At 32.6% G+C, this 1,153,433-nt stretch overlaps 55 protein-coding genes, 1 long non-coding RNA gene, 2 other non-coding genes and 1 pseudogene across 97 annotated transcripts; 26 read left to right on the forward strand and 33 right to left on the reverse strand.

The window, feature by feature from the left end:
* The first annotated feature begins 1,034 nt into the window (after nucleotides 1–1,034).
* PlexB (plexin B) lies at nucleotides 1,035–7,911 on the forward strand. Its single transcript, XM_085188819.1, has one exon. The coding sequence runs from the start codon at nucleotides 1,161–1,163 to the stop codon at nucleotides 6,843–6,845; it is 5,685 nt and encodes a 1,894-aa protein (XP_085044945.1). The 5' UTR covers nucleotides 1,035–1,160; the 3' UTR covers nucleotides 6,846–7,911.
* A 9-nt stretch (nucleotides 7,912–7,920) lies between these two features.
* On the reverse strand, nucleotides 7,921–16,945 carry Hydr2 (abhydrolase domain-containing protein 2). The gene is made up of 7 exons (XM_085188831.1): nucleotides 16,646–16,945; nucleotides 16,077–16,249; nucleotides 15,636–15,803; nucleotides 13,588–13,771; nucleotides 11,738–11,932; nucleotides 10,815–10,969; nucleotides 7,921–10,179 (listed from the first exon to the last, which is right to left on the reverse strand). The coding sequence occupies exons 1-7, from the start codon at nucleotides 16,798–16,800 to the stop codon at nucleotides 9,911–9,913; spliced, it is 1,299 nt and encodes a 432-aa protein (XP_085044957.1). The 5' UTR covers nucleotides 16,801–16,945; the 3' UTR covers nucleotides 7,921–9,910.
* A 1,126-nt stretch (nucleotides 16,946–18,071) lies between these two features.
* Nucleotides 18,072–25,941, reverse strand: Asx (transcriptional regulator additional sex combs). Its single transcript, XM_085188843.1, has 7 exons — nucleotides 23,649–25,941; nucleotides 23,475–23,546; nucleotides 23,206–23,279; nucleotides 22,541–22,974; nucleotides 22,024–22,237; nucleotides 21,315–21,425; nucleotides 18,072–20,768 (listed from the first exon to the last, which is right to left on the reverse strand). Exons 1-7 carry the CDS (start codon nucleotides 25,666–25,668, stop codon nucleotides 20,622–20,624), a joined length of 3,072 nt encoding a protein of 1,023 aa, XP_085044969.1. The 5' UTR covers nucleotides 25,669–25,941; the 3' UTR covers nucleotides 18,072–20,621.
* Nucleotides 25,942–26,218: 277 nt separating this feature from the next.
* On the forward strand, nucleotides 26,219–32,114 carry LOC146541586 (uncharacterized). Of its 2 annotated transcripts, XM_085189410.1 has the most exons (7): nucleotides 26,220–26,513; nucleotides 26,596–27,708; nucleotides 27,786–27,847; nucleotides 29,278–29,337; nucleotides 29,420–29,653; nucleotides 29,837–31,278; nucleotides 31,522–32,114. In XM_085189410.1, exons 1-6 carry the CDS (start codon nucleotides 26,500–26,502, stop codon nucleotides 31,264–31,266), a joined length of 2,913 nt encoding a protein of 970 aa, XP_085045536.1. In that variant the 5' UTR covers nucleotides 26,220–26,499; the 3' UTR covers nucleotides 31,267–31,278; nucleotides 31,522–32,114. The 2 variants fall into 2 exon arrangements, with proteins under 2 accessions (XP_085045544.1, XP_085045536.1); XM_085189418.1 differs by having other exon boundaries at nucleotides 26,219–26,513; nucleotides 29,837–32,114.
* On the reverse strand, nucleotides 32,104–34,515 carry Dus3 (Dihydrouridine synthase 3). The gene has a single exon (XM_085189470.1). The coding sequence runs from the start codon at nucleotides 34,128–34,130 to the stop codon at nucleotides 32,340–32,342; it is 1,791 nt and encodes a 596-aa protein (XP_085045596.1). The 5' UTR covers nucleotides 34,131–34,515; the 3' UTR covers nucleotides 32,104–32,339.
* LOC146541588 (tubulin polyglutamylase complex subunit 2) lies at nucleotides 32,187–38,335 on the forward strand. The gene is made up of 5 exons (XM_085189480.1): nucleotides 32,187–32,326; nucleotides 34,509–34,673; nucleotides 35,152–35,333; nucleotides 35,514–35,687; nucleotides 35,783–38,335. The coding sequence occupies exons 1-5, from the start codon at nucleotides 32,251–32,253 to the stop codon at nucleotides 35,939–35,941; spliced, it is 756 nt and encodes a 251-aa protein (XP_085045606.1). The 5' UTR covers nucleotides 32,187–32,250; the 3' UTR covers nucleotides 35,942–38,335.
* vari (MAGUK p55 subfamily member vari) lies at nucleotides 35,993–48,221 on the reverse strand. 4 transcript variants are annotated; one of them, XM_085189430.1, is made up of 12 exons: nucleotides 48,044–48,219; nucleotides 45,161–45,261; nucleotides 44,126–44,275; nucleotides 43,748–43,948; nucleotides 43,118–43,351; nucleotides 42,927–43,025; nucleotides 42,466–42,624; nucleotides 42,102–42,312; nucleotides 41,576–41,746; nucleotides 40,595–40,740; nucleotides 39,795–39,869; nucleotides 35,993–39,354 (listed from the first exon to the last, which is right to left on the reverse strand). In XM_085189430.1, the coding sequence occupies exons 1-12, from the start codon at nucleotides 48,123–48,125 to the stop codon at nucleotides 39,178–39,180; spliced, it is 1,806 nt and encodes a 601-aa protein (XP_085045556.1). In that variant the 5' UTR covers nucleotides 48,126–48,219; the 3' UTR covers nucleotides 35,993–39,177. The 4 variants fall into 4 exon arrangements, with proteins under 4 accessions (XP_085045556.1, XP_085045566.1, XP_085045585.1 ...); XM_085189440.1 differs by lacking the exon at nucleotides 39,795–39,869 and having other exon boundaries at nucleotides 48,044–48,221; XM_085189459.1 differs by lacking the exons at nucleotides 45,161–45,261; nucleotides 48,044–48,219 and adding an exon at nucleotides 44,554–44,701.
* Nucleotides 48,222–51,786: 3,565 nt separating this feature from the next.
* On the forward strand, nucleotides 51,787–55,022 carry Uro (Urate oxidase). The gene is made up of 5 exons (XM_085191942.1): nucleotides 51,787–51,961; nucleotides 52,047–52,552; nucleotides 52,668–52,791; nucleotides 52,946–53,132; nucleotides 54,339–55,022. Exons 1-5 carry the CDS (start codon nucleotides 51,939–51,941, stop codon nucleotides 54,510–54,512), a joined length of 1,014 nt encoding a protein of 337 aa, XP_085048068.1. The 5' UTR covers nucleotides 51,787–51,938; the 3' UTR covers nucleotides 54,513–55,022.
* Nucleotides 55,023–55,079: 57 nt separating this feature from the next.
* Nucleotides 55,080–66,572, reverse strand: LOC146541591 (uncharacterized). 2 transcript variants are annotated; one of them, XM_085191954.1, is made up of 5 exons: nucleotides 66,361–66,572; nucleotides 61,360–61,510; nucleotides 60,833–61,024; nucleotides 59,988–60,188; nucleotides 55,125–55,380 (listed from the first exon to the last, which is right to left on the reverse strand). In XM_085191954.1, exons 1-5 carry the CDS (start codon nucleotides 66,516–66,518, stop codon nucleotides 55,324–55,326), a joined length of 759 nt encoding a protein of 252 aa, XP_085048080.1. In that variant the 5' UTR covers nucleotides 66,519–66,572; the 3' UTR covers nucleotides 55,125–55,323. The 2 variants fall into 2 exon arrangements, 1 of the variants encoding a protein (XP_085048080.1); XR_014878366.1 differs by lacking the exons at nucleotides 59,988–60,188; nucleotides 60,833–61,024; nucleotides 61,360–61,510; nucleotides 66,361–66,572 and adding an exon at nucleotides 58,841–59,478 and having other exon boundaries at nucleotides 55,080–55,380.
* Nucleotides 66,573–70,345: 3,773 nt separating this feature from the next.
* On the reverse strand, nucleotides 70,346–75,604 carry LOC146541592 (sodium- and chloride-dependent glycine transporter 1-like). The gene is made up of 12 exons (XM_085188867.1): nucleotides 75,335–75,604; nucleotides 75,112–75,243; nucleotides 74,486–74,640; nucleotides 74,346–74,410; nucleotides 73,537–73,669; nucleotides 73,304–73,438; nucleotides 72,956–73,059; nucleotides 72,645–72,882; nucleotides 72,348–72,476; nucleotides 71,230–71,430; nucleotides 70,675–70,803; nucleotides 70,346–70,496 (listed from the first exon to the last, which is right to left on the reverse strand). Exons 1-12 carry the CDS (start codon nucleotides 75,459–75,461, stop codon nucleotides 70,362–70,364), a joined length of 1,683 nt encoding a protein of 560 aa, XP_085044993.1. The 5' UTR covers nucleotides 75,462–75,604; the 3' UTR covers nucleotides 70,346–70,361.
* Nucleotides 75,605–75,878: 274 nt separating this feature from the next.
* LOC146541593 (uncharacterized) lies at nucleotides 75,879–80,380 on the reverse strand (the record flags this gene model as incomplete). Its single annotated transcript, XM_085195428.1, has 8 exons — nucleotides 75,879–76,094; nucleotides 76,311–76,508; nucleotides 76,868–77,085; nucleotides 77,351–77,528; nucleotides 77,988–78,179; nucleotides 79,231–79,379; nucleotides 79,588–79,801; nucleotides 79,886–80,380. Coding segments are annotated over 8 exons (1,779 nt in total), but the record flags the coding sequence as incomplete, so codon positions are not given.
* A 462-nt stretch (nucleotides 80,381–80,842) lies between these two features.
* LOC146541594 (sodium-coupled monocarboxylate transporter 1-like) lies at nucleotides 80,843–95,865 on the forward strand. Of its 2 annotated transcripts, none has more exons than XM_085188883.1 (13): nucleotides 80,843–81,372; nucleotides 82,454–82,662; nucleotides 84,773–84,932; nucleotides 86,241–86,306; nucleotides 87,998–88,049; nucleotides 89,116–89,183; nucleotides 89,335–89,489; nucleotides 89,810–89,950; nucleotides 90,312–90,536; nucleotides 91,177–91,358; nucleotides 92,380–92,621; nucleotides 92,831–93,109; nucleotides 93,604–95,865. In XM_085188883.1, the coding sequence occupies exons 2-13, from the start codon at nucleotides 82,463–82,465 to the stop codon at nucleotides 93,628–93,630; spliced, it is 1,797 nt and encodes a 598-aa protein (XP_085045009.1). In that variant the 5' UTR covers nucleotides 80,843–81,372; nucleotides 82,454–82,462; the 3' UTR covers nucleotides 93,631–95,865. The 2 variants fall into 2 exon arrangements, with proteins under 2 accessions (XP_085045009.1, XP_085045017.1); XM_085188891.1 differs by having other exon boundaries at nucleotides 90,312–90,530.
* Nucleotides 95,866–109,649: 13,784 nt separating this feature from the next.
* LOC146541595 (LIM domain transcription factor LMO4) lies at nucleotides 109,650–230,944 on the forward strand. 2 transcript variants are annotated; one of them, XM_085189502.1, is made up of 5 exons: nucleotides 109,650–109,810; nucleotides 180,741–181,105; nucleotides 200,594–200,752; nucleotides 201,033–201,207; nucleotides 228,489–230,944. In XM_085189502.1, exons 2-4 carry the CDS (start codon nucleotides 180,813–180,815, stop codon nucleotides 201,160–201,162), a joined length of 582 nt encoding a protein of 193 aa, XP_085045628.1. In that variant the 5' UTR covers nucleotides 109,650–109,810; nucleotides 180,741–180,812; the 3' UTR covers nucleotides 201,163–201,207; nucleotides 228,489–230,944. The 2 variants fall into 2 exon arrangements, with proteins under 2 accessions (XP_085045628.1, XP_085045618.1); XM_085189492.1 differs by lacking the exon at nucleotides 109,650–109,810 and adding an exon at nucleotides 160,020–160,350.
* Nucleotides 230,945–236,285: 5,341 nt separating this feature from the next.
* LOC146541596 (cuticle protein 19-like) lies at nucleotides 236,286–238,117 on the forward strand. Its single transcript, XM_085188967.1, has 4 exons — nucleotides 236,286–236,388; nucleotides 236,701–236,922; nucleotides 237,059–237,133; nucleotides 237,547–238,117. Exons 2-4 carry the CDS (start codon nucleotides 236,905–236,907, stop codon nucleotides 237,979–237,981), a joined length of 528 nt encoding a protein of 175 aa, XP_085045093.1. The 5' UTR covers nucleotides 236,286–236,388; nucleotides 236,701–236,904; the 3' UTR covers nucleotides 237,982–238,117.
* A 206-nt stretch (nucleotides 238,118–238,323) lies between these two features.
* On the reverse strand, nucleotides 238,324–246,274 carry LOC146541597 (endoplasmic reticulum transmembrane helix translocase). The gene is made up of 10 exons (XM_085188962.1): nucleotides 245,812–246,274; nucleotides 245,650–245,739; nucleotides 245,367–245,573; nucleotides 243,345–245,294; nucleotides 242,287–242,542; nucleotides 241,778–241,974; nucleotides 241,345–241,487; nucleotides 240,404–240,536; nucleotides 239,879–240,022; nucleotides 238,324–239,456 (listed from the first exon to the last, which is right to left on the reverse strand). The coding sequence occupies exons 1-10, from the start codon at nucleotides 246,079–246,081 to the stop codon at nucleotides 239,358–239,360; spliced, it is 3,489 nt and encodes a 1,162-aa protein (XP_085045088.1). The 5' UTR covers nucleotides 246,082–246,274; the 3' UTR covers nucleotides 238,324–239,357.
* A 792-nt stretch (nucleotides 246,275–247,066) lies between these two features.
* On the forward strand, nucleotides 247,067–248,834 carry Prim2 (DNA primase subunit 2). Its single transcript, XM_085188969.1, has 2 exons — nucleotides 247,067–248,446; nucleotides 248,526–248,834. The coding sequence occupies exons 1-2, from the start codon at nucleotides 247,204–247,206 to the stop codon at nucleotides 248,786–248,788; spliced, it is 1,506 nt and encodes a 501-aa protein (XP_085045095.1). The 5' UTR covers nucleotides 247,067–247,203; the 3' UTR covers nucleotides 248,789–248,834.
* Nucleotides 248,465–255,515, reverse strand: Glg1 (Golgi apparatus protein 1). Its single transcript, XM_085188968.1, has 7 exons — nucleotides 254,578–255,515; nucleotides 251,939–253,635; nucleotides 251,497–251,644; nucleotides 250,098–250,324; nucleotides 249,690–249,873; nucleotides 249,124–249,230; nucleotides 248,465–249,006 (listed from the first exon to the last, which is right to left on the reverse strand). The coding sequence occupies exons 1-7, from the start codon at nucleotides 255,341–255,343 to the stop codon at nucleotides 248,842–248,844; spliced, it is 3,294 nt and encodes a 1,097-aa protein (XP_085045094.1). The 5' UTR covers nucleotides 255,344–255,515; the 3' UTR covers nucleotides 248,465–248,841.
* Nucleotides 255,516–256,285: 770 nt separating this feature from the next.
* On the forward strand, nucleotides 256,286–265,547 carry Tmem18 (transmembrane protein 18). The gene is made up of 4 exons (XM_085189635.1): nucleotides 256,286–256,486; nucleotides 256,846–256,963; nucleotides 259,323–259,471; nucleotides 261,120–265,547. The coding sequence occupies exons 1-4, from the start codon at nucleotides 256,430–256,432 to the stop codon at nucleotides 261,234–261,236; spliced, it is 441 nt and encodes a 146-aa protein (XP_085045761.1). The 5' UTR covers nucleotides 256,286–256,429; the 3' UTR covers nucleotides 261,237–265,547.
* A 668-nt stretch (nucleotides 265,548–266,215) lies between these two features.
* Nucleotides 266,216–274,695, reverse strand: Tdh (L-threonine dehydrogenase). The gene is made up of 4 exons (XM_085189604.1): nucleotides 274,499–274,695; nucleotides 267,473–267,997; nucleotides 266,672–266,938; nucleotides 266,216–266,359 (listed from the first exon to the last, which is right to left on the reverse strand). Exons 1-4 carry the CDS (start codon nucleotides 274,590–274,592, stop codon nucleotides 266,223–266,225), a joined length of 1,023 nt encoding a protein of 340 aa, XP_085045730.1. The 5' UTR covers nucleotides 274,593–274,695; the 3' UTR covers nucleotides 266,216–266,222.
* On the forward strand, nucleotides 269,123–285,146 carry atk (artichoke). 3 transcript variants are annotated; one of them, XM_085189532.1, is made up of 4 exons: nucleotides 269,123–269,437; nucleotides 280,631–280,828; nucleotides 280,922–283,545; nucleotides 283,621–285,146. In XM_085189532.1, exons 2-4 carry the CDS (start codon nucleotides 280,686–280,688, stop codon nucleotides 285,126–285,128), a joined length of 4,275 nt encoding a protein of 1,424 aa, XP_085045658.1. In that variant the 5' UTR covers nucleotides 269,123–269,437; nucleotides 280,631–280,685; the 3' UTR covers nucleotides 285,129–285,146. The 3 variants fall into 3 exon arrangements, with proteins under 3 accessions (XP_085045658.1, XP_085045666.1, XP_085045650.1); XM_085189540.1 differs by lacking the exon at nucleotides 269,123–269,437 and adding an exon at nucleotides 276,186–276,229; XM_085189524.1 differs by lacking the exon at nucleotides 269,123–269,437 and adding an exon at nucleotides 276,917–277,054.
* LOC146541603 (inosine triphosphate pyrophosphatase) lies at nucleotides 285,136–285,915 on the reverse strand. The gene has a single exon (XM_085189624.1). It carries the CDS (start codon nucleotides 285,792–285,794, stop codon nucleotides 285,219–285,221), a length of 576 nt encoding a protein of 191 aa, XP_085045750.1. The 5' UTR covers nucleotides 285,795–285,915; the 3' UTR covers nucleotides 285,136–285,218.
* Nucleotides 285,916–286,252: 337 nt separating this feature from the next.
* On the forward strand, nucleotides 286,253–287,937 carry Rpn8 (regulatory particle non-ATPase 8). The gene is made up of 2 exons (XM_085189613.1): nucleotides 286,253–286,601; nucleotides 287,062–287,937. The coding sequence occupies exons 1-2, from the start codon at nucleotides 286,427–286,429 to the stop codon at nucleotides 287,865–287,867; spliced, it is 981 nt and encodes a 326-aa protein (XP_085045739.1). The 5' UTR covers nucleotides 286,253–286,426; the 3' UTR covers nucleotides 287,868–287,937.
* A 187-nt stretch (nucleotides 287,938–288,124) lies between these two features.
* On the forward strand, nucleotides 288,125–297,566 carry LOC146541605 (myosin-VIIa-like). Its single transcript, XM_085189512.1, has 11 exons — nucleotides 288,125–288,281; nucleotides 288,358–288,615; nucleotides 289,289–289,473; nucleotides 289,696–290,903; nucleotides 291,019–291,263; nucleotides 291,679–292,503; nucleotides 292,818–293,156; nucleotides 293,505–293,719; nucleotides 294,133–296,459; nucleotides 296,716–297,209; nucleotides 297,330–297,566. Exons 1-11 carry the CDS (start codon nucleotides 288,258–288,260, stop codon nucleotides 297,525–297,527), a joined length of 6,318 nt encoding a protein of 2,105 aa, XP_085045638.1. The 5' UTR covers nucleotides 288,125–288,257; the 3' UTR covers nucleotides 297,528–297,566.
* A 554-nt stretch (nucleotides 297,567–298,120) lies between these two features.
* On the forward strand, nucleotides 298,121–302,750 carry LOC146541606 (inactive peptidyl-prolyl cis-trans isomerase shutdown-like). 7 transcript variants are annotated; one of them, XM_085189557.1, is made up of 5 exons: nucleotides 298,121–298,202; nucleotides 299,573–300,103; nucleotides 300,188–300,491; nucleotides 300,608–300,807; nucleotides 300,879–302,750. In XM_085189557.1, the coding sequence occupies exons 2-5, from the start codon at nucleotides 300,045–300,047 to the stop codon at nucleotides 301,618–301,620; spliced, it is 1,305 nt and encodes a 434-aa protein (XP_085045683.1). In that variant the 5' UTR covers nucleotides 298,121–298,202; nucleotides 299,573–300,044; the 3' UTR covers nucleotides 301,621–302,750. The 7 variants fall into 7 exon arrangements, with proteins under 7 accessions (XP_085045683.1, XP_085045709.1, XP_085045674.1 ...); XM_085189583.1 differs by having other exon boundaries at nucleotides 300,882–302,750; XM_085189548.1 differs by having other exon boundaries at nucleotides 298,135–299,146.
* Nucleotides 302,182–304,404, reverse strand: Phb1 (prohibitin 1). Its single transcript, XM_085189619.1, has 5 exons — nucleotides 304,248–304,404; nucleotides 303,869–303,958; nucleotides 303,612–303,773; nucleotides 303,144–303,325; nucleotides 302,182–302,720 (listed from the first exon to the last, which is right to left on the reverse strand). The coding sequence occupies exons 2-5, from the start codon at nucleotides 303,954–303,956 to the stop codon at nucleotides 302,328–302,330; spliced, it is 825 nt and encodes a 274-aa protein (XP_085045745.1). The 5' UTR covers nucleotides 303,957–303,958; nucleotides 304,248–304,404; the 3' UTR covers nucleotides 302,182–302,327.
* A 3,203-nt stretch (nucleotides 304,405–307,607) lies between these two features.
* Nucleotides 307,608–309,727, forward strand: LOC146541608 (uncharacterized). The gene is made up of 4 exons (XM_085195292.1): nucleotides 307,608–307,992; nucleotides 308,264–308,425; nucleotides 308,710–308,839; nucleotides 309,522–309,727. The coding sequence occupies exons 1-4, from the start codon at nucleotides 307,906–307,908 to the stop codon at nucleotides 309,647–309,649; spliced, it is 507 nt and encodes a 168-aa protein (XP_085051418.1). The 5' UTR covers nucleotides 307,608–307,905; the 3' UTR covers nucleotides 309,650–309,727.
* A 5,155-nt stretch (nucleotides 309,728–314,882) lies between these two features.
* LOC146541609 (uncharacterized) lies at nucleotides 314,883–555,349 on the reverse strand. 6 transcript variants are annotated; one of them, XR_014878226.1, is made up of 5 exons: nucleotides 555,080–555,349; nucleotides 455,857–455,956; nucleotides 452,208–452,244; nucleotides 350,137–350,223; nucleotides 314,883–315,045 (listed from the first exon to the last, which is right to left on the reverse strand). It is a non-coding gene; the product is annotated as an uncharacterized LOC146541609 (long non-coding RNA). The 6 variants fall into 6 exon arrangements; XR_014878224.1 differs by lacking the exon at nucleotides 455,857–455,956 and adding an exon at nucleotides 317,364–317,421 and having other exon boundaries at nucleotides 555,080–555,348; XR_014878225.1 differs by lacking the exon at nucleotides 455,857–455,956 and having other exon boundaries at nucleotides 350,142–350,223; nucleotides 555,080–555,347.
* Nucleotides 377,676–383,033, reverse strand: LOC146541610 (uncharacterized). The gene has a single exon (XM_085189047.1). The coding sequence runs from the start codon at nucleotides 382,882–382,884 to the stop codon at nucleotides 381,466–381,468; it is 1,419 nt and encodes a 472-aa protein (XP_085045173.1). The 5' UTR covers nucleotides 382,885–383,033; the 3' UTR covers nucleotides 377,676–381,465.
* SoxN (SRY-box transcription factor soxNeuro) lies at nucleotides 385,632–387,589 on the reverse strand. The gene has a single exon (XM_085192450.1). The coding sequence runs from the start codon at nucleotides 387,416–387,418 to the stop codon at nucleotides 386,300–386,302; it is 1,119 nt and encodes a 372-aa protein (XP_085048576.1). The 5' UTR covers nucleotides 387,419–387,589; the 3' UTR covers nucleotides 385,632–386,299.
* Nucleotides 516,464–521,425, forward strand: LOC146541612 (uncharacterized). The gene is made up of 3 exons (XM_085189098.1): nucleotides 516,464–516,598; nucleotides 516,802–517,019; nucleotides 517,379–521,425. Exons 2-3 carry the CDS (start codon nucleotides 516,804–516,806, stop codon nucleotides 517,661–517,663), a joined length of 501 nt encoding a protein of 166 aa, XP_085045224.1. The 5' UTR covers nucleotides 516,464–516,598; nucleotides 516,802–516,803; the 3' UTR covers nucleotides 517,664–521,425.
* A 3,597-nt stretch (nucleotides 555,350–558,946) lies between the features above and the next one.
* LOC146541613 (uncharacterized) lies at nucleotides 558,947–569,679 on the forward strand. Of its 2 annotated transcripts, none has more exons than XM_085189667.1 (18): nucleotides 558,947–559,118; nucleotides 559,293–559,602; nucleotides 559,881–559,957; nucleotides 560,463–560,585; nucleotides 561,624–561,844; nucleotides 563,153–563,293; nucleotides 563,571–564,247; nucleotides 564,406–564,647; nucleotides 565,005–565,174; nucleotides 565,522–565,671; nucleotides 565,907–565,981; nucleotides 566,062–566,250; nucleotides 566,810–566,903; nucleotides 567,160–567,330; nucleotides 567,826–568,052; nucleotides 568,184–568,603; nucleotides 568,865–568,984; nucleotides 569,283–569,679. In XM_085189667.1, the coding sequence occupies exons 2-18, from the start codon at nucleotides 559,302–559,304 to the stop codon at nucleotides 569,434–569,436; spliced, it is 3,552 nt and encodes a 1,183-aa protein (XP_085045793.1). In that variant the 5' UTR covers nucleotides 558,947–559,118; nucleotides 559,293–559,301; the 3' UTR covers nucleotides 569,437–569,679. The 2 variants fall into 2 exon arrangements, with proteins under 2 accessions (XP_085045793.1, XP_085045798.1); XM_085189672.1 differs by having other exon boundaries at nucleotides 564,412–564,647.
* Nucleotides 569,680–570,672: 993 nt separating this feature from the next.
* On the reverse strand, nucleotides 570,673–572,604 carry LOC146541614 (mannose-P-dolichol utilization defect 1 protein homolog). Its single transcript, XM_085189697.1, has 4 exons — nucleotides 572,361–572,604; nucleotides 572,083–572,281; nucleotides 571,692–571,896; nucleotides 570,673–571,010 (listed from the first exon to the last, which is right to left on the reverse strand). Exons 1-4 carry the CDS (start codon nucleotides 572,446–572,448, stop codon nucleotides 570,759–570,761), a joined length of 744 nt encoding a protein of 247 aa, XP_085045823.1. The 5' UTR covers nucleotides 572,449–572,604; the 3' UTR covers nucleotides 570,673–570,758.
* Nucleotides 572,605–574,064: 1,460 nt separating this feature from the next.
* LOC146541615 (arginine and glutamate-rich protein 1-like) lies at nucleotides 574,065–579,110 on the reverse strand. The gene is made up of 5 exons (XM_085189683.1): nucleotides 578,780–579,110; nucleotides 578,540–578,699; nucleotides 578,245–578,445; nucleotides 577,297–577,380; nucleotides 574,065–576,340 (listed from the first exon to the last, which is right to left on the reverse strand). The coding sequence occupies exons 1-5, from the start codon at nucleotides 578,932–578,934 to the stop codon at nucleotides 576,179–576,181; spliced, it is 762 nt and encodes a 253-aa protein (XP_085045809.1). The 5' UTR covers nucleotides 578,935–579,110; the 3' UTR covers nucleotides 574,065–576,178.
* Nucleotides 579,111–579,519: 409 nt separating this feature from the next.
* On the reverse strand, nucleotides 579,520–581,945 carry LOC146541616 (tubulin glycylase 3A-like; the record flags this gene model as incomplete). The annotated part of the gene is made up of 3 exons (XM_085195548.1): nucleotides 579,520–580,091; nucleotides 580,185–580,700; nucleotides 580,778–581,945. Coding segments are annotated over 3 exons (2,256 nt in total), but the record flags the coding sequence as incomplete, so codon positions are not given.
* A 689-nt stretch (nucleotides 581,946–582,634) lies between these two features.
* On the reverse strand, nucleotides 582,635–587,623 carry LOC146541617 (tubulin glycylase 3A-like). 3 transcript variants are annotated; one of them, XM_085189728.1, is made up of 11 exons: nucleotides 587,479–587,623; nucleotides 587,048–587,198; nucleotides 586,391–586,587; nucleotides 585,722–585,897; nucleotides 585,200–585,640; nucleotides 584,765–584,976; nucleotides 584,592–584,682; nucleotides 584,345–584,515; nucleotides 583,818–584,071; nucleotides 583,395–583,726; nucleotides 583,144–583,311 (listed from the first exon to the last, which is right to left on the reverse strand). In XM_085189728.1, the coding sequence occupies exons 2-11, from the start codon at nucleotides 587,169–587,171 to the stop codon at nucleotides 583,282–583,284; spliced, it is 2,028 nt and encodes a 675-aa protein (XP_085045854.1). In that variant the 5' UTR covers nucleotides 587,172–587,198; nucleotides 587,479–587,623; the 3' UTR covers nucleotides 583,144–583,281. The 3 variants fall into 3 exon arrangements, with proteins under 3 accessions (XP_085045844.1, XP_085045835.1, XP_085045854.1); XM_085189709.1 differs by having other exon boundaries at nucleotides 582,636–583,726; XM_085189718.1 differs by lacking the exon at nucleotides 587,479–587,623 and having other exon boundaries at nucleotides 582,635–583,726; nucleotides 587,048–587,290.
* Nucleotides 587,624–588,367: 744 nt separating this feature from the next.
* On the forward strand, nucleotides 588,368–651,701 carry GckIII (Germinal centre kinase III). 3 transcript variants are annotated; one of them, XM_085189752.1, is made up of 12 exons: nucleotides 588,368–588,848; nucleotides 604,607–604,831; nucleotides 635,918–636,134; nucleotides 639,546–639,838; nucleotides 640,025–640,170; nucleotides 642,732–642,880; nucleotides 644,386–644,504; nucleotides 644,904–645,032; nucleotides 645,221–645,316; nucleotides 645,595–645,705; nucleotides 647,276–647,340; nucleotides 647,735–651,701. In XM_085189752.1, exons 1-12 carry the CDS (start codon nucleotides 588,834–588,836, stop codon nucleotides 647,742–647,744), a joined length of 1,575 nt encoding a protein of 524 aa, XP_085045878.1. In that variant the 5' UTR covers nucleotides 588,368–588,833; the 3' UTR covers nucleotides 647,745–651,701. The 3 variants fall into 3 exon arrangements, with proteins under 3 accessions (XP_085045878.1, XP_085045866.1, XP_085045874.1); XM_085189740.1 differs by lacking the exon at nucleotides 588,368–588,848 and adding an exon at nucleotides 598,852–599,770; XM_085189748.1 differs by lacking the exon at nucleotides 588,368–588,848 and adding an exon at nucleotides 598,853–599,770 and having other exon boundaries at nucleotides 647,276–647,344.
* A 407-nt stretch (nucleotides 651,702–652,108) lies between these two features.
* On the reverse strand, nucleotides 652,109–681,499 carry LOC146541619 (integrin beta-6-like). Its single transcript, XM_085189754.1, has 7 exons — nucleotides 681,187–681,499; nucleotides 669,400–669,585; nucleotides 667,971–668,275; nucleotides 666,392–666,470; nucleotides 665,667–666,036; nucleotides 664,466–664,678; nucleotides 652,109–654,320 (listed from the first exon to the last, which is right to left on the reverse strand). Exons 1-6 carry the CDS (start codon nucleotides 681,331–681,333, stop codon nucleotides 664,470–664,472), a joined length of 1,296 nt encoding a protein of 431 aa, XP_085045880.1. The 5' UTR covers nucleotides 681,334–681,499; the 3' UTR covers nucleotides 652,109–654,320; nucleotides 664,466–664,469.
* A 1,898-nt stretch (nucleotides 681,500–683,397) lies between these two features.
* LOC146541620 (integrin beta pat-3-like) lies at nucleotides 683,398–687,659 on the reverse strand. The gene is made up of 8 exons (XM_085194849.1): nucleotides 687,474–687,659; nucleotides 686,896–687,290; nucleotides 686,301–686,799; nucleotides 685,666–686,003; nucleotides 685,260–685,376; nucleotides 684,767–684,914; nucleotides 683,946–684,330; nucleotides 683,398–683,639 (listed from the first exon to the last, which is right to left on the reverse strand). Exons 1-8 carry the CDS (start codon nucleotides 687,585–687,587, stop codon nucleotides 683,428–683,430), a joined length of 2,208 nt encoding a protein of 735 aa, XP_085050975.1. The 5' UTR covers nucleotides 687,588–687,659; the 3' UTR covers nucleotides 683,398–683,427.
* A 1,752-nt stretch (nucleotides 687,660–689,411) lies between these two features.
* LOC146541621 (integrin beta-1-like) lies at nucleotides 689,412–695,387 on the forward strand. Its single transcript, XM_085190935.1, has 8 exons — nucleotides 689,412–689,600; nucleotides 689,679–690,082; nucleotides 690,307–690,805; nucleotides 691,884–692,218; nucleotides 693,051–693,161; nucleotides 693,632–693,836; nucleotides 694,296–694,680; nucleotides 695,086–695,387. The coding sequence occupies exons 1-8, from the start codon at nucleotides 689,466–689,468 to the stop codon at nucleotides 695,286–695,288; spliced, it is 2,277 nt and encodes a 758-aa protein (XP_085047061.1). The 5' UTR covers nucleotides 689,412–689,465; the 3' UTR covers nucleotides 695,289–695,387.
* Nucleotides 695,388–695,725: 338 nt separating this feature from the next.
* On the reverse strand, nucleotides 695,726–707,220 carry LOC146541622 (uncharacterized). The gene is made up of 20 exons (XM_085195561.1): nucleotides 706,873–707,220; nucleotides 706,675–706,716; nucleotides 706,551–706,583; nucleotides 706,440–706,463; nucleotides 706,115–706,231; nucleotides 705,803–705,826; nucleotides 705,583–705,667; nucleotides 705,191–705,276; nucleotides 704,976–705,095; nucleotides 703,996–704,853; nucleotides 703,730–703,919; nucleotides 702,224–703,662; nucleotides 702,021–702,146; nucleotides 701,746–701,947; nucleotides 698,666–701,310; nucleotides 698,044–698,310; nucleotides 697,539–697,686; nucleotides 697,058–697,193; nucleotides 696,605–696,710; nucleotides 695,726–696,102 (listed from the first exon to the last, which is right to left on the reverse strand). Exons 1-20 carry the CDS (start codon nucleotides 707,218–707,220, stop codon nucleotides 695,992–695,994), a joined length of 7,107 nt encoding a protein of 2,368 aa, XP_085051687.1. The 3' UTR covers nucleotides 695,726–695,991.
* A 430-nt stretch (nucleotides 707,221–707,650) lies between these two features.
* Nucleotides 707,651–709,736, forward strand: LOC146541623 (uncharacterized). Its single transcript, XM_085195572.1, has 4 exons — nucleotides 707,651–707,872; nucleotides 708,139–708,261; nucleotides 708,353–709,069; nucleotides 709,584–709,736. The coding sequence occupies exons 1-4, from the start codon at nucleotides 707,651–707,653 to the stop codon at nucleotides 709,734–709,736; spliced, it is 1,215 nt and encodes a 404-aa protein (XP_085051698.1).
* A 480-nt stretch (nucleotides 709,737–710,216) lies between these two features.
* LOC146541624 (lipase 3-like) lies at nucleotides 710,217–715,172 on the reverse strand. 5 transcript variants are annotated; one of them, XM_085189819.1, is made up of 5 exons: nucleotides 715,047–715,172; nucleotides 713,957–714,155; nucleotides 712,463–712,824; nucleotides 711,332–711,490; nucleotides 710,217–711,201 (listed from the first exon to the last, which is right to left on the reverse strand). In XM_085189819.1, the coding sequence occupies exons 2-5, from the start codon at nucleotides 714,078–714,080 to the stop codon at nucleotides 710,821–710,823; spliced, it is 1,026 nt and encodes a 341-aa protein (XP_085045945.1). In that variant the 5' UTR covers nucleotides 714,081–714,155; nucleotides 715,047–715,172; the 3' UTR covers nucleotides 710,217–710,820. The 5 variants fall into 5 exon arrangements, with proteins under 5 accessions (XP_085045945.1, XP_085045955.1, XP_085045935.1 ...); XM_085189829.1 differs by having other exon boundaries at nucleotides 715,054–715,152; XM_085189809.1 differs by lacking the exon at nucleotides 715,047–715,172 and adding an exon at nucleotides 714,840–715,027.
* Nucleotides 715,173–715,588: 416 nt separating this feature from the next.
* On the forward strand, nucleotides 715,589–721,896 carry LOC146541625 (uncharacterized). Its single transcript, XM_085189786.1, has 6 exons — nucleotides 715,589–715,880; nucleotides 715,968–716,159; nucleotides 716,244–716,390; nucleotides 716,595–716,967; nucleotides 717,264–717,378; nucleotides 717,733–721,896. The coding sequence occupies exons 1-6, from the start codon at nucleotides 715,698–715,700 to the stop codon at nucleotides 717,953–717,955; spliced, it is 1,233 nt and encodes a 410-aa protein (XP_085045912.1). The 5' UTR covers nucleotides 715,589–715,697; the 3' UTR covers nucleotides 717,956–721,896.
* On the reverse strand, nucleotides 721,370–730,292 carry ninaC (STKc_myosinIII_N_like and MYSc_Myo21 domain-containing protein ninaC). 2 transcript variants are annotated; one of them, XM_085189773.1, is made up of 18 exons: nucleotides 730,162–730,292; nucleotides 729,702–730,020; nucleotides 729,507–729,611; nucleotides 727,419–727,798; nucleotides 727,256–727,346; nucleotides 726,906–727,187; nucleotides 726,432–726,820; nucleotides 725,606–726,157; nucleotides 725,236–725,528; nucleotides 724,847–725,148; nucleotides 724,483–724,772; nucleotides 724,251–724,400; nucleotides 724,066–724,169; nucleotides 723,928–723,996; nucleotides 723,449–723,636; nucleotides 723,100–723,299; nucleotides 722,412–722,743; nucleotides 721,370–722,277 (listed from the first exon to the last, which is right to left on the reverse strand). In XM_085189773.1, exons 2-18 carry the CDS (start codon nucleotides 729,990–729,992, stop codon nucleotides 722,249–722,251), a joined length of 4,047 nt encoding a protein of 1,348 aa, XP_085045899.1. In that variant the 5' UTR covers nucleotides 729,993–730,020; nucleotides 730,162–730,292; the 3' UTR covers nucleotides 721,370–722,248. The 2 variants fall into 2 exon arrangements, with proteins under 2 accessions (XP_085045899.1, XP_085045891.1); XM_085189765.1 differs by having other exon boundaries at nucleotides 721,370–722,743.
* A 2,304-nt stretch (nucleotides 730,293–732,596) lies between these two features.
* Nucleotides 732,597–760,775, reverse strand: Wnt10 (Wnt oncogene analog 10). Its single transcript, XM_085189849.1, has 6 exons — nucleotides 760,118–760,775; nucleotides 754,633–754,880; nucleotides 744,877–745,163; nucleotides 735,092–735,223; nucleotides 734,620–734,741; nucleotides 732,597–734,437 (listed from the first exon to the last, which is right to left on the reverse strand). Exons 1-6 carry the CDS (start codon nucleotides 760,216–760,218, stop codon nucleotides 734,203–734,205), a joined length of 1,125 nt encoding a protein of 374 aa, XP_085045975.1. The 5' UTR covers nucleotides 760,219–760,775; the 3' UTR covers nucleotides 732,597–734,202.
* A 15,140-nt stretch (nucleotides 760,776–775,915) lies between these two features.
* On the forward strand, nucleotides 775,916–820,780 carry Wnt6 (Wnt oncogene analog 6). 2 transcript variants are annotated; one of them, XM_085189874.1, is made up of 6 exons: nucleotides 775,916–776,052; nucleotides 805,339–805,559; nucleotides 819,382–819,488; nucleotides 819,671–819,874; nucleotides 820,048–820,188; nucleotides 820,418–820,780. In XM_085189874.1, the coding sequence occupies exons 2-6, from the start codon at nucleotides 805,373–805,375 to the stop codon at nucleotides 820,736–820,738; spliced, it is 960 nt and encodes a 319-aa protein (XP_085046000.1). In that variant the 5' UTR covers nucleotides 775,916–776,052; nucleotides 805,339–805,372; the 3' UTR covers nucleotides 820,739–820,780. The 2 variants fall into 2 exon arrangements, with proteins under 2 accessions (XP_085046000.1, XP_085045990.1); XM_085189864.1 differs by lacking the exon at nucleotides 775,916–776,052 and adding an exon at nucleotides 786,546–786,854.
* Nucleotides 776,949–777,019, forward strand: TRNAG-CCC (transfer RNA glycine (anticodon CCC)). The gene has a single exon. It is a non-coding gene; the product is annotated as a tRNA-Gly (tRNA).
* A 120-nt stretch (nucleotides 820,781–820,900) lies between the features above and the next one.
* LOC146541630 (uncharacterized) lies at nucleotides 820,901–822,007 on the reverse strand. Its single transcript, XM_085195805.1, has 3 exons — nucleotides 821,873–822,007; nucleotides 821,578–821,720; nucleotides 820,901–821,466 (listed from the first exon to the last, which is right to left on the reverse strand). Exon 3 carries the CDS (start codon nucleotides 821,398–821,400, stop codon nucleotides 820,948–820,950), a length of 453 nt encoding a protein of 150 aa, XP_085051931.1. The 5' UTR covers nucleotides 821,401–821,466; nucleotides 821,578–821,720; nucleotides 821,873–822,007; the 3' UTR covers nucleotides 820,901–820,947.
* LOC146541631 (seminal metalloprotease 1-like) lies at nucleotides 821,557–823,043 on the reverse strand. Its single transcript, XM_085195618.1, has 4 exons — nucleotides 822,858–823,043; nucleotides 822,351–822,538; nucleotides 821,873–822,011; nucleotides 821,557–821,720 (listed from the first exon to the last, which is right to left on the reverse strand). The coding sequence occupies exons 1-4, from the start codon at nucleotides 822,919–822,921 to the stop codon at nucleotides 821,557–821,559; spliced, it is 555 nt and encodes a 184-aa protein (XP_085051744.1). The 5' UTR covers nucleotides 822,922–823,043.
* Nucleotides 823,044–826,675: 3,632 nt separating this feature from the next.
* Nucleotides 826,676–844,521, reverse strand: wg (Wnt family member 1 wingless). Its single transcript, XM_085189885.1, has 4 exons — nucleotides 844,372–844,521; nucleotides 837,856–838,118; nucleotides 830,253–830,551; nucleotides 826,676–829,383 (listed from the first exon to the last, which is right to left on the reverse strand). Exons 1-4 carry the CDS (start codon nucleotides 844,458–844,460, stop codon nucleotides 828,856–828,858), a joined length of 1,179 nt encoding a protein of 392 aa, XP_085046011.1. The 5' UTR covers nucleotides 844,461–844,521; the 3' UTR covers nucleotides 826,676–828,855.
* A 23,231-nt stretch (nucleotides 844,522–867,752) lies between these two features.
* Wnt4 (Wnt oncogene analog 4) lies at nucleotides 867,753–869,710 on the reverse strand. Its single transcript, XM_085191331.1, has 2 exons — nucleotides 869,498–869,710; nucleotides 867,753–868,855 (listed from the first exon to the last, which is right to left on the reverse strand). Exons 1-2 carry the CDS (start codon nucleotides 869,569–869,571, stop codon nucleotides 867,907–867,909), a joined length of 1,023 nt encoding a protein of 340 aa, XP_085047457.1. The 5' UTR covers nucleotides 869,572–869,710; the 3' UTR covers nucleotides 867,753–867,906.
* A 31,560-nt stretch (nucleotides 869,711–901,270) lies between these two features.
* Ndae1 (Na[+]-driven anion exchanger 1) lies at nucleotides 901,271–919,353 on the forward strand. Of its 8 annotated transcripts, none has more exons than XR_014878246.1 (14): nucleotides 901,271–901,377; nucleotides 909,930–910,040; nucleotides 910,555–910,611; nucleotides 910,973–911,455; nucleotides 911,556–911,675; nucleotides 911,908–911,982; nucleotides 912,451–913,526; nucleotides 913,597–913,749; nucleotides 913,908–914,057; nucleotides 914,177–914,842; nucleotides 914,917–915,159; nucleotides 915,374–915,594; nucleotides 915,769–915,865; nucleotides 916,834–919,353. XR_014878246.1 is itself a non-coding variant. In XM_085189898.1 (14 exons), the coding sequence occupies exons 1-14, from the start codon at nucleotides 901,287–901,289 to the stop codon at nucleotides 916,909–916,911; spliced, it is 3,606 nt and encodes a 1,201-aa protein (XP_085046024.1). In that variant the 5' UTR covers nucleotides 901,271–901,286; the 3' UTR covers nucleotides 916,912–919,353. The 8 variants fall into 8 exon arrangements, 7 of the variants coding, with proteins under 7 accessions (XP_085046024.1, XP_085046041.1, XP_085046048.1 ...); XM_085189898.1 differs by having other exon boundaries at nucleotides 915,389–915,594; XM_085189915.1 differs by lacking the exon at nucleotides 911,908–911,982 and having other exon boundaries at nucleotides 915,389–915,594.
* Nucleotides 919,354–919,760: 407 nt separating this feature from the next.
* On the reverse strand, nucleotides 919,761–926,700 carry mEFG1 (mitochondrial translation elongation factor G 1). The gene is made up of 11 exons (XM_085189965.1): nucleotides 926,511–926,700; nucleotides 926,182–926,328; nucleotides 925,460–925,779; nucleotides 924,585–924,823; nucleotides 924,039–924,418; nucleotides 923,359–923,597; nucleotides 922,669–922,830; nucleotides 922,364–922,482; nucleotides 921,415–921,627; nucleotides 920,839–921,040; nucleotides 919,761–919,975 (listed from the first exon to the last, which is right to left on the reverse strand). The coding sequence occupies exons 1-11, from the start codon at nucleotides 926,583–926,585 to the stop codon at nucleotides 919,834–919,836; spliced, it is 2,238 nt and encodes a 745-aa protein (XP_085046091.1). The 5' UTR covers nucleotides 926,586–926,700; the 3' UTR covers nucleotides 919,761–919,833.
* A 421-nt stretch (nucleotides 926,701–927,121) lies between these two features.
* Nucleotides 927,122–982,028, forward strand: Lrch (Leucine-rich-repeats and calponin homology domain protein). The gene is made up of 11 exons (XM_085189991.1): nucleotides 927,122–927,344; nucleotides 953,398–953,542; nucleotides 968,975–969,207; nucleotides 969,853–969,989; nucleotides 971,770–972,025; nucleotides 972,166–972,301; nucleotides 973,647–973,718; nucleotides 974,251–974,890; nucleotides 975,418–975,555; nucleotides 975,883–975,960; nucleotides 977,186–982,028. Exons 1-11 carry the CDS (start codon nucleotides 927,155–927,157, stop codon nucleotides 977,912–977,914), a joined length of 2,754 nt encoding a protein of 917 aa, XP_085046117.1. The 5' UTR covers nucleotides 927,122–927,154; the 3' UTR covers nucleotides 977,915–982,028.
* LOC146541637 (cAMP-dependent protein kinase catalytic subunit alpha pseudogene) lies at nucleotides 940,421–941,510 on the reverse strand (annotated as a pseudogene).
* Nucleotides 953,570–954,718, reverse strand: LOC146541638 (uncharacterized). The gene is made up of 2 exons (XM_085189978.1): nucleotides 954,424–954,718; nucleotides 953,570–954,142 (listed from the first exon to the last, which is right to left on the reverse strand). Exons 1-2 carry the CDS (start codon nucleotides 954,635–954,637, stop codon nucleotides 953,613–953,615), a joined length of 744 nt encoding a protein of 247 aa, XP_085046104.1. The 5' UTR covers nucleotides 954,638–954,718; the 3' UTR covers nucleotides 953,570–953,612.
* A 16,696-nt stretch (nucleotides 982,029–998,724) lies between the features above and the next one.
* On the reverse strand, nucleotides 998,725–998,798 carry TRNAT-AGU (transfer RNA threonine (anticodon AGU)). The gene has a single exon. It is a non-coding gene; the product is annotated as a tRNA-Thr (tRNA).
* A 14,023-nt stretch (nucleotides 998,799–1,012,821) lies between these two features.
* LOC146541640 (homeobox protein aristaless-like) lies at nucleotides 1,012,822–1,037,184 on the forward strand. Its single transcript, XM_085191765.1, has 5 exons — nucleotides 1,012,822–1,013,000; nucleotides 1,020,967–1,021,184; nucleotides 1,021,354–1,021,399; nucleotides 1,035,906–1,036,096; nucleotides 1,036,375–1,037,184. Exons 2-5 carry the CDS (start codon nucleotides 1,020,982–1,020,984, stop codon nucleotides 1,036,712–1,036,714), a joined length of 780 nt encoding a protein of 259 aa, XP_085047891.1. The 5' UTR covers nucleotides 1,012,822–1,013,000; nucleotides 1,020,967–1,020,981; the 3' UTR covers nucleotides 1,036,715–1,037,184.
* An 18,839-nt stretch (nucleotides 1,037,185–1,056,023) lies between these two features.
* On the forward strand, nucleotides 1,056,024–1,119,196 carry LOC146541641 (homeobox protein aristaless-like). Of its 2 annotated transcripts, none has more exons than XM_085190155.1 (5): nucleotides 1,056,024–1,056,500; nucleotides 1,112,650–1,112,920; nucleotides 1,113,707–1,113,752; nucleotides 1,117,321–1,117,511; nucleotides 1,117,925–1,119,196. In XM_085190155.1, exons 1-5 carry the CDS (start codon nucleotides 1,056,299–1,056,301, stop codon nucleotides 1,118,247–1,118,249), a joined length of 1,035 nt encoding a protein of 344 aa, XP_085046281.1. In that variant the 5' UTR covers nucleotides 1,056,024–1,056,298; the 3' UTR covers nucleotides 1,118,250–1,119,196. The 2 variants fall into 2 exon arrangements, with proteins under 2 accessions (XP_085046281.1, XP_085046289.1); XM_085190163.1 differs by lacking the exon at nucleotides 1,056,024–1,056,500 and adding an exon at nucleotides 1,108,051–1,108,209.
* The last annotated feature ends 34,237 nt before the right edge of the window (nucleotides 1,119,197–1,153,433 follow it).

The raw sequence follows: 1,153,433 nt of genomic DNA on the forward strand, positions 1-1,153,433 counted from the left end.
ATTGACAATATATATATATATATATGTAAAGAATTGAAATTAAAGTAATTTAATGCATTGATGAGACAATGAAACGTAAGACGTACAATTTCGAAAAAACACAAAAATCCTTGTCATTAAATCCCTCGTAACTGCTGTGTAAATCCTTCTAAGTTTTATGGGTTGCCAAAAATGCACAATAAGACTGTACTGACTGTACCTCCAATAGTTAGTCAAAGACCTTTTGTTACTGTCTGCGGCTATATCGCCCTCTTAGCTATTTATGTTAAATTACATATAGTCAACAGCTTTTTCTTAACATTACACAATTTTTTAAACGTATTTTTTTCCATTATAAAATATTTAACTGCTATTTTGATATAGAATTTTAATTTTTATATTTACTTGATTACCAATAATGACATCAATAATTACCTAGGATATACTTATATTTTAATCTTTAATCCTTATGCAGGGTCATTGAACAAAAATTATATGCACAGCACAGTTTTAGGCACCACGCGAAGTACTGTTATTTATTTTTGGTCCTCCGCTTGGTTTTCGGGTTATAGTTTGATTTTCAGTCAACGCTTTATTTCAGGCATTTTATGATTAAGAATTAATAATAATAAGAATTAATAATTTTTAATTATAACTTACTATAGAAATTATTTATTAAGGAACTTGAAATTTATACGTTTTGGAGAACTACCAATGAGCTGATTACTACGATACGGCACCGTACGATATGATCTTTACGACAACGTTCTTTCGTACAACCTTTACGTATAATTATGTGTTCTGTGATTGTACGGTCTACATACATTATCAGCATATTTTTCAATAAAGCATAATATATTTTTTGATATATATATATAGTTGACCTGCTAGTCAGTTAATTATCTGAAAATTAACCAAAAAAATAATTATTTTAATTTTAAAATATTTTGTCTATGGAGAGGTGAACATTTTTTTACAATGAATTTGATAGACTAAAAACCAAGCATTAAACGCAAAACATAATTTAAAAACTAAGCCTTGTTTATTCCATGTCATCCGCATCGATGTATCATGTATGGTTTTTATTATTTTCGTAAAATGGGTTGAATATCGTAATAAAATAAATAGTGATTGTGAAAACAAGAAGCATATTATTGACGGAGACAAATTAAAATGTGATCATGGCTGCTTTTATGTCAGTATTAGTAATAACATTTTGGCTGCGATGCACAATAGTGTATGGATATGAGTTTATGTCACAATATCCTAAAAATGAAAATGAAACATTCCATTTTACCCATCTTGTTATCGACAAAATTAGTGGACAAGTATACGCTGGCTCATTAAATACTCTTCATCAGCTTAGTCCCGATTTGAAACCTCTACATGTCGTACGGACCGGACCTAAGCTTGATAATCCAATGTGTCATGCCAGTGGTTGTCCGTCGGACGATATACAAACTGTGTGGACAGATAACGTGAATAAAGTTTTAGTGATCGAACAAGAATCTCGAATTGTGATAGCATGTGGATCAGTGGCTCAGGGTTCGTGTATTAAATATAAATTAGGTGATTTGTCGGCCGAACCTGAATTTATTCCCGAGAGTGTAGCTGCAAATGATGCCGACGCTTCAACTTACGCCTTCATCGGTCCTGAACGGTATAACTCTTGGGATCGTTCTAATGTCCTTTATGTTGGTACAACTTTTACAAATAATGGGGAATATCGGCATGATGTTCCCGCAATATCCAGTCGTGATCTTATGACATTACAACTGGCCCAATTTACATTTTCAAAGCAAAGCTTAATTCAAATTGATGTTAAATATAGAGACAATTTTCTTGTGCAATATGTATATGGATTTAATGCTAGTGATTATGCATATTTTCTAATAATACAAAAACATTCTCATCTAGCTGGAAATGAGGAACTTGGATATGTTTCTCGTTTAGCTCGTACATGTGTTAATGATGACAATTATAATAGTTACACAGAAGTTACACTGGAATGCAATGTTCGTGAAGAATCAAACACTGGAAAAAGTGAGATCGTCAATTATAATTTAATACAAGATGCAAAAATTTCTAAAGCTGGTGTTAATTTAGCAACACAGCTTGGTATTGAGACTGGTGATTATATTCTTGTAGCTTCCTTTAGTCCTTCTAAAGGAATAACTAATGAACCTACAACTAAGTCAGCTATTTGTGTATTTTCTTTACAAGAAATAGAAATTAAATTTAATGAGAATGTTCACATGTGTTTCAACGGTAGTACTAAGGCACGTAACATGGGCTATATATCAGGAATGATTTCAGATGGTAAATGTCCTAGTGTAGGTTCCACTGGAAATATACTTAATTTTTGTGAAGTAGGACTTAAAATCAGTGGACTTTATCCTATAAAGGCAAACTCTGTTATATATTGGAATGATACTTTAATCACGTCAGTAGCTATGTCTGTAACAGGTTTACATACTGTAGCTTTCTTAGGTACCAGTGACGGGTCATTTAAAAAAGTTTTGATTGATGCAGAAAAATCTTTAGAATATTCTACAGAAGTTCTCCTCCCTGGACAGAAAATACTTCCAGATACAACTCTATCCCCATATGGAAAATCTTTATATATTTTAGCAAAAAATAGTATTGTTCAAGTTCCTACTGAAAATTGTGCAGAACATGGCAACTGTTCCTCATGTTTAGAGTCTAACGATCCACACTGTGGCTGGTGCTCATTGGAGAAGAGATGTACAGTACAAAATATGTGCCAAAAAGGTACTCAAAGTGCACCAAGATGGTTATCTCAATATACTGGTCAACAATGTATAGATTTTGAGCAAATTTTGCCAGATCGTATTTCCATGTCTGAAATCACAACTGTTCAACTGATAATTAGAACTTTACCAGAACTACCATTTGGTGCAAAATATAAATGTGTTTTTGGTAACACACCTCCTATTGATGCTGCAGTTACATCAAGTGGTCTTGCATGCCCCACACCTGATATTAAACATAGACCAAAAATACCCCAAAATCAAGATCATATCTTTGTTCCTTTATCGGTCCACTCTTCTGAAACAAATAAAGATTTTGTTTCACGTAACTTTGCTTTTTATGACTGTTCAAAACATATCACTTGTCATTCTTGTATAATGAGTGAATGGGCTTGCAATTGGTGTATTTATGATAATAAATGTACTCATGATGTGTCAGTATGTCAAAGAACTATCATTAGTGGTGAGAAAAATCCAACTAAATTACTAAATCATGGAATTGGACACTGTCCTAGGATAAGACAATACAAAGAACCTATTTTATTACCAAACAATGTACCAAAAGAACTGGAGCTTGAAGTTGAAAATTTGCCACACTTACAACCTGACCATACTGGATTTCAATGTATTGTCAGTATTGAATTAGCAAATATGATTCTGCCAGCAAGAGTAGAATCTAATCATTTTATAGTATGTGATAAAACTATGTATTCCTATGAAGAGAATGTAGGGGAATATAACATAAGTGTTAAAGTTTTTTGGAACCACAAGCATTATATTGATACTATATCTATCACTTTATATAAATGTGAAATTCTTGGATCTCATAGAAACCATGCTGATTGCTCTCTCTGTATTACTCGCAATGCTGTTTATCAATGTACATGGTGTGGTAATTCTTGCTCTTACAGTGAATCTTGTCTAGAAAATCCTGTTACAGAGTGCCCTAAACCAAGAATTGATATGATAAAGCCTTTAAGTGGACCTATAGAAGGGGGTACATTTGTGACAATTGAAGGAAGTAATTTAGGTCTGAGAGTGGAAGAAGTGACTGGCAAAGTTCGGATAGGTGATGTGCTTTGTGACATTGTAGACTTTGAAGTATCTGTAAGTATAACATGTAAAACAGGTCCATCTAATGGTTCAGTTGTTGCTCCTGTGATTGTAGAAAATGATGCAGGATACACAGAGTCTTCTGTATTATTCAGTTATAAGAATATAAAGTTACAAGGTGTATACCCAGCTCTAGGACCTGTATCAGGAGGTACCCAATTAGCTATAGGAGGACAACATTTAAACATAGGATCTACCATTTCCGCATATTTAGATGAACTTGTATGTTCTGTAAACAAAACACAAACATCTAATAGCAGACTTATATGCATTACTCCCAAAGCTAATGCACCTAAGATTATACATACTTTGACGGTGTCCATTGATAATGCAAATCGTACACTTTATGGTGACTTGTTTAATTACACAGCAGATCCCACTATTATGGAAATCAAACCATTAAAAAGTTTTGTTTCTGGTGGAAGAATGATAACAGTTCATGGTACTTATTTACATACAATACAAAAACCACTTATGAAACTTTATTATGCCAATGAAGAAGTACCTGTAAATGCAACAGCTTGTACTGTTCTCAATTCTAATCAAATGGAATGTCCTAGCCCTGCTATTAATAAGAAATATTATGATATAATTCAGGCAACAAAATCTCAAACAAGTACACCACAAATAGCAATGAAAGTAGGTTTTGTAATGGATAATGTAGAATCAATGCATGATTTAGAAAAATATTTTAATCCACCAAGAACTCATATGTTGTTTGTTGAGGACCCACATGTGTATCAATTTCCAAATCGAATTAAGTCTTATAAGGGAGACCCTTTAGTTATAGAGGGAGAGAATCTTATAAGAGCGAGTGATGAGTCAGATGTAGTGGTAACAATTGGTGCCCAACCATGCAATGTTACTAGCTTGACTATGCAACAGTTGCTGTGTACACCACCTGAAATTCAGCCTCCTAACACAGATGAAAATGGTTTTCAGATAATGGATATTAGTTTGCCATTAGTTGTTGTTAAAATCGGCAAAAATTTAAGATTTCCTATTGGGTATTTGCATTATGAACTTCTTAGAAATTATAATTTTCCTCCTGAAGCCATAGCTGGTATAGCTGCGGGAACGTTTTTCTTAGTTCTTATATTTATGATTGTTTTAGTGATGTACAGAAGACGTAGTACTAAAGCAGAAAGAGAATATAAAAGGATACAGATACAAATGGATACTTTAGAAAGTAACGTTAGATTGGAGTGTAAATTAGCTTTTGCAGAACTTCAAACGGACATGTCCGATCTGGCAGCAGATCTGGAACACTCTGGAATCCCTACATTAGATCATGTAAATTACGTTATGAAAGTATTTTTCCCAGGTGTATCTGATCATCCTATCCTTAATGTTCAACGTCAATTTATTAATACTCCACGGACTAACTACGATGCTGCTATGATTCAGTTTGAACAGCTTTTAAATAACAAATGTTTTCTTCTGTCGTTTATAGATACATTGGAAGCTCAGAAAACATTTAACATCAGAGACAAAGTGAACGTAGCGTCTTTATTGATGGTAATTCTTATGGGCAAAATGGAGTATGCCACTGATATACTCAAATCACTATTGTTACGTCTTATTGATAAATCTGTGTGCACAAAACATCCTCAGCTTATGTTAAGAAGGACTGAAAGTGTAGTGGAAAAAATGCTTACAAATTGGATGGCATTATGCATGTACTACTACCTAAAAGATTATGCAGGATCATCGCTTTTTTTATTATTTAAAGCTATTAAACATCAAATAGAAAAAGGTGTTGTGGATTCTATAACCCATGAAGCTAGGTACTCGTTATCTGAAGAAAAACTGCTTAAAGAGCAAATAGATTATCAAATTGTTACATTACACATAGTACAAGATGATTTTGATGATAAAGTCCAATGTAAAGTTTTAGACTGTGATAGTATATCACAAGTAAAAGCTAAAATATTAGATGCTTTATTTAAAAATACACCTTTTAGTATGCGACCTTCCGTCCACGAAGTTGATTTAGAATGGCGACATGGAAGGGGTGGCCATGTTACTCTCCAGGATGAAGATCTTACAACGAAAACGTTAAATGGTTGGCGAAAATTAAATACACTTGCACATTATGGGGTTAAGGAATCCGCTGTGATGTCTTTAATATCACGACAAAACGACAGCTTTAACACACCCTATAAAATACCCTGCAAAAATTGTACCGGTATTTATTGTTCCAATTCCCATATAAGAGTATACAAAAGTGATATCAGTGAACAAAATGTCCATTATTATCATTTAGTTAAGCCTATTGAGTACCAGCACATTATAAATAAATCTTCTGAACATAGTCACAAAGCCATTCCAGAAATATTTCTTACCCGATTACTCTCCACCAAAGGAACAGTACACAAGTTTGTTGATGACTTCTTTAGTACAATTTTAACTGTAAATGAAGTTTTGCCTCCAGCTGTAAAATGGTTATTCGATCTTTTTGACGATGCTGCAAGAGCACATGGCATTATGAACCCTGAGGTTGTACATGCTTGGAAATCCAACAGCTTACCATTAAGATTTTGGGTCAATCTTATTAAAAATCCAGATTTTATATTTGATATCAATAAAACAGCAACAGTAGATTCCTCATTATCTGTGATTGCTCAAACATTTATGGATGCTTGTTCCTTAAACGAACATCGACTTTGTAAAGATTCACCATCCAACAAATTACTTTTTGCAAAAGATTTACCGACTTACAGAGAAATGGTTATACAATTTTATCAAGCCGTATCTCATTTACCTCAAGTATCCGACCAAGAGCTAAGTACCTCTATGCAACAGCTTTCAGTTGAACAACTGAATGAGTTTGACACATTATCTGCTTTGAAAGAATTGTACATTTATGTGAGTAAATATAGAGAACAAATTATTTTAGGGCTAGAAAGCAAAATGCACTTAGCTCATAAACTAGATAATGTAGCGTGCACATTGGAGGGAGACTCTGCAGCCGTATGCTGACTATATGATAATCTAAAATACGATTTAATTGCATTTACATAATTTATTTATACAATACAAAATTTGTACAAAGAGCTTTAATTTATTCTGATTAAAATACTCAGAAAACCGATCTTGTAAAAAGACTGTAAGATATGACCGTTTTGAAACTAGCTTTATTTTTTTTTTATTGATATAGTAATTATGTAAGATATTTTTATTTATTAGCACATTTACAACTAAAATGATCTATTTAAAGGTTTTGCCATTTTTATATGTTGTGTCTGTAATAATATAAAAATTACTTTCTCCCAGTGGCCATATTTTGTTATAAAATATACCAACTTATATGACATTTAAATGTATAATTTAATAGGTTAAAATATTTGAAGTATTATGGCTCTCTAAAGATATATGTTAAGTCTTATTATTTTTAAATATACTAAGTACTGGCACTGATATTAAATCAATTGTAAATTTATTCATGTATGCTGCTAAAATACTTAATATTGATGTGTACTAAGATGTATTTGTAAAGAGAAATAGTCTAAGAAAAATGTTGTGATATTTGTATTTGGAATATTTATAACATTTGCCTATGTAACAAATTCAAGTTGTAAGCTAGTAAATCTGCAGTTTTTCTAAATTAATCTCAATTATTATTGATTGAAAATAATATAAGACTCAAATATTTTTACGAAAGAAAAAAATTCTATCAATTGCTGCCTATAATTCATAGTAATAAGTATAAATTGTAATAAAAATGTCCAAGGAGTTGTTTTACATGTAAATTCTAAATATAATAGTACTAGTAATGATCTCTTTTTGTTGCTCAAAGTTTTATAAAATAAAAAAAATAAATGTATGTATAAATAAGTGAATATCACATTCAATTGTAATATCTCTGAGGGATGTCATTATAATATTCCATTTACAAAGTAATTTAAGATTAGTTTTATCTTGTTAGTGTTTAAGGCAGCGTAAATTCACCCGTCTCTTAAAAGTTTTATATAATTGACTTAGAAATATACTTATTTATCAAATTTTTTGTAATGATTAATTTAATTATGAATGGGAAAAATCAAAACAACCTGTGTATTATTTCTATCACATTTATTAAGTGTAAACCTACACAATTACAAAAAATATTAATATTTTTTTAATTACTTTCAGTAATTTGTCATTCATATCATTTGATTTTGAAGAATTGCACAGTTATCGATAATATATAATTATCAATTTAACACCGAAATATATGCCTAACATGTTTTTTAAAATCTAATTAATAAAGTTCTAAGATCAAATAACTTAAACTGAAAAAAATAACTTAATTTAGAGATTCTAAATTTCAAATTTTATTATTGACTTTCAAAACTTACTTTTTAAAGGAGAATTGAAATTTATAAGAAACTAATAACATAATTTATTATATAATACATGTGCGGTTGAATTTGGCAATGCATATTATTTTTTTAATTCATTAGTGCTTTTAAAAAAACCCATATTTTTCATTGACATTATATTCTTTTAACATTTATTGTTCAAATATATAAATATATTTTAAATTGTGCTTAATACCATGTTTGTACTACGATTGCAAGATACAAGTAATATATGGCTTGCATTTTTTATTTAGGCCTTAACTATGTAAACATAGTTAAATTATAACAATTTCTCACAATTATTGTTACACATCTTCAATATAATACACAAGGCAAAAGCATAAAATACGGCTTTATAATAAATATAAAGAAAATGTTATTGTATTTTCTTGTATTCATATAAAATTTTTTTTTTGCATATTGCAATGCATTTAAGTAGGCCGCCTTTAGCAACACAACATCTCACAGCTCAAAACATAAAATTTCATCTCATCTTACATCTAATAATCATCACGCGTAAACTTAAATATATATCCATCTGAACACATATCATATATTTTCCAAAAAGCAATTACCAATAAATACATAAATTAACGTAATACTATTTTTAACTTGCAATATAAGTGCATAAAAGTTTCAACACGAATTAAAACTGGAACGTAATTATCACTTCTGTTGGGTAAACTCAATTTGAACATTTATATCGATCACAAGCATTGTAAAACAAACACATCGATTTTAACAAAATTAATTTAATAAAACTCGGTTTTTTATCATATTAACTATAAGTTATGTATATTAAAGCCTTTCACATATTTACGTACAGATGTGGCCAGCCACGTCTATAATATATAGGTTGTTTATTTTGTAAATATTATCTTTATTATTAAAACTTGTCCATGTTGTAAAGTGAGACTCAATATCGATATTATATTTAAACATCTACAAGCGACATATCGGTGATAAGTAAAGTTGGTTGATAATATTATAATTATAAATAAATCAAAGCCTACATTAGTGGGACTAACGTAGTGGGACACAAACCGGCGCCTCTTGGTTACCGTCCAAGCGCTTTGAAAATAAATCTACGTCGAAATTCTTACACGTTATTATAACTTATGTTGTTAACATCTCTATAGAAGAGAAAATTAATTCAAGAAATATTCATTACAATTTCTAACATTTTTAAAATGTTATTCCATTTTTAACTAAAAACAAAAACTTACGTAATTTTTTTATTATAAAAAATTTTAAACGAGTTCGCGCTTCTGTATAATCAAAATTATATACACATTGAACTAAAGATATACATAAAAATTATTGCAATAAAATTTTAAATATTTGACAAGACAAAGCTTTTTAATGAAATATTTCAAAATAGGAACAAGAAATTGTGTCATCGTGTCATCCATCTTTACCGTGTTGTAATATCAACAAAATAATAATATACGACTCTTCTAATCAAAGAATTTAATATATTTAAAAAAGTTGCTCTGCACCATTCATTGAACATTTATACTGAAATTTATTTTTTCCTAGCACTACGATTTTCAACAAATACATAACAATAAATAAATGCTTACGTGCTGTCTGCTCATTACGTAACCGGATAACAAATTATTTTTGTTATAACCCACGAGCATGGAATGAATTAACGAATTTATATACTAAGTTCCAATTCAAACTCAGTTATGTTATCTTAGATTATACTTTTACAGTAGGCTTGTCCAGAGGATCTCTATATATAATAGTTGATGATTTAAGGAGATCTGGTTCGTCGTCGGAGAGGGTGTCGGCGTCAACGAGCGCCGGTTTCGGGTCGCCTTTATGGTGTGCCATGAGGAGGCCCCCCACGACTGCGGCAAGCGCTCTGTCCAGCCACGTCACCGGGTTCGCGTACACCAGCCCCCCTTCATAGAACCCGAGGTGTCCTCCGTGTGATAGTTCTAGGAACATGGCTTTATCGTGACAACCTGCAAAATATAAATAATATTTTATATTACCATGATCCACCACATTCATATTACTATTGTGAATTATTAAGTATTTTATAATTTTCGAGATTATTTAAAACTAGTCTAGTACTATTTAATTTATTATGTACAAGTCATTGAACTCTTTCCGTAAATTGTAGGTGTTGCATGGCTGCTGTAGACTGGTTTGATTATATCGGAAATTATTTAAAACACGCAAAAACTAGTGTAGTTTCAGATATATTTTTAAATAAATTACGCTAGAATTATTATGAATTTAAGTAAATTCTATTCAGTTAATACTGAAACGTAGTATAATATAACGTTTATTATAATTATAAAGACTTTCAGCCATGAACAAAGTGTCAAGGTAAGGAATTGAATTTTTTACTAGACACATGTTTTTTCACAATCAAAATTAAATATTCACAATGTATTTGCAAATTAACACATCGGTGGTACGTGTATATCCCGTTTTAGATAGTATTTATATCTAACGAATCCGAACGAACCGAACCCGGTACAACATATAAAAATAATACATAAACTGTATCAGTCGCCGCCAAATATTAGAAATGATAATTAAAATTGGAAAAAAAAACTAAAACTAGGGAAAATTACATAGCATAACTTACTGACAAACTCTCTGATGTTAAGCAATAATGGTTCGGGTACAATGGGATCGTCCCGCGCATTTATAAATATCATTGGGGTTTTAATATTTTTCAAATAGAAGGCGGAGGAGCTCCACTTGTATAGCTCTGTCACTGAATTAAAACCATGCACCTTACTGAAAACAATAAATTTAAATTTAATTAAATATATATAGAATTAACCGCATATCAGAACTGCAATGAAAAATACTTTTATAAAAAATAACTAAAATTTGGGTGCAAAATGCAAATGCTCGAGAAATTGCTTAATACGAGCATATAGAATTTTATGAAATTAACAAATCGATAAATATAATTAATTTAATCTGGTTTTCCCAAGGATACAACTACATACTAATAACACAAAAAGTGGATGAGATTGCTCAACCCACCGCACCGTTTCGACGGTCGCCTTTTAAGTGCACAAATATATCTAGATATTATGCACACAAAAAATTTGTAATTCTTTAGACATACCTACGTATTTTGTGGACATTAACATATCAATATATATTTATAGCCGAAGTAGCGTACATTTGCAGGAAGTATATTATGTATATTAATAATAATTATGGAAGTATATTAGTGTAGAAGAAAAAAATGTCTTTGTAAATTGCAAATTTATAAAATAACATTTTGAAAGAATAAATAGAAGTCATAATTTTAACAAATATATATATATATAGAAAATAAATAAGCAAATGGCGTAGTGGGACAGCGTCTGCAAACGCCTGGTAGACCAATTGCAGCAAGTTCTGCCACACATGAAGCGACTCGAATTAGGACCTCTTTGTTGTATGCAAGATGAAAGTGTAAACTTAAACAGAAACTTACTGTAAAATAGATAATTTTGATAATAAATATTTTACAATAGGTTTTATTAGTGTGATTTACGTTTAACCTACCGAGAATACGCCTCGTCCAAGTCCGGCAAAGTTCCAGCAGACACAATCATTTTCTCGTCCAGCGAGTATTTACTCTTCATTTCGGAGCTGAGAAGCATGCGCTTATGTCTCGTGATGATGTTACGGTAGTTGTCAGTCATTATGTAAAGATAGAAACGTCGGAAATTTTGCCATTGCAGCAGGTAGACCATGTTACTAAAATTCAATACCATTTTTAGTAAAGTTATTGTAATCAAAATATATGCAGTAGTAGTTGGTTTCTTCAAATATGATTAACAGTGCATTAAATAAATGTTATAATAACATAGATTTATCCAGTTGGATAAGAAGTTACACATATTAAACATGCAATTTTTTATTTTAATTTATATTAGCAGTTATTTTAAAAAATACAGAAATTGAGCCATCTAATTAATTAGAAACATTGAAATACCTACATATTAAACGTTATCACGATTTCAGATTGGAACAGAGGTTCATTCATTACACAACTATTGACAGTCTATACTTATTTGCTAACGAATAACAGGCACATTGTTGCCGCTAATTTAAAAACAAAATAATCATTGCTTAGAGTTAAGTAAAAGATGACTTTTCATACAGAAAAGTCTATATTTATTTATTATCTTTATGTTGAACGACTTTACAATATTTGTTACCAATGGCGGGAAGTTAAATATAATTAAGCAGCAGCAATTGAACGATTTTTTTTCATAGAAAAATAAATATATATATTTTTGTTGTAACAATATAGTTACTAACGTCTGACCTACCAATCGATAAATATACAGGTAGGATTAATAAGAATAAATAATAGCTACGAATGAAGTACCGACCATATTAAGAACCTATTGAAAAGATATGTTTATTTTTGAAATATGCCGATGATATCACAAATTCGCAAATCGTTGTAATAAGATAGTGTTATATTGTATTATGATTCATCGATAAGACATTAAATTACCGTAGATCCGTTAACAGTACCTCTGTCTGGTCAGATGTAGGTACCTACAATATCTTCGTCTTATTCTAGTTCTAGAAAATTCGACATAATATGATCCAAACAAACATCACTAATATTTATCAACCTCTTCTAAATTATTCAAATGTATTTTATGCAATTTAAACTATTATCATTTATCATGTATTAACAATTCAAAAATAATATAACTTCAAATTCAAGAAATTTCTAATATAAATAATGTGGAGCAATGAAATCGAAAAAGTACTTAACTACCTTTTATTAGTGTAGTTTTCTATCGATTAGTTTGTACTGTGGGAATATTTGTGACATACAAAGGCACGTGCGGGTAGCGACTGCCTTGAAAATTGCAATGACGCAGTTCACTGACTCATGTGTTTTAAAATTTAAACAATCTTTTTATCATATAGTTTTGTTGTATTCAAACGTTATACGCACACTCATCTCTTATCAAATTTTTTACACAGTAAGGAGACGCGAAAAGTAATCGCTTACATAATTATTATCACAACGATAAGATATTTGCAATTTGACTTGCTTATTATATCGTTATTCTACTGCAGTATATATTTCTCAATAATTTTATACTTTACATTACTATATCTGCGTGTAGGCATAATCCAATTTTACTTTTGGAGAATACATATAAAAAAAACAAAGCAATCTATGATTTATTTATTTTTTGTCTGTCTATTTGTACGTAGTACCTACAGGGCCGATTTATCTGGCCGATGGGTCTGGCTAGGATCTTGGCTATATTTCAGGCTATATTATATACCACACTTGATGTAGAACCATAGTACTCAGATATATATTTTTAAATTAATAGTAAAACATTGGCGTTTGGTGCCCTATTACTCATACTTACTCGATAGCATTGTACCCCTGGCATATTGAGATTCCGCCTATAATATTGTTAGGTCTTTTCCTGTCTTCGCCTAAATATTTCGTGATTAGGTTACCGCCGAGGCTAAAACCGACTAAAATCAGTTTTGTATTAGGGTATCGTTCGAGCAAATTCTCTATCATAAAATTGAAGTCATCGGTGTGACCTGTAAAAAAACGTTAAGATAAAGAAATGTATGCGAATTAACGTAGTTTGCAATCGAGAGCGTTGGCCTTGGGGCTTGGAGATAACTTTCAACATGTCAAACCTGCGTGACAGGCTTGGCGGGCCCCTAATTCGTGAATATAATCACAAAATATTAAATTATGACCAGTAAGAGAATATAATTGGAAAAATATTTACTGTGAAATATGTAGTAGGTGAAGAAAGTAATTATCACTAACTCCTACAGGTGCCTGTATATTAATTTCATAATGCCTAATCTAATTACGTTGATAATAAATTTATAACTATAATAATAATCTGGATTTTTGTCGAATTTAAGTACTTCTGATATGAGCAACACAATATGCTGTTTACAATGTTACTATTTCACATTTAATAATATAATGTTATTTACTTATAAAACTTCAACCGAAACAAGGCTTCGGCTTTGGCCCCAGCTTTAGCTGAAACCTAAACCAAACCTTTAAACAGGTTCAGGATGACTAAAGACAAACCGTCGATAAAGGGGTGATGATTTGTAACTATTTTTACCCCATATTGCACAGTCCGAAATTTTTCCGTTATGAAAAAAAAACATCCTCAATTTGTCCTCTTTTATTTGATAACCAAAAAGACCCAGATACAACAATGCCCATTTTCAAACGCCTATGAATCTACCTAAAGTATAACAAATATTACAAAGACTCTAAAACTCTCTACATTATAAAAAAATAATATTATTTGACGCAAGCTAAGTCTTTAATTTATGTTTTAGTAGTTGTGACTCATATTAACAGTCACAATATTTAGTTATTTGTATTGAGTTATTTGTATTGAGTTATTTGTATTGATGACATCATAAGCTCATTTTAAGACATTGATGTATTAATCCTTACATCATTCAAATTAGAAATATCTTCATTATTTATATCCTGATTTATTGAAACAATACATTTGAATGTAAAGATCCCCGCTAAGGTTTATTTTTCTATTAAAATAACTGGTTGTTTTTTTTGTATTAAAAAGAATTGTTGTAGTATTTTTCCCCATCCACAATCGCTATCGAATATATAATATATCGAATAATATTTAATACTGATAATAATGACATAATATTGGAAAACTATAGTTACAGTTGATTTAAAAATTTAAGTCAAGAAGGTTAATCCATTCTTTGACCCAAATTCACAGAAAATAAATTAACTATGTTTGGATTGTCGTCGACCTTGACATTGCTTTCGCGAGGACTGCGTGAAACTGCATCATAAAAAGAAAATCAAAGCCACAATTTTTACTATTTCATAAATTGAAGTACTTTTTGCTATTAGCATATTTAATGTCAGCTATATACACAGTTTTAGTCACTTCGTCTTTAGAAGCACCCTATTATTGCGTGACGTAAGTTTATATAGTTCCAAGTAATTTACAAAGGTCTAGTGGTCAAGTGTCTAGTTATTGGCCAGTAAATTATTGCATTCGAAACATCTATCTTTTGCATTTTCATATAGTTATTTACTTTATAAAAATGAGGTCGCTTAATTTGGTTTGTACAATTATAGATCACAACATACAAATTTTAAGCTTGGCCTTTTTTTTTAGTATTGACATTAAAATTTGAAATATAAATATAATGTTCATTTTCAAAATACTATTAAAATAAAAGTAATCAATATTGCAAAGATTCAATGCAAAGATTTTATTCTTTTTATTTAATTCTATAACAAATAACATAAATTCCTGCTGTATCAAACAGTAAGATGGGGTAAGCAGAGATAACCTAATGTCAAGACACTCTGTTCTTTTCTTTGTAAGTGGAGAAATTAAATTAAATTTTCATTGGGTAAAAATAATTTGTTTCTACATACCATAGGAAAATATTCGGGAGCCAGTCACCGGGACACTGTTTAATGCACCAATGTGGTTCAATACTGCACATCTGTAGCCGTGACGTTGAGAGTAGTGCACATATGTGCGTATATAGACACTCTCTGAAGTGTTCCCAATTCCAGGGCAGATAGCCACAGTCACATCATCTGTGTAATAAAATAACCCTCAAAAATAAATATCAACAGGAAATGCTTATTTTTATTTGTAATTACTATTATTATTAGAAAAAAAAACAATTAAGTTAAACCGTAAATTTATATACTATGCACTGTACATCTTATATGAAATTTGAGCAAGAATTAATACTATCTTACTATATTTACTAATTAGTAGTAGTCAAAATTATTTGTCTTAATATCAATTGATTAGAATTATCAATATATATATATAAAACAAAAGTTTCCCATGAATTGTTTTACCTTCATGTTCAGCTCCTAAAGGTTCATAAAGGTCATATGTTAGGGTAGATTTGTCTGGCAACGTCAAGGAAATTCGACCTCCAATAGGCCATGGACATCGAACTCTGCCTATAAGGCTATGAAGGATGGTCTGTACATGTCCACTAAAACCCCATAGACGTGTAGGAATGTAACTAAAAATAAGAAGGAATATAAATGTTTGAATACTTGAAGGTATACAATTTCACTAAAGAATAAATGAGACTTTTTTTAATGTGTTAGTAAAGATAATAGAACTCTATTTGATTTCTTAAATTAGAAATATTGTATTATTAATACCTTTTTTCAATATAGTAGTTAATATTAAATTTGTAAAATGGGTTACACCATAAATTTTCAAATCTAAAATAAGAATATTAAGTAACACTTGGACGAGTTTTGAAAAATTCTACGAGAGTACTTGCCATATCCCTTCTCCAGACCATAAGATAGCATGATAATTGACATGACATCATCACATAAGAGGCTTTTAATGAAGTACCTATAAGTCTAGTACTCTAAAAAATATAGAAGACATATTTTTTACTTACGGTTCATTCAGAAATGGTGCAATAAATAAAATATTTTCAATGAAATTTCTATCTCTACCATATATAACAGGCTTATGAGGTTGGCTGTTAACGTTAAGTATTCGGAAAAGAACACATAGAATCACAGCAATGACAGCAAGAAGAACCGTGGACATTTTTAGTTTATCATTCAATACTAACCGCAGTTAACATTTAAAAGGTAATCTACATAATAGCGGTAATTTTTTGTACAAAAATTATTTAATTTATACGGCCAATTGCCATAGGCACAGTATCACAAACAAACACACGGGGACAACTGAAAAATTAAGTTAACTGTCATTCTTATGTCAGAATCAATCTTCAAAAGTTCAAAATTCTAGATCTTTATGACAATTGACAGTAGCTTGCAGTGTTTACTGTCGTTATGTGTTAGTACCAAATAGTATTAATAGTTATTAGTTTTAAGTTATATCCCATAAACGCATAAAATCTAGATTGTACTTTATTCATTTTATACTAAATAAATTTATTTATTTCTTATAGTCTTAGCGGTTTTGTTGGTGTTGCCATATTGCAAAATAATCATTATATAATAATATAGATGTGTTCAAACGTTTAAATTACATTCATAATTAATAGTGGGATTAGGATTAATATTAAGCTTATAAATATATATTTTCTTATTAAGAAGTTTCCTAAGTGTGGAACACACTCAAATAAAAGTTTAAAAATGTTTTAAATATATTCTCATTGTTTATATTATACTTTGTATATATTGCTTTTATTTTTATTGTTTCTTATTTTTATTATTTAGGTCAGAATAGATAGAGAAGAGAATTGTAAAAATAGGATTGAAATAACCGTAAAAGGTGCCTGTTTCAAATTCGGCTACTTTAAAAATTTCATACATAGAATATTATACAGACTGGAAGCATTGTAATAGCTTTTATAGAGTAGTTAAAATTATGGTTTCATTTAAAGTGATGCTGACAAAAACACTGTGTATATACAGGGTGGAATTGTCAGCGCCACTTTAAATGAAACCACAGTTTTAACTACTCTATAAAAGCCTAATATAATTCGGAAAAAAAATAATTCTGAAAAATGAAAAAGTTTTTTTTTCAAACAAAATAAATAATAAAATTATCATTTTAAAATAAAACGCCATTTGTAAAGTATAACATAGGCACGCACACACTTACCTGTCAAAGCGGCAACGTCGCATACGTATGTGTGTGTGTGACACGAAATACAGGTATGGATAAAAATCGTGAAATGAAAAAAAAATCCTACGTCCAAACCATTGAGGTACCTTGATTATTTTTTTTAATTCTGGGTTTGAAATATGTTACCCTATATGCAGTTTCAGAAAAAGAAGCGCTGCCTCTTCCACCCTGTATAATAATATAATATTCTGGACATCAAGGAGGTGAAAAAAAAAACATTTTTGTGGAAATAAGAACATAATTTTATTAGAGAAAATGTTCATATACTTAAAATAACTAATTACCAATAAATAACAATAATGTGAATTACAGAATATTTTAATCACACTGTAAGCTTAGTTCAGTCACCAAATGAAGACAATATTGATGAGTTAATATGGTTTATACAATAATCAAAAACACCTTTTTTTGTCAGATTTTTCATATTTTATGGCTATCAACCAAAATAAGGAAAGGTATGATTTTATTCAAATACAAAAATAGATATTTAAGTATCCTTCAGTTGTGCTATGTCTTTAACAATATTTTCTTGCTTTCATCAGCTAATCAGTAAAAAAAAATCACATTTCCTGATGCCTTTTGTATTTGATTGCAAGTAATTTGCAGTTGCAAACAATATTTTTATATTTGGTTGTATTTTTTTCATATTCTTAAACTATTCATTAACAGTACTTAACAATGTGATCTATGTATACATACACTATTACATATTATCTATAATAATTATTTGTGATTGAGAATGAGCAACATTTTTCCCTAGGCATAATATATATTTTGATAATCATCAAAATGCTATAAATACAACTCTCTATCATAATCATAAGTTATATCTTTGAAATTTATTTGTGGACAATAGGAAAAAAATAGATAAAAAAATTAACATGCAATGAACAGAGTGTGTTAACACTAGGTAACCTCTGCCTACACAGCTATATGGGGGATACAGCATGAGGCTAATTTTTTTTTTAGTACATCAATCAACAATCAATATTCAACTGATTTTAATAATGTGTTTCAATTTAATGTAGACTTTTGCCTTTTTACTTATTTTCTAATCATTATATTAGTATGGCAATAGCAAACTATTAGAATACAATATTTTTGAGTGTCCTTTGGAATTTTTTTTTCTATTATCTATTATCTTTAAAATTTTCATGATTACAAAAACTATATGAAAATATAACTAAAGAGAAGTATTAAATGTTGTATACATTGCATTCATATTGATTGAAGTCTACAATTAAAAAACATAAAAATAGTATCCATTTCCATCTGATTTATGAAATACAAAAAATGTAAAGTATTATGAGATTTTTTTAATTTGTCAAATCATTTATTTGTAAAAAAGTTCCTTATAAAAATATTTAAAGGTACCCTATACACATATATTATGTATAGCATAACACAAGGTATGCCACAAGAATAAACCAATGTAACATTACTGTTACAGTGAACATTGTAGTTAAACAGTAATATTAAAAAGGCTTAATAGACATCATACATAATTTGTTTATATTTGCATTTCCAAAATGGGGAGAATTATTAAGATAATCAAAATGAAAATGCACAAATGTGACCTTGAATTACCCAAAAAGAATATTCAATTTAAAATACAGGGTATTAAAAATGCTATTACTCCCTGCTATGCCTATGTAAGCAAAAGCCTGAAAGTCTTTTATATAGGTGTTTATAGCTTGAATTGTCATGAGTTTATTAAAAATTATGAAACTGTTATGAATATTAAGATATTAAGAATATTAGGATATTACAGATAAATAGTTGTTTAGGCTACATTTGTGCTTTAATAAATATTTTGATGCAGAAACATGTATTTGTTACATAAATAATTATTAAATTACCATATCTGATGATTTCATCAGCCTTTTCATGTCAATAAATATCTGTACATAACCTTAACTAGTATATTAGCAAGACTGCCAAACTTATTCTAATCCCTATACAAGATGGGTACTGTTACTAGTACATCAAAAGAAATGCTTAGCAAAAAAGCACAGTATAGCTTATTATGTAAAGAAACATTGTGATGGTGTCCTTTAAAATATAATTGTAATGATGGCAGAAGAGATATGCATATTTGCAGTCCTTACTTTCAAAACTTATAAAAATAGAAAAACTAAGCCTGACAAGCCAATATTAGAAATTTTATTGCAGGTTTGATAATGTAACTATATTAGCATGTAATATTTAAAAATATATAACAATAAAACATTTGAGATGAGAGAATTTATAAGTTTCCTATTAATATAGATTCAGCCTTAAAAGATTAACTTTAAATTTGCACAAATACACACCAGCCTATTATATCAAATATAATAGTTAAATACAGAATAAAATTGTGCTTCCTTTCATATATAGGCTCAATAACATTAACCATTCAATAAATTGTGATATAAGTCGCATTAACAAGTTACTGTATTGCTAAACTGGAGGTACACAATTTCTAATGTTACAAGTGTATTCTGTATAAATATATATTCTATAATTAGACTTACACATTTAATACTTTGACAGTTTCATTTCAATCCCTATTCAAGTTATATACAAAATTACTATTAAGAGTTCTGCTGCCTTAGAGACATCACAAAAGAAAGTCAAATGGAAAATAAAAAAAAACGGGAAACACATCCAACAGATAGCACCACCATTCCTACAGCCACTTTCCACTATTTCACTGTTCACTAGACCACAAGTACTGGTTATTTAGAAAGTATAACGCGATGTATATGGCAAGATAGGTAGTGTGAGGGTCAGCGTATGAGGCATGTGAGGCAGAGCTCAGCAGAGCCGATGCAGTCGTCGTGGCAGAAGGCGCCGCACTTCTTGCACAAGATCATGGCGCGCAGGTTGCACACACAGGCGTCGTCTGCGCCTACGCTCCGGCATCGCGTTACGTTCTGTTTATATATGTATTGTGTTTATGTTTATGTAGTTTTTTTTTAATTCCGCTCTGTAGACCCCATTGTGTCGTGTCTGTGAGGGAACTCAACATCGTGATTTGCCACATTACCAGAGCGAGGAAATGAAAATATAAAATATTTCATACCCACGAGTGGGAATCGAAACTACAATTGTCGCGTTTACAGTTGTACGCTTGTTCCTTATGCCACAACGGCCTCCAATTTTTGTATTGCATATTTTAATAAACTCTTATTTTTTCCAAGTGTTCATCGTTGTTGATTGAACACATATTCTTGAGCTTGCGTTATTGTATATTTTAAACCAAATAAAAAAATAAAAAGTGAGAATATCACAGTGAAAAAGAAGAAGAACAGAAAGATTGTCAAAAAAGAATTATGAAGTAAGAATGAGTGGTAGGAGTAGTAGCAAAGATACTGGAGGAAGGAGGAGGAAGGTCAATTAAAATTTGATAACTGCATGGGAACCCCCATGTAAGACAGTGGATGAGGAAAAAAAATTAAACTTTAAAAATATATACTTACTACATTTGTGTTTGGATTTGATGGCGGTGCACTGGAAGCTCTAGGTGCTACATTAGGTGTCCTCTGTACTAGTATATATTGTCCCATATTATTAGATCTATTCTCATTCATCTGAAATTACAGTATATAGTAAGGTGTTATTGTTTAATTAAATTAATATTTCCAAAGACAAATTAAGCGATAGTTATGATAAAAGAGTATTATATTACATATAAGGCTGTGATATAGTTGTACAGTTTGTTTAGTTTTATAGCAGTAGTCTCTGAAACTATTGTTTTGCAAAAAAATCTTTTAGTGCCGATACAGTTGTTGTGGCAAAAGGCGCTGCTCTTCTTACACAGGATAATGGCGAGCTGGTTGCACACACATGCATATACTCATAATAATAGTTCATTTATTAAGAATAACTATAGATAGATTTTATTAAATAACATTCATTTTTTCGATGTAACCAAGAGTACCTGTGGTCAGTTATCTAGGGCACTTAGAATATGTCTTCTATTATACCTAACTCTCAGTTATTTTCATTTGACCATAACTGAGAGTAGGGAAGCACTAAGAGAGAGTTTCTTAAAATCCCTATGAGAATGAGATAAATGAAGAGCATACAAACATTGTGACAAATTACTTACTGCTTAGGAAAGAAAAAGATTTATTGAGGAAACGGTTTCCTCAATAAGTACAACATACAATATACATATAGTAATACCTCTGTGTGTGGCAGAACAGCTGGTATTTGTCTAACAAGAACAGGCGGCGGCGGTCGCGGCGGCCTCGCTGGCCGCGTGAGCAGCGCCGGCGGCGGCCGCAGCTGTCCGCGCAACGCGTCCCGGTTGGGACTGTTCTGGATCACCGCCTGACAAATCTGGTAGCTGCGCTCTAGGTTCACGGCACCGGGAGGTACTTTGTTGGAACTTCTGCTTCTGTAAATGATATTGTCAAATTTAAATAATATGTCGTGCGTGCGTGCATAGTGTCTGACTGTAAACGCGTTGGTCATGGGATTCAATTCCCATTTGGGGAAAAGAAATATCTTCCTTTCTGGTGATAAGACAAAAAATAATGTTCAGTTATGTTGCTCAACACACAAGGTACATCTGCCCGTTCCTATATATGCTATACAGAGTGACGCTATAAAAATGTTAAGATTCTTGTTACTAAATTTAACCTATGGGAACTTTTATTAATTACATAAATTAAAATTCAATTCAATGAAAATGACATACCTGCTAGATTCTTTCCCGGATTTTGACTTTTTGCTAGGTACTCTAACACTTTGTGTGACAGTAGTAGTAGAATTTATTGAGGGGTTTGCAACTGTTGTGCTGGAGACGAGACTCGTCACTGGGTCTATCTCCTGCTTTACCATGACATCTTTCATTGATTGACAACTTTCTGATGAATTTGAGGACTCCATATTAAAATTAGTATCTCTATCTGTCTTGTACATGCAGTTTTCATCATTCACATTAACATCATCCATGCTTGTTTTAGAATCTTCACTCACATATTTTGTACCATCTGCTGTATTTAAATTTGAAAAGTTTTGTGTTGTTATGATGTTCTCATTGTGTACCCAATCACTGTCGTTTTTCCATGATATAGCAGAATTTTTAGGTTTTGCTGGATCTTGCAAGTGATCGTCTGGATATGACACAACCTATGACCAATAACAAGTTAATGTAATAATACATTAAATCAAATATAATGAAATGAAGCTATAGTTGTACAGAGTCTGACTGTAAGTGCGGTAACTGTGGGTCCCATTCCTAATTAATATCTCTAAAATAGGTTCCAAAAGTGGGAAATAAAGTATCTTAACACTAGGTTCCTTGCCTGTGTTGGATACAATGTAAAGTTAAAAATATCAAATGTTGATGTGTATACTTACAGATGTATTTGTAACTTCCATCATTGGAATTGAAGTATTTTGAGGCATTGGCATTGTTACTACAGCTGTTACGTCTGAAATTTATATACAAAAACATCAATCAGGTTTTTGTGACTAGGTTTTGGATTTGTAAGTAAAGAGAGAATGGATTACTGCTTTACAGGTTTATCATGTCATAGAACATTTTTATAGCACTACTTTTAAATGCATTTTTGGTTTTACAAAATTGTTTTGATGTTCCAAAATCCACACTATTTATAGTTACTTACTTGTTTCACTTATATATGAAGTAAGTTCCATTATACTTGTTGGAGGAGATGAATACTTGACATCTTCATTTTCTACATATGAAACAAAAGGTATTTAAATATGTTTTTTATATATTTCATAATTTTATTTTAGCATTTAAAATTATACCCTACTTAAAATGATTTTGCACTTACGAGATGTTAACATAGGTAGTCCACTTGTCTCTAATATAAAAGATTCAGCATCCTTAAAATGTTCATCATAGTAATTAGGAACAATACTGTCATTCTCTTTAATTTTATGCTCACTTTTTTCTTCAATATTTATGTCATTTTTTATGTTTGTGGGATCAGTGGTTTGTTTGGAATAATTTAATTCTTCTAGGCATTCCATTTTATCATATGATTGTTCTTTAGTTTCTTGTGCTGGTGATTTATCACACTGCGCATCAGTAACACAATATGGCTCTGTGGATGTTTCCCGTAACATAGGAGCAAATTCATCTTGATTTTCATTAATTGGAGATTCTTTTCCATCCTCTTTAGTATCTGTAATGGTAATTTTTGGAGATGCAATATTTTCAAATTCATTTACAACACTGTCCGGAGCTTCAGCAACAAGTGAGACATTATTCAAATGATTTTCTATCTTTAGGCTGGACATTGAAGAGATGCTATGTTCGTCATATTCATAAACAGATGCAGTTGCTTTGCTATCTTCGCTATTTGTATCACCATGATCTTGACCTGTATATAAAGTAAGTTCTGTTGGACATATTGATTCATTATTATAAGCTGATTCTCCATCAGAAACATTATTGATTTCATTATTACTTTTCATATTAATAAAATTTGTATTGTCCACTGCATAGTCATCTTCATATTTTATCCTTTTTGAAAATTGGTACTCTTCAACTTCATTGCTCAGTCTCTTTATTGATTCAGGTATATTACTTTCAGAATCAGTTGTTTTGTCTTCATCACAATCCTTGGATGCACTAGATTCCTCAATTTTAACAACACTCATATCTAAATCCTGCTTTGTATCGCTTCCAGATTCAGCATCTGGTAATAAAAGAGGGTCAACTGGAGTTGTAGATATTGATTCCTCTATTCTAGTCACTGATGATGAGTCAGAGAAATTAAAGTCCATCTGGCACTCAACATAACCTTGGTTTTTAATGTGTTTGATTGGTAGCAGTCCAGGAACAGGGGCAGATGATTTGCTACTGCCCGATATGGACTCATCCTCAACTTCTTCTGCCTCCTTTGCTGAGGAGCGGGTGACAGCTCCAACTGAACGTAATCTTTTGCTCGAGCTTGAAGATTTACTTTTTTTAATTTTAGGCACTGTACTGCTACTTGTTATTGATGCAGTGGGCCGTAATTTTATTGTTGTTTTTAATGATGGCCTCTCAGAATTTAAATTCATAGATGATTTCTCTCTTTGTGATTTTTCACCCCAAAATGGCTCAAAATGTTTTAATTTCCATGGATCTATTTTACTTTTCTCTTTCTCTGCTTCAGTTTTCATTTTTTGTTGGTTTTCTGGTGTGAATTCACCACCTGAAAGTGATTCTTGCCATTCCAAACAAGCACGAGCAAAAAATTCATTATTAAGACTAGATGAAATTAAACGACCTGAAGTACTGGGTCTATCAACACTGGGAAGCAATTGTCCCAATTTGTACTGATATAGAGGTGGCAGTAAAGAAAAAGTATGTTTATTTAAAAGTGCTCTTATATTTGTATTAACTAATATTGAATCAGGAGTTTCTAAATCTATACAACCTTCTCTGGTTTGCTGTAATTGTGCTGCAGTTGACAGCTTTTTACCACTACGCTTTCTGGGTTTTATACAAAATCCTGGTATACTAGCCAACACTTCACGCATTGTCGATGGCCTATTATTAGATGTAGAATTTGTGTCTGAACAAGATGTAGCTGCTGTCCATTCGCGATTTTCTGGTGGTGGAGGAGGTGGCAATGGCTTTACTATTATTCGAGGCAGCGATCTTGAGTGATTTGAACTCTTTTTCCTACGCTTAGACTGTTTTCTTGAAGAGTGTTTACTTGATTTTTCATCATCTTGTGGTATGCGAATTACCGTGTACTGATCATTGTTATTACATGATAAGTATTTTCCTTCAGACGAGTTGTCGGAATATTCCATATCGTTATTAAGCGAATCCATTGGCGATACGTCCAACTCCATTGTCCTGAACAACGTGTTTAGTTTCTATTAGTTTCGTATTTTATTACGAAGAAGTGATGCCGCAGACAATCACTTCTTCCACCCATAATGTATTACTTCGCATATTACTAATTTGTATTTCAACTTGTCTGGCATATTGAAAATTTATAATATTTATTTATTCATCACTTATTTCAAATAATTCAAGGTTAAATAACATAGTTTTCATTCCTTTTCACAACAGAAGAGCGAAAATCAAAATGTCACAACAACGCAGAAAATGGATTCCGCTAAGATATGTTCCATTTCAAGTAAATTAAAAATATTACTTATTTTATTTATGGTAAAGTTTAAGAACATCAATATTTTTTATATATATTTAAATAATTAAGAAAAATTATAAAATTTGGTTAACAAATTTTGAGTTTATTAAAAAGACAACTAATATCCAATATTATCCAAAACAAAATATTTATTTAGCGGAGTAATATAAATAAAAATATTAAATAACTGTAGCAGCAATTTTAATATTTATATAGTCTTTATATTTTATAAGCCATTATATATTTACAATTACTAAGTCGTAAGAATAATCTCAAGTAAACGTTTGTAAATTGGCCGATCAACGATTGTCTAGCTAGACATTCCTGGCAGGCTTGTCCTTGGTTTGCAGATTCACCGCTAGAGTAACAAAGCCGCCATTTTAGCTTTTTCATGTGGTTAATTTTCTAGTGGCGTTTCTTTTTATAATATAATTAATATTGAAGAATATTTATGTATTCTTGCAAAAGCTTGCTTAAAATAAGTCATAATACTAAGATTTGAGTATCTGTAAAGTGATTCTTGGTTAATATGGGACGTGGAAGGTATAAAAGTCACATTGTTTAATTTGTATTATTCTCGAATATTATAATATAAGTTGGTAATAAAATTTGTATTGTTAAATAGAGATCGCAGCCGTGACAGACGACGAAGTCGTAGTAGGAGTAGGAGCAGGAGCCGTAGTCGTAGCCCTCGTTATGGACTTGGATCAGGTGGCGGCGGCGGCGGCTATGGTGGAGGACGCAGGAGTAATCCTGGAGCAAATCTGCGTAAACCAAAGTGGGATTTAAATAGACTGAAACCTTTCAAAAAAGATTTTTATATTCCTCATTCTGATGTAGAAAATAGATTAGAATCAGAAGTTGAGAGTTGGAGAAGTGAAAATGAAATAACCTTAAAAGGTCGAAATATACCAAAGCCAACACTAACTTTTGATGAAGCAGGCTTTCCAGATTACGTTATGGATGAAATAGATAAGATGGGATTTTCAAAACCTACTCCTATTCAAGCACAAGGTTGGCCAATTGCTCTGAGTGGTCATGATATGGTAGGTATTGCGTCAACAGGTTCCGGAAAAACACTTTCATATATCTTACCAGCTATTGTGCATATAAATCATCAACCAAAGTCAAGCAGAGGTGATGGACCTATAGCTTTAGTGTTGGCTCCCACCAGGGAACTTGCTCAGCAAATTCAAGAAGTCTGTGACAAATTTGCCAATACATCCAAAATTCACAATACTTGCTTATTTGGTGGAGCTCCAAAAGGACCTCAAGCTAGAGATTTAGATGCAGGAGTTGAGATTGTTATTGCAACTCCAGGACGATTGTTAGATTTCTTGGAAAGTGGAAGAACTAATCTTAAAAGATGCACATATTTAGTATTAGATGAAGCAGATAGAATGTTAGACATGGGTTTTGAACCTCAAATCAGAAAAATCATAGAACAGATCAGACCAGACAGACAAACACTGATGTGGTCTGCTACATGGCCCCGAGAAGTGCAGAGCTTAGCATCAGAATTTTTAAAAGATTATTTGCAAATTAATGTTGGATCTTTGCAATTAGCTGCTAATCACAATATCTTACAAATTATTGATGTTTGTATGGAATATGAGAAAGAAACAAAATTAAGTACATTACTTAAAGAAATAATGGCTGAGAAAGAAAATAAAACAATCATATTCATAGAAACAAAACGCAGAGTTGATGATATAACAAGAAAAATGAAGAGAGATGGGTAACAATTTTATAATTTTTGAAAATATGCTATGGGTCCTTTAACATTGTTTTTCATATATTTTTTATTATTTACAGTTGGCCTGCTGTGTGCATTCATGGTGATAAGTCACAACACGAACGTGACTGGGTACTGCAAGGTAAGTAGAAGCCATTGATGCAAAATTTAAAATATGCTTTGTTATATATTTTTGTTTATTTCATATACAATCGAAACAGATTTATACCAAAATATTAAAGTACATCCTTTCCTTCAAATAGAATAGATATATAATGCTAAAAAAAGTGGCAACAGATATTGTGGCGATTGCAAAGATGTCGAGAAGCGGTGTCGGACTGAGGTGGCACGGTGGCGAGTAGCGTGTTGCTCACAGCTCTGAAAGCATGTCTGCATGTGCAGGCGAGGCGGGCGGCGGCCGGCGGCGAGGCGCGGGCGGCTCGGGGCCGACGTCGCCACGCCCTAAGGCCTAAGGGCTAGCTAAGGCCTAAGCTCAGCTCGGTTGCCACGCGGCATGTCTGCGCCGCTTCTCGCTGCGGGGGCGCGGCGGCGGCGCGCCGGGGCCCGGTCGGTGCTCCCGTGCGCCTCTCGCGCTCTCGGATGTACTGTATTAGTCCATTCGTTAATTGAACACCCTTGCCACAGTTACTGTTTCATGGGGTTGAAGTAGTAAGTTCGTACATATCAACTTGGGGTTTTCAATTTTGGCTAGCCGGCTGGTCCAAATTATAATATTCTCACTTAATTTAAAGTGTATATTCTTTTATATTTTTCATATATTTATTATACATATAATAAAGTGTTGTAAATATTCTTATTATAAATATTTAAACAACATGTTTTATGATTTTGAAATGTACAGGTAAATATAAGAGATACTGCATGGACAGTACACATTTGCATTGTCAATGTAGTATCATATTACAAATCCGTTTAAAATAACTAAAAAGAAAACTTATAAATAATAATATTACTCTATCCAAAGCGCATTGAGTTTCGCCATTCAACACGCAATTTCTCGAAAATTCGGCGGAAAATGGGGAACAGAGTGTCTAACCACTAGATTCCCTTTGCCTACCCTACCCTACTACATACTGGATACAGCGTGACTTGAGCGTGAGCGTAAAAAATAGTAGTGTATAATTAAATGTATTTTTTATATATTGGTTACAATTCAAAAAAAAAATTTACAATAAGGTTAAGTATTTTGTGTGATAACATATACTTTTAACATTACAAAAAAAAGGTTGTTCAAAGTATCTGACTGTAAACACGCTGGTTGTTGGTTCAATTGCCACTTGGGAGGGAAGGAATGAATTATATTTTATTTCCTTTCTTTGGTAACAAGACAAAGTGTTTTGTTTCACCACTCTACATCGAAATGAGGAAAGTGGGGTATGTGTGAAGATCTTAACACTAGATTTCCTTTGTCTATCCTGTTATATGTGGGATATTGCCTTATTTTTTATAAATATTTTGAAAGCCCATTATAAAAAATACTTATTGTTTTCCTCATTCTATGTTCACATAATTATCATGAAATCTCTAATGTTACAAAATATATATTTTTAGATTTTCGAAGTGGAAAGGCTCCGATTCTTGTAGCCACAGATGTTGCTGCAAGAGGATTAGGTAAGCTATGTAAAAGCTTATAACATCATTACACTTATTAGTAAGACAGAAAGTATCCATAATCATTTAAATTTAATTTCAGATGTTGACGATGTAAAGTTTGTAATAAACTTTGACTACCCTAGCAATTCAGAAGATTACGTTCATCGAATTGGTAGGACTGGAAGAACAAACAAAACCGGAACTGCATACACTTTCTTCACTCCATCAAATGGAGCCAAAGCTGCCGATCTTGTGTCAGTTTTGAAAGAGGCCAAACAAGTTGTTAATCCAAAGTTACAAGAGTTAGCAGAGCGCGGTGGAGGGGGTGGTCGAAGTAAGTAATTCATATTTTACAAAGTTACAAACACTGCACATTGAAATAATTATCACATACTAAAAGAAAAATAATCATAAAATGCCGAAGTTTCTTAAAATAAATGTTTTTAAGGTATGAACGAAATAAAAAAAAGTTGTTACAATAATAGAGTATAGATAGTAAATATGAGTTTTATTGCAGGACACCGCGGTCGCGGTGGCAGATACCGCAGAGGGCGCCGTTCGCGCTCGCGCTCTAGGACGCGCGAGCGTCGCCGGCGCTCGCGAACACGCACGCGCTCTCGTGACCGCCGGCGACGCCGCCACAGCTCGTCGCGCTCCTCCCGCAGCCGGTCGTCGCGCTCCTCCAGGAGTCACTCGCGCTCGCGCTCCCGCTCGCGTAGCCGCTCTCGCTCAGGCAAGTGCAGCCCCTCGAAGGACACTACCCTCGCCGCGTCCCAGCCGGCGCCCGCGGCGCTGCTGCCCACGCCCAGGCCACTGCTGCCCACGCCCATCGGTCCGCAACTACCCCCGACTCACTTTGACAAATCCAATGGAAAAATATCCTCAACACCTCCCGTCAGACACGACAATTTGCAGCCACACGACAATAATTATTTACAGAACAGCACTAACAGTAATATAAATAATCAAATAAACAATGATACCAATTTACAGCAGCAACAGCACCAGCCAGCAAATTCTATTCCACCTTTGATGGCTATTAACCCTCAAATGAATATGTGCATTCCTCCACCTATGAATGGTCAAAACTTCATGATGCCTGGCTACTTTCCTAGTGGAATGATGATGTCTAACTTCACTACAACCCCCATGCTTAACTCAGGCTGGGGTCTCCCACCCCCACCTCCTCCTCCTCCTGTTGATTCTAGCGGTGGGCTACAAAACAATTATAATTATGGTCAAAGTGGCTCGGAGCAAAGTCGCCAGGAGTCAGATTCCAGAAAGCGAGGAGGTCGCCCTGGCGGTCTTGGCTCGAGCTCTGTTAGCGGCAGTGGTTACGGTCCTCATGGCGGCTTCGAGTCCAGCGGAGGAGGACTTGGGTCAGGGGCCGAGAGCTCCAACTACGGGGGCCTGGGCTCCGGCGGGGGCCTCGGCTCCGAAGACGGCCCGAGCAGTTCGAGGCCCCGCGGAGGCCGGGATCGGCGCCGCCGAGGAAGAGGACGCGACCACGACGACTATAGCTCGGGTAGCCCGGGCGGTGGTCTCGGGTCTTATGGCTCGGGCGGCCTGGAAGGCGGCCTGGGCCAGTCTACCGGCGGTTTGGCCTCTGGCGGTTTGGCCTCTGGCGGCCTAGCCTCTGGCGGTCTAGACGTACCCCATGGGAGCCTCGTGCCGCGCATGCTCCCACCGAGCGTCAGCGAATTTGGCGGCCAAAGCGCTAACTTTACAGCCTTCGGTTCATACGGGCAAAAAAATAAACGACCTCAAGAAGCAAATGAAGGTGGAAATCACGATAACAGTATGAATGGTGTTGAATACTATGGACACCATAATATGGGGCCGGGCCGACCTTTCGCCGGCATTGACCAAGTAATGTCTAATGGTGCGCTGGCCAATGGTTCCATGGGGTACAGACATGACCGCCAGGCCAATCGCCAACGACGGTGAAATAACACTGAGGTTTGTTACATTCGAACCAATGAAAAATCATCTACCCTAACACTATCTGTTTAGAGATGCCATCCATAATATTTGTTTAATTGTTTAAGATAAACCAAATAAACCTGTTTTGATTTTTCATTATAAATGTATATGCTTATGGTTGGTGTGTCATAAACACTGTTATACATTACTGTATCTTTACCTTAACTGTCGTTAATATTATAGTATGTGTAGCCAATGTAATTTTTCTTGTTTTTGCAGAAAATGGCTACAATGGCGACTCCCGACGACGTAGGAGGCGATAAACTCAGAAATCTCTAATTTAACAGAACAATTCAAATTAAGGAATCTTTCATTCCACATGTCTAACAGCACTGATTTGATTTTTTCACACTGTACGAAATAATTTATAAGTACACAATATAATATAATTCATAGACAGTTTTATAGTAACTGTTTTCTTTAGTATTAAATAAAATACAGTTTTGTATTTAAGTTTAACAATATAAGATTACATGAAGAAATAAAAAAATGAAAATATTTTTTGTGAGCTTTTGGTTATTCATTCATAGTTTTACCATATATTCATTATTTAATGAAAAAACTTAAACCCTAATGTGACTATTTTGCAATAAATGTGATTAGAGCAAATTATAATTATTTAGTACATACAGGTTAACTTGACAAAATTGGGAGACAATTATTTTCATTTCTTTAAAAGTACCTGGAGGAAAAAAATGTTGCAATTATTAATTTGTCAAACACTTGTTTTGCTACTATTTGACATTTGTACTGTACCTTTCAATAAGTAGTTGTGTATTCTATTCATAAAAATAAAGTATATCTAGATAAAAGTGTTTTATTATTAACAAGCAACACTTAAAACAATATCTAAAGAGCAAATAACAAATTAATGGCAATGACTGTTTCCATGACAATTGTTGTTCCATCTATGTAATATTACAACACAAATAATATTTAAGTTCCAAAATGAGTTTTTGTGTGGATCTAGTTTCTGAAGATTCCTTCTATGAAAACATTACACTGGGTGTCACAAAAGTACTAGGTAAATGTTAATATCATTGATATGAATTTGCTTTGTGTTTAGGCAAAAAATTAAATCCATCTGGAACTGGACCTAACAACATTTCACTTATTTTAATCCAGTCAGAACAATTACCAGATGCCATAAGAGTCTCCAAATCATTTCTTCCAAAATACTTTGGTGGTCTTTCATTAATTTTTTGTGGAGGTCTTTCCAGTAGGCCAACTGGTATATAACGATATAAAAATGAAAGCCATTCTAGCAAAAACCGTCTTGTGTTTTCTACTCCTTGTGTGTCTGATCCCCAATGTTCTAAACCATAATTAGTAAATTTTTTTATTATATCAAATCGTTCATTGCTACTAATGTCCCATAATTTTTGCTCTTTTATTTCAGTGAATATCCATGGTTTTATTAATGCCCCTCTACCAATCATAACACCTTGCACTGTTGGTGCTAGTTGTTTTTTGCAAACATAATCTTCATAGGATAAAATGTCCCCATTTCCAAAGACAGGACATGTATCAGCTGCTTTGGCACACAACTCTATATATTCCCAGTCAGCTAGTTTTGTATACCTAGCTTCTCTAGACCTTCCATGTAAAGTTATTAGTGATGCACCCCAATTCACAACTTTAGGAACTATATTGTGGGCTATTTTTTTATCTTGATAGACACCAGTCCTCATTTTTACTGTAAAAGGTATGTTTAATATTGTTGAGGCACTTCTTATTGACGCCTCTAAAGCCGGCATCCTATGCATCATGCCACTACCTCCACCTTTTTTATAAACTAAATCTATAGGACAGCCTAAGTTTAAGTCAATAAAATCTAGCATTGCATTTTCCTTTAAAAGCTGTGCAACTTTTGTTATAGCATAAGCATTGTTTCCACATATTTGTGCTCCAAATAAGTCTTCGGTTTCATGCCTCTTTACTAAAGCCCATTCTTGTTTCGTACCTTTTAATAGTGATTCACATAATGCCATTTCACCACAAGTTACATCTGCACCATACTCTTTGCAAATTCTCCTGAATGGTAAATTTCCAACAGTTGTAAGAGGACTGAGATATAATTTATCTTTCCAATCAATACTCTTTCTTTCTTTGGGTAAAAGTTTTATTATATCTTCATCAGTGATGGCACCACTAATATGTTCTTTTTTAACATCTTCTTTTTCAGAATTTTCTTTTTGCTTATCTTTATTTCTTGAATCTAAACATTTAACTAATCTTTCAGCAAGTGAAAAATCATATGTTCTTTTTTGTAGTTGTATTTGCAGAGAGTTTTGTAAAGTATTCTTGGTATCTTCTTTCCAAGCTGCAACTTTTAAATTATCAATAATGTTGCAACCATCTTCAGTGATATGACTTGAACCAAATCGACAAGAGATACCTCTTGGACATTGACCTCGAATGTTAAATATATGGCATTCTTTACCTATATCATCTGATTTACATTTTAAGTATTCTATTGGATCATGAATATATTTACAGTTTGCGTATTGACATTGTTGTTTATCATCCTTCGAGATTATATTTATAATACTAGGGCAAGGTTTATTTTGTTTATCATCTTGAAAAGTCTTTGGTCTTGCTTTATTTTGGCCTCGCCTTTTTTCTTTCTTCTTCTTATTAGATACATCGCTGTTTTCATCAATTTTAGATACTTTGCAGTCATTGTTAGAAGACTCACTTATTTTACGCTTATTTGTCAGTGCATTTTGTTTTTCATAAGTAACCACTTTATCTTGTTTTTGTACTATGAACTCTTTTTTTATTTCACACACTCCAGAATCAAGATTTGCCATTATATTGGTGCTCATATGTAATTCAGAATTGGTAAAGATAAATTTGAAATTTTATTTATTGTATAAATATTAATTTAAAGGTTAGATTTGCAAATAATATAAATATTATTTCTTCTAGATTGGAAAATTTAGTTACTAAGAAGATTCGTCTTATAAATCTCTTATCTTATAGTAGATATCTTCGTATGTTTAATTTTAGTTATAAGGATCCCATGCTTGTTTCGTTTACTCCCGATTGTAAATGTCAAAAAAACGATTTGGCATAAGTTTCTAATGTCAAAGTTTAAGTTTCATTTAACGCTTTATTTCAAACGAATATACACAAAAAACTAACAAAAATATTCTATGGATTCAAATAATTCATAAAATATATATATATATTTATAATTATAGAATCCGATCCAAGAATATCTAATGTGGAAGTTGAGCGTCGTCCTCCGTGTGATCGTGTGGCACTCTCTAATTGGGAACAGAGGCATTCAGCAACATTACCGGAAGATTTGCGTAATTTTTATGCATCCACAGATGGTTTTCAACTAACATGGCATTACAAATATTCAGGAAAGGATTTTTTTTACCTTCTCGCTTTATACCGCATATAGTAGACACTAGACAGACTAATATAAAACATTGTGTGTGGAGTGGCCAACTGTGCATTTATAAAATAGTACATGTCCTAAGTGGGGATTTCACGACCATCGCGTTTATAGTCAGATGCTGTCCCACTGCGTTACGAATTTATATATAGTTAAGATTTTATAGAGTAGTTGCCGTTGCCGGTTTATAATTTATAAGCTATAAATGGTTTGATATCCACACAAATCGTCGGAGTTCCCCAATCGGACCGGTACTCTGTCTAAGTCTTGCCATAAAATCGCAATAGTTTTGGACTGGACCCTGAATTTACTCGTGCTCAAAGCCCTTGAGACGTTCTACGAGTACTCTATCGGTACACAATTTACAGGGAATTTGCTATTATCACAATTTTTTTTTAAATTGTAACAAGTATACATCTATCGTAATTTACGATTTTTTACAGCTGATGAAATATTACCGGTTGGGTCTATAAGAGTAAATTCTCTAAATGATTTAATTTTAAGTCCAGCACTGAAGGATTTATTAGATTTTTCCTTGACACGTCAGAATCCAGGGCCTCGTCCCGTACTTAATACTAAAAGTAAAGTGTTTGAGCTGGACAATTGTCGAAATATAGGAAAAGTAAGTTATTTACGAACTAAATGTTTTATTAGAATATGAAAGGATTAAATTTTAATCTTGTGTACATAATGAAATTTTTTGAAATTCCATAATAAAAATGTCAGTTTAATAAAATGTGTCAGTTTCATAATAACAATGTAGGTAGGTATATAATATTTAGTTTCTATTTTCCATTTTAAGGTATGTTTAATATACACTGGCGGTTCATGGTCAATATGGCTTGCGACAAGGGAAGGAGCTTGGGGGTGGATGGCGGACTCTTTTACGCATTACTTAAGAATGGCATTGGTGCACCTTGGCCTACCAGGCTGGCAAGCCGCATTTGCAAATCTTCCTCTTATACCATGGGCAGAAGTAATTATAATATATCTACACATACATATTTATAAAGATATAATAATCAAAAATATTTTAATGTTTAATTAATATTTTTTTCTTTTAATTTTAAGCAATTATTCCTTTTGCTTGCACCGCATCTTTTGGACAAAGCTGAAACTGATAATAATGTGGTGTCAGTGACGAGCGAGGCTGGCCTCAACCACATTGATCCCAATATATTTAAGACTTCAGTGCGCCATCATAAAAATACGACAAGGCCAATAAACTAACAAACAATATTTCAATGTTAACATTTTAAAGGATTAAAAAAAACTTACAAGTCGGCTAATAAATTGCAGTGTTTTATTGTTTTTCTTGCAAATAAAAGGAGCTAACTAAACAAGGGGCATATATTAGCGAAAGTAAAAAAAAAAGCAAAACTTACATAATGTATATTGAATATTTTCCAATAGAAAATTTTATAGCTAATTAACAAACCAAAATGGACGGAATGTAAGAATCTTAATAAAATATACAAGCTAATTCTAAATTATGGTTAATATCTTTTACTACGATAATAAAATTCATGTTACAAACCCTAATCTGTTTGTTTAATTCCATGAAATGTGTTTATTTGTTTTACTTGAAAGATGTTTCAAATAAAAAAAATTCAAATAAAACATAGCTTATAAATGAAATTATGGAACAAAATTAGGCATATCGATATATGATTTGTAAATTTTATATTTGCATACTATAATGTACGCTATAAATCCAGTTAAAATAGTTTCTTTACCTGCTTATCTTTTTTGTTATGTGATTTTTTTGAAGTGATGCATTTTCACAATAGTACGAAAAGACTACGACACCACATGATACACTCAATGTATACATTGAGAGTTTTTGTATGAACACGAGTGTCTAAAAAAAAAATGTACTGTGACATGATAATATGTGTGTGAACTTGTTGTGTCCAAGTGTCTATTGTATATGAATAAATTTTCAAACAGGTTTGATATTTTCAATACACGGCACTGCGCACAATAAACGCATTACATTAACGGTTGAACAGTTGGACACAATTTGTACGTACACTTACAATAGACACCACTCGGACACAGAAAATCCATACAAGTTATCGACAGTCAGATATTAATGCATGTAACATTAATGTCTGACATTTATGTCGGAATTTGTCATAGTCGTACTATTTTACAATAATCTTATATGTGACAAATTATTTCGTACAATCAATCAAACATTCTTTATTAAAATATATTTGAGTCTTATAATATTCTATTATATGACTATATATATTTTTTAAATATTTAATTTTGCAAATGAAAAATTCGTAATTTAAAACTCGACTTTATTTTTATGCTTAAAATAATTAATTTAATAAACAAAAGTTTGGTGGGATATTTAATTTTGAACATTATGTAATTAATTTTTAATGCATTAAAATAGTAAGAAGTGAGCTGAAGTAAGAAATGTTTAGATAAATCTGGTACAATAAGGTTGTAAGAATAAGCACTGTATAACACTTGTAAGGTGAACAAACAATATAAATAACTGGAATGATTTTCGAATTAATCTAGAGAAATATTTAGAAATATACCACAATTTGTATGTTGCAGAAGCCATCCAAGCGCTCTAGCCAATTAAATTTTAGTTATCCAGATTCAAATTTTGATACTTTTCTAAATATGTTTCTTTTCTTAAGGTGTGATTACCCTAAAAACATCAATGATTAATATAATGTAAAGGATTTCATCTCATCTTGCAGTACCTAAAGAAAACTTTATAAGAAATACAAAAATAAATCTACTTACAACCATGTGATGTCTATAATGAAAGTAAAATTTGGGCCATAAAACATGTCTTAAAATAATTGTTATTCTATTAAATTCTATATCGTAGTCACTACAAAAGTGTGAATTTTCAATCAAAATACATTTTTTTATAATATATAAGTTTTCATAAAAGATTGCTTACAAAAACAAAATATTAATTGATTGGATTTTAAATGTTGTGAATATATGAAGCTAAAAATAAAACTCTAGTAACGTTGTAAATATAAATAATATAAAAGTAACGCAATATAAATATATATTTTTAAAATCTATGCAAAATATTTTGTTAAAAAAACCATGTTGTAGCCAGTATGTAATATCTGTTAACTGGAAATCATAAATAAATTTATCATTTAATATTTTTTAAAAAGAAATAAAAATATATATCTTTTAATTATAATATTTCAAAATGATAACTTAAATAATATTAAGGCTATAACAGAGTTTCTTTTATGTATATTATTGTATTGTGATTTGCCGAGTTAATGCGATTTTTAAGATGTTTTTTATTAAAGGAATAAAATAAGCATTGAGATTTGAATTACATTACTAAGATCTTAAAAAAGGATTTTAGTCTTGCAATAAAGACTTCCTAGGACTTGAGGATAGAAAAGTTCAATCAATATTCTTAATCTAAGGATTACTCATAAAACTTAAATGCAGATATTCCATTATGGTACACGATAACTAATGTTAGTAAATAATGCTATTAAAAGTTGTATCAGGCACTAGTCTCGTAATATTATAAAAAAATATTTATTATAACATTTGTTTTAGCAGTATTTTTTAAAGTATGTATGATGTGAATATACTATTTATCTATAATTGTGACTGTGTATAGTTTCTTTTAACATTTGTGGTTTGTTTAGGATATAAAAGAAGTGCATATAAAATTATATTATTCCTTACAATCAATATAATAATATGAAAATTCGTTGAAGTTTAATGCATTTATAGCTTTATTCCTTGGCTTGAAGTATATGAAGAAGCTTATGATGTCTTCTTAATTATTCTGGCACAAGCTAATATTAATAATATTATATAATTTACCTAGTTTGAGATAAGGCGATATTTGTTATGAGATTTTAGCCCATATAGCTTTTATTAAGTAATTGTAATAAGTGCTTGTGTTTATATAATCAGAAAAATAATTAAACTTTGTAACCTGTGTGAAGTATCTAACTATGGTAATTAATATCAGTAAACTTTTTGAGAATATGATTTTTACGGCATCTATAATTTTCTACTTGTATATTGTAGTGATAAAATAATATTATATACCACATAGGTTCCACAGATAGCCATGTATCCCTTTTCTATTATTTTAAATGTGATGTTAAGTGCAGTTATGATGTGTTTACTCTATGACGTTGTTTCTTAATAAATGGTAGTATCTTACCACTTTTGAAATATCAAAGTGTAGGTGTTAAGAGATTCAGTATAGTAATACTCTGACTTACACGAATTCGTACAATGTTTTAGAAGCAATTTATTTTAAATATTAAATCACTAAATGGGACCGATTACTTTTTAGAACCTCTTTTCATAAATTTTTATACTATTTTGTTAAACATTATATATAATTATGTTTTACCTTCATTGTATATAAAAAAATGACGTTCGTCGTGTAAGTTCGAGGTATTACTTTAGTATTAGTAATTTATTAAAACTACTTAATAAATCCAAGTAACTGGAACCCATTGGTGGTCAGTCGAAAGGGCGTGTAGGGCGTCCATGAGTCTTTCATATGTGGTGTCCACGTTATTGTTTGTGATCGTGAGGTCAATGTACTTTTCGTATTGACGTTGAATGCGCGCGCTCTCTTCTAGCGTCTGCTTCATATCTTCCTCCTGTTAAGAAATTTTGTTTTAGTAACAAGTGCTAATTTATAATTGGTATGTGAAGCAAAAGCTTTGTACCCCCTTTTTACGAAATTGTGCGAATGTAAGAGTATGAAATTTGGCACAATTATTGCTGATAAAGAGAAGAAGTGAAGCAAGGTTTTACCATTTTCCATCTATTCCATTCTATTACCATCATGCTGACCCTTTGGTCAGCCCCTTTAGGCTATCTCAAAACTTCCTTTTAAATTAATAGTTTCAGACTGTGGTAGTTCAGTAGCACAACATGTGACTATGAACGCCACGACGTTCCCACTTTGGGGGATGAATTATTTTCATTTCCTCGCTTACACACAAAGTTCTGTCAATCAACAGGTGATGTTTCGAAAGTAGAGAATACTAGATTCCTTCTCCCCCACTATTAGCGGGATACATAGCTGGATAGTTACCTCGTATAATGACGCCAGTGACTCGAGAGTCCGCGCGCGCCGCGAGCTGTAGCGTATGGAGCTCTGGCGGTCGAACTAACATGCAACATTATCAACTTAAAACATGCTTACAAACACAAAATGATATTTAATTATAAATATAGTTTAATCTAAAAAGAAGTATTCAAAAAAATAATACTATAAATTTCAGATTTTTTTTACTTTACAATTACATGTAAATATTTTATTTCTACATAAACTAAAAGAAATGTACCCTAAACAATCAAAATCGAAAACATGCATTTATCATTCTAATCTACTTACTGAGTTAGCATACACAGAATTTAACACATTACTTGCTATATCTAATTTCATTATCAAGACAATTTCTTTTCATTGCAATAAACAACGAATTCAAGGGGTTAGCATTTATGGCGTCAAAGGAATTTAATGATTTATTGACCCTTAAAATGTTAACAACTAACGACCTGTTAACAAGGTCAGTCAGTAATTTAAGAGATCCCTTACATACTATGATGTCACATATTTTGCAACTTTATACTCAGAAATTATAAAATTAAAACAACAGTTCCAAAATTACTTTGGTTGACATAAATTGTGTTTTAACTATTACATTTTATTTAAAGTATCCTTTGCCATTCCTTGTCTATGTCACCCTACTCTCCCCATTGGTATATGACATAATATAGGCATGGTCCCAAAGAACCAAATCTAGATTTTTGTACGATCTTTCCTTAATTTAAATGTATTTTCAATTTCATGCTGATTCAAATAAATAAAATATATAGCTATAAAGTCACCGTAAGGTTCCTATTAGAGGCGTGTGTAAGGTTCTTCAACTGTTCAATGCCGGGTGCCCCTATCATCACGACATAGGGTAAGAAATCACTGCTATTGTGAAGTAGTTTTAGAGATTGGGGCGCACAATCGAGGATACACATTTTTCCTGTAAATTATAAGAATAAATTTAAATATGTATACTTTTTTTTTTAATAAATATACTTTTTTGTAGCTAGTAAGGAGAAGGAACCTAGTGTAAGACACTTTATTCTCCACTTATCGCCCAATTTTCTTTACGCTGTGTTTAGTGTTGTTACCAGAGCGAGTAATAAAATGTTTCGTTCTTCTGAGTGGGAATCGAATCCACAGTCGTCGCATTTACAGTTAGGATGTGCCGTTGCGCCCTGACGGCTTCACATTTCGGCATAAGTATAATAGTAAAATATATATGAAAAAAAAATCTTAATTAACATCGATTAATGGCTAATTTACTGAGAAAGAAAAGAAAATAAAACTACAGTTCACATTTATTGGAATTTGCTTTAGGAATTTAAAAAGAACAATGTTTGGTTTGCCTTAAAACAGGCATGCAGAGTGGCAAACTAGAAAGTTTTATTAAGGAGCGTATAAGAGTAACAATTGCAGGATTTTAATAGAAAAAAAAACAACTTGTCTGAAGAGAAGTCTTTGCTATAGAATATGACGAAAAGACGAGGCCAGTTGTGGCGTAGGGGCACGTGTGATTGTAGGCGTTACCGTTGCCGGTTGTGCGTTCGATTTATTGTCATTGGAGGAAAGAAAATGTTATTTAAAAATATTATTTTTACCTCATCGCTCTGGTGTCGAGGCAAAGCGCTGAGTTGAGTACCGCAACTCAACGCTGCTCCAGAATTCAGCGAAAAATGGAGTGTCTTAACACTAGGCCCTATCTGCCTACCCGGCTACATGCGGAATACAGCATAAAGTTGAAAAAAAAAATACTTAAAGAAAAGTAAAATTACCTTCTTTAATAACGGCTCTAATAGAATCCAAGTGAGTTCCATACAAATGACCATTATGCTCTCCGTATTCGAGAAAGCGTCCTGCGTGCGCGTCGCGTTCCATTTCCTCTCGAGATACGAACCAGTATGATGAACCACTCTCCTCCAACGGCCGGGGTGGACGTGATGTATCTATTATAGTATTTTTAAATTAGTGAGGATCTGACTAATTTGGTGTTTTAAAATTCATATTTTGTGTGTACAAAATATGAGTTTAAAAATGATTTATACAATTACTACTCATATTTATACAGGTCATGATACCTATAAAAGTATGGAATCCACAAAATAACAAAACTTTAAATCTTATCAATCAATAAATCTTCATGCAAAAGAAAATATTTGGTAAATAAAACTCCCGATATTATTTAGTTAAACCTATACTTGACGGCCTGACAGATATTTGATATAAATTTCAGCTCGATACCCCAATGCAATCTCGATACTCTCTACATACCACTTCAAAGTAAAAAAAAACTACACTCACGTGGAACAACAGCACCAAACCGATCAGGGTGTTCCTGTATCATTCTATTCTTCAGCGTCCGTCGTCCCACACCGCGAGTGCCGACCAGCGCCAGCACGCGGCGCAGGAAGGGGGGGGTTCGCGCCACCTCCTCGTACAAAGCTAGCTCAGCACCCTCTAGCTGAACGCTTGAACGTGACTCATATACAAACTTTTTTTTCTTTTTTGATATCTGTATTAGAGAGGTTATAGTCATTAAACACTCAGCAATTTTTTAGGAACAACAGTTAAAACATTGTTTTGAACTATATTCAAATATAAACACAACATATTTATTTACATAATATCATTTTTAAACATCAATTAAATTTAAAAATCTGCTTACTCTTGCACCACATATACTAATTTTATGCACAAAATCTGCTTCAGGAGGTACATAAGCTTTACGCCTCTCCTCTAGTTCAGGTGATGGAATAAGGCCTACTACTTCTGGTTTTTCAACATGGCTGGCTTGCCACCAATTAGGATCTTTTCTGTCCGAGACCTAAAAGAAATAGTAATTTCTTAATCAAATATATAGGATCGTTCTATTTTCATTTTTAGCCCAAATTTGAAATATATAATGTACTCTGCATTGGAAAACAATACTGTATTTAAACTGTCAAAGCAGAGAAATGAAAATATTTTTTTTACCCCAAATAAGGATTGAATCCACAACCATAACATTTTTATAGTATTTAGATTGTTTCCTACTGTAGAATAATAGTATATTAAAATTGCATTTAAAACAAATCACAACTAAATTCACTATTGTAAATTATTATATTAAAAATGAAATTCACTTACTTGTAAAATATCACCTCTCTTAAATTCTAATCCTATTTCTTTACATGGAAGTAATGTGTCTTCAGAAGGATTATAATCAAACAGAGCTCTCATATAACACTGAAAAAGTATCCAACTAATATGTGAATAAAATATACATATAAGTAGTAGATAAGTGTAATAAATATAGTTCACACTAAATAGTAACTTACACTAAGTCTATTATTAGTTAATTGAGCATTCTTTTCTTTTAAATTTGGTCCAACTTTTAAGGTGACTCTATCATTAGGTTTAGAGACAGCTTCTTTAAGCTGTTCTTCTGTATCAACTTGAACCCCATCAACTTCTAATAGAACATCTCCCACAGTAAGCAGTGCTTGTTTGGCTGCAGCACTACCTGCGAGGATCCTAGCTACTATTAGCTGACCATGTTCGTCTGTTGTAACCTGCCATATAAATATATAGTATAAAACAATGTAAATAATAATTTTCTTTTTGATTTTGTTATGAAATAAAGTATTTTGTTAGTTTAAAAAAATAATTTAGCATTTATTATATTTGGCTTTTTATATTAATAATTTCTTCTGTCTACATTCTTCATTTCCACAGCCAGATAATGGACATCATTACTCACATGTTATGTTTTAAGCCTTTCATAAACCTTATCAATGCTAACATTAGTCCTAATACAGACCTATTCTATATTAATTTTTTTTTATTTAAAAACTGCTTATATTTGATAGCTCACTAAACTCTCACCATAACATAATAACATATAACTTGACATAATAACACAACAACAACAAAATACTGAAACAAAGTGATATAAAATATAGACTTACTGTTAATCCTAATGGTTGACCTGGGACTTTTCTAAGTCCTACAACTTTAACAGTCTCTACGGGCATGTCTCCGTTTTGGTCTGGGCTGAGATCGGAAGACTCTGTAGTATGTATCAGTTCTTCTTTGTTTGTTTTCTCATCTATTCCTGAACCTCTATCCAACCAAATTTTGCCAATTTGGTCATGAGCATCAATTAAAGCCTGTAGTAGTAGCCAAAGTGACATTAGTGAAACAATATATAATTGTTTTTATTAACATTTGTATGTATGATTATATAAATTAAATTTCATCAAGATGTATATAAATTCTAAGAAGTAAACAACAACTAAATATACAATACATTCTTTGGCAAACATGTTTCCAATTGGAATTCATACCTTAAAATGCACTCGGGACAATAATATAGCTAATTCTGCCTGTTCTATAGTCCGTATGTTGTTGCCTCGATACTCGCTCAACGATCTTATTATGTTTACATTATCCAAGGATACTGGTTTTACGATTAAATCCTCCTCAGAATCTATTGACTGCAATACAGATAAATATGGTTAATCGCTTAAAAGTATGCTCAATTTATTTTTTTATATTAGTCACAATAAATATTTAATCTTAAGAACAAAAAAACTCGATGCTTAGGCGTGGCACTTATTATTTCAAAATATTGAATGAAAGTTGACAGAATATAAAGAACACAGCATTTAGTTTTCGTACACTAGTCAGATGTATTTGAATTGTAAAACATGGTTATACTTATTATGCAAAATAATCATAAAAAATATTTTTTAAAAATGTTTAACACACCCACCCACTAAATTTCTTATTGAGTGTTCGTTCGTACTTCATTTCCTAATACCTGTTTTGTCAAAGAATACGATAACAATATTTTAATCTTTCTTGCAATCGTTTTAGGGTTTAAAATTGATTCTTATATCTGTTAATATTAACAGAATTTATGACACAAATGATCTCTCAGTCTAGTGCTGTCAAGTGATTGGCGTTGGATCACAGATAAAAAAACTATTAAAGATGTACTCTAATAATATTAGAGTAGTCAAATTAATATTAGAGTATTTTTTTAAAATATCGTAGCTATTGCGTTTATTTTATTGTTACAAATTTATTTTTTAATTAATTATTGTATTATTAATAGATATTGCTATACAGATTCAGATATGATAGTGAAGTAACTTTTGTCAGTCGACTTTATATGAACAAAATGCGTACAAAGAATATTTTAAAGGACAGGTTCTTTAAAATATTGTATAATTTTATGTTGAAACATTACAAAAACATTTAAATGGAATTTTGTAATGTCATGATTTAGAATTTTATATGTGCTATTTAAAAGAAAGTTGTAAGTCATGAATAAATTTAATGTATGACTTAACATCTACTAATTAACTTAAACTTACTCCATATTTTCTGCTAAAATCAGGACTTTCCACAATACTTTTGAAGAATATCACTTCATGATTTGATAAATCTTCTTCAGGTTGCGATTCTTCTTGTTTTTCTAAAATATTTAGATCAATTAATTATTGCAAATTGCAATCGAACATTCAGATCTTGTCGTGTCTGGCTAAAATGGTGAGGCTTTTGAATATGTAGTAAAGGTGTAATAAACGAGTGAATCAAACGACTAGCGGTAATAAATTTAAGTAAAACATTGATTTATATCATCAGGCTCATTAGCCAATGTTTTTTTATGGGTGAATGGATTATTTAGTAAGGAAGCGCTGATTTATTAAAATAATTATGGGTTTGTCATATTAAAATTGTATCCTACCGTATAAGTATATATAATTAATGTTTATTAGTATTTTAACGTGGTTTCATAAAGGACTAAATCAGTAATAATATTAAGCAAATATTATAAAAATATTTTAGCAATTATAATTATACATACTTAATTGCTAATATTTTTAAAAAGGTTTAGCTTTATGCTTTATTTCTAGCTGAGGAGTTAAAGAAAACGGAGCGCCCCACTACCCGGAACGGAACGGAGTGGAGCACTACGTTCTCTGCATACTTCTTTTACCATGCCAACTACTTTCAATTTATCTTCGTATCGTCTAGGATTCTTTCAGAACCTGCCATTCTATATATTTTTTCATTGCGGTTTGAGTTTGGTCACCTAAACTTATTCCGCATACATATACTATGAAGGGATCGCATTTTTACATCTTCTGTATTGCATTTATATGCATTTACATATATTCATGTATCTCTGTACTATCTACGGTCCACCACAGCATTTTGTACGGCTTTGTAGCTGTCATGACGATACTATTTCATCAAGTTTATCTGATATCCTTCCTTTTAGACTGGATCTTGCATTCCAGCCTGTTTAATTTCTTTTAAAGATCAAAACCTTTATCTTATTTCTATTACAAGACCTTAATACACACCATTATTTTTAAGTACTTCTTTTAGAGTGGTGATCACTGCCTGCAACTCTTATACTGATGCTATGAGTACTGCATCATTAAGCTTTTGACCCACTCCTTGGAGACTAGGATTTATTTATTATTATGTAGGTATTCATAAAATTTTCTAACTCTAAAGTGTTTTTGTGACTATGTCACTTATATTACTGGACTAGTGGGCCCGTGCGGGGCTACGCCCGCTCGAAATAGAAATATTAATAAAGAAATTGAAAACTAAAGATTCATTTATATTACTGGATTATCGTAAGAAAATCGTAAAATTAGTTTAATATTTTTTAAAATACACCTTAAAAAAACAAGAATAAAGTAAACATTTAATTAATTTAGATAATTAAAAGATGAGTCTATAAGAAATAAATATTCTATAGGACAGGGCTGTATTTATGAAATGAGAAACCATTTATAGAACTCGTGCAGGACGACCCATCTATCAATTACAATTATATTAAAATAAATTACAAGTTATAGGACAGCGATAATATTATTATATGATTTACGATATAAGATACAAGTTGTCGTGTATTTCCCGTAGGTATATACTACATACATATATTTTGTTAGATTGCGGCATTTAATATCGGGATTCGTATAACGGAATAATTATGATAATACATTAAATATTAATATTCTAGTTTATTAACAATTAAAATATTCAAATACATTTCAGGCGGACAGATTTATAATATAAGAAAGGCTTTTAATATTTGTAAAAAGGCCGTCATGGTGTTTATCCCCAAGGATCTGAATATATTTAAATTATTTTATTGTCCTATTTTGGTAGACGAAGCACAAATGTTGAATTCCGCCATTCAAGATGCAATATCTGGAAAAATAGTCGGAGAGGAAGAAATGAAAAATAAAAAGCGAAAGTTCTGACTGAAACCACTTATTGTAGTAAACTGTGGATATTAAAATCGACAAAATACAATCAGATCTATTAATTTATTTATGAGTTCCTTTTTCTAATTTTACCAAGAGTATAAAAATATAACAAAATCAAAAAACAAGAAAACGTGTAGAAAATTTCACAAAATGAATATAGAATAAACGTTTTACTGCTAAATATCATGAATTATTTCTGACTCGACAAGTAAAACATATTTTACAGAATATACACAACAATAAAATGAAATGTTTACTCTTTTAATATTATTATCTCTATTAGATCTCACGGCATCGTAAAAATAGCGAAATTGTGTAAACAATCATTTCACATATTGAGCTTTTAGTATATAAAATATTTGTTGCTTAGGCTGTAACCGATTACGGTATTTCAAATGAAGTTATAGTTATAATATAAATGTAGTTAAACCATACAAATATTATACATATTACTGTTTAAAGCCTTTTGCTATAGCAGATTTTTTTACGTCATCGTATAATTCTTTTTAAATATTCATATAAAAATTATATGTAATTATTAAATATAACATATGTATATTTATTAATAAACTTTATCTTTTTTGTGTCCAAGAAAATAATATATGATGTAAATATTTTAAATAACAACCTGGTTTTTATGACACTATTGTACTAAGTTCAAATGTCTCACTATATATAAATATAACATATTAGGTATTTAGATTGTGCTTATTATCTGTAATTACTTTTTAGAAAAGTAATTATTTGTTATTCATTACAATAATATAATTTCGCGAACCGGTTGCAAATTTATTTTACTACAAGTTATATTTAATGGCTTGCAAATGCACCTTAGTTATACCTAATATATAGTATGAAGGTAATAATTGTCCACTTCAGTACCTTATTTACGAATATATTGACTAACGATTATTCATCGGCTTTGAGGTTAAGTTTGTTCACACGCCGATTTGCATAATAACTTACCTTCATCGGGTGGCTTATTGCTGACGAAGTCTCTAAATCCTCTCCAGTTGACTGTGTAACGACCACTCCGTCGCACCATCATTTGTAGCACAGGGATAGAGCCGGAGATTCACGGAGAGAGCCGTGGCATCACTCGTAGAGGTGCAGACGTGAGCGTAGAGACGTCACTGGGCGCCGTCAGCTGGCGAGCGTGACGCGCCGCGACGCCGCCCGCCCTCGCGCCTGCGCACGACGCACGACCGCCCGCCCGCCTTAGCGTGATAGTGTCGCGCCGTTAGCTCTACATATTATCGATATTTTCATCTTGCTGACTTATCGCAAGTTGTATAACATAATGTTCACTGGAAGTCGGCCCGGTTTCGCAATTATAAAAGATCGATAAAATCAAAAAGAAAATCAGAAAAAATATATTTGTATATAGCTGAACCTGCCAGCTACTTTACTTTGAAATTTTGAAGAAGTGGTTCTTATGAAAACCGTTTCCACTTTTAAATAGAAGAATTGTGTTAGTATAATTTAGTTCTAAAACAAATATTTTATAGACAATGTTCTTAAAAGCTTTTATTTTATTTATAAATTGCAAATATACATTTTTATTTTGAAATTTTAGAAACTAAATGAAAAACCTAAGTAAATTCTCCGTGAAATAATATTTGTGCACTGAAATTCTTATAAATATGTTTGTTATTTATTTAGACAGGTTTTACGAGCAATAGTAAAAATAATATAAACATGGTCACGTTTAATACATTTGTAATGAATGACGAAATAATAAATATCATTCCCAAATTCAACTTTTTCAATCACTAGGTCCGACCGTCTCATCTCACACGCCCGGCCGCGTTGTTGTTTTGCAACTATGTGCTTTCCTTGATATGCTTTAGCGAAGCGAACGAATGTGTGAATGACGAAATCTCGATTAGTAATATATATTATGATAAAAATGAACATAATATATTGTTTATACTTTATTAATGTTTACACTGTAAGATACGTTTATTTTATAGATATCGTTTTTTTTACAATATTTATAAAAATATACCTACTGATTAAGTATTTAAGTATAACTCGGAATAATTTATAACTCGGTCAAGCTTGACGTTGTGGCATGATTTAATTATCACAATTTACAACGTGTGTATTACGAAAAAGTAAGATTAATTAAAAGTTTGGAATGTGAAACATACCTAGGTCATTTTATAGGTCACTATATTCTATACCTTACATTATTCTAAACATCTAGGAAATAAATAATAAAATAGTTTAAAATATCCGCAGCGCTATGTAGACGGCTATAAAAAGTCCGCAGTAAGACTTTCTGCTTGTCATAAAATATGTTCGTAGTATTTTGATATTATGAGATCGGCAAATATGAAACATAAAATATTATGATACTTATATAGCTATTTTCGTTAAAGTGATCGGTACATACCTTCCCGAAATGTATTATGACATCAAATACGTCTATTAATGTTAACATACATAATCTAATGTCAATTATAATGCCTAGTGTTTGGGGTTTATCTTTTAAAGAGTCAATCACTTTAGCCTCCACCAGGGAAAATCTCCAGATTTGCGCGTACTGTCTATATAAGGTCGATTTAGACCCCAAGCCGCAGTGGATGTGTTAAATAATAAGATTGCGAAATTTCCTTTTATAATCCAAATAAGAACGCTCATAAATCCGAACTAAATAAAGAATTAATTATAAGAAAACGAAAAACCTAGTCTTTAACCAATTACTTATGCCTTTCCAAGGACTCCTGTAAAATTTTTTTTTGCTGTTTTGTGCAGTCGGGATTTCGTTGTATATTTTTCTTTATTAAGTTCTCGTGATACCAACAGTCTTTTAAAAATTTTATTATTTATTAACTTATTAAGCACTTCTTAAATTTCAATTTCAGAAATCTGTAATAAAAAGTAAAACGAGACGAAAAAAAGATATATGGATGGACAGCTCATTGAATATTAAAAAAACATATTATAAAAAAATGGTATTTTTACCATAAGGGCTTATGGTAAAAATACCTTAATTAAAAAATTTAAAAAAATATATATAAATAATAACATGTTCTTCAAAAAGTCACATGACTATGTAGGTGATTGTTATTGTAGTTCCATAGAGCGGAGTTCGGACGTAGTAACGTAGTGATATCATTGTTGCTAGCTTCACTTACACGAGCCTCAGTTCCTTGACTCGAGATTAATTTAATATAATTGGTGGATATTTTAAATCCATAATTTTATATTAATGTTAAAAATATATATGTAAATAAAAACATTAAAGGCAAATTTTTTCAAACTATCTGTCACAACTACCTCATAATCGTCTTTTGTACTATGTACGTACTCGTATTGTATGTATTAAAATAAAATATTTTTCGTTAATTAAAACAGAAATGTTTGTATTTAATAGTAAAATAAAGTATTTATATACTTATATTATAAATATGCTGGATATTTATATACTAATACCTACTAGAAAACATAAATATGTATATTTGGGATAAATAACAATATGGGTGTCCGCTTGACTGACGACCTATTATATATCTCTTAAGATAGCACAGGCCAATGTCTAAAGACTTATTTATCTTATAATCTGTTAATTAGTATTTTGTATTTTTGTAAACAGATTTACTAAAGCTTAAAGTTGAAAATTAGGTATATAATTATATTTGATAAGTACTAATTACTTTAGTAGCTTTCTAAATATAATAGTTTATGTTGTTTTCCTTTTTAACATGTCACAAAACATGTTTTTTTATTGTGGGTAATAACATAAACATTGGCAAAACACTTTTGAAAACCCTAATATTAATCAAATTTATCAAAATGAAAGTAATATATCATTTATAATTTTTAGTTTTAGAACATAGAATGGAGAATCTCTACCATCATTATTTTCGGAGATCCTACAAAATCGGGCAAATGCTTAGGGGACCAACGATAGATTTATAATATACAAGTGTATGTTGAATTAATTGCGCATATTCTGTTTCAAAAATACTTTAAAGTATCAATTAAATTAAATCCGTGGTTCTGGTCTGGTTTAAAACGCAGTCTTAAATTTTGTTCTTCACTATCTAAAATTTGACGCAATGTCTAAAATTTAGGTGCGATGCTGAGAACGGAATATTAAGTGTTTCGACACTAGGTTGTCTCTACTTATACAGATGTAGCAACGTAGGTATAGATGGGATAAAGCCTGGCAAAAATATGACTACAATAAACAGAGACAGAGTATTTAACTAGTATCTGTATATTTAAATGTGATTTAGAATCTATTTAGGATGTAGTAAGAATGACTCACTATCCTGACTTGTACTATTGATTGAACCTAAAACAAGTTGCAACAGCAATAAAATTTATTATTACTTATCATTCTAATACAGAAAGTCGAAGGTGATAGTACGTTAAAAATATATAATATAGCAAAACCACACGCCTCTGAAATTAAAAAAATATATTAATTTACTATTAACCATTTAAAGAATTTACTATACGCCTAATGCTACAATTAAACCATTGTGTTTTTTTTACAATTTGTTTTTGTTAAAGTGTTGACAAAAAAATTAATGTAACAATAATATCATAAATAATTTCCGTACCAATAATTATTATTAATTAACAAAGAATTCTGAAAAACCGACATGTTGTTTATTTACAATTTCCAATATTATATAGATGTGTATTAAATAAACAAAATTAATGTGAAGTCCGATAAGGTCCAGTTTGCGCATTAGGCGCGTGCTCGTCAGTGATAATGAGGGTCACAGGGTACTGTTATAAATGAGCTTCTGAGCTGTACTTATCACAGTCTTCATAAGTAAATGTACCGACGGCGTTTCTTACACACGCTTAAAATAAACTAAAAAAAAATATATATAGTAAAATGCCGTGGACTAGCTCTAACAGGTAAAATTCTTGTTTCTTTGACCGTTGAAATTTGTTAGTAAAAAGTTAAAATATATCATATAGTGTATTTATCTACAATTTTTAGAATATACGCAAAACCCTCGAACACGAGTTTAGGTGAAGGTCTACCAGTTGCGATGACTGGTGCTAAGGCGGCGACAACGGCGGCGGAGGACACAGGTGGCCGCTTCGAATTAAGTGATCATGGATACGGAAAGAGTTCTGTTAAACTACTACATGTTCATCGAGATGGTGAATACCATTTGATTCGTGAGTTCGAAGTATCAACAGAACTAAAACTTGCCTCCGAATCAGCTTATGTGATCGGAGACAACAAGGAAGTTGTGGCGACAGACTCCCAAAAGAACACAGTATATTTGCTAGCAAAGAAACATGGAATCAAAACTCCTGAAGAGTTTGGTGCGGTTGTAGTGAATCACTTTCTATACACCTACAGACAAGTTTACGAAGCGAAGTGTCACATTATTGAATATCCATGGGAAAGACTCCATGCTGGGATTCCTCACAATCACGCATTTGTGTTTTCACCAACAGCGACAAGATGGTGTGAAGTATCACAAGCACGACACGGTACGTGTTTTGAGTATTTATACATAAATTAATAATATTCCTAATTAAATAACTAATTAATAATATTTTTTTGTAGTACATCAGGTATAAGTTATAACGTAAAATATTTTTACAGAAGCCGTTGTAGTAAAATCTGGCTTAAGCGGCCTCCGCGTTCTGAAGACCACTCAGTCCTCTTTTGTTGATTTTGTACAAGATGAATACACGACGCTTTCCGACGCTCCCGAAAGAATATTTAGGTACGTAATTTAAAAGTATTAATCATATTATTTGAATCTGTTGTTTAAAAGTAGAATATAAATACCTACTTACTACAAAAAGTACTAATAAAATAATTTATAGCGAAAAATTAAATATATATTGACAAAAAAAATATTACTTATCATTAAACAGTACAATCGTGGAAGCGGAATGGACATACGACAATATGAAAACAGCAGATTTCGACAATGCTTGGTTGACGGTAAAGGATGCCATTTTAGAGAAATTCGCCGGCCCGCCCGACACCGGCGTGTACTCACCTTCAGTACAACATACGCTATATCAAGCTGAAAAAACAGTCTTAGAAAAAGTTTCGGAGGTAAGATTTATAATTTGTTTATATGTATGTGAAATAAGCAATTAATTAGTCTATGTTTGCGAGTCATTTGTTAATTGTAAGTACTCATGCTTTTATAGAGATTTTATAAAGAAAGTAAAACAGTTTATATACAGAAATTTCATATAATATAAATTATGTAGAGGCCAGTTTTTTCGTAGAGGCACAGGTAAACTCGACAGGTTATGGGTTCGATTCCAACTCTAGGTGATAAATTATTTAAAATATTAATTTCCACGCTCTAGTAACCAGGTTCCGCCACTCAACACGCAAAAGTTTTCGTTAAATTCAACATAAAAATAAGCTTAGTGATAACAATTAAAATTAATTAAATTAAAATGTACTTGGATACAATATTATCCGATTTACATGTTTATGCATATAATCACACGCAGAGGTTATCTCAGTAATTGTTGTTGAGTATTGTGTGATGTTTGAAAGGACGAATAAATCAATGTTAAGTTATTTATTAGTGTAATGAGCGCGAGTGCTGATACAAATTTTTAGCGTAGGCGCGTATTAATAGTATGAACTGAATTGTGAATATAACTATGTATAAAATTCTCAGAAGTTTATAATATTTACGACTTCGTTGAATCGGAAACGGATATATGTTTTGAAAAGTAATGATATAAACCAATAGTATTTAATTAAATTTTAAATTTACCAATGATGTATTTAAAAATTTGGGAAAGTTAATATTTAGTTGTTGTTAGCGATGTACTAAGCTTAATTGAAGCATAATTAATTAATTGTATAAACAAAGTATTTTTTTGCGTATTCTAAATTTAGCAATGATTATATTATTGTGATGAGATAGCGTCACACACACACAGCGTCACATCACGTGAGACGCAGCTACATCTCCGCGCCGGTCAAAGTTTATCTTCAACTTATTCTCAGCTCACGTCATATAAATTTTGTATATCATCCGGTCGTGATAATAAAACCCAAAAAAATATAAACTATTGAACTATTCAATGCAACAACCGCTCTAAATATAAAAAAAATAATATAAAACGTTGGTAATTCTTATAAGTCTAGTATATAGAAGTAGTATGAAAATTAGAAAACTTTAAAAAGATTTAACATTTAAGAAATGAACTCATTAGTTAATTTCATATTAAACAAATTAATTATGATAATATGAATATTTATAATAAAAATTTTGACCTTCTTTTATTACAGATAACCTGGATCCGAATGTCGATGCCGAACAAGCATTACCTCAACATCGACGTATCCAAGTTCCCTGCGAATGTGACGAAAGGGGATCCTCGTCATTACATCTACCAGCCCATTGACAAGCCCGCGGGTCTTATTTACGCACAACTTCGCAGACGACCTAAAAGCCACTTGTGACCTTTGACTGCATCATAAATATTGATTTAACTCACTATATATTTAAGATATAGACGTTATATAAATACCTTTTGAAGAATGTTTTTTTGGTTTATCGACTACGTAATTTCGTTTCGTATTATGAAAGAATTTGTTATAAATTAATTTACTGAATCATTGGCACATACTTTTGTTAAATAAGATGTACATAGTTATTCTATCTTACGTAAGCTTTCAATGAAAATATTTTTGTGTAGGTATTTTTGTTATCGATAAAATAAATATATAATAGTAAAGATCATCTGTTGAGACTTGTAATAATAAACTTTACATTTGTCTCATTTTTTATACACATAGAAGATTACATTTAAAGATTTCAATTGTATATTTTGTTTTGTAAAAGCACTCTGAAATATTAAAAATATCTAGTCAAGGTTAATATCCCAAATGTGCTCTCTTACAAAGTAGAATAAGTGCTTTAATAAAATTATATGATCTAAGTGTATTCCTTTAGTACAATTATTTTATTACTTTATTATATAATAAATAACTAAAGTATTAAACTTGTACTTTCATTTCAACCTTAAATACATACGGGGATTTTTATTTAGGTAATTATAATCGGTGAAAATTGGCGTATTTTAAAAAATAATATTTATTTAGAAAAATATTCATTGTTACTTAGAAATATTATAAAAGAAGGCTATATTTTACATAACACTTACAATTTAAAAAAAAAGTAACAAACAAATGCCAATAATCAATGTTATTAAATGTTGGTCAAAAATTAATATTTTTTTTATTTATTATTATTTTTTTCTGTTAGGCTTGTTTATAGACGTTTCGTTCCAATAATTTTGTCAGCCAACGCGTACAGTTCCTCCACAGTCTGCAAGAAGAAATAGAAACAACATTTTTAATATAGACAGTATAATAAATAGAATACAATTCATGTAATTTTTTTTAATTTCGTCATTTGTTCAGCTTCACGCTATATCTCGCATGCAGCTGGGGAGGCAGATGGAGCCTAGTGATAAGTCACTCTGCTCTGCACCTTCTGTTGAATTTTGGAGACATTGTGTGTTGAGTGGCAGAATTTTACGCTGTGCTTGCCTCTACGCTAGAGTAAATAAATGAAAATATTAAATATTGCATTTTCCCGAGTGGGAATCGAACCCACAATATTTTGCATTTACAGTCACACGTTTGTGCCCCTGTGCCATGTTCATATTATATCTGTAGTATATAATCCATAACAATTAACTGATATTGACCAGTTACTAATTATTCTTATATGAATTCCAAATAAAGCAATTAACTGCAAAAGGTAATGTCAAAAATTGTTAAGGTCATAACGATTTTATTTTTAATTACTTATTAATTTAAATATTATAAGGAAGTCCATTAAGGAACACTTGCTAAATATCATTATCTAGGTTAACTAATTAAATAACTAGTTCAGTTGCCAGTAATCGCTTATAACTAACGACTTGTTATTATGTCTGTAGTTAAATGCTTTATTTTTTTACTATTTACTTTATTTCGGCTTTTAAATATTTTAAACACAAAATATTATTTTGGTTGAAAAAAAAGATTATTTTTAGAGTTAAATTTAAATGTTTAAACCTTATAAAATTAATAAACATAAAATATCTGCGAACAGTTTCTGTACATTCCATGTGAGGAACGTACAAGAAACACACAAAAGAAAATTAAACAATTATAATTATGCATAATTTTATAAATATATTAAAAAACGACATAAAAGTACTAAATATGTCTGACAAGGCATTTTTTTCTCAAAATTGCGAGGAGGTATCAAGCAGAAATTAATATCAAATATCAACGACTGAGACGTAGTGAGCGTGCGTTTAAGAACTCTTTTAGCTACATTATGTATGAAAAATAATGAAAAAAAAATGGAATTATATGTGAGAACTTCAAACACTGAGAAAATATGTGTAACAGTACAAATAAAGAAAAAACACCGAAAAATTTAAATTTAAACTAGGCATTGTCAGAGGTAAAAACCGTTATATACTTATATTTGTAGTTCATTTCATAAAAAAATGAGTATGTACTTATTAAACAACCATAATCCAAATAAACTAAAGCTTGTCAACTTTTATCAGTTTTACCTTCTGTTGTCTTAGAATCTTGAAGTTGGTACGGAACCCGCGGTGGGCGGGTGCGACTCGCACTTTCAAAAAAAGAAACTGACTTCACATTTTTTCTTCACTAATAAAAAAAACCAAATACCTATATAATCTCTGGTACCCTAGACGTGTCACTGTATTATTATTGTATACATGTATTTACACATTCATGAGGCGTGATGGTGATTGCGAATACATTGCAGGGGTGATGATAAGCCGCGGTGTGACCTTTGAACCTAGGTAGACTTTTTGAATGATTCTGGTATATTATTTTATATGTTCCTATATTGACATTATATCTCCCTGAAACTCCCAAGTTATTACTGTTAACATGTATTTCAAATGCCAAAATTCACACGAGTAATTATATTTAATTTAATTTACGAAATATAATTGCAATTATTTAAGGTTAATGTTGCTATGGTACCTTAATTTTTTTTAAGATGCTAAAAATTAAAAAAAAATATTAAATACAATATGATTTATTTGGTCTTCAACACGTTTGTCATTTATAAATAATTCATAGTTTATCTCCTATATATACCGGCCATTGTCTTTGGAACTTTGATAATGTCATTTATGCACCTACATATCCATACCTATATTATAAATTCGAAAGTAACTCTGTCTGTCTGTCTGTCTGTCTGTCTTTTACGCAATCAGGGCCGAACCGCTAATTTAATTGTGATAAAATACACATATACAGATACTTGAGGGCCTCGGGATGAACATAGGATACTTTTTTTTCTCATATTTGTAATATTTTCGATATATATCAATATATTAAAACATTTATAATTGACATGCTATTAATTTCGCCATGTTTATAACAATCGCCGTTGCTAAGCAACGATTTGCAAAGTTTGTTGTTAGAAAACGTCACCCAAAATGAGCTTGCTTAACGCATCTCTCTATTGACAACTGAATATAATTTCATAAATATATTTAATAAATATTCGTATAGTTCAAGCGGGCGTAGCCGCGTTCGGGTCCACTAGTATTATATATAATAAAGTAAAAGTAATAAATAACTATACAGTTGTATTATTATGATAATAGGCGAAAATACATTGTAAGTACATATTTATAATATAAGAAAGCAAACAAATTAGTGTTAAATGTTGATTTACGTTTATCGTAGTTGTGACAATAAATAAAGATGTTTTCTGCTTTAATTATAGTACTTACTTTTTATGCTTTACTAATTAGACAATGACAGTCGGCACAATCGTTTAAAGTCATTAAAAAAAGAGTATATATAAATAAACTGACATAAAGAGAAAAAATATTTAAAAGGTCCTTTTAGAACTATATTCCTTGTTTATTTTCCCCAAGATTCAATTTTACGCCAGTATCCTAACTACACAACCAACTCATTGTCCATCCGTCAATGGTAATCTATATTGAATTCTAATAAATAATACTAATATAACAGATAGTTGTTAAGAGCAGGTCATTCGTCTCGTTTATATAGATTAAATGAGATAATGCTACGAGAGTGAACCGGTTCATATTAATTATTACACTAAAGCAGATGGTAAATAACTCGTCCGGGTGCTCTGTTGACGGACATTGTTACCAACAATGGGCGGAATCTATTAAAAATACATTTTCCTTAAATGTGCATCAACAAATACATATGTTTGCCTCTTTTATTTTAAATGTCACTAAGATTAGATTAATATACTTCTATGTTAAACAAATATCCATCTGATGAAAAATTCGTGAGGCTGTCGTGGCGCAGCGGCACAAGGGTGTGACTGTAACGCGACGGTTGCGGGTTCGATTCCCACTCGAGGAAGTGAAATATTTATTTACGTTTATATTTCCGTTTCTTCGCTCTGGTGTCGAGGCAAAGCGCGGCGTTGAGTTCTGCCAATCAACACGCAATGCCTCCAGAATTCGGCAGAAAGTGGGGAGCGGAGTTTGTACATAGACAATTTTCTTTTAAAAATGTATTCTAATTGCATAACAAAGGATAGAGGAAATAAAAATAAAATGCATTGATTTTAACTTGTTCTGTTGAATACTGAAACTAGACAAATATTTAGTTGACGTCATTATGGATAATATATTTTTTACTTCGAATAATGTAAATATACGAAAAAAAAAACGATTAAGGTCACTTAAGATATAGAGCTTTGCAGTACATTTTGCGGTATATAATTTTAAAATTATAAATAAAGACAGTACCACGTTTTCCCTTCAGAGATCGTAAGCTGGTGCACCCACAAGATGGCACAAATGAGAAACATGACTTAAGCGTGAAATCTGATACTAAACTATAGACACAGAGAAACAGACACGAGTGACACCATTAGATGATCGTAGAATTGTTTACAAGTTAAGAATCACCGTCCAAGGGTCACAAGTAGCCGATACTATAACCAGCTCATACCAGATTGCCACGAGCCCATGATGCATGTTTTCATCTGCATACAATCGAAGACTTTTATCAATATAATATATTGCCATACCCATTTATACCTACTTACAGTACTTTGATAGCTCCTGAGGTCGATTTAGTCATCCGTTTTAATGAGCAGCTATCACATAATTAGATGCTTTCTAATTATTTTTTTTAAATCATTATTTTTAAGTGATACGATCTATTAGTCCAATATTTCATTAAAACCTATTACACCTAAGCCATTTTTTTAAATATTTTTAAAAGCTTTAAATTTAAGCCACACTGTATACAGTTGAAATATAAACTTATTTAAGAACTATTAACTGGAATGTGCAAAGCAGGTGAACGACAAGAAAAAAAAAATGGTAGAACACGCTAAGTAGGATGTCGCTCTTGCATAAAATGCAATTTCCTCCAGTCCCCATAACTTGCTAAACAGTGTTATGAAATCCGTTTAAGCGTAATACGCTTGTTGTCCCGCTTAACACGCCATTTTAGCTTTAAACGCAAAAGCTAACTGGCCTCAAGGACAATCAAGTTACCCATGAATATTTTGATTCTGAATAATATTTTATTCATCACATTCATGATACTAAAACAAAAGCTAGTCTATTGTATAGGTTTCATTGAGGATGATCATAATTAACTATCAAAAAGGTCAAGCTACGATGACGTAATTGAACTCGTCAACTCATATTTTGTATAACTCTAAGATATTTTTAACCAAGAATACGCCTGAATTTAAGAGTTGAGTGAGACTGAGCACGTAGAGTGGCAGAACTAAAACTCGCGCTTTGTCTTACCGGTGAGATAATTCAATATTTTAATTATTTATTATATAAGTCACATCACATGTGTTTTTCCACTCGTACTGCCAATGTTTCTGTGAAATCTTTTTTGAAGAGTTTTACTATGCTACGAACAACTTACTGTAAGATTCTTAAGCGTTTTCACATCATTTGTTTCATATTTCAAAAGAGCAAATTGTTCGTCTGTAAAGCGGACGCCTTTTTCAATATCTGCATTTTTTAATTCTTCTATTTCTTCAGTACACTTTTGAAGAAGTTGTTCTGGTGTTAGCTGTTCTGTTTCTTCTTGTGATGCTTCAGCTTCTGCTTCTTCATCTAGAGTCTAAGTGATAATAGGTACATTAAGATGGGTACATATATTGAGACGTTTTTAAAGAAAACGTATAAAATTATAACGTAATGAGGAGTGTAGAGTAACTCTTTATAGATGCTGAAGATATTATAGATATTGATTTTTTATTTTTAAATAACACTACTTTTTGCCAAATGATATTTTTTATTCTCTCTGGTATAGCAAAATTTATTCTTTAGAGAGATGGTAATAACATAGATAAGTTAAGATACAAGCGTATAATAATTGCGACGTAGCTTATAGGTACGTAGATAGACCGCTTCCAAGATGTGCGGGGAGAAATCCCACGATATGCGTTTTTTTTTTTTTTACTTTTTCCAAAAAAGGTATTTTTTTCCTAACCTTTAAAAATATTGTAAGAATATAGTGCTTACTAGAGTGCTTAAGAGTAAATTTTACAAGTTATAAACGTAGAGTTAAATGATAACAGGAATAACAGTCCAATATTGCTTATCAATTATGGACTTTCTACATTATTCTTGTGCGTTCTTCAAAACTAATTAAATTTACTGGGTAGGCCATGTTACATAATTTTACCGGGCTAGGTCTATCATATTTAATACGAGGCGGTAAATGTGATATTATACTTAATAATATTCAATCAATTATTTTACCTGATCGAAATTCTGAGAGGCTTTAAGTTTTCTGTAATAAGCATCTGCACGTTTTTTGGTTGCTCTCGCGACTTCTTTGTTCACCATCCTCCAGAATACGAACACGGGATGATTAAACAATTCAGGTGGACATTCTTTCAATGGTGTTTTTCCCACTAAAATGAGACGTTTCAGTCTCTCCATTTCGTCAAGCTAGCAAACAAAATATTTATTAATAAATTTATGTTTATATTTAGACGTATTCTTATAAAAAAATATAGCTAGACAGACACTTAATTATTATATTATACATATATAAATGGACGAGAAAACATAATTATTTTTTTATAAACTAGTATATAACAAGAGATAAAACGAGAAGAAAATTTCTAGACCTTATCGATCAATATCTATTGCTAGCTCGTGTAACTTAGTAATGGAATTATTATTTATTACAATGTTGAATGAAAGAGCTGATAATTATTATAATATAATTAATATGATATACTTCATTTTATACATGTTTATGGTATTAAGATAGTACTTACGACTCTTGAAGAGATCCTTTTGTTGAGGTTCTCTTCATTCACGGCACGGATTCTCTCTTCTAGTTCCGTCATGAACGTCTTGTCGGTGAGCCGCACAAGATTTGAACCCATATGCTTTTCAAGTCGAGCTCGGACATGGGGGTGCGTAAAGCTAAAACAAGAAAAATATTTTATAATAAAATGTTAATTTAATTCTATAATATTCAGATCATTATTATGAACATGAATTTTATAATACTTAAGAAATGAATAGTTTTAAAATTAATTTTAATTATATTTTTTCTTATTATTAAAGATATTTTTTCTCATTTATCTAGCTTACCATGGCCGCTGTAACTTTCGGCAATTCGTTTTGGACACCAAGATGTCGTACGAAAAACAAAACCACCTTCGGAATGTTGAAACCACCAATGAAAAGTATTAGTAGTTTTGACGCTGAGCGCCCGTGTCATAATAGTTGAGACCTTTATCACGGTACGCGGCAGGGCTGGCACGGTATGGCACGGCTGCCAACGATACCACATGTATTATATATTTCCATGTAACGTGGTGTTCATACTTGACGGCTTTTCTTTGCAGGACTATATTTTTTTATTTTTAGACAATTTAAATTAAAGAAAATTGTAATCGTTAATTGCTAAATTAGATTATATTAGCGATCCAAATGCACTTCCAAATGCACTTTTTATTATTCTAATGTAGCAAAATTATACAAAATATTTATATAAATTGATATTTTAACTATATTACTGTAACGTTTCATTTAAATATGTTTAGTATTTTTTGTAACACCAGATTACTGTCTTCTCAAGTATGGAGACAAGTGAAAATAAACAATTTCCTAATTGCCTATTCCATCAATTTGTTCACTTCAAAATTGTTTGTAAAACCTTAAAACTTTACAAATGTACTACAAGGTGCTATTATATAATTTATTTTATTTTCAAGAATCATAGTTTATAAGTATATCATTTACAAAACAGTTTTTGTCAAGTCAGTCTCCTTCTTTAGGCTTCGTGACTAAAAGTTTTTTGAATATCATACATGAAGTAGAAATTATTTGGTGCATAATTTGGAGAGTCATCGCTTCCATTTGTACGGATTCGATATTATTTCCATACGAATGTGCGAGTGAAACATAGCTAACTAAGAATATACGGTGGTACTGGGTAAGAATCTTACAACGGGGAATGCGTTTTTATTTCAAATGTCTTCGCTTTAAAATTCCTAAATCTCGTTCGTTTTAGCCTAATGCAAAGTTTTAATCTTTTAAGATGAATTCCTACTCTAATATATTTAGTATGGTTATCTATGTTGTTTAGTATTTAATAATTTGGACTTTATTTAATTTTGCTCGCATAAATTTTCGTATTTAATAGTAAAATATTTAGTTATTTCATATTTATCTAGATTGGCTGTGGTAAGTACGCACAATAAACACGGTTTTCCCGGCGTTAATTTCCGATCCCGCGGGAATTCCGAGATTAAAATAACCCACGTGTTGCTCCATTACTACGTCTATCTGTCAGTGAAAGTCCCACAAAAACCAGTTCATCTTTTCTGGAGATTAGCCCGGACAAACAGAAAGACAAATAGACAGTCAAACTAAAATGATAAATTTGTTGTATTTAAGAATTATGTAAATAGCTATATTAAAATCACAGACAGTCTCATGAATTTTATTTATATGTATAGTATAGGTAGGTGTATAAATCGTTATAAATATTTTATTTTATATAAAATATAGCATTTTCATAACTAAATATCTACTTAAATTATTATCTACCTATCTATGTAACGTTAATTTTTATTTTTAATTACAACATTTCTCACGAATTTTGCAGCACATCTGTTTACGTTATGTAGGCTATCAAAATTAAATATTGGTGGAATTTGGTACTTATCTTCCAATAATATTATTGTTTTCATAATAATTGTGATTTTTGTATTGATTGCGTAATTTTGCACGCTTTTCATAATATTTACATTGGACTCTAAGTATGTCATTAGGTTTTAACGGCCTCTAGCTTCGCCATAGAATAGCGACATAAAACTAGACGAAACGTTATCCCGCTATTAGGCTACTATTGTTCACGCTTAAAAGGGTTCATTAGTAACTATGTGTACGGAGCCTTTATCACCAGAGGGCGGATAGGTAAATTAGGGCATGGCACCATTCATGGTATAAGTTTCTTTCGAAATATATAAACACTGTAAAGAACATAATATCTTGTTTATATTGACATAATTTCAAGTATTATTATTATTTTTTTGGCACATCCTCGTGCACCTGAGCCACGACATTCTCATATAACGACATGTAATATACAAAATATTAATTTTACATTTTTTTGTAATTAACAGAAACTACTCGCATTTTTACAAAAAAAATGTTATAAAATTATATAATTAATTTTCAAAATGTAATGTTGGAGCACAGGCTTAAGAATTCAATATGGGAATAAATATTAATAAAAAAAATATATAAAAAAGTATGTATCAAAATGAGATTGCTGTTTAATATAATACATTAACTATATTATAGTCTATGCTTAATAATTTCAAACACGTAGCGACATTGTTAGGCTTTGTACTTTTAAGTTACATTTCTAAAAAAATTACATTTTTATATTCCTTGGTAGAGCAAATATTTACTTATTTCTTGTTATGCCATTTATTTATTTTGGTCGTTAGTAACAGCAACAGTAAATCTGAATTACTTATATTAAATATAAATATTTCTACAGATAACATAAGCTATTTTTGGGCTATATTATGAAATGTCATAAATATTTTCATTGCATAAAAGTTATCAACTCATTGCGTTATAATTTATTATATTATGTAAAAACAATATACACATAAAAATCTGTTATCATTATAGAGATAGTAAATTGAACTTTATATATTTTTTTAAAAGCACCTTATAGGTATAATCCAAATATAAATGTTGACTTTGCCGTTATGTTTATTCTATCATTAAATAACCTCTGCCTAAAATCATTTGAAGTGAAAGATTTTGAATCGAATTCAAATCGAAAAATGGTTGAATAACAAATTGAGAACAATTGTAAAGTATGTCATGTCAATACCAAAATATAACCACGTTACAAATACAAATGTTATTTTATTTAACTGACATTTTTTAAAATTAAATTTAAAAAATGCATTAAATCTTTGTAAAATAAACACCATTAAATTAATTGTATAGTATTAATGAAGCTATTTATATTAACCTCCATCGAATATGTTTACATTTTCGAGCAACATACATAAGAGTGGTGTGGTTCTTGTTTACGCATAGCATAGCCTAAATTATACGTGACGATACGTTCACGTTCACGTCACTCGGTTGACGTGTCTCTTTCACAATCGTGTCATATAAATACGAGCTGATTTCGTGGGTCTCGAAGAATGCTTATTCATATCCGCGACGAAGCTTCCTTTGAATCATGAGTAATAAATAGCGCCCGCTTTATGGGTCGTTACGTTGATGTAGAAGTGTTTCAGTGAATTACTGCTGGAAAAGACTGGTGGAGGGAATTGAGGCTATCCACGGTTTATGATATTGTAAACGATTACATACACATTTGTATCTTATGACATAATTACGGAAAATAATGCAACGATAATATTAAATTTCTTAAGTATACTTATACCAGCAGGTATTTCCAATTTTTTATAGCTTTATACTTTATACTTAAAGGGGCTTTAGTTAAAAACTACAATGTACATAAATTGTTAGAAATTAAAATGAAACGTCTAATGTGCTTGCCTAATTTTCGAACGTCTACACCAAATTAGATAACTCCTTAAAGTTAAAAAGATGGTGGAAGTTTGTAAGAAACTCCTTGTTCCTTAAATGAGAGAGAGTTTTTATAACATATTTAGGCAGAGTGAACACCCCTGAACATACACACTTACAGATATAGATGCTTCGGGTCGCGCGACACTTTTCTCAAAAATTAATAAAGTTCGATGATAGCGAGCAATAGGTAACACTTGTTTGATTTATATATATGAACTAGCGGCCCGCTCGCGGTTTCACCCGCGTGACCTATGTTATGATTAATTTCTTTCTCCATGGCTACGTCCTAGTGACGTCTATGCAAAATTTGAGACTCCTAGCATTTGTAGTAACGAAGTTTCATACAAACTTTCAACCCCTAAAACAACCCCTTAGAAATCGAATATTGCAAATTCCCGTCTTAGCGAGCACCTACGTCCTATAAGTAACTCCTATGCAAAATTTGAGATTCTTAGCTCTGGTAGTTTTTGAGATTTCGTGATGAGTGAGTGACCTTTCGATTTTATATATATAGATAAATTAAATCGGCATGTACATCCCTTATAAAATAGATATAGTTCATTTTATGTTATATATTGTTGAATAGAAACATTTATAATATCAGTAGGCCGTTAAACTGTCGGTAGTAAAACTGAAAAGCTGTGATATTTTTGAAAGCCATAAAACACCCGTCTCGGACTTTAAAGTGCTTCTTAAACACTACGGTCTATTTACTGTATACGCGTCACTTTTGGAATGTTTACACATACCTAGTTATTTATATTCTATTGTGGCGGTGAAGCATTCATTATAAATACCAAACCATTGTTATCAATGAAATGAGATTTTTTGCTAAAGTAAATATTATCTTCTAAGTATTTAAACTAACGAATATCTATTTAAATTAATTTTGAGTATTTTACGATACTCTAAGAAAATGTTTACACCTGAACTATGTACATGTTGCTTTGATTTCGGTTGTATACAAACAACAGACTACGACTGTTTCCTTTACGAAATGTAAGATATCAGAATCTAATATTAATACAAATTGTTTACACGTTAGAGTTATATTTGTGAAGCTTATCGATAGTTAAAATGTATCTAACATAAGATTAACTTATGTAAATGTTTAACATTTTCCTAAAATCTATAAAATTATCGAAAAAATTCTATTGATTATATACATATTTGATTTTTAAAATAAAAGGCACCTGAGTGATGACTTGGCCCTGGGAGATTCTGTATTAGAAGATTCGTAAGGAGATGCTTCTTCATAGTCTCCGGTAGATGTTCGCCTACCGCGTCCTGCTAGAAGTTCGATGGTGGTCCAGAATGTACTCTCTGAGGCGTTCGACGAGGTCCGCTGCATGGTCGCTATTGCCTATATCACTGCATGTTGCTACACTCAAGTTCTAAAGTGCAATGACTGTTGCCGCCATTGCCGCCGTTGTGCCCTACCACCCTACCACCCTAGGCCCCTTGGCGCCCCACGTGTCACACGCGAACATTAATCTCACGCCCCAAACCCATCGTGGATAATTTTCCATACAATCAATTAGGTTTGTTTACATTATATTTAATTAAATGTCAAGAAAAGTAGGAAGTAGTGCACAAACTTCGATATCTTATGTTATGTTATTAATTACTATTGAAAATTAAAGCTCAATAACGATCCTTATATATATCTCCTTATATTACCACATTCACCATATGTTAATAAAATATTTAAAAAAATTATTGAAAATTCGTTCGATGCGTCACACTTGTGTAAAAAGCTCGACCGAGAAGTGACCCAGATGGCGCGAATGTCGCCAGCCCCGACCGGGTCAGTTGAAACTGAGGCCTTTGCATTATACAAATAATAGAAACTTTTCATTTATTATTCACTGACAAATATTTATGGCACTCATTTGGGAAAAACATTACCAACTCAGGAACATGGAAGCCAAAGTTCATTTTACATAGTTTATGTAAAAAGTTTACTATCTTTGTGACAGGAAAATCATGATAATTTTTCTAAATACATTGCATGGTAAGGCTGAGTATTACAGTTTGTCTAATTAAATTGAGATAAAAACTCTTTTTAAATATTAAAATCCAAGTGATAATCGGACAAAAGTGACATGGACGCTTCGGAAGAGAGACGAGAAGAAGTGGTGCTAGAGGAAAATGCTTGGAGTGTCTTGGCCGGAATTTAGAATGAACGAGTCCATACTCCGGGAACTCGACGTAAACCAACGAGACGGACTGTGTGGTGCACCACCAACCTTTAAAAAGGATGACCACGGCCGCTCTGTCAAGAGTGAAACGACAAAGAAGAAGAAGAAGATAATCGAACTCTAAATAACCACCACGTCCACACTTGCAACGACGGTGCTATATCGGTCACTTGATATAAAATTATGGCACAGCAACAAGTTCAATCACGAACAGCTCTTAATATTTTTTATTCTAATGTTCTCAATAGCGATAGCAGGTCACGTGTTGATTATGATACAAATATATTTATGATTTTAAAAATTTGTGTTATAAAAACACGAGGTTAATATAACAGTGTCCTCGTACGATAATATGAACCGGAAGAAGAATTTAGTAGTTAATGCAATTTATTTTTACTACAAAAAACAACTGCTGTACTTGTTTAAAAGTACAAATTATTCAATTTAGGACCCATTTAGTGTTTAGAGCTTTTTTTCTAAAAAAGACGGAAAGTAAAGAACGAGCCTACCTGAAATGCAGGTGCTAAAGTAGAGAGTAAAAATGCAGCCATAAGTAAAATGAACACTCACGCATATTGTATTATTTTAGCTTGCCACCATCGAGGTAGATCTGGTAACTGAAATCGTTTCATTTTTTTTCTTCCTGTTTCTCCTTCCCCAGTTTCATCTTCACCTTCTACCTTTATGAATAATTTAATTTACAAAGATCAATTATTTTTTAAATTTATGAAGAAAAATAAATAAAGCTTTAAATAAAGTACAATTTCGATCTAAATATTTAAATTAAATAAAAAAATATTTCATTTTATCTATTAATTCCAGCATTGTACAAGGACCAATTGCAGTACATATATTTTAGTAATAATAAATTTATAATCTTATATTGTTTACATTAAATTACTTGGCGATCTCACCAAATGAAGCTGTTTTGTTAATCAAGGTTAAATCTCTATTATCTATACAATTAGTAATAATGTTTAATATTATTTGTGAATGTAACGCGACGTTTGTGGGTTCGGTCTCCACTCGACGAAGTGAAATATTTATTTACATTTATATTTCCATTTCTTCGCTCTGGTGTCGAGGCAAAGCGCGGAACGGAGTGTTTTAACACTAGGTTCCCTCTGCCTATCCAGCTGTGTACATGCGTGGATATGCAGGATACAGCGTGAAGCTGATTTATTTATTTTTTTATATTGAATATTACCAATGATTGTTACACTAAATTAATTAATTAATTCTTTTTACGAGAGTAAGCAAATATAACAAAACTTCAGATTAGAAATATTATTTACATAAGTACATGTAGATACGGTAGACGCAAGTGATGACGCTATTAGCGCCAAATGTTCTTTACACAAGTTTCGAGTTCACCTTCACTAGTAGCTAATATTAGTATTAGCATATTAATTTTCAATACAATATTAATTAACTTAATATACCTAAATCTTATTAGGTATATTTTAATAAAAAAGAAGAAATGCTTCTACCTGTATTTTAACTCTTTTGTCTTTTTCCTCCCTTTGGGTATTATCAGCATTGTTGTTATCCATTTTCACTATTTAATGTTTTACAGGTATAAATTTCACTTTAAATTTTGATAATTAAAATTACACGCGAAAATTTACATAATTTCACTATAATTTAGATTTTATTGCATTATCACAGCAAATTTATAACCAAAAAAAAATAAAGATATATAAATATAATTATGACAGACGCATAATAGTGTCAGTTGTAATTACGACAACCAGTGTTGCAAAAAGGTTTTAACATAGAATTAATAGGATTTGCGTAGCTTAGCACCACGCCACCACTGAAAAGCTTCTGGGTTAAGCTTACTTGGTTGATTAACATAAAAAAGGTTAAAGTTTATTCTTAGTATCAGTTTTTATTTCTTTGTGGAAAATGAAGAATACTATAAAAATAAAAAAAAAATAAAATAAAAATCTTTTATTCTCAAGCTACATGGGCTCATAGCTGGTTAGTACAATGACTTAAGAACTATGTTAGTAAAATAAAATACAAAAGATAACAAATATAAATATAATAATACATAATAATATAATAACTTTTAAAACACATAGCTAATTTTGCACATGTAACCTAATAAATCTCCCTATTGTGGGCCCATCCACTCTATCTGCAAATACCTTCAGGATGCTGTTGGCGCTTGCCCTTACTCTTTGTATAACAGATCCCACCTTTTTGCGCATTATCGCAAAGTAATCACGTATGTGAGCATCTGCAAACAAATACTATGCGCTAGTTGATTTTTTACATACATCCACAACATGCGTGTGAATATGTGTTCAGAACAAGTACGTTGTATTAAGTTTCATCACTTAACTTAGTAAGGATTCTTTCTAAATAGTGGAAAGTGAAAGATAAAATGGTGTCAATATCTTTTGTTTAGCGAAATGATATCATTTTAACGCTATAAGTACCTAGGTTTCGATAGTATTTTTTGTATTTATTTCATGTTCTTGTTTCTGTGTTCAAAAAAAAAAGAAATTATTTTATAAGCAAAGTATTATGTATTTATTTATATATTTATGTATGTGTGTATGTATGTATGTATGTATGTATGTATGTATGTATGTATGTATGTATGTATGTATGTATGTATGTCTGTATTTATTTATTTATGTATGTGTGTGTAAAACTAGATATCAGCTCTGTACACCCCTTCCCTTTTCAGACAATGTATTCTCTTTTCTACCCAAAGGTTGCCTGGAAGAGATCGCTCTCTTAGCGATAAGGCCGCCAATTGTACTGTTCTATGTATTAAATACATGTATATGTGTCTTTTCTATGGTACAATAAAGAGTATTTTGTTTGTTTTGTTTGTTTGATATCACTATCGTAAAATCTCGATATCAATTCCATATAAATTTCAATAACTAAAAAAATATATATATTATTCCGTAATTTTTTTTTTTTACATTTATATATCTGTGCTTTAAATAAAATAGACTTTGTTATCATCAATTTTAATTTTCATTATTACAAAGCAACATTGATGTTAAAGGTGCAGTTCGATCGTCATTAAATGACTTCCATCGATTTCTTATTTCAGGTTCCACTGGTCCCCAATGAGTATTTGGTTTTGAAGATTGTTTTATCCTCTGAAAAAAGATAAACTTAAACAACTTAAATAACTTATATCCGTATATGGAGAGAAACATGAGAAAAGTCTTGTATTTTACGTTACATCTGAATACAATTTAAAATAGTTCAAAATTGTTCGATTATTTTTTATATTTATTTAAAACTTTTAAAAATATTTTTTTTTTTTTATGAAACCTGTTTTAGCGATCCCTTAGCTTCGTAGATCATTTTTCCCGCGTAAATTGGTATGCAAATAATAGAGACGAGAGCAACAAACCATCCCGCCAGACCGGATGCTTCTCGCAATGAGTAAATTGTTATTATCTGTAATAAATAAAAATATTATTGTGGCTAGTTGTGGCGCAGGGGACAAAGTGTGCTGCAATATCGACTGGTTGTGGGTTAGATCCCCAAACGAGGATAGGAAATATTTATTTAAATTTATATTTTCATTTCTTCGCTCTGGTATCAAGGCAAAGCGCGGCGTTGAGGCCCGCTACTCAACACGCAATGCCTCCAGAATTTGGCGAAAAGTGGGGAACGGGGTGTTAACACGCCTCTGCCTAACCTTCTGCTTACAGTTATAAAAAAGAACAGGAAAAAAATAATTCCAAGGGTCAAAATTTGCACAACAGTGTTTTTTATTTTTTGCCAATAGTTGTTGAAGATATGTTTTTTCTTAGATAAAAGAATTATAACTATTTAATGTAACTAATATAAATAAAATAAACATCATCTTATTGATCTTACCAATAACAAAACTGGTATCAAATATTTCCAAAGAAATAACCAAATAGGTAGTAATGGCTTGCCAGTCATGAATTGTACATCTAATGAAAGTTTTTTGGATCCATATGTGTACACAGCTGCTATTACTTCTAGGCCACAAACGACAGGTACACAAGCGATTGCGACATGAGCATCTAGAAGACCAATTATATGTAGACCTCCCTGAAATGGTAAAAAAAAAATAACCTAAAAGACTGGCCAATAAATAGAATTCAATTATTTTTACTTGACCTATAATGCGAAGGAGTGATCTGAATAAATCGTTTTGAATCGTATTCAATTTAAGGCGATAAAAAGGAAATGGAACATTCAGATTGAACGTATACACGTGAAGTGACAGTAGTCGATGATTTTATTGGCATCAATGGGCTGTTCCATACATGTGAATAGATTGAATTACCAGCTGGTGATGATAGTTTGATTTGATGTGAAAATAGCATTTGTATTTGCATTTAACTATATGGCCTTACTCATTGATGCTATCCTAATAGGTACTTCTGTATAAATAAATTAGTTTACTTGACCTAATTTTATGAAACAACTTGTTAAAAATATTGATGTAAAGTTGAATTATCACAATTAAAGTTCTTTTTTGTAGGTGCTCGCTACGGCTTAAAGTCTTTGAAAGAAGTAAAACGATATATCAAGCTGCCAATACAAACTTTTATCCTTTACATTAACCCAGGTCGTTTACCTTAGGGAGTAAAGCAGTCAAGTTTTTAACTTGCAATTGTTAACACTTTAATTGCAATGAAAAAGATTAAATCATTCAGCGGGGTGTTTTACTGCGATACTAAACTTTTAATGCTGGAAAACACGCGAACGTATTATTAAGGAAGTAAATATTGATAAACGTATAACGGCCGTCCTCAGTATTAAAATAACATACAACTATCTATAAAATATGTAGTTGATAAACTATAAAGTTGGTGATAATAATTACAATTCTCTTTTGTCTTTTAGTTTTTTTTATTAACCGTTTGTATTTTATAATGACTACTTCAAGACAAGCTATACATAGAAAAGCTTCGAGATAAGCTTTAAAGAATAACAATAAAACATTTTGCTATTTTACTTACCTCAGTGTTACATATTATGGAGAGGCTAAATAGAAACAAGCAAGTCAAGAATGTTACAATTTTTTTCCTAGACCGTAAGTATGAAAATTCGTCCAGGACTCCAGCTATAATCGCCTCAATCGTAACAAACTGAAAGTAATTTAAAATTCAATTTAGTTAGTTAACGTACTGATCGGTTAATTTATAGCAATAATAACATAATTTAAAATTTATTTAAATAAAATCTTAAAGATATATATATATGGCTAAAAATATATATATAAAATTTAAAAACATGTAAAAACTAACAAAACCTACCATTGTATCAATACCAAGAAAGAACAGCATTACAAAAAATGTAATTGCCCAAAAGTTGGGGGCTGGCATCATAGTCACGGCAGTAGGGTAGGTAACAAATGCCAGACCGGGGCCCGCCGCCGCTACCTGTCCGATTGGCACTTTGGCACGTTCCGCTGCAAACCCTAACACGGAGAACACAACAAACCCTCCCCATATACTTGTAGCGCTGTTTGCGAAAGGAATTATAATTGATGGCCTGGAAAGAATTCATTAAATATAGTTAAAAGCAAAAAAATATATATTTAATTATAGTAATAAGAAATACAAACCGCAAGTTATTGTAATGGAATTTGTTAAAACTTGCCATACTAACAAGCCCACCCCAACCTGGGCCTAGAGAATAGAACAACTGTGTCGCTGCATCCGCCCAAATCTAAAATATAGATACTTTTAAAAATACAGACTGATGACATAAATATCTACAGATGTCTTTAAAAAGTGTACCAAAAATGTAAGCCTTAATTTTCTATTGTATCTTTGTATAAACAGATAATTGAAATTATTATCACTAAAAAATAGAGAAGAAATACAACAGAAATAACAATTATATTCATGTTCTTATAATTTTATTGATAAATAACGGTGTAACTATAAAGACGAGATGTATTTTCAATTACCTTTGGTCTGGCCAACTGACTCCAATCCGGAAGAACAAAATAAAGTATACCCTGCCAAGCCCCGGGCAACGTTATGCCCCGTACGAATAAGGCACAAAGTACCACATACGGAAACAAAACTGTGAAGTACACGATCTGTGAACACAAATAGATTTACGAGAAGTCCACTTTCAGAAAAATAAGTTTGTTGGCAATTTTCCAGTTAAAGTGGTTCTATTTGTCTCTGTATTTACTTTACCAACGCTTTTGACTCCGTTACAAATGCAAAGATAGACGAGAATCCAGCAGATCACGTTGCTCCAAAGTACTGGCCAAACTATACCTCCTATCTGGCTTAGGCCTGAAGACACGTTCAGTAGGCGTATGCTGTAAAAGTATAATAATTATTTAGAATTTTTATATCTAATAATCTATATATATAAAAGGACTTGTCCTCACTGACTGAGGTAAGACGCACGCACAGCCGTAACCGTTGTGCGTAGAAACGTGGAATTTGGACAGATGTTTGCATTCGTAATCTGGACATCCACTAAGAAGGGATTTTGAAAAATTTTAACCCTAAAGGGGTGAAATAGGGGTTGAAAGTTTGTATGAAAACAAATTAAAATCAGCACCGATATTTATAAAATTTGAAATTTAGTTTGTTAAAAGTATTTAATTGAACACGTGTTTCATCGTTTTCTAGAATTCTCCCCCTAAGGGTGCAAATAAGGGGTTGAAAGTGTGTATGGAAAAATCTTTAAAACGCCACCGATTATTATAAAATTTGAAATTTAGACTCTTAAAAATATTTAATTGAACATGTGTTTCATGGTTTTCTAGAATTCACCCCCTAAACGTGCAATTAAGGGGTTGAAATTTTGTATGGAAATATCTTTAAATCGCCACCGATTTTTATAAAATTTTAAATTTTGACTCTTAAAAATCTTTCATTCACATGTTTCGTAGTTTATTAGGATTCACCCCTAAATAAGGAAGCGAAGCTGCGCGCGTCCGCTAGTATTGTAATATTCTTAGATTAGAAGTAGGTAAATAAACTTACTGAAAAAATTCATCTTGAGGCGTAGTGACTGTTTGGTTGGCTGATAGACTATAATTTCCAGTAATCTGGAAATAAAATAACAGTTCTCAAGTTTATATTTTTTAGTGAATATTTATCACATTATGGGTAAGACGCGTTACCTCTAGACATCTATCTGTATTCCATGGATTGTCACAGCTCTGCCAGGGTAGAGGTGAGCTAAATGAATGATATATAAATAATACGGGATAGGCCATTATGGTTGCGAAATATATCATTGCTATAACGTTTAATACTATTACAGCGTAGCCGGCACCTGGAAAGACCTTTTTGATGAATCTAAAATATTACAAAATTTTCCATACTTTCATATAAAAATAGGAAAATATTTAAAATTTTAGGAACGAGACGACTATTTTAACACTATCGATCTATCCTGTAAGTTAAGCTACGCACGATATAAGAGAAGCATGAGGATAAACAATATAAATTACCTACTCAAAGTAAAATGGCAGTTCATAAAAATGCTTTAAAATGAGACTCGTGGCGCAGTGGCAGAAATGTATAGACGCATCGATTGTGGGTTCGATACCATTTGGCAGAATGAATTCATACTTTCTATTCCTCGCTTTGGTAACAAGGCAAAGCGCTGCGTTAAGTTCCGCCATTAATACGCCTACGATAAACTCGGCAGAGTGTCTCAACATTAGATTCGCTCTGTGGTACGTGCAGGATAAAACGTGAAGCTAAAAAAGGTAAAAACAATTGATCTCTAACTCAAGCGTACCTTTAAATAGAGGATTAATGTTGAATACTGAAATGCATCCAGCACTAGCAAATTGTCCTAGTAAAGTTTCTAAATATACCAGTGGAATGCCACACGTTACAAGTGTTAGGAAATACGGGATGAGGAACGCACCTGTAGACACAAAATAAAGTGAGTAGAGTAAAGAGAGTACGACAATTTAATTTTTATCGGCATAAAAATATAAAAAGAATTAAAAACTTACCGCCGCCATTTCTGTAACAAAGGAATGGAAATCTCCAAATATTTCCGATTCCTACTGCATATCCAAGACATGATAACAAATATTCCAGCTGGCTGCCCCAGCGCTCATGCTCTCTCTCTTTCGCCATTCATATACAACTAACTTCTGTAAGAGTGTGTATGTGTACCAGACCCCATCACGATCTACACTGACCAATCTTCTAAATTGAGGATATACTCAATTACATATGTATTTATTATTTATTACACATCTGCTCACAAAATTGTCTTTGAAATTTAGAAATAAAACAGGTAAATATATTAATAGAACACAATTATGTAAAATATATTTAGAAATATTTAATGATGCTGAAATCCAACTTGAAAAGTAACTGGAGTATTTTAAAATTTACAAAAGGGAAATAAAATGCAAACAAAACGTTTTGTATTGAATAAGCAGTTTGTATATCACATGTAAGCGCTATTTATACTAATACGATTACGACACATGCAAGAAATTTTTAGTTAAACATGCACTTATTTACTTTACTTCTGTGCCACAGCCGAAATTTTAATATTAAATGAATAAAGGGATTATTTCTATTAATAGATACATATGTATAAATGAAAACATTTAACGTGACAATTTAAGGACGCAAAGTGTCAATCCCAAATCCGAAATGACACGTCATGACGTCAGGTGGAACTTGTTTTGCTGAAGTTGGATCAGTGTCAGCTTTTCCTTTAGGAGTTTTTGGTGCTGCCATTGTATATTGTAATACCTGAAATAATAGAGTTATATTTGATTTTCTATTCTAAATTTCACTAATAACATTTATTTTACATTTTATCAAATTAAGAAAGATGAACCGTGCTCAACAACTACTATCATTTTGCATTTAGCTTGCTTTTAAAAAGCTTAATAAAGCTTAAGTAGCAAATTATTGTAATGCTAAAATATAATTAATTAAAAAATATATATATTAAATTATAGTTACTGAAAGGTCACCATCCCCCCAGTGAATAGCATCATTTGTGTCCAGTGATTCGTCCCAGTGAAAATGCTGAGATGATTGACTCCAGTCCGGCTGTCTAAGAGCGCAATTTATAGTAGCCAAAATCACACGTTGTTCCCCTGGCTGCTTGAAATGTTGAGAACTTTTCTTATCAGATTTATTTTGTTTTCCAACTGTTGTCTGTAAATAGATAAAAAAAAAATAAGTTCTGTTTTTCTAAGAAAACATAAATGTTTATATTATGTCATTTAAAATTGTATATTTTTTGTTTAATATAACTAAACATCTTAATTTTTTTTTTTAAATGTGTATAATTTTTAACAAAAACATGTTTGGTTTTTCCACTAAATAACAAAAATGACAAGCATTACATTCTTAATGGCTAATTACGTAAATATAATATCCATCTATTCATTCATCCATCCACCTTTCAAAGTCCACTTCTGGACAAAGGCCTCCCCTAGTGCTCATCAATATAATATATAAAATTAAAAATAACAAATATAAAGTTTGTTAGTAATATAGTAAGTATATCTTACCACAGTATATACTAATCTAATAGTTATAATAGTGCGAAAAGTGTCCCTTAGTGCTGTAAGATTTGGACAAAATATTTTAATGGTTGGCTCTTGGAAGTTCATTATTTTGTTCCATTGAACATGGTTGCTTTCGAATATCTTGAAATGCAAAATCTCACGAGAGTTCTTTGCCGTCAATTGATTGTAAATATCCGACTCATGCACTGAAGTTGAAGGATCTAAACGTGTTAAAAAAAATAAAACATTTTTTACTGTAATATTCATGATGTATGTCTATGTAATCTAGTCATGTCACGTGGTTATCACTGATGGGATTACTTTGTAATGCCATTTCCCATCAACTCTTGAACATTGTATATTGACTTCAATATCAAACTTTTGTTTAACATCAGATTTATCAGGATCGTCGATATTTATATTTAAAGTATCTATTATTATTTATAATGTCTATATATTCTTTTTAACTAATAATAATTTCTTTACCAACAGCTAATTTGCTGTCCACAAACGAATGCGCCATTTTACTTGGCGGCCACACATCGTCCTCTGGTATCGGTAGCATCTCTATCAGTGAATCATTATTGCGGAACATCAGAAAATTTCGCCTGGTTGAATCGAGTAAAGGCAGTTCTAGTTCCACGTGAAACGCCGTCGTTGCACCCTTCAAGTATTTTTAAAAGATGTATTAAATAAAAGAAGTAGAAAAAACAAATTATTTACAACCAGAAGGTTCTTTTTATTTATTAGGTGTTTATTACAGTGTTACAGAAGAAATTTATAATAATATAGAAGAATTTAAGTACTACAAAGATAAAAAGTTTCTTGAAGTTTTAGATTTATAAGGATTGCATTGTAGGCCTGAGGCTGAAAAAATATCTTATTTATTTTATTTAGACGCTGCAATTCTGGTATATGGGGAAAATTATAAATTTTAATATTCAAATTACAGTTGGAGGGAATAAAATTATAGTTTTCACTTTTAAATACAAATAGTCTAATATTCGGAATGTCGGGTTCAGAAACGTAAACATTACAAAATTGTTTATGATCCATTTAAAACAATTTCATTTGCACTATATTGCATAATAACATCTACTTTAAAGAATAAAAACTACAATACCTTTTCAGGTTTTGGTGGTGGTGGAACCGACATAATGCGGAACACGGTGAAATTAAAAGAAGCACTTCGTAATTCATCTGGATGAATATCTACCGGCTCTACCAGCCTATCTGAAGGAAGAATTTCTCGTCTATCTAACCATTGCAAGCGAGGCAGCTGCATAATGGTGGTTCGAGCGTACGCTGCACAGACCTAAAGCAATTTCATTATTGATATTCTTTCAAAAGAAAAAAAAACCCATCATTTTGTTGTCTATCTGACCCATTGAGCAACAATATATATTTATATTAAGAATTTTAACGTTATTACGTGCTTACATAAATACAGTCAATTGTCTTATGTCTAACTATAATCTAGGAGCCGATAGTAGCCAGACCTTCGCTATTTTATAGAGCTTGAAAGTTTGTATGGGCATACACCCAACACTGGTAAGTAAGTACTATTAGGGAATATAGAGATTGGGTGGCGGTTACTTTGCCAGTTATTAGGTAACTAAGATGCACAAAATAATACCTAACTTTCTCTAAATTATAAAGCTCATTTTTTTTATATTTTCTTAGGAATAATATTAGAAATTACGTCGTCCATTGCCAGACGCTTAGCATAGTTTAAACCTCCCGCCAGACACCTGTGTACTCTAATAAATTACAAGCGCTTACGAATCTAATATAATAAAGTGTAAAAAATAAAATGTTGCTCCTAATATGTTCGTAGGCGCTTATAGCATATAAGATTTGGATGTGTCTGGTTATAACCATGCTAAGTGTCTGACAATGGACAAGATTCATATTACCTAATAGTATTTACCGGTGTTGGGTGTATGCCCAAGGAAACTTCCAGGCTTTATAAAGTAAGACGAAGATTTGGCTCTACTTGTCTACTATTGGCTCTCTCTTTATTAAAATGGCATGGCATCTATCTCTGTACATCATATTTTTACTTGCATATTATACAAATACATAAAATATCAATGCTATATTTGAAAAATATATTTTGTAATAATTTTACTGCAAAAATATTAATGCTTTATTTTTATTATACTCTACATAAAGCAATATTTTCTTCTAAAATAAAAACTGTACCGCCATCTATACGCTCTACATTGTATTGCATGAACATGATAGGGCACTGGCGCGGACATATAATAACTGTCTGGTAGTAAATGAAGTAACATGAATATTGTCAAGAACGCCATCTATACGTGATATTTAGAACTAATTGATGGTAACAGTAGAGACCGTACAGAACATGGATTTCCAACAAGCTGCAACGAGACGAGATTTGGAAGCACAGATACAGCCGCTAATACACTTTCTAGGTCACAGATGTCATTGTCAGACAAATCTAGCACAGTGAGCTGTGTGGGCAATTTGGCTAATTTGTCGACATCATCTAAAAATTATACAATTTTTGTTTATTTTTTTATATATTACATCTCAAATCACAAACCAGATATTATAGCAAGGTGTAACATTACCATATATTGAGCATAAGGAAGTTACAGATGAATTTTGTTGTTCGTTTATTTTTTTTTGTGTTAATATACTATTAATATAGTCAAAATTTACAATAAAAATAATACCAGTATAGGTTAACTAACCATTACATAAAATGTTTCTAGCTAATCCTAAATAAATCAAATCAGGCAAATGTTCGGCAAATTTATCCACACTGGTAATACCGTTAGCCTGTAGTTCTAGGATTTGTAATCCCGGCGGAAGGACGCTAAAATCCACGTCAACGATGTAATTACCACACAAATTCAGCAATGTTAGATTACGAAAATCTTTCAATCCACTATCCAGTTCTGTCATCTAGACAAAAATATAAATTAATAATAGATGATTGAAGTTAATAAATAGATTATAGTAGAATTTTATAGTATTTTTTTATTATACCTTACTATTCAACACTCTCAAAATTCTGACTGATTTTAAATCTCTTTTTAATTGGTCTCTATCATCTCGTTGCACTGCTCGTTTTAATAATTGAGTTATGTTATCTGTCAACGAGTTACAGTTACGAAAGCAAATTTTCTTTTCTTCATTTGAAAATTTCTCATTGTCCCACAAAACCATGGGAAGTAAAATTTCCCATTGCTCTTGAAGACTAAACTTGGACTGGTCATCAAGAAAACCATTAAGGATACTATTACTTATTTTATTTTTAAGCGCCTGTGAAAATGTCAATTTAGGAATGCTATTTTTCAAACATTTATATTTATGATGTCGTGCTGCTTCTTCTATGAGGGTCCAGGGTATCCCAGTCTCTATTCGTTCTTGGAATCCTAATGAAAAGATTTTAGTGAAATATAGTCTAGTCTCTAAGTTTAATAATATTTCATAACTATAATATGTAAGTTGATTACTTGTTAATAACAGATTTGTTAAATACCAAGATTACCTTCAACTGCATCAATTGGGGTGTAATTAAGACTTAAATCACTAATATTAGGTCGTAATATTTGGGTTAAAAGCTTTTTATTTGAAATCTCTTTAGATTTTGGCGGCATTTTATAGCTGCATGTAAACTTCAAAAGAAAGTATGTAAAAAATGTCTGTGAATATTTTTACAAAATGACAATTGAAAATTTCTCATTTAACATACAATGAGGTTTTATATATTTAATAAATTATTATAATTGGCATGCTCGAACAGAAAAAAAATATATATAAATAACATTTACATTATTAATTTCTTTATTGATGAACCGACCACGATAGCATGATCCCACATAATAAATTTCCTTATTAATATTTTAATAGTTTAGCTTATAGGTATTTTCCACGTTCCCACGTGGAAGTGTGGTTAAAGCAGTATTAGTATTACATAGAATTATATTAGTTCATCGATAGACGTCGCTACAGTAGCTTTACGTACATCGGCGATGGCGGTATTCGCGACTGGCGCCAATGTGTGCGTCGTATTTTAAAACTGTGTTACTAATTCCGTCATGTGTGCGACCAACAGAGAGACAGAGACTGAATGTGTTTAATTCATTTATTTTACAATCCGCCTATTGCTCGCATGTCGATACTGCCGGTCGATTTATTTAATAAATTACGTGTATTTTTCACTTAAGTGTCACGGTGTGAGTGTTAATGTTGACATTGACAGTTATCTATAATACTGGTGTAGTGCGCGCGGAATTCAATTCGCTTTTAAAATCTTATTAGCTAGAATGTGAACGCAGATGTTTTTTGCACAGTGCCATAGATTTACACCAGACACGATGTTGAGTGAAAGTTGTCGGAACTAGTGGTCTTGTTGACATTGTCGGTTTGTGACGCCCTTGCATCATTGGCAATATACCATATATGCTAAGAATTTTATTATATTCTTCCACAAGCATTTTGTTTATGTTATACACAGATTATAAAATAAGGTAATTAATTTCAAAACATTTATTCATTACCAAGGATTGAAATATATAAAAAAAAACATTCTTTGAAAAACATTTATTTGCGTATGCGCATCGCTTAAGATTTACCACCAATGTAAATATTTTTTATTTTGTTCATATATCATTAAGTATTACAAAAAAATGTTCTTTATTAATTAATAACTAAAATAAGGAAAAAAACTCTCGACACGATTATGGCACACTGGCACAATAATTGACAGGTCTGTAGTGCGTTTGATTCCCAATCACCGAAACGATATTATTACAAAATTCTGTTTTCTTTCTCTAAAACTTTGCCATTATGAGGAGAGCATAATATTGTTACAAAATGTTTTTAATATAATAAAATGGTTATTATGAATTTTTATTATTACACATAATTAAAATTTCGATTACTAATTGATAGAAAAGAAATCGTATACATTACTAATAAATATTGTATATATACCTACGTCAATTATTTACACTAACCAGTTTCTTGCATTTGTTTAATCACCTGTAAATTTAAAATCTATTAAATTTTAGGTTAGCTTATGTACCTATGTGCGTACATACTTATAGGAATTTGTTTATAATTTACATTTAATAACTAAAAATAGATTTCTAATTAAAATGAAAAACCTGAAATAATTGAAGTAATTTTAAATCAATGAACAGTTGTTTTTACTGGTCAACATTATGTTATATTATGTTTAACAATAGAAATTATACAGGATATTATAATTTATAAATAAATAAATATGTAACTAGACTGAGCAATCAAAGGGCATTAATTAAAATTAAATAAAAAAATAAATGAGCTTCACGCTGTATCACGCACACAGCAGGGTAAGCAGAGGGAATCTATCTGTTAAGACACTCAGTGAACACGACGGTTGTGGGTTCGATCCCCACTCGAGGAAGTGAAATATTTACTTACGTTATATTTCCGTTTTTTCGCTCTGGTGTTGAGGCAAAGCGCGGCGTTGAGTTCTGCCACTCAACACGCAATGCTTCCAGAATTCATCAATTATAATACATCAATTATATTTATTCACTTCTGTTTTTTATTATATGGCCACAGGTATTAATAATGGCGTTCACGATGGAAGAAGGAGGATTTGGAGTTGGAGATTATGTGGCGTTTGGAGTGCTCTGTGCTTCATCATGCGCCGGTGGCGTCTGGTATAGCGCAGTGGGCTCCCGGACTAAAGCAATTTTGGACATTAAAGATTATTTGCTCGGAGGCAAGGCGATGTCTACATTCCCAGTGGCCATGTCACTCATAGCCAGGTATGGTTTTTCATCTGAAACATATTATCTATCACTGAACTATTTAACCCTTATCTTCGCAAGATTTTTTTTTAAGAAAAGCAAAAAAAATGTATACTATTACCTTCTTTGGGCTATAAAAAACATAAAAAAAATAAATAAATATGATTTATGAAATATTTAATATGAAAATTTTATTTTTCCACCTTATTGGTGGAAGTAAAAATGTTTAATTAAAAAAATATTTCTCGATAATTTTTTTGTAGAGCAAGATGTCATACATGATGCCAGACACACCGACTCTGACTTAGGCTGGGCTAGGTCCATTTACAAGGCTTATTTGGTTTATATTGTCGTCGATTTTCTGCTTTCTTCATTCTTTCTTGTAATGAATGAATGAATGACGTGTAAGAGGCACTTCGGTGGTATTGGCATAAATATCACCTGCATACGTTCCTATCTCATAATCAGAAATTTGTAGGAGGTTTAACCTTCCGAGATTTGAATTTATCGATGGTGCTAGAGAACTTTCTGTTGATCCAATCATTCCAGCTTCATTACTGTTACTAGCTCTGTCACTTGTGTTAGATTCTGCATTCTCTTCAGGCACTAAGCTAGCACGCCTGGCTCTATCACCCATAGAGTCTAAAACTAAAGCAAAAGAAACATGCAAAAAGCAACACCAAAGAAAAGCCAAACCGTATTGTATTATAAATAGGTAAATAATGAATATAATATTATTTATAAAGTTAGGTAGTCATGCAGTAATAATTATAGTAGTATTTTTTATGGGAATCGAACCCACAATTTTGGGTGTAGCTTTCGAGAACCACTATATCAAGGCGGCAGTCAAACATCACTACAACTGTCTTTTACATTATAATAAAATTGGTTTAGTATATAAGACAGATATACTTGCAATTTACATTTAATAATAAAGTACCAAAATATATAGATCCTGTGAAGTTGGCAATGTATATTATTCTATACACCACCGACGAAAGGTTGCAACTGCCGTCGTTGCAAGGACTGCAACTGCGGCAGTGTACCTATAGTATAATATACGTTATTAAAAAACATACTAATTCATATAGAGACAACAGCATATATATACAAATGTATAAGAACATACATCTAGGCATGTGTATTTTATTATAAACATACATATTTAGGAGTACAAACATAAAAATAAAATAAAACTTACCTTAGAGAAATCTGAGCAGCGCGTCTTGACGGTTATTTTTGACAATTGTTTTAAAATTATCATAGATAAACTACTATTTTTATTTTTAAAGTATAAATAAATGTCTAGAAATGTCATATGTTTAATAAAACGAAGTTAAAAAATATTTTTTTAAACTATCGAATATTTTTATAAAGTTGTATGTGTAGTATACTATACAAAATGAAGATAAGGGTTAATTTCAGAAAAAATGTAATGAAGCGCTATCTAGAAAACAAGCAAACATTCTAGGTATATTTAATGCTTCCGTTGTAAGAAACGTTAAATTTAACGACTTGATTATTTAAAATAGTGACATGTTTTTGAACAGTTTTCTTTTTTGTTTTGTTAAGTGTTAAAAGTGATAAGTGTAGTAAATCATGAACGATTTATTAGACTACTTTTAAGTGTGAAATTGAGCGATGAATAAAAAATGCGATTACAAATACTAATATATTTTAACTTAATTTATTGTACTTTTGAAGTAATTAATGTAACTTTAGTTAACGTTTTATCAATCTTCGTAATTATGAATAATTATGTTCTAAACTAAAATATTTTTTAGGTTCTTTCAATATAATAAAGATTGCCTGACTGCCACTTTACGCTTTGGTTATTATTTTTAGCTTCACACTGTAACCTGAAAACAGCAAGACAGGCGAAGGGAAGCTAGTGTTAAGACACTCTGTTCGCGTTGTCCGCCAAATTTTCACGGCAATGCGTGTTAAGTGAAGAAACTCAACCCCACGGTTTACCTTGTCACCCAAGCGAGGAAATAAATAAATAATAAATAATTGATTTCCCTGAGTGGACAACTGTCGCTTTTACAGTACACGCTTATGCGCTAATTATTTATTAAAAAATCAATATTATAATATAGAAATTAACTTATTAATTTTATTTTCACAGTTATGTTTCCGGTGTGACAATATTGGGGACGCCGGCGGAAATATACAACTACGGCACTCAATACTGGCTCGTGATCTTCGGTGTGATACTCAGCTGTATGGTGGTAGCTACCGTGTACTTGCCTGTGTTCTGCACGCTGAGGCTGTCCTCCTCTTATGAAGTAAGCTTTGTTTATGCTCATTTATAATTTATTTAAATAGTACAATATGATTCTTCATCTCGTCTCTTATTTTGTATCTAATTTGTGATGAATCTCAAACATTTCTAGTTAAGTGACCACGAAGATACAAATTGACAGTAATTCTTCATTTATTGATAATTTCTATGTTAATGAACTTGAAGCAACAATCTCAAGATATTATAAAGTCCTCTTACTAATGGTGGATATTCAATTAAAGACCCCCAAACATAATCATTGTTTCTCAAAACAGTCAACCTTGAAAGTACTCGTATATTATTAATAATTTTATTTAATTTCTTATTGTCCGCTATATTGGCAAAGACTATAGTAATATGTTTCATTTTTTCTTAATACAATCAGCAACGCATCAGCTTTATTACTGCAATCACGATTGATGTGACTAACTATACTAAATACATATTATATCTAAAAATAAATAAATAAAACGTAAAATGTACAACGTTCATTGTTCAAGAGCGAACTCTACCAATGACAGTTGGATAATAATAAATATTAGATAAAATATTTCAGCGTCACGCTGTATCCCGCACATAGCAGGATAGTCAGAGGGAACCTAGTGTTAAGAAACTCAACGCCGCGCTTTGCCTCGACACCAGGGCAAAGAAATGGAAATATAAACGTAAATAAATATTTCACTTCCTCGAGTGAGGATCGAACCCACAACCGTCGCGTTACAGTCACACCCTTGCGCCGCTGCGCCACGACGGCCCCTTTTTTATTTTTTTTATAAAATATTTGAAATATGTCGAGATGTACGATCCTATATCTACTATATGTTTTTATCGTATTTGATTCACCTTAGATCTTATCTTAACTTGTTCATATATCACTGGTCTGGGGGCTTGACAAGTACTTGTGTATAATGGACTTTGTACGCTAGGAATAAAGCCATGCGTATACTCATAGATTCGCTAGTTGAGACATAAATAAATGCTAATTCATGCGTATTACGCGATTGTCTTTAAATGTTAGATACATGCATACAATTTAAATAGGTTTCCCACTTTTTTGCTGCAGTAACTATTATAGAGACGACTTGTAAATTAATATGTATATTCTTATATCTCCAAATTATTTAATGATTAAAACACAAAAATTGAATACGATTCATTTAAATAGATATTTAGTAAACGTGTGTTGTCGTGTCTATGGTTATTTGAATAATGTTATTGTAAATGTTAATAATGAAAAAATAGCTGAAGAATAATACAATAAGATATTTGGAATATATTATAAGTAAATTAATATTTTAAATGAATGTTTCAGTATTTAGAGCTTCGGTTCAATCGCCATGTTCGTGCGGTGGCATCGATTCTTTTTCTTTTGGACGAGGTAAGCAAATTTACATAATTGCGAAAACGCAAACATCCTCACAACTCAGTGAACAACTATGCTTTTATTGATAGATAATATAAAAAATATAATTTTATTTTACGTTATAGTCGTGAACGATAAGTATGTTTTTACGATAAAGTATACTAATTGTTATATTAGGTACCATTCTAATTACTATAAAGTAGTTTAATCATGAAATTTAAATGTTTACTTCTTTGTTTTAAAATTGATTCCAAAGGTGTAGAATATACTGGGAGAATATATCACAAACATCTTATAAGCTCATCCGTAGATTTATTTGTCGAAATAACATTTATTAATTTCACTCGTACTGGATGTAATTTTACAAATTCAAAAATTTTTACATAAGTGTATTAAAAGATTTAAATAATTTTAGTGTACCTTATATAATATTTTTAATCAGCCCGGTATTTTTTCATTGCTTGATATATACACATACGTAGATGCGACCCACTACTTCACACTTACATTACTGGAGATTGTGCCCAGTATAAGATATTTGTTTTTTACAAAACAGAAACCATCAAAACCTCATACCTACTATTAAGTATATTTCTTACATTTAATTTTATTATTTATATTCAAGTGATATTGAGATATACCTATAAAAAATTATAAATAAACTTTTGCCTCATGTTGAATGTCATATAAAGTATAATCGTCTATTGTTTGCACCTGACAATGCTGTGTAAAAGTGGTAGTTTTTGTAATACATTTCAGCAAACCACGACGATGCACTAAAAAAAAACTTTTATATAGCAAAAACTTTGAGAAACAGTTGTTTTACGTTTATATGTATATACACACAATATCACATATATTTATGACCTAATTTATTGTTATATTCTTAATGTCAATATTTTAATAGTTTTAACGTTTTTTAAAATATTATTCCACACTTAGGAAAGAATATAAATAATATTTTAATAGATTCTAATAATAAGTCATAACAAAAGTGTGCATAATAGAAAAGTCTATTATGCACACTTTAAAATTGTTACAAGTGTTTCATTCCAAATATTAAGCCTTAAAACTTTCGTTGCTTTAAAGTTATCGATAACGTTAAATTATCATCTCAGATAACTTCATTTGTTTTAATATATTTGATTGATACCTATCTTAATACGACGAACAAATAATGAAAATGTAGGAAGTCGTAGATAGCCAATTTAAATTCAACTGTACTATATTGTTTACTCTGTATTTTTAATGCGTTAGTATAAATATATTTATAGATTCTAAGTGCCGGCCAAGGATGGTCTTCGTGGTGGACTTTACTCACGTCGAAGTCAACGCGCGAGCACAGTGGTCAATTGACCATTTTACGAATACGTGTGGACTAATTTACACACGTTTATTTATATAGCGTTTTTTTATTTATTAAAAAAATTTTTAAGCTTTAAAGACAAAATAAAAAAATATATATGAGTGAGGAGTAATTTTTGTAAGAAATTATTTTTGAGAAAAGGTACATTTTTAAACAGATATAAATATTCTTCTTGTGGTTTTTGTTGCTCGCAAAGTATGATAAATTAAGTACCTATAATTTTATTTTTATTTAAATTAATTTTCGTCTGACTCAAATATATTTTTGTTTCGTTAATATTCTGTATTAATATTAATTTCGTTAATACATGAATAATAAATTTAAATGTTGTGTTCACCAGGTATTGTTCCTGCCGATGGTTGTTTATGTTCCTGCATTAGCATTTAATCAATGTGAGTTTATGTATATAAATGTAGAGTTATTTTAATCTCAATCAATATCATAATATCGATATATTTATATAATATTTTTAATTTTATTTTCAAGTTTACTTTTAATTATAAATTAAAGGAGCTTCTTCTGCCTTCTTCACTTGCCAAACCCCATCAGTTCGCATTCTACAATGATTATTTAAAAAATGAAAGGGCACTTGTTTCCGGTTGTACTTCTTCCTATATAATTTCAAACCTCTACATGAACTATAAAAACATCAATTATATAAAAGTCGTGACGCACGGACACAAATGTACAACTACGATACGATGACCACTGTAAACGTGACGGGTTGTATGTTCGATTCCCACTTGAGAAAATGAAATATTTAATATTTGAATTTCCCCTTGCTCTGGAAATGAGGCAAAGCGCCGTCACCCAACACGCATTGCGCCCTGAATACGGCGGAAGGTGAGGAACGAAGTGTTTTAGCACTAGGTCTCCGGGTTCCCGTCTACCTACGTTCTATGTGCGGGATACACCAGGAAGCTAAAAATAAATAAATAAAATATAGTAAGATATATTTATCTAGGTAGGATATAGCTAGAAAAAATATTTACAGAGTCGTCATCCGTCACCCGTCGTCGACCAATCAATCTTTCATTGGCAGACGGAAGTTTAGTGCATTGTAGTTATTTTATTCTTAGTTTGTCTGTATTCTTATGAAATATACAAATTATTTTTGCAAAACTTTAGTACATACATATGAAGTAAATTAAGCGATAGTAGAATCTCTATGCCAAGTCCCATTGATATATACTAATAAATTGTAAAAAGAATGATATTTTGCAAAGAAAAAAATACTTGATAAATTAATTAAAAAAACCGTATAATGTGCTTTTTCTTTATTGTTCATTTTTATATATAAAACAGTATGTATATTTAAGAACTCTACCATCATTATTTTCTTTAACATATATTTTTCATATATGCTTAGTCCAATTTTATATATTTTTTTAAATATCGTCATCATCATCATCACTTAAGACGTCTGCTATTTATAATGTATGTATTTTTCATTTTCAGTAACGGGTTTTAATGTTTTTATCGTGGGTGGTGCTATGGTCGCAATATGTGGCATTTACACAGTATTAGTAAGTAGACATTTTTATATTTTTTAAAATTATTTTTTTTTAGTTTTTTTATTATTGCTATTTAAAAAAAATATCAATTTAAAAGCAAAATAGAATTACATTACATCTATATATTTCAGGAAGTTAATTTAATGTGTTTTTAAATATCTAGGGTGGTTTGAGAGCCGTAGTATGGACAGATTCAGTGCAAACGGGTATAATGTTTATTGGAGTACTGTTAGTAGCAGCAGCGGGGACCATGGCTGTCGGTGGCGTGGATGCTGTTCTCGATACCGCCAAGGAATCTGGACGGCTTGATTTATCTAAGTAAGATTCCTTATTTTTTTTAATCGCTTTAACTTAGAGTTATGCACTTGCATATGGAATTGCGTAACCCAACGCCGCTACTAAACAGGAATTATTTAATTTTTGTTATAACTAGTCTTTAATGTTAGCAGACCCAGATTTGAAATGTGTGATTTGTCTTCAGACCTAATATTTTAGATATAACTATATTCATCCGAACGGAACTTAACCCTGTAACCATCATGTGAAAGAGAACACGATACCGAAATGGTGAATATATAATAATAGAAGTTAAAAACATATATATTTTTTAAATAAAAGACACAAAAAATATTTTGCAGCTGGGATTTTTCACCATACGAGCGTCAAACGGGATGGGGTGCGGTTATAGGGGGTTTTCTTTACTGGACTTGCTTTAACTCTGTCAACCAGACTATGGTTCAACGTTATATTGCTCTACCGAGCAAAAGGAAAGCTGTTATGTAAGTATATTATACTATTACATAAGTGAAATTACTTCTTATGTAAAACGAGAAAACTGATAACGTGTAATTTTCATAATAAATTACCTGTAACTCTCTTACTGAGTAATGGCGAAGTGACTAATTCACCCTATTTAATTTATGATATTCGATTTCCAATTTATATATATATAAAATTAGGTTAAGGCTACTCGGCTATACGAGATACAAAATAATAATGTAATAATGTGGTGCTTAGTTCTATCAATCAACACACAACTCGTAGAGAATTCGGCTGAAAGTAGGGAACGGCATGTTTCCCTGTTCATAAGGTTCCTCAGCTTACCCCTTAGCATAACTAAACAAAAAAATCTCATTTCAGCGCTCTATCAATATTCTGTTTGGGTGCCATCCTGGCCATATCGCTGTGCGTGTGGTGCGGGCTGGCGGCGTGGGGAGCGTGGGTGCGCGGAGGCTGCCGGCCCGGCGGTGCACCGCTTGTGGACGACCGCTTGCTGCCCGCCTTCGTCACCCACGTGGCGGCAGTGCAGCACCTGCCCGGCCTCGCCGGCGTCTTTCTGGCCGGAGTGTTTGGCGCTGGGTTGAGGCATTATGACTATTTTATTGATATGCATGTTGCATGTTGCTAGTTGCATGTTGCATGTGCATGTCACTGTGGTGTAGAAGTGGATGTAGTCTCGTTTCCTCTGTGCTCTTTCATAAATTAGTGCATCAAACATTTTTCTTTTTATATTAGATCGCATTAGAATGCATGGCTTACTGTACTGTGCTGTCCTTTTGTTTATCGTATTCTTGAGTAGATGTTTACTGTGACGGTGTAATTGATTTCAAATCATTTCATGTTATTCGTTTGTTATAATTACCTTATTCCTTGTGTTTTACTTTATTTAATGTTAGAACAATATTATTTAAGTATTAACATTTTTGACCTAAGTACATTAAATAAGTGTTATTGATGCTGTTACTACTTCTTTGATTAATTGGAGATAGATATTTTCTTTACTTTTCACATTTCTATATCATCAATAGTAAACCAAGGAAAATTTAAAAAAGTACCCTATATCTCTTATACTCTATAGACTCGAAAAAAAACTATAGCATCCTTCATAATCATGGCCTATTATAAGAAAAACAATAATAATTTAAAATTAAATTTACTACAATAACATCCTATAAAGTATACTGACTAAATGGCTCTTATATAATACTGATCCGTATCTCCGCAGCTCGCTCTCTGCGGTGTTAAACGCTTGCTCTCTAGTCGCAGTGGAGGACATCATGCACGGCTGGCTGCGACTTAGACTGAGTCCGCTGACTGAGGGCATCCTCGCGCGCACCGTGACAGCCGCCCTAGCGCTGCTGTCCGTCGTCACGTTGTTAGTCATTGAAAAACTTGGAGGTGTATTGGGTGAGATTAGATTTTATATTGCGAATTGGATTTTTTTATACGTTTTATAATATAAGAATATGTAAATGTAGGAAGAAAAATAATGTTGTTCTTTTTAACTGTAGGTTTTAATCACCATAGTTAGATAGGTAGAGATGACTTAGTACCAAGAATAATTGGAAAGTGTCCTACCTGAATTTAAGACATTGCTTGTTGAATGACAAAACTCTCCGCTGCACTTTATTTTTCCTGAACGGAAATTGGAAAATAAGACTTGAGCGATATACAGCCACGTTAAAAAGTGACACTGTACATTATAAGGCTATTACGATTTTTTCATCGATAGTAGTGGATTCGATTCCCACTCTTAAGAATCAAATATTGATTATTTTAATTTTCTCGCTCTCGTCTTAAGAATTCGGCTTAAGTTTAACGCTATATTAATAAATAATTTAACGGTACAACTGACTTATGGCCTTCTATGTATTTATTAATATAAAACGTATTGTTTACAAGAGAGGAGATGAAAGATAACAACTATCAAATGGATGACTATCTACAACTCTTACTGTATCTTATCACCTCTCTTATCTAGCGATAAGCAAGATAGGAATTACGTAATCTCTGGATTTATAAGCTATAATTTATTTAAATTTATTGTATCATTATCAATACATGAAAAGTGGTTTCATTGAATTTATTGAAAACATTATATTATTATTCTATTCTAGTATTATAAATAAAGAGAGTTTGTTTAGTTGCGTTAAACTTGGGGGCTACTGATGCCTTAAAAATATTTTTATTATAAGGCTTATATTGAGGAAGATTATAGGAAATATTAATTCATGTTAATCGATTTGATGTACGTAATTTAGATACCTACATGAAATCGATGAACGTGAATTAATTAGAGAAAGCTATCTTAGACACTCTGACATGCAATGCTTCGAATAGTTCGTCGGAAAGTGGGTAACACAGTGCCTCAACACTAGGTTCCCTCTGCCTACACAAGCTATATGTTATATTACCATTGATTGCACAGGTGTAGCAACAGCCCTATCAGCGATTGCGGCCAGCGCCACTTGCGGCATGTTCACGCTGGGCATGGCGTGCTGGTGGGTGGGCCCGCGCGGCGCGGCTGCGGGCGCGGCGGCCGGCGCACTGCTGGCCGGCGCCGTGTCTTTGGGTACGCAGGCCGCCGCGGCCCGCGGGCTGAGGGCGCCCCCGCTCGACGTGCCGGCTTCTTGCGGCCTTAACTCTACTTTTGTTTTGGAAGATAGTTTGGTAAGTTTGTGTGTGTATTTTAAATAGTTAGCTTACTCGTCTGTCTGATTGCCTTTCACAGGCTACAGCCAATTTGCTCCAAAACTACTGAATTAAATATTGCTTTGTCGAATGCTTTTTCACATAAAAAAGAAGATATTACAAATTAATAGACAAATAAATGATAATCAACAATAACATAATATTAATATAATGTTACGTCCTATCAGGATCCAGAAACAGTCTTCCCATTATTCCGCTTGTCATACCATTGGATAGCTCCGTTGGGTCTCCTCGCCACACTGGTAGTGGGCGCTATCGTCGGCTGGTTCTTCGATAAGAAGGACAGTTCCAAAATGGACGCAGAATTATACACTCCTATCATTTGGAAGTGGCTACCGACTGAGGCTCATGACAACTGTGGAATTACAAGACGAAATCTGAACAACAAGGAGTTGGATGCGCTAGCGCCGTCTGCGCCGCTTATTATGGAACAAATGTCAGATAAGGTTTGTTTTTATTACCTTTATTACGTCCATGTTAAGTGTTTTATCAAGTTATTTCACGTGCTGCATTGATTGCCACTGTGCTGTGTTATCTACTTTCTGATAGGAATAGGAACCAATCACTAGTTTCTCTTTGCAAAATATATGAAGTACTTCTTTTTATTTTTTAATGGCACACACGGAGGCGGTTTTTTTCATTATTTAAAAAATAGACAACTAGGTATTGTGTTTATATAATTTTAATGACATGACATGTTGGTTGTTCGAGTTCGATTCTCAATCGCATTTTAAATCAAACAATTTTATATCACTAAGGTCTGGTAAGATGAAGAGCGGCGTTCAGTTCCGCTGCCAAATATTCAAGTTCAACTTACCCCGTTAAATTTAAGAGAAGCGAAAAGCTAATAAATTATTGCTGTACCTATTACCTACTAGTAATGTAGTGTCTACAACATATTTTTATTTTTATGTTGTTACCAACATTATAATTTTTTCAGGTTGAATTAAATGGAGAAACAAGCTGATGATATGACATATAGTAATAGAAATAAGGGATATTCGAATATTTAGATACTTAATATTGATTAAATATATATTTTTATAGTCACATTTTTTATGCTATTTAATATTTATATGTCCTATAAACTATATTTAGAACTTTTATTAGATACTTAAGCAGAAATGAGTGCAAAATAATATAGATAAATACATACAATACACCTATATAATGTATTTAAATAATTGATAAATAAGAATCGACACAAAACTTGCTCTAAAACTTAAAAGACCTGACAATCTTCAAAGGGCTGAAAACATTTTTTGTATTTTGGCTTAAAACACTCTCAATTATGTCGCCTTTCAAATAAAAAAAACTAAATCAAAATCGGTTTATGCGCTTGGGAGAACTATGCCACAGATGGACATACAACAAGGGCACACATACAGGCACGTCAAAGTTATAACAAATGAATCGAAAAGAGCGTGGTCTCTTTTTCGTCGGCGGTTAAAAAAATTAAAGCCTCCGTAGGTACTTAATGTTTAATTTTTACTTTCATAAGTTAAGATTAAAAGGTTGGTAAGATATTTAAGTCTGTATGTAAATTAATCTAAATATTTTTTATCATCCATTTGTAAAAGCTCTACTTAACTGTGTAAAGATATTGGTAATAATAAACTTTTAGAAGTGTTATAATTAAATTTTCATATAATTTTCAATTTATAGTTGTTTAAAACAAAGCTATTCTCCTTTAGGTAATCAGATTAACTATGTTTTAAAGAGAAACCTCGACATGTAAAAACGTTGTTCTTCTATAGTATCTGATGAGGGCGACTATAAGAAAATAAATTTTAATTATGTGATAACGCAATATGTAAATCCTATAGGTTATTTATGTAATGACGACGCCATTGTGGCATACTTTGAACGTTCCTTCATTAATACAGGGGTTGTGAGTTCAAATATTATTCGAATATTTTTATATTTATATTAAAAATGTCAATGTTAGCTATGTGCCGTCGTCGGCGGAAGATAAGAAAATGCGTTAGTTTGACTTTAAAACACTGTCAATTTAAAGTCATATATAAGACTATATCTATGTTATTATAAAGTTTTTATAAATAAAAAAATAGTAAGGTACAAAATTGTCTTCTAGTTAAAATATACTGTAAGTGAAAGTGTAGAAATTTATTATAATACATTAAAAAAATAGGAAGGAAGGAATAAATATTATATAAAAAAATGTGTCGATGGTCCGTAGGTAAAGTATCGAATTCGAAACACCGCAATTATTTTTAGTACTCTTTTGAAACACTAAGAAGTGTAGTTTTATTTAATTTTCTTCTTAAATTCATATTTATTAAATAGTTATTTATACGTCGTCGCGTCGGTTTGATGAATCGTAATAAAGAAGTAGAACTGAAGTAGTGGACCAAATATAATTGATATTCCGATCCTTTTTCGATTTTGCTTTTTCTTTATAATATGTGAAGGACGCGGACGTTTCAATGCATTAATATAAATTACAGGAATTTTAGAACTTGTTGCGTATAACAATAGTTGTGAATATTTATATTTATCATTCATATTATTTAATAGTAGTGTGTTGAATCAGTATTTTAGACGACGTCTGTACGAAGATATTGTGAAATGTACGTGGAGGTCTGCAATGGTTGTCGGTTCAAATTGTAGAATATTTATATAAAAAATGTATGTGTGTAAGTCTCGGGATGTGATATATCTGACTAAATCTTTTTTTCCCACTAACGTAAGCGTTAAGAACGTCTGTAGATTCAGTGTAATAAATTTATGTTAATTTTAAATGTTTCTTTTTACAATTAAACGAGCTTAATATGTAATTTTAAATTTTATTATAGGTACATTGTAAAACTACTAAAATAAATGTAATAGTATATAACAGTATCTAAAACTACTTGTAAAGTAAATAAAATGAAAACGACATGTTTATAAAGTCATAGGGATCCTATTTTTCTAGGTAATATTTACATATCACTCATAAGGTGCAAGAATGACGTAATATGTTGTGTGGTGGGTACGATTTCCACTCGTCGCAATGATTTAATCAATATTTTCATTTTCCTCGTTCTGCTAAGCGGCGTTGACTTCTAATTCGTCATTTTTACACGAAATGAGCCTATATCACTGTTAATACTTTTTAACGTAGGTAACTATATGTGTGATTGTGAAAAAGTATACGAGATCATGCATTAAAATTAATATTAAAAGTCGAATAGTAAAATTATTTTTTGTTTTTTATTTTACCTCAATATAATAAGATTATTTATAATTATATAGCAAGGTAGCCAGAGGGAACCTAGTACACTCCGTTCCCCATTTTTCGCCGATTTTTTCGACGGATTGTGTGTTGAGTGGCGGAACTCAACGCTCATGTGCTTTTGCGCCACGACAGCCGCAGTATATTAATTTTAATAGATACTTTTTAATTGTATAAATAAAATGAAAATTAAAGGCCTAACATGAAACAATAAAGTAACAAAAAGTAATATCAAATTTAATTTAAAACATAGTTTTCTATGTTGAAATTGAAAGCGGAAATAATTTTATGATATAAAAATTAGAATATTAACTTGAAAAAAAAATGATAATGTTGTCTTGTCTTCCTTTCGATTGACACAGACTCTGAAGAATAATATTCTGTAAGCGTGCGACAATTTATTCGCATTTAACTTCGAAAGTTATAAAATTGCGGAGGCGACATGAATAACGTAAATACAGATGCCAGGTGGTACAGTTGCCAACTCCGCGCGTGCCGCTGATTTACATCTACTATTAAAAGTCACCCATTATGTTCCATACATGTGTCTCCAAGATGCATCTCTGCGTCTTGAGGAATTTAGACGTATTATAGACTTTATGCACTTATAAGTATGTGTGAGGTCGTGGCGGCGCAGGGGAATAAGTGTGTGTTCGCTACGTGAAGGTTGTGGGCTCAATCCCCATTAGGGGGAATGAATTATTATTTATTAATATTTTTATTTCTTCGATCTAATACCAAGGTAAAAGCGCGGCGTTGGCTTCTCAGACTTCGGCGGATCAGATGAAGTAGGGGAAAGGACTGTCTTCATACTAGATTTCCTCTGCTTACCCTGCTATATGCGGTATACAGACAGCATGAAGCTTAAGAAAAAGTATGTATTTGTATAAGTATATTTGTAAAAGTATTTATTTTGATGGTTTATTGATCAATCTTAATTCGTTGAATTTTTATATGGTTTTATGTATTTCAAACCCATACAGCACAGATCGATACCTAACATAATTTCAGCGCAATAAAATTGCAAATTTCTAGAGCAAAACGTCGTAAAAACAATTGCGACGTTGAAAAGCCGCTTAAACAGGCGCGATCGTAAACTCGACTGGTCTAAGAATTGTTTAATTATGTTGAATAAAATAAAAGTAAGCCTCTTGTTCGGTGTCATAACTTGGGAATTATTCAGTGTGGCCAATTTAAAAATATTTACTTTACTTACTGTTCAATATTTATTTTGTTAAATTATTTATAAAAAAGTTTTTTAATTGCTATTTGTGAGCTAAGCAATTAGCTCATATAAAAATATAATAAAAATTAAATCATAAATAAAACAACATCTAAAACAAATTTTGTCAATATCATAAATTGCCTGAAATACAAAAACTTGCATTCGTAATACGTGCATCGTTTAAAAGCCACAAAAAGCACTAACGTTTTAATAGTACTTAATATGTATATTAAGATACGTAATGACGGTGTCACGGTGGCCTATAGCGTGGCTATACAAATAAAGACGCCACCCGCCGTGACAGTTATTCGAGTCAGTTTATTGTCCTCGTAAAAAGCACGCGGCCCTCCGCGGTGGATGCCCAATTAATTAATGAGCCAAGTTCAAAATGAATTATCCCATCGAGACATAAAGGTGTTTGAAATAACGACACTTAAACGTTTCTTATTGACGTAAAACTTTGTGTTTTAATGTCTTGCATTTGTTCGTCAAGTTCCTTCATTTCTTAATGGTGCTCGTTTCGGCCACTTAGGCTCGTGGGTGCTATAAAATAATTTTATATCAATTTATAACACTATTAAAATGTGGTTTATCTCGTAAAATTTGTCAAAAAACCATTTCGGGCTATATAATAATGTAATTATTTAAGATTTTCTGAAAGATAGAGACATTATTGGTATTAAAAATGATGAAAAATGTCTGTGATATTTGGTTGAAATTATGTTATCTTAGTCAGCTACTACATGTAATTTATACAGATAATCCTGGTGAGCTGATTTTGCAAAATATTATCATCGTATCAGCCCTCCCTCCAAGACGGTCATTGGTCAGCGCTCGTTTACGCCCCTTGGAAAAATCGTGACGACAGGCTTAACGTCTTACGACTACTTATCTACGACACTCTAAGAAGCCGGGAAAAGTGTGATCTCGCTTAGAAATCAAGATTCCCATAAAAATGTCATTGGTTTATTATAGTAGAAAATAACACAATCGAAAATCTTAAGGTAAATAAGATTTAAGAATGTTCACATATTACCTATGTGCCTAAGAAAAAAAAAATTACTACTAGATTTCCATGCCTCTGTGAATATGCAGGGGATTGGTGAATAAAATAAGATATAAAAGATATTATTTAAAAGAAGAGGGGCCCCATAGTTTTTTTTAAATGCATACTTTTATATGTAATTAATTACCCAAAAGTGCTTGAGTTGAGTTTACATTTTTTACATTATAGCATGATACTCATCAGTTAGAATAATTGACTGGTAATGTGATGCGGCCTCAGCGAATGAGGTGTTTTAATAGAGTTACCGTCTACGAAGCACAGTATTACCCCTAAAATGGATGCGACAGTATTAACCGGTGTTTAGAATATGTAAATGATTGTTCAAAAGTGCTATATGAAAATTAAATATCAATACTTAACGCTTATGTTATTTTTTTTTTGGTATTTATAAAAATTACATTTAAATTTTAAAAAAGTAAATTTTTATTGATAAAAACGCTTGACAAAAAAATTTTGACCGGGCACAAGCGTGTTTCTATATTATAAGTGCGACAAGGTGTGCGTTCGATTCTCACTCGAGGAAAAGATATACGAGTACTTAATATTTTTATTTCCTCGCCCTGGTCTCGAAGTAAAGCTTGGCGTTGAGTTCTGAACTCCACACATAATACCTCCAAAACTCAATAAAAGGTGAGGAGCGGAGTGTCTTAACACTAGACTACCTCAGCTTACCCTTCCACATGCGGGATACAGCGTGAAGCAGAAAAAGAAAATATCATATTAATTCCAACATTTCTGTGATCAGAGCGTCGTGTCGCCTCATTTAATCGTCGCATTACATGCAAAGTGCATCTCTTACATGTAAAACAGTCCCGGCGGGTATTTAAATTTTCGCCTTTCCCGTAATTCGAGTGCAGACAAAGGAAACACCGTTAATGTGCTAACCGGTGTATATCAACCGATACATGCACATACATGTACATACATTCTTTGCATGTTAATGTTCTAACAAAGCAGTGCTGTTTTAAGTTTGTACCCAAAATTATAAACAATAAATAGGTGTATAATTAGAAGTGAATACATTTTTAAAAGTACGCTAGTAGTATATGCTAAATGATAAGTTAATTTTTAATTCAATATTATTCAAAACAACCATTTAGAATTTAGAATTTAGTATTTTTATAGCTAGTGCTTGGAGAACGAAGAAGAACTCACAGTCAATATTAAACTTTTCATTATTAAAATATTCTTATATCCCCATGAATCTGACATAAATATACCAACATTTTTTTAAATTTCAACATCAATATTTTGGATTAATATGGAACCTATTATTATATTGATATGAGGTTAAACATGTCTAAACGAAAGAGTTTCGACATTTTAATTTATTCCAAAGAATGTCATTTCATCAAACTAATCCTTTCGCCGCAAAGTAGAATGGTGGAAGCTGAAAAAGAGAAAAATATCGATGAAGAGACAAACGGATTTCCAACACGTCAAAGTAAATCTCTGGTCGACAATACGAATGGCACAAAAATCCACCGCCAGGGCTTAACTGACGATTGCTTAACTCCAGTCCCTACTAAGAGAGGTAATTTTTTATTCGGTGCAGGGAGATAGGAGACTATAATATGGCTCGATGCACATTTAGATTATTGCTTGTAGGAAAAAGTTGCAGTTGTTTTTTTTTTTGCTTCACATTGGACCCTGCACGAGACAGGGTAGGCAGAGGGAACCTGGGAACCCAGTCCAACGCCGCGCTTTGCCTTGTTACCAGAGTCGGGAAATGATTGCATATTTCATTTCATTAGTAGAAATAGAACTCACAACTGGCGCGTTTGCAGTCACACGCTTGTGCCCCTGCGCCACGAAGGCTTCAAATATTTGTTCATTTAATAATAAAGTACATACGTATTTCTCTCAATATAATATCTAAATATTTCTTATGCCGTCGGTACTTATAATAACGATGAACTTAAAAATAAAATGAATACTCTATTGTACCCTAATACTAATACCCTATACTCGTATTTTATTTTGTAATATTAATTTGTGTTCATTAAAAATGTGAAATATTTACGTTTTATTAGTTACTTTAAAATAATATATAAAAAATGTAAAAAGATTATTCTTAATTCGAAAAACTTATGTACCGGGGACGCTGAAATTGTAGCGTGAAAAGCTTTACCTTTCGCGTTTTTTCGAGAGGGTGTCGTAAAACGGTGTAATTTGCGATAAGCAGTGGTTTGTCGACACTCGGCACTGGACCTGATATAGATCTGCCAATATAAAGCCAAGATAGGTTTTTGTAGTTGCAAAAACGTATCTTTATAGTAAAACGTACGGATTAGGTGGGGTGAATAAAATCATGATTTGATTTAGTTGCGCATTTCGAACAAATGAGAAAAGATTTTTTTTATTAAAAGGCTATAATGTGCTGTTTTATATACATTTATGGAATGTATATAAAACACTAGCAGTTTACATGAGGCTTCGCCCGTTTAAAATTATTGTTATATTATACTTTTTTTTAATAGTTTGTAACCTATATGATATTCTGACGTATAAGCTATATTACTGTAAAGCTTTACCTAAATTTGTTCAGTAGTTTTTGCGTGTACGTGGAACACACATCTATCCTCATAACCTTTCACTATCATTTATTAATAGGATTTGTTATGATTTGACTGTTCACGCTAGTTATAACTCAGCATTTTCCATAGTAATTCCAAATAGTAAATGTAATTAAAAGAAGCCTTAGAATTGCATGTGTAGTAGACGGGCGTGCGGGGCTGTGGGCGCTTCCGGCGGACGCCTCGCGGGCATTAATTGAAGTCCGTCGTAGCCACTTAATTTTCAATAGTCCGGAGACCAGCGCCTCGGCCTCAGTGCACTCTCGCCAGGTGGACGCTTTGTACGCTCTGTTTGCTAAAGACCTCGTATTTATTTTAGATTCCATTGTACTCCGCCCCGACGCTTTGTCGGAAAATAGACCTCTCGAATACCACCGCCGCCGCTTTGTTAATTTTATTAATACGTGAAACATTTATAAAACGCGACCGCACGAGCGATTTAATGAGTTTTATTGTTATACGGGGTGTATTCTCGAAATGAAGCCCACCCCGGCTTAGAAGTCTAAATTCATAACATAAAGGGTGAGCGCTCAGATTTCCACGCTCAAAATGCAGTTTATTTTATAATTGCCTTCACTTGAGCAATTTACACAGTGTAAGCGGCACGCAGCTTAGAACACCTGCGTACAACCTCTCGTATAAAGTTAAAATAAATGTTGAGAATTAGTAATGCATGCTATGAGAGTACGTGACTTTGGGTGAAGAAAATTTAATTCAGACTTGAGTTTTGCGTAACATTTTTGCCAAAAACGGGTATTTGGGTTCGGCGTTCGGACCTCATGTAAATAACTGAAAATTTCATTGTAGAAAAACAACAAAAGAAGAATTTAATAATACGACAATGGCTGGGCGGGGACGCAGGGCGGCGCCCTCCGCCGGTAAGCTTATTATCGCACCCGGCCGGGGTCGACACCAAGAACATATTTGCTTTGTACGCGAATGTCAACGGCCGTCGCCGCGGCCTGAACAGAGTCAATAGCAGAAGTTTGAGTTTGTGCGCCGTTTAAACATTAAAGAGCTGGCAATGTTTAGCGACAGCGCAAATTAAAATAGGCTTTATGCGAAATCTAATTTGCCAAGCAGGGAACCGAGTGCTTCGTTTGAGAACGGGGTACCTGTACTAAAGGTGGTTGTTTATATTAGTAATGGAATTAATTCGGCTCTTCTGATTTTCTATGAACACAACGGTATAAATTGCTTTAAATTATCAACACGAAATTTCAACGTTAAATTTCTTATTTCATTTTTATTAACGAATAAAGTGTTTGTTTTTATTATTTTTGATATAAAACTTGTTGTATTTTAATAACAGAACAACATGCATCAACAATTATTATATTTAATAAGGTATACAAACTAACTTTTGAGGAAGGGTCGGGTTCAAACACATGAGTTTTCAAATTAACTTTAAAACAGATGCCTTTCAAAATAAACGGGGGCCATTCGTATAGTTCGCAACTAGCTAGCTAGCCGACATTAAACGAAACTATATTAAAGATTCAGAGAGGGTTCGTTAAGTTACACCTTACCGCAGGTGGAGTGCCGCGAAGCCTTTGCGAGGGTTCTTGAATAAGTCAACAGATCATAGAATCAATTCCTTGGAAATGACCAAATGTAAAAAAAATATTATTTAATGATAAAAAAAGTTTGTTATATGAGAATATGCCTGGTATTACTGCTGGTGCTGTCACCAAGCTCACGCTTGAGAAAGAAGAGAAGAGAAGATTGAAAATATTTTTGTTTGGCTTTGTTTTGGTACGACAGAGAATGGGGTTGTGTTTCGCGATCCAACAGGCAACAAATGAGGTCCTCTTTCGTTCCCCTTTAATAGGTATATATTAAAGGGCTGACCTCCTTTCTCTTCCAAAAAAATAATAATATGAAAATTATGTAGATCTTGTGTTTAATTTACTATATTTCTAATAGTATCTATGAATCTGACAATATATCAAAATTCATTTCTAGCGTATAAATTCTAGCATCTATGTCATTGTTTTACTGTAGACATCCGTCATATAAAGGAAGAGGTACATTTTAAGAGATTTTACATTAAGGTAAAGCGCACTTTTATTATCAAAAATTTTTTTACGATGATATTACTAGTCAATTATGAATAGATTTAAATGAAATAAATAATTAATGAATATGGTAACTTCTAAGCATTTTATAATATAAATTTTCTTTCATGATTTTTGTAATTTCATATAAATTCTAGATATTAGATCTATATATTCGCTTAATAAGCATTGCAGCACAATCGTTAATATTTTTGTGTTACAGCACATCACAACTACCTCGAATTTATTTAGCAAGTCTCCAAGTAGAGCAGGAGAGAGAGCTAATCGGTTTATCTGACCGCAGACCGCGGCGGCTCAAAGGGCCTTCGCAAAAACCCACCCTTTGACTGTGTCTTCAAATATTTGCCTCGAACGCCGCAAGCGCGCATTATTTTCAGTATAAACATAATAATCCTCTATGAAACCGTGCGGGCTGAGGTCAACACTGAATTCCTTTTCGGTGAATACTTACGACTTTAAATTCTGACTGCGTTAAATTTTAACTGAATTTCTGTTTACTCGTTAGTAAAGTATTCGGGGAAACGTAAAATTAGTTAAACGCGTTCACTATACAAACACTAAATCTCGTGAGCTGCCTAATGGAATCAGTCATGATCAACCTCGTTTGCCTTCCAGTGCAGATGTTTACCTGGCGCCGGATTTAATATTGATAGCGAGCGACGACGGTCCCGCGGCGGGCGTGAAGCAACAGTGTCGACATTTATGTCAATGTGATTTGTACTCAGAATTACTTCTCTACCTATGAATTATATGAAAAAATATACGAACGTGTATTCTTGTAGTAGGTACGCGATATAAACGTACTTTCAAATTTCATCTTTGACCACAAAATTCTTTCTCACATAAAAGGAAGTAATAAGTCAAATAGCCCGTCCAGGGGATTCTAAAAATCCACCGCGTACCCTTCACTCAAACGGATGCCTCGACATGCCAACTTTCATAAATATCAAAGCAGGCTCCCGAAAACAATTTCTTGCGAATCCACGGGTGGTTCACACGTCGCCCCGGTGGTGGCGGTGGTGGTGGTGGCGGCTAACACAATTTTATTCGAGCATAAAAAACGAGCTCATCATGCAAACGCCAAAGTCGTGGGACGTGGCCTCTCTCGCAGCGCCGCGGTAAAACAATTTATCTGCATCGACGGCATTACGGGCGGTGCGCCGTGAATAAAATATGTCGCCGGCTGTCAGTCGAACCAAGAACGTCTGTTTGTCTAAGTGCCCAGGGTTGATACATCTCTCGTACTCTACTCTGTGTGAGTGTTTGTACGTCCGTATATATCCGCTGTAGAGTTCTTGCTCTATAAAGCTGTATTATGTTGATCTACAACTTGTTGCATATTTATTGAAAAGCTTACTGCAGTCTTAATATCGGTTAAATGTTGACTTTGTATGTAAAATTTTAAAACATGTTAACTACTAATGAGTATTGATACACTTGTTAGCGTACATACTACATATACCACCTGTATATGGTTCCAGTCCTACTCGAGTTATATTTTTAACAAAGAATTTTCTCTAGACAAAGTAAAAAATATATAAGAATCTTATAAAACGTAAAAAAAAATTGAACGGACTCGTATCTACGCCTCTTGGAAACCGTCCAACTGTCCGTCCGTCCAATATTATTTCTTTCTTTAATATGAAATAATACTAAAATATGTTAAAGTGTATTGTAATTAATTTAAAAAAATACATTTTATAGAATCTTATAAAAAAAAACGCTCATATATACGATTTGGTAGCCCTGCCCGCAAATTTGACTGGCAGAGCGACGTGAGGCCTCAAGAATTAGGTTCTGACAAATAAATTTGGCGTATTTTTGGTATTTTTACCAAGTTATCCGACAATGATGGTTCGGACGTGGTCTCGTGACGGGATGTTTCTTAGGGAAACAGCAATCCATAGGGATGAATGAATTTGAGTTACAGTCTATAAAAATTTATTGACACTACTTTTTATTATTTTATTCATATTAACAAGAACTAATATAAAATTCTTTTTTATTTTTAATTTCATCTAACTTTAATATAATTTGCATTTAATGTATTAATTATTTGCATAATTTAATGTCAACTAATCTACTAAAATTGAAATAGTATTTTACCAATAAAATGACAAATTAATGAGTTATCTTCGGATCATTTTTACAAGCTTTTATTAAATAAACTAATTTTATAAAATTAATATATTTGAATTTTGTGGTGAATCAGTCGGCGGTATTCCAATTGAGACGTTTAGTATTTGTAGCAGTTGAGAACGATTCGTAGAAACGCTCACTCCTAACATTATAAAGTAATGCTATCTTTTCAAATAATTCATCTATTCGTGACCAGTTTTATTCTAATTGTTTATATGATATATAAATGTTATTTTCTTGTTAAAATTGAAAAAACATACAGCATTGAATATCTTTAAATAAATATAAAAATTCCTTTTTAGACTTGCGTTGCTTTCTAAAGGTTGAGATTAAAAAAAATATTCTGTACTCACTATTGGAATGTCGAAATCTAGCTTAGCTTATATCTTTTTATAAGAAAATATGTAAGAAGGTATAATATACGCTCAACCCCAAATAGATTTATCAACAACTAGCGACCCTATTGCGGCTTCGCCCGCTTTTACTACTGGATTATTCATATAATGTATGTTTGCAAAGCACTTAAGATAATGTGAAAATTAATTAAACCCTAATGCAACCCGCATTTTCGTAGTTTCAATAAGGATTTTCCAATTGTTTTACACAGCAAGGATTTTTTAGTAGGTACCGTAATTTTAAATCTGTGCTACTAATCTTTTCAAGTACTTCTTAAAATATATTTAAATGACTATTTTTAAACGGAAGAAATTATAAACAAAAACCTACCTACTAATAACTACTACAAAGAATATGAAACCAAATATATCGCACTGAAATAATACATTCAACTCCAATTATTCAATACGTGCAAACGCTTCTAACTAAATCTTCGTTGCTATAGAGGCAGCCGGGTTTTTTTTTTCGAGCTTGTGGGTAATGCTTAAGAGGGTATTCTGTCCCTGATGAAAAGCAAGCACTACGTGGCTGCCTGTGAGGAAAAATAAATAGAATGCAACGGCCGGGTGTAAACAGCAAATTTTATCTTCGTTTAACGTAGAAAATTAATAAAGTATTTTAAAGGATAAGGATTAATACCATTATGGAAAAATATCCCACACAATAAAAAATATATTGAAATTACTATTTTTAGACAGAAATATGATCACTACACGTTATCCTTAAAAGATAAAAATATGCTGTCCAGGACTTTTCTGTAGATCTTATTAAGAGGAACAATACTCCAGTACATTATTTTCATGTGGTACTTACCATTAAAGCAGCGCATGCGCGAAAGTATCTCAACGGATAGGACTTTATACACATTTATCGTATTTATGTTAATTTATATAAGAATATACAAATAATAAACTATATATAAACCTTCTCTGAGAAATACTCGACCTAATGGTAAAAACCACATAAAAATCCGTTGGGTGGTTTAGAAGAAGAAGAGTTAGAAAGTTCAGACAGACACGAAAAGCGACTTTGTTTTATAAGATATAGGATAGGATGTTAAGAAATTAAAATTTATGTTGGATATTCGATCTGTTTAAAAGTTATCAGTTTAATTAATTTTTCTTTGGATTCTCACATTTACATAGAACATTTTTAATACGTTCACTTATATTTTAACATTTTTTTTAAAGATTTTGCTTCATACAATTTTTTTTTAATGTACTTGATATTTGGGTACCTGTGATAAAATAATCACAAAACGCTTACAATTACCTATTACCTTGTTATGTTTTCTCCCTCGTAAGGTAAGGGATATCAGGTCCACCCTATGAAAATATAGTTCACGTTCATTCAAATATAGTTCTACTTCAGTAATTAATATTACACGTAAATTGGTATGTAAATATGTAAATTTAAATGTAATAACAAAATATTTTTGAGTAAATTCGATGGTAATACAAGCGAAGCTAAAAGAGTGTAGGTATTAAAAATAATGTCAATCTAATATCAGAAAAATATATCTTATTCCATAACTTTTAGGCGAAAAGCTTATATCTCATTTTGATTCATTTTATTTAATTCGCAAAAAATAAGTAAGGTACCTACATATTTTCAGTGTTTTGTGGAAGGTGACATTATAAGATTAAAGAAGAAAGTTGAAAATGCAAATCGATGAGATTCTCCGCAGAATATCAATTGGTTTGGCGATTAGCATGCGCTTCAAATACCAGGAAAACACTGCCTTCTTAACACATCGGTAAAATCTTTTAATTTTTTAATTAAATATACCTATGTCGAAGATGTAAATATATCAAAACTAATTTTTTTTTTAGTTATTTAGTTTTTTATTATTTTAACTTTACGCAATACCATACACTCACTGACACTCCGATCGCCATTAGGGCACTCTAGTTCCCCACTTTCCATTAATTCTTGAGGCATTACGGAACTTAACGTCTTTACCAGAGCGAGGGAATAAAAAAAAATATTTCTTACCATCGAGTGGTAATCGAACCTACCACAGTCGCTTTTACAACTGCAGCTTGTGCCTCGATGGCCTCTATACAAGGCCTGACGCCAAAAATATACATTTTAACCATATTCCTTTAACAAACTAATAATATACGCTTATATAATCGCACATATAAATACGAAGTAAGTACGTAACGTAAGATAACCGATTTGTAGACAGTCGGACACCTCGTCAGTATTTTCCGTTCACCGTTATCCTTTAAGATGTGAGCAAACAGACGGAGAGCGGTTGAATATTGATAAAATAAATATTGAATCACGTGACCGAGCGACAATTGTCTTCACTCGGTGTTTGCGCCCCGATAAGTCATCGACGTTATATTCTTCAGTGGAGTGGAGAATATTACGTATGGTGTTTTAGATTTCTTTAATAATTTCAAGAAAATAAGATTCTAGTTTTCTTATATTTTTTTAATAAGTATATTTTTGTAGTATTTTGTATGAATTATGGGACTGAATCTAATTAAGATTGTATATTTTAACATTGTTTTAATGATTGTAAGCCATGGAGCTTGCCAAGTTAAGAATGGTTCTCATTGTAATTGATCTAAGCAATCACCTCATTTAAACCTACCTACTTTTCAACGCATAATCTAATTTTATATAACTACATATGTACGTATTACAGTATATAGGTAGATTAATTATTTTTATATAAAAATTGTGGCTGTTTCTTAATGGTAATAAATGTTATGAACAGATCTTGTTACATTTAACCATGAAGAAGAATTACAATTTTGTGATGTATGTACCTGCAGACAAAGGTTCTGCTTAAATAGAAATAGGCAAAACACTGTCATGTCTTCAACGTTAATTCTACTAATATTAAAAATGTAAAAGTTTGTGAGAATGGATGTTTTTTCCATTGTCATCCATGGCAAAACGTTGTAAACTATTTAGATGAAATTTTACATTAACATAGCTTATATCTCAGAGTTAACACGTAGGATACAATTTATATAAACATTTTGTATAATTTGGCTATAATATACAACTTTAAATAGTCGGTAGTAATTTCAATATATTTTATTCTTAATACTAATTCCCAACGCCTTCTAACTATTATTTGTTCTCAACAGAATATATCTGAATGAGTCTATTTGTTCAGACGGAATCCTTCCTGGGCAGCAAAGCAAACGGATTTGGTAGTTTGAATCTGGACAAGTGAGCTGTGATCCGTGAAAGGAATTAAATAAAGTCAACGGATTGTGCGAAGCTTTTCATGTTCCAGTGGACGATGAGTACTACGTCAAGTGTATAGGTTAATATTATAATTTTATTATCTACTGTTTTCTTTTTTTAAGTTAAAAGAAGTTATTTAATTTTTTTGGTTTTTGTTATATTGTTAATAATATACAAATTATGATAAACTTTAATACAGATTCATCTTATAATACCTAGATGAAATAAAAGACAATTGCAGTTGTAAATTCATGGGAATCGCTGTAATGATGCCTTTTTAATATTCCGTACTTTATAAGAAAAAAAGGAACCCTTATAATGTCACTCTGTTGTAGTTTGGTCTAGAATTATGAAATTTTCACAGCATCTACAGGTAGTAAAGTAGATACTAGTTCAGGAAAAAATCTGAAAACTATACATTTGGTATTAAATGAAAAATTTGAATGGAACAAAATTTGGTATTAAATGAAAAGGCTAAGCTAAGCCTGAATTTTAGAAAAAAGCTCAAGACCTCTAATTTTTGCACGGAACCCTCGGTGGGCGAACTCGACTTGCGCTTGTCCGGTTTTTTAATGGTGGGAACCAGATCGAATTATTAGATACCTATGTTATTAAATTTTCAAGTATCAAGTGTTACACAAACACCTTTTCTACAACTAAGTTTGACTTCACCAGATAGTCAACACATGTCAGGGTATCAGGGTATCCTGCATCATCAGACAAAGCTGGCATTAGATAAGCTGTGCCAACCACTAATGACCAAACTCAATTTCGTATGGGTTTTACTAATCGTGCATGCACCGGTCAATTTCGCCGTGAATGACTCGCCGGCGGAGGCTTTTGTGTCTTCTCCTCGATTCTAATTGAAACTATTTTGGACAGAGGACAATGCGGCATTGTCCGCGTGTCCGGCGGTGTTTGCCGCCTTTATTAATTCAGGTGGGCGTGCCTCGCAGTGGGCGGGGCGAGGCGGCGCGTGGTCGCGGGCCCCGCCCACCGGCGCGGCGCCGCGCACTCGGCGGGAAGCGACCTCGTGCGCTCAGTCGGTCTACTGACGCGACGTCCGGTGCTCATCTTCCGGACTTCTAGATAACTTTTCAGTACAGTTCGACTTATATCGTAAAGTTGATAAGATTTAAGATTGTTGGATTATAGTGGTGTAGAGGTGCTCCTGGTGGGGAGCTGCTGTTGCTGAAGTCCGACCTCACATACACGTCAAGTAAGTGTTGTTATTGTATTTGAAAACTTTTTTAAACTTGCAATAAAAAAAATGTTTTCTAAACATTGAAAGTACTTATGTTATAATGATAAGATGTAAAATTGTTATTTTCTTTTGGTTGTTTCGTTTGGTGTTATTTCTATTTGGTTCGTATAGGTTCATAAAAATAGGTTTAGTCTAGTACTTCAAACAATACTCACTTTGAATATATTTTAAATAATTATTAAATGAATAAATTCCATACGGAAACAAAAAGTCTTCATTTTCATAACAACAAAATATTCATAACGTTCACATTCCTTAAATTACCTATTTACTATAACGCATAATAAAAGAAACCATTACATGAAACATTTAGTAAAATAACGATAACTGAAAATATTAATTAAATTGCCAAAACAAATGCAAATGAAATTATAACCGAGCTGTTCCTTCAAGTGGAACTTGCAACATAAGCACAAACCAGTATCAATTTAAACCACAGCTTTCAATACTTCAAGCAATTTCAACAAATCAATCGTCATCTATTCGGAATGGAGAGGTTTTTTCTAGAAAAAAACGCCCGCCCAAACCGTGTTACCGCGTCCCCCCCGCGAGCCCCCCGCGCGCCGCCCAGCCCCCCGCTCAAATCATCACTGACAATGCCGATTCAGTTTTATTGGATACGATCTTTTTATGGCAATTTGTGGATCGCTTTCCAGTTTCCACGAGTCTTTTGCGAACGGTAATCTGTTCGACAAATGTTTCCTTAACGTTTATATTTGATTTCGTTGCGGGTATTTATTTCAGTTGTTGTTTTTAAATAGTTAAATGATAAGTATTGTGGATTGTGATATTATTTTTATGTTAATTTATTTGGTTTTAGGTGTAAGTGCGTGCATCTAAATATAGACAAAAAATATAAAATGTTTTTGTCTATATTTAGATTATTTGCATCATGCACCAAGGTTTAAAAATCGTCAAACCTCGTTTAAAAATTATTATTATGTCTTGCTAAGGTCGCCAGTTCTAACACGAATATAAACTTTATATCATCTTATAATTGTTTATGTTTGCGAGTTAGTTTTTCTAACTTTATCCTGAAAAGAGTAATACTTAAAAAGTATTAAAAAAATACATTTATTTAGGGTATAGATACCAATAACAATTTATTTCAATATAAATGAAATTAAATTGTAGGTACATTAACATTACCATCTACGTATCAAATCAAAACTAAATTGAAATATCCACAAGACAGTTTCATAATAAATCGAAAAAAAAATACAAAAGTATTCGTTTCAACATAAAAAATACTTGAAATCCGATCTATACGTCAAATTACTAGCAAGTTTACAACGCATATAACAATATAGGTACCTATAGAGTATATAGTTATTTTTATATCGATATTTTTATTCAAAACAATACTAACGAATAAATTTTTATTCGATATGTCAAAGCGGTCACGAAACGATTCTGAAATATTTATTGATTTGATTGGTACCTACCTCCACTAGGAGATATTTTTTTTTCCAATTGTACGCTGTACGGTTTCAAATTATTGTCTATGATATTTTTTGAGATATATACGTTTTTAAAAAATATCGTGCGTTAGAAACGTGCAGGCTTCTATTAATCTATATATATAAAATCGAAAGGTCACTCACTCATCACGAAATCTCAGAAACTACATGTGCTGGGAATCTCAAATTTTGCATAGGAGTTATTTATAGGACGTAGGTGCTCGCTAAGACGGGAATTTGCAATATTCGACTTCTAAGGGGTTGTTTTTGGGGTCGAAAGTTTGTATGAAAGTCCGTTACTACAAATGCTAGGAGTCTCAAATTTTGCATAGACGTCACTAGGACGTAGTCATGGAGACAGAAATTAATAATAACATAGTTCACGCGGGTGAAACCGCGAGCGGGCCGCTAGTAATATATATATTCTTATAATATTTTTCTCTAAATTAAAAGATTTTCTGTAATTTAAAATTGGATAATTTTTTTAATTGAAATTTTAAAATAAAATTAACAACTACTACTAATTCTTTGTCTACTGTCCTACTAATTCCATATAATTTTTAACATGAGCATGTTCCTTTGTCCATGTTTACCCGTTTTCTTCCTGTACCTGTGAGGGAAAAATTAAGCAAAATAGTTAAAAATTTTACGGAACCCTCTTCTTCAGTTTTTTTAAACATATCTATGAATCTATGCTCATGCATTTAATAAGAAATTAATATTTATTTTTTGAACCGACTTCTGTAAAATGAGGAGGTTACCAATTTGATTCTATTATTTTTTATGTTGGTTATTATCTCAGAACTTTTGACTCGATGACCCGAATTTGATGTTATTTTTTTCTCATTTTAATTCGGTCCATTTCTGACAGTGACATCCATGAGAAAATCACATAAGTAATTTACAAATAACTCAATATCACGCCAACCGATTGGAAAGGATTCAAGGGTAGTTTGATGAAAGTTTGATTATATTCTGATGATGGGATCTGCTTGAAATTGAAGAAGTCGCTTTTATTTTGTTAAAAAATATAATTATTGTTGGTGTAACCATTGTGTACACCATTTATTTTAAAAATTGACATTGTGAAACTTTTAATTATTAAATGTCCACAACTTATTTTTATCATTAGTGTTGTTTTAGAAGTTAAATTTTATGGCTTAGGTTATTTATCTACTTACTTATTAATTTATTTATTTTAAACAAAATCTAAAGAAAAAAAGAGTCGTGGCGCAGGGGTTCTAATAATACCTCTAAAACGATTAGTTGTAGGTTCGATCCCCACTCGGGGAAATGAAATATTTATTAAAACATTATATTTCCATTTCTTCACTTTGGTGTCGAGGTAACACTAGGTTCCCTCTGCCCTGCTGTGTGCGGGATACAGCGTGAAATTAAAAGAATTTACCTAATTACTGAGAGTATGGCTATCTATTAATTTCATAAACAGTTGAGCGTATATAGTATTTAATAACGTAAAAATATTCAAGAAAAGAAGTTAAGAAGCAGTTAGAATTGAACATAAAATAGCATTTTATAATTATATTACTTCATTTATGTTCTTTTAAGTTTCAATAATAAATAATTGCTTTTCCTGTACCTACCTCTGAAAATAATTATGTAATATCTGTTATCTTGAAGCATTAGGTATTTCATATATTGTCACCATCTTTTTGCAAAAAATACCCTTTAAAATACCATTTTATGCTTACAAAAGCTATAGTATAATTTAGTTTTCAAAAAATCCACGTTTTATAGCCCCTGATAAGTTTCTTATATTTATAATTTCTATAAACTGTTATTTTTGTGATCTTCAGAACTGTAGAACACACATATACCTATGGTAAAAAAAGGAAAAATTGTATTATTAACAGAAATAACGGCTTAACACAAATTATAAGTTGGTGAAACCCAACATAATTGGTGAAATCCAATATCGCAATTTGTCTTAGAAATAAATAATAATTTTCAGAGAAAAAAATAATTATCGATACCCGATTTGAGAAACCATCACGGTGCTTAGAGACCGCTGACAGACAGACATTGACGCCAATGCACCACGGTAGAGTTAAATTTTATCTTATTAAAAAACATATTATAATCATACCTGATTCTTCTGGCAAATAATTGGTAAACTACTGTATTGGTACCTGGTGTCACTCCGATCTCTATTCACACACTCCTGTTCTATACTTTCCGCTGAATTCTTGAGGCATTGTGTCTTGAGTGACGGAATTTGCCTCGTTACCAGAACGAGAAAATGAAAATATTTAATATTTAACTCCCCGGGTGGGAACCGAAGCCACAACCGTCGCGTTTACAGGCGCACATTTGTGCACCTCTGCCAAGACGACCTGAATTAAATAATTGTTTAATAACTTAATTCATTTTAAATATACATATTACTCACTACTAGTAGTTTTAGTTTCACTCTCTATTAAGTATAGCAAGAACTATCTAAATTCTAAACGAAACTTTTATCAAATGCAACCTAAATTGCACTCATTAAGATTTTCAAATGGAAATTTTTGCCATCTAAACACACCCTTATTGATGCAAATCCTTTCATCCTTTCCAAACAATGCATTCTAAGCAATGTGCTTAGAAAAACTAACGACCGAGAAAATAATAGGCGTTAGGCGTGATGATATCGCATAATGAGGCCGCGCCGATAACGACGCCGCTCGTTACTGCCGATTAGAAGTCACTGTGATACCTGCACGGCGCGCGGCGTCCTAGAGCCGTATAATGCAGTATGTACTCCAGGTCTTCAATATTACTCTATTATATAGAACTGTCAAAATTCTAGGTGTTATACCACCAGGTGAGGATGATTCGTCCATGGCTGTCTGTCGCTCGATGTGGGTATGGGTTTGAATTTTGTTCACGGAAATGTTGGATTTCTGGTGTATTTTCTATATTCCTAAACACAGTGTAATGTATTATCAATATGATTTTTTATTTATTGTTATATTTAAATATTATTTATAATTTCGTATTTTATTTAATTATACATTTTACATAATAGAAAGGCAATTAGAATATTATTCTTTAAATAAAATTCAGACTGTCTGTTACAGCCTGTCTGTCTATCAATACTGCCACAGCTAAAATATGTTATACGAAATATTGCATTTACACATTATTTACTTATTTTAATCATACATTTTTTTTACATTTATATGTATAGCTTCTCATTCTCTATCTCATTATATTGATTGATATTCAATGTTTATTGGATGTTATTTTATACTTATCTTTTGTTTTAAAAAATCATACTAATTTGGATATTACTATTATTGCTATTGATATTATTTGAATCTACTTCAAAAACCTTGTTATGCACCACCAAAGAAAACCAAGTAGGTCTGTATATTTTATTGTAATAAAAAAACTTTGGCCACCGCTCGCTTCACTTGACGTAAAGACAAAAAAACCTTTTGAAAGACAACGATGTATTTTTTTATATTGTAGCACTTGAGACAGTGCTTATAACTACTAAAACTGCTATTATCTATATATATAAAAGGACTTGTCCTCACTGACTGAGGTAAGACACACGCACAACCGTAACCGCTAATGGTAGAACCGTGAAATTTGGACAGATGTTTACTTTCGTATTCTGGACATCCACTAAGAAGGGATTTTGAAAAATTTTAACCCTAAAGGGGTGAAATAGGGGTTGAAAGTTTGTATGGAAAAAAAATTAAATCGGCACCGATTCTTATAAAATTTGAAATTCAGACTCTTAAAAGCATTTAATTGAACACGTGTTTCATGGTTTTCTAGAATTCTCCCCCTAAGGGTGCAAATAAGGGGTTGAAAGTTTGTATGGAAAAATCTTTAAATCGCCACCGATTTTTATAAAATTTGAAATTGAGACTTAAAAATATTTCATTGAACACATGTTTCATGGTTTATTAGAATTCACCCCTAAGGGTCTAAATAAGCAGGCGTAGCTGCGCGCGCCCACTAGTATAGGATAAAAGCATAATAATAATTAAAGATAATTTATTAAAAAATATTTTAGAGACCAAAATTTTGTATGCTATGTGTCATATGTACATGCTTAAAACAAAAATTACCCAACTTAAAAAAATCACAGAATCTTTGAAAGGCTTTTTGTTGTCAGCTTTTAGTAAAATAATAATGTATAAAAATATTTTTACTAGCTACTTTAAAGGATGTTAACACTTCAAATTGCGATACAGGATTATTTAAGGCAATGATTAAATGTTATTATATTTTTAAACATTTATATAGTAAACTTAAGTACCCGACAAACATAATACCATTATAAATTATAACGTTCTGACAAACTCTCCAGCTTGTATAACTGTTTCAAATCAAATCGTAGATTTGAATCATGAGCCGGCACTCGGGCCACTGTACGCGCACTGCATAACGTGCGCGTGACAGTAATGGGGGTGTTGCTGAAATATGACTTAAAATTATGTAAACTAAGCTATATTACAAAATTACTCTACTTGCAAAATTTTAATTATTCTTAAAAAAATAATATTTTGCATCATAATTGTTTTAAATAGATTCGTATATGGATCTACCTACATAAATCTAGCAAAGAAGTAAAAACGTATTTAACAACTTTACTAATGAGATTCAGTTATTAATAGATAAGTACAGAAAAATTATAATTTAAAACAGATTTCGCAACATCAAAAAACAAAATATCTTACAGCGGAGTTTACAAAGCGATTGTACACCTGAAATCAGTGAACACTTCGGTCGGTAACAAGCGAACGCGAAAGGATTCAGTGAGCGCATTAAAACCAGATGAGGGATAAAAGTTCCCGCAAATGATGGTAAATGATCGTTTCAAACGAGCGGTGGATGGTGGATGGTGGATGGTGGTTGGTGGCTGGTGCCGCGGACTAATGACTCTTTATGAATGAATAACGGATCGGTTACAGACGGGATGGGATGTGTCGTGCGGACGCCTCGTTAGCGCTTAGCGGTTGGGCAGCGCAGAGCTGCGTTGGAAACGTGTAGGCTGCGTGCTTATTTCGTTTCTTTGTTAATTTTCGATTTTATTATTATTTATGTAATTTTTTTAGCTTCACGTTATATTCCGCATGTTGCAGGGTAGGCAGAGGGAGTCTAGTGTTAAAACAATCCGCTACCCCAGAAGGCACTGTGTGTTAAGTATGTATTTACTTTCAATTATACACGCACTTTTGAATCGTAATCAGGTCACAAATTAAAAGAATAATATTTATTTCTTATTTTCGCTCTATATCATCAGTCAATGGAAACCAAGCCACATTCCGTCCCCTAAGTTTCTAGACATTGTACGTTTAGACATTGGCGGATCTAAACGTTATTTAGAATAACATATTTCAATAAGAATGTTTAGTTCTATTAACGCCGCCATATTTCAAAACTAAGTTTTATGACTAATATTTATTACCGTTTTCAAAATAACAGTAATGATATATTGCTACAATTAAAACTCACATTCATAACTATAAACCAGAATCGTCACTTAAAAGATTTTTCAGCTGAAATATTGTTTTATAAATTTAAAATGCAACTATATTGGAGACCGCTCGTCTGCGGCGGCAGTGCGGCCGATTGGTTTAGTTAGCAGTGAGCGTCGCGCCTCATTTGCTTGCCGCGACACCAGCGACACCAGCGACACCAGCGACACCGGCCGCGCGACTTTGTCACTACTCTTTTCACCCCGTACAGGTTCTAACTATCTCTGATAAATCGGTGTCATATAAACGTTTACGGAATGCATTTTGATTTGCAAGCCCATTTAATGATGTGTAACTTATAGCCTTCGCTTCGTTTGAATAAATTTTGCTGTAGCTATTAATGGTATAAAGAAATTTGTTATTTTGTGAATGTTTTTTTTTTATTTTATAACTTCTTTTTACTTCTAAAGTTATAGTTGAATACTTCTGTTATTTTATTATTATTAAAATATCATTTTAAATTTTAAATAATAAATGATTTTGTTGGACTTAAGAATGAGCTTTTTGATGGCTATGTTATTTTTGATGATTTGCACCCGAGGATGGTTCGCCTAGAATGCAAGACCATTAAAACCGTTTGCCGATGTCAGGTGACGTGTGGGAAATAGTGGATCGGGTGGGGGAGGGAGTGACGTCAAGAGCTGTCGTTAGCGTTAATGATTTCTTAATGATTGTGCCCGCTACGCTTTGGGTTCGGTTTACTAACTTTAGTATGATAAAAATAATATCTAAATCATTGTTTATTTAAATGAAATTATTTATATTTTTAAGTTTTTATATGATAAGAGGATAAAAATATTATTTAATCAAGGACAAGAGTTCACAAAATTATGAAATTTAAACAACTATCTTTAGCTTAACATTGAAAAATAGAACTACATAGAAGTTTTTAAGCAAACCTGAAAAGTGAGGTAGTAGTGAAAGCTGATAGCAATGACAGTACACAAGGATAAGACGAGTTATCGGTGTAAGCGGATCAAGTGGCGTGCGGCGCCGCTGGCGACCATTAAAATAATCAATGCCCGCGAAATATCGAGGGCTCCCACTAATGACATTGGGAAAACAAAGCAATGGGGTCTGCCACCGGCGCTGCGAGGTTAGATTTATAGATACCTACTGCAGTCATTGTTCAACACTTGTCTATGAGTGTAGGCACTTGTAAACCTATATTATAAGAATTTTACAAAAAACATGTTGGTACATGCATTTGAAAGTATATATAGATTAAGATATAAATAATGTATCTGATAAAGTCTTCTAGTCTTCTAGCAGACAGGTTTGGTATTTCAGAGCTTATTTTCTAAAATGTAAAATAAAAACAACTTTAAAAAAAGCCATTCGGGGCGCAGGTAAAAAAAGCTTAAAAAAGAAATTTCTGAATGTCTTATTTTTTAACATAATTGACAAAAAATAAAATGTTAAATTATCTTTTTCAAAAATAAGGTAATAAAATTGACCTAGAAAGTCTTGTACACGAAGAAAATGCTTAAAATGAGATATATTTTATGATATTGGAAATATAAAGAGGTTTTACGAGTTTCGAGTGAAATTTATTTTCCAAACTCCGCTCATAATAGGTTAATTCACGCGGAAGATGTTTGCGGAGCGCCGCGCTCGCGTCCTCTTGTTTTTCTTGCTAAATGAAATTATTGCGCGAATAAAATATTTTACCGTCTGTCAATTTGCCTGGTTCACTTCGTCGAAGCGCTCCGACGGATATTAAGCAGAGGTTAACATTTTATTTGCACGGAGTTATTGCCGAATACCGCTTCGGCGTGATGTTGTAAAATTCTCTTTGGTACGCTCGTACCCCATTATTACTTGCAAGACAATGCCTCTAACAGAGCGGAATATGTTTATTTCTTTCATGGTGCGTTAAAACAATTTTAAATTGCAACAAAATATATTATTTTTAAGGGAAAAATAAAAATGCAATGCGGTTGTAGAAATTTTCAATAGTTCGTTTCAATTCATATTTAATAAAAATAAAGTTAACTTTTGATTTAAAATAGAATTCCTTAAATTAAAATGCTTACATCTTGAAAATAACAACGCGAAAGTGAATCATTTTTCCCCTAGCGATATGAATATTCATTTAAAATAAAAGGAATAATATGTAGATTGAATTGGAGCAGAGCTCGAACAGCGGGATGGTTAGAGGGCGCGTCAGATTGAATGAACCTGTGATAGCAGCGGAGTTGTATGCAACAAAGCTGGTGTAATTGGTGCATTGTGGGCGGCCGCGGGCGGGCATCGTTAGCCTTTCTTTCGTAGACGCGGTTTTGTCCGGGCTTGTTAATTAACTATGAAATTAATTGATGCTGCAAAGTTTCCGAGTGAAACTTGAATTAATTGGCACGTCCGACTTCAGTCTAATTAGGAGCCCGAGGCTTTTCAGTTTTCAGTATCGCGCTCGTTGAAGCCGTGAAAAACACATACAAAAGTGTTGTGAGTGAACGGTTTGCGCTCGGGAATGTTCGTATCAAAGTGCAGCTGAACCGCTAATTGCGACTCGCTGCGGCTCTAAGATAGTGAATGCGTCACTAGTCACTAGTCACTACTACCAGCTATAGCTGCTTGCTGTTACTAAAAAAACAATAAGATTGGAACACCATACAGTCCATATAAATGAAATGTCACATGACACTTTTGCTGATAAAAAGTAAGAGCTCCTGTTGTGTACAATTTTTCAATCAAGTAGGCAGGTAACTTTTTAATTCAACCCATCACAGTTAAATTAAAAAAGTACATATACATATCTATATAATAGATAGGATCTTTTTTTTTAAATGTTTAGGTGTGAGACTTTGGCCACTTAATTTATATATGTAAATAAACACCAATACACAACAATTTATATTAAGAAAAAACCGTACAAGTGCGAGTCGGGCTCGGCCGGCGAGGTTTCCGTAAAAAAATTAGAAGCCTCGAGCTTTTTCTAAAATTCAAGCTTAGCTTAGCCAGAGCCCTTCCAACTTATACCTCACTTGAACTAGAGGTTTAAAAACCAAATTTGGATTTAAAGTCGATACCTACAACTGTCCTTGAGATAAAGGCTCTTGACAGGGACACGGACAGACAACAAAGTATTATACTTATAAAGATTGGTTTTTTCCTTAAAAGGTAAGGTAGCGTTTTTCCAAAAACGCTAAAAATTAAATAATGTTTAATTCTGAAATCTTTAATACAAAAAATATGTAGGTACACACATGAGAAGCAGCAGTACTTTGTTAGTCTCTGATTCTCAAAAGTCTTGGTATCACGTACAATATATTAAAGGGCTCCGATAAGGTATGTCTTGAGGCTACGGCACTTAATAATTAGCATACATTTTGAATTATCAGAAATGACCCTCCGATACCCCTAATTACACGTTGCTCGCTATCGTAGCTCGCGGTAATAAATAGATGATTGTTTATTATACGTTTCCGATCTCCGATATGTATGTAGTGAATCATACTTTACAACTTTTACGTGTTAATTGACTTTGGTTGTTTCGTGTGGTGTAGTGCGAATTACGTTGTTGTTAATATATTGAATTTTAGGTTTTTTTTATTTTAACGCTTTTTACATGTATTTTTTTAATTGATGCTTTTTGAAGGTTCATTATCGGCCCATTTTATGAGACACTACGTTTTGAGTTTTGAGTTCTAAATTATGTCCACAATTTGCATTTGCATATTAAAACTCATAATTAATAAACAGCACTCACAGATTCTGCTCTTTACTATGACAAAGTTCTACTTTCATGTGAAAGGAATGATTAAAGATGAATTGTCTATCATTACTTTCTTAGGCAAAACATTTAAATACTAGACTTCACTCCCGTCTTTGCATATTTCAGAGTCAGAAAGAGTACTTAATTTCCACTGCTGTTCTTTGACTCAACCAGACCGGGAAAATTGTGTGAATGCCCAAAAAACTCCAGCCTGTAAGAGAATAAAATCTAGGACCTCTGGCGTATTTTGCGGTGCCAAACTTGCATCAACAAACCTGCTATGTTCTCCAATCACAATAGATTTTTATATTCCCTTTAACTAAATAACGGTAAATAAATATGATGAAAATATCGGAGCAAGCGAAAGCTTAGGTGAAAATGGTGGAATATATCCAATCATTCAGTTTGTGCGACCGTCCTAGTGCGTCTCAACAGGCTTACGCTCACGCTCCAGAGGTTTCAGAATAAATACTTACTTTAAGAATACAGGAATAAATTCATAAAATAACAATATATATATGTTGGTATTTATAAAATAATAATATTTTTAAATAAACTAAGTAGAATATATAACAGAAATAGGTAGGTACGATTAAATTAGAAAAACATAGAAATTTTATGATATCCGAGTCGAGTCTAATAGTTATAAAAATATGCATATTTAGATGAACATTAGTGAAGTACCTATTAAATATTTATTACCTAACTGATCATACAAATAAATTTACGAACAAGTTTTATATATTTAACTAAGGAATATTTAAATAAAATACGATACAATAACACTATATTATTTGAGGAAATATAATATTACATACTGCAAAGTTCAGCTTTTCCAGTAGGTACTTAATAGCAAGACGAGCTTAACGACATGTAAGGAGACGCTGTGCTGGTCGACTGGTCGTTCAGCGCGAGACAAGATGTCCTAAAGTCACACGTAACCAATAAATGCGATATTTTTATAATATTTCAAGTGCATTGCAGTGGAGTAGTGGAGTGACCGTTAATGACCTGTCCGGTAATGCAAAATCACCTCGTTAGCGGGGGCCATTGTCGCGGTAAGAGTTCTCCATTTTGCCGAGATAATGCCGTCTTATTCAAAGGGTCTTGGCCTTGATAGTTAAGTTGTGCGATTTGTCTTGTATTCTTCAGTAATAACAATTTATTGTGAGATTAGCGACTGGTTCCGTGATGGGTTAAGTTTTGGGGGGAAAACGTTAATGTGGATTTTTATTGTTACTGGCGAAATAAGTACGAGAGATAGAGCGTCAGTCATAATTTTCAAATAATATTTATATGAAATTTAAGAAAAATTATGTAGCTTTCTTAAAGAAAATAAAAATTAATTATTCTGTAATAAGTTACATCCAAACTCCTTCCGTTAAATCAAAATGAACAACTTTCATACGCCGGACTGTACGGGTAATGTATGCAGATACATTAGTATGCAGCTCTATCATAATATTCAATGTTAGTTATTGAACAAGTACAAGCACAAACATTTAGGAATGCCTAAGAACGAGTTTAAACGTATTCAATATATGGATAGCAAATGATCTGAGCCAAACTCCCTGCTTGTAATTTTATTAAAACAAATATAACCTTCTACGTGAAATATATTCCACAATTATGATGCTAATGATGAAAAATATGTAGAGGCTTACTACAAATTGCTACTCGATGAGGACTTAGATAGTTCTCAAACAGCTTCATTTGTTTAATTTTTTTTTATTGTGTGTATAATATTTTTTTCCATTATTCTCGTATTTTCAAAGTGAGCAGAGATAGTCGAATGATTTTGGAGAATTGCCGAAACTTTTAAATATAAATTTTACATAAGTTTAAGTTACAATTAATTATGTAAGATTTTCTATTTATATAACAACATTAATTAGATGAATCATTTATGATGTGTTAAATTTATTACTTATAAACTTCATCACCAAAATATATCAAAGATGTTCAACTTTTATATTTAAATAGACAAATCAAATCTAGACATGCCAAAGACAGTCAAATTAGGAAAAATAACGTAGAAAAATAAAGTGATTTTAATAACAAAAAAATAAGAAAGGTAAAAAAAAGTAATGATATGGGATATCATTACTTTTCAAAAAAAGAAATGTAAAATGTAGCTTAAGTTGGGTATGAGATGAAAGTATACTAACTTGTGGATATATTAAAGCCTGTACGTTAAATTTTACCTATTATCTAAACTTAAACTGCAGCTGTAGCTTAATCGATCGATAGTACCAGTAATTCTATAGTCCCATTAATTGTAATAAAAATTCCAAATATTTATTATTTATTATTAAAAGCGCAAAAGATTTCCCATCCTACTTAATATTTTTTCACTCCAAAAAACCTAAGCCCTTATGCCTAGGTACAAGAAACGTCTTTTATTACATAGGAATAAATCATTTCTTATTATCGAGTAAATGCAAGTGTTACATTTGTCAAAACTTTAACTTTAACTTGACACGGAACGGCACTTAAATTTTAAACGACAACAGCGTGCCACACAACAATATTATAAACAACAATAAGCTATTAGACAAGTTGTGGAATTTTCCGGTTGTTTTCGATTCACACCGATTGCTATTGTCGACTCAGTCATTCCATGGGCCATAACTCTGGCGAGAGCCGCGTCGAGTGGGGTCTATGGCCTATGTCGCTATGGTATCGTATATTCACGGTACCTATATTTACGGGCCCTATAATGCCCGAGATTTATCGAGAACGGCGTAATTAGCGGTCGAACCGATTTATATCCGATTCACAAGTCGAAGCGAGTCGAAGCGAGTCGCAGCAACTTTATTAAAACAGATTTATAGACTATAATGAGGCATTTGAACTTTCCACACCCGTTAATTTGTTAAATTAAAGCTTATACTTTGTGTACCGCTATATATAACAACAAAGTATATCAAATATATTATTTTCTAAAGCAGTTACACTAAGTTAAATCGATGTTTATCTGTCATAAATTAGTATAAATATGGTGGTGCAGGAGAGTGCGCCCGCGCCGGCGCCGAGGGCGAGCGTAAATCACGCACAACTGCTTATTAAGTTGTTACAGTCGCCATGTTTGTTGCCCACGCGTGCGCCCCCCCTCCCCTCTCCGCGATATGTCCAGGCCCTTAAGAATAATCATGTTCTTTCACTATTATTTGGCTGGTTATTCTTATTTCACATATTATACAGAACTTTCATACCGATAAATTAAGTCTAGGCCGAATATTAAAAAATATATATTTCTACATTTACATATTAAATACAATTTACTCTTTTAATATTTTACATTATACATTTTTAGACCTAATCTTAAAAAAATATTATAATTACTTAATTTTTGAACTCTTAATGAATATCACAGCAAAATTTAGAAAATGTAAAAACCTACGTATATAACCTTTTTAGACTATTATACACAACTAATTCTAACATTCTTTCTTAATAAACTTTAAAATAACAAAACACTAGAAAAACCTACTGATATTTTGTATGTTATTGAATACCAAAGTTATGACGCCGAGCTTTTTGCAGCAGTTCCACCGTTGCTATTGTGAAAGACGATAGACTAGAACGTTCTGTTTCTTTGTAAGCGCAGACAACAATGAGCCATTACGAATTAGCCATCGATTTATCTGCCAATAGTTTTCCTTTTCACGGGGCTCTCCGGTCCACGCCCCCCGTCGTAGGCGGCTCGATACAAATACTGCACAATATTTGCATTTAATAATAATCACTGAAGTAACTGATCGATGATTGCAACGTTGTTCTTGTCGGAATTTGTTTTATTTTATTGTTATATTTTTACATCCAAATATTTAGAGGCCAGTCGTGGCGCAGGGGCACAAGGTGTGACTGTAAAAACTGGTTGTGGGTTCGATCCCGACTCGAGATGAAAATATTTGTTTAAAATTCATATATCCATTTCTTCTTTTTAAAATATACCGAATGTTTTATTTTTTTGTACAAAATAGATTGTCATTTCCATTTCCAATTATGGATATACTTCCGCTTTTGATGTTTTCATAATAAACTACTTAATAACATTAAAATAGTTCTAATATGTAGCGCAAGATGTATTTTATGGTAAAGATAAAGCTCCAATCTCCATACAAATGTGTTTGGTTGATTAACTAAAGTAATTACTGCTGTAATTTAAAGATGACAATATATACTTCAAATAATATTTAGAATAAAAAATCATTACAAAAAAAAATTATAATAAAAAAGAAAATTATAAAATCGAATTTGTCAATATCTTATAATATTGTTGGAGCATCGGTTATTACAACCGATCACGTCTGGCCTCAGTGATGGTAATATGAATGTTTTTTATATCTGACCTGCGTGAACTCTGTCAATTTTATTTTGTGTTTTTACGAGCTTTAATGCGATTTTTTATTTTGTAATAGTACTTGAGAGATGGTGAACGATAAGTGTATCTTCATAAAATATCTTTTGAAAAAAGGAAATCATTTTTGTCGTGTATAGGAACGTCATTGTTGCTTCAAAGAATACCGATACGACAGTTACGTATGCCGAGTCTTACTTTGCCAGAATGGAGAAATGTATCTTCAGCTTCACGCTGTCTGTACCTTTCCCTAGCGGCGTAGCCAGAAAGAACTACGAGTAAGCGCCAAACGCCTCGGACGGAGAAATGTAAATAATTATAAATATAAACTTTCTTCCGAGTGAAGATCAAATCCAAAACCGTCGCATTTACAATCAGATACTGCTGTAGGGCAGTCCACCATTCCTAGAAGGATTTGCTAATAAGTTCTAATTCTAATACACAAACACATGTTCCAAAGATTTTACATCGTCATTGCAAGCAATCGCGATAGGATCTGCTGGAGACAGTTTGTCCGTTCCAGGTGTACTATAAAAAAGATTCCATAATTAACATGATTTTCAGACATGAAAGAAGCACACTGACAACAGAGTAAGAGGGAAGAATACAAATGTACCAACTTAAATACCTATTTATAAAATTCAAAACAAAATTCTGTGCAAATTAAAAAGCTCATTTAAATCTTAGTCAAAACACATATCTAATATTTAACATTACATTATTTAATGAAGTTTTTTAATACAGTCTAATGTCATTTTATTCCCTATGGAGTTTGTATGATAAATATTAATCTATATGTACATTTTTACATCACACACATACACCTATTTCTCCGTTTTCTTTTTTTAGCTTTATCGTGCATGTAGCAGAGTAGGCAGAGAATACTGCGTATTGAGTGGCGGAATCAAACGTCTCCTACGTCACGACTGTCCTCAATATACCGATATATCTAATTATACATGTTCTATAATTAATAAATAAATCAATATATTAACTAATTAATTATGCGGTAAACCAATGAGACGCTGTAATTTCCCACCAAATGTTGAATTTTTATATTACTATTAAATAGCTAGTAATTTATCTATTTTCTCTATTGCATCTATTCAAAAAATATACATAATTATATAAGATTTAAAAGTAAATTTTACTGTCATATTTTTATAATAATCTGTCAACCTGACCCCGGTAACAGGTAGACGATTCCCGTCAACTTAAAGATGTCTTTAAACATAATTTTACTGATAATTAAACTAACATAAACAATTATACACCTCCTATATAAATCAGTTCCATTTATTATAAGTTATAATTAAAAATAAGGTAATCACTGACATAGAGACGTGCCCCTCCCCCCACAGGTACAAGCCTCTTTACTCCCGCAGTCATTGGGTAAAAGACTGCTATTTGAGCACCAGAGTTGGTGCTGTAATAAACCTCGTTACATGTACATGTTACATGTGATGTGACGTCATTACTCTGGTTTTTTCGCAATTTGTCGGGAAACATTAATTAAAACACTCCCTCGGTATTTGAGACACTGAAGCGACTTATATAAGACTGTTGGTACAACGCGATCGAAGACAAAATAGATTTTTAAAATAAAAATAAATATTAATTCATGCATATATAGAGATAATCTGGTTTTGACAAGTATTTTTTTATTTTGATTGAGATAAGTAGAAATGTTGTTTTTTGTAATAATTTGTAAATGTCCCTATTTGATATAGTATTCGCTATTGTGATATATTTATCCTACTAAATTTATAATTACTAATTAATTAATATTTATTAATAATAGGAATACCTATATTTATACTTACATATAATTAGTTTGCAATCAGAACACGGTCCGCGAGCTTGGTGTGTCTCAAACTTAGCACGTCGTCATTTCCTCGAAAGTAATTCAAATGGAATCGTGTGCGCCGTTATTAAATATTTCATAACTTACCTCCCCCCTGGACCCCTCGCCCCTCCACCCGCTCGCCCTCTGTTTCACGGCCGCCTCCCCACCAACCGCATATTAAAGTCATAAAAAAGGGTTGTTTGATCTATCCCCTAAAACAATTTACATATCTCCGCTCAGGCCGTCGCTAAATTATTTAATTAAGAGAGGCATAAGTTTTTATTATTTTAATATGGCGGGCATAAAATTGTGTTAATGGAACGACGCCGCAGTGGCCTTAATTCCGACCCCCAAACCGCGTGATTATAAACGCCGTGAGGATGAGCGGAGCACTCGAAATAACCTATAGTTCCTTTAATAAATTATGATATGTATTAAGTAAGCGAATACTAAGAGGATTTAATAAAATCTCAACGTCTTTGATGTAATCTTTTGAGAGCTTTTATCGTACTCTGAGATATTAAAGCGTGAAGTTTCATGCTTAACAAAATGTATGAGGGAAAAGTCATTTTTTAACTTTGGGCATAACGATAAACGTAACATTAATTATCTAGACCTAGCTTACATATTTCTATTACTTTTACTTTATCGACAACCAGAATTTATTTTATTTAAAACAAAATAATAACATGACAATATAAAGAATGTAACGGCAACACGCTGTACCATTCTATGACAGCTAGAATTTTCATTAAAAACCATTTGAAGTTGTTCTGTGGGAAGTCGCGGCGAGAACGGTAAGCACAATAAAAAGGTGTCCCAGGAATGTTTGTTACTACACCGCCTCGGTATTTTAAACAGTTTGCAATGAAAATGGTTATATGCAATTGCAGGCGTCCAATTTTCGTAGTCTCTATAGCATTTTTGTTATAAATTATTTTGACAAAAACTTGAGGTTAAATTGTAGATTTGTCGTAAAAAAGATATTTGTACGTTTTTAATAATGCAACCATTATTTTCAAACATATATTTTAATTTAACATATACTTTAATAATTCTGTTTACAATGTAGTGGAATTATAGTGACAAAAATAAAAAGTATATTTTCGAGATATTTGCAAATAATAAAAAAAACTCATAATTACATGTAGAGCACAGAACATTAACAAGCGAGCATTCAGACGGGTGGTGTTTCTGACCACCCCAGGTTAATGAGAGCATTTTTATGTGTTTTCACATCGAGGAATGTAAATTCGGCGGTCACCAGCTTGTAACTTACCATTCTTTTAATTCCTTCGCTTTTTCTCTTTAAGCCCTATGACTGTAAGCCGAAATTCATTAACCGTCTCTTGTACTTTAGGACCCACTCGTTTATGTTTTTTATTGTTCTCTCCAACACATAAACTTAAGGCAGGGTTTTTGTGGATTAGGACAAGATTAAGGTAAATTACGTTTGCCCATTGTTTTGTTTATGCCTATAATTAATGGGCCCTTTATTTAAATATTTGCGTTGAATAAGGAACTTATACTGTTTATACTATTTATTAATATAAGATTTCAAATTTGTTTTTTTTATATTGAACATAATTATTATCATAAGAATTTCAAAAAGTGCAGTATATATCGAGAAAGTAATTATCAATGACCTTATTATATAGACGTACTCTGCACTGAAATAATTAAGAACGCAACCTCCTGAAAAACATAAAAATCCAATACAATGTTTGCGCTTTCACACAAATTATTTTATAGTAATCAATCAGAATTGCGCGCAACGAGCCCAGTGCCCGCCAAATTGCGACGACCGAGTCAACCATGTTTTCATTCCATTTTTTATATCGAATATTTAAAATGGAAACGTGCAATTTATTTCATTCACTCGCAGGTGATTACTTATGATGTGCTTGTTAACTGCATTTCACGGGTTACACTCAATTCTGATTTTTTCGCACGAACATTCTTGATTGGGACGGTTTGTACGGATCGCAAAAACAAAATTGGATCAAATATTTAACACTTATTACACTTAAATTTTAATTATATTTTAGATTTACAGGTAAAAATAAAAAGATTTACGTGAAATGTCCAACGGAGCATAGTGTTTCGTAAAAGGTTCCACTTCCAGAGTCGGTCGAAGCCTCGAGGCAGGCTCAATTACGCGAGCTCACCGTTCAGCCAATAATTGGCACCGGAGTCCGCAGTCCGGGGTCCGAGGTCCGCGACAAAGCGCCCACAATGGGCCATGATTAATTTTCCAACTACACCCGAATCCTAACTGGCAAACACGCGACGCTACTACTAGCACCGAATCCGGAGAACTGCTCTTCAATTTAATCATACATACGTGTGTTTATTGACATTTTGTGTTGCCACTATAAATAAATATTATATTGACAAATTTAAACTAAATTACTTTTAGCAATTTTTAGTAATAAATTAATGATATTTAATATTAATTTAATAAATTATTTAACTCGGCATTTTGAACATTTTACAATATTTCGTGGTTAAAGCGCTATGGAAAATTCTGGCTTAGAATTGGATATAGAAATCAACAAAAATGGAAAATTTTATAGTATTTTCAAGTAGCACTTTGAATTGTGAATAGAAGAAATAAGAGAAAACAAAAAATACAGTTCGAAATGTACAAAAATAAACAATATGTATATGTACGTTCTATTGAGTTTTAGATGATTGAAAGCTAAATCGTTTTAGTTAAACCACAAATATTTCAAACTCTATGGTTCAGATTTTAAAAAAAATTAAGATATTTACACGCTCTGGTGCTATAAAATACAGCTTACGAATTCTATAGGAACAAAATACGAAAATATTGTTATTTTAAAGTACCACTCTAAAATAAAATGGTTAAATGAAATGTACCTACATCATAAATAAATAATATCTGTCTACGCTATTTCCTTTTACTAACTAAAGTTAAGAGAAAATGCTCGTTAGCCTAAATTTGTACTTACTAATTACTATGATTACTTGAGAAGTGTAAAGTAAATATACAAATTGAACTACAGTAAGAATACAGATATATAACAAAAATATAATTTTAAATATACATATTTTAAGACTCGTAAACCTAACCTAACGAATACTTAAATATAGTAGTAAATTCGAAACGAAATGTATTCATTAATGATAATGATATACATGAATAATTAATATGGACTTGGTTAAATATGTGTAAATATTATTATTATTTACTTATTATCTTCAATTTCATACTTCCTTTATTTTGGGAAAATGTAGTTTGTCCTAGCAGCGTCACAACAGCATAAAAATATATTATAAGAAAAAGCCTAATATTATTGAATAAATGAAACATATTGTTTATAATTTCCATTATTATTTCTTTTTATTAAAAAAAATAAACGAAATAATTACCTGTAAAGTTACCCTGGCTCACAATTACGACACATGTAAAAAAATAATGACCATTAAATATATAACGAGTATCTCGGCGACTCCAAAAAGTTTTCAAATTTGGCAGAGTTTGAGAACTGGCCCGTGGCGGTTCAATTACGAGAGCGAACCGTTCAGCCAATAATTGGCGCTGGAGTTCGCGACAAACCGACCGCGCTGATTAATTACCGAATTCTAACTCGTGGACGTATACGTATATGCATAAAAATCCTTGTATTGTGCTAGGTATGTTTCGAAACTTTGGCTTTCCAATGGATTGGGACTTCTGAATGAAATAACACCTTGGAATACGACTTCGGTTTATTATTCAATCGGAGGTAGCGCGTGGTCTAAAAGCTACAATAAAATCGAAATAGTGGTACATACCTCAAAATAATAACAACCTAAAGAGATATGCCTATCATCATTTACACGTAAATGCAGCAAAAACCATGCATACATGCTCGTGTCTTTTGGGACGGTAGACCGTAACTAAGTGGTCTTGACACAATGATCCTGTAAAACTGCACTTTTTTCCTTTTAAGATAGGGAACACTAAAAATTTTAAATACATTTCAATTGTATGTCTCTCATAAAGTTGACATATGCAGTGGATAATATCAGAGCACAATCTAAACACATCACGTAATTCATTCTCATTAGCACAACTCCATTAGAATATAGTTTATATATATGCTAATATATTTGCTTGTTTACAATTATACAAATATTAAATACAATGATTCTGTCATGTCATTCCTAGGAAAACGATTCTTATTCATTTGAGGAAGATTCTTATTCATTTAACTTGCACAAGATCAATAACTTTTAATGGTTGTCCTTATTAGTGTTGCTTTATATTTTTTTACTACGTTTGTCCTCATAGTCTTACTTTATTTTATTGTATTTTTACTCTTCTATATGTAGGGTATTGTATTTAATCAATTAAGCAAATACATGACTTTTAGATAAAGTGTATTGTATCCGTTGACATCGTTAGATGTGAAAATGGGCAAACTTTATAGAAAAGTAGGTATTTCAAAATTTGAAAAGTATAATCTACAATGAATCTTATTCTTAGATGATTGAGTATTAAAATAGTTCTGTAGATTTTTCTTAATACAAAAATCTGAGATCCCTAAGTCTCTAGTACTGTACTATCTTAAAAAAATAAATTAAATAACAAATTATGTGTAACCCTATACGGTGTCATATATGACAGGAATACAAATATTTCATTATAAATTTTACTTCATGACGCAACAAATTTTATATATATTTTTTTATTATTTACAACAAATAGCATTAAAACATTACGTATTGTAGCCAGATCTTTATCTGGTTCCTTATGGAGGACCAACTCTGCCAAAAATGTACAAAAAAATTAACTCTCAATTCAACAAAAGAAAACAATTGAAAAATAGAACTCCAATTGGAAAGCTACATACCTGCTGACATACGAGTATATATAAAAGTAGGTACGCATTGAAGAAACTAAATTACATTCCACCATCGTATAAAAGTGTCTTAAGTTTTGATTACAATGATTAATGTATTTGCCAATCAACTAAAATGAAATAGTTCCTCGTAGTCATATTATTAAAGCTAGCTGAGTGTTAATTGAATCCCAGTATCAGATCTGCCAGTGGGCCAGCGCCCACTGCGAAGGAAATTAAACGTCATTCGGTCACTTTCTTCCAGCACAATGCAGATTAATCTGCAGAGAAGTCATTATTAAGACCGCGTCGTAAATAGGATGCTTGGTTTGCGATTGTAAGCAGTTTTTACTTTAATTACTCTTTAAGATATTAAAATAGAAGTAGATCTATTTTATGCTGTTTTATAATATTATTATTAATTCCATAAATTTCATAATTATGACATCAGAGAACACTCTTCTGACATTCTCTACTTTCCGCCGAATTCTGGAGGCATTGTGTGTTGAGTGGCGGAATTCAACGCCGCGCTTTGCCTCGACACCAGAGCGAAGAAATAAAAATATTAAATATTCAATTTCCTCGGATGGTAATAGAGCTCACAGCCTGTCACGTTTACAATCCCACGCTTGGGCACTGGCACACACTACTGGCCTCGTATTCTTCATTTTTATTGTTTATATAATAACTAGTGGACCCGTACGCGGCTACGCCCGCTTGAACTATACGAATATTTATTAAATATATTTATGAAATTATTTTCAGTTTTCAATAGAGAGATGCGTTAAGCAAGCTCATTTTGGGTGACGTTTTCTAACAACAAACTTTGCAAATCGTTGCCTAGCAACGACAGTTGTTATTTAACATGGCGGAATCAATAGCATGTCAAATTAATAACTATTTTTATATATTGGTATATATCGAAAATATTACAAATATAAGAAAAAAAGTATCCTATGTTCATCTCGAGACCCTCAAGTATCTCTGTATGAGTATTTTATCACAATTAAATAAGCGTTTTGGCCCTGATTGCGTAAAAGACAGACAGACAGACAGACAGAGTTACTTTCGAATTTATAACATAGGTATGGATATCAAAATGTAGTATCAGACGTAAGCAGTATAAATGTTGTGGTAGATATTATTAAATCACCGTAAGTGCTTATATCATAACTTCAAACGTTTTAATGGAAATAATTGATTAAGTCATAGTAAAGCGATTAACGTTACTGTGGAACAAGTTGAGTAAGCAAGACGAATTAAACGCGAAAGGGAACTAATATTGTATGTAGGACAATATTTGGAACTGCTATCTTCACAATTACTAGGGCCTAGATTTTTTTTCAGCTTTATGATGTAGCCCGCATGTAGCAGGATAGGCAGAGGAAGCCACTTTTCGCCGAATTCTGGAGGCATTGCATGTTGAACGACAGAACTTAACGCCGCGCTATGCCTGTGATGAAATGACTTACAAAATTCTATGCAAAATTATATTTTCTTGTAAAAACATATAGTAAATTAATAACGCTCACGTCTTTCAGTGACTTAACACTTGGCTCTCTCCTATTTATCCTGCTATAATTGTATGATGAATTCTTGAAACTGAAGAAAAATATTTAAATTTACTTGCTATGTACTCAAAGTCCCACTTTTATTACATATTTGAAAACCTGGGCAAGTATAATCAACGTTAATTAGACTCAGTTAAATGATTCGAAAATTAGTTTTATAAGAAGTTTTATAAGTTTTTCTCTCAACGCAAATATAGAAAGTATACCTGTATTACAACATAAAATACAATATAAGATTTCATATGCAAAACAATTCTATTAACTTAAGAACTTCGCTAAGAAAACACATAAAATAATGAATTTATAGTTAATTCATTATTCATTGCAAATGTGGGTACCTAGGAGGTACCTACACCCAGTCGTTAGTTTCTGAAAGCTGCTATGAATCGTTGTAGAGGAAATTAAATGACGACGGCGGCTACTGCAGGCCTGTACTGCCGCTTAATTACACTTACCGAGTGCTCAGCGCTCAGATTATCATATGGACAACTTAAGCCTCCTTAGAAATAGAATTTATCGACTGTAGACACGATAAAGACACACGCCGTGGAGCTTCCAACGTATTCTAATTTAATTAAGATCTATAATAAGTGGGTAGGAATATTCATAAATAAATTGCAATACTAATTTTAAATATACAGGGTGGAAGAGGCAGCGCTTCTTTTACTGAAACTGCATATAGGGTAAAATATTTCAAACAAAAAAATTAATCAAGGTACCTCAACAGTTTTGACGTAGGATTTTTTTTTCATTTCGCGATTTTTATCCATACCTGTATTTCGTATGACGCACACATAAGTGTACGACGTTGCCGATTTGACAGGTAAGTGTGTGCGTGCCTTTGTTATACTTTACAAATGGCGTTTTATTTGAAAACGATAATTTTATTATTTATTTTGTTTGAAAAAATAACTTTTTGATTTTTGGGAATTATTTTTTTTCTTAATTATATTAGGCTTTTATAGAGTAGTTAAGACTGTGGTTTCATTTAAAGTGGTGCTGACAATTCCACCCTGTAGATAACAGATTCTTACGTAACACTTGTACTTATTAATTTCACATTTAACATAATCAAAACGATAGCGAACTAATTATATTAGAATTACGCACCTTTTGTAATTCAATTCAATTAAAAGTCCAATTAAATAAACAATTTACCTAATAAATATGTACAACTATACTTGAATTTTGTAATAAATATTTTTTTATTATATAAATTATCATATAGTTATTGTCAATAATCTTTATTAAGAGAGTCACATTAATTATGTTGAGTGGCTTGATTAAAAATACTTAATTATTTAATTGTATTTTAATTTCATCATTACTTTCACTTTGCTTTCTTATATTAGAGAGAACAGAGATGTAAAAGCTAGCACAAAACTCAATATCCATTAGGTAATAGCCGCGGTGACGTGACATGTAGCGTCGCAGGATTGTCCGGCCAGTTTAATTTCCTGGCGACGGCGACTGCTGATTGTACGGCTGAGTCACTGTCGAGAAGAACGTCATTGTCCTAACCTATCTAAATTTGACTAGATGTTAATAAAACCATATAGACCGTCCATACCACCATAGACGACCCTCGTGGAGCAGGGGCGGAAGGGTAACTGCAATGGTTATGGATTCAATCCCCACTCGAGGGATTGAACTATTTTTTCTTAATATTATCATTTCTTCGGTCTGGCCCCAAGCCAAAAAGCCCGGCGTTGAGTTACGCCACTCAACACGCAATGCCATGAAAAATTTGACGGAAAGTCGAGAACGGAGTATCTTAAAACTAGGTTCCTTCTGCCTACCCTGCTATGTGCGGGACACAGCGTGAAGCGTGAAGATTTAATTTTAATTTATATAGACCATTCTTTTACAATATCCACAGCACATTAAATTTTAAAGAATATATGATACTTTTGTATTTAAATGTTTAAGTATCTATAAGCTGGCGCCGATATCACGCTACACGAGGGGTCAATCGTGCCCTCGTGCTGTCAATTAAATGTGCATTCGCAAATGGTCTATTTACACTTCCATTTAATCACGTCCTTACGGTTATCTTTTCTTACATATTTCGGTATATTAACCGTATATGATATCCTATTATTTCTTACCTGGTATAGGTTGGTAGGTTTGGAAGTACTGTCAGTATTGTAAGTAATATATTTTCAGGTTAGCGTGCTCGGTATCTAGAATGCGCGCGATCATAAGTACGCTCGCGCCGCCAATTAGAGTTTCTTCGGCAAATGGGCCATTAACACTCGCTTACAGCAAGTGCATCGCGTTCATCTATGTTTTATCAGAAGAAAACCTTTAGATTGGCGTTTAAATTAATTGTTTATTAGATGAATCCAATTATTTTATAGATTTTTACGTAAACTGTCTTGTTTTTTTATTTATTTAATTTATACAACGAGTTTTTATTACCAAGTAAGCTTGGGAGTTAATGACAGCAAGTAATGTTAGTTCAGATTATCATATAATGGCACCGTAAATGTTGTAATTACTGTATCTGGTGGTTGCAAGTAAGCACAACTTATTAATAACCAGTATTAGTGTGTAATATATTTATATTATTTTAATAATATTTTTGTTATGCATAACAGAGAGTCATATTTCACAGCGATGAGAAAAATAAGCTTTATAACCACTTTATACGATTATATAATCTAATACTTATTAAAAAAAATATATACTTAATACCCATACATCCTTAAAGAGTCAGATATACGCTTTTAGCCATCGAGAAGTTAGTATTGGATAGTTAATAGTTAGGTAATTAACTGCCATGAGACTTCTATCGCACCTGTAATATTAATTACTATAAATTCATTTTATTCGAATGCATATATAATAACATAGCAATTTAATTAATGATAGTATCATGTCTTATATATTGATAATTATTTTATGTATTTTCTTGCTTATAACGTCCCACTGGTTCAACAAGTACAAGCTAGACTGGCTAATTATATATATTCTTTATGCTATCCTCATTAAAGTTACAGCTTGATTAGAAGGTTTCTACCAGGGTTAAGGAAGCGGAATCGTCAAGACCTATCGAATTAATGAGTTTATGCCGCTATCTAATTAACTATTGTTTGTTTCTCAGTATTTTTTTTTTATTACCTAGATGTTTAAAAATATGCTTCAATAATAATAATTAGATAATTGCCTCTGATAACTTAGTTAAAACATATGTACATATATTTTTTTCTATTTCACAATTCTCACGTAATATGATTTTTTACTTTGATCTCTCTCTCTCTCTCTCTCTTATTACTTTGAGTCGTATCACTGTCATATATCTAAACTTTAGAAATATAAAAATATATATAAATAGTAGTTGATTCTATAGATATTTATACTTTTCAATCTAATAGTGTACTGCGATGTTGTATTCTTTTTAAATATATCAATAATTCTAATAATACATTTCTGCATTCTATCATTTTTGGCATATAACAAAAAGAACAACGTATATCACGACATGCATATGATTGAATAGTTACATCACTATCCTATGAGCTGTTCAAATTAAATCGCGAACTGTGCAGCTCGGGAGCTGGTCTAGGTCTTTCACAGCACGCGATCGGTGAACGTTTCGCGTTAATTAATTGGGTGTTTTCACACGTCAGCGAGCAGATCTCGCCAAATAGATCTGCGCACGCGGCCCTTCATTAGCTATATCTTCAGGGCCGATCGCTTCGCGTATTCGCTACGCCAATTTGGTGCTGCTCTTCGCTACGCCATACTAGACAGATAAGGAGTAGAATGCTAGGCAATAACCTCATTATGAAATAACTGGGCCTCTGCCGTTTGTTCGATTATTGGATAACATTCGTTAGTGGTGTTTGTAATGACTTGTATTAGGTTAGGTTTTTTTCGTTGATATTGTTCCTGCTACATTTTTTTTTGGCTTCAACCTGTATTCCGTACAGCAGGGTAGGCAGAGGGAACCTAATTTTAAGACACTCATTCCTACTTTCCATCGAATTTTCGAGGCACTTGTGTTGAGAAACGAAACGTAACGTTGTGCCTTTTTTGCCTTGGTGCCTTAATAAAACTTCCCCCGATTGGGAATCGAACTCACAATTTTTTTTAAAAGAATTACAAGTTAAAAAAAGAAATGTCTGACGAAAATGAGAATACATATCACAAGCAAATTCTGCAATAGTTCAAATAATATTTTATATATAATGATAATGATAACGATAATAAGTGCGTATCACTTTCAAAAATAAGCAAATCACTTCGAATCTATTTAATAAAGCTGTTATTCACCAGTCGATCGTAATTTAGTAACAAAAAGGCCTGTGTCGGTTACACTGTTAGAGCGACAGGCGCTCGAGACGGGCGAGAGGCGAGAGCACGTGTAGGCCGTGCGCTCGACGGACCGACCAGATTGATAGCCGTCGGAAAACAATTACCTTTTTGTCGGCAACCCGATAAACCGCTAATTACAATAAGTGTTCATTGACTTTTTTAATAAAGCACCCATTGAGGCGTCCATCATCGTCCAATACTTGCCAGTCAGTGTATTTAATAAACTCTGTAGCGACGGAATGTTCGTAGTTTCGCTCGCGGAATTTCTACTATAAACTCCTCACTTAGTCGAACTAAGAATTTTTCAATATCGAAAAAGATATTCGTGTTTTGGTTTCGAGAAAGTTAGTTTTGAATGTGTTTAAAGTAATTACAAGACTAGATAATGAAGCCAACAAAGTGAATCTATTATTATGATGTGTATTTAATACAAGTAGGTATGTAAGACGGTCGGGCGTAACCTGTTTTCGTGCATTCCTTTCGTAAACACGGAGATGGCACGGCGCGGCCGGGACGGTACCGCACGGCCGGCGCGGGACTCGCCGGGGCATCGGCCGCTTCGTGAGAAACGAATGCTCCTGGCCTCTAATTACGTTTTATGCGATATCGCCATTTAATTAGCAACATGTTTCCCATTTCGAAACATTAATTAATATTTTCATCAGAGTTCTCCGCATTTAACTGTGCTTTTATTACTCGCTCGAGATTTAATAAAGATTCCTGACCACCCTCGTCGGGTATTATTGTTTTAAGAGTTCTTATTAACTTTTTGTTTCGATACTATATTTTGTGCCGTCGATATATCCAATTGTTTAATTACTAATTAATTGTATTTATAGCGAAGGATGGACAAAGTGTTCATTAAAATATTCAAGTTTTATGAAGTTGAAGTAGAGTAACGGTATACGGGTACGATAATATAAAAATAAGCGATAATGGCGTCGCTCGCGGTGATTTCGCCAAATAAGGGATACAATCAATTCGACGGTCGCTCGGTGCTTAATTGTGGAGAGATTAATAACCGATCCACGTACTCGCAGACAAATTGCGACAGCTGACCGCGGTAATGGCGTTACAGTGACATCTTTTACGTGCGCCTCGTTACTCCTATAAGTGGCAAATGTACGTATTTTATACGGTTTGTTTATATTAATCTATTTTGCTACGATAGAAATAGTGTATACTTATTTTAATAAAAATTTAATTCGGTATACACTGATATTGTAATCAATTTGGAAATACAATTTATATATCTTACTATGGTTTTACGATATACAGTTTTATATATAGTTATTTTTTTGTTTAAAAGCTTTAAGTCTTTGCGTCAGGTGATGTGTAGAATAAAATATTTGTTTTCAGCTCCAAGTTGAAACTCTACTATGTAGGCAGAGGGATTCTAGTGTTAAGACATTACGTTCCGCACTTTCCGCCGAAATTTCGAAGGCATTGCGTGTTGAATGGCGGAACTCAATTTCGTACTTCCTTGTTACCAGAGCGTGGAAATGAAAATTCTAAACAATTCATTTCCGCAAGTGGGTATCAAATCCACATAAGTAAATAAATATATAATATGATAAATTTAAAATTTAAATTGATTGGTGGCAATCCAGCTTATAGCATGACGTGATAGGAAGACAGGAGTTCTTCTTTGAATAGCTTTATAATAATATTTTATATTTACAACATTTATATATAATTAATTTCAATATGGCTCTATGTAGAGACGTACTACGCAGTCATGCTTTACACCCTATTAAAAGAGAAATCGTGTGTTCAGAAGAAAGACAGGCTAATGAATGAATAAATGACAAATTGAAAGTGCTTGATGAAAGTAAAAGAAAATAACTTATTACGTTAAGGTGATGACACACTTGGCTTGTGATTTCTAATGTTTTATTTATAAATGAGGATACATCTGTAATAAAACTTAATTAATTAAAATTATTATAAATATCAATCGTTTACAACGTGTAAGCGCGATGGTTTTGGGTTCAATCCCTACTCGGGGAAATTGAATATTTTCATCCGAGTTAAAGGGCATCACACTACTCTGTTTTTCGACATATTCCACTCATTTCATTCTATATTATAAAGACGGAAAGAAAATTGAGTTTTCCGAATTTCTGCGGCATTTGTAACTCTAACACTAACACTATTTTTATGTTCATTTTTAATATGTAATTTTGACATCTATAAAACACACAAATCCGTAATTAATATTTATTTAAACTTAAAACAATCAATTTTATGCTTTGGTAATATAAATATATCTAAATACTCATGTAATATGTAAGTGGCAATAAATAATATTTTTATAATGATTGAAAAAGGTCGCCTCGTAATTATTATTGCAATTAAAACTTATGTTTAAAAAGAAAATTAAAATTGACAATAATGAATTGTCAATAAAACAATCATAAATAATTATTGCATTAACGATAAATATTATTGTAAAAAAATCTTAAATAACCATAATATTTTATTTACATAAATAAATTATAAATAAGATAAATACATAGAATATTCCGTATTATAATAGGAATCAATGAAACTCCCGTTATTCTGCGTATTTGAGGTCCAAGAGCGTGAGAACAGCCCTCCAAGGAAACTAATTATTGCGAATGCGGCCTGGGTCTTCAGTTAATTAGAGACAGAGTGGTTCAACCCTCTTAATTAATAGGCACTCGAGTCGGGCCCTTACGCTTACCTCGCCTGTTTTATTTCAATTGTTAAATTTCTGATAAAACATGAGTTGGTATTGTATAAGATTATTATCATGCTGTAAAAAGCTAATCTTTGTAGTTCTATTGTTTTAGCTTTTATAATTATGTATATTGGCAATTGAAGGTGTAATTTTTTAGGATATATTAGGTACGTATTCAAAAAATAAATATTAGTACATCAATCAGGTAAAAAGGTATCGGTCTTATTTATATTATTAAATTATATGGCATCTTAAGAATAAAAGTAACTTATAATAGTTCATCCGCGGTTCTGACAGACGGTCTTTAGTCAATGCCAAAATAAATTACGTTTTTCAGCATTTAGACTAAAGAATTTTAAATCAAATATGTTTTACGTTGCCTTACTTTCCAGTTAAACGTGGAAAGAAAAATATTTTTTTTGTTTCGATCTAGGTATCTTCGTTATAGTGAAAGTGAGCTAAGCGAATTATTGTCCGCCCTTCTTTAGAGAAATTGACTGACTGGCGCAACCGAACCCCGAACTTTATCATTAAAGGGGATGGGATTTAAAGTCAAATATAGCATTGTACGGACAAACAAACAAAATCATTGTATTTATTTCACAAAATAATAAGTACGTCAAAAAAATTATAAGCTTGTATAATATATTTTGCCTCATGTCTAGTCCAAAACCTTAACAACTCTAACAACCTATTTTGTCCTTTAGCAATGAAAACCATGTTTAAGCTAACTAGGACTTAATTTATTTTTCTGCTTCTGCTATATTTTAGCTATACTTCTTGCTTTACCCTGCTATAGGCTCTATATCCGATTTTGGTGTAATCTACCATATATTTACAGAGACAAAAATATATAACATTTTATTTTACTGATAATAAAGTTATACATGTACGAGTATATGTATCACACAACAAGTTGATAGTGTCAAGTGTTTACGAGGTGTCAACGTAGGGTTGTAAAGGCGAAAATTGTTCGTGGTAATAGTCTATTTAATGTATTCATATACTATGCACCTAATACCTGAAACTATATTTCGAGACAGAACATGACTCTTCGATTAACATAAAATGGAGTGGACGGACCGTGGGCGTGGGCGCGTCAACTGATACTTAGGTACTAGTGTTATTGAGAGTTTCTTAGAAAAATGTTGTCCAGTGACTGTTGGATATGCGACAAGTCTTAAGGTTTTCTATGTATATCATTATTATAGATATATGTTTATTCAGCTTTATATCACGCATATATGTTATAGGGTAGTCGTTGAGAATTTAGTGTTTAGCCACTCCGTTCTCTGCTTTCCACCGGAAACTCAATATCGCGTTTTATTTTTCTAGTGTGGGGATTCCGTTGAGTGGAGCTATTAGTATTTATTTCTTAAATACCAAACTGTGATGTCACACTAATCACACTAAATACGATTTATAGTTTTGTACTGCAGTTGCTAGCTGCGTGGTTAAACATTGCAAGTTAACCATAGCATGCAATATTTAACCACGCAGCCATTACAGCAGTAATAATTTAAAATAGTCTATGAATACTAAACCGCGTTAGATAGTCATCTATCGCAAGAAGGGCCAAAAAATAATTAGCAGTTACCCAGCTGGTGACCTCCGTTCAATGAAAGTTCTCGGCATTGACCTGCTGGTTACCTCTCGGAGTTACGACACGGATGTTTCAATGATATATGGAAAATATTCGTTTCCACGCTTACATAAAAAACTATAAACATTAATTAATAATAATAAAATAAAAGAGTCTCTTAAAATAAAATTGTTTGAATGTTTGTATTTGTATATTAACAAAATAATAATATAACAAGTAATGGACCAATTATTATTAATGTACAATTACCTTATTAAGTCATTATTCAGAACAGGATGCGTGTCACAGTTAAAATGTAATAATAAATATAATGGAGATTAACGGTTACAAATGTAGAAATGTAGTCCGACATGTTTGACGCCGAGTTCCGATGCAGAGCACAGATAACATTCCGCCAGAGGATTCGAACACGGAATTCTTGACGGTCAAATGTGAGCCGTGCTTGAGGTATACGCTATACGACGTCTCTCCGATATACATATCTTCGGTTGAATGCGAGGAATCCACATCGTGTTGATCGAAGCGCGTCTTCCATTGCGCCCGAGCTGCCAGTCTAGGGCTCGGCTTGGGCAGCCTGTGGCGCAATGTCCTGCATTCCGCAGTCCGACGACGTGGCGCATCGGACGAGAGGTCATCACCGAGCGATAGGATCATGACAGAGAATTCGTCGGTCGGCTGCCGGCGGAATGCGAGCGGTAATTGATTTGTCCTGCGTAATCGACGGCCGGCAACGGCTGGACGGGATTGACGGGCGTCGAGACGTCATGCGAGCGCCAGAGCCGCCATAGCGCCTCTGTTGCTTGCTTATACGACTTTATGAGGAATAGAAATTACAGTTTGATAATGAAACTTCTAGCTGTGAAATATGTATGAAAAAAATCATATATATTCAGAACATACAATCAATCATTTTATATAGAGTTAATTGTCTATGAAAACAAGTCATGTTTATTAACATTGTGGTTTTACTTTAATGTTAAAAGTACATTGATGATTTTTATATCATAGCACTTAAGAGCTTCTATATCTCATTCGTTACTGAAGAAATATTGAAAGACAAACACGTAACCCCGCACGCGATCGTTTATCTGATCCGGTCCTCGTTCCAAACTAAGCCAAATAAAATTAATATTCATAGTCGTTGTATTTATTGGCTTTCAATTAGTATAATCTTAATGGAGCATTAACATACGCGCGGGCGGCGCGTCCGAGTACGCCATAACTGTCGTGGTGTTGTCAACGTATGGGAAGAAAATTCGCCTTGGATAATTTATGTTTTTATTCTAATCATAAATTAGTATGTTATCGACTTTACACTTTTAACTGTCAATCAGTGACTGAGATCGTAATAAAATGTTTATGGAATCTTTAATTAATTATTCTTAATAAACCCGTTAAATAATTAATTTTATGACACCTTATAAATAACATGGTCATCGATATAGATATAGTTGCAAAAATATTATGCAAGCATTTATAAGGCCACTTGTTGTGTTATAATATATTATTAGTGTCCTAGTTAAATTGTGGTTTTAATAATTACACAAATGGGCAACGGAGTCACTTCTACGCTGGCAACTTTGGTCGCGGAAGGCTCGCAGCCGATGACCTCAACGGACCGGTTCCCGCGGCCTCTCCCTGCGACCCCTCGCCCTCCCGCCTCCTCCACCCTCCCGCCCTCCGCGCGCGAGACGTTTCATTACGTTATTATTATATTAAATGCTATAATACACATTGTAGGCATTAGTCTGCCGAGACGTCGTCCTTAGGAAGGGTAAAGCGAAAACCAAGGATCTCATTTTAACTTTATTTTAAAATGTCCATTTGTTTGCACGGTGTTCTTAAAAGGTTTTCTAAGATATATCTTTAATTTTATTGTGATTCATGTCTATCTAAATTTAAAACAGTATGACATAAAATGATTATACACAGAATACTAAAAATATTAAATAGGAAAAGTGAGTACTACAAACAATCGACGCTTTACTCTACAAATTGTAAATTCGTAGAGTACAATACATTCCATAGGTTCATAAATACGTTAACAACTTTTTATAACATCCTACTTTTAATAACAGTTAAATATAGTACAAAATTTAACTTTTCCTCATAAATATGCGTTCTTCAAAGCGTGAAAACAGTTCAAGAAAATTATAAAAGAAATCCGTTAGCACGCGAGACACTCAACTCATCGGAATCTTCCATATACTCGTACATACATACATACATATTTCGTAAGGAGAAATCTACAATTTAACAGTGGGACGTAAAGGCAGTTATAAGTTGCAATATATTTTGTCATGTCATTTACTATTTGCTATCTCTATGCTTAACGTTTCTTAGGGTTTATGGTAATTTTCTTATTATTCTATAGATTTATGAACGCTGTTTAGAATGTGTAGTTTTTATGCAATATTAAGCATATTGTTTATATGAATACGTCTTGTTAGAATAAGTACCTCCTTCAAACTAGCATGTATACATAGTTAAGTAATTATCATTATCATGACATTTGTTTGTTTATATGTAAAAGTTACAGTACAATGCTTAATAATTTTAATGAATAAGATAATACTAAAACGTATTAGGAAAAAACGATTTTTTGACATAACCACAGGATTGAAAATTTATTGCAGAAATATTATTGTTTCTCTATGGATTTGTAACCGTAGATAATGGAAAACAAAGTGACTACTTATGTCCACTTTAATCTGAGAATCTAAAAAAAAAATTAAACAGTATTCCCGAATTTGAACCTAAAGTCTTAACAAATTATTTTCCCCCAAACTTGCAATAGCGTCCCAACACCGCCAAATTTTTTACGAGTCTTTTTTTCAATCAATTTTGAGCCTGTTTTTACCCGAATAACGGACTACTTGTAAGTTTTCAAATACAAACTCAATATTTACACTGCTGAATTAATATTAGGTTGTAACCGAAGACAGAATATAAATATTATAATAAAATATGTAATATATTAGCACACGAGAATGAATTTCGTAAAAAAAAACATATATATTTAATATTAAATGTACCCAAGAATAATATGCAAATTTTTTATAAGAAACAAACACCATGACGGTTTATAACCTCACATGATATTGTATGAATATTTAATGTTTTTAAACAGTTTTTATGCAACGCGTACTATATGAATGTGTTAACGAATAGATGTCTCGCATTTTATACTAGACAGCAATTAAAATTTTGCAATCGAATCTATCGACCTAAATGTCGATATTGTTTTTATAATTATTATTTGTGCTCAAAATATGCACTTCTTTTTTTCTGGTTTTCTGTATCCCTCATTTATAGGGGGCAGAGGGAGGCTAGTGTTAAGATACTCCACTATCGCATTGCATGTTGAGTGGCAGGTTTTTAGTAAATATAAGTAAATTTTTAGCAAATTTATTACAAATTTACAGCTTCTTGCTTCAAAAAGTAGTACAACTGACTTCACTGAACAACTGAATAAACTTTAGTAATTTTGCAGTCATATTTACAATCATACTTTTAATCAAAATATGTAAGATTTTGATACTGAAATATAAAAAAATATTCTTTGTATAAAGTGTGTGTCCAGAATTGATTCTAATTATAGACGGCCGGTCAGGCGGGTCGGGCGCTGCAAAATAAAGCACATTACAAAATATCACGTTACATCGCTCGGTGCACTTGATCATGCCGTTGTCCAATCTCTTTTATTTGTGAAACTTACACTTGTTTTTTTATTTATACCGCTTTGATGACCGCGGCGACCGCACCGCTTAGCGCACGCCGCAACGACCCGTACGTAACCAGTGTTCGTTTGTGTGAAACCTACTTTAAATTTATATTAGTACAATAAAAATATAAACTACTAATAATATAATTATTAGTAAAAAACAAGACATTGGTACTAATGACATTAAGAGAATTATTCAAAACTTAAGAATCTTAATCATTAATTACAATAAAATAAATTAATTGCAAAATCAATCTATATACAATTTAACTATAATTAATTAAAATATTACAAACACGTTGGCATAGTTTTAAAATTTGTTGCTAAGTAAAGAGTACAACCTTGATTCGTTAAAACACTAGACATCCGCCCACGCGATTTTAAGCCGGCGACTATTATAGCTATACCTAATGGACACGCAGCAAATCGTGTTAGTAAATAAAAATTTAAAACAGCTTCACGCTGCATCCCGCACACAGCAGTGTAGGCAGAGGGAATCTAGTGTGAAAACACTCCGTTCTCCACTTTCCGCCTAATTTTACTAATTCAACGCCTTTGTGCCAAAGCGAAAAAAAAAATACTAGTAAATAACAATTCATTCCCTCGTCTGGAGATCGAACACACAACCATCGGTTTCAAGCAACACCCTTGTGCCTTTATGCTACGACTGCCTCTGATATATTTAAAGAACGAGTAATTACTGAATTAGCACCAATGGCACTTCTCTGTGCGTTCACACAAAAAACGCTTATAAATAAACACGGAGTCCACAGTTCAAAGATCTTCCACTATAGAGCGAAAGCAGAATTGGCATGTCGAAATACAAGCGGTAATAGAGCGGTTGAGGCTGGAGTGCGTGCAGGCGAGGCACAGGCCGTAGCTCGCCGACCAATTTATTCGCCGGGACGTCAGATTTCGAGGGCCTCGTTACGACTAAGCCTCCAATTAGACTTATCCCTAATTAAGAGATGCCAATAAATTACCCTCCATCACGGGCTAACGAAGACGCGCCGCACTAATAACGCTAATTGATTTTGAGTAATGAGCTCGAGTTTTGATGGAGCTGATTGGTAGACGCGAGGGGAGCCATCGATCGCGTCAGTGCCAATAAGAGTCTCTGGGTTGGTTCTCCTTGCTTGGTATCGCGGAGCAGCGTACGCTGGTCGGTTTAAATTATCTTAAATAGGTTGAGTGTTTGCAATAGTTGGTTGTTTAATTATATTTTCATGTTAGTTTAAAATATTATTATTGTTTTTAATGTATTTTTCTTGGCCGCCATCTGTGATCCACACACACACACACATTGTTACTCATATGAGAAAATGACGTGAAGACCTTATTTTTTACTTAAATAAGATATAAATTTAATCATTTTATAAACGAACGAAAAACGAAGAAACGAATCATTAGCATATTGTAATACCTAAGCAATTAAATAATTAAGTACAAAGAAATTTCTTAGCGAAACAATTGTTAAATAAAAACATAAAATGTATCTCCACGGTAGCAGTCCAGTAACTGCATATTTAAATTTATAACAGCAGCGGAAGAAACCAATCGTGATTTAGTATCAACTAGAAACTACGGGTAATTTTCCTTTAATTGAATTCCATTAATACAGTAAAAGCTCGCCTTTAATTACCGAGTAGACTAGAATATTCTACGATAGGCGTGTTCATATATCAGTATGGAAATATCTAATTAGCAAAGCCTTACAGACTATGTAAACATGAAATATATGTTTTTTTGATTGCGTTTTAAGAAAATTTATTATCGAGGCCGTAATTAAGGCAATTATGTATGTTTTAATTGTACAGTTGCTATAATTTATGTGCTGTAGCTATCTGCATATATATTTATCTACATATATATATTTTTATTTAATATTTAAAGTAAAATAATATTTGCGAATGTATTCGCTTAATTTAAATGTTAAATAAACTCATTCTTGTTTAGGTAGCAGGAGAAAAAAAATGTGGAAAATAGAAAATACAAAAATTTCCGTATCGGTCACTTTGTTTGGGTTGTTTGGAAATCGAATAATAAATCTTAAGAGAGTAGTATGAACTTATATTTATAAATATCTTACTAAAGAAAACTTAGTACTAAGCCATTCAAATATCTGGTTCGAATTTTTTTAGAAAAAAAGTAACTAGGTCTTTAAAACATATTTTTAAAAACATAATAAATTCCTTTAAGTAGGGAGAGCATGTCATGGCGTTTGGTCAAGCGTATATCAAACGCATCAAAGCCTGACTAATTTTATCACTTACATCATAGTTATTTCATTCGAAAATAATTCGAATTACTTCTAAATGAAGTGGTGTATTAGATATTAAGTTTGTTTAACTGTTCAAAGTATTTATTTAACTAATTTACCCTAAGATTTCAAAAAACAGCCGTCACAAATTTTAATTAAAATAAATTAGGATATCATTAAAACTATCTTAGTAGTTGTAAAAACAGGTAAAATTCACAGTAATATATCATAGCGATACTATGAAGTGATAACTTTAATTTAATTTTAATTCATAGCACAAAATATAGACCTCACGATATATACTCAACGAATAAATTTCATTTTTAATATTAAATATTAGCATTGTTCTGGTCACGCGCAGACGATCACGCAACCTGCATGCAAATCAGCAGTTAACGAGACGGTGTTTGTCGTCATCTTAATAACCGCAAAACATAATTGTGTTAACACTTATTTTTCTGTATTTATTTCTGATACTTACAAGGCTTAAAATAAATTATATTTGTTAGTAGAAACATATTAAAAATATTTTTTTAAAAATGGGGTTATCGTCTGCCAACTCAAAGTCAAATTCTTAATTTTATTTCTTACTAGTGGACCCGGACGCGGCTACGCCTACTTGAAATAAAATAATATTTTGGGTGACATTTTCTTAAAACAACAAAGAAATTTTGCAAACCGTTGCTTTTGCGTTACGGTTGTTATTAACATGGCAGAATAAATTGCATGTCAAATTAGAAAGTATTTTAATTTATTAGTACATATGTGTAATGTAATATTATATAGCCTATAGCACTTCTGAAGAATGCAGCTTTCATACAAAACAAAAACATAGTAAATCGGTCCAGTAGATCCAGAGATCTTAGCGTTCAAACAAACAAACACACAAACTCTTCCGCTTTATTATATTAGTATAGATTTATCATCTTATCTTATAGAATCCAAAAAGATACTCACGTAGAGTTTCTAACGAATATATCTATTCTAACGAATATACCTACCTACTATTCAATATTAAACAAAAAATAGATTAAATAAATGTTCATTTATAAATATTCATGTTCTATATTGAAGCAATACAATTACTATTAAAGTGAGACAACTTCAATGATTAAAGTAGATAAAGGCACTACTTGCGCCGGCGCAGCACGCTCAGCGCGTAGACGCTATCGCGTTAACATTCTTGCCATGTATTAATACATTTAGTACTATTACAAGTGTCATTTTGTCTATAAGTGTATTATTTCTTAAAATATTTCTTACAAATGTGTATTTCCTTGAAACGTCTTAGTGCATTAATTATGGGTAATTTTGTATTTAAATATTAGTATTTTAAAAAAGACCTTAGCTTGTTACATTTTGATTTATTTAAAAAAAAAAAGTAATATTATACAGTTAGTTTTGCAACATATTTGTTTCAAAGGATAGTCTTTATTACATGTTGTAATTGTCATAAACATATTTTATCTCCTATTGTCACATATTTACACTACAAAAGGACAACAAATCTAACATTACGTAAATTACATAAACAAAAGTATGATATTAATTAGCATGGAATTTTAAAAATATATTGAAGTTGCAATAATTATATCAAGCAAATCTTTTAAGTTAACAAAATCATGTTATTTTGGAAATAATATGCAGTAAATAGCATTAAAACAATATGAATATATCAAAAGAACTGATACGCAACGTTGACAGTGTTCTAACGTTATTTTAAATTCTATAACGATTATTATAACATTTCAATGTAGAGCGTAGAGTCTCGGTCAACCACCACGAAGTTCCTTTAGCCCCACTCAGTTAATAATAAAGTATCGACTCGTACCACTTACGACACCATCACTTACCATAATGAGAGGCTTAGATAAGCGTAATGCACTTAATTGGATAAGTTAATGTTGGATATAATGAATTCGAAGGCTGTAGCACTATCTCTAGCGAGGCGAGAGCGATCGATCAATTTGACATACATTTATGTGATTGTTGACTAACATATTAAAACATATATTTACCACGTTACCATCAGATAAAATTATGATATTTGTTACTAACTGCTAGCTAATGTTGATTTTTATTAAAAAGTTGTTGCTAATGCGAATATAGTAAAATATTTTTTTTTCAATTTTACCAATAACTTTTATGGATCGTTTTAACAAATCGGGGTATAAATCCGAAATATAGCGTAGTAGTCTATCTAGTAGTTAAATACTAAGCATCTTCATGAAGTTACCAATGATTAACTCCTAGGAACTGATACCTGCACACGGTGGTTATAAATTCAAATCCGTTAATTCTAGTTTTGTTAAGATTAAATACTGCGTTAAATTGATCTACTATGTCTCTGCACACATAATTACTCCGGTTTCTAAGTGAAACACGGAGTGATATCATTCTAGATTGTTTTTGTTCACCCTGCAAATTGCAAGAAATAAGTATTAATTACATATTGAACAAAAAGGTTCCTTTAATAACATGAAAGGAGTAGAGACTAGTAGGGGTAATAGCCCTCATTAACGTTTACTATTTTAACAAAAATATGTTTCTTTAAAAACTTTAAGAGAAAAATAATGATGTCGTGATATAGTAGATACCTTTGAAAATATTGTCATGTTTCCCAATCTATTTTAATTTGACCCTATTTAGGTCAAATTAAAACAGAAAAATCATAAATAATTATTGTCTACAATATATCAGCGCCTTAGGATTCATTATATTAACAGGGTATATTTTTATAAACTGAATTTGTAAGAAATTTAATGATCCTATTTATTTGTTATAAAGATAAACATGGACGTACGTAACAAACAAACGTACTTAATAATTAATTTGTAAAAAAAATCTTACTTCTGTTATACTGAAATCTCGATTCTCTTTAATTAAAAGAAGGAAAAAAGCAACTCTTATGTATATTAAAACGAAGTAAAATTAATTATATTACAAGAAAAACTAAAAAACGCTTACGAGAAAACTTAATTGGTTATATAAAACATAACTACATACTTTTAAAGTATATTCCAATGCTGACAATAATTACCTTTTATTTAAATTAGCGTTTAATTAGGAGCCAGTCGTGGCGTAGGGGCACAAGCGTAGATACTACTGGGAAATGCGATAGATTGTGGGTTCGATTGCCACTCGAGGAAATTAAATATTTTAATTGTCTCTCTCCGATGAGGCAAAGTACGAGTTCCGTTACTCAACACGCAATGCCTTAAGCGGAGTGTGGGGAACGGAAGTGTCTTAATGGGAACAGATTGAGTTCCCAGGTTCCCACTGCATAACCTACTAAAAAAAAGTATACTAAAGGTATGTAAACATGAACTTCGTATATTATTAGGCAACGTTACAAGGCGAACCCATTGTGATTAATTAGTGAAGTAGCTAATTAGTGAGCAAAAGTCAAGTCATTAGTAAACGTAATTGAAACAAGCAAACCGACTTTTCCAAGAAAAATCTCAGATTAATTTACCTACGCTCTAACCTTCACTTTCATTGCTCGGTAACTCTTTCTTTTAATTAGTATCTAGTCTATATAGCTAATTAAAAGTGAGGCTTTAAAAATATTACGGTAAAAAAATATCTCGTATTCGTATTACTTATGTGTTGAAGCAATATTCTGTTATAGTTACTCTTTTAGTAGGTGGATATATGTATAACACACGTATGTTTACGGCGTTAAGTTCCGCCATTCTACACGCTATGTCTCAAGAATCTAGGTTAAGTTTAGAACGAAGTGTGTTGACTCTAGATTCTCACTACCCACGCTACAGTATTCGAGATACAATCATATTAACTAGTTAGTAAATAATTAAATAACAAAGCAAATAAAGTTATTATAAAAAGTTAATTGATTTGACGAAATTAAATAATATCGATTCGTAATAATACAGTTTTATGTGATTTAAAAATGGAATGAGTATCGACTCATAGCGCAATAGGGCAAAGGCATAAAGCAAAAGATTGCATACCTGTGGCCGTCCGCATCGAATGCGAAGGGTTGGCCAGTATCGAGATATCGATATTCGTAAATACAATATTTTAAACCAAAAATGTTATTACAATAAAATTAAAAGTTAAACAAAAACGTTTACGAGCTAGCAGTAATTATTTTTAATTACAATTTTATATTTTTAACATTCTTTACAAGTTAATTAAGTTTATTTCGCTCATTAACACCGCGTCACGGTTATCAAAGTTATTATATAAGTGCGAAATTATAAAGAATATAATAATTTTATAACTAAAATTATGACGGTTTCAAATAAGCGTGAAATGTGTGGTTTATAAATATATTATAGAAAAATCTAGTTCTTAAAAGCAATTGAAATTAAAAGATTTGTTAATGTATGACATTAATATAAATGTAGAGTAGCTATGTTAATATTATTTTACTAATGAGTAAAATCCAATTCATGGAAAACTGTACGTAAAGCCGCGGAAATTGTTAGTTTATTATAAACACGTACTAATTAAGTAGATATGAAAAATGAAAAACAAGGAAAAAGCTCGTTAATGTATGTTTTCTGAGCTGAATTGAGCCTCGCGTACAGCCAGTGTTAAATAAGTCTTAATTAGTGATATCCGAATGAAGTATACTTTATGTGCTTAATTAATTTTAATTACTTCAATTATTTATTATCAGTTGATTTAAATGCGAAAGTTTATGATAATAATATTGAATTAAATATGTATAAGCATTGTGCAAATAAGTAGGTATAGATAGGTGTAAGCGGATATTAGATAAGTATCTAAATAGCCGGAATCGGTTACGATTTCATAGTTAAACGTTGAGATTGGAAAATAATACTTAACTTAAGTTAATAAAGCAAAACACCACTGAAATCGAAATGGTTCTGAATCAATTTAGCGTGGCGTTTGCCCACTTACCGAACATTGTTGGAGTCCCATCCCTACACGTCCAGCGGGGGGTGTTCGATGATTGATGGCTGCACGCGCGAAAGCGGGACAGCACCACAACCGGCCCTCGGACCTCCCGCTCGCACCAGCACCGGCTCAGCGCTGGCCTCGTAATTGAATGGCAATTACCTGGCCTGTAAATATGACACAAGCGCGTAATTGTAGGAGAGGAGCGCGCGAGGCCCACGCCGCTCCACACTGCACCGGGACTGCGCCCCTTCATATGAATTATTGAAGCCACGTAGTGAGTGAGTATACGTGAGTGCGGACTTGAGATAATATATCGAAGATTGTCCACAATGTTAATTGAGACGGATAAAAACTAAAAACATTGCGTTCATTAGCCATGTATCGCACTCTACCGGCTTATCGTAGACGTGATTCTTATTTATTACTAGCGACCCTATTGCGGCTTCGCCCGCTTTTACTACTGGATTATTCATATAATGTATGTTTGCAAAGCACTTAAGATAATGTGAAAACTAAATAAACCCTAATGCAACCCGCATTTTCGTAGTTTCAATAAGGATTTTCCAATTGTTTTACACAGCAAGGATTTTTTAGTAGGTACCGTAATTTTATATCTGTGATACTAATCTTTTCAAGTACTTATTAAAATATATTTAAATTACTATTTTTAGATAGTTAAATGACATTAAATAATACATTCAACTCGAATTATCCAATACGTGCAAACGCATCTAAATCTTCGTTGCTATAAAGGCAGGCGGGTTTTTTTTTTCGAGCTTGTGGTTAATGCATTCTGTCCCTGATGAAAAGCAAGCACTACGTGGCTGCCTGTGACGAAAATTAAATAGAATGCATCGGCCGGGAATTGAACTCGGGCTGCCCGCGTGGCAGGCGAGCATTCTACCACTGAACCACCGATGCGTGTAAGGCAGGCGGGCGCGGCGGACTCGCTTGTATAAGCATAACGTCGCGAGGCGCGTTTCGCAGCAAGGATTTTTTGATATTGTAACAACTTCTAAAGTACTTATTAAAATGAAAAACAGAAAAGACAGTTTTGATCTACATTAAATGGCCAACGTAACTAATATACTTATTTATATGCTGAGAGTAAGGGATAAGTGAAACTTGACTCGATACAGTTGATGTGTGAACGGCGTGATGTGTCAATAATTAAATGCGTTTTTCTCTAAAACTACTCGCAATTTCGAAATAGTTTAAAAAGCAAATTTTATCTTCGTTTAACGTAGAAAATTAATAAAGTATTTTAAAGGATAAGGATTAATACCATTATGGAGAAATATCCCTCACAATAAAAAATATATTGAAATTACTATTTTTAGACAGAAATATGATCACTACACGTTATCCTTAAAAGATAAAAATATGCTCTCGCGGACTTTTTTGTAGATCTTATTAAGAGGAACAATACTCCAGTACATTTTTTTCATGTAGTACTTACCATTAAAGCAGCGCATGCGCGAAAGTGTCTCAACGGGTAGGACTTTAGACACATTTATCGTATTTATGTTAATTTACATAAGAATGTACAAATAATAAACTATATATAAACCTTCCCTGAAAAATACTCGACCTAATGGTGAAAACCGCATAAAAATCCGTTGGGTAGTTTAGAAGAAGAAGAGTTAGAAAGTTCAGACAGACACGAAAAGCGACTTTGTTTTATAAGATATAGGATGGATCATTTTTCCTCATTATAGGATGACGTAACAAGTTAAGGAATGTAATCACATTTTTTTTATATTTCATACAATGCTTACCTTGTCTGTAATTATTTTTATTGTACTCAGAATAATATTCAAAAATTAATGCTAACTTAAAGTTACTTAGAGCTTAACATATGTAGATATAATATATTTTTCATAGTCCTTAAATCTACTACGAGAAACGTTGTTTCAATACACATTATAAAAACTTTAAAATCCAAATTAAACAAAATATTTAATTATAAAAACCAATCAAATACTACTTTGCCATTAACTAAATTATATATAATGAAAAACACTCTCCCATTTTTTATTTGCAAGCATATGTCGGCAATATGCACGGCCGCTAGCCGTTGTGCCGCGGGCACCCTCGCAGGTGGCGAGACCTACGTACAGTGCCCACGTAGTGTTGGACGGGATATCGTTGTCATCAACTTCTTTTTTTACTAATAAGTACTCTTTTAAAAGTCCCTTAGTAATTATTTATAATGTATGGTCATTTTAGAATAGCCGCTTGCATAAATATAAGATTTTACGTTAACAGAACCAAAACAAGTCTAAGTAATAAGTGAGACATTTTATGTATTTTTCTATTATTAACACTCCTTGTTAATATACTAAAAATAACAATTTAATTCAACATAAATTACGCTGCACAGATGAATCTAATACAACTACAATAAACTATTACCAGTCAGCTTTTAATTGGAGCGGTGTAGAATTGTGCCGAAAACGGGGGGGGGACATCGCCCGGTCTCCCAACATTCAGTTTTTCTCCCATACCATGTAAAACAACAGGTGGTTCAATGAACTAACAGAGTATCCGTTACAGTCAATATTGATAACATATAATCATTGAAACTCGACTAACTTATTAATAATATATCTCAACTATTTTAGGAAATAATATTAAACGAGTGTTACAGGAAAAGAACGCACAAGGTGATCTACAATGATACGTGATAAAACATTCACGTTACATTATTATAAGCTGTTTTGCAGCAACATCAAATAAGGAATAAGACATTTAATTGCATTAATCCATCTAAAGTTTCCAAAGGTTAAATCACGTGGAGAACGAAGCTGATTATTTAGTGAAAGTTTGCCGGTACCAAGGCCACTTTAATATGAATCCTTCATTAAAGCGAGCCCTGCACAATCGTTCATTTGGAGCGTTCTCACGCCTCATTAAAGTCTTTTTCGTGATTCGGCGACCGCGTCTACCGATTCCCCGAACACAATGAGCGGGTGATTCGGCGGCGAATAACGAGGGCATTTTGTCGGCCGCCTCTCACGTCCGACGCCTTCCGACGCTCAATGAAAGTTTACCTGCAGCCGTAACGAGCGATTTGTCCCCCGTCCCCGGTCCCCCGTCCCCCGTCCCCGGGCCCCGCGTCCCCGGGACCAAATCAAAGCCCATTCACATCTGCATGCCGACACAATGCTGGCAATTAGGCCGCGCTTGGCCCTACAATCGAACGTAATGCGCGCTCGTTCGATGACGTCGCGCCGCTGAGCCGGTTGGCCCTGTCTCTCGCCAATTTCGTCATTCTTGCAGCGCTCTTTAAGCGTGCTCTAATCTGAGTTAGTAAAAAGGTTTTACTTACCTGCCTTCGGTTTCGTAAAAGTAAGGTTCCTTTCAAATGCCACAATGCAAACCTTCTATTGTAATCGTTACCTACTATAATTTTCTAACTCTAACGAGGTTCTGACAGAAACGAGCGTCTATTATTTCGATGAATCTAATTTAGAAATTTACTTTTAAATATTAGGTGAGGCTGTGTGGCGCAGTAGCACAAATGTTTGACTGTAAACGCGACATTTTGGGGGTTTTTCTGGTTTCACTTGAGAATATAAATTATTATTTATTAGTATTTTTATTTCTTCACTCTGGTTAGTTGAGTTCCTCCACTCAACACGAAAATTCGGCTTAGAGTGGGAACAGAGTGTCTTATCACTAGGTTTCCTCTGTCTACCTAGTTATATGCGGAATACAACGTAAAGCTGAAACCCAAAAAATATATTAGAAAAAAAATCATACTAATTGTTACAAATATGCATATTTTTAATGGTGGACGGAACAGCGTGACAGCTGGTGACATTCGGTCACAGGGTCAATGTGTGGCCCGCCGCGCCGTGTCAAACCGTCACGACGCGTCATAGTTTCCTTTGTAAAGCAATTTGCACTCTCGGGTCAAATGTCCATCGTAAATCTTACTGCGGACTTAGATAAATATAGCTTGACGACTCACTTATTTTAAATTTTTATTATCAACCGTTCAATGTTTTGATGTATGAGAAAGTTTCCTTTTGATATATACAAGCGTTTTGTAATATTTTAAATTATTACTTTAATATTATAAGAACACTGAAATTTAGTAGATAAATATTGAACTTCTTTAATAATATCTACATCTAAATGTACCTTCTGAACCTAGAACTTCTGCCGAGACTTTAAAGAACGTATAGACGAGTTAACCAAAAGATGTTCGAACGAAGTTCATAAGTGAAATAATTTGAATAAGTACATCATAAATTAGGTTAAGTCACCACCTAAGGCACGTCAGAACTATCTACATACACTAATAGAAAATAGCGAACCAAACCCTTATGCCGTTTAAGATTTCGACAAACGGTACAATAATGCCAAATTAACAAGTTAACAATCGCACAAATGTAGTGTGGGTGACGCTGGCTGCAGCCTGGCACACGGCGCTTCTGGTGCATCATTAAGGAGCATTCACAGAGTCCGACAATATTCTTCATTTGCGTACCGGGGTCCGGGGTCCGGGCGGTCGTGATTTGGCGCATTGTGTCGGGCGAGCTGGGTGCCCGCCCTTACAGCGTGCAGTGTGCTGCCGCCTTAATTGTACTCTTGTTTCTGCTAAACGTTAACTGTACTAAATGTTAATTCTTGATAATCGGCGCTACGGTTTGCTTTTTAACTGGTTGACGCAATCAAACCTTTTTATTGTGACTTGCTCTCGTCCTGAGTATCTCTTTGAGACAGCGTTCTCCACTTCATATGCTAAGTATTGTCTGATTTCAACATAAACAAATAAATATTTAGAAATAAATAAATTAATGGAGATTTTGAATTAGGTTTGTACCCATTACCAGTTACCCAGTTATATTTATTAAATCGTCGTAAACATAATTTACCATAACTAATAATGCATAAATTAAATATGTACGAAGATGACATACAACATGACATACAAAAGTTAACCTCATAAATAAAACGGTCACTTCTCCAATGTAACATAATTAATATCTAAGTGACTTTAATGAAATGCAACGTCGTTTTTTTTTTTAAGAAAGAAAAAAGTGTAACAAAAGTCATTACTCACAGCAGCGAGCGGGCGACGTCCAAAACAAATCTAATAACATCAGCCGTGCCCACTTATACCTATTAAAATTTCCTAACCGCCTCTAATAACTTATCATCCACGTATCCAATTAAAATGTATATAATATTAATAATACTGGCATTCACCTGTCACTAATCTATTCCCTTAATCGATTGATACGGTATGGAACTCTGTTCTGAAGGTCGTAAAGCTTGGATTCGAAAGTCAGCGCCATAATATAATGTAAATTAAGAGAAGTGATCGTTGTATAATTGTGTCCATACACAGCTATCAGGCGTAAATTAGAGAAAAAGAAATAAACGTGTGTTGTTTTCTAACATTTTTATCTCGAGAAATCTCGAGTGTACAATGATAAACTCTAATAGTTCCTCTAAGGTTCTGGTGGAGCCACTAAACTATTGACTTATAGAGTATTACAGAATTAATTTAGCGCCCAGTCCTGGCGCAGGGGCACAGGCGTGGGATTGTCGACGCGACAGGCAGTGAGTTCGATCGCCACTTGAGGACATATTTAATATTTTCATTTCTTCGTCGAGGCAAAGTGTCTTAACACGCAATACCTCCAGAATTCGAACAGAACCCGAAACGAGTGTCTATTAGGTTCCCTCTGCCTACCGTGCTATGTACGGATAGCGTGAAATTAAAAAAAAAATAAATTAAATAAATAAATAATATTGCATATTACGTACATATAGAAAAAATGTAATTATTATATTAAACCTAGCACAAAGTTACTTGATAAATATAATATTTGTTAATATTTTTTTAAACGAAATATTACTTGTAAAATATTCAATTTTTTTAATATAAAATTTTACTTTTCAATGTTTTAGTAACCAATTAAATTATAAGCAAAATGCTTATGACTAGTAATATCCATTGGCCTTAAATAAAGATTATTAAACCAACTGTGTCCACTTCGCGTTTTTTATTCATTTTATTTTTTTGGTAGTGGTTTTGAATATAATTTCATTTCATATAATATATTTTAGTTTGTTTTTAAGCTAGATATGAAAACGATATAAAGCCAAAATATATTTTTTATTATAAATAGCCTGAGTTCCGCCGGAAGTGCCTCGAATAATTAGGCGAAAAATGGGAAACGGAGTGTCTAGACACTAGGTTCCCTCTGCCTACCCTGCTGTATGCGGGATACAGCGTGAAGATTTAATAAGATTTAATTTTAATTATTTTTCAAAAAGTAGACAAGAAATGCGGCAGCTTATCGAAATACGTTGATTATGAATAAAAAGTTCACAAAAAATCCACCTGCGCCCGCGCCACCTGAGCGACCGACCCTAACTAACTTTTATTATATGATACCACCAAACTATTAAATTTTTACCAAAACTTTACATTCATATTAAACGAGTATAATAATCATTACAGTCTCTACACGTATTAGCAATTAGTTATTTCTCTATGAATTATTTTATCAACCTACAGTCCATACAACGATGTATGGATATGGATATGTTTTTTATAGTTTTATTGTTTATATTAATTTGTTAAAGGTTTTATAAAATGTAATAATTATCAACATAGTGTTGTAATTCCTAATCGATTAATGCAGTAGAATTGAAGTGAATTATTATTACTATTAAATCATAATAGACTGATGGGAATGGAACCCACAACCTGTACAGTCACAAGCTTGTGCCCCTGCGCCACGACTGGCCTCAATCTAAAAAACTATTATTTTTTATTTATATTTAATTTATAACATATTAGTTATAACTTATCTATTATAGAGCAAAATGATCGGTGAATGTTAGAGTAGAGGGGCTTCACACACTTTGCACCTACGTATGCAAAACCGTAGGCCAGCCACCTTATTAGCTCGACGTTAACAGGCATTCAGCTTCATCAAAATAACTCATTCTGACTTATTTTACTTCAGTATGCAAATGCACTCCAATTAGCGAGACTAACGTTCCTTGGTCGGTATTACTCATTATTTCAATTTTTTTTATACTGCGACGCTGTAATTAACCAAGAACGAGAACGAGTCCTTCAGCTTTGTTTACTAAGACTTAATCTTTGTTGGTGGAGCTCGATTTTTAATTAATTTAATTAAATAATTAAACAGTAGGTGAAGGTTGCGGCCCTCTCACTCAAATTTAAAAAGTTAACGTTCATTGTCGTAATGACGACTTGCCGAGTATACAAGGGGAGGCGAATTAATCAAATAATACCGCGGCGGTGCGGGGGGAGCGCCCGCCGCCGCGCCGCGCCCCTCCCCGCGCCCCCTCGACCGACCGCGTGGCTCAGTCGCGACCGGAACGCCGTCTGGGGAAGTGTCGTCGATCCCCACGAACGTATCTACTTTTTTCGAAGTTCTCTGTTCAGTTTTTGTTCTAAAGTTTTACGAGAAGGTTTTTGTGCTTCAAGTCTTTTGTCCTGTCGTACTTGAAGGATACGAGACTGCATTCGGCGGTGTAGTTAATTGAGTTAATACGTTTAGTGTTTTTTTTTAATTTTGTTATTGTTAAGTTTTTTGTTTGGTGCATCGTGCCACTACGGAGTTTGACGGTTCTATAGAGGCCCCAAGCCTGGACGCGCGATACTTACCTTTGGACAAAGCCTTTAGGTAACTAATTTGAATAATTATTTAGTTTTTTATCTGCAAATTAAAACTTTCTTTGCCATGACAACAATGTAAATTGTTTGTAAACAAACTTTTACCTCATGCTCATACCTATATATCATTTCGAAGGCGGAACATTGTATTTAAACAATATAAACATAATTCACAATATGGTTTTTAACTTCGAAGAAGATCCTTCTATAAGCATGTTGCTGAACAAATACCACGTGCAGCTGCTGATTGTTCAAGGAGACCTTTACTTAGAAATTCAACAAAGCATTATTACATCAACTAGCATAAGGTTTACCTACGCTTACAGTATTTTATTTAGACGAGTATTTAACATTTTTTCCTTAAAAACTATTATTTGTAACTAACAACTTCTTTAGATAGGATTCTGTGTACCTGTATATGTTTGTTGGTTGATAGTAATGCATGAATACAGATATTAATAGAATTCTTTTAAACTCAAGAAATGTTTTTATTCATACCGCTATACCTTTTTTTACCACTAGCAACAGCCCGTTATCAATAAATCAGCTATCACTTTGAATTGGCGGGAACGATATTAATTATTTCACTTTCAGGTGAGACTTAATTACAAAAAGATAATTAAACCATTAAAGATTTATTTACTTTGAACATCAATTATGTTCTAAATAAACCTCCTTTTAATTAAAGCTTCAACGAAAAACAAATAGAGGTGAAAGAGGGCTGAGTCTCACAACCCTTCATCATCTTAAGCCAATTTGAAACTTTAATTTTAGCGATTACTTGATTTTAGCGCAAAAAAAAGATATTGTCCAAACCTACGCCATTTAGCCGTTGAAATGGTTGCTAAAAGAGCCGGGTTGAAAATTAATTTTTAAAATATGTCTAAGCAATATTACACGGACCACTTCATTTCATCGCCGGTTTAATTAAAAACGAGTGCCCGCTCCCCTCCCTCCTTTTCGGGTTGAAGTACACCCTGCCCCCCGCATGGGCGTCTCGCTCCGCTTATATTTAGATAATTGTACAATCATCTAAATTAACGAGTCTCTCGTCCGGTCCTGGCCTCTATTGTTTTATATTTACGTGACACGGTACGGTGACATACTATTGTATGTTTTTTTTTTATTTCTACTTACTGCAGCAAAGTATAATTGGAATATATAAAAAGTTTTTTTAATAAGTAATATGATATTATATATTAAAAAGAGTATAAGAACTCAAGCTCTTATAACTCGCAGTGTTGACAACAGTGATAGAGCTCAATGCAATTAAAAGTTTCACTACGTGCGTGGACGAGGCGCCCGCGCGCGAATATCTATCTTAATTTATGCCAGCGATAAGGTTGAGTTATGAGAGCCAATTAATAACTTATTTCAGGTAAGATTTTATCGAGACTACTATTAAAAGATTATGAGAGCGTTCCAGATTGACTGCGAAAACGGGTGATTTATTGTTTTTTCTTTTAGTTTCACGCTGTATCCCGCATGTAGTAGGGTAGGCAAAGAGAGATTAGAGTTACGACTCTTCGCTCCCAACTTGAGTGGCGGAACTCAACGCCGTGTGTTCTTCGACATCAGAGCGAAAAAATAATATTAAATATTTAATATCCTCGAATAGGAATCGAATCCACAATATGTTTGTGCTCCTGCGCCAGATTTATTGTTTCTAGAATATATCTTTATGTATGACTTTAATATTAAATAACGATATTACAAAAAAATATTAATATTAAAGAAAAGAGCTATAAATTCCCATCAAGTAAACATCGATATGTTTGCATGGAAACTTCCTTGCTTCCATTTTACAGGATCTAAATTTAACAAGCGAATTAAATTAGCGTATACCCTATCATGTATAGCTCTCGCCGAATTAAATGCATCAAGTAATAGAAGGACAGATGGAGTGGGCAGCGCTCCCCGGAAGGCCCCAGGCGATCTGCCTAATGAACCCGCACCACCCCCGCAGCCTGATTTATTAACGAATTAAATGCATTCTGCTGCACCCTCATGCGAATATATCATATATCTAGTTAAATGTTAAGATTTCGACTAATTAATTACGTGATTAAAAATCAATTAGTTATTTTTTTATGTATATTGGATTTGCTACTCATTTTCATTATGAAATTATATAAAATACAGAAAAAGACAATTAAAATAGCACAAAAAGTAGCAAAAATTACATAAGAATAAAAATGTTTAAATTACATATTATTCATGAAATAATTATAGAGTACCGCTATTAATAATATAAATATAATATTGTCAACATAATAGCTGGCAATATACATTAGCAGTATTGAATATATACGGTCTATTATTGTTGCATCCATTATTCAGTACCGGGCCGGTAAGGGACCGCGCGCCGGCGCTGCTAAATTATTAAACACGCGTTATAAACACGCCACCCCAACTTGTTCTTAGAATATTTGTACTACATGGAAGCAAATCCAAGAATCATTGCTTATATCTAAACTTCGGTGTCTTCTTGTCTTCAACATTATAATATAGGTATGGCTAGTGCAAAGTGCTGTTATATTATATTTATGCCGATAGTAAATCTAAGGTAAACTATTTTAAGTTGAATAGGAATTCTCATTGAGTCAGTGGGCTCACACACCTGCTTTGATATCGCGCATACCCTCAAGCCCGTAAGTTGTGGAAACCGGTTCCGATTACAGGTTATACTAACAACAAAACTACGTATCCTTTTGGCGGAAACGCACCTCTTGCTGTAGATCTTTACTGGAGAAAACGGAATAATGCATGTGTGTACCAGTATTAGCTTTTTAAAAATAATATTATATATATTTTATTATGGCTCTAAATCTAAAACAAATGTTTATTTTGGAATGGTTCATTTCATTGCAACTAGTATAATGTTTGTTCTTTAGATCTCTTCATAGAATTCATCCAAACGATTTAAGCTGTGTTCTTATTTATAAGTTGGTCATTCACTTCTTATATAAGAAATCATTTTAACACTTTTTTTTTTATAAAAGATATATGTACATAGATTGCAGTATAAACTGTAAAATTTGTTAAGATGTTTTTCTTGTTAAAGCTTAAAGTTTATGGTTCCTTTTTTTAATAGTCACGTTTTTTATATATGATGTTAATATTATATTGGGTTATCTAATGTTTGCAATTGATATTATTTTATAATATTTATCAGAATAATATAATTGAGGCCAGTTGTGGTTCAGGGGAACAAGCGCGCGACGGGGTGTGGGTTCGATTTTCACACAATGAAAATGGCAAAAATAGAGAAAATATCATTAATTTTAAAATAATTATAACGAAGAAATGTAAGATCCGGTTGTCCTTAATTTCCATGTGCCACTCAGAAAATGCTAGTCATTCTATTTGATTATTGCAATTATTAAAAATTTTAATCCACACTTAGGAAAGAAAAATAATTCTAAAAAACGTATTAGTTTTGTAAAAAAGTATAATAATTTGTTTGACTTTTTTCGTAACTTATATAGAGAGATTGAAGTGCAGAGATAACCCTGGGCTATTATGATTATCATGATTTATTGGAATATTCTGTGATTTTACAAAGAACCGACCCTTATTCTGCCTTAAAACCTTTCTTCTGATTTAGATGCTGACTTTACCTAATTTAAATAAGGCACAAACTAAATACAAAAATAAAACCGAAAACATCCATTTTACTATATTTTGAATATCAGATTATATTCAATAAAAAAAAAAACAAATAAAATGTTAATTTTTCTATTTAAAGCGGTAAGAAGTTCAAATGAACGGCTATCGTTAGCTAATAACGGCTATATAACGTGGCAAGAAAGAGTCCATATTTCACCCGTGACCATAGCAACGCGCGTTACAAACACGCTAAGATTATAAATTCTACCTCGTATGAAAATAGTGTAGGGTCACCAGTCCATCTAGACATTACAAATGTCTTATGTCTAACTTAACAAGAATAATTTATTTTATAAGTGTTGATAGATTTTAGTGTGTGTCGGTATTGGATGAAACGGCGAAATTTAAAATTAAAATGTCTCTGAATATTTTTTCGTTGCTCATAACATGTAATTAATTTTAACCTTTAAACTTTATCGAAATAGCAAGCAAAATTTTAAACAATATGTAGCTTCATTATCGGGGCGTCCGGATCGCTAACAGCAACTAAGTAGATAACAATCAGCTTGAAGGCTTGTTCGAGACACGAAATTAATTAAAACAAGTTTGTTCGCGGATCCTATGCAGTGAACAAAGCCGTGCTGAGTCACTAGGTAATTACACTATGGCAGACGCCTGCGAGGCGCCTCAAATCCAACGTTATCTTCGAACTCATTACTATGAGCTGGTAATGAATTTATGCAAAATTTGACACCACCAGCCAATAAACGTTTTACCATTTTTTGTAAATATCTAGCAAAAATGATATTACAACATCGCTGCTCTTTAAAAGTTTTAACTTGTAAGTTATATTCGAATGCGTTGTTAAAATTTTACACTTCGATGCCTTCGATTATTATAGTTAACTCTTTATAAATGTTCAAAACTTGAACCAATTTTCTCTTCTTATTTTGTGGTGATCGCGCCATGTCATCAAGAATTTTAATTATAATCCATGATTAATTATGTGGAACGAGGGAGGAAGAAGATGCCTGATTGATGAGCCGACTTGCTTTGGTTCTCGGTTCGCATTGTCTTATATTAATTACGACTTTTAACATTATACTAGCTTTTATTGTTTTCAATGTAGTGGGCGATATAATTTAATTTGTTTAAAAGCTGAATCACGCGGTTATTAATTTTGTGATCATCTCAATTACAATGCCTATTTATAGAACGCTAACGTCATTCAATTTTGATATTATTATTATTTATGTACTTTTGGATAATGTTAATAAACTAGGTCATTAAACATACAAACATTTGGTTTTATTTATAGAGTTATTTAATCTTTTTTTTTTAATTAAAACGTTTTATAAGTATTTATACAGCTTACATTACTAGGTAATAATTATAATCATTATTTTATAATTTAATAACTCATTATTTTATGATTTTATTTAAGTGCAAACAATTTATCTACGGTAGACCTGTATACAATGGGCCATCTGTTAGTTGAGTGACGACTGACGATAACCAAATTCTATTGACAGAAATATGTACACTTAAGTAAATTTAAGAATATTCAAATATCAAACTTGATTGTATTCTTTTGTGGACGCATAGAATATATAAAAGCGTGAATTAAATATTAAGTAGAGGTATTATAGGCTTTCATTCATAAATTCATATTTTTACAAATCGATTTTTTATGCCATATTCGTAGGTACTTTTAAAATGCGAATGAATTCTTATGTCATGGTGCATCCTCTTCAATTCTGTTATTAAAATCCTATAATAAATATAATAATGGGTCATTTTAATATATTGAAATTAAAATAAATAAGAAAAATATTTCTAGGGGTCCCAAGAAGTGAGTTATATAATATACAATTATTATGAATTTGAAACAACTGAACGCTAAGTTCAAAAACATTTAATTATTTAAAATTTAATGTTTTTGAAGATAGCGTTCATTAAATAAAATTACTTGTCATAATATTATAAATAGTTATATAAAAAAATAACAGTAAAAGCACATTCACTTTAAGTAGGAACACTTTAAAAATACAGCATGAAAAACGACGAGCAAAAATACACCGAAATAGTACGTACGTACTCATTATTCACGTTACGTGCTTTTTTTATGGACAAAGCATTTATAACGTCAAGACAGAGTTTATGTTGCATAGAATGTGAGGAAGCTGTTAAGACATCTAATTAAAATTTTCTGGCTTCGTACACTTAGTGGACGGGTGCGTGGATAAATACTAATGCATTATATCTGACTAGAAATTAGACATTGTAATTTTCTGTAAAGATTATTTTCATTATTTTCTACTTAATCTTAATTTATTGTCATTTAAGGCCATCATGGTGTATTGGGGCAGTGTCTGATTGTAGACTTTAGTTGAATCTTTGAAAGACTCTAAACACAGTGGTTATGGGTTCGATACCCACTCAGGGGAGCGAACTGTTTTAATTTCCCCTCTATCGAGATAGAGTTATGCTATTCAACATGCTTTGTCTTGATTTCGGATTACGTAATGTAGAGATCAGACCATCTTGGACATTACATTCTCTCTGCCTAACCTGCTATATATGCAATATGAACTGTAAAGTAAATAAATATATTTTTTATTTTAATGTAATTAATATACCTACTAATGTTTTCAATTACCTACATGTTTTATTCACGAACAAATGTCGATGCAATTCATTTCAAACATCTATTTCCCACGTATTTCGAAGCCGTCTTCTGCAGTTTATCTAATCTCCTCAGGGCGGGATATTTGCACGCTGATAATATGGCAAATGACCCATTATACACTGCGATTTACGATGTTTCTTTACTTTTCAATCTTAGTATTTTTCCGTTGACGTTCATAAAAATGGCGAAACGATGTAAATTTTTATTAAATTTATCAAATATTTATTTTTAATTGAACAGAAATTAATTTACTTTATTAACAATTTGATCGCCTCATTCAATTATTTTTAATAAAAATAAACAATTATGTATATTAAAACCTTCAAAACAAATTTAACATAAACAGTTCACTCACCCTGGTGCTGGCTGGAGGGTGGCCTAAATTGGCAGCGGTTCAAAAGGGTCCTTCCCATACGTTAAATACGCAATTCGTGCTCAGTACAATCAGCCAAATGAGCTCGCGTATATCCAATCAATTACGCATCTTTTTAAGACACTTGGGGTGCTCTATTAGGATTAGTTATCTTTTTCTTGTTAAGTTATTATTATAATTGATTTTTTGTGAGATGTAATAAAAAAATGTCACTAATGTCTTCATTTGTTTATGGATCTAAACACACACATAATTTTACACTATAATTTTATATAAATATTAAGCTGTTGAATAATTGTGTGTTTTTGTGTTATAATTAATACCACTATATATGATATATTATAAGTAAATAGTTATTTCTTTAATTTCATAATAATTATTTCTTCAAAATTATTTCTCTATTGTTTATTTATACTTTGATTTATCACATACTATGGCTAACTAAATCTGTCTGAGGGATTCGTACAAATCCTAGGCGGCTATGCCTCTGCAGTTAATGGCATCTATCAAATCCATTAGTCAGAAAGCCTGGGCTAGTTAATATTCCCGTTAAAGGGTTTTCAATAAAAGAATATTTGTATTATGGTAGATAAAATTAATTCGCAGAAAATAGTAGTTTTACAAAGTTATTGTTAAAAATGTATAAAGTGTATATAACTTAGCTGAACAAAAAATGACATATTAGCACTAAAACCATTTAAAAAAAATTGGCCATAAGCATGATACCCCAAATCGTAAATTTCTTAGATATTTTTTTTATTTTATTTTAAAAACTATATCCACGGGCGCATAGTTGCCCGTGCCTTTTTTATTTTATGAAAGTTCTTTTAATGTGGCGTACTTAATTTTGGGACAATTTAAACTGTACTTATATCTAGAGCTTATACTAGAGGGGTTGGGTGAGACACCTACCGACAATTTTTTTTTTGTTTTTTACATATATTGTTATAGTACATTTCATATCTTTCTCAGTCTTTTGTATAATTATTTTATACATGTATTTATTTGTAAACATAACTACATTTGAACAATAATTTAATTTGAAATAAAAATAATTACGGCGACTCTGAGTCTGCAGGGAAGTAGGGGCTGAAGGATCCCGCTGTGTCGGTCGTTAACAACACAAAAATAGATAAATTATTTTTATCTACCAATTTACCCTACTCTATCGAGACATTAATGTTTGACGACACCTATCATTTACCTATAAAAATATAATTATCAATACTTAGAATTGCATGCGAAACAATTCTAAACCATTTACCTTTATTTAAACTATTAGAACTTTTTTGTGATAGATTTGTTTTATTACTTTTTTAGCTTTATGCCTTTCCCTTGCGGTGTATCCAAAGAGAAAGGATTGAATTTATACAAACACTTAATAAAAATATAAAATATTGTTAAATATATTATTAAAAATGCGAGGCTAATGAAATATTTAAAACTTTAATTTCGTTGCTCTGGTAACGAAGCAAAATACGACGCTGAGTTCAGCCACTTAACACGCAATGCTTCCAGAATTCGACGAATAGTGGGGAACGGAAGTGTTTTAATGGGAACGGAATATCTTAACACTAGGTTCCTAGCTCCGCTGTGCGTACCTTGCTATACGCAGGATACATCTTGAAGCAAAAAAACAAAAATATCTTTAACATTATTTTAATAAAGTATAATTTATTAATTACATTCAACTTACAAAGTTACAAATAAATAGCAACGGATAGGACATTGAATAATAATATTTAGTCTTTTTTTAAAATAAATGTTTCTCTTCTACCGTTGCGATGAGCAAGCGAGCGCAGGCTACGAAGCGTATCTCCGGCTGCAACAATGCCTTATCTCAGAGGTTATGAAACTGTGGTCCGCTTGTTTGTCAATAATTAATATTTAAATAGAATGTATTGTATAAACGTTTTTATCCTGTAAATAAATCAAGCCTTGTGTAATATGAGAAAAAAAAAGACTAAATAATAATACTGCTATATATTTTTTTATTTATAATATAGAATTAGCTGGGGTGGTCCTTGACACTATCATAGGAGAATAACTCCTAATATGATGCATATTGTTAATTTTTATTATTAAAAATAAACTCTCCACTCTTTTCCGTAAACAATCATAATATGGTATTTCTTATAATGATCATTTCTCTTTTTATTCTACAAAACAAAAGAAATGTAAAAACAATGTGAATAGAGCATAACCACTAAAATGGGTTTTAAATTTGAACATCCCTGTTTTATCTTATCATTACCGCCCCATCCCAATGAATTACCATAACGCTCATTTGCATGTACCGACGCCCGTTATTTACGAATGGGAGATGACGGATTTTCTTCCGTTCTTGTATGTTGGGCCACCGAAATGAATTACTGCTTTCGGTGTGCGGTTGTTCCTGTACTGTACATCTACTTCATTTGGTACTGATTTTTGTTGTATGGTATATATTGTGAGTTGATAATAAATACCTAAATAATATTTAACTAATAACTCTTTAGTAACTTCAACATTTTCTTTCAATAATTTTGAAGTTAAAGATAAGAGATTTATATATTTCAAATATAAAGTGATAAGGAATAAAATTCGATAAGGGCAACATTATAACTGTAATTTCGTTTGCATTAATTCAGATATTCTCAGTATTAATAAACATTACAGACAAACAATCAATATTAATTACAATCGCTAGTATTTTTTTAAAAATATCAGTCAGTAATATAAAAAAGATTTCCTTATTATACACATATTTCTATACTCTGTTGAAGCTGCGTAAAAAATGAAGGGTTTATCAGGAAGGTATAATGAGTCTCCCTAACAAATTAAAAAAATTAAGGCACTACGAAAAAAATTGTTCATCAACCATCTGAACGCAAGTAATATTCGCTTGTAATGTTTTAATGCGCACTCAAAATTAGGGAGCACTGATAAAATGGGAAGCAAGTCTTAAATTACTCACTTACAGAGTAGTTATCCGAAAGAGCTTTTAAATCATTCACAAAACACTAATGGACGTGGGGGGTGAGGGCGCGCGGGGCACAGGAGGGAGTGGGGGGCAGCAGATGTAGTCCCGAGCGAGCAATGAAATGAAATAGAGATATAACAATACGAAGGTGTGTGTCTGAATTACCGTGGATTGCAATTCGACAGTGCGGTGCGCCGCACGACAGAACGCGACGATGGCTCTCAAAGACATTAAATAACTTATAGAGCATTAAGCTAATGCGGTCATTTGTATCCACTTATACTTTTAATTGTGACGATTAAAATACGCCTTTGTTTACACATTCGCTAATAGCTTCATAATTTAATTACAAAAGCATTTACTTATTAACGTATAAAATGTTTAAACTACAGAATATGAGTCGACCAGGAACGTATCTTAGATCTATAATTCATTCCATTTACATGTTGAATAAACTGAAGCACAGAGTTCCGGGGAAATGTTGCAGGAATAATAAATGTCGAGGGGTCTGTGAGGGGAGCCCGAGTGCCATTATTATCGGCGGCAATTTAATTAGATCCCCTGCGTTATTACCACTGATTCGTTTTATAATACCGCTCTAATACCCGTCCGACGACTGCAGTGCTCTTGTTTGTTGTAGAAAATTTAATATGACAATTCAAATTACAGCATTGGGAACCAATTACGCTATCACATGCTAGGCCCGCGGTGAGAGTCACGATGTAAATTACTACCTTCGTCGGACGCAGCTTTAATAATATTGTCTAAACTATAATAACTAGCGCACGAACCAAACAAAACTGTAATTTAATTATAATGTATTATATTTTATGCCTATTTGTTTCTTAAAATGTTTAAAAAAATATTTCTTAAAAACCATAAAATTACCTCCTTGACTTTGGAATTTAACTGTACGCGGTCGCTCATTGATTGGCTTCCGCTTCTTCGATGTTCGTATCGAATTGTCGAAATTCAATAATTATCTTCAACACGATTTCATTCATAAAAAGTGACAAAAAAGTGTGAGAGAAAGAAAAAATCTTCAAAGACGAGATACGCACTTTTTGTAGGGCCTGCACCCGATGTTGCGGCGGTTGTCGATTCTCAACAGTTTCGTTCCGTGTTACTCGTAGTAGATAAGATTCAAAGTAAGCAGGCGGTTATCAGTGCGAGACTAAACTGGTTGAATGGAAGTCCAATCGGCATTCATTCATTGAAGCTGAGATGCCTTCACGCGAGGGAAGCCACTCCGCTAACTACGCCAGGTGCCACGTGTCCCACTCACTGGTCTTCATTTAAATTTTTATTAGCACGTTACTTGTAAATTCTGTTGTTAAAGCGTCTATGTCATATTAAGAAGTATTTAGGTATATTATTAGCAAGTTATTTAATGTGATGCTAGATTTAGTAAAATTTATTTTCTGCCCCTTTGATCTGTGTAAACAGGTCAAATCAAAGAGAAGGAAATGTGTTAGTTGTATTTTTATTGCCAGCAGTAATAAATTTATGAGTCGTAGGTATACCTACCACACACGCACCCACGCCACTGCTCATATACTAAAATTTTCACAACACTATAAAATAGATTATGTAACAAAACAAGGACGCTATATACATTACAATATTTTTTTCTGCGTATTTGATGAAGATATAAAAACCGAATATTATTTTATTATAAATACAATAAAAAAATATTTTTAAAATATATTAATATTCTGAAGCGAAGCCCGCTTACTTCCCTCACCACTTCCCGCTCGCTCAGCTCTTTGTTATATGATAACCTTCTTTTCTTACAGAAGTCGGTTAATAAAATATAAGTGAAAGACAATATTAATTATTTTTGTATTATATTATTACTTATGACTTGAGGCCGTCGTGGAGCACGGGCACTGTAAATGCGACGGTTGTGGATTTGCTTCCCACTCGGGGAATTAAAATAATTAATATTTGCAATTCTTCGCTCTGGTAAGGAGATAAAGCGCGGCGTTGAGTTTCGCCACTCAACTAGCAATGCCTCGAGAATTTTTTTCTGTGTTTTGTGGGACTGTAGACTTGGATATTATTTCAGCATAATACCTTCACGCAATTTAAAAAAAAATGGTTTTGACAGATAGAAAGAGGTTCAACAAACAGATCCTATTAAGGTTCTATTTTTTTCTTTTTAGATAAAAAATGGTTATTACAGTTTATATAGTACAAATATTATACGTTTGTAAGGTTATATGTTTGTGATATTCAGTAGAAATATATTTAAAAGAATCACGGACATACAATTGCCTATAAATATAAAAAAACAATTCCACGAGAAGTATTTTTATTGGAATTAATTGGGTTTAAACAAATTCCAAAATAAAAAAAAACATTACACTATATATTATAAATCGTAATAAACTTAACAGAACATAAGAAATATTTATAATATAGAACTTTGCAATAGCTCCTTAACTACTGATGTAATGATTTTATATTTAAATTTGAGCCAAAATTTCATGATTATCTCTAATTTCTCGTCAAGATAATTTATCTCATAGGCCTAGGTTAAGGAGAGATATATTCCTAAATAGAATACACATTTTTCCAGCAACGCACTGAATTTGTTTTAGAGATAATTATATAAACATAGTTTGTAGTTTGGACGCCAAATGTTACTTTAATGACATCCTTGACCTGATATTAATTTTACGCTCATTTTCACGTAGTTCATAACCATGCACACTGATTGATGCCCGAAAGATATTATCGTCATCACGATATCATCGCGAAGGAATAATCTTTACTACATACTTCTCTCTATATGTATAATAAAAATGTAACACATTGGTATCTGTACATTGGGTATATATGAGAATTTTAATTATTGAGAGCATTTATTAATGTATCAGAATCCAAAGCAATGCTTTTGAAAATTTTTGTTTTGTTTGTCTGTGCATTTGTTCACGCAAATCTCAGAAACAGCTTTTTACAGATAAATTAAGATTAGATTTAGATAATTGGGAATATTCGTAATAATATTTATATTTAACTACTTTCATTCAATGATAGTAAAGTAATAAATCTAACTATCATGACTAGGCAAACAATACACAAAGCAAAAAATTCCACTTTAATTCATTTCTGTGACATTTTTTGTATCACGTCATCTTTTGTCCCTTCTATAGAATATTTTTTATTAAGAGCCTCACTTCGTATATATTATGTAGGGCTACCATCTCACTTTAAATTTTTGACATATTAAAAGTAGGAAAAATACATTTCAATCTCATGTTATCCAATCCACAAATCCAAATCAAATCCCAAATAATATAATAAATAACCAGGTTATATTAAAAAATCCCTAATTATTAAATATCTATAAAATGTTTTTATTGAGCATGGTAACCCTAAATATGACAAACATTCCCGTCTGCGTTTGAGGGGATGGAATGTGGCCTACCTGCGCGAGAGTCGACCACCGCTAATCAATTTAGCTTTATTATCGTACTATAATGCTTCATAATGATTTCTAGTTTTGTTATTTGCTTTCCTCTCCAAAGTAACAGAGTATTTGTTCACTTGTTAAGAGTTTAATTTTAACTCTCTTTTTTGATAATAACCTGTCCTGGATTTTTTTATATTTAACGGATATGATTCGTATGGGAAAAGACAAGGCAAACGAGCGTACGGAGCCCACGATCCCGTGTAACACAAAACTACTGTACTACTAAGTACTTCTGTCATAATTTTTTTTTTTTTGAACATTTTTTTACGTAAAAAACATTTTTAAAAATAAATTTCAGCAACTATAAATTATGACTCAACGAGTCAGTTATTTAATATCATTTTTGATTCGCATAAACTAACATCAAAATAAATTATTATTGTAACACATTTTAATTGGGGTGACGTATATAATCGGGTCACAAGAACATTTTAGGGGCCACCTGGCATCTGCCTGTCATGGCATTGGTACACAGATCGGGATCTATTGCAATTGGAATAGTTCTTATTTTCTATAGTATAAGATTAATATTGTAAAATCAATATTTATTACTATAAATTTTAACTAATTCTATGAAAAGTTTTCTTTAACTTAATTGATATTATTATATAGCTTAGACATTCTATATTATTATTATTAGTTAATATAGATGCTGTGAAAATGTTTATTTATGTAACTGACGTTGTTGACAATCTTAGGAGTTGGCGATAAAGTAATTAGTTCTTTGTTAACCGACTGTTCGCAAAGGAGGATGTGATGTGTTTATCAGTCTATGTATGTACTATGTACGTAGGTATGTTAGTTTGTTGTTTCTGACTAAGTATTTTAAAATAGATATATAAAAAATAATGGTAACGCTAACATTTTTCTTATATTTGGTGAGTAAGCATTATTTATTCTTCCAATCAAAGTTTAAAAAATACATACCTACTTCTATATGTTAACTATGAAATAAGATATTCTGACTTAAATATTTGTAATAACGAATGTTTTTTTTTATATATTTTTTTTTTGAGTCATACATTGATAGTGGAATCACAACAAATCATTCAATCATATCCTTATTTTTAAATAAAATTAATTCACCAGCTATTTATTTCATCATTATTAACAAAAAATAATTAACAATATTTAATACAAATAATTGCTACACTGCAAAGAATGCTACACTGCAATGAACTGCAAGATCTTACTATTAGGTAAATATTAATCCGAAATTCCATTATAATATTTTTTTAAATATTGAAGTTATACATTTTATCTTTCACAATATTCACAAAATATACATTTTAATTCCGATACTACATCTTTCGTTTGAATTCGTCTCATTTCAGATTTAGAATTAGCCACTTTATTTTTGTACATTATATTTGAATGGCGGACACTAATGAAGGTCGTGCATAACATTCAACCGTCATCTTATATCATTCTGTAAAAATTACGAATAATTAGCTTCATCAATGTCATTTGAAAGGTAAGTTTTCTATATAAAACCCATACATAATATAATATTTCATTTTATAATAAAAAGTTACTAGACTTACTAGATTCTCTACCTCATTATAAAAACAATTGTTATATTGTTAAGGTAAACGTAAAAGAAACCAGAAAATGATACACGTGTAACAATTATTAAGTTAAAGAATGCTTAATGAGGTTTGTTAGCATGAACAGAGCGGGACTCCGGTAAACTCTAATTAGTTTAAAAACAAAGGCATTTGATAGGTGAAATGACATAAGCGAGTCCTCGGGCTAGAGCTAATGAGGTAGTAATGAACACGATTACCATCTGGCCTGGGCCATTTATTTGAGACGGGAGTTTAAATCGTTAAATAAATATCAAAGGCTGCTTTGCAATGATGCCTAATGTTCTTGTGTTATCCAATTATAGACTGTTTTTAAATTCAGAGTATATTTTATTAAGTCTTGTTTGTCTTCTACGTTAATTTGTTTCGCAAGGTAGAGCAAAAAATTATTATGGCTCTTCGCATATAAGGACAGTGTACACGAGTGGTTCAAGTGGTTAAATATATATTTATTTCATAATTAACAAACGGGTACTATTAGTTATAACACATGACTAGGTACTATTATTATTTTTTTTATTAAAAAATTGATAATGCACACGTATGTGTTTACACCGCAAATAAACACATACGTGTTTATTTGCGGTGTATGCCATCAGTACTGAAAAAAACCGTATGGTATGTGGTATGGCGTTGTAAGAGACGACTATAAGAAGAGTTTACCCTATCGGGTGACCCAGCATATCTCCAATACCCCGGCTAAGAAATTGATTGTTTTCGCCTAAGTTTCCGTCGTCTTTCTCGTTTTCTGTCGGTGCGCCAAACCTCCTATTGGCCCTACTTCATATGGAAACTGTTCTCGTCTTTGGGCTCCAGTATCATCTTGAGCCGTTTGATCGTATACACCGAAGAGCCGTTAATATCGTTGGGGATACAATGATCTGTGAAACGCTTGTCACTTAGGCTTTGCGTAGAGACGTCTCCTCGCTGTTCGTTTTATGCTGCATTTATCCTGGAGACTATTCTGGGGAATTGTTTGACCTGATACCTGCCGCCGAATTTTCTAACCGCACAGTACGTCACAAGCCCGAATAACATCCTCACCATCTAGAGACGTGGCAGTCTACTACTATGCGCTTTCATAGAAACGTGAAATAATCTACCTGCAGCAGAGTTTCCCGCTCGATATGACATGATATGTATCAATGCCGTTTCAAAATGTAATGTTATTAAATTATTAGTTAGATATTATCCTCAAGTATTGGACCATAACCACGTTAATCAATATCCTCTGCACAGATCATTAATAATATCCATTATTAAATGAAGCGCTTTCATTTATCATTTATTAAAGAACAAAAATAAAGTATCAAATCCGTTAGATTTTAAAGTTGTGGTTGACATCGCATGCACATTTAACGGTTGTACATCATTTACCGCTTTACCTTAACTGTACCTCGTAAAAACAAAATTGACAAATTTAAATTTCACGTCGAATAATTTCGTGTAAAAAATGGCTACATGTTCATATTATAAATGTATTTATTTATTTATATTAAGATTTGCTTACAATGTGCACCATAAATATGACATTAAAATTTATTTTGGTGAAAATATTTTTTTATAAGTACTTTAAAAGTCATATGATATTATTTTTCTTATTTTAACGTAAAGTTTTTTTAAGTTAATACATTTTTTTTTAAAATATCTGAAACAAAACAAAACGAGCCAGCAACTTCAGTGTACCCACCCATCAACGTATTGCAAAACAATGGATGGCTCTTGATGCCTAATTATTATTTATTTTGCGAGGACTTTACCTGATTGTGCAAAGTGCGTTGACTGATGAACAATAGGCACGTTATCAGTGTTTGCCCATCAGAAATGACAATTGCCTGTTGTCATTTAACATTGTAACCTTTTGCGTTGTAGGAAACACATTAAGCTGATAAATTAATGAGCAATTCAATTTTCAATAAACAATATTAATGATAAATTTAATTTACATTAATTATCTGGGACTAAAATATTTAATCACTGTTGTTTTAATCTAAAGTGCTTTTTTTTTTGTAAAACAACATTTAACTTTGTATATAGTACTTACGAAATTTATTCACATGCTATTAAAATCCAAAAATATACGCCAATTCCTAAAAAACGATTACCTAAATCCTCACAACCACTACTTCGGTTCTCGTAGTTCGGACCCTTCACGCTTGACCGCCTCTAATTAAGAGCTGGTGAGAGCAGGACTTGCAGGCGATATTGAATGCGTTTGTACGGTCATTACACGTGTTTTTCGTCACGACACACCTGTTTGGCGACAATGACAAATCCTGGCCCATTACTGTCGAACAAAACGATCCACTTAACATGCGTGACGAGTGCGACTCGTAAAATTTTATTTCAGGTTAATAAAATGAACAAAACCAATGGTCATTATTCGCGCAAGGCTTAAATGCTTACGTCAAAAAATATGTTTATTACGCAAAAATTTTGACGTTAACATCTTAAATATTAACTTTAATCACTCGATGAAATTATAATATCTAAATGCAATTATTATGTTTGTCTTTAATTGATAAAGCCTTAAAAGGCAGTAATTACATATCATAATTATTTAATACAATATTATTTAATCATAGTCGGTAATATTTTATACATTTTTCATCTTAATAAAAAAAAGTGCGTTAGCAGTATACCTATATCTGTAAGTCAAAGTTTCTAAAAGATGGCGGTTATTGCAAAAACAATGTTCGTATATAAAATAATTTATTTTAAGCAACATTACTCATGATCACCCACAAAAAGTCCATAACATACCTATAGTAAACACATTACTAAGAGCGAGTTATGGACTTTTTTGTACAAATATTTTAAATGGTTATTGTTAATGGCAAACAATTTAATTATTTAAGCAACAGAAAATAATAGATTTGTATAGTTATAATATTAATTACACGATTCAATTTCTTGAACCTCGGTGTAATCGCTGCAAAATTCTATTAATTTAATTAAATTAATAAAAGCTATTTATTTTTTTATATATATATTTTTTTATCCATTTACCTAAGTACACGAAAATTTTATATAGAAAACGAAATTTATAATTTTACTTTTAAATGCAAAGAAAACAATGCTTTAAAAATGAAAAATATGGTTTTTATTTTAAAATTATAAAAAAAATCGATTAATAATATTGCTTCGCTCTCACATCACGAGAAAACTCAAATCGAACGGTTCATTTTGAGGTCACGTCCGATGAATAATGCCGCTTGGGCCATTAACGGTCATTATATGCAAATAATATTATACATTAGCTTCAAGCACTGTTCTCATTATGTATATACTTCTATCACATTTGTTTGTGATTGTAGGAACCTGATATCGCACGGTATATAATAATTTAATAAAAGAAATCATAAAATAAAATATATTATAGTTAAAAAACTTCTTTAAAAGTGACAAAAATTGAGCAAATACTTGTCTCATAAATATACCATTAGCAATGATTGTCATGGACCCTAAGCGGAACATTCCATTTGGAGATAAGGGAGGTGAAGAGGTGGTGCCGGTGCAACATCTTCCCCCCGGCTCTAATTAGGCTCACATTCTCATTCCGTTTTCGCGTTTAATTTTGTCGGCGGTTTCGCCTTAATTACGTTATTCACGGGCCCCGCTGTTGTTCTTGAGACCGTGTGGAGTTAGTGACCGATTTTATGAATTAAACTTGATCATTATATAATGTCTGATATTATTGATTCACTAATCATCATAAAATAAATAGTATTAAAAAAAAATATTTGTAACATAAGGATTATTTTTGTGACAACCTACCGTACTCCACAAAATCAATTTTACTATAATTTTTATTACATTGTTTGTACTGCTTAAGGTATTATGTAGGTGATGGTTGTTTTAATATATTTGACAAAACAAAACTAAAAATTTAATCGTTATATCAAATTCTAAAAATGTGCTATCGTTCAAAAAATTCAAGAATAACAAAAATAAGCAGCCTAACAGGATGACTTACAGTTTCGTTAAACATTTGAATGTGCAGTTCATCGCTGTAATTGAAAAAAATCACTTAGCAGGTAAATAGAGGGCTGTGAGGAGGCTTGTTGCCTCGCTTCTCTTTGTTGTTGGGCGGCTGGTAATAAGATTTTTAAACGGCAACAAAGTATCCAATCAATGGGGCTTGAATAATGAAAACGGCACCTGCCAGGTTCCCAGGCCACCCTCAGCCTAAACACGCACCACATAACGCGGATCCCAAATAAAAAAGCAATTTACTGCTTTATTACTTATGGTTCAAGGTTCAATATTCTTGTAGCTAACTATCACCCTAGTCACTCGATGTGAGACTTAAACAGACATACATAAGTTTGAGTAATTATACACAACGGTATTTCATGGTCCAAAAATTATTTTTTATTTGCCGGCATATTACACGTTTACAGTTTATAAAACCTGTAGGTAATATATTTAAATATTACTGTTTTAATATTTGTAAGGTTTTAGACAGTACAGGTTAGAATAATGTTTCAAAATATTTTATTTCCTTATATAATTTAATATGTATAACGTTTCTTTTCATGCCGATTGCAAATGTCCCATTTATATATATTAAAATGACAATGTCAAAGTGATATTAGAGTGGAGCGTATAGGTCATTGACACAAACTGGAATAGTTAATAGGCGTTGTACAATCTCGTTCCATTCTAAAGTTTTTATTGTGGTTATAAATCAACCGTTAATCCAGCTAATGGATGCCCAACAAGTCCGATTACAATCTCCGAAAGCTGGTACGTGCTACAAAACACGTGTTCGCGAAATTAACAAGACAAAAATGTAATATATGCGTAGCCACTACCCGGTAGATCAGTGTAGTTCGGGTGCGATTTAACGAAGTGCTTATAGGTGCACGCGACGCCCGCTCATTAGTACGCACGCAACTCGGTCATGGGGTATTTTACACGCCACCTCTTCTACCTGCTCGCCTGTCCCATATAGACGTCATCAGACATACTTGAATACAAATAATACCTATCCTCAGGCTCTGATATTGATTTCAGAAATGTCTCTTTGTATCATCGTCATATCTCATTCAAGACATGCCTAAAAATAACAAAATAGTTACAACCCTTTCCAATGTCGGACACAAAAATTAACCAAATTACATTTAGCAAAGCAAATCGGTGCAAAAGAAAGGGCTACTGAAATAATTGTCTACTTTACTCTGAGAGAAATAGAATTACAATCTAAATTAATTACGCTTTTAAAGCGTCCGTTATTCTTAATTAGTTTCTGCACCGCAGCGGAAGCTCTCGCGCTCGCCTCGCGTTCTCTTAATGAAGGGTAGTTTCAAATCAGTGCGTTTGATCAACTCTGTGCAGTCTTAATTACGGCACCCGTTTCGCGCAGGACAATCCGGTAATTTATGACTACATAAGCTTGATTATTCTTTAATGAATACTTGTTTTAAAACGTTTAATTAAGTTTTATGGCGACAGGAGCGCTCAGACGGCACAGGCGTCCCGCCGCTCCGCTGGCCGCGAGCTAATTGGATCGGGTTGACGCACCGCGCCGCGTCCCGCAGAAACTCCCATCTCGCTCATAATTGTATCAAATTGCTAATTGGAATTTTTTAATGTACCAACCAGTCTGTGGATCTATGTGATGTTTCAAAACTTTAAAAATATTTGCAAGGTCAATTTTGAGAAACTGCTGCATATTTATATTTATATTTTTAATTGCAGGGCGTGTAGTTGTGGTGGTCGGCGTGAGCGGTTCCCGCTCCAACCGTCAAGCTGGCAGCGAGCGCGTTGAGCATGAACCCGCACTACCACGGGTACGCGGAGCTCAGCTCGCCACACCCGCCCTCACCAGAGGCAGCATTTGCAGCCAACGGACATGATTACCCACACAACAACAATAACCCAGCACTCAAAGAATGCGCAGGATGTGGGGGCAAAATAGTAGAAAGGTTTCTTCTCCACGCTCTTGATAGATATTGGCACCATGGATGTTTGAAATGCACGTGTTGTGGCCAAGCCTTAGCAGACATGGGTCGCTCATTTTACTTCAAAGGAGGAATGATATTATGCAAAAGCGACTATACAAGGTGAGTCCATGAAGTTCTACATATGTACGTCTCTCTCTCTAACGTTTACAATACTATATCTAGTAATAAGTATACTCAAAGAATCTTATTGAATTTTAATCTCGACACAACGATTTCTATAACCATTTTTAGGCACGTTAATTAGTTTCGGCTTATAAAAAGCTATTCGATTCACTTTTGCCGATCATCAACATTGATTATCCATAAAAGGTAAACTTTTTAAAGCATTATCTAACAATGACAATAGCGTGTCTGTCAAACGTTTTGAACGCTCAAAAAAATAAACTGAGAAAGCCGCAGGCGCATTGTTATGAAAATACTCAGAGCCGTTGCATTTTCTACCTGTGAAAGAGGCAAAAAGCACAACTTGGCGCATCAACCAACCGGTGGAATCTACAAAGCCGACTAAATTGGCATCGCGAAAAAACTTAAAGGGCTAATTTGGGATGCTGGCAACAAAGTTTTTAGTATATATTGTCGCTAATTAATGACATGTCCTACCTACCGCATTCTGCCTCAATAAGATAATTATTTATGAAGCAAAGTTTTTATATTTAATGTTTAAATAATGCTAAAACCACATTGACTCGCCTCAGTCATATGAACATACTATTGTAGAGAATGATTGTAAACGAAAAAGCCTTCGGTCCCGCGTCCCGCCCTCGTCTCGCACGTGGACCGCAGCTGCCTCGAGGCGCCCGAAACGTTAATTAGCTAAACGCAAGGAATTCGACCCAATTAACTAAGTCCACCACCCCGGTGTGGTACCCCTGTACACGTCTGCCGTTATAATTACACTCTGATTTTCCGTGCGTGCAAACCTCACTCGTACTATATTATATTGATTTATTTTTGAGTTCCCTGTAGATATTTGCCATTCACGGAGGAAATATAAATTCGTTTTACACTGATTTCATTTGTTTACTGGCGGTTGTGAACTAGGAGCTAAGAGTGGGCCAACCAGGGCGCGGGTCGTGCGTCGTAGATTCGATAAAGCTCGTCTCGCAGTTGACAGAGACGGTGCGGCCTAACGAGCGGCAGGGTAGGGGGATGAAGAAGTGCGGTTCCGTGCATGTCTCTGCTGATTGACCCGCGTCACTCGGCAAACAACAACTAACGAGTCGGCCCCTGCGCCTCCAGGTACGGTAATTCGCTCGAATCGACCGCCCGCCGACTTTACTTACACGTCTTCCCTGATTGAGACTCCTTAACGAAATTAACGCTCTCGCACGCAAACAAATGCCGAGCTTATTAACCACCTTTTGTTCTGATATGATGAATTGAGGTTTTACTGTGCTAAGACACTGATGATGTTTCATTCTGTTGATTATTGTTTACCTCTAAAATTAGTCGAATTGTTGTCTCTATACAGCTCCCATGAGAAGCCTAAACAAAGATGGTTGTATTATTTAATAAATTATTAATAATTTGTTTATTAAAGTAAAGAAACTAAATAATAAAGATTAAATAGAGTAAAACGTATAGACATACGTTATTTGGATAGTTCATGCTAATACGAGAGCCTGAATATAATGAATGAAATCTATGGAAATTCAAACCACATCAATTGAAGTAAATTATACGATCGAAAAACCAACAATCAGAAAACTCGTAGCACGTAGCACCTCTACGAATAGCAAACAAAATTAGATACTGTAATGTTACTGTACATTATTCATGAACACCAACGATGGTTAAAATTTCTTTGGATTGCACTTACTATCACTTTTAGCATATAAAAACTTTACCTGGCTGTCAGTTATAGATATCTTATTAATTTTAAATGGTTAATGACCTAGAGGATATAATTAATTGAATCATGCTGGTTTACGGCTATAAATAAATGGTTATATAATTAATTTATAGTAATTATTAGTAACAGAGTGGAAATATTGATTGATTTACGATCATATTTGTTGAAAAAAAAAAAAAAAGATTTTCCATATTTTATAAGTAAATATTTCGCAAAATATTTTCACGTTAACAAAATTTACCTGTCGAGCATTTAGGAGTTAAAAGATCAGAGCGTCGAGGCACGTCCAGCTCTTGAAGCGAGTTCGTTAGGGCTCCGTCAATCAAGGCAATTGCTGCTCAATCGGCAATCAGCCGCCGCTAACGAGCCTGCAAACCAACTTCTTACCACGCGTACACTTTCACATTGTTAGCCGTCTTCACATTTGCAACTTGTAGTGGAACTTTGTGAATAAATCATTTTTATCATTGAAGTATTACGCGTGTACTCGGTTTGCGGTACCAACTTCACCGACATTTTAACACGTTTCGTATAATATAAGGATATTTATTTCGATAAATATTACACAAATTAAAAGTAATATTACATCTTTTCTGCTTCTTAAAACACGTTCAAATTACGTGATAGTTTTATAATTATTTTAAACAAGAACACGAGTAATGGAGTTGTGCTCAAAATTAAAACTCATTAGCCAAGAGTCCAATGACTTTAATTGGCGTAGTAAACCTACTTTCCGAGCATATTGAAATTAAGGTCAAACCCGACACGAAATACTTAAAACTATTTCTATTTACACAAACAACGTCTTGGCAAAGCAACGACCAAACCCGCTCATGATAAAGACAGATAATCAAAATAAGGTGAATGGATATATCATCGTTATAATTATTTTTTGGTAAATTTGGATAAGATAGTATATGGTATTGCTTGATATCGTTACTGTAAACATTTGTTATAAATGTTAAAGAATATTTGATAGTAGCACGTGTTGAGGGCGGGCGGCGTCCAATTTGGTCGTTCGTTAACGCGCAAAAGACGCCCAGTTTAATTGCAACCGCTCGCCTCTAATGAGGCACTGTGTCCCGGACTCGAACGTTTCTCTTGTGCAAATTGACATTGTACGTAAATTGATGTCGACAAACTCCTGCCATGATGCCAAAGATTTGTATACGGCAGGATATTGTTCAGGATTTTGTAAATTGAACTAAATTTTATTTAGTAAATAGGTTGTATTTAAAATTAAATGTTTTCTGCGCCTATGTGGTAAGTCTAACTTGAAACGAATTGCTTGCATTTGTAATACCAAAAGAGTACAATATTACTACATTAATAATTTTCATCAATTTGCTCCTAATTTATTTAACCGAATTTTGCGTTCAATTTAGTGATTTACCGTCACATACATACCATTTATTAAATTTAACGGTATTTACTATACTCATTTAAATACAGTGATAGGCTTGAAATTACAACTGATCATTATTCCTTGAAAAAACTACAAAACTCGTAAAAAAATAAAATATAAAACAGGAGTACATACATCATCAGCTAAAGTCGTAAATCCGTATTGCAAACAAATTGGTTGCGGTCGTAAAGTTAGTTGGAGTTTCTTGCCCTGGTCAAGTCGTGTAAAAGGCTTGTGGACGAGCTGAACCGATTGGATTACGCCGCCGGCGCATGGCCCCAATTAATTTCGTTTGTCTCTTTGTCTGTCCCTCGCAGCCTAGCGTCTAAACAGCGCTGGCCGAACGACCAATCTATGTTCGAAATTCTATTACTGATATCCACTTTGGACATGCAAACTTGTTGCCTTTGGGTAAACTTCAAAAGCACGACCGCAATAACCGCTCTAGTGACACCGTTCAATCTTATTATCTATATCTTATAAGATTTCAAAAGGGGAATTATAAAATAAATATTTGATATAAGAGAAGTTAATAACTAAAGTGGTAAGCTGTATATATATTTCTCATTAACTCAGCTTTAATCTGCCAGGTAAAAGATGGCTTAAATGAATTGAATAACATATTATTAGTTTATATAAATATAATTCTGTTAAATTCTTGAAAAATATATTTAGCAATATACATACATTTTTACTACCTACTTAATTTCTATCGACCTTAATAAGCCAAACGACCTCGGTTAATGAACGGAAAAAAACTAACTTCCGTGAGCGCACGTAAATGCTAATATTATAATGTAATATAGCTATCATTTACGCAACATATAATTGTATTGTATATAAAAAATATTTTTTTCTTTAAAAAGAATGCAGAAGTCTCGCTTGCAGGAGTATGTTTTTTAGTACAAAATACCTAGTTAAAGGAATATTAACAGTGTGAACTGTTAATTGTTTATAGAATTATTTAATTATTTTTGAATTTAAAATTTGATATTGAGACTTTTCAAACATAAATAGTGAATTTCTAAGTACGTACTTGTTTAGATGAATTAAATTCTACTCAAAATCACTTAAAATCTATAAATAGGTACAGGTTAAGTGTTCTTGTTTTTTGGTTTGTCATTTATCATTTTTGGCAATGTTGTACAAAAGACTTTGTTTGTTTTTTTTTAAACTAAACTTATCTCAATTTAGTGGCAATCATTAGAAGAATATTATAATTTTCCTATTTAAAAAATAATTTACTTTACAATACTGTTTCTTACTTAATTTTATATCAATGTAAACTTATACCATTTAGTAATTTTAAGTAATCTATGTCCATTTATTTAAGTATAAATAAAAATGTACTCAAAGAACTTAACATCCTTATAGACCAAAAAGTATTTTTTGAGAACCAAAACATAATTTTTACCTCTTAATTTACATTTCCTTTTAAACATTCCCTTAAAGTGCGAAACAATTGTAATATACCTTCATAATCGTATACCTACTACCTCCTACATACCTACGTGATAGCTAGCTGCTGCAAAGCTTTTCGATGTCGTAAGGGGCAGCAGACACGTCGTAGCTGGCTCGACGGAGCACGCTGAAGTCGTGTTTAGGAGGCCACGAGAAATTTACGAGATGAGCCAATCATGTCGCGTGTACACCAAGTCTTTGTTATATAAATTGACTCTAGCTTCTTAATTGGAAATTGTCTTACAGTATAAGGGCATAGCTGGCCTCGGCCAGACGGAAACTACAAATATATTGCGGCATAAAACATTTTGCTGTAATACTTTGTTGAAACACATTAAGAAAATACTAATGATATTTATTAGGATTTTTGTTATATTTAAAGAACAATGTATTAATTTGAAAGAATAATAATTATTATAAATTGCTTCTTAAAATATTGACTAAACTACAAAGACAAAGATAAAAAAATATATTATATAGAAAAACAATGCTCTAAAATACAAAAGTGGCAGTGGACCTGTAACTGAAGTATCATGTCGTTCGTTTTGCAAATGTTGGAAATCCCAAATTGATGAATAATATCCACAGAAACGAGACGACAACCGGGGCGGCGGAGGGTCGCGGGTGTGCGAGGGTGTGCGGGGGTGTGTGTGTGCGGGGAGAGTGATGTTAATTAATAACGTCTGTCTCACGAGCGCTAACGACGCCGTCACGACTACATTATTTAGCCACCTGATTAGTTCGCAGGAGGCACCTCGCCCGCAGCTCTAATTAGTGAACGACTCTCGTACAGGACTCGGTTCAATTTGATTTGTAACTGCACTATCTCTAATTGGAACTTGTTTGTAATTGATGATGCTCAGAATCGATGCAGTCGTCCGTGGCGGAGGGTGCAGCCAGCCCTATTTACATATATGTTACGAGCGACTAATTCATAAAATATTAATAGTAAATCTGCACACCGCGCTCGATTTTTCCATGCCAGTGCGTTCGTCAACAGAACCGAACGTCTGGTTTTATTTCTATTCTATTATTAAAGCGTTTAATTTAGGGCAACAGTTTTACACACAAAACGATCAAAACGCAATCTCCCCGCGCTGGTCGAATAGGATAGGAAACCTATTCGAAATTGATATGGGTGGAGCGCATTGCCGCGTCGCGCCTATGCTGCCTCGTAAACGGTGTCCGCGCGCCCCAGAACGGCCCAACTGCCGCATAGCCAGACATCGAATCCGCGACCTTATGGCATTGTTCTACAGACTGCATTAGAGTAGCGGAAGCATACGAAAGAGACGTGTTAGGTGGACGGACGAATTTTGTTAATAAATAAACGCAGCGCCTAGCGTCCGGCTGGACGGTGAAAAATAGTAAAAATCGCCGGCGAAAATTTGGCGCAAGTATGACAACGGAAACTGGCGTGACGTACACAAATCATTATTCGATAGCCACCATTGTCAAAGGAATTTTTAATATGACTATCCGAGATTCAGTTAGCCAGAGTTTTAACTCATCATACAGCGGGATTTATTGGGAACGAAGATAACTTTTGCAGTTCAGCCTGCGTATAGTCGTCGTTGACAGCCGTTAAATCTTTTTTATAAATTCTGTTTGCCTACTAAGCTTTTAAAGTACACAAGCCTGCCAGATAAACCCCTGCCAGAAACCTTTCCATACTAGATTAAACCTCATCATCATCATCATCATCATCGTATAATGTGTTTACTAAAAGATCACCCTTCACATTATAGTGAAATAGGGTAAATTAGCGCAACAAATTAGATTTGAATCGCAACGAGCGCGGTTGCGATGACGATTTAATCGTATCAATTAGGAAGTTACCGGCAACTTAGCTGTGGATCAGCTTCTGATCTTAATTAACCTCACGTGTTAACCTTGCATAGCGGCGCGACGTGCTTGCCAGTTAACTAATGTCGTACAGTTTATCTATAGTTTTAACTTATGTTTTGAAAATATTGTTCTTAAATAGGATCCATTGAGATCCAGTGAGCTATGTTTGAGGAAATATAAAATGATATTTGTGAAATTAATGTTCATTAATAAAATTTACTACCAACTTTATATTTGACTTTTAATAAATAGAATAAAAAATAAATATTAAGATTTAAAGACGCGACGATGTTACCAATACAAGAGGTATAGTTTCATCAAATCAATGAGCCGCCCCTCAGGCCGATATCCAAATAGCAGTTCTGGACCAACTAAGAGATGCGAGATGCGTTGCGCAAAGGCCGTCGTCACACCTACACTATCTGAGTATATACACGAAATGCAAAGCTCAGCTTATACCTCGTGGACTCCACATGTACACGTTTACCTAATTCTGTCACTAAAGTTCATATAGACACTAACAAGGTTATTTCTTTATTTCATAAATATAGAGATAACATTTTTCATGTGTTACGTGTATGCATTAGATTTATTAGCTAAACTATTATTGGCAGCATCCCTCACCCCACCTGCCCTACTCGAATTAGTAAACAAACGTCTTTACGAGCGGTTTTACGAGCCCCGCGATATTTCGGTCTCGCATGCTTCTTTACGACATAATGAATTTGTTGATGAACTGTGTATTAGAAAGTTGAAAATAGCCACGTCTGGTCAGTAGGTATTCGAGTGCTATTATCCTTCAACAATTAATAGATATTAAAACAAATTATTTAATTTTATCGTTACCTAAAATGGTCTACGTAGCAACATGTAGTGTAATAATTAGAGCATTTCCTACAATTACGAAATTTGTCAGAAAATGAAAGCCTGCAGTACAAATAAAGGAGAAACTTTAATAGTAGTTTATATTTATATTACAGATAAAAACTATTACAAAATGATTAGTCCCACTAGCACTTCACCGGTTTTTTTTCTCATATTATAATTTAGTTTGTCTTTCGTGGTTCGATTTCAGATTTCTTTGTTTCCAAAAACCAGTGAGGACTATGTATAACCCAGACTCATTAGGAGTAAAACAAAAATTTCAGTTTCTAATAAGTAAAGTTTCTATACAAAGATAGAAACAAGAAAATATTTTATAAACCATTCTTTAATATCTTATCAGCATACTACCATTAATTAACACCGCTTGTGGAACTGTATAGAATCTTATAGTTCATAGTGAATCAGATGGTTAATGCAAGAACAGTCGCGGGTTCTTAAATTGCCTCCACGGGTCAAAACTTTTAATGAGGCGAAATTCCACATTGGACTCGATCCGACATCTTAACGCAACCTGTTCGTTAGCGCAAAAACGGGGCACGCTAACGCGCTATTAGAATATACCCCTGCTGCGTAAGGTACACCGAGCACAACTTTGGTTTTCATTACCTATTATTTTGACTTTCCATATTGTCTTTTTTTTTAAAAGTAGAGTATTAAATTATTTAGTATTTTGTAGGTATATCTCACACGTAACGCTATAAAATATTTTTAATATTTATGATATATCTACAGGGTGGAAGAGGCAGCGCTTCTTTTATTGAAACTGCATATAGGGTAATATATTTCAAACCCACACCTAAGAAATTAATCAAGGTACCTCAACAGTTTAGACGTAGGATTTTTTTTTCATTTTGCGATTTTTATCCATACCTGTATTTCGTGTGACGCACACATACGTGTGCGACGTTTCCGATTTGACAGGTAAGTGTGTGCGTGCCTATGTTATACTTTACAAATGGCGTTTTATTTTAAAACGATAATTTTATTATTTATTTTGTTTGAAAAAATAACTTTTTCATTTTTGGGATTTTTTTTTCCGAATTATATTAGGCTTCTATAGAGTAGTTAAAACTGTGGTTTCATTTAAAGTGGTGCTGACAATTCCACCCTGTATAGGGTCTTAGATTTAAGTTTTGCAAAATTACTATGCGATTCTGTTAATGGACGGAAATTGATGTATGAACTGACTCACTCATATAACAAAAGATAACTAAAAATAAATACAAAATGGAAATAGATTTAGTATTGTTTCATCAAGGAATTAATAATTTTCCTATTTCTTTTTCGAGCATCAACGTAATCATACTAAATATTTTGCTAAAACTAAATTTACTTTAAAATGAATGTAAGTGATTTAATTTTAGACAAAGCTTCACTGTGTCCCCGGTTTTATCCAAAAAGGTGGATCCTCGTACGTGGCGGGTTCCTCTGTGTTGTTGTCACATTAGCAAATAACTGTGCGGCTAACTTTGTCGATACGTTAATGATGTCGATAGAAGGTCTATTGCGGGTAAAAAAGAAAATCCTTTTGTTTACGGTGTCCAGCGAGACCACTTCTCTGCATAAATATTCTACGTGGCTGAACTGAACTGGTCTTTTATATCTGGGAGACATATACCAAACTTATACTCAATATTTTTAGAAGTAGTAATTCATTACAATTACTACTTCTTGAATATTTCATTGTCAAATTAGAAAATCGCTTATATAATATTTATCCTACACCCATTCCAAACTATTATTTGAATCAACCTGAAATTAGAAATTTAATTTCTTACTTTTGTTCATTGAACAAAAAGTTTTTTAAAGGTTTTTTATATGTAACAATATATTTATTTGTGGATTATTGATATTATTAAATTTTAAATAATCGGGAATGACACTAATCTTAAGAGTGTAAGTAATATGCATTTATTGACAATGGAAGATGAACAACTTTTTTGTCTCAACATTATTGTTATAAATAACATGCAATGTAGCATGTATACGTGAATATTAAACTCAAATTAATAAAAAATATTAGAAAACAATTCGACCCGGGTAAAGTAGAGAACGGAAGGAAGGGTGTCTAATTAGGGAGGGGGAAGGTAATGAGCCGCGATCGCCGGCCCGATATAACGAAGGCTATTTACGCGGTGGTCGCTCGAAAATTGCGAGGTTTTGTTTTAAAAGCGGTAACCGTTTGAGTTTTGCGATTAAGGAGTTTAATTAGACTGTTGTTTACAACCTCATTAAGGCAGGTACGGAACGCTCTCAGATATCCGCCGATAATTTATGAACTTGAAAAATGAGTTTCGTGCCGAGATCCTGTGCAGATTGTGGCCAACAATCCGGCCATGAATAAACATGAACTTCTTAACCCGTTTACGGATCAGCTTATCGTAACTTTTGTCGACTTAATTGTGTTGAGCGAATTGTTAGGGTTTCAGATTCCATTGAATCAAATAAATCATTTCTTGAACTAAGATTTTATTTTTATAATACAGAGATATATTTTCATTTTAAATTTGATCTTTTAATTGTAAAAATATAATATGTACATTACAGAAAGACTACAAATGACATATGTTGACAAAATATATAAATTAATACACGGAATCTCATTAACTCTTACGTCATACATAAATCAAAACCATTGAAAGTGAATGATTTAATAGCGTAGCCTAATCGATTTGCCATGGATGAAATTTAGCTTGGCTCTCATTTCCTGCGGCGACCGCAAGAGGGCCCGGGCGCAGAGTAAGCACCTGTGAGTGCGCAGCATCCGGCCCGTCCAATTACAAGATCCTTCCCCCCATATAGAGCACCATGACGATTCCCCTGGATCTCATATTTTTATTTTCAACACGGACTTAACTTTTATCATTAAAAATATATAATCTACATTCACAAATATAATATTTATGTTATCTACATATTTATAGTATAAAAAGTTATTCGTTCCTTTTCTTCTATTATTAAAAGTTGCCAAAGTCACAGATTTACTAGCCTCTCAGAAATATATTGGTAACACCGTTAGGCCAAATGAGGTGCCAGGGCACAGATTTGTTAATAAATTTAAAATTGTTTAAACAAAGTTTTTAGTGATTATTGCCATTATTTACAAAACAGTCAAGATTGATTTATGACTGAACAAGAAATAATTGGAACCAAAACCCAAGTTTTTTTTAATACTTTATGTACATAATTTATAAAATATCACCAGTACAGTACTTACACTGCCACGTCATCACACAAATTGCAATTAAAGATGTTTCCAGCTTAAAGTAAATGTGGAACTAGGTACCATCCATCTCAATCCTATCGCATAGTCCTACTAACGAGACACGCACGCCACCAAACACACTCAAAACAATCGAAATAAAGAACGAACTTGTCTTTTGATCTGTTTAAAGAGCTGCTACAGATTAGATGCTTATGATTCCAGGCGTAGATAAAACGTCCTTCTCAGTCTGGATGGAGAGGTCAGTTCGGCTTGCATGGAAGGCTCTATAAATGTCGCGGGACGTTAGATAAGATCTTCGCGAGTGTCTCGGATCGGCACCCCTTTATTTATTTAATCAAACTGAGCGACGGACAATGAACCATTGTAACTGCTGATATATTGACCAACTCTAATCTATGATAGTACTCCATTTCTTTTAATAGATAAACAATATTATGTAAAGTTTATTATTTAGTCGGTATTTTTGCAATTGCTATGCTTGCTATTCTCTTATAGTTATTTAAAAAAAACTATTTGATAGATTAGGATGTATCCAATTAATATTTTCTGTGTAAGAACCCTTGTATATTGTTTCATACCTTCGATTCTACATAATAATAGGGCTTAAAGAATATATTCTTTAAGCCCTATTATAGAACAGACAGACAAATTTTGGGGGTGATTACGATATCATAAGTTTATTATTTAAATGTCTTATAATGTATATTTTCGTGCATTAGCATATAAACGACTTCGATGGCTAATCGTGTTGCAGCGTCAAAAATGTTTAATTAAAAAGATTGATGCTTACCGGCGGAGCGGGCCACCAGAAGTACAGTGGAGTTGCAAACTTATCTAATTAGTTAGCGGCGGGCGGGCGGGTAGGGGGGCCGCCCGTGCCCGGGGCCAGGGCGGCGGGGGCGCGGGGCACACGGGCCGGGGGCGCGGGGCAGGTGGGCGCCGCGCCGGGGACGGGGGCAATTAGCGGTGATAGTCGATTAGCTCATCGTGTGAGCGCGGCTTTTGACAAATGTTGCCAGCAATAAATTATTATTATTTATGAATGTTACAGATAATTGGTGTAATTAATACGCACGCTCGCGGCCAATTAAATCTGATGTGTTTGACCGACGCTTATTACTTTAATTAAATGTGACTGGAATTATGAATTAGTAAGTGTCCGTCGGTATCTCAATGCTGTGTTTTGTTTACTAATTGTATAGAAAATTATATCCAATTTTGCTTTTATAAGATCATAGATTTGAGCATTTGAAATGTATCAATACTTGTATTCTACGTCAGAACTTGTCTAACAACCTGATGTTTCTTAAATAGTCGAAATGAATACTAAATCCACAAATAATTTAAATGCGTAATTAAGTGTTATAAATCGACAATTTATATTATTTAAATGTGTTTCGCAAAACAAGTTCTGTCTACTACTAATAATTTTGTCTAATTTATATCTAAAAATGTTATATGAATATTTGTATAGTTACAATATGAATGGTTTTATATACCTACTTAAAAAAAATCACACTGTCTCCCGCACACAGCAAGGTAGACAGAGGGAACCTAGTGTTAAGACACTCCGTTCCCCACTTTCTGCCGAATTCTGGTGGCATTGCGTGTTGAGTATATACCTACTAGGAAGATTTTAATATAACGTTTAAAATTTCACTATTTACTATAATCCGGTTCTCCATACTCCTGCCAGGCTATTGTAGAAGATTGATTAGTGAAAGTTTATTAATAAAGTCAGGGATCGTAATACTGAGATAATTAATTCTTAGCGCAAGTTAATTGATAAATTAACATTAATTAGAAAAGTTTGCGTCTGCTCCGCCCGCGTTCTGTTTTATTTGGGGATATCGGTTTTGAGCTCTGCCTGCCTTTGTATAATGACGTGTTTCTTAATTTTATTCATTAATTGTCCCCCCAATTCCATTTATTTTTAAATAACACATATCTAACAATTTAAAAAAAATTAACAACTTTTTAAAAATTGTTAGATATGTGTCCTCGCCAACGCCCCCTTCAATGTTAAGTATAATCTAATATCGTTTGAAGAACCTTAAGACAATCCTTTCTCTGCTTTCCAGCCCGTACTTGAGATTGCGAGTTAAGCGGCGGAGCTCACGCCACACATGCCTGCATGGTTACCAAATTACTAAGTGGGCAAATGAAAATATAACTTAGTATAATTTGTAATTTCCGTTGTGTGTTATGCAGTCCTGGCGCAGGGGCACTAACGTATAACGTGTACGTGGCGATCGTGGATTCGATTCCGACTCGGGCGATGAAATATTATTTATTAATACTTTCACTTTCTCGCTCTGGTAATGCTCAAGTTACAATTTTTTTATACAACTATTTTAGATACAGCGTAAAATAATTGTAACTTAGGTACCTGCTACTGCCGGGTACATTTTTTTTTTAAAAACTACAGATGTATACCTATTGTCAAGAATGTTATATGCTATTCTTAATAATAAAAAAATATTTTTAAATATATATTATCGTGTAGCTACCTAAGTTATCGGACGACCACTAATTTTATTACTTAAATAATTTTTGCTACAAAAAGTTTCACTATTACGGGAAAGTGCTGATCATTCTTTATAATTTCTTGTGGGACGGAAGGTTTATGCTTTAAAGTTTAATTAAAAATTACAGGACAGATTGATAATAAATAATTATTGATTTTCACATATTTTCACCACTAAACGTCTTTATCGATACAATTTAACTTGTAGTTATAGTATTTTTCCATAGTGTCGTAATAGTTGGGTAAGCGGCGCGAACGGCCACTGAAGTAGAACAAGTGTTTAATTAAAGGACGCTCACCTTACGGCCGCTGTAGGACGGTTCATCGTATGCGCCTTAATTAGTTCCAGACCGCCCTAACGGGCTTATTTTGTTTTTCTCGGATAATTTTTAATTAAATGCTTGATTAAAATGAAAGTTTGCGTAAGTAGCGAGCCAGGAACAATCGGGCGGGAGTTTAGGATAATGAATTGATGGTGTTACTTTGCTCGCTCGACGCTCGCTAGGGACTTAATTAAAAATCGCCGATAGAGTGTGTAGAGGGGAGTTCGGAACGAGTTTATGGAACTTAGTCCGGAGGCTCTGTTGTTTTACTACCTATGTCAATTTGAATACGAGATTGCTCCACGGTTGTCCGTTAATGTTTATAAAATACTATAGTTTGTTTTTTTAAATAAATTGTATGCACCCGGATTCTTTTATTTTATTGATATATATCAATCATTTTAGTGGAATAATGGTAAATCTGTTTTTAGAGCCTTTTGATCGGTTCCGCTCTAGATATTTATCACCACTAAATTTTATTCTTATTGTTGTAGTAACAAATTAACTTTTGATTATTTTACCGTTCTAATAATTTACCATGTTATTTCACACAAAATATCGTCATATTTAATTTCAATTTCCACTAACAGTGAGCATTTTGATCCGCTATTTCATTTTATAATGAACTTTTAAAACGAATCAATTTTTTAAAGTTGCCTGGTAATATCTACAAGCTTCACCCTGTTTCTCACATATATCAAGGTAGGCAGAGAAAACCTATTGTTAAGACTGTCCACACTTTACGTCAAATTTTCGAGGCCTTACGTATTGAAAGGCGGAACAACGTCGTGCTTTTGCCTTGGCATCAGAGCTAATAAATGATAGCATTTACAAATAACAATTCATTCCCCCGAGAACGAATCGAACACACAACCATCGCGTTACAGTCCCACACCTGAACCCCTGAACCTCGACTGCCTCCCATCTACCAGAACATACGTAGACAATACAAGAGTACAAGAGTGTTCCGTCCCGCATCTTGCGAGCGGGCACGCGTCATTAGCAAATTCTTGCCTTGTCGACGCCACGCGTCGCTAACGAGTTCCTTGCTAACGACGTGCTAACTTGATACACCACCACGTCCTCGTCCTAGCGTGCATTGTGATTATAACGACATCCGATAACTCGCCTGCTTTATTACCACCGTAACTAGCTGTAAGCGATCTTTATTGCTTGGGCTTAGAGTTGACTCGGTTTGCTTTTATCTTTATTCGGTGTGTGTTTGTATCTAGTAGGGTAGTCTGGTTCTGTCAGGTAACAGAGAGGACAGAGAGTTTTGATACAGAGAGTTTTGGCATTTAGGTCGCAATACTCTTAATAATTGCAAATGAGGGACGTATTACTAGAATATACCTACCTATATCACCAAAATATACCTACCTACGTTAAGATAAAATGAGCGAAGCTACCAAATATGTATGTGCTTGTATTTGTAGTTTAAATAATAGATTTTACATCTATGAAAATAACTTTATAGTTAAAGGTTGTCGCCGCGCAGGGGTTCGATTCCCACTCGAGGGAATAAAATATCTAATATTTTAATTTCTCCGCTTTGGTACCCAGGCTTAAGTGTGGTATTGAGTTCTGCCACTCAACACGCAATGCTTCCAGAATTTTAGGTAGGTCAGAAAACTAGGTTGCCAGGTTCCCTGTGCCTATGTTTGGTACACTGTGAAACTTAAATAAATAAAAAGTAACACCTAGTTTTAAAAATACATTTAATGAGCATTAATAAAAATACCTCAGTAAGTACCTACATATCATATTTTTTTATGTTGGTAGACTTTAGTGTAGATTCATTTGTTGCTCTGCTTATTTTAATACGATGCAACGAATATACAGTCTTTTTTCCTATACATGATACCTTTAGCCCGGATTAAGATTATTTTTTACATTATATTGGTACTATAATTTAACTTCTTATCAAATTTTAGAACACTAGATCATCTGGAAGTACCCTTTTGCTTACACAGTAATAATAAGCATAAACTTATCTTGTTTTAGTTGACTTTCAAATCTATTTTTTTTCTGCGCTCTGTGAGATTGTAGACCTGGCTATTTGATATTACTTTCAGCTTTATAACTCCGCGTGTTGTCGAGGAAAACAGACAGACTAAAAGCCTAGCTGAAAACTATTGGCGAATCACACTTGGAGTATTGATCAATCAACTTATTTTGAATGATGGATGAAACTAAAATAGCGTATTTCAAACTTGGAACATATTATAGGTTGCATAACAATCGGGGAATTATTTTCCCTACACCCTTTATACCTATATTAAAAAAAAAACAGCTTCACGCTGTATCCCGCACACAACAGGGTAGGCAGAGGGAAACCTAGTGTTTAGACACTCCGTTCCCCACTTTCTGACGAATTCTGGAGGCTTTGCGTGTTGAGTGGCAGAACACAACGCCGCGCTTTGCCTCGACACCAGAGCGAAGAAATGGAAATGTAAACGTAAATAAATATTTCACTTCCACGAGTGGGGATCGAACCCACAACCGTCGCGTTACAGTCACACCTTGTGCCGCTGCGCCATGAGGGCCTCTTACCTTACCTATATTGATAGGAAATAATGTATAAGAAAATATCTGTAAAATAATTTTAATCAAATACTGAGAACCAAACCCGGAACTTTGTAAAACTAACATGTTTCTGGGTAAGCATAAGCACTAATGAAGTAATAACTGAAATTGGAATTAACAAACATTTCCTCTTAGGTATATCTTGCTCGGAATCTGAGCAACAAGTAAGATATCCCGCTCCCGTACGCCGTGGAAATTGGTTCATTGATCCATTTCAAACTTTCAGATCCGAAGTATACATTAATTTTAATATTTTTATAATTAAAACTTTTATAGCTCAGCTTTTATAAATTAAAAAAAAACATCTGTTTTTTGTTAAGAGATTGCAGAATAATATATAATCCTCGTTTAATCATTAAAATATTTATATATAATATTTTTCTAATTTACTAAAATATATTTATTTTTTATTAATGAACGAAGTTTGAACTTGTGAATTTTGGCAATTAGAGAGTTGGTCTATAACAATAGTGTATATTTTATTCAAAATTCAAATCTTAGATTTGTATTACAATTTTTTCATTACCCTTAATGTTTTTTTCGTAATGTTTAATGTACAAACATTTTTTTTTGTACTTTTTTAATTAGACATATAAATAAATGTATTATAAAATGACACACCTATTATAAATTAACAAAAATATATTACAGTGATCCAATTTTAAACAATTACATTACATCAATTTCCATATTAACGTATTTTATCTTTCTAATATAGTTTAAGTCGCGGAGAGGATTTGCCTGCGAAGTTTTGTTCCATTAAGTTTGTAAGCCGCTTACGCGTTGCAGGATTTTGGAGTTTTAATTTTTTTATTTGATTGCTAATTAATTTTTTAATGAGTATGGAGTTTTTTTATTGCTTTATTAATAAAGTTTTATATAGTTTTTATTAAAATTGTAATGTAGAGTAGAAATATTTGAGATTAATTGCAGTGGGAGTAGTAAGAAATTCAGAAGGCTTAAACATTTTATTTAAATTTATTGATTAATTTTTATGTTATTTAATTTGTAGATTCTTTACACTTTATTAATCGTCATCATTTAAACCTATCGTCGAAAGTCAATTGAAACCATTGTCTTCATATTTAGTATTTTATATATAGGCTATACAAAGGTACCTCACATCAAATGTTTAGGAGGTACAGCATAAAATGTTTCTCGCATCTCCCCCCTTCCCACTAATGATCTCTCTGAAAGCTTTTAAATTATGTTCCTTATAACAATCTAAACTCGACACGTGTACATTCAGACTCGAGACACTCCCGTAATGAATAAAATAACATGTCAAGATACAGTCTTCATCTTAAATTAATGAGGATTCACGGCGACGTATTCAATTTTACACGTAACGAAGGCAAATAAACTTCGACTGGCTTGTGCGACGGCGACGGCACCGAACTTCCTCATTACACATACGTCTTAATTAATATCAGTTTGAAAGGAAACCTAAAAGTTAGTTCCGATTGCGAATTCTAATAAACCCCGTCACGTATTTATGTAAAGGTAATCCAAAAGTATTTTGACATTAATTTAATTCCCTATCCCTGAAAATTTAATCAAGTTTTCATACGTGTAAATAAATGGGTAATTAATTATCTCAAGTTACATTAAAAAAAACAAATATTAAAAAACTAAATAGAATTCCTGATTTGGTTAAAATTATTCCTAGTAAGATCTTCGGCCGGGTACGAAAAGCTCTCAATATTTTATCGATAGGATAAGTTCGCATATCGTGTATCGTATATCGCACATACCTCGCGAACGTCCAACACAAATAGATTCGTACATGTTTGTCTTGGCTCGGTTTAATTAATTTTACCTTCATACGCCGATACCTACTGTTTGTCGGGCGCTCCTTAATTGAAAACGCTCTTACCGGAGTAAATGAAACGAAATCCTATTTGCTGCGAGTGATTGAAGTGAATTTATCTTTTAAGACTTTCAAATTTATCTTTTAGGGATGCCCGCCTCAAATTATATCACGGCGAAGAAGCAGGTAATTAAATTTTGATTGCTTTTGAACGGATTGTTGCGATTTATTAATATTCTGTCCGGCTGTAAGTAATATGGCGGTCTGGTGCTAAGAGCCGATGCAATGATTGCTCATTAAGTATTAAATGAGGCCATTAAATGACAACAGCTGCAACAAGCGCCCTGGGCTATTGAGTGACTTGGGGATAACTGATACTTGCGCTTACGTTATAGGATATCAAACCAATCAACTATTTCTTTTACAATGTATGATCGTTTTGTTTGTTAATAAAATAATACATAAATAATTTTAATTTTCATATCAATACGTCCATTTATAGTAAAATATTCGTGCGACCGACATTCGTGATTATTATAAAAAAAACAAAAAAATAACGAGAAAATTGCTTTTATAAAGCATTTTTTCTATTGACCTGATCTTCTTGACAAGGACATCAGCTTCATGCGGAAGTATTGCATTTTCACCGAAACTGAATACGTAGAGTTGCAATATTTTCTCACACAGATTGTCGATAGATAGATTAACTACACTAATAAAAAAATATGATAGAAATCCAAATTTTCATAGACATTTACAATGTAATGTTATTTATGTAACCATTTTATATTTTTCAATAACTATGCCACTAACGTATATGGAGACTATACTTAATTCGTTTTGATCACATTACTGACTTATTAGTTTATATATTTTCTCATAGTTTATAAACCTCAATTACACGCTTAAATGGTAAATCGACCTTAAGCCATATAGGTAAAGCCTCGCAATAAATCACTTGCGTTTTTATAAATAATGCATCTTAACGAAACATATTTTTATAAAAACGATTCTTATATTTCGTAATATAATATGACAGCGTGCGAATATAAACGCGACAGGTTGTTGGTTCGATTCCCAGTCACGGTGTTGAGTTCCGCCACTCACCACGGAAGTGACTTAATGGGAACGGAGTGCTTACCATTAACATTAGGTTCCCATGTTCCTTCTGGTTCCTTTCATATTCCTAACATATGTTAATATATTTTAATAAATTATTAATCCTTTGAAGACGTTTAAAATTATGATATTATATCCAACCCGAATTTATTAATATGATTTATATATCCATTTTATAATATAAAGTGTATGTTACTGGTATATAAAAGTTTAATTAATGCCCTTAGACAATGCACTTTAAAGCATAACCTGAGGCGACTACACCACTCGCGTAGCGAGCAACGTTACATTGTTCGATACTTCTTTCTACCTAATTATAGTTAACATATTAGACTAAGAATCCCTTTACTCTAATAATAACATTTTGAATTAAAGCTAATTTGCAATGTAACAGGGATTAATATGTGTTTTTTTTTAATATCGTTATTTTCTATTTTTTTATACGAACAAATTATTATTTTCTTTAGAGACAATCTTTTCTTATATTCTTGACATATATTTCTTGCTGTCCCATAATCATATTCAATATGTCATCATTGTTTCAGAATGTTCGGCTCGAGCGGCGCGTGCGCAGCGTGCGGCCAGGCAATACCCGCAAGCGAGTTCGTGATGCGGACGAATGCACCACAGCAACCTCTCCATGTCTTCCACATAAAGTGCTTCGCGTGCTCGAAGTGCGGATCACACCTTATGCAGGGCGATAGGTGAGTCTCTATTCTGGCTCTCCTCTTTGGTAGTCGTCTAACGTAACAATATTTAATAATAACTACTAGTAATGGCTATTTAGAAAAATATATCGCATTAGTTATAATATAAAATTCGGATTTGTGCTCATTTAACGGCATATTTAATTTAATTATTTTATACAATGCCGCTCATTATTTTTTTTTAACTTTAATATTTCGACAAGGTTTCTAATATAATTTAATAATGATAGGGTGAAATATATTTTTGTAATCATTAAAAATATAATTGTATCTTTAGATACTACATGCTGGCGGGGTCACTAGTTTGCGAGCAAGACTGGCAAAAACTTATGAAAAGCGCGAACGCGACGCCCGGCGCCCCCGTGCGCAAGGGCAAAGTGGGTCGTCCGCGCCGCTCACGAGAATGAGCATTGCCTGCGCCCGCGCAACACTCGCACAGAGACTATGAGGAGGTATGGGAAAATAAATATTTTATATATTTCGTCTGCTATTATTTTATTATTGTCACTAATATATATTATAGAAATAACGTTGTAACATTTTTGCCCTTTCTCTTTATCAAACAATTTGTTTATCAATTATTTTTAATTGATCCACTGGCAGTAAAGTACATAGTAGGTTACCTAACAGTAGTAGGTTCACATAGGAATTACGAGCAATAATAAATCATGTGGCCTACAATTACATTATTCGTGACATAATTATCTGATTAATTATGAATTGTAATAGATACACATAGGTCGGTTACACAGATATAATAAATAATAATCAGAGTACCTGACTATGAAATTATATTCAAAACATTAGTATTTGATCCAAAAGCTCACCGCACGCACTAATGACAATTACCAGATATGATTAGTTGCAGGCTTGTAAATGTTAACCTAACCTAACATTATTATAAACTAAAACTTTTATATAAACTCATACATTGTATTGTATTTAAATATACGTAGTCATTGCAATATTTTAGTGATTTCATTATTTTTATCATTAAATATTAAATTTTATGTATGTAGGTACCGTCCGTTTCAACAGTTCATATTTTCTATATCTAAATAGGGTTACTTCTTATTAAAACTAAATAATTTGATACATCCTAAATAGGTTATTGTTTCATTTTTATCTCAGGATTTCGTCTATATGAGACAAAGTTTTGAAGGTCACCCACTTTTAAATCTACTATCTAATAACAAAAGTTGAGGTTGGGTAAGAAATATGATACCGCCGTATTATTATCTTTCATCCTAGACCTCCGCTCATGGGCAATGTTCTTAATTACCTTTTTGGTAGGTATGTATTTCGTAAACTATTATGTTAAGTTAATTTAAACATTTTCTAAATTAATTATACTTCGAAAATATGTTTTTGTTGAGCTTGTTTTAATATATATAATAACAAAAATGCGTATTTTAAATATTTTTATTCAATAAAATTTCGCGCATTGATTATTTAACAAAATTTTTATTTTAATATTTAACTGTTTATATTTTTTAAGGTAAAATATTATCATAATTACCGGTCTTTACACCATTTGTGCATGTTGTTCATATAAATAATATATTTAAAGCATCACATAAATCTGCTACTCGATAACAACAAAAAAAAAAACTTCAATTCAAGTCTAAACTAAAACCGCACATAACTAAATTAATTTATGCTTAGAAATTAAATTATAATAAAATTTATTAACTTATACCTCATTTAAAATTCGCAGTCGGTTAAAACATTCCGGTCAAACAATTACGGGACATTTATTATCCGTGACTAAAGCACCAACACGTAAAATATTTAATTAATTCCGGTAGCAAATATGGCATAATAAAACGGACATAAGTAATTAGTTTTAATTAAAGTGAGCATATTATCTGTGCGTAATGAAAATTTTGAAGGCACATTAGGGATAAGGCTTGTAATTCATTTTCGTATTACCTTAACTTAGGAAAAGTTATTAATTAATAGATTACTATAAAATTAATATTTTATATGACACTGAGTCATTATGTTACGTTTATTAAATATACTCTAAAATTGTATCGCTGGAGAGCTATAAGACAACGTAGACATAGCTTCTATTTCTTTTAATATTACATACAAAATGCATGCCCTTTCAGTGGTTTTAAAAATTCAAGAATCATAAACGAAGCAGACAGATAGAGGCGACATGAAGCGAGTGTTTATTTTAGTTAGAAACTATTTACAACTTTACACGACTTGTGATAAGAACAATAATTGAAAAACAGCCAATCGTTTTTTTTTATTACCGGACCATTATAAATATAACGTTTTGTACCTTATGTAACAAGTGAAGATATTAAATTAAATTTATTTATATTAGTCGGCCACTTAATTAATTGATTTGCTTATAGTCGTACAAGAAGCAATTGAGATAATTCCCAAACTTGCACTAACCTATATTCTGTTTTATGCACAAAGAATAGTCAATAACGGCAAAGTGCGGCGTTGAGTTCCGCTACTCAACATGCAGTGCCTCCAGAATTCGGCGGAAAGTGGGGAGCGGAGTGTCTTAACACTAGTTAAGTTACCTTACTCTGCTTTGTGCGGAATACAGCATGACGATGATTTTTATTTTAAAATTCAATTACAAAAACAGAATATTTAACTTACTGAAAACACTGCTTAGCATATTAATTCAACTATGAGACGTGCAAGGAACATAGAGAAGCAGCGAAGAAATGCAATTAAGCTGCTCAATGAACACCGCACAAAGTCCGCTTTGTTTGTATGAAGGACGCACTCGGCCGGAACGCGCGAACTTCTAACACCACCTATCATAATAAACTGACCATATTTTAAACCCTAATATACTACAAATAGACCACAAATAATGCCCCATTCCGTTGATTAAATAAAGAATAAAACAATGCTAATATTCACAAACCTTGTGATGTAAATTTGTAATTGTAGCTCTTCAGTCTTCACACAGGGATAGTTCATAGAGTTAATTATCTCGTAGAGACGACCATGGTCCGACCGCCGCGGGCTACTCCTCGTCTCGAGCGCTTGCTTACGGCACTCACAAAATGCTCTGTTAACCAATTCCAAAGTTTAAATTTCCCTAAACTTATTTCGGTGACTCATAAAACTGTTGTATAACATTACAAATAAAAGAAGTTTTGTTTCGTAATTACATAAACTAAATAGACACTTGGTCGTAGCGCCGGGGGATCTATCGCTGACGGCTTTATTAAAACTATATTGTTAACTAGGTAACAAAGAGCGGCTATTACTTTGTGTGAGCTACGGTGGTCAAAGGCGCAATATTAATTGGAAAACACCTGAAAATGACAGCGCCTTTATTGCATGTAGTGGGTGTAAAAATCAAGTTTGGGTTCGGGACCGCCCTCACCGCCGCCGGTTCAAAGACTTGACCGTTCACAGGATGGCTTTGTAATGCGATTACTCAGACTTGTCGAAAGTTAATTAAATAACGTTTTTCCAAATTACCCCGCTGGGCTCGACATCAAAGTAGCCTTGCACACGCTTTGGAAATCTTTCACAAAGGACCTGGCTTCGGGCTAGGCTCGGGGTACCTCTCTCATCTCACCTCTCTGACGCTCTGAGCTGGACAGGTGAGGTCTTAAACTCAAAAGTTAAGTGAGCAACGATAAAGTTTGGTGTTTGTTTGTTGGCCACAGACGATCTACATCGGTATTTGAGTTCAACAAACGTTTGGACAAAGTTGGACATTTTGATTGATGGCTTCTGATATTTATCTATTAACAATTTATTTCTATATACTGTGAATAGTGGCACGCGAGATCGTTTGCCGTTAGTTACGAGTAGCACGACATTCGAAAGTTACTTATTAAAAGTATATTTTTTTAAATTAAATTTTTTTCCATATTAATTGAATAAGATAATTAAAATATATTATTTTATTTCGATTTGTTATTAATTTTAATAATAAAATTGTTAGTGAAGAATAGCGAACAAAATATTTTCACATTTTTTAAATTTTAATAATAGCATACTTCGAAAAAGTACTTGTCAGAACTAAAATCCACTAGGTACGTTTGTTGCGTGACGCTAATGATTCGTTGTTTTCTTTTCTTTTAATCGTTTGCACACTTATTATATCTACTATTATGAAACCTTCATAAATATTAATTAAAACAATAACCATCTGAATTAATGTTTCTTGGTTATTTATAACTTCTTAAAAGGTATAATTTTATAGTATTATTTGATATTCAGTAATGATTTATATTACTTTTGCGACGTTGAGTTCTGCCACTCAATAGGCATTGGCTTGAAAATTCGATGGAAAAACGGAGTGTCTTAACACTAGGTACCCTCTTTCTACAGTGCTATATGCGGGATACGGCGTGAAGTAGAAAAAAAAAAGATTCACGTAGTTAGACGTACAATTTGGTAAGCTCTTAAAATGAAAAAATGTTTGTTTTTTTTTAGAAAAATAAAAATAAAATATAATCACGTCAGCTAGGAAGTGTGAATGTAAATTAACTTTTGAATTAATAATTATTATTTCAAAATTTAAAAGATATTTAATTTTATAATCTCTACGTGCGTGCGCTAAACTAAACGAATTATTAAGATAGCTATAACTTTTATTATAGCAACATTACTGGTATTACGGGCAAGGTGATCCGCTTTTAACAAAGTATGTCAAGAAATTAGTGCCTAATTTATTCATTGGACACCAGTTCACGTTTAATTTAATTAATATCTAAGGAAGGTAGATTAGGCTCCGAAAGACTTATAGTTAAATATTTTTTGACGAAAAATTTGAATAACATTGTCCTCAAATATTAAATTCATATGTAGTAATAAATACTGCTATTAATAATAGATATTTAATAATTATGTTTATCATGACTAAAATGCAAAAAATCTTAAAATAATTCCAACTCCACCGAAAATTTCACATATGTAACCTTTTTATTTAAACGACTACGAAGAAAATTTGAAAAGTTTAAACGACGTCGTCAAGCTTTCTTCTACGTCGATTGCATTTTTATACAAGTAAGACAACCTCTTAGCTTATTAGAGAAGCCAGTTATTAGAGGTCCAAGGGATCTCTGCGGAGACGACCGCGGCTTCGGAACGACTTCGTCCCAGTTAATTAGTTAAATGGATACGTCGCTTTCCGGTTGCGTCTATTTCATCGACTTTACGACTACAATAAACCTCATTTTCTTCTGTGATCCCGAAATGAATCTATTCAAATTCCCTAAATTGAAATGGAGCTTTCTGCTATTTAATTCGGGATCGAGCAGCCGAACGAGGCCAGTGATGCACTTATGCACCGGCACATTTCCCACAGCCCGGTGCGCCGGATCCGCATCTGCACACGACAAAGGACATCCGCCCACAATAGCTCCATTAAAATAATGCAAGTAAATGAGGATTTGCGGAGGCGAGTCCGCCGAATCCGGCCGCGCTGCGAGGCTCGAGTGCCGCTGGGTGCTCGGCGCTCGTGAGCACAATGCTCAGAAGGCCTCGTTGCGACGACGCTTAAAACACTATACACGAACATGTTTCATTAGCTAAGTGGGAGGCTTTTGGTGGTTGAATCTGTGTAATGCACCTAGCTAGATGTTGCGCCGCTTTTACTTAAACGCCGTAATTAAAACGTCCCCTGCCCCTCCTCCCCCCTAAGGGCGCAGTTTAAAACTCGGTTCAACTAGTTCGGAGTGGCCAATTTAGTTTTAGTGTTCCGCATTTAAGATACAAATTTGTAAATCATGTTTTTATTTTCAACTTTTTTGTTTGTGTTTTTGAATTTGCTATTTAAAATATAGCTGTTGCTTGTTTTGAAATGCGAAGATATGCAATGCCATTAAAGGAATGCCGTGATGATTTTGAATAATTAATAATTATTAAACTAAGTTTGAAGACTTGGTAATCTTTAATGTGAATACATAATTTGTATCTCCTGTTTTAATTAAGAATGTCGATTACTGTGCGTTTATTCGTGGGAATATACGGATTTAGTGATTATATAAATGTTCTTTTTTTGATGAAATTTTTACCTAAAGCTGTATTAACAAAGTGGAAAACCAGACGATATATCAAGACGCTGTTCCACCGCCTGCCTCGCTAAATTCGAATAGTTTGTGAATTTATACGTTCTTAATTTATATCCCTAATAACTTTAAGGAATTATTCGAGATATCATATTAGAGTAAGTATTGTGTATACACAAACACAAATACCTCTATATCTAATAGAATCTCGTACAAACACTACATTAATAATGTAATTATTGATCGCTAACGAGTAAAATTGATCGACATTAACGATCTTAATCGCCCGTTTCTGTGCGTGTCGATGCTCCCGTCCTGAGGTAATTTAATTGAAAGCGAGTTGAGTAATTAATTAGTGGGTAGCTCTCGAGTAATGTTTACAACGCTGGTACACGTCGAGACGTCTTGCTGCGTTTAGAACTTGTATTATTCATATTGGGAGATAGATTTTAACTATTCTTTTTAAATAACTATCTATATAATAAAATTGGTTGCTATACAAAAGTAATTACAAAATTGTATTGCTTATGTTTGTATTTCATTATTAATAAGCAATATATACATGAACATTTTTTTTAGTTTCCATTGTATCTCGAACATAGCAGGGTAGGCAGGGGTGACCTGGGAACCTAGTGTTAAGAAATTATGTTCTCATTAAGGCACTTCTGTTTTTGCCCAAATTGTGGAGGCATTGCGTGTTGAGTAGTGGAATTCCATGGCGCGCGTTGCCTCGTTATCAGTTAACGTTGCCTCAAATGGGAATCGAACACACATTTTCAGCAGCACGCTTGTGTCCTTACACAACTGGTCTCCAATCAATATCAATGATATGATATTAACAAAAACAGAACTCGTAATTAATATAATAAAGTAAGGCTTATTTAAAAATATAATTGATGTGAGCGCTGAGAAGTATCTACTCGGAGTGTGGGACTACTCTAGTAATTAACCGGCCGAGCCGCAGAAACGCGGTGAGACACTGGTAGATGTTGTCTTTAAATAATACTTAATACGTGCATGTAACTTTTAATGTTTCAAAATTAACCAAAATATAAAACAGGAATTCTTAACATAAAAAAATCAGCAGAAGGAACTTAGTGTTACGATACTCCGTTCTCCACTTACCGTCGAATTTTTCGAGTGTGCGTGTTGCCTCGGCACCAGAACGAAAAAAGGAAAATATAAATTTAAATTAATATTTCATTTCCTCGAGTGCGGATCGAACCTCATACATAATATCATATTTTGGAATTAAAATCCTTTTATTTTCAATTACTTTCTTTTCTTCTAAGTTCTATTACTATTTAGGTGAATACCAAGCCCCCCCACAACAGACCGACACATCGATTGATTCGTGAGAGCATCGCGACGCGCTTAATAGCATTTAATCCCACTAAAACGCCCCACGATCCATAATGAATATTTATCCTCCACAGAAGTAGACGCATACTTTTATGACGAATACATATTTTAGTAGCCGCCGTAATTCCGCTGATTACTTTCTTTAATTTTTCTGAAAACGCCGTAACGGTGTCTATGTAGAGTAAGTGTATTAAACAGAGAGAGCAAATAGTAGAATGTTAAGTAAAAATCCATGTTTACATTTTAGAAATATATTTTTTTCTGTGTTAATTTTTTTCTAAGTTAATAATATTTATAAAGAACAAAACCAATAGAGCTTTTAGGTGTCTATTTATATAATTTAGATTTCTTTGTTTTTTTTTCAATATCAATAATACTACTAAATTATTTCAAGTTGTGGGTATAATAACTAAAAAGTATTTTTTTCTTATTATACCTACAATTGTATGTATGTTTTTTTAGCTTTACGCTGTATCCCGTACATAACAGGGTTGGCAAAAGTGTTAAAACACTATTTATTCCTCCTTTAAGACACTTCCTCGCTTTTGCCGAATTCTGAAGGCATTGCATTTTGCGTGAAACTCACCGTCGCGATTTTATTATATAAAACATTATTAAAATTCATAATTAAAACTCATTGCTAATATCGTTCCCAAATACAAATCCTCCGATTTACAAAAAAACGTGCAGGACTTGTCAGAACATTATCGTAGTCTTTTAATTTACTCTACAATGGTGTCTAATGCAATGTTTAATAATCCCTTAAGCAACCTCCATGCAGCTCTCGGCTGCGGTCACGTTTACGGCAATTTCCCTACTTAACACTCATTTTCACGGCATTCTGATGCATTTTGCTAGCGTTTAACTTTTTAACAAAAGCCAACAAATTAATTAAACACTAAATTAACAATAAAATACTATTTAATACATTTGTACATTATATATTCCATTAAAAATATATATATATACAACATAGATATTGATCATCAGATTAAAATATCACAAACAATGACATCGTATCAATGTCAATCACATTTTTATAACAGCGATTGCAATAAGCAGATGTCTCTGTAATGTGCCCTCGTCCATTAGTCATATGAACCATGTGCCAATACAAATGATATGGAGGTATATGGGGGCTGGGGGCTGGGGGCTCGGGGCCGGGGGCTGAGGGCTGAGAGGGAACACTAATGGATTACATTCGCGCGAGTGAATTAGGATATTGTCGTACGATCTGTTCCGGTGCACTCCTTTATGATCCCTTTCAAACTGTAACCACAGATTAAATATTTATAAAAGGTGTTTCCATTACCTTCTAAGATCTTATTATAGGGAACCTCAAAACTTTACTATTGTGTGGACTTGTTGTTGTTAAAATATAAAATAGTGCTTATAATTTGTTATTATTAAGAATATCTTAAATTTAAATACAGTGCCATAAAAATAACGCTTCATAGTAATATATTAACGTATTTAACGAGGCTTGAAGAAAAATATAAGGTCCATAAAATGAAGGATAGATGGTGGTCTCTGTGGAGACATTAAAATAAGAATCATGGGTAACTGTCTCTTGAAGGCTAATTAAATATCGTAAAATGTCATCCAAGAACAAATGTAACAACGTATATTACATTTCATAAATGAATATAATCGATATTGAAAAATTTATTTAAATGTATATTTTCATTTCTTCGCTGTGGTATCGAGGACAAGCGCGGCGTTGAGTTTCGCCTCTTAGCACGCAATGCCTCCAGGATTCGGCGGAAAATGGAGAACGGAGTGTCTTAACAATAAGTCCCCTCTTACCCTTTTGTTACCCTGCTGTTACTCTGCTGTTACCCTGCTGTTTGCGGGATACAGTGTGAATCTGATAGACTAATATTCATACATTATTTTGGCTAATACAAAGTGTGGATTTTTGCAAAGCATAACAACTTATAACGCTAATATAAATAATAGTGTTGTTACTTGGTTGTTAACCTAAATAAAACCAAATCCCATTATGCAATACGCCAGAGTCGTCACGCTAACTACTTTCAATGAGCTTTTAATATATTCAACTGCAATTAATCGTTATCGAAGGCATATCGACCGGTTTTATTAGGCCGTCCAAGCAAGCTTTCACTTTTAAACACGCTTTAACTTCCTGCACTGAACTAAATTATCAATTTTATTATGTATTTTCCTATTTAAGAAAAAAGAAAGAAAAAAGAAATATACATTTATATTTCTCACCATTTATTTTTCTCATAATAAAGCTATCAATCATTGTATAACATTTTTTTAATATTATATAGAATATAATATATATATAGAAATTAAATTATATAATATATTTAAATATTTATAACAATAAGCAAAGCGTTTACACCATTTGCACAAAGAAAGATACCACATGACGTTGAAACTGAGTTGCCAGTGCCAAACTCTAGCCTCTCGCTACAAGGATTTCAACTTATCAATTACACCGTTCGCTACTTACCGCGCGGAAAGGGCAAATTGATTTAATGTAACCGGAGTGCTTTGACGAATATTATTAACGTCTTTTTGCGCCCTCTTTAGAGGTAATGTGCTTTGTTCTTTTGGAGTCTCGAACAACGATTCACACTTATCCGATATCTTAAAGGGGTCTAAAAATTGCTCCTATGAATGTATACCGATATATTTATTAATAAAAATATATATTTCTAATTATATTCTTGTTCGTTCTATAATTATATATCTATATATATAAAAGGACTTGTCCTCACTGACTGAGGTAAGACGCACGCACAGCCGTAATCGCTGTGCGTAGAAACATGGAATTTGAACAGATGTTTACTTTCGTAATCTGGACATCCACTAAGAAGGGATTTTGAAAAATTTTAACCCTAAGGGTAAAATAGGGGTTGAATGTTTGTATGAAAAAAAATTTAAATCGGCACCGATTTTTATAAAATTTGAAATTTAGATTTCTAAAAGTATTTAATTGAACACGTATTTCATCGTTTTCTAACACTCTCCCCCTAAGGGTGCAAATAAGGGGTTGAAAGTTTATATGGAAAAATCTTTAAAACGCCACCGATTATTATAAAATTTGAAATTTAGACTCTTAAAAGTATTTCATTGAACACATGTTTTATGGTTTATTACAATTCACCCCCAAAATAAGTAAGCGAAGCTGCGCGCGTCCGCTAGTAATTTAATAAAATAAAAGTATCTTAATAATAATGCTTACCACTGTTTTCTGTGGACTTTAGAAATCTCGCTATGCTCGCTGTACTACTTCTCAATTTGTTATTTTTACGGACAAAAAATAAATTTATATTTTTTGTTTTATATATATAAACAGCCTCACGCTATATCCCATACATAGTGGGGTATGGATCTAGTGTTAAGACACTCTGTTACCATTAAGAATTCTCGAGGCATTGCATGTTAAGTTTCGGAATTAAGCGCCGCACTTTGACACGTTACCAGAGCGAGGTACACCATTACATTCCCACCTCGAGTGCGAATCGAACACACAACCTGTGGCGTTCACACTGGCACGCTTGGCCCCGACTTTATATATAGCGCATATTTTTTTATTTTACATATTAATTAAAAACAACTTGGTAATACTTTTCGATATATGCTTTGGTAACTGTTGTTTCCATTGACCTGCCGATACAATTACTAGGCCGATAAATACGAATCCAGCCCTCATTACCGCCATAACTTCTCATTAGCGGGATGCTAATTAATGTGAAGTTTACGACGAACAAACCTCGTATTTTAGTCGCAATACGATCGTTGCATTCGACATTCTTGTGACCGGATTTTGTATAATATGTAAAATATAATAGAAATTAAAATGGTTAATGGTAATGCAATTTTATAATATTATGTATGTATTTTTACGTGTATATAATAATGGTATAATACTAAGAAATGATTGATTTAAATTTCATTTTTTTTCTTTAATTATACAAATTAATTACAAGCAATAATTTACTATTTACTTACAAGTAATAATGAATGGATAAATTTGTCACGAGCCGAACCTTCCTCTCTATCTCTTGTTTCGCGCTCTCGCTTGTACGCTCAGCACAGGCGGAACGTGACAATAAGTCATGCTTTTTCGTGCATGCAGCCGGCGTACATCGATTTATAAGACGTTATCACGTCAAAATATAAAATACTTTAAAAAATTATGAGTAAAGTAAACTATTCGTTACCTCTTTTGTCATATCATGAAATTAAAAACCTCAACTTTACATACGTATCAGTAGACAAACAAATCTAATTTACATTAACATCACAAGGCTTTAAATTTAATAAAATTATGTATCTAATAATATGTTATTTCGAGATAACAAATATTATGAGGCAACTCTAATAGAAATAACATGAAATTCAAAAGTATCTACCTCATTTAATTTGAACTAATGTATCAATTTGCATAATTTATCACATAAGGATGAATTTCAACTGCCAAATTCAATAATTACACTATAATTCACTTCGGAACAACTTCTCATGTAAGTTATGTTTATAATGTATAGATATCAAACAATATATAGTCAATTTACTTTGTATAAATATTCAACTATATTAGCATAATTATGCGTTATAGCGTGGCGCAGGGTAAACGTGGCAGATTGTGGGTTCGATTCCCACTCTAGGAAATAAAATATGTGACATTTTCATTTCCTCGGTCGGGCAACGAGGCAAAGTAGAGAATAGAGTGTTTTAACACTAAATTTCCCCTGCCTACCCTGATATATGTGATATACAGCGTGAAGCTAAATTTTTATATTTTCATACAATTTGGCAGTACAAGTAAAATTGTTTTATAACAAATATATTAAGCGTAAAAAGATAACAACAACATAATTATTTATTATGAAACGTGAAAGAGGCATATCACGCCACCTTCATCAAGCATCATCGCCGTAATTAAAGCTTAGGGTAAAAGTTCCACGTGGAGATGGTAATCGTGGGCATAATTTTAAATCAAATTAACACTTCAACTTTAAAGCGAGGTCATTAATGCCATTACAGCGAAACAATATGGAGTCGTGACCGCAACAACGGATATCTAAATAATAAATAAATAGGCCCGCTGCTATCTCGGTATCGCATCTCCGGGTTAATATTCGACGCTGGACTTTTATAATTAACAATAAATTCGGCCTGTTTTTTGTCCAACACCACCAAGGGTTCCGTGCAATGTCGATGTTTTTCCTATTATAATCGATAGCGATCTTAATGACAGAAATGTGTGTTGGGTTACACATCTGTGACGTAAAATGTATTGTGGGTGGTCCGTTATATCTTTTACGACTCTAGAACTGTCTTTCTCTCTTTCCCGTTGGGGAAACGGGACACGCGGTGCCGTTGCTTGTAAAATAATTAGCTCGTTCTTTCTCCTTGGGCGCTCGATAGCTGCTCAACGGAATTCCTTGATTCCGTTCAAAAACTCCAAAAATAGTAGGGAGTCCGTACTCGAGTTGGCTCCGTTATCTCGTTATCCTAATGAAGTCTACGCTAATGACGAGTAGGTAAATAATAGGGCGGCTAATGGGGGCTTTATCATTCTCGAGTGCGCTCCAGGTAAGGGCCAATTAGAGAGGCCGACATCGGCCCATATTGTTCGGCGCAGTGCTCAGTTCGATTACGATTATTTCCCAACGACTCTCAGCACTGATAAATTGGACAAACTATAGCGAATCGATGTCCGCGGTTTGCGGCGCCTATTTTAATTTTCACTTAATTTGTCATATTACACACGTGTCATTTATATTAATATAATAACCTCATTTGTAATTGATATTCTTGTTATTATTATACTAGTACATTATTAATGGAATTTGTTTTGTTCTATTATTACTAAATGCTATTAAAATATGCCAGAGTTAATATTTCGTAAGGTAAAAACGAAATCGCACGACATAGAGTCGAGTCGAGTAGAGCGACGTTGATAGTATCAGTGCCACGATCGGTCGGCGGGCTAATTATTACATTAGCTCACGTTGTCGGTCGTCCGGCCCACGGGTCGGACTTTATTACGTAAACACACAAAGAAAATGTGTTACAGTAAAAAAAATATATTATTTTATATTTCCATTTTTGTAACGTGAGACGTTACAAATCTATATATAGTATACCTTCTTCCTAGAAAGTCTTCGTACCAGCACCTTATAAATCGCAAAATTTTTGTTCCTACTAAATACAACAAGGCAAGACCGTAGTGATGTGTCACTAGCACACCACTACGTTCTTGGTTTTTGCCAATGTGCGTCAGAATTCGTTCTGATTTTTCTATGACGATAAAAAACACACAGATATATAAAAATTATATTAATATACCCCAAAAAGATTTCGAACCCACACTCTTTCAATGTTACCTACATGTCTTACTGCGTACTCATAGATATGTTTTAATTAGTTTTATTCAGAAACTTACCAATCTCTATTCACGCTTCGTTATATTATTTTCATAAAGTGAAAATAGGTCGTAGATTGTAAAGAATAAATGGTTACATATTTTATATTGCAAAGTGTGGTAGCAGAGGCAAGCGTCTTCAATCCCTTGGCCATAGTGAAACTTCCCGCCGCTGTTTTTTATTGCGCGGGATTTAAATGCATTTTTGATGTTACGAGATGACACGCGGCGGACGACCCCCACCCCCTCCCCATAATTTTCGAACTTGAAACTTCACTACGGTATTAAGCCTTGATTGCCTGAAGAAACTTGGGACATTTTGGAGTATTCTTTGGACTCCCAGTAGATGTAGAGCTGGCGTAGGCCTTTATTACAGTTATTACACACTAACAGTGGTTTTAATTAATATAACGAAATTTCGTTTTATACTGAGTAGATACGTAAGTAATTAATTTTGTCTTAAAAGTCACAAATAAAAATATATTATACCTACATAATAAAATGATCATTCTGTTTGAACTAAAAAACAAACACAACACCTTTTTACGTCGCAGTAATAGTGCTTGTAAATTAATTATTTCCCCGAAACACGTGTACTCCACTCCACTCCACCACACCTACTCGTCCCGATCAAAAGGGTTACCATGTATCCAGCAAGTATGATGATTTTCAATTAAGTATTTGACGTTCGATCAGGACTCTATAGGTACACGATAATACGCTTAATTTAGCCTGTTACCCAAGTTAAAAGCCTTTTTGACTATTTATTTATTTAGGACATTTAACTATTCTGGAGGCCGTAATGGCACAGTGGCACAAGCGTGAGACTGTAAACGCGACGGTCGTGGATTCGATACCCAGTCTGGGAAGTAAACAATTCTATAACTAGTATTATTTTAATTTCTTCTCTCTGGTTACGAGGCGAAGCACGGTGTTGAAAAAGCTAGTCTATTTTCTCAATGAGTGTAATATCTACATGTAAGAAACCTTTAATTTTTCATTTCATTATTTAAAAAAAAAACAAATCAGCCTCATGCTATATCTCGCACACAGGAGGGTAGACAAAGGAAGCACAGTGTAAAGACACTCCGTTCCCTACTTTCTGCCGAATTTTGAACGCATTGTGTGTTGAGTGCTGCGATTTGCCTGGACACCAGAGCGAAAAAATGGAAATATAAAATAAATAAATATTTCATTTCCTCGAGAGGGGATCGAACCCACAACTAGTCGCGTTTATTCAGTACCTATATTCTAATAAATGAGGAACATTTTGACAATATTAATCAAATAGAATGTGTTCACAAACATTTCGCGACCCATATGCATCTGGATCTACCATTGACTCTACCTTAGTTTCAGTATTCACTAAAAGGTTTGCCATGTTCCTATTCATATAACCTGCTTGAAGTTGCCTTTGCATAGTTTGATTTGTTATAAATATTGCTAATATTTCATTTGCGACATTTTTGATACAATTTAAATTATATATTTACTTTCTTTATTTATTTATTGATAAAAATATTTTTTTTTTGTAATAATTGTATAACGAAAAATATATATTTTGAGCCTGATTCACTCTGTATATCTGTTGTGACATTCTACTTCAAACTTTCCAGCCAAATTCTGGAGGCATTGTGTGTTGAGTGGAAGAACCCATCGCCGTGCTTTGTCTGAAAACTAGAGCGAAGAAATTAAAATATTAAATATTTAATTTCTTCCTCCTTTGGGAATCGAACCTACAACCGTCATGTTTACAGCCACACACTTGTGGTCATGTGCCACAACTGGATTCGTTTATTAATTTATTGAAAAAAATATTCACACTAACCATTTTGCAATGGAAAAATTAATTTAAAAAGTTCAAAATTTACAATATTATTAACAAGTGCAATTGCAATTTGCTCATACGAGTACGGTGTTCACGTATCACGTATAGCGGTATAGCTATACTGCATAGCTCGCTGCAAAGAACGAGGCGTCCATCCTCCCCGGGGCACATTAATTAGCGTGAGGGCTCATCAAAGTTTACCGGTTAATTAGCAACCCTCGTCTAGTCGCCTCTTGTAACCTGACAATGAATATGCCTTTAGGTTATTTGCTGATAATAATGTTGATAAACTGCTTTTATTTCTTAACTCTCTGTCTATATATTGAGTGATTGAGGCTATTATAGTGCTGGGACACAAGCGTGTGATTGTGACCGCGACGATTGTCGATTCGATTCTTTCGATTCCCACTCGGAAGAATTAATAATTATTTATTAATATTTAGATTTCTTCGCTCTGGTAACAAGGAAAAGCTCAGCGTAGAGTTCTCCTGCTCTAAACTACAGTGCTTCCGAAAATTCGGCGGAGAATGCGGGGCTAAGTATCTTAACACTCAGTTCCCTCTGTCTACCCTATTATATGCGGCATACGACGAGAAAACTGAAAAAAAATATTGTATAATAAAAAAATTATTAAGCCAAACGATAAAAATCACGTATAAAATGAAAACCAACCACAATACAAAACAAAAGATGTAAACGAACACATCCTATTTGTACATCAACTAAAGTATTCCTTTTCTTTCACATCAAATGGTGACTTAACAAAGGGTCCCGTAGGTGACTGTACCGCAGGTCCAATTATGCTAATGGACAGCACCCGACCTGCATTCATAGTCGAAATCCTCCAAGCTGCAGCTAATTTTCGTCTTAAGCGTCGTGCCTGGTGTAGACGGACTGTTTCAATACATTTTCTGACCTCTGTTAGGATTGGTTACATAAATGTTATAAATATAACATAATGTTAATTAATTAATATGATAATTAAAATTTATTAATTATTAATCAAATTACAAATAAAATAACGTCTCGTCATATAGTTATACGACGAGACATTGTTTTACTGCAATATAATAATTGCAGTAGAAATTAACTTATCGTCTAAACTCATACTTTTATATTAAATGTAACTAAAATAAGTTTAAAAATAATTATTTTCAAAAGATAAACAGTATCGTAGACGCTCGTTTGCACTCCACTCGGGTTTGTATGCATCGCGACTCATTACTTCACTAATGGAGACTTTAATGAACCAATCTAACAGATTGCTCTCCAATCCTTAGAAAGACCGCTAATTTAAAATGTACTTACTATATGTTAATTATTTTCTTAATAAAAGTAATATTTTATAGTATGTGTTATAAAAAATAATATTAAATAAATATCATACATTCAAACAACAAAGACCATAGTGGCACAGGGGCAAAAGCGTGCGACTATATAAACACGACACGCTATGGGTTCGATTTCCATTTGAGGAAATGGATTGCTTAATATTGTACGCCCTCAACACGCAATGCTTCAGAATTCTCCGGAAAGCGGGAAACAGAAGTGTCTTAATGGGAAGGAGTGTCTTAACATTAGGTTCCCAGGTTCCCTCTGCCTATACTTCTGTGAGTAGAAGCTAAAAAAAAGAAACGACAAATAAATAATGAAATTTTCCGAACATTTGACACATTGCTCATAATAATTGCTAAGGCTAAAGCGCGATTCCTGCAAACTTCTTTACCAACTCTAATTTGGAGCTCGTTTCGCAGACTCGCGAACTTATATTAAAAGGTCCAAGTAATTTTCTTGACAAACACAATGAATAACGAATGTATGATATAAAATTCGGATTGAGGAAGGCGTCTCGTCACGTGTCCCCCTCCGACGTGTTTGTCTCTCTTAATTTTGTGTGTTTTTGCTAATTGAGTACCACCACCACCTGAGCGTTCACATTTTACACAGACTCCTTTATTTTATCATTCAGCAGAAGTTAATAAAGAAAGGAGTGTACGCTTTTAAATTACTTAATATTTCGATATTTCTTTACTTCCCAGTGAAATTCAATCAACTCCAAATTCAACATAAGGCGCAAGATTTATGATCGACACAAATCGAATTCGCTAACAAACAATATCGTATTCGAGGCGGTACGTAGGATACGATACGAGTATATCAATATTGCAGGCGCTATTAATACGTCCGTCTCATGAGCGGCGGCGGGAGGGAGGCCCCCCCCCCCCTCCGCCTCCTCCCGACGGCCGCACTCGCCGCTCTTAATTGAATGAGGAGCGGGAATTGTTTCCCAAAATGAAACAATTAATTGTGCAACGGCTATTCCGCCTTACATGGATAATACGTTCGTTTATGGCCTCCTAACGCGGCTGCACGGCGTCCTTTATTGGACCGACTCTAGGAATTTGTGTTTATTGGCGCTTGTATTCAAAATTTAATCGCAAATATATAAGATGCGCTCGTATGGGAAAAACTGCAGCTGCACCCGTTTGATTGTCTAAAACGAGTTCGGCTAAACATTTTTACTAAAACAACAGCTATTTACGTTGTTGGATTTTTTCCCGACACCGCAGGCAACCTTTTAACTTAAATTGCTACGTTTAAAATTTTCATGGTCAGGTCATATCACATATAATGCGGTTATACCGTGTTGAAATCCAGCGAAACACGTGAACATGTGGCGCGTTCAAGTTGAAGACGCATCGTAAACCGCCTTTACGCCTCTCGGAGAGAGCCTCTCAAAACTTTTCATATTCCCCGACCGTAAAACATGCCAAAAAATACGACCAGCCAAAAACATTGTAAATGCTTCCAGGTTATCGGCGTAGCTGGCCATTACCCGCCGAATTAGTTTTAAAACATAGTTTTAACGGGTGTGTTGCACCCGAAATTACCTGTTCTTCCCCTTTAGTGCTGTGTTTGCGAAACGATTATGCGACTCTTATATAAAAATAAAACAAGCCAATTAACCGTAAAGGAAAACATAAGATCAGTTATTCGTGTGGGGATGAATTTTATTGCTCTACTGGGAAATGGGAGCCTTACAAATGCATAGGGCCATATAAGACATCACTAATCCCGAAACGTCTCAATTAAACATAACGAATTCGTACATAGCGACCAATTTTACTATCGCTTGTATTACAGCTGAGCGTGCACTAGTGTTCACCGAGCCAGTCTGTCCGTACGTGGTGGCCGTGCACACTACGGGGCACACATTCAATTTGCTATTTATCTGGAAATGGATCTAAGTCATTACTTAGCTGAGCGAGAGAAATGAGATAGAATGCAGCGGAAATTACACATTGTGCTACAATATTCATTGCTGACTTGACAATTATTTCTATTTTTTTTTTATATATATTTTTTATATATTTCTTTTTATTTTATTCTTATTTTTTTCTACACTATCATGCCTTATGTTATGAATAAAAATATGCTTTTACCATATCACATTCTTCTCTTTTATATGAAAATATGGGCTATCATAAAAATTTAATTTTTTTACGGTAATGAAATCTGAGGAAAAAATAACTAATATCTATTATAGTAAAAAATATATGACACTAAAATTAAAATTACAAAAATCTGTAACAATATACCTAAACTGAAAATTAAATTTCTTTCTAATTCTAATAAGCAGGTGTATATATTTTTAATTAATTACAGTAATGTCATGTTACATGCAGTGTACATTAGCTTGCACAAGGTTCACGGCGCGAGCGTGGCGCGTCCATTAAAACATTCCCTATGAAAAGAAGTCATTAAGTATGCGCATATAAATATTTCCAGCACTTAGGCATGTTTTCACTGATAGCTAATTTCGGGAAAAAAGGATAGCTCGCGGGCGGGCGCTCAATCACAGGAAGTGCGCCATCTCATCGCGGAAGTGGTTTCTCGTGTCGTCTCACTCTCACCCGCCTCTCTCGCCTCGCCTGTGTTTTGTAAACTTGCACTGTTAATGGACGCGTACGTCTACTTGATGTGCCTCGATCGAATGCATTCCACTAAATGGAAAACGCCGAATCCAATCTTCGAAATATTGCAACAATATTTCGTAGAGCATTAAACTGACAACTGTTGTGAGGCTCTTTTCTTTTTATTTTTATTTGAGCTCTTATTAATGTGAATAGTGAATATTAGAAAACAGAAAAAATCTCGACTATGATAAATAACCGCCAAAAAAATGTATGCTATTAAAGACGTTCTGTTATTATAAGATTCCCAAGACACATTCGGGTGGGTTCACCGTTATATTGATGCAATTTTCAAATTAAAATGACCGAAAAAGAAACATGACAGAATATGAGTGAAAATTCTTTTAAACGAAACCTGACGTGAGTAGCTCGAGCGCTCGATTAAAATGAATCACAACGGTGCTAATTGGGCCCGCCCGGCTCATCCAATTAGCCGCGACTTAGAAACCCCTGGCCGCAAGCCGCTGTAATCTACCGCCCCGTGAGCCCTCTAGGATCCTAGTGACTCAGTCACGTGCTTCACGCTGGCCGAGTAGGAAATGGAGAGACCGAGCTATTTACATTTATGAAGTTCGCGAAAAACTATATAGACTGTATCAATCAAAAAAAAATTTTAAATTCCTTACAAACTACTAAACATAAATCGTATTCCATGATAATTTTGTCCTTAAAAAACTAAAGTCGTTAAAACCAACAATTTGGCTTGTCAATTTAATTTTGAGAAATTTATTTGGAATGAATAGGCTCAGTTGTTTAGACAAGAAGTGATAACGACGCCCGTTGAGACTTCGCGACATCTTTAATGATACCGAAGTCGGCAGGCGCGGGTTCGCGTGCGCAATTCTTGTTATATCTTTATTACAAAGGAGTGTCTCATTAATTTGGCAGCCCCTCAGAGTTGAGAGTTGACGAACCCTTGACCTCGTTCGCGAGAGCCCACGACACCGAACCGCTTCGAAATGAAACGGTGACGCACCTCGCGATACATAATTAACGATCCTCATTACTGCGTTACAAATATAACAACTTCTGTCCTGTCCTCTTGAGAGCTCTCGCTGTAGTCATCCACTTGCACGCCTACGCCTGGATCTTTCCGTTCAAACGAACAGCAATAGGATATAACTTAGATCATTCGACAAGCGCAACGACGCCTCGAGTTCCAAAACTAGACGATTTCTATTATCTTTAATAGCCGTAAGAGTTTTAAAATGGCTCAAACACAAAACTTATTCCGTTCAGGAAGTGCCATGTAGAGAATACGAACTCGACGGAAGTTTCATATTGAATGTCGCATTTTATTGGGAAAACTCGATAATCACAAAGTGCAACTGGGCTAAGGGAAGCGTTGTCGTGGGAACCGCGGCTGTATCGCGAGTGTATAATTAGAAACACTAGGCGAGCACAGGTAATTTGTATGGAAGCGTGTATAAAGTGGCTAATGAACAAGAGCGGACTCCCGTGTCCGCGGACTCGTACATTTTTAATGGCCCGCGCTGGTACACTCACTATTAATATTTACCGAACACGTCAAGAGGGTGCACTTTACCTTTTAGTTAACTAGCGTCCGGCCGTTCATTAAATTTTCACGCGCGTCAGTTTCGGGCGAATTTTCCGCAGCGATGACCGGGCACCGGGCAGGCGGTGAGCGCGGCGGCCGATAACGAGGCGCTCGGGCTCGTTACGCGGCCGGAGCCCACAGTCCGCGCCCGCTCCGCTACCGACCAAATTTTATTAATAATAAACTGTAACCGAAACGCCCGCTTTGAAGTAAGAGAGCAACTTCAACGATAACGACTATCGAGAATTATAATATATCACAATCCTTTGACGGTCTAACTTTTACCTAAGAGTTGTGCCATACGCAAATTAGAGCAGTCATGTATGCTAATATTAGTGATTTTTAGAAATATTACGCATATAAATAAATTGGAATTAAGCTCTAAATATATACCTACTTCGATATTTAAATTTACTTTGCTTTTATCAAGGCTTTTGTCACGCAACTTACGTCACAGTAGTACCTATATATGTCACATTTAAAAAAACAATAATAAATTAAAGTTAAAAAAATTCAAGATTTAACCTTGTTGTAAGTGAAATCGTTCAGCTAAGTCTGACAGATGATTAATGCGTACCACTCGCGTGCCGCATCCGCATGAATAAGGAATGAGCGCGGGCGCACGCGACGCTGTAACTGCCGGCGCGCACGCGACGCCCCACCCTTATTTATGACCCCACCCCCCCACTATCACTCGTATCTCACCGGTTCGTATCTCCACTGAAACGTAATAAGTTTCAGTCTGTTCAGACACTAAGATACGTGTTAATCAATTAAATTACAAAAAAAAAACATTGGATAGTCTTTGTTGCTTGTATTTTGTCGTTCACTTTCTTAACGTTTGTTATAAGGTTTATTACTTGCATGAAATATTTGTTTTCTATAAAGTTTTGTTATATATCGTAAGTGACTTGTACAAATGTTTAAAATATAAATGATTTACACTGCTTAATTACAAAAATTGCTTAATTACAAAGTAAACTCTTTATAGCTTCATGGTAGGCAGAGGGGAACCTGGGGTGCCATTGATCTTGATTGAATTCCGAAAATCAACGCCGCAAAACTAACATTATATCGAACTTCAATTTAAATATATCTTACAAAAACTATAAGACAAACCTAACCTACGAGTATAATACACCGCAGTTCAATTGTTTGCGGACCGCTCGACTATTAAATTATTTAGGCGGTTTCGCATTGTGTCGCGAAGTCTCGGCCGCACCAGGATCCCGCCAATATAAACAGTCGTTAGTGTTGTTACAATCGAATACGAATGTCCCGAGCGTGGGTATCGCTGGCAATCGTTCTGATCCTAAGGGTGACTGCACACAGGCTCTAAGAAACAATACTTAAATTGTGTTAGAAAAGCTTGTATATCTATATTTCTCGTAGAAAGAGGGAATAATTCTGTCCTCTACTTTCTGAATATTTTTAACTAAGTCAGAATTCAACGATAAAAAAAAGGAAATACTATTATATACCTACACACAAAAAATACGTACCTAACGCTTTTATAAATGATTTTCTTGTCCTTTTGTTAAGTCGACAAATAAAGATATAATTTTGCTTCATTCTGTGTTTTTATACATTTGTAAAATGTTTTGTAAATTTAAACTGTAAATTTTTTGGACAAAACTTAAACTTGCCTACCGCGTCCGGTGTACAAGGTCTCTAGCGGTTAGGATGCGTCCCGCAATGTTTGCTCGACTAGTTAATGGAATGCCGATGGACCATTGTACGCGTCGAGACGTTTTCTATTCAACGCCGATATTAAATTAAGCGCGTAAGCCGTGTACTCGTACTTACTCTGTGGAGGTACATCCCTATTCCCTTACCAACTTGTTAATACAAACTGTTATAGTAAATCAATTAACTTGTGATTCAGTGCCTTTGTTACTGTAACAAACGTGTACGTGTACGTGGTTTAAGCCCTTTATTATATAGACGTGATTAATGGGGCACTTAGCGGTTATTGTACGTATTTACCAATATAGTATATTAAACATATATTAGTACATATTAATGTCTTTATTTAGAAAACAAAAAAAGCTGCTTCATTCTTTATCCTATATAGCAAGGTAGGAAGTAGAAGGAAAATAGTGTTAACATCCGTTCCCCACTTTTCGGCGATTGGAAATAAACGCCGGGTTTTTGCGTTAGTGAAATAATAATCCATTTCTCCGAGTAGGGATTGAAGCCACAACCGCCACGTTACCTTCACTGCGCCATAGCGACATCTAGCAAACAAATTAATTTAACTAAAAAAATAGTTGAATACAATTGTTATATTGTCGAATACAATTTAATATTGGATACGAATCTTATGTCCACTAACAACTGAACGTAGCGTTTACGTTTTATAGCTTCATTAGTAGCGGCCAGCAATTTGTAAAGTTCGAGGGATTCAACCTCGTCTTGGACTGCTGTTGATTGCTCGATAATGATTGCTATGCGATACTGCAGCCTACTGGCGTGCACATGTACAGATGCACCTACATATGTACGTCAGGTTATGGTTTGGCTATTATATTTACTTTATTATTTATATAATTTCCATTTTATTTTGTATTACGATTGGTTGTATTTAGAAAAAGAAATATTATGTTTTAGATAGACACTGCAATACTGAATAAACATGTATGTACTGTAACGCTAAACTAATATAAATTTATTGTAATTTTATTTATTTAATCGTTTTTCCAAGCTACATTTATATGTTTCTTTTTTTAGAAATATTATTAAAAAAAATGTCTATGTAAAATTTAAAATTATCATTTATGGTAATGAAAAAATGTTTAATTATATTATAATTAGAAACATAGAATTTAAAATAATCCAACAAGACAAGCTCTATCGTGATAAATTCAAGAATTAATTAATATTATATTTAAATTAATATTATTATTATCATAAAATGATTACAATTCACCAAATTACATAATTTAATAAGAAGATACCCTAATAAGCAGAACAATAAAGAATATTGGCCGTACTACTAAAGTACGCCGAGTTGGAGGTCTTTGGGGATCTGTAACTTGCTCAACTAACAAATTCAATTAGGCGTGTAATGAAAATGGTTTACCTTACACTACTTTGTTTGCGTGTTAATAGTGAAATGTAAAGTATTTTGATAAATTGCTATTTTATAATTATTATTATTATACTTATATATTTGTTTATAAATACTACCGCTCATATCGATATTGAGATTATTGTTAGTTATTATTTAAGTTACACTGCCAGTAACATTTCCATATGACATAGAATAAATATTAGTTATTATAATTATTTAATTTTTTTCATAATTTTATAACGTCACTAGAAAAAATTAGTAATATAAACAAACTTCAGAAGGACAGTCAATTTCTTTAATACAAAACAAATATTATTCCTTCATATGTATATTTTGAAATAGCTTGCAGAGGAGCTTTTCAATTAGCACACAATAGTATAATTACAAATGCTTCCGTCCCGCACAAAATGGAGCACATTCGCGCGGGCAAGTTCCACTACCTCGTATTAGTTTGAAACGCAATTGTTTCGAGGAGTGCGGCGGCGCTGAAGCCCGCGGCGCTTCGGCCACGACAATACGTCGCCTCCACAAATATTATGCATGTTTAATTACCAGCATTCCTAATTCATAATCCGACAGTGATAAATTAGACCCCACCGCCAGTAATTATGTACGCAATTATCGCGGCCCGTTTGAATTCATTACCGACGAAAGTACCGGTGGTGGTACCGGTACCGTGATTTATTACCGGCCGTGTCTTACCGATAATTAATATCGCGTTACACGTGACCCCCCCCCCCCCCCCCCTACTCCCCCCACTACCACCCGTCTACTTGTTTATCAATCACACGCCACTCATAGAGACCCTGGACGACTTTGTCTCTCGTTTGGCACGTGGAGTTTACTCCAAGGCGGACACTTCCCGTCATCATCATCTTCGTACCATCGCCCCCTGGCATGCTCGCCCACCGGACCACAAGAAGTATCCTCGGGATATCCTCAACCCGTCCCCAATATAAAGCTAGAGCCGCTACTCGGTCGCTGAGCGTCTAAGCTGGGCCTCCCTCAGGGCAACTGAGGGTCTCACCTGGCTGGGCGGATCGCACGAGTAGCGAGTGGCTCCCTACAGAGGATACACAGGTCTTCAGGAGACCTCCCAGTGACTCGCCCATAGCTGTGGGCGACGGCTGCAACCACGGGCAGGGGGCGATGCTCCAATACCGTTTCCTCCTCCTCCTTGCGGGGGAGTGAGAAGACCTCGATGATGATGCCACTCGCTTCCGGTACACTTTTAACCTGCGTTGTAACGTTATTAATCAGCTCGATCCTAGTGTTCGATGCTATTATTAGGCAATGAGCGGCGTGATTTCCGCAACCATGCGTTATTGGAAACCCTGTACGGGTATATAATTTACCTAGCCGCCCGTACCACCTGCCTCGATGGCGAAACAATTGCCGAGGGCCTAATTATATTTTAATCGTGACCTGCCCCCCTGACCCCGCCCGGGCGGAGACAAGCGTGGCCGGGGGATAGCGCCTAATTCATTTGTATTATGAGTCCGTCCAGCGCGCAGCCTCCGGCGATTGTTTATTCTCATAGGAGAGTTTAGGTCTCCTAAAGCAATACCGACGCTTAAACATATTAACTAAAGCGTTTACGTGAAGGGTTTAATTATGCAGCATACACTTTAGCGTGGGCACAATGGCGCCAAGTTAATTAAACCGTACATATTGTTTTGAAGGCACGACGTTCTTCCAAACTAATATTATAGACGTGCCTCTTTTTAACCAAATGTATATTATAGTGGATATGTATAGTAAGATTATTCTTGGTTCTGAATACGTAGACTATATAACATACCAGCACTAACTTGCCTAGAGTTCATCAAGTGCAATAAATATTAAAGTTACAATATCATTGTTAGAACACTCCGTATAAGCGCGCAGCTGTTTCCGCGAACTATTGCCAATTGTGTGGAGACCTTTGTTCGCAGCATTAACTATGAAAGTGTTATTATAGTACAAAACCAATCTGTGTTTCAATCTAAAATATATTCTAACCAATAATGGTAATTGAAATATAAAAATGTTTTTACATAGATTTCCAAAAGCATATAGATTCGGTTGACTTTAAAATTTAATAGGAGACGTAAGATCGAAACTATCACGGCTTACAACGGTAGCTAGTTCCTCTGTATAATCAATTTTACAGGACATGTGTGAAAAATGGGCGCTAACAGCTGCAACGGCAACGATATATAACCGGCTAAATGGTGTATTTATAATTTCTTTGAGACACAAAATCAGTTTGGAAAACAAAAGTAATGAAAAGTTTTTAGTAAGAAATTAAGTATTTTTTATTTTTCACGATTTTTCATTGTTAATACTGATTTATATACATTATAATATGATGGCTGTTTATGGAATTAAAATACCAAAGATCAGAAGTTAAAGTAAATCATAGTTATGTATAACAATTTAAAATGATTACCCAGTTTATACACAATTATTGAGCAAGATCAATGAGGAAATTATTGAGGCAATTTTCAATTGCCACAATTATTTAAGATAACAACATCATTTATAGTAGTAAATTTAGATGTAAATGCTGATGCTATACATTGTATTTACTTACAACTCGAAATTCTTTTAATATCTTGTAAATAATTCCATTTAATGGTTACATTGGAAATAATGAATGCTAAATGCATTCATTATTTCCAAAGTCATACTTTTTATATTAAAATAAAAAAAAAACTTAAACAATTTACTAAATTATTTAACGTAAAATCGCAATAGAGACTGTACTCTGTACATGTAATACTGCATGTAAGAAAGTTGTAGCGAACGTAGCAGCGGTGTACTCTTACTTGTAGCTACGACGTGTTATATGACTTAACACTAAACGACTTGCTCCTGCGCCCGCTCTACATTAGCCTGAAAGCCTTCTGGAGGGGGAGGGGGGCTGCGCATTGGCCATTAGCGTGATTAGAGAGCCCGGCGCCACTCGCGAATTCTTTAGGCCTCTCATCTCATAATACTGCCTACATATTTCATTATTTATGTAAGCACTGTTTTACTTCAATCTACTCTACCGGTGATTACATTCACAATATATATAAATGTACATCAACATTTTCTTATGCTCGATTGCTTTGAATAATTGTGATATAGTATTATAATGTATAATATAAAATTGAATTGGCTTTGAGTTTGAGGACGTCATTTGGCGTAGGGAAGCAAAGTGTGGCTGTCAACGCGATGGTAGTGAGTTCGTTTCCCACTTGGTGAAATATTTTATATATTCATTTCCTCGCGATTGGTAACGGTCTGCCTGTTATGTGTGGGATACATCGTGAAGCCACAAATATAGCTAAAAGTATGTACTCTATTTCATAGAGTTAGAGTTTCTGTTACCTACAATGTTATCCTATAACTTACAATTTTACGATAATACATATAATATGTTAATATATGTTCAAAATAAAGATATTGTTATCCAAAATCATAATATCGTAGTTATTAATTTTGTGCTTAATTCAGTTTTAAAATTAACAATTTAATTTGTATTTTTACAGATGATGGCGTGTTCGTATTTGAGTACTGCGGGAGTGAAGTCTGAGCGGACAACGGCTGGATGTTGGACTCCACCGTACTCCTTGCCAGAGCCCGAGGCCAACAGTGTGTCGTCGTACATACCAGTGGGGCTGCCTCGCGCTCCTGCACCTGCACCCGCGGAGCCCGCACTCGACCTGACGACGACCCCCAAGCCTCGCGCCCAGACCTCCAGTGACGATGACTCAGAGTGACAGTGTTGTGCGACAGACTATCGAACTAATCACCGGCTGTTGATTATTACTCGCGGCAAATCTACTTAATTAGTCTCCACGAATGTGCGGTCAGTAATAATTCGCGAGCCTTTGTTTTGTTATTCCGGTGCACCCGCCGCCGTAGCGTACCCGCGCGCACCGCTATATGACTATAGGAGACGAGGTTCTATACAACGCGCCGTACGACTACGCTGGCTGTTGTACCCACTAAATATTTAATTTCGGTTGTGAAAATGGCAATTTATGTAAAATTTTACTCGCTGCTATGTAAATTTCCTTACAATTCTGAATACTTTAAAGAGTTAATGTGAATGAGATGTGTTAAACACAAGTGCGTTTTCTATTTATGACGTGATAATGAAATATAAATGAGAAACTTAAATTGCATATCTTAATCAATTATGAGATTTAATAAAGTAATGTTAGAGCTCCTTACAAAGAATAATTAAATGGCAAACGACATAGTATGTCGTGGTAGTGGGACAGGGATTCTTTTTTCCCCATTAGAGACATATGTCACGATAAATCTACAATCAACTTCGTGTATTCTTAACTGATATTCTATTATTTAATATAAAATACTCTTATAATTTGACTGGCTTTTATATTTCAAACACAACGTCAAACATTAACAAGGATCAAATCTAGAACAAATTTTATACATTTTTACTTTATGAAAATGCAAATCACATATATAATACATATAAACAAATATGTATGAAGGACAGAAAAACAATAAAATTATAGTGTAATCTCGCTTCTGTACTATACCACATGTATTTTGATACCGATAATAACAAATAACAACAAATTCTTGCCAATACGTACCTATTACGATATAACGTTATTTAATTCTACAAAATTTTTAGCACGCATGCTCTGTGATTTGCAAACTTTGTAAATATCTCGATTAATTGTTATTTCGTTTATAATGGACGAGACGAGCTGTTACTTATCTTCTAATAGCCCGTTATCAGTCGTCGGTAATCAGTTGAATTGTATATATTAGCCTAAAATATTAAAGTAAGTAGACACTTGTACCTAAAGTTTAGGCGCAATTTTAGCAATAATTTTGATGCCAACGTCTTCGAAGTTTTAACTCTGGCTAATTATGTCTATCATCTATGTATATACTCTACATGTTCTATCATATGATAATAATGAATTAAATGTATGTACACACTATCGGGTTCTAGATTATGATTGTTTACTTTAAGATTAGCTTCCTTTATATGAAGACGTTTATTCCAATGAAATACACATCTTAACATATCTGATTTCAATGAGAATGTTATCTAAGAACTTTACAATATCACAAAATACTGACAAATAAACTATTAAGTTTTACTTTTTAAAATAAACTCGAAAATATTTGACTTGCACTCAATGAATTATTAATTTTAATCCAAAAACATCGATTTATTGTAAATTAGAATTACCGTAGCATAATCTAGAAGCCGATAAGAATTTGTAAGTAATCTTAAACGCTAACATTCCTTTCCTTAATAAATTAGGTAGCCCATTTTTCCATTTTTTAAATTATCTTCCATAAATATAAATGTTATATGTAACGACATGTTTATATGCAAATTAATTATCGATATTAATACAAAATATCTTTAATTATTATCATAGTAGTGTAATTATATATTTTAAATTATTGTATGGCGTTCAATTAAAAACAAATGTTAGCGTTTAGTGAATCTTGCCATCTATCCGTGTATTTGATTACTAGAAAGTGTTCAGACGGCTTGAAATATTTGGACCGCAGTTTTTGGTTGACTTTGTATTTTCGGAAATGGAAACTTTTTCTATTTTATAACATAAAAGCACATGTTTATTATAAGTACATTTAATTGGTAAAGAAAATTGGCATCACATCGACGTGTTCTGGTTGTATGTTCCATTTTTTTTAAATAAGCCTTTTTTTCTTATTAAACCTCAATATTTATTTAAGATTACTTTTACGCCGCCATAACATGTTAATGTGTGTAGATCCGTATCCATATCCGTAATTTATAAGTAAATAATTGTACCAATTAAGTAATTTATATTTCCTTTTGAAAGCGGTCCGGTTTTCGAAGGCGTCTGACAGTTTTTAGTAAATAACAATTGTGGTGTTACCGTTACTCAAAAAGTGAAACATTACATCCTTATAGCCTAAGATATGGGGACAGGAGAAGAAATTAAATTTTGTAAATTAATCTGATCGTTTTAATTCTTACCCTTCATTTATTTGAAAAAAATATATATGATACTGATAACAGTATCATTGAACTTATTATTGAGTTTTTTTTTATTTTATTTCTTATAGTTCTTTCTTATTTATTATAATTTATACTATATGCTCAAACAATTTGTATAAATTATAATGAAATTAATAAAATTGTGATTCCAACTAGCTTAACTAAATATGAAATATGTGTGTGCGAATTATTTCTAGTATTTTTTATTATTTGCATGGACATTACAAGGAAAATATTAAACACTACATAGCCATCTGATTGCTTTGGATTAAAATAATATTATAATAGTAGCTGGTAGCGTGTTAATTAAAAAATAAAAATATATTGACGTTGACTTTTTTTAAGTCAATTCATATTTATTTAAGTAAGTCAACTTTTTCATTTAAAAAAAAATAAAAAAATAGACGAAGAGATAAAATAAGAAAATTTAAAGAGTTTTAAAGTTGAACGAATATAGAATAACTACTAATACTAAAAATAACAACAGATAAAATTTTAGCATAAGTATCTTCGAACAGTATTAAATATCCCTTTAACAATGTCGTTATGTGAAGCCTTAACTTTCTGCCCATTACGGGTGACTAAAATGTTTAACTTATTTAATGAAACAAATAATTTTATTGTAATTTAATGCTGAGTTACAATAATGGTTTATGAAAAAATACGATTTCACTGCATTGAGTTAAGAGAGAAGAAACCAGATGGTTACTGTTTAAAATTGCAAATTGAATGATTATGTAAACAAGCCTTTTCGATGTCTTTTTTCCCCGCCTCATGGCGAAATTAGTGGCGGAGTTGTTTAATTAGTATTCAAAAATATTTCGATGTCTTTCGTCTTGACGCAGAAGAAAATGCTGAATGAAATTACTCTTTAAATTGAATACGTAACTCCGCAAAGTATTAAGGGCAGTAAATGAACGCAAAAAAAAATACATTTCACTCACTTAATGTTAGAGAAAGAATTTAATTAATTAACTTTACTTTAGTTGAAGAAGATTTATTAAAATAAAAATTTCTCAAAACTCTATTTTAAGAGAGAGATAATATTGAAGCGACAATAGTAAAATAATAAATATATAATATGGATAGATTTCCAATAAATAATATGATTTTAAAATATGACAAGTTTGTGCGAAAATGTACATTCGAGCGCACTTTACGCGTATTGAACACGAGTTTTGGACATAGTGACTACAATTGGATTAACTCATTGTACGCGTATCGTTGGGGAAATCATCGCACCGTAAAAAGTATTTGTCACAATAAATTCACTAGAATAGTTCCAGCCGATTCAATTTTTGACGTAGGTATCTCCGTAGTTCGTTTTTTTTTTGTTAAAACATCAATCCCAACAAATCTTGCATACAAGTTGCGCAGAGATTGCGTTCGTATACAGATATTTCAATAGAACTCATTAACTGGCTTCCGATGCCAAAAGCCGCGAGCTTTGTGAGAATCTATACGCCGGCAGGACCAATTACGCAGTCATGCTTCCTTCCTGACGGCCAGCATCAAATATGCACTGGTAGCTGTGGCAGAAAAAATGGTGAAAACAGACGAAAAACGGTGCGAGCCCTGAGTGACGTGTGGACTATGAATGAATGATGGCCACCGAACGCCGGTGACTAATCAATAGCGTCGCCTGCAGGCGATCCTGCAAAATTCACGCAGTAATGGCCAAAAACCAGCCTAAATCTGGGCCTGAGCCGCCGCTAAAATGGAATACGTGTCTGCGTAAGTTCTCACGGCTACGATGAGAAAAAAGTTATAAGCTACAAAAATTGATTAATGACATATATTCGTATTTATTTTCTATTTTACATACGAGTATTTCTCGAATTTTGTGGCATATTGTTGTGGCATTCAGAGAAATACTAATGACAAATCTATGTTTTGTTCTTTTTTTTATTGCTTAATAAATATAATATTTCAAACGAAACGTCCGCTCCGTCAAGTGGGACTTAAACAAAATTTCCTTTACTATAAGAAAAACAGATGCGTTTATTTATTGTTAGTATTATTTGTCTTTTCGGAAGTGTATGTAAATTATGAATGCATTTTTTTTCCACGCTTATGCTTAAATTTTAAGTACTAAAAAAATATTAAAAATTAATTTTAAAACCTGTGCGCTGTATGAAATTAATTTCATCAATAAAATTTGAGAGAAATAAAATAAGAAACTCCCACTGCATAAACTCTAACTAGAAAAGTTGGAGACAATTTATTTCTTAATCTAACCTAGATTCAGAGAAGTTTTAATGGGGAATTTTGAATGTATTTAATTAAATACATATAGGATTTTTATTATGATATTGATTTCATTTTTCTTCCTGAAGTGCTCGGTTTCAAAGGGCAGAGAGAACCTAGTGAAGAGTGAGGAAATGAAAATAATTCATTTAATCGAATGAGAATCGGACCCACAATCATTGCACTTACAGTAAGACGCTGACAGACAGATGCCCCGGTGCGTAGAATATACTCATTAAAATTATTATTTTACTGAATATACAAAAAAACCTATGGTAAATAAGTAGATTGAAATTTGAGGACCCTAGCCTGGAGCGCTCGCTTAACATACATATACTTAGTTTAAGCTAAGGTCAGTCGGACTCGCATGTCCACTCTACAACTGGACCAAAAGGTTTCAATTTGTATTTCATTTGACAGCCACTTTCTTTATATTATTATAAATATTTTAAAATGAACAAATAGTTTCATAACTTTTCTCTCATTATTTATGCAATTTCAAAGAAAACTTATACGCTGTATATTTCGTTTCTGCATAATAGAATTTAATGTTACTTTCTTGAAATATAACGTAAATTGTAAAAAAATTAAAACCGAATTATTTATAATGAAACAAGGTTTGTGTGTGTTGGTTTTTTTTTTTTTTCAACTTCACGCTGTAGTTCGCACGAGCAGGCTAGGTAGAGAGAGCCTAGTGTTCAGACACTCCACCCCCCGCATTCCGACGAATTCTAAGGGCACTTGATGTTAAGTCGTGGAACTCAATGCCGCGCTTTTGCTTCGACACCAGAGCGAAGTAAAGAAAATATTAAATATTGACCTCGAGTAGGAATCGAACCCAGTTTAACATATTCAGAAATATTTAAAGTAAAAACATAACTTTTCTGACCGTTGTATGGCAGATATTCTTTCATCTCGCTTATTATGATACACTTTAATAATGTCAGCATACATCATTATGCGTACGATGTCCGGCCATGCTAACATGTTAGACTTTAACAAGATATTTTCTAAATAACAACATGTTTTGAGAAATAATGACCTACCCTCGTATACTTTATATCGATAGTTATAATAAATAATAATATGGCTTTTCTTTTTTATTTAAAATTAGAAAATGAATAAATTACAAAAGATAAAATACATGTGAGTAAGCGCAACAGGTTGTGGGATCAATTACCACTCGAGAAAATGAAATATTTAATATTGCCAATCATCTTGATGAGTTGATGCCTGAATGCCTGATGAGCTCATTGCATGCTCCAGAATTCGGCAGAAAGCGGCGAACGGAAGAATTAATGGGAACAGGGTGTCTTAAACTAGGTTCCCAGGTTCCCTACAGCCTACCGTGCCATATGGGGAATACTAGACAAGTATTTGATAAATGGCCGTTAAACGTGTAAATGAATACAAAAAAAAAACAATCCAATACAGCTTACTTAATCTAATATACGAGTAAGTAGCCATAAGCGTTAAGTTAAATTAAAAAAGTTTATTTATTATGGTTTGCTGTTGCACTAGATATTATTTGAATAGCGCCGCATAACTTAGACTAACCAACAAAAACGGTGAACAACCCCACCGTATAGGCGAACTTTTAATAGATCGTTTATTCCGCAATCAAGTTGGTAATAAATTAACGCCATTACTAAATTATACCGACTTCTAGATTAATCTAGAAGTCGGGCCGCAGTCCGCAGCGGCCGCTCTTACATTATTACAGCATTCATTAGAGTTCGCTAATTACTCCTTGCTTTAATGAATAAGCTCTAATGAACCACTTTCTGTTAATTAAAGGCGGCGTGGGGGTGAGCGGGGGAGCGCGGGGGAGGTACGGGGGGGCGCGGGGCCGCGGGTGGTCGGAACTTTTCCTCGGGCTCTGATTGCAAATGTGAATTTGTGTAAGTCTAGAAAGAGTGTTTCCGTTGAAAAGGGGTAATGAGGCGGTCTAGCGGCCGAATTAGTTGCAACTGCAGTATTAATTACGATTCCTAAACTGAATTGTTTAGCTTTTATAAATTAATTGCGGTATTTTTAAAAAAACAAATTATCTTAGTAAAATGAATAGGTATCGTAAATCTGAAGAAGATGTCCTTCGAAGAAAGTGTCTAAGAAGTTATGACAATCTTATTCCATACTGACGTGAAATATAAATGAATGTATAATATGAAAATTACATCATGTTACACTTAAACGTCTCATACATTAATTTAAAAGATATTTATTAAATAGCTAATAAAATCTTATAAAATTATTTAAGACCTTTGAACTAAGCTTTTTTAACCGACTTCTGTAGGAAAAGGAGGTTATCCACTCGACTGTTTTTTTTATGTCTGTTACCTGAGCCGAGGTAAGAGTTTACCTGCGCATATATAGCAATCCATATCTATGCTTATAATATATTTTCCGTATAATTACAATATTCTGACTTACAATAATTATTCGCATATTTTTTTTATTTTAGCGTCACGCCGTATCCCGCAAACAGCAGGGTAGGTAGGTGGGTAGTTCCTTCTGGAACTTAGTGTCACTGTTAAGACACTCAGCTACACATTTACTGCCGAATTCTGAAGGCATTACGTGTCGCGTAGCAGAACTCAACGGCGCGCTTTGCCTCGACACCATGGCGAAAACATGAAAATATTAATAAATAATAATTAATTTTCCCGAGTGGGGATCGAACCCACAGGCGTCGTGGTACAGTCACACCCTTGTGGCCCTGCGCCCCAGTAGCCTTTAATTATCTAATTAATGATCCTAACATTAATTTATTGACCGATAAAGATGTCTTAATGTTATTTGCACAGATTATTAACATACATGCAACTGCTTTCATATCGTAACTAAATTAGGCATAAATTAATAATTTTACTGCATCATTATACCTATTTGTGATTGTAATTGGAAAAACGTGTTTTCTTCTTTTAATGTTTATCCTTATTATTGTTTTTCTAGAATTGTAGAATTAAATATAATTATATTTTTATTTTTGTATGATTATACAAATGTATGAACATGATAGAGCTATGCCTTGTTTGATAGGTAGGTGCTCTAAGTAATCCGTCCTATTTGTTGGTCTAACATAAAAACCGTAATTAAAACTAAGGGTATTCTGAGATCCAACCCAAATAAAAATTAAAGGAATAGGTAGACAGGTTAGACATTTTGATTAAGCGTTCTACATATAACAACTACAATTCATTACTTGTAATAGAATGCAAATAAAATTACGTAATAAGTAAAAATATAAAATAGGTATGCAATGCTACAAAAAAGGGCAATGAAATGGCACTTAGGTACGCTTCAAGACAATCATTAGAAACTAGTTATAGGTAGTATTACATATAATACTTCTGAAATCAATGATTTTTCGTTCGATTGTTGGGCGATTTGGTTTCTTAAAATTATTTTACTTATTTTTTTTTAGTTAATTTAAAATTAAAATATGTATTAATTTTTTTTTATAGGTTAGTGGGTTTTAATTTTAAGATATTACGAAAATGGTACAAACCGCGCTCAACGAATAGTCAATGAGCGTGAAAAACTGAAGGATAATCAGGAGTTAACCAATGTGTGACTATAAAACTGGCTTTCGCTGTGTTTCAATACTAGACATATGTTGTTGTTACTGATATAGTTACGTTCCAAGTGAACAATATTTTTTAGTGAAAATGTTCGTCCTCTTTGCGGTAAGTTGTTATAATGCTTTTTTTTTGTTGATTTTAATGAAATTATGATTTTTTTTGTAAAATTATCAAAAGCACTCAAACAGTGTTAAATAAAAATGAAATGTAATGTAAAGCAATATTTCTTTCATCTTTATAGCTCGCCTCCCTCATCGCTACAGCGGTGGCAGCGCCTTTTGGAGGATATGAAGTGGCGCCAATCGTCGAGAGCTACGTTAGTTTTTGATTATTATAGTTTAAAAACACTATATATACACACACTTATCTATAATTTCATTTTTTTAGCTTCACGCTGTATCTCGCACATAGTAGGGTAGGAAGAGAGAACTGCAGAACTAGTGCTAAGACACTCCATTTCCATTAAGACAATTCCGTACCCAAATTTCCTCCGAATTCTGGAAAAGTTGCGTGTTGAGTAGCGGAATTCAACGCTGTGCTTCGCCTCGTCCCCAGAGCGAAGAAATAAATATAATAAATATTTCATTCCCCGAGTGGGAATCGAACCCACAACCTTCGCGTTTACTGCCGCATCCTTGTTTCCCTGCGCGACCATGGCGTCAATCATAAAATATCAACTTTTATAAGCTTTCTAGGGTTAATATTTCATTTAAGAATTTTGTGTTTTAGTCTGTGCCACGCTATGAGTTCAACTATGCGGTAAATGATCCCCACACTGGGGACAACAAAGCCCAATCGGAAGTGCGGGAAGGCGACGTGGTAAAGGGCTCATACTCGCTGACCGAACCCGACGGTACCCTGCGCGTCGTCGAGTACACGGCGGACGCGGCGCGGGGCTTCAACGCAATCGTCAAACGCATCGGCCAGGCTGTCCACCCCCAAACTATATCCTATCCTGTCGCTCCAGTCGTCTCCAAACAAATCGTCCAACCAGTCTATGAACAGATTGCTCCCATTGCAGCTTCCGTTGCCCCTATCCTGGATGACGCCTATGCATATTCCGGGGGACTGCTCGAATACGGAGGATACAAAGATGTGGGATTGGGACTGGGATTAGGAAACCTGTTGTACGGTGGCCTTGACTATGGAAGCTTACACCATTAAATTTGCACCCCTAGACTATGTATTTTCGCACCTGAACGTGTCTATTTGTTAATTTAGACGCGTTCATTGGCGAAAATTATTATAGTTATCATTATAAGATATAATAGCCAAAGAAATAATAAAAATAATTATTTAATTTTAGTTTTTTTTTTTTAAAGAATGAAGAATGTGTTGTAACAAACATATTTGATAGGAATTCCTTGGTCAATTGACCAAGTCTTATTCATACTATCCAAAGTGTAAATAAAAACATTAAATTTAAGTCAGTATATCAGTTAAAATAATTTTAACCTAAATAAAATAAATATAGATATAGAATAATCCAAAAATAAAACGTCATAATAGTTCACTACACATTTATTTGTCATAAATAAAATACCAACACATTTACATTGTATTAAATGCATATATTTGAGCCGTACGCGGCACACCGGCCGACACTGACCACGTTGCGTACAGATACCGCCAAAACAGATTTTGGAATTATTAAGAACACATAAAACATATACAAAAATCATTTTTTATTTAATAACAGTTCGTTGCTTTGTAAGTTGATTACACCATAAATGAAGAAATATATGGAATAATATCAACATTCTTATACTGTGTATTCTTAAATAAGATTATGTATAAAATGTAGCATATAGAAATAAAAGTCAGTATATTCAATATATTAATCTACAAACAATCTTTTTAATATCATATACACATCTAGCTTTGCCTTGTAATAATTCCATACATCTTTTTTAAATATATAATTTGTACACCGGCGTATAGACAAATGCCTTCAATATAAATATAATTTGGTTTAAAATATCGAAAATAACATAACACTGTACCTCTATATTTTTCGTTGCTACTAAAAGACAAAAACCACAATTTTACAAAGTATACAAAAACATCAAAGTTATGTAAATACAGTGTAAAATCTATATAACGATAGGTACTCGATTTAACGATGAACTCACTAAAGCGTCAAAATACTTCTAGTTTAGTTGATTTCATTTGTTTTCGTTATACTCTTATATATCTGGTTTTTATTAACATTGCAGTAAGTGTCAATAAAAACCAAAACAACTCCACTGCAGTCAAGAAATGTTTTTTTAGATTTACATATTTTGATGATATTACATTTGAAAAAGTATCTATAATATACTATAATAATAAAGACATTCAACATGTATATAAAAAAAATATCCATAATTTTATTAATTTTAAACATTTGGTATTTATAAAATGCGGTAGTAATAGGTAAAATTTTTGTCACCTCATTTAACGGCCAGTAACTTAGTAGTAGTATCGTTATATAGAATTCACACTGTAATTACATATTATATTATTAAATAGGTTTTCGAGGCTAAGTATAGTGAAAATCTTTAGGCACGGGCATCACCAAACGACCAAAGACATATTCTATCCACCAGGTAGGCGAAGACCATGTCCGCTATCAACACTTGTACGACAATTACTCGATACTGAAAATAAAAAAAGATAGTTATAATATTCAACCGCGGCATCGAACTAATGGTCTAATCGAAGTAACTAATTAAAATAAGTAATTATGTATGACGGATTTTACATGTCTAAAATAACAGACCAACCTACGGTAGTAACATCGGAACAATTAACGAATCACTCGAATGAAACATTATATATTTTTATTTCCTCGTTCTGGTAGAGGCAAAGCGCATCGTTAACTTCCGCCACTGAATACGCAATGCCTCAAGAATTCGGAACGGAGCGTTTTTGCCTACTCTGTTATGTGTGAGATAAAACAAAAAATACAAAAAATATATTACTAAGCAAAATACAAAGAAAGTCTTAGAAACTACACTAACTCAAAGAAACTACACTAACTTCTCTCTGCCTAATACATTAAAACATACAAAATACTCACATCAGGTGGGAAATAAACAATTTCAAACAAATTAGATAAATCAGGGAACACGCCCGTCGCTAGCGCCAGCACAGCGCCTCCTGATACAAGAATACTGTATAACAGTGGTTTATTGTCTTTCAAACCTTCCATAAATGGTTCGCCCTGAAAGAAAAAAATATATTTATTTAATGAAGTCGAACCCGCGATTCTTTGAAAACAACAAAAAAACGTTTTCCAAAATATTTTTGTGTCCTTATTGTGAGGTAGCACTTTAAAAATGTTATTAATAGGTAGAAATTTCAAAATTATGTGACGACTTTAAGTAGTCAAATTATATAAAAAATATTTTAAAAAATCCTTCAGAGCTAACAAAAGAATACTGGATATTATTACTATGAAATTAAATGTTGAACATAAATAAATATATGAAATATATTTCAAAGTGAAAATATTTAGTGTTATAACTCTGTCAAAACACTTTATTTGAACAATACATTTTATAATAATAATTTAAAAAAATATATAATTAATTAATATACATACTCTATAATTAATTGCAAACGTTGATACTTGAAGTGCCATAGATATAATATAAACAGTGCTGTTTAATAAATCCGGAGTGAACACATGCTCTTCATCCTCGGCCAAATCCATATCTAATTTAGGTTTCATATCCCTAAAATTAATAAAATGTTTATACTCTTTAACATATAAAAACAATAGGACAGTCGTGGGGAAGGGGCATAAGTGTACGACCGTAGACGCAGCAGCTTTTGGATTCGATTCCCACTTGAGAAAATGAAATATTTAATATTTTACTCACCACTCAACATGCAATGCCTCCAAATGGTACGGAAGTTTAATGGGAACAAAGTATCCTAACACTAGGTACCCAGAATTCCTCTGCCTACTCTGCTATGTGCGGGATATAACGTGAAATTTAAAAAAAAATATAATTATATATCTTTTTAGTATTCATTGTGGCAGTGTATATATTAATGTAATATATTAAATTATTGCTTGATTTTTTTTCAAGTATCCATTGAATATTATAATAACAATGCAATTGAGTTGAGTTATAAATTATTCATAACGGAAAAAGAGTTTTTTTCCCCTCTTAATTACCTAACAGAATACGCCATATTGGGTTTAGAATGATGTCACATAATAAAACTTATAAACAAATTAATATATATATATAGAGGAAAATTTATGCTTAAAATCAATATTTAAAACATGCACAACAAGAAGACAATTGAAATATGGCACAAGACAAATTCTAAGTGATGGAGGTGACCGCAGGTACAGTGGGTTACATTGAACCAATTAATGTAATGTAATATAACTTGCCTCGATAAATGGCCATAAAAAAGAACTTTTAAACAAGGACATTCCCGGGATTAAGGTGGTCGTTCAAACAGGCTTTTCAGCTTAGTAAATAAAGATAAAGATAGAAAGAGATAAAAATCATATATATTGTATACCTGTCAGGCGATCTGGCTGTGGCTTCACGAACTAAATACACGAGACAAATAAAGTGAACTGCAAATTGTGCGAGCACCGTGACTATTGTGTAAACATTGAAGATATTTGGTAGAGGCCGCTGCTTTGATAAATGTTTTAAAGGCTGAAAAAGAAAAAAAATATAATTTAAAAACTAAAACAGAAACACCTTTATTCATTTCATGGAATGAACACGAAAATATTTTTAATTTTCATTAATTTCGTTCTTCGGATTAGATTGAATCCACACCACTGTCGTGCATATTTCAGCGCCAACTCAGCACTTCAGATTTTATTTTCAAATAAGATTATAAGGCATTTGGAAAAAGATACCTATATTTAGGTTTCTATTTTCTATTATTTATATGATGATATATTAAACATAATAATTATGTACAAATGATAGTTTCTTACCTTAGATCTCGATATAAAAAGGAAACATGATGCCAAAAGTAGACTTTGTAAGGTTGCCTGAGTGTCACTGAATTTAATGCCATCCAGATACAACACAGATTGACTGTACGCCAGGATGAGTGCGTTTAGAGCTAGGATTTTAAACATTTGTAAAGTAGTCACGAGAGTACAGCGTCCTTGCTTTATGATGTGACAAACTGGAAAGAAATATTATTATTAACTTTCAAAATGAATTTAACTAATTTTGATAATTGTAGTTCAATAATGCGAACTGAAGGAAATGAAAATAATTAACTTATAGCCCCGGGGAAAGAAATCGAACTCTTAATCATCGCATTTAGCGTTAAATGCTGTCCCTTTTATATTTAAGGTCCTAAAACATCATATTATACAGAATCTCAAAAGATGAAAATGTGTATTTTTCTAATTACAACAAAAAAGTCACAAAATAAATATATAAGAAATGGTGAGGTACAACATATAAAAAAGCATCACAAAACAATACTTACTACACAATATACTAGATAACCGGCTAGTAAACGGCGCGGCGACACTCGCATCGCCCAATCTAACTAATTGGGGCTGATCGTCCTCCTCGAGCTTCTTTATAGCTCTTCGTAGTCTGGCTGCAGCTTCAGCTCGGCTTTCAGCTCGAGGGTCGCGAGGTTCCCTGAGCTGTAATGGCCTACGAGGTTCCGGGTCTGGACGCTCTTCACGCTTCTCTTTCAGACGTTCGGGTGCATTTGCTAGGATTGCTACACCCACCTTTAAAGATATCATGATTTTATGAGTATTAAATAATTACGATTTGTGTATGTAACAATTTTCTTTAAACTAATAGTTTTTATTTATTTTTTTATAACTTCAACTTGTATTTCTCGGAAAGTAAGTCTGGGAACTTGATGTTAAGACACTCCGTTCCCATTAGGACACGTTCCTCACTCATCGCGGATTTCTGGAGGTATAGTGTATCGAGTGGTAAACCTCAACTTCCTTTGGAAAGAACGAGGAAATGAAAATATTAAATATTTCATTTCCTCGAGTGGGAATCGAACCCACAACCTTTGCGTTACTCTCACACTCTTATTGCCCTGCGCCACAACGGCGTTATTATAATAATAATAAAAAAAATCTTAACATATCTTACGATATCAATAATAATAAAGAACAAAAAATGCACAGACAAATGAAGTCGGTGGTGCGGCAATCATTTAATTAAAAAAAATAAACAATAACTATACAGCATATTTAATCTTAAAATTAGTTGAGAAGAGAGAACTAGATAAAAAAATGACTAAAAATAAAGTTGCTAAAGAGGTGCTAACAACACAAGTTTTAACGATGTAAAAAGTTTCATCGTAGCGTGTTGTGAATGTACGTATAATTTAATTGATATGGGATCTGGATGCTTTAAAGTGTTATCTTTAAGTTAGAGGTGCAAAACTTTATTTTTTTATTTTAAAGACTTAAGTACATTCGGCGAAAGGTAGATATTGAATATCTTGGTTATACTTTAGTTCTGAGTATATGCTATAAATTGTAATTTTCAAAAATCATATTTACTTACGTCAGCATGTTTCAAGGCACCCACATCGTTGGTTCCATCGCCACACATGAGTGTCACGTACCCTAAAGATTTCAGTGTGACAATAATAAATTCTTTCTGTTTTGGGGCAAATCTAGCGAACACTTTTATATTTGCTATAATTTCTAATAAAAACTTATGATAATTGTCATTTAAATACTTTAGTCCTTCTCCGGTTATACACAGATCGTATTTATTTGTCAGCTCCTTTGATTTTTTAAATGGTTGCACCGGAAGTTCCACTGTTTCATTAATAGATTTCCACATCCATTCCGTTTCCGATTTGGTAAGAATCAGTACGTCGCTCTTTTGTGTAAATTTCAGTTCTTTGGCAACGTGGCATGCGGTCAAAGGGTTATCACCTGTAATCATTACCACTGAGTGTGACGCGTGGACAATCTCAGCAATTGCCTTCTTGGAGTCACTCTTCAAAGGACATGATATAATAACAAATCCGACGAACGTCAAGTCGGATTCCACATCTTCTCTAGACAAATCTCTAATGTCTTGCGATGTCAGCTTTCCTAAATTTCTATACCCTAATGCCAACACTCTCGCACCTCGTCTGGACAGAGTTAAATGCACGTGATCATAGTGGCTAGGAACTTCTTTTAACATTGTTTTGATTGTTTCGGGCGCCCCCTTAACACTGCTGATATAATGCGTTTCTAAAAACCCTCTATCATTAACTTGGTAGCCGGCTACAACGGACATTCTTTTTAAAGCACTTGCAAAATGATTTCTATGAACAATTTTCAAGGCAGGTGATTTTCCTTTTTTTGGTACAACAGCATCACCTTTAGTGAGATTCCACTCCGCCGCCTTTAATGTAGCCTTTTCAAGAGGATCCCCGACAACGCCATCATCTAATTGTACTAACGAATGACAAGACGCTAACACTTGTATTGTTTCAATTGGAGCTTCTGATAATGGTATAACAGTAGCATCTGTGTGGTCCCCTATACCTGCCACTCCTTCTACTACCAAATTGTCACTAGTCAATGTGCCAGTTTTGTCAAAACAACATATTTCAACTTTTCCTGCAAAAGGTATCCTAAATGGTTCTGTACAATATACTGCTAATTTTGATAATGATAATAAAGAAGTATTTACGGCCAATGATAATTCAATTGGCAATTCAGGAGGAACTACAGATGTTAATATTAAAGTACATTCTAAAAATAGTTTGTATCTATTTCTTTCAGGATCCTCACAACCCTTTATCCACACATATGCTGCTGCAGCAATAGCAAATATGAGAAGGAATAGAATGAAGCCAAATGTCTCTAAATTGTTAGCAGTAACTCTCTTGACACCAAACAAAATAGTTCTAAGCAGTTTTCCTTGTGATGTATTAAAACCATTACGAATGACATATCCTATACAACCATTATCGGGTGCTTTAAGTCCTGTAGACATAGTTTTACTGGGTGAAGAATGTTGGACTATTTTAGTACCACCAAACAACATATGCAATTTACCATCACCTTCTACAACTAAGTTTTGTTTAAGATCTTTCTCATTTTCTAATGGCTCTTTCATTTGTGGAACACTTTCTCCAGTCAACATGGATTCATCAACTATACAAGACCCTCTCAATAGAAGTATATCACAAGGGACTAAGTTATCAGTAAGGGAGCGAGTGAGTGATACAATATCACCTGGTAACAATTGATCGCTAACTATTTGGCGCCACCTTCTATTCCTGTATACATGTATGTTATAAGGCTTGTTCCCCATTTTTCTAATTTCAGCCATGTTCCTCAACTGTTGCTGTACAAGAGTGCATTCAAACATAACCAGCATGACAAGAGTGAATATAGAATAATACCAATACTTATCAAGGCACCACAGAGCTACACAGAATACTTGAAAAACAAAAAATGGTGCTGTTGCTCTCTCCTTAAAGAGTTCCATGAATTCTGGTACAACCTAAAATGGTTAATAATTATAAGACATCATATTTAATTAATTACATAATGTATTACATTTTTGTACTCTTACCATGACCATTTCATTTTTTCCATATTCTTTTTCAGCAATATCCAATGATTCATCATCCAAATATCCCTTAGACTCCACATATTCCTCATATGTTTTATTAGAAGGAAATTCTATTGTGAAAAATGACTTTTTATCCCAATCATAAACATATTTACTTTTTTGAAATGTAAACCAAACATCTGGATTAAGATTATCTTTTTTGGTAGACTACAAATAAATATAATTATTGTATCTAAAAACTTTGTTAATATGTATTTAATAAAACATAATTATAAAATATTACCTTTGTATGATGAAGCTTAACTATTTCTGAAAAGCCATTGTTCGAAGTAGGAACTACTTTGACAATTTCTGCTTGTAAAGGATCCTTAACCTATAAATGGAATGTCTTGTTTTTAAGTAGTTCAATTTCAAATATATAACTAAAACTTTAAATTATACTTACTTGTGTACAAGACAGAAAACATTGAATGTGTACACTCCAATAACAACAGAGGCAAATGAGTATTTGTATGATAGCTACCACTGACACTATAACAAAACCCGCTTCAAAGTTTTCATTAAAACCGTATACAAATATCCAAAAATAAAATATTATTGGATAAATTATCAAGAAAGGTAACACTGTCCCTTGCAATACAGTAGCCACAGGTTTAAATAATTGTGTATATTGAACTAAGTCGTCCAATGACGACTGCAACTTGTTTGTAACCATTTTAATAAGCTTTGTTAAATGCTTGAAGCAAAAACAATAAATAAATATTGTAACAAAGTAAAGTCTATACAAACATTTTACATTCCTTGCATATATAAAATCATTTGTGACTAACTAAGTATTTAAACTAAATTAAATTCAAATGCTCAATACCCATAGCATGACACGAAATCTATGTCACAGTCACTTGACTAATTTGACAGGTAAATGTTAATACTCTAATAAGAAATACATGAAACAAATATATTATCTGTGCTTGGCACTCTGAAAGTACGGTACTGCTATCGTTGGTTGAATACCAACAACACCGGTATTTTTAAAAATATTCCAATAAAATCAAATGTTTTTATTTATTATATTAATTAGATTACTATATGCCGGAAGATATCGATATTGACGTAAAGTCTACTAAGCTAAAATGTAAATGAAAGTCGTTAGTTGAACTGCGTCAATTTGTACTCCGGAGAACTTATCTATTTTTATATTTAGTTACGTTGTATTCAGTAATAAAATAATAATTTTCTTATACTATTACAAATATAGTGTATCGCTATATATCTTTAATGTGGTTGTGGCCAATGGACTAACCACCAACTCCATCAAGGCTTTGTTAAAATATAACTTAGTCTAAAAAAAATTCTAGCCATAATATTTCGTTTTAAATACCATAATACAATACGGTAGCCTACATACCTACCTACAACGTGCAAGTATTTGTACACTGTCCCTATTATTAGCCACAGAAATAATAAATAATATCTTACATAATTGATTACTTTGGTGTATATGATTTCTTAAAATCAAAATAAAATAAAAATTCTTTAGGAGTAAACATTTATTAAGTAGAAACTTCAAATTTGTGTGCGATGTTCTTTATATTTCCTAAATTATATTTTGCGATTTATTTATATATTGTGATATATTTTTAGTGTCATAATAAGTTTTTTTTTTAATTTCTGGACCTTTAGCAATAATGTCACAATGACAGTAGGAATAATTTAGCGCCAAAATATTAGTTTTATTATTTATAAATACGTATATTATAAATATATACATAAGTTTTGCTATATTTGTTATTAATAAACCAATTTAAAATAACCACTGTTAAGTGCAAGTATCGTTATGGATTTCAAAATAAAACGAAAATCTACTAAAACAGTCATTACAAGTAGTCTAATCGAGTGTTATCCTCATGATTTACAAATGTATAAAATTCCACCAACTGAAAATATAACTTTACAAGCTTTTGAAACGCTAGCTCTGGAAAGATTAACACTGTTAAGATCTTTAACTACTGCAACAACTTTAAAAGGCCTCCGAGTGTATTCCCAAGAATGGACAGAGTTTGTGATAAACGATTTAAGGAACCAAGGATTAAAGTATTATGCAAAACTTTGTGAAAGATCTGGTTGTGGAACACTCGAATCTGATTTAGAAGCTAGACGGAAAGATCATATAGCTCATTTTATTTTAAGATTAGCTTATTGTAGAACAGAGGAGCTACGCCGATGGTTTATTTCAAGGGAATTGGAACTATTCAAAATGAGATTTATGACAATGAAATCAGATGCTATAGATTCTTTTTTTAAACTAAACAATCTATGTTATACAAGCATATCAAATGAAGAAAAAGATGAAATTATGAAATACTTGAGAGAATCAACACATTATACAAACAACCAGAATATAGAATCATTTAAATTCTACAAAGTAAAATTTTATGAAGTGCTTGATTTAGTTAAATCTAGAAAAGTGTATCTTAAGAGTGGTTATGCTTATATACCTCATAAAGATTTTATATCAGTTCTTTCAGCACAGTATAGGATGCACCTGCGACAGAGTTTAGCTGTAGCAAGTCATCATTTAGGAGAAATAGAACAAGATGAGCGACTTGTATCTTTACTTAAAGGTTTACATCAATCATATTCAGGAAATGATTATACTAGTGATGCTAAAGTAATAATTCCAATTGAGAGTATTGATTCCTTATCTGTAAAATCTTTTCCTTTATGTATGAAACAGTTACATGAACAGTTGCGTTTAGCCCACCATCTTAAACATGGGGGGAGACTACAATATGGACTCTTCATTAAAGGAATAGGTGTAACACTTGAAGATTCTCTCAGATTTTGGAGGGAAGAATTTACCAAAATTATGGAATTAGATAAATTTGAAAAACAATATGCATATAATATCAGATATAACTATGGTAAAGAAGGCAGTAAGAAAAATTACACACCTTTCAATTGTTTAAAAATAATCAATACTAATGTTGGCCCGGGGGAGTGTCATGGCTGTCCATTTAGACACTGTGATAATGGAATCTTGAAAAATAAGCTGAAAGGATATGGGTATGAGGGTCAAGGTAATAAAAACACATCACTTTTTGTATAATTTAATTAAATTTTATTTTTCTTACATTAATTAATTTGCAAATTTTACAGCTGCTAATGATATAGTGGACATGGCTAAAAAAGGACACTACCAAATAGCTTGCAGTAAATATTTTGATGCAGTGCACAATACAGATTTTGGATTAGGCATTAATCATCCAAATCAGTTTTTTGAAGAGAGTCAAAAAATTTTGAAAGGTGATATTAAAGTTGAACCTAAAATGGAACAATCCTCTGATACTTCTGTAGTAAAAAAAGAACTGGATGGCTTAGAAGACATGGATTATGATGAAATTGCAGAGTGGAAAGAATAAATGCTAAAAAAATATTTTCACTATAAATATATACAATTCATTATAATTATGGTCTATTTTCTTTTTATATACATAGCTTTCTTTGTCATACGACCACAGTATAAACCAAATATAAAAACTAAACCTACAATTGAAATGCCTACAACTAAAAAGTACTTCTTGGAAGGTGAAGTTGATATCTCATCATACATATCACCTAGGTTCTCTATTACATTTACCTGAAACCAAAATTAAGTAGCATAGAAATATATTGTATAGCTATTCACAGTATACACGGTCCTGTGCTGTCATTTTGTTTATCAACATTTTATTGGAAAATTATGAAATAAACTTACTGAAGCAACATATCTATACATCTCAAGTCTACTTGATAATTCTTTTTGACATTCTGTTTCGAGTTTTCTGTTACTGTCATTAAGAATTATCTTCAAGCATTTCAGTCCTGAAATAAAAAAATAATAATAATATAAACAGTTATTTTATAGATCATTCCCATTTGATACACCATTTTGTATTTTAATATACCATTAATTAAGCACTATTCTTAACAACATTTTTTATATTCAAATCCTACATTATTATTGTTAAAATAAGTATATTAATGTTCTTCTTATTTTAATTATTATACGTCATAGGAATAATGTTTAATGCTATTATGGCACTGTGCATCTTGTTTTAATATATTTTCTCTGCAAAGGTGGGGATATTGCGCATGCGAAATAACGACGAAAGAAAATTAATTAAGTTTTTTTAATAATTTATACTAACGGGCGCCGCGCGGCTTTGCTCGCTTGACAAATATTTAAGAATGTGTTTAAGAAAAAAATATAATTATTTCAGTTTGGTTATCTATACTCTTTTTTAATATTCAATATACTATGATCACTATTAAAAATCTTACTTCGTCCAGCACCATGTTCCAAATCTTTACAGTACTTTAGCAAGTCCAAAGCACAGGCTCTTTCCAAGAGTGGATCAGCCTCAATGTCCACTTCTGTTTCTTCTATAATCTGTACTACTTCCCGGGCACATTCCGCCGAAACGATTTTGTGGTTTAAAAGTGCATTTTTAAGACACTCCTCCACCTAAATAGAAAAAAAACTTTACAAAAATAGATTAAGTATAAGACAAACAGATGTTAAAATAGTCTTTTTATTGAATCTAACAACATATTTCATATATATTTATGCGTGTCAAAACAATGGTCAAATTCTCGCATCTCATATTCAGTAGACTTCAATTAAGTAAATTAAAAATATAATAATATAATATGTTAAATAATAATACAATATTCAAATTCCAAAATCACCTGTCCATCTGAATTTGTAATAGAATCATTAGGTACGGCGCATATTGTTTGTATTTCGGCCTTGCACAATTTTCCTAAGAGTGGGTCAAGACGATAATTCAAGGCCTGTTCTTTCAAAACATTTGCTAATTCATTTTCACAAGTTTTCTCCAGTTTTGATTCTCTAAATTTATCTTTTAGACAATACAACATTTTGCCTTGAAGTTCTACATCTTGAGGTTCATTAACTAAAAAAATTATAATTTAAGTTACATCCCATATTCGCATTTGCGACGCAGTTAGCTGATTTCACCTAACTGCATCTAATCTACATCTAATTAACGTATTTCTATGTGATCTGCAAAAAATAGCTTAACGTCTAATGTAACTTTTATAAAGTTTACGCAGATGGAGTTAGCCGGTTTGTGAATTAAGGTATTACCTTTATTATAAATATAGAAAACAATTTGACATAGTTTAGTACTTTAGTCAGTTCTCAAAACATCAAAATAAAATCATAGTTTTGATTGTACATGCATCACACGTAACGATAGTCTGAGGGTATTCTCGAGTGGGGGATCATTCACACAATTAACGTCTACTTAAGTTTTTACTTTAAAAATATTTTCATGTGTATCCTTTGTAGGTACTAAAAGCACACTATTGGGAATGAAATATTATTAGAATCAACTAATTTGTTTCATTATAATAAACTTGCAAAAATAAATATATGAATGATAATAAAAAAATTGTTCAAGTTCGAGTCGGATTCACCCAACAATGGTTCTTTATCACTTTCAGGACTGTGGAGTAAAAATTATAATGACGGTACATACGATGCAAGTATGTTTCGATTATAATATAATAATAATAATAAGCTTTATTTCAATTCCATACAGTTATACATTTATAATTATAAAAATTTTAATCATTGATATATATTTAGATTTAATAAGTTTTGTTATTGTTTAATTTATAGATTGTTATATTTCATGTCATTTTAAATTATTCATTATTTTAATTGTTTGTTAATTGTATGGACCCCTTTCGGGTAAAAGCCTCCCCCAAGGAATGCCACGATTCTCTATCCTTAGCTGTGTCCAGCCAAACTCGAGAGGAGTACTATTTACTAAGATTTTTCACTGCGGTTCGTCATAACTTTTGTTTTTTGCAGGTTCATGTCTAATGTTTCGATTACGTAGACTTAAATGTTAAGTTGTGCTTTAGGGGACAATAGACTGGGGATAGGGGATATTTGATATAATTTCAGTTCCACGCGATATTTCAGTTCCATGCGATATTGAGATAAATGTTATTGACAAATGGACAACAAAGGGATCCTAAAAGGTTCCGTATCTATTAAGATACGAAAATCTAAAAATAATGAATGTACTTATTCATTCAAAAACATTTTACTTACCAATTACATTCATACAAAACTTTTTAATGTCTCCTTTACAAGCATTCTGCAAGTTGTTGTTCAAACGGTAGTCCATGTTTTGTTCTATCATTCTATTGACAACTACAATTTTACAATTGTTACTGAAATCTGCCTCTTGACGGTGTGCCTGAAAAAAAAATGCTACTGAAATGTTTCCTATTTATTGAATTATTTTTAATTAAATGATTTATTAAGACTTTTTTGACACAGAAGTAACAAGACAAAGTGCTCTGATTACGTATTTTTTCGAAAATTGGGCGGAAGATGAAAAACGGAGTGTCTTAAACACTAGGTTCCTTTTGCCTTACTGTTCTGTTATTAAGTTAAAATAAAAGTATCATTCTTTTATCCATATACATCTTTAAAAGAGGATTCTTTCTATATATTCTAATAAAATTATATGTTATTATAAATTCCATACCTTTAAGCAATCTAAGAGAACTGTAGGTTCAGTTTTGTGGCAATACATATCTATCATATCACTGCAGCTTGTTATCAAATGATAGTCGATGCCATTGTCTGAAAACTCTTGCTTCCTCACAACAAATAAAGCTTTTTTACAGTTTTCGCTTAGCTTTCCTTTAGCTGTTTGAAGGCATTCCAAGGCGGCTGATTCCCCATGAGGTACAGATGGACAAAAATCTAACAAATCTTTTTTGCACGCCTCTTTAAGATCAGGATCTAAGTCGATACTTTCTTTTTGTTGAAACAATTGACTTCTAAGTTGTTGACGACATTCCTTGTATATTGTGTGTTTTCTTCTAGAAATTGTATCATTCCTTATTATTTCACTCAAGCACATCACAACTTGTACCTTTGTTAGAGCCCTCGGGCAGAATCTTACAACATATGACTTGCAAGCATTTTTGAATTTTCTTGTAAATCTATAGTTTTTAAGTGAAATTAATTGTTCATGTTCAATTGCAGCCCTACATTTCACATTAGCTTTTACTTCTGCATCATTTTTGTGTGCTATTAGACAGTCTAATATATCATCTTCATCTTTTTTACTTCTTAATTGAGAAGTACATAATTTTTCTATAGGAACTCTACAATTAGTACTTATAATAACATTTAGTTCAATATGATCACTTTGAGTTTCTGTAAAATTTGAGACAACTTCCCTACACTTGGGTGATAATTCTTTAATTTTGTTTTGCAAGCACAATATTTCTTCACCTTTACGAGTATGTTCAAAACAAATATTGGCCAAGTCGTCCATACAAGTGTCTGCTATTTCAGGAAGCAAATCCACACTTACAGCCCTTTGCCTCATCACTCTTCTTACCTGTTGTTCACAGGCTGGCTTAAGTATACCTCTGAGTTCTGAATTATATGCATAGTTATATAAACAAGGTAGTATTAAAGGATCTTTCTCAGATGGGTGTTCATTTATATCAGCCCATTTCAATTTTGCTTTACATTGTGTGACAGCATCAAATTTACAAGCCTTATATAGCTGAGGATCAAGTATAAAATCTCTGGAGATGAAGTACTGTATTTGTAACAATGCAGTTTCACAATCAGATGTCATTAGAGCTGTTCCTAATTTTTCCATGAGGCAGGACATGACTCTACCATTACCCCCATTGACTTCCCGGCAAGCTCTATCTACAACAGGTTTGCAAGCTTTTCTTAGAATAGGATCAACCCTCCAGTCTTCGCCAGGATCTGCTTCTTGTACTAATATTTCTAAAGATCTCTGGCATGGTAAACTGATTCTTTTATCTTTCCTTTTCCTTGGCCTAGCATGTTCCATTAGACAATGTATTGTGCGTCCTCCAGATTCAATACCTCTACATAATGTTGTAATATCATTAGCACAATTCTGCATAAGTTCCGGAGATAATCTATAGTCGTCCATGAGCATTTTTCTATGGTCAATCATTTCTGCCATACATTCTGGAGAAATATATGTGCTTTCTACTCGTGATATATTTTCTAGACACAGTAAAATTTGTGCAAGTCTTACATCTTTATCTTCAACAACACCTTTTCTACAATGATATTTGCGAATATCTTCTTTACAAGATTTTACTAGACCCTTGCTCATTTTATAATTCATTATCATATTTCTTTGTATGTAAAATAATTGGTCTTGACACTGTTTTGTCATAGCTGTAATCAAGAAAAAATTAGAAATATTAAAATAAGCAACAGACATGCTATTTTTCAATCATATTGCATGTGGGGGGAGCCTGGTGCCCACCTCAGAAATTTTACTTTGAATAAAATTTTCGATTACCACTCGGAGTAGTGAAATATTTAATATTTTCATTACCTTGTTCTGGTACTGAAAATGGACTGTCTTAACATTACAACCTTAAGACAAGTGTATATCAGTTTGTATCTCAAAAAAAAAGAAAACCTAATAATGAGCTGGTATGGTTGGCTGATGTAAGAATGGGAAGTCAATATATTCATGACAAAAACAATTTCTTATAAGCCTGTGTATTTACTGTAATTTACCCTTTATCTACAAACAAACAAATGAACAGTTTCAAAAATCCCAATTGACTTTAAGACGTACGGTAATATTCTCTGTACCACAAGTTTAAGCCTGTTTGTACAGTTCATTTATAGCCAATTAAATTCACCATATTTGTAAAATATTGAACAATTTTGGGTTCCATTTCCACTCAAGGAAATGAAATATTAAATATTTTCATTCCCTAACTGGAGAGAAGGCAAAGTGTTGCGTAGAGTTATGTCACTCAACATACAATTTCTTTCTTTCAAAGAATTAGGTGGAAAGTGAGGAATGAAGGTATCTTAATGTGGGGTAAAATGGGTTTCCCCTGCCTACTCTTCTACATGGCTATGTTTACAACATCAAACCAAATTACCACTCAGGGAAACAATTTATTTTCATTTTCTCACTCTGGTCTAAGACAAATTTCAGTAATGAGTTCAACTCAACATAATGTTGCAATAATTTAATGGTGAGTAGACACAAATAAGCCAAGGTACAGAGGTCTTGACACTAGGTTCCTTCTCTCTACACTTCTATAATATGCTGGATACAATATGAAACAAAACAGAAACAATAAAAAAAAGTACCATTTTCATATTTATGTCTCACTAGACATTTGTACATTAACAAAGAGTCTGGTACTTCATCTGGACAGAAATTTTTCTGATCAATATTACATGCTGCAAATATAAGTTTGTCTATCTGCAAAGTTGTATATTTCATCTCTTTCAATGCTACAATTTCTGATTGACATACTGGTTGTAATTTATCTCCAAGACTTTGAAGGCATTTTAATGTAAATGTCTGGGAAAGACTTTTAGGATCTGACGGAATTCTACCACAACTGTGTGCTTCTACATCATCTAAACAGTTCTTTAAAAAGTTGCCTGTTATCTGCCAATCATTGAATATTAATGATTCTAACTGATTAATTGTTTTTTGACAAATTATATTCTTTAAAATTGGTTTCCGTTTTAATATACAATCAAGTGAGTTGGAACTTGGGTTTAGACAATCGGAAATTATGGTTTCTTCTTGGCATGGTCCTTTTAATTTGTATTCTATATAACTTTTATCCAGTAATTTATTTTGGAGCGTCCATATTTTATGTTGACATGAAAAGGGCACCTGAGTTTTATTATTATGAGTTATGTTCAACGCACAAGACAAGATATCAAAATCTTCATCTAACTGTACACATTGCCTCTCAAACACAGCACAACCTTTTAAATCCACTGTATATCTTTCACTATTTGATTTGGCACTCTCTATTCCTTGAAATCCATTTGCATAGCTTGTAATTAAATTGATGAAATAGCAAATTAATAATAAAGTTGTTATGTTGTTATACATTTTAACGCACCGGTTTACTGTTTATTGCCAATTTAGCTACCATTGAGATATTATTTGGGTTTGAAACACATAAAATATGTTAGTTTATTAATCCAAATTTGTAACATATCTTTTATATATAAAATTTATTAAAAATCACCACATATTTAAAAAAAACAAATATGCAGACAAATTGCTACAAGTTGTCAACAATAATGAAGTACAGATAACATTTATAACAGAATTATACCCGCTATAAAGTCTGTAGAGATGTAATATTACATTACATTAAAATGATTGTTATTAGCTATCGATTTTTCATTTTTCGTTAAATTTCATTGATCAACTTACATTCGTTTTTGTTATTTTCAATAGTTACCAATTTATTATTTTAGCAAGTTGCTTTATACTTTTTCCCACGTAGATAATTTGTTACTCACTATCCACCCAATTTTTAGTCTCTTTAGAAAACTACTTAGCAATTTATGACTTGGTAATTACATAAATTCGAGTGGGGACTCGAAAAAATGAAATATTTATTAAAATTTACATTTTCATTGGTTCGCTCTGATGTTGAGGCAAAGTGCGGATTGAGTTCCATCACTCATTACGCATTGTCTCTAGAATAGGATGAAAAACGGGGAACCGAGTGTTTTAACTCTAGATTCTCTCTACCTGGGTACAACTTGATGTTGATTTATTTTAATTTTTTTAGCAAATTTGCAAAACTATGTTGAGACAATAAATTTTTCAGTTCGATAATCTTTTGAAAACATGACAAATCTATCTAGTCTATCTAAATGTTTTAACTGCATGATACATGATAATTGTAAGTAATTGATATACATATTATGTATGTATAAAAATATTTAATAATAAATAATAATAACCAAATGGCTCGGCTTCGCCGAATAATGATTGATCGCATGCACCACTAACATCCCTAGTTCAGAAAATATTTTTGTGAGTCTGTGTGTAGTATTAACAATTTATTCCTCTTTTTGTCAAGTTTATATTGCTTGTAATTCTGAAGACTTTTAGTATTTTGTATAAAGTTAAATTTATTTAAAGCTTAACAGTTTATATTTATATTTCGATAAAAAAATTATGGAAGGCTTTATTGAAGTGAACGAAATATCAGATTTTGTCTCATATATAAAAAGTGTAAGTGTTCAGTTGACGTGTTATGCGGCAAAATATGCAAAATATATCTAACTTTAATTTTGTGCTTTTCTAAAATAATAATACTTAAAATTAATTTTGTTAAGAATATTATATCGTTCATCCATTCTGCCTATCATAACCTTTATTAATTATAAAAACGATGCATATTTTATTGAACTAAACAAAACATACGTTTTTTATTTATATTATGTTTTATCAATTTTAATTTATAACTTTATGTTCAAAATAATTATTGAAAATGATGTCGACAAACACGAAACCGTGGAATTGTGTTCAAAAATCTCAAAAATAATTACAATTTATTGTAAAGTATTCTAACATAAATTATTTATTTTTAGATTGAATGGAGAGATCCATGGCTAATAGCCCTTTTATCATTTCACGTTCTTGTTACCTTTACCTGTCTGTCAACAAGGAACTATAGCAACTTTCAAATTATTTTATTTATTGCATTATGTAAGTATTTTCTTTATTATTAAATAGTAAATATGTTAGTGAATATATATTTAAGTATGAGCATAAAAAATCTGTAAATTAAACATGTTTAGTCACAGTATTTAATATTGAAAAAGTGTGATTTGCATCTATGTAAATAATATGACAGGGAATATTTAATGTTATTATATCAAAGTATGGGCTTTTGTAGCAGTCTGTTATATGATGTTTGTTGTGGTTATGAGTTCAATCTCCACTCAATGTCTTGAAATCACACAAAACTCAAAGACTGGAACAACTTAATACTAGGTTCTCTCTACCTACCATATTCTATACATATAACATATTTCATTTCTTTGAGTTGGAATCAAAACTGCAACCTCTCCTGCTTACCTCTCATGCTTGTGCCCCTGCACTATGACTGGACTTAAAATCCAAAGACCTATAAAGTATTATAGTTATTTATTTTTGTTCAGAATGCTATAATTAATAAACTGGACGGATATTGCCTTTTATTTTAGCGGCTATTAGGTGTATCTTGTAATATAATTTAGGCACAGTAGTAGAAACAGTTTCTCCTTGCTTTACTTCTTTTTTATTTTAAATAGGATAGTTTATATTATATTAAATTATAAATTTTGCAAGAAACACATCTGTTTCAAAATTATTATAATTTAAAGTAGCATATGTTTATATAACTGTTATATATTTTTATACCAATGCTCTTGACCTTTGTATCCATGCTTCCAAGGTTACTTCTTTAAAATTATTATTATATTCTTTAGTAGTTGCAAGTGAATTAAATGAATTATATTGAAAAATGAAATATTGGTTATAGTTTTAACCAAGAAAAGGGAAACATATATGTTTATTAATTATTAATTCTTACTATACATATATTGTGTACTGCAATATATTTCTGCCTAGAATTTACATTAGTTCATTTCCAGAAAATAGTTGCAAGGTAGTATTAAAAGAATTATATCAAATTTAGTGTTAGTGGTGAGTAGAGAGAGAAGCTTGGGCAATAGAGTCAAATGTTAAGTGTGTTATTGCACATTTTAAAAACTACATTGGTTCATAAGTCCCAGGCACTCCTTTGAGCTCCAGCTTCTCATTCAACAACTCTGGTTTCTAGCTCATGCAGTGAATCCATGGAATGCAAAGAATTTTTCTCTCCTATTATCATTTTTAATTATGTAAAACCGTTAAATTATATTTACCATCCATACTTTAAAACATGTTTTATTTGTTTTCACCTTTTTTACTAAATGACCTTTAAAAATTAATTATTCATGCTGGTGACATTATTTATAATGTTGTTACGGATTTGTATGATTAATTTTGTTATTAAGTAATGATCAATGACCCTATTTTGATAATAAATTTATAATTTTATATTGTTACACCTATTCCACCTACAAGTGACAGGGTCAAAAATATTGATTACTGCTAGTTGAAATAGCCACTACCATTCTCCACTATATACTGTGCATTTATTTAATAAAGTAAAATCAAATTAAATCAGCTTCAAGCTGTATCCCGCACACAACAGTGTAGGCAGAGGGAACCTAGTGTTCAGACACTCCATTCCCCACTTCCGCCGAATTCTGGAGGCATTGTGTGTTGAGTTGCGAAACTTAACGGCGTGCTTTGCCTCTACACCAGACGGAAGAAATTAAAATATAAATTTAAATAAATGTTTCCTTTCCTCGAGTGGGGATCGAACCCACAACCTGTTGCGTTAACAGTTGCACGCTTTTGCCCTTGAGCCTCGACTGGCCTCTCACATTTAAGTTTATTCACATTTAATTATAAATCGTATAAGTAATAGGAACGCATCTCAAGGTGATCAGTACTAGGCTTAATCTGAACGAAACCTTTACGAATAAAGTATCAGGCTTAAACAGTAAAACCTTGGAATACTATACCTTTGACTTTACAATTAGAGTACTATATTTATTTATTTTTATTTATCATATAAATAAGTGCTTCATTTTAAGATATGTCGGTCTCCTTGGGATCACCAAAAAATTAACTTCCATGGGCCTCATCAAGAGGTGATAAATAGATAGAGAAAATAAATTGAAGCATGTGCCCTCATAAATTTATAATAAAGGCATATAAAGACATATCATACTATAATAAAATAAAGTTTTTAAAAAACAATATTTTGATCATATGCCCATGACATGACATAATGTACTGAAGTTAAAACAATTTTTTTTTATAATATCAAAGAAGTTGTATTTTTATTGGAATAATTACGGACGAAATGCGATACGATCTTGCGATTGATGTTGTTGTGCTTGATAATACCAGATATATTTACTTTTGCTAAATATAACATAAAAAATTTAAATACATTTTTTTCTTTCAGTACTCCTCGTTTATTTTTCGGAAAGTATAAACGAAGTTGCCGCCAGGAACTGGAATCTGTTTTCAAGGCAACAGTACTTCGATAGCAAGGGTCTATTTATATCGGTGGTGTTTTGCATACCTATCCTGTTAAACTGCATGATAATGGTGGTGAGTATTGTATATTTAACTTTATCATATATATGATTATAATTGATGGCGTGATCGTGGTGCAAGTGCGCGATGTGTGAATGGAACTGGTTGGGGGTTCGATCCCCACTCGAGGAAGTGAAATATTTATTTAAATTTATATTTCCATTTCTTTGATCTGGTGTCGGGGCAAAGAGCGGTGTTGAGTTCCGCCGCTAAACGCGAAATGTTTCCAGAATTCGGCAGAAAGTGGGAAATAGAGCTTCTTAGTACTGGGTTCCTTCTGTCTACCACGCATACGCAAAAATGACAATTTGACTCAATAAAAAATATATATTCTAGTTGTACATAAACCAGCTAGGTCTTGAATAAGAATTCGATACCTACTCGGTTAAGTTTAGTCGTCGTATCGTTTTATATCATTTAAGACTTAAGGATTTAAAACATTTTTACAAATAAGTCCCGGCTTTAAATAATAAAGGAAAACATATTATTAACATTAAAGAGATTGTGGCAAAGCTGTGTGTTAATTTTGTACTCAGCAGACAGTATTAACTGTTAACGTAATCACGTATTATGATATTAAGATTAGTTTATTAACCGCGCGGAGAACGGAATTGTGTATGTTATCGCTAGTTTTCTTCATGGCTCTATTTTTTATAGTTTCTAATTGTAAAGATTGAAAATAAGGCTTAAACTAGACAACATATGGATTTGTCTGTTTACAAAACATTAGAATATGTCTAATCTTCTTCCTCCTGGTATTAATCCCGGCTATTGCCAGGGTCTGCCTTCCTACACAACCTACTCCACTTTGCACGATCTTTTGCAATTAGAATATGTCTAATAAAAAGTAAGTAAGTCTAAAGTTTATTAGACATATTAGAATATGTCTAATAAACTTTAGAAATTAAAGAACTCGTATATCTCTTCTAAATGTTGGAAAACAACGTTATAATTATAACGTGATACAATATCGCAGACACAACAATGGTTCGATGATTATGCGTTATCATGTTATGCATTTTTTGATTATATTATACAGACGTCCTAATTTATAATCGATGTTAATATTTATGTTAATATGACGATGTGGAGGTTTATATGTAAAAAAAATGTCGGAATCATTTTTTTCTTAACACTTAATATTTCGAGGCATTGTGTGTTGAGTGGCAGAACTCAACGCCGCGCTTTGTCTCGACGCCAGTGCAAATAAATGGAAATATAAACGTAAATAAATATTTGACTTCCTCGAGTGGGGATCGAACCCACAACCGTCGCGTTACAGTTACACTTTTGTATCGCTGCGCTACGACGGCCTCATGCCACTCAACACGCAATGCCTCGAAAAATTCATTGAAAAGTGGGGAACGAAGTGTATTAACATTAGGTTCCCTCTGTCTTCCGCTGTATGCGGGATACAGCGTGAAGCTTAAAAAATTTTGGGACTCAACCTTAAACGGTGTTAATCGAAACGTATTTTCAGTGACCTAAACTATTGCACTAGGAATGGTATGATGTATTCGCCGCTATAGTACGTTTGGATTCGAATACTTATTCTTGCTAATAATAGGTGGAGAAAGTAGTAGGAAAAATGGAGAAAGATGGGATGATCAGCAAAATGTGATATATACACGAAGTTAACAGGTTTTTACTATCCTATTTCCAGGGGTCGTGGTTGTACCAGTCAACACAATTAATGACAAATATCAAGAAGGCTCAACTACGGCAACGTTACAAAGAGCTAAAGCACAAAGAACAACAGTTGCACGACAAAACGGAATAAATAGATCAAGTTGCCTTGAAATATTAAAGAGGTAATATTTTTCCTAAAATAAGACTCCGTCGTTTAAAACCACACTTTCACTACTTAACATGTACGATATCTAAGGAAATGAAAAAAGAAAAATGACCATGTTGACGTTAATTTGACCTCAATCGTTTCTTTTTAAATAAGTATATTATTAAGTGCATTTTTTATTTACTACATTTGGAGTCTTTTTCTGTCAAAATTAAGCTTGTATATAATTTTACTTACGATATATTTAAATTAAAATATTAAGTTTTCATTTTCCCGTAAGCTGGCTTATCTAAATCTAATATCTTTTGTTCTTGCCTTTTCTGTAATGACTATTATTTGTCTCATTCGCATGTAAATGACTCGTAAAGTACCGCCATATTGTCAATTATAGCTAACGGCCATAATAATATGTGCAATATTTATATGTTATATAGATAGATAGTAATAAGTATAATTTGTAGGTATGTACTGTTAAAACAATAATGTTAAATGTAAAAGGGAAACTGTTTATTCTTATTTTTTAGAGCAAATAATGTTAAGCTAATTGGAAATTTAAAAGGTGTTAAGATAATTTGATTCGTATCTAAAATGTCCCAAAAATTATACTAAATTCTACTTCAAGTTTTTCCCGTTATTGTTAGACTGAAACAACGTAGTATTTCCGCTCAGTCAGTATTCTGGACTAAAGACAATATAAATAGATTTGTTATGCGTATCTCTATAGGATTCTGTAGTTGAATGGCAAAAAATGGAACTCTCATTGATATGACTTTAGGTATTACTAAAATCAAATCCAAGTAAACTGACCACAAAATCATTCAAAGATATATATTAAAAAAACCTTTTGTTTCGTTAAATTGTAAAATATAAAAATATAGAAGTCATTCTCCCGACGTCATTGTTGTGCAAATCAAAAATAATTCGCTTTAATACCGGTTTGTTTTACATATTAATTTTAAGTGCTTGGTTCACGCGAGTAATTATTTTATTTATTATGTTTTGTTTTTTTGCTATCGGTAGGTAACTTATATTCGCATTCTCGTATTTTTAATCTTAGCACAGAGTAATTGTATTTCTTATCATTTTTTTTTAATACCTATTTTTTTTCACTTATAAACAATTTAAAATTATGTATAACATATAAATACTTATATATTTCTTGTACTTATATATTTCTCACGATTGTTTCGAGTCTTTTTTTCGTGTGTTGTTCTTGAAGGACATATATTATAATAGAGGACTTAAGAAAAAATCAAATTCCAAAAGCATTTTTTCAAACCAAAACGTCTACTTTTAGTTCGTATTCTTTTAATATACGATACGGTCGATGATCGCGAATATAAAATGTAAATCAAGATGAACTAAGCACTCATTAATATTTATTACGTAATTTACTTAGTATTTGCGGATCATATTGCGGATATAACGATATTCTAAATATATATTAATGTTCTACCGTAATTTTATAAAATACTACAATACCGGTCCTCCATAAACAATGGAAAATAAATTATATTTTTTTTCATAATTGCTTTTAATTATATTTATTATATTTTTACAAACCGGTTATTTTTGACATAAAATAAAAAAAATATATAGTTATAATTGAGTGTTAGCTTATCAGGATATCATGATTTTTAGCACCGATATTTTTATAACATTATTTTATAAATTTGTTGCTAAGTTTTTATCATATAACATTGCTTGTTTCATTACTTAAACTTAAATTTCTTTCTTTCTGCAATTATTTAGGCTTAAAATTAAATGTTGTTAGACTATTGGATCAAAATACAATCACTTAATTCTTCAGATCCGTACTTAAGTTTTTTATTTTTCTATCATTCGAGGAATATTGTAAATTAAATCTATAAGTTATTGTTTATTATATATATTTTTAAATTTATTATGTATAAGGACAGTTACACACAATTCTCGGTTTTATATAGGTATTTTTTAAATTTTTCTTCTGAAAAGTAATACAATTATTTTATATCTTATATTTTTGTTGTAACTATAGAGTAATAGTAGAGCACATAGTTAACCTAACGTAACTACATATTGTATTATTGAAATAATCACAATTTTTTTCACAACCCTCGTGTTCTATGTTGAGAAGAAATAGCAAGTAAAATATATCCAAATAGCACTATAAATATTGTGTGTAATTTTTCAAATACGTATTTTAGTCGAAATTGGTGATATTTTGTTAAAATAATGAAATGTAGAATAATATTTTTTTGTGGAAATGTTTAGAAAGCTAGCGCGATATTTTTTAAATTTTAATTAATTAAGAACGTAATGAAATAAGATTATTACATTTTAAATAATTCTGTATGTGTTAAAATGAACAATAATATTGTTTTTCATTTCATAAATATGTGCAATGTACATAGTGCCATAACAATTTTGCTTTTTTTTTCCATTTCATTCTAATTTGTTGGTAAAATTTTCGTTACAATTTAAAATAAACAATAACCATAGTCAATTCAGTGGTTGATTGCCTAAGAAATAACGGAAATACAAAAAAAAAACAGATTTAGACAATGTGCATTGTTCATTGTTGCAATGAAAATAAATATATAATTCGAATAATTAAATTTCAAAAAAATATTTCTTTTTGTTATGTAATAAATTAAAGGTAATTTACAAATACTTTCTAGTGAAGCGTTGTTGTAGAGTGCATTACGGTTTGTATTCTAAATTAATATTTAAGAACCTAATATTGTATAAATTGTGACCGTTGTGGCGCAGCAGTGCAACGACTGACTGTCAACGTCGACTGATGGTACGAATTATTTTTATTTCCTCGCTCAACGCGCGAGGCAACGGAGTGTCTTAACAGTAATCAAAATACGTGTGTAATAAGCAAGGGATTGTTCTATTGAAATATTATGCTGTATTTTCCTAATTACTTAACTTTTACAATAATATAAAACATATTAAGTTTATTCCTTAGATGCATTTGTGTGTCTAAATTAATATTAATTAGTATAATATGTGTCTTTTTTTACATTATGGCGTTATTACAAATAATATAAAACACCGTAACTTACACGCTAGTTTAGTAATTAGAATGCTAGAACTCATCACTACAAATACTAAAATAAAAATAATAAAGTAGATGTTGTCATATTTAATGTGAAGTGACCTTTTATTGATATTTAAATATGTAAATATAAATAAAGAGTAAAAAGTGCGTTTTTAACTATTGTGGGTATTTGTTATAGGTCACTTTACCATTGACTAGGTATATCGTGTTTTATTAATATTGCGTCTGTTTTTAAGACGATATGAAACGTCCATTCTTCAAAATTTCGTGAATTAGGCTGGTTGTGGTGATTGAATGATAAAAATTATGAGTTTCAATTGATTAAATATCATATAAAATAATCATAATTTTATAAATCAATTACATTTTTTCTTTTTTTCTCTATATCATTGTTATTATTATTTTTTTATCAAATATTTTAAATATTCACTCTAAACTAAGGCTAAGTTATGAATATTATGGTCAATTGAGATTCACTCTTAAAAAACTATTCTAAAACGGAATTTGTGCGTCACTCATTTCTCATTTACCAAATTTATTTGTGACAAAAATATGAAAAAATTATGCTTGATTTTAATTATTCATCTATTTTTAAAATAAAAGAAGGAAAGAGCTAAAACCTAATCTCTTCTCTTTCACCAGACTAAAACCAATTTTATGTGAACTCTAATAGTTATCAAGTGTTGTCGTTTTACTGTAATATGTAGTAGGTATACATTGAAGTAAGTTTTATTTAAATATAATATTCGCAGCGAGTCGCTTTTTATTTGTAATATATATTTGTCGAATATAATTTCTCCATAATATGAAATAATTTCATTATTTTAATTAGTTATTAGAAATTGTATTATATTTTTACTACTGTATCGCCATCACACACTTGCTATATAATAATATTTTATTTTAGTTTTTTTTTTATTTTATTTTATTTTATTTTATAGAGGATCTGCGAGTAATTTGATTTAACTCATTTTAGTGTAAACTTAAATGCTTGAGTGTAAGAAAAACTGTTTTTGTTAAAATTTGGTCTTTCGACATTCAGCGCAGCGGGCCTAATAATGTTTTAAATAAATAATAATATATTTTATAAGGATGAAAAACACTTTTTATTTCAATTTTTTACTTATTACAGTTTTTTGCAGTAATTAATGAATATAAATAGATTTTCTTACACTTACTGCGTGTTGCCTAATGAAATAAGAATATTTTAATGTATGAACGCTTAATAAAAATATGTTACAACTTTGTTTTGGTTTTTAAATCCCTTATAATGATTATATTTGTTTGTTACATACTTACTATTTTATACTAATACAGGCTTATGTTTGATAGCGTCAAGCCTGATGTGTAGAAAATGTCTACGGAAGTACCGTGGACCATTAAGAGGAACCTAGTTCTAAGATACATTCCGATCAGTTCCTCACTCCGCTGAATTTTGGAGGTATTTCATATTAAATAGCTCTTTACTCCGGTAACCAGGAAAAATATTAAATATTTCATTTACTCGGGGATATACGGGGATTTAACCCACACCCTCAATTCGCCCCGCTCAATTTCCCCCACCCGCAATTTATGCCATTTTTTAAAAAGTAATAAAAAATGTTAAATGAAAATTATATTTCTACATTATTATTTACTTTTAAATATCTATTAAACGGTTTCATTTTAATATGATGTTTTGATATCGTAAAATTTTTGTTAATAAAAAATCCTGGGGTAAATGTACTCCAGAATTAATTGACTTCTTAGAATTGTAGAAATAAAAATAATATAAATAATAGTAAAGTTACTAATTAATAATTAAATGAAGTATAATAAAATTAATTATTATTAAATCAATATAATGCTAAATCGAAGGATAGGTGTACCCCGAGAAACAAATTAGGACCATATGTGACAAAAAGGAAACAAACGCTTAATACTCAATTACTATTAGATTTAATTTTCTCCTTAACTTCTTTTATCATGAGGGACACCAAATTATCCATATTGATTTCAGGCTGCCAGTTCCAATCTCGTCTAGCATCGCTATCATCAAACACTTGTGGCCATGAATCAGCTATAATGAAATAAATAAATGTCATTTAAAATGTATACCTGAAAAAGTATCCTAGAGCCAGTCAGAATCACTCATGAAGTGTTCCGTAGTAACAAGCATAGATTAACGCCACCTAACTTACCGACTACCTCTACCTACCAAAATATGGGTAGTACTATCGTTTCCACCTACAAAAAATACCTTTATTTTTCCTAGTATTTTGATTTTTAAAAATATGCTTTATATAATAAAAATGCTGACTATACATATACTACTCGCTAACTCGGTTTATTTTTTCAGAATGCATAAAGAAGAGAATTATATTATGCTCACCTATTTCTTGTCGGCTATCTGGTTTGTAAGTTATTGTAAAGTCAGATATATGTTTAAACATTTGATCGGTGAGCTCCTCGGGGGTGAAACTCATTGAGGTAACATTGTAAACTCTACGTCTTAGCATTTCATTTGGAGCTTCCAAGAAGTTAGAGAGAGCCCTCAGGGCGTCCCGCACATGCATCATCGGCAATCTGGTGTCTGGTCTCAGGTAGCATTCATAGTGGCCTTTGCGAAGTACGTCATGGAAAATAGCTATAGCGTAATCTGGAATAAGTTATTTGTTTTTATTGATAAGTAGTTTTTTCGTGATCGAGGCATATTGGGATGACTGTACAGGTTGTTGTTGCATCGATAAATAAGAAAAAGAAAATAATATTTGTCAATGCACTTAAAAATATATCGGAGTATAATAGAGATAATATTCATAGAGGCCAGTCGTGGCTATAATCTGAACTCTCGCCAGGCCACTCCACTGCCTTCGATTTCGATTCCCACTGGAGGAAATGAAATGCTTATTAATTTATTTTTTTCGGTGTCGAGGAATTCAAAAAGTGGGGAACAGAGTGTCTTAACACTAGGTTCCCTGCTTACCCTGCTATATGTGGGATACAACGTGAAACTGAAATATGATAACTATAGATAAGTCTCGTCTGTCCTACAAGAGCTATTAACGTGATTTGCTTTATAGACTAATGATGTCAATTTATTTTAATATTTTTATTTCCATAACATCGACACTTCTCGACTATTAAAAACCTTAAAAACACTACGTGTGTAGTTGCTAGTAAAATATCTCACCTGTCGTTCCTCCGCCAGGGGGATCACTTGAAATAACACCGGGGAACCTGAGACAACGGAAGTCCAATCCGAATTTATGAAAATAATACTCTCCTAATAATTCTGCATGCACTTTCGAGACACCGTAAATAGTCCTAGGTCTTTGCACTGTTATATTTGGAGTGGGGTTTCTCGGTGAGTCTGGTCCGAAGGCACCTATTGTGCTAGGTACAAAAACACGAAGCCTATACTGCTTCGCAAGTTCTATTACATTATGCATGCCTTCTATGTTAACTCTGACAGCTAACGAGACATTTTGTTCACCAATAGCACTAAGTAGAGCCGAAAAATGTATGAGCCAGTCAACTCTATGATCGACGACGATCTTTTGAAGACCTTTAAAGTCTAAAATATCAACGAAAATGTATGGGCCGTCGTTAAATATTTCGTTCGTCGGTTTGATAATGTCAGACAGGATAACATTGTCTCGTCCATATTTTCCTCGTAAATATTTCGCACATTCCACTCCGAGTTGACCAAGCCCACCTGAAAATTGAGGTAGATGAATAAATTAAAACGTGTATTAGGAATTAAAAATAATACAATAAGTTTTTTAGTAGAATTCATTTAAATAACTGGAATATTAATCAATTCTGTTTCAAAAATAAGCATATTTTTGTATTGTGTGTGACATGTTCATAGGTTAGGTCGAGATTACTTTTATTTTTTTTGGGGATTGCATGTTTAGATCCACCACGTGCCTGTATACACTAGCTTGTCCTGTTTAAAATGGTATACACAATAATTTCTTTCCAACCAAGACAAAAACAACAAAATATGTATAAAACACCTAACCTATGGAAATTCCATACTATGACTCTACATAAACATCGTCGCTTGTAATGTTGGCGCAAATAACAAGTCTGATATATGAATAAATCATAAACAAGGAAAGTGTGGAGTTCCTTCACCTTCCTCATATTATCCAGTAATATCAGATATGAATGTGCCATGCAAATATTTTATTTAACGCGTCGGTTGTGGGTTCGATCCCCAGTCGAGGAAGTGAAATATTTATTTACGTTTATTTTTCCATTTCCCTGGTGTCGAGGCAATGCGCGGCTTTTAGTTGTGCCACTCAACAGGCAATGTCTCCAGAATTCGGCAGAAACTGGGAACAAGAAAGTGGGATACTGTGTGAAGTATAAAGAGTTTATTTGCTACGTAAAGATACTACGCAGGTAAATAGTTTAGATTAACAGTTTGTTTTGATTTCACTAGAAATGATCATTGTTTTAATAAGACAGCGCAAACGTAAATAATGAAATTATCATATTGTCATAAAATCATCATAATTATATAAAATTATGATTCTAAATTTATTTATGTCTATAAAAAAATATTTTAACCGTTCTTTGTTAGGGTTTCTTTCCACTCGACACGCAATGCCTCAAAAATTCGGCGGAAAGTGGGGCACGGAGTGTCTTAAAACTAGGTTCCTTCTGCCTACTAAGGTGATGCAAAATATCCCAGTAGTTTATTAATAGTTGACTTGTGTCATCCAGTTGTTATAGATAATGCCATCCACGAAATCACTCCCCACTCTTTCTCAGTTTCAGTTTTGTCTGCTGATCAGAACTAACAGAACAGAACAGATCAGAACTAACAGTGGGCAGCGAATGGTGGATGCAAACTACAAAAGTGTCTCGTCGAAGGATCAGTGTCATATGGCGGCCAATGCTCGGTATTTCTCTGTGAGATGGAATCAGAAATGAGTTGACGTTGTAAGGCTGCTATGATGATGATTATGATAACAAAGGGAAGATGATCTACTACAAGCTTTTTGGGGCCAGTCAGTCAATAAATATATTAGCTATAAATATTTGAGAAATATCTTCGAAACCAGTTTTAATTTGCAAGTCACCGTGGAGTGACGACCGTGACCTATTATTGAAAGTTATTGCTTCGTTATATCAAATATAAAAGGTAAACCATAATTTTATTTGTCTTCTTAAAGCTTTTACATAAAAACGTTCAGTAATTTACTTATATCTTCTTACATTTTTTCCACACACCAAAAACTAAACGGCATGTTTAATTATCCGTGCTAGAATATTAATTCATAATTATATCTAAATCCCTTATCATATTAATATTGTTAAAACTTTGATCCACATCACTAATTTCAGTAATTAGCCGAGAAAATTACGTAGATTTAGAACTGACTTTGAAATTTGACTATATAATTGCATTAAATGGTACATCGCCTTTTTATTGAAAGGCATTAGCAGTTTTAATAAATAACATTTAAATATAATCTGTGCTGTTGTTTATTTTAAATTAGTTAATAAAATCGGTTGAAAATATATATCTTTAGAATAATACATTAATTAAGTAATTTTTCAAATTTAATATTTTTCCTAGATTATGCATCAAAAGTTATTTATTATTTAAAAGTCGGGCGTAATCGCATTATTTGCTTGTAATTGAAGTGACATGTGTAGGCTCTTGTGTGTACAAAGGCTAACGTGTGTTTAGCCTTTCGTTTTCATAAGGAGAGTATCATTAAAGCACTGCCATTTAATTATATTGCGAGAGATTATTTAATTTTCCATAATTATTAAAAAAGTGTACATATGTAAAGTACTTTCTATGCATGAATTAAATTTATAGTTGTATATTGTATAAGTATACAAAAATGTAAAAATAAAAACAGTTTCAAGCTTTTTATCATATAGGCAATGCCAATATTATTAAGTAATTATATTATTAATATACTCCCTTCTCCACCTATTTTCGAGATCAATGAGCCTTGTAGGGTAGGTATATTGAGTTACTTATGTGCGGCGCAACGCGGTCTGACCACAAACGAAGCTATCTATATATATAAAGGCAGAAGTTCCCGCTAACTGAGGTAGGTACCTACAGACGTACGGACAGCCGTACGTTAGCCGACGTTTTAGCCGTGTGATCCCGGCCTAGAATAGGATCACCCTGGTACTGATGGTGTCGTAAGAGGCGACTAAAGTACGTGTGGTAGAGTCACGTCGCCAGCAATGGCAACACGCATGGGCAGACTCGACCGGATCATTACCACCCCCGGCATTTAAAACCGGCGTTAAGTAGTGGCTTTATGCCACTGCGTTTCGCATTAGGTAATGCCGGGCTCCGGAGCCCAACCCCCACCCCTCCCTGGAATATGAAAGCGGCACATAAAGAGAATCTACCCCAGGAGGGTACCAGCACCTCCGGTGCTGGAGAATCCCTCCCTGAGTCCTCAAGCTCAGGCTGCCCTTCGAATTCTGGGGAGGGCACAGTACCGCGCACAAGACCAAATTGCAAACAAGGCAAACGAGACGTACGCCCCACGGCAACCCCTACCACACTAAACGTGGACTTTTCTAATATCAGGGGTCTTCACTCCAACCTGAATGCCGTCCACCACCATCTGGAGACGGCACGGCCGGCCTTGTTATTTCTGACGGAGACTCAAATTGTCCGACCGAGCGACACAGCCTACCTCCAATACCCCGGCTATAAAATAGAACACAACTTTATGCCTCATGCCGGGGTCGCTGTGTTCGTAAGGGAGGAGCTGAGTTTCCGTCGTCTTGCTAATCTTGAAGGTCGGGACCTGTCGACTATCTGGCTCCGTGTTGACTCGGACGATCGAACCCGAGTCTACGCATGCCTTTACAGGTCCCACAGTGGCAATGCGGAAACGGATCGGCTCATGGAACACATGCAATCGGCCATCGACGATATGCTCTCACAGATCCCCTCTGCTGAGGTCGTGATACTTGGCGATTTTAACGCGCACAATGCCAGTTGGCTTGGATCACGCACCACCGACCACGCTGGGAGGGCCGTTTTTGACCTTGCTACGGCGAATGGATTGTCCCAATTGGTTGAGTCGCCTACGCGACTCCCGGACGTGGACAACCACAATGCCTCCTTATTGGACCTTCTGCTGACATCGCACCCGGAACAGTACCAGGTTGTCGTCGATGCTCCTTTGGGGTCTTCTGACCACTGCCTGGTACGGAGTGTCGTGCCCATTAAGCGCGGCAGTCGCAGAACACCCGCAACTCGTCGCGTCTGGCACTACAAGTCAGCAGATTGGGATGGGATGCGTACATTTTACTCATCTTATCCCTGGGGGCCGGTTTGCTTCTCTTCTGATGATCCTAGTGCCTGTGCCACTGCTGTTGCCGATGTGGTTCTGCAGGGCATGGAACTTTATATTCCTAGCAATGTAGTGCCCATCGGTGGCAAGTCACAGCCTTGGTTTGATACGTCTTGCAAACTTGCTGCCCTTAGCAAACGCGAGGCATATCAAATCTGGGCCGAGGCACTGGTTACTAAGGATCCGAAGGTGAAAGCCTCAAAAAGAGAGTATAACCGGGCCTCTAGGTCCTTTAAGCGGCAAATTGCCAAAGCAAGGTCCGAGCATATCGCCAAAATCGGCGAAAAGCTTGAGAGCTACCCGTCCGGAACTCACCAGTTTTGGGCGCTCTCAAAGGCGGCACTCGGCAACTTCAGCCAGCCTTCGCTTCCGCCTTTACGCAAGGGGAATGACATCTTGGTCCATACGGCGAAAGAGAAAGCCGATCTCCTGGGCGCTCTCTTTGCCTCGAACTCGACTTTGGATGACCAAGGATCAACGCCACCGACTATACCGCGGTGCCAGAGCTCAATGCCTGAGGTTAAGTTTAGCCAAAAAGCTGTAAGGCGAGCTCTGTCCTCTTTGGACATCCATAAATCGAGCGGGCCAGATGGCATCTCCCCCTTAGTACTTCGCTCTTGTGCTCCTGAGCTGACACCGGTGCTAACGCGTTTGTTTCGGCACTCTTACTCAGTCGGCGTAGTCCCAGATTCATGGAAGAGCGCTCTTATCCACCCGATCCCGAAGAAGGGCGATGGTTCCGATCCATCTAACTACAGGCCTATTGCCATCACCTCCCTACTCTCAAAAGTCATGGAGAGCATCATCAATAGCCAGCTCTTGGTTTATCTAGAGGATCACCGATTGATTAATGACCGTCAATATGGCTTCCGCCATGGTCGCTCAACCGGTGACCTTCTGGTTTACCTTACCCACCGTTGGGCTGCGGCTATTGAAAGCAAGGGAGAGGGCCTGGCAGTTAGTTTGGACATGGCGAAGGCCTTTGATCGAGTGTGGCATGGGGCGCTCCTTGCTAAACTTCCATCCTATGGGCTTCCCGAGAACTTATGCAGGTGGATCGCCAGCTTTCTCACTGGGCGCAGCATCAAGGTCGCTGTCTACGGTTTTTGCTCCAAACATATGCCCGTGAACGCTGGCGTTCCCCAAGGCTGTGTGCTGTCCCCCACGCTGTTTCTTCTGCATATCAATGACATGCTGGAGGATTCTAGCATTCATTGCTATGCAGATGACAGCACGGTGGACGCTGTTTACTCCGGCCGCGCAAGTCTTTCTCGGGAAAACGCTGAACAGTGCCGAAATAAACTTGTGTCTTCTGTTGAGGCATCCCTCGAGAATGTCTCTTCATGGGGTGAAAAGAACCTGGTCCAATTTAACCCCCTGAAGACACAGGTTTGCGCGTTAACCACAAAAAAAACCCCATTTATCGTATCGCCAGTCTTTCAGAACACTCCCCTTTCAGCCGCGCCGAGTATCAGCATATTGGGCCTTAATGTTTCGAGTGACTGCCAGTATCGCGATCATCTGGAAAGCAAGGCCAAGTTGGCCTCGAAGAAACTGGGGGTCATCAATAGAGCGAGACGGTACTTCACGCCAAAACACCGATTGGCTCTATATAGGGCCCAGGTTCGGCCACACATGGAGTACTGTTCTCATCTCTGGGCTGGTGCACCCCAGTATCAGCTTGACCCATTTGATCGCATACAACGTAGAGCTGTCCGAATCATTAAGGACCCAGTAAGCTGTGAAAGGCTTGACACTTTGGCTCTGCGTAGAGACGTCTCCTCGCTGTGCGTTCTCTATCGCATTTATCATGGTGAGTGTTCTGAAGAACTGTTTGACCTGTTACCTGCCGCCGAATTTTCTAACCGCACAGCACGTCACAAACTCAAATATCATCCACACCATCTGGATGCGTGGCACTCCACTACTGTGCGGTTTCGTAGGAATTTCCTTCCACGCGCCACCGAACTGTGGAATAGCCTACCCGCGGCAGTGTTTCCAGGTCGGTACGATATGGGTACCTTCAAAAAGCGCGTCTATCTCCACCTCAAAGGCCGGCAACGCACCTGTAGCTCCTCTGGTGCTGCACGGGGTCGTGGGCGGCGGTGATCATCATCAGGTGACCCGAACGCTCGTTTGCCTTGTCCTTTTTCCATAAAAAAAAAAAAAAAAAAAAGCCACTGATGGCAGAAACGTGAATTTTTGACATATGTTTATTTTCGTAATGTACAGCCATTAAGAAGGGATTTTGAAAATTTTTACCCTGAAGGGGTGAAATAGGGGTTGAAAGTTTGTACGGAAACATCGGCACCCCTTTTTATGAAAATTGAAGTTCAAATTCTTAAAAATATGTTTCATAGTTTATTAGAATTCACCCCTAAGGGTGCAAATCAGCGGGCGAAGCTGCGCGTTATTCATATCATGTAGAGAAAATTAAAAATATATTACATCATTAGAAACTAATTTACGCTATTTTAATGAAATCTGGGCATATACATACATATATCATACTTAAAAAGGAAAAAAATATACATTTTAATTACGAAAAAAATAAGATCACAGTAAGTAGTAGGTACTTATTCTTACAATTTCCTTTATGTTCAATAAATTTGCATGGAAGAGTGTCAAAAATCTCTAATGCACTGACTCTCATCGCCTAGAAGTATGCAAGGCTAATTTAAAACTATTATTATTAAATGAAAGAAAAAATTCCTGATAAAGATAATAATTGAATTAAATTTGCAAAACAATATAGAAATTTGAACGGAGGACATTACAAGGGCATTAGTCTAACTCTGCAAAGGCAATCAGGTTTTATGATATAAAAATTTAAATAAAACAGGATAATATTAACAACTTACCAGTTATCAAAATTTTTGGTGGCTTATTTGGACCTGCACTATATTTTCGTGTATTAGTTGCAAGCGAACAAAATATCCTTTTAAGAAGCGTCATTACGATATACTCGTATAAACAATATTATCTCAGATAGCTACGTGGTAGGTCTCCCTTAGACAGCTTATTACTTACTGAAGGCTGTCACGAGTATAAGATGTTTTGTGGATCAGGAAAACTAGTTTCGCTAGAAACATTAGAGAGATACGCAGTAAGGCAAAACAAACCTTAATTCCGATATTTTTGCAATACAACTTGTGTGCGAACTCTATTGGCACTAGAGGAAGGTGTGTTCCACGGTTGGCTTATACTTATGTATATATAGGTATACTTACTAACAAGAATGTTAGAAATCTATATTTAATTAAGTTGATATTTGCCTAAAAATTATGTTACGCACTTTATATAGTATTTCCTATATAAATAAGTAGCTATAATATAATTATGATGTTTACAATATAGGCATATACTTTTAAATATTTTAGAAATAAGACGAACACCATTAAACAAACAAAGAATATTTTAATAATGTATGTATATAGTTATCTGATAATTGATAAGTATATATTATACATATATGGAGCTGTCTAAATTCATATATAAATAAATAAATAAAATTACTATTAACTAAACTCAGGCCTACCACGTCAATAACCTATATAAGGCTGACTCTATGTTAAGAAACTCTATCAACTAATGGAAAGGAAATCAAAATCCTTGGTTGGACTTGGACTTCTTATTGAATGACGATTATATTACTTTGTTGTTATAAAATTAACTTGGCATTTTTAATGTTAATTTCGTACTAAATTTAAAGTTGTCATCTTTTGTCATGTTAGATAAATGGAAGACCTTATAACAATAGATTTATATGTACATAGATTTAGTCGCAGTTGGACGGCCTCTGACTCTAGAAACGAATGGTTGCGAGTTCGATATAATAAATTATTTTTAATTCCCCGAACTCCCCTTGTAATTTGAATTCCACCACTTAATTCCATTTCTTCGCTCTGTTGTCGAAGCAAAGCGCGGCGTTGAGTTCTGCCACTCAACTCGCAATGTCTACAAAATTCAGCAGAAAGAGGGGAACCCAACTTTTATAAGCGGTATTTCCCGTTAACCTACAATCCTGAAAATAGTACGGAACCCGCGATGGGGAAGTCCAATTCATTCTTTCCAAAAATATATATTAGGTTACTATATGTTGTAGGTATATAAAATTCAATAACGGAAAGCTCATTTCAAAGCGTCAATTAGCGACACTATTTTCGCTTCGTCATGCTGCTAACATAGCGAACTCTCATAGTGAAAACCGGATATTTTACTTATTAATATTCCTCTAATCATAATCTATATTGAATTAAAGATATTGTATTTATAAATACACTTTTCTAATGTTTTGCACGTGTATTTGAATATAAAATAAGTTTACTAAAAATACAACTTAAAGTAATTAATTAAATATAAATGTAATATGGGTTCTATTTTACGATAATTAAAAATGTTGTCTATCTCTTACTTTATTTTTGTATTATTTTTTGTATTTCATATACGAAATGGATATGATAGATTTGAATAAATCGATCCTGTCTAGTTTTTCGTTGGTAAATAAAAATAATTTAAAATTAAAATTGTTTTTTTTTACGCAGAGATTTTTATCGGATTTCCAAACACAGGAGCGACATAAAATCCAAACGGTATATTTTTTTATCCACAAAAATTACCAACATATCAATAAAATAATAAGTGTTTAGTATTCATTTACAATTTTAAAACTTAATAATATTAATTTATAGTTTTACGCTTAAAATAGTTAAAAAAAAATATGTTAAAAAGATTAGGGAGATAAATGTAACTTTAATTGATATGTCAACTTTATTGTCCAACATTCCTAGTTGTTACAATGCCGGATTAATCTTGATTAAACGCATGCAATTTTTATTTTGCAACTGACCAAAGATTATTCAGATGATAGACAAACAATGTACCTATATATATTTTTTTGCTTCATTAGACTCTCACTTGAGGAAATGAAATATTTATTTCAATTTTTACTGTGATTTCAAGGCAAAGCGCGGCGTTGAGTTCAGCCACTCGACACCTGCATTGTGGCGTCCAGAATTCGGCGGAAAATGGTGATGGAGTGTTAACACTAGGCTCCCTCTGCCTACCCTGCTGTGTGCCAGATACAGCGTGAAGCTGAAAATAAAAATATTTATAGTAAAAGCTCAATTCCATATGATCCGTGTATTTAATACACACTGGCTGGTCTACATCTAGAAGACGAGGTTACGTATGAAGGCACGCGCCACAATGGTGAAAGATAAGTTACTTGGTGCGCATCGAGCCATGAACCGAAAGTCTGGTGTTCGAATGCGAAATATGCATCACATCCAGTCCGTGTTTACCCATCATAGGCCTCGGTTGAGCCCGAAAGTGAAGACTTACGTAACTGACCATTTTATAAGCTTCTTGAATTTTGTGCTCAGTTATTGTTAGCCCAGGATATTGTTTCTTAACAGGTAATATAGATTATCTGTGCAATTTTATTTACACTGTACACATTTATTTATAGGTAACAAATAAGTATTAGTAATAAATAACATTATTTTATTTATTTTTTGTTACACAAAATTAATCAATTGACAAAATTGGAAGCCAATTATAATAAAAACGTTTGTGTACTCTACATACTCGTATATTAAGAAATACACGTGAGGCTCTACGTTATATTATTATTACTTTCTGATGTGATTACGCAAATTGCGCGCAATTATAAAATTTGTGCCGGCGCCTTACTTGGTTTACATGAGGTAATACATCGGAAGAAAAATAAACAGATATTTCACTAGCTATAGTGTTTACATAACATTATAAAGAAACTCATAAAAAATGTCATAAAAAGCGCGATTCGGATTCGCCCCAATTTCAGGATTCAACGAGAAGTACAGCTTATAAAAGTTTACAAATTTAAGTTTGTGAGCGTAGCGCCCTCTTTTGGTATTGTATTTTCCTATGAAATATCTATACGTACTTTTCGGATTTTTTCATTTGTTTGTATTATAAGATGTACCTAAGTCTACGTGAAGTACCCGATAGGTTTTCATTATGCTGCAAATTTCATGCAAAATGTAACAAAAACGATACACAGATGCTCGTTTCTTTTAAAAGCGTTGACTTATAAGTTTGATTTTTCTTCTGTGCTCCAAGTGATCCTAGACCTAAATATTTTATATTAATTTCAGGTCGATACATACTCGCGGTCTTGAGATAAATGATCTTGATAGTTTTCGATGCTATGTAGGTCAAACATAATACTTACTTTGGTATTTATTAAGCAACAATGACAAAATAAATAAAGTAAAATAAAAAATAGAACATGTTCAGCTGCATGAAATTGTAATGACAGAAACAATTTTCTAGATTCTAAATGAGAAGAAAACTATAAATATATTCTATTTCAGTTTATAGAGCACATCTTTTCTCATATAAATATAATTAAACTATTATTTTTAGTGTAACCAAGGTCTATTACTTAATAGTGGATAATTTCTAACACCTCATTGACTGAAAAATATTAAATATGAGGTTTTGGTAATGAAATTTTATGTTGTAATATTACGTTATGAATTTAATTTGAATAAATGTAAAAGATAAAATCACTATTGTGACATGCACTCGAAATTGTTCACCCAAATAAAGAAACTGATATTTGTAATTATTCAAACTTTACAAAGTTAAATAGAACGACCGTATACGCTACTATAGCGTCGTTGTCTTTAAAATATATTTCATATAACTATAACAACATCGCTAGGTACTAGCCTAAAACTACCTATACCACCATACCACCATATACCATATTAGGTACATCTAGGCGGCGTAGGGTTGCATCTCTGTCGGTGTTTTACCGGATACACTTAGGAGAGTGTGCCCATGATTTACATAGCTTGGTTCCTCCAGCCCCTTTTTACCTCAGAACTTCCAGAAATACAGCTTTACGCCATCCATACACGGTAGAAATTCCTACCGTACGAACGAAACGCTTTGAGATTACATTCTTTATCCGCACTGCGAGAGATTGGAACTCACTGCCGGCATCTGTATTTCCTGTGACATACAATGTGGGGGTTTTCAAAGAAAGGGGGAATAGGTATCTTCTAGGCAAGCGTGCACCACCGTAGACCGCATCAACGCTCACCAGACTTGATGCGGTCAAACGCAAGCCTATTCCATATAAAAAAAAAAAATCTAGGATCTAATATGATTGAAATTTATAGCTAAAATTTCTAGTTGAATGTAACGTTGTCAGTGTTTCACTCGAGTAATTTTTCCCGTTGACAGTTTAATGATGTCGCACTTAGTCGCGACGACTATAATTTTCAATTTATTTTTTCTTAATATTTTTTTAATATCTCTATTTATTTTAATATCGCACATAGCTGACAGAGGAAACCTGGGTGCTTAGTATTAAGATACTCCGTTCCCCAATTTAAAACGAGTTCTTGAGCATGTTGAGTGGTGCAACTCAACGCCGCGTTTATTTTGCGAGTGTAATCCATCCTCAACCGTCACATTTACAGTCGCTTATGCTCCTGCATTACGACGGCTTATAATGTTTTGTCTGCTACCATATTAAGTTTCTTTATTGCTCAAACAAAAACTGCTCTATTATTATGAATTCGTCAAATGCTCCAGATCTTAAATTTTTACATGTAGATTAGAAATGCGAATCACGCTCAACAGCTCGAACAGAAACCAAATCCGTAACCTTCGTTTTCAAATAAACATACATCAACTGCGCCATTAATACTTAAATATATGTAGGTATATTGAAATACATATTTATGGTTAGTATACTATATCCTAGTAGTTTTTTTTGTCCATTTATAGCGACAGTTATTTACGAGAAAACTACATAACTGTAACAAATGTGACTGACTGGTCGCGTTGACTAATTACGGGTTACGTTAGAAGATTACATCTAAGTACGTACATATAACGTTAGATTTACAATTGAGAAATATTTCATTAGGTCTGAGTATTTTATTGCAGTTTTGTAATAAACGTTTGGTACTTACCTATTTATCGTAACAAATGTATTATGTATATTTATCCTAGATAAATATCTAGGATAAATTTGTAGTTTAGACGATAATTAATATTTTTTAGGTCGTCGTGGCCGAGGGAAACAAGGATGCGACTGTAACGCAACGGTTGTGGATTCGATCCCCACTCTAGGATATTAATAACTATTTTAACTAATATTTAAATTTCTTCGCACTGACACCAAGGGAAAAACCTGGCGTTGAGTTCTGCCACTCGACAAAAAAAGTTCAGTGGAAAATGGGAAACGGAGTGTCTTAGGACTAGGTTCCTTTTGCCTACCCCGATTTTCTTAAAATATTTTAGATATTTAGATTTTTACTTCTTTATAATTTACTTATATTCTTTAGAAAACAGACTTAAAAGTAAAAAATATATTTAAGATTGAATTAATCTTATACCTATAGGCCTATCTATGGGAGATATGGTTTTCGATTTACATACAAATTTGGCAACCTTCAATTTATTGTGTAATCGACAACCGTACAACCTGTTACACTGTTGCAAAGTATTAGGAGCTACAGACAGCAAATACGGACAATGGGAGTGAAAGTGCAACTAAATAACTGAACTGACCATTGTTTTACACTTATTGTTTCATCACGTCCTTGATGCAACTGGATTATTAAATATATTCTTTTGTTTATTAGTATATAAGATATTTACTAGCATTACTAATTTGATATTAACTACTTATTTATGCTATTGATCCTTGTAGGGGGTTTACAAACAAAGCTAAAACGTTACAAAACATAGTTATTTTACGGGAAATAAGTACTTATTCCCGAAATAAAATAGCCTATAAATTATAATACATTAGAAGCATAATTATGACTTTTACGTAAAGTTGTTCACTTGGGTGTAACGTGATGTTTAGGGATCTATTTGATATAGTTTTCTTAATAAGTATTGTATGAAAAAAATGTTTAAAAAATGCATAGGTACTTAAAGGATTCTTGTACCTAAAATTTAATTTCTTAAAATATTTTCAGGTGTGATTAAATTAAATGAACTACTTAAGCATGCAACAATGACAGTCTGTGAGGAATGGATTTCAAGAAAGAAAAAATATTGTTATGGTTAACACTATCTATACTTCAAATTGCTTCAGGACAAATAACAATATGTCCTTCTCCGGATTCCATACTTCCTTGTATATGTACCCACCGAAACGAAGACATACAGATATGGTATCTTGTATTATTATTTTACTATCTTTTTTAAATTATTAGTGTTTATTACATAAAGAAACCCATAAACTCAAATATATTTTTTTATTATAGGTGCACGCACAGCGACTTGGCTCAAGTTTCAAAAGGTATTCAAAAAATAGGCGAATTAATAAATAAAAATATCGATGAGTTAATCATTGAAAGTAATTATTTGCCTTCGTTACCAGGGAGATTATTTCAAAATGTAAAAGTTCTTCGTTTAATGCTTCGTTATAATGGTCTCGAACGTGTATCAGCTGCTTGGTTAGAGATGCAGGAAATGAACCTACTTGAAATATTTATAGTAGAAAATGATCTTAAAAGTATACCATCGGAAAGTTTGATGAAATTACAGAATTTACAAGCGCTGACGATACAATCACAAAATTTAAAACGGATACCAGCTCTCATAAATATGCCCAAATTACGATATGTGAATATACGGTCAGACAGCTTGAATAGTATACACGAACGCAACATAGAAAACCTTCCAAGTTTGGAAAAAATATTCATACAGGGAAGTATTAATCTGAATGCCTTAAAAGAAAATGCTTTTTATAATTTGCCTAAACTTAGAAAATTAGAAATCACCGATTGTGGGATCAATATTATTCATATGAGAGCTTTGTCATTACTCCCTGAACTGACTGAACTATCGCTAAGGAACAACATGATATCAGACGCATCTATGATTGGTAGAGCTACCAGAGATTTACCTATGCTCTCCGTGTTAAATTTAAATTATAATATTATCAACAAATTGAATGAAGGAGCGTTTGTAGACCAACCGATGTTAGAAATCTTGTATTTGTCAAATAACAATATAAATATAATACATTACGGAGCGTTTCACAGAGTACCAAAATTAAGAATAATAGACTTAAACTTTAACGATATAATAAAAATTCATCCTGAATCTTTCCTACAACAATCTGGAAGTGGTGTAGAGGAACTATCTCTCATTGGTAATAAAATAATGCACATTTCAGAATTTATATCTTTACTCGATGCATTGCCTCGTTTAAGATATTTAGATATGAGTGATAACTTGCTACAAGAAATTCCAAGAGGCGCATTAAGAGGCCATCCAAGCTTAGAACGATTACACTTAAACAAAAATACTATAAAATTTATTGATGCAGATGCGTTCATTGCTATGCCCGCCTTACGAGAATTACATTTAAGTAACAATTCCTTAAACGATTATAATGAAGGTCCATTTTGGAATTTGCCTTCTCTAAAAGGGTTAGATTTGTCGAACAATTATTTTCAAAGATTACAGCCAAAATTATTGTACAATCTTCCAGCCTTAAGAAGAGTTGATTTGAGTAACAATGAATTGACAATAATAGATCCATTGACTTTTATGGAAACTCCTTTATTGGAATATGTGAACATATCAGACAACTCTTTGATATCGATTCATCCAGCAACTTTCCGTAATTTGCCAAACCTATACGAATTAGATGCTAGTTCCAATCGATTAGTAGAATTTTTACCTGGTTTACCGAGGGGTTTAGAGCAATTATGTTTAAGAAGAAATCAAATAACAACGTTGCCCTTGCCTCCATCTCCAGATTTGGACTTACCATCTCTACGCACTCTGGATATATCTAATAATGGAATACAGAAAATACCTTTCGGGGGTTTGAAAACGTTACATAATTTACGCAGATTTTATATGAAACGAAATGGCCTTAGACAGGTTGAGGCATCGACTTTTAGTGATTTAGAACATCTAGAGATATTAGATATAAGCGACAATCAAATATTAAGTATTCATCCAAAAAGTTTTAGTAAACTTTCTCATTTAAAACAAGTTAATGTTCATGGAAATAATATAGAGAATTTTGACTTTATGACAATCCAGAATAACAATGTCTTATTGGAACTCGATTTCAGTAAAAATAAATTAAAAAATATCACACCAAGTATAGTGAAACGACGTCTTGAGGTAGAAACTTTGAACATATCATCAAATATTCTTCACGAATTACCAAACACATTAAATATGCTATCGAAATTAAAAATATTAGACGCAAGCCATAACCAAATAAAGATTTTTGAAGGTAATAGTATAAATAATATACAAACATTGAGCAACTTTAAAATGCAAAGTAATAAAATTATAGAACTACGATCGGGCAGCTTCAGGGATTTAAATAATTTAGAGACTATAGACCTAGATAATAATCAATTAGAAATAATTCACCCAATGGCTGTAGCTAATCTTCCCAAGCTGACATCTATATATTTAAGCAGAAATCATATAATAGATATTCCAGATCGCGCTTTTTCAAATCTGCCCAAGTTGCGCATTATTGAAATGCAAGGAAATAGGCTGCAATTTATAGCGTTACGAGCCTTTGAAAACATACCACTAGTACAATATTTGAATTTGAGCAACAATCAGTTGAGTAATTTGGAAAATATTGGCATAAAACAACTTGTCTCCCTGGAAGTTCTTGATTTAAGTTTCAATAGGATAACAAGGATTACAAAAGAATCATTTCAGTTTATGGAATGGCTAGTGGAACTGAATTTAGACAACAATCATATATGCGTTATTAATAGTCAACCTTTTGACAATATGCCCAGGTTAAAAATTTTGTCTCTACGACATAATAGACTTACATCCGTATATGAAAATAATTTTGCAAAATTAAGAAATAACATTGCTATTTTAGATATAGATGGTAAGACTTTTTTATATTCTTTGAATGATGTGTAAGATGATTTAATTGGTTGTGATGATTTATAATATTTTACAGGTAATCCGCTAATCTGCAACTGTGCTATTATTTGGCTTAAATCATGGTTATCCGAATCCAATTCCATTGGCCCAAAATGTGTTGATGGAACCTATGTTAAAGGAATGCCCTTCTCAAAATATGACTGCGCCAAAATGCCAATTAGTGATCCAGATTTTAAATTGTGTTCAAATTTCGAAAATGAAGCACTTTTACCAAATTTAGCAACGTCACAAGTTTATTCTACCTTAGACAAGATTAAAGATTACGAGACACACATGAAAAATAATTACCAAGAAAATAAATTAAATAATCGCCCTTCACCTGAAGAGTCTGAATATTTCTATGACGACTATGTGGATTATCCTTATAATGAAACTTTGATGGAACATATGAATGATGAATTTAATTACACTAATAAGCTTCTTAACAATAATTTGGGTAATACACCCACTCTTTATGCTGCCATGAAAAACACAACAAAAAAAACTGGAGTTGCTTTAAAAGTCCCCATACCAAATAGTGGCTTTACATTTTTTGGTGTACCTCTTCCTTCAATAGACATGGGAAAATTATTGAACACAGGGCGTAAAATAGACTGGACAGAAAATAAGAATAACCAGCCCCATACAAAAAAATATCAAGTCACAGAACCACCTAGATTTGAGACTGGTGGTTTTTCTCCAATGCTACCAACTAGATCTGATGGCTTCATGCCTATACCAGGTCCAACAATTGGAGTTAATACAATAAAAGGTACTGATGCTGTTAAAAAGAATTTTAATTCTCAGAGGGAAACTCAAAGTATTTCAGATATTGAAAGTACTTCCCCAATTACAATAAAAGCTAATAACACTGTGATTCATAAAAAAATAAAGAGTGAAATACATCAACTAGAAGCATACAATAGAAATGATAACAGGACCCAAGTTATGTATAATAAAACAAAAAATATTGAAGAACAAAATATGGATCCCCTAAATTCAAGTAAGTATAATCTAATGGAAGCAAACATAACTATTAGTTTTACAACTGAAAAAGAAGGAATCATCACTACAGACATAGCTGACGATATCAGTATTCAGGGTTGGCCAGAGATAAATAGTTCAACACCTCCCACCTTAACCTCTACTCTCACAACGCCAATAAAAAAATTAGAAAATCGACCCACAGCTCTATCTGCAATACTATTACCAAGTTCAGATATTATTGATATTAAAAATAGCAGTAGATCAGCAACTATTACAAAAGTTAACATGCCTCATGCTGAACATTATGATCTTCACCACAATTATTCACCAGTTATCAATCGTGAAGCTAAAACAAGATTTTCAGAAATTGAAAGCACTGGATCTAATAAACAAAGAAATGTTGACAATCATGAATGGTATTATAAAAATTACAATAAATCTAATTTAGAACCATATGTTGCACCTGAAATTTTAGCATCATTTAATGGTGAAATGGCTTTACATTACAATTATGTTTTAATGATTATGTTAAGTTTACTTTTATGTGCAAGTAAATAAAAAAGTATTAAAAAGAAATAGTTTTAATTTTACACTTAAAAAAAACAATAATTAGAAAACATTAAATGTTTTTTGTCATGCCTGCATTAATTATAACTGTGAATTATTCTCTATAAAATAATTTCTTAATTTATCTAATGCTTTATACCTATGTGAAATTTTATTTTTTTCTTCCTTTTGTAATTCTCCATATGTTTTATCATATCCAATAGGTTGAAAGATACAATCCCATCCAAAATCTCTAGAACCTCTTGGATATACTATTGTACCTTTGGTTATTCCTTGAAAAATGACTACTTCACTATTTTCACCTGAACTAAAAGCAAATGTGCAAACTGCTTCAGCAGATTTATCTTCCCAACCTGTCAGAAGTGTATGTAATCCTTCAGGTTTTAATTTTTCTAAAAACCATTTAATATAAGGTCCTGGTAAACCCTTTAGTGCATTGAAACACAAGCTAGTATCTTCGATAAAAACGGGCCTCTTTAATTCACGAGCTGCCTCTTGGCATTTTTTTATTGATACTTCATCTATTTCCCCTTGTACCTCTGGTAGATCTAATTTATAATTAACAACCTCTAAAGGAAAAGTGTTCCCCAAAATAGCTCTTACTTCCTCTAATTTTTTGATGTTTCCAGTCACAAACGTAAGCGTCCGTTGAGCCATTTTTATTACTTCTTAGTTCTTATTTTTAATTAAAATAACCTATAAAGTATAAACCAAAATAATGTCAACGCTGAGAAGTTGACAACTGACATCTGAGGAACATTACTACCACAGACCACAGAACGCATTACTTCTCTATACTCTTCCATAGATGACTGAACATGATGACTGAACTGAACTGGTTCTACAGAACTATGCTAACATCTATCAACAAGACGCGTAGTGGTCTACTATTTGTCTCTATAAATATATACTATCTATGATTTACTTCAAATAAAATTGCTAAAGCTAAGCTAAAGAACCAACAATGACTTTTCCATAGCAATTAAATGTTTAAAATGCTCCTCGTAACACTAGTGCTCCTAGCGGCAAAATAAATTCCGGCAGTAATCGATATTATTATATATCATAGACAAAAATTGTATTTTTTATGATGACTGTCAAATTTTGTTATTTAAGTGTAATTGTAATTTATATTCTGTGGACTGCTTGGTGATCGGCGATTTTTGTATTGTTGTAAAGAAAATTAAATTAGTAATTATTTAGCGTTAACAATCACCTTTGTATAGTTCATGATTGGATTGTTTCTTTCTTTGTTTAATACTCAGAATACGCTAACAATATATTAGAAAATGCCTGGTCAAGAAGTAGTTACAACCAAAGTGGTTGTTCACCCACTGGTGTTGCTGAGTGTTGTAGATCACTTTAATAGAATGGGCAAAATAGGAAACCAAAAGCGAGTCGTTGGAGTTCTTTTAGGATGTTGGAGAGCTAAGGGTGTATTAGATGTCTCAAACAGCTTTGCAGGTATGAAAAATGGCTTAAAAATATTTTTGAAAAGAGTATTACACTACTGTAATTTATTTAACTTCAATGAACTGTTCAACAAATATATTTACTGTCTTATATCTTTAGTACAGAAGCATGTTTCATAGTTGAATATTTTGAGATTCTAAAGATTGAACTTAACATTATAAAGCTAAAGAGATATTTGCTTTTATGCACTATCTCAGGAACTACTACTAACTAGTTTCTATAGTATTTTCTATTTATCTAAAGATAATAATTTTAATTGTTTCAAATATAACTTACTGTACATATGATCAGAGTGACCCTGGGAACTTAGATTGTGTCATACACACCGTTGGGTATTTCCATTTGACTGCCACTACATGTTAAATGTGGTTAAAAATATATGCTCAGTAATAGTGCCACAGCATAATACTTAGATTTTTTTTTAATTTTTATATTTTTTTCTTAATTTCAGTACCCTTTGATGAAGATGATAAAGATAAATCAGTTTGGTTCTTAGATCATGATTATTTGGAAAACATGTATGGGATGTTTAAAAAAGTTAATGCCAGAGAGAAAGTAGTTGGCTGGTATCACACAGGGCCTAAACTACATCAAAATGATGTTGCTATTAATGAATTGATTAGACGATACTGTCCGAATTCAGTACTTGTTATAATAGATGCTAAGCCCAAAGACTTGGGCTTACCTACAGAGGCTTACCAAGCAGTGGAGGAAGTGCATGATGATGGTAGTCCAACTACTAGAACATTTGAACATGTACCTAGTGAAATTGGGGCTGAAGAAGCTGAGGAAGTTGGTGTAGAACATCTTCTTAGAGATATTAAAGACACAACTGTAGGCAGTCTCTCCCAACGTATCACCAATCAACTGCTCGGCCTTAGAGGTCTCCACTCACAATTGAGTGAAATAAGAGATTACCTTGTCCAAGTAGGCCAGGGTTCATTACCAATGAATCACCAAATTATATACCAGCTTCAGGATATATTTAATCTGTTACCAGATATTACTAGTGACAATTTTGTTGATAATCTCTATATAAAGACTAATGATCAATCTCTAGTAGTATATTTAGCGGCCTTAGTGAGGTCAATTATAGCATTGCACAATCTTATCAATAACAAAATAACAAACAGAGATGCTGAAGAGGGTAAGAAGGATGACAGTAAAGACAAGAAGGAAAAAAAAGATGAGAAGGAAGAAAAAAAATCTGATGACAAAACAAAAGAAAAAAAAGAGAAAGATGAAAAGAAAAAATAATTTGGAATCATCAATAGGTTAACTTGTTTGTAATGCTGGATTATTATAATAAATTGTATTTACTAATTTATATTGTTGTTTAATTGTTTAAAGAATGTTAAGTTTGTGTTCCTGACAAGATCAAGTAATTTTCTTATCACTATAATATGTGTAGACAGAATTTTTATAACAAAACTATTAAAGTGCTAGTATTAAAGGTCTAATGATGTGGTCATACATGCTATCTTTGAATATTCATGATAAGATTGATTTATCTTTACAATAATGATAAATATTGTAGAATGTTGATAAAATACAGCATAATACTTCAGTTCTCATTGAATATTGTGACAGTGATGTAAATTTAGAAATGTTTTAGTGATTAAGTAGAATCTCAAGAATTGATTCAAAATGGCTGACCGCATACAAATATCTGTAAGTAATATGTTAATAGACACCTGTAAATTCTTTGGAAAACAGCTGATATTGGCAATTTTAAATTGTTTTTAAGGAATATGTGTGGTTGCAACCAGAGAAGAAAACAGAATTTGAGGTGCCAATCGCAGTTAAGATTTTAAATAGTTCTGGAGGAAGAATACAAGTTAAAGATGATAATGGGGAGGTGTTTTCTACAGCTGTTACAAATGTTATTAAGCCGCTACACGCGACATCCATTACGAGTGTCGAGGACATGATCACACTGGGGGAACTACAGGAGTACACAATACTGAGGAATTTACATATAAGATACAACCAACAGCTTATATATGTAAGAAGTATAGTAATATGCTGAAACTTATTAAATTAAAACATTTAGATATTTTAAATATATGTTATTGACAGGGAATCTATTTGTCTGTATGTGAGAGTTGAATCCACTGCAACCTTTTTTTATTAGTTGGACATATTTACTATGAGATGAATTTATAGATATAAATATACAGACATATTTATAAGCTTCCATATAACATTCCAGCTTGCTTTGACTAATTTAAATAATAAATGATAAAAAAATCACGCTGTATCCCGCACACAGCAGGGTAAGCAGAAGGAACTAGTGTTAAGACACTCTGATTTCCACTATTCGCTCAATTCCGGAGGCATTGCGTTTTGAGTGGCGGTACTCAACGCCGAACTTTATCCCAACAGCAGAGCGAAAAAATTAAAATATAAATTTAAATAAATATTTCATTTTCATTATCACATTTTGTGTCTCTGCGCCACTGGTGATTTACTGGTGATTTATAAATGGTACCATTTAAGTTTTCCAATTAAAATTTGTACTTTAAAATTTTCTAAATGTCAATATCCTAAAATAAATAAATGAAATGAAAAAGGAAAGCGGGGAGCGGATCCTCTTAACATTAGGCTCCCCTACCCTACTACATGCAGGATACAATGTGAAGCTATAAGTATAACATTACTTTTGCTTATTATTTCAGACATACACAGGCTCCATGTTAATTGCAATAAATCCTTATGAAATACTACCAATATACACAATGGATCAAATACATTTTTATCAAGATAGCAATATTGGTGATATACCGCCGCACATATTTGCTATTGGAAATGACTCCTACCGAGAATTACTGGACACCTCGACTAATCAGTGCATTGTAATAAGGTTCATATTAAATATTATTTACGTATTGCACGCTTGATTATATTTATTATCCAAATATCCAGCTGATATAAAGATATAATTGATAAATTCTATAATAATAGATATTTTCGAAATACTTACTTAAAAATTTTGGGGAAATACATTTTTGTTTAAAAATAACTTTAAAATTCTAAGTACTTATAAAGCTTTAAAATATAAAATTAAGAAAATTACCCATTTCAGTGGAGAGAGTGGTGCAGGTAAAACAGAAAGCACTAAATTATTACTCCAATACCTAGCAGCTGCCAGCGGTAAACATTCTTGGATAGAGCAACAAATACAAGAAACAAGTCCGATTCTGGAAGCTTTTGGAAATGCAAAAACTGTTAAAAACGATAATTCATCACGTTTTGGGAAATATATAAATATATATTTTAGTAAAAAAGGAGTTATAGAAGGCGGGAATATCGACCAGTATTTGTTAGAGAAATCACGGATAGTGCTACAAAATAAGGGCGAAAGAAACTACCATATATTTTATTCATTGGTAACAGGGTTGTCTGCTGATGAGAAAAAACGTTTAGAGCTAGGACGTCCAGCCGACTTTGAATATTTAAATTCTGGCAACATGCTCACGTGTGATGGCCGCAATGATGCTATAGAATTTTCGGACATAAGATCAGCTTTTAAAGTTCTTAATTTTTCTGATAACGATGTTTGGGGCATATTTACACTTTTAGCTTCAATTTTACATTTAGGGAATCTTAAGTTCAAACCGTTGAACGTGAATAATATAGACACATCGGAAGTATCTGATGCAGTTAATGCAAATAGAATTGCTAGTCTATTAGGTGTTAACAAAGCGAGGCTTTGTGAGGCGTTAACGCGAAAAACCTTATTGGTTCAAGGAGACAGAGTGGTTTCGCCTATATCGGCGGCATCAGCCATTGAAAGTCGTGACGCACTTGTCAAAGCTATATACGGACACATATTTGAATTCATAGTGGAAATGATAAATAAAACTTTACACAAAGATCGACCACTCACTAGTGGCTCAGTGGGTATTCTTGACATATTTGGTTTTGAAAACTTCGATTTTAATAGTTTCGAGCAGCTATGCATTAATTATGCTAATGAAAATTTACAACAGTTTTTCGTAAAACATATTTTTAAGCTGGAACAAGAACAATATGCCAAGGAAGGAATAGTATGGTCGAATATCAATTATGTAGATAATCAAGAGAATTTGGACTTAATTGGCCAGAAACCTATGAATTTACTTTCCCTTATCGACGAGGAGTCTAGATTCCCCAAAGGAACAGACCTCACATTGCTCTCTAAATTGAATAGTAATCACAACAGTAAGAGTTGTTATATCGCTCCAAAATCCACGCATGAACATAAGTTTGGTGTTAGACATTTTGCTGGAGATGTACAGTACGACGTTAAAGGTAACCTGATATTTCTTTTTTCAACAAAGTTTTACTACTACTACTATTATTCATTGTTAGTTGTTATCGATTAGTCAAATATTACGTATTTTTATTAATATTATATTTTATACAGGCTTCCTAGACAAAAACAGGGACATGTTAACGGCAGATATAAAAGAAATGATACTTGAATCTAGTAATTCGTTTTTAAAATCTTTATTTGCATTGGACACTTCGCCGCAACAGAGCGGAAGCAGAAAAGTGTTATCGTTAAGTCACCAATTCAAGACCTCCTTAGACTCACTAATGAAAACTTTACATGCTTGTCATCCTTTCTTTGTGAGATGTATAAAACCCAATGAACACAAAAAGCCTAGGGTAAGTTGTATATTTATTGTTCCTCACCGTTTATTCACCCTGTAATAGGGTAGTCAGAAGTTAATATCTAGACACTTGATTCTCGGTTTTTCGCTAGTATTTGGGAAGCTGACTTACTTTGTGTGCTTGACTGGGGAAATGAAAATAATTCATTACTCTGAGTGAGAATCGAAACCACAACAATCGCATTTTACAGTCAAATTCTATAAATAAAATTCAATTTCATTATATCTATCTATGTTATTACGCTATGCTATTTATTCTTATTTCGGCGGCCGTGAAAAAATAATTATTGCTGTATCCCAATCAAAAGCTAATTGTAAATAAATACAGCTTAAATGTAACAATTTTAATAAAAATTACACCTTTTTTTGTAAAATATACCTACCTAATTACATTTTTATTACTATTTCAGCTTTTCGACCGTGCATTATGCGTTCGACAACTTCGATATGCTGGGTTAATGGAAACCGCTAAAATAAGACAAGCTGGTTATCCAATACGTTATACGTACACAGAATTCGTACACCGTTACCGGCTGGTCGTCCCCGGTATACCATTACCTGAAAAAACGGATTGCAAAGCAGCATCCAAAAAAATATGTAGCGAAGTATTAAACGACGACGATTACAGATTGGGTCACACTAAAGTGTTCCTCAAAGATCATCATGATGCACTATTAGAAGAGTTACGTCATAAAATACTTATTACTGCTGTTAAACGGGTGCAGGCTAACGCTAGGCGATTCATTTATAGGAAAAGATACTTGAAGCTGAGAGCAGCTGCTATTATAATACAGAAACATTTCCGAGCACGCGGCTATAGGAGTAAATTCTTGCGTATGAGACGAGGATATCTAAGATTGCAAGCCGTTATCAAGTCAAGGGAGTTGAGAAAGACTTTTGTTAACTTGAGAGGATTTTTCAGAAACTTTCAAGCTCATTGCAGGGGTTATCTTATAAGAAAATTAATCAAAGAGAAGGGTCAGATTATGAAAGCTAAGTTAGAGCAATTGAAAAGTGATAAGAAAGGAATTTCAGATGTTAAAAAAGCTGAGGATGATCATGAGAAGAAATATGGGGAACTGATGTCTTCTATTTGGATAGCCAAGGAAGTGGTCCCTGAGAGTGATGTACAAAATACAACGATCATTGATGACAGATATGTTGATGATGTATTCGGCTTCTTAAAAGACACGGCAACTCCAGCTGGAACAGTGAGAGGAACAGGCTTTGGAATGGTAAATATATATATTATTACCCTAATTATTTTTTATTAGTTTCACGATTTATCTTGTATTTGTATAACATCAAGAAATACACTATAAAGACACTTCGTTCCCCACTTTCGTGAATTCGAGACATTGTGACTTTATCTTTCTAGAGGGGAAAAATTTTAATATTTCATTGCCCCGAATAGATCTATAGATCGATACAATCGCGTCTCTTTGTGATCCGAGTTCGTGAAAATATATTTTAGTAATAAAAGTATCGTTCATATTAATCCACGGTAGGTATAGTATTAAAACAGCAATACATATTGATATATTTACAGACATCAACCGTCAAGCCAGCGTTATCAAGCGTTATTCCATTACCCCAAGAAGAAGAAGAGGAACAATTTGACGAATTCAATTTCAAAAAATTCGCTGCAACATACTTTGTTGGGAACATTAGCCATCAATATTCAAGAAAACCTTTGAAACACTCCCTTTTAGATCTACCATCGCCAATTGATAAAATAGCATCTCAAGCTATATGGATAACTATATTAAGATTTATGGGAGACTTGGCGGAACCCAAATACGTTGATGATAAAAGTGATAACGTTCCAGTCATGAGTAAATTGTACGATACAGTGGGACGCGCTTTCCAGAAGAGCAAAGAATTTGAAGTTAGTATTTTAGGTGTATGTTTTTTAATAGATATCTTAATATTAATAATTAAACTACCCAATAGAAATAAAGTCCATTATTATGAATTAAAAAAAACTGCACACAAATCAAATTACGAGTTACGTTAATAATAATAAAGTAGGGTCGACGAGTCGAGGCAGCCTTTAAGTTAGGCTTACTGAACTTATGCGCATTGTTAATTCGGGAATATATTTGATTATGCCCGAATATGGATTCGGACATAATCAAAAGTAAAAAAACCCGAAATGAAATCTGCGCAACCACCTGTAGGTAATTTCAGAGTGGCCACGACTCGTCAACCGTACATAATTCAATTTATATCTTAGGAACTTATGATACAAGAACACGGGCAAGGTAAGAGCAAAATGCTTCAGCGAACATTAAAAAGACAAAGTAAATTGAACGAAAACCTTTTAAAGAACTTGGTAAATGATGAAGTGACTAACGAAATGTATAGTAACTGGTTGAATTCCCGTCGAAGCTCCAACTTGGAGAAGCTTCATTTTATCATTGGACATGGCATTATTAGAAAAGAATTAAGGTAAATGCAACAACCTTTCAATATGAGTAAATATATTATGCATATTATAATTTGCTATACAGTTGTGGCGGCACAAGCGTGCATCTGTAAGCGCGACAGGTTCTGGGTTCGATTCACATTCTAGAAAATGAAATATTTACGAGGCAGCGGCGTTGAGTTCCGCCACTCAACACTCAATCTCTTCACAATTCAGTGGAAAATGGAGAACAGAAATGTGTGCGTGTGTGTGTGAAGGAAAATATACATCACACTCTAACAAATAGTATTTGGTGTTATTTTAATCGTGTATTTTATCGTACATTCCAGTTACTTGTTAATTTGAATATAATGTCCTTAAATTTATTTTTTAATATTTAGAAACAAAATATACATTTATTTATATAATTACAATTTTTTTTGTTTATTCTTTACAGAGACGAAATTTTTGCTCAGTTATGCAAGCAACTAACAAATAATCCATCAAAAGCATCATTTGCCCGAGGCTGGATTTTGTTATCCCTTTGCGTCGGATGTTTCCCGCCTTCCGAGCGTCTTCTTAAATATTTACGCTCCTTTATACGACAAGGCCCGCCTGGCTATGCTCCATATTGTGAAGGACGCTTAATAAGGACATTCAAAAACGGCCCACGAACACAACCACCAAGTTGGCTTGAATTACAAGCCACGAAAACGAAAAAACCAATTCTTCTAACAGTTACTTTAATGGACGAAGGCTTGAAAACAGTTCAATCTGATTCGGCGACCACGGCAGAAGAAATTTGTCAGCAAATAGCTGAGAATGTAGAGTTAGTGGATACATTTGGATTTTCGCTTTACATTACTTTATACGACAAAGTCCTTTCGCTTGGAAGTGAGGGAGAACACATAATGGATGCGATATCACAGTGCGAACAGTTTGCTAGGGAACAAGGAACTCCCGAAAAGAATGCTCCTTGGAGATTATTCTATAGGAAAGAAGTTTTCACCCCTTGGCATAATCCAGCCGACGATCCAATTGCTACTAATCTTATATACCATCAAGTCGTTAAAGGGGTTAAATTTGGCGAATATCGCTGTAATTCCGAAAAAGATCTGGCCATAATTGCAGCACAACAACATTATATAGAGTATGGAGCGCATATAGACCCTAATGTATTGCGAAAAGTAATAGTGAACTATATACCAAATCAATTTATTCAATCTAATGATGTAGCTTTAACTAAATGGGAACATCTCGTGACAAAGGCGTTTGAATCGTCGCCCAGTATTCAAACGTCAGTCGATCCTCTACGTTGCAAAGAGGACATAGTTATTTTTGCCAAAATAAAATGGCCGATGTTGTTCTCAAGATTCTTTGAAGCAATAAAATTGAAAGGCGATACGATTAACAAAGACCTTATCATCATAGCTGTTAATTGGACCGGCATTTATATAGTGGATCAATCAGAACATATTCTCTTGGAGATATCATACGCTGAAGTTACTTATGTAGCGTATGATGATAATGATGAATTTGATAAAGCTGGCCGAATTACGATTAGGACGATACAGCAGGAAGAGTTTGTGTTTCAAAGCGTAGATGCAAGTGAAATTAGTTCTCTTGTTATATATCTTATAGATGGCCTGAAGAGACGCTCTATCTACGTAATAACCCAAAGTGATTCACAAGGTTATAGCGATGCGGCCTCATTTTTGCAGTACAAGAAAGGTGAACTCATCACATTACTACAAGACTCAACTGGAGAAACTTTAATGAACGCCACGTGGGGACATGGAGAATGCAATGGACAAGAAGGCCTATTCCCTACAGAACAAGTATATATTCTACCAACTCTGACCATGCCTTCGTCTACGACATTAGAAGTTTTCAAAAAAGGAAATGTTAACACAGACAAAAAAGTGCTTTCAAAATATAACACAATACAAAGAAAACGAATGCACACCTTAGAAAAGTTTGCAAAGGAACATTTTAGAGAAAACTATGATATAAATACTACCGTTTCAAGACAGTCAACTCTGACTACCGCAAAAAGAACTGTTGCAGGGGACTTATGGGTTCACTCTCGGGATCCAATACGTCAACCATTATTGAAAAAAATATTAAATGATGAAAAGCTATCCAAAGCAGCAGTTGCGTCATTCTTTAGTATCCTTAAGTATATGGGAGACATGCCTACTCCAAAAGCGAGATCATCTACAGAATATACAGATGAAATATTTAGGACAGCCTTAACAGAGCCTATATTAAAAGATGAAGTATACTGTCAAATTATGAAACAATTGACAAATAATAGAATACAACTCAGTGAAGAAAGAGGTTGGGAACTAATATGGCTTGCTACAGGAATATTCACTTGTGGCCAGGTTTTAATGAAAGAAGTGGTGGAGTTTCTGAAAACTCGGCCACATCCTATCGCAAAAGATTGTTTGAAACGATTTTTCAAAATACAAAGAGGTGGGCAAAGGATGTATGCGCCATATGTTGTTGAAGTTGAAGCTATTCAGCACAGAAGTATGCAGATATACCACAAAGTTTATTTCCCTGACGATACCGACGAAGCCTTCGAGGTTGATTCATCCACCAAAGCTAGAGAACTATGTGAACAAATAACTGGGCGGTTGAATCTTAAAAACAGCGATGGTTTCAGTCTTTTTGTGAAAATTATCGATAAAGTTTTTTCAGTGCCAGAAACCTATTACTTCTTTGATTTTATACACGAACTTGTTGAATGGATGAAACAAACGCGACCGGTAAGAGGAGGTAAGATTTTAAGCTTGTGTTTCACACATTGTTAAATAAGTACGTGCTATGTTTAAAATATATTTTAAATTGAATACTTAAATGACAACTTACTATGCTGATAACATTTAAAGTATGTATTAATTATTTCTAAAAATAAAAACTATAACGAAATTTAAATATAGATAATTTTATTGTTTAATAATTTACTTTGATATATATGCTAAAATATATAATCCTTACTGATTTCGATATTTAACATTGTTTTCCTCCACAGGAAATCAATTACAAATGAATTATCAAATATTTTTTATGAAAAAACTTTGGATCAACACTGTTCCTGGGAGAGACCACAATGCAGACCAAATATTTTATTTCCCTCAAGAACTTCCAAAATACTTACGAGGATATCATAAAACATCAAAACAAGATTTAATTGATTTGGCGGCACTTGTATACAGGGCGCGTTATGGCACTGATCAAACAGCGCTGCCACAAATAACACAAATGCTGCCAGAGTTTATTCCATCGGACATGATTAGAATTCAAACAAATTCCCAATGGAAATCGGCTATAAATGCAGCTTATCTTAAACATGGCGCTATGAGGGAAGAGGAAGCCAAAGAACAATTTTTAAAGAAGATATATCAACTTCCAACATTTGGCACGGCATTTTTTGAAGTTAAACAAACTTCTGATCCCTCCTATCCTGAAATGGTTATTATAGGTATTAATAAAAACGGAGTTAGCGTAATTCATCCACAGAGTCGAGTAAGTATAAGTTAAGTTAGCATTTATAAAAATGAGAACAAGAAAAAATACTACAAAAAAATATTTGTGTGACTTATAAATGAGTAAGTATTTACTAATTATAATATATTTATTTTTCAGGATTTGCTTGTAACGTATCCGTTTTCACAAATATCCAATTGGTCGTCTGGCAATACTTTCTTTCACATGACGATGGGTAATTTCGTTCGAGGAACAAAAATCCTTTGCGAAACTTCCTTAGGATATAAAATGGACGATCTTATATCGTCATACATTGCCGTATTACGTCAAGCAATGAAACAGAAAAGCAGATCGTAATATAATATATTAGATATCACTACATATTATTTTTATAAATTGTCTTTTCATTATTTTCTCCTTTAAAAATTATATGTTTATATAATATATTTTATAACAAATTTATATAAAAAAATGTATATAATAAAATTTATATTTATTTTTAGACAACAAAAATGTTAATTATATGAACCCTCAGAAAAATGGTGAATAGTAAATATGATGCCGTTACACGTCTTAACATATATTTTTTAATAGTGTAACAATAAAATAGTGAAATGTAGTAAAAACAACATACTTAATTTCTTAAAAATATGTTTTCTTATTTCCGATAAAAATATATAGTTTACAAATCAAAATGAGATATCATGAGAATGTGGATGCAAATTGTACCCAGACTCCAGAGTCAACTTGGTGGTTATCGCCTGGACCTGTATACAGTATTAATGTATAATGAAAATTATGTCCATAATACTAAAACTTCGAATGTCGTACGTACAAAGTAAATTTAATGAAATTAATATAAAGTGAATCATTTTCTTAAAATAATTGCTCGTAATACACAAGTGACATGCTTACCGAGATTATTTATAAACTGTAATAAGTATACATTTACATTGTCATTTTGACAATATCAATCTAGTATTTATGTTCCTTGATATCAATTATCGTTTCACATTTAGATCCATGCTACAGGTCTGCTTTAACCAAATTAGATAAAATTCATTATAGACCTTATAAGAATAATCTTAGGTGCTATGAAGTCATCCCCAACAAACGCCATGCAAGTGGAATGTGTTGATCCTCCGCTTCACCTTCGTCGCCAATACCTTTCTGATCGTTTTATGTCTAAAGTCCTACAGTCTTCATCTCATCCTTTGATTAGGTGTCTTCATCGTATGTCACGTGTCATTAAGTCCCCACGGCACTTTCCTTGTATCTTAAAAAGCTTCCGTAAATTTTCATCCCTTTCAACTTGTATTTTCTCTTCTCCTATTCGCTCTTTATATTCTATTTCGTTTAGTGCGCTTACGTATAATCCTTCTGTATTAACGAGCCTGGGTATTGTGAAAAACGATCCAGGTGCTAATATAAAATTTCAAATTTGTTTTGCTAAAAATTGGCCAGATTACATAGGCATATTTACAGATGCATCTAAGTCCCCTCATAGCTCCAATGTTGGGGCTGCTTGTTGGATTCCTAAATACAAAATTATATTAAGTTTTAAATGTCCCCCTGAAACTTCTACCTTTTCTGGTGAATGTATAGCTTTGCTTGAAGGCATCTTATTCGCAGAATCGCACAATTTAAAAAAGTATTATTTTTTACAGATTGCTTGATTGCTTTACAATCTTTGTTGCAAAATCCTTTCCGTAGCAAATCTAATTTTCTCCTTGTATTCAAAATTAGAGAAGCTTTGCATCGTTGCCCCGTACAAGGGGTAGTCTTATTGCTGGCATGGATCCCGAGCCACTCTGGTATCACAGATAATGACATAGTTGATTCCTTTGCCAAATCTGCAGTGTCCTCTGGGCCTGTAACTCATAATTTTATATATTCCCATGACCTATTGTCATTGTTAAAATTTGATTTAAAGTCTTCATGGAATTTTTTTTGGAATAAATCAATACTAATAAAAGGTAAATATTACGCTTCTATGCAACCGGAAGTTCCAACCTTTTAGTGGTTTTATCGTTATAGGCACGCCAGTAGATCTGTGACATCTACTATTTGTAGACTTTGCCTAGGCCATACCTGTATGCCACTACATCTAGCTAAATTAAGGGTTAAAGATAATTCTATTTGTGAGTGTGGCTTGGAGGAGGGTTCTACGGACCACATTCTAATTAATTGCCCAAAGCTTCTATATTCTTTGTATGATATCCTTCCTCCTAATGTTCAACGTCCTATTAATGTAAAATGTATATTACCTTTAGTTTTTAGTCCCTTTATTAGATTGTTAGTTAAGTTTATTGTAAATAATGATATTAAGTTATAGGTGTTCTCTGTGTGTTTTTTTTTAGTATTTATTTTTATCAAATGTAATGTTTCTTTGTTTGTTTTAGGTTATTGTTCATTCAGTTCATCCATTACCTTATATATATATATATATACATCAGTTCATATTTCCTCTCAAAATTTACTGAACCATATCATTCCTGTGTTTTCTACTATACATGACACTGGCAGATTATTTTGTGCCTGTCATCGCAAAATCAGGCTATTAAAAAAAAAAAACATTTCACATTTGCCATTATTTTTGTTTTAATTAGTTATCTCCATAGATATTGCCTAAGTACATGCTAAATTGGCAAGCTTACAAGCTATATTTTGTTATGAAAACGAAGTAGTAGTCTCAAATATGATACAGTCAAAACTAATTGCTGAATGAAAGTAAAAAATTGTTTGCTAAACAAGTTTAAAGTAACCATAGCATAGAACTCATAATTTTTAATAAATTCCATTGGTTCTTACGTCGCTACTGGTGGCTTTCCCGGATATCTTAGGTAATTAGTGATAAACAAAATTTAGTATAGTATGAATTCAGAAGTATCATATGGCCCTCCTATAGCGATAGAAAATGGTTTGGATTTAAGGTAAGTGTAATAAACTGTTGTGAATTTCTATAAAATTTAATACTCGTGTATAATATTAAGATCTTTTCTTATTCATCTTTTAAGGGAACTACTTACCACTGGATCAATTCTTCATCTAAATGAAAATTATGATCAAGTAGAACATGTTGAACTCGAAAATAACGAAGACACAATGAAGTTTGATTATATTGGAGAACCAGTAACATCAATAGAGGAGTTCCAAAAGCAATTAACTAATTTAGATAACAATGGTCTTGTCAAGAAAAAAATTTTAGAAGAAGGTGGAGGTTTACCATTGGATAAAAAATTTACAATTTCATTTGCTTACTCAGGATTTTGGGAAAATAGCAATGAACCTTTTGATTTTGCAAAAATATCCAAGCCACTGGTAAGATATGTATCTACCTTAACTGTTTAAAAAAAATTTTTATTTACCTAATAATATACAGGGTTATCTTTGAAATTTTTATAATTAAAACTAACTATGAAATAAAATATTTGTAGGTTATTAATTTAAATGACAATGGATTGTTGCCTGGTCTACAAATGGCTATAGAGTCAATGTTAGTAGGGGAGATGTCTGTTTTTATTTTATCTTACAAAGTTATGTATGGGAAATTAGGTATTCCCCCACGTATAAAGCCTAAAGCAGACTGTATCTTTTATATAAAACTTATCAAGAGTATCATAACTCCAAATGAAGGGTAAGAATTTTTTATTACACATTTTTAAATGATGAGGTGGGTAGATTTTTATTCATTTTTTCTCCTTACAGCAGCCAAATCGTATTTGCACAGCCAAATATGTTTGATAGAGTAAGACATGAAGTTCAACTATTTTATTCTTCTGGTAAAACATTGTTTAAAACAAATAATTACACAGCAGCAATACGTGAATTCAAAAAAGCAGTAAATATGTTACATAAATGTAGGCTAGCTGATCAAGATGAAGAGAAGAAACAAGAAATGTTACTAAAGAAATTGTATCTTAATTTAGCTGTTTCTCATAATAAACTAAAACAACCGCTTAAAGCGTGTACTGCATGCAATGAGCTTAAAAGATTGAATAGCCTATGGAACAATGAAAAAGCCCTTTTTCAAAATGCGAAGGCTTTAAGAATGATAGGTGATTTGGATGGGGCTGAAAAAAAATTAAATGCTGCCATGAAACTGAGTTCGGATGACAGTATTATTGATGAATTAAACCTGGTTTACAAATTAAAAGAATCTTGTAATAAAATGAAGCTTATGTCAAATAGACTTTTACACAACACTAATAATAATTTAGTTAGTGATCATTTTAAATTTGATGTAGATGACCTTATAAAAAAATTTAAAGAGAATGTAGACCTTTGCAAATTTACTTTACCTGGTGATTTAAATACTGCTGAAAAAGAATATTTCAAAGAAGCATGCATAAAAGAAAACTTGTACTTTACTGAATACAATATGAATTGTTTGTTAGAAAAAGATGAGGAGAATCTCCCTTTCGAATCAAGAGCTGATGCATTCCAGTGAATATTGTGTTCAATTTTGTCATCCTATAAAACTGAATTTACATTTTACAAAAGTTTTTATTATTTATAGCCTCTACTTCTGGTTAATTGAATTGAAATTATGTTAGGCAATTGGTTATAGATTTGGATCTTTATGCAAGTATATAATATATTGTTAGAAATCTGAAGAGGTTAAAATTAAAAATAAAAACAAGAACACACATTGTCTATGTTTCTAAATTATTCGGAAACAGATTCTATGTAATTGCAATAAGTGATATGTATCACCCTATTACAATACTTCACACAAGTTTCCTTCCATTAAGGGCTGTTGCCTAGAAGTAACTATACTGCTGTTGGCCTAGGATAGTCTATAGCATCACCAGGAAGGGAGGGGCGAGAGTAGCTCGCCCATAGAGAAAAATTACGAGCTTGATGGACGCTCATGAAAGGGATCCCCTGACGGACACAATTCTATTACTTTTATAGTCTTTTACACAAGTTTGCTAACAATATAGTTTTCTTTTATTGTATATAAAATAAAATCCAAACTATGCAATATTTTTCTAATAAATAATAAAACTTGTTTGAACAATTTATACTTTATTGCATAATTAAACATAAAGCTATTTATTGACTACTCTCCAGCTGAACCATACCAAGTTTTCAAATGTAACCTTTTATTTATAACTAATTGCAAATGCATAGAACTTATCTTATATATTGAATTTAGTTTTGTGTAGGAAGATTTAATAACACATTTTGGCCCTGAGGAAGATAGGTCACATTTCTTGATTTGGATAATTGATAAGCAATGTCTTCTGCTGCTTCAATACGACGGAGTTCAACAAGACCTTCACCTGCACTTCCAAAAGATTTTGCAAGTAGTACTGCAGCTTGGGCATCTCCTTCTGCTGTAATGATAGCTGCCTTCTTTTGTTGTTCTGCTTTTTCTACTAAGAATCTAGCTTTCTCAGCTTCTTGTTGGGCAACTTGTTTCAATTCAACAGCCTGAGTGAATTCCTTTCCAAATGTTAAATGTGTGATTGAGATATCATCTAATATTAAACCAAACTGTCCAGCTCTTTCTGTTAGACTTTCATTTACTTTTTGTGAAACAAGCTGCAATTAATAAAAATTAATTGTTTTTAATTTACCTTTATTTGAAAATGTAATTTTAGAAATATAAAAAGAAATAAATGCTTTTAAAATATAATGATGCTGTTGTGGTGCAGTAGGTCAATGTCTGATAGTAAACAGCATGGCTGAGGGTCCCTACTTAAAATAACTACATATATTTTATTTTACCTCTGATAGACAAAGTGCTGTTCCACCACTTAACATAAAATGTCTGAACATGTAATCGAACATGAGAAAAAGAGTGTCTTAAGGAAGTCTCAGCCTATCATGAAACTTAAATAAGGCTCAAGAGAGGATCGATTAATTGGGATAATTGAGATACAAATTTGGACAATAATAAAATATTTGTTTAGCTTTAATTTCCATTATACATTGTCATACAAAATTAAATTAAATTTAACATACTTCTCTTTGAGTGATGAGCTCGCCAGCATCAAACTGCGCAACTACAGCTTTTAGTACTTCTGATGTGATGGACGGTAATACTCTTTCATCATAATCTACACCAAGAATGGTATAGATTCTTGGAAGTTGGTCTGGGACTGGTCGGAACAGGATACGGAGTGTAATATTTACATTCTGAAGATCTGAAAACCAAGATAATTTATAGATCAGTACTAGTTTTTTTTTATTGTTTGGAAGAAGATTTTATGTTTAATTCCTTCTCTTCTCATCAAGTAAAATATTTTTGTTGCCACAAATTCTTACACCCATTAGTTGCAAAAATAAGACCTTATATATTATACATATCAACACAATTCTACAGTGTATTAAGTTAAGAGAATCAAATTTCAGGGCTGCTAATACTCTGTGGCTGACAGACAGAGAGAATAATAGTTAAATTATAATATAAAAATAATTCAAGTCAATTACCTTTACTTCCAGTAATAGTAGGAACATTTCTTGGTCTTGATCTTATGTCAAATAAGATAGGTCTTTGTACCCACGGAATGAAGAAGTGCGTTCCTTCACCCACAACTAAATTTTTCACACCAGCAAATCTATCGAATATAACTGCTCTGTGACCGCCATCAACTAAAACATAGATATATATATATATAGGAAAGTAAGTAAGAATCTTGAAAGAACTACTTTTTATTGTTTTTCTCCCTTTAGAAAACACTGGTTACCGTTGTATAAAGCAGAATTTACGACTCCCCCCACAAGGGCGACACCCAAGCCAAGCTGACCAATGCGGTTGAAAAGTTGTGCAGCCATTTCTAGAACAATAAGATTTACAATGTAATATTAATCAACAAAACTAAAAAAAACTGGTTCAATTGCATAAAGTTTACGATAATGAAGTAAGAATTTTGGTGTTTCCTATATCAAATAAGAAGTTAAATTATGTACCTATATTTTAAATATATACTTCAACTATTCAATTTAGTGTTCTTTATAAAATTATATAATTTAAGCTACAAAGCGTAAATAAAATGTACCGATTATTTCAATATAACCTCAAAATGTTTATTCTTACAAGACTATCCAAATAGTTTAATTTATTACCTATTAATGCTTAATTAAGTTTTGTAAAGCTTGGTTCACTAAATATACAGAGGCTTTTTTACATAAAAGTTTCAATATTTTAAATACAATTCACGTAAGACTTGCGACTGTGAGGTTACACAGATAACAAAATTTAAATTATCATATTTGGAAATACAGAGTAAAAATAGAATATATTTACTGCGATTGCTACATTCGGTTTTTCTAATATAATTTTTATACAAATTTATATTTGGCCACACGTAGTATTTGAGTTATTTTGGGAAAAACATTTTTATTATTATTGGTATAGATATTTTTATAGTAACTTAACATGCGTGTTGTAAGAAGTGAAAGAAAAGTTAATGGTCGTCGTTTCCGTTTCCGACACAAAATATTTTTTAGCTGCTGCCACATCAATGTTGATTTTTTATATAGTTATTATAACACGAGTTTGAAAATACATTAGAAACTAAAAAAATTGTCCTTTAAATTTTTAAACAGAGATTGCGCTTTAAAATATCTTTAATGGTTTGTTTTTCCTTTAAAAATATTTAAATTACATCAGCTTCACGATGTGTCCCGCGCACAGCAGGGTAGGCAGAGAACCCTTTAAGATACTTCGTTCCTCATTTGTCATCGAATGTAGGAGGCATTGCGTATTGAGTGTTGGAACTCACCGCCATGCTTTTCCTCGACACCAGAGTGAAGAATTGAAAATATAAATTTAATTAAAAATGTCATTTTCTCCAATGGGGAAATTATATATTTTTTAGTTGAATATACATATCTCCAAGATAAGTATACTTATCAATCGACCCATTTGTCTATTTATAACTGGGGAGGAGTGAAATAAAAAATAAAAAAACAAAAAATATGTAATAGGAACATGTATAGCTTAGTGGATAGTGATAGTTATAGGACGGACGTGGGTTCAAGTTCCGCTATGTTTAAATTTTTATATAAAAAACTAGTGGACCCGAACGCGGCTACCCCCGCTTGAACTATACGAATATTTATGAAATTATTTTCAGTTTTCAATAGAGAGATGCGTTAAGCAAGCTCATTTTGGGTGACGTTTTCTAACAATAAACTTTGCAAGCCGTTGCTTGGCAACAGTCGTATGTGGTTGTTATTAACATGGCGGAATAAATTGCATGTCAAATTAATAAGTATTTTAATATATTGGTTTATATCGACAATATTACAAATATGAGAAAAAAAAGTATCCTATGTTCATCCCGAGACCCTCAAGCATCTCTATATGAGTATTTTATCACAATTAAATTAGCGGTTTGGCCCTGATTGCGTAAAAGACAGACAGTCAGACAGACAGACAGGCAGACAGAGTTACTTTCGAATTTATAATATGAATGGATTGGATATAATGGATATCCTTAGTTTGAAATAACATTTTAAAAACGTTATCAAACTGTGAAATATGAAGACATTAACTTATAACGATTAAATAAAATGCCCAATAATATGCAATTAACTTATAAACGTTAACCCTACTAAGTACGAATTACGATCCTCTATTAGCTAAATCAGCAAACATACCGCTAACTCTGCTAGCGGGAACCAGATGGTAATTGAACGAAAAATAAACAAACAGAAGGGGGATAATCGGTTCGAGTCCGCTGAGGGTCGCATGGGTGGCTCAATTATGCAATAACTTTCAATAAGCGATCATTAGGCTCGTAAAGTTCGTGATGTTTGAACGTTATTAGCGGTTATTAGAGTTAAGAGCGATTGCTGCGCCTACGCAGGCGATGACAGTCATTGCTTAATAAATTGTGACACTTAAGAGACTTGCTTTTGACGTTTGAATCGTATCAATCAAATACGAATTACATATACGTATGTATGTTGTATGGAATAACAATAATTGTGATACAAATGTAAAAAAATACAATAAGTGTGGGTTGAATGGCAGAACTCAATCCCGCGCATTGCCTCAACACTAGAGCGAGAAAATGAATATAGATATAAAATATGTAATTTCTTCGAGTGGAAATCGAATTCACAACCTGTCGCGTTTACAGTCACACTTTGCGCCCCTGTGCAACCACTAGCCTAAATTATAATTATTAATTTGTATAATATCACCCATATGGAGCCTATATATTATTATTTCATAAATATATATTTAACTAGCGGCCCGCTCGCGGTTACACCCGCGTGAACTATGTTATTATTAATTTCTGTCTCCATGACTACGTCCTAGTGACGTCTATGCAAAATTTGAGACTCCTAGCATTTAGTAACGAATGACAAAGACAAATGTCATTAGTAACGAAGTTTCATACAAACTTTCGACCCCAAAAACAACCCCTTAGAAGTCGAATATTGCAAATTCCCGTCTTAGCGAGCACCTACGTCCTATAAGTAACTCCTATGCAAAATTTGAGATTCCTAGCACTTGTAGTTTCTGAGATTTCGTGATGAGTGAGTGACCTTTCGATTTTATATATATAAGAACTAGCGGCCCGCTCGCGGTTTCACCCGCGTGAACTATGTTATTATTAATTTCTGTCTCCATGACTATGTCCTAGTGACGTCTATGCAAAATTTGAGACTCCTAGCATTTGTAATAACGAAGTTTCATACAAACTTTCGACCCCAAAAGCAACCCCTTAGAAATCGAATATTGCAAATTCCCGTCTTAGCGAGCACCTACGTCCTATAAGTAACTCCTATGCAAAATTTGAGACTCCTAGCATTTGTAATAACGAAGTTTCATACAAACTTTCGACCCCAAAAACAACCCCTTAGAAATCGAATATTGCAAATTCCCGTCTTAGCGAGCACCTACGTCCTATAAGTAACTCCTATGCAAAATTTGAGATTCCTAGCATATGTAGTTTCTGAGATTTCATGATGAGTGAGTGACCTTTCGATTTTATATATATAGATATAGATAGATAGATAAACAGCGATTTAATTGACAGTAAAGTTAATAAAAAGAAGTTATACGTATTATTTAATAGGTGATAGGTGTTGGTATTCTGATAAAAAATGTGAATGTACTAGTAAAAGTTATTTAAGTTTATTAAGTATTAAACTAATTAAGCTAAAAGATAGTATGAAATATACAGATATTTTATTTAAATATTATAAGAAAAACACAATAAAAGTATTTTTAAGATAAACGAAAGTAATTGACTGCACCACAATTTTACACTAAAACATAATAGATATATTTTTTATGTTATAATATGTTCATAAATCGATAATAATTGTATGTTATTTTAAATTATATATTTTTACTTATTTGGAATATTAATATTCATCGTAGGTATAGAATCATCGTTTGATAGTAAACGCAAAGGTTGTGGATCGAATTCCATCTCAGGGGAATGAATTGATATCATTTCCTCGCATTACAAAATAAAAGCGGCGTTGAGTTACGTCACTCAACATACAATTTCCCAAAAATTGGGTGGTATGTGAAGAACGCAGTGTCATTTTCTCTGCCTTACGTGCTCTGCGTGATACAGTGTGAAGCTCCCAGATTTCGTCACGATAATGTCTATATTTTTTATTTACAAGTAAATTCACATGCAATTATACACTGTAGTTGCCATGTTATTGTTTTTATGATATTGTACAGTCATTGTTTTATCGCTGGTTCGTTGGATAAATAGTTATTTTAATATGTTTACTTTGACTCACAAAGATGCATGTGAAAGTGCCCGATGTCAGCAGATGTTGTTTTTGCTTGCCGTTACGCCCGGGCATTATTTTATTTGCCTATATAAATATTGTAAGTACTATACAATTTAATATATATATATATATATATATATATATATGTATAAGAATGAAAGTAAATTTATTTATATATTTATTATTTTTGGCTTATATTTTAATTTAAAAAAATGGTTAAGTGAGGAAAATGAACTAAAGATAAATTAATTTTTAACGAAAACTAAAATCGACTTCAAACAACTAAAAAGATTTTATAATTTTGAAATTTATTTTAATTTAATAAATTACTTAATTCATTTATTTATCTTTTTGTATATTTTCTATAGATATTTTCGGTGCTGTTAGTAACATGTTTGATTATAACGACGGAGTTGCAACGGCCCGTGGTGCGAGAGGCATCGGTGGAGGTCATGACCTGCACTGTTCTCTTCAGCATCCTTGGGATGGGAGTGATACTTAATTTCTTGCTTCTCATTGCTGGTTACCAGGTCAGAATTAAATAAATCTCTTTTTAATATAACCTTTAAAATTTCTTATAGAATGATTGCGTTATATTAAACAATTTTTGTGAAGATTTCTAAGGGAAATGATAATTGGTAGGTACGTGAAGAATACGGTTATACACTGCGGTGAATTTTAATAATATATACCTGATATATTTTTAAAATTACTTATTGCATTAATTTTTAGGTAGGTACTCAGTATATTAAATGCAAACAATAAAAATGTGCCAACAACTGAAAATTTTTTGTTTTGTTAATTCTTATTATAGAAGGACATAGCAATGCTCCGACTGTACAACTACTATGCCGTAGCTACTACTCTAGCTGCTTTAGTGCCGTCCTGCTTTCTCATGTCCAAGAGAATGTTTGTCGAGGCTGTCATAGCTATGTTTGTTATAGGTAAGAAATTAAATAGTAAAATTCAAATTTGATTTGTTTATATTTAAAATGCAAACGCTATCATAAATTAATTATGAATTAGATGGAATTTATGGATTCAAATTCCTGTTATAAACATCTCAATAAGAGCAAAGAGTGTAGTAAGTGAATGGGGAGTCGTAAATGCACTAAATAGCGTAATATGCGTAATTTACTCTTTTCCTGATATTGCGTGTTGAGAGGCGAAAGTCAACGTAGGGCTTTGTCTTGTTACCATAACAAGGAAATGAACATGACTTATTCCATCGAATGGGAATTGAACCTACAACCGTCGCGTCTACAATCAGACACTGCTAGTATTTAACATTATTAATTTAAAATCTATAATTTGTAGGTACTGTTAGAAACTATCTTCTTACAGATTATTTGCAAAGTCTACTCGTTCAATTATAAAAATTAGATGTTCTAGGGATTCTAACGAATCCTTTGAACGCATTTAACCCACCAGTACCTATCTTCAGTTTCTTCAACCGAATTGCTTCAAGTAACCACTTATTTAGGAATCTGTATTTAGAATTGATATTAATTCGATCAAAACATTATTTGAACTTCTTTACGGTTCAAAGATTAGAAAGAGAGAAAAAAATAAAAGATTAAAATGATTTTAGGCCTATTAAATCTAACTCCTGTGTTTTTCTTATAGCAATGCAGTGTTACGTCATTGTGCTAGTAAGGAGTGAGGTGGTGAAATTAGAAAACAAAGAGAAGATTAACCAAAATTCCCATATTCAAGAACACATAGATATTTCAGATTGTGTTACTTTAGTCTGATGGTATAACATGTAAATGTATAGAACTCTATTTCGAATTAGAATATCTTTTTCAATAAAATTATTTATCTTTCTTTTTTCTATGGCATTGTCATTGCCGTATGGCAACCCTGTTTATTATCGTTTTGTATAGAGTTGCATATTTTAAAATGTTTATAAAAACGTAATTAAATTTAGAAAAACTGCACTAAATAATACCTATAAATAGGTAAATTTATGAAATTAAAACAAAAAAATTTACAATTAGCGGATTAGCAATTTCACATACTTATTCTATATAATTTACATTGCCACATTTAACCATTTTTTCTTTGACCGTCGTATGTGTATACGAGAGTGTGTACATATTTGTGATAGTAAAAAAAATATTCTGAGAGGTGAAATTTTATAACAGACATACTGTAGTCGTCCATTTTATCTTAACCTAGATTGAATGTATTGTACCCACAAAGACGCACGAGATAGTCACTGTCCTCATCGACGGGAGCTAAGACTTTTTTAAAAGTCTGTAGGTATACTAAACTTATTGTTTTAACTTCAAGCGAGTAGAGTAACTTATACTAAGATTACGACACAGCAATGCCAAGAGAGGCAGTTCTAGTAGGTTGTTCTTCTAGAACTGCCTCCACAAAAAAATTGTTGGTAATATTCTCATGAATGACTCATTGAATTCAACATATAGAGTTTTACTTATCATACTTTAAAAAAAGCATTCAAAATCTGCACATCATGAGTACAGCACAAAGTTGCGGTTTGGTAATGACTGGAAATTATTAAGAAATGAAATATTTCCTCATATTGGGAGTGCTGGGGCACAGGTGGGCGCCCGCGGGACACCGAGTCGTGACTTACTCTGGACCGTTTTCAGGGATAATACATATCGAAATAATATGGAATATGGTTTAAATGGCGACGCACAATATACGCTACTTGCTAATTAGGTACATTCAGTGCCACGCTATATTTAAGTAAAAGACATTCCATGACGTATGGACGTTTCTTTTTTATAATTGCGAATTGCCATTTTTTCGATTGTACCTTTATAATATTTATTGTTTACAATAATTAACGAAAAAATTAAATCGAAACAAAAAATATGTTAAAACACTTCTATTGTCAATATAGTAAATTATCTTGGATAATATTTATGCCTAATTTGTTTTCAATTTATATTTCATATTGAAATTCGTAAAATTCTTCAGTGGGAAGAGTTTAGCGTATGGCTTACAATTAGATAAACGTACCTAATAAAGTTTTTGGTTATCTGTTACGTGAATGAACGCAATATTTCTGGAATTATATCTATTAGAGAAAGAGGTTAACTTATTTTAAAATATGTATATACCTACTGTATAGTTATAAAATAGTTTGATTCTGATGCTTAGCGCAGGATGCCTGCCTGCCTACCTACCATACCAAAAATAAGGTAAATGTACCATACCAAAAATAAGGTAAATGTACCGTACCAAAAATAATTATACAAGTTTTAAATCTAACGACATCGTTATATAATTTTGTTTTAACCTACATTAAAAACTTCTTTTATTTATTCATTTATATAAAAAAATATTATGTATGAAATAAAGGCTTCAATTAAAATATGTTGTCCTTGAGTTTTTGCGATCGTGCGCTCCCCGCCCACAGTTTGTGGCTTCATGGTTTCTCATTCGGATACCACCTGCTGCTCCAAGTACCTACATGCTTAATATTCATAAAACATTGTAAATTACTGTAATAATACCTTTAACTAAATATGTATCTATGGTCTCGTATATAAGAAGGGAAGTATCTAATCATACGTACGTATATATATTACGTACCACTATATCAAATTACACTACGCTTATAAACTCCACTTTATTTTGAAGTTTTACAAATTGGTAGCATAATTTTTACTTTTGCATAATTTAATTTACAATCCAGAGAAAGTTACCCTTTTTCTTGAAATTTTCTTTTACGGGCTCTTGCTCTTGCGGAGAAACGAGAGCGTTAGTCGCATCTTATTAATTACTTAACTAAATTGCTTAATAGCGTCAATTAAACAACAATTTCCATTATAACTCTGCAGAATGGTCTCTCCGGCCATTTTTAAAAAACTACGAGTTTTTAAAAATGGCACTAAGGAGTCCTGTAAAGCAAAATGCACTTATTAGCTGAGGAGGGCGCGCTGAGAGGCTCGCCTAATGGTTGCCATTCATGGGTTGAATAGAGACATGAAATTGCCAACAATTATATACTCTCGCAATGATAACCGTGGATGTTCAGCTCCGAAGTCGCGAAGACTCGCGATTTAGAAGATTTTATAGAAAGAGTTTTTCAAAAGCTTGGAAGCTTCCGTTAGATTTCTGGTATTTAAATAGCTTCTACAAAATTTTTGTGCGCGGAACATAGAGAAAATATGGTACAAAAGGTTCTCTATTTTAAATGTAGTTTGTAGAGCATGTAAAACGTAATATCGTATATAATATATTTATACAATGGAAGATTTATATACCTAATATTAATTTATACACAAAATATGTTTAATATTTATAATTCAATTTTTATACTAATAAAAGGAAAATTAAACAGTTTCCAAATAGTGTATCCACAATCTGACGATAGTGTCACGGGGCGACTGACGTCACAACATGGCGGCAGGTAGGCAGTGGAGATAGGATCCGGTCATCCTGCCCATTTCCGGTCTTCACGCGGCCGTGACGCTTCCGGGCACGCGTCGCCGACGTCGCTCACAACGAAGTAGCTGGCCTGGATGTGATATTTTTGTATAAATTGTTATTTTAGTATTACACAAACAAGTACCCATTCCATTATTTAAATATTATGTGTTTTTAAATTTTGTCATAATTAATTTAACTACTTAATTATGACAAAATTCTGCGGTATATTGTACGTGGGCACGCTCGTAACGTCATGAACTAAGAACTGAACTGAGCTATATTGTTTTTTTTTAAAACTTGAGGTTAATGTTGTTAGCCCTACTGGATTTGGGATTACCCTACAGGGTGGGTATGGAAGAGGGTACTCTGTCTCTGATAAATTGCAAGCACTATGAGGCTGCCTGTGAGGACGTATTAAATGCTTGTAAGGTAAATCAAATTTTACCAATAGGATCAATTATAAGCTTATATAAAACACCAGGTCTCTTCTATAACATTTTTAGCTGGACATCGACATCTGTGTCATGTCGTCACCCGCCGTCCGCAAGATGAGTTTTGTGAAATGAATTCGTTCATGGCGACAATTGAATAACAACGCGCTTGTGTGGTTATCTTGGATGTGTCCGCTGAAGTTTGAAAGTATGGACTGAAATATGGACTATACCTACGTTTTATATCTTTGCTATGTTATTTTAGGAGGGTTCTGGATATTATTTATTGCATTATTTATGTTACATATACGCCAATTATGACATACAGTACATTATTTCCAGTTACTAAGAGTCGGATGTGGAATTTAGTCATCTAAAACTAACATTCTCTATTGTGGTCGAAAAATGAAATACGAAGTGGCTTATCACTTATAACTAGCTTCTTCCTTCCTTAATAATGCTACAAAAAGAATTGAACAGTTTTGAAAATTGTATAGTTTTAAATTGTGGATTTTTCTCCATAACTATAAAGAGCCAGCGAGGCCTTCGTGGTGCCGGGGCACAAGCGTATATGGGGGAATTTTTAAATTATTAGTAAATTAATTGCCCTGGCATCAAAGCAAAAGCCCAGCCTTGAATTCCGCCACTCAACATGCAATGCCACGAAAAAATCGGCGATATGTGGGGAACGGAGTGTCTTAACACTAGGTTTCCTCTGCCTACTCTGCTGTCTGCGGGATATAACGTGAAGCTAAACTTCAAGGAATTGTACTTTACTACGATCATTATATAAAAAAATATTATTACAAGCAAAAAATATTTTTTTCATAATTTTATTGACATGTGCCCTTACTAACACCTGACATCTTACCCATATGGCGAAATGAAGAACTCACGCACATACAACGAATAGTAGATTATACTGCTTATGATAAATTTCCAATTTACTGAACCATCAATGGTTACATATAAGAATTCTTGCTTAATATAAATATTGACCGCGTAATGTATGCATAACAAGCCTGGGACGTAATTTTAATATTTTTTTAATGTTTTGGTACTAAATTAAGTTTTGGTTACAATAACATAAGTAATGATTAAGAGTAATTAAAGTTCTTTAACGCTTTTTTAATTGATATCGATATCTGTTGTTATTCGGGCGACATCTGTCTTCTGGAAACGGATCATTAGTTACCTTCCCACAATTTTATTATATACAATTGAATTTACAGAACATAACTATGTATTAAGTTAATTTAAAGGAATAAGGCGTTGGTCGTAAAATTCTATTAAAGATTTTTTTTTTGTATTATTTTATATAGGTATTTCAGTTTTTATTTAATACTTATTTTGAAATAAAAGTAAGCTATTTCGTAATGTTATAGAGTGACTAAATGTTAGGATGTATGCTGTATTTAAGTATAATATAAGAAAATTAGGTAAGTTAATTGACTCTACTAAAAATGGATAGTTCATAGAGTTAGTAAATTAGTAATAAAATTTTAATATTTTTTTAGTTTCACGCTGTATCCCGCACACAGCAACCCTAAAGGTAGAGGAAACCTAGTGTTAAAACACTCCGTTCTCCATTATCAGCGAATTTTTATATTTAAAATAGAAAACAACATAATTTTTCCTTAAGACAAATAACACCTTATGCTAAAGTAACTGTAAATTTTTTTGTTAACATCCTATAGTTAATTTATTAAAACTCAACATGGGGTTGACAAGCGTGTCGGGAAACAATATTTTGTTTTTACATCATTCGTTTTTGATGGGTGTGTGTGACCTAATGATGCTAGTGACGAAGCGGTTACCTGTTCCGGATATCATTTTATAAACTTAGATGGATTATTTTAAATGGGTTTTTTTAGCTTCCCGCTGTATCCCGCAGGGTGTTTACCTCTGCTTAGAGGGAGCCTAGGGTTGAGACACTGCTCCCCACTTTTCGTGAAATTCTGAAGGCATTACGTGTTGAGTGGCGGAACTCTACGCTTCCCTGTGAATATTTCATTTCCTCGTGTGGGAATCGAGCCCACAGCTTATAGCTTTTACAATCACACTATTGTGCTCTTGAACCACAAATGCCCTTAAGTTACCTTTAACTTTAAACGGATATGGAGAGGAAATAAAAATCTGACACTTAGCAACAAACAATTTAATTTATTTCATTTACTTTTTTCATATTATGTGTATGTAAGAAATGTCAGCATAAAATAATTTTAGGCAACTTTAACAATTTAACTTTTTCCCAACAAATATTTTCTTTCGCGTCACATTGCTTCTTTCGTCTTTCTTCTAACGATCTGAAACAAGCAATTAAATATATTAGGTATCTACTTTTAATCGATATAAATGAAGGCATAATAAAACTGACAAGTTTAGTGATTTACCACTTATTTCAGTTAATTTACCAAGAGACCAACATTAACTTAAACTATTTAAAAACCCATTTCTATTTTTTAATATACCCATTTCTATTTCTTATTTTTAAGCTAACCATACAACTCCAAATATTAGTAACGTATCGAAACCAATTTGTTAATAAGTCAAGGCACTAATTACAACGTACGAATATCAAAGGAGTTCGGTTTCTAAAGGGCGATCTGCGAGTCCTAATGGATGGTTGGTTCATTAATCGACTGATTGATATCGACATATGTTGGGTATGATGGATGTGATTTCGTCCCTAACCCTGGCGGTGGCCTTCAAGCCTCAGGCGGTCCTAATATGACGTAGCTGATGAGATCCAGACTTAAACGACAACATTTAAATAGTAGTTTTACATATGGCGTTTCAATTTTTATAAGCATCAGGTATTTTTAATTTTGCCAATATATGTAGCAATCATGATAGAAAATTAAAATTTGTTTTCGGAGTATTGGCAGTGATTAATCGTGAATGGCCTGGATCTAGTACTATTTGTTTTAATGTTATGTGAATAATTTTGCATTGTAAATGTTTTAGTTTTGGTAATTTCAGTGATACAAGGAGACTATATATTTCAATATATTAAAAGAGAAGTGTAACTAGGATCCCTCTGGCAAAGCCTAAAGACGAATATAACAATGATAACAAAACGAAACGAGATAAAATACCGAGAATCGTTCGTGACAATATATTCGAGGCACGCGTCTTCCAAATTTCCGAATAACGCGAGCCGTTTAAATTGTCGTCCATAATAATTTCGGCGTTGTGCGGCGCAGACTATTAGCGGCGGTAATGGCACATAATGATAATAAATAATCGGTACATTAACGACGTGTGCTCGCCGCCGTGCGAGACGCTCCCGGCCGGGCCCGACGTTACCAGATACAAGTATTTCTGTTTTACTACTATTTTGTCGTGACATAAATGTATTGTGGAAATGTCTTGTTTTTTATGTTATTTTAGTTAAAAGGGAGTAGTTACTCACATAATTTCAGTTGTCTCGAGTCCTGTCTTGGACCAGGGGCACAAGCGTGTGACTATACATTTTCATTAATCTCGCTCTGGTAACGAGCTCTGGTAACGAGGCTCGCGGAGTTAAGTTTCGCCTCTCAATACGCAATGCCCCGAATTTGGCAGAAAGTGGAAAACCGAATTGTTTTAATGGGAACGGAGTGGCCTCATTCTCAAACACATCTATGTATACCAGAGGTTGCTAGATGCTATTTTTTTTCAACTTATAATCGTTAACGTATTCTTAACTAAACAATACGGTAGAAAAAGAAATGAGCAGAATTGATTAAACTTTCGATAATTCGTCTAATTTTAATATATTATTTACCATTTTTTTTAGTTTAATAATATAATTTATTGTACAAACTAATAAACATAGTTAGAACAGCCTAACCTAAACTTGTTTATGGATCTGTAGGTAAGCAAAGTCGGGAAAAATAAAACTATTTCATTTAATTAAAGAATTTAAATTTATTTTTATTTTTAAACAAAACTTCCATCAAAATGAAAGTTATTTAAGCTTACATAGAAATTCTTCGCGTAACTAACCCTTCGCTTGCAGCGTCACGTCTCTTAACGAAGACATTTTAACGTTGATTGTTCGATGTTCACTTAAAACCTGCATATTCTTTTTTGCTAATTGAAATACTATTAATATCTTTTTATTCAAGTCTATTGGAAGACATTTAATATGTTGATGAACATAATAAAACGTTTATTAATAGTATTTAATTATTTTCAGATTCAAGTTGTATCCTGAACGTAACAAGGTAGGCAGAGGGAGCCTAGTGCTAAGACACTCCGCTTCCAACTTTACGCCGAAGTCTAGAGACATTACGTGTTCAATGGCGGAACTAAACGCTGCACTTTCCTCCGACACCAGAGCGCACCTGCTCCACGACTGGCCCGAAAATTGGGTGGTTTAAAATTACCTACATTTTTATTTTTATTTATGAAAAAAAAGGCGTAAATAAATATTTCTAGCAGAATACAATAAGCAGACTTATATTATATGCCGTATAACATATATTATGCTTAGGCTTCATTATTATCTATCGATAATATGACCTATAACATAAAACAATACGCATATTAAAACTATACATTCCCCACAACTTACAACAATGAGTTAACAATAAAAACAATCATTATAAAAAGTTGAATAATAACTGTAGGTACCTACAGCCGTCCCGTAGTATCTGAGCCGCATCTCAAGGGAACCTGCGCTCGTGTCGCGTTACCTACACATAAAATATTTATTATTTATAGCTGGTAATTAATAAAAACACAAAAACAAGTAGCCTAACAGGAAGATATAATAACTCAATCGCGCCTACGTCGCTCGGTGCGATTTGTAAGCGTCCAGATTGCATCTCCTGCGGAATATACAGTTTAAAACCAGTTATACACTGCAATATAGTATGGGATAGCATAGCTTTGTGTATACGTTTAGCTTTTTGTATGTAAGTGTAGAATTTTGTTATAAAATATTTCTTGTGTTACAGAAATTCCTTACAATTTTTGGTCTAGGAGAAAATATTTGCAATTTATGAATATTACACGAGCTGTGTTTATTTGAGGTCGTCGTGGACCAGAGGCCCAAGGGGTGACTGTATCGCGACGGTTGTGGATTCGATCACCACTCGAGGAATTGATTTTTTTATTTATTAATATTTTCATTTCTTCTTGGCACCAAGGCAAAAGCCCGGCGTTGCGTCCAGCGTTGATGCCAACATGCAATGCCTCGAAAAAATTAGGCGGAAAGTGGGGTATGGAGTGCCCTAATACTAGGTTCCCTCTGCCTACCCTGCTGAGTGCGGGATACAGCGTGAAGCAGTGTTTATTTAATATTTTGTGGAAGACCAGTCTAAATAGCAGATTGCGCTGGCCGGTAGCACAACATGATATCTTATAGCCTACCGCGCTTACGTGAAACTTGCACCCATCTTTATCATTCCTTTGTGACATGTTACCATAAGAAATATTGGATAGATTTCGATTAAAGTACCTATGCGTTAACTATAACGATTCTTCAGTTTCATATATTGGAAGATGTTCGTTTTATGTCGTCTTCGATTATCTTTAGATGTACTTAAAGTTATGAAAAAAAATTATATAAACTTTTTTTAATAAACTACGAAAAACTAATGCTTAACGCTTAAATTTTTTTAAATACCTTAATTATTTTTTTCAAATGTTTTATATTTTTTTTCTGTTCTGTTCTTTGGTTATTGCTTTTCAAACGTGCCCTTTGAGAACTATAATATTTTTACATCTTCACGATTTATCCTACATACACATATATCACGGTAGGCACGAATGTGAATGTCGAATTGAACTCTTTCACTGTTCTCTACCTTTCGAAACATAGCGTGTTACTGGCGGTGAGAAAATGAAAATAATTCTTTCAGCCGTCTGGGGATCGCACCCATAACCATCTATTTACGTTAGACCGTATCCCAATGCTAAAAGATGGTATCATTAATATAATTAAAATATCAACAAAATAATCACAATGACTATACTAAATGAAGGATTTAAGACAAATTTAAGTAAATATTCCAATATTTTGGTTAAACAAAAATGTTACCTGATACGCGTAAAACATTTATATGTCAAAATAAGTTTTTTACTTATAACTTACCAAAAATAGTTCTATAAATTGATATAACAGTAAATATTCGAGTTTATGCGGCGGGCAGGACGCGTTGCGTGCAGCGTGGGCAGACTTATGTAATACCTATGGAGGAGTTTAATAAAGTTCTTATGAAAATATCACAATGTAGCTGGCTGTAACTTAATCTAAGAGAATGAATCTGCAAATGGGATCTACGGACCGAGTTTAATCTTGCACCGAGTTGTTCGTACGTCGAGTTTTTGTTAGCGTGGTTATACGAGTATTTTGGAAGAACAAAACATTTTTGTTTATTATATATTTTAAGGACTAAATAAATTTGATAAGAGAATGGGAATATGATATCAAATATCCTCTACAAAACCAAAGCAATTATTGTATTAAGTTTAATTTGCTATTATTCCAGCGTTGTAGTATTTTTTTACTTCCTATAGATATTCAAAGAATAAATAAACTATATCCATCAGAAAATTCGGACTGTAAGTTACTTTCATAAGTAGCTCGATTTTTTTATATTTACTAAGTAACTATACTTACATATATAATTAAGCAAAATGTGAAATAAATTTAGCTTATGCTGTTTAGTCCAAGTAAATACAGTAGCCATTTAATAAATCTTTCGCACTCGACGCCCCCGCGCGGTCGTCGTACATTAGGTTACGTGCGCACGTATGGGATGGGCATGGGTTATGATCACTTCTAATTTAAATAAAACAGCAATGCCTTATATGAAGGTAACAATATTAACGTTATCGTTCATTATAATCATTAAAATATATTTTTTTTATCATCTAGATTATGATGATTATTTAAGATTTTGCTATATTTTTTAATACAATTTTAATACAAGATTTGTTTTTAAATACGTAAACTTTTTTTAATAGTGCTGTATTAGAAAGTTTATGTAAAATATATTTTTGTAAATTATGATTTGTAAATTTTAACAATTTTCTAATGTCTAATATCTTTGAATATGTTTTGCTTACTGTAAACATACTTATAGTTTACCTTTTTTATTTACATTTATTTATTTTTTCACAATATACTAGTTTGTTCTAAAGAGGCGATATTTCCCCTATAATTGCATGTTTACTTCCAGCCTTAAATTCCTATAAAGCAGTAAAGCACCAAATAAAATATCCTCGGTTAAGATAAAAGAATTGCTGCTGTGATTTCCTGTGGCTGCATAAATCTCTGCGGGCAGTAGGACGCTATAAATAACCGGACTTAAGGCCGAGTGACCAACAGTTCATAGGTGGTAGTGGGTTCTATAAATATTATATATAAAGTTCAAAATTAAATGGCAATTTAAAATCAATTTTGAGTCTCAGTTCTAGATGACTTTTTAGGTATACGCATGTGGTCAAGGTAATAAATCTATAAATATGTAAGTATGTTTTTGTGTCATAAAAAGTGTACTCAATTTAAATATTTCATATTTATTTGTAGGTAATATATTGGACGATAATGAGAATATATAGCGTACAAATTAAATTACAATAAACCGAGACATTTATTTGTATAATATTTTACGTTTATAAAGTAAAAACATTTTATTAAAATCTACTTGTAAATACATAAGGAATTTTTATTTTTTGCACCTTCTTTCTCAATAAGGCAAGTCAACTCTGCTGTTCTCTTTTCCCAAAGCTTTTTGGACGGTGGAATTATCATACAATACGGATATTAAATAGTTAATAAGTTATACAAGTTATAACCAATAATAGCCTAATAAAAAAAAGTTTTGACCTATTTCATTTTTCGTTCGTCATTCTGTTATTGACGTCAAGATATCAATTAATCGTAGATTTTCAGTATGTTCTTTGCAATTAGATTAAATTCTATATAGACCACAAAACCACTAGTAGGTAGGTACTAATTAATGGCTTAGAAATCCTGTTAAGGCTTTCTAACAAAAATACCCACCCTATCATATTGTATATCATACGATAAAAAATACAGGATAGATAAAACAGCTTCTGGGTGCAACCTACACCGGACTTATATTCACGGGTGCTTAAATAAATATGACTCAAAACATTTTACTTACAATATATTATATTAAACGTTAGAATTTCCTTCCTGTCCAATAAAAATGGCGGCGACCGACCGCTGTCGTATCTCGAAGGAATACCGGCAGGCCGTAACAAGTAGGAGATATAAAATAATTTTCAAGTGAAGTATGCACACTAATGTGACTAATATTGTAATACGTGCGCTTAGGACATCTACTTCAGTGACGTTGGAAGATTTAGGAGGCTTTGGTAGGGTTTATGTAATTAGATGCCAGCCCTTCTTAGGTACCTTATTTACAAAGATAATACTAACGGTACCGGCGATGGTTGTGAATTTGAGGCTGAAGACTGATTGACAGCTTCACGCTATTTCCCTAGCGGGATAGCCACGCAGATTCCTCGTCCACTGACCATCAACCTCCTTATACATTCCCTCCTGATGGTTATCATGATTTTTACTTGACCTTCCTACATTATCATCAGTCAGGCAGGTCCCTTGCCTCTCTTACCATTCACCCTTCTTTCATAAATTTGCCATGAGAACGGAGTGCCTCAACATTATGTTCCCTTTACCTATGTAGATAAATTGAACTATTAAATTTTTTTTAAAGTAAAATCTTTAAATCAATTTTCAGACTAAACTTTTTTCAATGTTATATTTTACAAAACCATGTATAAAGTGAGCGAATATTTCATAAAATAATGACGGTGAAGCTTAAAAAAAGTTTTATATAGCAACATCAAAATTGTTTGAAGTCACGATTTTCTTCGCAACACCCCATGAATAAATATTATTTTTAATACTGCAATATAACGATTTTACACTAAATAAAAAAAATGTTTAAAATAATTCTGGTGCACTATTACATAAAGCAGTGCGCGCGCGCAGCAGCCACAGCCGTAAAGCTGGGACCACACGCGGGCGGAGGTGTGAAGGCAGCGGCCGCGCCCCGGGAGCCCGGCGCATAACTCACGGCCAGCGGGGCGCCGCCATTCATGCCTACCTGCCTCATGTATCGACACGAGACACTCTGTCTACATTGCACAGATTGTTTCTTGTTAAATGACCATATATTTGTTGTATTCTGTGTGTGTGCTATGCCTTGGTTTTCTGGTTGTCAAATGCTTAGGTGTTTAGCTTTTGGTTCATTTGGTGGTAAGCAAAAGTTAGTTTCAGAAAATAAAATAAAACAAATCAGCTTCATACTATATCCCGCACAGAGCAGGGACGGCAGAATTTACCTAGCGAAAAGATATTTCGTTCCTCACTTCCCGCCGAATTTTTCGAGGCATTGCGTGCCAGAACCCAACGTCGGGTTCCGGCTCTTACTGGCACCAATGCCAGAGTGAAAAAATGAAAATATTAGAGAAAAAAATATATTTAAGAATAGCTTCAATATTTTATTGTAAAATTGACTAGGAATGTCAAAATATACTTAATAATGTAGTAAGATCTTACAAGTATTGTATTTGATACTTGCATTTCGTCTGACTCTTTAATAACAGGATATCTTCAGACACATCCAATATCTATGTAACACATTATGAATCATGTAGAATTTGTATAATTAAAACGCTATTGTTAATTATTACCTGTCTCGTATACGTGAAGAGGACAGGCGGCATTAATAATTAAACTTTACGGTACACGCCAACGCCCCGCCAGAACTCTTCATTACACTTCCAAAACTAATTCTTCGACAGACCATACTTTTCATAAGTACCAACCTTGCAATACATCTCGTTACGTTACTTTGTTACGAGTAGACTCTCATAAGAACAGCTCTCACGTATTACAAGAGTTAAAAGCCGCAAATTATCATAATGAGAAATGAGCAATTGCACGAAGCTCACGTCAGATCCGCTTAGCTCATGTCGAGTTACGGGTGTTGTCTTTTTACAAATTTAGGGGAAACTGTGTTTTATGATGAGCCCTAACGGCCCTATTAGCGGCCAAATGGCGCCGTAGAATTCGTGAAAGAAATCAAATTACTATAACGATGCACGCTAGCTACCGATACTTAAATGATGGGTTGCGTCTAATTCGTAACAGGTAAATTGTGGGATGCCTCGCGCGTGGTCGGCTTAGAACGTGTCATTAGGGCACCGCTTCCGTGGACCCTGGCTTGTGTTTGCCCGAGTTTGTTCAATGCTGATTATATAAATTAATCTTCCGGTCGAGGATGGATACCTTATTTATTTCGGCTAACCAGATGTGAATTTGAGTAATGGATAGTTAAGTTTTTATTTAATTAGATATTCATTTTATATATTGTTTACACGTATCTACTTACGACTGTAAACATCTTGGGATCAAATATAGTTGGGTTTAACATTTTTACATAGAGTTCGAACAAAAGAATAATATTAACGTATGCAGGTATGATATTATAGGTAAATGAACGTCAAGGGGCTAAACATAATATTGGACAATTCAGCCAAGTCTTGCATTGCAGATGTAGCTGCCATTTCAAAGTGTACAAGGAGAGGATCTAATGATAGGATTTTTTTTTGTAGTAGCAAGTAATATTCCAACATACATAATTGTATCACTGTTAGATAGCTCCGAGGTAGAAAACACAATGAATGGAATGGATTTTGAAAAAAATAATAAGACAAGCTAAATATTGTCTCCCAAATTTTTTTACGTATAAATGAAATAACATATCCATATTGAAATTTAAAAACCTGTGAATATCTACTTAGCACAGTTAACTAAATCGCAGTAGGTACAGGAAACGGTGTGCGCGCGCGCATGCTCTCCCCAATCAAAAGGGAACTTCCGTTTCCGATTTGACCATGATATTTGTTAATGTATTTTACAGTTACTTAGTATAATGATGATCGTCAACGACCGTACTTTGATGTTAAAATAATTTCACACATAAATTTGCATTTTAATTTTCATATATGTTTGCTTATATTTTCTTCTTTCGTTTTTATATAACATCTCTGTATGTGATATAGAAATTGAATCTCGGATTTAAAAAAAAAATCAAATGTATAAATATAATATAAAGATATTTTTAGAGAACATGTAAAAAAAATACGTAGCGGGACCAGAACCCGTGCCATTAGAAAATATTTTAAAAATGTATAAAAAAAATATAGATGGATTCCGCACCGATACCTATACGTAATATAATAAATATTATACTGTTTTCAGATATAGCTTTATAAATCTATTATCTATTGAAATGTAATTTACGTAATTATTTATTCTTCTTTAAATTTGTTAAAAATTAAAATACTTAATTTATTTTTAAAATCCTTTACTTTGCTGTGACTAATACGATATGAATTTTTAGGCGTCACGGCTTGCTGCGGGTGCGTTGAACTGTTATTTGTTATGACATATGACAATGTCAAATATATATATATATATATTTATTCTTTTATTTTTTTTTATCTCCCTTGCATATAGCAGGGTAGGCTCAGGGGATTTTGTGCTATAACACTTCATTATCCAAATTTTCCATAAATTTTTCAAAATATTGCGTGTAGTGACCATCCTCAACGTTCCGCTTTCCCGAATGGGAATTGAACACACCACCATCGCGCTTACAATCTAAGGTTGTCTTAGTGCATCACGACGGCCTCAATGTTGTTGATTGAAGCTTATAGATAATAAATATTAATCTGCTATATTATTTACTATTTGAAATAAATGTTTTATTAGTTGTAAATTATTATTTTATGCCTTTCTGCGTTGATGTTTCTGAGCACCTATATAATATCTACTTGTAAAAAGCATAAACCATTCAATTCCGATTATTTTATGGTTATTATAATAAAAAAAATATTTGTAAAATATTTTGGAAAGACAATTGAGTTATTATATTAAGATTAAAATTTAGTTATAACTATGAAATTAACAGTAACTTTTATTACCTGTAGGTATTAGTGTTACCATAATTAAATATTTTTAAATAAAAAAACGTTGAGTTATTAAGCCGAGCTTAACTTATATGAATAGGTACCACAAACGAATCTGCTACACAGAAAGCGCGTCTCAAAGTCGTAAAACGTATTTTAACATCCATTCGATAATCAATCTAACACGTCATATCTTTAACATCCAGCCCGTACGGACCTAAGTTGAGATAAAATATTTTTTAAAGAATAATATACTGTATAATGCAGCCATACGGACGACTATACTGCATTTAAGGTGAAAAAAACCTATGAAACCACGGACGAAATGAGTTTCAATATAAACATGTTAATTCATAATAAAATTGTGGTTTTTCGAAAAAATATTAGTTCGTACAAATTGGCTTTTTACTGTATTTACTAGTTAAAGCTTTAGTTTTGAGTCTGATTCATATGAATATATTTTATAAAAAAACAAAAGGTACACATGTAAAAAAAAATTATTAACCTTTTTTTTTATTCTTAAGAGTTGTAAAATAAAATATATCATAAACATAACTATGAAAATTAAGAACGTGACCTCGCGCCATTTTTAATTAATTTGACAGCTCATTCGCAAGATGGCGTAAGATCACTTTTATTTTCATTTACATTTATATCGCAGCGCGAGCCCATGATGAATATTAATCTGATTACGATCGAATGGCAGTGAGGAATGTATCATAAAAATATTTATAGATATAAAAAAGGTATAAAACAGTTTACAAATGAGACCGGCACGTAAAAACGCAGCATCATCGTGTTGTGTGGCATGCGGCCGGTCACCGCGGCAACCGCACTCTGCATACTACAATTGTAAATCTAATGATTTGGAAGGCAGGTAATTATGCGCACAAAAATGTATATAAGATCTATTAATTATTTATTTGTATGTTAAATAATTCTATAGGTATAAGTTACTAAAACGATTGTAACGACGGTTGTGGATTCGATCCCCACTTAAGGAAGTGAAATATTTATTTAGGTACGTTTATATTTCCATTTTTTCGCTCTGGTGTAGAGGTAAAGCGCGGCGTTGAGTTCTGCCACTCAACAAGCAATACCTCCAGATTCGGAAGAAAGTGGGGAACGGAGTATCTTAACACTAGGTTCCCTCTCCCTATTAGGCAGGATTGCTGCGTGCGGGATACAGCGTGAAGCTGATTTTTTTAACGATTGAGTTGGAGATAAAAAGATGTACACAAACAAGGTGATTTCAAGATTTTAGGTTTGAAAAATTATAACACAGCATCCTAATTACGAATACCTGACAGGTGTTAGAGTTAAACCTGAGATATCCTCCAAGTTTGATTAATCGAGGCACGAATGTTTTGATTTATGAAGCCGGTGTGGTGCCGTCTTCGTAGTTCTAGAGTGACTTATGTCCTTTAAACACAATCATATTCTATCTATGTACCTACCGTGTCTATGTCTGTTTTATAATATCCTCATAGTTACATAATTTTATAGTAGACTCTTGGAATACTTATTTAGATGATTTTTTAAAATTTGGAAATTATTTAAGATCTTAAAAGCTTCTAGTCTTAAAATGATCATATGATAAATTTCCCAAAAATTGTACAGGATCTATACGTTTTTATTTCTTTGAAACCTACATGGATACCTACATATATATGAAAATGTAATAATATAGGGAGAGTATACAATTATTTCTTATAGAATTATATTTATATTTTTCCCTATTTGATTTTAAATAACTTTTATAGCGTTGACTTACCATTATCGCTTGCCTCATGCATCTCGGTCATATGGCATAGCTACCGCAGCTATAACGTCAGCTGTAAATCTTACTATGGACGGCGGCGTAACTCAAAGAACTCAATCAATGTTCAATCACAGCAATATGAAATATATCGATGTTAATATATCGATATGACAGTAGTGTAAAAATATCGATTACATTTTTACAAAAATAAAATAATAATAAAAATGGCGAAGAAAAGGGGTGACACTGAATGGTTATTGCAATTGATCCTTTTGGGGGCAGTTAGAGATAATATTGACAATTATAGATAACAAAACATATTATTTTAGGATGAAAATAATAATATTTTAAAGTAGAAATGTTTTAAATTCATATACATTGCAATAACCTATTATACATTGCAATTTACATCTTACAACTATACCTATTATTTATTTTACAAAAAATTTAAATATTAATTAAAAAAATATGAAAAAAATCGTTTTAATTAATTTCATAAATGACTTAAAAATAAATGACAGAAATATCAAATAATAATGACATGCTAATATAATTACATTAACTTTAATATTTTAACAGAATAACATATAACATCTAATTTTAAATATAACAGGGTACATTAATATTGATAAACATATACATCTTCATCCGTTACATAGAGTGATGCTGAGTGATGGAGCGGCCTCTTGAAAGAGGAGCATCTCCCTCCACAGGTGCGCGCGCGCACATTTGTCACTGTAACCGGTGATTATTCATCTCATTGAAACGTAACGCGTCGAGAACTAATCACTTTGACTAATGGAACCCCCCGTCGACACACCAAAGTTTCACGAGAGAAGTGTAAAATGCCGACACTTTGACCAGGCTGGAGATAAAAGATATATGAAGAGATATAAGATAACATTTAAATAGTTCTTTAAATAGCGTCCGACAGATTTGTATTTAAAAAGTGCTCAGTTTGGGGATTTATCCCACTGTAATGTTAGTTTCAAATATATTGCAGCATTTTATTAAAAAAAAGTTAAAGCGTAGTTAACCTACGCGCAGGCAGTAGGCTATCTAGAATAATACAATAAAATAATCGTATTTTCCAAGCCTTTTTAATGTTTATTTTATAAAGACGTGTCTCGTGTCTACAAATGAGTGTTAAGATATTCTGTTTTCCTTGTAAAAGTTGGAAAAGGACATATAAAAATAATTTACAACGAAAAAAAAGAAAACTAATGAACTTCACAATACTAATGTTAAGCGAAAAAATTACATATATCCTTTTAGCGATATATAAAACGGGCTATATGTATAAAAATATCCGCAGCCTACGTTAACAATAAGAGATATCTAATCTCGGTAATGATAAAGGCAAGTTTTATGTCCAAGCGCATGCGCATCCTCCACGGCGCAACCAGCAAAAAAGTACCCATCAACAGTACGTTTATGACGGCAAATAAAGCTGGCCATCTTCCCCGCAGTCCCGTAGTGAATTATTGCTTTATTGCTTCAGAAATATTTCACAAACAGAAAATATTTTATGATTCTCCAGTTAAGAGCCGTCGTATATCATTTTAAGCCATAGACAATAAAATTCGTAAGTTGCGACGGGCAAGACAAAAGTTTAGCGGATTGCGATCTGACTGATCTGAAACAAGTGAGAATTAAAAAAAAATATAGTTATAATTTTGCCATAGTACGCTATGTCTATAACTTAACTAACTTATTTAAATTTATCAAATATATAAATATCGAAAATCTGTACCATTTTATTCGTGACTAGTTGTCTCCCGCAACTTCGTTTACGTGGATTTCATAACATATCACGACAATAGAAAAAAATATATAATTTAGTTTAAAATAAATCTTTATTCTATAAGTAGTTTCTAAGTTCATAAAGCTTGTTTTTTCGCGTAAAATATATATTTTTAAGCGGAGAGTGTTAAATTTAAATTGTTTTTTATAGGCACTAAAACGAAAAGACTAGTATTTATATAATTATGCTTTCAATATTTATTTGAAAAGCATTAACACGAGGCATTTCGCATCGCGTCCGGCAAACATAAAATTGGAATAGTTAAGCCTCGAAGAAATCGTTAAAACGAGTCAAGACTGTAATTGGGAGACATTAAAAGTAACCAGGATTGTTATAGCTGACTGTTAAAAACCCTTACTGTACATTAGTCCTTAGTATTTATTCATATGTTACAATGTTGGATTCGATGTATAAATGTTGGGGGATGTGGCCAATGTGTGATAAGTAATTATAGGTTTGATTCTAGTTTATGTTAGTAGTGGAATATGATGATGATGATGTCTTGCCAGAGTGGCGAAATGAAAATAATGCAATCCCCCGAGTGGGAATCCAAGTTACAACCAGTTCGTTTACCACGTCAGGTACTGCTCCACTGCGCCTTGAATGCCACTTTTTGATTATTTAACTTAAATAATCACTATTTAATTAATAATGAACGTAAATGGCGGATGTGTAGAGAGTTTTAGTGACGTGTTCACTATTCCCTCTGTCCTGACCGTAAAAAAACTATGAAAATGAATAAATTACTAATTATATTATAAATGTAGGAAACCAATTTAATACTTTTGAGCACACCATAATACTGGCTCACTTATTTCATTAACCAATATAATTTCTTTCGCAGTAAAATCGTAATTTTGCCTTTTAGCACCAGGCTACAGATAAATATAATTTATAGAGATTAGAGTGTGTTAACCTTTTTAAATATATCTTTTATTACTAAGCAAAGTAATAATCGTATAAATTTTAAAATGCAAGTAAAGTATAGCAGAGTTGGCGGAGGGAACCTAATGTCAAGACACTCCTTTTTCCGCTGTCCCACTTTCCACCATTGAGGTATTGCGTGTTATATAATGATATAATTCATTGCCCAAAAGCAGAAATAGAACTTACAACCATCGCACTTACAGACACGCGTTTGTGCCATTGAGTCAAGGCGTCCTCTAAAATGTTGACAAAATGTACTTACAATTTACCCTTTAAAGACCAAATAGCAAGACGAAAACGGCGAAAAATAAAAACCCTAATAAAAATAAAATAAAAAAACAAAAATAAACATTATAGTATATTAATAAATATATTTAAAGTAATTATCTTCAACTGTTTGCTATTATACGTAACAGCTAGTGATGGGCTGCTCTATCAATACATTTATTTACATGCGGCTGTTTTCCCATTTAACTATTTAAAAGACGTCGCCACTTGTCGACGGCTGATTGTTTCCCGTTGATTTACAACCAGCAATACGCTTTCATAAAGAAATTTCTAATAAAAAAAAATGTTTAGACAAAAGTGTAATGTCAAAACACATGTTTACAACGCTAGAGAAAACAAATATAGTGAGTCGGCTAGTTGATTTAGCGCGCCCCGTGAGCTCGGCGAAAACAAAAGAAAGGCCCCCGTTTTATTCCACGAACGACCCAACATTTCAACAAAGTTATAATTGTGATTTTTTTAACTAAAAGTTAATGCGTCATCTTCTGAGAAGGTTTTAAGGACATCGCTTAGGTTTATTTTGTTATTTTTAAGCGAAATTAGTGCATTTATTACCGGTGAAACTCGTCAGCTAACTCATTAGGTGTTTTTCGGACTGTACGAGACGACACAGTGACAAATGGAGATCATTTGTTATGGTTATCGTCGTCTGTATTCTTTAATAAAAAGTATTCAATATAAAATGGCAATGCCGTGTCTTAATGTACACTTGCATGACGCATTTGGCAACATTAAGCAAAGATTATTATCCTCAAGAACCCACCGTGACGTACTCATTTGTCCGTGTAAAAAAAAAATGTTTTTAAATATTTTTAAAGGGATTATAGATTTTATATATCTTTATATACGAAGATTTATAATTATTTAGGATGAGATTGAAGCTACGACCTCTGGCTTAGCAGTCAGATTTAAGCAGTCAAGAGACTGATGAAACTGATGAAATGCCATGAAAACAAACCTTACATTTATTAAGGTTCTAAGTTATTTAAAATCATTGAATATGATCTAGTTAGAATCGTCCAAACTGCAAGAGTATATAATTTAAAAATTCTAGTAAAATCAATAATTTAAATAAAAACATAATCGATTGTAAATTATTCAAGAAGCTATCGCAACCTTTTGTTATTTTTAAATTAAGGAAAAACATCCAAACGTCATTACATTCATTACACGGAACCTTCACAATGTATTAAATCAGTAATTTTTCAGTGGTGGTGGTGGCAGCGTGGCAGTGCAATCGGAAGTGCACCGGCGGCAGCGCCTTTTTGTTTCTGCTGCCCGTCTCTGATGGGTTTCGGAAGCGAGGTCGCCATTCGACCGTCCACCAATATTTCACCCGGTGATTTATTAAATGACGTCTCTTTTAGTACATGCAAATGTTAAAGGTTTATTTTTTAAGGAAAATTTTTGTGGATGTAGAATGAAAATTTTCTAAGCTGAAAAAAATGGTTGTAATTTGTTGGGTGACTATTGACCGTAAAGATAATAAAGTTTAATTTCTCTTTGAATAATGTTGATTTTGAAAATAATTGCTTTCGTAATATAATTGAGCAGAATGACACGGAAGTAGACGTCATAGAGATATATTACAGTTAGGTATATGGCACCTCACATAACCCAAATATATTTTTTTTCTTAGCTTCACGCTGTCATCGCAGGGTAGGCAGAGGGAACCTCGTGTTAATACACTCCATTCTCCACATGTTGCCTCAATAGATACATAAGGACAAAAAAGAAAAAAAAAACAAATATAATCACAGTTACAACAAAATAAATAAAATATGAAAATATTCGATATATTGATATTTCTCACATAGCCGGTCTAGTTCCGTGGGAAGGTGAGGTAAGTACTTGGCGCACAAAGAAACAGAACATCATTATACTATTACGTGGACGTACCACGTCCAAAATAAACGTGCATTACCTCGTGAGAACGCATTGTTTCAATATATGTAGCCTGCTATATTAACCACTAGCTGCAACTAATATGTCGTGCCGTCTCATTATTAAATACATAGTATGTGGTTGTGTAATGAATAAATAGGTATTCTATATTATATTTATTATCTTAATAATAAATATAATCTATAGGAATTATATGATTTACCAGCTCTATTTAAAGAAATTTCTGTACACATATATTTGTAAAAACATACATAATTTGAGAAGTTCCGCTATTTTATTTACGATACGAATCGCGATAGGTTGTGGGTTCGACTCCCACTCAGGGTAAATGAAATGTTAATGTTTTCATTACCTCGCTCTCGTGTCGAGGCAAAGAACGACGAGGACTGCCGCCAATCCATACGCAATGCCTCTAGAACTCTGCGAGAAGTGATGAACGGAGTGTCTTAACACTAGGCCCTCTGCCTAGAGTAGGCTATGTGCGGAATACAGCGTACATTAGACATTAAAATATAGTTTACAAAAGTATTAACACATAATAAAACACAAATACGAGTAATTAATACATATTAATTTGTGGTTTAATTTATGTATATAGTTACTGCGATATATCCCCGCCATAAATTAAACTGTGACTAAGTATAACAAATAAATAAAATCAACATATTTAAATTTAACAGCACATCATATTTTATATGATTCATTAGATAAGGAAAGCGCGCTGACAAGAAATATTAACTATAAACTACAAGCACAGGTAACACCGCCATAACTCAATTAAAACAAGGGCTCATTGGTTCATTTAAAATTAGAATGTTAATGACACGCACGCTTCGCTACTCTGCTTCGATTTAAGCTTTTAACTAGAAGAGCGAAGAACAGTTTTAATTTTTTTTTCTAGTAAGTTGAAATAAACGTACAGATTTGCATGTTATTATAAATTAGTTATTTAAATCGAATGGCCTTTATGAATATGATTCAATTTAATTAAGAAAAAAAAATTATTATTTCGATTAATCCGCTTATTTAAAATAATAAGGTTTATGTTTGTCAATTGCTACAACATCTTCGGGAGATGAAAAACGGAAAGTAGAGATATAATATGTATCTATTCTATAAAATATAAGAAAAACATTAACATCGAAAATGATTATAAATTATATTCAAAGGAACGTTTCCAAAGCTTAAAGCTACCTTAAATTATTAAGTATTTATTTAATATTCGAAATAAGCTAAAGTTTATTATGTAACCTGTTTACTAAATCCGCTATTTAAATGTTAAGGCCATTAACACACTTAAGGTCACAATACCATCTTATTAGGTAACATCTTCATATTTATAATATTAAATCTAATATTTCTATATAAATCAAATAAATTGACTGTATAATTAATTTAAAACACATTCTAGTTCAATATGTTGATTCATAATGAATCCTATATATTGGATATTTGTGTCATATTCAAATCCTCAATCATATTATGATATTTATTTAATGTTAGTTGTATTCTAATTAATTATAATATTTTCATTTTGATAGATTTATGTGGCCGCGTTAATTATTATATAAATTCGTTTGATTTTCATTAAAATTTCTAAATTTTGGAGGACATTGATACTTAAATAATTAATCTATAGGTACTTACAATAAACGTAACGGATCGGTTTCTATAGATAGGTACATGGAAGATCTATAAGAAAAAAAATATTATTGGTGGCATTTAATAACGTAATAGAACCAAAGATAATGATTTTTAATTTTTTTGTCAGTTTGCATATGCGTTTGCTCATTCTAATCTCAGAAACGACATACGATTTAATTCCAGTTTTCACTATCTTAAATTATTAAGCTTCCCTTAACCTTCAGTATTTGGTTTTTATATTGTAGACAGATGCAACGTCATTGTTCTTCGTACATAATAAATGTTAGACGCAAAATTTCACAAACGTCAATTAATATTAATAGACCGCCGACACCTGAGCCAAAATTGTTTTGAAAAAACCTCGCGGGTCCACCGTTGTTTTACTTTTATTTGGGTTCCGTAAGCATAATATGTTTATGTTCAAAAAATTTTATAGTGTTACTCTGTATCCCGCACACAGCAGGGTAGAGAGAACCTAGTCTAAAGACACTACATTTCTCTTTTGCGCGAATTCTTGATGTTCAGCATATAATTTTATATAATTTAATAATATATGATAAATTTCATATAGGTAAGCATTAACGTACTTGAAGATTTTTTCTGTTACTTTAAATATACTATATAATATATAATATCATATTATAAGGAATTTGACGTAAATGCTTATAGTATGTAATATTATTTAATGCATAGGACAATATACCATGGTGGGGTGACTCGAAGGAATGATTATATTTAAATTATTTTCATTTCTCTGCTCTTGTAGACAGTGTTGGAACGCAGTATCTTAACACTAGGTTTACCTTTATCCAGGTACGGTATTTACGGTAGTTCACACTAATAATACATATTTTTTGTATATGTTATAAGATATGTAATTTTAATTATGAAATATTTTTTTAAGGCCAGTTAGTCTAACCTAAAATGAAAATATCAAATATTAAACATATTGGTGTTTTCGTTTTAAGAAAACTTTATATAAATGCCAATCAGAGACATTTAATTATAAAGAACCTATTACACACAGAAACACATACATACCTACATACGTCCTGACCTTAGACGGCCGGATTCTTGAAATAAATTAAAATATGCTCACTCACCATCAATCAAGCGATCGATTCCATCGATATAATTTACTTTTTGTAGTTTTCACGAGAAAGCGCCCGTCACGCAACACGCCTGGCAGGTACGGCCCGTTGCGTTATCATTTTGTGTGCGTAAGGCAATTTATTAATTAACTTAGCTAATATTAATCTTGCTTTAGTCTATTTTTGGGATAAATTGAATGTAAACCTTGGTGGTGTTCTTGGAAGTTAATATATGATGCTGCATTTTGTACGCCTTTCTTCCTTAAATTAGTTTGAAACTGGAGTAATAGGTAATTTTACATTTGAAAATTCATTAACTTTGAATAATTATTTTATCTTAAAGTTTAATTATAGTTTTATATTTATAAAATAAGCGTTATTTTTAAAAATCTTGTGCCTAATTTCTGTATTAGTAGATATTTTACTATAAAATAAATAGCTTAAAATCTTAAGCTAAATAAGAGGGTAGGTATATAATTAAAGTAACGGCCCTTGGCCCAGTTAAATTCGTCAATCCCATTGGTGACATGTCGAAACGGTTTTGGCCGCAGTCAGTAATCGGTTTTCTCCAATAAACGGCGATTAGACGCGCCGGCGTCAGCACGCCCGGGATATGCTGTGTACATTTGCGCTCAAAAGTGTTTTGTTTCTTCAAGATTTTTTTAGCTTCACGCTGTATCCCCCATGTAGCGGGGTAGGTAGAGGGAACCTAGTATTATGACATTCCGCTCTCTACATCCCCCTGCATTCTGGAAGTTTGCGTGTTGAGTGACGGAACTAACCGCCGTGCTTTGCCTCGATGCCAGACGCCAGAGCGAAGAATAAGAAAATAAGAAACATTCCATTTCTTGGGCTGGGACGCGAATTCACAACCTGACGCGTTTACACACAACTTACCACAAAACATGTCATATTGTTTGTCATTTATATTTCTATCATATATATTTTTCTTCTAATTAAAAAGTCAAGGAGTATCTACACGATTGTACATAGGTACTACAGTCGTGACCAAACGCCGATTTCAATTATTATCTAGAAGTCGTTTTCGAACTAGCATGGTTGTAATTTTAATCATCGCTGCTATCCCACTTTTAATAGTAAGAAATGACTACATTTTAATAAAAGAGTGTGTGTTGACTTGCATAAAATTGCACCAGTCGTAAATCAATTTTAAGCCTCGTAAAATGTAAGTTTTTTTCTATATACATTTTTCCTACTTCACACATCACCCTTAAATGAGAAAAAAAAGCAGCATTCCATCTGTCTTCTCTAAATCTTTAAAAATGATAAATAAACACTAGTCGTGCTCTCGTGTGGAGTTGTGTCTGTAGTGAAGTATTTTAAAACCTTTCGATATTCTCGAACTTAAGTCATAATAGAAATGTTTGAATTGTAGAGACGATTATGATTGTTGAATGCTTAATATTTATTTGATTTGGTTTGTTTCTAGCTAAAGAGATGTTATAATGAAATAAATTAATAAAGAAACTTTAATTTGAGTCTCTCGTCTTCGTGAGAAACTGGAATTCGTATCTAGTAAATGTGAACAGTTATAGGATATCTCAAGACTAAGCTCACCAGTCACCATGCTGTAGAGACAGCGGAGCCGGCCCGAGGTGACGGCGCGGCTCAAAGCTTCGACAGCCGTCCAGCGAGGCTCATAATTAAGAACGGTGACTGTTGAAAAATGGCTGCCGCCCCCGGCCGGCCGTGAATAATCGTCGTAATTACGATTCGGAATAATTTCCAGCCAGTCATAGCGATGCTATCGGTAGGTGTTGACGAGCGCTCGTTACGCGCACGCAGCTCGGCTCGTGGAAGTCGCTGGTCTAGCTGGATGTTAGATGGACGTGAGGTCTGGACGTTGGCTATGAAGAAGAATATATTTAGATTCATAAACTATAAATCAAAAACAATTTAATATTTCTTGTTCGTTCCAAAAATCGTATATTTATCTTCTCTTAAATAAATATAATTTTTTTTAGCGATTTATGTTAGCCTTATATCAGAATTTCCCATTTTAATTACAAAGTTAACAATCTTAGCTTCTAACGCATCCAGTACCAGCAAGGTACGCTATATCATTATCAGTTGTTCAATCAATAAAACATCATTAATGCAATTAAAATTAAAATTGTAATTGCATTGCAAAATATAACTTTATTATACAAAACTAATACCTGCCGTGTTATATAAAAGTAAATACGTGAAATAAAATCTATTTTAAAAAGAAAAATATAGTATTAGTTGCTTAATTAAAATGATCTAAGCGTCGGCGCGGAGGCGTGCCACTTGCGCCACTCTACGTGGGTAGATTTAATTAGCTGTAAATAGTTTTTTTGTGATTGCATCACAACACTACGTAGATCGAATCTTGTAACTATCACTTTCGCCTGTAAATTATATTTGAAAAAGATGCTGAAAGGATTTAGCTGTTTGTAATTCTAAGATGGATGCAATTTTAATTAAATTCACAATGCAATGCAATGTAGACTGAAAATTGTATTGTGTACCTACAAATAGCAAAAAAATTCTCAAGTGTATCTGAAAACGATGTATCTATACATTTTTATGATTTAGATTATGATAAGTAAGTAAATCGTGTAAGTAAATATAGGATATATTATGTAAATGTAAGTACTAAAGATAAAAATGTCAAGTTACTATTTTAGTTGTTTTGAAGTTATGCTAATTTTGAAGTTATTTTGTCTTTTAAAGTAGGTAAATAGCTATTCTAACAATATTTGAGTATTGAAAGTCTAGACTGCTATGGAAACCTACCAATACGTGAAACCTAAAAATATTATCGTGAACTTGAGATTTTTGAGAAATTATGACTCAGTAGGATATCATTTTGGGATATCTAACAGGGGTTTTAACTTTATCAAGCTATGCAATATAACTATGCAAGACCAATCGATGAATAGTGTAATAAATCCCAATAAATTATTTAATTCAATTCAATGTTATTGTGTAATATTTAATTTGCCAATGTCATGTACTCGTACTGTATGTGACCGTATTCATAGTACCTACCTATTATAGATGGTGATTTTTAAATTATTACTTTGTGAAATTTGTCGTTATACTTTTTTTTAAAAAAATAGTACAACACTGATACTGACTTAAATTTAATTTCTGCCTCTGATATTTAATTATATTTTATATGAATATTTTTTTTATATTTACTTATAGCAAAAAAACTAAATAAACCTACATAATATATGTATGTAGCTAGCTATACAGTCTAGGTCATTATAATATTTAAATTATATTAATTTATAAATTTTATTTTTCAAAACGACGGATCTCTTAATTGTTTATTACTTTTCTCTATTAGTAAAAGTTTAAGGGGGTCCATAATGAGATTTTTTAAACATACGCCCAGTAAGAACTGTATTTTAAATAACCATATTAATTAAATAATCATTGAGGCCAGTCAGTAAACGCGACAAGTTGTGGGTTCGATTCCCACTCGACGAAATTAAACGTTTCATATTTCCATTTTCTTCGCTCTAGTGTCGAGGCAAAGCGTAGCGTTGAGTTTAGCCACTCAACACGCAATGCCTCCAGAATTCAGTGGAAAATGAGGTACGGTCTGAACACTAGGTTCCCTCTGCCTACCCTGGTGTAGCCCGGCGTGATGCTATAAAAAACATTGAAAATAGACATCGTAGTACCTACATTATGAAAATATAACGAAACTTTATTACAAAAGCTTTATTACCAATAATTAAGTGAAAGTTATTATTTATAAATAACCGACTCCATGCATTTTTACTAGAATATAATCATTTCACATTCTAGTCGCAAGACCATACAAAGGTACGTCCTCTAACTTTGGTTTACACAGATGCGTTCCACATAGTGTTTACGTAGTAGGTATATGGAGTATGTAGACTTGAGTTAAATTATAGAAAAATGGTATGGCCAATTTTATAATAATTTTGATGGCTTTCCTATTTTTTATAGTAAGGCTAAATGTAAAATAGACATTATATTTAAAATTAAAATTACAAATTAATTAATTATTTATGTATTTATATAACCTATGCAGAAATAAAAAAAAGTGTTAAATATTTTAGTTAACACATTACAATATTTTCAGGCCAGTCGTGGCGTGAAGTGTGTTAGTGTAAATGGGACTGGTTGTGGGTTTCATCCCCACTCGAGGAAAAAGAAAATATTTTATATTTTCATTTCGATCTGATGTCGAGGCAGAGCATGGCGTTGAGTTTCACCATTAAACACGCAATACACCGAGATTTCCGCGGAATTTCCGCGAAGTGACTTAACACTAGGTTCCTTCTGCCTACCCTGCTACAAGCGGGATAGAGTGTGAAACTGAAAAAAAAATTATAATACTTTATTCAAAATTTTCTTTCACCTCATTTAAACATAGACACGTCCCCTACTAATATTGAACCTGCAACCAAGATGAATCGACGATATATCATACAATTAGGTACACATCATATTTCAAGGTCACACGGCAACCAGATGATAGCGCGGGGTGACCTTGCCGGCTTATCATAAAAAAGGTTCATTTACACTGCAACTGTTATTTTGAATGAAGTGCCATTGTGACACACGCCGACGGCCCACACTGTCGACCTAACAGGTGTCGCATTGTTATATGCAAATTATACTTTCCCTCTCGAACTATTTTTGGCTGCTATACTGCTACCGATTTGATTGAATTAAAAATTGGATAACCGCTTCTTTTAACATGGAATCATTTGGAGTTATTGTTTTATTAATATATACATAATTATTATATTTCTAAGGATTGTTATTGTTTATGTTAGGAAGTTATTGTTTATGAGATTTTTTTATTAGGGATTTTAGTGATAATTAATTAATTCTGATCCACTGATCATTTGCTTTACCCTCTAGTTTTCTTACAGTAACCTCATAAAATCATAATCTATATATATAAAAGGACTTGTCCTCACTGACTGAGGTAAGACGCATCCACAGCCGTAACCGTAGATGGTAGAAACATGAAATTTGTACAGATATTTTCTTTTGTAATCTGGACATCCACTAAGAAGGGATTTTGAAAAATTGTAACCCTAAAGGGGCGAAATAGGGGTTGAAAGTTTGTATGGAAAAAAAATTAAATATGCACCGATTTTTATAAAATTGTAAATTCAGACTCTTAAAATGATTTAATTGAACACGTGTTTCACGGTTTTTTGGAATTTACCCCGTAAGGATGCCAATAATAAAGTTTCTATGGAAAAATCCTTAATCGCCACCGATTTTTATAAAATTTGAAACTTAGACTCTTAAAAATATTTCATTGAATACATATTTCGTGGTTCATTTTAATTCATCTCCTAGGGGTGCAAATAAGGGATTGAGAGTTAGTATGGAAAAGTTTTTAACCCCCACCGATTTTTTTAATTTTAAATTTAGACTCTTAAAAATATTTAATTGAACACATGTTTCTTGGTTTATTGTAATTCATCCCCTAGGGGCGCAAATAAGGGATTGAAAGTTTATATGAAAAAATCTTTAAATCGTCACCGATTTTCATAAAATTTGAAATTGATACTCTTAAAAATATTTCATTGAACTGCGAAAGCGAAGCTGCGTGCGTCCGCTAGTCATTTAGAATATATATTGTTTATATTTACTACACATATATTTGAATTTCAGTAATGATGCAACAAACGAAAAAATAATCTTAGTGTCAACAATGAACAGACAAAAACGTTAACTATATATGTTAAACCACTTGCAGGTTTAGTAAAACCTGTTTTTGCTATCAAAAGGGTATCATAGAACCATAGACTATCACAATTGTCCAAATTAAAAATAGCAGAACTAATATGAATGATGACTTGTCCTCTTTGTATAGAGTACGTGCGAAGTATCAATTTAAGGAACTTACAAATATTCGCAAAAGGGGCGAACGGGTCTAAGTGTACATTTGAATACGAGGTCGGGTGGTCATTATCTATCGATTTAGACCAGTGACCGTTAGTTACTACTATTAAAGTATTAACGTGAGAATTGAACTGCATTTACAATTCAGGCGATTCTAATGACAAGTTTTTATGGCTTGAACTAGGTTTTGGGTTGACAGTAACTGCTATATGGTGTTCATCTACTAGCTATATGGTTTCAAAGAGTGCTGATAAAACAATGACTAGTAAGATTTTAGATTTGCTAGATTTTTTTAATACATTTGAAATTATACTTTTTTAAACGAGTTAATCGCTTGGAAGTGTTTTTGTATTGTAAATATATTTTGGAAAACCCGACTTTTGTCACAGCTTTAGTAAAGTAAAGTCTTAAAATTCAGTGTAAATAGTTATATCGGTAAGTTAGTCATTTAAAAATTAATACTTAGTAGAGCTAACGCAATTTGAAAATTAAATTTTGATATAACTTACATATGTTGACCAAAAACATATTGCTTTTTAAATCATTTAACATGTAGAAGTTCCATAAACGCTACAGGAACAAAACTAATTTTCTCACCCCAAATTAAACAGGCGTCAAATTAAATGAGAAACAAGTCAAGCTATGAGGGTCGGGCGCTATCGCCACATCTACAACCTGAACAAGCGATAAGCAAGTTAAACATGCCTTTAACGCAATATCTCTAAATCTTTCGAATAATGACCACGTGGTGATATCCATCTATATAAGTACGAATTTATGATAGGAAACACTTTTGTTATAGCATTTGGTACTTGCATATAACTTGCTATAAACAGGGGTCTTTAAGCTATTGCAGTTTGGGGTTAGGTAACACCTGTACTGTGTTCAGTTGGGCTTTTTGTAAATTTTATGTGTTAATATTAAAATTTAATAACAATTTAGAACTTTACTATATTTTATTATTAACTTCCGCCATTATGCGGTCGGTTAAATTTGACACTGCCTTTTAATTCTCTCATTATTTCTATTTGATTAGATGATACGTATTTAACGTCATTTAGATTTATTTTTCTTAAAATAAAATTTTGCTTATATCAAAAGTAACTTTTTCTTGTTTAATTTAGATATGTATTATATATGCTTCTATTTTTGTCTATTCCTGCTTACTTTGACAAAGACAGACAGACAAGTGATCAATTGTATGATTTTGCAACTGAATGGCTTTCGACGTAAGGAACAAGTTTTGTAACGAGTATGAGAGGGTTATTAAATTACAATAATTCTAAAACGGACGTCTCTGTGAGGGTTGGTTCATAACCGTTGGTCGTTTACATAGAGCATACTTATGTTACAAATTATAATATTGTATTTTAGCTTTTATTCATATTTGTTTAGTATAAGGAATCATAAAATATAAAAAAAAAACATGTAAACATTGTTTATGTTATGATGTTATTGAGTTAGTATATGTGAGAAAAATAGCATAAAGTTATATTTATTTCCTTCTTATAAGCTTCTCCTGTTCCTCCATATACCTATTTATTTAGTGAAAAGTAATACATACTTTTATATTTTTCTTAACATAATAAAAAACATCCTTCACCATCATTCGGACCACCACTTTCGGTATATAGACACTTCCGGTTAGCGCCACCGATAACGTTACGACAGTCCTATCTTGCAAATCTTTAAATTTGATATGTAAAACAATTTTATTCAGTACAAAATTCTAAGTTACCTATATTTTACATTGAGACTGCTTTCTTAATTAATACTAATATTAAAAGTGATTCTAATCGATATCTATTAAATAGTGACTCTGTGACATTTGTCATAGTAGTTTGTTTTTCCTATATGTAATTGAAATGCAAATATTAAATGTAAAAATAGAGCCTGTAAGAACGGTCGCCCGTTACTTTTTCCTTTAAAGAAACTTTATGTTCGCGTAATTGTGCTTCGGGAAGTTTATTTTTCGGTTCATTCGTTATGTCTGATTTTAAGGGTCGAAGCACATGCAAAAGTGTTACCTAAAAAAAACTGTTTCGATATCTATATTTGTTTTAAAAATATTAACGTTATTGTTTTTATGAATAAAGAATAAGAAATTAAAAACAATGATTTAAAAAATAATTTATTTAGATAAGTATCTTACATGATTAAGACATATTATATGTTATTTACCGATTGACTTTACATACGTATACAAAGATTAAAATACTAATACATAACGAGTTTACATATTTAATATATCGACATAGTAAAATAACATTTAAAGTAAAAAAAGGCATTAAAGTTAGTGCGTAACAAGCCTTACTCCTCGTAACGATATTTGAACGTAACTTAGAGATGGTGTTACGTGATTGCTATTTAATTTATTTTCGTAGATGTAATTTTACACCCGATCGGTTGTGCGATCCGAAATTATTACTTTCGTTATAATAACGTTACGATAGTGTTTGTGGGGTAACAGCTAAAAAAAGTATGCCCAGGACTTCCTTTTTTAGATCCTACTTTAGGTCATTCGCTTTTCTAAATTGTAGATTTTTTACAATATCGTCGGCTTAGTGTAAGCTTGCTAATAGCCTGTTAAGCGAATTATCAGGAGGAGAAAAAGGGTCTTTAAGAAACTATGCCGATACATAAATATATGTTTTATCAGAATTTCTACAATTTGGAAAAATAATTTATATTCTCTACTAGGTATATGAAATAAAATAAAGTTTTTTTTTTTTCAACTTTGAATGATATAAAAATGTTTATTAAGAAAAAAACAAAAAAACAGATTAAACAGGTTTCCACTCTAAGCCGATCATATTTTTTAAACCAATATTTAATAGCTAAACTTAATTCAGATTTATACATATAAAATAATATAAAAATAATCGTAACTACAATTTACAAGTTAATTGTCTCACGCTGTAAGTAGAGAAAGATTTAGTTAAGCAGGGTGCACGTATTAGGGGTTGCAGAAGTGAGAAAGACATAGTACGAGGTGGTTCCCACGGTATTTGTAGACTTGTCGGGAAGTCGTCTGAGATTTTTGTCAAAGTGCACTAATTTTAATAATATATATAAATATTTTTTAAAATTTCAAACGAGTTGGCAAATTTGGTAAATGATATGTAGAGAAATGGTTTAATTATTCTAGCAACCCCAATGAAATAACAAATCGAATTAAATAAATATTAAAATAAAATATTTTTATTATTTAAAAAAATATATTTAATTGAAAAATATATACTTAAACAAATCTATATTTTAAGATCTAATATCATAACATGTATATTCAAACTGTTCCGGTTCGGTACAGCAATAATTGTTGCGAAACAGAAAGGACGTCCTGTGTCGAATCTGTGGTGCAAAACCACGATAAAAATTCAATTTCCAAATACTTATTTACGGGAAAATAACCTCAATTGCAACGTATTAAGAATACTAGTTTATTAAGAGATGACAAGGCGTCGTGTGCGTGACGGGTCAAAATCGCAATTTTATTTATAACATGTCATATTATAGCAGCTGGGGTTGTTAAGGAGAAAAAAACGTAAGAAAATGGTTGCGCAGAGCCCCTTCGCTCCCCAAGAGAACACCCCTCGAACGGGTTTCGCCATCATAAATCCCACGTGAAAGATATTTTAAAATGCGTATAAAATATATTCAAAAGAAATAATTTGTGCGTTGGTATTTATTTATTGCGCGGATTTAATGGGAGTTTGTGCACGTGTTCGTCGTTTCTGTTATGTTTATACCTTTATGATATTTAGATTATGTAATTACACATTTTTTTATAAATATATGTTAAAATACATATATTAACTTACTAATCAATGATAATGACACCTAAATTGCGAAGCGATTATCTAATGTTTTTCTGCTAAATTACTAACATTGTCGTCTTATTTGTAATCTATTATAATAATCTATATATAACAAATAAGAGAAATAACGTCCTAACATATTTTCTTAACAAAAGAATCGATTTAGCAGTAAAAGACCAGCTGACACACCCACTCACCTGGTGACCCATAGTTCCAATAAAACACAACAAACATCTTAATTAGTTAACAATGACTGTATAAAAACCATTCATAGTTATATAAAGAGAAGCATACACTATTGACTTACGTTGTTTTAGACAAAGCAGTGAACGTTTTACTTCGTAAGCACCCAATAAATATTAATACTAATGACTACATATTATTGGATATATTTGTAATAATTATTTTAAAACGAACATACACACAACACACGAACGGCATAAAGTGTGACTGTAATTGCGATAGGTCGTAGGTTCGATTCCCGCTCGAGAAAATGGAATATTTAATATTTTCATTTTTTCGCTCTGGTGTTGAGTAAACACGCGCCGTTGAGTTCAACACGCAATACCTCCAGAATTCGGCGGTAAATGGGGAATAAATGTCTTAACACTATGTTCCCTCAGCCTACCCTGCTATCTGCGGGATACAGCGTGCTGAAAAAAATTCTGTTATGGATTTGTCTCACCTGATGTCTACACTCGCACTTATTGTGATCTGAGATGATATTACAATACAAAGAAGCACAAATACTGTTTGCTTTGAACAATTTACACCAATAGATAACAATGGGTTACAATGGCACACGAAAGAGGTACAGACGCGCGCATAAACGCCACTCGAACGGTCAATGACCCCTGATTGTTTTTGACTCAGCTCTCCTCATTGTCAAGATCCGTGGATAATTGGTAAATGAGTGTTTAATAATTATTTTATTTTTCGATTTGTATGTGATGAACTTATGTTCTAATGGCAGTTTTGGTGAGTGTGTTCGTTTTAAGTATATTTATAATATGGATATGGTTAAGTCTAGATTCTAATAGTGGATACTCACTATCGTTAAAAAATACTCTTATGGTTATTCATGAACGTAGGTAAATACATATAAATATTCTAATTTGAATAATAAATTGTAATAATAATATCGTATAATATAGATATTTTAAAAAAATCCAGTCCACAAAATAACAAATGCTTTCTTATTAAAATTAATTGTTAAAAAACTTTCCTAGCAGTGTTGTAACAGTGTTTAATTACACTGTAAAGTGTTAAGTAATTTTAAATAAAGTAATCACGTTTTTAAAAGAGAAAGTAAATCTTTATTTGAAGTCGAACGTTTTTATACCTACTGTACAAATTAGCGCCAAATAGAAACGAATAAAAAGTATAACCTACGTTCGTAAGTCTTTTTATATCGACTGTATCCGTCGTCAAAAGTTCAATGGCCGTGATTATAAAATGATATATTTGAATATCGTCAGGTTAAATAAAGTTTAGCATATCTATGGAATTTGCCGCATTTATGTGTAAATTTTTTTATTTGTATCTCTTCCCTATAACAGGCTGTCTATTGCATAAATGACGTAACGTCGATGGTCATAATAAAGAGGTGTTAAGACGCGTGCTACAAATTTACATAAGATTTTGGATTAAACGATTTGGTGTCTATTCAATTTCTATAGAATATAGGTGTATTATGTCAATTCACTATTATCAAATGATAATAGGTCAATTCTATCTCTCTCTCTCTCTCTCTCTCTCTATGATGCATATTGTTAGATTTATTTACTTCAAATATTGAATGATCTTCTTGTGATTCACAAGTATTTTGACTTCTGCTTTAGAGTGTGAAGGTAGAGTGCATATTTTATAAAGTTGCATATCGAAGACATCAACGATATCCGTTAACAACATACTTACTATGGTACAATAGAAAAATTATCATTAAATTACACTTTCATCACAAAATCACTATAACATTTTTTTTATATAGGGTAAAACCGGGATAGATGCCCTACTTTTTAAAATATCCACCTAATTAGATAAAATATATTTTTTATAGGAATAATTTTTATTTATTTAGCTAGCTCAATCCTTTGTGATGAATTACTTATATATTTTTTTAACAAATCAAATATAGATTTTGCAAAAAATAGCTTTTCGTGAAACACTAATTTTGAGGATAGATGCCTACCTATATGGATAGTTGCCCCACTATGAAAATGCTGGGGAGGATAGATGCCTACAGAGTAAGGTAGGTGCACTTTATACCGATTAAATGAAAAAACCAAACCAATTGTTAAATAATTCTAATTTTAAAACAGCAATTTTGTTTCCAACAAACATAATCATAATAATGAAAAGTATATAGTGTTTTTTAAAATCTTATGATTGCTATTAAATTGTAATATCACAAAAATAGGTAACCATTATTAAAATTTTAAAACATTTGTGTAACTAAAATATAAATTCTTAAGTTTCAACATCCATTATCATATTTTTTAAGTTAAATTTTATAACAAAATTACAATTCTTAATAGTTTTTGTTGTAAAACACTAATATTATAAATTAAAATATTATAATATCATAAATACTAACATCCACATTGCACAATTATACATTTTTATATTAAAAAGAACAAAATATAATTTTTAGTTATCTATTCTAATCATGTATTCTAATTCTCTAATTATCTCAAATAATAATTATTCGTTATTCCAATTTAATTAAAATTTAGTCAGATAGGGTTTTTATTTTTCCACATCTTGCGCAATAATTTCTGAGAAGTGTACAGGTTTCATGTAGCCAGTTCTGACACATTACACATTGACTCCAGTCGGATTGCGACTTCGTATTTTTATAGTTTTCGAAACATTCTAAACATTCTAATGAAACAGTCTAACTAAGTTTTCAATTGTTTTTGCTTTCTCTTAGCTATATCTTTCTTGTGTTTAAAAAATGCTAATTTAATAAATACTTTAAAAAATATTTTAAAAATATATACCTAACTCCATATACTGAGTATAAAGGGATAGATGCCCCTAAGGGCACCTATACCTCGAAAAATCAGGGCAACTATCCTTTGTGATAGGGATAGATGCCAAGGAATTTTTTTAGTAAATTATAAACAAAATAGAATCTATAAGCACCTAGACACAGTCTTAATGAACCAGTACATCGACGTAATAAAAAATATAGCGTAATTGATTACAAATTATAAAGTTATACAACTCAAAATATTAACCTTTAAATCTTTGACGCGTTCACGACTTTCGCCGCGGAGATATTTACTCAAATGTGCTAAACGCGTCCTCATTGCACGAATGTCCGTGAATAACTTTGGTGTGGGAAGACTGTGGCTCCTGCTTGTACAATTATTTTTTTGTCGTGAGTTCGGGAAGTTAGGTATTTTGAAAATGGGGCATCTATCCCACTACGGCATCTATCCCGGTTTTACCCTATATTTGTTGTGAGAGTAATTACACACTGACTAAAAGTATAGCAGTACCTAAATATATTTTAATGGTAGGTATTAATTTAAAATAATTTAAATTAATTACAATGACTTTGTAAAAGTATGCGTAAAACCATTTATTTTTTAAATGCTACTTCAAAAAATGTTTTCTTCTAAAAGCCCGTCGGGAAATAAAAATATAATATAAATAAGGCCAGTCGTGGTGCATGGGCGCAAGTGTATGACTGTAAACGCGACTGGTTGTGGGTTCGATCCTACTCGAGAAAAGGAAATATTTATTCAAATTTACATTTTCATTTCTTCCCTCTGGTGTTGAGGCACATTCAAATTTACATTTTCATTTCTTCCCTCTGGTGTCAGGCACAGTGCGGCGTTAAGATCCACCAACACGCAATGCCTACCCTACTGTGTGTGCTGTAGAATAATATCTCAGTTAATTATTTACGCGTGAAACTATAAGTTCTAAGTTTAATTAACCAAAAGGCAATAAATAATGCATTCATTTCATTAGTTTACTTACTCATATGAAAAAAAATTACGACAATATGATTTCTAAGTTAAAATAAATGACATTTTATTGTCAATATTATAATGATGCTGGTGTAATTGTGGTGGACATAATTAACAAACGAGAGCGAGATTGCACGGTGGGCGCGCGATGTCCGGCCGCTGCTCGTAATGCTATACCGATCTGCCCTGGTTGGGGAGCTTCGGGTTAGTAGTACTACTGTGTTTTACAAACTAACAAACTACATATATTTAAAATATATTTTTTTCATAATAAAATAAAGTAATAAGGAGGGAATTTGAAAATATAAAAATGATCTACTAAAAATGTGTCATAGTGGTGCAAAACTGACAGATAGGCAACACTTGTGAGTTTTATTAAGTCTTTTCTACTTTTTTATCTTCACGCTATATCAGGGACTTATCACGTTAGGCAGAGGGAAACTGGTGACCTATTATTAGGAAACTCCGTTTCCATGAAAACATTTCCGTTTCCCATTTTCCGACGAATTCTGGAGGCATTGCTACGTTATTTTGTAAAAATTAAGTTAAAATTGAAAACTGGGTGATAATTTAAGTCATTATTTACCTTTGTAGGTACATACGAGTATATAATAGATAGGTTTTGACAACCCTTTCCAAAGGAATAATAATATAATTACTAATTATATCAATACGATTAAAATAGCCATTAATTTAAATATTATAAACAACAGAATCACTTGTCGCATGGTCAACCTGACCGCACACACCCGGTCGCGCTCAGCGGCGCGTGCAACCGCATAGTGCAGGAAGGCGCGTCTCATCTCGCAGGATGCGGCTGCGCGTGCTATGTGAGCTACCAGCTGATCTATCCTCTTACTGGCCACTGACCTTCTTTGCTTGAGCATTAGGTGACACTATATTTAGGTTTACACTTATGTTTACTTTTTTATAGAAAAAAAATGTAAAATCTAGAAATTGTAGCGAAAGTATTCGTATTTATAGTGTTTTTTAGCTTAGTGCTGTATCCCGCACATAGCAGGGTATCCAGAGGGAATATATAAACAGAGCGCGTTAAGTGGCGGAGTCAAACGCCGCAATTTGACTAACTAGACCAGTGAAACGATAATACTTAAAATAATAATGCTTTTCAAAATTACCCATGGACATATACCTACTAAATACGGCGCAAAACTGTGTTAAAATTATAATTTATCACCGACAGAGGTTGATAAACTTCATTTTCGAAAATTCAACAAAAAAACCCTATTAGATTTTACTATTATTGTATAGATATTTAATAGCATTTTCTATACACACGTTAATTTCCAACGTTCTAGGAACGTAGCAATTATAATCTGCCTACGTACTCGTACCATGCAGGTACCTCATATGTTTTGTACTCGACACGTGTAGCGACCTCCATGAATAAAATGTAATCGCACTTTCTATAACGGCTGTTTAATACGACTAATTCCAATTACATCGTTTATCAACGTCACTCTGTCCATTATGGACTTACTGAATATCTTTCAGCTAATATTGAGATCTTAGATGGCGATGCAATAATGATTTGGCGATGCAAACATTGCAAAAGTAGGCAGGTAGGTAGCTAGGTAGTAATGAGCCGATGCAATTGCATCTGTTCCAAATAACCATTTGCATTTCGTTATAAGTTATTAAATTGTTTTATGTAATTTTGTGGTAGTAAATTCTATTATGTTTTGTATTAGTTTATCTTTTATTTTCTTTGATTATTTTCCTTATCTTATTTCTCTGTTTTATGAATCATTTTATGTAATGTAAAATGTTCAATTTAATGATTAATTCAAGTAGCTGCAATGGTATGTGTATTCGAAAAATATCTGGCTAAGACGATGGTAGTGGGTTCAGATTCCATTTATAATATATATAGGTATTAAAGCAGTATATATACACATATATGTATATGCTAAATCGTTATAGAATTTTATTCAGAAATTAAAAAAGACAAAGAAAATGCTCTGGTGTCGAGGCAAAGAGCGGCGTTTAGTTCCGCCACTCAACACGCAATGCCTCCAGAACTCGGTGGAAAGTGAGGAACGGAGTGTTTAACACTAGGTTCCCTCTGCCTCCCCTGCTGTGTGCGGGATACAGCGTGAAACTGATATAATATATATTTTTTTATTTGAAGATAACATCGGTATCTACATAAAAATGCTTGTTGTTATTTTATGTAAGTAGATATATTGTATAACTTAAATATGTAAAACATGAAAAAAAGATATCAGAATATTGAAAAATAATATAAAATTACATATAAAATATTTTTTAACCATATATCTATCTACTCACATAACATCCATTGATCGCGCCGGTCTGGTGGCTGCGGAAGCTGCGCGGGCGCGGCTCCGGAAGGAAGTCAGGCGCGTTCTCACTCAGCTGTGGAAAACGGAATCACTAGGTTGGTCGGATGCTAGCATGTCATATAGTTATTGGTAGATACGCGCTTTTAGTTGTGGAAAATAAATAGAGCAGTTTATTTCGAAACAGTGGTAATGGTTCAAAAGAGTTGGAGATAGCGTAATAATGGATAGTACGTGCCTGCTGCCTATTAATATTAGATTGTTTGATATTAACATCTTTGTTTATTCTAGCTTCACGCTGTATTTAGTATATAACAGGGTAGGCCAAAGGGCCTTAGTGTAAAAACCTTCGTTCCCCACACACCACCTAATTTTGAGACACTTCGTGTTGAGTGGTGGAACCCAACTTGTTACAAGAGCGAGGAAATGATAATAACTTATACCCCTGCGTTGGAATAATCGTCACGTATACGATTGTAGATGTTGTGCCACAACGAAGGGCTCTCTTGTCATTTTGACACTTTTTTATAAAATGAAACAAAGACGAAGAAACGTAGAGAAGAAACTCTACTATCGTCTATGCATTATATACCTATCAGTTTTGCTTTCGAGCAAAATGTGAGAAGAGCAAAGAGGGCATTTATATATATGCCACTCTAATGTTTATACTAAGCCTAAATAGTATATGCTGGTCGATGGATCCCATTCCACAGCACATAATATACGGCGAGTAAGATTTGAACTCACAAACATCGTTTTCATTCACACTTAAAATGTCGTCCATTCCACTTTATCTTCCTCTCTCACGTATCTCAAGCCCAGATCGATATTAGCTAGCGTGTCCGGTCGAAAGTCCGCGTGACATGACTACGTGACCCCGCGCCGTGACCCGCCGGCGTGCCGTGAAATGCGACAAATCGCCGTGCGCCCGCGTCGCACTGTGCTATACTCTCTACAGACATTTACATGTTGCGATATATCGCAGGATGAGAACAGTTTTTTTATGTAAATAAAAATTTATGTATCTAAATATTTAGAAAAAAATAATACTAAAAATATGAGAAATTTAATGGAAAAAGATCGTTTTTCTATTTCCTCTTTACTTAAATAGCATACAAGGAATATTATTATTTAATTTAACACTAGCCATTTAAGAGGTAACGGTAAAATGAAAATTTAATAAATAATTTCATGGACATGGACATAAAAGTTGTTGTCATACGATCTGAAAGTCGTAAAGATAGAAAAGCTTTTAATATCCAAAAGCAATATGAGCGTGTGTGGCCGACTCGCACGTTCTTAATCGCTCATCGAATTAGGAAATTCCTAACTTACCACACCATACTTTCCTTTCGCAACTACGAGTATTTTTGTGCTTCCAAATATTCACTTTAAAATATATATATATATATACTTGAATTTATAGAAAATTTACGGCTTAATTTCAAATATTAACCTTATCTAAGCTGTTATTTGCAAAATATATTATTATATAGTGCGTTGGTATACATATATGATTTTAAAAAAGTATTTAATATAATATATTATACATAACATAGATATAAGTACCAAATAAATATCGATTTAAATGTCAACAACAAGAAAAATACCCAAATAATCAATCCATTGATATATTCAATCGAGGCAAAGCTAAATTCAATTAAGGTCCAAAATCACTCTTTATTCCAAAAATAAAAAAGAAATCAAAGTAGTGTTATAAAAAGTAATTTCTTTCATCATTGTTTGCTCGGCTGCACGGAATCACGCAGAAAGTGATTACTGAGCATTGTCACCTTTAGATGGGACTGGGTCGATTTAGACGCATCATCCACATCGAGGACAGGCGATGTAAAATGTTCTAAAATTGTGTTATTCCTCTGTAGGTATACCTTCAGAGTGCAGAGACGGCAATTCAATTAATGGGTACCCACTAACGTTTGTGTGTGTGCTTCAGTTTGTAACGGTTTGTTTCATGGATGGATGGTTTTTGAAAGAATTTTGATTTTTAGTTCTCTGTGCTAGTAAGTTTGGTGAGGAATTTTGTGTGTGTGATTTTAAAACTGATATGTAAGGTAACTGTATCTAAGGGTTTTTTTTTTCAATTTAATAATTCAGATCATTATTATTTCTTTCTTAATTGACGAAATTTCATCTATGGTCTTTTTTAAGATTACAAATAATGGCCACAAACTGTTACTTAGATATTAAATACTCATTCTAAAAATACTTTCACGCTACTCTACTTATAAAAATCACGCACATTAAATACCATAAATAAACTTACGTATATAAATGATTTCATAAGCATCAATTATTTAACATTTTATATTTAAAAAATATATTAATTTTCTTTCTTCTTATAATTCGTTTTTCACATATTACATACACATATTTCAAATTGTATATTTAATTTATTTGAGTGCCTAAATCAATTAGTTAAACAGTCAAATAATCGACAGATCTAACTAACAAAAACTAAATAAGTGAACAAGATCAAAATCCCTCTAAATTAAATTGTTTAATATCAATATGGTCGAGACCAAAACCGTAAATAATAATTCACTAAAAATCAGATATAAAAACATGAAGGATAATTACTCGGGGACCGGGGCCCCATGAGGGTTTAGCCATAAAGTATGATATTACGTATTTCGTACTTCGACTCGAATAAATACGATACTTGATGGACTGTTTATGTCATGGAAGCGGGTTTGCGCAAGCATTCACAGATTTAGTTAGGGTAGTGAGGTACAGTCGTGAATGTTTTTGATATATTTTGACTATTTTTTTTTATTTAACTGATTTATGTTAATAATATATAAAGATTTTATATGAATAATAATTTATGTGAAAGCTTTATTTTGTTTAAATATAAGATTTATTTTTTAATTATAAAAAATACTAAAAACGTTAAAAAATATATTAACAAAATTAATGTTTATTGAATAGAAATAATAAAATCTATTTAAACATGATTCGCCTTTTGTTAATTTAACAGAAACATATACTTTAAAACACAATTTAATTATTTCGATACTTCATAACATCATTCTATCATATACCTAACATATAAAAATATAACTAACCAAAATAAATACTTCCCAAATATATAAATGCCGTGCGCAAGAGTACCGGGCCGGGGCGAGGGGCCGCACACCTGGCCGCAGCAGCTGCGGCGCGGATCTCACGCGCAGCTTCCTTACCGCGCATGCGTGTGCACATTATGTACGGCTAGGGCTCCTCTTGGTACATGGCTCGGGTATGTACTCGTATGAGAACGTCTCGGATATTTCATTATTTTATATTTGAGTTTGGGTTTTACTAAAACTACTTATATTTTGGCGTTTCTAAACGTTTTATTTACAAAATACTAAATATGTAGGTAGTTATATCAATGTTAAAATGATAAATTTAAAAGATATATTATTTTTATTTGGAGATAATATAAATGTAAATAAATGGAATTGTTCAGATACGCTTGTCCCAATTTTTGACTGATGATGACTTTTATTTTAAACATACACACATTAAGTGTGGTTTGGGTGTAGCGTGGATATGTGAACGCCTCGGCTATTATTATACGTTATTTTTGGCTGGAAATATTTATTTCATATATTTTATTCGTATAGATTTCATTCGTATATTTTTAATTATCAAGATATTTATGGGTATCAGAAGCGATCATTAATATTTTAATGTTTTTGATCATAAAATAGATTAAATTAAATATCCAGTTATGATGTGTTCCATGTTTATAATTTATTATCACCAATGTCATTTTTACTTATTTATTTAATTGAATTCAGATGCTGATTAAAATATTAATAATAATTAAAATATAATCCAACGCTTGATGAATAATATTTTTAAGCATAATCGGTTTAATTTAATTAAAATAAATTTTAATGATACACTAAATAAGACTTTATTAATATTATGCCTATTGTTAAAATAAACTAAAAAATCTCAAAAATATAAATTTTCGTATACAAATCTCGATAGTATTAACTCGAAAGCAGCTAAGCAAAATAACAAAACCCAAACAAACATCCGACAAAAATATCAAAGAAACATGCACGCATTGTCATCATCATCCATTTAAATAAATTCATTGAGAATAAATGACAACAGGTTACCTATATTATTATCAAGGCTTTTGCCACAAAACGCATCTAAAAGTTTTATGAATGAAGGATTTCTAAAAAACATTTCTTACAAGTTGTATTGTCAGTACATAATGGCAGGCGCCGCTTAACAAAGCGAGTTTACAAGTGTACTATTCTATTCGATAGCTTTTTATAATTCAACCTCTTTATCGAGACCTTTAGCGTTTTAGTTCATTTACCCTTCTTTGGTTAACTTTTGTTGGGATTCGTACGCACGCGGGGTTCACGTTAGACTGGATAGGTTTTATTTGCATTACATTGTTATAGTAATAGATTTGAATATTTTGTATTTCATTATTTGGTGACGATTATCATATTATATTAATTAGGCTATTCTCCATAGTAACAACATTCTTATATTTAAATAATTTTGCAATATTTTTTACGGTTCAGCTATATTTTTTTTATAATAGCTTAGATTTTGTACATCTGCATGCATAACCTAAATTTTAATTGGAATTATGTCAGCAGATGTTTTAAATATAAATATGGTTTATTTAACAAAGACAAATACATACATAGCATAACACATTCTACATACTGTGCCTTATCCCCTCCATCTAGCGGCTCGCACACCCCCCGTCGGTGTTCAGTTTCGGTTTTTTGCGTGAGACCGTGAGGCGGGGTTAGGTTACTAGAAAGCCTACACCGTTTGCACGTGCATACTTTGGTACAAAATGGCGGATATTGTATATAATGTAAAATATATTTTAAATGTTTATTAAATTAAATTAAATAATTTATGATTTTTAAATATTGATACTATTTCTTCAATTGAAATTATCAAATTTTTGCAAAACACATAGGAGTTGTGTAGTGTGTGTGTGTCTATTTTCAGCTCCAACTTAATTATAAATTTGTATCAAAGCATATAAATAAAAAAAGTTTATTTCTTTCTTGTTAATAAAATATATAAAGATTCAATGCTAATAAGATTTCAGAATCATGAAAAAGAATTCCTTTATTTATGGCAGACAGGAGCGGAAACCAACACTCCAGTAACCCGTTTAAAACTTTTCATCTAGATTATACCTTTTTATAAGATTCAGTTTGGGCGTAACGGTAGGAAGTCCTCAATTATTATCTTAGGATATCCGGACGGATGTAATTGAGACCAGGTAAGTGGGTCGGCTCTGAGTTCACGGTGAATGCAATTTAATTGGTGGTAATGCAGTCGCAAGGATATTCAATTAAATTGTAAAAAAATGTATTGGTATAACTTTTTTTTATCAGAAATGTAATTGTATGAGTAAAGAGTTGAGAATTATGTTCATAATAAAATTAATAGCATTTATAAAGTAAGTACAAAATATTAAATTGAATGAATGTAATGTGTGGATTGGAAATCGAAAGTATTTTCATCCAGGGTTTAGTCATCTAATTGATATGTGTCTCGTTTGCCCGATTAAAAAAAAAGGTTGTTATGATTTCTATTTTGTAATTCTTGATTGAAATAAAAACATAAGATTAAACCCGATGGCACAAGGAAAAATTTTCCAGCGCACTCTCGACGCAAAACGCCGAGTCACCGGCGCGGGCGCAGCGCTCTCGGGGCGACGGCTTTGATGCACGCCGACGTTCGACATCGTCCGATAGCCAACAAAACGACAAGCTTGGTGTTATTCTTGTATAAGTAACAAGATTCAGCGATAAACTATTAAATTAGGTATATTATATTCCTATTGGAGGCATTTGAACAAAATAATAGAATTAAGAGAAATTTGTGAAAAACACTATATTATAGTAACCATATTTGTTGTTTTAATTGAAACACGAGCAAATACAATGATTTGCAATCAAAATTATCAGTAAAATATCTAATTATGATAAGTATAACTTAAATTGACAAAATGTAACGCACATCTTTTCACATTATCTTAACTGCTTTGCAAACATACATTATATGAATAATCCAGGCGGAATGAATAAGCGGGCGAAGCCGCAAGAGGGTTGCTAGTTAATAAATAAAATCAGCTTCACGCTGTATCTCGCACGCGGCAGAGGGACCCTAGTTAAGATGCTTCACTCCCCACTTTCAGCCAAATGCTGGAGGCAATGCGTGCCGAGTTGTGGAACTCAACGCCGCTAATATTATACTTTTCCAAAAATATGATACCTCTTGTTTTTGTTGTTTCTGCTCTTGAATTAAGGTACAAACCAAAAAACAACAGGACTATCCTCCGACACTTGTGAGATGATGGTGTGAATTGAGCGCTAAGATGAGTGAGCTCGTATAAACACCGAGTGCGGTAATTGGTTGCTATCTTGTCATACCCTTATATATTCCAGTTATTTTTATGAGATTCGGGATGTATTAGTATGAAGATTTTTTAACAATCTATATCGAAGATTTTATAACAATCTATATCGAAATTTAATGGCACTTCAGAATTAAGCTTTAAAATATCTGGGTTCAACATGCATTGTATTTAAAATTAAAAAAAATAGAGTTAAGTAACGTTGTTTATACATAGGTACGTATTTTATGATTGTTGCTTACTCTTACATTTTTCAAGATTATTTTACTATTTTTAAGGGAACAAAACCACCAAAGTTGCAAGAGTTTATTTTTTTTATGCAAGTATTTCCAGATTTTTTACATATACACTATTGATTTTCAACTATCTTCAAATAGGCATCAAACTGGTATCATAGAAATAAGTGTATTAATAATTAATATTAAAACAAAATAATAATAATAATATAATAACAAATAATAATAATTTCTAACAGAAACTCCGTAACTACCTAATAATTAATTATCAACAGAAATACATAACAGAAGTGCATGAAAACAAGAAACCATATAGAGTGACAAACAGCAAACATTTCATGAAGTGATCTGGTCTCAGGTAACATTTCGTAGGTAATCCACAAAAAAGATAATCCTTCCGGGGTTCAGCTTTCGTCAGACTTTGTGACGCCCGACAATAATTAGGATTGCAGAATAACCGAATATACGAATATCAGGGTTGTACCTTGCTTAAAGCAATGACTGCGAAATATATCTATATATTTTATATATATCATTAATTATTCTATAACAATTATTGGGCCATTTCTACTAAGTAATATTAAAATAATAGTAGTAGAATTTTTCTAGGGGAGCTAAACTTTGACGGATTTTAAAATGGCAGCCATCTAAAAGCGTGTCTTTTTAAATTGTAATTTGACAATTACATATTTAAACACCCCTAAAACTAGTTAAAAATTATTAATTTATCTTTTGCGATCGCCATTTCGTAGAAGAGGATTACCGCGCTCACTATTACCGCTTTCTAGGAAGACACTGCCAGGTAGTCGTTTCCAACGTCATTGTCCAAGAAATTGCTTGCAATATAATCATCGATATTAGAAATATGCGAAAATAACCTTTAGTTGTTGTAAATAACTCTTATTTTCCGCAGAATAATATTTAGAAATTGAAGCTTAGTCAATATTATTATTGATTCATGTCAAAATTGGCGTAACAATTTAAACATAAATAATATACCGTTAAGTTTGAACGAAATTCGTGTGTTTAATTAAAGCAATTAACGGATTATGTATATAGTTCTCTATGTATGTATATACATATATGTATATACATATTATGTATATAGTAGCCTCTTAATTTTATAGAAGTTACCAGTGTTACCATGTTACCTGCTTATTAAACTGAAAAGAGTTAAAAAAAAAACAGTTTTACGGTTTTTCCTCCAAAGCAGGGTATATAAACGAGACCTAAAGTTAAGATATTCCCGTCTTCATTTTCAGCACAATTTTCCAAAACATTGTATGTTCAGCGGAGCGGAACGGAGAGCGAAGAAATGAAAATAACTCATTATCTCGATTTTTAACAATTAGACTATGCCGTATATAGTTATGTATAATGCTTCGGAAGCAATTTTTTAAGCTATATGTCACAAGTGTTACTTCTGACTTTGCCCAAGTTATTATATTTGGAAAAAAAATGATCCTAGTATTATTAGGCCACCATTCCAACATGAGATCACATATTTTAACATTTATCACCTATCTAAAAAAATCATAAAAATATATACGTACCCGAGTAAAACATACTAAAATATATATAACATACAAACTTCCAACAAAAACAACCGTGTGAACTGGGTCACCAGACAAAAAAATAAGTCATTTGATTCCAATAATTACTCCGGCGATTACCGTCCACATCCTGACGCGTGCTGACGGATACCAGTTAAACTCACACCACCCAACGTAATAAGTAAAAAAAGGGAAATAAAATAAATTAGGCAAAGGCACAGCTCGTCATGCAAAACGGACATTAGGCCGACAATTTTCCCTTTTGATTTTAAGTAATTTGTACAAATATATGACTTGTACGATACGTTTTCTAATCGATTAGTAATGCCGCGATACGAATCGAGATTGAGTGATTGATTACATAATAATCGATTCTACAATCGACATCGGTACCTGTAAACGATTGCGTATAGCTAACGCGGTGTAGATGCTGTAATTAATATTCAAAACCCATTAATATTAAGGCAACACTGTAATTATTACAAGTATTGTTCTTATGTTATCAAACCTGTTATTGAATTGTTTGTAGTTTGAGATTGATTCTCGATCTTAGGGGAATTAAATAATTCTTAATCATGTTTATATTGTAGCTATAAGTATTAAATTATATATTATTTAAATTCAATAATTGTTTAATTTTTAAAAATAATTTTAAATACATACATTTTTGAAAATAATTTTAAATAGTGGACAACGGAGTGTCATGACGCTTGGTTCCTTCTGCCTGCCTTGATGTGTGCGTATAATTTTAAATACTCCCAACAAATAATCTATATATATAAAATCGAAAGGTCACTCACTCATCACGAAATCTCAGAAATTACACGTGCTAGGAATCTAAAATTTTGCATAGGAGTTATTTATAGGACATAGGTGCTCGCTAAGACGGGAATTTGCAATATTCAAATTCTAAGGGTTTGTTTTTGGGGTTGAAAGTTTGTATGAAACTTCGTTACTACAAACGTTAGGAGCCTCAAATTTTGCATGGACGTCGCTTATAGCACGTAGGTACTCATGGAAACAGAAATTAATTATAACGTAGTTCACGCAGGCGAAGCCGCGGGCGGGCCGCTAGTATTGTATATATCTATGTATTATTAATAATTTTTTATATTTTTATATTTAGTCGTTTATAATTATAACATTTAATTTATATCAAAGTGCCTCAGGAAAAACCATCACGTACAATCGTCACCAATCAGTGTTTTAATCATATAACATGTAGGATTATTTAATTGTTAGGGGTTGCGTGAGAAACGCGAACCAGCGGTAGCCAGTTACTTTTAAATCTCACGTATTATGAATGACCACGTTATTTTGCGTTTGAAATTATTTAATTGGTGTATTTTGCATCTTATTATTCTGTATTAAGCTCGAATCGTTGGTAACGACGATATTAGGTTGCAATGAAAATTTGCATGTTCAACCTAGAGTGGAAATGTGCAAGAAGCATTAATCACAACAGAATTAGCTTTGGCGATCCGCTCCGAGTGTCCAAGAAGGATTTATATCGCAATGAGATTGGTCTTATTATATTTAATGGTATAAAGGCACAAAATAATGCAGATAACACACTACAGGTTTAAGTTAGTGGCTGTTCGTGATTTATGCTAAGCTTAGTTTAATTTATTATTAGATATGACTGGCAAATAATTCTTAAATCTACATTTATATGTATACATAGTTAAAGATAGATAAATGGGTTTTGCTTGTATAAAAAACGAAATTCGACGATAAATCAAAATGTATGATAAGAATCTTTGATTTTCGCGATTTTTACACGTACTCGTATTAAATGAAACACTTTGACAGGATTAATCGCGTATATTTCGTATTATACATTTTTGGACACCCGATGTTTTCCAAAAATGTATAATATTTACTCGCGCATCGCGCTTATAAATGCATAGGTACCTAATAAATAAAATAAATCAGCCGCACGCTTTATCCCGCACACAGCAGGGTAGACAAAGGGAACCTAGTGTTAAGATACTCCGTTTCCTACTTTCTGCCGAATTCTGGAGGGATTGCGTGTTGACTGGCTGAACTCAACGCCGCGCTTTGCTTTGACACTAGAGTGAAGAAATAGAAATATAAATTTAAATAAATATTTCATCTCCTCGAGTGGGGATCGAACCCACACCCAGTCGGTTTTACAGTCGAACTGTCATGCCACTGCGCCTGCGACGGGCCTCATATCGTATATGCATACCTATGCTCTCGATTAACCCGGTTAGTGTTTCAATTTAAATAAAATTGAATGATTTAATATCAAACTTTTTTTTTTATTCAATAATTTAAAGACAATAATTAGTAAGCAAGTTATTTTTTTTATTTCAAACTTCCAGTCACCCTTAACTAAATTAATACCAAATTTACGTTCCATTTACTTGTAAAGTTCCTTGGTGGACCGCCTTCGCGCTGCTGGGTATCGCATAAATACTACTTAAGACTCACGACCCAAATTTAAATGACATGAAAATAAAAATAAATAAAGTGGAGAAGGTGGCCAGAATCAGGACGTAACTTTTTAATAATTACCGTCGAGCGGCGAGTAGCGTCACTAATGTGTGAATGAGATACCCTTTTCAAAATAATTTTGTTTTGAAGCACGTTTTATAGATTTTGACGTTATTTATTAGAGAACCCTCTTTAACGCTACCTGTCGCAGCTTAAAATAAACATTTAGATTTACGTAATGTGATCTCAAAGAGCCTTAAATTATTACTTAATATTTTTTTTCATAGCGCTCATTATAATTTATCTATTATTTGTATTATTTATTTGAACAACTGTAGATGTCTTGTTATCTTATTTCAAATTGTTTAATGGTTTTAACGTGGTTGGGATACATAAAATTTTATATTTTTGAAATCTAATGTTAAATCTCTCCGTATGCCTCACAAAATTCCGCTGACAGAGTTGAAGTTACGTAAGTGCAGAAGAACTGAATTTTTAACTGACTAAAAATTATAACCCACTACTACCTCATTCAGTCATATATGTGCAACTGCACCTCGATTGCATTATATAACAAAAAAACCGGTTCAATTCTCCCTAGAAGGAATAAAATATTTAATAGTTTCATTTCCTCACTCTGGTGATCAGGCAAAGCGCGGCGTTGAGTTCATCCGCCATTCAACACGCAATGCCTCGACGGAGAGTTGGAAACGAAGTATTTCAACACTAGGTTCCCAGGTTCCCTCTGCCTAACCAATTATGCGCGGGATACAGCGCGAAGTTAAAAAATGTTAAGGTATATTCGTGTTTATGAAATCATACATTTCACAACTTTTAAAGAACCGCATCATGTGTCCGTGCTAACGAGGCAAGTCACTACCATACTATTATCGGTATTCTTCATATTACACACATAAGAAATACTCCGTATATACATATATTACGTGTCATGCCACCAGATTGTAAAATTTGCCATCGAAAGTTTGGCAATAACGTACTACTTCGCTCGTTTAAGTAGCTTGCTTAGGAATGTGACACCAAAACGTCAGGCAATTAAGGAATCGGCAAGCTAACCTCGTGTCAGACCTGCATTGGGCGCGTTTGATTGGCACGACCCTGATCAACTTGTACTAGAATAGGCATTAGAAGCTAATTTAGTATACGAAATGTGATGATAAAATATTAATGTGTATTTATAAAATTGTTCGTCCTAGTTTGTTTGTAACTTTAATCGTAGTTGCAGTAATTGGTAAAACTTATTTTTATTAAAAGTTTTACTTGATTAATAGGTAGGTACCGGGATTTTCGTGGTGTCTCCAAGACCACATTGTAAAGTACGACATTCAGTCCCTAATGATTTATTTTTATAATATCGCTCATAGCTACATTTTTGTAACTAATAATTATTTTAATGATTTAAGCTATAAGTAATTGTTTAAGACGTTCTTTAATAAGAGAAGAAGATATAATTAGAAGAGAAGATACATATAATTATTTAACGCTTTCAAAATTACATTTCTAAACTGCATTCTAAAATTATACGTTCATTTCTAGAAAAGGTCTAATCTACGATCGACTCGATGTTCAGAATCAAAGCTTTAACATTTATCATATTTGATGCGTTCGACGTCTCTGACGCTCTGTCGGTTTCTCTCCCGTGGGTGACAGCGTGTGTGAGCACAGATTTTATTGAGGTGTTTACTTGCCTTCGCCTATTGTAACTCTAGTTTTTAAATTTCATTTAGGGATTTTGAGATTTTCAATTTGAATGTAGAATTGAATTTTGAATTCAATCAGAATGTATCTATTTTTCAAAACTGTTACCAACAAGGGCCAAATAGCATTAAATAATTAAAGAATATAATGCTATAATCAAAGAATTACCACCTTTGCGAGCCAAACTATACCTAAATTACGTCATCATCATCATCATCGACATTCTTTTTTTGTCCACCGCTGGACATAAGCCTTCCCCAATTCTCGCCACCACACTCGATCCTCAGATCGGACTTATCCGCTTCCCGCCAACCTCTTTAGGTCGTCGGTCCATCTAGCCGGGGGTCGTCCTACGTCCGGGGGGACGTTTTGTACGGGGCCTCCACTCTAAGACACGTCTGCCCCAGCGTTTAGCCTCTGTAAATTACGTCACGTCACCAAAAACATTTTCAGCTACCTGTTGTAACACTGCTATATCTTTTTTTCGTATATCGTAATCCAAAAAAACATATAGCACCTCTTTTATCAATGTTAAATTATATGCTACCAAACATAGCAGTTTTTTGATAAAAAGTAAGCAGATTTTTTTAAACTGGTTATAATAATTTTACAATCAAATGATCAAATTGCTATTGAACGTGGCCATTGCCTATTTAAGGGTTAAGGAAAGCTTGCGCCGTTATGTTTCGCTAATCGCATAAAATTTGTCACATGCCTCTTGAAAATACACAACCATAAATTATATTTGAGGCTTAAAATGTGGAACGCATAAGCCATGTCAATGTACTTTCTAAAGAACATAATTTACAAGTTGGACGCGCGTGATGACAGCCCGCGAACATTTACCACGTGGAGGTGGACATAGAAAAATGTCAAGCGTAAAATACATTTTCAGTTGCCTGACGCCTGCTATAGATTATTGAGGTTTCGTATAGATCTCAGCTCAGTAAGTTTATATATTTTGATACAACCTTTTTGAAATATATAAACTTACTGAAAAAAAAATGATAACTAAAAGAAAGACCCTCGATATAATATATGGATATTGTTTTTTTTCGCAAAACACAAAATTTTTATGCATCTATTTCTTATATTCACATGATATTCTGCATAACAGGGTGGGCAGAGGGAACCTACTGTTAGGGCACTCCATTCTTCACTTTCCACAGACTTTTTTACAATCAGACGCTGTCTTACGCCGCCGATTACCCAATAATTTAAATAAAACAAGCCCACTGCTGTATAATTTAATTAAAAAAATATCCAAATATTACATATTTATTTATATAATAGACATTCGCCTACAAGTCTGTCTCAAGATTTTCTTAACGAGTATGCCAGCTAGCCTTAATTTACAACTTAGCTGTCTGTAATGATTGGCGGGCGACATACTTGCGATCTCCCGTTAGTTCAGCCTCCTCGGCCCTACCACTAGTTGCTACTTCTAAGATGAAACACTAAACATATTTAAAACCATAATAATCATATTGTAGGCATATTATTTATTATTATATAATAATAATAATGTTTTTATAAACGTAGTATTATTTTTTCCTTTAATACGTCGAATTTTATTTTTGTAGTATCTAATATTCTTGTTGTAATTCTACATAATTATAAAGATATCCATTTAAAAAAATATATATTAAATTATTGCAGAAATAATACATTTAATTATAAATACACAAACTTTTACCTATTATTACAAGAAATATTAATAAATACGTTACGTGAACGTAATCAAAGTAAATTTAAATCTAGATAACACGTAATTCCGGTAGCAATTGATGCCAAGGATATTTGTGGTCTAACAAACGGCCTGTGCCGTGTTGTCAGTCAGTCAGTTTGCAAAATGCAGGTCAATTATGCTTTAGTAATAATGTTTTTGTTTCTAATAGTGTTTACTAATACTCGAATACTAGACAGTTCCGTAGTAGAGGCTTCGGCGCACTCCACGCCTGCATTGTCATTCGAGTGACACTTACAAATGTTTGTCACTTACAAAAAGAGGGCTGAATTATCGACTTCACACTTATTTCTATAGTTAGGTCTTGTTGCAACTATTTTCGTGTTAAACGGATTTATATTGGATATATAGATAATATACATCAAAATTTTCTAAGATTTCTGGGTGAGGCATGTAAATTTTATTCTTCTTTTATTTGAAGATTTTTCTATTATATTTTTATATATAATTTTAATTGAATTGTAAAAGGAACTTATGCTATTTTTTCTTTTTCCATTTCAATTATAAACCAATATATGGATAATTTGATGATGTAAAATATTGACATAAAAAACACCATAAAAAGCTTAAGATCGACAAAAATGAAAATTGTATTAACAAACCTTGCGGCTTAGTTGTTTTCTAATAAAAACCTAATTGATTTGCGGAAGCTTTATCTTTATTATTCAATATAGGCAGCAGAGTGGAAAACCAGTGGTCGAGGAACCAAGCCTTTGTTTGAGAGTTGATCTAAAAATACGAATACTTATTTACACTCTATAACGGTGTTAAAGGTTTACTTGTTAATATTTATACCACCTTTTGTCAGATTAGACATGCTTTCTCATGAAAATGTGACACGGAATATAGTTTATGGAAAATTAAATAAATCAACTTCACGCTGTATCCCGCACATAGCGGGCTAGGCAAAAAAAATCGTTTATTTAAATGGTACCTGCAGAATCTAGTTTTAATTATATTAATAACAATTTAATATTAATATCTTAATGTGAACAACGAAAGCGCGAGAAGCGCTCCTTGGTTTTTTGTTTAAAATAACAAAGTAGTGAAAATTCTAGCCGAATAGTCTCACTTTTTACTATGAAGCTACAGACAGAAAAGAACAAAAAGAGTAGAAACGTCATTTTTTTATTTTTAATCAAGCAGCGGGAAGAAGCTTGTAACGTTTTTATATTGGTGTATGATAATAATAAAATTTTATACTGTTATTTCATGTTTGGTATGAAAATATTAGTTATTATAAGTTTTTTAATCTTTTTATTATATGCTTAATTGTCTAAAGAAACTTATATAGCATTTTTGTAAAACTTATTTATAATATAATATAAGGAATACCTTAACCTATATAATTAAAATAAACACATATTAGAGTTGCATATAATTAAAAGAATACACAGCAAGTTCTAACAATATAAACTTTTCAAAAGTCCGTCCAATAGTGGAGTGAAGTGTCCTTCTAGTGCGGCGTCTCCAAACTTTCTTGAGCCAGTCACGGCGCGCGTGCTCGGAGCACTTTTTGCTGGTGGGTGCCGGCGCGGGCCTGATATTGAAATAATTGCTTTTTAAACGGCACGCCGTGCAAATGACATTCGAGATGGAGGTCGTTTTTTCCATAAAAGTAAAATTACTGTTTACGAAATATTTGGTTTTATAAGAAAATAATAATCAATTCATTATTGTACTAGAGATATAATTATAATAGTAGGTAATAGGTAAATAAATAATTTTGAATTAAATTATTTGCAGATTCGTGCTAACTAAACAAAAAGAAAAAAAAAATTAGATTATGAACCTGTAGTAAATCCGTGAAATGACTATTCCGTTTAGCATTGAACACAGCAGAATTTGAGGAGGTGGCAGCTAAGGCTTACCTTCAGGATTAAAGAGGCATTCAAAGAAGAATTAAATTAAAATTAAAAATAAAAATTCAGTCTAGTTTAGGTTAAAAGTCGTAGGTATATGATTGTAATCTTTGTTTATATGCTAACTGTATATGAGCAAAGGTCACAATAATGTACTAAAAAAGAAAAACTGGGTTTCAACGTAAAATTCAAAAAGTCAAACTAGGATTTAAAATATAGTCTTATAAAATCAAATAGAAACAGACATTTTACCTATGTGAGTATATTTTATGGTAGGTATATACATACATAGTAACATCATATTATATACGCTACAATTTTTTTCCAATAATTCGTGAAAACAGTAAAACAATTAGCGTTATATCGTCGCCTAAGTTAATGAGAGTCCATCGGTGGCTTGGTGATAAAATTTTAAATTGTTGTGTGAACTTTCACAGCCATCGGCCAGCCGAGACTTTATAACTAACGATTCGAAGTAAAAAGACAACTTTTTTGTTCTGTCCGATCGCCCACGGCAGTGCGAGGCCGCTCTTAATATCGTAAATGTTTTGTGCGCTGGCACGTGCTATCGCCTTCCACTCCGATCCAGGGATGGTCGTATAAATATTTATAACCTTAACTTTCACGTGTAAATAAAAGGTTTTTGTTATATTTGAAAATTAAATTACTTTATAAAATTGAAAATTATGACAATTCTAACGGGTTCAAATATTTTTTACAAAATTGTATTTCAACTACATACCTTCGATATATTTCAATAAATGAAAATAAGGATCGAAATTTCGTTTGTTTAACAATGTTTACATAAGTAATTGATTACCTACCACAAACTAAAAAAATATATATAAATATTTTGAACGGATTTGCAGTTTGTTTTGCATTCATTGCATTTATTTTCAGCGTGAACGGTAACCCAGCTGTACATATTTATAAATTACATTAATTAATTTTAATAATAATAGTAATTATTATTTTTACCAATATCTATAAAAATATATTATTTTTAGCTTTATAGTATGAAAAAGCTTTAGGTACCTACCGTCAAATAATTGTAATTACAATATAATTTCAAATGTTTATGTCATTCTATGTTTTAAAAATATAATTTTAATCTGTACATAGCATTTTAAATTAATATAAAATTAATATTTTTTTCATACAATCGTAAAATGAAATAGGCGCTATAATTTGTAAGTATACATACTTACGTTTTTCGATAACCCAATTTGTATGAGTCACACACGTCTGGGCAGGTCACAAGGCAAGTATAAGGCTCCTTTTATGGTTGAAATTTTAGGTGAATATTTTTTTATGAAGTAAAGCAATTATCAAATGTAAATATTACCTGTGGGTGTTTAGGTAATTAAATGCAACATAAACTTCGAGATTCTAGGTTCGCAGGATCCAGAAATAATATTCTGTACTTACTAATGTACAGAATATTATTTCTGGATCTGACACTTAGCTACTTTGATTTGTTTAACTGTGTACTACACCTAATTTAACTTACAAAGTTGTTTAAATATTAACATGAATTATTAACTGGAATCATCATCATCATCTTGCAGCAGAAGATTTCCTCGATCGGGTAGCTTTACCTATGTCATCCATCACGTAGTCTCGTAAACGCTTATTGGGTAAAAAGTTTAAAAAAATACCTGTGTCTGTACCTATATATTTATTAGTTACGTACGTAAAGAATTTTCTTTTAAACAATACGAAACTCGCTATATAGTCATCGGGTGTTAGATGCTGCAAATGTCTGGAATCAACCACGACGAATTGGCGAGACATCTTCAAGACAAAGATATGGGTATTTGTCACGCGCCGTAAATATTTTGGACAGAGTTTTATGGCCTAAGTTTTATGGGGTTTTCGCGCCATTGTCTTCGATGGCATTCGCCATGCCTACCCAGGGCGACGGTATAAGTACAACTGCATTACCACACTTAAAAAAGAAGTTTGTCCTTTGTTTTAAACGCTACCTGAATGTCGGGACAGTGACGGCGTTACATCTTATTTTATGACAGGTAGGTAATTTAAATGCGTTTTTTATCTATATTTTTTCACAGTGTTAATAGTAAACCTTTTGTTTTAACAAAAGTGGGATGTAAAATAAAATTAAATAATATTTTTTATAATAATATACTTACCTATTACTAATTGCAGCATCAGAAATCAATCAAGCACGTATGAGGCGATTTAGCGTGGTGATAATCCTCATATTTTATACATTTTATACATATAACATTTTATATTTTGTACTTTCATATACCTAACCTTCCTTATATATCAACGGAAAAAGTATTGTCATATTTGGGACGTGCATGACTGGTGGCGATAATTCATCAATAGATTTAATATTTGTATGTAAAGCCAAAAATATATTACAATATAATTTATCATATCAAGTTTCAGCTCAACCTGGTTGGCAGAATGTGGGTATTCTGACAACCGGGTTGAGAGGTTGATATGGTTGGTAATTATAAAATGGATGGAAAGTATAGGAAAGAATCGCTTAGGATTTTTTTTGGTGTGAAGTGCGAGAATTCTGTTAAGATAATAAAATTTACTATTAATAAAAAACATGTGAGACGCCATAGTGGCTCAAGTTGTGATTGTAAATAGCGACAGGTTGTGGGTTCGATTCCCACTCGCGTAGTTTTTACCATACATTGAGTTCCCCCACTCAACACGCAATGCCTTCAGAATTAGGCGGAAAGTGTGGAACGGACCATAAAAGTCTTAATGGGAACGGAGTGTACTAACACTAGTTTGCCAGGTTCCCTCTGATATGTGCGGGTTACAGCGTGAAGCGTAAATGTTGTACAATGGTTGGCGGTTTCAGATTTAGGTTTTAATTAAGGGTTCAGGTTAAGTTTAGCTCGGACCATAGGCCTTCTATAAGTTCTGTTCTTTGTTAGCCTTTTCGCAGAATTGTTGCTTATTAATGTAAATGAAGATTAAGAGGTTAATAAAGTAAAATTCAACGCAAAATATATATATCCTATGCCTACTTATTAGGATTAATGGATACTATAAAAATATTACTCAGAAAATCTTCAGCTATTTACTTGTCGCGGTCAACAATTAATCATAATTATCATCTTAAACCAAAATGACATCAAATACGGAAGACCTCATCGACCTGATTCGCATTTGATCACTGGTCACTAAGTATTCAGTTAAAAAAGGTTGTTCTGTGCCGGTGCGCAATGTGAGGCGACGTCAAGGCTGCGGTAACCTCGCTGTTTGTGGAGCGTGACGGCGACGTGTCGGCACCCACAGCGTGACGTCAACTAGCTGCTGGACTATAGTCGGACAGCCCTTAGATACTTTGTTTTTATGTGTATATAATGAAATAGGTTAAGGTAAAATATATCCGGTTAGGAAAAGAATACTACGGCAGTTTAATATTTGCTCGAAAATACGGGAAAAACAATATGAAATAGTTACTACTTTGTATTTATTCCTGAGTGACATATTATTAACGTAAATTTGGATCCTGAATTACAATAAAATAAATTAAAATATGCAAACCAATATTATTAAAAAAGTACTTAATTTTCTTCTTAAATCATATATCTCCGGCATTTGTGAGTTAAGCTCAAAGGCTTTTATTTTCATTTACAGATGTGACATTTTGGTTGGCAGAATCCAATGTCCTTCTCAGAACGGGTACGCACATATCATCATAAAAAAGAATTCATATTCAATAAAAAAAAAACAATAATTGCATATAAATTTGTTCAATTATTTGCGCGAAATACGTACAAATGAGATGTCTTCACGCTGTCGCTTTTGTAAAATAATTAAAAGCGAAGAAGCGCGTGTAAGAATCGTTCTATATCATTACAAAATTAAAGGTAAACAGGTATGAAATTAAGCTTATTTTTTGTTCACAGATTGCGCACTCGCCCGTCCCAGAGCACGCCGCTGCGTAATGAGGACCATTACAGACCAACAAATCACCTAAACGTTCGTTTAAAACACTTTAAAACTATAATTTTGCACTAAACAGAATGATTTGGGAATTTCATCTCGTTATAAATTTCCACCTTTGTTTTTTATCCAGCAATTACGTTGGTTTTGTTCCGACAAAGCGGCTTTTTTTACCAAATTTGGACGGATGATTGATGGGCGATTATTTTTGGGGTTCTCGAGGATGCTTCCGAGTTAAAGTAATATGGCAGTTGTTGTAATTATCTACTTTTATATGAATTATTGTATTGGTTTCTAAATTAATTATCTAATAAGGTGTATCTGATTCAAGAATTATTTGCGGTACGTAATAAATTAAAAATAATAATTGGATACTTTTAGATGGATCGTCATTATTTATAAGAAAGTAGCAGTAGCTACTAGAAAAGTAAACTGTCACATATTATAGATTATAAGCTTTATATGTTTACTAGCGGCCCGCTCGCGGTTACACCCGCGTGAACTATGTTATTATTAATTTCTGTCTCCATGACTATGTTCTAGTGAAGTCTATCCAAAATTTGAGACTCCTAGCATTTGTAGTAATGAAGTTTCATACAAACTTTCGACCCCAAAAACAACCCCTTAGAAGTCGAATATTGCAAATTCCCGTCTTAGCGAGCATCTACGTCCTATAAGTAGCTCCTATGCAAAATTTGAGATTCCTTCTTTGCACTTGTAGTTTCTGAGATTTCGTGATGAGTGAGTGACCTTTCGATTTTATATATATAAATAAGACATTACATATTTTTAATATGCTATAAGTTAATCAACATCAAGGATATCAAAAGGGGCGTGAATATACTTGATCTAAAGGACAGGATTGAGACAAGATGTTTACACACAACGTGGGAAACGGAGTGTCTTAACAGTACGTTCTCTCTGCTGCCATGTTGAATGCGGGATAGGTACAACGTAAAGCGAAGAGAACACACACATAAATTTGCCAGTATATAATTATTATCCGCGAAGCATGTCATTTTACACTAGCGCATCAGCGCATAGGATATTTTAAAGAAAATATTTCAGTGGAACTGAGTAAACCAACAATGTCATGTGTGCCGAGCTTTGTAACCATTTCGCGATGTTTCTCCAACGACCAAGACGAATCCGAATAGATATTTGCTAACCGTTTAACCTGACTCCTCTCGCTTCCACTAACCTACTGAAATAAGAAAGAACATGACATTTGAATTTTGCCCTTAATGTGGAGGTATTAGAGTTGAAATCTGACCACCACGTGCATTTCATCTCTTCGAAGTAATGATGTGTAGTCAGTATCAACTGTTTATTTACTGCCAGCCTTTTCGATCTCGCGCGTCGTATGTGCTATTGTAGATGAACCACTATTTATATTTTATTTTTAATCGCGGCAACTTCTAGGAGATGTTTGTTTTTATTATTTCGAAATTAAAATTGATGGGAGAAGAACTTAGTTATTATTATTGTTGCTTTATAAGTACACCAGTTGGAGAAAATTCTGTCGTCAGGTCAACAATGTAGCAATGACTTCCACTTGAACACTAAGTCTTTACTAAAATATCCTTCGTAAAACACAAACTACATTTCGGACAAGAATTTTGTCATTAGCAATATTGTATAAATCACATCACAAGCGTGCGATAGTAAACGCGATAGGTTGTGCGTTCGATTCCTACTTGAGACAAAGAAATTACTAATATTTTCATTTTCCCTCTCTAGTAACGCGGCGTTGAGATCCCCCACTCAACATGCAATGCCGCCAGAATTCGGCGTAAAGTGGGGATCGGAGGTGTTTAATGGGAACAGAGTCTCAACTTTAGGTTCCCTCTGCCTACCCTGCTATGAGCGGGATACAGTATTACGCTGAAAAACAAGACAATTAATTTTCATACACTTTATTTACAAGTCAGTTGCATCTTAATATTCAAAAACAAAGTTTTAGAGAGACACTAAAACCATCCATTTAAATTTTACTGCGTCGTAAACAACATAACATAGACTTAAAAAGTATAATTACTTAATTTCTTCAACACACGAAGACCAGAAGCGACTAATGACGTTTATCAAATTAACACGTGAGGGATAGATAATACGGGATGTGTACATCATTTAAAAAAAGGAAAAAGAAGATATCTATAGAGAATGGGTTTTATGTCACCGCACATGTCCGTAGACGGCTTAGACATTTACTATTTAAAAATATTAAATTATTTTAATGATTATTTTAGTACCTAGTATCTACATATAAGATTAAACAAAAGTTAGTAAGGCCGTGTACTGAACTTACTGTATAAACACTATATTGTATACTCCCTATATTTCTAATATTTTTTTCAGCTCACTGATCACTCCTGGACATCAGCTTCCTCCTGCGTGGAACACCAACCATATGCTGTCAGCCACGTTCTTCATCTCCTCATCTCAAGTCCATCGTGTAGTCCTTCACTAAATATTTTAGTTCCTATATTAGATTTTGTTACATTTTTAAAATGTTGCATTAATTTTTAGTATTTCATTTCACATTTAGTATTGTAATTATTTAAAAAAATACATTAAATTAACTGGCTTACGATATAAGAAGTAACCTACTTATCTACATCCAACTAGTGTTAGTTATAATATAATCAATTTAATACAATTTTTAATCATAAAAGTTATTGATTGTCCAAAGTGACCCGGTACCCGGTAACTACAAGGCGCCGGCGCGTCTCTGCACTCGAGGGCCCTTCATAGGTCACATATAAATTGAACAAACACTCGCCTGTCAGGACTATATCCTTGTTTCGATTCCGTTACGGGTTCTGATATGATGGGGGCGTTATGTAGCCAAATGAGTGTTCTCATCTAAAATCAACATACAGCAGGGTAGGCAGAGGGAACAAAGTATTACAGCACGGTAGGCAGAGGGAACCTAGTATTAATACACTCCGTTCCCCAATTTCCGCTGAATTTTTCAACTCAACGCCGCGTTTTGCCTCGACACCAGTATTACCATCATAACTATTAAGGGACAGGCTCGAAAAAAATTAATGGTCTATTAATAGTTTAGGGCATAAAAATTGTACGTTTTTCCTAAGCTGAATCCTAAATTCATTACAATTCACTTATAACTACAATTAAAAATAAAAGTATTTGCATAATAAATATATGTTGTTTTAAAATCAACCCATGTGAACTCATGCAGGTTAATAACCTTTGCGTTTCGTAGTCTTATGCATAAATAATATTTATTGGTTGACGGTATTGTGTGCAATTTACATAACTTTATTAAAATAATATTCTGATATAATATTTCGTTAAAATATTGTTAGTTCGTCCGTCATACAAAATGTACAAAATTAAAGTGCGTGAAAGTTCGTGATATAGAAAACTAAACTAAAATTTCAACAGTGAATCAAGATTCAAGATAAGGTAATCCGTGTCGAGTTTATTTGCTTTTAATTATTCGAGTCCGCCCCTGGCTAATGACTCTATCGCGACTCACGGCGCCCCACGCCTGTTTTTTTATTTATAACATCTTTTAGTAACGGCTTGTATTTATGTTTGATTAGCAATCAATGGGGATTTTATTATTAATATTAGATATATAGGTAATTATTATATATTCCAGTCGTGGTGTAGAGGCATAAGTGTGATTGTAAGCGCGACAGGTTGAGGGTTCAATTCCCACTCAAACAAACGAATAAAAATATTAAATTACTTACATATTTAATACTTTTATTTCTTCGCCCTGGTGTCGAAGCAAAGCGCAACTTTTCGGCGGAATTGGGGAACGGAAGTATCTTAATGAGAACATAGTGTTTTAACATTAGATTCCTCAGGTTCTCTCTGCCTACCCCGCTATGTGCAGAGAAAATATCCTATTGTACCTACCAAGTTTCCCACGTATATAATATGTTCTCAAATTAGAAACTTCTATGTACCTGTTATATATTAATACTGTGATATGTACTATCGATTATTAATTTTACCAAATTAATGTAAACAAACTTAATATTTTATTACAAAACAAACAAGGATAAACATTCAAAAGTAAAGCAAAACAAACAAAAGTCGTACAAAAATGCTTAGACGAAAATAACTTTCATTACCTAAGTTGTCAAAATCTTACTCAATTGGGCGGTTATTGCAAATCTTTTCCAGACTTCCAAATGGTGACTCATTATTGAGATTACTTACGTTCTGTAACGTTATCAAACCTTTTAGCGTTTCATTACCGAACTTGTTGTGGCACGCAATCAATGCATTACGAATGTCCCACGCGATGGATTGTAGATTAAGAAAAATCGTACCAATTTGACTTTTTAATTTTTAATGGAGCATAATTGTCGTTTATTCGTTTTTATATTAACGTTTGTTATTTTACCAGTTATTTTTAACTGGAAGCACTTCATTTCGATTTTTAAGAAAAATTATAAATGTGTGAAAAAAATGGACTATACTACTATAGTCCACTACTATTCCTACGAATAGCCTTTCAAAGTAGTAGCGGTTTGCTTCTGAAGCTTTTCTCAGAAGCAGACTATTTAAAAGTTTGCTTTATATCGTCAGGAATGAAAAAAACTGTTCAGAGAATAAAGTGAAAAAAAAACACTTATATTAGCTATATATTTTGTGATAAAAACTTAAAATGAGCTATTTCAATTAAGTTTTTTCAATATATTGTGCAAATAGTAAGCGCAATAATTTATATCATTTGGAACTTCAATAGATTCCGTAAATAACTCTTTTGATACGTCCGGTAGGTGGGACATGTTTTAATTCTGTCTAAGTGGGTAAAATAAGAAAAATCTTTTACATTTTAGTTTTCTTTTGAAGATTTTAGTCTGTCAATATGTGCTTGTTTATATTCTTTGTAACTTCCTACTAATATTATAAATGTGAAAGTTTCTGAAGATTTCTGTTCTACTTTCACGCTGAACCTACTGAACGGATTTAGATGACACTTTACAGAAATATACCTTACTAGCGGCTCGCTCGCGGTTTCACCCGCGTGAACTATGTTATTATTAATTTCTGTCTCCATGACTACGTCCTAGTGACGTGTATGCAAAATTTGAGACTCCTAGCATTTGTAGTAACGAAGTTACATTCAAACTTTCGACCCCAAAAACAACCCCTTAGAAGTCGAATATTGTAAATTCCCGTCTTAGCGAGCACCTACGTCCTATAAGTAACTCCTATGCAAAATTTGAGACTCCTAGCACATGTAGTTTCTGAGATTTCGTGATGAGTGAGTGACTTTTCGATTTTATATATATAGATAGGCTAAAATTTATATACCTAGGATTTTGATTATAATTTTATTGTAAAGAATGTTGTTATAATATAACAATAACATTCCGAGGGCGAAGTCGCGTTTGGGTCGCTCTAGTTTTTGTAATTTCTAAAAAAATGCTATCAGTAAAAATATTTGAAAAAAATAATATAATTATTTTTATTTCAGACCAGTTGTGGTAAACGAGACAGGTTGTGGGTCCCTGTCGAGAAAGTGGTAAGCGGAGTGTCTCAACACTAGATTCCCCCTGGTTACCCTGCCATGTGTGGTATAGGTACAGCGTTAGGCTAATAAAACAAAACTATTTATTTATACATTTACCGATGTAGGTAAGTATTTCATTATCTATATATATAAAACGACTGGTCCTCACTGACTGAGTTAAGACGCACGCACAGCCGTAATCGCTGTGCGTAGAAACGTGAAATTTGGACAGATGTTTACTTTCGTAATCTGGACATCCACTAAGAAGGGATTTTGAAAAATTTTAACCCTAAAGGGGTGAAAAAGGGATTCAAAGTTTGTATGGAAAAAAAATTAAATCAGCACCGATTTTTATAAAATTTGAAATTTAGATTTTTAAAAGTATTTAATTGAACACGTGTTTCATCGTTGTCTAGAATTCTCCCCCTAAAGGTGTAAATAAGGGGTTGAAAGTTTGTATGGAAAAATCTTTAAAACGCCACCCATTATTAATTTTTTTTTAATTTAGACTCTTAAAAATATTTAATTGAACATGTTTTTCATGGTTTTCTAGAATTCACCCCCTAAGGGTGCAAATAAGGGGTTGAAAGTTTGTATGGAAAAATCTTTGAATCGCCACCGATTTTTATAAAATTTGAAATTTAGACTCTTAAAAATATTTAATTGTTTCGTGGTTTATTAGAATTCACCCCTAAATACGCAAGCGAAGCTGCGCGCGTCCGCTAGTTTAGTTATAACCACTTTCCACCCAGTTTTCATTATAGATAAAAAAAGAGTTTGTTATTGTAATCAAAGTTTAAAAATATTTTAAATACTTTGTCAAGTGAAATCACTGATTTCAACTGATAATGTATCGTTTCCCCGAACTGGCTTGACTAAGATAATATGACTAATATTTATTATTATGTTTGTTGGTTTAAGATAAAAATACTATAATAACTATAGTTTACTATCACAGCTTTGGTAATGCAAAAAACGTATTATAAAAACGTTAAATACTTACGTTTTCTTGATTTGGAAAAAACTGAAATATGAAAAGTAAAGAATGATGCATTTTTTTTTATATGAGTAAAGAGGTAGGTACATATCTAATATTCATAATTTTTTCATAATTCCGACAAATGCGGTCTTCGAGCACAGTCCACAACAGTTAGGTAAACAGACAACACAGCTTTACGACTTCGCCGGCTTAATTGTTTTATAATTCTGGCCGAACCCTTTACCGTAATAAAACTTTCCAAAACATTTTTATTGCTTTTTTTCAAACGACTACCGCTCGCTTTGGGTGTTACAAAATACATGAATAAAGTAACCGCAAGCAACCCCGCCTATTGTTCGAATAAAAGTTATATTCATATAAGTATTATGAAATGCTATTTATATTTCGAAATAGGTATTTATTATATCGACTCGACGTTAGAATTAATATTTGTCTATGGCTAATATACAATATAACCTATTATAAAAATTGTCAATAATATTAAAATACTTATACATTAATTTTTACCCCGTTTTACTTTGAATGTAACGTATTTAGCCTTGCTTATGTTGAGGCAAGCAAAGTCGAGGCGAGGCAAAAAATATAAATGGAATTTAGCTTAGACGCTGACCTTCTCGGAATCGTTAGCAGCCGTAACGGTACCGTCGTCCCCCAGGTAGGCTCTGTACACCGTACACACGAATTACAGCTTGACCATTGCATTTTGTGAAGGAAATTATCGATTTTATAGAAAATATTTTAAGATGTTTTTCTTAATGGTGGAAATAATTTTAAAATTGTAATTGCAATAAGTGAAAAATATAACGTGTACATACTTGTATCTTCTTAGGTTCTGGCATATTATCTAAACAAAGATCTAGATCTCATGTTTACGTATCACGTCATCTAACGCCACACACATCCCACAGCACCACCCACTTTTAGCCGGTGTCAACGAATCGCCGTTCGAAAACACTTAATGACAAATGAGACTAAATATTGACGACATAAAAACAAAGGGACCGCCGGGCTGGGCCGGGGGCGGGCCGGTGTCAATCTCGAGAACAAATACGAATGTTTGAGTAAGGAATTAGGCGACAATATTATTTTTTTTTTTTTTTTTTTTTCCTTTTATTTAAGAGCTTTGTCGTGACAACGACCATGCCGCCCTGTTTGGTTAACATTCTAATTAATGTTAGTTACAATCAATTATTTTTATTCTGAACTATATACAATATTTTTTTTCCTACCACAGAGTCTGGCACTGCTAAAGCACTATTACATGCTCCTATATCATTGTAGAAATCTCTGCAAATTAACCGACGTCTCAGAGGCTCATTCTGGACACATTCCATCGTAACATGATATACGTCATCTATGGTGTTGCATGTACAACAATTAGGAGAATCAATTTTTTTCATTAGAAATGCGAATTTGTTTGATGGAATGTGTCCCGACCTAAGTCTTAAACACGTCACACAATCTTTTCTATTTAGGCAAACAGAGTCAATCCACGATTTTATTGAAGGTTCCGCTTGAATAGTTCTGTACCAAATACCCTTAGTTAGAGATCGTTGGTCAAAATATTCCTTCCAAAACGAGTAACACAAATTCCTAATTAAATAAACACAATCAGAAGATACCGGTTCGATAGTCATTGGAACACCATCCGTAATTCCCTCCTTGGCTAGTGTATCAGCAATTTCATTACCTAAAATATGAACGTGTGAAGGGATCCATTGTAAGACTACTAATTTATTCTGCTGATTATACTCATGAATTAATTTTAAAATATTAAATGCTACGGGTATACCTTTAGGATTAGAGGTACATCGAGCAATGTGTTGAAGAGAACTCTTGGAGTCAGAAAATATGACAAATTTGGTATGATTTACTGACGAAATATACGATAGTGCTTCACAAATGGCGATTAGTTCTGTATGCATGATGGAAATATTTTTATTGATTTGAAATTTAATAAATTCCGAATTTTGTTCATCATAAAAAGCTGCCCCTGATAAATTGCCTTCTTTAGACCCATCTGTATAAATCTTATAGAAGTCACTATAATCATTGCTTATAAACCGTTGGCAGTGATCACCCAAGTAATCAATATTGTAAGTCCTTTTAGGTTTATTGAAGTTGTCAATATTTATTTTAATTACATTTTCTACCGCTAAGTTGTTTATCCAAGTATCAAAAGAAAAGAAATTAATGTTGTTACTCTGATTTACTTCAAGATATCTAAATCGCTTATGAATATTTAATAATAATGGTTTACGTTTTCTTTTCCATTTATTTAACACATCACTTGCAATAGAAGTTTCTAAAATCTGAATAGTATTAGACAATTTAAATGACTTAGATCTCAACCAAAACTTACCGCCTAGATAGAATCTTCTAAATTGAAGAGGCTGTATACCCAGATCAGATTCCATAACATGAGTTGGCGTACTTCTAACATAGCCGCCAATAATTCTTAACGCTTTATTTTGCACTAAGTCCAATTTTTTTAAATGTGCTTCACTGCTGTCATCTATTAAAAAACTTGCATAATCTAAACGACTTCGAATAGAAGATAAATAAATACGTCTAAGGTGTTTGGGATGAACTCCCCATCCAGACCCAGCTAGCACTTTAAAGATATTAAGAAATTTTAAAATTTTTCCCTGCAATTCATTGACTTGTTTAGCCCATCTCAAAGATCTATCCAGCCAACAACCCAAATATTTAACGTTTTCTACTACTTCTAACAGTTTTTCATTGACATATATTTTAACAGGAAATCTATTAATGCCCTTTTTAAATACAATAATTTTGCTTTTAGATGTTGAAATTTTCATACCTATCTCACTGACACAATTATAAAATTTATTAATAGCCATCTGTAAAGTGGCTTGCCCTTCATTTATATTAGAACATGATGTATATAAAACAAAATCATCAGCATATTGTAAAAAATTAATATTGCTCATGGTTTCACATATATTATAAGTAGCAATATTAAATAATAAGGGAGACAAAGGATCTCCCTGTGCTAAACCCTGGCAAGTCTTACGAGAAATAATATTATTATTAACATTAATTTGAAGATATCTCTCAGACAGAATCTTCCATATATATTTACACATTATGGAACCAATACCTATATCATCAAGCGTTTTCATTAAAGAATAAATATCCAAATTATTGTATGCATTATCAAGATCTACAAAACAGGCTATCGTTGGAAGATTTTTTGTGAAGTTTAATTGTATTGCAGATACCAAAACACTAAGGCAATCCACAGTAGATCTCATTTTCCTAAATCCTACTGTGCTTGGTGAAAAAAAACCCTTATTTTCTATATACCATTCCAATCTTTTTTGAAGTACGGAATGAAAAATTTTGCATAAACAGGATATTAATGATATCGGACGTAGAGCTCCAGCATTTGATATATCGCGACCAGGCTTTGGAATTGGTATAACTGATATATACCGCCATTGTTTCGGAATACAGCTATTTATCAGAATCCTATTGTAAATACCTACCAAAACCGTCAGAGCATTAGATGATAAGTAATTAATCATAGAATACGAAATATTATCATGACCTGGAGCTGTATCTTTAGATTTAATACAGGACCTTAATTCGTTCTCCGTGATCCTAGACTCTAATTGTGGATTAGATGAGTTAAACAATGGACTATTTCGGCATACAGAATCCGGACATAAACTACTTAATAAATTTGTAGCCATTGCATCATCAATATTAGTTTTTTGCATTTTATAACCTTTAATCCATCTCATTTGGTTCCACATATCCAAAGATGAAGTTGATTCGCCTATAGATGTACAAAACCTATTCCACGATTCTATCTGTGCCCTCCTAAGGAGTTTTTGGAAACTTTGAATTTTTTCTTTTAGAATTTCATAATTTCTGGGAGTTGGATTGCGACGAAAATTTCCAAGGGCCATGCGACGCACAGCTACCGCCCTACTCAATTCTGGTTTCCAATAAGATTTTGGTGTAAATTTGTCCGACGGCAAAAGACAACATTTAAAAAAGGGGATGAACTTTTCAGCGGCCTTATTAATTAAATTAACAAAATTATTATAATCTTGTTGAATATCGTCCGTGAAAACAAAGTTTGTAAATAGTGTTTTAATATAGGTTCTATAACCACACCAGTTAGCTAATTTGAAGTTTCGTTTCTTTATAAATTTTGTGTTAAACTGAATTGAAGTACATAATTTGATTATAAGGTGATCACTGCCAAGCGATTCATTAGTTACACTCCAATCAAAATTGAAGGGGATATCTGAAGAAACCAAAGACAAATCTGGACTGGATTTATGCAACACGCCCTGCACTAATTGCAATCTTGTTGCATTCCCATTATTTAAAGCTATAAAATTACTGTCTAGGATGGAATTATATAGTTGTGTCCCACGTGTGTCCGTTTTATACGACCAATCCACATGATGTGCATTAAAATCCCCCAATAATAAAGTTTTAGCATCACAAAAAGACAGTAAATGATCCCATTCAGACTGAGTGATACGAGCGTCACTGGGGCAATATACAGAATAAATATAACAAACCTGATCACAGTTCAGTATTTTGACACCAACAACCTCAATATTATTATTAGAATTATTATAGTCTGTTTTACATGCGATGATAGATTTATGAGTTAAGATTGCCACACCTCCATATGAATTGACTCTGTCATGCCTAAAAATATTATAATTTTTAACATTGAGATTAATTTCTGGTTTTAGCCATGTTTCACAAATTGCAGCAATATGTATCTTTTCTTGAATTAAAAGTGATTCAAATGTCTTTAGTTTTGGTACCAGACTCCTACAATTCCACTGTAAGATATTCAATTTGACAGTATTTCTACTCCTATTACCCATTGTTACTTAAATTATTAAACAACCACTTCACTATTGATAAGTCCGAACAAAAATCTATCACTACAACAGAGAAATATTCAATTATAATTTGTACTATTTCTTTTATCTTAGTATTTAAATTTAAGTTATTTTTAAATATAACTACTTTAATTTTATCTATCAAACCACTATTAAATCTTTCCTTATAATTGACTTGAGAATTATCAACGTTGCTCTCATTATCAAGTTCATTCTCTCTAGTTTCATTTGTTTCTAAAATTATGTTTTCTTCTTTTTGATTTTGTTGTTTCTTCTTCTTTTTTTCCTTTAAGTCATTTTTGTTTACAGTTGAATTATTAATTTGTAATTGTTCACTATTAATTCCTTCTACTCGTTGTTCCTCAATATTTACAGCATATACATGTTTATATTGCATATCTATTAGATCTTCATATGACTCGGTATTCAGAATTGGAGACGGTGCGACATAAATAGTTAGAGCTTTTTGATATGTGCAATTATATTCAGACATTATATCTCTAATTCTTCTTTCTTTTTTGTAGACTGGACATATTTTATTCAATGCCATATGATTTCCAGAGCAGTTAACACATTTAAAAAAAGTAACTTCACAATTTGGATGGTTGCATGCGCATTTTGGACAAATTATTTTATTAGAAGGGCAAAATTTTGCCGTGTGCCCATATCTCCAGCAGTTAGAACATTGCGTCACAGGATATATGTAAGATTCCACCCTGATTCTTAAGCCTAGAATATACACATATGCAGGCAGACTTGAACCTTTGAACATTAATTTCACAGTTTCACTCTCCACCCATTTTCCTTCACTACGTCTGTTAAGACGTTTAACAGAAATGATTTCCACATCACTACTTATATTGTTCAATAATTCTTCATCAGATAGCTCTAAATCCATATTTTTAATGATTCCATATGACATTCCTAATTCAGAAGTTTTTTGACATCGCCAGCCTAAATTTGTGAAAGATGTACATGCTAAGAACGAATCTGCACTTAATTCTTTATTGAAAGATATGTATATTTTATAATTATTGACATATTTTATTTTAATAATATCAATAATATTATTATCCCGTAATAGTTTTGCTAAAGCAAACTGTTTAGGTAACACTTGACTACTTCGTACACAAATTTGTATTAAATCACCTTCCAAATTTTGTTGTGACCTAACTTTTTTCCCTGGACGTTTTGACACTGTTTGCCACTCGTTTGAGTTTGTATCCGGTTCCTCTCTATACCTTTTCCTTCTTTCTAATGATTCCATACTTCTACAATCCATTAAATGTGTTTGTTCCACTATAATATTATTTTCTATTATGTCTTCATTGCATTCAATATTTGTAAAGTCATCGTTCGGAGTTGTATTAACCAAAATAGACTCACTAGCCATAATCCATAGAGTTCATTTTAATTCGTCACTCGATCGATGTACAAAAGACAGCGATACGGCAATCCTTGTCAAACTGGTTCTGTCGCTATATAAGGTATTAAGCGTAAATCACCTCGCGCGCGTCTAGTGTCCACCAAACGTGCGTTCGAACTGACAATATTATTTGTTTACACTGTTCGACTATGTGGGAAATCGGCTTTAAAGAGATCCGCATATAGAGAGTGGAACCGGCAGATGGAACCAGGTACGTCATGGTTTCCATTCTTACAAATTGGTTCATGTGTTGATGACAGATGGAAAATTTACTGTTGCTTAATTATATAAATAATTCGCCATTTTGTTAGATGGTGTGGTTGTTTTATTAATAATATTGAAGATACTTAAACAAACCTACAGTTTTCATAGTTTTATTAAGTTGAAGGAAGACGACGAAGTGGTAGGTAGACTATGACCATCGGATTTTCTCTTCCAAGCAAAGAGTTATAAAGATGAAGTATATCGATGACTTTTCGATATCAGTCAGACATTCGTCTATATAGATTGAATTTTGTTTATCAGATATTTTTACTTTTAAATATGTACGTTTAAAGTGAAGTTTTGAAATTGTGGAAGAAATCGTTTAAACTATCGCCATTTATATTTTCTTCTTAAGACAATTACAAGAGGTAACAAGGGACCGCAATAATCACGGCGATGCGATGGTGACCGTGAGAGACAATAGCTTCGCTCGTGGGAACGTTCGCCCACCCTGGGGTTCGAGTCCCGGCCGGCACCGTGACGGTAGGGTGCCAAATGTGTGACCGGCTCCACATCCGGAATGTTTTGTTTATTAATTTATATCATAAAAGAATATTAATAAATGTCATCTTTGTTGTTATAATAATTAAAATTATAAAATATTATTTGGTTATGTCTAATAATAGACTAATTTGTGTCGGTCCAAAATAAAGAGTTTGAGTAATATAACATCACTGTGATGAAAAATAGGGAAACCACACATATTTACGTTTCATTTTAAATAATATTTTTTTAATCGTTAAGATATCAAGACACCTATAAAAAAAGTAAAATTTTAATAACAACGGTTTTTTTATTTTATTAATAAATTATTATTATTAAAAAACTATACCTATACATAGACAAACAAATATGTTTTAAGATATGGTCACAAAGAAATGAACACAATTGTTAATAAATATTAATATAAGAAGATCACATTTCTGATTATCTGTTTTTAAATCTACCTTCACATATAAAATATCGAATAATTGCGTGTATGACAAAAAAAATAATTCATAAAATTCAACACAAAATTCCTAATGAATTCGCGGCATACGCCACTACACCCCATCGATTATAGTGAAAGTAGTGTTTAAATTAATACGGTTTAAACACTGGGGCGGGATCGCGGGATCGCTATCCCGGGGGACGAAAAAGTGCCTGAATCTATCAACTATCCCGGGATTTGATTAAATCCAAGCTCACCCCTTACGTGTTGACAGTAATTGATTGAAATGCGACTTTCCTTGCTGTTGACTTCCTTGTTTCAATTGTAAATTCTAATCCATTTGAAAATGCATTAGGCATACCATTTTATATGAATACTTACTATTAATAATACTTAATATTGTTGTTGTTTTTATCTATGGCTACTTAATTACAAGTGCTTTTCAATTTTATATAGATAAATGTTTTTGGTATATTGACACTGACCGATATTTCTTCATATAAAAATATTAAATATTAGAAGAATGTTAGCGTAAAAGCTTTAAATAAAAAAAATGCTTTAATTTATTATGTGCATAATACAAGTGAAAATTTTAAGTATATAGCTAAGATAGTGTCCAACTATCATTTCTTATTTAGGCAATTGGATTTTTAAAAGTCTAATATATAATTTCTTGGTATGAGCCCGGACACCGTTTACTAATTTAAGCGCTGTCCGGCCTCAAATTATAAGTAAAAAATTAAGAATTCACTTTTATATCCTTTTTAAAGCAACAGAACACAGAAAATCTATTTGTTCTATAGTGTATTGAAGTGTACCTATAGTGCTAAATCATTTTTAACTTGATTTTGCTTATTTTATATAATTACTTAGTTAAAACTGTTTGGATAAATTGCTTAATGATTTGATGTCCAACTTTTATTTTGACCATCAATGTCAAATGTGTCAAAAAAAATAAATAATAACATTTAACCAAATTAGATATATTGTTTATTTATTTAACTGTATATTTGAGGTACTCGAGCATTTATTCTTCATAATGTAATTGAGGTATTAATATTTGTAACATTATTATCGCAAATATTTTATTTTATTTAATATGTAATGAGAGTGTATTTGGTGTGTTAAATGAGAAAACTTTAGTTCAATTCAAGTGTTATTTAAATTTTTTCAAATTAATAGATAATTATGATTTAATACCACACAGCAAACCATGTTATGTGACTTTTTCTTATTAATAATCATAACTTATGATACAACTTTCTTTAACTTATATTGAAATATTTGTTAATTTATTTATATTCATTTATTAATTATTGTAAAAAACTAGTTTAGCATAAAAATAAATATCTAAGTAGCTTCTAAAAGTAAATATCAACTTTGATAAAGCGCGTTGAAATCTTTACTATGAAGATCCTGAACAGGTAAGCATATGCATTGTAAGCTTGTGTAGCATGTACATATGTATGGTTATAAAAGGGTATAAAATAGTGGGGGGGTTCTAGAACAAAACAGCAAATACAGTTTTAACGCGTCGTTTATTGATAACTTCATTTTCTCTTCAATATACTTTGTGTCCACTGACTATATAACACTCACTGTACATTTTTGTATTACAATATTTAGTCTTCGAGGCTTCATAACTTCCGATCCATATAACAAATATTTTGTACAATACACGACGGGCGTACGAGTGTCGTCGTGGCACGTCTTATCTCTTATCGCTATCTACCTACTCGTTACGGCTAACTCATCATCGATCTAACCTTTAACACTATATTTACATATTGTTCAAATTTTTTTTGGTATTCAAATAACATCAGACACTCCATCATCTTTCTCGCACCTTCCTCCTAATCTTTTTCCCGTCCGCACAACACAACTTAGAATATTTTAACTTAAACCATGAAAAAATACAATAATCGTAATATAATACAAGTATTTATCAACAACATTTAATTGAACGTTTGGCCGTCGGCAGCGAGCCGACTCTCCGCTCTCCGCTAACGTCAACAGTTCATAACACTAACAGCGGCGGCGACCGGCCACAGTACATTACAAAACAAATAAAGGACATACCTAGAAGTATGTACGCCGATAACGATCACTGTCACAGTCACTAGGGCGCGCGGCGACGCAGCCAGCTCATAGCGGCGGGATGTCGATGTCGCACGCGAAGGGCGACTCTCAGATGAGCGGCATGGCGCGCTCGCCGGCCGCCGCGTACCGCTGCTCGTCGGGCACGTGGTACATGTTGATGATGTGGCTCAGGTCCTGCTGCCCGTACTCGCGCTTCATGGCCAGCTCGTGCGGGTGCGTCTGGCCCGCCACGTGGGCGTGCCCGAACTCGCGCTTCAGCTGCGCCGGGGGCTCATGCGACACGTACTCGCGTTTCATGCCCGGTGGGCCCGGCGACACGGGCTCTGACTTGGCCGACGAGCCGCTGGGCGAGTGCGAGGCGCACGAGGCCGGCAGCGCGTAGCCGCCCGGCGAGCCCGGGCCCAGCCCGTAGGCGGAGGGCGAGGGCGGCTGCGGCAGGTACGGGGAGCCCTGGCCCCCGCCGTAGTATCCGCCGCCGTACCCGCCCTGCTGCATCTGCGACACATCGTAGCGCGGGTACCCGTACGCTTGCTGCTGGTACGCACTGGGATCATGCATCATGTATCCATTTGGCATGTAACCGTTGGGCGTCATTTGATACACATCGCGGGGCTGTTGCGCCGACGGGGCGGCCGTTCTCTGAGCGTCGCCCGCTCCGAGTAGTGCTCCTCCTCCTAAGGGATATTTTTCTTGCTTCTTCGCGAGGGTCTTCGTTTTCCTCCTCGGTCTATATTTATAATCAGGATGTTCCTTCATGTGAACGGCCCGAAGCCTCTTCGCCTCGTCGATGAACGGTCGCTTCTCCGATTCCGAGAGATCTTTCCACTGTGCACCTAAACGTTTTGATATTTCTGAATTGTGCATTTTAGGGTTATCCGATGCCATCTTCCTTCGCTGCCCTCGCGACCACACCATAAATGCATTCATCGGGCGTTTCACTCTCTCCGCATTGGAGTTCTTGCTGGTATTATTATTGTTATTGTTCGGGGGTTGATGGTGCTGCTGCTGGGGCTGCGAGTGATGCTGTGGCAGGGCCTGGTGCTGGTGGTGCTGCAATGACTGGTGTTGTGCCAGCGGCTGCTGCTGCGGCAGCGCCATCATGCCACCGAGCGCGCCCAACGAGCCGTAGCCGTGTTGGAGCGCGTGGTGCGGCGGCACCGTGGCGTGCAGGCTGCCGCCCTTTAAATCCGTCTCCATCGTCAACATATCGTCTTCCTGCGGCGCGTACAGCTTGCCGATAATTCGTTCACCGTACACAACGAGAGAACTGTCGGTCGCTCACATGGACTCGCGGCGGTGCGCGTCGGGATAACGTCTCGCGAGGCAGTACCGTGCGACGCGGAGGCTACGTGCGTTGTGAGGTGGTCGTCCCGCGGCCGCGTCCGGCGGGCGGCGGCGCTCGCCCCCCGCGCGCGCACCCCGCACTCCGGGCCCGCCCGTCGCGCGCGCACCAATGGCAGGCGGGCGCGGCCCCGCCCCGCCCGCGCGCTCCCACCCGCCGAGCCCTGCATTTTTAATCGCGTGGCGACCGAGGCGAGCGTACGCCTCGCCGCCGCCTCATGCAAATCACAATTTTGTTTGCCGACGGTGGCTGCACCTCCTCGACCTTAGTTTATATTGTAAACAACGTACGCTATCTAACTCTTTTTAGAACGCTACTTCAAATTTCAATTAAGAAAACCTTCCGTCCGTGCCTACTTCTCTGCCAGTCACTAGTCTTGTTCAATTATTACGTCTTTACGACACACATTTTGACGCTATCATTATCTAGAGCGTAATCTCGAATATTAATGTTTCAATAGATACATTTCTAATGACGTAGACGCGAGGTGACCGAGACGCACCAGCTGAACCGACTTAAAAGTTAGCACAGCTGCGAGCTAAGTTCAAGGCCTCACGTATTGAAGCTGGTCGGCGCTGGCTCCTCGCTAACGTCTACAGCAATTCAGATAGTCATTGATGATCACTTACAATATGCCTTTGTTCCTGTCCACAATAGACTTTTCAATTTAAGCATTCATTGACTGCATTATGCGATATATAAACAATAACATAGTAGGTATGCCACAAGGCCAATTTTACTATTCTTTTTGTCAGCTGTTTGTGACAAAACAGAGTACAATCTACAAAACATAGTATTGAATATAAAGGTGGCAAGTCTTTGTAAGATATAATAGCTTTTAAATTTTGCGGTTCAGAGATAAATATAAGCGTTTACATTATTTGCGTAAAACTTTTTATTTGTTTAGTTGTTATTGGTTGTAGATAATGGAAAATTGTAGTTGTGTGGGCATAGAAGGAATATTTTTCATATTTCAAATAAGGGAATCTTCTGATTGTTTAAACATTAAACATCATTGTTCTGAAGAAGTTCTATAGGTACAATTTAATAACAAGAACAACTACTTAATAATATTCTTTTTTGAGCAGGCTTCCTAAAAACAATTTAAACAATAAATGAAATTATAAAACGATCAAAACATATTCCGTCTTTCTTTCTCTAAATAAGATGACTGAAATATTATTTAAATTTGCTTTGAATATGTATAAGTAATTAGGTATACCTAGACATTATTTAATCCTATTAATTTCTATTTCCTAGATATTTAGTATTTACGACAGAAAAGTTATTATATAAGTAGGTACAATAAATTACCTAGGTAGGTAGGCACCTACAACTTGTTTAGAATTTGACTTTGTTGAGAATTATGGTTTTGCTTTTATTGTCATTTATTGTATGATGTGCTATAGGGTAAGGGCACCAATAAATGACCTTAAGGTATTAGCAGATTTTCTATTCATGTTTGCTTGAAACAATTGTTACAAGCAAACATAAATAAATAAATTTTAAGTTACAAATTATTATGTGTGGTAACTTGAAGATATGTTAAGATACCGACACCTAATTTTCTTTTGAGACAGAATATCGGCACCTATATTTGAGTTAGAATATACCAGAGTAGGTAGATATATAAAAAAAAATTATATTAATTTATTTATTGCTGATATTAAACAAAAAGAAACTTTTTATTGTTATATTAAAAGTCCTTATATTATATAGGAAGGCAGTTCAGGAATTATCTATTAATAATAATTATTGTTATTATTACCTGTAAGCGTGTATTTCATTGTTCAACATTTAAGAAATTTATTTTCTGAACTTAAAAAAAATGTTAAATCGGCGGAAAGTGGGAAACGGAGTGTCTTTACACTAAGTTCTTTTTGCCTATCCTGCTGTGTGTGGGATTATTATTATTAAAAAAATAAAACTTAGTTACTTGCAAGACACTATATTTTATGACTAATAAAGCGATAGTATAGTAACGGTAATTTTGAAAACAAAAAAATAAGATAAGGTTTCTTTTTAAGTAAGCAGGCAGTTTCTCGGAACCGAAGTCTAGCTTACTTTTCGGAATGTTTGAACAAATTTCTTTTGTTAGTATCTTTATTTATTGGCATCCATAATTTCTACTTTAATGACTCTTTTTGTTTTAAAAGCTTATTACTGTTACTTAGCTTGGTACATTTACTACTAGGGAGGTTTATATTTATTACTTTGCATGTGGATAAGATTAGAATAAATTCTTAGTAATATTCAGCAATCCATGCTTATGTTAAAGTTAAATATTTTAATTATATAATTGTATAAAAATTGTATCTGTTTTTTTTAATAAGATAATAACATTTTAGAGAGTGTTAACTTTTCCTATTTTTTTGCTTCACAAATTTTCGAGACATTTGATGTTGAGTGAAGGAACTCAACGCCAGCTACACGCTTGTGCTACAATGGCCCTAATTTTCTCTAATAGGTATATATATTTTCAAATTAAATTACCTACCTACCTAATATTTTTTATATCTTCATGCTATACCTATCCGAGATAAAGCTGGGTAGGAAAAGGGGATCTGAGAACCTAGTGTTAAGACACTCCGTTCCCACTAAGACACTTTCGCTCCCCACTTTCCGCCCAATTCTGGAGGCATTGCGTGTTGAGTTGAGTTTTTGTGTTTTAAATACTGTCAATAGGGTTTCCTATTGTTTCGTTGTCCTAGTTTAGTTAGATAAAACACAAAATTGGATTCCGCAATTCATCAACCTATGTTTCTATTAAGTGTGTGTGTGGTAAGCGGACAGAGTGATCTTTCACTTTTTATCTACGTTGGGTAGATATTGCACATAAATGGCTATAGAAACTAACAAATAATAAAAAAATTAAGAAGTCAAGATATGTACCTACTCTTTAATGAATAGAACTTAAGGAAAAAGTGTGAAGATAAAATAAAATACAGATTAATTTTAATTTAAGTAGTTATGTTAAATAAGTAAATTTAAAAATGTTATAAAAAAGAAAATGACTGTCCATAATTTTAGTATTATAAAATGAGTGTTAGATATTAATGTAAATATAAGCCTGTATTATACTCAGTTACTTCCAGTGTAACCTATATATCTTATTGGTTACCAGTCTAATAGGTATATATTCTTTTCTGTGTTGACATTAAAAGAAAAAAATGCTAATAAATAATATCTGTTACATAAAGTAGTTGTTAGTAGCAATATACGCAAGTTTATTAAAAAAAATACAAACATAAATAATATTTTGTTTATTTATTATTAGAAATTGCCTAAATATAGGTACATAGATATTGTTTGTATTGGATACAAAAGAGAGGTAATCCTTTTACAGTTAACAAAACACTTTAACTTTCTTTATGAGTTTTGAATATGTACCTACCTACCTACCTATATATGAATGTCTAATTACTTAATGAGATCATTAAAACAGTTAAATGCAAATAAGTGTTATTTAATAGATAGATATACTTTCCTATAAAGGGTAATAAAACAAAAAAAAACTTTGTAAGCTTTTTATTATTAATAACAAACGTCATAACAACATAAGAAGCAAATAATAAACATTTTACAATTGATTATTACAATTAAAATGATTATTTTTTTTTAATTTAATTTATTTATTATACAGAAAACAACAGCATATTTAATACTACTAATAAAAAAAAACTTGTACAAAAAAATTAAGCCAATTACAGTTTGCTACTTATAAATATTATCTAAGTACAGAGCTACACATCATTTAAACATCATCATCATCTAATAACATATTATTATAAAAAAAAGCTACATATTTAAATCTTAAAAAAAAAATAACAAAATATATCAATGCGAAGTATAAATAGCAATGATATATACCAAAAAAAAAATCAAATAAATAAATAAGATAATAAGATAAAATGATAAAAATATTTAAATGTAATATTGGATATACAATTTTAAATGTAAATTTTATTATCATTATTAGACATATTCATACAAGTTACATACAATCAATTACAAACAACAAGCTTATTGCAATACTTAAATACTTTTTAAATTGTTATTTTAAAATAAAACGTATCTATTGAAGAAAAGTTTGTATCACTACATATTTATATTATCATAAGCCTTCTATGAGGAGGTCTATGTCCAACAGTGGACGTTGAAAGGCTGATGGATGGATGGATGGAAGCCGAAATTCATAAATACAAACATCGAGTAGATATATCTAACCAACGCTATCCTAGTCTTACTCATTACATCATATTAACATTAAAGCTATCACGTTCTCATGAACATTTAAAATTTGAATCATTCCAATCCTCGCGTATTAATCATTCCCATTCAATTTGAGAGCGATGGAGTTACAGTTAAAAATGAAAAATCAACACCTCGGCAGCACTGAACACCACTACTGACAACGCATCGAGTCATTCAATAATTGCTGGCTAAATAAAAAGCTAGCAAAACACTCGGCGCGTCCTAATTGGTGCGAGGTGTCGCTAATGATAGCGCGCGAGTGTCGCTGCAAATTAATAATTATTACGCCTGGCAACACTGAAACGCGCCGCAATATGGCCGCCGAGCATTGTTGGCGAACGTCAGATTCGTTCGCAATTATTAATCTGCTGATTTTATTTTTTTGTGCAATCTAGAAATGGTGTGGGTAATTAATGAGCAATATTTTAATTTTGATCGTAAATGTGAAATGTTTTTAGGTGCAATAGTTTTGCTTCACTTTACATTGTTGTTTTTTTAGCTCGTGTTTTAATATTTAGTTTTGTAAGTATTTGAAAATTTTAAATTAAAATATTGTAAAACATATTTTTCATTAAGATTTTAGGATAAGTAATGATCAATCCTATGCGTTGTCATATATTTAGGTATAACGAGAGCGATAAAGGCAAATTACATATTCTCTACCATCTCAGTCCGTATAATATATTGCACCGTCCATCTCAAGACGGAATCGCAGCGGTGCATGATAATGAAAGGCCAATATTGGGCTCTGAGCTGGACACAAACAAGACCGCACCTAAGAGCTATCATCTAGTGGGAGTGTCTCCCCCTGGATCTTATATAGAATAGGGAATAAACTAGAAGTAATCATATATTTTATTTATTTACTTTATTTGGGTCATGCCGTGTGTTAAGATAATATTGAAATTAGGATTTTCAATAGCAACACGCTTAAAGAATTGACTTTATACATTAACAGAACCCAACGTTAGGTTAAGTACTAGGTAGATGCATAATTTTATTAGTAAAAAGCAATTCAACAAGAAAAAAACTGCAAAACCTAGCTCCTATCTAATAGCTCAAATCTAATCTATCAAAATATCGTTTTATTTCAAAAATACGAGAGTAAAATCTCCAGCCAAGATATAAATTTTAGAGTATAAAAACGTTTGCAATCTTCATTTTAATACTCTGTCCGTCACACTTGAATAGGCCTACTGCCTACATACATTATCTGTGTCCAGGGTGGAGGGTGGTGGGGGGTGGGGGCCTTCCGGTCGCTGTCTCCGACTCATCAGGGCTATCTTGGAAGGCCGCAAATTAAATAGTACCGTGCGACTGTCGTTCCTACCTATGCCATGTTCTATATTCAAAAGGAATTCGGGTTATATTTAGACAATATATAAGAATACTGGTATCTATTTATATCGCATAAAAGTAATTAAGCTTTTGTAGACTTCATTTAGAATTATTGTATACTAGTTTTATTACTTTGGATATACTAGACTCCAGTAAAAGATTACAGCGAAACAAAATATTAAATATTAATTTTCGCTTTTGTTACAAGACAAACCGCGGCGGTGAGTTTCGACACTCAAAATGCAATGTCTCAAAAAAATTGGGTAGAAAGAGGAGAGTATTAATACTCAGTTCCCTCTGCTAACCCTGCTGTATACGAGATACAGAAGGCAGATAAGAATATTATAGAACAAATGCAGCCATTTTAGTATGGTAGAGATGTTTGTGTACCAGAATAAATAAATAGTCTAAATTTTCCTAAATTATCTTTAAACATTTTGCACCGTAGAATGCGATGGTAGGTAACAGAATGTAAAGTTTCTTAAGAAAATAATTACAGTCGAATGCGATGGTAGGTAACAGAATGTAAAGTTTCTTAAGGAAATAATCACAGTCGAATGTGAGGTCTTCTATATAACAAAAAAATATATTTTAACTATAAGTATGTATTTAACGAATAATATCGTGCTCGTCTTATCACTAAAAAAAATTACAATACAAAAAATATCAAAACAAAACAATTAATAATTTCTTATTAATTCTGTAATACTAGACCAGGTTACCCTATTACAGAACTTTGAACGGCATTAAATAAAATAAGATTAAATGTGTCTGCAATAATAAATATTTCAGCAATACAGATGTTTGTTTAAAATTCTTATTACTTTACTAAATATCTATTAAGTATATCCAGCTATAAATAGTAATAAAATATTTATATTGGTACATTTCATCTAGATTTACTTTGATAACGCATTTTCAATACATTTTATAGTTTATAAATACAAATTTATATTGCTTTAGCCTCTGGTTGTAAAATTTTGCATAATACATATTTATAAATTGTGAGAAGGTTTGCTTAAAAATATAATAATTATTTTTGCACATAACAATCAACTTATACGCGTACAGAAATAGAGTGCCTTAGTGAGAGAGTCAGAAAGAGAGTCAAAACATAATGCAAACATTTAGTTAAAGTTTAAATTAAGATGAGTCAGTATGACTTCTACTAATAAATACTAACACATAGCAAAACACAGTAAAGATAAGCATTATATCATACAGTTCATAAAACTTATTTAGTTCCAAATGATTTTTAATAAACCTTAATGTAAATTGGGATGTGATATAGCTACATATTATAATACATTTGCACAGTTGTATATCCACCCACACACACAGTACATACAGTTCAGTCAGCTGTCAGACAGTCTCCGGAACACACCTCGTCCACATCTCAGTCACTCGACAGTGCGCGCGCACCTTATAACTTACAAAAAAACTATGAAATTCCAAAATTTCCGCGAAGAAAACACATTTTCCGCGAATGAACGTGCGAGCGTCGCGCTCTCGATGCCCGGACTAAGCGCAGACCGTGAAAAAGTACCGCCACAACGCCGACCGACAATGGAAAGCGGTAAAGAATCATAATAATAACAATGACAACAATATGAGATGCTATAATAAAGAGCCGCGGCTTTGTGCCGGCCTCGGCGCCGCTCGAAGGGTCGCGGGATCGATATTCGGGATGTGAGCCCTCGCATCGGTCATTCATTCAGCTATAGCGCTTGCTAATCACCAGCTACTCCTTATATCGATATGAATAAGTACAATATATAATGTACTTATTCATTTCAATGTTATTTTTTCTTCGACTTCGACTCTACATCTAAAGCTATATCTTCATGAGGAATTTCATATCAGATCGTGGTTCGTTATAAAACAAACAAACGCTGGATTCCAATAAGACATGTACAAGATTAAATTTCGCCAGAGGTTTGAAGCGACCAGCGACCAGGCGGCGCGCTTGATGATATAACGTCGAGTTTAATGTAATAATCCGTCGATCGGCCTTATCATTAGTTCGATCCAACTCACCTCCCGCCGCTTTGCAGATTGACTCGCTGCACTTTCTTATTATGGATATTACCATTTTATATCTACTTTAGTGTAGATTTGTTATTTTTAGTACAAGTTTACAGATAATAGAAGAAACTTTCAAAAATGAAAAATAGTATTTATTAATTACACAAAAATAATGTTATCCCTTATACGAAAAGCTAAATAAAACAATCTAAAATATATATAACTAAATCTTATAGATAGTAGAGATAACTATATATAGTTATCTCACCGTATATCTCATCTAAAATATATTTTACAGTATAATAATTATTAATCTAGGTTTATTTATTAATATTAATAAAATAATATTAATTATTTAATAGGCACAGCCAGTCTATGATTTGTAGGATCGACGCGGGCGCAGAGAGAGCACCCCGCAGCGCGTCGATCATGCATGCACTCTGCAATTAAACTTATATTGGGATAATCCAATTAAATAATAAATTTTTGATTGTCTTTGACCGTATTGCGTAGAAAAAAAGCATTTGATAGATAAAATAATAGTTATCTATGTAGACCAGATAGATACTGTTACTTAACATTTTGGTAAAAGTAAAGTAATAAAAATATGTCAAATTTGAAGAAAATTAAATTATAGTATGTGAATACAAAAAAGTGAAGAGCCATTTTTAAGGATCTTTTTATATTTTTATGTATCTCGTCCAGTGCAATACGTATGTACTTATGTCTAAATGTACAATTTTAAATGCATAGAAATCGCATGACTATCAACTTAAATAATGCAAGTAAATATTTGTGAATACGTGTGTATATTGTAAATACATTAAAGCTATTTATTTAGTGGACCTCACACTCACAGTAATATTAATTCACTAAGACAAATAAAGAAAATACCGAGTCGAATGAAAACTTTTGCGAAACTTGTTAATTTTTATGTTATAGGCCTTACCTTAGATAACGACTCTTACATAAGTTTTATTGGGAGTGACTTCATGATTGATGATCAAAGAAATATCGCAACCATCACCACAACCACCAGATCCAAGATCCAATGGTCTCTATCGGCATTTCACAATTAAACAACAATGGACTTGACATATAAGTACAAATACGTGAGCAACGTTTTAATGATGAGAACTTCGGAATTCGAAATGTAACCGTTAATTTACGACGCCATTTTTAATTAAACACGATGACTAAGTGCAGGGATCCATCACAGTCGGCACTCGAAGCCGATCTATTATTAATTATTATTTTGATCGATCACGCTCCTCCGCATCTTATTTTATTAAAGATCTCATGTTAATTTTCCTCTTTTTTGCTGCCGGATTATTAATTGTGCAGTTTAAACTCGCGCGTATATTAATGATAGCAAACTTATGGTATTTAACCATTAATGAGAACATGTGGCTGTGCAGCACACTATGTAGATAAGTAATATTTTCGAAGCAGGTAATTTTATCTCGGTTTACTGATCAAGCTTAAATTCTCTGTCGAAATTAGAGGTGAGTTTATCCCTCAGCGAGTAATTCGTTCTCGCTAGGGAACATTATCCGTATGGCTCAACGACTTTTCGCAGAAATCAATAATCCAAAGCTTTTTTAAGGATATTCCTTTAGAAACAAACATGTTTCTATCCTTGTCCTATTTGGGAGTCAAAGAGGCCGCGGATTAGCCAACTATTTTTTTGTTAGACCAAAATTTGAAACGTTTTTCGATTAAACGAGAGATTTGGCGCGTTTCAATATTTTCGGAGTTTCGTTGAACAATAGGCTTCCGGGGACTGTTGCTCCCGATGTATTGCGTGAGAGGATAAACCCTGATCAAGTTTTCGAGAATTATTGTACGCCGGGTGGATTTAGATTTATCACAGGATTTTGAGAAAGTTGAACCGTTGCGTTAATTTGGATATTAAAGAAATTTCGTAAATTACAAACAGACCTGCTGTATAATCTTGTAATTATTTAAGTTTTTAATTGAAAATGTATAATATAAAGTAAAGTAGAACAATGATAAAGGCTATTCTCATATCGTTCGACAAGTAACACCTACATGAGGTCAGCACATTTCGCGGCACGATCGCGGTGTGATACCGACGACGTATCGATCGTATCGCGGTGACGGTGACGGGGCGATATCGTAATTCGAACACTCCATGAACTGTCCAGTTTATGAGAAAGAAATTACTAGTTTCTATCTAAGACAAGTATCTTACAAGTAATTATTTATTTTTCTATTTATTCATTTATTTTTACAGCTTACTTGAAATGTATTATAAGATTTAATATATTTTCATATAGATTATTTCAACTTTCGAAAAGTATTTGAAAACGTTACATTCCCTCAAACCAGAGCTAGGTATTTAAAGGTGAGACTGAAAGTATTTCGGCCCTAAATCACCGCGACAGGTAAGCAAATAGAACAAAACATTATTCTTCTAGGAATCTCAAAAGTCCTTACCCATAAATCACTGGACGCCTGACAAATGGATGCTATGAGTTTTTTTTCCCGCCACTCATTTATTAATATGGCAAGGGAATGTTTCGGAAAACCAATAAAATGTGCCCCGTCATATACCTGTCCGCCGGCAGACAGCGTGGCATTGTTCCTTCACTGGGATTTTTTTCTCAAATTTTACACCGCCTGGACTTGAAATTTTATAGTTAGCTCTATTATTCTTATATTATGTACACCGTCTAATCACTTAACTGATTCAATAAGGATATTAACAGCAATTCTCAGCCTATAATGATAGTAATTTAATGGTGTCTGATATAATAATCTCGGTGATTATTCTTTGAATAAACTTTTATGATAATATATTTTATGGTTGGAATTAATAGAACTTAGTTGTAATTACCACAATTTACACTTTTAAATAACTATCCAACTATTGGAGATGTAATTTCAGTAATAAACGTCACTGATAAGTATCAAGCGGTTCTATTAAGTTATTAATAAATCGTGATTGTGATACTTTCGTATAGTTAATAATTGAAAATCGATTTAAAATGATGTATAATTATTTGAAATACTTGAGCCACCCCGCTGCCATTGAGATCGCATGAGTTTCGCGACTAACCTATTTTTGTGAATGGACGTTTTTTGCCCAGCTGTGTCGTGTACACGCATACAAAGAGCTCCTTCAAGGTATTTTGTGCGTGTGAAAGAGGATCCATTCTCTCAGTATTTGGTGTGGACCGAAAAATAATTGTCATTTCCTGCGGCGGCGGCCAAAAATCGTTTATTGCATTTATATTTAATATCACCCCATAAGAGTTGTCGCAAAAATATTCCTGATATTTCGCCCGATATTTTCGTAACGATTGTATATGATTTTACCAGTTTAAAAGAGCCCGAGCGAGGTGAAACCTTAATTTACAGCTCGTTATTGTATTATGACTGATCTGAACAATAATTCACTATCATAATAATAGAATACATTTAAAATTAAAAAAGTAATTTAAAATTAACTTAATTAATTCTTCAGTCATTGGCAAGAAACAAATAATACTGAATAAATAAGAGTATAAAATATGGATGCAAATAAAAAATAGAATCCATTTCTATACAATGTGAAAACAGCCTAAATCGACACTCACCAATAATAGTCGATGTTCCGTGACAACTATACCGAACGTACTCTGAGACGAGTAATCACGGAGGAAATGACAAGTTTTGGGTCACAAGGCAACCGCTAGCATATTTACCGATACAAATACCGAACAGACGTACACTCAACATTAGATTTTATGTTCTGAACCATAGAGTTTACGTGGGATTTTTTCATGTGGTTTTATATGTTTGTCTTAAGCCAAGACATGGAGGGTAAGTTTCATAGGGTGAGTTACAAACGTGGGAGGTCAACTAATGGCTGCCTGTGACAGGTAACGTGAGACGAGACAAAGTGCATCGCAAATGACATTCGCGTAGCTCCTGATAGATGTTAATAGTATGTAGGTATACGTCTATAATTAAACTCGTCTAAGTAACCACAGCTGGTACCACAGTTATGAAACTTTATTATACAGAATAGCTCAGTTTGTTAGAGTGAAAGTAAATTTAAAATTTACTTCTTTTGAGCATTTTGTTATAGTTTTCTCATAGTTTTTATACTTTTATAATAAACAACGCTTAAAGCTGAGCAGAATGAGAATTTTTTAGATAGTAATTGATATACGAGGGCTAACCTTGTATAGGAATATAAAAAAATATATTGTAGCGAATATTTAGGCTTTACTTTTCTATGACATATAACTGTACGTACAAACTAATTTGTAACTTACATTAAGTTTGTTTTTTATCTTCTCGATCACGAAACACACTCCCTGACATCATCCTGACATTTTGTGTGGTGCTCCTCCCAGGACACCTGTGTAATCCTTTCATCAAATATATAATACACTTTTAATTCCTTGGTACGGCGTGACATCTAACGCCTTTGTTGCTCCGAACCTTTTCACCCTCAATTAAGGATTGTCCATTGTCTTCTGAAGGGAGATGACACACTTTTTACCAAGTTTTTTTTGCAGTAAGAAGTCGCTGTTTTGAATAGTAACATGATTTAGTGTGATGTGTTTTGTTGTTTAGACGATTTATGGTAACAAGGGTATCAATTTAGATAACAAAAGACGGTCTCTGATAGAATTTATGAATTTAAAATTTTATTTTTGTTTTTCTTTGATTATGTTTAAAAAGTATTATTTTTACCTGTATCTATAATCTATTTAATTTATGAAATTGTAATATATGGTATACTATCTAAAACAATGTTAATAGCAAAAATACAAACAAAAATAATTTTAATAAAATAGTGTAATAGTTCTACAATTCCATAGAAACGTTATGTCAGATTTATTGAAGTAATTCGATATGCAGGGAGCTTTGAATACCATTTATTACGAAATCTAAATACATTTGTGCTGATTCGAGTGTATTGTTGTTCTATTATGGGGGGCGTTAAGAGTTTTCTATTTCATTTAAATATTAACTATACTTTATGTTTATCTATATTTGCTATAGTTTTTATCATAATTTTATCTATGGTGTTGAAATTGACCATTGCTTAAACCAATAAAATGTATAAATTTCTAAATACAAAATTTTTTTAAAATGTATATAGTTGATGATAGTTTTAATTTGGACATGAATGTAAGAAATTATTACTATTTTTAAATGTTTTTAAGTTTTTTTTGTCATTTAAAAAATCATTTTCATCAAATGCTAATTTACAATAAACCTTACGTAAGAACAAATACATGAATCGTAGAACAAGCTCTATGGGGTAGAATTAGAATTATTTTTGTAGGATCAAAGTGAACGTCAGTGACGTCTCTTCCGGCAAGATGGCGGCGGCGATTGTTTGATCTACGGATAGGGTTGAACAATAACTAGAAAAACCAATCAGCATGATGAAGGTATGAAATATATTAAACGTAAATTACATATAAAACATAAGTATAGCGTAAATTAAATAACATTTAGAAATGCAAACATTTTTGAACGCTTTCTAAAATAATTTGATTCATTATAACCGTTACAAATATATCGAAAAAATTGATTATAGCTTATTTCGATCATTCATTTAGATTTTTTACTTTTAGTCATAATTTTAAGACCTATCAACAAAATTATATTTATGTAATATTTGATAAGCTGATTAAAATTACTTTTTTGTTATCACGATACAGTATTTGATGAAATAACAGTGAGCAAATAGAAAATTACTAATGTAATTTAATAAGAGATAACAAGTAGCGAAATATAATGCTTTATTGGACTTAAGTATTCATTATTTTAAATATAAAAGCTCTAGCTTCATAACAATATTTAAAAATAAACACAGAAGACTCTTTATAACATCTAAGGAAAGTAAGGTATACTTGAAAGTTGGAAACCCTATATGCGAGTAATGAAGTACGCCACCTCTCCTCGCTTCCTGCTGTCGTGTCGGGTGTCAAGATACAGTGTTTGCGTTAGATGTACCTTACCTTATTGGAATTAGCGTTTTCGGAAATTAATTTCATGTTTAAGCAGCTTTTATGAGAATATCTATAGTAACTTATGCTTTACATAAATGTTTCAAAGTAGTGTTTTTTAATTATTTATTATTTTTTCTTATTTTTACTTCACACTTTGAAATATTTCATTTCCTCAACCGGGAATCGAACTCACAACCTACCGCATTTACATTTGCACGTTTGTGGCCTTGCGCCACGACTGACTGACCATATTTATTTCATTACCTTTCATTTCATGTACCTACGCAGTTTATAATATTTATCAAATAAGAAATCAGTTAAGAGTTAAGTTTTGATGCAATTGTCATTGTAACTACTTTAAAAAATTATTTTTAATTTCATTAAAAATATTTAAAACAAATACATTTATTTGTTATTTTAAAATAGTTATATAATTTACCTGTAGCACAATAGGTGATGCCATTCCAATTAACCCGGCATCACCTCCAGCAGATGTATAGAACTGATACAAGGGTATAAACGGATTTAAATTCAATTTCATATCGTTCGTATTGAGTTATTTAGTATAATCGCGTTACCCAGTCCACTATAGGAGATTACGCGCTTTTTAATAAAGTAGCGGCCGTGGGGGGCGACATGGGACATTTTTACACAAAGAGGATTACTTGGGCCAAGTTTATCTCCACCTTACAGCTCTGCTCAGCCTTCTAAATACTTACTTGGTGCACACAAGTTTCGAGAGGATGTATCCTTGTAGTGTTTTGGTGAAGTAGTGTCTTGTTATAATATAATAGGAATCATTTTTTGTATGGATATATAAAAACTATGTTTTATTTGGAACTTTTTAACTCTATCATTCGTTTAGGTATGTCTATTGCTTTTTCTGTAAAATAAATATTTTTAAAAAATTAAATTTAGATTATGACAGCATTTTCCCTAACCCAAAATATTATCGAACATAAAAATAAATGTAGCCTTTAAAACGTTATATATCTACAACGATTATATTTTCGATGGTTAGGGGTTCAGTTCCTATTCGAGGGAACGTCACTCAACAAGTATTGTCTAAAAAAATCCGCCTAAAGTGGGATGTGGAGTGTCTTAACACTAGATTTCTATACTATACTAAATAAGAATATCTCGATATAATAAGAATATCTAGAAAATTATTTATTATATTTCTAATACCTACGTATGTATGTTTGTATGTATGTAATGAAGAGTAGTTGAAAATATATTAGTCAATCAATTGCAACTTACAGACTGTACAAGTCTACATATCAAACATAGTATATTAGCCTCGATATAACGAAACAAGGAGCAATTGTTGAATTGAATAACGAGGGTGTAACGACACCAACAATGCGAGGACCCAGCGGCGGACGATTATCTCGTTGACGCTGGGAACCATTCCGGGGTACGCGAATATTGGCGTCTTCCAGGATGACGATCTCAACTAGCTGTAAGTAGCAATTAGTGGAGAGTCCAGTCACAAGATTCAATGGAATATGTTACGTATTATTACAATTATGTATATTCTTTTGTTATTGTTTGATTCATAAAAAAACTGGTAATGAGCTGGTACACGTATTATTTTGAATTACTTTGAAGATCTTTACAATTTGTTAACTATTTAACTTGTTAATTTGGCCCATTTATAATTAGGTCTTATAAATACTTCTTTTGTAAAGAATTTAAAATTTCTCATACCATTAATTCCTTAGTCGTTTAATGATAGTAACGTTTAAAAATCAGGATATTAGACTTATTCATTTACTCATCAATTTCAAATGACCTAGTTAATTTGTGCGAAGGTAGACTATTATGAATAAAAATATGTAAGCTAAACAATTATTGATTGAATTAGTCAGGATAAAGTGATTTTACTAAAAATTGTATTGAAGATTTTGAAATTATATTAATTGTTTTAAATCGACAAATTAATAACAGTATTAATATTTTATAAAACAACTAATTCTCATTAAAGTCTTACCTATATGTAAAACGAAAATCAAATTCAATAACGAAAAATGCGTCGTTTTCAATTTCATCGAGATATGGGTGCCAAATTCTGTGTTCTCTCGAGATGTCATTCTTTTTCTCGACTGCTAAGGAAGGGTTATATTTTTCGCGCGTTATCTATATTCAAATAAATAATAACAACAAAATCTTTTAAGACTTGTTTTTTTAAACTAAAACAACAATAATAGTAATTATAAAAATATTTTATTATAGTTCAACTTAAAAAGCTGGATTCTGAGTAGTCTATAGCTAGCTATACATACGTTAGAATAAATAGAAACTCGATTTTCGGTTCACTATGTAAAATTAAAAACCATTAGACACTCAAATAAACCGTGTAATTAATATATGAACGAAGGTAAAAAGTACACTAAATATAATGCAGAATATTAAAAAAAAACAAGAATAATCAAAAAATTCTCAGAAACGAATAAAAAACGCAAACAATATTTCCAGCTAATGAGGCAGCAGAATTGACATCAGATGTAAAAAGTATAAATAAGATAAACTGCCGGTGGTCCCATATGAATATCAATTTGTTTGCCTCTGCGACAACGTCATTAAATTAGCGTCCAAATTGAATCACAACTGCGACAACCTTGCCGGTGCGACGTCCCGCGAAACTTTACCTCCTATTAATTTATCCAACATCTCCACTGCCAGCATACACCCAAATGTCAGCTCTCCACCCTCACCTCAAGACTTAACTTACCTCGTCCAAACCGTAAGTTTGTTCATTATTTTTACATGTCATTGTGCAAGTGACACGAGCGTAGCTACTACAAATTTGAACTTTAAAACTGGTCATTAAGGTCTTTATTTATATCAATTTGTTGCGAGGGTGTATCTGGTGAAATTATGATGCAGTCTTTATTCGTGAGCCGTCGGGAGCGGTTGCAGTAATCACCGCGTATCTCCATCCAGGGGTGGGCCGTGAATAGAGCCCTAATGAACTGGATTTAGGAGTTTTTGTACCGGCGACTCGTCAGCTCAGAGATGCAGCCGAGCAATTATGATGGACCAAACAAAACTACTACTAGTCACAGATATAAATATACCTACATCTATCCTTTCAATTACTATAGCAAACTACTATCATCTAGCGTGTTGGTAATTGCATTTGTCTATTCCCAGCGAGCGATCGATACGGAGGTCTACTTGGATTGATGGGCCATTCTCTAAGCCGTATCTGGCTCACTATTATATCGAGACGTCCCGTACCCACCTCCTTGGGACGTCCAATCGTTCTTAATCTTCTTAGAGAGAAGCGAACGGAATTATTTGGACTCTAAGCACCTAATATGCTTAGATAATAAAAGGTTTCGCAATTGTTCGGACGTCTTGTCTCCATCTAAGTATACCTGTTCTGTATATTCGCTATATTACAATAGTCTTCAGCCGGATTGGGTGTATCACTGGAAATTACTCGTATAAATTTGTTCCTAAATATACAATATTACGATGTAAATTCTAATTATTAATAATATAATATTTTAGTATATTCTAATATATGTATTATTCTAATATATTAATCGTAGATATTTTCAAAATATATGTCGACTTACGTCATGGTACGTCTCCAAAGTAGGTGGTACTATTTTGGTTAACTTGCAAATCGTAGCGATGTAGGTCACACAACTTTCACCGAACATGTGTCCCGACTTTGAAACTAAGGAATATCGTATGAAATAAACGTTTATATTGCTCCAAGTATCTATTCTATAGTATTTACGTAAGTATATACGTAAATATATTTGAAACACATGCATGGTTACCTACACAAGTTCACTAACCGGCGTTTTATTTAAGAATGCCATATACAAAACATCGGTCTTCGTGGAATAAAGGTCTTTGTGGAGTAGGAGATACGACATTATTTCGAATTTAAGTTTAGGAACCGGCTGTAAAAGATGAGTCTGTTCTTATTTATTTACGGCGGTGCGGCGAGCGAAGTGGAGCGAAGATGATATGAATGATAAATGACCCTCCGAACGGCCCTCCCCCCTCCCCCCTCGCTCCCCCCGTTCACACGTGAACACACGCCGTGAGATGTTCTCCTCATTCTTGATGCTTGCTAAGTCTCCGTAAATGTCGAGATGTGATAAACGCTTCAATGATGAAAGAACTTTGACGTCTTGTATGTTATTATGTATGACGCTAATTATAATTGTAAAATATACTGTTATATTGCTCTTGTAATTAGTTAAACGTAACACCAACTGTTTATTCTATTAACGATAGATAGCTAGCAATTTGAGTTTAGTGTTAATATTGTTTTAAGAGTTCATAAGAACTCTATAAATTTCCATTTATATAGTTATATGTAATATGTAAAACTATATTTAAATATTATTATTTCAGACGAAAGTACCTACCTATATAATAATGAAACGATCACATATTTTGTAAATACATATAAGAAAAATCGAAATGCAATATTTAACCTCTCATACAAGAAAGTAATTTACAACGTAGGGTAGGTACATAAAATAATCTATCGAGTCTACAAACAGAGCTGATTAATAGAAAGATATATTTAAGGAACTAATATAAATTCCTCCGATCAATCTCAACGTCTAGCCGGAGTCATCGGAGCTAAACGGATTTTTTCAAGCCAATAGCTGCGCATCAACATGCGTGACGCGCGGTGCGATTGGCCGACTCTTTTTGTTCCATTTTCGAATCCTTTGTTTTTATTGGTTGACACTTAGCTAAGACAAAGGGTCTGTGCAGTGTGTGAGTGTATTTAGTGTTTGTTTGTGTGCGTTAAGGAACCTTCCTGTGTGTACAATGAGGTAGGTAAGGCGTGGGTTGCGGGTAGCTGGTACGTGCCCCGGGTCTTGATTTTGATGTAGGTACGGCCCTTGCGTCCTGCCTGTACCTACCTACTACCTATATGTATCCCTCGAGTGGACTATTTATTTCATTGTGTTATATATTGCTTTTTGCTACATCTCCGATCTCGTATATGGGTTTGGGGTATATAAACATTGATTAAGCTTATTTGAATGATTTTTTTTAGAAGATTACATGTAATGAAGAAATGTATTAATTCGTTATTATCTTCCGCAAAACTTGGGCAGAGCAAAACCTATTAAAAACTTTTTGGCCTTCCAACACACAAAAGTACTAGATAAACTTTATATGAACGTTTATCATTGATTCACTTAAAAATATTTAGTATTTTTTAAAAAAAAACAACATAAAAAAGGTTTTTAAGTCGCCTAAGAAGCTATCAGGCGTGGAATCAAGTCAGTGTGACTGAAAATAATTTAAGCTCACCTCCAGACGGGGTGTTATGATTAATGAATGGGATTATTCAATTAAAGACTCAGCAGGTGGCCGGGGGGTGGATTCTTCCCGGCAACTTCAGATCGCTACCTAGATAGCTTAGCCGGGTCAGCCGTCATACAGTTCCTGATGATAGGCTTTTGTCCATTTGTTCCGTAATCATTAATGTAAACCAACTTTATTTTCATGGAGAATATTTATGCATAATTAGTTTTAGCAAAATATATATTGAAGTTGTCTTGATGAAGTGGCTCAGTGTCTGACTTTAAATGAAATGATTGCGAATTCGATATTTAGTCGAGGTGATTAATGATGTTCATTTCCCCGATCTGGGAGTAAAGAAGTGAATTTCTTATTCTAGGTTTAATCTGCCCTGGAGGTGACATGGAAAGTTCATTTTTCTTTTAGTTCCACGCTGTATCACGCACATAGCAGGATAGGCAGAGAGAACCTGGGAACCTAGTGTTAAGATATTAAGTTTCGATTAAGAAACTTATTAATCCGCCGAATTCTGGAGGCATTGCCTGTTGCCTGCAGTCAAATCCGCGCTTTGCCTCGTTACCAAATCGAGAAAATGAAAATATTAAACATTGTATTTTCTCGAGCGGGATCGAACTCATAACTTGTCAAGTGCCCCTGCGCCACGACTGGCCTCAATTACATTTTTAAATATAATCATTTAAGCATACTGTTTAATTATAGTAACAATACACTAACCCTATGTTGAACGGGGTAATACCTATAGATGATATTATGTTAGTAGGTAGGTACTAGAAAGTCTACTTGTTATTTATAATTTAAATTACTAGTCATTCTTTTTAGGGTTCCGTATCTCAAAAAGTAAAAACAGAACCCTTATAGGATCATTTTGTTGTCCGTCTATTTATCGACCATTTATAAGGTACCTTTTTCCATAAAAAAAAACCTACCCGATAAAGTCCCGTGGACCTAGAATTACAAAATTTGACATGAAGTGGGAACTTAAAATATAAATAAAGCAAAAAACCTAAAAAGTGTAAATTTATATGCATTTCACAAAAAAATCATTACAAATTTACATTTGTACTTAATTTCATACAAAATGAATGCATATGCTAGTTAATTTAAATTTGTCTACTCTTATAAGTTTTACTTTTTGCTTGATCTGCAAACCCGAAATTGGTACAGAACCCTCGTTATACATACTAAGTCGGACTGACTTTATTTATATAACTATTATACCTATTGCAATAGGGATCTGATTAAGCAGTGCTCGAAGGTTGTGTTATTGTAGGTGAATGTTCTTTTTGCGCAGGAAAAAAATCATCTGCGTATTTAGAGCAGGATAATTATTTTATTATTCTATAGGTAGGTTAGGTAAAGTAAGACAATTTTGATTATTATTTTTTAATAATGCAATTTCAATTGAAAACTCAAAATTTACGCACACAACTGATATTAGGATGATCATGTAATTTTTAAATAAAAAAATAAACAATTATAATAAATGTTTTCACAAATACTTTTTTTTTTCAGTTTTCCACTGTACCTATTCCAATGTTGCAGGGTAAACAGAGGGAGTCTAGAATCAAGACACTCCGCTCTCTACTAATCTATATATATAAAAGGACTTGTCCTCACTGACTGAGGTAAGACGCACGCACAGCCGTAACCGCTGATGGTAGAAACGTTAAATTTGGACAAAAGTTTACTTTCGTAATCTGGACATCCACTAAGAAGGGATTTTGAAAAATTTTAACCCCAAAGGGGTGAAATAGGGGTTCAAAGTTTGTATGGAAAAAAATTTAAATCGGCACCGATTTTTATACAATTTGAAATTTAGATTTTTAAAAGTATTTAATTGAACACGTGTTTCATCGTTTTCTAGAATTCTCCCCCTAAGGGTGCAAATAAGGGGTTGAAAGTTTGTATAAGTTTTTTTTAAATCGTCACCAATTTTTATAAAATTTGAAATTCAGACTCTTCAAAATAATTAAATGAACATGTGTTTCATGGTTTTCTAGAATTCACCCCCTAAGGGTGCAAATAAGGGGTTGAAAGTTTGTATGGGAAAATTCTCAAATCGCCACCGATTTTTATAAAATTTGAAATTTAGACTCTTAAAAATATTTCATTGAACACATGTTTCATGGGTTATTAGAATTCACCCTTAAATACGTAAGCGAAGCTGCGCGCGTCCGCTAGTACTTTTATATTAGTAGAGAAATGCTTTTATCTGGACCCTATTACGTGAGCGACTAAGAGATTGCAATTGATGCATCCTCAATTTGCTATCCAGCGACTTATAGGTACATAATATAATAAAGTAACACTATTTGCGAACATTTATTCAAAGAAATGCTTGCATTAAATTATTTTTCATATGCTTCTATCGTTATATAGTGAAAGCAATTATGCTTAATTAATTCATGCCTAATTCGATTCTTAACGAAGGCTTTTCTCCAGTTTCACACAATATACTTAGGTACCTACCGCAAATACGTTTTGGAATCCGACTCATTATTTGACAGAAGATTTTGGCAGAAGAGTAAAGGATTGACAATAATTTATTCTTTTGAGTGACTAAGAATCGAATCTACAACAACTATTTCACTTCGCCAACCTGGCCTTAATTACCTAGTGATATTATTATACATTCAAAGTTTAATTAACAAATTAAATAAATATTCAAACAGAAAAGAACTAAAAGGATATTCCGAATGTGTTTCAAACTAGCAAACAAGAGTAAGTTTAATGACGTGGGCAACAGCAACCCAGATATACGCCGCCAGAAGTGCTCAGCAGTGAATGTGGAATGGCCCTCGAGACGTTCAAGTGACAGCGAGCACCATCCAGCCATCTCGACATGTCAATGTCGCCACTGGACGATACTTCCGAACGGTACATTTAGGTTATCTAAGGGATCTAGTTCAGGTGTCATGAAGGGAATTGTTTGGGTAGTTGTTATTTACGTCATGTTAGAGAAATGAAGTTCAAAGTAATATGTCTATTCAAATTATATGAAGAAATATTGAGTTCCTTTTGATTTATATACCCATTTTGTGGTATTAAGTAGGGTGAAGGATACCTAGTGTTAAAACAGTCCGCTCCTCACAACCTCTCGAAAATAATGTGGAAAGTAGGGAACGGAGTGTTTTAACACTACGTGGTTTTTGAATACTTCTCGCTGTAACTTTCTTCATTGTAATTATATTACTCAAATAATCAGGTGTCATGCTTGTCAACGCAATCAAAAGCTACGAGTATTTATCATGGGATCAAAACCTATGGGTTACGTACTTGTGGTGGACCTACAGTTACGAAGTTTAACACGATCTTACAGTACAAATAAAGTAAGTAAAAATATATAGATATTTCATAGAAAAAATCATTATCAATTTATATTTGTAGTTCATTTCAAGCAGAATGAGTGCCCGCAAACTTAAGTTTGTCAACGTTTGTGTATGTTACTTCCAGTTGACCTACAATCCTGAAATTGGTACGGGAGCCTCTACGCACTGAACTAGTTTTTTTTTGTTTTGATATAATATTATGATAACCTATAGGTATAATATAAAACATATAAATAAAATTTACATACAAACATATACGAGTAATAATTTGGGCACAGCTTAGAATAATTTTAATATTCAAAAACAAACGAACACAAATAGCCTTAAAGGGTTACCGCATTTACACTGTATCACAGCATATATATATGTACGAGTATAAATGTATGTAGGTTTGTAGGTATAGCCAGAATGGGGAGAATGCGTTGGTAATTAATGATATTCGTACAAAGTGTGCCTACCGCTATTTACTTTATCAGGGTTTAGTTTACTAATGTAATTAATTTTACTATAATATATACTAGTAGTACCTATTAGGCCATCGTGGCCATGTAGGTCCTTCGACTGAAAACACGATGATCGGGAGTTCGATTCCCGCTTGCGAGAATGAATTATATTATTTTTTCTGCTTTGGCAAGGTAACGTATTGAGTTCCACAACTTAATTCTGATGATTTCATTGTCTTTATTTCAGTGAAAGGCGTAAAACAGAGCGCCGTGACACTAGGTTTCTCTGCGTGACAGTTAAGTAGGTAGATACTTAATAGTATTAGTGAATATAAACGAAAGTATTGCCAAATACGAATATTTTTCAGCTTCACGCTATACAAGGAGCCTAGACTGACCTTATAAATTAATATTTAAAAAACAAATTTTATTATAACAAAACATTAAATATTTTGATAAATTACCGTAGCAAAGGTTCGCCTAAATCTAAAATTGTTTATTTTTTTCTAACAAAACGTCCATTAAACGCGAACTCAACCCCATCCCATCCGGGATCATAATAAATGGCGCAATAATGGCACAATATAATATTAACACAAAGTTAAACGCATTTTTATTTTCCCGCCAAACTTCAACACCGCTTCGGTGAGCACGGTGCCCGCCGCCATTTCGTCTAACGCGCGTTCTCCAAAATGCCCCCATGAATGAAAAATTGTAAATATTTATCAAATTCACGTTGCGACAGGATAGGAGTAAAGCTTTGTCATCTTCGTTGTTTATGTTTGTAATAAAATAAAAATAGAATCACAAATTATAAAATTTACAGATACTGAGACACATTGCATGTAGGTAATATAAATATGATTTAAGAAAATAATATTTATAGTTTTTCCCTATAAAGTATTTTTTCAACATGAACACTTTTTTTATGACATAAAATTTTAATTAGGTGTGTATGCAGTGATAGTGATGTGTTTTCCCAAAATCTAAATCAAAGCTTGGTCCTATACTCCAGAGTCATTATTAGCCGTATTTCCAAGTGTCCGTAAAACGCTGGCCATCAACTAATCGTCGGAAATTGTAGCCATTATCGACGCTCGGTGCAACTAAAAAATATTATTGTTCGACTAAAAGTAGCCATTTACTCGTGATTGTTGGCCGAGAGTCTCTGCTAATGCTAAGTATTGAACGTTGCAAATGTACATCGCTTACTCGCAGTTTCTCTTACTTTCTAAGATTACTAAAATATATAAAAAAAAAAGAATCTTCGACCTGTATACATAGGAAAGCTATGAAAATACATATAGCTCAATAGAAATGTGTATTTTCTAGTTCAAATACACGTAAAAGAATAAAAATAACAACAAATATTAAAATTAACAACATCGCTACATAAAATGTATTTAAGAATACGACTTTTTTTTATTTCAGTAAAGACCAAATTTACTGCCATAGATATTATCACATCAAAGAAATTCTTTTACTAATGAACATTAAAACCCTTGTAACGCATTACAAAAAGTAATCAGTACTGAGAAGAAACTTAAAAATACCTTACAGTTGACATTACCCTCCGTCCTCAGAGCCCTCAGTTCCGGTTATCGCAACACAAAGAGGACCGCTGCCCCCCCCTCCCGCCCCCCAGCAGGAACAGGAAACACTACCCTTCTATCGCAAGGTCTACGCGTCTCGGGAATTTTAGAAACATTTTTGGGCTTAATGACAAATTGTTACGCAAAGTTTACATTATGAACATTATACACGTAGATATATACGTAGCTCGTTTGTTGAAATATTATATAATAAGTTAATTTGTGATTGCTTGTAAGTGAGAGCAACCTGCGTAACGTTAATACCAAAAATGTAAACTGTTTGTTGACAGTAACAAATTTAATTAACATAGATATTTAAGAAATATATAAAAACATATAAAACACACTATAATAATGTCAATATTTTAATACGAAAATTATACGATTCTGTTTCTACGTCAGCTAGCTAAAAAAGAGAAAAGAATCATGAGGGCGACCCCGGAAGTACTACTAATGCATCCAAATGCATCGCCGCCCTACACGCGATCAATTCATTAGCTATGTATTGTTAAACATTTCTAGATGTATTAACAAGTATTGGAATTAAATATCTCACAAACTTAATATATTTAATGACATTTTTGCCTATGGCTCATTCTAGATTATTCTTGCGTTTAGTTTTGAGAAAATCTTAGATTTCAGTAATACTAGGTTTCAGTAATACTTCTGTTAAAGGTAGTATTTTTAGATAGTTTTAAAAGTCGTGTTTTGTAATGTTAACTTCAATGATCTACATACTAATTGTTAAATTTGTAATCAATTGATGTAGAACACCAACCACTACGCCTATGTAAGTGATATTATTCTAACATATTCTATAAAAAAATATAACATAATAATAAATAGATGATTAGAAAAACAAACAATATTTTTTTTGAAGAATATTATAAAAATAATATCGATAAAAGAAAAATAAAGTAAGCAGTAGTTTTTTTTATATAAACTGAATCGCAATGCCCCCACATAGTGGTCCGGAAGCTTGTACTTTGGCGACACGACTTGCCCATTTATCCCGCTGCCGCTGAAGGGTTAAAAGGTACTCGAGCGTATACGACAAAGTGTTTTAAAATTGAAAAATTTCATTTACCGTAGGTATGTTAGTGGAATGAAATGAAAGGAAATGTATAGAAATATGAAAGTTCACAATGTTAAATAGCTTAGCTATTTTTTTTGTACGAAAATAGCAAGTAGCTATTTTTTTACCCATGCATCTAAACAGTTCGGCCATTTAATTGTAATATGTATGTTCATATCACGCTACCGGCTTTCGCAATGTTTTAATGACTGAATAAACTTTGCGAAAAAAAATAATTATTGTGAGAATTCGATTAACTCATGAATATTAGCTCACCGCTCACCACTTTTCCTACGCCGCGCTTTGCCTTGATATCAGAGCGAAGAAATGAAAATATTAAATAAGTAATTTTCTGGAATGGAAATTAGAACATATAGACTGTCGCGTTTACAATCGTCGTGCCCCTGCACTACGACTGGCCTCATATAAAAGTTACAAATTCATCAAATAAAATCAATCACTAACACACAAATTTAATTGATTATAAATTTATAAAGGGCTCTAAATTGGTCACATGGTCGTTTAATTACACATTTTAATGACATTTTAATTAGTAGTAGGTACGTTGACGTCGTCATGGCACAATTGAGAGACTGACTAAAAGCATGGTTGGCAGTTCAAATCCCGCTCAACTCCTAACATGCGGTCTTTTTATAGGAAGGTAAGTAAAAAAAAGAATATAAACAAATTATATTATTTATATATACTTATTATAAAATAATGTGACATATTATTTTAATAGGAAAATAAATTTAATGGCTCTAGTAGAGTCCAGATTTAATTTTGCAAGGCCATATTCCAGGGAACGTTCATCTATCACCTGCTTATAAAGGGTGGAGCTGGGTTGACGGCGATTGAAGCCTTTCTTATTTATTTCAGTGCCCTCCCGGCGCCAGGGCGACCTTTGGGGGAGTACCGTACGATGACCGATAGGGTAGAAACTTGGCTTTTCATTGACATTATTTGTTATTTTCGACCAACGTCAGGTTGGCTTCGCAAAATATTTTCTTCCAGGGTTAATGGGTAACGTATAATAAATTATTTATAGATGATGATGGATTTCAGCTAAAATATTTATTCGCATTAATTTTAATATAAAAATATTCATAGATTAAATATCTATCTAAAGAATATACGCTAAGTTGAGATCACAAGAGTAACGTAAAACACTATTTCAGATTGTTTTTTTTAATATACCTATCTAAAATAAATTGGTATATTTTGGCAGAAGTTAGCCATTTGTCATATAAAATTAATACTATGTAAGAAAGTAATTGTTTTTAATATGTCTAGGATAGTAGCGGGCGCGCACGAACGGTCCAGCGCTATAACCGTATATCTTGTCTTTGTGTGCGGTATTTATGGGGATCCTTATTTTTATTTTAATGCTGATGCCACCGGTGCCGCCCAGTCTGACTCACGGTTAATCTTTGGTCACTGTTTCCTCCTGGCTGAAAATTTCAGTGTTGATATTAAAGCATTTTTAGGAGATATGTTTATTTATATCATCTTAATTTAAAATAAACAATTAAATAAGTAAAATAAAAGAAAGAACATAATATTTAACCTCTAGATTTAATAACAAAGAAGGGGTTTATTTCATTTTTCAATCTCACAAAGACGTTGTATTTGACAAAATAGAGAACGAAGGAGGCTAACTCAGATCTGAAAGTATGATAATAAAGGCGGCGAATTAGTTCTTAGCGCTAAGACGAGACTGCTTCAAGTGTTTATTTAGCGCCGATTTTATGACTCCAAGGAATCTTTGAGTAATTTTATAAGGCAGCTAGGGTTGTACCCCTACCGCAAACAATATTTCACGGCTATAAGTTTCCGATACATGAATTTTATTAACTTTCGCACCCCTGCGCCGCCTGACGGATGGAGTGTTAGTGTTTGTTTTACGCGCCATCAACGTGCCACCAACAGAAATCGTTGGGGTTACCGACTCACTAATAAACTGATTTTGGCATAATTTGATTATGTGCGTGGGCTTGACAACTTTTAATGTATGTAAATAGAGGGTAATTTTGCTTTAATTTAAATTAAATTGTTTATTAATACATTGGTTACACATATACATAAACAATTTTAGGTACTTGTTACGTAATGTTTATTTTAAAACTTTACATATTATTTGTATGATGAAGTTGATCTATCGATATATATCCTATAAAAAATACAATTGAACTAGGTACCTGTATGAAATCCCAAAATAACATTAAACTAAATCGTTCGTATAAAAACCTGGTGACGCAAGCCAGTGAAGGGTGACTGGATGATTTCTAACTTCGTCTTCGATTTGAGAGAAATTGGCTAAAAAATTCCTTAGCAAAATAAAATCGAAGAGCAACTTCCGAAAGTTATCGAAGTTCCCAACAATCCATTACACCGAGTTTCGTAAAAAATTGACTCGGAACTTATTATTTTGAGTGAAAACATCTTGGAGTCTTCGTCGCCTCGAGCAAGTTCGCCTTCGACACCGACTTCACCCTCTAAATATATTTTGGCTGCGTATCCGTTAGCCATTTACTTATTACAATAATATTATTCATATCGATTTATTCGTAAAAAGAATTGGATAAATTAATTATTACGATTTCTTATTTGTTATTCATTTTCATACATTTTCCGCATTTTTGTATCACTTTAAAGGAAGCTTGTATAACATATAATATATGTTAAAATATGTTAATACATACGTTTTATTGTTTTACAATATACCCATGTATATCACTCTACTTTTCGTTCAATTTAGATAAGTTTCTTTATTTCTTTAAGGTTATATTTTGATTGATAGATTTCCCAATTTGTGGAGTTTCCCATTCCCTTCGCCAATGTGGCGTTGTATGAAAACGTTATATATTACTGAAGAAGACCATACGACATAAAAAACTTACATACATATTTAACATATAAAAGAAAAGACGGTACACATACCAATATAAGAATCTATTAACTAACGCGCCGTAACTGTAACTTTACAGTTTACATTACAGACATTACAATACCGCTACAGCTATTAGGGCACCTGAGCTCAACTAAGCTAACAAACTCTACAGACACTAAAATCAGCACTTTTAGCGGCACGAGCACCAACCAGCAAAACAAAAGTGGTGGGGGCGAGCGGCGTCCGGTCCCACCACAAAGGCTTTGTAGCCGGCACACTGACACGCTTTTTGCGTCGCCGCGGCCGCTATCGCCCGATGACGTCCCGTAGATCGATAAGAGACTTCCACTCGACGAGAATGTTCCATTGTTATACTGACATTACGCTGTCTGAGATGTGGAAAATCGTAGCCCTAATACGAGCGGCGTGATAGCGTGCCTCTTGCGTCACGTCCGTCGCGTGACGCCGAGCGCGGAGGTAGCGTGACAACCTGACTATTATTGTTTTTCATTAATTCACTATTACAATATTTGACAAGTTATTAATGAACTGACTTGTGGTACGTAATGTTTATTTTTGGTATGTTTATGTCTCTTTATTTCAATTGCATTAAGTGAATTATTTGTTTATCGACCATATTAATATTGCAATGAACTTTTTATTTTTCAGCTTGAAATCCCGCATGAAGTAGGGTAGGCAGAGGTAGCCTAGTGTTAAGACACTCCGTTTTCCACTTTCCGCAGAATTCTGGAGATATTCCGTGTTGAGTAGCGTAACTCGCGTGACTGCAACGATCATAATAACAAAATATTTTAAATATAATAAAAAAAGATGAATCCTCGATAGCATATATAGCAACTATCTAAACCTCATAAACTATATTTAAAACAAAAAATAATTTCACAATTTTCATTAAGCCAACACCAGCTAAGTTCTCGGAAATATCTCTTGAAATAACTGCGCTTAAAGCGAACAACCTATAAGGAAGTATGAGTATGAGTACGAGTATGAGATACTTAATATTTTCCACACATTGTCCATCTCGATCTGGCCATGTCGAGAGCAAACTTAAGTAGGTACGTGCCGTACATATTTATGTGTTCTCGATGGGACAATTAACATAAATTAGTTGTTAGTCGCGCGTGAAAAACGTGAGTCACAACGTGAGTGACTGACATCTGTAGGTAATGCAGGGGAATATTCCACGACTGACGGCAGCATCTCTCTCTACAAAACAGTTTATAACGTCTTATATACATATATTTATTTATTCTATAATACATAGATTATTTTATTATGATGCATATAGATATGAAAAGCTATTGAATTACAGCAATTTATAGGTAGGTACTAATATGTTACTAAGATTCTAATTTGCGAAGAATCATCAAGATAATGGCGTTAAGCTCCGCTACTCAGCACGGTTCCAGAATTCAGCGGAAATTGGGGGACGGAATTATTTTAACACTAAGTTTCGAGTTCCCACTTCCTACTATATACTATGTGCGGGATACAGCGTGTAAAAAAAACAAAATCAAAATATAAATATAATATAATAATAGTTCAAATTCACTAATTTTATATTTTAATATCGTTCAATTTCAAATTTAATATTCAAGCCACGTGTAAAATATGTTTTAAGTAGCAAACTAACACTTCTTGAATAGCCTATCGAAATAAATTTGATCTATCATAAAAATATGAAATTTTCCAATAACAACGACTGAACAAGTGTACCTACATTGATTGTAAACTTCAACACAACAGTAAAACATAATGAGTCAAAAGTAATTTTAGAAAATAATGAATATTCATTAAAGTCTGACTGACATTTTTAAAAGCAATGTTATGAAAACTATGGTCTATAAAAAAATTAACTCCAATTAAAATGCATACAACAAGCGAACGATATTGTTAGTATTGAACCACAATAGAGTAAAGCACTCGTTAACAATTGAATCTTTTGCATTAAATATAAAGGTTATAATGCACAAGTATACCCTCGTACTTTCATACTTTATTGTAATAAGCCGCCTAGTATCCGTAGCGATATTGCAAGTTGAGATCTCCAAGAGGTCTCCTATAAGGCCTCTCGGAGAGATTTATCTGCCAATAATAGCAAACATATTTCTTATAACAATCATCTTGAGACGATTGTTTCATATAAACGGTAAATTCTCATATTCTATTGTTCTTTGTGGGTAGGTATTTGTTTAGTTTTGTTTTTTATAAATTCTCTCTAATTGTGATGTCTTGGACTCTATTAAAAATATGTTTTATTTGTTTATTCTTATTAAATCTAAGAATATATAATAATTGAATTTAATCATTCATATATATACATGATCGTTAACGGCTCTACAATTTAAAGTTAACCAGGCTGTGCCACTCGCGAACTAGCACAAGTGCTTCGTATACAAATCAAGGCAAACTATATCTTTCATTGATTACATTCTCGAGGGTCCCGCAGTTGAAAGGGTTCGCTTAAATTATCAAACAGAAGCCACTTGAAAACTGCAATGACACATGTTACATTTCGGTCGAGTTGTTACAGGGGTTCGACGACAAGTCGGCCGATCGGTCCACACAGTCGCAAAACTCGTAACGCTAACATTGTTTAACTTTTGCATATTAGCTCAGACCTCCCTACGCTTATTTGCAGTATCAAATAGAAAGCTCTCGAACAATAATACAATAACTAGACTTTGAAATAAATAAAATTACATAACTCATTTGATATCGACGTCGACCGCCGCGGCCACGCAAACTCTCCAGGACGCACGCAAAGCGAGCATTTTTTCTGAACGGAACGCCCTCTCGACGTAAAACTCTATAAAAACGTCGAAAAAAATAACAGTAACGTAGCGTATAATGACAGCTGGTCCACTTGAGAACAAAAGGGGAGAGCTGAGTCTCGTCGAGAAAAAAATATGCGAAGAGTAAAAACAACTGCGCGTACGTAGGTACTGTACGTACGTGCACTCGCGGACCGGCGACGCTTGTCCGCTAATAAATTTGCAATCGCGTTCGATCCGTACTCACGGCGGCACTCGGCTTTCGGCGGAGAGGACTCCGGGGATACTCTACTGCACTCTCTACCCACGGTAGGTACCTACCTACCTCAGACAAGTAGGTAGGTTCCGCCCTCGACCTGAAATTAGGTAGCGGCGCTGAGAAAACTCGTTACGTATATTGCTATATACGTCTCGGGGAGAATAGCGCCGCATTCGAGTTTAAAATGCGAATAATAATCGCGCCATTCATAAAAATCCCGTGCGCGGAATGCAAGGAGAGGCCGTGTTTTACACGTTATAATTTTGCGCCGAAAGCAGGCCTAGGAGCAGAGGCGGGCGGGCGGTGTTGTTTTGTGCCGAGTGGAGGCTCGGTTCAAATGCCGGCACGGACCATTAGTTGATGAGCGCACGTGTTCGCCGTGCACCGTGCTCGTACAGTGGTGCCCACCCGCCCTACGCCAGACGCCGAGCTCGCGCCGGGAAAAAGTAACTATTTTCAGTTGGAATATGAAAATGTTTTGTAGCTTTAGCTAAAAAATATGTTTACTAAAAGCATTTTTTTGCGCACAATAAATTTTAATGTTACATTTGGGCTACGGGACTTTCGTCTCGTTAGAGCGAAATTTACAATTAGTTGTATTAGATATACTTTTTTTAGATTCCCTTTTTATTTAATCAAATATAATGCTCGTGGTGGCATCCTGGCTCTGTTATGATAGTTAAAATAAGTAAACGTATTATAATAACATATTATAATAAAATAAAAGATATAAAAACTCTTCACGCTGTATCTCGCACATAGCGGGGTAGGCAGAGGGAACAGTGTTAAAATACTCCGTTCCTAATTTTCCGCCCAATTCCGGACGCATTGTGTGTAAGTGGCGGAGCTCAACGCCGGAAATAAATATATTTTACATATAATTGTTAACTTTTAATATAAAAACTAGTATCACACATAGTTGTATACAATCTCACAAATCTAATCCATTTAATGTTTATCTGAATTGATGCCCGCTTTGAACTTTATGGCTTCATCTAGATACGGGACGAGGAGATTTATTCTGATGTCAATCGATATATTTATTTCGCTGAAAATAATTTAAAACTTTTAAATTTCTTTTACAAGTATTTGAGTGATAATTTAAATTTTTAAAATAAGCACAAGTCATTTCAAAAAAAATATATAATGAGTTTTTTAAAAATAATACCTAACTTATTTGATTAGAATTTCGTAATATTCTTACGAGTGAATCTAATATTTATTTTCATACCAAAACTATATATCTATATCTAAAATACAGATATGTATCGAATGATACTAAATCGGTCCAAAACGATGTGTGTTTTATATGAATTAATTCCTCGCCTGACGGACTCCGAAAGCGGTTCACTCGTGGGCCAGATGGCGCGCGGACAGATCAATTTGATGATTACAAAAAAAAGTTGTTTGATGTCATTCGACGTCTTCTTTGCACACTATTTTAGTTCTCAATAAGAATAAATGTATTCAAATTTTTATAGTGAAATATTTCACGTTACTCCTTTACAAAATGTAAATAACTAACTTTATTATATTATCAAAAAATCAAATTAAATGTTATTGCTGAAAATTAAAGGTGATATTTCCTTTAATGTTGATGATAACTTTCAATCTGAAGAAGAAAATTTAGAAAACACATTTAGAAAATATAGTACACCAGGTACGCCAATGGCATATTGTACTCTAAATTAACAATTAAATACGACTAACTAAATCATTATTAAATTATAAGTATTAATTCTATAATACATGTTTGTTTATGCAAATCCACATAAACCACTGTCTGGTGAGGGTGAAGGCATATTTTTTCACCCGATATAGATTGAGGGTAGATATAAGTAACGTTGAACATGTTTAATAAGCGCTTGGCTCTATCTCTAAAGCGTTTCTGTTTACTTTTGAATATATGAATTACTTGATGAAAATAAAAAATAAAAACAGAACAAAATATTCGTTATATTATTATGGTCTTACAGGCTCTATTTTATATAAGCTATAAGGCCGAAACAATTATTTTTTTTGTCAATTAATAGTAAAATACAAAAGAAATTGTTAGAGAATTTTGAATTCTAAGTTCAGAAAAATATTAGCAAATGTGAAACATTTACACTAATAAGGCTGTGTCCGTAATAAGTATAATTTATAAAAAAATAACTATATTTAAAATCAATGTTTGACTCGGCTGTCTGATTACAAGGGCAATGACAGCCATCATTTTTCTATTCGCCCGATGCATGCTGATTTAGGGGTAGATAACGTCGGCGGTGAGCGACGTGTTTAATAAGTCTTTATCTCCGTGTCTGTACATACTGTATGTATATATATATGTATAATACTTGTAAATGTATAAGTAACATTATTTTCTTGAAAATAATTATAATTAAAAGCCATGGTAACGTGCTTAGGGTTATATCTTAAGGGTAGTGAATGAGATTTCAAATTTTGTTATGAAAAATATTTTTACATTCTCGTATAATACATAGGTATATAGATAATATATAGTTATTACGGACTCATTAACAATGGAATTTAGCAAAATAAATAATTTGAAACGATAGAGATGCGCTTCCGTTCATCACTTTCTGCCGAGTTCTCGGGGCGTTGCGTGTTGAGCGGCGGAACACAACACCACCCTTCAATCCCCTGAATAGAAATCGAAGCCACAACCGCTGCGTTTACAGTCGCACGCTTGAGCCCCTCAGCCACGACGGCCATAATAGGTAATGTGCTTATAATATGTTACTATGAATACCTAATAACACAATAGTTTTACAATGATAGAAATATTGCTAAATATAAACGTAACGATGTTGTTATAATATTTTTATGGCTGTCTAATTATTCCATAAGGCGTATGTTCAAGTTCTAAGTTTTAAAATATAATCACTTACGTTACTATATTTTGAAGAAGCAGGAGTAAGAAAATGTTGAACTGCTTACAGTGTGACCAAGTATTGAATTTGTTTTATAAAATGGGTAACGGAGTGTCTTAACACTGCGTTCCATCTGCTTACCCTGCTGACTGCGGGATACTGCGTGTAGCTGATTCATATTCATTATACTTTGGTAACATTAGACGAAGAAGAATGTAAAAACCTGAAAACGTGACAAAATCACGATATGTTTGCCTCTAACTAAATATATTTGAAAACCCTATGCAGTAAATAATAAATAGGATCAGATAGCACGGCCACGTATCCAGAATTAATCCCCCTATATGACAACACAATATGCTCTACGCGTACCCTGCGTACTATACCTACATTTTATAGATAGATTATTTAGAGGAAATGTTAGGATTTTTAAAGTATCTGTGTCGTACTGCTAGAGTTAGAAATATAATAAAAATGTGAACTTTATTTATTTGTTTACATTTTCAAATAAAAGCTTTTGTTCTAATTTCGTTTAATTAAATATAAACAGGTTGGTATACCTACGTATACGTTTTTATTGCTTCACGTTATATCCCGCACTTAGCACGGTAGATAGAAGAAACCTGGGAACCTAGTGTTAAGACACTTCCGTTCCCGATTTTCCGCCGAAACGTATAGGCACACTTCAATATAAGCGAAAGTCCAAACTATTTTCCCATTTACGCAAGTTGTGCCCATATATCAAAGTGAAACGACAACCATTTACCCATTACTCATAAATTTGTTTAACAAACACTTCGGAAAGTTTTATATTGTAATAATTCGTTCAGAAATAAATCATAAAGACTGGCAGTCATAGAAATCACGTTTCACAGGCGTCTACAAGGAAGGGGGAGGCCGGGGACAATCAAAAGCCCCGATGAAAGTCGCTAAGAGACACGATAACATCGCGCTCTCGATAGCATGCGACCACTACCCCTATCGCCCCCATCGGCTCACCAATAATGAGTGTACAAATCGTGACGGAAATTGAAAGAAAAAACTTCCCAAGGCAGATCTTATCGTCCTTCCTAAACGTTCTCATAAAAATATTAATAAAACATAACTTTTTCCACCCAAACCCACATAAAACTCCGATCCCGTAGATATTTATTGACAATTACGTATCAATGAGCGGCAATAAATGCACAAAGCGTCAATGTCCATACATTTGATGGCAATTGTATACAATTGTGTTGTGCTGTTTTCGTGGAGGCCCGCGGTGGTTGATACTTGGACAATTAAAGTTTGACTTTCGCTATCTGACGTCTACTATTATATGATAAACATGACGTTTAGTATTGTGTTATTATTAAAGTTCGTTCGCTACTTCCTTTACATCTTCATTTAATAAAACTATGGTAAATATGTGTTTTACTTTAATATCTTATATATATATATATACAATACATACAATTATCATTGTGTAGTAGGGTAGGCCGAGGGAGCCTAGTGTTTCTGGAGGCTCGTTTAGAGGTCGCGCTCTGCCCCGACTCCAGGGCGGAGAAATGAAAATTTTAAACATTTCATTTTCTCGACTGAGGATAGAACCTACAACCTGTCGCATTTACGCTTGCGTTACACACTTGTTCCCTCCGCCACAACTGATCTCAATCTCTATAGACGAAAAAACTGTTAACTAACAACTAATAAGACGAGATTCACTTAACCTTATCTCCGAACAAGGAAGTCTAAAAAACTGAGGGATTCGCGGGGCGGAAGGCGCGACGCGGGAGAGGGGGCAAGAACAAGAGCCGTCAGTGAAATAGAGATGGATGAACAGTGGGAAATGAAATTCTTTGTGGCATCGCGGTCCCGCAAAAAATGCACAGATTAGATTTTTCCCCTCGCCGAGGGCCCAGGGTAGACGGAGGCAATGATTTTTTACAACGTCCTCGGAGATATATACGCATTTTAGTGGTGGGATTTGTTGAAACTGCCCTCTCTTTGAGAATTTTAATTTCCTTGATTTGAGTCGGTCGCCGCGTCAAACTTTTATAACCAACTTAATGGCCCTCGAAAATTGTTAAGCTTTTCCGGTGAACATCTACACCTATTTATTATAAAAAATATTTTTTTCATTACGAGATAATTTAAAACTATTCCATACAAATGAATAAAAACATTTCCTTTAATTTATTGCTTATATTTCAAAAATTATTACAAATCAAACGTTTTCTCCAAAGATATACCATTTACTAATTTCTTTTAGTCTTTTTGATATTTTTGATCGTCTTCTCCAAAACAAGAAGGTAAATAAAAATACTTACTCAAATTTATTGCTTATTCTCCAAAAACGCGTTACCACAAAAATAATCCAAACATATTTTCTCGTTATTACATACATTGTATTAAAAAGCGAGCAACAAAACAGTATAGGCGCACTTGTTTTAACCACAACCACTGCAAATAAAAAAAGATTTAATAATGTCAGCACTAACCGAATCGAGCCCTGTTATTACTCCACATGATAGGTGCTTAGCGGCGCAGATTAGCCGAACCCTCCGTAAAAAACAAGAGGGATGAGGTCCCGAAGTCCTAATGATTTGGCACTAGTACGAAACATCTGTTAGAGCATTTGTTATTGGCAAGTTTCATCCCGAACGATGCTAGACCTCGACTGCTTTCAACTTACGCTTTAATTACAGTGTTTTAAAAAGTTCTTCTGTCATATATGTAGAGGTTTTTGTGGTCTTTGATATGGTTGTGTTTATAATTGAATATTTTTCAATAGTTAGTTTGTCATATTTTTGGTTTTTTAGGGTTCCGTACCTACCCGTTCCGTACCCGTGTATAAACGGAACATTTACGAGTTCAGTATCACGTTGTTGTCTATCCGTCTGTCAGGACTATTTACATCGAGGTCACGTATTAAATTTGGAGCATAGAAAAACTCTAAGTCAAAGCAATCAAAATAAACGAGCATTAACGAAATTAACGAAAAATATATTAAAGATAAAAACTATTAGGTGCATATTTATAATTGTAGTCCATTTCATATATAAGCACGTAAACTAGAATTTGTCAACTTTTATAAATTGTACTTACCGTAGACCTGGAATCCTGAAATTGGTACTGAATCCTTGGTGGCCCATTCCGACTCGCACTTGACCGATATTTTCTAAATATATATTATTATACTAACTTTCAAAATATAACCTACCTGATGTAATCACTTTATTAATAAACCTTAAATAACTTAATTATATTAAACAACAGCGTTTTACTTTAAACTTTTTGTATCCAAATACATTTAGCTGAGGTCAGAAGCTTAAATTATTCCAGTCCTAAAAACGGTACGTAATTCGGGCGAAGCTCCGGAATCCTGATAAGTGTCTTAGCAATTTGTTTGCCCACTTCAAAGCACGCTTGTCCCCTGTGTATTACACTGTTTGTTCGAACATTTCTTTTCTACGTCATTTATTTTATGAAATAATAATAATATATTATTAGACACTTCTATTAGGTGTTATTATATTTTTTTTCAAATAAGCACATATATATAAGCTTATTTGTATATTAGAAGCGAAGTAAATAAAGAAGTAGGTATATTTTTATCAAGCATTTTTATTTCAAAGCTTAATGGAAAAGTAAATGTATATATAAGCGAATACCGTATTTAGACTATAAATTACCTCATTAAGCGTGGACAAGTTGGGGGGAAATAGGGAAAAAAGATCGTTTCCCGAAACTAATTGCCAAACACGATAATTAAAAAACAGACTCCAAGAAGTAGGGGAACCCCCGGCCGAGTGTTCACCCGCAATTTCCATGATAAAAACTCCGTTTTCTTTCGTTACGCACAAAATCTCCATTGTCTCGTGGATATTTCGTTGTTTTTTCTGCATTCTTTGACGTGTCTCATTTTCATTTTCATTCGGCCGTCAAAGTTTTTAATAAGTTATGTAAATGTTGCTTGAATTTTGTTATCTGATCTTGAATATAAGCAATCTTAAATTTTTTGAGGTCGTTGTGACGTAGTGGATTAATGTACACGCAATGGTTGTGGATTCGAACGACCTTACCAGTTATCTATAGCTGTGGAAAAAATATAATAATAAACGTTACATTTTTTTTTATACAAACACTTCAAAGCAATAACGAGTGCAGGCGTTATTGTTATGAATTATGAAATTAACTCTAACGAACTTAAAGTCAGTATATTTTATTAATTATATACTTATACGAGTATATTACCATGGACGAACCGAGCTATATTTACTTTTAGAATATGATTTAAAGAGCCAAATCAATTAAATAGTGAAATAATAATTAAAATTTCAAGTACATTCCTACGAAATCTGTCACTTACATTCGTTCGTTCCACTTAGACTGAGAGTAGGAGAGAAAACACGTGAGCGAAAATATTTTAATTATTATTGTTATAAAATTAATCCATTTAAGTAAGTAGTTATAAATATGATATTCAAAATTATTTTGTTTTGAATTGATATTGTAATATTTATATTCTTTTTATACAGTCTATTATAATATATTAAAACATTTATTTAGATTTAAAATGTGAAATAAATAAATATGACAGTTATTGGTACCTATATGTCATACTAGGATTTTTAATATAATCATTTGAAAATAGATATGTTTTATTTAAGATTTCATTTTTCCTGTAAGTTAGTTATCCACGTAATCCTAATTTATATATTTTTATTTATATACTTATGTACTATTTTATATATTCCAAACGTATATAGATGAAAAACTACCGTTTTTGCTTATAAGCAACACTGCATTTTAAAATACATTCAAATCTAAAATTAAATCAACCACTAAACGCAGCATTAAAAGTCAGGTCACCCTTATAAGGGTGGTTAAGTAAATAAATAAGTATCCCGAATATGGTGGGAGCATAATAACAGACGGCAAACAGCATCAGAAGCCGTGAGATAAAATCGTATTGCGTTGTCAAAAATAAATGAATCCGGGGATTAGTCCGGGACACGGGCAGCGCAATATTGTCGCATGGCGCCCGGCGTGGGGCTGGAGTAAGCCGCTGGAACCTACCAGGGTGGAACTGCTGACTACTTTTGTGAAATAATTACTTTATTATATTGATATACCTACTCGTAATAAGGTTTCGTAGTAAAGTCGTAAAACTGTTAGTTTTGTTGACATCCATTTCGGCAGTTATACCTATGTTTATTTATATAATTTTCTTTTTAACAGATCTAATTTGTGTCAGTTAATGTACCTAGTATTTAAAAAAAATACAATAAACTAACTTAAACACTATTAATATATGAAGGAAGATTTTTATATCTCTACTATATACTTATGCTTAGTTTTTTTACTAATTTATTTAGATTTTCCTCTTGTTTCCTGGTACGTAGCGAGCGTTAAAATTGTTCTTTCTTTATGCTAGAAACTGAGTGTGAGGTGTCATGAATTTAGTGTAGCATTTCCTCTCACCAAACCAAGAATCAAAAATATTTAAATATAATCAATCCCCTCAGCACCGTACCCTCCACTATCGGGCAGCCGAACGTCGCTCCATAGATAGGGTTATTATGATTTTAATTTGTGTTTTTACTACTGTATTATTTATAAATGCCATTACGCTTGAGGTTAATAAAAACAATTTGATTAGCCAAATCTAAAACTAAATAGCATATTGAAAAGCTTTCGATTTATCTAGCTTTTAAAAGTATCTATAGAGTCAGCTAGCCGCTTGCAAGGGACTCTTGAAAACTGATAAACAGTCTCCCTTATCGAAAGCATCGGCAGATTATCGTACTAGATTCCTTTGTGGATGGCGGTAGCGGGTAAGTGAACGGGTGAGATAAACTAGTCCGCGCGATTTCGCCGCAAAGAGAGGGCTCAACGAGCTTCCACTATCGGGAACGAGTTTTATTCCAATCGAATTTTCCTCGCTATGAAATGCGGATGCTTGCCGACACCTGTGTACGTCCATGGAGAGTTGTTTAGCGATTAATTTGAACTGGAAACCTGAACTTGTTCAATCTATTTTTAGAATTCGTTCACGCCATCAAATCAAAAACGTCGCGATCACAAACAAACGTTTCAATATCAATAATATAAGAGTATCTGACGCTGCCTGAAAGCGTTTACAAGAAAAATTGGAAAGAAATATAAAGAAAAAGACGTCGAACGGTCTTAATAAAGCGCAATTTATCAATGGTGTGTCAAACAGTCGATCGACCGGGTGTCGTTTTATCCTATTTGCGTATATATAGTGCCGTCGCCGCTAATGACACGGAAAATGACATCTTATTTCGACGCGTAAATCGAAGAAAAAATCGCTCATCTCTGGCCCGTTCGCATGAATATTTTATAGGCGCGTCAACAGCGAAATGACAGGTTTTATCGTTTGAAAATTCGTCGAAAATTGCACGAAATGGTGCGATGATATTTTTTTATTTAGTGAGAACATCCTTCCGCCAATCAGGAGCACTCATTGTGGGCGCACAATGAGACTCCCTCGGGACGTCTCTCGCGTCATTTTTATTAAACTGACGTGAGCAACAGTTTATTTCTGAATGTTTAGATTTCATAAACTTTTACAATGTGTAATGAAACGAGCTGTTTGCAATTACCTTTGCGTATGTACACTTTAGTTGAAACTGTTTGTCTACTGGGAAATTATGATGTTATTTTTTGCTCTACGTTGTACATATCCCGCACATAGCAGGGCAAGTAGATGGAACCTCGGAACCTAGTGTTTAAACACTCCGTTCCCATTAAAACACTTCCATTTCCCATTTTCCGCCTAATTTCGGAGGTATTGCATGTTGAGTGGTGTAAGTCAACGCCGCACTTTGCCTCGTTACCAGAGCGAGAAAATGAAAATGTTAAATATTTCATTTCCTCGACTGGGAATCAAACTCACAACCTGTCGCGTTTATAGTAGAGGTACATCGTAGAGGTACGCTTGTGCTCCTGCGCCACGACTGGCCTCAATTATGGCTCAATTTTGATGTTTATATGCAAGTTAGTCGTATTTGAGTAAATACTTTTTTTTATGTTAAAAAGGCTTACGTTTGACCGCATCAAGTCTGGTGAGCGTTGATGCGATCTACTTTACATTTATTATAATGAAAGAAACATAATATAATTATATTTTCATATATCAAAAATAGTAAAATAATTAAATACAACCCATTTTATTATCATTTACCAAAATCCCTTCACAACATTTACAAACAGACGAACAAAACACACCGAACACCAACCGATACTTTAGTTGAATAATAATGTTAAACAATTTATTGTATCGAAAACAATTCTAAAGTCTACTCGGAGAACTGTCAAACAATGATTATAAATCGATTCAAGAGCTTCCCAAGATCAAAGGTATGAAATCTAAAGCCTACAGATGAATTGTAGGGTGTTATATCTTTAATCTATTTACTCGTAATTGCTTATTAACGTGACTTAGGTGCGTATGTTTCGATGTTAATGAGCCAGCTTTGATGTAAGTTTGGATGTTCACATGTGCCTGGTGGGCACAACACGTGGGTAGATGCTGTGAGTGACGAAACTTGTCTAATTTGTCTTTTAATATGTCTGACATGTTGTATACCTACTAATTTGAGATTATATTAGTAATTTCAGAATATTTTTGATATAAATATAGTTTCCATTATAATTTAAAAAATAGGTAACCTATTTCTTATCTATAATATGAAATTTATGCTCTTTTTAAGGCCAATGGGGATGCAGGGGAATCAGCGTGTATCTGTTATCACTAAAGGTTGTAGGTTCCATTCTTATTCGAGCCAATTAAATATTTAATATTTTCATTTTTTCGCTCTTGTGTCGAAGTAAAGGTGTTTTAACACCAAATTCCCAGGTACCTTCTGCCTACCCAGCTAAATGTGGCATACAATGTGAAGCTAAAAAATTACTTTTATGAGACCTATAGTTACTACTTTATATATCATATAAGATACTGTATAAACTACTTAATTTTTATGTTGATAAAACATTTTAGACCATAGAACGCTATCTCAACCAAATCGTATTGACGTTATAAAAAATTGGTATCAAAATTACGTCGTACACTTCTAGGACGCGTTACCGTGATCCTCGTAAGTCGCGACATATTTCGTGAATTTGTTCCCTAAGGGAACACCTGCCGTAAAGATAAGCCTCTGATGTCTCACAATATTCCCCTAAAATAACTTCTTACTGCCTCCGGTGCTAGGCAACGGGCCCTCTTCCGAAGGCTATGTACTTGTACGGGCTTATGTAAAACAGTGGCCAGTGATACGCCACGTAATATGATATGTACCTACCTACTTTTATATTGACTAGGTGTTTTTCTTTGATCATTTATTTTAATGAGCGTTTTGTAATAATAGATTAGAATTATTTTGTTACTAAAAATAAAAATAATTACAATTATAACGAATATCTGTCGAAGTGACTTAACATCAGGTTCCCCTGCCTACCTTGAAGTAAAAAAAGACCTGAAATCTATTGGAACATCGTTCTCCACGGCACCCAAGAAACATTAATAAATATATTAAAACTGGAATAGCTGAAATGAATTTTATTTGAAATAAATTTATATTCATATTTAAAAAAATGGTATAGACTAAGAATAGCAATGATTTTAGCTTTAGTATATACATACTATCTTTCTTCGCAGCCGGATACATACTATAACCGCCCATTGCGTAAGCGACAAGTAGTTTAGACGGAGGCGCGGGTGAGACGCGACAATATTGCGAATTAATTAAGGAAGTCATTACGCGTTGATAGTATTAGCCCCACGCACGCGGGAAATTGCCGGCACAAAGGATATATCCTGCGTTTTCCTCGATTTAAAGCAATTCACGGATTTCTGATTAAACCCCCGTTGCTACACTCAGATTATTCCCCTTTCAATGCAAAGAATGGTTTATTTCAGACACCGTCAAATGGGATTGTATTTCCTCTCGCTATTGATTTTATGGTATGCTTATTGAATGTAATTTCGATTAAGAATTAAGAACACCTCATAAATCTACATATTATAATTAAATATAATATTGTATAACTAATACACCTACTTATTAGAAATAAGTATAATTTTTATACAAAAACAAAAAAAACTATTATTAGCAAATTAGATATAAAATCAAAGTTAGAGTAGGTAATATAGTATCAGGAAATCAACAGCCAATAGGAAGCTGTGTTCATTAGGTATCAACAGGGAAGCTCCCGCATCGCTACTAACTTTAGATTGCCGCAATAATTATTTATTCCGCTCACTCGCTACCGACTTGGGAACTATTCAGCGTGGAAACGTTATTTCTCCTTGGTCAGATAACACGTTTGATTCTCCCCATTTTCGCTCTGGACTTTAATTATGGCCTCGGGTTTTGTGTAAAATAGTTGGCCGAGTAATTTAATCTGGATATCAGTATGCGGGATGGAGCGCGCGGCGACGGGCCCCGGAAGTCAATGAGCCTGGGTCTACACGGGGAAATCTGTAAAAACTCATGAACGGTGCAAAATGTCTAGTCAACGGGTTGTTTGTTAATTAGTTCTTGTAATGTTAAGTAAATTGCCCAAATTGTAAACGTTGGAAATAGCGGAGGTATTCGCCGGCGCGGGGCGGCGTCCGACAAGACTCGTTAATATAAGCTTCGAGCCGTTTTATTTAAAAAGAAATATAATACGAGGCGTAAAGCTTGTATTTTTATAAAGGACTATAGCACTCTTTCACGCTTTTCCCTAAATCAAAACTGCAAACATGTTTTGTTTACCTACTCAACCGCCCCCTCATTCCTTCAGTCGTTGAACTGCATAACTATACGAAGTCGGAGTACCATATAGCGCCGTAAAAAATAAGCGCACATCAGACTCGAGCATGTAATTCTAGCGCACTCTTCCGGCCCGAACAAAGGAGAGAGGGTAAGAACACGAGTTACTCGACACCCGTACCTTACGCAGATTTGTTTCTTACCATCTCGACACGCTGCAGACAAAACTAATCCCTCACACCGGAGACCCAACCTTAGTTTTACCTTGCGAGACCGCGGCGCTATCAAACTTTTCATGGCCGCGGCGACGCAGGAAATTCGCGATAGTCAAATTGTAGTCTTACAGGGCGTGCGCTATTAGATTATTACATTTGCAACTGTGTTACCGACTTATAAGATACTATTTGGGTTACAATGAGAGGAGGTAGGGTCCTCGGTATGCCAAGTACCTCGCATGAGGACTGCGAAAGAAAAATGTACTTTTAACAACACGAGGATTCCGAGAGTCGTCTGAAAAAATAAGCTGTAATAGGATGTCTTTTGAGATAATGCCGTTTTTATTTGCAAAGATTGAAATGAAGTTGTTTGGGGCAGCTATTTGTTTACATGCCTAACTATATCTACGTATACATTACTCTTATTTTGTAAAGTTAGTATGCTTGATGATCGTAAAGTTATCTTATTTTGAATATATTCTGAAATGAAAACGAATTTTAATACTAAGATCAAAGAACTTATAAAAATCTGAACGTGGAACTCGAACCCACGCGTCTTGAACGATACAAGTTCCTGTACCTACCCTTATATTTTAATTTTGCGAAAATACTTAGAAAAATGTTAAGATATTTAAAATTAATATACAATTAATACTATCATTATTACACATAATAAAAAAATCTAAACATAATCTTCCGCTAAATAAATAAACACGCAAGTCATACCCTCACAAAATTTGTCGCAGGTAGAACTAGAAAAACACAAGCATGTGTACTGGTCCCAGTGTTTTACTTATAGCCCCTCGTGGTAGCTACTTGTACGTAAGTAGCTATCGCGTCTCCTTTGTTCCAGCAGCTGATTGGAGCCGAGCCCGGAAATGCGTGTCACCCCACCCCCTCATTGGTCCGTTTCATTTTCTTAGCGCGAGTGAGACGCCGCTAGGAGTGTGTATTTAAGGATACGGATCTGGAGACCATCATGGGTGTCACGATGTTCTTGGCTGCTGTTTACGCTTGGCTAACAAACTACTTGGTGACTTGGCTCGAGGTTGCAAATTATTTCGCCGGATGCAGTCGATATTTAGGTTTTTTGGATAAGCTTAGTTGTCGTTGTTAATTGTTAAATTTAAAATAAATTTACGTTTGTAATGACGCAAATTCTAAGAAGCCACTTCGAAAACCACGTCTTGTCTTGTGCTGAAGTAGATTATATCAGACCTTACAATAGATGTACCAAAAATGTTCAATATACTTTTTATGAAGATTTTTATTTCTACGATAAAAAATTCTGTCGATGACAAAACAATTTGCAAACTAAATTTAATTAGGTTTTTGCTAACTAAGCGCTACAGTCAGCCGATGACGTACTTAGATACTTTATGCCAAGCTTATACTAAATAAAAAATATATAGGTATTTAGTAAAGAAACAAAGACGGTATCAAATTAAATCTTAAATAAGACGACGGAATTATATCTGTAATTTATTTTTTCCTAAGAACCTAGTGTTATAATTGTAACATTCCATTCCCCAATTTTTGCCAATTTCTGGAGGCATTAGATGTTGAGAGTTAATACCTCGGTTTGCCTCGACGTCGAGCGAACCGACAACCGTCGCCTTTACATTCACACCCTTGTCTTGCCATTGCCTTGGCTTGCCACTACGCCACGACGGTGTCAAATTTACAACCCTTCTTTGTATTTATTGAGAAACGATTAAACAAAGAAATATCTATATGTACGAGTAGGTAGGTACAATTGTGTCTTATTGATATTTTTTACGCCAAATATAAACGCATTTAATAGTGCCAAATATTATATGTTTATATATACATATAATTTTTATGTGAGTATTACTCTTGATCGTAGGCAGCGATCGACTAACCGCCACTCTATCTGTCAGCCACAGCCCTGATACTGCGTGTATCTGCGCTATACTCATATACGAGTAGGTACCTATATCGTTGTTCACGAACATCTCGCAATTAAATATGGATTATATATTATTTAAGTACAATTTAAAATTTTAACTTTATTTATGTCTTTAGGGTTCCGTATCTCAAAGTAAAAAAAAAAACCACTACGGCCATTTTATTTTTTTATTTTCATTATCCCTATTACTTTCAAGATACCTATAGGCATACAAAAAGAAAGATTTTAGTGCTGAATTATGAGATGAATATTGAATTAAATGGCGTCTAACATTGTGCTAATAATAAGATGCTAGATAAACGCAATGAAGGTACACGGGCGTCTAATCGGTACTCTGTCACGTCAATGTCACGCGCAGTAGACACGTGCGTGTAGTGTATGTACGTAATACATACCTACTTATAAAGAATCTAACGGAATGCTCATTGTTCGTCCAGTACTTACAAAATTACAAAAAGTATATATTTCTCTAATATTCAGTTCATTTTCGGCCTTTTTAATATATCTACTTATACCTAATATCTTATGAACCGCCTTCTTAACTTTGATTACTTGCTATATAATATATAAAGTATTTGTAAACACATTTCAGATTTTTTATATTTTAGATTCAATACAATTAAATAAAAGAAAAAAAAGTATGACAGTGATATTGTTTTACTCCACTATAAAATGTAAACGCTTATCCATATGTCATTTTATATGCAGAAATGTAGAAGTAGGTATGTCGGTGCCAACTGCGGGAGGGTAATCGGCACTCTGTCACGTCGCGTCACGCGGACTTAGCACGCCGCAAATAATAGACGTCACTTGCTTTATAGGTATTCTAATTTTATATATCAGAAATATATTCTAATACAGCAATTTGTAATTTATTTAGAAATCTTACATATAATTTTTTTTTCCATTTAAGCAGGTATACAGAGAAAACTTACCTATTGTTAAGTCACTCCGTTCTCAATGTCCCGCCAAGGTTTTATGACAGCGTGTTGAGTGGAGGAATCCAACGGCGAGCTTCGTCTGCCAGAGCGGGGAAACGAAAAAAAAAACCGGTCAAGCGCGAGTCGGGCTCGCCCACCGAGGGATTAAAATATATCCAAAATAATTAATATGTCCAGTAATAATACAAGTAACCGTGTATATTTATAACTTTAGAATAATTTAAATAATTAAAAAAATATATAAAACTTTGAAAATAAAGAAACGTATGTGTTATTACTGTTTACTTAAATTAATGGATACGCATTGACGCGTCTCAATGGCAATGACATATTAATAACGATTGAATAAACCTATCAGGTGTTCATATAAAATAATGGTGATGACGAAACGATTAAAAGGTTAAAGGTGTTAATACCAATTATGTACTATAATAAAACTTCTGTCGGATTTCAAAATAAACGTGAAGAAAATATTAAATAGAATGCCAATAAAAGTTTGACTGGCAGCTAAGTAACAGAACTCAAATACGCCTAAATGTCCAACTTGACATATTTAATTTTGGAAGCTGCCATACTTTTATACTTACTAAAATAAGCAATGGCAAAAATTAAGTTGCCTAATCAATATTAAACTTATTAGGTAACCTTTGTTAACTCACGTGAGTGAGTTTTATTTATTTTTAACATTTAGCCAAAGTTGGCAGAAGTTGAAAATGTTTTTGAAGACTTACGAAATCCGGACAAATGTTTCATCATATTACGTTATCGAAGTTAGAAAAAAATGTCACAATCGAAACTTAGTTTTAAATGTAACTTTACAATTGGAAGTTTCACAAAAAACCAGTCCGCTAATAGCAATTTGCTCCAGTTAGATATTTTGTATACACTTGAAAAAAGTGTTATGAACGAACTTATTATTAATTACCTAATTGAATTTACGTTAATTATAGAAAGATTTTGAATGTTTATATAAGTCGTTCTATAATGCCTCTTTTTAACAATTCTTGGTTTATTGTTTTGTTTCTATAAAAAAACAGAAAATGTACAAATGGATATTAATTATTTATCTGTAACATAATAATATCGAAGGCAGCCTGTCGTAGCGCAGGGGCTCAAGTGTAAAGACTGCAAACACGACATGTTATGGGTTCGATTCCCAGTCGAGGAAATGAAATATTTAATATTTTCATTTCCTCGCTCTGGTGATGATATTTATGCATCATTATGTTGCGTGGGGTTGAGTTCCGCTACTCAACACGCAATGCCTCCAGAATTCGTCGAAACTGAAAAAAAAATCCTATTAAATATGTTCCAGTTTATTCCAACTTAATAATCCAGATTTCCCAATCATATATGTATCTATATAAATTATATAATAATGATTTTTATAATTCGTCATACATTCTGGGTGGGCCAGCAACAGGTATCGATAAAACATCATTCAAAACATGTACCCATCGATGTTAAATAATCGATATTTGTATGCAATTGTTTACGTACAATAGAATCGATGAATCGTTGTTATATTAAAATACAGGTGTCGTATGGCCAAAGTTCGGGTACTTGCCATACAAAGGATATAGAGGCTTTGATATATTTATCAACCCTTTAAATTTCGGGGGCGGTCTCAGGGTAGCTAACAATCGGTGGTTTTTAAATGAATTCGTGATGATTATCGTTGCGTTGGGTTACTGACAGGTGAGATGTCACCCACGATTGAATGGCGACAATGGCTGAGGTTGGCTTGTAAGACGACTCGGGGAGATGCCCTCTATAGATAGTTTACTTTTTACTTATTGTGTTGTTTATTTTTAAAACAAATATTTGACAACATTATACAGGTTTGTATAGAATTATGTTTAGATTATTGTAGCTTTGTATATTACGTGTGGCTATGTACTTACTGTATCAATATATTCACATGTATTTAAAACTTTTAAAAATTAATCTCATACCCACACTCAATTATTAACTTTTAACTCTCTGTAGTCCATTCTTTTAATGCAAAATATGTATTAAAATTAAATAACATCTTGAAGAAAATGTAATTTCCTTGAGCTGACGACGTTAAAATAACGGAGTAGCAAAAATAGGATCGAGAAAATCCCACACAGCTCCAATATTAAAACAAGTGGGGCCTACAAAAGCGATACTCTAAAAAATGCAGGGGAAATACATCGCGAAGTTTCTGTTGAAAGTGAGGTAAGGCACGCTGCGACTAACCAACCGTGCAGCGGAGGAAGCGGTACAAGGTGCAAGAGGCAGTCTGTAATATACCTAAAGCAACTATATTATATCTATATATCTATGTAATATATCTATCATATATCTATGATATATCAATATACAAAGAAAATTATGCTAATATATTTAAATCTATTAATTTTAGTTACAGTTGTAACTAAATTTTTATCCGAGGATAATTTCGGAACATCAACAAAAAAAAACACTGTTCCAAACAGTGTTTTTTTTTTTAATTATTTCTTATTAAGTATTATTAAATTCTTTTTTATATTCAATCACAGTTATTATCTAAATAACAGTACAAATCTATAACTATACTAAAACCACGTCATCTTATTAAGTTTAAGAGATTTTTTAGCGTGACTATTTTAAACGTTTTTAATTAATGAAAGTGAGATATAACACAAAAAATGGCTCGTTTTTTACATTTTGCGTCATATCCTTCAGAGCTGAGCGCTGGCTGAATAGCTGCTGTCGGCAAGGCGAGCGCCTACCACTGCATATTTATGAAGCACCTCAAACACTATAAATACTTGATACGGGCGGCCTCGACGGGTAATGGAGTAAATACAATAGCCACGTTAATTTGTACTGAATGTCGAATTTGTAGTATACTACGTAAATTATTACCATTCTAAGATTAGCCTTACATAATACACTGAGACAACCAGTTCAATTCTGAGCGTATGTAAATATAATTATATTATTTTTCTTAAGAGAAAATTTAAATGAAATTATTTATTTATATAAATTTTTATTTTTCCCCTAAAACACAAATATAGAATTCTTGATAATTTGAAAATCCATTTATATATTTTAAAAGGATACAATATGCCTATTATTTATCCTTAAATTGTTTAATGAACCTCCTCAACAATGTCCTGCGTCACGACGCCTGTACCGACCGATATAGCATAGATAAACGCGCACATAACTATGCAAACTACTACTCAAAGAATAGCCCGTGTTTAAAACAGCTTATAAATTTAATTGAAATTTTTTAATTTAGACTCAAACCATAAAACTTTAGAGTACAATATTAAATGCAGCTTCGCCAGCATCTGCCACGGCCTGACCGCTCAACGTAGACCACCATTAGCTAGGTACATACCTGAAAGTGTGGTGAGAACGCGAGGTGAATACAACATGGACGCTTTAGTGAGCCTAAAAAATTAATGCCACCGTCGCCACTTAGAATGCTAAATAAAGATTTGAATGATGAGACGCGTTCAGCAAAGCTCTGCCGCGTCACGTCTGAGGGTTACTTTTTGTCGAAGTTGATCGTGACCTTACACTTCCTGCCCAATATTCAAATAAATTCATAAGATGTACAGATGTTTTACCTTGAAATGCTGTACAAAATAATAAAGTAGTATGTACCTCGTACGTCTAGTGGAGTAACTACGTGAAATATAAATCCCTGCGAAGCCTCCCAGTTTGAAATTTCGGCCACGAGGTTTTAGAACACTATTCACAAATGACTATAGCCCATTTTGCGGGAACGGAAAGACATATGATTTCAACGCGCCAGCTGAATCAATTCCGTGTAATATTGGCGACGCTGTCCAATTCCGTTTTATCTGCGGAAGGCGCACGAAGCTCCCGGATCCGAGGGTCAATGGAGAGCGGAAGAGTGTGGATTTTAGTTACGATACACGCAAAGCGAACGTGGCAGGCTCTAGGTGGTGGGCAGCAAGCTAATCTGCGTGGAGTGTCGCGTGTGATTGGGCAGACGTTGTCCAATTTTCCGGTACGGCATTAGTTGGTCAGACAACGAGCGTCGGTCGCTGACGGACATATTTGAACACCTGTGCCTATTATGTAGTGTGCTGTTGAAAATTAGAATATATGCTATGGATTATTAATCATTAGTAATAATTTTATTTTGAAATCTTTAAACAGACGTATCTTATAAATATATTATAAATAAAAAAATATTTAAACGTAACGTAATATAAAAAAAAAATAGATGCAAACTATCTAAACATAATTTCTTAATGTCAATTTGTATTCGCAAACAAATCCCGAGCAGCAAATACTCCTCACGGATACGAGGCACGCTGCTCTCTAATGATTGTTGGCTGGGGGCAGTACCCGTTAATGCAATATTAATACAATTCATTAAACCTGCAATTCAAACAACCCCTCGAACTAAGAGAATTTATTTTACACTTTATTCGATTTAAGAAACTTCGGGGTTGTTTTTGACGCAATTGTACTGAGAAGAAGTTGAAAAAAATAATCTTATCTTTTATTTATATGGTAGGTAATAAAAATATATTTTCCCGAAGCCTTCCCATACGCAGCTTATTTACAATTGGTAGAAGCAGTCACTACAAATAAGAAAACTGAACTAAATCATGATAAGTAATCCGTTATTATTAAAAGGGGACAAAATTAATCTCGGGTAAATAGGAGCGCCCGCGGGCCACATTACGAGTAAAAATATATGAGACGGCGGAAAAGAAACCAAGCATATGCCGAGTAAATGTTTACTCTGCCCCCCCGTCACCCCCCCCCCCACTCTCCCTCCGTTACGTCATTGTTCTGCATCGATTGCCGTCTGTGACGTCGCGTTTCATAACAGCCGCGTCCACTCCCATCCGTTGTGAATCTCTCTCTCTATTATTATACAAACGTTTCAACTCACGTTTTCTTAACCAACTTTATTTTAGAAGTTACAAATTAATGTTTCACTCTGAACCTGTACCTATTACATAACCGAAGTAAATATAAATATGGAGCGCGTCGTTTCAACAAAGTAGTTTGTTTTTAATCACGTTTCTTTACAAACTTTTATTACCACACTGTATGTTTTGGCTTCGCTTTTATATAACGTAATCGCTTTAATCTCGGAGCGCAGCGCGAAACGGAATGGTTAAGATGCCGTGAGAATCGATGGTGAATGCGGCTCCCTGGTCCAGAATAATATATATTCTACAAAAAATAAAACTCAAATTGCCGGCCGGGGGCGTGTACTGATCGAACTAACCTGTCAGCCCCATGTTAAGTGGTTTTGAAGGAACCTCGCCGCTATTGTCCGTATAACCAGTAGCGTGTTTTCTGGGTAAATGTTTGAATTGTTACGGTATTTATTAATATTATACGTTCGTATAATAAAATGTGTGTTTGTTCAAAAATCTGCAGCTTTATTTGGTGTTTTTGTAGGATAGTAATCCGTTCCCAGATGCGTCACCACTCCTCAAGTCTTTAGATTGAAATATATTTTTGCATTTTACTAATATTTCTACATATATATTTTTGACCTCTTTAAGATAATATTGATATGCATAACAACTAACCGGAAATTCTTCTTAAACGTAATGAACAGGTACTTACTGTAAGTATTCATAAAAATAAAAAACTTTAAAAAATCCCTCCTTTATACATACATCTCAGAATAAACGTATAATAAGGGCTAAAAAATGCTGCTTTATATTCAATGAAAGCTCAATAGGATATTCGCATGGCACTCTCCATTTCAAAGACGAGAGAGCATCCAACAGTAAATGTGATTTTGTTTCCGCGCTATAGTGAATTATTTCTACAAAGGAATGTCTTACTAGAGACAAGGCACAAGCGTGTGGCTTCAAACGTGACCGGTCGTGAGTTCAATTTCCACTTGAGGAAATGAAATATTTAATATTTTGATATCTTTGCTCTGGAGTTGACAAAATTCCGCCACTTAACATGCAATCCCTCCAGAATTCGACGGAGCGGGCAGCAGAGTGTCTTAACACTAGGCTCTCTCTGCTTACTCTGCTACATATGGAATATAATGTGAAGCTGATATAGGTAATTAACTGAGTTGCATGTTTCCCCAACCACGTTTAACTATTATTAGTAAGGCACAGTACCCAGAGTTCTCTATCTGTCTCTACTCCCGTCTCCACATACCCTCGCACGGCTCTCTAAATTTCAAAAGACACGGAGCATCAGCAATCGCATACGTGCCTTTGTCCGCGCACAATAGCTGCGTGCCATTCAGCCACAAAAGTATGTTTCGCTAACTTGTAACATTGACCTATTGAACCAACAGGTGATTCAGAGCCGGCTGTTTGGGTGTCTCTGCATTACCACGGTTTGCCTGCGTTTTGTTGTGCTTCTTGTACGAGATCTATTGTTTGTACAATGTTACCGGCTTTTACACATTAGTTTATGTGCGCTGTATACCATTAAGACACTGTCGTTCAACACTCCGCCGAATTCTGTAGATATAGCGTGTTGGGTGACGGAACTCTACGCCGCGGTTGGCCTCGTTACCAAAGCAAGGAGTTAGTTCGAGTGGAAATTCAACCCACGACCGATCGCATTTCCAGTCGCGTACTCTTTTAGCGTGCTTACCGTAATAGGCAGTAAAATCACTCTTCTATCCATTCTATGATTATTTAGAGATATTATTTGGTAAATGAATAAATTTGACGCTACTCTGCAATATTAAAATCCTTTAAACGAGATATCTGCCAGCAACTGTAAAGTCTAATAGGCTAACACGTCCTATATGGGTCACTGTGTCGTCGCCTTTTATTTTATTTGCAATATTATACGTTTTTAAAAGTATAGAAAACCTATATTTAACTATAAATATTCATGACTAAATTATTAAATTGTGGATATCTTTTAGTAAGAAACTCGTTGATTTAGCTCAGTTAGGTCTTCAAAGACTTTCTTTTCAATATTTGTTTTTGTTTTATCACGAACACAACAGGGTAGGCAAAGGAACCTAGTGTTGAAACCCTCCGTTCCCAATTTTACGTCGAATATTGAATTTAATTGCTTCAAAATCGACACAGATCATAATGTGTAATAAGAAAATTAATTTCCCCAAACTAAGCCTATATACCTACGTAGGTACATATGTCCTGTATGTATGTATGTATGTATGTGTACGCATAACTATGTAACGTTGAATTCGGCATAGACGTCCATTCGCTATTAATTAATCGCCGCACGCTAATTATACACAAGTGCTCGGACGATCAATAGCACAAAGGGCTGCCTGTATTTATATAGCAACATTGGTTATAAGGGTTGGTATGCCTTGCCTTGCCTTGCCTCGCCTGTGTATGTGATGTCGAAGGTGCTCTCAAGACATTGATCTTGTACACAATGCTTTGTCCAGCCGGTGCCTGCCTACGTCTAAACCTGCTAGGTACAGGTCTGTATTTGCTGATATTTGAGATAAAAGTATTATCTTTCGTAATAACAATGAAAAGTTAGAATAATAAATATGTATATATAAAATGTAGTAACAAAATTTTAATTTAGATACAAAATACACTTATTATATAAAAAAAATGTCGATAATAATTGGTAGTCAGGTACCTACATACAAATCTAGGTATCGGATTCGAATAATTTTTTTTTTATATTAATTGAATATTTTTGATTTTCCAGTCTGAATAGAAAAACGGTTTTTGACTTTCTCTACTTCATAATTTTCCGATATACCTATATAAAAGTTGAGGACAAAGTAATTGATTGAGATGCGTAATTACAAAATATACACCTTTATATAAAATCATATTGTATCACAATGGAAAACAAAATATTTCTTAAATTATGAAAAAATAAATTATTCGCACTAATTAATTTTTTGTATGGACCATGTTTAATTATCTGTATTCATTCCATTTTGAGGAAAAACAACACGACATTATATACAATTAAATGAAAGAAAACAGCTTTCAACATAATAATATTTAAAACAGGGAAAGAAAACAAAGATTTACATTTAAATATGTACATATTATAATAAAATATAATATGACGTGATGTCATAATGGAATTGTCATATTTATAATGCATAGAAGTCGTACCGAAAAAAGACAAAAAATATATAAAATATTGCAATCCAGAACAATGTGAAACAAAAGTTTGCCTCTAAGAAGGCCACCGCTAGTCACTTTAGTTTATTGAGAGCTATATTCATATTCGCCAGTTTTCCGCCGAGTTGCCGAGATGGCGCGGTGCCGCGACTGTTTCGACCTTTGTACCTGTCTATTGTACAGTATAGCTCTTACAGCGTGCTATGTGCTTTGATACTTTACATTTCTTTTTGACATTTTCTAGACATATCATTTTACCTAAAAAAAAAGTAAATTAAAATATTTAATATTTTCATTTCCTAGCTCTGGTGACGAGGCAAAGAGCGACGTTGAGTTCCGAAACTGAATACGCAATGTCTCCAGAATTTATCAGAAAGTGGGAAAACGAAAAAGTCTTAACGGGAACGAAGTGTAACACTAGGTTCCCTCTACCTACCCTGCTTTGTGTGGGATACAGCGTGTAGATAAAATAAATATTATGTAATTGACACTACTAAATTATCAGAGCAATAGAAATGTTATTCTTAGGTTAAATTTACACGCTTTCATTGACACTATAATGGTAAATGCTGAGTAAAAATATAATAATTAAATAATCATTACATGAAATATTACTTTATTCTTATTACCTTAACTTGGACATAGCTAAGATCACTAATGCCAGCGACTACACTTAAATGAGATACCAAAAAAGCAACTCCACCAACGGACACCGAGGCGATGTATCAAAACTACTTTGTCGATTTATTTGCCCTCCGTTCACCCCCAGTTCGGTTCTAGCGAAAAATGAGCGCATTCGTAGCAGGCTAAACGGGTAATGTCTCCCGTTATTTTCATAATAAAATGCACTAGATAAACCCAAACAAAAAATACGGAGACTGCAATTTTACGCATATACGTTACTTTTGTCTTTTTAATAAAAGAGCACAACAAAATCCGTATATTTAAAAACAAAAACTAAATTCATTGTTGTTTTATAAGAACGCACCGGCAACCGGCAAGGAGGCATAATTCAAAGTAAAAAATGCCAGTCTATACCTACCGGGGATGACTATCAAACCTTTCAACCAGATTAAGAATAATTAACTAATTTTTCATTTTAATGTCACATGCCATCACGTAGCGAGATTGAGCCGCGACGAAAATAAATAAGCATATAAAAATTTAATCCAAGTTAAGTGTATCGTAAAAACTACAAGTCGGCATAACTCATGGCTCGCCTTTTGTGCTTTAAAAATAAAATGGAGGGTTTTGAAAAATGAACATTGGTTTGCGCGACGGATCAGTCATCCGCGCGTCTTGGCGGAGAACACGTCTCGTGAATGTACCTTCGAGGCCAGCGCTTGACATCTACTAATGACGATTTGATTTCGACCTTTGAATTGAAGAAATATCGTACCCATCAATAAGCTACGGACAGTTGGCTTAGGTTCGAAGAAACTCAACAAATTCTTATAGCACTTATTAAGTTTTTTATACGTCGTCCGCTAGAAAAAATAGCTTTGACATATTCTTATTGCTGGTACATTTATGTGATGAAACGATTTACTTTTGGTCTCCACTTTTAGTTACAACTGATGTAGAAGAATTACTTGTACGCAATGTTCATCAACATCTAAAGTTTATTTGAGTAAATAAGTTCTTACATTACGATAATATAAGATACTTTAGGAAGTATAATTAAGATTTGTCATTCAAATGTTAATCTTGTCTTTTTAGTTAGCAACAGCGAACCAGATACCTAACACATAGATGCTATGAAATTTACCCTATATCAAAAATATCTTAAATATTTAAACAGTGTAACCCAGTCTTATAGAACTGTCATACAGTTCTGCAAATGCTACCATAAAGCCAACCCGTATAAGGACGATAACCGATGCAATGTTTTTTTTTAAAAACGACAACCTCAATACAATTTGGTCATTGATCACTTCACGTACGCTAACGTCTCAAGTTTAGAGCCATCAACAAAACCACCCACCGTCCGTCACAGCGTCAGAGCGTCAGAGCGTCAGGGCGTCCGGCTCCTCATGATTAATACTGACTCAACTCATTAGCTGAAGGGCTAAAGAACGCCGTCCCGAGCCACTTAATCACTCGAACAAAGCACTACCTACTCGCAGCCGAAAGCATCATTCTTCGTCAGGAATGCGTTCGTATGGTCCAATACGAAAGCTTTTACGACTTACTGCTTAGTTCGATAGTCTACATTCTTTTTCAGTGTGATCCTGAGAACCTGGTGTTGAAACACTCCGATCCCAGTAAGACATTTCTGATCCTCTCCTTCCACTAAATTCTAGAAGCATTGCATGATGAATGGCGGAACTCGATGCCGAGCTTTGCTCATTACCAGAAATCTAGAAGTTAAGTTTCTCAGTCTTTCGTTTTTAATATTTTTTCATTAACGTAAATATTTTAGATCTAGCAAGTAATTCGTTGTATTGTTTTAAAGATGCCATCTAATTGAAATTCTATTTATATAAATCCGTAGTAATTATATTTTTGTATTTAGGTACAGAAATTCATATACCCATTTCAAAATAATAAATATTAATGTATTATAATCTTATTACTTGGACGAAAAGAAAATCGTTCATACTAAGTCCAGAGTTTTATGCTTAGCTTTGGAATATTGAAATCTTTTCCAATGACACTGAAGAAACACGAAGAATGGTGAAATAAGGGTAATACCGTACATGACCACAGTAAAAGTTAAATGAGTCAAACATTTTATTTTCATAAATCTCTTTGTAAATACGAGATAATTAATAAATATAAACAATTACGTAACTTATACGAATTTTATGTATATTTTCATTGTTATGTTTTTTGTTTTTAAAGACAACCCAGAAACTCATATTACAGTGAATTTACCCTATACCTAATTTAACCACGTCAAGCTAATATAAACAAGCACCTACCTACACTACCAAAATCAATAGGGATGCAAGCAACCACAAAATCGCGTAGAAATCGAATTCCCAGTGAACTAGCACGTCCGCACTATGGCAAGTTTAATTAGCATAATTAATTAGAGGCAGGCGTGAGTAGAATGGAGGATTGATGGAAGTAACATATCAACGCCATTAGCCGAGGTGACGAGTATCGCCGTATATATTTTTAAAAGGCTGTCATTATGAAGAGGTTTTGTTCGCTATCATGCGGCGCGCGATCAATCATCCTAACGTAGGTAACGCACACCGTTGTTCCTGAACCGTTACCAATTTTATATATGTATCTATCTACGGGTCTAATGTCGATGTGCTCTAATGTCTTTTTTTTTGTATACATAGCTCTAAAATGATATAAGGATTATGTGTTCATGTAAATATATAATAGTGACCTGTCCTGGTTTTTCTTTGGTGTAATTCACTATGAATAACGATTTTTTTTAAATTGTTGTACTTTTTTAAATTGTTGTCCTTTTTGACATCCGATTTTTACCGATGACATCCGATTTTTACTTTAACTTCAGTGTCAGGTCGATGACTAATAAAACCTCTCTTAATATATCAGTATCACTGCGTGAGAGGAACTATATTAAAAATTAATAATTTCTCAAACCTCCATTGCTTATAAAGAACTATATGTATTAGGTATATAGGTACCAAAAATACAGAAACTCTCAAAAAAATATTATTTTACTATGCAACTTAAATACATATAAAATAATAAACGTACAGTATCCTCACATATTGCTATATGAGTGAAGCTAAAAAAACATTCACAGACATAACTAAGACTAAACGTGACGTTAAGTTCCGCAACACGCAATGTCTTTTACTCGCAATAAGAACAAAATGTAGAGCTTTTACACAAAAATCATTTAGGTTCATTATCTATATTATATAAATAATAATTCAACTGACACTATGATATCATTAAAACGAATAAATTTAATAATTTAATTCGCACAATTTAGTTTATGTTTCAATATATTAATATCGATGCAATGGAAACCAATCAACAAGGAACAATCAATAAGGCAATTAGCAACCGCAGCGGGCGAGCTGGAGGATACGTGCCGCCCTCGCTAATTGTGGCACTACTGCTTATTACTACTTTGTATTTGTTTGGTCTTTTACCCTATTTATATTGCTACATAATAAAAAAACAACAATTAATAAAGTATGAAATCTCTATGGCACTCTAAATTATTTATTTCATTAGGCTATGTTATAGAATTACACAGTTAGATGATTGTTTTTGTTCTGTTCTGGTTAATGAACTGGTCGGTTTTAGTTTTAGATTTGAAGAGTTGCAAGTATTTTTTTTATTGCATAAATTACTTAAATGTTTAAATTTCTCAATCTTTTTTCACTCAGTATAAAGTGATTACTCATATATATGCTTGTTATCATATCTTATTGTTTTATCTATCTATAAGAAACAATGAAAATACAAACAAAATTTCTTAAAAAACGAGGCCCTTCACTATTGACCACTCGCTATGGAATACACGACTGTCTTCAAATCTACACATATTTTTAAAGTCACGAGAGTAAAGATTATTTTTATTCAGTAAAATATGTTTTATATTTTACGTTTGTCAAACAGGTTCAGAAACCTAAAAATCAAAGAAAGGGCAACCATCGAAGCAATGATTAATAGTAGGGTGAATAGACACATTGACGATTCACGTTCTAGGCACAACTTGGCACCATCTCATTATTGCTGTTAATTGATTAAGAAACCGGCAATCCATTTCTTTACAAAATTTCTATTAAGTAAAATTAGTTTTTGGAAAATTAAAAATAATATAAAGTTTAAAAGAAAAGCAGATTTCTTGTAAGAGTAAGAAAAAAAAAATATTTTTACTTTTTTGTGATATTTTTTATGAAAATTTTTAATAATACATTAATAGAAAAATGATATTTAAATATTATTTTATAAATTACCATAAGAAATCATTTATCGATACATTCACATATAAGTGTGGCAGTATGAACAACTTATAATAAAATAAGAATGTCTTCTTACAAAACAATTACTCTCTAATAAATCTGGAAACTAATGTCCGCTAATGTGTAATGGAGAGGGACCCCTCAACTTACTGTTCGTAGATTAGCCATGGAATGTATTTGTTTAGGGTTCCGGTTTCCCATCACATTACGACTATTACAGCAGCTTTAAATATTATTAAAAAGAGGTCATTGAACTACTTATATCTAAATTCTCTACAACAAAAAAAAAATAATATTCGCAAATATTTTGAAGGAATTAATTATTTAAAAGTTGAGAATTTTGGTAGTTAATCTATCTAGATAATTTATCTACGTGCTGTACAATTACATTACAAAAATACTAACATATTTCTAATAAAAAAAAATCCACAACGTCAACTTTCAAAGAAAAATGTAAACATAACATCTGTATTTTCATAATAAGGAAAATAAATGCAAATACTAAGCTTCAATATTTGCTATAATTAGATTGTTTTCTCAAATATATCACAGTCATTATACATAATTATCCTAATTTATAACGTCATTGGCAGTATACTCGGTCAGCAAATGTACGGTAGTTGCGTAAAGTGCGTTGTAGGGCGGCCCAGGGGCGTTCCGGAAGCGTATTACTCGCCAGTGGGCGGAAATCGGCAATATATCGCCGCGATCGCTGCCGGCCGCCGCTCTACGACCATATGATAAGAAAACAATTTATATCTTAAATATATGGACCGTGTACAGTTATCTCGGCTTTTTTTATTTCAGTTAACTTAGTATTTTTTTTATTTTTATACATCTCACTGAGGCCGTCCTGGCGTTGGCACAAGCGTGTAAGTGAACACGGGGAAATTAATTATTATATATTATTAAATTATTTTAATTTCTTCGCTTTGGTAACAAGGCAAAGCACGTTGAGTTCTGCCACTCAACACGCAACGCCTCGACAATTCGGCAGAAAGTGTGGAACGGAGTATCTCAACACTACACTACTTTACTTTACTACACTACTCTACTATATGCACGATATAGCGTCAAGCTGAAAAAAATATGATATCAATAATTATAATGGAAGTACCTCGCTTCGTGACACAAGTACCAACAAGTTTTATACTAGTAACTTACTAGGCTGGTTTAATTACTTCCCTTCAGATATAAAAAATGGGAAACAAAAATAAATATCAATTTTTTATGTATATTTATACAGTAGATATCTCCTGGCATCGTCCAACAACTAGATTTTCTGGCAAGATATACGACAATGTTTACTCCAGTCTAATATGTGGGACATCATTAGCCGGGGCCACGACGGACCGCGACATTTATTTCACGGTTTCCGGCTATAAAAGTGATCCACTGCTTGCAGTCTGCAGTGTTGCCCGTTGCCCGTTGCCCGGCACCCCACTCTACTTGTGCTAGATGAGTTTGGCACGAATAAAATGATAATGTTAAATAATAGATTTGAATATTTCTGGGTTATATTAATTTTTTGTGTCATATATGTAATTCATGTATTTTAGAGAGTAGGCGAAAGAACATCTGTATTTTACTTAAACCTATTTATATTTATATTTGCTATTTTCAATATAATCAATATAAATTTACTAATATACACAAAGCCACACTATATATATATACTAACATAAATTTAGTTCATATATGTAACTTTAGATAAGTGTATTGACTGTTCTATTTTTTTTATATCCATGTTTCAGCCTTAGCCCATGTCCCTACGGAAGTGATAAAGCTGTGCACTAAAAAAGGCATTCGGACGGCGATGGTGTGGAACTAAAATGGGAATTTTTCACCATGCTCGAGATAATCTTGAGATGACCGAACGCAGTCAATTGGTGAAATCTATCCCAACTTATCTTACCGAGTAGAACCATCAATTTTAGAATCTTAAATATGTAATAATATATACCTATGCAAAAAATGTATGTATAAGTGTGTATGTATGTATGTAATTTATAATAATACTAGCGACCCTCTTGCGGCTTCGCCCGCTTTTACTACTGAATTATTCATGTAATGTATGTTTGCAAAGCACTTAAGATAATGTGAAAATTAATTAAACCCTAATGCAACCCGCATTTTCGTAGTTTCAATAAGGATTTTCCAATTGTTTTACACAGCAAGGATTTTTTAGTAGGTACCGTAATTTAAAATCTGTACTACTAATCTTTTCAAGTACTTATTAAAATATATTTAAATGACTATTTTTAGATAGTTAAATGACTTTTTTTATACGGAAGAAATTATAAACAAAAACCTACCTACTAATAACTACTACAAAAAATATGAAACCAAATATATCGCGCTGAAATAATACATTCAACTCCAATTATCCAATACGTGCAAACGCATCTAACTAAATCTTCGTTGCTTTAGAGGCAGCCGGGTTTTTTTTTTTCGAGCTTGTGGTTAATGCTGAAGGGGGTATTCTGTCCCTGATGAAAAGCAAGCACTACGTGGCTGCCTGTGAGGAAAATTAAATAGAATGCATGGACCGGGAATCGAACCCGGGCCGCCCGCGTGGCAGGCGAGCATTCTACCACTGAACCACCGATGCGTGTAAGGCAAGCAGGCACGGCGGACGCATGGCGAGTGGCGAGCCGTTTCGCAGCAAGGATTTTTTTGATATTGAAACAACTTCTAAAGTACTTATTAAAATGAAAAACAGTAAAAGACAGTTTTGGTCTACATTAAATGGCCAACGTAACTAATGTACTTATTTATATGCTGAGAGTAAGGGATAAGTGAAACTTGAGTAACATACAGCTGATGTGTCAACAATTAATTGCGTTTTTCTGTAAAACTATTCGCAATTTCGAAATATTGTAAAAAGCAAATTTTATCTTCGTTTAACGTAGAAAATTAATAAAGTATTTTAAAGGATAAGGATTAATACCATTATGGAAAAATATCCCTCACAATAAAAAATATATTGAAATTATTATTTTTAGACAGAAAAATTATCACTACACGTTATTCTTAAAAGATACGAATATGCTCTCGCGGACTTTTTTGTAGATCTTATTAAGAGGAACAATACTCCAGTACATTTTTTTCATGTAGTACTTACCATTAGAGCAGCGCATGCGCGAAAGTGTCTCAACGGGTAGGACTTTATACACATTTATCGTATTTATGTTAATTTACATAAGAATGTACAAATAATAAACTATATATAAACCTTCTACGAAAAACACTCGACTTAATGGTGAAGACCGCATCAAAATCCGTTGGGTGGTTTAGAAGAAGAAGAGTTAGAAACAACAGACAGACACGAAAAGCGACTTTGTTTTATAAGATATAGGAAAATATAATAAAAATTATATGTAGTGATTTAGATTATTTTATTCGAATGTATTGTGTCAATATCTAGTATGTGCTATATTTTGCTCACAAAATAAGTTTGTTAAAAATATATAAAAGAAGAATACTGTATTGTTACTGTACTGTTAAATACTATGTGGAATGAAATGGGAAATGTACTCGTAGGTATTATTTATAAATATTTCAAAAATTACACGTAAACTCGACATTGTTAAAACCAATCGACAAATTAAAGATCCACATCGCCGAAGCGTGTTGACAAATGAACAACTGCGGATAAAAAGGAAATGAATCTGATTCACAGGAAATAGAACATTGATTCAACTATTCAATTTGTATGAATCAATTGAGGGTGATGGCATTGAACCGTGACCGACCGTTTTAACTGCTCCTTTAAGCTAATAAACATCAACTCTTGTGTTATCTTGAAATAAAGGTTTCTAACTAAAACATACTGTTAACATATTATTATAATGTTTTTTTAGCGACGTTCCCCATTTTCCGCTGAATTCTGAAGGGAATGCGTGTTGAGTGGCGAAACTCAACATCGCGCTTTACCTTGAAACCAGAGCAAAGAACATGAAAATATTAAATAGTCCATTTCCTCCAATGGGAATCGAACCCACAACCTGTCGCGTTTACAGTTACAGAAAATTAATTTTAATGTAAATTTATAGGTATATCTACAAAAAATGTATTTACATTATGGCAATATTCAAAAAATACAAAATAATTTGATGCTACGTACCTACATGAGTTGATGAAGAGATATCCTGATTGCGAATCAGCTCGGTGCCTTGTCCTACATATAAAAATAGGAATCGCAGACCATGACTGACTTTATATCTTGACTAGACCAGTGGAACATTTATTTTAACATAAAACGTTTGTTTTCTATTGTTATAGCAATAAATATTTACAATTAATGTTATTTATATTGTATTTATTTTCAGCTTATTTTCGCTCTAATGTAAATTGCAGGGTAGGCGAAAAGATATTAGCATCGAGACAATATGTTATCCACTTTTCACTCAAACCTTAAACCGAACTCAACATCGGAATTTGTCTTAAAAAAGCAAAGGAATGAAAATATTTCATAGCTCCGAGCGGGAATCGAACCAACAACCAAAGCATTTACAGGCTGACGCTCACTACACCAGGATAATAATGTAATTTATGCAAAAATATGCCATACTTACAATATTTTTTATTAAGAAGTAGCAGTATATTTAATTATATTTAATTATGGATATCATAGTTGAAAAATACTCACATGTACATTTTGGTCATCACTCGTTTCAACATCCAATCTGTAACAACAATAAAACATATTAAAATTAATTAAGATATATAAAAACAAATATTTACTTAATTAATTAGTTAATAGTACATATATTTAAAACAATAAACCAAAGCGAACATGTAGTGTATTAGAAAATGATTTACTCAGTCCACCCTCCTTTCCCTATAATTAGTTGCGCTGAGAACAATGTGCAGTGATTTTTGAACGATCACCCCGCGCCATCTGGCGTCCGCCCTCGCTGTAATATACGTAATTGCACCAATACAGCGGCACTATTGAATAAAGATGCATATTTGTCTAAATGTAGTTAGAAATAATTATTTATTTATATATAATCTCTCTCTCTCTCTCTCTCTCTCTCTGGTAAGAAGACTAAGCAAGGTGTTTTGTTCCGCCGTTTAACAAACAATGTCTTTAAAATTGGACGAAAATCGGCCAGAAGCAGATTTAAAAAAGATTTTTTATTACTGATATAGAGTGGATTAGATGACAGCACATTTTTCTGGTACCATCGAGCTGCTCTGATGATGGAATTCTCAGATGGCTGATGGATCCTTAGACTGCCTACTAGTAAACATATGGAGTTTGGGTTCCTTACATTCGTCTTATTAGTGTGTTCTGTTAAAAAAGCGTATTTTTAGTTTTTAAGCTAATAATTTATTATTAACCATATAATGTAAGTATAGACTACTGTACGGTAGCCTCTGTACAATATATTTTGATATTCTAATAAATAAAATATAATAAAAGGAAGAGGTAAAGACTAATAAATTATGTGTCCAAAAAGTAAACATTAATCTTCTATTGTAAAACAAAGGTAGCTCGAATATTCAAAGTCTAATAACAAAAATTAATTAGCCCTCGAATGATTCCTATGAACGCCTCCACGAGGTAATATCGTACACCGCTCTATAATTAAAATTTCCTACAAAATATTATTAAAGGCACTCAGCTTAATTTGCCAGCATTACGTACGCTCGGCTGTTTATTGGCGCTGAGAAATTAATATTTCGCGCCGATATCAAAAGTTCACGCTCAACTAGCCACCCCCGGGCACCCCGGGCACCCCGGGCACCCCGGGACCCCCCGGGACCCCCGGGGGTCGGCAATAACTACACCTCGGACGAATTGTCGCAGGTGAGCGTCAAATGCGCTTATATTATTATTTTTCCACCTTGTGTTGTAGAGATCAAACGTCGTCGTAGTAACGCGTAGGGCGGGGGCGGCGGAGGGCGGCGGAGAGCGGCGGAGGGCGGCAGCGGAGATGCCGGGATTATCGCGAATTATCCACGTGCCATAAAGCGCAAATTACATCGGCAGCACGTGGCGTGACGTCTGCAATATTGCGGATGCTCCCGCGAGACGCGATCTAAAACAATCGCCACTGGGTGCCGAGCGAGGCTGAATTTAAAATATTGGAAATTCACAGCTCCCACTTTCCGATATTAAATTTCCTCGATAGGTACTTATTGAAAGTCGCAACTACATTCATATTGATAAATTGCAATTAAGCTTCCGCTCGGGTGACGTCCAATTAACAAGATACTACGAGTGCGAGACATAATATTATTTAGCGGCGCGATTACTTCGACGTGACTAAACAAACAGCGGTATTGGGGTCGTCCGTGGAGCACCTATTAAGCCCTGAATGGGAGGTGAACCCGCAATTACCGCCTAGTTATCGCCGGAAGACGGCGTAGATAGTTAGGGCCCGGAAAATATTCCGTTCACTAATTATTCCGCGTAATTAAACGCGCGCATTATCGCCGCCGCCGCCACCTGCCGCATTGTGCGAGCGTGATTTACGGCGATCCCGCCGCGATGCCGTGCCGTCGCGGCTCCAGGCTCCGGAGCGACTCCGGCTCTTTTTGCACCAATTAATTGTCGAATTGCTCGTATATATTAATTGCTATGAAATTAATGTGGAGAACTTCGATCGATGAGTTATGCTCCCGCGGGCGACTAATCGTATTAACTGCGTTCGAACTGTTCCATTTTTCCTTTAACTTTTATAGTGGAGCTATTATTATTAATTATCTTACTATTTAGTAAGTACTACTTATAACAATATAATATCTCATAGAAAAATATATAAGCAAGTTCAAGCTGAATTATCCCGACGTTGCATTTGTACATATTAAAAATATAACTTTACAGTTTGCAACTGGTAGCTGTGGCAAGGAAGAATTTATGCAAAGTAGACTTAGGCAGATGAAAAAATAATACTACAATATGGGCTCAGTAATAGGCACGGGTCCACTCTCACTGCGGAAGGCGCTCACTAATTTGCTCCGGAGTACTTCCTCTTATTTCCCGTCGCCATCCCGGCGAAGACAGCCTATTTTTTTGCAAAAATATATTTTTAAAAATTTCAGTAATAGTAAATATAAAACATTCCATTTATTTCTTCTTGGCGTTTTTAATAAATAACTTTTAGCAATCTCTCAATTAGAAGCAATATATAAATGATAATAAATTACTTAAAAGAAAGCAGTGTTAATAAAATAGGTACTTATTTACAGATTTTCCAATGTTAATTTTTTTAGAGTTAATATTGATATACGTATCTATCGTTATATACGATTTTTAGCATCATCCACCACCCATGTCCGTTTGATAAAGTAAAATAAACAGCTTATGTTCAATCACTCCGTTATACACTTTTCGTTGCTCTCTAGAAACATTGCATAGAGAGTTGAGTTGGCAAACTCAACACTGCACTTTCTTACTAGGCCGGTGAAATGTAGTCAATTTTGAATTTAATCATACACCCGAGAGGAGCTGGAATCACGAAAAAATCACGTATGTAGATATATGATCAGCTATTAAGTTAACAATAATAACTATAGCTTAGAAAAACAGATTGTATATATCTTAAATTATATAAAATAATAATATATGTTATAATCCTTACAAATAGTATAACAAGCATGTCATAGCATACTTTTCCCATATAAAATATAATATTAACGTTTCTGTCGTGTCTATGCAAGTAAATCAGAAAATATAAGCTCATTAGTAATTACGAGGGCTGGCGCGGACGTGGCTAAATATTTTCTCGAGGCTCCCGCCCGGCCGCAGTAATTAAAAGAACGGAGGTCGCGCTGGAAGCTGGAGGGCTAAAGAAAATCAAAAATTATTGTCCACACATTTTCTTGAAAGAAATATTTTTTCCCATAATAGGGACCCTTCATTATGTGCGCTTATTTTTGGTTGACGGCACATTTTTGCTGCGTTCTTAATATACGAGTACAGTACATACATGCATAGCTGTCACATTTAGTGCAAACTACTTGGATTTGGAGCAATTTAAATTGTTATACGTTTACAGAACGTGATAAGTAAATTTATTATTAAATCAAAAATAACAAATTAAGATACAAATTTAAAATAAATTTCCATTAATTATACACCCAAAATTCGTTAAAGACATTAAGTCCACCAGAATAACTAGGCGCTTGGAAATCATCCAGTGAGCTCTAATTTCTGTGAAACATTTGAAAATGACAGCGGGGCGTCATCCCCACTCCACTCCACAATGCGGCAATACTCACTACTCACCGTAATCGCACCGCAAACATTAATCGCGAAGCATTTTGTTAATGAGGTAAAAAACAACCTGACTTGAGTGGCGCGTCATTACGCGACGAGCGGAGCGGGCGCGGCGGCGGGCGCGGGAGCGGGGGCGGCAGCGGGCGCGGGCGAAGCTTTAATGACACCTGGTGAAAAGCCGAGATGAGTTATTTTTGAGAGGAAAAGGCGAACGTCGAGTGGCGCGGTTGTTTTACGTGGTGGTGGCGTTTTGTTCGAACTAACGAGGTCAATAGTTGAGCGTTCACGGCTCGCGGCGCGGCGGTAACAACTTGCCGCGTTTGTTATTCTAAGACTGTTCTCACACCGCGTTCATTTTTAACAACATATGCACTGAATTATTGAAATATACTCGTACCTATGTGGATGCGACGAGAGTTATATGTTTATCATTTGTAAAGAATATTTTTGTATAGTAATATACGATATTGTCGAGCCTGCTTAATTATGGCAACAAATTTGTATAATAATTAAAAAACGCATATAGTTTATCTATTGTGTTGTGCCCTGTTGCTGCTCACATGTGGCTCTGTTGTCAATATCAAAACTAATTACTGTTTTAATTTAAAAATCTTTCTAATTAGGACTTTCTAGTAGCGATCGCAATTCAAAACTATTGTTAAATATAGTTCGAGTTGATTAGTAACGAATTGTTTAGCTAGATAATCAATTTAGAGAACTATATATTAGTCCCTTTAATGTTTCAACAACTCAACTGTTCATAGAAATTGTACTATGCCAATATTCAAACAGAATCATCGAAAAAACTTAAGTACTTTACAATAAAAAACAACATGTATGTATGGATCATACTCACTAAAAAAATATGGAAAAAATTAAATTAATATTTATGAAAATTTCTACATCATGTAATTAGCTTTAGTAAATCATATTAATAGTAAATTCTGTAAAATGAGATAGCAGAACAGCTTTACGTTGTTACATATAGCAGGGTAGGCAGAGGGAGCCTAGAGTTAAGACACTGCTCCCATCTCTCCGCCAAATTCTTGAGGCTCGACACCAGAGCGAAGTAATTATCTTTTTATATCAAAAATATTGCCTTTATGAATAAAAAAAACATTTTCTCTAGGAGTTTAGAATGTTTTGAATGTTGTACCTAATTATTTTATGTATTATTAAATAACAGTTGAGTGCGAGTTGCACTTGCCCACTTGCAAGAGTAGGTACACTTTAAAAGTAATAAAATATAAATTTCGATTTTTCATATACCTAGGTTTAATATATTTTAACAAAAAAAGAGACCCAGAACTATACCTAGTTGATAATTGCTAAAATTACAATAAAAACATGAAATTATAAACAAACAACATTTTATTAAATACGACAGAATCTAAAAGATATAATCGGAAACACGTGTACATTCTCATAAAGTCACGCCATTCAAAACCACATTTAGCTGTGTAAAAACCAAAAACCTGCCTTAGAATATAAAAGCTTCTCGATTTTCATTAAAAAAATTAAAATAAAATAGTATAAAGTTGATCAGAGGCACCGATACGCTACCGCTTACGCACTCTTTGTCCGCGATGATAATAAACATCAAACAAAGACGGTAGCTTCGAACATGCTCTTGAAAAATTGTTTTTTTAGCCTTATTTAGTTCCCAAGCTCCCGTGGCCCCGATTTTTATTACAAGTAAATTGATATGTGCGATACCTATTACAATTAGGTATGAAATGTACGAAAGGTAGTTTCTGTTTGGGTTGATTGAATATTGCGTTTCTGTCTGATATGTGATATTGGTGATGTAATTTTTCGAAAGTCCAGTTTTTTATAAGTTTAGACTTAGGATCTTAGGTATAGAGAATACATTAAAAATATAGTATAATACTAGAGAAAAATTATGTTTAAAGCATCAAATTAAAATGAATCTAAATATTAAGTATATTTTTTTTTAAATCCATAAAGAAAGCAACAAAGCCTGAAAATCGTCATTATTAATTTACACGTGTTATTTGTGATTCTTTGTGTTTATTTTCATGTAGGTAGTCTTTAAAACTACCAACTTAATAATATTGTACATTCGATAAAAAAATATTTATGGATTACGTAAGTATATCAACATACCTTAACTATTTAATAAAAAGAAATTATTTAAACATTTACAATTTTATATCTTTTAATTTTTTGTATTAAATGTTTTTAATATGAGCCGATACGAGACATATGAGACCTACACAGCACAACTATCAAAACTTGCAACTAAATTCAAATCTGCGACCAACTTTAATTCGTATGCTAATCGTATTGGACTACAAACACCGTCAATTACAAATGGTCATACATATTAATTTTTGCTAACTCTGTTCGTAAAATAATAAAATAAAAAAAACTTTTCAGCCGGACTGTACCGGCGCACCTGGGACGCCGGGGGCTCTTATTCAAATGCAAATCAAACGTTCCATTTTAAAAATCTACCATCTCGACTCGCCTTGCTTCCGGAATGACTTATGTCCTCAGCCAGCCCATGCGCCAATAGCGTGCCAATCAAAGTTAAAACCTATTTTAATATTTATTGAGTCGAATGCGCTATAACAACTTATGTGACATATATTTTATTGATATTAACATCGATTGTCGTTTGAGACCTTTTAGGGCAAATTTGGAGTACCCAGGTGTGCTCCCGATCCGGTTAAGGGAAGCGTCCTTGTTAGGGAATCTCATGTATATGGTTTAATGGTTTGTTTTTAATTTCATTTTTACATTCAGCGAGGCGAAGTCGTAAGTTATTGACTATAAAACTTTTTATAAGTAAGTATATATTAGATTTTTATATAGGATTAATAAGTTTTATGTTATTTTATAGCGGCCATAAAATATTTCTTAGATCTTGTAACGTTTCATTAAATTAATATTAAACTTTAGTGTTAAGTAATTAAAAGAACAGCGTAGAAAATCATTACATAATGGTTTTATTAGGTATCTACCTACTCATTGAGCTATGTGTACAGGAATGTAAGATAGGTATGACATAAAACGTGCAATACTCGTACAAAATTTGAAATATAAACTAACGTAACGTATCGATACCATTTCCTTATTATTTTTTTGCTTTTTCTTTTCAGCTGTACTCTGATTTTTGTATATGTATAGCAGAGTAGGCAGAAGTAACCTAGGCTAGTGTTGAGACTCTCCATTCCCCACTTTCCGCCAAATTTTCGAGGTATTGCGTGTTATATGAGAGCGAAAAAATTAAAATATTAAACTTTTCATTCCCCTGAGTGGGAATCGAACCCAAAAGATACACTAAATAGGTATATTCTTTTTGATAAAAAGGTAGGTATTTTTCTGGGTTTTTGCAATTTAAAAGATATTAAGAATACTTACATAATTTTTTTCTTGTATAAAACATATTTTTTAACCGACTTCTGTATGTAAAGGAGGTTATCAATTCGACTGTATTTTTTTGTAATATTCACTTGTTTTCTAAAATAACAATACCATGTAGATAAATAGAAATATTTTTGTTTATATAGCATACATATGTAAGTATAATGTAAAATAACTTTTTAATCTATGATATTAATCTAGAATCTATGATTACTTACATATGTCAGACATAAAACAATCGATGAATGATAGAGATTGCAATACAGGACCAATATCTTGAATATCTATATTTATAAATCGCTCACCATCTACAAATCTTACAATCAAATGTAGGAAGTTCAAGTTATTTCAATATTTTTCTATCAGTCCACACACATTAGGAGTCATTACCACATTTTACTCTATTGTTGTTTTGTGACGGGGTCGATGCCCTCCGTAATTACACGTGCAAAGTTAGCACCTATTGTTCTGGCTTTCAAATCATTATGTCACAACTCACTAGTCCTTTTATATATTATGTATACTAAATAAAAGTTAATTAAATTAATTATTTACATTCAACAGCTTCCGGTTAGATTATAATAATTTTGAGTGATAATTGCGATACAGTATTTTAATTTAACAGATATTATAATAAATTACAGCTTTGAGCTTATTTAAATTAGTGTGTCCATACCAAAAAATATTATTATTTATTATTAAATTTTATTATTCAAATTTTTATACGTTTCTATAAAAAAACATTTTTCAATTATTTTATTTTTTTAAGCGTCGTCCCTCAATAACTGAATGAAATGAAAGTGATTTAATAGAATTAAGTTTCTCAGAAAATTATTGATAAAAAACAAGAAATATTTAGATCATAATCGATCAGTGGACCTCACACGAAAGAGCCAGACAGCGTGGCACCGAAACATCCTATATCAAAACCATTCATTCCAACAATTTCGATTTAATATACCTACTGACGTTCCTTTCCCACTATTGTGCTATTAATCAATTCTCCTAGTTGGACGTAAGTAGTTAATTTTTTGTAAATGTGCGATTTTGGACTAGCAAGATTTATAGCATCATAAATAATATTTTTAAAAAGAAAAAAAAATTAAAATGATATTCCTTTAACAACTGTGAAGGTGTGAACGTGTTAATTTAAGGTATGAAACAAATTTATGTTTTTCATTCTTTGGTTAATATAAAAAATATATCATCATTCTTACCTAATGGAAGAGAATACCTAACAAAAAATGCTACTATTTTTACATGAAGATTAAAATATTATTGTCTAACATTGCAATATCAAACGTATAAATAGTAACCAATAATACATATTATACGTTTTAAACAATTAAAAAATATGTTTATTTATGTAATATACCAAATTGATTACATAATACGACAAACAATTTAAACAAGTATAGATTAATCATCTGTCGTCGCTCTTGTCATCTAAAATCTTAAAATTTGATAAAGTAATAATTATAAAAAAAATCAAGTTCATATCAAAAGCTAACACAAATAGCTACTACCTACTACCTACATTCCTCTATCAATAAAGCTAATAGTTTTCTCGAGTTTCACAAATACATGATTTAGCGCTCAAAAGTTAGGCAGTAAATCAATGTTTATCGTAGCATTGCCAATATTCTTCTCATTATGCTCTCGACGAGCCACGTGCTCTCTCATTACCCACGGCCATTTGCAGTGTGAGAGTTTAAAATAAATAATTTTTATGACGCCATCTGTCATGTGCGATGTAAAACTTTAATGGCGATGGACCAGGAGTCGACTCTCGCGCATGTCATTTTTCCATTGACGTTTACTGTCAATGAAACATAAGTTACTGTTAATACGTCGCGTCGGTACTAGAAGGTGCTTGTAGGGTTTTTCTCATTATAGTGTCAATATCTTATATTATTATTCCAATGTTAGGATTTATTATTTTATTTGGATACATTGCATAACATTTAATTTTTATATACTAGTTGACTATATTTAAAAAAAATAATTTTAAATAGTTTCTGGTAAGATAATTTCAATTATAGTATAAAATAAATTATGTGATCAGTAGTGGCGCTGGGACACAGAGTGTGACTGTAAAACCGAATGGTGGTGGGTTCGATCCCCACTCGAGGAGATGAAATATTCATTTAAATTTATATTTCCATTTCTTCGCTCTGGTGTCGAGGCAAAGCGCGGCGTTGAGTTCTGCCACTCAACTCGCAATGCTTTCAGAATTTGGCAGAAAGTGGGGAACGGAGTGTCTTAACACTAAATTCCCTCTGCCTACCCTGTTGTGTGCGGGATACAGCATGAAGCTGATTTTAAATGATAATGAAATAGGTACACGAAACGTCTCTAGAATGTAGAGAATGGGGAAATATTAATAAATATCTATATCGATAGTATCTGTTTACACGAGTTTTTTTATTATATAATATATATTATCAGACCCCGTAAAGCCAAATTTCTCGAGCCTATCGAATGTGATACAAAAATAAGCTTTTTAATGTCAAACCTTTTAATGCGGCGTAGAGATGTGCGCACACGTGCTGAGTGCCGAGTGCTGACCTTGTGAGTACATGTGTTTCGGATTACAAACATGCCTGTACTTACTTTTTTATTTGTCCTTGGCTTGTTACCATGTCTACAAGAAAATTATATATTTATTTATATTTATATTACGTTTTCCTGTAATGTATTTTTTTACGTTATGCATCAATCAATCTACTACCAACATTATTCGAGATTTACGTAAATATGTATCTTTATTTATTTATCTCTTTCCTTTCTATTTACGACATTACGACATTAGTAAATAAATAATATACTTGACTATCAATATTATTATTTAGTTTTACATTTGTCACAATGTATAGTTTTTTTGTCTATCTTAACACTTCAACGTACCTACGTTTTAGCAATGAGATGTCGTGGATAGTATAAAAAGAAAAGGTCTAAATTCAAATTATGTTTCTAAAAGAGAAAAGAATCAGTCAGAAGTGGCCAGTTATTTGTATATTAAGTCCAGTCCAGTATCTAGTATATAATAATAAATATTTGCGGTATTACTAATATATATGTATATTTATTAATAATTAATAACTAGTATATTAGTTACTTAATTAAAATTATTGATGTTTAAAAAATCATAAGTTTTATACAATTTTCTACATTATTATTCACATCACTAAAGCAATATACAAAAATAAATATTGAATAAAATCAATAATACAAGTACAATTTACAAAAGGACGCGATCTTCTTGACAGTACGTAGGTACCAACCTGTAATAGCCATTCAGTTCAATACTCATATAAATAAAAAGCAGTCGCCACTCAAAACTCCATCCAGCCAAATTAAATTCATATATACGCAAAGTAATAACAGTGGGCATCAAAAAGCCTCGACTGTCCGTGTAGAGCTTTCCTTTTAATTAGACCCTAAGTACTCGTTAAAAAACAAGATCTTCCCAAACAGACAAAACGTGCACCAACAAACGCCGGCTATATAAAAAAACGTTGGATAAATAAGTGGAAAAATACAGGTAAGTCCAAGAGGGGTTTTTGTACGGGCCGGCCGGCCACTTAGGTCATCCTGCGAAATAAAGGCCCAAGTTTTTTTATATCGCTTTTAAATGCGAAGCCCGTACGTCCAGCCCGACCCGCCTCATCCCCTTCTGCGATAATGTGAAAGGAAACAAACGAAAGAAAATGTTTCCGAGCGCCCGGTTCACTTTTATTGAACATTTGTACGTAGTTTCAATTGCAAATAGTTCGTGTAATTCAGTTAGCTGCCTGCGAAACGAATAAAAGTTGAACATCGGGAAACGTCTGTACTGTATATGTACCCGCTACCCACCTGGCGGAAAGCGGGGTATTAACGAAATCACCGAGACGCGTAACGACGTGCGGCACTATTACTTTGTAGGCTTTGTTGTTTGTACGCGCGGACCCTTTGTTTTGTTCTACCTATCGCACCAACTAAAAAGTTAGAAAACTAAAATGTAAATCAAATATATATAAAAATGGGCAAAATAATTAATTTATCGTATTGGCGGGTGTTTTAATTATTTTGGGGCTCTCTGAACAATTTAGTAATAGCGGAGACGGACGGGTGGTGCCCTCGCGGACCAAATTCATATAAATCTTGGCTTGTTTCGACTACCTACCGCCTTTGATATAGTGGTCCCCGTGTGTGAAGCTATACGTTTTCAATTCGGCCAGCTCCAACCCTCCCTGGGCTGTGCTCGACGGCCAGAGGGGGCGCGGTGTTTGAAGCGGTGATTAGTAATGCGGTGGGGGCTTATGGCGAAATAATCTTAGTGGAGACGTTAATGAGAAAACATTTTACTGGTCGCCGGGGCACTTGACTATTAATTAATTTCCTTTGACTTTTTATTTAAAAAAAAATAAGGCTCGATTATAGAACGTTGTAACGCTATCGAGAGCGTACTATTTATTGGCTAAATTGGTATTTGGTACATCATTGATAGATTAAGTAATTACTGAAATTATCTTTAGATATGTATAATAAATAAGTATTAAAATTAATAAATATTTAATACTATATTTATAAATTATAAAAAAAATCCTTAACGTTATCGTCATCATGTTGTCAAAAAATACTATAAATAAATACAATTTTTATGCGTAGTTAACCTATTTTAAAGCTAATTTTTGCTTATAAAATATAAATAATTTTCTGAATAAAACAAAGAAGGGACGCCGGGACTTCAGTTCTCAATAGGCACTATTTCAGTAGGGCGGAAATTAAAGAAAAAAGGGATTTACGCAATTTTGTTCTATTCTATATCCGAAAAACACCCCAATCGGAATATTAACACAATTATGATCAAAATAATAACAATGTAAAAAATACACTGTACAATTTATTCAATTACTTTCATAAAATATTACTTTTAAAAGCTTTTAACTAATTTTATAATAATAATAATAATAAAACTTTTTCAAATCAAAATCTAAGTAATAAACGCCTCCGAATAAGAAAGTAAGAGGTAATTAGGTTAAAGAGCGGGCAGTAGTCGCGCGAACGGCAAATTCTCATTGTCGCGTTATCGGCCGCCCCCAGCCCGGCAGCTAACTTTAATTCCCTTTTGCTTGGCAATTTTTTTTTTAATTTCGTCCAGCTTAAGTGATTATTTATTAGAGTAAACGTATATTAGTTTTTTTTTATTTCATTAAAGTTTAAAAAAATGTTTAACTAATATATGAAAAATATGTAGTTAATTCCAATCTGACGCAGGCACAAACGTGTGATTGTGAACACAGTAGTTGTGGATTCAATTCCCATTCGAGGATATGGAATATTTAATATTTTCACGTTCCTGGTAAAGGACCCTTAAAATGTAATGTAATTAACTATATTTACAACATTGCTGACAAATGAGTGAATTGAGCAAAAGTCGATTTAAAAAATATTAACAAAAGTATCTACCATATACTATTGCTATTTATTGATATTACTTATTTTTAAACAAATGTATATTCTATTAAATTAATTAAAACAAAATAAAAAATTGGAAATAATGAATCTAAATTGATAAATATCTTGGGAATTCAGTTACTCCAAGAACAAGATCTAACAAACCATCTAAAAGCTATAACGCCCGACACGTGGCGCACTTCATTGCAATGCGGATTATGTACGAGAAAATAATTACGATCGAAGCTAATCAAGTGACAAGGATTGAGGAACTCACCCTATGAACAATGATGGGGGATGCTATACGTACTGTAGGTAGATATTTAATAGACAGAATGAAGAAAAGATAGACTATGATTGAAAAATATATTATGTTTACATTTACATACTCGTAACAGAATTGAAAGAAAAGTATAAATAAACTTAAAAGTATTGTGTGAAAAATAATGTTTTTGAGAATCATTTTGAAAAGAAAATTCGTTACTAATGTTCGAGTATTAAAAATATTTTAATATCTTAAACAAACCAAGTATAGTAAGAGATTATATAGGTATCTACATAGAAATTAATTTTACCTTAATTTCGGAAAATTCGGATTCATCTACTTGAACAAGACAGTCAGGTAAACTTAAAAATCTAAAATTTATTTCATTAAGTAATTAATTTCTACTAATTATTATTAAAGATCTAAGTACCTTAGTTATTTCACTTAGGTATAGCAAAGAAACAAACGATATCAACAAATGGATTGATGGAACGTCATTGCACCTCATTGAACGATTTCTACGTCGATTCACACCCTTTTTCATGGGGTAATAATGATATTGGAATCCTAATTTTAAAGAACTGTATAAAACGATGTATCCATTGGCAGGTATTTACACTCACAGGTATTTAGAAGACGCGATGAAGCGTCATTTCACGCATCACTGCATATTGCATCAGAGGAAAATTTTATTGATTTCAATCAAACTAATAAAGTTTAGTCAGTAATATTACTTACTTACTTTATGTACTCGTGTTATGGTTGTTAAATATTTTATAATGTTAGATATCTTAGATAAGGATAATTATCCTTATATTTATTGACAAATTTCTTATGTAATATCTTTGATATTTATCCCTAAGGGACGAAATAGAATAGGGAAAAGTGAAATTAATGTTTCTAAGTGTAAAATATTAGCTATAGGTATATGTTTTTAAATAACCTTAAAAATTTTGTAAAAATGCAAAATATAACAGCGATATGGCAGTAATCAATACAACTCAGAAGCCATAGCCATATGATATTTGAATAATAATTATATGATTTCATTATTTCAATAAAATAATTTTGTTGTTGAAACATATATATCTATTATTTAACATGGGCGGAGACTAAAAAAAAATTGTTTAATTAAAATTTTCTACACATTATATGAAACTGATGTACCTATAACTCCCAACAGCGAGAAGCGTAAAAATCTTTTAACATACCAGTTCCAAACAAGGAGTAGGTAGGTATGTGTGCAAAGTTTGCCTTTTCAGTTCGAAGCGTCTACTTAGCGAGTTGTTCAAAGGCGTGTTTAGGTTCACTTAGCGAATGAATGCGGACTGGACTGTCCTTGCTATTTATTGAAAAGAGGGTATTTTTAATGTCAGGTACTCCATTCAAATTGACTCGAGTCGGACATTCGATCTTCTATTAACTAGAGATTAAAATATAAGGACTTTTCTCAAATAATTCAAATTTTTAAGGTTCTAGTGGTGCACTTTGGTGATAGTGTTGTAAATAACGGATTTATTACAAATTAGAGAACATTATTTTATTATTCATAATAGATTTTCTTTGCCTTATTAATATATCTATTAATAAGGAATTCCGTTAAACGCTGGCAAAAAATTAAAGAGTACGAGATGAAGTTTGTATTACAGCTTATAAAATATTTTTAAGCTTTAATACACATTTCATCTCGTACTAAGTTTGAATTCATACTTTTCGTGCGTAAGACACAGTCGTATTGACTATAATTGTGTACCTATATAATTTATATTAATAACTACGGCCATTCGTTTGGTTACGTTTGGTTATTTTATTATGGTATCTATACTGTTCTAACACACTTGTTGAAAAATGTTTGGTTGTTTTATGAACTAATTACCTAGTAAAGCCAAAAATCATGATTGAAACTACATACGAGTACAATAGCTAGCCTACATGTTGTTCCACCACATTCTCTATCTTTCAGTGAAAGTCCCATAAAAATCGGTTCAGCTGTTGCGGAGATCTGCCTGGACAAACAAAAAGAAAGACAGACAAAAATCTTTTGTTTATGTATATATAATATGTATGTAAAGATTTCTGTAAGCTTTCAAATTGTTAAAATTAAAAATATATGAAACAATTGCAGAATTTTTACATAATTTCTTTTTTAGTATAGGCATTCAAGAACGTCCTCGTATTTTAGACTAAAAATAATAATATAAATAAATATTTTAATACTTCTAACATACCAATATGTACCTACACATATCATTTTGTATTGGGACGAAAAAAATAAAATAAATGTATGCCAACCCTAACCTGTAAAGCTTCGTCGACCAATTACTTTGAAAGACTCCTATAACATGGAGGAGGTATTTCAATTTAGCTTATTGGCTCATGTGCGCGGGATTTTGACAATTTCTTCCTGTCCGCGCCTCGTCCTTTCCATTCCATCTATCATTTTAGGAGAAAATGTAAAGATATTTTAGATGTCCTCCTAAAAGGAAATTATATAGATATTTGACGTACAAATTATTAGATTACGTAAAAAAGATACTAAAAATCTGTAGGTATATACTTTTGGTTCGCGAGTTCTATAATAAATAATACGCTTCATTATTTTTTTTTATTGTTAGTAAATTACAGTGGTGGTATTCTGTATTCATTACACTGATAACTAGATATTATATTAGATAATATGATCTCTCCTTCCACATAAGTATAGCAGCAACTATATTTTTGTTTATTTATTTGTTTCTAAATTACAATTTAACCTGTACCTATGTCAAGATGAGTAAGCATGCTATCAATGCATTCTGGTGCGTTGAGTGACCGCGCTATCTTTACAGTTCGCTTACTCTATCTATAACCCTAAAAATACTTTATAATCAAAATACTTCTATAAACATTTAAAAAAAATATTTAAACATACTTCCATGTACTTGCGTTTGTATTTACTATTATTAGCTGACAAATAATTATTATAAAGCTCCAGAGCTTTCAGAATTCGGCTGAAAGTAGGAAACGGCAGTGTCCCAAAGGGAACGGACTTAACCCTGCTATGGGCAGAACACAGATGAACTTAAAAAAAATATAAAGCTTACTTATTTCACTATTTTTTTTAAATAAGTAATTTTTAAAAAGTAATGAAATTATTCTTTCCTTGAAAAGTAAAATAAAAAAAAACAAATACTTGTACTTTTGACCCAATTACATTGTATTATCATTAAGTATATACAAAGAAAAATTGATAATACTTATCAATCTGTTCTCCATTCTAGATTTCGTTCCACATAACTAAGGGCACGTGCACACGCAGCTATCGCTTTCTGCATCATTAGGTGGCCGCAACATTATCGCCGCGAGTCGCATTTCTCACACTTCAGCTACGTGGCTGACCCAATGTTTCTAATCTGACTGACTACTTGACAAATATATATTGAAACTTTTAATATTTTAGATTTTTGTTCGCTCTTAGCCCGCAATGTCAATATCATCTAAGTATTTGAAACACTAACTATTACCTTAAAAACTAAATTAAGAGAACCTTTTAAAAAATACATAAATTCTAAGCAAGTTGCAGCCTACTGCTTCGCTTGCGTGAACTACAAATCGTAAGAGATCATTTTTTTCCTACAATTTTCATTACAGTACAGTAGCTACAGTGGGCAAAGCAGATATTAGAGACGACAATTTAACATAACAAAAGAAACAGAAGAGATATCAATATCAATTATTATAATTCCTGAAGAAAATTCAATATTAACAGCGATTCCGTACAACGTCTATTGTTTGTCCACAAATATACGAACTCATTGTACCTGCACTGCCGATGCCGCTTTAATTTACGCGCCCCCCGCGGATCAGGGACAATATTCAAATAAGACTTCATCTATTACGTACCTTATAGTGTACGCGTTATCTATAGCTTCGATCGGCAACCCCTACGGCAACAACCCCTAACCCCGGTGTCCCGTGCTGCCTAAGATGTTTAGGGGTGGTATAATCAAATAATACTGAACACAGATTGATATAATTAATTATTAAATCAATGTTTATATAATTTTTACTGCTTCGCTTATGTTTGAGGTAAAGCGGCGAAAATATAGTACCTTTTGTTATTAAAACATTTATTCGTTACTTTTACCTAGATATATAGCTCAGTAGATTATAAATATATGCTAAATCAAGACACCAATGATTTTATCGAACATACTCCTATGTTTTTACGTACCTTCCTATGTTTTTATTAAAAAGCATTTGTGATAGATTTATATCTACAGTTATATAAATTCTACATTAAATATATACAAGTAGAGACAAAAATATACGAGTATGCTATAAAAGCAGTATAAAACATAAAATATAGTTAAATCCATAATTAACGTGTTAATTAAGTGCTCGCAGTCAAACTAGGTCGTCTAGGCTGTTTGTTGAAAAGATTAAGATCAGCATTTCGTTCTTTGGAAATTGCTGAAATAGATCATAGAAGTCACTGGCTCTTCACTACACAGAAACACTTGTAACTTTTCAGTTAGTATTTCAGTTTTTCCTACAAGCACTTTTATTTAAGAATTTGACATTTATATGGCGATTAATATTATCTGAGAATAAAAAATAATATTAAAATAGCTATTTTGTTGAATTATTTTATTATTTTCCTCAATTTCGTGTTTTCATATTAAATGGATTTACCTTAGGCCAATAAATCCAAACAGCAAAACAGCTTCATAAATTTAGAAGCAATTCAGTAATGCTTCTGCAATATCGTATGTAAAATTGTAAACCTGCGTATTTCCATTGCGTATAAAACACAAATAGTACTTAAATTGGCGTAGTCATTTCATGCAGTGATTGAAATACCCCAATCTGAGGAGGAGGGCGTGGAGGGGGTGGTTTTTTCAACAACCCTTGAGGTGCCCCGCTGCGCTGCTCAGACACATGACCGTGTCAATCAGCGGTATGAATTAATATTATTATTCCTTGTATGTCTTTGACAGCTCTGTGGATTTCTATATTATAGTTGATTTTGTAGGAGCAGGTTTTTTTTTTTAAATATAGTTTACAAAAAAAAGCTTTTTAGTTTGTTTTATTATAGGTATACTATTCAGGTATTTACTTATTATAAGGCTTCCTGATATAATTGCCCCTCTTGTTGCAATGATACAAACACTTCTTTACGTCATAAACAAAAATATTATTGTATACATTTTTTAAAAGTAATAATTCAAGTAACGATTAATGACCGAAATGTATATTTGAATTGCAATTTTAATTTTTCAGAGCGGGCACTGATTTGATGGTGCTCTTTGTGAAAAATAATATCGTGCGGATCATCGGAGCTGCACCCCGCATCATCCACAATGCGGCCGATTTAAAATATTGGATAGAGTTAGTGTTACGATACAACAGGTTTGTTTTAATACACTTCTACAATCACTTGTAATGTATTTTTGGATGGTCCAGTTGTATTGATTTCAAATATCATTTGGGGAAGTCGGTCAAATATAGATGTAAATGTGTCGATTGTTTTAAGTTTTTTTTCTTAGCGATTTGTCTAATATCAATTAAGTTTTAATTGTATGGATTTTTAACTTCAGAATGAAAGAAAGTTAACAGCAATCTTTTAAATATGCAATTATAATTGATAATTGAAATATTTAAATATTTGCACGTCTGTATTCACCCCCTCAGTAGGTAATCACAAGAGACTATCATAAACGTCAGCTTAAACACTCGCCGGATAGTAAATAAACACATAACAAAATAATAAATTCAACGCAACATATGGCCCCGAAACGAAATTGGGACTTTCGGATCGTTGTGAAGGGTGAACTTGTTGCGCGATTTGTGAAACAATTTCAACTAGTGTATTATATGACCATATACATATTTTTCATTTTAAAACCTAAAGTATAAAAAAATATCTTTATTTTGCAAACTCTCGTAGGTATCTGTTACAACCTAACCTCCTTCCTTACCTCACTCCTGCGTTAAAAATATTTTCATTGACGTGTAAATTTACAAATGTGTGTATAGCAAGTACAAAATGAAAAATGTTTTTGAGTAATTTAAACAATAATTAATTCTAAACAATTTTCTAAAAAATATATTATTAATAGTATTAATATAATATTTTAAGTAAAGTAAAAACATTCGAAATACAACACAAGTTGGGCGACCAGTCAACAAATTGCAACAACTCGTTTAATGCAGCTCCCGCGATGCGTCGAGTGGTGTATCGAAACTCGAGTAATAATCGAACCCTCGCGGTGTCCCGCACTCAATCTCGGGGAATTGTACGGTTATGGTACCCACAGCTTACAATAAACTATTCAAAAATGAACTCTAATACTTAATAAATAAGAACGCATATTTATTTTAGAACAGCTTCAACTTGTTGGCAAGGTATTCCCTCTGTTGGGGTGACAATCCAAAGAATTGTAGACGGTTATTGAATTTCTTAGCACTTTTTTCGTCTTCATTTGATTTGGACTTCATTGACGTTATTGTGATTTGACGACTGCATAATTTGTTTACAATAAGAGACCGATCTTAGATTATTTAAACAATAGAAAGGTCTTCAAATATCTAACTAAAATGCAATAAAATTGTAATTTAATTTATATTACTAGGTTTGATTATGTTTATTGGAAATTAATATATAAAGGAAAACATTTTATATTAAATTTCTCTAATAGTTTATGTGTTTTCTGATATTATAGGATAAAAATAACATATTCATCCTAATATATTTATTCATACTTTTGGTAGTAAATCTTTTTTCGGATAAATTGTTTCACGAGTGTAACGCAGGCAAATCGCATGGGAAGCTACCCGCTTGGACATCCTGAGGGGTGCTGGCTGCCCGCGCCGGCGCGCAGTGGTGCGCGCTCGTGCACATTGCTGTACGTTTATTAATACTAGCGCTACGACCGCGGGTTTATTTCATTTTTCGTAAATATATATTAATTTGTTGGAAAATTGGTAGTGCGAATGATATTGTAATTTAAATTAAACATTCTTCAATAACTAAGTAAAGTTGTTTTATTGATTTGTTCAGCTTCGCGCTGTATCCCGACTATAGCTGGGTAGAGGGAGTTTGGAAATCTAGTGAAAAGACACTCCCCATTCAGACACTTCTTTTTCCCACTTTAACTATTGAATTCTTGAGGCACGTATTGAATGGCTGAACTCTACGTCGCGCTTTGCTTCGTTATCAAAGTGAGGAAATGAAATTATATTTCCCTTGAGTGAAAACCGAACCCACACCCATCGAATTTACAGACGCACGCATGTGCCTCAAAGTCAAAACAATTTCAATAAAATAATTAACTATTTCATAGATCTTTATAAAATAAATCGATGTTAGATATAGTTTAGATCTGTCACGCTAAGTCCTCTTTTCAATTACGACGGCGAGCGGCCAGAATTAATTCGTCCATATCTCGATTTGCGATACAAGTAGCGGATTACTAGGCGATTTGCTCGAGCAATCGCATCAATGTCACTGGATGTTGTGGCAAAGACTGGCACGGTTTAAGGTAGATACTACATAACTAAACAAACTTACAACGAAATATTAAAATTAACTTAAATTAAGTATAAGTAAAAAGAATTCATCATATGTAGAGTTTTGTTTAAGGATTATTTTTTCTAAATGACCTTTATATATTAAAGTAACGACTTTTTTTCTAAAATACCTTACCAAATCAATAAAGAACGATTTTTGTTAATAAAATGTTTGACGAAGCTTACAAAGATGTGAAGACTCTAATGTTACTCTTATGTATGTATGTATTAGAAGAGTGTAACATCTGAGTGAATTATTCTTTGACAGTGCTTTGGCACATTTTGATCAGAAGCAGTGGTCTCGTGGTAATGGAGTGCCAGTGGCGGCGCGTGGCGGTCGCCCTGCGCGCACGCCGCCGCACGCGCGCACGTGACACCACTCCCGTCGATTATATGCTACCTTCATGTGAAAAATATTAAAATATAAAACGAGATGGAATATTGCAAAAAATATTTACAAAAAATACGTAAAATATTCAACCATCACGTGTTCAATTACATATATAGAGGATTTTACAATGTACACTCATACATGCCTATATATGTCTTGAAAAGTCACTGGAAAAATTGGCACGCCAATAAACTTCGAGAGCATTCACGAGCTCCTACGTAACCGCAAAATGCCTGTATAGCGAACAGTGTATAGGAGTGCGCTGAACGAAAAGTAATATCTAGGTGTCAACTGCAGGCGATAATCGTGGGGTAAAAAATAGCTCCCAGACCTCGACACTATTTCCACCCTTGCCGGTATCTCGGCGTTTATCGGCGATAGCATCTGAGTGAGACATCGCTGGTGACGTTTGAAATATGATCGGCGGAGTCCCGGGGGCCCGGGGGCCCGGCCGGGGTACGGGAGGCCACGTGCGACGCATATTCAAATCAGCACCGCACGCGCGCGACCCCCGTGTTGGCTAAATACACCCGCGCCGCCCGGCCCACCCACTTACCAGGGGTCGGCCCTATGTAATCGAATTTGAAAATTATTCTAAAACACTGAATAATGTATTTGGTAGGGACCCGTGGCCGGAGGCGGCGCACGGCTCGCGCTGATTTTTAAAATAAATTAAACTTAATCAAGTGGGTTCGCGCACCTAAACGGATTAACTTGGCGTTCATTTGACTCCAGGACTGTTTACTCTGAACATGAGGGGTGACAGCTTATAGGTTATTTGAAACGTTATCAGGTATAAATTATTAAGATACAATCCTAAGCGCGAAAGTAAGCAAGGGTTCCTAAAATTAAATAGTTGATTTTAGTGGAAGTTTCCTCTTAAATTTCAAATCCATATCTTTTTTTTATTTTATTTATAAAAAATACCTAGATGTCCAAAATTTCATCTCTTAAAACTCATAATACCTAAATTGCGATCGTCAGCTTGAAATTTTATATTTTCACTTTTCTTCTAAGCAAGTATATTCAGCGCAAAATTAATTTACAGGATTTGTCTTTTTCATACTGACGCATACCTATTACCAAAATCACAGAGAAAACTTTTCACTAGCATTCACATATAGAAACATTGTGGCCCAACCCGTGTTTTATGGAACTATACCCAAAATACGAAAATATTTTTAAGAGCACAGGACCGAAAGGTGATTTGAATCTACAGCCATCACAGGCAATCGTGCAAGTCATGCATACTCTACCATATACTATATTAGGTGCTATATGTGAATCATAAGTCTAGACGAATCTAACAACAACGTACAAAGAATACTGAAATTCTTAAACAACTTACTGACCGACCCTCTCAAATCAACAAAAACTAATAAAATTTATGAATCGCACCGAAATTTGCCAAATTTATATTTCAAAATTAAATATTGAATAAGACAATATTAGTTCATTCGCCACATTAAGTTTTATAGCGGCATGAATACATTTTCCTCGGTGCGATTTGGCACGCACTGAGGCCCCGCCATTAGCGCCCGATATGAAATTAAAATTAAAATATATATAAAAAACTACTACGAGCACTCTCCACAGACCGCTGAGGGGCAGCCCTAAAGATTTGCAACTATAGACGTCATTAGAGACGATTTTATTCAATTTTATAATTCTTATTGACTTTTTTTTTCGTTTTTGAAGTTTTAGATTGTAAAATTTCTTAATTTTTTTTTAATTATACTTTGTTGTTATTCTTCATAATAATAAGTTTTTGAGAATAGTTTTAAAGCGTTAATCTTAGTATTTATACTGAAAGATCAGTTATATAAAAATAAAATAACTTTTATTTATAAATAATTTCTAGCTGCTATCATACATTAAAATTAACAAACTATTGACTCACTAACAACGACTCCATAGCATCGTTTGTAAACTATCATGTAGCGGTGTACAGCAGGGGTACTACTCGATGATTTGGTTTTTCGATTCGTTACGCCGTCAAACTACCCTCGAAAGCGTACCCTTGAATATGTTCCCTCGCCTTGAATATTATTTATACGTTTGTTAAGTGGAGTTGTATGCCGGATTATGGCCTGGAGCTCAGCACTTCAACAAACATCGGTTATGATTTCTAATATCGATCGGGATTTTAACGACTCTTATGGCTCGTGATGAGTCCTCTTAACGGATGCTAAATTGAAAATATCGTTTTACGTTCAAAGTAAGCTCTAGTTGCTTATAATTCAAAATAATATTATCTACTTACGCGCTAAATACTAAATGTGTTAGAGCCTCGTTCAAAATTACTAAATGTTCACAGCAGATTTCAGTTTTGTAATGTTCCGAAAGTGTAAATGAAAAAAAAAAACCATTGTAGTAGTCTAAACTTTTTCTTTTTAGTTAAAAAAAAATATATAAAAGTATCATTCACCTTATGTCAGACGAGCTTAGGAAAGTAGTGAAATAAAAATGAAACAGTTAATATTCAACATATTTGTAAAGTGACTAAAAAAAGGGGAAAAAAGCAAGCATATTCTGCTCCCAAACAAGCTGCAGTTAGGTATGCAAGGCAAACATATTTTCTCTTGAGACTAGAACGGTGAGCAAACAGTAGCCAACAGGAGCGAAGGTTGGGCCGTGTTTACCTGCGCCGCGTCGCCTGCCCTCATATATTAAACATGGCCAGGTCTACCTTACTTCGCTCTCTCGTTCCTCCCCGTACACTCGCCCTCTACTTGGGCCGAGCGATGACCGCTATGCAATTTGCCTAAACTGTGAAACTATTTTTAGATACTTTTTACTATACACAATACATGTAACAATAAGGAAAAGGTGAAAATATGTTTTTATAGTTTGTTGTTAAATGTTAAAAACTAAATTTTAAAAATATAGAAATGTATTTAGATTAATATCTTGTTAATGAGTGCTACGGTGACTAAGTAAATAAAGAACAAAGTAATTGCAACTATAACGTATAATATACCAGCAACCACCCATACGACTGTCGTCACGGATCCGCCCTCGTTAGCCGGAGTACGCAACACTGTCAACCTCAAAAGACACAAATTCCCCACCACCAAACGCGAACGCTCGCAACATAATGTTTCTTTTACCGTAATGAATCCGTTTTCAGCAATTTTACATGAACATAAAAATAAGGTCGCGGCAGTTAACACGTTTATCGGGCGCTCATTAAAGCGGAGGGCGATCTTGCTTCGGAGTCGTTAAGCGCGCAATAGTTCGCGAGATCCTCGTAAAAAATATCTCGCAACCGACTTTACGAGCGCCCTTTGTGAATGCATCATTAAATTTCCATCTAAATTTAAATTACGGCACGGTGCGATCCGACGCGCTCTCTCTCACGTGTTTCTGTTTTCCCAGTCGGTGGAAATGTTATAATTGGTGCACAGAGAGACGCAGCCGAGTCGAGAATTTGAAAAAAGATGACGTCAGTCGGAATTATCTTCAGCGCAGCGCAATTGAAACGGCTTTGCGACGGGCTTAGTGAAAAAGTTGGCGTTCGTTTTAATAATTCCGGCTCCGGCGCCTCGTCAGAATGCCGTTGTCACTTCGCGGATTAAGCGCCGACACGGTTGAGTTGGGATTTGAGAGTTATTTTAATTTGCATTTTTCGTATAATTCGGAAAAAACGTGTAACGGATTCCTTTCATATTGTGAAAAGTTACAACGTGTTTACATGCTAGAGGTTTACGAGCTACGGAGGCCGAGAATGGGGGTCAAAGTCGTTTGTATGCGAATGTACGTTCTAAGAAAGACATAAAGAGGGCAGGTGAAAGACGAGAGCCGTGGACCGTCTATTTAGATAAGCTTATCGTGACCTACATGAAAAACTGTTGATTTCGAAAAAACACAAATGTAAAAATCTTCCCCTCTGACAACCGCATAAATAACAATTTGAAATTGATAAATAAAATAAAACAAAAATCAATTCACTCGATGAGGTGAAATGATTTGCGAATCACTTAAAAGTCCAAATTCCTCGTTGTCAGCTCCCTCCCGAATTCGGCTTTGGGATGGCGAATAAAACTGAGAATAAATTGTGACTGGATAAAGCAATATTTGTTTATCTACCCCCGCATTACGGCGGTGGCGGCCATTAGCGGGATGCAAATAACGTCTTGTCATTTTTACTTTCTTATTTTTCCTCATTGCTTTGGATTTGTGCTACTTGCTGCCTCTTGTGAACGTCCTGATACAATATTAAAGTAGGCTATTTGATTTTTGTTTCGATGATATAAAATATAAATTGTATTCTTATAGATTCTTTTAAACTATAACTTTTAAAAAAGTCGATATATATTTCGAGTATAAAAAAGTGTGCTGGTAACATATTTAAATTTATAAGACACTCAAGTATGAAGAATGTGCCGGTACCGAAACGCCTCTATACTTCAGGCCTCTAGACCTCCAGACTTCTAGGCCAAGACAAGTGTCAGTATGGCCTTATTACCCCAATTTGAAATCTTCAATTTAGTAAGCAAGTACGTTGGCTTTAGAGAAAATTTTCATACTTTTATTTTAAAACTAAGCTTTGAAATTTTGTATTTCAAATTTTTCTAATTTATTTAATGAATAAAAAAATTGCATTCATTCAGGTTCATTTCTCAAGTTTATTTTCAAAATAAGACAGATATTCTATTTACTTATATTATACACCTTAAGTGACCCAAATATTAAATAATTGGACTTAATCTGTCATTTTATTTATTATTTTTTAATCTATAAGATTGATATTATAAAGTTGTCATCCAATCTGCTACCATTACTTTTTAATTTAAATTTAATACTTTTTATTTCAATGCCAAAATTACTTTTATATTAAAAATCTTTGGAAAATATGAAATATTATATTTTTACTTGGAAAAATGCGTCCATAATGTAATTGTTATAGCCAATAACAAAGACATATAAAATGTGATAACCCGAGGCTCTTAGGGACGTTTATGAGCGTATAAACGTGTCTACATTGTTTTTAGCGGCTTCGACGATGACTGTACAACTGTTGACACTGAAATGATCATATAAATCCAAATGACCCCGAGGCTTTTGAAATGTTTACGAGAGTCACCCGTGTGTGTATTTGTTATTTTTGTATGAATTAAATAGTTTTGGAACTAGTTTATAATGAACTGTATTAGAAGTAAATCAAAATATTAAATCTAACTTTACTTTGTAGGACAAGAATATATATTGCTCTTCAATTATTTAATCATTAGTCATTTTATATTATTTTACATTTTATAACAAGACGAAGCGCATCGTTGAGTTCCGCTATTCAACACGCAATGTGTGCAAAATTTGGTGGAAAGTGGAGAACGGAGGTTTTTAACACTAGTTGATATCTGATCGTTCTATGTGTGGGATACAGAGTCAAGTAAAAAAAAATATTAAAAAAATAAGTAGAAAAATAAAAAGTATTTAATATACTACTCGTCCTTATAATAAATAAAAAAATAAAGAAATATCGTGCATAGTAACAGTCACAAGTGTACCTTAGGGAATGATTGAATGAACCATTCTGTAGCGGAAGGGTCGGCGTTGGCGTGGGCAGCCATAAGTTTCACGCAACAAGATGCGTGCGCGCCACCGCTAACTACCGCCGCGGTATACAGTGTGTTCCTAATATTATTTTTTACATCCCTAACTTTTAAAATAAATATTTATAAATTTTAAAATTATCCAAAAAAAATCTAAAAAATTATCTTAGCATTTTTTGTTTTTTATAACTTTTTAAAGCTCGTACATTAGTAGAATAATTTTGTTTTGCAAAAAAACACGTATAATAAAATTCTATCAGTTAGATTTATCTCCCTAAGGAACCGCCTACATAACAAAAATATAATAAAAAGGCAAACACCCTCTATAACGAGTACTGCAAATCCAAATCATAACTATATCCGAGCATGCCACTGGATCGCTCTTTATGACCTATAAACGTGTAATTCACGCCACCTTAATCCCTCCAGCTCAAATAAATCTGGATTAGCTGGCCCTCCGCGATTGTGCCTTACCTGATTACACTGTTAACAATTGTAATTGAAAAATAAAATGCAGATCTGGCAACTTGGCTTTTTAAACATCCGTGCGTTTAGTTGCAACGAGATTGCGTTTTTTTTTTATTTTGCAATTTAATTTAGAACTTCCATAAACTAATAAGTCCGCGTTTTATTTACAAAGCTAACTTTGTGTTTATTTAGAGAAACAGATAAAATATGTTAAAATATTTTTGAGCAATTTGTATAATAGAGCACTGTAAATAAATAATTAAAATTAATTTAGATATGTTAGTACTAATTGAAGCCAGTCGACAGATTTTAGGTTCAATTTGCACTCGAGAAAATGAAATACTTAATTTTTTCATTTCGTTCTAGCACCGAGACAAAAGCCTGGCGTTCGGTTCCACCACTCAACATACAATGCCTCCAGAATTCGGCTGAAAATGGGGAGCAGAATGTCTTAACACTAGGCTCTGCCTACCCTGCTACATACAGGTGTAGCGTAAACTGAAAAAAACATACTAAACGAACATTTTAGAAACAATAAATCAAAATAGGCAAAACGATTTACAGACACATGTGAAAATTTAGAGAAAATCCACCACATAGAAACCTGTACAATAGAGTACTGTGCCTATATATCGCTCACCTTCGGGCGGCTGCTCGTTGGCAGGCCATAAATTAGCTAAAACAAGCGGCAGATGTCCCCCACCTTCGCCCTAATGGAAGCATTAGGCACTAATGGCCCTGGACGGTGACGTTTACACATAAATTCGTGTCAAATTTAGGACGTGAAACGCCTATAGCATTTACATATTAGTATGTAACAAATAATATAATAGTATATTATTTGTTTGTAAGTATATTTTTATTTAAATAATTTTAATTTATATAGGTACCTACTTAATGTTATGCTATACTTAACCTTATATAACAGTTTAACTCACTTAACAAGACATATATAACTAAATAAAATATAAAAACAACAATGAAATTAAAAACAAAATATTAAAATTACACCCCTTATATAAAAAAGTATAAATCAATAAAGCATTTGTCGTGAGAAAACTATTCGTCCCCTAAAACAAAGTTCTCCCGCTCGGTGGGGCACTAAAAATTCCTCATAATTGAATGAATCAATTCTATCGCCATTAAATCGAGTTACCGAGCATATTGGGTGAGCAAATTTATTTAGCTAATAACCCCACGCCGCTCAAGCGAGGCTCATCCCTTGCGTTACGTGAGACGGAGATGGGAAAATAATGGTAGGTTTTATAATGCTATCATTTATATAGCTTTTGAGACTGTTGTGTCTGTAAAATTGTTTGTGTTTATTTGTTTTGTTTGGGATCATTTTTTCTTGATGTAGAAAATGATTCAATAATTCAATTTGCTTCAGGAATTAATTATATTAACCTAATTTTATATTTTTAAATATAACTAATAACTGATTTAAATTGAGAAATAGTTATGTAATAGATAAATTATAAAGTTAATCAAAATTAATATTAAAAACTAACATATTAAAACTTAAACACAGCATTGGCAACAAAGTTTGGAAGTGTTAAATTACCTAAGCGTTACATATTAACTAGGAAACCGTCCTTCATCTAACGAGAAATTTCATTGACAAGTTACGATCAAGTTACTGTTGAAACTCAAATAAATATTTAATCTAAGTGAAAGAGCCGTCAACGCCACGTTCCAAACTCTCGCCTCGGCCGGGGGCGGAACTAAGAACAAACTTGCAGTGCGACAACTAACGTAAATTATTAATACCTGACATAAATTTGCCATAACACCGCCAACTTTGGGAACCGTAGGCTTGAGACAGAGCAAACGAGGTACAAATCGCACAGCGGTAGCGACATTTAATGACGGGCTAAAGCGGGGTCAACGACTCTTCCTTCTCTCTACTTGGTCTAATCTATTATCAAGATAGAATAGTGAAGATATCGAGTATCGGATAGATCTACTTCAATAAAATCTATGACATATAAAAAAGATTTCTTCAATATGTGAAGATGTAATAAATTGTTATTGTAATTGTTCAAATAAGATAAAAAGCTTTCAGCTCATATATTATTTGAGGAAATGAAAAGTATTCTCCAGTAAAAATGTCACAAAATAGGGCCTATGTGCTTTTCTATAAAAGAATTGAACAAACATAAGTGCAACCGTTTTTTTAAAGAAAACGTATCGAAAATAGTAAAACTAAATCACACACCTTTAATAAGAATCCTTCCTCACTCGAAGGGTGAGTAAATGAAGGCTTTCGTGCGGCATTAGCTCGCCAGTCGGGTCACGTGCCCGTACGTCCAATCGCTTCGCGCTAAACTAATAAATCGGAAGCGCCGGCGCATACGGAATTCTACTACGCCCTGCATATAAATAAGGGTAAATTAGAGCTTTGTAAAAGCATGTGTGGAAAAGATAGTTCTTTGAGTATTATTAGAATAGATACGAATTTCTGTTTAAGTAGGTATGTGTAAGAAAAACCATATTTTTTGATAACAAAAAAATTAAAAGGCGTCACGGGAAGCCTAGCAGATGTAAACCATCGTGTTCGTACAACTAATAGGCATAAAACTAAATATAGCATAATGAAAAAATTAAGTATTACGGATTTCTTACAGAAAATGGTGACATTATTTGGTAAAATATTATTTAGATACATTTACAATGTTTCACATCAATATTAAATATTTTCTATACACGTAGTATAAGTATTTAATATAGCTTTGACACGATTATCAAGTACGACCTGATTTGCAAATGCTTATTAGAGCACAGCATGTGCTAGACAAGTTATTAAAAGACATCATTACTCGCGCCAAGCACTCAGAGATTTCGCAGAAAAACTACGCCAATATTGCACAAAAAATTACGAATATCGCTTTAGCTAATATAAAAATGAAAATGGAAAAAACAAAACTCCAGTGAAACGGAAAACTAATTACGAAGCGTGTATAGAAAGAAATTAAAGCGCTCACAAAACCACTGCTGCAGCATCAAAAAGATGATCATCCATCGTGAGCGTGGAGTCAATTTATCACCGGGAGAAAAATGAAAACGTACCTACGCGTCCATTAAAAATAGTCTCGCTAGTCGCATGACCCATAAAACGAGAGAGCTACGTCAAGAGAAATACAACCCGGGAAAAAATAGTCACCACCTCGTCAGCCGATGCCGACGCCGACGCTGCGACGCCCAAAAAAGAAAACCAATTTGCCCGCATGAAAAGGTTCGATCCAATCGCGCGACGTATCCACTCATTTGATATTTTCACTCGATACAGAACAAATTACAAACTGTCGCTCCAAATGGAATTATTGGTGCTATTTATTTTTCTGTCACCTGTCGATCGCTGAACTGGCTTATGGAAATCGCTTAGCACCTCCGCTCGAAGTTTTCCTATTAACGTTACTCATTCAAGTCTTTACCATTGTATTAAAATTGAAGATTGCCAATAAGCAGCTTTATGTTTTCTAATATTGATTTTACGAATGATTTCTATGAAAGCTTATCGTTTTTGTCAGGTTCGTTTGTTTGTTTTGTAAGCTTTATGGAAAACTTTATATTGGTCTTACGTAATGTTTACTCAATTTATTAATAACTTTCCCTAAAATCTTTATTAATGATGTCTAAAAACCAATTTCACGAATATAGCGTCGTGTTATTGATATTGTTAAAGTGCAAAATTTATGGAATCATACTAAGTACTTGTATATATATTTAATTGGATTCAAATAAAAAATACTATGAAATACAAATGCTATTTTTTTAACATTTGTTTTAGTTTTTAAATATTTGTTTTAGTGAGACTACTGGTTTTACAAATTCTATCCATACGGAATCAGTAAAAAACGTTCTATGGGTTAATTACTTCTTTTGTTATATACTCGTACATATGTACGCAATGATCCGAATAGAAAAAATATGTGTATCAAATATTTACATATAGATATAGATACACTTTGATAAGCTTGTAACATCCAAAAATATTAACATTTAAACTACAATTTACAATTAGAAGTTTACCTTGATAATAAAAAATATTAAAATATCTAAGACGCCTGACAATAAGCGCGACGGATGTTGGTTCGATTCCATCTCAAAGGCATTTTCCCTTGAAAGGGAAATCATTGACATATTTTCATTTCCTTGTCCTGGTAAGAACACAAAACATCGAATTCGGCCACTCGACATACAATGTCTTTAAATTTGAGGGGAAAGTGGAAAACGGTATTTTCTGATACTTGTTTGCGTCTGGATTACCTACCTGCTACAGCGTCAAGCTTAGAAATATAACTTTATGTAATATCTTGATCCAAATCTGATAAGAAGACGTTGAAGACGATGTCCTAATTTCCTCATCATATTCTCTTACAACTCAAATCCTATGTATAAAATTACAAACCACTGCACCACATCACCCAACATCGATACCAAAGCGAGAAGTTCACAGAGTACGGAGTGACTCTAAACTCTAAAGTAAATAAGAGGGTTATACTTATACAGTGGCGTTCTATCGATAAATCAAAACGCAAGATTGATGCGTCGCGCCGGTCGAAAGGGAAACGTTTGATTTGTGAGCGTGACAATAGCGTGACGTCACTTCGCGACGCTACAGCGAGTGCGCGTATGTACGTACGTACGTAGGTATCTCCATTCATTGTCACTGTTATGTAAAATGAAAGTGATGAAACAGTGTTTGCGATACGAAATTGCAAGTATATGTGGATAGTGGTGTAAGTTTTGTAAGGTTCATAGATTCCTCTTTCTGTTCAAGAAGTTATGTTTCTTTAATAAATAAACACCGTTTTTATTTTTGGGCGTTTTCGCAACTTTTCGATTTATTATTATCTTTTATTTAAAGCTTTCTATGTCTAAATGGTAAATTGGAGCAAGTGTGTGAATGACAAAAGATAAGGAAATTATTTCTACAAATTTCATTAAAATTCCGCTTCGTCGAGTCCCAGGAAGTCTTTCTGTAGGGATGTGAAAAATAAATTTAATTTATATTTTTGATCTTTTTTTTTATAAAAGTATGTAAAAGCGCAGGTTATTAACAAGCTTTTTTGGTTCACGCTTTATTCTGCATATAGCAGAACCTGAGAACCTAGTGTTAGGACACTCTGTTCACCATTAAGTAAAATTTCCCTTCTCCAATTTTTGCCGAATTATCGAGGCATTGCGTGTTGAGTGGCAGAACGCCGTAAAGATAGATAAGATATAATTAAATTAGGAATAAAGTTTTCATATAAAGTCATTTTCATTCTTCACATAGTATTATTATTTAACAACATTACATGATATTTTTATGTAAGCTTTGTCGGTATGAATATGACTCTACATATAATACTTGTCGGTTCGATTCCTCTATTATGAGTAGTTTATACTTTTTCTTTGCGTTTCTTGCTTAGAAAAATCACAGTGCTCCTATTTGATTGTTTATTTAATATAATCTTTCAAAGAATCCCTTGATAAACATATTTATTAAAACATCTTACAATTAAATTAAAGAACACCAGAGGCTACCAAGCCCTAGTTTTAAGAAGGGTCGCAGATACGGCGGGTGCGGCGGATTTGACGTGGTACGGAAACGGCGGGGAATTCATTTGGGCGTAATAGGTTCCTGAACCGTCCGGCCCCGTCCGGCCCGACGCGGACGTAGCGGAGCGTCCGGCACGCAACGGAAACGACTTGCTACGTCGAACGTCATTCTTGTAGAAACTTATTTTAAATATTAATTATTATAATTTATTTATTATTATTAAACATAAGACAATCTACCCTAAGGTTGCCTAGAAGATTATATTTACAATATGAATATAATCAAAAGACACACACATCAGAAGAACAAATACCTAAGAAAAACACAAAGAATTGAGAATATTTTTATAAAGCTTCCGTCGTATACATCACTATGCTGCACGCGCCCCATAGTGATGTAATTTTATTCTTTTCACAACAACATCTCTAAATAATTATATGCATTAATTAGACTCTAATACTCCTAATAAAACCTCCTATCAGTTATCCATTTGACAGAAAATCCATTCTTCAAATAACTCTTAATTTCCCCGAACTTTGCAGACGAGAGGTTTCATTAAAACTTGTGTGACGTGTCATTAAGTTCCTCGCTTTTGATAATTATTAATATTCAAATCATAATTTCAAGTAAGCGAAGTGAAAAAGCAAAGACGTGTTCACTTATGAATAAATTACGTAAAAGTTTACATCGTAAATGTGTAGAATATTGCATTATATACTATTCCATGATAAATATGTACAAGTTATCCACTATCTTGCTTAAAAGGGTTAAGTTATGATCCTGTAAATGTATATAAACATAAAACTATATTCGTAGTTGAGTAAGTTAAGAGAAAGCACACCAAGTTAAGACTTAGCACTTGGAACATTCACCTTGCAGTCCCCACAAAACGCTCCACGGAGATCTAATCCATGCACCAAGCATTAACTTCGTAAACAAAAACCAACAACTCGTGAAGCAGTATAAAAACAAAATACTAACACGATTTGCGTTCAAGAGAGCGCAAAATAAAATAACACGGCGTAGGCGCGTTTTCGCGCCCCAGGGCTCGAGTTTGTAATTTTTCTAGATATTTCATATTTTACTGGGAGACGCCCGCCGGCGTACTACGGCGTCGTAGGCGCTTGTAGCGCGATTACGTAGTCTTGGGGGCCGCTGTGTGTGCTCGTATAAGGAAATTAATGCTTCAATTATTTATTATGTTCAATTTTTAAACTGTGCCAACAAAAATTATGTATTTAAATATAAGTATAACACAGTAACTTTTAAGTTTTAAGCTGTTATTAATGAAATATACCACTACTTTTGTAACTTAACTATTTTCTGAAACACTCCAAAATATTCTGCATTTTATTCATATTAAATAATTCCTATAATAGGAGCTCGAGCAACTAAAATTGTTCTATTAAAATGTATTATTTCATTACACTAACCGCTCGCTTACTTTGGAATACGAAATAGGTTCTCCACATTTGTTTAAGTTCGTATATAATTATTTTAAAGTAGGTGCTTGTCGTACAAATTCCTCTCGCAGTGGTACGAGGTCCCCATGATGTAAACAAGTGTAAACGCTAACGCCGTGAGCGCCGAAAGGCATAACAGAGACGTATGTACGTCGTGTACTCGCGCCTCCCGCCATACCTCCGCACTCGCGTTCGACACGACTTGACGCACTCAACCACTCCACCAAAAACAGCGAAATTTATTAATGCCTTACCATTTAACCCTCGTCGTGTACCAATACTATGGTAATTATGCTTATAATTATGTTTTTTTTTACATAGAACTTCAGTTTTTTAATGTTTGTATTCTTGTTATTTGTAAGTACTAACATTATAATTATGTGTTTCTGTTTTTACATACTGTTGCTATAGTCTTATAAAATTTTCAGAATGTTCTACCTGAAAACTAGTATAGAAAACTAGTATTTGAAATTGGTTGTGGAAAAGTCACAAGTAATTTTTTTCGCTACAGTCCCTGAAGGCTGAACAAAATTGGTTTCAATTTTGTTTCGAGTTTTTAAAAATGATGACTTTTAACTATTATATATGACGAAAATCCTACCATTAACCCACATAAAGTAAAAAACTGTACGAATGTAGGCTGTATTTTTCATTTTGCAGAAAGAAATTCGATTCGATTTTTGGAAAAAACTCAAATTCATTACCAAAACTTAAATATCTGTATTTACAAAAAAAATACATTATATTAAAGACATTAAAGTTATTCTATAATAGCCTCCGAAATAGAAGATAAAAAAGAAGGTCATCGTAAAACAGTGAGACAGCATCTGTCTGTAAACTTGATGGTTATATGTTCGATCCTCACTCGAAGGAAACAATTTTTTTCTTTTCCCTTCTCTGATAAATCAAATGAAACGTAAATTTCCTGTACTTACTACGTAATGTCTCGTATTCAGGGCAAAATTGGAGAAAGGAATATCTTGACACCAGGTTCTCTATCTCCTAGCTACATGTGTGAAGCTGAAAGAAGGCAATAGGAGGTACAGTCTATTAGCGCTGCCAGAACAGATAACTGAAAATAATTGATGTATCATAAAACTTTAAAAATGTATTTCTGGGCAACTTATGCCCATATAAGGGCATGGTTCGTTTACTTTTTTCAGTTTTACATAACTGATGCAATATTGAGCCGAAACATAGCGCTATGTAAGGCTGTACCCTCGGTAGCCGACTTGGCTGTAATTAATTAACGAGCTTAGTTTAAAAGCAGGGCGTAAGACTTGGCTTGGGAGGGATCGACCCCCCGGAGGGAAAGGAGGGGGTCCGCGAAGAAATTCGGGGGAAAGTTTATCATATTTAGGCGCAAAATGGCGAATCCAGCGCTCGGATGCCGCCGAGAGATTAATATCTGGGTTTAACTCTCTGCGATGAATTTTGTTGTGAATAATGTCGACATAACTTCGCAGTTTTAATCGTGAATGTGTTGTCACCATTTGATTGTAGCCGCTTGTTTTGGTTGAAGTTGGCGCTGTCTTCAAATTAGGGGGAAGAGGCGCTGACTGAAATTTGGAATATTTCTTTTAATTTAAATTAATTTACGACAGCAGTGTGAGTATATTATATAACCTATTTCGAAAGAATTCTAATCATTAATTGTATTATTGATTCAAAAAATTATAATGAGGTCCCACATCTTTTTATTTTATTATTTATACTTAATTATTATTGGGTAAAAGTAACTAGTATTATATAACTAGCCACTTTCTGTAGTTATTGGAAAAATTTCATTATCTTTTATTATTTAGGTTACCCAATAAAGATTATGGTAATTGCGTGGTAAATGCTAACAACCACCTGAAACGCCTTAAGCGTTCTCCAGATTCAGGGAATAAAGACAATATCAGTTAGCCTATCTTAAGTTTAATAATTCTATAATAAATTGAGCTAGGGGTCAACCAACACTGGCGACACTTCCACAACTCCATAATTAATTGCTACTAAATTCGCCCCAATTTGAATCCGGTTACCAAGTCCACGAAGAAACTTACGACGTACATAAGACTTAAGGGCAGGGCCGGCCGGAAGGAGGGTAAAATGGCGGAGGGCGCGACCCTCCCGGGGGGTGGAGGGGGGAGGTGGAAGGACGTGAGATTTACTCTAAGTAATTGCAGTAATAAACACGCAAATATATCACGGCAGGGTAATGAGAGGAAGCGACGAAAATTGCCGACGCAAATTGCGTGTGTGAGATAAGCAGTTTTTGACGAGCCTTTTGAGATGTTTCGCTGACTTTTTTGTTTTTGACGGCTCCGCGCTTTGCTGTCATTTTTTGCGGTGATTATTTTCTTTGTTCGTTTAGGCTGATAAATGTATACCTACCTATCTACGTACAAATTCAAATTATTTCAACGTTCACATACAGATAATATTTTTAACGATTCTATGTTATTATTTGTTGTGTATAAGATTTCTTTTATATTTCATCTTGAATTAGTGAAGATATTGTTTGTGATGTACCACGGTGGTTGTGCGTTTCAACCCCAATCGGGCGAATGCATTATTATTTAGTCATATTTTCATTTCTTCGCTCTACCATAGCCAAAAATAAAATCTATTAATAAATATCTTTATATGGAAACACAAATACGAATGTATATTTATAGTTCAAAATTTAGTTTCTAAGCAGCATATGGAGATGAAACATCAAATTTAAATGACTAGTAAATACGGCAATATGATTAACTAACTCTTGTTTAGGTCGATGGAGACCGCCCTGGCGCAGTGGCTGAAGCAAGTGACTGTAAACGCGATGGTTGTGAATTCGATTCCCAGTCAGAAGGATGAAAGGCAACAAAAGCGATGCCTCGAAGGCTTCCAATACCCTTTCCTCCGGTCCTTTCATTTTTCCCCCTTTTAGGGATTGAACCACAAACGCATAGTTTTCAGATATTTTCCTGAACTAGTAGGTACTACTTATAGGTGCTAACTGAATTTTCAAATTTCATAATTCATAATATAGAAATACGTTTTTTTCAGGAAATCAAGCGACCTGAGTGTATATCGATATCTAATTACGAGTATATTGGTATTCTTCTGCTTCTTACTCTAGCATTGATTGTTTAATTAACTGTAAAGAAAGCATAAATATAAAAGTAAACGCGTTTCTTATAAAAACAAATCTCTACAAAGGTACACATACTGTCTAATTATCTATTCTAGAATAATATTTAGATACCTCGTGTTATATTGCCCTATACGAAGAATTTTTATACCTTTTTTAAAACCCATTGGTAAAATGAAATTAAAAAACATAGTCACCCAATTTCAATTTCAATATAACGGTATCGAAATAATCACTTATCTAACACACACTGTTTAAACAAAAAGCTTCAATAAAAACAATTACTTTTAACCAGAATACTTTTTGTTTTTATTTTCCCAACTTTTCAATCACGAAATAGTTCAATTTCAGTATTGCAAAAACTGAGATATGGTTTTTGTTACTATAATATATTGGTATAATTAATAAAAATAACCCGTTATGAGGTTTATACAATACCTATCATATTTGGAGGCGACTTAGAAGCGATGCCGCTACCGCATTAATTATTCGGCCGAGACAAGAAAGGGGCCGCCCCACTTCCAATATTTATGTGATGTCGATGACTACGCGAAAATATCGGGCGTCGACTCCTTTTTAAAACTTGAAGAAAGGGCCTAGAAAGGCCGCCGGGAAACGAGGCTTTCTTAATGCACAAACAGCACTCGCCCGCCTCACCTGCCTCACCTGCCTCACCTGCCCGCCTTGATTTATTGGGCGGCTTTGTTCACCGCTCGTTACAGGCTTGTTGTTGCGTTTTTAATTTATTTCCATCCTAGCCCAAATTTTGGAAAGTATAATAATATTTAGTTAGCCTGTTAACGCGGGAAATTGTGAGTTAACAAGGCGAAGCGTGTGTGTATATCTGTGTCTGAATGAATGAAAATGTGCTTACAGCATTGCATTTACAATTCCATAAGTTTATTTTCATTTAAAAAAATAATAATATTTGATATCAAAGCAAAAAAAAATTGGTAACGGTTAAACTGGAAATTCGATTCCCAATAAAACATTTAAAATATACCTCAACATATGTATGTACGTCTCCTCAAGACTAGCACAATACAATTCCCAAAAGAAAATCCAAATTGACTCAACCAAACCGCATTCATATTCCGTGAGAAACATTACAGCCGACACGAAGCGACGCCTGCTGAGGCTGACTGCCTGCAATGCCCTGCGATGCCCCATGAATGAATGCGAATTGGCGTCGCCACAAGCGGCCGCTGCCCGATTGTCGACGCCACGTCTCATTGCCGATTCAACGAGGACTCGCAAATTCACTGTATATATTCTGGACCAATCCCCGCCATGATTGCGCCGTGGACGTGGTTAGATTTATCTCACTTTGCAAGCCGCGTTCCCACCTGCAACTGCTGGCCGTTTATTTGTTGGACAGCAAACTATTCAGAATTTCACGATGTCTTTCACCTGCTTGGTTATTGGGTGCAAAAATTATTGTATGTAGCCTTAAACTAAATTGTTCAATTTTGGTGTAGAATGTAAATATTGAAATTGAATAATTGAATATATAAATATTTTACAAATATCGAACCAAAGGAAGGAATGATGAAAGAATGGAAATAAAAAATTTATGAAGAAAAAGTGAGCGTTAAGAGAGACAGTTGGAGACCTCGGTTGAGCTTTGAAAATACAAAATATTGGGTTTTTTACGTAACCTTCCTCCATTACCTCGAGGGGCATCTATGAAGGGTTGATGACAATGGACAAAAGAGATAAGAAGAGAACGTAGCGTTTGGCGCTCTTTTCTCTCTGGCTATCCTGGTAGAGATAGCCAGAGAGAAAAGACAACGTGAAATAAAAAAAAAATAAAAACATCTATAATGCTATAACTAACTTGTATTAAATAGTAATAAAAAAAAATATAGTGCACAACTTCTGCGTTTCGTTATTATTCTTTCTATCATTACGAGAGCCTGGTCTAAGACGAGGGTCGGAAGTACATTTGCATATACTACCAGCATAGCATCTAAAGACCGGTGTATTTATATGCAATATCGGTTGGCCGACTGTTGCGGTCAATTGAGCTATTAACTTGAGGGCTAATAAGTCACTAGTAGGTACTCATTAGTTGTATCAAAGCATTATTATATGTATATGAGTAGATAATTAAACGCAAGCGCATTTGTTTCTGGTATTAAATAACTTAATAACGCATTTATTTTTATATAAATACGTAATTTTCTATCTGACTAGAGGAGGTTATAATAATAATAATAATAATAATAATAAAACTCTTTATTTCACACCATAATACATAGCATAACTTAAAATTAACAATAGCTTATAAAATAATAAAATGTGAAAAAGGCGGCCTTATCACTAAAAGTGATCTCTTCCAGGCAACCGAATTGTAGGAATAGATAGAGGGGTGCGGGCATAGTGCGTGGGAAAAATAATTATGACAGTACACGAAAATAAAAACTATATATATATATAAATATATATACTAGAAATATATAAAAATAGAGTATAATACATATAATGCATAAATATAATAAATCATATACATAAATATTCATAAATATACAATAATGATACACTACAGTTGTAGATAATAGTTTTTTACTTTATATTTAAACGCTCTTATAGACTTAGACTGCCTTATAGTACGTGGAAGGGCATTCCATAGTTTCGCTGCTTGTACCGTGAATAATAGTTAATATTAATTTGATTTTTTTCTTGTGATCCTGCACTATGAGGCCCTCATCATAATTTCAGGTTCTTTTTAAAATCAGAGGCTAGAACTAACTTTCATACCGACTATCTCTAGCACCTAATTAAACGTGCAAAAGACGAAATCTAGCAATCTTCATTAAAAATATTTAGAGAAGAAATTTCACTGACCATTCTCCAAACTGGAAACTTTCAGTTTGTTCTGCTGTTTAGCAGCACTATGAAAATATTGATTGAAATTGAATTTGTTGCCTGCTACAGGCTATCACTATTGAACCTAAGCAACGACGACACTTAAGATAACCATGGATCGCCATGATCTATATTTGGTTCATAAAAATATACAAAACAAAAATAACATAACAACATAATGCAATAAACCTGCATAAGCCATAAGATCCACCTGATCTCAAATAATACTGTGACCCACGGGGGCATGCAAAATGATATACAAGGATGACAGGCGGTGATCAGACGGTCTTCACCCTTCCCTCATCAGTCATACGACGTCACTAAGCGGCCCCATTCAAATTGCCGCTCGATGACGACGTGCTTTCGCGACCCTTGCCTTGCTGGGCATTGCTCATAGACTAGGAATATTTGCGATTGTCTTTTTTATGCCTAATCGGAGATTGTGATCATTGTTTTTTTTTCTTCTTCTTTTTTACTAGCTTTACCCTTTGTTCTGCGGGGTTCTGCACATAGCAGAGTAGGCAGAAGGAACCTGGGAACCTGATGTTAGGACAGTTCAGCTTTGCCTCGTTACCAAAGCAAGAAAATGAAAATGTTTAATATTTCATTTCTCCGAGTGGACATCGAATCCACTACTTGTCGCGTTTACAGTCGCACTCACACTTGAGCCCCTAGACCTGCCTAAAACTGGCCTCAAGTAATTTTTGTGCCTTAATTTTTTTTTATTTTAGTTTATAAATTTCTTATATCATTTATCATACTTAACATTGAAAAATTATTTCATATTTTTAAAAACAATAATGAGTTACTTATGTAAGTACTACTCTTGAAAATTTTTTTTCTTATCAGAACATGTAGGATACGAATTTGTCTGTTCTGTTATAGCGGTGTTATATTCTAACTCGGAGGCACTGGCCACAGTTGCACTCGGGACATACTTTTTACGTCATTAGATAGGGCTGGATCATCGACTGCGGCGGTCGAGTCGATTATAAGCGATAGGGGAAATGACTAACAAGCTTTGTGTGGATTACTGAAGCTTTAAATAAGTCATTACTCATAGTGTTATGCCATAAATTTGCATATGAAACACAAACCATATTTTATATTAAATATTTCTTAACTTTATTTTAGTTTACTAATTTTTTTTAGTTACTATATTGATTAAAATAACACTTCATTAACATAATTTTCGTATTTGAATAAAAGCCAGTTTAATACAATATGGTGTAAACATGCCGTAGCTACCTATATCGGATATGTACGTAGCAACGTCGAAAACAAAACGGAAACGCGGCAATAAACATTCATTTCGAAATTAAACACATCTACCTGCGAGTTTACCATCACGAAATCACTAAATGAATAAAACAGTGAGGAATTGGACGCCGTAAATTCGCATTCGACGAATATCAATTTGGCAGAGGGCGGAGGGCGGAGGGCGGAGGGAGGCGGCCGATAAATAAAAAATATATAAAATACACAGTGGGTACCTACGAAACATGAAAGCCGTGAATGGCACTTGTGAAAAATGGACTTGCCGCTCTTCCAGGGAAGCAATCATTCAAACTGGCTGTTGTCTGTTTGTGCCTCTGCTCTTTTTCGCCTAACGTCGGAAATTTTTTGCAATTTTTTTAGACAGTGTCATTCGCAGTTCAGGTGCGAGAACACGTGGTCCGTGACAATGAATGATAATATTAATAACCGGCATTTTTTAAAAGTCCTCCAACGAAAGCGATCGTTTATTGTTGTCAATATTTCGTAAATGATTTAACTATGATGCGGCGTTTTTTGTATCCACCTTCCTCGCTAACCTTTGTTGGGAAGTGGGTGGGGCGGCGTTAACATAGCTAAATTTTCTACTTTGTTATGTTTATTTAGGTGCCTTAATGGACAGGTTTTAACAGTAGCTGGGAATTTCATTGAATTTTATTTTATACAAGATGTATTTAAATAATAACATAAATAAGGTAATTTTCATACCAATCGTTTTACTTTCATTCAGAACGTCATAAGGGTTACATTACAACCTTCACACACTCAAACCGCCTTCGCCTATATAGCTATGTGCGTATACATACACCTACAGTTATTTTACTATAAAAATGCATGTTCTGAATCAAGTGCAATTTATTAGCTTGCTCAGTTAGCCAGGAACGCTGCGTCCATTACCCTCGTCTACTCGACCCCGGTCGCGGAGCGGTGGTGGTGGTGCTCAACATTTTTCCTAATTAAAATAATGCCTACTTCTCATTCTTCCTCCCCTATTCATTAACCCAATGTGCTGTAGATAAACGTTGTTTGCCCGAGAGGACGTTCCCTCACAAATATGCCGGTCGCCGCCCGTTTACCTAAATGAGAAACATTCCGCGCTTCGTTTTTCGGACACATTTTTTATTCCGCATTCTAATTAGCCAACGCTCTTTTGTACATTTTAATGAAATGTATCTCGTCTATCATATTCGGGACCATATTTTATTTTGGAGGTTGAATTTAATTCTTTTTACGTAATTGGAATAATCGCAAATGTATCTTTTAGGAGCACTTGCACAGTGATTGCAGGCTGAAAGCATTCATGTGAAAATTAAATTGAAAAATGTACCAATGACATTGGAAAATACTCAACATTTTTCCCAGCACTCGACATCTCGACCTCACATTTAACCCGAATTCCAGCAAACTGCATAATTTCGCCACTAATGAGAAGAGAGTCGGCGTCGTCTAATTAGCGCAGCGGAGTTGGTAAGACGCCCACTAAATAGAGGCTGATGCTAGGAGCTGCAACGAGGGGGCACGGGGGAGGTGGGGGGAGTGCGAGAGGGCAGGTGGGGGGAGGGTTTCCACGGCCGAAGAGCGTCGCTCACCTAATGAAGTGTTTCGCTTTGACACGCGTGTTCGTTAGCAGACCACTTGAGCGATCGCGACGAGCTGTGTTCAGATGACAGCTTCCTCAAATTTACCACTTAAGTGGCGTGCAATGGTACTGCACTTGTTAACTACTCTGTAACTTATCACTGTTTTAGGTATTATATAATTTGCGAGCTCGTTATCGAGTTTTACTTGTCAGAATGGAAAAATATATATACTTAACTATGTCAATATAGTACTTCAAGAATAGTATATTTTTGTATGAATATAGCTTCAAGCATAGACTGTTTAACATCTTACTATTTTTTTGGGAACTATTTGCAATAAAAATAATAATACTTATATTGACCCAAAGCGTTACGTTGAGTTCCTCTACTTCACACGCAATTCCTCAACAATTCGGCGGAAAGTGGAGAACGGAAGTGTGTTAACACTAGTGTTACAACAGAGTGAACCTAGGTTCACTCTGTTTATCCTGCTATGTTCAGAATATAACGTGAAACTTACAAGATGTTGTTCTTAGATTGAATCAAGTGGCTTAAAAAAAATACTTTTCATTAATATCCACTTTTCAACTACTTTTTACCTAAAATTATTCTAGCTAAAAGTTATTTCTTATCCATAGTTATGAAAGAAGAGAGAGGAAAAAAATCTTTTGTAATTAATTATAATTATAAATATATAAGTAAATATCATCTGTTCCTCGAGGAGTAGACCTTGTCTTAGGCATAACCTCGTTCTAATACTTAATTGCGTCGTACGTCTGCAACACAATGGGACGCAAGCAGACCGGTCGACAATATACCTGTAGTGCAGGGTTGCTGATTAAGGAAAAATTGACATTAATTCATATAGAATTATTTATTAAATAAAACTTTAAATTTCTTTTATTCCTTTTTAATTGAAATAAGTATTGACAGTACATGACAATTCGAACTATTTTTTTTGTGTAATTATAATCTTACATAGATTTTATACCCAATTTTAATCATTTTTTAACCCAGCTAAATTTAGCTTATTATATACATACTAAATAATATATTTAATTACACAGTGTTAACAACGTTTCATAGCTAATATTGTGATACATTTTATATCGTCAAACTATTGATTTAAACAAATTTAACCTAAAAGATATATCATAGACATTAAAAAAAGTATCGTTAAAATCGAAACAAAAAAAACGTGGCAGCTTTATGGTAACATTAAAGTTAACCCGTCCCTAAATCGGAGCCAACTTTCCTAATTGTAGCGAGATTTACGAAAGGGAGCTGAAACTTGGCAGAGGAAAAAAAGGAAAAAAAAGCAATTATACTTCCTGTTTTACCGAGGTGAGGAAGCATATTAAAAAACTTGAAAGCGTTGTCAACCCTCGAGACTGGAGGAGACACTGATGGCTATTAATTAGAAGGGTAAATGAAGATATTTCATTATTTCTTACACTCTGCGAATGTTTTTGCGCGCTTTCCCTGTGTAAATTCATGTTATAACGTGTGTGTTGCCTGAACATTCTGCATTGAATTTAAAATTGAAAAATTTACGTCGAGTTTTAATAAAGATTATTAAGCGAGTTTAAACTCGTTTTTTTACCTTAGGTTAATTAATTGGTCTTTTTCATAAATTTAATTTATTATAGTACCGTCAGTCTATCTTTTTTTCAGTATTAACTTTTGCTATCTAGTGCGTAGAATAAATTTATTATAAATTTATTATTATTATTTTTATTATTTCAAAATAAATTCAAATCATTCGGAAATAAATCTTATTTTCATTGTTAACTAAAATAACTCCTAAGTTTTTTCTAAATAAACACAGATTGTGTGGAGTTTAGTGGTAAGTGTGGTTAGTGGAAATAAGTAACCTAAATAAATTTAATAAAACTATAGTGTTCAAATTTAGGAACGCATAACGTACTTATCATTTTCACACAATATAATCAAACACTGCAGTTTGTTAACAAGGTGCTAAGTCTACAATTTATGTAAACTGCTCAGGGCTCGATCCACTTATCTAAGATTAAAATCTGGCTGTAACTGAGGTAGGCAGTGCCAGTAAGCAGCAATCACTCCTCGGGGAGTTCCCTTTATTTTGCGGGACCTTATCTTTGCTTTACATATCTGCATATTCATTATGTGATCAATCAAATTACTAAGAGGCGTACACGCGATGGCGTTGTTTTCGCATGCATTAATCTGGATTAAATATATGTAACTTAACATCCCATATCTTAATATAAAACGCTAAGAGTCAACAAAAATAACTTTGATATATTATTTACTGCCAACTAATATAGTCGTTTGACTTTTCTGGACGAACACAATTTGACTTTTCTGGACGAACTTTATGGTGGTGGTTCAAATGTCACTCTGGGAGATAGGTACGTACCTATATTATTAGTTACAACATTAATTCTTCTTTTATTTTTATAGCTTTATCCCGCAGTTAAGTGTTAAGATACTCTATTCTCCGTTTTCTGCATGAATTCGAGACACTGCGATTTGAGTGGCGGTATTCAAAGACGTATTTCATCTATGAGATAGAGGAAACGAAAGTATACATAAGAATATCGGATGGGAATTGAACTAATAACAATTGAACCATCGCTATAGAAGTGAGATGCTGCCTCACTCTGCTATAATTTACCTATTCTTTGTGTGATTATACAAAACGCGATTACTTTTCACCCAGCACGCAGCCAATTATACGGAAAAAAAAAATAATCACTAGTTTTTACTGTCTAAAAAATAGACATTATTTTTATAAATTTGAAGTAGCAAAAATAATGTAATATAGCTTTTAATAGCTGTCATCTGGAAGTCTAACTTAAAAGGTATATTGATAATATCTTTGAACTTAACTCCCAGCTAAAAGGAAACCGTGAGTAGGACCAATTGCCCAATATATTCATTCCAAATTGGAAGTAAAATGTCTATTGTGAACTAATATTTATGCATGCCTTAGAACCAGCTGTTTTAAGTCAATGAGCACCTCGAGCCATTGATCCAACAGCCGAAGTCTTCAATAATTCACCTGACATCCTGCCCACCCAGTATTGGGCCAAAAAAGATTTTTGTTTCATGGTCCATTCACGAAACTGCGTCATTGATTGTTTTAAACAGACTTCGCGACGCCGACTTCGGCCCGTTTCGAATGATAGATTTTGTCGGCATTGTGTTGCGAAATCACGTTCGGTACGGCCTCTATCAGGGTACTGGACCCCCGGGGCTCGTTTCCGACCAGGTGTCTTTTTGGAATGCAAGCCGAAGCCGAAAAACTGCGATTTAGCTTGCATTGAAAAAATTGGCGTCTATTGTGCGTTTCTGCGTAGTGCGCTCATGCTTGCAAGTACAGGTAGACTGATTGGGTTGTGTGGACTTGCGGAGGTAATACAATTTTTAAAATCCGTGTGCATTAGTTTTACATTGCAAATCAATGTTTACGTTACTCGCTAACATTTTTATGTAAAATATTTTTAATATAATTATTAATTTAATCTAACAATTCAAAGAGGCAAATTAAATATTTGCATCCTTAAATTGGATATCCTGCAAATCATTCTATAGTTCCATTTCCATTAATTATATTGAATACAAAGATACTTATACTATGCATATTTACTTCTTTGATACATAATAAAAAAATAAAGTTACTTTTAATTATTTTATAGGTAGGTACAGTTAATGTTACGTCGAATTACCAAAGGACCCACACTGAAGGACACAAATCTAAATATACGACCTGTCGTAAAAATCTGTGAAATACGACGCACATCTCTGACAATTGTAAAGCAATTGTCGATAACTCTGCAGGACATTAAATTTACCCATTTTTTCTACTTAATCCGTATTGTAAAACCAACTCTATACCTTCGTGTTAAAGTTCATTTACATTTAACAACAAGTGTCGTGGAATATAAATCATTAAATCTGGAACACTTATGGGCAGGTAAATGCTAGGCTTTCGTAGATTTTTGTTCGTGATATATCAATGAAATTATGAGAATGAACGTCGGTCATTTCACTCATTATGTTTTACAATGAACCGTTTTTGTTATAGGAACAGTATGTAAAGTGTGGATAGTATTCTGATTTTCGAAAATGTTTCTTTAATAGAATCAGAGTTTCTGACCAAACGTAGGATTTGCTAATTCTGCTTTCACATGCCCGCACACAGCAGGGTAGGCAGAGGGAATCTAGTGTTAAAACACTGCGTTCCTCACTTTCTGCCGAATTCTGGAGGCATTGCGTGTTGAGTGGCAGAACTCAACGTCGCGTCAGAGTGAAGAATTGGAAATATATATTGTCATACATTATTCCAAATTTGAATATTGTATTTGATTATTAATTTACTAGTTTTTTCAATAAAATGTTCAATTTAATTTACTAGTTTTTTATTAAATAGGTACATTCATAGGGTACAGAATTAGCTATCAATTGACTGTGAAGTTATTATACATACAGGGTGTCCCAGGAGTCAACGATAAAACGAAAACAGGTGATAGACCAAGTCGTGACAGTTATTAGAAAAATATAAAAAAAAATCTGTGTCAAGTATTTTTGATATTACATTGATTTAAAAAAAATCGGAAAAACCGACACCCTGTGATGATTTTTCAAGTCCTAAGACTACAAATATTACTCTTTTTTCGTTTTTTTTTCTGTAATGTAATCATGAGTAACCCTTCTGTGAATTACAGTATAAGATTGAAATATACCTGCATCAGTTTTCAACAAAATGTGGTGTTTTTGCCAAACATTAAATTCAAAATATTTATTACACCCAACTTTAACCGACAGTACTGTAAAAAAAATGTACTACACTGTTTTTGCAAGTAACTTTAAAAGTTGGCGCATTTAATCTGGATTCCGAAATGGTACGACACTTGCTGGATTATTTCTTCGTTGAAGAGAGAAAAATCGAAACACACGATAATCGGGATGACGTTCAGCGTTTTGGTATCTTTTCCGATACATTCTAGCTGCAGCATTAGCGTTACATAACCACTCTCCATGAATGAAATATATATTGGCAATGTGTCAAAGACCGATTATATGGCCTGCGAGATCGCGGACTCGAGCACTATCCTTATAGGTCCTGAGCCAGCCTCTAAGTCTGCAGCTAGAATGTATCGGAAAAGATACCAAAACGCTGAACGTCATCCCAATTATCGTGTGTTTAAATTTTTCTCTCTTCAACAAAGAAGTAATCCAGCAAGTATCCTACCATTTCGGAATCCAGATTAAATGCGCCAACTTTTAAAGTTACTTGCAAAAACAGTGTAGTACATTTTTTTTACAGTACAGTCGGTTAAAGTTGGGTGTACTAAATATTTCAAATTTAATGTTTGGCAAAAACACGGCATTTTATTGGAAACCGATGCAGGTATGTTTCAATCTTACACTGTAATTCATAGAAGTGTTACTCATGATTACATTACAGAAAAAAAAACGAAAAAAGAGTAATATTTGTAGTCTTAGGACTTGAAAAATCATCACAGGGTGTCGGTTTTTTCGATTTTTTTTAAATCAATATAATATCAAAAATACTTGACACAGATTTTTTTTTATATTTTTCTCATAACTGCCACGACTTGGTCTATCACCTATTTTCGTTTTATCGTTGACTCCTGGGACACCCTGTATATTAAGTACCTACGTAATAAAATGAAGAAGCAAATTACCTACTGCAGTGCAAGCGTGCGGTACTTAATTCGAATTTAATTTTTAATAACAAACCCATGGTTTGAGTAGAATATTTAATATTGGCAATGACAATTAATTGTTACTGTCATAGCTATATAAATAGTTATCATTTATAAGGTATTTTCAGTATCCACTAAATAATAAAATATTCATATACATACATACTTTCCTATAAAATAGTACGTAGGTAGTTTATTTATGTCGTCCTTTCAAGCGTTAGATGGACAATAGGACGAATGCTAAATCAATACTCGCCAAGAAGTAACAATAGGATATCTCAGGCGCCTTTATACATTTGGCACGTGGGACAGGTGGTGTGCAGTGCGCACGCGCATCTGCCCACACAAGGCTTTCGGCTTGTGCAAGATTTTAATCGAGTTTTTTTATCTCCAAAACGATGACAGTTTCATAGGTATTTCGCGCCGAAGCAACGGCATCCCGTTGATCTGGCAGCTGCACGAACTTTTTCTATAAATCATAATAGTCATCAAAATATAAATTAACACCTTAATATTTTTAGACAACTTCATCTTTATTTCTATGGGATCTTCTTATAAAAAATGATATGTTCTACTTAATTAACTACAACATATCATTAATTAATAATTGTCGTTTATATATTTAGTTTTTTTTATTAATAGGTATGTATCAGGTACCTATGTATATTTATAAGCTAAAAAGATATAAATATATAATCTTTTACTCATATCGAACACAATTTTATGATACCTATAGACACCTTAGCATTTTCATTCTTTAGCGTGTCAAGTCAAGAGCTTAGTTATAACAGGTTCAAATTCAATCATCAAACAATTTGAACGTCTCACTCATCTACTAAAAAGCCTACATCCAATTTATATAATCAATTCCATATAAAAAAAAATGTAATTCAAGACACGACATCTCAATATGCTCTATAAGAGTCGCATTTGTAATAACGCGAAGTACTAGCACGCAGTGGGGTAAAGACGGCAGTCGTAACCCCATTAGAATATACGCGACAGGAATACTCGCGGTATTGCCTCACATCGGCTCACACAATGGGGCACAAAACGCAGCACTACAAAACGATTACCCTCTCGCCCTGAGAGGCTCGCATTCCTAGGTGCCGATCGTGTGTTATCCGATTTGGTTTGGAGCTGCAGATTTTAGATGTTTAATGCTTATTTCACCTGTAAATATATATTATGTTTATATACCTACTCATTTTTGAATCTACCGTAAAGTTCGATTGAGATGAACCCTACTGAAGAAGCAGTAGCATTTGTGGATTTAAATTGTCCTCAGAGAAATGTTTTTATATTTACAATATTTACATAGGTAACAGGTATTCTCCGTCCGCCTAGAAAAATGTATGACGTATTACTAATCTATCTCTGCCTACCACACAAAAAGTGTAAAGAAAAAAATATTCATGAAATTAACCTTAAATTACTTAAATAACGTAAGTCATCAATGTATTGCGTTAAAAGTAAATAGATATGTAAATATACAAAAACGTATAGGTACTGTAGATCTCTCTTTCTTTACGTATCTTAATAATATTTGTATTATAATTTTTAGTACTATAACAAAGTCACCAAGAAATTATCCATTTTATGCATAAGTATTAAATTTCCTCGGAAATATTTAAATTAGCAAAACTTATAATTTGTTCAAGAGGCCAGTCGTGGCGCAGCAGCACAAAGTGTGGTTGTCAATCTGACTGGTTGTGGGTTTGATCTCCACTCGAAAAAATGAAATATTTATTTAAATTATATTTTGATTTCTTCGCTCTGGTGTCGAAGCAAAGCCTGGCGTTAAGTTCAGTTCCACCTAACAACACGTAATGTCTCCTGAATTAGGCGGAAAGTGTGGAACGGAGTGTCATAGTACTAGGTTCCCTCTGCCTACCCTGCTGGCTAACTTGATTTAGTGTTATGAATTATCTAAGATGACCACATATAAGAAGACCTTATAGAATGTCGTAAAATTCAATAATTATAAGCAATAAACAAAATCTTGTCGCGTTTTACACGCTTCCGAGGTGCGTATAAGTGGTTTCGTGGAAATATTTCAAATCAGTACGGGCTATAGCAGCGCCATACAGGCAATAACGAGTGACGTGACGTGCATGCCGCGTGTGTGTAGAGTACCTAATCTATATTTGAAAGGAACCCGTATCGGGCCTTTCACCTTAGCTATGTCTTATTTTGTACAAATTTTATATTTGTGAGTGAAACTTAGGAAATGGATATGGAATTTTATATGTTAAATTTCTAAAGAAAAACTAAGTTGAGTTTTACTCTGGAGTTCAAACTACTTTGTGAAGTTCGTGCGTCACTTTCTAAAGTTTTGCTCCCTAACTAGATATATCTTGGGAAAAGCTTCAATGACAATCACTTTTTCACAATTAAAGTTGTTAAGTATTGATCATAATATATTAGAATAAAACGTATATTTTTTATAATAGGTATATGAAATACTAGCGGCCCGCTCGCGGTTACACCCGCGTGGACTATGTTATTATTAATTTCTGTCTCCATGACTACGTCCTAGTGACGTCTAGGTATACAAAATTTGAGACTTCTAGCATTTGTAGTAACGAAGTTTCATACAAACTTTCGACCAAAAATAAAACCCAAAGGAAGTCGAATATTGCAAATTCCCGTCTTAGCGAGCACCTACATCCTATAAGTAACTCCTATGCAAAATTTGAGATTCCTAGCACTAGTAGTTTCTGAGATTTCGTGACGAGTGAGTGACCTTTCGATTTTATATACCTATATAGAGTCAACTCTCAAAATTGCAATTAAGATATAACAAGGTCAACTTTATGAAATTGTCCAGAATATTGTATATCTTGCTGACCGGTAGGTATATTAGAATCTCATCAGCGTGTACCGGAATGCGCGCGGGCACTATGCGACGTATGTAGGTAGGTACGAAGCGCGAACGTCAAATATACCAAATATCCCAAACCACGAATGCCTAAAAGCCGAATGGTCGGGCCCGCTCGGTGACATATTGGAATGCGAACTCCATTTATCCCCGCTTCCTATTGGAATCCGGAGTGATGCGGCAAATTGAAAATTGTGCTTCCTATTTTTGGCGTTATTGATAATGCCACTTGTAACACCGGCGTCGGAATGCCGAATTTCAAGCAATAACCGACAGTTATTGTCAAGGTAAAATAGCGCTCATTATTGGAAACATTCCATATTTTTGTATTGAATTACCATTCGAAACGAACGTGTACTAACGTACCTACATACTTACAGCAGTATCTCCGCGCATTGTCTCAAATGGCTATGGTAAATGAATTCGCTGTGGCCGCGTCAGACACGCGAGCGAACTGCACGCATCACACGTCAAAGCGTTCCCGGTCAACCCTTGCGTGCGATATTAAATCACATTTTGACAAGCGTACCGTGAAAAATTAATCGAGTGTCGTCGAGTGAGCGGCGCTGACAGAAAAAAATGAAAACATGATGGCATTTCGGTCCCCGGAGCCAGAAAGGTCAGGCGGGCAGCCGCTCGTGAAATGCCTCGCCCTCCGGACACCGGCGACTCGACTGCTCCGCTGGGGATACCACTTGTCACTACTAGCGAAACAATGACATCCGCTATTTGCTGGATACGACAAAAGATTATATTTCAATTTGGATTATTTAATTTCTATGTAGATATATTTTAATAAGATATATTACTTTGCAAAAATAGATATATTGTAAAACAACTACTCTCATACCAACACTGCACTCACGAGGACCCTCACTGATAACAATAATTAGTCCAATAATTCACGTCGCCATTACGTTATGATAAACGAGATTCTATAATTAGAAGGGTGCGAACTGCGACCGTAGCCCCTTGATAGCGAACCATTAATACTGAGCCAACACGGAATAATACAATTAATCCCGCAAACTGTTTTACAACGTATCGTGAGAACCACGCACTTGTAAAAAACAAGAAGATTCGCTGATATTAGAGGGACAGGATAGGAGCATCCATCACGGCCGTCAGATTAGTGTTGTGATGTATGTGGATGTGGAACGTTACGGCGCGAGGAAGTAATCATTGGACCGGTGCTAATATGTAATGTTTATACAAACATGGATAATGTTGAGATAATAAAAGCCATTTAAAATGACTCATCGTAAGTTATACGGTATAAATCGAACTTGAATTATGATTAAAGTTGCTACTTAGACACGTCTAACTGAAAGCGATACGTAGTTGTGAGTTCGATAATGTTATTTTATGCAGTAGGTAAATATATTTCGATTACTACACTAACGAAAATAAAATTATTTTCTTCTTAAAAATTGAAAATAGAGCTAGGATGCGGCTTATCAGCAAAATTTTTGCTCGCCATGGGACATTATACAGAAAAAAAATAAAAATCATATCAACACGACACATAACACACACAAATCAATTAATATAATAAATAACTGACAAACCGCATTCAAATTAAAATAATTGCCGAGAGCAATAATTAAATTATTTCATTATAACGTAACAAACATAATTAGTATAGTAAAAGCCCTCCGGTCGCGGACATTGCCCTTACAATCAGCATATTCTATAAGCATCGAATTTCCGCTCGAGCGGGCCCGTAACAATATCCTACACTAATAAAGATCTCAATCCTTTCAACTGTGGTAGTATTGCGCAGTCTAATTGGCATTAAAATTCGGAAAGAATTGAGGTAACCCCAAACAAGCGCTTATCACCACACCAGTGCGCTAAGCACCTCGGAGCTGACGGCACCCGGCCTTCCTAATGAATATTGGACGCCCCCAGGTATCGTACCCACTACTATATCACCTAATCGCATTTTATATTTGTTTGACGTTTATAATATTATCTATCATTATGTTGGGTTTTCTATGCAACGACTTTGTAAATTTTGCTATGTAAAGAGAGGGTAACAACAATTGAAGCTAAGTAACTATGTGTTTAGTGACATCGTTTTTGAATTTTGGGTCAAATTTTAATGCTTTTCTTTGAACTTTTTCCTAGCAAGTACTACTGAATTGAAATAGATTTATTTCATTAGTAAAGAAAAATATACTTAGTACCTAAGGCAGATATCTAACACAGATTTACTTATATTACTATACATCCTCATGTTGACGAAACTGACATTTAAAAGTCAAAGGGAATCCTATCAAACAACCACAATTCGGGCTATCTATGTCCATTAATGTATACCTATATGTACGATTCCATATTAACAAAATGCACTTTCTTTTTATACTTAGATTTAATATTAGAGAATATAGTAAAGTAGTCTATTAAAAACTGAAATAAAGTTAGAATGCGTGATGCAATTATACTGATGTTATAAAGTAATAGTAATTCTAAACAAAATTGACGTAATCTTGATAATTGGTGTTCGCGGTGAGCTCCCTCGCCCGTGTCACGTTACCGCTTGCATTGGGTGTTTGTTTGTTTACTGAACATTAAAAGCTGATATATCGTGAATATTGGTTTGGATTGTGTTTAGAGGTTATTTAGACTATACATACAAATGGTTATGAAGCTGTCGTGGCGAAAGGGCTGTAAAAACGATGGTGGAGGGTTCGATTCCCAGTTAGAAAAATGAATTTTTATTTAATTATTCTTTCATTTCTTCGTTTTTCGGTAACAAGGCAAAACGGGAGCTTTAAATTCAGCCGAGCAGAGTGTTCCTAGGTTACCGCTGTCTATCTAGCTATATGCGAGATATTGAATGAAACAGCAAAAGAAACATACAAGTATATTACCGATCGCCATTATAGTCGCTTTTGTCATTTTAGCTTCATTGATTTAATTTAGTTTCATCATTAAATATAAGTTTTATGTATATTTATATATGTAGATATATGGTGTTTTTACAACATAGATGTATGTATTATCTTAATGTAAAATGTAAAAATATGAAACATTCAAATCTCAGGTTTAAATTAAAATATCTATGTATTTACTACAAATTTTGCGTACAAAAAAAAACAAACACAAATATTAAATTTTTATTCTAAATATTACGAAATCAACGTCCGCGTAAGTACAAAGCCGAAGGGAGGGGGCCCTCGAGGGACGCGGCATATTATAGCCGAGCATAATATCTGCGTCGTCACTCAAGCGCAATAAATACCTAAATAAAGCGCAAATAATACCCAAATCGCTCATCAGAGTGACGCACCTCCCCCAACTATAATTATATGTAATCACAAGGTACCCCATCTGTAATCATAGCGGCTGCAATATTCATTACAATTACTATGATTTGCGTACGCCGTATTGACTCTAGCGTACGACGTACGACGTACGACGTACTCTTGCGGACCGCAATCTTTTTTTATTCGAATCAAATTTCAATGGGGGTTTCCAGGATTTGATTTACTTACTCTGTCCGGTTGAAAAATGCCACGTGTTTTTTTTTGTACGTTTTTTTACAATAAATTATTATAGGACGGAGGGACGCTTCGACCTCGACCTCCAGTCGATTAACCATCATAGGTCTTCCTTCAATTTCATATTTATAAACGGGGATTACGCAAAAATGCCAGTGTAATGGATCACCTACAGGACTTAGGCCGGGCCGTGGGGGGTGAGAGGGGGAGGCAAATTTCAGAGGGGAGGGTCTGATCGTCGGACTCATCCATCACGCGGCTCACGCATGTGAATTGGGGCGTTTTATCTGGAGATAGCCGCGGATGGATCGTGGATACCTATTTAAATATTTCGTCATTTAGCGAGCGTCTAAGGTACACAAACATTAACTAATGACACCGTTCTATGAATAGACTACCTATTTACCCAATGTAATTTGTATCTTGAATTAGAATTTAAGAATTTGTCAATGTATTATAAATATTTTGCGCATTTAAGGCTGCTTTTTTTTGTAAGTATTGCGTGTTGATTGACGTAACTCAACGCCGCGCTTTATCTCGTTACTAGAGCAAAGAAATAAATATATTAAATAATTCATTCCCCCAATGGGACTCGAGCCCACAACCTGGCCGACTAGCCTCATTAATAAATAGCAGAATAAGAATCTTTCTAAAAATACCAAGTTGACTTACACTATTCATAGAATCAAAAATATTAATTAAAACAGTTTCATTCCGATGCAACATGTAACATATAACCAGAGAACCAGTGAAAAATAACTATATATACCTGTATAGTGATTCGAATACCCCAAATTCAGATCACAGCCAAAAAATGAAGAGCACTCGATATCTTTTACAATGGAAAATAACTCTTAGTGCCCTGGAACAGGATCTGATCAGTCCGAATGTTCCGGATGTGACTTGATGTGTAGCAGTCTCAATTGGTCGCGTTCATTTACCTGTCACTCTGTCACGGCGGCAGGGGATATACGGGTGGGTTTTTGGCACCGGGCCGACAGAGTAAACAGTAAATTTTTCTCTGTCATAAATTACAAGACGATGAATGAGTGATGTTTATAAAATATGCTATGTAATCGTCCAACGGATTGAAAGGTCGATTTTGTTCAAATAATGTGGAGTTAGAGTGTGGAGAAGTCTATAAAAAAATATATATACCAACTATTCATAAGTTTATATTCTTATTTGTATGTAAATACAAAAAAAATAACAATTTGCTGTCAATCAATACAATGCCAAATTTTATCTTGGTTTTATATTACCAGAAATATCGAAAATATCAATAAAAATTTATATTTCTTAAGTACCTAAATTGCTATTAAATAGACGCTATATCGCAGTCACGAAGTGATCGACGCGACAACTAACACTCGTCATTCGTCACGGAACACGACGTCGACACATATCAAACAAACAGGTACATATACTATAACGAATATTTATAAGCCGATATGGAACTGCCAACGTGACACAAGGAAATTTGTTTTTTCAGCTTCACGCTGCTTCCAGAACTTAACGGGGTAGGCAGAGGGACCCTAGGGACCTAGTGTTAGGATAGATACTTGTTCCTATTAAAACACTTCCGTTTACACTTTCCGCCGAATTAAGAAATTAAAATATTTCTATGAGTGGAAATCGAGCCCACACCTGTCGCGTATACTGTCACACACTTGTGCCCCTGTGCGACTGGCCTCTCCATCTCATTTATAGATTGCCTATGAAGTCTCAATTAAATACTCTACCGATTAAAAAGATGGCAATGATTTTTAGTAGGTATATTTAAATGAAACATGAAACATTTGACACTTCAATACTTACAAGGATATCATTACAAAGTGAATGACTCCACAAAACAATGATTTTTATACAAAAATAAACATCAGACTGGAGTGAGATCAATTCCCCTGCAGTAGCAATTTTTCAGCAACAGTCAAATATTCAAAAGCTGGTTTGGCTTGATTATGGTTTAAATTAAAAATCATCAAGATCCTGAGGCCCTACAATTACTTCGTGGACATTGTTCTGCTTCATTTTATAGACTTTATTTTGTTTTACATTTTTTTTTATATCATCTTTGTAACTGCAGACATATTTCGTAGAGTCGCGTCCAAAATAATATACCTATCTACTACAATTTATTTTGTCATTAAAATATACCTCTACCTATAGGTACTTATAAACAAAGGTATAGGTACCTACTTCATATTAGAATTTACCATATAGCAATAAGAAAAGAAAAGTGGTCAGTACTAAATAACACACCACAACAGGTTCTATAAGAAAAGAAAATAAAAGAATAACATTACAGCCGTATGAATGCAAAAACGACAAACAGCGAGAATCGTGCGTATCGAATTTAACGACGGGATCTGATGGCTTGTGTACATATCTATGCACAAAAACTTTATAAACTAGTTTACGAAGACCTAGAAGAAATAAAACTTCTTTCATCAATTTGAGAACAGTTGGAGGACACTTGTGACCCAAGCATGCGACTGTAAGCACTAAAACTGTGGGTTCGATCCCCATTAAATTAAATGAAATATTTAAAATTTTCACTTATTCGCTTTGGTGGCGAGGCAAAGTGCGGCGTTTAATTCCGTCAGTCAACACGCAACGTCTCTGGAATTCGACGAAAAGTGCGGAACGGAAGTGTTTTAATTAGAACAGAGTCGGAGCCAGAGCCGGTATATAACAACATTTCAAGTGTTTATGCTTTTCGGAAAAGCTTATTCATGAGCTGCATATGTGGGTAGTACCGCAAATAGCTTTTTAAAAACAGGTATCTATCCCTAAAACAAAGATGTTTTCGCTGACTATGAGTTCATAGCCACTGATGAAGAACCAAATAAGAATATGGACCCTAAGTTTGAGACATCTTTATCTTAATTAATATAATATTAAGAATAATAAAAGTTACGTTAAGTTTATATACTATTTTATTTAAATTATATTAAAAGCTATCTATTATTTTAAGCGCGGTATCAATACAGTAATTTTGAAATTGGACATAAATTTATATGACCCAAATAAATCACAATATTTATATGAACAATATGGGTTTTTTTGTTGAAAATATACATATCATACGTTTCGGACGTAAGAATCAATTAGAGTTCTGACAGTTTTATTGAATATTGACTTTGATAAAGATTTGATTACATTTCATTTGAATTCTTACTTGCGTGGGTATATACTCGTATAAGTATAGAAAGCAAAAAAGATACCTTTTTTTTAAGGAAATAATTCGCAATACAAATAAAAAAACCAAGAAATCTAATACAGTGAGCCAATTGTGATTGACATAGTAGGGCTTGTTGTAGTTTAGGTCAGGATTAGGTACAATAGGACCTACCTACCCCATCTACGAGGTACAAATTATAATTATTCCTAATTATTAGATATTGTCATGTCATATGTTCAATAGAGACGATATGGTTGCTATTTACAATAATCCTAGCCTGTCCATCAGTCATTGTTACATACATATTTTATTTCAACATGGACACCTTGTTAGCATCAGCCTTATCGAGATTTGTAAACAGTCTCGTGAAAGAATCAGCTACTGTGATTGGTAAATACATAAGCATTAGACATTAAGCATGGATGCCGTAATCGGGTGACGATAGTGTTATCAAACAGGTCAGCGTGCAGCGTACGGCGCCGCAACCGCCCTTGAACTGAGCGCGGAGTCGACAGCCGGCTGAGGCGCGGGCGGTGCGGGGGCGGCGCGGGGGGTGCGGGGGGCGGGGGCGGGGCCGGCGCGGCCAATCAGCGCCCCTTCACATTTTTCAGCCCCCGCCCGCATCGCCGGACGCTGCCCAAAAACAAAAGGATCAAAGTCGGCGAAACCTATCTCTTTCTTTGTGGGGCCGGCGAGCGCGCCTCGATGAGAGGATAGATACAGTGTGTCGCGCGGGCGCGAATCGATAAGCTGCCTCCCCCGCACCCCGCCGCCCGCCGCCCGCGCCCGAGCCCCCGCCCGCCCGCGCCCCGCCGCCGCCGGCCCGCGCCCGGCCCGCGCCCGCCGCCCGCCGCCCGCCGGCCATTTGCACGGATGTTTACTATTATTATTTTATTGAACGGCCGCTATAAGTAGCGAAATAAGAATATTTACAAATCGCGAGCGGCGCCCGCAATTACGTGACGTGACATGTAATCGTGACACCGTCACGCCGCCCGCCGCTGACACTCTGTTACTGAATCCGTCACGGTCGATTCTTGTTGAATAGAGGATATAATTCTCGATTACTGATTTTTAAATCTTTTATTATGCTAAAATAATTTATGTGACATTTTAACAATATTGTACTAGGTATATTTTCCACCACCACCTTTGTATATAAGTTTATTTTCCAACTGTATTTTGTAGAGACAGATTGAAGTTTTGATTGAAGAAGATTATTTCTTTTATTCCCGGTTCGAGAATTATATACTGAAACAGATTATTGCCTACGTATTTACTTATATGTTAAACAATTTAGTTTTTATTTATAAATAACCATACGTGCAACGTGGAAATATTGCACATTATTATTAATACAATAATACTTTAATTCTTTAAATATTTGTTTTAAAAATATTTTTAGTTTTAAATGTAGAGTTCATTAATCTCTTGTAAGCAAATCCAATAGAAGTCAAGTTATTTTTTTATTTATATAGGTACCGAAATGCAATGAACTTCGAAATGTTATACGTACCTAGTAATATTTACACACTCTACTATATGAAAAGTAACCTTACTTTAGTTAATGATTCAATAACTGAGGGTACAAAGTTTAAATTTAAATTGAAGTTAAATATATTTTACCAAAATTACCTTGATCACAAATCGATTTATCTGATTTTTACGATGCCAACTCATATGATGAAATGGCAGTTCACACTTGCAGGTAGCATATTATAATTTTACGATAAATCCATCCATTTGTTAGAGCCTTAGCTGTTGTACCCTACAACTTATAGAATAGTATTCTTGAATAACTAGGCACCTACTACGTCTATTACTACGTAAAAATGAGAGGCCAGGCCAGTCAACATTTGAGGAAATAAAATATTGAATATTTTCATGTTCATCGCTCAGGTATCGAGGCAAGGTGCGGCGCTTAGTTCCGCCACTTACAATTCGCACTTTGGCAATTCTAGAGACATTTGGCGAAAAGTGAGGAGCGAAGTGTCTCAACATTAGGATTTCTCCGCCTACGCTGCAATACTCGGGATGCAGCCTGAAGCTGAAAAAACATGAGGTGAAATTTAATTGTAAGTAAATGATATTATTTTGTTACAGTTATCAGGTACTTACCTACTGGTATAAATATGTCACATATTTTTTTAAAATATAAACAAAATAATAATCAAATTTAATGGACTACCTACTTATTTCAAAATAAAATAAATCTATAAATCTCTAGATAGATTTTCTCAGATACAGCGTGAAGTTAACTTAAGTTATCTCTACATAGAGCATACTTACCTACAAAACGCGTTAAAAATTATTAAATGATTTAGTTTATTTATTTTCAAATATCTTCAGATTTTACTGAAGGGTAACAAAAAATCTAATTAGGTAAGTACTCTAATTAGGTAGGTACTCTCGAATAAATTTAAAGAAAATTGATCCATGAATGGCATGTTTAAGACTGGTTATCAAAAACGGCGACATACCTTTATCTATGCATCTACATTAACGAAGTTGATAGAGATTCCATATTGGCACCGTTGAATATTTAATTAGCTTTTTCTATTTATACCTATTCGCGGGCTCAAAATTATTTAATTATCTGGAGGATATCAAATGTCACGGTTTTATATGGTTTTTATCGCTCCGATAACAAGACAAAGCGCAACGATTAGTTAGCGATGGTTGCGTGGAAAACGGAATGTCTTAACTTAAAAAGCTTCCCTCTGTCTATTCTGCATTAGGCATGCGAGACACCGCGTAAGCTAAGCTAAAAAGACGTGATTCTGAAAAATTCCTAGTACCTACTGCTTGCATTAGAGTCATACCAACGGCGGTGATCTCATTAATCAAGTTACATATATGTTAATAGTATTAATAACAATATTTTATTATCCCTAGGTATGTCAGGAAAAGATTTCGTTTACAATTCAGACCTATCACCTACTAATTGCCTAATTAATAATTCGTTGTTAGACTTTTAAATTGATCATAAACATTTTCAAACTCAATAAAACTTTTTATTTAATATTCTATAGTAATAATATAAATCTATACACAACTTAAATTCAATTCAATGATAACTAGACATCAAGCGGTTAATTGACAAGTAGACATATATCTACCAATTAAATGTGAAATCAAATCATTGAGCACTAACGACTGTACATACCTAATTGGTATAAGAAAATACAACAATATTTCATATTAAAAATATTTTTAAAGGCCAAGTGATGTTGAAATTAAGGCCATTTTAGATTTTCGTATGGGATAAAACTTATATATCCAAATGTGAAGCGAAAACAAACATTTTTTTATTTTCATTTTGCTTTTGTATTTTGTAGCAATAACCTGTTAATTTATTTTAAAAAACCATTAACGTAATTTCACAGATCTATAGTGCGTTATTTTAGGTATTTCATTTTAAATTAGAGCATATTTCTACGAAATTTCTATCAATTATTTAATAAGCCTATATTATTCGCAGCTACCATGATCACCTACCTATTCATGAAAAAGTTTATTTATTTTGTAGATTTCACATATCATACATCAATTCTTAATTTTTAATGCTAAACAAAAAAATATTGATTGTTTTCTAAATCCATATTCAATGATTACTAAATACTTGTGATAACTAAAAGTTTCTTGTGATTAATCTTGAATATACTTTTATTAAATAAGCGAATCAATTTTACATTTTTAAATATAAATTATTATAAAAAAGATACATTTAAAAATATAAAAAACCACACTTCCGAGGGCGGGACAAGGGTCCAAGCCATCGGTGGCTAGGGCTCCAGAGAGAGGAACCGCCGCACAATACGTGCCGTCTCAAGTATTACTGCCTTCTGTATCCGGTTCTTGATCCAACAGCTAAGCGATAGCCTCTTAAGGTGTTGGTCGAGGCTTTTCGCTATTAAACCGTTAACCGAAACCACTATCGGCACAATGATAGTCGCATTGACATCCCACATGGCGGTAATCTCATGGGCTAGGTCCAAATATTTAGATTGTTTTTCTTTTTCGGCCTTCACGAGATTTTCATCATGTGGGATAGTAACGTCAACAATCACTGCGCGGCGCGCCGCTCGGTCTACTAGTACTATATCAGGTCTATTGGCAACAATATACCTGTCAGTAATAATAGACCGATCCCAGTAGAGCAAAGCACAGCTATTTTCAAGAACAGACATGGGATTGTACCTGTAGTAAGGCACCTCCAATTCTACAAGGCCATATTGAAGAGCAAGTTGCTGGTGTATTATCTTGGCTACTTGATTGTGTCTATGCAAATACTCGCCATTAGCAAGATGAGAACAACCAGAGACAATATGTCTGAGGGACTCCCCAGGTCGATGACACGCCCGGCAGATGTCGATAGTGCCATCTTTCATAATATGTCTCTGGTAGTTCCGTGTCTTGATAACTTCGTCCATAATTGCACAGACAAAACCTTCAGTTTCTCCGAAAAGATCCCCGAACTGTAACCAAGATAATGATGAAACAGTATCCACGTCCTGGCCCACTAGGGCTCTATGGAATCTACCATGCAGCTCCTTGCTCTTCCATACAGCCATGCGATCAGAAGTAGTAAGTACTACAGGCCGACGCCAGTTCTCTTTGCCCAAGGAAAGAGGAGTAAGGCCTTTGTCAACTGTTACCACATCCTTGTGCATATCCACGTCAATCTTGAGAAAATATTCTCTAAGACTGCATACCTCGTGGTTATGGAGGTTCTTGACATTCAAAAAGCCACGACCTCCACACTTACGCGGGATATACAGTCTCATTACAGACGAACGCGGATGGTGCATTCGGTATGTCGTCAACAATTTACGTATTTGGCGATCTACGGAGTCTAACTCAGTCTGTGTCCATCTTACAATGCCAAAAGTATAGGCTAAAAGCGGCATAACCCAACCGTTGAAAGCACGCACCTTGTTGCCACCAGATAAAAGGCTGCCAAGCACTTTTTTCAGGCGGCTAAAGAAACGCTCCTTCACCAATTGCTTTATGCTCCGCTCATCAATACCCAATGCTTCAGACATTCCAAGATATTTATAAGTCTCACCTTCACCAAGAGTTCTGAAGGAAACAGAATCTGAAATGCAAATATTATCAGATCTGATCACACTCCCCCGCACTACATGCATGCTAGCACATTTATCGACGCCAAATTCCATTCCTATATCACTACTAAAGGTTTGAGTTACCTTTAGTAGCCGCATAAGATCAGAACGTTTTGACGCAAATAATTTCAGATCATCCATGTACAGCAAGTGAGATATGACCTTACCCCCCCGGCGAAGACGAAAGCCTAAACCTGAATCCTCTAACAAAGTGCTAAGAGGATTCAGAGCTAGGCAAAACCATAAAGGACTCAGACTGTCACCCTGAAATATACCCCTCTTTATCCTTATCGGTTCAGACGTTGCAGGAATATCACACTCCCCTAGATGACGAAGGACAGTGACCCATTGTCCCATACAAGCCTCCAAAAATGATCTCAAAGTAATATCAATCTTATATAACTCCAAGACCTTCAAGAGCCAAGTATGTGGCACTGAATCATATGCCTTCTTATAGTCTATCCAAGCAGTAGTGAGATTTTTCCTGTTCCGCCTTACCTGTTGGCTTATAGTTGTGTCAATGAGAAGAAGTTCCTTTGTACCACGGCCACCAGCCTTACATCCATTCTGAGTCGGTGCCAAAATTTTGTTACGAACAATATGTCCTGTGATTTTTTTATTCAGAATAGATGTAAGGAGCTTATAGATGGTAGGTAAGCATGTTATTGGGCGATAGTTTTTAGGCTCCGTGGTACATCCGGATTTGTATGACAGGAATGTCACACCTGTTGTCAGAAATGTTGGTAACGATCCAGAGTCAAGGGCATCCTGGAATTGTGTTGCGAAAACGGAATGTGAACTGCGAAACCACTTCAGCCAGAAATTATGCAACCCATCTAGCCCGGGACATTTCCAATTACTAGCATAACGAATAGCACACCTCACGTCAATTTCGCTTATTTTTATTGATGGCATTGGTATAATATTTTCGCAATTTTTCACAATATCTTGTGATTATATTATTAGCTCAACTAAACGTTTGAAAGCGACATCTGTCCGATAGAACGCGTAACTACTGACGTCGTTGAAGCGTCATTAAAGCTGTTGACGCCATCTAGTAGGGACAATATGAAATACTTCGCTACGCTTGCGTAAACCAACGCCATCTGTGATACACAGATATAGTTTATGCTTCGCCCAATGTGAGTTTATATATCACAGATGGCGCTGTTTAATGATGGAAATGTTTGTCTCAAAAATTAAGTGAAACAACTTAATATAACAATAGAAAATCATTTTTTAACTTACTACAAAGTAATCAAACTATAATATAAGATATTAAACTCATTAAAAGCCTTTTAACAATTTTCTTTGTTTGCTGCGTAATAGACTGCTTTACCGACCTAAAATAACTTCCGCTTGCCGCTCGACATCACGCACACGCAAACGCGAGATAATGTAACCAACTTCACTTCATAGAAGTTCGATCTCTTTCAAGTACCTAAGTCGAGGCTTGTACGTTTCGAGGATAGCGCTTTTCGGTAATATTTGTTATACATATTTATAACCGAATTTTAGTGACTTTATTTCAATCTAGTCCTATAGGTGTTATGCGTAAATAAACCGTGTTGTGATTCCTAAAAATTGGCGCGTTGATTTCTGTCAACATAAGTTCTAACTGTTCACACGCAGTGTTGTATATGCACGTGTAAATTAGAATACAATTGCTATTTTCCGTTTGCAGACATGGCTTTAACAGTTGCACTACCTCTGGCCGGACTGGAGACAGCCAATTTTAACTCGTTCAGGCATATCATAGACATAGCGGGCCTATCGCAATCGCAGACGAGCCCCAGCCCATCTGTCTCCAGCGAATCTAGCGGTATCGGCTCTTTGGGCTCGCTGAAATCGGAGTCTGTTAACAACGACTCGTTGCCTTCTAGTCCTCAAACAACAGAGAAGGTAAGTAACAATTATAAAATTTGCACTATTTTGTTTGCGTCTGCCCTGGCCTTGACCTCTCTATTTTCATAATATTCCGTAATGGCGAACGTCTTACGCTATCAATGTTGTACACAATTGACGTATGATAATGGAAAGATTTGACGAATTCACTCGTTATACACCATCCTAAGACTTCTATCGTGGATTTATTTGATATTTTGACATTCATAAAGCTTATTATTAACTTTATATATAATATAAAATCAAAATGTCCGCCATGATCGAGATAAGACAAACGTGATTATACGCTACAGTTATTTTTATCTTTTTTGTGTTAACTGTATTTGTTAAAAAATGATAATTTCAACTGTTTCCAGAAAATATTCGAGCCCGTCGTGCAACCACAGCCGCGTCCGAAAGAGCGTAAAGTTGAGGATGTCAAAGTGTTTTACGGAGGGCATGATATTCTCAATTTGAGTGCTAACTTAACTGACCCTCGGTGGAACTATCGTGCCACGGTGCTGCCGCCCAATAACCCGGCGTTGTTTTTCGCCAACCGGTCGCAGTACCACCGCCTCGGGCCGTACGGGACCCGCACTCAGTATGTAAAAGATTCTTGCCGCTCATGTGGCTTCACATGGGTCGTTGCCGCCAGAGATTGAATCAGACAACGCCGCTTAGAGAAGTACTGGGACACAACAGGGTGCCTTTGTCACATAGTGGTGCTCGTACAGCCTTGTCACCGACGGCTCCTGTTCTCATACATGACGACCTGTCATTGTAATGTCGGGGATTCCTATTTTCTACCGAGTAATTTATTTATTTATAATAATAATATGAACAAATATTTTCATATAAAGAACTGAAGCCGCCGGCGTTGTGACATTTTCCTAATAATTTAGTTTAGTGCCCACCTGCTGTGGCCCAGTGAGATGGATGACTGTGGAATATGTATGTGAGTATCGTCGCGTGCATTCGTAGAGTTACATTTTAAAAGTGACTTAATACTGTGATCTTAATTTAAAAGAAGCAAGTTTTTGACAATTCCTTGAAACATGTGACGATACAGATTTATTTCGTTTTTGTTTTGTTTTTTTAACTTATTTTACAGTGTGATAAACTAAAAGTTAGGTTATTGTTAAAACTTTGAAGAAAATGCCATAAGATATTATATCAGACATACAAATTGGCATTTAAAATCCCAAAAATTAGAATCTTAATGACTCGGTCTTTAAAATACAACTCTATAAAAATATATTAATATAATTACAGAAATTTAATTTAATAATAATATATAATGCTACATTTAGTTCCTCTTAGAAATATTAATAATTTGTTATCCAAAGAATCTTATTTGTTTTACGCATATTATATATTATTATAAATTGTTTTTACAATTTATATTGATCTTGTAACATAAAGTCAAATGGTGCACTCCATTAGATTTTATGTGTCATTAATTTAAAGCAATATTTAAATTTAAATTATGAACATTTACTTTATCATAATTAGCTATTCCCACCATTACGTAACTTATGATAGTTATTTAAATATTGTTTTATGATAGTTAGTATTTAGTTATGATTTGAAATATATTCCACAGTCATTTAGTATGGTTTCAACCCAGAGGCTGCTTCTCGTATATAATGACAAATTGATGAGACGGCACGAATTTATAGCGAAGCTGAATGTTAATATTAAGGTCTAATTATGATTGTTGGATTTACCGTCCGAGCATACATAATATTAGTGAAGAGATATTGTTAGAGGTATCTTGATAGCCCCTCTATTCTATGTGTGAAAGCTTAAAAATCATATTATAATTAACGAGGAGCCCATTAGGTACATAGTCAGAATGGGTGATCAGTGCATATCATCACAAATAAAGCAGTGATTAGATATTCTAAGGTATTAGTAGATGTTACAGTGTTTTAATCATATAATGTGACATCAATGTGCCCAGATACTGGGCTTCTAGTGGAATTATAATTGTCGTTACAGACTGTCGATATCGCTATGCATATTTAAATTGTAAAATCCATGGTCTCTTTAAATTAGTCAAGATATTTAATTAGTGTGAGTCTCTTGAATTATATAAGTAATGTAACGTTATTATTAATGAACTATATTGATAAAAACAAATGATACTGTCCTTCTGTGCAATTTCGTTTTGCTATGTTGTGATCAGCTTTAAACTTTACTGGACTAAACAAAGTTTATTTTTATATAAAAATGTTAAATATTGTGACAATACAGTTGTAGTTATCAAAAATTTTATTTATATTGTATTGTGGTACACGGTTCGGCTATTAATCTGGAAGGGACCAACGGTGTGTTGATTTGTTTAAATTTTATAACAATTTTTAATAACAGAAGTGACTATCAAAAATTTTATTTATCATTATATAAATGAACATTGCATTTTATTCGCTGCTTTATATTTTTAGAGTCATCGCCGCGCTTTCCATATAATTACAAACGGGCTAGGAACATGAACACAAGTTGTAAACAATAAGTGAATTTACAAAATTATTATTTATATAATTATGATTCAGTGGGTCATGACTGAACATATAGCATGGATCTCAGAATGCAGCTCACAGTGATACTTATATGCCTAACAAATATTTTTGCCTAAAATCGAAGGCGTCCTCTGTAGCGCTTACGTTTGAAACCCAAAATGTTGGATGCGTCTTCGCCGTGTGCTATATCCTCAGTCACACATACTCACAAAATGGTTGTTAAGGTTATTATTTAATCTATGTTGCATTCAGATTATTATTTAGTTTTAATATGACAAGTTTCAATTGAATTTAGTTCAAAGGGATGTGAAGGGTTCGGAGCGATACGCACAGTTTTTATTTAAGCTCTCGATTTGAGTTTGCGTGTGGCGCGTGCTAGGCCGAGGTGCGATGCAATATGTGCATTCCAGTTTTGTTTAAGTTATCAGCCGACGGTTAGTTGTTAGTTTTATTTTATTTGCCAAATATTTTGGTTGGTGTGCTATTTATTTAAATTGAACTCGTTTTTTTTCCAAAATATCAATTTTTAGTACCTTCTGAAGTGTCTTCAAGTGGTTTATTATAATGTTTTGATCGTTTTCTTTTTTTTCAATTTTATGCATTTTATTTTGTTTTAGTCAATCATAATCGATATTATACATTTGTTGTATTTTATGTATTGTTCATTCGTATTTATAAATATATTTTTTCTCATCGAACTGTAGTCAAATGACAGTATTTTTATAATGAAAATTGTATAGGGATGAAGGGTCTATTGCCTGGACGCGACGCCCGGGCGCGTCCCGCGTGTATTACGTATAACTGATAAGCATTATGTAGGTTTAGCGAAATAGATTAACTCGGAGACACACTCCAAGTACCAAAACTTATTGGTTTAATGTTGTTCTCTTCTTGTGGTGATATAGTGCGTCGCAATCCTCGCGGCGCTGAGCTCAATATTTTAGTAACCCTTAAGAAAATTAATACCTCTTGGAAAGAATATAATATATATATATATGATATAGTATATCCGATCGATGATCACATGTATTTCCCTGTTTATTTTGATGTGATATCATAAATGACTGATCTGAATTTAGTTTTTAAGTTGGTTATTGATATGCAGTGCTATTTCGAAAATAATTAAGATTTAATATTGAATGTGCCAATGCTCGTAATTTAATATTTATGACTGTTCCTTTATCGTAGCCGTTCGCGGGTTGCTCGCCGTCGACTTCCTAACACGTGCACAATCTCAATAATGCTTGCAATATTATAGTATATGTAAATGTGTAATTCCTCATATTATAATCCAACGTAATATTAAGAGTACAATATGAGATGATATATATCATTCTAGTATCAAAATTAACCGAAGATATAATGTTATTATTAGTTAGGTAAAATTTTAACATAGCTTTGTATAATTGGGATGTTTTAGTATTTAGTAGTGTATAATAACGGTGTAGTGGCAAGCGATATGTGTCGTGAGGAGTGAGATAATATGTTAGTGGCAATAATACTCTCGATGTAAGTTTCCTGCCAACAGACTGTACAGGGTCGCGCGCCCGCGCAGCGCCCTAAGGCCGCCAACCCGCGACGTGGCGGGCGACCACGGCGCATCACTAGCGATCGCTGCGCACTAGGCGGTTTAATTTGTTGTAATTATAATAATAGCCGTAGGTATTTCGTCGTACTTAAATAATTATTCTTGTGATGCCTTAATTCTGGTTGTCAATTAGACACGTCTGCCTAGAGTGTTATCATTGTTTTTATTTATTTTAGTTTTCACTGTTCCGGCTTCCTCCGCGAACTTCCAGTCCAGGCTGTTCTTTTGAAATAATTTTGAAGTCGATTTATTTTTACCTAAGTGTTCTTATTAAATGTTACCAAAATGTTTTTAATAAAATATTTTTATATGTATCTCGGTGTTTTAATTATATTTTTCCATCGTCTTAGTTGCCCTAGATATAAATAGAATACCTAATGTAATGCAGAGTGTTGTTCTGTAAACAGTTACACACTGAAATAACGTTCTATTTTTTGATTTCCCTCGTGATATATTTTGTCGCTTACATTGTCACATAACGATAAACATTTTAAACTGGGCATTTTGCCAAATATAAATATGTAATAATCGTTTATTTACTGAAAACTATGTGCCTTGAGGAAGGTCAATAATTATTTTTCAAATTCTTAAAGCGAAAACTAAAGTGAAGTTGAAAAATGATATGATTCAATAAAATATGTCCACCTTTTTTTCTAGTTCATTATATATTATTTTTTGGAGCTTTCCGCTCGGAGGGGGGGTTAAAAATCTAATATTAAATTTTACATTTAGAAGTAAATAGTTATAAATTCGAACTTTTTTAATCAGGACGAAATCTCAGAAGTGACGATAGCCGTTACGCACTGTATATGAGAAGCAATACGATCTCAAAATAAAATACAAACTTCCATATAACAATGTAAGTATAGTACAAAATAATTTTCCTCAACATCGATCTATAAGTATAGGTAGTAATGAGTAAGCGAAGGTTTGTAAACAAACATTAAGTAATTACTGTAGGTAGGTACGACGTATTAATGAATGTATTGAATTAATAAAACTTGAATACGTGACTAGACAGATTGACGACTGGTGGTCAGCTACTGGTTGTGATTTGTCCATATACCTATATAAGTAACATATTGTCATTAAAATTGTATGGTAAAAGAAAAGTGGTATGTAAACTTGGCGCTAGCTGTTCTTATGGAATAATTACAAAAACTTCAAAATATATGTTATTCTAATATTCAATAAACAATTTTGTTATAAGATTAGTCTTATGAACCAAGCTCTATAAATATAATGCTTTTTCATTTGCTTGGCTTGTCTTACTTCTCAAAAATTATTAATTAATGAAATATTATTATACAAATAGGAAAAACATGAATAAAATCAATTGTATTTTTCCGTCTACGTTCAAGCAACATAAACAACAGAAGGTCGACTTTAACGCGCCTGCGATTATTGATTCTGTAAACAAAGCTATATAAGCTATCAGAATTTTTATTGGGTACATCTGTAGTATTGTTTTATTTGGTGTTTTTACCCTTTTATTTATTTTAGTTACAGATTTCACAACAAATATCTTTATTGTTTGTTTTTACAGACGTAAGCACACGATAACAATGTTTAGATAATAAATGTTATGATTCATAAATTGATTACGAAGTTATCTACATTTTTTGTGAACGAGGGCTTATTGTATTTTTTATCAGATAAATGTCAAGGTAGCAATTATTCATTACATTATTTAAAATGTAAAAATTAACGCAATAATTATAAAGTTTTTATGAAGATCATCGAGGCTCGAGGGATTACAATTATAACTTATCGAATTTAAAGTATAAAAAGACTTAAGCCATAGTATTAGCACATGAATGTCACATTGCCCTGTTTTTATATAATAATGTCATAAGTTGTTTGTAAACAAGAACATTTCTTGGAAAATTTACGTAATATAAAGTTTACAAAACAGCGCCCTCTTAATATATAATACTTTAAGTGAACGCCTTAACAGCGCCATCTATTATAGGCTTAAGGTACTACGTACCTTCTGCGTAAACTTTCATAGAGAAGGTAAAGCTTGCATGAAATCATAGATGGCGTTGTTCAAACGTTTTAAGACAATGTCTCAATAGCTGATTCGTAAAAACTTTCCCCCATAGAGAAACCTACACCGTAATTCGTAAACCATGTTATTTTATAGAGAGCGTAGTATCAGGAAACAAAATAAATTTTAAATATTGATAATTTGTTACAAAATATTTACAACTGTGTGTTTTTTTGGAAAATTAAACTTAAATGCCAATTAATACCCGAATCGCTGCGGTGGGTGTACAAAAATATTGCATATATTTACTTATATTAGAGTATAATATTCCTTATTTTATGTGTTGTAATTTATAATACCAAGACGATGAATCACATTTACATACAAAATAAATTTTCCTTTTAAAAAACTTGAATTACTTTTGATAGCTTTATATCAAAATAACTAAATTGTAACAAATATCTCTATTGTATTATATATAATATTTCGTTTATTATCTACCTTTGTGTAGACATAATGGGTGTATTCAGTCAGATGGGCGCGAAAAGTGTCTTTTATCAGATTTACAATAAGCGGGAATCAAAGAAATGACGATATTCATCCTACGATGTCGCCATTGTCAAACAAGACGCGGTTTCTTATATCTATTAATAAATATGTATTAAGAACTAGGCTCAGTTTACGACTTCGTTTACATAGTGTATATATAGTAGAATATCGTAAATTGATTTTTTTTTTAGAAATTTCACATTTTTTATGTTCAATTTATATTCATTGATTTCCGTACCTTTTATGCAGAAAGCTATTGTTTATGATTTAATAAAAGCTTACGCATATTCCCGTATTCCACAACAGGCAGTGGGAACCTAGTGTTAAGTAAGACACTCTATTCCCCATTTTCCGCCCAATTTTTCCAGACATTACTTGAGGAATGGTGGAACTGAACGACGCGCTTAGTCTTTAAGAATTAAAATTTCAGATAATTTACCACCATTTATTTTCACGCTGTATTTCACACATAGCAAGGTAGCCCGGTGGGACCTCAAACCAGCTCAACCTCAACCAGCTAAATGACGCGGCTTTACCCGTGATTAGCAATCAGCTCTTAAATCTCACGATGGAGACGGCACGAGGCAGGAGGCACGAGACGTACTGAATAAGGCGAAATTGGAAGAAGCGGGGGACGATTGATTACCGTGCTTCCTCACGCATTGACATTCATGTCTACACTCTCGACATATTGCTACGGCATTCAAGTTTCAATTGTAGCAAAATATATTATTATTTTGTGTTGCATTTTTTTCTATTTATTGTAATGCAGTTTTGTAAATTTATACGTTATAGTAGAAAACGAAATGAAATTCAGGCTTAGCTTAGCCAGAGCCCTTTCTTCTGATAACTCACTTGAACTATCGGCTTTAGTACCTAATTTTGTCTTTCTTTTAAGGCTATTATTTTTTAGGATTTACCCACAAATGTACGTATAGTTTTCAAACTAAAACAAACCATGGGACCATACCCATGGTCCCATGATTTGAAAGTTGAAAGTTAAAATTCAAACCTATACCCATAGGTTTGAATTTCAACTCGATATTTCCTAGTGTTCCTGAGATAAAGGCTCTTGACAGACAGACGGACAACAAAGTAATCTTACAAGGGTTTCTTTTTTGCTTAACAGGTACGGAACCCTAAAAACAATGCAATCATGGCATGTAGGCAATGTTTAACTGCAAGATTTTTTTTCCGATGTGGTTACAAAGGACTGTGTCGACTAAATGCAAAAAACAATGTTTATAAAATTAAAGCAAACCTACACAAAAAAACTTATAATAAATAAAAACTTAAAATAAATATAACATTACGTTTAGCATAATAATGAAATATTTTAAGAAAGAAATGTGTAGAGTAGCGTTAGAAAAAAAACACAACTGAAATAGTAAAAGTAGTTTGTTAAGCGAAAAATAAGTAGTTATGTATTACATTCAATAGTTCATTCATTATATTTAATAACAAGGGTAGAGAAGTGTCGCTAAATCAATAACATTGCAATTAAAATCTTATAATGAAATAAAAAACGTTGTGCCATAGAGTAGGTCGTGATTATTATTATTTTATAAGCTACAATATTTACCAACTTAACTTCTTCTATAACAGATGTATTGAAAATAGATTAGATTAGAAATAGATACAGATACTAAGAATACATTAACACTTTTCTATTTGTTTTGTTTTTTATATATGGAAAATATATACAAAATATAAACTTTTTTTTAACTGTTATTTACAAATACATATTCTTATATTTGTGTAATAAAAAAATGGACAGGTTTACATTAGTTGTCTGGCTGCACCATTTAGTTTAAAAATAAAAAACAACGTGGTTCATCCAAATCATATAATTAAAAGACTTAACAAAAATAAGTAAATAAAATAATTATTTTTTGATCCTTTAAATTTAATTCACGTTGTATCTCTTTTCCATAGGAATAAAAAGAAAATGCACATTTGAGCAACAAGTATCGCCACAAAACCCAACGCTTTCATCAAACACTTGACGTCAAATTTTTTAGGCTCATAAACTGGATCCGTTTCGTAAATGGGACATACAGTTTTAGTGAAACGAAATGGCATATTTAAAATTTATTTATGCTGTTTATGTATCTCTTCCTTAAAGAGCACTCCACAAATACTTAAATTATTACTAAATGGAGAGTTCGTTTGAAAATATGAATTAAATAATGTGTAAAAGACTAATTTTCTCTAATGTCAAAGAGGATATTGACTAAAGTAATGTCGTTTTAAAATATCAAATCTTGATATAGGCTTCATTGTCAAACTGTAAGTAGGTAAGATGTTCCGGTCGTATTAATTTGTTTCTAAAAATGAGTTTTTTAAAATAATATTAGTGTATAACTGTAATGAAATAGAATAATAAATTGCAAACAAAATTTTAAGCTACAATTTTTTGCTGTTAATTTCATTTAACATTTTTACTATTATAGTAGTAATGTTAGTAGGCTTAATAAAACCATTTAACTTATGTTTTCCTAGCAAGAATAAATATATTTTAACTATGCAATCGAAAGAAATAAGCATAGGTGATCATCACTCTATTCTTTATTCTGTCGTATAATTTTTTCCATAATTTTCCCTAATCAGAATTTGTTTTCACAATTTCGATTTCGAGTCAATTAAATTACAAATCAATATATATTTCATACGATACAAATACGACAAAATCTTTAAATAATAACTTAATTATCTCTTGCCTGTGTATTTCCCACACAGGTACATAGTTCTTAATGCCCTACATACATACCTACATAAATGAATATAAAACAAAGCGTACATCTTAAGAACAACAATTGCTCCAGCACAATGGCTGACGTACCGACGCTCTTTCGAGAGCTACCAATTTCTGAACACATACTGCTTTCGAGTTTGACGAGGTAAACAGAAAACAGCTCAATGAGAGATTTAAACAGTGGCCCATTGAAAATAGCTGAAGCCTTTAGAAAATCACCCTCCTTTCGAGTCCCTTTTGCTGCCTCTATTTATGTTTTCAACATTTTCCATATACAATTTCGGGCCAAAGCGCCTATTCAGCACTCACACTCGGGACTTGTGCCAATTCAGAAGTAAATTAACACCATTCAAAGATTGAAAGATGCCTTAAAGGTTCACCTCCGACTATGATTTGATATTATGCCGGCATTCAAGACTCGAAATAATAGTTTTATGTTTTACAGTCTTCATTTTTTATTTTTGAATTTCTTAAATTCATCTGTAGGCTGTAGGTGAAATAATGAGAGGCCTTTTTATGTAAGTTTTCTAATTATTTTTGTAAAATAAAATGTATATTTTTACATTAAAAAAAACTAAATTTAAATAGTGACATATTACTATTATACTCGTATATTGAATGAATACCATACATTTTATAACGATTATTCAAGAATGTTACAACCAAAGAAACCACCGAATTGAAACAACCAAAATACGGGGAGGTATGCACTTGAATGTTGTCACAGCTGAGATGCCGTTATAAGTAAATCAGTAACATTTTTCTTCCAGTCTGTAGTTCTCACAATCGTGGACATTTTATACTATGCATTTGATAAGTAGATAAATTACGTTACGTGCGATTTCAAAATAAAAAAAAAACATAGTGAAACCTTTTGAAGGAGGTAATGATATAAAATAATTTAAACTAAAATGAAAAGACTGATACGATCAAATAAAAGACGTCCAAAGGGAAATCTTTTAGTTTTTCAACTCTGAAAACTCCATTGTAACCAATTCCCTGTTTGGTGGTGGACAAAAAGTGGCTGGTTGGTAACACAATTGGGCCATCTTTTGTTCTACGTCGCTCCGACTGCGGCTCCGGCTCCGTGCATTCTTTCAGTGGCGCCTAGAACAACTGTTTCTAGAACGATAGCCTCACAATGCGCGCGCGGCATTGTTCCGCGCCTCATCTACTCGAGGGTTACTTAATAGCTCTGTAATTTGGTGGCAGAAATATAAAACACCACCAGCCACCCGCGCTACGCAAGCCTTCTCCGGTTACCAGATATTACACAAAAACAAACGATATAAGCCAAACATTTATATTCATTTTCGTTCATAATAAGCTTTATTAAAAATAAAGCGAATTGTGCCTACGTAATGAAAAAGAAAATAATTTGAATGAACTTTGAAATTGGATCTCCAAGTGCGCTCCAACTAAAATATAGAACATTTTCCACAAAGCCATTCATCGAGCTAGCTAAGAAGTGAATCTTTATGAATGCCACCAAATTGTATGAGAGTAGTCCTCTTTCAAAACTTCTCGTGAATAGTGTTAATTCGCTATAGCGAATTTGCTCGGCGCTCGTCAATGGACTATTTGGAGTCTTGAGAAGCGTAAGGCCCCACAAAGTCGCAATACTGTGTATGGAAAACGCGGGAAACGTGAATGGCGCGGGCGGCCCGGGGAAAGTAACACGCAAACACGTTTTGTTAACAACTCTCCCAGGAAACGTATTACAATACGGTATAGACGCTACGTTTGATGTTCAATTTATTATTAGCTACTAGGAAATATATGCTCATAAAAGAGACGTTATTGAAACATTTATAATAAGGAAACATATATTTTCCGAGTGTAGCATGGTAGGTAGAGGGAGCCTAGTGTTAACTGTTAAGACTCCCCACATTCCGCTGAATTCTGGAAGCATTTTGTGTTGAGTGGCGGAACTCAACGCCGCGGTTTGCATCGACACCACAGTGTAGAAATGAAAATAATAAATATTTCATTTCCTCGGAAAATGGAAATCGAACCCACACACTCTCTCTCTCTCTTTACCTATTATTGTGAAAATTTATAAATAAATATTTTAATGGTTTTTAGCGAATAAGAGGGAAAAGAAATACAAATACGACCATATGCTGCACAACGGATGTGGCTTACAGGAACTTAGATGCTACAGCGGCGTGTGATAATTACAGCACTAGTAGCGAGTGTTTCGTAATTTGCAAATTTCATATAAGTACGTAATTACGAACAACCCTTGTAGCTGTTTTTCAGTAACATCACATCGCTTCGAAAGCCAAAAGGAAAAAACGGGGCGTGCCTGAACAAAGCCGGCCATACAATGGGGCCGCGCGAACAATGCTAACTAGAAGAGATGCTGTGTAGCTTGTATCATTCGCAGATAAAGGTGGAGACGTCCGCGCCACTATAACTTGTAATCTGCGAGGGTAATTTCCAATGAAAAATCCAATATGGGACAACAACGTGAAAGTAAAAAAATTGTTTAAAGGTTATAAAACAATTAACTTAAAATAAAATAGTTGTCCATATAGTTGCTTTACAAAAAATACATAATAAAAAATAAAAAGAGAACACGCTTGCTAAACTAAAATGCACATTTCGCAACACCCCTACAAACTTAAAGCTGTACGCCTGTATAATAATTGAGTAAGTTTTATCTCAATCCATACCTATAAACGTATCTTTACAAATTTCATTAACGAGTAAGTTCCAGAAAGAACATCTATCCAATACCAAGTATGAAGGGCCGCGCGTCGTATTAAAATCCAAACGACACTTAGAACATGCACATCCGCAAGCTCAGCACTAACAACGGAGTCCGCAACAATGTGCCCTCTGAAGAGCTCCGAACAATCGAATGAAGACAATAAGCAGCGATACTCCGAGACAAAAAGAGGCGAAATAAAGGCTCACTTGTTTCCTGGCCGCATTCATTGTGAGGAACGGGAGAGGGCAGAGACAAAGGCGTAATGTGCCACGGGCCCAAACAATGGGACCGAGCCATTATTGTTACTGTAGCGCCGCTTTAGCGAAATATGTACGCGGTGGCACCAGCGAACTTGACATGCTGGAGCGGCCTTGCGCCGACGAGAATACGACGCACTGGCTCGTGTCAATGCAATCGCGTTTTTTACGTCAAATAAAATAGTCACGTTGATAGTTTTAAGTTTTTTGGCCGCTTTTATTTCTACAAAAATAAACAAATCTAGTGGTTATTGCAGCAGTAATTGCTATCTTAGGAAATAGCATATTTCAGATGTAAACAAACCGGTTAAGTGCGAGGCTGATTCGCCCACCGTGGTTTTTTTACGGATTACAGGATAGTAGGTCAACGGGAACAGAACAGAACAGCTTATAAAAGTTGATTTCACTTTTCGAATTTCTTTATTTGTATTATAAGCTGTCATTTTGTGCCATATTTCATAATTTTAGGTCTATAAGTTTTGATTACGCTTTCAATTTCATACAAAATGATGCATAAATAAATCAAAATAGATAAATGAGCTTCACTTTGTATTCCGCATATAATAGGGTAGGCAGAGGGAACCAAGTGTTCACACATTCCGTTTTGCACTTTCCTTCGAATATCTTCTAGTATCTTTTGATTGCGTTGACTTAAAAACTTGACTTTTTCTGTGGTTCAAATGGGACCTGAGAGACCTAAATGTTGGATATTAATTTCAACATGATACTTCCCATTTGATCTCGAGGCCTTTAAACGTACGGAACCAAATTTATACTTTATACCATCAACATTTTAAATAACTTTAATTTAATTTAAAACAATTTAAAATCATGTCTGTTTTTAGCTAACTATTCCAGCATATTTATTAACTTTAAAATAATAATTTTTAGTTGAAAAATAAACTCTAATTTCAAAAAACAACATTCCACTGTGAGTCCAAAGAGTGAAGTATCATGTCATTAGTGCGGTCTAAAAGACCGGCCACGTTTGATTTTCGCTTCACGCTGTCGAGCAACAGTTAAGAGCAAGAATACAGGGTCATTAAAAACATAAATAAAAGTATAAATTTTTATACCAAGTAGACTAACAAATTGAATAGTTCCTTTTATCTTGCGAAATTATGATGATATTCAAGTTAATTGAAATGCGCTTTGGTTAGCTTGGTTAGCGAGAGCAAATAGATTTCTGTATTCTATAAAAATTAAGTCTACCATGTCACAGCAGTGCTGCGTCTTATCGACGATGGTTGGTTCAATCCCAACTTAGGGAATATTTAAAATATTTAAAGATAGAAAGAAATAAAATTAGTACTTATGGCAAGAGCGCAAGTGTTCTTGAATAATGTTGATATTATACGTTTGAAATAATCATCCTTCTTCAAGAAAATAGTGCAAAGTTCTGGTTCTTTTATAGTTAATTTACAATCCTCGTCCCATATAATAGAAGACAAAATTTTGTTTAAATTCATAACTAACTATTATACCCATTATTTGTATTGTACATATAATGGGGCATATTAATTAATCTCATCTGATAAGACAAAGTAAGGCTTTGAGTAGTGATCCAACACTCGGCGTATCTAAAATAAAAACGGAGTAACTTATTTCTCAATTATATTTCACTATTAGAAAACAAGCTCCTATGTATCCCAGCATGGTTCAGCCAGACGTGCATTTATTTATTTCAAATTTCTCATCACTCACAACATCGTATCTCGTTATTAAAAATGAAAATTGAATCTTTTGACCATTTTAAAAATATAATAGCTTTCAATATCTTTATAACTAAATTTATCCGAATCTAGAGCCCACTGTGGGCACGCTCCGACGATTTTGAATAGTATGCCGAGGGCATTCCAGACCCGACCGGAACGTATCAAAATTCAATCTTTCACTTACATTGCAATATGAAAATTGAATTTTGATACTCATATAGGAAATATAAAGGCATGCAGATATGTGCTGTGGGAGGATATTTGCATTGGAATATAAATAAGAGATTATTTTATTAAATACTCTTAAGGTACAGGTTGCGCTTTTTGGAATTTTCTTTTTCAGTGAAAAGTCGTTAAGAACGTTCGTATTATATTTATGCGCTCGGACAATATCTATATTAAATAAATATAAACGTACTTCTCAGAAAAATAGAACAGTGTTTTAATATCGTTTCACTTATTTAAGCTCACACTCAATATATCCTTACTAAGACTCCAGTAGGTACAATTAAATAAATTGAAATAAACCTATGCCAATGTCTTCGCTGCTAAAGTTTACTTTTAACCAAATTGAAGCTCGAAGCTAATGTCATACGACAGACACTTAACCACTACTCCGCTAAAATAGTCAGAATCATCTAAAAATAAGTAATGATAGGTCTGTTCATAACAACCCTATCTTTGTATGATTAATAAGATTTCGCTGCGCAGGGGTCCTTTTGTCCATTTTATTCATATGCTAACTCCGGCTACTTCTATTTTACAGAGAATCACTTCATTGTACTTCAAAACAATGGCGAAATTGCGACGCGAATACTATCTCCATAATACATTTCTATTTATAAATCTGTATAGAAACTTACATGCGTAATCAAAAAAGAAACCTTTTTTTTTTGCAATTACATATTTATCATATATTCCGTTTTTATCTACTAATTAAATAGAGTTGAACTCACATGTCTATATAAAATAGATAAATATTTAATTTAACGTAATCGAAAGCCATCGATTTAGATAAAACCTTGTATTATCATCATCATCATCATCATCCATCACCCAACTTATAGAAATATTTCAATAATTAAACTATTAAATATTTAGCTATCACCGTAATCGTAATATGATATAATCTGCACTTTATATAACAATAATCGGTTAGCATCAATAAACCTATACCAATGTTGCCGAGTCACCGCAAACAATGGGATAGTTCCCAAAGCGCAGGTTCGGTTCTATTGTAATGTATTAATTAATAAAATAAAGGGGGTCAGGGGGACCTTTTGTCCAGCTTGGATTGATCAGATCTCATTAAGCAGTCATTGTGAGCAGAACAATGTGGTGGTCAGCCCGCACCGGAGCTATGTCGCGTCATCCTTCTATACAACCTGGCCTTACTGACTAACCACAAAAGATCGGGACAGAATGTTGGAAGCTCTTCGCACGTCTCTTTATTATTTAAAACTAATAAGAATATTATGCTTCATACAATAAAATATTTTTATGAGCTCTTATAAACATTATTTTATCCATATACATTGTGTTTTCGTGAGCATACAAAACAAATGATAAAAATTTAAAACTCAGTGCTACGTAGTAAATTTCGTAGCGTTACGTAGATTGCTACGCGAATTCGCTCTTCGCGAATAGCGAGACACATTTCGGGTTTGCGAAAATATTATATATAGGTAATTTTAGTTTTCATATTTATATCAGATTATTTAAAAATTGAGAACTTTTTAATAAATAAAGGAAAATCCCAGATTATTTTAATTTTACCTTTCCTTAGAAAATCCTCTATTGTTATATCGTAGACCCTACACCTAGACGGTCTGACTCAAGAAAATAAATAGAAAACCTTATACAAAAGTCTCTCTCGGACAATAGACGGCGCTTGATCTAGATAACGATATGTTAACATTGTCACAATAGCGGCGGTAATGGCGCGATTGTACTTTGACAATGCTTTTAGATGTCACCTTCAACAATGGACTCGTTCGATAACTGCTACTTGTGTTCGTTGTGCTCACTCAAACGCGCCAATCTCACCAAAATATTGCCCAACTGTTTACACGATCTGTATACGTGTAGCATCTACTTATAGTTATTGTAGATTTAAGCACTAAGCTATCGAGGCCAGTTGTGGCGGGGGTGTGCCTGTAAACGTAACTCTGTGAGTTCTAAGCCCACTAGAAGAAATGAAATATTTGATATATTAATTCTCTCGCTCGTAGCGACGCAAACAAGAAAGAAGCACTGCATTGAGTTTCGGAACTCAACGATACCTCCAGAATTGAACAGAATATCCTAATACAGGATCTCAGATTCCCTCTGCCTACTCTGCTATAAGCATGTAACACAGGAAAAGTGGAAGTTGCGTAGAAACACAATTTGAAGTATTCTTCACATTTTACATCACAAATCGTACATAAATTTGAAGTGTTAAGACTTACACCTGAATCTCTTATTTACGTTCAAATACCTTTAACTAGAATTTTTTAGAAGTTTTTGAACTTTATAGAATAGAACATGCGAAAAAAAATAAATGGGCAAAACCAAAACAAGAATATGCTATAAATATACGATAACTACTAATTAAGTCATTACCAACATTACTATAGCTTACGTTAAAGAGCAATTAATTGTTTAAAATGTACACGCACTGTACGTAGACGTACTATATACTATACTCGGTAAATATATACTACATACATATATTTGTCAAAAACAAACAATTGATAAAATCATTCAATACACGCCTATGACAATTCGTACTCAAAATCGACGACACAACAATGGAACAGCACCAGATAGACTTGATCCCTCCATATCCCGCCGTCCTGCGAATCATATTCTAAAAAGGATATGCTTGTAAGTCTCCGGAGATCTTCCATGGCTGGACGAGAACCAAAAGCCAACTATTCAATGTTATGTTATTCAAATCCGATGATGGATCACAATTTTGGAGAACATTGTATGAAAACAAATGGTGTGGATGAATAAAGCAGTGAATGTGGTATTTGACAGGCTTTGTTTGTCTGTAGTTGGGTTAGTACTTTCGCTCATTGGTTTCGAATATAGATATTGTAAAATTTTATAATCAAATCAAATTATCTTCACGCTGTATCCTGCACACAGCGAGGTAAGCAGAGGGAACCTAATGTCAAGACACTCCGTTCCCCATTTTTCGCCGAATTTTTGTAAAATTTTTTGTGTGTTGATATATCGAAATACGACGTCTTGTCACTATTTTACTTAGAAACTCCTGATGAGCAGTAATGACACTGCATAATGAGAAATTTAATTGTAGAACGACATTTATGTTAAAAGCGATACAATTGTTACATGTAATGCACATACATAGCACATAATAATAATTGGACAGTTTAAACAATTTAACATTATACATATTTAAAAAGCTATAAAAATTAAACGTAACGCCGGCTACGTAGCGCTCCTCTTGGAAACCATAATTTAAATATTAAACTGCGTTATTGTAAAAAAATAATTCAAAAATTGTTAAGTTTATTTTTATGAAATACTTACTAAGAAAAATCGACTTCGTCAATAATCGTAATAAAAAAAGAAATTACTCTATTATAATAAGAACGAAGCAGACAGAGCTTTTATAGCATTGAGTGAGTAATATAACATTGATTTTCGGTTTAAAATATTTTTGTTCTCAATAAGTGGGTTATTACAACTACTATTTCAATAGATCTGTGATAATATTTCATTTTGTAACGATTATATAAATAAATTCAATAATTGTAAGTGGCAGTAATTCCGCGGTCAGTTATTCTCTTCTATCACCAAAAACACAATATCGTTAAAGAATAAAAAAGTGAACTACGTAACTTATTTATGTTGTACTTCAAAATCGATATAAAAAAAATATTTGGTAAAAAATTGATTAGCATATCCAAAACATAAAAATTGACAGAACAACCATACATCAGACCAAGTCCCGTCGATAAATTGACAATTAATTTAACGAACAAATACACCCGTACAGGGGTTGGTGTCGAGATGACCGATACGAGGGATAATAAGGGTCGTTAACATGTGAAATATATTGATTTGTACGTATCTTTAATTTGAATCTTACCTTATTTTATTTAGTTTAATTTCATCCCGCTATCCCGCAGAACTCTGTCTTGCCAAAACGGGAAAATTAAAATAAAATCCTAAGTAGCGATAGGTTCGCTACATCATTTGTTTTTCATATTTTGTATAATCTGAATTATCAATAAAATTTTCCAAACTTCTATACAGAACGTGGAGAAAAAAAAACATATAATAATATGCACCATTTTTGGCACAAGTGAAAACGCGACGGTGGTGGAATATTTAATATTTTAATTTTGAGAAATCAAATTCTGGTAACGAGGTAAAACGCGATGTTGAGTTCCGTTACTCAAAAATTTGACGAAAAGTAGGGGTTGGAAGTGGTTTAATGAGGAATGGTTTTGCCATTGGAATTTTGACACTAAGTTCCCAGGTTCCCTTTGCCTACCCTATTGCGTGTGGGATACAGAGTGAAGCTAAAAAAATATTCTATATAATTCAGTTTTTTTAGAACTTAATGGAAAACGACTTGACAACTATCGTATACTATTCATATCCTATCCTTTACTCTATATTACGCTATGTAATATTGACTCATATTTAATTTTAATGATTATCTAATATCAAATACTATTTTAGTTAGAATTAGTAATAAGTACCTCTAGGTACTTAATTTTGTAAAGAGCATTTAATGGTGAGAATATAATATACTAGAGACCACTACCACTATCAAACGATAATCATTTATAATTTTTTTTTTATAAAAAAGAAGAAGAGAAGAATCTAAGAATATGTGAAAAAAGTTTTATGATAATTGGTTGAGTTTTGGCGTAAAAGTGTAAGAAGCAAACATACATTAAGATTTATAGTATTCAGTATGATTATTGAGCTAAGTAGTATAAAATGTGATTTTTTATTTTAATTTACAAAGAAACTTCTTAATGTGCGTTCTAGCGCCAAAAAGTAGTATTTCAGTAGGTACCTATATCATAAGTTTTATTGTTGTAGTACAAGTGGGCGTATTGTTCGTTTTCGTAATTGGGAAATCTGTTAACACAAAAGCAGGGCTATCAACTGTAATATAAATTAAAAGATAAAGCTAATTTTAAATTATGAGTCAATTCTAAAAGAAATAATTAACTTGTTTTATCTTTTTTACGAATACGTAACGTGCGTAAAACGTATACGTTCGAAAAATGGCATTAGTGCTATATTTTAAGAAAAAATCTTTATATTCATATTAAAACACCTGGTAAAATGCGAGGCTTCCGTACCAATTTCAAGATTGTAGGTCAATGGGAAGACAAATTTAAGTGTGCACGCAAATGTACTAATTTTATACAAAATCAACTACTAAAACAAAAATTAATATAAGATTGTAATGTTATCTTTTATTTGTGTTATAGGTTCTCACTTCGTAACAAATTTCATAATATACGATACGATATTCATTTCAGCTTGCTTTCCATGCGATCTCGAGATAAATGGTCTTGATAGACGAACAACAGGATGATCCTATAAGGGCTCCGTTTTTACCTTTTAAGGTACTAAACCCTATATAAATGGGTACCTACTTGTCTAGATCTTGTGGAAAACATACTTATTTTAAATAAGTACCACCCCTACAGGAACAATGCAGTAAGTTACATAGATCAGGAATTAGCAGTCATTGTCCTTGGCACAATAGATCGCGGACGCCGACGTCGCACAATCTAATTAGATAACATTACTATTTCATACATCTAAGTTCACGTTTTGTCTATACAAGACGCATCACTATTGTGTTAGATTATCATAATAGATTATGAGATTCGCGATCATGGCATAGGAAGGCAATGTTCGTGTGTACCATTGAATTTTAATCAGTATAGGATATTTTTTCAGTATAGCGTTGTATCCCAGACACTGCAGGGTAGGCAGAGAGAACTGGGGAACCTAATGTTAAGTCACTCCTTTCCAATTAAGACACTTCCGTTCCCCACTTTCCACCGAATTCTGGAGGCATTGTGTGCTAAGTGGCGGAACTTAACGCCGCGCTATCTCGTTCCCAGAGATATATATCAACATAAAAACAAATATATTTTATTCCTACACATGACATTTTTGTATATTTTAGTTTCTGTACCGCTCCAGAACGTAACGGTATACAGCGTCCCCTTCAAAAATGTGTCTAACGCAAATTGAATGTTTACATTGCACTTCATTTAGCAACTTCCAAGAGCTACATCAACTTATATAAGTTTTATTTGTGTGTTTGTATAAAGACATGCTCGTACGGCGGGAACCCGAACATATAGTATTACACATTATTTAAATACACTTTGGTTATGTTATTTGATATTTTTTTTTTGGTAGGAAAACTTCTGTAACTTTAGCCTGTGGGGGCATTTATAGAACTTTGATTGGAAGTGGGTATTTGCAAAAGAATGGGATTCCCTTCATTCTCGTCCAATATGTTGATACGAATGTTGGCACAAATTTTATATAACGTTTTATTATCGACTATTCATTAGGAATCATAAATTTGATATATAATAGTTTAACAATAGTAGCATCGTTCCGCTTCAATGATTGCATTAGCCTGCTTTCAACTCCACTACGACAATATACTAACTAAGAAAACATATACAATAGCTTGCTTGCTTAATTGATTATTGTATAGATAACGATGATTAACTTGAAAAAAATTAAAATGCGTGGTATATAAATTTTCAATAATTAAAAAAAGAAAACTGATTTTAAAATTATTATTAAATTAGTAAAATAGAATAGCGTCATTTCTATGAACAGTGTGACAATCAAAGTAACCTTTAGCTGATGGGACGAGTGGTATTTTGACTAGGCGTAAGTAATCTCTGAGCTTGTTAAAACTGAACTCCTCCTGGACGATTTTCAATTTTTTTGTTATTTTTATTTATCAATAAAAACTTCCTACCATACTGAAAAATTAAACAAAATTGATGCCAATCACCATAAAGTCTCCTCTCAAACGAAACCACTAGATTTAAATATGTTATTATATAATGTTGCTATATAAATTGATATATGCTGAAGAACAGATTGACATTTAAATAATTATACTAAAATAATCTTTACCATTTTTTATTCTAGCAACACATCCACCACGTTTCGACTTTCGCCTTCTCCCTAATAAGTAATTTATTTCACGCTGACAATAGCCTGCAGTCCTCCCGCTCCGCTGATTGTATTCACTCGCGGTCACTTTAACCACCGTAATGTGCGGGCCCTTTATGCTCGAAAACGACTTTGTACGACGCGACGTCTTTATGTCATTTCAATTGAAAACATGACCACCATGTTCAAGTTTTCATATTAGATTATCATTTTATTTTAAATAAATATAGTTAAACTTTCTAATTGAGAATTTACTTTTTTAAAAATAAAATACTAATTTAAATTAAAACTATTTAATACGTCTGATCGATTTGGAGATCACAACAATATTAATTCTTAAAGTTAAAAGTATTTGTATTACAAAAGTTATAATGTATTGCGACATTTAACATGAATTTTACGAAACAATAAAAGTGCTTACAACAATAATGGGAATACTCCGGTGGTCTCACTGAGCCAGCGGAATAATCTCGCTTAACCTAATACTGAGGGTTTGGGTGAGTGCATAACTCCTCCCTCCCCAAGTGCGAAATTATCGGGTTGTTCATTTTTAATAACTTTCCGATGATTTCGCGAACAATTTATATGTAAGATTTTAGAACGAAAAACATAAAGTAAAAATGAGAGTATACATAAAAGAAATAAAAATATAAAGATGTAAATTAAAATTTCACTGACTCTAGGATGTCTTTCACTATTAATGATTTCACTATCACTGAAAACACTTTGCTTTAGTACCGCTGACATATATTTTACTTCATCCAAATTGATTCCTCTCATATTGAGTACGCGTGTACTGGATAATACAGGGGCTCTAGCCATAGGCAGCTGTGGCAAAACTAAATCTTGCTTGGTTCCCACAGGATCACTCTCTATGAGGTTGACATGACTACGAATCTTTATATTCTTTACCTCAACATTACATGGTTCGTCTAAGGTCATAACATAAGTCCCAATAATAGAATACTTATTGACATCCCCATTACAGGTTTGAGTTAGGGTGTTTCTAAATTTTGAGAATAGTATCCAACTTGTAGATGTGATTCTTTGGACCCTTATATTCTCTATGTCAATCTCTCTTTGTTCACATTGTGTTAAGTTATCTTCGAATTTTAAGAGCTGCTCGATACAAGTTATCTCAGGATAAAGAGTTTGATGATCTTCGTTACACAAGAATTGTTCTCCAGCAGCAAGTGACCGGCATGGTTTTAGGATCGGTAAGTATTTCGTACCCTTTGCCAAGAGGTAGGGATATTTAGGGATAATGGAAAATGTTTTATTTTCTGATTTACGAAAAATAGGTAAGGAATATAATTTATAATAATTATAAGTAATGTTATCCGTAATTGGAATCTCCATTATAAACGTAATCTGGTTTTGCTTAATATATGATTTAATATTGATTGTTTCCTCTAGTTTTACCAAATTTTCCGCACTCGGCGTATATAATAAATTTTCAGTTTGAGATATTAAAACTAAATGTTGTAATAGTTCAGTAGAATTAATAATACTTTGATGTAATATGGATATTTTACTGAAAGCTAATGCAGTCTCTATTTCTCCTAACTTAATGAATATAGTACGAAAGTTACTTACGAACAAATTAAAAAGACTTACTATATATGTGGTATACACTAAATGATTATCCTTAGAAACTAACTCCTTGATCATAGATTCAACAACTTTCAAACGCTCATTTAATACAAAAGAATTTTGATTCAAAACTTCAGTAGTATTTATAAAACTATCAAGCATTTTAGATATTAAAGTAAATTTGTTCCTCATTGTAGTTTGATCCTTTGCGAGCTGAGAAATGATTTTTTCATATCTTACAGCATCATTATAGTCTAAATTCCCAGTAATAATTTTAATAAGAGAACCCAATGGATTGAAAAGGCCTCTCTTGAAACGTTTTTGTGGAACTAGCTGTTCATATTTCTGTACGGTGATGTCGCGAATATATTCAACGTGAAATCTTGCAACTTGGAAATCACGTAAGTAAGAAATATTTTTATTAATTAAATTGTTAAATTCATTGTATTTATTTATAACAAAGTTTAAATCATCATATATTTTATTTAAATTTAAAACCTTAATTATAGTCCAGTAATCTGTTTGAAGATACGCCTGACCTTCTTTTACAGGATACACACCTGGATTATTTTCAAGAGATTGCAGATGAAGGGCCAGCACAGAACCCATTATCATCAGTATCAGCAAACACCACCTGCGGAGGGCGTTTTATATTTTTAACGGGAACTTTAGATTTTCTTTGACCAATTTGTATCGGTATAACATTATTTAAATCCTTTCCTATAATTTTGGCCTTATGATATCGCGGTTTATCCTTGCTTTTCCGTTTATTAACGTCCTTTGTAAATATAATTTTTCCTAATGGAAGATCTATTTCATCTTCACCACCTCTACTTTCCTTTACCTTCTGCTTAATTTCAATCATTTTTTCGGCTAAGTGTTTATATAATACTTTTAAACGTTTTGCATGATCTTTAACCAATTGCTGTATGTATTGCTTCTCTAAATCTATATCAAATAAACTACTTGAATCCGTATGACCAAATACTACTTCGAAAGGGGTTAGACCTGTGACAGAATGGATAGAACTATTATAGGCAATAATGGAATACATCATCACTGATGCTGCATCCGTGCATTTCTCTTCGTATTTCGCGCATCTATAAATTTCATTAATAGTAGAATGTAAACGCTCAATCAATCCCATCGAATTAGAGTTGTTAGGGGAGCCGATATGGATTTCGATTTTATGTAAACTCAAAAATTCTTTCATTAATTCATTATTAAATTCGCTACCAGGATCGGAACTAATCTTTTTAGGGGTACCATAAAATGAAAAATATTTCATAAGTGCACGAACTACTTCCGCGGTTGATCTATTATCTATTGAAATGGCTTGACCCAATTTACTAAATGCATCTATAATAGTCAAATAGTAATTTCCTTCTATCTGAAAAAGATCAATGAATAATTCTTGAAACGGGGCGTCTTGTGTTTGAGTCAACTGTAAAACAGGTTTAAAAGGTTTTCTATCGTATTTCATTTTACAGCATGTTTCACAAGCGTTAATAATGGCTGAAATGGTTTCTTGCATATTGTGCCAAAAATAATTCCTACGTATACTTGCTAGAGTTTCCTTAATACCGCGGTGACATGTTTTGCCTTGGTGATGTTTTAATACGATAGCTTTTTGTTCTTTTTCATTTTCTATAAAAATTACTCGCTCTGTACATTCGAATAATAGAACGGTATCCTTCCTAAATAATTCTATGACAATACTAGTAAACTGTTTCCGATGTTCATTATTTTCAAAATAAATGAAATACTTGGTTTTTGGTTTAATATACTCCTTTAAAAATTGTTTAACTAAATCTCTATTATAAGTGGGTAAAAATACTTCTAACACCTTTTGCTTTTCACGTGAAAGATCGCGAACTTGTATATCATTCTTAAACCATGTATATACTAGAATTTGATTAGGCTTTGTGTCTATTGCTTCGTGCAATATTGGTATACTTGACGATTCTATGATATTAGCGGAATGAACTGTGTCTGTTTTGGATGTTTCAGACGGTGACCTAACCGGATAGTCACATGTCCTAGGTGAACTCGGCACTGATAAAGTTTCGGAATCGGAAAGGGTTATAGGTTTTTCCCTAGAACTACATTCTGATATAGACATTGTACTAGAGTCATTGCGTTGCCGTAGCCCTTTCTCTTTCTTATCAAAATTTACTATCATAGAGTCTTTTTCATCGTCTGAATGTGTGGCATTTACTCTAATTCTTGACAAAGCGTCTGCATTTAAATTTTGTTTTCCCTTTTTATAAACTATTTCGTAGTCGTAGTCCTGAAGTCGAAGGCGCCAACGAGTAAGTTTACTACTTGTATCTTTTTGTGAGTTCAGCCATGATAAAGGCTTATGATCGGTGTATATCATGAATTTCTTACCGTAAAGATATGGCCTAAAATGTTTTATAGCCCAAACAATAGCAAGACATTCGCGTTCTATTGTACTATATCGAGATTCCGTGTCACTTAAGGTACGACTAGCATACGCGATTGGTTTATCGCTACCAATGGGACCCTGGGATAGAACTGCTCCTAACGCGACATTAGAAGCATCAGTAGTCAAAATAAAAGTTTTATCAAAATCAGGATACTGCAAGAGGGGTGCATTTGTTAAAAGTTCCTTACATTTGTTGAATGCATCCATATAATTTTTATCTAAGACAATTTTATTTCGTTTTTTTAAGCAAGACGTTAATGGTTTTGTAACATGAGCAAAATCTTTAATGAACCGCCTATAATATCCAATGAGACCTAAAAACGATTTTATTTCAGTTGTCGTCTTGGGTATTGGGTAATTTAATACGGCAGTAATTTTATCGTCATTTGGTTTAAGACCGTCTTTTGTTATTGTATGTCCAAGGTAAATTACTTCTTTTCGTAGAAATTCCGATTTATCTAGTTGGATTTTTAAATTCGTCTGTCTAAGTCGGTCAAAAATGGTTCTTAATTTTTGAATATGTTCATCTAGGCTAGCTGAAAATATAATGACATCATCTAAATAGACCATACAATGTATTCCCTGTAACCCTCTTAATATACTATCCATAGCCCTTTGGAATGTTGCTGGGGCTGTTTTTAAGCCAAACGGCATTCTAAGGAATTCATAATGGCCATGTTGCGTGCTAAAAGCCGTTTTCTTTATGTCTTGCTCGTCTACCTCTATCTGATGGTAACCGCTTGCCAAATCAAGCGTAGTGAAGTATAAGCTTTTGCCAAGTTTGTCCAGTAGGTCAGTAATATTAGGTAGTGGGTAACGATCGTCAACAGTCACTTCATTAAGACGTCGATAATCGACTACCATACGCCATTTTACTAAGCCTGATGCATCACGCTTTTTGGGAACTAAATGAACAGGTGCATTCCACGGGGAATGTGATTCTCTTATTACATTATCTTGGAGTAATTTTTCAACTTGTCTATTAATTTCGTCTGCTTGCGCAGGAGCTTGCCTATATGGTCTTATAAAAATAGGATCTTCACTCTTAGTACGGATTTTATGTTTAACTTCGTTGGTAAAACTTAAGGGTAGTTCATCACAATAAAATATATCCCTATATTCGTGACATAATTCTAGTATTCTAGTACGTTCAGTTTCGTTAGTGTGGTCTAATCTAAGTTTTTTTAAATTTTGTTTCAATATTTCGTCGGTGTCAGTCATTGTTTCGTTATTATTTTGTATGAAGTTACATTCTGAAATATTAATACTCGATGTTTTAAACGCTTTGCTAATAGTCAAAGTCATAGGTCTATCTAAAGTGTTTTGAATTATTGTTGATGCATATCCATTAATACAATTTACTAATGCAGAAGGCATTCGTATACCAGGTGTAAACTCTTTAAATTCAATTACTGCTTCTCCCGTGTGTAAATCAGTAGGGATCTTTACTCGTTGTTCACACCGAGGTTGTAAATGAACGAGATAATTCAAATTATTAATTATAGGAATGTCAGTGGTCTTAGTTCTCAGTAATAAATGTTTGAGGTCAATAATTGCGTCCAATTGTTTAAGTAAATCGTTTCCAATAAGTCCGTCATAGCGTTCATCTACATCATATAAATGAAATTTATGATAATCTGTAGTATTAAAAGTCGGAAATAAGGGAATTTCAATAATTTCTTTGTGTAGGCTAGAAGCATGTGTGCTAATAACTTTAAAAGGTTCATATTTAATAAAATTATGAAAATATTGGTAAGCAATACGGGGCTAATAAACGAGCGAGTGCTGCCAGTATCAATCATTAATTTTGCATTAATTTCTGGAATAAAAATATGAGGTAATTTAAGATTCGGGTCACAATTTAATTCTATGATTTCTTCTTTTGCGAGGCTTCTGTTTGAAAATTTTCCTCGGCTGGTGGAGTTACAATATAATTGTCTATTTCGTCAATAGGTGCATAAGGCACGTCCTCAACATACGGTTCGTAATTCATATAGTCATAAGGATCATAATCGTAGTAATAGTCGTATTCCAAATTTTCATTTTGTAAATCAGTTTCATTTAACCTAAAACCTTGTTGCGCTATTTGAGGTCGCGGGGGTGCCGTTCTCATAGATATGTCAGTTGATTCTAAGCGGTTATTCTGAGGTGGTCTTTGACCAAACTGTTGTGGTGTCATAGTACGATTTTGGGGATGCTTATACCCAAATTGCGGATTTTGGGGTGGCCTATACCCGAATTGTGGATTTTGGGGAGGCCTATACCCGAATTGTGGATTTTGGGGAGGCCTATATCCGAATTGTGGATTTTGGGGAGGCCTATACCCGAACGGTTGAGGCTTTAGTAATGTTTGCTGCGGTTTATATTCAAATTTTGGTTGTTGTGTAAATTGAGGTCTAATAGTATGGATTCCAAAATTAAATTTTTGCTGAGGGGTAAGATTATTTTGTGTAAATGACGACCCTGCGACGTTAGGTGTTGGCCTCGGGGCCGTTGAATTATTAAGAATGCGATTACGAAGTTGATATTGTTCATGAAAATTAACCTCCTCTAAAACTATTGATAGAGCTTGTTCTAATGTACTAGGTGATTTAAGTCTCACAATACGCACCATATTTTCTGGTAAATTATAGAGAAAAACATTTAAGGCTGTGTGGTTATAAATAGCAATTTTCGCATATTTAACTTCTTCATCTGCCGATAAATTTACTTTAGATATTAACAGGGACCGAATATTTTGTATTCTGTTACAAAACTCTAAATAACTTTCCCCTGATTTAATTTTACATGATTCGAGAGAAATTTTTATACATTCTTCGCTACGTGGGTCACCAAAATGTTGTTCCAATAATTCTTTTAACTCAGGCCAAGTCTCTATATCCTCACGCTCAGATAACAACGCGGCGGCATCATCTATTAATCTACTAGTTATAGCATGTAAAACATAAATATTCTGCTGCTGATGACCACGAAATTTATTTATAATGTACTCACATTTTCTAAAAAATAAATTTAATATTCTTTTGTCGCCACCGAAAAGAGGAATTAGTCGTAACATTTCATTGGGTATTGGTACTACGGTATTTGACGCTAAAGGAATTTCTCGCGATTGTTCCATTTTGTAGAGTAAAAATTAATAGAGAGCTCTGAAGTTTCAAATCAATTACAATTATTTTTAACTAATTTAACACACACAAAAATATAAAATATATCAAAAACACATACAACAATTATGTATATAAAATAGCACACAGTAAATTAAAAATATAAAAATAGTAGGAAAATAAAACACAATAAAATAATAATTATTTTTTTTTTATTTTATTTCATAATACATAAAAACAATTACGATCGATTTTTAGATCATTAATTATTATATATATATTTTTCTTTAATTACTAAAATATTTTAATAATATTACTTCTAGACGTTAATTAGTCTATGGAGATACTTTTCTTAGAACTACAGGTTTAATAGAGTTTTATATTAAAACCAGATACGTTATAATGCGAGACGTTCAATCCCAAAATAACGCCACTTATATTTATTGTAAATCTCAAATAGAATGTGGGAATATAAGAAAAAGGAAGGCAAAGAGTTTTACTCACCGACCGATCGCTGATCCCATCTTCTTGTTCAACTTATTTCTTTGGTTCGTGGATAGCCTAAGTCTATTCGCACTGTACTCGCGATTTTTGGGCGAATTTGGACACCCAAATCTACAAGACACGCAGACCTTTGATAGACTATCCTACCGGCTGCGCCAGTTAAACTTTCTAATTGAGAATTTACTTTTTTAAAAATAAAATACTAATTTAAATTAAAACTATTTAATACGTCTGATCGATTTGGAGATCACAACAATATTAATTCTTAAAGTTAAAAGTATTTGTATTACAAAAGTTATAATGTATTGCGACATTTAACATGAATTTTACGAAACAATAAAAGTGCTTACAACAATAATGGGAATACTCCGGTGGTCTCACTGAGCCAGCGGAATAATCTCGCTTAACCTAATACTGAGGGTTTGGGTGAGTGCATAACTATATTGTTTTTTCAGTATTTTGTTTATTTTTATAATGCATAATATAATTTCCTTTTCATTCACACACACATTTCACATGTTCCGCAACTGCTTCTTTAATATTTAAGTGATGAGTCATTTTCTATTTGTTAATATACCAATAAAAAATTAATTAATTATTTATTTTTATATTTTTATTAATTTAGTCAGTTTTTCCATACTTATTACATAAATTTTGATTTTATTAAATCAATTATTTATAAAGTGTTAAGTATATATTATTGAAATAATTGTATTTTATAAAAATACTAATATTTTAAGGAGGAATCTATAAAACATAAAAATAGACGTCCTAATTTGTATTCGTATATAATTAGGTGATATCTCCAAAAAATAATTAAATAAACAATATAACCAAGTCATTGTTTTAAATGAACGAATATGATATTCTATGGATAAATGATTATTATCGACACTGAATAGACGCGAGCGTGTGCGTCGCAACTTGCAGTGCTCGTATATACGGCAGCACAAAGTTCTTTTGTCACGATTATCGTGGAAAATCCGATCGGGGGAAGTGTGGCGGTTGCTTTCAACGGCAAACTGCATTATGAGTTATCTCGAAGCTGTACAGTATATTATATACAGCTTTGTGGAGCCAGCACCAGGAGCTAGAGCGAGATGTCTCAACATAGGGACTGATAGCGTTGATGTAGAGGTTTCGTTACAAAATATTATGCTCGTATGTTTATCTGTAAATAAACCCGATTAATGTTATTCGCAACTTTGTTCTGATTACAGCTATCCATTGAAAATATCCATAAAAGTCGAACATTACCCGAAACAAAGGAGGGTGGGCCGGGTATTAGGTGCTGCCGCCATTGAACAACTTTTGTTCCATTGTGTGTCCACTAGAGGGAGGCCGAACAAAGACACGGCTCAGACATAGACCGAAATTCATCAGCAACACGATTGTTTGCTACATAAAGGATGCCATTGTCGACAAATATGATATAGTAATACAATGTGGACGCTCTAATTAGAACGAGGAACTTTGCTGAAACAGTAAAGTACAACTAGCTGTTATAAAGGAAACTTAAGTGAGATTATCCCTTTTGTTTTTATAGAAAAAGAAATATTACTTAAAACTTTTTTGCTTAAGTTTTTATGGGGCTATGGAATAAATAGCTTTACGCCGCCAAACAGCAACATGGTAGACCTTGTGAAAATCGTCTTTTGAAGGAGATCTACTATTTTAGAGTAAATATGAATAAAATATATTTTTTAAATTTCCTTATTTTAATATGTGTTTTGAAATTAAAAACTTTCAATTTTTATTTGAAATCGACACTGTCAATTTTTCAATTTTTATTTGAACTGATGCGAGCGTCATTATATTCTCTTTACATTTTTATAGCACAAGCGCCGTCCAGGCAGACAGCATGTACCGAAGTGATTCTCGATCACAATGGCCCCAACTTTCCCTTTTTTCCTATTTGAACTCACTTAAACCGACCACGATTTGCGGTTTCTCCCTTTTGTTTACCCTATTTGCTTGCGACGTCCTTTCATATTCGTAGTACTTGAGTAATGTTATTATTGTATCGTTTTACAAACTAACAGGATGAGTGTTCGTTGTTTTCATATGTTTATAAAATATTAAAGTAAGTATACTTATATGTAATAATTTAGCTGTGCAAAAAGCAAAGATTTTAGTTTTAAATCCCATTCGGGGTATTGAATTATTTTCATTTCCTCGGTCCGGTAACAGGAAAATACAGGTACGGCGTTGAGATCCGCCACTCAAAACGCAATGTTCAAAACTAGAGAATGGATTGTCTTACCACTAGGTTCCCTCTGCCTACCTTGTTATATAAGAAACATTGTTAAAATATTACTACACATAAAATATTATTACATACTTTGAGATATATCACCATATATCTCAAAATAATTGTCTTAATGGCAACAAATTATTAATCATTAAAATCTTAAGGAAGTAAGTACCTGTTTTAGAAGAAAACTGTACAGCAATATCTCAATACGAAACATACGATCCGCATCTTAACATAAGGAATAGGGTTGTCACCATGCCTAATCTACCATCGCTTGTCATTCAAAACTATTGTGTCTCATCGCTAACCCATTGTTTAGGGCATTCGATAAAAAGACTCTTTGGCTGTTTTCCAACTGGTGGAAATGTGTCCCTTTGTAATGTGAGGGTAAGGGCATGTCAAAGAACGAACTGAGTGATTGCGTGACAATCACTCTCCTTTTTATTTTGTCAAAAATCGTATTTAATGAGTTTAGAATATTCTGTTATGCTTTTTACATTTTAAATATTAAAAAAATAATATTATTTATTTTAAATATTTTTTTGTTCTAAGCGCAGCCTTGAGTTCTGCCACTCAGTACCATACAGTAACCATCTCTAGTATTCTTAATATCAAGTAGGTAACCCTAATATAAAGAGAACCTGGATATCAATATAATGAAATTGGCGAAAAAGTGAATATATATAACATGTAGATAGTCATTGTACATTTAATAGTAATCTATGGTATTGCGTGTTGTAAACCCTAAACGTGCGACACCCTTCATTAATGGAACATTAATAGTTAAATATTACAATTTGTTCTATAATAATTTTGATTACAATAGAGTTTTACCATTACGTATTTGCGTGTTAATATATTAACGCTATTATTATATAAAAATTGAAAATATGATATATACAAAAACTATATTATGCAGATTTAAACAAAATATTAAAAATACAGTCGAATTGATAACCTCCTTTTCTTACAGAAATCAGTTAAACTTACTCATTATTAAGACGTTACAACAAAACAAACATGTATTGAGATTTGTCAATAACATCAGTCCAATTACACTTTCTATGCAATTTATTTTTGGTAGATGTTTAAGTATCTTATTTATATAGGTACTTACTAATGCACACGGATATCTTCTCTATACACTAACTTGCAGATTTTTTTTGCTAAAAAGGACAAACGAGCCATAGGATCTGATAGTAAGTGGATTCCTCGTCAATGGACATTTATAACCTGAGAGGATTGCGAATGCATTGCCAACCTGGAAGGTGAAAGTGCCAAAATGACAACGTTAAGTTAAAGTTATAAAAAATATATGTTTTAGTGATGTTTGGGAGTTTTTGCAATTTTTGCATTGTTAAATAGGATGAAGGATGTGGAGATCGACAAGTTTATTATTGCATTATTTTATAAATTTTACTTTTACTGACTACCTAAAAAAATATTAAATAATTAGGACAGTATTTATAGCTTTTAAAAAAATACACCGCCACATTGGTCTCTGGATGTATCACGGACACAAAAGCAGCAAAGAATGGTGCCAACATACAAAGGATAATGGAAAATAGGTTACAGTGAAAGGTTGACTAAAATTCTCTTTATTACATTTTTTATCTACCCTCTATTATATGTATATACTTATACACATGTCTATAGATATATCACCCTCTTTCTATAAAGACGCCACAGTGGCACAGTTGAAATATTTTCGACTGTACGCGCGTTAATGCATTCGATACTTTTTTTTTTTAAATATTTTTGTTTTATTAAATATTTTAGGCAAAGGAAACCAGAAAACCTAGTGTTAAAACACTTTGATTCTCATTAAGATACTTCCATACTCATTAAAAGTTGTTTAGTGTATTTACACGGAACTAATTAACTTAAACATAACGGTTACTATAAATAAGTCTAATAATTTAATATTATCCTCCTCATGATAATGCTGAAATAGAGTATCGGCCACAAAGAGATGCACTCAATAAACTGGAGATAAATCACAACCGCGATCGAGCGTACACTTTAAAAGCCTTAAAACTTCTTTATTAAACTAGTTCAAGTCGAGGCATTGTATGATATTATGTCATTTTAAATTCATATATAATATTTAATTTTAATAGCTGAAGATCGAGCTCAGTGGCGTGCCATTGGAGAGGCCTATGTCCAGCAGTGGACGAGGATAGGCTGATGATGATGATGATGATGATGATTTTCATTTCCTCGCTCCGGTAACGAGGCAAAGCGCGGCGTTGAGTTCCACCATTCAACACGCAATGCCTCGAGAATTCGGCGGAAAGTGGGTAACAGAAGTGTCTTAACGGGAACGGAGTGTCTTCATGATAAATTCCTAAGTTCCTTCTGCCTAGTCTGCTATGTCAGCCTCTGCTATGTATACAGCGTATAGTTAAAAAAATACGTAAGTAAGATGTGCTACGAATATGTGTGTAAAAATTCTATACAATATGGCGGCCGCGCTCGGATATGACAATTAGCGTTTTGGTATTTTATATTATGGTTTGGGATTGGAATTAGCCAATTTTACGGCCCGTGCTAAGATAGCTGTACATTATTAAAATATTTGTACTTAATAAATATTGTCTGGTTTTAGTAGACTGGTAAAAAGTGAAAACACTTATGTAAATATAGTAAAAACTCGATTTAAATGTAGTCAATTCTAGTGATAAGAATAACTTTTTTACTGTTTCATGATTTGAGTACATTTTTTAACATGTTGTCATTGAGCTGCACTTATAAAACTTTCAGAAATTATTCTATGCTCATATTAGTAGTTTTTAAAATTATATCTGGAAGAAAATCACCCGTATTTCTTTTTTGCTAGAGCCCTTGAAAGTTTTTCAAAAAAAAAATGCTTATTTAAAAATATTTTTGTTTCCATGTTATTTCCAAGATTTATAAGTTACTTTTGAAATATTACATTATACAAAATGCCTACCATTAAGCTATATTGAAAAAAAATCATGAATGCAGACTCAACAGTCGGGCTGTATTTGCCAATTTTCTTCAAGAATCAGATTTTTTTCCAAAAACATCATAAATTTTCAAATATCTGTCGAACAACTGAAAATAAAAGCTAACATACATGAAACGGATACGTACTAAGGTTACCCATAGACAATCGTTGATCCGTCGATCGCGTTACACCTGTATACGTATATATTCTATTTTTGTTGACATTCTTCTTCTCCTTCAGCTTCACGCTATATCCCGCAGATATCAGGGTAGGCAGAGGGAACCTAGTGTCTAGACACTCTGTGTTGTAGATGAATTATAATGTCATAAACTGCCTAATGTTTAAAATCTATAGGTACATACAGAATCAATCGGAAGAAAAAAACATAGTGGCTTATGATCTGTTTAGTAAATAATATTTAAAACCATGTTTATAACCTTGAATAAAAACTCCATAATAAAGATTATATAAAATCTCTTTGTAAAGAACAAAATCAGGCTTCAAACATTATTAAGAGACGAGTGATCGGCGCTCTGGTGAATTTCGGTTTATGTTCAACGCTGAAGTCTTTGTGGCTCTTTCAGCAACACAATAGGGACAAAAGTTATTCAACGACAATGCGAGCACCAAATACCGATCGTCCATCCCCCTACCCCCCCTTTCAAGTAGGTGCCTAACCATTGTTTACTTTAATACTCTTCTTTTATGTATATTATCGATAAAACCGTCAATGTAATCGCGGAATTATATAAGCAAGTTAGTGATATAATTGTAATTTACATTTCATTAAACAACCTGCCAAGAGGCTGTCGTAGCGCAGGGGCACAAGCGTGCGAATGTGAACACGACGGTCGTGAGTTCGATTCCTACTCGAGACAGGGAAATATTTAGATATTGTTATTTCTTCGCTCTGCTAACCAGGCTAAACGCGGCGTTGAATTCCGCCATTCAATAGACTTTACCTTAAAAATTGTGAGGAAAGTGGGGAACGGAAATGTCTAACTGGAGAACGGAGTGTCCTAACGCTGGGTTCCTAGGTTCCTTCTGCCTACCCCGCTATATGCGGTATACAGCGTGTAGCTAAAAAAATAAGCAAGCCTGAGTTTTATGAAAATGAAAATACATATTGGAAAAAAAAATTGTCTCAGTTTATTCAATGATATCGGTGGGAATCTGTGCGCTTTTACTTTTTGCCTAAAGTACATAATTCAATTAGTAAGTATAGTAGTATTTAAGCCTCAGACAAAGTTTTTAATATACAGTGATACTCACTATTCGTTGGCTATAAATACTTTAATTAAAAGGTCAATCGGTCAAGAAATATAAAAAAAACACCCTCATTTTCCACACACCGAAATCTTTAACTCTTCGCAGCTCTACAGTTTCGAACGAAGTTGTCGAGATGATATCATGGTTAACAATATTTCGTCAGTTACTATTCACGACGGCCGGCCGTTACAAAAAGCCTGAACGCTCGTACAAAAGCTGCAAAGAATGAATGGGTGTGGGTGGTGGGGGTACGTCGATTCAATAGGGATGTGTAGTTACGTAAGTGTGTTTTGTGGTGCGTGCTGGGGAATGTGCTAGCTACTTTTTAAACATTTACAAATATGTTTGACATATTAAACATCGATTGGTTTTTAGTATTTAAAAATTGAAATCATGGATCGAGTTTGAAATCTTCGACATTCTTCAGGTAGTTCGATGGTGTGACAAGCTGATTTTTACTAATTTAATACAAATGATAATTATTAATTAGTCTAGTAAGTTTTATTATAACTGTTGGCAGATGTAATATTTAAAGCACTTGAATTAGGAAAAACTACAGATATTGATATACAAAAAAAAACATTATATTTTCAGTTCTTTTTAAAAAAATATAATAACAATATTGTAAGAAGTATTAAAATAAGTTAAAATTAAACCTTGTTTCTTATCCCTTACTTCTTTTATGAGTATAAGCCAACAGCTCACATAGTACCTAGTAGACTATTACATTTTCAAATAAGCATGACTAATGAGTTCTTAACAAGTAAATAGCAGGTTCTTTTTAGTCCCTGCGTCGCGGGGCTATACAAAAGTCGTATACTGGCGGTTTCACGAACAACTTTGAGTGTGACCCCACAAAGCTGTGGAACGTCATTTAAATGCACACGTTTCATTGGCTCTGAATGCTTCAGGGAAGTAGAAAAAGAACGGGCCAATTACGAAGCTTTTGTAGCGACGCGACCTCTCGAAGTCTTGAGTGTAACTTTATTTTGTAGGGATTCTCCTTTCATTTTGGAAGTTCGCCACATATCAAACGCTAGGATAGCCTGAACATCAAACTGAGCTTAATTAGAAATGATCCCCTATTTGCAGGCTGAGCTTCATGGAGAAACGACTGAAATGTGACAAAAAGTGCAAAAGAAATAATATTTCGACTTACGTGAAACATTCAAAGGATTTTTTTTACTTTCTTAAAAATGCTAAAGATTTTCTTTAAGCAAAGTAGATTCTTTAAATGAAGTACGTAGCAAAGGAGCGCAATCCATTGGCTAGCCAACCGACTGAAGCGAATCTTTGTGGTTACCTTTCCGTTTCTTCGCCTTCTTTGAATCGGATTCTTTTGACTGAAAATATAGACTTGCTGTATAATAAATAGGTAGGTATAATATTACTTTGGACTTTCATAAAACCTACCCACTGAATAGTTCTTTCATTTCGAGTTTTATAAGAAATATTGTGTTTATTAAGATAAAATTACTTTCAGATTTGTTAAATCAAACAGTTTATCAGTCGGTATAAAATAAATACTAAATTTATACAAGTGTTTCTTGGCTTTGTAAAACAAGTTCATCATTGAATTGCCCCAAATGGAATGTTTTTTAAACGTTTAGAAAGTGAAAAAACACGTGAGATATTTCAAGGATGCAGGTGACACATAAATGAGATAATTAATTTCGTCAAGTAATGAAACAATGTGCCGTTATTGCATTGTTATCATCATTTTATGTAATCGGTAACATTTAATACTAAGATGACAATCCGTCGCTGAAGTCGAACGAAACAGGGTGCTTCTGCCTCCTAGGAAGCGAATGAATGGTGAATAGGTCAGCGCCATCGATTATGAACGGACCTCCGATCAAAATGCATTTATGGCGTTCGGTCGTTCGTTAGCGAGCCGTCGCTATAAATTCCGTATTGAGCGGACACAACAAAGCGCGTTTTGTCTTGCAAATGAAAACGCGCACATTTCGCGGTATTGTGCGCGGCTGTTTCGGTGCCCGCCATTATTAACGGCGAACATGAAAGACAAAAGGTTCGTCTGCAGCACTGAGGCTGGCCTAGATAGCAGATTATTGTACTAACACAATAGAAACGTTAATTCCCCGAGTCTACCATTATTTTGTTGTTTGCAAGTTTATCGCGTCAATCGATTTCATCGCGATCGGCTTTTGTTTTGTCAGTGGAGTTTCATAATTATTTTATAAAGTATTAATATGAATTGGCTTTTTTTATTAATTCTCTTGTATGAAAAACAAAACAATACTTGAAGTACAACTTACCCAATGATGTTGAAGAATATTGTGTTGAAATGTTTATTCATTATAAAATAAAATAAATTATATCTACCGAGTATTAAATCATAAAAATTGCAATTATAGATATGTGAAGTTTCATGTACTTACAATTACAATATCAAAAAAATATAAAATCATGATTTAGAAGGGTACAACGTTGTATATAAAATGTTTTATTTGATATCTTCCAAATATTACAACTAAATCTATATACAGTGAAAAATAGCAACTAAAATAAAAATTATTCAAAAATCATTCAAGATAAATAAATCTATCTTTAAAAATATAACAAAAATAAAAAAATTATGCCAAAGCAAAAATCTAATTAGAATCCAATAAAACTCTTACCGCCAAGTTTTGACCGTAGAATAATTCCTGTATTCTCCAAAATATGCACAATATAAATCACAAAACACGACACCATCACTAAAACAATTCAGCCACTTAGTACTCCACAGTGTAAAAATTAAAATGACAATATTTGGCGGGAAATCATTTCCGACGAAAAAGTTCGAGCGAGCTTAGGTTGTATATTTTGCTGCCAAGCGATCGTGTTCTATGAGATACTGCCACAGACTGCGAGCCGGCCGGCGAATGACGTGCACGCTTAGAGCTTTCCCGCGCCGAATCCTTGCGCACCACGCTTAATCTCAACCATCCCTGATCCACCCTATGCATAAAATGCAAGAATGCATAATGTAAAATATATAAATAAATAATTACTTTCAGTTAATAAACATATCTTTTAATTTAATATATACTTATTAAAGATATTATTTATAAATAATACAATTTCAGACGGTTTCAGTATTATACGTTAAAGAATTATTGACTGACATAATTATCTATAGAAATTAATTCATATACTTTAGGTAACGTAAAATATAATCCTAATATTATAACTTGAACTTAATCCTAATAATATCCTACATCCATATATTGAAGGGACTAAATATGTGTACAGTAACCTAATTGAGAATTATTACATTCATACATAAAAATATTTCAAAATCGGGGTCGGTCGAGCTAGCCTACCGACGGTTCCGTACAAAAATGGGAGGGCTCGAGTTTTTACTGAAATTCAAGCTTAGCTTACACAGAGCCTTTTCATCTGATACTTCACTTGAACTAGCGGCTTAAATACCTTCCGTTCCTGAGATAAAGGATATTGACAGACGATTTAATTTGGCGGAAAGCGGGGAACATAAATATCTTATACTTATTAGGAAAACGTATAATTATTTGAACGTAGCGGGAACCCGGAACGGACGGGACGATGAACCCGCGCCTCTTTAAAAAACGCTCTGCCCTTGGACGGTTTCTGAAGAGGCACGGGTTCAAATGTCGCCTAATCCTAATAAATATTTTTCTTTCTCAAGTCTGGAATGTTAAAAAAGTATCTTATTAGAAATGGAATGTCTTAATACTAGGATACAGGGTTCCCTCTGTATACCCTGCTACCTGCGGGAAACAGCTTGAAGCAATGAAAATATATAATTATAGTCTAGTAAAGCTGAGGTGGTTTTTTACTTTAATGAAAACTAAACACTACTAAGCTGCTGTATCTAGCAAAAGGAAGCACCAAAGACTGCAGAAGTTGATATAAGGTGAAAACGTTGAGTAATATGTCCGATGACAATGGTGCGAATGCGGCACAAAGCGACACGGCGTATTGTGTCAGCCCACACAATACACCTTGCATACACGCCAGCGAATTTATGTTGCGCTGATATACAATAAAAATGTCACGCAATTAACGAATACTCGCATTATGTTAAAACTGTCCATTAGTGACTTATAGCTACGTGTACTATCTATTAGTGTACTCTATTTAATAATGTATGTGAAATAATAGTTTATTTCTGTTAACTTAGAAACTTGATTTATCAAAACAAGTAGACGGAACGTTAGGGGAAAACCCTTGTCTAGGCTCTGAAAATAAATAAGTGTTAAGGAATAAAATAAGTTTCGCGGTCCACCATTGTGCGAGGAACCGCCTCCCAGTCCAAACAGTATTTCTATTGTGTCTGCCATTACCTAGCCCTCTTTCGCCTTTTGTATTCGCCTCTTCTATTGAAGTGAGACCTTCCCAATGACGCTTTATGGTCGCTTTGAAGTATGCAAGATATATACTTACGTGCCTCAACATAATTCTAAAATATTACAGTATTATGCTGCTAATGAAGTATTACTTCTGATAGTTGGCTAAGTGGCTAAAATTGTAAATATTGGGGATGATTATGTAAAAATTCGTTAACATTAGTAACTAGATTAAAAAGAGATTGCAAGCTTTTTTTCACAACTTACTCATTCTTGAATTTAAATAGATAAAATATCTAGTATTATAATATTTATGTATTTAAAACATAACAATATATAAAAAATACTCTTTCATTATCAAAAAATATATAATCTCATGTACAGCCAGGTTTCTAATTTCACATAGCCTAACTATATTTACAAGCCTTAACTTCACAAGCTCTAATTCTTTTTCTTCTTATCTTCACTATTAATGCTGGACGAATTTTTCACCTTACCTCCACTTCTCGATAGTAAATAAATAAGTAAAGCAATTTTTTTACTAAAGTGTACTTTTTGAAGTTAGTAGGACTTATAGCTCGTTTATAGAGTAGCTTAGCTTAGCTGTAGGTACATGAGATCCGATGATTTTTGGATAACGGTTTCACTTTGACACACAAATAAATCCCATAGCGTAAATAGCGTAAATTTGAATTTCTTGAAAATCCTGAACTATTTGTTCTTATTATTTATATATAACAAGGAGTCCCTATATTAATTTTCAGATATAATCAAAATTGACAGAAATCTTTTAGAAACTTCCACCCTCCAGGTTTATGAAGTAGGGGGTAGGGGAACGCAGGGTAATGAGAGCCATCGGGCAATGGGAACTATGGTGATTGCACGGAATGCAGGCACATTCGCGTGATAGTAAGCACTACACTGTTTCCATCAACCATCGACAAACTTTGCCTGACGCGTTCAAGTCATTAGTACCATTTTTTAAGTCACGAGGGACGATTGTGTATTTTTCACTTTAAGCTTACAAAAAAATGCTAATTGCCAACATCAAGGTGAGAACGAAATTATATATAATTTAATTATATTTATGCTTATTATATCCCCAGATTCATACACTAACAATTCCAATTAGTTAAATTGTGATTAGAAGTAGAATTACATATTTATTTTATTCATTTCAAAATGGTGGTCAGTGGCTAATGAGAACCTAGTAAAACCTTAAATAATCAAAGTAAGAGTTCCTAATAAAAAAATACAAAAATGTTGACAAATGTGATTGTTATCAACATTTTCCATTAGTAGGCTGTCATTGCCCTGTTCTCTCCTAAATGTGCAAAATCAATCAAGTGAAAGAGTTAATAATTATCTAATAAATCTACCACTGATGTCACCACCGATTATTGTTTATTCTGTATAATCCAATCCACAGCAATCGTGTTTCCGGTGAGACCAACAGTCCCTCCAACTGCACTCGTGGTGCTGCAGCCTCATATTATATCCAATAAATTTACTTTTGGCATCGAATTGCCAGATATAAGCTTATAATGTAGTATACGCTTATTTATAATATAGTATAAGCTAGTAGATATTGGTTTCCTACGTAGCCACGAATATACGACTTATCACTTAATGATACCCTTGAGTCATGGGTGGTAAATGACAAGCATTGGTCCAGTTCAACAAGCGAAAAATACATCTACCACAATCTCCGAGGAGTACAAAAAATAGGAATAAGTAGACAAGACAGAGTTAGACAAATACATTATAAAAAAATATAATCCACCTCCTTGCAAAATGTAAAAATACATATTTCATTCATTTATATAAACAGCTCACTTTACCTTAACCCAAATCTAATTCTACAAAGATTATAATTTACATCTCCCTGGTTTTTTTAAAAGAGCCATATAGATATTCAATCAACTAAAATTTATTTTAATTTTATTCATTTTAAAGTATTTTCAATGTATATTTCTCCTTAATAACTATTTACGGTATAGTATTTGTTTAAAATCAGTAAATTTATTGTAATAGATCTTGTAATATATCATGTATTATAATCTGTAGTCTATATGTGGTCTATACTCTGTGGACTGTATAATATAGTCTGTAGTTGTACACAATATATTTACTAATTTTTTCATCAGTCTGTGCGCAACGCGCACTGAATTCGTATTTCTGATTTCATTTTCACATCATGAGTTGAGTATAGTGAAGTATGTTCCGCCATTTTGATGGAAGTGCTTTCTGAATTCATTTTGTGGTTATATTATTGACACTACGGACTATATCTAATTATAATTTAGTGTGAATTTTAGCTATAATTTTGAGTCTTGGCAGCTTTACAGTAAGTATTGAATAATTTTTCATTTCATTATTCATAATCACACTAGTACTATTATTTGTTCAAAATGGCGGCATGACCGGATTTTAATCAATTCTGATGAGTAAATGTGTTCTGTGATTCTAATGCGGCTTTATTTTCTTAAAATATTACATTGCTTCCTTATTGTTATTGCAGCATATTAATATGGAACCGGTTCTGGATGCGCCATTGGTGGCGCAATCCATCAACTACCATGGGCAACAATTACAAAAGGCGTGGGAGGCAGAACGAGGAGAAGACGATTTGGGCAAAATTGGTGTAGGACCACTGGACTTTGCTGTTTATCAGTCCAGACATAAACATCTTACATTCCAAGACAGAGCAAAGCGGTTAAACTTACATCAGTTTATTGCAAAAGAAGCAAATGCTTTATTTGACGCTTCACTATTAGAAGAAACCCCATCATCTTCTAGTTTAGGGGCTGATGCAACTACACCTGAAGATAGTAAGCACCTTGTTTAATATATCAGTTTTATTTTAATATATACTTTTTAATAATCGATACCTACCCAGTTATCATACCGCCCACCTACCAAAAAAATGTTATGGTCATAAGGTCAATAGTGAACTTTCCATTTCGCCCACCTAAGCCGCACCAAATATATTATAAGAAGATATATCCTTTCTATTAGAAAATGTTTTAATCCTCTTTATAATATAAATTATATCAGATTGTTTCATATAGAGATTTTATTCAAATAAATAATGAAATATTTTTTACAGATTTGTTTGCATTAATGCCACCATTTGAGACTTTTTTAAATGTGGATAAAACTGCAAGATTGCGACATTTTTTTGATGTAAGTATAACAATTTTGTATGGATTTTACTTTTTTTACCAAAATTTACTGCATCAGCTCAGGCCGTTGCAGTTCAGCATGTGTAAATTCAATGTCTGTGGGTTTCATTCTAAATTGGGGTATTGAGTTAACTCCATTGTCTCATTCTGGTTTACAAAACTTAAACTCTGGTTTACGAAAAGTGTAATGTAGTCAAGATAATGTCTTGAAAGTTCAACAGTGCTTGGGGAATAGAACATTTTAACATTAGATTCTCTCTACCCACCCTGCTATATGTGGAGGTACTGTTATAAACATATATAAATAAATATACAATGACACTTAAAATTAAATACAGTATGATCAACTAATGGGGGCCACCCCAAACTTAGGTTTTCTGAACTTATGCACTTTGGTCAAAACTATACAATCAAATCTGTGCAGTTGTCTACTGCTAACTTCAGAGTGACCATGATTTATTGCCTATACTGTTCATATTAAAAATGTTATTGTTTTTTAAATATAGAATGTGAAAACTGGTGAACTAATCATTGGAGCAGTGATCAATAGAACAGCCTCAGGAATGATGTTGAAGGTTCTATGCACAGCAGCTCCGACTCCAAGATACGTTGCTGATATCAATGTTAAGGTATGAGTGACTATTCCTTTTTTTTCACCCTTGAAACCTAGTGTTAGATACTCCATGGCAAAGCGCGGCGTTGAGTTCTGCCACGCAATGCCTCCAGAATTTCGGCAGAAAGTGGGGAACGGAGTGTCAAGCTACATACGTGTCAAGATACAGTGTGAAGCTGAAAAAAAAGATACTCTATTCTCTAAACACTGACCAGTTTTTGAGACATGTGTTAAATGGAAAAATTCAATGTGACACACATTGTCTTATTGTCGCAAGAAAAATTAATTCTCATGACTGGGAACTGGTTTCACAATAAACAAATGAATGAATTTTAAAATAATCTAAAGATTTTTATTACTTAAATTAAGGAATTTAGGATTACAGACAGAGTGAGCCCTATGTGTTAAAGGTTTATATATGTGTAATATGTAAATATACATACTATATTAGTGTAGTTGAGGCAAGTCATGCACAGAGGCTCAACTGTGACTTTAAACACGACAGAATGTGGATTCAATTTCCACTTGAGGAAAATTTTATATATTTTTTTCCTCATTCTTTTCCATTTCCTCTTCTCACTCGCTTGCTCAAAGTGTGGCATAGAGTTCCTCCACTCAATACACAACACTTCAAGAACTGTTGTAACACTAGGTTCCAAGGTTCTTTTTGACTACCCTTCTTTGTGTGGCCCTCTTATTGACCATAATGTTAAGATCACATTCTCATTTTATAACATGGGAAGGACTTTGATGATAAGAAATGACGAGATGAGAGAGAATGATGAGAAATGATTTTGTAAATATACCTAGTGGAGCAAATTTTAATTTCTTAGTAGGGTTATATTTTGTGTATATGTCATTTACTCAATCTGTGATAAAAATGTATGTTTTTAGCCTTTTGGCCTTTAAAAAAGAATGGTCTGATTCTAAAATTATTCAATATAATAAAAGAATTTACAAATCTAAATATCTATGTATTCACTAAAAGCAATCTGTTATCTACAGACAGTTTATGTTATAGACATCTATTAGACGATAGGTATTATTTTTCTAGGCATTTTTGCCAGTTGCAAATATCATACCAGCGGTGGACAAGAAAAATGTGTCAAGAACCTACCTGATGAATGACACAGTGTGCTGTGAAGTTATAGAAGTCATTCCTGACACGGACAAAATGGTCTGCGGCATGAAAGGTGTTACACGGGGACCCGATGATCCCCCGCCTATGCCTCCTCTAGGACTCCTCAGCACTGACGACTTTCCCCTAGTGTACAAGTATGTATTGCCGTTTATATAAATTAAATCACAGTATTCTCACACTTTGCAGGGCTGTCAATCACATTTTTGTCACACTGTATTTTATTATATCACCTTTTATTGTGAAGATGTTGAACCATTCTGTGAATGTGGAAACTATGTAAACAAACATATTTCTGAAGAAGTCACCATTATATGCTATTAAGAAGTTTAAAAATCAACATATTAAAAACTGATGCTGTGAAACAACTAAATTGAAGTTAGTCCAGATTAGAAGAAAGTAATGAATAATGGATATATGAAGAATTGTGTTTACTTTGTTTTGTGTTTTATCATTTAGTGTATGTGGATTTTTATTATATTTTTCACACATACAAGTTGGGAAATTAAGGACATGTTCTTTATGTGGATAAATGTTTTCACTATTTTGTGGTCACTTTTTCAGTATAGATTTAAACAATTCACCAAGTGCCTAGTTGCACAAATACATTATTTTGAATTTGCAATGTTAAAAAAATTGGATTATAGAAGACATTATTTATATGTTGATTGGGATGCGTATTTAGCTTTTATTATGGATTTTTATCAGATTTTGCCAAATCTTTAACACTTCTATGATGGCTAAAAGGTCAGTACATATATTCCTAGGGTCACTGCATTCACATGTCTGTAAGCAGAACATTAATTCCGTATTAAATCTAATATTTAATATTGCAGCATTATCTCACAAAACCTTGATTGGACTTTAATATAATCAACATTTGTCGGGCGTTGGCGTTATTTTTTATTAAAATGGACTAGCCCTGACTGTTAATATATTTAGCTGATGTGAGACTCCCAGAGATGATAACAATAGTTTAACAAAGCGACGGTGGTTCGCGCTGTTTCGTTGGACACTGATTGTACAGGCTAGCTGGCTACTAAAGGAACCATCTTCCTCTATTATTTTAGGGTGATTTTTTCTAGGTGTAGAGAGCAACTTCCGAGACCTATTCATAACACCACATTGTATTGTGACCATAGCTGAGATATTTTGGTAATATTAAAGTCACATTGTCAAGCAGCATCACCTAATCTATGATGTTATATTTGTGTGTGAAAGAAATAAAATTCAAGTAAAATAACCTTTTTTGAACAGCTCCAAGGGAACAGGTGAGGATGAGTATGTGTGAATTATGACTGACATTAGGAATCTATTCTTGAGACGATACATTCATTTTACTTTGAATCTTTTTAGTCAAGTAATAGTGGAATGTCTCGCGTCTAAAATCAAAGGATACAGCTGTGGCCACATTTCTGCCATATTAATTGATTAATTTTTGACAGGAAAACTATGGAAATGAAGGGAGAAAGTTATGAAGCAATTTTGGAGAAGAGTCCTGGCTTCAATAATCCTAACTGCGTCCAATACCTCTCTGAGCTCCTTGGCATCTCCAACATGTATTGCACAAATTTTTCAACATTAAGGTAAAGTCAATAATATTATTTATTTAAATGCTATCAAATTGAGGTTATTAATTTTACACAATTATCGATTCGTTTCCCATTCAGAGAAATTTAAATATTTAAGACAATCGCGGCATTGAGTCCCGCCACTCAACACGCAGTGCCTTAAGAATTCAGCGGAAAGTGGGGAATGGTAATGAACGGATCTCAGGTGCGGGGCACAGCATGCGGCAATAAAAAAGTTTCATTTTATTAACAATAATAATACAAACACTTTAAATTTAGTTATTGTTTTCAGAGGAGGATTTTCAACATCAGAATATGCAGATGAACTCCGTCAAGCTCAAGCAAACAAATGGGCGTTCCGATCGGTAGCTGAAGGAATTGAATATTTTAAACTGGGACGACACTCTGACGCATTCCAATGCCTAAATAAGGCACTAAGTATTGATCCTAGAAATGTAGAAGGCCTTGTGGCAAGAGGCGCATTATATGCTAACAATGGAACATTCAAGAAAGCTATAGAGGACTTTGAAACTTCACTGAAGCTGAACCCTAATCACGCAAATGCCCGTAAATATCTAGGAGAAACATTAGTGGCGTTGGGTCGTAGTTATGAAGATGAAAATAAAATACCTGAGGCGCAAAAGGCATATGAGGATTGTTTAGCTATCATACCTTTCCATGAGGAAGCTCAGAATTCTTTAGATTTTCTTAGAAGCAAGACTTCTACAAACAAACCATTGATAGAGCCTGATGAATTGTTGTTACCTGGATTGTCAGGGGCAAAGTCATTTGAGATGCAGGAGACTTTAAAACAGCTGCTCAATTTAACAGAAAAAAAAGAAAAGAAAAAGAAGAAGAAGCGCGGCAAGGGCAAGAAAAAACGATCAAGCAGTTCATCCTCATCATCAAGTGACTCCTCAAGTTCAAGCTCTTCTTCTGAATCTTCATCTTCTTCATCAGATTCCAGTGGTGAGAAATTAACAGTATATTGTTTTTATATACCTTTATATCGATATGATTACATAATAATATAGTAACTGAAAATAATAAAATTTTTCTTTGTCTACTTAGTAGATTCAATTCCTTTACATTATATATATCATAGATACAGAAGTACATGTTTTCAGGATCAGAAGGACCAAATCGTAAGAAAAAACGTCGTTCTCAATCGAACAACAAAAGGCAACGCTCATTATCACCGTTGAGTAAACGTATGGCGATGTTAGGTGACAGTGACGCGGCGGGATCTAGGACACACAACTCCCAGTTCAATCATCCCTACGGATATCAACCCCCACCCCCGCCCGTTTTGGAGGAACCGACTACGGCGCCTATGAAGTCACAAGCTGATATTGACTACGAATTGAAGGTCGGTATTCATTTATGTTATTTTTTTAGCAAATACTATATGCTTTCCAATCTTTTATGGGTTTCCTGCGTTTTGTAAAATAGGAAAAGAAATTTTGTCACATGTAGCAAAATTTTATAAGACACTGAATTGAATTTTATTTCTTTGTTATATTTAAATCCATTATCACACATACCACACGTCTAATGCATACGCCGGGATTTATGCCAGGATGAAGAAGACCACACATTATCTAATGTAGTTCACTGAAGGGATTACAAATATGAATAGAATCAACAATAATTGAACAAATTTTTATTTTGTTTAACGATTTAAAGCAAAATTTGCCTTAAAGCAGTATATATTATTTATCATCAGGTGCGAAAGTTTCTAGAAATGACTAAGGAAGATTCTGACTATGAAGATAAGGTACGTAACTTCTTAGAAGAAACTGCTCAGTATAAGCGCAATCGCAAAATGCAAGAGCTGGGACAGCAAACACAGCCCGGTGCAGATCATGATAAAAAGAAGAAGAAAAAGAAGGATAAGTAAGTTCAATTTGCTTGCATAATAAAATTTCTATTGACGCCATTAAATGCAGTGGGCAGGGTACTTACTTCAGCGAGTTAATACCTATAGGTTGTATAATTTTTTCCGGTCTATATTGGATTTCTTTCTCTTCTTTCTCTTTTTTTGTTTGCTACTTGCTTGATAAGACAAAAATGATTCCTGACGCGCCCACCCATCCTTTTAAAATGAAATTATTTCCCAAAGTCGGAATTTTGTGTACTTACAGAATAATATTATGATATACAGAAATCAATATAAGAGAAAGCCTAAGCCAAAGTTTTGTAACGTTTGTAGAATACTTTAATATCGGTTACTTTTGTAAAAGGAAAAAGAAGAAAGAATCAAAACGAAAGCGCAAGGAGCAAGAGCGTGAAGAGAAAAGAAAAGCTAAGTTGTCGCGCACCTCCAACAACTCTGAATACAACCTACGTGATTTAGACAATATTGGTGATAAGAAATTACGTGATGCTATAAGGTATTTATTATTCTACATATTATATAAGTTTCCCAAATCTATATTTTTAAAATGTAAATGTCTAGGAAAAAAAACTTACATATATAAACTGTACATCAGTGGTCGAATACGCTCTAGGCCTCGCACATTCATATCAAAATTCTTATACACCTTTTTTTGTTGGCAAAAATTATAACAAGCTTTATATTATGTTTAATAAATACTTTGTATATAGTAGAAGTATTTTTTTTAACAGAAAGGAACTAAAAGGAAAATCAAAGAGAGATCTCAGTTCAGAAGGGGAATATGAAAGAAAACACAATGAGAAAAGGTAATTAGACTGTTCCAAAAAAAAAAATCTTGACGGAACCATAGAAAATAGTAATAATGTAAATCTTTTTTACTTTTTAGTCGTATCCTAGATGAAATGCAGGGTTTGGAAGAATTGGAATCCAAACTTAGTGCTTATCACGTCATGGTGGAGAAGGAAGTTCTAGGCAAAAGGGACGGTAGGCATTCAGTCAGCCCTATTGATCAAGCTCCTCCACCACCACTTGAGAAACCAAAATGGAAGATGTCTATGAATGCTGTTAAAGAACCGTGAGTTTTGACGTAAATTCAAATATTATCTTTTGCTATTATTTCAAATATACAATTTAAATGTATTACCCCTACACATTGTAAGTGTCCAAGGTAGCTCTGGTACAGTGGGTTACACTGAAACGATTTACGTAATGTTATATAGCCTATAAACTTCCTCTATAAGTGAACATAATTTTAACATGAAAATAATTTTTCAATTCAACCAAACTCTTCAGCATTATATTGTATGCATTAGTAATGTTTAAATTTGACTGATTGACTTGTGCTACATATAATCTAATCAAATTAGTTTCGCACTGTATCCCACACACTGCAGGGTAGGCAGAGGGAGCCTAGTGTTAAGACATTCTATTCACCACTTTCCGCCGAATTTTGGAGGCGGGGACCTCTGGGGGGTGCTTTGCCTCAGCACCAGAGCAAAAAAATATAAATTTAAATAAATATTTTATTTCCTCGAGTGGCGATCGAACCTACAACCATCGCAGCACAGTCACAACCTTGTGCCCCTGTGCCACGACGGCCTCAATAAATTCTAATGTATTTAATATTTTATCAGGAGTGTCAAGAAAAAGGATACTCCAGTACAAAAAGGTTACAAAGAGCGCTATGCATTTGAAGATAGCTCTGACGATTCACAAGATCATCCCAAGGTAAATTATATATATTATCTTATTATTTTTTTAAATTTGTATTGATACACAAATAAAATAGTGTCCATTGTCTGATGGTACGGTATAACGTCTGACGGAGCTTATAGGTTTCATTCCCACTTGAGGAAATGAAATATTTTATTTCCTTACTCTGCAAAGCCTTACAAAGTCTCAACAGAGTGCACACGCGGGATACAGTGTGATACAAAAAAAATACTTTATAATTAAATCATCTGCATTCTATGCATATATATAGCCATCACCATCAAGCGGTGACAAGAACGTGTCGGTGCGACGCGCGATGGCGATGAAGGAGCCGCCTCCGCTGCCGTCCGCGCCGCCGCCCAAGGCCGGCCGCGAGCCCGACCCGCCCGGCACCGAGCCCGCGCACAACCACCCGCACCAGCACCAGCACCCACACGCACCGGTGAGGCTTGTAGTTCTGTACCACGAAAGAAACCGCAGAATTCTTATAGGATCACTTGGTTGTCTGTCTTTCCGTCTGTTAAGATCCTTTTTCGTAAAAATAGTGAAATAATGAGTTAATCCTACATGTTTTAGTTTTGTTTATTTTTCGCATTTAGTAAGTGGACAGATCACAATAGAATTTATGGTGAAGACCAATTCCTTGTTTTGTCATGTCAGAAGGAAAAAAAAAAATATATTCATTCCCGAATGGTGATTAAATCCACAATCGCTGTGTTTACGATCTCATCGTTTTACAATGGCTATGCTTATAATTATTTACAAGTAATATGCATCTTGTAATATTGCACCATTTCACATAGGTTGCATCAAGATTGTTCAAGTGACTTAATAAAAATTAATTGGAAACAAATAATAATACAATAATGACTTGTTAATGAATATAGTCGAAATTTAAGTGTATCAACATAAAATTATAATATATCTGTATTTCCAGCCGGTACGCAAAGGCAACATAGTGTTGGACAAGTTTGGCTCATTCCGGTTGGCCAAGGAGGGAGAAACTCCGGTGTCGGTCGGCGATGGACGACCAGAACAGTTTGTGACGCGCATCAAGCCACCCACCCCGTCCGGGCGGCGGCCGCGCTCACCCCCCTCGCCGAGACGGCACTCCTCCAACTCGTCCGATGAGGACCGGCGGTCTGCTAAACGCTCGAGGAGCAGGTTTGTTTCTTGTTATCAATGTAAAGTAAATTATATAACTATTTATTCACGTACGGAATTATTGTGGCTATAATAAAAAATAAACACATAAAAATTTAAATATATTTAATGAAGTTTAAACATTGACGCAGGTCGATTCCACGCAAGTACCGCGCTCGCTCCCGCTCGCGCTCGCGTTCGGGCTCCAGTGGCAGCGGGTCCGTGCACTCACGCCGGCGCCGCTCCGCCTCGCCGCGCTCGCGCTCGCGCTCCGACGCCAGCCGCTCCGTCTACTCGCGCAGCCGCTCACGCTCGCGCTCCGCCTCCCGCGACAGGATGCGCCGCATGGGCCGGCGCGGCAACTGGCGCGGCCGTGGCGGCTTCGAGCGCGGCACCTACTACCGCCCGCGCTTCCACACCTACAACGGCGGCGGCAACCGCGGCCGCGGCCGGGGCGACTTCCGGCGCGACGACGGCCGCCGCTTCCAGCCCGAGTGGCGCGACAACCGCTCCCGGGGCGGCCGCCCCTTCCGCCCCAGGAGAGGGGGAGGAGGACGCGGCAGACCCTTCAGGTTGGTGCTCCACGCGGATAATCTGTTCACTCAATGGGAATTGAACACGCAACTGTCGCGTGACAACTGCTTCAATCAAAACTACATTTTTATTGTATGTTTTGGTAATTTATTGCTATGCTATTTATAAATAGCTATCCTTATTAACTAACTAGATTGCCATAACAAATATCATAGGAAACTATAATACAAAAATAGTGTATGATATGATATTGTATAAGGGGAAAAAAGTGGTAACATAACTTATTTCATTATTAACAGGGGTGGATTCCGTGATTTCCGCGACAGACGTATGCCCAGATACTCCAGGTCTAGGAGCCCCGACAGGACTCGCAGATCGAGGTCGTACAGCCCTGAAAGGCGCGACAAGGATAGAGATAGGTAAATTAGTTTTTATGTTTAATATTTATTTACAAATAGAACAAAAAGCCAGTTAATGTAATATAAAATGAACATTTTATAGTTTTTATGCCACTAAAGATGTTTATATTTTTTATTATTATATAAAAATATATATTAATTACAGAATTAAAACTTACAATTAAGTATTTAACAACAAATGATATTTGCAAAAATTATTGTAGGAAAAATACTGTCAGGTTATTTGCAGTCATTATATTTTTTGTTACTTTTTACTATTTTTTTGTTTTAATATGAAATTTTATTTGTTAACATGTAGCTATTCGCGTGACAGCCACCGTAGCGAGGGTGAATATGAAGAAGAAAGATACGTCGATCGCAAGGAGTACGACGGCAAGTGGGCCGACGGCAACGAGCCGCCAGAACGCAATGCTCACCCAGAGGAAAAACAAGAAGAACCTCCTAAGGAATGAACCACCCACCTAAATATATCATAATGAAACAAATTTTTTCCTTTCAATAATATAAGATATACAATTAGCTGTAAATATAGAATAATGCCATTTAATCGAAATTCTTGCTTTGTTTTCTTTATTAACATTTGAATATTGTGTTTGGTGCGGTCTGGTGTAGTCATTCCAAATAGATGTATTCACATGTAGTCACATGAGTGCAATTTGTGTGTGATATGCAAATTAAATGAGTTTAAAAGTAAATTAACTTTTTTTTTTACTAACTTCTGTAAAATGATTTTAAATTATTTTTGATGATTTTTTTATTTGAAAACTTAACTTTTAGCTAAGTTTTTTTTTTATATTTTGGGAAAAACTGGGATAAACTCTAATAAATAACAAGCTCATACGAATTTAATATACTAAAGTGTAAAAAATATTATTTGCTCCTAATATATTCGTAGGCGCTTATAGTTTAATGAATTTGGGGGTTTCTGGCAATGGACAACTTCATTTCCAATATTATTGCCAAGAAAATATAAAAAAATTGAGCTTGATAATTTAACGAAACCTAATATTATTTTTTGCATCTTATTTACCTGATAACTACCAAAGTAACCACCAGCCAAACTCCAGCTATATATGTATTTTATGTTTTATAAAATAATTAAGGTCTACTGTTCTATTATTGGCTCTAGGAGTGTCACAACGGTCGCGCTTAGTCCGGCACTGCCCCATTGTACCACGACGGCATATATTCGATATTGATGTAATTGGTTAGACATTTTAATTTTAATTTCTTGTCAAATTAATCTTCATTTTAGCTTGTTATCAGATTATGATATCAATAGGAGCCTATTTTTGGCCATCAGTATATTATACAGTACTAACACAACTGAATGTTGAAAGACAACCAGTAATATACTTATGGTTACTGTCTGTATATGGTTGATATGAGAGGAAATCCATGATTGGGGGCAATATAGTAGAACCCAAAATAATTATTAAAATTATTTTCTTCAGTTTGTCGGTTTCTTAAAATGTAGTAAATTAGAACTCGGAAGTAATTCAATGATTGTCTAGTTCGAGCGGGCGAAGCCACAAGCAGATCACTAGATACTAATAATTATGAACTATCATTTTTGAACCTAAATATTATAATAAAAAAGTATAAAGAAATTATGATTAATTTATTATTAATTCATAAATATGTTTCTATCTAAATAAATATATGGTATTATAATTTAAAAAGTTGAATCAAATAAATAATAATTTATTTCATATATTTTGCAACAAAATAAAAAATTGACAACTATAAAATGTGCTTAATTAGCACTGATTGACTAAGCTTGCTTCTTCTTTTTCTTATTTTTGTTCTTGCTACTTTTATCAACATTCCAGTACCAGAATAGTTGTAGTACTAAGAGTCCGTTAGTAATAGTTGATACACAATAAGTAAGTATTATAATGAAATCTCCAGTCTCTTGTATTGATGTGAATATCCTAGCTATGCTGCCGGCAAACAGCATCAAACAAGTCACGGCAGACAATTGACCTGTGCTCCCACTCTTGTAGTTTGTTAGGATTTGAATGGACTGAAAAAAATTATAATCATTTTATAAGATTTGAAATAGAAACTGGAAAGTATCTAAATATTTACTTGATAGCTGCAGTTCAGTTTTCATTTCAGAAATATATACTTATAAAATAATTTTGACTTCCTAGTGAACAAGTGTAAGATAAAAATAAAAGGAAGTCAAACACTAATTTGTTTGTTTGTTATAAAAACAATTATAATTGTTTGTATATAATTGAATCAGTTTTAACCCAGTATAATTGGTATTATATATATCACTTTTTTATAATTAATTTAAAATTTAACTTTTTATATTATAATTAATGACATTGTTGCAGTTACATTGTGCAGGGGTACAAGTATGCAAGTGTAAAATTATTGCTTTTATTTCCTTGCTCTGGTAAACAGGAAAAGTAAGGCAATTCAGCTGAAAGTGAGAAACTGAAGTGTCTCATTGGGAAGGGACTAATGAATTTGTCTTAAATTATAAAGTAGTTCAATTTAATCCCAATAATTAATTTGCAATATTATTTAGTGAAAGTTTCTTCAGTCAATAATGTAATACTCATTTAGTAATAATTGCATTTATAGATTATATTTTTGGATATCTTTTTCAGAACAAGGCACTAAATTGTGTCAGTACAGAAATAATATTAGTAACTTAATTATTGTAGTAATAATAATAATGAGTTTCACTCACCTTAGCAGCAACTATGATAGGGACATTGGATGCTTGCAATGTCCACAATACATTTTCAGGTGTAAATTCACTTATAAGAACAGCAACAAGGCCTACGTAACTAGCCAGAAACAGTGAAGCTTTTCCAGATGATCCTCCATAATACAAAACCAGTGCACCAATAAGAGCTGTTTGAATTGCTAAAAAGGTTCCTTCACCCCAAGCACTGAAACAGAATAAGTTTATTATACTGTGTATATTTATTTTTTTGAATATTATTTTCAACCTTGAATACTAATCATCATTACTGTTTAAGGATATTTTTTATATCTTTTTTTATTCAAATAATAATTGTTTTTTCCTCAACACATATTAATTACGTTTTTATTGTATGTTAAAAGGAAATCCTTACCTAAAAGGAAAGTTCTTAACATAACTGTATGTAAAATTGGCAGTAATCGCGAACAGCTCCAAGCACACTCCATAGATATTTATACCTTCCGCACTTTTACCGCCTATTATTTTTAATATTTGCGGGACTTTTACTAATATGGACCCAGCAATAATACCGATCCCAAGTCCTGTACTTAACGTTGTTTTAAAACAAGGCACTGAAATAAAATATTATAAAAATTGTAGTCCTATCAATTATTAATAAAAAATCAAATAAATTATATGCAAATAACATACCATCAAGGAAGTTATACTTGACCAAATATTCTTCGTAACACTTTTCCGATAATACGGAAAGTAATACACCTTGTAAAAATTCTGTCATTTTAGCAATTTGGTGACCATATACGTTTAGTTAAAATGACAGTATCAATTGTAACTATTTACTATCTAGCACCTCATTCGCCGAAGCAACATTGAATAAGATTTTAAATTGATAAATCGTTTTGAACTTTGATTTAATGCCTCATGAATCGCGGTCGCGTTGCCGCACTTGTGAATTCATATAAGTAAAACTTAAGCAGTGTTACCTTATAGTTTAAAGATATTTCCTCGTAAAAATGTAATTTTACAGTACCTAAGCATAATAATTCTTGATCTCGAACTATGTGAAATAAATTAATAAATATATAGAATTTCGTGTTTAGACATACATTATCATTTATTTTGTGTATCACGTACATACAAGGTTAGGCAGAGGGAACCTGGGAACCTAGTGTTAAGGCACTTGTTCTCATCTAGACACTTCCGTTCTCCAATTTCTGGAGGCCTTGCATGTTGAGTGGTAGAACTCAACGCCGCGCTTTGCCCCGTTATTAGAGTAAGAAATGAAAATATTAAATATTTCATACCCGGTTTGCAAGCATACGCTTATACTATTATGCCCAGGGGCCACGACGACCTCCTCGCCTCTTACATATTTCTTAAATTTGTGTATTCAAAATATATATTTATAATAGTGTTAGCGTACAAGTGTAAATGTGGGTACATTTAGGTGAAAAAGACAATAGAAGCGGTGGAATTGTGTCAAACGGACACAGTTACTTGTAGACGGAAGCCCTGATTGGAAGGTATCTAGTGTGTAGTGTCGTTCTTGAGTGATACATGTCACTTATTGTAATTACGTGGAACCTCTGTCCGAGAATGTTGGTTACATATAGATGGTATGTGTTTTTAATTTTTATCGTGTTTATTTTAAAAATTTTAACCGCTTCCATTTTCTAACAATAGGGAAATTTATTTTCTGGCAGCACTTGTATTATAATCAATATGACGTTGATGTTAGTCTAATGACGTGTAGTGTTCTGTTCTGAAAGTTAAGCTTTCGCCATAATCAGAGAACAACATAAAGTTTCATAAACAAACTTTCCGAAGTTAGAATTTACTTTATATTATACCAGAGACTCAAACGTGGCTTCACACGCTCAAATTTATTTTTATATTATAGTCAAAAGTTACTATTTTTAAAATAAAAAATATACGTTCTAAAACAATATATATACAAAGTTGACAATATATATACAAATATAGTTACATTATAATCGATTTAGTGGTTTTCGCGTGAAAACGTTACAAGCAAACTTATATTAATAATATTGCTATGGTTTTATTTAATGTTATTTAAAATCCTAAATATCACACAATAGAAAAACTTATTCTGTTTGAAATACTTTCTTATTTATATCTTTAATAGTCATCATGTATGTATGTACAAAGTTGTCTCTGTATGACATTTCACTTTGGTGCCTTTTGGATATTGTGGTGTGGAGCTCCGAGCTATGTATTAGATATTATGAAAATTGCGGACATTTAAGATATGGTGTTTTCTGAGAATCTAAATATACATATACTAAGTCTCAGGATAGACACAATAAAGAATTGCAGTTTACCATCTAATACCTATTTATGGCAACTAAGACATTTTTGTTAATAAAACAACCATTTTGATTATTAATTTATTTTTGTTCCTCTGTAATAAAATGACATTGTGCTTGAAGTAACAATAAGAACATATTTGCAACAGCTCACTAGAGTTGAAGTTGAAATTATATTTAGTTACAAACACTACAAGGACTAAAGCTGGCTGTTTATTTTGTTTTAACTATATAAGAAACAAAGAAGTTTTTAAAATTTTCCATTAGTAGAATAAATAAACTACTGTATACATTACCTAAGTTTTATAAAACCTATCTTAGTTCTAGTCTTAACAACTTAAATTTATGCAGACTTTTAATCGTAAAATGGCTGTGATCTGTAAAAAAATAATGTTATGTATTGTGACCGTGCTAAATTTTATTTAAATATTTATTAGAAAAGCTTTATAATTGATTTGACAAAAAAAATGTTTGCAATTATAGATACTTCAACAACTCTACATCTACATAACAATATCTTCTTTCTATAGATTATCTACAAGTTTGCTGCAGTTCACTGTTTATTGCTACAAAATCCAAGGCCTCTCTTTTTACTATTTAATTAACAGTATTAAATCAATATTTATAAAATGGTTATTATAATAAGATCCAGATGTCATAAATTAAAAAATGCACTAGAAGACTAAACTTTAGAAAATGCCAGTTACTATGAAAAGAAAATTATATTTTTTTTTGTATAGAATTCTTAATTAATCATAATGCAAGACACAATCCTTCAAACAAAAATGTACAATGCAGCAAAGATTTCGGAATTATATATGTATATACGAATAATTCGAATTCGGATTATTAGTTAGTTTTGGATATTACAATTTTAGAAAATATTTTTTTTTGAGATGTTTTTTTGACATTTCTCTAACAGTTGCTGTCTCGTTATTTGTGATATTTGTTGGTTTTCAGTTCCTACTAAATAAAGTACTTCGTACTTATCGCTAGTCGACAGACGAAATAAAAAGATGTGAAGTTTCATTTAGACTGCCCACTTCCGAAATAATTCAAACCAATTGGAAATGAGCAGTTACTATTACTTCAACAATATTTATATGGAATTTGGTTAAGATTTTTTAATATTTATTTCTCATAATAATATTTTTTACCTGCACTTACATCAGTGGACGGATTTTAATATTGCTTTCAAAGTTCTATAATGATCAGTTGATATTTTGTTAAATTCTTTGAGATTTATATGTCAATAATACAAAAAATGCAGACTTATTTTTCTTTACAAATAAATTTAAGGGCAAAAGAAGTATTTTGTATTGGCATATATAAAAAAGTGCAATGTCATTATAAATATGCTAATTTATAATAGTAAATCTTAAATTAAGTATTGTTGCTGGACAAGTAAAATTTAAGGGTTTTGGAAAAAGCTGTATAATATACAATGATGCAAATAATATTAAAATATGAAGCATTATATTTAAATATGAAGCCTGCTTTTAAAAAGTATTTATTTATCGTTTTAAAAAAATTAAAATATATAATAACATCTTGAAGTAAAAAAAAAATGGAGAATTTAAATTTTACTGGTCACTCAACAATGTATAATTTCCTAGGGTTTGAATTTCGAGTCAATGAACAAAGTTGTATTAGACTAGATTAATATATTTAATTTTCTAGTACTCGTTGTCATGATAATTATGACAAACATATTTTTTATTATTAATTTAATCCTATACGATATTTAGACAACAGCTTCAATGCCGACACAAGCAATCCACAAATAATATAAAATATATATTGCAAGCATTGCCTAATATATATTAATATTTATTTAATACTAGCCTTTGCCCGTGGCATTGCCTGCGTAATTCATCGGGTTCGACTCTGCCTAAATTTGTTATAAAAACTCCAAGCACTCATTTTACACTCCCAAAGGATGAATTAAAAAAAATTGAATACAAATTTTTGAAATCTTTCTCACGTTTTTCCTATTATACAACTGTTATATAAACCTAATATTTTTTTTCAATATAGATATAATATAATGTTGATAAGAAATTGACAAATAAAGACCATTGAATGTACACAATACATATAAAACCCTAGTTTTGACACTAAATTACAATTTATGCACATAATAATAAAAAAACACCTTAATCTATGTAGTTATGCAAGTCCTCAAAGTGGTTTTAAAGAAAATGATAATTTGGGCCTTGAATTATTCTTTCCTAAGATTTTCTTTTGTTCTTCCTTAACCCTTTTCTCTTGTTCTTTCTTCAATTTCTGTCTTTCTTCATCCATTTTTCTTTGTTCTTCAATCATCGCAAGTCTTTCTTCAGCCTGAGATATAAAAAAAAGGGTTTCAATAATAAGGCGAGAGAGGCCAGTCGTAGCGAAAGGGCACAATGTGACTGTAAAATCGACTGGTTGTGGATCCCCACTCCAGGAGATAAAATATTTATTTAAATTTATATTTCCATTTCCTATTTGCCTTCAGAACTCGGCGGAAAGTACGGAATGGAGTATTAACACAAGGTTCTTTCTGCCTACCCTGCTACATGCGGAATACAGCGTGAAACTGACTTTTAAATAATAGTATTTATATAAGTTGTGGGTTCAATTCCCACTCAGGGGATAAATTATTTTCATTTCTTAAGCTCTGGTAACAAGACAATTGCAGTTAAGTTCCACCACTCAACACACAATGTCCAGTTTGTAGGGCACATAATATATTAACATAAGGTTCTTTTTACCTACCTTGCTAACAATACTAATACTTTATTGCACACAAAAAACTAACAAATCATACTTGACGAATATTATAAGAAAAGAAAGGGAAGTGCAAAATATTTTTGAGTCCTAGTTAGACTTGAAAAATTACAAAATTTACTGTCTACATGCACACACACATACATACTTATATATATATAGTTTATAGGTACTTCGCATATGCACATTAAAGTAAAAATGAAAACAAGTTCCAGTTTATTTTATTAATAACTTTTTTTTAATGCCTCGCTATGTATTGTCAAAAAAAGACATGAAAATGTTTCGTTCTCCTAGTAGGAAAGTGAGAATCAAACTCACAACCATCACATTTAATCATATGCTGTCATGCTGCACCCCAATGGCCTCAAAATTTTATTAAATCAGTTTCATGTTGTATCCCACATACAGCAGGGTAGGCAGAGGGAACCTATTTAAGACACCACTTTCCGCCAAATTCTGAAGGTATTGTGTGTTGGGTCAGAACTATTTTTATCATACTAAAATATATAATTTAAACCTGTACTCACCAGCTTACGCTGAGCTTCTTCTATTTTTTTATTATTTTCAGCCATTATTTCCTCCAATTCTTTCCTTTTACGAGCTTCTTCCTCCTGTATAATAAAAGCCATGTTAAAAGAAGTTTAATTACAATTTTACAACAAAAAAATATATTATTTAATATTTTCATTTTAACTATACAAATACATAATACATATACATTTGTGTATATATTCGCAAACAATGAGGATTTACCCATTTATAACATAAACAATCTTTGTTTCACGAACAATATATTTTTACACAGTTTGAAATACAAACTTTTCATAAAAACATTGCTTTTTTACAAACCTACATTATCTAAGCCTAACGTTATTCCTATAAAAACATAAAAAAAGTGTTGTTATACAAAAAATAGTTTCAAAAAATACCTTCTGTCGCCACAGGGTCCTCGAGCAGCAACTTCATAAACTCTTAGGTCTTCCGGATATTCTTGATCTTCCGACCTGACTTATACACTACGTGACTGCCGAGGACAGTCAAGTGAACAATTTTAAAATGCTAGCCACCATTATGGCATTTACCATTAAAGTTTTTTTTAGTTTATATCTTGCAATCAGTCATATGACTGATGGGTGGTGTTAATCATTTGAAAATAAAATGGCCTTGCAGGTGCATATATATATGACATTTAAAATATATAAAACATCAATCTTACAATGACTGAAATTAATTATTCAATAAAAAAATCTTGTAAGCACTCGAACTACACCTGACTGGACCTTTAACAGATTTTTGAAAGTATACTTTAGAATACTTTTATTAGTCTATTTTTGAATGTTGGTATAATAAGCATAGAACTTATATGTAGTGTAGAAAACAGAATATGACTGTTCTTTTGTAAAAGTGGAGTCAAATGTAAGAGCAAAGTCCTATATTGCTGTTACAGATGACTGGGTATTACAAATCATAGTTACCTGTCTAGCCAACTCCTCTTGTCGCTGTTGCTCCCTCTGCCTTTCCAGCTCTTCCATCATTTCCTTTTCCATTTTTTTCTTAGCTTCTTCCACACGTTTAGCTACTTCTTGTTCTATTTCATCTTTGCGTTTCTCAAGTTCTTCTTCAACCCTTTTTTTTACTAGTAATTCTATTCGCTTAGCAGCTTCCTCTTCAACAACCTAAAATATTTCATATTTGTAATAACAAATATAATATTCTTTTGCGAGTAACAAATATTAATAATATTACTTCAGAAATTTATTCAATTTTTACCTTTTGCTCGGCTTCTCTAACGCGTCTCTGTCTTTCCATTTCAGCAAGTCGATCCACTTCATCCATTTTACTGCGTCCCTTCGATTTCTTTCTACTATTCCTACTTCCGTCATAAGACCCACCACTACTGGACGTTGAAGAAGCTGAATGTGATCTTTTCCTGCAAGTATCGCATTATTTACAATAAATACATTTAATTCAACGATAAAATACATAATGTCATAACTTAGAAGAACTTACCTTGATTTGGAGCTTCGTTCTCTAGTTTTTTCGACATGTTTAGAACTTCTGCTTCGTGATGATGACCGATCTTTGGAGAGACTTTTTTTTCTTGAATGTTTGCTACTTTTATGGTGCCGCCTTGGGCTTTTACTTCTAGACCTTGAGCGACCCATAGTATGAACAAGCTAATCCTTGTTTTGATTTAAAACGACGAAATTTAGAAATTCTACCAGGAGGCAGGCTTGTTGAAGCTTCGCATTACAGATGAACACAGAACACACAGCACATTTACATTTACTCATTGAATGAACGCATTTATGATTTAATATTCTATGTACTCTATGGTTTGGCACAGACGTACAAGTCGATGTAAGAATATTGAATAGGTAATTAGGTCTAGTACTTGACGAGCTTATATTATTAATACCATTGTTGAAGTGGTAAAAAAATGGTAATAATTTTTTTTAGTCGACAAAGGGTGCAAATCTTATCGGTAATAAAAAATATTTATTTGCACCGTTGTTTATAGTTGTTTCGTAGATCTTCCATGAATTATAGTAGAATGGTATTTAGAATCATAAACACCTTGTTTATTTAAATATTTTTGAACATACAGGACAAATTAAAAATCAAGTAAAAAAGTATAAGAGAAAAATTTATTTATAATAATATGTAAAAATATATTTCATAATTTTTTAAGTAACAAAAAAATATTTTTTATTTAAATATTACTATAGCAAATATAAGTAACAAATTTGTCAAAAGAAATCTAGTTTTCTGAAACTACATTTTCCGAAAGAACCATCATCTAATTTACTAAAAATAAATGGTTTCTCAGTACCAAATGACGTGAAGGGATCAGGAGAGGGAGTACTAGATTTTTTTAATAATAACCTTATATTAGTAACGCTTTGGACATCCTGAACAGGAACAGGAAGCTTATGTAACCTTCGGCACGAATAAACTTCTATAGCACTTGTAGATCTTGTGTCACTTGGATAACTATGATTTGTTAAATGATCATAGTTTTCGCTGATTGAAACTTTCCCGCTATGATGAAAGCAGTTTCCATTTCGGATTGCAGCTTGCGTGTCGTGAAACTGCTTTATTTTATATAAAACCTCCTTTAAGTCACTCTCTTCATTTATATATATATTATCATATATTTGATAATTTTCAAGATTTTCGTCATTGAAGTACTGGAGGGGCAATGCCAAGCCGCGTACTACCAAATCTGCAGGACCATAACTTGGCGGGGAAATGGGTTGTTGGTAAATACATTCAAATTTTCCAGTAGAGGCCTTTGGATTATTAGCATAATCGACTACTACTGTAAAAATATATAAAATAAATATCTAAATAAAATAATTGTAATTCTTACAAAAAATACTTTGCAAATGTAAATGGTATGAAAATTAAAAACCTTTTATGATATCAGAAACAACTGCAGGACATATTTTAGCCGTAACTTGTGTTGTGTGGTTTAAGTCAGGGCAAGAATTAATTTCAATCAGCCACGGATTATACTCCTTATCCAAAATGAAATCGCAGCCATATAATTCAAAACGATTTTTGCTGACTCTCAAAGAGTCTTGACAGCTTAACATAATACCAATGATGGTTTTTTTCATTCCCTGATATATTGTACTATCCCAAACATTTTCTTTGTTAGTACTTGCAAGATAAACTTTATATTTTTCCAAATCCCACATATTTTGTAGTGGTAATTCAGAATGCCTTCCGTTAGAATTTTTATATTTTCTTTGAATTGCATTGTTAGTTAAGTGTATTGACTCGTGATATTTCTTTAAGCTGTACTTTTGTGAACTAAACTTTAAGTAACAATCTTTATACATCCAAATAACTAGAGGATATGTGCTTGTTACTAAGTAATACTGTCTTATATCGAATTTGGTGTCATGTATAAGCAATGGCTCCTCTGAAAGAAAAACAAAACTTTAGTATGATGCACAGTTATCAAATATGTAAATAAAAATATACGAGTATATTTCATACCTATATATTTTTGGATAACATATTTCATATTTGTTTTATCTAATAAGCTCATGATAACACCTAGCTTAGAAGCTATTCTAATACCTCTCCCTCGAGAGCAATAGCCTGGTTTTATTATCCAAATATTGTGACATCCTTCGCAACTTAGTTGTGGACGATATTTGTGTATTTCTTTTAGCAAATATCTCGCGTAACTTAAATATAAAGGAACCTTATTGTTTGTATCACATTCAAAAACATCATGCTTTGCTATCACATTATAATACTTTTTTAAAAACGAATTCCACTGTCCAGCACTGATGGAGGCAATAGAGCAATCAATATCTTTGTTTTGCTTGCGATATATATATTCTTTACATCTATTTAATGCAAAAACTATGACAGTTATTGGAGTTTTTCCTGATTCAATAAATATTTGTTTTTCGTTTGCAACCATAGACAGAATCCATTTCAGCAAACTTGTACAAGCAGTTATTTTATAATCTTTTACGAACTCTTCCATTTCACAATGGTCGAATGTATTATAGGATCGTGGTCCTGTGACCTCTGCGACATTTTCAATATAAAACCAATAATTTCTTTTTAATAAGGAACAGAGGCCTTGTTTGGAGGTCCACAATCCATCTATTTCCAATTTATTTATTTTTGTATTACAATTTTTCGTCAAATCAACAGTAACATCCCGCCGATGGTCTCTCGTACGCCATATAAAGTTAGGAGTATATTTTTCTACAAGATTTGATAGAAGAATACTTTCTAGCTCGCTTTGTAATTTAGCTTTGCTCGAAAACTTTTCACTTCGAATTTTGGATAAGTTCATTCTATTTGGTGCAATCTTTTCTACCCAGCCTCGATCCAATAAAGCTCTTCTCACGGCGTGACATTTACCAAATATAGAGAATATTTTATTTTGCTTTATAGCATTTGCTGCTAAATTTTTAAGCTTTATGTATCTCTTCGATTTACTTTGACAACTACTAATTACGTAACTTTTTTCTTTTCTCGAGAGACCACTGTCTGTGCAAGCATTTTCACGATTTACATTCTCCTTGTTATCGTGTGCAGGTTTGGGCGACGCAAATCTAGTAAATGGAGAAAGAAGAGATTGCACTCCTGCCTTGTCATAATTCACCTGTAAGAAGTTAAATACGCTAAGATCTACAGGTTTTTAACATACAGGCGTAATGATAACTTTTATCATTTTAGCACGTTTTTTATTATAATTAGAAATGTAATTCGGATAAGATAATAAATAATGGAAATCCAATAAAATCTTTGTTACGATTATTTTACTTCAAAGAATTATATTTTGAAATTGTACTGACGTACAGTATTTTAATGAAAAATTATAATTAGGTAGGCTAGTAAGTTTATTATCTACTTACTTACTCTTTTACGGATAAAATCTTTTCTTTTTCTACACGGCATTGTTATCTGTTTTACATTATACAAATGTATCTTCAACCTAATCTTGATGAGATATAAAATAATTATAATTAAAGGTACTTTCAATATAAAACTACAAAGGAGCAATAGTTAGTCGTAATAGTGTGAAACATTAATATCTATAATATTACTATAATAGTAAATAAATACTACCTTATTTTTTAATATTTGCTCATATTTTTTGTTGTGGTTAACGGTTTAATTTTTATTTTTTTATTATTTTGAAAATAAAGTAATTATTTACATTTTGTACACATGGATATTGAAATGTGTCATATTATATAGTTTTTACATGACTGCCAGTGCTCGTGCGTTAGGTTTGATTTGCTGAGATAAAGGAGGAGGAGCAAAGGGTAGGGTACCGTACCTGAAATATTGGAAGATATATTAAAATACATAGAAAACAAGACTTTAATTAAGTACATACATAGAATTTGAAAGCTCAACATGTTATTAATTATAACATTAATAATATAGTAACAATTTAAATAACAATTAAGTAGTTAAGTATAATTTGAACACATTTAAGCAACATTTAAAAACGCTACATAGCACTTTTCGTATTAAGATACAAATTTTTATTATTGTCTTTCAAAGGTGTGACGGTAATTCGAAATGGTGTGTATATTGAAGTGCAGCTTTTGGAAAATGTGATTGTTTTTTTAGAATAGTTTTCGTCGCGCAACTTGCAAATACTTTTGCCAATGGCACTTAACTTTTTGATAGTATTTGCATCTTCAACACAACTACGCGAACTAAGAGGTTCTAACGCAAGTTTATGATGTGTGGGAACAATTCCAGATTTAGTTTGTCGTATAATTGGTACAATAGTTTCCGTGCGAGCTGTCATTTTATTTTGAACAGATATAGTAGAACGGAGGATACTAGCAGTTTCTCGTTCCCACTCAATTGGATCTATATAACATCGCTTGTTGCCAACGGATCTGTCGATTTTGGGTTTTTCTAATTTGCTTGCTGATTCTGTTCGATATTTACTGGTATAGTTTAGAGCTGGTGTGTCCTCTGGGCGGCAGCAGGAATGAGGTACAATTCGACGCTTAGAATCGGCGTTTTTTCTTCGATGTGGCCTAGAAGAGAGCGCGGAGGTTTTACGTTTTTTACAATTTTTCAAAGTTTTACTAGATTTTACAGCTGCTACTGCTTGGCGTACCGTAAGTGACTCTTTAGGGCCTAGCACTAAACCGTCTTTACTCATTGGTAAAGAATCATAGGGATTTAACCACGACAGAAACTCAGTTATTATAGGACCATTATATTCTGGAGGCTGCTCCGTATCTTGAATACTATCACCAGATTGTACTCGGGCTACTATTGGAGTGAAATGGCGTTCGTGTTTTCGTTCCTTAGTTTTTTTGATAAGGCGTTTTCCATTGATGCATAAAGATAATCCGAGGTAAGCAGGAGCCTTTGGTATGACTTGACGATAAGCCAACTCGAAGGTTCCAGTATCAGCGTCAGGATTAGAGCGTCTATCAAGTACAACTGTAAATAATGATTATTTATTAGAGATTTATCTTGTTCAATATAATAAATATAGTAAAGTATTCAGTTATAACTTCTTCGTTATTATTACCTTTAATGACGTCTTCGAGGCACTGTGGGCACAATCTAGCAGTGACAGATGTAGTCGGTGCTAAATCAGGACTAGAGTTAATTTCAATGAGCCAAGGTGTAAAATCGTCAGTCAGCATAAAATCTGCACCGTATAATTCAAAACTATTCTGCCTTTTGTCCATTGTTTCCTGACAAGCTAACATTGCCCCAATCAGACATTGTTTCATGCCCGGATAAATTTTTGTATCCCATAATTCATATTTTCCTATCTGTCTTCAAATGTTGAATAAATTATTATAAAGGTACATCGCTTTAAAAATCTATCGTTCATACAAATTATAAATATTCAATAAATTTAGTAAATTAATAAATAAAAGAGTAAATTTATTTCTCAACATTATTAAATGTGATAGTAACTAAAATCTTATCTTATTTTAAATTAAATATTACCTACATATTGTAAACGACAATAGGTATATAATATATTTTATTTAAGTCAGTCTTGTATAGCGCTTTAAAACGTACCCAATGCATCTATACATTTACCTTAGGTAAGCTTTAAACGTATGACAATCCCACATATTTTCGTCTGGTAAGGCTTTATCACGATCGCCATTATTTTTGTACTTGGTTTGTACAGCATTATTCGTGAGATGTACTGATTCGTGGTAGTTGGACAAACTAAATATTTGCGAACTAAATCGCAAGTAACTGTCCCTGTAATTAAAAGTAAGTCCCATTAAGGTTTAAGATACCGTTACCACTAATTAATGATTTTAGTAAATTGTCATACTTATATAACCAGATCGTTAATGGTTGACAATTTGTGATTAAAAACCATTGCCGGATATCAAATTTGGTGTTATAAATTATTAAAGGATTTTCTGAAAAAAAAATATTAAATTATATTTACGTTGGCATATTATATCTACTAAATATAACTAAGTGTGAAGATTGCTATGGTACCAATATATTTCTGCACCACATATCGAGTTTTCTGCGCTGGAATGTTTATCAGGCCAACAATATCCTTAATATTGTTCATTAATTGGATGCCTTTTCCTCGACATTTATTTCCTGGTTTCACGATCCATATATTAAAAACACCATCAATGTCTATTTGCGGCCAAAATTTCGTCATTGTTGCTAAAACTTTTGCAGCTTTACGTTCCAATTGACTATAAAAATAATTGAATAGGTATTATTGATTGTAATCTCAGAAACACACACAACACTTTAAATATGAATATTGATAAAAACATACGATTTTTGATTAATATACAATAATTCATTAATATATCTATTAATTAATGATTAACAATACATGCTGTAACATGTGTACCCACACATGTGATATAATTACACGGTATGAGTAATCCATTAATGTTACAATTTACTTACCTTATATTTATATTTTTGTCTTCTAAAAATTTCGTGTTTTCGTGTACCAATAAATAATGATGAGTTAAAAATAGGTCCCATTCATGTTCCCAAATATGTTGTGTTTGCTCTTCTGTATCATCAATATCTTTGTGGGTGAAAAATGAAATATATTCATTTAGTCGGCTTATCGCGAATTCAATGGCGCTGAACGGTACTTTTCCATTAATAGTCACTAGATTTTGTTCATTGTTTTCTTGTAGTGTAATAGAAAGCCATTTTAGGATACTTATACAAGCTGTTATTCTAAAATCATCAATAAATTCTTCTAAGCTATCGGAATTGTGTATATTATAGGATCGCGGAAATTTTGTTATGGCAACACCTGGCTCTGTATACCAATGCATTTGAGTCAAAGAGGATGTTAAACCTTCTTTGGTAGTAAAAGTAGATCTACTGAATCTGAAATATACATATGAAATATATATTTTTTACCCAGTATAATATCATAATTATAATAATTAAATCATTCCCTGTTTTTACCTGCTTAACATAACTTCCTTATTACTGAGCAACCAATCGTATTTATCGCGTTTCGTTGTCCATAAGAAGTCTACAGAATGATGTTCCATAAATTTAAATAGGATCATCCTTTCTACCTTGGACAGTTCTTTTCCAGAGACTTTTCTTGGATCGATGTTTGCGGGTGGATGACGAACCTTAAATTAAATAAGTTTTCGTAGCACATGTATCGCCCATAATCTGGCAATTTATCTTGTTTGTATCGAAAGACAAGTGATCTGACCAATGGTAACCATTGTAAACTTTCTTTATGGTATGTATTACTTTGTCTATTAACCTATAATTGTGTGGTTGTCCTTACACAGCATGTAACGCGACGGTTGTGAGTTCGATTCCTATTCGGAGGAATTAATTATTATTTATTAATATTTTCATTTCTTCGCTCTGTTACTGTACTGAGTGGAGATCGGAACGTTTTAACACTAGGTTTTCTCTGCCTACCTTATTGTATGAAGGATACGTATGATATAATTAATTATTTTTCGCGATGCTTATTAATTTTGAAATTATTTATTGGTATTATCTACGACTGATTATAATTTTCTCAATAAAAAAAATATTTTGTAATCAATTGAGAAAAAGTCTCAATTGGTTACAAAATATATTTTTTTCACAAAATCATTACATTACCTTGTGTGACTCGTACTTTTCCACCCAACCTCTTTGATGGAGCGCTCGACGAACAGCTGGGAATCCCCCTCCTTTTATCATAAACACTTTTCGATCTTTCATTGCCGTTTCCGCTAATTTTTTCAATTCATTCCACCTTTCATTACTTACCCAGCTTTTATACTGTTTGAGCTGCTCCAATGATGATGAAGTTTCAACTTGAATTTAACATATATTTTTAATATTTCTATGCTCTAAGGATTTTGCTATATATATATATATATATATATATATATATATATATATATATATATATATATATATATGAATCATATAAATAATTTAATGCCAGTCATGGCGCATAAGCGAGCGATTGCAAACGTGACAGGTTATGGGTTTCATTCCCAATCCAGAAAATAAAATAGGTAATATTTTCATTTCCTCTGCTCTGGTGACGAGGCAAAGCGTGGCGTTGAGTTTAAAGTGAGAAACGGACCCAGCACGGTTCGTTGAATGAATGGTTTCCAGCTTCCCTCGGCCTACCCTGCTATGTGTGGGATATAGCGTAAAGCTCAAAAAATGTAAACAATAAAAAAAAAATACTCTTATATGCTAACTAAATGCAATGTAAATATTTTGATTTTTTTATAATTCTCTAATTATAGTATAAATATACACCTGGTCCATGGTCCGATTTAGAGAAAGAAACTGCGCTTGACGGTCGTAATTCCTTTTTCGCTAAGCTTTCTTTGAGAAATTTAGAATCAGACGCACTCTCTCCTAAATCCATCGTTATAGCCATGAGAAAACTTTGTTATAATCCAAAACTCTGTAAACAAATGCACCAAATGCAACAAACATTTTAAGAACTATTTCATGGAACGTGTTAACTATTGAGGGTTCAGTGATGAACTGGTAACTACATCCGATTATAATACCAATAGGCAGTGCAATAACCTACTTTAATTTAACCTAGTTTAGGAGTCCCTGAACATCATGAACATCCGCGCACCTTCGCGCCTGGCACAGTATCTGTGACGTCACCAAGTCAAACTGTCCTTCAATAATCTTTCAAAATGGATACGAAAATTAAACACAATTATCCTTACCCGTTTTAGATTCAGGGGAATGATAAATAAAACTAGGTTAAGGTAGCACAATTAATTTATTACGATAATATTAATATCGTTAAATTGGTATACTGAAAATTTATTAACATAAAATAACATGCGTATTGCGTTCAACTAATCATATTTTGACAAAATTGATAAAGTACGTCATTAAAAAGTGAGACGTGCTAGCTCACTTGGTACTTATTATATAAAAAATATAAATAATTACAAATAAAGTCAAATCATTAGTAATATTTAAAATTAAATAATTTTTATACACAAGAATGTATAAATACAAGTATAAGGTAGTTTAAATGATTAACCTTTGTATTATAAAAAATAATTTTCCGAAATAACTTTTAAAAGTTATTTCGTAATGTGAAATACCAATAATGTGCTTATAAAATTAATGATAAGCAGAATACAGAAAAATGTAATTTTTGCAACAAGAGTAGCTTATGAAGCTGTATGTCTCCATCCAATTTTGTACCTTGTAAACTACTAGCTTATGCGTTGATTAATAAAATATATTAAAAAAATATTTTTAATATAAAATAAAATATATTTTTTTCAATTAACAAATATAACGCAAAACTTATTAATTTATAACAACCAAATATTATTTAATAATAACAAGACGACTGGAATATGTTTCTAAACCTAAATTGATAAGAAGATATGTATGATTTTAAAATGAATACAGAATGTATTTCTTTTTTCTTCTCACGTTATTGTACTAATTATCGTACATATTATTATTTCTAGCTATAAAATAATTACCTTGTATGTTATGTCTTCCTTTTATGGTAGTGAATAGGACGCCTTACAGAGCTACTATACATTTGCTATGTTGTCCAACATGACAGCGCTTGACAGCGTTGGTTTTGAATGTTGCCCATACTGCTTGTGACATGAAGCAAGATGGCGAGTTCATCTCCGGTTGATCATTCGTTCCGTGTTACTTCATCGAGCATTTGATGACATTTTTTATCCGTTTTCCAATTCGAAATGAGCTAACATTTTAGATAACGATATAATAAATCTAGTGCTATAGTGATAGTAACACTAAAAATTTGAAAATAATTTAAAATTTGATGTGCATCTATCCCACCTGAGGAATGTTGGTTTTTTTTAAGTGATTTGTGATTCGGTCAGGTGTTTTCGTTTTAGAAATAAAATTTTGTTCTTGCGCAGTGAGTGAAGTTACTGAGTTCAGATGTATTTGTGCCGTGGGGATGTTAGATGTCGGGACTGTTTTCAATGTTGGGAAACAAAAGCGTAAACTATTTGTTTTGATAGATCGTGATAAAATAATTTAAAAGGTCGGACAAGTTAAATCCCCGGCCTAAGTAATGGCCTTCAGTGAGGTGAGTGTCATATAAATATTTTAATAATGTGTAAGAATGTATATACTTAGTATGTATAGCATTATTAAATTAATGAACAAATAAGTTTTAAATACTAATTTTATAATTGCAAATATATACTAGTTCCAACCACTGAGCAAGATAATCAGTGAAGTGTGTCTGAACAATATCAGTTTTTTTATCTACATTCTTATACATGTGTTTACTTATTTCATTATCAAGTCAAAAGCCACCCAAGAATTTGTCATATGATTGTTAACTGATTATATTATGCATAAATTTGATATTGATAATTACTTTAGTATAAAATTTTATTAATACTTTAAAGGAAAATTTATGCCAACTTATGGCTTAAAACATGACATTAACATAAATTTAAACCATGTGTGTTTTTATTGGGAAACTATCTTAGAAAAGACTATAATATTGGGTACTTATTACTTTAATATAATATATAATTCACATATTTTTTGCTTGCCAAATTTATTATTATGTAATCTTTTATAAGATTCCCTACGACCCATTTTAGGTTTTGTAAATATAACAAGATTTTAGTCTAATTGTGAATACACAAATAATTAATAGATACAGTTTCAAATGTAATATAGAATATTTAAAGATAACAATTTCAGAATAACCGTAAAACATTCTATTATATTGACCAAATCAAGTTGCTTATTGATCAGGTGAAGTCATGAGAAAAAGTACAGTTATCATTAAAGTTATTAAAACAACAAAATCAAAATGTAATAACAATTAATATTTTTATTATATAATTATGAATGTAATGGCAAATGTGGTTATTCATTCTCTACTCGAAAGAGTATGGCATTAAGTTCTGTCATGACATGCAGTGTCTCAAATTAGTCTTGTTCTGTCTGCCTTAGCTGCTAAGAATGCATGCATGAAAAAGCACAAAGCTAAGAAAAAAATTATAAGTTATTAATTTTACATTAACTTAAATAATATAAATATAAACTTTAAAAAACAGACACTGATCTTTGTCCTTTATAACATTACTTCCTTATACAGTAACATAAGCAACATTGAAAATGATTTACAGTACTTTACTTAGTGAAAAAGGTCTATAACTTATTCAGCTATATGTAAACCAAAATTTCTTAATAGAATGTAAAAAAAATGTTTAATATATTTCATATCCCATTTTTAATTAAAAAGCATACTCTTATTAAATATTTCATTATATTTTTTTTATCTTCACTCCACATATAGCAGGGTAAGCATGGGGAACCTTGAGGAAAGACACTGTTCCCCATCCACCACCCAATCTTCATGACTTTGTTCATGACGTTCAACCGAACTTAAGTCTGCGCAGTGCGCATTGTCTTTTTACCGTGAAGAAATATTTTATTCCCTCAAAATTGGATTATCATATTTTAAAAGTCTTAAGGCTAGTTGTGACTCAGGGGCATAAGTATGAGCTTGTAAACCCAATATATAAACAGATTATGGGTTCCAACCCCATTCAAGGAAATAAAATATGTCATATTTTAGTTTTTTCTCTCTGGTATTGAGGCAAAGTGTGACGTTGAGTTCCGCCACTCAACACGCATTGCTTTCACAATTGCGCGGAAAGTGAGGAGAGTGTTTTAACCCTAGGCCACCTCTGCCTATCCTGCTACATGCGGGATACAGCGGCAACGTGAAAAAAAATATCGATGTCATAGGGTTTATTTAGATTCCCACGCTACGATTGTTATTCCTCAAACCAAAGAGAGTGTGCGTGCGTGGCCGCCGAGGGGCCGATATCGCCCGTGAGACTTCGCTGTTACGTTTTCGGAGGTCAAACTGTACTGTAACGAGTTTATTAAATGCATACTAGTTGACCATGCTAGTGACAGTCAATGTTATCAATTCAAGTCGCCACTACTACTTACGGGTACTTGTTTCTACTGAGGCCAGTCGTGGTGCAGAAACACACAAATTGTAAAAGGCAAGCTGCGGGTTCTATTCCCACTTGAGGAAATTAAATATTAGATATTTTTCATTTCTTCGCTTTGGTTCATCGAGGCAAAGCGCGGGATTAAGTTCCGCCTTAACACGTAATGTCTCCAGATTTCAGTGGAAAACGGAGAACGGAGTAACACAATACTAGGCTACCCTCTGCCTACCCTGATGTGTACGGCATACAGCGTGAAGGTGATTTACAAGTACTTAGACCGCGTCGCATGTCATTGGCGCTTATTAACGTACGTGATCGACGCGTATTTAGCTTTGAATAAAGTTATAATTCATTGTGCGAGGTTAACGCATTGGAAAGTGTACAAATTAAAAATTATAGCGTTGTTGTTTTTTTATTCTATTTATAAAATCATCTTATATGAAATAAGTATAATAATTATTGGTTGATAGTCTCCATGGTATTAATAATAAAAATACACAAAACATATGGTATGTTAAGGTTAGTAATGTTATGTTTACAGTGACTAGTTCGTTATCTATGTGGGCCGTGGTTTCCTCGTAGGTTCCCCGCTCACACCCGCGTGTCAGCAAATGCAGTAACTATCATATAACCACACGTGGACTATTATCCTAGTTAATATTAACAGACGAGCTACTTTTGCGAGTGTTCTGTTTCACTGGACTGGTTATTTTGAACCGTTTCAAACTGCGGTGGTGCCAACAACACCACACATTTTATCACTATTCTCAGTATTTGAATTTCGCAAATATTCTGATAATGCCATAAACTTCCGATAGCTAATTCCGGCCAGCTCTGTTTATTTTAATTATATTTTATTATGACCTTCATGGAGGTATGTTAATTATTATTCTTAATCTTTATAAAAACTGAGGAACTAACTTTATATAAATTTAGGTTGTCGTAGCACAGGTCGAATACAGCGTGAAGCAATTTTTTTTAAATACCTATGTAAACTTGTATTATTGAGTTGATGTACCTAATTAATATTGTGGTTCTCATTAATGAAAATCATCGAATAATTTAATATTATAAAAAGATATTAACCCATCTGACCTGTAATCAATTAATTCCTAAACGGTTTTCAAAATTTATTCATCATTCTTGTTTTGTGTAAATTGTTTAAAATTGTTATATCATGTATTATTATTATTATGTTTATACCATTTCTGAATTTAGATATTAAAATATTTTAGTCTTGTCATGAAACTATTTTTCAAAGAGTCTATTATAAAATTGAATATTCCCGTCATTCATCGTGTCGATTTGAGTAAATCGCAGTTGGCAGTCGTGCGCGCAGGGTCGTTGACCCGGAATTATCAGCAATCAAAACGGAGCCCTCCAATTTTATGGAAAAACTTGTATTTACATATATATTTGAACTTTTCCATTCCCCACTTTAACGGAGTGTCTTAACACTATGTTCCCTCTGTCTACCCTGCTGTGAGCGTGAACTGATTTATTGTAAATGACGCTTATTGTAAATATATTTTTTATTTACATTTTCTATGTTTATTCTCTACGTTTGGATGATTTAAAATTTTGGATATCATCCAAATTGAATAGAAGTCAGCAGTTTTGTAACATTGTAATATTTGTCATGTAACGTAAACACTCGTCCGTGCCAGACGGGCTTTTGTTTGACTTTTCTGGATACAAGTGCCGCGTGTTCCTTTGATACGCTATTTATGAAATAAGTATTTTACTTTCGTGATGTTCAAAGTAAATAGCTGTTATGGCATGACATGATATTAGAAATATAGCAATTTGTGTTGTCTTTTTTAAAATTGAATTGTTTTATAAACTTAAATTTTGTATAAAATAATATAATAATGCAAGCAACTCTTGTAGCAAAGAAAAGCTGTATTTATATTGGTCGACCTATAAAAATTCGATCTTTGACCTCTTCGGTTCGTGATTCATGTAAACTAAGACGGTGGGTGAAAGGTGGGGTACACTGTTATACGCCAGCACACGCTCCATAACAAGAATTAAAGAGGTTATGCGATGGAGAAATAATTTGATAAAAGTGGTAAAAATAACATATACATATATTTATGTTAAAGACAGGAAAAACAAGTTATTTTCATGATAAATTATACAGAATACCAAATTATACGAAATAAATTTAATAAATTATGAACCTATATAATTATATCAAAAGGGATTACAAATTAATACGTGAAATAACGGAAATAAATTATAAAAGAACACGCATCTAAAATACCTACTTGATTATTTCGCAGTAGTAAATTAAAAATTCTTAATTTATGATGAAACATGGTTGCATAATATAGTTTATTGCTACATCGTCCCCACCGGTTGGCCTACTTGCCGATCATTTAACAAGTCGCCGTTTTATTGTACAGTATTGCCAGTTAAAAATATATTATAGAAATACAGGTCATTTCACTATTCAGTTTAGTATTTTAACTTTTTTTTTTCATATTGAAAAAATTATGATTTTATAAAAGAAGTAATTAAATAATAAGTAATTAATTACCTAAACAAATTAAAACGTAATTAAAAAATTATGTCCTCTTAAAGCCTTAGTTAATTTAACACAATTTTTTTCCAAATATTAATCATGATGATATTATTATATCAATCTGAAACTTAAATTTATTTTTGAACGAAAATTTCAATATTCTTATAGAAACTCTTGAAATTGGCCTTTAAATAAATACGTATGAAGCGATTAGGAATAGCGTAATCGGTAGCTATACATTTTAACACCGTTATAGCACATTGTCTTTGAGGCGGTGAACTTTTGACACGCATACGGCTCTAACTAACGCCGCCTGTACCGTATACCTTCGCATGGCTTCTTCTATGGCAGCTAAGCAAACTATTATTGCGACTCTTAGAAACGTATACGCGGTGTGAAATGCAAATAGGACAGATACAAATATAATAAAAGTATTTAAATAGCTGCTTTTTCTGGAATGCACGGAAAGAACGCTGTGTTAAGATATTCTGTTGTGGTTATTTTTAAAAGACATAGATTACCTCTTGCTGGAACTCTACGTAAGTCTTTGCATAACTACCTGGGAATATCTTCGCTAGTCCTCTAAGTAGATTTACGATGATGCCTTCCTAGAGCAGGAATCTAACCCTCGAGCGTCGCGTTTACAGTCGCATGCTTTTGCCCCTGCGCCACGACAGCTTCATATTATTAATATATATTTTTTATACATATTAGAAACATTCCTAAGCTATAACATTCTTTTTTAAACTGAGTATATAAAATACATCTCATTGAAAAGATTATTTTTTCAAGGATTTCATTTGCCTTAATGCACTATTCATAAGTAGTTGACACAATGTCTGAATCATTCATATTCATTGTGGTCTTGGTTGCCATCGTTTTTGTTTTGTTATTATTTTTTTCTTATTATTTTTGTTGTAAAATATTTAGATAATTGTTACAACTGAATTCTTATTTACATAATAAATAAAAAAACGTATATATAAGTAATGTTTTCAGCCAAATTCCAAAGTATGATTTTAGTATGAAATTATGTATTGTCATTGTCATCTCATATTACTTAACTAGCTACTAGTACAAATAAATTGAACGTCACAAGTAAAACAATAAAGAAATTGGCGCTGCTCGTATAGTATTAGTATTAGTATATATATACCTCATGTGAGGCAATCGACCCAGCAAGAATAAACAATTCCGCAATATCATATCGATAGCGGTTTATTAGTTATAAATTTGAATGGCACAAGTGAAGGCAATAATATACCGTTGCTTTTATCTCAATAATAATAAAATGAAACCTAATTGACTCAATTGGAATAATTGTCAACGTTTGACTTTTTTATTTCTTTTGACCGACGACGACGCGGCGACGGCTGCTTTATGAAAATGCATGCAGCTTACAGATGGTAGTCTAGTTTCTTTATTGTATTATTACCTAAATTAATTTAAAATGTCATATTGTATATTGATTATTCAGATCAGTTCAGGGTGCAGGGGTACAAGCGTGTATTAAATATTTTCATTTCTTCGTTTTGGTGTCGAAGTTAATAAAGCGCGGTGTTGAGTTCCGCCACTCAACACGCAATGCCTCCGAAATTCAGCGGAAAGTGGGAAGCGAAATGTCTTAACATTGCAACGTTTTAAAATAACTAAAACTAAAATGAATAGCTATATCATTTTTAGTTAACGGCTTCTAGCAAGGTGACGCATTTAAGCTCATCTATCATGTTGTTTTATATTATTTTTAGCATTTCAATACTGTACAGAACAAACAACAAAAAGAAAATCTAAAGGTACTATAGCTATTATACCATCCATATTTGTTCAAGCTAAATGAGATTTCTGTGTTTTGTGCCAGAATTGCTTATTAGTATTATCAGTATCAAAGTATACGAACAAATGTTTAACTGGATTAAGTTTATACCATGTCGTGGTTTCGATCTGTTGAAAATAACGTCTGTATTTATTACGTTAATTAAGTTAACTTGTTTATGAGACCTTGGAGAGATTCAGCCAAGTTCAATTTCAGTAATAAGACAACACAAGAATTTTTGTCACTATATTATATTACATAAGTCCAGCTGTGGCGAAGGGGCACGTGTGTGAGATTGTAAATGTGACAAGTTGTGAATTCGATTCCCACTCGAAGAAATTAATATTTAATATTTTTAATTCTTCGGTCGATCAGGCTAAAGCGCAGTGTTGAGTTCCGCCACTCAACACGCAATGCCTCCAAATTTGTTTAATGGGAACAGAGTGTCTTAACGCAACTATGTACAACATACATTTAATAACATGTAATATTACATTCAATGAGGTGACGACTATATTGTACAAATGAATGTAGTTAATCTTGGAGTCATTCATCCATTCAACAGCCTTTCAAAGTCTACTGCTGGACATAGGCCTCCCCTAATGCTCGTCACTCTGTCTGGTTTATTCCCTTTGAATCCAGCGGATTCCCGCTGTCTTCCCTAGGTCTTCGGGCCACCTGGTTGGAGGGCGGCCTGTACTCCTTGGAGTACCAAAGACAAAATCAACCAAGATGTAGAGGATGTGCGCTTTTTACTTTTGAATATTTCATGAGTACTTGCTGTTAGTGGACTTTATTTGGCCTAGATTTTGAATATAATCTCCATTATGCAAGATGTAATCCGCCTATTTTATATTTTGATCATAACATGTTCAAGTGACATTTATGCTGCATTCGGAATCTTGTTCTTAAGTGGGTTACTAAGGTTATAGGTTGAGTCGACGTTGAGTGTTTTGTCACGACCATGACTGTGTGTGAGCGTATACCAACCAACTCACATATACACCAAACAGCTGTAACTCATGCTAATTGCTAGTGTTGTAATGACCTTGTAAGTAGGTTTCTTGTGCATATTGCATAGACTGGGTCTTCTTGACTTGTCTCTTGGTTATGTAAAATGCCCTTCATTAGTATTGCAATTGCAGTCTAATGATAATTAACTCTTTGGCTCTGTGGATACTGGCGGTAGATCCATACACTGGATCTGCAGCATATATATAAATTAATTGTTTTACGAGCCGATAAATATTTTTCAATGTTTATGACGTAAATCGTTAAATAAGTATGTTTTTAATTTTTTGTAATGTCATTTGTCCATTGCCTTTTGCAATTGAACGAGGTTTTCGAATAAACTTATATGGTCTTAAAACATGCCTTGTACATTCATAATCGCCGCTTTGGTTGAACATTTAACACTATATTACTTGTCATTAATTCATATTGCTCCTTTACTCAATCGATGTTGCGTGACCGTCAGACTTAACGGCCACTTTCCAAAATGACTGATGCTCCATCTGAACTGTCCTCACGTTGGTGTTAAAAGAGTTAATTGAATAATGATAATTATTAAAATTAATAATAATTATTAAAATTAAATATAGACGAAAAACTTACAACTAAAACACTGTTTTCTAGTTATTATTTATTTTAATGAAGCATTTAATAAATACAATACTAATAAAAAAAATATTTATACACAGACAAAAATATATTTAATACTAATGTCTATTGACATTGAATTAATAATACATCAAATGAATGACAATAGACTAGAGTCAGTTTTAAATAATTTTTAATATGTGTTTTCACTATACAAAATAATAAATCTCTTCTATTTGCATACCTGACTGATTTGTTACGCGGAGTGCGCGTGAATGTTATGTTCTGCTTCAATGAACACTGCGCTAGCGAGTAGCGTGTCTACTTTTCGTTTTGTTAAGTGTTTTTATTACAAATTCTAAATTAAATTTTAATATAAAACGTCGCCTTCGCCCAGAAATAGGCTACGATCAATAATATAATATTTTCTTATGGCTCATGTTTATGAAGTACGCAGGTATTTTGTAATATTACAAAAAATATGTATATTGTAATATGACTATGATATCGTGTATTTCAAAGCAATCATCAATTCTCTTGAAGTAGCAATCTTCGCTGTGTGGGCTGCTCTCTGGTACGTTGTGGAATACTTTGTTGTTTAATAACCGTATGAAATACAATTTTCTTTGATAAAAAAGTAATCATATTAGGAACACATTGCAATTAAAAATAGCTATGTTTGTTAGATTGATTGCTACCCATTTTTTATTTAAATTCGTATGACCTTAATCCTAATTATTTAAATAAATAGTAATTTAATCATGCACTAGATATACTCAAATCATAGGCACCGTCACAACTTTTTCCGGGATTGTTATTTGAGTTTTAAAAGATAACTCTGAGAAGACATCGATTTTCTCATTCGCGCTTAAGGTGGAAATAGGTCTTTTCGGACCATTGCATTTGCGCTCGCTGCACGAGTCTGTTCAGATCAAATAAATCGAGTGCTCTTAAATAAGACGCCGCTAGACTGTAAACATTTTATTGGATTTCTTATAGACTTTACGCTATGTCTGTTGCTCGTAATCGAATTTTTAAAACGTTGTGGAGTATAGTTGGAACAACAAAGACTGTAAATATTTGCTTTTAACGCTCAGTCAGCTTTCAAACAAATAATTGTATATTTTTTTAAGAAGACTTAGTTATCTAAGACAATCGTTGCATACGTATAAAATGAAGCTATAAATTGTAAACTAGCTATAAGGTAATGTTATATTCGAGATGAAGCCTGGTTTCCACATTAGCACCGGTACAGTATGTTGCCGGTCGGATATTGCGCTCTTATGGCGTCGTCGCGTTCGCTTAATGCGTTTCCGATGTGACGCAAATGGGATGTTTAGTAAAACTACAACTTCATTTCCAAGTGTCCCAAATGTCCTCTAGCGCTAGCGTTTACGTAAACTAGAACTAAAGAAAAATACCAAAAATCTTTACTAGGTAGGTTCTATGTGACAAATATTTTGATTTTTATATTATTTAAACTAGGACTAACGGGTCGTAAATCATAATGTATGTGTGCCGCATTGCCCAATGTCAACAGTTATAATGAAGTTTGCCGTAGTAGAAAAGGTCGTCCAAAAGGGTTGGTATTCAAAGCACGATTGAACGGACGGTGACTCCTCAGAACAATTCAACTTGCTGACACTGCCATCAACGGTATGGCACGGAATACAAATGTTGATATGTAATGAACTTCAGGTGAATTTATTAATATATATTTATATCTAAATGAAGAAATTATACAAGGAAAATATTGATATAAAATTTAGTAAGTAGCGTTAATCAAATCCACATCATCTTGGGCTTGATGGTGTTATGCGATGTATCAATAACATTAATAAACTTTCTCATGAAAATGTCATAATTTTTAAATATTTGCATTTTTATTTGATTTAAATGAAATATATCATCCTCGGTATGCTCTATAACTAATCAGATCCACTCTGGAAAAGACATTGCATCAAGCATTCGATGAATAGTCAAGTACCGCGACGCTGCTGCGGCGTAGCAAGCAGCTGGTGCTGCACGGTCCGCTGGCGCCGCTCGCCGCCCGCCGCCCGCGCGTCCGCCGCTCCACCGCTCTCCCTTGCGAAAAATCATAATGCAATTGCCAGGACGGCCGATGTGGAACGCTCAACGACCACTGCCATCACGCAACCAGTCTACACTCAAGTGCGTTGTAACTCACACGCCAGCCATCAAGATGGATTAGTTGCTGTCGGGAGAGATTTCTCTCGAGGTGTCCGGTGAAGTGGAAACTAGTGACGGTCTAAGTTACCATTGGATTCCGATATTCAGTGATGTGAACTTTATACCGGTTATAGTTTATTGCATCTACTGCTATTCGACACATATTACACTTCGCTATATATTTTATTAGTAGACCGATATGTTCGCGGAGTAATATTTTATATATTCGTCCATATACTCTGAATACATTAGCTACCTCTTTCGTCGAAACAATTGTTCATCAAACACGAATTTATTCTTCACGCGTCTCGCTTACGTCCGGCGGTTCAGGCTTTCCAAGTGCTTGTGTTGAAGCAGTCTTTTCTTTGTGAGCCATTGCCCAGTTCGCCTGCTTTTAATTCATTCGCGCAATGATCTTTTATCAAGTGATTAAAATATAAACGGTAGTTATCGGTTAATTATCATTTTAAATATGATAAAACTCCTAAAAAATGTGGAATACGCCGTCAGTGGGTTTTTATCATTGGTGTAATAAAGTGATGTGTTTTAAATAGTGTATGTAAATGATCAGTGTTTAGTTTTTAAATATGTGGGGTGCTGCAGTGTCAAATCCTCCACATTACCATTATATACAGGGGCATAGTGGCCCTTCTAGTGGTCCTCCTCAAAGAGGTCCCTCAGGACCTATATTGTCAGGTCCTAGCCCCCGCCACTTGAGGCCTCAATCTTCATATTCTTTGCCTCACGGAAGCAATGGACCTGGTAGATGGAGCTGGTCTGGCAGCAATATATCTTCCTTTGACAGGAGGCAGTTAAAAGTACCACCTCAGCCAGTCCGACCAGCTCCGATTCGACCTGAACAACATAAAAATACAGCTAATAATATAAATGTAAGTTAATTATATAGGACATATGTACATACAATGTTCACTCTACTGTGTTTTCTTATAAGAATTATCCAATTTACGTAGATTTGGTTCTGATAAATATTTAAAAATGGATTGGATTGCTATCGTTTCCTCCAGTAGTTACTTGTTTTAGCTTCAAGCTGTATCTCACATATAGTAGATAGGCATGCAGGCAGGCAAAGGGAATCTAGTGTTGAGATATTTCGTTCCCCACTTTCCGAGGAGTTCTCCAGATATTTCGTGTTTAATGGCGGAACTCACCGCCACGCTTCGCCTTTTATCAGGGCGAAGATATGAAAATATTAGATAATCAGATTGAATTCGAAGGATTCCCGAGTGGAAACTTGCTTGTGCCACTGCGCCACGGCGGCCTTGATTAACAGTTACTTATGAGTTTCTAAAAGCCACCCAGATTGTGTGATTTTTATTTTGATCTTAATGCACGTTGATTAGAATCTGCAGCTACCATATGCGCTGCTGGCAGATTGTATAAGAAAGTAACTCTTACTTTTATATGGCTTATATTTGTGAAATATACATATATAAAATATACATATATCAATAACTATTGAAATTTAGATATTTAAAAAGAAAGAACAAAAATTTACTTAAAAAAAGGGAACAGACCTATATGGACAAATAAAAAAAAATCTAAAACGTAGATTATAAAGTAAAAGTAGTTATTGATAATTTAATTTTTATTATTAACTAGCGACCCTCTTGCGGCTTCGCCCGCTTTTACTACTGGATTATTCATATAATGTATGTTTGCAAAGCACTTAAGATAATGTGAAAATTAATTAAACCCTAATGCAACCCGCATTTTCGTAGTTTCAATAAGGATTTTCCAATTGTTTTACACAGCAATGATTTTTTAGTAGGTACCTTAATTTTAAATCGACTACTCGATCGTGCTACTAATCTTTTCAACTACTTATTAAAATATATTTAAATGACTATTTTTAGATAGTTAAATGACTATTTTTAAACGGAAGAAATTATAAACAAAAACCTACCTACTAATAACTACTACAAAAAATATGAAACCAAATATATCGCGCTGAAATAATACATTCAACTCCAATTATCCAATACGTGCAAACGCATCTAAATCTTCGTTGCTATAGAGGCAGGCGGGCCTTTTTTTTCGAGCTTGTGGTTAATGCTGAAGAGGGTATTCTGTCCCTGATGAAAAGCAAGCACTACGTGGCTGCCTGTGAGGAAAATTAAATAGAATGCATCGGCCGGGAATCGAACTCGGGCCGCCCGCGTGGCAGGCGAGCATTCTACCACTGAACCACAGATGCGTGTAAGGCAGGCGAGCCGTTTTGCAGCAAGGATTTTTTGATATTGTAACAACTTCTAAAGTACTTATTAAAATGAAAAACAGTAAAAGACAGTTTTGGTCTACATTAAATGGCCAACGTAACTAATGTACTTAGCTTACTTACAGCTATTTATATGCTGAGAGTAAGGGATAAGTGAAACTTGAGTAACATATAGCTGATGTGTCAACGGCGGGATGTGTCAACAATTAAATGCGTTTTTCTGTAAAACTATTCGCAATTTCGAAATATTGTAAAAAGCAAATTTTATCTTCGTTTAACGTAGAAAATTAAAAAAGTATTTTAAAGGATAAGGATTAATACCATTATGGAAAAATATCCCTCACAATAAAAAATATATTGAAATTATTATTTTTAGACAGAAAAATGATCACTACACGTTATTCTTAAAAGATACGAATATGCTCTCGCGGACTTTTTTGTAGATCTTATTAAAAGGAACAATACTCCAGTACATTTTTTTCATGTAGTACTTACCATTAAAGCAGCGCATGCGCGAAAGTGTCTCAACGGGTAGGACTTTATACACATTTATCGTATTTATGTTAATTTACATAAGAATTTACAAATAATAAACTATATATAAACCTTCTACAAAAAACACTCGACTTAATGGTGAAGACCGCATCAAAATCCGTTGGGTGGTTTAGAAGAAGAAGAGTTAGAAACAACAGACAGACACGAAAAGCGACTTTGTTTTATAAGATATAGGACAATACGTTAGTTTTTGATTCGGTATCAATTTAGTATAGATTTTTAAAAAAATAATAGTAGACATATTTAGAAGTTTTCTAATGGTATTTTTGCTTTGCCTGGAATTGATGACCTTCTCCTTTTTGTAGTTGGTTAAAAAATAGCACCAATATAGCTTTCTTTGAATATGAGAGTTGCTGCAACCGATTACAGATTGTGCGGACAACTATAATTAAGCATTTATACCAGCAAGTAACTTACGATTTCATCTAATTATAATTTATTAAATCCCACCTCTGTCAGTTTATCAGTGTATGCTTTCTAAGACTAATATCTCAAACTTATATCTAGGCGAATTAAATTTAAAAAAAATATTTTATTTGGATAGTTGGTATACCTATCAGTTACTGAATTAATGTTCGCTTTTGAATCTTTTTTTTTATATTTTACAAGTATAACATTTTTATTTTCATTCTACTGTGTAAATATTACAATAATACTTGTGACAGTATGTGTAAAAAATATTCGCATTCCAATAGATCTTGTTTATCGAGCGGTTTCTATATAGGGTAGAATCTAATGAATGGTAAATGTAGGCGTGAGGACCAGCGCAGACTGGTAGCCGCGAGGTTTTCTACCGAGATAGCTGTTTGTTTATCTATTTTGCAAGTTTACATGTAATTTTGTGTATAGCCAATTGAAAAGTATAGTACTTATCATTGAAAAGTATACTTTTAAGAAGTATAGTAAGTCTATTTTTATTTTTGAATACGAGTACAAGCGCCAATAAATATCACCAAATAAATCTTTTATAAACGATGACTACTTTTATCTCTGACGTCTTTTTTATTTAGATAAGATTATGATTTTTGCAAAAACATTACAAATAATTAATTCTTGATATACACCTTATAGTTCCCCACAAGTAACTATACTAAAGAACTAGAGACATTAAAATTGTTACCATTTTTTTCTTTTCTCAAATTTCTTTAGTTTTTGATTATTATTTTCAATTTTCTTACAAATTTATTAAGAAATATAAAGAATATGAAATATAAATATAAATAAATGCGCATAATAATGTGAATGATAATTTTGCACTCATCATAATATCTTTAAATTAAAAGATATTATAGATCAACCCGAAAATCTTTTTGATTTTAGAGCTACGTTCATGTGAATGTAGTTTTTAATCAGGTTTCCACCAGGCCAAGTTTAATTGAAGCATAGCAAATAATCAGAGTTAGGTATCCTTTGTATTTACTGAAAATTTCGTTACCATTTACAAAGGAAGTTTTAATCTTGCCCGTCGTTATCCGATTCCGCTGTACACGACCACCATTTTTTAATTAAAATCGGAACAACGTCTCAACAAAGACGAGATTTCTATTAACTTTTTTGAGGTTTGTGTAACATTCGTCTTTTTCAATTTTCTCAAATCGGACTAATCCCAATATCTTTATCCATCTTTTGTTCTCAATATCTTTCTAAAAGGTTCATTTGGATCTTTTAGAAAAAAAACATTTGGATTTCATTTAGACTTTGTTAAATATGATATAATAATACAAAAATAGTATTTATTTATAATTTCTATTTATTTTAGATTTTATATACCTATTTCTTTGCGTCGTCGCATCGTCGCAAAATTTTGTTATCTACATCGAATATATTAGTTATTTGGCTCAAAATATTGCAGCAGTGAAAATATTAGACCTGGGGTTCTCAATAACTTGTAAGTTTCGTACAATCTGGTCACGTCTTTCGGAATGTCCCCCGAGTAACCCAGATAAAATGATCCACGTGCTACCAATCTAATATTACTTTTTTATTTATATAATACATGTATCTTTTATTTCATAAATAACTTATTGTCTTAGGGTAAACTGAATGTATTTTATTACGATATTAGGACCACATCTTGTATATTACTTAATTCGAAAAGTTAAATATTTGTGAATAATCCTTTAGGTCTTCACATAATAATAGCACATTTTTAAAATAAATATCTATAACAAAATAAAAGTGGAAAATCTTTTAATACTTTCTTTTTATCATGTTATAAGAAATATAATAAATAACATGAAAGAAAGCTATATTTTCATTTTACATTTGTCTTTAACTTTAAGTTACATAATTTGTCTTTCTTCGTATAGCAACAAACATTTCTTCATGTCCAAAGAATTTAAACAGTGCTAACCAATGAATTCATGAATAATTTGAAAATAATTTAGGACATAGTGAGTTCAAATTTAAATAACAATCGATTTTTCACGCAGTAACCGTATGTTTTGTAAATCTGTCACGTACTAGCCGGCCCGCGAGCCTTGACTCTGCAGCAATGTCATCTAAATGCCAAGAGGGCTTGACTCCTTAGCTGTCTCGGGCTTAATTGTAAAAATGAAAACTTTCTTATTAAGATATTTATAACTAAAAGAGTTCATTAGCGATGCTCAATTAGAGCTTACATTAAGTTACATAAAGAAATTATATATTTCATTAATTTCTTTTTATTATCGTTATAATAAAAAATCGTAATAGAAATATATAATAGGAATTGCGTTGTTTATAAGTCTATTTAGATACAGATACGCTTACTACTGGAATGTTATCTTCCAACATTTTTCAAGAATTGTCGCGACTAATCTATTACATTCCTTTGCGATTATGACTTTTCATTTTAATTATATAATTTTTTTTTGTAATTCTCCTTTTTAGACAATAAATTATCATTAATGTATAATAATTATGAAAAATAATAATATTTATTTTCTTTTCACAGAAGGTCGATCCCGAGCTGATCTTCACGAAACAAGAGAAGATCGGCAAGGGCTCTTTCGGTGAGGTGTTTAAAGGTGTTGACAATAGAACACAACAAGTTGTTGCCATCAAAATAATTGACCTCGAGGAAGCCGAAGATGAAATTGAAGACATTCAGCAGGAGATTATGGTGCTGTCCCAGTGCGACAGCCCGTATGTTACTAAATATTATGGATCATACTTGAAGGTAGGATTTTTCATTTTTATAGTACCGAAATGCGTAATAATCGTGAAAATCAAAGAACTTAATAGTTTAAAACTATTAATATGTCTTTTAAAGATAATAATAATGTTACTTAGTGAGACATAATGTCGAACTCAAATCACGTAAAATAGAAATATTCCAACCCTGCATCAATCACTGTCCTCGCATGTTTATCAGCTGACAAACGAGGATCACGAGTAATGGGTTCTAGAGCTATTTATTATGTGTTATACTCTAGCTTAAGAAAAACTGTTTTATAAAAAATATATATACATAAAGGGGAAAATATATTTACCAACTGAAATATACTTTTGATGAGAGTTTTTTGTTTTTATAATAATGTTTTCATTCGTATTTTTTTTTAAATATTGGTGAAGACAAATTTTCAACAAGCTACGAACGAATTAATATCTAGAAATTATTAATTTCTCAGCACACTTCTAAATGTGTGTCGGGAAATTGACACGACATAGCCCTATTAATCACCGTCTCATTGCCATTCTAACCTCAAGTGGTAAGGCGTGATTCTATGTGGGCGATTTCGTGAATGTCTTTGAAAACAATAGTTCACCTATTGTTGCGTAAAACGGTTTACTCGCGAGAAAGTCGCCTCGCCTGTGATGAAAAACGCCTTTGATATTATACTCTCCTACTTGTTTGTTGATTGTAGGATTTTGTCGAAAACTGATAACAATAGGAACGATGCTGTTGATAATATCATATGGTTGGTTCCTTTGAGCCGATGGCAGGGGTGGCATTTCGCCAGAGCTGACAATAGCGTCTGGTCCACTCGGAATGTTATGATCGATATTTGCATTTTTATTATTGCCGTTATTGTTTGCCGTCCGATTCCATTTAATATGTAATGATTTTCTTGATTATCTATTATTTAAAGCTTACAATGTTTAAAAATAAGTATAAGTGTGCGTAGATAGATTTTCTTGTGTACGTATTTCTAGTAAAGAAGATACATGTCAATTTTGATATGTTATTTCTATTTCAATTGCCTCGAATCATGTTTTAGCTATTGCAATCTTGACACACTTTCGAACGTCGTCGTTATGTGTGCCTTGCAAAATACGATGCAATAATATATAAACGACTTGCCACTCGAATTTGCAATAAGTATTATTTCGTGCTAAGGTAACAAAGGATTAGGAACACAGATGAGGAACTTATAATCATTAAAAAAATAATTAAATTATACAATGATTATTGAATTCATTATGAAATTGCTGCGCTAATTTACTGAAAGTGTCGTTAGAGTAAATGTCTGGAAACTTTTAATATTGTTAACTATTGAAATTTATTAACGGTAGTGGTTGAATTATTAAGTTTAATTTTGCATTAAAAGTCCTAGCTAAATATAATTTACTTATATATTTTCATTCACTTAATTATATTTTAGTCAATTACTTTCTTTTATACTTTTTTCGTTTACTCTAGCTACATGTTCATAAAATTTTTAGAAACAAAAACTCAATGACATTCACGATATATTACAGCGGATTCGTCCTCCAAACTATTCATTTATCGTATCAAAACAACGTAAACCTTGACTCATATTAAGTATTCATATATATTTAAATTATGTTAGTTTTTGTTTATACTAATCTGTCCTTCTGTTTGCTTGAAAATAATCCATACGTTTCGCCTCTGTACAGGCGGATAGATAAAGCATAAATTTATTTATTTACTATATAATTATTAATATTACAAATATTATTAAGTATATTTTGTAATTGCCTCTAAAATCTGTGACATGCCTTATTTTGATTTTAGTCGTCTTTTGATACTAACTTGAACATTGGCCGTTGTCGTTATTTAATGCTTGGGACTTCGCGGTTGTTTTTCTTCTATATAAATAAATACGTGTAGTACATAAATAAATGTTAATAGTTTTATTAACGAACATCTGTAATCATTTTTTAGGTATATGTCGTAAATTTATTGCAAAGTAACAAAACCATTACAAAACAAGCAAAAAGTAAAATGTTCCGAACTATGTTAATGTAACTTAATTACACGCAATATTACAGCTATCAGTAGTTTAATTTATTATACATATATTATGAGAAAAAAATATTTCATTATTATTATATACGTTGCATTAGCAATGTTTTTTCCGTCTTGTATTTAACTTTTAAATTTTAAAATACAAAATTATTTTAAAATGCTATACTAATTAATTTAAAATCATAGTCGCGTACAATTTGTTTTTGTAATATTTACAACACTACTAGTTATTAATGCTCTTTTTGTGCAATTTATATTTTTCTAACAATTGACAAGTTCCTTATTGTAGCAAGAATACGTGTGAAATTGATAGGTTACATCCGTGTACGTATTGTATCATTTAAATTTAATGGGCCGTTAATCGCGATTTGTTCTTGGTGAAAGTGCGCAAGTGTTGCTTTCGTGCTGTCGGAACGCCCCGTGTATTGCAGTTGATTTCGTTGTTACTGGTAAAAAATATTGTGCATTAGACATTGTTCTAATTTTTAACCGACTTCTGTAAGAAAAGGAGGTTATCAATTCGACAGTATTTTTTTTGTCGATATTCTCTAAAATTAACTCCATAATTATATTAAGAAGAGATAGAGTGAAGCAAAAGTTCATGTTATCCACATTTAAATAATAATTTAATTTGACGCTTTTAGCCTCGTATTTATAAACCACTCTTAAGTCTGCGAACGATGTTGAGAAGCTATTTTCAATCATAAATTACATATCTATGAATGAAAACGGCATCTCAAGATCGATCTCAGATTTTAGAGCAATTTATAAATACGAGCCTTAAAAATAAATAGATATAAATGCTATTATAACATAATCAATCACGTCACAGTAAGCGTCTTGCTAGAGATTGGATTGCAATAGCGCTAAATATTCTATGCGTTTTGTAATTACATTATTTTAATACTCAAGTAAAAGCAAGAATGACGCAGAACCTTAAGTTTGCGTCATCACGTTGAACAAATTAAAATATGACGTGGCTTTCACCTGACATCGGCTTACTTACGTTTAAGCTCTTTGGGACGTAATTATTAAATTAGCTTAATATAAAATTAACAAATATCTTTTTTTATCGTATATACAGATCTATAGATACGTGTTGTTTTACGTACTTTATATTATAACCATTTGATTTAACAATTTTAAACCTTAAGTGAAAATAATCGACATTGATATTATAAATGAATAGAATATTTTTCCTGTAACGATATCATTGTTTTAAAGGAAATACTCCGAAAGCGATTTAAATAAATCGAGCTTTCATATTTATGCTGCAGACGGTGCTAAGTTAGCATTTAACCACCAAAATTTATGGATGCGGATATCGAAACGACCGAGGTGAAGGACGTTTGTGAGTCATCGGGGTTTTTTACTGTTTCTATTTGGGAGATTGGTGTGATTTATAAAATATCTATTAAAGGGAAATAATACCATAGCATACCATTATATGGAAATAATCCAGGGGAATATTACCATCGTAGGATTGTATATTTTATTAAACAGTTAACGTTTGTTAGCTTATGTATTGAGCGGCATGCTGGAAGTTCTGTGACGTCAAATGTCTTCCGGAAACTTTTCTGTAAACAAACGTATTAATTATATATCCATTTCTTTAATTTGCTTTGGATGTATTTCCACTATAGGACCATATATTTAGTTAGATTTTAATACTCTCTTTTAATTATTTTCAAGTTACTCTCATATACTATATACTCTTTATCTCTCTCTTTCTTTCTCTCTCTCATTCTTTCTCTCTCTCACATATATTATGAGTATATGTGCTATTTATGTTTAAATCATTTGCACATCTTATTTTTATCTTATTTTTTAACAAGGGTAACGATAAAATTTCAATAAAATCTAGGAATAAAATCCCTATAAAAAATCCGCTGCGATTTAGTGCTTCTCCATATTATCCGTAACAAGAGAAGACTTTCGATCATATAAAAACTATAAAATTTACGTGATTTCAAATGCAGTGAACCCTTAACCTCGACATCATTTGTGGTCAAGGTTCCTATAATTTTGTTTTGATGACATTGGAATAGTTTTGGACACCTACTATGGCATGTTTTTATCTCTCAGGTGAAGCTACTAAAAAAAGTTTTAAAATTCCACAATGGTGGATGAATGTCATGTCTATGAGCAAGATCTAAAGGTTTATTAATAACGTTAAAATGATGTGGGTTTGGCTCTGATTTTATATAACTCCTTTAGCTTGCCTGCAATGCGGACCCGCGGGGCTGAACGAAGGTGGGGGTACCCTCGCTGGCTAACTTGGAAGGTCAAGAACATTGGCTATTTGTTTTATTGGCTATCAGCAGCCTTGCTCAGCACAGGAAGAAGTTTGAATTATCGCCTGCATTGCAAACATTTTGGTAAATTAGTAATCTTTAAGATGTTACTAAATTTGCAAAAACATTTTATTATACATTTACAAAAGTAGTTCATTTGAATTTCTGATAAAAATATTATAATCAAAACGAAAATAAATTGCAAAATTTTTACTTGCGTCAGTTTGCAGCCGATGACTACCGTCGCTTTTCCTCCATATTCATTCACAGAGAATTGCTTTTGCTTTTTATGTTTATATGTATGCTATTTGTTTCATTTCTAATTTGCAAATATCGTTTTGTGAAGAGAAAAATACGATATTTCTACAAAGCTTTGCAAAGGAATCTTACGTAGGGCTTCGTTTGTCACGAATTCGACGGTGACTTGTCATTGTCAGTTATTGGTTAAATTCCAAACCTTCCCCAGCTTGTTATGATTGATGACGGCGTTAATTTGAGTTTACATTACGAAAAGGTATATATTAAAATATCTGTTGGTTTTCGTTAATTTGTTTTCTGAATATTAGTATAGATTTTGCTCTATTTTTTTATTTTACTGTGACCCAGCCAGGGATTTTTAAAAGTATTGGAAAACGTTGTTTTTTGCAACCATTGCGTTCACTACCTAGATTTAGTGATTGAAAATTCGTATCAGATTTTGCCACGTTTATCAATCAATCAATCAGCTTCACGTTGAATTCCGCACACATCAGGGTAGGCAGAAGGAACCCAGTATTAAAATACTTCATTCCCCACTTCGCGCCGAATTCTAGATGCATTGCGTGTTAAATGGCGAAACTCTACGCCGCGCTTTTCCTCGACACCAAAGCAAAAAAATGGAAATATAAATTTAAATAAATATTTAATTTCCACGAATGGGAATCAAACTCACAACCGTTTTAGGAACAATTGTGCCCCTGAGCCATGACTGCCGTCAACGTTTATAATAATTAATAATTTTATAGTAGTTGATAGCAAATAAAATACGAATTATAATCAATCGGAAATATTGGATTAAGATATTGAAATACGAGTTTTTTCTTCGAAAATCTATAATCCTTAATATATTTTGAATCAATTATAATATAGCTAAACGATATCATACTATTTTAATGCTAGTATTCCTGATATTTATTAAAAATAGAAAAACTGAATAATAATTGTTTAAAAACATCAATGTTATATTGAACCGTTATAAACACACGTCTCCAACTTTCTCTTTTGTCCGCAAAAACAGAAATGAATTTAATTATAATAAAATACGACCCCAAGAAACTTGTGTATAATTTATGCTGGAGTATTCTCGATATAGGAGCTGGTGAGGTCCTCTGGGGCGGTTTGTACTCAACGAGAGCGCTTAAAGGTCATGGCCCTAAAATTGAGCACTCGTGCAGTGCTGTTGAGAGGTCACTGAGGACACTTACAAGTTAAATAAATAAAACCGTGTCTACACCGGGGGAATGAATTTACGTTTACTTCTATAGTCATCGATTTATAACAATTCCTATATATTGTTATCTACTTTAGTTATTTATATTAAAACATAATTTTCTTTAAATAATTCTAATTGTCTCGTTTTCTATTTTCAAGCAAGAGTTTGTAAAATAATTTAATTCTTCTATGAAAATATTTCAATATTTACTTAATTAAATTTATAAAGTTTATTTGTAGCCATGTGTAGATAATTAAATACGCTTGTACAACGTAATATACCAACAGCTAAAATATTAGATGTGTTCATTTGAAAAATTTATATTCATCACTGACACGAGGCAAGATGAATAGTTGAGCAGGATATTTTACGTACTTGTGAACTACCTGTTTGTAAATAATAAATGTACAGAAATACCGAATAATAATAATATAAGAGAGTTAGGATTTAGTTTTTATATTTGAGTTTTGCTATTATTATTTATATATTGAAATGATTAATATAAGTAAATGCATATAATTTTTCATTCTCTCGAGTGAGAATCAAACCCACAACCGTCACATTTATAGTCACACGCTTATGCCACTGCGCCATACTCCGTTACTTCAATATCATGAATTTTAACAAAAGTGAAACTATAAATATTTGCTGATGTAAGCCGAAAATACTGAATGCATGTTTCGTTAATAAAACATTGGGCAATCCATACAGTGGCCTACTTTATTGTATCGGAATATGACGAGACCGGCACTCTGTATTTTGAGAACAAACTGTCATATTATAACTCTAAACCTGCACGTTTAAAGGATGGGAAGTATCGTAGTCATATTTTAGCTGTTAACCTGCACGTTTAACGGATGGGAAGTATCGTAGTCATATTATAGCTTTGAACCTGCAAGTTTAAGTTATGGGAAGTATCGTAGTAATAATATAGTATCAAAAGATGAAGGAACGGTCATTTGCCTGCTCGGTGATCGCACGAGTTGATATGCGCGTCTCGCTTGTCATACCTCGGGGCATACTTAGATGTAAATTGCACTTTGGAGTTTAGTAAGTAATAGGCGAAGTCATTTTTTTTATTGTTTTCTTTTTATGTGGAAGATTTTAAATTAAATTAATCTCGTAGGAACATTTTATAGAATATTTTTATTACTGACGTTACTATAATATTATGTTATTTTCTGGTAATATATTACGTGACTTATTTATTATGAATAAATTAACAATATCATATGGACCGCTATTCGTCACATGCATAGATTGAAAATTTCTCGGCCAAATTGCGAAAAAAAAAACGTTTTTGGCTTAAATTTTATTTAAAAGGCCTCGGCCACACGTGATATTGAAGCAGGATTAAGATAAGCTGCTAAGAGTAGCGCTGTATGAAAGAACCTTAGTACAGGTCCGAAGTCGGTTTAACTTAGGTCACGTGGGTCGAGCAGCGGTTAATCTCATTAGAAGACATGGCGAGGCTTCCTTAATAACTTAAACGTTGCAGCTTCTAATTCCGGACTTTGATGAGTTCATGAAGAATCATATTATGTAATTATTGCCTTAAATACATACAACATTTGAAAATCTTATTCATTAAATTACTATTTAAGATATTATACCGACTGTGACTTACTATTGCAAAAAAAATGTAATGAAAAATATCTTTAGTACCTATTTTGTTCCCTAGAGAGATCTTTTTCTTGTTCTCCTTCTTTTATATTCATTAATAATAATTAAATGAGACTATTTGAATCTAAAAAATCCACATCAATATGGTATTGTAGTGGTCATATAAAATTAATATTGTGAAAAGTGAAATCGAATAAATTGTTCTATTAATTAAAAAACCATGAATATATATAATGATGCAACTATTGGCTTTAGGCCCAATTGAATAACACGACATGGCTGCCTGCATATTGACTAAATTGAAAGTAATGCTATAAGCGTAAATTAACGTTAACTCGATAACGACGAGCCTTCGACCGGCCAGGTTTAACCTGTAAACTGAGGTTATGTACAGATGAAACTGGACTCCCCGCCTATTAGACTAATGCATTGTATTGTCTAAGCATGTTAGCTTTGTAGAACAATTATGTTACGTTTTATTATTAAAAGTTAAATAACAACTAATACGAAATTCGAACTCAAATTTGAACGTGAAAATTCATTAAAAAAATATTATATACTTTTGTTATATTTAAATAAGTAACTTTACTTTTTATATTTCTAACAGATACTAAATTTGTTTTTATTAAATATATTAATTCATGATACATCTTTCATTTAATAGAGGTTAATTATCTATCACTAAAACATTTTTAAAATATAAATATTAATAATATAATAATAAAATATAAAATATTACGTCTATATTTTGCTACAATAACAAATAAAGATAATATCAACTATCAATACGTCCATAGTTTTTGCAGTACATTCAATGAAACATACCTTCATATACGTTGCAATATTCTCACGGAGCTATAAGTTACATACGTACATATGTCGATGCTGTATCGAATATGTATGGTTTATGGGAACGGTTACACCATCTTGTTTTGTTTTGCGAAACGAATCAGGTCGTTATCCTTAGGCGACCTTGCGGCTGCTATAAATTCAGTAAATTGACCGTTGCGCTGGAGGAGCGCATGCGTCACTCTGGCTATAAGGCTGATGATCTCTAGTGCCTGTAGATAAAAGATGGTATTTTTTACTTGTTCTGTTATTTCTTCTTTATAATGAAAATGTTTAGTTTATACTTTTATAGTTTTATTATGTTTTTGTTTCAATTAAGTATTAATTTAACTGGTGGAAGTTACCGTAAATTCACATTTATTTATCTTTCTTGTAAATTGTAATCGGAATTGTATATGAATGTTCGCCGACGCCGGACGGCAGTCAATGCGAGAGAACCGGATCCCTCCGCGCTTCTATAGTAACTCGATGTAATTCCACTTGTGCTGTTACTAGTTTTTACAGCTACAACTGTAACTTGGATATGTACACATTACCTCACGACCGCCTCAACCGGTCTCAAGGGTAGGTCTATTATTTATAGTATTTAATTCCTTCATTATAATTTTTTTATCTATATAGTAAATATTTCGTTTTCTGTATAGCGTATTCGGTTTATTTTATTTATTGCTCTGTTGGTATTTATTAGAGATTTTTAATACTTTTTTTCTCCGACTATTAAAAATATCTTAATAAAATATACTTTTAACTTTGTTTTTTACACTCGATAAATCCCAGTGCTTCGAAAATTCCTATTACATTTTTGTCCCCCTTTGACTGTTCGGGCAGGTGATTGGAAGGCGATGAACGTTCGTCCGTTTCAAGAGCGAGATAAATTCCGGGCACAGCTGATTCTGAGAGAAAATTGAAATTGGTATCCCTAACGTGTAGCCGACACCCTCATATCTGCTAGAAATTGAATTAAAAACTTTAAAGACTTATTAAATATTGGAATAGTTATATGGAAATTTCATTCAAAAAAACACTAAAAGTACACAATTTAACTAGGTCAGCATGGAAACGTCATTACTACGGGACAGCAGGCAATTAGGCCAGGCCAATAAAAGATCGCCATTAACGAACACAGGTCGTTTCTCCGCGCCTCGTGAACATACCGCCGATGTTTTTTACTTTACGATTATAGTATAATTATATTTATTTAAGACATTGGACTGGATTGAAACTGTGACCTCTATAACTTTGATGTTGGGAAACGATTTGGCCATTCTCGTTATATAAGTTGCATTAATGATTACTTATTATTCATGAACCTGTTTCCTTATTTTGGCCAGTCGTGGCGCAAAAGCAAAAGCGTGCAAATGTACGCGACAAGTTATAGGTTCAATTCTCACTCGAGGAAATGAATGTTTAATACTTTTATTTCTCGTTCCCCCACTTAACATGCAATGCCTCTAGAATTCAGCAAAAAGTGGAGAACGGAAGTATCTTAATGGAAAAGGAATGTCTTAACAGTAGTTTCCCAGGTTCCCTCTGCCTACTCTGCTATGTGCACTAATGACAGAATACAGCGTAAATGTAAAAAAATATATTTCTTAATTAAAATTATGCTTCTGTATTCTGAAATTAAACATGGCTTCGTGTGAGTGGACGAGGCCGTTGTCACCATCGCCGATGTAGTTAAGTGGTCATACTCATAGTTACCAACACAAAGGCCACTCTCACCGCTTTGTTCCACATCTTTGTATGATTCAAGAAAGGCAGTATGAAAAACAATCTTCATTTCTATTACGTACGATATTTACTTATGCGGAATATTTATATTTACTAAGTACTCTTTATTTTATAGCCAGTTCGAGCCAGCCGGTGTCGAATTAAACTAAAAGGCTCTTCCTCATTGATGAGATAAGACGGAAGTAATCCATTGTCATCCTGCCCCACCGTCGTATGGGGTCTGCGGCTGTTATCGCTGATGTGTGGATTGAGTGTCTCATGGAGTACATTCACTTAAGTCGTTATTTGTTTTGACACGTGAGAAACTTCGATTAATGTATTTTGCTAGGTATTATAGATATAATGGGGAACGGAGTGTCTTAACACTACGTTCCCTCTGTCTACCCTACCCTAAAAAATGACATGGATATATTGTAAACACTATATTAATCACATCAGTACAAACTTGGTTAATAATTTCTAAATATTGCTTGACTTTAAATTGAGTTGAGCTCTAAGTTACGTGCCCATGATGATGTTCATCGTCTTCAGTATGAATGTGTTAGCTAAATTCCATCTTGGGTTTGTTAATATTCCATACCATGATATGAGACAGAGAATTCTTAAATAGGCTATGTAATGTCTAAAACACTTCGACATTTTACAATAACGTAACTGGTTCAACAAAATTATGAATTACTTTTTATGTTTTATATTGAGTTTATAAGAGAATTGCAAAATACTGAATAACATTTCGTATGTTCGTATATTATGTGGGTACATTTTATTATACATTCAAATACAAATATGAATTTTTGTGCTCGGAGCAGTGTCTTAGGCTTGCGACCTCAGATGGAGGCTTCTGGGCCTTTACAATGTACTAACACTCTCCTTTCACTCATTGCTCCAGCCCAATACAGCAAATTATTTCCAAGTAAATAAATACCACCTTTTATACATTTTTAACAAAATATGGTTTTATAGATATAAGTCAAGATTCTCATTAGTACATAATGCCCTTTAATAATAGTTTTTACAATTTCCCTATCTACATTTCACCCATGTCACCCAGAGTCAACGACCGACCGTTTGCACGGCTGACCGGGGCCGCGAACTGATTGTTGAACCAATAAGCGATTTGCATGCGTTTGCGCTTACATTGGAACCATTTGGTGCCATTTATTCTGTTAATATGTGTTGGCAATTAGTAGTTACGTTATTTTGTGTTAACTGATTGTATTTTTTTTTATGAAAGATACGCGGGTTTTTTTTTAAATTTATGGTTCGTGTGTGATAATTTGTCGTAACGCATAATTAAATAAACGTTTTAAAATGACAATATGATTAAATGATTATATTTTAAGTAGTTCTTCTTTCTTGCTACTTATAAAAGTTAATTTAGGTTTTAAGGACAACTTTCTACATCAAAAAGTTTTAATGTTTTATTCTTATTGTCGTAAAAGTATTTGACGATATTTCCAATAAGTAATCAAATTAAAATTGTATTGTAAAGATTACAAAAAAAAAACTGGAAATGTTCGATATAAATGTATTATACAAATACCAAATGAGCTATACCACAAGGGCCATAATAGAAGTCAGTCAATCTTTACTTACCGAAGTGCCTCGCCATCCCAATGGCAGATATTCATTTGTGATTCTATCCAATAACAAAGGCAAACGAAACAGATTGGACGCCTGATGGAATTTGGCTTCCTTTCCCCTCAGCGACTTATGGCGTCATGAGGGTTTATATAAGGCTTAACTTCCACTAATAAAACTTAAGTTACATTGGCACGGTAAACATTCGTAGAAATTCTTATGTTAATCAAATTGCTAAATTACTATCGATATTTTTTTTTAATTATGTAGTTTTTTTTAGAAAACAACTTGTAAACAAGCAACTTATCATTATAAATGTTTTATGGTATTATAAGAGATTACGTACACTTAGTGGTTATTAATCTTTGTCTATAATTACTTTAGATATGCCCATTGCTGTATTTTGTAATGGACGTCTTGAATGATATATTTTATTATCAAATCACTCCTTACCATAATTGTAGCTTAAAATATACTTTGTAATATATCAATTATTTTGAATAATGGGGCCTACTTGAGATGTTTCTGTTTTCTCTTGAAACGACTTATGCAATTACATGTGAATTAAATTTGAATGAACTTAAATAATAAACCGCCTGTTCGTTTTCGTAATGAATATCTTGCTAAAGCTTCCGAATATGGTGGCAAAAAATACCGGTAATCACAATTACTTCCAATTTGACCGTTTTCGTATTTCTCATTAGGCGCGCAAAAGCCTGTATTTAATCGAATCTGTGTCGCGTTCCACTTGGGAGAGCCATAATTTTTTTTGTTATCCTACTTTTCTTTTATGTTATTATCAGCAATAACACGAATTTAGTCTCTTTTTATGACAAAATAGACCGATTTGTGTGACGGAATATAATATACTCTCTGTCCTTAAATTTGCACCTGGTCCTTGCAATTTAGATAGAAAATCTACTCTTTAAATATAAACATTATCTACCTTGAGTGGTATTTCTATTGACAACCAGCACATGTAGCCAGTCACGTCCCAAATGCGTCACCACGGCATCAGTGACCTACGTAAACATAACCCTGTCTGCTTGTTATATATTTTTTGTTAAAATGTATGTCATTTTAGGAAACGCGTCAGATTGTGGGTTCGATTCTCACTCGAGGAAATATTTAATATTTGTATTTCTGGTCTGATGCGGTATATAGTATGAAGTTGGAAAAAAAAACCATTTACACATCATTATTTTGACTAAAGTAGGTACTTTAAAAACATTCATAATATTTCTGAAAAGCAGCAAGTAGGAATTAAGTTAGATAGAGTTTCTTTATGAAATAATAATATTAAGCTTTTAGTTAAAAAAGTACATATTATTCTATTTTACTGAACATTTATTAGAAAATACCATATTCGTATTATGTTGTTTAGTTAACGTCTCGAGTGAACGGTGACACGATTGGAGAATAGAGATGCATATGACATCGAAATGTGAAAATCAATTAGTGATGTGTCATCGCCAGTGATGCATTACCACATATTTCTGTGATTTGTTTACGTTATGGCGTACCATTGCTTATAATATTTTATTTCAAACAATATCAATAATTCTTATATTTTTTATTTATAATTTCTTCGTATTGTTTGTTATTATTATTTATTGTTCGTAAAGGAAAAATAAAATATTTCTGTACATTATTAATAAGCATTTAACTATATTATATAAAGGTAAATGACATGAAAGTGACATGACACACAGTTTATTAGGTTACCTAAGTACCTATAATATATAGTGCGTAGTTTATCTATATTGATAAATTAAGGCTATGAGATAGTACTAAGTAATTATTTGACACAAAGAAAACGAATGAAGCAGAGATAATTATTATTGACAAATGTGACGTTTAATATTAGACGAACACCATGTTTTTCTCGGTACCTTATTTTTACACAAAAAAAATATAGATAAATAAATAAATATAGATTTTTAAGTTTTTTTAAATTTAATAAGGATATCAAACACTTGCAAAGGATTGAACGTAATGATGCAACGTGCACATGTATACGAGCATTTCTCATGATATTGACAACATGTCGGTATTGTTTTCACCCGCATCGATTGATCTGAAGTACAAGAGTGCTACACAATGCTATTTAACCCAAATACGACGCGGGCGGTTGATCGTACTGTGAGTTGTGACTCATGGATAAAGGGCTGCCCTGTGTAATATTACCTTATAAGAATTACCTATAAATAAAGTGAAATAAATTTATATAAATATTATGCTTAAATAATTTTTGTACTGGCTTCCCTTACGTTTCTAAATTATGGAACTCCAAGGAAAGAAGAGTCCCTCAATCCCTTTATAACGCAAAACATCTCTAAAGATTATTTCTTGGGGACGAGGATGATTAGATAAAAAGTATGTTATATTTATCTATCCTGAATAAGGAGAAAATCTTCTTCCGGAGTCTTTTCTTATTACACTAAATGATGCCTTCAATGCATGCCATTTACCCAACCGCTGTACTGAACTGTAGTATTTGGCAAATATTGGTTAAAATTTTCCACACGAAACAGGTTATTCATTAGAATAAGTCATTACAGTTGTCTCATTGTTTATTAGAATTAAACCAGTTGCGCAAGTTCAGATTAATTTTAGTGAAATATATAGAATGCATCCAAAAAAAATTGTGGCTTTTTCTTATCTTATATTTTAAATGAATAAATATTATAATTATACGGTGGTCGTATGCACAGGACATTTGTAAGAAATAATATAACGGGTTATTGTTCATATATCGTCATGTAAATAACACTTAAGAAATATTTTAGCTAATGTCATTTCAAATTAGCAATGTGAAGCATATTTGTTAGATATTTTAGTCGTGTTGCATCTATAATATTATCATATTATACTAGTGCCCGTCGAACCCGATGGTAGAATGACCTCAGTGTCAACCACCCCCGAGATTAGGTCTTCGATCTCACGTACGCATAAAACAATGCCTTTCTATTCCCTAGCAGAATGAGTCGCGTTCTGAGTTGAATTCTCCACTGATCGATGGAGATGACGCATAGGCGCCTGTGTCCGCATACAGCACTATCACTATCAAAACCTCGGCAATATTATATCGGGCTTATCAATATCACGAGTAACTCAATATTGAGATTATTTATTGATTAATTAAGTGTAAATGTGAGGCCAGTCGTGGTTCAGGAGTGTGTGACAGGTTGTGTGTTCCATCCCCACTCGAGGAAATGAAATGTTTAATATTTTCATTTCTTTGCTCTGGTATCGAGGTCGACACGGCGTTGAGTTCCACCACTCAACACGGAAAGCCTCCAAAATTCGGCGGAAAGTGAAGAGCGGAGTGAACTTAACACTAGGCCCTCTGCCTGCTCGTGGAATAAATGGTGAAGCAGAAAAAAAAAGTTAACATATTTTCCGCAACACAATTACGTTGGTCGATATACGTACTTATCGACGTTTGATTAGACGCTAAATAACGCTTGCTAAATATATCTTGACCTTTTCCGCAAAGCTGGCGATGCTCGCTTCTATAATTAGTGACGCGTGCGGATGAATTTATTTACGAAGGGATGCGATGTCGGCTCCTGGCACGGCCTCGCGACCTGTATTGTTTATATGTATGTATGTAAAATACCCCGCTCGAGAAATATACCCCGCCTTCGTAAATAAATAAGACGCGTGCATGACTAGTATGCAAATAATTTAAATTCGGTTTTTTTTTCTTTTTGTCTGTGTAGTGTGGGGATAGGTTAATATATGTTCCCAGGTTCCATGTTCCATTTCAATATTGACTAGTTAAATAATTTTCAATGAAATGATTAACGGTCCCTATACAATATTGACATAATATCTTAATTGTCTGCCTAATTGCATTAATAAATCACCCCAAATGGACCAATTGAGACCATTTGAGAATTAATTGTATAGCAAATATTGTTTTCTGTACAATTGAAGCTGGTTAGAACTCTCATAGGTTATATATTGTCGCAATTATCCGCTTTGGTGAGTTGTATAGCGCGTGCCTCGCTGCAGTGCGGGCGTAGAATCTATTGTACTTCGATGAGAATAGTTCCGGTGCTAATTCAAGGACAGTTCTCCATTGTCCCGTTGCGATACAAACCTCTGGTGTGTTGCGCCATCCTGTATCCAGAATTATCTTGTTTATTTGCTTTAGGTTGTAAGTTATGTTTGTTTGTGTGGCACAGTTTTAGTTTACGTCGAAATTATATTATTATGTCAAAGCAATTTGTATTTATCGTAATGATGACACGAAATAATGTCATGCAATACGGCAATTTTGACATGTTTTTATTATTATTAGAGAGACATTAGTTACTATGATTTTAGAAATTTGTGTGTAAACTAACTCTAATTTGATGTATGATGAAAATAATAGTAAATAAAATATTAACAAAACTTTTAAGATAACCGTTCTAATCAATAGTGAATCCTCTTATAGTGTTGATTAAGGCTCTTCACTATTAAATTTTTAACTAAAACGAATATCACTCAGTAATAATACCAAGATTCTAGCACAGTAAAAGTTACTTTCAAAGAACAATCGTAGAGTTGTACCCCTAGGTACCGTATAGGTACCAAAGAACAAGTTGTGCCAAAGAAGAAATTTATCTCTTTGAGAGTTTTTTTATAATAATTATGAGGTGAATATAATTCGTCCTAGATAGTGTTTAAAACAATATTATGTTCGTCAGATGGCAATAGACCATACATTTGAAATGTCTCTTAATCGTCGTCGATAATTGTATAGATAAGATATTATAGATTATAATAAGGTAGAAAAGAAAAGAAAACAATATAATATCTTTTGATCTATATCCTCTAACTTTGTTTGAACTCGGCCACTACCTAACGTCCTCTTTGATTTTAGTTCTAACACTTATTCAATTTACACTATATACATGTTGTACTTCTATCATTTTTAATTTGCCACACCAATAAAACAACAAAAATTAAACCAATTTTATAAAGATAAAAATTGTAGCCATTTAAAAGTTTAATAGAAAATCTTATCACACTATAAGTTGCCTAATATTTAAGATAAAAAAAGATAGTATCTTATCGCAAGAAACAAAGGAATGTAGTTTTATCATAACAAAGATTTTCCATTTTTAGCAACTATTATCTGATTATATTGTATATATGCGTTCTTCACGTTTTTATTATTTACTCTATTATATTATTATTTTACCTAGGCATAGATATGTTTTATTAACTTAAATTGCAAAACGATAAGTAAGTTCCTTAAAATTTCTTTGCCCCGAAGTATGTAGTATTTAAATTATAATAATAAGTACTGGTTCGATGATTTCAAAATTAAACTACATACTAGTAAATGTGATTCGAGGTCTATTAAATGTAAATTTCGTGAAAAAGGTGTCAATTATACGAGCAGAGAATCGAATTTTAATTGAATTTAAATTGCTTTGTTTGTGTTATAAAACGAAAACGTAAATAATTTATACACTTAATTTAAGATGCGATGTCGCAATCGCTATTTTCGTAACATATTTTTTTATAACATTTAATTCGCGTTGGTACTTAGGGAATATTCATTCTATGTATTTTGTCTCTTAGAGGTATTTATCGAAGAAAAATATTCGACTAACAATAACGAACGTAAAAAGTATATATTTTGGCAAGAAATATTCAAACGAATATTTTAAAATTTATTAGATACAACTTCAAGAACTGCGCATCTTTAGAAAATAGAAACGTTCTTTTCGGATTTACTATTATATTTATTTCATGTCGTTATTTATAGAGTAAATTATCCTCTGTAGTTCTTTACTAATGGCAAAAGTTGTTGTAAAAGATCTGACGTAGGAACGGCATTCATTACAAAGATATTTGACTGGGAAAATAGTTTAAAGTTTTACTCGGAACATTGATAAATGTTTCTGTCTGCTAATGCTCTTCTAGAGTTTAAACTCAAAAGTCTTTGTTTTTGTTTATGGTATTGTTTATATAATAAATTATGATTAATATATTTTTTCAATATTTAAAAAATAGACACGTAAAATAAATGGTTGTTTTTTAATTATATTTATTTTATTAAAATCACAATTATTTAATTGGGACTGTGTGGGACTGTACATGTTGTAGTTATAATTGGTCGTTTTAATATATTTCCTTAGGTTTACTCGACGTCAAGCCACCTTTGTATTAACTCTCTGAAAACTGATTTATAATGCCTCGCTTGGCTTACACTTTACAACAAGAGCCATTAAGGGCGTTTATTTAGTGACTTAATGTTATAACAATTATCAGTTAGATTTTGTTTTAAGTAAGTCTATTGTGCCATTCTGTCTAAATATTTGACTGTTCACGCTCTGGTTATGAGGATTCGATGTCCTTTGGAATGGTGTGTCTTAACACTAATCTTCCATGTCTATCCTGCTGTGTGCGGGATACAGCCGGAAGCTAAAAATAAAATTTATTTTATGATATTAGAAGGAAAGTGAGGTATGGAGTGTTTTAACACATAAGTTCACTTTACTTTTTGCGAAAGAAGCGTAAAGCTATGCTACACCTGCATTTCGTTATTGTTGCAATGTTATAAATATATTGTGTTATTGAGTAATATGTCTAAACATTGTTTTATTTTTTCCAGGTAATTAAAGCGACTTCACAAAACTTAAACGTTTCAAGGTTTGTAACGCAATTCGTGTTTGTATTGTACGCGACCACTTGTATAAATATTTTTTTAATACAATTTAACGTTTACGCTTACAGTCGATGTTATGATTGTATGTTATTATCCATACCTATATTATAAATTCGAAAGTAACTCTGTCTGTCTGTCTGTCTGTCCTTTACGCAATCAGGGCCAAACCGCTAATTTAATTGTAATAAAATACTCATATAGAGATACTTGAGGGTCCCAGGATGAACATAGGATACTTTTTTTTTCTCATATTTGTAATATTTTTGATATATACCAATATATTAAAATAATTAATTTGACAAGCAATTTATTCCGCCATGTTAATAACAATCGTCGCTACGCGTTGCTAAGCAACGGCTTGCAAAGTTTGTTGTTTTAAGAAAACGTCACCCAAAGTGAGTTTGCTTAACGCGTACATGGCGCGCGCCGATATAGATTTGTATACATTAACAAAAATTAGATGATTTCTATAATTTGATATTCATCCTTATGAAAATAAATATAATAGTCACTTTTAGCATTTCATCTAGATTGAAATTATGGTTTACTGTATAAAATTCTAATAAATAATTAAGATGTCACTGGTTCCAAATGACCTAGCCTACGAGTGGTATAGTATGACCGACGCGAACGGGCAGATGACTTTGATGGATTAGTAAATTTTTATATATTTTCGAATTACTGTTAATTTTTATTTAATTATTTGCTGCTTATAATTAATTCATCTTAGTTCTGTTGTCTATACCGATGTTATGCACTTAAAATATCGTAATTTTAATCGTTTGGGATTTTATTCAATATAGTTCTTGTCGTTCTTGTTGTTATTTAGTATTGTTGTTATTGTTTGCAAAAACTAATAATTATTTAATATAGAAAAATGTTTAGGACGCGCGCACGGCAAACTTTAGGTACTTTTACTTCTTTTGTTTGTTCATTTCGGTTACTCAGATATTTTTTCTAATAATAAATCTCCAATTAATATTATTTTTTAACTTATTTTAGTTATTTAGGCTTATATTTTCGCGGGCGTAGCCGCGTCCGGGCCCACTAGTAGTCTATATAAATATACGACATACCTCTACGTTTTTTAATATTATATTTATATAAAAAAGCTAAAGGTTTTGCCTTAGTGCTCGTGTCGCGGCAAAGCTATTTTTAGTTTTCAATCAATTATTTTATAGTTTATTTCTTAGACACTTATCTTGAAAAAAACATTATGTAAAAAGCAACGCAAAAAGATTGTAGAGGATCAGCTAGTATCTATCTTTATAATAAAGTGAAGTAGTAATAGAAGTGGTGCTTATGCTATGTAGGTATGTATGAAAATCAATTAATTCTATTTTCCTCATTGAATTCATAACTAACAAGAGATGCTAATTAATAAACTTGTAATATTATTTATTTAAAATAAGTATTAATATTAGTTCCTTTGTAACTTTTTTATAAACTCGGCAATATTTTTTACAAACTTTAATAACTCCTCCATATCCTTTAATAGGAGACTCAGTGGCCTGCAGGCGTTTCGTTCCACAGTTAAGGATGTTTTTTGTTTGCTCCAAAGTAAGGTAGAAAAATTAAATTATAATGGTCCGTAAACTCGATCTTAGTTTAATGGACTTAGCTGTAATAAGAGAAGTATAATTTGAATGCCAAGGTTACATTAATAGTTCTGTTAAGTAAATATGGGTTTATATTAATATTTTATATAAAGTATTTTAAGAAATATATCTTTTACCGCAAATTTCATTCCAAAATTATTAAATTTTATGGCCGTTTAAACAAACCGCATGTAGGTTAATTTGTTTATATGTATATTCTAGGCCAATCACCAAACAATTATATTAATTTGACTTCAGGTTCTGAATTAACAATTTTTTTTTTTTTTTGAAAACAATTTAAAGATTGATTGGATGAAATCCTTTCAAGGAAAATGTAAACGATAAACTTATTTACTTTGCATTTTCCTAAGTGCAATAAAAATATATGTATGTTTATATTATAATTGTTGCAGCCTACTATTCCACCAGCGATTTTATCATATATTTACCTGCTGTAAATATGAAAATTAGTTAAATGTTACTCTATGGCCTATTACTGGAAGAACTGAATTTTCGATATATAGACGAAATCAAAATACCCTAATACTTACTTTATATGTAGGTATAGTTCAACAAATTATACATAACATGTTCTGAATGCAGCGAGCGATACCGTCCGTTATGTTGCGGTCGCACGCGATACTCGCGCGAACTCGGAAACATAATACTAGTGTTGTTAGATTTCTCTTCACGCTATTTCCCTTGCGGAATAGGAGCGAGCCATTAACGAACAAAGAACTTTGGGTCAGACTACAAGTTTCGAGTTTCAACTATGTTATTCCCATCTATATACTGTGCGAATAATATCCATTTGGAAATATCAGGTATACTCCATACCTGATATTTTAGTTTCATTAACTTGTTTATTACCGAATTGAATATTTAATTAAATGAGGGCCGCCGTGGTGTAGGGGGTTCATTTCCTCGCTCTTCATGCCTCAAGATTTTGGTGAAAAATGGAGAACTGAGTGTATTGACACTAGGTTCCCATGTGCGGGATACAACGTGAAGAAAAAAAAAAAAAATTATTATTACTACTACTTTCAAAAAGAATATACAGGTTAAGACTCGCCCAAAGTAAATTACTAACATTAATTTATGTTATAAAAAGAAGATAAATCTTTTATTAAAGTAATAATGTGACAAAAACATTGAATCACATTTTATTTGGTATAAAATCCGTCAGTCCTGTATTTAATGTCGTCTCGTAAAGAAATGTGTTTCATCTATATTTTACGAGTACCCACCATCAATCCATGTTTCGATGGTATCAATTTGGTCGATTTATGAGGAAGGATTTCGGTTCTTTGAAAATATATGGTAAGGTAGTGGACATTAACCTGCCTCAAAGAAAATAAGAATAGAATATTACTGTAAATAAATTATCTTTTTTGTTTACTTTTGAATTTATAATCAAATTAGGCAACACTATCAGAATTTTCACATGGTGAAGTGAAGTGATGGAAACTTATCAAGTCCAAGCGACACAGGTCCATTGTATCAACATTAGAAAGTACCGTTTCGTCATGAGCATGAGCTATCAAATTGGAATAATGGGCAGTAAAGCGACATCACAAGTACCTACTCACGAGCTAGGCAATAACAAGCGGGTGGAGTTACGCGTAATAGGTTCGTTGTTTGCGTGGGAGTTGTCCCGTTTTGCTAACGTTTGTACTTGTATTACCTACTACTAGGTGACACGTAAGTGATTCTTCGATTCTTCATAAGCGTGATTACGTCATGTTTATACTGTATACTTTACATGACTGCCGGTTTTACACGTGCAATAAGAAAGGTGTCAATGGTGTCATATTATACAAATATTTGCGTGACAAATGATTTTTTCATTCTCAGTTTTTATATAATTTTTAGGCTGTTTATTTATTTTTTTATGTTTACTATTAACAATATTATTCAAAATAGGGAACGGATTCCCCGAGGCATTTTTTTATCTCGATGTAATTTATTTATATCAAATATTTTGTAAGTTAAAATAAATTAAATTAATTTATTATTAGTACTGATTCATCTAATCGTAATTTATATGCGCAATAGCGTTTATCTAAGCTCACGGTGATTCAACCGCAGTTTCGACAAGTAAAAGTGCACCAACCGGCTAGGATAGGTCAAGGACCAAACGCTTTGTCTGTATGCAACGTGACATTAATTTATCTCTCATGATTTACCACTAAAGTAATAATAACGCTAAGCTCGATAATAATATTGTGGTTTACGGTCGCGCTAGCTATTACATTTTAAACTTTATGGTTGTTATAATTGAAATTGCTAATATTATGGTTTTAGACAAAATTTGTCATTTATTTGATAAATTGTAATTAGTAAGTATTTATTTAGATAAGGTTTGATAAGTAGGTTTAGGTGGGTAGTTTTAATATTTTACTTTAACTTTACGCTTTATAATATGTTAATACTTGACGTGTATAACTTGTCGATTACATATTAAGTTATTAACATTAATATTTTAGACAATAAATAAAGGAGAACTATTATTTTTTTACGTACTTTAAAATTTATTAATAACCTTCACTAACACCTATATTTAACAAGCGATAGCAATGATAAGATTTACTAATAAAACCGAAGTTTATCTCGTTTAAGCTATTTGAACTGCGCATCAAAATATTCATATCGGACGTAATGATGGTGGATTTACTACCAATATCATAATAAACCATATCCATCGTTGGCGTACTCTCATAAATAGATATCTGGGTTATCTTATGCTGAAGTGGCGTGTGTACATACTCAAGGTTTCTTATACATTACTGCGTTTTATTGCAAAATAAATATGGATTCTTGATATAGTGAAACGGGTAAAATAGGTACCTTCGTTATACTTTGGTTCTTTCTTTTTTTTAATTTTCCTGTTAAAACTTTTTATGTTTTGTTACTAATATTTTATAATACTTCGTTAGTTAGAGTTATAAAAGTTTTTTCCTTTTTTAATGTTGCCTTCAAAGAACTATGTGAGTGTATTTACGGTGTTATATTTCTTATTGAGAAATGTACTTATATTAAACAAATGTAAAGTTGCCAAAGTGTGAAATGTCTTGTTGGTGCTTGCTTCCTTTTATTTATTAATAAACTGGAAATTATTTAGTTATGGTGATCGAAAGGCGATAAAACGACTATTCAAGTCGTTATTTTAGCTGTGACTTCATAGGTTATTTTGCGTAACATTTATACAGTGACACCGAATTTATGTTACAATCATATCGATATATATATGAAACCGCAACTTTGTTCTAAAAATAAACGATCTGTCTGTTTATTTCATTTGTCATCTCTTAAACTTCTTATAGCTAGTCAAGTTGTGTCTGAATTTCTCGTGAATTTTATCCTATACAAAGTCAAGTGAGCACCGCCATTAAAGTTTTTATTCTTCACAAAGATGCAACGACATCCTCTGTTCAAAACTTGAGGCTAATGTAGCGAACGACATTGTTGGCATCATATTATCTGTTTTGCTTTATTTTTGTGAAATTTAATTCTGACTTTATTCTTATAGTTAAATATGTATATGAAAATACTAGCGGACGCGCGCAGCTTCGCTTGCGTATTTAGGAGTGAATTCTAATAACCCATGAAACATGTGTTCAATGAAATATTTTTAAGAGTCTAAATTTCAAATTTTATAAAAATCGGTGGTGATTTAAGAATTTTTCCATACAAACTTTCAACCCCTTATTTGCACCCTTAGGGGGTAAATTCTAGAAAACCATGAAATATGTGTTCAATTAAATACGTTTAAGAATCTGAATTTCAAATTTTATAAAAATTGGTGACGATTTAAAAAAAAATCTATACAAACTTTCAACCCCTATTTCACTTCTTTAGGATTAAAATTTTTCAAAATCCCTTCTTAGTGGATGTCCAGATTACGAAAGTAAACATCTGTCTAAATTTCACGTTTCTACGCACAGCGGTTACGGCTGTGCGTGCGTCTTACCTCAGTCAGTGAGGAGAAGTCCTTTTATATATATAGATAATGGATCGCAAAACAGCTTGTCACGTAAGCAGTCTATTAGTTTGTTTGGTCCTAAAACACGTTATTTTTTTACAATAATTTTATAGAATATATTAGATAAATATAATATCTTCAAATTAAGTAGGCAATAGAAATGAGTTAGTATAAGTAACACATGGAATGTATTAACATATAAGAATTGTCCATTTACAGTTTCCACTATACGATGGAAAGCTTCAAGGATCCTCACAGGGATTTTATGGGATGGTACTGGCGGTTTTATGGCTGCACGCGAAGTGCCCTTGAAATGTTCGATCGAAATCTGCAACTCACATTTATAGCTTTGCAGTCAAATTTTATTAGACCAATAAAATACTTTTGTAGATTCAAAGTGTATGTTCACTTCAAACTATACATTGCTATAATATAGGCTCTTTATTCTATTTCTTAGTTACCATTAGAATTTTTTATTAATAGGTTATATCTATAAATAAAATACATCAGGTTCACTCTGTATTCCGCACACAGCAGGGTAGGCAGTGGGATCCTAGTGTTAAAACACTCCGTCCCCGATATAGAATATATCTATACAACCACTATGCCTTCTATATATTTATAAGTATTCCCCAGTGTTGCTCGTTGTTTATGTGAATACATATAATATTCTAGAGCAGCTCTTTACGTGACCGTTAGGCAAATAGAAGTCATGAAAAAGCTCTTAACGCCCTCCCCAAGGAATTAACTTTTAACGTGTATTTACGCAACGTAAGAAACTTGTACTAAAACACTCGTCCCGATGGAATAATTTTGAAAATGCCAAGATTGTGACACAGGCTAATGTGCTTCAGTTGTACTTTATAAAAGAAATTGTATAATGGAGGAAATTATATAAAGGAAATAAAAATAAGGGGATGGAATTGAAGAATCTTTATGTGTTCAATTATATTATTTTTATATATTGGATTACCATTTTAAATGCTTTTATGCTAAATCTTTAATTATATATTTGTGAAAACAAGTCCCTTGTGTTATAAAGTGTTATCACCTTAACAATAAAAATATTGTTTAATAAAACAAAATATTTACTAGTCTACAGGATTTGGCGCAGTCAAACACAATTGTAGTGTACGAGTCGTATATGCAGTAAGAATATAAGCCTATCTTTGCAATTGTCACTTTAGGGATAAACGATTTCGGAGTCTTAAGTTCGTCTAATCAAACCTTATGCGTCTCGTGTCCTCCCTAAGGATTTGCTATAACAGAGTCTTCAAAGTGAAGCTCCCGAATGGTGTCCAGAATGAGGGAACGGAATAAAATATAAAATACGAAAAAAATATAGAATACGGTTCATATGTACCTACGCTAGATGGACGTCTTATTTTTTAAAAGATCTTTGGTTTCGTTATTGTTATATATATTAAATCAAATAATTTTGACAAATAATAGTCAAAAGTTCAAACATTGTATTAACTAATATAGAATATTATATTAGTTATACTAATATTAATACGCGATTAATTCGGTTAACATAGTTTTGCTTACTTTGACTTACATTTGAATTATATGCTCGTAGTATATATTTAAAGGATTACCTCGACCTAGTTAAACAAAGTAGGGCGGCATTGATTTCTAATATCTAATACAAAATTTGGAAAATTTGGTCATTTTTCGTTAGTTACGTGTAAAATGCGATAAACAAAAAAAATAAAAAATGGTTTGCATAACTAACTTCAACTTTTATATTTAATTGTTATTTGGAATATTCCCATTATTTGCATCTTTAATAAAAATAAATTTGGTAGGTATGTCAGAGAAGTCATTTGAAATAATTTAATCCGTAATTGAAAAGTTTGAAGTTTTGACAGCGAATATTGGAAATTTCGTGATAGAAAGAAATCCCATCTTGAAAATTTCATTTGATCAATTTAAAACTTAGCAAGTGAATGACCCGAATGGAGTTGAGTTAAATATATATCAATATTTAATTATTAATTAATTATTATCGTCTTTTTGTTACTCATGAAATATCTTATCTATACTAGTATTCTGTACAATTTTATTAAAATTATTTAATTGTATCATGTTATATAATAAATTAACTTATAAATTATTGCTTATCATAAATATGTATATTTAGAAAATATATACAGGGTGTCCCAGGAGCCAACGATAAAACGAAACCAGGTGATAGACCAAGTCGTGACAGTTATGAGAAAAATATAAAAAAAAATCTTTGTCATGTATTTTTCATATTATATTGATTTTAAAAAATATCGCAAAAACCGACACCCTGTGATGGTTTTTCACGTCCCTGGACTACAAATATTACCCTTTCTTCATTTTTTTTTCTGTAATGTAATCATGAGTAACCCTTCTGTGAATTACAGTTTAAGATTTAAACATACCTGCATCAGTTTTCAATAAAATGTGATGTTTTTGTCAAACATTAAATTCAAAATATTTACTACACCCAACTTTAACCGACTGTACTATAAAAAAAATGTACTACACTGTTTTTGCAAGTAACTTTAAAAGTTGGCGCATTTAATCTGGATTCCGAAATGGTACGACACTTGCTGGATTACTTCTTTGTTGAAGAGAGAAAAATCGAAATACACGATAATCGGGATGACGTTCAGCTTTTTGGTATCTTTTCCGATACATTCTAGCTGCAGCATTTGCGTTACATAACCATTCTCCATGAATGAAATGCATATTGGCAACGTGTCAAAGACCGAGTATATGGGCTGCGAGAGCCCGGACTCGAGCACTGTTCTTATAAGTCCTGGGCCAGCCCCTAAGTCGGATAAGCGTTGCCTGGGCTAAGTGTTTAGTTTAGGGAGGTGACTGGTGTGGTCTGTGATCGCAGGATACCGTCCAAACTCATATCCGTCTTATAGAGATCGTGATCGATGCCTTCAGACTCGCGCATGACGGATCCAAGGTACCTGAACTTTTCCAACTTAGGGGATGGGGACCCAGGACTTATAAGAACAGTGCTCGAGTCCGGGCTCTCGCAGCCCATATACTCGGTCTTTGACACGTTGCCAATATGCATTTCATTCATGGAGAATGGTTATGTAACGCAAATGCTGCAGCTAGAATGTATCGGAAAAGATACCAAAAAGCTGAACGTCATCCCGATTATCGTGTATTTCGATTTTTCTCTCTTCAACAAAGAAGTAATCCAGCAAGTGTCGTACCATTTCGGAATCCAGATTAAATGCGCCAACTTTTAAAGTTACTTGCAAAAACAGTGTAGTACATTTTTTTTATAGTACAGTCGGTTAAAGTTGGGTGTAGTAAATATTTTGAATTTAATGTTTGGCAAAAACACCACATTTTATTGAAAACTGATGCAGGTATGTTTAAATCTTAAACTGTAATTCACAGAAGGGTTACTCATGATTACATTACAGAAAAAAAAATGAAGAAAGGGTAATATTTGTAGTCCAGGGACGTGAAAAACCATCACAGGGTGTCGGTTTTTGCGATATTTTTTAAAATCAATATAATATGAAAAATACATGACAAAGATTTTTTTTTATATTTTTCTCATAACTGTCACGACTTGGTCTATCACCTGGTTTCGTTTTATCGTTGGCTCCTGGGACACCCTGTATATATTGTGAAAGTTAAATGATGTGATAGACCAAAAAGATATATATAAAGATACAAAGGGTCCTTCACACATCGTCATGGCAACACGAGGCTTGAATTAGTTAAGCCGATGAACCTACCCTTTGTTTTTAAACGTACATTATGTTGTATTTTGTCTGTTAAACATTAATATATTTACGTTTTTATTAAAATACACTTTAATATGAATTATTTTTATAAAATCATTACGTTATATGTTAGTCTAACTTTAAGATTATAATTAAAGCATAATTTATAAGATAATTATAGTTAAAAAAAAAAACTAAAAACATATATTTTTTGCCAAGTTCATTGAACGTCTTAATTGTTTATTTTATATTTAAGTGCGTTTCATTATAAATGTTTACCCTCCCTCTGTTTCTATAGTCTGCCACTTTCTGGTGCAGTCTAGGATATACCCTTATTTAAACTTCCTCCTAGATTAATAGTTCAACATTCTTGTTTTACTTCGGATGTCGCGACGGGGAGGTCTTTGACCGACGCCTTGCGTTGTCATGACAACGGGAATACCTACGTGATGCATCTAATAAATTGAGAAAGGAGGAAATATTCCATCTTCCAGTGAATTATACCTGTTTTTTTCCTCCCTCTGTATGAATCTTTGACATTTATGGCGCGAATATAAAAAGGATCTTACGTTTGTATTTTTTGTAACAATATTTTTTTCTCTTCTTAAACATCATCACATATCACGTGACTTTCATTATGTGATATCTTCACTAACGTTGGTATCTAATAAGAATAATACTTTCGTTTAATTTATAAAGATATATGATTACTTTGCTAAGATATGCAAATAAAATGCAAATAAAATTTATAAAAGTTATTCTTCTCGTCTTATATTCTGAAAGTTATTGATTAATGTAGCTTCAGTTAACTTCCATATAGGGTACTTATAAATTTTTAAAGATAAAAAATGAGGCCGTCGTGGTGCAGGAATTCGGTAGAAAGTGAAGAACGGAGTGTCTTAACACTAAGTTCCCTCTGCCTATCCTGCGTTATGCGGGATACAGCGTGAAGCTAAAAAAATAAGCTCTTGACACCAATGGCATCGCTTAGTTCGTTGAATATGTATCTAGCTGATAAGCGTGCCAGTAGGACAAAAATTTGTTATGCCAATGTCTTTTAAATCAATGTGCTTGTTGTCACGTAACTTTTGGGTGGATGTTTTACAAAATTACTGAACTAAAATATTTTGGAATCAATGATACAGATATAATATTGTGGACCAAAAAGCTCTTTCGCTTTTCTTATACCTACATATACTATATGTATATTAATATTTTTTTAAATAAAAAAATAATAACGTTAAAAGCATTTCCTTTTAACGTAACCAGTATGTTTATACAACCTTATTATTTGACTGACGCTACTCATGTTGATTCTTTTTGCGGCAAAATAACACGAAAAAGGAATTATTTATCTTGTTTTCTCGTATCATATTATATATACCGGACTCATCTTTAATGATGGGTGTGCGGGAAGTTACGGGATATGATGTGCGGTTACTGTTTCCGATGTGGTGAATTTTGTTAGCTTGGTTTTCAAAACAAAGGTTCCCAAAACCCAAAACTTTTTGAAGGAACCCTTTTTCACGATAAGTTTGATTAACCTGTTTCTGGCTTTGTCCTGTTCAAACAACGTTTGGTACGTTTAGCTCTCAGAATGTGTTTTCTGAGCACACATTACAATAGTAGATAAACGCCTCAAATGTCGTAACTGTGTGATAATTAAATTTTAGATTTGCTTAGCGTCGTTTTATTTGTTTTTTTGTCTTATAGGTTTATGACTTACGTATGTAATAATCATGTATGAGCAAACGTACATTAGTTACGTTATTCTGTCAAACTACATTTTTATTTTTTATTTATTAATAGTTACTTATTTTCATCTACGTTGCGACAACAACACAGTTTTATATTTTAGTATATAATAGCTAGGCTCGCTTATCCTGTGTAAGTTATAACATGAAGCCTTAAATTGACCATATAAAAAATATTAAAGTTAGACGGTACATGTTTTCTTCCTTCGTAAAATATCAGCCATGTCCGTGTCATACAAAATAAATAAAGTCTTTAAATCAGCAGAATAATCAAATAATTCCGCTTTTCGTGAAACCACTTCATACCACGCTGGCTTAATACGGCAATATAGGTTGTCGTTTACGCAAGCTTAAACTCATTAACGAATTGAAATCCACTGTTTGTTATATTAAAGTGACGTGTACGTACAAATTTCGTGGTTATATAAATTATTCAAAACCACTATTGTTTTTGTTTCTATTATTATTGGTTGTACATGTATGTTAGTATGTAACATATCATAGACAGGGGTTATATAAATTATTACAGCAATTTTATAACCCCATACCATCAGCAGATGGAGCGTAAACGGCCCGCCGGATCCTCGGCCCGTTGCTCCCATTGTCGTCTTCCGCATCACATTACGTTACACGGGCGCACGTACATACCAGCTCGTACTGCGGTGTGGCTATGAGATAAAATTCATAACTTAGACCAGCCAACGCCCCACGGCGCTCCCGCTTCTTTTTATTGTCACCCGCGGGTTTTGGCTGCAATCCGGAAAAATTTACGAGGCGTATCCAGCAGGAGCTGCAATCGATGCTATAAATTGCTGCTTCTAAACTGATATATGTATAAAATACTCTCTGCCTTTCTTTTACTCTATCATAGTTATAAAGATTTAACAATCTATTAACTCTTTGCCCCCCTGTGGGCGCCCTGAAGTTGGATGTAGATGGCTGCGCAGATTTGATTTTAGGAATTTTCTAATCTTTCTCGAGAGAACAATGCGCGAAACTTGCGAACAAAAAGACTAATTTCAGGGGGGCCGCGACTTCTAGACTAGTACGGGCTTCTAATTTCCGTTATTTTTGTTATGGTTTACCTATCGTTTGATTTTTCCACCTTATGTAATAAATTTATATCATTTTTAATATACCTATATACCTAGATATAAATAGAACCTAAGCACTAAGCACATCTACCTATCACATTTTTATACTAGTGTAGCTTTATGTCCAATTTGAATAATGTTATAAGAATAATGAATTTGTGTTTTTAATTTTCTCATGGGTTTTTATAACAGCTAAAGGAAAAAATATTTTAAACGTGTATTTATACTTATGCATATAAAATTTTGTTGACACTTTTTACATAATATGGTTTTATGTCATTAGCTTCTTGTAAACAGGAGCGTCAGTGGCATTTACGCAAATAGCTTGCGAAAATGTCAAGGCTATTGCGTACTATAGACGATAACTCGGCCGTTATTTCTGTTAAACTTTCGCACTGATTATGTACGATGAGGACAAACAGAGAGAAGGTTATCGAAGTGTAAACAAATATAAAATACGCGATATAATATGATATTCAAAAGTTGCATTAATATGACATTTTTTATTAAAATAACAACTCTAATATCAGTTAATACCCAACTGTAATATCAGTTTTTATCGTATTCTATTACTCTAATAAATAGGATTAGACGCAGGAGCGAAAAAGTGACGTAAACAATTTAAATTAGAATATTATTTATATAAATTTCTTTTCTTTTCTTTTCAGGGAACAAAATTATGGATTATAATGGAGTATCTTGGCGGGGGGTCTGCCCTAGACCTCATGAAAGCTGGCAGTTTCGAAGAAATGCACATCGCAGTGATCTTACGAGAGGTCCTGCGAGGCCTCGATTACCTGCATTCAGAGCGCAAGTTGCACAGAGATATAAAGGCAGCTAACGTTCTTCTTAGTGAAATGGGCGATGTCAAGTTGGCTGATTTTGGTGAGTTATCCGTCTATAATATCTTCAATAAAAATAGATAGATATATATATATCTATCTATTTTTATTGAAGATATTGTTTAGCGTGACATATAAAGATGAACCTAATAAGTAACACCACATATATTTATAAACATTTTTAACTAGTTTAATGCAAAATGAACTCATCACTAGAATATTTCTCGGTACTATGCCGTCATAAAATAGAGTGACGAACGGGACACTTTCTCCTCTCTCACGAACAACACTAACAGGAATGTAGATAATGTAACCGAACCGCAACAAGCGTTTGTTGTGCATCCGTATATGTATTTACTGGTAGTGGAATTGAAACCGCAAACCGTATAGAGTATATTCTATTGTATAATACGCAATGCAGTCACACATATACATAAAACTCTGAAAATGGACAAGCTTTCTATTTTTATCTGCGCCAGCCATCTTTATGTTTTAAAATAATTTTCAGATAGCCTCAATTCCAAATTGTAACTCTTTTACGTAATTTCTTATATAATCATGTAGGTAATTATATTATTATTTTAATTATCACGATAATTTAAACTACGTTTGAATGCGAATTGAAAGTAAAATCGAGCTGTAAAGTATATAATAACTAGGAATATTTTATTTGATATTTGTAATTATAAAAGAACAAAACTTTGCAGTCATCAATTGTTTATTCATGTATAACAAGAAGCGCTATAAAAATGTGCTGCGAATGTGGAAAATATTAACTTTTCGTATATTTTTATACAAAAATACATTTTCTTAAGAAACAAAATTAAATGCTATTATTATCTCATCTTACGTAAGTGATTACGAAGTTAAAGGTGCCGTTCATCATCTTACATCATGTTATTTAATCTTTCACGTAAATTGCATTATTCCACGTAATTTAATATGCATAGAAGAAGAATATTATACAAGGTAAATTAATGTTATTTAAAGTATAGCTTAGCTTTTATGGTTAGATCTAAATTTATATAGCAATTTTCAATTTCATCTATACCTAGATTTATTTGATGATCGGCTATACATTTTTTTATATTATGATGAATTACTAAATAAAAAGTACAAATGCGACATGGATTTCCTAAAGAAATAATATTACGGATTATTGTCCACATTCTTCCAAAAGTGAGCCCTTACCGCAGTAATATTGGTTTTGGGATTGGATCAGGATTCGATATCGGACGTGAGCACGTTATCATATTATTGAGTGTCAGCGGTTAGAAAAGATTTAGCCAAACAATATTCAAGGTACTTTAATACGTTTGTTATCTATATAATATGTAGGTATAATTGCGACGTGTTGCTAATGCTTTTATAAATATTTTTCTTAATATCATGAAGTCTATTTTTTTTATACTCTGCTTATCGTTTCCGGGTTATGCTACTAAACTTTGACAATAACCTTTTTTTATATTAAAACTCCATTTTGGATTTCTCCTCGAATAATACAGCTTTTTTTCTCCTCGGAACATAACTTCAAAAGAAATTAGGACTTGAAAACCGGCAGACCTTCAATAATAAATACGAAAATACGTAAAGCATTATTACAAATAAAGCAAGTATATATTTTAACACGAAAGTTACTTTTTCTCCAAGGTTAATATAAAATTAGTTTTCCGCGCCCATAATAAACCTCTGTTATTCTATTATCATATTAAAAACGACTTTTTTGTTTGGACATCAAACAGTCGTTAACGTGTCAGCCTTGAAGTTATGTTATAATAGCTAATATTTACTCAAATAATACGCCTAATATATTGTTGCCAGTAAAACAGCATGTCTTCCTACTATTACATAGTATCTAAAGATTGAAAATATTTTGCGTGGAATGTCATTCCTATACAAAATCATTGAATATTTTTATAGTTTAAACGAAACACTAACATTTCAAAAAATTTCTGCTGTTTCTCATCAGTATCCATCATGAGAGTCCAATGAGGAGATGATTCTAGAATTGATTATGGCTGATTCTTCTGACATATCTTCTTTAACAAGAACTTGTTTAACTAATTGTTTGTTGGTTCCTTTAACATATTAATTTTGTATATCAACACGAGTACATATCTTAGTAACACCACTAATAACTTGACTGACAGACATATGATGGACGGCACTTCGAACGTATTTAATAAACCGAGACGAGTCACTGCTAAGGCTAACATAGTTTCATTCTGTAATAATATATTGATAACCTCGAAGGTATTATTACAAGGTACTTATATTAAAATCGATATTTTTATTAACATATTATTCTTGCCTTTTTGGTGGTCAACGTGGTTGGATATTTTAAAAATCAGTTGTAAAACGTATTTCATGTGTTACGTGGAATGCCTGGAAAATGTTTTTTATAATATTACATTGTAATATAATATAGTACATACATAATTATTCTATTCAAATATAATTTCTTGAAACTCAACAATTACGTATGTATTTTTGCTCTATTAATATATGAGGAGAAATGGCATATCTACCATACATATAAATATTAACACAAAATAATTATTAGATACTTTTTATACTCAACTGTAAGATCTTATAATTTCATAGAAACATATGAATATATCTGTACTGAAATTAGGAATAACAAACTGTGTGTTAATTTGTCTTCATTATCATAAGTAGACACACGTCACCAGCGACAGCTTTAATGAAATGAGTAGCGCACTATGTCAACCGATATTATGGTCATGTTTACTTAATTTACGTAAGTGAGGCCTAAAATGTGTAATACGAGTCTTATAAAAACTTATGTAATTTTATTTCTTATGTTTTTTTGGTAAAGTTATTATAAATAATTAAAATGTTTATAATTAGCTTTTATTAAAATATAATATCATATCTTTTAGGGAAATATTCGTATGTTTGTCTATCACAGGCTTTATTATTAACTTTGTATTAACATGTTCAGTATCCTTTTAATCCCATCAGATATAGTATAGTTACATAATAAAGAATCCACCTTATGTAGCCATGTTCTAAAACCAAATACGCCTTCCTAAGTAAATCTCGTGTGTAGAGGCTGGCTTACCGCCAACATTCAATATTTGAGCCATTTGCGCCTTCTTTGTGCGCTGCTAGAGTCAACGTTAAATGTGCTTGAGTTGTCATTGGTGACGTAAAACTCTGTGTGTATTCCCACTGACTTATAATATTACGTCGAGTGGGGGTGAGACATTTAGCGTGCCATCAAGTCTGAACAAGACGAGAAGGATGAGTGCCAAAGTGGTCTTGTTCCTTAAACAATATTTCGTACTGTTGGATCGTTTGTTGTAGAAGAAAAAAATATTCGGGTTTTATTGTTTAAGCATTATTTTCGGTTGCCATGGTAACTGAAAATAGAAATTCTATTATCATTTTGTAGCTCACAGAAAGTATATAAATATATGGATGGTTTCAGGTGTCGCGGGTCAATTAACAAATACTACCAGCAAACGTAACACGTTCGTCGGTACACCTTTCTGGATGGCGCCAGAAGTTATCAAACAATCGTGTTACGACAGTAAAGCAGATATATGGTCACTTGGCATCACCGCCATAGAATTGGCTAAGGGTGAACCACCCAACTCTGAACTTCACCCCATGAGAGTCCTGTTCCTAATACCTAAAAACAACCCTCCACAACTGACCGGCAGTTATTCGAAGCCTTTCAAAGAGTTCGTCGAGGCGTGCCTCAACAAGGATCCCGAAAATGTAAGTGCTGTCGAATGTGATTGATCGCTCGTTTGAATGACAATATATTTCGATTTACCCTTTTCAACTGGGGTTTATATCGATATGTTAGTCGATTAGTGTCTATATTATTCTATTTCAATACATTTTTTATGTAATTCTTATTGAAGACTATTATAAAAGGTAATAATTTTTTTAATGTTTCAGAGGCCAACGGCGAAGGAGCTGCTAAAATTTCAATTTATAAGGAAGGCTAAAAAGAATTCATATTTAATGGATCTTATAGATAGGTATAAGAAATGGAAAGCACAGAGAAGCGAGGAGAGTGAGACAGAATCGGAGAATTCAGATTCGTGAGTATTTTATTTATATATTTAAAAAAAGCTGATAATTTTTCCGAAACATGACAGACAATTCTTTACCTATTCAATTGCAGTATTTTTTTATTAGTAGGAAGCAAAACTTTTGACAAATTACAAATAGTAAAAAAAACTGATACTAAGGATGTTTTTTTTCCCTCTGTTGTATCTTATTACTCAACGGAACGGATTGTTATGTATTTGACAATGTATCTGAAATGCAGAAACTAAATTGTACATTGTATTAGTACAATGCAATCTCCTTATTAGAAAAGAAAAACATAATAATTAGCACTTGATGAATTCTTTATAATCACACATTGCTAGGCTAATCTTGGCGCAGGGGCACAAAGTGCGACTCGACAGAGTTTGACAGGTTATGGGTTCGATTCCCACTCGAGGAAATGAAATATTTAATATTTCCATTTTCTTCGCTCTAGTGTCGAGGCAAAGCGCGGCGTTGAGTTCTCCAGAAGTCGGCGCAATGTGGGAAGCAGAGTGTCTTAACACGGCTCCCTTTGCCGACCCTGCTATATGCAGGATATTGCGCGAAGCTGATAACGATCAAACTATACTGAAATAATGCAGAAAATCCAATTGTACATATTAATAATATAATATACGTGTTTAATATAAATCCACTGTTGGCCCTGGATCTAATATAATATTCAGATAAGTGCGATATGCACGCGCACTACTTAACCGATAGGATACGTCCAATAAATAATAATGACCTTTGCCTTGAATTATATATGCATCGGAAAGATTGTGTTATCAAATGATCATCACTTTCCTACTTATTTTAAATTGTCATTAAAAATCGTATTTTGTTTGTTCTTTTGATATATTTTGCCTATAGTATGTTATGTATGAACAAAAAGAACGTAATATACCTACACCGTATAATCATTAAACGAATTTTGTAATTTAATAACACGCTTTGATGTCTTTATGTGAATTAAAAAAGTAGATTAGTATCACGTCAGGCGTCTCGTTATCGCATGTTGTTGATTTTTCATTTACGTTCTCATCGAAGAAATAATTTCCATTTGAAACATTAAATTTTGTTTACAAAATTAAAATATTTTATGAGTTACTTCCGAAACATGGATAAGATGAAGAAGATAGAGAGAGCATTGCGTCACTCCGCTCTACATTTTCGGCCCGAAGTTGAGACACGTTGGATCGATCCCACAACCATCGCGTTTGCAGTCAAATCGAAATTAGGAAATTATGAAAATTACTTAATCTATTTCATTGAAATTTAATAATGGGCCCATAAAACATTTACAAATCAGGTTACTTGGGTAACACATAAATTTATTTCGACAGCGGTTAATCGTAATTGTATTCAGTGTACTGACTCATTTAGTATTTGTATCAAGGATAAACGGCCAAATGGCGCGATCTATTTGGGCATGATCACCGAATTGCGTGCGTTTGCGAATCACAAAAGGATCTTAATGCTGTCAGATATCCTAGTTTCTGTATAATATCATGTTATGTCGAGGCCGTCGTGGTGGAGGAGTATGCCTGTACATGCGACGGTTGTGGATTTCCACTTGGGGAAAAATTAATATTTTCATTTTCTTGCTCTCGCAAATGTGTAGTGTTGAGTTCCACTTTTCACCACTCAATACGCATTTCTTGGGAACGGAAGTATCTTAATAGAATAGATTGTACACTAGGTTCAAATTTTTTTTTAATTTTCCATATCGTTTACCTTTGCACACTAGCTTAATGTAGATAGATATTCGATATTAAATAAATATATTCTGACTACAGTGAAAGAGATCCGGTAACAGTTCGTAATTTCGATATACGTTTTCTTTATGTTTATACAGTTATTTATTGTAAGAGAAGGTATATAGAAATAATGTGTTAAATTGTATATATATAATATTAAAGTATATTGGTTTTATACTATGCTTGTAACTTATAAATCTAATTGTCATTCCATGTACCTTTGTCATTGTGAGTATTGTTAATACACTTACAATGAAGATTATATCATCGAGGTCTAGTTTTTTTTTCCACTTCAATTAATTTCTTTTATACTTATGTTCTATTAAAATATTTCATAACCAGTTTAATACTTAAAAGTAGGTTAGATAGAAAACAAACATAGTAAACAACATTTAGTTTAAAGTAAAACAAACTTTAAAGAAACTTAAAATTTTGTTACTTTAAATTATTTTTTTATCATCACGCTGTGTCCTTCATAGCAGGATAAGGTGTAAGGTTACCTTGTTGTAAGGGATGCTCGATTCCCTACTTTCAGTCCATTTTTGAGACGGTGCTGAGTGACGCAATCAACGCTCCGCTTTGTCTTCTTACCAGATATGGAAATCAGAATACTTTATGTCTCCGAGTTGGAATCGAACCCACGACAGTCGTCTTTACAACCAGACGTTGTCCCACTGGGTTTCGACGTGTCCTAAACAAAATAACTAATAAAGTATTATTTTTTATTTACAATGGCTACGTGGTTTTATGTTTGATCACATTATCACAAGTCATGACACAAATATAATATGTTTATGATGTATTGTCAGAGAGGAGTGCAGCCGCGGCGACAGCGAGGCGGACGAGCCGTGGATCATGACGGTGCGGGGGGGCGCGGGCGCGCGCGCCTCGCACCTGCCCGTGGCGTTGCACGCGCACATGGCGGAGGACAAGCGGCGTACCTTGCACGATGATGCCGGTAACTTTTTTTTTCTTTTTCACGATGCACCCCGAAAACAGAAGGGTTGGCAGTGCACTAGGTTCCCTAGTGTTAAAACACATCGTCCCTCATGTTCCGCCGAATCTGGAAGCTTTGCTTGTGATTGCCGGAACTTTGCCTCGACACCATAGTGAAGAATAACTTGTGCCCTAGGGTTACTGGCCTAGCTATATTGTTTCTATATACTGAGAATCCTACAAACAAACAAGTTTATAGGTCTTTAATCTAAGTCATAGTTATAAATTTACATAATTGTAGATACAATTATCACATAAACTCATTCGAAATTTTAATACATAAAATGTGTTCTTGAATGGATTCATTTTTTCATTATGCATGTCTCAATTGATAGAACCCAATGCAGCGTATTATCTATGTAGACCAACGAAACTGGTATATTATACAATTATAAATGTTGTTTTGATTGAGATTTGAACCCACGATCATTGTTCCATCAACTGTGTTTCAATTTCAATATAATCAAGGCAAGTATTAATGTACAGTTAAAATGAAACACTAACGATTAGTAGATTCTTATAAACATTTTAGTGAGTCATAAATTGTCATCATAATAGTGACGGCCATTAGGAATGAAATTGTGCAATCAATCTGTGTTTATGTATCTTTTATTTTTCCTTCATGTTTTAATAATACAACATTGTATATTACAACATTATTTGTACATATTTATAATAGGGCCAGTCATGCTGTGCGGGCACAAGTGTGAGTCTGTAAACGTGGCAGGTTATGGGTTCGATTCCTACTCGAGGAAAACGAGACAATGCAATAAACGTGGAAAGTGGGGAACGGAAGTGTAGTAATGACAACGGAGTGTTTTAACACTAGGTCCTTCCTCAGCCTCCCTCTGCGTCAGTAGTGTGAGATACAGCATCAAGCTAAAATATATTAAGGCTATATTGTAAAATCTTCACCGATCACAAAAATATTCTTGGACACAAGAATTTGTGATTCGATAATACATTCATAAATGATAACGACTATTTATCGATGTTAAAATATGTATGAGTAATGCAATGCTATATCTTAGATATAACTAATGTTTATCTTAGATTGTACACCTTCTTACTATTTATTATTAACTTTTATCATTATTAAGTGTTTAATGTTCATAATAAAGTCACATGTACTCGTACCTGATCATAATTACTAGGTTTTGTTATATATTATGTTACTATTGATAGTTATTTCTTTCTGTAGTAAAACAAGAATTGTGTATTATATTCCAAAATATATAATAAATACCACCCTGCCTTTCATCCCTTACAAATTTGAAAGTTAAAAATAGTTCAGATCCGATCAAATTAATAAGTAAACTTGTTTTTTCTTTCTATTATTACTTCCTGTGTATCTCTGTACACTCCCGATTTTAAAACACTTGAAATAGAGTTCCTGAGATTATCGCGTACAACCAGACAACCTCTTTAGTTATATAATATAAGTGAGCCTAATTTTTAACATTCCAGTAATACCATCTCCCACGTCGCCGGTGTCGAAGCAGAACGGGTCGCTCGCGAGGGACGACTCGCCCGCCGACAATCATAAGCCGGCGCCTCTCAACAACAACACCTCTGAGAAACCACCTGTGAGTGTTTGACTTGAAATTTTTAGAAAGAAACTGGAATTCACTTTTCATTCAGTCTTCATAAAGAACTGAAAAACTTTTATTGCGACAAATACTCTCCACTCCATATTTTGTAAAATTTTAGAAAATAAATATTAAAGTATAAAACAGGTCCTGACGAACTATGTCTGTGATGTCAGACAACGAAAAAAAACCCAATCAATTTATGGAATACCATATATACAATCGACCAACTATTGAAATGTCATTAGAATTATATTGCTTCAATTTGAAATAAAATCTTAATAAATAATTGTAAATCTTAATAAAAAGTTGTAAATTTCAAATACTTTTAATTAATACAAGTTAATTTTTAGTTTTAATTTAATGTTAAAATATAACTGTTATTGTTGTTTCCAGCCCCGACAATCGCCAATAGTATCGACGCCGGAGCCCCGAAGCGCCAAGGAGCGCGAGCGCGGGGATCGCGATGACAGGAAAGACAGAGAGCCTTCTAATAGAGACAGTGTAGTCTATAATAATAAAGCGGTGAGTCATCTTACTCCCATTACAAAAACACAGCTTCACGCCGTATCCCGCACACAGCTGTGTAGGCAGTGGGGACCTAGTGTTAAGATACTCCATTCCCCACTTTTATGCTATAAAGTTTAAATGTTATTATTTGTGTAATAAAATTGAAAGTTTATAATGTTAAAAACATTGTGCTATCTACCTAGTCATCGCCACTGGACCACAGAGGGGCCAACAATGAAGAGAACAAAGTGAGGCGGCACGCGTATTTGCAGCAACTCATATATCCACTATTGAATGAGGTATGCAGTTATTGTTATGTTAATAGTACTGTATTTTTAGAAACATATTTGATCATCATTTGTCCTGATTTTGTTTCATTTTATTTATATAGAAAAAAAAGTAATGATGGCCCATTACATTACCAACTTTCAAAGACTCTGTTGTAAAGGTTACGTAAAAGTTTATTTTTAAATTTAATATGTATTTAAAAATTAACTTGATTATTTTATGAACTAAAACTATTAGTAATGTATTTTAATAGCAAGTTAACAAAAAATAAAAATGAATGTTATTCCAGCTGTCGCGCAAACACGGCGCGGGCAGCGCGGCCGCCATCGACGAGCTACGGCGCGCTTTCGACGCCGCCGAGCGGTCCGCACCGCACCTCACGCGCGCTTTCGTGCAGCAGGTAACTATTGAATAAACGCTACTGTTGTGGGTTCGATTCCTACTCTTAAATAATACTCTGATTTGAAAGAAAGCTTTTTTCTCCAAACATCAAATAGGAATTTTAAGGAAATTTAAGTATAACAGACGTTCGTACTTTTAAACACATCTATACGTTTCTTTAGAAAAAAAGAGTACAAGGGTTTTGCTTTATGTATCCTATCCTATCCTATATCTTATAAAACAAAGTCGCTTTTCGTGTCTGTCTGTTGTTTCTAACTCTTCTTCTTCTAAACTACCCAACGGATTTTGATGCGATCTTCACCATTAAGTCGAGTGTTTTTTGTAGAAGGTTTATATATAGTTTATTATTTGTACATTCTTATGTAAATTAACATAAATACGATAAATGTGTATAAACTCCTACCCGTTGAGACACTTTCGCGCATGCGCTGCTCTAATGGTAAGTACTACATGAAAAAAATGTACTGGAGTATTGTTCCTCTTAATAAGATCTACAAAAAATTCCGCGAGAGCATATTCGTATCTTTTAAGAATAACGTGTAGTGATCATTTTTCTGTCTAAAAATAATAATTTCAATATATTTTTTATTGTGAGGGATATTTTTCCATAATGGTATTAATCCTTATCCTTTAAAATACTTTATTAATTTTCTACGTTAAACGAAGATAAAATTTGCTTTTTACAAGATTTCGAAATTGTGAATAGTTTTACAGAAAAACGCATTTAATTGTTGACACATCAGCTGTATGTTACTCAAGTTTCACTTATCCCTTACTCTCAGCATATAAATAAGTACATTAGTTACGTTGGCCATTTAATGTAGACCAAAACTGTCTTTTACTGTTTTTCATTTTAATAAGTACTTTAGAAGTTGATACAATATCAAAAAAATCCTTGCTGCGAAACGGCTCGCCACTCGCCATGCGTCCGCCGTGCCCGCTTGCCTTACACGCATCGGTGGTTCAGTGGTAGAATGCTCGCCTGCCACGCGGGCGGACCGGGTTCGATTCCCGGCCCATGCATTCTATTTAATTTTCCTCACAGGCAGCCACGTCGTGCTTGCTTTTCATCAGGGACAGAATACCCCCTTCAGCATTAACCACAAGCTCGAAAAAAAAAACCCGGCTGCCTCTATAGCAACGAAGATTTAGTTAGAAGCGTTTGCACGTATTGGATAATTGGAGTTGAATGTATTATTTAAGCGCGATGTATTTGGTTTCACATTTTTTGTAGTAGTTAGTAGTAGGAAGGTTTTTGTTTATAATTTCTTCTGTTTAAAAATAGTCATTTAACTATCTAAAAATAGTAATTTAAATATATTTTATTAAGTACTTGAAAAGATTAGTAGCACAGATTTAAAATTACGGTACCTACTAAAAAATCCTTGCTGTGTAAAACAATTGGAAAATCCTTATTGAAACTACAAAAATGCGGGTTGCATTAGGGTTTAATTAATTTTCACATTATCTTAAGTGCTTTGCAAACATATATTATATAAATAATCCAGTAGTTAAAGCGGGCGAAGCCGCAAGAGGGTCGCTAGTTAATATATAGATTACTTTTCAAGGTGGTGCAAAGGGTGGCCACTCAGTCGCACCAGGCGTCCCCTCACAACTCGCAACACTGGATGAGGTAGGTACGGATCTATCGTATCATGTTTGTTCATCACTTTATTTATATTCGGTTTTGTATTTTTTTAGCTTTTACTAAAAAGGTTTATTGGTGTTTTGTGAGTATAATATTTTTTTTCATTTGTCTAATTATTCTTTTTTTATATGGTAACTTTGACTACTTTTATTGTGATAATAAAGTGATTTTATTAATATTTAATTTTTACATTTATTTTTCTTTTTGTCTTTGGTTTATACTAAAACTCGTGCTCAACTGTGAGAAAATAATTGTTAAATAAAATTTACTGAAAACTTGTTTTTTGCACCTTACCAACTTATAATATTTAAGTAACACTATAAATACCAATTTATATATTTTATATAAATATATTAACATATAATTATTTCGTGTACAGGGACCCATAATGCCAGCGTGGTCGCCGACAGCGTGGTGGCGCAGTGACGTCACACGACACGTCGACCGATGATGATATATTTGCTTATATACTTTATTTATCTTTCTTTATAATCCAAATGCAGTAGATAATTTTGTTGTATACTACCTTTTTGTAATAGTTTTGGTCATTTATATTATCATATGTAAATGATATACATGTTCAATAGCGATATATAATATTATATGATCGTTTTGATGCAGCAAGTTGTCATTATTGGGCGAGCGACGCCACGTACTGCCAGACACGACGGACTCTAAATTATATTTTGTTACCTTAACATAGTTGCTATTCATAAAAAATATTCCTGCGGTAAATATTTATAGTATTAAAACTGTGGTCAGTGGCTTATGTACGTCTAAAATAGGTATATACCGTTTCTCACTCGCCAATAAGTGAAGTGGACCACTAAGTATTAGTTAGTGTCAGCGTGCCACTTGGAACTGTATCACGCTAAATTTCACGTTTTTTCTCTTTGAATATGTACTGTCACAGCGTTACATGTTAATGCGAAAAAGTTCCACGTGCACACGCTGATGCTGGCTAGAGTTGTCGATGTACACGGAACCTTGGCGCTCTTTTAATATATCTAAATATTTAAAAATACGTTTTTATATAAGTTGTTTAATTGGTTTTTGTTTTTGTAAAGTTAATTGTTGGCGCCGCGACTCTTGTGTACATCTGTCAACGTCACACAGTTCGATGATATCTTATGATTGACGCAATAATGTGAAATGTTCATTATAAATCGAGTATTGTACGTGAATTCGATGCGCTTTAACTTTAGCCATTTGCGTGTAGCGAGCGTTGTAATGTTTCTTAAAATATATTTTTTCGACCACGAAAAATGTAACCGTCGCAGAATAATTCTAAACCATATTATAAGATATTTATAATCTCCCTTGCGTTTATAATTTTTACTCGCAATCGATAGATGATAATACAATAACAAAACTACTAACTATTAATACTGTATATCCAAACTACGAACTGAAACTGTTTTCCATATTTATAATCGATTTTACAATTTTTCCTAATCGATTTTATCGATTACGAGTATCGATTATAATTGTAAAGTTAAACGAACAAATCTATCCACAATCCGTCTTCTAGTGACCTTATTATACCGATCTTTTGCAATGTAACGTTTTATTGATTGTCGTCAGTTCGCTTTTGATGTTGTAACAGAGCAAATGGTATGATATTTGGGACTTCTTAAGATTTATAATAGCTTGCCCTTTTATTTTTATTATATTTTAACGGGACTACCACGTACCATACATGTTGTTTTTGAGGAGTTGAATTGTTCATTCGTTCATTCACTTATGATTTATAGGTAATTTAAAAAATTGCATATATTTATTGTCAGAATAGGCCTTGCATATGTAAAATACTGATCATATTGAGATATTTTTACGCGCATAAAAATACGTCGAAAAAAAGCATCGGCTGTTATTAATAAATATTAATAATCTTTTTGCGATAAATCATTAAATATAATTTTAATTTTTATTAGGAAATTTAATATTTCGATTTGTAGTACGTTTTGTTTGGCGTTTAAAGTTCGCTTGTTAAATATTTGTGAAATATTTTGCCATAATTTTTGTTCTAAATCCTTTGTTTTTTACTAAATCGTTGTGTAGAAGCGAAATTTTTAACGTATTTATTATAGGAATGTGTCGTACAAAATTAAAGCTTATCTACACTTATTATACATTTTATTTCTTTCAAATATGGCTTATTTAATTTTATAAATTTTATTTGTATTTTAATTTTGTGGCTTCCATCTTTTTTGAATAAACTTGGTGAGTTTTGTTTTTGTACGGCTCGTTATTATAAAATATTTCAAATTTCTTTTTGTAGTTTCTCTTTAGTGTCATTCCAGACAAAAGACAAGATTGTCGGCATTTATAGATTTATTTTGTTTTGTTGAAGCCTTTCATTTGATTCATGTTTTAGGTGTGTTATATAAAATTAATTAATTAATTTAGTTATTTGATTAATTTTAACTTCGGTCGGGTCTTTACCGTTACTAACGAGATGTTCTAAAAACTATGTAATTAATTATTTGTTGCAATTTTTTAAAATCTAATTTAATTAATTTTGGACGATGTGACGTTTAAGTATTTTGTGAATTTAAAGTATTCAGACACTAGCGGCCGCAAGGTGTCTATTTGCTTGATGATGCGACAATATTTAGCAATCGGAACTATATAGAGTATATTATAATGGAGTCTACAAAACAATTATTATTGCTGTGTAAAAATGTAAACCTATTGTAATTTGTAAATTGTGTAGTGTAATGTAAAGAAATACTGTTTATGAAAGTGTTCTTAAAGTGTGATGGAGGTGGGAGGCGCGGCTGCGTCGGTGCGACGGGAGTTACTGACGCACAGTACCCAATGGGGATTCGTATCATAGAAAATAGTTTTTGTTATGTGGTAATTTCAAAATTGGGGACTTCTATAAATTACGTTACACGGATTGTGTCTACGAAGTGTGATAACAAGAAAACTAATCAAGTTCTTACTATACTACTAGTGTATATTTTATTGGAATTTTTTATTTGATGACATTGCGTTTCAAAATATATTATCTAAGTATTAAAACACGATATTTACATGAACACACATAGTTTCGGAAGTGCTGTTTTAATTTAATAGTTTCTATGGTTAAAAATAATAAATTAGTGTGACGTAATTTATGGTTGCTGGCTCCTAAAAAATCCACAGAATAATAAATAATGCTGAATGACTATTGAAGTTATGTGTTGTAACCTTCACCCGCAGCCTCGCCGTCCGCCTTCCATTTTGTTGATTTCGATGGAGAAACATAAAAAAAACATATTTTTCCACTTGATGGTATTATATTGTAATAACGCGTGTAGTGTTTAGAGTCGGGCGATAATTGTTGATTATTGATTAAAATTAGGCGTTCGTGTCATTGGATCGTAGAGGTTTGTAGTTGTTACCTGCGAGGGCGCGTTCGGGTCATGGGGTATTGTGATCGTAACTGCATAGTCTAATATAATTAAATATGTTATTGTAATATAAACTCGGTGAAGAAACCGGTCGAAGTAGTGCGCCCCTTTCCCCCCTCGCCCCCTTTACCTTAACAATTTGTTGAGTTGCTGTGATATAAATATATACGGTGAATCGTCATCTATCTATCTATCTATATTAGCGAATGTGTCGCTATATTATATTATGTGGTGTCCACATGGGATAGCTCGTACTGCATATGTGCGTCAATCATTTATTTTTGTTATTTCGTTTTTGCGTCTGTTGGGAATTGTATCGCGCATGTATGACGTAACAGGAAATTTGTGAAATTTTTCATATTATATGAAAACTTATTATTCAAAACAGTTTTATTATGATAATACACATTTTACATAGCTGCTATCTAATCTTGTAATCAAGAATTCAAGTAATCAAGAATTATTTATTTACATGTTAATCCAATATGGCGGTGTACTTTCCTCACAAAACAAATTGATCTAGTGTTTATTTCTTTATTATATGTAATTTATTTATCCTAATCTCTTGATTTATAATCTCTGATTTTTCTGAATATACAGTGCGGTTGACGAGCCGTGGCCACTCTGAAGTTAGGCTTTCTCAGTTTTTGCCCATTGTTCACTCGGGAAGTTAATAATCAAAAGTAGATATATCTGCGTAGCCATCTACATCTAACTTCAGAGGCCACGACTCGTCGTCCGTACTGTACTTAATACATATAAATGCAGTACGGACATTCCTAGGGAAGGGTGCGAGGGGGTGGGGGCTAGCGCAAAGATATGTTCACTCGTGCACAGGTCACGGCGCGTACCATTAGTTCGATGGTCAATTAATGATACCGCGTCATTCTAACACCCTTATGTAGGACAGATTTGACTCTGAAATAAAAGAAGTTATTTAATTTTGGATTGGATTGTTTTATTTTCGTTTATCCTCTTACTTTTTACTTATTGAGAACCATTACCCCCCCTGGGGAGTCGAAAAGCAGATTTTTCTACAAAACGCCTATATTATATTATAAATATAATTGTTGAAACAAAACCTACTCACTGTACTCTATACTGTGAACAGTATGAATACTGCACTGTCTATACTTATATATGTTTATATCATCGTTTATGACTATGTTAACAATATTAATCCTACCAATATTTAGTAGACGTTGTATAAGTTTTATTAGAAATTAACTAATAAAGAAAAAATAAAAACATATGCTGAGCAACTTTTGACAAAATTTACCAAACAAGTCCTATAAATTAAATAAATGATTCAAAACAAAGTGAAAAAAGGCTTTCTGCGAATAAAACAAAATAAGTATTTTAAATATTAGTATTTATTGACTAGGATCTCCTTTCAGATCACCCAGACATTTGATTGGTACAAATATGCAAACGTATAAAAGTTCTTATTTTACTTCAGTCGTAAGACGTTCAATAATTTATAATATACATTAAGCTTTTTTATATAATTTCTTTTTTAATATGTAATTTAATGAAATTTGAACGAAGCAATGGATGAATGATATAATACAAAATTTACATAATATAATATTCATATATTATAGAAGTGTGATGTTAGAGCAAAAACAAATTTAGTTATCTAAGCTACATGTTACTCTAAATTAAGTATAATTAGGTTATTGATATATTTACAAATACATTATCAAGTACGATGCAGTCGTCATAGCCTAAATACAATAACAATAATGCTTATCTTAATCTTAAAATAACTCTCGAGTCTACAGTTGTTAATTATTGAAATTTATATTTTGTATCCAAGTATAACATATTAAATATTTTACTAGTTTGGCTATTAACATAATATTGGAACTAATATACACTATATTTGATTCTCTTAACTTACAATTATGAGAGTACAAAATACAAATGCATTATCAGATTCGTAAAAGTTACATTACAAGTTACAGTTACAGTCACATGGTTATGGAAGAAATGTTTAATACTTTTAGCATATATTCAGAAATTACTATTTCTGTTAAAATCACAAAAGAAAGGATTAGAACAATGGTGTATGAAACAGATTTCAATCACATAGACAATCTATAAAGTATACGCTTTAAAGGAACATTAAAGTAACATATTAATTAACACCAATTTTTGTTCTGTATTCACTGATTTATATTCAATTGAAATGATTATCGAATGGAATTGAACGTCAATGTCGCATGACTAGCAAAGATTAATGGAATTTAGAAAAAGAACAAGATTATTTACAACAGGATATAAAATTAAATATTAACTTACGGTACGTCTCATTATTGAGATTAGATTTAAAATAACATGTCTAATAACAATCGATACAAGTTACTTCGTGTTATTTTAAACCAGTTTCTTATGTGTCAGAGTTCGGCTGGAACCCGTTAGTCAACGGTTCCGCCGGGACACAATCAGCCCACGAGCTGAGATTCATATCACACCCACAAACGTTGTCATAAAAATCAGTACACTCGACTTTCCAGGTGCTTTCACTTAAGAGGTAAGATCTATATTGGCAGTATGACTTGTTTGTTCAGGCTTAGCCGCCGGCGGCTTCGGCCTTTTGATTTTTCTATTAGACTACCCTCTACGAAATTTTACATACAATAATGTAGATTACAGTTATATATTCCTAATGTAAATTATAAACGGAACCCTCAGTTCCCCTTAGGTCACCTAATAAATATACTTATGTATAATAGATATTGTCTATTTATAAAGTAACAAAGCGAGCCACCCACCATCATAGATTGATATTACCATGACAAGAAACGATTAGATAAAACTTGAACAATAATAATAATTGTGGTATAATTTTGTAATCAGATACATAATTTGCTGTGTAAATTGCCTTTCAAATAATAGAGCTACAGTATTGGAAAACAACATCCAATACAAACGTGACTTTATATTATAATAACTGCGAATATATTAAATATATTTTTATTGTACACAACATGACGCAATGGTGATGATAAATTAACTTATAATAAAAAAAACTTGTAAACATATTTGAAATGACATTTATCGTACATACGAGTACTTACATCAGTTACTCACAATGGAACATAATTTTTATAATTATCACTTCCAATGTATTTTTATGAACGTTAAACTTAACAAAATGGATAACAGAGTTACATTTACATAGAAATAATATAACTCATACTCTTATCGATCCTACAGCCTACTGTACATGGCAGGTGTGAAATCTAAGGTCGCTCCTTATTTCACCATTAACGAGATTACTAATCAAAACATACGATAGCGAGTGAGTCACCCTCATCACACAGCACTTACCTTAATCTTCTTAAATATCACAGTAGCGTTACATAAATCGCATATAACTAAAGGTATACACTATACACAGTTATAGTTTGTGACGCTGACACCGGACGAGAGCAATTTCTTCATCATTCAGTGTTGATCACGAGCAGTGCTGGAATGGGTAGAGACGGGACGCTGGGGTCTGTGGGCCTAGTCTCAGTCCCGTTGACCCCATGGCCATGTCCACGATGATTCAGGTAACATCTATGGGGAAAAAAACATATTAAGTTAAATGTATGCCATGTGAGTCATTTAGGATTTTCGTGACGCAGATGTGAGTCAGAGGCGCGAGCGGTCACAGCCCGAATGCCGATACCGACGACTTCTGTATTCCAATCGTATTTACCTTTTCAATGACGCTCTTGTTAATTTAAAGACGTAAGAAAATGATATCCTTTTTCCTATTAATTCCTTATGCTAATATTATTTGCGCTTTAGCATTAAATATCTCGTCATATGTGTTTAAGAAGTTCAATTAGTCGTAATTGAATCAATAACGGAAGTTGCAATTTGTATAATATGTTGATTACGCAATGGGCAAGGACACATTTTTAATATACGGATCTTGGCCAAAAATATAAAAATGGAATATAAATTAAGCTAAAACTCTAATTACAACAATCATTTATCGATTATCTCAATTTTCATTATCTAATGACGCGAGTATATCATTAATTATAACAAAACTGATATTATACTATCTTGCTTAAACAATGCAGTCCTTATCCAGTAATACGTAATATAATTCACAAATATTATAAAAGAAACTATTTATAAAAAAAAAACAGCAAAACAACATCCTTTTACATCACAAGGCAACACTATCGCTGATGAACGTATCACGACCGTACTATAACACGTAATCTTCAATTATTTATATGAACAGCTTCATTCAGCTCTTAATAAGGAATACCTATACCTAGTTACTGTTTAATACCGCGGAGGTAATAAAAAGAGATATTGATAGGTGAGTATGTCATCTTTATTACTTTGTTCGGGAGCAATCGTTGGCAGGACAAACATGTCCTTTATGTTGATACTAGGTACTCGCCGGTCGACGGAGTTCTGACCTTTTATCGCGGTTCGTATCGTGCCTGCATGTGAGTGTGCCCACGTCCATATTAAACTAGTACTGTGGATCTCTATCCTAATATTATGTCAAAGTTTATTTTTGAATAATATCTTTTGTGTGTAAGGAGCTTGTAAGTTTTTATTATGCATGACTTTTGTATATACATAAAGCGACATTTCCTACGGAGTAAATATAAGTGTGTAAATATGTAATGAATTCTTTTACCGAAAGAAAATCGAGGAAAAGCGAAAAGCTTATTTATATAATACTTTAGCAGCTATCTATAAATAAGCTTTTTGCACAGCTTTTAAAAACTTCTTCATGCTGGACAAGTACATTTACATTACACGGTATATTATTTCTTCAATATTTTTTTTATTTTTTAAGTTAATATGTAATTTTTTATGTTAGAAAAAAAGATTTGTAGGTACAGTGAATGGATTTTTTCTGTTTTCCATGCAGAATGCATTTGGCCGTATTGTTTTCACAACTCTCTACATATATATTGCTTTCGATCAAGAACAAACATCGACTGGTGACTCAAGTCGGTTGATCAAATATGTAAATGTTAGTGTCTGCAGTTCGTGCGTTATATCGTTATCTTCTCTACACGCAAAGTAATTCAATAGAAATTCAACTTTGTGTAAAGTAAAAATAAGCATTATATTTATATATTGAATATATCCGTTTAAGATATCTTTGTGTCCACACGAGTTGTTAATTATGTGTTAGATTGACTCTTTGTCTTATTGATTTCGAATATCCGTGCATGACTTATTATGTTATAAATACCTTGTGACGGCTGTTATTTACTAATATATTATCGTATACTATCTTTTACTCATTTACATAAGTATCTATAAACTTTATGTTATTGACGGAGCAAGGTAGTTAGAAGGCAAAGGTTTTGTATACGCAAGCTGGAATGTCCTCCCACGCGCCCTATCTACAACGGGAAACACTTATAACAGCGCTCTAAAATAATATTTTACTATTTGGAACATTACACAAGCAGTCTGTCCAAGTTTGATCATAAACAAAAAAATCTTAATTCTACTTGCATTTATTTAGATGTTTTAATTATTACAAACTAAGTAGTATAGAACTAAGGTGAATAAAGAAACAACAATAGGTTTCAGTGAAGGCAAAATGTCATGTTAAATGTCACGTAAAACGTGTAAACACATGTTTTAACTAACATAAATTATTTATTTAGAAACAATTAAAAGTAACCACAGTGTTAACGTGGCTCAAGTTTCTCGCAGACTCAAAAATAAAATGGAAAAAAATATTTCATACATTTTCACTGTATAAGAGTCCTTGTTGATATTTAAATAAGGTATATAATGTACTCGTAATAAAATGAGCATTTAATGAAATTTTTTGTTTGTTATATACTTATTGGAATTATTCTCGAAGTACCGTTCGTATTCCAAGAATATCACTGGATTTGGCTTCTTGTGTTAATTGTGTACTGTCATGATGACAGTTTGGCGTCAAATATATAGCGCTAATTAAATTTTCCAAAACTGATAAAATATTTTTATATATCTGTGATACTTTTATAAAAATTCACATTTATATTTTTATTTATTTTATTTTAAATTATAAACTCTTCAGTTTCTTTTTATTTCTGGCTATGCTATGGTTTCGCTTTTTATTTTATTTCGTTTGCTTTTTATTTCTGGCTAATGCTTCTGGTAAACCAGAATTATTAAGTTACTTAAGTAGTAAAAAAAAACAATATATAGTTCTAAGTTATAACACAATTATTTTTTTCATTATTTACTTACTTATTTTTTTAAATAAACGGCAATTGAAACTATAGTTAGGTATAGAATCTTTAAGTACCGTTGCATTGTGTAGTTTATACCAAACGTAATTTACTGTTATTTAAAGCAATTGTTTGTTTTGTAAATATTTAGCAAAATTTGATGTGAATTTCATGTAAATGCAGTGGAAGTTTATTTTACGTTCACCGGTATTCAGTCAAACAAAATTTAAACTAATGAGATTCTTGCCAAATATATTCTTTCTTTAGTTTCTCTTCAAAACATAAGAATATTTGTTTTACACAGTTCTTTGTGTCATCTCAATTAGAGGAGGGGAGAGTAAGTTGAATCATTAAATTTTACCTTGGAATACTGAAAGACGTATTTTAATTTACTTTTAAGAAACCAGTATCAGTTATCAGTCACTGTCGCAAAGTCATCAATCATTTTCTATGTTTTCAACTTTTATGTATTGTTTTTGAAAGAGTAAGAATAACGATATAACGTATAAAGAAATTAAGAATAAAGGCTGGTGAATGTAAGAAATATCTACTACTAACAAAGAATTCTCTAGTACAAATAAACTAAACATTATTTACAACATTTCTCGCCTATATAATCGTCTACATATCAAAAGACGAAGGAAAGTCACTCTTAACCTAATTAATGATATAGTAGCAAACCATATCTATATTCCCTAATTATTTTTATGTGTTCAATTTCAGCTCCTCAAATTAGCTACATAAATGCACCTCAACAACGCTTACACAGACCATAAACAAAAATAAAATAATTGAATAGAATATGATGTGGATATCACTATTTGGTTATCAATAGCAATAATAGCTGTCAACGCGTGGCGAGACAAAGGGGACTCTCGTGAGGTCAGCTAAGGTCACTCTGACCGGCCTTCATTGCTTAATCCGTATCTGAGATCCATTACTTAGGTAATGGATCTCAGATGGATGGTTCGTTAAGTATTGATTATTATTGGATATTAAAAATTTAAATGCTGCAAAAAAATGTATCGTAAAAGATATTAATTTAAATATGCTACATGAATACTAATTTATTTAAGTTTTGCAATTTTCAATAGTTAAAATTAAAAATTACAGAAAAACAACGAGAAACAATACTTTAAATATGTTTCCAATGTTAACTCTTGAACATTTACTATCTTATTTTAAGATTTATATTAAATATAAGTAGTAACGGCGTATGTACATAATAATATCATATAATATTTTGGCAGCTATCAAAATTATTAGAAATATATGTATATAGATATATACATAAATTATTATCTTTAAATAAGCAATTCCGACAAAAGCATCCTCATAATATTATAAATAATTATTAACAATTCCTAAAACTTAAACAATCAGTACCTATACAGGAAATAGGTTGCGGTTAATGTTTTCTCAACTTCTGGCCGCTGTCGTGTTACCAGGCTTTATTATGACATCACCGGTGGTGGGTTTGACGCACTTCTGACATCTGAACTCGTAGGTAATGTTGATAAAACGTTACTATTAATATAATCCTAATTCCCAAAGCAACTGGTCAAGACGCCCACTTGGTTACTTCATTGCAAATAGCCGTCACACGTGTTTTTGATATGTAGTTACTAGGTACATTGAACCATAAATATATAACTTATAAGAAAAGGACAATTTATTTTATAAACTTACTTAAAATGTATAAAATCTGTAGATATTTTGTGGGATGAAAAATACTTTATTGGTTGTTGATAAGAAAAATAGTCGAACACATCAATTAAATCATTTTTATATAAATTATCTTTAGCATTTAAATAGTAAACATCTATTGGAGTTGAACAAAATCCCCATTACAAATATTCCAAAATAGATGCTTGTGGTTTAAGTACACGCGTACACACTTTGTTTTGTTATTATTGAAAGGTTAATTTGTCAACGCATGGGTATTTTATAAATCATAAACTTAATTTATTATCCTTAAGTGACGTTATAAAAAAATGTTAATAGCTTTTCTTTTATTTGTAGTTCAAATTCGTAAATGTGATGTAAAATCCGTAGCGCTCCCCTACTCTACCCCAGGCAGCTATATGCCATGTCATTTAAATATTTATATAAATGTTAGGTGTTTTTTTGTAATCTATATAAATAATTCATATAGTTTAGTCTAGTACATAATAATTTACATAATCATAATTATTGTTAATTATTATTATTGAATAAAATTATAAGGGAAATAATTTTAAATGGCATTTATAGTCATTGCCGTAAGGCCTAGGCGTGTTACTTGTTCGACCAAATGATTTCTGCATAATGTTCTCAAATTATATAGTGCAATGGTGAAACATACCAGTTGATCCATTTTATATAAGTTAGAAGCTTATAAATATTTTACTTGAGTTTACACAATGATATAATCTTAATGTTTAGGTTAACTTTACACTAGTTACTGCGTAAGTAAAAAGATTTAATAGTACATCAGTACAAAGATGGCGTTTAATGGATTGTTTTGTATACATTTGAAATTTTCAATTTATTTCTCTATAAAATGTTTGTAGAGTCAACAGATTTTACTTGCATCCCTATCATGGCGGGTCAATATTCGGTTAGTTATTTTCGATACCTCTTGTCACTTGTTTATTACAAAATACAAAAAAAAAAGAAAAGTTTTTCAACTTTATGGGTTAACAATAACTCTACTATTACTATAAAGTTTACTTTCGTGTAAAATTATTAATACCTCTAACAAACAAAAGACCAACGACTCTCGAAGACGTTCACACATGTATTTATCATCATACCGATTTAAATCACGTAATAGGTTAAAGGAATACATTTTATTATTCCCTACAAAACAGCCGCAAGCGAAATCAATTAAGCATAAAGTATAAAATCTTTACTGGCGGCAGTTGTAAGTAGATATCAGCTCGGACTATTCGTTGCACAATCTTTCATTGGTTGTAAAATGCAACCTGTTTGAATTATAGCTTTTGTTGGGCTTAAATTGAAAGCGGCATAGTTAAGATGTTAATACCAACCAATTACAGAGTGGTAACGGCTTCAAATCCCACGGGGTATCTTACAATACTTAAATATTTCTAATCTCCAAGTGTGAAAGATATAAAAAAGCGGATTTTGTTCGTTAATTACTTAATGTGTTTTGATTGTTCCGTTAACCAATAGTTATTATATTATTATGAAATATATTTGACTTTTGCTTTCAAATTTGATGACATTGACAAATGACATTTCAAACACTTTAGATTTGAAATCTGACTTTTCATATTAAAAAAGTACTATTTATAGGTTTTTTCTGCGCGACGAACAAAAATATTTTTAGAGGAACAAAATTTTACGTAGTATACCTATGCAGAGAGCTAGTTTAAAACAGGAAATATAATCTAAATGACCCATTACGTGGGTGTTGTAAAAATATTAGTGACCTAACCCACCGCTAGCGTTCATTGGCTGCGTCGCCGTTTGTACAGATTATTGTAACCTTGATATCTGTACTGTCTCGTGGTCACTTTCACAGCTCTAATTTTTAATATTCGCAACTGTCATTTTGATAAGGATCGAGACCGACGACTTATAGTATTAATAATAAGAAGCATTAAATCTTATTTTTAAACGCAATATGAAGTTAAAAAATAATAAATACAGAACACTGAGTCGCAAGTAAGTCTTCCTCTTCAATTAAATAAAACAACCTGTCATTATTATCTACAAAGAACATAACGTATTTTACCCTTTAAGGAAGTAAATGAAATTATAAACACACGTATGAAACATACCAAAAGAAGAAACTTGTTATACTACTTTAGCTCTATCAATAACAGTCTAAGTATTAAACAAATAAGGTTGAAAATTTCATATTTATAATAATCCACGGATATTTATACGGAAATAAAAGGGTTATGCAAATATGCGCGAAGTGTGCGGAAAGCGCCAAATTCTTTACAATTCCGATTGCTAAGAAATCAAATATCATTTCAACAGAGTATATAATTAAAGAGTAAAAGTTACAAAATAAATTTCACACATCCAGCTTTGATATAAAAAAAACAATGAAAGTAAATTAAAATTGGGGTTTTTGTGCTCTCGAGTCTCGCGTCACTTCTACAGTGTAACTGTAAGTACGCATAAAAAACCATTAGTGGCTTATCTGAAGTTGCCTAATGATTTATTGGTTGGATAGGTGATAAAGTCTGTCATTTAACTTGGAAGACATGTCTTGCATTTCTATTAAATAAATATAGAAAGTAATACCTATTTTAATATTTAATTTATATCGTTTTAAAGAGTAAATGAACTAATAAACTTAGGACGTGGGTTTTTGCTGTATTTTAGACAATATATATTTAAATCTACATAATTAATTATAAACAATGAAATTAAATTATGACAAATTATATATTATTTGAAAAATGAAATAAGTTGGGGGTTTTACCCGTCCTTATATTTTTTTAATTAGAATAAATGAATACCAATACGCACTATTATATTTTAAATTTCACTAGAAATGACTAACAAAGTTAAATCATTCTCAATATATTACATACATACCTAGAAGATATACCTTCTAGGTATGTTTTTTAAATACTATAATTTTAAACAAAGGGTAAAACTATTGTTGAAGTTCATTCCAATACAGTAACATAATGACATTAAGCCCTTATCAGTGCCTACCTACGTGACGCTATTCCACATTTTGCATTTAATTGATTTATAATGCGTTATAAATTATACAAGTAATGTACAGTGTTACTTTACTCGGAATAAGGAGATATCTGCTCCTTTCCCGATGCTAGAGTTGTAACCTATTTGGTGCCTTTCTAATTATTAATAATTAAAATTGCAGAGTATAGAAGTATGAATATTTCCGTATAAAATCTTAGAGATTATCATGGAAATCGATCTCGTGACTATAAAGTTCAATAAATATTCGTACTTTAAGCCATTCAAATTAAACGCTCACACTAAACGAGATGATTCAGAACTTTCTTTTTTATCCTTCTTTAATAAAGCTAATTGAACGTTCGAAATTTTCGTTATGATTCAATAATAGCGGTCCGAACAAACACTCACCTCTGTCCGTCTATATGTCATAAATTATTCATATTATTGGATAAGTAAGAAATCAATCAGTAATATTTTAACCACTCATATTTCATCTACTAAGCAAGACGCGTTCTACTATAAAAAATATAAACTTGAGACTTCGTGAAGTCTTTTATTTTCAAATTTCAATAAACAGAAAATATAGAATAGAGTAAATTAACAACAGCTGTGAACACCAGTGGTGCTGGTTGTTAAACAAACAACAGCGTGCGGTGATTGACTAGTATTATGAAGCGACCCTTGTTAACGAAAAAAAAACTGATTTTTTTTTGGAACTTGACAAAAATGGCAATATACGAGTATTAAGAAATCAACGCATATAAAAATACAAAAATATAAACAAAATAATAATTGCGTTTTGTAAAAGACAAATACAGTTAACCTTTTAGAGCATGTTTCCATTAACATAACATTTAGCACAGCTTTGGTAGAGAACTTGAAGTAAGTACAATTTATATAAATACTAACATATTATGTATATTTATATCATATACATATATAGGTAAAGTATGTGATTAATAAATACATATTAAAAATACATTTTCTATTATAATTAAATGTACGTATAATATAACTGAATCTCATCTATACATCCCGCTAGATCATTTAACAATTCTAATATCATTTAAATCAGTCCGGAACCAGAAGGGTCGTTGACGTTTCAAGTTTGGTAGAAAAAAAACCAGTACCTAGTGCAGCAGCAAGACTATCACGAAAGGCCGTGGACGTTTTCTATATTGTCCACATACATACATATATCTATAGAGTATGAAAGTGTGAAAATATTTGCTATAATTTAATTTTGAAATGGCCAATAATGGTATAATGATTAAAAAATGAATAGAAATATAATTAAAAAAGTTTTGATTACTTTATATTTTTATAGGCTACGATAAATAATAAAAGTAAGTTACGCAGGCGTCGATGCTTCGCGTCACGTACGTATGTAGCTCAGCCGGCACAGAGCGGTGCTGGCATAGCACAGAGGGTCGAGCCTCGCGCTGTGACCGACATTTCGCAAGGCTGTTGCCAACAGCAAGTGCAGTTATAATTATTCATTTTCTTATTTTCTTATATGCATATTTTCATTACGTCTTTACACAAAAACGGGTAAACATTTTTTAGTCCACGAAGCGGCTATTTTGCTTAAAAAAAAATTGTAACTACATTTTTCTCAGCTCCCCCATTTAGCCACAAGGCAGAACAAGCCTAGTGTTAAAACACTCCACATATTTTCCTCCGAATTCTGGAGGCATTGTGTATTGGGTGACGGAACTCAGCTCTACCATATAAGAAACCATTGTCCTGGACTGACTTTAAAACATGCAAACATGTGCATATATACAAACATCCTTGCAGTTTTTTATATATCAGTTATTAAATTAGTCATATATTTACAAAAACATTAAGCTAGTCATACACTAAGACTAATGTATTTTTAACTCCATATAAATATGACATATTATATTGAATATGCATAATTGTCCTCTTTGCTACAATAAAGTAAAAAATAAGTTAGCATACAATTTGTTAGCAATCTCAATAAAATTTTCCACTTCTTGCTTAAATGTTTTAAACTTGACCTTTTTCTTCGATTACAAATTAAAATAAACCGGCTGTAAATACTGTTTGTTTGTTTATGGCAGTACCCGGCAATAAACGTAACTTACCGCTATTTAATGTTTATTTAAGAAAATATACTACGCATGTGTGAGCTAAAGCTTCGTATAAGTGGACGTGATTTTTTTTATATTAACTCCTCTCCCGCATTGTAAAAAAGAAAGACTGAAAGATTGAAACTGTTTTCTACTTTTTTAAAGTGTTATTCCACACTTAGAAAAGAAACACTTATTAAGAAAATGTATAAATATTTTGAACGATCGGTTTTTAATAAGTGAGGCAGAAAGTAAATGACTATTTAGCTATAGTAATTTGTTTATGTTATAGAAATTCTAACATAAGCGTTTTTTTCCCTAATTATTCAATGATGCAAAACAAAATTGTTCAAGCATAAAATGTGCTTAGAGGAAAACCGTAGTCCATTTTTCCTCATGGTGACTTAAACGGTTCTTATTTATTATTTTGATATTGTTATTCCCGGCAGTGAAGACATGCTTCTTCATATAATAGTGCAGTGGTTGCAATTACACAGTAAAACATGAATCATCAAATTGAAAGAAATTAATAATTAATTACTGAAATTGATCTAAAAAAATGCTATGAATGTCTCTTTGCCCTGTATTGCGTAAGAAAAAAAAATCAATATGTATGTTTCTCTATTCCATGTTTTTCTTTCTTTTTAATAACATAAAATAAAAATAATTTATTCATATAATTGAAGTATAACACAGGTTAATAAGTAAAAAAAAACAAACGATAAACACTTACCAATCTACCATTTTCCATACGTAGGATTTTTGAATGACGACGTAGGGGGTTTATAAAGAGGATTTTCCCCCGTACAGTCCTCAGCATCGATGTTCTGGTACATGGGGTCGGTGAGGGGCACGGGAGGTGGCCTGTTCTTCCACATGATGTAGCCGGCGGTGGCCGCCAGGGCTGCTACTATGGCGATGACTCCAAGGACAATTGGCACTGTCACTGTAAAAATTTGAAAAAAATAAAAATTGTTTTGGATGTTTTTTGATAAATATTTAAATACAGTTTATAATGCCTTTAATGAGGATAAGATGACTTTTAAAATCAATGAACTCTAAAGTTAACTACATATACGTACGTCAAGTATAATATTTAAAAATTATAGTATATTATAACAGGATTTTTTTATTTATAGATTCTATTAAAAGATCATTATTGTGTTGAGTGAAAGAGATGTCTAATTATTTACTTAGGATCGAAAGAGATAAACATTATGATGTAAAACATATGGTATTATGAAGTGGCGAAGTGAATCAATGCAACTGTGTAAACTGGACTTTTTGATGTTTTAGTATTGAAATAACAATTATGTCATCATTACGGTATGTTTCATTTATTATTTTTCTGGTAGCTATATTGTTGTCACTTCAATATAATAAATAAATAGATTTGTATTACTTTTAATTGTATTTAACTACTTGTTTCCACAATTTGCAATGTTGAAAAAAGTCTACTTGTATTTTGGAAGATACGTAAGCAATAATCGACAATTGATGTATACGAGAAACGAGATATTTATAAATTAATCAATAAAATAAATAGCTTCAAGAAGGAATCTGGTGTCAAGACACTCCGTTCACCGTTTTATTGAGTAGCGGAATTCAACACCGCGCTTTGTCTTGTACTAATGTAGAAATAAAAATAATTCGCTCCCGCGAGGGCACAATACAAATAAATGAAATAAAAACAAATTAAATACATTTAAATACAAAGTAATAATTTAATTATAGTGCCCTTAATTTGTTAAAGTATAAAATTACACTGAACGGCTTTCATTGCAAATGTACGAACAAATGCACGGTCTATTTTCGTATCTGTTTCCAAGAAGCGACTGAATGCGCCTTATTCGGTTCGAAGGACCATTTCGATAATTTAATAATATATAAATTCATTAAATTTGCTCATATTTTTAACGAAAAAAAAATCTTACCACTAACTGCCCCGACTTGTTCTTCTGTAGTAGACTCTAGTATCATGAAGAATGTCTCATCTCTATGGTCTCTCATGACAATGTACTCTATATATAACTCTTTGACAGTAACATTGCATTTCACCCAAGTTTTTCTGCCAAAATCATCTTTTTGCTCCAAAGCTGATACATTATAATGCTGTTTATATAGTGGGAAGTGACAATCCCTGCACTTTCCGTAGGGCTGCAGGAAGCACACGTCACAGTCATTGGTGGTCATACAAATGTCTGCACAGTAGTTGTCTTTGTCGAAGTACTGAGATCCCTCCCTATCGGTGAAACATTCACATTTGTCGCACAAACCGCACACGCCGTTGCCAGAACACTCGCCCTGAGAAATAATTATCTATATACTAAATATATACGTGTTTGGAATAAATAATGTAGTTAGACAGATGTTTTTAAATTAGAGTCCATATTGTATGTAATATAAAGTAGATCTGGAGGCTATCGTGGCCATTAGCACAGAGATGTAACTGTAAACTTGATCAATGTGGGTTCGATTCCAACTCCGGGCAATGCATTATGATTTATTAATATTTTCATTTCCTCGTTCTGATACCATAGCGACGTGACGTAACGTGGCGTTGAGTTCTCCTATTCAACACGCAATGAACGGACTGTCTTAATACTAGGTTCCCTTTGCCTACCTGCTATATGCTAAAGAATATAAGCAAAATACTTACATGATCCCTAGAAGAGTCCATGCAAGGCACATCTCCTCGCTTTTCCTCGCAAATTGGTTTTTCACAGAATTTTCCAGTCCTAAAAGATTTTAATACTTTTATATTTATGATAATATACTACATTTTACTTTTAAAAAGGGCATAATTGATTTAAATATAACAGAAACCTGACAAGTTTTTTTAGATTACGTGTAAAACGATGTCAATGTTATCAACTGTTATTTATACGTACTTTAAAAGACGTTATTTCTTTGGATACATATTAAAGAAATTCAAGTGATTAGCACACTTTACTTGATTTATATTCTTCGAGAGCCGAGAAGTTATCGAATATTAATGCGTAGACGCGTAAATCTGATAAAATGTGAGGCTCTGAGTGTGTAAGAATGCATAATGACACTTAACATCTACTTTAACCTGTTTGACGCTCATTAGCTTTATATTTGTTTTTTTTCGCTTCACGCTGTATCTCGCACATAGAAGAATAGGCGGGGGGAACCTCTCCTTGGTTCTCTTTCCTTTCCTTCTCCTAGTGTTAAAACACTCTGTTACTAGGAACTTAACGTTTCGCTTTGCCTCGTTACCTAGAGCCAGGAAATGAAAATATTAAATATTTTATTTCCTCGTGTGGGAATCGAACCCACAATCCATCGCGTTTACAGCTGCACGTTTGCACTCCTTGCGCCAAGACTGGCTTTAGTTTTAAATCTTGAGTAATATCGAGTTTAGATTAGTTAAGAGTTGTGTGAAACAAGTGTAAAGTTTTAAAGTTTTAAGATAAGATTGCATTATAAGTACTTTGCACTTAAACATATTTCACTTAAAATGAAATTATGTAACATTATAAAGGAAAACTCATAATTAACCTATGAGAAGTATAATTAGAAACGGTATAACAATTATGTCAAGTGTATATAAACCACTTTTAATGGGGAACGAAGAAAGTAGGGCCCTTGAGTCTATAATTAACTTTGCAGTGCCGGACGCACAGAGATGTTTTTGTTTGGCGCATTTGTAATTCAGATTGATACCGTAGTAACAGTAACAGTTAAGAAAGATCTCATTACATACGTTTCGATGCTTGGAGAAGCAATCTCGAGGCAGTTATGTAACGACCCTATATCAGAATATTAGATAACTTTTTTATGTTTGGAAAGGGTGTTTTTTTAGCCTCACGCTGTATCCCGTACATAGCACAGAGCAGGGTAGGCAGAGGGAACCTGGGAACCTAGTGTTAAGACACTCTGTTCCTATTAACACTTCCGACGAATTCTGAAGATTTTTGGACTCTAAGGTTATTTGTATGATTTTTTTAATATTAACGAAAAAATAATTTAAAATTAATTATAATATCAAATCGTTCAAATAATAATAGCATTAAACTGAGAAGCTCTAGCAAAAGCATTTAGTGTTGTTAACATTCACGTAGCCACAATTACTATTAGGTCACGAGCTCAAGTCTTGACTAGAATAGTTTAAGAATAAAGTTCAGCCTGAACAAAAATAAATCTTTCATTAAAAGAAACATCTAATGTAGGTCCCCAAATATTTTAAATAGTAAATATTTTTATATTCTTACCATCCTTTATGACAAACGCACGTGCTGCCCACTCTATTGCCCTTTCCATTACAGGAGAAAATGCTTTCATCTATTCTATCATCAAAAGAACAGGCGCAGGGCACGTGGATTTTCAGCTCAGCTTCTTCCTTGATTCCTTCCACTGAGAGTTTCACGTTAAAATATTCGGAGGGACTAGCATCGAAGCCACAAAAATTGACTTTTGGCTTAGCATATATGGTAGTAGTACAACTACCGCCTTTACAGCTCGTCGTGTTAGATACTACGAAGTCGGAGCTTTGCGTTGAATTCACGATTAATTGCGTCTGTGGAATTAAAATAATTTTAATATCGAATTAATTATATGTTAATAATTTCTATAAATACAATTTCTTTGTAGTAAAAAAACTATATTTTGGTAAACCTGTCAGTAATATAAGAAACTCTAGATCTAAGCTGTAAATAGTGAATTTTCTTTTACTCGTATACCTAACCTACCTACTACCTAACTATAAAAAAATATAATAAAAATAGTATGTTTACTCGAATGCTTTGTTTATATTAATCGTATAAATGTCGCATAATGGTTAAGCAGAGTTTCTGTGGTTTTACGCCTGTGTGTTTATAACGATTGGCCTTAATCGTAATATGGTAACTCTATGCTTGTATAATAGCTATCGACACCTTTTATTTGTCGATACCGGGAACCTAGCTTCGCTATTAGGTTCCAGAGTTAAATTTTAACTATTTTTTATCAAAATAGGTAAATAACTAGATTTTAAATCAAACATTTATACTGTTATATGTAAAAGTTTTTACTATTTACTACTTGAACCTGTAACTAATATAATTATATTTTTCGTAACCTAGGCCACAGGGTCATAAACTAACTTTTATTATTTTTAATCTGCGGTCGTTATGATAATACACTAATAATGATTACGGGAGTCATCTGAATTACACCAGGAGCAAATGCATTTTGCATTATACTGTAATTGTAGAAAACAACCACCATTTATGTAATTGTTATTTAACAATTTAAGTATAATGACAGAGTTTAAAATATTTACTTTCTCTGTGTAAAAGTAAATATGAGCGCAGTTAGCTTTAGAAGGGCTTTATCGATAGGTACTTATATCAAATTTCTCGTATAAAAAGATAAAACAAATAATTTCTTGAATATATTTTAACAATAACATCTAATAAATATTCTTTTTGTGTATTACTAAAATTTGGTTTTCTTAAAATGACTCTACTTTTATCATCCTAACACATGTTGTTCACTTCACATAGGGCCATCAAGCTGAAGAACTTTAATTGTATAAGCTTTTCTAAAAACAGTCCTTCAAACTCTCGGGTTCAACAAGAACCTCCAAAATGCTCAACGCCTGTACCTAATATTTCTTAACATATAAAATATATTTAAGCACGAATTAGGAACCTGATTTACCTTTGGATTTTCCATCTTAGAAGAATATCCGAAGCTGAAATTCTCATCATTGCCAACTTTCAGCGTTTGTGTTTGCAACCGCGGATTGAACTCTGCACCTTCCTCTTGGTTGTTATTGATAAACGAGAGTTCTTCCTTATCGTAACTACACCAGTTGTCGTAGACCAATAGAGAACATCGACGGTTCTGAAACAATATCAAGTATTAATATGTATCTTTTATATGTTTTATACAAAGCTTGTCTCAGGAAAAATATAGGATTTTTTAAATAAAATAATAGTTCTTGGTGTGTTTGAGAAAAAGAAAATAGAGTATTGTCGACTCAACCTAGAAAAACAAGAAAAAAAATACTAGGTAATGACTAAAGATCTATCCTATCTCTCCAATTAGTAGAGGCGTCCACGTTAGCAAAATGCTTATATGGTAAACTAACGCGTTCTCTCTCTATATGGGCTGGAAGTGGAATGAGGTTTTACTTCTCATAGTGCCTTAATTGCGTCACTCGTAGGATAAATGATAAATTTTACATAAATTAAACAAAACGTTTCAAATTCATATCTAAAATGTTAAAAATATTACAAAATATAACTATGTATTTTATGAATAATTGATACCTACATATAGCTATAATATGTTTAAAATTATATTAGGGGATGAAAAAATAGGTAGGTTCAATATTTTTATATAATATATTATATAATATATATGTAGAATGAGATAATATGCACTTAAGTATATATATTAATATATTTCCTATTTCTACTATAAGCCCTCCATAACGCAAGAATATTTAAAAATATAAAAGTAAATCGACATAAACTTAACTTTAAATTTAATATCTTGTACCTACATAAATAGATGTTTTTGATATTTCTCGATAAAATCTGAATTGTATTGAAATTGAGTTTTTAATTGACAGGTTAAAATGAAATATACATACATTACATTACATTACATTATTACATTTAATTTAATAACACTTCATACTTTACGTTCAAACAATACATACAATTGTATTTAGCGGAAATTAATGGCGTGTGATCCTTACAACGATAAAAATATGTTGCAAAAGTCATACTTTATTATCGTTGTTAATATTTTTTTACTGAAAATGTGCAACTACATTATGCAATACATGATAATGTATTTTTGTAATAATATTTTTTTAAAATATTGTGCATATCGTGGCACTGATAACATTGAAAAAAGTCACACATTTAACTTAATAAGCGTTATTTTTTTTCTTTTTAATGGCTCGAGTTTGCGATGACAGGTGCAAAATAATCAGCCAGTGTGACGTTTAGTAGAGCGTGCCTTCTTTTGGGATATATTTAAAGATACTGGGGATAATGTAAAAATAAAATAAATCGTGTATCCAACACTAGTAAGTACATTTGCTAGTAAATTAAATGCACAGATACGTAATTATTATGTAGATAATATGTTAACAATTTCAATTAATTAAATTACGACAGCAGAATGATCGTTGGCGCCAATAAAGAACGCGGGGAGACATAAATTACGTACTGCTGGCATTCCACATATCTTTTAATATTGTTCAACTTCCATTTTTTACACTTCATTTTACAGGAAAATCCTTATAGACATCAAATATTTGTAATATAATATGATATATAGTTGTAAACAGGAAGGAGAAATAACCCACAAAGTTTAGTCAGACACGTCCCAGCTTCGCCATGGCACTAATACAAAAATGAATATATTTCTGTATTCAGAAGTTATTAGATAATTTTAGTATATTACTAGTAGACGAAATAAAAGTTGATAAAAGCTTTATAGCGTGATGAAATACGCATTAAAATTAAACTTTTGTTATATGTATATTTTTGAGAATGGGTCACTAAAATTGCAATTACTTTCCAGGTAGGTTAGAGGTAGGTACTTTAGATATTTATATACCTTTTTATCCTCAAACGTACGCTAGTTATATGTTTTTTAAAAGGAAAATAAAAATAAATTTTAAACGAGAGTATCAAACGAGATTTCATATATTTAATAGCTTATGAATATTTACTTATAATATTTTACTATTTTGTTCAATGTTAGTAAATTAATCGGAGAGCCGGTTTAGTAATTTAAATCAATTGCTATTTTTTGTAATTACCAATTGCAAAGGACGTTTTATAAAAAATAAAGTTAAGATATGCTTAAAAGAATAAACATTGTAGAGTTGTGGCGCCACAAAGGCAAGGTAGTTATTGCAATTATTTAATTAACTTTTTTTGCGACAGGTATTGCATAGTATTTAGCTAATAGCTCGATTTATATTTAAACCGCTTTCAGAGTTTTTTTTAAATTGTATTTATTAATTCAATTCGAAATAAGTCTACGCGGATCTCCGTTGAGTATAGCTTTGATTGTCGATATAGGTACACCATAAAAAAAGTTATAGTAAAAAATAAATAAATATCATGTTAGTAAATTTTACTTAATTTTCTACAAATATATTTCTAAATTAGGTTGACTGTTATTGTTCTTTTATAAAATTAAAATGAAAAATTATATTAATGTTTTAATAGTGTAACATTTCTCAAGATTCATTCATTCTTCATTTCTGAAGACATCGGAGTAAAGTAATGGAAATATAAACGTAAATAAATATTTCACTTCCTCGAGTGGGGATCGAACCTACAACCGTCGCGTTACAGTCACACCCTTGTGCCGCTGTGCCACAACGGCCTAGAAATTAAATTAATTTAATCTTCGCACAATTTAAGATGATGAGATATCAAATTACGCAATACAATTGCAATATACCCCCGTTATTACTCTAACATCATATTTTGAAAGGTAATCTACTAGCTCGCTATGCTTCATCGAGCTGAGGTATTTTGTATGAGGTTAGTACGTAGGTACCTACCTAATATTCATAACTGGAAATAATAATATTTTTATGAAGAAAACAAATAGAACTTGTTTTAAAATAAATTTTAGTATATAATATTTTTGAAGGTTGCAGAAAAAGCAAGGACATTTCATGCGAAAACGATAAAGGTATGTATATTTTTATAGCGACGAGACATGGTCATAATTAAAATAATATTAGTAATTTAAAGTTCTGTTTTTCTGTGAAACTAAATAGTCTTTCTTTGTTCATTAATTATTTAATATTAAAATCAGTCTTCATTTTCTAATAATAAAGTAGAAAAATATACCTAAACAATATTTAAATCTAAGTAAAGAGATAAATGTTTAAAAAAAACCGCTTTTAATGGTCCAATTTAATAAGATGAGAAAGTGCGATGCTGTAGTTATGAAGCAAGCGAGGGCAATAAACCCTCGGGGTGTGGGAGTCGCTATAATAGACGTCGATTACTCCCTTCAGCCTTATTCTGATCACTATCTCACCTCGTACGGTCTCGCGTTGGACGGCAATTAGTATGTTATATTTTATTATTATATTTTATTACATAGATACTTATTTAGCGGAAAAATATATCTTTTTGTATTAGTTTAGTGTGATTGTATATGTGTATGAGAATATGTAAAGCTGCTAATAAAAATTTATTTATATTGGAGTATTCTTAATTCATTCTTAAAATGTCTTTTAAAATACCTATTAAAATACACATTGTTGATTTCTGCAATAGACGGGTTAATAATAAATTACAAGCCACAATTTATAAGCTAAATTTGCATTTTTCTTAAAATATGTTTAGGTATATAATATACATTTAAACATATTTAGACTTAACAAGAATATATCCTTTTGAATATATGCGGTATAAAATATTTTATAATAAAATTCATAAAATATGAAAGTTAAGGATGTAGGCGTACCACTCCATAGAACGTTCAATGTTCCTATCAAAGCCTGCATTCAGAATATACCCGTTTACGTGTGGGTGGTATATTATAAGTAATACTTAGGCAGGGGAGAGCATTGCGACACATACTAGTTAAGAACGAGTTACCAGTTTCATTATAAATGAAAAGGAAAATAAGTAAGTAGGTACAAGAATCTTGAATCATTAAAAACAACATAATTGAGATGGCAGTTAATACATTTTTTTTTAATATTTTTTCGCATCTTGCATTTTATATGTATAAATGGGTATACGGGTCCTAATGTTCTTAAAACATATACATTCTAAAATATCAATATTAATCATGAAGATATAAGAATAATTTATAAGAGAAGCTTAAATATTATTTGATTATCTGCACTTGAAAATTTAGTTTTTCCCCTTTTTCCGTTTTCCTGAATACTAAGAAATTCTTTCTTAGTGCTTCCCTACGCCTTTTAATCTAGGAAGGCTACATGCCAAATTTCAACTTATAAGTGCTGTAGTTTCCTCTTTGAATTTTCTACCAAATCAGTATTAATATGCATATGTATATAATGTGTAGATAATAAACTTTGAAAGCACTATCTCAAAGCAATATTGACGTAAAAGACTTTTTGTATGAAGATGCATCAAATTTATAAGTCAATCTCATTGTTCCGCCCACACTCGTGAGCGTATGTAAATAAATGCGATTGTAAAATTGTCTGTCTGTTTTTCTTTTCTCATATGATGCGGATTGTTATTAAGTACCCACACAGGCCTAAGTTGATTTATTTTTATGTCAAGTATTCTATATATAATATATATTTTTCATACAGTCTTGTTCTACGTAAGACACTCGATAACCTTATGGAAAGGACACCAGTATAAATGAAGCAAAAAAAAAAAAAATTCAATTGATTTATTGCACCGGTTAGTTATATATTTAAATATAATGTATATATGCCAATTTTTTTTCCCTAGCCTGTAGGTACTGTCCCATTGTTGTTACCCTCCTTGTATACCAATATAAGACGTAAATTTGAACTGAAAACACTTTTGTTCCACTTCTTAATATCTGTTATAACAATATAATTAAAATAAGTAAATGAAAATAAAAAAAAAAAAAATTTCCTCAATCTTTCCATACAAGCGGACAGACAAAAGATCAAATTATTATTTTTCGATACAATGATCTCACCCGCATCTCCACTCTCGAGCGGTTCCCAGTAATTCCACACTGTTGACTCAGAATAAGCTGTATCGGTTTCAACTATTATTCGCTTTTTGCGTCGTATTTGGCACTTTTATGTAGAAACGGGTGTTATATTAATAATACTGTGTCATACCTCATTAGTTATAATGTACACTGGTAAATGGGAAGTGGTTTTGGTATATTCTGATTTTTAGTACGTTATTTATATGTACGTATAAGAAACAATATATATTTATGTATTGTAGCGGAAACTTCCGTCACTCACCACGCAATGCCTTTAGAATTCGACCGAAAGTGGGGAACGGAAGTGTCGTAATGGAAACGGAGTATCTTAACATTAGGTTCCTAGGTTTCCTCTGCCTACCCTGCTATGTGCGTCGTACAGCGTGAAGTTAAAAAAATATTTATGAAATCAGCTTCAAACAAGCAAGGTATGGTGAGGGCACTTAATAAATAATCATATTAATAATATTTAAAGAATATGTATAATTCATGTTAAAATTAATTATATTTATCAATTTTAACGTAAACCACCAATAATGTATTGAAAAAAAGAAAAACAAATGACAACTTTAGAGAAATGTCGATAAATGTCGATATTTCCTTACAGAATTCAGATTGACACTGCAAAAGCTTCCGGAAAAGTAACTAAAAATAAAATAAAAGTTGTACTATAAGGTCAACGCCCCGAAAGAAAGACAACAGACGATTTAAATTGTTAGTAGAAAAATATTCCACGTTGGCTTATCTCCAAGCAATTCATTTTAAGAGCGCAATTCAACTTTTATTGATACGAAAATATGGGTGGTACTAGTTTGTTTACGCAGTACGAAAATTGTAAAACATATTTATGTTTCATAGAAAAGTATTATATATAAATATAATATTAAAATTTAAACTTAAATGTATAGTATATATATCATGATATTTAATTACAAAACTTTTGGCCATTTTCCATGTGCTAAATTGCAAAACACATTTTCATAATACATATAAAAAATTAACTATTATTTTGATTTACAATTTTAGACATATATGTATGTTTGATGTATGCAGGTACATATTATAAACTTCTCTGGACTATACGACAAAATTCTAACTAGTATAAATGAATGATTTTCATTTTGCAATTGAGTTAAAAAAAATATCTTTCGTTTAACATTTTATATTCATTTCTAAAAATATCTACACAATACACTGTTTAATAATATTTTTTTATACTTTAAGATTTTATCTCATTATCGCCGAATGAAATATAACGTCCTTTATTAATATTTTTAAAGGTCTTTTACGCACCAGCTGCGCATTGCGGAATATAAATGGCATTTAGTTTTTAATGTGGAGCAACAATTATACTGATTTACAGCCGATGCCCTGTGACATACTTCATTTACCGTATATAGTAAATGTTAATCGTTTATAATAATCCAAGCAATTAATACACCTGTCAGTATGAGCTTATACTGACTTGACTGACCAAGGAGTTACGTAAGTTTTTGATTAACGAAATAATTAAACGAAGCAGGTTAAGTTATTACAGGAATTGTGTTTGATTGTGGAATTTCTCTAGTAAATTGTGGTAGAGATTTCATTAAAATACCATACAAGTGGCAATTTTTTTTTTAACAAATTATAATGATTACTGCGAAATAGAGTCACGGCCAGGCACTACGGTGCCGGCCATTGCCATTTTAAGCATTACTATTTTTTATTTGATAGTAAAAAGTACATGATCTTGTTCGAGTTATAAGAAAACTCGTTTTCTAATATGATATTCATAATATTTACCTATAGTCTCTCTGTATTATAGGTTATTTGAGTTTTTTTTACAAACTATATGATTAAAATGAAACTATTTAATTTTATTAAAGAAATATGTGCCGAGTACTTTTATATTTTTCAGATCTAAATATTTTACTAAATCTGTATAGTAAATACCTTTGCCAGTTGAATGTCCGGATTTTATTGGCTTCCAGCCGACTTCGATAGTAATACCCTCTGTAATTGGATTAAGTCTACGCATCAACTTATACTAGTATTGTGGATAATATTACCCATAGTACGTCGGATAAGTGAGGTAACGTGGCCCACGGATTAGTTTCTAGTTTCTTCACTCAAGTTGTACGTCTCAACTAAAAAAAACAAACATTTTTTTGCTACATGTAGTGCTTATCGGGGAAAGAAGAGGGAACCTAGTGTTCCCGTTAAGACACTTTCGTTCTCTACGCAGTGTGAGGCAGTTTATATTTCACAATTTATACACTAGGTACTTACTTATTGAAAATGAAAACAAACTTTCAAATAAAAAAATTAAAAATGTAAAAATATAAATGTAATATCACACTGAAAATATATATTAAGCATTTACAATCAACGTACAACATAAATTTTAAACTTTAATTATAAATATATCACAGTTTTCTTTATTCCATTAATTAATAATTAACGTGACAGATGGAACTTTTTTAAAATACCAATAAGCTGACACACGCTTAAGCAAGAACTGCCCACGATCTATCATAACTGCAGTACCTACAGTTTATCATTATCCTCAATTACTAAATGCAACCAGATTTATTTCTTGCGAAACTGAAAAGTTCATGTAAATGTCTTGTTTCCAGTTAATTATTATTTAAATATTTTTTTGTGAAATTACTTAATGTATAAATTATTTTTCTTAACGCATTACATGCATAATGTTGTAACGATGTCAGGTTGAAAAGGTCAAAAAGATAGGTTATCTGTGTTAATAAATATTAAATAGATTATAAAATGTATACACACATATAGGTTATTTTACGCGGAATTTAAGAGATAATTAAAATATTAAATTAAATTCATTGACAAGTCTCAAAAACTATACAAGTTTGACCAAACAGACCAGATTGCTTGAAATAAGTACCTGTGTAAATCGTGTTCTTGCTTAACGTGTTGTCGTTATATAGGGTCATCATAAAATTACGGAGTGATATTTGAACCCATTAATGAAAATATATAGAGAAGTATTATTGTACCTATCTGTGTATTAAGAAATATGTAAAGTCTCATAATAAAAATATATTATTTTGTTTCTAACTTTGCCTGATAAGTACTTAACAAAGTTAAAGATTTGGCCTTTCTCTCTAAATAGTTGTGAATAGCACCTTTACTAGTGGAATATTTTTTTAAAGATCCATATCAAGTATTTACATCAAATTCTCTATTAGAAATGCTAATAAGACGATATAAATTTAAATATATTGGAAGTCAACATGTCGAGAGCGTCTACGATTACAACGTACAGATATAAAAATTATGCAATATTTTATTACCAAAACAGGACCGAATATAGGTCAGCGGGTTATATTTATGATTTCTCAGTAACGGTGTGATTGTACGGATGTTTGTTGCAGTACTTTACCGCACACGATGCGTATACGCACGTTGGAAGCCTACACCCGGCACTCGGTAGATGACTTTGTAAACTATGTTAAACACTAACTGTTTTGTAAATTAATGCTAATTGTGAATCAAAACAGTTGACTTGTTCCCAGAAAACTGGGTAAACACGCAGTATTCATTGGAGAAATCGTTGAATTAAAACTTAAAAGCGGACTTATTTGCATATTTTTCAGCTTAAAAGCTTTCTTAATAAATAGACTAAATTATTTAAGTGTAAGTATTTACAAGGAAAGCTAACGACAAAAGTTACCTCATAGTTTTGCCGTTAGTGTAGGACGAAGTAAGGGATCTAGTAATTTATTATATGAAATGAGAAAAAGTTATGTAGATTGAATATCTCATATTATTACTGAGTAATAAAAAGAAATATTTTTTTTATGATTGTTTCAGCAGAAACAACAAAATTTAAATACCGTATAATAGGAAATAAATTTCAGTACGCGTAGCATAAGGTACGTGATAATAAGTTTAATAGTAAGCAATTATTTTATGCAAATAACAACAATAAACAAACGCGTGTAATTTAATGAGAATGGCAAGATGCCAGCAGTTTATCCTTTTATGATTCATAGCGTCGCCAGGATTCACATAATTTTACTCGACGACGTTTACAAAGAGACTGCTCTTTTATATGACATTTTATAAGAGACATTTATGAACATTTTTTAAATTATAAAAATAAAATAGACGGGACTTATTATAGTTCAAAAGCACTTCCTTGAACCTTACCAGTAGGTAATAAAGTATAATATAACGTATTTTATAATCTACGTGCAAATGTAATAAAACAACAAAGCCAATGTTTCCTTTGATTTGGCAAAGGATACAAAATATATAAAGAGCAGAATATAAATACCGTCTAGAAGTTTCCAAAACATTTTGAATGCAAGAGGAAAAATTACCAATATTATTTCTATTATTCTATAAAATTTACCAATATTATTTCAATGACAAAGGGAAAAACTAATATAAGATAAGTCAAGCCAAGTCAAGTATAAATTAAGTTAACCAAGCATATACCAAGGTAAAGCCTACTAATATATTTATTTAAAAACTAACCGTATTGCCTTGGTTTTCAAAATAAGGACTTCACTTAAATGAGTAACTACACTAAGTATATTTATCACCGGATATTGGGAAATGGGGAGGTTCAGGAAATTAGTCTATCGATCCGCCCAACAGCACTTCAGTTGATTATGCACAATCATCAAACAACGGAAGGTACTCAGAAGTAGATGAGTAAATAATGAAAAACTCTACGTATTTTGTTTTTTTTTGTTTTTTGTATATCTGACCACATGACATGTATTTAAAATATGCATGTCATATTATACCTAGAATCGAGAACCTGGGTTCTTTTTGCCGATTCTATAAAATTGATGGATAGAGGTAAAAAAAAATAAACAATCATTAATAGGTCGAGGTATATAATGCGTTACGTATAACCTTTAACCCTGACGAATAATAAACGTCATGTTGTAACAAGAGTTCAAGAGAACTAGAGTAACATCCTCATTTTAGCCAGTTATGTGCGTAATGTGAAAATTAGTTGATCATTAGTGAAGGGCAATTAGTAGTTCAGGTTCACAAATGAACATAAAACACAACAACAGTCTTGTGTGTTTGATGAATGTTTACTAAAATGCAATGTTGATTGCTGTAACATGAATTTATTATATAATTTAAAATTTCATGGGTTTAATAATGTCATTGTTGTCAACACCAGTACTAACCCGTGGTGACAACAATGACATCATTAAGATTACCATAAGCCAGGATATATTTGCTATCATCAATAGTCAAGGATAGTCAATAGATGTGCTATTTTCTATATATTATGTAAATAATTGTACATTGCCTATGCAATAATTGTCTGAATGGAGAGGCGAAAGCGCGGCGCTAAGGGCTTTCACCTAACATGCATAGTAAATATAGTTTCTATTATTTTTTTACATTAATATTTATTGGTTAAACTAAAAAATATTTATGTAAATAACATACAATTACAGTATATTTAAAGCATTAAATATTTTAAAGATAATTTAAAATTAATTGTTGGCTGAATAAATTAATGCTGCTGTCAAGTATAAAATTAGAAAACCAAGTTGGTGGGAAATTAAATAAAAATATTAGAAATTATGACATTACACAGTAATGCTAGCCGAAAAGTAATCATGCAGAGTTTAAATCCAATTAACAATGATAATTTTTAAAATTACTTACAATTAAAAATCTTCTATTTCTAATTAAAATATAAGTTTTGCGTAGGTAAATTATTTTAAGTACACACATTATATGCCAATATAGAAAGGAGAAAAAAAATCAAGATAGTTCTGTAAGTCTTTAATATTTTAATGAATAATTCAAACAATATTATATTTATGTTAGTCTCTACATTCACCTAAGTTGGTAAGGCGTAACGCGATAGGAAGCTATCATAGGAAGTGCATATCAACGTAGTGGACGGAGGTCTATTAATAAATTAGGATATAGACTGTCGTAAATAAACAATGGAGATTTGCTTGTAATATATTTATATAACATTATAAGATTATGAGACAATATTTAGTTTACTAATTTTGTTTTATAAATATATTTATGTTTTATAAAAATTTAAAGTTGATAGAATATCCATTTATAACATTATTTTTATCAATGTATTATATGTTATACTTTTCGTTTGTTGATATATTCTATTTGAAAGTCACTAGGCCTGTCTAATAAGAATTGCAAAAGTTATCTTTGACCGTTTTCGTCGCGCCGACTATGAAAGCAAATAAAATAACCAATAAAGTTCATGGCTGACAAGATCAAAAATAGATTGGCGTTGTATGAGCATCATTATTGACTCAATTGTTTCCTTCCGTTTGTATACTTGTTATTCCTTTAATGACGGTCGTTCATTAATAATTATTATTAGCGTAATTATTTCATTTTATGAAATATACCATGTTAGTTAAAGTTGCATTTGTCTTTGTACCTAACCGTATAAAATAATAAAAAGGAGAAAAAATTACATACAATTTTGGATATTGGTCCGTATTAATGTTCGTCATCATTAGTAATATCTAAATATTGTTTTTTTTTTCAGATATATTTTGAATTTATATAGCAGGTAAATTATAATGATAACACTTTATGTACGTAAATAAGTAATTTCAAAAATGATATTTTAAATATATTTACAAAATACTTGTTGTCTACTGTTTTCACGATTTCTATTTTTTTGAATCGAATATTTATATAAAATAAATATAAGTAATATTAAAACCGGCAACTTCTTAAGTGCGGGTAGATAACCCGCTTTTCACCGTTACGTTAAAATATAATGAAAAAACTTACCTCATTTTTATCTTTGCACCAATTTCCGCCGCATCTGATGCATTCGTTGCAACTTTTTAAATTATCGAAATTCGAACAATCTCGTTCAACTGCGATAACTTGTTGTGTAAAAACTGCAACTAGCACTGCAAACCACAAAGTCGCCATATTTTATATTTAAATGAAATAAATATATAATATCGAAATTCACACTGCACAGTTTTTTTTTGAAAGAATACTTCGAAATCGACTTCAAAATTAGCGTTTAGTGCAACTACTAGTACACGTGCTCGTGGACGCGAGAGGGCCAAGACTGTGGCCTGCTGGCCTGTAGTTTGTGTGACGGCGCTCGGCCGACCTCTCTCCCACTTGATCTGACAGCGCGGAGATGATTCATCAGTAGAAGGAAACTCGCGGATACGATATTTTCTCAGAAAATTTCTAGCTTAGTAAAGTAGTTTATGTCACCATATACTATAAATTATTATTTATAGAGAAGTGTAAATTAAAAATATTATTCAAAACGAGAAACGTGATGTGTTCGTTTAATGTAGTGTTAAAAAAATGTTTATAATTATTTTTATTAAAAAAAATGCGTTCTTTGCTTAAAATTTTACAAGTAAAAGAGTAAGAAGTAATATAAAAAAAATATATAAACAACGTTGATAAAAAAAAATATCAAAAGAGAGTCAAATTTTCTACAACAGTTGGTGGAGGAACGCAACGTCGCTCCTCGAAAGGGTCACGGCATCAATCCAGCGCGCATGTCCCTTCATACCTCTATGCTGCACTACGTATAGTGTGCAGAGAATCTCCTCCGCACGGAGGTGCGCGATCCCGGCACGCTCACGTGCATGACGCGGTGAGGTGCTCTCGACAAGAAGCTTGTTCAAGCTTCTAACGCTTGCCTGCCTGCAGCGGCTGGACTTTGACCACCCATTAAGTCCTGCTCATAGCGGCGGCAGCGTGACGCGATTACAAACATTTCAACACAAGCCCCAGACTAATTGTGGATTCATTTGCATCGGTGTCAAGAGCTCCTTACGACCCGCGAACGACTCGTCAGTGCAACCGTATACACATACGAGTCGTTGGGATAGAGTTAGAACAGTTCTATCCCAAACCTGTTTAACTGTGTAGAAACGGACTCCCGATTTTTTAATAGGATTTGTTACGTATATATATCTATCAATTGAAAAAACTTTAATAGCGCGATTCAGGAATTCTATGATATGTCATTTTATTTACTATTTTATAATTATTAGGTAATTATACTTTGTTAGGAGTATGTAGTATGATGTTGTCGAAGTATAAAACTGTTTCAAGTTATATTATATTCGAAAAAGTAAAAGTTACATGAGAAAAGTAAATTTAATGTTGAGCAGCGCCATCTAGTCATAAGAGTGTGTACTTTACTACTGTACACAATTATATTGCAATAGTTGTCAAACGCAAGATTAGAAAATTACAAGCAAAAACATAACCTAAACAAACAGCTTTAATTTAACCTGATGTATTTATTTTTAAAGTTAAATATTTAATTGTAGAAAAACTATTCCGTTCCATTAATTGTTATATATTCATAATGTAACTAAATAACAATCAAAAATAAAATAAAATGAAATCTGTATATAAATAAAATGAAGTAAAATGAATTGAAATCTAAAATTAAAAATCTGTCTATGATAATTTCGCTTTAGACCACTGTCACTTTTATGCTTTTGTCTTGGTACCCAATTTGTACTCTTGGTACTTATACATATATGTAATTTTATAAAAAAAGTAATTATCTGAGTTTTAAATATGTTGTGAATTATTTCCCCAAATTATGTATATTTCTTAACTTTGGTCTGTAGCCCGTATATAACTGGGTCGGCAGAGGGATCTTCTATTGTTAAGATACTCCGTCCCCGTTAAGACTCTTCTGATGCCTATTTTTCGCCGAATTCTAAAGGAATTGCATCTTAATAACAGATTTAAATGAAGAAGCAATTTTAAATAAGTTAATATTGAGTTTTAGCTTACAGCGCCTTTAAAATTATAATAGCAAGGTACTTTATTGTGCCCTTTAATAATATGCTATTGTAAATTATTATATTAATTGTTATATACTTACTAACGATAAGTTTTACAATATTTATTTGAAGAATGGGAAATAATTCCTTTTACTTATTACGTCCACGAATCTTTTACTACACTACAGGTTTATTCAAAAATAAAACAAAATCACATTTTATTTATTAACATATTTACAGTCGTATATTAAGATTTAAAAGATCTTTTGCCAAAAGTAGGATTTTGGAAGGTGTTCGTGGCTGCCAGGAAGATGGGATTGTCACACATCACTGATGCCGCAACTTCCTCCTTGAAGCGTTCAAATTCAAGGCGGTCCCGACGGTCAGTCAAATACTTCCATGCAATTAAAGTTGCAAGTCCGATTAAAATCAACAGAATTAAACTCACTCCACCTAGCACTGTAATGGATAAACAAAAAATATGCTTTAAGAAGTTACTTAAGAATCAGTTATTAAGGCGATATTTGGACAAATACTTTGAACTTATAACTTATTAATTGCTTATTGTATGTTTTATTAAAATGAATTTTGTAAAAATAAATTAGATAAGATATATTTTTGTAATTCAATGATGTGTTTGTATGCTTGTTATCAGCTTTGTTGATAGGCTAGGCTATATATACTCTTACATACATATAGTTATATATTTTAGGGTTTAAATAATTTCGTGCTACCAATGTCTAGCATTAAGCAAGAAGTACTTACAATAATACGTCTCAGCATAATCGAAATCCGATTGAATTTTTACGTTAAGAGCATATATTTCTTTGCTGTAACTGTATATAAATTTTGTGTAACACCCGACGTCGATCCTCAGCTGAGGACAGAGGTACCAGGTCGAATCAGATGAGTTAAAGAGAGTTAGATTCTTTTCCATTGTAATATTTATGTTGTCTTCGAACTTATAGCCATCTTCTTTTAAATATGATAATACTAGCGACTCTAGGATGAGGCATTGTCTTTCATGGCAAGATTCTTCAAAGCATGTCACCTTGCAATATTTATCCTTTTTCGTCCTTGCGTCCCAGTTGGCTGTGTCTTGACATTTGCATTTGCCGCAAATACAATTGCCTAGTCCATTACATGTGTTCTGAAAAAAAAATCAGCTTCACGCTGTATCCCGCACGCAGCAGGGTAGGCAGAGGGAACTTAGTGTTAAGATACTCCGTTCCCCACTTTCTGCCAAATTCTGGAGGCAATGCGTGTTGAGTGACAGAACTCAACGCCACGCTTTGCTTCGACACCAGAGCGAAGAAATGGATAATAAACGTAACTAAATATTTCATTTCCTCGAGTAGGGATCGAACCCACAACCGTCGCGTTACAGTCACACCCTTGTGCCGCTGCGCCACGACGGCCTTACATGTGTTCTGTGTTTGCAAATAATAATTAGATAATTTTGTGCTAGTTATTTGTATAATTATTGGCAATGAGATATTCACTATAATGTATAAGTACATAATCAATAATTACTTAATAATATATTACTTTAAATGTTATACATATTTTAATACTAATAATCTTACCTCATCACCACAGTCTGGTGGTGATGGACACTTGCAAAGACTACCGCCCCACCCCGGTTTGCACTTGCATGCGCCGCATATGCACTCGCACCTGTCGTCCGCGCCTTGTGGACACGCGACCTTACACTCGCAGTAGTCGCCTTCGTATCTTAATTATGGGAAAATATAATTAAAAATATGTTTATTTAGTATAAGCTAATAAAAAAACATAAGAAATATAACTTCATGTTTCACCGACTGCGACTTATAGTTGTATTGATGTTCTAATCTCGGTACCTTTTTACGTCATATTTTTTATAGGACTTCTTTGTACTAAAAATTTAGATCATCTTCACGCTGTATCGCGCACACAGCAGGGTAGGCAGAGGGAACCTAGTGTTAAGACAATTCCCACTTTCTGCTGAAATCTGGAGGCTTGCGTGTTGAGTGGAGGAACTCAATGCCGTGCTATTTATCTAAATACTGATACTCTCATAATTCTAAAAAGGTTTACCCCTCTTTACAGGAACACTTTCCCCGGTAACAATGTCCATGGTTGCTACAAACTGCAGTAGTATTAACAGCTATGCATGTTGAGAAGTCGTTGGGGTTATGACATTTTTCGCCATATCTGTAAGTAGGTAAAAAAGTGCAAATATATATTAAGTTTATAGAAAATAAACTGTTAAAAAATTTCATTTATTCCTTTTACAAGTGTATTTTTTGTAAGGATATATTAGAACGTTATACTTAATGGTTAAACTTTGTTTTTCATTTTTTTTAGTAATTAACATTTCAACTAGCCAGCACACGTATTTTTATAAGCATATGGATTATTAATTGTTATTTATTAATTGTACCATTCCAATTTTATATCTAATATTTTAAAAAGTTAAATATTGACGGATTCTACAACTTACCTATCACCATAACAATCACACACTCCACAGTTCAGTGTGCCGCCTCCATTGCATAGAGAAGAATTCATCTCTTTTTCACAATCGCAATCTTTAATTACGTTCACATTAATTTGTATTTTCTCTTTAACTCCTTCGAATAATATGTCTATTGTAGTATGTTTAACTTCAATATATTCTAATAATTTAATAGTGCAAGTTATTTCCTTTTCTGTCCCTTCCTGAACTCTACAATCGCGAGATCTAGGGTTATTTAAGCAATCCGGATTGAATGAAATATCAAAATATTTTTGGTAACTATTTCCAATTTTATAGTTCAATATTAGCATCTGTATTATGCCCTGTAAATAAAAATATATATATATTTGGGTATTTTATAATAAAATATGATAAAATTCACTTAATCTGAATACAGTAATTACAATTGTCTAGTTATAGCATAATATCATCCAATCTGTGGACACCATGTATGCGGAATATAGGTATATAGGTTTAAATACATGATATAAGGAATTTTCGTTTTCATGCAAAGAAACTTCATATATTGTTGAGAAAGAGAATACGCACTTTATCGAGTCGGTATTGTAGCTCATGGCGATTACCGTGAAAATTATAAATATGGATATTATTATACTTACTTTATATATGTTACTCAATATTTTTGTAATTTTGTTGCCATTATATGTGGCATACCTCGCGCCTCTTATATTATCACTCAGGGCTTTGTAAGTATTTTTAACATCGGTTTCAATGGCAAATAAAACTATGATTTGTTCATCTGATGCCAATTTGTTGATGATACCGACGGACGGGTAATCCATTTCTAATTCTTTGTAATATTTGTCTTTCTTTAAGTAACAACCGCCGTCGTAAGGTTGAAAGATGCCTGCGTACTTTCCATCACCAGCTGCATGATACGGCTGGTTAGTAAGAACAACTATGATCTTTGTGGATTCGCTACGCCAACCTATTTCCTTCTTGCACACCAAGACTTGTGCAAGTCCATCTAAAACACCTTCTTGTGGATCATAGTTGCCACCAAATGGGGCATTGTTCATAGTTTCTTTAAATAGCTCCAGATCACTGTTTAATTTTAATCGATTATGAAATGAATATGTGCGTGTACTGTTCTTCAAACTGAAAATAAATTATAAATTACTAAGAATACGATATAAAAATATATTATAATTTATTTTTACAAAAAAAACTAAAGTAAGGAAAAGGAAAACTTACTGAGTAAACGGTAGAGCATTTTTATCAACAAATGATCCCATTCCTAGAAGGATATTGTTTGTCATTTTAAGCATCATATTATATACGTCTTCGATCTGATTGGCTGTTTCATTTTGAATCTTAATCATCGACTCGGAACCATCGAATAAAAAATATAAATCCACCGGGTAGTTATCAGCTCGTTGAAATGCAAATTTAATATCAACGGAACTTCCAGGTCTTATATTAACATCTAATATCTGAGGTTTCATCTGCACCACGTTGCCAATAGTTGAACTAAAATTTAAATCCTTAAGTAGTTTAATGGTACTATTGGGATTCAGAATATAATTTGGACACCAATTTTCAGGAATATCTTTAGCTGGTAAACATCTTTTCGTAATTTTGAAGTCATTCTGTAATTAAAATGAAATAAAATTACAGTAAAAAAATAGTTTAAGCATTTTTATATCATCTACAAATAGAAATAGAAATACATTAAACAACTGACTTGACTCTCTTCTAAGCTATTTGTAATAATACATATTTAATTTAAATATTAATTTGAAAATTTCCTTAATTGATTTCAATGACATCACCTCATAGCACCACGCACATATCTCAGCATCTCTCAAGCAGGCATCACAAGATTTATGATCACACACTTGAAAACTTAATCCGATGGGAATGAAAAGAATTAAATATAAATTCATTATAACACTACAAAATATTCTGTTAACAATTAACAACTGAAACTGGCAACAGAATATTACCTCAAAGCTTATTGAGGATAAACTAATATTTTCATTTGTACAACGTTAATGAGCTAAAATACTCTATAGTACTCGTGTTAAGTTGTTATTATTAACAACAATGCTATTATTAATAATATTTTTTTTATAATTCTTCGAGAATATAATGAATTTCATTCTCAAAACATAATAACTCAAAAGAACGAAAGATCTGAGAATTCTTATATTTGAATTCATCTTCGTTGTCCTTTATAACTTCATCAATAATTTTTATACGAGTACCATATGTTACGTTCATTTAACATTTTATAAAGTGGATTAGTTATTAAAATACGTAAACATTATGTTAGGGTTATTTACGGGAAATAAATTTAATTGGATGATTTATATACATAACGAACTAGCTACTGGCTTAGTTTAAAACTATAAATATTATTATTGTATACTAGCAAATCGTTTTTGCTTCGCAAGGAAAATTATATAAATAGAAAGTATAGCTATGATTACATAAGATTAATCTATATAGGTATATAAAAGGACTTGTCCTCACTGACTGAGGTAAGACGCACGCACAGCCGTAACCGCTGTGCGTGGAAACGTGAAATTTGGGCAGATGTTTACTTTCGTAATCTGGACATCCACTAAAGAGGGATTTTGAAAAATTTTAACCCTAAAGGGCTGAAATAGGGGTTGAAAGTTTGTATGGAAAAAAAAATAAATCGGCACCGATTTTTATAAAATTGTAAATTCAGACTCTTAAAAATATTTAATTGAACACGTGTTTCACGGTTTTTTAGAATTTACCCCATAAGGGTGCCAATAAGGGGTTGAAAATTTGTATGGAAAAATCTTTAAATCGCCACCGATTTTTATAAAATTTGAAACTTAGACTCTTAAAAATATTTCACTGAACACGTGTTTCATGGTTTATTAGAATTCACCCCTAAACAATAAGCAGGCGAAGCTGCGCGCGTCCGCTAGTCTATATATATATAAAAGGACTTGTCCTCACTGACTGAGGTAAGACGCACGCACAGCCTTAACCGCTGTGCGTAGAAACGTTAAATTTGGACAAAAGTTTACTTTCGTAATCTGGACATCCACTAAGAAGGGATTTTGAAAAATTTTTACCCTAAAGGGGTGAAATAGGGGTTCAAAGTTTGTATGGAAAAAAAATTAAATCGGCGCCGATTTTTATAAAATTTGAAATTTAGATTTTTAAAAGTATTTAATTGAACACGTGTTTCATCGTTTTCTAGAATTCACACCCTAAGGGTGCAAATAAGGGGTTGAAAGTTTATATGGAAAAATCTTCAAATCGCCACCAATTAAAAAAATATAAAATTTGATATTTAGACTTTAAAATATTTCATCGAACACATGTTTCATGGGTTATTAGAATTCACCCCTAAATACGCAAGCGAAGCTGCGCGCGTCCGCTAGTATATTATATGTCAGCTTCACGCTGTATCAAAGGAACCTAGTGTTAAGACACTCCGTTCCCCACTTTCTACCGAATTCTGGAGGCATTGCGTATTGAGTGGCAGAACTCAACTCAAAAGAAATGTAAACAATTATTATAATCCTGGGATAGGGTTTGAAACAACGAGCATCGCGTGTAGGTACAATTAAAATATTTACTTCGAAAATACTCAATCATAGTGTCAAATATAATTATTGCTATACAAAACGTTGTTTACCCATAAAAGTTTTCCTGTATACCAAACCTAATTTCTGCGTTATAATAAGGATATTAATATCCAACTACATAATATTAATTAATAATCTCTATGATATTAGTCATTTACAAGGCTTAGTCTGAAGAAGCTGTATTCTAAAATGAATTTGTTTCTTTTTCTATTATTAATAGGAACAAAAGTGTTCTTTATAGCTTGTGAATCTAATTGTATAAAATTTAGGACATGTGGCGAGTGTATTGGTTATGCCGGCGATACGTGTGTTTGGTGTGCAGCAGTAAGAATACTATACTTTATTACATTTTTAAGTAATTGATAAAGAATATAATTAATGGAACTAATATAATTTTCTTAGAACGAATACGACGGCAAGAGATGTCAACCTGAGAATTCGAAATTAAGTAATATGACATGGTGCAAGGGGCAATTGTATAATCCAAGAATGGCAAAAGAAATAGTTACAAACAGAGATTTTAACAGAGGAGAAAACAAAGCCGAGGTGGTTCAGTTCAAGCCTCAATTAGTAAAAATAAAGGCGCGGCCAGGAGTGCCTGTTAAAATAAATATGTCATACAAACCAGCAAAAGATTTTCCATTAGACGTATATTATTTAGTAGATTATTCTCAAACGATGATCAGCCAAGTAAAAACATTGAGAGATCAGGGGAAAAGTATTTATGAAGGGTTGTTAAATTTGACAAATAATGTAAGACTCGGCATCGGGAGTTTTGTGGAGAAACCATCTATGCCTTTTGTAGAGTATGTATTTAAAATATTTGTATTAAAATTAACATATTATGTAATTTAGAAACTAATATCTTAAGTTCATCACTGGGTTTTGCTATTTGATATAGAGCATATGCAAACAAAGTTCCATATTACCTACATGCTTTTGTCGATGTTTTTAAGTTTCGGTTTTTATATATGTAAAAAAGTAGACTTTTTATATATAAAAAAATAAAAATAATTCCACTTTGTTTCAGCATCACTTTCCAAAATTCGTATTCATTTAAAAACCATTTATCGCTAACCGACAATACTGCAGCATTCGCGAAGGCTTTGGAAGCTGAACCTTCTGGTGTTAACTACGATCTTCCCGAAGCCGGCTTAGATGCTCTCATGCAAGTGATGACTTGTAAGAAAGAAATCGGATGGAGAGACATTGCAAGACGTATCATAGTACTAAGCACTGACTCTACATATCACAGTGCTGGAGATGGAAAATTTGTTGGGGCATTTATACCAAACGACATGGCGTGCCATCTTGTGGACAATATGTATACAGAAGATTTAAAATTTGACTATCCGTCCGTAAGTCAAATAAATAAAGTAGCGACTGCAAACAATTTCATGATTATTTTCGCTGCCGTACCCGATGTAAAGCCTCATTACGTAGCTTTGGAGAAAAATATTCAAGGTGTTAAATATGCACCATTGGAAAGAAGTCCGGAACTTTTGGAAATGATCAGAACTGAGTATTTGGTAAGATTTAGTTCTGATTTAGTTCCGTATATAATACGGCATCTAAAATCCTATATCTTATAAAACAAAGTCGCTTTTCGTGTCTGTCTGAACTTTCTAACTCTTCTTCTTCTAAACCATCCAATGGATATTGATGCGGTTTTCACCATTAGGTCGAGTATTTCTCAGGGAAGGTTTATATATAGTTTATTATTTGTATATTCTTTTGTAAATTAACATAAATACGATAAATGTGTATAAAGACCTACCCGTTGAGACACTTTCGCGCATGCGTCGCTCTAATGGTAAGTACTACATGAAAATAATGTACTGGAGTATTGTTCTTCTTAATAAGATCTACAAAAAAGTCAGCGACAGCATATTCGTATCTTTTAAGAATAACGCGTAGTGATCATAGTTCTGTCGAAAAATAGTAATTTCAATATATTTTTTATTGTGAGGGATATTTTTCCATAATGGTATTAATCCTTATCCTTTAAAATACTTTATTAATTTTCTACGTTTAACGAAGATAAAATTTGCTTTTTACACTATTTCGAAATTGCGAATAGTATTAAAGTATTGGATAATTGGAGTTGAATGTATTATTTCAGCGCGATATATTTGGTTTCATATTTTTTGTAGTAGTTATTAGTAGGTAGGTTTTTGTTTATAATTTCTTCCGTTTAAAAATAGTCATTTTACTATCTAAAGAAAGTCATTTAAATATATTTTGATAAGTACTTGAAAAGATTAGTAGCACCGATTTAAAATTACGGTACCTACTAAAAAAAATCCTTGCTGTGTGAAACAATTGGAAAATTGAAAAAACCTTAAACAACCAACAACCAAGAATCCTTATTGAAACTACGAAAATGCGGGTTGCATTAGTGTTTAATTAATTTTCACATTATCTTAAGTGCTTTGCAAACATACATTATATGAATAATCCAGGAGTAAAAGCGGGCGAAGCCGCAAGAGGGTCGCTAGTTTATTATAAATGATTTATTTTGTTTTCCTATAAAAGAAATATTAATAACAATTCATTATGAAATACAATTTTTGAATATTAATGTACCGTATACAATTATTATTTTAGAGCTTAATCAGAAATATGCAGCTGGAGTACGACATTCCAGATTTTATGAGATTCACTACTAGCCCGGATTGCAGTAAGCCCGGGGAATGTATATTACAACACGATCAACACATCGATATCGAAGGGACTTTAGTAATCGACTCGTGTCCCCCAGATAATGTTTTTACCCATACACTTAAAGTCGGACCTAGATTTTTAGATGAAAAATTAACTATAATAGTTGAAGTGGACTGCCAATGTGATTGTGAAAAAGCTTGGAGAGGCGAACTGGACTCGAAGAAATGTAGTTTGAGTGGAACTTATCAGTGTGGAGTGTGCAAATGTAACGAAAACAGGTACTTTTAATATTTTGCATATTAGTTGCCATAATTTAAAGTAAATTTAATTAAGTTATAGCAATTTTTCCATAATGTATAAAATTATGTTATTTTTGTATTTGGCGGATAGGTAGCAGGTAGGTTGTAGGTATTGCATTACTCAGTTGTCTATATTACGACCAGTGTTAACCATTGAAATCGTAGAATACTGCCTAATCCCATTCACTTTCATGTCACATTGTTATCACATAATGCGTGGTAGGTGAAAAAAAAAAGGTAGAGTGATCGCCACTTTCCGCCTAATCTACCAAAGCGGAGAAATTAAAACTATTTAAATATAACCATATATTGACCCCGAATGGGGTAGCATTAATTTTATAGTTAAGCTCTGTTACATTGCTCTTAACTATAAATAAGTAATATTAATTTAGATATTATTGGATACATTTTTAACTTTTAAGTATTACTAATATTTACATTAGTGAAACAAACAGTATCCTCTAAAACGATTATTATTTATACATTATTAGAATTACGTGGCTTTATTATATTTTAATGGCAGTTAATAACTGACAGGATAGTAAATAAAAGGAAAAAATATAGAATCGAAGAACGAATATAATATTTCAGTTAAGCTAATAAGCTTCATGTACGTTTTACTTTGTATATATTTTTATTTTGTATACATTTTTTTATAAGTTTATGCGGGCGAAGCCGCGTGAGGGCAGCTAGTACACTAACAGTGCATATGCATATTCATACAGTGTAAATTTTCGTCAAAAAGGGGTACAAAGTTTTTGCTTCATGTATAAATGTGTGTATGATATTAATCTATAAATAATACTTATAGACATGGCGAGACGTGTCAATGCGAAGGCAACAAGGTGGACACGCGGGACTCCGACAAGTGCAAGGCGACCGAGGACGCCGTCGCGTTGTGCAGCGGTCGCGGGACTTGCAAGTACGTATGAATCTGTCCGTATGTGTGCCTGTATTTATGATACTTACTTTGAAAATAGTTTGGCGAGTTCAATAATATATACTTTAATTTTTACGTTCCTAACTTTTAGCCGAATTCTGGAGGCATTGCGTCTCGTTACCAGAGGCAAAACGTATAAGTTTAAGAATAAACAATAATTTGAAAAATAGAAACTATTCAACGATAAGCGTTCAATTGTAAACAATAGGTTATGGGTTCGATTTCCATTCGAGGAAATAAAATATTTAATATTTTCATTTTCCTCGCTCTTGTAACGAGGCAAAGCACTTCGTTGAGTTCTGCCACTCAACTCTCTCATTCAACTCGCAATTCCTACAGAGTTCGGTGGTAGTAACGAAAGTGTTTTAATGAGCACGAAGTGTCTTAACACTATGTTCTCAAGATACAACGTGAATCCAAATAATAATAAAATATAATTTAAAACATTTCAGCTGTGGAAAGTGCACATGCGATAAAGATTTCTCCGGTCAGTACTGTGAGTACGATGACAAAGCGTGTGTGACGGCGGACGGCAGAGTGTGTTACGGGAACGGGAAATGTAAGTTTGGTAAATGTCAGTGCGATGCACAATGGCTTCCGGAGTTCTGTTTGTGTCCAGTAGACGACAGGGGTTGTATAGCGCCGCAGTCGCAGGAAGTAAGTATAGTCGAAGTTATGTCTACTATTCTATATTTATTTTATCTATTAATACCTAAACTGTAAAAAAAAATTAAGTTATAATTAATGGTAATTTTACCTTATTTGAATATTTTTTAGACAAATATAAAAATCACGTCTTTCCTTTAATATCCTTATGATGAGGCAGGGCTTTATCTTAAAAAATCTCAATCTAGAATTTAGTATAAGATCCTAACAAAGAAATTTGATTTTTTTGGGTAAGCAGGGACAATTTGAGAACCTAGTGTTACGACACTCGGTTTCTCGTGAAGACTCTCCCTTCCCCACTTTGTACCGAATTCTTGAGGCATTGCGTGTTGAGTGGGGGAACTCAACACCATACTCTACATAACCCGTAACCATAGCGAGGAAATAAAAAAACTTCATTCTCATCATTTGGTCTTAGTAAAATTATTTATACACCATTTATATTTCCAGGTATGTTCAGGAAACGGCAAATGCGTGTGCGGCAAGTGCGTATGTAACATCAGAAAGAGTGACCACGGCAAGTGCTCTGGAACATTCTGCGACGACTGCGAAGAGGTTGCCAAGCGATGCAAAGAACTAGAGGATTACGCGTACTGCAACTTGAAAAATAATAAAACCGATTGCGACTCCCAATATAACATAACGGCCGCTAAGGTTACTTTGGTTAACAAAACTGAAATAAATTCTGATGAATATTTCGAAGCCAAGATGTGGTGCAACAAAATTGTGGAAGACAATAAGATCTTCATGTTCAAATATTATTATCCGAATTTGTCGACTTTACGTTTGATTGTACAGACCGAGTTGGAGTCGCCGCCTGTACCCAATTATATAAGTAAGTAAATAACAAAAGTATGCAAGATGGTTGTATGTAGCGTAGGTTCGATTTTTGATTGTAATTTTTATAAATACATATTGTCCATTAATATTAAAAATAAGTATAAATTAATATTAAACTATTAGAACAAAAAACAAATTAAAATAGTAATAATTTTAAATACCACTGTACTTTTTTGAATTGACTAACTTCTCTATTTAACCGAGGTTATAAATATTAAATTCTTTAACTTCTACTACCTACCTACCTACTACCATACTACATATTGAGGCGAAACTCAACACAGCTCTTTGTCAATAAACTAATTTTTTTAATGTCAAATAATTTATCAGCGGTTCACTAAAGTTAGTGCCTCAGATTTGAGACGACGAGGGCAGAATAATTTTTATTTTTCTCCCATAGTCGCTGCCGCAAGTGTCATAGCCGCTATACTTTTAATCGGCATTATAACTGTCATTGTATGGAAGATTCTGGTAGACTTGCACGATAAAAGGGAATATCTGAAGTTCGCGAAGGAGTCCGAAATGGCGGGATACGACATCACCGACAACCCTCATTATGAACCACCGACTATGAAATTCACGAATCCCGTGTACACTGGCTAGAAATTATGTATGTAATTGGTAATAAATAAAGTTTATATTTATATTTTTTAAATTATAAAATATGTTTTATAATAAAATAGACTATATAATATCTTAAAATGATTGTTTTTTTTAAAACATAATAATTGTTCTAGGAACTTTGTCTACGAGATCGGGAATATGAAAATATAATCATTAATTTATTTAATTTTAAAATAATCATTCCCCGAGAGATAATCGAATCTACGACCATTGTTTTAACAGTCAAACGCTGTACCACTGCGCCACAATGATTTCGTAAACGATTAAATAAATAATAATAATCACTATTTATTATCATTACAAAAATCACTAAATGATGCTCTTATCAGAAACAGCTGTCATATAGTCCATTGTATCGTATAATTGGGTACTATTTAACCAGTAGGTACAGTATTTTGGTTGAAATAAAACAATACATGCTCACTCAATATTCCTCACTTATATAATTTAAAAAATAAATAAAATATATATAATAAAAAAACACATGTAAATATACATAAAATTCACATACAATGTACCAAAATAGTAATCAATGGAAATTTCCAAAGAATATAAATTAAATTATTACAAAAAAATTATAATTCCATTAAAAAAATCTTTGTTTCTTAATAAATTTTAAGGGACTTTCACATTTATAGATATTAAATATAAACATGAAAGGACCCCTTTTCTTGTAATGTTATTACTTCTTATGCGTGCGTTTATCGTGTGTTCTCTTCAATTTGATAGGAGTTTCTTCGTTGTAAAGAGATTTTTCTATTTTTTCTTCACTCTTACGTCTAGCCGAGACTGCCTAAAATAAGAAATAGAAAAGTTTTTTATTTATACAATTATATTGTATTATTTATTTTACCTCCCGAACGCCCAAGGAAGCGCTGGTTGGATGTCGTGATGCAGTACATGAGAGCCATTGGTCTAACCACCGAGGACGCAAAATACCGTGCAAAGTGGAGTAGGTTGAGTAGGAAGGCAGACCCTGGCAATAGCCGGGATTAATGCCAGGAGGAAGAAGAAGATTGTATTATTTATTTTCTCGCTCTGGTAAGAAGACGTAACACGGCGTTGAGTTCCGCTACTCAACTAGATATTCCATTTTTTCGATCTAGGACGATAAGGTGTAGTATACACCGAGTCAATACAAAAAATAAATATATGATATTAACATTACATACTCAAAAATTTATAATAAAAAGAAATATGAGTTAAACACACACGCACATAACTTGTTCAATATAAAAAAATATATATGTAATATTTAATAATATTAGTAAGTGCTAATTTTTTTGTTAACTTACTCTATTGACCTCTTTCACACGTTTCGGCTTCGGAAGGTCGACTTCCGGATTGAGTAACGTTTCCTCTTCCAGAGAAATATTGCAGCATATCGAGTCCGTATTGTTACTAAGCAAAATTTTATCAATGTTATATTATTTTTATAGTTTCACGCTGTTTTACATATGAGGCATAGAGAGTAAAACTGTTTTTAAATAAAGGGAGATGATTTTTAATTGATAATAAAATAATTCTAATAGATATATTCTTTTATAGGGTAGTATATTAAATATAAATGAAATTAATTTAATTTTTATTTATTATAGTATGTATAGTTGTAGTAGTATATATGGACAGTAATGTGAAAAAAGATTTTTGTAAACGGTAATTACTAAATGGATAGAGATTTTTATTACCTTTTGAAAAATGACGTGGATCTAAAGTTAAAATAATTTAGGTACAAAACTCTCACTTACATGTCTCCCTCAGTCATTGACACATTAACAATTGTTTTCTCTAAATTTTCATCGACTTTGGGTGAACAACACACAGCTTCCCTCGCCTCTTGCAATCGCCGCCATTCCTCTGCCACTTTCCGGTCTAATTCTGCCACTGATTTATTACAAGTAATAGTAGTAAGGTGCAAAAATTCCTTGCTTTTAAGAAATCTAGTAGGTAAAGTAAAAGTGCCTCTAAAATGTCTCCTTGGATGGATAATAAATTAATATTTCTTTTATTACTCAAGTTTCTATTATAAAATAAAAATATCAAAAACTCATATAAAATAATACAGATAACAAGATGTCAACCTGTTATACTTTCATTATAATAACAATAAAAGTTAAATAATTTGATACAGATCTGCCGTGACATAAATATGTTTGACACGCCTGAGTGCTAAAAGTTCAAACTTACAATATAGTTTGACTATTTCTTTAAAATAAAATAATAACTAACTGTGCCTATGTGTTTGTCGTTGTTTATTGATTAATTCAGTTTCTAAGGATTGCACTCGCCTGTGCAGAGTCTCTTCCTTGCTTATTTTCGCTTTCCAAATCCGACACACTTTTAGGTGCAGAAATGATAATTCTTGTGGGTCCAAAATCTGATAAAAACATACAATCAGTCATTATTCATTCAATAGTGCATAACAGTCTTGTGCAAAATACTGTGTTAAATTCAAATGTACTTATAGTATACGTAAATTTTGAGTTTGGATTCCACCACATAACATAAAATATACAAAATAAGTAAAAGACTTTTATGATTTGCGGCAATACTCCAAGTCAAATAGTTTAAAAGAGTAAAATCACTCTGGCTTAGAAGATATATATTTATGTACATATTTAAACCGGCAAATTACATATTGAAACGCCCTAACACAAACTACAAATCACTGAAAACTATCGTACACAATAAAATCTATACATGTTACAAATATAAACAAGCAATATAAACTCACATCAACATTATCATTCAATATTTTATTAGCAATATATTTCAAATATGTTTGTTCGTCCATTTTCCTCTGTTCCATGTTAACTTGGTCAAATATACTACGTATAGTGTCCGATACATTGATATCTATTGTGCAGGTGCAGGGGCCGTGACCCTTGCGCTTCGGTTTCACATCGGCTAATATCATATTGGTTTTAGTTAGTATTTTATCATCTAAACGACATTTGACTCGCTTTCTTTTGATTTCCGGTGTCGGCATTTTAACAGGAACCTTTTGAAATATTAGTCAATTGAAGTTATGTACAAAATTTTAAAATAATATAATATACATATAATTTTAATATTTAAAATTAAGATATAACTTTGTACTGTGTAATTCAAATTTATAAATATGGAAGAGAAGAAATATATCTTACTTCTTGATTGGTACTATTACCTCCAATATTATTTAATTATAAACTGCCATATATGAACATTATGAAGATATTTTGGAGGCATTGAAGCTTATTTAATTATTTAGCATAATCAAGAATGGGTAATAGACCAGCGCAAAAACGCCATAATTTAGCTTAATCAGATAAAAAGAACACAAAGCTAAATAAAGTATAAAATATTTCTTTATTTACCTCATCCAAGATTGTATGTTTATTAGTAAGTTTCGATCTAAGATATCTATTTTCATTTTCCAGTTTCTCTACTTTGCGTAACGCTTCAATACTCATTGTACGTAAATTTTCTATTTCATTTTCGTGAATCTTTATTATATCATATAGCCTGTCTTCGTGAAGACTCTGAATACTTTTCACGCCGTGATTGTGTTCGCTAATTATATATTTAACGTTGCTGTCGTATTGATCCTTGATTGCTTCTATTTTGTTTTTATAATCTTTTTCTATACTTTCCAAAGTATTTGTCAATTGATGGATTTTATTTTTGTATTCATCTATGTCATCCATTTTCGCATAAACTGCACGATCCCGTACCGATCTTGTCTGCTTTTCACTTATAGATATCGTACTAAATTCAGATGAATTTTGTTTAAAATATTTTTTTTCTAATTCTACACTTTTGTTGGAATTGTAAATAGTATCATCACTCTGTGATTTATGAAATTCTTTATTTAAATCTATATATAACTTTTGCTCACCTTCATCATTCGATATGACTGTCGACGAATGACGTAGTTGCGCACGTTTTGTGTTTTTTTTATCATATAAGTTATCTGAACTTTCAATTGATAAAACCTTAGTTGTTGCATTTATGCGTGTTAATTTAGAGTTCTCATCACTATCTAAAATAGGCTCATTTGCGTCTATTGTGTGCATTTTAATTTTCTTCCTAGTTTTCCGATCAATATTTACATGATTCGAATTTCTATTATCTGTACTTGGTATTTTTAGCTCTTCATGTGTAAGGATATCTTCAATTTCAGGAAAAATGTTTTCATCACGAATTTTACTTTTAATATCACTTTGAATATCTTTTGCTGTAGAAACAATGTTGACATTATTATGTTCAAAAGTTTTATTGCTTATATCTGTGTCAGAGAAAACTTTTCGCCGTGGAATAGAATATTGATCTAAAGATTTTTTGTCATCATCTGATAAAGTGACTGTAGAGTAATTATCTGTGTCTAAGGCTCTGGGTAAATTGACATTAAGTTTTGGTTTTACACTGTCATCTTCAGTCTTATCATCGGTACTTGGAAAACTACCTTTCTTATGTTGCATCTTATGAAAGGCCTTTTTAGCTGTTGCGGAAAACGGATTTTCGTTTGTTTCAACAGTAGCTCTCTCAATAACAACTTTGTTATATCCATTCTGCCAATATTTGTTTTCAGTATGAGTTCGACTATCAGACGTACTTTGACTGTCTCTGTATATCATAAGCACATCTTTATCTTCTGATATAAGTGATTCCCTACCAACTGAATTGTTTTCAGAACCGTTATTATTATCAAAATTATAATTGCTTAAAATTTGATCTGTAGCGCTTGATTGTGGATCTTCTATTTTAGTATGATTTAAATAATGTACACTGCCATCGGTATTTTTAGTTGAATTCGTATGTATGTTTGTACTATAAATGTTAACAACATTACTTTTCTTGTGTAAAGATAGACCATTTTGTTCTTGAGGATTAGAGGCCTTGAAATTACTACTTGAAAGAATTCTTGTATTAATTTGTGTCAAGCTAATACCGTCAATTGAATGCTGTTCCAGTTTACCAGGACTCAGTCTTTTAGATTTGTAATTACAATAAATAAATTTTATAAAATCTATATTAAAGTTTCCGTAATCTTTAGATATTGTTTCTGAAACAACAATATCATCATTGTTTGCTTTATTTATATAATTGATTGGCTTTTTAGTGCTTCTACTGTTTTTTTCTAATTCCAAGTTATCAGTCTCGGTGGAAACATGTCGGCAATTGATATTTGTTACTTCTCGATTTGTTTGCGTGCTAATATCTGACGTAGCTTTGTTTTCTAATTGATTAATATGATTTTTCAGCGATAAAATTTGTTCATCTTTTTCTTTTAATTCTAATTTTACATTGGCAATAGCTTCTTCATTTATTTGATTATCATTACATTTGTCCTTGAGTTTTTCTTTGAACTCATTTAACTGCATTAATAATTTCTCATATTCTTTTTCGAGAGATTGCCTTTCGTCTTTTAATTTTAATAATTCGTTGTCTTTGTTTTGATTCGTTTTATCAAATATTAATGTTTGATTTAACATTTCGCCTTCTAAATCTTTGATTATATCTTCATAATTGGTTTTGTTTTTTTCAAATTTATTTTGTAGGTCTTCTAACTGTTTTTGTATATATTTTCGTTCCTTCAGCATTTCTTCCTTCTCGATAGTTATTTTATGTCTTTCATTTTCGGCAATATTTTTGGCTTCGTCTGCTTTCGACTTGAGAATTTCATATGAGCTTTGCACACTTAACAAAGTTTTTTCTAATGACTTATTTTTATAATGAAGTTGTCTGCCGATTCTATGTAACGTTTCAACAACTTGCTCAATTTCACAATGGTCTGGTTGTAAACTGCTTTCGTTAAAAACTTCTAGTTCCAATTGCCTTATTTCTGTAATGATTTGTTGTTTCTCTTGAGTTAGTTTATTTATTTCGGAGATGTAAGTATTTTTTTCCTTAACAGATTCATGTGATAATGATTTGGAGTATGAAATTTGTTCTTCAAGTTTAGCCTTTTCACTTTGCAATTTTGCCAATTCCATTCTCATATTATGCTTTGCTTTGGAATCTAAATTGGTGAAAATTAAAGTAATAAATAATAAATGTACATTGAAAAATATGTTAGTTATATGATAAAATTAAGACACCAAAAAAAAAATTCAGGAGTGAACCAAACTGAGATGGGAGTGTAGAGTAGGTGACTTTTATGTAAATTGCCTGCTGATGATCAAGTTCGTTTACTCTGACTACCACGCTAGGGATACAGCGTGAAACTAAGTTAAGTTACGATAACAGCATTCGAATACCGTTGAGGCCTGGACTACACTACACCATCAAATGGATGTTAAAATTGGGCCCTCCGGTAGAATAAGTTGCTTTTGTGTGATTAAGTAAATATTTTAAATTTGTTTTAACTGTGACTAGTTTGAAAAATGTTGAAAATGTTTTGAAAATAAAAATACAAAAAATGAGTAAATAAACAATTATATTTCCTTATACTTACGATGAGCTTCCAGACTTTTTTGAGCTTGGCTTAGTTTTTCGAAGCTGAGCTTTTTTATTTCTTCTCCAGATTCTACAACTTTTTCTAAACTATTTTGAAGTCTCCTTATTTCGTCTTCCAGACTGTTAATATGGTTTTCTAAACTGATTATTTTCTTGTCTTTTGCTATTATTTCTTCATTAAGATTGACAATATCATATTCCTAAACCAAAAAAAATATATAACAATTCAATATTTATATTAAATATACATATTGTAACTTTACACATATTTACCGATTCATCCAATTTATCTTGTAGTTCGTTAATTTTTTTATTGCTAGATAGTTTTTCTGACTTCAAAATATCAATTTCTGCCTTGATATTAGCGTACGAAACAGAAAGTGTATCTGATTTTGTTTTCTGAAACAAAATTAAAATGGTTGACTTCAAACTATTTATAAATTTCTCTATGTTAATGTTATTATTATGATCATTACCTCGCTGCGCGCCCGTATAAGACATTCTTCTATATTATCGTTATGTAAATGAAGGTCTCTATTTTCGTTGTTCAAATGCATAATATTTTCTTCTAACTTTTTGATTTCTTCTAATTTTAAGTTTATTTCCTTTTCTAAATTTTCTTTTTCAAAATTCATTTTACTGTGAGCTATTTCCAAGTCATTGTGATTTTTTTCCAAGGTTTTATAATATTTGATCCGGTCTAACAGCTCTAGATTTTCTTTCTCTGCATTGCTCAAATTAACTTGTAAGTTTAAGTTTTCTGCTTTTAGCACTATGAAATCATTTGCAACAGAATTTTTTTGATCTTTTAACATATTAAAATCATGAATTAAAATTTGATTTTCTGCTATTTTACTTTCTAAATGTTTATTGATTTTGCTTAATTCTACTGATCTCTCATTAAATTCTTTCTGCAAAAACTCTTTTTCTTTTTGTAATCGATCATAACTTTTATTCAAGTCTAATAATCTAGTTTCTAAATCATTCACCTCCTGCGCTTTTAATAGTAGACGTTGATTTTGTTCATTTATTTTTGTGTGGCACTGCTGTAATTCTTCAGATACATTTTCTAGAAGTAAGCTTTTCTTTTCCAAATCATCTCTCTCCGACATAATTTTTTGATAAGATTTATTTAGTTTCAAATATTCTATTTTTAAATGTTCTGATTCATTTAGATGATTTATTAAATGTTCACTCTTTTTACTAGTTAACTCTAAAGCATTTAACAGCTTATTGGCTTCATTTGTTTTGTTTATTAAATCATGTTGAAGTATAATTTTTTCCTCTATTATACTTTCATGGGATTGCGAAAGCTGCTCAAACTTTTCCAGCAAATGTTCTTCTTCTAAAGTTTTCGCTTTTAATATTTCGCTTTGTTTTCTAGCTATATCTAATGATTTCTTCAAGTTTTCGTTTTCCTGACGTAATATATTTATATTTTCGGCGTTAATATCGCGTATCAATTTAATCTCTGTTAAGAGATCAGAATTGTTAGAAACACTTTTATTTTCAATTGATATATCTTTTTCAGTGTTAACATTATTTATGTTTACATAGCTGACACTTGGTAATATACCTAAACTATCTCGTTTAAGTGAATGAATTGAACTAACGATTGTTTCTCGTTCATTTTCCAGTATTTGTAATTTTTGGTCAAAATTATCATGAACATTTTTTACTTGCTCTCGTAAATACATATTTTCATGATTTTTTCGATCAAGCTCTTCCATGAGGTCATTTATTTCCTGAGATTTATTGTGTAAAATCCCATTTAAATTTCCTATTGCATTCACTTTATTTTCTAGCTCTATACTTAATGACTTACGACTTTTTTGAATGTTGTTTATTTCTTCATGACATTCTTCTAAACATGATTCTAAGTAATTATTACTTTGTAAGATATTTTCATATTTACCTAGAAATAATGAACAATTAATCAATAGTAGTCAAAGTTTGTAAATACCATCTAAATATTTTCTTACTTTTCCAATCCTCAATATCAAATTTCAATTGATTGATTACTTCAAGTTGTTTTTGAAGCTCTTCTTTGTAGTATAACTTTTCTTCCTCATTACAACATAGAGCGTCCTTTAAATTTTTTAATTGCTCTTTTTGTGTTTCTATTTCGTCAATAACTTCTAAATATCTCGTTTCATCCTCCTTTGTTGATATCTATCAAAAAAATTGAATAACATTGAAAAAAAAAATTATTTCATAATTTTAATATTAAATCATATTAGTGTCTGACTTTGTTAGTATCTTTCTCCAAGAGAGTGTCAATTTGCGTTGACAAGCTTCTTATCTGTTCCTCCTGACACATCAATTTACATTCATATTCTTTTAGTTTACATATTAAAGAATTTTTCTGCTTTTCACACACCAAGGATACCTCAGTTAGTTTATTATCTAACTTAATGTTTTCATTTCTTAATTCATCTATAGTCTTAGATTTCATCTTATTAATTTCTTGTTCAGCCATTAGTTTTGTTTCTATACTGGATGCTTCATCAGCTAATATTAAAAATTTTTCTTTAAGCTTATCCAGATCTTCCGAACGATGACGATAAAATTCTTTCTCTTTCCATAGTTCATTATATTCCTTTAATTTATTTTGGAGACATTCACATTCATTTTCCAGTTCAGCATACTTCTGACAACGTATATTTAGAAAATCTTTTTCATGCTTTAAATTTTCATAAAAAGTAAGTAAGTCGTCATAATTTGCTTGTAAGTTCTTTAAGCGCTTAAGATTTTCTTGATCTGTATTATAATTATCTATTACATAGCATTCATCTATATGATTATCGTCCAACTTAATGGAGGAATCTTCTTTATCTAAAATTTCTTTTAAATCATCATTTTGCATTATATCAGCAATGAGGTGGGCTCTTTTACTGTCTAAATTAGCGTTCATATTTTCTGCAGACGTAAGAGCAAATTTTGCTTCAACGTGCGTTAAAATTTCAGCATGGTAGCAAGAACAGTCATTTGAATTATTATTTTGCGAACAAGGAGCGATTAAGGCGAGACTAAATTTTTCTAAAACTTTCAATTTAAAAAGTATCTTTCCTTTGATGTCAATCATCCTAGTGTCTTTTCCTGCAGTCTGCATAACAAAAATACCATTTATAAAAGTGTAATTGTAATGTTATTCAAATATAAAAATAATGATAGTTAATTATTTGAATAATTATATTTATTAAAAATATTAAATGAACAATAACAAACCAATAAGTTTAAATATTCTTTATATTTTGCATTCTGACACAAAGTATTAAATATTTTTGCTAATGCCGTATAAATATGTGCATATAGACAATACGGTTCACATACATCATTTTCCATGACCTAAAAATGTTACGGCAAAATTATTTCTTATTTATTTAATTATTTCCTATAGTAGATATTACAAAAAAAAAGTTTTTTTTGAGCTAAATACTAACCGCTATAGTATTTTGCATTGCATTCAATTTGGCGTCTTTACGGATTATTGTTCCTTGCAACTCATCAATCCTCGTATCGTATATAGCTACGAAGAAAATTATAAGGTTCATTTATACCTTACCTAGGTATCTTGACCTACAGTTAAAGCTAAAAAAATGTCTTATGTATAGGTCAGTACTTTCAGTTGGATAATGTGTATATTGAAATAATTTGTTATGAAATTGAAATGTCAGAATTAAGAGAACCTAGTGATGCGTCAATTCATCAATAACTATAATCTCGTAAAGGTCCATCTTTACCTTAAACCATGTTATATTTTTATAAAAAATCATAAATTTTACTGTGAACCCAATTATATTCTAAAATATTATTTTCATAAATTATATCATACATGTGCTTGCATCACACGTGCATGACTCTCCGAATTGAATACTTTTGGTTTCCATCCGTGGAGTCGATTCCCTTTGGACATCCCACTGAAATATATTTTAAAATATAAATTATACCTATTTATATTATTGTATAAATAAATAGACATTTTTAAAGACTTCTCCAATCTTATTCTATTAAATTCTTACAATAATTACATTTATCTATAATACTTAATTTACCTCATCTCCTCGAGATTTTTCGACCTGAAATTTTATAATTTGATCAATTAATATGTCTTATTTATTAAATTAATTAATATCGCTAAGTTTATGTATTATAAGTATAAAGTAGAGACTATATAATCTTAAAATGAACTTACAAACACAAATATGTATATGTATTTGTAAGTTTAGTTATATAGTAGATCATCTGATATTACCTAATATGCCTTATTTTATAGGATATCTTTTTTTATTATATTATATTATAGTGCAGATGGCAAGCGTCTGGCGCATATTAAAAATACGAATATAAATTAAACATTAAATTACCTCTTCCAGAAATCTGATCTGAAAAATAAATATGAAAAATAAAATAAAATACTTCACGTAGTAAATAATATGAAATATGGAATGTCGATATACCTCATCACCTCTCGATTTACCGGTCTGAAAATAAAAAAGTTGAAATAAATAAATGTTTATAAAATTTATTTAAAGCCTTCGTCTAATAATCACCTGAAATCTAATAAATATCTTTAATCTTTTCAGAAATAGGTTACAGTTTGTATCACTGTATTAAAAATATGCTTAAAAACTTTCTACTACTGATATTGCTATATAAAAAAAATATTTTACGTTTTCTATTTCGCCATACCTCAAATGTTTCTGAATCTATGCCCTGAAAAAAAAAGATACGTAAAGTAAATATATACTTAAATCAATTATTCAAATTATTAATTTCTTTCAATTATTGTTTCAGACTTACCTCAGTGAATCCAGAAAGATCTAAATCCAAGCACTGTAATAAGAATTAACGTTTTATTGTGAACAGAACTTTATGGTTATAATATTATGGTTGGATATTCAACATTATAAGTTACAATACTAACCATGTCATCAAGCTCCTTATTCGCAGCTTTTATGGCTGCATGCTGAAACATAATATAGCCTAAATGGTTAAACAAATATGTATATTTTAGATATAATGTCCAAGACTGAGGTTACAGATTCAATTTCCCCATTTCTATTCTTTACCTCTTATGATGACGTTTTACAGAAAAAAATGAGTTTGTAATAATAAATCTTACCGCATTAGCAATTTCACATTTCTGTTCACATGTTAGTTCCAGTTGATCGTAGCTAGCTATCATTTGTTCAAACTCCTCTATCTTGCGCTTGAGACGCGCTATTTCAGCATTTTTCGATATCATTAGAGTGCTTACAATTACTTCAGTTGGCACATACTTGGGTCGAACAGTTTCATTGTTCCTTTTAATCACTTCCACTAGGTGTTCAGTTTTGTCAGTACAGAAGTGTGACCACGCCCTCGCGTCGGTGCATGACGCGTACGCCTTCAACTTACCCTCATTCCGTGCAGGTAAGTCGAATAAGTCATATTCGTTAAATACACGTTCTCTTTTAGTTATAAATGACATAGCCAAATCGTTATTTCAATGTTGCTTTTTGAATTTTACTAGACATTAATAAATACTTACGACCCTACTTTTCACTGCCATCCATATTCATAATGATAGACTAGATTTATTTTGTATTGCGATACTTTAAATGTATATAATAAAATCAATATATAAAATGTTTATGACACGAAATCGAGTCTGAAATATGACTTTAGTAGAATGTCAATTTTGAAATTTTTGCATTCATAGTTTTTATGTGCTAAGAAATTTATATTAATGGAAAGTAAACCTTACAATAGGTTGTATAATATTTTTTTACATCTATACTCTATACAAAATTAATTGTCAATTAGGTTTTAGTTTTTAACAAACAATGTATTTACAAATTAAATGTTAGTTTCAATATGATTAACACAAATTTCAAGTTAAAAGGTGCAAAGAAAATTCAATGTTTCATACAAATCAAAAGAATCTTACGCTGTTAGGTCGCAGCGAGGGTAAAATTAAATGTTTTGAATCATGTGTAGATGTAAGAGCTTGGAGTCATGATCTTAATGTTCGGAACTGCTATCTTAGAGATTGGATGAAAAGTGACATGCCAGTTTGTATCGTTCCTGTCTCTGCTGTGACAAATTCGCTTAGAGCTATGACTTGGAGACGACGTACTAAGGTTACTAATTTTTTTTTTTACGAAAACGTCTAAAAATGTAATCGTAGGGGGATTTACAATTACTATTGCTAATGCCACAAATAAGTTGTAACAGACATATAATAATTTCTACGTATAGCTCAGTGGTGAGGGAAATTGGACGGTTTCCAAGAGGCAGGGCTTCAAATCCCATCTCACATTAGAATTTCTATGTTTTCTAAAAAATATATTTTGGTAAAATTTCAAAATAGTGTAGAATTCTCTAAAAAATATAATTATGACAATAGGTAGCACCACGATGTCATCCAGAATGTAAATCCAAAGTGGTGCTGGATAGTATCTGTAGTTCTTGTCACGCAATGAGGGAGTGTTTGAGAAATGAACAAGTATTCGATAAATATTTTGTTGAAGTAAGTATGTTCTTTATTTTGATATATTCTTCTAAATCTTCTATATATACTTATCTATCAGATGCTAAGCTACTTAAGTTATTTTTATCAGGAAGAACTAGAAACTACACATTGGCCTTGCGATCAATGTTTGGAAGCTTTAAAGGCGATTAAGATGTTTTGGAAGATAATATTGGAAAAAATATTTAGAATGGATAACACAAAAGCCGAATTTAGACCATGCAGCAGTAACGACAGTATAAAAACTGTTGCTCAAATTTGGCAAAATGAAATAATTGAAAAAGCACTTATTGTTAAAAGTTTATCGCCACTTTTGAATGACCAAGTATCAAATCCGTCTTGGTATTACAAAATAAAGGAAAGTCATTCAAGTAACAATTTCACTTGTCGTAAAGATGTTGGAACCGAAATAGATATTTCTTTATGTAAATCTTCTTCTCACAAATTAACAACGAAATCAGAAAAAAAAAGAAGTCAACACACATCAACCATAATTAAAACCGTCAATACCAACTGTAATACTTGTTCATCTCAAGAAAGTATATACCGCAATAAAAAAATAGAATATTTCCAACAACGATACAAACAACAAAATGAAGAATTAAGGATACTGAAACGGGAAAATCTGTCTCTAAAACTCGAATTGGAGACTATTTCAAAAAATCTAACTTCCTATAGACCATTAAATATTTATGAGAGCAATAAAGTTCCTGCACCGACGCCTTTCGAAGCTTGTTGCGAAAATGATAATATTGTCCAAGACATTGAATCAGAAATGATAATTACTTTGAAAAATTGTAAAAATATGGTAAGTAACTCTCTTATAATCCTATAAGGGTTCGGTCCTTTTTGTCCATCTGCCAAGATCATATTTTATCTTCTCAAGGTCGCGTGGAGGTATCATGTTGAAATTATAAAGCAAGCTTTTAAGACAACAAACAACACCATCAAAGGTTTATTTACACGAGAATATTATATGCATAATTCTTGCAGTATTTCCTATGAAATCCGCCACATAATCAAAACGTACAGTCTACTTTCCGTAGCCCTACAGTTATGAAATTAAATTTGAGACGAAGTTAGCACTTACAATTCAATTAAAGAAAAAATCTGAAATATGAATATTGTTTATTATGGGTATTTCATAAAAAAAATCGCATTACAAACTTATGATATAAATGATATGATAAAAATGAGTGTATATATAATATACACTTGTAAACTTAACTAAATTTGTACTTCCCGTTGACGTGCCTCAGTGGGCGAGTTCAACTCACACTATTTTAAATTCCTATTTATTTAGATTGGTTGTTGTTTTTTAGAACTTTAAACACGTGTCCATGTTACAAGTATTACATAAAACAAATACTACTAAAGAAAATAATACCATATCTAGTAGTTCTTGCAAGAAAAATGAAGATCCTATAAAAGTGTTGAATAAAGGTATAGTCCATTTAAAAAAACCACATAACTAATAAAAAATAATAAACTAGGTTGTCAGATTCCCTCTGAAATGTGCGGGATACACGCGGGACTATAAAATTATTGATTTAATTATTATTGCTCTGGAATGTGTATCAATCTGGAATGTGTATCAAATGAATGTATGGGTTCCAGCTCAATTATGTGATTTTTTATGTTGTTAATGTTGTTGAATTTATTAAACGAAGTTTGGACTTGGATTTCCCTAACAGTAGGTACTCCATTCTATTAGGTGGAAGTAGCAGAGCTGATTTATAGGGTTTTCTGTTTATTCAGCTCAATTATCTTTTTCAATTATCCATTTTAGCGCTTATAAGTTGAACTACAATATTATTATATAATATTCATACAATCTTTTAGTACAAGATACTTTTAAACAAATAGTAGAAAAAGAATTAAATTATGCAAGAAAAAGGAAATTGTATAGAAAAAACACAAATGTCAATGCATCTTGTCACGAAATGCCACATACAACCAAATCATCTCATTCGACTATATCGGATTCTATGTTCGTAAGTATTAAATATAAAAAAAACTTTTTTTAATTTCAAATAAAATTTTTACTAACATACTAGTCGCCGCCCGCTATTTCTACTTGCATTTACCACTCAATATATGTATGTATGTAGATGGTTTTCCTAAGGCGTTATATTCATATCTCTTAAGATCTACCATACCAGACCTTCGTTTTTTTATGTAAACAGAAAGTGATCATCATGTTAACCAACTTTTGCTAAGGTAAATAAATTTCTGAATAATTAAAGCTATATAATAAGAAAAAATATAATAATTTCCTTCCACTAGCTATTGCATGAAACGCGAACAACGGACATACAAACACATAAATCAAATGTTTACCTTCTGTTGCTTATATAAAACCCTTTTTTACTTTACAAATTTCTCTTCACTTTTATGTTCAATGTTCAAAAAGGTTATAAGAATATTCACATGTTGCAAAGTGCACAAAATAATTAATGCAAAATTTACTTCCTTCCAGAGGTCGACAACGGATGTATTATGACAAATGAGAAAAAAACAATAAAAAATATACATTTTTTATAATTACCAATGTTTTATTTACACGAAACGAGACATAATTTTCATAGCGCGTTGATACAGCAATTTATTAGCGTCTATACCGAATATGAAGTCCAAATGATTAAACTTAGGCATGTCCACTCTATACTTACCCACAACTGACTTTACTTCCGAAAACAACTTGTCGACATCGCTAGGCGTCGATAACCAATCATTGTCCCCATAGTGAAGGAAAATTGGGGTCGTTATTGCACTCAAATTGTAACTAGGTGGGGTGAATGTGCCGTAAATACGTTTATTGGTGAGCCAGCCGTGATCGAAGTTGGCGAATTTCTTCGATTTATATAACTGTCCGAAGTGTATGAGCTGCCTGGTGGAGGCGCCGGCGGGCGTGTGACCGAATATCACCGGGAGCATTGTCTGGAACAGGTATATGCTAAGGTTATGGCTCCATCATACCAGCTATAATCTTTTTCTCGCGAACCAAATTAAAATATTATTTTTAATGTCAATAATTAAAAAAATATATAAAATAAATAAAAGAACTTACTTTATTTAGCTGAGCTTCATTGTAACCGCACAACAGGAATAGTATGTTAGTACATAGAACTTGCGTTACGGCCTCTTCACGGCAGACCACTTCTCCCGCAAGTTCGTTTATAAAACCATTTGCCATAAATTCATTTTGTCCCAATAATTTAAGTATTCTCTGAAATAATTATATGGGAAAGTTATCTTTATTTATATTTAGATTTATTGCTATTCTATTCATATAATCTTATATATATATACACATATATATTTTACAAATAATGTAAGTTGATTGAGATTTATTTATATATTATTTTTCAAATGTAAAGTTGTTACTATTAAGCTAAGTTATTACTTGTGTTGATAGCCGTCGCCGCAGGGGCAACAAGACTGTGACTGTAACGCGACGGTCGTGGGTCCTAGGGGTTCAGTTTTACCTTTTGAGATTCGGAACCCTAAAAAAACATCCTAAAATAACATTCGGAATAAATAGCGAGTGTTTAGGTATAATATTGGAATCAAAACAATCGAATATCTGGATTATCGTTTATTTATTCGACTACTTGAGATAGCCTACATATAATAAAATTTAAACACTTATGGAGGATTATCACTTTTAGCTACCTATTTGTAGGGATATGTTTCATTAAGATTTTTGATTGAATTGATGACATAATTTTTTTTTAAACTGATAATAGGTGGGTAAAATAATACTATACAGACATTTAACATTTTCTCCATATTTTTTCTATTTTACAAAATTTACTATAATCACTCTAAAATTAAATTAATGTTGTCTAAATGAGTTTTTATAAAAAAAAAACAAAAGTTTCTGTAAATTAATTATAATTATTTTACATAGCAGTATAATGTGAAGTGTGATGCAATTTAATAATAATAATCAATAATGATATTTACAATTATACAGTTAATTTCCGTTTCATTTACTGTTTACCTGCCATGCTTTCTCATCATAACGAGGAAACGAAAATAAGAAATATGTCATTTCCTAGAGTCGGAATCGAACCCACAATCTGTCGCGTTCACAGTCGCACGCTACCTGCGCCACGACTGACCTCATTGAATTATTTCCTCAATTAAATTATTTTTGAACCTAATTACGTTAAATAAAAAAAATAAACGAACATACCTCCAAAGAATTGGTAAACGGCGCCAACGCCATAACCAAGGGACTTTTAATGTTCCCAACATAAGCGACAGGCGCTAAAGCCTGCATAGCGGACACTTTATCATTATACTCGGGTCTCGTAGACATCATTACGAAAAATGCTGTAGTTCCTTGAGAAAATGCGGCATATTGCAATTTAGTGACAGAAGTCTCTATCAAAACGTAATCTATCATTGCGGGTATATCGTAATAGCCGATTTCATGCCAACTAAACTTCCAAAAGGTGGAGGAAGATGGATTTATGTTTAAGTGTTTACGAGAGTAAGTGTTTCCCCTAGCGTTCCCCATCCATACGTCGTAGCCGGCGTCGGCTAGGAGGTAAGCTGTGGAAGAATATTTTTATTTTGTTCTAAAATCTTTTTTTATTATGATATGGCATGGTACAGAGATGAGTCACTATTTTTGAATTCACTGTTCGTCTGTTTGAAGAGATACATACAGAACTTAAATGATAAAAAATAAAATTAAGGAACAATGAAGGAAAGTTTTGCGCATTGTTCAGCCGGGAAGAAAATAATCGAAAGTAAGAAAAATCCTAAAATAAAACCTGCACAGCTATCTACAGCTAAATTCAGGGCGGCCACGACTAGTTGAACATACTGTATAATTATCATTGTTTTATCTTCACGCAATTCCCATATTTATCATAGTAAGCAGTCCCTTGTATTAGGTATGGCACTATTCTATGTTAGCCACTTATATTGCCAGAGCGTAAATAGGGGAACCCACCGTCTAGTTTCCTTATACCAGATTGAAGAAATTGTATTTATATGATGAAATATCTTGTAAGGGAATTAAACCCATAGTTAACATTCGCGTCATGTACTAGTGTGTTACAAAGTTTGTACAACACGTTTGATACGCGATGTTTAAATATTTTTATGATTAAGGCGAAAGATTTTGAAAACATTTTAAAGATGAACCATCTTAATAATATATAGAGGAACAACCATCATACATATTTCATGCTATGAAACTGAGTTAGCTACTTGAATTTCAAATTTAAAAAAAATTATTAGCTATTAATAGCTTGTCAATTGAGCTCAATATATAATTAATTGGTAATGTCGATACAAACAAACAATACTTGTACTACAAATAGTTCAATGCCATTCGTCGGGATTTATAATCCCTAATTACTACCCGCATATTTATTACGACATGACAATCACAAGAAACATGCTTTATGTCAATGAAAGAAGATGTTGGGGAGCGATTACACTACTTCTAGTGCTAGGTCTAGGTCACTACAAATACGGCGTTGTTCTCCTCACATTAACCTATATGCACTTACCACTACTAGGTATACATTTAGTGCACTTCAAGAGGTAGTGCACTAGAAATAGCCCGGTATTATTGGTGCTAAAATATCGTCATATCTAAAAGAACCTCTCAGCTTACCCGGTTATATAAACCATAAAGATAATATTTAAAAGATATAACAAGTTTCCTTACCAAGTCCCTTTCCCGGCATCATAATAACCCATTCAGCTGAAGAAGAAAGGAGGCCATGTTGTAAGAAAACCACAGGTCTTTTTACTTTTGCCGTATCGTATTTGCCATGTGGGATTCTATGCATTTCCAATACATATTTGTCTTCAGTGTAAACGCGATGTATTTCACACGGATATCCGTATTTTTTTATTAATGTAAACTGTAAATATTTAAATTCCTTTACTATTCTTTTAATTACTACTATAAGTATAATAGTGACTGTTTGGTACGTACAACATCTATAGTAGCATCTTCTTGTAAATTATTATCTGGACTATTAATTTGGGACACTTCAACACATTTTGTTAAATCCAATATATAAAATTCTAAGAAAAACAAAGTTAGGCAAAATTTAATCATATTCTTAAAAATGTTATTGTTGTTACGCGTTTAATAACGCTGTAATGATGTCTAACGCTAATATCTAACTAAACAGACCCAAGTTTTCACAGGGTTATCGATTGATAACTGAGGATTATTAATATAATCGATTGTAAATTTGTTGGTTTATTTTAATTGAAACTTAACATTTTTAGAAGATTAATAAAAAGAATTATATATCTACCCATAAACTACTTTACATTATACTTACTTCACAATGCCGAATTGATTAAATTAACATTCATTTTTAATTTCAAAAAACAATATAATGGTCCTATGGAGACAAAAGATATATTTTCAGAAGTTAGGTGAAAGAGTATTAAATATTCTAATGAATATAATTTTAACACAACAATTTCAATAGCAACTAACCTGACCGAATTTTTATCATAAAAAGGTCAAGAATTAATCACACATAATCCTCTTATTACAATATAATAATTTCGTAACAAGTATACCCTACCCATTCAAGGTTTGATAAAACTGGCATTATCTTTCGGAATTTGATATTTTGTTAGAAATACTAAAATGTTAACAATATTTATTTTTCAACTGATTATAATATAAGCTGTATGAGTAAAAACAATAAAAATTATAGTTTTATATCAGGTAGGTATTATTTAATTTTACTTTAAAAGTTCTATTGTCGACCTATGTGAAGTTAGTACACAATTTACTTATCGTTTACATCAGTTGTGGCAATTCCATTAGTTCACTTATTAGGTCCTTTTGATTTTAACTTACGCTAGGTTGTTTATTTAAATTATTAATCTGACATTAAATATTAAATTTCCCGCTATTTATTTTAATCTTTAATGTTGCTATTTTAGTAACAATCATCTAAATTTTCAAAAATGTCACAATTATATTGACTGATTTTTTATGTGAAATGATTTTCATAGAATGATCATATTTATCTATCGAAATATTCAACAATGACATCGATAAAGGTAAAATAATATTTTTGATTAAATTTCTAAATATCTTTCAATTATAAAAAATATAGTTAAAACGAAACGCTAAAAAAAATAAAAAAACATTTAACATAATTATTGGATTTAGTTATAGAAATCTTAATTTTATTCTATACTTTATTTAAATTGCTACAGTAGATATCAGTATCTAATTGATCTTTATTTTTAAATAATTTGTAGCTTATTTCAATTAGAAGATTATGGCAAACAAAAAAATGGCAAGTGGGAATATATTTTGTGCTGACAACATTGCAATTGTTGTCTTTCGATGCGATTGCTAGCATTTTAATTTGTTTGTTTTTACGTTTTATTCTTTTGTAAACAAACTTTCTTTATGAAGACACATAATGGCAAATCAAGAAATCAGTTTAAAGTGGAATGGGTATCAGAATAATATTTTATGCAACGTTAAGGAATTGTTTAAAGACGAAGGTTTATCAGATGTCACACTTGTCTCAGAAGGGCAGAGTTTTAAAGCACATAAAATCATTCTTTCTGCTAATAGTTCAGTGTTTAGATCGATATTCCAGGTGAAATATTATGTACATCTTAATAATCAAGTAATAACCTTTTAAGGCTGTAAATTTTAACATAACGCCCACACATTTTTTTCGCAGCAAAACCCCCACAAGGATCCAATTATAGTGCTCCATGACATCAATACGGATTCTTTACGAACTCTTCTACGATTCATGTATAATGGTGAAGTGAATGTAACTGAAGAATTTTTACCTGTGCTTTTAAAGACTGCTGAATCCTTAAGAATTTGTGGCTTATCTACCGGAAATGATGCTACACGAGATGATGAGGTTAGAGAACGATACATGTCTTATATGATTTTTGTGAACCTACATATAATCCATATTTCATGCCTTTAAATTTTTATATTCTAGAAGACTGCCACATCAACACAAGCTATTCCCAAGAAACGTAAGAAAAGTGACCATGATGAAAATAAATGTAATAAAAAACCTACTTTGAGTACAACAAAAACAGATACTGCTGTTGCTATATCCAATTCAGATGTGTCTAAAAATATTGTAAGTAATTCAGTTTAATATATCATTTAATACTATGGTTGCTGGGAAGATTCATTTTATTCAGCTGATGATTATTTTGTTACATGCCAAAGAATGCATTTTGTTATATATATATTACATTAATTTGTTTTTTAAACTATAAACACTTTATTTTTATTTTATTAAAATATATTTATGTAAAAAAATATTTTCTTATAATTTCAGAACATTATACCCAAAGTAGAGCCAATAGATTCACCTCTCACAGACTATTCAGGGGATAACACAAATGACACTGACATTGCAGTCCTAGATAATGCAACAGAAAAAAAATGTTTAGTCAGTCCCGAAAGCAATTCAAATAAGCCCTTAAGTGCAAATAATGATAATTCTATCAAAAAATGGATAAATGAAGTAAGCAGTACGCAGCCATGCTTGAGTGTGATAAATGATAAAAATGTAGATCAAGATGATGATAAAGAGATAGAAATTGATAAGGAAGTTGAAACAGTGTTGCAAAGTGGGACCATAGTTGAGTCATTGAGTATTGCAAATGAAAATATGAACTTCATTTCTCGTGAAGCTCAAATTGTTAAAGGTATGCTTTGTTTATAAAAATAAAGATAAATTATAAGCAAATTTATATATTAGACATGATGAATTTGATTTTAAAGATTTGGGTAAGAAGTAACAATTTGTTTGCTTGTCACAAAGAGCATAATTATATTTTAATTTAATAGGATAGTTATAATTTTATTCTTTTAGCTTGAACACTTTGTCTAAATAAATTTATCTTGCTGCTTAATGCAATATTTAGATTTGAATTAGTAATCTTGTACAAATACTTTTAATAAATAAAAATAATTAAATATATTTATTATTGTTATATTTCAGATAAAAACAGTACATGTTATGCAAATCCTTCATTTCCATGTCCATTTTGTCCAAGAGTCTACAATAGTTGGGGTTACAGGAGGCGGCATGTTAAATCAAGGCATACAACTAACAGGTAATATAAATTCAAATAAAAAAATAGATATCTATCTCATACTACAAAGTATATTATAATTATAATGGTTGCTTTTCTGTTGAGGTCAAATACAGTCCCTATTTTATATTTTCTTACCTATCTATACCTATACCTTACCTTTTGGCAAAGCGAAGAAATGGAAATATTAATAAATAGTGATTTATTGCTCCGGGTGGGGATCAAACCCACAAGGCAACAACCGTCGCGATACAGTCACACCCTTTCGGCCCTGCACATTGACAACCTCACATATGTTTCTGCTAAATTGAACTAAAAAGCCAGTGTCTAGACAAAAATTAGCATATATTTAAAATAAAACTCATTTATTTTCAGACTGTCATGTAAATGGTGTGTATCAGTGCTACCATCGACAGGAGCATGGTATTCACATGCAACTAGGGCTCACGGGGTTCCTCATGAAGAGGCGAGGAACTCCCTTGTAGTTATGGTAGAAGCTCATGCAGTACTAACACTTAATGAACCAAGTGTAGCTCAACTCTTAGGTCAGGTTGGTATTTCTGATAATGGCAACACTGCTGTGGAGAAAAATACTTAATTTATATTTTTTGATGAATTTATTAGCGACGTTGTAGAGCGTAACAATAAACGAATGCGATATTACAGTTTTGGATATTTTCGGATATCGGTGTCTAAATGAGATTTATTACGACAAATTTTTGATTTTGCCAGGCATAGCCATGCCGTGAATACGTAGAACTGACTATAAAGGGTTCTTTAAATAAAAATTCCATAACAATCTAACACCAGATCTGAAATTATCCAAAAGTAACAGATTGTATGAAATATTTTTTATCTGTAATCAAACCTAAACCAATGTAGTATTTGTAGTATTTACAGGTGATTTGTATGAAATCAAAGCCGAATTCACAATCCATACATATGCATGTGTAAGATATGAAACTACTACTACTATATGTTTATATGTATATGAGTAATCAATGAATATGAAATGGTAAATTGATATTAGTCCTCATACTGCCATTAATATCTTATTTACAATTCAAAACCATATAAATAGCTCAGTTACTTAATTATTAATATTTTAAAAATATCCTTTAAACTGGACAGGGTTTTGACTAACTAACTAGAGCTTATTGGAACAAGGTCCTCAAAGTAATAATCACTCATTTACATTATTTAATATTTATAAATTATAACCTTATATAAACATATATTATCTGTATTAAAAAAAACATATTTTGGATAAAAATTATACGCTATATACATAAAAGTTACTATTTTATATGGATTGAATAAATATATAATTACTTATTTTTGCAGTATAAAAAATTATAATTCTTAATGTTATGTTCTGGTCCCGTTTTTGTTAAATATTATATACAAAGTGAGTTTTTAAAAAGTTCCATATAAAAAATATGTACATACATTTTAATATAAAAATAGGTTTTAAAAATATCTATTGTGCAATATAGATATTTTATTTTTTATTAATATTGTTATGTAATCTATCAGTGGATCTGTCACTATCTACTATAATTTTTTCTTCATATTTTTTTTCTATACTAAACAAAAACTTACAAACAATTAACTTATTTGGTTTCTTATATGTTGAATAATGATTTATTTTATTTTTTCTATTTTCTACATATGTACAGTTCGCGAGCCTTAATTTCGGCTTTTCAAATATATCATTTATTGCTAGAAATTATATAAAAAAATTGCAACATAGGTATATCAATTCTTTTAAGCCGACATTGCATTTTCCTAATTTTTACTCTCATCTGATGTGTCGTTTGAGGTATATATCATCAAGAATAATGTTGTGTCCACAATTCATTTCTGTTTTACTGCATGTTCATATTAATTTTCTATCCTTGAACCAATGATAGTATCAACTTTTTTTCAAAAATACACTTACCCTATATATGAACAGCTCCGTTTAGACCTCGCGGTCTGTATTTTATTCATTTCTGAAGAGGATGTACCTCTGATATATAGATTCTCTTAAAGAAATATTTACATCTTTTTTTATTTACATGGTTAACATAACCATTGTTATTTCAACTTTGTTTTTTTCTTTAAACATTACACTTCCGTCGTACAAGTTCAATTCCTGCCATTCTTAGCAAAAATTTTCTAAATTTAGCAATAGTAAAAGGCCATCCATAAGTTTCCCATCCCATTCCCCATCTTTGGCACAATTGGAGAAGCCGTGTTACGTAATTCATGGATGTCCTCTTATATGAGATTGATAATGTATATAACTATAATATAGTAATACATTTTTTTATTTAACATCATATTGTGGCATTCAGTAACAAAATGGTCAGTATAATTTAAGTCAAATTGGTTACAAATTTAGTTATATTTCATAATATAATGATCTCAATTTAATAAGTCAAATGGTTTAGTTTATTAAGTAAATGTTTATTAAATGTAAGTTTGTTTAGGATTTCATTTTAGCATGATTAATTGGTCTTAGAAATAAAGCTTTTGTAATATAATATTTTCATTCATGGTAAATGGAAAATGAATAAAATAATAATATTTACTAATAAAAGCCATTTTTGCTAGTCTTCAATCTAATTTGAAATTTATTCACCAGTAGTCAAAGACAAACTTGACATGAGTTCAGAAGAGATTTTTTAGGAGTTAGGGCCATACTAGTTAAGAACATTTTATTGTAGCGACAAAAGATATGTTAACAAAAACTGTCCACAATTGTACTAAAATATTAATGCTGTATTTAATTTTGAAAAAAATATGGAAATATAAAATGCAATATATCAATTCTCCAAATTAAACTAGATATGTCAATTAATTACACAAAATAAACAATTACATATTATTAATCTAATTATTAATACTTTATTTACTTTTGCTAAAATACTCATTTATATTGTTTCAAAATTGTAAATCACTTTTTACATAATTATTATAAACAAAAAACATCGTTAACATTAACTAACATGAAATTTTTGACAGACATTGCATGGCAAGGAAATTCTTTTTTAACTTCATTTCTTTTTTATATAAAAGTTGTATACACACACTAAATTCAAATTCAAATTCAAAATATTCTTTATTCAAATAGGCAATTATTATAAGCACTTTTGAATTGTTGAATGAACATATGAACAAAAAGCTACCACCGGTTCGGAAGGCAGTTCTGCTGAGAACAGCCGGCAAGAAACTCAACAGTTACTCTTTTCAAAATCAATGGTACAATCTATTACATTAGTTGGTAGCTATCCTGCATTATATTCAATAGATATTAACTGTCAATAACCTAACTCTCAACTCAAGGTTTCAAATTGAAATTTTATATAAGAAATTATTTTTATATGATTGAAGTGTGTAGTTTTAAGTCAATTAAAATTTTGGCAATAACTTTAAGATGTGATTTTTAGTAATTAGTTGGTAAAAAAGGCCTAAAGCTCGCAAAAGTTAAAATTATTGTGCTTGAACTTGTATGTGTGTTTGGAAGTCATTTTATATGAAATTGAGTGATATAATGAAGAAATTATCTCAAGGTTTATGCTATAATTATGTGATTATTGCTTATAAAGAAAGTCTTTTAATCTTAATACTTAAAAGAAAACTTGTATTTTTATAACTTGGAAAAATGTAAAAATTATTATATTGATTGGAGATATTTTTAAATTGGATTTACTATCTTTAATTGTAAGTGAAATATTTATAGAAACATAAAGATTGTGTCAGTATAGTCATTAAATATGGAAAATATAAATATGGGTCGCAAATTAAAATTTCTTATGATAAACATATCAGTCAGTCATATATTTAAAAAAAGGATACAGATAATACAATATACAATATATGGTATAATTTTTGACAGCTTATTTTTAATTGTTGGAGATCTTAATTGAAGATCCTGTTTTAATTTTAAAGAAAAAAAAATGACATGTGGAGATTATTTTTTCTTGACTATTTAGAAAAAGAATATAATAAAAATAATAAAAACGCCTCAGAGTCAATATCTTTATTATAGTATGGATTACATAATGTGATAACAAGTCTACTTCTCTAACACTTTCGAATAATTTATATTTTAAATATTTTATTTTTAAGTATTCATATAATTTAATGTTAATTCAGACAATAGCCGGTTTAAGTGGACCACACGCCTAATTCAAATAACGTTTAACTTATAATAATACTGACTTTAGGTTTTAAGTAAATAATAAGTTACCAAAGCAATTTCGAATAAGGTACTCTTTGTAAGTTTTAAAATGACATATTTTTCTACAATTCGTATTGAGTGAAGATTAAGAAAAAAAATTATGATACCACGATGATTCGCTTTAAGGTTTCTAAAATTGTATTTCATATACTTAACTCTATTGAGTAGAATATTTTACTTAAGCATAAAACGATAAGTAGTACTAAACAAGTAATACATGGCTTTAATAGCAGATTCAAAAATATTAAGTAATGCCATTTTAGGTGTAAGCTTCAAACAAAGTGGAGAGTAAATATATTTTTTCAAAACAATTTTTATTTTATTTATAAATCTGCCACCGAGCCCTCTACAGTGATTCCTGGTGCTATTTCAATGGTTTCGGTTTCGTCTTTATTATCTTTATAACGGGTAGTCGGAGAGCGCTTTTCAAATCTGTCCTCGTCGAAATCTTTAGGAGACCTGTCGAAATCGTATCTCGGCGGCATTTTACTTGATGCAATTGAATGAGTAGGTGAAGTAACCATAGAAGAGGCTTCACTGGGAGAAATAATATGCCTTCTGGATACTGGAGCTCCATATCCAGGGCTTATATGACGGGAACTGGAGTTTCTAGATCTGTTATCGTACGGTTCACATGCTTCACCTTGTCGTTTCATGGACGCTCTATTCTTCGGCGTCTTTTTCAACATTGCCTGAAAGTTAAATGGTGGATCATCATCGTCATCTTCATGTCTCGGATCTCTCGAGGATCTGCCCATGGCCTGAAGCTCACTTATGGGATTTGGCAAATCGCTTTTATCCACGGTAAAGTTACGCGTATACCCACCTCTACGACCTGCGCTATTTTCCAAGACATCAGTGTCATCTCCACCAGACCATGGGGCTGGAGGGTGGTAAAAATTTGTAGGGGAGAGACTTGGTGGTTTCTTGTATATAACGGGTTTGCTGTAAGTCTCCCGCGAATTGGAATAAATGTCGGGTTCGTCGGGGGGTAGAATTGGCACGGGTTGTGTTGGATCTCGGCAGAACGGCACGGTAATGAGCGTTTGGGTGCTCGTAGATGCTTTGAAAGGATCCGTTTGAACTGCACTGCAACGACGTTTCAAAGGTTCATCCCATTGTTCGTTGTCAGAATCATATGGACTTGCAAATGTATCCCTATAATAAAAAACCAATTACGATTTTGTAATAAATTCTGATAATTTCGAAGAGATTGTAGATAGTAATTTTTACAAAGGAACGGTGCAGGTCACACATGATTGTGTTAATTTGTGCAAATTGTATGATTAGTGCTTATAGACATGAAATTATATGCTAGTTGTATAAGTATATTCAGTAACCCTTTAATTTCAAAATATAAATCATGTAAGAAACTCAAAATGTTATTAAAAAGTAAAGCTTAAATAGTTTTAAATCCATTTTATTGTTCATAGTATCTATATTTATATAATTATTTTCTTTCCAAAGTTTGTGTAACATTTGCATATAACTCAATGTCCAGAATAAATACTTACGTGCTCTTAACAGAGGGGTCACACATATGAGTTGTGTCCAAAAATTGTATTTGGTCTACGCGGAATGGTAGTTTCCAAACAGTCGCGGGCGCTGCTCCCAAGAAAGTCTTTTCTTTAGCGTGAGGGTCTACCCTATCTAGACCAATCGAAGTGCTAGTATTAAGAAGAGCTTCTACAACAGCTTGGTTATATATGTGAACCTATAAGGAATTGATAAAATATAATTATTTAAGTTGCTTATAAATATGTTGATTATAAGCATAGTAGACAGTATAATTCTCATTATTATGGTTAAGTACTCTATTGAGCACACAATACAAGAAGCGATGAAAATATATAAAGCTTATACCTGTTGTGAAAAATGTACCAAGTCTTGGTAACGCATGGCTCTATATTGTAGGAGTACTTGGAATATCGATCGACTCTTCCATTTCATGGCAAATCGCTTCAGAAAAGAAGCAGTTTCTTCATCAATCTCGCCAGTAGATTTGTTCAGTATAGGTTTATATGCCTTGCGCACTATATGCCCCCTATATGCTGTAAAATATATATAGTTACAACATAGTAAGAGCGAATTGTAAGAACGCCATGGTTGTAGGTTCGATTCCCACTCAGGGGATTTTAATTAAATCTTTTTATTTCATCGTTCTAGTACCAGTTCAACTCAAAAATTCGGCTGAAATTGGGGAACGGAATGTCTTAACACTAGGTTCCCTCTGTCTACCCCCTTATATCCGGGATACAGCGAAAAGCTGAAAATTTTAAGTCTACTTACATGGAATATACTTTAATTGTATGTAATATATTAATAAAAAAAATTCAACATACCCTTTTGTATCAAGACAGCAGCCTCTTCTTCCGATACGTTTAACGATTTCTGTTTTTTCAACTCTTGAACTAAAATATAAACATGTTAAAATAGTAGTTAAATTATGTTATGAAAAGTATTTTATATTCAATACTTACTATGCAAGTTCTTAGATTTATTTTTCACGGCGTTCCTTTTTGCTAAGAAAAGTCTCATCATGCTCTGTACCTTAATAATCTTCTTAACTTGTATTTCATATAACCTGAGCATTATTTCACATTAAAATTAATAATATAACGTTAAAAAAACCATCAGTGAAAACGATTCTACATGAAATAGTTACCGTGACAAAAACTCCTCGTTATAATATTTCAAAAATACTTTAGTTTTACCCAACTCCCAGCCTTCCATTTTCAGACGAATTAATAGCAATCTACAGTTATCTGCCGTTTCATCTACAGTTTCGTCAAAGTCAAATGCCAAAAAGCGATACCTGTATAAGAATTAAGACATTAACAGTAGTTTATGATTCGTACACCTGTGAAATGTCATTATTTTTACTTAATTTTATTGACCTTCGAATAAACTCCGCAAATGGTACTCTGCAAGAAAATCCGTTCTGACGAGCTTTGGCCGTGTCTAAAACTGCCAATGCCCTGAGTTGTTGTCTAATAACCTCATTTTGAAAGCCACGTGGACTGTCATTCAGGTCAGTCCTAATGCATCTTACGTAGTGTGTGCCGCCACTACCAGGCCCAATAGATAGTTGCTTCAGTAATTCCAAACTGGTGGATCTGTATGTAGCGGAGGCCGTCCTCATTCGACGTACTTGTGAAAATTGGCCTTTCGAAAATGTGTTAAATTTCTGCCAAAATATAATTTGTTAGAATATAATATTTTTAAGTAAATTAAAAATATATATTGTAATAATATTCTTACTCTTGCTTTTAAATTTTCCATTTCTTTTTCTGGCTTTGATCGTCCTCCCGAAGCGGCTGGACTTTGATTTGAGGCAGCTGTTAAATTACCAGTTTTTGTTAATTTATTTTTGAATAATTGCTGTAAATTGGAATTTGTTGAGGCTCTCATAGTTTCAATCATTTCTGGCGGAAGAAAGTCTTTATTTTTGTCCGCCATTTCACGAGCATCATAGTTTACTTTTCCAGTGTAATGTGCTACGCTAAATTCATGTCCACCAGATACTTTCACATAAGGACCCTTGCATTTTGTTTTGATAGTACCTAATATAAATAAAAAAAGCCTTATTTTAGATAGTACTTACAAAGTTTATGTCAAAAAAAATATGATTTATTATAAACTTATCATACTCATAATAAAATCTTGCCCACTGCCAGTACGACTGGCATCATCTAATATGTAAAAAATGCCCATTGGTTTTCCCATCAATTGGTCGACAGAATTTTTATTGTCATAAAACCGAAATGCTGTAAAAGGTATTTCCTCCTCGGCAGCTTCTTGCATTTCCCAGGCAAACATTCTTTGATTATACAAAAATTGAATTTGCTCATTTGTCGTATTAACAATTAACTGCTCCAATCGATTTCGGTGGTAGCATTCAAAACCAAACATATCTATCAGACTCACGGAGAACTTATCGCCGCTTAAAAAAATGATGAAAAAATAAATATTTACTGTTCTAAAGTACAAAAATACCCATATATTTTTTATTATACTTACAAAACTGAACGCATAAACGATAATTTGCCGTTTATAAGATTAATTAACCAATCAATTAATCGCTTATACAGTGCGCTCGCTAGTGTGTCCCTCGCGTCTCTAGCTTCGTCTGTAGCATGCTTTCTTTTCACAGCAGATCCGTTTTCGATAAGGCAATAATTGAGAAGGGCCCAAAGAAACTTTACTTCTTCAAGTGACAAAAGCTTTGATATTTTTTTTGCATCATCAACATTTTCAATTTCAGCTGAACCGTTCTTGCCGTCTCTGAATCTTACATTTCCCAAAATTAATATTGAGGCCAATAGAGTTTCTAAAAATTTTATATCTTCTTCTTCCCAGTCAAGAATTTTTAAATTTTCTACAAATTCCTTATAACGATTTGCATTTTCTTGAGGAGATTCCCGTACTCCTCTTGCTGCACCTCTTGTTGGCTCTTCTAAAATTCTCAAATATCTATGTTTTCTGTTTGGTTCTAAGGAAAATTCATCCAGTCTGTTCTGTGCTTCCATAGCATCATAGAAATAATAAAGTAGATGAAAATTGGCATGAGTCCTAAAATGCACATAGAAATGAATGAAATATATACAGCTTTTTATGGTACGTATCGTTTTATTTCAATAAAAAATCAAATTAATTAATGGATAAATTGCGTTTATTTGAGTTTAATATATTTTTGATTACAAGTGTAAGACACTTGTTTCCCCATTTTCCACTAGGTTCTTTCTATCTACCCTGTGTGCGGGATACAGCGTGAAGCTAAACCAAACCAAAAAACAAAGTTTCATTTAAAATGTATAAAAATTGCAATATAATACTATTTTATTACATGTCAGTAGAGGAAACACGCCATTTTTCAAGTTGATACAGCCAGAATATAGCTCCACTCAATTTTCCAGAGGTTCCGTATGTCACTTGTACTTGTAATATACCTCGTGTAGAATCTGTACTCATGGGTGTCGCTGCGCTTATACAGGCCTGAATAACATTTGCAGCTTTTAGAACTCTTTCGCCGGTGTTATTTTTCATAGAACCTAAATGAGTCAGATGGGAGAGTGCGTGAATCATATTCGTAGATTTTCCCGATTTGCTTTCACCAGAAAAAAGGATATACTGAGGCTCATTATGATGTAAAGCATCTTGATATGCACCGTCTGCCACAGCGAATATATGAGGCTCGTTGTCAGATCGTGATTTACACTCGTATTTTTTATGATACTGAAAAGTAAAACATTTTAATCAAATAATTGTTTAGTAAAAGAATTGTATTTTTTAAAATTAAGCCGTTTAATTAATTTATTACTTCTTCGTTATAAAGGTCCTCCTGAGTATTAGGATTTAGTATCAAAAGAACATCGCCAATAAAAGACATAAATATGCCCTTTTGGTATTTAATTTGCAGTTCACATAAGAGATTGTCCTCTGTTAAACAGTCTAAGGCAGCGAGGTCTTCAACTTGCATTGTTTCTGGTTCTCGACTACCCTCGGTTATCAAAAGTCCATTTTTAATTAATCTGTCTGTAGATTTAAACGGTGTCTCTTTTTCAATAAGATCTGCGGCGAGCATTTTAATTTCAGTCGACAGCTGTTAAGAAAAACAAATTATTTAATAATCCATAGAATAAAAAAGTAATAATAATTATTAAAGCTTACATGAAAATCATTTTCAGGCACAGATTGGATGAAAGGATGTTCTTCAAGTTCCATCATAAATGGTCGATGCTCAGGATTTTTTTCTAAGCACCTATAAAGTATAAACAAGTTATTAAAAAATACATTTTGCATAAATAATAAGTAAAGCAGAATTTATACTTACTCTGTTATGAAATCGTTTATTTCATTAGATGACATTGATGGCTTAGCTACTGACGGTGGAGGGTTTCTTTCTATTTGAAACAAAGCCCTCGTTGGATGCATATTTTCGAAAGGAGCAATTCCGTCCACCATTTCTATGGTGCTAATACCAAGTGCCCATACATCAGCCCTGTTCCCGTAGCCTTCTTCACCAATCGTGACAACTTCGGGTGCCATCCAACTCGGTGACCCCATACTTACTTTGGTTATATCTTCTGGTGAGTTCAATTTACAGGATAAACCAAAATCTGTGATTTTCACTTCACCATCTTTCTTTATGAGAATATTGCTACATTGTAAATTCCGATGAATAATGCCGTTATCATGTAGATACACAAGGCCCTGAAATGATAATGATTTTTTATATGTCTTTATTTAAACAACCGATTAATGTTACATACTAACTTAAAAAGAATTGGTTAAGTGAGAGTCGGACTCACCCACCGAGGCTTCCAAAGGTTAAAAGTAGGTACAACTTATAAAAATTGACAAACTTAAGATTTCGGCTATATGCACTCATTTCATATATTTATTATTATTTTTTTAAATATTTTTTATCTTCATTCTTTATCCCGCATGTTGCAGGATAGCCAGAGGGAGCCTAGTGTTAAGACACTCCCTTCTCTACAATATGCATTGAACTCAACAAATTTTATAACTATAGGTCCACTGGAAGTACTCTATCAGTATTTCTTACTTATATTGGAGAAATATTGACTGCGTTGACTTAGAAGCTATATTTTATCTGTGCTCCAAGAGTCCGTAAAACTGAATATTTGACATAAATTTTAGCTTGATAATACACATAAGCGTTCCGGTTTTTCTTCTCACGGTACGGAACCCTAAAAAATGTAATTCCAAAAAACATGGCCATTAAATATATTTTTTTATTAATTCAGACGAAAGATTGTTTCAATCAAAGAAACTTAACACATAAAATTTGACAAGGATTGATTCAGGGACCGCCCTAAAGAAAGAGCTCAATACGACGAGCTGATATTGATGTCAGTGTCAATCAAGTGCTCCACGCCCATGAGATTCATTGGGAGCTATTTGCATACGCATCAGGTCTCTCCCGTGGCAGCTTGTCTGCGCTCCACAGCACCTATATATCATTTGGTTAATGCATTCACTACAATGGGCCGAGCAGGGGTGGCAAGAAGTAATTTAATTATAAGAAATTACTTTTTATTTTACAACACCTTTAATTTATCACATCGATATTATGAAAGTTAATTACTTATAATTATTTACATGGAATTTCGTATTTAGTTGTTCATTTTCATATATGAAAAATATCGTAAATGAAAGTACCTACTTGATCTATTATAGTCTTCAATGACAACTTAATAATAGTTATTATTTATTATTGGTCCATTACTGAAATATAGCATTGTCGTTCACGACACAGCCTTAGGAGAAACAGTGTCGTTAGATATGCAAGTAAAATATATCCACAAAGAGGAGACATTGGTATTGTGAGGCAAGTGGCTTGCATAAAGATAATATACATTTAATCCCATCTAGATTCCGTCGGGCTTTAAATATTGATTTGTGTTTAGCATTTGGGGCTCTAAAGCTATAAGTGTAAGGGGGATTCTGTGTTGATGGAAACCAGAGCAAGGGATCACCGGCTACCGCGACCGAGCACCGTATATCTTGTGTGTGCGAGCATTATTTACGATAATTGAGCGATGCTCCGCGATGGGGGGCCATCACGGCGTGTCGGGCGCGCACCGACATCCACATCGACAAGTTCGACTGTTCCGTCGCGAATCACATCAAATAAAGCGGCGTGCATTTTAAGTAATGGCCCTAGATAGTATTTCAACGTACGTGGACATTCGCCCGGCTATATTTTATTCCATGTCACGCCAAGAGAAGGAATCGCCCGGACGCAGCTCTGAGAACAATTGAGTTTGCATTCAAAGTACCCACCAATTGATTCAGCCGTTGAAAGTTGGACTGGCAGGCCCTTTGTTTTATAAACAGCCATCTTGACTCGAATGTGACGAACGACATGTTTATAGTCAGTCGAATATGGGCTTACCTTGATCGTATATTTGAGGATGTAAGCGATGTGTTCCTCGGACATTTTTTTATCGGCCGCTTTAAGTTTCCTGACAATGTCGATGACAGATCCGTACTCGCATAACTGGAAAATAGAGAATCGTTGTAGTTGATGATTCAGGTCTTTGTGCTGTTTCTCTAAATGCAGTTCCACTAATAAATTATATGAACAAACCTCAACGACAAACCAGATTTTCTTAACATATTCGGATTTGTCACAAAAAACTCCGTAAAAATCAACGACGTTGGGATGTTTAGTAAAGTCTCTTAAAATCTTGTATTCATCTTGAATATGCGGGTCGCTCTCCTCAGTGTGTATTTGTATTTTAATGGCAACTGCTTTGCCGGCGGCTTGATTGTCTTTGGCTCTATGAACTTCCCCAAAGACGCCTGTACCGAGTTTCTTTTCTAAGGTGTACCGGTCCTGAGGACTTGCCAAGGACGGTATATTGAGACCGTCCTTCATTTTATTTTCGGATCATTCGTATATAAAACTTGAAAGGATAAAAATTTAATTACATTTAACTAAACACAAATACAATTGCAAAAAAATTTAAAAAATTGCACAAATCATAAAATTGTGATTTATGAACTATAGAATAGGTTATACAAGAAACTATTTTATTTAGTCTCACCGTACGTCTGGACAGCAAGTCAACACGGGGTGAACTAAGGCCTAGCAGCCGTGATACCTAATAAGTGTAGGGGCTTCAGGAATGAAATCCGCAGTAATCTTTTATAATAGAGTTAGAATAAGACTACTGATTTACCCCGACAGTGTTTTATGTATTTACTGGTAACTTTATAAGCAAGCTTGTAATATTTTAAATATACGAGTATATATCAAAAGGCGTTAAATCATTAGGACTTCAATATATCGTTACTAAAGTAACTAACTGGTTATTTTTTTAATAATTTAAATAAATTATTACGTAAAATCAATTACATATTAAGTTCTTGAGGTTAGTAACTCTACACTACAAATAATATTTTTGATTTATATTATAATTTAACAAGCGGCTTACATACGGCTTTGTCCACTAAAACTTACTGTTATATTATAGTAAACTCAAGTCAAAATAAGCTATATTACTGAAAAGTATAATCTGAACCCGTTTAGTAGTTTTAGCGTGAAAGTTGAACAAACATGCTAACAAACTTTTTCATTTTTAATGTTATATGATATTACAATCTCTATTATATTTAAACAATAATAATTGGCTAAGTATATTAAGTTCACTAGTACAATATATTCTTATAATACAGCGTATAGTAGGTACATTGTATGCAAATATACAATACAAACTGCACATCTCAGTTATGTAAAAACGGAAAGAGCTACCTATTAATGGGATTTAGAGATAAAAACATCTTTCATTGGATTTAAAAATACCCAGTAGTTGTAACAATCGGTTTCCTGTTCTCTTAAATAACTACAGTTATTGATACTTAGCTTTATTGACAAGTGATCCTTCTTAATCTTAAAATCGATCGGTCATAGGAAAACACTCCATCAAGCATGAAAGGGCTGAGAGGGCTTCAACACAATGCAGAGAGTTTGCCACTCGAGTTGTCTTGTGTAGCGTAAACCTGTCAATAATGTTACACTGGAGCCCCAATCTGGATGTCTGTATTGTTAAAAATGTCTTTACACGATTTGGAGATCATTTTTTGTATATTTATAGCTATTTGTTTGTTTATCTGTTTATTGAATTTAAGTATGTTTTTTTGAAAGTGACGAACTTGTTATTGATTGAAAACTTTGATGTAAAAAGTATAAAATTGTAATTTACGAAAAGTAAATATGTATGGTATGGAATTATTAAATGTAGGTGTTTCATATATTATATCTATTAGTAATTAAGTACTATATTGTACAAGCGATATTTGATTTAGCTATCTTTATTATGTAAGAATCTAATTTTTCCTACAGATGTTCTAGTTATAAAAAGCCATATTAATTACCATACAGATTGGACCAAAGAGTTAGTGTAATGGCAAGAGTAGAGTAGAGTAAATGCTAACAGGATGTTGCTAATAAATTATAGTTATTTAAGTATTTCGTAAGTAAATTCGCAGATTTATACAATATAAAATTTAAGTACTTTATAAAGTATTTATTATTCAGTGATGTACGTGTCATCGCGGCGGGGGTAAGACATGTCAAAATATTTAACCCGTTAATAAAAAAGCTAAAATGGTGAAACATTTATTTAAAGGCGGCTATTTCTCACCGCACATAGAAGAGTAGGCAAAGGGAAACTGGCACGCTCAGTTTCCATTAAGATACTTTGATTCCCTATTTTCAAGCGATTTCTGTAGGTGTTGCGCGTTGAGTAGCGGGACTCAATGTCGCGCTTCGCTGTAAATAATCAAAATAGTAAATATTTCATTTCCCCGAGTGGGAATCGACCATCCACCAATCCACGGTCCGTCTTGTTTACAGTCATATACTTGTGTATGTGTAAATTATAATTCTACTGTGTTAGGTTTATAACAAGCACATCTAATCGATTAGAATAATCCTATAGTGTGAATATAAATGTTATAGAGACAGAATAAGCTTTAGTTGAGGCAAGTCGTAATGCAGGAGTGCAACGTTTAAAACCACGTTTGTGGGTTCTATTCGCATTCGGGGGAAAAAAGTATTTAATATTTTTATTTTCTCGCTCTGATAACGCGGCATATAGTTCCGCCACTCAACACGCAATGCCTCCAGGATTCGTTTAGAAGTAAGAAAAGGAAGTGTCTCAACACTACGTTCCCAGATTTTTTCTGCCTACCTTGCTATGTGCAGGCTAAAAGCTTTTTTTAGGTTTACAGTATACGTAAAGCTAAAAAAACCTTTAGTAAAGTAACAATAAATACAGCAGAGTTGGTCACGTGTTACACAACAAAATAAACCACGCTCTCTGTATTACGTAAGTACATCAGGAAAAAGTTTTATTTACCTAATATGGCTTCTTATCCGCTGCGGGATTAATTAAAATGTAATTAGCTACCGTTTTAATTATCATTAAAGTTAAATAATTAATGTAATTATTGCATTTACCCAGGCAAAAGTAAAAAAAATAAAAGCTGTTGTGCATTTTTTAGATTTTTTTTTGTGAATTTTAACTTTGTTTATTTTTACATAGTTCACTTCCAACGAAAAGGATTTTAATGTGGTTTTTACAAGAGCTAAAAGTAACTAAGTGTTGTTAAATAAAACATAACTTATTTCTGATTGTTTTAATACGTCTATAAAAATGTTACAATACTATCATTAATAAATACTAAATAAATAATAATATCACTTAAATGGGAATGTGGTTTATTTAAAAAGTGGAAATAATTAATAATATTAGTATATTTACAATATTAGGAATGTTGAATATTAGCTAAAGACAAATGCTACAGAATATTTTCAATCATCTATATCTCTAGTATATATATATATCTTTCTCTATCTTATAATATGGCTAGAGAGAAAAATAATGAAAATGAGTTCCTTTATATTTTTTACAATGTATTATTATTTATCAATGAAAAAAGTCTGTAATTTAGAAGTCATATAGGCGTCTAAGTACTCTTTTTGAACTTTTCTGGTTTAAGTTGCGTTACCTTAGGGTAGATTATGTGATTATTTTGACATAGCCGATATTTCGATGATTATATACTTAATATCTTTAAGCGTAAGATTTTTAATATTTATATTTATAGCTTAGGCTAACACAATAATAATCAATGAAAATACTTTTTAAAATTCATATTTCCATTTCAATACGTATTCAGTCAGATTTCTTGTAAAAAAGTTTATAAATGATAACTTTTCTAATTTAAAAATATTATAATACTGACAGTCCTTACTTGTATTATATTATTTTATTAATAATATAATTGCTATAACGTCTATATTTTTATGATCTATCTATGTTAATCTATAATCGTAACATTTACTTTAGAATAATAATACTTCAGGCTTACATCTATCTACTTGGAATATAATAATAATATATTTATTATTTATATGTGGGTTTTTTTTACAGTAAAATATTACAATTACTATTAAAACTGAACTTTTAATGAGCTAATATAAATTATGATTTTTTAATCGTTCTGAAACTATATTACCAGTTCTATTTTTTTTGTTGACTTATAATTATTAGATACTAGTGTAAAGATCCAAGAGCTGTCTTCCATTGGGACTAATATTATAAATAAATCTTAGTAGATTCAGTATATGAGAATGTTACGAATTTAGTTGTAATACTTTATATCATTCAACTATACAGTTAAAAAAACGAATACATTGTCTTTTGTGCTACATCTGATAAATAAATATACAACTACAAGCTACATATCTACTAAGTACAAAATACCGATTAATATATAATTCGCTAATATGGCCGCTACTATGTCTGTCTTTTGGCAAGTCTGGTCAGAAGATTACAAGATTAATTAATTTTATCTATAATAAAAGTCCTAACACACATCGTGTAACAGATTTGTAGTGATTAAAATAAAATAAAACACTGCTAAAAGACGTTTCTGCAATAAAAATTGATGTGAATTCAGGAAAAAAATATTTATACGATTGTAAATTTAGATATGTTACTTTCTAAAACATGTATACACTAACTATTTTGATAATAAATTATAATATTTGATAGCAAAAGATATGCAATAACTACTCATTATTTGCAAATGGCAACCCATTTATCATCTTGACATTTCTGACAATCGACTCTACAGCACCAATGAAAGGTGCAATTGCAAGGCTTAATACTGGACTTTCTGATGAGGGCGTGACCTCGTCCGCAACAAAGGAGGTCACAGGATCCAGTACGAGAAGTCCTTCCGATACGACACACGCGGCCCGTTGTACCCGCGGAGTCCATTTTAGGGTCAACTTCGCAAAAACTTGGTGATCTGGTAATAGGAGAATAAATAAAACTTTATATAAATTTAGGTAGATTAGGTAGATAGGTACCTGAAAACTTCAAATACCTCAAACAATAAAAAATCAATTAAATGTTAAACTACTAATATTTTTGTACAATTTTTAATAAGTATAATAGAATAATAAATATTTTTTAAAAAACAATACTCACCTTTCAAAAAAGAGAAGGCTAGATTTTGGGGCTGGTCGAGCGCGGCTCCTCCTCCTGCCCCGTGGTCGACCTCGTAAAACGGATGGGTCGTTGTTTAACTCCTCTTGTGCTACGATGAGTGCCTAAATCACAAGGGTCAAATTCAATGTTGGAAAAAAAATATTTAGAAAATTGTTGAAAATTTGTGAATTTTTGAGGTTTAAATAAATATTATCCTTTACTAATAAAGCTACGCCTAGGGCACTATCGTAGCACATTTTTACACATTTTTAAAGAAGATTATTTTTACATTTAAAATATTTTTATTTCTTCGATCTTTATCAGGCATCTATAAAATACTAAATCTATTTTTTCTCTTCCTGTACTATATGAGAAATACGAGATATTTGACGGAACCTATGCTAATTATACAGAAGTAATATTTTTATTTAAAAAATAATAATCAAATAAATACAAAACCAATTATAAATACCTTGCGGTATTGTCGTTTAATACTAGAAGCCACTACTCTGAAGTCGGGTGTGGCTCGCCAGCACGTTCGCAGTTGACAGCTGCCTGACAAGCCGTGACACTTGCATCGGACCTCCATGTGTGACGAGAGAATCTAAAAATAAATAAATAAAAATATTAAATAGCTTTACGCTGTATCCGGCGCACAACAGGGAGAGGAAACCTAGTGTTAAGACACTCCGTTCCCCATTTTCCGTCGTTTTTTTTGAGGCATTGCGTGCTGAGTGGCGGAACGGCCGGCTTTTGCAATTAATTGCTTAATAGCACCTAATTGATTTCTCTGAGTGGGGATCGAACCCCCTATCGTCGCGTTACAGTGACTGTGCCCCTTGCCACTGCGCCACTACGGCGTCTAAAAATGAAAAGTCGAATTTATTAAAACATAATTTAATTGAGATAAACCACATTCATTTCTTGGTCAATCAAATAAAAATACTTTAATATTTTTATTCAAAAAACAAAAAAGACCTATATTTGCGCCGTTCAATATCCAATACTATATTAACATACCAACCCAAAAATTCGAGCGAAAAAGGCGAAAAAGCGAAAAAGGCGTCCAAAATGATAAATCCGACCAGCACTCGTCATTCCCTTGCGTGCCACCATCACGCGATTAAGCCACCCACTAGTTCATAACATTTAAATAATTAAACGCCTCGCCGCAATCACTCTGACGTCTTAATTTCGCGATCGCCGCCGGCGGAACAATTTCCCAAATTGAGTTGGAGTAAAAATTCAAATAAATTGGTACCGGTACCTGGTGTGGACCGCCTCCCGATCCTGGGGGCCCTAATAACCTGGTATTAAGAGCGTCCGCGATAGAATTCGCCACCCAAGACGTTTGTAATACGTCGTAATGAAGCCGGAATATTAAAAATGGCCTCAACCGCTTATTATGTTCTCACCTCGACGGGCGCTTCGTGAAATACGGCGGACTAATATGGGCCCCGGAGCTGCGGTCGGGCCCTCGATAGCTTAATAATGGCGCTATCTATAACACTTTAATTTCAAATCGAGACCAAACTTCAGTAATAACTGTCGAGATCTGTTGATATTATGTTATTCATTTGTTGTGTTGTGTAATTGTATTTGTGGTTTCGTTTTTTAATTTTGATTATTTATCAAAGGGAAAGTAATAATAGTTTTTATACCTTTTAATGTTTATTCATTTCATTCTTACCGGAAATATCTCTCCTAATGATGTATTTAAACAAATTTAAGTAAATGTTGATATTTATTTATAAGACAGATTATGAACTAAAATAATTGCGTAGAAACTTACAAACAAAGCATCGAAGACCTTAAACAATAAAATCTTCGATTTGCCTGTAATCATCAGCTTCACGCTGTATCCCGCACACAGCAAGGTAGGCAAAGGGAACCTAGTGTTAAGATACTCCGTTTCTCACTTTCTGCCGAATTCTGGAGGCATTGTGTATTGATTGGCAGAACTCAACGCCGCGCTTTGCCCCGATACCAGAGCGAAGAAATGGAAATATAAACCTAAATAATTTTTCACTTCATCGAGTGAGGATCGAACCCGCAACAGTCACAACCTTGTGCCGCTGCGCCACGACGGCCTATAATTATCATCCTTTATTTACCCATAATAATATATTTAAATACTACTATTAGCAGTAGGGTGTAAAATTTATGCTTCTACTGTCCTGACCATTTTCAAAATTATGTATAGAATTTAGGCGTTATTGCTCAGCATCTCGATTTTTTTAATTTTTCTGTCGCCAGATAGAATAGAAAATTAACCTGGAACTTACTTTCTTTATTTACCGTCTATGTAGGAGGCATTGCTTTTTATATTCTTAACTAAATCTAAAATATTGTTTACCTTTTAAGGAATTTACATCTATAAACTATCGCGTCATGTATTCGTGTAATCTTAGTTTAATATATTATTAATTATGAACCACACTTCAGTATAAGTGCTTATTTTCATCATCAACTCCTCAAGTCGGCCACCTACACTTCTGTTCTCAGACACCTCGTTTTAAGTTCGATGATGCGATAAATTATTTAATATAAATATTTATTAGGTACTTAAAGTACTTATAATTGATTACGATATTGAGAAAAAAAAATCAAAAGTCAGCTTCACGCTGTATCCCGCACACAGCAGGGTAGGCAGAGGGAACCTGGTGTTAAAGCTCTCATAACCCTTGATGCCAGAACGAAGAAATGAAAATCATTTATTAAAATGTCAATATAACATGTTTAAGATATTACGTGCTAATAACCACAAACACTCGCCAGCACTTATAGAGAACGTTCATTAGTGAAGAAGAGACGTGAGTCATTAAAAAATAATCATTTTCACAGCAGTAGCAAAAACTACACAAATAATGGTTGAGGCCAACCTATCATTAAATACAATAGCCCTAATTAAAACGATTTCTAGTATGTAATTTTGTTTGATGTGAGTTTATAAATAACATGGCAGAGGTGACTTTGTCTAGAGGTTAGCATTATCATAAATTTCTCATTATTTATATCCTTAAACCCATTTTATAGTTACATAGGTGTGAAGTTTTGCTATGAAAGTGTTATTTGTGATAACTTAATGGATTATGAGATTTTTTTGTTTTATATATGGATTTTTGAGATTTATTTTGCATGTATTTTAGCCATATGTATTTAAGTTACAAAAGTACGTGAGGCCGTTATGGTGCAGCGGAACAGTTTATAACTGTAAACGTGACGGTTGGAGTTTGATTTCCATTCGGGGGAATAAAAAAAATATTATAAATTATTAATATACTTATTTCATTCCTTCATACTTGGATAAAGCGTGATAAAGATGAAGTGAGGCGAAACCCAATTCAGCCACTTAATATAGAATGTCCCGAGATTTAGGGTATAAAGTGAAATGGAAATCTTAACACTAGGTTTCCCCTGCCTTGCTATATGTAGGTATGTGGTTACAGCGGGAAGCAAAAAAACGGAAACAGAAAAGACATCTACTATTAGGTACCTACCTTATATTGAAAGTCATGAAAATATCGATTGATAGACAATAAACAGGTACTCTATGTTAAAATTCTTGTAAAGAAACTAGCGATAATTAATTTAATATCTTCTCTTATTTATTTGATTCTTTTCTAGCCATAGCGTAGAGTTACAAGTGTATGACCATGAACACAACTGACTGTAAGTTCGATCCCCACTCGAGCAAATGAAATGTTTCTTTAAATTTATTTTTTCATTTTTCCGTGCTTTGCTTCAACACCAGATGTTGAAGCAAAGCGCGGCCTTGACTTCCACTACTGAAAATCGGGAATGGGGAAGGTTGTGTCTTAGAGCTAGGTTCCCTCTGCCTATACTATGTGAAACTGATTTATCTTTTAAATATTGTTTCATCATCTTTTCCTTTATCTTTTTGAAAAATAATATATTTTAAAAGTGTAGTAGTATGTGAATCACAAGCTAAACTGCTGGACGATTAACGAGTGACTAACGCTAATAGGTTTAAGATGGCCGTAGCTAATCCGAACGAATTATATTACCTAGCTATCGGTAAAACCGCACACGACGTACATAACATTGTAATTTTATAATATTTTTTTTTGAGTACAATTTAATGAATGACCGCGGCTTTATATTTTTTATTTGATAAAATAATCAAAAAATGATTAAAGATGAGGATATTGACCTGAAGATATAAAAAAAAAAACATATACTGTCAACAGAATTGCTGTTATGGCTGGGATATGAAATCGGGGAAATGTTTTTAGTTTAATATATTTCCCTAGTTTTTTGTATAGAGAGCATTCTTTTCATTGTGGATTTTCATCTTAACATTCAATGAATAAAGAAAAATTATCGAGAAATAGAGAAAAGAATCAGTAATCATATTTCTTTTCAAATTTCATGCTTTTTCATGTTAACATTAGGCTCGTTATTCATTCCCTCAAGTAGAAATTGAACCCACAACCATCGTTCTTACAGTCAGTCAGGTGTGCCACTGTGCGAAATCTTCTCTTTCATGGCATTCAGTAACTAAATTTAAAAAAAAACTTTAAAAAAAAACGGTTGGGGATACGCGTACGTGCAGAAGAAACATACTAAGGTAGGCTTATTATATTATCTAAATAGGAACAACTTACTTACTCCTACATAAGATCCATTTATTACAGCGTGTCAGTCGTTACGTGAACGTGCATTGTCACGCTAACGGTTTGAGACATGTAATTGTCACCTATATCGCATTACCGAAGTCATAGAAAATTTGTTTCGAGGCCAATTATGTTACGAACGAATGACTACAGATAATAAACTAGAAATCAATATATTTGCTAATTTAAGGCTTAATTTATAATATTTACGGGAGAAAGATTTTGTGTTGTGGTAGACGATTGTTTTACGTTACGTGGTGAGTGTAGGTTCATGATGAAAATGAAAAAAATATGTATTTTACACATACATATTTAACAAAATTATAAGGATAACTTTATTTTCAGGATATACGTGTTTGCTTTCAGGTGTCTTATAATACAGGCAAAGTTGTATATATCTTATAAGAGAGTATTCCCTTTTGCTATAGGATCTTTCTTAGGAATGATCTTTATACTACCAAACGCTGCAGTCTCCTCTTTCGCCTCTTTACTGCTATCAACTTTTTCATATGCTCCTGGGGATCTTCATGCTTTTTACGTGACCTTCCTTCAGTTTCATCAGTACTGTGTTTTCGAAGGTTAATCGAGGTCTCACGCCCGAAGACCTCTCATTTTCATTCATAAATCATATTTGCCATTATTTCATCACTAATTCTCTCGACGTGCCCAATCCACACGTTCTTCTTTATTCTAACTCTATGTTATCACTTCTAAAAATTTTACAGTCAGTTTTTACCGAATGTTTGAATGAAGCTAAAAACATATATAAAATAAACAATTAGTATTTGAATATGAATAAATGTGTCTTATAAAGATTGCATGAATTAAAAAGGAATAAAAGAAATCAATACGCAATGGGTTAACTTTTTACATAACATAAATATGAATACATCGGTTGTTTTTTGTAATATAATTATCACCTTGGCTCTCTAATGTGATACCTAATTTCTTGTGTGGGTTGAGGTCTTTTATAGAACCGATGAAGGGTTCCTTGCCGCCTCTCACACTGTTGTCCACTTATTTTAATATATATAGTAACATTTTTGTACTTTTAAAATACATATATATAGATAATAACTTAGATAGATATTTTTGGTTTGTATAATCCAAATTATAGGAGATTTAAAATTAATGAAGTTGATGATTTAAATAAAATTATTTCTAATTTAATTGAAGATTCTATGACTCGCTGATGCTGAAGCTTAAACATTATTGTGGCAGTATATACAAATATCTATGAGCTACCAGTTGAATAATAATTTATGATTTACAGTTTGTTATAAGGCTTGATGAAACAAAGCGATTTACTATTCCTTTATTAGTGAAAATTATCCATAAATAATTTATGGGGCAGATATTTTTAACTATTGTACCTTGATGATTCAAAAGAGCTTGTGAAATGACTTAATTTATAAAGAATATTTCGATATTCTTAGACTTTTACTTACATATTATATTTATACGAAATTCAATAACATAAAAACGAAATTAAAATATTAAAAAAAATCGACCCAATCCCAATCCGCCACACCAAAAACCAACCATTGTAATTTCGGTGGATTTTATTTTGACATTAATAAAAATATCATCGAGGGTTATTATAAGCGAGCGTGTCTAACAAATCTCACTGGGAGGCTGTTAATTACGTGCCACAGCCAGATCCAGCCGCCGGTGGAACAATACTCAAGTGGGGTCCAGGACCACCGGCCAAGATACCCATCTTAGATTGGTAGAGCATCTCTATGTAATGATTTTATAATGATTATTGCGCAATGTTGCCGGTAGGTGAGCTAGCTTATGTTCCCATATATATTATGTATTGGAATATGCTTGGAGTTCGGTCATATGGGATAGGTTATGAGAAAATGTAACATGTGGATTAAGATATTGTATGTACTTACTTTAATTATTTTTTATTTATTTTAATATATTATAGGTATTTAATATATCAAAATCTGCAGATTGAATTGCAGTAAATTTGATAAGAATTTACTACGAAAAGTCTTCGGCATTAGATGTTCGTGGGCCATTAGTTAAATATTTTCTTAACTTAGTTTATCAGGCAAAACCATACAAGACTTCAGTTTTATAATAGGTGCAAGCTATTAAAGTAATTGTTTAGATTTTCTAGTTTTTCTTAAGACTGTTTTCTTTTTTGGTTTATTGAAAACAAATTTACCAGAATAATACGACAAAGATCAATTGAGAAAAGTACCATTTAGGTATGAAAAAAAAAAGAAACGCCAAATACAAATTAATTTTATAAACAAAATAAATATTTCATTTCCTCGAGTGGGGATCGAACCCACAACCAGTCGATTTTACGGCCACACTTTGAGCCTCTGTGCCAAAAGTGGCCTCAAATATGTAGGTAGACAGATACATATAATTAATAATATATCAACAATATTCTAAAGTATTAGAGCGTAATATAAACGTGTTAAGGCAACATTGTAAGCAATCATTAATTTTCGACTATTTTGTCTTGACTTCATACCGATTACAAGATGCTCGTAAAACGTCAAAATAAAATACGCATTAGACTTAGAAGTGAAATACGATGGAAGTTGTAAAATAATATGTTATTAATAGATATCTTTTATTAATCCTTAAATATGTTGTTATATAATATTTATCTAATAAATTACTGTTTTAAATATTAAATAGAACAGTAATAAATTAATTTATTATATTATAGATAATAAAAAGTGTATAATCTAATAAATTAGTGTATTAACGTTTATAGGTCGAGAAATAAGAGGTCATGGTGGTACTGCGTTAATGCTTGGGCTATGGTTGGTGGTTTGATTGCCCGTCCAGGAAGTTAAATACTTAATGTTTTGAGGTTCGTCATTTAGCAAGCAATACCTCCGGATTTCGGAAAACAAAACAAATAAAAATACTTATTTACAGCTATAATATTGTACTCGTATATATTTAAATTTTAAATGTATTATTAATTAATATTATACTGTTCTTAAACCATATTTAGCAGGTGTTATTATCTAAATCAAACTACAGTGTAGAAACAGCCTAATTACAGAGTTATAAATGTCACTAATCGCCGGTGGGCAAACATCAATATAAATTAGGCACCCGACCGGACTATATAATTAACCACTATAAACGAATTACAAATCAAACAATTTGTACTAGTCGTGTTTGTATTATAAAAAACCACCTCTAATATTAATGATATTGTATTCATTGGTAAATCCAAATACGTGGTATGCGGGTTTAATGTCAGATTTTGTTACGGACAGACGTACAAAGCTCGTTGTTATATTAATATCACCGTTTCACTGAAAGAAGGTCTTTAAAGCTTAAAGCTTAAGGTGAAAGTCGCTTGATTCGGGCACTAAAAGCAGCATTTGGTTGTCATCTTGTCGCAACGACATGTTTATTATAAGAATACCTATTAAATTATTAGAAGTAATCCGGTAGGGTAGAGCAAGTATTTTGGCTTAGCTGCCTGATGCCGTCCACGACGACCCACCGTTAGATGAGTAAGCTGACAATAACAAATCAGTGCGTGACATATTTATGTGACGGCATCGCCGCTGTCATAATATGGCTCCTCCATATCTATATTTATTGTTGCAGATTAATTTAATTGTCCATAAAACGAGTTGTTTTGTTTTACTTGGATTGTGAATATTTCTGCGTTGATAAATTTAAAGTATGCTAAAGCGTTTATTTTTAAAGGTTCCGTACATAATGTGAGGATTTATAAGATTTTCGAACTGATTGTGAATGTCGAAATGAAGTAAGTTAAACGAGCGAACTGTTTAGAGTGAACTGGAAAGTTAGTTGATTTGCTCAGACTTTTCTCAAAAATCAATTTCACGCATTTTTCACGCATCCCGCAAGAGAGAGACATATATTCTGTATTCTGTATGTTACTTAATGATTATTATACTTTTACATGGACAAAGAAGTTAACTCCATCTAATCGATATCTTTTTAGTAGTTACAGTGTATTTTACAAATTTCTCTGCTTCCACTATTTCATGCTCCGTTGCCAAATTAGAGGTATATCTGATATCAGTCGAGAGAAATAAAGATATCTGATTTTCTTAATAAATTTACATACTTTAATTAAACAATCTAATTCTATTCGTATAATAGAAAACTCAAATCCGTAACTAAATAGAAAGTAGCATCCACCATGACGAGAAACATTGATATAACATATTAATTATTAAAAAAAAAGTTTAAAAAAAAACGTTAATTTTAACAAAAGCCAGTCACGTTACGAAATCTAAAGTTATTTTCTGTTTATATTATGTTTTAACTATAGCGATGCATCGGACCACCCACTGAGGTCATTACAACGCCACGCCCATTTACCGTTGATCCTAAACTGAATGTATTGTAAGTCATTTCTCCATCCCCCCAGGGTATTTAAGACACCTTTACTGGTGTATGGCATATGGGATATGTATGATTTATGTATGTAATCATTAAAATATTTATGTAGGTGAATTTGGATTTTTGAGTTGGTTGGCTAATAATTGTATATCATGGTTTTGAGATTAAAAATCAAATCAGCTTTCCCGCATACAACAGGGTAGGTAGAGGGAAACTAGCGTTAAGACACTCCGCTCCCCACTTTCTGCTGTTGTCTGTTTAGTAGCAGAACTCAACGCCGCGCTTTGCCTCGACACCACAGCGAAGAAATGGAAAAGGAATATTTTGAGCTTAAAATGATAAGATAAAACATGATTTCTAATTATTATCAGCTTATACTGAATTTATTGTTGAGCTTAAATATGAACCTAAAAGCATCTATTCTTTTTAATATTTTTTTACCTTGACACTATCCCCCCGGATATAGCAGGGTAGGCAGCAGACACTCCGTTACTCATGCACCACCCAATTGTTGAGATATTGGGCTTTTGGCTAATTACGAAAGGGGAAACGATAATAATTCACACCCCTGAGTGGAATCGAACTCATAACTGTTGCTATTACAATCAGACTGCCTCATAATATGCTAATTTATATTATATTTACATTTTATAAACAACAAATATTATATTCTTTGATCTATAAGAAGGCGATAATTTAACTAAATCTTTTGTAGAAACAATGGGATCAACAAAGAGTCAAATGACATCTCTTGAGGTGATGGCTCTTCAATTTCTTTATTAGACGCACCACTGAATATCTTTAGTTTGATCATCGAGGGTGAATATGATATCAAAGACGAAGCTTGAGACGTAAGGACAATTATCTTAATTAATAGATACAAGTACACGCGCACAAATAATAACCAATAATTTACTTTATAAGTGCTCATAACGCAATTGGAAAATGTTTGATTTCTCATGATGTTAACGAGTTCAATTTCAGCCGTGTGGATTTACACTTCTATTTATTTTTTTCATTAATTTAGTAGGACATAATGTTGGGTTTTAATTTTACCAGTACGCAATGTATTTAAGTGGGCGGGCGGAAAACGGAGAAGGGAGAATTAATCTTTGCTACAGCTTAATAAATAAAAACGTATTTTATGTACCTACTGAATTTTAAGTAAATATATTGATTAAATATACCAAAAATATTAAAAAAGGAACTAGAAAAATAAAGAGTAAAACATAATAAAATTAAAACTTACTGATCTCCCAGCAACATTGTTATGAACATTTATCTTCGACTGCAAATCGTTAACTTGCTCTCGGACGTCCAAAAGTTTCTTAGAGAAGTCAATGCCATAGGCTAAGTTGTGGGAGCATCCACTCCATTCCCACTTGTTCGCCCTGGCCCGCCCTTTGTCATGTGAGGCGCGGTACCCGAGGGGGTCGCAGCCGCAGGAGAGGATGCGGCCTTGGGCGCAAGCGCGGGCTACGGCGTGGGCTACCCCAGCTGCTGATAGAGCGTATAGGAATGCTGATTCTCGAAAACCTGTGAAATGGATATAAATCAGTTTTTATAATTATGTAATTTGAGTATTTAAGTATTCATTTTTCATGAATGCCATGGTAATCTGGATCTGGATGGGATATTTATTGATCTAGTTGATATGTTGCGTGTTTGACAATGGAATATTCATAGGTTATGCAGAGTATAAAAAGAATGTCCAAAAATTATTATGATATAAGCAAGTCTAGAGAATCTATGCGACGGGACGGGAACAGGTGAAGCACGTTCATATGCTGTGACAAAAATAATATTAGTTCAAGTTAAATTTCGACACCTTTTGGACTAACTCAAATATGCAAAAGTAACGTCATAAAAGATTCCTATTTTAGCAATATTAAAACAAACTATTTTATTAAAAAAAAGTATTATGATAAATAGAAATATACTTTATTCTTTATTAGGGGTACAATAAGGAAATGTATCTTATACCTTCGACAAAAAATAACAAATCTAGCGCTAGCGCTATATGTTTATAGTTTAACATGTACATAAAATAAATAAAATTAATAAATACGAAAAAGCAATGGCCGATGGCCAGTAAGTTATCTGCGTAATGCATCTGTTATAGTTCACCGGCCTGCCCCGTCCCGGAACGCGGACGTCGCGATACCCATTTATCTATTTTATTGCAATAAATTAAATAGAATTGGAGATACTGAGATAACGTATTGCTCTCGAACAATGTAATCTTTTACCCATAAAGATAACAATTTGCATTCGATTCCAAAGGACGACGATGGCTAATTGTATACGTTTTAAACTCGTTAATAACTCGCTACGTTTGCTATTTCTTTGTATGTAGAGAATGTAGAGAATCAATGGCATCGATGCGATTTTAAAAGCTATACCTTCAATAGGCAATTATTGGGTTGTAATTACGCAGCCACCTATAGGAAGATTAATTAATGTCTCGATATACTGTAGGAGTAGGTACACTCATCTTTAATTATATGTTGGCATTTAGATTGGGTGTTGAATGTTGGAACTCTGAGTTGTTACTATTTTAATGTGTATTTAAATGTTTTATGGTGAAATATTAATGAATATACAGATTATATTATTAAACTCGCACAAATGATAAAATAGTATCTCAAGATATGTAATGATCAACTCGTTTTGCGAAATAATTTAACAGTTAAAAATCGATTCTAGTAAAGTAATACTCTAATTTACCTTTTTATCTATGTTTATAAATACATTAATGTTGATATCTATTTTGGATTCAAACCCCTAATCGATTTTATTACCTATAGTATTTTCATTATAAAAGAGTGGCATAAATGTATTTTATTTAAAACATGTTAGGTTTCTCTATCGCTGCTATGGTCTCTATAAAAAATGTAAGGATGTTTAAATACCGTTCTGCTGTACACTTTACCTATCTAGAGCGAAGCCGCGGCGGGCCATTAGTATACAATAAATTAAACGCATTTCTCACGATACACTCCCAACACTATCTTTTAACTCGACGAATCGAATAAGAATCGATTATGGCAAGTGGTTAATATTGCTGCGTTATCTGTAGAGATTAGTGGGTGCAGAGCCTAATTGAGAAGGAGATACGGCTTATTGAAATAATTACTATTTTATTTTTAGCTTTTAACTCGACTTAAAGTATATTTGTTAAGAAAACGTTTACTATTATGAAAGAATATGTTTTAGTAACTTAAAAAAAATGATCGAAGACCGAGAAAAAAAATCACCAACGACACCATGATTATTTGTGATGTCCCTAAATGAAGGCGGCATTTCAGGGATATATTTATTACTAGTGGACCCGAACGCGGCTAAGCCCGCTTAAACTATACGAATATTTATTAAATATATTTAAGATTTTATTTGCAGTTTTCAATAGAGAGATGCGTTAAACAAGCTCATTTTGGGTGACGTTTTCTAACAATAACATTCTTTGCAAATCGTTGCTTAGCAACGGTCGCTTAGCGACGGTTGTTATTAACATGGCAGAATAAATTGCATATCAAATTAATAAGTATTTTAATATATTAGTATATATCGATAATATTACCAATATGAGAAAAAAAATATCCTATGTTCATCCCGAGACCCTCAAATATCTCTATATGAGTATTTTATCACAATTAAATTAGCGGTTTGGCCCCGATTGCATAAAAGACAGACAGACAGACAGACAGAGTTACTTTCGAATTAATAATATAGGTATGGATAATCGCATCTAATATGTACAGAGCCAAAGCGTGACGGCTGGCCGCGTCTCTCAACCAGCAATGTACATATATATCTGAAAGAGGCGAAATATCCAAAACTGCACTGTCACTGCACTTTCTGCAGAATCCACAAAATACTATATTTGAGTTCACATATACTATATATTTTTTATTCTTAGCTTTTTATCGCATACTATGGGGTAAGCATGAAAATTTATAAAAGTCAAATATATATCCGTCTCGGTTCTAGGTCGTCAAACTGCACAAAAAGCGGGCAGCCGTGGTTTAGGATGAATCACGTATAATAATATGATAATCATTATAAATCAGCCATTATCTCAGCGAGTTGATCGTTCGTCAGGTGAATTAATACAATCTTATGATGGAAAGCCCCTTTACATGTTACTTTCGTCGTTTAAATTTTATTTTTATTGTAACTTTTTAGGTACAATTCCATTTGTTTGTTTAATAGATATAAATAGAATATAAATAATATTTAGCAATATTTAAAACACACAGATTAAAAGATATTTTATTTATTTTTAAAATATATTATTAATTGTTTAATAACAAAAAAGATAATTCAGAGGGTATCTCCTACCTTAAATATATATATGTACCTATAAGCTTAGTTGTAGTTTAAACCCACTCAGAGGAATATGGGTATTTCCAAGACCTGATTAGACAACGCACCTACGACTTCTGATTATTATTTAGACTGAAAATACAAAACAGAGTAAGTACTAGGTAAACATACTGACTACTTCACAATTTTACATAAAATTTAGAGAAACTGGGTATACGTTCTACATAAGAGGTGTCGTAAGTCCGCTATTTATTTTCGTATGAGAAGAACACAGACCTCATTTTTTTATCTACATACAAAAACGAAGAAAAATTAATGATTATTTGACACTTCGTAGAGGGCGTCGTGGAGAAAAGGGACAAGGGTGTGACTGCAACGCGAGCGTTGTGGGTTCGATCCCCACTCGAGGAAGTGAAATATTTATTTACGTTTATATTTCCATTTCTTCGCTCTGGTGTCGAGGCAAAGCGCGGCGTTGAGTTCTGTCGCTCAACACGCCATGCCTCCAGAATTCGGCAGAAAGTGGGGGAACAGAGTGTCTTAACACTAGATTCCCTCTGTGTACCCTGCTGTGCGCGGGATACAGCGTGAAGCGGCCTTTTGATTTTGACAGATCGTATCGTATAAACGGGCTGCGCTATCATCGAAATCGACATTCGAATGTTACGGTGTACAAACCAAATAGGGTTGTATTATTGTTTATTTATAAACTTGCCCAGCTTTTTCCAGTGACCAGTGACAAATTTATATTTGTCGATGCGTGGAGACGCGATAGAACAGATATGTAAGGATTTATAGCACGCTCTGTTGATCGATTTTGATGATTCCGAGTTATAAACATCGAGTTGGGATCGATATATGCTGTGTATTTTATCTGTGGTAAAAACCTAACTGTGAAAACGGTTTCTTAATAGACGGTAGGAAAATATGTTTATGATTTTTATATGTTTTATCTATAAATGGTAATATAATTAAACGTTTATAATAAACTTTTATTTAGTAATAGTTCTGACTAGCGTGACTGACAGTAGAGTCTCAAGTTCGAATTGCACATACGTCACCCATGTCTACATATAAATAAGTTTTTTTTATCACCCAAAGAGCTATAATATAAAGAAATTTTAAAATTTAAGTTGGCCTCCAAGAGAAGCACTGCATGACTAATCGCTTATACCTAGCTATCCAATCTCTTGTATTACAATGACAATTCCCATAATTGCTATGTAATTTACACTAATAAAAACAGCAGACAAAGCCTGAATGTTAAATAGATATTAGATATAAATATTCGTAGCTCACATTCTAATTACTAATAATGTTTACTTCTACTATTTTAAAGCTAGCAAATAGATGCATTCATAAATTAAATGCATTTAAGTGCAAATTTGACGTTGTTTGTGGCGGCACTATTCATGACTAGAGGATAAGCTACTAAATATTCAATACATCAATTAATCAACAACGTTACTGGATTATAATAGTAGGTATAGCAAATTTACCATAATTAATGCAGGTGTAGAGGTTAACTGTTCTAAATTCACCAATTTCTAAGATATACTATTGAATCTTTATTGGTTCTTGAACTATTTTAATATATTTCTGACATTATTTCCATAAATAATATAAATGATAATTCAAAATAACAGAATTAACCAATAAAAAAAACTAAAGTTAATTTAAAAACATCGATTATTATTAACATTTAATTGATATCGAGAGATCTCGAGATAACGTAAAGCAAATACTCGTACATTCGAAAAATCATCCAGCTCAGCTTTATATTGTCTCTAATGGAAGCGATTTATTCATTTACTTTTTAAGCGAATGCCCTGAATTTCGAACGGGTGACAGATTTTAAATTCTTCCCTTACACTTGAGCCTCAATTGTTTTTATTCTGTTTGTTTCCATAATGCATGAAATGCAATTGTTTATATATAATTAAATTCATCAAGATCGAAATGTATGTCTGTCCGTCCGTGTCTTTTCTTAATTCTCTCCTTCAGATATGTCGCAAGCTGATCAATGTATATATCAAACAAGAAGTAGTAGTAGCTGTTCTTATTTCTTGTTTTTACTATCAGATCCTTTTGGCCATCATGGGCTTTGATGACGCTTTTCCAATTAAATATGTACGAATTCTATGTTGATGGTGTTATATTTATGCAAATATATAGATAGGGATATATTTGTCTTAAATATGATCCTTCTAAAATCATTGTATTCTAAAAATTAAACGAACGGATCCCGGGGCTGAAGTAAAGCATGGTTAGTTTACCAGAGAAAAAACCATCTGGATTTACGACTCCCAAATTCTGCAAGTAAAATATCCTTCTCGTATAATTTTGGGCGAATAAATGAGGCTTTTAACATAATGTTTGGGTGTTATACAGTATGTACCGTGCGTGTATGTGTTTCGTGTACGTACCGAGGAAATGAAAAAGCAGGACTGTCCATCACTGGAACAGGTGAGGAGCGAGGTGAGGTCGTGAGCAGCGCCACCTTGATTCCTCGAATCGCGGATTAAATTGGCAAATCACCATTCAATCCATATAGGGCAACTCGGCGCCGGACAGCAAAAAAAACTTATACAGCAAGTAAATACAAATTTTAATTATCATATTGACCGTTTTGTTCTGGTCCTCGGTTGTTCTTTTAAAATTGTGGACGTTCATATAATAGAATGCACATATTGATAGGTTTTTCCGATAGGCTCGGTGGTGGTCGACTTTTTCCTTCTTGTTTAACATAGTTTTTGGGATGAGCTGCTGCGCCGTCGCGCACGTATGCTTGTATCAGTAATTTATGATACCGTATTTAGTTATTGTAAAATTGTTTTTTGTGACGATTCGCGCTTCGAGCTTGATGGGCTATAAATCTGGTGCCAAAAATTAATGAATTAATTCAGATTTGGTTTCCTTATTTCGAAGTGCAGGCTGCGTATGGTCATATACCTTGGGGGACTTTAAAAAATGGCTTATTTACTTCCAAGCTGGTGTTCAAATGAACGAGTGCTTGAGTTGAACCTCAATTGTATATATTTAAGTAGCTTAAATAATATAAATTTAAAACTATGTCGTGCTTTACGTGTTATTTACTTTGTACTAAATGTTGATGATTTATTTACTTTTTAATACGAGTTTAATTACTTTTAGTCCCAAGATAAAATAGATTTTTAACGTTTTATTTGATATACAAATTAGATTTGTCGTGACATAAGTTATTATTATTTTAGAAATTTAAATTTTTCCATATTATATGCCTCCATTAATTAAGATTTAAGTTACGAAAAGGTCGGAGTCAATTAAGGTTTGTAAGGTGTTTGGGTGTTGCGAATCGCTAATCACCGAAACGAGGCCCGACCACGGTTGCAAGCAATGTGTAACATATTCAAATTAAATACTAGGTTACTTTGAAATCGAAATAAAAAATAAATAAAATTTAAATATATTCTTAGTAAAAAAGATATTTATAAGCCGTTGCGGCGCAGGGGTACAAGCGCGTGACTACAACGCGACGGTTAGGGGTTCGATTCCTATTTAGGGGAATGAAATATTATTTTTAGTATTTTAATTCCTTCGTTCTGGTACTAATTCAAAAGTGTGGAGTTCCGCCACTCAGCATGTATTCTTCTAAATTCAGCTGACAATGTGAAACGGAGTGTTTTAACACTATGTTTCCTCTGCACCTATCCTGCTACATGCGGGATACAATATGGAGATTGTTTTTCTAATGATCTTTGCAAGCGACGATTAGAAAAAATAGTCCCAGAGACGTGATAACAACAACCTATAACAGCCATGTAAGAAATAAGGCATGGTGAATTAGAACATAAAGATTCATTGACAACATAAGAATATAAGAATTTGTTGGTAAAATCGATTATGTGAATTCAAATCAATGTGAAAGATATCTATGAACACATTTGTAACAATTTTGCAGAATCATCGCTCGACTTAATTAGCTTTTAAAGGCGTTCGTGTAATCCCGAAGCGAACAAAGCGATTAAAAAAATTCTCCACGTCACGTCCTAACATTGAGTATCCTTAACAATTTCATATTTTTATGGAGCTTTTGTGTTTTGTTCTCACAGTTGACAGCCATCTCCATCTCCAGGAGCACGACTCGGTAACGCACCGAGAGATGTTATCACGGCCATTAGAAGGACGGCTATTTGGGACAGAGGCATTTTGACACGTCCTCTTCACATTTTCACTTCAAAAACTATTATTTTAGGCTTTAGTTGATTATTATTTAATAGGATTTTACCTGATAATTAAAGTTGGCACGGTACGGCTTACTCAGCAAGTAAAAAGAAAAGGAACAAAAACGAAAAATATTCACACGTTTATAATGAAGACATCAGAGCATCAGAGCATCTCACAAAGTTCCCACGGCTCACCGTCAGATAAGAAGTCTCATAAAAACGCATCTCGTTTTTGCAGCATCATAATCATACTTGGCCGTCGCCACTCCGTCACCTGTTGACACGTGGTTGATATAAAACGCCAATAAATGTCACTTTTTTATGACACGTCCGCGTCCCGTATTCGGGTCACGTGCGCTCGCCGTCAGATTTGTATCGACGCTCGAGCGCCAACTTGCCACCCGGGCCGCCATTCACTCATGCCGACGTTAGAGCTCTGGTGTGAGACATGCGCTAATCTCACATCTCCCATCAGCCACTATTAAGTTGTGGAGTTGTATTCGTTTTCCAACAATTACCTCATTAGAGGACAAAGGATGTGAAATGGGTATTTTTCTTTTTTTTCCAACTTCACGCTGTATCCTGCTGTAGCAGGGTACCTAAGCAGAGAGAGCTTAGTGTTAAGACCCACCGCTCCTAGCTTTCCACTGAATTCTGAAGGGATAGCGTGTTATGTGGAGGAACTCAACGTAGCGCTTTACCCGGACACCAGAGCGAAGCAATGAGAATATTAAATATTTCATTTGGTCAATTGGGAAGCGAATCCAGAACTGTATATATTGTAGCATTATATTTATACAAGAGAATGAAGAGATCCATACAGAATACCAAAGTCCAGTTCTTTTATCGGTTTATCTACGCGATCACGTGAAAAAATCCGAAGGTCCGGATTCATTATTATCTTTCTTCGTCTATCATCGATGCCATTATCCTATTTAAAAGCATCTCTTGATTTGTTCTTAGACTTTTTTTGGTATCGTTTACCCGACAACGTTTCAATCGGGCTCTAACAATGGGCAAGTTAAGAAAGATGTTTAAGTGTTTAGTTACGGTATTTTTTCACAATTTTTCAATTTGACGGATTTCTCAATTCTGTAGTTAAAAGGCCGGAAGGTGTCGTTACGGAGTGTTATGGATACATGCTGATAATGGTTGATAAATAATAGGATCAACTAACATACTTATGGTTAATTCTACATTTACTTCCTAAGCATAGGTATGTATGTAAATAATAAATAAAAAAAAAATTTTTTTAGCTGAGAGCAGTCGTGACGCAGGGGCAGGAATGTGCGACTGTAAGTGCGACATGTTAAAGGTTCGATTTCCACTTGAGGATATTAAATTATAATATTTTAATTTTCTCGTTTTGGTAACGAGGCAAAACGTGGCGTAGAGTTCTGCCACTTAAAACGTAATGCTACCAGAATGCGGCGGAAAATGGGAAATGTAGGTGTCATAATGGGAGCATTGTTTTAACACTAGCTACTGCTATAAGCGGAATATAGCGTAGAAAATTATTCTGAGAATTATTAGAAATACTATGATTAATAAGTCTTTCTGTTATATCGACATACCTATAAACCTAGCTGGTTCTAGAAGAATTTAAACATTAATAACTGAAGATGGCGGGGTACAGATGAGCTCGCCGGGACCCACACGGAGCGTGAAATCGCGGGGCGCGGGAGCGGGCACACCTGGCCACCAAGGCCTGTCTTATTATTTGTTGTTCCATCTCCCATCTCTCATGCTCGTAAATTTCCGCGTCAACGTGTGCGATGCTTGTGGAAAAAATGAGATCGACAAAGCCTTTTACACTCGACGATATAGACATAAAGACTTACGAGCGGTAAGTACCGCGGGCACAATGCGGCCGGCTCGTCCGTCCGGTGGGTCTTAATATGCGTGTATAATTTTTCTTCGTAATAAATTCGGATTGTAATGGCCGATCGCGATTGGTTTGAAATTTTAGTTGCGTTTATTTTAATAAAATTCTCATGGAATTACACAGACTGGTTCGGCGTTGCTGGTGATTGCTGCCACCTACATGGCAGCGTGGCCTACAAAGTCATTGGCGGTCCATTTGCGACAAGGCTTCGTAAATAAATATGTATTTTTATTGCTGTTTTGAAGGTTTTATTACGCAAAGTAATTAAACATTCGACCCTCTTGAGAATTATCTCAGCCTCCCAGTAACGTTTGTTTTAATTATTCCTTACAAAGTTTTGTCGCTTATTCATTATTTTTTTAATTTATGTCTTCTTTATGTTTTTGTGTATGTTGTCAAATTTTTATGTTTGTATGTAAAATTTTATGTAAATTATTTTTTAACACTTCCATATATATATTTTTTATTGTTTTAAAAAGGAAATTATTAACACAAACAATTTACCGAATAGCTTACTGCTTTAAGAACAGCTGTATATATACAAAAGAAATATACAAATAAAACACAATTATTAATTTATTATTCTTACCTCTCTTCATAATTCCGCTTGCGTGAGGATTAGTGCTTTTCGTCAACAAGCTGGAGCAGTTCCACCTGTGCCACCTGAACTGATGCTGACACTCCCTGACTGCCATTTGCAGACCCTCGAAAGCTATGGCCGCAGTATCCGGTGAACTGTGACAGACAGACCTTTGTTCTCTGGTCAGACCACCGACCATCCTACACGTGAGGCCTGAGCTCAGCTTGAACTGATGAGGTAGAATGTTGTCTCTTGAACTGAAATATAAAAACAAAACTGTAATGTTTTAAGAATAACAAATATGCTTCTTTTCATATTATATATTAGTGAAGTATATCGTACATAAATCAATAAGTGGGAAGTTAATTAGATTTGAAATTAATTGTTATAGTAAAAAAATATTTCCGGAAAAGTATGTAAGATTCTTGATAACTTTGTTTTAATATATTCCTATGTGAACAAAGAGGGGAAGTACAGTATAAAAAGATATAAAGAAGCTGGCTTCGTAAGGTAAGGTAAGAAGTAAGGTAATATTGTATATCTTTTTTAAATATTTCCTTGAATTACTATTGAACCCATTGCCAACAAATATTTAGAAATTTTACAATTGGCTAAGTGTTAAAAAGACATCTAAATATTACGTACTCTTATACCTATACCGGTACGACCATATTGATCGTTAGCAAAGGGCTTACAAACGTCGTTATAATTAATTTATTACGACCAGATACTATCGTACAGGCCCAAAATACTTTAATAATGAAACAATTTGTATTCGCTCCCAACTTTAAACAAATATTTTTAAAGTATTCCGCGTTGGAAATATTTAGGGGATTTTAATTAATATTTTGTATGGTGAAGTCCGCTGGGTGCTCACTCGGGGGGAATGCTCCATGGATTTTTTTCTGAAATACCATAGTTTGATTAAAATAGTCCCGTCATAGTTGGTTGTAATGAATAATAACTCAATTTGTCTATCGAATTTGGTTGGGTTGTACCATTAGTAAAGGGTTAAGTTTTGAAAAACTAAGGCAAAGATCTTAATTATCTAAGATATGAAAATGAATAAATATTTGGATCACTTTCTTATTTAAGGAATATCATTTTTATTTCTTATATTTTCTGGAAATGCTCATAAGCCTCATAAATGTTACAATATTTTTTTAAATATTTGTTTACAATAAATAAGTTGTATCTTTTACATTAAAAATTAAATCGGTATATATAATAAAGATCTGCAATAACAAATTAATCGATTTTCCTCTATAATTAGCTATAATGACACATTTTACAACGAATTCCTTTATATTATAATGTAGAAGTCCTATATTTTTCTTAAAATATGTCACGTTTCCATTTTACGGACGAACGTTGATCTGATGACAGCATCACTCTACGTGATTCGACACTTTGAATTTTTTCTTCTCCTGAGATATAAACTCAGTGACAGTCGTAAAATGAAGGTGGTTATAAAATATTTTGTTTTAAAACGTTGCCTACAGTTTATAATTTGGAGTAAACACTTACATAGTTTATATCAGAAGCTACTATTTTATATAAAGTTTTATGAATATTTTCTGTCTTTTAGTCTGGCTGAAAGTGCGATGTTTGTGGGTTCGTTATTATTATTTATTTTCTATTAATTATTCGCATTATTATGCTCTGGCAAGACAAAACTTGGGGATTAGTTTCATTATATAGTACGGTGTCTGTTCATAGAAGTTATATGAGAAAAATATTATTGGAAGCATTTAACATTGTTATAGAACCCAAATATATTGAAAATTATTACGTGCTAGTCGGTTGATCTGTTTGTTTGCTTATTTGTGTGTTTGTGCCCGTTACACATAGCAATGGCTTCACCGATTTAAATGCAGTTTCACAATTATATTTTGTTTATTTTATTTCAATTAGTTAATCATTAAAAACGTTATATTAATCTAAAATATTTATTAGATTTAATTACTATAAAATAGGTAACTGTGTTATTGAATTGGCTGAAACTTTAATTTTTAAAATTATAAGTTAATAAAACACCACAGTAATCTATGTTAGTAAATTAATAATTGTGTAATTCAAGCAGGCGAGGCCAAGAACGGGTCGCTAGTATGAAACTTATATAGGTATGTAGAATCTCGTCACTCAAAACGCAAATTCTGAAAATTGGACAGGAAGTGGATAATAGAGAAAAGATATTTTAAAAATTAAATATACATAGAGAAAGCTCACTATGAGCAATATTTGTTTCCCCATTTCATATTCTGCTTAAAAGAGCTTTAGTTTGTAAGTTTAGTTTGTATTTTGTTTAAGGTGTGTACTATTTAACTTCCACGAACATACACCATCTGTTATCAGTTAATTGTATGAGAGTGACGGTCAAGCCAATAGGCGCGACGAGTGATTGGTTCCGTTGATTTTGTTTATATTTTTTTTGTTTTAAGATTAGAATATTACAGTTTTGATATCTAATGAGTAATTAAACAAGTATAATATATAATTTATAGTTTAATATAATTTTTAGGTCATTATTTTTTTTTTGTTGCAAGTTAAAATAAGAATACTGTTTAAAAAAGCAATTACTATTTGTTGTAAAGTTAAAACACTATAATAAGATTTATTTAAATATACAATGTGATACAAAAATATCGTTTTTTTATAAATGTTAATGGCGATAGGCAGGAAAAATATATTTTGAAATAAAAGCTCAGCATTTAAGTAAAATTAAAATTAAATAAATTATTATTTACTATGATGAGATATTGTCTTTGTTGGGACACATCAAAACACACCTGATGTTCATCAAATATAAAATTCAATAAATACCAACTGTACCTACTAATAGCATTTTTATGTCCCTACAATTTTTCCACAGATCTATATTTGGCTAATCAAATCATCGATCATATTACATATAATTATTGTTATTATTAGTGATACTAAGATATAAAACACTTTCCATACTGAGTGCTCGATAGAAAACTCACAGCCAGAAAAAAAAATCTTTTAGCAATGTACGGATACGGTAACGAAATACAACTACTGTTATAATATAACATAAATAAAACATAAAAAAATAAATGGCACATTTCTTAGCACAGAAAGAAAATATTTTTCAACAGAACGGAACACTAAAAACTTTAACAACAAAAGTCAAACAGTGTTTTCCTTCTTTACATAACTGTGTAACTTATCTCGCCTTCCCACGCCTAGGGAATGCCGGTGTCATTAAAGGGTTGGACGAATAACCGACGTCTAATGATCTTAATGATGCTCACTCATTACTATCATTGTCGTATCATTTTTGCATTGCAATATCATTATTTTAATGATTTAACACCCGCCGGTTATTGTTTTATAACAATTTATGTAATTATAGACTATAGGGGTCTTGATTATGAGTTAATGAAATGACTTCTTATTATGAGCTAATAATGTGTGCTAATGAAGTTTTGTAAGCTTTACAAATAATGTTAGTTGCTAAAATAAGCTTCTTTCTATAGTTTCCATCGAATTAAAAGTTAAAATATCTACATTTATATATATGTGGAATCCTATACAGCCTCAGAATTAAAATTTTACTCATATTTAATAAATAATCTATAAAATATAAATAAACAAACAAAACGCCGCAATAACAATTAGATTGAAAGTGTGATGTTAATAAGGTAAATTGCTTTCCCTTGTTTATAGTGATTTCTGAATGTTGTCGTATTGCAAGTTTTTCTCAGTAGCACCCAACAGCTTTTTCCAACAAGTCGTTAAACCCTGGTCCAATTAAAACTCCTGCCTGAACTTAATATAATTGCTTCGAAAATACCTCCAGACGAGATAAAAACAATAATTTCGTGCTTTAAGAGTTCGCCAGTAAAAAATAATAAATCTGATGTCGGTGCCTGGCTGATGAAATGCTACGATACTCATTCAGAAAGGTTATTTCAATACAAATTACAGCTACTTGCCTTGCTTCTCGCTGCGTGCCGACAATTCTGCAAATACTTTTCTCTTCTAACCCGCGGGTGTATGGAGATTCCGTTGGTATATTGATGCAGGAGAATCTACTTTAAATGTAATGCTCTAAAGGCTGTAATGGTATACGTAAGAATCGTCTTACGCTCATCCGTTTTCCCGTTGCACAGTCTGATTGAAATTCCGTGTACCAACAATGTGTACTCTTGCCTAATACCTATTTGCTCTGTTTATAAACTTTCAACGAACACTATCTGTATGTAGCTTTAAGCTCTAAGAATATATGCAATTAATTTCATCGATAAAACACTTATTTTCTATATTGACAGTATCGTCTTAGTAATTTACGCTCGATACGTTTTTTCTTAAGACTAATAGGGAAAGGCGAGTCATTAATTAGATTAAGCATAAACGGTTTTAAACGGTTATTTATTTGTTAATAAGGTTATTGTATGCAATATTAAATAAGTTTGGGTTTAATTAGAAATAATTATTTCAATCAAATTTAGACTAAATTTAAGTTGAAATATATATTTTTTGTAAATATATTTTTTAAGCATAATATTTTGAAAAGAGGTTCGTATAAGTTGTAGGTTTTTTTTTTACTTTCATGGATGGTTATGCTTAATATTCTAAGAGAAGAAATAAAAACTACCTTAAGAATTAGTTGTTTTTGTATAAAAATAATGTAATTGCATTTAATATAATGTTGTTAGTTACGTAATCTATGTTGAAAAAAAATACTCAAATATTTAAAATATGAGTGTAAACATACTCATATCTTAAATATTTGAGTATTTTTATCAAAACTGTTTACTGGTTTTTTTTTAGTTAAGCATAGCGTCATTAACAATATAAATTCTTTAAATACAAATCATATTAAAAAGATTATAATATATTCATCAATTATTAACGAATTTGTCATCTGTCAGTAGCTATTAAATCGATTTATCTTTACATGTTGCTATACTTATAAAAATAAATAATGATATACATATATATGTAGGTACATATAAGAACAAGATTAGTTAATTTCATTTTCAAAACAACACCTTGTTTAATCTCAAACGTGTAGATATTGAAAGAGAAACATATAAACTAGATTCATATTCGCACTGACTGTAATTTGCCGTAAAGGAAACCTGACTTCACTGTAGGAGGCCATCACTTGAATCAATCACGTCAAACACGCTGGCAATTATACCTAACACGCTTAGTGGCAACACGTATTTGCATACCGGTAATCTGCGCCTTTGGAACGTGACATATGATTGTCACATTTTAAATTTACATATATTACCATGTATTATGATTATACTGCCATTATATCTCTAGAAGCTGCCTACTTAGACGATTTACATGATTAGTGTCGTGAGGTTTTAGTTTGTTTTGCAACGCCCCTGTTTATTTGAACCAATTGTCAACTTAATTACCATGAGTTAAGATTTAAAGTTGTAATCTAACAATGATCGTCATTATTATCGTCATCCACAACCCATTGTTACATTTGCATGTAGAAAAAACTTACCTTGCCATTTTAAATAATATTATCAGCACTAGATATATTGCCGCCGGATACTTGTCAGGCATTCTGGGCCTCTCATCCGCAGGAACTCTCAGCTTTTTCATGTTGGTAACACTACATCCTCTGTTTTAGGGTTCATTATGGTGATCACTCGAGAACTCTCGTGAAATTTTCACTCCAAAACAGGAAACGGGTTGCACAAAAAAATCATCTGGTCACTTAACTTCGGAAACCGGTTGCCGAGGTCTCAAAACTGCTGTTTTTTTTATTTACTTTTAAATATGTACATAAGTTGGAGCGATATAAGCATTACAGTTTGACGGTCGCTACGAGCTACGACGACGGCATATGGTAAAATTATTTTTTCTATAATGTCACTAGTTTTCCCGTATATGGTTTGCTGCGTTTGTTTACGTCGGTAGCAGTCCGCCGGCGCGTTGCCGTTGGTTTGTCTATAGCGCGGACGCGTTCAAGCGCGTGGGACCCGAGGCGTGTTCTTCGCGCCGCCCAGACGCCGAGAAAAAAGCTAGAGGGGCGTGCGTCCGCCGGCTCCTCCTCCTCTCATTATCCTTGTTTATGCAATTATTATACGATATTTCGGCAGAAACTATAACGAAATAATAAAAGATTAGGCGGCCGTCTGTTCTCAGAGCGGGCTCGTTTGACAGTGGCTCCGTGGACCCATGCCCTGCCTATATAAAATGCCGCCCCACGCGTTTTATTCCCGACCATGGGAAACGAGGTCCCGTTGCTATTGGTTTTTAAATTGTTTTGTTACGAAATTCATTTGATTGTATCTCAGTTTTTGAAGCGGGTATCGGTACATTTAGTTTGTGTTTGTAGGTATTATTAGACTTTAGATAGCTATTCGATAAATATGATTTGTTAATACAATTAAGTTAAGAACTTGAAATTGCTATAATTTATGTATAATAAATACTTTTTTATATAAAATATAAAAGAAATTGATTGAAGTATCCAATAAAAAACAATCAACTAAGATCGACTTGACTGACCGTCTGACAGCACTTCATATTTTTAAATAAAACATTTTTTTTCAATTAATCATTGTAGGGGGCAAATTGACAAAATACCCTGTTCGGTTCAAGATAAATCGTTGAATGATCGAGAGGGTTGTCTCTATTGAAAGTGACCGAAGGGTGAGCCCCTCATTAGGGTGACAGTCGCGTGCGTATTGAATAATATGTAAATAATAGTGATGTTTTTGACTAAGTATTTGTTTTTTTTAATTCTAAGGAAAAGAAAAAAATATTAAAAAGTTTTTAAGTATTATTTTTTAATATTTTGAATATATGAATAAGCTATTTATCTGATTATTTCTTTATAGGTATATATGTAATATTATTTAGCTTTGAGAAACAGTTACTTTAAGTTTTAAAATCAAACTAATTGGCCTACTTATAAATAAAGATGCATACATATAGGTACATATATGAAATAATATTAGATCTATATTTATTTATTTTCAAAATTATAAAAAATATCAACGAGTTATCGATAAAATAAAAAAACTTGATAGCACATCTCTAAAATGTAGCATCATAAAAGTTGTACAAACCGAAAACATTTATACGTGGGGTATGGGTACGATATAATTAACATGTAACATGTAATGGCTTACAACTCAATATAAATTGAAAATAAAAAATACTTTTATTTAATTTTATTTAGTTTAAAAATGCTGGATAATTGTATGCTTTTAGTCCAAAAATGTTGTTTAAAATTATTACTCTGTAGAAAAGTCAAATAAATAAATATTTATAAATACTTTTTATTAAAAAAAAAAAAGTTTTTTGTGCAATAATTATTAAATGTACGTAATTTTTCTTAAGTAATAGAGCTAAAAGTCAACTACAGCTTTGAATGCAAGTTTGAATTTTTTTATAGAAATATGACTCGTAATTTATTTCTTAATGACAGATTATATATAGTATTCTTTAAAAAATATATACTTACAGAAAAAAATATACACTTAAATATAGTTTTAAACGTTAATGCAGTTGAGACCAGTCGTTCTGCAGAGGCACAAGGGTATGACTGTTAACTTTATAGATGGCACTCGAGGAAATTAAATAAAAACATTGCAATCCTAATAACAACCGAAAATTATAACATAATTAAAAAATATATATAACTTAATAAGTGGCCTTATTTGTAATCAAATATCAAATTAAATCCGGACTGGATCTCTAATACTTGAACTTGTGCGTTGACAGATCGGTCAGTCACCCTCTGTTATGTTTAGTATAATATAATTTGACATTCATTACGGCGTTTATTATTTAAAATTTGGAATGAATTCGCATGAAATTTGATAATCAGCTTGTAAGTTGGATGATCATATAAGATAGTAGGGTAGGCAGAGGGAACCTAGGGTAACAACACTCCGTCCCTCACATTCACCCAAAGAGGTGTATAGAGAGAGACATTGTCATTGCATGTTGAGTGGCAGAACTGAACGATGCGCTTTGCCTTTCAGTGTGGGGAATTGAAAATAATTTAATTCTACCTCCTAGTGGGTTTCGAACATACAACTACCGAGTTTGTATTCACCTGTCTCACTATCAATAAATAAATTTTATTTAATTTCAATAAATTTTAATAAAATTACAGTCATTAATTATCTTTTATAAATGTCATAAATAAATGCAATTAGACAATGTTTTTTTAGTTATTATACCGAAAAAATAACAAAACATTAAAATAAATGTAAGTATATTTCAATACTATTTACATAAATTAATAAAAAAACTAAATTAACATAAATAAAAACAGATAAAAAAAATATAATATATAACCTTACAAAACATAATTACGTAAGAAATGATTGCCTTTGTTATATCTGTTTATGCGCGGTCAGGGTGGTATGGTAATGGTTCCTTTGATCTGCCACGCACCACTCAAGTGCTGTGCACTGAAATTGCTTTTATTTGCGGGATTCGCTTAACTCAAATTAATTTTTATCTCGATACATGCATGTTTATGTATCGTTTTATCAATACATATATGTATATTAATTTTATTGTATATTTGTGGAAATTTGGATTTTATGTCTAATTTTGAGGTTATTTATTGGAATTTATAAAAAGTTATAGTGTTGTCCATTTTATTATCGATAATTATGGAGTCGATATATTATTATTTATATACCCACATTGTCGAGGCCGTCGTAGCACAGGGGCACATGGGTGTGACTGTAATACGACGGTTATGGGTTCGATCCCCACTCGTTTGCATTTCTTTGCTCTGGCACTAAAGCAAATTTCTGCCATTCATCAGGCAATGCCTCGAAAAATGCAGCAGAGAGTGGGGAACGGTTCCCTCTGCCTACCCTGCTATATGCGGGATACAACGTGATGCTGAGGTATTATTTATTTAAGTACCTCTACCTATAAACATACAGCTATATGTTATATTACTTTACTACCTCTAAAACTGATAATACGTTAGAACGGACAATGGCGTAACAATCTTTCCTTGTTATTTAGCATGTCCATTAGATGTGACAAAACGTCCATAGAACTAGCTGAAAGTTGTAAAACTCTGGTGGCCATTGAGAACATTTATTGCGTTATAAAGCCGGGGAGTTATCATAAATGATAATATTAATATCTCAAAGCCTTTTTTAAGGTGACGTTATAGCTTTTGGGGTTTACAGTTTATTTTTTAATTTTGATGATAATTATGTTGTTTAAATATGCAAGATACTCTATTGGAATTAAAACTATATTTTGGACTTGTTTTACGCCTAGTATATCATTAGATAGATGTTATATTACAAAAAATAAATGTATCAAAATCTAATGTACTACAACTAATTTTGTATTAATTTTTTATTTTGGATATTTTCCGCAATTTAGAGTAGGTAAATGAAACTTGGAAGCCTTGTGTTAAGACACTTACGTTCCCCAATTTCCACCGAATCTCCAGATTCGGAATGGGTGGTGGAATGGCCGTTCTTTGCTATGTTACCAAAGTTAGAAAATGAAAATATATCTAGAATGAAAAACCAGTATCTTTATACAAATCTACATTTCAACTACACTCTCCCTTAAGTAACACAGTAAATAACTATGTGAAACACCACACGCTAATAGCGTAATGTATACCGTTACTCTAACACGGTAATATGTGGGTTTTATAATAAATAAAATGTAAACAATACAAACTATTAGATAATAAACAGAGTCGTTTGTTACGGTAAGCTTTCTAACCGTTTTAACTGCCTTCTAAGTAAATTTTGTATTTGAAATGGATGTTTTAGATCTATTATCAGCTTTACGATTTTACTCGCACTTATATAGTAAGTACGGTTCAGAGGGAACCTAGTTTGTAGACACTCCATTCATAATTCTTCGCTCAATTTTAGAGATGCATCTTGAGTAGCGGTACTCAACGCCTCGATTTATCTACCAGAGCCAGAAAATCAACATAATTTAAATATAATCATTATCCTGAGTGAGTTTCGTTCCCCCCCGCCCCCCATTTTTTTCGATCCCATCCCCCGATTCAATATACTTAGATTTGTTCCTGCGGGGAATGGGGAACAGAGTGTCTTAACACTAGGTTCCCTCTGCTTATCCCGCTGTGTGCGGGATACAGCGTGAAACTGTTTTTTTTTTTATAAGCAAAGATATATAATATTTTATTATCCTCAAGAAGCTACATTGATTCAATTTTCGCATAGGTATTTGCTTTACCAAAGCGTAGTTTCCACATAGCGTATACCGGGTAGGTATTTAATGCGGTCGATTGTCGGCAATGAATACCCATTGTCTGTCATTAGCTCGTAAACACTAGTGTTTAAATAAATTTCCCCAAGAGACCGCTATGGAGGCTGCTTTTGTGTTGCCACTTTAGAAATTTTCCTTATTAGTGTGGAGATGTCTCGGGTAGACAAATTGAATTGGTTAATTTAAATATTATTTGCATGGATCACTATTAATTATTTTGTTAGTTTTAGTTATAATGGATTTATATGTAAAATAAATTTTATAATATTTTTTGATTAAAAATAAATGTATGTTAATATAAATAAAATTGTGTTGTAAGCTACGGTACATAAGCATAACTCTTTCGCCTTGTTCTTTTGACAAAATTTAAAAGAAAGTCATAAAATTAATAAATAAATAGACATTTACACACAACACAAGTGCCTGTTGAAAAAAACAAATAAAAGTAAGCACATACGCAAAGTTATATAGATTTTTTATTACTTATTCTATTGAATATGGTAACATTGTTTAAAAAACTTATATCACGATTGTTCAAGAGCTTGCATCATACCGCTGGCAGCTACTGTCACGCATCATTTTGTGTTATTATCAATTATCTCGCGAACCTTTGCAGCTTCGCTTGATGGGAAACAATGTGTTGAGGCTTGAGAAATCCTCTAAAATATACCTTTGTAGGTTTATGTTGGTAACATTGTTAAGAGATACGTTGGTACATTGTATAATGTATGTATATACTATATATTGCATAATAATAGCAATCCACACGAGGCTTCGCCCGCTTGTAGTTATTGTTATATTAAGTATAGCCAAATTGTGTTATTCTGATGTTTAAGCTATATTACAGTAAAGTTTCATCTAAATTCGTTTAGTAGGTTTTATGTGAAATTAGAATAAATATCCATCCTCGCAAACTTTCACATTTATGTTATTATTAGAATGTTGTATGCAATTGCACTCATTTTCGATGAATTTGCATTTTGTCAACTCTACCTACGAGTATTGTGAATATTATCACCAAATATTGCGTATATTTATATTATAGAAGTAATTAAAAAATAATTAAAGTAAATTTTAGGTCAGTAGTTTTGCGTAGGGGCATAAACGTGTGATTGTATACGCGACAGGTTATGGGTTCGATTTCCACTCTAGAAAATAAAATATTTTACATTTTTATTTTTTCACTTTAGTGTCAACTTTAGTGTTGAAATATACATATACAAATCTTATAACCTTATTGTCAGTAATTATTCCTTGTACCTACAGTGGAAACGAATATTTATAACATACAATATTATCAATTCATAAAACCCATCTACGTTGAATGGACCTTTATATCTTTTCAAAACATAAATAACTAATATTAAAACTTTAAAATTACATAGCCCATCAACAAATTCTCATAAGCTTACGCTAATTACACAGAAATGGGACGATCCACACGGGCTCAATTAGAAAACTTTAGGGGCTATATAAAGGGACTATAAATCAGACGACGGTCGATACGTTTGAAGGGGGAACTTACACTGTGCGTTATAAACGCTGGTGTTGTTAATAAATAAAATGTCTAAATAATTGAATTTAAATATTTGTCGTGTAATTTGTTTGAAATATAATTATTGAGTTTTATTTTATGCTTCTTACATTTTATAAAAAAGTTTATATAATATTTTCTGTAGTGTTTCTTTACTTTATTCCTAGTGAGGTAGCCAGAGAAAACGGAGAGCCTAATGAGCCAAAACAGACTGCTCATCACTGTAACATAGCGTCTTATACGTTTTAGTACACAACATTTTAAGGTACATGCATGCACTTTACTCTACATTTAATATTGACTTTTTTAACAATGCTTATCTGACTTTCTTGACATAATTATATTTTAATATAGCAATTTTAACTATAGCTGTAGTAATTATACATAAAAAAAACCGGAAATAACAATTTAAAAAATCTGAACCAAAAGAAGAAAATAATTGCATATAAAGAAAAGCAAACAAGACTTTAAATATTATATTCGAACATCTTTTTTTACATTCTTATCTTTTTTAAATTTTATTATTTATCAGGTTATATTATATACCAAAATATATACTTGTCCGCTCATCTTACTATATGTAGAGATTGTTTAGACAATAGTATTAAGTGAGAATACTGTTTTAAAGTATTCTGTATAAAATTTCAACACATTAGTATTAACTAACCCAAAGAAATAATTTGGACTAAATTAAATATTCTTGTTTTACCTTTAGTTACAGATTTGAATCGAACCAACAACCATCGCAATCAGAAAGCCTCAAAATTATATAAAAATAGTCGTTTAAAACGTCCAGTGTACGTAGATAACCAACTCACGCACACGAGGCGGGACCTCGTTAGCAACTGTATGCGACATTTCACATGGGCTAATTGCAAGCATTTACCCATCTTGATAAACTGCCGTTCGTGAGATTTACATGTGCAGATGGGTTTTGTGTGCATTGTGCGTCTCAATAACATACCTTTTTCGAGTTTCTCGCTGCATTTATCCTGCATATAGCAGGGTAGGCAGAGGGAACCTGGGAAGCTACCACCGAACTGTGGAATAGCCCACCCGCGGCAGTGTTTCCAGGTCGGTACGATATGGGTACCTTCAAAAAGCGCGTCTATCTCCACCTCAAAGGCCGGCAACGCACCTATAGCTCCTCTGTAGCTGCACAGAGTCGTGGGCGGCGGTGATCATCATCAGGTGACCCGAACGAAAAAAAACCTAGTGTTAAATTAAAACCTTTCCATTAAAACAATTCCGTTCCTCACGTTCCGCTGAATTCTGGATGGTTTGCGTGTTGAGTAGCAGAACTCAACTAGAACTATTACCCTATCCTTTCTTTGATAGCGAATATTTTAAACAATTTTATGTTTGCTATCTATATATTTAAAGAGACTAAAGTTAGATAATTTCGCTTGAGAAACGAGAAAACTTGCTTTCAATTAGTTCTAGATACATGGGAAACATAAATTCGGCTTTTTATGTATTTTGTTAAATAATATGCAACATTGTAGTGAATACTTCTCGTACTAATTTAATTATTGAATTGAATTACCTCATTAATAGCTACTGCAATAACCTTTATTTTTTTGTTAAGTTAATTATTATGAAAAATATCTTTGTCAAATTGTCATCAATTTGTAAAATTAAAACAAATAAAATATATGCTTTAAACCACATCTATAGTGGTATATTCTTTAAATCTAGCATTGCATTTATCGTTTTCCTCCCATTAGCATTCCAACCGTGCTGTATAATTGAAGCACGGCTGAGCCCAGCTAGTTTCATTATGCACTTTTATTGAATGCTGCATCGATAATTTGTTATAACATAGAGAATTATATGATAATGTACCAGATTAACATCGAATAGTCTTTCAGTACTAGTTCTTTATCAATTATTTGAAATTAAAAGTAAGTGCTTTGCTAGTAGTCAGGCAATGCGGATATGGGAATACTTATATAATTGTATTCTTTTTCTTTTCCTATTAAAGTAGTTTTCTTTTCTTTCTTTTTCTTTTCTTAGCTTTGTGATGATCTCGGTTCTATACCAACTAAAATATTAGGTTAATATATTGAATTGGATTGATTTCTGGTGGATCTTCTGTCTATTTTATTAGGAGCTGATGGTAGAGAGAACGTCTCCATATTTGCCTTTTGGTGATTCTTCTGTGTTCTCGAAGATCAATCGACGTCTTCCAATGCCTTACAAACTTATTACTCACTCTTGCTTGATAAATCTATTTTGAAATTCTTTCATCATTTTCTCCATGTGCTCAAACCTATAGGTATCTCTAAATAGTTTGTCTTGTTTTTTATTATATTATGGTTACTATTTAAAGTCAGTAGCCGATTTAGATAAGCTAGGCCGTCCATAGTAGGTACCTCATAAATTTGTCCCGCTAAGTGCGTCGAAAGGCAATTTATTGACGGATCTGAACACCATCGGCAATTGCTTAATATAAATAACAAATTGACTTAATGTTTATATGCCCTTTTAAATATTTAAGTCAACCGCAATTCTGCGATCGCAATTCACGATAAGAATGTATTTAGTATGTTCTTATAATTACAGTCTTAATGACTTAAATATATAAGTGTAGAACTAGTGAAACTACTCGGTGTTGCTTGGCTATTCGATATATTCTTTTTGTATCTATTAAAAATGTTTTTTTTTAGTTTTACGCACGATTTCGCTAGGTAGGGGGAATCTAGTGGTAAGACCTTCTGTTGTCAACTTTACGCCGAATTCTGAAGACATTGCGTGTTGAGTGTAGGAACTCAGGAGGAGGATTAAATGAAAATATTAAATATTTGGCTTCCGAGAGTGGGAACCGAATCCACAGCCTGTTACGTTTACGACTGGCCTCAACACATACATACCATATTTCTTTTTAAGTTATAAAACAAAGAAAGTTCAAGATCCACACAAGTAATCAAAGAAGTAAATTAAATAGATAAAATTCTTACAGAGGGGTCTTTCACGAGTCAGTCGGGTTGCCGCTGAGTGATGTATGAAGCACGCCGCGTGCCGCGCGCTCCGTAGATATTTAATTAAGTACCGTACCCTATATTACCGGCTTTGAGAGAATTGTATGAGAATTTTAGATATTATTATGAAATTCTAAAATATATAAATGTTTTGCAATATTATTTCTGGCCGTCGTGGAGCAGAGTAGTTATTATGGTTGTGGATTCAAACTGTACTTGGGGAATGTTTATATTGAAGTTATTTTCATTTCCCCTTTTTCCAATTTTTTTCCCCATTTGTCACTTCTTTTTCGGTTCGTTGGTTGGTTCTGTCACTCAACACGCAAGGAGGATAAGAGTGTCTTAACGCTCTGCCTGACATGCAGAAAAACCGTGAAATTGCAAAAGCATGATATTTAAGTAATTTAATTCTACTATTCTTCTGAATGTAGGTTTTAATAAAGTGTTCCTACCCTGGAACTAAAAAAGAGGTACCCAAACGATTCACATTCACTATAATATGAGTATATAATGTTTATTTTCCATATATTTATAATAGTACATTTCTAATGTCATTGGGTTACCTAGCTCATATTGAATCAAAATAAGCTTTTTTATTTCCCAATAAAGTTAATTCAAGCAAAAATAATGTCAATAAATAAACTTAGTCCATAATAAAAATAATATAAAACAAATCGATAGCTTACAAAGCTTATACTGAAATGATTTATCAATTTGCCAACCTTTCACTATTAAGCTTCATTAAGCTAGCTCGTATATTTCGAGCTGGACCTACATCAATCGAGTGCAGACAGGACTCTCAGTATAATTTGTCAGTGATATCGATTTATCGACATAGGTTTATCGAGTTAATAATATCGATTTATCGACATAGGTTTATCGAGTTAATCGATCTAATTTCGTCAGTTCGATCGTTCGGTGAGCGATGGAGGTCGTGGTGGGAACGCCACTGGGTGCGCAGTCATTCCAGTTGTCATAGTATAGATGAAGCAGATGTGATGATGCATGTTTATTTGAGATTTTGATTCTGGGTAATATCTCTGAATTTAGCCACCTGAGTATAAAATGTTTGGAAATGACAGTGAAGAATAAAATGTATTTAATTAACTAAATCCGACGTTCCCTAATTTAAAAGAGAATCACGTATATTGTTAGTTATTTATTTAAAAATAAAAAATAAACCAGTTTTATGCTTTATCCCCTTTACAGCAGGTTAGACAGAGGACAGCAAGTGTAAAGACACACCGTTCCTCACTTTCCGCCAAATTTTTCAGAGCATGGCGTGTTGAGTGGCGAAACTCGACGCTGAGCTTTCGCATTAGTGCCACAGCGAAGAAAAGAAATTATTACGAAATAAAAATTTATTCTCTCGAGTCGGAATTGAACCTACCACCGACGCGTTATAGTGACACCCTGTGTGCACCTGCGCCACGAGAGCCTCATGAAAAATTTACATGCTTATAAGTAATAATTAAGACGTATTTATATATCTGTCTCTGAGAGAAACAAAATGATGGGCATGAAAGTCTCGAAGACAGTACTATAATAATTAACAATGTTTGTGATTATTTTATTATTGCGACCACCTGTGAGACATCCGCTTGTCGATTATTTGGATTGTTGTTTAATTATCTTTATTGTATTCAGTGATTTGAAACTATTGAAGGCTTGATTAGCTTTAGCTTTAATATATTATACTTATGTATCTATATGCATATGTGTATAAGGCTCTCGTGGTACAGTGGCAGTGTATTTCTGTAAACGCGACGGTAGGGGATTCGACGAAACGATTTTTTTTTTCATAACAACCCATAACGGTAACAAGGCGAAGCGCGAAGTTAAGTTCCGTCACTCAACATGGAATATTCCTAAAATTGTAAATAAATGAATGAAATGAAGCCAGTTGTGGCACAGGGGCTAAAATATGTATATGTAAACGTAACAGGTAGTGGGTGCGATTCCCACTCGGGGTAATAAAATATATAATATTTTCATTTCCTTAGTCGGGTAAATAGGTAGTGAGACGTAGAGTTCAACACTATAATAATAAATAACAAAAAAAATTCTTTACAATGTATTCAATACACAATGGCTCAATATACAATGCCTCCAGTAGATATTCGAGGGCAAGTGGGAAGTTGTTGGGTCCCAGGTTCCCTCTGCCTAAATATAAATGAAATAAATATAATATAAATTTTCTATGATATATCTAGTTCAAGATCTTATCTGTTAACATGTAAACTTGAAATTGGAGAAAGTGGAGCTTAGTCCTAAAATCTTTCGTAATGTAGGTAGATGTAGCATTGGTAAATTTAATAAAATCTATAACGTTAGCCAATTTTAGTTTTATATTTGTAACGTTTTAGGCGTCATTATTTTCTCATATATACCAAATAATTTATTCTGAAATTTTTACACAATTATAGAAAAAAAAAATTTGTTTAAAATATCTAAAGACTTCTCATAGCATTGGCACGTAGACTGAGATCTGATCTTGGACCTTAGGAATTGACGTCCAAAAACTACGTAGGAGGAATTTGATATTGAAAAAGTGGGAAATTAGGCAATCGAGTGGGCGTTGGGCGTGGTGGGGCGTGGCCAGCCCTTCGTACTTTATAGTGGCGATATCGTAATCGCCCCGTATGCCTATCGCTTTTATTGTTATTTGATTTTTAGACTCTTGTAGTTTTATAGTCGTTTTTATTTTACTTTGTAGGTATTTGCAATTTTTATCAAGACCGTCATGACGTGGGATCACAGTATCTTACAGACAGCTCTGGTGACAAGACAGTGGCCTTGAGCTTCGTCACTCAACCCACAATGTCGATTATTGGGTAAAAAGTGGAGAACGAAGTATTAAAAGGAGAATAAAGTCTTAAAAGATTTCCTATGCTTACCTTCCGGGATGATAACGATAACGTTACGTTGCGATAGTGGTTGGTTTATACTATCAAATCTTGCAGTAATATCTGTTGCATATCTATTATTATAAATGCACTTTATATTACGAAAATAAATATTAAATTGTACATGTCTCGCAGTTATAATTGAATAATCTGTACTGTCTATATATTTACATGGTCTTGTACATATTACACCTGAATCTTCTCTCATAGTAAAGAAAATAATTTGTCCGCTTTGATAATACTGCCAATCTTTCAAATTTCGTTAGAGAATGCAGAACGGAGTGTCTTGACGCTAAATTACCTCCACTTACCATAATTCAACTCTATATACGTCGTAATAGCGCTAAGAACTTCTTTTTATTAGAAATCCAATATAATAAATTATAGCTTATTAACTTAAATACAACAAGTGGTTTCCAATGATACAAAATAAGTCCATGTCATCATCTTGACAAGCAAAGAAAAGATGTTCACAAAGCTGCACTTACAGCTTTTACCAACAAGCAAAAAATATAAGCAGTGATACGCAAATAATTACATTATGACGCGTCAAAATCACTTTGTCTCATGTCGATGACGAGAACGGCCTCAGACCGTTCCACTGATACCATCGAACTCTAACAAACTTAATTTTAAAGCTTAGAAAAGCTTTACAGCTTAGCCAGCTTGAGTTTTAAAGTTCATTTTAGTTTAATTCAACTTTAATCTGTTCTGGTTTTTCATAAATTAATGTGTCAATCGCTCCTCCTCCGAGACGTGCGTTATTAATAATTATGTCAATCTTTCGTGAGAATCGTCCGTCGTTCTGAGGCAAGGTAGCTATTCATCCTCCCGATCACAGATTATGGGGTAATTGAAGGTTTTGCTTAGCGCTTGTATAATTAATTCTATTTAATTTTTATATTACGCTGGGAGTCAGCTGAGTCATGACTCTGGGTGCCTTTGTTGGGACCACCAGTTTTTGTTGTGGTTTATTGATGTATAATATTGTACTATGTGTTATGAGATAAAAACAACTCGGTATCGTGTTAATTTTGTTCTGTTATTATAATTGATTTAACAGGTAAAAGGTTTTTTTGAATGTAAATATTTTACTAATTTATTATTAAAGAGCGATCGATCGACCTTTGCTTATTTTATGCGTTAATAAAAAAAACAGTCGTTTCAAATTTGGCTGTAAAATCTTTTAATGTTATATCGTTTTTTTTGTAATCTTTAGGATTTTTTAGATATAGGTAACTAGTACTTTTAAATAATTAATTCAGGTATGTCTAATATTAAATCATGGAAATTTCTGACGGAGGTGAGAGCAAAAAAGGACATTAAGGTCACTTTTTGCAGCCTCACTTACTTTTTGTAAGTGATTCATCATAATTTATTATTCATGTCTGAAAACCCCTGAAATGACTAATCGACGTAGCTCGTGGACATCAATGACTAATTTAATACAATTTCACACTGAAGCTCAGCGCGAGGGCTTAAAATGACGCTACTATCATTATGCTTGTGATTATAATATGCTGTTTTAACCAACTTTAAAAGTAGATTTTAAATTCGGTTAGTATGTATTTATGTATGCAATGCTTGTCGAGTCTTAATTTTTTTTCTTTGGTAATATTTGACTTTCAACAGTGCTGAGATCCATCATTAATATGGGTAATGGAGAAAAAGAATCTTTCTAGATACTTACTAGGTTTTTTCTGTCTACCTAAAAGACAAATATGTGAGAGTTTTTTTAACAGTTCTTTTGTCTGCAAATTGCACAATATTAGCAAATAGGTTTGTAACTCCAGTTATATGATGATAATGTAAGTGCGATAAATATATTTTAAAATGTGCTCCATTAACAACTTCCGTGCACATAAATGGTGTTAGCTAACAACTTTATAAAACATGTTATTTTTATAATCTACATATTTCAAATATATAAGTAGATAAAACTAATAGATAAAATATTGCAAAGTTCAAGTAATTTCAACGACAAGCACTTGTAATATATGCATATTAACGAACACGAACAGTATTTAAATAATATCTAAATTTTATCTCGTATTTACGAGAAAAAATCTTCATAAATAACGCAATTACACGACAAATAATTACATGGTAACATTTATATGTAAAAATATTTAAATGAAGACTTTATTAAATTATATGGTCGCAAAAAAATTAATTACACAAAAAGTTCAAGCGTCATTTTAGTTACCAGTTTAAAGCTATTAGTGATCCATTAAGAGGGAAATTATATCGATTCCTTCGCTCGCATTCCGATGAAATTGGTAATGATAACATCTCCGGGTCATTAGGACCATGTGAAGGGGTCTGTGGTCCTGAGCGTGTTGGACCAGAATTTACAAAACAATCGAGGCCCTCGTGGCACAGTAGATTGTAAACGCGAGTGTTGTAGATTCGATTCAAACGCAAGGACATAAATTATTTTCTTTTCGTCCTGACAGTAGAAGATAAAAGAAGGATGGAATCTCTTAATATGGAATGTCTCGAAAACTTCTAGAAAGGCCTTTAAAATGTTTTTATGGAAAAAATATTAAATTTAGTATACATTCAAATTGAAATATTTTTATTCAAAATAAAAAGTTACAAGCTTCATTTTTTGAACGTCAAATAATTTACCACCAGTTCACTAAAGTTAGTGCCTCAGACCTGAGAAGAACTGGCGCAAGAAACTCAGTGGAAACTCTATATTTGCATGTATCTCATAAATATTTGGTTCCGTTAAGTGTCGGAAATTAACGCCGCGCTTTGCCTCCTTACCAGAAGGAGGATATGAAAGTAAATGGATTAAAGATATAAAAAAAGTTGGTAAATTTAGCAAATTTGTTTAGTTTACGTTTCTAGATTTTCAACTGATATTCATAGGTATACTACGATTATACTGGTAGTTTACTGAATTAGAAGATTTTACTAGTATCCTTTGGCTCTATACTCTATTCCTAATAGTTTACTAGGAAGTACGCTTCTAAGAAACCACTAAGCTTATGATTCAAGAGGAATTGTAAACACTTACTTACCTAGAATCCACCATTTTATCCAAATGTTTGTTTATACCGTCTTCAATTAACAGATTATTCTATGAAGAATGTAGTTCATTTTTTTTTGTATATGGAAGTCTCGATTATATATTTTTAACTCAAAACTAAAAAATTATATGCTTTTTTATATTATATTTTATCTTTTTTGATAAATTTTAGACAAACTACTTCATAATTTGACTTAGGTATACAGAGTAAGTAACATTAGAAACCAATTTTAAAGGTTAGAAACCAACATTTTTAATCAATTGTTTTTTTTTGTATATACAAACTGATCCAAGACGACCATAAAACTTCTAAGGCGTCGCGATTATTAAAAAATATTAATTTTAATAAACCATAGTAGATCGCCTTCAGAAAAATCGTCCTAGCGATGAAATCTAGAACCATTTATTAATTTTATTACTTGACACCTCATTCTCTGCCACTTATCGCGCACTAAACCTATACGATTTACTTTCAAAATCACATAAATGTCAGATCGGAACTTCTGCTTTATGTAAAGTGCATTGATAATAATCTGAGCCATTCTCAGGTGAGAGAGACAGATATGTGGAAACTTGTGAGTGCGAGAGGGATGGACGATGTTGAATAGAAACATCAAAATTTTACAGCATTTTTATTGCGCCCGCGCCGATCAGTGTTTACGTGCCAGCGTCCGGTATACTTTCGGCCCATCGGGGTGTAGGTGGAATTTTTCTTTGGATATTGAGGTAGGTACCTAAAATTTTTAGTGCTGTAAACATTGCATGATTTATGTTTAATTTGTGAAATTATATAATTTAGAAGGTTATCCCAGAAAAATTTAATTAATTAGAGAAAATTGTAAAGTATTTTTTAATAAAATACTTCTTTGTTTAGATTTCTTTACAAGATTCTTCAAGTTAAATGGGCATAAAACCATCATAAATATCTACTCTTGCTATAAAATGTAAATGTTTTACATCAGATATTAATTGTTATTTCAAAACTTTATATTCTATTCTTTTTTTATATTCTCAATTTCTGTAAACCTCAAAGCTATTAATAATATCAAAATATTATTAATTATTTTCCTCTATTATTAAGATATTCTAAAACCTAATCAATGACCTAAAAGGACGTTGCCTTCTAGGAATCTCATCACACGAGTTCTCACCAAGCACTATTATTATAAAGTAACTAGGTATAATTTGTTATATCAAAATTGAAATAAGTCAAAATAGTAGTAAGTTCAATTCATGATAAGATTAACAAAAACTCATTTATTGTAGTTATTAATAAAATTACAAGCTATAAAAATATTAGATTTTTATAGTTCACAAAAGTGTATCTTTGAAGGAGGTTTTTCTTCTCGTTTTACCATTTACTATTTACTTAATAGGTGCCCATATTTTCTTGTTATTTTTTTTTATTTTCCGATGCTGACTATATACATTATACAAAGAACGCCATTAAGTTTCGCCCATCGAAATGTCTTGCATTCGGGCTGAAAGCAGAAAATAGAATATCTAGACACTAAATTTTCTCTGCTTCTGATAACAGAATATAAATGTGAGATTATATAAAACTGCGATTTATCTAAAAAAGGCTTTATAGGCTGTACAATATTTTAACTCGCATTTGACGAGCACTGCTGGTGTAGTGGTATCATGCAAGATTCCCATTCTTGCGACCCGGGTTCGATTCCCGGGCAGTGCACTCCTTTTTGCAAAGTTTTTTGTTATTTTTCTGATTATTTTAATTTATATGTAATGGCAACTTGTTGCTTTTCCTTACTTAATTTTAAATAAAATATGCTTTTCAAAGGCTAATTGTCCGCTAGATGTCGCTGTAATTTAATAAAAGGTGATGCTTACAAAAGATAGTATTTTAATAGGTTAGGCGTTTAGTATGTTTAACACAGTGACCTATTTTAAGCACAACTCAATGCATGTGGACTTCCACTTAAATGTGGAAAGTTCAAAGTAGAATTTTCTACCTCTTGACTCTTATAATTAAATTAGGACCACAATATATATTTTTTATCTATAAAAAAAGGTTTGTGTAAGTTTTTTTTATGAACTAGTATGAAATTAGGAAAATCGTCACTATTGTATGTGGTATATACATAAAGCACCAGTCAGTAGGGTACCGTGCTCATTCCAGGATTGTAGGTTAACTTCGCCTTCAATATTTGATATTAATTTCAGCATGATATTATTTTTTTAAATTAAACTACTGTTTCTTATAATTTATTCAAAAGCAACACCGATATTAGCGATATAACTGATTAATTTAAATCAAAATTTCTTTATTTAATTATGAATGTGAACCAAATGCCAATCGTATTTCAAGCGTGAGCGCGGTAGGTCGACATGAGAATCGAATCGGCTACAAGCGTCAAATATGTCACAGAGCATTCCAACATCACATGGGAACTTAACAAATTAGCCAGACGAACTCACAAATGAGTCAGTTTAGAAAAGTGTATATAAAGTTTTATGTTAATTATGTTTGTTTATGTTAATGTATTATGATAGGTAGTGTGGCGATACGTTTTATTATGTCGTATGATTATGATTATTATTATTCGTGATTCTTTGTAAAAAATTAACTAGTTTTTCATCTCTTCGCTGTTCTAAGAAGTAAGGCAGAGAAATTAAATATGTACGAGTGTTGTGGGATCGATTCTCGGGAGAATGAAAGATTTACATTTTTTTCATTTCCTTCTAGCTTTAGTTAACGTTCAGTAAATCCAGATTTCGGCGGAAAGTGGGTAACGGAAGTGTCTTATTTCGAACGGAGTATCTTAAAACTAGGTTCCCAGGTTCGCTCTCTCTTCTCTGTGATGTGCAAGACAAAGCGTAGGTATTAGTAGGTACACTTGGGAAAGAAAAAAATAAAAACGAATAAAAATTTAACGTCGCGGAATTTGATATTAAATAAATAGCATTTTTCTTTACAATCGATAATTCTAAGCCATTATTTTTGGGTAATCTGCCAACAGAGATGCTAAAAACATGAATAAGTTGTAACAATCGTAGAAGAATTTCGACGTAGATTGATGAGAACGTATGGCTTAGTACTTAGAGCGCTAGAACGGTTTCCAAGAGGTACGGATTCAAAGCCCGCTACGTTCAAATTTTTCATACATTTTCTAAATAAATAAGAATATTTAACTTTTAACTTTCAATAATTCAATTATAATATGTACAATTTTCATATAAGTAGCGGTATCATTTGACACACAATAAGCGCGGTTCAACGCCATTGTTTTACGCAACTAATTGAGTAACTCATTTCACCATGAACTGGGGGCTAATAAAATATTATGTTATTATGAAATTACTGTTAACGTTTGCGACCGCGCTTTAATATGTTCCGAATGTATATTGGCTATATGTGGATAAGATTTAGGTAATAAGCAAAATTAAAAAAAATATATATTTTTCATAACAAAACTTTCAATTAAAAATAACCACCCTCAAATCTGTTCATCAATTCAGGAGTTACGGTGCTACAGACAGATAGGCAGACACGTTAAACTTACAACACTTCTTTTGACGTCGGTGTCTAATAACACTGCAGTAAAATTATAAGAACTAAGGATATTTTTCTTTAATTAAAAATTCTTAACATCAGCTTCACGCTGCATCCCGCACACAACAGGGTAAGCAGAGGGAACCTAGTGTTAAAACACTCCGTTCTCCATTATTTATTTGATTAGAAAATCTTATACCTCATTCCCAACGTGTCCACACACAACGTTCGCGTCATCAAAGAACAATAACTCGTAAATATTTACCACCCGTGGCAAATGAGCATTTTCCAAAGGGCACTAATTATTTCCACAATCCGTTGAAACAAATCGAAAACAATTGATTTAGCATTTCACTTCAAGAATTCACTTTTAATTTTTAGTTCGCTACTTTTGAGAAATTTCTTTCTTTATTTTGCCGTCATTTATATTAAATCTGAACAGTTTTACTAAAAACATAATGTTTATTAAAAAAATTATGTAAATATACAATATTTTAGATATTTTGATTCTAAGTTTCGCAATGTCCTGCATATCTAGCAGGATAGGATATAAACCGTATCAACATACCTACACTATGTATACAGGTATATATTAATTATATTGAAGTATTACAAAGAATTCAATTCAATTATTTTTATTTTTATCTTCACGCTATATCCTATACATGGTAATCTAGGCACAGAGGACACCCCATTAACTTAATGCTTAATGCCACACTTTACCTCGGGACTAGCGAGGGAATGAAAATATTAAATATTTCATTCCCCTGAGTAATAATCGAACCCACAATCGTCGCGTTTACAGTCGCATACTCACGAAGGCCTCAAGTACTTCACGCCAAAACACCGATTGGCCCTATATAGGGCCCAGGTTCGGCCACACATGGAGTACTGTTCTCATCTCTGGGCTGGTGCACCCCAGTATCAGCTTGACCCATTTGATCGCATACAACGTAGAGCTGTTCGAATCATTAAGGATTAGCTACTGGGTAAGCTGTGGAAGGCTTGACACTTTGGCTCTGCGTAGAGACGTCTCCTCGCTGTGCGTTCTCTATCGCATTTATCATGGTGAGTGTTTTGAAGAACTGTTTGACCTGTTACCTGCCGCCGAATTTTCTAACCGCACAGCACGTCACAAACTTAAATATCATCCACACCATCTGGATGCGTGGCACTCCACTACTGTGCGGTTTCGTAGAAATTTCCTTCCACGCGCCACCGAACTGTGGAATGGCCTACCCGCGGCAGTGTTTCCGGTCCAGGTCGGTACGATATGGGTACCTTCAAGAAGCGCGTCTATCTCCACCTCAAAGGCCAGCAACGCACCTGTAGCTCCTCTGGTGCTGCACGGGGTCGTGGGCGACGGTGATCACCACCAGGTGACCCGAACTCTCATTTGCCTTGTCCTTTTTCCATAAAAAAAAAAAGATGTAACTCAATTGTTATTAATTTTTCTTCATAAATGGCAACATACTTCACCAATAAAACCATATTGCTGCGATAACATCAAGCGCCATTACAGTATTTTAAAAATATACTTGTAAACGAAAATATCGATATGTTTTTATAGGATTTCTTCACGTATAACTTTTATAAGGAGCATATAAATGAGCTTTAAAGGTAAACCTGTGCTTTTTGTACCAGAGAGTAGGCAATAAGTCATTCTGAAGCGTCGTCGCGCTTTTTCTTACAATCACCATGTATGAGTATGTTCATACGCCTTCAAGCATTAACAATTTAATCGAGCTACTAGGCCCAGTTCATGACTTCGTCGACTTGGCGGTGAATTAATATACTAGGTTATCGTAAATCAAAACAAAAAAATCCTGAAAGGATCGTTTAATATTTCATTTCTTTGAATGGAAATCGAACCCACAAGCTCACGCGTTTACAATCACAGACAAACTGGTTTAAAATATTAATATAATAGATAACATTTAAATAATTGAAAATCCAGAAGCCATATCATGTAGATAAATGTCTATTTATATTCATCGATCATATTTGCCTTCCTTAAACGGCCCATCTTTAGTTTACTGAGAGGTAAAAGGAAAAAAAAGTAGCTCGTGATGAATTTATAAGTTCTCATAAGTAGAATGGAAAATCTTTTTGTCAAAGAATTGAGAATTTTATATTATATTTATGATATTACCACAACTTATGATATTTCTTATTAAACTATAATAACATAATAATTTTAAAATGTTAAACTATGACAATAGTCGTGTTATGTCTCATCTTCTCACAGTGAATATAGTGTCAAGATATTCCGTTACGTTTTTCGGTCATTGCGTGCTGAGTGGCGGAATTAAGCACCGAGCTTTCTCTACCAAAGCGGGGATATAAAATTAATTTTAATAAATGTATAATTCAAGCAGTAATCGAACCCACGATTATCGCGTCAATCGTTAGAGAGGCGTTATGCCAAGATGATTTTCATAGTGTCTCAAATAGTTAATATTTAGTTGCTTGTATTTCGTCGGTACGCTATTCAGAAATACAGACAAAACTAATAATAATACAGTTAAGATTAATTATCTATATACATTGGAAGATATTGAAACAGCTTAATTTTGATAATATCTTAAATTCTCCATTAAACTATCAGTGAATATTCTCTGTTCGTCATTATAAGTCACAATTCATTAAGTTTTTCGTCAAACTCACGATTTCAATAGGGATGTCGAGTGTCCGCTATCGTAGACATATCGACATAAAGATCTGAGATCGTTATCGATTCATTCCTGCACAGTCACTTGACTGGGGTGGCATCATGTCTCATTGTATCTAGTACCATATTAAGCACCTAATGCATGGAATTTAATTTTATAACCCGCGTCGAGTCGAAACGACAGAATTAACTAATAACCATAATGGCGTTTAAGACGTTTGGTTCAGATTACAGATTATGACATTGCTTGTAAGTTGAAAGCTAATCAAAATGTTTTAATCGATGACGCGATAACATCAGTGATGTGCCCATTATATTAACTTGTTTATCGATACTGTAATTTTGTTGGACACATCTAATATATCTATGTTGTATAGGAATTGTTGCTTTTGTGTGTTAGAAGCGTATGGGTTTTATTAACATATCGACAGTCGAATCGAGTTGATTGAGTTTGTAATAAGATTAAAATTATAATATCTAAGCTTGTATTATCTATTAAAAATGGTTATTTCCTTTACTTAATATCTATATATAAATGTTGTATAAGATATAAAAAAGTTGAACGAAACATTCCAATCATATATTTAATTGATTACAACACTAACGAAGACCTCCAAGCAATTTCGATATCATAGAGAACATTGACATGAAATATTCACATCACCAGAGGTGAATGAATTCTTTGCATTGCTCAAATTGATTTGTTAGATATTTCTTGTTAAGTGTGCTTCTATTAATTGGTATCAGATTCTTGTATAGAACAGTTGCCACGATCCCATTTTTTCGGAACGCGTGTATAATTTTTATATGATACTAATTCTAATTTCTAAAGCAATTATAATATAATTATGTGTTATTTTATAAAAAAAGAACATTAAAATAATTATACAATCTCTTTAATAGTGTTAAAATTATATTTATCTGTATTTTGAATGTTAATATTGTATCTAAAGACACTGCTAATATACGACTTATATAGAATAATTTTGAGTTTTAAATTTATGTTTTTGTCAGCACAGAATTAAAACTATATATATATAATCATGTTCATGATATCGTATTAGGTTTCATTAAATATTTTTATTAAAAATTATTACCAACATTACAAATCGCAAATATAGTGTTAATGGGTATTTTTTACTAAATATCTTAATAAACTAGCTTATCCAGTCTTCGATAGAATTCCTAAGATAACGATATTTTTAACATCGATAATTTGGAATATATAAATTAAAAATGCAATATCAAAATTAATTTGCTGTATAAGGCAGGCGTGTGAGTGTAAACGCGATGGTTTTGGGTTCGATTCCTATTAATAGGAATGAATTATTTTCATTTTCTGGTTCTGGTACCATGATAAAGCGCAGCTTTGACTTCCGCCACTCAACACTCAATCTCTCGAAAATTGGGCGGTGCGAGACGAACGGAGTATTTTAACAGTAAATTATCCCTCTGCTTATCCTGCAATACGAATACAGCTTAAAGCTACAAAACAATCCAAATTACATAAAACAAAAACTAGTTCCCCACATATCGAATCCACGACCTCTGAAACAATAAACGTTAATGCAACAAGACATCTAAGAGGTCACCAATATATCGATCATACGATTAGTTGGTTTTACGCTTGAGAAGCAAAAAACGTATAGCGTTAAGCCCGACATCGGAATCGTTTTAACTGGAGTGCGTTCTCCAGATGTTTTGTTTGCGCGCGAGTGTTGGCCCCTTGCATACTAGAGCCGGCCAAGTGGGGTATTCAGTTCGCTTGACAAGTGCCGCGGCTTCGGTGCATAGGAGGATAGCCTTTTTTTGACCTGCACAGAAAATAGGCTTTGCTTTTACTCTATATTTAATTTTATTTTTATTATGTCTTGAGGCCAGTCGTGGGCTCGTGGCGCAGTGGCACAAAATGTGACTGTAAAACCGACTGGTTGTGGATTCAATTTACACTCGAACAGATTAATTATTTATTTCCATTTCTTTGCTCTGGTGTCAAAGGCGCGGCGTTGAGTTTCGAGACTCAACACGGAATGGAATTCGGCGGAAAGAACACTAAGTTCCCTCTGCCTATCTGCTGTGTGCGGGATACAGGGTGAAGCTGATTTAATGATTTCTTTACGTATTGGATCTTTCACTGTGTACGCCTTTGGAAGTACTCGATTTTTTTGTTTTATGTTTCCCAGATCAGACATTGCTTAAGAGTTCTAGGAAGAATCGTTCGTACTAAAGTAAATATCGTGATTCAAAGTTTGAAAATCATTATTTATTTTCTATAATGTTTATTTTCACGTGTCTTCCGTATATTGCGATGTAGGTTGAGGTAATCTTGTAAATGACCACACTGTTGTTCGCTTCTCACGTAGACTGACATCGCAGGTAGAGTGTAAAATTTATTAATTTAATTTATTTAAAAGTGAACTTATCCTAAGTTGCGAAACTTAACGCCGCACTATCCCTTACTAAGAAAATGACTTAAAAATATTTTAATTTCTATAACAATTTTCCTAAGTTTCTGGCTTCGCAGTCACAATCTACATGACGTATTGTAAGTCTTATCAATAAATTTACTATGATATTTTTACATCCCCCAATAACATTTACTTCTGTAATATCTGGTCTACTATCATCATATTTTCCATTTTCGCAACGTTTATGAAGTATTTCGGAAACAGCTGTATATTATCGTCTGTAATTCAAACAAAAATCAAAGTAATTTTAAAACTTGGTATATTTAATAATATCCTTTGTCGAATGCTTCTTAAACAATTGTATAAGCTGTGATCCCTTTGATGTTACCCAAAGTCTACGCGAAATATTCTTTTGAAAGTAAAATTGTAAACAGGTGGTATTTCGTAACAGATTGCCTGATGTTTTGCCGCCGCCAAATGATCTTCTCAGCACATTTACTCTAGAATGATAGAGAAGAAAATTTAAGAATTTTTTTGTATTAAAAAAACACTATCTTTGTTAAGTGCTACACAAATAACTATGAAGATTTTTGTTATCAACGCTGTAATGTATAAGTTCTGTTATACGTATTGGAAGTTTATTATGATTTTTGTAACTTTGAGTTAGGAATGATAAGATGCTCTATTCCAAACACGCGTGGTTAGTAAATGAGATATCGTGGTCTTCCATATTTATTGCTATATCCTTCTATTTTGCCTACTTTTAAACGATTATATAAAACGTACAGATTTTCACTAAAATATTATCGTACGTTAGAAAAGCGTGCCGCGGCAATAAAATACACAGCATGTTTACAATTAAGAGTGCTTTTGACTTTAATAGGCTAATAAAAGCATTTATCAGTTCAACGAGCTTTATGTAGTTTTTATATTTGACTTTTTCAGTAAGTAGCTCGAGTTTTATGATACGAGATTAAGTTGAAAATTTTCTCTTTTTTTTGTTTTTTTGGTAAATAGAAAAAAAGTTTTGATATGTATTAAAACCAGCTTTTTTCCTGTCATTTGGCTCCTGTGGTCTGAAAATGAAATGATTATATTACATAATATAGAATTCTTCGATAAATGACCTATTCAATAGATAAAAGATTATTCGATTCCATTTAGTTCTTGAGATTGTCGCTTTCTCCCAAACAAACTCTACATCTTTATAATATTACGAAATAAATTAAAACATTATTTCATATAAATTTTAATGTAAATTGATATGTACTGCTCAGGCAACTATACTTGTTGGGTATTGAACCAAAATTATACAAAAAAAAATATCTCAGTGTATGGTTTCGTGTGTCAAATTCGCCATCTCCTCTGAACAGAGCACTACTGACGTTTGCACTTGATGTATCAATTAATATGAGTTAGTTACGGGCGATTGCGTGCTATGACACCCGTGTGGATATGGAGCCGACACCAAAAACGCGGCTTCAACATCTCTATATGTTGATATTTTTTGGCAAATTTTTTAAACATAACTATTGTATTGAAGGGATTATCAATGGTCTTTAATCCTTTGGATTTCTGTAGGTAAATTGAAAGAATACCTTTTACTTATAATACGTCTTAATTAGATACTATTTTTTTCCAGCTTCATGCGGAATTCCGAACGTAGCAGTATAGGCAGAGAGAACCTAGTGTTAAAACTCTCAATTTCCCACCTTCCACTGAATTTTCGATTGTGTATTGAGTTAGGGAAACTCATTGCCTTTTGCGTTGGTACTAGAGCGAAGAAATAAAAATATTACTAAAAAATATTTTATTCTTTTGAGTGAAAATTAAACCCACAACCGTCAAGTTACAGTCCCAAGCTTGTGCTTCTTGCCCCACGAGGAAAAAAATCACGTAACGACTAAATGTATACATATGTGTGAGAATTTTTTTAAAATATATGTGGGTAAGCTTTCGCAATAGAGCTTTTATTCAGGCTATTCGTCGTAAATTTTCCTAATAGATTTTCATTAATAATTCGTTTCAGCTGATCCACTATCAAATAGGCCCTTTAATATCGGGCAGGTGTGTAAGTTTACCGATTATTTGTATAACACAATTAGTTTCGCACGTGGTGTCCGTGCACCTATAAATAGACGTACTGTACGCCTGCCGTGTACGCCTCTCACTGTCCGTCACTCCGATATCGACGAATATCTGCTTCGTATTAGTATGTATTGGTTTAGATCAAAAATGAAGAAGCAATTAAACGTATGTTTGTTTACAATGTCTATCAAATTTACAAATACCAGTTGATACGAGCGAAATTATAGCATCAGTCGTTATGAGTTATTATGCTTCAATAGAATTTACGAATTCACTAGAAAATTGTATTAAAATTATTTGTTGTAAAAGAAATTTTAATTACGCTCTACATTCGTATCGGAGTCGTACAAAGAAAACATGTACGCTGACACCGTATTAAATTATATCGAAAACGAGATCGAGAACCCGTTCATAATCGCATAAGTGCATGGCCGCGTCTCCGCGTGTGGTCGACCAGAGTTCGTATCCCCACTTCAATATTTCTAATCACGCGAAGCCTAGCCCGCTAAATATTAGCCAAAATAGCGCGAAAAACGTTTTGCGCTGCGCTTGCGCCGGGGTGGCCACAGGTGAGCGTCAGTCCGCGCCGCGATCTCTCGCCGACAGGGATCCACGCACGTAACGCCGCGAAACTCTCAACCGTATCGATATAACAAATCGATATACGTTCCGAACGAAATTTCTCATTTACTAATTTGATTCGCTATCATTTTGTATTATATTATATAATATATATGGATAGATGTCACGGCTAGGACATAGTAGGCAGTGATGTCACGGGAGCAATGCGGCCGGTCCTCATCGCCGCTTGTTTACTGCTGCTCGCGCCCATCACCGACTCTTGGTGGTGAGTCCACACTGTCTCTGCCTCTATAGGAATAAGCACCATGTATGGTAGATTATTGTTTTTTTTTGTAAAAGCCCGCTGCTACGTGATTGAGGTTAGATTACATCAAGGATGTTGCGTGAAGAGATTTATGAAGACGGGGGTGTTCCCTCGTGTTATTGCTTTTTTAGGTTTACTAGATTAAAATAAAGATTGCGTGTATTGTACGTACTCGTACTGCGGGTTAAGCGGGTTTCGATGCACTTTTATATTTTTACGAACAAATCGGATCATTCATGAAATAGCCCGTAATTTTGTGTAAGTCTTTACTTTGTATGGATATTGGAGATTTTTATAGATAATATTTAAATATATTGTTATAGAATATTTATTATAATATGATACATTTGTATTATTTAATTGGTTTAAATAATTATTTTATTTGTAGAGCTCTATTATAATTTTATTGTTCTCACTAAAAAAAATATATGACAATAATCGTTTGTCTTATATAGTATTAACTTTGAATATTTATTTATAGTTTAAAATACTATATAATTTTTTTAGTTATCACATACATAGATAAAATAAAATGTTCCGTCGGTACTTATAATAAAACAAACTATAACTTACTCTAAAATTAAAAACATCAAGTACGGTCTTCATTATATATTGTCTAATCGATATTACTTTACTAAGCAATAATTATATTAGATAAATCAAATTTTATGAACGCTATTATTTTATGCGCTATTTTTTATTCTTTAGCTTTTGTTAAGACACCCCGTTCCCCAATTTCCGTTGAGTTTTCGAGTCACTGCACATTTTTGCATTGGTACCAACCAGATCGAAGAAATGAAAATACCACTAAATTCTAATTCAATTTCCCGAAAATCTCTAGATATAATATAAATTAAAAAATATGTAACAAATTACAAAATGTACTGACCACGTGTCCGCTAATTAATAAAAAAAATACCTCGAAGTTACTAATATAGTAGAAGCCTATTTTACAGCAAGTGCGATATATTGCCTAGACGTTGTCCTTATATGGACATTTGTTTTATATATAAAAAAAACTTTTTCTAGATAATTAATTTACATTTACACATGTTTATGTGAGATACAAGTAGATGGTTAAAAAGAAACGAGTGACCTTTTATGGATACTCCTATAAAGCTTAACGGCATAATTGTTTCGAAGATAGCTTCGCAAATTAACAATATCTTATGGACTTTACTAAAATATACATATATTTGGTATGATGAATTCCTGATAAATGATATAAATGAATTCCTCACCCTGGCAAAACAAAACCACTTCAGCTACGCAAAGTATCTCGAAACTATGAAATGTCTTTCTATTCTGCAATAATCAGGATAAAGCTGAAAAAATTAAAAGAAGCTTTAGTAATTTTAAATGTAACAGGAAAGTAAACTGCCCGATTTCTCTAAAAAAACCTGTTTGATAGTGCTTGGTCACTGCATTTCTCTCTTTTCAACATTCTACAAATATTATACTAGATAGGTATGTATACTACTACTACTAAGTTCCGTAAGTCAACATTTCGTAAGAAACGGAGTGTTTTAACACTAGGTTCCCAGGTTCCCTCTGCCTACCCTGCTACATACAGGATACAGTGTGAAACTGACATAACATTAAACAATCATATTCTACAAATAAAAAATACTAAGAAAACAGACGGCGAACCATCAATTCTCTTGTAATTGTTTCAGCGCCAAAACAAAATGTCAACAGTTAAGAGAACACTAGGACACTAAAAGTGAAAGAAATATTGTATATTATTATAGATATATGGAAAGGATGTAAGTGTTAGTAAAAGTTTCTAATAATTGTATATTTCTAATATTTACTCACCACCTGGAAACGTGGCACTCCACTACTGTGCGGTTTCGTAGAAATTTCCTTCCACGCGCCACCGAACTGTGGAATGGCCTCCCGCGACAGTGTTTCCAGGTCGGTAGGATGTGGGTATGTACCTTCAAAAAGCGCGTCTATCTCCACCTCAAAGGCCGGCAACGCACCTGTAGCTCCTTTGGAGCAGCACGGGATCGTGGGCGACGGTGATCATCATCAGGTGACCCGAACGCTCGTTTGCCTTGTTCTTTTTCCATAAAAAAATAAAATAAAATAATTGCGGCGGCAAAGAGACGGCGGTATTTGTGAAAGAATCGATTATTATATTTCTATTTATAGTAACAATCGATTAATTTATGGAAACGACAAGCGTTTATAGCATTTAAATTTTTTTTTTTAGCTTCACACTGTATCTTGCATGTAGCAGGGTAGGTGGAGGGAATCTAATGTTTTGACGCTCCGTTCCTCCTTTTTCTCCATTTTTGAATTAGCGCGTGTTGAGTGGCAGAACTTAACGCCGTGTTTTATAATGTATAACTTTGAAATTAAAGCCTTGAAATTAAACGGCGTTGTGCTTATGGTAAGGCGATGTGCCGCTGCATCACTACATGCTCAGTATTTTGGTAATTTTTTTCTTTCTAATCTTAACGCACGTACAGGAGTCAATATGAGATTTAAATTATAGTGAGCATAATTTATAGAACATATTTCTTATTCTGTTTAAATTCATCATCGTGATATTAATCTCGTTAATGTCACTTAGTTAAAATTATGAAAAATATCTATTAATTCAAATCTCTCTCTCTTTCTCTCGCTTCTAGCTGTATTCCCCATACAGCAAGGACGACAGAGGGAACGTATTGTTAAGACAATCAGTGTTGACTGTCGGAATTCGACGCCGCGGTTTGCCTTATTACTAGAGCGATGAAATAGAAATATTAATTAAAAATTATTCATTTCCTCAACTAGAAACCAAACCCACAAATCGTCGCGCCACGCTATTGCCACTGCCCCATGACGGCCTCGATTAATGGTTATTGAATATAACTTATACATATACTCAAAATCTAAGGTATTTGCTCAAGAATTATGTTAACTGCTATTAATATTTAATAATAAGAGTGAAATAATTTTCACGTTTTATATGAAGCATCGCGTCGTTTGCGTTATTAATGTTTAATTTAAATGAAGCAATCAGCACAGTTGTATATTACAACGTCCACAACTTTATTTTTATACACTTTAAGAAGTAAAATGGAAAATTTCGATTTCATCGTTCTCTCTTTCTCTCTCTCTGTGCTCCCCTATACATCGTAAACTACCTACAAATCAAAACGAAGGTGGTAAAGAAAAAGAGTATTAATATACATTTACAATTTATTTTATGAGCCAATATGAGAGTTTAGAGATAGGTCGCACCGTTTTCCATTCAATTCGTCGATAAATAAGACATGGCGAAAATGTCGAATATTATTGAATTTTTTTAGGTCTTAAACTATAAGTAACATATTAGGCTAAAAATACCCAAAAACCTAAAACTGCTAATTCGGTAACGTTCATTTCAGTATAGTACTTGGATATAGTATCTACGATCTATTTTGCTGTAGCACTATTTAAACGTCATGCCACGATTCTTTAACCAACTTAAAAGGAGGTTATCAATTCGATTGTATTTTTTTATTTTATTAATTTATGTAATAATTGAAATAAAGTATTGCAAATTAAAAACTAGAAAGAGTAATAAGGCCGATTCTGCTAGGCTATGTACCTATCTACTCGTACCTTAGTTTATATGTGGTATGTAGGTACTCGTAGTTCGCTTGTCTTTTATTGTTTACATTTGATTTAATGGCGACCGCCGGTTATTGGTCGCTTTCGATTTGTAACGTGGTACTAGATTTATAGGCTGCTCTAATAATATGTTAGATATTAGTTACGATGACAGATTTGTTCATATTATAAACGAGATCGTGCGTTACCAATTTTATTATTATAATATATAGTTATTTTTAAATATTTTATTATATTAGTACACGTATAAAAAAAATATCTTATATTGTTTACCTTTAGTTTAGATCTTAAATTAAGATGTATTGTATAGACTAGAATTCTTTATTTTTACGTAATCAGTATAGAAATTCAATTTAACAAATTTTAGAATTAATTATTACATAGTTCTCTTCATTTTTATCAGAAGACTAATAAGAAAGTAAAAATAAACTGAATTTTCTTTTTTACAATATCCATAATATATAGTAAGTATTATAATATACTTACTTATAAACCCCAACTCCCCCCAATTATCATACCTACTACCCACCGAACCTACACAAAATCGAATGGGTAATCGATATTTATCCGATATCGATAATAAATATTCGGGGCCCGCATAAATCACGTGGCATAAAATTCAATAAAGTCATATCGGAGCGAGCACGGCGGCCGGCAGTTTAATTTGCAATTAATCAAGAACCTTAAATTAGGAGCTTCGGTCCAGTCAGTAAAAATTGATGCTTCGTGAGGCGTCGGATACAATGTTATGGCAGCGGATGGGCCGTATTAATTAATTTTATATTTTGCGATCAATTATTAAATTGTTATGGTGGTGATAAAGGAAGCTATGTTAATTTGGGTTTTTGGTGTTTTTTTTGGGGTTCTGTACCTGTAATTCAAAATGTAAAAACGGCTATAGGAATTCCGTTTGTTGATTGCTTTGTTGTTCGTCTGTCAAGAGCATTTGTCTCCTGGATGTATTAATCAATATCAAATTAATTAAAGTCAAATATTCAGGACCTAAAATTGGTACGGAACCGTCGATGGACGAATCCGGGTGGCCCTTGACCGGTTTTTCTATTTAATGTGAATAACTTCCGAATTTTGCAGTATAAACCCAATATCTTATTTTACCTAGATAAAAACGTATGTTATAAATATAATCATTTATGTGAATGGGCTTCGAACCTACAACTATTAAAAGTAAACTATACCATTCTTTATAGTAGTTATATCAATTAAACGATAATATACAGATTATATAAGAATACTACAGATATTTTTTTGTCAATTTCATACATTGTAAACGTGCTAAAGTGCCAGCTGTAGCTATGTTTTGTTCAAAAACGATGTAGCCAGCGAGACATGTTACAACATGTACGTATTTTAAGACTTTAAAGATATTTTTTTATAGAAATTGGACTATTCATAGGTTATCAAAAATAAATTTATATGTTCGGAATGGTATATGTAACTGACTCTGAGCGTGACTTAAGTTGTAAGAAATTCGTAAATATATATAAGATAAATTAAAAGTGTAACTTTTTTTTTAGATGTCAATTGAGGTGACTATTACAAAATTTAAAAAAAAATAGCTTTGTGCTACCACTCTTAAAAACATGCATTTTTCTGTTGTGTAATATTATTTCTCTTTTTTTACCGTACAACCTCTTTCGTGAGTTCTCCATTCAACGTGACACTGGCGAAGTGATTTTGTGCTCAACTGGCACGCTCGGAACGCCATATTAGAAAGAACAGAACAGAACAGTTTTGTGCTGTTATGCTGTATTCTTCTCATAGCAGGATAGGCGGAGGTAACCTAGTGTTAAGACACTCCGTTCCCAACTATTACTACATTTATATAATATAGGTCTTGTCTTGTCTTGTCTGTCTAATATACATGTATTTTCAGGAATAAAGAAATAATGTTATAAGATGTATAATTTTCGCGATTATAACACGTTTTAAATGAAACTATTTCATTTAATCTTTGTTTTTAAAACTATATTAGTTTTTCATTCCTTCTTTGTACATGGAAGTCCATAATGATAGCGTATATTAATCATTCTGTATTTCCCAAGTCTTGGACTACCTTATAAAAAATATATCGTTTTGGAAGTTTTCAAGGAATCTGACGTTCGTTGATGACGCGTAAATGCGTCATGCATGCTTAATTATTTTAACATGAAGCCTGAACAATATTATGTGACGTCACGAGCTTTTAAGAGGAAATCGATCGAGGGAATTATTAATTTCCTTAACTTTCATTTATATGAAGGATTTTTATACAAAACTTCATATATTTTCACTTCTTCTTAAGAAAATAAAGTTTAACATTTTTTTGTGGAACAGTAATTATAAGAAAGTTAGTAGGTACTCTTTATTGATATTTATTAAAAAAACTTTAATTAATTAATAGTACATGAGCCCAGTCATAGCATAGGTACAAGCATGTACTGTAACCGCAGATAGGTTGTAGATTCGATTCTCACTTGGAGAAATAAAATATTTGATATTTTCATTTCTTTTGCTTTGGTGTCGAGGTAAATGGGGACGTTAAAATCCACCATTCAACACGTAATGCCTCCAGAATTTGGAGAAAAGTCAGGAGCGAAGTGTCTTAACACTTGGTTTCCTCTGCCCTGCTATACATGCGGAAGCAGCGTGAAGCTGAAAAAAAAGTAAAGTACCTACATATTACTTAAAACGTAATAAAATTTTATTTGCTTTATATACATTTATACAAAAAATATTCAATTTCATCGATAAGATCTCGGTCATGGCTGAGTCAAAAGTGTGTAGTTTAACACAGTCGTCACGTTCCCCAGATATCTAGAGCATCGAAGTGACAATTAGATTATATCCAAGACACTGATGAGCCGTGAGATAAACCAAGTGTTTATTTTAGTTTAAAACCTTTTAGAACTTCCGTGATCTTTGATATATTAAATAGACTATAATATGATTTAATTTATATGTGTTTGTTCTTATTTTTATATTAATCGTCGCTTTTAGTTTGGCATTCACAGATTTTTTTTTGTAAATAACGTCCCGTGGTTGACAAAGATATAAAATAAAAACCGGCTAAGTGTGACTAGGACTCGCTCACGAAAGGTTCCGTACTATAGCAAGAAAGCACGTAACCAGTACGGAACCCTAAAAATATCTTTAATTTTCATAATTTTCTATAGTTTAATAAGAAAACAACTATTAATTTATTAAATTTAAGTTCATTCTAGTTAAGATTTAACACTTACTTACTTTATTTTTTAATTTTGCTTTTTTTACATCGTGCTAGTAATATATTTGTATAGATATTGCGATTATTTCTATAATTTTTCAATCAGTTTTATGTAATATGCTTAATCATTTGACCAATCAAGCCTTTCATTAAAATCATTGACTATAAAAGTTGATGTCAGCAGACGACGTGGGTGTGGCCGATGATTGTACAGACACTGTGACTCATAAAATAATATAACATTTTTTTTGTGGAATCTCTCGCATAATGGGCATGTCCTAATAGAGCAAGTACGCGTGGAGAATCTAGTGATATGACACTCCATTCATATTTCATAATATTTCTATTTCATATTGTTTATCTTTATAAATGATCTTTCCCCCGATCGGAAATTGAATCCACAACTATTGCGCTTCCTTATAGGAGTCCCGGTGCGGTATCATGACAATAAATTCTAATACGGACTAGAAAAATAATATCATAAAGAGTAAATAATAAAAAAAATGTCCAATATTATCAAATCGCTTTAGCATACGAAAATCAATGTTTTGAAATCCCTTTGAACTATTAATATTTCAAAATATATTTCAGGTTAATTTTTATTATATTAGATACATTTTTTATATTATCTTAAGAACAATTTCCATTGTCTAGTAGGTACGTAAAAAAATACTGAAGACTGTAATCATCCTAAATCATTACCTAACATTTTAATAGTAAGTTTCATGAGAATATAGACATTTTATCCTATCATTTAACTCTGATACTTATATTATACTAGCGGACGCGCGCAGCTTCGCTTGCGTATTTAGGGGGTGAGTTCTAAAAAACCATGAAACACATGTTCAATTAAATATTTTTAAGAGTCTAAATTTCAAATTTTATAATAATCGGTGGCGTTTTCAAGATGTTTCCATACAAACTTTCAACCCCTTATTTGCACCCTTAGGGAGGGAATTCTAGAAAACGATGAAACACGTATTCAATTAAATGCTTTTAAAAATCAAAATTTCAAATTTTATAAAAATCGATGCCGATTTAAATTTTTTTCCATACAAATTTTCAACCCCTATTTCTCCCCTTTAGGGTTAAAATTTTTCAAAATCCCTTCTTAGTGGATGTCCAGATTACGAAAGTAAACATCTGTCCAAATTTCACGTTTCTATCATCAGCGGTTACGGCTGTGCGTGCGTCTTACCTCAGTCAGTGAGGACAAGTCCTTTTATATATATAGATTATAAATTATATAGGCAAAATATATAGTGAGACCATGATGGTACAATGGGACAGCGTTTAACGACAGTTGGCGGTTCGATTTCCTCTCGGAAGAACGACATTTTCATTTCCTCGCACTGTTAAGAAGACAAATCGCGGTAATAAGTACCGAAAATTCCTATCCTGCTATATAGAGAACACTGTGTAAAGAAAAAAAACGATATACATATATTTGAGACACAATATCTGTACACAATCCGTTGATTCCATTCGCCCACGATTCAATATAGAACTAAAACATCGATTACTTAATTAATTACATTTTTATTTTAATACATCCAAGTTGTAATAGCGGATCTAACATACACATCCACACTTCCAATTAATACTATATTATATTTAGTTCATATAATTGCTATCACTGTGATCGGGGAGTGATTAACTTGATTGATATAATAAATTATTTTGTTAGCGACTTTCAAATTTTTATCTGGTTTATATAATTCTTGCATTGGAAATTGGTGCCTAGTGTATTGGTTAAAACCTGTTGGGTAGTCTATAAAGTAAATAATGTTTTTAATTTTAATTGTAGAACTTAATATAATAATAGAAATAAATAAATATCTATATAATAATCTTCATAATGAAAAAGGGAAAAATTTAATATCTTCATTCCCTCGCTCTGGCGTCAAGGTAAATCACGGCGTTGAGTACCGCCGCTAAACATGCGATGCCTCGAGGATTTGGTGGAAAGTAAGGAACGGAATCTTAACACCAGGTTCCCAGGTCAGCAGGCACAGCTTAAAGCTAAAATAAATAAAAATAAACATATTCCTAATGATAAACATAAATAAAAACGTCAAAACATAGACAACAATCAATAAAATATGAAAATGAACCTCTTACAAATTATAATGGCTTATTTAGAAGCACACGAGCGACACCAAAGATACATACATACATACAAACATACTATATCAAAAACTATACTAATTTAAACAATAACATTTAAATAATTCAGTCGTTCCATTATATCTACTAAACTATCTAATTCCTAATGAGTGGATTCGAATCCGCATCTACATATAAGATTTATTGGGTAATTAATTTATTTATTTAACATTAACAGCCACCAGATCTATTAAGGCGACATTGTTTTGGTAACATTCTTTAATTTTATCACATGTTTAAGTCTTGCCTTTGATTTATATGTTCGGATTTTTCAAATTAAATATCTAGGAAGCTTGTCTTTTGTTATATTAATATGAGTGTTTGGATTTATGTTTATTATCGTATATAGACCCTGATTTTAATTATGGCAAACGGAGAACAGAGTGTTTTATCACTAGGTCATCCTTGCCTGCACTTCTACAAGCGGGACTAAGCGTAAAACAAAAAAAGATACAACAAAGGTATAGAAGCCATTTCTAGTAATGTAAAAAGTATTAAGGGCACAAAAATTATTATAATTATCAAATTTAGGTATTATAGCTAATTTATGATATATTTTTTGATTATATTAGAAAATATATGATATATTCACATACATAAAAAACTATTAGTAATTATGCAGAATTCGATGGAAAGTGAGGAACGGAGTGTCTTAACACTAGGTTCCCTCTGCCTATCCTGCGCTGCGGGATACAGCGTGAAGCTGGTTTATAAATAATTAAACACAGTAATATCCGCTCCAAGACACCCGTCACAACACCGGTTTCCTAATCTCACATGGTCTATAGATAATTTAATAATTACCCTCTAATTAGAAACTTCCAGTCGACTCTGCCCTAATAACATAATTTGATAGTGTTTTTGACGATCTACGCCAATTAAATAGTTATATTGACATTTTTATCATATAATTATAAGTGCTTGGTTGAAATACTTTGCGAAGTATCGATGGAATGTTAAAAAAAAATATTTAAATCTATATTAAAAAAATATTAGATATCTAGTTGAATTCTTAGTAAACGTACTTACTTAATATGTTGCTTTAATAGTGGTAATGGCAATTCCTCTTTTACTTACATTTTTCAAGTCCAATTTCGTAAAATAATTTACTATACAGCCAAAGTAAAAAGTATATATTTACTTCACAATTTAATTTTACAACTGATCTATTTAATATATAACTTAAAAAATATTTTTTAAGCTTACGCTGCTTTCAATTTCATTGTCTCTAGTAGGAATCGAACCCACAACCTGTCGCGCTTATAGTCATAATTATGCTCGTGCCACAGCGCCACGACTGGCCTCTGTCTCTCTTTTCAACGAATTAATTTAATAGAGATATATATAATGATTTTTCCTCTTGGCAAAAACAAGATTTACAGATTTGCATTACTCTCCACGGGACGCACCTAAATGTCAAATATTGAGAACTTAATAATGTCTTATTAAATTCTCTGTCTTTCCCACATGAAAAAATAGTACTAGAAAAAACTACATTTTCATTATAAATTCTGTTTTGGTAGCTTAATAATAAAACATTTTGAAAGCTTATCAATTTTGAAACTACTAAAACTACACTATTAAAAACGTTTAATGGTATAAATTGAGATGAAGTCATTACGATATGTAGTAGGTACTTACATTCAAGATCATTAGAATAATTTTAATGTTTTCTTACATTTTGTACCAATGGAATCTGAGTGAATTGAGGTAACTTAGCGATAACGCGTTAAGTGTCCATAGAATTCCATGTCAATACATTCATCCATGTTTAATATTAAAATTGAGGCAGATAGAATTTACTGTCAAGACATTCGGGTCCCCACTTCAAGTCCAATTGTAAGACATTGTAAGTTGAATGGTGGAAATTACAGTTTATATTATTAGAGTGAAAACCTGTAAATAATGTAATACTCCAAATGGGAATCAAACAAACAGCTATCGCCTTTACAGTTAAACACCATCCCGCTCCGCCATGATGGACATTTGTGGTTTTTTTTAGAGAACTGGGAACCTAGTGTTTTCATCGAATTACATTTGTTTATAATAACATAAAAACAAATTTGTTATAATATACATTAGTTCAGTATTTCTGGGACAAAATGAAATGTGGATGGGCATTAACATTTTATTACTCGCACCATTTCTGTACACACGCCCGTAGTCGTCATTAAATCTGGTTTAACTATTGAATAATACTGTATTTCAACATCATAACTCATTTCAATTCGATTAATTGATACATTAATGTATTTGGGTAGTAGGTAAGGTAGAAGTTTATTATTTTGTTCAATTTTATAGGTAAGTTATGCAGTTTGGTATAAAAATTTAGAACTGGGTTTGAAAGAGTCTTTCGAGTAAAGAAATACTTTGATACCTACTCAACATGCAATATGTTGTATGGTGGAATGGAGTATCTTGAAATTAGATTCCCGTTGCCTACTCTAATATACGCGGGATAGAGCGTGAAACTAAATTTGAAGAAAGCGTGAAAGAAATTTTATATTCTGTTTTTGTTACGACTTTCAATTATCGTCTTGCAGTATAAAATTACTGAATATAATGCCTTAATTTGCTTAATTAGACTGCATAAACCTATGTATAACCTATTCAGCGAAAATAAAAAAAATATTTACACCCTTACCTAGACTCTACACATGGCAAAACAGTTTTAACAAGCAAGCTGTCTTATTAAAACAAGCGAACGATCGCCATCGATTAACGCGATCAATATCAAATGAATAATTACTTTGCCATACCATCATACTTGTATCATAAAATATGTCTAGAAAATAATTGAACCGACCACCCCCGCGACCGGCGGCCGTGAGACAGCGTGTGCGCACCCATCACGAGCGCTCGGCTATCCAGACATTGACATTAGACATTGAATGACACTGTTTGCGGACACCGGGCGAGGCGCTAACTTGTGACTTCTAAACGATTAGCGACTACATGACGGTTTAACTGTAAACATTATTACCATTACCAACGAAAAATATATTTTACGGTCGATACATGCTATTTTATACTCTATTCTATAAGAAATAAAGGTTTTATTAAGTGACTAAGTTATTTTGTAAGTAGTGATTGTCAACAGACGTAGTCAGACTAGATAGTTCTGTCACTGAACAAAAGTAAACACTTTTAAAAGTCTTTGGAGCGATGAGCAATATTGTCACAACGTTTTAGAAGCAGCATCATAGATGTTGATGCTTTTGATGTTTGTGGAACAATTTAAAATTGGGTCCGAGTCGTTTGTGGGCTCATTGTTAAGGTTTTTACGCCTTCGAAAGCGTTACATTGATATTTCATACAGGAATTGAAAGTTTGGTATGATCATCCAAGACGTCATGACGTAGAGGAATAGTCTGACTGAAGTTTTTGGTTGCGGGTTCGATTTCCACTCGAGGCAATGAATTATTTTCATTTCTTCAGTCATTATTGGTAACAAGACAAAACTTGCAAATTATACATACATGTAATTTTATTTTTTTTTATATTTTTTTTCATTTCACTGTGTCCGTTGTTTTCTTTCCAAAAAAATTAGAGGTACTACTACTAGGTGAATCAAAAATACGCACATTGTTATTTCAGATACGAAAAATATCTATATATATGATAATTGTAAATATTTCTTCAAAGGGATTCGAACTGACAACCTTCGTGTTTATTTAAACATTTATCTGCCTGCATTATTCCTTTTTCTAGCTTCAGCCTGATCTCTGGGGGGTTAGCCTGCAAGAACGGAGAGCGCAACGCTACGGTAGTTCCTTTTTTATCTCCTCAAATTATTTTACTATTTCATGTGATTTAAAAAGACATTTAAATAAACATTAATATGTATTAATATATATATAGATTTTACATATATTTCGTGATATTCTATGACGTTATATATTCAATATAGGTTACAACGACCCGTTTTAGCGCCACAGTCGCTTCCATAATGGGTGCGCGCGATAATTGCTGAAGCTACGCACAATGACGCGTTCAGTCCATTCAATGTTATTTCACAAAGATTATTTATTTATGTAGATAGTGTAAAAAGATTTTATATTACTTATAGAGTTTTTTTTGTACTGCCATGCTTATATTTGCATACTTAGAAGTACAACTCTCTTGAAATTACTATAACTAATTTCAAGTAGGTAACATGTTTATTTTTTCAGTGTGAAAGTATTTCATTTTATATCTTTATTTCTTAATATATTAAAAAAAAATAATAAAAATAAAAAAATGCTTACAATATTTTAACTAAGCAGATTTTTTGGAATTTTTGAAAACAATGACAATCGGAATGTAAACGCGACGATTGTGGGTTCGACTTCTCGGGGAAATTACTTAACTTAATTTCCTCGCTCCGGTAACAAGACGAAGCGTGGCGTTGCATTTCGCCAATGAACTTGCAATATATCTAAAATTTACAAAGTGAAGGATTTTATTAGATACTTACCTTCACGCAAAACTCCCTCTGCTTATCTAAGTATAAGCGGGAAACAGCGTGAAACTATGAAATACCAATGTTAGCAGTTTCATTCATTTCCATTAATTTAATGTATTATTAATAATATATAAATGTTATATTAATAAACCACATATTGACAACAGCATCAATTAAACTTGTACATTCTTATTCCCATAATCTATGGTAGTCCATATCAGAGCGACACGCAAGTTAGCGGGCGCACGCTAAACGCAGCACAAACGGGCGGTCGGCCGCCGTGCGCGACAGACAGGCTCGCTCTGGTGCTAAATGGACTAGTTCAGACCTTTGATTGTATATATGTATATATAGGTAGTAGGTACCAATTTTGTAAGGGTATCACGTTTTGGGTTGCTTTTGTAGGGTTTTTAGGGAATTTTAAGTTTTGTTTTTCACTCTTTGTGTATATTTATGAAGTTTAAGTAAGATTTACTTTGTGTTTTTGAACTGTGATTTAATTAATTAATTTTAATTAAATTTTTGTTCTATAGGTCAATGACCATATTAGGGAAAGACAGTACAGTTTCAATATTTATTTTGTATTACATTTTCTTCAGTTGGTGAACCCAGAAGTTATAAATATAAATATACTCTAAGTGAAATTTGAACCCACATCTACGCTCGAGCAATTCAACAATACGACAAAACCCTAACAGTTCTAAGGTGATAAAATTATAATTTGCAATTTATTTATATATAACAGGAAGATTCTAAATCATTTAAATATGAATTAATTTAAGAGAAGCCGTTAAGATCTCCTTTGATAATGCCAATGGCAAATCCATTCGTCACCGTCTGTACAATAGTAAATGCCAACGTTAGTTTCAAGAAGTAGAACGAAAACAGGCCAAGCTTACATTCTGCAGTACGTTTGATGAGTTGTGGCCGACTTGAAGTAAGGCTTTATGAACTTATGCGGATTGTTTACTTGGAAGAAAATAATCATAAGTAAGCAAAATCTTAAAATCAAATCTGCGCAATTATTTATAGCTAACCTAAAAGCAGTCACAACTCGTCGACTGTACTATATTATATATATGTAGAAACGAAATATGCTAAATAAATAATCAGTAATTAGTGCCTCCTGAATGTTTTATATGAAACTGTTCTTGCCAAATGTTGTCGTAGGTCACGGCTTTTACGATGTGAGTGTGAAAGGTGTTAAAGATATTCGGAAAATTTGGGTTGGATGCCATCTTGATTATCAATCTTATTTTGTTAAATAAATGTGTAGATATATACTCCATTTAATTGAATGCATTTTTATAGCTTTTAGATCGACATGTAATATAATATAGCCATGCTCTGTTAGTGAGACAACGCGCGGCCTTGAGTTCACAGGAGAACGGAACTTTCTTGATTGAACGAAGTGTTTTAACACTAGGTTCCTAGATTACCTCTGCCTACTCTGTTATTTGCGGGTACAATGAGAAACTGAAAATAAAATGATATTATCAAGCTGATTTGATGGTTTGATGATCCAGAACAGTAATCTGGGTCTTGATTTGGCAAGAAATTATTAAATTTTCTTAAAAAATATATAATATGGCACAAACAAATTAAAGTATAATAATATCAAAATTTAAATACAAAACAATATTACAACAATCGTTTAAATAAAATTACAAATCATAAAATTCCGTCTGTCCAACATTAGGTGACTTCCTCGCCGCGCTTAACCGACTTTCCACCAGATGGTGCTTTGAAGAATAATTAATTGACATACAACTTATCACAGCTAATTTATTCGTCTGGATAGACAGAGGTTTGTCACCGACCTGGCACTATTCCATTGACGCTCATTCTAAAGCAATATGAACTTTATCCCTGTATTAAGTAGAGTTTAAATTCTATTAAGCACAAAGTGATACGGTTTTCTTAGTTCACTGAAACTCTACTGTCAGTAAGATATACTTAAATTAAAGCCAAAATAAACTGTAAGTACTTATTGACGGATTTTATAATTACGGAGGTGCCGTGTGACAGTTATTAAAGTAAATATATGTCAAATTTATTATTTCATTTTCAGGCTAAAAATATGATTGTGTGATACATTGTAATTTGTTCAAACAAGTGTTAATGTATTAATTTACTTTAAACGATCCGTATATGAATGCTTCAGATCGTTAGCAGTATATTTTTTTGTTTCACACTGTATCACGCACAAAGTAGGGTAGGTAGAGGGAACCTCGGAATTTGTTAAGATGCTTCGTCAGCATTATAACACTTCCGTTCCACACTTTCCGCCTGGAAAAGGGAAAAAGAAAATAAATTTGGAGGACGGAATTCAACGCCACACTTAACCTCGCCGCAGTTTTACACAGTGAGGAAGTAAAAATGTTAAATATTTAATTTCCTGCGGAATCGTATCCACAACCTGTTGTGTTTACAGACGTTGCTTATGACCCTGGGCCACGACTGGCCTCTAAATATACATATATGTCAATTTTTGATAACATAAATACAATTATAAACACAAAGACATAAATAACAATGTTAAACAATACCAAACGCTGATGCTGACCGCACGCATACCCAAGCATCTCAACTTTCAAGAGATGAATCCTGAATCCACGAGGTGTCAACGCGCACCCATTCACCCGCCACTTGTCGATTGACTCGACTAATGTAAACTTTGTTAATGAATCTGAGAGTCTTCTTCGTATATGTTGGATATTTTTAAATTGACCCCTTACGTATGTGATTTGGAAAGTTTATTATTAGTTTTAATTATGTCTGTCTGTAGTTGTATTTATATTTTTAGAATTATTTTTTGTATTTTTTTAGCTTCGCGATGTATCGTGCATATATGTAGCAGAGTAGGCAAAGTTACCAGGATTGTTACCAGAGCGAGGAAATTAAAATACAATTTCCCCGTATGCCAATCGAACACACAACCGTCACGCTAACAGTTATATACTGTACCACTGCGTCACGACAGCCTTTAAGATTTTCAGAATTCCTATAACGAAATTTCCGTAAATTGTTTAGGCGTATGAGGTTAATAAAATTATTTAATGGAAGCCTTGCATTTCTTCCACGACTCATAACTTAGCCGCTCTTGACTTTTATTATTGTAGCATTTTCACTGTTGTAGTAAAACGGCAAGGCCGAACACTAGTTGTTTATAATAGTCTATGAACACGTCTTTCTATAAATTCTTTAGTTTCGATGAGTAATCAGGTATGTTTCCAAATTATTAACTTTGTTAGAGAACGAGTAAAATTTCATTCACTCATTCATATTTTGAAAAATTCATTCTTTTATTCACTCCACGGTGGCATATTTAGTGAATGTGAAACTAAGCTTTGTTTTCTAGTAACACATAATTTTTAACATTATTTTTTCAAGGAAATAAACACACGTGTAATATTATATAAGATGCTACAAAAGATTCTTTAATAATGTTATTTCTAACTTTAAACAATATTATTTCTACAAACTCGTTCCTTCTATTATTGTATAATTGAATCTCAATAAGATAAAGGTTTAATTAAATTAATAAGTCAAATTTACCTGATATCCGCTTACCACGTACGCCATTATATAAAAAGTGGAATTTGGTTGTCTTGTATTACACAAACACATCACGTAAATTGACAAGTTATAAATATTTAACTTCGCATTTTAATTTAAAATTATATAAGTACATATATTTTTTATTCCTATTATTAAGAATACATTAAAATAAATAACAGTTCCTTAGCCTTATCAGAGATTTCATCTGTAGAAATGAACTGGTTTGAAGTACTCGCAACTAGCGACAATCTTCAATGAATTCAGTTTTAATCGGACATCCATATCGATATCGTTACGTTAATCGATCAATATCGAGCGGGATCGGGTTCCCGGTAAAGTCTTTAGACACGTCTAAATTTATTCGAACTAGCTTCGCACTCGATGCTCTGACAATGAACTCTTATCGAGTAAACAATCGATCAGTCAGCGCGAGCTGGCGCGCGTCTCTCCTCGATGCCCGTGGCGGATCGTAAATCGATATTTACCGGTCCGAAGCACAACACTACTTGTAGTAAGACGGTTTTTACGACCGTTTCTGTAATTAGGAACGTTCTGATTTTGAAATTGAGTGGGTGTTTAAGGCAGTTCATTTCACTTTATCATTACATAAAGTGAATTGAAAGCGTAAACATATTGAGCTAATTATAAATTAAATTTTAATTATTTATTTTGTAAACTTTTAAAAACATTAGTATTTAATGTTGATTTATTATAAAAGTAAATACTAAAAATAAACAAAAAATTAAGCATTTTTTCACATATTTCAATATATCTTTAATGGAATCAGTGTCGTTTTATATAACGTTTAACCCAATTATGTTGCGGTCAGTGGTCAGATCCATTATCCGCTTGAATAGACACATTTCGTTCAGAAACCTTTTAGCAGGTTAACATATTCAATTTACATTGATACTTAGATTTACTCATACTTTATCAATTTACAAAAAAACTAATACAGATACAAATGATCCACCTACGATAACTAATTAACACCGTCTAGACGAATAAGTAAATATATTTTAATGAATAATTATATTTTATGTAGATGTTATTTTTGCAAAAGCGCATTTTTAGTCATCTAAATATTGTGTGATGAGCAGTGAGATCTTCTTCAGTTACTCAGACAGTTCCCAAGGAAGTGTCTTAATAAGAACGGAAGTGCCGTTTCCCACTTACCACTAGATTTTGTAGGCTCTGAGTGGTGAGTGGCGGAATTCAACGCTGCGTTGCCTCGTTACCAGGGCGAGGAAAATTAAAATATTAAATATTCTATTAATATTCATTTCCTCGGGTGGATACCGAATATCGAACCCACAACCCTTTGAGTCGTACGGTTGCGATCCAGCCCGACGACGTAAATTATGTAATAAATAAAATATATTTTTACTTAATATATTTCAAGATGGAACACTATGTATACTTGAAAATATTTTTTTGTTCAGGGCGTCTGGCAGCGCAGTGATTCTGGACCCTCGTATGGTGTGCAAGAAGAACCGGCGGACGCGCGGCCGCTTAGCACAGATCTGTAGGAACGAGACGGGGCTGCTAAAGGAGATCAGTCGAGGAGTGACGCTGGGAGCAACAGAGTGCGCCCACCAGTTCAGAAACCGTCGGTGGAACTGTACCACACAGAGACGCAGCATGAGGAAAATATTAATGAGAGGTTAGCGCTAATGTTCTATTTATTTTGTACTTTTATGACATATAATTATCAGTTTCACACACAGCACCCTGCTGTAGGCAAAGGGGACCTAGTGTAGTAGTGTAGTGGACCGGCGGAACTCAACACCGCGTTGTGAATGATTCGAACCTACTATAATCCAGAATCCTATCAGCAAGAGGAGCTAAAACTAAGCTACATCATTCTCAATAAATCCATATATTTTCATTCTCTTACATATATATAAAAAAAAAAGATCAACACGACATGCCAATTATCCATATTAATATGAATTTAAATTTTTCACATTATATTGTTATTAATGTATTCTAACATCGACCTCTGTTTATTGTACCTACCATCACTCTTTATACGTCTAATTTTATTATTTTATTACCCACTCCATAAAAGCGAATAACACGGTTTTAACACGGATTTATTTTAACGATAAGTTTATTAAGTGAATCGATATTTAGAAAGGTGTGCGATGAGTTCATCAATTTAAAATTTAATTCACTAAATAATATGAAATGTATATATCCTGCTTATTGTTTCTGTGTAATTGTGCTGTTTTTTAATAGACGGCTATTGGTTATCAATTTTTATGTTATTAGATTAAACTAGTTTATTAACCTTTTTTAGAGGTCTACCACAGAATTCATCGTTTATCTTGTAAATTTAATAATATTGCGGCGTTTAGTTCCGCCACTCAATGCACAATGCCTCTAGTTGAATCGGCAGAAATTGGAGTATGGGACTGTCTTAACACAGCGTGAAGCGGAAAAACTGTATCGCAACTATCACATTTATATTCAGATACCATCTTATTACGCCACAATGGGTCTTTATTATTATGAAAAAAATATTGATTATAATTGCTTAACAAAAGCGTTGAGTACAATCATTGAGGGATTGTCATTTTTTTAAGAATTAGGATAATCATAATTAAGTATTTCACTATATAGTGTATTTCAAGACTATATACCAATTCATTCTAACAAAAGTTCGTATATTGGCAATAATATTATTTTATATATACTTATTTTTTATTGTCTATTAAGACAAAACACAATTTCGATTGTAACACAAAGGTTACGTTTCCAATATTGAAACAAACAATCAAATTATAAAATGTATTTGGGTATCAATATTAGCGGGCGAGGGATCGCTACCTGCCCGCTTAATAGCCGATGGACAAAAGAATGCAAAATGTGTTAAATTGCACAGATAACTATCAGTGCCTAATTCGATTAGCCCAAAAGACTTCATTTTATTCGACCACTCGTTTAATTCATGCATTTTAGAGATGCGATAACGATTTATCGATGTTTCAATAATATATCAGACATGCATATAAGAAAAAAAGAATAAAATTTACGATATAAAACTTGTAATTTTTGTTAATAAACATAAAACATTTAAAAGATTTGTCACTATAAATTAAAAGATTGCATTATCGATATAATTAATAATTGATATGCGCGTCACTATGTTAGTCTTACTTGCAGGAGTTGCAGGTCATTAGATGTCGTCGTGCATCCATTTGGTATTCATTAGTGTAAATTAAGTGGTATATGTCGAAAATTCGTAAAAACAAAATATTTATAAACTTCACCTTACCTGTATTTTAGGACTTACAGCTTATATTATCGCTACTTTATCGTTCATAAGAAAAAAACAGAAACAAATTATTTTTGACTATATATTATTCCAATGTGAAATACGAGTCGATTTAAATGTCAACGCTTATTTTTTGTGGTTTTTGGGTTATCAGGAGCCATTCTGCTAATGTAAGATACATAATTAACTGTTTTATTGTTAAGTGAGATAGCTTAATTTGATATCTTTGTTTCTTACTTGCGTCGTTTTGTATTATGAGATGGCTCCGTGGCTTGATGAGAACGTATGGCTGAGTGGTCAGAGCGCCTGGGTCAATTTCTAGGAGGCACGGGTTCAAGTTCAACTATGTTCAAATTGTTATACATTTTCTAAATAAGTAACTTACATAGATATTACTGGACTTAGATAGTTGATATGAAAAAGGTTTTCTTGAAATTCCTTCGGGAACAGGAAGAATGGAATTTTATTCTCTTAAATCTAAAAACTACTATTATTTTAAAGAAATTAATATTCCATTCTAGTATAGCAAATTGTTGCATAAAAATAATTTTATCTGTACCTATGGTTTTTCTAATAATTTAATATAATATGCTACGATTAAATATCCGGTTACAGTTAAACAAGTCGTCCGCACACAGAAAATCGTAAAGAAGTAACTTCTTTATCTTTTTTTTTCTCTCATATTATTAGTATTGTTTTCTTTGCTTATATAGTATTTATATTTCTTTATATTTAATTTATCCCATAATATTTGTTGTTAATTATTTTTGGCGACATGCAATAATTTGTTAATGCTTGTTTCTTTGTAAACAAACATTACAATGACAGCTGACACATGACAGCTGTCTTTGTAATAACCATAGATGGTGTGGCAAAGTTCTCACTAGAACCCATTTCGTGACACGTTTAACCATTTATTTTTTTACTTCTCCCATATTTACAATGAAAAAAAAACACTTGCCAGCAGGTGGATGAAGTTTGAACTTATTTATTTTAATATCTGTACTATATTGCACATTGAAAACAAAAATGGTATTATACCAACAATTTTTCGGTACAGCAGTTTTAAGTTTTTTATATAATTCTTATGCCCATATCTTGACAATAAATTGAAAACAAGCTAGTGCCACTTGAGAGAATAATTACTGCTTCGTAAATATTGTTTAACTAAAAGAAATCAGCTTCTACCTAGCACACAGCTGGATAGGCAGAGGGAACCTAATGTTACAACACTCCGTTCCCCACTTTCTGCCGCAATCTGGAGGCATTGCGTGTTGCAGAACAGCGAGTGGCAGAACTCAACGCCGCGCTTTGCCTCGACGCAAGAGCGAAGAAATGGAAATATAAACGTAAATATTTCACTTCCTCGTGGGGGGGAACCCACAACCGTCGCGTTACATTCGAACTCTCTTGCCGCTGCGCCACAACGGCCAATATAATAATATATTGAACTATAAAAGTAACAAGTAGGTAACAAAATGTTTTATTATTGAATCATTGTCTACAAAGCAGTATGTGGGATTTTCCCTTCTTTAAAATAAGAAAATAATTCATAAATATCCGGAGTTATGTATCTTTCACATCAATACAATGTCAACATATGACACACAATGAATCAGAATGTAATCTATTTTTTATTTCCATTAGATATATGTGATGAGGCTAGATGTGGCATGGCATGGCCAGAGCGTGCAATTGTAAACGCTACAAGGGGGAGTGTGGGTTCGATTGCCACTTGATAAAATGAAACAATTAATATTTTAATTTCCCTCGCTTTGGTAACTCAACGCGCATTGCCTCCAGGATTCAGCGGAAAGTGGGAAGCGGAGTGTCTTAACAATGGGCTCCCCTTACCTACCGCTGCTAGTTGGAAATAAAACTTACTCTAACATTTTTAACCTTGGTTTTATTTTTAACATTGTGAGATGAAAGAATATGACTGATAAATTTTAATGACTTTATCAATGAGCCGTCCAGCGTTCTAATCCGGAATTAACATTCAAAGAAAGATAATGGTGATTTAATAAAATATTAATAACTTAACTAACTGAAATTGTTTAAAAAAATTGTAAATTTGTTGTATTATACTTCCTCAATATTACTCTCGATAATTTGAAATTTCTTGTATATTTTTCTATATTGAATAATAATAAATAATTAACGTGCCTTAGGTAGTAAGTTATATTTCCATTTTATATGTTTTGTTTTGGAATGGACAGTACGTTCAAAGTTCCTGATTGCGTGTTTTTGGTAAACTAAGCCAGTTGTGGCGCAGGGGCACAGGCGTGCAACTTTTAAATGCAACAGGTTATAGGTTCGAGTCCCATTCGAGGAAATTTAGTATTTAATATTTCCAGTTCGTACTTAGTTTTGAAGACGAAGCTCGACGCTGTTCCACTGCACAACACGCAATGCCTCCATACTCTCTAAGTGGTAGTAAAAACGCCAAGTTCATCACCAGCGATGGTTTCTACGATTGAAAAATCAAATAAACCTAAACCTAAAATCTAATTATTATCTTCTAATTTATGATGGGATCTGTAATTAATACAGTCGCTAAACAAAGATGGCAGAGGCGTGGGCGGTTAGTATGGGAGCAAAGCAACAAATTAGGTTAAAAGCCCATAAATTGATGTGAACGGCCATGGGTGGCGCACACGGCACTGAATTAGTCCCGGATTTTTATCACTTGGTGACAAGAAAAATTTATATACAGCGTGTTAAGGGTTTAGAAGGGCAATTGTTTATTTGTCATTAAATATCGTGAAATGAAATAATATAATATATGCATAAATAACAACATTTTGTGTTGATTATATAATTATAATCTTAGTATAAGAATATGCAAGTTTAGCATATAATAACCAAGTTTTTGTACGATATAAGCAAGATGAACGTGTATTTCACGAATACACCAATAAGAAACGTACGACAAACAAAATGAAAAATCTCTTCATGATATCTAATATCTCAAGATTAAAACCCGCTGTATCACATAAGTCATGAGAAAAAAATAATCATCGTTAATTGGTCCCTTTCATTAGTAACTCCGTGCATTCTTTGGTTCGTTGTTTTTTCGGTGTCAAATCTTTATCAATGAAAAAGGATTTCATTTTTATTTAAATTGCCTTATCATATACCTACACTTACTGTCCAATGACCGTAGAACGCGTAATGTAACGCCTAATGAGGCTTTAGATATATTCATAAATATATTTTACTTCAAATTAATCTCATTTATTATCAACCGTTCTTTGACTTTATTATCGCCTTAACACGTTTTGCTTTTAACGCCAATATTAAATGTAATAATCATTTCCGTTCAAAGAACGAAACCAAAAAAGTACAGACGGACCGAATATCTACAGAAATAAATACTAAAGTAATCAATAAATCTAAAAGGAATACATAAAATATCCTTTAAAGCTCCTAGTTCGAAGAGAGCGGTGATACAAAGTTCGATAAAAACAAAACGACTACACCGAACCTCGTAATCAAAGTCAGCACCACAATATCAAATCGTAAATACCTCGACACCTTATCTGCCTAGACCGCCTCCGGCCCCACTCCCACTTAACCAAAACAGCCTAATTAAGCTATAAACAAACCCACAAACACGGACTCCCAAAATATTGAAGTCTCAAGCTGTATACTAATCTGAGAGAGCCATTAAGTGTCGACAGTTCGCCGAGAGGAGTCAGCGGGGGCTCGTAAAGATTACCAGGCGATAACCCGACTACTGCAGCATTCGGACCTCACACGTACCGTGGCTCCACACATAAATACACACAGTTGGTTCCATATCAACAAAAAAACTCGGCGATAAATTTGGCGCCCCCAACACGTAAATGTTCTTAATTATAGTGTAATTTCCGGGGAGTGTTTTCCTTCTATCTAATCTGGTCACTCTTGTGGTCGCTCCCAGCCTCCACGGATAATGGTCGTTATTCTGATATCGATTATCGGTCGGGTTCAACCACTTACAATACTTAAAATTTAAGTACATCTTAATACGTTTCCAGATATGCTAATGGCAATAATCGAACTGGTGCTCGATATTTTAGACGGCTTTGAGGAATATCTTAAATGTTCGGACTGACCTTACTACTAATATGTTTTTAATTTATCAATTGGTGGTAATACTAAAAATATATTGAATTGAATTGAAAGATCTTATTTATGCCGTTTTTTATCTTTGCAATGCTATTTAGTTTAGGTCATAAAGTAAAAACTTGAACAATCTAGTGAGCGAAGTTCGATTAAAATGTTCCGAGGCCAGTCGTGGCCCAGGGGCACAAGTGTGTGATTGTAACGCGACAGGTTGTGGGTTCGATTCCCACTTGAATATTAATTATTTTCATTTCTTCGCTCTGGTTTTGAGGTGATGAGCGGCGTTGAATTCCTCCAAACAATATGAAAAGCCTCTACAATTCAGAAGTAGGGAGCAGAGTGACTTAACACTCCCTCTCCCTATCTTGCTACATAGGAAAGATAGTAGAAAGCTGAAACAAAGAAAAATAATAAAGTATTCAAGAAATAATCGAAACTTAATATATTTAACGTACTCCTATCAACATTTCAATGAACAATGTCGTCAGTGTCTTCGAATTCAAACATAATATATAGTCCTCATTCAACTAATCGACGTCTCAAGCACAAAATCGTTGGTTAAGGTCATATCTTTCGGCCATCTCGTAGAAAGCTCGCGAGATTGCTTGTCTTGTTGAATTCAAACATCTCGTTCTATCCTCGATTGTAAAATATATATCCGTCTCACTAAGTGCAAGGTTATTCCACTTTTATTTTTTCTCTTTCCCGACGACAGCCGTCCGTCCGTCCGTCCGTCACGAGTGACAGGCGCGCGCGAGCTCCCGACAACCCGCACTTGTCACTGTCGCCGGTTGCCAACGCCAAATTAAAGAAAATTCCCTCACTACGCTGAAATAGGCTGCGAGTCCGCAATAACTTTTTACTTTAAATTACCTTTAAGGAGCATACGTACATGCATTGATTACCTACAAAGCGCTATTAAGATAATTAAGGAAAGATATAAGAAGGGCTTCTGTGGTTTTTTAGGCTAACGTTTAAAATGTACAGCTGTAGGTATGCCTGTCACTGACATGCCTTTATCTTATTAAATCTTGATAAACGGTGACTAATATGTTTTATTCTCACATTTCTTTGATTATTTCTTTTATTCATGTTAAGCTCTTATATAGCTAGCTAGCTAGCTAGCTCTTATATCCGTTTTATTATTAAAGAACACATTACTCACATTTGAATTAATAAAAATAAATAAATCAGCTTCACCCTGTATCTCGCACACAGCAGGGTAGGCAGAGGGACCTTAGTGTTAAGTGTGTGTGTGTTGTGACAGTCCGTCCCCCTCCTTCCGCCGAATTCTTGAAGCATAGCGTATTGACTGGCGGAACTCAACGCCGTTCCTTGCCTTGACACCAGAGCGAAGATCGAATCTACCGTCACCTTTTGTGCCCCTGTGCCACGACTGGTTTCATTTAAATTAATTTAATATTAATCAAAGGTTAAGTACAAAAATTGACTGCACAGAACACTTGTAACGGAGACGTCGTCGATTGTCGTTATCCTATTGGTATGCATTAACAAAGCTAATTATTCCCATTAAAAGGGCATAATCCATTGAAATGAACCATTGGAGGTAGTTTGAATAAAGCATTCGCGTTTTGTGCGCGGATGAATGACGCTCGGCCCCTTCCGGTGGGTGGCTGCTGTCACAACACGCGGTGCGCGTCGCGGACGCACGGCCCCGCATAATGAGACGCTTACTCGCATTAGCTAAAGAAATTGACAAGTGAACAATAGCGGGTCGAAGGGAAAAAGGAACGCGAAAACTGCAGAAAGAGCCGGCCAGTGTCGTATCGTATTACCCGACGTAAAATATCTGGGGGAAAGGAATGAGAAACGATCGTAAGCGTTCGCGTGCGTTCGGTAGCGTGAGAATGCTCTTTATTCGGGCGGCGACAGCGGGGCCCGTCGGCCGCTCTGGTGGGATGTCGATAAATCAGTACCGCTGACGCTGCTCGTGCATCGCCCGCGGGTCACAATGGCCGCGCTGTCACCCGTCACCCTGACGCTGACCGTCCACCGTCCACCCCCACTCACCCCGCCCGTATTTATTGCGCTAAATATTTGAATTAATCAGATGAGATAAATGCTCGCGTTCGTTTAAACATTCCGATGCGGTCGCGGTGACAACTCGATGTATTGTCCTTGTATTGAACTGATCCGCTTTTTAGTAGCTATCAGTTGTTTTTTTTTTTCTTGTAAGTAATTGCCTTTCTTTCGAGTTTATTCTAGATATATTTACTACTAGCGGCCCGTCCGCAGCTTCGCCTGCGTGAACTACGTTATTATTAAATTCTGTCTCCATGAGTACTTACGTCCTATAAGTGACGTCCTTGCAAAATTTGAGATTCCTAGCATTTGTAGTAACGAAGTTTCATACAAACTTTCAACCCCAAAAACAACCCCTTAGAAGTCGAATATTGCAAATTCCCGTCTTAGCGAGCACCTACGTCCTATAAATAACTCCTACGCAAAATTTGAGATTCCTAGCACATGTAGTTTCTGAGATTTCGTGATGAGTGAGTGATCTTTCGATTTTATATATATAGATAAACACAATGCATAAATACTATGTTAAATTAAATCAAAAATACAGCGATATAATCTGTGGTCACTACGAGTGCTATAAACACGGCGAGATCGTTTTATGAGCGGCGCGCACTGCCGGCGCGGTGGTAAAGGTGGCGCACATGTTTATGACAGTGAGTTCGCGCGACACCCGATACTTGACAGCTCGGCTAGGAAACATCACATCCCATGTTTCACTCAAGTCTTTAAGTCAGGGTTGTGGATACGTGCAAGAATTCATATGAGGCTATTTTTTTTATATTTTTATGCACAATTTTTATAACTATTTTAATCTAAGGTAGATAGATTTTGATCTAAGGTAAATAGAAAAAGACTTATACTCAATTTTACTAAATTATGCTAATCTACATCGTCGTCGTGGTGCTACTGTAGTTAGTTGTGTATCTTATTAGAAACGATGATTATAGGTTTAAATTTCACTCAAATTAACCAAATTAATCAAACTACTACTACATAAAATTATCCTTTTAGCATAGATGTGGTAGAAAAGTGATAATAAATATTATCTTTAATATTTATTAATTCAGCTTCACGCTGTATCCCGCACCCAGCAAGGTAGACAGAGGGAATCTAGTGTTAATACACTCCATTCTCCACTTCCTGCCGAATTCTGGAGGCATTGTGTGTTGAGTGGAAGAAATGAAAATATAAATTTAAATACCTAAAAAAAGTTATTCTTTAAAAAAAAAAGTTTTAATCAGACCATTCCAACATCTGCCATTGGTACAGTAGACAAAAAGGTAGTGTCGGTAGTGTCGCATCCGTATCAAATCTAAAATTCCTTCGGGTTGCGAATGAACGGTTAATTTAAAGCCTGACTACAGAGCGAAAAGCGATCGGTATCGAGAAGCGAGTTTCAGTTTATCAGTTTCTAGTGGACTTCGTACGTCCGGTCATTGTGGTACAAGTGGTGGTATGAAGAAAGGGAATGTATTTATATTAATTAATATCGAGAAAATAGAACGGTCTATTTTTTGGTACCAGTAAACTGCTGTAACATTTTCCGCAACGTGACCTAAACATTCAGCCTTTCAGCGTGACGTTATTCCCTAGAGCTCAGACTTTCCTCAGACAGAGCTTTCGTGTTAAGTGGAAGACCTGAAAGCCGCACACATATCACAAAAATCAAATAGAACCAACTGAGTGGATTTCGAAGGTGTGTCGAACTGGGGAACTCTATTACTGGTATAAAAACTCCGGCTGTAAGTTGAATCCCGCAGAGTCGGCAGAGAGAGTTAGGGAACTATAGTATTAACATAGACAATCCGGTCCTGTTAACACATTTTCTTTTCCCTAGTTTACGCTTAGTTCTGAGGATTTGAGTGTTAAATGGCGAAACTTAACAGCGCGCTTTGCCTCATAACCAGAGAGAACAAAAATAAAAAAAATAAATAAATATAACTATTTCATGTCTTCGAGTGGGAATCAAACGACACTCCTCAAAACATCTTAGTATTTTGTTATATTTAAAGATTATTAACAATTGGAACTAATCGCTCTCACCTAAAGCTTAAACTGTTTTGTTATAAATAAAATTAAAATTGCAAAGTTCTCAACGATTTCACATATGGGCTGTAGATGATCTCGAAGCTTATCATCTGACGTGCGCGGCACTCCGCGGTATTCGCACTCTCTTGTATCAACATAATTTATGTCGCTGTTCCTATTGATTAATGTTTGTAATTGGCTCAGGGAAACACATAAAAACATTGGAAGGTCTTATTACCGATAATTAAGTGTGATTCAGTACTTTAATACTTTAGAAATGCCCTACCTTGAAACTATGGCGGAGACCTCATTATTTCCAATACTTCATAAAAGTATAATAATGACAGAAAATATCTAGGAGACATGAACGTTGAATAATGCATTTGATGTAAAGATTAGGAGATACATATAAGCCTAATAAATGCTAGAATTATTTGTAAACTCCTGCAATGATTAAGCAATTAGCATTTTTATAGTGGATTTTTACTCATTTACGGATCTCAAGTAAATAAAGTTTAGTTTAAATAGTTTTTTTTTATGATAGCTCAAATTAATAAAAGAAAATCTTATAATACTAACTAACCTACTACAAATTCTGTCAATTTATGCGACTTGCTACGATAATTTTTGTTATAGAAATATATATTTACTATTTTCTTATCTGCAGCCTGTGGTTCTGGATTCAATCTTAAAACACTATAAAATAAAGATAAATAACTGCTGTATTTCTTTATTAATGTGCCTTTATATCTTATTCATTCGTTTCCAACGTATTTCTTGCAAGAACCGGTTGCCAAGTTCCACCTACCGTCATTGTAGTAGGCACTTGTTGCAACAAAACTAGTTGTCAATTATCCAATCCGAGAAAAGTGCAAACAGCATTGTCAAGGGACGGTTGCAGGGCACGTGCTCCTGATTGACTGCTCTGAATGGCAGACCGGCTTCCAAGCATTTTGTCACAGCAAAAACACGCACGACGCGTTATGGAAGCCATACAATCTACAAGTGTGAATCAATTTCATCCATCGATTTTATTGATTGATCGACAATTTCACTGAATTATTCAGATGGACACGAATACCGACATTCCACACTCTTATAGGGGACACGGCAAAAAGCCTCGTCATCGAGTCCCAAATATAAGGTCTGATGGACGTCGTGGGAGTGGCTCGATAGTGTGCATATTTTGAGATTGGAAACGATAGAAAAACGGGAACGTTTGGTGATGAGAATGTCATGTCCCTCGTTCCCGACGACATATTTGCGAGTCGGGACCGCGTTTTGCGATAATTACAGCGCATAACGCGGGTGGAGCGCGAGGAATGCTTCGCTCTGAGCTCACCGCCTCGGATTTATAATGACGGTTGAGTGTCGCAGCAGCGCTGTCGTATCGACAGCAACCGCGCGGGGCGGACCTGTTCCCATGCCGCCTCTCCTCCTCCCCCTTCAACGACGCCACTTTTTCCGATAGCCCGCTAAACGACTAGCAAAATATCTCGAAATTGACATTCCTTTCATAATTCCATCCGAAGCATATCCACTACAATGTCTGGCGAAATTTAATCTGGCTGATAAAAATACTCATGAAATTCACCGACGACAACACTGACGTGATGTAATTACCGTCTGAATTCTGAGTCGGATGGGTGTGCACTCTCGCTTTTTTGTCGCATGTCAATTATATAAATTGTTTGTGCAATAAATTTTGCTGTATCTCTTTGGACGGGTGGCGGTCTGGTCATGGCGGAATGCAGCGACGATACAGCCCCGCTCTCCGCGGTATACGGGCCAATTAGCATGGGATCGATAGGCGCGCCCGATGCCCATCTCCTGTCAACTGCACCGCATTGCGTAAGCTGGTTATCTAATCTCAACTTAATGAATGCCTTGCTATTATCACAAATTGAGTTAACTCCTATGCTAAATAATAAATATCTAAATATATTTTTTCGAGAAACTCAACAATATTACAATATTTTTTGATACGTCACATAAAAATATTTAGGTCATCGTTGCTTTTAAGAAATATCTCATTGCACATGGTTGTAGGTCTTTTCCAGGTCCATTTGACAAAATGGAGCATATAAATATTTATTTAATGGAAATATATAACTTATTTACGTTATGTGAAATATTTAAATGTTACATGTACGAAACAGCTAACGAGATCAGAATATTTGTTATTACTGATGCTTATCTCAATTATTATTTAAACGGTAGTTAAGAACAAATCTCCGAACATTACGAACATTAAACGATCAGTAATTCGATACTGGCTGCTTATCCAGCTATTAAAATTATTTAAAGCTATCTATATGTCTGCAATTTCCTTTGCATTTTAAAAAAAATACATGTGTAACAAATACACGACGTTATTTAATTTTTAACTTCCTCCTTTCATGTCGGTATTAATTACATCTTACTTTTCTCTTTAATTTATACGCAGTTTCGTAGAAGTCATTCGCAAAAGTTTACCAACGAATGGCCCGTTAAAATTTTTATCTCGTCAATGGATAATTATAAAATATATAATTAAAGTTACATGAACTTAATGAAATTTAATCTGAAACATTAATGGGGATCAGGAAGGATATGTGTGTACTTATAAAATTGAATCAGGTTCTACATAAGAGTACATCTACAGTTAATTTAGACACGCAAGAAGTAACCTATTAAGGAACCTATCCAAATTTAAGTCATCAATTTAATGATATAAAGTCATCGACCTAAACAGAGTCCATTTAGACGATGTTCGAAGCTCTTTGAGATGAGCACAACAATTTTCACATTATTCATGCCATCTGAATATTCCAACATCAGTTTCACCCACCATTAATTGTTATAGCCACCTTAGCTTACACATGGACGTGGAGACAATTTTTTTATTTATCAGTGTTGAACCTAGGAATATATTTTTTGAATTGTAAAATCTATATGAACATTTAAAACGTAAATATTGACTAAGATCGAGTAAGGTACTTTTTTTTTATTATACGGCGAAAAATATTTTCTTATACCTATTTTGGAATTCAGATTTTACTTTCATTCTTTAAAGGACATTGCTATGAGGCGGTTTTCTGAAAATTTACCTATAACTTTTTATTTAAATTACATTTCCTTACTCTGATGTCGAGGCAAAGTGCGGCGTTTAGCTCCACCACTCAACAGACAATGTCTTCAGCGCAAAATGACAAACGGAGCAGAGAACTCTTAACACTAGGCCCCATCTGCCTACCTTGTTGTGTGCGGGATACAGCGTGACACTAAAAAAAACCTTACTATTTATATGAAATGATATTCCTTAAATAATTAATAATTTGCTTTCTGCATGCATCTTATATCATGATCATCATCAGCCTGTACTCGACCTGAATCTTATATACGACATATTGATCATTCTTAGCAGCCGTGTGTCACGCCAACATGTTTTATTTAACAGCCTTCGATTCGTGAAGCCCATCGTAGTTTATTGCAGCGGCCGTGTGAATATTGATTTTTGGGTCAACAGCTTCACTCATTGTGTTGGTGCTTTATGCTTCAGCATTTTATTCCCCTACAAGCCCTAGAGCATTGGTGTGACGAATCGACAGCGGTGTTCATAAAATTGTGAAACGCTATTGCGTAATCTCTAGGTTTATTGCTATTTGAATGAGCTATTTCATATTTTGTACTAAAATTTATTTTTAGCTGGAAATTTCAATTGTCGAAATATTATAAACATTTGAGCATTTTAAATAAATGTTAAGGTAGGAATAAAACTTAGTTATTTACTAAAATGGAACCGTAGAATGAAATATTTTTTTTTTTTTAAATATAAGTAGTATTGTCTTAGGATATATCGGTGCTCTTAGAAAAAATGGAACTTGGAAGCCAGTTGGAAATTAAAACTAATTATTTTGAAGCTTCTTGTCCTTAAATTATGGGTCGCTGTAACTTCGGGTCCCTGAAGCGTAATCATAAGAACACACATACGTAGAGAAATCCAATTTCAATTTTAATCTATAAGTTAATATATTTGTTTTAGATACCAGAGAAACGGGGTTTGTGAATGCAATCACGGCGGCCGGTGTCACTTATGCTATTACAAGAGCATGTACTGCAGGATCCCTTTTGGAATGCTCATGTGAAAAGGTTAGTTTAAAAGATTTTACCAATTAAGGCTTTATTTTTTACTTTTGTTAAAATTTTAAGTAAACGTTGAAATAGTGTTCTTTAAATGCCTTTATTGTTCTTAACTATTATGTCTAATAATTAATTATATTCAATTATAAATAAATGTTTTTAAAGAAACAAATAATTGTTATTATTTTTAGGAAGTACAAAAACCACGTCGTGGTAGAACAAAAGTACCACAAGTTCCCACTCCCGTACAAACAGATAGGTGGCAATGGGGAGGATGCAGTGATAACGTCCGTTTTGGTTTACAAAAGTCCAGAGAGTTCATGGATAGTCGATACAGAAAAAAAAGCGATATAAAAACTCTAATCAAACTTCATAATCATAATGCTGGGAGGTTGGTAAGTTTTTAGGAATATAACAGTTAATTAATATATATGTATATTAAAATTATTAGTCTTCTGTTAAAAAAATATATTTTTTTTTTATAACTTTTATATATTCGACTTGTAAAGAAATCTCTTTTCGTCTTAATTATATAATTCTGCTAATAACAATTATTTTCTTCTTTTAGGCGATTAAAAATTACATGAAAGTAGAGTGTAAATGTCACGGCCTATCAGGCTCTTGCACGCTAAGGACCTGTTGGTGGCGGATGCCTGCCTTTAGAGAAGTAGGAGATAGACTGCGTGATAGATTTGAAGGTGCTGCTAAGGTGACAATGTTTTTATTAATATTATTTGAAATAAAATATTTATATTTACATTTCTTCGCACTGATGTCGAGGCAAAGCGAGGCGTTGAGTTTCGCCACTCAACTCGCAATACCAGAATTCAGCGGAAAGTGGGGAACGGAGGAACTTAACTCTAGGTACCCTCTGCCTATCCTGCTGTGTACGAGATACAGCGTGAAGCTAATTTGATTTGGTTTGATTTCATCTACAGGTAATATCCAGCAACGACGGCGATAGTTTTATGCCAGAGAGTCCCAATATCAAAAGACCAGGGAAGAAAGATATAATTTATTCTGAAGAATCACCAGATTTTTGCTCTCCAAATCTGAAAACTGGTTCTTTAGGAACTGAAGGACGTCAATGTAATATTAGTTCAGCGGGAACAGACAGCTGTGACCAACTCTGTTGCCGACGAGGATATCTACAAACGACTGTAAGGGAGGCTGAAAACTGCAATTGTCAGTTCAAATGGTGCTGCGAAGTGATATGCGAGACGTGTTACGTGAAACGAGACGTACAGACGTGTGTTTAATGTGATAGATATTAAATTTTAAATAAATATTTATAAGAAAATGATATTGTTTTTTTATATCTTTAAAATATAAAGAATAATAATGACATTACAGAATTTTATATTAATATCGTGCTGACAACGTATCTAGCTTATGTAGATAAGCTAGAAAGAAGAAATTTCATATTTTAGAGTAATACTGAAATATATTTATTTTATGTACATATATTTTATTCACTTGTTGCAAAGTCCTCTTCGTCTAAAATTTTTTTCTTATTAGATTTATGGTGTAATGTAGATATATTATCATTTTTTGATTCCTCAAGTTCGGAATCGTTAATGTTAATGGAATCGTTTATATTATTATCTTCCACATCAGTCTCATTTTCTTCTAATTTGCCTACTAGAATCTTCTCTTTATGAGTTTTTTCTAGTAGAAGTGTTTCCGTTGTGTTTTTGTCTTCAATAACGTTTTTTTCTGTAGATTCAGTTTTCTCTTTTTTATCATTTCCCTTTTCTTTATTCGATTTTTTGCCGAGGTACTCATTAGGCTTTTTCAAGGGCTTTACATCATCTTGAGGTATTTGAAAATTACTTATATTAGAACCAGGCTTAAATAGTTTATTACATCCTTCTACGTACTTCGGCATGTGTCTCTTCCTTGCTATATAGTTATATAACATTTTAATTTTTTTTATATCTATTAAGCTTAATTTGTGGTGATAACTTCCTTCTAATTTATCTAATAACTGAAATTAAAGTAAATTATTTTCATTCTGATAATTACATAAAGATACAAAAACATTAACACTTTATATTCTTTTAAATACGCTATGCTATTAATGATAAAATAATACCACCTCATTCTCTACAATCGTTATTGTCGCAGCTCCATTAGAAGTATATTGGTGGGTGTTGTAATGACCAGCACTTTCTATATCGTAGCTTAAATTATGGAAAAGCCATTCGTTGTCTTTTAAGATTTCAAACAAATACAATTTATCTGTAAATAATTATATATTTCCAAGATCAGTGTTAACATAATCAATTACATGAATGCATGGCACTTTTCTTTGCCTGCCTATGATAGAATAATCTAAAAAGTTAATAATAATATATTATTTATAAATTTGAAAAAGATTTAGCTTTTTTTACCTGGTAATATATTTTTTTGGTGAACTTCGATGAATTCATCCCGATTTGGCGCATTGTGCTGGGGTGGCACTCCGACCGTAGCCAGTACAATTCCTGGTAAATTTTCACCTTCGAGACAGTCATAACCCAAAATAATTCTCTAAAAAAACAATATTTAGGTATCTATAAGTAATACCTATAACAAAATGGATTCCATAATTTATAAATGTATATATAATTTGTATATTGCTAGTATATTAGTAGTAAATATAGTAAATATAGTTTAATTTTTGATATAACTTTATAGTTTTAATATTCAAATAATAACTTCGGCTTTGTTCTATTTCTTAAAATTAACCGAACGTCTTTAACCCATACCTACCTAATTTTTCCTAATGTTCTTAAAAAACATAAAAATACAAAAATTCTTGAATATGTCATCGCATCGATGTAAATTAAACTATAATTTTCTTGAACTGCTTGCTATAAATATACAAACCTGTACGCCTTCAGTTGTAAAATTTTTGAATGCGACATCAGTGCAGTCTTGTTGACCCTTTCTGTTCACGAAGAATACCCATCTGGTCGTATCATCTTCAGGGGGTCGGGGAATCTCCGTGAAGTGTAAACCAGTAGCTCTGTTAATTAAATCCAATTCAAATCGTATATAGTCACGTATAGGCTTATCTGAAAATAAGATATATTACATGTTTTTTTAGAAAACTTCCTATTAAGCTGCGTCGAAATTCTTATACGTTAAAAATGTTGTTAGCATCTCTGTACGGAGATTTGTTTTGAATTATTATGTGGCAAGCAAAGCATTTTCTCTTTTGCAAATTCTAAATTCTTTTTCTCTCATTTATTAAATATTTATAACACTTTTAGTGCTGTTTCACTTGAGAAATCAAAATATTACTTACTTTCCTATTCTAAAAAAAACGTATGGAATTTGATTGTACCAAGGAATAGGAAATAGGAAAAAGAAAGAGAATTGTTATCACATTACCAAAAGAGAAGTCATCGATGTAATAAGGTATAACTCCTAAAGGCCAAATATGAAACTTAACCATTTCTTCATCGGTAAAATCGAAACCGCTATCTTCATCGTCATTAGAAACGTGTGCTGCAAAAGCTTCTGCTGTGAAAATTAACGATTTCTCTAAATAAATATTCAAAAGCAATAAATATTATTATTAGTTGTTGTTACTGCAAGTTCTAAAATCTAAATCTCGCAAAAACATACGAATATCATATTAATATTTGTATTAATTAATTTCAAATTAAAATATAATTTCAAATTAAAAAAATTAAAGTCAACAACTTACATTTTAATTGCCAGCTTATAAAAAATATCCATATATTAATATATTGGAACATGTCTGCCTAAGAAGCGTTCCAGTTGGCACTATAAGAATTATTATATAGTTTCGCCATTTTATTACCGTCGATAAAGTTTACATTCAATATAAGGTAACACTTAAATGTACAAGTATTTGATTTTATAGTCCTACTTTCTATATATTTTATCAATACTAATACTAAAATAGTAAAAAATTGTGTCTGTACATTAAATTGTCGTATATTTGCGAATAAACAAGCAATAGCTTAAAATAATTAATAGAATCTATGATTTTTAAAAATTTATGTATCTGTTTACCTGTTTATACACACATATCTGAACTACTGGACTGATTTGAATGATTTTTTTTGTTGTGTAGACAAAAGGTGTAAGGAAAAAAGGAACAACTGAGCAAAATATTCAATACTGCATTTTCGTTAACTATTAACAGACGATTTTTCAATTTCACGCTGTAGCAGCAGCAACTACTACGGAACGACAGACGGAACCTAACGACAAGATTCTCCGCTTTCCGCTCAAATTCGATACATTGAATGTTGAGTGGCTAAACTCATTTTTGTATTTTGTTTTACTACAACAGAAAGATAAAAGTAATTCATTCCCCCGAATAAGGATGCAACCCACAATTACTGCGTAAATACTTACATAAACTAAATAAAACACTACTATCATTTGTCATAACAATGTTCTGATAAATAATATTTATTTTAAAAAAAACTTTTACTTTTTAATTACTTTATATTTAATAAATTAATTAAGTATAAGCTTAAGTTTGACACAGCCCTCAAGCCTCAATGCTTGTGTTTAACACGCTATACCATCGCCCTACTGAACTATCCTGATAAACGTAACACACACTTTGAAAAAAAAACCCTTTAAATTTATTACTACTCAATAAAAATACATAAAAAACACAATATATTGTTTCCCATGAAACATATTGGAAATATTGACAGTAAAATTTCGCTTGCAAAATGCAAAATCCTGTGTGAAAAATTATTTACGCTATTTCAGGTTCAGCCGCGCCATTCGTATCTCTTATGACAGATTTCTCAGTTCATAAACATAAATTTTCTTCAGCGCGATACTCGTGGGAACGAGCCCGCGGCACCGCGACCACCAACACCGATCGACTTTTCACTTTCAAAGTTACTATCACACAAAAATATACCTTATCGCTTAGATATAAAACCTATATTCAATAAAACAATCGATCCTTTGTTAGAAAATAAAGCCGTTTCAGAAAATTGCCCGCTATTCCTCTACGGTTGCGTTCGCAATAAAATAAAATGGCGGAGATATGACAGTTCGCGTCGCGTTCTAAAATACACCCTCATAAATAAAATGTGAACATCGCCTTACATCGATATGGACGTCGATGTTATTAAACAAACCTCTTTAACGGATCGCCAAATGCCAATAATCGTTTGATTTGTTATCGTGCTTTTAATGGTTACCAGAATATACGCGATTACAACTAACTTGTTACTTAGATCTGTATTATGCAATTTTATGTTCATTTTATTATCTGTACACATTAATATACGAGTAAATTGTTATCTGCATTTTGTTTTTAAATATTAAAAAGTACATCGTGGTGCAGTTGGGAAGCGTCTGCTTGTAATGGTTGTGAATTTGATTTCTTCAGGTATGTTCATTGTTTATATTTAAAATATTTCTTTGACTTGGTTCGTAAAATCATTTCATTGTTTTTAGCATAAGTTTAAAACACAGTGATAGGTAGTGCGTTTACAAAGCCACTTTAAAGCTTTATTTGGCCATTTATTTTTGATTAAAATGTCAGTATATTAATAAAAGTTAATTAGAAATTTTCATCTTGTTTTATTTATTTTTTTATGTTTTAAAAACCATTTTAAAAATAAAAAATATTTGATTTGAATACCCAAGTTGCAAAATTGTAATTTATCAAACCTATGAACCTGTACCTAATAATAAAATTTCATAAGCACATAAAGGTTGCAGAGCGAAGGCGGGGAAAATCTTGCAGTTGGTAATATGAGAAGGAATGCCTAGCGCAGATACTTTGTATAGAAATTATAAATGTAAAGAATTTTTAATAAATTTTATTGCAACGTCCATTTTACTAAAGCGTATACTTTTATTTTTTTTTATGGCTGACTTTATTAAAAGCAGAAGAATTTTTCATATTGGAAATAGTTACTTTATTCTTTTTGTGCATAGACAGAATACCAGTAAAATGAGTTTATAAAATAGCTTCACGCTATACGCCACATATAGCGGGGAAGTAGGAGGGAACCTAGTGCTAACACTTTCCATTCTCTACTCTCCGCATAATTTTCGAGACAGTGTATGTTTGCAGAACCCAAAGCTGGGTAGCTTTATTCTGATATCAGAGCGGTGATATGAAAATACTTCATTCCCCCGATTAGAAATTGAACCCACGACCGTCGCGTTTAAGATCAAACACTGTCTGCTCATCAATATATGTGATATTGAACTTAATATTTATATTTAACATACTGTAATTGTCTTAGGTCCTAAGTTATTCTGTGATAACATAATTAACGCCATTAATAAAACAGGAAATTAAAGGTTGCAACCAAATTGGCACCTAAGTAGATATCTAACGCGATTAGCATCTACTAACGCCTCGGGCGATGCGCATATATAAATCTTTCCTTGTAATATTCGTCACGAATTCGTAATTCCTATGTTCTATGAACAGAATGAAGCCTTTATGTCCTAAATAGTATGGAAGTTGGTATGTATCAACATGTAAGTATAGGGTGTACAGAATACAAAATTCGGTTCATTTTCTTCTAAAATGATAACGGTATTGCTTATAAATTGGAATAATCTACACAAGTTGACCCAGGTCATAGATCTTCCATGTAAGCATTGAAGGTATCTTAGGTAGCTTAGGTACTTACCCATTTATTTATTAATGAATTTGTTAAAAATATCACATAGGATGTATTTTTATAGGATGTAATTTAATATCAAAATTATAGTAATCTCAATATATTTGCTATAGATAAATTATGAGAATTTAGTGTCAAACCATTTCATCGTTCCCCACTTTCTGTAGGAATTGGAAATACTGCTTGTCGAATGGCGAAGCTCGCCGTTTTACCAGAGAGGGGCAACGAAAACAATTCAAACCGAGTCCGAATCGAATCCACAACTATCGCGTTCACCACGCCACGCGTTCATTGTTAAATATTAAGATTTGCATGTTTTTGTTTTAAATTATAGATATCCACCAAATCATTTTGTTGCTAATATATGTGCATAATAATAAAACCCCACTTGTGAGAACTAGCTTAATTAGTGCATACAGAGTGCATCATTAATATTGGTCGTTTAAAGTGGCAGCTATTTGTATTCATATTAATATGATAATATATTATTTATTTTGACCGAATCTTTTATAAATGGTAAAGATAAAAATGTTGAAAAGGTGAAATAATAAAAGGCATATATTTGATCAATTTTGTATTTTTAGTAACAACTAATCAATATTTTAATCATAAATATGTAGATACTAATGTACAATGGGTCAACCGCAACGAGGGTCACTGGACGAAATATAATTTCAAAATAGGTAAATTCATATACAATAATAGTATTTGAGATTCAGATACGTTCAGCTCATTTCAATCGAATTGTTATTTTATATTAACAATAAAATGCTACATTCACATAAATAACTTAAGAATATCAAAATAAAAATAATATTTACATGCGAATTTTTTACACTGACAATTTGATTAGGGCGAGGACACATGTTAAAACCTGGGATTCAACTGTCACAGATAAAAAATCCAGAACAAATTGAAATTTGGATTGGTGACAGATAAAATATTATAATAAAATCGATTTTATCACATTCGATTGGAGGCTAAAATTTTAAAAATGGATTCATTATCCAACTACGGAAGGTACAACTATGAAATTAAAAAAATAAACTTCAGTCTTTTATTTCCACGACGTTCGACAACCTGTTTGAAATGCAAGCATAACAAATACGTACTAAAATGAAATACCAATATGTATGTATAAAAACAGCATATCACAGATATCGTTATAAATATTAATTGCCAACTGTCGTACAAATTGTTTAAATTTCTTTTTAAGTATTTTCACCCAGTTCAACAACAGTGACCTGTGATAGCGAATCTAAAGAAATCCCGATAGTTTTAACATGGGATTTAATACTAAAATAATAATTTCATTTTACTTCAGCCACAATCTGAAGTAAAACGGAATTCTTAATCGAAGCAATAAATAGCTTAAATACATAACTTATTTCTTATACATAGAGACGTTCAGTAGATCTTACTGTATTTTACATTCTAAACTATGTTTATATCACATATGAAAATCATTCACGTTGATACAAATAATTATACTTAGTAAAGCTTCTTTTAATAGCAAACTGTCGAGCTCGGACATCAGTCTAGTACAAATATTTATATATTTTAAATTTAAATTGTATAATATCATCAAGTTTTATAAACCGTCAACTATATTACGATATCAGATGTGAGGTAACAATTTGTAAGTTAACAACATTTATATGCTATCTGTACGTATGAATATAAATAACCAGAATAAACAGTTTGCGATATCTGCACTAATTAAGAATGTATGAGAGGCAAAAAAAATTTTTGTACGTGCTTAAATAAATATTGGACAATTTAAAAGCACGAGCGAACGTTTAAAATGTATAACAAGTGTCAATCGGGCTTACGTGCAACTTTATCACGGTATATCGGCCGCAGCACGCAAAGAATATTATTTATATATATAATACTGATTATTTAATTCTTTTAATATTTAATTAAAATTCTCGAGAGCGTTTATCTCATAATGTGGGACACTTTTACGATGGCGCTACTTATTCACTGATAAGGCCCAAATGCAAACGGCACCGGCGGACACCCAAGATGGTACTTTATGCTAATAAAGCTAAGCCACAAATTCCATTAGCAGGACGAATAATTAATATAAAACTATAATTACAAGATAATTTCGCTCTCGAGTTTTACAACAGTTACGCGACCGTACACCCGACGCGGACGTCTATAAAATAGAAAATGTATAAAACTGGAATTATCAATATGCGAAGCGTTCAGCTTCATTAAAATATAATTATAACATTAATTTTAACTTTATAATGATATTAGTTAAATATCATTAAAAGTAGTCTAATATATCTGCCGCTCGGGTGAGTAGTCACGGTGTTAAGCGCGGAATCTAAAGACTAACATTCATGCTCCTGACCGCGTGAGGAAACCAACAAGCCCAATTTCGAAGTAGCCGCGAGATGATAGTATGTTGACAGGAATATATCGCCGATAAACTGGTCTCATTAGTATCCCAACGACAGTGTCTTTAATAACATTACTAGATCACATGTTCGCACTTAATAGACAAATAAATTAAACGACCGAGTAACAGCTTATTTTAATTTCACGGGAGAAATAAACAGCGATACAGAATTATTTACATAAGTCAATATTGATGGCGACTTCGCCAACTCCGATAGGGGTATAAGGTTTTTAATATACACATCTGTTATTCAAGTCCACTCTAATGAGAGTCACATCCATCACTAAGTCTCGATCACAAAAGTGTACGCGTCAAGGCGCTCACTTGTCTATAAACACGTGTTAACTACTTTTTCCGTACGACACGATTTGCATTTAACCTCGCAGCACCAGTGGAATGTACAGTTGCACCGTTCCACTACAAACACAGTCTCGGTCCGGTATCCGCGGCCGCAACACATGAGATCGCAGCCGTCGACGCCGATGCTAGTATCGTTGCAGGCACGCCCGTGCGTGCCGGGAATGCCCAGCCTAGGGTTCTTCTCGCAGAAACCCGGTGATGGTTCTAGGTAAACTAAATCCTTGACACCAGGTGTTTTATGATCAGGATTGTGTGGTCGGAGTTGGAACTTATACCGATCTCTTCGAGGAACTCTGTGCGCAGCTGCGTCGTTCCTCTGAACAGGCACTTCAACTTCCGTATTAGGCATCATGACCCGCGATGCTCCATCGAAGCGGTCCTTTAAGGCGTCCCCCACGGATCTAAAACTGGGGAGCCTCATCCAACAAGTCTTAACTGTGCAGGATCCAGACATACCATGGCATTTGCATTCCTGGCGCATCTCCGTTTGCACGTGCTGTGGACAAATACAATGATTAATAATATGTCACAAAAACATCAGATCTCTTAATTTATTCAAACACATGAGGAGGTCTATAATGATGTCCAAATATCTTTAAATTCCTTCGATAAGCGCCGATGTAGGTGATCGATGATCTTTAAAGAAACTTCATCGATCGCATCTTACGATCGAGCAAATTGTTACAAATGGTGACGAGGTGGGCCGGTCGTCACCGCGCGTGTACAGATCATAAATCATGTTCTAGATACATTCATCATTCTAAGAAGGTAGATAAATGACGCTAGGATAGAGACAGTAAATATTTTCCTAGCCAGCGAGCGCGCACAGTTCGTAGAAAATGTCGACAATTTTTTATTGTCATGTATATGGATATGAGCGATGCATTTTACAGTCCAGTGTCTTAATATGTGTTAAATAATCGGCGGAATGCCGTGAATATTCATCAGGTGGACACCCAGTGCGTCCGGCGTGACAAGAATTAAGCACGTCGGTTAATGATGCATTTGGGTGGCTCGAGTCCCCAGACGTCCCTTTTGATGCATTTTAGGAAGGCATGGACAGTGGATATGCAAATGTGGGTGTGCGGTGGGAGGGAGATGCGCGAGCGCAACGAATGGGTGCCTGTTGCGCACTCGTCGCGCAGTGGGCTGAGCTACTTGACGCATAATTAATTTTAGACTCAAGCGACACGTCAAGTGGTTGACGACGATCGACACCCGGACTGGTAATGTAAACATAATACGTTGACGTAATATGTCGACGGCCACTTGGATTGCTCGACTCAAGGGTACTTGGCTACCGTTGATATCGAGTCATATCTACTCGCTAATTGACACATCAAGTGAATACTTGAAAGGACCTACCATTCTACCGGCTTCATTGTTGTGTAGGTTCATCTTCTCCCTCAGCGTCTTCGCTCTCTCGCCGGTGTCCACGAACTCCCTGCTGAATCGGAACCCGAAGCCGATGTTGTCGCTGCAGCCGCCCCACTTCCAGACGCGCACGTTGGCAGCGGCGGCGGCGCGCGAGCGGTGCGGCGCTCGCTCCACGTGGGAGTAGTCACAGGTGCACGACTCGATGGAGCCCTCGGCGCACGCGCGCGACACCGCGTGCGTCACGCCGGCGCTGGTTATTGCGTAAATGAACGCTGTTTCACGGCAACCTACAAACAAATACGTACTATTAGAAAATTAATTATAATTTTTAAGTACCTATCTATAAATATTATTTATATAAAAATAAATTATTATGTCAAACAACTGTCCGTAAATTTTCCATCGTTATTAATATTAGTCCAATATTGAAAAATTTGGCATTTAATATGCCATTACAATTAGTGTTCTTTGTTTGGAAACCCATATTTTATATTGAGACAGCTTCGTGGGTTACCGTGATAATAGACTGCTATAAACATATAAAATGCAGGTACCGGTACCGGACCTCGCTTCTGGCTTAATATTGTTGTTTTTGTAATAACAATATAAGTTTTATATATTATGTTTTTGTGGATAGGCATGTTTGGTGTACACATAATTAATACGTGAGCAGCAGAGGTGGTCATATTTTAATCAGTTTTTATTATGGCTTAAGGCTAACAGATAAAAAGTTGAGGTCAATTTGGCATTTAAATGAAAAATAAAACATGCATTCACATATATACAAGTATAATAATAATTAATGGCCTCCCATGCAATACCTACACGCGCAAAGTTAATATCAATTAGTGACTCGAAATAATAGTGGTATAAATCGAGTAAGTCGTAATGTAATCCTTAGTAATTACCAAAAGAACTCCGAGCACAAACACAAAAGGATCGATGCATTCATTCATCTCCCGAATACATAAATCGATTCTTCTCATCCCGTATCGAATACTATAAATAATTAATGGGCCGGCATTAGAATCAAATACTCATAAAATACAATTAAAAGAGAGAGGGTATATCTCGATGATGGAAAATAAAAGAAGCGCCTCTTACCCACCCGGGAGATTATAAATTTGATCATTACAAGTACTGGCGAGCGCAACGAATCTTTGTAATATCGATATCTGATGGTTCTTGGCATTAGCATCGATAAGCCTTACAGTAAATGTTTAATTGTATAAAAAGCTATAATTAAAAACTATTATTTAATAGAAATATAATAAAATAATATTATTTATTATAAAATTTAAGTGAAATTTGATCTACCTATTTAGAACAACGAATATAATTTAATAGTTAAAAAGATATGACAACTATGATAGCCTGACTCATCACGCGAGTCAAGGCTATAATGAAATTCCTCCGCGTTAAAACCGGAAGTAGTTCGATGGCTTCGATGGCCATTTACCTTAATCATAATTAAAGATGACCCGTTTTTTTCAACGCAATATTTTATCTCGGACGTTTTCACTATTTTTACTTAATACAACTAAAATGACAGATAATGGGTCAAGTCAAAACTCAACTTTTTTAATTTTATAACACCTTAAATTTTATATCTTTATTCGTCGTATATCCTGTTTAGATGTATATTCGTATAAATATAAATATTATTATTCTGTATAGCTGTAAGCTCAGAAGAGAGCATAGTGTTAAGAAATTCTTCTCCCCACTTTCCGCCGAATTCTGGAGGCATTGCGTGTTGAGCGGTAGAAATCAACGCCGGGATTCCCCTTGACAGCAAAGCGAAGAAATGAAAATATTAAATATTCAATTTCGAGGGGGAATCGAATCCATAACCTACCGCGCTTAAAGCCACACGCTTGTGGCCGTGCGCCACGACTGGCCTCAATAAGTCCTCTTAAATATTATTCAAAAATATCAAATACTTTATAATTGTACAACGTAAATTAAAGTTTGTTATTAATAATATAAACGTCTTAGGTGGGCTTCCGTCGCCACGCAATTTAAACGGAAAAAAATTTACACAGTATCTTGTATTTGTTATTATTAATAATAATATATGGAACGGTCGAAGTCGACCATCGTTATTAAGGACTTAATAAGCAAATGAAAATATTTTTTTTATTGAGTTGTCATCCCGATATAAATTACGGGCGGCGCACACTGGTGCAACCAGATCGCTTTTTGTGTTCTTTTGGATGTAACACAAAAGTATTTTATTCAGCAATTACTTGAGACGTTCAGAGGAGAATTTTGATGTCGATTTGGCCATCATTCAATGCTGAAGGGGAATTAAATCAACGATCACAAATACAATCCCTTGCAGCATTTATCTTCTATAATGAATTGGAAAGGTATTTCTCGTTATAAAAATAAGTGTTGGTCCATTAAGTGTGACGCTTAAAATAATGTTTGTATTAAGTCAACTATTTGGAATTTTTTAAGTTATTTTGTCTAATATTCTTAAAATATGAAAAAAATTGAGTGAGTCAACGGAGCTCTGCCCCGGGGTGCCGCGGCCAGGTGGGCGCGTCCTATCGCGACTATCTACGCGTCTTCGAAACACGTAGGAACCAGTGTCGACATCTGGCCACCGACATCTGTCTGCACGCTGTGATTTTTATGTGACTACTTTTACTTTATCTCCGCTCTGACATAACGGAACATTATCTTATCAAAACAAGGCCAAAATATAATTATTAATTGATCTATGTTTATTGGATAATACCAAAAGACGATCGACTGGAGTTCCACTTTCGCGTTCGTTTTTTATATTGTTTAATATAACATTTTATATTTGTGTATTATAATAAATAATTCAATAATCATTTTTATTTGTCCTCCTCGACCATCGATTTTGTTCAACAACAAAGAGGATTGTCGCATTTTGCGAATAAATCGCGACGTAGAAAAATTATGACAGATGTCCTTACAAGCTCCGTCGGAGGGGCCACATTAGTCACAGCATTAAATAAAATGTAAATTCCTACTATTAACTGCCCAAACAACGCTGAGCCGACACCAGCCACGTACGGCCTAATACAAACAGCGATTAGTATCGCAGCCATAGATCGTCCATAAACCCTTTATAATTAAGTTCCACCATTATTTTATTGAAGCAATACCACCGCATCAAACTGCAGTCAAATAAGAACAAACATGAGTAATGTGAATCTATAAAAGTAAATTATTATTATAACTGATAATAAAGTGCTGTCGGTGGATTATCTGTGTGGATAATAAATGGTCCCGGAGTCGGTTTACAACGCGAGCAGTCGGGCACCGAGCGATAATTCCATCCCGCCGGATTGGCAGTTAAGGCGAGGCGTTGAGAATTTATAAAAGTCAAAAAGTCGTAAATCCTGCGTACGACTCGCGCTCGCTTCGTAAAATAAAACTTAATCACTGTTGACATTTGATGAACACCTGGTGATCAGTGCCTCATGGAGGAAACCATAAAATAATTGGAAATTAATGCTCTAATTAAATATGCTGGTCAGCGTCAGCATTGAGTCATCACACCGGATTGTTTCCGAAAGATTAATTTGAAAGATTGACTTATGACGATTTCGCGCGTCGCGCCTCGCGTATCTTATTATTTATGGCAACCCGCATTATTCAAATTTGATGAGATGTAATTACTCAAAACAACCATAAATCACTCGCGCTATAATGCGCCGTTTGGCCGGTTTGGACGTCGACGGTCGACGGTCGACCTATTGAGGACGGCCGTCGACAGTGATGAAGTCATTTATTAGTGTTTTACAATATTTTACGAGTATATAATGTCATATTAGTGGGTTCTTTGATAGTATCAGCTTCTATTTTAAGAGAGCTTGTATGAAACATTAAAATTAATTTCTTAAGAGGCTACTAGAGAGGCTCGTAATAACGATAAGTTTTACTGTAATGGCTTTAAGAAAAAAGGTAATAAAAGTCATAATTCATTTTAGTTATGCCCTATAAGGGTGATAATTTCACATTGAGTCCTCTGCTCGAGAACTCTCGGCGACAATTCAAAATTACGTCGCTCATATATCACTCATTGTGAGTGGCACAAAGCGCTCGGGGCTACCACTCGCTACCATCCACCATCCCGACACCCATTCATGCGGGGGACAAAGACGTTTGTTTCCAAACTAAGAAAAAACACCGAAAATAATTTCTTTTTAACAGAATATTAACTGTCTATAAATAATGAAACACGATCGTCAATTTTGACCGTTCTGTAAAATGTACCTACACGTAGCTTTTGAAACATAATATAAAATTTATATGAAACCTTTTTAAATGTCACAAATTGTTATAACTAAAAACAATTCAAACTCCACAAAACACAAAACGCTTATCTAATTGAGCATTAAATATATCGTCGAGGGCATTTTATTTGCTTTTTATTTTGTGAGCTCGTTTTGTACGTTTTGTCCACCCACGATGGAGGAATCTTAGTCCGAGATTCCATATGAAACCTTCAAAACAGGAAATATTTTGAGAAAGGTCGTTTTATTGGGCGAGTTACCTGCCATTAGACGCTGCGATAGGTGTAAACGTGGCTTCCGTGTGACGTACGAGCACCGTCGCATGCTCATCGCCAAACCTCTCCGCAGGGGGCCTCGCCGCGGGAATCAGGATCATATATTTTTCTATTCTCAGGTCAACAATGGTCCGAACTATAAAGCGGACCATTGTGCCGTTGTCATCATTTGTGTTAATACGATCCTTGAGGTTTACACCACAATGAGATGGAGATGTCGCGTCAACTCCTCAATGGCGTGTCGACGTGTATATTAGTAATTATCCGTGCCCCTTCCGGGGGGGCTTTGTCCATACCAACAGTAATTATGACGGGCGATACTTATTCAAAGATTTTTGGTTCTCGATGAGATGTGGGGATTCGAAATCATATTTACGATTTTTTTTTTGTAATGAGTTGTGTGGAGCTCCCGCCGCGATCGCTTGTCCGTTTTATGCGTTTCTCAAATGGACGTAATTGCAATGTATTAAAAAAGTTTATCGGCAGATATTTGCGGCTGACCTGTAATATAGGCCCCGCTCGCCCGCCCTGCCTGCCCTTAATAAAGTAATATGCTCTAAATATACACGCATATAACATAAATTATGTATTGCCTTTTGCTCTTTTTGTAAAGTGAAATTATTACGGCGGTCGGTGGTCTGCAGTGCTGTCTGGATTTTAATTTAGAAAAATGATTTCGAGACTTTGTTAATAGATTGTATCCAAATATAATGTAGATATTTATTCGGGAATTAGCTCTAGGCGTTTCGTTTCCTCGGAGTCTATTATTATTTTTAGCTGTTTGAAAAGAAAATGTGAGTAATGGCCGGTCATTATAGGTCTTAATAATGTTCATTATTCTTAATAGAATGTAGCATAATAATTTGGGTCGTATATAATTCTTTCGATTTAGTGAATGAACAAGTTCATTCAGACAGCAAAATGTTTATTTCGGCGTCGTTCACATACCGACATCGACATTATCTTAATAAATTTAAGTAAACATAGAAATCAATACACAATTATTGACTAATAAGATTTTATTAATTTATTAAAATGTTACCTTATCTGCTCGAATTAATATTAAAATACCTTAATTTGGTGTAACCTTCGGTCGACCTCCATTTTATATATTGTTTGAAGATCGTTACAATAATAATGATATTGCTAAATACGGTGATGTCTGGCAGGTTTTAAATATTTGTATAACGATTCATTTTGCAAACTAATTATATAAAGCTGCATTATTTTAAATGTGACCCAACGAGTTGGACATTATTGTTCAAGTTAACCTTCAAGCTTTTTTTAAAAAGTCACTTTCAAGCAACAACGAAGTGTAAGCTAATAGAGACATCATTTACGAATTACGTTTGCACGTTTCATTAACGTAAGAAGCGAAAGGCCAATAACCGTTGCGCACGCGCAGTCCTACATAAAACATACACCAGTTTCAAATATAAAATGATCGAATTAGATTTGATAATTTAACGAACGCTTTTAATTTTGAAGATAACCCCTCACTACCGGCTGACCCGAAGAAAACAGACGCATTTACTCCAATTGTATTTACAACAGAAATGTTACGTTCATTCTTAATCGAATTTGTTTTGGTTCACTAATAAAAAAGTCGAAAAAACTAATAAAAAGATAGTTTAGATTTACAATACGAGTTCTTTTTTGCTGTGGATAAGCGAATAATGTGAAGTAGGGACCAGATGTTTGCAGTTCGCAGGCTTATAATAAGGCATATCGTGCACAAAGCATCGAAATCGGACACCGGAGATAGGGCAGCCCTGATTTGAGAAGCAAATTTAATATCTACAGTCGCGATAACTCAAAACCATTTATATTCAACCGTATTTCTATGTATAATAGGGACTTTATTACGATGAAATTATAATATGAGAACGAAAACAGCGTTGTTATAACATTTTAATTTTCGTAAGTGCACCTTTTAAAAAATTTAATCTCGCCTCTTTATTATAACTTACGTACACCATTGGACGGTCACACACTACGGCTTTATGAAAAGAGATTTTAAATTTTAGGTGCTTTAAAGTACTTATTTGTTGATTTTTATCTAATAGATAACATCTCTATTCACGTTAACTAAATGGAATTGATACTAATTCTATTGTTGTAGTGTTTTTAACACTGGAGTCTCATCGAAGCGATGTAGCAAAAATTGTTGTTAAAATAATGTTTATTTTTCTATAATTTTTAAACAAATCAATTGATGTCATATAAAAAAACGTGAAAGGATAAGTAATAGAACAAATAAAAGGGCCATCGGCAAACGAGATTTGGAACGTCACTCGGTCGCATGTAATTGATCCAGGATGTTTTATCTTGATGAGCCCTTTATAGATGCCCCCGGCGCGCTACCCTCCCGGTGGATGCTGATAACATCTTCTAAAAGGGTTGCCAACTAAAGATATCACTTAATTTGTAGCCACTCTTTGTAACTCGGATTAAGGCTTGTTCTTTGAAAAAAATAACTTTTTTATTCAATTCAATATAGAAAAGAAAATTTAAATCGTGTTTTTTAAATCGCTTAAACGTCTCAATGCCTCGTAATCTGTTCCTTTGGTATCCTCGATGGGTATTTAGAGATTATCTTCTTAAGTTCTTTTTAATGTTTTGTTTTTTATTTGGGACAAAATTGAGACAAAGAATGACGCGTGTTCTCATATTCGCTATTTAAGCTTCTTGTTTTTTTCACCTTTGCCAAAAGGATAATCGTGGCTTAGGCATTAACTTGTCAGTCTTTATCAAAATTTATACTTAATTAAATCCATAATAAACAATTTATAAAACTAAAACTTTATGTTTATTGAGGTAATGCGCTCTGCAGTAGGTAGAGACAACACCCAATATTCTGAATACATTATTATCAAATTAAAAGCATCTTATTCTGGGATTCTTCTGAATGCATCGTTTATATAATATTTTTTGCTCATTTTTTTCTGTCAACACACTAACATGTCTATACGAGTGTATATTAATTTTATTACTCATATTGCTAAAAAGTGAATAAGGTTTTAAATATTTGTAAAAACTTACCTCTGTCAACAATTTTTCCAAATAAGTTCTTTCCTCTGAGGAAGTTTCTTGTAGAACAATTCCATCTTCTGTATTTGAACTGGTGTTGGCATTCCGCTACTGCCATACTTGCTCCTTTGGCCACCGCTGCTAAGACTCCAGGATTTTCTCGAGCTAACCGTCGCTGCTTCCTCCTCAGCGTCGCGTGAACTGCTGGGTCCATGTACAAAACTCCAGGGGAAACCGGTGACAGATTGTTGGGCTCGCCAGCTTTCGCAATACCCCTATAAAAATAAAAACATAATATAAATAAATGAAGAGCTCTCTGTTGTTTATTTTAATGTCTATACAACGTTCGCATTCGAGATTTGCAGTGCGACAACCTGTTTCTGAATGCAGGTCCACAAGTTATTAGATATTTGATACACTATCAGTGATGCCATTAATTATAATGTTGACTAATTAAGTTGTCAATTTATTGCGATACAAATCTTAATATTTTGTAACTGATATCAATCAATTTGCTTGTGGTTAAACTTAAAGAAAACATTAAGATTATTATTTTTTTATTATGGGGTTATCACCTTTAACGTGTATAGAAATTAAATGTATATGTTAAAATTTTATGTCAAGTTTGTTTATTATTTGGGCAACCTATTTTAATTAGCAGAAAGCCGCTGATTCCATTATTTGTCGCTAACAAATATTTGTTAAGATGCTAGAGATGTTCGTCTCCTATATGGTAAATGAGGTCACCGCCCACGCTTCGTTCACACACTAAAACTCTAGATTTAAGTGAAACGTACGTGGCTACGTGTTGTACGAGAATATTGTGTAGTGAATGTTATTCATTGCATTCGCTTCACGCTGTATCCCGCATATATCAGGGTAATCAATAGGAACCTGGGAACCTAATGTTAAGACATGCCATTCTTATTAAGACATTTCTGTACCTCACTTTCCGCCAAATTCTGGAGGCATTGCGTATTGAGTGGGAATCGAACTTACAACCTGTCGCGTTTGCACGTTTGGTCCCCTGCGCCACGACTGACTTTAATATTATTATGATGCTTAAATGCATAGCCAAAACTTTTTTTTAATCGAAAAACAAATGAAAAAAACCTTCCCACAGAGAACATAGAAAAAAATAGAACAAACACCCCGTAAGCCACTTAAGGCAAGGGGTGCAACGAAAACGCTCATTTGGGTGAAGACAACAAACAATCGACGACTGAACTGTCAATCTGCAGACGTTTAGATAAATATTTGCGTCGCGCATTAATCCTTGAGGGCCCAGTATGTAAATACGAGGAGAACGATCGACATCTCGGCCTTTAGCTCCGTCCTATTGCACACATACCCTAAGAAACAACGCTTCAAAATCGACATCACCATCCATTGCTGTTTAAACTAACTAAAAACCTCACTTTTTCTCAGTCCACGTGAAGTGTACGCGCTGCAATCAATTAAATACAGTACGGTTCTCATGTTAAGTTAGATAATAAAGGTAAAACTCACAAAAACGAAGCCCGGAGCGCTGTAAATCGTATTACTTCTTATTTACTTTTCTTTGTAGTCAAGTGTTACGTAAATATAGCGTTCGTTGGAAATTCTCATTTCCTTCGAGAATTTGTGGAGACAGTTCGACGTGAGTTTGTCCGCGCTTTAAACTATGATATATTTTGGTTTACTTTAACTAGGACAGACGCAGCCAGTTCAAATATTACTTTAAAGTATGTCTATTTCAAAGTACATTAGGTAAGTACTGTACTTAGAAATTGCTTAAGATTTTAATAGTTTAGCTATGTGTAATTTTCTTTAATAATTAATTGGGAAACACTGAAAACTTTAATCAAAAGCTAAATACTTTTCTTTATACGTCCATTTTTTAATAGAAATTCTTTAAACAAGTGTTAATTTAATTATTACCAGTAGAAACAATACTTGGCAAGGATGGGTATATTTGTGTCCGTTAAGTTACACTTGTCACGTCGGAGAACAAATAAAAGACACGAGGACCTCGGTAATATAATGAATAGCTTTCACGAGCAAGCGTTATGTTTGAACAGCGATAAAGACTGTGTGAATGTGTCAAAATAACAAATATTTTCTTTTCTCAACTCGACGATTTGCTGTTCCGCGTTTAAGCTTCAGAATGTTTGTATGTAACTTGATTCATGGACACATTTCTGACCTAAAAGGGTTTTGCTTTTTTTTTTGGTTCACGATATATCCCTGGATATAGAAGAGTAGGCAGAGAAAACCTTATGTTCATCAGACGCCGTTTCCATTAAGATACTTCCGAGTCCCATTTTCTGCGGAATTCTGGAGGCATTGCTTGTAAAGTGGCGTCAATTATTTGATCTAGTAACTACTAGATCAAATAATTGAAGATATTAAATACTTCTATTTATTATTTTTTATTAAACATTTAGAAAATTGGGCTATAACAAGTATAAACGGGCGAAGCCGCGATTAGGTCGCTAGTTCTATATAAAGAATATACAAGTATCTACCTAAGACATCTATACCGATTTCAAGACAATGAGGTAGTTATTAGGTATAGGTAGTAAATAGCAATCTATTTACTATTGATATAAGCGGTAAATAAATATTATATATTTCTAAGTATCTGAAGTCTAGAAATAGGTATATAATTGATTATTTATGAAGGCGGCGTTTACGTGTGATGTTGATTTATATTCAGTAACTGGACTCTAATACGGAGTTAAAATTCACACGATTAAGTGTATAAGGAAACTTAAATATTATGACCGACTTCAAGTCAGTTTCTATGAAATTTAGAAATATTGTTTTAGATTGAAATTTATGACTTCACTGTGTCTTAACGCTAGGTTTAGGTGTCGATTTAATATCAATTCAAGGAAAGATATATAAAGATATATGTATACAATATTAAAATAATATCCCCAATTAAACTATTTGCGGTGTTGAACTTAGCCATCTTATGTAAACGTATATTGTAAATAATATCACTTTTATAATATAATAATTATATTATTATTAATTAGGAACTAAAAGCCATATTTACACCCGCATTAGATGTTTAAACATATAGATATATTTTACAGGGTTCCGTACTCAAAGCGAAAAACATGTTACTAAGACTTCGCTGTCTGTCTGTCTATCCTTCCGTCTATTACCAGGTTGTATCTCATGAACTGGGATAGTAAGACGGCTTAATAGTATTTTGCTGCTATAACAAGAAATGCTAAAAAACGGAATATAATAAATATTTAAGAATTGAAGCCCCAATGCAATAAACGTTATTATTTTGCCGTTTTTAAAGATAATCATTCGGAACCCCCCGTGCGCGAGTCCGACTCGCACTTGCCCCCTTATATACATAATTTTACTCCTAAATAAATAGTTCCTAAATAATTATAATCATAAGACGTTGACATTAGAGTTAACTAATTATATTTTAATAGATATAGACCATTAGTTATATTTACATGCAAATATATGTACATATATGATGTGGAAATATATGATAATTGATACTTAAATGGTTTCAAAACTAGTCTGGTACAATTAAAAAGCGTGAAATTAGTGTTGTAATTATATGTATAGTAACACTCTGGTAGGAAGTCGAAATTGATTTTGGCTTAGGGTTATCTGTCCATACATAAAATTATAATAAGTGTAATATAATAACTTATTTATATATTTTATTTAATAGTTAATTAATTTACACGCAATGCCTCCAGAATTCGGCGGCGGAATTAAGGCGGAATGTGCAGAATTGAAATTCATAATGAGAATATTAACACTAGGTTCCCAAATTCCCTATGTCTACACTTCCATGTGCGGGATACAGCGTGAAGCTATAAATGAAAGATGTTGAATGAATGAAATTGTTATCTATACAAATGAATGTATTAACATGTAATAATATCATTTTTTAATAAATATATATGAAAACTGAAACTCGTTAATTTCATTATTTTCTTGATATAAAAACTACATTTTTCATACAAAATTTAAATTAATGAAATATAAAATACCTATTTATAAAGCAGCGCAACTACGATATGAAGTAATGTAATATTTAGTAAGTCGTATGAGCTATGAATACTAATTGAATAATTGAGGTGTGGTAGTTTTTTGTGTTTTAAACGAAGTTGATTATTTAAGTAACTATCAACACTTGTTATATCTATTTTAAGGATTTTTTAAGAATTTTTGAATATACTTTTTCTTAATCAAAATAAAAATATTCTTTGAAATAAATAATAAAGTATAGGTATTTCTCATTAAACTTTATATCATTAAGAAGAAAATGAAAGTAATATTCTGATAAAGAATAATAATAGATGATGGAAAATTAAGACGCATTTTTTTATTATAATTGATAAGTTAATTCTTTAAGTTAACGATGTATGTATATATGATATTGCCTATAAACACATTACCGTCGGTCGGTAACTTATTTTAGAAGCTAACGCAATGCAATTGACTAATATTTAGCTAAAGTAAGGATTATTATTTACAATTTAACATTAATTTCCATTATTTTATTAATAAAGTAATAAATAAAAATATTACTATTAAATATATTTTAAAATTGAATTTTTCGTTAAAATTTCAGTATCTAAAGTTCCACTCAAATTAGTTAATTACACAAACAAGAGTATATTTGCTTAATGCAATGCGCACGCGCCACTGTATCTCACACTGATAGCGTGTGATAAGTTTTTTTAGTAACTATAAAATTATAGAATGGACATTTTTAGACTTCATACATTTTTATAAAACAATATTTACTTAGAATTCTACTTTGCCCCTCTTATCTTCATTCTATTTAAATGTTGTTTTTTCTTTAATATTAAATAATAATATATTATATATTCACATAAAAGAAAAATATAAGGAGTTTTTTTAGCTTTTTTTTCCTCCCAGAATGAGATAAGAACCTGTAACCATCACTTTTACAGTAAGACGCTTTGCAATTGAAGAATTTAGGCCTTAATTGAAAATATTAAAATTCATCACGTCAATATCAATTTGATACTTAAGTTTTATTTTGAAATTATTATTCCTAAAAAAAGTGTTAAAATAATTTCATAAACTATAGTGACTTGATGAAGCAATTAATCATTATTGAGTATTAGCTTTTAAAGCGCGGACGTAAGGTGATTGATTATGGATAATTCCGACCGCCTACTGTTTAATACAGCGTTAATATTTAATATTATTAATATACGTATTATAATTTTAACTATATTAATAAGAGATTATTATTAATTATATTCATATTTTTTATTACCGTCGGATAAAATTAGTAGATATCACTATTATATTACTTTAGCATATAAAAAGGAAATTCAAAGGTAATCGATTAAACTTTAAGTAAAACTTTTTATGTTCACTGATTTTATACGGACATAAAAAAATTGAGTAATTAAAACTGTATCTCCGAAATATATCTCGAAATTAAATGACGCTATAAACGTGAAAATATATGAACGGAGTAAAATTAGCGTGAATTTGTTTTGGTTATAAATTAGCCAATTCCGTGATAACGAATTATGTTTATTTCATTTTAACAGATTATAAACAGTTTTTATTTGAAGAAATTTTCTTATCTATACATAAGTATATGCCTATTATAAAAAATATACGTCTCATGTTAAAAAAACCTAGTTTTTTTATAATTAATTTATTCTAATAGAGCGTATACACTGTGCGTCAGGGATTAGGGTTGTCGCATACCAGCAGCCGGGCGATAGTGTGTGCAAATATAGTTTTGACGTCCGTCACTCGGCTCACGCGTTGACGACTACTTAAATATTTTCATTTTAACATGATATTACAAGAACCGTAATCATTACCATAAATAATTATACTAAACTAAAAAATCAAAAATATAACACAATATTATTAAGAAGAATATAAGAATCAGTTTAAAAATAATGTAATTTTATTTATTAAATAAAAACTAAAAAATATTTGGCATATTAGCATATAGTTATGCATACGCTGTGCATAATCTGGCATACTTTTATTTATAGCCTAATAATAATTCATGTAATGTTCGCACGATGCAAGTTTTAGGATGCATTAAGTTTAACAGCACCATTAGCGATATCGCGCGCGTCTGTTTACGAGTTTTTTTAATGATTCGCTAATTATCTCCTCTCCTTTATAGAGGAAGTTGTTTGAGCGTGTGATCAGCAATGTGTACTGGTTTTATCGATGACGATAGAGATATATTTATATCTCAATAGTAATTTCGAGATTTAGAAAGTGATACTTGTTATGTATTCGTAGTATAAGTATTTTTATTGACAATTTATGAATATAATATTCTATAAAACTAATTACTATTTGAAGTTGAGAACACTAATTTACATTATTAATATAAATTATTTATGAAAAATATTAAATTTACGACATCTCACTGACATTACACAAACTGTACATAACATTACGTAGAATTTGATGATAACAATATTATAGCAAAATACAAGAATAATGCTACAAAACTTAACCAAGATAACCAAACTAACTTACCACCACATACTCCCTCGTCCTCTCCTGGGCTTGTTCGCGGCTTCACACCTCAAACACAGAAAAAGCACAAACATACACAGCCACTTCATTTCGATGGGCGGACCCGCGGCATGAGCGCGGTCGAGCAGCGCACGGTACACTCTGACGAGATCTCGCGTTACCGCCGAGGCGGAGTCGTGGAGGGAGGCCTTACCTGCTCGCCCGCCTGCTTTTTTTATTACGCAATTAGGTAATGGATTATCGCAGGGATTTTTTTTTGTTTGATCGATATCCGATTTTTTGATTAGGTAGGAGTGTGTGAAGCTTAATTTTAGTTAACATTAATATAAGGTTAAGATAATATACTTAGTTAAAAAAATACAGGTAAACTTCAGTTTAATAATACCTACGTAATAACGTAAGATATTTAGGTTTTGTAAGATGAATTTAAAGTTACAGATATAACATTAACAAAATCTATTATAACAAACTTATATATTTAAAAAAAAAACATAATAAGAACATTTTTTAAGCAACACTAACTAGTTCTAAGGATAAAAACAGGAAAATAAGATTGTTACAATACTATGTATAGTTTATAGGTAAGTAAGTAATAATGTTTTATAGTAAAACTTTAACAGAATTAATATTTTCGCCATAACTGAATCTCCACAAATGTGAACAATATTATTAAATTATACAGTGGAATTTGATTATATACGTTAAATATTTTATAATCATTTCCACCTATAAATAAGTTGCATACAAAAACATCAATATTACCATAACTCATGGAAAAGTTAATATTTTAAATTCATTCCTCCATTATAACGTATAATAAAGTAAATTGTCAATGATGTGTGAATACTTTCTCATGTCAATATAGTGGGGCTGGCCGCGTGAGTCAGCGCACGCGCAGTGGGAGGGGCGGCGGCGACCAATCAGAACGCACCAAACCTGCTGAACTGTGCCACCACGTGGCTCCAAGTATTTAATTATAATAGTATATTTCCGCAATATTTGCTTATTTTATCATTAATTAATTGACATTTAATATTTTAACATGTTTAAATTGAGAAAAATAATCGATATTACTTTTTTTACTTAACGTTTACTATGCGCGTGTTTCAATTAACACAGCAAGAGGTTCTATAAAAACTGGAAATTATGGTTCATTCTATAATTTAGAGCATATTCTTATTATTTAAGTAAATTTTAAATTCCGTATAGGTATTGCTTCAGTAAGAATTGCTTTATCTTATGGTAATACCGAAATGCTGTCTAACCATCGCCCAATTTTAATTACTCTAGTTCTAATACTAGTAATAATATTTTCGATTGATATATATTTTAAGATTAAAATATATAAATATATAACACACTAAAATATTATCTACAGAAATATACAAAATTTACAAAATGAAATTGGCCTGCGTAAACTTGTTTAACACTCCGCCTTATAAAGACATCAACGCGTGCGGTCTGTTCCATGCCATACATTGTAATTATTAGCTAATGATTGTAGGTACTTAGTTAAAGTGTATTGCGGCTTCCTTTTATGGTTATTTATATTGAAAATAACAAAAGAGTAGTTAATTGTAATATATTTCTAGTTATTTTTACATGTTTTTCTATAGTTCAATATAAAAATAAGGAAAAAAAAAAATACCCTGTATAAATGAGGATATCGTAGTTTAGTCGTAGTGTGAGTTGTGGATTCGATTCCCACTGGGGGAAATATAATGTCTAATATTTTCATTTTCTCGCTCTGATAACGAAACAAAACGAGCCGCTTAGTTCCGCCACACAAGAAGCAAGACCTCAGAATTCGGTGGAAAGCGGGGAACGGTAGTCTCTCAATGGGAACGGAGTGTCTTAATAATAATTTCCCGGATTTCCTCTGCCTACACTGCGTGCGGGATGCCGCGTGAAGCTAAAAGAAAAAAAAACAGATAAAATTCAGAAGCATAAAAACAATTATACAATTTACTCTCACTTAAACAAATATTTAGTTAAGTGTTTAAAATTTTATAAAAAAACGGCACGTGTCGTTCACATGTGTTCATCATATGACAATGTGTGGCCGTGGCTAATTGAATAGTTGTGTTCCGGGGTTCCGCTTCGAAAGCAGATGTTGTATTATATGGTAAATTAATAGTTCATCTTGTCACCTGGTAGGAATTGGAAGTATGTTAAAGTGATTTTAGTACCGGTATTGAAAAAAACAAAACTGAATATTAAAGAAATATAGATTTAATATAGTATATTTCGCCTTTTCCAATACAGGTATAATCTTTAATGGCAGCATTTATTGCGTCCTATAAACTAATAATTATTATTTTACAATGCAATAAATAACTGAAAGTTGTAAAATTTATATAAATTGACTATAATTGAAACACAATATCAAACAGTAGGAGAACATCAACGATAATTTACAACAGCCATTGTTATTAAACAATACTAAATAATTAAGCTTCATACATTGTCAAAATATCTCCCAAAGGAACGCCATTTTATTTGTATAAGTGCCAAGTATTGAGGAGAACGTCCAACGTTGTTTAACCTTGAAAAGATCATCGTAAATTAGCTAATTTCCTTCCATTCAAGGAAACGGGAGTGTAACTAAATTTAGGGATCTATTCTGCTTTAATTATAAGTCAAATATAATTTTGAGCTCTAAGTGATAAATTTAAGATGCATTTTTAACTTTTCATACCGTTCTATTCAATACACAGGAATTCCTTTCAAAGGACACCATGAAATTAACTGTAGAACAAGTGAGAACTTCATTAGAGTTCATCATTATTCTTAGAACAAGGGAACACTGATGTCAATAGAGCCTTAAGAGCAAGAGTTTAAGGTTACATTTTGAGAGCTCTTTAGAATCAAGTAGGGAAATTCGTTACGGACTTCTGTGTAGCGTCAATAATTGGCAATTGTGTTGGTATTAAAACATAAATGTTGACCAATTTAACAGAATTCTTCTAATAAAGCTCAGGTAAAAAGTAACAGCTTTTTACGTGTTTCAGATAATTCATATCTTAAGAGTGCTAATTATTTACATTTTTTCGCTCTGGTTACAAGATAAAGCTGGCGTTATGTTCTGGCCCTGAACTTAATACCTTATCTTAGCACGGTAGTTGGGTACGGTAGGTTCCCTCGGCTTACCCTGCTATAACTAACCCAGAAACCGAATTCAAAACAAACTTATTAAAATAATATTTCATAATTTATACTGAATTTTGTGCTAGTCAGAAACACCACTGTTTTAATGTGCCAGAATAGTAATAGAATTTATAAATTGGAAAAAGCTGCTCAAATTCTGATTTTTTACACTTATTTATATAAAGTTTGTAGTACAATATAGTTTTTAGAAGAAAGAAAGAAGAAGACTTTATATTTATCCTTAGAAATCGACAGTATAACAGAGTACGCAATGCCTATTGCCGTGAACTTTTTCATGATAAAGAGATAAGAAAAGTTACTAGTTTAAGATAAGACCTCATTCAATTAAATTTAAATATGAATTTCACTCAAAATTGATAATTTGGGTATTTCTTTTAGAAAAAATAAATATTTTATTAGTTAAGTCGAGCTTTAAATAAATAAAGTAATAAACAAATTGTACAATTTGAATACACTTCTTTAAAAAAAAATCAACAGCTTACTGCCACAAATATGAAAGACAGATATGATTCACAGCCTTTCCCATATCTCATATCTTACGAAACGCAAATATCCTTCTAAAACAATACGAAACTACAAATAAGTTGATAGTGCTACATACAAAAAGGACGTATGTGATTACTTATACTGCACTCAAAAATCGACTCTACATAAAAGCTTTAAGATACATTTTGGTTAGATTTGAACCGGAAAAGCGGATAGCATTTTTACAGTACTTATTGTGTCTTTATTGTTCAAAGTGAACGTAAATATTAAGGTTTTATTATGTTTACTAATAGTGCGGTGCTATTGACGCCGTGTGGTCGCCCCCCAACGCGGTCGAGTTGAAAAAACTAGAGCCCCTAGTTTTGTGAGTAGCTTCTAGTGGCCAACGCTAAATTCATCACTTCTTACTGATGATGTCTCTATGACATGGCAGTTTAGTTATAATCACTATCTCGGTGGTTTCGGGTTCTCTTTTTTTGTATATGGTCCATAAGGTGTACATAAGTTTATTAAGAGGATAATTTTACTAAATATATTTTATTTGGTCTAGTCGTGCGCTAGAGCACAACCGTGTGTGTAAATGCGACTGGTTATGAGTTCGATTCCCACTCGGGGAAATGAAATATTCAATAAGTTCATTTTCACGCTCCGGTAGAGATTGAAAATTGAAGTACATATTTAATTTTAATTGTAAAACGAGTCAAATTTTTGGTTTTCAATAAAATAAAGTGAGCTTTATCTTGCACAGATATTATATTTACATGTATTTAAAACATACAAGTATAACACGAATTTAAATCAAACTTATTATATTTACATTTCATACAAGAGTTAATCACTTAAGGAGGTCAACGAATAAATTTTAAAAACAAAAGTTTAATAAGCTCACAACTGTCATTAATAAATACAGCCATTACAAAAGTTAATATGCCCGAATTCAATAATCATATTGACATTATAAGTGCGAATGTAAATTTGTTTGTTACTCTTTCACGCCATACCTCCTCACCCCATTATGATGAAACTTTGACACTTATTCTTAGATATATTGGAAAGAATATAGGTTGTGTGTATGTTTTTTAATAAAAATATATGTATTTTTTTAAAATTATCTTTTGGCTATAATATAAAAACAAGTTTAAGCGAGCGAAGCCACGCTCGAGTGTCTAGTATAGTATATAAATATGTATGTAGTCGGCATCGGTAATGAAAATATACGATGTCATCGTCAGTTAATCCCTTAGTTATTTCATGCATCGCCGCTTTACAATACCGGGCCTTGGAATGGCCAAATAAAGCTTTCGGTAGGCTGATTTATATATTTGCTTACAATGTTAAGATTTCTTAATAGTTATTGTTATATTGGGAGAAGAGGGTTAATAATTATGTAATTTATTTTTATGTTAGTGCACGGTGAACTATAGGTTGAGTTTACAGGAAAAAGAGAAGTTTTCATTATTTAGAGGTTTGTATTGTATAAAACTATAGTTGCAACACTTTTTTAAAATTCATTTCATGTACATTTTTTTCTCTGTCGAGATACACAAAGAGAAAACTTAAACAACTAAAAACGTCCAGATTATGTTAATCATAAATCCTTTTGTTATCTGTAATATCACATCTCAGCTATTTATTAAGATATTACGAGTTCACGAGGCAACCACAATCATTACCACCTACCAAGTGCCAGGTCCGAGGCCAGGGAGGTCTATTCTGACGTCCGCAACGATTAGAATATAAACAATCATCGGACGACTCGACCGAATTCATTTCGCATTAATACTACGCTTATGATACAGAGTAGATTGAGTATAACAAAAAATTATACAATAAAATTAGAATACAAGAGTGCGACAAGTTGTGGGTTCGATTCCCACTCGAGCCCACACAATTAATTTAAGTCTCTTCTTACTTCACTTCGTTTAAGTTCCAGTCCATACGCAATATCTCCAGAATTCGGTGTAAAGTGGGAAATGGAAGTCTCTTAATAGGAACGGAGCGTCCTAACACTAAGTTCCCAGGGTCTCTCTGCCAACCTTGCTATGAGTTGGCTAAAAAAATGCTCTTTATTTAATTTTATTTTTGATATTTTTGAAATCCTTTTAGATAAAGAATAAAAATTAAATATCTATGTAAACTACATTTTTTGTCATCTCTAATCAAACCAAAATAAGCGTAGGCAACAATGAAAATAATATCTTTAAATTCAAGCTCTATCCAGGACTAGTTGAGGAGATAATGGGAAGGGAAATTAAGAACAGAGAGCAGAACTCGAAGTCACGCTTTGCCTTGCTACCAGAGAAAATAATTCATTCATCCGAGTAAAAATCGAACGCACATCCATCGCGTATCTAAAAAAAAATAAGAATATAAAAAAACCTCTACAATTCTTACTCTGTACCTCAAGCCCGACCTGTTAATGGCAGTCTGAACATTGTTTTCGATCGCGAAAGAACCACAAAAAAATTGAGACATCGAAATTCTTGTCCGCATTTAGGAACGATAAAATCACCGCCCTAAAATGATATATCTTACCTCCATCTGTACTAATAGCGTTTTAATATCACGGCTTAGTCATTTGGGCCGCAAAAAATTAAATGTAAAAAATGGATCGATTTCACCAGTTTTAATAACTGTTGATGTGTTAGAATTAACAAGTTTCTGTCTTTTCTGTGGAAATGGTAGGGTTTTTTTTTCAGATTTATACTATATCCTGTTTATAGCTTGGTAGATAAAGAGATGTGGTGTTGAGACACTACGTTCTACGTTTTATACCTGAAAACGCGGAATGGAAAATTATAATAATTGCTTCTTTCAAAAGGGGATTGAAGCCACAACCAATGTGTGTAAAATTAGACGATAATCCACGGCACTATGATGGCCTCATAAGTCTTAGTAAACCATTGTTTTTAGCTTCACACTGTTTCCCACACAAAGCAGTATACTTAAAAAAAACCTGGAAATATAGTGTTAAGACACTCCCGTTCCCCATCTACCACTGAATTCCTCTTGAGTGGCAGAATTCAACTCCACGCTTTGCCTCATTATCAGAGGGAGGAAATGAAAATACTAAATAATGATATATTATATCCCCGAGTGGTAATCGAATCCTTAAACGTCTTCAGTCACACGCTTGTGCTTCGCGCCATGACGGCGTCAAGTAAAACAAACATTTATCTTTTTAAATTTGATACAGTGATTGAATGATGAATACTTTACATCAACAAGTTTTTATAAATTCAACAATACATTTTAAACTATATATGTATATTTTATAGATGAAGCACTTATAGATGTCATAATATTTACATGTGACGACACATATGTAAATATTTACGTATTTAAAACTAATCTAATGTAAGCTAAACCTTAATTATCGTCTATGAGAGTAGATGGTAATTTCCTAGCAACTTGTCATTAATTCGTTACTGAGTGATTGACATCTAGCGTGTAGGTTGGTTCGGGATAGTAGAAGCAACAGTAAGAGAGGATTTTACGATATTCTTGGAAAAATAGGAGCAAATGGGATTTTCCATTTTACTTCTCAAAATCAAAAATGAAAATATTACATTTTTTATTTCCTCCACAGTCGCTCGCTTGTATCCCTGCACTACGAGGCCTCTAAAAAAAACCGCGTGAAACTAAAGCATCGTTCAAAATCGTTTTAAAGGATTACTGTCTAACATTGAGATAATTCAATCAGCATATTGCATGGATTATAAATTAACTTCATAAAGAACAAAAATATATAAATATAAAAAATGGAATTGTCAGTAATTTGGTCGGATGTAGGTAGTTTTTAGGTAACACGTCGAAACTCCTTCAGAATTATGACATATGCATTGGGAAGGTTTACAACGGCTTCCTGCCCACACAAGAGGACGCATTAATTTAATATGAAATTATATACTACCTTTGATTTGTAGCTTTGCTTATATCTTTTATATATATATATATATATATTTTCATAAATCATAAAAAGAAAAAAGAAAAGAAAGAAAAAAACAATAGATGTTAAAATTCACTGAAATGACTAATAGCTCTACTTAGGTGTATATAGCTCTAATTATAAAAGGCAGAAAGCGCATATAGATGGAATGATTTTTTTCAGCTTTATTGCATTTAATCAGCAGGTTAAGCACTTCGTCCCCCATTTTTCGTTGATTTTTTGAGGTATTGGGTATTGAGTGGCGGTACTTAACGCCGCAGTTTGCCGTATTACCAGAAGAGATGAAAATTTGATGGAAGCACATGTGGAGGTATTTAGATAGATGACGATATCTAAAAACATTTTCTCACATAGTTACACATGACGAAACGAAATAAAAATTCTTACCAATTAAAAGTATAAATAAAATTATCTGTGGCAATAAAGATTATTTAAGGTAGCGGGGAATCGTAACCAAAACTCATGTCTGATCTAGCTAATGGCGATAACCAGTTTTATATTACTTAAGCAACAATCCGTCAAGCAGACGGATATCAATCTTAGTTAATCATAGAGATGGAGTCAAGGTCGTTTAGAGGTGCAGCCGTCCTCATTCATTAGTGTTAGAGAAGAATATAATCAACATTTTAATATTTTTTTTAGGTTTTAGCAGGAGCTTTATGAAGAGAGGTCATGTTGGCCACATAGTCGCCGTTCGATATTTTATGTCCAAATATCTATATCAGGTCGTCAAAGCAATCACATTTATATAAATATTAAAAGAAAAAGCCAAGTCAATAATTTATTTGATGGAAATAAATAAGCAGTAGGTACATCGAAGATAGGGTGACAAATCTCTAGGTCTTATATTCAGCAATATTACAAGCATTATAACAAATTAACTTATATTCTTAGCTAAATCAGTTATCCTTTTGTATAGCCCACCCAAGTCATATTACTTCCAATTAAAAAAAAAACATATTTTTAATATTAACAGGTCTATAAAACTTGCCTAATGACTCAAAAATTGACTCAATTAAAAAATGTCTGTAATTTTTGATAAACTATGTCTATCCACATACAAAGTAAGCTGACCACAGGATAGCCTCTTTGCGGTATTTCCGATCACCGATATTCATTAAGGAAGGCTCGTAAACTTTGAATTTACATACCGTGTTTTTATTTTATCTCACCTAAATCTAAATTTGGTAGGCTTCGATTTTAACACTAACCGCAAAATTGGTGAGTCGTTTTATTTTTATATTTTATATTATAAGTACCTTTGATATTTTTTGTTTAATATTTTTTGTTTAGTATTGTTGTTTTTTATTTATATTTTTTTTTGTTATATGATTTTATAAGTTTTATAGGTTATCTTCAATATCGTATTAATTGATTTTATATTGGTTGTAAGAGGATTATGACTTTTTTTAGACACTTCCATTCTCTACTTTCTGCCAAGGCTTTTTTCTGGAGGCATTTTGAGTTGAATGGCGGAATTCAACACCGCGCTTTGCTTTATTTCCATAGCGATGAAATAAAAACAATTTCATTTCTCTGTTCTGATAAACAAAATCTTGCATTAAGCTGTCTGTCATTTATTGCTTATTGTTGTTGTTGTTGTTGTTGTTCTTTAATTATGGCGAATTTATTGCTTAACATATCTCGAAAATGTGACGAAAACTTAGCAGCGGAATGTCTCATTAGGTAAATTGAAATCGGTACAGCTATATCTCAACGTAAATGAAATCATATCTACATACCAAAATTACAAATTATCAAAAATATCAATCGACAAAACAGTAATAATCGATTAGAAGGTGAGTTTAACTAATGCCTCAATACAAGACGTCTCGAGCCGAGCGTGTGAAACTTTTGATATTCGATAAAAAAAGAAAAACGACGGACCGCCATTGATGAAATGTATCGAAATGTTTCTGTGGGAGCCGGCCGCGGCGCGGGCGCCAGTCTTTGTCCTCATAATGAATCAGTATTTCATGCAACAAAGTAAAATAATACAAAAAAATATTTAAATGACATATATTTTATTGGTTATTGATATAAATATTAGTCATATTACTTTACTATGAATTATTTAAAATATTTAGAAATAATAGCAGTGATTTTTATACACGTTTTTATAAAACGAAAGATATTTAGTACGTAAAACGGAAATGACACTGACTAATAAAAGAAAGAAATACCTTAAATTCTTGATTCGTGCGAAAAGCTTTGGACAAGGAAAGAATTTCTGGAAATTGAACTTCGAAGGACAAAAATTGAATGTGAAGATTTTGATATAATGTTCATTTATTTACTTTTTATATTACACTAATATATAAAATAAAATTAAAATTAAAGGAGAATCTTTTCTAAAACTCTAAATAATATTTAAATTTTATAACCTAAGAATATCTTCCAATAGTTAAAAAAGTTCACAGTAATAAGATGACGAATGGACGAAAATTATGTAGTATATAATTGTTTAATTATATTTCAATGCTAAATAAGTAGGTACAAATAAAGGTAGAAAAATAACTTCAATATTTGAACAAATCTCATCCTTTATAATAAATATTTGAAATGCTAAAAGACACCTTGTTTTTGTTATATCTTCGTGAAGTTGTTAACACGTACACTAATTTTATTGGTACCCTGCCTATTTGTGAACCTAAAGTTTATGATATATTTCCTGAAGCTCCTACAATGTAAACGGTGGAATTTCTAAAAGCTCCAATAGATTTCTTTATAGCAAGTTTAAACTTTAACTGCTACTACAACACAGTTGCGATATTTTGATCAAACGCGACAAGTGTAGGTTCAAATTTCTATAATAAGAATTAGTATGTTATACGTCTGTCTATAGAATTTACACACTTGATGCATAAATACATGGAACGCATCGTTAGGTTAGGCAAAATTCGGACAATTTGCAAAGCAATTTTATGCAGAAATTTTAAAAAAGGTACCTAAACTTTATTAATTACTAAAAGTAAAAACCTATTGTACATACATATCCTATTATACAATTTCTAGAATTAAAGCGAAATACTCAAAATTACAATAATGTTATCTTAACATGTAGTGACCTAACTTTTCACTTTATTTCACAAAACATATTCCATTGACAAAAAGAAACAGATAAGACTGTTTGCCGACTTCCAAAAAGGGTAACCGAACTGGGAACTTCGGCACCTTTGTTCGTTGTAGACAATAGAAAATTAGTTAAAGATATTGTAAAACACCACTGATGAGTTCTCTTTTGAATGAATGCAATTTTGGTTTATTCATTATCAGTTCTGAGAGATACTAGAAGCTAGTTTTTTTTTCTTATTTAATGGTAAAAAATAGATTTTCTTTTAACTTAACGTATTTTCCATATTTTATGGGTTACGACGTTCTAGATATTATTTTGTATTGTATTATTTACTTTGGTTGCATTGATTAATTTAAGTTAAATTACAATTTTGTATTAAGGATATAAATTGAAAATTATAGTCAAGTTTAATATTAAGAAAATAAGTATATATAATAATAAATAAGAATATAATAACTTCGCCGGTATAAAAATAGAGTTGTACATAAATGACATCCATTCCAAGTTCTGTAAATAGTCTTTAAATTTATTTACATATGCATGTATATTTAAGTAAATAAATTATCCAAACTTAAAATTGGTAAAAGCTTGCAATTGTTTTTCTTGGTAATAGCAAGTAATAGCAAGTAGAGGCAAGTACACTACTTGCATCCTACCTCTTACTATTCATTATAAGTAACCAGAGTTATCTATTAAAATAAAAAAGGTTTTTCCATAACAAACATATTTTAGTTCAATTTAAAAGAAAACCAGTGGTGGTAACAGTTATTTTTTATGGTACATACCGTAGAGCCATAAACTTTATTGAGTGGTTACAATCGTCCTTTTACTTTTACAATTTTTAACCAGTACATAATTTGAAAGAACTTGCTAGGACTTATCTACAAGAAAAAGGAATATAAGCCTTATGTTTACAGATTAGGGTTTATTATTCTACATTATAGAAAAATGGTAAAGGAACACAGGTTCTTAGCGGGACAAATGTCAGGCACCTTTTGTCCTATACGCTGATAACGTTTCTAAGAAAGTGAATGATCTTTGAACAAGCGAAATGCAAATGCAAGTGAAAATAATTACAATATTTGCCAAACAAAGGATTATCTCTCATTGTTCTAATGAAACAAAACTATCTCGAGATAAGCGTAACTCTTTTTAATGACCGCCAATAAATTATACCTTTATATATTTGCAAAGATGTAAAAAATATGTGAATAGTTACACAGATGTTCGGTAATATATTCGTAAGTGTTGTAAAATATTTTGCAAGCACAAAGAAGGCAAGCAAATTTTCTTTTATTTTTAATAAATAATAGTAAAAAAAATATTTTTGTTGAATATTTAAAATGAAACACTGTCCGTTTTCCTGTTAAATATAAAAAAAAAATTCTTATTTAACCCAAACATACAGTGTATTTTTTTATAATTTTTGAATTTGACTGCAAATCAATCAACATTTTACTAAAGTCTTGCACAAGCATAGACATTTTGAAAAATGATTCTAACATTAAATTCTACATTAACCCAATAGCTACAAACTTTAACTAACAGACGAATGTACAAGTATATATAAGTATATATATATATATATATATATATATATATAGTATATTAGAAAAAGTAAATAACTGGATCTCGATTGAGCTCTCAGCCAACAAATCTAAAAGTAATTAAGCCCGGGATAACTCATCTTCCCGCATTATACTATGAACTATCAAAAATTTGGTATTCTCTAATTCAACAAACCATTCGCCCCCCACATTCTAATAAGTCAGTGGTTCTCAACCTTATAATTTAAAAATATTTTTATCAGAATCTTACTTGGTCTATTATTTTCATTTACTCTACTAAATTAAAACAGTAGTACAGTGATGAGAAGAGCCTATTTCTTGTGTAATGAGTGTAATTTGGATATGGAACCTTTACTTTAAAGGTTTTTTATAACATATGATAATAATTACCTTTCAAATTAACATTATATGCAAAGAAACTATGTTCTAACTCTATTTTTATGCTGGACATGTCTAAAACTAAAAACGTTTCTGAAATAACGAACGAACGAATAATAAATTTAAAAATAATAAAAAAAATAATAAAAAGAATCACAATAATTTATGTTCAGTAGATATTCGCCAACTCATTTTGGTAAATGTGAAAGAATGAAACATAATTTTAACAAATTAGGCGACAAACGCATCACATTTTGCGGCGAGAAGGCTGTTTAGGCGGGTATTATTAATGACTAGGGCGGACCACAAAGATATCGTTTTTTTTGCTGCATTTTTTTATAAATAACCTTCGATTTTTACTTATATGTATTAAATAATATGAATATAATATTTTAGTTTATATAAATTGTAATAAATAATATAAAAATCGTATGAATCATACATCAAAAGAAGAAATTTATTAACTTCACAAAAACTGGGAATAAGGCTGAAGCTATCCTCCATTATAATATACATAATATGTGGCAAAGTATCTAATAATCCTATAAAATATTTCCATTCATTCAACGCTAATACAAATTCCTTCATCAAAATCAGATGACCGTCACGAATGAAGCCATAGACCGAAGGGATAAAAGGACTCGAACGAAATAGCGGGCTCCCTTTCCTTCTTTATGGATGAGAGGAGGACAGCGCTACAGAATATTAAAACATCACCATTTTCATTATCATCGTGTGGGTCCCACAGAGCCTTCACGCCGCGAATGAATACACAATCAACTTAAATTATGTAGTGTATTTGGATTCGTTTGTTGCGCTCCATTATACAAATATGTCGGAATGTCTTCTAAATATTACGTGTAAATTATTTTCTTTCTCCGCTCTTCTCTTCAGGTTGCCAATAAATTGAAATGTTTATTGTCGACGTGCTGTTCTCGTATTGTGGGATGTGTATGGGAAAATTCTTAATGGGTGCTACAAGGATTTATGTATAAGTTATATATAACGTATAGTTTGTTTTATATATACTCGTTTTACTAGAGTATTTTTGAATTAAATTTGTTTACTATAGGTACTTTTTAATTTTCTTATTGTTTTATATTATACTCTATATCAAATAAATTGAGTAGGTATGTATTATAATATAATTAGGCTAAACTACACATCGATCAGTTATTGGAAAAAGAAATGGCATATCACTAGTTTTTCTTCACATGTTGCATAAGACCTAAAAATAAAAAAAAGCCACTTTTATAATAATATAACATTCGTGAAAATTCAAAAAGAATACACACTCGAAAATACATACCTTTCAAACTCCATTAAAAATGGCCTCATATTTTACAAAATATGCCATTTAAAGCTGACGTGGGCTCTCCGGCACATCATAATAGCTATATCCTGTCTATAGATTGTCAAAAATCAGGAATTTCGGCAATTACGTCTCACCTCCCACGTGAATGTTACAAAAAAACTTGCACCAGGCGCATCTAAATTTTCTTAAAAGACTCCGACATATCTACTTTTGTATGATGCAAGTGATAAGCGTAAGCGTCAGGGCTACCTATTAGTTTTAGATACTATAAAAACTTTTCTAGTTATCAGATTTATTATATCCAAAAAAAACTTATGTATGTTATATTGTCAACTAATGAACCAAAATGTCCAAAATGTTTGAACCTATGAAAAATAAATAGAATTATTATTTTTTTACGGCCAGTTGTGGCGCAGAAACTCAAGCATGCGACTTTAAACTTGACAAGTTATGAGTTCATTTCCTGAATTAAATATATAATATTTTCATTTCCTCGCCCTGATATCGGGATAAAGAGCGGCATTGACGTAGATGCTCTCAGATTTCGGCGAAAAGTGTAGAATAGATTTGTCTTAACATTAGGTTCTCAAGTCTCCTCTTTTTTTTCACTTTAAACCAATTGTTCTTATCTCATAAAAGAGTGTTCTTAAACAATATTATATTGTTAGATATATCTGCAATGTTGTAAATTACCAAATTCTTTTTAGATCAAAATAGTACTACAGTTTCTAAGTTGCGCCGTATCAAGTGTAACAATTTTTTTATTATTTTTCCTATTATTGCCTTTGTGCGAGCTAGCGCCGGCACGAAAGGTTCCCTAAAAGGTGTTCCAAGGCGTATCTTCACGTAATAGACGTCGGTTACATATTTATTTTTGTGTTGTTCATTATTGTCTTGACATAAATAAATTAATGTTTTCCCAAATTTCGCGCTTCCACGGTGGCCGGTCCAGTTCACAAGGGAGGCCAAGTTATAATAGATTTCATTCAAGACCTGGCCACGCCCTCAGTTTCGATGGTTTGGTTTATATAAGTAGTAACTAAGTTCACACTTCGAGGTGCTCGCTATGACGTCCTGCGTTGGAGGTCCATTAATACAAAAAATATGGTTTCTGTGGAGATGAACCAATGTATATTTTGAATGATATTTCCACGTGACTATTTTGAGTTCTAATTTGAGTACCTATAAATGGTGTGATAAATTAAATAATAATTGATACCTATCATATTTATCTCCTGTAATATACATTTCGTTCTCTAAGGAATATCATTTAACGCCATGCATAGAACAATTGAATTCTAAAACTAATTAAAGAAGGTCTCTATAAAACAATTTTAATTTATTGCATTAATTTTTTTTAGTGATCCTGCTCTTAAAATGAGAATAAAATAATTATTTTTCTTAAATTTAGTTTTTAATCTTTTTTTATAATATTGAATATTCCATACAGTAAACTGTATGTTATTGATTATTATTATAAAATCAATGTTTATAGAATAAGCTTCGTACAGGTTTTGTCTCTGCTGCTCAAAAATCTAAACAAACATAAAATGGAAGATGCAGTGACTTATAATTCCTCTTATGCAAATGCGAGATAGAAGATAATGATATACGTGTGTACCAACATATCGATATAAAAATATATAAATAATTAATACAAACTGTGCACTCGGAAACGATAAACATCGATGCTCGGATGTTTCACGTAGCACGCTATTTCATTATTAATTGAATATCGCGGCGAATGAAAGAAGTACTAATTAAAGAACTAGTATTTATAGTTTATTTTAATTCTAGATATTTGATAAACTATTTTAAACTGTATTTATTTGTTAAGTCTAGCACGGATTATTATCAAATTCTTTGAAAATATTTGGTTGTAAGTAATATTTTTTAAGCATTTTTATTGTGCTGATTATTAAATGATTTATAATATAATATAAACTTAACCAGAGAGAACGGAGTGCCAAATGATACAGTGTCTGTAGACCTCTTTCGTCTCGTCCACTGTCATGAACCTCTTCATATATTGCTACTTAATATCTTTGGTACTGTGTTTTCCAAGGTAAGGTAATAGTATATTATTTTAAATTCCATATAAAAGATATGTTTTACGTCGTTGTATTCATAATAAAGTAATAAAATACATGTACTTATATAGTTGCCATTGTTAGTGTTACACCTAAAACAAGTCTTGATTGACGAAACAACGCTACATTTCAAACACGTTCCACTGTCAATCCCGCCATGCTCGGAAAAAATACAAACCTATCCGCTCAGTCCAAGTTATAAGAGTATTTCATAATATTATTTATTGATTCTCATAAAAAATATTTATTTAATGGAATTATTTAAAAATATCATAATAATGGAATTATTTAAAATATATAACCTGTTAAAAAAAATTAAAAGTTTAATAGTTTTTTTTTTATATTTTATGTTATTGTTTTAGCGTTGTGCACTAACTTGACTAAAATTAACTCATAGTAATCCTATATCCAGAGCAAAATATTGTCAATTGCTTAAAAAATCTAATATACCCGTAACTCACCAAGCATTGCACCTAACTTTTCTCTTTGAAACGTAATGGCCCGAGGCAACCGCCCACTACCAGATACCTGATCGTTTCGGCGCCTACAAAACAGTAACACACTTGAATTACTATTACTATTACTTATACAAACAATTTTTAAAAAATGCACAAATATATTCACTAATAGAAATTCGAAAATTACAATTTTATCAACCACCCAATGCGATAATAACAAGAACGGCACTCTCTTACAAATTAGACCACCGTCTAACTGTAAGGACTCTACAGGGTGCCTGTCGAGAAACCTGTGAAACATGTTAAATAATACATTAACAGTGACCGGTGTCATACATAATTGAAGAGGATCACTGTCTCAGTGGAGGTGTCGCATCGATAGTAAATTAGTTACAGGTTCAATAAAAAATATTGTTGGAAGTCAGCCATTTTGTAGCTAGCTAAATGAATTAAAGAAAATAACAAATATCTTTAACATTTTACAAAGTAAATGTTTAGAAAATTCACTGATAGGTAGTTTTTTTTTCATTCATCAGGGTAGAGTAGTAAACTCTACTACAGAACTATGTAATATGTAATCTGTGAACGCGAATGTGATTATTTATCGACTATTTTTTTTTTAGCTTTTCAATGTCTTTGTCAATTCCGCACATAGGGGTGTAGGCAAGGGGAATCTGAGTTAAGACACTTCATTCTTATCAAGACACTTTCGTTCCTCACTTTTCGTCAAATTCTGGACGCATAGCGTGTTGAGAAGTGTTCAATTCAACGCCATCCGTTGCCTTTTTACCTCAGTGGGAATCGAACCCACAATCTGTCACGTCAAACATTTGCAACATACAGTCGCACATTTGTGTCCCTGCACCACGATTGACCAGAAACTATAATTATTCCTTTTTGATATGAAATATAATATTATTCCTAAAAATTATTAAAACCTATATACATTCATCTCAATTTTTTTCATTTCACTTATTTTAATATTGTACCATCGACAGCAGCTTAAAACGATTACTGAATCTCAAAACCTGGTCGTAATCGTACCAGATTATCAACGGCCCCAGACGCGCCTCTTAATTAAATCATTTAACCTTTGAAGCTATTCTCGTATACACGTACTGTTATGTTCGAATGTGATATATTAATAACAATGTTCTTAAGATTGAGTTATAAATCTTCTTAAAAATATGGTTAGTTTGTGAAATATTACGTACATATATATATGATATTTGTATATGTAAAAATTTAAGTAACTTTTTACATATACAAATAAAGCATAAACTTAAAAGTAAATCTTGAGTTGAGTTGAGTTCTTAGTAATTTCAGAATAATATTACAAAATAATTATAACGTCTAGTAACGTATAGTCCATATCAAAGGTCGTTTAAAAATGTACTTTTTTAAGTCACATGCATATTTTTACCATTGATAATTGTATATTGTATATTTTCATCGAAATGTTTCTGAGTTTAACTGCAGGTAGTTGAACTCACAACTTTTCAAACTTCAGGTTACATTACCTATATACTGTTAGCAGGGTAGACAGAGGCAAACGAAGGGAGTGTTATTGATACACCACGTTCCCCTCGAGTGTCTGTCGAATCCACATCAGTCGCGTTCACAGCCTGACGCTGTTCCATTGCGCCATGAGGGCTCTAGAAAATAAAATTCTAAATATATTTTTCCATCCCCATTGCGAGTATAATCGATATTGAAACGCAATAGCTACCCCATACGCTTCATTAGACACGAAGCTAAGAACTAACTGTACATCATCACAAACAAACTTGTATTTCTTCTTGTATCAGCGCTAACGCCATTGTGAAGAGATTAAGTCCATTCAAGAGGCAGGTAAGTGGGCATTAGGTGTGTGTATCCTTCGTTTAAGTACTTAATAGATAATTGCCAAAATTTGCTTTGGTCCAGCCTTTTGTTGATTTGCGTAGTATTTTAGTTGTTACTTGAAAATTTCACTTTTATGTTTAATTTTGTATCATTTATTCAATTTTGGGCTTAAAATATACATTTTGAGCATGTTAAGTATTGTTTTTAGGAGTTTAATAATTGTTCTAAGTGGTTTTTCTTATTGAATTCTTCAAAGAATCGCTCAGTATGTATATAAAATATATTAATTCAAATATATTTGATTTTATTTATTTTATACATTGAAAATGATACTCAGATAAGATAAACTTAATAATTATTATATATAGCAGTTCCTTATATTACTTTCATTACATTTAAATATATACATAGACAATTGTCTAAAACTTTAACGACATTATTAGTTTGGATTACATTTTTTAACAATAACTCACAAACATATTACCAACAACTTAATAACTAACAAAAAACAAGGTATTCATTTAAGAGATTTCTGTAACGCTTAAGAGCTTAATAAATTGTCACTTAAGGTTTTTCAGGAGCGCAATACATTTTGAGTGCGTAGTAGGGTAAAATTTGTTAACAGTTGAAATCACAGCTAAAGATAATTACTGAGCCTCACACATAGCAATGTTGCAGTAGTCAATGCCTTTGCAAATGATATTGCAAAGTCAACGAGTTGGAAAATTAGTGTTCTTTCATAGAAGTATTTAAGAGAGGGTTATGGACCATAATTGAAATAAAAAAATGGCCAGCAAGCTTTCGGATGTCTCCAAATGTATGTGGAGTTAAAAAGGTTTCTTTTGTGCTCTTTTTTAAGATTTTGCATTATTAATAATATGTATTTAGTGACTAATTGTTTTTTGGTGTAAGAAATGTAGTCATTGTTGTTTAAAAAATGTATTTTTTGTTGTAGGTGCAAGTTTTATACAATTCCTAGATTTTTGTGTAAATAAAATTATTTTTAGTTAAGTATAAAAGGTAGTTTACTTGAAAATTACTTAAATTATTATAATATAATCGAATGATAGTATAAGTATTTTTCAATATACTCGTATGAAAAAAAATCTTAATTTTCTAAATAAAAACCTAAAATTAGAGTTGGTATAGTACGGTCAACAAGTCTTGGCCGCACTGAAATTAACTGTAGACAGCTGTGTACCAGCAGATCGTACTGTTAACTGTACCATCTTGGAGAATTTAAGTAAGAAAATTACGATAAATATTTACTTATTTTTAAGCTCTATTAACGTAAGTAAGAGCATCAAATCGTATATCTAATACAGATTAAAATATTATAAAATTATAGAAAAATAAGAAAAACAAAAATATAAAACAAATTTCAACTCCATGTGAACCGAAGCATATGATGGGATATGCATAATATCGCATTATTTAAATAATTAATTAACCTCTCAACAGACAGATGGACAAAATAAAAAGGTATTACGTCTTCATATCGATATATCGACATCTCGATCGGTTTAAAGGAACATAAATAATCGATCTTGACGTTTGATTTCCGCTCGATATTTATGTACAGATAATGTTTGATTGTTTTACTGCAGCCACTAGATTTATTTTAAAGGTTAGTTTATTCTTATTTTGTCGAAAATATTTTTGATTTATTGAAGTTGTGAGCTTGCTCCTAGCGCGGTCTTTGTGGGTTCGATTCCCATTCGGAGAAATGAAATATTTAATAATTTTCATTTGTTCTTTTTCATCTGGTGACGAGGTAAGTTTAAATGGGGGATTCATCATGCTTCATCATGCTAAAATAAGGGGGCGTGGGGTATACACTGTCATGACATTTTATTACTAGGTATATACGGGATAAACCGTAAATTTTAAAAAGCTCGAAATCAATACTTAAGTATTTGTGCTTAGCGTACAACAAGGCAAAGCATAGCGTTGCAAGGTATGCAAGGCTTGAAAAAGGTCCCCAGGTTCCCTTTGCCTACCCTTTGTGTGAGATACAGCATGCGTGGTAAAAAAAATGTGTTTTATTTTTTAATAGTGTTTAAAAACAATAAAATGACTAAAAATCAATCATCATTAAAAGACAAAAATCGATATAACAAAAAAAAGTTGTTGATTAAGAAAAAAATGTTGTAAAATAAAAAGGTTATATTTTAGAATGAGGCATTATATTACATTAAGCTATAAAGGATTTGTTTAATAGTCTGTAATTGGTCGACCTAACATGGTTTTTACTGGCATTGTCCTGCTGAACGGAGAATCCCGTACTATGAGTGTGAAACACGAATCAATTTTTACATTTATATATAAATTTTCAACGGATAAGGTATCTCTCATTTTCTTGAGGCCGTGGTAAAGTGGTAGCGAGGTAACTTTTGAGTTCGATTCGGATTCGAGATCATTCCGATTATTTTTAAATTACTCGCGACCCAAATGCAGCTTCGCCTGCAGTTCTTAAACTCATTGTTATATTGTCGCCAAATTTTAAAAAAATGTTAACATAACTAGTGGCCTAATTAAGCTTAAAAGTGGAACAAGCATTCATCCCTTTAATTTAATTCTATTCTATTCCAGCTACACGCGCTAGCGGTTTAGTCAGAAACAATCATAAAATTCACACATTTATAATATTAGTAGGATTTTCATTTCCTTATTTTGGTAAATCACGTTGAGTTTTCATCACTTAACACGTAAGGCCTCGAAAATTCAGCGAAAAGCGAGAAACGGAGTGTCTTAACACTAGGTTCCTCCTGAATAACCTGCTATGTGAACAAATCCTGAAGCTGCTACTTTACTAAGTACATAATATATATTACGGAATATATACTAAGATGCTGGCAGAATTTTCACTCTCCTCTACACCATTGCCCGTTGACCAGAAGAAAGTAGAATTAAAAAACCTTACCAAACTTCTTAGTTTAAGGTCCCTATAGTCAATAGCCCTTATTCGGAAGCTGCCTGGATGCTGTTTAACGACTGAGTTGAAAACCAATTAAAATGAGCCTTACTATCTATGCGATCATAATTATTCTAGAAATACTTCTGCGTTGTTGAACCTATAGCGACAGTATTTTATATTTATAGCAATTCATAGTTTATAAAAAAAATATTAATATTATTAATACACGAATATTCATCGAGTGAAACCCAAAGTAACAGCCGAGGTCAATAAATAAATAAATCTCAGAGCTGCTGTTTTTTAACCTTTTTTTAGATGAATATCTATAGTAATTACGTGCGTTGGCATCGAAAACAAACCGCAATTTTGTGGTCGGCCATTATTGTTTATGGGTCAATATTATAGGCGTCATAATTACAACGTAGACCCGTCTTTAGGAGATTTAAGTTGGTAATACACTCCCGTGCTATTCATTAGTGATTGTTGTCTTAGATATTGTAAGTTATTTTATGTATCTTTAGGATTCTTTTATTTGTCTTTGTTTTTTTTTAAATTAATTTTGTTAATTAAATACAAGATACCAGTCTTGGTTCAGGGGCTCAAATTTGTGACTGTAAACGCGACTGGCTTTGGGTTCGATTTCATTTCTTTTTGTTCCGCCACTCAAATTCTACGGAAAACAGAGAACGGAGTGTTTTACCACTAGGTTCCCTCTGCCTACCTGATATATGCGGGATACAGCGAAAAGCTGATTTATTTATATACAACGACTATATACTAGTAATAAGTAAGTCAAATAGACTTTATATATATTGCAAGTTCGCTCTTCTTCATGTAATATAACCCCATGACATCACAAGACAAGATTATTTAACATCCATCCACGAGTAAACTCGTAACAAAACGTCATACAAACAAACAAACAGAAAAAAACTTACGCAATATGCATCGTGTTGATGTTTTCCACGCATATAATATTTCGCGATCGAATTAAATCGATCTTATCGCCCATGCGTCTTCATTCGCGCGTTGTAAAATGTGAGTGTTGCAAATCGCGTTAATCTCGACTGGGTACCAGGAATCCAGGCTTCACGCTAATGCAACTTGACTTCAGAAACTTCAAAATGTTTATAATTTTAATAATAATTTACAATTTGTTCTTGTAGAGTGGAAAAAGTTGGTGACTGGACAAAAAATAATGAAAGACTACTTATTGGAACGTGTTTCTAGTTATAGTTTTTACAGATACTTTAAGTATAGTTTTAAATTAAACAATTTGTTATCATTATTTTTGTTTGTTATTATAAAATTTTTGTTTTGGTTAATTCATAACAAATTTTAATAAAGCACCATCTATTAGCATATTTGTCAAACATAAGTCATTTATACGATATAGTAACGACATCTATCGAAAGATGTAGTAATCTTTAGAAAGCTTACAGTTGTAAAGCTTGTACGTTAATAGATGGAACTTGGCTATAATATTAAAATATTATTTTAAATTTAAACAACCTTTTATTGCGGCTTCGCCTGTGTCGTCAAATAGATATACTCGTATGTAAGTATGAATTGTGTATGACATGTTCTTAGGTAAATAAACGCAGTTGCAATGGCTTATATCGAAATGATTAATGTTCTTTAACAAAGCTTCTTTTTTCAGTTAACTAAATACAACTTTTTAATACAACAGTTTTAGACTTAGTAGCAAATTTTTGAGATAAAAATAGTACAAAATAAGTGCTCATTATTGTTGTAGATTAATTGATTGTTGACTCAAATCTGTTCTAGTGACATATAACATTAATTAGAAAATGCAAAATATAAATAAGAATAAAAATTATTTAAAAAGTAAAATAATACATATAATTCATTAAAAATATTTTAATCACGACTCAATAAATGTCATATACAGAGTTCATCTTACGTAACTATATGCGTGTCTCTCTATTTGTGAAACACGCGAGTTATAAATAATATTTATTATATATTTGTTTTATACATTTACAAAATAAACAATACACAATAATACAATTATTCCGTATATACATTTACGTATCTGCCGTTCTCATATAAAACATTGCTCATTTACTAAATGAATATAAACCAATTTAGACATTCAACTCAGCTATATTTTTTATATAAACGTAGTGATTTTCTGAATATATTTATATTTATTCATAAAATATTTGGAACTACGTGACTCTCGTGCCATATAAGTCCCATTTAATTCTATATATCACAGCTTGCCTTCAATTTTCCTACACTCTATTCGTTTCAAGGTCAACCTATTTACATGTGAAGAATTCGACTTCCTTCATACAGGTATCACATTTTACAACACAGCAGTCCACCATCTTGCAGTTACACCTAGAACTTATTGATTTCTTGATAACGCTAAAGCCTCTGCCACAGCAAAGAGTAGCACAATTATGCCTATCCTTGCAATTCCTGCCTTTGGTGCTCACACATAAATTAGGTGTTTTTTGTAAATAGACCAAATTTTTTCTATCCATCTCCAATTTTTTCCTCTTTTGTTGTGAAATAGCACGTTTAGATGTGTAATTCAACAATTTCTTCTTAGTCGCGTGGTGATAGTATTTCTTTAATAAGCCCATTGCGGAATTAAATGGTGGTAACCTCTTCCAACAAGTCTTTGTTGTGCAAGACCCTGAAAAACCATGGCATTTACATACTTCTCGAAGTTGTTCTCCCACGGAGTCGATTCCTACTATAATGTCTTGTTTAAGTATCTCAGCTATTTGGTCAGAACCTGCTTGTTTCCACTCAAGGAAGTTTTTCGTAAATCTCTTCCCATACTTGAAGTCATCACCGCAACCTCCTCGCATTTGAGTGGAAGCGTTTTTAAAACTAACCAGGCAGGAGCACTTGGAAAGTTCACCTGAAGAACATCCTCTAGCTACTGTATGTGTTATTGAAGCTGCGACCAAAGCGTATATGAATGCGGTTTCCCTATATAGCTTCTTAAAAATTCCCCTTTTAAGTTTTCTATTGAAAACTAGGGAACAATTCCATCTGTCGTATTGGAAAGATTCTTCGCAAGCAGCGATAGCCTGTTGCTTAGCAGTTGTCAGAATGTTGGACAGCGCGGGTTCTCTTTTACACATTTTAGATTGACGTTTAGATGATGTGAATACTTTACACGTCCCGGGGTAAGCCGTTCCTGATCTGTCGGTGAATAATGCTTCTACAGTCTTTTGCAGTACTGGTAGAGATCTGTAACAAAATATGTACACAATTCATCAAAATATTTTTTTTTAGCTTCGTGTTGTATTCCGCACATAGCAGGGTAGGCAGAGGAAACTTGAAAACATGGTGTCAGGACACTCCGTTCCCATTAAGACTCTTCCGTTGCCCACTTACCGTCTAAATATATTATTAAAGTTTAAGAATGGAAGCAGAATCAACAATCTATGAAATATGAATTATTAGGTTGTAGGCTATTGCTATATTATAAATCTAAAAAAAACTGTGTTCTTCATCTATCACCCGATTTATAGGATAGATATTTCTGCCTACAATTTTTATAGACTGTCTGGCATTTAGTGATAAGTTACTCCTTTATAGATAGTCTATTCTCAAATGGCGAGAGAACTAAACACTGCTTTAGGCTAATCAAGCTAGAAATAAATTGCTTTATAGGCACAAATATTTTACTATATAAAAGAAAAACTTTGTATGGAAAGTTTAAAATGATAAAATGGAATTATCCTTTCAAAATATAATAAATGTACATAGTACATATCTGTTAGATTTTTATAAAATTATATAATGCTTATAAATCTAATTAAATAAAACATATATTTTAATTACAAGAATGCATAGAAGTCCTATTTAAATAGTTTCATAAAAACTTACCCTTCAACATTTTCCGTGGCGAATATAGAAACCGTAGAGAGTATTAAAATAGGAATAACACTAGTTGTAAACATTATGACACGAATTACATGATTTCATATAATATAATTGTTTGCAATAGGGAACTGAGTGTCTTAACACTAGATTCTCTCCGCCTATCCTGCTTTATGCGGGATACAGCGGGTTTTATTTAATTACATGCAGCAATGATGACGTTATTGGATGCAATTACCAAATGAAGTCATACTTGACAAAAGACAAAGGTGTAGCAGATAATGAGTTTATCAAGTTGGGTGGGACGTTACCAAAAAAGGTATAAGTCAACTTAGAAATCAGTGTAAATACATTAGTGTCGTAGAGCAAATAATAGACTTCTAACTTCAATGAAGTTAACTTCCATCGTAGCTAGGGTTGAACATATTCTTTTTCATTAAATATTATTTATAGTTTTTACAATATTGATTTAAAAACCTAGTATGTTATGTTCAAAAAATTTGCTTTCATGGTTGAGACTTATGAAGTTCAAAGGATGAATTTACTGATATAAAAGTGTAGTACTTCTACGATATAAAAAACAAGAAATTATATGTAGAAATAAAAAAAGCTTCAATATATTATTATATATTGAAGCTTCAATATATTATTATATATTGAAGCTTTTTTGGTACAAATCTCGCTCCATCTACATAGTAAAACGTAGGTGAAGTTCGGAGTTAAAAAAATATGGAAACAATATTATATTATATAGGAATTCATTTCATTTTGATAATAGCGAGTGCTTACAAATTCATTGTTAATAAAGATTAAAAAAAATGATTTTAATAAAGTTAAAAAATACACTCACAAGTTTAATTCTTGCGCTTATCAAATTTCCATTTTGCGGCGTTCCATCACTCAACACACCATGCCTTCAGTAATCGTTGGAAAATGGAGACTGAAAGTGTTAAAATACTCCGGTCTCGGTTCTATGTTTCCTCCTTCCTATTAGGTACGGGATACAGCGTGAAACTAAAAAAAATAATAGCATTTGTATATACATATGTTATAGGTAATTAACTAATTATAAAGTACGAATATTATTAATTTGTATTTTTTTACAAGACTAGCAACCCTAGTCCTGCGGCTTATCTTTCTGATACGATATTACTACACTGAGTAGAGGTTGTTAAAGTTCTGAAAGGAATAATTTTCTTTAAACTATTTATAGGCAAAGATTCAAATTCCGCTCGGGAAATATATTATAGTAAAGAATTAAATCAATATGATTAAGTACAGAGACCAGCCGTGGCGCTGGTTGTGGGTTCGATCCCCACTCGAGGAGATCTCTCGTCGTTCTGATATATTCTGTCAGTCAACACGCAATGCCTCCAGAATTCGGCATAAAGTGGGGAACGGAGTGTCTTAACACTAGGTTCCCTCTGCTTACCCTGCTGTGTGCGGGATATAGCGTGAAGACGATTTCATTTTGATTTAAATATTAATTGGATTGGAAGATTATTCAAATTTAATATCGTAGATTTTCTATACCAATATTAAAACAGTCAATCAATGTACAAGAAAAATTGATACATCAAGATCAATTCGACTAAGTATTTGTGCCTGATACTTGTAAGTACCATCAATATGTTTGCATATTCGAGTTATTTACACTCATATACTCGTAGACTCGAACAAATATAAACGTTAGTCCAATCACGTTGGGATTAGCCCCTGGTGTGGAGTCATGTGTTCTGGTGAATGGTGTAGATACTTGTGATCTTTTGGAGAAACTATCTAACCGAGCACAGTAAAGGAAATTAGAATTATTTTTTGTTATATGAAATTGCTAGAAATTGGTTTGTTTTAAATATAAACTATTTTTTTCCAGCTTCAAGCAGGATGCGCAGGATTTAATGTTAAGACACTCCGTTCCCCATTTTTTTTTTAATTATAGCGAAGACGACTGAGGCTGAGTAAATAAGGAAGTTTATTATCAATTTAGTAGATCTCAACTATTGCATAATTTTCACATGTATTTTTTTTATTGCAATATATAGAAATTTCACAAAGCAATGCCTTATCCAAAAACGATGTATTCCGACATCGTTGTTACCGGCCGGCGCGGATCAATACGACGCGGCGGCGCGCGTCACGTGCCCAGCAGCCGGCGTCCCTCGCGGTATATTTTAATCTTTTAAAAATTTTGTAACATTACTTATATTTAAATTTTAATAAAGGGTTTTGATTTAAAATCTTATCTTTACTTTAAAAAATGCTTAAAATTGCTTAGTATGAAGTTCAACTTTGAAGTTGAGAGTTCATTCATCGATTTAAAATAAAAAAATGTATTTCTTATGCTAAAAATTACAGTCTTGAAAAACGTCTACTAAACTTCATCACTTATTTTTTATTTCTAACTATTGAATCTCTAATTAAAATGGATTCGAAGTCTAAAAGAGTCAAATATGTAGGTGTCTTATATTTTCAGTTGCTAAAAATAAGGGATAATCATATGGCTTAATTGCGGACTGAAACTTCAAAATGGTGAAAAGTGTATATTTTATGTATTATCTTTTTACAAAACTATAACTATAATAAGTGGCGTTAGGTTCCATGAACCTAAGAATGCTAGCTAGTTATCTGGCATTCTTCCAATTGCGGAAAATATAGGCTCATTGACTCTTTTCTACAAAGAAGCTCTTTATGACTAGATTCTTTAGATTTTTTGGAAATATGCAATATTGAATTTGCCGTAAGAGTTAAAAATAAAAATACATTAAATGTTGTTTGAATCATTGATTGAAATATGTAGGATACTTAAACCCTATGTTTAGTAAAATTCTATAATTTTAAATATAAACAATAACACATAAAAGAAACAAATTCTTTAAGTAATACAAGTTTTTAGATTCAATTTTAAATTGAAAACTAACAGTATATTATCAAACTACAACAATGTTATTGTTTAGATAGAAAAGAAGCAATGTTGTTTTTAGCTCAATTGTTTTTCGTAGCTGCTACGCGGGCATTGACCGCTGGCGTAGCGCCAACTGTGCTACGCCATCACAAACACATTTATGAAGTTACTATTGAAATTTTATCCCAGACATGCGAGTATGTAATTAATTTTATCGGTTGTTATCGGTTTTTTAGCTATGTTGCGAAAATATTTTAAAGTTATTTTGTATTTTATTTAATATATTTAGTACTATTTGATTTTGTAATATTTTTAACTGTTAAGTAAATTTAATCGTGCAAGTGTACAAATGTTGTCGCTTCGATTCCCACTCGAGGGAGTGAAATATTTAATAGTTTCATTTCCTTGCTATTGTACCTCAAGAATTCAGCAGAATATAAGGAACGCAAGCATCTTAATGGGGAATGGAGTCTAACACTAGGTTCCCAAGTTTCCTCTGTCTACCCCGCTTGATAAGCGTGAAGCGTAAGATAATATTTAATGAAAATGGAATAAGACACTCCGTTCACCACTTTCTGTCGAATTCTATAGCCATTGCGTGTTGAGTGGCAGATTTATCGGCATAATACTGATTAAGCCCAAACGTATAGTATCATAACACTAATATTAGATAGTTTATTGAAATGGTCATCTATAATAATTGGGATATATCGATATGAATGATTTACTATCATAGGCACTATAGGAAAGGGTTAACGCCATATGATCAGCCAACTAGGAAGCCGTCGATTCCCCGGAGGATTCACAAAGCTCGTTCTGTTCGACTTAAGCGGATTTCGCACCGACGATATCTGTGTTTTCTTATAAAAATATTATTGTCACTCAGTTACGATGTTATAAATATACTAAATTATAGTAATTTTGCTAAAATAAGCTTCGAGCTGAATAGAAAAGTAATTCAAGCTTGCGTCAATGTATTTTAACTAGCAGGGTTTTTTTATGTAGAACAACCAACAGAGTCGGAATGGTATTTTTTCAGTTTCAGCATTCTGCATATAGTAGAGTAGGCAAAAATCCTACTATAAAATAGTAGTACTTTTTTTTGAGTGGCTCAACTTTACGCCGTACGTGATCTTACAAGAAAAACAAAGAAAATTCATCGCTCCCTCAGAGTAATAACCACGAAAACTTACAACCATTACGATCACAATCTTCCTATTTCAGTATAAAGGAAATTGAGCAATACGTAGTGTCTCTTTACCCACCTATTATAAGATTTTCTTGATAATACAAAATATGTAAAACATTACTATTTTCATATTTGTTATTAAGTAGATATATATGTAATTATATTCGTAATGGGAACCGTATTTGCTCCACACATTAGAAGAGGTTAGAGAGGGAACCCTTATAGATTCTTCATATCTGTCTGTATATCACATCCACTTTATTAAAAGTTTTTAACTGTCTGGAATACTTAAACGAATCCTGCCAAAATTACATACGAAGGTGCTTTGTCACTATCAGTGTATTGCGGAGGTCGATACCTGCAATTATATTTAACTATAAATTTATGCTTCACGGCAATATCGACTTTATTATTTTGTTTATAAAGACTATGGTTGCGATATACTTCGTCTAGACAGGCAATGCCCTATCTGAACGGAATTGGTAAGCCAAAAACGTACGTTCTAACTTGTTGCTTTTGTTACGGAAACGCTGAAAGTATAGGAATACAGAATAATGATAAATATCTATTAAAATCAAGAAATATTATGAGACATTTTTGATAGAACTTTTTTACAAAAATATTTTTATTTTATTTTCAAATCAATAGTTTAATTTTTTTTCAGTATCAACCAAATATACCGACAGTATCAACCAAACATACTGAAGTTTCACTGTTTTTTGCTGCAAAGCAAGGTAGGCATCAGAAATTTAGTGTTGAGACACTTGGGTCCCCACTTTCCGCCTAAAAAGGGCAAAGAAAATGATTAATTCTTCTGAGTAGAAATCGACCCCGCATTACAGTCAATAGTCAGCATTTACAGATGCTGCGCCATATATTACTCTTTTATTTTTATAACATTTTCTGTCCATCCAACTAGATGAGATAATTGCAAAAATGCATTAAAATGCTAAAAGAGCTCCCGTTGCGATATTTTTTATTAAATGCAGCATATAATTTTCATATAACTGAGAAACGACTCGCAAATACCTACTATGTGAAAGAACGCTATTTATACGTATATTACGTAAAACAAGTTCATTCAGTTAAAACTGTTTCTCGTTTGTACCAAGTTTGTAGCGCTTCGCAGTCGAAGTTAGAAAAGTTTTAAATTGAATAACGATTTTCATAGAAAAATCACAAAGCATTGTTCTTTATGCATCATAAATTTCTACATATTTTAAACAGGAAAAATTGAAATAATTATATTGGTATTGGTTACGAGGTTCAAATCAAATTAAAAATAAAAAATTAAATCAGCTTCACGCTGTATCCCGCACACAGCAGGGTAGGCAGAGGGAACCTCATGTTACGAGATTCCGTCCTCCACTCCTCCTCAAGTGGGGATCAAATCCACAACCAGTTGATTTTGCACACACACTTTATGCCCCTGCATCACGACTGGCCTGCAGGATAGGCAAAGGGAGCCTAGTGTTAAGACACTCCTCTCCTCACTTTCCGCCGAATTGCCGGCCTTGCCTGTTGAGCGGGGGAACGCCGCGCTATTTGATATCTATCGTTTTAGTTTCATAATGCATTTCAATTATAACGTTGACGTAACGCGAATGATTTAAAATTGGAAACTTTGAAAATCCCCTCAACAACCATACCCAGATTCCCAAGCACTGGTATACCCTACAAGCACGGGCTTGACATATAAATGGTGATATGTTAAACAGTTGTCTAGTGTCGCTGGAGAACGGTACGAGGGTGTATCCGCATGCGCAAAGTCCACAACAAACAAGCCAAGGAAATTCAAATGGACCACGTCGCGGCTACGAATAGCTGGCTCTACGCGTCGCTCTTCCCGAACTAAAATACTCCAGGATAAATACTTGTATGAAAATCGTCATATATTTGTGTGGATCATACAAATTTTACCTCTTTTTTGCATTAGTTGTGTGTTTTTTCGTGAAAAAATGAACTTTCCGTTGTAAACTTTATGTATTTATGTGCTGAATAAATAAGAAAGTTTGGTATCGTTGCCCCCTCTTTGTAAACAGAATCGTCAATTGATTTCGGTAAGTTGCACATAATTTATTTTAACGCTTTACATTTATTTTTAATTTAAAGGCAATACAAAAATAAATAAACATTTTAGTTATTAAACCTGTCTTCTTGATGTTTATTTATTGTTTTGATAATGAAACTCATTTTAATAATGTTCTGTAATTTTAAAAATAGTACATTTTACATTAAAAATACTAATTTTAAAAAATCATGTGTTTTATAGCGCTGTCGAAATATTTCTTTGTTCGTATTGTTTATGAGTTCAAATTGAGTGTTTTTATTTATAATACAAATATAATAACTCAGTATGTGAAGACAATGACCAATGAATGAAAGAAATATAGACTGACAAACGTATCATTAAGTACGAACCGATAGTTGCACTTTTTTACATAATTCTTTATAAAATATGGAACAATTTACTTTTTAATTTCTATATTTAACATATATTACTTATTAAAACTTAAAGTATACCTCATATTTTATATATACATATAAGTATTAGCAAGCATTTATTCATACTCTTACAAGAAGAGAGCTGTTCAATATTTGTTTTACCAGCTACATTGGGGAACGTAATATGTGAAGGCAAATCTGGATCAAATCTGGATTAAATTCCCCAAATAAAATAGATAATTTTAAAAGTGAGGTAGATTTTTCAAGCATTTATTTTGTTCTATCTACCCTGGTATGCATGATAAAAATTATTTTAATTATGAACCAATATATCATCCATGTCTTAAATAAAATTCGCAACCATAATTCAATGTATAATAAAAATCATTCTAATATAACAATAAAAATATCATGAAATTTTATAATAAAATAAAAATTGTGTCAAGTAAAAATATACTTAAGAGGATTTCAAATGAGGACGACCTCGATGTAACACACGAGCGCTGATGCAGCACTGCACAAATGTAGAAAGAAGGCTTACAACTTCCTGTTATTGTCACAAAATACGAACTACATTTTTCGCTATCTAAAGGTTCTTTTTAAGCCCGGATAGTTGCCTGTCTTTCGGTAGCATAATAAAAAAAAATATAAGAAATAATAGAGTAACATCAGAGTGCATAGTGCAAGCATGAGGTTAATGCTGTTAGCCCTATTGGCTTTTACAGCGCCGGTTGGGAAGGGATGAGAGTCTTTCCCTGAAGAAATGCAAGCACTAAGTGGCTGCCTGTGAGGAAGTCGAGGCGCCCCCTGCGGGACTCGAACCTCGGCTTGCGGCCATAGAGTGGACTGGACGACGCTACCCAAAAATAATTCTATTCATATATTTTGTATATTGTGTATATATGTATATATATGTAAATAAAAGGTCGAGCGTAATTGGGTAAATAAAATGAATAGTACAATTAGAATGAACAAGTGGCGTAAAATTATAATACGAAATTAGCTCTTGAATAGGCAATAACAGTGTAGCGTCTTGAATAAAATAAACGAGTACTCTTTCCAAGAATACCATAACTGGGTATGATATTATGGTAGCTTCTATGAAACTATATTATAATAATATCCTTGACATATTGTGTTCTTTGTAACGACGATATTTTTTTATTTTTTCTAGTAATATTCCAGTAGTTCAGTTAGCCGTCAAAACATTGCGTCTGATTGTAAGCGTGATGATTGAGGATTCGATTCCCGCTCGTTAGTAATAATTATTTGATATTAAAACATGTTATTCCTGCAGGAAGATATCATTCAATTTTATTTATATTTCTACACAAGTATATAAAAGTTTACCTTAATTGATGTAAGGTAAATCTCCCGACCTTCGTAAGAACCTTTCCGAAGTCTTACAACTGCTGAAGCCAAAAGAAAACAACTACATATTGACTAGCCTTCAGTCGTTATATCGTTCGTTTTGAAGCGTTTTATAAGTACAGGTTACTTTTCTATATCATTATTTTATAAAAAGATGAAATAAACTAGACATTAATTAAGAAAACATCATGGAATAGTTCACTGTAGGAAATTTGAATTTACGAGGTACCCAAGCCTATAGATACATTATAATTAAAATGTTTTTTTTTTATGTAATAACAAATAAGGAAGGATCTTGGTCAGTGGAATGTTAATGCCCATTATAAAAGGGTCCTTTAAGCCTACACTTGGTTCACAAGTCCCAGGCCTTGCTGTATGTTCCTCCCCCCCAAAAATGTTATGTACACCCCAACGATGAATCCATAGAATGTTTAGCATTTAATCTTTCAAATCTCAATAGATTATAATAAAGTCTATTAGCTACTTCTTGTGCAGGTTCAAATCCCTTTTAGATATGACATAATATAATAGGACTTAAAATCTTTTTTTTAAAAATCTAAAATAAATAATTAAAACTCAAATATTTTCATGGTTAACTCGAAATCAACAAATACAAATTAAAACTATCAATATGAATAATAAAAGGTCTTGTCAAAGGCATAAAGTCTGTATAATAATTATAAAATTATAATTCAATCCCAATTTATACTGAACTTGTTGCCTAAAACGAAATAAGCAACTAACTTTATATTATTTTAGGTCTCGACGGGGAAAATAACATTAAAACTAAGACTGTAAAATTATTTTTTTTATATTTAATTAGGCCGAAATCTTATTATTTTAAGTTAAAAAATCTTGTTTGATTTATGTGTTTGTTTCTATTGGTATACTTTAAGTAAATAAAAGCCAATATTTTTGTTGCTTAAATAAACTACATAAAGGTATTCAAAAAATATGAACCAATGCTATAGAACGTTACGGAATATTGTAAATATACTTTTTTATTTATGTACGAAAAATTATATCGCCCATATCACCACCAAATGTTATGTTGACAAACAACTCTGACTTTTTCCTTGAATTAGAATATAGTTTGTGATTTATATAAGTCTTCAAAATAATCAAATCAGCTTTACGCTGTATCCCGCACATAGCAGGATAGGCAGAGGAAACCTAATGTTAGGACACCCTGTTCATCACTTTCTGCCGAATTCTGGAGGCATTGCGTGTTGAGTGGCAAAACTCAACGCTGCGCTTTGGCCGACACTAGAGCGAAGAAATGGGAATATAAACGTAAACAAATATTTCACTTCCTAGAATGGGGATCGAGCCCACTACCGTGGCGTTGCAGTCACACCCCTGCAGCATGCCGCTGCGCCACGACGCGACGACCTCAGATATAAGTCTTATAGCTCTTATAATTTTCGTAAACCCCAAAACAAAGTCACAAGGCATAACATCGCATATTTTGAAATCAAAAATCGTGATATCTATATACAAAAAGGAAAGCAATCAGATATCTCGTTTCTTTAAAGGTCGCCGTTCAATCAGTCATTCTAAAACTTCTTATTCATAATAATTTAGCGAAAATATTTAGCTTTTCTTTGTGTTTGCCTTTTTTTGTCTATAGCTAAAATACAGTAAAACGATATAATAAATGAAAAAACAACGTTAAAGCTTAGTAAATTATCGTTTTCGATGTTTTTTATATATGTAGTTGTAAGTCCATATTATACCGAAATAGTCATATAAATTGAATTCTAGCTACCTCAATCATATGAGAAAAAAAGGGTAAAGGGATACGTGATCGGATAACCAAAAATACTCTATTGACGTAACGAGATTTGCCAACACTAACGTTTAAGTTACGACTTGTAATCTTATATTCTTTGATATGTGAAAGTAGCTTTTTACCTACATATGTAAAAAAGTAAAGAAGTAATAAATATTTTAATAGAAGGGTTATAAGTAGAAATACTGTAAAGGGTTGTCCACACATCCATACAAACGACAAAAAAATGTTTTTTATGAACGAAGTTGCGTGCAGCAACGAGCGTGCACATAAAATTTTAACTCAAACCCTTTGGGAATAACTAGCTTAAAATATAGTTTCATCATTCTACCTCTATATAGTTAAATAAAGGCTTAGTGACTGATATCATTATATTAATTATATATTTATCGTCCGCAATTAAATAATGTGAGTAATTATATAATGGGAGGAACCGTCGTGGAACGTGCGTGCGTCAGTACGTGACAGTAGCGAGTTCGATTCTCACTTTGAGGAAAGAAATATTATTACAGATATGAATAATATTTCAGACATGAATTATCCACTGAGCTACTATCTGTATAGCATTGAATACTAGGATCCTCTAACATGTCATTGATATGCTATAGAGACAGCGTAAACAACAGTACACAGCCTTGGGGAACGTCAGCGTCAGGCAGGCAATCAGAGGTGGGTTAGATAAAATAGAATATCACCGGATGAGCGACCACGTCGAAAGGTCCATGTTGACGGCCATTGATCAATCGGTGATTCTTCAAATAAACCAAGAGCTGGCAAATCATTTACTCTCCATTATTTTAGCGCTTTTCCAGAAGTCTGGGACAGCACGGAGAAGGCTTAGGAACACAAGCATGTACCTAGATTTTAAGACGTGAAATGAAAAAGCTTGTAATTTTGATTTCGAGGAATCTTGTCTTAATGCTCTCCTACAATCCATTTTATCTACGGCTAAATTTCAGTACTTCCGTTTGTACGTTGTCTGTCAGTCACTCAGTAATGGATGTGTTTTATATATATATAATATTTGCATATTAGCGTTTATAAATTCGGCACACTAATGCTGTGCCGCAGGAAAAATGAAAACGTCGTAGCGATCCATTCATATACTCGTAATCAAGTAAAGAGGGTCGAGATCGTACTTGAATACTATTTTTCAAAATTCTGTATTAAAAGCTGTTTAATTCGAATTTTTTATTTGAATTTTCACGATAAATTAGGACTTTTTATTCTGTGGAAAAACATTATATACTGTCAGTTTTTTATTAATAACTAAAACAACGTACTATTGCATATAATAAGCTGTTAAGAATTGATAGAATAATCATTATTCTTACCACAAAATAAAAGTTGGTCGGGAAGAATTATTATTTCAAAATAGTGATTTTTTCTTTGTTAATAGTAATGTTATTAATATTTAATGATATCATTTCGTCATACACTAAATTATTTGCATTCACATGCTATAAACCCAAATGGCGTCGGCGACTCAATATTTGAAATGTTTTTAATAATATTAATAGTATTTTTGGTATAATTTTAATTCAATGACGTAAAAAAAGTAAATAATATTAATTTCTTAAACTAACTCGAAATTCACATCGTCAACTTGATCTTGACCTTAAAAATAAGACTTTCTTAAACTCGTTAGAGAGGCTCTACAAACTTGTGATGTAAGTAAACCCTTTAGGAATAAGCGTAACACGAATTCTCTGCTGTTTTCTCAAACAAATATTATATTTGTTTGAGAAGGGACTTTCCTTACTATTATTTATTATTATATTATTAAAGAGTTTTATACGGTTAATATTAACATCATTTGTAAGCAGTTTATATGCAGGAATGTAATGCAGAAACACTAATGGAAGCCCATGTCACTGAATTATTTATAAGAACAAAATGGGAACGCGCCCCGAAAATTCACTGATCGACAATGCAATCACATTTTGGTTTTGTGAGGAACAATTTCGAATATTATTTTATTGTATAGTTTTATTACTTATTGAAATTGATGAAGATGTATGTATGTATATCGAGGCAAAGGGGGAGTTCCGCTACACAATACGCAATGCCTTCAGAATTCCGCTGAAAGTGGAGAGCGGAGTGTTTTAACACTAAACACTCTTTGTTTACCCTGTTACACGCAGAAAAATAGACTTTTTCACTTTATTAAAATATCATTCCACACTTAAGGAAGAAAAATACTTTTTTGAAAGCATATAAAAAAAATATTTTCTGTTCTCACATTGAATATTTCACAATTTGATTGTTTTAACTAAACAGTCGGACAGACGGACGGACGAATAAATTCTAACGCATTCTACAATATTTTTTAATTCACACAATCGTCAACCGTCGAGTGACGTTACGTTCTTATTACGTTCAACAGTACGACATATATTGAAATTTGATTAATCGATATGGTTTTAAGATAAGGCGACTGAGAAGGACATATCTGATAAAATATTCTCAATGAATTAGAAGCTACTATCCTAAGGCATTATTTAGGTTCACAATGTATCCCGCACACAGCAAGGTAGGCAGAGGGAACCTACTACCTAGTGTTAAGACACTCCGTTACCCATTAACCGCTGAATAGCGCCCACCGTAAAGCGTGACACTATAGCTTTTATCACATCCTTTTTAATACATAAAGAACCTGCACGCTAACGAGTTTACACAATACGCCTACGGTTCTATATTGAAAGGAACTGTAGAGAAGTCGATTTCCGCCTCCATCTCCCTCGGAAGCTAGTGTACCTACCAGGGAATAGGGAGCCTACCTAACTTCAATTTACTTCAATTCTAAAGCCTGAAGTTAGATGTAATATTAAAAATTCGATTTACATCTTGCAAGTGGATTTAGAAAGGAATATTAAAATGTATAAGTAAACTGTATTGTATAGTGCTTGACTATTGTATTACGACGAATTAAAATTATTTTAAATTAATAAATAAAATAAAAAATAAAAAAGTCTTTATTGACCATTGCCAGTTATAAACTTAATACTAATCTATATATATAAAATCGAAAGGTCACTCACTCATCACGAAACCTCAGAAACTACAAGTGCTAGGAATCTCAAATTTTGCATAGGAGTTTCTTATAGGACGTAGGTGCTCGCTAAGACGGGAATTTGCAATATTCGACTTCTAAGGGGTTGTTTTTGGGGTTGAAAGTTTGTATGAAACTTCGTTACTACAAATGCTAGGAGTCTCAAATTTTGCAATGACGTCACTAGGACGTAGTCATGGAGACAGAAATTAATAATAACATAGTTCACGCGGGTGTCACCGCGAGCGGGCCGCTAGTGTATTATAGTTGTAAATAAAAAGATATACAACTATTTCATCTTTTGCCTTAGTAATGTCGTATTTTACACATTAAGCGCTTCACGCTGAATCCCACTTACAGCAGGGTAAGCACAGGGAACCTAGAGTTAAGGCACTCCACTCCACTTCTCTCGAGTAGGCATCGAACCCACAACCAGTCGCGTTTCTACGTCACAACTGGTCTCAACCAGAGATTTTTGAATATAATAAAACATAGTAAAAAAATCAATCGTAGTAACTGTACGAATCAGTGGAACGTGTTTTGAATAAAATTGGAATATCGGTTTTTCAGTTTCGTAACAGCAGCACGGCGTTGGAAATAAAAGTAACAATAAAAAAATGACACTTTTATAGCTCTTTTTGATATAAAGCTGCACACTCATATTTCAGTGAGAATTTTAAATTATTCCAATCTATATGTTATTATTTTTTTATGTTCATGCTAAATATAGCAGGGCAGAGGGTTGTTAAAATTCTCCGTTCTGTACTTTCCGCCGAATTGCAAAAATATTCCGTTCCGTTGAATGGCAAAAATATGTACACCTACTACCGTAGTATCGCAGGAATAGAAATATTCAGTATATAAAGTCTGTTTATGAGTTCGATTTCCACATGGGAGAATGAAATATTGATGCATTAGACCACTCGCGGCGGAAAGAGTCAAACGTTATGTCTTAACACTAGGATCCCAGGGTATGTGAATGAAAGATTATAAAAAAAGAATCCCATACTCGTATACATATAAAGGCAGAAGTAATCAGCAAATGAAATAGCTATAAATTAGTTGCAATTAATCTCATAATCTAACTAGGCCAGCTGCTAGGCCCAGGCTACTAAAATCTACATACGAGTATATAGTAGATTGAACTGTATAATATGTAATTCATTTCGCTACTCGCGTGATTAGCAATCCAGTTAGGGCATAGTAACTGATCGATCTGCGCAAACCTAATTTAAATGTACTATAGATATGTTATATCGTTAGAAAAGTTTACTATAATAATCTAATATTTACATTGTTTTTTTTATTATCTATACTAATATTATAAAGTAGGAGAGTTTGTTTGTTTGAATGCGCTAATCTCAAGAACTGCTTTTTGGTAATGAATCTTTCTGTGTTCCAGTAATCCATTCGAGGATTACAGGCTTATAATATGACGTTGATAGTTTCGTTGTGACCCATTAAACTTGAGGTCGAAATTATCTCACGCACTCAGTATGTGTCATATATCATACCAGCACCTCTCTTAGCTATTCCCATTATTACTATTGACAACGGGGGCGAAGCTACAAATTAGTTCTAGTTGGTTTATATAGTAGAACCTAAACCTAACACTTACCGTGATATGTTCATACGCAAAAATTACTATGAAAACCTTTCCAGCTAACTTTTCTCAGCCATGTTGCATTTCAAGCAAATGTTTATTGTAATTTTTTTTAATACTAGCAATTTATACAAAAATGTCTTATTTTATACGTAAAAACCATAAAGTCTATCGGCCCTATCAGAGCACCAATGTTTGATAAGATCGATGATACCCCCTCTATCGTGCTAGGAAAAAAGTAAACTAAAAAAACTTGCTCTTAATCCCCCAACTCAAGTAGAGTCTAAGCAAACTCTCACGTCTAAGTTTAGTTAGACAAGTACATCACTACGTGTGTAAGTCGTTAAGTATTTGAACAAGCACCTAATTTTACGAGTCCTCGTAACGGCTCACAATTAGCTTTTACGTCTTATGTTCCTCTTTTTTAAGACTTTTCTTTAAACGGGCTTTTTTATGTAAAAAGCCAGATATTTTTTATTATATAACTACTACTAAATATAATGATTATTCAAAACATCATAATTATTTCGGTTCTTATATGGGGAAATATTTTTATATTCCCGATTTGGTTTTAAATAAAGAAAATTCTTAAGACATTTTTATATAAAAATATATACAAATATTTTTTTAAAAAGAAATATCAGAAATAATATTGTTAGCAAATTCGAGAAAAAGAGGGTAGTTGTAGGTAAAAAATACAATAAACGTAATGAAATTGTGTCAATCGGGGCAGTTGATTGTAGACAACGGCCTTTATTGGAAGGAAATTTATATAAAGTATTGTAATTACAAGTATGTGGAATCTGTTTCCGAATAATTTAGAAACAGAAAAACAGTATGTGTTTTTTTTTTTCGTTTATAAAAACGTTAACCACTTCTGATTTCGAACAATATTATAAATTCTCTGGTGAATTATCTTGTAAGATCTAAACTTCACTATGAAATAATAATATTGTAATAACAAAATAACTTAATCTTCTTGTAAATCCTCCGGCGATATCATCTCGAAATAGAGTTCCTTTGATCAAAAGGAATTTTCGAGTCTTCAGACAATAAAATTGCAGTGATTTGGTTTCGCAAGCGACGTTACTTTGAAAATCAGTAAGCAATTATTTTATAACATTGAAATAGAATTAATTTAAAATTATAAAGTTTAACTAATATTTATTTCTATTTAACAGAGCTAAGACAGTAAAATTAGCTAACTTGTTTACTAACTTCATTTACAATTGTAATTTTTTCAAAGCACTAACGTAAGCTTTGATCATACGTTTTATATCTCTCGTAGCGCTCATAAAGGAATTGGGCTAAAGTGCTCTAAAAACAGACTTATTCGTTAGTGTTGTAATGAAGCTCGTTTTATGGGTAGTACTCACGTCATATGGACTTTTACTATTTATTTATCAGCTTCATGCTGTATTCCGCGGCAGAATAGGCAGAGGGAACTTAGTGTTGAGACACTCCGTTCCCCATTTTCTGACGAATTCTGGAGGCATAGCGTGTTGAACGGGCAACACCAGATTAACAAAAATATAAATTTAAATAAATAACTCTTTCCTTCCCTCGAACCTACAATCAGTCGCGTTTACAATAACTTTGCCCTGGCCTTGACTGGCCTCAACCCCAATTTTTTATTTGCTTTTTAGTAATAACCCCTGAAAACTAATTAACATTGAAAAATAAACAAGCTCTTTTATTCTTATTTTGATTCACATTGCTACCGCAGTTCCTTTGATAGTGGACGGAACTGGAAATAAGTTTTTTCCATCTTGCTGATTTTATAAAAATTTGCATTTCTACTACGTCGTATTTGATTCATAATTAATATTTTATATAATAGTTTTTTTAAGCTTCGAAGAAGGGACGTAATGAAAACACTCCGTTCTCCACTTTCCGCTCAATTTTCAAGTTATTTTTCGCTTAGTGATGTAAGCCGCGTTTGACAATGAATGGGCTACTAGTTGCCACTAGTTGCCACCCGTGACTTTGTTTGCGTGGACCTTTTTAACCAGTTCAAAAAAGAGAGTTTACACTTTAAGTCTTTTAAGATCTTCCATTTTCTGACGATATCACAAAGTGCTCATTACGCTCAACAACTTTCCCTAAGGCGCTAATACCTATTAATTTTTTATTTTTAAAATTTCATTACATTCTTACAAAACACAAAACACAGAAAAAAATAACTATCATACTACCGTATAGGTACAGCTTTATAATGGAAAATCAGGAAAAACGCAAGCTTCAAATAGAACGTGCACTCTAATGGACAGTAAAGTGATTACGTCTCTTACTTACACAGCATGTTAGCATCGGGAAGGCCGTTACGACATTCAGTGGTTTTTTTTATATTTAAACCTATTAATTATATGAGATGCGACGTTGAGTTACGCTCCTTGACTTGCAATTCAAATTAAGGTGAATAGTGGGGATAGGAGTGTCCTAACAATAGGTTCCCTATAGTTACCTCGTTTTATGTGACATATAACGTGAAGTAAATAAATAAAAAAATCGTATTTAAAGAAAAACGAAAATTAATACAAATAATAATAATAATATACAAAACACCAAAATTTCAAATTAACTCTAAGCTAGAAGTCTCTAAATTCAAAAACCATCTCCATATTAATATTGTACAATAAACGTATAGAAGTATAACTCAGACCAAATTTGTGATACTTTGCGAACTACAAATAATTTATAGCACTCTACATTCAAAATTTAACTTTATTGTCAAGCCATAAAGTTTTGTATCGCTTGTCATTTTACGTTGTAATCGCTTTTCGGTGGTTACTTTATAGAATGGGAGCGAGATGCTTCATATTAATTAAATCTTCAAGTACTTAATTTAATAATCCGGGATTATGTTGTATTAAATTGTTTAAGCTTGACGTCCCTTCTGATTCAGAAATAGTAGGGTAATAGTGATTGTACGAATATAATAGGTTCAAATTTTACGTAAAGTTTTACTTGACATATAGAAATGTTCTATGATAAATAGAAAAGCAGAGAATTCATAAAAAATAAACGTTTATTTTTGCTTAAGCGATGTAGTAAACTTTTCTGTACATCTTTCTTTTTGTGGGATACATACGCATAAAAGAAAGAAACTCAATGTACTAACCTGCAACCTGCTTGATTTTGTTTGTGGACGAAGCAAAAATTACCATATTATTTCAAAAAATTACCTTGCTAGATTTTTTGCCAAATCTGTATCTAGTCGTCGCCTATTGAATCAGGTTCTTAGACATTATTATCTTATCAAAAACCAGCTTTAATATATATCACGCATACAACAGTGTAGGCAGAGGGAACCTAGTGTTAAGAGACTCCGTTCCCAACATCGCGCTGAATTTTTCGAGACATTACATGTTGCGAGCGAAACTCAACGTGGAAAATATTTGACTATTATATAGCATTGGCTTTAAATTAACCAATTATTGATATAATATTACAACTGAGACAAATCGTATAAACCACGTAATGTTAAACCTATATTCTTAAATCGCACGTGAATTCCTTATAAGGCCTCAAGTTACATAAAAACAGAACCACTAAAATAGCTTTTTCATCCCTAATGAAATTGCCCTCGAACGCCTTCAAAGGACGCCCTTCCATGACCCTTTTAATCAGTATCTTTTCTAGAAATTACCTTTTAATTCAATGTCGCAAATACTATATCTACTTGTTGCTATTTGTGCGATTCACGTAATTGTTTTAGCTTAGGAATAGCCTAAAAGTTTTTGTTTGATAGAAAACAGTTTAGCAGAAAATTGAATTACGAGACGACAGAAAATTTATCTGTTTTTCGTGAGCTTAATAGAAATGTTCCTTAAGTTTTCTTTTTGTATGTAATTTATTAGGATTATTTTTAAAATTGTGTCTACCACGATTTTTTATTTTGTTAACAAAACAAAGCGTATCAGAGAGTTTTGCCATTCAACACGTAAGGCCTAATTATAAAAAAAATTGGCAAAATGTGGGCAAAGGAGTATCTTGACACTAGTTACCATGTCTACCCTGCTATAATGCTGGATGCGAGTGAAATTAAAAAACCTTTTCAACAAAATAAATGACATTTAGAGATCTAGATTCATTGTTCTAGATTCATTACAAGTAATTGGTATAGGTATTTTTCAAATATTCATTATTCAATTAGGCCGTACTACTTTTGAATTATTAAATTGTATACGAGTAAATGTGTCATGTCAGTCTTACAGATATCTACCACCAGCTCCGAAGTTCTGCTGTTCAGAATCATCTTTAAATAATTACTTTAAAATGTCGACTATAAATCTTACTCGATTGTAGAATCTCGCGGTAAACAGTTTGCGTAAATGGTGTTGCTGGTGTAAAAGTGATTATGGGAAATGGTTTTTTATATTTTAAGATTATTTATGGTTTGGTTACGCAGTTTCAACTTATCTGAATAAATGTAATTTGTCGCCTTAAACTCCTTTTAAGGGAAAATCTAGATATTTCTCAGTCTCAGCCTAATAAATCATAATCAATTATATTTAACATATTAAATTCCTAATACTTAAATTACTCTATTCTATATTCAGTTTTGCGCTCGCATACAGTAGATTACTCTACTGTGCAGAGAGGAACTTTATCTTGGCCAAAAGCAAGAAAAAAATGAAAATAATTAATTCCCCCGAATCACAATTGAACCTAAAACCGTCGCGATTTTCAGTTATCATGCATGCCGAGATTTTTTCAGAATAAATTTCCAAAGAGTGTAATAAATATGAATATTTACATATATGCGAGCATACCTTTGCTACCTGCCATTGGTACGATTCTACGCATAAGGTACGACCTTATAAATATATCGGATTTTCGCTTTGATCTAGCACCCATGAAACCTCCACAAATGTGCGCTGCCTACGCTTTTACTCGCATAACACAATAATATGTGTATTCTTATATAGAATAATAGGATAAAGAAATATTTTTATATTTTACTTTTTGAGAGAAACAGGTCAGGTATTAAAAAAGATAAAGATTGGTACTTTTATGGTAAATATAAATATTAAATAGTAATACTAATTTAAGGCTTCTTCTTAATATTATATTTAATTTCAAGTGAAGTTGATTTAAGACATACTATACCATCAAAGACAGTAGAGTAGTGACACTCATTCTTCCTGTCTGCATTGGTAGAGTATATCGTGAAATTAAAAAAAACAATTATATATCTATGTCAAATACTACATTTGAATCTAAACTTCTTTTACATCATTTAAGCACCCATATATGACAAACAATATTATCTAAGTAATAAGAAAATAAAAAAAGCTTTTAATATATGGCAATAGAAGAAAGATTATTTTATTTCAAACGAGTAGAGATTTCAGTCCAACGAAGTCCCAATTCAAATTATATTGGGTTAACCGGTATAGTGTGGATCTGTGCATCGGTAATTCACTTCAAAGGCCATCAAATTAATCAAATTTATATCCTTTGTGAGGAAAATTACTACCTGTCGAACTATTCCTAGTGCTTCAAATAGTTCACGCGAATAATTTAGTTTAATATGGGAACAATGTAACTGGTGCTAGCGGTGATTTTATCAGCGTAATGTTATACGGTACAGGTTTGAAACTTAATATAGCAATATGTATGGTACATTAGATTAAAGATATGAAATAATTTTAAACAATGTAATATAATGCAGTGGGACAGTCTAAGTGTACACGCGATGATTGTAGGTTCAATCTTCACTCAAAGGAAAGAATTTTTTTTACGTCTCTTCTGCGAATTAAGATAAAATTCAGCACTGAGTTACGCCACTGAGCAAGTGTTTTAACATGAGATTCTCTCTATATAGCTCGTAATAAGAAAAAAGGAAAAAAAAGAATCACTATATTTTTTTAGATATACGAGTACATTTTAATCAATATCTATCTACATCTATACCTATCTGTTACAACAATTTTATTAAGTGTATATTTATATGACCTAATATATTTACATATATTTATATATTAGTACATATATTTAAGAAAACTAAAACCCTTTTCGAAAACCTTAAAGTACCACGTAAATATAATAATGTATGGATGTTTTTATCAATACATGTATTTGCGTAGGCACTCGGGCAGGTCGAAGAGACTTGACTTTCAATAAACTTCGATTATTCTGATATTTATTAATGAAATTATTTGACTTTAGCTTTGACTTTGAGTATATAAGTATTCGTTGATATTTAGATTTCATATTATATTATACCCACTTCAGCATAAGTTACGAAAATAATATTGTTATATATAAGTACCTATAGAAACGGTTAAACGAAGTTCAAAATATTTTGTATTTCAGGGTAGAGTATGGAAAGACAACTCACCTTTAAGTGACTAAGATTTACGCGAAATGTTATGTGTTGAGTTGCGGAGTTTAACGACGCACTTCGTCGTAGTATATCGGAGACAAGAAAATAGGAATTTAACCCACAACTATCACACACACTCACATCGATTACGCTACAATGACCTCACGCCTCTAAAATATTTATAACTGATAAAAGTAATTGAGTATATTCTGTACTCGTTATAGCCACGTAGTAATTGAATTTTAGCTAAACACCCAAAAACCACTTAGAGCGCACGTGGTTTTTATCCTGAAGCTTTGTATGTTCATTTATATAGGCTATTTTTGATCGGGAATCTTTTAGTTTAACGTTTTCACGCGTCCCGCTTTCCGCAGGATAAGAGGATAAAATCTAGCATTAAGTCGCCCTGATTACCACGTTTTAAAAGAAGAAAGAGAGAGAGAGAAAGAAGCACCCATAAACATTCACCCCAAGAGCTTTTAAATCCAAAATTATTATTTTTGCATTCAGTCATATATCAATACATTCAAAATTTGGTTAAAAAGACATACTTTTTAGAAAACACGTAGTGTAAAATATTCCCTTTACCACTGTCCACTAGTTCAAGTCATTCCATCTTTGCCTTACCAGATTTTTGAAGATATAAAAAATAAGTAAATCGCATTTAAATTTAAATTTCAAGTTAATTCAAAAAAGAAACGTTTAATTACCTCGAGAAATACTACTTGAAACTAGCTTTATTTAGTATCTTTAGTTTATTTTCAATAAAGTTTAAGTAGTAAAGCCAACTGCATTTGCCCGTCTAGACATCTGCATCGCTTTGATAAGGATGTCTACCATCTGATAACTTTTAATGCTTCTTTTAAAATTATATTTCGTTTTAAGTTCTATTAACTCTTATCAAGGTATAAGAAAATAATATCATGATATATTCTTTTTATATATGGCAGTGGGAACCTGGGAACCTAAGAACCTGTGAACCTAGTGTTAAAACATTGCGTTCCCGTTAAGACTACTCTCGTAAGAAAACATAATAATTTTATTTATCTACTAAAATCTTATAAAATAAACTAAATATATTCAGGTTTTATAAGTAGAATATATTAATTCATCACATACGAGTATATCACACTAATGGGATGCAACTAAAAGGCTTTGCCATATCGCACAATACAGTACATTTGGATATATTCTTCCTGGCACCGGAACAAAATAAGGAAATGGAAAACTGTCATAAAGAGTACGCCTACTGATGGAGTCTTTGTGTTATGGTAGTTCTATAGTATATTTATTCTCCATACATTATGAAAAACAAACATTTAAATAATAAATACAATATTATTAGAAATCAGAAGTGAAATATATTTTAAAAACGTTACTAAGGTAGAAAACACCTGTTAACACATCAGAAGTGGATGGTAGTTAACTAAATATTATCTACGGTCTCTAAATAAAGTGGAGCATGGAGCAGTTCCTGGGACTTGCGACCATAGGTGAAGGCTTAAGGGTACCCTTTCCAATATATCAACACTCACCTTCACTGATCCAGCCCAGTGTAATTATAAATAGGTGTAAACCACATTTATAATTAAAATAACAATTAATTATTCAAATAAATAATTGTCCAAATAATCAAGTCCGCAAACAATATATTATAAAACTAGAGAATTTGTTTGCTTGAAAGTGGTAATATCAGTTTGGGAAATAGTTTTTCCCTCCCAGCAATTTTAAAAAAGAAATATTATCCTCAAAATAAAGTGTCAAAAGTAATCCTGTAAGCATTTAGTAAAATGATTTATTCATGGAAAGCTTTGCCGCTCAAATCTGAACCGGATGTTGGCGTTGAACAACGTGGCGGGCAGAACGAGGTCCGTTATTTATGATCTTTGACCTTTTACATTTGTTTTACTTAAAAATTGAATTAATCATAAGTTTATTATTTAGTTAATCTTTTTTGTCTTAACACTAGGTTGGGTATTGCGCGCGGGATACAGCGTGAAGCAGCGTGAAGCTGATTTAAACACAATTTTGCTAAGTAGCAATAAATAAACAATTCACATCTTCATAAATATATTGAAAAAAATATATAGATAAAATAAATAAACCTATAGACGCGTGGAAAAGTTTATTAAAAGATGGCAGTAAATCACGTTTACGGGGACAAGTTAATTGATATATAAATCAACTGGGACTATATTAATTAATTTTCACTCGAGTATATTGATTTAACTTTTTCGTATATGAATATTTTTAAGTTTCGTATATGAATACTTTTAAATTAATTTTCTTTGTTTCAGGTGCATAAAAGTACCTACATACTTCAGGTGAGCATTGCACAATGAAACCACAACAGATTAAGCAGAGGGATCATGAGAACCTAATGTTAAGACACTCGGGAAACTCGGGAACGCAATGTATTAACATTAGGTTCCCCCTGCCTCCCTGCCTCCCTGCTACATGCGTTATATAGCGTAAACCTCAAATAATTTACAGTTAGACGCTCTGCCAACGGTCTCAAATTCAACACATAATAATTCTAATTTAACGAAAAGAATAGAGTATCATCACTAATATCATTACAAAATCCACGAGAACCTCAAATATAAACAAAAAAAATAACTTAAAATTTCTAGATTGGTGATATTTTTAATTAATCCAAACGACAAATACTTAACTTAAGGTTAAAATTAACAAGTCTTACTTCTCATTCTCACTCGTCTGCCTTTGTTGACGTTTACAAAACAATAAGCAACTCGTATCATATTCATAGCGCCGTAGCACACCGCACGGTTCATGAGTAATTCATGAAAGGATGGAAAAACTACAAACTGGGCTATGTAATATTCAGCGTAATGCACTCCAATGTCTGCTCGTATATGGGTACCCTATGCGGGATTTAGAATCTTTAGGGTTCCGTACCTAACAATAAAAAGGAACCTTTATAAGATCACTTCGTTGTCAGTCTGTCGAGACCATTTATCTTGAGATGGAAGTACTAAGGTAAGTCCTCAAGCGTCAAATATTCAGTTCCTTGGAGCAAAGAAAAATCAAGCTTCGAAGTCACTGCCCTCAAAAGATACCACAACTTCGCGTTTACAATCGCGCCACGACGCGACGATCGCACTATGATATTACTAACAATATATTATATGTTAAACGTTCCCTTATCAGCCGGACTTGCAACCGCATCAGTGTATTAAATATATTTGTTAATTCTTGATAATGAAAGTTACATAAATAATATAAAATTGGATATAAATCACTGTATCCCAGCATATAGCAGGGTAGGTAGCCAGAGGCAAGACACTCCGTTTTCCACTTTCCGTCGAATTTTTCGAGGCATTACGTGTTGAGTAGCAGAACTAACACCGGGTTTTGCCTTGGTGCCACAGCGATGAAATAAAAAAAATGATAAATAATAATTCATTTCCTCGAGTAAATGAATGAATATAATAAATTAAAAGACATCTATTTTCAGTAATTATGTAAATTTTCAGTTCACATTTGTCCTTAACATTATCATTATGTTAATGAAATGCAGTAGTTAATTGGTGGAAAGCAATTTCAACGTGACAAATGTATCGGTGGTTTCGAATGGCTAGCGTCGAGTTGGTTATATCGAATGCTATTGTTATATTATATTTGAAGGAATTATGAATCCATTTTTCCCTACTGTGTGCGTGACACAGCGTGACAATATATGCACTTAAATATTTGAAATAAGGAACCAAATATTTGTTTTTAAAAAATGTTTTAATTGTAATAAGATGTAGCTAAGGACTCAACTATCGGAAAAACTTATCGTAAAACTATAAAATATGTATTTTTATAAATATTTAATATCTTACAAATACATATATAATTATACTCTACAAATTTCACAATGCTTTTTTTAAATATAGTATGTAAAATTAATAAATAATTCACGTTAATTTGATGTTTAATTATTTACGTTACAACAATTAGTAAGAATTTTGTACAATTTTGGTACGCAAAAGATTCAAATGAGTGACACAAAATTGATCATTCCCTCGTTCAAACATGAAAACGTGAGACCCACGCGAGTAATACCGCATTGCTTTACATTAAACTACATCACGTGGAAAAAGATATAATTTGTAAATGAAAATATTATTCAAACTGTTTGTTTCATGTCCAAATATGTCTTGATTTTATTTAACAGAGACATTGAGAGCGACATTTCCCTTTTTCCCTTGGAAAATATTTCTTTCCTCGAGTCGTAATCGAACCCACACACATCGTGTTTACAATCTGACCGTAAAACGTTAAGACCATTCTTCACTTTATTCATTAGAATTTTTTTAGTGTTGAATTGACATAAACGAATGAGAATCGAAGAGACTATAATTCAGTTCACAGCCAAACATTGTCTCACTGCGCCACGACGGTCTTAATCTATATACATGTTCTCACTGACTGACCACGCACAGCCGTAACCGCTGTGCGTGGAAACGTGAAATAAGGACAGATGTTTATTTTTGTAATCTGTTCATACATTAAGAAGGAATTTTGAAAAATTTTAACCATTTTCCTGTTGTCCACACAATCCAGCTTGTATGGATTTTTTTTTAAATCGGCAACGATTTTTATAAAAAAATTAATTAAGAGTCTTAAAATTGAACACCTGGTTCATGGTTTTTTAGAGTTAACCTCTAATGGTGAAAATAAGGGGTTTAAAGTTTGTATGGAAAAATCTTTAACACGCCTCCGGTTTTTATAAAATTTTAAATTTAGATTCTTAAATATATTCCACACGTATTTGAACACGTGTTTCATTAAGGGTTTAAATAAGCAGGCGATGCTGCGCGCGCCCGCTAGTATAATATAAAATATTATTTTTAATAACATCTCAGCGAAGTGGAGGTCCCGTAGGTACCTACATACTTCCTAGCTATAAAGCAATCAACCCGCACCTGAGATGCACACGCTCATACTTGTTCATTCCACCGCAATATACAATATACCTCTACTCTTACCTATATCATGTTTTACAATGAACTTATGAATATGCGAAGCGCATTTGCTATTTCTATTTTAATATGAAAAATTACATTTTACTGAAAAGGTTGTAGAATAAAGTGAAAGAGCTTTTGTTTTCTATGAGATTCGATTATGATACGAATATTTATTAATTATAGTTACAAGATTTTATGATGTGTATTTATAATGTTAAGAGCAAACTGTTTTTATTTCTCTATTATTTTCCTATAATTATAACCTGATTAAAAGCTTTGCTAGTAATAATAAAAATATTTTAATAAAAAATTTTCCATAAATGACCGGCCATTAGGCCATTGTAAATTTTAAAGGAAAACGTATCTTCACTTAACGTATAGGTTGTCCACGACGGTAGTTCTTAGAATGACAACTCATCGATTTAGCTGTAGTAGTAGCTAGTCAAATGGCATATCTATGCATAAGTCATAGCGGACGGAGAACCGTGGATATCTACACTCAATTACATATTATACAAGTTACATATAAAAATTAGTATGTGAGTATATTATAATTTATTTTTTATTTAGGGTCCCAGAAATAATAAATAGTAAAAATAATGTGGATTCTTCTTCTCCGAACTTGAGATTAATACTGTTAGCCCTATTGGCTTTTACAGCGACACCGGTTGAGTAGGGAAAGTTTGAGAGGATGTCATCAGTGGCAAGGACGTCCGTCACGGGACTCGAACCCAGGCTTGCGGCTGTCCATTGAAAGAAACCCTTTGGTCACTGATTTAATTGATAACCGTAACCGATTTGTATTAATGCATTTTTATAACAAGACCAAAGGAACGATAATCTTATCATTGTAATAAGAATTTTGTGCAAGTGTTTTTATAATGTATATATACGTACCTAATTTTATACTATATACTGCTATGAGAATGACAGTCGGTCACATAGATGTCGAGTGACAGGTAACGAATGACGGATGACCAGAGTCGACGAGAGAAGCGAATGTTTGTACCTAATAAGAATAAGAGTTAAAAGCATATATTTTTCAACACCGACATGATTGTTGCTAAATGTTAGATACTTTATGCCGAATATAAAAACGTAAAGCTACATGAGACAATAGAAATATGTTATGAAAAGTTCAATAGCGTGCAGAACTGTACGTATTTTTTCGTTCTCAGTTGTAAAAGCTTACGACTTAACTTTATATAAAGTATAGTAGTATAATATGAAAATTTAAATAACATACAAAAATTCAAATATTTTTCAACGTATCTAGATTTGAACCAGTGTTCTGGTGATTATTCGTATAATGAAGTTGTTTTTGTTCTTTAAATATTTAACCAAATTTTGTGCGTTTAAGTAAAAAGTCATTAGTAACAGGGTCAAATATAACAATATGGGGCATTTACTACGAATTCGTACCCGTAATCGTCGCGTTTACTATCAGATACTGTGCCACTGTTCCGCGACGGCCTTAATTATTATTTTAATTATAACAGATTTCAAATGTTGTTTAAAAATGTATATATTTTTTTATATTATTTATTCAAGTAAAAAGTCATAATTAACTGGGTCAAATATTACAATATGAAACTGTAAATAGTCTCCTGTAAATATAATACTCAACGCTCAGCCTCATTAGGGCTTTATTAAAGACCTCATTTTATTGTGATGCGCAAAGCTTACCGTCTTTCATTATTACATTTTGTACTTCCACTTTATATTTTATAGTGTAAAAAACAGCATGAATGTGTTTTTTTTTAGGATTATTTACAGTAGCACGTGGAACAAGACGGTGTCCATAGTTAAGTAATATCTGATCTGAACCACTGAACTACTGTTCTCAAACTAGCACTAAACGGAGAACAGAGTGTCTTAACGCTAGGTTCTCTCTACCTACCATACAATAAACTGGAAGTTTAAAAAATATTTTTAGTTAACCTACATTTCAATTTACGAGTATATTAATCACCTTAGTCCAAAATAAACTGTGAATTAATTATCGAGTCTGCTAGTGGTAGGAAATATTTTCATTCAATTAATTATACGGTATATTGAGTTTTATATGAACCAACTTTTAAATTTTATTTCATCGTTCGACTTAATAAATAATTTAGTTTTGTTTTATATTTATTTTATTTACTTTTTAATGTAATAACTAAAGACATAATTATTCTAAGCCTGAGAAGTATTTTACGTGGCGAAAACAACTAATACATTTTAAGATTAAATGAATCATGGAACATAAAAAATAACACAACTCGGAGGTATCCCCAGTTTGATCAACAGTCACACTTGCCGCCGCCGGCACCATCAAGCGCTCCCGTAGAGCTTGCAATTTTTTCAGGGATAGAGTACTCTCTTCTCAACCCACCTGATTTCACTGTAAAAGCCAATAGATCTAACAGTGTTAACCTCATGTTCGAAAAAAAAGGTATTTGAGCTGAACGCGATTTTGTAAATACAAATATTGTAGAGAGAGTACGTAAATTTAAAATGTAGGTATTTCTCTGAGCAACGTTCACCGCCCTGTTTAATGGTACACCACTAAATAGATATATGAAACTAAAGGATGGGTGCCTTTAGAGTGGAAGTTTTTAGTGTTTTCTAAACACGAAAAACATTAACATATAAATGAGATTAAATATTATTTGTACCAGCGATTTAGATATGTGTTTTGCATCGTTTAAACCTTGATAGCTAAATGCAATGTTTCTATAGTCCCTATAGACTGGGATCCGGCCGTTGAATCCTGCATATACGAGTTTTCTTAATTAAACCTATATTAATGAATAATACATGATTAGTAGAACAGATTACACCTGGGTTGCCTGGAAGAATCCTGCCGCAATCACCTTTAATTACATTTTTTCGTAACTCGTTTTTGGAGAAAATTGCACCAATACGTTTTTTATATGAATCGCACATCATTTGAAAGATAATCCCATAAGGAATTGGAAAATTAAGGGTTGCCAGCTCTCAGTCTGCCGCAAGTCTAGGGTTGCCTGGTTTAAACATGTCACTAAATGTTAATAATTTGCACTCATGTGTTTTTTTAATGAATTATATATCAAATTAAAGCTTATTTTTTTCTGAACACTATAAAACAGGGTTGCCTGGAAAATTCCTGCCGCAAACAGGGGTTGCCAGCGTTTGAAATATTTTATTCCGGTTCCGTTTGACTATGAGAATAGACGATGAAATGCGCAGTCTGCCTTATGTTTTAAAGTAAAATATTATATAATAGAAGGTCAATCTTAAAATCAATGTTTATTCTAATTGTTCAACTGTTAAATGATGATTTTAATCATATTAAGTACACGCAGAAAACTATTTAAAGATGAAATCATTCTTATTTTTCAAGTAAAATAATAATCCATAATATTGAGTCTTCGCAAAATTTATTTTATAAATAATAATATTTAGTTAAATAAAAGGGTTATTTAAAACAACTAAATTATCTAATTAAGTAAATGTTTACAAATATCGATCTACTATAAGGTATTAATTACAACATGTTTCCTTAATATAATGAGAGGTGACAATTATCGTGGATATTTTTTTTATTAATTATGAAAATGTGGAAAATTACATTTCAATAAACAATCTCTCTCTCTCTCTTCGCCCTCTGCTTGTTTGATTTGACAACGCCGTCCGTATCCGTAGAAAGAACTATGGCGCCCATCTTTTTGGTACGAATATTTACGTTTTTGCAAAGTAAATGAAAGCTATTCAACTAATAAAAACTATTAAAAAATATAGATAAAAAAATGTCGCTAGCAAGAACTTCTCCGTCTATGCTGATAGTTTTTAAGGTATTTAGGTCTGAAAGAATTGTTCTTATAATTATAATAAAGCGTAATCACTCACTAACGTCCCTAACTTAGTATAATCAAAACTGAGGCAACTCCCACGGCCACAATTGTCTACATTTTATTAAACTATATAATATTAAATATTAAAGTATACTTACGTTTTGCATTAGAAAATAATTAAAAAATACTTCTTTATATTTTTGTTTTAAAACAATGAACTTTTTGTAATACTGTAAATGATAACTGTGCATTGTGTCACTATTTAAAAAAATGTCACTGTATTTAAAATTCATTTTTTGGCGAAACAATAATAACATAATTTTACACTTTTGGAGAGATTCCTTGTTAAATTCTATCACATTTTCACTCCTGCCGCACAAAAAACACATCTTCATTTTTGTCAAGTAAAAACGTCTTTACTTCAAAACGAAACGTAAGTAACTAAGTAATATGCTCAAAAACAACTCATTTGGCCATCTGCACTTTCATTGCATTTAGAAACAATACATCTTCGAAAATAATTTTATTTAAATTAATAAATAAATATTAGTATTTAGAAAATAGATTTTGCAAAGACTCAATATTATAGATTCATTATTTTACTTTAAAAATAAGGATGATTTCTTCTGCCCCATGATCTTTAAATAGTTTTCTGCGTGTACTTAATATGATTAAAATCATCATTTAACAGGTGAACAATTAGAATAAACATTGATTTTAAGATTGACCTTCTATTATATAATATTTTACTTTAAAACATGAGGCAGGCCGCGCATTTCATCGTCTATTCTCATAGTCAAACGGAACCGGAATAAAATATTTCAAACGCTGGCAACCCCTGTTTGCGGCAGGAATTTTCCAGGCAACCCTGTTTTATAGTGTTCAGAAAAAAATAAGCTTTAATTTGATATATAATTCATTAAAAAAACACATGAGTGCAAATTATTAACATTTAGTGACATGTTTAAACCAGGCAACCCTAGACTTGCGGCAGACTGAGAGCTGGCAACCCTTAATTTTCCAATTCCTTATGGGATTATCTTTCAAATGATGTGCGATTCATATAAAAAACGTATTGGTGCAATTTTCTCCAAAAACGAGTTACGAAAAAATGTAATTAAAGGTGATTGCGGCAGGATTCTTCCAGGCAACCCAGGTGTAATCTGTTCTACTAATCATGTATTATTCATTAATATAGGTTTAATTAAGAAAACTGGTATATGCAGGATTCAATGGCCGGATCCCAGGGTACTAAAAACGTCTCTATTTTATAGTCGAAATATTACTTTACTTACTTTTAATACTAGCCTCTGTGTGCCTCTTGACATTACATTACCATTTAGAACGTCGTAGTCACGAGATAATCGTTAAGCTGCGAGTGGAGAATTCATATTACAGCGAAATGGAAAGCCTTATGTAAGCCTTAATATTGTAGGCAGTAGGCTTTAAGCCATGCTATATAACATACAATTTTTTTTTTGTAATTACTTTGCTTATCCATTTTCCATGACATACGTAGAGAAAGGAGTGTTTAACACTAAGTTTTAAGTACAATTGAAAGATAGGACTATTATGTAAAAAATATCTTTTTTTCTTTTTCTCACCTATTGAGTATAGTATGTCTTCATTAGACTGTCAATCGATATGGTTACCTGCTCTTCTTGTCCTGCAGACTAGGTCTCCAGTCTAAAATATTGTACATGGCTAAATTTGATGTTTATAGTTTCAAATACCATTTATTATTAATTAGTATTGCTTACAAACACTCTACGGGTTATTTTTAACTATTCCCTTAGGATTACTCTTGCAAGTCACAATCACACAGTCCTATAACGACGATATCATTGGAAGCAATCTGATATTGGAAGTTACTAACCTATTCGAAATGTTTTTTTTTATTTTTATTAGGATTGGTGTCGGAGTTCGTAAAAATTTAAATTTTAATCAAGTGCCAGATTGAAATTTTAATCGATTACTCGAAAAGTTTAAAGTTTAAAGCTGTGTGATTTACAGTAGTACTACTAGATATATATTATAGAGTCACAGTTATTTTTACCAGAACAGCAATTGTTCCGCTGCAGTATGTGAAAATATTGGATATTTGTGTAATATATGGTACCTACATATAAAAATACATGTAGGTACTAAAAATATGTGTAAGATGATAAATATTTTTGTAAAAAGATCACAACAGTATTCGAATAAAATTATGTAGCGTATTCAAATTAGGTACAAAACCCTTTGTTAATATTTGAAATAAAATCAAAATATAAATGTCTTATAAATGACAGTTTTTTATATTGTTACATATAGTGAAAGATGGACACCAGAGCTGATGATGAGGAGGCCCCTACAGACCCGGCGGCGAGGAAACATACTCACCATGACTACACTGAACAAGACTTTGAAGGTAAAAAGCAATCTTTTATTAATATCTACTATTACTAGGCTCCTATTACTCTATTATGTACTAAATACTGATATAAACCTGACAATCGTCTCTTTTTTATACTTTTTATGCTCAACGTTAATAATATTCACATAAATGAATATTTATATTTAATGGTTCTTTCTAGGTGAAAAGTTGATGAGTATATATTAATTTTGCAGTAACAAAAGGACACACTTTAATTATTATTTTTTATTTATATTTTATGATGTTTCAAATTATACTTGCTTAATATTACTATTAACAGTCCTTTGAGATGAGAAATCTGCAAGAAAGATTCTTAAAACGTTTGCCATCAATATACTGTAATATAGGTCTTAAGGTAGAAAAATTTAATATTTTCTCTTTCCCATGTTTTGTACAAACATAACATTAAGAAGTATTAAAAAAAATCTATTATATAACAAATCTGTTTTACAATAAGTACAAAGCCGTGAGGCCAACTTGTGGAGTCGGACTCGTAAAGCGGAAAACGTAGATTCTTAACACTTGATTCTCTTTGCCTACCTAAATAAGTATTCCAAATTTAAATACGGTATAACGCCTAAAGCTATGAAAATTACATTGATCTATCCAAATATACAAAATCCATATAAATATTCACGAATACTTCTCTAAATTTAAAACTTATTTATTAACAACTTTGTTTATCACAAACAGTGTTTCTTTAAAAAAACTCGAGTGCCATGTCTTTATAAATTAACGTTGGGAAGTAGGTCAGGAGGCAGCACTAAACAATAAACTAGAAAAGATGTATGAACGTTACTTTTCACGTTAAACCCCTTCTTTCCTGTCGTGTCACGTAGGACAAACAGTGAAAATATATTGCAAAACGGAATAAATATTGTTTAGAACTTAGTATGTGTGGTGGCTGGTGGCGCAGTAGGTGAAAAGGCGACGGTTATGGGTTCGAATCCCACATGGGGTAATGAAATATTTAATATAAGAAACGCTTAGTACATGAAACACAATTTAAACTATTGATTCTTAAACCTTGTTGTACAAAGAAATGACAAGTGTATAAAATATTATAAATTAATATAGGTGGGTATATTAACTATCACGTTTATTTTTAACTAGCGGACCCGAACGCGGCTACGCCTGCTTGAAATATAAGAATATAATTTCTATAGAAATATAATTTCAATCTAGATGAAATGCTAAAAGTGACTATTATATTTATTTTCATAAGGATGAATATCAAAATGACGCGGTAACGAACGCGGTTGCGTAGCAACGACGGTTGTTATTAACATGGCAGAATAAATTGCATGTCAAATTAGAAACTATTTTAATTTATTAGTATATATGTGTAATGTAATGTTATATAGCCTATAGCACTTCTGAAGAATGCAGCTTTCATACAAAACAAAAACAAAGTAAATCGATCCAGTAGATCCAGAGATCTTAGCGTTCAAACAAACAAACAAACAAACAAACAAACAAACAAACAAACAAACAAACAAACAAACAAACAAACAAACAAACAAACAAACAAACAAACAAACAAACAAACAAACAAACAAACAAACAAACAAACAAACAAACTCTTCCGCTTTATTATATTAGTATAGATACTAACAAAAACAAAAACTATTAAAGTTTTTTTTATTCTATGTTTAATTGATGTGACATAATGACCATTATACATTTATTTCATTTTTCATTTTTCTATTCATTTTTTATTCTGAAACGAAAAACTATTTTAAACGTAAAAATGTTGTCTACAACTACTCTTAAGCTTCTAGAATATATATATATATATATATATATATATATATATATATATATATATATATATATATATATATTTTGTCTATCGTAGCTTGTCGTAGGAACTAGTCTATGTACGAAAATTGAACAAAAACAATATTGTTTTTCCGTTTGTTGTAGAACAATATTGTTTTTCTATTTGTGTTTGTCTTGTTTTTTATATAAAACATTTATTATATATATACACTATTGAAAAATAATTATTGTAATTAATCCATTGAAGTTTTTAGTTGTTATTTTTTACTTTTATCACAATTTTTTATAAGAAGATTACGCAACTTTAAACCAAATTACCCATTTTATAAGCCAAAAATAGGCCAGCTATTCATTACTTAAAGATATCAGGAAATAATTACATTCTATGAAAAATCATTAAATATCCTTATAAAGCCTTACAAAGGAAGAGTCTTCTTGTTATATTAAATTACATGAGTAGAACCACCGAGAAGCCGGAAAGCTGTAACAATGGAAAATTTGGACAATGTCTTTACCATGACATAATGTTTATAAATCGAAATTTAAAAAATCTATTAATTTCGAAAACAAACAATAAATGGAAGCCACATATCTAACGTTTTCTATTAATTTCAATTAGGCGCTATATAAATCAATTTATAATATAAACAAATTAGCTTTTAGTTTATACTAAAATACAGGCAAAACTAAAACAGTAAAATCTGCCTTTTCTAGTCGATAAAACAATTCGTTATCAAGCCCTAGGGCTCATGTTCTCACCAAACGGTCGAATAAGAGGTCTCTGTTAACCTCTCACTTACCAAGTTTCAAGTATGTTTGCAGCTTGCCCGTTCCCAAGTCTTACACAGAATTTAGTAAAAGCATTTTTAGTTCAGATGGTTGTTATTTTTAAAATCTTTTTATCTTTTAAAAATATTTTTCAGCTTAAAAGAAGTGCACAGTAAAGATCTTTCTTTTATTTTTAAGCTGTTTGTTTAAATAATTTATATTTTCGTTTCTTCGCTCTGGTGTGGAGGTAAAAGCGCGACGCTGAGTTCTGCCACTCAACACGGAATGTTTACAGAATACGGCGGAAAATGAAGAACGGAAGATTAACACTAGGTTCCTATCCTTCTGTACGGGATACAGAATGAAGCTGATTTAATTAAAAGTAGATTTATTTGTTTAAATAACGTATGGGAGTAGCTGTAAATATTGCGGGTACCACCGCGGCAGATAGATACCTATATTTTTTTCTGTTATTAAATATTTAACCCAAAAATATTCGCAATGCTAGCTATCTAGTATAGCCAAGGGCTAATAGGAATAGTTGATTGGAATGTTTTGTTTTTATTTTAGAAAATTGCGAAATATTGTAGAAAAAAGTGGTACCGTAGAAAAATGTGTTAATTATTTTAAAATTACTAAAATGACATATTGACATAGTATGGCTTTATACATACATACAGGCACCCGAAATTAATTAAAAATGTTGTTACTTTGCAGAGATGAAGTGCCAATATAAAATGATGAATGAAAATATGAAAAATGGGCGTTTAAGCTGATTGTTCCACTGCGTATTTATAACATTGAGTATTTTTAAAAAAAATATGTGTTATTATAATACGAGTAAATTATATGTATTATGTTCAATTAAATACAGGCGTACGTTTATGTGATCTTTAAAATACCTAATTTATTTCCGTACTGATGAATTGAATACTGAATTACGACTTCTATTTAATTCACATAAAATCGAGAGAGCTTCGAGATATAAGGCACAAATTTATAAATCACTCTCTTTTATTCACACTATTAGAACACCATGTTACATTCGCCAAATTTGTGTCTTTGAATATTAGATTCAGAAAAGATAAATATATTATATTAAGTTGATAAAATGAAACACTCCGTTCTAAGCTTTCCTTCCAATTTTCATCCGTCAGAGCGGGAATCGAACCTACTTGTCCAACAACACTGTACTACTACGCCACGAAGACTTGTATTAACTTTCAACTTTCATACTAAAACAAAATCAGATCTTAATTAAAGCCAGTTTGAAGCTGCCTCTGGCAATTACAAAGTAGATAACCTTTTAGTACTGTACGAGTATATATCACACGGAGTCACGCGATAGCTGGTGGGGGGTGTTATATAATGAACTAATTTGCAAGTCATTATTAGAATTTATATTTTAGTAGCCGACAAATAAAAGAAAGATAGATTCCGTAAAAATACGAAGATACGAAGGGTCTCCTTCGTAGGTCTTCTTGCTAAAAAATTAAATAATAATTAATGTACAAATTATAAAATTATTGAAAACAGAAAATCATCCACGAATAAAATACCTTATAAAATTTATTGATATTCATAACGGAAATTTACTGTAAAAAGCCTTTGAACTATTTAACATTTTGTGATTAGGTCAAAGGCCACATTTTTTACATTTATGGTCTTAATTTAAGTTTTTTTAAGCAAGGCGACCGACGGGTGGAAAATCAATATTTTTCCAAAAATTAAAAACTCCAAAAGTGGAAAACGGAAATACTTATCACTAGACAATGATCTATTCCGGAAGCCATATACGTATAAATCGTAGAATATACAAATAAAAAAAAAAACCATAATTTCAAGCAATTTGTCAAACAATAAACTGTCTTGTTTGATCTACTCGAACATCCAAACGCTTTGAGCTTACCCAATTGACTTACAATCTCGCCGGAAACAATCTCCAGATTCTGTTTGTTTCGACGGAGAATATTGAATGAAGAAGCGACAAGTGAAAGTAGATTTCTATAATCACAACAGTCTCTTAGCGCGATTGGTTTACTCGTTGTAGATATTAATTAATATTTATAATGCTTGTGACAGCTTTCTTTTGCAATATTTAATTTGTGTATGATTCATCCACTTATTTATATGTATATTTACTAGCGATACGCGCGTGGCTTTGCCTACTTCAACTTATAGTTGTATTTTAGGTAAATTATACAAATTATTTAAATAAATTCCAGCCTATGTGTTATTCTGATTAAGCATCATCATCATCATCATCATCAGCTACAATTCCGTAAAATTTCATCCAAATCTGATAGTTTTTGCGTGAAAGTGGAACAAACCATCCTCAAAAACTTTCCCATTTATATTAATAGTAAAATTTACGTGTGATTGCTATTTTATGTATATTTTCATGCATTTTAACTAACTTTTATATAATTTAACTTTGTAATAATGACTTTACCTACCTCTTTTTATTACAAAGTTAAATTTATTAAGTTACTTGTTTCTGATAATGTCATTGGTATTATAAATTAAAATTAGTTAAAAATAAAATATAAGCTTTTGAAGCTCATCGACGTAGCTCTCGTGCCTTGACCTAGAACGATTTCATCGTCATTGAAACTTCATCGCGAATATAAATGAAGCTAATTTATATTTGTATATTTAATTTTAAAGGATTAATTTAATTTGATTATATAATTTTCTCTCAATTATTATCTACTTGTTATTATTTCTTGCATTTTTAAAGTGTTTTTGAGTGAATTTCGAGTAGTGGAACCTAACCCCACGCTTTGCCTCGTTACCATTGGATTTTATCTCGTTATTATACGATGAAATGAAAATATTATATTTCATTCTCCTTAGTGGAAAATCGAACCCACAACCACCACGTTTACAATCGCACGTTAGTGCCTCTGCGCCAAGACGACCTCCTTATAAATTAGTAGCTTAATTTAGAGTTATAACATTTCAATCAATAGACGCCCATTACTTTGTAATTAATTGATTTATTTATTTATAGATGCAAATTACACATACAATATATCTAATATTATAGAAATAGTGTATGTAGAAATAGTACTTTCATCTTTCAAGCACTAAGAAGTTGCGTAGCCTACATATGTACTCGTATTTCATCCCCACTATAATGTTAATATAACGTGTGGTGTAGAATATCAAACACTTAGATTAGACTTCAAAGAGAATAATTTATTAGTATGTACTATGAAGTCACATTGAAACTCATTTTATTTATAGAAAGGTTGATTTGCTTATAAGCTTTTTTTCAGCTTCATGCCGTTTCCATCTTATGAGCAGGGTAGGCGGAGGGAACCCTAGCATTAAGATACTTCGTTACCCCCCAACTTTCCACCAAATTTAGGCTTTAAACGGAAATTAGTATTTAAATAATATAAGATTGTAATATCGATATTTTTTTTTTCGAATAAGAGACCATAAACGTTATCCAGTTAGCTAATCTTAACTTAACTCAGGGCTTTATAAAATCGATTCATATAAAAATTAGTAATAAAATTCCACGTGACAAATTATGTATTAATATGGATCTAAATAGACTTTAAAATAATAAAACATAATATAAATTAATTAAAAGCTACAAATTATTATATCTTTGTTGAATATTGCAACATGCTCTACTTACTCGTAGGAGGGAAACGTAAAGCAAACATGTCCTTGTATGTAATAACAACTTTCCAAACATGATTGATAACGGATACAAGCCTCATAAAATAGATTGATTATCATTTTCTCATTTTCGTGAAACCTATAAGAGCATAACATTAGCTAAATTAAACAATTTCTTATATCTTCTCTGACTTGTTTATTAAATACAAATCATCTTCTAGATATTGGGTGTCTCCCGCCCAAAATCTGGAAATAAACAATTTCAATTTTCGCTTTTCTTTTATTTAGAAATATTGTGTATAGGAAAAGGCGAAATAACTCATATAATTTTCCTCCTAAATTCTTAATCGTTTTCCCGTTCAAACTATTTTATTAAATCGTCTTCGTTTGTCGTCTTCAAACTGTAGCAAATTCCTCTCTAAGTAAAAGTACCACCCAAAAAATCTATGTTCACAAAATAATATAAATGTATGTATAATATCTACGTGAGTTTATTTTTACTTTTTTTTTTCACTTTTCCGACCTGGTAGAAGAAGCGGCGTTGAAATCCGCCACTCAACACGTCTTCGTCAATGTCTTGAAATATTAGTGGAAAATGGGAAACGAAGTTTCTTATCACTAAGTTGCCTCTGTCCACCCATGCAAAAAAGTATGAATCTGCTTTCGTGACTTTTATCCGTGAAAAAAAACGTACCGATGCAAATTGTATTGCAAGAGTGCTATTATAAATTTATATTCAATAAAAGGGTTTAATGGTATTACTTCATTCTGGAACGTGTCTGGAATACATATTCATAGCAACTAAGTATTCACACAAAATACTAAAGAGAATAAAATGAACGATTAAATTTGAAATATGGTTTCAGTAAAATTAAATGATAAATGTAAGGTTTTGTTCAAAAACTTTTACATGAATAATTACTTATTAAAGTCCCGCCTACATTATGTACAAATGTATCTAAATCAGCACAATTATTTTATTGTTTATTATTTATAATATTCAGGTCGGTACTATTGTATGCCTTTGAATTGGTTTGATGGTAATTTACAGCTAATTATCATCTTTGAGTACGCTGTTAATTAATTGTCGAAATTATTATAAAATTAGATATTATTTTATAGAAATATTATTTTGTAGCATAAATTAGGCACAAATTTGTGCCCCTAATTTCAAAGTGAGGAACGGGAACGGAGTGTCTTAACACTAAGTTTCCATGTTCCCTTTTGTCGTTCCGCCACTAAGTTTAGTTGATATTTTAGTAAACGTATAATTGCAGATAAATTTATTTGATTGTAAATACAAGTATACTGCGTAATGAACTAAATCTAGGGATCAGAATCTGAAATTAGATTAATTACAATATTAATCGATATCAAGTACAAATAGTAATTAATGTTAATTGAAATTATTACATCTAGACAGCAACCCCCGAATAGTAACATTAACTTACTAAGTTTTAACTTATTAAGGTTGTCATGGTTCATCGGCTCAGCGTCTGACATAAGCACGACGGTTATATGCTCGATTCCCACTTGAGGAATTAAACTAATTAATGTCTCGTTTTGATTACAAAATGGAACGCGGTTTTGAGATCCGCTACTCAATATGCAATATCTTGAAAAGGAATGGGCAGAAAGAGAGGGAAGGAGGATAGTTTTAACACACTGGGTTCTCTCTATCACGTGCGATATGAGCGATAAGATAGTGGATGAGGAAATATGGGGGACATAATGTTATAAAAATTTATAGTGAAATAAAGAAAATAATATAAAAAAAATAATAATACGTATAATAGAGCTAAGCCGCAATTTAAGCATGTGTAAGAGTCAAACTTCGAAACAATCGTCATTAACTGAGCTATATTATGTAGAAGTTTAAGTGGAATTGTCTATTGTGGAACTTTGTTCAACATTAACACTTACTTTATATAACGCTATATATGTAGATATTACTGTTTTAATATGTTTTATGTACGGTATATTCTAATTTATATATTTTTAGATTTTTTAATTTTTTATTTGCTATTTGAAAAATACACAATACTTAAATAATATTTTAATTTTTCCAACCACACTCAACACGCCACTTCTCGAAAATTAGGCTCAATAAGTGTAGCAGAATATCTTATTACTGGGTTCTATCTGCCAACCTACCACCACATGTGAGAAATTCGGGAAGCTGCTTTCCGCCGTAGGCATTTCCTGTTATCGACAGTCGTTTGTTTGTTGAAAACGACACAATTTATGCTTAATGAATCAAAATTATTGGAACTTTACTTAACTAAAATCCCCATTATCAGTTATATTAGTATAGTACCTGAAATGTTAATAAATGTAATACTAATCAATACCTGGTCCAGGTCACCGCGCGCACACGGTGTTCGTGGGCGTCCACGTGCCGGCGCGCCGCCACTCTCACAGGAAACACAAACATCACCACCGCAACGGCACCAAGGATCCGGAGAGACCCAGTGAGTTGATTGCAGTTTTAATTTATTCCTTATTAAAACTACGTGGAATATTATAATTTCTTTTAGTCGACAAGAAAGACAATAAAAAATACTTTTTTTTGGGAGGAGTATAAATAAGCATAAATAAAAGTATAAGTATAATCATTTTATACGATTTTTAAAAAGTATAAATTTAGATAGTTTTCAGTATATATTTAGATGGAACATAAAAAGCAATGAAAAAGGAACGAGCAATTAGAAAAAAAACACGCCTACAGAATAAAATAAATACCGAGTATGACAACTTATTCGTTACTCAATTACAACTGTAATTTTTTTGGTAGCAGCAAAAGGATCAAAAGAAATAAATCAAAGGTTCATTAGCTGCCCGGAGCAAATTATACGTTTCATAGTGGCTGAGTTTATTGAGTCGCTCGAACGTTCGTAGGAAAGAAAACAAAAAATACTATTTCATAAGTTTTTTATTTATTTATGAAGGCTACAAAAATGCAATATCGTTAATTTAAATTCGTAGGCCCAGCTCTTATGGCTCGAGTCAGGAGACTAAGCGTAACGGATGATGGAGAGACATGTAAGAGCAAATTGTAGATCACCAACATGATTTCTTCCGGTTTTTTTTTTAATGAACCGTTATTCATCAACATATTTTCTTCCAAATAATTTTTCAACTTCCCACAGCCTTATTTGCATAAGTCAAGCTAAGCATGAAACAGCAGAATCCATGTGACACTACATTAAATTCTAGTCCATTCATCTGTGATTTATTGGACGCATGCTTGTTTAATATTAATTTTCTTTGGTACCTCCTTACTTTGAATAGTTTGTCAAAAATCATATTTCCACTCATTTCCTGATACTTCAATGTTCATTTCCTGACACTGATATTTCAATATCAGTACACAAAAGTTCTTAAAATATTGCATTCCTTTCAGTGACTCCACCAGCTCAAAGGGTGCAATTTATTCTAGGAGAAGATATTAATGATTCCGCTCTGGAATCACATCCTCTTTTTTCTGAAATGGAAGAGCTGGTTAAAGACGGAGACGAGTTAGAATGGAAAGAAACAGCTCGATGGATCAAATTTGAAGAAGATGTTGAAGAAGGGGGGAACAGGTGGTCTAAACCACATGTAGCCACACTTTCTTTACATTCATTGTTTGAGCTACGAAGCCTTATTTTGAATGGATCAGTAATTTTAGATTTAGAAGCCAATTCTTTGGAACAAGTAGCTGAAAACGTGTTAGACAACATGGTTATTGATGGCGGCCTCACATATGACAGAAGAGAAAAAGTAAAAGACGCTTTATTGCGCCGACATAGGCATCAACATGAAAAACGTAATCATAATAATATGTCAAGACTACCGTTAATACGATCTTTAGCTGACATTGGAAGGAATCATTCATCTTGCAAAAGTGAGTATAATTATATTTTTCAATAAAATATAACCTCATATTTGCCTTATTATACCCAAATAGGTAAAATTATATGGACTCTGTGGCGATATTATATTAGATTTACAGGATGGTGGCTCTCGACCCTCCAGTTCGAGGAGTTGTCGGGGGTCCACCACATCTCCCAACACGGCACTCCTTCATGCTGGTGACGCAAGAGGCTCATATCTAGCCGTACCAGGTCAGAGAAGCGTGTAATGATATTGTGTGTGCATCAGTTCACCAAATCACGCTCTATGACTGATACTCAACACGCAAGCACTTTTAAGCTACTTTTAACGTTAAATATACAATATTAAGTCTATTTCAGTGGTTTATCGTATTTAAAAATATTCGATTTAATTATAAATTTACAATACAACTTAGGGTCACTAAATCTTTTGCCGTTGTGAACTATTGGCATTATATTCCAGTGGATGAAGGCGGTACATCAAGTGGACATTCTCACAAAGGAGAATTTGGTCGATTCCTAGGCATCTCTAATGCGGGTAACCGCTTATACATTAATCTCTCTTCATCGGTGTAATACACTTTTAAGCTGTAATTTATTAAATGTTTTCATTTTTTTATCAGTGTTGTGTATGCTCATTTTACCCTTGGGCTAAATGCAATTATGAATTATTTAAATATTACATGCTATTTTGGCTTATATTTTGCTTCATCTATTTTCGATGCTACTATAGAATGGTTACCAATAAAATATTAATATTTTAAGTAAAGATTGTACATATTTATAAATCTGCAAATTAAATTAATTCTAATAAACAATACATTACTTCCACTTTGTTCATTAGTAATTATTTTCACGAATCATTTATTCAGTAAGTATTTATTATCACGTTAGAAGTTTGCAACCTCATTTTTATAAATACATAACTTTTAATCTAGATGTATACATGTTTTTATTTTTATTCTTACCTACTCATCTGTTCCTAAATAAATATCGGTAATTCTAGGTGCAGCAGGTGATGAAGGCATGGTTAAAAGTCCTAGTAATTTATCTATGCACCGAAACCACAGTTCCGGAGATCTTCCAATGAACGGAGACTTAAATCACAAATGTAACACACATTTCATGCGTAAAATACCTCCTGGAGCAGAGGCTTCTAATATACTTGTGGGAGAAGTAGATTTTCTAGAAAAGACGTTATCTGCGTTTGTTAGACTGAAAACAGGTACCATAATGGGAGATTTGACAGAAGTACCGGTCCCAACCCGATTTATGTTTGTGCTGCTGGGACCTCCAAATAGTAATTCAAGTTTTCATGAAATTGGCAGAGCCATGGCAACATTAATGTCAGATGAAATTTTCCATGAAGTAGCATATAGAGCAAAGAAGCGAGACCATCTCTTAGCCGGCATAGATGAATTTTTAGACGCTGTTACAGTGTTGCCACCAGGAGAATGGGATCCAGCTATTCGTATTGAACCTCCTGCAGCAATTCCATCCCAAGATCCTCGTAAGAGACCAAATGACAATAATATAAAAGAAGAACCAGATGAAGAAGAAGAAGAACAAAGACAAAGAGAAGAATCAGGCTTAGCAAGAACTGGGAAACTTTTTGGTGGCTTAATGAATGATCTCAAGAGAAAAATGCCGTGGTATTGGTCAGACTTTAAGGATGCCTTTGCTTTACAGTGCGTTGCGTCCTGGATATTTCTATATTTTGCTTGTCTTTCACCTATAATAACTTTTGGAGGATTGTTAGGTGAAGCCACTGGCAAAAATATGGCAGCTATGGAATCTTTAGTATCTGGCTTTGTATGCGGAATGGGATATGGATTCTTTTCAGGGCAGCCACTTACAATATTGGGTTCTACAGGACCCGTATTGGTATTTGAAACTATAGTATTTGAATTTTGTAAACAAATAGGATGGAATTATATGTCATTTAGGTTTTGTATTGGCACATGGACGACGATAATTTTGATTACATTAGTGGCAATTGACGCCAGCGCTTTAGTTTGTTATATTACCAGATTTACTGAAGAAAATTTTGCAACTTTGATCGCATTCATATTTATATACAAGGTATAAAATATTAATTATTATTTAAGTTTTATATATTTCTATATAATTATATATTTTCATTTTTTTTCAGGCAGTCGAAAATGTTATTTCTATCGGCAGGAAAAACCCTTTAAAGACACACCCTGATGAAGTTCTCAATTATGAATGCTATTGTTTACCGAGCAATTACTCAAGAGTGCCGGAACAGTTTAATTGGTCTTCGATTGACAAGGAGTCTTGTCAGGTACCTAACTAATTGGCTTTCAATGCCAAAATTAGTCCAATGAAGTGTTTTCTTATCTCGTACTATTTTATGAAGTCAAAAAAATGGTTACTTTTATATTATAGTACAGACTATATCTCAACATGTGTGGTTATATAATAATAATAATCTATTTTCAGCTGTACAATGGAACCTTGACTGGAGCAGGATGTGATACGAAAGTGTACGTGCCAGATGTATTTTTAATGTCAATTATTTTATTCCTCGGAACGTTCACTATTTCTATAATATTGAAAGACTTTAAAAATTCCCTTTTCTTTCCATCTAAGGTAAAATATATTTTTTAAACAAAATATGTGTTTTTTTCATAGAATCGTTATAGTAAATAAATTTTTATATAACTTTTTCATTATTTCTTATAATTAAAGAAATTAAATATTTTTTTCAGATACGACAATTCATAAGTGATTTCTCTGTTATTATAGCTATATTGTCTATGTCTTTTCTGGACTTCAAAGTTGGAGTAAAAACTCCAAAATTGGAGGTGCCTTCCGAATTTAAGCCGACACTCCCTTCACGTGAATGGGTCATCACGCCCTTTAATGGGAACCCAGTGTGGTCGGCACTTGTCGCTATATTGCCGGCTTTACTGGGAACGATTTTAATATTCATGGACCAACAAATTACCGCAGTAATTGTTAACCGTAAAGAGAATAAGCTGAAAAAGGGATGTGGATATCACCTCGACTTGTTTGTATTAGCAATACTAATACAAATATGTTCGATCATGGGATTACCGTGGTTTGTAGCCGCGACTGTATTAAGTATTAATCATGTAAATTCCTTAAAAGTAGAATCTGAATGTGCAGCTCCAGGAGAAAAACCTCAATTTTTGGGTGTTAGAGAACAGAGAGTAACACATATCCTAATATTTTTAACTATTGGCTGCTCAGTTGTACTAACACCAGTTTTAAGACACATACCGATGCCAGTGTTGTTTGGAGTATTTCTTTATATGGGAGTGGCTTCTCTAAAAGGACTTCAATTCTTCGACAGAATCCTTATAATGTTTATGCCACAAAAATATCAACCAGATCACATGTTTTTGCGACAAGTAAGTCATCACAACATTTTTAAAAAAATTGTTAAAAATTGTAATAAAAAAATAATACATGAATTTTATTTTAGGTCCCAATACGACGCGTACATCTATTTACTGTTATTCAATTAACTTGTCTTGTATGTCTCTGGGTGATAAAATCATTCTCTACGACTTCTATCCTGTTTCCACTGATGTTAGTTGTGATGATAGGTATAAGAAAGTCGCTAGATTTGATCTTTACAAGGAGAGAACTTAAAATTTTAGACGATGTGATGCCCGAAATGACTAAAAGGAATCAAGACGAACTTCGAGAACTAGGCGACGTTGAGGTGGGATGGTTTTCGAAACTATTAAGATTTTAAGAAACAACCACCCATCACATTACGTTAGTTCATATATCATTGTAAAATATCATTTTTGTAACTGAAACATTTAGATATAGATTGTGTGTATGTGTGTCTAATTAACAAATAATAATTCCTTGTAGCAATTGTATGAAATATCCGAATTTCAAAAATCTTCTAGATTAAAAACAATTCTTAGGCTGTTCACTTGTAGGACACCAACAAGACTAATCCCCCAGCATTTCAAGAAAATCTACAAATTCCTCTAATTAATGGAAACATTATGAATATACCGTTGGCTTCAATTAATATTTCCGAGGAAATGAATAAAACCGGAATATGGAAACAAGTCAACAATAGTAATATAATTAAAAATCGAAATGATTCTAAAGATTCGAAAGCAAAGTCAGGAAAAAAGACGTAAGTATCCAGAGACGTAGACGTAGTAAAACTTGATTTGAAAATCAATTTCAACCTAGTTCTTAAATTAGGTAAAATTTTATACAGTTCCACAAATCAAATAAATTAGAACTCTAATACTAATGGTTATTTTCATTACTTTATCAAACTATTAAAACTAAGTCTACATTACAGTATTAAACATAAGAAACTGATATCAAAAAACGCACAATCGGAAATAGAAAGGCGCCTCTCCACGATGGACGAAGTGGAGGAAGACGACTCAGTGAAGGTCTGCATCCAAGACACAAAATTTTAACCTGATCGTATATGGGATATAAGAAGCACGGCATGGCACGCATCCGGCTTACGGCGCCTTTCTGTCTAATATTTTGTTATAATATAAAAAATAAGAAAAATAAAATGGATAATTTTGGTTTGGAAAATATGATGTAACAGAAAAACAGCTTTTCTTATCAAACATCAGAAAATGACTTTTCTTATCAAATAGTAAGACAAAAGGCGCCTGTAACAGTCCTTAGTTGTATTGTAGATCACTAATATGTAGATACAACAAACATTTGTGTACAATTTTTGTAATGAAGCTAGTGAATCAAATAGTCATTTAAAAACAAAATTAGGTCGATTATTTATTTCATTGATATATTTTATGTATATTCTTACGAGTAAAACATGTTCTGCGTTGTCATTGAATTACGTAAAAAATGTCTTACACTCAATCAAAACTTGTTATTTTTCTGTTATGTTTTCGATAAGATAATTATAAATTTATAATATTATTGTTTCTGACATATATATGTGTTGTGTTAAAAAAATAACAATTTATACTATTCGTTATTAATATTGCAACTTAACTACAATAATCTCGTGAATTATGAACAAGTATGATAAGTATATTAAATTTTTTAGTAACCCCATACAACACTGTAGCTATTATTTTGAACATTTCATTTATAATTTTTGTATCAATCATAATAAAAAAGCTTTGAATGTTATATACCTACATATTATATAAATGGATTTTTATCGTAATTTAGTTTTCTTATTTAATCTTTGCATGATATCCATGTATTTTTAATTTTAAGTGCATGCTTGATATTTATTACTATATACCATAGCTTTTATTAAACTTGTAAATATTTTCACACGTATGCTATTTTTAAATGCCGCTATATCATTTAATTTTAAATTTTACCTTTTTCTTGCCGCTTAAACTGTTTTGATTTGGGCGATTTTCAGAGCGATCTCCTAAGGCGCAAGGACTCGTGGAGTAGCGGACTTAAAAAGAGTAATACATCTGCTGAAACTTCAGTCTAAATAAATTAAGACGTAAACTTTGTTAAATAAAATATAATTGTAGTTTATTTTTTATACAAAAATATTTTTTCGCAATTAATGTCAAAACAATCAAAGTAGGATTTATTTTTGACATATTGGGTTTGACATGTTTTAACTTGATAGGTAGAGATTCCATTAGTCAAGTTTTAGGAGTTTGCGTTTTATGCACCGTAGCTAAGAAAAGTATAGATTTTCATGACAGGTATAATTTATAATAAAATATATATTTTCTTTTTTATATCAAGGAATTGCGTTCTATGGTGCATTTTACTCAAAAATATTCCTGTGAAATATTGTTTGATGTTTTATATATATTGGTATAATGTGTTATTTTTTGTTAGTTCGGCACAAACGTAGATTTAAATGTAAGTATGTAAGGAACAACAGTATTTTAGCCGTATATTAACGCAATGTGTCCCAGCTTCCTAGACTAATATACCTACACCTATATGTATATTATAATTATTAAGTGTCTACATGAATAACAATGCTTTTAGGCAATGCAATAGGTTGAAGTGGCAAAATAGTCAAAAATCCCTAAATTATTAATTAAATCCAATTATTAATTATGAAAAAAAAACATCATCCAATTATTAACTTTCTAATAGGTACCCTAGCCTACTATACCTAATATGCTAATTATATAATAATTTATTATTTATTTCAAAATATTATGTTTTCTTTGCGTCATTTTTTCTTAAAAAGTATTTCCTAAGATATAATGAAATAATTTCAAATATTAATATGAACCCTATCGCAAAATACAGCAATATTAACTGGAGAATTAGAAAGGAAATATCATTACTTACTAGTTAAATTATTTATTTTTTTAATAAATAATTTTTTTTAACCAATCAATATATAAAAGTATTTTATCTACGAATACTATTTATAGTAGGATAAAATGTTTAATATAGGACACCTATAATAAGTGTACTCTACCAAGTGCCAATAGCGTAACGCCATTAATGATACATTGCTATTATTTAATGTTATACTCAATAATAATTTGAGGTCCTTCAATTGTTATTTAACCACTTTAATGTAAGTTAGCAACTACAATTCTTGATATCTACCTTTATAGTTTGATGAATTTCTAGTAATAAATAAGATTTCATACATTTTACCCAAATATTTAAAATTTCCGTACCAATAACAGCAACACGTCTATTATTAGTATAAAATATCTAATAATTGTACCTAATGTAATTTAATAATGAGCCATATCGGAATTTCATACGATTTCAAACTACTTATAATATTTAGGTACCTTTAAAAATATCTGGATTAACTTAAAAAAATCAATTAGTGTAATCTACGTATAATTAATATTTTTTTATCTGTTGCTTAAAATTAACCTTTTATCTTCTTTACATTTTTTTAAAATGATTTATTTTTTAACTATCAATATGATATCCAAAATTCCGAACTACTTAGTTACGACCAAATTAAGTGAAGTCAAGGTACTTGCTAAATACATAAATAAATAACTGTAGTCTCGTTAAAATTTTAAGATTACATATAAAGCCTAGAATCGATATACATCTGTATATTATTATTCCTCATAATATAACTATGCATTGTATTAATTCATGGTACAGTACGGTTAAAAAGTCGTGGTCGCTTGGTTTGGTTTCACTGAGGAAAAAAATACTCATAAGTAAGAATAATCCTAAAACCAAATCTGTGGTACGATCTACAGCCAGCAGCCACAACTTGTTGACCCCACTTATCTTATTCTGTAATGATTCTACTGCCTCTTATACTTTTTTCACTTACTAATTAAATGTTTATATATACCTAACCTACTTGTAGGTAAATCGTCCTTTTGATGTTAAATAAGCATGTAATTTTATAATTTAAGGTACCCGATTCTATAAAAAATATATTACTATCTAAGTGTTATTAAATATTTTATATTTTCAATAGAAAAGCAACCAGTTGTGAACTATGAACTTTCTATATTTTTGAAGAAAAGTTATTACTTTTAATATCATGTTCTTGTTTTATTTTCCTAAATAGGTAATATTTCAGATTAATTCTAAGATTAGGTTTTCAAAAAGTTTTAAAAGATGTAACAATAAGAATTGTAAAATTCTATTATATTTTTTGTTCTTCTATGTTCTATATTTTATCTACCGTATTTAAAAAAAACAAAAAAAAAACTTCACCATAGGTACATTATATTAATATAGAATCGGGCTGTCAATGTTATTTGTATAAAAAAAGTTGAAAAAAAAATAAAATGCCTAAATTAGCGAAACTTAGCTGCGATGTAGTCAATGTCTATTAAAATATTTAGTGTAATGTAATCGAAACAATTATTATTGTACCTGGCGATGGCGGGATATGTTTGTTACATGAATTTGTATTGTTTTGGAGATATTTGTGGAGTGTTATGAATAAATGGTTTTATATACATATGTTGTCTTATTTATATTTTATAGTTTATTAATACATATGTTTATTTAATGGTATTATTTTATTCAAATTAGGAAAAAAAGGAAAGTTGTTGATTAAAAAATATTTACTTTTATAGATTTCCCGCGTTTTAAATGTTATATCTTTGTCAAAATAGGATTAGAATATAAACTTCGTCAGTTTTATTAAACATAACGCTAATTACAGACACATAATATATACATTTTAAATGTCTATTTTAGCTTGACACGAGATAAGTCTGGGTGTGGGTGGGCAAAGGAAATCAAGAATTAAGACACTGTTCCCCACGCACCGCAATGGAAATCGACACAACAATCATTTCAATGTACTTAAAAAGATAAAATTATCATGAAATCACTCAAAAAAAAAAGAAAACAAAACACAAATAAATATAACCTAAATTAATTTAATTAAATATATTAACAATAATTAAATTATATATGATACAAAACTAACTATTTAATTCTTCTTTTTCTTCTGATCGGGCAGAAGTCCCATTTCTTCTTGGTACTTGCGTATAAGTTGTTCTTGAACATCTGGAAGGCATGGGGAGTAGCGACTGTACTCCATACTGAATTCACCTTTGCCTTGTGTCATTGATCTGTGGGAAAGAAAATTTATATACATGTAATAAATCATAAAGCAATTAGTATAATTTATATATTTTTATATTATTGTTGTGGTGGATTATGGATTTATTATACATTTAATTTGAACATAATAAATTTTAATATTTACACAATTTTCTTTTGTAATAATTTTAAAAATCCAATACGCCAGGTAGGTAGTATGTCTAATACTACCTAAATAAGAAATACATGCAATGGCTGTACACATTATATAATCTTCATAAACTTAAGTGTTTAACTCCTACTCTTAAAGTAGGTTTTTTGAAGTGTTTTATAGGTACCGTACCTCCAAAACAAGAAAAACTGTCTATCGGTCCGTCTGTCATGACCATTTATCTTAAAATACTTGGTAGTATCCAGTTGAAAATAATATAAAATCCAGGCCTACTTGGAGCACAGAAAAAAATAAGCTTGTAAGTCCAAGCAATAAAAATATACAATATTCTATCGTTTTTGCTGCATATTGTATGAAATTCGTCGCGTAATCAAATACTTATTAGCGTAAGAAACCCTACAGGTTCGTGTATGAAGTTTCTGTAGTGAAATTTACGATTACAATACAAACAAAGGAAAAAATAGAAATTTACAGTTGTATAATAAAAAAATAATAATTAGAAACGTAAATTTGTAGTTCATTTCATACACTAAGAGTGCATACGCCTACAAACTTAAGCTTGTCTTTTTTGCTAGTTATATTTCCATTTGAACTAAAATTATGAATTTTGTACGAAAGCCATTGTCGCACTCGCACTTGACCAAATTTTTCGATAAAAAAAATTACAAAACATATACAGTTCTCCTAACAGAAATATCCTTTTCCCAAACAACAACCAACCTCAATTCCCCAGCGTATCCAAACATGTTATTCAGCGGCACCTCCGCGTACAGCGTGGTCCACCCGTCTGCGCCCTCGTTGCCGGTCACGATGCCGCCGCGTTTGTTGAGCTGACCCACCACCGCGCCATGAAACTCCTCAGGCGTGGTCACTTCTACGTACATTACGGGTTCCAGGATCTGCCACGCGCCGTCTTCGAATACTGGAAATATGTTTATTATTTTATGAGACTAGAACCTAGAATTTATAAAGTCACTCGTGAATCTTAATGCACGATCTGTGATCTGTCGATGTTTCGTGAAAAAGGAATATAAATAATGACAGCAAATTCAACTTATAGAGAATATGGAAGCACGGACACTACACACTACATTGCAGGTACTAGAGAGGAAGTAACTACAAAAAAGTTGTAAGATGGTTTGTCAAGAGAATGAGGGATGAAATAATGCAAATTTGGTTGGCTTTCAAGAACACAGTATCGATGATTCTTTAAGGATGTCACGTAAAAAGTATAAGAACACTACAAAAAAACTATATACATATATGTTAAAATCTATACATATACGAGTATGTTACCTTCTTTAACAGCTCCTTTCGCAGCCAAGAAAAACGCCAATTCACTAGAATCCACAATATGGTGGGCGCCATCTTGCAACCGGAACTTAACACCGGATATTTTATGTCCAGATAAATATCCCTTTTGACAGGTGTCCAGGAAACCGCGTTCAACCCCGGGAATAAACTGTTTAGGTATATTTGTACCTATTGTTTCGTCAATGAATTCTAGAACTGAAAATAAAATTATTTATTTTATAATAATAGTCTTGTGCGTTTTTAAGCTTTCCGCTAATTAAGGGTAAATATTAAACAATAATCATATAATTTTCAAAACATGTAAATATAAACGATATATATTTCTGGTAAATAATTCACCAAAATAAGTTAAAGTATTTTTCATATTTAAAATAAGGCAGTTTCTGTTACTGTACATAATAAATAAATAACAATTATCCTAGTAACTTTCTGTCATATATAAAACTAGTGGACCCGGACGCGGCTACGCCTGCTTGAACTTTAAGAATATTTCTTAAATATTATATAATATATTTATTTTTATAAGGATGAATATCAAAATATAAGTTCATTTTAGGTGACGTTTTCTTAAAACAACAAAGAGACTTTGCAAACCGGTGCTTAGCAACGACGGTTGTTATTAACATGGCAGAATAAATTGCATGTGAAATTAGAAAGTATTTTAATTTATTGGTACATATGTGTAATGTAATGTTATATAGCCTATAGCACTTCTGAAGAATGCAGCTTTCATACAAAACAAAAACATAGTAAATCGGACCAGTAGATCCAGAGATCTTAGCGTTCAAACAAACAAACAAACAAACTCTTCCGCTTTATTATATTAGTATAGATAAATAGGAAGTAAGCATTGATATTAATAGTGATATAAATACATACTTATATTAAATTATAAATACATATTATTAAATATCCACTTTAGTTATCTTACCAGTATTTTGATTAGGGGGCAGAGGCTCCATGACACCAGTGACCCTCGCGAACTGTCCCGCGCCGCCGGACTGCTTCTTGTGTAAATAGTCGAAAGTGCACGGCGACATCATTGTTTCTCTAATTTTTGGTAAATTATATTAATTACTAGTTTATAGTTTATGCAGTGGCGTAACGAGCTTAACTCGCGCCCGTGGCGAAATACTTTTACAGCGCCCCCAAGCGAACACAATATAATTTCATATCTATATATTAATTGTGCCAAAAACAATTAAATTAGTAATAAAAATTTTAAAAAATATATACCTAAAAGCAACCTTAGGTTTTCCCAGTTCAACGGGACAATTGTACTCTCTCTCCATTCTCTGCGCGTATATCTCCAGATGCAGTTCACCCATGCCGGAGACGACTGTTTCTTTATTATCACTGTCATAGCGGAAATGGAATGTGGGATCTTCTTTTGTGAATCTGTGAAATAGTAAATTTGTTTTTTTTATTGCTAGTGTACCCACGTATAGTGGGGAATATAGTGGGGAAAGCAGAGAAAACATATTGTTAAGACACTCCGACCCCACTTGCCAATATTCGAAATATTGTGTATTGAGTGGCAGAACTCAAGTTGCTTTGTCAGACTCAGGCTGTGCTTTGTCTTTCAGAACACGTAAATGAAAATACAACTAAAATGTAAATATAGTAAATTGTCTAAATGAGGATGGCAACCACAACCAATACGTTTACAGTCAGAAATCCCACTGCTCCGCTATAGTCTCATATTGATATGATTTTAATTTAAAAAAAATATTTTAGTTAAAAACGACTAGTGCTGTGCGTTATATTGTTACTAAGGCAAGAAACTAAAAATAATGCACTCGGGAGGAGTGAGAATCGAACTCTCCACTGTCGCGTTTCTCTGTTGTGTGGAAACAAGAGTGAAATTGCTATGTTAATATCTATTTAAATATAGTTTACTATTGTAGAACTAAAAGTAACACCCACCTAGCAACAGCCTTTGAGAAGTTATCCCTATCCTTATTATTCTTAGGTTTAATGGACATAGAGACGACAGGATCAGGTACATGTATGGACTCCATAGACAATTGTAATTTGCCGTCATTAACAAAAGTGTCTCCGGAAGCGCAGTCAACACCAAATAACGCGAATATGTCACCAGCAAGCACTTCGCTTACTTCCTCCATGTTGTTTGAATGCATTCGAACTAAGCGTGAGATTTTTACCTGAAATATACTTTTTTATTAATATCATGCTATATCCTATATATGGCAGGGTAGGCAGAGAGAACCTAGTATTATGACACTCTGTTCCACACATTGCCAATTTTTGGATATTGAGTGTTAAACGAACAAAACGCCGCCCTATGTATGCCTGCACAATTCGGAGTAAATGGGGAACTGAGGTGTTTTAATGAGAACAGAGTGTCTTAATTTCCCTCTTTCTACCCTGTAATGTGCGGGATACGCGTGAAGCTAAAATAAAATCTACTGTTAAGACACACCATTCGCCACTTACCGCCAAATGTTTTTTTGCCAGAGCAAGGTAATGAAAAGGTTTAATATTTCACTAACCAAGTGGTCAAACACTTGTACCACTGCACTATGACGGCCCTAAATATAACTAACATTAGAAAAATACACCAAGAGAGAAAAAAATAAGCATACCTTTCTCCCAGTCCTAGCATTAAAAATATTATCACCTCTCTTTAACATTCCTTGGTAGCATCTCAAATACGTTAGCTGACCAAATTTACTTAATTCCAACTTAAAGGCTAATCCTACAAACGGTTTTGCCCCATTTCTAGAAGGATCTAGAATAATAGTTTGACCTTCACTGCCTTTTTTCTCATTTGTTATAGCAGTATTCTCAACTTCACCGGGATGAGGTAAATAATCTAATACGGAGTCAAGTAATGGCTGCACTCCTTTATTTTTTAATGCTGTTCCTAATAAAACCGGAGTGAAAGTTCGTTTGAGGGTCACTCGGCGAATAGCTTGTTTTAATTCTTGTACAGTTGGTGTCTTTTCTTCTAAGAACATTTCTCCTGGAATTGTAAATAATAAAAATAGAAATATATTTTATGAATTAATAATATAAAATGAGCAATAACAGCAAGATAAACTACAATATTTTTAACACTTAAATAATAAATTATAGTTTTTACTATCAAATAGTGATAAATTAAGTTATCATGCAAAAATATCACTCACCTAAAGTTTCGTCAACATTAGACAAATGTTCAATAAGCTCATGTCTCCTTTCTTTAACCTCTGTCCGTCTATCCTGAGGTACTTCCTCTAATCTTATATTTTCACCATAATCCCCATCAAAATACATAGCTTTCTCTTCAATCAGATCTAAGATACCTGTACATTCCTTCTCCAAGCCTATAGGTAAATGTATGAAGGCAGCATTGTGATTCATTTTGGAACGCAATTGTTTTAAAACTCTGAAATAGATAAAAACATTTTATTATTATGTTATTTATATATTTTACATACAGTTTGAGTGGTGATTTAAAATTAAGTTCATTTAGTTCCCAAAATGGGTGATATCATAATCTAATTAATAGAAGCATGGTATGTTGGCATTTATAAATAAATTATAAACCATTGGTATGTAAATAAACAATAATAATAATTTTTAATGGCTAGTATTACTATAATAAAGAGACCTATCAAAATTACATTATGTAAATATTTAAAAAATATTATTCAATGCATATATTCATATTTCAGTTCAGGTCAGTTCTTAATTTATGGTGTTTCGAGCATGCCAGTTGAGCACTAATTGCTTCACCAATGTCAAATTGTATGACATATTTCTTTAATTTAATGTTCAATCATTATATTTTTTTTTTTCAGTTTCATGCTTTAATTTCTGCTTATAGTTGTGTTGTTGGTAAGAGTCAGAGGAAACAGTGTTAATACAATCTATTCATTGGTTTCCAATAAAACTTTGTGGCCTGATTTATAAATTCAATTTTTTATTTATTTTAAGATATTTCTGTATCTATAATAAACTAGCATTTCTCATGTAATTATACTTTTAAGATTTAAAATATAAATCTGTACATAATACCTACCTTTCAGGATTTGCATATAACCTATCCAATTTATTAATAAATGCCAAACAAGGTACATTATATCGTTTCATCTGTCTATTCACTGTTAAAGTCTGACTTTGGACACCTCCCACAGCACAAAGTACTAGCACAGCTCCGTCTAATACCCTCAAGGCTCTTTCCACTTCTACAGTAAAGTCAACATGGCCTGGTGTGTCAATGATGTTTATATTATGATCCTTCCAAATTGTGTATGTAGCAGCTGATTGTATAGTTATGCCTCTTTGCCGTTCTAATTCCATGGAATCCATGACAGCTCCTACATTGTCTTTACCTCTTACCTAAAACGTAAAATACAAAGAAAATTTTATGAACTACATTTTTTCTCATAATAACAAAACATTTAAACGCTTAGTCCAGCCATCAGACGCCCCTGTCCCATGACTGGCCTCAGTGTGTGAGACTTAGTGGTTTGATTCCCACTTAAGGAAATAAAATGTTTAATATTTATATTTATTTGTTGTGGTGCAAAGGAAAAATTGTGTTAAGTTCTACCACTCAGCCCACATGCCTCCAGAATTTGTTGGTAAGTGGGGAGGGATGTTCTAACAATAGGCTACCTCTACATACCTTACTACATGCAGGATACAGTGTAAAGCTGAGAGAGGTTTAAATGTTTACTAATAATATGTATTGAAACTTTTACTATGAGCCAAATAATTAATAACTTAAACATTACTGACCTCATGCATAGAATCTATTCGGCCTGTGTAAAATAACACTCTTTCTGTTAGCGTAGTTTTCCCTGAATCTATGTGGGCTGATATACCAATATTTCTTATTTTCTCTAATTCCTTGTGTTCCGCAAATTTTACATGCGATGAGAAGTTCTAAAATAACAACAAAATATTAGATTAGTGACACAATCTAAAATTATTTCTCTTTCATTTTTCCTTTTATTTGCTGAGTAAGGAAGTAAAGTTATGTATTTTTATGTAACATTTTACGTACTTAATAATTAAATTACGTAAAATATTAGATAAATGAAAAACTATTGAAAACGTCTGTTTACCTTTACTTGTGAATCCCATGATTTTTTAGCGACTTTAGATATTGCTCCTATTCGATACCAATTTAAGAGCGTCATGGTTTTATCTTTATTATTTTATTTTATTCCATAAAGAAGAAAATACATTTAATTTCCTTAAAATTATAGGTTATCAAAACGTCAAACCCATTGCGCTAAAAAAATCTATGGATAGAAGAGGAATCTGGATAGGAGTAGATGACAGACACTGATGAAGTAGAATATTAAAAGAAATTAATAAATGTAAAAGATATGTATTTATAAAAAACGAATAACATAATTTTATGTAAATGTCATATACATATACATCAAACAAAATTGTTATGGCTCATCGCGCAGTTGTAAAATCATGTACGTACACTATACAATATGTTGCACCGTATATGAAGTACCTAAAGTTTTGAGAAATGGTAATATGTCAATTAAATAAGATTTTTTACAATTTTTATAAAACATAATTTACACACATGAACATTTACATGTATATAAATTTTCATAGACAATATTGTACAGGAAATATGATGTGAAGTTAGGTTCGTATTATATCCTTGGGTTGGTATGGATTGTTTTTGAAGTACTGACAACTTTACAACTAAATATTTGTCAGTTTAGTTCAGTTTAAAAAGAATATGGCCGTGTTAGGGCCGAGTGTGAGTGTAAATATGAATGGTCATAGTAATATTCATAACCAGTTAACTAAATCTTTAGAAAGAATTTTAGAAGACGCATATTTGAGTGGTGAATTAAAATTAAGCGGACGAAAGTTGAGGGAGTTTCCGAAACCAGTGAAATATGACTTGAGTGATACAGTTATTGCTGGTAAGTCGGGATTTATAAATAAACCGCGGTGCATTTGTATGTGATATATATCCAATATTTTGTTTTAGATGTATTTTATGTCATACCATAACTATATAAAAACGTTGGAAATCATTATATTTGTTTATTTACCGGCATTCAGCGTGTCGTTTATCCGGCGTGGCCGTAAGATCGATCGAAAGAGATAAGTTCGTAAAACTTCTCACTTTATGAATCACCTTATAATTTGACTTTATAAACTAGTTTCGCCGTGTACATTTGAATGTTCCGACGTATAATTTTAGTAGTAGATTAGTAATTTACTTGCAGCTACTAAATTTGTAAGAAAATTTACACAAATTGAGGGTAGCTTAAATTAATTACTCAATTATTATATTTACAATTTTATATAATATTTAATCGATTCGCAGATAAATATTAACATAATTTTCTTACACACGTATTAGTTATATGTTATTAGTTATATACGCGAAATAGAAATTATCCGCCTGAAACATTCCCCTTATTAAAAACTCGGTCTGAAAGAGGCTTTTAGCACACCCTACAGGGGGATCAAAGGGAAAATAGAGCTGTACAAGTGTATGAAAGTCATGCATATTATATTTTTTTATCATATTGGAATGGAAAAAGATCATTACAGAATTAGTGCTTTATGTCTATACACAAGGATATTTTATAATGAAATAAGAAACCATACTTTTAAAATTAACATTCTTCTATCTAAAATTATGTCACTTTCTATTGTCTATATCAATATGAATACTATAAAAAGTGCATCTGCACATTAAATATTTTTACAAAAAAAAATACTTAGGATCATGAAAAATAGTAATAGCGTAGGATTTTTTTTCTGTCTATTTGCCTTTTTGTACACTTTCATCTTCAGAACTACTAAATGGATTGATTAGAATAAAACTTTTTTATTGTATTAGGCCTGGGCAGGATCTTCATTATAATTGATTCTGAAGACTGGCAACTAGGAAATAATGAAATTCCTCCATAACAAAAGTTATTCAGCATGATGCAGCAGCTGTAATTCAGCATGATGCAGCAGCATTTGCTAATGATATAAATAAGATCAGAGGCAACTGATGAAAAAACCTTAATAGACCTGCTTAAGTATAAGAAAAGTAGAAAAATCATTACAGCTCATCTAAAAGATGAATGTATTCAATCCCTACATTACATCATTGAGTGAATTACTACATTTAATTTGTTTTCATTTCATATACAAGTTAGGTAAATAATAATAATAGCTGGAAGGAAGTACCTGCATATAAAAAAATGGTACAAGTTGCAGCAAAAATTTTAGCTTTTTTATTTTAGTAGTACAGGAATGGTTAAGTCTATGCAAATGTAGTTGACATTAGCCACTAGATCAATATAGGAACTTAAATATGTTATTCTTAGGATCCACGGTAAACTCTTTACTATTAAAAATGTATTATCATTAATGTAATACTACACTAGACATACTCTAGTTGTTGTTATTAAGTCAAACAATAGTGAAAAATGGCCAGTGTGTACTTTAACCTAATTAATTTGGGAGTGCCAAGTTATTGCTAATGGATTGAGGCTTGTCTATTTGTGTTAACTTTTCTATTTTCTTTATTTATTGAATGGTATACTTTTTTATAGACAATATATTCAGCTTGCACCAATAAGTTCATCAAAATTAATATGTGAATTTAAATGTGCATGCTTTTTTACAAAATGCTATAATATTTTAATTAACAGGAATCCTTTTTTTTTCTAAAGAATATACTAAGAAGTTCAGTTCTTCCAAACTCCATTGTTGTATCATTACTGCGATACAAAAAGAGAATTTGGCTAAATATATATATTAATGCCACAATAATGGTGCCTCAAGTAATGTAATATGTATATAATGTCCATATATAAATACAATAACACTAAGAAACTGTTACAACATTGTTAAAATATTCCTTTAATGGAAATGTATGTGTATAACATCCAAATATGGTTTTATGAGATGTGGATATCATACTCAAAAATGTTTTTCTTTTGAGAGCATTTTTTGCTCCTTTATAAAAAATAAACCACAAAGCCTCCGCCATTTTTACATTTTTGCTGAGCTAAATAGAGATGAGAAAATGTTGGAAAGAATGGAAACGAAAAGCCCTCAAAAGACATTATGTATGTTGAAATGTTATACTGAGCTATTACATATTCAAGAAAATTTATATGGAAAACAGGTTTTAAAATTTAAGCTTTTATGTCTTACATTAAATAAGTTTTTTTTTATTTTAATTATATATTACATATAACATTAATTTGGTAAACTATAACAAGATATATACTAATCAAGGACGAATTTAAAAGTGCTCAAATAAACTCGTTCTTCGAGTTCATGTTTCAATCGGGTGTATCGCCACTTTCAACAAAAGTTGGCGGAAATGCTTTCGCAATGATGGCATTTCTCGTAATATAGAGAGAACTTTAGGTTCATTGTTCGGCACGACATCATGTGCGCTAAGTAGGGACGCAATCCAGGAAAATAATTTTTAAAAAATATATATTTTATACAATATATTACGATAATAAATATTTTAGCTGTTGAAATTGTATCCATGGAGCTCGAATTTTTATTGATAATTAAGATATTTTATATTTTTTTCTTTCGCCAATGTCACTTTGAAGGTTGGCTAACAGATAAAATTGAGGTACATAGCATTTTTCGGAAAAACATTACACGAGGAGATATTTTAGATTTTTAGATAGAGAATATATTTATATATAATGTACTATATTTAATTAAAAATCAACTTTTATATTTTTCTTTAAAAAATCACCTTATTCTCACACTTAAAGATGTAGATAAATTCAGTATTATCTTGTACAACAAATTATCAAACTCGCCGACAATCTGAAGTGGAACTAATGAATTAGAATAGACTCTTAATAAGTGCAACGTGTTTCAAATCTATTTTCATCCATGGTTAGGCAGTCAATAAATTACGGCACCACTCATAACACGTCAGCATCTCGATCGTTAAAACAATACTTGTCTGAGCACTCAACTTGGCTCTACTAGCTTCTTTTTTGCCCTTTATAATATATACAGTTATGGTCTGTGAAATAACAGATTGACATTTGTTTGTTGTTCTGTTTTTGTAAGTCGAGGGTTGAACTTTTTGTGTTTATGCTTGATAGATATTTTGTATTGATATAGATCCGGTCGTTTAGTTAAAATAAAAATAAATAAATAAAAAAAAAAAAATAAAATAAAATAGCCTTTATTGCTGTTCTTTACAATTAATATATAACTTGCCTTTTCTATAAACTAAATTGATTTTTAATAATTAATATCAATATTTTTTCAATAATAATAATCTAATTAATTTTATTTGTTTGTTTTTTTTTTGTTTATTCATCGGCAACTAGATATTTCTGTGAAACAGCTTGTCTGTCGACAAAGGCCTCCTCTAAAGAGTTCCATATTTTCCTGTCTTTTGCTAGACGGGTCCATACTGGACCAGCTATTTTTTTGATGTCATCTTCCCATCTTTTTGGTTGTCTGCCTTTATTTCTTTTGCTGTTTCTTGGGTACCATTCGGTTACTAACTTAGTCCATTTTTCTTTACTTTCCCTTAACATATGTCCCGTCCAACACCATTTAAGCTGTCTGTAAGTTGTGTGTACATTTTTAAAATTTGTTTTCTTTTTAATTTCTCGTAAGTTTACTCTGTCTTTCCTTTTTATACCTAAAACACTCCGTTCCATTGCATTTTGGCAGACTTTTAATTTGCTTTCTTGTGCTTCTGTCAACGCCCATGTCTGGCAACCGTATAGTAAGCATGGCATAATGCATATTTCAAATATTTTCTTTTTTCCTTTCATTGGCATATCTTTATCCTTCATTATTTCCCTCAGAGACCAAAATCTTTCCAAGAATTCGTTATTCTTCGTTCTAATTCCTTTTTCATGCAATTATCTGTAGATATCAGTTGGCCCAAATATATATATTCTTTTACATATTCTATACTTTCGTTATTTACTATTATTTTTTCATTAGTTACTGTTTGTTGGGCGTTCGTCATAATTTTGGTTTTAATTAGATTCATTGTCAGTCCTGCCTTAGCACTTTCATCAGATAGTTGCTGAAGTCGGTCGGGTCGGGTCGTTTAGTTATGACGTTTTAAATTAATTTATAACTGCACTAAAAGTATTTATTTAATAGTGTGAACTCTTTTATTATTATTTCTGTTTTATTAAATAATGGTTAACATAGTAAATGATATCATATTTTCACAATTTAAATAATAAAATTTTGAAATCTTTTGACATAATACATCTATATGTATAAGATGTTATGTATCAATAGCGCGATTTAATATGTAAATGATTTCAATTGGTGTTATTGATACGGCAGACAAGCACTTAAGACTATAATCTACCTGTCGACACGTCGTTTAATTATTTTTAATATTTTAGTTTTGGTTTATTTATTTTATGGGACATTTTATTAATTTTTAAAATTGTCTGTGAAGTATTTATAAATATATCATGGACTTTACTATGAAATTTCAAACTAAAATCCATATAAAAGTATCGTCGTAAATGTTCGGTATACCGATTCACATTAAAAAGAGAAACTTGTCATTCGAAATCGTTTTCATTTCGCTTTTGATATACATTATCACCTATTTAAGATTCATTGTAATACAGTTTTGTACATATTTAACAATAAATAAATACATTCTTTTTAAAAATAAAGTCAGCCCTCTTTCTTGTGATCCTGCGCTGAGGGTGCAACTTACAAGGGTCCTTCAATTAGCATTTTACGTGGAAGAAATTTAAAAAATTGCAGGATATAAATTATAAGCTAAGGATGTTGAAATTTAAATTCTTTTTTGAGAAGTAAACTCTACTTCAACTCCAAGATTTGAGTAAGGGAATATTAATAATTATACATATACAGTATGCGTAAAATTTACTAAGGCACCATTGCAAATTAGACGGTGTTTCACGGTGTTGTTTAGGCTTTAATTAACACTCGGAAGAACAATGATATTTGAATGATAGTCTAGAAAGTCAATCAAGTAAAACAAAAAGTCATATTCCTTTGATTTGATTGATCTTCGTCATCGTAAACAGCAGAACGGAATATCTTAATTGGTGTTATTGACACCTTATTTCTCACTTGTAATTTGCTAGAACATATTTGAAAGTCAAAGAAAGAACCATTTGGCTGTCCTGTCTATTATGCTCCATAAGGGAGACGCATGAAACTGATTAAAAAAAATAGAATTAAGTTACAATCCAGTTACAACACCGTATAATATCCATAGAAACAATACAAAACTTTAGAATCTCATGGTATTATGTACCTGTGAACTTTGTTCAGCTTTATTCATGGTTAGCGTACCACAATATTTCTATAGAAAAATACAATAACGGCGACAGGTGCATAGCTGTGTTCGCCCGAGCGTTGCCACTCCGGATGTGGGGGACGATCGTATCGTCTTTTCCAATTTTGCATACCTATATATATATTATTTATTTTAATCAGCTTCATGCTGTATTCCGCACTCGGCAGGGTAGGCAGAGGGAACCTAGTGTTAAGATTCTCCGTTGTCCATTTTCCACCAAATTCTGGAGGCATTGCGTGTTCAGTGGCGGAACTCAACGGCGTACTTTGCCTCGGCAACAGAGAGAAGAAGTGAAAATATGAAATATTTCATTTTCTCGAATGGGGATCGAACCCACGAGCAGTCGCGTTTACAATCACACACTTGTGCCTCTGCGCCACGACTGGCCTCATTATCAATTGCTATATGGTTAGAAATAAATTATTTTTAGTTTCTTATTCGACGTTCTCATTATTTTTTTCAATACATAACGAATGGCGTCGTCCCATTTTATGAAAGTCATAAAATTTGTAGCGCCGTGGCTCGTGGTTGAATAATTAAGGAAACTCCCCATGTTCCATTCAGTACGTGTCACTGCGCAGGTACTTGGAGCCAGTTTTTATAAGCGTCGGGACCGGGAAAGTAAACAAAATGGACAGGATGTTATATGTTGCCATATAATTGTTATTGTAACTGAACTGAGATAGTCTCTGTGAGTGAATTATTTTTATTTAAACAGCTATTATATCAGAAGCTTTCTCTATATTGTAAAAACAAATATTTTTAGGCCATCATGTTGTCTTGCGTGTTTGGTCGTAAATGATAGCAGGTTTAATCCCAACTCGGGGAAATTAATTATTTTCCTATCTCCGCCCTGTTAAGCGTATGCGGCGTTGAAATCCGCCACTCGATACGCAATGTGCAAAAAATGGCATATAAAGAGTGAAATTAGAGTTAATTCCCCGTCATATTACATGTCATGTGGCTACAGTTAATCCAACTTACGGTCGGCTGTTCCCCATAAGACGAACAGTTGGACTCTTGTCCTGACATGGCTTCTCTCACGCATTTAAACTAAGAATTGAGATCACAACTGCAACCTTGACATATTATATCGTTAATCGCATACTGGTGTTTACAGACCTACATATAATGTAAAGCTATTTTTATTTTACACCTGGTTAGCCAGATTTGCGAGCTTAAAACATTTCCCCCTATTGATCTCCCCAACACAGCCTCGTGCTTTTTTAATGGCGTTACAAGGCCGGAGTGCCTAAATTATGACCCTTTTAAATTTCCATTTTACCGGTTCGTTACCTTACTTTTGAGCCGCAAATTCATCTTTAATCATGAGGACGAGAATGGATAATCAAAAGCTGATTTATTTACGGACACACAAAGGCACACAGCCATAGTTTTGGCGAGGCCGGCCTGACAATAGGCTTGTCATTTTTATTCGCCTCATAGGCAGGTATGGCCCCAAGAATATTGATCACAATAACCTGACTAAAATAAGAAGGTTGTGATTGTGCTTAACCGATACTTCGTATGAACGTTCTTCTTCAATTGGTCGGTTTACAACCGTTATTGTAATAAATTAGTATGCAACGTGTTCCAAGCTTCCTTCGCCGGAGTTGTCTGGTCATGTCCTTTAGAATTTACATACGCATGGGTGGATAAAAGTGGTGAACCATGAACGGTGAGATTATTCCGGTGCATGTGAAATTCACGTGGCAAAAGCCTGTGACTGTAAGGAGACGGTTGCGAGTTCGATTCCCATTTGGGGGACTGAATTATTATTTATAAATGTTTTCTTCGCTCTGGTACCAAAACAAAAGTACGGCGTTTAGTTCCGCCACTCAACACGTAATGCCTCGGCGGAAAGTGGGATACATCGTGAGGCTATTAAAAAAATGTGAAATTCATTCCGAATGTATTAAAGCTTTCTCGAAAAACGCTTTTAAAGGGAGTCATTATAATTTCTTAAGCTCAACAATTTAAGTCGTATAACTGAACATACTTGACGTAAATCTTACTTACTATTTTCTTTAAGAGCATGCTCTACACTGCGAGTAAGTAAGAATACGTTATTTTTTTTCTTCGATGCCATTCAGTATATCAAAACAAGCGTATCATGCGGAATCTGGAACTACTTTGTACGTACATATATCTATTGCATTATGTAAATACACCACAGTTATTTCTCTGCTGTAAGCAATATGGCCTACAGTATTCAAATTTCCAGTATTGGGACACCAGATCGTCGATATTTATATTGAGACGGTCGTGGCACAGCGGCACAAAGGTGTGACTGTAACGCGACGGTTGTGGGTTCGATCCCCATTTGAGGAAATAAAATAATTATTTACATTTATAGCTATTTTCATTTCTTCGCTCTGGTGTCGAGGCAAAGAGCGGCGTTGAATTCCAATACTAGTCAACATGCAATGCCTCCAGAATTAGGCGGAAAGTGGGGAACGGAGTGTCTTAACACTAGGTTCCCTCTGCTTACCCTGGTGTGTGCGGGATACAGCGTGAAGCTGATTTTTTTTTTATGAAAGTAATACTTAAACATTAAAATATTGAGTGGATGTTAAAATGTAGTAGTCTTTCATTACATTTAGTTACCACTTCTCACTAATTATGCGATATGCTTTTAAACATGTATGTAAGAGAAAGTTTAAGTTATTGGATTTTTAAGTAAATGCAAGAATTATTTAACATGAGGCCCTCGTGAAGCAGCGGCTCGGCGTCAAACAGTTGACACAGCAGTTGTTGATTCGATTACCACTCGAGGGATTATTTTAATTTTATCGCTCTGGTAACAAGGCAATGCGCGGCGTAGAGTCCGCTATTCAACACGTAATATCTTTTTAAATTGGACGGAAACTTCAGAACATTAGGTTTTCTCTGCCTACCTTGCTAAATCCAAGATACAATATAAAGCTAAATAATAAAATAAAAAAAACAACGATTTTAGGTTTACTCTCAGTGTTTCGGAAATACTATTTCATAATAAATACAACAAAAAAATAACTTATTATTTATTTATCAAAAATATATAAAGCAGAAAATATTTTTGTGATAGTGCCAATTCCAATGAACTAATAAGACTTTTCATAGAAAATTTCATCGAATCTAGATCAATATGGCAACGTGCTCTATTATAACTCGCTCTTATCTCGCCCTATACATTTCACTTCATCGCCTACTGCAGCCTTTGCGTCGTCAGTGACCCACATTGTGTCAACAGCTGCTTGGTGCTTAATCGCTGTGAGGGCTACTGGCTTACTGGTATGGGTGGCAGCGATTATAATCTTAACACGACTCTTTGTTTTATGGATGAAGTGTGTTGAAGAAAAATGGCCTTAAATTATGTCGTAATTCAACAACTAACCATATAAATTAAAATTTATTATCTATGCGTATAATAAAATTAACGCAATGCTGACTTTGACTGTACGTTTGTTCATGTTTATCTCAGAAACAGCTATAAATGCAAACTTCCATTAACATTTTATGTTTGTTTTATTTCAATCGGTTCGTAAATAGAAAAGTAACGTCAATGTAATGAATTGCAAGCGACATTATTTATACAAAATATATGTTTGATTAAATTGGCTAATATAATATCTAAATAACATTTTAAAAAACGACGTACTAATTTTAAAAAATGTAATTATTTTTATTAATAACTTATCTAAGAATGTTATATTAAAGAACTTCTGACAAATTAACACGATGCTTATCGTGTAGAATAATAATACTCGAAGTTGATTGAACTACTAACCCTATCATCGTACAAGCTTCCCGTTCACGGTGGCCTATTAATACCTCGATGGCTCTTGGAGCGTGTTCGGGTTTCATAGCGATTTGTTGTGTAATTGTATTTTATGTTCACAGTTGTTGAGCAATGCTCCTATTCAATAGATTTTGTATTAATAGTTCTTAATTGTGGTACCATAATATAATAAGATTTTTTTTTGAATTAGAAAGTGGTGGTAGAGGAGGTGCTTCTTTATGTCATTTTCAATCTCTCTCTAGGCCGTCCTATGCGTGTACAACGTGTTTTGGAGATATTAATATATTGTTTTCCTTGTCAATGTGATAGAGCTGTATAAAACATAATTTAGTTAACCATTACGTTAAATATTTTTATAAAATACTTTCATAGACACCAAGCTCACATCTGCATAATGTGTAGTGTTCTACAGTAATGAAACGTCCATTACTCGAGTTATTAGTTAAAAGCGCGTAAATTATAAACCAGATGGGTCATAAATAAACCACACCCACGCAAAACACTGTTAATTCTTCGCAATCACAGTGCAACTCACCTCGTAGATTCGAATAGTTTTCATCATTATTATTCCAAAATTATCTTATTGTCTTAGATAAATATTGACTATTTAGTATTAACAATACCTACTTGTTAAGTATTTGATTTTTTTTTATTTTACTTTAAACTTTTTTTTGTATAATTTAGGCATAAAAAACTCTTCTAGATAAGTGTATATTTTTGTATAATATTCTAGTATATTCACTTAGGAGAATGATTTAAATTAGCTAGAGCGTTTAAATATGATCTATGAAGCACAGGTTTACTCTCAACATAGCTATGTGATAATATGATTATACTGACGTATTATAAGGATGTTCATCGGATGTGACGTGAGACGGAACTTCGTTTCCTACGCTTTCCACACCGTTGGTTTCTGCTCAAATCCCTTGGTTGCACGGTCGTGAGGTCGCCATTGTTTTAAGGCAATACTTTTAGATGTGACCATAAAAACATGTTGTTACAATTAAGTTAGCGATATATTTTCTTTTTATTATCATTCTTCTACTTTACTAGTGTTAAAGCACTCTATTTAGTATTTTCTGTAAATTTTAAATAATAGCATGCTTGTTGGGGGTACCCAACGCCGAGCATTGTCTTATCAAACCTCAAAAGAAAATACTTTTATTCACCAATGCGGAGTTCAAACCCGATGCGATTGCGAGTAGTACAATCTGACGCTATCCAAGTACGTCATGATGGCGTCAATGGCGCCATGATGGCATCCTGTTTTAGTTACTTAGTCTCTGTAAACATTATAAGTTTCATATATTTTTTTAGTTATATTATACCTTTGATCAACTAAAATTTGAGTAAATATGGAAATGAATTAAGTTATTTTTTTTATTTACTTATAAATAAATCTATGTATTGTTTTTGACACAGCAAACAAGAACTCGAACACCGTTAGTATTGCTATAAAAACATTAATGATTCAATATCCTTTCTAAAACTGGCATCACGAATTAATTTAGGTCGCACATGATTGTATTTAGACTCTTGCAATATGTCCTCCATGTGTTAATTAAATAAAATTGTATGAGATATATCCGTAGTCGTGCAAAATATATCATGTTGTTAAGGGCCCTTGTACTGCTTAGTATTCGATTATACGTTCTTTAAAAATGATATATTTTATACTTACTAATAATAATATATTTTATTATATTATGTATTTGTTTAAGTAGATGCTAGATTTAAATATTAGTTTTTAAATATTACTTTGTGTCAAATAGTATAAAACATAATTTAGTTAACCATTACGTTAAATATTTTTATAAAATACTTTCATAGACACCAAGCTCACATCTGCATAATGTGTAGTGTTCTACAGTAATGAAACGTCCATTACTCGAGTTATTAGTTAAAAGCGCGTAAATTATAAACCAGATGGGTCATAAATAAACCACACCCACGCAAAACACTGTTAATTCTTCGCAATCACAGTGCAACTCACCTCGTAGATTCGAATAGTTTTCATCATTATTATTCCAAAATTATCTTATTGTCTTAGATAAATATTGACTATTTAGTATTAACAATACCTACTTGTTAAGTATTTGATTTTTTTTTATTTTACTTTAAACTTTTTTTTGTATAATTTAGGCATAAAAAACTCTTCTAGATAAGTGTATATTTTTGTATAATATTCTAGTATATTCACTTAGGAGAATGATTTAAATTAGCTAGAGCGTTTAAATATGATCTATGAAGCACAGGTTTACTCTCAACATAGCTATGTGATAATATGATTATACTGACGTATTATAAGGATGTTCATCGGATGTGACGTGAGACGGAACTTCGTTTCCTACGCTTTCCACACCGTTGGTTTCTGCTCAAATCCCTTGGTTGCACGGTCGTGAGGTCGCCATTGTTTTAAGGCAATACTTTTAGATGTGACCATAAAAACATGTTGTTACAATTAAGTTAGCGATATATTTTCTTTTTATTATCATTCTTCTACTTTACTAGTGTTAAAGCACTCTATTTAGTATTTTCTGTAAATTTTAAATAATAGCATGCTTGTTGGGGGTACCCAACGCCGAGCATTGTCTTATCAAACCTCAAAAGAAAATACTTTTATTCACCAATGCGGAGTTCAAACCCGATGCGATTGCGAGTAGTACAATCTGACGCTATCCAAGTACGTCATGATGGCGTCAATGGCGCCATGATGGCATCCTGTTTTAGTTACTTAGTCTCTGTAAACATTATAAGTTTCATATATTTTTTTAGTTATATTATACCTTTGATCAACTAAAATTTGAGTAAATATGGAAATGAATTAAGTTATTTTTTTTATTTACTTATAAATAAATCTATGTATTGTTTTTGACACAGCAAACAAGAACTCGAACACCGTTAGTATTGCTATAAAAACATTAATGATTCAATATCCTTTCTAAAACTGGCATCACGAATTAATTTAGGTCGCACATGATTGTATTTAGACTCTTGCAATATGTCCTCCATGTGTTAATTAAATAAAATTGTATGAGATATATCCGTAGTCGTGCAAAATATATCATGTTGTTAAGGGCCCTTGTACTGCTTAGTATTCGATTATACGTTCTTTAAAAATGATATATTTTATACTTACTAATAATAATATATTTTATTATATTATGTATTTGTTTAAGTAGATGCTAGATTTAAATATTAGTTTTTAAATATTACTTTGTGTCAAATAGAATTTAAAAATAGTTATCTTATGCACAGTGTCTTCTACCAGAAGAGAGAGAAGGTCCCCTTCGTTGCTCCTGCGCATATTGTAGGATGTGTCGAGTGGATACAGCGCGTGCTCTATCTCGACTTTAAATCGGGTGTAAACAAAACGACGAGTTTTAGACGATCATACCAGATGTTTTTGAGATTTGATATAGATTTGTTTTAATTTGATATAATATAAATTAATAAAGTCAGTCCGGTAAAGTATATATTAATATTTAATTACCAAAATATAAAAAATACAATATAGGAAGGTATTTGTTTTAAAATCTTATTATTTAAAAAATGGGCCAATCGTCACGCAGGGGCACTAACGTGCGATTATAAACACAACAGGTTGTGAGTTCGATTTCCATTCGGGAAATTGAAATATTTAAAATTTTCAAAAGGTGGCAAAGCGCGGCATTAAGTTCCACCGTTCAATGCAATACGTAAGACGTAACGTGGAAAACAGAAGTGTCTTAATGGGAACGGAGTGTATTAGCACTAGGTTCCTAGATTCCCTTTGTCATCTTGGTATGTGCGGGAAACAGCGTGAAACTAAAAGAAATAATATTAGAATTAAATATATATCGTCCTTTGATACCAACATAAATAATATTAAGTAATAGTTAATTTACTGATAAAAAATATTTTTAAAAGTCTTTAAATTCTGACTCAAATCGACAACGAGAGGCTGGCGTAATTGACTCTTCGGGATACTTATCAAAATATGTTGAATCATCGGGATGTTTAAATTTAGGAAGATATGGTGGTGGAAATCTACAGTTGAGAATAGCTTCCCACTCAATTCCCTTAAACCATTTATGATTTTTGAAATCCAAGACACCGTTTTTCATCACGCCAAATCTTTTACTTATATCAATTTGAAGAGTATTCCGAATAAGATCCCTTAAATCAGAATTAAAACTTGATGGACACCTGTATCGTCCAGAAACAATTTTTTCATAAGTTTTCATAGGTTCATTTGCATAAAATGGTGGATACCCTGCGTTCATTTCATAAAGCAGAACTCCAAATGACCACCAATCTACCGAAAACCCATAACCCTTGCTTAAAATTAATTCTGGCGCTAAATATTCTGGAGTTCCACATAAAGTCCATGTCCTGCCGTTTAATACCTTGCAGAAACCAAAATCTGCTATTTTTAAGTAACCACTTTTATCTATCATTATATTTTCAGGCTTTAAATCGCGATATACTAAATTTAAAAAATGAAGGTACTCCAAAGCCAAAATAACTTGACTTGCATAGAATTTAGCAATTGGTTCATCGAACTTTCTCATTTTCCGAAGGTGACTGAACATCTCTCCGCCAGGCACGAATGGCATTATAAAATAAATGTAACTATTGTCTTTAACACTAAATTCCATGGAAACGGTAAAAGGAAATCTGATAGCCTCAAGTATACGTTTTTCATATAATGTGTGATCAACTTGTTTCATCTTTATAATTTTCTCCTTTTCTAACACTTTCATGGCGTATAGTTTTTGAGTTTTTACATGTTTTAATAAAATAACTCTACCGAATGCTCCAGTACCCAAGGTCCTTATACGTTCCAAATCTGTAAATACTAAGCTTGATTTAACTTCTTTACACCATCTTTGATGGAATTCTATTTTAAGTTGGGTCAAATACTGCTTATATTGTTGCTGCTGCTGTTCTGTATACCCGTCTCGCACCTCGGCGGACGTAGATTGCATAGCTTTATTTGACATGTTTTCAACAATCGTTACATTCGCTTTAATAATCTCATTACATTATATTTGACAGTCACGATATTGGAAATAGGCCAACTCGATTTTCGTGTTTATTCAATTGTAAACGTACAGTACTAAAAATAATATGATTTTTTTCATTTGTCTTAAAGGAAATGTTTGCGAATGTTATTTCGAGATTCAAAGTTCGATATAAGGGGAATGGGGGAAGGGTGAATGTGCAGGCTTAAGGGAGAGGGTGGTGGGATCAGCTGTTCGAGGGTGACACGCCATATTCAGCCGGCCGGTCGGCGTCCCGACTGCCGTATTGATCAGACGGCACGTGGAACTTATTATATTATGTAGGTTTCCTAAAACTTTTCCCCCAACGTTCATTGGGTATACAAAACGAATGAAAATGAACACGTTTATTTGCCAAGTAAAATCTTAATTCTACTGCTTCACTTTATATTTATTGGCGGACAAAATCTAATAATAAACTATTAGATAACTTCAGTAAACAGTGCTTTACAAAAATGTCACGATTCTCAGTTGAATAATATTTGATATACTAACCGCAATAAGAAGCAAATATTTATATTACTGTTGGCACTCATACATAACTAAATTAATTCAATATTATTATTTTATATCAGTTGTTTGTTTTCCAACACGGTTTCATAACGAACGCAATATAGTGAAACATCAAAAGGCACGGTCGCTAGCAGATTTTTCAGGCAATTTAGTTGACTTGTGTCAATTGCCGTAAAGCTACGAAATGTGAATTTTATATTCGTTTGAGGCGAGGTCGTTCACCTTCATAATATTACTTATATTTGTATTTTGGAGAAATATTTACATTCCACGTATAAAATAAAACATGTTTTTTTTAAAGATTATGAAGGAAAGCTGTTATTATTACACAGACCATTAAATCGACTATATAACCTTTCTCCGTTTCTCTCTGTTCTCCTACATCGGGAACTACCTTGAACTATAAACATTTTTTTGTGTAAATTTAATTATATACATAATTTATTTAATTACATACATATTTAAATAAATGCTTTTAAATATAATGATTTTTCTGCGTTTATTTATTTATCCAACTTTAAATATTGACTCACATACTAAAATTATTTCAATTGCTTACAATTATTTACCATTATAAATAACGGTATACTTACACATATTAGCAGAGCGCGTAAAGTGTAGATTCTTTAATAGATAGTAATGTACGACGCGTCGTACGTTACGATACCGTTACTTTTATTTCACTCATTCATACCATTTGGTAGACTTTTTATTCTTAGGTTATTTTAGTAATGTCTATATATTAGTTTTATTTTTAGTGTTAAATAATTAAGTAGGTATTAAAATAATAAGTCATTTTACGTCTTCGATGTGAGGAATAAAGAATGTGTTAAAAATAAAATTGGAAATGTTCACAATGGATGCCTTTCACTAGCATAATGACACACAGATACGTATTGATGATTCTATTATTCAAATCAACGTTTCATTGTTGTTTGCTGTTTGCTTCTTTGTTAGTCGAATGGGGGCACATTTCGTCAATCATTATTAAAAGTATCTAATTAATGTATTCTTATGAGTATTTGATAATGTATCCAATACGATGCTAGCGATATATCAGTTTGTTTTTTTTTTGATGAAATTTTACTATTACTAAGATATCTGACGTTCCCTGATAACATAATCTACTAATAGTTTATTTACTTCCTTGTATGAAAAATACTATTTTTTTTTTTTCAATTTTTGAAGTAGAACTATTGTACAAATTGTAGGTACTTGCTGAATACTTTGCTGATCGGTGTATGTAATGCTGTTACATACAAAAACAAGCTATACAGGAGTATACAGGTTCCTATTGACTCGCAAACAGGAATAATGATACATTATAGTATGTAATCTACTATGAATTGTGTGTCGGCGTACGAAATTTAAAGCAACTGTAACAAGTAGTTATTGCGTAGATAATTGGGAATTGTATTGAATTCCAATACATTTTCCTGAATTGGTTCTATATAAATATATATTCTACGGTTTAACTCATTTTATACAGTCGGTTAAGTGCGTTTGTAAAAACTAAAATAATATTTGTTCTGAGTTATTTTAGAAATTAAATTATTTTCAAATATTATCAGCTTCACGCTGTCTCTCACTCTCAGCAGGGTAGACTAAGGGAACCTAGTGTTCAGACTCTCCATTCTCAACCATTTTTTTTTAAATATTATCATTAATCTTGTATTATAATTTAATTTAAACAAAAAATAAAGACATTTTTAATCGCAACATACTTTGTGAGTTTTTTTTAACATTTACTACGAATAGCGATCTATATTTCTACGTGACAACATCACGTCAACTTCGCCTATCATCATTTAAATTTATTATATACTGACTCATGTTTGTCTTTAACTAATATACTTAATAGACGGCGGCCCTGGACAATATAAGACGTTTCAAATTTGAAGTAGAAATTGTTAGGTGCAGCCTTTTTGTTTGATATATTTTTCGGTCAAGGCTATAAAAGACCCGCAATGCACTTATATAAATGTTGGCATGAAATGAGCACACCTACTGAGATATAAATCTATTTTTAAACTTAATACAATATATTAATATACAAGACATAATAGTTACTTTTTAATAAATTTGGTTTTCAATGTTGGTAAATGCTTTGTTTCATCATCTTCACACAGCAGGGCAGAGGAACCTAGTGTTAAGACACTCCGTTCCCCCCTTTCCGCCAAATTCTGAAGGCACTCCGTATTGTGTGGCAGAACTCAACCGCACTTGTGCCTCTACCATATACCAGAGCGAAGAAATAAAAATATAAACTTAAATAAATATTTCATTTCCACGAATGGAGATCGAACCCACAACCAGTCACCTCGCCTCTGCGCCACGACTGGCCTCTTTGCTTTCATAGTTCATGGTAACACATTCTCTCTCACTCGGTCTACATTACACAATTGTTCTTAATTTATAAATAAACAGATATATAACCATACAATGGTTGAACCGGTGGTCTTGAAGACGTAATCGCGTGTAGACCTTTTCTATTTAGACATTATGTCAGATTTGCGCCGGTCAAGGTTGTGGAGGCCCCCGTCCGTACCAGACTTGGCAGTTGGCACAGCGTCGTTTACCGCATTAATGTTTTTTATTTACTTTTGTAATGTATATTATGGCAAATATTTATTTGGTGTTAAGAATAGGACAACAGTAGGTCAGTGGCGTAGTGGCATATACATACGTGTGACTGCGAAAGGCTGTGGGTTCGATTCTCACTTCTTCGTTCTCTTGTGCCGAAAAAAAATTTTTATTTGATTTAGTTTGGCAAAAGCGCGGGGTTGAGTTTCGCCACCTAACTTGAAATGTCTCGAGAATTCGGCGGAAAATTTTGAGTGGAGTGACTCTAGGCTCCCTCTCTCTGTATACTCTGCTATGAGCGGGATAAAGCGTAAATCTAGAAAAAATGAAAAAAAATATATAAATGTGTATTTAATAAATCACACTAAACAAAGTTTTGGTAGTTAACATTTTAAGGAAAAAAAGAAAAGGTTTCAAGTTGAAATACGATTTTTTTCAAGCATTTTAAATCATGACGAGCTTAAGCTGGAAAAGCCAACTAACTAGTAACGTTAAAAAATAGACTCATTAATGCCATGTGCTAGTGGCGGTTACTTTTCGAGGACGTTTCAAACGTAAAAACTAGACCACAGACTTGTTTTCGAATATTTACTTTGAAGCGGTTCGTGTTTTCGCGTCTGGTAATATTACCTCTGTACGTATATCTACGTGTATTTTTTTAAGCTTTTTAACTTCTGATCCCGCTTATAGCAGAGTATGTAGAGGGAGCCTACTGTTAAGACACTCTACTCTCTACTTTCCGGCGAATGGCTTAATAGGCATTGCAGAATTGAAAATATTTAATTTCCTCGAGTGGAAATCGAACCCATAACCTGTCGCGCTTATAATCACACAATTGTGCCCCTGCGGCAAGACTGGATTTAAATATTTAGTTAAAGTATTAAAAAAAATCATTGTGTTTAATGTAAGCATACATCCCTGTGTACATAATATAGGGAAATATTGAAAAAAAGCGTAGCAATAAAGTTGGGAACGCAGTTATTGCTTTTCGCGTACTATTTGCGTACCACTTGAACGGAGGTTATCGTCGTGCTATTTTTTTTTTTCCGATGAAAATAACATACTTGTTTTATTTATAGACGAAACTGTTATTACTATGTAATTTGACAAAGTTTGTATATTATAAAAAAATAACTATTTAAATAAATAAGTAGAATTGAATTAATTATACACATATTTAAAATGCTATAATTAAAAATGGATTAAAATTAATTTAAATGTTTTATGCTATAAGCAAAGAAAGACGTTGAAGAAACACTCTACTCATCTTACCATATTATAATTTACTATGATTTATTTTTGCATATTTACTGGAATATAGCTGTTAATTAGGTTAGAAGTGCGTTTATATATACAATCTATTTTAATTTAACCTTTCACTGACCAATCGCATGTTCATTGCCATGGATCTACCCTTTATCGTTTGTGCCCCCTTTGACCTTCGTCAGATCTCTAAAAATATTATATGTCCATATTGAATATTGGATACTAAAACAGTTTGTTAATATCAATTTTTATATATATAAATATGCTTCTATTAGGACGAGTTATAAATAAATAACTATTTAATAAAATCTAAGAATTTGAATTACAGGCACTTTTAATTGTCAAAATAGTTGTAGATGCCGACGTGACGCAGTGGCACAAGGGTGTGACTGTAACGCGACGGTTGTGGGTTCGATCTCCACTCGCGGAAGTGAAATATTTATTTACGTTTATAGGTATTTCCATTTTTTCGCTCTGGTTTTGAGGCATAAGGGCGGCGTTGAGTTCTGCCACTCAACACGCAATGCCTCTATAATTCGGCAGAAAGTGGGGAACGGAGTGTCTTGACACTAGGTTCCCTCTGCCTACCCTACCCTATAATACAGCGTGAAGCTGATTTTTTTAATTTTGATTTTTATAAAAATTATAGGCTAATTCTAATAATAATAAAAAATAACGTAAGATTTTTAAGTTCAATTTAAATTTAGTACTAAATCAATGTATAAAAGAAAACCGTAAGCTGCGTTTATTTACATGTGCCGGTTAAGATTGACGATGTATCCGTACTTGGTTTCAGTTTTTTTCAGTTTATAGACATTTATTCTCAATAAGACCTAAGCCACTTACTTGAGAACGATACTTTAACACAATAGTTAAATTGTCGTTGTCAATTATTACATTTACAAATACAAACTTATAATAATTTAAGATTAAGTTGCTGTGACAAAAATAGTAAATTTTGTACTTACTTAACACATTGTTAATAATTATCGCGAACATATTTAGCCAATTGAAATTTAAATGTGTTAAATGAGTTAACATTTTTTATAAGTGATGGTACTTTATTGTAAAATTGCGCTCCTTCGAAAGTTATCATTTTTTTACCGTAATTGGTCCTTGTTCTGGGCAGCACCAATAAACTAGCTCGGCATTCACGAACTGAGCGTCCACTAACATCTTGTATTTTAGTAAAGGATATATTACTGTGTACGGTTTTATTAAGTATTTTTCGTATATAGATACAGATGTTGTAGACGTGCAGTTGGCGAATTGTCATTATTTTTGTGTATTCATAAATTTTTGTTGTTGATGCTAATCGTGGATAATTAAATATCAGTTTAATGCATTTGTTTTGAGCTCTTTGTATGTTTGATAATTTAGTTTTGGCGGCACTACCCCAAACCTCAACCAGATACAGCAAATGGGGCTTGACTAGCGTATTATAAATGACGTAGCGCATTTTACACGGTATACACCTTACAATGTTACGCAGTGATCCCAGCAGCGTCGAGAGTTTGTTTGATATGTGATTTAAGTGTGCGTTCCAAGACAATGTGCTATCCATAATTATTCCGAGGTATTTTTCACTGGTTTTTTGCTTAATTGGGAGATTATTAATAACGAGCGGTTTGTGTAAGGAAATAGGCTTATTTTTAGCTTTAAAAATTATGTAACATGTTTTGGAGATATTTATGGTTAGAAGATTGTATTGGAACCATGTATATAGCCTGTTTAAGTCTTCTTGAGCTTGTGCAATGATAGTGGTCATAGATGATCCAAAATAAAATAGACAGGTGTCATCGGCATATAGAGTGAGATGCCCATTTAGCCCAATTTCGGTAATATTATTTATATAGATTAAAAAGAGCAGTGGGCCCAAAATTGAGCCTTGTGGAACTCCGTAATTTACATGAACAATACTACTTTGATATTTGTTATTGCCCATTTTCACCACCTGAAATCTATTATCTAAAAAAGACTTAAACATATTTAAGGCAATTCCTGTAATTTTTAGAGTTTCTAATTTTTTTATAAGAAGGGTATGACTAACTGTATCGAAAGCTTTTTTTAGATCAATAAATATCCCCAAGACATATTTTTTATTGTCAATATTGGATCTAATTTTAGTAACTAAATCGATCATTGCAGATAGTGTATTGCTTTTTGGTCTGAATCCGTATTGCCTTTCCGAAATTAAGTTCATGGAATTCAAATAAGTTTCTAACCGATTGTATATTATTTTTTCTAATAATTTTGATAGGACAGGCAAAACGGAAATTGGCCGGTAGTTGCCTGGGTCCGTTGTAGACCCAGATTTATGAATTGGAGTTACCTTCGCGACTTTTAGCGTATCAGGAAACTTTCCCTGGGATAAAAGTTTATTAAAACACTCAGTTAATTTAGGTGCTATTATATGTTTTATGCACTTCAAACATTTTGTATTTACTCCGTCTATACCTGTGCTGCAATTCGAATCTAGATTATTAATTAATTTTAAGATTTCCATGGAAGTGCATGGTTTAAAAACAGAAAACTCATAAGTTAATTGAGGGACTATTTTAGGGAGGGCTGGGGTGGTATCGTTATGAAATTGTTTAGGTATCTTATCTGCTAGTTGCGACCCTATTGTGGCAAAGTAATTATTAAAGGTTTGACATATGTTAGTTGGGTCAGAAATATGTATAGAGTTAACTACTAATTTTGGAGGTGTATGGTTAGATCTGATTTTATTTACTGCTAGAGAGTTGATTAAATTCCACATCCTTTTCGGATATTTGGCGCATTTTATGAATTCTTTATAGTAGTAAGAGTTTTTTGTGTCTTGAATTTGTTTAGCTACTTGAATTTTTTTTAGGATAAATTTTTCTTGTAAATTATTATCGTGGGGTGTTTTAAGGCATTTAGCCCATAATGTGTTACGTTGATTAATTTCGTCAATGATGTATTTATTAATCCAATCGTTTTGAGGTGTGTTTAATATTTTAGTTTTGAGAATTTTATTTGTTTGTATACAGGATATTAATTTATTTTCAAGTTGTGTATAATCATTACTTAATTCCTGAAAATTTACGTTTTCTATTGCTTTGTACAGATTTTTGTAATTAATTGCTTCATATTGTGTTCGTATTTTTTGTGGAGGTTTAATTTTCTTAAGTTCTAAATATATTTGTTTATGATCAGATAGTGTTGAGTTAATTAATGCCATGTGGTACTTGTCGTTCCTTAAATTCGTGGTTACGTGATCTAAGATTGACTTCTTAGTAGTAACTTCTCTGGTGCAGTATTTTTTAGTTATTTTATTCAGTATGATATGACCAGCTTCTTTAAGTAAGTTTTTATATAGTTTAGAATGATTATCTTTGGCAAGTAGGTCAATATTAAAGTCTCCGAATGCTAAGGCTCTCTTTCGCTGTTGTAATTGGGATCCATATACTTCGAGAAAGTCTCTGTAGTTAGTGTCCCCAGGGTTATATACAACTCCAATATCTAGTGAATACCTTTCTAGTTTAACCCACAGATAATTGTTTCCGCCCGAGTAGGTTGATTCTATTAAAGAATGTTTCAAATCGTTGTGAATATATGCTGATACTCCTCCTCCTCTGGAATCGGTCCGGTAGTTATAATAGTGAGAGTAATTATCAATCTTCAATTGTAAAGCTTGTATTTCAGAAGAGATCCAGGTTTCCGTTATAAGAATGGCATGTATGGTGGTCGGTATCGATCGTAAAATGCATTTGAGTTCATCTAATTTGCCTTTTTTTCGAATACTGCGTGCATTTAAGTAGAAAAAATTCAGTCGAGATTTACTGGTCTGCAAAATATTGTAGTTATCTATGATTTGATATGTATTATTCTCTGAGCTCAATACGTTTGGATTATCTAAAATTTTAAGTTTTTTGTAGATTGTTTAATTATTGTGGGTGTTCCATGAATATATTTAATAGTTAAGTCAGTTTCTCCACCGTCTTGACGACGCACTAATTCTTCTTGGATGTATTTTAAAAACTTTTGTTGAGCTGGAGTCTGGTCTGAGAATAACTTAATAGGTGCTGGTACCTTATTTTTGTTCCGTAAAAGATTTTTTACAGGCATTGAAGTGTCATAGCATACTTTGACGCGACGAGTTCTTCCAATTGAGTACTTTCCAAGTCGGAAGACTTTGATTGGGTTCGGTAGGTTGCTATCTACCGTCGATAATAGTTTTATAACTTCAGACTCGTCTTTAGATACTCCTGACAGTGTACTAATGCCATCTTGCTCAGGCAATCCCACGATTATAATGTTTTTTTCTCTGCTAGTACGGTCCTGTATTTCTTTCATGATTTGCTCATTCAGACTTAGTTGATTTTCATGGATCATAGCAGACGATGGAGAGCTTCTTAAGGTATCTAATTGAGATTGTAGCTGCTTAATTACATTTTCTCCTGAGGATATTTGCTTATACAATTTAGACACCTCACCTTTCAGGTTAATTTGCTCTTCAGTAATGACAGATGCAGATGCTCTGATCTCATTTATTTGTGTTACATTGCTGCGTGCTAAGGTCATAATCTGTTCGTTACTTGACTTCAATTCGACAATTTCCGTCTTCACTTCAGCTATGCTTTCTTGCATTTTAGTCATGATCCGTTCGTTAGAATCCACATACTTTTCTAGAAGTGAGCTTATACGAGATAATTCCGAGCGAACCTCCTTTATTTCTATGGAACATCCGCACTCATTTTCGGGTAAGAATTTTCTCTTGCGAAACGTTATCTGTGCATCTTGTGTAGCTGCTATTGTGCTTAATTTCGATAAATCCGGTTGCGACACGCTGGAACCAGAAACGGGACTACCAGGCCCAAGGTTCTGACCGCGAGGCGATCTTTGTACGCTCATTATTAGTCCAATATAATTATAAACCAATACAAAGAAAAATATGTTACCTTGTATTATCGTTATTACAAAGATGCGCAGGAGTTTAGCTGTGCCACATTCAATTTAAAGTTTCGTTACATCATCGAAATTGAAGCGCTGCTTTTTTTGTTCCATAGTGTTTATTAAACGTTGGTACTTTTTTTAGACGGTTCCAAGACGCGCGAGTTCAAGTTTTTGTGTGTTTCGCGCTTTATCTCGCGTATAGCTGGGAACGTAGTGTTAAAGCATTGTGTGTTGAGTCGCGGAACTCAACGCCGCGCTTTATTAAACGCATTAAATCAACCACTTTTACTTGTCTTGTCTTTAACATTTGTTTTGTTATATTTTTTTTTGTTACGTTTATTATGTTTTCATTACACTATGAAGTGCTATTCATATTATTGCTTAATAAAATGTAGCGAAACTTCATCTTAAGTAGCAGGTTCCAGTAGATCACAAAACGTTCTTAAATGTATTGGCGTGATTCTGCCTCGCGATCTTTTTACGATAATCATAATATATTTAGGTAAATATTTATAATGATTAAATATATAAAAATACAATTTAAAATAATTATCATTTGAAGTACATACAAATTAACCATTATTTCTTATATTCGCATAGAGGACATACAAGCTAGTACCCATTACACATCACTCAGTTTCCTTATATTAAGCGATTTGTTTATAGTTGATGCACAGGCCGGCATATCAAAAGGTTATTCAGCCTTGGTTGTCTCATGTGAGTCACTTTTAGTACCGAAGAATTGTATTTGCTATACGCGCCGGAAACTACACCATATAATTATTATCAAAGGCGAGGTCTCTTGCCCTGCTCGCTGTAAGGTGCATTTAGTATGTATAAGGCTAATGCACCGTAGGCGAATTGAACGTAAGTAAGCGACTAAGGCTTTCAGAAAGATTATTAGGATTACTTGAGATTTTTTTGCCTGAACCTTCTTTCAGATATTTAGATTATGCTTTTTTGTCTATAGCAATATTTATTTCGTAAAAAAAGAAAATAAACTGTTCTAGACTTTTGAATTAAGGAGTCTTTGTCATAGGCAAATAAGACCAAACAGTGATTGTAAAATCGAATTTAGTTGCAAAGCTTAATTTCCCTATGGACATCCTGTCTCAAGTAGCGAATTGCATTGTCTGAATCTATTCTCTATATCACTTGGGAATTATCTGTAATAGTTTTAAATGAATTCTTGTGTATTTTGTAATGTTTTGGAAGCATTAATTCTATTGTACTATACGAGTATACTTGCATATGTCTAACTCTATAGTAGATACTTAAGTTTGGAACTGTATAGCTAATTACATACATATTTCTTATAATAACCAAAACACCTGTTATTTATTGTAATAATTAATTCAATAAACATTAGTTTAAACGTTACTTATGCTTACAATAAATTATTATCAAATAATATAAAAACTATTTATAGTATAAACCTTACAAGATTTAATATTAACAGCTATTAACTTTATCAGCAAGAAAGAAAATTAACAATTTAGACAATCAATGTATGAAACTTATTTCATTTATTATTTTTTTCTTGGCATAGGAACAACAAGTATTGTTTAAATAAAACAATATGATAAACTAGACGATATTAGATCTTGTAATAGCTGCGTTTGCGGTTACTTGTTGCAATGAAATCCCACCACAATGAACCCTTCCACCTGAGCCGGTGCCATCGAACCTCGTATCTGGTGCTTATTGTTATATCTACAGTTCCCACCATTAGATTAATTATTATTATTATAATGATTCTAACCATTTAGCTTTATAATTGAAACAGATTGCTTTACATTATATTGTGTTTTTATGTATTTATTTAAACGTGTGTTTTCAAACTCATTTAACACACAATGTCTTGAATTCGGGCGGAAAGTGAAAAATGGAGTGTATTAACACTGACTTCTCTCTGTCTATCATTATTATTACTATTTTATATTTTTCAGTTTAATTCAAAACATATTTTTTTATGCCGAATGTAAATTGTAAAGTTACATTTAATATTCTGTTGACTTTATGTTATTGTAATTTACGATTGTATGATAATAACACTTTATTACCTTATCTAAATTTGAAAGAGATCTTCCTGCCGCATCATTATCTACCATTGTAAAAATGCTAATATGCGTGTTCCAAGAATTAAATAAGCGAAATCTTATAAAAATATTCAAGCCTTGGAAACTTTTAAACAGTATTTTTTGATTGTTGATTTAAGATGCGTATCTTGTAGATATAAGTATTTTTTGCGTAACGTCAAGATTAAAGTGAGATAACACCGCTCCCTATATCGGCGATGACTTTTTTTATGTTCTTATTATTAGTATAGTTTACAAAAATTGTGTATGAAACCATTCTTCGACTCGACCCTTCTTAAGTAACTAAAGCCAAAATAATGGCCACAAAACCACCTAAGCCGCGTGAAAGGATATATTGTTTTCCTTTGCTTACGTGTCTCCCCTTCATGTCATAAACTGACGGAGCTATAAAATTACACCCCACTATTTATTTGTTACTATAATATACAATTTCTGATTTTCTTTTCTTTTCAGATTTGTCAAAAAATCGGTTCAGTGAGGTGCCAGACGAAGTGACAACTTTTGTATATTTAGAAAAGTTGTTATTATCACAAAATATCATCAGAAACATACCGGATGCAGTTGGAGGTCTACAATCACTCACATACTTAGATTTAAGGTAAATATTTAAAAAAAACAATTAAAAGAAAATATATATACAAATTTAATTTAACAAATAATATATATGCCTAGAGTAATTTATGTTGAACCGCCGTTTGATAATTTGCATTACGCAAAACCTGCATTAATTCCAACTTGGCGTTCAATCGCGTCGACTCTGGTATTGACTTCAAGTGTGGTAGAAGTGATAAAAGGAACATTTTGTCTGAATCGTCTTGTGGATCTGTCTTAGTAGGCGTGTCTACGCTCGCGAACGCGAAATCATCAATGAACTCCTTGTTACTTGCGTTATGCTTGGGTAGCTCCACTGAGCCCTCATTAGAATCGGAATCGTCATTACAGGTAACATCATTATCTTCTTCGGAACTTTCTTTTGATAATTTTATTTTTTTTCTTGGTTTCCAAACTTTCTTCGTTACTCGTCCATCTTCCGATTCTGCTGAAACGTCATTTATTTTCAGTTTTTGTTTCTTTTCCGGTCTTAACAGGAATTCCAATAGTTTACTATATATGTACGGCCGCCTTGTTCTGTTGGGATTTGCGACATACTTTTGGAAGCAGTCTCTGATACTTTTCCATCTTTTTTGAAGTTGTAATTCTGTAATAAATTTTATGTTTATGAAAAACAACATAGATAATGCGAATTTGAGAAAAAATAGTCTTATCGATCCACTTTTAGTTAACGAAACTAGTAACAAGTTTATTATGTGAATTTGCAATTCTTAAATAGCATATAAAAGCAGATGAAATAATCTTATCAATTCTATTCTTCCCATTCTAGTTACATTGTGCAACTACAATCGCACAATCGAAATCTAAGTTCACCATGTGAATTCTAGCTTTAGTTAATTTTGACACGAATATTGCAACACGCATTACCTAGTTCCCGCATCTCACTCTTTGAAATCTGTAGTACGTCGTCGTTTGTCATTAACTCGCCAACGACCTCCATCCATAGCTTGTGCCTTATACTTTTTGTTCTGTACCCTACGTGCTCAAAGTCCCATATGCCCGGGCGTTTTTTCACCTCCTCAATGAGACGCTCTGGATCGAATTCGAATTGCACAGTATCCACTTGGAGAGTTTCTGGCATGATGTTTGATTTGAGCGTGCGAACGCGGGCTGTCTACACGAGCGGCGGCCGGCGGGCGACTGACGCGCGGCGGGGGAACGCGGCGTGCGGTTCAAAATGGCGTCCGAACTCTAGTAGGTTGGCCACGGCTATGATATTCCAAACAGGATAAATGTATATGTTTTTATTTAAAGTAAATGTTCTATTTGTTCGCTATAAAACATGTGGTAGAGGCAACTATTATTATTTGTTTTTTAATTAATTCCATTCAAGTTCTTAATGTATGTCGCAATGTCATTTCATTACGTCAAAACTTTATTTAATTGAGTAATGAGGAATTTATATAGGGTTGTCATTTAGTAAAAAGGTTTTAATTTTAACTTTGATAATGTAATAAAGAGTGCTTTCATTACTTAACAATACTGTTTGCATTGCAACAAATATTTTTTTAATAAATTCATAATAGTAAACATTGTTTGTTTACTCTAATAGAAGAACTAAATAAAAAATAATGATATAAAAAGCTTCATCAATAATATGGACCTCCTACTCTTTCGAATAGAGTATTGAACGACGCGAAGTAGCGTAGCGGTCGGGGGGAACGCTCGGGCACGCGGCGGTCGGCCGCGCCAAACGCGTCGAACGTTAAACGCCGTAATATTACCCAATAACGTTTTTTACTTGTTGAGAAAATTTGGAGAAGTAAAGGGTTTGTTTCTATGTAAATTTTAATTTTTAAAAAATAACACTTTGAACATAGAAAATATACAACATATTATAAAATAATAGATATATTGTTATCGTTATTATATTGTCATAATGTGTAAATTTGAGACCAGTCGTGGCGCAGTGGCTCAGGCGTGTGACTGTAAACGCGGCAGATTGTGAGTACGATTCCTACTCGAGGCAATGAAATATTTTATTTTTTTCGCTCTAGTGTCGAGCTAAGTACGGATTTTAATTCGATACGGGTTTCAGAGCTAAGTACGGTTTTCAAACACGCTATGCATCCAGAGTTCGGCGGAAATTGTAATAGCTTCAAGCTAAAATTATTTTATTTAATTAATATAAAACACGTCAAACATTGTTAATATATTTTGTTTCATTCATTCTATATGCGCATATGAACATTGTAAAATATCGATCTATAGATATCTCAGTGATAAGGCTTATCAATGTTATTGAGTATACAGTATTTTTATTTATAAATAAAAATAGGTCAGTTCACTTGAAAACACCTGACGCACCATTTACTCATCTGATCCAAGAATTAAATGTTCCGTAAGTAATAATAAATGCGACATTTTTAATTTACTAAAAATTTTACGATGAATTAATCTATACTAGTATAATAAAGCGAAAGAGTTTGTTTGTTTGCTTAAACGCTTAGATCTCTGGAACTACTGGTCAGATTTTATAATTATTATAAAAGTAAAAAAAAATCTAAGTTAACCAATACATTGACAATTTTTTATATTTAAAGTTATACTTCTTACTTCTGCGAATTACAACTAGCTATGAGTTTAGTTTCGATATTCTAACAATATGTACAGCCTTAGTTACAATAAATCATACAATTGACACACTTCGGGCGAAATTTAGTGGGCGTTAAATTCAAACAAAGCTTTTAGGCTATCTCGCCGGTACCTGGCTTATGGCACAAATACACAACAATAGATAACATTTCTACCATTGATCCACAATTGATAAGCTTTCACTAAATAAATCAACTTCACGATGTATCCCGTATTTAGCAGGATAGGGAGAGGGAACCTAATGTTAATCCTCATAATAATGTGGCCAGTAGGGGGATAGTCGCCATCTATTTGTTTACAACACATATAGAACTGTAAATTAAAAGCTTGTATTTCAAGTTCGACTAGACATATTAAATAATTTTAATTATTTTTCTGATAACATATGAACTAAATCCAATAAAAAAATATGTGTATTTCGCATGTATTTTATTCTGATTTAGTCTCCAATATTTAAGCTGAGTGTTTTTTTTTATATTGACGTCAGACAATTTTAATATTTTTTCGGCTTCATGCCCCACGACTGGCCTCAATTATAGTATTTATAATATTTTAAAATGTGTATTAATATATAAATATACATTTTTTAAACAATTTATAATATTTGTTTTAAAAAATATATTAAAATTCAACACATTAAATTAACTTAGATAAAACAAGTAATCCTGCTTGCTATGATGATCTGATGCACATTATATTATGACAAGTGAATAGAGACATCCAAATTTCTTCAAAGCTTTCTTGAAACTGGTTTTTATTCTGTTAAACGTGACTACTCGCATGTATCGTTTTGTCAGCTTTCTACGGTTACATGAGTGACAACTTCTTACAAAATAGATACCTATAGTAAAAACAGCTTGTCTGTCGATGAGCTATCGTTTAATAAAGTTTTTTTTTTACAAAATATTTCTTCACATAGGCTATTAGGAATCTAGGAAATCAAAACAGTTTCACATGAACCTGCTACCTCGGAACTCGAATAGTTCAGTTGAACGAACGAAGAAAGAAACTCGGCAGTTGCTAAATGAGAAGAACTGAATATAAGTTAAAATTTTAGCCGAGCTATTTTATTACCCAAAAGCTCGCATGTGTGATAAATTCAAAATTAATGTAGGAATTTGATGGTGCTTTATAAATAGATTGCAGAGCGATTGTCGAGAAGGCGTTGCCCTTTTACACAAATTGGTTTGGGACTGGCCAAATTTTGATATTACGCCACTTGTACTGAGGACGTAACGTTGTCAGAACGTTTATTAATATGAATTTATTATAATTGAGTTGTTGTTATACTAGATTTTACGTTTTGACAATTTTATAATATTTCGTGATCAAAACAAGATCACCACATACCACAAGCTGTCCTTTGATATTATAAATTTAAATTTGATATTATTATACGTATGCCCATATAAATATCGCTTACTTAACATTCGACCGTGAACTTACCATCGGTCGTTCGACTGGAAGACTTAAATACGGAGTTCATTGAAGTGGAAATGTTTTTATCAGTGTAATTCACTAACGATAAGTGAATAATAATAAACATCTATACCTACTTAGAAATAAAATATATAGTAAATAATTTAAATAGTCGTTTTAAAAAGACTTCCAGAAAGTCATAGATTTAATCTCCTTTCTATGCAAGATATAGGCTTTTCCAATGGAAATGCTATTAATCTTGTGCTTCTCAGCCAACTGTATTTGTGTGTAATTTTAGTTAATGAAAATTACAGTTAAGAAAATGTGTTAAACACTACTTCCTTCCATTAAACCTATAGGAAACGAGTTACAATAAAGACGTATGTTTAGCACTGACTTCGTAATTAATAAGACAACTTCCCGTTTGTACAATCTACACATTCACCCAGTGACAAAGGAAAGTCACTGACTTCTTGACTGAAGAACGATTTAAATTAATTGAGAACCTTCTCTTTTTGAAGTCGGTCAAAAACCTGAAATACCGCAAAACGTTACATAATAGCGAACATCGAGTAATGTTATGTCACAAGAACCACCGAAGGTAAGCTAAATGTATGCGCATTCGACACGCCTCAATACGTTCTCGATTTGTTCGTCGCATGCTAAATATCAATATACCTATTGTAACGTAAACGTTAATTCGCGAGTTTACATCAATTAAGTGATTTCTTTCTTTTCTCTTTATTGTAATTTAGTAGAAAGCGTCGTAATTCATTTTGTAAAGTGCTGGGAAATGCCCGCCCACTACGTCCTCCTATGCGGATTCTTGGTGAATGATATTTTCTTTATAGTTTTTATACTTATTTAGAAGATTAGTAAATCATCTATTTAGTTGCTATCGCTATTACGTTAAGAATTGAACTAAATAACTTTCTAATTTAAACATATTGACTAATTTGAAATACCATAATTTAGATAAATAAATTTAATATAGAATTGAATAGAAGTCGCAATCTATAATTAATGGGCGTAGTACGTGACACATATTTCTAACTGTGCCGTTTTGACATACATTTTTGTATTTTTTTTTTACTGGACTTCCTGCAAAAGTGTTGTTAACCTAAATAATCTCCTAGTCTAACTCTAGTCGTACTTTATGAATTCAGTTTTGCAAAATATTTACGGATTTACTGAATTTGCAGATTAAATAAACCAATAGGTGTAACGTTCCCAAACGGAGTTCGGTCACCCGCTGCCTCAATTTCAAAGGTCTATCCAAACCACCAAAACAAAATAATATTATTCAACTCAATATTTAAAAACAACTAAATTATGACAAAATAAATTACTAATTTCGGTATTTTAAGTTTCTTAACAAAAAAAAAATACATTAAACAATATCAACATTTACTTTTTTGAATGTCGTAACAACCTGCGCTTCGTTTATCTAGACATGTCTGTTGATAAAAAAATTGCTTCATGCCCTACTTTGTACGCTTTATACAAAAAGATATATAAAACTAAACTTGAGGCCAATCGTGGCACTGGTTATGGCATATTCCCATTTTCTTCCCTCTTGTATCGAGTTAACGCTCGGCGTTGGGTTCCGCCACTCAACAGGCAGTCTCCAGAATTTGGCGCGAAATGTGGAATGAAGTGTCTTAACACTAGGTTCCCTCTGCCAACTCTACTGTGTGCGGGATACAGCGTGACACTAAAATAAAACATAAAGCCTAAAAGTCCTAGCCATTACTTTTATAGTTTAACTTGTCACTGTCACGTCTATTTCTGTAAAGAAAATAGTGTTAGGTATGTGATAACAAAACGTTTTTGTAGGTCGGCTTAAAGATCAGTGGGCGAGGTGAACGACCGAGATGTCACGGTCCCCATGTATGTAGAGCTAATGGTGTGTTTGCCATAGCCTAGTTGGTGTTAATTTTAATGTATGGAAATTATTTAAAAGATAGGCTATATTAGGATTTGCCTAATGTTTAAATAATGTTTGTTGCATAATTTGTATTGTTTTAACAATCCTGTTCTAACATTGTGTACTTTTTAGAAAAGAGAACTTGCTATATCATCAGGGGGGCCTCGGGAACCTTATATATAGGCAATCCACTCTCCACTCTTTCGAGATAAGCAGATATGATTTCATTCACATGAAAGTTAAAACAAATAATTCCCTTAGTTAGGGCCCAACCTACGACTATTGCATTTACTGCCACTGTGCCACCTTGGCCTTTATAATATGCGTCAACACAATTTTACTATTTACTAATGACTCACGATTAATCGCGACTTCACTTATTTCTGAAAAAACGTGTCACGCGCAAATCGAATTGCAAACTACCGAGTTAAAAGCAATTAACAGAACAAAAAGTTAAGTCAATAACATGTAATGAAGCTAAGCCATGTGACTACTCTGCCGTGTACAATGTGCGTGCTAATGATAACGCCGTTACTTTTACGAATTTTACCAGTATACGTAACACGCGTCGAGAATAACGTCGTTCTTGTATATTTATAGTAAATATATACATATTGTATTAGAGTTGTTTGTCCGTCCATGTTTGTTTAGATACTTAGGTACTTTTATTTATTAAGTAAACATTTTTGAAACCGATCGCTTAAATAAACTAATCGCCCTAAGAGGAAGCTAGTATATGTATATTTGTTTTGAATAGTGTTAATTTATATATGAAACTTAAAAAAGAATTTAATTGTTATGCAATGGCGTAGGGGCATAAGCGTAAGACTGTAAACGCGGCAGGTTGTGGGTTCGATTCCCTCTCGAAGAAAATAAATATTTAATATTTTCATTTCTTCTCCCTGGTAACGACCAATGAGGCAAAGTGCGGCGTTGAGTTTAGAATTAGGCAGAAAGTGAGGAACGAAGTGACTTAATACTAGGTTCCCAGGTTCCCTCGATAAAGCTGAAAAATCTATAAAGTATAAGTATATGAATAGAATAGATATAGGTACAAACGTTATTGCGTGCCTACTTTGGCAGTTACCAAAATAAAGTCAATTTGCTCCAATTATGTCCAAATTGGTTGGCGTGTCGCGCTTTGTTCCGGGAACCAAAACAATGTAGGGACTATTAGTAAACTTATACATCTACAAGAATCAGAACTGATATTTTCGTATTTGAAATGCATGTCAATTGATCTTTCAAGGTACTCTAGGTTTTTCTCGTTAGGGGAGACATGGGGATGAAATATTTTTAGGACTTTTTATAGTTATAAATATTTTGCCCCTAAATAGAATTGGAACCCCACATCCTTCGTTCTAAATTCCACCCTTATGATCGACACAACATATAATTTATATACATAGGAAACTATTTGTAAATTACACTAGATTAGTTTTTTGTGCGTATACAAAAGATTTTAAATTTAATCAGCTTCAGGCTTTACAATATAATAATGTTTATGTAGTCTTCCCTCAAGTGAGAATGGAATCCACAACCGTCCGCGTACAGTCACACCCTTGTGCCCCTACGCCACGACGGCCTCAGAAGTTATTTGACATAAATTTTTAAATATATACTAAAACCATAAAATACTTAGTAAAAATAACTCACTCGTTCTGTGCACTTTGTCATTCTCTCTTCGACCATGACGAGCTCGCCATACAGAATACATTGAAAATGGGACGCGTGAATGTATTGTGAAATTTGCGTAACTGTCGGAACTTGAAACAAGTTGTTAACTGTTTTTTTTTTTGTTTTTTTTTTATCAGTGAAATCAATTGTTTGTGTGCGCAGTCATTATTTGGAAATTTAGGTATTATATATAAAAAATCAACATAGCGGGAATCGAACCCGCGTCTCTTGAAACTGATATCATAGAACGTTACGGTAATTATTAATTATCTATAGGTAATTATTTAAAAATGAGTATTTTTTTTTGAGTATGAGGCCATATATAATTTAATCTAAGTTAGTTATTGAGTAAAGTTTTAATTTGAGGTTAACACAATTTCAAAATTTCACAACAGCTGATTTTTATCTGTGAACATTTAAATGGTAATAATGCGTTAAATTATAAAATTATGATAATAAGTTACCAATTTGTTAAGCAATTTAAGATTAATAAGCCTGTATTACAATTCAAAACATAGCATTGTTATTATGACTTTTCACATTTAAAAATCATACAGGTTGCGGTTTTGTACGATAAAAACTTTTCGATGTAAAGGTTAAGTAAATTATTCTTCAGACTTAGAAATATCACAACAATTAGATAAGTACTTATAAATAAACCTGCAAGGCATCGTTAAAAGTTCAGAACAGAATTTAATACAATTATGGACTTGAATAACTTATTTATTATAGCTATTTATATGATTTTTATATGGTATATTTAAAGACGCTATAGTGGCGCTATAGGATAGCATTGGACTATAACACGATGGCTGTGGGTTCGACTCCACTCGGGGAAATGATTTACATTCGTTCCCCTTTTCTGGCATCCACCACTCAACACGCAATGCCTTGAACTCTGGTGGAAAGCGGAGAACGGAAAGTCTTACCACTCAGATCTAACTAACTATGATCTGGCCTACCTTACTATAGCAAGGATATAGCAGGAAGGGGAAAATTGTGTAAAACATTTAGTATAACGAATACGAATATATGATATCCTCTCAATTCTCGCAGCTTCCCCACGGCATGGACTAGAAATAATCAATATAGCATCGACCTTGATCCACCCTGCCGGAACGATAACATAGTTTGCACTGTGGGGCTACAGTTTATTAGATTTGTCGTGCCTCGTAAAATAGAGCTAATATTGGGAATTGAAAATAAAAGTGTACCTGCTGGCTTTTGTTTATCTATCAATATTAAAATAGATATATTTTAATGATATTTATTTACACTCGAAATGACAAGTTTATATTTAAACTTCATAAAAAATTTAAATTTGTATTTAAAAAATATATGTATACATTATATGATACAAAAATGAACAAATCCTAAAATAAACACGCGAGTTCTTAATTAAAACATCAAATGATAATTTAGTAGGTACTCGGGCCTCCCCTCACTTCAGGGGACAACCCCTCGTGAACTCATCTTGCAACTGTTTACTCAGTAAATAGGTATGGTATGTGAACATATACCTATAATATACCTATTCATTATGTTATTATTGCAGTATTTTTAATATTTTATTTTTTAATTAATAAGAGAGATTTTTAATATAAATATTAAGATTGAGGTTTTTCACTTCTAATTTTCAAGTTCTAATATAATTCTTTCCTATGTTGTAAATAATTTAAATTTTAATTGTTGGTTCTCGTTTGAAGTAGTTCACAAAAAGATGCTTTATAGGGAAATATAAATTTTAAAATTTTGGAAACAAATAGACATTTAGGAATCGTTAAAGCTTATTTAATATGGCTGTAGTTAACTTATGGATGTCTTTTAAAACCAATTTTGAACTCGTCTGGAAAACCGTCCGAACTCTCTGACCACTAAGCTATACGTTTACGTTTATGAAGAGATCTCTTACGCTAGAGGTAAGACCACTTTTGAACATTAAATATTTTTTATGTTTTTTTATTTCTTATTGCATTTTAGTATAATAGTTTTATATAGCCTATAATAAGTTTAAACCTTATACGTTATAGATCATTTGCATATATTGCATCGTAAGGAATGTGCAGGTGTTCACTATACCAACTAACTCTCTTTATCATATTATGCATATTTGCAAAGTAAATGGCGTTTTTTTGTAAATGTTTGTTCCGGTATGCTGATTTACAACATTTTACTTATCTCATAATGGCTAATAAACTTTCATGAATACGTTTTAAATTAAGTTAGGTAATTATTTATTTATTTATATAAATTTCGATGTTTTTTTTTACTTTTGTTGTTGTTTTTCGCTCATTTATAGACAATCGTAGTACCTAACTAACTATAATACGATACATTATTTTTGAAGCTTCACACATAGGATAGGATAGGCACATAACAGTATGTGCGGGAATCTGCCAACTTAGTACAAGGATACTTCGTTCCTATTAAGACACTTCCATTCTTCACATTCTTGACACTCGCGTGCTGAGTGACGAAACAATGGTGGAAGTTTTGCCCATTTATTGGTAAAAAACTAACTTGTAACTTGTAAAGTTGTGAAAAGGTAAACAGAAATGACAATCGAAACCGAGAACCGGTGTTATCTAAGATATAGGAAATAGAATGTGATTGTCGGTTACGTAAGCAATAATAATGAATGATGTGACTGTACAAGTACATAGACTTGTAGTTTATTAGAAATAGAAATAAATAAAGGCAAAAGGCCTTTATTCCGATTTTTTAAAATATAATATGAATACTATATATTTTTTCTGTTTTTTGCTTTTTAATACAGTTACCTTGTAACATATAAATTTTTATCTACTAATTGTATAATTCCTAATTGAAATTTACCAGTCTTTTTTTATAATGAGTAAATATAAATATGTAAGTACTTATCAGTACCTACCGGCGATAGAGTCAGTACAAAGCCAAAAGGCCGTCCCATGTCGTTATAGCAGTAAATCGATTATTGCTTCTATGATGCATGAAATTGGGTGAACGTGTTAGCTTATCAAGTGATAACAAACTTTCATTTTATTTTGTATATGTAAAACATAATAGAGCCATAAAATCATTTTTATTAAATAAAAGTCCTGCAAAATTTTAACTTTCTCTCAAACACATAGGTTGAACTGGAAGAAATGTCTGTTAGGGATAGGTTAACCTATTTCCAACAATATTCTAAACTATTTATCTATATTTTATTGTTATTAAATGCAATACAAAGTACCTATATAATAAAATATGAATAGAAAATAAGAAATTTAACGGCATTTCCATTACAAATAAAAGGATCGTACTTAACAGTGCATCTCAATGGGCGATGCTCTCAGATACCAATAAAAGCAATTCAACGCTAAATGTGGGTGAAACTTGTCTGGCTACTTGCGTGTAGAAAGCATATTTACACTGTAATCGGACCATACCGTTCGTCTTGAGTTTCTGGTGAAGTTTTATTGTTAAACCTTTTATGGATTGAGGCCGTAGTGACTGTACCGCGGTGGTTGTGGATTCGATGAATTATTATTTATTAATATTTTCATTTGTTCGTTCTGGCTTCAAGGTAAAAGTCCGGAGTTGAATTGCGCCACTCAACACGCAAAACCTAGAAAAAATTTGGCGGACAACAGGGAGTATATTAACACTGGGTTTCCCTTTGCCTACCCTGCTATATGCGGGATACAGCGTCGTACAAAATAACGGTCGCTTAGAGTAAATTAATTGACCCTATGAGATACATGGTACCTATTTACTGATAGTTTATATTTAGTTAATCTAAGATCTGCTTTTCGAAAGCCATTCCTAGATCTTAGATTTTTGCTACTCATGCCGTTTGTTGTTTCATTTCATTAGCTTTCCAGGTTATTTATGGTCTAAGTTGTTTAAACCACTCACGGTAAAAGTTTCAGATACTGTATAGTAAGAGAGTAGTACTCTACATGACAATTTATTTTTCTGTATTCTGCACACAGCGTGATAGGCAAAGAGAACCTGAACAAGAACTTTTCGCTGAATTCTTCAGGAACTCAACGCCGCGTTTTGTCTGGTACGGAGAGCGAAGTAAATATTTAATTTCTTCGACTGGCAATTGAACTCACTGCCTGTCGCGTTAACAGTCAGACTCTAGTGCCTCTGCCCAACGACTGGCCTATAGGTACATGCTAATATTTATGAAAATATTGATATATAACTTTTTTATGCTACAAGCACGCAATACACAATGTTTTTTATATTAGAATTAGTTAAGTGACCTGGATTAGTTGCAAATATAAATATTTTATCTCACCTGTGACCTTATCATGTTTTCAGAACGGTCAAACAAGTTGAATCAATATATTTTTATATATTTTCACATTGGAAATTGGTGAACTGCTGTTATTTGCAGGATACAACGTGAAATTGATTTATTTTCACATTTGTAAATAATATCTTAAAATTTTTATAAAAAACATAAATGAGCTATGTTTATGTTTACTGACTACGGAGCCTAAGATTGTTTGTCATTAAAATGTTATGATTCCCCTTTAATAACTTATTATAGCCCATCGATGCCGATCAGTCCGCATTATAAGCGCATTGCGGTCGAAACTTTTGCTAAGTTTTTACCTCTCTCTCTGTGTCTCTATCAGTTTTCAATGCACCGTCCGTCGACCCCCGTCTATTATTAATCTCGTCTCGCTGTACTTACTGTTGGATCCAGTTTCCAAGGCATCTAGTCTAGCAGTGGTCTCCGAGAAAAAAGCTGTCGCCTCTCGTATACAAGTGGTCTCGTTTTATTGAGAATTCGATTAGTCTTGTATATCCTTGCTTCCATATTGAGATTGTTATTAAAACTAGTTCCTTTTCGCGTCTAAATTGCTAACATAGATAAAAATTAATCAAGGATATGAGAGAAGTAAAACGTATTAAGTTTTATTCTACTAGATATTGTTCAATTTAAGATGAAAATTCTTCTTAGTCTTAGTCTTATATTTTCATTTCTTCGCTCTGGTGTCGAGGCAAAGCGCGGCGTTGAGTTCTGCCCCTCAACACGCGATGCCTCCAAAATTCGGCAGAAAGTGGAGAACGGAGTGGCTTAACACTAGGTTCCCTCTGCCTACCTGCTGTGTGCGGGATACAGCGTGAAGCTGATTTTTTTTTTATTCTTAGTCCAAGGCAAAAAGATTGACAAAATTATTGTTTCTCCTATTGGTACTTCATAAATATCGGTTATTAGAGAAATCCACGCAAATAGTTTATTACATATAATCTAATAACTTTATTTATGTAAATAGGTGAAGTTGTGGGCGAAGTGCGTCACTAGTTGGTAGTTATCCTATCCTATCCTATATCTTATAAAACAAAGTCGCTTTTTGTGTCTGTCTGAACTTTCTAACTCTTCTTCTTCTAAACCACCCAACGGATTTAGATGCGGTTTTCACCATTAGGTCGAATATTTCTCAGGGAAGGTTTATATATAGTTTATTATTTGTACATTCTTATGTAAATTAACATAAATACGATAAATGTGTATAAAGTCCTAATCGCTGAGACACTTTGGCGCATGCGCTGCTTTAATGGTAAATACTACATGAAAAAAATGTACTGGAGTATTGTTCCTCTTAATAAGATCTACAAAAAAGTCCGCGATGGCATATTCGTATCTTTTAAGAATAACGTGTAGTGATCATATTTCTGTCTAAAAATAGTAATTTCAATATATTTTTTATTGTGAGGGATATTTCTCCATAATGGTATTAATCCTTATCCTTTAAAATACTTTATTAAATTTCTACGTTAAACGAAGATAAAATTTGCTTTTTACAATATTTCGAAATTGCGAATAGTTTTAGAGAAAAACGCATTTAATTATTGACACATCACGCCGTTCACACATCAACTGTATCGAGTCAAGTTTCACTTATCCCTTACTCTCAGCATATAAATAAGTATATTAGTTACGTTGGCCATTTAATGTAGATCAAAACTGTCTTTTCTGTTTTTCATTTTAATAAGCACTTTAGAAGTTGTTACAATATCAAAAAATCCTTGCTGCGAAACGCGCCTCGCGACGTTATGCTTTTACAAGCGAGTCCGCCGCGCCCGCCTGCCTTACACGCATCGGTGGTTCAGTGGTAGAATGCTCGCCTGCCACGCGGGCAGCCCGGGTTCAATTCCCGGCCGATGCATTCTATTTAATTTTCGAAAAAAAAACCCGCCTGCCTTTATAGCAACGAAGATTTAGATGCGTTTGCACGTATTGGATAATTGGAGTTGAATGTATTATTTCAGCGCGATATATTTGGTTTCATATTTTTTGTAGTAGTTATTAGTAGGAAGGTTTTTGTTTATAATTTCTTCCGTTTAAAAATAGTCATTTAACTATCTAAAAATAGTAATTTAAATATATTTTAATAAGTACTTGAAAAGATTAGTAGTACAGATTTAAAATTACGGTACCTACTAAAAAATCCTTGCTGTGTAAAACAATTGGAAAATCCTTATTGAAACTACGAAAATGCGGGTTGCATTAGGGTTTAATTAATTTTCACATTATCTTAAGTGCTTTGCAAACTTACATTATATAAATAATCCAGTAGTAAAAGCGGGCGAAGCCGCAAGGGGGTCGCTAGTTAAATAATATAATTAGAGCGTTCCAAATATCATGTCATATCAAAATGTCAATACCATAGATTCCTTTAGCCACAATTCAAATATGCACTTAAAAATTGCTTTATCAATTTTAGAGCGAGGTAAAAGGGTATATTTAATTATATTTGTGTAATTTACCTCAGTTGATCATATTGACGACAGGTAGGTTACCCAATCTATGAAATAGTGGTTTCGTGCGCACTGAATTGGAATCTATAAATAGATATATTTTCATATTAATACCATTCTCCTTCAAATAGACCTTAATGCTAGTTGGCAATACTTTGAAACATCAAAGTTGTTGACAAAGGGAAACAATATTCTCTGCTCTACTTATCGCCCCCCTATACAAACAAGCCTGTGATAGTGACAATGTGAAAGCATTTTTGTGTTCCCTTATCATTTAAATGCCTGTCTATGGTTAAGTAATATTCTCATTTAGTTATAATAAAGTCATTCATTATATGAACCTATTACTACAAAAAAGAAAAGGATTCTCTTTCTCTTATACGATCTCCTAAAGTTGTAATGTAATGGACGTTGTCATTATCCAATATATTTACATTATTTTTTAGTTTTGAACTCGGGATATGGTTATAATTCTAAAAATTAAAATAGTTTATGTTTATAACAGTAAATTCATTTCTTTTACAGTCATTGTAGATACAGTTATTTCTTTAGATATAGCAGTCGATGTGAAAATGTCAATATTTACTTGAACTTTTGGCATCGACGCCCGAATTATTAGGTTGAGTGAGAAACCCAACGATTTATATTTCTGTTCGTGTTATTAGACGTAAACTAGGTTCCCGAGTAAAACTAATATGCGTCAGTTGATTATACAGTTTATATGTAATTAGAGAAAACATTTATTTTTATTATAATAATATATGAAGAGATTAAATAAAGGGTATGCTTTCTTTTAAATTGTTGTAAATGTATAAACATGCATAATGTAAATGCGCATTTGTAATGCAACTCTTATGAATAAGTGACGGTCTTTGTAAAAATATATGTAATGCTAAATTATGCTCTGTTTTTAAATGTGAATAATATGAAAAATTCAAATTCATAAAAATCTCGAGACTGAGAAAGTAGCTAAATCATTTACTAAGAATAATCCAAGTGATCAAATATACGCCAAAGTTAAGGCACTCTAAAACCCTATGTTCATTTTATCCACAGTTCGAACCAGCTCACGGAACTGCCTCGGGAAGTATGCCTAATGCCCTTACAAGTCCTCCTACTACCGGACAATCTCCTCACCACTCTGCCAAAGGAAATTGGAAAGATGACCTCCTTAGCGGAATTGGATGGTTCGAATAACAGGCTCACACAAGTACCTATGAGTTTAGGGGACTGTTCCGGCTTACGATGTTTGGATCTCAGTAATAATCAACTGGGATTATTACCTTTACGTAAGTTTTTTTTCTGTTTTTGTTGTTAAATTATTTGTAATTGTTATCTTCTGTTATTTTTAAAAGTTAAGGCTAAAATATTCCGACGTTTAAAATTTTTATGTTATTCCTATACTATACAAAAAAGCTTTTTATTAAATAGGGTTTTATTGAAATATTATTTATATATTATTATGGTATTTTGCTTTTTCCTTATTTATGGTCTTGCGGTAATCCCTTCAGTGTATAGGTATATAGTCGTGCATTAAAAGCTAAATATATATTGTTGAATATATGGTTTCATGCAGTTTCCCTATTAGGGTACCCAGAGACAACGGAGCGCCAAACGGCAACCCTCCTCATGCCTTTTACGTGGGTTTCATACAGAACCACTTCATTCACTCGTTCTAATAACTAACCTTTTACGCTGATCTTGTACTCCGTCCTTTCTTCAATTCTTCATAAATCAATCTTTCAAATATTAGAACCAGATCCTTTGTTTTACTCGCATTCATATATTGTTTAATATTAATAATGAATATATTTTTAAATCAAACAAACAAAGAGCTTAGAATCATAGAAAGAATACAGTTCAGATATATATTCTATATATATTATAACACGGGAATGTTGATGTAAAATTAAATATTTTGATTTAATTTCCAGAAATCACATACCTACGGCTCGAGCATTTAGATGTAAGCTGTAATTGCATCTCCTCACTGCCGCTGGAGCTACGTAACATGACCAGTATCATAACTTTAAACTTGGACAACAACCCCCTAGTCTCTCCACCTACCACAGTGAGTAGTCTTTGAAGTATCTTGATGACACTTTTTTTTTATTTGAAGTACGTGGTACTTCACAGGAATATTGAACTCGTAACCTTTAAAGATAGTGCCTAATATAAATTTATAGTATGTATTTAGATATTATTATATTTTTTTAGTGATTGACTTCCGCAAACTAGCAATTATGTATTCGTTTTAATTTTGATATGTAAAAAAAATTTAGGATAATATCAACACTAAAAGGTAATTGAACCGGTATTTTTAATATTTTTCCTGCGTTTGTGCGTAATTAACTACTTGGAATGACTTAAAGGTATTATGTTTATATAAAGTATAGTTATTAAATGTTTATTTAATAAAACTCTAGTGCCCTGAGTGATGTCACTCTTGGGGTCCCCCAGGTATTACGGTGTAATAGATCTATTTGCAACGTGACATTGTGAAGACATATTATATTATTGTTGTTGACTGTACCAATCAATAATAATCATTGTTATGACGACTGACGAGGCGGTCGTGGTGTATTACTGTTAACGTGACGGTTGTGGGGTCGATTCCCACTAGAGGATTTTTTCATTTCTTCGCTCTGGTGTTGAGTTTCGCCACTCAACATTCAATGCCTTCCTCTTCTCACTCAACATTCAATCTTCAGAGTATGTTTTATTCTATAAAAAGGATTATTACGGCTGGACTAATAAGTAAATCAAACACTACCCAATATTTTGTACTTATTCTATACGAATTCAGTTTTTTTTATCCTTGCACTAAATGCATATATAATGAGTCATTACAAAGCGGATATTGTTTTTACATAAATTGGCATAATCGTAATGACGGTATCATCGTAATAAAAGGGCAGGTGGTTCGATTACCGCGTGTTTACCTTCCTGCATAGCCATCTCATTATCAAGTGAAAGGCAAACGCAAATATTAGCTCATATCGACCCGGTATACTCCCGTTAAGTCTATGTACCTGCACTTTCTATGTTATTATGTATAATAAATTATTTTTTAATATAAGTATATAAAATATTCCTTTATTGTGGCAATTGAGATAGTGTTCAAACACTTTAAGCGCAATGGTTGTGGGTTAGATACCGTATATATTTTTTTAACGAGCTCTGGTGGGGCAAAATACGGCGTTTAACTTCGATTTTCAACAGTCGATGGCGGGAGGCGCTAAAATGGGGTCTCTTGACACTACTTCTGCCTATAGGTGCGGGGTACAGCGTGGATCTAGACAAAAAAATATGGAGAAATTATGGTGAGAATAAAGTGTGTTAACACTAATTCTACTTACCTTTAGTAATGAGAGAAATACGTAACAAGAATAATAATAATATTGTGGTATTCTGTGAAATTTGAAAACAAAAACAAGACTGAAAACAACATAGAATGTGTGCTCAGTATCTTTTAGCCTCACATTTTGTATCTTTGAGAAAGCTTTTCTATTTACCGTCTGTATACCGTTTTGGATGACTATTCTTTTGTTTTGGACCGGTTGCTTGCTTTTTTATTTTGTTCTATGAATGTAGTCACTTGGATACCACTTTTTAGTACTTTCTTATATATATTTCTTTTTTTTTTAGTTACATACTGTATTCCGCATATAGAACCTAGTGGTAAGACACTCCGTTCCCATTAAGACGCTTCCGGTTCCCTTTTTAGTACGAGTAAGTTTTACCGTTTACGAGTAGCGAAACTTTTAATTCCATTAACTGAGTTTAATGGAATTATCTATTATAATTATACAGACAAACATACATTAATATATTTTTACTCCTTTCAACAGATTTGCATGCGCGGGCGTGTGCATATATTCAACTATTTAGAAAACATGGCGGTCAAAGACACTCTTCCAGCTCACAGACGGGTGGACGAGACTAGAAGATCAGCTAAACACACTTCCTACATCAGTTCACCGAATACTGGAAATCATCAAATAACGTCTGGAAACGCTACCATCGATTGTTTGCGGCATAAGCCAAGGCATGTTGTCGATAGTGGCTATTGTACGGATGGTGTGGAGAAACGGTGGTCTAATGATGGTGAGTAAATTTTTTTTTTTTATGGAAAAGACATTAGAATTCCTCTGCCTTATTACTAGTATATGCAGGATGTTTTATAGAATTAATATAGTCAACAGATAAGTGATATACAATTTGAAATAAAATATTATGCCTAACAGCCACAGAACCAGGAGGGGGTTCAGGTCGTTCAACGCCCAGCACGCCGTCCACGCTGTCCCCCGGCGCGGCGCTCTCGCGAGCTCAGTCCCTGTCCAGTGAGACCCCGTTGGCGCCCCTAACGCCCATACTTACTGGGTGAGTTGTTTAGACTTAAGATATATTGTGTTTTATTAATATATAATGTATGTTGGGTGATGTGGAAGACAGTAGGAACTTCGATTATCCGGATGTTTTGATTCTAGATAGTGTGAATTAAACTTTCTTCTTATTAATTTATTATACTGATAAAAATAAAAATAGTTTTTTAAGTCATGTTTTAAATCTCAGTTTCAATTCATCCTTTGGTAATAGTCCAGGTAATTGCATATATGTGTGTAACTGAGGCCCCGATAACTGAATTTCTACTGTATATACAAAGGTGATCTTAATGTTTTATTTTGCTATATTACCAAAATACAAATGTTAATACTAAAATATTTTTTATTGGCTATGAGCTTTATTGCAACTATAACTTTGAAGTGTATTGCAGCTAATTTGCCTAATATAAAATTAGGATAAGACCATAATAATGACGTATATTTTCGATATCAGAGTATCTTAAAATATGGTATTATAGCAAAGTAATACATATTCGAATATCCTTTGTATGTCTCCACTCTATTAATAGGTCAAAATCTTTCTGGTACTAAAATAACAAATATTGTTTTATATTTTTTAGATGTGATATCTCATATGAAATAGAAAACTATTTATTATGCATATATAAGAATAATGAATGAAATTGATTATATTATTAGGAGATATCACATTTGAATCTTTTAAATATTGAAATGTAAAGGTGTTAAAAAAATTATTTATTTTTTTGGACTTTTTATAAGTCAATTATGTTTACAATATAATTGTTATTTAAAACAATATTTTAAACATCTTTATATTTATTTTATGTTAACACTATATAATGTAGTATTTATTATTTCTAGATGTTCTAGTGGTATAGTATAGACTAAAATCTTCACATGAGTTTTCATTTTGGTTTATAAGTGTGTGTGTGACGGACTTTAGAAGTCCGAAAATTAAATTCACTGGTTTATAGATTATTATTTGCCTTATCTAAAAATATTTATATATGTATTATTATTATATATGGTGGATTTATCTATGGAATTAATTAGCTTAGAATAATTTACATTTCTTACTCAATTTGTGTGTTACATATGGGCAATATTTCCATTGATTCTAATAATAAGAAGCCTAGTTTGTCACAATAAAAAATATATTTAACAATTTTTTTAATTATTTTGCATCTGTAACACATAATTGTTATATATTTATAAATCTTCTATTATATCTAGTTGCTTATATATTGATTTATTGTTTTAATTTTTTCTCGCGTCGCCGATGCAGAGGTAAAAGAAATAGTTTTGGCTCATATCATCCCCTCATTGTCCCCTTTATTATTAACCCCGGTGTTCCCTTTCAGCCACCGTATATCACCCGATGGCAATACAAATGGCGAGGATAAGAGTAAATTAGCTCATCAACAAACATACAGGTACATTCACACACGCACACTCATGCAGCACTATGGTTATTGTATATGTATAAGCTATGCATGTGTTTTTGCTTTATATTTGTGTATGTATGTGTGTCAAGCTTAAAATGTGCTTAATTTTGAACGCAATAATTGATTTATATAGAATTTGTTAATTAAGCACATTTAGCATTTGTGCTAATCAAACCTGGTGTATGTCGTTTAGTATGTGTAAGTCTGCGCTTTCAGCTGTTCATACAATAGGAGATATTTGATATAACTATACAAAGCGCTGTGGATGCGCTCACTATTGGGAAAGTGATTTTAAAGGGATATATATGTATTTTAATAAGAAATCTGGTCGTCATAACATTGAATGGGCGCTTTAAATTTAACTAACCGCTAACTGGCTATATAATGCTTTAATCACGCTTATAAGTAATACCAGTTCTAAATAACATGTACGTTTATAGTAAAATTAATAAATGCACAGGCTTTACAGAACCCATAGCCAATGGTATATATTCTCTAATTTACTCTTTTTAAATTCCAGACAATACAAAGAAGCCCTAAGACAACAAAGACAGCAAGATGTCTACCGTCCCCGAACAGAGCAACCCTCACCCGAGTTAGATTCCACTCCCCACTCACAAAACCAAAGTCCAATACATTTCCAAAAATCACCACATTCACCTATAAATGGTTACAATATGTCCCCTTACACCCGTTCTCTATCAAATAATCCCCCAGTTTCCCCAAATACACCAAATTCTCCCATTCTCCACTCAACGCCACGAAGATTTCAAACACAAAACGGAAATCCAGAGAAAACGGAAGAAATGAAACGGCCCGTACAAAAAGTGGTTCCGTCAAGAAACGTAAATAAAACATATCCATCTGTTAACGGAAACGTCGACTACACGCGAGTCAACGGATCTGAAACGTATACAAAGCCTACTTCCCCTACAAAATCTCCTACTAATACATATACTTTAAAGTCTAATATACCCAGAACAGTGAATGGCGATGCTAAATTGTTAACTACGTCTGTAGCGTACTTGAAAGGTGCAGGTTCAAAGCCGCCGAGCAAGATATGGAATAAAGACACGCCTCCAGATAAATTGAGTTTTACCATGAAGAGGGAATTTGATAAACAAAAGGAGGAGACGGAGTTATTACAGCAATTGAGAATGGTAATAGATGTTTGTAGTTTTTTTATATCAATTTTAATTTTATTTCTGAAGGCGTTTTTATTTTTTAAATAATATTGTTAATTTGCTTTTTGTTCGAAAGTCTTGACAGATAGTATGTATTCAGTAAAAAGTAACATGTTACTAATGAAACTACGGATTACATAATTGACAATAGTAAAAACAAATAATAAAATTATACTTAAAATAAATTTAGGAAATAATATACATATACATACAGCTTCTCGCTGTACCCCGCACACAGCAGGGTAGGCAGAGGGAACTTAGTGTTAAGACACTCTATTCCCCATTTTCCAGCCAATTCTGGAGGCATTGCCTGTTGAGTGGCGGAACTCAATGCCGCGCTTTGTCTCGATACCAGAGTGAAGAATATTTTATCATGTGGGGATCCAACCCACAATCAGCAGCGTTTACAGTCATACACTTAGCCCCTGCGCCACAATTGGCCTGGAAATAATATTTTAACATAATCTAATCCTTTAGTTAATTAACATTCGACCGATCAACAGATAATCGAGTCGCGGCTGAAGATGTCGCTGCCGGAGCAGCTGGCGGGCGTGCTGGCGGACGGCGTGGTACTGTGCCACCTCGCCAACCACGTGCGCCCGCGCTCCGTTGCCTCCGTGCACGTGCCTTCGCCCGCGCAGGTACATGCGGACGCATACTCTGTTGCAGTACATTGTGTGTTGTATATATTGGTGCAGTAAATGACGATTAATGTTGCGGCCTACTGTACTTTAATGCGGTTTAAGCACCTGCTTAAACCGCATTAAAGAATACCTATTCTATGTAGGTACGTACCTATAGCGCGAATCTCCGGTGATTCATAAAGTTCTTATCGGGATATGGTAAAAGTGAATGATTGATTTTGAGATATTTGATACTTATAGTTATAATCCCTTGTGGAAGAGGTTTCCTAGTTATAATTTTTTTATATACAATACATCTTTTATATGTTACTATTTATGTTTCAGCCAAAATTGACGATGGCGCGGTGTAGGAGGAACGTGGACAATTTTCTGGAGGCTTGTCGAAAAATTGGTGTGGAAGAGGTGAGTTTCTCGTAAATCTTTATTTTGTTTTATTCCTCTTATAAGCGACTAGCGGACGCGCGCAGCTTCGCTTGCGTATTTAGGGGTGAATTCTAATAACCCATGAAACATGTATTCGATGAAATATTTTTAAGAGTCTAAATTTCAAATTTTATAAAAATCGGTGGCGATTTAAAGATTTTGCCATACAAACTTTCAACCCCTTATTTGCACCCTTAGGGGGTGAATTCTAGAATACCATGAAACATATGTTCAATTAAATATTTTTAAGAGTCTGAATTTCAAATTTTATAAAAATTGGTGACGATTTAAAAAAAGCCTATACAAACTTTCAACCCCTTATTTGCACCCTTAGGGGGAGAATTCTAGAAAACTATGAAACACGTGTTCAATTAAATACTTTTAAAAATCTAAATTTCAAATTTTATAAAAATCGGTGCCGATTTAATTTTTTTTCCATACAAACTTTGAACCCCTATTTCACCTCTTTAGGGTTAAAATTTTTCAAAATCCCTTCTTAGTGGATGTCCAGATTACGAAAGTAAACTTTTGTCCAAATTTAACGTTTCTACCATGAGCGGTTACGGCTGTGCGTGCGTCTTACCTCAGTCAGTGAGGACAAGTCCTTTTATATATATAGATTATAAAGTCTATTAACTTTCTATTTATTTTTTTATGTTGGTCATCTCGTATTGATAAAATACGAATATACTAACCATAGAGAAAGATTCTAAATTGAAAATTCTAAAAAAATATCTAATAAAATTTATTTTGTTCAAGATGTCAATTTGTAAAAAGAAACTAATTTTTCATATTTATTTAAAATTGAATTCAATCAAGTAAGGATTAGGAAAAAAATATATATTTCTTAGTTACATTATTATTAAGTTTTAAAATCGTAATGTGGGAACATATAATTTTTATATATTATATTGTAAAGGTTACATAACATCTTTTTCGTTTCACATACCCCCTACTTTATATCTTAGTATTTATTATTATTCTAGTTTGATAAGTTTATTCCTATTCAATAATTGTTAATTATTAATAGTACATTTAAAATCGTGACCGTGTTGATAACTTACAAACGCGTCAACAGTTTCGTTGCAGGGTTAGATATCCTTTCGCGAGAACTATATTAAAATCAAGTCAATTATGAAATTAACAATGAAATTAAAAAAAACTGAAACAATGAAATTAAGAAAGGGGGTGGCGTGTGTTCCAGGAGGACATCTGTTCGCCAGACGACATAATGTGCGACGGCGGGCGGGGGCTCGCCGCCCTCGCTCGCACACTGCATGCCCTCCATACGCTCTCGCGGAAGGATATACACCCAGAGTATACCAATGAAGATACTACCAACAGTACGGACCAAATGGACACACAAAATAGCCAGGAATTCGAAACCCACTACACCACCGATACTGAGCTCGAAGCCATTGCGGAACAAAATAGCCCACAATTCGACACCATCACAGTAAACTACAGGAGATACAGTGAGGATAGATACATAAGCAATTTTAACTTCGTCGAGCAAAATTACACGTTCGATGAAACGGAAGAGTATCAGCTGAACGATAATAATAACTCTGAATTGATCAATGATTCCCCACAGATACAATATTCACCTGTTTATAACAATGAGCTTAGGATTCGTGGACCTTACTACCATAAGAATAAGATACAATTTGTAACACCGTTTTGTAAAGACGGTATACTCAAAAGTGATAACCTAGAAATATACGACACAGATGAAGTCGATTTTCCAACCGAACTAAACGAGAATATTGATATCGACAGGTATGATCGAGACAAAATGAATTTAGATATACAAGTCAATTACGTAAATGTGGTCGAATCGGCGAGGGACAGAGAGAATAGAATCTTTTATACTTGTTTATGTCTAGGAGGGTTCGTCTTGTCCGCCATCTTGCTTATTCTATATCCTCTATAAATTATCTGTGTAAACATAACTTTTTATCCATAAAATTACGTACGTAGTAATTAGTTGATAGAGATCTTCTATTGCACTCAATGCCTTATAATACAGTCAAACTGTGATTAAATACAAACTGAGGCTGCTGTTTTACATAAGAAGTAGCGTTTTTTACTTTTCTCGCATTTTTTTCACATTAAAAGCTTTTTTTTTAAATTAATTCTCTTTAAATGTACAACGCACAATTTTAAAGCGTGAATGAGATGGTTTTTTGTTCTGAAAGTGCTACTTTTTAATATTGAGACTGATGAAGGTAATTAAAAGTATTGAGATGTCTTTGAGGAATTGATGTTTTTAAAGATGTATTTTTTTCTATAATTTTTTATTTTACAGTTTAAGATTTAAATGAGGTTAATATTTAAAATGGAGTAGTTTGAAAAGTCATCACTTTACATGTATTTTTTTTTATTAGTTTTTTTCTCACACTGATAATATACTATAGTAGCAACACATTAATTCTAAATTTAAAACAAAAATATCTTTATTCAATTTACCTTTAGTTATACAAGTTAAAATGTTTTTTTTTTACTTATAAAAGTGTCTTGCATATGGACCATGTGTAGATTTTTTGAAGGATTTACATCACTCGGTTAATTTTAAATAATGTACGATATGATATGTTTTATATTCTGTTAGTCAATAGTTTTAGTTTTATGGTTTTTTTTTATTAATATTAGGTATTTTTAAGGGATTTCATAAAGACGCTATGCTGTAATAGTGAGAAACTAAATTGCTATAAATTATAATATTTTGTCGTTCATCTTTTTTTTTTTTTTTTATAATGTGTTATTTTAGAGGGAATCTCACAAAACATACTTTTTTTATTGAATTTAAAAATATGGCTAAATTTTTTTGATTGTTTTTTAATGATTTTTTATTATTCATGAAGATCTCATTTTATTTGCAAAGGAATTTGTTGTTTTTTTGCTTTGTCTATAAAATATTGTTTTTGTATTCTAGAATAAGAACGTTACGATATCAATATAACTGATGTTTATTTTTTTTATTTTCTTGTATTGTCGTTGATATTGCTATGATATATAAATTATAAAAAACGTAATTTTCTTTTACCTATATAGCTGTTTAGCTACTTGCAGTGGCTATAAAATATATACAAAAATCTACATTTAAAATATAAATATAGTAAGAACGTTTATTAAATTAGTTTGAGTTGAAAGTATAAAAAATACATGAATAAAAATAACATTTTTCATCTCCATAAAACTGGTAATAAAAAATGATAAAATACAGTTTATTCTCAGCGATTTTTTGAAAATAATGGAATATCAACGATGTCTATATTTACTGTGTGTACTAAACAGTCTTCCTTTTTTTAATAGTATTCAAATCTAGTGCCAAGCAAGTTTTTCTTATCAGTTGTATTGTTATCGTAAAATAGATTTAAGCATCACATTTTAATATTTTTTGCACTTCTTTCGCTTACAGGAATTTACTTCTATCTAATAGTCACTTTAGATGTAGATTGATTAAATATGAATAAATATTTATATGCATTTATTGAGCAGCATTGCAGCATCTTTATGAATAACGAGTCGTACTTTCTTTTACAAAACTATTAATTCGTTGGTCTAAAGAACATTTGTTTTTTGTTTTCAGTATTTATTTTATATGATTTTTGATTATTTAAGAACGTATATTTTTTATGTTTTTAAAGGGCTTCGTACGTTCTGTATTCTTAATTTCTATTACGACAAGTTATTGCTGAGTAAAAAAAACATGAATTCAGTTATGTTAAAATGTAGTATTATAGTTTTATAGGCTTTTCTTACAAAGCTAAGATATATAATAAATTATAATTAATTAATAATTGAATGTACTTGTATAAAATGTATTGGCATATGTTTATTAGTGCCCTCCTTTTAACCTTAACTTGCAGGAATACTTAATAGATGGAAAAGAGAAGGGTAAAAAGAATAAAGTACATTTTTTTCAATAGTACATATTTCATACATTAGTTCTGATATATTTTAACATAATTGAATGAAACAACAATGCTAAGGTGCAAAATTTATGAAATGTTTGTAGTGTGAAAATGATAATAAAAACAGTTCTAAAGTACAATGGTCACGATGTATTGGTGCGAGTGTTTCTTATTAAATAAGAATTGTATGCCTTAATCGAATTCATATCGTTATTGTATTATAATGCAAACGCGTTATTTTAGCATTCATGCGGGGGCCGTTTACATGTTATGGAATTTTTTATATTGATTTCCTTTATATACAATATATTCATTCTAGTTGTTTTATCAATTTTTATTATTTTATGATGTTTTTTTCGATGAGATGTAATTATAGTTAGATTTCATAATTTAAATGTACTTTTTTTCTTACTTATGTTTTTTGGAAACAAAAATAGATATGGCTGTAAACGGTGCTCAGTAGTGCGTAGTGATATTTAGACTTATATTTCGAGGCTTTTTCGTATATATTGGATAAAACATTTATTAAAAAGACAATTTTTAAATATTTTAATGGACACTAACTTATTCCTAAGGAAGCCAACCTAACAATGTTGCCAACAGTGAATTGCATTTAAACAATATTAAATTAACTCTACCCTTTTAAGATTATTATAAATAACAATTGCGAACGACAAGTTTTTTATAATAATTTCTTGCATTCCAAAGATATTTTATTACTATTATTATAAATAAAAGACAGTTTGTTTGTCGATATGTGTATATGTTTATATTATATTACTTCTAATAAGCATTTCCTATTGTCTGCTAGTATTAGATATAAATACGAATATATTTTGGGCATATTTAGTTTATTCCGTGTATTTAAAGGTTTTTGCATTTAATAGCTGGCTTAGTCACTTTTTTCTAATTCAAAAAGGTTTGTTAATTTCATATACCGGGCTTTTATCCTTGGGTTTGTTCAATTACAAATCTTATGCAGTGAATGAGCTTTCTGCTCACTTTTTTCTACATTGTCATGGATCTCGTATAAATCCGTCAAATTATTACGTCTTTAAAAACCAAATAAACAATAAATATTTTTGTAACAGTTTGTCCAAATAATTCATTTTCCATTAAAATTGTGATAACACTAATTGAATACTTTAAAAAAATTACAATCTTGAACCATTTTTGTTTAGTCTGTGTAACAATATTTTTGACAGTGTTTGAAAAAATAATTATTTTTGAGCTTTAACTTTTCAAGTACAATTATTATATAATTAAGATACATAGGTAGATTAATATATAATTTATTCATAAATATAATATATTTATTAATGATTATTGGCTTGAGGTGCTTGGGTATCCTGTGTAGTTAATGGCTGGTTTTAATTGGTTTTTTATTTTGGATAGGTAGTGAACAAATGTCAGTGTAAAAATACGTCAGCTATTCACAGATAGTATCTATATATATGTATAATATATAAATAATAAAAGAAAACAAATTTCTTATAATAATTATTTTTTGTACTATTAATAAAACTACTTTACACTGATATATTGTTTATTTCTAAGTCCTTATTTGATTTGTTGAATATTTTCTATGATTTGTTCTAAAAACATGATGTACCGCGGGACGGTAGTTAATTTAAACTATTATTGATAATTATATTTTTGTATTTACTGTTCATTTTCCACTTTCTATTTAATTGACGTACTGTAGGGAAAAAAGTAAAGTTAAAGGAAGAAAAGTAAAGTTACTAAGGTATTGATTTTTTTTCATTTGTGGATTACGCAGAGAAAATAAACAAAGATAAAAGAAAATGATGAGTTATCATTATTAATGATAAATTAACTATGATTTCTTGCCTTATTGTGGGCATTAAAACCAGCCTTCTGATATATTCCATTACTTTAAGGTGTTTGATTGAATTGGAGGTTGTTTTTTTGTTCTATTAGTTTTTCTTAATGGTATTGAAAATTTAATTTTCTTTAATAAGTGTGTTTAAGATGTTTGTTTTTCTAGAATTTACGTATGAATGTGTTCTAAAGTTGTTTTAGTATATACCGTTAAGTAACCTAAAAATGTACTTTTTTTGTATGTACTTACAATGTTTTTCTCGATTATAAATTAAATTCTTATTGGCACTTCTTTGGTTTCATTTATGATGTCGATTTTTTTATTAATGTCATATTGTTGGTTGTAATGATCAAATTACCTGCTCGTATAAGAAATTTTATGGACACTTTTGTTGTGTTTCTTAAAACATCACAACATGAAAAAAAAACTTTATTATATATCACGATATGGGTACCTTCAAAAAGCGCGTTTATCTCCAACTTAAAGGCCGGCAACGCATCTGTAGCTCCTCTGGTGTTGCACGGGGTCGTGGGCGGCGGTGATCACCATCAGGTGACCCGAACGCTCGTTTGCCTTGTCCTTTTTTATAAAAAAAAAACAAAAATGTAACATAATATATCAACAGGCGCATTAATAAAACAGTTATTAAAGCATTTTTATCGCATTTCTTTTTAATTGCATATACAATTTTCTTATTCAGAAGCTGATGTGCTGTGCAGCAGACGTACTCGAAGGCAAAGGAACCGTTCAAGTAGCTATCACAGTAACAGAACTACTAAGAAGACATACAACGATTAGAGAATCGATACCTGCTCCCGTTCAATCGATTGCCACACCTACCGCCACCTAGCGTCCAAAACTAGCGGTAGCACCACAATCTACGCTATCTCTTTAGTAAAGTATTGATTCGGTCTGATTAATCGATTTGATGTGGGATCGATATTAATCAGTATGGCTCGAAGGACCATTTTGAGATTAGAACCCTACCCTCTCTCTTTAGTTAAATATCGAAATTATAAGATAATAATCGAATTGATGTGGAATCAATAGTAATCGGTAAGCGTCGATGGACCATTTATGATTACTATTCATTAAGTTTTGGTATGATGGTGGTCGACTAAGATGGTATTCTATGTTGATGGTATTAATCGATATGGTTCGAATGAGGTTTTATGATATATATAATTATTTTTTTTTCATTTATTGATGTGAAGTAAGAGACTATCCTTCTAATTTTTATAGATGGGAGTCGAAAAGAGTATGTTGATCGATCGAGAATGGAATTGATATTATTCGAACATACTCGATGGTTAGATATTTTTATTTGTAGTTTAGACCACTATCTTTCTAGTTTTTAGGATAGTGGTCGTATTGAGGGCAATGTCCTTATCGATAACTATTTAGTTATATTGGAAGTGTCAGCGTTTTTATGATGTGAAACTTGCTATTATAATATTATGTTAATGATATTAGACTCCATGTAACATATTGTATAATTATATATTTATAATCTGAATTATTTGATTTAGATTATGTATTTTAAATAAGATGTACCGTTTTCTAGGAATTTTCATCAAACATAAAATCAATAGCTATGTTTATTTATATTAAAATGAAGTTTAAAGTAAATTTTGAAATAAATTCTTTCTTATAATGTTTAAAGCTTAATATGAACAGTTATTACTAGTCAATACCATAGTATAATTTATTTTGTACCATTTATAAAATAAGTTGGTGTTTCTATATAACAATAAATCGCTGGTTTAAAACAGAATTACTTTATATGAATAATGATAAAAATTATGATGTTTATTGATGCTTCCATTTAGAAAAACTAAAATTTTCATAACATGAATAATAAGAACAATTTAGGAGCATAGCAATAGTAGTAATACGTATTATGTAATTTAATAGAATCGTCTTCCCAATAAAGAATCATAACTAAATCCAAGAACTTCTCAAAATACTCCTTATAAGATTTCGTAGAATTGAATTATACAATGTACATTAATAATCTATCGCAACATACCATGACATTAATAGGACTGAATTAACAGAAAATGTTCCTGAAATTATCCAACAATTTAACACAAAAAAATGTTAAATTTTACATATGGCAACACGCGCACATGACAAAATTAGAAAAAAATAGACTGAATGTTAGACGTGTTTGTGACTAGACTTAGACTGTGTTTCATTAAACGCACGTAACTTTTAAAAATTTAACAAAATTTCTTGTGGATTAAAATTTTGATAGTGTTAGATTTTGCCTGGATTTAAAAAGTTTAATATCATAATTATTTGGAATTATCAATCTTAATTTTAAAATAACGAAAAAATAAAATAATCTTATTTTTTTCTCATTTCATGAATATTATACTCACGTTAAAATGTATTTGACTTATGTGTGGGGCAAAAAATATAAATTAATGTTTTAAAATAAAATGGTAGTTCTAGTTCATAAAAGACTAAGAACTCTGAAGGCACTCTTAAACTCAGTATGTGGCCTTGAAAACTAAAGGATCATCATGAAGTGCTTTATATTAATCACGAATTTACTATGACTATACACGTTTCGGTACATTTACACATTAGTTAGGCGCGTATTAGTACACTTGATATAACGATGCCTTATATTGAATCTCAATTCTCTCTCTATTAGACCATGTTAGATCTAAGAGTCGGATTAACCTAAAAGTGAGTTCACTGTTTCATTCATTTTTTAAATACTCGTGTTGCATTTGAAAGGGATACAAATACTTACTTGCTGTATAAAATTTTAAATCTAGTATGTTTCGAAAGTTTAACTTAACAGGATATTTGGTCAAAAACATGATGGGATCATAATATGCTTTTAACTTATATAAAGTAATTACTTTTCTATGGAGTTCTTTTGGTCTAAAAGGTTCCGACTCTGCACTTTTTGACTAAAAATTAAACGCACAATTACCATTAGCACGCTTTAATTGATACTTAAATTGTAGAGTTATTATAAGTAAAAATAAAGATCACTCTTTTACTTCTGAAATTAGTTATCGAAAATGTGCAAAATAAATATTTGAACAAACATTTTTTCGACATTTTTCAAAGAATGTTCCTTTTCATCATGTACTCTTCATTGAAATTGTAATTGTGGAAATGAGTAGAAGAAATTAATATATCGTTATCATTACTATCTTGTCGATATCAATTTTTCACGAACTAACAAATCTAAATAAGAAAAATACAGTATTAATAAAAAATGTGCCATTTTTCCAATTTACTTTACTTCTCAAAAATAAAAAAAGGAATGTATCAGATTTCTGCCGTACACTGCTTTATTTTAATTTGCATTAACAAAAACAATTTTATAACATATTATTATACAACTGAAGTACAACATACTAACATTCAACATAAATAAATTATAAATAACGTATAAGAATTTCGACGTAGCAGGGACGTATGGGTTAGTTGCCTAGAGTGCTTCAACGATTTATTTAAACTTCAAACGTAAAAAAATATATATTTTGAAAACAAAATCCTTCCTTAGTGTGTGAATAACACAATATTAAAACTTACAGGACAAACTTTATAGATAAATGGAATAGGAAAACTGAGACTGACACACAAAGTGCTTCTAATATGGAACAAATTATAGTGCCATTTTCGTCTAATGTAGTGAGAGCATTTTTTTTTATGTTTTAAATATGTCCTTCCATGCATAATTATTAATGATTATTATGTGATTAAAAATTTGTTTTTAATGCTAAATAATGTGAATTCTTTATTATTTCTGATTTTAAGTATAATTTCGCATAAAATGTAGTCTTATTAGGTTAACGTATTTGGACAATTAACAAAATTATGTTTTTTATTTTTATTTTATATTTTGAGAGTGTTTATGATCAGAAATTGGATTCCAATTGATATTTCAAAATGTTGAGTTAAGAACTTTTAACATTTCGGTGTTAAATGAAACTAAACAATAATATTATGAAATTCGTAATTAGCTAGAATAAAGTTTGAGAAATTGAATACTAAACCATATTTAACTATATTTTATTATATAAATAATCTTGAGAAGAAGAGAAAATAAGAGGAGATAATTTGATTATAGACTATACTCAACATGATATTAAGAGGTTACCTAACAAACTTGTAACGGAAAATCATAAAATCGATTTTTTTTTTCGAATAAACGTTTCAACCATTATGACTTTATTGTATGTCTTATTTATATGTGCTATTGTATTTTGAAAGGTTTTATATTAATTGTGCATTCTTATTTGTTCGTTCTGAACTCATAGCGTGTACAAATTTTTTTATATTGGCATTAGATACTTAATTCAATTATTTTTTTTGTATATACTATGGACATTTATATTTGACTTCTTTAATACTATATCACGTTTTCAATTCTTTCGCAATTACCACCGATTTGGTCGATTTTTGATAATAATAATACTCATTGGTATAAATTAGGATAAATTTTATTCTCGTCATTTTAAATGTAGTCAAATTATATTAAAAACTAGGTATTGGAGCTTATGAATGAAATATTAATTTAACGAATGTCTCCATTCTACAAAACAAAATCAATAATATTAAATATTTCTTTGTAGAATTGTACTTCGCCAGTTAAAATATATATGAAAAAAAATATCGAACAAATTCAAAATTGTCATTCATAATCTTCAATGTCTTTAAAATAATTGTAACATGTTTAAATGTGATTTGTGTCAATTTTGTGATTGTTTTATTTTATAGGTCGAAAAAGTGCTTTTAAGTTAGTTTTATGTTTAAATAATGATTTATCATCACAATGATGTGTTATTTTGTACTTATGAACAATTATTTATAATCGTACAATCGTTACCACAGAGTATATAATGATATTGAATGTGGTCTTATAGCAACAGCAACAGATCAACTTAATAATATTGTTGAAATATGTAAAATGATATTATTATACAGAAAATATATAAATTTTGGCACAAAAATTACTATTAGTGATGATTTCTATTTTAACTTTCTAGTTTATGTGCAATTTAAATTTGATTTCTAAATTAATATAGATAATCTGTATTTTAATATATCTAAATTGCTTGTTTATCTATATTGTAATGGTACGTGTGTATAAAGTAGGTAGGAAAAAGAACTGAAAGTAGAATCGAGTCTTTGCTTTCAAAGATAATGTGCCAAAGACTATGGTTGAAGGTTTTTTTTTGTAAAATAGTAAATTTTGTGTACTGCACTGGTCTCTTAGATTAAGTATGATGTAGCAATATCTTAATAATATCCACGTGTTTATATGTAGATACAAATAAAAGTATACTTATACATTTTCGACATTTGTTTTTTTATTATTATTCTCCTAAAACCCTGATATGATTGAAGATTTATCTTAAATTTAATTTTCATTTAATTTCTTGAAACTATTGTGAATTTGAAGGAAGTTGTGTCTTACGGAACGGGAAACGGTCTTCCAAACATTAAGCGTTAGTCAGATTACCGGGTGGAGGTGTTTTACTTAAATTTCCTTTATACTTTATATATCCCGACAAACATGTCATGCAAAAACCCCCATGGTATAATATAAATAATTATCAGAACTAAATAAAACCCTATTATATTCAAACAATAAATAATTATAAAATATATACCAAACAAACCCTCTTAACTCATAAACAACGTAGAACGGAAGCTTTCAAACGTTAGATTATTATATGAAAAAAAGCGATTTATTAAAATTCTGCCAGTAATCCCATATTATGTTATATGAATTAGGCGGGGCACGTGTAATAGTTGGCCGCTGACTAGCAACTTGCAAGGCACGCCCCTAGCTAAAACAATTATGTATGGCGCCTCTTAGTTTTTTTAGATACTTGGCTGATGCAGTAGTTAAAATTGTTTAATTTTTAGAAATATTTTTATTAAAATGTAGCCTGGATTTTGGGTTTGATGGTAGTTTCTTTTGAAGAAACGCAGTGTTTTAACAGCTTCTTTCGTTAAAACCAATGAAATCTACGGATTATATCTACATACTTACCTACTTCGGAATGTTTAAAATATGTGAATATATATATAAGAAATATTATTAGAGAGCGTAAGCATGCGAGTGTAAACGCGACGTTTGTCGATTTGACTCTCACATGGTGGTATGAAATATTTATTATTTTAATTTCCTCGCTCTGGTAACAAGGCAAGGCAAATTCGGTGGAAAGTCAGAAACAGAAGTGTCTGAACAATAGGTTCCCAGGTTTCCGTCTACAATAATAAATTACAGTTTAAGTTACGAGGCGCAACAAACATAAGTCTACATGTATTGTAGAGCCATAAATACATAAATATTTAAAACTATCCAACCAATCGCTAAATTTATTTTTATTATAATTAACATTATATTCTAGTTTTATTTCTCACCTAGGAAAGTCTCTCTTCAAATATAATCTGTTGTTAAAAATAAAATAAAAACAAATGATATTCTTTTTATCAACTGCCAAACATACATGGCTAACCAAACAATTTTGTATATAAATCACTAAAGGGAAGGGATTATTCCTGAAAATTTGTAAAATTTATACAAATCTATATTTAAGAAAAAAATATCGGTACTGTTCCTTCCATGGATTTCCCAGTGATTCACTTCATCCAAAACCTATAAAGGAAACGTGTAAACAATAAGTCCATTCACAATAACCAAAATAGAAAAAAAGCGTAGCGTCGTCCATTGTTAGCCCGATCGGCTTTCTAATACTATTTGCTTTTCGAAAATCATCGGCCTTGTTTACAAGTAATTAATTAAATACAATGAGATTCTGAAGCGTCTAGTTTATTTTGTCGTTTTTTGTTTCGCCGTGACGTGCCTTTATTGGATAGGTAGTAAGTATTTCGGTAAATCGAGCGGAAAATTGCTTATTTCTAAATGGGGTTGATTTTGAAGCGAGGCGAGGGCGGTAAAATTTTATGGGGCACAGTAATTATTTCTGCCTAATGAGCCCGTTTTCTTTTAATTATGTGTTGGGTACGAAGTGAGAATGGATAACATTTGTAATGCTTATCTTAATTACTTTACGGCTATATTTGTCGGTTGTTGAAGATAACGCAAGCTTGTATCTATAGTTATAGTAAAAACTAAACTAAAAAAAATATTGGGAAAGTTCTATGTGTTATAGGTGCTTAAATATATTTTATTGCGATTTTTTTTATTTAGTTACTACTAAAACTGAGAGGAGAGAGAGAAGGTGAGGTCTCTTTCTTCTCTATGTTTTGCCAATGTGAAGACAATATATTTTAATAATTAATTCCAATTTTTGTACTAATAAAAACACAAATAATAAATGGAATATGACTAAGAATTTATATCGCAATTCCTACTTTACTTAACACGATCGTTTAATCTATCTAAGAGTTTATTGCTTGCCAACCGAATAGGTGGTATTGTACGCAAAAATTATACGAGATATAAATTTGTTAAATTATATTATAGCTTTGGAACGCTCTCTGCCATTGCTTATTCAATAGATCTGTAACAGATAAAAAGACATGACTAGTGACATTATGGAAAATTATATTCAAAATACTATGTTGTATCTAATTTGTAGGATAGATAGGACAGTTTTGTAGAGATTTTTAATAAGCTTTTTTTTTCATGAGCAAAGGAAATAATGACATAAGTGACGTAACACTACCGCCTTGTAAAAGATTACTAATGGCTATAAGGTTGCATAAGCGCAGAGTTGAGTTCCATCACTCAACACGCAATTTTCACAGAATTCAAGGGAAAGTGGGGAACGGAATTGTCTTAATGGGAACGAAGAGTCTTAACACTAAGTTACCAGGTTCCCTGTGTCTACCCCGCAATGTACGGGAAACAGCGTGAAGCTGAAAAAAAAAGGTTATATTTTTTATTTTGTGTAAGATAAAAAACAAATTTAATACGTAATAAAGAATTGTATCGTTTTTCCTATTTAACTATCTATACGAGTATATCTCGCTAATACTGTATAATAAATAATACAACTTAAATCTAAGCGTACCAAAATGTCATAGCCACCCTACAATCAACCGTAACTTCCCCGATCGGCACACTCTCGCAGCGTGACGCCGCGTCCCGCGCACTGTCATTGTCACCGTCTCCAACTCTCCATACAAACATACTGCACGTACAGACAGACGTACGTGGGCCGAGACATTTAACTGCGGCGCTATTTAAATTCTATTTCCATTCTACTTGTCGCTGCTGGATCATTTAAATATAATAATGTTAATAAATATACGACTTATAAATGATCATTTTATTTAGTGACCAGCTGCTTTGTATGTGTTGTTAATATGGAATATGTCTAAACTATAAATAAGTAGACATATATGTATAATATAGTACGTATATTATTTATGTAACTCAAGAAATATTGAAGTAAATTAACTTTATACAAGAAATAATGAATATATTTCAAAATATTTCCTTTACTTTTAATATAACATAGTATCAATATTAAATATTTATTAAACTGTTATTATTTTATTTATATACTTTCAAATTATTAGGGTAAATGTACCTATTTATAAGGACGCTGCGAGTGATTTTAAAAAATAACGTATTCTTACAGCTCTACAATAGTTTCTTTTTATAATATCATCTAATATTTATTATAAACAAACAGATCTACAGTAAAATGAATATATCTAAGTCAAGCATTATCCTTTTAAATATAAAGACGCAACAGTATAAGGATATTCAACGTTTCGCACCGGTCGTCTGTTTGTTTTCCCTGATATATGGCCTCATGAATAAGCCTGGGGCTCATCCAATTACGTTACCTCTCGAAATTGACCGCTGAACTGGCTGTATAATGTATTGACATTGAACCTTTTATCAGAACTATAGTTTAGTGTTTACAGCAAAATTGTGTAGTTTGTCTTTTTCTATAATAGTCTTTCTTTAAACTGCGTTAAACTAAAATAAAATATAGCACCTTATAAAGGTGCGTATTAAAGTCACCTAATAAAAAAAAATCTTGAGAGATAAAAAGAAAAAAAAATGTATATAGATAAATAAATCAAGAATTCATTTAAAAGGCATGTACTACTGTATCATCTAAAATGTTTTTCTAAGCCTAATTTTTGTACAAAAGCGCAATTGTACACATCCTTATTTGACGTTTCGCACAACTTAATATTTTTAAAAGATCACTATAATTCTAAACGTGCGCTTTCATATGCTATATTAAAATAATTATACGAATTTATCTACACAATTTACTTATTTAAATATAAAAGTTAAAAAAAATGAACTAATAGAATACACTAATGTTTACTAAACATATGCTTTCGTTTAACCCATTCAAAATAAGGTAAGAGGTTAATTCTCTTATATAGATAAAATATTGTTCTTTTATGCAAATTATACCAGTAACCGTCTAAGAGAGCAATTAAAGAAGACCCTGAGGCGACCAGTTCAACTATTTATAAATGTTTTATGTGAATAGGAAGTTGTTTTTTATTCTTCTTTCTATTTAAACAAATTCTTCTTCTTTATATTAATTATCAAAGTCATAGTTTTTAGATATATTTTAAGAAATTGAATTTTTTTGAGTCCTTGAATGCCATATGACCGCTTAATATCTGAATATGCAACTCTTTTCTCAGCTTCACGCTGTACCTCCCATGTATTAGGGTAGGCCTCTGTTTAGTAGAACATAGTGTCAAGACACTCCTTTCTTCACTTTTAGTCTGAATTCGGGATATGGCTTAATAAGTTTTTCACAATTTGTTTTTCAGAGAGGTGAAATAACTAATTTCCCTGAATGGTCGAACGCACAACCATGGCGTTTACACCTACACATTATTTTAATATTTTACAATGGTCTCGCTATTCACCTTATGGTTAACTCTAATAAGGCAGAGTATGGGGGCAATACCAACAACTATATACCAAAAAGAGAAAACTTGTGAACCGTAAAAAATACAGATTTTCAATATGTTTATATTTTATGTGTATAATGTTTATTGGTGGAATGACAAGGTGCAGGAGGTGACTCGTGAAAAGAAGGATGCCTTTAAGTGGCAGCAATCCTTCTGAAGACTGACTGGAGTACATAGAGTTTACTACCATTATATGATAAACTTGAAACTGAGGAGGGGCAAAAGCTCATTTCCTCTGGCACGTTCCCAGGATAAAGTGAGATAAAACGAGCAAGATGTCTTTGCGTCAGAGATTCCCAGGGCACGCTGCTCTGTAGTCATACGTCGGTGGAGGAGAGATGGAAAAGCCACTAGGTAGTAGATGTTTAAAATTGCAATATAAACGATTCCTCGTGAAATATAAACAATATTGTCAGATTATAAAAATAACCTATGAAAATTGACTACAAAGAGCTTCAAATGAAAATTTATAAAGCCACAATTATAATAAACAAACAATTCATTTAACAAAAATATATAAATAAAGCATAATTATCAAAACCTATTTATTGTTTAATTTCAGTTCAGTTATAGCCTCTAGCTACTGTCGTAATAATTCAGAATAGATAGAAATACGTAGTTATATAGGATTTTAAATAATTTGTATGTGTAATGGAAAGAATTAACTAAAGGGCTCCATCGCCGAGGGCTGTTTATACTCGAAATGCAGACGCATCTTTCACAATCAAGAAATTTATTCGACTCGCAAGCGCCGATATAATAAAATATGTCCGCTACAACGAACTCCATTTAGCAATTAACTTAACAAACAAACGTAATATATTGTTGTTAAATTTCAATACAAATGGCGGCCGTTCATGGCCGTTTCGTTCTTTTTGAACTTCACTTTAATAGGGTCCACAGTATGTCATTTAAGCAGTGTGATTGGAAATAAAGTAAATGGTAAAATTTTTAGCTTATTTTTGTAAATTCTGTTCTCATTCTCTTTTAATTTTTTACACCGCTATGCAGTTCGCCGGTCAATTTATCATTTTGTCAAACCTAATTTGCATAATAATTTACAAAGTTGCCTAAAACTATTATCAAATTGACATAGTACAAAGAATAAAACAAAACAACATTGTAAATATTTTATTTAATAATGTTATTTTTTTCTATTTTTAACGTAAATTATAGAATTATTAAAAAATACTAATATTTTTTTTTTACAAGTGGACAACCCTAAAGAAGGTAAGACGTGCCATTTTAAAGAGTTATAGGGTTCGCCAGCTCGAAATTATTTCTTTGAAATACTCTTGACGCGAGCTTCATTCCGCGATCAGGTTATTACAATAATTTTTCTGCTAATATCGTTAAAGGATTTTAAATTTCACACTGCAGTCGTACAGTTATACAGCCGCATAATTGGCATAAAAAAATAAGGTACTTGTGTTGTTAATTTATTGAAATAAAAATATCAATTGAGACAGTCGTGGCGCAGTGGGAAATAAGCAAATGTTGTGATTGTGGGTTCATCTTTACTCGAGGAATAGATTAAATTTAAAATTATTTATACATAACATAGTTATGTTTAACTCAGGTACTCACCACTCATTGTCTTGAAACATTGAAAGGAAAATGGGAATTGAAGTGTTTTAACACTAGGTTACCTTTGTAGACCTTTAAGTATATGCATGAAAAATTGTTCGCATTTTATTGTAATACACATATGTGTTTTTTGTTAATATTAAATCTCCTAAGCCAATGCTAGGTATATCGCGATCTGGTAAATACTAATTTATAACCTAACTAATATTAAAGGTGTTTTTATATTTTTATCAATGTGGAATACATTCTCCTTTGTGTGTTTTCCATTCAACGTGACATTGGCGAAGTGATTAGTGCGGAATTGGCACGCTCGGAACAGCATAAATAAAGAGCAACAACAATCAATGTGGAATTCATAAAACGTGATGGAAGCATTTTAGTAGATATTTTCACAAAAATATTTTTAGTCACACTCAGAGATGTCAATTAGGTTTTTAATTTACTGAAACTATCACATTTCCCTTATTCTTTCTTTTATTGTACGTTTTTATATATTTTATCATTATTTGCTATTACTTTTTCTTTATTCAAAGTACTGGGTGTTACCAACTCTCCATTTTCTGTAGAATTTAGGGCGCGTGTTAATCGTTCATCTGTAACGCCATACTTTCGTCTCAATCAGAGCGAAATCATTTTTTTAAAGTTAGTCAGTTTTTATGTGTACTACGAATACGTGCAGAGATCTAAGCTTAACCTTTGTCGTGATAGGCAAAGAAATGAGATACGTGGCCGTAGCAGTGTTCGAATAATTAGAAAACGTATACTGTATAGCGGAATATTGTATATTTTATAATAATACTGGTAGGCAGTATTTAATGTATGGAAAAATAATAATGTTTATTTTTTTATCAGCTTCACGCTGTATCCCGCATACGTCAGGGTAAGCAGAGGGAACATAATGTTAAGAGACACCGTTCCCCACTTCCCGCTGAATTCTGGAGGCATTGCGTGTTGAGTGGCAGAACTCAACGCCGAGCCTCGATATCACAGCGAAGAAACGGAAAAATAAATTTAAGTAAATAATTCGTTTCTTCGAGTAGGGATCGAACCTACAACAGTCGCATTAGATTGACACCCTAGTGCCTCTGCGCCACGACGAATGTTTATATTATTAAATTGTTTAATTAAATTTACTATAAAAATAAATAATAATAAAAAATCTGACTTCTAGGTATGATCAAAGTGTATTACAGAAGTTCTACTTTTTGTTTTTTTTGGTAAATAGACTATGCAATGCCTTTCAATGTTGAGTAACTACTATTTACTGTTTCGCAAATAAAATTATATTTCAAATATGATGTCTACACTCAATTTAGCTTCAATACCCAAATCCGCTTTTCAATACAGTTGGGTAAATTAACTTCCATCAAAGATATAACACTCTTTCCTGTACATCTATCTATCTAAAATATACGTGTTTTTGGATGTTAAGTGAAACGAGGATGTAATCGTGCTCACAGCGGGACACCGGCGGCTAATAATTGTTTAATGAGACGCTCATTACGTTACCAATCTCAGATATGAGTGTGGCTTTGTACAGATACGAAGAGAATTCTTGACTAATTTGTGTTACCTGTACAATCTGTGTATTTGTGTTAAACTACTTTTTTTCTTCTTTTGTAGTTTCACTTTGTATCCCGGAAAGGAGAAATACTAGTGTGAAGATACTGTGTTTGTCACTTTCAACTTTCAAATGAATATACTTTATTTTTCAGAGTAGAAACCGAATCCTCTACCATCGTGTTTTATTCAGATGCTGTGATGCTGCGCCACAACGGCCACTTTTGTAAAGTATGTAAAGGGCATTTTCGAAGTGTATATTTAACCGCTAAAGTGATATTTTAATATTTACTTAAATTAAAAATAATATTTTTTAATGTGTTTAATTTTTTGTTCATTTTGTAAGTACTATTATTAAATCAAGATTTAAAAGGAGACAACTCTTACACTTATTTTTTCTGAAAGAATTACATGCTGTAAAACTATGAATAATATGTTATTTAGATACATATCAGATACATTAATATTTTTGAAAGGAAATATATCTTGCCATATTAATTAAGGAAGTATACCTTACCCAATTAATTAAAGCAGTTATGGCCGCGTGTGTACTTGTGAATCAATAAAATCGATCGCTAAAGGCGGTGGGCGGATGGGCGGCGATGAGGGCGGACCGTCCCTCTTGACAATTAATATTATATAAATATTTCGGCTATTATTAGTATATATGATAAAAATATTCTTATATATCCATATAAATAAATTATTAATTAAGCCTGCTATAACATAGTAAGCCTACCCTGCTATATAAGGCTTCAAGTAGTTAGTGTCAAGATGCTCCGCTCTCCGCCCAATTTCGAGAAATTACATTATTTTTTCAATACAAAATAACGGAACTCTTTTTATGTAACACCGTTTTTTGTATGCCATGCCAAAATCGGGAAATGAAATTTGATTTCCCCTAAGTTGAAGATCGAACTTACAACGATTGTTTAACGAACATACTATTTAGATTTGCCACAGTGATATCTGACAATTTTATATTAAATATTTATTAATTAATTCTTGTTATGGTAACGAGGTAAAGAACGGCGCGGCGTTGAGTTCCACGTTCAACACGAGAATTCAGCGGAAAATGGGTAACGGAAGTTTTTTAATGGAAACGGAATGCCTTAACATTAGGTTTCTCTACCAACCCTGATATGTGCGTGATACAGAGAAAAAAAGAGAAAAAGGAAAAACAATCAAACAATTTGCTTGACACCAAAAAAGCAAAGACAGAATTGATTTAATTACATTAATAAATAAAACCGAATCAAAGTATCCAACAATATAACCAAATACGCAGAACATCTAAAATTATAATATGGGATCAAATAAAAAACACGGGAACGCCGCGCCCGTAAACCCATAAACAAATTTGTAACAATCAACTCAGTAATCTAGCAAATTACATCACAATGGTTACAGCCGGTTTTATTGCCTAATTATTTTGATTTGTTTTCTCTAATGAGAGCTATGATATTCTCTATTAAATATTACTGCTCTATTTTCCAAATCGAAATTTTAGTTTAGTCATTTTAAATCTTATAACGGTAGAAACAAAATGGATATGTCAATAACTCTATGTAATAAACTAGTTGTTATAGATATCATTAGTTTTGGATAACTAATTGGATGAAAGGCTCGCTTTGTAGGATTTTTGTTATGAAATTTTGGATTATTATTGTCTTGTTAGATATTTGAATGGTTTTTAACAGGTAATAGGAACATAATATAATATTAGAATAGATTACATATTATGTTGGTAAATGTTAGGTTTTTCTAGTAAATCTTAAGATTTACTAAGCTTAATCTTAAGATTTACTAAGGTAGAGCATAGATTTTATAAAACTCATCAACTCACACTCAAACTCATAAACTAAAAGAAGAAGAAGAACTAAAAGAAGACTATAGAAGTTAAAGCTAAATTAGAATATTAAATATTTCATTTCTTTTACTAAGTCGCACGCTTAACCGGGTGTTAAGCTTAAAAAAATTAAAAAAAGTAAAATAAAAATTATTGAAAAAAAGTAATTAATATTTTTTTTGGAATAATTGAAGAATATTATTTATCTGTGGCGCCTATCACACAAAGATTTGATTATTCGAACCTCTAATACACCATGAAGACCCTCGATATACCATAATTCATGCCATTAACTCGATGGCTTAACGAAGGCTTTGGAAATACTTTGATTGTAGGAAACTAATTTTATTAAGTGACCATGTACAATCTAATACGATAAAATAATTGTTTTAAAAGTAAAAAAATAAAATTTATACGTGATAATTGTAATTAGGTTACATTAATTGCTTTATTTCATGGAATTCTTGCTATTAATTTTATCTTTGTCTTAGTTATTAGTTAACTTTGTTGTAGATGTTTTTTGATTTTTTGTTGTGAATTGTGATTGTTTCGCACTCTAAATAACATTAAATTGCCTTTGTTTAAAGAGTTTTTTTTAAATTAATTAAATCAGCTTCACGCTGTAACCCGCACACAACAGGGTAGGTAGAGGGAACCCAGTGTAAAGACATTCCGTTGCCCATTTTCTGCTGAATCCTGTAAGCGTTGCGTGTTGAGTGCCGGAACTCACTTTGCCTCGACACCAGAGTAACCAAATGAAGAGCTATAAATTAAGGCGCTTTTCTCCTTATATCAAAAAAATAATAATACATAGAGAATAAAAGATATTTTTAACGTACCAACTCAAGTAACATCTTTAAAACCAAGAAATTCAGAACTTACACCTTAAGCTTATTTAAGCTTTCCCTCGCCTGCTGCATTAAATTAGGGCACGTACAAAATCACGAGCTTCAGAGAATTGCGTGGCAAAAGCTCGGACGGCGTTATTATTGACACAAGGACGGCGTTCACGCGGATGTTTGCCCTCAGCACTCGAGGAATTGAAATATTTATTTCCATTTCTTCGTTCTGGTGTCGAAGCAAAGCGCGGCGTTGAGTTCTGCCACTCAACACGCAATGCCTCCAGAATTCGGCAGAAAGTGGGGAACGGAGTGCCTTAACACTAGGTTCCCTCTGCCTACCCTGCTGTGTGCAGGATGCGTGTATGGACGTGTGTGGAAACAGCGTTCTGTTCAGCTATAATAAATAATAATTTATCACCCAATTAAATAGAAAAAAAAACAAAACAAAAATATGAATATTATATTATCTAAAGCTCAAAGAATACTTAATAAAGTCGCCTCGGACTGGCACGGCTTTCTCTAAAGAACGTAATTAACAGAACACCAATAAAAATAATTGGGAACAAAAAGCGATCCGTTCTGGGCCGCCATTTATTACTTTGATTGCCCTTGTTATTGTTATGGGGGTACCAGCGGCGTTCACGGTAAGGCACGGGGTCTCCGTGTGTCGGTTATACATGTGTTATAAGTACCTACTTATATGAGGTCATCATACTGGAAATGAGATATATTGGTATGGCTGTAAAGGATTGTCGATTTAAATATTTGTATTATTATTTTATCATTATATTCATTACATAGTTGATTCATTTATTTATTTCCTTAATTTATTTTTTCAATAACAATAACGTAAGATGTTATAATTTCTTTTAATATTTTATTCTAATCGTTGCATCTTGCGGATTAGTGAGGCAGAGCATATTGTGCCATAGAAACATTCCCTTTAACTTTAACCAAAAGGTTTCTCATCTCATATGGTTTCTATAGACATAACTGTTTGAATTTTGTAATATTTGAAACTACAAGCATGGAGTATATCCCAAAGGCGCCGTGACCGTGTCATGACACAAGATATAAATAAAATGGATATCTTCCGATACGAAATGTACATTTAATATTCAAATTATAATATAATAAAGACAATACTTTGAAGAAAGCAAAAGAAATAAAAAAATAATAGTTTATTAGTCGTATAAATATGTATTAAGAAAAAGTTGTTAAAATTAAAATAAATAAAGGCCCCGGCGAGATTCGAACTCGCGATCTCCTGTTTACTAGACAGGCGCTTTAACCAACTAAGCCACGGCGCCGATGTGCTCTTGCTTGAAAATATGTATGAAGAACGTTGTAGTAGTAGAGTCTAGTCTAGACTTAACTCGCAATTGTTTCTGTCGTTTGTGTTGTTTAAGCAATATAATTTTAAATAATATTTTATGTCATATGTTAAATAATATATATAAAAAAAAATATTTTTAATTAAAACATTATTTTTATGTCATCAGAAAACATTGTTCAAGTAAACTAATTTTCGAGAAAATATTCGACCATAACTGATAAATAAATCATACGTACAAAAAATACATACGGTTAAAATGATAAACCTCTTCATTTTTGAAGTCAGTTAAAAATTACAATTAAACATGATGACAAAAAAGGTGAAGACGGAACCCCGTTGGTTTCGTTGGTTCCGTTGGTATAAAAATAACAAAAATAAAAAAAAAAAAAATACATCCTTTACAAAGTTACTTAACGATTGCAACAGTTATCGCGCACAGAACTATTATTTTCATAGTTTTTAGAACAGATAACGTTTCGCCTTAATTAAGTCTTTAACCCATTAAAGTGGTGTTTACCTTATCTTAAATAGATAAGAGAAATGTCGACAGTGATTTATATTGTTACAAGGTAGTTGCAAATTACTAATGTATCGATTGACACGTTTAAGGAGAAGAAGAAGTTTAAGAGGTAGGGGGGAGCCCTCGACTGACCTTCGAGGACACGGTAACGATGATACTGATGGAATGTCACGTGGCCTTCCTCCAGTATTTTCAAAAAGCAAAGTAAGAAGTATTAAGTGGATGACCAGTATTTTTGTGCTCTGTCCCCTCTCGCCATGGATGAAATGTGAAGCTACAAGAAACGTCCAAAACTAAATATCGATATAAGAGCAAGATATGATGAATAATATGGTTACCTTATCCTACGTATAGCATATAGGTAGACGGAGGAGTATGAAATTACGACGCAGTTACGGTTTATGTAGAGAAGAAGAAGAAGAAGAAGTGCAGAATGCTAATATATTATTTAAATAATGTATAAAAGATAAATTATCTTGTTAGGAATATATTGCGCAATAATAATATTATTTAAAAAAATATAATTATAATCAATTAATTAACGTTAAACAGTTTAGTTGTGTACTGATTGTACTTGCGGTAACTAATTTCTGTAACTGTTGGTTAACACGCGAAACGACAATAAACTAAATGTAATAGCTTTTGTTCTTTGCAACCGGTTGTACAAATTTAATTTATTTTTCTTGTTATTTCAGTTACTTTACCTATAGATACTATAAGTTTACATAATGTATACATATATTTATACACTAGGATATTGCAGTAGATATAGTAGATATACCTCGATATCCTAGTTTGACCTTCGAGGACACAGTATCTATGATATTGGAGCAAGGTCACGTTAGAAGAATGGTGACTATCGGGAATGCATGTAGACGAGAAGCTTGGCGACAGTCCAGGAGGCGAAAGAGGTGTACAAAAACCGCAGCACAGCATTAAGCGTTCCTTTGTAGCCTTGGGGACAGTCCGAGAAGCTGAAGTAAGTTAGTGTAGATACTAATCACCTAAAAATATATCAATAAAAATCAAACAAATCATCAAACCAGAATTCGACGGAAATTGGGGAACGGAAATGTCTTAATGGGAATAGAGTCTAGACACTAGGTTCCCAGATTTCCTCTGCCTACTCTGCAATCTGCAGGATTCAGCGCGAAGCTAAAAAAAATCTTTATAATATTTATACTTAATGTGTATACATTAAGCCTACTTATAAAATAACCTCTTTGTTAACCGATTTTATTTCTTTTCCATATAAAATTACGTATCGCTTGCGTGCGCATATCCATTAGGTGCCCTTATAAAGACCTATTCTGTCATATTTACACGAGTTACGTGACGTCTTATTTCGATGTGTGATCTACTTTCTATGATTAATGATTTGTTATATTTAGAAATGTTTTATTAACTCATCCAGAGTATATATATATAGTCTGTATTAGTGTATAAAAATATATATTTAGAAATGTATAAAAATATCAACGTTCCGTACCTTAGTTGAACAGGTGCGAGCCCAGGTTCCACCATGTTTAAATTTTAAAATATATTTTTCCTTTCTTTAGCAGCATAGCATTTTAAAAATGTTAAATTATGATATTGTATTTATACTCGTATTTAAATAGTGCCATTTTCCATAACATTAGTACCTAAATAGGTACGTTTATGAGGGTAACTTAGCTCAAGTGAGCATGTTTCCTGGGTAGCTTCGAATTTCTGCACAAAGTTAATTTAATGCTATACAAGCATTTATCTGTGGCTTCGCCTGCGTAGTTAAATATAATCAGGGTTGTGAATGACACCATGTGATGGGTGCCTTCCTCGGGCTGTTAATTCATTGTTATATATTTCATGCAAAATAATTTTACATCTTCACCTAAATTTTGCAAGTGGAGGTTTCTCGCATATTATATCTCACACATTATATACATATTTTTATTTAGTTTTTTGTTGAGTAAAAATATAATTAAAGGGATCCAAATTATCAGATTTTCCCCTAATGTATCTTGACCATTTTGTTTATGGATTTTTTTTAAATAAAATGTAAAATTATTCGTACTAAATTTAGATTGTTTATATTTTTTTTATTTTTGATATAATAACAATAATATATAAAAATATTTTTTCTTACTTAAAAAAACCATATTTTTCATATTTTATAATCTGTACACTTTTTATAAAAGATATCAGTATTAAATAACAAAAGTCCACGTATCTTCCAACAGGGGTGAACAAAAATATCCTCGACTCTTAAAGCAATAAAATTACAGGATAATTTAGTTAATGTGAAAATAAGATTAAATTTTCGGAAAGCAATAAGATGATTTCGATTGAAATTATTTTTATGGACGTTAAACTCCATTTGTAGCATTTACTTAACCTGTTATCGACAAAAGGCCGCTGTCCCAACGTTACTTAAGGCTCATATTAATGTTTCTTTATTTCCGTTTTATAATTTGCTATCTTAACCGTAGTGAAGTAAAAAATATCGATATTATGTTATATTTAAAGTTGTGCTTTATATCACATTTATAGGACAGACACAGAAATGTCTATATAAAAAAAAGGAAAAAAACCATAGATGTTTTATAAATAAACAAAACCGATACGTTTTTCATAAAATAAACAATTTTAAGAAGCTAAAAAATCTAAGAAAAAGTAATAGGAGTCACAAGTACGACTTAAGATTTAAGTTAAGATTTATTTGGTTTTATTAAGTTCATATAGTAGGATAAGCAGAGAGAACCTAGTGGTAAAACACTCTCGTCCCCATCTAAACCTGGTTATAATTTTACATATAAATATTAAATATCTCATAGACATTGAAATATTACCATCATCATCACATTCTCTACCACCCCAGCAACAATTTCCTCAGCGTGAAGACGATCTCAATCAAACATTAGAGCTATCACGAGCACCACGTACCACTCGTACTGCGATGTGATTTCAAATTGAAAACGAAAATGGCGATGTGAAATGAGAGTAGGTACGCGCTACGTGCCGCTATTTAGCACCCAAACGGCGCAAGCGCAAATTGGAAATCAAAACAACCATCCGCCATTGAAGCTAATCGAATCTTTAACGTCGTGATCGATAATCCCGATAGGAATCACGATTATTTGTGTACAGTGATACACTGAGTCTTTACGTAACATCACTATTTTCTTTAATTCTAAATGAAAAATAAACCTTATGGCTTACGTTATAGAGTGGAGATTATATTGAGATAAAATGATGAGTAGATATCGATTCTGCATCGAATATCGATATTATTACTTCATGTACGGAGTTGTCGAGTGCACCTATTCCTTTGGATTATATTAAATTATAGCTAGGAGTGAAAATCGTCTCGTAATGTGTTGCCAGATTGCTGGCGTGGGACCGAACGTATCATTTGGTCCGATCCTCTCAACGCATGGACTGTAATCATTGAATTAGTATTTTTGTTTTTCTTGTTTTAACATTCCTAAAAACAATTATTTTAGTATTTGTTGTAATGCTGACTCTAAGGAGGAAAATAAGGTGTGCTTTGTTCATAGCAGAGGCTTTCAATTGACTTGAGTATGCTTGTGAATATAATTTGAATCTAACGTAACTATAATGGGTATAGAGCCATAGACATAGTATTTGTATAATGGAGAAATATGTATATATTTTTTTTGTTTTTTTTTAAATTTTAAATGAAAACTTATGCTAGTGTATAACCTAGCTAGGTTCCTAAGAAAATTACTCTGTTTTCAGCTTTTATAGAAAGGTTTAGATATAGAAATCAACGCTGAGCTTTATCTGACAAAGTACTAATAATTTACTACATAATATTAATGGGAGGCTTGGGAAAGGGGGGAGAAAAATATTTTCATTTCCAAGTTCTGGTAAAGTGAAGTATTCTATCACTTCTCTCTTCGTATCTATATGCGGGAACGTGAAAAAAGCACTTTCAGATATAAACTGTGATTCTTAAATATACAAAACTAGCGGACGCGTGCAGCTTCGCTTGCGTATTTAGGGGTGAATTCTAATAAACCACGAAACATGTGTTCAATGAAATATTTTTAAGAGTCTAAATTTCAAATTTTATAATAATCGGTGGCGTCTTAAAGATTTTTCCATACACACTTTCAACCCCTTATTTGCACCGTTAGGGGGAAAATTCTAGAAAATCATGAAACATGTGTTCAATTAATACTTTTAAGAGTCTGAATTTCAAATTTGATAAAAATTGGTGCCGATTTAAAAAAAAATCTGTACAAACTTTCAACCCTATATTTGCACCCTTAAGGGGAGAATTCTAGAAAACGGTGAAACACGTGTTCAATTAAATACCTTTAAAAATCAAAATCCCAAATTTTATAAAAATCGGTGCCTATTTAATTTGTTTTCCATACAAACTTCAACTCCTCCTCCTCACCCCTTTAGGGTTAAAATTTTTCAAAATCCCTTCTTAGTGGATGTCCAGATTACGAAAGTAAACATCTGTCCAAATTCCACGTTTCTACGCACAGCGGTTACGGCTGTGCGTGCGTCTTACCTCAGTCAGTGAGGACAAGTCCTTTTATATATATAGATAATATTTACTATCGCCATTCGTTCAATTGCGCCATATCAATTATAAAAAAATAAAAATATAAAAGAAAAACAAAGCAAATATCCATAGGTATTTGCAATACAAATACCGTAAACCACACACTCATAGAATAAAACGGCCATCAGAGTTTTGTAAGAGACCAGTTAAGGGAAATTGAGTCTTCCTTAATATAACGTAATGATGTACACTTTGCCTAATCCATTTTCCACGCGACGTGCTCCGGAGACATTAGCATCTGTTAAAATAACATTACTGGTGATAACAATCTCACTTGAATCGCTCACAACGATAATGTTATGAAGTTTCTGTAATTTCACTTAGGCTAAGATGGATGGTTGGTTTTGGTTGGGGGTTCTGTATAGTTTTGTTATTATTTTTTTATTTTAGGCTTTATCTCGTGTTTATGTGGAGGTTTTTTCCTTAAGAGTGTTTGTTCTTCACTTTCCAACCAAATTTAAGATATTACCTGTTAAGTAGGTGATGTGGTAATCGACGAGCGAAATGTAAATTGATTCTTCGGTGTGGGGACCGACCATTGCGTTTACAGTCGATCCCTGACCTTCTGCTCCACAATGGCCTAAGGTTTATTTAAGATTTTTTTTAATATTATCTAGAACTTAAATAGAACAAAAAAATCTTATTATTATTTACTCGTAAAGTGATTTTTCTTTTGTCGCCATCAATTAATTCGTTTTCAGTTAGACTTTTTCATATTTTTAATAATAAAGTAATTTATTCTACTATACATATACTAATTTGGTTTTGGTAGCACACTCTATGTCTGTAGAGACATAGATGAAAAAACACTTAGTGTACCTATTTGATAAATAAAAAATAAACCAAAATACAAAAGTACAGTCCTGCATTCAAGAAAAAACAGACGCAACCCTAAAACAAAAGAAGGTAAGTTAGCACAACTAATGTCAGTGTAATGAGGTCTTATCTGAATAATTAAAAGTCGATTTGGCGCGCTTTCTACCACAAACACGTTTATGAAGCGGTACAAAATACAAATCTAACATTAGTGACATGGCTAACTAGGCGAATCCTTTTAGTAGTGATTAATGACTGTATAGACGTGCCTGTATGACGGATACCATATTGGGGAACTTACATAGTAAAAAATGTAATTAATTTTCAATAAAGGCCAGCCGTGGTAGGAGCATATGCGTGTGACTCTAAACGAGACAGGTTGCGGGCTCGATTCCCACTCGATGGATAGTGGAATTTGAACCGCACGACCTGTGTCGTTTTCTATGAAAAGGAAATATTTAATATTTAAATTTCTTCGCTCTGGTTTGAACGCAAAGCATGTGGTTTAGTTGCGCAAAACAACACTGAATGCTCCCTGAATTCGGTTAAAGGCGAGAGAGGAGTGTCTTAACACTAAGCTCCCTCTGCCTACCCTATTACGCAGGATACAGCGTGATGCTGAAAAAAAAATCTATTTAAAGTACATTTCATATGAAAAAAGAATGTGTATCAAAAGTGTGCATAAAATAACTATTGAAAAACAGAAATGATAAACAAGTTATTAGGTACAAAATGTATCTAATTTTTGTTTTGCGATTGTATGAAACTTAATAGCTAAAATTACAAAAATGTATTCTACATAGCCGAGATGATGCATAGCTCGTTGGTACATAATAAGGTTTTACTACATATATATTGGTTACAACAATTTGTATCAGCTTTCGTCACAGCATCCGTCACGAGATCAACCAACTGGAAAGATTCACTCAATTCAATGTAAGAGGTGCCTGGAGTGTTATAAATACATTTATATAATATTATAAGGTGTTTACATCTGTAGCAGGGTAGGCAGATGATAGTGTTAAAACACTCCATTCCTGTCGAATATTCGAGGCATTCCGTGTTGAATGGGGAAGTTTGACGACGTGCTTTGGCTTTGGTATCAGCGAAGCGCCTCAAATAAACTCGAACCCGCGTCTTTCGAAAACCTTTCAAGCGCTTTAATATTGGCAATTTTTTACATTGTCAAAATGTTTTGTCCACAATGAGTAATTACAATTTAAAAAATATTAATAAAAAAAATCCACTTTAGTTAAATGTAACTATAAAATTAAACATCACGATGCAGATGAAAGAGTGTTTAAAATTCTTTGTCGAGAACCGATAATGAAGCTATAAAGCTATTTTTCTACATAATATTTAATCGTTGTATCGTGAGCGCGGTTTTACGGCACACTAAAAAATGGTTTGTTAAATATAACTTCATTTAACTCTAGTTTGGTTACATTGTATTAAACTAATTATACCTAAGTGTTTTCTTTAAGTCAGATATTTGTTTAAAAAGTAAAAAATACATATATATTTAAATGTATCATACATTAATGCGTAGGTAATGTTTTTTTTTGTTAAAGCTTCATCCTGAATAGACAGGATAGAGAAATTTTGTGTTTAGACACTCCGTTTCCTACTATCGGTACAATTTTAATACAATAATAATTCCTTCCACTCACTGTGATATGTATAAAGAATCCTATATTTTTTATAACAAAAAAGTCGGTTAAGTGGGAGTCGGGATCCCCCACTGAGGGTTCCGTACCATTTTCAGAATTGTAGACCAACGAGATACAAGTATTTAGGCGTAATTTTTCTGTATTTTGTATGAAAGCACACAGCGTAATCAAAACATGTTACTTGTACTCATTTTGTACGAAATGAAATAACAAAATATCTAGATTAGTATTATGTAGTAGTTTGTATTGTTTTTTTTTCTATGAAAATATTAAAATTTTTCCTTTTTATAAATTTTAATTTATTAGTTAACCTCATGCCAAATTTAACAAATGCAGCAAAAAGTAAGCAAATTCCTATCTTTTGATTACGTTGGCTTAGAGCTTTGATTTTTTTGTTGTTTAGATATTCAGATAAATGGTCTTGATAGACGGACATAATATAGACGTCCTAGATATCCTATAAGTGTTCTGTTTTTCTTCTTGAGGTACGGAACCCTAAAAGAATGAATGATTGTTATTTATTCTACACTAAGTATACAATAATATTTAGGAAAACGAATAAAAATGTAAATCTGGTCCTCAGAATTGTCTAAAACTGTCTAAGAAGCTGTTGGATTTGAATGATCCCAAGAGACGTAAATTCCGCTAAGTTCAATTTTTTTACGTTTTCAAAAATACAAGTAGCTTTTTTAAGCTTTCACCAGAAACACTAAGCATATTTACTTTAAAGTGTAAAAAACAAAATTGAACAAGCTTTCTTCAACAAAAGAATAAAAATACAAATACAAAGTAATCTTAACGCAGCGTAATCCATAATCGGGTGTGAAAAGATTCTGCAGATAATTACAATTTTAATCGGTGCTTAAGCGTCTTTCGCTTTGTAAAACACTTTGTACGAAACATTGTTACTTATATTGAGTATAGGTGATTTTAATTTAGTTTTAGGTTATTTGTATTTTAATTTGCATTATTAGTTGAAGTAGGTAACTCGATAATCGAAATCGATATATCAATTTTATTTAGTCAACGTATTATAAAATACGGAAAATATTTCAAGACAGAGGGCAGAAGAAAACAGAAAAAAGCATAAGTGGAGTTCTCATTTACAAGTTATATATTAGGTACTTGTCATAAGGTTGAAATTTATAAGAGAGTCCTTGATTAAGCAGGCATCCAAGAAAAAAGTATTTAATAAGTTTTTATTTAATAGCCATTCGATGAAAATTACTAAAAGTGAAAGCTAAAAAAAAGCAATCTAATCTATGCTGGCACAGAAATATCAGTTACAAAATATCATTTACCCATCTGTATATCAAAGAAATCATTTAAGCTATACTCGTTGCCTTGTAATTTTTTCCACATAATGATTTAAATTGAAAATTTAATTTCTGAAGATCCAATTTCGAAGTGGGCGATCAAATATTTAGTTAGTGGTTCCCACCAGTCGTGCGCCGTCGGACTTGGACGCGTCAGAACACTGCCTTCCTTTTTGACTTAAACCGAAACCAATTGATTCAGCGTCCAGCGACGCACAGTTTGTTTAGCTCGGTCGGATCTATCCAAAAAGATGAGTTGTGAATTGAATCCATCGAAAGCAGCTTCCACAGACCACAATTTTTATGTTACTTGTAACTTTTAGTTATCCATTGCTTGTTTACGTAAATAGAGTTAAATTACAAACTCAAATGTATTAAGCAATGGAAGAGAATCACGTTGAAAAGTCTCGTAATTCTCATTGTAGTGATACAGAGGAATGCCATGAAAAACGTCGTCATCACGAGCGGATATCAGTCGAAAATGGCCGTGGTAATGGTATTTGTTTGTCGATTTATCCGTTTTGCCCTGTAACTCGATTTGCTTTTTGTTCCCCCCAACACAAAAGTAAGTAAATTTTGTTAGTGTTTCGCTCTGAGAACGTCGTGACGGTTTTTGGTACAGACCCACGACTCCGGCGTGACGAGATCGATTATTGGCGTGATTAAAACTAATATTGAGTTATGATTTGCTCTGGGTCGATCTTGTTTACATTACGTAGAAATTTGGTAAGTATAAAATGTTCTTGGAAGTGAAAAATTTAAATATCTTCTTAGATAGTTATGAAACGTTTTTACCAATTTTAATCTTTGTTACCATTTTTATTATCGACACACTATTATATTGAAAAACTTTGAATAAATGTATTTATAATCCAAAGTAGGTATGACTAACACTTTGCAATACTATAAAATAATGGAAAAACTTAACTTATTTTATGGTAATATTAAACTTTGATTGAAATTTAAGTTTTTATAGTGTACATAATTATACATATATAATAACATTGTGATAAGCTAAATTCGATATGCTTCAAACTTGTTTATTTATTACTTAAAAAAATGTCCTGGATATCAATGTCAGATTCAAATGGCAAGCTGACTTGCCATTTTTTTACATCGACTCGTGTCATAATTAATTGGGTCACAGCTCAAATAGATATATTTTTTTGCCATTTCTTGACCCTATATATAAAATTAATAAAAGGAGACTAAAAAAAAATCATTCATACAAATACAAAAAGGCGGTAAGGTTCGCCTGTAATTTATTTTAAATTAAGCAAAAAATATAGTGTTGAAAATCGAAGTCCGGTTGTGACATCCGGCGTCGCAGTGACACTAGCAGAAAAAACTAATAATGCTTTGATTGATTTTGACCACAACCTTTTTGAAGTCCACTATAGAGTGTACATACTCACCGCACATATTGACCAATTATAGTGTTCCTTTATTATTGATATACAAAAATTGAAGAGAGACTTCCTGATGCTGTTCGGATTTGTGGATTAAGCACCTTCACCGTCCGTAAGGCCGTTGCAGCGTAGTGGCACAAGCGTGTGATTGTAAATTCGACGGTTGTAGGTTCGATTCCCACTTGGGTTCCCCCAACAATTATTTGTAAACATTTAAAAAGCTATTTAGTGTTAAGTTTCTGCCACTCAACACAAAATAACTTGAAAATTCGGCGGAAAGTTGGGAACAGAGTGTTTTAACACTAAGTGCCCTCTGTATCTTCACGGTTCTTCTTCTTCCATAGAGCGAGGTATAGAGACGCTATGTCAAGACATCACGTTACAGTCAGAAATTCTACCGCGCCACAATGCACCGAAAAGTAAAAAAGGAGGTGATGACTTGTACGAGTATCTCAATTTTTTTATCGTATAGAACAACAAATAATAATCAGAATTCATTCATGATATCTAGCAAAATTAAAAACTAAATGCAAATATTTTTTTAAAATAATTTTCCATTATAAAAAAGTAACATTACGTTAAAAGTAACAACGTATCGGGCCCATCTACATCGACTCGTCTAAACTAATTACGGTTATTGCAGTTGGGAAAGCTGCAAATGAGCGGATGCGTGTGTTTTTTTTAATTTGCCCGCTTCCTGTTTAAGGGAAATCATATTTAATGTTTGTGGGGCTTCTAGGTTTTGTTAATTCATTGTCTATTGATATTTAATAAATGTTGTTATTTTATATTAGTTTATAGATATTTATTTTAATTTTATTTTCGTAGCTTCACGCTGTATCCCGCAAACATTAGGGTAGGCAGAGGGTACGTTATGTTAGGACAATCTTTTCCCCATTTTCCGCTAAATTGCGTGTTGAGTGGCGGAACTCAACTCTGCGCTTTGCCTCCACACCAGATCGAAGTAATGAAAATATTAAATATTTCATTTCATCGAGTGGAATCGAATCCCCAACCTGTCAAGCTTATGCCTCTGAGCCAGGATGGCCTGGGCAGATGGTATTATAATTTGCTTTATTTAAAATGTAATATATCTATTACGTATATGAGTATTAAAAATGTGTAAAGGCTTCAAATAGACGAAGAATCTTCTAGAGTAGGAATCGAACCTGCGCCACGGCTGGGCTCTATCATCATCTATAATATCAAGTGATCAATTATTAACTATTTTGCGTAAATTATTCTGTGACGCGCTTGTAAATAACAAACGCTTACTTCTTGACAATATAAAACTGCAAAAAGATTAATTTGTTTATTAAACTGACATTGTCAGTTGGTCTGTCCCTCAAAACAAAAAATTAACATCAAAATCCCTAACTGAATTTACACGACATGGGGCACTAACGACACAAAGTAACAATAACGGCGACAGAGATCGTATCTCAGTAATTTGGTGCGCGTTCAAATTTGGTGCGCGGTAATGGCGGTCTCATTGTGTTATTTACACAAATAAAAACGTTTATTTTTACATTTTCCCAAAATTAAATATGAGCTAATATACCGGCCGCGGGAATTACGCAGTCGTGTAATTTGTACTGTTAAGGGTGAGTACAGACGGATGTTTTGTAGGCATGAGATTTTTTAAAATGTTCATATATAGATGTGTATAATCAGGTTCAGGTTGTCGCTCGGAGAAATTACATATTTAATGTTTTCATTTTTTCGCTCTGGTAACGAGGCGAAATGCAGCAATGCTTCCAGTATTCGAAAGTGTCTTAAAAGGAACGGAGTACCTTTACATAACGTTTCAAAGTTTCCTCTGCCTACCTTTCGACGTTTCTCTTTGGTAAACCAGGTAAATGTTCTGATATTTTTTTTATATTTGCTGGATATATTTTCGCTGCTCTGGTACTAGGCTTTCAGAACGTTTGAGCATTGTTAACTCGGGGAAAATAATGAAAAGTAAGAAAAATAGCAGGATAGTTAGAGGAAACCTCGTTACCAGAGCGAGGAAATTTTAAATATTTCCCCGAATGGGAAAGGAACCCACAATCTAATCACGTTTACAGTTACAAGTTATGCCCCTGTGTGCCTCCGCCTAGCACTTGCTACATCATTTTATTTAAATATTTATTTATAAATAAAATTAAAGTTTACACTCAGCCTTAGCGGCACTGCAAGTTTGTTATCGTCGGTTTATTATTCATGTGTTATTACTTGAGTAATTTGTGTCGTTCGTGTAATTATGAGGAGGAAATCCTTGTTATTTCGTAATTTGTGTATTCTAATGCGCTTCGCAGATTATGTTCATCTGAGTTACGATTTTGTTATATTATTCACATTCATTACGATCGAGGACAATATTTTAACAAACTGTAATTGCCTTCAAATTACTTAGGTAAATGTTGTTTCATCAGTATTGTATTATTTTTTTATATTAAATTATACTATTAGAAGCTAAAAAATCGTTGTTCGTAAACTTGTATGAAACATTAAAGCTTTAAAATTCACCCTTGACTTTATAGTTCAGTAATCTATAAATAATGAGATATTATAGTAATCTAAAATCAAAGAAATAGTTGGAATATCATTTAATTATAGAGTATTTTTTTATCAGCTTCACGCTGTATCCAGCACACAGCAGGGTCGGCAGAGAGAACCTAGTGTGAGAACATTCCGTTCCCCACTTTCTGAAGAGTTCTGGAAGCATTGCGTGCTGAGCACCACCACTCAACACGCAGTTCCTACAGAAATAGGACCTAGTAGATATTCATAAGTAGCAATGATGTGGTAGATAGACTACTAAATTTAATAAAAATATTTGCTAATTTCGTCGTTTCTTACTTATTGAATTACATAGAAAATTTAGGTCACCCTCCTAAAAGAATATACTAGATGTATTACGAATTTTACCTGACTACATGAGACTATTATATAAAGACTATAAAGAACTAAAGCAATTTTAGATTACGCCGTAGAAACGCCTTAGTTAAAGCATAATGTCATTTTAACCATTTTAATTATATGGCGGGGGCTAATTACGATTTAGATAATCGCAGTTGTTACCTTACAAAGTAGCGTTCATTAGTTATTTTGTTTGTGTTTTCACTAAAGGTATCTACGATAAAATAAATAATATATATTTTTAATGAAATACACATTTATACCTATATATATAATTTTCATGATTATAGTTTGTTCCATAAAATTGTTATTATATTATACAGAGAAAATTCATTTTCATATAAAACATTTTAATGTAAAACTATAATTAATCTTTAGCATTGAACTAAATTAGTCAATAAATAATACGGCCATTACATTTTAAAACCTTTTAAATTTACATCAATAACCGATAATAAAAGCTATCAATTTTACATTGTAAAATAAAAAATTGTGAGATGTCCCGAAGAGAATCACGCATTACACTTAATTACAGCGCTAGTTGGTCGCAGTTAGGCTTTTGACGCGCAGAGACACGCGTATATCGTGACTCCGGCCAGTAAACTTAGTTTGTTGATAAAGTCAATTAGCAGTATCGAAGTTGAGACCCGTATCAGTCGACGTGGGCCCACCCTCGCGTCTGTCGCCGTATCAGACGACAGCCATTGGCCGGGCGTACCGCTGGGCGGAGCTTTGGACCGCTACATTTTTTATTATACATTACCGACCCGTGCGTAGGCGATCGAGCCATCCGCTTTATTCTCCACCAGTCGATTGAAGGTGTCGGTGTGTCATAGTTTATCGTGACTTCGAGCGTATCATGTAAATTGTGGCGTTTATTAGCAGTAAATCGTTGCTGTCAGCTGTTGTGTGACTTTAAGGACTTTTGAATTTAGTTCATCTTAGTGTGTTAGGTGTATTCGGTAAGTTTTATTTATTTTATGGATGTCTTAGTAAATTTTAAAGGGAATGTTGATATTACATTGTAAACAATTTTATGGTCCGGTTTAATATTAATGTATTTTTGTATCAATAAAAGTCTTACTATTTTATTAAAATAGAGACAGCTGTAAAATAACAGTTATACATATATCCAATACCAAATTAGCATATTTATCCTACTAGGTATATAATTAAAATAGAAAAAAAAAATATTTAGAAAAAAAATATATATGTAAAATTTTCATTTACATTTAAACGTAACTGATGAGGTTCTTTATAATATTTATAATAATTTACACGTCTGTCCCGCTGTTTTGCCAATTACTAACTTCCAAACGATTATAGAAAATTGACACTATTTTCAACAAACGTGTCCAACACACAAAGTGGTAATTTGACGGCGCCTTTAATATTTTTGAAATCAAAAAACCATAACATGTGATATTTTAAAGGCATTTGCATAATTAGGTGAATTTTATTGCTTTATTGAATTAGGGCCAACGTCAGAACCAAAATTGAAAACAGCAGGGGGTCTTGTGTTGTTAATTTTGTTTATAGCTTGTATTATGGTCAGTTTTGAATTTTATTCTCATATCTCAAGTTCTATAAACGATATAACAATAGTACATTTACGCTATTGATCACATTTTATATGGGTTTTATAGAACCGGCCTATTGAAGACACCGTTTATTCTCTTTATAAACGCGTAAAGCCTCTTGTGATGGTTGTAGGCTGACTTTATAGTTGATGGTGGATTCCCTAATGATTTTTTTCACTTGTAGCAATTTCATTTTCTATTATATTACATTTCTGTTATGTTTTTATTTATTATAATCGTATGTTTTTTTATAATGTTTAAGTTCATTATAACGTTCAGCTTTATCAATTTTTAATTTCACCCATATTGCCGACGCTCCATTGCAAGAATAAATTTATATGTGAAAAAAACTTCTCATTTTCAGATAATAATAAAGTAGATAATATCGAAACGACTTTTTAATAATTCCTACAGCCATTATGAGTTTGTAATTACTCGGCGAGATATCTTCATTTCAATATAAGTTACCTCACGTACGGCTCCAATGTTCACTAAATTGAGTTCTCACAGCACAATGGGTATTCGAATCAGTGATTCTAACAATTTTTTTATTAAAGGGTTGGCCGATCTCAATTCGATTAACATTGCCAGTTTTAATGGCCCCCGGCGTGCCCTTGGTTGTTAATGAAGTCGGTTGCCCAGGACGTTTTTGTTAGACGGTTAGAGATCTCCATTCCCTAGTCTATATAAACCCTTACCATGACTTGCATAAGCCTCTGAAAATCGAGAAGCATTGATTGCATTAAACTTAATTAGATCTTAATTAACATTTTGATTTTTCTCATTACACGCTACTCGGAGCTACCAGCGGCGTGTGTAATAGGAAAGTTGATTCCTCTAGATCTTATCCTCTAGTATTTCGAGTTGATCTTATGTTTTTTGTTTCATTATGGTGATGAAATTAGACTAAAACATGACTGAGATTGATTGTAACGTAAGATATATGTGTTTTATTTTTAACCAATTATATCTAATGTAATTGTCTTGATTTCATCAAATTATGTAAATAAGGTTTTCTTATTACCTGTTCGTTGATGTAAATTACGATACAAAATATGAAGCCACGGTGAAAATTAACTATGTATTTGATAATATTTTTAATTATAAAAATGTAATTACTTATTGCTATAATATTACAAACCATATTTAATAAAGCGTTATAAAACAAGTTGACATTTAAATAAATATCAAATAAAAGGTCGTTCATAATTCAATACTTACTTACATTTTGTTTGTGAGTCTATGTTTTATCCCGGGCAATAAATTAAACATTCTTTAGATATGCTGTACGCGCTGAGTATGTAGGTTGGGAGTGAGGATCGTCAGGTAGCAGACAGGCATCAGTCAGTGAGTCACACACTTTCATCTTATCACGTTTAGAGGTTATAATCCCGGACACCATTAATACTTAAGCCTAATGGACAAAAACTCCTAATCCACTGACAGAGAAATTAAATTGCAAAATAGTTTCTACGAATCGGTAGTTTAGCTTGAGTTTTGTAATCTATTGTGTAGTTACTGTTTATATCGTAATCGTTGTTAGATAATATCTTATTTTTTGTGATAGCAATTATAATATTTAATAGTTATTTATAAACAATATTTTTCTAATGTTCACCAATTTCCATGACAATCGAAATTGAAACGATCGCACATTCTCAATACCGTCCTTGTTATATTTATTTATTTTTCAAATATTTTTCATCATCTGACATAGTTTTTTAAAGTTAATTAAAAATACAATTACATATATCGTTAAATGTTTATGTTAAATAAAATAAAAAGCTCCTTATAATTAGTCAAGTGTTGAGGAACAAGGACAAATGGACAGATTACTCTAATGGATCACTGAACCGAGGTAATCCCGCAGGCGCCGCGCGTATCGCTTATCCTATTATGAAGTTATTTCATATCAAACAACCCGGATTTTTAAACAAAATGCTTATATATAAGTTAAGAGTGCTTCGATGACATTATTTTATGTCGTGGACAATAATCACTCCAAGAATTAACGAAATTTAACTCGCAATGCTTCCAGCATTCGGTGGAAAGTGATGACAGGTTCCCAGGTTCCCTCTGCCTACCATGCTATGTACGAAATACAGTGTGAAACTAAATAAATATTATTCCAAGTAAAATAGGTACTTACAATAGTAAGGTTGCAAGCATTTTAAATTATTGTAGATTATTTATTGAAGTGGTACAAAAAATTAAAATCTTTCAACCATATCGCGCTAACTAGATTTTAAATTCTTTCCTTTTTTAACATAGCTAATGTAATTCCATATTTTTAAATAGATAAATGTTAATATTATCTATAGAAATAACATTCTGAATATAAATATTAACGAAGTTTTCTATCTTATATTTACATTTATTGATTTAAAAAAGGAACCGTAGATCATGAACTGTCTGTCGAAATCTTAATTTTTGTACTACAAACAAAATTACAAAAGAAAATATTATAGAGTCTTGTAATATTTTCTTTTATAATCAGTTAGTGTGTACATATATAAATTAAAAACAAAATTTTCAATAATAATAATAATTTGCGCAATTATCAGAGGCCGCGGTAGTTGTGGCCACTGACGCATAAACGTGCTTGTCGATATTAATTGCGAGAGTATTAATTGAATACCGTTACCAACATCCAGCCTGTTGCTGTGTAAAAAACGTAATTAAGAACTCCATTATTTTATTTATTTTTTGCCTGCCATAAAATTGTACAATCAAAATAGTAAGATGGCCGTTTCGATTCATTTGTTTTATGTTCAATAAAATAAACATGTGAAATTTATATATTAAACGGCTATGTATACATTTTATTAGATCTATCAATATCTAGTTATGTTTTTTATTAACTGACATAAAATTTACAGCAAAAATTACATTTGTACGTAAAAAAATATATCAGTGTCAGTATTCGAGACTGTTTGGACATTTATATTAAGAAAAACATTCATTAAATTTTTTACACAAATTTTGATTGATACGAATATTAAAGACTATCCTTAACACAGAAATATATGCCAAAAAGAATAGAGTTACGAAGCTAGTTAGTAACCGTAGCGTTAAATTCCGCTGCTCAACACGTATTATTTTGGTTCCCTCTGCCTACTCTGCCAGGTGGAAAAGGGTGAACATGAATATAAAGAAATTTGTCAATACAATTCCTATTTAATCTTAGATTACTATTAATATAATTATTAGATCATAATTGATTTTGTAAAATGAAAGTTTTCTAACCATTAAACTAATGGAGCGGCAACAACTAGCTAAGTTGAGGCAAACGAACCCAACACCGCTAACTTTGTAAAAAATCTGTCATTGTACCGAATGACCGGCGAAATCAATCAACAGCAAATATATCCAATAAAGAAATAAATGTTTATTTAGTTTGCGAAATCTATTAATTTCTACCTCTATATCTACGACGTACATATATATGCGTTTTATGTTTCATAATACTAAGTATATACTTTAGTATGTACTGTTAATGTTGCCATATAAAAAAAATATGTTGCAAATGAGATGATAAGTATTTTAAAAAAATCTATAATATATATTTTTTTCACATTTGTGCGTTAGATTTACTTTTGCGTTTCGCCACTAACATGCTAAGTCCACGACTTATGACGTTAACACCTAACACTAGTCTGCCTTTATCTTATTTACAAAAAAATATACTTATTACATAAAACATATTCGTAAATAATACTTCTTTATATACATAGTAACATTTACGAATAAATAAAGTACTACTTTACTTTGTGCCGAGTACGCACCGGCGCGTGCGCAGCAGATGCGGCCGCAGGTGGCGTACTGTCACGCTTCATAGCCACCGATATCAACCGATTACTAATTTGCTGAAAAACCATAGGAAAAGATAGTAATAAGGAAAAGGTTGACCAATTTAATCCGGCAAAGCTAACAAAAACAACTAAAATAAACCGATAAGTTTTTAGCTAAGCTATAAACGATCGACCTTTTTTTAAATAAATTTGCATATGATATAGCTTATCTGTAAATTTGAAGATACTATATAGGTTTTTTTGACTATTTTAAAACAAATTATTTAAATTAATCGCCATATACACAGCTTAATACACACAAAAATTAAAATTAAAGGCAGAAAGCAGAGAATAGGGAATCTTAGCTTACCCTGCGGATATATATGGGCTGATATACATATTACTTTTCTATGTAATTTCTTTTCATTGCTACCTAAATAGATGCAAACGCGTTAGAAATGTAAGTATTTTTTCAATTAAGCTAAACCAACATTGTTAATAATGTATAAACACAGGAATTAATTATACAATTCAATACATTATTAATCACTGATAACAACTTTACCTATATAAATATATCAATGATTCATAAAAATTAATTTCCGCTATGACAAATTAGAATTAGAAATATAACTTTTGTATGTGAATCATTCTGATATTGTTCTAAGAAACAGATATCTTGTAATACTCGGTTTATTTATAATTCAATATAATATTTTATTAAAAATAGAATAATTTTCCTGTTTTAGTAATTTATCAATTATAAGTCTTGGCTGTCGTGGAGCAGTGGCATGTTCTTACCACGAATTTCACGGCTGTGGACTCGAGTCTCACTCAGTGGAATGAATTAATTTCGTCGGTAATCTGTAGGAAAACAAAACGCCGTGTTAAATTCCGTCACTCAAAACGCAATATTTGGAAATTTTAGCGGAAAGTGGGAACGAAATATCTTATTACTTTCCTTTCTTTAATTCCTAAGCCTAAGCCTAAGCTATTGCGCAAGATACCTACAGTGAGAAACCAGATAGATTATTTGGTGGTAGTGTTTCATGGAGTAAAACATTGAACCTATAATCTTACATACAAGTTACAATGTTCTCTATCTTTCTTCAATAATTTTCTATTTAGGTAACAAATTTAAAAGTTTATTGAAATTGGTATCTTTACAAACATGTCACTTTATTATAATAAATATTTTATGTAATACATTTGCATTCTTCGCGTGCCATAACCTAAAATGCTAGTAATCTATATAATGGACTTATTGACATAAAAATTAAGTAGGTAACTCATAAAATGATCATGGATTCAGCAATAGTTATGTCTTCAACCGAATTTCCAAAATGTATAACGAAATCTTGATACTAGTGTATTTCTATCTACCCTGAATTCAAAGAAAAAGCTTGAAACTGCTTTTTTATTCGTTACTAACAAATTTCTTATTGAGATATTTCAATATGTCCGACTTCGTCCTAAATAACCAATAGATTTTGATTGGCAATTTAAAAATTAATAGCATCATTATATTGAATGAAATTTCTCTGAATACCTGACCAGGGACCAGGCTGATTGTAATAAAACAAATTTACCGTTAAATTGACTTAAATGTAATTATCAGTTAGTTAATTAGATCTTCGTCATAGCCCAGTAGTTATTAGCTTTGTTTTATCTGAGAAATAATTGCGTTCATTTGACAGATTGTAAATGAGAAACTGTAAATACAATTTAAATCATCTTTTTGTTCTTCATCGATAAGTTGTCGCTGTCGCTGTAGGCAGAGGGAAACTGGGCGTGTTGAGATTAACACTAGTGTCTTAGTAGACACTTCGGATCCCTACATTCCGCTGAATTATAAAGGCTTTGCCACCACTACGAAGGAATGAAACTATTATATAAATATTTTTTAGTTTCCTCGAGTGGGAATCGAACCCACGACTTGTCGTTTACAGTAGCAAGCTTGTGGCCCTGCGCCACGACTGGCCCAAATAGAGTCTCTATATATAGAATATAACTATTATACATGGTGGAATTGTCAGCACCACTTTAAATGAAATCACAGTTTTAACTACTCTATAAAAGCCTAATATAATTCGGAAAAAAATAATTCCCAAAAATGAAAAAGTTATTTTTTCAAACAAAACAAATAATAAAATTATCGTTTTAAAATAAAACGCCATTTGTAAAGTATAACATAGGCACGCACACTTACCTGTCAAATCGGAAACGTCGCACACGTACGTGTGCGTCACACGAAATAAAGGTAAGGATAAAAATCGTGAAATGAAAAAAAAATCCTACGTCTAAACTGTTGAGGTTTCTTGATTAATTTCTTAGGTGTGGGTTTGAAATATATTACCCTATCTATCCTATAGTTTCAATAAAAGAAGCGCTGCCTCTTCCACCCTGTATAAATACCCTGTATACTTCCATCCTATATAAATACCCTGTATACTTCCACCTGTATAAATACGCTTTATTACTTTTATGTTTTTTAAATTACATCATGTAAGGTCATAGTAAATAAACAAATGCGATTGGAATTAATGATAATTATATGGTACGAGAGCAAGTCTGCAGACAATGCTATAAAGGTCATGGCATTTGTTTCTTCAACATTACATAGATTAAAATTAATTGTTAGGCACAGATTAAAAAATAATCATTTTAGAGAACGAATTGAGATGGATAGAGGACTCTTCATATAGGGTTCTTCATCTTCTGTTCACATCTTCTGTTTACAGCTGTAAATATATGAAAAATACCAAAAAAAAATCTTATATTACAAAAAAACCAAAAATTTAAACCCCTCTAAATTAAATTATAGATACGTTTCAAAATATGACCGAGGGGGGGAAAGGAAAGCGAACATGCACATTGCAATTTAGATGAGGAAGTGCGATACCAAGTTAAATTATGCCTGACGACTTTCAGTTTAGATGTAATTTTATTTATCACACAATTATATTTTGATATTAGATAACTATTGTTGATAGCTTTTGCGATTGTTCGAAACACTCGTCGATGTAGCTAATGACTATTAATTATGTTTACATTTGTACTGTGCATGTCAATTGTACTAACGGTCGTATTTAGGACTAGCTTTTGCTAGTGGTTTTGCTCGTGTTTTCAAATGGCAATGTCTTAGGTTTATATTATTTGTATTATGTGACATATAGCTGATTGAGACCGGTCGTGGTGTAGGGGTACGCGCGTCAGGTTATGGGTTCGATTCACACTCGATGTAATCAAATATTTCATATTTTCATTTTCGCTCTTCGCTACATGACAGATTCTAAGTGTGTATGCATGTGTTAACTTGTTCTTGCTGTAATGGCTGGTTCATTACCAAATGAAAAACAAATAAACAAACAAACTCCTATAATCTCTTTAGTTCTATAAAATCAGAATAAATGTCATCTGATATACTTATTTGGATATTTATTAACTTTCACTATTTTTTTATTTAAACAGAGAAATGAATACATTTACCTCGAGCCCTATTTTATTTTCAAAACCATCAATGCTAATTGTACTTAATGATTTATTTTTCGTTATAGTTAAATATAACAACAATGGGAGTATCAGATACCGGTTCACCCACTACTCCAGATCTCTCACCTCACGCCCCTGACCGTCCAGGGTCGGGAAGTGGAATGGATGATGAAGACATCCCCAGAAGGAAGCAGAGACGCTATAGAACTACCTTCACCAGTTACCAGCTCGATGAGTTGGAAAAGGCATTCGGAAGAACGCATTATCCTGATGTCTTTACAAGGTACTTATTTATTTAAAACAAATACAATTTAAATTATACATAAATTATGAAAAAAATGTAATTGAGGTTCACTACTAGATTTATGTATAATCTCGAAAATTTATATCATTAAATGGTTATTTATTATAAGAAAAATTGTACAAAAACAAATAATATAATTTTGTTTTAGGGAAGAGCTGGCTTTGAAAATTGGTCTTACGGAAGCAAGGATACAAGTGAGTGAATTATTTTATTCTTTAAATTAACTTTTTCGTCCTACGAAAATGGTAGCGCCCTTTTAAGGTGTCCACATAGCGGCTTCATCGTCACAAGTTGAAATTACAACATTTAATTGGATATTTCTCAATGTGTTCTTATTCAGTAGGGTGGGACCAGTAAGATTTTATACAAAAAATATTAATTAAAAGTAAAAATTTAATTCTTAGCACAGCAGTAGGTAATATAAAACACAGTTTATATTTTGAGTCGAGAAAATAACCAAATTAATTACAATTACTATATTTCATGAACTTCTGTCAGTTTATTTGTAATTATATAGGCAATTTTTTTGTTATCGTCACGCTGTTTCACGCCTACGACAGTGTAGATAAAGGGAACCTAGAGTTAAGACACTCCGTTCCCCATTTTTCGCCGAATTATATAGGCAAATATTGCTAATAATATTTAAACTGTTAATATCTAACCTGCTTGTCATTAAAGTAGCTTTTAACTACGGCTTTGCCGGCGTAGTCAGAAAGAAATAACCACTCAGTAATACTTAGGTACTTGAATTGAATTATGTAAAATTTATAAATGAAACCGGCATCTCAAGATCGATAATCTCAGAGTTGAATAGTTTCTGTGATTAGCACGCTTGACCAAACAAACTCTTCAGCTTTATAATAGAGAATAGTACAGATGCCACCTATAAATAAATTGAAATAATAATAATTATAATATTTGCGTTGTGGTCACACATTTAAAATAATTGGATTTCTTTATACGAACAAATAATGTATGTATGTAATATCATATATGTAGGTTATTTATTTCAAATTAAATTTACATTAAGCATACATCTTAACTTGTAATAACTTTATACAATGTTTGTTCTTGCCTGCGAATTTACTCGTTTCCGTGCCGTTGGTTCGTCAATGAGTTTACTTTGTTAATTTTTTTTAAATCAAATTATTTTTATATAAAACTAGCGACCCTCTTGCGGCTTCGCCCGCTTTTACTACTGGATTATTCATATAATGTATGTTTGCAAAACACTTAAGATAATGTGAAAATTAATTAAACCCTAATGCAACCCGTATGTCCATAGTTTCAATAAGGATTTTCCAATTGTTTTACACAGCAAGAATTTTTTAGTAGGTACCGTAATTTTAAATCTGTGCTACTAATCTTTTCAAGTACTTATTAAAATATATTTAAATGACTATTTTAAGTGTTTCACCTACTAATAACTACTACAAAATTCAAATTCAAATTCAAAATATTCTTTATTCAAATAAACTTATAATAAGCACTTTTGAATCGTCGAATGAACATATGAACAAAAAGCTACCACCGGTTCGGAAGGCAGTTCTGCTGAGAAGAGCCGGCAAGAAACTCAACAGTTGCTCTTTTCAAAATCAATGGTACAATCTATTACATTAGTTGGCAACTATCCTGTATTACATTCAATAGACATTAATTCCATACATGTTTGTCCTCTAAGTATTCTTGAACAGTGTAATAAGCTTTACTTGTTAGAATTTTTTTTACTGATATTTTAAATTTTGGAAGTAGCAAATCTAGAATACACTGTGGAATTTTATTATATACACGTATGCTCAGACCCATAAAAGATTTATTTACTTTTTGGAGGCGAAAACTTGGAGTAACAATCTTATCTTTATTTCTCGTTTCTATCGTATGATTGTCACTATGTTTACTATGACAATGTATATTTTGTCGGACAAAGAGAATATTATAGTGTTAGCGACATTTCGCGTTAGCGATATACGAGCGGTGTCGATACCCATCACTACGATTCCCACGCGTATAAAACAAGCGCTGAGTCATGCACAACCTAATTTGCGAGTCGGTCGTCGTCTGGGAAGGTGGTTGGTGTCGATACTGTGAGTCCGTTCTATTTTATTACTTTAGTTATGTCATTTTATGTTTGAAAAGGTAACGATTGTTAAATTGTTAGTAATTTAGTATTTCTAATTCATTAGAGTGAATTATCAAGGTAGTTTTGAATTATATCAACCCGAGGCCATCCTAACCCTAAATAAATTGTATCATTGGCTTTGAAAAGAGCAACTGTTGAGTTTCTTGCCGGCTCTTCTCAGCAGAACTGCCTTCCGAACCGGTGGTAGCTTCTTGCTTACATATTCATTCGACTAGTCTATTTGAATAAATAATATTTTGAGTTCGAAGCATTGTATTTTTTAATATTTACCGCTTCTGATTTCTAATATCAGAAGTGGGATTGAATCTGCCTCACAATTCTTATTTTTGTATAGAAACAATCGTTACTTTTCACTAAAATGTCATATGTGTTGCGGCTGTACCTAGTGGTAGTATGTACGTCGAAGTTTGCGCGTATTGATTTACATTCACGTAGTTCGTAAATACATTGAGTACGTATTTGTATATGCCGTAGTCAAGTAGCGCATCCGTGGCATATGTTCCGTATAGCTTACGCACGCCGTCGCAAGAGTAGGTGGCGATCCTACCCTCATTATTACGATATGAAGTACGTGTTAAGTTCATATAACGCAAGTGCGACATGATCGTACATGTTGTAATTGGTCGACATTGAGAAAAGTAATCATTTATTTTGTAGTAGGTAGGTAGATATTCAGTATCGCGCGTTAGTCACCAACCACCAATAGGATGATTTTATTTTTATATTGGATTCTTATTTTAAAATAAACCGACTTGCAAATGTACTCGTAATTATCGTCACTTTGATAGACTTGTTTTGTTTAGTTACGTTTGCTTAAGTAACGTTGTCATTGTAATTATAAAAAGAAATATTAATTAAAACTTATAATGTTAATAATTAAATGAGACTATCGACACAATCTACAGATAAGAATAGTTGATTTATAAGGAGCATTTACATAAATCAATAATGTTATTGAGTCGATATTAGTTTATTGTGTGGCGTTTAAAACAATTTGATTCAGTTATGGTCAGGTTAGGCCGAGTCAAAATAAAATAGAAGCATTAAGTAGCCTATATGAAAAATTGATAAATAGGTGCATAGGTTTCTCAGTCTAATAGGATACTTCTGCCGGATATTTATTCCTAATTACGTAATTAAAACGGCTTGTACTGCTGTTAGATACAAATTATAGCTTGACAAGTGACAACAAGTTTATGAGTGTTGTAAATACGGGCAAGAATAGTTTGATTCTTGCATACATCATAAAGTCGCGTAAATAATTCTCAACCTGCGACGTTCGTCGTCACCTCGTGTCATAGATAACAAACTGGCGAATTAAATGACAATTAACGTCGAGCTCAACTGTACTTAAATCTTGTGATGGAGCTCGCGGGGTGTCATTGTAGGTGCGGTTTGTAGGTACATATCTAAAATACACAATCTGCGCAGGAGTCTACGCGTACTTGTCGGTGTCTACGTTCGGTTGACTGAGAAGAAATCTGTTATAAATGCCTACTGTTTGAACTTGTTCTTTATTTTTGTACTATTGTTTAATACAATAGTTGAAGGGCTACATGTTAAGGGGACAGATTGCAGAGATATACTGATAATTACTTTCTTTACTTATGCATTTTCAGTTTAGTTCTTCATTTTTGGCATTTCTAGCGTATCAGTTGAACACAATTCACTTCACCTATGTCACGTTTTATGGAAAACCCAAAAGGAAAATTGACCGACAGAATAAGAGATAGCTGTACACAATTAAAGAATACATGTAAAAAGAGATGGAATAAAAATGTACTCTACACCTATAACGAAACAAAGAAATATTTAGAGTTTTTACAGAGCGAGAAAAAATATTTTATATGAGTGTTAATTTATATTTTCAGATTTATAATTTAATTTTGTTATGTTGTAGTGAATACAAAAAATATCTAAAGTACTAAATACAAACATCAACTGAGACTGAACGTTTACGAACGTCTCTACGTTTAGAGGCTAAGGGGACCTTACGAGGAGTCATGATCACATAAGAGACGAGCTATTGTAAGACAGGATTAATGAATTTTATTGAAATATCAAAATCAATTTTGTATTACAGGTTACTGCTGAATGACAATGTGATATTTATTAAAGTGATGTTGGTCCTCTTGCTAATTACCTGGATGTCACGTTATTGGACTAGCTAATATGAATATGCTGTACTTGCAGCTCAGATGGAAATACTTGTACGGTATACATTTTGCTTTCATTCTCCTTACGTACAGGAATGTATTGCGGTTGCCAAAAACCAGCATTTTGATACCTGCAACATATTTTATTGCTTATTCATACAGACTTTGGCAGCAGGGCATGCGTTATTTGGCGCTTGTCTTGTCTTAAGGACGCAAAGGGTGTCCAGGCTATACGTGGCTAAGAGAGATTGGCCAGCCGTAGTAATTTGATGAATACGATCTACATGATGAGCCTCACATCTATGATACTGTATACCTCAATACGTGTGACTGCGGTCATCGTATTGGGAAGCTTCACACGTTTGAATACGTTCTGCGGGTGGAATGAGCTCGTACGTTGGAAGACGTTCTGCGTACGAGTGGGTCAGATAAGAGACCATGTTTCACATCTACGATACTCTGTATGCCTCAGTACGTATGATTGTGGTCATCGTATTGGGAAGCTTCACACGTTTGAATACGTTCTGCGTGTGGAATGCGCTCGTACGTTTGAAGACTGTCTGCGTACGAGTGGGTCTGATAAGCAGACCATGTTACAGGATCCATATAGTAAGAGTGCCTCCGGTGGATGCACTGAAGCGACGCTCTCCCGCCAATGCGTCTCTACATGTCTCTGCTCGCCTTGCGCGATGCGTCTCTACATGTCTCTGCTCGCCTTGCGCGATGCGTCTCTACGTGTCTCTGCTCGCCTTGCGCGATGCGTCTCTACATGTCTCTGCTCGCCTTGCGCGATGCGTCTCTACATGTCTCTGCTCGCCTTGCGCGATGCGTCTCTACATGTCTCTGCTCGCCTTGCGCGATGCGTCTCTACATGTCTCTGCTCGCCTTGCGCGATGCGTCTCTACATGTCTCTGCTCGCCTTGCGCGATGCGTCTCTACGTGTCTCTGCTCGCCTTGCGCGATGCGTCTCTACGTGTCTCTGTTCGCCTTACGCGACGCGTCTCTACGTGTCTCTGTTCGCCTTACGCGACGCGTCTCTACGTGTCTCTGTTCGCCTTACGCGACGCGTCTCTACGTGTCTCTGCTCGACTTGCGTGACGCGGCTCTACACATCTCTACTCGCCTCACGCGACGCATCTCTGCGTGGATCGCGATAGACGTATCCTCTAAATATTTCTTTACTATTTATCTTTTTCACTTAAGAATTTAAAAGTTCAAGTAAGAGTTTGGGTGAGATTTTTGTTACGACAATGTATGATCGTTTTTCAAAGCGAAGTAATTTTATCTCTATTGCAAAAGATTTTGTATCATAGCCCCTATTTTATGTGAGGAATGACAGAATATGCAACGACGGGGGTACGTTGATGTGATTATTAAGAGCTTCTTTCTCGTACAGATCATAACGACCACAATCCTGACGATACCGCCGAACCCTCAGGTGCATCTAGCAGAGATTGCTGCTTCGAGTGTTACGAGGGAAGACAGCGATCAAAGTTCCTAACTGAGGAACTCCCCAGCGAGAGTTTTCAATGACGCCGAGGACGACGTCCCGTCAGGAGAGGCCGTGTTAGCGACATTTCGCGTTAGCGATATACGAGCGGTGTCGATACCCATCACTACGATTCCCACGCGTATAAAACAAGCGCTGAGTCATGCACAACCTAATTTGCGAGTCGGTCGTCGTCTGGGAAGGTGGTTGGTGTCGATACTGTGAGTCCGTTCTATTTTATTACTTTAGTTATGTCATTTTATGTTTGAAAAGGTAACGATTGTTAAATTGTTAGTAATTTAGTATTTCTAATTCATTAGAGTGAATTATCAAGGTAGTTTTGAATTATATCAACCCGAGGCCATCCTAACCCTAAATAAATTGTATCATTGGCTTTGAAAAGAGCAACTGTTGAGTTTCTTGCCGGCTCTTCTCAGCAGAACTGCCTTCCGAACCGGTGGTAGCTTCTTGCTTACATATTCATTCGACTAGTCTATTTGAATAAATAATATTTTGAGTTCGAAGCATTGTATTTTTTAATATTTACCGCTTCTGATTTCTAATAATAGTATATAAATTGAGAAGCAACTGTAATAATACCTGCATCTTTGAAAACATCTCGCAGAGAATCTCGCGCTCTTAGTTTATAAATATATCTCACGGCTCTTTTTTGGAGGATAAATATTGAATTTATGTCTGAAGCACTGCCCCATAGCAGCATTCCATAAGATAAAATACTATGGAAATAGCTATAGTAGACTAAAAATATGAAACCAAATATATCGCGCTGAAATAATACATTCAACTCCAATTATCCAATACATGCAAACGCATTTAAATCTTCGTTGCTATAGAGACAGGCGGGTTTTTTTTTTCGAGCTTGTGGTTAATGCTGAAGAGGGTATTCTGTCCCTGATGAAAAGCAAGCACTACGTGGCTGCCTGTGAGGAAAATTAAATAGAATGCATCGGCCGGGAATCGAACCCGGGCCGCCCGCGTGGCAGGCGAGCATTCTACCACTGAACCACCGATGCGTGTAAGACAGGCGGACGCGGCGGGCGCATGGCGAGTGGCGAGCCGTTTCGCAGCAAGGATTTTTTGATATTGTAACAACTTCTAAAGTACTTATTAAAGTACAGTAAAAGACAGTTTTGATCTACATTAAATGGCCAACGTAACTAATATACTTATTTATATACCGAGAGTGCATTTATATACTGACAGCTGATGTGTCAACGGCGGGATGTGTCAACAATTAAATGCGTTTTTCTGTAAAACTATTCGCAATTTCGAAATATTGTAAACAATAAATTTTATCTTCGTTTAACGTAGAAAATTAATAAAGTATTTTAAAGGATAAGGATTAATACCATTATAGAAAAATATCCCTCATAATAAAAAATATATTGAAATTATTATTTTTAGACAGAAATATGATCACTACACGTTATTCTTAAAAGATACGAATATGCTGTCGCGGACTTTTTTGTAGATCTCATTAAGAGAAACAATACTCCAGTACATTGTTTTCATGTAGTACTTACCATTAAAGCAGCGCATGCGCGAAAGTGTCTCAACGGATAGGACTTTATACACATTTATCGTATTTATGTTAATTTACATAAGAATGTACAAATAATAAACTATATATAAACCTTCTACGAAAAACACCCGACTTAATGGTGAAGACCGCATCAAAATCCGTTGGGTGGTTTAGAAGAAGAAGAGTTAGAAACAACAGACAGACACGAAAAGCGACTTTGTTTTATAAGATACTAGCGACCCTCTTGCGGCTTCGCCCGCTTTAACTACTGGATTATTCATATAATGTATGTTTGCAAAGCACTTAAGATAATGTGAAAATTAATTAAACCCTAATGCAACCCGCATTTTCGTAGGATAGGTTCAATAAGGATTTTCCAATTGTTTTACTCGGTAAGGATTTTTTAGTAGGTACCGTAATTTTAAATCTGTGCTACTAATCTTTTCAAGTACTTATTAAAATATATTTAAATGACTATTTTTAGATAGTTAAATGACTATTTTTAAACGGAAGAAATTATAAACAAAAACCTACCTACTAATAACTACTACAAAAAATGTAAAACCAAATATATCGCGCTGAAATAATACATTCAACTCCAATTATCCAATACGTGCAAACGCATCTAAATCTTCGTTGCTATAGAGGCAGCCGGGTTTTTTTTTCGAGTTTGTGGTTAATGCTGAAGGGGGTATTCTATCCCTGATGAAAAGCAAGCACGACGTGGCTGCCTGTGAGGAAAATTAAATAGAATGCATGGGCCGGGAACCGAACCCGGGCCGCCCGCGTGGCAGGCGAGCATTCTGCCACTGAACCACCGATGCGTGTAAGGCAAGCGGGCACGGCGGACGCATGGCGAGTGGCGAGCCGTTTCGCAGCAAGGATTTTTTTGATATTGTAACAACTTCTAAAGTACTTATTAAAATGAAAAACAGTAAAAGACAGTTTTGGTCTACATTAAATGGCCAACGTAACTAATGTACTTATTTATATGCTGAGAGTAAGGGATAAGTGAAACTTGAGTAACATACAGCTGATGTGTCAACGACGGGATGTGTCAATAAATAAATGCGTTTTTCTGTAAAACTATTCGCAATTTCGAAATATTGTAAAAAGCAAATTTTATCTTCGTTTAACGTAGAAAATTAATAAAGTATTTTAAAGGATAAGGATTAATACCATTATGGAAAAATATCCCTCACAATAAAAAATATACTGAAATTATTATTTTTAGACAGAAAAATGATCACTACGCGTTATTCTTAAAAAATACGAATATGCTCTCGCGGGCTTTTTTGTAGATCTTATTAAGAGGAACAATACTCCAGTACATTTTTTTCATGTAGTACTTACCATTAAAGCAGCGCATGCGCGAAAGTGTCTCAACGGGTAGGACTTTATACACATTTATTGTATTTCTGTTAATTTACATAAGAATGTACAAATAATAAACTATATATAAACCTTCTACGAAAAACACTCGACTTAATGGTGAAGACCGCATCAAAATCCGTTGAGTGGTTTAGAAGAAGAAGCGTTAGAAACAACAGACAGACACGAAAAGCGACTTTGTTTTATAAGATACTAGCGACCCTCTTGCGGCTTCGCCCGCGTTAACTACTGAATTATTCATATAATGTATGTTTGCAAAGCACTTAAGATAATGTAAAAATTAATTAAACCCTAATGCAACCCGCATTTTCGTAATTCCAATAAGGATTTTCCAATTGTTTTAAAATAAACACAAATAAATAACACAAATAACAGAAAACTTAAACGAAAGAAATTATAAACAACAGACTACCTACTATTCTCTTACCCAAAAATACTTAAACGAAAGATGTAACCAACTATGTCGCGTGGAAATACATTATAATTATTGGATAACTCCAAAATACGTGCAATCACTTCTAAATTTACTTTGCCAGGCGCAGAATTGAAACATTCTCTCGGCCATCTCCGTAGTAGCTCAGAACGACATCAGAGCATTGGTCCGACCGTGGTCCCAGGCGAAAACCTGCTTTAGAGCAGACACATGGAAGGGGAGGGGATTGGAATTGAACACTCGGTTTCTTGAGGAAGGCCTAGATTAAACGACCAAGATGACTGCTCATGAGTCGGATTTGGAGGAGGATAGAAAGTCCCTCGGAAGAAGACGTCTGACCTCGGGCGGCCGGGTATGCGGAGTGCTGCTCCTTAGGTGCAGGTGACCCGATACACCGGCGCAACGGAATACGTTGGACGCGAGGCGACCAATGTGTACCTCTAGGGTTTATATTTTTAGGTTGCTGTGAGTGGCGCGTGGTGTTCACGTAGTATGGTGCCTGCGTCACTCGCCGGAGGGTGAGGTTCCGTACGACCTACAGGATTCCTCGTTGAGTAATACTCGCTAGGGCATTGTGATGTCATCAATGTATAGTGCGTAGAGAGCAGCTGACAAAATTCTGACTGGGACAACGGCAGCGATCGGGTCACTGCTAGCACTCTCAACTCTCACGCAAAATGTCCTGTCACTTACAAAGCAGAGCGGCAAAGACATGCGCGACGTGCTGGGGGGTGCCCGCTCTGAGCACTTTATGAAGTAAGCCCGGGTGCCAGACGCGGTAGAATACGCGTGCTACGTCAAGGAAGACTGCTATTGCACACTCACACTCTCTCTCGGTTGATTACTGTTGCGTAGTTTACCCAGAATGGTGTACCCGCTCGCCAAACTGCTCGCTTTGTGGGTGGATGTGTGACTGAAGAAGTGAGAGGAGTAACTTCTCGAACAGCTTGGCGACCGTACTAAGAAGGATTATAGATCGGTATCCCTCAGCAGCATAATGAGCAGGCCTTCCTTCCACGCCCGGGGGAAAGAAGCCAGGCGGGTGCGGCGGATCCACTATTATAAGCAAAATGTTGCGGGGCACGACGGACGCGTGGTGGGCGGCGAACCGTTAATCAGCAAGGATTTTTTAGTACTGTAATTTTAAATCTGTGCTACTAATCTTTTCAAGTACTTATTAAAATATATTTAAATGACTATTTTTAGATATTTAAATGACTATTTTTAAACGGAAGAAATTATAAACAAAAACCTACCTACTAATAACTAATACAAAAAATATGAAACCAATATCGCGCTGAAATAATACATTTAACTGAAATTATCTAATATGTGAAACGAATCTAAATCTTCTTTGCTATAGAGGCAGGCGGGTTTTTTTTCGAGCTTGTGGTTAATGCTGTTAAAACAGCGACACCGGTTGGGTAGGCACTACGTGGCTGCCTGTGAGGAAAATTAAATAGAATGCATCGGCCGGGAATCGAACCCGGGCCGCCCGCGTGGCAGGCGGGCATTCTACCACTGAACCACCGATGACTGCTCATGACGCGCTTGTATAAATAAGCAAAACGTCGCGGGGCGCTTTCCGCAGCAAGGATGTTTTGATATTGTAACAACTTCTAAAGTACTTATTAAAATGAAAAAACAGTAAAAGACAGTTCATCTACATTAAATGGCTAACGTAACTAACATACTTATTTATATGCTGAGAGTAAAGGATAAGTAAAACTTGAGTCGGCACAGCTGATGAGTCAACGGCGTGATGTGTTAACAATTAAATGCGTTTTTCTCTAAAACTATTCGCAATTTCGAAATAGTTTAAAAATCAAATTTTATCTTCGTTTAACGTAGAAAATTAATAAAGTATTTTAAAGGATAAGGATTAGTACCATTATGGAAAAATATCCCTCGCAATAAAAAATATATTGAAATTACTATTTTTAGACAGAAATATGATCACTACACGTTATCCTTAAAAGATAAAAATATGCTCTCGCGGACTTTTTTGTAGATGTTATTAAGAGGAACAATACTCCAGTACATTTTTTTCATGTAGTACTTACCATTAAAGCAGCGCATGCGCGAGAGTGTCTCAACGGGTAGGACTTTAGACACATTTATCGTATTTATGTTAACTTACATAAGAATGTACAAATAATAAACTATATATAAACCTTCCCTGAAAAATACTCGACCTAATGGTGAAAACCGCATAAAAATCCGTTGGGTGGTTTAGAAGAAGAAGAGTTAGAAAGTTCAGACAGACACGAAAAGCGACTTTGTTTTATAAGATATAGGATAGGATAGGATAGGATAGGATAACTCATTAAGTCCCAATACGAATCCAATGACACGCTTTAAATAACCGATCTAGGAAAATAAAAAACAAATTCATATTTTTACCGCATGGCAAGGTAAGCATAGATAATCTAATGTCTATAATAACATGGCGTTTTCTTCTCTTCGAATTAGAGACATTACGCGTAGCATGGCGTAACTCAATGCCATGCATTGTCTGTCTGTTCGTGGAAATGATTGCACCAGTATGGCGTAACCAATTAACTATATACGAAACAAAATCATGAATTAATTATACCTACATACGTATGTTTTCCATAATTATCTATTTACCTTTTTACTTAAAACTAATAAAGAAATACACTATTATAATATATTAAAACGTTAATGAAGAAGCGTTATACAACGTTTCTTGCAAATTAACAGTAATAATGACATATAAGATCCGCGTCGGACGAATCAAAGGGATGAGATTAGTTTTTACTCTCCTATAATGGAGTTAATTGCAGCATGAAGTTCTTAATAAATGTCGTCACGTATGGACCCGGCATTGTGGCTTTTTGTATGGACGTCGTTATTGTGTGGAATATTATAAAAGATGTCAAAAGGTGCCGAGGTGTTTTTAATGCAAACTAAATATATTGAAATTCTGTGTAAAAAGGCGTGTAAGGCTGTCGTGGATACACGGGCAACGACTATAGATGGCAGTTGTGGAATCGATCTCTATTCGGGGTAATTAAAAATTAAATCAAATCAGCTTCACGCTCTATCCCGCACATAGCAACCCTGCTGTCAGGGCAGGGAACCTAGTACTTATGTAGGCATAGGGAACCTGGTATAAGACACTCCGTTCCTAGATAGTATATATAGTCGTAGATATTTCACTTCCTCGAGTGAGGATCGAATCCACAACCGTCGCGTTACAGTCACATCCCTGTGCCGCTGCGTCACGACGGCCTTCAGAGTAATTGTTATTATTTTTTTTTTTTTATTATATACGAAATACTCATAATTTTCAAAATCGAAGTATGATTAAACATATGAAATTAATAAAAAGGACTAATGTATGTTGATTATAGGCAAAAAGCTAGAATGAGTCAGATTCAATTTTACAAATGCATTCGTAGGTATAGTATATAATTTAGATTACGTGTCCTATAATTAAAGGTGATTGTTTCCTTTATTTACTGGGTTTTTATTATATACGTACTCGTATGTACAAATAATGAATATTGAAATGGCATCATCGACGCTATTGTACCTAAAGTAGTGGTACCTACCTGTGATTTTGGGGTTTAAATTTTACACAGGCATTTTTGTGGGTCAGTATCTGACAGTGACTATGGGAGCTGGGGGTTCGATTCCCATTCGGGGTTATGAGTTAAGGTCATTTCTCTGCTCTCGTAAAACTTTTGTTTATTTAGTTAGCGCTATATCTTGCACATAGGAAACTGTACTATGAAAATTTCAATTGAGCATATACTTGTATAATTATACAAGTTAGCTTAGTGTCATATATATTATTAAGAACTCGAGTGTTTTATTTACGTTACATATGTAATACTTAGAAATACCGAGATTTTGGATTTTACGTCTTAAAGTCCACGCAAGCAAAGTTGCGAGCAACGATTAGTTCGATTATAAAGGCCTAAGCATCTCTAGTAAAACTCGATTGGAATTTTAAAGTCCTCTAAGATTTATGGGCAATAGCCATATATTCTATAGTATTAGATGGTTGTTTACAATGAATATTGTCGTAAATATTGTAGACATGACTTAACAACGTGATTAAATCTATGATATGTAGGAAATTTTATTAGATTATGTCAATTTTAGACACGAATAAAATACTGTCAATGAACGTAAAGCGATGTGAATGCAATTTTTTAGGGTACCGTACCTCAAAAAGGTAAAAATAGAATCTTTATAGAATACAAAATTATATTTGTAGTTCATTTCATACAAAATGAGTGCATACGTCCGTAAACTTAAGTTTGTTAACTTTTATAAGTTATACTTCCCGTTGAGTGACGATCCTGAAATTGGTAACGTACCCTCGGTGGGCAAGTTTGACTCTCTCTTTCTTTTCAAATCAAAAATGTCTTCCCTGGTAAAAATGGAACTGACAATCTAAGGGTTGTCTCTAATTAATAAACTAACAAAAGAAGATTGGCAGCATTATATTAAAAAGAAGCAGTATCACATAAATTCTCATCTGAGAAGTCAGTCCCACCGTTCTACACATAACATTACTTAACTATACTTCACATATGGTGGTCATAAATACATTTTCTATCATAGAAACAGTATTAGCAATTGCAATTTACATTTTTGCAGTTAATAACCTATTAATCAACGTTAACTTATATAATTAAATCGTTTTTGCACGAATATGCACACTATAGTAAAGGACTAGCTTAATTATGTTAGTATTTAATAAAAGTTTTAATTACGTAAAAACCAATCAATATTACAAACCAAAGAAATCCAAGTAGCCAGCTAATTAAAGGATTACTTCAGTCGGTTGATAAGTTGCAAAACTAGAATTCGTTTCAAATAAAAATTGTTACCTGTCAAAGATAAGATTAATCTTAGTTATATAGCGATAAATTTAATTTATTTATTAAGTAATAGTAATTAATCATTATTATAATAATATGGACTTGGAGGACTTTCTAAACGTTTGTGTCATAATTGTTATTGTATGAAATATGAATATAGCAAATGTTTATGACTTTGCCTGTATTATTTTTTTCGTATTCATAACGAGTTTGACCGCGTCATAAAAGCTAAAATATGACGGAACTTCGTGATACGTAAACAAATATATTTCGTGTGAAATTGCATCAGGATATCCTCACGGAACCCGTATTGCGTAAATTGGTAATCCCAGAAACTCTAAAAGAAAAAAATAAATGAAATATGTAAATACATGCTTAATTAATACTTTGAATGTATCCAATTTGACGAGGAAAAATATGTTTATTTACCTGCTACTGATATATATATTATCAAAAATATTAATACAATATTTAGAATTATGAATTGATTAATGGTATTTATATAAAAATATAAAAAATATGGTAAAAATATTATTTCTATTTATAATTCTTAAAATCCATATACCAAATATATTTGCGTTATCACTGTCAAACTATATTCTTATTGAAATGCTTATATAATACCTAACACTCATAAAAAGGGGAAAAAAAACACCATAATCCAATCAATTTTTTCTTACCTCCCTAGGTATGGTTCCAAAACCGTCGTGCCAAGTGGCGTAAGCAGGAGAAGGTGGGACCACACGCGCACCCCTACAGTGGTTACTTGAGCAGCGGGCAGCCGCTACCGACGCCCACGCTGCCCGTGCCGCCTCACTCTTTAACGCAACTTGGATTTGGACTTAGGAAGCCTTTTGATAACGCACTGGCTTCATTTAGGTTTGTTATTACTTTCTTTCTATATTGTTTATTTAGCTATATACACGAATATGCCATAAGTAAAGTAAGTAGAGAGAATCTCTACTGACTCTATATTCCACTTACTTTTTTAATGACTAACGATTCTTTTAATAATTGATTTATTATAACAATCATGATATAAATAATGATATGAAACAAAATATTATTTCATATTCCCTAGAAAACACCTAGTTACATTGAAAAATTTCTTCGTTCCAGTTCATATAAAGTCTTATAATAACTTATTTTTCCAACAGGTACGCAAGTTCACCATTATTCGGCGCACAGTACCTGCCACCTTTAACCCGACCTCCCCTATTCGGAACACCGTTGTACGCAACCTCCCCGCATTTCCATTCGATCTTCGCTAATCTTGTACCAGAACCTCCTAGACTGTCACCTGAACAGTCTCGATTGTCACCAGAGGTTATACGTTCCCCAGCTCCCTCTATTTCTCCACCCATCTCCCCTGGAAGTGAAACTGTCCCTCCACCTGAAGATGTTAGAACAACAAGCATAGCGGCTCTGAGGCTGGCTGCTAGAGAACACGAGCTGCGATTGGAACTCCTAAGGCAGAGGGCTGACCTTATTTGTTGATCGCGTTAAGTATTTTAGTTTATAAATTGTAAAAATTTTGATTACTTGGTGTAAATATGTAATTAAATTAGATTTTTTTTATTATTTTATTCTTAGTTAAAAATTAGAAAGTTTTCTAAATCAATAATTATAATGTCTTGAAATATTCTTCAATAATTCTATTTCATTTGAATAACGAGAGTGATTTTTTTTCCTTTTTGTCATGAATTAAGTATGTAAGTTTATAAAATAATAATTAAATAAGTTTTTTCTTATATTGTAAATTATTCCTTTTTTGTCTATTATTGTAAATTGTATACAATTAGTGCGTATTCTTAACTTATTACTCAGTGCGCCTCGATCAGATGAATGCGTTGTTGAATATTTATATAATAGTAGTAATTGCTACTTTATTATTGTATGTAAATTAATTCCGTCCTTTGTAATTTTTTATGTATAATTTTAATATGAATAAAAATATTTTAAGATTATATGTGGTGTTTATTTCTACAATCAATCAACTTTATATAAATATATAATAAATCTCAGAAATTGCATACTTGTTTGTATTCCAAAATATTTTGACAATTAAATAATACTTATTACTGCTTATTAAAATGTGTCTGTGTGAATTGAAGTCTTTTTCTTCCTTTTTTTCAGCTTCACGCTTATATATCCCGATATATCCCGCATAAAACGTTTTGCGGGATATATCAACATCAAAATAAAGCACATACTTATGCAATCAATATGAGGCATGTTGTATTCAAAGTTCGAAGTCTCGAATTACGTGGGCGTATAACGCTCATACATTAGTTATATTTTTACAAGACTGTTATGGCTCTTGAAAAATTGTAACAACATGTACTTTAGGTATGTTGCTATAAAAATATAAAAATAAACACGAATTCCATTCGTATTTTACACATAATTAACATAGCTAATTATGAATTATATAATCAACGCATTTTTAATACAATATCTATCGAGAGTCGTTATTACGACCCGAGTGTCGCAACTGTTGTCTAGTATATATACTGGTAGCAGTCCACTGCTACTAGTAATAGTAATGGCAATTTAAAGAATTCAAAAAAATTATAAATATAAACACTCGACTGAGTCAAAATACACTTGTACACTACACACTACTACACTTACACTTCCCAATTGTCACTTTTGTGTCACAGTGTGAATAAATAAATAAATAACACTTTCTCCTAAAAACCTCATCTTAAATCGTGATTCACGTTCATCATGATTCATTCCAATGCAACCCATCATCAATGCACCAAGGCCGGGGCCGGGTGAAGGGATGTGACTACGTGTGCTAATTAGCTGACCTAGGACCTGCGGTCGACGTGATGGCGGACTGCCTAGCTCGTAATTTACTGAATTAGTTAATTTTTAAATTACATAGTGACGAAATAACTAGTTATTTCATGAATTATGGTACTCGTGCTCTGTTAATTAGGTAGAGTACATCTATGTCTCTACTATATAATGGATTGAATGTGCTGCGTGAAGCTCAAAAAAAAGAAAAAAAAAATACAAAAATAATATTTTTGGCATGAGGAAAGTGGGGAAACGCTGGGTTCATAGGTTGTCTCTGTCTACCCTGCTTTCGGTGGAATACATAGTGATAAAAAATATAATGGCAGAACTGGAAATGTACCTATTTATGAGGGAGACATATAGTCTAGTGACAAACTCTACAGGAACTATTAACCCACTTGCCTAACAAGACTGACAAATCTATAATTATTTCTCCACGTGGACTTTTGCGCATAATCAAGAGTTCAGATACGTCCAAATCCGCCATAACGGCGTCTATGTTTAATTTGAATTTTATTATTCTTTAATTCAATATTTGCTTCGTAGATTATGAGGAATTTAGTATTTTATAGTCCATAATAATATGCTAATACTTGTGAAAGAGCAACGTTGAATAGCTAAACGTAATTCTAAAAATTAATCCACAAAGTTGAAGCCAATTTAAATAATCTTGTTGAGAACTAAAAAAATCAATGTGGAGGAGTTATTTTTAAAATGATATTTAATAAACATCAAAATTTTATTATAATTTATTTGACAAACAATTACACGCGTCCTTTGTGATGATAATGGCGGTTAGCGTAGCGTTTTACGATCCCAAACGGCCCGGCTAGTGATGGGCCGGCTAGTGATGGCCCTATCGATATCGGTTTAACGAGTTCACATAATTATGAACAGTTATATTTAGTCTCATAATACTATAATGAGAAAAAACCTAAATACATTAAATGTCGCTTTTCAATTTTTTGATTTCACTATAATCACCATGTTATTCTTCGTTTCGATGCATCGATGAGGTGTAAAACATCGATAATAATGAATGTTTTGTAAGATGGCAACGGTCGGTGCGTATTCTGCCTAACGTTCACTGATTTTGTACGAGGTTTTATAACTGGCCGTAAATTATACGTATATAGGCGTTTTGTTAGGACGACGGCGTGTTTCCATTTAAATTACTTTAATACGCGCCGATTTTATGTTGCATCTTAATAAGCCCGCTGAATCAATTTAGTTTGGATTTTGCAATATGACGTTTATTTTATCGATATTCGTTAACTATATTAGTTGACGTAAAATTTAATTCGATGTTGTCTCGCCTGATTTAATGATTGTTACTTTCTTAAAGTACATTTTGTATAGATAGTATTTTAGAAAATACATAGTAGAATTAGTAACGTGTTATACAAAGATTAAAAGGTATTGCTATTAAGCTGCATGAATTTATCCAACTTGGAGGATAAAACTGAAGTTGTGTAAAGATTATGAAATCGAACACGATATAGTCGAATATAAACAAACCCGACTTTAGAATAAAAATATTATTATTATGAGAAAGAAAAATATAATTGCAAATTTTTCAAAAGCCTTTAAGTAGTGTTTAATCTAGTATTTTCTGATACGACATGTAGATTGTAGAAAGAAGTAAACTTCAGGAATAGAAACTGAGGAAGACTACACTTAATGTCAGGTTGAACGGAGTCGAATAGAATCGAAGTAAATAGCCCAAGGGATACGCCAAGGTTCATCTGTAGCTGCAGAGCTTTTGTTGCTAACTCACTAGTAATTTAATTGATAATGTTACCGTAGACCTGTGTTGGCGATTGTACATGAAACATCAATTTCTCTTGAATTTTAATAGATAATTTTCATTACAATTCAATTTGATTTTATATTAGCTATAGCCACAAGCGATTCCAATAATAATGTTAATTAACTTAATTAAGAACAAGCAGTGGGAAATGTGTGCACTTTCCCAACGAAATAATTAAAAACAAAATAAAATCCGATATAAGGTACATTTGTTTAGCCCAAGGCGAACATATGTTACCCTATTTACCTTTCTAGATCCAATTAATAGTAAAATTATTATACATAAACATTTATGGTGCCATACATTGATTACGAAAACGAGCGGCCGACTGTTTGACGAGGGAATTATATTAGACAAAATTAATCGATTTCCTACAGACAACTATAAAATGTTATTATTTATTCAGTTTTCTACTAATAAAGCGTCTCTCTGTCCATTTTGAGTGAATTTATTGGTTTTGAAATTTAGTACTTTGTGATGGCTTTACTGTTGTGTGTACTTTATAATTTTTGATTGGTTTAAAATATATACATACTGTATAGACCTATATTACTTTGTTTTTCAGTAGAGAGAAAGTTCACTCTTATAGTTATATTTATGCAAGGGTACTTCCCAAATCTGGAGAGATGTACAGTATTAGAATTAGCGTCATAAAGACACAAACTCTTAAGAAGATTGTATACACTTGCAAATAAACAAAAAATAAAAAAATAATAAAGGGAATAAAAAATATTTTTAGTTTTGGTAGGCAGAGGGGAACCTAGAATTAAGACACTTCCTTTCCCAAATACTGTTATATATTTAAAATTCATTATAGCTAGTTGTAAAAGTCTCGTCATCGTTAATGGTAACATATGGGCGGGTTTGAGAAACGCTGACTTAATTGTTTCTTAACGTTTATACGTAGCCGAATTTCCTGTTCAAATTTCTTTTTATTTACTTTAAATATGTACTGTAAAAACTTTTATTAATTTATTGAAGACTGAAATTGATGTTATTAAAAGAATAGTAGTTTAAATTTTGAGTTCAATGGTCACTCAAGATTTCGAGAAAATTATGCTTAAAATTATTAATTCGGCTTCACTCCGTTCCCAAATTTCTGCCGATTTTTATGTTACGTTTGCCTCTGTCGTGAATCATGGGCACAAGTCTTATGCTTGTGCCCATGATTCACGACGCCAACGGGTAAAAATTTAAGCTCAAAAATTTTTTAAGTCAAGCCTTAAATTTTTTAAGTTAAGGTTAATACTAATTTCTTTTTGCTTACTGAGAAGAATTAAAAATAGAATTGAAAGGGTTACGTCCGACGAATGATTTTGTGCTTCACACCTATAATATTGTAAGCTTCTATTTATTTAATGTCCTTGTGATGTTCTTTCAAATAGTTTTATTTACTATACTTAGTATTGTTTATTTTATACTTTTCCATATATAGACGTTGCGTGTTGGTTACAAAGTCAGCTTATTTTTAGCTTACTGTAATACTCGTGTAGACACGTTCGTAAGCGTAGGTACCTATATACAAGTAGTTTATAGTAATTTATCATTTGTAGAACATTTCTAATAATTGCAGCCTTTAAACGTATTTAATAATTCATAATTAAAAGTTTTAATTATAAAAATGGAGTTATGGAATTTTCACCTTGCGTGTTATATTGTAATTGAGATATTTATATCAGTATGTAGATTTAACTTTGTAACTTTATATTATTACTGTCGCTGTGACGTCACTGACATCGGTTCAGTTGTTCGAGTGTTTCTTATTTATTACTGTTACGTCGTTTAGTTATTTTCACCTCTTTCCGTACGATTGATGAACCATGGCCTCTTTGATCAGCTGTAAATGGCTGCGCCGATTTGATGTTGAGATTTTTCTTACTTTTAATTTTTATCCAGATTTCGAGTGAACACAGAACTTGGCACCTATATGCCTTTCTTTATGAGCAACGCATTAATTTAACATTTAACTTGGCTCTTATTTCATATTTATGTTTTTGATATAATTATGATACACAAACCTTAGGTTTAAAAATACAAACTTGGTTTTCTAAGTAAATATTTGATTTATATATCTACTTATGTTTTTATAGAGAGTAAGCAGAGAGAATCTGGTGTGAATAACGTCCTCGCATTCCGCTCAAATTTTAGACATTGTATTGAGTCGCAGAACTCAACGCCGCATTTAATCGTATAATAAATTTTTATATTATGTATGAGTTTATCTAATTTTACAAAATATATTAACAGCCCGACTATCAACGCTAGTATAGGCATGGAGCTTATTAAAATGCTAATTCGCTTTGTTTATTGCTCAAAACATAACACATTTATATAATTAAAAAAAAAACAAACCGGCACGTTTGTTGAATCGTAACTTATCATTTACTGAAATATAATTCTTAAATAAATTAATTTATAATATATGTAGGTAGGTAGGTACACGGTAATGTCTTTTTTCTCTCTTCAGCTTCTCACTGTATCTCGTATGTAGCAGTGTAGGCAGAGAGTGTTAAGGCACTCCGTTCCTCTAATTTTCACTGGATTCTGGAGGCATTGTTAGTGGCGGAGCTCAATCCCGCACTTTGCTTTGACAATAGAGTGAAGAAAAAAAAATCATCTCCTCGAGTGGAAGCCCACAATCTGTTGCGCTTATAGCCCTTGCGCCACGACTGGCCTAATATATATATATAATATATAAGGAAAAATAAATATACTAGACACTTTGATTGAGATATCTTTTTGTCTAGTCAATTTTTTTTTAAAGAAGGAAGGTAAGATGATGAGTTATACTGTTTTTTTTAGTAAAAATAACATAATTTGTTCTATGAATAAGCGAAACTTTATTATATTAATACAGGCAAATATACAGCCACTTCCTGTGTTACAAACATAATTGGCTAAAAATCAGATTACATAAATTAAATAAATTATATTAGTACAGCAAAACAATCAAAAAGGAAAAAGTTTACATAACTTAATCTATTCAATTAAAAAACGCCTACAAATTCTAAATTAAATATAAACAAAAAAGATTAATCATAATCAACTATTATAACGAATCATCGTTTACTCTCAAATCCCGACCACGAATTCCGACCAAATTAAAACTAATTTATGTTGATTGAATTTATAATAGAAACTATCAACAACTTGGAACACTAAGTTTTTACTTCGAATTTGTTTGTGGATTTTTAGATTATTTTATTTAAAAGTAAAGCACTTAGATTGCACGTAAAATTAATATTTGGTAACGAGACAAAGCGCAGTGTTGAGTTTTGCCACTAAACACGCGATGTCTCAAAAACTCTGTACTAATTGGTGTTTAAATGGGAACGGACGCTCTTAAAACTAGGTTCCCAGATTCCCTCGGCCTGTAGCATGGTTGCTATGTGCGGAAAACAGCGTGAAAATAAAAAAAAATGATCATTTGGACCAACCCCTATTTTTGGTGTTAGAGAAACTTTATATCTGTAATTTAGCTAATTTTGATTATTTCAAATGTGGTTGGGTGGAGAGAGGAGCTAGGATAGTGAAGGCAAGCGTCATTGTGCATTGCAAAGCACTTAGATAGTACTACAGCGACCTAAGTACACTTCATCTACGACGCAGCAGGGACAGCACGGTAATTTAAGAGAATCCTAATCAGTGTTTTCTTATTAATTGCGAAATTGACATATATTTGTTAACCCCCGACCTAAGCAGAGGGTATGTGTGTCTCCAAATATCTGCCGGTGGCATCGTAGCCATGATTCAAGGTAATACTTTCAGCCGTTAGAAGATTTTCATTTTTTTTGTCGTAATTTTTTTTATTGGAAATTATTATGGACCTATACAGTTTCTACATGCTTCGTAATGAATTAAGATCATTCTATCATGTAAAATAATAAATACAATATATATAAAAAGAAACTCATTCATTTATTCGTGGAAAGGAAAAACATCGAAACGCGAATAATGCTAACCGATAACGTAATAACAAAACATTTATAATGCGATTCTATTTCAAATTCAGATTTACAAAACCAATCTTTAGTATAAAGTTATTAAGAACGATTATTGCGTGTAACTTGAGTACAAAATTTAGCTATATTTTTAAAGGAAAGGTTCACTAAGGCTTTCCATTAGTGGGCACGCGCCGGTTTCGATACACGAATGACATTTAAAGGTACACGACTCGCATCGTCGAAAATTGGAACGTCTCAGACAATATAAATGGCGTCTAGACTTTCAGACATCGTTGTTCAATACATCACAAGTATACTATAGATTTTTTTTTAATTTAAAATAAAGATTTTATTTATTATTATAGATATCTATCTATTAATGGATAGTAAATTCATAACTACTTTTTTAACAATATGAATAACTGATTGAAGTTACCAGTATAATTTTTGCTAAAATGTATATAAATATAAAAAAGAATATTAAATTCTTTACATTAAAAATTTAAAAAAGGAGAGTAGGAAAAGTAACTATAAACTACCTGCACAGAGCTAATCTACTACTGTGCATATAGTATCAGGTTTAAGCTTCCACTTGAGGTAGTAATATTCTATGCCTATGAATCGAAGAGAGAGTATTAAAATGAAAGAGTCCAGTAGTGGCGTAGGCGCACAAGTGTGACAGGTTACGGATTCGATTCCCACTCAAGGAAATGAAATATTTAATATTTTTGTTTCTTTTCCGGTGTAGAAGTAAAGCGGGGTGTTGAGTTCCGCCGGATTCAAACGGATAATAGGGAACTACTTGACACTAGGCTGCATCTGCCTACCCTATGGGATTGATCAATTCAATATCTTGTTACAAAAAACAAAGTTCTATCTAAAGTTCTATATCAATTTCTTCAAAGCTATATACGATGATGTCCCAAGAGGCACGTGCCTATAATAGATCAGAGCAGCCAATGACCGAGGCTCAAAGCAAACAGAGACTTGGTGTAATGGCTGAGGGCTGCGGTCGCGGAAGTCGCGTGCGCACTAACTCGCGCAATAACGACTGTAACAAGTAGATTACATCGATCTAGGAAGATTGGTAATAATTATTATTAATAATTTCTTAATTTGGCTGTATTTTATGTATATCTAAGAATATAATTAATACATTATTTAATTCTTAAGTATTGTATTCTAAGATCATCATGATAGGCCATTGTGGTGGACTGGGATACTGTGGAAATTGATGCTTGTAGCTGGATGGCAGCCACAAGCATTTGAAGGAGGGAATTATTTAAATTTCTTCACTATGGCTAAGGTATATTATTAGATATATTGCGCTTTACTCGATATAATTTCAAATAGGAACGAAAAGTGTAGTTTTTTTAATAGTTGTACAATATGTACTTTGTCCTGAACTCTTGAAAAATCACATTCAAGTTCTAATACAGTAGTTTTACTCGTCTTTACTTTCTTCCAAATAGTAATAAGGTATGGAATAATTAATACAAATAATATTAATAGACATCGAAACAGACATAGAAATAGACATCGGAACCGAGAGCACCGTTGGACTGTGGCAATAGAAAAAAACTCCTATCTTCTTCTCTAAATAAAGAAAATAGATAATATTAAAATACCTACAAACTTTTAATAATTTATAATACAAAAAAAATATATATTCCGGTCATCTGATTTCTAACATACCTCCATGACAACCGACAGGGCAGTGAGAGAACCGCAATCGGATATTCTGTTTGTCCATCCATCCGAGACAATTATGGCCAGAACTCGATTATTACAAGGAAAGTAAGCTGAAATTCGAAATACCCCTTTACATAATGCTTAAAAACAATATTAGAAGCAAAGCTAATTTCTATAACGATTTCCAATAACTTTTTATGATTATCACGTAATTACAAAAACTGCTCGCCTTTCTTCGAGAAAATATAAAAATTATAAGTGGATAAACTAAACTTAAACAACGATTTGATTTTTATTGCACTTTTTATTTATTGGTAAAATCTGAACGAAACGCGTAATTTGTTGCTTACTTTTTTCGAACTATTAAGCAATCTCAGCAATTTTTTTATTATTTTGCTGTTAATACCAATCCAAAAGCTTAAAGTTTATTTTAATTAACTTTTAATTCTTTGGTAAATATGTATTCTTTGAATAATTTTATTGAAATGGTAATTGATTTATTAATTACATGGAAATTGTTTCTCGAGTGCGAGAAAATCGTTACAGCCCTTTTTTGTCTTTAAGATTTCCACTTATATTATGAAGGCAATATGCAAAGGGTTTTTTTTGAGTTCCATTGAGAATTAATATTTTATTCCTTAACTTAAAAGGTATCTAACAAAATTTGTGGCTTATACTCAGGAATGGGCTCTTTTACATTATTTACAACTAAATCTCGATTTTCAAAGACTGATATCCTGCCGCAATCCCGTGATATTTCACAACAAGCAATTATCCCATTCTAATCTTAAAATATTGACTTACCAAAGCTAGTTTGTGGTGAGTCGAAATGGTCATTAGACTTTTGAGGTTTCTTTGTAGAAGCAATGTTGTATAATCACTGGTATTACGAGGCCTTCAGTTGAAATATTTAAGAATTTTAGTAAAATTTGCATTCAGTTTTTTGACGTTGCAATTATCTTATTTGGAATTGGCCTGACAGTTTAGTGGTTAGATAATGCTCACCTAAGGTCGTGGATATGTATTAGAGGTTTCTTAACAGGGTGTTTCTTAATTAGGTTTGTATAAGAATTTATTTTATGGCTTCTTTCTCTATAATATTTTTTTTATAAGTGCTTACTTAGTAAAAAAAACATAATTTATTAGGAAGAGAAGTCAGAACAACTTTTTGAAATCCGATTGACTTGTGTAAACCTATCTGATTTTTTGTTGAAGAAATGTTTATGTTTATATTTATGAAACCTATAAATATAAACATTTCTTCAACAAAAACTCAGCTTATAGTCGGCCAGTATATATATTCAGGCCAGTCGTGAGAGACACAAGCGTGCGACAGTAAACGCGATAGGATGTGGGTTCGATTCGCACTCAACGAAATGAAATATTTGATCATTTCATTTCTTCGCTCTTGTATCGACGCAATGTCTCCAGAACAAGAATTCGACTGGAAGGACTGGAAGGAGCGGAGTGCCTCAATACTAGGCTACCTCTGTTACATGCGGGATCAGCGTGAAGCTGGAAAAAAATGGCATGAACATTCCAGCTACCAACGCAGTGAATGAGTCGCTTCGGACCCTGTTACACTAATTACAAATTTAATATGCCTACTCAACCTCCTTGTTTCGCAAATCATCGTCGTTCATTAATCCATACATTGTACAGGTGATTGCACAATAACGTAATGTTAAATATAAATTAATAGGTATATTTAATAATTATTAATATCTAAAATAATAATTAATAATATATATTATAATAATAAGTATATACTATTGACGTTATTATGACGTATTTGGGAAATATTTGGATTCCAATTAGAATCAATTAATTGTTAATTATAATAAATAATTTTTCCCGGTAGTAATGCAATTATAAGCAAAATGTGGTTTTGGAGTTTGGCACAATGCTATTATATGAAATATCTATGACATGGCTAGGAATATGTAGTTTAACATATGTATTAAATATTGCTAAACTGCTTTTTCATTCTGTGTTTCTTCTGTGCTTCAAAGCTCGGCTGTTGTGTTCTTTCACTCAACACGGAATACCTGAAGAATTCGGCGGAAAACAGGGAAAACTGCCTTAATGAAGAATGGAGTGTCATTAGGTTCTCAACTTCTGTATGTTTCCCGTGATATGTGCGGGATACAGAGTGAAGCTTAATAATAATAAAAAAATAATATAATAGGTGAGATATTCTGTTCAACTAATATTCTATCTCTACGACCGTTCAGTAACTATTATTTAGTAGGTACATAGTAACAAAATGACACACACGGAAAATACACGATATTTTCAAGAAAAATAACCTTAAACCCAAAATTTCCCAATGAATAATTAAAACATTCAGCTTTAATTACATGCAATACGTAAGCCATATTAACCAATAATAATATAGAGTCACTTCTGTGAACAACATTCCCGTGGCCATGTAAATTGAATTAGGGGGCGGGTACGGCGCGTTGCGGTGACTGTGCGATGTGCGCAACTACGGTTATAAATTAGATACTAATTAATATATGAAACTGTATCTATTTATATGTATAGGAATATTTAAATGAACCTGAAGTATTCAGATTTTGTAAATTTTTAACCGACTTCTGTAAACGAAAGGTTCTCAATTCGATTGTATTTTTTATGTTTGTTTATATCAGAACTTTCGACTGGGTCTAGTTTGAGAATATCGGTCCGATTTTGATTATGCTTTTTTAATTTAAAAATTAGTGCCTCCCGTATGGTTCCATTTTTAAAATTTGGTCCAGTTCTAACAATGCTTTAGAGATTCATTTATCAGAAAATCATGTAAGTCTTAAATTTGCATTAAAGTTTATTTTATGAAGTCGGTTATTTTTGTCGGTTGAAGCGTATTGCAGTCTTGTTAAATGAGAGCTTGTCAAAGTTTTTTCTAAGGATGTAAATTCACATATGTCATTCAAAACATATAAGTATACCATACTATATTTAATTAATATTATACTAAAATATAATATATAATTTAGGATATTTTGTATATAAATTTCTTTAATAAGTAAGTGGTTGTTAGTTTATTAGACATTTTAGTCACGCTTAATGGGAGTCGTGATAAGATACATGGAGCTAATGGCAACATATAATATTTTTTTTAGATATAAGCTTTTTGTCGCATATGTTAAGTATAGTGTTAAGGTACTCTGTTCCAATTTTCCAGTTTTCTAATAAATATTTTTTTGCAATCACAGTTATACCTGCAAAATGAGATTAAAAATATAACTTTTTTAAAGTATTTTTTTTCTCTCTTACGCTTTTTCCCGCATATAGCGATCTAGATATATAACGTTTTTTTGTTATTAATAAGATATTAACTTATAATAATTTTATAATCGGCTAATTGACGACTTTATTATGATGAGTAAAAGAATATCTCAGGCTAAATATAACAAAAAATATATAGGATAAATAATTTTACCTAATTTATTTTATTTATTTATTTAGAACTGCAACTATTTTTACATGAAAAAAAGACAAAACCACATCATATCCAAAAGAAACCCACAAACAGACAGACGAAGTACCTAATGAATGCTAGCTGATAACTAATAACTAAGAGAGCCGTTCCTACCAGCTCGGCGCCACAGCGGTGTATTGAAACAAAGGGGCACTGATTGCGCGCGAGTGACTTGCTTTAAGCACCCTTACCGTGAAAAATCGAGCAGGTTCTATATCCATATCCACATTTTGAGAGCAAAGAGATGGAAATATAAAATTAAATAAATATTTCATTGATAAAAGTAAAATATTTTTCATAAATGGGGTTAATTATAGGGTAGGCGTAATCTGAAAATTATATAAGTACCTACTGTATAAGTATATATGTACAGTCTATTTGGTTGAACACGCTAATCTCAGGAACTACTGGCTTCAAATCAACAAAGTATTTGGGTATTGGATAATTAATTTATCGAGGTAGGCTTTATTCTATATACACAACTATTTAACAATTTTCATTTGACAACTGAGATGAATCTGCGGGTAAAGCCAAGTATAAATATATACAACTAATGGTTGTATTAACGGAACGGAAAACGGAGTGTATTAACACTAGGTTCCCTCTGCCTTCCCTACTGCGTGCGAGAATACAGTGCGAAGCTATAACATAATAAGTGAGGACTACGCTTAGGCCAGCTATAAAGAATCTGACTAAATTCTCATTATCATATTGCGAAATAAGGGAGGGGCGTGAATCATCATCATCTGATAATGATTATTTAATCTTAAACAGATTAAACAATGCTATTATTATTAAAATAAAATCTAAATACAAAAAAAGTATCCTACTCATTTTCTTATAATTTACAAGTCGGCATATCATTTACAAAGGTAATCTATTTATTAATAAGAGATTTGTGTCGATACTTACAAACATAGACAACACAACAGAAGGCAAGAGGCCTCTTTCCAGAGGCCGGCGTCTTTGAGCGGTGCTCGAGCTAAATAAACGATGACCGGGCGTTTTCTCTCAATAAGATTTCTGGTACATGCCTGGTTGAAGAAACTGTGTAAATATAATGTGGTGTTGCAATTGGAACGTGTTTGAGTGATAGCTAATAGTTTAATACTCATGCTAGTTACGAATTCGAATCCTGGTTATTGAATGCATGCAGGTAAAAAATGTAAAGTTCATTTATAGAATTGAAGTTAGACTGGAAATTACCGGTATGTATATAGCATTGTGATTATTGTATTAGAATTTTGTTTTTAGCTTGACATTGTAACCTGTATATAGAAGGGTAGGCAGATGGAGCCTGTGAATCTAATAGTGTTAAGACACTCCTTTCCTATTATAATTTTTTAGTTCTCCACTTACCGTCGAATTCTCGAGGCATTGTTGAGTAACGGAACTCAACGCATTATTATGATCCACAAGTGTAATTTAAATATATATTTTTTATGATATGTGAGATACAGCGGAAAGCTAAAAAAAATAAAATAAGATAAAATATAATCTTTTAAGTCAATTTACACAAGTTTCTGAATTGCTGTTTAAATGTAAAATTTGTAATTTTTTTTATAAAAATAAATATTGATTTAGTATGAAATTTACTACTTCATGTGACATACAACAATCGTTTAAAGCTTTTAATGTAAACGTTTCATTTTTGTATAATTAATGTACATTTCTGTCTTTAATCATCACTATTTCATGGTGGACCCTGGATGCACAGAGAACTTCATTAAAAAAATTGGGTGGATTCATTAAAAATCCTCATCAATTAATTATTAATTTTCGTAACATATGAGTATCTTGATAGGTGGAAAAATTTATCTTTGAATTTTAAAGCAGTCAGGTTTGACTCGAAGACTATCATTTCCAGACAGATATATTATCAACTAAATCCTTGGCGGCGTCAGTATTGATTATAGATTACTCTTTCATTGCTCTACATTGCCTATTATGTTCGCAAACGGGAAATTAGTCTGTACATAAATTTTCCATTCCTAATAGAAACTTGCCCCAATTAACTTCGTTGCAAAATATAATTATTTCCTTTATATAGATAGGCCTATGTTTTCATTTGCACTAAGTTATATTATCGTTTGTCACTTGAAATACAATCTGTCATGAGTTACCGTTATAGTTATTACATTGAAAATATTTTTAAAAAATTGCATGCAAATTTTGCATTGCAAAAATGTATTTTTGGAATTTTTGTCTATTCGTCTGTTTATGTGAACACGTATCACGTAAAAAGTACACAACAAATTTAAGAAACTTTTATACATAAAAATTATATGTAACTCAGAGACGGTTTTAGTTTTTATTTCATTGTAATCGCTTCACTCTATCAAAAGATATAAGTATTTAAGTTTTTAAGAAGTTCATATTTGAGATAGTAGAAATAGACACATGTAACGCTATCTATAGTCAACAAATGGTAGGTACTAAAGTATCTTGATAACGCATAAAACATACTGTTGAATTAAGCATTAATTTCGTCAAAAACATTCTAATACTTTAGTACAACATAAATCCTCGGGCGAAGCCGCGGGCACGCCGCTTGTTATTAATAAAATTGTAAATATATAAAATGTTTTGTTATTAAGAAGGTAATGTTTATTCCAGTTTTAAAATAAGTATTTTGCAAAGTATACGGAAAGTACGTATGATAGATGAATTAAGCGACAAAGCTTTGCCAGATATAAAAATAACTGAAAATATTACCAATATAATATAGAGAGAAATTTGCATCTACAGCCAGTGTTTTCAAACTAATCAAACTAACATATTCCAAAGCGATGAGGCGACGTTCAATTTTTGTAAATGATTATTCAACAGCCTAACTTCATGGTGGACATCAAAAAAACTGGTCGCACATCATCTTACAAGCACAATATTAAGAATCGTTATAAAAATCGAATTCTTCGACATTTCATTAGCCCTTTGAAGAGCGACTTTTTAGAGGGAACGCCATAAATCCTCACATTTTCTATAAGCTCCACTCTTTTTGTCTCTGATAATGAGTACATTACCATACAAATAGAATCGGTGGCTTCGTTACGAATGGAAATGGCATTGAAAGTATCAAAATTGTGTAAGCATTTCGTTTTTCTTTACAATTTATCAGATGTAGAGTTCTGTGATAGAGCCAAAGTTTGGAACTTAGTTATAATTGAGGCAGGCGCCCCGCTGGCTTCGTTCCTTTGTGCCCACCGGCGCCAATCGTATACCAACTGCAATTTATATATGAATGTTTTATACTTCACAAATATTGGTCCATGGAGATTACATGCGTGTTGCTCTTGATTTGTTCATTACCGGTAGGAAATTAGTTAGTGCCTTCGAATAATAGAACGAGCGAATTAACATCCGTAAATCACAGTTGTAATGTGAATTTTATTACTAGTAGTAGTAATTAATGGATTATTAATTTTCATATATATATTGCAAAATAAAATATAATATTATAAGAAACAAAAGCATAGGGCAATAGTTAAGCAACCATTTTATTATTTGTAAGGATTTTTTTATTACAACTGTATATTAGATTTGTACTTGCTACCATTGCCTTATAGAAAGGAGCAAAATGCAGCACCAAGGCGCCCTCCCATATATGTATATTAAATTTTAGATATATTATCTCAGGCATCAAAAAGAACATAATATGTAAAGTACGTAAGCCATATTGGGTGGCATAAGTCAATGACACACTTAGTCTCTGACTGGCCACTATTATTTTTAATTTGATATTGATTTATGATATATAATGTATAGAATGATATATATATATATATATATACATACAAACTATAGACATCGGGAATTGGCCACAAAGAAATCCACAAATACCTACTGGCGTTAGCACTTAAGTAACTTATAATATAATATACATTGAAATTTTGTTAGTAGTTCCATAAATCTATTTAAAATAAAATAAAATTTGAATAATAAAACAATATGTTACATTAAACAACGTTAAACACACATCATCGGTACACTTCGAAGTGTAAAATCAGCATGAAGTATTGAATAAATTCCATTTGTATCTCCAGCTTAGAGCCGATAATATGGAAAACGACTACTGACGCATAGTCTACTATTTAAAGTAATAAATAAGGTTATGTCCAGTCGTGGCGTAGAGGAACAAGCTTGTTAAGCGCGACAGGTTCTGGGTTCGATTTGCACTCGAGGAAATATAATATTTTATTCATCACTTCTTCGCTCTGGTGTCGAGGTAAAGCGCAACAAGAAGCAGTGCCTCAAGAATTCGGAAATGGAGAACGGAGAGTCTTGCGGGATACAGCTTGAATGTAATGTAATAGAAGACAAAATTACTTAATGATAATGTATAAAGGTAAAAAAATAAAATTAGTACCTCTATTCAATAAAATTATATATTAAATTATAAATTTTCAATTTCTAGTAAGCATAACCTCGTCCTTAATTCATCAAATTTGTATTCAACATTTTAAATTTACATACAAACAAATCTTTATAAGAAACGGCTTACCTTAAACGTAGGTACAACTGCCTTTTCCTTCCTAATGTTTACTCATTTACAATTCGAGTCAAACTTAATGAATGATTAATTGTAACCCTACAAACTAAAATGTATTTAAATATTAAAGCTTAAGAAATAAGTCTCCTGTCATCAGCAGATGGCTCAACAGATGGATGGGTCATCATAAATAACACCCTAAAAGGATTTCGCTTTTTGTCAGACCAGCTCGTTTTTGACTTTAAATATCATCATAACATTATACTTGTTAAATATGTCTAAGCTTTGATGAAGCGATTAATTAATAATTTCATTATCTTGCCTGATTTAGAAATGTATCTTTTTACTACCGTTGTTCAATATCTAAAACGTAGATTATTTTTCAGTTTCATATTTTATCTCGCAGAAAGCAGAGTAGGCAGAGAGATCCTGGTGTCAAAACACTCACTTCTCCGCATTCGGCATGAAAAGGCGAAATAAGAATGGCAAAATTCGAAGCAAATGAAAATTCTATTAAAAAATATAGACCACAAGGCGTATTTTTGTAGAATTTTTTATTTACTAGAACAGTTCCTTTCAGAAAACTACAAAAAGTTAAATTATAGTTACATTTATAATAAATTCACATGTTTATATCGGGTGAAGTTATAAAATGTAAAATCCAATCCTTTATCGCCTCTATACCATATTAGGTGTGGTTAAACTACTTAACATGCGCGCGCGCAGCTTCCTGCTGTTCCAGCGTAGACTAGATATTTTAGTCCATGCACCGATAGTAACGTTCCAATTAAAATTTCCATTAATAGTTTGACATGATATTGCAAGCGTTCTTTAATTTATTATAAGTGTTTATTTTTAATTATAGATTCTTTAGCAACAAAACGAATAAAATGTTTGCATAGTAATTGGTATAATTAAAAATTATTATCAATTGAAAGGAAAGAATTCAGGTCGTATCGTATATTTTTATAGTTAGTCCACATAATATGTTCATTTAATGAGTTATATTTTTATTTTTTCTCTGTTTGTAATGCCGTCGCTTGCATCTTGCAAAGAAAATTATGAACAACTTATAAAGTAAAAATGAAATAATTCTGCTATTCACTTAAAACTATTAATAGTCATTGCTTGACAAACTAACAAGACAAATAAATATACTTAAGCATTCTCCCGAGTTCGAACTTGCAACTATTATATTTACATATTTCTAATAACTATATGACGACATTTTTATATTTTATTAATTCTTATAATTCTAATATTAAAGAATAAATAACATTTTTGAAAGAAAAAAAAAGATAATAACACGTTTTTTTATTGTATGATACGCCTATGAAATATTTCTTCTTATTTAAGAAAACTTCATGTTTTAGGAACAATTGAATTGTCCTTTATTACACATGTAAAAATTAATGAATTTTGTTTCAAATTAAAAACATACCTACACATGGTTTTCTAAAAAAAAATAGGTAATTTTAGTTCTAACTTCTTTATTTCTTTATATAAACCCAATTCGATTTTTGTAGATGTTGTAATATGTCCTTTAAGTTCAGAAAAGAAAGTTTCCAATTAGGTATTATTATCTATAATATTTTTTATCTCGGATTGAGATTGAAACCTAAACTACTCAGACATTTTATAGCTATGCCACAATGGGGTAAAATAATTAAAAATGATATTATACAAAGTACATTATACAGTGGTCGATAACATTTTAAACAAGTAACAGGTAAAGGCAATACAATAAGTCATTTGCAGCCGCAAGCCTGATGGTGCTAACTAGAATATATAACTAAAAGACAATGAGGAATTACTACCTCACACAATCTAGCTTTGGTTAGGGTTGCCGTTTTTGAAATTTTAATGATTTTTAATGATATATTGTCTTTTGTATAATAATTTCTAATTTTTATTTTTTTAATTGTTCGTAAGATCATAATTAAGTAGGTACTTAAGTATTCAGTAATATTGATTAAAATTGAAAGTTTCAGAAAAATCCTAAGGATTCTCAAAAACTAAAATCAACATTTTATAGCTTAAGAGTTACTACTGCAATTATGAATTTAAGGTAATGTAGAGTCTTAAGTAGAATCATTAAAAATATTTATAACTTATACTTAATTAATAGGTGTATATATTTTTATTATATGTAGTATGTAGTTACCAGAATAAATATTCTTATAGCCTACTTTTATAGACATATTTAGTGGAAAAATATAAGCTGTAAAAGATATTAAACTACCAATATGTACGATAAGGTAAAATTACCAATATTAAACTGTGCAATTCATTATTAAAAGATTGTCTGTAAACACGATACAAAAATTAAGTCGTAAATTACTGAACTTATATGAAAAAAAAAATTATATTAGCACCTGTTTGTCAAATTTGTATTACAGGAACCCCTAACATCATTGTCATTAAAGACAATTACATCATTAAAACAAATCGATGGTAAAAATGTAAAGTAATCAACGAAAACGCGTAAGCAAATAACAAATGTTTAAGTAGGCGGTGACTCCGCCTCAGAGGGCGTAGGGAGGGACGCGAGTAGCAGCTCCGAGGAGGGAAGAGGACCAGTCGCGCTCACTACCGCGAACTTAACGCGCGTCCACTCGCGCCATGTGCCTTGTACAGCCTTATTAGACATCTGTGAAACTTATTAGGCATAATAATATTATACCAGTGCTTGAATTAAAAAAAATAATTGACAGCTTAATAGATTTTGACATATCGATATCGATTTGTGTACTGGCCAGTGTTTATAATGACCATGGGACCACAGCACAGACTGTCAAGTGCGTGACAATGCCAGCGCTGGGTGGAGAAGTTGAACTCATAAAATATAATAAAAATGGACCTGACGACGCGTCGGTGTGAGGATGGCGGTGAGATCGTCAACGGGACCGACTGTGTACGGGACATGAGAGATGTAAACGGACAGGCTAGTGACGTCACGGGGGTGACAGAAGTATCCAGAAAAACTAGCTCGTTCAGCATAAGAAATTTGGTTGGTGATGATCGACCTGCCGACGGCAATGCTAACACCAGTGAAGGTAAGTTTTAGAATATATAGAAGTTTTTTTTAAATTATAGGATCTTTAATTTTTTTTTTAATTACCAACGGGTCAATATTGACCACACAAAAAGTGATTTTTAAGTGTAGATTTACAAAATATGTGACAACAATTTATACTTTTATAACCCAATTATTTAATTTATAATATTTTACTGTATGACTCTAAAAACTAAGCCATAAATCAGATTAGATTAAATCTGATAAAAAAGACATTAAAATGATAGCTACACGCTATACCTATATACAGGCTGTTCATTAACATTTAACCTGACCATTAATTCTATTAAATTTATTGCAATTCCTAACGATGTCAGAGTCGTAGAGCTTGTCAATAACTCTATAAAAGGTCACGGTGTACTAATATGGAGTGTTGTTAATTGCATTTTTATTCTGAAATCCTAATTATCCTGTAGAATAACGCTTATTACATTAAACTAAATTGTTTTTTTTCTATAACATATATACTTGTATATAGTATAAGTATTTTTCTTACTCTTACTTCCGCATTTTGTGTGTATCACTCAAAGTAAATATCTGCATAGTGGCAACACTTGTTTTGTCTGTTAAAAATGTTGTAACTACAATGAACCCTTCAAAACTTTGAAAAACGAGGACCTAAAGAACTCTATATTGATTATAATTAAGATGAATAAAATTTTATTGAATAAATACTCGTGTGTGTAACGTACATATAAATATATCACATGTTTAATGCGCCTGCGCATATAATTGAATTTACATATAATATAGATATACAACGGAACATTTATATTGGTAATGTTGGTAAGGTATTTTTAGAAAATGTAAGCTAGGTAATATTTTTATAATAACCTGTTACTTATTTTTGTTAATCTTAAAAGTTGATTTAAAAAAAATTAATTCTAGATTAATTTTAAACAGATTTTATATTTTTGTATAAAAATATTTCCTGCTTATCCTTTCATTTAGACTATTTTATCCATTAGGTTTCATTCTCTATATTTAAAAAAATATAAAAAGAAATTAGACCTATAAGTGATGGACTATAGCCCATGAGCATCGTCGTTGTTTATGTATGAGGATCCTTAAAAGTATTATCAGTTTATGGCTACATCTTCATGTTGTTCAACATTGTTGTAAGAATGTGAGGGGTTTATGGCCACCGTAAAATAAATAATTACCCAAGGACTGTTCTACACTATGTTAGCAACTTGAAATTATTTAGCGTGTGCAGGAATATATATTGCTAAATTATTATTTATTGCAATATTATTGTAATCAATTTTATTTTAACTTTATTATAGTTATTCAACAACCTATCATTAGATATTTTGTCGTAGATAATTTAATCAACAGATATTTTTATTTAAATTATTCCAGTTAGTTAACTAAGATTATAAAATTTGACACGAATTATCAGGTGAGTCTTTCGGCTTTTCTATAACAGGTTTTTGTCTAGACTCTACAAGATATAAATTATATATATTTCACAATACAATCACTTTCTATCTAAACAGAGATATTATGACTTAACTTAAGCTCACCATGTGAACATAATGGAAAAATATTAAGTTTAGTAAGTATAGACACATATAAAATATAGCCAGAGTGGGATGTGTACTCCTAGTACATTAAATAAGAGTTTTAATACTAGTCTCAATTGCGCCATTTTTTTTTTAATCTTTTGCTAAAACAGTTACCAAAGATTAAATATGTAAATAATCTTATTATTATTCATTGTTTATAGCTTCACTGCACATAGCTGGGTAGGCAGATCGAACTTAGTGCTAAGATACTCCGTTCCCCTTTATGATACTTCTGTTCCATTATTATATTTAGATGTTAGCTTGTGAGCAATAACTCTACTCAATAATATCAATACTGGTTTCCAATGGTCGCCTAGGAAAAGACAATTTTTATAAGAAATTTACCATAGCTACTTGTACGTTTGCCGATTACAATGTAGTGGGGTATCAGTATGTACATATATCATTTGTTTTTTAATTTGAAGGTGTAACTGTTTACAAGTGTTCGGACTTGACGTTTGAAAATAGATGTGAGCATGTTAGACTCTAAAAAAAACCATCATATTTTTTATATAGCTTCGCGCTATATCCCGCATGTAGCAAAATAGACAGAGGGAATTGAGTGATAAGTGGGCCACTGCGCCACGATGGCCACAAATCCTACTTATCAAACTAATAATATAAACGTAAAAGTTTGTGAGGATGTTTGTTTCACTTTCACGCAAAACTACTGAACCGATTTAGATGAAACTTTACTGTAATATAGCTTTTACATCAGAATAACACTTAGACCACAGTTGATCTATGGATTTTGTATAATTTGGCTATATCTAACATAAGAAGTTTTAAATATAAGAATACATTTAACAACAAAAAGAGCTACAACAGATTGAAGAAACACTATTCCTTCTTTTTTTTTTTAAATTTATTGTTATGAAATTGTTAACAATATCAAAAATGTCTATTTCGTTATTTAAATGTAATTACACTGAACTGGTACATTTTGCATTTGTAATTAGAAGCGATTGCAATGCCACAATTAAGTCAAATTAATTCTATAGCTCACTTTTTAATTAAAAATAGATATTATAAAACAATTAAAATAAATATTAGATAACACTTTTGGCTTAATATAGTTTATTTTAATGTATATCGTCATCGTAGCGCAGTAACAAGTGACGTTAGTTTGCAGGGCCAGCTGTCCATGAAAGAAACAAATAGATTATATATTTAGAGAATAGATTGTATATTGTTATTCTAAATAGTAGATATAAAAATACTGTGGCACCAAAAGATGTCAATATGTATTTAAAATAAAGGTAAAACGTTTGTACAAATTTAATATAAATTACGCTAATCAATGTCCCTGAGTGCGGCTGGGATGTTTTGATTTTGGTCTTTAAGTTCTTAATAAGTATTTACAATCTATGTCGTACCAGTCTCTGATTTTTCAAGAGCAACCGTCAATTAACTGTGAAAAATTATAATTAAAATTAATATTCATTAAAATATCTATCATATACATATTTTAATTGGTTTTAAAATAGGTTCAAATTATGCATATTTATATTTTATTTTAGTAGAGGTCATCAATTAATTATAAAACATTTTAACTTAACTTTAACCCTTAAATGCATGGATTTTTTTATTGTGATAAGAAAAATATATGTTATATATATATGGGTAACAAATACTATTTTTCCAATAGTAAAATAAATATTTATGTAATACTATCATAAATATTTATCAAAAAACGTATGGTATCATTTTTGATACAACATGCATTTAATACCTAATCAAGTATTCACGGCCCTTAGAGATTTTGGTTTTTTGATAAGGTGTCTTCTATTTTCAGGAATAATGAAAAATGTTTGCAAAGTAATGAATTATTTATTAGGTATAAGTAATTAAATGTGGAACTTGTTAAAACAGTCAGAATTTTTTTTTGAACACATAAAAACTTTGCATTTTTCACATTTGATGCTGCTTAGCAGCTTAGCGCATGCGATCATCCGTGTGTATTTGTTTGTGATCAGTACCATCGTGTATAATGTCTGTTGATGGCACTACCTGAAGGGTATTCCTCCGCTTAGGAGCTGGTTCCTCTATAGTACCGTTAAGAATACTACTACTACTACTACTTGGTCGACCTCTTGCAGGTTGGGTGTGGATTTTATATTTACATAGAACATCTGCAAGTTCTGTTCTAAACTCTACTAAATTCAATATATATTTCGCAGCTATCTTCTTTTTATAGCAAACCTGCTTATATAAGACCCACGAATTTATAACCGTCAAGTCAAGAAGATGATGGAATAGTCTAAGTCTAATGTACCACTTCCTACTTTTCATGCGGATTCTGTATCTGCCCAAGTACGAGTCACTTATTGTTAACTGTTTATAGGCATAGTTTCAGACATGGGCCGAAAGCCCATTTTTTGGGTTTTGGTACACAGACATGAAGATCAATACCCCCATCTATTTACGTATTTCAACGTCAGTTACACAATCAGGACGATCTGGTTGCTTTTGAACGGAGTATCTGTTCGATTCTTCAGTTATATTGCTGATGAAATCCGGAGTAAAATAATAGGAGAAGAATTGAAAAGGCGTTTCTAGTGTCATTATTCATGCAGGAAGATCATTACAATCTTGAAATCGAATATAATCTTCTTGGGATATAAATGACTGCTTTTTTCATATAAGCCTTTGCACATCAATAGCTTCATGAATTGGTTGGCTACCACTACTAGTATTATTGTGTATACCTGGCACAGGGTCTTCAATTAAAGGAGGATCTTCTATCACAGGAGGGTCTTGCACATCGGCTTGAGGTTCAAATTGCTCACCATCTTCAATTACCGCTCGCAGCTCTGCAGTAGTTACAATTTCTTCAAAATCGTTTTCATTTACTTCGTTACCGGCGTCGGATAAGTAACCACCTTCTAATTGGCTTAAATAATCTTCAATATCCTTATCGGCAATTCTTTTACGTTCCATTCTAAAACAAAATACATAAAAAGCTCAAGCCCGCAACCAAGCGAAAATGTAAACAAGTCAAAGTCCCAAATGCATGATGTCTCATTTTTGATACAAGCAAAAGAAATGCTTTTATTATTTATAATATAAAATTCAAATGTAAAATATTATGGTACCATGCAATCAAAGTACTTACCTACGATAAAATATTTTTTTTATCTGGATTAGCTTCAAGATTCATTCAATAACACCTGATGAAAACTTTCAAATTCACTTGTTGTTGAAACTTGTAACGGACAGCGAACAATGACATATGAACGCATCATAAAAAGGCGGACTAATCACAATGCTTTACTTTTTCGTTCAGAAACTACTATTCGTTTATATTATAAGTCAAAATTATGCGTAGTAAAAATTTTAGGGGCTCTGAATCGTGTAAAACTTTCTGTTTCGTTTTTGATACAACATGCATTTAAGGGTTAAAACGTTGAACTTTTTCTGACATATTAACTACAAGAATACAGATAAATAAGAGACTAATAGAAAAACACTCTATGACAGTGATAAATTACTTTCGTTCACCTTTAAAAACACTACGTTTTGAGATCAACTTATATAAGTATTGTTATGACAAAAAAAAACCATTTTCAAGTATAATAGCTTATCAATTGGACCAATCTTCATCCCCGGTGCCGGTTCGTGACGTCACTCGCTAACCGGCCGCTTCCTGAGCTAAATTGGCCCGCTAATCGATTACAAGCAAATTCAATACTAGCGAGTAGCGGGTAGCGACAGGTGAACGCTACCCCTAAATAATTGTATGAAATGATTAAGGTCGATCACCTTTGATCATAATATTATTACTGTACTTTCAAAGGAAGGCTTTTGGAATGTAGTATTTATTTTATTTTGTTATAAGTTCTATTATAAAAAATAATAATCGATACTAAAATCGATTTGTAATAAGTCAATGAATGTTGCATCACTATCACAACGAGTGGCCTTGTAAATTCCAAATGTTTAACATTCAGTCAAAACGCCACGATGCCAAATGTCTAAAATTATATTTTCTTTATTAATGGAATGATTTATTTTTTTTATAATCTACGGCTAACATCTTTAAATAAGCACGAACTGATTCTGTATATTTTAATAACAATGGCCGCCCGATTTGATTTAATCGTATACCTACGAACATTAGGTGATAATTACTTTAATAATTTATGTAATATTAGACTACTTTGAAAGTTTTCTTTGAAATTTTGTAAGTAGATGATATATCTACGTATTATAATGTCTCGTAAATTCGAACAGAGATGACCAAAATGAGAATTCTTTTTTTTTTCAGTAAAAAACAGATAAAAATGTTTTTGCTTGTCTATCAGGAATTTATTTACATATTTTTTTTACATATTCTTTTATTTACATATTTTTTATATCTACTCGTATGTACATAATATATAATAAACATATGAATTCTTTAAAAGATGATTTAATAAATTATTTCTTATATATTTAATTTAATTTCCGAATACTATTTTTAATCGACGTTTCCTCGCTACACGAGGTTTCTTTAAAATAATTAAAAAATATAACAACTTAATTTAACTATCTTATCACCTCATTTGCTTTTAAATTAAATAGATTATATAGTACATGTTCTGGTAATTAAAAAGTGACGCAAACTGTGTAAAAAACCGCGTATTTTATAATAAGAATGCAATGCTTATCAAATGTAATTATCTAATTTATTAAGGCTTTATATAAATTTAATGAAGTGCCCTACTTTAGATAAATTCAAATATGGCGTTTGTTATATTTATTCTATAATTATTTAAGCAATTGATATCTCTATTTTCAATATTGTTAAACAATATGTAAGTCGGTCTTTAATAATTCTAAAAATGGACATTGGGCAAGTGTCGTCAATTATTGGTCTTTTTTTTAGAAAAACAAAATGATTTTTTACTTTCACTACTTAATAAGAATAGAAAGAAAAGATATAGTGTCACTGTAGTACTGTGTACTGTTTCTTCTTCTCTATACGCCCGAATTAGACGCATAGCGCAGCGTATAGCTCCGCCGCTCAACGCGGTATATCTCAACATTTAAGTAACTTCGACGTGAAACTAGACAGACTAAAATAGTTAAGCCTCCTCTGTGCTTATTACTAAGAAAGGGAAAAAAAAGAATAACTAATTAAGTAGTTTCAATAATTATTGCAATCACGAATAAAATTTAAAATTCATTGCATGAGCTATTATTATAATCAGATATTGTTTCTTTATAAAAAAACAAACAATTTAAATATTGTAATGACAAGTTATCAATACTCACGCTATGGTTCCCACGTTAAAGACAGGCAAAGGCGGGGTACCGAAATATGTTTTATTATTATCTTAAATATTACGTAATTTCAGTGTTTTCAATTAAAATTTATAATTATCAGAGAGTCTTCGTGGCGCAAGGCTACAAGCGAGTGACTGTAAATGCGACAGGTTGTGGTTTCGATTCTTTCTCTGTTTTCTCCACATGCCAACAAGACATTATGTGTGTTAAAGAGGCGAATTTTGTGACACTAGTATCACACGTTTCTTTGTCTTAATTCTTTATTATTAGCAGGGCTAGCAGACATAGGACACTCCGTCTCCACTTTCTGCTCGAATTGAAGAAAGACATTCAAGACATTAAGTAATCGAAATTCAAAGCCGCTGTTTATTTTACAAGAACGGGTAAAAGTAATAATTCATTACTTTGAATGTTGGTAGCTAATCGAACCCATATACCTACACGTCGCTCAGTTAGTACAACAATGACTAAATGAGCGACGAGAGAGAGAGAGAGAGAGTAATTGCATTTTTCCCTAAAACCACCGGGTAAATATATATTTACATATATGCAGGAAGATTATATAGACTCTAAGATTACATTTATGTAATGGAGTATTTCAAAAGATACAAATACGTCATTGTTGCACCAAAGGAGCGATTTATAAACCTATATGGTCATATAAAAAAAACCGCCGTAGATTTGATTCATTTGGCTAGGGACAGAACTAAGTATGCGAAGTTGACTACCAATCTTCACTAGTTGGAGAGGCACATTAAGAAGAAGAAGATAAACTGTTCGCTAAAAATTAATAGAGAAAGTTCATCGAAAAAACATTAATCGACCAACCTATTAGAGATATTAATAATAAATTATGCAAACGAGGAGCTAGCGGCCCGCATACGTACGAGTAACAACTAATGTAACATATAATTAAAACAATGTTTAACGGGCATTGGAATAATTCGCACTTGCACTTGCACTTGCACTTGCACTTGCACTTGCGGGCAGGTGCATCCTGTGGGGAAATTGTTATTTTTTTGTTACCTATCGACATTTTTGCATTACATCACCATACTATCGCTGAATCTACATAATTATATAATTTTATGACGGAGTATTTATGTTTACAATGGTTATGTTTTTAATTATTTTAACAATTTTTATGTACACACACAAATACAGTTATATTTGGCGTCGTCATAGCGCGCGCGGCAGTTGTGAGTTCGATTCCCACTTGGGAAAGTGCGGTTCCATCATTCAACACGCACTGTCTCGGGAATTGGGCAGAAAATAGGGAAATGTTTCAACACTAAGTTTCTTTTGCCTGTCCAGATACATGCGTGATTGCGCGTGAAACGAAATATAACACACGATAAAGAAAGGAAAAAAAGTGATTTAAAGTACTTCGAATCCCGCTACGCGTCTTTTATACATTTCTAAATATTTTCTTTTCCTTAAGTTTTCAATTATTTACTACAGTTATTATACTATATATACGTAGGATATACTTATATGCGCTCTTATCCATTTTGATTGATAATAAAAATCAAAACTCCATAAAGTTTTACAAATATAGTTATAAAAGAACAAAAACTGTATATTTATGTTAATATTACAGACATCGCCATAGAAAAACATCCATTCCCATGATTCCATTACAGCATGTACGTATAAGGCTAAATACTACCGGTATAAATAACATTTCACTACATAGTTCATTACAAAAACAAAAATGGAAATGCTGAGTGATCAGTTTATTATAAAAAGTTTAACCAATCGACATGTATTTAATCAATATAAAAATTGTTATTTTAAGAAAAGAGGCCAGCCGTGGCGCCAGGGTGCAAGCATGCAACTCAAACCCGAACGTCACAGGTTGTGGGTTCGATTCTCACTGGAGGAAATAATATATTCCATATTTTCATTTTCTCGCTCTGGTCGAGGCAAGACGTGGCATTGAGGTCAACACGCAATGCCTCTAGAATTCGGCGGAAAGTGGGAAACGAAAATGTTTCATGTTTTTTTTGGGGGTTTTTAATGTTTTTCGACTTTAAAATATGATTTAAAAAAAATTAAAATTTCTCGACTTTACCTCAAATATATTTTCTGTAAAGGTTTCTTTAAAATTTTTCAGCCTTAATTTTTTTGTTAGGTACTAAAAATATTTTTCAAGTTACGTTAAAAAGCGATGGGCTTAAATTTACACACAAGTGTATACATATTGAGAATTAATTAAATAAACCTGTCTATACGTCTGGATAAATAACTACATAAATTTAAAAAAAATGTGTAGGTTTCCCCCTACCCTCGAAATACAGTAGAAGCACTAAAATATAAAAATATACTAATACAAAAAAAAATAATACCTCATAAGTACACGCAATGTATTCACAATTAATTTTAAAATAGAATCAAGTATAAAAATAAAAGAATTCTCATAATTATAATTAAAAACACATAATAAAATCAAAATGGAAAGTATAATTAGAAATTATTAAGAACAAATTCTAGTATAACGTACGTAATACAAGCGTGTATTATGCAGATGGCGGAGTAAAGCGTGGGCAATAAATAAAAATCGCATGCCTTCAAAGCGTTATAATAACGTAATATTTTTATCACTCGCACATAGCACGCAACTACCCACCTACTTGTATTTTATGTTGTTTTTAACAAAGTAAGAAGTGCTGTGGAAATATTTTGCATCTAAATAATCTAAATGTATGCTTTTAATAGTAATTTGTAAGGTAACTGTGAATGATGTGGTGGATTATTTGAAAATTATGCTAGTTTAGAAAAAACTGACAATCGGGACGTTTTGAAATTATTCTTATAGTTATGGATTTTGTTTTATATACTTATATATACATAAAAATATATAGATCTAAAAGATTTAAATCTCACATGGAACTTATATAATTAAAAATAAAGTTATTAGATAACAGCCAAAATGACAAGCCTAAATGTGACCTAAAAGGTACCTTTACAATCCACCTCCACCCATACTTACATATGTTAAAAAATTCAAAACATTCCAAATATTCAAAGAAAATGTAAAACAAGCTTCGATGTAAACAAATCTTGGCTCCAAATAAAGTGCAGATAACTTTACAAATGACCGATGTTCCAGGAATTTAAAGTGGATTTATTGTGTTATACAAAATCTACCCTTTGTATATAATAATAGGGTTTATTTTTGTTTATAATTTGCCGATATTTCTATAGGGTGACATAGAAATAAAAGGATGTAGAAGTGAGACTTATCACGGGGCCCCATTAGGGCGCACGCGCGGCCCCACAAGCGAGGGAATAAATAAACATGAGACAAAACTGACTCTCGCGATATAGGTTCTGTAAATATTAGCCATTAATTATGAGATAGTGTCATTTTTTGACTTGGTAATATGATGAATTCTATTAGTTTTGCAAATTATTTGTTTAGAGTCCATATTAAAATTGTTTAGACTTATCCTATACTTAAGCTCATTTACTAATATTGCCAGGATATGCCTATTTGGACGTAATAATCTTGGGTCCAAAATTTGAAGATATCATAATATATTTTTTTTATTGTTTGAATCACAGTAATAAAATATACGTATATCTTATAGTAAAACAATACAAATATCCTTGACTATAATGAAGGTCACTAAGAAATATCACAGAACTCTAAAAAAAAACTTCAAATTAGTATGGGGTCCTCGTAAAAATAATGTCTCTCGGCCGCCTGTGACGACTCCTGTCCTGTCCGCTCCGCCGATAAGAAACGGAATTGGAATCACTTAGTTCTCCAAATACCTCAAATATTTTGTTACGCTTAATGAAGATAACACAGAGCAATGAATTATATGAGTCACGTCATAGAAGAGGTCGGAAGTTTTGAATTCTTGAGATATCGGTTTTGTATATTTTACTCGTAAACTTTGGGACTTTCCACAGTAATCGTGGTTTCTAAACTGGGGAAAGAATTATTTCCATTTTCTCTCTCTGGTGAAAGCGCGGCGTTCAGTTCCGCCACTCAAAGCGCAATGTCTTGAAAATTTGAGATGATTTAAAACTAGTTTCCCTCTGTCTAGGCAAATATATATTGGATGCAGCATAAGTTAGCCATCACTTTGTGTTTTTATGGATTTGTCGTAATTAGCAGAGTGTTACTTGTTTCTGTGTGACTCTATTATTTTTCCATTTCTCTCAGGACTAAGAATTGTAAAGAATTTTAACTAAAACATCATTTGTATGAAGTCCAAAATACATACCTCTCTACAAATTGTACTTACGACAATAGATCGAATCTTATTTAACATATAAAAATTATTTCTTTTACAAATGATAATATAAATATCAATATATACGTAAGTAATAGATGTATTATGTGAATCCCCGAATCGGTAACTAAACGGAAAACCGAACTCTAGGAAAATTATTTATTAATATTACTTTTTCTAAGTAAATATTATCATGTTTACTAAAATTCTTTTTTAGAATTTGCATTGGTAAATAAAATGAAACAGTTCATTAACATGAATCATGTAAAAGTATGTCTATGTAATATGTGGTATTTTACAAAATCAATCAATTACGAAAATTCGGCGGAAAGTGGAGAACGCAGTGTCTTAGTAGTATGTTTCCTCATACATACTACTACCCTACTATATGCTACATCTATCATAACGAAGAATATTTTTTAAGCATTTTTTTATTTAAGTTCTAAACAAACAATTAATTTTAAGATACTTACCTACTTGTAAATGCCTGTGAGGCATAATTCATAGTTGCCTCACTAATGAGATAATTATGGATTCAATTCCCAAATAGGATCCCAAATAGGGTGGATGCATTTTATCTGCGTTACTTAAAACACTTTTTTTTCAATATTATCTTTTTTTTAACTTTTTGAATTATATAATAAAGAGTTAACTGTATACATCTTAAACATCTCATTGTCCATATCATTGCAGTTAGCATTAATACATATTTTTAAGAGTATTATATTCGATAAAAAAATATAATAATACCAAAATAATAAATTACATTTAATATTTTAATATTTTTTTCCTTATTCAAATCCCACACAATTATATAATTGAGTTACTAACATTAGTTATTGACCATGACATATTTTTTTCTAGGCAGAGTTTTAATTTGAATCGTGCAAATACAATTTACGAAAATCTAAGGCTTCATGTTATATAATTAACACTTAAATGGTAGAAATTTAAATAATGATTATCTTTTGTGATCATTTCTCAGATTACAAAATAAAACCTTAAATGTTTACATAAAAAACAAAAGTGCTTGTTTTTGTTTTTGTGTCAAATCATTTATTAAAGCGACTTATACATATACTAGCGGACGCGCGCAGCTTCGCTTGCTTATTACTTAGGGGTGAATTCTAATAAACCATGAAACACGTGTTCAATGAAATATTTTTAAGAGTCTAAGTTTCAAATTTCATAAAAATCGGTGGCGATTTAAAGATTTTTCCAAACAAACTTTCAACCCATTATTTGCAGCCTTAGATGGTGAATTCTAGAAAACCATGAAACACATGTTCAATTAAATACTTTTAAGAGTCTGAATTTCAAATTTTATAAAAATTGGTGCCGATTTAATTTTTTTTCCATACAAACTTTCAACCCCTATTTCACCCCTTTAGGGTTAAAATTTTACAAAATCCCTTCTTAGTGGATGTCCAGATTACGAAAGTAAACATCTGTCCAAATTTCACGTTTCTACGCACAGCGGTTACGGCTGTGCGTGCGTCTTACTTCAGTCAGTGAGGACAAGTCCTTTTATATACTCGTATATAGACTAGTGGGCCCGGACGCGGCTACGCCCGCGAAAATATAAGCCTAAATAATTATTAGAAAAAATATCTGAGTAACCGAAATGAACAAACAAAAGAAGTAAAAGTAACTAAAGCAAATTCTTAATAGAAAAAGAACCTAAAGTTTGCCGTGCGCGCGTACTAAACATTTTTCTATATTAAATAATTAGTATTAATATTAATAATTAGTATTAATAATTAGTCGGTCATACTATACCACTCGTAGGCTAGGTCATTTGGAATCAGTGACATCTTCTTAATTATTTATTAGAATGTTATACAGTAAACTATAATTTCCATCTAGACGAAATGCTAAAACTGTCTATTATATTTATTTTCATAAGGATGAATATCAAATTATAGAAATCATCTAATTTTTGTTAATGTATACAAATCTATATCGGCGCGCGACATGTATGCATTAAGCAAACTCACTTTGGGTGACGTTTTCTTAAAACAACAAACTTTGCAAGACGTTGCTTAGCAACACGTAGCGACGATTGTTATTAACATGGCGAAATAAATTGCTTGTCAAATTAATTATTTTAATATATTGGTATATATCGAAAATATTACAAATATGAGAAAAAAAAGTATCCTATGTACATCCCCGGACCCTCAAGTATCTCTATATGAGTATTTTATCACAATTAAATTAGCGGTTTGGCCTTGATTGCGTAAAAGACAGACAGACAGACAGACAGAGTTTCGAATTTATAATATAGGTATGGATTATAATATCTCCACTATATACAAATATCTAAATAGTGAAATAAAAAAAATGTTAAGTGAAGTTTGCCAAAATAGAAAAATGAAAAGTGCATTTAAATCGGTTAAGCAGTTTCTGAGATAAGAAAATAGACGCACAGACGAACTGACAAAAAAAAAATCATCGGTCTTATTACAATAATAAAGGCCTAGGCCATTTTTCTTATACATATATGTCTTCCACGAAGAGACACTGATCTGTTACTAATTTATTATAGCTAAGTATAGATATTAAGAGGAAATAATTTTAATTGTATTATATCTTATTGATTAAGTCATATGGATTTTCAACAAAACCTACCTCAATAACTTCCAAAAATATATCTAAAACGTCCTTCCTGTATCAAAAGCATGAAATATCCGCAATTTATCCTTTACAAATTCATTATAATTTTGCCACAATTCCAGATATTTATTATTTTATTATTATACATTGCACAACAATTAATATTAATATTATTAAACGATAAATATAAATATATAACATAATTAACTGTATATTATAATTAATTAATTCTATTAATTAGTATGTACCTTTTATGTAAAGCGTGTTGTTTCCTTTTGCATAGGACAATTTCGTGTTTAAAAAAACCCAATCGTTACCAGGAAAATGCAATTTACAATGGATCATAAGTCATGGACTGCAATGTATTAGTCCAAATCATTTTCTTTTTTTTATAGTTTTAGTTAATATTTTATTATTTAGTGGAATATATATATATTTATAGAATTAAAATAAAAAAATTGCTATTGTTTTGTTGATTTTGATCTTTCCATCTTTTGAGTAGTGAAGTCTGCTTCCTTTATCTTCCACCTTTGGTCTTTTTTTATATATATTTTTGGATTATTAACTACTTTTATTTAGTCAATTGGATGTCTACAGTTGTCATTGGGTTTTGAGTAGCGGAGCTCAAGCCGCCTCGATCGTGCTTTATATTGGTACTTACAGATCTAGTGCCGGTACTCAAGGGCAATCCCATTCCGTAATTTCTAAATTAATAATTGTCTTTCAAAATAGGTAAACAAGGTAAATAAATTTAATGATTACAATGACGGAAAATTTTGTAGCGTTGTAAAATTTGGTTTTTTTTTTACCTTTTATTTAAAAAAAAATACCGCTCCAAACTACACTATATTTTGATTTTACATTGATATGTTTATAATACTTGCATGCGAACTTTGGAAAAATCTAATATAATATATTTTTTATTACGCGAGATGTAAAAAGGAAATGACATAAACCTATGACAGCCATTACAATTTTATATAAGAGGATGTCGGCAATTACTGTGTAAATAACTATTAACTTTGATATAAAAACACTTTGATTACTTTAAATGAACTTAATAAAGTCGTAGTTGTAAATTTTATGTTATGACAATTTTTTTTCTTGGTAAGTACCTACTAGGTAGTTACTTTATACAGATGTTAGTAAATATTTAAATTTTCAGTCTGTAGTACCTAATTTGAACATATATGTACAATATATTATTAAAAAAATAGTTTGCTCTATCGTTTCTTAAATAAATACTTGAGAAATTTTCTACACACATTAAGTCTAGAAACTTTTATTTATTTTGATCAAAAATATTTGCTTTTTAAGTATAATAGCCTTTAGTTTAATTCTAATATGCTTAATAGTTACAACTTTATAACATTAAATTTTTAAAGTAAAGCCTCCTATTCATGACAGCATTAATTTTGACACATAATTAAATATGAAAAAAAAAATCTAATATTAAAAAAAACACATTACGAAGTAAACCAACACGCTCAAAACACCCCACAAATTGACAGACAAGATGCATCATTACGAGATAAGGAAAAAAAATTAAAACAAACAACTTGAGGTAATTCGCCAGCTAATGACATACCTTATCTGGCTAATTAAAATACGATTTGGCACGAACATGACTCTTATTATTGTCACTTTGCTACGATCTCTATCAGTTAATTGTGATGTTTCTAGGAAACTTCTACGAGGCAATTAGAATCAAGTACAACATGTGTCGAGGTAACGATATGTTTTTTTTTAAGTTTATTCTGTATCCCTTAGTTTCCCATTAAGACTTACTCGTTCTCACTATTCTCCGAATTCTGGAGACATTCTGTGTTGAGCGGTGGAACTCAATGACACGCTTTGCCTCATCACGAGAGCGAGGAAATAAAAATATTGAATATCCCATTTCCTCGAGTTAGGATCGAATCCACAACCAGTCGCGTTTATAGTCACACGCTTGTGCACATGCACCACGACTAGCTACCGCGATAAATTTGATGTACCTTGTAGATTTTAGTATAATATTATGTTATGACACAACATTCTCCGCAATTTCGGCAAATTAGGTGTCAACTTTGAACACTATTTCGACAGTAAACACTTGTACAGTTATGCTGTAATAACTTATTACAACCATACGAAGTAATATTGTGGAGAATATGAGCTCTAATACTATATGTCCTGTGAGCGTACGATTCTACATTTCTCTATTAAAGAAAATAATACCATTTCCCTTGAGGATTTTTTTTTATTTATATTTATTATTTATATTTGTTTATTTCTATATATATAAAATCGAAAGGTCACTCACTCATCACGAAATCTCAGAAACTACATGTGCTAGGAATCTCAAATTTTGCATAGGAGTTATTTATAGGACGTAGGTGCTCGCTAAGACGGGAATTTGCAATATTCGACTTCTAAGGGGTTGTTTTTGGGGTCGAAAGTTTGTATGAAACTTCGTTACTACAAATGCTAGAAGTCTTAAATTTTGCATAGACGTCACTAGGACGTAGTCATGGAGACAGAAATTAATAATAACATAGTTCACGCGGGTGTAACCGCAAGCAGGCCGCGCTAGTTTATTATATTTATTTATATTTGTTTTTCTATCTTCCATAAGACGTAGCATGTTGTTATGGTTCAAATATTACTAAACTGACGAGTTTATTTCATTGAACGTGCAAAATCTCAGAAACTGTTAAAGAGAAGCAGAAATTTTTGCGTTAGATATTCAATTTATCGATGACGCCTATAAGCTTAAGGCTATATCATCTTCAATCCACTATTGGACCACGTGGGCGACACCGCATGTAAAAGCTAGTACGTAATACATATAAATTAAATTTCAATTTTGACAAGTACACCTCTTTTTTACGTTCAAAATAGTAATTTGTACGAATGTCTCTCCCTACATTATAATTTACGTTGTCACGATAATGAGGGAACCCTTTCTAATTCGACAGTGAGTGTAGTCAACAACGTATAATAAAAATCAATTTAGTGCTATCCTCTAAAGACATTAATCACACATCCTAACGTCCCTTTACCGTTTTACCCTTTTGGTAATTTTTTTTCTGGTAAATTAGTTATGATAGAGTTTGTAACGGAAATGAATATTCAACTATGACACTTGAAGGTTCCTAGAATAGGTGATATTAAATGAGTTTCATATACATTATTGTATATAGAGGTTATATATAATGACGATGTGAATAAATTGTGCTATTTTTGTTTGCACGTGATATTTGTGGATTCGAATGTTATTGGGGGGATTTATATTTCAAGTATTGAGAGGAAGTAGATTGATATTTTTTGCAGTATTATTCGTCGCCCGTAAGTGTTTTTATGTGAACTATAAGATGTAAAATGAAAAATCCCGTTTGTTCCCGTTCCCGTCAGAATTTCGAGTTTCTTCTTAGTGCTTCGCTACACTCCCTGACCTTACTTGCTAAATTTCAATTTTTAAAGTCCATTACTTTCGTCTGCTCAAACAACACTTAAAAAAAAAGTAAGTTTAGCTTCAACTATCCCTCGAAACGGGGAAAAATAAAATGGTAACAATTTACAGAGACAAATATAAACGGACAAAAAAAACGTAAAAAAATTATCCAATAATTAATTTTAAATGCTCAAACCTCCATAATAAAATATTATAGAGCACGTAAAAGTATAATTAGGTAGCTAATTACACATTTTATACACACTCTCGCTTCAATCGAGAATAGCAAAAAAATATATGAACAGGTCTGATTTTGAAATCCATAATTCAGGTGGTCGCGTCTCGGGAGAACTGAACGCGACATGTGTGGCGGACCCACAGTACTGGCGGTATGTGCACAGTATTTTTACTTTAAATTAACCAAATTTATCTGATTATTATACGTTTCTTGTTGTTTACGATGTAATTGAGGAAACAATAAATACTTAAAAAGAAAACGTTATTTTTTTCTAGTTTTCAATTGTGTAGGTACTTCTTAAGATTTTGCTTAGCTGCAGCACCCTTTTTCTTACATAGCAGGATAGGCAGAAGGAACCTAGACACTCTCTTCCTAATTTTATCCCTTAATTTTGAAAAAATGTGCGAGTTGGGAGCGGAACACAACGCCACCCTAAAAAAAGCGGAAGCAACTAGGCAAGCTTTGCTTATGTAGAAGTTGCATTCCCAAAAGACAGTGTATCAACAACCTGACAAGAATCGAACCCGTTCCCTCCATTAACACTCGCACCACTGACTTCAACACACGTTTTTGCTCCCACCAAAACACGAATAATTATTCAAAGCCACACACGCTGCCGTAAATGACTTTTTTCGGCCGCTACCTGCCAAATTGGCCGGGACTAGTATAGACGGTATTAAAAGTACATTAGACGGCCGTAACCGTTGACGATTAGCATCTACGCTTCTGTGTAGTAATTTGACACTTGCGAGTTGAGCCTTTGACGGAATTGTTACCAGAGTAGGTAATGTAGGAAAAGTGGCATAACTTTAATTTTCAAGTTTTGGTATAAATTTTAAACAGAGAGTGGCAGAGTGCTGCGTTAGTTTCCAAAATCGTGAAAGTAATATCTCAAAATTTATCAAGTAGAGAACGTTATTACAAATTAATAGACTTTTTATGTATGTAACTCATATGTATGTAACTCATATTTATTTGCGTCAATAAATTCAAGCAACACTTTACGACTGCCTTTTTTTAAAATATAGAATAATAGTCCACCTAATATATATTAACTAAGATTTTAAGCTAGAAAAAATTAGAAAATAGAACATTTGTATCCCATATAAATTTTATATAAGTAATCTTCAGTAATTTGCCCCGCATGTGTCGGTCACTTGATGTATGAGGGCAAATTATTTTAATTAAAAATTTAAGTGGCAGCTTTAATTAAAAAAATATATCCTAGACAAATGTTTAACCCAATATATTATAACGAGGCAAAGCACAGCGTTGAACTCCGCCATTCAACACGCAATGCCTCAAGAATCTCGAAATGTGTCTTAATACTATAATAATACGCTTAAATTATAAAGAAAAGTTTGTTCATTAACAATTTTTTCCTCCACGAAGAAAACATAAAAACATATCTCCTTCTAGTTTTTTTTAAATATACCAGCATATACCTAATGTCTAGTATCTTAGTCCCATCAATCCACATTTATTCATAGAAAATTGAACCTGTAAACCTCGTCACAGCTGTAATCGACCACCAAACCAAGAATAACATAACTAACCATTTAAAAACCATTAAATATTGCGAAAATACAAACTTAACATAGTATTTTAGCAAGTTAGACAACACAATTAACAATCTGTCGTGTGTTCTTATCTAAGCTTTTAAGTTAATAAGTCCTGATTAGAACCCGCCCAGTTTTAAACGTGTACTGCTATATGCTAATATATGCTGTATGGTGTATACCCACTCAATTTATGTTATACCTATCACTTTTCTGCGTATTATTCTATTTAAATTTTAATGTAAAAGACTTACGAATTAAGATTTGTGTGTAAAATATATAAATCGGTTAAAAGAAATTCTCGTAAGATAAATAAAAATATATTTTTAGTTAATACAGTATTTATAGACAAAAAATGTAAATACTACTTAGATATACTTATCATCTTGATGTTGCAAAACATCTTATTTTTAACTATCTTTTTTCATCGACAAATTGCGAGTACTCTCTAATATACCTAATACATATTGTTTCTTTTATAGTTAGACTAGAAATAACTAAAAGTACGCAGCAGTATTGCTCCTATAATATAATCATCCTATTATAATTTATATATAGCCTTCGATGTATAGAATATACAACGAAAATATTATTTAAATTCGAACCAGCATCCTGATATTCGCGCGTTCAATGAGGCAAACTCTTCAGTTTTATAATATTAATATTGATGGCACATATGGGCGATCTTTTTACTGTCCTAAACTGACTGCCTTTAAGTTCCACAGTAACTTCCCTAACCTTAAAAATGATATATGATCTATATACTCGTACATAATTACAGAAAAAATACCGTTACATTGCTTGTTAAAACACCATTCCAATACCAATTTAGAGTTTATCAGATCAATCATGGAAAATAAAGCAATCCAAAATATTCCAATCATATTTACTATCAAACAGAGTAACTGTCGAGGTAATGATGACGATATCATTATAGCCACGTCAATAATATGATGAAGTAGGATTTCATTCGATTAAATTTCGAGTAAATATATATATATATTTTTTTAGCTTCACACTTTTACCGTATGGCAGGGTAAATAGAGGGAGCCAGGGTTAAGACACTCCTCTCCCTAGTTTCCATTTACTTTTCAAGATACTTCGCTTAATATTGCCCTTTTCCTACAAGAGGCGGTAAAAGATAATAATTTAAAATATAATCATTCCCCCTAACGGGGATCGAGCCCACAAGAGATTTGCAGTCAGATGTTGTTAGCTAGCTAGCAGAGCTATTGCGCAAAAATGGACTCAATTTGTAATTTTGTTGATAATATTCTTATAATCTTCTGGGATATGTTCATGAGCTGTGCGATTGCGGATTTGTAATTAAGAAGTAAAGATGAAAACCTGGTAGATATGCTAATATAAGGCTCTCTCTTCTTACCCCATCCCAGAAGAAAAAATACATACATATAAATAATTCATATCTCGAATTATTCTATATTTTAATAAATATTTTAACAAATCTATACACATTTTTTTATTATATTTGTTGGTAGTAAAAACTCCAAAGTAAAACAAATTTAACAAACGAAAAAAAACCTTAGTATATTATATCTATCCTTATAATAGTCTTATTTCGAAAGTCGGTTAATAATAATCGTCGATAATGGACAGTTCGGGCGAGCTCTGTGCTTATAGTAAGCGGTTACCTAACAAGTAAACTACTTTATGTAATCATTTACTGAGTAAACCGTTTTAGTTAAACACTAATAGGGGGTCATCTAGCGTAATGGTACTTGTTTATTTATGGTAGACCACAGGTTCTATTTTTATAAATGGTATATAATATGGTAGAGATCTTTTAAATTGTATTAGGGTTTAATGGATTAAATCTAAGATGGTTTTGATCGACCTTAGATCTCGCGATGTCTGTGTCGATGACGATTTCCTCTCAGGTCATATATTATATAACACGCAATATCTTAAAAGTAGAGCGGAACGGAGTATCTTAAGACAAGGTTCCCTCTGACTATCCAGCTAAGCTGGAAAGCGGGAACTCCCTGTATATGTATTTCCATAGAATTTCCTACATAAGCCATTAGAATAGGAATAATGCCACAATGGAACGATAAACAATCATATTCACAAAGCAATCAAATCCAATGTTAAAATTACTAAATCCTAGCGAGAAATTCCCGAAAGAAAAATTAAAAGTAAATCATGGAAAGCACAAAACAATTTTATTACAATATACGACAAAAAACAGTTTGAAAGTTTCAGATTAAACAAACACAAACAGCACTTTTGTAGAAGTAATCGTCGAGCTATTGGGGGTAATGTAATTGATGGTAATTTACCTCAACATTTGGCGAACTTTGAGAACTGGTCTTAAACCTCGTTATCAAGCCGTTACGTGTAATCGTGAATAAATCATTTTCTTCACGAAATACACCCATTTTGGGTATCGAAGTAAGTCATTAGGGTGTGACGTTATTTCGTGGTTGGAGCTGGCTTATGACTTTATTAGTACTGGTTTTATAGTTGATGAATGATACTGAAAGCTCATTTGGCTTATTACTATTTAGGTACTATCATATATAGCTACTTGTTGCTTCTAAAAATACTTTTTTCTAAAGTGCGACGTAACGGTACGTATGCAACGTAATTTGTATTTATTTCTTTAGTGAAGGTTTCCAGATCTACAAATTCACGTCCAGAGACCTTCTTAAAAGATAAATTTTATCTTTACTTACTTAATTTCTATCAATTGATCAAACTCTATATATCAAAAATTACAATTTGTAAAACTGACCAAATAATATGTATATATCATTGTTTAAGAAACAAAATCGTTGTTTATTTTCATATACTAACGCGGAAGTAGGCTCTTATATTTAACTAATATTTTTACAGTTCAATTAATTAAAATCTCATATTACTTTAAATAAAATATATTATTTGTGTATATACAGGTATGTATAAATTACACTAGTTTTCTTTCCAAAATTAACTTTCATGCAACACGCTCATAATACGACTATAATTCCACTTCACATATTATAAAGTTATTATACAAAGAATAATTATACTGAAATTATATTTACATTAAAGGTTTGTTCAAACGCAATTTCTGATTCATCCACCACATCCGGCGCGAGCGCACAAAAACTGTGAATCTAGTTCAGGAGACTCCAAACAGGGGCACGCGAGCTGATATTTTGAAGATTTAATCGAATAGATTTTTTATTTTAATACTATATCAATAAAAATACGATAAAATATTACAATATTATTATAATATTATGTGAACCTGAAAAAAGTAATGTTAAAGAAATTACCAAATGTAGTATCTACATACTAAAACATAAAAACTGATAGAACGATAGAAGATATTATTTAAAAGTTTATGATATTTAAAAATATCTTAACTTATATTTGATACTCAAATTTGTAATACAATACGAAAGAACACAACAAATTATAATTGTTGATTTATATAGCTAATTATAAAAAATGTCAACAACAGCCTTTTTCGATTTATTGAATTCAGTTAACCAACTGGACAAACAACACAATAAAATTTTCCTTTTATATATTCTATTAAAGACGTTCACTGTGACAAGCCATATTATCTTAGAAAAACTTTTCCTGAAATAAATAAAAACTAACAAACTCATAATAAAAATAAATGGATTACAGTAGACTAATTAATGAGTAGATTTACTTTAAGTAAGATATATTGTAAACAATAAATAATGTATCCACTTTGCATTATATTTACGACTGCATTATGCTATTCATATAATAAAATAATATTAATTTGTCGGTTTCCTTTTCTGCAACTAAAGTGCAAATGACCGATTGTGTTCGTTCGTTGAATAAAACATAACTCAGGACATTACAATTAATTGAAATCGCTATACATTTATTTATCAATTCAATACAACTTACGAGTAATATTTTTTTCTTAAAATTATTGCTGTTAATTGTATCTTCATCGACAATTCCAATTGTTATCTTTATTTTGACTTGTGAATTTTTTGTTTTGGATTAATATATTAAAATAAAATTAATATATAAAAATCCTCATACATTTTTTATGGAGTAATTATATTGCACGAATTATTAACTATTCTTTCAAAGTCAGCTGTGTAAAATTAAAGTTCTTATTCAAAATAAACAGTTGACGGTACCTGTGCTATCGATAGTTGGCTCGTGTTAGCACGACTTCCACGCCTCGCTCCACTGCACTTCGTCAATGGAAGACCATTTAAATTGACCACAGGCTATCTTTGTTTTTATATACAATTTTGCGTTTCAATTGGACTCGCGGTTCAACGAACCTAGAACATAAATACTGCTTTCAATTCTCAATCGACATTCAATAGAATTCATTAATAACTAAACAATGGACAGTCATCTCACGAGGATATTGGGTGTAAAAAAGGTCGTCTCGCTCAAACCCCATGATCAAATTGATTTGATACCAGCAGCAGCAAACTTCCAGCAAATCACCATAGCTTTACCGTTACACGAAATGATTGAATCATGGCCATTTCCAAGACAAAGATGTTCATCAGAAACAAAGCAGAACCGATTTGGGGATAATGGATTTATAGGGGTAAAAGATGTTGGCAATCACCATGTTCTATGGGATCGGGGAAGCAACAATACGATATTAGATAGTATAATTTCATAGTCGATTCGTTAACAATATAGGGTGATGGCAAAAAGTGTTCTTTATTATTGGGCCTGTGATACGATCGGACCAAATCGATTTAGCGTTATACCGGGTCGTTTGTTTAGCGGAACGTTGGAAGTGAGAAAGACATGGGGGGGGGGAATGGGAGTGGTTCACAGAAAGTATGTGCCGCCGCAACGTCATGCACCTGATCGATATAAACCATATTATAGATTATTTAGTAATGCTTCAAGTATTTACTTCAAGTAGATTGGAGATTCTTCTTCTTAACAAGTTGAGGTTAATAATCTCTTTAGCTTTAACAACTTGAGCTGTTTGTTAACCACACACATCTCTCATTAGGCAGAGCAGCCGAAATTCGACCTAATTTTATTACGAAATAAAGTAGTGTAAATTATTATTTTTACCCAAAATCAACATTAACGACAATGATGCTAAATGCATGGTACATTTTGTAGTTTTCAACTAATAACTAAAACTTCAACTAAAAAAAATGACTATTATTCTATTCTATATGTTTGTATAAATATTAGATATTGAATACAATAGTACAGAACTAATGTAATCAACGGAAATTAACAAAATGAATCATTTTAATACCAAGCTGCATAATATAAAGGTTTGATGCTTATCGTTGTAATCGTTTCCAACTAATTTCATGTTGCATTCAATGCTACTTCTAATTTCTGTTTCTATGAACCAAATAAGACTATTAGATATGTACTATAGATTTGAATTATGTATAACTAGATAATTGTGCCAATCAAAGTAAAAAAAATAAGCTTCACAAGATAATAAAGAGACCGGAAGAAAAATAAAATGTTCTAAAAAGGCATTTTTGACATCCGGACCACACTTCACTTCCACGTCAACACGTGTCATTTGCGAAACCGCATACGGCACCGAAACCTTTTTTTTGTAGGAATGCAAAATTAGGCTGTCTATGATTCACGCCCAAAAAAACACAAAGCTACCGATGGCGCCTTGTTATTAGCGACTTCCGAAAGAGCCATATTTTTTTCAACGTCTGGCGGATGAGCGTCAAAAGAACAACAAACTGACAAATTATGCCAACAAGAAAAAATGAGTTACTATTTGAAAAGAGTTTTATTATTTTTGGGCTTAATACTTTTGTTGCCTATTGTTCAAGCGCGATGTACTTTAAAATTTAATAATAATATATATTTTTATTCATATTTTTATATTAATATTTGCATACATTTGTGTGTGCCTCTTTTTTTAATTCAACCGTGACAGATAAATCGAATGTCATTCCATCAAATCCTAATGTAATTTTTGATAAACTCGACCACTTTGGGCCAGTTCGTGACTGTCACGATGGTGGACTTAAATTAGGGGTCTAGACAAATTGAGTGTTCTCTGTCTGTCCTTCATGCAAATTGAAAAAAAAAGTATAAACAAAGACAAAACAGAACCAAAGGAATTTCCGGTTACGTTTAAATTGACATTTATAAAATTAACAGACCGCTACATAATATAAACAAAATTTAATTGGATGAAAATCTATTTTAAAGAACGAATAACGTAATTGATAATGTTACAATAAAATTGTTATATGACTAATAAATCGGAAGTTAACTTGAAGTTAATTACAAAACTATTGGTTTCCTTTTCTAAATAAGACTTGATATTCATTAACCGCTCTCTCATAATTAATAGTTCTAAAGCAGTAATACCAGCTTTATCGTGATGATCAAAAGCACGACCACTATTAATTGAATACTGCAAATAATCAATCGGCACCCACAGGCAATTAGAATCCATTCGACGGAGACGAGTTCAACGGGATAATAATGTTAGCACATATTTATTTAATGATTAAATTAAAGAGGGCCAATTTTACACTATTGAGGAGGGGAAATAAGCTTATAGCAGGCGGAGCCGGCTGAACTGGCAGGGTTCGGAGGCTATTGGCTGGCGTGCTTCAGGGGCGGGGTCTGGGTCCCATGTTTTATTGGAATTATGGATGATACTCGATCGCATCTAAAACCAGTTGTGAGCGCCGCAGCTTCGCGCCGGCTGCCTCTTCTTGTAATTAATTGATGTTTTCATTTATTAGCTTGTTTTGTAATTAGTTACATTTAAACTAAATGGATAAACTGTATTGAGCCGATTTATATGAAGCAGTCGTGCGATGCGGTGAGTGTTCCTCGAGTAACGTTTATACTTCATTTAATATAATTGATTCTCCATATTTCTCATTGTTCAAACCAGTAAATGTAAGTTAATTGTTGCTTAATAGCGTTTCATCCCCTCTCTCAAGTTTATGTGTTGTACGTAATTGCATTCTGTTGCAATTATAGCCTATAAAGGTATTAAATTGCGTGTACGACTGTTAAGAATTTAGTGAATTACAAGTAACTAGTTTATGTCTTAATTATTTTCCGACATATTGCTATTTATCGTAATGTTAGCAGAAAGAAAAACCACATGGCTAGCATATTAATTCGAAAAAGGCAACTTTTACAGCTTAAATGGCTTAATAGGATAATAAATGACACTGTCCAGTTCTTTAATTGCATGCGTTTCATTTTGAAATTCAATTTATGTACTAACGTTAGAATTTTTGTTAGTATACATTGAAAATTGCAATTTCATGATAATTATATGAATACAATCTAAAGATGGCATGACATTTATTTATAATAAAATTTTATGCGAGTACATTGTGCTGTTTCTAAAAAATATATTGTGGCAATGAGGACGTTTGTGTGGAGAATGCTTATTTTTTTTTTATATTTTGTTTCTCCGGTATATTAAGACAATTTGCGGCGTTTAGAATTTTCCTTTGAAGTCGAAGTATATGGAATAATAGAAAAAAACCATAGTCCCGCTTTAATTAAAGTATAAAGTCCTTAATATGTGAAAACCCGAAGGCAGGCTACTATAGAAATAAGATTATAGTTTGTAAATCATAACAAAAATTATAGGTTAAGTTTACCTTTAAGGTATCTAAATTTAGTGTAGCTCCTTTCCATATTTTAAAATATTTGTCAAGAATAAATTGTGCGAAATTAACAGATAGCGTCCAGTCGATTTAAACCTGTCCAAACTTTAGTAATCTTTTATATACAATATTTTTTTCATCTTATTAATCAAAATTTGATGGAAACAAAAGAATTATAATATAAATTCGAAAAATCTTAATACAAACAAGTAATCTAATAAAAGTTCTCCAAAATCTTTAATACAAAATAAGCAACTAAGCAACGACACACTATAAACACAAATATAAAACAACCAAAAAGTAAGATTGTAGAGGCACGTCGCCAACGAGTGTACCAACGAGATAACTAAAATGAGTAAGGTACAAAAACTATACGGGCGAAATTAAAAGGAACAGTCCAGTCCGGTAACAGTCTAATGTTTTGTGATAACCAGGGCTCTCGGGGCCGACGTAATTTGTCGCAGGCGCCGGAGATAAAGCGGGCTTGGCGCACCAAATGTCTGGAATGTCGGGCGCTGCTCAGTTTGTTCTGATCACGTACGTTGTATGGTTTATATATTATTTTTAGTCTTCACGCTGCATCCCGCATATAGCGGGCTAGGCAGAAGGAAGCTAGTGTCAAGGCACTCTATTCCCCATTTTCCCGAATTTTCCTTGAATTTTTGAAGTATTACGTGTTGAGTGGCGGAACTGGCTTATTTTGTCACCGTAAGAAATGAAAATATTTACAAAATATTTTTCATTCCTCCGATTGGGAATAGAACCAACCGTCGCGTGTACAATCACACGTGCCTCTGCGCTACGACTGCCTTATGTTTATAATTTAATTTTCATTTTAATTATAAATTAATGATGTTATAGTTTAATCATTTATATATTGAGGCCAGACGTGCCGTAAAGACACAAAAGTATGTGGGTTCAATTCTCATTCAAATAAATTAAATATTAACTTCACTGTCACAACAATCGATTTCGGATTATCTTTTGCCCAAACCTAAAACAAAATCTGGACTTTTACATCTCATGTGTAAAGGTGACATGACACATGTATATACTAGTGAAGCATGCCACATAAACAGCTGTTAAATTAATTATAATTAATTATATATAATTAATTAATTTTATCTAATATAGGTGTACGTTTATTATTTTATTTTTCTTTATATTGAGAAACAAAAGATAAACTCCACGTTCGACTGATGGTAAGCTTTACACCTGCTTGTTTACAGAATGTATACAGTGCTGGCACTTCTAATAACTAGTCATAAATTGATACAATTTCCTACAAAAACAGAAATTATTATCAGTTGTAGATATTGTAAGCAAATACAATAATTTATTATTAAATTATAAAATAGAAAATGGTTCTAGAATCCATTAAATTTCTACAGATTAAAAGTTATGACATTTTTAATAACCTATTACTATAGTATAAATAAATCACCTTCGACCTGTAATCCAACTTGTTTATTTTAATACTATTTCGTTATTACTACTATGTTGCCTAGTAATTTTACTATCTACATCAATACCACAAGAATTCCCTAAATACCAATTTATATTACAAGAATAATAAATATAATATTAATAAATTAAAAATATATTTTTGTAGCGTTACACTGTATCCTATATGTATATAGCAACTTGTATATATAGCATGGTAGGAGGGAAACCAGACCAGAGGGAACCTAATATTTTGACACTCATTTCTCGACTTCCTGCAAAACCCTAAGGTTAAGAATCTCTAAAGATTTTGCTTGTTGAGTAGCGGAACTCAACACAGCGGTTAGTCTTGTTTACAGAACGTGGAAATTAGAATTATTGCAAGAACGACTTTAATATTCTATAACACTTCTTTTATCTATAACTTTGAAGGTTTCAGTAATCAATATTATCTAGTAAACTATACATTTAATAATTCATAATATTCCTTCGATATCAATAACACTCCTTGCAAATAAATTAAACGGTAGTAAAAACTTTCCAGTCGTTTTATTATAAATCGACGTTAAAATAACGCATATTAAAACTAGCATATCATAAAGATAAGATACTAAAATATAAATATCAATTATAATTTTATAACATCCAGTTATTACTGGATACTAAGGTACCATACCATAGGTACTTTTTTACCGTCCTCGCTAACGAGTACGTAAAAAACTGCTACGACAAGAAATTGAAGTACGCAAGAAATAAGTTATCGGTAATTTAAGTTTAATTTAACTAAAACTGTTTGAACTACATTGGTTTTAGTCTTTTTATTTAAAGTGGACGCGGTACAGTTATTTATGACTACGTGATTCAAAATTTTCTAAGCGAACCGTTAAACAATTTTTATAAAAAACTCCGTTTTATAATGAAATTGTTAGTTTTTTAATATAATTTCATAAAAAAGTAATAACATTTAAGCGTTATTTATATAGAGGTGGATAGCAAATAAAAAAGTTTTAAATTTTTCACCAACTGTAAAATTTAATTTATTTGCATTAAATTCATTTTTAAATATCTATTTAAATTTTATTTTTACCTTGTTGCTTGGCGTCAGTTATAAACTACTTGTATATTTTTTATTTCACTCAACACTCATTACCACCAGGATTCGGCGGAAAGTGGGGAACGGAAGTGACTCAATTGGAACGGAGTGTCCTAACACTTACCCTCTGTCTGTAAAACTGAAAAAAAGATACGAGGTCTAAGAATTTGACTGTTAAAAAAATGTTAGGAATCCACACGTCCGGTGGTCGCGTGGCTAATTACCTACTTATCGTACGGCGACTTGGAACCTTTTAGTGTGTTCACATAAATCTCCCTATCTACAAGTAAGACCACGCTGACGCCGGCCCAATATTAATTGCGAAAATATGAAAATTATGTTATAATTTATAGTATTTGCTTCTAGAATTAATAGAATAGTAAGTGCCTAGGTTTCTAACGCACTAGTATAGCTGAGTGTAAGCGGCGGTTTTGTATTTAATTCTTATTGGGGAGAATTAATTACTAAGGACACGTCTCAAAAACTGGACAATGCACAGAGAACGGAGTGTATTATCCATAATATTCAATATACGGAGTGAACATACAAAAATATATAAGTAGGTATATTTTATCATTTATTATTTACAAGTAAATGATTCTAGGCCGGAGTACCTACCTACTCTGGTCCCTTGATTTTACTTCTATTAAAAAGCTAATAAGCTAAGTCGGGTGAAAACTAGATCCAATAGTTCTTACATACGTTATTTTTGTTATTTTTTCTTTATTATTAATACTTATTTGAAAAAAACTTTTCAAATATAAAGTTAGTTTTTTCGCCATATTCGGAAAAGTTAAGTATTTAACCTTTCTGTCGATAAAAATAGTTATAAGCGTTTTTTATAAGAAAAAAATATATTATACGGAATCCCAACATATTATTAAGATGAAATGTGTAAATATGCTGTATGCAGATGTCAATTTTTTTGGTTAATTAATTGTAATTTATCCTTTTATAGCATCTTATCCAAGTCACATACGAAATTAAAGTTCTTGGTATCGTTGAAGATCGTTCATATTTACGTGACATGAGTTTAATTTAAAACAGCAAAAAAACACATTTATATCAATATTTGCTCTTATTGGTATGTACTAGACTAGAACATTAATTAATTTTATACAAATTGATTCCACTAAATGAGAATAGTAAAAAAAATGTTTCAATAAGCTTAGGTTTACTATAAAAATAACTTTTATTTAAAAAAAACTGTATAGTGTAAATGTCGTTTAATTTATTCTACATGAAAAGTAATGTGAATTTAATAAATTGGTAAGTTGTAATGTGAATTGAATTAATCATATAAAAATTATTCAGTTTGACTAAAGCAAAAAGCTTATTTTAAAAGCTGCCGCTGCTTACGCTTACGATTTTCTTTTATAATTGCATATTGTACATATTTTTGGCTTCACGCTGTTTTTCAAATTTAGTAAACCGAGGGAACTTGGGAACCTGGGTTACGACACTTTGTTTAAGACACTCCGATTTTGGCGGGACGTGCTGTTTTAAATGTTCCAAGTCATAATTAGATATACTCGTAGTAATATAGAGACATCTTTTCAAATTATTATTATTTTTAATCAGTTAATAACACTACACAGAGTAAACCAAAACATTTATCGCTTAATTATCCGTATACATGTATAGTTTAAGTGACGTTTTTTTCATTAAAAATCATTTCCATCGGGAACAGTCACACCCTTGCACCCGGCCCACAGGATCACGACGGCCTTAACGTATATATTTTTTAAATATTAAATGACATTAATTAGTTTAGTTTCTTTCATCATATATATAGTTACTGCTGCTTTCATCATATATATAGTTACAGCCAACTGCTGTTTTAATATAAAAAAATTAAACCAAATAAAAATAACGATTAATCTTTTAGTATTGGTACAGAGAAAACATAATGCTTAAATATATTTCTCTTATCCCGTCCAGCAAATAGTAAAAAAGAACATGAAATGCTATAATACAATACTATCAGCTGGCGACAGCACAACCGAATTTCAATAAGAAATTATCAAATTAGTTTCATCATTAATAAAAACCGGCTGGCGAGCACAACAAAGGATCGTTGGCATTGTTCACAGATTTTAAAATCGTCCATAATTAAGTGGAATCCATTTTTTACGGCGACGGCCATTTCGCATGATATACATTCCTAAGCCTTTGGAACGGTTAATATGGAAAAAGGAACAATTTGCCACCCTGTTCGATGACAGTGTTCAATATTGAAAGGACTATTTGATGGTGGAATTCGAAAGAAACGTCTCGGTTACGACCTTTCGGAATTATATTTAGATGTTCGATCAGTACGAGGATGAGGGTCGGCGGAGATTCGCAATAAAAACTGGTAGAGATGAGCAAAGCGATTCTGCGAAGAATTTTATGTTCAGCCTCTGTTTTGTACGCGTAGGGTTAGATGCAGGGGAAATCACTTCATTCAAACAGCGTTGCGGCGCGTGAATTAGTCTGTTGATTATGCATCTGATAAAATCAGGAATGAGTTCCAAATTGATTGTAATTTGTCTCATGAATTAGTCATTAATATCTTTAAATTATGCTATGCAACATAAATCATCGATATATTAGTATTAACCACACTCTCCAATTATCTATTATAGAGTTAAAATTATTATAAAATTGAGGGGGATGAAAATGTAAATATTTATAAGTAATATTTATAAGAAAATAAGTATAATATATTTATTTTCTTATAAATATTTATAAGAAAATCAGCCTTTATTTAAAAAAATATAAAGTAAGTCTAATTGTTGTTATACGACTTAGACTTACATACTAAGAATGCACCTTACAAAAAGCTAAACACAAATACGCTTTTTTCCTCTAAACTTCTGTTCAAGTATTTAAAAAATACCTATTTATATTTTAAAGTATAAAAACAACGTGCTCAATAATAATTATTCCTTAAATATAAAATTCTAGGTTTCTTGCTAATAGACACATGTGTCGATTCGTTGAACTCTACGCAAAAACTGAAAAGACCTTATTAAGCTTTGTAAGTAAATATATTCTTTACATTGTTGTCTTTACATAGTTGTTAATTAAACAACAACTCCCCATGTTTAATTATAATGAATGTCATATTAGCAAAAAAGCTTTGAGCCTAAGCTACCGTATCGTTTCAATATGCGTAATTACCGTTTGGCGAACTAGCTGCGTTATCGGTTACGGATATCAAAATAGCAAAACTCTATAAAAAGCAGAAGCATCGCCTTTTACGGCCCGTTGACAGTTAGTTTTTTAATCATTATTATCAGCCTTATACAGTTCTCAGCTGGACATTGGGGCCTAAGGCACCTCACACTCGCTACGACCGGTTAAACATATTATGAATATTCTTCAAGTATGGGTACATAAATTATAGCAAATGTGGAAATAGAATACAGACAAATCTCAATCGACCATAAACCTCCTATATAAGATATCCTCCTATATAAGATATCCTCTTTAATGAAAACCTACACGTAATGATCGCTGACATGGTAAGAAATAAATAGCGCCCCATAAAAAGTTAAATTGACATAGACATCTCTATGAAATGAATGGCAGGAGCAATGCGTGATTATTGTAGGAAATAAGTTCAGAGAAGTAAAGCTTTAGTCACACGGAGAAAAGAAATAATACTGGTTTCTCATTAGTTTTTTTTAAACATACTGCAATACTATAATGCTATAATTATTCATGGTTTAGCATTACATATTTATATAGGTATATGCACGTGAAAAATTCTTCATCTCAATTAGTGTAATAAAATATTTACAATAAAATATTTTTTTATTTATCCATTATGTTTTTATAATATTTTAAAATAATATTTATATATAAAAATAGAAATATAAACATATTATAATACATTTTTTAATTGGTCAGTATCCAAAAGGAATGGACTGGAATTAAAAACGCAGAAAATTTGATTCATTTGGCTAGGGACAGAACTAAGTATGCGAAGTTGACTGCCAACCTTCACTAGTTGGAGAGGCACTTTAAGAAGAAGAAGAAAAGGCGTAATATAACTTGTCACTTTATCGTAAAATTTTAAATAAATATAATATTGTACAAAAAATATTCCATCTTATATAGAGACTGACATAAAATACAACATTACAAGCACAGTTAACAACAAGACAAGTCTTAATAAAGTAATTCCGACAATGACGGACGTGTGTAAGGAGCTTTAGGCGGCGCAGGCGCAGCGTGCGACTAATTATACGTCGCGATGATCGAATGACTGTTTTTGTGTCGTGTCAGCGACCGTTTCGTTGAAAAATTTAGTTTTTAATACTGCATCACTTAAATTGCATTTTTGTCACCCACTGCTACCAATTGTCGTTGCTACTTTATATTTACATCTATTTTGATTAATATATTTTGTAGTATTTAACCAGCTTTTCTATATATATACATCATAATCAATTCACCGGAGAGTGGGGAACTGAAGTGCATTATTGGGACCGGGGTGTCTAAAACATTAGCTTTCCAGGTTCTTTCTTCCGGACTCTGCTATGTGCGGGATTTAGCGTAAAGCTAAAAAAATAATATTTTCATGTAAAACTCTTTCGACACTAAGTGACTGACAACATAAAGTTGAAATTTCAAGTTGGTATACACTCGTTAATTTGATTTTAATTTTATTAAATTCGATGATTGTGGATTCGGTTCCCGCTCGAAGAAAGAAATATTATATTTATTAGTGTTGCATAACAAAATGGGCCTTACTCAAGTGTAACCGACGTTTGACTGAAGTACAGCACTTCAGTCACATGTTCTAGGCACTGGCCGGAGCTTCTCTCCCTGCAACGCCACCTCCACACCGGCACCCGAACGGTGCATTCGTAGAACGCTGAGAACGTTTTTCGCATATTTTTTTTATTATGTATACATATAATTTTAAATAAACGTATAATACTTTTATCATCAAATAACTTTAAAATAAAAATATAGTATATGACAGTCGTATTAAAAATGCATTACACTTGGATTCCGCAAAAATGAAATACTTCGAAAATTGAATGTGAAATGCTTGAAGAACTATTTACACTGGGGTCTTCTTGCTTACCCTCTTATGGGAAAAAAGGGTAAAGCTGCCTTACTTATAAATATGTACATATACTCGTATTTGCAACTAATTCTCTAACGGTCGTAATTCTCCAAGTGACACAAGCTGTCAAAGTCAATGTTACATTTACATTATAATATGGCAATACATTTCAATATAAAACATAGACAAATGGAGTTCTAGCATAGTTAATTGGATTTTATAGGCTAATTAAGACCTAGTTAACTATACGTTCCAAAGTAACTTTATAGCTTCACTAAGGCGGAGTGTCCACATGCCGCGGTGTACTTTATAGCAATTTTTACACATTATTAACGGCTTAATTACGATCTCTGAGTACGAAACGATGATTATCGTTGTGTGATGTGACTTGTTTTTTAATGTATAAGGTAGCTTCACAGATTTTAGATAAATTGTTGACTGTTGATTGTTGAGTTGTAAGTTAAAACTAAAAAAAATATAGAGTACAAAATTTTAATAACTAAATTTTACATTATTTTATGCTTTTAACACTAATTACATTCCATATTATACTAACCATATTCCATATTATGCTAACTATTTTTTCTTTATGTACTTACATTATTTTATTTGAAATGCCATCAAAAATATTATCACATTTAATATGTGTAGTCATCTTAAACAAATAATATTTACTACGAACTCGATTAGAGTAAATGTTAAAAATTTTCCACAATTATATAATAAATGTTAATTAATACCAATTTTGATGGCAATTTAAGTTTAATTCGTGCGGAATGCCCCCTTGTGTGAACCGAGCCTAACATTCTGCGTATACTCTGTGGCCACGCCGTGGCACTTTGATTGCTGCCTTTGCCTAATTAAATAAACTACTTCGCGGTACAGCTGTACCCAGATTTATAAAAACACAACTATCCCCCTCTATAATTATGGGAATGGAAAGAAATGTCCAATCCGATCGTAATAAAGCCGAACTGAATGTAGGGCAATCAAATGGTTTAATTTTAAATTAAGACATCGTAAAGTAATTATATAAATAAGGATAGCGTATCTGTGGATTATTTCGTGTTTCATGTTTTGAAATAGTTGCTTCGATATGCTTGTAATTATTTTTTTGCTATATTTACTGATGTTTCTAAACATACCCCACTATTTGCGATAAAAAGAGTATTTTTATTATGCTTGGAAAATTACATGAGGTCTCAAATCATGTTTTTTTTATCTTGTATATCGACAAAATATGTAAAATAGTAAGTATATATTGCATATTTAAGGGCATATTTATGGGCAAAATTATATTATTTTAAGATAGAAGTAAAATAGACATTTAACTGAATTGTTATATTAAATTGTAGAGGATAAATTCAATTTTGAATGACCAAACATGACATCAAAATAAATTATTTCCTATAATAAAAAAAATAAATCAAGATTATATTAATTTATAATGAAAAACCATTAGAAACAAAGTGCGGAGTTAAGCACCGCCACTATTATGTTTCTAAGATGAAGACACAATGAGCAAAATTGGACTCCCTCTCACAGCAACAATGTTACGCGGGTCTCTCTCACAACAACAAAGTATCACGAGACAACAAAAAGAAGCAACCTTGAAATAACAATACAGTAACAAAAGTAGAACTTAAGATATTATAATTGGCGACATTCCTCATCATGCTTAATTTGCTGGCCTTTAAACATTTACTACGTAACGGGTGAGTCTTGAGGCTTCGCGAAAGAATCCACTCGCAATTACGTCAATCAATTATAATGGAAGAGGAAATTACTCGTTTCCGCGGACGCTTCGAGTGAAGACGCGGCTTGGGGGCCACCTTAAGCTTGGGAAGACGGCGTTTTGTATTGAAAATATTAGTGATGTCTTAGCGTCCCGATTTACTACGAAAGAATTTAGTTTTAAATGCTGATTGTTGTTAAGATGTCTCCTAAGGTAATGGAATCTGTTTGGCCTATAGGACCTATGAGAATATCTCGAGTGAAACTGTGTTACCTTATGTTTCAAATGTGTTGAAAAGGTAGAAAACGAAATGAGTTTCTATCAGTATGTCATAGAGGTTAAGTTCAGCCAATAATATATTCTAAAAAACATATATTAGATTTTTTTTAAAATCTCATTAAAATCGACCCATCTGCTTGTAAAACTAAACAAACAGAAATAGTTAAACCTATATCGTAAGCTTATAATAAAAAAATTATCTTATTCATATTCAAATAACCATGTCAACTAAAATAAAAACTATAATACTGTTACTTTATTAATATACATTTTTGTTTGTATACGCCATTATATTTAAAAATTACCGTTGGCATTGTTATGCAAATATTATGAAGTGCAAACTTTTATTATATAATTTGCAATTTATAATAACAAATAGTTCTATAAGACTTATTTTTTCACTAGTAAACGCTAGCGCTCGTGAGTTGTACCAATAACTCACTACTACAGCCGATCACGCGACTAAAGCATTTTGTATCACGAAATAATATGTGTTCTACAAATAGGACATATATTTTATTTGAAATCGATTTTTATTTAATGTTATGTTACATACATATAAAAATAATATTTAAATACATATCTTAGTTATTATGTTATAGTAGTTAATTAGAATGTTTTAGAATTTACATAAATTTGATACGTATGTACCTACACTTGCCATACCAGTTCTAATCAAGCATATGTTATTATGTTTATGCTTACCTACTTTTGAAGTAATTTAAACAACATTAAATGAAATAAGTAATTTAATAATAAATAAAATAAAATAAATAGATCTCCTCGTAATGCGATAAGAAGAAATCTTCGAATGAGAATGGAACCCACAAGTACGTGTCGCGGCGCAGGGGCACAAAGTGTGACTATAACTGACTGGTTGTAGGTTCGATCCCCACTCGATGATATGAAATATTTATTTAAATTTATTTTTCCATTTCTTGTACAGGCAAAGCACTCAACACGCAATGCCTCCAAATTAGGCAGAACGTGGGAAACGGAGTGTATTAACACTTACTTAACACTAGGTTCCCTCTGCCTACCCTGCTATGTGCGGATTACAGCTGATTTTTTTTATATTATAAAAATCACATAAAATGATACCCAAGTACTCCACGTAAACATAGGCGAATACCTCGAGCTAGTAATTACGGACCTAGCAAATTGCTGAGCCGGTTTCAATTAAGTTGTATTATATTGTAATTTAATAAATGCACGCAATTACGTGTCAGGACATAAATTATTTTAATTTATTATTCCGACTGGAGATTCCGACTAGAGATATTATTTAATTTGTATTGTCTGTTTATTTTAAAGTATTTCTTAAATGTAACTTATTTATTGCGAAGTATTAGGATATACCTAAGTATCAGAATATGGATCCTTATAATTATCAACCTTTCTGATGCAGCTGTGGAATACCTGAGTTACAATAGTTTGAAATTAATATACTCAATTAACAAAAAAAAATACGAATTCTGCAGTCAAATGTCACTATTTTTCACTTATCTATTTGATATTTTAAATAAATGGGGATAACCCTGATCTCAATAGACGACATTAGCAATAATTGTGTAACGATAGCAATAAGAACGAAGACTTGCTATTAAATATAAGAAATATACATATACTGACTGAGTATAATAACATTAAATAATTATAACTAATAACTGCAATTATTTATTAATGAGTACATATCTGTGAATATTTAAATATGTAAAGAAATATAAATATGATGAAGTAAAAAGAAAAGAGTGTTAGTTGTTATATTAGTTATATATTTTTTTTGTGAAAATAATCGTAAATTCAATGTTATTTTTAGAATTATAAAAATTTAAAGTACATAATTTCGTGTGATGCCCAATAATACTAAAGAATTTGAAACTTATTCGTATACATATTTTTTTAGCTTCACGCTGTATCCCGCACATAGCTGAGTAGGTATAGTGAAATTTGGGAACCTTAAGACACTCTATTTTCCATTATGATAGTTCCGTCCCCCACTAAAATTACTTCATAAAAATTGTTATTTAACAAAACAAAAAACACACCAAAAAAGGAAGACAAACCCATATTTAACAACGAATACAAAAATAATAAGGCAACGAACGTAACTAACAAAGATAATTCCTCAAGAGCGTCTCCAGTAATCTCCATCGCGAATCGATGATTCTAAAACAATCTCGCGATTTCTTGACATACACCGAGTAATCCGCTTATCCGACCGTGGAAGCATTAATTGAATTCCGTCAAAACAAACCCAAACTGTTCTTAATAACTTACCAACTGACAAATCCCATCTCGGGAACCAACTATTTGAGATACCATACCATTTTCAACTCTATCATTTAAGGAATAAGAGTTAAAAGCTATAAATCAAATATTAATAAAGGCGTGAAACCTTTGCAAATTGCTTGCTTTTCTCGATACGCCAATTTAAGTTTAAATCTGACTGCGTGTAAATATAGGGAAATTAATTATTGATTATTCTATAAATAATGAGTTAAATTCATCAATGTCTTGTTGAATTCAAAATTTATTCGACGACTCAAAAATTCTTGCAAATTATACCATATACCTACTTCATACTAATATTGTAAATGTGAATGTAAATTTGTTTATTACGCTTTCACGCCAAAAGTACTTAACCGATTATAATGAAACTTTGTACACATATTCTTAGAGATATTAGAAAGGACATAGAATACTTTTTATAAAAATATATATTGAAAAATGTAATCCTTTGACTATAATATAAAAATAAGTTTAAGAGAGCGAAGCTGCGTTTGAGCCTTTAGTAATTAATAGTTTGAGTATAGATTGTAATTTGTATTAAAGAAATTAATGATTAAGCGGGCGAACCCGTATTTGAGCATCTAATAATTAATAGTTTAAATTTAAATTCTAATTTGTATTAAAGAAATGCATTATATTATTAGACAGATTTGCAGGCTTTATTCACTGAATACCACTATAAAACGGACAATCATTTAAAATTTATTAAACTTACATTATTAATAATAGCAAGACACCAACACTATGTTATTTCAAGTAATAGAATATACCCCTTAAATATACTATACTAAACTGTTCTCGTACCATGGTAATTGTCCGCTATAAGGAAACCATTTAAGCCAACTCACTAGGTTCCAAGCATAATATTAAAATAATGAAATAATTGCACCTAATTAATCTTTATGCAACGACAACGTGATAATTTATTCTAAGCCTAAGACTACTTTTCCTGTAAACAAACTGACGTAGGTGATAGAACTTTTAATTTTTTTCATTTATTATAAAAAATATATATTACCAATTATTTGAACCCGTCATGGCGCAGCGGCACAAGGGTGTGACTGTAACGCGACGGTTGTGGGTTCGATCCCCATTCGAGGAAGTAAAATATTTATTTACGTTTCTATCTCCATTTCTTCGCTCTGGGGTCGAGGCAAAGCGCGGCGTTGAGTTCTGCACGCAATGCCTCCAGAATTCGGCAGAAAGTGGGGAACAGAGTGTCTTAACACTGGATTCCCCTCTGCCTACCCTGCCGTGTGCGGGATACAGCGTGAAGCTGATTTAGTTTTTATTTTTTAACAAAATAATAGGTTATAGCACAGCTTAGTATAGTGTATCCAGTGCAACAGTACCCTTGCCATACGCTACCTGTTTCTTGTTTTATAGCAATAAGGGCTTGGAAAATAAGCAATGGTAATGCTAATGCGATTAACTCCAGCACTGACAGACAGGCTTACCGATAAAACCTGAAATCGAGCGTGTTTACGCACGGGATCGATCAAAATTATTCTAATGTTTAATTAAAGTTTCAATATATAATTTGAATTTGACTTTTATAAGTAGGAAAATATTTATATTTTATATTTTTGTTATAATATCAAGTTGTTCGAAGTCAGCAGCTTCTACGTTCAAATAATCCATTTAAATTAATCGTAACAAAATGCAGAAACTCTAATGTATTCTTTACTAAACCTGACTAACGATACACACAATAATAGATCCCAGTGATAATTGAACCCAGAACTATCGATATCAATCTACCACAAAGCCACCCTTTATAGCTATATTTTTTATACGTTTATAAAAAAATAATAAGGTTATCGATATAAAATCGATATTATAAAAAACCATAAAAGTTCCAACTTAAATTATAATGGAAATTACACTCCATAGAAAAGAAAAGATTATATTTACCGATAAGCATTGATATACTTAAGGCATGATTACCTTTTAAATTGAGTTATCATTTCACATCACTACTTTTTGTCCACAGATACAAAAACATCGTTATAGGTACAGCGTTTAGCCAACAGCGCTCATGCACATTGAACAGATAATAAATATGGTATTATCCTACATAAAACGTATAAATTAGAATTATACTAGACGCCATTAAGGCTATCTAGGTTGCATCTAAGTCGACGTAAGGAGATTACTTACATTTACATGAAAAACACGTTCATTATACGTTATTCAGGTAAAAGGGCGAAATCCATTATACACTCGCTTACTATACATATATTTAAATACTAAATAGTGCTTCTGGCTATGCGTATAGACAGAAAGCTTATTTATATGGCAAATATTGGCAAAGAAGTTGGCATTTAATAGAACTTGGCAGTTTTGGGTTCAAAGTACAATTCTAGAATATTTATCTAACAATGTGTTGGCATATATAGGTTTTTTGTTGTATAATTAGACCATATACGACATAGGCTTATGCCACTAGTAGTAAAAAATCCGGTTAGGGGAGAGTCGGACTCACCCACTGAGGCTTCCGTGCCAATTTCAGGGTTTGGAAGTACAACATATAAAAGTTGACAAACTTAAGGCATTCGATTTGTAAGAAATGAAGTACAAATATAAGTTTTTTATGAAATACCTATAAATTTTCTCTTTTCAGATATTTTTCTTTCTTGATATTGTGAGTTCTCACTTTGTGCCAAATTTCATAACTATAGGTTGACGGACCCTGTAGATTAGAAGCTTAATTTTTTTCTGTGCTTCAAGGGACCAATGACTTTAATATTAATTTGTTAATTTTGGGTTGATATCTACGCTTGAGGTCTTGACAGATGCACATCAAACTCATCCTATAAGGGTTCCGTTTTTACCTTTTGACGTACGGAACCCTAAAAAACGATGAATACATGTAGATCATTATAAAATAACGCAAAAACTTAACTATATATTATAATTAGAATAATAAAAGAAAAGAAAACTGTTAACACAACCATATCCAGGAGCCAGTCGACCCTAAGTAAAACAATTCACACCTCAATGATACTACTAATATACCTATTTCTAACGTCCTTACGCGCACTCGTAACAATTAAACTCTGTACGGTTGATACCCGTTGCATTTATTTAAGTTGCATTTATTTACTTACAAAAAAAATAACGTTTCTTATGTCTATTACGTAATTGATTTGTACGTGATGGTTGTGTGTTCGACACCCGCTTAGGGGAAACATTATAAGCAATTATGTTCCTGGCTCTCCCTTATAAGACAATCGCAATTCAACGATCAGAAAGTGAAGAACAGAATTACTTTTTCTTAGCTCAACGCTGTTGATTACACTCCGTTCCCATCAAGACACTTTCGTTCCCCACTTTCCGCCACACTCAATTCTGGAGGCACTGCACTCAATGCCGATAGAGTTACTTAATTTTGAAATATTTTTTTTTTACGTAACCGATCATAAGTAGGAAAAGCGTGAAACTAAAAGTTAAAAACATTTCAACGATTATTTCTAAGTGCCACCCGATTTGCAAACAATTAGCCCGCACGGGAAGGCCATGTCCGATAACTTAGACCACTTCCGTTAATTTGTAGTACTTGTAAATGAACAATGGAAGTAAAAGTCATGCGTTATGCAAATTAATTTTTATTTAACTAATATTCTTATGAACTTTTTAATTTTTTTTTCATGTTGTATCCAGGGGAACGTTAACACTAGTTAAGACACCCCGTTCCCCACATACCGGTAATTAACGTGAATATAGTTATAACTATTATATGGACCGTTTATTTTGAGAGTGGTGTAAGTCCATTCATTTTCTTTTGTTTCGAAAAAATTAAAGGTTAGTATGTCGATGACTATGCAATTTCATTTACCGACCGATTTTAAGTTGTTCAAAACATGGGTTTTTTTTTGAGAAATTAAACACGGACTAGTTATATATAGAAACATTACATTAAATTAAGCATGAATTACGTGATATCTCATTTTTCTCAAAAATTGACTTACACCACTTTCAAAATAAACGGTCCATATATATATGTATACACATATCGTTAATTAACGTGAATATGTTTATTAGGATAAATGCCAGAAGACACAACTTAGGGCTTAAGCCATCTGCTGTATATAAGAATCGACGTTTAGAAGTACCTATTATAAAATTAGAAGGACAGAAATAAAACTAAAAAATCTATTTTATCATGGCCTTCAGGTAACGCGATAGTTGTCGGTTCGAAACCCCAAAATTCTAGCAAAAAAAGGCCAAGGGATATTTTAACACTAGGTTCCATTTGCCTAACTAAAGTTTATAGAAGAATAAATTTAAATACTAAAACATTTAAGTATTTATTTAACGATCATAAAATTACAATATTTATATTAAAATGCATTAAGATGGTATTTATAAGATTTTCTATAATATAGAATCATTGTAAATTAATACAATGATTCAATTAGCATAATTATCGTTAATTAGCATCCGCGCCAGAAGGCCGTATTCGATGATTTACTGCTTGCGAAAGTGGACGAAAGTGAACTGTAATTGCATAGTACTATAAGTAATGGCATTAAATGAGGATAAATGTACTTAATTACTTTTAATACTATTCTCCATTTAAAAGATATTGAAATTTATATCGTCCTTTTTGTAAGAGTGCGTGTTGAAAGTTATTATTTTAAAACAATAAATAAATTACCCTCGTTTACTAGGTTATCCAACCTACTAAAATTATCGTTACATAAAAAAAATAAATTGAATCAGCTTCAGGCACAGGGAACCTGGGAACCTAGTGTTAAGAAACTCCGTTACCCATTCAGGCGCACTTTACGGAGAATTTTGGAGAGAATTATTTCGTCATATAACTGAAACCGCCGTGGCCTAGGGGCACAAGGTTGTGACTGTAAACTAGGTTCCCTTTGCCTACCCTGCTGTGTGAGTGGGATACAGCGTGAACCTGATTTGAGTCAAATAACGTAAAGTACTAAATATTTGACAAAAATATAACATTTTTCATAATAAGAAAGCGAAATACCACCTCGAAACTCGCAGGTGTTTCTTGATTGACGTTTCCGCACGCGACCTAAGGTCAGACTCCTCGTGTTGGATACTAGGAACTTTATCATTTCTGTTATAATATCTAGAATACTCCATATTAATATCATAATTATCATAATAAAATTATTAATAGAGTTAATTGCTCTAGCAACATTAAACATGTTTTTTTTTATTTTGTAATAAAGTGGACCTAGTGGTAAAAAAATCTGCGTCGGTCTGGCTTTTGCCTGCCACCAGAATGAAGAAAGGGTAAAAATCTTTTTGTATTCCATTTATTAAGAAAGACTACAGACTATTTACATAACGTTCATCTTTTCGATACAGTCAAAATTATCTTCAGAATTCGACGGAATGTGTACAGTGGAAGTGTCTTAGTGGGACCGTAATTAACAGTAGGTTCCCAGGTTCCTTCTGCCTCCCTGCTACGTGTGGGATAAAGCGTGACGCAAAAAAAAGTACTGTAAGTTCTGCATATTTATTATTATCTGACTAAGTACTACAAAACAATATAAATCTCAATTACTATAAAATATTGTTTTTTTTATAGTAATTTATTAGAATAACTTGTTGTACCTACATGTGTTGTATATTTTATACGTATTTAATTATGATTTAGTTGCAACAAGCACAATTACTTTAATTCTTGCAACATATACATTTACACGATGATCGTAAATCAGACTCACTTTTTGCCAGTAAACATAAATAATAAAGTAATTTATCACTACGGCAACACTTTATATATCGTAAACTGGGAAACTTTAAATACAACCACTTCAAGATTTAATTTGAAATGATTATAGTTGGGAACAAAATAATTATATTTTATATGTATTTACTTTGTAACTATTTGTTATTTTTCCTTGAGTGACTTATGCATGGAAAATAAGAAAAAAATATTTAGACTTTTAATTTTTTTTGTGATTTTTTTGTTTATTTGACAACATTATATAATACTAATTTCTAAAGTAATACCTATAAATACTTAGGAGTTAATTGTAGCAAGAAAATCTTTTATTATCCTGTCATTTATTCTTATCCCAAAGACGCGAATTAAAAAAAATAACATATTATAAATAACTTTTACTTTTTAATTAAAACTATTAGCTTTTTTTACTTTTACGAGTTCAAAACTTTCTTAAAGTGTCTTTCCACACAGCCATTCAATTAAAGAAAACACGACAGCGTTGTAAAACGACACATTTATAGATAAGAGTAGTTCATCTTCAAACATTTTGAGTAGGTGGATCCGTGAGAAATTCCTAAGCTTAATATACTCTAACATATAAAATTTAGTCCTCATAAAGTATTTATAGCTTCATACACCATGATGGGAAGAACGTAGTGTACGGTGTGTAACGGTATCAAAAAAAATGTTTTACTTAAGGAATTAAAAAAAATTTAGCAACAATATTTATTCGATAAAAAAGTAAGAGTATCTTTAAAAATATCTATTAAAAAACATTTCTCTATCCAGGACGACACCTTCAACCACTGCCTTTGTATTCAAATCATAGAGGCAAGAAATTAAAATATTATATAATTCATTCCCCCAAATGGCAATCGAACCCACTAACGTCGACTCACACGCTTGTGTCACTGTGCCTTTCATTGTACATAAGGAAGGCACTTACATGTACGAGTATTCCAAAAACAAAAACACAGTATGCCGTAATGACAATTTCACTGAATGATTGCTTATGGTTTATTGGTCAGATTAAAATCAACCCTGGACTGCCGCTCTGCAATTACTGACCATTGGTTTTTTTTTTTTCAATTTCGCTTAACTCGCGCGCGGCGAAATTAATTTCCTTTAAATTATAATGCAATGTGTTATTTTATGTTCACGCTCACGTTTCTTAGAAATGTGACAGGCGACATAGTTTTACAAGGAAAGGTGTAAATATTTTGATGACTACTCTCGCGATACGAATGTTTGATAAGGATTTACAGTTCAGTTGTAAAAACGTTGTGGCATTGAATATTTTTGTAGGTAAAACCTCTTAAGGGGTTCTGGGTTCAAGTGCCGCCATCATCACCGGATAGTATCGTTATAAATCTGGTTAAAGAAAGTACAATGTTGGGCTCCGACTCTCAACATACAAAATCTTTGTTATATACATTTCTGCACGTACATACATTTGATGAATTCATTATATTTACTGTTATTTTTCATCAATCATCTAGTCAGACTGAGATCTCATTTGATATTTGATTGATTAATAAATTCCAATCTAACGTTTAGCATTTATAAATTTAATCTTCATTTTTTTATATATCTATGTATGGCCAAATCCGTTATGTTTATGCACATCTAGCGCTGCATATTTTTATAAAGAACAAACAGTTTCTTATTATTTCTGTTCTTATATAACATGTTTGTAGTGGCTTGAATGTATGAACTTTTATGTTGATATTTAAAACTAAATATCCCACAATTAGGCAATAATAAATAAAATTTAAGACTTACGACTTACGTATCGGGAAACGCCGTTTCTATTTCTATTGACACCATCGGCTTTAACTGACCATACACTTTACCAAGCCGAAAGAAAATAAAAAACAAAATTATTAATAACTTTATAATAATTGAATACAGAAATCCATTAGTATATATTTTAAATATTTTTTTTTATATTATTATACGAAATGAACAACGAAATGTGTGGTGTTTTAGGGTTGAGTTGGTTTATTACTTACGCATCTACTTATCACACAACATCTATAATTGCATTCTGAAAGCTTCCCGTTGTTTTTGTTCGAAGCTATATTTAGAGCGTGAGATAACTTTACTAATGATAATAAAAATTGAATAGCTGCAATCAAAATATATCTACATATATAATGTATACTTTAGACGTTATTATTCATATTTAATATTACTACAAACACTAGCTTTTTACATACATATATGTAAAAAGCTAGTGTTTGTAGTGTTATACACGCTAAATGATTTAAAAGAATTGATAAGAGGCCGTGGGGGTACAGTGAATTAATTTCATTTCTTGGCTCCGGTAACAAGACAAATTCTGGCGTTGAGTTCTGCCATTTGACTGAGAGACTGACCAATGTATATAAAATCGAGCAACAGAGGCGAACGAAGTGTTTCAGTACTAGGTTCTACTATACGCGGGATACATAATATTTGCGTGAAGCTAAAAAAATATGAATATATTTTTATTAAATTAATTAATCAATTTTACATTTTTAAATATAAATTATTATAAAAAAAAACATTTAAAAATATAAAAAAACCACTCTTCCGAGGGCGGGACAAGGGTCCAAGCCATCGGTGGCTAGGGCTCCAAAGAGAGGAACCGCCGCACAATACGTGCCGTCTCAAGTAATACTGCCTTCTGTATCCGGTTCTTAATCCAACAGCTAAGCGATAACCTCTTAAGGTGAGGCTTTTCGCTATTAAACCGTTAACCGAAACCACTATCGGCAATTGTGCCGATAGTGGTTTACTATCATTGGATAGTCGCATAGACATCCCACATGGCGGTAATCTCATGGGCTAGGTCCAAATATTTAGATTGTTCTAATAGTAAAAAATATTATTATAATTATTCTTTCCTGCCATTTTGATTAATTCACAGCAATATATACTAATATTTATATTTTTTCCATAAATGCATATACAACCATCGAAAGCAATTCCCCATTCGACCCGAACAATAAAAATTAACGCCACAAAAAGTCACAAAAGATTACGTTATTTGATTAGACCTAATTACGTTCTGAACGTAATTAACTTGCACGTATCATTCCCTTTGTTTTATGACAAACCTGACAAAATTGTTTTTGCTACCACCAAACTGAAAACCAAGCTATTATCATCTTTATTTCTAAAACAATAAAATCTAATCTGAAATAAGTGATAATTTACAAGTGTGGCTATAGATGTCTTAGGTCGAGATAACTCGCCATATTATTAAGGCATAATTTACGATATAAATTATAGCGATTTGTTAATTTTAACCCTGTTGTATTATACGACGACGACGGCTCATTTATGTTGTTTTTATCTATTTGCTTTATATTTTACTTCTGTAATCGAAATTTGATGTTTATAAGTAGCTCTACCAAAATGAATTAATGATTGCACTCTGGAAATATGTTTGTATGAATAAAATATAACGAAATGTATGAATGTACGTGAGAGGTAGGTAAGGAAAACCTAGTGTTACAACACTCCGTTACCCATTTTCTGCAGAATTCTGGATGCATTCCGTGTTGAGTGGTGGAACTGAACGCTGCGCTTTGCCTCATATTAAATATTTAATTGTGTATTATCTAGTATGGGAATCGAACCCATAACCTGTCGCGTTTATCACACTTTGTGACCCTCCGCCACGACTGAGAGGCTCTTTATAGCTCTATATGCCATAAGATCGTGAGATTAAAATAAAATAACAAAATATTTTACAAGTATTGTTGTAATATATGCATGTATTTCTACACCTAACAGTATAGTAGTAACGGTAGAGTTTGCTCTAGTAAAGGCAAGAACTGTTGGATTAAATTGAAAAATTATTTATGTGTTGAATAGTCCATCTTTCAAGATAGTCCAGATATTCCAGATATTTATTATATTTAAAAGTTCAGATATTACATCTCATAAATCGTTTTGATATAAGTAATTCATTATATCTTTTCTTTCGATTGGCTTAAGCGGGAATCGAACCTTCAACTTAGCTATCTCAGAGCAACTAAATAGCATTCAAATAAACATTATCTATTAATGAATTTAAATTTATTTTACACAAATGAACTTTACCTGCGATAAAAGTTAAAATTCTAATTAAACTAATTAAAACTACTATTAATAACTTCAAAACGATAAAACTGTGGACGGAATTTAATGGCTGTGGCAACATCTATGTTAATACATTTCGGTGTAAAACCCATAACATAAATTATAGGGAAATTATTTGCAATAAATGGTAATTTTTATAATCATCATCAAAAAGATTTACCTCTAAGGTAAAACTAATAATAAATTATTAGATATTATTAAGTTAGTGTATACACTTCGTTTCCCACTGCTGCCCAGTTTTCGACACATTGGGTGTTGAGAGATGGAACTTAATGCCTTTGGCACATTGCCAGAGTGAAAAAGCAAAAATAATTCATTTCTCCGAATGGGAATCGAACCTACAGCCAACCCCTTGTTTATAAATATAACGTTACTTAGTAAATTCTTTTCCTCTATTTTATTTATATGGTTTCTATGCGAAAAAACTTATAGCAACAACAACTCTGTGTCACTTTTAACCCACCAAAATCTCGAAATATATTGATTAGGAATAAAATAAAAATATTTTATATGTGAATTTCCTCCAAGCAGGATTCGAACTCCTGATACACAGTCAGCTATTAAGTATTTGATGGTGTCACTATATATAAATATAAACTATTACGAAGCAAGATATTAAAATCTAGTTAACTTGTGTTTATAACTAATGTTAATAAGATTTATTTAAATCATTATAAACAAATATATTATTTATAAAACAATTTATCATTGTGTTTCCCAGAATATCAGTAATTATTATAAGATTATAGGTAGTTACTTCAAAGAACATAATCCACTTAACGTGGGTTAAGTTCAATGTTAAATTATTATAACTTATAATTTGTAGTTAACATTATAAAAAACTTAACTTTGTTTTCCTGGAAAGAAAAAAAGTTATTATGAAAAAAGTTATAATTTCATTTCTTTCCAAGAGCTGCATTCCTAAACGTTAATTATATTGGTAACGTTTATATATTTTTCAGCTTAACGCTGTATCCCAGGTAGACAGAGGGAACCTAGTGTTAAGACACTCCGTTTCCCATGCATCGCCTAATTTTCGAGACATTACACAACTTCCCTACTTTCGTTCCTTTTGCTTTTACGCCAATCATGGCGCTAGCTCGTTAGACGAGAAAATAAAAGTAACACAGAAAGTATCTGGAATTCAGAAAAAAGTGGAAAACTGAGTGTCTTGACACTAGGTTCTCATGCTAAACTTAATGCTGTTAAGTCGAAAAAATAGGTTAAATATTTTATTTAGTTCATATGTAGTGATATTATTTAATTACATAAAGAAAACAAATGCGAATCTTTTATAATCCTATAATTTTTTAATATAATACACACAATCATGCAAATTAAAATTATATGTCAACATTACCAGGCATTTTTTTTTTAACTTTGCTAAACAAAATCTACCCTTACTTAATTATGATTAATGAGATTACACATTAATACTGTAATATTTAAGTTATCAAATAAATATTAATTATGATAAGGTGCATTACAAAATATATCTATAATTTATTTTTATTAATTTTTCTGATACTTTCGCGGAATCATTGAGATAAAAATAATTGATGTGTCTAAAAGAAATTAAATAATTATTAAATTTAAAGTACTTTATCTAAAATACAGGTATTTGTAACATAGGTATAAAATATTCGCCTAATCATTACACCACAGCACAAATTTAGTTTTAGTATAATCCATTCCATTGAGACGTACCTACATACGGAATTACGGAACCGTAAAACAAATAAAAAGATTAAGATATTACAGCGTTTACACAGCAATTATAATTTTTCAAGTCATCCTTCTACATTGAACTCTAGAAGTCCAGTAAACAATACAAACGTTTTATTAAGCTTAAACTCTATCATAAAATTTTCATCACTAAAACAAACTAGAAATAAATCATACGTAAACAGTCAATGGAGAATGAATCACTGTTGCTCACATAATTTAATTAGTCATGAATATGATTCATAACGATTCATGAAACACTTGTGCATTTATTTAACTTGACATAATTATTCATAAGGAAAATTGGATATAATTACACATTGGATATAATTATTTATATTGTTTGTGGGTCTAACTTTGTGAGATAGGACCAGTCTATAAAACTGATGGATGTGGGTTTGATCCCCACTCGATGGCATTTGATGGGATTTTAATTTCCCCTCATTACCACTCAACAGGCTATGACTATCCCAGTCATGGCGTAAGTGGAGAACAGAATATCCTTCCTCTAGGTGTCCTGCGGTGCAAGATGAAGCTAAAAGCTGTAATAAATGAGAGTACTGTATTTTTCTTTCAATAGTCTCAAATTTAATACTTGGCGGGCGAAGACAAGCCTCCGACCAGATGACCCCCGAAAACCATTAAAAGGAGCTCGTATGCAAATGTTATAATTTTTCACCTTCCGAATTTATAGGTGAGAGTGAGAGCAATCTAAAGAACAATTCTCATCTAAAAGAAAAAAGAAAATATTGGTAACTTACTGGAAAGATTACCTAATTTCTTTGTTCTTTACTATTTTGAAAACTGTATAAAACACATATAAATTTTAATTTATCTTACAGTTAGGTATGTATTATATCAAGATAATTATTACTACAGCTATCGTTTTCGTTGATTACGCTAATTAAATTATGTACTTTGTATATAATAAAGAAATCTAATAAATGTTATTAGAGATATCACTCACGTTTTATCTTAATCGAGGACACAGGAAATTCCATATTGTACTTATAAATTCTAACTTCGTTCTAAAACGTGAATATAATTTACCTACATATTGGTAAGAATTTTTAGTTCATTCGATTGTATAATTTTTTTTTAAGATTCGTAATATGTTTTTGCCTTTCATTGTTTTCTTTGAAAAGGTATGTGGTAGCTGCCGTTAAATATATATGGATTTTGAGACAGGATTATGCTCAAAGATAATTAAAAATATTGGCAACAAGTAATAACTACATACAGTTTAAATATCTATGTTATAAACTAAACTACCATGAACCAAATAAAGAGAAATAGGGGAACGGCATAATATAAGTGAGTATTATTAAAAGATTGAGTCACAAGACTCATCATTACCCAAACATAAAAGATATCAAAAGATAGATATCATACAGATTATACAGCAACAATAACTAAGTTATCTATATTAGAATTAGATATATATAATAGATATGTTATATCTATCAATAATTCAAATATTATTACAGTTTATAAATTGATTAATCCAAATTGATAAAATAGTACTGCAAAGGAAGTTGCATTATCTAAACAGCGTTCCTTTGATAACTATGAATGAGCGTCTAAGTCATTCTTAATGAAAAACCCGTACGAGTGGTTAGTGTGACAGAGTGCTAAGTGTTTATTTTATCGTAGTTTACGGAATAATAGTGTTTTGTAAGTGTTTGTAAATAATTATTTTTATATCTATTGATGTTGATTTTTTTGTTATTGATTAAGTTTTTTTTTTATAATTGGAGTTAGATACAGCTTTAGTTGACTTCTGCTTAAAATATTTAAGTTATTAACGCTTCTCAAGCGTTATGAAAAATAAGGGAAAGATATGTGGTTAAGTTTATGTTGTCGTCAATTTTCGACCATTTAGGAGTTGACGATCGACTATCCAACACTTATGTACCTGTACGTTACGATGGGCTCATTGGTTATGAATTATGATTCATTTTCATCTTTTTTTATCAATTATCATAATATTACGTGTCTATACCTCGCAACTCAATCACGAAATTAGTTGGTTATAGTTAATTTAACTTTGTTCTAGGCCCAATCATGGGCGTACAGGAATAGGGGGTCATGTGGCCTCTGCCCATTCCAAAAATTATACTAATAAAAAATAAACACTGAAACAAAAGTCTGTTCAAAGCTAAAGTCCATGATCAAACAACTCCACACTTATTAACTTACTTCAAAACTTTTTTGTCATTTCAAGACAAAGGTGTGAAGTTAATAGAAAAAAATATATTTTTTAAACTAACATACCTACCTAATTAAATTAAAACGCAACATTAACAAGTAGTTACTTAATATTAAATAATTCAAATAATACAGTATTAACCTATTCATGCGATATATTTGATCATAGTAGTAATTTCATATAGAATCGTAATCATGCACGCGTAAAGTTGAACTTAGCTAGCAGTCGTAAATAAAGAAAATACTGTACTATAATCATACTTTATACTAAAAGGTCAGAGCAAAAATAGAGTAAAGCTATAGCCATACTGTTTTTTTTTTAATAATTACTAAAACACGTAAAAAAATTAATATTGAAAGTGTAAATTTCCATCTTTTTATAGAATTTGCCGTCTCAGCTGTATCTATAAATTAAATATAACTGATAATTTCAAGAAATTACGAGCACGTGAGTTTTAAATGCACTTAGATGATTGTTGAAAAAAAACAATTATTGGTGTTTCTTCACTTAACTAATACACAAACGCACAAAAGACGTTCCAACCAGTGGGAATTTTTATTTGGAATTATCCGCATACATTTTTTTAAAATAACAAATTGAGTAGTAACCATGGTAACATAATTAAATTTGCCTGATAACTATGAAAATTTGTATTATAAAATATAGCCTTTCTAGTTCAACTAAAACAAGCATCATAGCTAAGTTTTAATAACAATAGGGTAGTAATAAAAGTCAAACAAACAGCTATAAACATATTATTTAATTAACAATATGAATTTGAATTTCAAGTAATTTACAATAATTATAGCAAGTTAGGTATACAGAGAATAAATAGCAGGTACTAGCGAGGATATCACGGTGAGAATAAAGAACGTGCTCAGCTGGTTTAGGCACGTCGAACGAATGAGTGATGAAAGAATGGCAAAAAAGATTTATGACGGAAAAGTGAGTGGCAAGAGAGGTAGAGGGAGACATCGGATGACCTTCGAAAACACAGTATCAAAGATACTGGAGTAAGGTCGTGTAAAAAGTATGATGACCCCCCGGAGCCATGCCTATGAGGAGGTTGATAACTGTGGACGAGGCGAAAGAGGTACCGTAGCGTTTGGCGTTCCGTTCCCTCTGAATAGCACACTAGGGATAAAACGTGAAGCTATGTATGTATGTAAGCATAGATAAGTACACGCTAATACTCCACTGTGCAATCGTCCGTATAAAGCAGTTGGCACCGTCACACCGCGCCGGCTTCCACCACGGAACAATGGAGACATAACGTATGATTTATCATGTATTGATAAGATGTAAACGTTAAATATACATTCATTGAATAAAAAAAAATGCTCAATTATTCTCATGTCTTACTTTTTTTTTAAAGATTTTTGTTAGGGCCAGTTCACATTGCGTCAATCAGATGAATTAATAAGTTTATTATTTTTTATGAACATTCTAAGCTGATTTAGTATGGTTTTCTCTGAGTTGAGTGAGTTTTCTGAGAACATATGGATTGGTTGGTCAGAGCGGTTGGACGGTTTCCCAGAGGCGCGGGTTTAAATTCCGCTACGTTCTATTTTTTATATGTTTTCTAAAAAGTATGTTTTTTTTTCTGAGTGTAGATTAATATTTTAATAATTTCCTTATATTTCTTAGGTTTGTACATATATTAGGTTATTCTCCAATTTCCACAACTAACACCCTTATCTCCATACACTAGAAGTACGGAAATTCCAACATTACTCAATAATTTATATTCTTATCGCGGAAGGCCGCAACAAATCTAAATAGTTTTTGATATAACTACTTTGGTATCAAGTATTAAAGAAGTCTTCAATACATTTATAATACCTAATATATATACGTAAACACGTATTATTTTTATTCGCGTTAACTAATCAAAATGATAAAGTAATATTTTTTATCAAAATCTTGTTTATCTAAGTTAATCTTAATTAATAATAGGAACAGTGCTGTATGATTCATGTATCCACAACATATAAAATTAGTGTAATATGATTAAAAAATAAGATATGAATGTAATGTATGGAGATATTTTAATATTAATGTAAATTTGTTTAACAGATAGAATAAATCTGTCTTTTTTTAAATTATTGTGCTAATATAAAACATATAACTAAATATGATAAGAACAATGAAAGTTATGAAAATTAAAGTAATAAAATAACTAAAAAAATATTAATGAACTAAAAAAAAATAATATAATGGCTTGTTACAAATAAATAGAACTTAGTATTTATCTATCTATGTTTAATATTAGCATCTAACACCATATTTGCTGTCTCCCGCACACAGCAGAGTAGGTTAACACTTCGTTCCCCACTTTAAGCCGAATTCTGCAGGCATCGCGTGATGCGTGGCGGAACTCTACGCCGTACTTAACCTCGACACCAGTGCGAAGAAATGGAAATATAAATTAAAAAATATATATATATATTTCCATTTCTAAAACAACCAATGTAACACGCGCCTTAGTTTCTAGAAGGCGACGTAATGGCAAACCAATTACACCAACACCATAATAAGACCGTAATTAAATTAATAACATTAACTCATAAATTGATTACAAGAACTGAGGTCATGGCGAGTGAGTAAAACGTATAGGTAACGTGCTGACAAAGAAAAACGAAACCTTTTTGTTTCTGTACAGTTAGCATTGGATTTAAAAAAATACTTCCCGTTTTAAGGCCGTCGTGGCGAAGTGGCATAAGCGTTTGACCGTAAACGTGACGGTTGTGGGTTCGATCCCCATTCGGAGAAATGAATTATTTTTTATTTATTAATATTCTCATTTCTTCGCTATGGAATAACAAGACGTCTAGTTCTGCCACTCGGCAAGTAATGCCCCAAAAATTCGGCGGAAAGTGGGGAACGGAGTGTTTTAGCACAAAGTTCCCTCTTCCTACTGCACTGTATGTGGGATACGGCGTGAAGCAGGAAATTAAATATTTGATAAATAATAAATAAAAATGTTAAATATCCCCTTTCCTCGAGTGGGAATCGAACCTACAACCTGTGTCGCGTTTACATTCACACGATCTGGCCTCTATTTAAATTCATAATATCCATTTATATGTATTTTAATATCATCGACTAAATTATACTTTCGTGTCTAGATTTTCTTATTGAGAACGGTATTTTATTACAAGAACTTACTGTTATTAATTACATTTCGTGCCTACTGACACGCAAATTATAAATAATCAAATTAATCCCAATTACTGGTATTTTATAAGTTAATTGAACTTGTAACTGCAATTTAATCCTCTCGTTTATTTATTTCTTAGGTTCTGTGCAAAACTTAAAAAAGGGGATCTGTAAACAGATTAGAAGAAGTAACTGTTATAACTATGCCTTCTTTTCTATTATTTCTTATCTCTCGTAAGGAGAGCGCGTCATAAAATTTCGTCACTTAATACGCAAACTGAAACGACTTAATGTGAACTGGAGTATCTTAACACCAGGTTCCCACGTTCCCTTTGCCTACTCTGCTATTTGCGAGGTAAAGCATAAAGCTAAAAAAGAGAAATATATGTATGTAATTATAAAATACTTAACAACCACCACCGCGTTATAGCTACACGTAAAAACTAAAATTGTGCTAGTTGCAATTTATTTATAACCGAATAAAGCAGATGCCACTATACGGAATCCTAAAGATTGTAAAAAAAATTAAATTATTGATTCCCAATGAGATGCGATTACCAATAACATTAACAATTTAAATGTAAGATTTAATAATGGGCTTAATATACATCCCTGACCCCATTCATTATGAAACTAATTAATTTAAATATAAAATATTCAAAAAAATATTACTGAATCTATTTTATTTTCATCACGCAATAAACTCCACCTAGGAAAAAAAAATCATGACATAATTTTCTTTGCAGATTATTATCACCAAGACGCCTATAAATATAGCAGTATGGGAATATCAGAAGTTCCAAAGGACGATTCTCCTAGAACAACTCCTGAGCTGTCTCATGCTGATCAGTCTCCAGCCTCCGAGAGACCTCCTCCAGGGTCAGCGGATAGTGATGATGCAGATGAATTTACTCCAAAAAGAAAGCAGAGAAGATACAGAACAACATTTACAAGTTTTCAGCTGGAGGAACTAGAAAAAGCTTTCTCGAGAACACATTATCCCGATGTATTTACAAGGTGAGCAATACAATTATTCCTAACTTCATACGCTTACATATAGGTATAGAATTATAGATGTTTTTATCTATTAATTGATAGCTTATCCAAACATGTATTATTCATCTTGGTAACAGAAAGGAAGTAAAAAATTATGATTAAAAACGTTGATCCGGAGGCCGTGGTAACATAGTTTACATGCAATAGAGGTATCGTGAATTGGAATTCAACGAGCTATAAGGTAGACTATACCTTATTGCAATTTGTCTATATTACACATGAATTCTTGGTCATCTACTGATCAACCCATGCGATCTTGGTATAAATAGTCTCGACAGACGAAGAACACAGTGATCCTGTAAGGATTCTGTTTCTTTTTTGTTTTTGAGGTACGGGACCCTAAAAAAGACAAAGAAATCAGGTCTCAACTTCTTTCAATCGAAGCCACAGAGGTGCAGTGGAACAGGGAAGTAGCAAACTGTGAACACGATGGTTGTGGGTTCGAACCTCACTCTGGGGAATGAACTATTTTCATTTCCTTGCTCTAGTAAGACAAAGCGTTGGAATTCGCCACGCCACACGCAATGTCCCGAATTCGAACGAAAAGAGAACAACGAAGTGTCTTCTCACTATGAACCATGAATAAATATTTCTAACCAGTTTAAGAAACTTAGTTAGTAAGTTAAAGTTTAAAAACCGAAAAAAAAAAACGAAAACCACATAGCCATCACGTAAAATCTCCCGACATATTCCCATCACCTTAAATTACATATTTTTAGTAATTGCACATTAATTCATTTGTTTCAGAGAGGAGTTGGCAATGAAAATCGGATTAACGGAAGCCAGAATACAGGTATTATAGCGAAATTAAAATATTTGCGTCACGAAGTACTCGCAATTTAACTAATTAGCAATTACACGTACAACACATTGATTATAGTGATTAATCGACTCCGATACAAATTTAACTCCATGTAATTTGCAAAATTACGGTTAAATTACACCCATTGGAATGTGTACTTATTTATGTGTTTCTTTTGTATTAATTTTCTTTGATTGAATGTGTTTTTGTGGGATTCGGTATGAAAAAATGACTTTACGAAATTTTTATATTCATCAATAATTTAAAGTGTATGGATATTAACTGATATGGAATTTTAATAATCGGACAATTGTTGTTTGTTGTTGTTGTTAGGTGACTGTCTATACATTATGTTATCTTTTTATAAATAATATTCTAAAGAAAGTTCTCAATCATGATATCTTAAGTGTTTGTTTATATAACACAATTAAATTTAATATGAAATGTTAACTTTTTCTTATAACATTTTATATATTTTTGTATTTTTTCATCCATAATAATAAATTTTTAATATATGAAAATTATTTTGATGTCGGTAATAAACTAATGAATACCCTAAGAAAATTCAGTTGTTGTTCAGTTGTTCAGTTACAGCAGAGTTGGGATAGGGAACCTGGAGTACTAGTGTTACGACTCTCCTTTCCCCATTTTCCACCAAATTCTGGAGGCCTCACTTACCAACTTATTTAATTTTTCTTTCAAATAAACTCTCTCAAGCGATTCACTTGTAGTCGCGAGTTACTCGCAAATAATTATGAGAATACAAATTAGGCGTGCGCGGTGCACCGATAAAGCGGTCCGAGCCATGCCGTTGAATTGACGCTATTTTTGGAACAACTTAATTAAGTTCGATACGACAATTTATCGCATTACTTCTGTACAACGAAGTCTAAAAAATATCTTTAAATGATAATAAAACACTTAATGTTTAAAATATATTACTTGATGGACTGGCACATGGGTGTGAGTGTACCACGACGGTTGTGGGATCGATCCCCACTGGGAATGAATTGTTATCTATTTGTTAATATTTTGACCAAGGCAAAATCCCTTCGTTGAGTTTCGCCACTTAGCACGTAGTGCCTCGATAAATTCGACAGAAAATGGGGAACGATGTGTCTTAACACTAGGTTTCCTCTGCCACCCTGCTATATGCGGGAAACAGCGAGAAGCTTTAAGAAGTTATATTTTTTGCTACTATATTTCGAGAAAGCCTTTAGAGTTGATAGCTCGTGTTTTTGCCATCATAATGTTTGAGATGTAAGCGCTTGTTCAATATAGTTAAATATACGGCTGCGTTAAATTCCGCTATCTTAATAATATAATCTTGAATATCAAAGATATAAGAAAGAGAACTCTTTCTTTACCTAAAAGTCAATTTACACATTGTTAGCGTATTACGTAAATACCTATATACAAAAAAAATATTAAAAACACATTAACACGTGGTAAATTATAGTTCTTTAAATAAGGTCATTGTTGAATTGCGGATATAACAGAAAAATAGAATAAAATAACGATAAAAAATGTATAAGTCATTTTAGCGCCAGCTCTGGAATTTACATATACCTATACACTAAGAGAAGTTATCGTTTATAAACAATATAATATGTAAGATTCACAAATGTGATGAATATTTAGATAGATTTGCCTTTTTTTTGTTTAATTATCCGTCAAAATTTGATGAATCGCTATAAATTATCAAATTCCAAAATTTTACTTAACACTCAAACACTTGTATTCCTTCGCCACGACTGTTTTTTTTTTTAAATTCTTCCAATTCAAAATACAATCCAAATACTGAACAAAACCATCATTTAGAATAAAATTATTTAATTGAAATATAGAGATTTAGCTTTAGTTTTTTGTTATAAATATAGCAAAAGTATCTTTTTTATTCTTACACACGCGCAGTTAAAATGTCAATATAAAAGTATTTTTTGCACCAGCACAGTAACCGAGACATTTATAGAAACTGCTTTTTAGTTATCCGCATTTATCATAAGAGAATTAATTAAAATTACCATAAAAATATCAGTTTACATAATGACCGAGGCTCGTCTCCTTATGGCTCTCATAAATATTTAACGTTTAAATATTGAACCTATACGAGAAATAAATCAATCAGTGTAATTTTTTGTCCGCCATCAAGGTGGACGGGTCGAACACGTTTTTTGTGTGTGTTTTGAGATTTGCCAAAATCTTGTATTGTATGCCAACAATTTAGATTGCCTCTATGGTTTTCATTGAATAATCAATTATTCTATTTTTTGATTACTTAGTATATATTTTCAATAATGGGAATGGGATTCGATCCTCACTCGGGGAAATTAAATATTTAATATTTTTATCGCTCTGGTGTCGAGTCAAAAAAATGGGGAACGGAATATCTTATCACTAGGTTTCCTCTGTCTCTCCTGCTATGTGCGGGATATGTACAGCTTGAAGCTGGAAAAATATTATGCTCTTAACTGTATTAAAACATTCGACTATTGAACATAAATTATTGAATTAAAATATTTTCAATAAAAAATATAATAAACAAAACAGCCAATTACTGTGATTATTATAATGGCGTACTTGGGGAAACCCACATGATAATATGGAACATGATGTATTTTTTACATTGTATTTAAAATGTACCAAGAAAGGGAAAATTAAAAACATATAATGCTTGCTATAATATGTATGCAATTATATTAAATTACATGTACAGAAATAAAAAATAATGTGAGGTATTATTTTTATTAATATGCAATTAATTTGTTTTATTAAACAGTTTGTTCGGAAATTTAAAAACCAAAATGAAACCATGAAAAAAATATTTCAATTAATAATTCAAAGCAACTAATTGTTTTTTTATAAAACAAATAATTTCAATTGATTGGAGATTATATTATTATTCATCCATAAGGAAAAATGTATAATTAACTTCACTTTTAACCAATACCATGATTAAATGCTATTTAAAAAGCAGAGAGTTCTCCGTCATTAAAATTAGAAAAACAAAAGCAGACATTCATTAAGTATTCATTATGATTGTCAACCAAGTATGCAATTAATTAAAATAGATATTATTTTTTTGCGTATGTGGCAGTCGTTACGACGGCAACCAGTCAACGGGGCGCCTCGACAACGAACTAAATCAATCCATATTAGTGCAGATCTCGATATATCGAATACACTTTATTGAGCAAGCTAGCGATATGAATAAAATATCTTTCGACGAATCTTTAATTCTTGCTGAATTAAGAAATAAATGTTAATTTCTTTGTTAATATCTATAAATCTGTCTGTCTTTTTCTCGAATTTGTATATGGAAATAGGAAATTATTATAACATTTATGTTATACAATTTGTTACCTCAATAATATTGACACACCAATTTAGGTAATTATTAACAAAAATATAACAAATTTTGTTGTATTCCATTTTTTGGCTTCAACAGCAAGTCAATTTGTGTACATTAATAAGTCTTAATTATTATAATAAAAGAGAATCAGTAACAGCTAAATACGATCCCTAATTACCAAATAAAAGACGCTCTTTTTCTTTACAGGTTTGGTTTCAAAACCGTCGTGCAAAATGGCGTAAACAAGAGAAGGTTGGACCTCAAGCGCACCCGTACAACCCTTATTTAGGGGGAGGAGGTCCCCCACCCTCCGTGGTAGCTTCAATGCCCAATCCTTTCTCACAACTAGGATTTGGTTTTAGAAAGCCCTTTGATGCAAACGCCCTCGCCTCGTTTAGGTGAGTTTATAATTTCAAGCAATATTATGAGATATCATGTAATATACACAAACGTTCCTATACCTTTACTATAAACAAAGATTTCGTACGTTATGTCTCATTGTTAAATAATGTTAGGTTAACTGGATATATCCCTAGATTCTCTTGATCGAATTGAACCAAGCACGGCTCTTTTTTAAAAAGTGGAGAACCAGTTAATTCTTATGTAACTAAGTTTCAATTGTACTGCAAAAGTCGAAGTATGTGGAATTTCCGAGACTTTGGGTCTTGAATGACGGAACTCTACGCCACACTTTGTCCAGAGCGAGAAAATTAAAATAATTAATTCACTCGAGTGAGAATCGAACCAACCGTCGCGGTTACAGTAACATAATTATATGAACTTTCATTAATTCATATTACTTTATTCATAGATACGGCACTTCACCAGTTCTAGGCGCTCAATACCTCGGAGCACCACTATCTCGACCACCTTTGTTCTCCGCCCCAATATATTCTACTAACACACCTCCATTTCACACTTTGCTTGCTGGACTGGCAGCACCGCCTCGACAGTCCCCCGACCCTCCACCAGTATCACCACCTATATCCCCCGGAAGTGAATCCCCCCCAAGTCAGCAAGGACCGGAAGTTGAAAGAAGAAGTTCGAGCATAGCTGCTTTAAGAATGGCTGCGAGGGAACACGAACTTAGGCTGGAAATGCTAAGGCAAAGACATCACACAGATCTTATTAGTTGAACTAGATGAAGTTAGATAATGGTGTTTGAATTGTATGAAAGAAAGGTCATATCATTGACGCTACTTAAATTATTATTTAGCTGTGATATATTTATCACATGATAAGTTGATCAAACTAAGGTATCTCAATTTTGTTAGACAATTTTTTTATTCCTCTAATTAATTCAATATTCTATTGAAAAAACTAGATAAAATATTTTTTTTTATTCATTTTTAAATTTACTTTATACTAACGCTCTATGATATGACAGTGTAGTTAGACGATGCCTTTGTATTATTACGTTAATATAAGTAAAAAAATACAATTAGTGTGTAATTATTATTAATAATTCATCCGTCCAATTTATATCTATTGTTATTTATTGTATGAAAATTACCTATAGAGTATTTTTACATTTTATTTTTAAGATTTAAGAATCATGTACACAAAATGAACAATTCACAAATATTTATTTTCATATAAAAATACTTATGACAATAACTAAGTAAATTATACCTGCACAAATAGATCTAATTCATAGTGTATTAAAAATTATGCTTTATACGTAAGTAAATACATTCCATTAAATATGTATGTAATATTGAAATAATGCAGTTATAGTTAGTACTACGCACCTATCAATTTCTAACGAGAAATTATCAAATTCATAATAAAAAAGGATATATAAATAAAAATGACTTCTTATGAAACGGTGAGAACAAAAATTGTATTGTTAAAAAATAATTAATTCAATTTTATTATTTTTTTTTTATATTTAATTCTTACTTACTGTGTTTTTTATAATTTTGGTTCAAACTATGTTTATAATATTTATGTATATATGTAACACCAAAGAGATATTTGTGAAAATCTAATTACCAGACATTGTCTATACGTTACTGTACAAAAAGGGTAATAGTATTGAAACTAAATGCTATAAGGGTTCCATAATAAATGGTTGATATGAGTTAGTGTGTTTTATTGTATTCCCCTAGAATAATTTAAATATTTTTTAAAGACAATAAGGTACAATTTGATTAAAAAATATATAAAAATATGTGTATTTTTGACATACGTCTTATTGATGAACGATTGAAGATAGTGATGTTTATCATAACTCAATTACCAACATTGCAGATGGATGGCGAAATTCAACACTGCATTTAGTAAATTTTGACCAGGAAGAAACTTCTCTTTTACAAATACTTTTAAAAAATATAACTATAACACAGCGGCACAAGCGTGTGACTGTAACCATCCCCACACGAGGCAGTGAAATATTTATTTACGTTTATATTTCCATTTTCTTCGTTCTGGTGTCGAGGCAAAGCGCGAAGTTGAGTTCTGCCTCTCAACACACACTGTCTCCAGAATTCGGCAGAAAGTCGGGACCCTCTGTCATTGCTTGTCCTTGTCTGCTATGTGCCGGATCCAGCGTGAAGCTGATTATTATTATTATTATTAACATTAATTTATTTTCACAATCATCACAGCTACGTAACGAAATAAAAAAACTCATACATATAATCAACACATTAAATATATTAATTAATAAACAAAAAATCAATATTACACATTCAAATTCAATTGAACGTTCATATTAATAGCCACGAAACTACCCAACCACCAATTTGCATAATTCATTCAAAACAAGCGGACAGGTTATTAACTTTCAATAAACGTATTACGAGAGATGAACCGGGGGAAAAAAAATGTTCGCGACAACCGACGCGCATCATCGGCTGTGAACTCGTCACAACATGTTAGAGACTGTTTAGTTTGGCAAAAAGTGACGTCATACCACTCTCGTAATTTTGAATGTTATTATTAGTGTCTTTTCTAAATTAATAGTGTTTTTTCCTTTGTAAATAAGTAATTACATTAAATAATAAATATAAATAGATTTGGGTTCCGTTTTAGATAATAATTTTCGACTTTATATCTTATTTGTATAGTTGTACTATGATTTGCCGCATTAATCGCTTTTTATATAATAGTAACTTCCGTATAGTAAATTTTATTATTAATTATTGTTTGTCATAGTTTTCTGTAACAAAATAACAGATTTGTATATTCCTAATGTGTGTAATTAATTTTAGAGAGAATTTTCATTGTAAAAACTCATGTAAAATTCGTCATCGTAACAGCATTTTTCGTAATTTAATAATAGATAATACTTAAATAGTATAATGTTTTATACATAGATAGATAGATATTTTTATGTTCTTTTAATATGTATAAATTGTAAAAACATCCGATTTTTAGTTATTAAAATATAAATGTAAATGTGTGATAATCATAGTAAAAATATTGTTGTAAATAAAGATAAAACGGCTCGGTGGCTCGCGGCTCTCGTTACCGTTTAGCTCCGCGCAACGGAGGTGCGCGTCGGGCGAGACAGAGACAGTCGGCAATCAACGGTGAGCACAACAGGAAGAAGATAGAATCGGAACAAGACACGAATAGAGCCGACAGTCACCGACCGTTATACAGTGATCAACATCTTGTTTCAATATCCTGTTTCAACATCCTGTTTCAGTATCTTGTTTCAATGTATAGCAAGAACGTCTCGCAAGAACGTCTCACAAGAAGGACTCACAAGAACGTCTCACAAGAAGGACTCCCAAGAACGACTCACAAGAACGTCTCACAAGAACGACTCTTTTTTTTTTTTTTTTTTTTTCGGACTTGACTTTAATGCTGTTAGCCTTACTGGCCTTTACAGCGACACCGGGTGGGTAGGGAAGAGGGTACTCTGTCCCTGAAAATATGCAGGCACTGTGTGGCTGCCTGTGGGGAGTGCCGACGACGCAAGGGCGCCCCCTGCGGGGCTCGAACCTCGGCTTGCGGTCGTCGAGCGGGCTGGGAGTTTCCCTATTCTAAGCAAAGCCGGCCGCGACACAGAAGCCGCGACCGGGGGATAAAATTAGACTAATCTAAGGGAGCTAACGGTCCCTAACCGCTGGACCCGACGGCGCCGAGGCGCCGCCGGGCCGTGAGATAAGCTAGACTACGTCGTCGATTCCGGCGACGACGGTGTGTGTGTCGTGCGTGTGTAGTGTGTTTCCTACCTACGTACGGGCCGTTTGCTACGGTAATGGCGTCATCGGGGTCTAAGAGGACGCTACGCGGGCGTCTACGAATCGCGTGAGGCGTGTAATTACACGCCTCAGCGACGAGGGGGTTCGCGTGCGAGCCTGCGCGCTCAAAGTAGCGCTTCGCTAAGCGTTTGCAGTGCTCGTGAATCGATTCCAGTTCAAAATCTCTATGTAGGTCGACATTACGCACGTACCAGGGGGAACCTGATGCGATACGCAGGAATTTATTTTGCACTTTTTGCAAGGGAGCAAGCTTGGTGTGCGCGAACGCAACGCAAGCGTAAGTAAGGACAGGTCTAATACAAGCTTTGTATAGTGTCAGCTTATTTCTAAGTGACATTTTACTATTCTTGTTTATGAGATAATATAATCTATTGAGAATGTACTTTGCTTTATTGCAGACTTTTGTAATGTGGGGTTTGAAAGTTAATCTAGAGTCTAGAGTGACACCTAGATATTTGACCTGTTTTTCCCAGGGAATGGGTTTGTCTAAGAGATGGATGGTAGAGACTCTAATATTTTTATTGAGAGGGAAGAGTATTGCTTTACTCTTCTCGGGATTGACTTCGATTCTCCATTGGCGGAACCACTCACCGAGTGCGCGGGCCGCTTTCTGGAGTCGATCTTTTAATAGGATAGTACAACGCGAGGTTGTGAAGAGGGCTGTATCGTCGGCGTACATAGCCAGGTGAACACCCGGAGTGAGCGGGATATCACTGGAGTACAACGAGTACAGGATAGGACTTAGCGTAGAGCCTTGTGGCACGCCTGCGCGGAGGAGGCGGGGGGAAGAGAGAGTGCCTTCGACTTTATAGCGAAAGTATCTATTCGAGAGAAAGTCCCGCAGGATGTGTACGAGACAGTCTGGCAAGCCGTAAACGGCGCGCAGCTTGTAAATCAAGCCGTTATGCCAGACTTTATCGAAAGCTTTCGCTATATCGAGAAAAATAGCAGCTGTATTGCTGTGAGAAGGATCCCTAAGGTTGTATCGAGCTATATGCTCTACAACACGGTGGACTTGATGTATGGCGGAATGTTTCTTTCTGAAACCGAATTGCTCATTGCAGAGCAGAGAGTCGGCCTCTACCACCTCTGAGAGTCTAACGAGAATGATTCTCTCGTAAATTTTACCTAAACAGCTGAGAAGGCTGATAGGTCGATAACTGGACGGGATATTCCGCGGCTTATTAGGCTTGGGAATGCCTATGACTATGGCCTCCTTCCATTCGTCGGGGAATGAGCACGACTTAAGAAGGGAATTGAAAATAATGACCAATAGAGATATGAACTGAGCCGGTAGGGACTTGAACATTCTATTAGACAATTTATCGGGCCCCGGGGCCTTCCTATCTTTGAGGTTTTTGATGATGACTTTGACCTCGTCTTCAGAGGTCGGGCGGAGCGGTTCCCCTTGCGGGGGCGTCAGCGCCCATTCTGCGACCGCGGAATCCACACGCGCAATGTGGCTCGGATCGCAGGGCTGACTACTCGGGGTACATTGAGCCTCTAAACTGTCAGCGAGACATTCCGCTTTTTCGGTGTCATCGGCGGCAATTGAACAATCTGACCTAACTAGAGGAGGCATAGTCGAGAGACAATCGACTCTAAAAGCTCGCGACAGCGCCCAGAATGCCTGGTGCGATGGAGCGAGCCCCTCGAGCTTCTTATCCCACGACTCACCGCGCAGAAGTTCGAATTCGAATCGAACTCTCCTCTTTAATCTGTAAAATTCCCTACGATTGTTGTCAGTCGGGTAGGTATCGTGTCGTCGCATAGCTACGTTCCTGCGTCTAATCAATCGCCTGAGCTTTTCTGAGATATCAAACCTACCGTCGGGCAAGTTTGTTACCTCTTTCGAACAACTCTGGATTGTATTTAAAATATAATCGGTAAATTTATTCGCCGCGTCTATCGCTAGCGCCGCGGAGTCGGCGATGCCAGGTATTAATTCCTTAAGAGGGGATTCATTCGAGCGGAGGAGCTTTGCAAATCTCCTCCAGTCGACCACAGTTTTGGTGGGAGGGCCAGAGGGGCGCTCGTCACCTAACTTGAGAATGACAGGACGATGGTCCGAATCTAGGTCGAGAATGGTATCTATTGAACGTTGCGACAGTGCAACGTTCGAAAGTATGGCAATATCGAGTACATCGCCTGTGCCGAGGACACTAAAGCGAGTGGGAGAAGGCGGGCCTATAACACAAGCGTTATATTTCTCAGTGAAGGCTAGAAGCCTCTTGCCGCTGACATTAGTCACCGACGAATTCCAAAGTCTATGTTTGCAATTGAAATCCCCGATCAGAAGGACCGAGTCTCCCATACTAAGTAGCGCCAAAATGTCGCTTTCTAATAATTGCCTAGACGGCGAACGATAAACAGAAGCTATAATTAAAGGCTGATGGCCTGTGAGGAATACCTGACACACCGACGCCTCGGCTGCTTCGAGAGACGGAGGGTCGAGTGGTATACAGTGTAAATTCTTCTTGTAATAAATCATAGTGCCTCCACCGTGGGTGGCTCTATCATTTCTTACAATCCTGTAGTTCGCAATGCCAGGACTACGAACAGCAGGTTTAAGAAAAGTCTCCTGTATACATAAGATATCTAATTGGTGGGCGTGCGCGAAGGCGCTCACAGCCTCTTTTTGGCGTTTGACACCGTTTGCGTTAAAGGTCGCTATTGACAGGGCTCTAGGTTTAATACGCGCGAGTTGCGAGTCAGCGGGCCGTGGGGTAAATCTATTTATGACCGCCATTGGAAAAAATTTAAACCGCGACGAAGCCCTGAATGGCTTCGATGAGATCTATATGATCTATAATGACTTGAGCGCGATCGTCGGAACCGTTCGTGTTCCTAAGTTTCGCCGCGAGGACTTTGATTTCTTTAAAATCAAAACATCTAGCGAAACTTAGCACAAGTGCTAAGTCGCTAGCGTTAGAAGAGGGGGCGGGCGCGGCGCGGGAATGCGCGGGCGCGGGCGCGGCGCGGGGAGGCGCCGGGCGCAAGGGCGCGGTCGCGGTCGCGCCGGAAGGCGCGAGCGCGGGGCGGGGAGCCGCTACCTGAGGGGTAGGCGGCTGTACCGGTGCCGCGGCGAGGGCGACGACCGGTGTAGGTGCGGGTTTAAACCACGCATTCTCTTTAGGGAGAGGGGCGGGCTCGTATTGAGTAGGAGCCGGCTCCTTATTATTATTATTGGAGGCACGCTTTTTGCCTCCGCGCCTAGTGCGTCTGCGCGGCGCGCGGGAACATCCGCGATAGTTCGCGGGATGGCCCTGCGTCTCGCATAGCACGCAGCTAGGGGGCACAGCGGGATCGGGGATTTTGCGGGGACAATCCGCGGTCGCGTGATCGTCTAGGCACTTGACGCACCTAGGCCGCGCGAAACAATTGCGGGCAGAGTGCCCGTATAATTGGCAGCGGTGACACTGCCCTATGAGGCCCCTAGAGTGTGGGGGTTCTACTCTGATGCCGGTGAGCGAACACACCGACCTCAGATTGAAAATTTCCTTTCCCTCTTTAGTGAGGTCAAGGATGACTAACACGATGTCATATTTCGCTTTCGTGCGAGAGTTATACAAGCGGTGCGCCTGGCGCACGGGGTAGCCTTTGCTACGAAGGTCATCTAACACGAGATCGACTTCGATCTCCTTGGGAATGCCCTTGAGCACGACGCGCAATTGGCGCTCGTCCTCCAGGGCGTAAGAGTGGTACCCTATCTGGTACTCACGAAGGAAAGAGGTAAATTGTCGGTGTTCCGACGAAGACCTAACTTGGATTTTGATTCCAACCTGCGTTAAGCGCGCGGTGGAATATTGGACATTGTGGCTATTGAGCCACTGCGACACCTTGCCCCATTTGTGCTTATCTTGCACATAGATGGGCGGCGGGGGTTTAACGCGGGGCGCGCGGGGGGGTACATCCTCTTCCCGCTCAACCGCAGAGGCGGGGGCAGGGGAGGGGAAAACCGTTAAATCGTTCGCGCGGGAACGGCGGCCGTCGGGTTTGTTCGCCTTTTTGGGCGGGGGGGGGGCCTTAGGGGCCCTGGCCTTACGCTTGGCCGAGCGTGATCCGACGGTCTCGAAACCGTCATCGTCCGAATCGGAGGACAGGCAAGTGCCCTCCTCCATCTCTACCTCAGTCTGGATCGGCGTAGGGGCGCGAGAATGCTCCCTCGGCGGGGCGACTCCGAGGTCGCAAGGCCCACCGGAGAACAACGGCTCATCATCGGCACTCGGGCCGGCAGCTGAAGGCTGCATATCGGCATCCGGGCCTACTTCGGGCGCGCTAGGCGAACTAGGCGCATCATGTCGCGTTTGCGCGAATTTGACGACGGCGTTATACGTATCGCCGTGGAATGTCTCAAGGTATCTCAGCAGCTCGGAGCGACTGAGGCCGGCCATACTTTGTCACTCCCCTCACCTTGCGGCGAGGGACGGGGTGTGTATTTTAAGACTACACTATATTTGGCAAGCAAAATCTACCGTCGGTGAACGGTAGGTGAGTACCTAACTAAAAACAACTGTGTATTCACTTACTGAACAAACAATCCGGACGCTGGAAACAAGCGATGCGGGACTCGGCAACCACAGGGCAACGCAGCGCAGCAGGACGCCACGCAGCTCAGCAGTCGCAGGAATCCGCAGCACAACACTAATATAAATACAGTATCACTTCGACAAGGGATCGAAATAAATATAATAGCCCAATTGTGCGACCTCACCGAAGCAAGGCCGAATCGGATCTGAAGAACGACTCACAAGAACGTCTCACAAGAAGGACTCCCAAGAACGTCTCACAAGAACGTCTCACAAGAACGTCTCACAAGAACGTCTCACAAGAACGACTCACAAGAACGTCTCACAAGAACGACTCACAAGAACGTCTTGGGGTCTCAGCATACTCCGTGTTCCCATGATCTGGAACCTATAGTGTGCAGGGCGTCAGCGGCTCATTCACTTGAGTTCCGCCCGTCCGGTACAAAAAAGTTCAACCCGATTTCGATTTTCAACAGGGTTCAACATCAATCACAGATTGTTAGACATCACTAGTGACGACCGATCAATCATCGAAACAATCGATACTCATTTATATCCTAATCACGTCTAATTAAAATATAATCCAATAAGAAATTTAATTATGAAACGCCGTGGGAAGAGCGTGGGCCGTATCGGAAACAGCTATTAATAATAAATTCAATTACAATGTTGCTTTAACCTAACGATTGTTTCCATTGATTTAAATACATCGAATAATCGAATATCTTTAGATATAGAGGTACGAGTGTGTATGGTATCGATTCCGGCTTACGAATATGGCTCTAGTTAATCTTGCTAGATTAATAGATGTTACGGGAGCCGATCAACTTTTTACATATATTTAATTTGTTAATAGAAAATTATAATTACTTTTTACATGTAGTTACATCTATTGCTGATAGGATATTAAAATTGTTAAATAAGATATTATTATTGTTAAATAAGATATTTAATTTAATTCCCTTTATAAATTTGTTTTGTAGTTTTGCCTCAATATGCTGTGCTAAAGATTTTTTAACACATAACTTTCATTTTATAAATTAGATGACGAAAACATTCTGAGAATTTTAGTCTAGTCGAGATCTAGTTCCTATTGATTGTTATTTTTAAATTCAGTTTCACAAAGACTTCTAAACAATTGTCATTATGATGGATACGTACCCTGCACTAAGAACTGTGGTGTGTCGTTGTTGATAGCATCTTTACTACTAACTTAATTTTAACAATATCTAATAAATTAATATCTATTTATAAAATATATAATTATTTTACTAACAAAAATAAACTTCGATTTTTATGCAAGTTTTTGTATCTTAAATCAGATACAGCTAATGAAAAACAAATAGGAGTGCAGTTAATTTAATTGTAATCGAATTTTTATCCTTACCTCATCGCTGCAAGCCCGCCTCCCGGCTGACTCTTCACTCTTGGCTCAAAGGGCAAACGACAGCGACTCGACTTGGCCTTTCAATTCTTATTATCAGACATACAGTACGTTCGACGAGTCGTGGTATCAAAACTGAAGTTAGTAAAAAGCATAACTTCAGAACAGCCATTGCTCGTCGACTAAAAGCTACTGAAGCTTAAAATTTGCCACAATATAATTCCATAACAAATTAAATTACAGAAAAAAGAAACTAATTTCATAGCTTATTTTGAATGAATGAGAATTGTCCCTAATGGATACTGTTAGTTCAAAATTGGGTATATCACTAAAATATTTAAAATGTAATCTTTTATTAACTGAAATATTTCAAAAAAGCGTGTAAATTGCGCCATCAGTTAGTTATTCAAAAGGGCGGGCCTCCGCCAAATCTAATTATAAATTCTGAATAAAAACCACCGGTGGTGTATTTTTGTATGTTTTATAAAGTTATAGCCTATTTCGTGTGAAGGTTTGTTGGTCGGTAATTAATCAATTTGGGTTGAAACCTTCTTTTAATACTGTCTACGTGTAATTAACAAGCTTAAAATTCATTAGTTTCTTCGTATTTTATATGCTAAACAATATTTAATTGTCGTTCTTTTATATATTCGTCTCTGGACTTGTTTAATTAAATTAGCATCGCTATGTGGCTTCTCAAGCATGATTTATATCACAGTATATAATTATAATAATTGAAATAATGTTTATAAAATCATGAAAAATATGCTTAATATTAAATATTATAATTATTATTATTGTGGGCGTTTCGTAAGAACTAAAAATTACGGACGCTCTGATAAACAAATTAAAATAAATGCACATATTTTAAGCAAGTCCAATTTAAATTTATTTTCATTATTTTTATAAAAAACATTTTAAATATTTTATCTATATCCCTTCAAGTTAATAAATCGTTATAAATAAATAACTATTTTAGTATCTTAAACTTAATTTTCAAGACTAGAAGTTAGAAGGGACAAGGGCAGCCTGATATAACACAAAACCTCGGCCCCGCCTACCACTAATCTGAACCGCAATTAATCGAGAGATGAAATATCGATTAACTCCGACTCCGATCATCGATTAACCATAGTAATGGCTTACATACGATAAGGGCCATGATTCTATAATTAATATTAGAATCGTTTATTTATTTTGAAGCTTGTACTATGTACTATATGGAGAGATATAACTGAATTCCCTATACCTACATAAATTCTTATATTATTTACTTATCGCAGGTACTTATATTTATAGATTATACGTCTGTGTTACTTTAAACAACACAGGAGAAGTCAAATTTACTAAGATAATAAACTTAGCAATATTTTTAGACGACGGCTATGTTTCTTGACACCTTATGTTTGACATCATCATTACAAGAACATTTTCTAAATCCTATAAGAAACTGGTGATTCTACGGAAACCTCACATGTTCAGCTCCGTCCAGCTTCTAATATTTGGAAAAAGAAACTCAAACTTTACACATATAAAATCACTAAGGTACTAAACTATTTCAATATATGTAAATTAAAAGTGTTCACACAAAACAAATCCAAAATAATAACATAATCGCTTAATTAAACCCGAAAATTGAATTTAAAATAATAAATCGACGCAAATTCAACGTTCGTGTCTAATTTTTAACTGAATAATTGCCAGTGAGATTGGTTCATTGAAATTTTGCAGACGATTTTTATCGCTCGTCTCATAGAATAAGTAATGTTTTCACATTTTTATACAAATTGAGTAGTATTGATAATGTGCTTAGTCGTGAGAATAACAGAAGTATAAAAAGTTATTGCTTTACAGTTACTTTGTCTGAATAGTTTGTATTGAAAACAGACGATTTTGAAAATAGTAGATATTAAATGTATTAACGCTTATAATGTATCTATACACTATACAATATTATCAATTTTAAGTATATAATAGCAATAACTATCAGTGTACCGGAAGTTGATTTTCTATAATCATGAAAAAATCTTTTATGTATATACATAACTGAGTTACATTCTATAGACATAATTGAGCACACCAGCGAGGCTCTTGCTAGTCAGATGTCAGTCGCCGTGGCCTAAAACGTACAGGATATATATTATATAGACACACAGACAATGAGGAGGACAGACAGACAATTAGAAGGTAAAAAATACTGCTATTATATAACACATGAGTCGTCTCACTAACGCAATATCAATGATGTTTACATTGCCATAATTTGCAGCAAAAATTAAGTCATCATCATCATCAGAATGATACTTTTGTGCTAATTGTTACGTGAACCAACCAATCGTAAGTAAATTCTTGCAAAATTTCCTTTTCTTATAAAAGGATAAATTTACAGTTATTTTTTTTGTTATTTACTTGATTATGTTATTAAAAGCCATCTTTCATTCACATAAACCATCGTACGGCCTTAACTCTTTGACTCTAACTTTATATTTGAAATAAAAGAGCAATAACATTCAAGCGTTATCTTTAAATATTGAATTAAAAATGATATAAAGATGCATCATCAAGCACCTTAGTTAAAGATCTTAGGCCATGTATTAACTTTGATACAATATTAATTACAGAATATCAACATTCACAAAAGATTTTACCTCAAATAAACCTTAAATTTCTTTCCAGAATACTTAATAACGTATATTTACTTTAAACATATCCAGATAATCTTTTTTAAATTGCACAAAATGCAAAAACAAATAAGAATGTAAACACAAGTTAACGAAATGCGAATTTAATGGGCAAGTGAGTTGACCTTAGCGTAAGATGCTGGGCCCTCTGCGATGCGGTTCAATCAATCACCAAGAGCACGTCCAATCATCAAGAAGCGATACAATGATTTATCTTTTGGCTACTCCATGTAATGGCGGTCGGATCACGACTCCAACTTTTTTGGTTTTTCGGTGTTTTTTTTTATAGTTCATAAGCTATAATTAAAGTGAAACTATGATGTTAGTAATTTTTTGATTTATTACTATTTAGTACTTATGTTTGGTTCTGTTATTATATAAGTATATTGAAATAATTGAATATAAAATCCAGAAAAATAACAAAACATCACTTTCATTACGATTAGTATATTTATCTCTTATTAATGCCTCGAAAAATTCGCAGAAAGTGGATAATGGAGTGTTTTAACACAGGTTCCCTGCTATATGCGAGATGCAGCGTGAAGCTGATAAATCTAAAAAATGTTAGTATACTAGCCACTAACAGGGATATGTATTGCTCAACATCCCTAATTAAGTGGAGAATGAAGAATGAACCATGGAGTGACCCTGTACTACTCAGCACATCCAAAATTTAGGGTAAAAATAAAAAAATACTCAGAATTCTTGAAACTAATCAATGCTATTCAAATATTAATACGCCGAGTTGTAAATTAGGATAATAAATTAGGTGTAATTTTTTAAATTAAACTGTTAAGATCGTAAATGAAATATTTATAAGAAGTGGTACTAATAAAATAGTGTTCCGTAGAAATATAATTATATAAAAACTTGGCCAAAGCTTATTAAAGTATTACTTTTTAAACTTTTCAACTAAGCGTCCTATATAGGTAAGTTAGTAGAAAGAAATTAAGAGACAATACGGTCAAGGCGGCCACATATAAACAGTTTACAATACAGTTTAGTACAATAACAGTTTACACTTAACTTGAAAATGGAAAACTAGAAAAAATCTATGTACAGGGCAAATATTATCTATCACTTAAATCAATTATGCAGCGATATAACGGCACAATTTTTTTTTACACTGTTTCTATTGACATGAAAATTTTTGAATATTTTACAATATTCAAAAATCACTCAACACGCAAAAAAACAAATGGAAAGAGGACGGGGGATTTTGACACTATATTCTTTCAAAGAAACGTGAATCTACAAAATAAATATAATTATAATAATTTTTAAGTCGATCCCTAAAACAAAAATGGACAAGCTACAAATGACCCAAAGAGAATTGGTCCATTCCTGTTTTTAATAACGCATTTTTGTTTTAAGAACCAATTATGAACCAATATTCTAAGGGTAACTCGGCTTAATTAATGATATCCTCCCAGTTGGATATTTCTTAACTTTTTTCAAGAATAAACAATACAGATGCATAGAACTAGAATAGAACTTATAGCGCTAACAATATGTCACGTGGGAGTATTTTGAATAAAAAGCAGTAAGTAGATAGGTAAAGGGAACCTAGGATCCTAGAGTTTAGACATTCCGTTTCCATGCTTCCATTTCCCACTTTTTCCCGCAAAAAGGCATTGCGTGTTGAATGGACAAATCTCGTTACCAGAACAAGGAAATGAAAATATGACAATTTTTTTTCTCGAATGGGAATCAACAACATGTTGCGTTTATATGTACATGTTGTATATATATTTGTTTTAACTTTTGTAAATTCGAATATTTTTTTACCAGAAACTATCGCGAGCGTGTACACTATTGTCTTTAATTATGAAATTTGCTAACTATATATAAATGGACATCAACAACGACCATTATTCATATAAAAAATTTAATTATAAAATATCTATTTAAAATATCCTTAAAAGGCTTAGTCCGCAATTACAGCAATTATAATAAATTTTACGAGCTAGTATTACATCAATCACTCGCCTCATTAAATAATTACATAAACAACAATGTAGGCTTCGGCGGTCATTTTAAAGGAAAATTCGCATATATACGCCATTTTAGTGGCACCCATAAAATTGCGAAGACTGTATGAGATTTCCCTTCATTAATGTGTAATACGCAATTAGTCTTTGATTCGAAGTACACAGCTATATGATAGAATGCAGTTATGGCTCGCAACTAACCCTTTGTTCGTTTTAAATGACTAATATTATAGTTCTTAAAGTATAATTAGAAATATTAAGTGATTGTTAAGTTTGTAAGGAAAGGTTATAAGGAAATAAGAATTTTCCTTGGTCGTTACATTCTTATTGTGGTATATATATAAGTAACATTTAAAATGTGATGATACCTCTTTATACTCTACACGTAGGTATACTCGTATAATATAAGATTTTTTAGTTTGGCGCTGTATTCCCCACATAGCAGGATAAGCGGAGGGAACCTAAAAGTCTAGTATTAGCACACTTCGTTCTCATTAAGACTTTCGTTCTCCACTTTCCGCCGAATTCTGGAGGCATTGTGTGTTGAGTGGCGGAACTCAACGCTGCTGAATATATACGATAGATAGATAAAACATAATAAAAATAAACAGATAAAATATTACCTCTTCCATTTTTCATCAATCTAGTTACTTTCATCTACCCCAATATTACTTCAAGTCAGATATAAGCCTATAGTCATTTCATTCTATCACAATCTGACTTCTATCATCACTTTAGATTCTAAAGGGCAAAATAATCATAAAATTATTGAGCGTGTGAGTATAGTGTAATGTCACTAATGACATATCCGTTGAAGGTAGGTGTGAAACTTATCTATAGGCGGGTTTACGACGAAAACAATTAGAATAGAAATAGCTAATTTCTGATAATATTGGTTTAAATTAACCATGTCCTTCCTGGACCTTTGTGAATGGTTACCGAAAATAAGGTAATTAAGTTACTAGATTTTTTTATTTCTATGACATTAATCTTCTATATATATAAAATCGGAAGGTCACTCACTCATCACGAAATCTCAGAAATTACATGTGCTAGGAATCTCAAATTTTGCATAGGAGTTATTTATAGGACGTAGGTGCTCGCTAAGACGGGAATTTGCATTATTCAACTTCTAAGGGGTTGTTTTTGGGGTCGAAAGTTTGTATGAAACTTCGTTACTACAAATGCTAGGAGTCTCAAATTTTGCATAGACGTCACTAGGACGTAGTCATGGAGACAGAAATTAATAACAACATAGTTCACGCGGGTTAAACCGCGAGCGGGCCGCTAGTAATAAATAATTGCAACGATATCTTTTCAATATTGGATGTAAAGACTATCTATGACGTACTATCAGTGAGTTATACACTCATTGGTTTCTAAATTTAACACCCAGGCATAATATAACACCCAGCACATACGTACATATTTTCATAATTACATTATGAAAAGAATCTACAATTCTTTTATTTTCGAATAATTATAGCTATTATGCAGAATATACTTTTATCAATTTTTCATTTTTAAATATAAATTATTATATACATTTAAAAATATAAAAAAACCACTCTTCCGAGGGCGGGACAAGGGTCCAAGCCATCGGTGGCTAGGGCTCCAGAGAGAGGAACCTCCGCACAATACGCGCCGTCTCAAGTAACACTGCCTTCTGTATCCGGTTATATACTTATTATTTTCCTGAATTCTCTCAAGCCTAAATTAAGAAATACAATTCACATCAGCTGTTTACACAAAAAACAACTATAGTTTTTATTCAATAAGCAACACAACGCAAGGCATCGCCGGCATCATGAAAGAGAACCCATCACGAAGGTAACATCATTATTCCTTGCAATTGAGGAAAAAAATGGATGTATTCATATATTTGATTACATAAGTCAACAGAGTGTTTTTGCGGACAGGCGTCTAAGTTACAATTTACAATCGACGGCAGACGCATTAGAGAGATCCGATCGGCGATCTGCAAAAACGTGAGATTTGTCGCAAGATCGTAATAAATTACGGACGACGCTAAAATGACAATAATTCTTTAAAATGAAAAAGACATTACGTTTGGTCTGTGGGAAGCTATTAGAACACGCTTCTTTGTTTCTGCTATTAATAAAAATGAAATAAGATATTATCTACAAGAAATGTGACTACTCCTATATAGTCCAATTCAGCACATGCTTTAGATTTAATGAACAAAGATATACTTATTTCTGTTATTGTTCAGCTTCACGTTTTATCCGCATAAGGCACAAAGGGAGACCTAGTGTGACACTTCGTCCGGAGCCAGAAATGGGAATAATTGAATATCCCAAATGGGAAGCAAACGCTCAACCGCCCCGTTTAAAAAAATGAGATTTAAAAACATATCTGAAAAGAGCAGGACTATCCACAAATAAAGTGATTTACAATCACCTCACTCATCACGCGTTAGCGAAGGAAAGAAAGTTATTATGAGAGTGCAAAAAGACTGTTAGCCGACGTCATTACGGGTATTCGTGATGGAGCCGTCATCGAGATTGCCAATTAACTTGACAGTATTTGTTCGGATTGTTTACGCACTTCCGCATAACTATGACACCTTTATTATAATATTCAAATGTGTGTATATAAAACAGTGGCTTTGTTAACTATACAATATGAAACAAACTGTATTTAAACTTTGATTGTATGCACTTACTATGAAATACATTATGATCTGAAATATATAGTTATACCTTATGTAGAATATTACGCTTTCTACCATTCGTAAAGCAGCTTTACTTTTACTTTGTTGTTTCTTTCCGTATAGCAGCCTAGTGTGAACAAACTCCCTTTCTCACTTTACCTCCTATTTTCAAGATGCGAGACGTAACTGAACATGCTGTCTTCCAAAGCGAGAAAAATGATTTAAATATAATCATTTCCCATAGAAATCGAATGTACAACTATCTGGTTCACAGATAGATGCTATACCTGCGCCACGTCCGCCACCATTCAGCTTCATTTCCTAACCCAACTCCTAATATTTAATGTAGTAGGTAGAGTCATATACTTCCAGAATCTACACCACTAGCACATGCTAGTGTAAATTATACTATTTCACTGAAATAATTTTATAAATTTAGTCAATGCATATTTTTCTTTAACTCGTAACTTACGTCATGTTAATGCACTTAAAACGTTATAAAAGCCATACAAAGTAAGAATATACTTCATTACAGCTCGTTAAAAGATACAAACCCATTTAGTATGAAGTATGAAATTAGTTTGTCGTATTATATATTATACATAAGTTACAAAGAGATTATTCAATTTTATATGCATACAAAAATAGCTGAATCAAATCCAAATTGCTTATAATTGCAAATAAATTACAATCAAGAATTAAATATCTCAAGTCGACATTTAAATAAAACTCGAATAATTATTAAACACTGACATTTCCGACTCATAACCTAATTAAAGAGTTGGTCGAATGCATCTCATACAAAGATTCAATTACAAATATTTTCCAAACGAATTTGGGGCCGATATTAAAAAAGAAAGGTAATCAACGCGAGCATTAAATAATATTAGAAAAAATAAACAGAGAAAAAATAAGCATCGCGTTGATTAGGTCGATGTCACGCCGATAAGGCCCGTAAAGCCGAAAATTGAAAAGAGTGCTCATTAAAAATGCTATATTTTAACATTTTTAAGCAGGCAGGTGAACCCTATGGCGGGCATATAGGACTGCCATGGTTTGGGTCCTTTCACGGATTTATAGAACTTAGTGTAGATGTATAGTAAAAAAGATTACTTAAATATTAGAAATTAAGTAAAATACCACAACAAATGCTAAGAAATTAAAACAAAATTGGATACATTTATTCGATTAATACAAAAACTGCAACGTTGCTTTTAGTTATTACGAAAGAAGACCTCTGTTTGAGAAAAGAGAAAAGTGATCTATCATTAATCTTTCTCTTCCTTTTTCGTTTAATATGGTGAATATGAAAACAACTGTAAAACATAATTATAACCTTATAAAAATCTGAATAATATGGAACTACAAAAGAAAAATCCTCTAAAACATTAGAAACACCGTGTCTCTACACACACCGGCGCGGCGCCGGCGCACCCCGCGGCGACCATCTAATGAAATAAACTGAAAATCAACACGGTGCCCGCGCCCGCGCTTTGTGCCGCCGCGTCACGATACAATTAACGCTGGAATTTATTGGGACCCCGTCCTTAATATCAATAACTCTTGGACACGCTATTGTTTTGAGACCGTCTTAATTTCATACAGGCTACAGTACTGCGCTCGGAGGTATTCGTTATTTATTGTGGAAAGATTATAATGCATTAATTATATTTTTCTATATGTTTAGTTTTAGTATGTAGAGTGAAATTAATTGTTGTTGCATAAAACTTTTGCGTATTAAAAACTGATTAGGAAACAGTACCAGTATTGTAATTAATTTGTGTTCTTTTTTTTAAATAATTTTATATTTCCTGAGTGGTAAAAGTGAGTGGAGGGAAGATCTCGGTTGACCTTCGAAAACACAGTATCGAAGATACTAGAGGAAGGTTAGATTAAAAGAATGAGGATCTTTCGAAGGGCATGTATATAGAAATTGATGACAGTGGACGAGGCGAAAGAGGCGCTCTGTTCTCTCTAACTACCCCGCTAGGGATATAGTGTGAAGCTAGTTTAGTGTAGTTTTAGTTTATATTATTTTTTTTGTTTTAATTTATGTTTGTTGTAGTTGAACTGGTAAATTTAAAAATTGTTATTATCATCAGCCTCCTCCTCTCCTTCATTGTTGAACGTAGGCGTCATGGGCGTAGAAAAGGGGAAGCCGGGTGGACCGTGCCCACCCCAGAAATTTAACTTTTAGCAAAATATTGATCAGAAAAATTAAAAACAACATTTACACGAACATATCTGTTCAAAACTAGAGTCCAGGCTCCCCCAGAAAATTTCTCTAGACACGCCTCCTCTTCAGGTAGGCCTAAAACTTTTACAATCTTATATGTTAAAGAAATAAATAACCTCTTGCTTTTTAGTCATTTAAAAAATGATAAAACTTATTATAATAAAAATACCTTTATGTTAATAAAATATTGACTTTCAATAATTTGAATTCAATAAATAATATAAATAACACTGCATGTAAATACCATATTATTCATTCCAACCAAAATCACATTTATTTATTTATATCTAAACATAATAGGCATATTTGATATATTAAGTAATATAATATCCTAAATTTATCATCGACACAAAATTTCAATCAGCTACCAACATGGAATCTATTTAACATCAATGAACTGATTAAGTGGACTGCATCAATCATCTAAACAGGCTGCGCATAACATGAGTAATTTCTCCTAGTCTTTAAGCTCGGGCTATGGACGTAAGAAATTACATTAATGTTTTTATTATAATAAGTTGAGGCCAGTCGTGGCGCAGGGGCACAAGCGTGCCACTGTAAACGCGATAGGTTGTGGGTTCAATTCCCGACTCGAGGAAAAGAAATATTTAATACTTTTCCTAATTCTGGTAACGAGTAGAGAGAGGTAAATTCTGTGTAACGTGGGGTACTGAGCGTTTGAACACTAGGATCTCTCTGCCTACCCTGCTATATGGGGGCAATTTAAAATGCAAATGTGAGAAAGTATAAATCACTACAAAAATATAAATCAGTGATTTACTAAAATCTTTTTTATAATAGAGTAGTGATTTATTAAAAACTTTTTTATAAGCCTAATAAAAAAATCACGATTGAACGTTTATTAGTGAACCGGCTCGATATAAAAGGGTATAAGTGATATTACCAAATAACGGTAGGGGTGCGCACGCACAGCATGGCGTCTGTCGCTTTACTTTATTCGAATAAAAGAAATGTTGTAAAGAAATCGATTACGATTCGCAGGTGCAAATAATATTATTTTTAAGTTGTAAAAAAGGGCAGGTGTTTTTTTTATTTATTTTTTTGTTAATCTGATTATTTCATTAAAATCCAATAATAAAACGATCAAGACTCTCCATTAATAATTAAGAAAGATCTAAAAATAAAACATGCTAGTGTATTTTTTATATTCTAACAATGATTAAATTCGGTCATCAAAAAACATCATGGTGATGCTCAATAAATGCTAATGACTTTATGTTTAATATCCATTAAGTACTTCTAACGTATAATAGCCAAAATTTGCGTGAACAATATGTAAAGAAAAATAAAGAATTGCGTAACTCTTTACTTTTTGTATTGAGTGAACTATAAAAATATATAAATAAGCTTTTTTACTCCTTTTTAAACTTTCACTATCAAAGTTCCTGATTCTTATCACACTGTTTATATAAAACAAATATTAAGCTTAGGTGTTTCAGTCAGAGCCACAGGCGGCCACTATCAATAAATAGAAACAATTTAAAACATCGATAACGTATACGTTTAAGATGCTATCTACCGCACAGAGGCACATCTCGTTTCATTTATTTCATTTACATCTAATGGTTATATGCATCAGAATTATGCGTACGACATGAAATATGAATTGCTCGTGATTTATTATAACTTTTTATCATTTTTAAATGGCCGCCATGAATTTGTGAGTGTAAATAGTGTTTGAATATTGATTTAACAAGATTTTAAGGGTATGTTTGTATTGAATTTGTTGTATAAAATTGAAATAAAAAAATATATTATTTTTATTCAAATTATAGAAAGAAATAAATGGAATACTTGATACTAGTAATAAAAAGATGTAAATACTAGGTATATAATATGTATTAAGTTTATACTAGAAAAGATATTATAGAAGATATCAAATAAATAATTGCTACAATATTCGAATGGAACAATCAAAGGATTATTTTCAGAGAAAAAGAAACTAATATAATAGAGCAAGTTGGAATAGTTATAGATTTCTTTGCTAGCCCACGGCCGTTTCCATAATGAGTTTACCAGAAAATTATACTCATACAATTAGTAATGTCCTATTTAAATGGACATTAATATACTACGAACGATACCCTCGAGCGTCTGTCAGTCCTGGATGCCAAGTTAAAATGACCCTTTCATAGCTCCAAGATTAATGATAACATACAGTTTTTAAGTATCTAACTATACTGGATGTAAATCTCTGAAACGCTATTCATTTACGTTGTTAAAATGATTGACATATTCAATTAGCGAGGTGACCGGGGGACCTCCCAACTCGGTCCGTAGACGTTTGTACGACCAATTTTAATAGACCTTCCTAACTTCCTACGTACAAATTTAATTTTGAAGCCCAATATTCAAGAGAGGGTGCAATAGAGATCTATTTAAACTGGTTGCTTGAAAATGGTAGGTCGTTTCGTGGCTTAAATGTTGTTTTCTGCAATTACTAAGGCAATAGCGTGTCTTTGATTTAATAGGCCTTTCAGCGATGCTTTGATTGAATGAAGAATTAGTTTTCATAATGCAAGACCATCTGTCTTCTATTTGTTATTACTAAATTAATGAATTTAATTATTGTTCAAAGTAATGGTTAATAGACTATGTATTATAAGTATTTACCATCTTTAAGCAACTCTCATTTAAAAGTATTGGTATTAACTTTTTATTTTCATACAGCTCCATTGCATTGAAAGATAACGTACACAGAATCTATAAAATCCGTCCTCCGTCTTCTCCTTTACCATAAAATGTTGCAATATTTTATGTCTGGTAAAATCTGAAACAATTTCACCATTCAAAAGAGCTTTAATTTAATGTAATTTTAATAAATATGATAGTGCTTAAAGCCAAATAATAACAAACTCAGAAATTATCTATTCTTGGCTCAAATATCTAAAATATAAGTTAATTAGAAATCTCTTAAAAAGTCACAAGCAAATGAAGCAGAAAAAATCAACAAAAAGTATGCACAGTACAGCACCACGCGGAGCAATGCACGTTCTATCTAAATGTAATTAACTCGAGATGTCTCTATCGAGTCCATAAAATTGGATCATGGCTTTCTTTAATTCGTTTTTATTTGATTTGTACGTTTGCATGGACAAAGGTGTCGTGGTGGGATTGATCGGAGTGATGAAGTCATTCGACACGGTTCTTGAGGACTTTTTTGTGGTCACAATAGCTGTTGATAGTAAGTTGGCTAGCTCTAAATAAGTTTATCGAATTGTATAGCTTTTCCAATGTATATTTGATTTTATTTTAGTAGGTGTAATAAATAAATGAAATTTTATATATCTAGTAACTTTTATCTAATAACAAGATTAAAGAAGATATAAATATATAGTTATGTACGAAACTCAAATGAACTAACTCAAAACTCAAATGTACTCGTAATTCTTTTTTAAATAGTTTCTTCATTTTTCAGGCCAAAATATTCTTAATTTCATACAGTGCGGTCTTCATCAATATTGCTTAACATTGTGTGAATATTCGTTTATCAATATTATCTCTTATACATTCATATGTGTTTTTATTTAGAATATAATATCGTTATTATGTTAAAAATATTATTTTTCCTTTAAATGAAGCCATGGCTTAATTAAACTTTAGTACCATTTCTATACAAATGGCACTTTATGGTCCACAGAATAAAACTGCAACAGTGGCTCAGCGGGCGCTGATTGCGCATGCATGACAAAGCTTCATTACATGCGTAATACCTTCTAGAGGTATATAGGAGTAATGACAAACAAAAATAGTACCAGCCATACACACACAATATTATATTAATTTGATATTTCCTCCATTTTCAGTTATAATTGCAAAAGGCGAAGAACGCGAGATTGTTAAGAAATGCTATGTAACTGTTTACCCTTGGATTTTAATAAGGAGTGTATTAAACGCAGTTCTATAGAGCACAGTACGATTCTTGTTTCACTTTTAGTAAAATTAATGATTAATAATAAAATCAGAAAATTGTTTTTTTTAATGGCTTTTACACTTAGTCAAGCTTATGTATGCTTACGAGCCAGTTCTCAGGCTCCTGAAAACCGACTTTTTCTTCAGGGAAAGGAAGAAAGAGCCGAAAGCAAAACAAATCGCTAATTCTGAAGGTCCAACATAACGGGACGAAATTTTCATATTATTGCATTTCATAGGCCCTCGATAAGTATGCAAAGTTTCAAATTAGATTAATTCAAAGTCTGTCAAAATCACGTTGATAATAATAAATGGAGATTTATTTGAGGAAATTATGCACAATATCCAAAAGGCGCAGGTTTCATATCTTTATTTTTTCTCTCTCTGACATCTTGCTGATAAATATATACTTTTCCACACAAACATACAATCTACTTCAATAAAAAATACAATCTACATAAATTCGCAAATAACAAATTACACAAATTGATAGTAAAAACGGCCCATCACCCAGTCACTTCGTAAAACTTAATAAAGCCAATCAGCACTTAAAACGTCGGCCATCTTGTGATCGTTGACGCTGTGCCCTGCAATAATCTCATTGAAAATGTTGATTAAGGCGAAGAGACGCGACTTAAAGCATTTATTAATAGGCTTATGATTGCGGGTTCTATTAAAAGTTATCACAACACGACGACGGGACGTAAGTTGATTTCCAGTGCTCTACCTGTCATAGATTATTTATGTCATGTGAATTTTATGGTCATTCTCTGGGAATTATATCTTATCACTTGTCTTCTTCGGTATATTTTTTTATTTTTAAGTATATTGTTTTTTAAATAAGTATATGTAGATATAACTTTTGTTTTCAAGTTTTCATAAATCACTGGGAACGGAGTGTCTTAACACTAGGTTTGTACCCTACTATATCCCGCATATAGCTAGAAGCTACCTAATGGTAATATTTGTTAATTTTTTTTAATAAAATAAAATTTAAAATAACAATTAAATAAAATACATATAACTTAAAAATGCGATATTATTTCTAAATAGTATTAGAATATAATATCACACAGACTATCAAACACGTCTACACCACCAAATCTCTGACGGACGAGCCCACTGTACACCCGAATGATTGAATGCGAGACCAAATTATAGGCTACGACTCCATGGACACCTTATTACCGCTCTCAAACTGTTAAAGCAATTTATCTGACATTTAAATAATTCCACCGCTCTGGAAGTAATGGAAGTAATGACGGTTTACTTAATGCTACGTGCGTTAACCTCAGTTTGTAGCTAAAGGTTAAATCTGTCACGCACTCAATTACCACATGTCCGAATTTCTGTGTTGCCATTGTATTTAAGTGTATTTAAATTATTGTGTAATGAATGAGAGTCGATATGTATGTATGGCTTTCGGTTATAACAACTTAATTCGATCGAAAAAATAATTTGCTTTTTTTATTTAAATAAAAATTGGAATAAGTGATTATATATGAGATATGTATAATGCATATAAATATACATAAGTTTACTAAAACAGGTCTCTACAAAATGCATCATTCATATAATATTCTTGTTCTAATAAGAAAATTAGATAGCATCTTATACAGTGTAACCCGGCCTTTACACTGGCAACATGTTATGAAACATAATTATGAACAAAGTCCGGTAGTTAATTATCCCAAATTGTTTAATGGCACAAACTTTGCAACCAGTAATAATATGCCGCAGGCATTCTCTTGATATTTTGTCTTTTTGTGCTATTTGTTATTTTACTAATTTTATAATTAAAATGTAAGTCGAAGTTTAAAGATTGTTTTTTTTGTTCTTTTCGAGAAAGTGAACGTTCTTTAACACGTGAGAGAAATTATAAAATTATCGATTAAATGTTCCTGTTCAGTTGTCTGTGTGTGAAGGTATGTGCAGAGATATATGATATTGAATTGCAATACTAGTTTCATACAGATAATATTAATTATGCAACTCAATTAAAATATGTTTAAAAAGGCCGGCAACGTACCTGTAGCTCCTCTGGTGTTACACGAGGTCGTGGGCGGCGGTGACCACTTACTATCAGGTGACCTTCGCTTGCCTCGTCTTCTTCCATAAAAAAAATATTATGCCTCAAGAATTTGACGGAAAGTGGGGAACCTTAGCTTCCCGAGTTCTCTATCTCTACTCTGCTATGTCCCGTACATAGCTGAAAAAATATTTATAAAAATGCTTAATTAAAACTTAATTAATAACAAGTAGGTAGCTGGTAGGTACAATATCTTGAAACATTTTTAAAAATCATAAAATTACGTGCAGATGTTTCATTAATATTTGTCTATTATCTTAGTTACTGAAAAAAATATCATTTAATTATTTATTACTTACTTTAAACAAAATATTAACAAAATCGAACAATAAATATCTTGGAATGTCTGAAGTCTGTCATTGGGTATTGATGAGCGGAGCATAAAGCAATTGGTGAAGGAGCGTTTCTTTAGTCGCCTAAAAAAAGTGCTTGGCAGCCTTTTATCTGGTGGCAACAAGGTACGTGCTTTCAACGGTTGGGTTATGCCGCTTTTAGCCTATACTTTTGGCATTGTAAGATGGACGCAGACTGAGTTAGACTCCGTAGATCGCCAAATACGTAAATTGTTCACGACATACCGAATGCACCATCCGCGTTCGTCTGTAATGAGACTGTATATCCCGCATAAGTGTGGAGGTCGTGGCTTTTTGAATGTCAAGAACCTCCATAACCACGAGGTATACAGTCTTAGAGAATATTTTCTCAAGATTGACGTGGACATGCACAAGGATGTGGTAACAGTTGACAAAGGCCTTACTCCTCTTTCCTTGGGCAAAGAGAACTGGCGTCGGCCTGTAGTATTTACTACTTCTGATCGCATGGCTGTATGGAAGAGCAAGGAGCTGCATGGTAGATTCCATAGAGCCCTAGTAGGCCAGGACGTGGATACTGCTTCACCATTATCTTGGTTACAGTTCGGGGATCTTTTCGGAGAAACTGAAGGTTTTGTCTGTGCAATTATGGACGAAGTTATCAAGACACGGAACTACCAGAGACATATTATGAAAGATGGCACTATCGACATCTGCCGGGCGTGTCATCGACCTGGGGAGTCCCTCAGACATATTGTCTCTGGTTGTTCTCATCTTGCTAATGGTGAATATTTGCATAGACACAATCAAGTAGCCAAGATAATACACCAGCAACTTGCTCTTCAATATGGCCTTGTAGAATTGGAGGTGCCTTACTACAGGTACAATCCCATGTCAGTTCTTGAAAATAGCTGTGCTTTGCTCTACTGGGATCGGTCTATTATTACTGACAGGTATATTGTTGCCAATAGACCTGATATAGTACTAGTAGACCGAGCGGCGCGCCGCGCAGTGATTGTTGACGTTACTATCCCACATGATGAAAATCTCGTGAAGGCCGAAAAAGAAAAACAATCTAAATATTTGGACCTAGCCCATGAGATTACCGCCATGTGGGATGTCAATGCGACTATCATTGTGCCGATAGTGGTTTCGGTTAACGGTTTAATAGCGAAAAGCCTCGACTAACACCTTAAGAGGCTATCGCTTAGCTGTTGGATCAAGAACCGGATATAGAAGGCAGTATTACTTGAGACGGCACGTATTGTGCGGAGGTTCCTCTCTCTGGAGCCCTAGCCACCGATGGCTTGAACCCTTGTCCCGTCCTCGGAAGAGTGGTTTTTTTTATATTTTTAAATGTATCTTTTTTTTATAATAATTTATATTTAAAAATGTAAAATTGATTCGCTAATTTAATAAAAGTATAAAGCTACAAAATGAGGTAAAAAAATATTTTTTTACTGACAAAATGCTTAACTAGAAACAAAATTTGTTCTCTACAAAATATAAGACGGTAAACAATGTAATACGTGAATGTAACCGATTAATACCAGCTGCCAGGGCGAGTGATATCTCGATATAATAGCCCATTTCAATATCGATTTGCGTTCAAATGTGTTGATAGAGGGAAATCGCGTGCAATTGGTTTTATTAGTGCCGTTGTCGGCTATAAATCTTTTGCCATTAAATACAGAGAATTGTTACATCGTCTAATTTTTTTATTTTTCTCCATGTATTATTTTTTTATTAAATGTCAAAATATAGATTAAGTAATATATTGCTTATCTGTACGACACATCTGCATTTGGTAGAGTATGACGAGAGATTCAAGTTATAGGCTTTTGTAACTTTACAATTGTATACATACACTAGTGGACCCGGACGCGGCTACGCCTGCTTCAACTATAAGAATATTTATTAAATATATTCATGAAATTATTTTCAATTCTCAATAGAATTAGTAAGAAAATATAAGCTCAAATAATCAAAAAGAATAATAAGTAGATACACATTATTAGAAAAAATTATCTGAGTTATTGAAATGAACTAACAAAAGGATTAAAAGTAACTAAAGGATAGGTATTCTTAATATTAGAAAAAGTACCTAAAGTTTTCCGTACGTGCGTACATAGATATCGACTCTACGAAATAACTAAACATTTCTCTCTATTAAGGATAATTTTAGCGGGCAATATCAAATAAAATAAGAAGAGAATCAAAGTATATTTTAAATTAATTATAAACAACAAATAAAGTTCGAAAATGTATGAAAATTTATAAAACCGTCAACGTCATCTGCCCGTTCGCGTCGGTCATACTGTGCCGCCCGCTAGGTGGCTAGGTCATTTGGAATCAGTGACATCTCCTTAATTATTTATTAGAATGTTATACAGTAAACTATAATTTCAATCTAGATAAAATGCTAAAAGTGACTATTATATTTATTTTCATAAGGATGAATATCAAAACGTCTCGGTAGCGGTCGCGTAGCAACGACGGTTGTTATTAACATGGCAGAATAAATTGCATGTCAAATTAGAATGTACTTTAAAATATATTAGTATATATGTGTAATGTAATGTTATATAGCCTATAGCACTTCTGAAGAATGCAGCTTTCATACAAAACAAAAACAATGAAAATCGGACCAGTAGATCCAGAGATCTTAGCGTTCAAACAAACAAACAAACAAACAAACAAACAAACAAACAAACAAACTCTTCCGCTTTATCATATTAGTATACATATTTATAGTCTACTATTACTCACTACGTACTTAGGAATAAATTAAACTTAACATCTGGAGTGTATTTGCCACCAGCATACTGTAAATAAACGTAAAGACGACAAAAAGTCTATTTAATTTCAAACTATCAACATATTCCAGCACTTATGAACACTTAAGTCAAAACTGGCCATTTAAATAAGTACATGCTATAATACCCCATACATACTTCCTTCTTGTCGGGTGCCGTGGATTGTAAATTATAGTAGAATTACCTTTCTCTACAAAACTAAAATTAAATAGTTTAAAGTAGTGCAGATATCTACATAATTATTTATATTAGCTTATTTACACACAGACATTACGCAAAGTATTCTGAATTATAGAGATTTTCAGCTTTACATTTAATCCCGTATATACTACAAAATAAAAGAGAATCCAGTGTCAAGAAATTCCTTCAATCGCTTTCCGTTCGAATTCTAGACATTCTGTTAAATGGCAGAATTCAACTTCGCGCTTTGTCTTTACAGAATGGGGATACAATCGAACTCACAGTGTCGCGTTGGAATTAAACGCCGTCCCTATAGCCTAAAGAAGCCACAACCTATATCTAATATTATCTATACTAATACTATTAGGTTACAAACGATGGACTTTTAAAGTTAAAAAATATTTCCCCCATATAATAGTACAAAAATAAATATGGACATGAACAAAAATATATCTTTAAATTATATTAACATATTATTAAGTTGTATGTTTTAACATAACTACATATTTACATTCCCACATGAAAATACTTTTTAGCGTTAAAAGGCCGGCGTTTATTTTCAGTGCTATAAAAATATATTAATTAAATAAATTACACAACATAAAAATCCTTTCCAATAATGCTAAGAGACTTATAAATAATTATCTTTAAATTAATATTAATATAAGAGGAAATACCAATAAACTACATAAAACATACACATTAACATAACAAATCATAATTATTAATCATTTTCTATAATTAAATAAATTTAGATGAATAAATAGTTATGTCTACAATAATATACATTTTCTAATAATAACAACACTTCTTTATAAGGAAAATGCAATTAAAACCTGAATCAGTTAGTTCAAAATATATGTTCGTAAAATCTATTCTTTTTTAACCGACTTCTGTAAGAAAAGGAGGTTATCAATTCGACTGTATTTTTTTTTTTATGTTTGTTACCTCATAACTTTTAACTGGGTGAACCGATTTTGATAATTTTTAATATGTTTGAAAGATATAGCTTCCCGAATGGTCCCATTTTTTTTTGGTCCATGTCTGACAATGGTATCCATGAGAAAATCACATAAGTCTTAAATTTGCATTAGGCATGTGCGCGACTAATAGCCGAATAACTGAATGTCTCGCCAACCGATTTTGATGATTCTTTTTTTATTTGAAAGGATACACTTCAAGGATAATTTGGTGAAAGTTTGGTTAGGTTTCGATTATGGAATCCGGAGAAAATTGAGAAAATTTGTTTTTTTTGGTAAAAAATTGATTATACTGTAATAGTTACAAGCAAAAACTTTTTAAATTGATGTCTGATCGTTGCATTTCTTTTCAACCAATCTCAAAAAAGACGATGTTCTCATTTTCAACCAACTTCAAAAAAGGGAGATTCCGAATTTACCCGAATACTTTTTATGTATGTTCTTGTCAATATACCAAAATGTAACTGTGCACAAAAATAATAGCTAATTAAATGAAGTTTTACATAGAACAATCACAACCACTACCACCACCATCACCACTCGTTCAAGAAGCATCATTTTAAGATCTACCCATCACTAAAAATCGTAAAATAATATATAAAGATTTTATAATTTTGAAGTCGGTGCAAAGTAAAACAAACAGGCTTAGTAATTAGATTTGACACCGTTTTTAGAAGTCGGTTTTTCTTTTTGTTAAAAATTAATTTATTTTCTTTATTAGGGTTCCGTATCTCAAAACTCCTTATAGGGTACTTCCCGTGAAGAGTACAAATAAAGAAAAAAATAATGGAAATTTGCATTTATATTACAAAAACAACCCTACAAATTTATATTTCTTTGTCATTTCATACAAAATGAGTGTATATGCCTCGCAAATTTAAATGAATTGTATTTCCCATTGACCTACAATCCTGAAATTGATACGGAACCCTCAGTGAGCACATACGACTCGCACTTGACCAATTTTAAACATTATTAATGAATCCATATTTTTAACGCTAAAAGGAGATTAGGTTGACTTAGTTAATTATTACTTTCATAGAATTATAGTTAATAAGCTTTTAAACAAGGGTTAATTTTTATTTAAATAAAAAAAATTGTATAAATTGTATAAGCAGAAACTAAATAATGTTACAAAAAAATAGCTTTACACTTTTACCCGGAAGGTAAACAAAAGAAACCTAGTGTTGAGACACTTTGTGCCCTATTTTCTAGCCAATTTTGAAATTTGTTCGAAAATAGTTCGAAATGAACCCATGCCCGTTATTTTTTGTAGTTTCCCTCTGTATCCTGGACATAGAGAAGTAGACCGAGTTATCCTAGTATTAAGACACTCGGCTCTCTACTTTCCTCCGATTTTCGAGTCATTCGAGTAATTTTATTTAAATATTGTTTATTGTGTATTGTTTACGTATTTTGCAGTACCTATTATTATATATTATTATGAAGTTAATAAATAGTATTTCAACTAATTGAGGTATGTGAAATGTGGCACAAATAATGAACATAATTATAAAATTATTAAATGGAGAATAAATTAAAAGGAAATCGTTAATAATACTTCTAGCATATTAATAATGATAACACTGTGTATTTCCCGTCATCTATCTATCTATATATATAAAATCGAAAGGTCACTCACTCATCACGAAATCTCAAAAACAACAAGTGCTAGGAATCTCAAATTTTACATAGGAGTCACTTATAGTACGTAGGTGCTCGCTAAAACGGGAATTTGCAATATTCGACTTCTAAGGGGTTGTTTTTGGGGTCGAAAGTTTGTATGAAACTTCGTTACTACAAATGCTAGGAGTCTCAAATTTTGCATAGACGTCACTAGGACGTAGTCATAAAGACAGAAATTAATAATAACATAGTTCACGCGGGTGAAACCGCGAGCGGGCCGCTAGTATATAATATATATAGACACAAATGTATGTCTGTACACGAAGATATATGAGAAAACGTATTGTTGGGTCATCTATCAATGTAACAAAACCCATAACAATGAATATATTTTTTTATCTGTTTGTCTAAACTATTGTACGCTTAATTGAAAGGAATTAATTGATTTTAATACAGTTTTCACTATTGTATTTTGGCAAGGTTGCTTTAACATTTAATATTTTATTGGGATCAGTTCATAAATAAAATATATGTCAATATAAATTATTTTGTTCGACAAAATTTCTACAACAAAACTGTTTTATTGAATTGGCTGAAATTTTACTGTTCAATGTATGGATATTGTGTTTAAAACGATAACAAAAGTCAATCAAGAGAGAAAATAAATATTTGTTAGTCGAAAATTTCACTATGAATAGTAACTACGTAAATTACAAATCCTAAATAAAGTTAGCTATACATATTTACTTTCCTTTAATGTACAAGGAAACCACGAGCGTGTCACCTTGTTCCACTAAAGGTCACGTCATTCCGATTCATGCCACAAGAATTTATTTAACCGTTTAATTTAAAAATAAAAATTTAACCACTTAATAAACTCGGTATAGTTATGGCATGTTTAATTATTTTAATTTCATTAGTTGACTAACGAATTTCCGAATTCGAAAACTTAATTATTGCTACCTTCCAATGCAGAGATCGAGTGATAATTAAATGTATATGGAATTGTGTAGTCACATTAACTGTCATCGCATAAAGCTGGGCAAAGTATGTGATTCAAAGTTACCAGTAATTATACTGGTAACTTTCTTTATAATCAACGAATTGCAATTTGGGATTGCCTTTTTGTAACATACTTTCGTCTTACGGGCTTATTACCATTTCATTTGATGCATTTATGACTGACTTGCAGTTTCTTGAGAAAATGGATTACTCAGTGTTTATAATGTCTGATATTTTGGAGAATACAAAAATTCCATCCGGTGTACTCCTCAAAGATATGCGAAATTTTAGCTTTCTACTTTCATTTATACCGGGTTTGTTTTTTTTTTTGAGTTTATTAGTGTTAAGGCCCCGCTAATAAATTTATTATGTGTATAGAGATAGTTTTATTATATATATATAGATAAGAAGAAAAAAAATATCGTCGCTTTACTTACTTGGAAACTTCAACACGAAATATCTTGAAAAACTCGTCAATGTATCTGAAAAAACAGAGTGATTTATTACTATATTAGTTAAATATATATCATCATATATTAAAAAAATCGAAATTTGTAGATATATCACAAAGCGTCACATTTTGCAAAATATTTTATCTGTAACAAATATAAAATAACGATGCCAGCTTGTAATTTAACCATTACAGTCATAGTAAAACGCCAGGTAGGTCTTCCCACTGAGTGAGATAGCGTGTTTGTATCAGGTCCGATGAATGTGCACTCCCAGTGATTTATGATCCTCGATTATTGCGCCATATCGGCTTATAACTGACAGATTTATGGATCAAAATACCTTTCCGCGAGTTCACAGGATCGCGAACTTTACTAAGGCTTATAGTTTATCTGTTGCAGGACTTGACAGCAATGACTGACTGTATCTATTTTTTTTCATTCTTTTTCTTGCTATGATGTTTTTTTAGCTTCACACTGTATCCCGCGTCTAGACCCTATTCCATTTTTGATCACTTTCCTCTATTATTCATTGTAAGCAAATATTGTAAATTAAATGTTTTCCAAACTGCGAATCAACGTCATCAGCATGTACGTTAATTAGGTCCACTTAGTATACTTCGAATAATGAGGAAGACGAAAAAAAAACATTTTAATTTTACATGTTATAGATGCCCGACAAGATATTTATATTAAAATCTTAAATGGAAAATTAAGTTCGAATTAATTAATGTAGTAGTACAGATTTTGATGGGCGTAAATAAATTACATAGCAGGCCTGATAAACACCGAGCCCAGCTCGGCAGCATCTGGGCCGTAATTTAATTAAAAAATTCACAGAAAACGAGCGGCGCGGGCGCAATCTTCCTAATTGCGAGCACCGGCAGCCTAATTCTGTTAAATATTATTTTTGCCCATTTATCGTATACTTTGAAATTAGCTCCGTGAGCGAATCACCGTAATATGCAAGCTTTTGATTAAATTCACCAAAACCAATACTTATGTGTTATCAAAACTGTTATCGGAGGTCATCCAATTTTTCGTAGTCGCGGCGGAACCTCCTTTTCGATGTCTCCCTTAACAGATTTTAGAAATCCCCGATATTACGTATAATAATTATGTTTATGCTAAAACAAGTCTAATCCTAATGATCTAGCTTATTGCGTTGTAATTTAACAAAAATATTAAAATACAATTACAGAAATTATCGCTCGCCAATTTAAAATGCACATAAAAAATTAAAAACTTTACGTATAATTCACCAAAATTACATATAAGTATTTTAAAGAAATAAACAATTACATATTGAATATTACCTTTCGATCTAATTTCCATTAACGTAAAACACGTTTAATGAACCCAATGCCAATTGATTGCTGTATTTACCGCACATTACGAGTTGCCGACATTTTTTAGCGGGCGCCATTTCTCGCGCAGGGCCACCACAAAATAAATTTATTGTAAATTAGGAATATATTATATACGGAAAATAAAATTCTGTATATTATAAAAAATATATAGATTAATATAATAGCATAAATCATTATATCTTTGTATAAATTAAGAGGTACTACTATTTTTATATTTCTTATAGTTTTTATGTAATGCGATAAATGATAATATGATTTAAATAAAAATAGAGAGTATTTTTTAAGGATTTGGTATGAAGTGCAAATACTTTTTCTGGTAGCCCTGTAAGTGGATACCAGCGTAATTTGAGCGATTATAGCTGGCAACACTTTATGCTGCATTTGCATAATAAAATTACCAGTGGCCCTGTGGTATCATCACGGAATAAAAAATATGGTCCGATGTTGATCGTTTATGGTATAAAATACAGAGTGATTTGAGCTCCATAATAAATCGAATCTGTTTAAACCACTTACCTTTCAGTAAATTGTGTTAAACCGAGTCAATAAAAAATAAATTGAAGTGTTATTGCATACTTTATAAGTCATAAAATAAATAAATAAAAAAAGTATTCCTATCAAAAATTAATTATTAGGTATTTTTGAAGTATTTCTTTAATAATTATATTTGTTAATAAAACTTACGATAGTGTTTTAATAATTCAGATTATTTTCTTTATTTTAAATAATTTTGTGTAAATTCAATATACTCGTACCTATAGGTACTATCCAAAGCTATATAACTCAATGAATCTATACATACTTAACATAATTAGAAAAACCTCGTACTAAATATATATCTAAAAAGTTTAAATGCGCTATCATAAAAGACCACGATTAAAAGGTCATAACAATAACACATAAACAATAGCTATTTCCAGTTCATAATTCAACATTAATTAATATTTACCAATTGCAGCAACAGCAAAAACGATCAGCAATTTAGAACCGTTTCGAAATAAGACGTTTTTTGACTCTAACATTACGCACTCAATGTAACTAAATTATCAGTTCGTTCGCAGTATATTAACCTATTTGCTTGGAATACAGTTAAATGCAGCTAGAATTATACACCACTGGTACCTGTCCGACGGTAAATGACTTTAATTGTGGTAGCGGAAGAAAATTCCTACCGGTTTTCTCGGCGATAACTACATATGTTTAGAAAAAGATCTTTGTATTAAGTAACGTAATGTGAAAGTGCATAAATGGTTGATTAAAATTATTGTTACATGTTTAGAAAATTGTCTTCTAAATATGGATATGGTTTTTATGTAATTTGATGATTAATGATGTCTTATAGTAAATATAGCCAATAGTAGGTAGGTACTAGTGCTTTTTAAATCGGAACGAAAATATCTTTAGCCATCTAATACAAAGAACGCAACGGTTAGGCTTATATGCGTTCGATTCCACCTCTAAAAAATTAATACGTTTCATTACAAATGTACAGAGTTTTTTCTTACGTTTTAAGTATAATGTAATACTCGTACAGTACAGAAATGCTATCATTATATAATTGTATTATTATCATCATGAGCATGCCCTCAGTTGCTTTCATACACTACCAGACACAAGACTCGCTCTATATTAAAAAGATAAGTAGTTTTTTTCTACATAAATTTATATTAACGGAATACAAATAGTATAATAGTCAAGATTCCGATATTTACTAAACTTTAAGTAAGTAAATAATCTCCAATAAAAACAATCTACAATTATTGAAAAATAATAAACTAAACAATTATCATATTTAGTTTCACAGACATAATTTATTTGTACTTAAACCTAAAAAAATCTTTAGTAATTGCCA

The sequence above is a fragment of the Heliconius melpomene genome, chromosome 1 (assembly GCF_056956725.1).
Source record: "Heliconius melpomene rosina isolate 202511_hmr_F chromosome 1, ASM5695672v1, whole genome shotgun sequence".
NCBI classification, from domain to species: Eukaryota; Metazoa; Arthropoda; class Insecta; order Lepidoptera; family Nymphalidae; genus Heliconius; species Heliconius melpomene.

What these genes read in the sequence shown, in the direction of transcription:
- PlexB (XM_085188819.1), top strand. Translation starts at nt 1,161, where the DNA reads ATGGCTGCTTTTATGTCAGTATTAGTAATAACATTTTGGCTGCGATGC.
- Hydr2 (XM_085188831.1), bottom strand. Translation starts at nt 16,800, where the DNA reads ATGTCCACGGTTCTTCTTGCTGTCATTGCTGTGATTCTATGTGTTCTT. An exon ending in TTTAGGAGCTGAACATGAAG is followed by an intron (nt 15,804 to 16,076) that starts GTAAAACAATTC and finishes TTTATTACACAG; the next exon opens with ATGATGTGACTGTGGCTATC. An exon ending in TAACATCAGAGAGTTTGTCA is followed by an intron (nt 10,180 to 10,814) that starts GTAAGTTATGCT and finishes TATATTTTGCAG; the next exon opens with GTTGTCACGATAAAGCCATG.
- Asx (XM_085188843.1), bottom strand. Translation starts at nt 25,668, where the DNA reads ATGGAGTTGGACGTATCGCCAATGGATTCGCTTAATAACGATATGGAA. An exon ending in ACTACCTATGTTAACATCTC is followed by an intron (nt 23,547 to 23,648) that starts GTAAGTGCAAAA and finishes TTTCATATGTAG; the next exon opens with AAAATGAAGATGTCAAGTAT. An exon ending in TCCGGGAAAGAATCTAGCAG is followed by an intron (nt 22,238 to 22,540) that starts GTATGTCATTTT and finishes TATCATTTACAG; the next exon opens with AAGCAGAAGTTCCAACAAAG.
- LOC146541586 (XM_085189418.1), top strand. An exon ending in AGAAAAATGAAGAGAGATGG is followed by an intron (nt 27,709 to 27,785) that starts GTAACAATTTTA and finishes TATTATTTACAG; the next exon opens with TTGGCCTGCTGTGTGCATTC. An exon ending in TGTTGCTGCAAGAGGATTAG is followed by an intron (nt 29,338 to 29,419) that starts GTAAGCTATGTA and finishes ATTTAATTTCAG; the next exon opens with ATGTTGACGATGTAAAGTTT.
- LOC146541588 (XM_085189480.1), top strand. Translation starts at nt 32,251, where the DNA reads ATGAGTTTTTGTGTGGATCTAGTTTCTGAAGATTCCTTCTATGAAAAC. An exon ending in GGGTGTCACAAAAGTACTAG is followed by an intron (nt 32,327 to 34,508) that starts GTAAATGTTAAT and finishes TTATAATTATAG; the next exon opens with AATCCGATCCAAGAATATCT. An exon ending in AACATGGCATTACAAATATT is followed by an intron (nt 34,674 to 35,151) that starts CAGGAAAGGATT and finishes TACGATTTTTTA; the next exon opens with CAGCTGATGAAATATTACCG.
- Dus3 (XM_085189470.1), bottom strand. Translation starts at nt 34,130, where the DNA reads ATGAGCACCAATATAATGGCAAATCTTGATTCTGGAGTGTGTGAAATA.
- vari (XM_085189430.1), bottom strand. Translation starts at nt 48,125, where the DNA reads ATGATGGTGCGACGGAGTGGTCGTTACACAGTCAACTGGAGAGGATTT. An exon ending in GTCAACCATTAGGATTAACA is followed by an intron (nt 43,352 to 43,747) that starts GTAAGTCTATAT and finishes TTTATATGGCAG; the next exon opens with GTTACAACAGACGAACATGG. An exon ending in TAGAGCCGTTATTAAAGAAG is followed by an intron (nt 40,741 to 41,575) that starts GTAATTTTACTT and finishes TATAATTTACAG; the next exon opens with GAAAAATGTGTATCCTCGAT.
- Uro (XM_085191942.1), top strand. Translation starts at nt 51,939, where the DNA reads ATGCCGTGGACTAGCTCTAACAG. An exon ending in CCGTGGACTAGCTCTAACAG is followed by an intron (nt 51,962 to 52,046) that starts GTAAAATTCTTG and finishes TACAATTTTTAG; the next exon opens with AATATACGCAAAACCCTCGA. An exon ending in GCTCCCGAAAGAATATTTAG is followed by an intron (nt 52,792 to 52,945) that starts GTACGTAATTTA and finishes ATCATTAAACAG; the next exon opens with TACAATCGTGGAAGCGGAAT.
- LOC146541591 (XM_085191954.1), bottom strand. Translation starts at nt 66,518, where the DNA reads ATGCAGCGGACCTCGTCGAACGCCTCAGAGAGTACATTCTGGACCACC. An exon ending in CCTCTCAGAATTTCGATCAG is followed by an intron (nt 60,189 to 60,832) that starts GTAAAATAATTG and finishes ATTATCACTTAG; the next exon opens with ACTCTAGATGAAGAAGCAGA. An exon ending in AAACGCTTAAGAATCTTACA is followed by an intron (nt 55,381 to 59,987) that starts GTAAGTTGTTCG and finishes TTCTTCTTGCAG; the next exon opens with ACTGTGGAGGAACTGTACGC.
- LOC146541592 (XM_085188867.1), bottom strand. Translation starts at nt 75,461, where the DNA reads ATGGCGAAAGAGAGAGAGCATGAGCGCTGGGGCAGCCAGCTGGAATAT. An exon ending in TTCCATTACAATAACTTGCG is followed by an intron (nt 72,883 to 72,955) that starts GTTTGTATTTCT and finishes AATTCTTTCCAG; the next exon opens with GCCATCAATTATAATTCCTT. An exon ending in CCATAATATGTAACACTGAG is followed by an intron (nt 71,431 to 72,347) that starts GTAAGTAAAATA and finishes TTACCATTTCAG; the next exon opens with GGAGGTCTACATATAATTGG.
- LOC146541594 (XM_085188883.1), top strand. Translation starts at nt 82,463, where the DNA reads ATGGCGTTCACGATGGAAGAAGGAGGATTTGGAGTTGGAGATTATGTG. An exon ending in AGCAAAAGGAAAGCTGTTAT is followed by an intron (nt 89,951 to 90,311) that starts GTAAGTATATTA and finishes ATCTCATTTCAG; the next exon opens with CGCTCTATCAATATTCTGTT. An exon ending in TTGTTTTGGAAGATAGTTTG is followed by an intron (nt 92,622 to 92,830) that starts GTAAGTTTGTGT and finishes ACGTCCTATCAG; the next exon opens with GATCCAGAAACAGTCTTCCC.
- LOC146541595 (XM_085189502.1), top strand. Translation starts at nt 180,813, where the DNA reads ATGAACCCGCACTACCACGGGTACGCGGAGCTCAGCTCGCCACACCCG. An exon ending in TGCAAAAGCGACTATACAAG is followed by an intron (nt 181,106 to 200,593) that starts GTGAGTCCATGA and finishes TCATTGTTTCAG; the next exon opens with AATGTTCGGCTCGAGCGGCG. An exon ending in CACCTTATGCAGGGCGATAG is followed by an intron (nt 200,753 to 201,032) that starts GTGAGTCTCTAT and finishes TTGTATCTTTAG; the next exon opens with ATACTACATGCTGGCGGGGT.
- LOC146541596 (XM_085188967.1), top strand. An exon ending in CGCCAATCGTCGAGAGCTAC is followed by an intron (nt 237,134 to 237,546) that starts GTTAGTTTTTGA and finishes TTTGTGTTTTAG; the next exon opens with TCTGTGCCACGCTATGAGTT.
- LOC146541597 (XM_085188962.1), bottom strand. Translation starts at nt 246,081, where the DNA reads ATGGTTACAAACAAGTTGCAGTCGTCATTGGACGACTTAGTTCAATAT. An exon ending in GTTTTCTGTCTTGTACACAA is followed by an intron (nt 245,740 to 245,811) that starts GTAAGTATAATT and finishes TTCCATTTATAG; the next exon opens with GTTAAGGATCCTTTACAAGC. An exon ending in GTGCCTTGAAACATGCTGAC is followed by an intron (nt 242,543 to 243,344) that starts GTAAGTAAATAT and finishes ATATCTTTAAAG; the next exon opens with GTGGGTGTAGCAATCCTAGC.
- Prim2 (XM_085188969.1), top strand. Translation starts at nt 247,204, where the DNA reads ATGGATTTCAAAATAAAACGAAAATCTACTAAAACAGTCATTACAAGT. An exon ending in ATATGGGTATGAGGGTCAAG is followed by an intron (nt 248,447 to 248,525) that starts GTAATAAAAACA and finishes CAAATTTTACAG; the next exon opens with CTGCTAATGATATAGTGGAC.
- Glg1 (XM_085188968.1), bottom strand. Translation starts at nt 255,343, where the DNA reads ATGTATAACAACATAACAACTTTATTATTAATTTGCTATTTCATCAAT. An exon ending in GAGACATAAATATGAAAATG is followed by an intron (nt 253,636 to 254,577) that starts GTACTTTTTTTT and finishes TCTTGATTACAG; the next exon opens with CTATGACAAAACAGTGTCAA. An exon ending in TGTATAGATATGTTGCTTCA is followed by an intron (nt 249,007 to 249,123) that starts GTAAGTTTATTT and finishes TTTTGGTTTCAG; the next exon opens with GTAAATGTAATAGAGAACCT.
- Tmem18 (XM_085189635.1), top strand. Translation starts at nt 256,430, where the DNA reads ATGGAAGGCTTTATTGAAGTGAACGAAATATCAGATTTTGTCTCATAT. An exon ending in TTGTCTCATATATAAAAAGT is followed by an intron (nt 256,487 to 256,845) that starts GTAAGTGTTCAG and finishes ATTTATTTTTAG; the next exon opens with ATTGAATGGAGAGATCCATG. An exon ending in TATTTTATTTATTGCATTAT is followed by an intron (nt 256,964 to 259,322) that starts GTAAGTATTTTC and finishes TTTTTCTTTCAG; the next exon opens with TACTCCTCGTTTATTTTTCG.
- Tdh (XM_085189604.1), bottom strand. Translation starts at nt 274,592, where the DNA reads ATGACGCTTCTTAAAAGGATATTTTGTTCGCTTGCAACTAATACACGA. An exon ending in CCCTGGCGGAGGAACGACAG is followed by an intron (nt 266,939 to 267,472) that starts GTGAGATATTTT and finishes AACTTATTCCAG; the next exon opens with ATTACGCTATAGCTATTTTC. An exon ending in AGATAGCCGACAAGAAATAG is followed by an intron (nt 266,360 to 266,671) that starts GTGAGCATAATA and finishes ATTTCATTATAG; the next exon opens with CTGATTCATGGCCACAAGTG.
- atk (XM_085189532.1), top strand. Translation starts at nt 280,686, where the DNA reads ATGGATTTCAAGAAAGAAAAAATATTGTTATGGTTAACACTATCTATA. An exon ending in AACGAAGACATACAGATATG is followed by an intron (nt 280,829 to 280,921) that starts GTATCTTGTATT and finishes TTTTTATTATAG; the next exon opens with GTGCACGCACAGCGACTTGG. An exon ending in TGCTATTTTAGATATAGATG is followed by an intron (nt 283,546 to 283,620) that starts GTAAGACTTTTT and finishes AATATTTTACAG; the next exon opens with GTAATCCGCTAATCTGCAAC.
- LOC146541603 (XM_085189624.1), bottom strand. Translation starts at nt 285,794, where the DNA reads ATGGCTCAACGGACGCTTACGTTTGTGACTGGAAACATCAAAAAATTA.
- Rpn8 (XM_085189613.1), top strand. Translation starts at nt 286,427, where the DNA reads ATGCCTGGTCAAGAAGTAGTTACAACCAAAGTGGTTGTTCACCCACTG. An exon ending in TGTCTCAAACAGCTTTGCAG is followed by an intron (nt 286,602 to 287,061) that starts GTATGAAAAATG and finishes TCTTAATTTCAG; the next exon opens with TACCCTTTGATGAAGATGAT.
- LOC146541605 (XM_085189512.1), top strand. Translation starts at nt 288,258, where the DNA reads ATGGCTGACCGCATACAAATATCT. An exon ending in CTGACCGCATACAAATATCT is followed by an intron (nt 288,282 to 288,357) that starts GTAAGTAATATG and finishes ATTGTTTTTAAG; the next exon opens with GAATATGTGTGGTTGCAACC. An exon ending in TAATTCATCCACAGAGTCGA is followed by an intron (nt 297,210 to 297,329) that starts GTAAGTATAAGT and finishes TTTATTTTTCAG; the next exon opens with GATTTGCTTGTAACGTATCC.
- LOC146541606 (XM_085189557.1), top strand. Translation starts at nt 300,045, where the DNA reads ATGAATTCAGAAGTATCATATGGCCCTCCTATAGCGATAGAAAATGGT. An exon ending in GAAAATGGTTTGGATTTAAG is followed by an intron (nt 300,104 to 300,187) that starts GTAAGTGTAATA and finishes TCATCTTTTAAG; the next exon opens with GGAACTACTTACCACTGGAT. An exon ending in ATCATAACTCCAAATGAAGG is followed by an intron (nt 300,808 to 300,878) that starts GTAAGAATTTTT and finishes TTCTCCTTACAG; the next exon opens with CAGCCAAATCGTATTTGCAC.
- Phb1 (XM_085189619.1), bottom strand. Translation starts at nt 303,956, where the DNA reads ATGGCTGCACAACTTTTCAACCGCATTGGTCAGCTTGGCTTGGGTGTC. An exon ending in AAATTCTGCTTTATACAACG is followed by an intron (nt 303,774 to 303,868) that starts GTAACCAGTGTT and finishes TCTATGTTTTAG; the next exon opens with TTGATGGCGGTCACAGAGCA. An exon ending in AGCTCATCACTCAAAGAGAA is followed by an intron (nt 302,721 to 303,143) that starts GTATGTTAAATT and finishes TATTAATTGCAG; the next exon opens with CTTGTTTCACAAAAAGTAAA.
- LOC146541608 (XM_085195292.1), top strand. Translation starts at nt 307,906, where the DNA reads ATGCATGTGAAAGTGCCCGATGTCAGCAGATGTTGTTTTTGCTTGCCG. An exon ending in TATTTGCCTATATAAATATT is followed by an intron (nt 307,993 to 308,263) that starts GTAAGTACTATA and finishes TATTTTCTATAG; the next exon opens with ATATTTTCGGTGCTGTTAGT. An exon ending in CATAGCTATGTTTGTTATAG is followed by an intron (nt 308,840 to 309,521) that starts GTAAGAAATTAA and finishes TTTTTCTTATAG; the next exon opens with CAATGCAGTGTTACGTCATT.
- LOC146541610 (XM_085189047.1), bottom strand. Translation starts at nt 382,884, where the DNA reads ATGGCTAGTGAGTCTATTTTGGTTAATACAACTCCGAACGATGACTTT.
- SoxN (XM_085192450.1), bottom strand. Translation starts at nt 387,418, where the DNA reads ATGTTGACGATGGAGACGGATTTAAAGGGCGGCAGCCTGCACGCCACG.
- LOC146541612 (XM_085189098.1), top strand. Translation starts at nt 516,804, where the DNA reads ATGGCTTTAACAGTTGCACTACCTCTGGCCGGACTGGAGACAGCCAAT. An exon ending in GTCCTCAAACAACAGAGAAG is followed by an intron (nt 517,020 to 517,378) that starts GTAAGTAACAAT and finishes AACTGTTTCCAG; the next exon opens with AAAATATTCGAGCCCGTCGT.
- LOC146541613 (XM_085189667.1), top strand. Translation starts at nt 559,302, where the DNA reads ATGGAACCGGTTCTGGATGCGCCATTGGTGGCGCAATCCATCAACTAC. An exon ending in ACAAATTTTTCAACATTAAG is followed by an intron (nt 563,294 to 563,570) that starts GTAAAGTCAATA and finishes TATTGTTTTCAG; the next exon opens with AGGAGGATTTTCAACATCAG. An exon ending in ACCAGCACCCACACGCACCG is followed by an intron (nt 567,331 to 567,825) that starts GTGAGGCTTGTA and finishes CTGTATTTCCAG; the next exon opens with CCGGTACGCAAAGGCAACAT.
- LOC146541614 (XM_085189697.1), bottom strand. Translation starts at nt 572,448, where the DNA reads ATGACAGAATTTTTACAAGGTGTATTACTTTCCGTATTATCGGAAAAG. An exon ending in CAAGTATAACTTCCTTGATG is followed by an intron (nt 572,282 to 572,360) that starts GTATGTTATTTG and finishes ATTTTATTTCAG; the next exon opens with TGCCTTGTTTTAAAACAACG. An exon ending in CTATCATAGTTGCTGCTAAG is followed by an intron (nt 571,011 to 571,691) that starts GTGAGTGAAACT and finishes AATTTTTTTCAG; the next exon opens with TCCATTCAAATCCTAACAAA.
- LOC146541615 (XM_085189683.1), bottom strand. Translation starts at nt 578,934, where the DNA reads ATGGGTCGCTCAAGGTCTAGAAGTAAAAGCCCAAGGCGGCACCATAAA. An exon ending in GAACGAAGCTCCAAATCAAG is followed by an intron (nt 578,700 to 578,779) that starts GTAAGTTCTTCT and finishes CGATACTTGCAG; the next exon opens with GAAAAGATCACATTCAGCTT. An exon ending in AAGAGGAGTTGGCTAGACAG is followed by an intron (nt 577,381 to 578,244) that starts GTAACTATGATT and finishes TTTATTATACAG; the next exon opens with GAGGAAGAAGCTCGTAAAAG.
- LOC146541617 (XM_085189718.1), bottom strand. Translation starts at nt 587,171, where the DNA reads ATGGCTATAACGATGGATTTAGGAGAGAGTGCGTCTGATTCTAAATTT. An exon ending in GACAAAAATATAAATATAAG is followed by an intron (nt 584,977 to 585,199) that starts GTAAGTAAATTG and finishes TTATTTTTATAG; the next exon opens with TCAATTGGAACGTAAAGCTG. An exon ending in TGTGGTGCAGAAATATATTG is followed by an intron (nt 584,683 to 584,764) that starts GTACCATAGCAA and finishes TTTTTTTTTCAG; the next exon opens with AAAATCCTTTAATAATTTAT.
- GckIII (XM_085189740.1), top strand. Translation starts at nt 599,468, where the DNA reads ATGTGGGGTGCTGCAGTGTCAAATCCTCCACATTACCATTATATACAG. An exon ending in ACACCTCTGAGAAACCACCT is followed by an intron (nt 644,505 to 644,903) that starts GTGAGTGTTTGA and finishes TGTTGTTTCCAG; the next exon opens with CCCCGACAATCGCCAATAGT. An exon ending in TAGTCTATAATAATAAAGCG is followed by an intron (nt 645,033 to 645,220) that starts GTGAGTCATCTT and finishes CTATCTACCTAG; the next exon opens with TCATCGCCACTGGACCACAG.
- LOC146541619 (XM_085189754.1), bottom strand. Translation starts at nt 681,333, where the DNA reads ATGGCGACTTTGTGGTTTGCAGTGCTAGTTGCAGTTTTTACACAACAA. An exon ending in CTAAGATGGAAAATCCAAAG is followed by an intron (nt 668,276 to 669,399) that starts GTAAATCAGGTT and finishes TTAATTCCACAG; the next exon opens with ACGCAATTAATCGTGAATTC. An exon ending in TGGACTCTTCTAGGGATCAT is followed by an intron (nt 666,037 to 666,391) that starts GTAAGTATTTTG and finishes ATTATTTCTCAG; the next exon opens with GGCGAGTGTTCTGGCAACGG.
- LOC146541620 (XM_085194849.1), bottom strand. Translation starts at nt 687,587, where the DNA reads ATGAATTTATATTTAATTCTTTTCATTCCCATCGGATTAAGTTTTCAA. An exon ending in TATGTGCGTGGTGCTATGAG is followed by an intron (nt 687,291 to 687,473) that starts GTGATGTCATTG and finishes TTTTAATTACAG; the next exon opens with AATGACTTCAAAATTACGAA. An exon ending in TTATGCTGAGACGTATTATT is followed by an intron (nt 683,640 to 683,945) that starts GTAAGTACTTCT and finishes TATCCATTACAG; the next exon opens with TGCTAGGTGGAGTGAGTTTA.
- LOC146541621 (XM_085190935.1), top strand. Translation starts at nt 689,466, where the DNA reads ATGAATTTGTTTCTTTTTCTATTATTAATAGGAACAAAAGTGTTCTTT. An exon ending in CCATCTATGCCTTTTGTAGA is followed by an intron (nt 690,083 to 690,306) that starts GTATGTATTTAA and finishes ACTTTGTTTCAG; the next exon opens with CATCACTTTCCAAAATTCGT. An exon ending in TAGCGCCGCAGTCGCAGGAA is followed by an intron (nt 693,837 to 694,295) that starts GTAAGTATAGTC and finishes TTATATTTCCAG; the next exon opens with GTATGTTCAGGAAACGGCAA.
- LOC146541622 (XM_085195561.1), bottom strand. Translation starts at nt 707,220, where the DNA reads ATGTCATTTATAACTAAAAGAGAACGTGTATTTAACGAATATGACTTA. An exon ending in TAGATTCAGAAACATTTGAG is followed by an intron (nt 706,232 to 706,439) that starts GTATGGCGAAAT and finishes TTTTATTTTCAG; the next exon opens with ACCGGTAAATCGAGAGGTGA. An exon ending in AAAAAGTCTGGAAGCTCATC is followed by an intron (nt 701,311 to 701,745) that starts GTAAGTATAAGG and finishes TCACCAATTTAG; the next exon opens with ATTCCAAAGCAAAGCATAAT.
- LOC146541623 (XM_085195572.1), top strand. Translation starts at nt 707,651, where the DNA reads ATGTTTCATACAAATCAAAAGAATCTTACGCTGTTAGGTCGCAGCGAG. An exon ending in CTTGGAGACGACGTACTAAG is followed by an intron (nt 707,873 to 708,138) that starts GTTACTAATTTT and finishes TTATGACAATAG; the next exon opens with GTAGCACCACGATGTCATCC. An exon ending in TGAAAAATTGTAAAAATATG is followed by an intron (nt 709,070 to 709,583) that starts GTAAGTAACTCT and finishes GTTGTTTTTTAG; the next exon opens with AACTTTAAACACGTGTCCAT.
- LOC146541624 (XM_085189799.1), bottom strand. Translation starts at nt 714,355, where the DNA reads ATGATTAAATTTTGCCTAACTTTGTTTTTCTTAGAATTTTATATATTG. An exon ending in CGTTTACCAATTCTTTGGAG is followed by an intron (nt 711,491 to 712,462) that starts GTATGTTCGTTT and finishes TAATTATTTCAG; the next exon opens with AGAATACTTAAATTATTGGG. An exon ending in ATGAAGCTCAGCTAAATAAA is followed by an intron (nt 711,202 to 711,331) that starts GTAAGTTCTTTT and finishes TACCTGTTCCAG; the next exon opens with ACAATGCTCCCGGTGATATT.
- LOC146541625 (XM_085189786.1), top strand. Translation starts at nt 715,698, where the DNA reads ATGGCAAATCAAGAAATCAGTTTAAAGTGGAATGGGTATCAGAATAAT. An exon ending in CAGATGTGTCTAAAAATATT is followed by an intron (nt 716,391 to 716,594) that starts GTAAGTAATTCA and finishes TTATAATTTCAG; the next exon opens with AACATTATACCCAAAGTAGA. An exon ending in TCAAGGCATACAACTAACAG is followed by an intron (nt 717,379 to 717,732) that starts GTAATATAAATT and finishes ATTTATTTTCAG; the next exon opens with ACTGTCATGTAAATGGTGTG.
- ninaC (XM_085189765.1), bottom strand. Translation starts at nt 729,992, where the DNA reads ATGAAGGACGGTCTCAATATACCGTCCTTGGCAAGTCCTCAGGACCGG. An exon ending in TGCCTGAAAATGATTTTCAT is followed by an intron (nt 727,188 to 727,255) that starts GTAAGCTTTAAT and finishes TTTTCTTAACAG; the next exon opens with CTGTCGACTGAAATTAAAAT. An exon ending in TGGAAAATTTAAAAGCAAGA is followed by an intron (nt 724,773 to 724,846) that starts GTAAGAATATTA and finishes ATATTTTGGCAG; the next exon opens with AAATTTAACACATTTTCGAA.
- Wnt10 (XM_085189849.1), bottom strand. Translation starts at nt 760,218, where the DNA reads ATGAAAAAGCTGAGAGTTCCTGCGGATGAGAGGCCCAGAATGCCTGAC. An exon ending in AAGCGGAATTATGAAGAGAG is followed by an intron (nt 745,164 to 754,632) that starts GTAAGAATAATA and finishes TCCATTTCACAG; the next exon opens with GTTTTCGAGAATCAGCATTC. An exon ending in TTAAACGACAATACCGCAAG is followed by an intron (nt 734,742 to 735,091) that starts GTATTTATAATT and finishes CTTGTGATTTAG; the next exon opens with GCACTCATCGTAGCACAAGA.
- Wnt6 (XM_085189864.1), top strand. Translation starts at nt 786,793, where the DNA reads ATGCGGCCGGTCCTCATCGCCGCTTGTTTACTGCTGCTCGCGCCCATC. An exon ending in GAGGAAAATATTAATGAGAG is followed by an intron (nt 805,560 to 819,381) that starts GTTAGCGCTAAT and finishes TATTTGTTTTAG; the next exon opens with ATACCAGAGAAACGGGGTTT. An exon ending in TGGAATGCTCATGTGAAAAG is followed by an intron (nt 819,489 to 819,670) that starts GTTAGTTTAAAA and finishes TATTATTTTTAG; the next exon opens with GAAGTACAAAAACCACGTCG.
- LOC146541630 (XM_085195805.1), bottom strand. Translation starts at nt 821,400, where the DNA reads ATGTTATATAACTATATAGCAAGGAAGAGACACATGCCGAAGTACGTA.
- LOC146541631 (XM_085195618.1), bottom strand. Translation starts at nt 822,921, where the DNA reads ATGGTTAAGTTTCATATTTGGCCTTTAGGAGTTATACCTTATTACATC. An exon ending in CATCGATGACTTCTCTTTTG is followed by an intron (nt 822,539 to 822,857) that starts GTAATGTGATAA and finishes TCTTATTTTCAG; the next exon opens with ATAAGCCTATACGTGACTAT. An exon ending in TTACAACTGAAGGCGTACAG is followed by an intron (nt 822,012 to 822,350) that starts GTTTGTATATTT and finishes TTGTTTTTTTAG; the next exon opens with AGAATTATTTTGGGTTATGA.
- wg (XM_085189885.1), bottom strand. Translation starts at nt 844,460, where the DNA reads ATGAAGTGGCTGTGTATGTTTGTGCTTTTTCTGTGTTTGAGGTGTGAA. An exon ending in GGACGAGGGAGTATGTGGTG is followed by an intron (nt 838,119 to 844,371) that starts GTAAGTTAGTTT and finishes TTATTTTTATAG; the next exon opens with GGGTATTGCGAAAGCTGGCG. An exon ending in TGGAAAAATTGTTGACAGAG is followed by an intron (nt 830,552 to 837,855) that starts GTAAGTTTTTAC and finishes ATTTGTTTGTAG; the next exon opens with GTTGCCGTGAAACAGCGTTC.
- Wnt4 (XM_085191331.1), bottom strand. Translation starts at nt 869,571, where the DNA reads ATGTTTACAACTAGTGTTATTCCTATTTTAATACTCTCTACGGTTTCT. An exon ending in GCCACGGAAAATGTTGAAGG is followed by an intron (nt 868,856 to 869,497) that starts GTAAGTTTTTAT and finishes ATTTTGTTACAG; the next exon opens with ATCTCTACCAGTACTGCAAA.
- Ndae1 (XM_085189898.1), top strand. Translation starts at nt 901,287, where the DNA reads ATGGACACCAGAGCTGATGATGAGGAGGCCCCTACAGACCCGGCGGCG. An exon ending in CAAGGATCCGGAGAGACCCA is followed by an intron (nt 910,041 to 910,554) that starts GTGAGTTGATTG and finishes TTAAATTCGTAG; the next exon opens with GCCCAGCTCTTATGGCTCGA. An exon ending in TTGACAAGGAGTCTTGTCAG is followed by an intron (nt 913,750 to 913,907) that starts GTACCTAACTAA and finishes ATCTATTTTCAG; the next exon opens with CTGTACAATGGAACCTTGAC.
- mEFG1 (XM_085189965.1), bottom strand. Translation starts at nt 926,585, where the DNA reads ATGACGCTCTTAAATTGGTATCGAATAGGAGCAATATCTAAAGTCGCT. An exon ending in GAATAGATTCTATGCATGAG is followed by an intron (nt 925,780 to 926,181) that starts GTCAGTAATGTT and finishes TTTACGTTTTAG; the next exon opens with GTAAGAGGTAAAGACAATGT. An exon ending in ATGCTAGGACTGGGAGAAAG is followed by an intron (nt 923,598 to 924,038) that starts GTATGCTTATTT and finishes AGTATATTTCAG; the next exon opens with GTAAAAATCTCACGCTTAGT.
- Lrch (XM_085189991.1), top strand. Translation starts at nt 927,155, where the DNA reads ATGGCCGTGTTAGGGCCGAGTGTGAGTGTAAATATGAATGGTCATAGT. An exon ending in CTAACGCCCATACTTACTGG is followed by an intron (nt 972,302 to 973,646) that starts GTGAGTTGTTTA and finishes GTTCCCTTTCAG; the next exon opens with CCACCGTATATCACCCGATG. An exon ending in ACGTGCCTTCGCCCGCGCAG is followed by an intron (nt 975,556 to 975,882) that starts GTACATGCGGAC and finishes TTTATGTTTCAG; the next exon opens with CCAAAATTGACGATGGCGCG.
- LOC146541638 (XM_085189978.1), bottom strand. Translation starts at nt 954,637, where the DNA reads ATGCCAGAAACTCTCCAAGTGGATACTGTGCAATTCGAATTCGATCCA. An exon ending in GAGTGAGATGCGGGAACTAG is followed by an intron (nt 954,143 to 954,423) that starts GTAATGCGTGTT and finishes AATTTATTACAG; the next exon opens with AATTACAACTTCAAAAAAGA.
- LOC146541640 (XM_085191765.1), top strand. Translation starts at nt 1,020,982, where the DNA reads ATGGGAGTATCAGATACCGGTTCACCCACTACTCCAGATCTCTCACCT. An exon ending in TATCCTGATGTCTTTACAAG is followed by an intron (nt 1,021,185 to 1,021,353) that starts GTACTTATTTAT and finishes ATTTTGTTTTAG; the next exon opens with GGAAGAGCTGGCTTTGAAAA. An exon ending in AACGCACTGGCTTCATTTAG is followed by an intron (nt 1,036,097 to 1,036,374) that starts GTTTGTTATTAC and finishes TTTTTCCAACAG; the next exon opens with GTACGCAAGTTCACCATTAT.
- LOC146541641 (XM_085190155.1), top strand. Translation starts at nt 1,056,299, where the DNA reads ATGGACCTGACGACGCGTCGGTGTGAGGATGGCGGTGAGATCGTCAAC. An exon ending in CAATGCTAACACCAGTGAAG is followed by an intron (nt 1,056,501 to 1,112,649) that starts GTAAGTTTTAGA and finishes TTTTCTTTGCAG; the next exon opens with ATTATTATCACCAAGACGCC. An exon ending in AACGCCCTCGCCTCGTTTAG is followed by an intron (nt 1,117,512 to 1,117,924) that starts GTGAGTTTATAA and finishes CTTTATTCATAG; the next exon opens with ATACGGCACTTCACCAGTTC.